Below are 1,153,433 nucleotides of genomic sequence, written 5' to 3'. Positions count from 1 at the left end.
GCAGAGTCAAATGCATATGACATTTTCCAATAAGCTTTCAAAATAACCCAAAACTAAGGTGTCAAAGGGAAGAAAACAAAAATTTTGGAACTATTTCCTATAACTTACAATATTTTGTACAGCATGCCTCACTACCCAGCAAGGTTTTCATTCATTTATAAAACTTACATGAAGTGATGTAAAGGAATACTTAATCTGATATAACATAATGCCCTAAGGGAAGACACTATCTGAAATAAAAATCAATTATATTCCAATTTGACTATCTTTGCAGACTTAAAGTATGATTGAAACAAAGTCCAAGTGGTCTTTTATAATTTGACTTTTGTGTTAGTGAATTATTTGGAATTTTATTACCACTTTATAGTACTTCAGAGTACTTGTATTATACATAAAGTATCCTTTATGTTTCATCAGAACTATAAATACTTTTCCTTTACCATAGAAACAAACATGGTAAGGAATGAGAAGTTGACTATGCTTATTGTCAATGGTACACTCAGATTAAATCTCTGTTTTTCTATGAATTTGTGCATTTTATTTGTTAATCTACAAGTGCCAAGTGTCAATACCAAATCTTCAAAATAGTACAGAAAACTTATTAATGAAAATAATTCACATCATATTTGGATTAACAATTTCTTTGTCTTGAAATCTATATGCTACTTTATAAGAAAAAAGAAACATGTAATTTCATTTGAACAGGATTAGGAGATAGCCTGCTCTCTAATGCTTCCCCGTGTTATAAAGGAAAGAAGTTTTGTTTCACTCCTTGGAGGTATGAAACTCTGATATCAGATGTAGTGCATCAGCCACTGGTTTCTCAAATGAGAATTCAGGAATCCTAGGAATGAAGGATTCACTCCAATCCTAGGCACCAGGAAGCTTGTCTATTAGAAGTTGGTGGACTGAAATATTGGTAGTAAGAACATAGACACTGAAATTCTCCAAGACAATTTCATGGAGAAGCAAAAAATTATTTTTAGAATGGGCTAGAAAATTCAGGAATTTTCCTTTTGAAATTACCTAAAAAATATGCTACCCTTTTCTCTGTTACAATTATTTTGCAAGAAAAATATAAATGAAAAGTTTCTCAAAGTCTTGAATTTTTTTTGGTTGTATTATGTAATTTTTGTTTTTTGTACTGAGGGTTATGCCTAGGGGCCTTAATGTGTCAATACTAACTCTTTAAAATAGTACAGAAAACATGTTAAACCAATAATTTACATCATATTTGTATTAACATGTTCTGCAGCATCCACAGCCTTTTTAAGAAAGTTTTGACAATGCGGGAAAAAAAATTTATCAGCTGCTCCTCAGACAAAGAACTACTATCTAAAATACAAAAAGAATTTAAAAACTCAAACCCCCCAAATACAAAGACCCAATTCAAAAATGGGCATCTGAAGTGAATGACGTATCTCAGACAAAGAAGTAAAAACAACAAATAAACATATGAAAAAAATGTCCAACATCAGTGATCATTGGAGAAATGCAGATGAAAACACTGAGCTTTGACCTCATCCCAGAAAGAATGGCTGCTGTCATGAAATCAATCATTAACAAATGCTGCCTGGGTTGTGGAAAGAAAGAAACACTTCTCCATTGTTGGTGGGAGTGTAGACTGGTACAACCACTGTGGAAATCAGCATGGAGATACATCAAAAAACTAAGATTAGAGGTGCCATTTTACCCATCTATTCCTTTGCTGGGTATCTTTCCAAAAGAAAAAAAAGAATCAACAGAGGAGGTGAGCCAGTCCCAGTGCCCAGGAGGAGGTTTCTGGATGGCCACACACCCCCAGCACAGAGGAGGTAAGCCACTCCCAAGCACCCAGGAGGAGGCTTCTGGGCCACCATACCACCACCACCACAGCACAGAGGAGGTGAAACACATGGGTGCCAGGAGCACCTCACCATTGAAATGAGAAGACATGTAAACAAGTCTCAAAACCAGACTTCCAGATCACCTCAAGCAACCCCAAAGGGAAACAAGATGGAATAATCTGATACTGAACCACCTGGACTCCCTGAACTGGCAACAAGAGGATCTGGAAAAAAAGAAATCAGAAATAATGTCTCAGATAACAGCAGAGATTGTGCTCATAGTGCAAGACATGATTAATAAATCTAGAGCAGACACAGATAAAACAAAATAGAGGAGCTGAGGAACATGATAGAATCCCAACATAAAAAACAAATAGAATCCATAAAACAGATACAAACAGATTTCCAGGAGATTAAAAACTCCACTGAAAGTCTAAGCAGCAGAATGAACCAATGTGAGGACAGATTTTCAGATATAGAAGATAAGATTGAAATTAGTGACCAGGAAAAGAAAAATTGCTTGAAAATAGTAAGGGATCATGAGAAATCAATCCAGCAGCTACTAGATGATGCAAAGAAGAATAACATAAGACTGATTGGAGTCAAGGAAGAAAGAGGAGAGAGTGCAGATGACATAAGAAAACTCTTCACAGAAGTAATAGCAGAAAACTTCCCAAGCAGGGCAAAAGAACTTGACATACAGATAATTGAAGCATATAGGACTCCAACTAGCTGTGATAAAAAAAAATCTACACATAGTCATGTAATAGTTAAGATTCCAGAAACCCAACAGAAGAACAAAATTCTACAAGCAGTGAGAGAAAAGAAACAAATCACATACAAAGGAAAGCCCATCAGAATCACAGCAGACTTCTCAATGCAGACCCTCAAGGCAAGAAGAGCTTGGAGTGATATATTTCAAGCCCTAAAGGAAAACAGCCTCCAACCCAGATTGATGTACCCTGCAAAACTATCTTTCAAAATTGATGGAGAAATAAGATACTTTCATGATAAAGAGCACCTTAGGAACTTCATGAATACCAAAGCAGCACTCCAAAAAATTTAGACAATATCCTAGGAAAAGACAATGAGGATGACATACACAGGAACCCCAGCAGAATGAATCCATTGGGCACAACAAGAAATTAAAAGCAAATGGGGAGAATCCAACAAACAGAAAAGTCATGACAATGATAAGTCAATACGTATCAGTTATAACCATCAATGTTAATGGTCTCAATTCACCAATCAAAAGAAATAGACTTGCAGAATAGGTCAAGAAGCAACATCCAATAATATGCTGCATACAAGAAACACATTTAATTCAAAAACAAACTAACAGACTAAAAGTTAAAGGGTGGAAAACAATACTCCTTATGATAGGCACTGGAAAAAAAAGCAGGTGTAGCTATCCTCTTTGCAGAACAACTGGATTTCAAACCCAAATCTGAAACACTCTGGTCCCAAGATTTCAGATAAGGGATAGTCAACTTGTATGTACAAATCTATTGTGAACATGTGTTTTCATTCCTCTCAAGTAAAAACTTCAGAACAGAACTGTTGGTTCTTAACAGTAATACAAGAAATTTCTATATTATTTTCCAAAATGATTTTGTCATTTTCCATTCACATTAGCAATATTAGAAAGTTCTAACTGGTTCACACCCAAGTTGACATTTGTTCTTTTAAAACTTTTAATTTCATCTCCCTAATGAGTGTATAATATGATCTTGTTATCGTACTGATTCGTATTTTTGTGATTCTAGTGTTGCACACCTTTCCTTGTGCTGTACTGGCTATTTATCATTTCTTATGTCTACTTTTAAATTGGGTTGTCTATTAATGAGCTGTAATTGTTCTTTGTATATTCTGGTCATAGGCTATATGTATTAAAAATATGGTGTGTTTTTCATTTTCTTAACGATGTCATTTAAAGTTCTAAATTTGATGGAATTTCATTTATCAATTTTATTCTTTTATACATCATGTTTTTTATATCCTAGGGAATTCTTGCCTACCCTAAATTCGTAAACATTTTCCCTTATCATTTCTTCTTAAAGTTTTACAGTTTTAGGCTTCCATATTTAGGTTCATAGATCCTTTCAAGTTATTTTTATCTAAGGAAATAAAGGGTTGAGGTTAATTTTTTATATATGGATACCAGGTGTTCTAGTACCATTTGCTGAAAACACTATCTTTTCCTCTGCTCTTGAATTGAGTTTATGTTCTATAAAATGTTAATGTTAAATAATCTTTCAAAACTCAGTGGACCATATATGTGTGGTTCTATTTCTAGGTTCTGTTTCATTCCAATGGTCTATATGTCTTTCCTTACACCAACACTGCCTTGATTACTGTAGCTTTACAGGAAATCTTAAAATTAGGTACTAAATGTCTTCCAATACTGGTTTTTTTTTCTTTTTTACTTTTCTGGGTCCTTTGTACTCCTACATAATTTTAAATTTCAGTATCCAATTCTTCACTTATAGCAAGTATACATAGACCTGAATTCTTATATATATCTTGTGTTTTCTAATCCTGCTAAATTCAAATACAAGTTCTAGGGGCTCCTAGAGATTTCTTAGTATTTTCTCTGTAGATGATCATTTCATCTACATATAAACAATTTACTTCTACCTTGCCAATCGTATGCTAATTGTGTCTTTTTATTGCCAAACTATTTTGGTTTGAGCCTATGTTTCAAAGTTTAATGGACAGATGAAGAGTAGGCATATCTGCCCTTGTTCCCCAACTTAGGGAGAAAGCATTGTATCTTTTCCATTCATATAAGGCATTTTTGCTGGAAGTATGGAGTACATGGTTTATCTGTTGAGAAGGTTCTATTCTACTTCTAGTCTCCTGATAGGTTTTACCATGAACAGCTGTAGAATTTAGTCCAGTACTTTTTCTGCAACTACTGACAGGATCATATGGCTTTTTCCTTTCCTCTGTTAAAATGATGACTTTTGGGGGTGGATCTTCCAATGCTGAACCAACACTGCCATCCCTATAACAAAACCACTTTCTATATACTGCCAGATCTAACTTCTAATAGTTTGTTTTGTTAAACAAATTTTTATCTATGTTCATACTTTTTTCTTGTATTATCTTTATCTAGTTTTAGGATTAGCACAATGATGATTTCCTACAATGAAGGGAGAAGTGTTCCTTCTTTTTTCTGCTTTCAGTGTTTGATATAATTTATCAGTTAAAATGTATACAAGCCTGCTGTTGTCATATAGGTAGGTTTTCAAGCTAGGAATATATTTTTCTTCATAGGTGCTATTCAAATTTTATATTTCCTCCAGAGTTAGTTTCATTAATTTGTCTTCCAAGGTACTTCTTAGAAGTTGTCAAATTTATTTCAAAAAAGATTTTTGGAATATGCTTTCTGTATCCTTTCAAGTTCTGTATAATCTGTGCTAATGTCTTCTAGATCTTGATATTGTAATTTTTAAAAATGTATAATTGATATTGTGTAATAGGAAGAAAAGATCTAAAGGAGTAGGGGTAGGGGAAAGGAAAGAGGGGAAAAGAAAAAATATGAGAAAAGGAAAAAAATGCAAACAAAATCATTCCAAATAGGGAAGGGTAGAGGGGGTTAAGGGAGGGCAGAAGAAGAAGGGCAAAAAAATAAGAACTAAGATATATCATGTAAAGGTACAAGATCTTAATGATGAATGTAACTGTATTTTGTGCCTAAAATGTACCAATAAACTTAATGGAAAAAAAAGAATTAAAAGAATCATACCACAAAGATATATACACAACCATGGTCATAGCAGCACAGTTTGCAGTAACTCAAACTTGGAAACACCCCAATTGACCATCAACTGGAGACTGGATAAATAAAATATGTTTTTTTTATCAAATGGAATACTACTCAGCCATAAAAACTAGAAACTGGAGACATTTATAGCTAAATGGCTGCACATTGAGACCATACTCTTAAGTGAAATAAATAGAACACACATTTGTAAATACCAAATTGTTTCTCTGGTATGAGAAACTAAAAGTGTAAATAAGGACCAAAATGTATGATTGATAATGCGAAATAGGTAGAAAAAGTATAAAGAGGTAGGGGAATTGGGAGGGGTAGGGGGAAGGAAAGAAGGGAAAGGAAAAAATATGAGAAAAGGAAAAAATGGAAACAAAGTCTTTGTAAAGAGGGAGATGTGAAGGGCTTGAAGGGAGGGCAGGGGGATGGGGAAAAAATAAGAACCAAGATATATCATATAAAGTTACAAGTTCCCAGTGATGAATGTATCTGTATTGTATATCTAAAATGTACCAATAAACTTAATGAAAAAAGGATAAAAAAAAAAGAAAGTTTTGAGCTCAGGGTAGCCTTAAACATGTGATATTTCTGCCCTCAGACTACCAGAGTGCTGGACTTACAGATGTGTACCACAATACCCAGCTTTTCAAAATCTTGACCAGTTTACTGCCACAGGCCAAGCCTGAAGATGGCCCTTGTTCTCTTCCCTACTTCCTTTCTCCTTCATAGATTAGTAGGTCCTGGATAGCACAGTCCCAGGAGACAATTACATTATGTATCCTTGTTCCCTTTCAGAACATGCCCCAGTCACAACATAATCACATTCAGCCTAGACCACATGGGTCACGTGGCACTAGTTACCCCACCTTCCCACATTACAAATAGAGTGCACTGGATGCCAGGGGCCCATTAGCTCATAGAACTATGGTCCCACCTGGTCCCAGCTATCAAGAATAATCATGGTCTCTTTGCTTTCTTTTCTTCATCTCCCACTGCTCTACCCAGCTTTGGACACTATGGTGTATGGGTTGCAGCAGTTTGCTCTCTAAAATTCATTTCCATGTAGACAAATTACATTTAAGTTGGGAAGGAAACTAGCAATCTAAATCTTTCCACTTAAATCTCAGTATTAGCATATCTAAATGGAATAATCATTCTAATGTAAACTCTAAAAAGTTTATGAAAACAAGGAAAATATATCCTTATTTTTTAGAGGCCATGTGTAAGAAACAATACATCTACTCATTTCAAATAAGATACAAGTTTCTAAAAGTTCTGTGAGAGACACATAAATCCTATTTTAAAATAAGGAAGGTGAAGCCTTAAGAATATAACCAAGGAGTACAATGACAGCACTACCAAGAATTGTGCTTCTCTGCCTGAGTTTCCCAAATAACCAGCAAGCCAAAAAACTAGGGCAAGCCCTTAATAAAAGGAGGTCACCAAAACTTAGCATCCTGGTTGCCTGTGTCTTGCTTCCCTAGAGAATTGCAATAATTCTCAAGCCCTAAGGTCTTCATATCTGGGCCATAAACATCCTAATCAACTCCCATAAATAGCTGATATCACAAATCCAAATGGACTGTTTATTGATATTCAAAATCCAAGTGGACTTATGCAGGCTACTTTTTCAAGTTTATCATTTAAATTTATCCATAACCTCAAAGAAAGCTTTGTTTATGGTGTACCATTCTGTGCAGTGATGGACCATATGCACTCTTGTGTTGCTGATTTTGCCTGGAGAGATTTCCTTTTCTTCAATAAAACCTTTTTGTTATATTTATTCATCATAAACTGATATGGAATTCATTCCAATCTTTTGCATGACAAGCGATAGATTTCCTTAAAGAAACACTTGACACCACACTGCCATGACACATTGCATGGAGAGATTGCTAGGACAAGATGTTCTAAATTTCTTTTGAAATTGAAAAAAGAATTTGTAATTTGATTCTCTGAACAACAAAAAAAACAATTCCAGCCATTCGACCACTCCCAGCCGAGAGGAAGGGGCTTCCAGGCTGCCTTTCCACCACTCCCAGCTCAGAGGATGTGAGCCACAGGGGCATCAACTGCAGCACCCCTCCCCAAGGTCAAAATGAGAAGGCACATAAAAAAGTCTCAAAACCAGACTTCCAGATCACCTAAAACAACCCCAAAGGGAAATGAGATGGAACATTCTGATACTCAACCACTTGGACTCCCTGAGCTGGCAAAGAAAGAGGATCTGGAAACAATGAAATCAGAAATAATTTCTCAGATAATAGCAGAGATTGTGCCCATAGGGCAAGACATGATTAATAAATTTAGAGAAGAGCTGAGGAATATGATGGAATCCCAACATTGGAAACAAATGGAATCCATAAAACAGATACAAACAGATTTCCAGGAGATCAAAAACTCCATTGAAAGTCTACACAGCAGAAGGAGCCAAAGTGAAGACAGAATTTCAGATAGAGAAGATAAGATTGCAATTAGTGACCAGGAAAAGAAAAGTTGCTTCAAAACTGTAAGGGACCATGAAAAATCAATCTAGCAATTGCGAAGAAGAATAACATAAGACTGATTGGATTTAATGAAGAAACAAGAGAGACTGTAGATGACATAAAAAGACTGTTCACAGAAGTAATGGCAGAAAACTTCCCAAGCAAGGGAAAATAACCAGACATACAGATAAATGAGGCATAGAGGACTCCAAATAGCTTTGATCAAAAAAAAAAAATCTACACATAGGCATGTAACAGTTTAGATTCCAGAAACCCAACTGAAGAACAAAGTTCTGAAAGCAATTAGGGAAAAGAAACAAATCACATACAAAAGAAAGCCCATCAGAATCACAGCAGACTTCTCAATGCAAACCCTCAATGCAAGAAGAGCTTGGAGTGACGTATTCCAACCACTAAAGGAAAACAGCCTCCAACCCAGATAGATGGACCCTGCAAAACTATCTTTCAAAATTGATGGAGAAATAAGATACTTTCATAATAAAGAGCACCTTAGGAACTTCATGAATACCAAACCAGCACTCCACAAAATTTTAGACAGTATCCTAGGAATAGACAATGAGGATCACAACCCCAGGAAGCAAAGCAGAATGAACCCATTGGGTGTGACAAGAAATTAAATGTAAATGGGGAGAATCCAACAAAAAGAAAAAGTCATGACAATGATAAGTCAATAAATGTCAGTTATAACCATCAACGTTATTGGTCTCAGTTCACCAATGAAAAGAAACAGACTGGCAGAATGGGTCAAGAAGCAAAATCCAACAATATTGTGCATACTAGAAACACAATTCTAAATGAAACTCATAGACTGAAAGTTAAAGACTGGAAAACAATACTCCATGATACAGGAACCTGAATAAAAGCAGGAGTAGCTATCCTCTTGGCAGATCAAGTAGATTTCAAACCAACACTGATTAAGAGAGACAAAGAAGGACACTACATCCGTGTAATGGGAACAATACAATAGGAAGAGATGACAATCATAAATATCTATGCACCAAACACTAGTGAAGCCAACTATATAAAACAAATACTAACGGATATGAAAAGTCATATATGCACTAATACAATAGTAGTGGGATACCTCAATACCCCACTGTCACAAATAGATCAACTGGAAAAAAAAATAAGTAATGAAATACTAGAACTCAACTGAACGCTTGAACAAATGAACTTAACAGATGTTTACAGAGTCTTCCAGGCCATAAAATTAGAATTCTTTTCAGCTGCACACAGTTCTTTCTCGAAAATAGACCGTATACTCATCCATAGAACATGTTTAAGTAACTGCAAAGGAATTGAAGTTATCCCCTGTATATTATCAGACTATAGTGCGATGAAATTGGAGATCCATAGTAAAAGAAACTCAAAAAATTTCATAAACACATGGAAAGTGAATGATACACTTCTGAATAACCAATGGGTCTCAAAGGAAATTAAAGAAGAAATCAGACAGTTCCTTGAACTAAATGACAATGACAATACAACATATCAAAATCTATGGGACACAATGAAAGCAGGTTTACCAGAGAAATTCATAGCACTGAATACACATATTAGGAAAACAGAACGAGCCCAATTAAACAACCTGATGTTGAACTTTAAGCTTCTAGAAAAAGAAGATCAGGAGAACCCCAAAGCTCATACAAGGGAGGAAATTATAAAGATCAGAGCAGAAATCAATGCAATGGAGACTAAGAGAATGATACAAAAAATTTATGAAGCCAAGAGTTAGTTCTTTGAAAGAATCAACAAAATTGACAGACCCTTAGGCAGACTTATCAGAAAAAGGAAAGGAAAGGCCCAAATCCATGCAATTAGGAATGTAAAGGGTGAAATTACAATGGAACCAGCAGAAGTCCAGAGGATCATCAATACCTACTTCCAGAACCTATACACCAATAAAATAGACAACACAGAAGAAATGGACAGATTCCTAGATACATATGAATTACCAAAGTTGAACGAAGATGTAAAAATTGTAAAAAACCCAATATGAACTAATAAAATTGAAAATGTAATTAAAAACTTACCAACTAAGAAAAGCCCAGGTCCTGATGGCTTCACTGCTGAATTCTACAAGACATTCAAAGAGGAACTACTGCCACTACTGTTTAAAATCTTCAATGAAATTGAAAAGGAAGCAATACTCCCCAATTCATTCCTAAAAGCAAGCATCACCGTGATCCCCAAATAGAGAAAGACCCAACTGAAAAAGAGAACTATAAGTCAATCTCACTAATGAACTCAGACACAAAAATCCTTGATAAGATACTGGCAACTAGAATACAGAAGATCATCAAAAAGATCATAAACCCTGACCAAGGGGATTCATCCCAGGGATGCAGGGATGGTTCAACATATGCAAATCAATCAATTTAATACACTATATCAATAGAGCCAAGGACAGAAACACTATGATTATCTCCATAGATCCAGCAAAAGCATTTGACAAAATCTAACATGCATTAATGATTAAAAACCTACAAAAAATTGGAATAGATAGTCTCTACCTCAATTTGATAAAAGCCATCTATGAAAAACCAACAGCTAATATCATACAACATGGTCAATAACTGAAACCCTTCACACTAAAATCAGGAACAAGACAAGGATGTCCACTATCAACACTCTTGTTCAATATAGTTTTGGAAACATTATCCATGGCAATTAGACAAGAGAAATAAATAAAGGAATAAAGACAGGAAATGAAGAAGTCAAGTTCTCATTATTTGCAGATGATATGATACTCTATATAGAAGACCCCAAGAACTCCACCAAAAGTCTTCTAGGCTTAACAATCAACTTCAATAAAGTAGCTGGATACAAGGTCAACACACAAAAATCAATAGCTTTTCTCTACACGAATGACACATTCACTGAGACATAAATAGGGCAAACAATTCCTTTCACAATAGCATCCAAAGAACTGAAATACCTGGGAATCAACCTAATGAAAGAAATCAAAGACCTCCCTCTTCTCTGAAAACTACAGCACTCTGAAAAGAGAGATTAAAGATGATATCAGAAAATGGAAAGACATCCCCTGCTCCTAGGTAGGAAGGATCAATATAGTGAAAATGGCCATACTTCTAAAACTGCTATATAGATTCAATGCAATCCCAATTGAAATTCCAACAGCACACTTCACGGACCTTGAGAAAACAATCCAAAAATTCATTTGGAGCAAGAAGAGACCCAGGACAGCAAAAGCAATTCTAGGTAACAGAGACATAGCAGGGGGTATCACAATCCCCAACTTGCAACTATACTACAAATCTACTGTGATAAAAACAACATGGTACTGGCAAAGGAACATACCTGAGGACCAGTGGAACAGATTAGAAGATGCAGAAACAACTCCAGACACACTCAGCCATCTTGTCTTCAATAAAGGAGCCAAACACTCTCACAGAGGAAAGATAGCCTCTTTAATAAATGGTGCTGGAAAAATTGGGTTTCAACTTGTCAAAGATTGAAACTAGACCTATATCTCTCACCATGCACTAAACTAAAATCAAAATGGATTAAATATCTAAATATTAAAATAAAAACCTTCGATCAGCTGGAACAGAGGTTAGGTAGAATTCTTGAAGACATTGGTGTAGGAAAATATTTTATGAACAAAATCTCAGTTGCCCATGAACTAGCACAAATTATCAAGAAGTGGGATCTCTTCTTATGTAAAAGCTTCTGCATAGCAAGAGAAACCACCAACAGTGTGAAGAGACAACCCACAATGTAGGAAAAACTCTTCACCTGCTCTTCCTCTGACAAAGGCCTACTATCTCAAATCAATAAAGAACTAAAAAAGATCAGATCTCTCACATTTAAAGACCCAATCCAACAATAGGCATCTGAAATGAACAGATATTTCTCAGACAAAGAAGTAAAAGCTGCAAATAAACATAGGAAAAAATGTTCAACATCACTTGTCATTTGAGAAATGCAAATGAAAACAATGCTGACATTCTACCTCACTCCAGAAAGAATGGCTGCTATCATGAAATCAACCAATAACAAATGCTGGTGGGGCTGTGGGGAAAGTGGAACCCTGCTTCACTGCTGGTGGGAGTGCAGACTGGTGCAACCACTGTGGAAATCAATATGGAGCTACCTCAAAAACTAGGACTGGAAGTCCCATTTGACCCAGCAATTCCTCTGCTGGGTATCTTCCCAAAAGAATTAAAAGAATCATACCACAGTGATACATGTGCACCCATGTACACAGTAGCACAATTTGTAATAGCTAAAACTTGGAAACAGCCCAAATGCCCATCAACTGGTGACTGGATAAAGAAAATGTGTTGGGTTTTTTTTAATATAAAATGTAGTACTACTCAGCCATGAAAAATGAGAAATTAGAGACATTTATAGCTAAATGGATGCACATTGAAGCAATACTCTTGAGTCACATAAATAGGACACACATGTATAAATACCAAATAGTTTCTCTAGTGTGAGAAACTGAAAGTGTAGAAAAGGACTAAAAGGTATAATAGATGATGTGAAATAGGAAGAAAAGGCACAAAGCGGAAGGGGAAGTGGGGGGGCAGTGGACAGGATAGAAGGGAATGGAATTAATATGAGAAAATGAAAAACTGGAAATAAAGTCTTTGTAAATAGGGAGGGATGGAGGAGTTGAAGGGAGGGCAGGGGAAGGGAGAAAAATAAGAACCAAGAGAGATTATGTAAAGGTGCAAATTTCCAATGATGAATATCATTATATTGTATACCTAAATGTACCAATGATCAAAATGAATAATTGATAATGCAAAATAGGAAGAAAAGGTCCAAAGGGGTAGAGGAAGTGGGAATGGTAGGGGCAAGGAAAGTAGGGAAAGTCAATATTATGAGAAATGGAAAAAATAGAAACAAAGTCTTTGTAAATAGGGAAAGTTGGAGGGGGTGAAGGGAGGGCAGGGAATGGGGAAAAAATAAGAATCAAGATACATCATGTAAAGGTACAAGTTCCCAATGATAAATGTAAATGTATTGTATACCTAAAATGTACCAATAAAATAATTTAAGGAAAAAATAATAATTCCACATTTGTTCAGAAACACAGCCATCAATATTATGCCTGGGATAATGCCCTTTGCAATACTCCAATTTTACTTTCTCTAATTGCTCTACTCTCCGACCACAAAATAAAACTGAAACACACACAAACCAATATTTGTTCTTTCTACATCTATTTGAATCTGTTAGAAACAAAGTATCCTAGTTTTTAAGATTTTTTTCCTCCTTTTGCAGCCTTGGAGATTCAATCCAGGGCCTCCAGCATGGTAGATGATCTATCACTAAGTTACACTCCCATTTCCTAAGGAATTTTAAAAGAGACTATCGTGTTGATTGTATGGAAAATCACCAGAACCTTTTCCTCCTCCATCTCTCATCATGCAGCTATTTCATGTAATTTTTTAATTGACATTGAGGTGACTTTACAGTTCCTTTCCTTCTTGGGCTGCCCAGATTCTCACAGCTTATATACTTCCAGAACTTACAAATGCATTAATGCCTCAGTCTTTTATTATTTTATTAAACAAATATTTTCTGGGCATCTATAATATAGGAGCTCCTATGATAGTTGCTGGACACATATTTGAAAATAAAACTATCATAATTCCTGTATTATTGGAGCTTACATTCTTATGTAGGAGAGGAATAATAAACAATTAGACCAGCAAATGTTTATGCAATATTGAATTATAAATATTTTATGAAGGAAAAGAAAAGAAAGAAGTAATATAAAGAAAAGTAGAAAAATCATTCCAGTCTGGTTGTTCCTCTATACCAGTGATGGCGAACCTTATAGAGATGAGTGCCCAAACTACAACCCAAAACCCACTTACTTATCACCAAGTGTGAACACAGCAATTAAACCTGAATACTGAGGTTTTAGTTTAAAAAAAAATAACTCATACATTGATATCTTTTGTCTTAAAAACAAATAACACACATACCATAGGTTTGCCACCACTACTTATGCTACTTATGCCACTACTTCCTCTTGGGGACCTCTAATTAGGTACTTTCCCTTCACTGTTACCAGTGGCACTACCTCTACGTGCTTCTCTTTCACCCTGAGCTATTTCTGTGGCCTAAAAGCTTCCAGGAATATGTTTTAAATTAATTCATCCAGTTAGTTTTAATGGACTTGAAATCATTTTCAAAAAATTAAATGCAATCATATTGGCAACAATTCACAAAGGAAAGGAATTTGATCTGTGAAACATTGTGGTACAATCACTGGACTTCCAAACTTTTAATGGTCTATCAATTCACATGCACAATCCCATCTGGAGAGAGAACTATCAGCCAAACAGAACAAGATTTACACATTCTTTTTGGAACTGATGCTGAAAAAGTAATTTCAAGCATTGAAACCCAGTGTTACTTTTTAAAACATGAAGTGTGAGAGTGAAATTGCAGTGCACTAATGACTTTCAGTGTATTTTAACCTAAATTAATCAGAAATGTTCTTATTGTTTGCTGATAGACTTTATAGAAATGGCTTTGCAAAGTTTTGCTTACCAATTCTGGCAGTTGGAAGCAGCATAATTTATTTGCATAGCATCCTTTATGCAAACCATATCCATTTCCCAAATGTTCCCTTGAATTAAATGAAGCAGGAGTGTAGATAGAATAAATTAAAGAAAATCATAGCATGCAAATATTGTAGAAGGAATTAATTAAAATCTGCAGGCATTTGGCCAAAAAAAGAGAGGGAAAAACTAGTAAGTATATTACGAATAGGAAAAAAAAAACTTTAGATGATATTTAGGGAAAATGGAATGTTGGAAATGATGGTAAATACCTGAAATGAATCATTATGAAAGGGGCAATAGGCTATTTTACCAAAAAGAGATTTAATGGAATTCAGAGTTAAATGTGACTTCAATGTTAGATAAATATATACTTAAATATAAAACAGGATTTTCTTTGAAGAAATTGTCACAAATTGCATTCAGCTAAAATGTAGTTGTAGTGTATTATGATAGGAAGAATTCTAATGAAGTGGACTTCTAGGTTTCCTATAGCATATGCAACTTCATTTCAGAAGTGGAATCATACTAATGAATGAAAAGAATGCACTGCACCTACTTAATGAACTCTGCCTAACTATGTCTAGCTTAAGTCAAAATAGTTATGTGTTCTTCCAAAACAATGCAATAATTTTTACTACTAAGATAATTAAGAAGTTAGGTCTGTGGAATTATTAGGTCTCTGGTTAATTGTGGGCTCAGGGTGATCTTTTCTATATTAACTCTAAGCAAAAATTGCTATTAAATAAGACATACTGAATAAATTCATAGTCTGATGCTGAAAATGATGAAGTAGATAGCTGATTATAGAACAATATGATAAGAGGTACAAGAGAGTTTTGCAAAATTCTTAAAGAGCACAGAAGAGGGAGTTCTAAAGTGGTCTGGGAAGAGTCAGGGGTAATTGCATGGTTTATAAAACCTTTGCAATGGGTTATAAAAGACGGCCAAAAATATGGCATTGGCAAGGACATTTCAAGTCTAAATAAGAGTAGGTGCAAAGACACGTACTACTCTATGTACAAATACTTTCCAATTACAGGCAATGTGTGAGCATGAGAAGTTAGGAGAGCACAGGGAGTGGAAATGGAAGGCTTAGATGGTCAGAGATGGATCAGTCTCAGTTCAGGGAGACCAGACAATTGTCCATGTCAAACAGAGGCCCAGGGTGGAGCAGGCTGCATTGGGGTCTGTGGGAAACTGAGATCCTGGATTCTGTCCCAAAGGCGGCATCCCCTAACTAGCTCTAGCTCTATGTTACATTGTGCGAACATAAGATTTTAAATGTTTCAGTGTTTAAATACGGGTCTCAATTCAAACTTTAGAAATTAGACTAAACCCAAAATTAGCACTTCTGTGGAGAAATTCCAGTTGAGTGGACTGCCACTATGTAACCTTGCTCTAATATATCTAAGATTAAAACAAAATCAATTAATTTTAATCCCTGTTTTACTTAATCTACTAGGTCTAGAAACCAGTCATATAACTATATTGATGTTATCAATGTATTGTCTTAGAGTTTCTTTTATCTTAAAGTGAAAAAATGTTTGAGTTATATGAGAGTTCCTATTAATCAATGTAACTACATTTTTTGAATTTTATTCTATAGGGCAAGAATCTGCACAATTGTGTATATAACATAATTTACAGAATGCTTGTTAAAATCTTCAATTCCTGGCATTATATCAATAACATCAGAATCCTAGGGCCCAGGAACATGCCTTTCAAGTAAGCCTTCCAGATTTTGAATTGACACTCTCTGATAACCATTATTGGCAATTTCTTATCTAAAGAATGTTTAGTGTGAGTTGAAAGAGCCATCCTTTTTCCTTTGCATGCACTACACATAACTTGAAGCAGAATTTAATAAGACTCTGGAAAGCTGGAATAATCAAGCCTTAAATTTAGGTCATGCTTGATAATGGGGGCCTAAGTCTGTCTCACTGAGTCTCTTCCATTAGTTTGGCAATCATGGACAGACAGAAAATCTGTAAGCAGCAGAGAGTCAAGCACTTTAGTGTGTCAAACATCATGCTCTGGCTCTGATGTACAAGCTGTCTATCTTAACCTCTAAAGAATATATTCATACTTACCAAAAGCAAAGCAAACCAGAAACTACTGTACTGAATTTATTATTCTATGGACTTACAGAATGTTTCCTTTCACATGTCAATATTTTTGCAAAATCTGGATCCACTTCCTGCAAAGCCCCTCCCTCAGTCCAAATTCCCAAACCATCCTGCTTAGACCTCACTGAACTGAAACCTCCTCATTGGTAAAGCTCCACCCCAAGTCCAGGTGATTCACTGCCCTCCTCTCTGGTTTTCAAAACAACCTGGTTGCAACAACAGTTTCATTGTAATTATATTTATTTTACTATCTGTTTTATGAGATGTTGAGAAACTGAGAATACCAGTCTAAATGATAAATCTTGTAGACCCTCACAGACGCTAGGAATGACCTCAACCCTAAATGTATATGTGTAAAGACTGCTAAAGCAGGGGGCTGTATTGCAGTTAAGCCACAAACAATCCAGCTCAACCATCAGCGAGTTAATTAAGAGCCAAAAATCTTTTAGTTAAATGGAATTCTATTCAGAAGTTATAAATCAGTTCAATTACTACCCGCTACTGTCTGTATTCCATTGTCTTAATTGGGGATGTCTAGGTCATTTGCAATATAGGTGTTTCTGTCACCATAAAATTATTGCACTATAAAGAACAAAAATCTCTATTAAAACTCATTTAATAAACTACAGAAAAGCAGCAGTCCATACCATAAAGAGCACAGATTTTGGAGAGGGATAAGTCCAGTTTCAAACTATAAATTTTCCACTGTGTGCTTTTGAACAAGTTAATTATCAAAAACCTCTATTACTTGATCTGTAAAATGGAAATTATTTCACAGGATGAAGCACTAATTAGATAATAAAATGTATAGGAAGTACCCAACATCTTAGCTAACTCATAATAACCATTCACCCAAGACTTTTATTGCTATAATTGTTATTCTGAACCAATGTGCCAGGGACAAGCCCTTTGTCTCATAAAGCCTAGAAGAACTGAGGCATGAAGACAGCAGTGTGGTAGCTGTTTGAGCCCAGCCTTTCATGGAGGACTTCAGTAGCAGAATCACACTGGCATGCTAGGATGTGTGCTATCAAAGCATGCCTTGCCATCAAGAATTATAAGGGACTTTAACTCATTCATGTACTTTTAAGTTGGTAGGGCTTTCTTAAGTAAAAATTATGTCTAAGAAACTTTGGGTGTTTAAAGTGACATCAAATTAATGTGTGGTCATGACTACAATATGGTGACTGTAGAAAGACTGTCATATGAGACAGACAGACAAGAAGTGGCCCCTGCAAGTCTCAGAGCCTCCCTGAAAGGCCCAAAGTCTGGTCATTGACTTTTCAGTCCCAGAAATTTAAATGTAATATAATGTTGGGCCAGGGATTTAGCTCAGTGGTTTCACTGCCTGCTGCACAAGTGAAAGGACCCGAGTTCGATCCCCAGCACCAAAAAAACCCCCAAAAGACAAAAAAAAAAATAAATGTAATATAATGTGGAAAAAGTTATGTGCAAAAACTAAAGTAATGTGTGAAAAGAATAGACACATCCAACAGATCTAGAGCACTCCAGCTGGGATTTTAGATATCAGGTGCTTAGGTAAGTTGGAAATAAATGTATTGTCAGCAGTTTGCTCAAAAACAAAGAATCAGAGCAAAGGAGTAGGATGCTCTTGAAGAATATTCTAACATAGAAAAGCTATTGGTCTCTCCTTGTCTCCCAAGTGGCCAGACTGTTTCTTTCAGACAAGGTGTCTCTATCTGCTTCAAAATTCTTCCTTTAAAAAAAATTCTTCCTTTTTTAGAAACAGGAGGATAAGACTCCCCTTTTGTTAACAGGTTTGTGCACACTGCAGAAAATTCAGTGCCAACTTCCTCTTGTTATAGCCTTGTCACTTGAGTAAAGCTTGGACATTGTTATAACTCAGTTGCTTAGTCTGGGTACTAGTTTTTAGCTAGAACCGGAATCTCAGATCCTGTGTGCTGAATCCTCTGAGTTACCCTCATTGAGGACTGAAGGCACCTTATCTGACTCCAAAAACACTAATGCTCAAGGTCTCACAAGCACACAACACATTCTCATTCTATACTCTAGGACTAGCAACTAATTCTCTGTCATACTGACTTCATGGGAAATGCTACAGTCATAATTGTTACTTTGGGTCATGTTCTTTTCACATTTAGTGGATAATTTATAGAAATATTTAAATATGTTTCAGAAAGTTAAACATGTCAGCACATGTCAATGCACTTAAATCATAATGAGTGTATAACCTTAGCACAAACATGTCAATATTAAAGACCTCCTGCTATAATCAATGTCCTCCATGAATCAAGTCTCTTTGAAATGAATTTTTAACCAAGTTCTTTAAAAAGCTAACTATTGCAATACTGTATTTCCTAACTGAAGTATTAGTTACATTAATTTTTATTGAATTACAGAATTTTAAAGGCTAGAAACTATTTGATTATTCTCACATTGGGAAGGATTTTGTCTGTAAATGGAGCTTATTAAAAGGTATCCTTGCCACTATTTAATAAAGAATAATATATGATGTAATTTTGTATCAGTATGGTAAAAACTTATTTTTGAATAATGGATTAAATTCAGAAAAGGAAGTTTCATCGTAAACCTGGATATTTGGTACATAGTAGGAACTAGAGTAATGCAAAATGGAAGCTTTACATTTGTCATTACGATATAAAGGTTTCATTATGAAAGAATTTTCATTGATTTTGACTTGAGATTAATTTTTAGACATTTATCCTCCAATTTCAAATTAGCAAATGGTTACTGAGCAATAAGTGCTAGTAAATGACCTGTGGTACTCAGACATGGTGTGTTAGGCACAATGGTATACAAATAGTTATCTATATATGATGGTTAATCTAGATTGTCAACTTGATTGGTTTGGAAGACACCTAGGATATTAGCAAATACACTTCTGGGTGTGATGGATGGGCTTGAGGAACTGTATCTGGTGCACAGCTCCATTCTGCCTGTATCTTCCCTTGTTCTCTGCTTCCTGGAAGCTATGAATTGAGTTGTTTCTTCCATTACATTCTTCTGCCATGATGTTTCTGCCTAACAGTAGGCTGATCATGGACTGAAACCTCTGAAGCTCTGGTCCAAAATAAACTTTTCCCCTTTGAGTTATGTGTGTCAGGTATTTTGTCACAGCAATGAAAAGCTGACCAATACACACAAGCATTGCAGAAAATTTAAATTTACTCTGTGATATGAAGGTTTTTTGGTGTATTGATTTAAAGATTTGTAAATTTAATTTTGTTGGATTGGGTTTTGAAGGACAAACTAATTATTGTCAATTTCTCAACTATTTGTAAAAATAATAAAACAAATTATAAAACTACCCAGATTTGTAGTCTTTTGTGATCTGCTTGCAACTTATTTGTCAAATAAGTTGTCAGTCCTTTAATTCATTCCAAAACTAGTGGGTTAACTATTTTAATCTATTGAGTTATATAGTTAGTGAACAAGCATGCATAGAGCACCAACAGTGTGCTGAATGCTGGGAACACAATGTAAGTAAAAGCAAATGAGAGGCCATCTTTAGGCTGTGTGACTCCAGGGAAGCTTGTCCTATGTCTTAGATTATTATGTCCACCTCCATTTTTGGCTATGTCTTACTGCAAGGGCTTCTTTTTTTTTTAGGGATATAGATTTTGCCTGGCAGTTGTGTTATCTTACACTAGTAGTTCTCACACTTATTCCATTGTCAGAGAACATCAAACACATGGTGTTCTCTGAAAAAAAATACAATTAAGCTGGCATATAAATTAGGAAACATTTTTATAGAAGCATAACTGTCTTAATTAATAGATTATACAGCTATAATCAGGAATACATGTTCCACATATTAAAAAGATATTGAATGAAGCAAAGTTGAGAATTTTGAAAATAAGTTTAAGCCAGTGAAGGAAGAGTTAAGTATTAAAATAATGTTATTTGAAAATGCTGATGAATTGAACAATTAAGGATCACTTTATGGTTAATAAAGGACATTTGGGAGTTGTCCTTCACTGGGGAAGAGGACATTAGCATCATGATAGTCATACTCAGCAAATGTGCACAAAGATGTACCCAGGTGTTCTGCCAACCCTCTTGTGCCTGACCTATAAATGTGGCCAGAAGAATGGTCAAGAGTTTGGAGAAAAAAAACAATGGCAAGTACACAAGGGTTACCAATGAGCTGGTGTGGCATCCCCATCAATACCTGCACAGTCTGGCCCTTACCCTGGACTCTGCCACTGGTCTCAGTGGACACTCAGGTAGTTCATGCTGCCAAAAATTGAATGAGCTCAATTACTTTGGGTCAACCTCTTCATGAAGATAGAGATCCTGCCTGACCCACCTCAGAGTTCTCTGTGCTGAAAACTAGGTTTTCACCTAAAAATATTCTTCAAAAGTATATTGAACATATTAATGAACAAAATAATTTTTCTAAATATATTTAATGTGAATAACACACATTGTAAAGTCAAAATTAATATAACACCAAGATTCAACTGCAGTACAATCCTGAGTATTAGCTTCTGTTCTTACTAAGACAGAATCATTTCCAGGATCCTCTTTTTAGGCATTTTTCCCAGTAGCTGATTTGATTCCTACAAGGTTCATCATTCCCTAACAAATTTTATCTTGGTTGCAAATAGAATGCAAGATGATATTACAAGGAGCTTCTTGCCTTACCTGCTAGGTAAGTAGTTGACGCCCTTCAAGATGAAGAAGACAAGGAAGAAGAAGAAAAGAAGGAGGAGGAGGAGGAGGAGGGGGAGGAGGAGGAGGAAGAAGAAGAAGAAGAGGAGGAGGAGGAGGAAGAGGAAGAGGAAGAAGGAGGAGGAGAAGTGGAGGAGGAAGAAGAGGAGAAAGAAGTGGAAGAGGAGAAAGAAGAGGAGAAAGAAGTGGAGGAGGAGGAGGAAGAGGAGAAAGAAGTGGAGGAGAAAGAAGAAGAGAAAAGAAAGAAAAGAAAAGATTGTGGCCCATGTACCAAGAGGCTTGAGAAATTTCTATAGGAAACTTGTTCATGCATTTTAAAAAGGCTCTATGTTGTAATTTTTAAAATTTGCAGCATAAAGTATAAGTACTAATGTTTTGATAAAACTTTATTTTTATCTTATTCTTCTATGTTCCTTCTATTTTGTACTGATTCAGTATTATCCAGTTTTATACCAGACTTAAGCACAGTATCATTGTGTAAAAAAAGAGGGAAGGAAGGAAGGAAGGAAGGAAAAAGAGAGAAGAGGGAAGGAAGGAGTGAGAGTGAGGAGAGAGACAGAGGAAAGAAGGCAGGGAGGAAGGAAAGAAGGAAGATTTTACCATTGTTTCAGAAAAAAGATTGAATGATAGCTTACATGTTTTTCTATAGAGTGGCCATGTTGACCACCCCATGAAATTTAATAAATCAGGCAGGGAAAAAAATGAAAAGGAAAAAGAAAAAAATCAACACACTTACAATCCCTTCTTTGGTGATAGATTTGAAGCCTTCTGTATAGGTTAAATTGTAATTTTAAATATTCATATGTTGAAGTTATAATCTTCAGTATCTTAGAATGTGACCTGATTTGGAAATAAGGTCATTGCAAATCTAATTAATTAAGATGAGGTAATACTATAGCAGCACAGGCCCTTGATATAATATGACAGTTGTCCTTATAAAAAAAGGAAAATTTGTACACAGAAATGGTGCAGGGAGAACACAATGTAAAGATGAAGGCAAAGAATGAAGTGATATTTCCTCAAATCGAGAAATGCAAAAAAAAAAAAATAATGCCAGCATACCACCAGAAGCCAGAGGAGGTAGGGAACTGACTCTAATGACCCCCTGATGAAGCCAGCCCTTGAACTGCACTTTCAGTCTCCACACTTGTGAAGATAGTAAATTTCTGTTGTTTAAGCCATTCAGATTGTTGTACTTTCCTATGACAGTCCCAGAAAACTGATGTACCTTCTTCGAGGCCATTGACTGGAAACAGTCTTGTAGGAGTAGGCCACTCTCCTGCCCAACCACATTGAAACCATGCTATGGGAAAAGCTTCAGTTCTTCTTTGGTTGCTACTTTGGAAATCGCTTACGATGGAAACTGGCTGACTAATCTTGGACTCTTGTGACCACATAAAGCAGAAGCAGAACCTTCTGATGTTTATCATAAGCAATGGCCAGGCTAGACAGATACTGACTAGTAGATGGTATACTGATCCATCAAAAAGACCTAAAGTATCAGATACCACAACCAGAAAAACAAAAGCACTTCAAGTAAGTGTGGCCAAATCCAACTGAGAAGCCAGTGTGGACCAGAGCAGCCAAGGCCCTGCTCGAACCCCAGCTGCTTGGGACTAGAAGCCCCAGCCAAAGACCCACCTGGTAAAGAGCTGCAGAGGTGCACAAGCAACAGCCAGAAGCCTGCCTGATACCATTGGTTAGTGCATGCAGATCCTAGCTAGAAGCCCGTGCAGGCACCAGTGACTGGAATGCACAGACCCTAGCAAAAGGCCCTTTCCAAAAACAGCTATGTAGGAGGGCAGGCCCTAGCCAGAGGTACACTTGGATACCATCTGAAGTGCACACAGGCCACAGCCAGAAACCTGCCTGGACAACAGAACAGTGGAGGGATCCAGAAGGCAACCATTCAGAACCCAGGAATTGGTGCACTTGTGAGCAGCAGAGAAAAGGCCACTCTGTGGCTTGCTGAGAAGTGAAGACCACTGTGTGAGCAAAAAGTTGTCTCAACAAAGGCACACCAGGCTGCATCTATTGAAATGAGAAGACACACAAACAAGTCTCAAAACCAGACTTCCAGATCACCTAAAATAACCACAAAGGGAAATGAGACAGAACAATCTGATATGCAACCACATGGACTCCATGAACTGGCAACAAAAGAGGATCTGGAAAAAATGAAATCAGAAAAAATTTCTCAGAAAACAGCAGAGATTGTGTCCACAGTGCAAGACATGATTAATAAATCAAGAGCAGGCACAGATAAAAAAATAGAAGAGCTGAGGAACATGATGGAATCCCAACATAGGAAACAAAGAGAATCCATAAAACAGATGCAAACAGATTTCCAGGAGATTAAAATCTCCATTGAGAGTCTATGCAGCAGAATGAGCCAATGTGAGGACAGAATTTCAGATATACAAGATAAGATTGCAATTAGTGACCAGGATAAGAAAAATTCTTTAAAATAATAAGGGACCATGGGAAATCAATCCAGCAGCTGCTAGATGATGCAAAGCAGAATAACATAAGACTGATTGGAGTCAATGAAGAAACAGGAGAGAGTGCAGATGACATAAAAAAACTCTTCACAGAAGTGATGGCAGAAAACTTCCCAAATAGGGGAAAAGAACTTGACATACAGATAAGTGAGGCATATAGGACTCCAAATAGCCATGATCAAAAAAATCTACACATAGGCATATAATAGTTAAGATTCCAGAAACCAAACAGAAGAACAAAATTCTACAAGCAGTTAGAGAAAAGAAACAAATCACATACAAAGGAAAGCCCAGTAGAATCACAGCAGACTTCTCAACACAAACCATCAGGACAAGAAGAGTTTGGAGTGATGTATTTCAAGCCCTAAAGGAAAAGAGCCTCCAACCAGATTGATGTACCCTACAAAACTATCTTTCAAATTTGATAGAGAAATAAAATACTGTCACGACAAAGAGCACCGTAGGAACTTCATGAATACCAAAAAAACACTCCAAAAAAATTGTAAACAATATCCTAGGAAAAAAAAATTTAGGATCACAACCCCAGGAAGCCCAGCAGAATGAACCCATTGGGCACGACAATAAATTAAATGTAAAGGGGGAGAATCCAACACAAAGAAATGACATGACAAAAATAAGTCAATACATATCAATTATCACCATCAATGTTAATGGTCTCAATTCACCAATCAAAAGAAATAGACTGGCAGAATGGATCCAGAAGCAAGATCCAACATTATGCTGCATATAAGAAACAAACTTACTTCAAAAAGAAACTTATAGGGCCAGGGATTTAGCTCAGTGGTTTTGCTGCCTGCTGTCCAAGCACAAGGACCCAAGTTCGATCCCTGGTACCAAAAAAAAAAAAAAATCATAAAAAGAAACTCATAGACTGAAAGTTAAAGGGTGGAAAACAATACTCCATGTGACAGGAACCCAAAAAAGCAGGAGTACCTATCCTCTTTGCAGATCAAATTTATTTCAAACCAACACTGATTAAGAGACACAAAGGGGCCAGGGATTTAGCTCAGTGGTTTCGCTGCCTGCTGCACAAGGACCTGAGTTTGATCCCAAGTACCAAAAAAAAGAGGGACAAAGAAGGACACTACATCCTTATAAAGGGAACAATCCAAGAGGAAGAAATGACAATCATAAATATATATGCACCAAATACTAGTGCACTCAACTTAATAAAATTACTAACAGACATGAAAAATCAAGTAAGCATTAATAAAATAGTAGTGGGGAATTTCAATACTCCACTGTCACAAACAGATAGATCGACTAGGCAAAAAATAAGCAATGAAATACTAGAACTCAATTAAACTCTTGAACAAATGAATTTAACAGATGTTTACAGTGATCCAACCTGCAAAATCAGAATACACATTCTTTTCAACTACATACAGGTTGTTCTCCAAAATAAACCATGTACATGCTCATAGAACATGTTTAAGTAAGTGCAAAGGAATTGAAGTTATCCCCTGGATATTATCAGACCATAGTGCAATGAAATAGGAGATCAACAGCAAAAGATACCTCAAGAATTTCATGAACACATGGAAATTGAACAACACACTTCTGAATAACAAATGGGTCACAGAGGAAATTAAAGAAGAAATCAGAGAGTTGCTACAATTAAATGGCAATGACAATACAACATATTGGGTGGGACACAATGAAAGCAGTCTTATGAGGGAAATTCATTGCAGTGAATATTCATATTGGGAAAAGAGAGCGAGCCCAGTTAAACAACCTGATGCTGAACCTCAAGCTTCCAGAAAAAGAAGAACAGGATGAAACTAAAGTTCATACAAGAGAGGAAATTATAAAGATCAGAGCAGAAATCAATTCAATGGAGACTAAGAGAATGATAGAAAAAAATCAATGAAGCCAAGAGTTGGTTCTTCAAAAGAATAAACAAAATTGAAAAACCCTTAGCCAACCTTAACAGAAAAAAAAAACACAAAAGGCCCAAATCCATGCAATTAGGAATGAAAAGCATGAAATTACAATGGACCCAGCAAAAGTCCAATAAGATGGAAAGCACAGAAGAAATGGACAGATTTATAGATACATATGAATTACCAAAGTTGAATGAAGAAGACCTAAAAATACTAAACAACCTAATACCAATCAATGAAATTGAAAGCATAATTCAAAACTTACCAAATAGGAAAAGCTCAGGTCCTGATGGCTTCACTGCTGAATTCTACAAGACATTTAGAGAGGAACTATGGCCACTACTGCTTAAATTCTTCAGTGAAATTGAAAGGGAAGCAATACTCCCGAATTCATTCCTGAGAGCAAGCATCACTTTGATCTCCAAAGCAGAGAATGACCCAACTGAAAAACAGAACTATAGGACAATCTCATTAATGAACATAGACGCAAATATCCTCAATAAGGTACTTGCAAGCAGAGGAGAAGATTATGTGGCCAGGAAGTAGAGTGATGTAGTACAGCTGCAAGCCCCAGGTACCATGCAGCAGCCACAAAACTGAAAGGGACAAAGAGTAGGAGGAATCTTGTGGCAGGTTGACAACTTGACAAAGGAGTAATTTGCTGGACCTCTCCCCAAAATTATATCATCCTTGAATTAAGATAAAAAAAAAATATATATATATATATATATATATCCTGCCCCACAAGCACAGAGGAGGTGAGTGACTCCCAGTGCAAAAGAGGAGGCTTCTGGGTTACCATACCCGCCATGAGCACAGAGGAGGTGAGCCGCACAGGCGCCAGCAGCAGCCCCCAACCCCCACTGAAATGAGAAGACACATAAACAAGTTTCAAAACTAGACTTACAGATCACCTAAAACAACCACAAAAGAAAACGAGATGGAACACTCTGATACTCAAACACCTGGACTCACTAAACTGGCAACAAAAGAGGATCTGGAAAAAAAAATTATTCTGAAATCAGAAATAATTTCTCACATAACAACAGAGATTGTGCCCATAGTGCAAGATTTGATTAATAAATCTAGAGAGGACACAGATAAAAGAAATAGAGCACATCTGAGGAACACGATGGAATCCCAACATAGGAAACAAATGGAATCCATAAAACAGATGCAAACAGATTTCCAGGAGATTAAAATCTCCACTGAAAGTCTATGCAGCAGAATGAACCAATGTGAGGACAGAATTTCAGATAGAGAAGATAAGATTGCAATTAGTGACCAGGAAAAGAAAAATTGCTTCAAAATTGTAAGGGACCACAAGAAATCAATCCAGCAACTGCTAGATGCTGCAAAGAAGAATAACATAAGACTGATTGGAGTCAATGAAGAAACAGGAGAGACTGTAGATGACATAAAAAAAAACTCTTCACAGAAGTGATGGCAGAAAACATCCCAAGGAGGGGAAAAGAACTTGACATACAGATAAGTGAGGCATATAGGACTCCGAATAGCTTTGATTAAAAAAAATATACACATAGGCATATTATAGTTAAGATTCCAGAAACCCAACAGAAGAACAAAATTCTACAAGCAGTTAAAAAAAAAGAAACAAATCACATACAAAGGAAAGTCCATCAGAATCACAGCAGACTTCTCAATGCAAACCCTCAAGGCAAGAAGAGCTTGGAGTGATGTATGTCAAGCCCTAAAGGAAAACAGCCTCCAACCCAGATTGATGTACCCCACAAAACTATCTTTCAAAATTGATGGAAAAATAAGATACTTTCATGACAAAGAGCACCTTAAGAACTTCATGAATACCAAACCAGCACTCCAAAAAGCTTTAGACAATATCCTAAGAGAGACAATGAAGATCGCAACCCCAGGAAGCCCAGCAGAATGAATCCATCGGAAACAAGAAATTAAAAACAAAGGGGGAGAATCCACCAAACAGAAAAAGTCATGACAATGATAAATCAATATGTATGAGTTGCAACCATCAATGTTAATGGTCTCAATTCACCAATCAAAAGAAATAGACTGGCAGAGTGGGTCAAGAAGCAATATCTGACAATATACTGCATACAAGAAACACATTTAATTCAAAAAACAACTCATAGAGTGAAAGTTAAAGGGTATAAAACAATACTCCATAAGACAGGAATGGAAAAAAAAAAAAGCAAGAGTAGGTATCCTCTTTGCAGATCAAGTGGATTTCAAACCCAAATCTGAAACACTCTGGTCCCAAGAATTTCAGATAAAGGATACTCAACTTGTATGTACAAAGCTATTGTGAACATGTGCTTTCATTCCTCTCAAGTAAAAATTTAAGAACAGGATTGTTGCTTCTTAACAGTAATACAAGAAATTTCTATATTGTTTTCCAAAATGATTTTGTCATTTTACATTCACATTAGCAGTATTAGAAAGTTCTAACTGGTTCACACCCAAGCTGACATTTGTTCTTTTAAAACTTTTAACTTCATCTCTGTAATGAGTGTATAATTCAATCTTCTTATTGTACTGATTAGTATTTTTCTGATTCTAGTGTTGCACACCTTTCCTGGTGAAGTACTGGCTATCATCTTCTTGTGTCTACTTTTTAACTGGGTTGTCTATTAATGATCCGTAAGAGTTCTTTATATATTCTGGTCAAAGTTTATATGCATTATAAACATGGCCTGTTTAAGGACTACTTTTCATTTCTTAACAATGTCATTTAAAGTTCTAAATTTTGATGGAATCTCATTTATCTATTTTATTCTTTTATACATCATGATTTTTATATGCTAGGGAATTCTTGCCTACCCTAAATTCATAAACATTTTCCCTTATAATGTTTTCTTAAAGTTTATAGTTTTAGGTTTTCATATTTAGGCTCATAGATCCTTTCAAGTTATTTTTATCTAAGGAAATAAAGGGTTGAAGTTAATTTTTTATATACGGATACCAGGTATTCTAGTACCATTTGCTGAAAACATTATCTTTTCCTCTGCTCTTGAATTGAGTTTATGTTCTATAAAATGTTAATGTTAAATAATCTTTCAAAATTCAGTGGACCGTATATATGTGGTTTTATTTCTAGATTCTCTGTTTTATTCCAATGATCTATATGTCTTTCCTTACACCAACACTGCCTTGATTACTGTAGCTTTACAGGAAGTCTTAAAATTAGGTACTAATTGTCTTCCAATACTGTTTTTTCTTTTTTACCTTTCTAGGTCTTTTGTACTCCTACATAACTTTTAAATTTCAATATCCAATTCTTCATTTATAGCAAGTATACATAGACCTGAATTTTTATATATACCTTGTGTTTTCTAATCCTGCTAAATTCAAATACAAGTTCTAGGGGCTCCTAGAGATTTCTTAGTATTTTCTCTGTAGATGATCATTTCATCTACATATAAACATTTTACTTCTACCTTGCCAATCATATGCTAATTGTTTCTTTTTATTGCCAGACTATTTCGGTTTGGGCCTATGTTTTAAATTTTAATGGACAGATGAAGAGTAGGCATATCTGCCCTTGTTTCACAACTTAGGGAGAAAGCATTGTATCTTCTCCATTCATATAAGGCATTTTTGCTGGAAGTATGGAGTGCATGTTTTTGATCTGTTGAGAAGGTTCTGTTCTACTTCTAGTCTCCTGACAGCTTTTACCATGAACAGCTGTAGAATTTAGTCCAGTACTTTTTCTGCAACTACTGACAGGATCATATGGCTTTTTCCTTTCTTCTGTTAAAATGATGACATTTGGGGGTGGATCTTCCCATGCAGAACCAACTGCCATCCCTATAACAAAACCGCTTTCTATATACTGCCAGATCTAACTTCTAATAGTTTGTTTTGTTAAACAAATTTTTATCTATGTTCATACTTTTTTCTTCTATTATCTTTATCCAGCTTTAGGGTTAGCACAATGTTCATTTCCTACAATAAGGGGAGAAGTGTTCCTTCTTTTTTCTGCTTTAAATGTTTGATATAATTTATCAGTTAAAATGTATATGAGCCTGCTGTTGTCATATAGGTAGGTTTTCAAGCTAGGAATATACTTTCTTTAATAGGTGCTATTCAAATTTTGTATTTCCTCCAGAGTTAGTTTCATTAATATGTCTTCCAAGGTACTTCTTAGAAGTTGTCAAATTTATTTCAAAAAAGATTTTTGGAATATGCTTTCTATATCCTTTCAAGTTCTGTAAAATCTGTGCTAATGTCTTCTAGTGTCCCGGCCCGCGGGTAAGTCAACGGAGACCCTAGAGGGGGAGCGAGGATGAGAGGGGACAGGGGACACGAGAGATGGAGACAAGACAGGTTTCTGATCAAGTCTCGTTTATTGCAGAAGCTGTTACAACATATATACCGTAGGGCTAGAGGGGAGGAGCAAGAGGAGGGTACTGGGGCTACTTCCTTGTTGCCGGGTAGATTTGCAGCAGGCCCGGATATGTCCATAAAAGGCACTCAAGAGTTCTAGCGGGGGGGCAAGGCCCCCCACAGGTCCTCCCTTTAAAATTATAATTTTAGAAAGGCGTCAGGAGAGCCAAGCCTGCGGGGGCTGAGCCTGTCTTGGGTCAGAGCAACACACGTGTCTGCACCGTGCACCTTACCCGTCATCGGTTAACCAGAGAATCAAGGCTCTGGCACCTGTCTTAGGCGGCACACGAGGGCTCTCTCATTGCATGGCACGCTTGCTCAGTTGCCTGTCATTGGCTTGCCAGCCCACTCACCAGGTGGGGCGAGAACACTTCGCCACGGCAAGGACCTAATCGATGGTCCGACATTCGTCCTGGTCAGCCATTGCCAATCTATTATAGTAGACCTGTATGGGCGCTGTTTTTATTGCCTCTATCTGGGCTCTAAGAAAGGCCATGATTTTGTTATAAAGTACGGGCCCTAAAGAAATGAGCAAGAGTAGACCCAATAAGGGTCCCAGCAAAGGGAGGAGATAAGGGAGGAAACCATTGAGGCCAGTCCAGAGGGGATTTTGAGTGAATTTTTGTCGTCATCTGTTTAAATCTTCCTGAAGTTCACGAATTTTTCCCCTGATTATCCCAGATTTGTTGGCATAAAAACAGCAATGTTCATTTAAGGCTAGACTGTGAATAAGAGAGTTAAGCTACCCTGATTAAGCTTTTGAAGATAACCAATGTGGACATGCTACAATAACATATTCAGAACTTAACCAATATGAACGTTTTGTAACAACATATTTAGTGCTTAAATATCAAGGACAACCAATACAATCAATTTATAACATATTTAGATAATATTCATTGTGATATGTCTCCCATAAGATTATATAATATAAAATTTACTAGGGGGTCCCTTTAATGAATTAAGACCAGAATAATCATTTTCTGGGTGGCCACTTCTATATTCATCAAAGGGAGTTCCCATCTATAATCGTTTTGACAAACAATTAAGAATATATATCTTTTTATTTTATAACTGTTAATTGTAATTTGATTGTTGCGTGTGGGTAACAATGCACGTCACTTTCATAAAATAAATTTCAGTGGTACTTTGATCAATTAACAACCTGGGAAGAAAAGCATGTCTTTAGTTTAATAATATTATCTATAAGTCAGTTTAACAATAGGCGAATATCCTTTGAAGAGGAAGGAACATATTGAGCTCAACTGTACAAACACAAACAACAGACAATAGACAAACATATAAGACAGTGTATAAAATTAGGGTGCACCCAAATATAACTAGCCAAATTGAATTATACTATACTCTTGATGATTATTAGATTGTAATTGTAGGCGCCATTGTTAACTGGTTAAGATTGGACAACGTCAGGTCATCGGCATCATCAGCACACCTATCAACTTGTTTTACTAGGTGTTCTGGGAGCCACCTGGCTGACTTCATTTCCTTGGAGTAAATACACACCGATCCTCGGCCCCAGATAAGTACAGGATCCGGCCCGTGCCATGAGTGGTCCAGGGGGTCTTTCCACATCACCGAGGCAAATTGTCGTTGCGTCTCTGGTTGCCAGAAACGATTGGCTGCAGATAAACCTTTGGCATCCAAATTTAAGAAGTTAAGAATAAATAGTGCATGTGATATCAGATTTCTAGGAGACCCCTTAGTAGGATACTATTCCCCCTTTTTTATTTTGTCTAAAGTAATTTTAAGTGTGAGATTAGCCCCTTTTATAATGTCTTGTCCCTGTGGATTATATGGGATTCCCGTTATATGTGTTATTGTAAATTGTTTGTAAAATTTGGAGAAGCCAGAGCTGATATAGCCAGGACCATTATCTGTTTTAATTTGTTGTAGGCAGCCAAGTACTGAGAAGGCAGTGAGGAGATGAGCAATGACGTGTTTAGTAGCTTTTCCAGACTGCAGGGTGGCAAATATGAATCCACTATATGTATTAATGTTGACATGTATATATTTAAGATTTCCAAATTTAGGGTAATGTGTGATATCCATTTGCCATAGGGCATTTGGAATCAAGCCACGAGGATTAACTCCCAGATGAGGTGTAGGAAGGTGTAGAGTGTACGTAGGGCAGGCCTTAACAATTTGTCTAGCTTGTTTTCTAGTAAGCTTATACATAAGGCGAAGCGTGTGAGCATTAAGATGATGGAATTGGTGTGCCTTTTGTGTTTGGTCAATCGGACTGGGGGCATCAGTATTTATTGAATAGGCAAAAGCCTGAGGTCTTGTGGCTAGGTCTGTTAAGCGGTTGTCCTCTGCAAGTGGGCCGGGTAGGTTAGAGTGGGCGCGAAGGTGCCCAATGAAAAAGGATTTGGATCGTTTTCTGATTAGATTTTGTAATTGGAGGAAAAGACCACCAGTCTGAGAGGCAAGTTTGATCAGTCCACATGTTTTTAATAAGGGAACAGATTGGGCAATGTAAGCACTGTCAGTAAAGAGATTAAAAGCTCGGGCAGGAAATGCGGTAAAGACCGCTATGACTGCCTGGAGCTCGGTTAACTGGGCCGAAGAGTGGGCGGTTTGGAACTGGACAATGTTATCATCCCACACATAGGCAGCCATTCTGGTGGAAGAACCGTCTGTAAAAACGGGTAGAGCCTCTGGCAGGGGAAAGCAAGAAGTGATTTTTGGGAAAATGAAGTCATGTCTGTTGGCAAAGTCAATAAGTTTGTTGGGAGGATAGTGGTTGTCCAATAACCCTGAATAAGAAGCAAGAGCAATTGGCCAGGAATCGGTGGTTTGTATAAGCCAATCGACCTGGTCCTTAGGGTAGGGATGGATAATGACATCAGGTTTTTTTTTAAAGTACATTTTTCCATGGTCTTTGCCCAAGATAACTAGGTCTGCAACTGCAACATAATAGGGGTAAAAGACCCGCTTAGGGGAAACTGGGAGATGAACCCACAAAAGGGGAGCGGTTTGCCAAAAGACAGCAGTGGGAGAGAGGGAGGTTTTGCAGATGATATACTGTAAAGGAGAGTTATAATCCATAAAAGTAATTGTTTGATTTTGAATGGCTTGTTCCACTGTACTGATGGCTTTGCGCCCCTCGGCAGTGAGCTGTCGAGGTGAAGTAGGGTGGTTATCACCTTGTAGGGTATCATAGAGAGGCTTCAGGTCATGTTTAGTGAGCTTTAAATAGGGCATAAGCCAATTAATGTCTCCTAGCAATTTTTGGAAGTCATTTAAAGTCTTAAGACCGTCCAGCCGCAAGGTAAGCTTTTGGGAGGAAATGTGACGTCCCTTTATCTGAAATCCGAGGTAGTTATAAGGGTCTTTTAGTTGAACCTTATCAGGGGCAATCTGGAGGCCATGAGATTTAAGTGTCCGTTGAAGGTCAGCATAACAAGCTAAAACCTTACTTCCTAATTGCCCTGCTACAAGGATATCATCCATGTAATGGATAATATACATTTGAGGCCAATTGTCTCGGGTGGATTGGAGTGCTGCGGCTACAAATGACTGGCACAGGGTGGGACTATTGGCCATGTCTTGGGGCAGAACCAGCCACTGAAAGCGCTGCATTGGGGTACAGAAATTGGTCGTTGGAAGGCTAAATGCGAAGCGTTTTTGATCAGCAGGATGTAAGGGAATGGTGAAAAAGCAATCCTTTAAATCAATAATAATCTTGTAATACCCAAGGGGAATGGCTACCGGCGAAGGGAGACCAGGTTGTAAAGCTCCCATGAGTACCATGGTTTTATTAACTGCTCTAAGATCTTGTAAGAGTCTCCATTTTTCCGACCGTTTTTTAATGACAAAAATGGGAGTATTCCAAGGGGAGTGGCTAGGAATAATATGGCCAGCATGAAGCTGTTCCTGTACCAACTGTTGAGCTGTTGACAATTTCTCCTTAGAGAGGGGCCACTGATCGACCCACACTGGATCATCTGAGAGCCAGGTAATCTTTTCAGCATGGGCCGCAGGAGTGTCAATGGCCCCTATGGAAAATGGCCTAGCCCTGCCCGAGGGGGCCGAGGGACAGGCTCAATGGGGTGAGTAAGGTTTGTAGGGTGTTTCCCCAGTCCTGTTCCTGGAATGTACCCATTTTTAAACATCTGCATAGTGACAATTTCATTGGGGCTGGAAATAATTATCCCCATTTGTGATAGTAAGTCTCTTTCCCATAGATTAATAGGTAACCCTGAAATGATATAAGGTTGAATGGTGCCCTGATTACCATCTTGGTCTCTCCAGGTCAGATCTTTGGCACTTTGTTTAGGATTTTTACTCTGACCTATACCCCCGAGATGGGTGAGGGTGTCTTTTAATGGCCATGCCTGAGACCAATCCTCTCCCTTTATGATAGTTACATCGGCACCAGTGTCAACCAGCCCAGAAAATTGTCTCCCATCTAACCACAAGGTCATGAGAGGCTTTTGTGCTGAAAGTATCTCTGACCAGTAAACATCAGATGAGCCGAATCCCTGGCTGCCTCGGGCGTTGTTTAGAGCCTTATTAGAGGTAGAGAGAAGGGGAAGGAGTAGCAATTGAGCAAATCTTTGGCCTGATTGAATGGTATTAATAACTTTGGGAGAAGAAACCATAACTTTAATTTTCCCAGAGTAGTCATTATCTATCACTCCTGGGTAAACCAACAGCCCATTTATGGTACTACTGCTTCGGCCTATTACGAGGCCAAAAGTCTCTCTAGGTAAGGGTCCAAAGACTCCTGTGGCGAGGGCCTGGACTCCCATTTCTGGGGTCAATACTGTGTGGGTGGTGGCACTGAGGTCCAATCCGGCACTTCCTTTTGTGGCTCTGATGAGGTCTGAAATGGATTGTTGTTTATTGGAGCAAAATTGAGCGCCCCGTAAATTTGTTTGGAGTTGGGGGCCCGGGGCTGGCCCCCTTTCCCGTTTCCTGAATTTGAATCTTTAAGAGGGGGAAGGGGTCGGCCCTGGGCATCAGTTTTGGATCGGCACTTACTCGCCCAATGCCTCCCCCGATTACATCGGGGGCAGGGCCCGGGGGGCGGAGCATTGGGGCCTTGCATTTTAGTGGTCGGGCATTTTTTTGGGGATCAACAACAGGACATGCCAGAGTGGGAGTGTCGGGGCCTGAAGAGATATAAGGAGGGGGATATCCGGAGTCGCCCCACAATGCTCCCCCCGCGGGCTCCTCCGACCCGGAGCCCTCTTGGGGCGGATCTGGGGGCGGAGGCGGGCCACGATAGGCTTGAAGGGAGGGATATAGGGGCGGAACCTTCCGCGAGGGTGGGGCTGTCCTAGAGGCGGTGGCGGAAAGCAAGGAAGCAGGGGTTCGGCGAGGCCCTGCCCTACAGGGCTTGGCAGGGTTTGTGGCCATTTGGGGTTGGTCCGAAGGGACGTCATGTCCGTCGGGGGCGGGATCGTCGTCACTGTCAAAGGACATCAAGTCCTCTTCTTTGTCTGACAAAGAAGTCGTGGTCTCAACAGGCCTGGGCCCCGGCGCCATATTGGCCCGGGAGACTGTGTCAGAATCACTGGCGGGTGTCAGCCCCTTACCATCTCGGAGAGCTACCTCCCCAGCCTGTATAGTCTGCGCCACCAGTGGATCTCTCGTTTTATGAGAAATAATATCATTAATCAAATTCCAATATGAGAACACCGCAATCGGGACCTTCCCGGGTCCGCAAGTGGCATAATAATCCTGGAGAGCTTCCCCCACCTTTTTTTATCTCTGTTCGTCAATGGTTCCCTCAGCAGGGAACCAGGGACAGAGATCTTTAATATAATCAAAAAATCTTAACAACTGTTTGACTGTAATTTTTATCCCTCGTGCCTGTAATGTCTTTTTGAGACCTTGCACAAACAATTCGTGCTGACTAATGCCCTGTCCCATAATCGTTGTTCAACTTACCGAGGTGTAAAAAGACGGCAGGTCTACGTCAATTGTAAGCCTCTTCCGTGTCGAGTGTGCTCTTTGTTTCTCAATCTTAATCTTAGGGCCCCTGAGCAGCGTCCTTCACTGGATCCCCCGTTCTCTGCCCCACGTTGGGCGCCACTTGTCCCGGCCCGCGGGTAAGTCAACGGAGACCCTAGAGGGGGAGCGAGGATGAGAGGGGACAGGGGACACGAGAGATGGAGACAAAACAGGTTTCTGATCGAGTCTCGTTTATTGCAGAAGCTGTTACAACATATATACCGCAGGGCTAAAGGGGAGGAGCAAGAGGAGGGTACTGGGGCTACTTCCTTGTTGCCGGGTAGATTTGCAGCAGGCCCGGATATGTCCGTAAAAGGCACTCAAGAGTTCTAGCGGGGGGGCAAGGCCCCCCACATTCTAGATCTTGATATTGTAATTTTTAAAAATGTATAATTGATATTGTGTAATAGGAAGAAAAGGTCTAAAGGAGTAGGGGAATTGGGAGGGGTAGGGGAAAGGAAAGAAGGGTAAAGAAAAATATGAGAAAAGAAAAAAAATGGAAACAAAGTCTTTCCAAATAGAGAAGGGTAGAGGAGGTGAAGGGAGGGCAGGGGAAGGGGAAAAAATAAGAACCAAGATACATCATGTAAAGGTACAAGATCCAAATGATGAATGTAACTGTATCTTATACCTAAAATGTAGTAATAAACTTAATGGAAAAAAATAAGATACTTGAAAATACAATGCAGAAGGTGATACACGCTGACCAAGTGGGATTCATCCCAGGGATCCAGGGATGGTTCCAACATACTCAATTCAATAAATGTAATGCACTATATCAATTGAGCCAAGGACAAAAACCATATGATCATCTCAATAGATGCAGAAAAAGCATTTGACAAAATCCAACATGCATTTATAATTTTTTTAAAATCCTACAAAAATTGGAATAGACAGTTTCTACCTCAACCTGATAAAAGCCATCTATGAAAAACCAACAGCTAATATCATACTAAATGGTCAAAAACTGGAATCCTTCACACTAAAATCAGGAACAAGACAAGGATGTCCACTATCACCACTCTTGTACAATATAGTTTTGGAAACATTAGCCACAGCAAGTAGGCAAGAGAAAGAAATAAAAGAAATAAAGATAAGAAATGAAGAAGTCAAATTGTCATTATTTGCAGATGACATGATGTAGAAGACCCCAAGAACTCCACCAATAGTATTCTAGACTTAACAACTAACTTCAGTAAAGTAGCTGGATACAAGATCAACACACAAAAATCAGTAGCTTTCCTCTACATGAGCAACAGACTCACTGAAAGAGGAACTGGAGAAACAATTCCTTTCACAATAGCATCCAAAAAACTGAAATACCTAGGAATCAACCTAACAAAAGAAATCAAAAACTTCTGCTCTGAAAATTATAGCATTCTGAAAAGAGACATTGAACAGGATATCAGTAAATGGAAAGACATCCATTGCTCCTGGGTAGAAAGATTTAACATAGTGAAAATGGCCGTACTTGAAAACTGCTAAATAATTCAATGCAATCCCAATTGAAATCCCAGAAGCAAACTTTACAGACCTTGAGAACACCATCCAAAAATTCATTTGGAACAAGAAGAGACCCAGAATAGCAAAAGCAATTCTAGGTAACAGAGATATGGCAGGGGGTATCACAATACCGAACTTGAAACTATACTACAAAGCTACTGTAATAAAAACAGCATGGTACTGGCAAAGAAACAGACCTGAGGATGAATGGAACAGATTTGAAGATAAAGAAACAGCTCCAGACACACTCAGCTACCTCATCTTTAACAAAGGAGCCAGGCACCCTCACTGGAGGAAAGATAGCCTCTTTAATAAATGGTGCTGGAAAAATTGGGTTTCAACTTGCTAAAGATTAAAACTGGACCTATATCTCTCACCTTGCACTAAACTAAAATTGAAATGGATTAAAGATCTAAATATTAAAACAGAAATGCTGAACTGGACAGAATAGAGGTTAGGTAGAACTCTTGAAGGCATTGATGTAGGAAAAGATTTTATGAACAAAACTTCAGTTGCCTGTGAACTAGCACAAACTATCAACAAGTGGGATCTCTTCTTACTAAAAACCTTCTGCCAGCAAGAGAAACCACCAACAGTGTGAAGAGACAACCCACAATGTGGGAAAAAATTTTCACCTGCTGTTCCTCTGACAAAAGTCTACTATCTAGAATCTATAAAGAACTTAAAAAGATCAGACTTCCCAAATTTAAAGACCCAATCCAAAAATGGGCATCTGAAATGAACAGCTATTTCTCAGACAAAGAAGTAGAAATAGCAAAATAAACATATGAAAAAATGTTCAACATCACTAGTCATTTGAAAAATGCAAATGAAAACAACACTGAGATTCCACCCCACACAGATGGCTGTTATTATGAAATCAATAACAAATGCTGCTGGAGCTGTGGGTGAAGAGGAGCCCTACTCCACTGATGGTGGGAGTGTAGACTGGTGCAACCACTGTGGAAATCAGTATGGAGATACCTCAAAGAACTAGGACTGGAAGTCCCATTTGACCCCACTATTCCACTGCTGGGGATCTTCCCCAAAGAATTAAAAGAATCATACCACAGTGATACATGTGTACCCATGTTCATAGCATCACAATTCATGATAGCTAAAACTTGAAAGCAGCCCAATTGTCCATCAACTGGAGACTGGATAAAGAAAATGTGGGGTTTTTTTACTAAAATGGAGTACTACGCAGCCATTAAAAATGAGAAATTAGAGACATTTATAACTAAATGGATGCACATTGAGGTGATACTCTTAAGTGAAATAAATAGGACACATATGTGTAAATACCAAATACTTTCTCTAGTGTGAGAAGCTGAAATTGTAAATAAGGACTAAAAGATATAATAGATAATGTGAAATAGGAAGAAAAGGGGCAAAGGGGAATGAGTAGTGGGAGGGGTAGGGGAAAGCAAAGAAAGGAATGGAATTAATATGAGAAAATGAAGAAATGGAAACAAAGCCTTTGTAAATAGGGCTGGATGGAGGGGTTGAAGGGAGGGCAGGGGAAGGGGGAAAAAATAAGAAACAAGAGACATTATGTAAAGGTGCACATTTCCAATGATGAATGTCACTATATTGTATACCTAAAATGTAGCAATAAAATTAGTTTTTAATAAATTGATAAAATGAATGTAATTGATAATTAATGAATGACTTATCTCAAAAATAATAAAAGAAAAACAGAAACACTAAACCATTTGACCTAGCTATTCCCCTGTTGTGTATCTTCCCAAAAGAATTGAAAGAATCATACCACAGTGATATATGTGCACCCATGTTCATAAGGGCACAGTTTGCAATAGGTTAAACTTGGAAACACCCCAGTTGCCCATCAACTGGAGAATGGATAAAGAAAATGTGTTTTATTTTTTTTTTAAATGGAGTACTACTCAGCCATAAACAATGAAAAATTAGAGACATTTATAGCTAAATGGATGCACATGGAGGCAATACTCTTATGTGAAATAAATAGGATACACATGTGTAAATACCAAATAGTTTCTCTGGTTTGAGAAACTAAAAGTGTAAATAAGGATCAAAATGTATAGTAGATGATGTGAAATAGGAAGGAAAGATCTAAAGTGGAAGGGGAAGTGGGAGGGGTAGAGGTGGGGGAAAGGAAAGAAGGGAATGGAGTTAATATGAAAAAATGGAAACAGAGTCTTTGTAAATAGGGAGGGATGGAGGGGTTGAAGAGCAAGCAGAGGAAGGGGGAAAAATAAGAACCAAGAGACATTATGTAAAGGTACAAATCTCCAGTGATGAATGTCATTATATTTTATACCTAAAATGTACCAATAAAATTAATTTTTTAAAAATGTAAGAGACACTGTGAAGTTCAAGGACAAAGACTAAGCCTGATACTTATTTCTATCCCATAGCCTCTAGCTCGGTTTCAACTATTTCTTAGTATTCAGTCCTTGACATGACATTAGCAACCATCTTCAGTTGTTTCACTTTTAAAAATAATTTGAATAACTTCTTTTTTTCTGTTTGTAAATGTCAATAACAATAGGTTGGAAAAACAATGAATTTCTGTTCTCTTCTGAAAAGGCATTAGTGATGTGGCCTCAAACAAGCAAGTCTTTTCCGCCATCTATTGGCCATAGAAGATTATAGCAGCCTGGAGCTTAAATTTAAACTCTCCCCTCACCTCTGGCTTTATTGAGGCACATTTGATAAATAAAAGTTTTATCTTAATCCTTCCAAAGTAATAGTTAAAACTGTGCTTATAAACATGAAGTAGTGTAGAGCATCGAACTGTATACATATTTGTGGACAGGACAAGCGAATGCTTGCCTCTTACCCCTGCCTGTTTGCAGTCGCATGATCCTTATGGATCAAGGAATCTCTATTTGATCACCACCACTTTCCAGCCACTGTGATGGTAATAAAAAGTGGATTGAGACACCTTATCTACAAAGCAGACATGTGCCATAAAGGAGCCATACCTGAAGTGTCTGTGTAATTTAATATATTGTGCCCTTGCTGAGCAGATCTCACCATCTCTGGTTACTCTTTTGACTGGCGTAGCCCCACCCCATTTGGATCCACTATTGCTTGACCCCCATTTCCCAGGGCTTTCACGTGTCTTGGCATTGTTGTATGGACCTGGTTCAGGGTGTAAGTCATCTTTGATTTTGATTATTTCCTTGGCCCCTTTCTTTGACTATGCTCCATGGGCATTTTTCTTAGACATGCTTTTATTTCACTCTAGTCTCTATGTTATCCTAACAGAACACTTACAACCCCAAAATTATAATGAAGCAAAAAAACTGGGATTTGACTTATCAAAACCCTTGAGCCTTGAGGTTTTCCAGTGAGATTGAGATGATGCTTTCTCTATCTTCTACGTAGGAAATGCGGTGTAGTCACACTTCTCTCTGCCTAGATTTTGTCATTGGTGACTACCCCTGCCTAAACCATCTATCTTCCTAACCCAGTGCTAGAAAGCCACTGGAAAGCTTACAGTCTCAGAGAGAAGGAGAATGAACTCTACCTAGAAAGTAGAGCAGCATGGATTTTAGTGGCTGGGTTACCACACAGAACACAACATTTTTCCCTATCTCCAAGGAACTATCCCTGATAATAGGCCCTAAATTCATTATTGAAGAAATGTAAAATGCCCAGTGCCAAGTGACCATAGCCTCTGATACAGACTGAATTTTCTCTGCTCTAAGTTCATTTTTTGAAACCCTAATCCCCAGTACCTCAGAATGTAGCCATATTTACAGACAAGGTCCTTAAAGCCCAGTATCAAGTGACTGTAGCCTCTGATATGGACTGAATTTTTTTTTCTTTTTTTTTTTGTACCGGGGATTGAACTTGGGTCCTTGTGCTTGTGAGGCAGGCGGTGGAACCACTGAGCTAAATCCCTGGCCCTGAACTGAATTTTTGTCTCCTGAAGTTCATTTTTTGAAGTTCTAAGCCTTACTACCTCAGAATGTAACTATATTTATAGATAAGGTCCTTAAAGGGGTAATTAAGTCAAAATGAGATCTTTAGAGAGGACCTAATCTGTTATTACTTGTGTCCTAAGGAGATGAAACAGAGAGAGACACACAAAGGTGAGCCTGTGAACACACCAAAAGGAGATTGTTTTCAGTAAGCAAGGAGAGCAGCTTCAGGAGAAACCAAGCCAGCAAACACCTTGATCTGGGACTTCTAGCCTCCAGAAATGTGAGAAAAATCAGCATGTTGTTTAAGCCACCTAAGCTACAGAGTTATGACAGCCCTAGCACACCAATACACTCTCCCCATGCAAGAACCCTAATCAGGCCTCAACTCTCTTTCTCCTCTAGAAAACTTGAAAGGCTGTGTGGTATCTTCCACTTTATTAACAGTTTTACTTCTTAGATGATAAATGCGTCTTTCCCTTGATCTTGACTCAACTTTGAGGAAGTAGAATGATTTTTTCAGCCAAATTTTTTTCATCCACAGATGAACAACTTTTCTTTAGGGAAGATGAGTAAAGTATCAAAGAAATTCCCCTAGCCCAATATATCGATTGGATCATATTCCCCATGCATTAAGCATGCTGATTGAAGTTCGTGAGATCACTGAAATTGGCATCCAGTCCCTCAGTTCCCTTTGTCAATAAATCTTTCATTTTCCCAGGACTTTCTAAATTAAGTGAAAATGAATCATTAATTAGGCACCTGCCAGTCCGTTGTATATTCTTGGCAGAGAGCTCAGTTTAATATCTTCTCAATTCTATAAAATTATGTTGAACTATGTTTCTTTAACTTCTTAAATCAAGTTATACTGTACAGTGAATGCCAGGTGATGGCATAACCCAAGCAATCTGCATTTCTATCTGTCTTACTGTGTCAGGACTCACACTCTCCCTATTCATTTTGATTGAAAGAGTTTCAGTCTTAACTCATTTCCAATCCTTTCTCACAGTTCCACCAAAGTGGTTTATTAAAAATTCAAGTTAGGGGCCGGAAATTTAGCTCAGTGGTTCTGCCACCTGCCCTGCAAGCTCAAGTACCCAAGTTCAATCCCTGGTGCCAAAAAAAAGAAAAAAATTCAAGTTATATTGATACTTTTCTACTGGTGAAAGTCTCTATTTGGTACCTAAAATGTTAAATATAAACCCCTTCAATTAGCACAGACTATCACATGTGATGATTCCAGCCTTACTACTGGCCACTTCTTCATTCACATTTTAATATTTCACTCATATTACTTTTTTCCTGAATGCAAAATGACATTTTAATACTCCAACTTTAAATATATGTTATTCTTCTTACCCAAAAGGCTTTTCTTTCAATTATTCATTGGGCTGCTGTTAATAACTTTCCCATTCAACTCTGGTAGGAATTCTTCTAAGATGTCCTTCATAACCCATTCCCAAACAACGGCAAAAGTTACTCACTCACCCCTATGCCTGACAATAATTCCACCATTGCACTGCATTTTCCTGGTTAGACCAAACAGATGCTCAGGGAGGGATGATATCTCTATTATCTTATGTCTGACCTCTAACACAGTAACTTAATATTGGTGACTTAATTAAATGATTTATTCACAATCAGGAGTAAAGCAAGAGCAATGTGGTCTGTATTTACTTGCTTTGGTTTTCTTCCTTTTGGATGGAGAGACAGGAGGAGGCTGGAGTGGAAGTATTAGAAATATTGCATTCACCACCACACCCTCCCCCGTGGCCTTTGGCAGCATGGGCCACCAGCAGCACTGCCCCAGTGCCTTTGGCCACCTGGCTGAACCAGTACCTGGATCCACACCACAGAGGCGCAGAGGGGTCATAAAGGCCATTGTTCTGAGCTCCAGAAGATAGAGCAGAAGTGAACAACAGAGAGAGGTTCTCTCTGAGGCTCCTTGATGAAAATTGAAGCCCACTGGGAAAGTGAAGAAAATCTCTACAATAAAGGCACACCATAACACCATAATTGGTAAGTTGGTGGAATCACCACCTCCCACCTGAACCTGGACTGTATTCGGGGGGAAGACAACTGGAACCTGCAGTAGAACTTTGCAGCAGGAGGTCAGGGAGCTCAACTTGGGTCTTGCAGCCAGAAATCAGCATGAATCTCAGTGTACTGCTGCTGGCTTGCTGAGACTAATTGACTTAGATCTGCATACTGCTGCCCATGTTGTCTATTGTGACAGCAGAGACATGCCCTGAAGGAGGTCCTTTATTTTTTTTTAAGTTATTTTTTCTCTTATTTTTATTTCTTGTTTTTTCAAATTTATTTTTTTCTCCTTTTTCTTTTTTTCTCTCTCTGTCTCTTTCTCACTCTCTTTACCTTGTTTTTCCTCTCTCTCCCTTTTTGTTCCTGTTCCTGTCCTATTTAGGATTTCTTTTTTTTTTTCTTTTTCTTTTCTTCTCTCTTTTTCCTTCTCGCAATTGTCATTAGTTTTATAGGAAAGTGAATACAGTTTCTAGCTCCCCCATTGCTGGTAGTTTGTTTTGTTCTTATCTTTGTTCTTTTGTTCTGTCTTTTCCTCTTGTCCTCAATAGTTTCCCAAAGTTTGTGTGATCTTCCTGTGTCCTCTGGCCTCGCTTCTAACCTTTCCCTATCCTTCTACCTATCTATCCCTCCCTCCCAACTCCTTCTAAGTCTTCATCTCAAAAGGTAAAGTTGCTATATTGCAGATTGTATTCACTACAAACATATTATGGGCTGGTCCCTGATTTTTATTGAATTCATTTAATTCATGCAGTTAAAGGTGATTAATTAATAGCTACCACAATTGTCATTTTTCTAAGCTATTCTTGATCCTATTGTTTTTACTGATTCCATCACCTGGGCTAAGGTTTTTTGATTGATCTAATCAGTTGTCCTTCCTGGTATACTGAAAATGAGATTGCCAAGGAGTCATTAGAGACTCAAAACCTAAAGAACAGCTATATCTGGAAGACATCTCTGAGAAGCAATCATTCTGTAAGGGTTCTAAATACCACCAAAGTAGATACTTACAATAAGCAATATTGAATTATCAACCAAGGAATTAAACTGAAAATAGCACCACCAACAAAAATAGAAATGAGAAGACACCTAAGCAAGGCGCAAACCCAGACTTCCAGCTTACCAAAGGCAAATTCTGGGGGAAGCAAGGTGGGAATATCTGATAATCAACCACCTGGACACCCAGAACTGATAGCACAGGAAGTAACAAAACAGATGAAAGAGGCCCTAGAAAAATTCAAAACAAAAATAATTTCCCAGATAATTACAGAGATGATGAGCAAAATGAAAGCCATGATTAGAGACACTAGAACAGATGGAAAAAAATAGATGAGCTCAAGACTATGATGGAAGCCAGGAATGCCCAGCCTAGGAAAGAAATGGAAACCATGAACCACCAACATAGGAAAGAAATGGAATCCATGAAACAGATTCAGATATCCAGGAGATTAAAAATGCCACTGAAAGTGTTCACAGCAGAATGAGCCAATTTCAAGATAGAATATCAGATATAGAAGACAGGATGGCAGTCAGTGACTATGGAAAGAGAGATCTCTTAAAAATAGTATGGGACCATGTGAAATCAATCCAGCAGCTCCTAGATGATGCAAAGAAAAATAACACAAGACTGATAGGAGTTGAAGAAAAAGCAGAAGGAAGTAAAAATGACATAAAAAACTTCACAGAATTAATGAGAGAAAACTTCCCAAACAGAGCAAAAGAATTTGACATACAGATAAGTGAGGCATATAGAACACCAACTAGCCATGATAAAAAAATCTACACCTAGACATATAATAGTCAAGATCCTAGAAACCAAACAGAAGAACAAAATACTACAAGCAGTTACAGAAAAGAAACAAATCACATACAAAGGAAAGCCTATCAGAATCATAAGAGACTTTTCAACACAAACCCTTAAGTCAAGGAGAGCCTGGAGTGAGGTATTTCAACCCTAAAAGAAAACAAACTACAACCTAGATTGATGTATCCTACAAAAGTATCCTTCAAAATTGATGGGGAAATAAGATACTTCCATGACAAAAACACCTGAGAAACTTCATGAATACCAAACCAGAACTCCAAACAATTCTAAACAATATCCTAGAAAAAGACAATGAAGGTCATAACTCCATGAAGCCTAACAGAGGAAAGACATCAGGCAAGGCAACAAATTAAAAGGAGAGGGGGGAAAATAAAAAATAAAAGAGCCAACAACAAGAAAACAACATGGCAAGGATAAGTCAATATATATCAGTTATAACTATCAACATTAATGGCCTCAATTCACCACTCAAAAGAAATAGATTGGCAGAATCCAGAAATCCAACAATATTCTGTATACAAGAAACAAACTTAATTCAAAAAGAAATTCACAAACTGAAAGTAAAAGGATGGAAAAGAGTTCTACATGTGACAGGAGCCTGGAAAAAAGGAGGGGTAGCTATCTTATTTGCAGACAAAGTAGATTTCAAACCAAAACTAATTAAGGGAGACAAAGAAGTTCACTACATCTTTGTAAAAGAAACAATCCAAGAGGAAGAGATGACAATCATAAATATATATGCAGAAAATACTAATGCCCCCAACTATACAAAACAAATATTAATGGACACAAAAAAGCAAATAAGCACTAATACAATTGTTGTGGGGAAGCTCAATAACCCACTGTCACAAATAGACAGATCATCTAGACAAAAAATCCACAACAAAATATTAGAACTGAACCAAGCTTTTGGACAAATGGACTTAATAGATCTCTATAGAGTGTTCCATCCCACAAAATCAGAATATACATTCTCTTCATCTTCACATGGGCCATTCTCCAAAATAGACCGCATGCTAGCTAAGTAAATGCATAAGAACTGAAGTGACCCCCTGTATATTATCAACCCAATTTCAATGAAATTGGAGATCAATAGCAAAAGAAACCATTAAGAATTTCTTAAATACATGGAAATTGAATAACACCCTTCTGAACAACCAATGGGTCACAGAGGAAATCAAAGAAGAGATTAGTCTCTACAATTAAATGATACTGCCAATACAACATATTGGAATCTATGGGACACAATGAAAGAAGTTTTATGAGAGAAATTCATACCAGTGAATACCCATACTAGGAAAACAGAGCAACCTCAAATAAACAATTTAATGCTGAACTTCAAGCTTCTAGAAAAAGAAGGGCAAGCCAAACTGAAAGCTCATACAAACAATGAAATTATAAAGATTAGAGCAGAAATCAATGCAATGGAGACTAAGAGAACCATACAAAAAAAATCAATGAATCAAAGAGTTGGTTTTTCAAAAGAATAAATAAAATCAATAAGCCTTTAGCCAACCTTATCAAGAAAAGGAACAAATCCATGCAATTAGAAAGGAAAAAGGTGAAGCCACAACAGATCCAGTGGAAATCCAAAGGATCGTCAATACCTACTTCAAGAAACTGTACTATAATAAAATTCTAAATACCCCAAATACAAATCTGTGAAATTGAAAACATAATTAAAAATTTACCAACAGAGAAAAGCCCAGGTCCTGATGGCTTCACTGCTGTATTCTACAAGACATTTAGAGAAGAATATTTGTCACTATTCTTTAAACCCTTCAATGAAATTGAAAAGGAAGCAACACTTCCAAAAGCATTCCTGGAAGCAAGTGTTACTTTGATTCCCAAAGCAGAGAAAGACCCAACCAAAAAAGAACTGCAGGCAAATCTCGCTAATGAACATAAATGCAAAAATACTCAATAAGATACTGGCAAACAGAATACAGAGGGTCATCAAGAAGATCATACACCCTGACCAAGTCAGATTTATCCCAGGGATGCAAAGATGATTCAACATACATAAGTCAGTAAGTGTAAAACACTATATTAACAGAGCCAAGGACAAAAACCATACTATCATCTCAATAAATGCAGAAAAAGCATTCAACAAAATCCAACACCCATTCATGATAAAAAGAAACTTTACAAAAAGTTGAAATAGATGGTCTATATCTCAACCTGATAAAGGCTATCTATGAAAAACCAACATCCAACAGCATACTAAATGGTCAAAAACTGAAAGCTTTCACATTGAAGTCAGGAACAAGACAAGGATGCCCACAATCACCATTCTTCTTCAATAGAGTTTTGGAAACATTAGCCACACAATTAGAAGAGAGAAAGAAATAAAAGGAATAAAGGTAGGAAAGGAAGAAGTTAAACTGTCATTATTTGCTGACTATATGATACTCTACAAAGAAGACCCAAAAAACTCTTCCAAAAGACTTCTACACTTAATTGACAGATTCAGTAGAGTAGCTGGATACAACAAGGTCAACACTCACAAATCAATAGCTGTCTTGTACACAAATAACAGACTCACTGAGAGAAATTGGGGAAATAATTCCTTTCACAATAGCACCCAAAAAATCGAAATATCTAGGAATCAATCTAACAAAGGAAGCAAAAGACTTCTACACTGAAAACTACAGCACTCTGAAAAAAAGAGATCAAAGAGGATATAAGAAAATGGTAAAATATCCCTTGTTCTTGGGCAGGAAGAACCAGTATAGTGAAAATGACGATACTTCCAAAACTGCTATATAGATTCAATGCAATCCCAATTAAAATCCCATTAGTATATTTCACAAAACTAGAGAAAACAATCCAAAAACTCATTTGGAACCAGAAGTGACCTAGAACAGCAAAAGCAATTCTAGGCAACAAAGATATGACAGGGGGTATAACAATCCCCAACTTGAAACTATACTACAAAGCCACTGTGATAAAAATAGCATGGTACTGGCAAAGAAACACACTTGAGGACCAGTGGAACAGATTAGAGGATGCAGAAACAACTCCAGACATACTCAGCCACCTCATCTTTGACAAAGGAGCCAAACATCCTCACTGTAAGAAAGATATCCTCTTTAATAAATGGTGTTGGAAAAACTATATTTCACCTTACCAAAGATTAAAACTAGACCTGTATCTTTCACCATGCGCTAAATTAAAATTGATGTGAATTAAAGATCTAAACATTAAAACAGAAACACTAAACTTGGTGCAAAATAAGTTAGGTAGAACTCTTGAAGACACTGACATTGGAAAAGACTTTGGAACAAAACCTCAGTAGCACAGGAAATAGTGCAAAGAATCAACAACTGGGATCTCATCTTATTAAAAAGCTTCTGCACTGCAAGAGAAACCACCAACAGAGCTGAGAAACAACCTATAATACGGGAAAAATTTTTATCAACTGTTCCTCAGACAAAGGACTACTATCTAGAATATATAAATAACTTTAAAAAATCGGAACCCCCAAATATAAAGACCCAATTCAAAAAAGGACATCTGCAATGAACAGACATTTCTCAGACAAAGAAGTAAAAGCAGCAAATAAACATATGAAAAAATGTTCAACATCACTGATCATTTGAGAGATGCAAATGAAAACAACGCTGAGATTTCACCTCACCCCAGAAAGAATCACTGCTATCATGAAATCAACCAATAAAAAATGCTGGCTGGACTGTGCAGGAAAATGAACATTTTTCCACCGCTGGTGGGAGTTCAGAATGGTGCAACCACTGTGGAATTCAATATGGAGATTCCTCAAAATCTAGGATTAGAGGTACTATTTGACCCAGCTATTTCTCTGCTTGGTGTCTTCCCAAAAGAATTAAAAGAATCATACCACAGCGATATATGCTCTCCCGTGATTATAGCGGCACACTTTGTAGTAGCTAAAGCTTGAAAACAACCCAAATGCGCATCAACTGGAGACTGGATAAAGAAAATGTTGGGTTTTTTTTTTATAAAATGGAATACAACTCTGCCATAAAAAATGAGAAACTAGATACATTTATAGCTAAACGGATGCATATTGAGGTGATACTCTTAAGTGAAATAAATAGGACACACATGGCTAAATACTGAATAGTTTCTCTGGTGTGAAAAACTAAAAGTGTAAATAAGGATCAAAGTGTATAAGTAATAATGTCAAATAGTAAGGAAAGGGGCAAAGGGGTAGGGGAAGTGGGAAGGGTAGGGGAAAGGAAAGAAGGGAAAGGAAAAAATATGAGAAAAGGAAAAAATGGAAACAGTCTCTGTAACTAGGGAGAGGTGGAGGGCTGTGGATTTAGTTTGGTGGTTCTGCAGCCTGCCTTGCAAGTGCAAGGTCCCGAGTTTGATCCCTGGTACCCCCCCCCCAAAATAGGGATGGATGGAGGGATTGAAGGGAGGGTAGTGGAATGGGGAAAAAATAAGAATCAAGATACATCACATAAGGGTACAAGTTTCCAATGATGAATGTAACTGTACTGTATGCCTAAAATGTACCAATAAACTTAATGGAAAAAAAAAAAAGAAATATTGCATTTACAATGCCTGTATCATCCAAGCCAAAAAAAAATCATAAATCAAACTGTTGGCCTCACCTGGAACCCCACATATCCTACACGTAGCCCCAGGACAAATATTTGTGGCTTTGGTTCCTCTATTTCCTTAACCCCATTGTTTTCAGTGGGGTCACTTGTTTCATCCCATGATTTTCTGATAATTTTCAGCTTGTTATGCTGTAACCATTGATGGACACATAGTGTCAGCATGCTATTGTTAGAAAATCTCAATTCATTTAACTTTCAAGCCTGTTGTAATATCTCTTTCTAGTTTCTCTCTTTAACACTTTAGCATATCCATTGCCCCATGTTATACAAGCCAAGTTTTCTCTGAGCCTTCAATGCTGCAGCAAACAAGGCAACACAGAAGCATTCAGCTCTGCCTCTCAGGCTCAGGTCTAGAATACTTCCTATCACCCCACACTAGTGACTTTATTCTTCTCCTTCTTTGACTGGACAGTCAGCTTGTGTTCTTTTCTGCTCCTCCTTTGCTCTTTTAGCACAAGGCTGGATCATCACAATTGCAAGTCTTAATCAATTCCTATTATTTTTCAAATTTATTTGACTTATTACATTAGTATTAAATACCTATCCCTTATTATTTGATTATTGTCTATACATGTATGCACTCTCTATTAATAAATAATTGCCTATGTGTTAATAGAGATTTAGCAAAAGATTATATGTATATGTAATATATCCGAGGGGTAATCAAAAGATACAGTTAATGTATAAATTTTTTAAAAATTATTACAGTAAAGGACATGCAACCAAGAATGATGGGACAAGTGTGCTTTAAGTGAGGGGAAATATTTTGAGGGGAATAAATGGAAATGTGTCATTTATTTTTATTAATTTGTAAAATGTAAGAATTCTCTTTATTTCTTGATCACAGCATGTTAACCAAATATTTACAGCAATTTCTATCAAATAAAAGCAGAACAAGCCAACCATAGAAAAAAACCCTTTGAAGCTGTGAAACAAAAGAAATCTTTCCTTTTTCATGTTATGTATATCAGGTATTTTCTTCCAGCAACAGAAACCTGACCAGTGCATTAACTGAAGATTTATCAATTTTATAACATTTTCAAATAGTCAATTTTACCTTTGTTCATTTTTCTAATGTATATTTGTTTTCTGGTTGTTTTTCAGCTCTTTATTATTTTCCTCTACTTGTTTTGAGATATTTTATTCTTTTTTTCCAAATTAGTTGCAATCTTATATAACCAATTTAAAATTTCCTTTTGTAGTGTAATTGTTTGAAATTGTTTTTCTAAACACTATTTGGCTGAATCCCACACATTTTGATATATTTTATTTTCATGAGACTTCAGTTTAAAATATATTTTAGTTTTACTTGTTATTTCTTCCTTGCACATCAGTTATTTGGAAATGTACTATTTAATTTGCAAATATTTTATAATTTTCTGCTTATAATGCTGATACTCCTTTTAAATTTAATTCTATTGTATTCTATGCTTTGAAATTTGTTGAGTTTTCTTTCTTGAACCAGCATATATTCCATCCTAGAGTATATGTCATACTCTCTAGAAAAGAATACATGTTCTGAAAGTGTTCAATAGTATCTTCTAAATGTCCATTGAATCATTTTTGGTAGTCTTTTTCAGTCTCCTGAATCTATATTGAATTTTTGTTACTTATATTAGCAATTATTGAATATGAGAGTTAAAATATCTAGATATGAATATAGATCTGTTTTCCTTTTATTTGTTAATTCATTCTATATTCTTTATGTATATTTCACTTTTAATGTGTTCTTGATTATTTCACCTTTTAATATTTATTTCTAATACTCCATTTCTTAGAGTTAATTTGCTTACTATTTTTATACAATTTTAATTATTCCATGATGAAATTTAAAGCCTATTTCCCCAAACCAACATATCCTCCTAAAAATCAGATCTTCACAAGGAAAACAAACAAGTAGACAGGGATTATAAAGCATCACTTAAGAGATGGATTTTGTGGAATTCTGAAAGGTCAAAATGCCCTTACTATGTGAAGTTAACTTCCCCAGAGGAAAACTGTTTGTGAAAGCAAATGGACCTTCATTTTCCACATCTGCCCTCATGTAAGTTCTTTTATTAAGCCGTGATGAGCAAAAGAAGACTTACCTAAGTTCACATTCCTCCATCATTTGTGGGTATTACACTTGGTATAATCTTTTACATATTATGAAACGCTCCTTCAATCTGAAGGAGAAAAAGCCAATATTATTCATGTCCCTTAACTTTAAGTTAAATAGCCTGACTGATTTCATAACATAGTCTGGAGACAAGTAAAGACAATGTTGACAGGAATATATTTATGTCATGTTTGGATAGTACTACAATTAGACCAGACAAGCTATTGATTATAATTGGATCTATGGGACATTATCCCTAGTGTTTCAGAATTTGTAATACTGTACAAACATATTTGTAACTTTAATTTGCTGCATTAGTTGGAAATTTTTCAGAAGAAACAAGCAGTTTAAATTGCCTTCCAAGCTCAATGGCTGGCCTTTTGGAGGATGTCTGCCCAGCACAAATACCAGGACAACCATAGCAATATGAAAGACACACCTGCCATGCATCTGCCAGAGAAAACCTGCAACCCTATTTCTGGGTTTGAAAAGGAAATCATGGCTTGTTTCTAAGTGTTCAAGTTAATTAATTTGTGTCTGCAGAAATCTATACTTCTTTTTTACTCCGTGAGTCTCCCAAATAATTCTGGGTGTATCTCTAGGAGTGGCAGAAGAAAGTGTGAACTTGGGAAGAGCTTTTCCTAAGTGAGAAAACTATTACTAAACTGGAGGAAGAAAATAACGTCAATGGCTCAAAGGTAAACAGATGACAGAACAGTCAATCAGAAATGTAGTCTTAGAAAAACAAAGAAAGCAAAACTGAGTTTTTATTTGCCTTCTCTCGCAATGTTTACTAAATAAACCCTATTCCAGTCCACCCCCCTTGACATTGCTGAAAAAGAAAATCTTGTAATAAAAATAATTTGAGGATTTATCTGTTGATTTCTCACTTAAATTATGCTAATGACAGATTGTTCAAGCATGCATTAATAATACTATCACTAATCTAGAGAACCATATAAGCACATAACATAAGTTAATATAAAGGAAAAATACGCCAGAAAATGTGAAAGGGGATAATTTTTTGATGTGTATAACATGCAATACTAATCCATCTATTCATGTGTAGATGAACATAACATAATAAAATGTTCCAGGCAAATGGGACATCTATAACAGTTTTTATCTTTCTGGGATTTTCCCATTACCCCAAAGTTGAGGTCATCATATTTATACTGTGTCTGCTGATGTACCTATTCACCTTGCTGGGCAACATAATTCTCATCTCCATCACCATCCTGGATTCTTACCTGCACACCCCCATGTATTTCTTTCTCAGCAATCTCTCCTTTCTAGACATCTGGTACACCTCTTTTGCTCTCACTCCAATGCTAGCAAACTTTCTTTCAGGGAGAAGCACCATCTCATTCACAGGATGTGCTTCTCAGATGTACTTCTCTCTTGCCTTGGGCTCCACTGAGGGTGTGCTCCTCTCCATGATGGCCTATGACCGCTATGTGGCCATCTGCTACCCCTTGAGATACCCTATCATCATGAACAGGAGTGTCTGTGTGCAGATTGCTGTTGGCTCCTGGGTTACAGGCTGCCTTACTGCCCTGGTGGAGACAGTGGCTGTACTGCAGTTGTCTTTCTGTGGAAACAGCATCATCAATCATTTCACATGTGAAATTCTGGCAATCTTGAACCTGGCTTGTGTAGACACTTCCATGGTGCAGCTAATCATGCTAGTGATCAGTGTACTTCTTCTGCCCATGCCAATGCTACTCATTTGTATCTCCTATACCTTTATTCTCTTCAGTATCCAGAAATCGCATTCAGTAGATGGTCAAAGCAAAGCCTTTTCAACATGTGCAGCCCACCTGAGTGTGGTGGTTCTATTCTATGGGACAGCTCTCTCCATGTACCTGAAGCCCTTAGAAGTGAATTCACAGGAAATAGACAAATTTATGGCTTTGGTATACTCTGGATTAACACCCATGTTGAATCCTATTATCTATAGTTTACGGAACAAAAAGGTAAAACTAGCTGTAAAAAAATTTCTGTTTAAGAAATCCTTTTGGTAATGTGTTAATTTCCACCCTCAAATAGTGTTGGAATATGCACGCTCATTTAGACAATCTCCAGCATTATCTGGAAAATTGCATAATAGTAATATAAAGCAAAACTCTGGAAAATACTCAATTTCAATAGGCACTCAACCATGTTTTCTGTATTAATTAATCATTTAACAAAGAATTTTGGTCCCAGGAAAATAGTTAATATTAAAATTAGACAATTGCTCATTGTTTCATACTTGATTTGCTATATGAGCCTAAAGTACAATAGTGGAATTCCATGAAAATAACTAACATAACAAGAATGTAGAATGTTGAGCCCAGTAAACTTTGAAATAATTTAGTCTCAATAATATTCAACTGTCTTTGAATTTAAGAAGAAATCTTTATTTTTAACTTAATACACTATATATATATCTATATATATATATATTATTTTTTTCAAAACCCGAAACACCATCAATTAAGAATTCCTTGTGGTTTCCAGAATGTTGAAATATGAAAAAAATATTATTTTAGATTGATGAGAAAGAATTTGTTTATTTGGGATATGTATGTGATGACGAATAAATATCTGTACATGTGCAAAATATCATAAGAAGTGTTTGTAAGATTATAATCCTTGGGCCTGGGATTTAGCTCAGTGGTTTCACTGCCTGCTGCACAAGCGCAAGGACCTGAGTTCTATCCCTGGTACCAAAAAAAAAAAAAAAAAACAAAACATTATAATCCTATGTATGAAGTAGAGTAGAATGTGACAATCTGGAGATCTCAGAGTATCTGTGGGTGTAAGGTCACAATGTTCTCATATTGTACTTTGATGTCTTGCTGAATTCATCAACACTGTCATCTCAAATGTTATTATTTTTCTTAAAGTATACTGAATATTTGACCAATTAAGGCTGAGGAGGTGAGGATCCCTAACCTATAGTAATTACAGAAGAAATGACCTGTTAATGTTAACATTGTAGAAAAAGTCATGAATATATTTAACATATACGTGTGCAAAATTATATGTTATAATTTCATCATAATGTAAATTGATGTTTTTTCTTTGTCTTTTATGACCTCACTTGAGGTGGGAAATAGAGGGCAACATATCTATTTTTTTAATTAAAGAAGCTTCCTAGAATTTATGTGGATGGTGACTTTATCCTACAGAAAACATACTTATTGCTACCATAGAAATAACACCATGAGCCTTTGGTTTAGGGAAAGGGAGATAACTTAAATGCTTGTCACAGTAGGTCTCAGCCTGAGCAAGGCAGAACTCTAAAGGAATAATTCAGTCATAGATGAATGGATTGAAGAAGGAAGCACATAAGAGAAAAAAAATTTAAATTATGCACTCTGTTGATGATCTTCATCCAAATGCCCTTAGCATACATGAGAAAACTTTTCTCTCTCCTATCTGATGCCCAGCTCTATTGACTCAAAATCATTCCAAAGGTACCAAAGTATAAGGAACAAAAACAATGCAGTTATTTTTATTTGCATCTTGACTTATACATTCCACTATTAGATCACAGTGACCACAATGTGATACTGGTATTTGAAGAGAAGAAGAGATTATCTATCCAATCTCTACACCAACATAGAAAAACATTAATTCCAAGTAATCACAAACATTAAGCATACACATGTGGTTATTTGCTTATATAGATTAAAAGAAAACATATAAAAATTGAAATGAAAGTTTTATACCCCATCAGCTCAATGCATGATCTTTTCCATTTTTTTTCTGTAAGTTTTTTTTTTTTTTTTTTTTGATACCGGAGATCAAACTCTGGTCCTTGCGCTTGCGCATTCTGTAAGTATTTTCAAAAGATATGGATGAGCTAGGAAGTGCTGATACCAGAATACAAGAAGTTGTATTCCAATAACATGGTTTCCTAATCCTGGTTGGGTCTCCACAAGCCTGAAGATGATCCTCAGATTTCAGATACATCTGCAAGAATCACCTTGACCAAATAACCCGAGCCAGGATGGAGTTAATTCTGCCTACTCAAAATATGTTTTTGTGGCTCATTCCCAAGATGGCACTGTATATATAATCCTGAATTGTGCTTTGATTGCTTATTCATTATTCTATGTCCTATGATGAACAGCTTCTATTGATACAACATTCTTTATTAACTGAATAAACAGCTCATTAAAATACAACTTACAGAATTGTATCATATTTAATTCCTGCTTTTCTAATGTAATATCCAGTTAATATTTTCTTTGCAATATTTATATTCAGTGTTCTTAGATATTTCACTCACACAAGTGATTGACTTCAGCAAGTGAGCAACTTTGTGGAAATTTTACTATTTTAGCTCTTACTGTTTCCAAGGTCTTCAGGAGCATCTCACTGTGACCCACCCCTGTGTACCACCTTCAGATTTATTCATGTAAACTCAAGGAAGCACTTACTTAACAATCACATGATAAATGGGAACTCACTCACCCCACTAGGTTCATAAATACCTGCTTAAATTTTTTCTAAATACTCATGGTTCTTTTTTTCTTTTCAGGTTAGATTTTACTTGTTTTTTTAAATGTGATCTTTCTCATTATTTCAGTAATTTCCCATACATCCAAAGAACACACTAATGTCTATGCTATTTGACTTTAGTCTATCTTGAAATTTTCCCAGACCAGTCAGAAAATAAAGATTGCTTAGAGTGCTTGTCAAAGATTATCTGCAGGGTCAACCTAGAAATCAAAATCTCTAGGGTATATCCTTGTTAAACTGTATTTTTTATAAGAACTAGTGATTTTTATCAACTGAGAATGATAAGAGCTCTAATATAAGCATTAAATAGAAAACTGGATCCTAATCTAGACTCCACTCCCACCCCACCAGGTAGATTATGGTACAATATTTCATGAAACTCTATTCATGTGATTTTAATATCATCTGTCTTATTATTTTACACCATCTCTCCATGGTCTTGAGTCTTGCCTAGGTCTCACTTTGCAACTTGTTTCTTCCCAAATAACACTGCATTGTTTTCAAAGAGCCACCAAAGGGTGATGAGGAGAAACTGATGATTCCTCTTTTAGGACAAAGCTGATTATCTAAACAACTCCAACTGTTCTCAACCAGCACAGAAACTTTTCAGCACAGACTGGCTTCTGTAGCAGCAAAGAAACAAGTCATTACCACAAATAATTGTATAACTTCATACACTATATAGTGTGAAAATAAATTATATAGGGAACAAAAGCAAGGTTTTGAATGTCAAAAAAATGAGGGCTAACAAGGGCTTCCATTGGAGAATGATTTATTTACAACGTGTTAACAACATAAAGTAAGAATATCCTAAGTGCTCACTGAACAAAGCACTGGCTGCTGTGATAATGCTAAAAGTAATAATAATAAAATATCCAGGATATGCATTGAGTTATTGCTGTATTTCAACCACTCTTCTAAGTTCTTTACATGTGGTAATTTAATGCAAACAGCTCTGTGAGTTAGTATTGATAATATTTAATTCAATTTCATCTGTCATTTTGTCACCTTGACTTTCCAAATGAACAATCTGAGTAAAGAGAGATTCAATGGCTTATGTTGTTTACAAATCAGGTATATGGAGGAGCTGGGATCAATGTAATTTGAGGCAAACCCTTCCCCTTTATTTTACTTCTTACAATAAACTGTCCTTGAAATCACATTTCCCTTTCTTCTTTGCCTACAGACTTCTTTAATAGAAAAAAGGAGCTTATGTTCTTAGAGATCTTGGTTTGGGACAAACGTCTATATCCTTGAATTTGACATCTCTTAAGCATACAGGAGATCCAGATAGATTTAGGGTAACTCAAAGTAAAACACAAATCAAAACGTACTCCCATGCTCATCCCAGCCTTTGATGATAGTCAATCACTATTATCTCTCATATATTCCCTTACTAATACAGAAGTGCTGAGATATAAATCCAGGTGAGCATATTATTCATTTCTCCTATCTCAGCATCTTCACTAATAATCTCACAAGCTGTCATGCAACTGAAGTTAAAGATATCTCCTTCTTGAGCCAGCAGTTTTAAATAGATTAATTATTTTCAAAAGTGTGGTTAATTATTTTAAGGAAAATATACAAAATATTTAAAGACAACAGAAAAAATTAATAAAGTCAAAAACTTCTTTTTAAAATGGCATCAGCCCAAGACATTTTAATTCAGTTTTAATTTTTCATGGAACTACCCATACAAGAAGTAATTTTAGTGATTATGTATTCATGTATGTTTTGTGTTTTTATCTGTAGATCCTAAGTCTCAAGTGAAATATAAGTACTTTAAATAAAAATGTGCCAACTAAACAAGAGTACTATAAAACAAACCCATTTGAATTCATGAAAAATTAATAGTAAATAAATTAATCTTTAGTCAGTTATTTCTAATGTATTGAAACACATTAAATTGTGAATGGTAAAAGTGGCAGAATTAAATATACAGAAATGATTTTTTAAATAAAATGTTTTGAGTACAGTAGCACATTAATTAATTTGAAATCTTATTAAATTATAAGATTTTTGAATAATACATACATATATTTTCAAATCCACACTATCTCACTTACCATTTTTGAATATATATATATAAAGTATTATAGTGAAAGTGAGGGCTAAGAGAAGAGTAACTTTTGTTGCTATCATTATTTAATGTTAATTGTTATAGATAATAAAACTATTGAAATAGAAGAAAAATTATCAATACTAATATTTAATAATTTTTAACATCATCCCTGATTTCTTTCAATAGTAAGTTTCAACAAATCCCCCCTCTGCTGTAACAACCTAAACCATACCCAATCATTGCCCATGAAAAGACAAAATCACCCACAGTTCTCTAATTAGTAGCATCTACTCTTTCAGATAAATGCAACTCTAGACTTCCCCTCATAAATCTTAAAAACATGCCTCAAAGGAATTAAGAGAAGCTGCAGTTACTGCCTGCCATGATATATCTAACAACTCTAAAGGCAAAATAGAAAGGTATGCACTCAGTAACATAAAGTCAGAATGACTCAAATCCAACCCAAAACTTTAAAATGTGCAGAGAAACAGGATATGTCCCATGACTGCAAGACAACAAAAGCTATGCAACAGAAACACAAATGAAAATGATGATGAAATTAACAGATGAGCTATTATAAATTACTTAGAATTTAGAGAAAAGGAGAAACATAATGAGAAAAGTTATCAAAAATAATTTCAGGAATTGGAACATACAACAAGTAAAATGAAAAATTTGCCACATGGTAGCAGTAGCACGTTAGACAGTATAGACTAAAATATAAGTAAATTTAAAGATAGAACACAAAAAACCTACCCAAATGAGCCATAAAAATAAAACAGGCTAGGGGCCGGGCATTTAGCTCAGTGGTTCTGCCACCTGCCCCACAAGCGCAAGGACATGAGTTCAATCCCAAAAAAACAAAATAAAACAAAACAAAAAACAGGGTAGAAAATCCCTACAACTCCCTTGACATATAGGAAATATCACATAGTCCATCATACATATAACTGATATTTCAGTAGCCAAGAAAAAAAGAACCCCCAAAGTAGATAAAATGTTCAAAAATTCCAAATTTTAAAAACTTACAGATCCAAAACATGCAAACACCACACACACACACACACACACACACACGCAAGCACGCGCGTGGCTCAATCAATTCGTAACTTGATGAATCAGTACTAAAAAGAAAATCTTAAAAAAAAAAATGAAAGCCAAAGAAAGAAAACACTGCATGTAGATTATTAAAGATAGTGTTGATGACTTACACCATTGTTAGAAGCAATACAGCAATATCTTTATTTTATTTTATTTTATTTTTTGGTACCAGGGATCGAACTCAGGACCCTGCCCTTGCAAGGCAGGGGCCGGAACCACTGAGCTAAATCCCCGGCCCTATACAGCAATATCTTTAATGTGCTGAAAGAAAAAATAAATCTATCAACCTGAATTACACATAAAGCAAAAATATTCTTACATAATGAAAGTGATACAAGAAATTTTCAGAGGAAACCTCAAAGGAATAGAACTACCTCTTAACAAAACAGTTTTCCCTGTGGACATAAAACTGTATCAAATGAGAACATGAATCAGCAGAAAAAGTATGGAGTGCTGGAAAGGTAAACATAGGGTTAAACAAAATGGAACTTTCTTCACTGCTTTTAATTTCTTTAAAATTGACTATATAAAGCAATACAATAAAAAGAATTATAGGGCTTAAAGTAAAACCTCATGTATTGCAAAAGACATTTTGTTAAGGATGAGTCTCATAGCCAGTAGGGTTCTTATAAGATTATAACAGAGCTCAAAGTTTCCCATCCCATAATGCTAAGATCAGCTGTCCTAACGCTGTTGCAAAAAACCTTACTTTATAGTGATGCTGGCATAAATAACCCTACTGCACCACCAGCCAAATAAAAGCATAGCACATATAAGTTCGTATCATACATAATACTCGATAATGTTATTATATAAAGAAAACATCATTGACTATGCAACTGGTTTATGTGTTTACTATGCTACACTTCTTATCATTAATTTAGAGTTCACTAATTCTACTTATTTAGAAAAAGTTAACAGCCTCAGGAAAGTCTTTCAGGATGGTTTCCAGAAAAAGGCGATTGTTATCATAGGAGATGTTACTACTACTGACAAACTTTCAGAGGGACAAGATGTGGGGGTGAAAGACAGCTGTACTCGTCATCCTGACTAAACCAGGGAGGTCCAAGAGACTTGGGGAGAATGAACCAGTAGCCCTCGGTGCTGACATTGTTGGGCTTAGGTCCTATTTTCTAAGGTTTAGGTGTTATTTTCCTAACAAGGGGCTCCCAACAGTAATCTAAACAATTAGTTTCTATACAGCATGATGTTAAGGATGAGCAGGACCTGTCTGTGGAAAGATGAGAGGATTTCTCAGAGTGACACTGGCCCATAAGAAGAGGAGAAAGGGGAGAGCTTTCTGGCAGGACAGTCAGCCAAGGAGATCCAGTGAGGGACATGATGGCCAAGACCAGGGCAAGTTGGCTTAACAAAGGCTTCATTGGGTTGCAGGATTATCTTGCCCAGAAGTAAGATATTCATACCTCTACAAGGAGTCTCTTCATTCTGTTTAAAGTTACAATTAATGGTGCTTTAAAAAGTATGCCTGCTACCCCAAGTTCTGATGGCCCCACTTCTAGGTCAAATTTTCCCGCTTGTAACCCCATCTACTTGGCGGAGATGGAGTCATTTTTTGTGGATAAAATCCCTCACCAGAGAGTTTCTTTGGGCATCTATTTGGGTCCCCTTCCAGTATTGGAAGCCATTTGCTTTCTCTTTACCATGAAGTTCTGCTTTCTGCTTTCATTCTACAATCAAGCCTTTTGCTTAGTCCCTTTTTGTCTCCTCTAACTTGTAATCCTTTTCTGTTGAGAGGAGAACCCACTAGCTGGATGGTAACACTGACCTTGTACACATTTAACCAAATGTTTACAAAGTTAAAAAATAAGTAAAAACTTATACAATAATGATATGATAAAAATATTTTTGTACAGCTGTACATATTTGTGTTTTAAGCTATGTGTTAATACAAAAGAGTCAAAAATAAAAATAATTTAAAAGTTAAAAAATTACAGCTAAGTTTAAAAGTTACAGTTAAACCGGGGATTTAACTCAGTGATTCCGGCACCTGCCTCACAAGTTCAGTGTCCCGAGTTCAATTCCCGGTACCAAAAAAAAAAAAAACCAAAAAAAGTTACAGTTAAACTAAGATTATGTATTTTTGAAGAAAAAGTTTCTTTTGCACATGTAATGTAGTGTAAATGTAGGTATCACTAGTTTTAAGCAATATGATTATATTTTGTGTTGTTGTTTTCTTGGCATTTATTCTGGTTTGTTATCCTAAATGTCTTAGATCCTTGGACTTATAGCTCCCATAAAATTTGGGAAATTTTCAATCATTTATCCCTTCCAATATTTTATCAAACCTCTCCTCTTTTTGTTCTTCCTCTGGGACTTATGCAAATATATAAATATATTAAAATATACATAATATATAAAAATATATATAATATATATATGGCATAGTCTGATAGTTTCTAAACTTCTTTGAGACTCTATTTGTTTTACATTCAACCCTTTATTTTAATGGTTAATTTAGGATATTTTCTGCTATGTCTTTATTTTTAATAATCATTACTTCTACAGTTCCTACCCTGCTACTAAGACCACCCAGTAAAAATTTCATACACTGAATCCTTGACATCTAAAAATGGTGTTTTCTCCACTGCCCTTCATATTATATCTCTATTTTCCTTTAAATGTTTCAACATATTTATTGTAATCATAGAAGCTTTTTAAAATTCCTTGTCTTCTCATTTCATAATCACTGCTGTTTCTTGGTTCTTTTCCACTGAGTAAATTATATTTGCTAGTTTCTTTGCATAACTTGAAAATTTTCAATGGATGCAGATACTATGAAATTCACTTTTTTGAGTGAGGACCATCCACATTATGGAGATAATCCATTTTATTCAAAGTCTAGTGATTTAAATGTTAATCACATCTAAAGAACACCTTCACAGAATTATGTTAGACCAAACATCTGGAAATCATAGCCTAACAGAATTGACACATTAACATTAACCATCCCCGAGTGGTCAAAGGAAATTCCTTGGTAGTGATGGAAGAGTCATATAGTCTGATTTCTTTTATGATTGTGGTTACAAAAATATGTACATGGGGTAAAATTTCATAGACCAATATACACACATATATGTGTACATATGCATGAATACATTTTTTAATTAAATTTTTATTGGTACATTGTAGGTATACAACACAATTACATTTCTCATTGGGAATTGTACCTTTACATAACACATCTTGGTTCTTATTTTTTTCCCCATTCCTAGCCCTCCCTTCACCCCCTCCACCCTCCCCTATTTACAAAGACTTTATTTCCATTTTGTCCATTTCTCAGCATTTTTCCTTTCCCTTCTTTCCTTTCCCCTGCCCCTCCCACTACCCCTACCCCTTTGGACCTTTTCTTCCTATTTTGCATTGTCGATTATTCATTCTAATCAATGGTACATTTTAGGTATACAATATAATGACATTCATCATTGGAAGTTTGCAACTTTACATAATCTCTCTTGGTTCTTGTTTTTCACCTTTGCCCAGCCCTCCCTTCAACCCTTCCATTCCTCCCTATTTACAAAGATTTTGTTCCCATTTTTCCATTTTCTTATATTAATCCCATTCCCTTCTATCCTTTCCCCTAGCCCTCCCACTTCCTTCCCCTTTGCCCCTTTTCTTCCTATTTCACATTACCTATTATACATTTAGTCCTTATTTACACTTTCAGTTTCTCACACCAGAGAAACTATTCAGTATTTATTCATGTGTGTCCTATTTATTTCACTTAAGAGTATCGCCTCAATGATGCATGAATACATTTTAAAATAGTAAAACTGTAAAAGCTTTGTAATCTAATTAATAATATTGAGCCAGTTGTGATTTTGCTATTTACTACAATAATATAATATCAGAACAGAGGGAAATTGGGAAAAGGATACATAGTATAGTATCTACTATTTTTACAAATTTCTATGAGTCTATAGTTATTTGCAAATAAAGAGTTTTTTTAACTTTACAGATACTCAAGTGTGATATTTATTTAATTTAATTTTCATGTGTCACAAAATATTATTATTTTAATTTCCTCCACAGTTCAAAAATGTAAACATCATTCTTAGCTTAGGAGGCCACATAAAGATAGTCTATGGGCCAGGTTTTGCACAAAGTCATTTTTTGTTGACCATTAAATAAAATAATAGTATTAAATATCTCCCTATGTTAATAATTTTATTCTGGTTATGGAAAAACACTGTCTTGGTTGATTTTATGAAATACAAAGTAAAATATTTCAGGCAAACTTAAAACTTTCTGGTTATTTTCAGCTCTAGGATACTCATTCTCGCTCACTTCTAGACTAGTTCCTCTCCTAGTGTAAACCCTACAGGGAGACAGCTCAGCAGTCCTCCATCCTGCAAGCCAGATGTTAATTTCTCTTTCTTTGCAGGTACCTCAAAACTTCAAAAAGGTCTTCTGTGGCATCTCCTCATTTGACTTAAATTACAAAAAAACAGAATTCTTAGTTTTCCACAGCAACTGGTTGATGCTTTCTTTATATAAATTTTCTGGTGAAATGGCAAAAAGGGATGGTGATTAATATTAATATAAAACCTTTCAGAGAGCAGTGCTGGACTCTAATGATTGGTAACTGACAAAACTAAAAGGTCCTAGCTTATGTCTTTTACTTCAATTTCTAAATTCTGACTCAATAGGAAAAGTCAAACTCAGCACCCTCTACATAGGGAAATACTATAAACTTGGCACTGCACAGGTATTTTATGTGGTTTATTGAATCTTTACAGTAACATTAGGGATAGAGTTTACTATTTTTTGAAAACAATAAAACTATAGTTTAGAAAGGATGAATAGCCTGCCTCATATATGTAAATGGTTTTCGAAAGAACAAAATTTATATTCCTGCTATCTTAAACCTTAAGTGTGATACTTTCCAGTGTGTTACCACAAGTACACCAAAAACACATATTTCAGGGATAAGATTTTAAAGGAATTCATTGTCTTTGAAACAGATGGATCAGAACTTTTTAGACTCTGATTTAAGCACACTGCTATTCTCAGGGATTGTAGTTGAGCGGAGCTAATGAAGGCAAAGAGTAAATCTCTCTCCCTATAATATTTCTTTCCCCAAACAAGATCCTTTATGATTACCAAATAATACCACTTTATTTTGGTTTTAAATTTGTTTGAAGTGACAAATATAAAGTTTATATGATCATGGTATACAACATGATATTTTGATGCATTATAGAATGGCTACATTAATTCCTCATTAAAGATCAATAGTTAGGTTCTGTTACCTGTTTTCCGACAAAACAAATATTTCATAGCAGCTTTCACATCTTTATTTCTCAAGCTATAGATTATAGGATTCAGCATGGGAGTCACTACCCCATAAAACATGGAAAAAAGCCCTTCAGAAGCTTGGGAACTACTTTTCCCAAAGAGGACTTGAGACTTGGGTTTTGCATAAATAAAGAAGATGGTACCATAAAATACAATCACCACAGTCAGATGAGCTGAGCAGGTGGAAAAGGCCTTGCGTCTTCCTGTGGCTGAATTCATTTGCAAGATGGTGCACAGGATGAACATATAGGAGAAAAAAATAATCAGAAGAGGAAAGACCAGGAAGGCCATATTTGAAACACTTAGGGTAACAATGTTGAGGGATATATCAGCACAAGCGAGCTTAAGGACAGCTAAGATCTCACACAAGAAATGATTAATAATGTTATTTCCACAGAAAGGTAATCGCATGGCAAGAGATATTTGCACAATTGAATTTATTCCACCAGAGAACCACGACACACAAGCCATCAGAGCATAAACCACCTTGCTCATGATGATGGGGTACCTCAGAGGGTTACAGATGGCCACATAGCGATCAAAAGCCATCATGCCAAGAAGCAAACATTCTGTTGACCCCACTGCAAATCCAAAGAACATCTGCACTGCACATCCAGAGAAGGAAATGTTTCTTCTCTTTGAGATTAAGCTCACCAGAGTTGATGGAACAGAGGAAGATGTGTAGCAGATATCCAGGAAAGAGAGGTTCCCCAGGAAGAAGTACATGGGAGTGTGAAGACGGGAATCAAAGATGCTTGCTATGATCAGAATACCATTGCCAGTCAGAATCGCTAGGTACATAACTAGAATCACAGCAAAGAAAATGATCTCAAGTTTTGTGTAGCCAGAGAGTCCAAGAAGAATGAATTCTGTCACAGACGTCTGGTTTATCTTACTCATGTTCCAGCTTTCAGGATGTCAAAGGAAGATCCAACATAACATGTTTTCATGGTCAAGCAACAAATGTAACAAATGTCTTAAATAAGCATTACCTTTAGGATGAACTTTAAAGCTCTGCTCTGCCCTTCAATTATCTTCAACAGCATGCCTAAAATAAAGTGATACCAGGATACTGAGATTTTCTACCCTGTCTCTCATGTGTGAAGGTATATCTAGGATCAGAAGCAAATTCAGAATCAACCTTCCTCAATGTTAAAAATACTCCAAGCTGAGTTTTCTAAAACGTTAGAAGATTGCAGACAACAAACTCGTCTTCATTTAGTCAAGCCCAGTGAGAGCACAGTGGAGAAAGCAAAAACTAACAAAGATTTCAACCCAGCATTTAACAGAAATGTTCAGAATTTTTAAAAGTTTTGATTTTTATACATATTTGTCTACCAAAAACTCTGAATCTTTTTCCATGCAGTTAATTGTTTGTTTTTACAGGATAGTCATTTGTTCATAACAAATTGAAACACAGACATTGTAATTTATCATCTGTTCAAAGCTAAAGTAAATTTTTGATTTTGGAGTAACAGCCCACTCTTAACATCTCTTCTTCCTATGATAAGACTATTGTGTAAACCATGTCTGCATGTATGTGACAGACAGTCTTTGGAGAATAATACATACTCTCTCCTTTGTTTTATTCTATGACTTCAGAGTTATTTGTGATGATTTACTAAATGAATTTGAGAAAACAATAAGGCTTAAATGTATTTGTATTTATGTGAGTGTAGCACATTATACTTTACAAAGAGCAGAGGAATCTTCTGACTATTCAGAATTCTTTTTCCAAATGTGAAAGATGGAATGTGGCTTCCTCCTGTAGGTAAAAAGAGAAGCATAAACCTCAGTTCCTTGACAATGAAATCTAGAGATTTTTGTACTACAATACCAACTATTATTGTGCCTTGTTTTTCCATCAAGGACTATTGAAATTTTTTGCCTAAAGAATCAGCTATTTCAGTCTTTCAATCTTTTGTATGCACACAAATCTCCTGATGACCTTTTGTAAAATAATAAATTATTTTAGTGGGTCTTGAGTAGGACAGGTGAACTTGTATTTCTAATGAACTTCCAGAGCATAAGACAATAGCTAGTACAGAGCCACATTTTGAGCAAAAAGGTGTTAGTTTACCTAACGTGAGTTGGCAGATTACCCAGATATTTCTGATCCAAATAGATTTTGTTTTGCATTGTTATATGGACTGCCATAACAACTTGGAAAATGATTAACCACATCATTTGTGTTTTCCAATAAACTTCAGAGCTATATCTTGTTGTTTAGTATTCTTCATAAAATAAATACTATTGAAAGACAAATATCAGAAAACAAAAAAAAAATCTTTTTTGCTGCACTAGTAATGTGTACATTATTACTGATGGCCTCCTCATTTGAGCATAATCCTTTTCTAAAACAATTAAGAATAAGAAACATATATGTTCCATCAAAAATTTCACAGTTCACTGAAGAAAATGGAAAAATCTATTCACAAATAGTTTGATGTAGAATATAATTACATCATGTGACCAGAATGAATATTACTATTACGTATTTCCAGAAGGAGCTAATGAGAAACAAGAGAGAGTTCTCCAAGTTTCAGACTTAGGTCAGATCTCAAAACAAGAGAAAAAAATTGGCATATCTAGAAGAAAAACAAGAAGCAGAATATCCTGAAAGGGAGAACAGGTTGAGCGACTTGTAGGAGCAGTCTCCCCTTACCTACTTCTCCAACAAGGGACTTCTCAGACAAGGAAAGTCCTGTGGAGAAAGGGTAGAAAGCATTTCTGGAAAGGCAAAGTCCCAAAGGCCAGGCAGATAAATTGATACCTTTTTACTGGGGACTGACTTGGTATTGGGAACACAAAACACAGCTGAACATTTATAGCCTGTGACCTTAGCTGCCATCCAAACTTTACATACAATTTAATCTTGTGAAGTTTTTCGAGCAGATATGTGATACAGGCATTGCATGTTATTAGGTTATTAGTAGTTACTACCTGGCAGATATACACAAAATCCATCTTTTCATAATCACCATAAATTTTCAGATTCAACTTCGACCTTAACACTCAATTTATTGCCTGTTGAAAGGTGAAAAATTTCTCTGTGGTGTGTAAGGTGTTGGAGTTAGAAGTCAACTGGGCAGAGCTTTACTTTAGAAATAATTTTATTAACAAATGTCAAATAGAAACTTTCAACTCTGAAGAGAGGCACAAATGAGAGAATATTGAATTCCCATATGAGAGCTGAGAAAATTGCACCTTACAGTAATTTTAACATACTTATTCAGCTTAAGACAAGGACTACACAGATTCCTATTTGCCAGCTACTGTGTTTGAAATTAGTTCACTTGGTTAAGGTCACATGGCAAATGAATGAGCAGGCACAAAATGCAAATCCACTCTTCTTTCCACTATTTCCATGTCTTAACAGGTAGCATTAAAATCTGTACAGAAATTGTGCACCAACAAAAGAAAATGGTCAGTGAGTACCACAGATAAATTGAAAACTTAACTGTACTCATTTAACAATGTACAGTGACTTAACTTCTAATTAGAGGGGAAGGTTCGGGGCTGTGGGATTGAGTCATATGCCTCAGAACACACCATTTTCACTGAAATTATTCTATACTCACCCAACATTACTTATGATAAATCAATACTCTCCTTGAGCAGGGTTCAGAACCTGGTCAGGGGAAGGTTTAGATACAGCACTCTCAGGATCCCACTCTTGAACATAAAAGAAAACACGAAGACATCGACTTACCAGGAAACATGACAATGTACCAAATGTAGCCATAATGGAGTCTTGCCTGAGGTAGTCTGTTGTCCTTCACTTCCTGACAACAGTAACAATGATGCATAACAGGCACCTAATTCCCTGATCCCCTTGGCTCAGCTTTCTCTTCCTAGGCAGAAATTCCCTCACTGATTCAATCCACCTTGAACCAGGCCTGTCTTGCTGCCTTTGGTTTGCTTCTGCTCCAAGTGTTTTAAATAGCTTACCTAGTGTATTATAAGACTGGCAGAGTTGTGGGGGAGCAGTTGTCTCTTTTGGTCATCTCTGTACAACTATGGACTAACTCAGTGGCTGTACATAACAGGTGAGTGTTGAATTGGTGAAGTTTTACTTTCTAGATTCATAAGCAATTTCTTTGCACAGTATTTGTGGATTCTAGTTTGGGACAACTTAATAAACCCAGATTGTTCATTTCCAGCAAGCTTCCAGTTTAAAATAAACGTAACTTTCTGTTAATGATAATGTTTCCCTCTTACACAGAAATTAGCCAGGTTATGCCCTACAAGTACGCAAGGGTTACCAAATAGTCATTTGAATTTATATGGCATTGGATTAACTTAGGGAAGCAAAACAATGTTCTAGGTTACAGGCTCATTTTTCTTCAAATATATACCTAAATAGTGAGAGAAATACTTAATCATCTCACAGATTTATTTTGAAAATAATTCAGAGAATATATGGAAACTGCTTCACTCATTAATCAGCATTGTCTAGACTGTAATAATGAACATATTAAACCATAGATGTATTTAGTACTAATTAATTGGTAGCTGTGCTGCCTAATATTATTCACATTATAAATCCATATTTTATCTGACTGTGGTGGCAGAGGCCTGTAATTCCAGCACTTTGGGAGGCTCAGGGAAGAAGATCATAAATTCAAGCCCAGCTTGAACAATTTAGTGAGATCCTGTCTCAAAATTAGTGAGATCCTGTCTTAAAATTAAAAATAAAGAAGGACCAGGAATGTAGCTCAGAGCAAAGGCCCTATGTTCAATCCTCAGTACTGCAAAAAAAATTCATACTTAATGATAGTTTTAATTGTGACCAAAAAGGTATAGACTCAAAGTATTCAGTACTCTCTTATATAATGATAAATTATTTCTACCTCCTAAATGAATCAAGTACTTTTGTTATATATTTGTGTCAGCAGTCTGAAATAAGGTCAAGTTCAACAAACAATACTTAAATCCACACATGTGGAAGAGTAAATATTTTTAAACAACAGTTATTATAATTGCTCCCCAATTCCCAGAGCAATTTAAAGTTGGAGTGAGGGATCCATGGAACAGAGAAACTTGTGGTACGATAGGAACAATGTCCCACACAGCCAATTATGAGTGGTATCGAGACAAGATTATGGCTAAAGTAAAACTCAAAAAGAAAATATCATTCTCCTGCCCTTGTAACTTCGAGAAACAGGCAAATGTTCACCAAACAAACTTTAGAAAATATGAGAGCTTTTAAGATTAACCGAAGGCTACCAAAACAAAATTAAAGTGATTAATAATTCAAACAATAATTACTAAAATATGCTAGAACTAAAAAAAAGATTAGATATTATGAATGAAAAAACCCCAGATATTCACTGTGAATTAAATGCATTGTCATTTAACTATTTTTCTTACTCTTCATTCTTTTTGTTAAATTATTTTCATGCAAAATGCCATCACCAGGCTTTTTGGAATGAAAAAAATACAGATAAACAACACAATCAGTAAATCCACAGGACGAAAATGAATCCACACAATAAGGCTACATAAGTAAAAACAACATTCCAGAATGATTAGTCTGAGACATAATTTAAGATAGCCAGATAAGATATAATAGAACTAAATTGTTTTTGGAAAATCTATGAAGCTATAGCATAGATATTAATACTTAGATTACAGCTGTTAATTTATCAGTAGATGTCAGATTTACTGTAGAATATTTGAATTCTGTAAAAGAGTAATTTCCTGAAAAAACAGTTTTTGTATGTGCCCATAGACATAAACAAACACACACGTATGCACGCACGTGCACATGCATACACATACCACAAATCACAATGTGTGTACATTCATTAAATACAAATGGAAAATTGTTAAGGTTATTTTGTTGTTGTTGTTAAGGTTGTTTTGGTATTGTAACATCTTAGAAGTTTAGAAACAGAAAACTGTGAAAACCATTTAGTGAGACTTAATTTTCTACAGCTAACCAGAGGTAAGCATGATAAAATAATATTCCCTAGTAATTGTTAGTATTTGATCTGGGAAGAATTTGTAGCCTTCTTCATACATCAGGGGACCTAAATGTGAACAATAATGAAACCATATGAATTTTTTTTCCAATGAGCAGAAGTGAAATTGTAATATGGCATTGTGATGTGGTCTGAAAATACAGACCTTATGTGACTGTGCAGGATGTAAATTTTGAGACTCTTAACTGATGGACCCAAAGACAAATGATCAAAATGGGGCATGAGTAGTCTATCATAATATTTGGAAAAGGACTGGAACTGACAAATAGAGTCTGTATTTTCTCTTTGGGAGTAGTTTTTGGGGACAAAGGATGAGAGGGCATGGAGGCATCCAACCAACGCAACAAAGAATGAAAATACATTTTTCTTCTTCCTTTAAGAGCTAAAAAATACACCTTAAATTTTTTCTGTTTGACAAAAATTAGAAACAAAATGCAATTATGAGCTCCCAAATTAAAGGATTCAGAAGATGCTGTAGCTGGAAAGTTTCCAGGTGGATAAGCGTAATTCTTTTTTTTTTTTTTTGGTACCGGGGATCGAACTCGGGTCCCTGCGCTTGTGGGACAGGCAGGCGGCAGAACCAGTGAGCTAAATCCCCAGGGATGAGTGATTCTTGATTGAAAGATATGTTTTGGATTTGATTTATATACCTGGTTTGTTAGTTACTTTTCTCTCATTGCTGAGAAAAAATACTCGATGCTCAAAATTAAAGGGAAAAAGGTTTATTTGGTTTATCATTCAAAAATGTTTCAGTCCATAATCAGCTGGCTCCAAGGCAGGGTGGCGTGGCAGACAGGCCTTGGAGAGAAGAAAAAGCTCATGGCAGCCAGAAGGTAACAAAAGCAACAAGGGGGCGGGGGGGGGGGGTGCTTAATAGTGTCTTTCTGCAGCCTTTAATTTTATGCAGACTACCGAAATTAGGGCAGTGCCAAACCAATTACTCAAGTATAGTAGTTTAGTAATCGCACACTCTTAATCCTAGCATCACACACTCCAGATGCAGCCACCTATAACCGCATGAGGCTTTGGGGGGACATCCAGACCCAAACCATAACACCTGGGAAATGAAGTAATTACTAACACCACATTGCATCTAGAACAAGAGTATTATTTTAATTTGTAGGCTGGCCATCTAATTAAGGCATTCCAGCCGAAACTCAACAATGACTTCAAAATATCACAAACAGTAGGCAATCTTTCCAACCGAAAAATGTGGACCAATGAAAATTGAAATGTATAACTGAAAGCCCTTCTTAGAAAATTGGAGGTTGATTTTAAAAAACTAAATTCATGATTTCACAAAGGAAATGTGTTAAAACTTAACATCTGCAAGAATTAAATGGAAATCAGCCCTGGATACATGGTTGAAATATTGAAGGGAAATATATGGAAAAGTTGTTGGGTATGATATAGGCACTTACAGAAACTTCTGTATTTCTGAAGTATTTTTTCTTTTTCTTTGCCTGTTTCTATATTAGTGGGACATTTATATCATTTATGAATTTCAGAAGAATGATTATTTGCTGAACATGACACTGTGACAGTATAACTAAATACTATCGCTTCCCGTATTCCTAAAAAAAAAATAACAATAATTCTTTCTTTTCACCATTTTAAGTTGAGATTAATGTTTTTGTCCTCTTCTAACCTTATGCATGATACAGGCCTATTTTTTTGTACTTACCCAACCCTATTTTTTCATGATTGAGAATAAAGTGGGAAATATTAACCATATTTATGCCATATTTATCCCAACTCTATGGGTGAGATCTCTGGCAGAATCTAACAGTCCTACCCCAAAGGTAAAAGAAATGAAAAATAAAAAAGAGGGGAAATGATTGCTGATCCTTTAGAAAAGATCCTAGAGAAAGCTCTTTGGCACGCTCAAACTAAAATATATTTAGAGGTTACTATTACACGTATGATAGTACCTTGGAGAAATCAACATATGGGGTCCACAACATATGCTCAAGTTCGACTCAAGGAGCCAGTGGTTAATGGCACCAATATGATTGGTATACAAACCACTGCTGACTGAAAAGTTCTAAAAGACCCTTGCTCAGAATTGACCTGGGAATTATGAACTAAACTTTCAACTTCTACCTTTTGTCCTGAAATTTCTTCTTCCTGCAAGCCCTGTCCTATATCTTTATGAAAGCCTTACAGGAATAAACACTGTGGCATCTCATGGGTTCTATAAAAGATTTAGCCCTGGATAAGTGTACAATGTTTAAAAATCTGGCCTCTCTTGAAATTTATAAAATTAACCAGCATATAGACAGCATTATCTTGTAACAAAAATCCACTAGAATGAGAAATGATGTCCCCTTTTCACGTTCCTCACCAGCACTGTCCTACTGCTTAATTGGAGGAGGCATCGTTCATGCCATGGTTTATGTGTTCCTGAAGGTGCATTTCATAACTACAATGTGAATGATGCACTTCAATTTGTGCTATTTGTTGTACGTCCACATATTTATATAATCTGAAATATTTATTTTATAATTATATCATATATATGATGCCACTATGTCCAGGAATATATAATATAATGTAATTATGTCAATGATTTGCATCAAAATAATCCAGAGGATAAAAACAGTGGGTAGAGATAATGATAGAAGATAACTGATAATTATTTAACTGATAATTATTTAAGAATAATTTATACATGGTGCTTTGTTAAGTTATTCTTATTTTTGTTAAATATTTGAAAATTAACATTTCCAAAAAATACTTTGGAGAAAAAAAATCTACATGTGTATCTTTAGTTGTGCTGTCATGGCTGACCCAATGTCTTGAATCTATTCAAAATGTTTACTTTTCATGGTCATTTTGACTTTGGGGTACAGCTAGTTGCATAGTCCCAGAACTGGTGAACAAGGTGGATGAAGACACACGGTAATATGTTTTTTGAGCCTGTCTTTCTATTGGATGGCACTCAGCAGCAGCATTCTCCACATTTCATTACATCTCATAAGAAGACTAAAGAGGACTTCTAGAACTTCAGAAAGTGGAAACGATGATGGAATGTATTCAAAGAGAGGAGGAGTATTTTGGGGGGATTGATGGCAATGTATCTTTTATTGCAGTAAATTTTTTAATTTAAACATTCATTGCATGTTTTGATCACCTCTTTTGTAGAGACACCTGTGTGTGTGTGTTTGTAATTAGAATTGCAAACAAATTTGCAAACTTTTGAAATGATGTTTAGGATTAGTACAAATTTTAAGAGGATAATTTATTCTGGCATCTTGCCTATTATTTTCACTTCTTAAATTCACCTTGTAAAAAAATCTGTATTTTACATTTTTAAAAAATTTAACCTCTAGTGGCTCATAGTACATCCATTGATAAATCAAAATAAAAATATGATTAACCTATGACTCCTAGTTATTACAAGGAAGATTAAAAATTATATTTTGGGAAAGTGGCAATAATTATAAAAATTTTTGTATGCTTTTTGGAATTTTAGAAAATACCAATTAATGAATCAAAAGTCAATATACTTAACTATGTATTGGAGATTTTCTGATTTTCCAGAGAGAGAAGCTTATTATTGAATCTGTTAGTTTTCTGATCATTGATAAACATGGGTCCCCTTGTCTGTATCAAAGCCATATCACACCCATTCTTACACGCCTATGAAATATTTAAGCAGGTGATGAGTTCAACCTAAGTCTACATATAAGATATTGACACTTTTGAAATTGTGGTGACAAAATTAAGTTAGGAGCTAAGGAATTTGCTAAGATAATAGAAATAATATTTTTACATGCTTAAAACTTTGTTGTGATAAATTTTTGAAAGAGAATTAATCAGAGATTAGGTATAGAGGGGCTGAAATGGGGATGGAGGAGAGGCGCCAGAACAGGGCAGCAAGATTTAGGTATGAATCTGTGTAAACCTTAAGGAAGTAGGGAAAGAATGAAGTGTTAAATTTGGTGGGGAGGGGGCAGGCATTAGTTCTGCTAAGTATTAGCTTAGAGTACAGGAGGTGCTAAGTAGCAACAGTCCTCAATTGAAGTCTTAGCTTCAATTCTAAAATTGTTTAATAGTATGACTACAGTATTATTTTAGCTGTTTTCTCCAACTTATTGAAATTTTAAACAATATTACAAACTGGATTTTACTTATTTATTATAAGAAATATAACTGTGGCTTAGAAAGAATAAATAATCTATCTAAAATTACTTATGTAGGTAGAGGAATTGTGGAGTTTGTGGTTTTGTCTCTCCCAAAGTCTATGTGCGATTGTTTTCCACTGTTACAAACCAGTCAATCAGAAACATTCATTTCAGATACCACCAAGGGTAGGATTCTAATGGAATTCATTGTGTTTTTTAAGATCTGGATCAGAGAATACTATCAGCCGAATTCACATTAAATTACAATTCTCAGTAATTCTAGCTGAGCATGGTTAATGGAAGCTAAGAATAAAAATCTCTGTCCTTAACCATGGTTTATCAAAAAAAAAGTTCTCATTAAATTATCTGTGAATTCATTTTTATTCCTGGTACACAATGACCTGCGTTTCTTGTTGTTATTATTGAATAGGGTTTTGGTTCAGCATATATTTTACAGCAGCTTTTACATCCTTATTCCTCAAGCTATAGATTATAGGATTCAGCATGGGGGTCACTACCCCATAAAATAAAGAAATCAGCTTGTCCAAAGTTTGAAACTTGTCTTTTCCATTTGGGTCTTGGGTCTTTGGTTTTGCATACATAAAGAAGATGGTACCATAAAATACAATCACCACAGTCAGATGAGCTAAGCAGGTGGAAAAGGCCTTGTGTCTTCCTGTGGCTGAGTTCATTCGCAAGATGGTGCACAGGATGAACATATAGGAGAAAAAAATAACTAGAAGAGGGAGAACCAGGAAGGCCATATTTGATATCATCATGGTAATAATATTGAGTGATATATCAGCACAAGCGAGCTTGAGGACAGCTAAGATCTCACATGTAAAATGATTGATAATATTATTCCCACAGAAGGGTAATTGCATGGCAAGAGATGTTTGCACAATTGAATTTATTCCACCAGAGAACCATGACACACAAGCCATCAGAGCATAAACCACCTTGCTCATGATGATGGGGTACCTCAGAGGGTTACAGATGGCCACATAGCGATCAAAAGCCATCATGCCAAGAAGCAAACATTCTGTTGACCCCACTGCAAATCCAAAGAACATCTGCACTGCACATCCAGAGAAGGAAATGTTTCTTCTCTTTGAGATTAAGCTCACCAGAGTTGATGGAACAGAGGAAGATGTGTAGCAGATATCCAGGAAAGAGAGGTTCCCCAGGAAGAAGTACATGGGAGTGTGAAGACGGGAATCAAAGATGCTTGCTATGATCAGAATACCATTGCCAGTTAGAATTGCTAGGTACATAACTAGAATCACAGCAAAGTAAATGATCTCAGTCTTTGGGTATCCTAAAAGACCCAGAAGAAGAAATTCTGACACAAATGTCTGGTTAATCATATCCATGATATTCACTTCTTCATGTCAAAAGAAGACTTGAAAAAATATATCTATTGCCAAGAAAGAAATAGTAAAAAATACATGAACAATAATTTTTACAATGCATTGAGAGTTCTTGCTTGAAGTTCTATCATACTTATCGAATGATGTGTATTTCTACTATTCAATGAAGTTGGAAATACCTTTGCCCCATTGCCAACATGTGAATATTTACCCATATTCAGACGCACATACAGAAGTAACCTTTCTTGCTGTGGAGGACTCATTCCTCAGTTGATGTTTATAAAGCCCCTGATTAATTATCAACTGTAAGGCTGACTTCTTCATCCTATCTGATCCAGCAATGAGCAGTGGAAATACTATTCAACAAGGACTGGAATATTCATTCAGTAATTACAAAGTAACTGAAATATCACAGCAACTTTTAAAAATATATTTCTTTTCAAGCCTGACACTACATGCCTCATGTTGTGTATATTATCAACATTTAATCACAGTAAATTGATAGCATAAACTAAAACAACATCTGATTAAAGGCATAGTTAGTTGCTTATCCCATGTTTCAGCCTAGCCTTATCTTGTATGATCATTCCTATGACAAGATCATTGCATAGACAAGCTTCACATTATCATGATGGAGAACATTACATTGTCTCTACATATTTTATTCTACAGCTTCAGATTTTATTCTCATAATTTCCATGTTTAAGCCAGCCTAAAAATAGTACTAATATTCAAATATTTTGTATAAGTTTGCATATAAGTGTGCATATTTTACTCTGTTTTTACAAAGTACAATATTCTTTATATTATCTTATTTTTTCCAAATATAAAAGATGAATCTTGACCAAGATAAAGCAGGTAATAAATAGTAAAGTTTAGTTTGAAGGTAAGATCTTTGACACCAAGTTCAGTTAAGGAGTTCACTAATTTCCACATACATATTAAGCACCTGATGATAATGAAAATCTTCAGATGTTTCAGTGTACAGCATAGGTCCCGAGATCTGAATTTCTCCTAAGTGCCCAAGATGATTTTTGTGCAATTGGTTCCAAAACACTTGAGTAGGAGGCCTTAATATATACTGAGCTGGCAGATTATCTACATGTTTTGATTCAAATCAATTTCCTTTTGGTTTATTATATGCATTGTGATAACCATCTGCAAAAATTCAAGACTGTAATTCTTTTGTGTTTTACAGAAAACTCCAGATTGATGCCATATTGTTAAATATAGAAGAGCACATTCTAAAAGGCAGAATAAACTTACACAAAACTACTACAATAATTTTAGGTTATCATTAACAGCCAACCTTAAAACCAGTCATATCCCACACAAGTAACACAGTAAGAATAAATGAAGAATAAATGGGAAATATTGCCACTGTAAATTGGGAAAATAGAAAATATATATGAAATATGTATATTTATATATTGTAGTGTGAGTTATAATTATAGATTTTTCAAGAAGGAAGAAATTTAGGAGAAACAAATCAAACAAGAGAGACTTTAAGAGTAGTTTCAAATTTAGGTTCGATCCAGAAACATGGAAATGAAAAGGTGGGTTTGTAAGAGAAGAGGGGAATTGAACAGGGGAGTCAAATGTAAGAAGTTGAGCCAAAATTAGGAGATTCAGTACATCTGTTTTGGACAAAAGTACTTCCATGAAGGAGTAGTGGCAAGTACTTCTGAGAAGGAAAGTGAATCAAGCATGGAGAAAGTCTCTGACATTGGAGAAAAAGAGTTTGATGCTTCTTTTAGGGAAGGGGGGGTCTATCACTAGAAAGTAAAGATCACTGGATGACGAATTAGCCTAGGACTGACTTTAACATCTATCTAAGCTTGACTTCACACAGTATGAGATGAGAGTTTTGAACAGCAATGTAACTAAAGGAATTAAAATATTTAGATTAGTGGGATTGTCACTAATTGCTGACTAGATATACAAACTGTTCTTTCCATAGTCACCACCAGGATATATTTAGGTCTTGCATGGACTAATAGTTTGGGGAATTTCAGCACATGAGATTCATACTGTATGATAGCACCTGGGAAAATTACTAAAGCAAACATTAGTTTTATCATAAATCCAACTTAATTAGATTATTCTCCGTACATGGAAACATTTAGTAAAAAATAGAAATATTTAAATGTTTAAGGGAGTGACAAACAAGGGAGTATACAATCTTAATCTTATGAAAAACTGGGCCCCAAAGAGATTGTTACTTTTTATTTTTTCAGCCTAAGAATAGAATCTCAGACAGAAGAGAAGAGAGAAGAGGAGAGAAGAAGAAGGGAGGGAAGGGGAGGGAAGAAGAGGGGAGGAGAGGGGAGAGAGAGGAGAAGAGGAAAACATCTTCATTTAATCTATCCAATTGTATTGCAGCATCCTATGTCTACATTTAGCACTGGAAATAACTCACTAGGCCAAGGTCACATGGGCAATAATGGAAGAGGCAACATCCAAAGCCAATTCTCTTTACATTACTACTTCACTTGATTGGTAACACTAAAATTTATATAGCTTTAATATATCAAAAAGAGAATGGTCAGAGAGAACCATATAGAATTTGGGGTCATAAAGATGAATTGACTGTACTCATTCAACAGTGCCCAGTGACAGGGCAATGATATTACACTTGTTCTACAGTACTTCTTACGATAAACCAAAATTCTCCTCAAGTGAGGTTTAGAAATTGGTCATGGGTTACACTGGATAAAGAAGATGAACACTTTGATCAATCTAGTTACAAAAGTATAAGGAAGAAGACAATATAATAATGACTTACCAAGACATGTGGCAATATTCCAGGTCAGGCCCTCTTGGAATCCAGGCTTGAAGAGCCTTCTATCTTCACATTCCATATAAATGTTGTGACAATGCACTTTAGGCTACCTGAACTTTCCCTCCTGCCGCTTGCTCTAAGACTCACCCTTCCTAGGCTCTAACTCTTCCACCAAGTCAAGTTCACCTTGAGCCAGGTGGTATTTCTGTCTTTAATTTTCTTCTGCTCCCACCACTTTAAATTTGTTACTTTGTATACTGGGAGGTAATAAGAGGCATAGGGAACAGTTGGAGGCTCTTGCTCATCCCTCTACATCTAAATCTAACATAGCCCTTAAACAATTTCCCTGTGCAGTATTTGTAGATTAAACTTAAGGACCATTTAATATACCCAAGTTATTCATTTATAACAGGCTTTAATTTCTAAGCATCTTTCAGTCAGTACTAACAAGCGTCCATCATATGTAGATAATCACCAGTTTATGAACTCCAAGTACACAGAGTGCACCTAATTCTCACTAGGACACATGTGACATACAGTTAGCAGAATGGAAAAGTATCTCAGACTAGAATCAAAGTCTTTGGCTTCAGTGTGTTTGTTGATGATTATATAGACTCAGTTTTTTCATTTGTAAAATAGTGATAAAAATACTTACCTTAATTTTCCCACATCGATATAGTAAGGAAATAATGAAAAAGTGTGTGGAAATTGTTTTAGTTATTAGATATACATAAATAATAAAGTAATAATTCCTGGTGTATTTGGTGAAAATAAATCAATAACTGTATTTCTTCAGGTTACTTGTATTATAAGTGTATATTGGCTACAGCTTTAGTTCCAGATTGAGTTTAATTGAGTTTAATAATGGTACAATTTTCAGTACTCAGCACTTACCTTTATAAGGATAAATTATTTCCACCTTTTATCAGAACAAAGCACTTTCTTCATAATATTTATTTCAGCATTCTAATTAAACTCAGCTTCAAAAAAGTTACCCAATTCCACAGATATAGAAGAGTAAATATTTTTATCCAGCAGTCATTATAATTGTTCCCAATTCCCAAAGCAATTTAAACTTGAAGTGAGAGATTTGTGGACTGGAGAAACTTCTGATGTGATAAGGACAATGTCCCACAGACTCAATAAGCAGTGATATGACAATATCTTGTAGTTGCACTAAAGTTCCAAAAAGAAGTAACACTTCCCTGCCCATGTAACCTTTGAAAATGGAGGTGAATGTTCACCAAACAATGAAATGTGATCGATTTTTAGTTTAAATTTATCTACTAAAGCAAAGTTAATGAAAAGAACTTAATAATTCAAACAACAATTATCAAAATGAAATCCTATAATCAAAAATGTTCTAGATATTATGAATGAAATGAAAGATCATCACTGTGAATTAAATGTCATTTACTTTTTAGCTTATTTTCTCTTTATTCTTATTGATAAATTAATTTTGTTCAGGATGCCATCATCATCCTTTTTGCAATAAAAAGAAGTGTCAATAAATAAACCCATAGGACAATAATAAATCAGTATATTAAAGCCACAAAAGTTTTTTTAATAGTCCATAATAAATGCAGAGCACAAAATTCAGATATGTAAATAGCATATGATAGAATTAAAATGTCTATTAAGTTATAGTATAGATTTATTGAGATTCACTGTAAAATATTTGGATTCTGAGAATTAACTATTTGCTTAAGACATTAGGAGCAGTATTTTTCTTATAATTATTAGCAGATACTAAATGAACAAAATAATAATAGAGTTTTATGTGGCAGCTTTATGTTTGCATATAATGTTCTTAAGATTGTATCTACCCTCCTTTCACCATCTCTTACCATCCCTCCCTCTGTTTCCCTGCTCCTTCTCTAATTGTCCCCTGCTCTGTTCATGTCATCTTTTTTCTAGGTTTCATATATGAAAGAAAACATGTGATACTTGTCTTTCTGAGTCTGGTTAATAAACCAGATATTAATAAACATGGTGATGTCTCATTTAATTTTCTTGCAAATGACATGGCTTGTTTCTTCTCTGTAGCTGATATATATGTAACTTTATTTATTTATTCACTAATGGACATTTAGGCTGATTCCTTAACTTGGTTATTAGGAGTAGTGCTATGATATACATGGGTTACAAGTATTGCTATTGTATTCTGACTTTAATTTCTTCAGTTATAGTATACCTAGAAGTGGTATAGCATACCTAGAAGTGGTATAGCTGGGTCATGTGGTAGTTCTGTTTTCAGTTTTGGGGGAACATCCATACTGATTTCCATAGTAGCCACACAAATTTACATTCCCACTAGCAGCATACAACTGTTCCTTTGCCCAGCATACTCACCAGCATTTTTTTGTGTGTTATTGATGATAACCATTCTGACTAGGATGAGATGGAATCTCAATGTAGTTTTGATCTGCACTTCCCTGATGGCTGAAAATTTTCAACATTTTTCACATTTGTATTTCTTTTTTTGAAAAGCATCTATTCAGTTCCTTTGTCCATATATTAACTGGATTACTTATCCTTTTGAGATTAAAATTTTTAGTTATTTATATATTCTGGATAATAATTCTCTAACATATGAATAGATAGTAAAGATTTTCTCTCATTCTGTAAGCTGTCTCTTCATGCTTTAATTCTTTATTTTGCTATGCAGAATATTTTAACTTGATGCAATCCCATTTGTCAGTTCTTGCTATACTTTCTTGAGCTGTTAAAATCCTGTTCAGGAAATAGCTGCTTATATCAATATTTTTAAATGTTACGCTTATATTTCAACTAGCAATTTCAAAGTTTCAATTTATATATTAACCTACATTTGACCCATTTTGAGTTGATTTTTGTACAATATAAGAGATAGGAATTTAGTTTCACTCTTCTAGCTGTAGATATCCAGTTTTTCCAGCATCATTTGTTGAAGAGACTCTTTTCTCCAATGTATTCTCTTGGCTCCTTTATCAAAAACCAGATGTCTGGAGATGCATGGGTTTATTTGTCAATCCTCTGTTCAATTCCATTGGTATGTCTATTTTTTGTGCTAATACCATGCTGCTTTTGTTATAATAGCTCTAGCATATGCTTTGAAATTGGGTCCTTTTGTCTAGGATTATTTTGCACATTTGGGAATCTTATGTGTTTCCGTATTAACCTAAGATTTTTAAAATTTTCTCCCTGGTTTCTTCAGTGCCCACTGTCAGGAGCAGTATTTATGCAAGCACACAGAAACAACATAGTAGGTGAGGATTAAAATATAAAAGCAACCATGTTGATATTCTTTTATACTTAAATTCACAGAATGTTCAGGCTGGAAAATTCCGTAAAAATCCTATAGTAGGATATTTTTCTAATATCATCTAATATCTAATAATATATTAGATATCAATAATATCTAATAATAATACATGAGTAAACTGAGGTACAAAGTAGTGAAACAGTGTTCCAAAATCCCATAGTAATATTTAAGTAACAACTGCCAAAGTCTAATAGTCAAGATGACAAGTTTATGAATCCTCTGTACCATCTTTTCAACTTATCTATAAATTTAAAATTGTTCCAAAATAATAAGATAATTTAAAACACCATAAATTGAAATATGTATGGAATGTATATGTGTGTGTATATATACATATATATATATTAACTTAGTATCATAGTTTTTAGTTAACATAGATGCCAGCTAAGATTCCAGTTTCTAAAAGTGAGTAAACTGAGAAATAAAGGGATGAAATGGTGCTCAAAGTCATAACATCACAGTTAATTTTTAATCAGTAACACCTACAAAATCTGATATTCTAGGTGACATATCTTTATAAAGTATATTTTAGAACCACTTTTTAATCTTTGGAAGTTTATTCTATTTTAAATTTTGAAAATTTCTCTCTAGTGTCCTACTTATTAATTCTGTCAATAATATTTATGGATGCGACTGTGTGCCAGTTTTTCCCTGGATACAATACTGTATTTGATTTAGTATTTTTGAAGGAACTATTGGCTGGAAAAACAAAATTGTATTAAATACATAAAACATATAAAGTCACATTATTTACATGAGAAAATAACACAGAATTCTTAAGGTAGGAACATATTTTTCAATTTATATGGTTTAAATGAAATGCAAAAAATCTCTTTACTTTATTGTAATACATTTATATCAAGAATCTAAAATCTAAATTGACGTGAAATACGGCCTTAAAATCCATATGAATAAAATAATGAGGAGCAACCCACTTTCTGGTCCCTCTTCTGTCTCTCTTAGGCAGAAGCTTTCTCTCTCCCAGTAAATTTTTCCTACTCTTAACCTCCGTTGTTTCTAGAATTCATTATTCAATTTAAGAGAATACAAACTTGTGTTTCAGATATCTAGTAAGTTTGGGAGTTACATCTCTTCCCCCTATATCATTTTGGAGGCCTTCCACCTAGATTACTGGTAGGAGGTAAGAGTTTGCGTTCAAAGGTTCTAACTTAGATCTTTTTGCTTCATAGATTATAACCTTTTTTTATATCCTTTTATTGGTACATTTCAGGTGTACAGTATAATGACATGCATCATTGGAAATATGCACCTTTATATACTCTTTTAGTTTTTATTTTTCCCCCTTCCCCTGCCCTCCCTTCAACCCCTCCATCCCTCCCTATTTACAAAGACATTGTTTCCTTTTTTCATTCTCTTATTCCCTTTCCTTTCCCCTATCCCTCCCAATTCCTCTTCCCCTTTGCCGCTTTTCTTCCTATTTCACATTATCTATTATAACTTTTAGTCCTTATTTACACTTTCAGTTTCTCACACTAGAGAAACTATTTGCTATTTACACATGTGTGTCCTATTTATTTCACTTAAGAGTGTCACCTCAGTGTGCATCCATTTAGCAAAAAAAGTCTCTAATTTCTCATTTTTGATGGCTGAGTAGTACTCCTTTTATTAAAAAAAAAAAACATTTTCTTTATCCAGTCTTCAGTTGATGGGCATTTGGGCTGCTTCCAAGTTTTAGCTATTACAAACTGCGCTGCTATGAACATGGGTACACATATATCACTGTGGTATAACTCTTTAATTCTTTGGGGAAGGTACCCAGCAGGGGAATAGCTGGGTCAAATGGGACTTCCAGTCCTAGTTCCTTGAGGTATCTCCATACTGATTTCCACAGTGGTTGCACCAGTCTACACTCCCACCAGCAGTGGAGCAGGGTTCCTCTTTCCCCACAGCCCTGCCAGCATTTGTTATTGGTTGATTTCATGATAGCAGCCATTCTTTCTGGAGTGAAGTGGAATCTCAGTGTTGTTTTCATTTGCACCTTTCACATGGCTAGTGATGTTGAACATTTTTTTCATATGTTTATTTTGCTATTTCTACATCTTTATCTGAGAAATGTCTGTTCATTTCAGATGTCCATTTTTGGATTGGGTCTTTAAATTTGGGAGATCTGATCTTTTTAAGTTCTTTATAGATTCTAGATAGTAGACCTTTGTCTGAGGGACTGCTGGTGAAAAGCTTTTCCCACATTGTGGGTTGTCTCTTCACAATGCTGGTGGTTTCTCTTGCTGTGCAGAAGCTTTTTAGTAAGAAGAGACCCCACTTGTTGATTGTTTGTGCTAGTTCATGGACAAATGAGGTTTTGTTCATAATATCGTTTCCTAGACCAATGTCTTCAAGAGTTCTACCTAACCTCTGTTCCAGCCGGTTCAGCATTTCTGTTTCAATATTTAGATCTTTCATCTATTTTGATTTTAGTTTAGTGCATGGTGAGAGATATAGGTCTAGTTTTAGTCTTTGGCAAGTTGAAACCCAATTTCTCCAGCACCATTTATTAAAGAGGCTATCTTTCCTCCAGTGAGGGTGTTTCACTCCTTTGTCAAAGATGAGGTGGCTGAGTGTGTCTGGAGTTGTTTCTGCATCTTTTAATCTGTTCCACTGGTCCTCAGGCCTGTTTCTTTGCCAGTACCATGCTGTTTTTATCACAGTAGCTTTGTAGTATAGTTTCAAGTTGGGAAATGTGATACCCCCAGCCATGTCTCTGTTACCTAGAATTGCTTTTGCTATTCTGGGTCTCCTTGTTCCAAATGAATTTTTGGATTGTTTTCTCAAGGTCCATGGAGTATGCTGCTGGGATCTCAATTGGAATTGCATTAAATCTATATAGCAGTTTTGGAAGTATGGCCATTTTCACTATGTTGATCCTTCCTATCCAGGAGCAAGGGAAGTCTTTCCATTTTCTGATATCCTCTTCAATCTCTTTTTTTAAAGTGCTATAGTTTTCAGAGTAGAGGTCTTTGATTTCTTTTGTTAGGTTTATTCCTAGGAATTTCAGTTTTTTGGATGCTATTGTGAAAGGAATTATTTGCCCTATTTCTGTCTTAGTGAGTCTGTTGTTCGTGTAGAGGAAAGCTATTGATTTTTGTGTGCTGACCTTTTATCCAGCTACTTTACTGAATTTGATTATTAAGTCTAGAAGACTTTTGGTGGAGTTCTTGGGGTCTTCTACATAGAGTATCACGTCATCTGCACATAATGACAATTTGACTTCATTTCTTATCTTTATTCCTTTTATTTCTTTCTCTTGTTTAATTGCTGTGGCTAATGTTTCCAAAACTATATTGAACAGGAGTGGTGATAGTAGACATCCTTGTCTTGTTCCTGATTTGAGTGTGAAGGATTTCAGTTTTTGACTATTTAGTATGATATTGGCTGTTGGTTTTTCATAGATGGCTTTTATCAGATTGAGGTTTGTTTCATAGGCTCTGGACATTTGTTTCATAGATTCTTGTTTTTGTTTCATATAAAATTCTGGCCTTTGTTTCAGCTTTTTTTTTTCAAAAGTGTCTTAATTTTAAGTTGTGTGTTTTAATATATGTGCTGCCGAAGCAAGCACTAAGTTGTGTGTTTTAAATGTTTGCAAATTTCTTGTTTTCCTTATGCATTGTCTTTTGTTAAACTTATGTTTTATTCTTGTTTTGTGTGTGTTGCATTTGGACTTAGTTGCTTTAAAATGTTATAAAATGGGTCTCTTATGAACTCTTCGCAAATAAAGACAGTTCAGGCTTTTTTCTGTTTTTTATAGAATACCAAACAATGGTTACTCTGCCAGCTAGTAATTGCCTTTAGGGTAGCTGCCACTCTCAAAGCAGATAGGTTCCTCCAGTTGTCCTCTGGTGAATCCCCACTCCCATTGAAGCCAATGGCAGATGGAACATTGACCAAATAGGCAATTGGGTTCCTTTCAGAGACAGATCTCTGATTGTGTGGAACTAGCAGGAAGTGAGGTGACAACTGAGGAGTCATGGCCAGGCCCACTCTCTGGAAGATACCCAAGGGTCCTTCAGAAGAAACTAGCTCCCGACAGCCCATCTAGGTAATCAGAATCTCCACATCTTGTCCCTATCTGGACTCCTCAGTGAGGTGAAAGGGGAACTCTGTCAGTGATCATCAGATATCCTCTGTCTCAGAGTAATCTGAAACAATGCCATCAGAGCCCTTTCTTAAGCCTCCATTAAGAGTTGAGCTACAGGTTTGGACTGCTTTCTCTACTACTAGTAAGACCTCTAGATAAATGTAAAAAATGAATCTTTGATAGATTAAAAGCTACCTGAACCAGAAAAAAAAAAAAGCTACCTGAACCTTTTATTCCCCACCCCCCACCCCGCCAGGCATGCTCTTCATCATTTATATGTGTAGGGGAGAAAAATGACTTTTCTGATAGGTTATGGACTTTGGAACATTGACTGTGGACTTATAAAATGTCATGTGATGATTTTTGGATGTTTAACCAGCTTCAGCTTTATTTGGACTTTTTCTCTCTGCTAGCGAATTAAAAACTACCCTTAAACTTTTCTCCAACTTGTTGGGAGTTCATTTGAGAATCCCTTGTAGTCAGGCTGCTCCTCCTTCCAGAAAGTCAGACTAAGGCAACTTGCAACAACTGTTTTATCTTACACTAGGGAAAATAGCAATCAGTAACTTGCATTTGTCTTTTTACATGCTAGCTAGAATATGGGACTGTTTTGGTCAGCCCGTCTCTGCCTTCAGAATTCTTCCAGAGTAAAGCTGACCTTCATTTATCACTGGGCCATATAGAAAACTGGTCTAGGTTTAATCCTAAATCTCTCAAAAAAATAAATGTAAAAATTTTAGTTCAGATTTTATCTGTTTTTCAGCCCTCAGTCAAAATTAGAGAATGGTAAGAACAGCTAACCTAGCTCTGGCCACTTCCTTGCACCTCTAGTCTGCTGCCACTGGCACTGGATGAGATAAGGTCTAAGGAACACATTATATTGGGCACAAAACAAAAAGTATAAATGGAGATGCCTTCTTTTCCTTTTTTTTTTTTTTTCAAAATGGGAAAATCGGTCATAGGTAGACATCTGCACCATAGCAGATTGGAGCCTTGGCAGGCCATCTTCCCTCACTGCTTGGAATTCATACTTAGCTCCAAAGAGTGTCACCTAGTCTCTTCTACATGCAAACCTGGCCTGAGCGGACCCCACTGGAGATAGTTAAAATTACCTTTAATGGTCTGTCCTTTAGAGGGAACAATTACATGTGGCTATCAAACAACTATGGTTATCAAAGCAACAATGAGAAGCCTATATATCTGGGTATTCCAGTGAGATAAACCATCAGTTTAGGGCCCATCTTAAAATGGTCTTTGCTTTCACAGGTATAAAAGATTTTTATTCCTTTTCATTCTTATTTCCAGAAATCTTTGTTAATTGATCTACAAAGTTCTGACTAGTCTTTATTATTAAAAATTATGAAAGTTATTATAATTCAACTTGGCCCAATACATCTGAGTGTACTCTGGTTTATAAATAAGTTGTCTTATGTGTGTGTGTGTGTCTGTCTGTCTGTTCAATTTGTTACAACACATACAGCTGTTTTGTTTGAACTTTTTTCTTTTGGGATTTTGGATTTTTTAAGATGTTTGCCTATAACTCAGGTTGGCTTATAGTTAAATGCAATTAAAGACATGCTTCCCCAAGTTTCCAGATTATCCAAATAATGTCAACTGGTTTTACAAATACAGTACATATTGTTGTCTATGTATAACTTGGGAATCTTTCATTGATCAAAATAATGTATTAATTGTTATGATCTGGCTCTCATAGGTCATCTAAAAATTTGTTAAGAAAATTAAATAAAGATTCTTGGGCTTAGGAAAACTACTGAACAGGACTCCCCTTGGTAAATAAAGGAGCGGCTGCCTGGAAAAAAATGTATTCCAGCCTTTGTTCACAAAGGGAACCCCAATAATTTCCATAGCCTTGTGGGAAATACATTCCTGAACATATTATTATGATATGTATACATTGGTCATGGTCAAATGGCTAAGTTTTCTGTGGGAAAACAATAAGGTTTTATTTAAAATGTTCTTGGTACAAAACAAAATTAAGTGACAAAGGGTTTCATGTAACTGATACTCATTGTTATTTCATGGTGTACTAAATATAATTCATGCCTTCTGGGGGAACAGGTCTTCTAAGATATTGTTTATGGTAATGATCTTTTTTTGACTCAAGTATCTGCCTTTGTCTTGTGCTCCAGATACTTGTGATAAGAGGTACACATCAAGCCAACATGAGATAACCAATCAAATAATAATCCTTTAAAAAATTATGTGATAGATATATTGTGTCACCACACTTAGGGATGCTCAGAGGACAAATAGGCCAGAAAATGTCACACACTAAAAATTAAGAGCTAGACATTATGAACTTCTAAGATACATTTATAGGCCAATATGTATTTTCTCTTTAGATGGCATCCTACTAAAGGATAACAAATAAGAATTAAATAAGAATTTTCTTTATGTCCTTTAATGTCTTGTGATCGATGGAGGTGTTTGACTGAAAGACTATTCCATATTAAGATGAACATGTAAGAGTTACAGAGATAATGTCATCATGATTGTCATGCAAAAATACTATGTGTGGCTCTTGATGTTGTTTCTCTATAATATATAACTGTTGTCTGTTATCATTCTGCAGGGATTCAACTATTAGAACAACCATGGTCGATAAGAAATAACAGCCCCTCTAACTGTGCTTTATATTTCAAAAGTGCTTAATGTCCAGGTGAAATTATAATAGCTAACCTTACGGCGCCTACTGCACTACTAATATCACTGATCTTCTCTTCTGGGTGTTCAACAACTAAAGTTTGGAAACCAAAACTAGAAAGGTAACTGACCTGAGAGGACAGCCAATATTTTGCCTCTGGCCCCTCAAGGTCAACAAAGAATCCAGGACATGAGAGAACCCTTTCTACAGGATCCTACATCTTTGGTAAGTCACTCAACCTCCTGAGCAGGGAGATTACTGGGCTCCAGAGGACAAATGTACTGTGTGTTAAAGGAGGGTCACAAAGAGGGAAAAATCTTCCATGCTTTCACTGAAATGGCCCATGACCCATCCTGACAGCTGATACTGACAGAGGAGCTAAGAGGCTCTATGCATGGTTCCACAGAAATGCTTAAGGAGACTTAACTGACCTTAATAGATAGCAAGAGATTCATATTGATTGACACAAGCCTCACTTTAATTTAGTCTTAAACACCCAGCAGAAAAAAATAACCAAAAGAGCTATAAAATAATGCCAAGTAATAAGCTAGATATAAAAAGAAGCTCCAATTGCTGACTCCTGGCAGTTTCCAGCTACACCAGTAGCTGACCATGGTTATAGATCATTAGGAAAAAAACTACAGTAAAATCTGAGCTCAGCTAGAGTTTTAAATTTCTTAGAGAGATTTGTTTTTCAAATTGTCTCTTCTTACAGCTAAAACTAGACTTATGACAAAGTGTCACACTTATAGATAACCTTTATCAATGAAAAAAATCTAAGAGCCAGCAGGTTACAATCACTATTTCAATTTCTTAGTGTGACTTTCTCCCCAATCTGCCCTTTCATTATAGTGTGCTCGTGCTTAGATTATACATGCTCTAATTTCTTAAAAATTTTATTTATTCTTGCCTAGAGGCTGCCAAACTCCAAGCAGTCATACAAATGGAACCAATGACAAACATGCTAGAATTCTTTTTCCAGGATCCACCAGATCAACCTTGTAAACATCTCATAACTACTGAACTGCACTATAGGACTTCTATGTTGGATTCTGAAGTCCCCTAGACCTTCTCCTTATCCTCTTTGTGGGAAGCTATTACTAGTTCCTCCTGGTGGAAACCCTTGTTTGCTAAATTCACAGCAATCCTGCTGACCTTATAATTTGGCCCATGTATTAACTGTTTCTTTGGCTTTGTCTCCTCCAGACTCAAAGCTATACAGCTACCAAGATCACAATGCCTGGCACCTATGGAGGGCCTTTAGAGAGACTCTGTAGAGTAACTCTAGCTGCTGATCACAACTATGACCCTCTTCAGCTGGAAGTAACCAGAACAGTCTTTGCCCTTTGACCCCTCACAGCAGGTAGGGGCACTTCTTCAGAGGGGACAATATTGCAGATAGGTAAGTCAATTAGATATCTTGCAGGCAGTTAGACTTGGCCAGCCCAGAAGGAGGACAATCCTTGATTGATGGAGGACAATCAAGGAGCCAACATGGAGGAGAGTCAAGACACATTCACTGAAGGCCAGCATTATAAAAGGAGAGAAACTACCACACCCATGTAGGATGAATAGCAGTGATTGATATTATAAATTGGTATCAATCACCTGGGTGGGGGGCTAAGGTCTTAACCCTGCCTCTCCAGGAAATATCCCTGACCCACCCTCACTGAAAATCCTTATATGCTTGCTAAGTGACTTACTCCCCCATTAGATGCCCACTTAATCAATATTACCTGGGTGGCTGTACTTGTAATCTTATTGGTTGGTCATGGTTTTGCCTGACCTCATGCCCACCTTGTAAATTTCCATTGGGTCTTAAAGTTTTGTCCCACTTTGTACCTACCTCACCACATGGCTTTGCTGTATAAAACATCTTTGAAAAGTGGGGTGAGCAGGCAACCCATTTTCTGGTCCCCCTTCTGTCTCTCATAGGTAGAAGCTTTCTTTCTCCCAATAAATTTTTCCTGCTCTTAAAAAAAAAATAAAACAATGAAAATGAAATAAAAATGTTGTGTTGTTTTCTTTTTCCTTACTTCATAGTATAAGATGCTTGTAAAAATATCGATGATACTGACTTGATTTATTTTTAACCTCAAGAGACAATTTTATTGAAACAATACTTTTATTGTCATTTCTTATGCTTCATTTCTTTCATAATAATACCTAACAGAATCTTGGAGTTGAGAAAATATGTTCATATACACTATTGCTTATAAGCAACATTTCTGAGTATGTATTATCTGCAAGAGAATGAAGTTGCTACAATCCCTCTCCTCTAGATTTGAACATAGTGTGGGACACAGGCATATAAAGTAATAGATGTAATTAAATTGGGTGAGTAGTTGAAATGATGCTTAAATACAATGTTATTGTGTTTATGTAGTAAATTCCTCTCCCTAATGTGTGTCTAGTAATTCTAAAAGGTCACAAAAAGTTCATCAAAGTTTAATGCTATATAAGCCACTTCAAAATACAACTTAATAGCAAAACTCCATATAGTTATGCCAGAGTATGGTAGACAAAGGATCACAAATTAATCTCTTCATTATCTCTCCAATTTATCTCCTGACTAATTACCTAAAATATTATGTTTAATTTTCTCCAAAATGGACAACTATCTCAATTAAAATGCTGAAATAACTTTGTTGTTCTCATTTTAATTTAAATATTTTTTCTTCCTTAGGCAAAAATACATTAATTAGAATGGAATTTAAAATGTTTTCTCACTGTTGCTTTAATTTAAAATAAATCATCTAGACAATGTGTTTCTCCAACAGTATATTTTAAGTTGAATATTAATTTAAAAAGTAGGTTATCTCCTTTATATTTTATGCACCAACTCAAACACTAGCAGAAGTGGCAAGTTATAAAAATGCAGATACAGAGTAAAATTTGCAAAAAAAAAAAAAGTGAAAGTTGCAAAAAGAATAAATGTAAGAAGTACTCTCCAAAACTGGTTCAGTTAGTCTCAAAGACAAATACAATTGACTGAGCATTCACCAAACCTCTTTGGTATTGTTATTAATAAAGCATGGCAAGAAATTTGAAATTCTAGCCCAACTAGTTTATTCTATAGAACTAATATAACTATTCAGATGGTCTGTATATTATATAACCTTAGCTGCATAGACTCTATTGGAACCTAGTAAAGAAGTTCAACATTGTTGTGTAATGAAAAGCTAAATGAGTGTGGTAGCTTTAAATTAATCTCCATAAACAACTGGAAACTGGGGACAGAATATTTACTCAGGCCAAAGATGAAATGCCCCAGTTTTGATTTATCTTCCGTACTATTTAGAGTCTGAGACTCTCTTGGAAGCATTTTGTGCCAGCTTGTTTACAATAATCAGTTGTGTGTGGTTTAATTTTTCATATGTTCTAATTTAGGTACATGGCCAATGGGGTATAAAAGACCTCTTGTCAAACTGGAGCTTTGACTCGTGAGACAGAACAACTTTGATACATATCTTGGAGTTTGACAATCCAAAGGTACAAGCATCATTGTGATTTATAAGAGGGCTCTAAGAATGAGGAATGAAAGTTTTTGGACCTCTATATATTATTGTTCCTATTTTGTATGCTAATATATTGTGCCTTCTGCCCTTATTAAAACATGCACAACTGCACCCTGTGGGGTCTCATCAGAGCACTTTCAATTACCCAAACCTATGTAATTCTTGCAGCTAGTGATGGGAGCAGGATAATTGAAACAGCCCTAACCTCAGTAATTTAAATGAAGGCTAAAGTTTTGTTCAGAAGAAAGATAAATTAGGGAAGAATGAGAAACCTTTAATAAAATGTTGTCTATCTAACCACCAGTTTTGTTTGCTTTTTTTTTTTTTTTTTTTTTGGTACCGGAGATCGAACTCGGGTCCTTGCGTTTGCGAGGCAGGCGACGGAACCACTGGGCTAAATCCCCAGCCCTCAACCACTTTTTTTAATGTCTCATTCAAACTTTGCAACCACTGAGAGAAGGAAAAACTTGGTGGAATTTGTAGATGATAAATTCAAAATCAGGGAGAAGAACTAAATAAATTAACAGGAGCAACCATACTTTCCTTGGCTCCATATTTAATCTCAATAAATTACGTATAAAAGGAAAGCACCTCAGGGTAATAATGACCATATAAAGCAAGCTTGTAGCTAACACCAGACTTAGAGAAAAACTGAGAGTGTTTTCTCTATGACCAGGAACAAGATAAAGATACTTAATATCACCATTTCCAGTCAATATAGTGCTGGAGATTCTAAAGATAGTCAAACAAGAAAAAGAAAAAAAAAGCATCCAAACTGGAAAAGAAGAACTGAAACTATCTCTGTTTACAGATGAAGTATACTTATATAGAGAAATTACTAGACTCCTTCAAAATATTACAACAAATAAACAAATTCAGTAAAGTGGTAAAACACAATATCGCACAAAAATCAGTTGTATTTCTATACACTAAAAATGAACTATGAAAAAAAGAAGTTAAGAAAACTATCCATTGATAAGTTCCTATCTAAATGTGTTGCTAGGAAGTGGGGCTTGGTTGAAAAAGGTAGGCAAAATCTCCCTCATCCTCTCCCCCCCCCCTTTCTTGCCATAGGTGAGCAGCATTTCTGCCATGGGGTTTATGCCCTAGACTTTACCCATTGAAACTATGAACAAAAATAAACCTCTTCTCCTTTAAATTGTGGATGTCAGGTATTTTGTTCTAACAGGAAAGCGACTAATACAGAAAATCAATATTGGAGGTGGGTGATTATGTGTGGTTTAGAAGCCTTTGGAAGACATTTGTGGGAGGAGTTTTGGAGATGCCAGATGGAAAGGCCTTAAAATGCTGTAAGCCAAGATTGATGGGAGATTCTAGTTGGAGTTCAGAAGATCAGAGTGGTGATAGAAATGGGATTGTAAGTCCAGACTCAGGAAGCTTCAACTGGGAATGAGGACTATATTGGAAACTGGACTAAGGGTCACTTGTGTTTCATTCTGGGAAAGAATTTGTCCATATTTTATCCATGTCCTAAGATTGGTCTGGCAGCCCAACATTCAGGTGGTGGCATGGTTACTGCTGGCTCCTTTTAGCAAGATCTCATTAGGTTCAGGAGCAAAAACAGAGCTAAATGATTTTAAAACTTGGTCAGAAAGCAAGTGTCTATAAAGTTGAGGCCAAGAAAAGCATGGCTGCTGAAAAGATTAGCCTTTTTAAAATGCCAAACACTTTACATCAGGGCAATAAGAAAGATGCTTCATTTTTCAGGCATGCATAATGCAAAAGTTATGGGGTCATGAAGGCTCCCACCTATATTTCAGAAGAAGGCCTGAGAAGCCAGACAAAAATGTGTGACAGGGTCACAGTTGCTGCAAGAGGTCTCTGAAAGACAATACGTGAAGCTTTGAGAGTGAAGCTGAAGATGCAGGGGAAACTCCAATCAGTTGGAGATGCTAGGAAAGTGGATCATCTGCTACAGAAAGCCACAGGCAATAAGCAGAGCAAGGCTGAGAGGCCATATGAGCTGCAGTCAGGAAGGTTATGGGGTGAGGCCACCCAAGCCCTTTGGAGTTCACATCTGGCCACAACCTGCCCTTGGTGCTGGGCATGGAGCTACAGGATATAATGTTTGCCTTGCTCACTTTTGGTCTTGCTTTGATCCAATTCCTTTATATCTGCCTGTTCTTCCCTTTGGGAATCAAAATGCTTGTCCTGTGCTGTTGTATGTTGTAAATATTTAACTTTCATTTTATTTTTACAGGGACTTAAGCTGAGTTTGCCATGAGTATCAGAAGAGACCTGGGATGAACTTTTCATCACTGCTGAAATTGTTAACATGTTGGTGACTCTTAGAGATGGACTAAATACATTTACATAATACTATGGTCATAATCCTTTTGGGGATCATGGTTGAATGTAATAGTTGAGATCTAAAATATCCCGCAAAAGTGTCTTGTTCAGAAATAGGCTTTTGGAAGCTGACTGGATGGTGAGATCACAGGTGCACTGTGAGTTCCATCCATTAATCAGTGGATTAATCCATAGATAAGTTCACAGTTGAATGTGCTGTTGTTAGGTGGGGCCTGGTCAGAAGAGGCAAGTCACTGGTAGCATGACTGGGAAGGGTATATTTTTGTCCCAGGCTCGTGTCTTGGCTCTCTCTTTTGTCTTTCTCTTTTGTCTGTCTGTCTGTCTGTGCATCTATCTCTCTTCCTCTCCCCTTCCCCTACCTCTCTCTCCCTCTCTTCCTCTACCCTTCCCCCTCCCCCTTGTTCTCACCCTCTCCCTCTCCCTCTCTCCCTCTCTTCTTTCTGTCTCTCATTCTCTCTCTCTCCTTTCTCTTTCCTGGCTGCCATGAAGTGATCAGCTTTTCTCTGCCAGGCCCTTCTATTATAAAATTTGTGCCTTGGAGCCAGTGACCCATGGACCGAAACCATTAAAACTTGAGCAAAAATAAACCTCTCCTCCTTTAACTTTTGAGTGTCAGGTATTTTTCCCCAGTGACAAGAAAGTGACTAGTACAATATGGTTATTATTACTCACAGTTATCTTCTATGATTATCCAGGGACTGGTGGCAAACATACCCTGGGAGTTATCTATTGATTCCTGGGACTAAAAAATGTGGTATCTCCAATATCCTCAGTCATAACTGATACAGTGCTAACAATTCAAGATGTGTAAGAAGAAAGAAATACTAGTATTTTGTGATCTATTTAACTAATATATTCCATTCTATTTCTATCTCAGAAATTGAAAGTCAATATGAATGGATTCCAATGCATAATTACTATGCTCCCAAAAGACATTTAAATTACCCTGTTTATTGCCACATTCTGGTGAGATGACAGACTATATGCAATTGTAAATTGATGCTATTAATTATTCTGATTATATAATGAAATCTCAATCTGGATATTAGACTTAGAATGAATTGCAAATGGTGATAGATAATATGAACACCTGGGGGTGGTTGATAGAACCTGATAAAATACAGAGCCAAGCACGAACAGCAATTTGGGAGGAGAGGTTATTTAGTATGTTATTGTTTATTCCTTAAACAAACAAAAGGAAGTTACAGTACTGCTCTGTGAGCTCCAAAATTAAAACAAGAAGTCACTAAATTGGGTTGTTTGATTTATGGTGAAACAATACAACATATCTAGAAATGTTATTCTCTATTTACAAAGCTGCCAGGATATGAGTAAAGCTGAATTTGTGTGGGGTTCTAAACAGCAGCAGGTGTTCTTAGGAGCTTCAAAGTGTATTCCAAGGTACTACCCACTATTCACAATGGCTAAGGTGTGGAATCAACCTTGGTGCCCATCAACAGATGAAGGAACAGGGGAAAATATGCTATACAAACACAGTGGACTATTATCCAGCTTTAAAGAAGAATTGAAGAATGTAGGAAAGTAAAAAGAATTTTCAAGGAAGGGGAAAGGGAGCAACGAGATCAGGACAAAGAGGAGAGTAAGAGAGAAGGCAGAATGAAAAGTGGACGTGTTTAAGGTTTTATGTGTGTGTGTGTGTGTGTGTGTGTGTGTCGTAATGAAACTTGTTAATTTGTAGAATTACTGTATATTAATTATAACAATTTTTTAAATGTTCTAAAAGACACTTGAGCATAGGTTTAGGAGTCTTAGGTTGAGCCAATTTATTGACTGATTGGCTCATATTAGCTGCTTTTAAAAGATGTAGGTTCGTTAGAATGGGAAATGACCTAGCCAGATAACAGAGGTTCAGAAAAAATGGAAAAGAATTAATTTAACAGGTAGGTAAAACAAGATAAAGTGCACGAATGGGAAAGATGTATAATGACACTAGAAAAATATTTACTGCCTATATTTCTGCAGGTAGAAGACTTAACTAAAAAACAATGATGTGCTTATTGTATATAAACCTTAAGATATTTAAATATTGTGCTAATGTGGTTGGTGATACAGTTCTTATCTGAATTCATTAACACAAGAATGTAACATTACTTGATCTAATTGAGCCTGAGCACATTCTCCCTAGAGTTTTGGAAAGTTTTTAATTCTCCATGTTTATTCTCCTAACTTTAATTTGTCGCATATAATAGATCCTGCCCTATCTCTCCCCAAAAGAATTTAAATTGTCTTCCTATACCAGTGGCTGGTCCTTTGGAGGCTATTTCTGAAGCTCAAAATATAGAGAAACATTTAGATTGTCATAAAGGACCAAAGAAAATATGGGTCATCTTATACTCTTTTTTTCTGAGATTGAACTAGAAATATTGGGCCTCAGATTCAGAATATTTTAGATAGCCTCATCTACTGATTTTACCTGAGGAATGAACTAAATGCAAGTAGAAGAGAACAATCACAGCATATGGCTTGCTGTCTCATTCTTACTTATATTTCCTCATTTACCCTGCCAGTTATTACACAAAGCAGTGTTTCTTGAGGCTGCAAAGCACAATAGATGCTAAGGAAGAACACCAGTCTCAAACCGAGAAAAGGAAACCATTCCACAGGCTTAGTCATACATAAATGACATTGTATTCCATCTCCTTGCTTTGTAAATATTGTTTCACAAATTATAGATAAGAAATTTAGATGCTTTTAGATGTTTTAACTGGATAAATTTCTTTTTTTTTTTTCATCTGCAAAGTTTTCATCCTTTAGTGTCAGAAGGCTTGCATTATATTTTGAACCACTGGGTATTATTCATAACAAAGCTCTTAAGTAGGAATTGGCTTTATTTAAAGAAGAGAAAGAAAAAAGATTCCCAGTCTTTGAGCTTTAAATACAGCTACTCTAAAATCAATTTTGATGTTGTTTTCCAATGTCGTTTGCCTTGTTAAAAGTATTTATTCCTTTACCTCTCCCCCAACACCAGCACCAGAAGCACAGCAGTTTCCCCCATCTGGTGCTCTTATCTAGAAACATCACTAAAAAAAGCAGGTATGTTGTCTCATTTTCTTTAGCAGCCAAATGATTTTAACACTATCATTTGACTTAAAATTTGCTGGAAAAAATTCTATCTCAAATGTGTGGAACTGCTATACAATAATTTGACCATTTATGGTCAAAAAATTTGACCACAGCTATGAGAACTATCTTTGAAAAGATTTTTTAGATAGCTGAAATAGCCAGGTGTGGTGGTGCACACCTTTCATCCCAGCACCAAAAGGCTGAGGCGGGAGAACTGTCCTCAGTTCAAGGCCAGCCTGAACTATATAGCAAGACTTTGTCTCAAAAAAAAAAAAAAAAAAAGTAAAATAGCTGGAAAAAAATCATATTACTTTTATGGTTATATTAAAAATAATTGCTGAGGTCAAATTATATAATAAAAAAATAATTTCTCTAAATATGAATTACATTCACATTAGATATAATTCTTTCTACATATGAAAGAACAAGAACTAACTCTTCCATTAACACTTTCTGGAAATTTCTTGAAGCCAGTTTATTGTGATCAGTGCCTCATTATCTTTTATTTATTCTTTGCCTAACAAGGTAATTGAGACTCATGCTCTTTTAACTGTAACTAATTATAACTCAAGGAAGAATCAAATATGTTTTAAGGTCCTACTCTCGACCACAAATTTAGCATATGTGATAACGATGAAACTTGGGCCAAGCTAATGAGCCTGTTAGGCCCAACGTATAAGAGAACCTACAAAGCTAAGAGAAGCTGGAAACCTAACATAATGTCACAGGGCTCACAAGGGGCCAGCAGATTCTTTTTAGCTCATGTTCTTTTGACTATAATTGTTATGATGTCAGTATACTATAGGGCATCTCTAGGAAAATGAAGGACAAAATGAATGTGCAGTTTTTCACCCAGTGAGCAATGTCTTAATGAACTTACTATTTCTAGAAGATAAACAATGAGGGACAAAGGTCAGGGGAAGGCTTTCTTAAAAAAAGAAAAAAAGCAAGATAGTGAAAGAGTTAGGTTCCTGTGACACCCAGGGCACTAATCCTTTCAATCCTTTAATTTATTAACTAATACATTTTTCTTTTCTGGGTTTCTGGTAAAGTACCTTTCACACTCAGAAGTTAAAGAAAGTGAATAACCCAGGTCAAATGAGACAGTTAATATAATGAATTCAGTCTCTTTAATAATTGAACATAAATTAAGGTCTAGCTTTGAAGGAGCCAACAAATCTTTGGCTTTTATTTTAAACTGAGACTAGATACACTTGAGTTTCCACTGACAGAACTGAGCTGAGAACTCAGAGGAAATGGGAAGACTGTCTTTTTTGCTGAGGAAAATGAAACTTTTTTAATATCAATTTCACCTAAAACAAATTATTATTATGTGCCTATTACCAAAAGAAGATGATATTTCAGTTTCTCTCTGAACCAAGGATCCAATGATTGTCCTGAAAAGCAGTGATTACAAGACTACAAAGCATGGATCACAATGGAATATTGATGAGAAAAGGACATGATTATGAATAATATCCCTATGTAAATCTTTTTTCTTCCTTTTCATATTTAATATCCCTTGGTCAAACTCTATGGCTCCCAATTGCCTGGAGAATACATTATAATTGCTTAATATTACATTTAATATATCTCACAAATTGGCATACCAGCATTCCTCTCCTCTGCCTTCCACCCCCACTGCTGTCCCCCTGCACTTTGTTTTTTGTCTAGAAGCCTTACTGATGCATTTTGGCCTCCTTTTATTTCTTCGGACCACCCTTCTCAGCCTTTTATATTTTTATCTCATCTATTAACAAGTTATATCTTTCTAATAGCTCATTTTATCATGTCTCATGTTTTTAAATGACTTCTAAGAAATTATGTACACACTTTCTTAAGATGCATTATTCTTTCTTAATTATATTGTTTTCAATAATAAATTATTTTCAATTTCGAGCTAATAGAGAATTACTGATTTCTTCCACTGAGTTTACAGCCTGAAGTCTTACTAATTTTTCTCACCAGGTCTTATTAATGTTTCATTCCTTTTTATCACTATTTCTTCCATCTTCTCCTCATGATTTTGACCATTGTCCTGGTCAATGCCTATTTTAAACAGTAGTTGTAGGAGTGGTTATCCTTATTTTATTTCAGATAAAAATTTATGAGCTGTATTAAGTAATTATTAGCAGATATTAATTTTATACAGATTTATGGTACATAGCTTTCTTTCAAGATTAGGAAGTTCCTTTTTGGTTGTAAGTTTCCAATAGTTTATACCAAAATTATGAATTGGATGTCACTAAATGTTTTCTGTATCTCTTGAAATAATTACTTTTTTAAAGCCTTTTCATACCATGGTTTTACTAGTGAAGTTTACCAAAAGTTTGGGAAAGGATAATCCAGGTTTCACACAATAAATAATAGTTCTCTACCTCCTTATTTAGTTGTGAATGGAACATTTATAAATTTATCTGTTACAGTTACCATCACAAATTCATATTTCATTATTGTTATCAAAATTATTTAAAATAAAAATTATTAATATTATTGTCTTACTTATTACATTGGTAAATTTCAAACTATGCCTCCTTGGACTTCTCTTAAACAAAACTGAGACAAAAGAAGTCAATAAGGAACTAAAAGAACAGTGCTTTCTTCCCCCTTGCAACCAGTGCTACCTCAAAGAAACCCTTATTTTTATTTGACTTCCACCTTATACTTCTGTATATATGTATATATATAAAGCACTATTATTATACTTGATCTTCAAGTGATATTTCTTAAAGTAAAAATAAATTAGATGGACTTTATACAGTATATAACATCTATTCATAATAAAATTGGCTAGTCAATATTTTCAATTCACTTCAATTTCACATTTAAAATTTATTCAAACACACAAATCCTTCTATAGAGGAACATAAAGATGCATTCTTTTTCTCAATAAGATTACTCTCCTCAAAGGGTTTATATGCAGCTACACAACCACCAGGAGGTCAGACTGAGGTTTAAAAAGACACTCAACCATAGAAGGCCACATTATGACTTTGACTATGTGTCCTTTTTTCCATGAAAAGTCAAGAGTCATATTTTACTTTTACATGAAACAAACATGAATATGTAAATATTATGTAATAAAATCTAAAAGTTCCTCCTCAGATTTTAAAAGAAATCAAAATATTTGTCTAGGTTCCTCACGATATAAAAAGCTTGCTGCATCTATTAGATACATCAGCCCTGAAGCTAGGGACCAATATTTCAAATACAAGTAAGAAAATAAGATCTTTTCGGGTAATATAAATGATTGAGACCAAATGAAAATGACGTTATTGACAACCTATGTTCTTGATGCTCCTGATGAGAGGTAAAAGAGTGAGGAGAGCATGCCGAAAGAATGGAAAGATGTGCTTGAAATTCTACTGCTCATTGTAGAAAAGTTCAGTGCTTTCAAACATTCTAATTTACTTGAAGCCAAACTGCAAGTGCATGTTTTGATGCCATATCCCCTGATCCTAAAACACTGACCTCTGATTCACATTTAAGATACAGTGCAGACAATAAAAACTAAACAAAGCACATCTTCCTGCTAGATCCAGGCTTCTGGGAACCGATTTGCAGCCAATGGGTCAAGAGGCAGAACTTGAGGAAATGGTAATAGAATGATCTGTGATTCAAAGATCTTTCTCCTTCATTCTGACAAAGTTGGGTTGAGATTCCTGCTCTAGCGGCCTGGGTTTAGGTAAGAAAATTTCCCTAAGATTAAATTGTTGCAACTCCCATTAAGGAGAATGAAATCTCTCAGAGGGAAAATGAGACAGATGAGAAGTGGCTAACTCTCAGTTTTCCTCTGTGCCAGCTGGAGTCGGGACAGAGATTGGCTAGCAGCGGTGCGCTCTGCCTCCCAGTGCTCCCCCTCACTCCTCCAGTGCTCTGAGACTTCTAGCTTCAGTATACCCCCTAGCTATCAAACCACCATTCACCACTCCAACATGAATGCAGCCGGACAGCCTGCTTCTCCTCCTCAATTTCTGCCACTTCAAACAGTACAGTTGCCTTTTTGAAGAAGGGAATGGGCACCTGGGATGCCTAAAGTCAGGAAGAGAGGGATCTGAGTCCCTTATTTGCATACCCAACACTCACAGCTGGCTTTTAGCCCTGCCCCTCACTGAACCAGGCCTGAAGTTGCTATGTAAGCGGCACTCCTCAACCACATCTTGAGTTTTGGCCTAGGAGGGCATCCTCCTGTATAATGCTTATACTGACCCCTGTGCTGCAGCACAGGCCCTGTTAAAATATAAAGTTGCTTTGGTGTTCCTGAAAAAAGAAAATGTTGCAGGCAACTATAGAACTGCAGTAACACAGAATATGGTTCTTTTTAAAAGCAGCTTCTGTAGTTGTGTATTAATAACTTTCTCTTCTATCACCCACAGACTACTTCTGTTGGAGAAAGGCTATCCTTAATATGGAAAGAACCAATGATTCCACACTGACAGAATTTTCCCTGGTTGGGCTTTCTGCCCATCCAAAGCTCCAGACAGTTTTCTTGGTGCTGGTTTTGTGAATGTACCTGATGATCCTGCTTGGAAATGGAGTCCTCCTCTCAGTGATCATCTATGATTTTCACCTGCACACCCCCATGTATTTCTTCCTCTGTAATCTTTTCATCCTGTACATTTGTTATACAAGCTCCTCTGCTCCACTAATTCTTGACAGCTTTCTGACAGTAAGGAAAAAGGTTTCCTTCTTTGGATGTATGGTACAAATGTTCCTCTCTTTTGCCATGGGGGCCACTGAGTGGGTGCTTTTAGGCATGATGGCACTTGACCACTATATGGCCATCTGCTATCCACTGAGATACCCTGGCATCATGACCAAGGGTGTCTATGTGCCCATGGCAGGTGTATCCTGGGTCCTTGGGCTTGTTGACTTAGTGGCACAGCCATCTTTCACAATGTAATTACCATTCTGCACCAATAATGTCATTCAACATTTTTTCTGTGAAATTCTGGCTATCCTGAACCTGGCCTGTGCTGATATTTCACCTAATGTAATCAGCATGGCAGCGTCAAATCTGATTGCTCTAGTTGTTTTCTTGCTAATAATTTCCATCTCTTGTATTTTTATTGTTGCCACTATCTTGAGAATTTCTCCCACGGGAGGAAAACGTAAGGCCTTCTCCACCTGCTCAGCCCACCTCACAGTGGTGATTTTATTCTATGGAACCCTCTTCTTCATGCATGCAAAGCCCAAGCCTAAAACCCCTGCTGATACAGTTAATCAAGACATCTTTGAGTCTCTCATCTCCCTCTTCTTTTTTGGGGGGGGGGGGTACCAGGGATCAAATTCAGGACCTTGCACTTGCGAGGCAGGCGAAAATCTGAGCTAAATCCCCGGCCCTCATCTCCCTCTTCTATGGGGTGATGATTCCCATGCTCAGCCGTCTCATCTATAGTCTGAGGAACAAGGATGTAAAGGCTGCTGTTAAGAATATGTTGGGTAGGAAAGACTTTTCTGATGACATGAATACTTGTTTACACCACGTGATTCAGTATTAAAAGTGGCTGCATGGCCGGGGATTTAGCTCAGTGATTCTGCCACCTGCCTCACAAGCCCAAGGTCCGGAGTTCCATCCCCGGTACCAAAAAATTAAAACTAAAAAAATAAGGGCCAGGGATTTAGCTCAGCGGTTCCACCGCCTCCTGCGCAAGTGCAAGGACCTGAATTCGATCCTCAGTACCCCCCAAAAAAAACAAAAAAAAGTGGCTGCAGACACAAAATTCAGAAAGAGAAATTTACCATGTGAAAATAAATTCATCATGTGACCTTCAAAACAGTGTGATAGAAATAGTTTGGTTTCTGAAGTTATGATTAGTGTTTTTTATTTTTTTGCTTGAATTCTTTTATTGGTACATTTTAGGTATATAATACATTTACATTTATCATTGGGTGCTTGTACTTGTACATGGGAAAAATATGGTTAGTTTTTTTAAAATTTTATTTTGAACAATTTCTTCATATTTTACAATATCTATTATACATTTTGGTCCTTCATATTTATACTTTCAGTTTCTCACACCACAGAGACAATGTGATATTTACACGTGTGTCCAATTTAATTCACTTAAGAGTATGGTCTCAAGATGTATCCATTTACCTAGAAATGTCTCTTTTGTCCTTCTTTATGGCTGAGTAGTACTCCATTATATTTTTTTAAAGCCATCTTTTTTATTCATTCATAGTTTTTTGTTCAAACTGTAGAAATGAGACATTGTCCTGGCTTTAAACCAGGCAAACTATTGGTTTACATGTTTACAGATATGCAAACTGTTGAAAATCTCTTAGGAAGATCGAACCTCACATCTCTCCCAAAAATATCCACACTTTTAGAAAATAATAAAAGGAAAATGTGTCCTAAAAAGCAATTGTAACTTATAATAAGTACATTATTAATTAGTAAGCAAAGTGAGTATTAGCACATGATGTAGTATACACTCATTTTTAATTTTTTCATTTTTTTACTGTTTGTATTCACCACAAATAAAAATTCTTATCCAGCATCTTCTCTGTTTATTATTATATAACATCCCAAAGCCCTGTAACAAAGCCTGGAACATAATAAATTCTCAACAAAATGTTTAATAAATAAGTGAGCACCCTGATATGTAAAACCAGAAATGTATGTCTGTCATAGCAGGGCTAAAAAGAGTTATTCAAAGAGAAAATGTATGAAATGAAATATTCCAAAATTGATTAGCATTTTATTATGTAAGCATTCCTTGGTAACTAAGGCATTATCTTCTTCAGTGTGTGTGATGTCTATTATAACATAAAATAGTAGATTCTTTGCTTGTCAGCTACCATAATTTTTCTGGAATTTTGTACACAATGAGACTATGATAAATGAAAGAGTTCTGTAATAATACATCCTAAGTTTTAAATTAATGAAATACAGGTTATGTGGTAGCAATCTCATGAGTTCTGAGAAGAGACTAGTCTTAAAGAAAATCTTCTTACCTATGCTGCCTGGGATCACACAGCTTCTAGGCAGGAGAGCTGGAAAGAACCGACAGCTATTGCAATATGAAGATAAAAGGCAGAGATTGAGTCAAAATCTTCGACTAAGCTACAGGGTTTGGGGGTTTGGGGGTTTGGGGGTTTAGCAAGATATGACCCTAAACTGTGCGGCAGCAACTATGTGAACCATGAGAACTCAGCATTTACTGAAGGAACTGAGTCAGATGTGGCCAGTAGAGGAAAGCACTCTCTTTATCTAGTTATTTGAAGAATTCTACGGTAGCTGGATATAGAACACAAATCTAAAGTAAACAGTTATAGTTACTTCTTCCTTTCTTGTGAATGGATAATGGTTGTTATTTCACAACATTACATAAATTAACTCATAAATGGCACTTAATACTGCCTAGAACAACCTAAAAGCACAATAAAACATTAGCTGTTTTATCATTTTCAGTGTTGGGTATACTTTAATAGGTCATACAGCTTTGAGCTGCCACAAAACTTCATCCTTACACTAAGGAACAATTTTGATTCTATTAAGTTATTGGCTCTTGGATTCAAATATAGTTTGCTATATTCTTTTTTGTGGGCTGGATTGGGATACTCAAAACCACACTTACCTTTGTTAACTAGCTTCTTTTAGATTTCACCAAGAGTTGCTAGAGGGAAAATGAAAGGTTGGATGAAGATAAAAGACTTGTTGCATTACCTTCTTCTCAGCACAATCCCAGCTTTGGTTCTTTGCCATTACAACTATGTGCTTCCAATATTGCTTTTAGTTTCACCAAAGCACCTCATAAGAATGAATTAAAAGAACTCAAACAGCAGACTTAAGGAAGGACCTCCAACACCCTATTGACACATTTAATCCTTTTGAGTCTTTTCAAGTGCCTGGATAAAATCCTCCTCAGCCTCTGCCTCTGATAAAATAAATAAGAAACACACAGATCTACATCTATAAAACACAGTTAAAGATGAGTACCTCATTCCTGCTGTTCCTCCCACAGAGTGAATGGAATAAGTCTTTATAATCCATACTACCAAAATGAAACTAGACTACATCAATCTCCATGCTTAAGGCACTATCTTGTTTTAGTGCATCTGTTGCATGATATTCTAGATTTTATTAGAGTCGCTTCTGCTGAAATACAACTGGATACCAAATAAAGCTTACTTATTGAGATACATTTGACACTACCAAAGTGGTTATTTTCTCCAAGAAAACCCTTATTCTGTGTCATGTTGTAATCATTAGAGCTATTTTTGAACATTCTGGTTATCCTTATAGGAACACAGAAAGATTGCCATTTCCCTTCAAGCTAAGCCAAATTTTCTTTGCTTTGGTCAGTGAAATTCTAGCAGAAAGGATGAGTATAATTTCTTGATAAACACATGTATTTGGCAGCATGACATATTGCTACTTTCTTCCTCTTGCCAAAGTGGAAAAGGACATTTGAAGCAAGGTGCTTCTATCATATCAAGTCCTTAAGTGGCTTGCTTAGAGCCTCCCTACCACATATGACACATATGTGCAGCAGGATCAATAAGTAAACTTGTATTGTGATAAATCACAGAGGATTGGGGGCTGTTTGATACCACATGTTAACCAAGAATATTCTGGCATACAGACACTCACACACCCCAAATAAAAGAAGAAATTAAGTGATGAAATAAAACTGGAAGAACTGAAAAAGCAGTAATAGTAAGATTATCCTGATAGGAAATAAGAGCATCATCTCTAAAAATGGATCTAAAACCTTGTAATAATTTTGTGCTGCCTAGGACTCCTCCATTAAACCTAAAGAGGTTTGATGTACCCACAAACATAGCAAAGGATCCCTGTGGTTGCCTTTCTATAATGTACTTTACAAAACTGCAGTACATTTAAGACACATTATTCACACCCTAGAAATCACAGACTTGAAATTATTGACAATTTTCAGAGATATAGGAAAGTGTCTCATTCTATCATCAAAAATCACTGAATGCGTACTGCCACTAAATGCATAAAGGTAATAGGTATGTATTGATACAAGGCTAATTTAACCAGAAGATGTGTAATTTCAAGGTTATTCCCTTATAAGAGAGCTTCAAAATATAAAGTAAAACCAAATATAATTATATGTCCTTGTCAATCACTGAAAAAGTAAACACACAAAAATTTATAATGATGTAAAATATTTGAACAAAAAAATTAGCAAGCTTAACAACCCAACTATTATGTATACACACTCTTCAAAAATGTATAATTAATATTGTGAAATAGGAAGAAAAAAATCTAAAGGAATGGGGAAGTGGGAGGGATAGGGGAAAGGAAAGAAGGGAAAAGAAAAAATATGAGAAAAGGAAAAAATGGAAACAAAGTCTTTGTAAATAGGGAGGGGTGGAGGGGGCGAATGGAGGGTGGGGAAATGGGGAAAAAAATAAGAACCAAGATACATCATGTACAGGTACAAGATCCCAGTGATGAATGTAACTGTATTGTATACCTAAAATGTACCAATAAACTTAATTTTAAAAAGCATATATAGCATATATACAAAAATTGATAACGTTAGGCTGAAATGAAGAATCAGAAAATTTCAAGACATAGTATTAACCAGTACATATTTTCCTTTCTAAATACAATGTAGTTAAACACAACTAATTTTAAAATCTCCCTACCTAGGTACAACTAAAACACACTTCAAAATAACTAATGATTGTAGTGAGATACAAAATTTTTAAAAAATTTAAAAATTTTATTTTATTGGTACATTTTAGGTATGCAATATAATGACATTCATCATTGGAAATTTGCACCGATACATAATCTCTCTTGTTTCTTATTTTTTCACTCTTCCCTTACCCTTCCTTCGACCCCTCCATCCCTCCCTATTTACAAAGACTTTGTTTCCATTTTTTCATTTCCTCATATTAATTCCATTCCCTTCTTTCCTTTCCCTTGTGCCTCCCATTTCCCCTACCGCTTTGTCCCTTTTCTTCCTATTTCACATTATCTATTATACCTGTTAGTTCTTGTTTACAATTTCAGTTTCTCACACTAGAGAAAGTATTTGGTATTTACATGTGTCCTATTTATTTCACTTAAGGGTATTGCCTCGGGCCGGGGATTTAGCTCAGTGATTTCGCCGCCTGCTGCGCAAGCGCAAGGACCCGAGTTCCATACCTAGCACCAAAAAAAAAAAAAAAAAAAAGAGTATTGCCTCAATGTGCATCCATTTAGCAATAAATGTCTCTAATTTCTCATTTTTTATGGCTGAGTAATACTCCATTTCATTTAAAAAACAAAAACAAAAAAAAACCAAACACATTTTCTTTAAGTCTCCAGTTGATGGGCATTTGGACTGCTTCCAAGTTTTGACTATTACAAACTGTGCTGCTATGAACATGGGTACACATATATCACTGTGGTATGATTCTTTTAATTCTGTGGGGAACATACACACCAGGGGAAAAGCTGGGTCAAATGGGACTTCCAGTCCTAGTTCTTTGAGGTATCTCCATACTGATTTCCACAGTGGTTGCACCAGTCTACACTCCCACCAGCAGTGGAGCAGGGTCCCTCTTTCCCCACAGCCCCATCAGCATTTGTTATTGGTTGATTTCATGATAGCAGCCATTCTTTCTGGTGTGAAGTGGAATCTCAGCGTTGTTTTCATTTGCATCTCTCGAATGACCAGTGATGTTGAACATTTTTTCATGTATTTATTTGCTTTCTACTTCTTTGTCTGAGAAATGTCTGTTCATTTCAGATGCCCATTTTTGGATTGGGTCTTTAAGTTTGGGAGATCTGATCTTTTTAAGTTATTTATAGATTCGAGATAGTAGACCTTTGTCTGAGGAAAAGCAGGTGAAGATCTTTTCCCACATTGTGGGTTGTCTCTTCACACTGCTGGTGGTTTCTCTTGCTGTGCAGAAGCTTTTTAATAAGAAGAGATCCCATTTGTTGATTGTGCTAGTTCACGGGCAACTGAGGTTTTGTTCATAAAATCTTTTCCTACACTGATGTCTTCAAGGGTTCTACCTAACCTCTGTACCAACTGGTTCAGAGTTTCTATTTGAATATTTAGATCTTTAATCCATTTTGATTTTAATGTAGTGCATGGTGAGAGATATAGGTCTAGTTTGAATCTTTGGCAAGTTGAAGCCCAATTTTTCCAGCACCATTTATTAAAAGGCTATCTTTCCTCCAGTGAGGGTGTTAGGCTCCTTTGTCGAAGATGAGATGGCTGAGTGTGTCTGGAGTTGTTTCAGCATCTTCTAATCTGTTCCACTCATCCTCGGGTCTGTTTCTTTGCCAGTACCATGCTGTTTTTATCACAGTAGCTTTGTAGCATAGTTTCAAGTTGGGGAATGTGATAACCCCTGCCACGTCTCTGTTACCTAGAATTGATTTGCTATTCTGGGTCTCTTCCTGTTCCAAATGAATTTTTGAATTGTTTTCTCAAGATCCATGAAGTAAGCTGCTGGGATTTCAACTGGGATTGCATTGAATCTATATAACAGTTTTGGAAGTATGGCCATTTTCACTATGTTGATCTTTCCTACCCAAAGAGCAAGGGATGTCTTTCCATTTTCTGATATCCTCTTCAATCTCTCTTTTCAGAGTGCTACAGTTTTCAGAGAAGAGGTCTTTAATTTCTTTATTTAGGTTGATTCCTAGGTATTTCAGGTTTTGGATGCTATTGTGAAAGGAATTATTTGCCCTATTTCTCTCTCAGTGAGTCTGTTGTTCATGTAGAGGAAAGCTATTGATTTTTGTGTGTTGACCTTGTATCCAGCTACTCCACTGAATTTGGTTATTAAGTCTAGAAGACTTTTGGTAGAGTTCTTGGGGTCTTCTATATACAGTATCATGTCATCTGCACATAATGACAATTTGACTTCTTTATTTCTTATCTTTATTCCTTTTATTTCTTTCTCTTGTCTACTTGCTGTGGCTAATGATTCCAAAATTATATTCAACAAGAGTCATGATAGTGGACAGCCTTGTCTTGTTCTTGACTTTAGTGTGAAGGATTTCAGTTTTTAACCATTTAGTATGATATTGACTGTTGGTTTTTCATAAATGACTTTTATCAGATTGAGGTAGAGACAATCTATTCCAATTTTTTGCAGGGATTTTATCATAAATGCTTGTTACATTTTGTCAAATGCTTTTTCTGCATCTATTGAGATGATCATATGGTTTTTGTCCTTGGTTCTATTGATATAATATATTACATTGATTGATTTGTGTATGTTAAAGCATTCCTGCATCCTTAGGATAAATCTCACTTGGTCAGGGTGTATGATCTTGATAATCTTCTGCATTCTATTTGCCAGTATCTTATTAAGGATTTTTGCATCTATGTTCATTAGTGAGATTGGCCTGTAGTTCTCTTTTTTGGTTGGGTCTTTCTCTGCTTTGAGCATCAACTGATGCATGCTTCCAGAATGAATTTGGGGGTATTGCCTCCCTTTTAATTTCACTGAAGAGTTTAAACAGTAGTGGCAGCAGTTCCTCTCTAAATGTCTTGTAGAATTCAGCAGTGAAGCCATCAGGACTCAGACTTCTCTTAGTTGGTAAATTTTTAATTACATTTTCAATTTCATTGATTGATATTTGGTCATTTAGAATTTTAGATCATCTTCATTCAACTTTGGTAATTCATATGTATCTAGAAATCTGTCCATTTCTTCTGTATTTTCCATCTTATTGGCATATAGGTTCTTGAGGTAGGTATTGATATCCTCTGGATTTCTGCTGGTTCTGTTGTAACTTCACCCTTTTTATTCCTAATTGCATGGACTTGGGCCTTTTCTTTCCTTTTTCTGATATGGTTCCCTAAGGGTTTGTCAATTTTGTTTATTCTTTTGAAGAACCAACTCTTGCCTTCATTGGTTTTTTTTTTGTATTGTTCTCTTAGTCTCCATTGCATTGATTTCTGCCCTGATCTTTATAATTTCTTCCCTTGTATGAGCTTTGTGTTGGTCTTTCTCTTCTTTTTCTAGAAGCTTGAGGATCAGCATCAGATTGTGTAATTGAGCTCACTGTGTTTTCCTAATGTGAGTATTCACTGCTATGAATTTCCCTCATAGGACTGCTTGTCCCATAGATTCTGATATGTTGTATTGGCATTGTCATTTAATTGTAGGAACAGTCTTATTTCTTCTTTAATTTCCTCTTTGAACCATTGGTTATTCAGAATTGTGTTGTGCAGTTTTCATGTGTTTATGAAATTTTGTGGTTTCTTTTACTATTGATCTCCAATTCATCTCACTATGGTCTGATGATATACAGGGGATAACTTCAATTCCTTTGCACTTACCTAAATATGTTCTATGAGTGAGTATGTGGTCTATTTTGGAGAATAACCCATGTGAACCTGAAAAGAATGTGTATTCTGATTTTGTGGGGTGGAACACTCTGTAAACATCTGTTAAGTGCATTTGTTCAAGAATTTTATGGAGTTCTAGTATTTTGTTGCTTGTTTTTTGTCTAATTGATCTATCTATTTGTGACAGTGTGGTATTGAGGTCCCCCACTACTATTGTATTAGTGCTTATATGATATTGCATGTCCATTAGTATTTGTTTTATATAGTTGGGCACACTAGTGTTTGGTGCATAGATATTTGTGATTGTCATCTGTTCCTCTTGGATTGTTTCCTTTACAAGGATATAATGTCCTTCTTTGTCTCTCTTAATTAAAGTTGATTTGAAATCCATTTGATCTCAGAAGAGGATAGGGACTCCTGCTTTTTTGGGGGTTCCTGTCACATGGAGTATTGTTTTTCCACCCTTTAACTTTCAACCTATGAGTTTCTTTTTGAATTAAGTGTGTTTCTTGTATGCAGCTTATTGTTGGATCTTGCTTCTTGACCCATTCTACCAGTCTATTTCTTTTGATTGGTGAGTTGAGATCATTAACATTGATGGTTATAACTGATACTTACTGACTTATCCTTGTCATGACATTTTCTTTTTGTTGGATACTACACATTTGCTTTTAACTTCTTGTCATGCCTGATGGATTCATTCTGCTGGGCTTCCTGGGGTTGTGATCCTCATCATCTTTTCCTAGGATTTTGTCTAAAAGTTTTTGGAGTGCTGGTTTGGTATTCATGAAGTTTTTAAGGTGCTCTTTGGCAAGAAAGTATGTTATTTCTCCATTAATTTTGAAAGACAGATTTGCAGGGTACATCAATCTGAGTTGGAGGCTGTTTTCCTTTAGGGCTTGGAATACGTCACTCCAAGCTCTTCTTGCCTTGATGGTTTGCATTGAGAAGTCTGCTGTGATTCTGATGGGCTTTCCTTTGTATGTGATTTGTTTCTTTTCTCTGACTGTTTGTAGAACTTTGTTCTTCTGTTGGGTTTCTGGAAGCTTAACAATTGTATGCCTATGTGTACATTTTTTTTTTTATCAAAGCTATTCGGAGTCCTATATGCCTCACTTATCTCTATGTCAAGTTCTTTTCCCCTGCTTGGGAAGTTTTCTACCATCACTTCTGTGAACAGGTTTTTTAATCTCATCTGCACTCTCTCCTGTTTCTTCATTGACTCCAATCAGTCTTATGTTATTCTTCTTTGCATTGTTTAGCAGGGACTGGATTGATTTCTCATGGTCCCTTACAATTTTAAAGAGATTTTTCTTTTCCTGGTCATTAATTGCAATCTTATCTTCTATATCTGAAATTCTATCCTCACATTGGCTCATTCTACTGCATAGAGTTTCAATGGAGTTTTTAATCTCCTGGAAATCTGTTTGCATCTCTTTTATGGATTCCATTTGTTTCCTATGTTAGGATTCCATCATGTCCCTCAGCTCCTCTATTTTTTTATCTGTGTCTTCTCTAGATTTATTAATCATGTCTTGCACTATGGGCACAATCTCTGCTGTTATGTGAGAAATTATTTCTGATTTCATTTTTTCCAGATCCTCTTTTGTTACCAGTTCAGGGAGTCCAGGTGGTTGAGTATCAGAGTGTTCCATCTTGTTTCCCTTTGGAGTTGCTGTAAGTGATCTGGAAGTCTGGTTCTGAGGCTTGTTTACTTGTCTTCTCATTTTGACAGGGGTAGGAGGGGAGCGTTCTGTGGCTCACCTCCTCTGTGCTGGGAGCCGTGGTATGTTGGCCCAGAAGACTCCCAATCTGCACTGGGAGGTGAGGCACATTGACCTGAAAGCCTCCTCTGCATTAGGAGCTGTAGCAAGTCAACCCAGAAGCCTCCTCTGTGCTGGGAGCTGGGGTAGGTTGGCCCAGAAGCCTCCTACTCTGCACTGGGAGCTGAGGCACATTGACACAGAAGCCTCCTCTGTGCTGCGAGCTGTAGCACATCGACCCGGAAGCATCCTCTGCCAAAATTTTAACAATTCTGTAGCAAGTATTTCAATAAATTGAAATGAATACCTGTCAGTGTGGCCAAAGTGGTGTGTACCAAATAAATATTCCCCCTTTTATAGTTGAAAGAAAATACTAAAACCAAAACAAAATTTAAAATTTCATAAAACCATTTCTGCTATCTGTTGTCACTGCTACAGCTATATTTGTTGTTTATAGATAGCATTTATTCTGATTGGTTGGTAACTCTGCTATAGTCTTTGCAAAATATTTTCACCATCTGTTCTGCTAAGAAATGAAATGTAATTCAATAATGCACATTGAAACTTAATGGATACAAACAAATAGTTTTGTAAGAAATGTTCATACTTAAATTCTTACAGGAATTTGTCTTCTTAGGGAAGAGAGAATGAAGTAAACAAAGGTAGACAATGAACTATCTAGAGAATTTGAGTCCAGGTCAATTTGCTAGACACTGTACTATATATTCACATCATATTATTTCTTATTAAATTTTCACAATAATATTGAAAGATATATCTCCTTATTCATAATTTATAGATGAAGAGACTAATACCCATCTCCCTTAAGAGATTAGGGATACAGGTAGGTGTCTTTCTGCTATAGTATTACCTAAAGTCTGGTTGCATGAAAGTCAGAAAAAAATAATGCAAAAGTATATGAAATCATGGGAAATTCTACCTCAGATGGAATCACTTTGCTAAACTGGAGCTGGAGAACATCTGACAAGGTTTACCTAATGACTATGAGCCGCCTGCATCTGTAACTGCAAGTTGACTCATCAGCTTTGATGCTTACCTGCACCAGTCATTGTGAGTTTTTCCTTCTTAAACTCAAGCTCTTTGTTCTCTCTTTGGGACACATATTCAGCTTTTCCCAAATGTGTGTCTCCTGAACTGAAATTAAGACCTAAAATAAAGTTCTTCATATTTTATAGCCTTCAAATCGATTATTGATTGACAAGCATTAGAGGGCAGGAGAGTTAAGAAATCCTACCTGGATTTTACCTTGGCATTTCTCTAAAGCTACTAATTTGATAAATAGGTGATCTTAGGGGACAGTGACGATCAAGGCCTATGAAGAGTGTAGCAGAGACCATGAATAAGCATAGACAGTATTTTCATCTGTTCTTAAACCCAATATTACATCATCCTTTTGGGAAACTCAGAAATGCCCCTAAATGCACTGGTGATAGGCAGTAAGCATTAGGACCGAGGGCTTTACCCAACAAGGATAATAATGGATAAATCTGTGGTCATGAGCTCTCAGTGTTTATGAATTAAAGCAGAAAACCTTAGTGGCTAGGAGCCCAATCATGGTCAAACTACATAAATTGGAATCTCATTTCCATATATACCTTACTAATCCATAGTCTATATAAATGATTAGTTTCTCTGAACCTCAATTTTCCCTCTTTTTTGTGAAGATTAAACATATTAGCTCATTCGTCCACATTTTCTAGTACTTCTCTCTAGAAAAAAGGTGCTTAGTTCAGCCAGAGAAAATGGGGAATACAATTATAAACAGGTTTGCTTGGGTGATTATGAATCACCAGGTTGATGGCATCCAAATAATATATCAAGGTACAAATTTAAACACTGATTATGGACATTTAGCGTCACACTTTAGATAATATAATTATTGATACAAATATAACAAGTAGTGTCTTTTTATTGTATGAGAAAAGCAGAGTAACCATCACTAACCTCATCTCAGATAGTAAAGAAGCAAGAAGCTCAAACACTAAAAGGAGAGGCAAGACTACATCCAGGGTAGAAATCAAGGCATGGTTATGTAGCATGAAAGACAGCACAAAATGAAGAGCCTCAAAAATTATGAAAGGGTATATGCTAACTCTAGGAAAGGAAATTGAGATACTGAGGTCAAAGATAACAGAGATATCATCATAGAGAAGAATTTTGGGGGGCCAAAGAGTTCAGAAATGGCTTCTCTAGGGCAGGTTGGAGAGTCACCATTCATAAGTCTAAAACTTGCATAGGATCAGTAGGACTCTAAGCCAAAATAAAAGAGGAGTGATTTTACTGAGATTGGAGAAGATCAATTCCTTCAACTATCTCTAGACAACATCCATGTGGCTTTCAGAGAAATGGGATGGGGTAAGACCTTTTCCTTGTTACTGATGAATTAAAAATAAACCAACCATCTCAATAACTAATGTTTTCTGTATTTCAGAGAAGGAAATCCATTAAACATATTTATGGCACAGATACTTTCAAACCTCATAAATACCTGAAGATACATATATTTTTATGCGATAAGGTATGTAGAGTAAAAAAAACACATGAATTGTGTTAATCACACAGGTGCTAAGTAATTTAGTGAAGATTGAAGCACTACTAAATAGACTCTGAAATTCATACACCCATTACCCTGCTATGTTGCTCCATTTTCGATGGCTACAGGACATGCAAGACCTCCCTATCCATCTCTAACAAAGAGATATGAGCAATTTTCAGCTCTTCATGACCTTTAACCATGTAAAACAAGAAGCTTCCAAAGAGACCAAACAACAAAGGAAGACATATTTCCTTTCTACTTGTCTCATAGCTTGGTAATCTCCTCCCTTAGGAATATAAAATACAGTCTACTATTTATGCCATAGCAGAGGACTACATCTCAGAGGACATCATTAAAAGTTGACAGACCCACTTCTCTTTGATGTCAAGATACAAATAGGTTACACAGGGATGGGATCCCATGCGCCTGCTAACAGTGTGAAGTCACACTTGTTAATGTGAACTTGTAACTTTTTGACAACACTCTTCCCTCAAGTTTTCTGGAGGGAATCTGAAGCTGTTCCTAAGAGGCTGATTTCTCATTCTTAGTTAAAAGTAAGCAGTGGATGGAGGGAGGAGAAGTGAACCAATCATGTGGAAAATTCTAAACCTATGGTCACTTTATTCTGGGAGAGGAAAGTGGCTCAATATGCACTGAAATCAACAAGTCATGCAAAAAATTTAATTAGATAGGACAAAGGTATATTCCAATAAAAACATAGAGATTCAAAGTGATAAACCAGGGAAAAGGATAATGTGATAATACTGCATTTTGTTTAGTTACATGGAATTAGAATTTGCTACTATACTCATTCCTCTATATTGTTTATATCCAGTCTTCTTCATTCATTATATTAACTAGCAGTGAAGATATTTGACTACAGAATAAATTAAAATATGCGAATAGTTCATTTTAATTCAGGACTCATATCATTACTATAATTTTTTTGAAAAGAATCAGAGTTGTTTGGAATAGAATAGATCAGCTTTTGGAATGGGGAATTCTTTCTTCGAAAATGTTCAAATGAATCCTAAACAGTAACAGAGCAGGAAGCCACAAGGAGAATCCCACAGAAAGCTAGGTATTCAATAAATGTTAAGACTTTTTCTGACTTTGATTTACATAAAATACAATGACATTTAAATGTGGCACAAAGTAAGAGAGTTCAGGGCCAGTAGTATGATAAATGACAAGTAAACGAATAGTAAGCGAATGATCACACTAATCCAGTACACCTTTGTAATAGGACTGTTCATCATGTTAGTTTAGAATCACTGTAGAATAATTCTGACCACCACCAAAGAACAATTTTTTTCATTTGAATCTGGAAAGCTGAGACTCTCTTACCAAAATTTGAAAATATGTGTGCCCAGTGGCTATCTGATCAGATACACATGAGACAACTCACTGAGACTATATTCATATTTAATATAACACAGATGTCTGCAACAACACCAGGCCTGATTATGCTACTTTACTTTCGATTGGGAATTTATCATGCTCATTCAAATTCATGATATAATTCTAAAGAACTCAAATTTGAATGTCTCAAATAATGTATCACTTTCAACATTATCTATCATTAAGCACAACTAAAACTCAATCAGTATCTGTCCCTTTGACACCTAGTAGCATTGGACATTTGGCTTCTGAAGTGAGAGGAAATTAGGCCATGATGACCTGCCATCTCCACTGCTTCTACGAGGCTATGCTCTCTTCCCTTACTACGCAAAAAGCTGTAGGGGAAGCAGGATGCTCTAGCGCAGCTCTAGCTGCAGATGAAACATACAATGAGGAGCATGGTATTAGCTTGAAATAGTTCACGTCTTCAGGGAGCTGGAGGCTCAAGAACATAGTATTAGTAAATAGTTTTGGAAGAACAGCCCTGACCCATGAGTATTACTTCTCCCAAATATTTTCCATATTATTTTATATAAACCTGTGCTGCACATGAAAGCAGAGAATATGTAGGAAGATTTTAGCATTTTCTAAGATTTAGAGATGAATTTCACTTGTCTAAAGACAGTTCTGCCAACATACCAAGTAATAGTCATTCTCCAGTTTAGCATGAATGTGACACCAGGACCTGACAAGCACTGGTACATTTTTAAAAGAAATTTTAACAAAAAATTCATGGACAACAACCACACAGAACAGAAACCCAGCTGGTGTAACATACTAGAAAGTTGAATAATGGTTTAATCTGAGAAGATCCACCATGCTATGTGTAAATGTACTGAAAGCAGACAAGAGTGGAAGTGGAGAGTTTCATTAGGAAGCTGCTGCTGGTGCAAAAACAATGCCATTTTATTTCATTTGAAAATATTTAACTTTCAAACAGAGGTTGAATAGTGCTCGCTTTGGTAGGTTGAATACATTCAAGATACACAATGTGATGATTTTAGTATATGTAAACATTGTATAATGATTACCAAAATGAAATTAGTTAATGTATCTATTACCACCCATGCCATATACTAGATATCCAGAACTTATTTGTCATATAACTGAAAGTTTGTACTTTTTGACCAATATCTCCCCACTTTCTCTACCACCATCCACCCCTGGAACCACCATTCTAATCTCTACTTCTATGAGTTTGACAGAAATGTCATCCTAAGCAAGAACTCACATCTTTAGAGCTGTGCATTATTCATCCTTTGGGCTGCAAATGCGCCTGCTAAACTAAACTGACTTGAATACATGGATTAAAACAAGTGAGCATCTTCTAATTCAGATGGAATTATCTTGACAATTTGTGAAAACTTTATGTAATCAAATTCAATAAAGTTTATAATTTTGTCTCATAGCGATCTATATTTTTTCCAATTCATCAAGGAATAGATCCCATATTTTGGTGGCAATGATTTATTTTGATACTTTTTCTTTTGAGGTGTACAGCTGTATGTAGAAGGAAAATGATTACATGCCTGGTTTATTTTCCAAAACCAACTGAATGTGATTATTTGTGGCCTCAACATAGTGTATCAACGGACTCACTGATTCATACTCAAATATAAAAATATTGACTATCTTTTTGGAATATGTATTAAATAGCAAGAATCATGACAAGTGCCCTTTAAACTATATAACAGTCCTGCAAAATAGTTATGATATTCATTTTACAGGTTAAACAGCATACTAGATTGTAAGCAGTGAGCCAGGAAACTGGGATCCTTACTTATGTATATCCAACTCCAAAGCCACTGTCTTTCTATAAAAGCAAGACACATTTACAGTCTCCATATAATTAGATTAGCAAGCAGTATAGTTGAGTGCCTACTATGTATCTATAACTATTAAGTTCTGCATTTGCAAGACCTCATTAATTCTCAGATTAATGATATCAGGAAAAAATTTAAGTTCCTCACTTCATAGATAGAGAAATTGAGGCTTAGAAATGTGCAGTGAAACCTTTGAAGTCATAGAGCTGGTGCTTGACAAATCTGCCCTGACTCCAGAATTCATGCTTTGCACTTCTTCTCTCTTCTGCCTCCCAAGTGACAGGCAATGCTTTGCCCCTGCAGAGTCAGGCAAAACCAGTCATAAGATACACAATGCCTAGAAAGGATCTTTATTTATCACAGAGAAACTTACATTCCTAAGATATTTTCTTCAACACTACATGTTCCAGTTACCCTAACAAAATATGTAGAGAACAGTTGAAGAAACATAAAATTGTAAGCTAGAGCAAACAGGACTCCAAAATAGTGATCTGTGAATACCAGAGAAGCTATCCTAGGGGCCAGGGATTTAGCTCAATGGCAGCTCGCCTGCCTCGCAAGCACAAGGTCCTGTGTTCAATCCCCGGTACCAAAAAACAAAAAGAAAACAAAACAAAACAAAATACCTGAGAATATCAACTTAAAGAATGAAAGGTTTATTTGGGCTGGGGATTTAGCTCAGTGGTTCCAGCTCCTGCCTTGCAAGAGCAAGGTCCTGAGTTTGATCCCTGGTACCAGAAAAAAAAAAAAAAGAAGCTATCCTGAGAAAGGAGTATGTACACAGAGTGATCACAATATACAGTGAATGATTAAATTTTTAAAAATATATTACAGTAAAAGATACATTACTATTAAGCCCCCTCAAAATACTTCTCCTTGCTTTGAACACACTTAATCACATCCTTCTTGACACTTGATGAAGCAGTTCTGGAGTCCTGTTTAGAATCTTTTCATGGCTGTCTTGATGCCCTGAATTGATTCAAAACCTTTATAGCAATTTCTATCAAATAAAAACATTATAGTATTTCCTCATCTACTTTATTGACTGGATCTGCAACTCTACAACTTATTCTGCATCTTGTCCAAAGTAAAAGTGACCACTGAAAGGAGACATTTTAAATCAGTTTAGGACATCAAGGCAGCTATGATGGCACAGCAAAGACACTCACGAAAGAGGACTACCAAAACTGCTTCTGAAGGGAGCAACAATGATGGGGTGTGTTTGAAGAACAGGGGAGTATTCTGATGGGGATTCATGGCAATGTGTCTCTTACTGTAATCTTTTAAAAATTTAAATAATTTTTAATTTTTTAAAAAATGTAAACATTCACTGTATATTTTGAGCATGCCTCTTATTTATGTTTTGTTTTCCAAAGAAAAGGATGTACATATATATATATATATGAAAAATACTTTCTGACAATTATAATTTCCAAGACACAGCTTATGTAGCTTCATAAAGTGTCCTAAGCATCTGTGGATTTGTAGGCAGAAGTGCGGTAACTTTTAACCAGACTTCAGATATGGTTTTCATCTCATAAGAGTTAGAACTGGTTTATTTTAAGGTAAATTCCACCATTAATATCCAATCATTTAGAATCTGATAAAAAAACACTTGTGTAATTCTGTATGAGTATACATTTAAATATCCTTACCTCCACTTTTGTAATTATTTAATTGATTCAGATTATTTCAAAGAAGGAAATCAGAGCACTCCCCTTATAGAATAAGTTACAATTAATCATTATTGGGGCAATGTTTATAATATTAAAAAGAAAGATACTCATTATTTAAAATATATTAAATAAATATTAAAACAAATAAGATAGGATATGTGGCTATTATAAATGATGTATTCCCTGAATATTTGATGGTATGTGAAAGTTGATATAACTGAGCATAAAAGGATCTAAACTATAGATAAAGGTAGAAATATTATGACCTTTAACATAGTGCTCCTATTTATCTTTAAAATTTATAAAGCTATATAAATTATGTCCAAATTCATCTGAAAGATGAATATATGCCATAACAGATGTTCAATAAATATTTGGTGAATGGATAAGAGGGAAATCACATGATATAATTTTAATAAAGAATTTTGGTAAAATTAGTTAATATCTTTTTTTTTTGAGACAGGGCCTCACTATGCAGTTCAGGTTGGCCTTGAACTCACTATGTAGCCCAGGCTGGCCTCAAACTCATAGTGATCCTGCTGCCTCAGCCTCCTGAGATCTGGGATAACATGCATGCTGCACTATACCAGGTTAAAAAAGTACTTCCTGCTTTTTTGTTTTGTTTGGTCTGGCTGGTTTTGGGGAGGGGGTTGTTTTGTTTTGTTTTGTTTTGTGGGTTTTGGTTTTTGGCTTTTTTGAGACAGGGTCTTGCTTTGTAGTTCAGGCTGGGCTTGAACTCACTATGTAGCCCAGTCTGGCCTCAAACACACTATGATCCTCCTGCCTCAGTCTCCTCAATGCAGGGATTATAGGCAGGCACCACCACACCTGGTTTAATATCTTTAAAATATCAATCTGTTTTATGCCTTAGACATGGTTATCATACAGATGAAGCAAAATACTAAGTCATAGAAGAAATTTTTAATCAGAATTTTCAGGGGTTGTATTAAAATCTTACCTCAATAGAGAAAAAAGCATATTAAAAAATAAGGAATGCCACAAGTTGGAAAAGTATTTGCAGAAAAATTTGTTCATGTAGTATATTAAAAGTTCATGAAATTAAGGGGAAAACTATTAAAATTTCAAGAGATTGTTAAATGAAGGATATGGACTGATAATAAAAGAGACTATAAATAAACATAGAGGAAGTGTTCAATGTAGCAAACAATTAAACAAATTAAAAGTAAAATAATGTTTTATACAAATGGAAAAGAATAAATATCTCTAGTTCTAGGAAACATGAGGGAAATAATTTTGCATGTGTACTAAGAATTCTCTCATAATTTGTATCCTCTCATTCTATAGTTGCATCTCTAGGAATTTAAGTTAAATGGGGAAGAACAAATTAGACAACCAGATACATAGAGATCAGTGATCATTGTAAAAAAAATTTCAAAATACTAGAAACACAATATGCAATAATATGAAAATCATTGACTAGAGTATAGTTTATGTCACTTATTAGAGTAGTCTTAAAATATTTTTTAAAAAAACATTACAGAGCCTATGAAAATCAGAGAATTATTGACAAAAATTAAAAAATGCTTTTTAAAATTTACCTATACTATATATTAGTATAAAGAAAAATTTATATGTTCTGGAAATAATGAAAAATAGAAAAAGTTTAAATAAATAGAATCACCCATATAAAAGTTCATTGAGTTGACCTACTATTACTCATCCGATATGAAGAACAGAAAACTTTTTAGGAAAGTTTAATTTTTCTGAGATCATTTATACACATTCTAATTTCAGGCTCAACTTATGATGACACTATCAAAAACAGACATAGTTGGTGAATATTCCAAGTAATGTAAGATAGGGAAGGTTTTCTTGAAATTAGGATAATTGGGTCTTTGGAACACACAGAAGTTAAGGACTTTATCCCTAGGTAACTCTAAGTTTCTTACTCATAACCTTAGGGAATAAAGAAGGTTGTGAAACTAAGTGTTAAATTCACCTCCAAAAGGGGCTGAGTCTCCCTCGGTGAAGTGCCAATTTTACAGCAAGTCATAAGAAACCAGAGTTGCATCATTGATCTTTTATGGTTAATTTGCTTTATTTCCTTGATTTTTTTAAAAGAATATTCAGGTACACATAAATTGCATGATTGTGGCTATTCTTTCTTACGTTTCATTTTAGGAAAGAGGAGTTGCCATCTTTCAAATGGAGAATCTTCTGGCCTCATCTCAAAAATGTAAATGAAATTCAAATTGCTAGAAAATTTTCTAGTTACATAATAGCATGAAATTGTGTAGGTGACTTTAAAATCCATCCAAAAGGTAAGATAAATAGAGATGAATTTATTATAGTTGTCTCAAAAAGAGAGTATAGCATTTATAAATATAAATATTTTTAAGTTAAGGTGGTCAGCACTTGTTAGATTTTTAAAAATATGAATATATATGTGAACAAAAAAATACAAAAACCCAAGCATTACCTACAAGACCAGGATATTTTATTTATTTTTTAAATCCCCAAATAGTCCAATGATCTGCAATCTCTCTTGAGATCATATGCTTGAGTAACACGAGGAAAAGTGAGTTACGTACAATGCAACTGACCCTTATAGCAACAAGCTAATGGCTATGGTATTCAGGTATCTGACTCACTAAAATCTAAAGTAATAATTATCTGGAAATAAAGCACAATAATGTATAATTAAATGGGTTAATGGTAAAAACAAGATTAGAAAGAAGTAATATGAGGGTGGAAAAGTAATTATAATTGTTAACCTGAACCTGGGCAGCTAAAGGCAAAATAAAAACTATTAAGTTTTTTGTATGTTTTCAATTATATGATAAATCAAATTCCACAATAAACATTTTTTTTTTGGTACCAGGGATCGAACTTGGGTCCTTGTGCTTGCGAGGCAGGCGGTGGAACCACTGAGCTAAATCCCCAGCCCCCATGATAAACTTTTAATTCTCTACAATAGATTTGAAAGGAAGTTTACATTTATTTTCATTTGAATTCATTATTGTGGGTAATATCTTCATAAGTGATATTCATAAGAGGTAAATATGTATTTTATGTGCATATTTATTATATAGATATCACTGAAAGTCCAGCGCATCTAATAAAATTGTGGTTTTATAAAACTTTTATACAAATAAGTAAAGCTTGTGGAATGTGATGAATGTGATGAATATGGTGAGTCAGAAATGTATGGCTTTAAATCATAATTCTGTCGCTTATCACCATAAGATACTAAAAAGTCTCACTAACCTTAGAGATCTCAAAATAACCCCCTCATCTCAAAATACAATAGTAGTATTTGGGTAATTCTGAAGATTACATGTCAGAAATTACATGAAATGCCAAATAAATACTAAAACCCTACTTGTCAATTACCCATTCTTTTGTCAACTCAAATAATACGTCTTTCTTCATGATATATGAAGAATTAGAATTTATAAAATCCATAAATTGAGAATTGATATGACTACTAAAGCTTGAATAGTATCAATTATCTTAACTGATCATTTAGCTGAGCTGGAGAAGATTACAAGTTTGTTCCCTTAGTGAGTATTTGGGGCACAGATGCTTCACACATCTTGTTGACTGAAAAATCTCAGTATTTTAAATATTAGACCTTCAAGTAACTAAGTGAAACCAAAGCAAAATGAAACTTATGAAAAGTTAGAAGTCCTATTAGAAAGTTAGCATGACTTCTGGTTTAAATTAAGCTCACAAAGTTGAAGTATTACAGCACTAAACTAATATCCAAATGAAGCCCTAAGCACTGAACCACCAAGTGTATAGATATTTCTTAAGAAGGACCATGATTTAGTAGGTAGAAGAGATGGGTGATATTTAGGCCAGTTTATAGCCTTTTACAAATAAGATTTTCATCTTCTAGTGACGATTTATTCTACACCTCAGTGGTCTACCGTCTCTTTTGAAGCTATAAGATTCAACCAGGAAACTCAAGTCCATTAATTTGGTGTACTTCCCAAAAAGAATGAAGACTGTTACCTGGAAGATTTTGAGGGTAGGGATTATAAATGGTGAAGGTCTAATAAAGAAAATGGCGGGTTCCTAGAGATAACTGGATAGGGGCCATCAGTACAACTCAAGCGCAATGTGCAATCTCCAGACACCTAAGACAATCACTTTACCATTTAAATCATTTTTGAACTTTTCACTCTGAGTTAGTCTTTCCGACATGCTTCAGTGTTTCCATCTTAAATTATATTTTTCCTTTATGTATATTTGCTTTAGAAATTTAGATAATTCATAAAGGTAGAAAAAGATTTCTAGGATAATCATTAACATTTTGGATATTTCTAACATTTCCATTATTAGCTATCTCATTCTAGGTTTGACTTTCACAATGTCTTATATTTTGTTTCTGTTTTCACTTAGTCATATTAACATAATGTAAGCTACATTTGTGTTAATAAAATTCCAAATAAATGTCGTATCACTAAGAGTATAGTGATCCAAAAAAAGAGTGGATTTTGTAACAATTCCTCTACCATTGCTGTTTTAAAAGTTAATATTCAATGATAGCAAAGATTCAGTAAAAATGGAATTTTATTACACTGTAAGTCTCATGGAAAGTGCTTTTTTAAATAAACTATTCAGTCTTAACAGTCTTCATTCCTTGTTTCCAAATAGATTCTGGAAATCCTTCTAGGGAAGTAAACTTAAATAAAGAAAAACTGTCAGGCATCAGGCATAGTCTTATTCAACAGAGTGTTAATTGCTTCTTAAAAGTTGCTAACATTGCAGCAGTAATGCAAATCATTTTTCTATACTGTTAATTATCCTTTTGTCTTCATTTGAAAGCATCAAAGCACATTGGCAGTTTCTTTTATAAACCTCTGCAAATGAAATTTTTAATATGACAACTATCTCAGGGCTATTTGGATTTTTAAAAATGTAGAGCATAATTATTTTATGAGATTAATTTTCAAATAGGAACCAACTTTTAGGAGATGTTCCTGAGGATTATACTCAGGACCGTCACATCAAGCTACATACAGTGCCAGCCATTTTTTAATTTTTTCTTTTGCATCAGTGTCTCGCCAAATCACTGAGTTGACCAAGCTGGGCTCAAACATGTGAGCTTCCTCCTCAGCTTTCTAGTGTGCTGGAATCACAGGCAAACCATGGCCAACACATTCTTCTTCATTTACATCTTCCCTGCAAAAATTTTAATAGAGACCCCTGAAAACTGATACTCCTTCAAAATCTCTATCAGAATTTCATGGGCAGATTCAGAGTAGGTCTATATATTCAGCTATGTTTTCCTCAGAAAAGTATGGCAATGATAAAATGAATAATATGTATGAATATTTATAAATTATAAAATATTAATCCAATGGCATTGCTATTGACTAACATGGTATGTGGAAAAATTAATAAATCTTTGTTAAACAGATTGTAGTATTCTGTCTAGAAATGTATTGACTTAAAATTGTGATCTGTGGTTTGGCTGCATCAGAAGCTTGTTAAGAAATGTGAATGATTCTTCCTTGCCTCAGATTTCCCGCAACACAATTTTGGAAAATGGAATACAGAAGCTATGTTTAATAAACTACCAATGAAATTTTCATGTGCCTTCCACCCACTGGTCATCAGCTAGAAGAGGAAACCCCAAAGCTAAACTCACAGCTGTTACCACCACTGCAGGTAGTGCTGATACACCTGTTGTCCCACCCACCCCAGTTAGTTCTCATTTCATATGATAATTCTGTACAGACTCATGAAACCCCAGGTGTAGAAAAATAAAAATGGAAAGGAACAATTGGACAGAGATTGAGTTCATTCTTCAGGGACTTTCTGAGTACCCAAGAGCTGAAAAACTCCTTTTTGTAATGTGCTTGCTGATGTACCTGGTAATCCTTCTTGGGAACAGTGCCTTGATTCTCTTAACTCTGCTGGATTCTCACCTCCACACGCCCATGTACTTCTTCCTCGGTAATCTTTCCTTTCTGGACATTTGGTACACATCCTCCTTTATTCCTACAATGCTGATACACTTCCTATCAGAGAAAAAAACTATCTCTTTCCTTAGATGTGTCATTCAAATGTCTGTCTCTTACACCATGGGGTCCACAGAATGTGTACTCTTAGCAGTGATGGCCTATGAACCCTAAAAAAAAAATCTGCACATAGGCATATAATAGTTAAGATTCCAGGTACCCAAAAGAAGAACAAAATTCTACAAGCAGTTAAAGAAACAAATCACATACAAAGGAAAGCCCCTCAGAATCACAGCAGACTTCTCAACACAAACCATCAAGGCAAGAAAAGTGTGGAGTGATGTATTGCAAGCCCTAAAGGAAAACACCCTCCAACTCAGATTGATGTACCCTGCAAAACTATCTTTCAAAATTGATGGAGAAATACGATACTTTAATGACAAAGAGCACCTTAGAAACTTCATTAATACCAAACCAGCACTCCAAAACTTTTAAACAATATCCTAAGAAAAGACAACCAGGATCACAATCCCAGGAAGCCCTGCAGATTAAATCCATCAGGCACAAAAAGAAATGAAACACAAAGGGGGAAAATCCTACAAAAAGAAAAAGTCATGACAAGGATAAATCAATGCATATCAGTTATAACCATCAATGTTAATGGTCTCAATTCACCAATCAAAAGAAATAGACTGGCAGAATGGGTCAAGAACCAAGATCCAACACTATGCTGCATAAAAGAAACACTTAATTCAAAAGGAAACTCATAGACTGAAAGTTAAAGGGTGGAAAACAATACTCCATGTGATGAGAACCCAAAAAAAAAACAGGAGTAGCTATCCTCTTTGCAGATCAAGTGGATTTCAAACCAACACTGATTAAGAGAGACGAAGAAGGACACTACATCCTTGTAAAGGGAACAATCCAAGAGATACAGATGACAATCATTACTATATATGCACCAAACAGTAGTGCACCCAACTATGTAAAACAAATACTAATGGACATGAAAAATCAAATAAGCACTAATACAATAATAGTGGGGGACCTCAGTACCCCACTGTCACAAATAAATAGATCAACTAGACAAAAAATAAGTAATGAAATACTAGCACTCAATCAAACTCCTGAACAAATGAACTTAACAGATGTTTACAGAGTGTTCCAGCTCACAAAATCAGAATAAACATTTTTTTTTTAGTAAATTTCCTCTTTTTATTAAACTGAATGTTTCTTTTCCTTCATGGCCTTATTTCATCTTCTTAGTTAAAGCAATATTGATTAGGAAAGAGAATGTCAATCCTAGCATCAGGAATTAGAATAAAGGCATTTGCCTCATCACTGTCAATAATTATTCTTCCTAAAACAACTTCAAAATTCCTTTGATAATATTGCACATAAACCTTTTCATCATTTATACTTTTTGGAGAGATTTATTACTACAATTCATGGTACATTTGCAGACAAGTTATGTTCCACCTGACCTGTGGCAATCAGACATTCACAGCAGAATACACATTCTTTCTGGCTGCACATGGGTCATTCTCTAAAATAGATGACATACTCACTCACAAAACATGTTTAAGTAAGTGCAAAGGAATTGAAGTTATCCCCTGTATATTATCAGACCATAGTGTGAGGAAAGTGGAGATCAATAGTAAAAGAAGCCACAAGAATTTAATAAGCACATGGAAACTGAACAACACACTTCTGAATAACCAATGGGTCACAGAGGAAATTAAAGAAGAAATCAGACAGTTCCTTCAATTAAATGACAATGCCAGTACAACATATCGGAATCTATGGGACACAATGAAAGCTGTCTTACGAGGGAAATTCATAGCAGTGATTAGGAAAATGGAATGAGCTCAATTAAACAACCTGATGCTGCACCTCAAGCTTCTAGAAAAAGAAGAGCAGGACAACCCAAAGCTCATACAAGGGAGAAAATTATAAAGATCAGGCAGAAATCAATGCAATGGAGACTAAGAGAACGATACAAAAAATCAATGAAGCCAAGAGTTGGTTCTTCAAAAGAATAAAAAAAATTGACAAACCCCTAGCCAACCTTATCAAAAAAAAGGAAAGAAAAGGCCCAAATCCATGCACTTAGGAATAAAAAGGGTGAAATTACAATGGACCCAGCAGAAATCCAGAGGATCATCAATACCTACTTCAAGAACCTATACACCAATAAGATGGACAACACAGAAGAAATGGACAGATTTCTAGATACATGTGAATTACCAAAGTTGAATGAAGATGACCTAAAAATTCTGAAGGGCTCAATATCAATCAATGAAATTGAAAATGTATTAAAAATTTACCAACTAAGAAAAGCCTGGGTCCTGATGGCTTCACTGCTGAATTCTACAAGACATTTAGAGAGGAACTACTGCCACTACTGTTTAAACTCTTCAATGAAATTGAAAGGGAAGCAATACTCCCAAATTTATTCCCGGAAGCAAGCAACACCTTGATCCCCAAAGCAGAGAAAGACCCAATTGAAAAGGAGATCTATAGGCCAATCTCACTAATGAACATAGATGCAAAAATCCTTCATAAGATACTGGTAAATAGAATGCAGAAGATTATCAAGATCATACACCCTGATCAAGTGGGATTCATCCCAGGGATGCAGGGATGTTTCAACATATGCAAATCAATCAATGTAATACAATATATCAATAGAACCAAGGACAAAAACCATATGATTATCTCAATAGATGCAGAAAAAGCATTTGACAAAATCCAACACACATTCATGGCAAAAACCCTACAAAAAATTGAAATAAACAGTCTCTACCTCAATCTGATAAAAGCCAACTATGAAAAACCAACAGCCAATATCATACTAAATGGTCAAACACTGAAATCCTTCACACTAAAATCAGGCACAAGACAAGGATGTCCACTATCACCACTCTTGTTCAATATAGTTTTGGAAACATTAGCCACAGCAATTAGACAAAAGAAATAAATAAAAGGAATAAAGATAGGAATCAAAGAAGTCAGATTGTCATTATTTGCAGAAGATATGATACTCTATTTAGAAGACCCCAAGAACTCCACCAAAAGTCTTCTAGACTTAATAACCAAATTCAGTAAAGTAGCTGGATACAAGGTCAACACAAAAATTAATACCCTTTCTGTACAGACTCACTGAGAGAGAAACGGGGCAATCCATTCCTTTCACAATAGCATCTAAAAAACTGAAATACCTAGGAATCAACCTAACAAAAGAAGTCAAAAACCTCTTCTCTGAAAACTATGACACTCTGAAAAAAGAGATTGAAGAGGATATCAGAAAATGGAAAGACATCCCTTGCTCCTGGGTAGGAAGAATCAACATAGTGAAAATGGCCATGCTTCCAAAACTGCTATATAAATTCAAGGCAATCCCAATTAAAATCCCAGAAGCATACTTCACAGACCTGGAGAAAACAATCCAAAAATTCATTTGGAGCAAGAAGAGACCTAGAAAGGTAAAATAAATTCTAGACAACAAAGACAAGGTAGGGGGTATCACATTCCCCAACTTGAAACTATACTACAAAGCTACTGTGATAAAAACAGCATGATATTGGCAAAGAAACAGACCTGAGGACCAGTGGAACAGATTAGAAGATGTAGAAACAACTCTAGACACACTCAGCCACCTCATCTTCAACAAAGGAGCCAAACACCATCACTGGAGGAAAGATAGCCTCTTTAATAAAGAAAAAAAAATTGGGTTTCAACTTGTCAAAGATTAACACTAGACTTATATCTCTCACCATGCACTAAACTAAAATCTAAGTGCATTAAAGATCTAAATATTAAAACAGAAACGCTAAACCAACTGGAAGAGAGGTTAGGTAGAACTCTTGAAGCCAATGGTGCAGGATAAGATTTTATGAACAAAACCTCAGTTGTTTGTGAACTAGCACAATCAACAAGTGGGACCTCTTCTTATTAAAAAGTTCTGCACACCAAGGAACCACCAACAGTGTGAAGAGACAACCCACAATGTGGGAAAAAGTTTTCACTAGCTGTCCCTCAGAGAAAGGTCTACTATCTAGAATCTATAAAGAACTCAAAAAAATCAGACCTCCCAAATTTTAAGACCCAATCCAAAAATTGGCATCTGAAATGAACAGACATTTCTCACACAAAGAAGTAGACATGGCAAATAAACATATGAAAAAATGTTCACCATCACTGGTCATTCAAGAGATGCAAATGAAAACAACACTGAGATTCCAACTCACCCCAGAAAGAATGGCTGCTATTATGAAATCAACCAATAACAAATGCTAGCAGGGCTGTAGGGAAACAGGAACCCTACTCCACTGCTGGTGAAAGTGTAGACTGGTACAACCACTGTGGAAATCAGTATGAAGATGCCTCAAAGAACTAGGACTGGAAGTCCCATTTGACCCCGCTATTCCACTGCTGGGGATCTTCCCCAAAGAATTAAAAGAATCCTACCACAGTGATATATGTGCACCCATGTGTATAGCAGCACAATTCATGACAGCTAAAACTTGGAAACAACCCAAATGCCCATCAACTGGAGACTGGATAAGAAAATGTTGGGGTTTTTTACAAAATGGAGTATGACTGGGCTGGGGATTTAGCTCAGTGGTTCTGCCGCCTGCCTGGCAAGCACAAGGTCCTGAGTTCGATCCCTGGTACCAAAAAAAAAAAAAAAAAAAACCAAACAAAATGGAGTATTATTCAACCATAAAGAATGAGAAACTAGAGACATTTATAGCTAAATGGATCACCCTTGAGGTGATACTCTTCAGTTACATAAATAGGACACACATGTAAATACCAAATAGTTTCTCTAGTGTGAGAAACTGAAAGTGTAAATAAGGACTAAAAGATATAATAGATAATGTGAAATAGGAAGAAAAGGGGCAAAGGGGAAGGGGAAGTGGGAGGGGGAGGGGTAAAGAAAGAAGGGAATGGAGTTGCCAGGGATTTAGCTCAGTGGTTCTGGCGCCTGCCCCACAGCGCAAGGACCTGAGTTTGATACCTGGTATCAAAAAAACAAAACAAAACAAAAAGCCTCTGTGTTGTTAGGGAATGGAATTAATATGAGAAAAGGAAAAAATGGAACAAAGTCTTTGTAGATAGGGAGGGTGGAGGGGTTGAAGGGAGGGCAGAGGAATGGGGAAAAAATAAGAACCAAGATGGATTATGTAAAGGTGCAAATTTCCAATGATGAATGTCGTTATATTGTATACCTTAAGTATACCAATAAAATTAATAAAAAATAGTTGCAATAATTAATTTAAAATTTAAAGGATAATAAAACAAAATCCAAGGACCAGACTTAATATAAGTAGGTAAGAGTACTGTAATTTCTGTGTTATTTCATTCACCAATATACAATTCTGAAAGCTTTTGATAAAATGTTGTGTAACCTGTAAACACGGGAAAATAATAGAAGACAAAAAGCTTAATAAAATATATTGAAGAGTTCATCTGGGTTAGATAAGCCAAAACTTATAGTTTGTATCATTCTCTAATAAGCAATTGCAGAGAAAAATATATCAATTGGATAAATTATTCTTAAAGAACACTGACAATTTCACTCTTTCAGAAAGGATGTGTAGTCTATTTTAAATCTTTTCATTAACCCTCACAATAGCTAGTGAGTAGGGGTTAGGAAACCTTTTAAATATTTCCCTTTCAAACAACCCTCAAAATGGCCAGTGAGTAGGTAATATATATAATTGTATTTTTCACACAAAAAAATCTAAGCATATCATATATTTGCTTCCTGGCACAGCATCCTACCCTGAGGTATGTGATGAGGATACCTATGCTCAAGGAACACCCAGCAGAGGTTTTAGTAACAACAGTTGAACAAGGCATCACTGCAATGACGCCATGTTGAAGGTCAATCAGAGGATGAGATACACACTGAGCAGAATTGAGTTTTCCCACTGGCCACTCTCAAGGCCATACTAGGTCTGCTAGCAATTAATCAATCACCATAAAAGCAACTGACTCCCAAAACAGCAGAGACCACTCACAACAGATTTAAAATAGAATGTAAACCAGGTTAAGATCACCTAACCCTGGCTCAGATGAAAATATAATCTCATAAATGTTTATGATTGTATGCTCCTGAGAGCTTTTGGCTATTTATTATGATGCATCATTGCAGAGATGTAAATCTGATCTATACTAGATATTTTCTTTGCCTGTCCAATATTGACTTATCTGCACCTTTATCCTTCTTGAAACCATCACAATTTTATTCATTTTTATCCATAGGAGAATATTCTGATAAGTTTAGAAGCCTTACATTTTCACCATTTTTATGTTGAGATCAACAGTTGATTTGAAATTAACTTTTAGGTAACATACGAAACAAAGGTCAAGATTTACTTTTTACCATATGGATAATATTTGACCCAATACAGTTTATTAAAAGATTCTTTCCTCACTGCATGGCAATGTCACTTCTGACATAAGTGATAATTTAGGAATGGGTATGTTTATTATTCTGTTCCACTGGTCTATTTATCTATCCTTCTACCAATACTGTCTTACTAACTGCACCTCTATAAATTGTCTTGATTTCTGATCCTTTAAATCTATTCTTTGTTATAGATTGGCAAGTGTTAGGATTTATATACTTTAGCATTTACTTATTAATTTTCACCATATATCTGCTGGAATTTTGTACTATTCCAGTACAATACCAAATAAGGGATGGCAGTATGAATTCTTATTATTTTCATCCCATTTATTGTAAATGATGATAGATTTGTTTTGTCTAACACCTTATTTGTTGTTTCCTACCAGTTCCACATATTCTATGTTATCCTTTGTTTCTCTTTTCTTGCTTTCTTAGAAGCAATGTTTCATTGCTCCAAGTCCTTTTTTTTAAATTTTGGTGGAAGAGTGCTAAACTTAGAAGTAAAACTATGCATCTCCGAGATATAAGGCTCTAATAAGTATTAATTCTTTTACATTCCATAAAAATGCCAGACTTTTAACTATACTTAAAAATTTATATTTTTGTTACTGCTTTTATAAATATTAATTTTACCTGTAATTTAGAGTCTGCAATCATAACTATTGTTACACTTGATGTTCATTTAAATTTATCTATAGATCTATCCATCCCTGTCCTTACAATTTCTAATTTTGAGAAAATCATTCAGTATTAGTCATTTTTTCTTTCTTATCTCTCTCTGCATGTGCATTATACATATGCTAGACTTTCCACCTTGCTATATAGACTTCTTACAATCTTTATTTTCTTTCTTTCTTTTTTCTTTTCAGGTGTCAGTATGTGTCTTTTGTATGGAGCTACCTCAAACTTGCTAAGGCTTCTTTAACCTAATCTTCTATTAAATCTATATATTTAGTTCTTAATTATGGTCATTTTATTTTTCAGCTATATAATTTCAATTTTATTTTAATACAGTTTCTGGCTATCTATGTGCCTTAGCTATCTATGTTCTAGTCATCTGGTTATTTATGTTCAAAGTTAAGTTAACATCAGTTATTTGAGTCTGTATTGGACAGCACATATGTTTATATCAGCCAGGGATCTTTTAATTATCTTTGTCTCTTAGTATTTCTTGCAATTTTTGTTAAATGTCAAATTGTATAAATAAAAACTGTAGGGTCTCTGGGAAAGGTTTTATATATGAAATAGGATTCACTCTATCTTTCAATATAAACATAGAGGAGGAGAGACTGCCTTTTATCAAAGATGGATTGAAATCATTTGGCTGGAATTAAAACTCTGTAAGGCTTATCTAAAATCTAGTTTAGCACTGTTTTTACATTTTTTCCCCATGCCCCCAACTGTAACCCTCATGATTTTATCAGAGAATTTTTCTTTTCATGGGTCTCATAGTCCAATTTTCCTTTTATAAGCATTATTGGACTAGTCAAGATCTCATCTAATATTTTTAGTCACTTTTTGCTCAACTTCCTGGCCTCTTACTCTGGCTAGTCTTAGAATCAGCAAATGTTTTATACTGTATAAGAAAATGAATAACTATAGGGATCAGTTGTCACAACCCAGCCCCCTCCTCCATTCAAAGAGTTTGCCACCTAAGAACAGGGTATCTTAGCAGGACCAAAATCCAAGTTTTATCTTTTAAGATCCATGATATTGCCAAAATCTGTTCTCATATTTCTCCCTGTTAGGAGAAGCTCCCTATCTAGTTTCGTATCCTGTCAATAGGCAGTGATTAAGAATCAGCAAATGTCCCAAGAGTAAAACAGAAGCACAGAATGTATTGCTCCTTTAAATGAGCTTCTTTTCTCCCCAGAATCTTTACTTTTCATATCATGACTTTAGAAACAACATAACTCATTAAATTTTGTTTATTCTATCTGTTTTTCTAGATTTCTTAGTGAAACTATGAACTACTCCACCATAGTCACAGCAGATGTTCAATATTGTTAATTTTTTTTTTAACATTTTGTCTACCTGGTCATAGCATAAGCTCTAACCGTAAGGGCAAAACCACTTTTCTATTCCGCTCAAAATTGGCACTAGGGATGAATTAAATTGATTGTTGTATTATAAATAAGTTTCAAAATTTTTTGTATATTGCATTTTGACATCTTAGGAAAACCTTTCTGGTTGGAAAAAAACTGGCCTACCAATGCTTAACCAGTTCTTGGAGTTCTAGCCAGATCATGCCTTTGACCTGCAAATTAACCAATCCTGAGCCATACTTCTCTAACTGGCCCATACACCTAGAAAGCACTATTCCTCTATTTTAATCATCTCAGGGAGAGGTGACTTGCAACTTGGAATCACCACTATGGATAGCCATAGGTTACAAAAATTTTCCAAATTGCCATTCCTCACTATTCACACTGCCCTACTTGTCTTGCCTATGTTATCCTCAGTAAAATTTTTGAGTGAAACCTTCCCCTTTTTGGCCTTCTGATCATGCTAGTATCTTCCTAATATGGCTCTGTATGTCTTATGCTTTTAGACTCTAGGACCTATGAGTATAATTAACTTTGTTTTCCTTAACCTCTCCAGTGTCTCTTCTTGTCTCTCTGTGTCTCTTACTGACCATCTCATTTTTAAAAATACAATATTTTGATCTCTGATGATTTGCTTCTAGCAATTACACTACAAATATTTAGTACTTTAGACTACATTAATGTTAGCTATCTTCACTATTCTGCTAACAGTAGGTATGCTGGATTAGAAAGAATTTTTACCCCATTATAGCTATTGTAGACCAGATCAATTTTAATTACTAGAGTAGAGTATAGGAGCTAAGAAAAATAAGGCAAAATGAGTGAATATTATTGAATAAATTTACTATTGCCTGACATCGGCTATGGACTATTTAACTACTACATTTTGGATTCTGTAAAACTTCTCTCCTTGCAGCTTTTATAAAATGGCAGATTGCAGAAAACATAAAATATTTTTAGTTTCAAAATATTATAATAAATAGTCTGTTTGTTAGTATGAGATATTATTGAGTTCCTACAAATCGTATAAAATACTTTTATAATGATTTAAGCAAGGTAGCATGGAAGAAAGTGAAAAAGAAAATTTTAAACACAAATGTACTTGGAGTTAAACTGTGTTTATTTTTGGAGATGAGAAATTGCTCTGACCTATACTAATTGCTCCAATGTTATTAACAATAAGACAAGATCTCTTTTGGCTGGATACAAACTTTTAAAAATGAGTATGCCTTTACTCTTCATTAAGTATGGATATTAATTTATTAAGCATTCTACTAAGATTTGATAGCAGCTAAATGCTGGACAAATTGTGTGGCTAAATACTGGATAAATTTTACACCTCTTCTCTTTTAATTTGTGATGTCAGGTATTTTGTCCTAGAGACAGGAAAGTGACTAATATACACACTAAATGGAAATTGCTGAGGACTAATAGATACAGTCAAATACAGTCAATTTAAATACAGTCAAATTCTCATCACTCAAAACAATTTATGTAATGTTATTAGGACATGTAGGCCCATACCTTTCTCCTGTCTCCTCATCTAGTTCTGCAATTCTTTGACCTGGTTTAGGGTCCATCCTTTATTTCCATGTCATTTCCTTTCCATGAAATGTGTTGATGCTTTTATGATCAAATAAAATTCCTGGAACAAAACTGTTACTGTTCTTCCAATATCAGGTCCAACAATCCTGTTCTTTCAGAATCCTTTTTCATATAACTTTATGAGTTGCTTTGCTCTTCATCCCCAGTTCATCTTCTCAACTGCAGGACATAATTAGTCTTCTCGGGATCACCACAAGACTAACCTGATTTCCCTATTCTAACTTCCTCCTATTGTCAGCTCTTAACAGTAAATAGCACTTCCTAAGATTTTTCAGACATTCTGGATTAAGGAGTAAACCACATGAGATTCCAAAGGGTACTAGGTACATGTGAAACTCTTTGAATAACAGAAATTATGCATGTACCTATAAAAATCTGTACAAAACTCATTGTTTTAGCAGCTAACTCCATGCTGCCTTAGAGTAGACTTGGTTTAAACAACCTGTCTGACTTTTATTTAACAAGTAAGCATGACATGAGTCTGATAACTGTAGATTTTTGGTGAAATTTTTCCTTTCTGCCACCTAATTTGATGGTGTCCAAAGGATTAGAATAACTGTGATAGAATGTATTAGCATTTACTTGAAAGATGAAAACAATATCATTTTTTCAGAGCACCATGTGTATGATCTGAGTATACTTTCAAGCTGCATGTGTTTAACCTTAAGAAGAGACAATGATGACCAGTTAAGAGATGTAAAAGGACTCTTAATAGAAGAGCCATAACAGAGGCATGAAGAAAACCATTAGCAATAGGAACCATTGCTATGCTAATTGAATTACATACACCATTTCATTTAATCTTATAGGTGCTATCTTTATCTTTATTTTATTTCTAGGAAAATCTACAATATGTCAAATTCAATTGATTTCATTAAAAATAAAACTTTAATAAAATTTCAGTGTATTCTGTTCCTTGTCATAAAATATCCAGCTGATTTTTATGACCAAAACTATTTTAATATTTTTTAAGCTGTTTCACATAAAAAAGTCACTCACATTTACAACCTCATGACAGGAGGGCAAAACTTCAAAATAAATTTTACATACAAACACAATAGGGTAATGCTGAAGCAGTTTTCTGTCTGTGATTGTGCATTGCTTTAGCAAATTATCCTTTCTCAGATTCTGGATTATTATGTTCAGTTTCTTAAATTTTTTCCAAATTGATCATAATATTCTCCTCATGTTATCTCTGTTTGAGAGTCCCTAGCACAGACCATAACATACAGTTCAACTGGTTAGCTATTGCCTGAAGCAAATGAAACTGAGTTATTGTGAGGGAACCAGCAGGCATAGATTTATTATGAATTCTATACTAAACAACACTGTCTTCTGTCTACTGTGTATTGAACTTCAGCTTGCTCATGCATGGAACAGAGCACTCAAATTCTTTGTAACATACTCTTATAAATGAACAAAAAGTAATTCAAACCTGGTGGGCAGAACGCTTTGTGTGCTGCACAGTTGCCACTGCATACAGAACTACTCTTCTGGCTTTACAGCTCCCCACCCCACTACATCCTCATGATTAGACCATTGCAAATACTCAGTCTCTCCTCCATTAGGAAAAAAATCCATTTTCAAACTTGACAGATTTAAACCATTAATTAATCAAAATATTGCTTATATTTGATATATTTCTAATCTTCCTGGAACTTATCTACAAATCAGAGGCTGTTCTTTTTCTAAGTTATGAAAATAACAACTTCTTTTATCTTTATATTTGTAGTCAGTCTTTGAGACTGAATCTACAAAGAGGCAGCCAGGAGTGAATAATCACTTTGTCATGGAAATTCATTGACTAGATGATATATACAGAAACACAGCATGTGAATATGACTTCTGGGCTAAAGTATCATTAAATCTTAGCTCGCATAAATTATCATTGTATCCCTTTAGTTTAAAAATAGGAAGAAAACTAATACTTACCAATAAATTTTAGGAATGAAGTAAATTAAATTTGCCCCTAATACTGGCTTGAAATACTGCCCTATTATAGAAACCCACACATTCCTAAAGAATCTGCATTAGGCTTTGGGAAACAATTTAAATATTCTGCTCTTAAAGAGTGCTCTAAACCACTGTGCATAATTTTAAATTGCCTTAATGATAAAATATATACAAAACTTTTGAAATTTCAGAGCCAAAGTCCCGAAGACCTAATTATAGGAGGCTTATTGCTCTGTTTCACCTATAAAAACAGAAAGGAATTCATTCCACTAATTTATATGTTTGTCTTTATATCAGTATCACACTGTCTTGATTAGTGCAGCTTTGTAGTAAGTTATTTTTTAAGTCAGAAAGTATGCAACTTTCAAATTTAATCTTTTTAAATTTTTGTTTATTCTGGGTTTTTGGAATTTCTATATGAATTTTAGTTTCGCCTTATAAATTTCAGGAGATAAAAGATGATTAGGACTTTTTTATTAATTTGTACCTGTCTATGATATATCTTGATTCCTCATTTTTTCCTCCATTTCTCTCCTCTCCCTTTAACCCCTCTTCCACTCCTTATAAAACTTTGCTTCCATTTTATCCTTCTTTCCTCATTTTTTCCATTACCCTTCCTTCCTTCCTTTCCCCCTCCCCCCCCATTCTCCTGTCCTCTTGAATAATTTCTTCCTATTACACAATATCTATTATATGGTTTGGTCCTTATTTATACTTTCAGTTTCTCACTCCTGAGAGACAATGCTATATCTATATGTGTGTCCATCAAGGTGCATCCATTTAGCTAGAAATATTTAAAGTTCATCCTTCTTTATGGCTGAGGTACTCTATTGTATAAAAAAAAGTATCTGTTTTATTCATTCACTGGTTGACAGGTATTTGGGTTGTTTCCAAGATATAACTATTACAAACTGTTCCGCTATAAACATGAGTGTACATATATTGCTATGGTATGAAGCTTTGAATTCTTTCAAGAAGATACCAACAAGGAGAATAGCTGGGTCAAATGGAACTTCTAGTTTTAGTTCTTTACGGAATCTCCACACTGATTTCCACAGTGGTTGCACCAGTCTACGCTCCCACCAACAGTGGAGAAGCGTTCCTTTTCTCCCACAGCTCTACCATTTGTTGTTGGTTGATTTCTTGATAATAGGCATTCTTTCTGGAATGAGATGGAATCTCAGCATTGTTTTAATTTGCATCTCTCGATTGACCAGTGATGCTGGACATTTTTTCATATATTTATTTGCCATTTGTGCTTCTTCATCAGAGAAGTGTGTATTCATTTCAGATGCCCATTTTTGGAGTGGGCCTTTAAATTTGGGAGCTCTGATTGTTTTCCGTTTTTATGTGTTCTAGACATTAGTCCTTTGCCTGAGGAATAACTGGCTAAAAATTTTTCCCACTCTATGGGTTGTCTTTTCACTCTGTTGATTTCTTTTGCTGTGCAAAAGCTTCTCAATAATTTTAGTGTATGGTGGGAGACATAGGTCTAGTTTTTTTTTCTATTGTCAACTTGCTGTTAACAGTTTTTGCTTTAATATATGAATTGCATTAATACCTCACAATTACATATATAAAGGCAAATTACACTAACTTTGTTTACAACCTCAGAGCTTACTCCCAGTACACATTTCAATAAATTTATTCTATAAAAACAATACATTTTTTGAGTTTTGATTTTTTTTACATTAAACTTTTCAACTACAAACTTTGAATATGTGAAAGATGTTCCAAGGACAAGCATAACAGGATTGATAAAACCCAAACTGACTAAATGTGTTCTCACAGTATAAACTGGCATAAAAATAAATAAAAATCTATTATCACAATACCAACAATAATGTATATATAGTCATGGTTTGTGGATGAATATTAACTATTCTAATTCTAGTTCCAAAAAAAAAAACAATTCATCTTAAAGTCTATGTTTAAAAGTCAATGTTTTGTCTGGTTTCCCATAGGGTTGCTGCTGATTTCAGCTTTAAAATGTAAAAGTATTTACCTTGAGTGATTAGTTCAAATTGTACTGGCACTGGGAAAAAATAAATCCTTGCCTTTATTTTGGAGTACCACAAAAAGACTCACGAACTTCACATATACAGATTCAGACTGTGTACATAACAATATGAGTTTTGAGAAGTATAAGCTGTCAACTAGCAATTTCTAACACAGTATAGATATTGTACAGTATGGTTAAACTTCATACGTGGCCTCAAAACTGAAGGATGATTTCAATTTCATCTTCAATATACCAACATTATGTACCTAGGAATTAGTTCTTGGATTCTGTCAAAGAACCCAATCCTTAAGCATTATGTGGCCACTTAAAATGCTAATTAATATCAAACACTTAAAATATTAAATATTAAGTGTTTGGTAATGGTGGGGTAAAGGCAGGAAATAGATGAATTTAACTGCCTTGATAAAAGGATCCTAGATGTGTGAGTCTGTGAAAAAAATTTTCATATTTCTAAGTGGTTAAGGGCAACATCACACAACCCAATAATATGAAGTTAAATAAAAATTTATATAAATAAATTTTATATTAAAATATTTATTTTAATATAAAAAATTAAAAAGTCTTTTTTTCCCCAATAAAAGAGAGAGGAATGTGAATATTGCACATACAAACTGGGGATCTGTCAATGACAACAAAGAATGTGTTGGTTCATATCAAATCCAAGAATATTGGACAACCAAACATTTAAACTTCTGGAGTTTCTTGCAATATGCAGCATTCATTATGGTAGTTAGGTCCCTTCACGGGTTTTCTGCAGGTCTGAAGCTATGTTTCTTGTGTCACTGCAGGGATCTCCACCTTCAGAGCTTCTTTTATTTTCCTCTTTGCAGTCTTTATCAACTTCATTGCCTGGAGATTTCCAGGATTGTTTAGAGGATTTCTTTGAAGTATATGAATTTTTCCATTTTGAGCCTCCTTTATCATTCTTTCTTCTGCCTTTTCCATCTTCTCCTTTGTCACCTTCTTCCTCACTGCTAGCATCTGCAGTATTTCTGCCTTCTCCCTCAGTTTCTGAATAGCTCTGTTGCTGACTTACCTGGTAACCAGTAAACTTTACTCCTGGGTTATTTTCCATTTCCCACAATTCTTCATTAAATCCTTTCCATTTGTTAGACTTTTCAAACTTGTCTTTGTATTCCTTACGTGGAAAAAGGTCTTTGAAACCTAGAAATGCAGTTTCCTGGGTGCCAAAAAGGAAGATAGGATATTTGTTTGTTGGAGGCTTCACAGCTCCCTCTGAATGTTCATCAATTTGTCTTTTAAACCCTAGTCCAGTTCTCTTTCTGTCCATCACAGTGCTGCCTCAGAAATGTGGACAATGTTATTCTGAAGGCTTGAACTCATTGGTCATTAGATTATTTTAATCTTCTTGTTTTTTAAATTAACTTCTATGTGGTAAATTCTTATCTGTGCCTGCCCCTGTGGGTAGCCCATCATCTTTATTGTTGTTGTTGTTGTTAAATTCTTTTATTGGTACCTTTTAGGTATACAACACAATTACATTTCTCATTGGGAATTGTACCTTTACATAATGCATCTTGGTTCTTATTTTCCCCCAATTCCTAGCCCTCCCTTTACCCCCTCCACCCTTCCCTATTTACAAAGACTTTATTTCCATTTTTTCCATTTCTAAGCATTTTTCCTTTCCCTTCTTTCCTTTCCCTTGCCCCTACCACTACCCCTACCCCTTTGGACCTTTTCTTCCTATTTTGCATTATCAATTATTTATTCTAATCATTGGTACATTTTAGGTATACAATATAATGACATTCATCAGTGGAAATTTGCAGCTTTACATAGTCTCTCTTGGTTCTTATTTTTCACCCTTGCCCAGCCCTCCCTTCAACCCCTCCATTCCTCCCTAATTACAAAGATTTTGTTCCTATTTTTCCATTTTCTCATATTAATCCCATTCCCTTCTATCCTTTCCCCTAGTCCTCCCACTTCCTTCCCCTTTGCCCCTTTTCTTCCTATTTCACATTACCTATTATACATTTTAGTCCTTATTTACACTTTCAGTTTCTCACACCAGAGAAACTATTTGGTATTTATACATGTATGTCCTATTTACTGCACTTAAGAGTATTGCCTCAATGTGCCATCCACTTAGCTATAAATGTCTCTAATTTTTCATTTTTTATGGCTGAGTAGTACTCCATTTTATGAAAAAAAAAAACCCACATTTTCTTTATCCAGTCTCCAGTTGATGGGCATTTGGGCTGTTTCCAAGTTTTAGCTATCACAAACTGTGCTGCTATGAACATGGGTGCACATATGTCACTGTGGTAGGATTCTTTTAATTCTTTGGGGAAGATCCCCAGCAGTGGAATAGCGGGGTCAAATGGGACTTCCAGTCCTAGTTCTTTGAGGTATCTCCATACTGATTTCCACAGTGCTTGCACCAGTCTACACTCCCTCCAGCAGTGGAGCAGGGTTCCTCTTTCCCCACAGCCCTGCTAGAATTTGTTATTGGTTGATTTCATGAGAGCAGCCATTCTTTCTGGAGTGAGGTGGAATCTCAGCATTGTTTTCATTTGCATCTCTTGAATGACCAGTGATGTTGAACATTTTTTCATGTATTTATTTGCTATTTCTACTTCTTTGTCTGAGAAATGTCTGTTCATTTCAAATGTCCATTTTCAGATTGAGTCTTTATATTTGGGAGGTCTGATCTTTTTATGTTCTTTATAGATTCAAGAGAGTAGACCTTTGTATGAGGAAAAGCAGGTGAAGATTTTTTTCCCACATTGCGGGTTGTCTCTTCACACTGCTGGTGGTTTCTCTTGCTGTGAAGAAGCTTCTCAAGAAGAAGGGATCCCACTTGTTGATTGTTTGTGCTAGTTCATGGGCAACTGACATTTTGTTCATAAAATCTTTTCCTAAACTGATGTCTTCAAGAGTTCTACCTAACCTCCGCTCCAACTGGTTCAGAGTTTCTATTTTAATATTTAGATCTTTAATCTATTTCGATTTTAGTTTAGTGCATGGCAAGAGATATAAGTCTAGTTTTAATCTTTGGAAAGTTGAAGCCCAATTTTTCCAACACCATTTATTAATGAGGCTATCACTTCTCCAGTGAGGGTGTTCGGCTCCTTTATCAAAGATGAGATAACTGAGTGTGTGTGGCATTGTTTCTGCATCTTCTAATCTGTTCCACTGGTCCTCAGGTCTGTTTCTTTGCCAGTACCATGCTGTTTTTATCACAGTAGCTTTGTAGTAGAGTTGCACTTTGGGGATTGTGATACCCCCTGCCATGTCTTTGTTACCTAGAATTGTTTTTACTATTCTGGGTCTCTTCTTGTTCCAAAGAAATCTTTGGATTGTTTTCTCAAGGTTCATGAAGTATGCTGCTGGGATCTCAATTGGAATTGCATTAAATCTATATACCAGTTTTGGAAGTATGGCCATTTTCACTATATTAATCCTTCCTACCTAGGTGCAGGGGTCTGTCTGTCCATTTCCTAATATCATCTTCCATCTCTCTTTTCTGAGTGCCATAGTTTTCAGAGAAGAGGTCTTTGATTTCTTTTGTGAGGTTGATTCCTAGGTATTTCAGTGTTTTGGATGCTATTGTGAAAGGAATTATTTGTCCTATTTTTCTCTCAGTGAGTCTGTCATTCATGTAGAGGAAAGCTATTGATTTTTGGTGTGCTGACCTTGTAAGCAGCTACTTGACTGAATTTGGTTATTAAGTGTAGAAGACTTTTGGTGGAGTTCTTGAGGTCTTCTATACAGAGTATCACATCATCTGCAAATAATGACAATTTGACTTCTTCATTTCCTATCTTTGTTCCTTTTATTTCTTTCTCTTGTCTAATTGACATGGCTAATCTTTCCAGAACTGTATTGAACAAGAGTGGTGATAGTGGACATCCTTGTCTTGTTCCTGGTTTTGCTGTGAAGGATTTCAGTTTTTGACCATTAAGTATGATATTGGCTGTTGGATTTTCATAGATGGCTTCTATCAGTTTGAGGTAGAGACCATCTATTCCAATTTTTTGTACAGTTTTTATCATAAATGCATGTTGAATTTTGTCAAATGCTTTTTCTGCATCTATGGAGATAATCGTCTGGTTTTTGTCCTTGGCTCTATTGATATAGTATATTACATTGTTTGATTTGCGTATTTTGAACCCTCCCTGCATCCCTGGGATGAATCCCACTTGATCAGGGTGTATGATCTTCTTGATGATTTTCTTCATTCTATTTGCCAGTACCTTATTAAGGATTTTTGCATCTAAGTTCATTAGAGAGATTGGCCTATAGTTCTCCTTTTCAGTTGGGTCTTTCTCTGCTTTGGGGATCAAGGGGATGCTTGCTTCCAGGAATGAATTTGGGAGTATTGCTTCCCTTTTAATTTCATTGAAGAGTTTAAACAGTAGTGGCAGTAGTTCCTCTCTAAATGTCTTGTAGAATTCAGCAGTGAAGCCATCAGGGCCCAGGCTTTCCTCAGTTGATAAGATTTTAATTATATTTTCAATTTTATTGGTTGATATTGGGTTGTTTAGAATTTTTAGGTCTTCTTCATTCAACTTTGTTAAATCATATGTATCTAGGAATCTGTCCATTTCTTCTGTGTTGTCCATCTTATCGGCATATAGGTTCTGGAAGTAGGTATTGATGATCCTCTGGATTTCTGCTGAGTCTGTTGTAATTTCACCCTTTTAATTCCTAATTGCATGGATTTGGGCCTTTTCTTTCCTTTTCCTGACAAGGTTGACTGCGGGTTTGTCAATTTTGTTGATTCTTTTGAAGAACTAACTCTTGGCTTCATTGATTTTTTTGTATTGTTCTCTTAGTCTCCATTGCATTGATTTCTCCTCTGATCTTTATAATTTTCTCCCTTGTATGAGCTTTGGGTAGTTCTGCTCTTCTTTTTCTAGAAGCATCAGGTTGTTTAACTGAGCTCATTCTGTTTTCCTAATATGCATATTCACTGCTATGAATTTCCCTCATAAAACTGCTTTCATTGTGTCCCATAGATTCCGATATGTTGTATTGTCATTGTCATTTAATCAAAGGAACTATCTGATTTCTTCTTTAATTTCCTCTGTGACCCATTGGTTATTCAGAAGCTTGCTGTTCAATTTCCACATTTATGAAATTTTTCGAGTTTCTTTTGCTATGGATCTTCAATTTCATTGCACTATGGTCTGACAATATACAGGGGATAACTTCAATTCTTTTGCACTTACTTAAACATGTTCTATGTGGGAGTATGTGGTCTATTTTGGAGAATGACCCATGTGCAGCTGAGAAGAATGTGTATTCTGATTTTGTGGGCTGGAAGACTCTGTAAACATCTGTTAAGTTCATTTGTTCAAGAGTTTGATTGAGTTCTAGCATTTCATTACTTATTTTTTGTCTAGTTGATCTATCTATTTGTGACAGTGGGGTGTTGAGGTCCCCCACTACAATTGTATTAGTGCATATATGACTTTTCATGTCTGTTAGTATTTGTTTTATATAGTTGGGTGCACTAGTGTTTGGAACATAGATATTTATGACTGTCATCTCTTCCTCTTGGATTGTTCCCCTTGCAAGGATGTAGTGTCCTTCTTCATCTCTCTTAATCAGTGTTGGTTTGAAATCTACTTGATCTGCAAAGAGGATAGCTATTCCTGCTTTTTGGGGGGTTCCTGTCGCATGGAGTGTTGTTTTCCACCCTTTAACTTTCAGTCTCTGAGTTTCCTTTTGAATGAAGTGTGTTTCTTGTATGCAGCATATTGTTGGATTTTGCTTCTTGACCCATTCTGCCAGTCTATTTCTTTTCATTGGTGAATTGAGAGCGTTAACATTGATGGTTATAACTGAAACATATTGACTTGTCATTTCCATGATTTTTTCTTTTTGTTGTGTTCTCCCCCTTTACATTTAATTTCTTGTCGTGCCAGATGGGTTCAGTCTGCTTTGCTTCCTGAAGTTGTGATCCTCAGTCTGTTTCTAGGATATTGTGTAAAATTTTTGAAGTGCTGGTTTGGTATCACAAAGTTCCTAAGGTGCTCTTTGTCATGAAAGTGTCTTATTTCTCCATCAATTTTGAAAGATAGTTTTGCAGGGTATATCAGTCTGGGTTGGAGGCTCTTTTCCTTTAAGGCTTGGAATACATCACCCCAAGCTCTTCTTGCCTTGATGATTTGTGTTGAGAAGTCTTCTGTGATTCTGATGGGCTTTCCTTTGTATGTGATTTGTTTCTTTTCTCTAACTGCTTGTAGAACCTTGTTTTTCTGTTGAGTTTCTGGAATCTTAACAATTATATGCCTATGGGTAGATTTCTTTTTGATCAAGGCTATTTGGAGTCCTATATGCCTCACTTATCTGTATGTCAAGTTCTTTTCCCCTGCTTGTGAATTTTTCTGCCATTACTTCTGTGAAGAGTTTTTTATGTCATTTGCGCTTTCTCCTGTTTCTTCATTGACTCCAATCAGTCTTATGCTATTCTTCTTTGCATCATCTAGCAGCTGCTAGATTGATTTCTCATGTTCCTTTACAATTTTAAAGCAATTTTTTCTTTTCTTGGTCACTAATTGCAATCTTTTCTTCTATATCTGAAATTCTATCCTCACATTGGTTCATTCTGCTGTGTAGACTTTCAATGGAGTTTTTAATCTCCTGGATATCTGTTTGCATCTGTTTTATGGATTTCATTTGTTTCTTATGTTGGGATTCCATCATGTTCCTCAGATCCTCTATTTTTTTACCTGTGTCCTCTCTGGATTTATTAATCATGTCTTGCACCATGAGGAAAATCTTTGCTGTTATCTGAGTAATTATTTCTGATTTCAATTTTCCCAGATCCTCTTTTGTTGTCAGTTCAGAGAGCCCAGGTAGTTGAGTATCAGATTGTTCCATTTCCTTTCCCTTTCGGGTTGCTGTAGGTGATCTAAAAGTCTGTTTTTGAGGCTTGTTTACATGTCTTCTCATTTCCATGGGGGGTGGGCCTGGGAGGTGCTTCTGGCACCTGCGTAGCTCACCTTCTCTGCCCTAGGAGCTTGGGATGGCAGTGAGGGAGCTTCCTTCTGGGTACTGGGACCAGCTTAGCTTCTCTAGGACCAGTGGTAGGGATGGTAGCCCAGAAGCCCCTTCCTCTGGGCCAGGAGTGGCAGGACAGAAGGCAGCCCAAAAGCCCTTTCCTCTGGGCTGGGAGCAATGGGAGGGATGGTGGCCCAGAAGCCCCTTCCTTTGGGCCAGGAGCAGCAGGACAGAAGGTGTCCCAAAAGCCCTTTCCTCTGGGCTGGGAGCAGCAGGAGGGATGGTGGCTGGGAAGGCCCTTCCTCTGGACCAGGAGCAGTGGAATGGTGGCTCAGAAGCCCCTACCTCTGGGCCAGGAGCTGGGGGATGGTTGAAAACCTGAAATTCCCTTCCTCTGGGCCAGGAGCAGCAGGACAGAAGGTGCCCCAAAAGCCCCTTCCTCTGGGCTGGGAGCAGCAGGAGGGATGGTAGCCCGGAAGCCCCTTCCTCTGGCCAGGAGTGGTGGGAAAGAAGGTGTCCCAAAATCACTTTCCTCTGGGCTGGGAGCAGCGGGAGTGATGGTGGACTGAAAGCTCCTTCCTCTGGACCAAGAGCAGTAGGACAGCAGCTCAGAAACCCCTACCTCTGGGCCAGGAGTGGCAGGAGGGATGGTGACCAGGAAGCCCCTTCCTCTGGACCAGGAACAGTGGGACAGCAGCTCAGAAGCCCTTACCTCTGGGCCAGGAATGGTGGGACAGATGGCAGCCTGGAAGCCCCTACCTCTGGGCTGGGAGTGGTCAGAGGGATGGTGGCTGGGAAGCCCCTTCCTCTGGACCAGGAGCAGTGGGACAGTGGCTCAGAGCCCTTACCTCTGGGCCAGGAGCTGGGGGATGGATGGAAAACTGGAATTCCCTTCCTCTGGGTCAGGAGCAGTGGGACAGCAGCTCAGAAGCCCTTACCTCTGGGGCAGGAATGGTGGGACAGAAGGCAGCCCAAAAGCCCCTTCCTCTGGGCTGAGAGAGGCAGGAGGGATGGTGGCCTGGAAGCCCCTTCCTCTGGGCCAGGAGTAGTGGGACAGAAGGCGTCCCAAAAGCCCTTTCCTCTGGGCTGGGAGCAGGAGGAGGGATGGTGGCCGGGAAGGCCCTTCCTCTGGACCAGGAGCAGTGGGATGGCAGCTCAGAAGCCCCTACCTCTGGGCCAGGAGTGGTGGGAGTGATGGTCTGGGTAGTCCTTCATCTTGGCAAAGACCAAGTCACCTGCCTTGTACTCATGGGATCACAGGCATACCAACCCAGCTGCCCCCTGGCCCAGTCATCCTCAGACGAGATGAAGCCAAAAGTCCCCACCCCAGGGGACTTGGCAACTGCTCAGACAACCAAAGTCCCTTATAGGTCTAGTTTTAATGTTTGCCAAGTTGAAACTCAATTTTTCCAGCACCATTTATTAAGGAGGCTATCTTTCCTCCAGTGAGGATGGTTGGCTCCTTTGTCAAAGATGAGGTAGCTGAGTGTGTCTGAAGTTGTTTGTGCATCTCTTAATCTGTTCCACTGATCCTCAGATCTGTTTCTTTGCCAGTACCACGCTGTTTTCATCATAGTACCTTTGTAATATAGTTTCAATTTGGGGATTGTGATACCCCTTACCTTGTCTTTGTTGCCTACAATTGCTTTTGCTATTCTTGATCTTTTCTAGTTCCAAATGAATTTTTGGATTGTTTTATCAAGTTCTGTGAAGTATGCTGTTGGAATTTTAATTGAGATTGCATTGAATCTATATAGAAGTTTTGGAAGTATGGCCATATTCACTATATTGGTTCTTCCTACCCAGGAGCAAGGAATGGATTTCCATATTCTGTTATCCTCTTTGATCTCTTTTTTCAGAGTGCTATAGTTTTCACAGTAGAGGTCTTTGATTTCTTTTGTTAGGTTGATTCTTAGGTATTTCATTTTTTTGGATGCTATTGTGAAAGAAGTTGTTTTTCCAGTTCCTCTCTCAGTGAGTTTGTTGTTCATGTGCAGAAAGGCTATTGATTTTTGTGTATTGACTTTGTATCCAGCTACTGTACTGAATTTGGTTATTAAGTCTAGAAGACTTTTGCTGGAGTTTCATATCATCTGCAAATAATGACAATTTGACTTCTTCATTTCCTATCTTTATTCTTTTTATTTCTTTCTGTTTTCTAATTGCTGTGGATAATGTTTCCAAAACTATACTGAACAGAAGTGGTAATGGTGGACATCATTGTCTTATTCCTTATTTTAGTGTGAAAACTTTCAGTTTTTGAACATTTAGTATGAAATTGGCTGTTGGTTTCACATAGATGGATTTTATCAGGTTGAGATAAAGACTGTGTATTCCCATTTTTTGTAGTATCTTTAACATGAATGTGTGTTGGATTTTGTCAAATGCTTTTTCTGCATCTATTTAAATGATCATACGGTTTTTGTCCTTGGCTCTGTTAATATAGTGCATTACATTTATTGATTTGTGTATGCTGAACTAACCCTGCATCTCTGGGATGAATCCCACTTGGTTAGGGTGTATGATCTTCTTGATATATTTTGCATTCTGTTTGCCAGTATCTTACTGAGGATTTTTGCATCTATGTTCATTAGGGATATTGGCCTATAATTCTCTTTTTTGGCTGGGTCTTTCTCTGCTTTGGGGATTAAAGTGATGCTTCCTTCCAGGAATGAATTTGGGAGTATTGCTTCCCTTTCAATTTCATTGAAGATTTAAACAGTAGTGGCAATAATTCTTCTCTAAATGTCTTATAGAAATCAGCAACAGAAACACTAAACTTGCTGGAAGAGAGGTTAGATAGAACTCTTGAAGACATTGGTGTAGGAAAAGACTTCATGAACAAAACCCCACTCGCATGTGAAATACCACAAAGAATGAACAACTGAGATCTCATCTTATTAAAAAGCTTCTGGGGCCAGGGATTTAGCTCAGTGGTTTCACTGCCTGCTGCGCAAGAACAAGGACCCAAGTTTGATCCCAGGTACCAAAAAAACCCAAAAAACAAAAAAGCTTCTGCACAGTGAGAGAAACCACCAGTAGAGTGAAGAGAGAACCAACAATGTGGGGAAAAATTTTTGCCACTTATTCCTCAGAGAAAGGTCTACTATCTAGAATATATAAAGAACTTTAAAAAATCAGACCCCTCAAAATTTAAAGACCCAATCCAAAAATGAACATCTGAAATGAACAGATGTTTATCAGACAAAGAAGTAGAAACAGCAAATAAACATATGAAAAAATGTTTTCCGTCACTGCTCATGAGATGCAAATGAAAACAATGCTGAGATTTCACCTCACTCCAGAAAGAATGGCTGCTATCAAAAAATCAACCAATAACAAATGCTGGTGGGGCTGTGGGGAAAAAGAAACCCTTCTCCAAGGTTGGTGGGAGTGTAGACTGGTGCAACCACTGTGGAAATCAGTGTGGAGATGCCTCGAAGAACTAGGATTACAGGTCCCATTTGACCTGGCTGTTTCCCCCTGGGTATCTTCCCAAAAGAATTTAAAGAAGTTTATGCTCCTTCCTCACCTGTTTACATCCCCCAATAGCTCTTATTGGTGATTTTAAATAGTCAATATATTTTTTTAAAGCTAGGATACTCTGTTATATTGATCCTTTCCATAGTTCTTCATTCTTTTTTGCACATCTGTGTATCCACAGCAGGTCGGTTCAACTTGGAGAACTTGCTTCAGCATTTCCTGTCTTATTGTTGCACTATAGATGTGTTAGCAATAAATTCCCTCAGCTTTCTTTCTTGGTTAAAAAAAAAGAAGAATTTAAAAAATACCACACCAATGTATGTGCACCAGTGTTTATAACAGCACAGTTTGTAATTGCTAAAATTTGGAAATAGCCCAATTGCCCATCATCTGGAGACTGGATAAAGAAGATGTGTGTGTTTTTTTAAGTGGAGTACTGCTCCATAAAGAATGAGAAACTTGGGCCGGGGATTTAGCTGAGTGGTTTTGCCACCTACTGCACAAGCGCAAGGACCCGAGTTCGATCCCCCGTACCAAAAAAAAAAAAAAAGAATGAGAAACTAGAGACATTTGTAGCTAAACAGATGCACATTCAGGCCTTGCTCTTAAGTGAAATAAATAGGACACATGCATAAATACTGAATAGTTTCTGTAGTGTGAGAAAGTGAAAGTGTACATAAGGATCAAAATGTATAATAGATAATGTGAAATAGGAAGAAGAGGTCCAAAGGGGAAGAGGAAGTGGGAGATATAGAGGAAAGGAAAGAAGGGAAAGGAATAAGTATGAAAAGAAAAGCTTCTTAATAAAATGAGATGCCAGTCATTGATTTTTTTAAGGTATTTCTCCTGTGATCAGAGTTTGGTTCAAGAAATCTTTGCCTAAACCTATGTCTTCAAGAGCTCTACTGGGCCAGGGATTTAGCTCAGTGGTTCTCCCACCTGCCTTGCAAGCAGAAGATATAGCGTTTGATCCCCAATGCCAAAGGAAAAAGAAAAGAGTTCTACCTATTCTTTCTTCCAGCAGATTTAGTATTTCTGTTTTAATATTTATATCATTGCTCCATTTTTATTTTAGTTTAGTGCATGGTGAGAGACATGAGTCTAATTTTAGTCTTTGGCATGTAGAAAGAGTTTATCAGCACCATTTATAAAAGAGGCTATCTTTCTTCCAATGGACATGTTTGGCCTCTTTGTTGAAGATGAGGTAGCTGAACGTGTTTGGGGTTCTTTTTGTCTCTTCTAATTTGTTCCATGATCCTCGGGCCTGTTTTATTTGTTTGCTTGTTGTTTGCCAGTACCATGCTGTTTTTATCACAGTACCTCTGTAGTGTAATTTCAATTCAGGAACTGTGGTGCCCCTTGCCTTGCCTTTGTTGCCCAGAATTGCTATTCTAGGTCTCTTCTGGTTCCAAATGCACTTTAGGAATGTTTTCTTTAGTTCTGTGAGGTACGCTGATGGGATTTTGATTGGGATTGTATTAAATCTGTATAACAATTTTGGGAGTAAGGCCATTTTTATTATGTTAGCTCTTCCTACCCAAGAGCAAGGGATATCTTTCCATTTTCTGATATCTTCTTCCATCTCTTTTTTCAGAGCATTATAATTTTCAAAGTAGAGATCTTTTACTTCTTATGTTAGATTGATTCCTAAGTATTTCATTTTTCTGATGCTATTGTGAAAGGTGTTATTTCCCTAATTTCTCTCTTAGCGAGTTTGTTGTTTGTGTACAGGAATGCTGTTGATTTTTGAGTGTTGGCTTTGTATCCCACTATACTACTGAATTTGGTTATTACATCTAGAAGTCTTTTGGTGGAGTGTTTGGGATCTTCTGTGTAGAGAGTATCATGCCATTTGCAAATAAAGATAATTTGACTTCTTCCTTTCTTATCCTTATTCCCTTTTTTTTTTACTTAAATTCTTTTATTGGTACATTTTAGATATACAATGCATTTACATTTATCATTGGGTCCTTGTACCTGTACATGATGTATCTTTGTTCTTATTTTTTCCCCATTACCTGTGCACCCTTCTCCCCTCCACCCTTCCCTATTCACATAGACTTCGTTTCCATTTTTTTTTTCTTTTCTCATAGTTTTTCCTTTCCATTCTTTCCTTTCTCTATCTCCTCCCACCACCCCTACCCCTTTAGACCTTTTCCTATTTCAAAATATCAATTATTAGTTATTAATCCTTTTAGTCCTTATTTACACTCTCAGTTTCTCACACTAGAGAAATTATTTGGTATTTACACGTGTGTCCTATTTATTTCACTTAAGAGTATGGCCTCAATATGCATCCAGTTAGCTATAAATGACTCTAGTTTCTCATTCTTTATGGCTGAGTAGTACTCCATTTTATTTTTTAAAAACCCACATATTCTTTATCCAGTTTCCAGTTGATGGGCACTTGGGCTGTTTCCAAGCTTTAACTATTACAAACTGTGCCTCTATAAACATGGATGCACATATATCTCTGTGGTATGATTCTTTTAATTCTTTGGGGAAAATACCCAGCAAGGGAATAGCTGAGTTCCAGCCCTAGTTCTTTGAGGTATCTCTGCACTAATTTCCATAGTGGTCGCAGCAGCCTGCACTCTCACCAACAATGGAGAAGGGCTCCTTTCTCTCCACACCCCTGCCAGCATTTGTTATTGGTTGATTTCTTGATAGCAGCCACTCTTTCTGGGGTGAGGTGGAATCTCAGTGTTGTTTTCATTTGCATCTCTCGAATGATCAGTGATGTTGGACATTTTTTCATATGTTTATTTGTTGCTTTTACTTCTCTGTCTGAGAAATCTTACTCCTTTTATTTCTTTTTCTTCTCTGGCTAATGTCTCTAGAGCTATTTTGAATAGGAGTGGTGATAGTGGACATCCTCATCTTGTTTCTGATTTTAGAATGAAAGGTTTCAGTTTTTAACCATTCAGTATGATATTGGAGGTTGTTTTGTCATAGGTAGCTTTTATCAGATTGAAATAAAGACCATCTATTCCAATTTTCGGTAGGGTTTTATCATGAATGGATGTTGGAGTTTGTCAAATGCTTTTTATGCATCTATTGAGATGACTATTTGGGTTTTTTTCCTTGGATCTGTTAATACACTGTTTATTTATAGATTTCCATGTGTTTAATCATCCCTTCATCTTTGGGATGAATCCTACTCTTCTATGGTGTATAATCTTCTTAATGATTTGCTGCATTCTGTTTGCCAGTATCTCATTGAGGATTTTTGTCCCTATGTCCATTAGTGAGATTGGCATGTAGTTCTCTTCTTTGATTGAGTCCTTTTCTGGTTTTGGCATCAGGGTAATACTTGCTTCCAGGAATTATTTTGGGAGTATTGCTTCCCTTTCAATTTCACTAAAGAGTTTCAAGAGTATTGGCATTAGCTCTTTGCTAAATTCCTTGTAGAATTCAGCAGTGAAACCATCAGGACCTGGGCTTTCCTTTGTTGGTAAGTTTTTAATTACATTTTCAATTTCATTGACTGATATTGAGTTATTTAGAATTTTCATGTTTTCTTGATTAAGCTTGGTAATTCATATGTGCTGAGGAGTCTGTCCATTTCTCATGTGTTTTCCATCTTATTACAGTACAGGTTCTCAAGGTAGATGTTGATAATCTTCTGGATTTCCATAGGATCTGTTGTGATTTCATCCCTTTCATTCCTAACTGCATGAATTTGAGTCTTTTTTTTGTATTAAATTCTTTTATTGGTACATTGCAGGTATACAACACAATTACATTTCTCATTGGGAATTGTACCTTTATACAATGCATCTTGGTTTGAGGAATTTGAGTCTTTTCTTTCCTTTTTTTAATAAAGTTGGCTAAAGGTTTATCAATTTTATTTAATATTTCAAAGATGCTTTGTATTGTTTCTTAGTCTCAATTACACCAATTTCTTCCCTGATCTTTTTAATTTCTTCCCTCATACAAGCTTTGGGCTTGACTCATTCTTCTTTTTTAAACATTTGTGGTTCAACATTAGGTTGCTTATTTTAGCTCATTCTGTTTTCCTGTTGTGAAAATTTGCTGCTATAAATTTTCCTCTTAGACTGCTTTCATTGTCACCATAAGTTCCAGTATGTTGCATTGACAGTATCAGTTAATTGTAGATACTGTTTTAATTTCTTCTTTAATTTCATCTGTGACCCATTGGTTGTTCAGAAGGGTGTTCTTTAATATCCACGTGTTTATGTAGTTTTTGTGGTTTCTTTTGTCATTAATTTCCAATTTCATTGCACTATGGTCAGATAATATCCATGGGATAATTTCAATTCCTTTGCATTTACTTAAGTATGTTCTAGTATATGATCTATTTTGGAGAATGTCCCATGTGCAACTAAGAAGAATGTATATTCTGGTGTGGGGTGGAACACTGTATAGATATTCACTAAGTCCATCTTTTCAAAGGTTTGATTCAGTTCTAACATTTCTTTGTTGATTTTTTGTCTAGTTGATCTGTCCATTTGTGACAGTGGAGTAGTAATGTCCTCCACTACACTTGTATTAGTATTAGTGCTTATTAAATTTTTCACATCTGTTAATATTTGTTTTATATAGTTGGGTGCACTGGTATCTGATGCATATATATTTATGATTGTTTTCTCTTCTTTTTGGAGTTTTCTTTTCACAAGTATGTAGTGATCTTCTTTGTTTCTTTTGATCAGTCTTGGTTTGAAGTTCACATTGTTTGCAAATCAAATAGCTACCCCTCCTTTTCCAGATATGTGTCACATAGAGTATTGCTTTCCATCCTTTGACTTTCAATCTGTGAATTTTTTCAATTAAATGTGTTTCTTATGTACAGCATATTGCTGAATCTCATTTCTTGATCCATTCTGCCAGTTTCTTTTGGTTGGTGAATAGAGACCCTTTACAATGATGGTTATAACTGATATGTATTGGCTTATCCTTGTCGTTTTATTTTCTTGTTGGTTCCCTGTGTTTCCCTTCTGTTTAACTGCATGCACTGCCTGGTGGCTTCTTTCTTTTGATGTTCTTGGAATTGTGGTCTTTATCACCTCTTTCTACAATACCCTTAGAACATTTTATAGAGCTGGTTTGGTGATCATGAATTTCTTCAGTTGTTCTTTGTCATGGAAGTATCTTATTTCTCCATTGATTTTGAAAGATAATTTTGTCAGGTACATCAATCTGGTTTGTAGGTTGTTTTCTTTCAGGACTTGAAATATTTCACTCCAACCTCTCCTTGACTTAAAGATTTGCCTTGAGAATTCTGCTGTGATTCTTATGGGCTTTCCCTTATAGGTAACTTGTTTCTTTTCTCACACAGCTTTTAATATTCTGTTCTTGTGCTGAATTTCCAGAATCTTGATAATTATATGCCTTGGTGTAGATTTATTTTGGTGATGGGTAATTGGAGTTCTATATGCCTCATTTATTTGTGTGTCCAATTCTTTTTCCACTTTTTGGAAAGTTTTCTACCATTACTTCTGTGAACAGGTTTTTTATGGCGTTTTCACGGTCTCCAGCTTTTGCACTGACTCCAGTCAATCTTATATTGTTCTTCTTTGAGTCATCTTACAGCTGTTAGATTGATTTTTCATGGTCTTTTGCTTTTATTTTATTTATTTATCTTTTTGGTACCAGGGATCAAACTTGGGACCTTGCACTTGTGAGTCAGGCAGCAGCACCACTGAGCTAAATCCCCAGCCCCATCTCTTGCTATTTTTAAGATATCTTTCTTTTCATGGTCCTTAACTGCATTCCTATCTTTTAGATCTGATATTCTTTACCTTGGTTCAGATGACTGTGTATACTTTCAATGGATTTTTAACCTCCTAGATATATGTTTAAATCTGTTTCATGTATTCTATTACTTTCTTATGTTGGGCATTCATCATTTCCATTGTTTACCAGAGCTCCTCAATTTTTTTATTTATGGCTACTCTAGATCCTTCATTTTGATCACTTTTTTTACCTGAGAGATTATTTTCTCTATAACCTCATTCATCTGCTTTTTACTTCTACTGCTATAATTTCAGAAAATTCAGGCTTCCAATTTCCTCTATCTTCATTTGTACTAGGTGGGCTGGAGGTCTGGGGTTTCATTTTGCTTCTGCATCTTGTCATTTTTTATTTTATTTTTCTGTGTTAATGCTTGTAAAGTTCTTATCACAGATAGCTTTATCACTACTAGTGAGGATTCCCTAGGAAACAGCTATTCCTCAGAGATGTCTTCTGGGTGTAGGAGGCTCTTGTATGTCCCAAGATCCTACCTTCCCAATTTATTAAGGATGAGAAGTTGCTACCTATTTGGCTCACCACCCAGTTGTTCTGTACTGGACTATGGTGATGGTTATGACACCAGACAATCACAGTGTTGTCATAAAAGGGAGAACAACTGATTACTAGTATGACATCCTGGCTATAGTGTTACAGTTAGCAATAACAACAGTATCAAGCACACACTAGAAAGTGACAAACTATAGTATATTAATTTGGTACTTTAAGTATTGAAACAAGATGTACAGTTATACAACAAAAGCCAACATAAACCAAGAACTTGTATGCAGTGAGTTTCCCCTTAATGGAGTGATTTTACTAGGGGGTGGGGGGTTGGTTTAGAAGGCAAAGGACAAAACAGAGATAAAGGAATAGAAATATAGTAGAGGCAAGGCTGGAGAACAAAGGATGATCACCTAAGCTTTGAGAAACTGGAGAAGAGGTCGGGAAAGAAAGAATGAAGGATAAAGTGAAAAAATATTGAACTGAACCAGAAAAATGAGAGATAAGGTTCACTCACATGAAAATATCATAAAACCAAGAGAGATAGTTGAGGAAAGAGAGAAAGATGAGTAGAACAAAATAAAAATAAAGAACCTAAACAACCAAAAATAAACAAACAAAATAAAAACCACTAACTAGACAGAAAAAGGAAAATGAAATGAAGAAAAAATATTCTTCAGGTGTCCACAGTTCCGTGTCCAAGGCAGGTATTGTCCCAAAACTATGCTGTGTAATCCTGCCAAGTCTTCAGTATGATTAGTGGTGGATATGGGACTGATTTGGGCCTCCAGATGTGGGAGCTGGTTCTGGTTTTCAGCCAGCAGCTTTCCAGTGTCCCTTTGGCATTGAACATTTGCATATCCTATACATATCTAATTTCTCAGTTGTTCATAGTAATCCTTTATAATTCTTTTTTAAATTTCTATAAGCCCCATATTTATGTTTTCTGTTTAATTTTTGATTTCTGTAATTTGAGTGTTCTATTTACCTTGGTCAATCTAGCTGCAGTTTTGTCAGTTTTGCTGATCTTTTCATAGGACTGACTTTTGGTGTCTTTAATTTTCTTTATTTTATTTCTGTTGTCTCTTTCATTTATTTTTACTTTATCCTTTATTATTTCCTTTTTCCTGCTTCCTTGGACTTAGTTTGCTCTGTCTTTTCTAGTTCTTAAGATGCAAATTTAAGTTGTTTACTTGTGAATTTTCTTCTTGTTAATGCACGTATTTAGATCCATACATTTGACTCCATACATAGTATAATGTAATGCTTTAGCCACATTCCATAATATATTGTGATATATAATCATGATATGAAGTATTTTGTTTTTATCTTTTTAGAGTGGACCTAAAAATTCTAAGTAAGGTATTGTCAGAATCAAGAAGACATTTAAAAGATTGATTCATCACAATAAAATATGGCCAAGGCCAAAATCTATTTACAAATTTAACTATTGTAATAGATTGAGAAAAAGCACATATTCTATGTAAAGGAATTTTTAATAAAATTCTTTATCTTTTTCTGGAAACATTATGTGTTGGCAATGAAACATTTAATATAAAACAATAGCTATCATTTACAATACTAGAAAAGTTTTCATTTATTTAAGTAGAACACAAAAGTATTAGTTAGAACCATTATTATTTAAATTTGTACTGAAAATGCAGGTCAAGACAACTTGTCAAAAACTAACTTTACAATTAGAAAAGAAGGACAAATATTAAATTTATTTCATATAGTAGTCTTCCTTTAAGGGATTCAATTACTGTACATATCTGTCAGAGAAAATAAGTTCAAATTTGGCCAGTAAATTAAATTTATATACAAGAATAAATTGCTCTCTGATAAATATGACAGCATCATTTTAAAAATTAAAATATTAAAAATAGTTACAATGTCCATATAGAAGAGATCATATAAACTTTGCTACTTCCACAAATTCATAAAAATTTTGCTACATCTATACAGTGAAATAATAATCATCTTTTTAAAATATCAATGTACAACATCTTGGAAAGAGGACAGTGTGTTTTGATTGAAAGAGCCAACTGCAGAAAAGTGAATGTTAAATATGTAATAGTTTAAAATATTTACTAAATATGTATATATTATGAATATACATTTATATTCATTGAATAAATGTTAATTATTACATACAGGTTATGTGTATAATTTACTTATAAATTATACATAAATGTTATATAAAACTATCCATATTTGAACTCATACTTTGCACATTTTGTAGTATCTGAGTATTTTACAATGAACACATATCACTATTGGGATTTCAGCTACATATATAAACAAATTAAATGTAGTTGTGGTCCCCAAAAGGTATAAAATACTACAGAAAGATCAAGATAAGGCCCCAAAATTCTTGTGCACACAAGCCCTTAGTACCTCTGGCCTTAACTTTACTCCTGCTGGTGTTTTCTGTGACAATGTTTTTGTTGAATATCACAGTCACTTCTTTGACTAGGTACATATGTACTAGGTATGTAAGTGACTAGGTACATAGTTCTCTGCCTAAATAGAGAACCACATGGAGCATGGTGTCAGACATGCAGGTAACTACTGCTTTTCCAACTTCAAATCTATATTCATCACTTTGGCTTCAATTTACACATCCATTTCCCCCATTTGAGCTCCTTCATTTATTTATGACTGTGTACCTGGCAGCTTGCATAATGCCCAGAATTCCGTAGATGTGCAATAAATATTCCTTAAGTAAATGAAAAATAATAATGAATATTATTATGAAATAGTAATGAATAATAGTACATTCCCAGAAAATTCCAGATACATGAAACCAAGCAGCATGGAATCTAACCCTACTTAGGAAGTGGATTTTGACAAAAGAATGGAAAACATGATTTTAAAGTACAAGATTTACTAGAACATATATTTTCAAGGATGTTATTTTCATTTTGTAAGTGTGAAAAACATTCATTTTTTGTAAGATAATATCTCCACTGAAACAAGAAAAATCTTTTGAGTTTCTAAAGAGTTTTTTCTGGAAGATTAGCACTAATGTCAACTCTCTCTTCCTCTCGCATCCCAACTAAACTCGGGTTTTCCCCTAAATTAAGAATTAATTCTTATGAATAAATAGTGGTAAAGCATCATTTTTGGAGACATGTTGGTCATTTTAGATATGCTGCTGAGAGATACTGGTATTAGATGTGGTGAGTAGAAACTGGAAAAGTAGCATGCTGTATAAAAAGACTGACTCCAGAAAGAATAGCAGGATGTGTATGCTTCCCTATAACTTGCATGTTATGAGGTTTTGTAGCCCTGACTTTTGCAGTCTCATCTATAAAGTACTATAAAACCACTATTGCCCATGTCATAAGATTTTAGCACAATAATGTATGTGAATTACTGATTGCCAATGCATTTTTACACTTTTATCTTAAGTGTCCATTCCAGAAACCCCAGCACCATGAAAAGTTAACATGCTCTTAGACTTAGAGTAGTTGAAAATGTATCAAGCATAAAACCACAATAATGTTGAAGAAAAAAATTAATTTTGGATTATCTGCTACATCTCTGCTCTTAATTCCTAACCATAAACTTCTTTGAGGACTAAAAGGAAATATAAATGAATGTTTCTCTCCCGTTGCCCCTCTTTTCATATAGTTTCCCCCTTTGTGGGTTTAAAATGTATACTAAATGATATTATATGTTATGTTCTAAGTTAAGTGCAGTGGGAATAGAGAAAACAAGGAATATAGAGAAATTGACCTTTACAGATTTTGCAACATGGTAGGTCACTCAGGAACAGATACATACAATGATAAACACTTGGTATACCATGAAAGTACATCTGACTGCGGCGGTATGTAACTGACTTCAGGACCCGTGGCAGAGGCAGCTCTCACGGAGCGGCCTGGCCCCGCAAGGGCACCAGAGCCTGGCCTCACACAGAGGTCCTGAGCTGGCTGGGCGGCGAGGCCTCCCCTTGCCAGCTGGCCGCCGTGCCCTTGATGCAGGTGCCAGCTCCGCAAAATAGAGCCGAAGCTGAGCCCGGGCCGCGGGCGTGGTAAGAGGCCAAGGAGCCCGCGTGCCCACGCAGGTAGATGCGGCTCCCCTACGATGGACGTCCTGGAGGAGGCGAACTTGGTGCTGTCCATCTCCTCTGCCTCGGACGCAGAATTTGATGCTGTGGTCGGATATTTAGAGGACATTATCATGGATGCTGAGTCCCAATTACTACAGAGAAATTTCATGGACAAGTACTACCGGGAGTTTGAAGACACAGAGGAGAATAAACTCACCTACACACGCATTTCTAATGAATATATTTCTCTAGTGGAGAAGTACATTGAGGAGCAGCTGCTGGAGCAGATCCCAGGGTTCAGCATGGCAGCCTTCACGACAACGTTACAGCACCATAAAGATGAAGTGGCTGGTGACATCTTTGTCATGCTGCTCACATTTACAGATTTTCTGGCTTTTAAAGAAATGTTTCTAGACTACAGAGCAGAAAAGGGAGGCCAGGGGCTGGATTTAAGCAGTGGCTTGGTAGTGACATCGTTGTGCAAATCATCTACAATGCGAGCTTCCCAGAACAATCTGCAGCACTAGGTAATGAATGGGATCATTCTGGATGTCACCAGCTAAACAGCTCAGAGACTTCAGCTAAAGACAACCGAAGAGTGCATCTTGGAAAGACTGACTGTACTGCAGCCCTTCATTCATCTTAAGTATTGGTGGGTGGGTCAAAAACATGATCTGGTCCTCCTAACCCCATTTCTCTGAATCACCTTCCTATATTTAGTAACCCTAGTGCTTCTCTCCTGTGGACACCTCACTCAGGCGCTTCTGAGTCAGGCTCTAGAGCAACCCCATGCCAGTCACCCCCAGCGTGCGTGCCAGTGTGGCTGTCTGCAGTGTACAGGAGCCAACTCTAGCCAACCCTCTGTCCCTGCAGGCTTTGCATGAGTCCTTTTGTGTATTCATAGCTCTTTTTTACATAGGACAGGGTTTCAGACCTTAACCCTCAGTGGAGTTTTTGTTAGGGAATATTAATCCAGGGAGTCACTCGCCTGAGCCACCCACCCAGCCTGAGATCTCAGAATCTCCTATGACCACTGTCCTGGCTGGAGGAAGTGACCAAGAGAGATTCCCTTTACCTGAAAGCTCCATTAAAAATCTACTCCTGTCTCATCTGCTGTCCTTGTAACACTGAGTTCTGCTGGTCCTGATGTAGTCTCCCTGTTTCTGAAAGTCCCTTTTTAAATATTATTTTCAAAAAAATATTTTTATAGATGAATACTCAGGCTAACCTAGTGGATATGGAACTTCCATGATTACCCACTTAAAGATCAAAGTATTATATGCTGTGTGCTCTGTAGTTGTCAGTGCTGTGGAGGCAAAAGTGCTTTCTACATTGCTGTGGATGCATGTGCTGCAGATAGACTAAAGCTATCTTTCTATGGTAGTAAACTAATGCTATCCTGCTGTCAAAGTATGTTAAGAGTGTTTCTGTGTGCTTGCTTAAATCTTTTCTGTACAAGCCACTCTGTTGGGTTTCTGTTGGAATAGGTACAGACTGCAATTTCTTCTTCCTGTCCAAACCTCTCCTGCCAACATGGTGATCTCTGTCCGGCTCAGCATGAGTTGGGGCAGTGGACCCTCTGCTGGTCACCTGCCAGATCTGACTTAGCACAGTGTTTGGTAGACCATTGTCAACCTAAAAATAAGTCATGTCTCTACAAAGAAGAAAAACAGATCAATTCCTAATGTGTACTTTTGATTTCATTTTTTATAGTGAAAATAAGAACCTGTACTTCTTTTTACTTCACTTGGCCATTCTGGTTTTAAAGGATAAGCTACAAGCTATGTGTTTTTCTGTGCTAATGTGTTGCTTACTTTTGTACCATGAGTAAAATTTGAGGTGTTTTGCAAGAAAAAAAAAAGAAAGTACATCTGATTATGCTCCCAAGCAAGAAAGAAATGTTGCTAGTAACCACCAAATCATCCCCCATGAGCTTTCAAAGTAAATACTCTGAATGGAAAAACTTCTGGTGAGTAAAGTGTTAAAGCAATACATATCAATCAGTATTATAATAAGAAAATATCAATCAGTATTATAATGACAGTGTATCTGCCCAGAAAATTCAAACACATGAAGATGAGAAGAAATATGTGCTTTAAATTTTTTCTTGCTTTAATTTTCTATCAAAATCTAGCTAGATCAGTCATGCCGGCCAGTTTGTGGAAATAGTTGGATTTAAACTGTCAGAAAAATAATATTAGCAAAAAAAAAAAAAAAGAAAAGAAAATAATATTAGTGTCTGAATATCCAAGATGGCCCATGGATCAAAAAATAAAATACCTGATTCGTATGGGAATTGATAGGTTCTTACACCTGCTTTGTTAGAGTGTGAATCTGATATATTGATAGTCTCACACTTTAACATCAGATTTAATCTGTAAATAACTATAATAGAAGCCTTCGTAATTAAATATAATTCACAACTTTTTCATATTTTTTCACTAAAATTAGAAAGTAAGCTCAAAAAGATGAAATAAATGAATATGCCCAAATAATCCACAAACTTTTAATCTTTGTATAAAATGCTTGTGCTCAACATACACTGAACTTACTGATCCATCGATATACAATTTATTCAGCTAAATTGAATTCTTAACACTATGAACATACTCCTCTCACTCATCTTAGGCAGGAAATTAGAAGTATTCTTCAGATAAATTAAAAAATGTTGAGGAGAAATCCAAGGAAACCATTGCAAAATAATGCCATCTCTTCTCTGACATCCCTCAACTTTGTACGCCTTCAGATCACGAAGATCTCAAAGCTAGTTAGTAAAAGAGAGAAGACATGAACACAGATATTCTCACTAAAAATCAAGAGCTTGGATATTCTCTTAAGATTTGGAAAAGTATTGGCCTTTTCTTGGGATATCAAAGAAATCTGGTGTCTTCTAAATAGGAACTGATACTACTCTCCATCCAACATAATATTGATCCGTGTTATACCTGAGGCAGTAGGCTAATTTTCATACCCATTTTAATTTTGCATTTTTTATGCTAATACTAACATGTGAGTTGAAAGAAGTAAAGGACATAAAACAAGAACATCTTCATTGATTGTAAAACCCCTCCTCTTTAAACACTATTTATCTACTTCCTCTGTAGTTCCAATACTCAGCATCCTTAGAGTGCCACAGAAAAAAATTGTAAATGTTGAAAAGCACATGGCATTTAATGGCTTTATATGATTTAGAGATTAATGTAAAATTGAATCAAAAAACTCTCCAGTGGAGAGTGAATGAAGTATTTTAGGATTTTTTTCTGTTTTGCTTTATTTCTATAACAGAAAGCTTTCTGTATTATGAAGGATATTATGAGCTGTGGCCTAAGAAATAATGTTATGTATGCAAAAAAATCAACATAAAAAGACACATAATGCCAATACTGCAAAAAATACAGAATGCAAACATTCTGTTCAAAATGTTAGAAAATGACTATCTCTCCCTGTTATGTTGCCTCATTTTTTCTTATCCCACTCTCTTGTATCTCAAAAATTCTTTATGAACATGTAACAATTCTTAAATGCTACATCTCATTACAAAAATTTTAACAAAATACATGAAAAGGCAAAGAAAGAATAAAACTAATGAAAATTCCAACACAATTCTCACATTTCAACAATATCCAATTTGTTCACAATCCAAAATCTTTCCTAAACACTAGCAAAAGAACCTTTGTTCACTAGATTTTTAATTGCTTCCTTCATGTCTTTGTTTCTGAGACTGTAGATTAAAGGATTCATCATGGGAGTCATCACCCCATAGACCATGGATATAAGTTTGTTGGTAGCATTTAAGTTATCTGAATCAAGTGTGTCTTTAGACTTGGGTTTCATGTACATGAAGGGATAGTCCCACAGAATATTATCACCACAGTCAGGTGGGCTGAGCATGTAGAGAAGGCTTTGCTTCTACCCTCAGAAGAGCTTATCTTGAGGATGCTGGAAACAATTAATGAGTAAGAAAGGAAAATCAAGAGCAGTGGCACCAAAGTGAACAACGTCGTAGCCATGAGCATGATAAACTCATTGTCTGATATGTTAACACAAGCTATCTTCATGACAGCCAGAATTTCACAGAGGAAATGATCGATGACATTATTTCTGCAGAAAGGTAGTTGTACCACCAATGCAGTTTGTACTGCAGAGTTGACAAACCCTGCAAACCAGGATGCAGCTGCCATGGGGACATAGGAAAATTTGCTCATGATGATGGGGTATCTCAGAGGGTTGCAGATAGCCACATAGCAGTCAAAAGCCATCATTCCCAAGAGCACACACTCTGTTGTTCCCATGGCCAAACCAAGGAGCATCTGCACTGCACAACCAGAGAAGGAAATGGTCTTTTTCTGGGAGAGGAAGCTCACCAGTGTGGAAGGAATGGAGGCAGTAGTGTAGCAGATGTCCAAGAAGGACAGGTTTCCCAGGAAGAAGTACATAGGGGTGTGCAGGTGAGCATCCAAAATGCTGATTATAATAAGGGTGCCATTGCCCAGAAGGATGACCACATACATTATTAAAATGAGCCAAAAAAGAGAAGCTCAAGCCTTGGGTAACCAGAAAGCCCCTTCAGAATAAATTCCACCGGAATAGTTTGGTTTTTCCATTCCATTTTACTGTTTCTCTTCTACCTGTAAGAATTCAAAAAAAAATTAATAATGATTTCTTTGCAATAGCAAATCTGTATATGACAATCCATACATACAAAAATTTGCAATTAACCCAATAAGAGGATGGAAGAAGTGAAATAAGGAAGGGGAGGAAGAGCAAAAAGGGAAAGAAATGAAAAATGTAGAAAGAATTTGGAGAGTGAAGTTAATGTATTGATTACTCATTCTGGCCTAGGACTTGGTGAAGTTGTTTTCATATATTATGTCTTTTAAATACTACAATATTAACATTTTAAAGATAAGGAAATCTAAAGTAAGAGAGTTAAGCCTAAAGTAGTATAATGATTAAAATTCAAGCTTGCATACTGTGGTTCTTATTTATCTGAAATTCTTATTAACCATAAAAGTAATACAGAACACATTACATCAGATAAATGACAAGTTACTTTAAAAGGAAGCTCAGGATTATCTTAACAGTAATACATTGAGTACTAAAAGAAATGAATCATTCTTTCTGGAGTGAGGTGGAATCTCAGTATTGTTTTCATCTGCATCTCTCAAATGACCAGTGATGTTGAACATTTTTTCATATGTTTATTTGCTGCTTTTACTTCTTTATCTGAAAAATGTCTTCATTTCAGATGCCCATTTTTGAATTGGGTCTTTGAATTTGGAGGGTCTGATTTTTTGAGTTCTTTATATATTCTAGATAGTAGTCCTTTGTCTGAGGGACAGCTCCTAAAAACTTTTTCCCCCATTGTAGGATGTCTCTTAGCTCTATTGGTGGTTTCTCTTCCAGTGCAGAAGCTTTTTAATAAGAGATCCCAGTTGTTGATTCTTTCTGCTAGTTACCCTGCTACTGAGGTTTTGTTCATAAAGTATTTTCCTATGCCAGTGTTTTCGAGAGTTCTACCTAACTTATCTTCCAGCAAGTTCAGTATTTCTGTTTTAATATTTAGATCTCTAATCCACTTCGATCTTAGTTTAGTGCATGGTGATAGATATGGGTCTAGTTTTAATCTTTGGCAGGTTGAAATCCAGTTTTTACAACACCATTTATTAAATAGGCTATCTTTCCTCCAATGAGGGTAGTAGCTCCTTTGTCAAAGATGAGGTGGCTGAGTATGTCTGGAGTTGCTTCTGCATCTTCTAATCTATTCCACTGATCCTCAGGTCTGTTTCTTTGCCTGTACCATGCTACTTTTATCACAGTGGCTTTGTAATATAGTTTCAAGTTGGGGATTGTGATACCTCCTGTCATGTCTCTGTTGCCTAGAATTGCTTTGCTATTCTAGGTCTCTTCTGGTTCCAAATGAATTTTTGGATTGTTTTCTCTAGTTCTGTGAAATATATTGTTGGAATTTAGCTCAGTGGAATTGGGCTTGCAATAAATCTATATAGCAGTTTTGGAAGTATGGCCATTTTCACTATATTGGTTCTTCCTTCCCAGGAACAAGGGATGTCTTTCCATGTTCTTATTTCCTCTTTGATCTCATTTTTCAGAGTGCTATAGCTTTCAGTGTAGAGGTTTTTGCTGCCTTTGTTAGATTGATTCCTACGTATTTCATCTTTTGGGATGCTATTGTAAAAGGAATTATTTCCCTAATTTCTCTCTCAGCGAGTCTGTTATTTGTATATAAGAAGGCTATTATGTTTTGAGTGTTGACCTTGCATCCAGCTACTCTACTGAATCTGTCAATTCAGTCTAGAAGTCTCATGAAATCAACCAACAACAAATGCTGGTGGGGGTGTGGGGAGAAAGGAACCCTTCTCCATTGTTGGTGGGAGTGTAGACTGGTGCAACCACTGTGGAAATCAGTATGGAAATACCTCAAAGAACTAGGGCTAGAGGTACCATTTGACCCAGCTATTCCCCTGCTTGGTATCTTCCCCAAAGAATTAAAAGAATCATACCACAGTGATATATGTGCACCCATGTTTATAGCACCACAGTTTGTAATAGCTAAAGCTTGGAAACAGCCCAAGCACCCATCAATTGGAAACTGGATAAAGAAGATGTGGGGGGTTTTTTTTTATAAAATGGAGTATTATTCAGCTATAAAGAAGAAGAAACTAGAGACATTTATAGCTAACTGGATGCATATTGAGGCCATACTCTTAAGTGAAATAAATAGGACACATATGTGTAAATACTGAATAGTTTCTCTAGTGTGAGAAATGGAAAGTGTAAATAAGGATTAAAATGATTAAAAATGAATAATTGATAATTTGAAATAGGAAGAAAAGGTCCAAAGGGGTGGAGGAAGTGAGAGGGGAAAGGGAAAGGAAAGAAGGGAAAGGAAAAACTATGAGAAAAGGAAAAAATGGAAACAAAGTCTTTGTAAATAGGGAAGGATGGAGAGGGTGAAGGGAGCACAGGGAATGGGGGAAAAATAAGAGCCCAGATACATCATGTACAGGTAGAAGCATCCAATAATAAATGTAAATGTATTGTATACCTAAAATGTACCAATAAAAGAATTTAAGCAAAAAAAAAAAAAAAGTGAATGAATCTGAAGGAAGCATGATCAGAAATAAACCCAATCTTATTCAGTGCCTGATTGTCAAAAAACAGGTCTAATCTATGTAAAATTCAATAATTTGAAGCCTTCTTGTTAAAATACAAATTCTTTTGGGGGCAAGAGATAGAATGATTTTTCTATTTTATTTTTAATTTATCTTACATTTAAATATTATACTATCCATTGATTTTTTTGTCTTTTTAATGTTCAGCTGTAAGAATTTTAAGATATGTGTACATCCAAATAACTACCACATAACTAGATCCCAGATCTCTTCTATATCTTCCCAAAATCCTTCATACCAACCCTTTTTTAGTTCCCTTTTCTACCTATTCATAAACTCTGGCAACTACCAATGTATTTTTTATCTCTATAGTGTATTTTTTCCAGAATGTCATGCAAATAAAACCAAATTGAGCATCTTTCACTCAGCATAAAGCCTCTAAGATTCATTCAAGTTTTTATTGCTGAATTGTATTTCATTGCATGAAGTACTATAACTGTCTATCAATTCATCTTTTAATGGCTATTGAGTTGTCTCCAGATTGGGGCAGTTATGAATAGAGTTGCTATAAGTAGTTGTGGCCACATTTTTAGATATAAGTGGTCATTTTTGTCTAGGATTAAGATCCAATAGTGAGATAATAACTATATGAAAAGCACATGTTTAAGTTTATAATAAACTGATAATTTTCCTGAGTGGTTGTATCAATTTTGCATTTCAACCAGCAACATACGAGAGTTCCAGTTGCTTTCCATCCTCATAAAATCCTAGTGTTGTCAACAATTTTTTAATTGATTTTAATAGATATAGAGATATTTCATCATAGTCTTAATTTATATTTCCCTAATGCCTAATGATATCAAATCTTTCCATGTACTTTCTGCCATCCTTATATTTTCTTTAGTTACTTGTTCATATCTTTTGCCTTTTATTTATTTAATTTTTTTTGTAATATTGGGGATTGAACCCAGAGACTTCACACTGAGCTACATCCCTATCCCTTTCTAATTTTTTGATTTTGAGTCAGAGTCTCACTAAATCACTAAGTTGCCAGGGCTATGTTCAAACTTGGGATCCTCCTGCCTCAGCCTTGCAGAGTGCTAGGATTGAACCCATGTGCCACCATGCCTGGCCTTTATTTGCCAATTTTAAGTTGTTTTCATGTTGAATTTTCAGAGTTCTTCATATATTCTGGATGAGTTTATCATACATGGGATTTGCATATTTTGTTTCCCAGTCTCTGGCTTGTCTTCTCATTCTCTAATGCAAACTTTTAATGATTGTTATTTAAGTTTCACTGAAAGGGATCTAAAAGCTTGTGACTAAAGAGACATATTCCAAAAGAGCAGTTTTTTGACACTTCTCCCTTTGAGTGATCCCTCATGGAAATATCAATTTGGGTGTCAAAATCACATATGTTAACTCCAAAGACATTCTTCAGAAAGTCCCATGCCATTTCTTTCAATTTTTTTTATCGGAAACAGTCCCTACCCGCCCCCCAACATAGACATGCACATTTCCAGTAATACCCTCATCGCTGGACACAGAATCCATTGAAAGAGGTCTAATTAATTCACAAAGCAAAAGTAGTCTCTGGAAATAAAGAGGCACTTAGACCATTTATCCTATTCACAAAACTTAGCACAAGTTTAAAGCCTGAATTGAATCTTTCGAACTTATTGCAGCCACCTTCTAACTCCCAGATGTGCCTTTGGCCATTTTAGGGTATTTATTTTTCATCACATTTTATCTTTTTTTTATTAATTTCACTTGCTATACTCTGGATTCATTTGTATGCTAAATACATTTATTTTATCTCAATCTTAGATTTGCTTCCTTAACACTGTATTATAAATCAAACCAATCAAATTCCAATTCCCAGGTGAAGGATGATTGAGAAGCAATCTCACTGTTAGAATCCGTTTTCTAACCACTGCACCTTACAACTTACTATAATTTCAGGTTCATTTTGCCTAATAGAAAGAATATGCACTTAAATCCTGTGTTGGCTGGTTACTACCTATGTGATTTTGGGAAATTTATTTATCTGAGTCTCAGTCTCCTCACCTATAACATGGAAAGTTTAATGCCCTTATTATGAAATTCCTGACAAAATAAATAAGGTAAAACATATATCATATGGTAAGCACTATTTTGTTTGATTTTTTTTAATTTTTACATTTCCCATATCACCTTCCTGTAAGAATATATTAAAATTTCATCAATCAGAGCATATGTATATAGTCTCTTTTTAACCAATTCAAGCTAATATTTTATCAGATCTATTATTTAAGATGGATCCACATTCTACCAAAGTCAACTCATTTTGCAGTGAATAGCATTAAACTATTATAACAGAAAACGTATTTTCAAACAAGGAATTTAGAGGCTGAGATTTTTAAATGAAGACTCCTTCTGTTCATTCATCTAAAGTCTAAATTGTGTTTGTGTCTCACCTAAAGTCATCTAAAATCACCACAGAAATATTTTACTAAACAAAGGAAATTTTCAAATATTTAAAACAATCCTCCAAATACACAAACATAAGTCAAAATTCTTTCTGTTTGATAACAACTCATTGCTCTTCTTTCTTTTTTCAAAGAAAAAAAGATGTACTCAAGAACAAGGAATAAAGAATTCCAAATAGTATGCCCAGGTAGAAGCTCCAGGATAGAAAACTAAGGGAAAATGTTGTCCACCCATGATTAGGGCTGGAAAAACATTTGCTAAACTGAACCAAACCAAACAGAATTTATGCTTTGAGGTAAACTGCTACAAAATCAGAACTTTACCAAAAACAGTATGTTTGTAGTCTGATCAAGAGTGGCGATTTGCTGACAATTGTAGGACCAAAGAGAAATAATATACCATTAAGTATATAGATACATGTAATGAAGCAAGGACCATGAAACTATATTCTGATCAAATGAATATTTACAGTTAGAAATTGCATACCTAAGTATTCATCTGTTTTGGATATTCAGATTACCTTGGATTTGCAAATACTTTTTTTGGTCATATTTTCTTTTTCCTCAATTTTCTAACTATATCTAAGACAATTATTTGGGGATGTTTTATTTCTATTCTTTATATACTTTATCTAATAAGAAATATCCCATTCCCACAACACATGACTTGTTTCAATTCAGTTCATAAAGACTGACTTCCCCTTAATGTTATTAATAAATTTCCAGCAATTACCTTTAAAGGGAAAGTCAACTTACCTTTTAGGAGGCAACACATAGCAGAATTCTTTCTCCTTGATCTTTTTTCAGGCAATCTTATAAAATTTTACATAGGTTTGATTACTCTCTAAAGAAAGGGTTACTATTGGGGAGCCATAATGTCACAGGAAATCTTATCTGGAAAATAATGATGATAAATTATTTCAAACTTTTCTATATATTACAGCCAAACATGTTTTCAAAGGGAGTGTGTTTTGGTTCTGGTAGTTCAAAGTAATAGGACAAATACTGAGTAATTCAGGGAATATGGCACATTTCATTTGCCCTTTAAGCCAGTGCACAAACACTGCCACACTGTGCAGCCCAAGAAATTCTCTGAAGGATCTTCTTCAAGCTCAGGAAGATAATTTAAATACTTCTTGCTCTCAGGGACTTCTGCACTTTCTAAGCCATGGTTTTAAATTGCTTCAGGGGAAAGATGTTCAAAACTTTTGGAAATTTCAAGAATAATGCCCTAAAGACTTAATTATATTAGACCTGTTTTTGTACTTTAAATAACCAATCAGAAGTCTTGGGGACAGATCTTACACCATCTACAATCTATTTTTGTGTTATTCTAAGAGCCTTACTCAAAATATATTCTTATAACTTTGTTCAGTCTTTTGTTCATCCTGTTATTTCTTATTGATAAATAGAATCCATTAGGCTATATCAATTATTGGTTATTAATAATAACAGCACACAAATTTCCAAGCATTGTTATAAACTTTTTATACATATTAAGTAACTTCATATTTTTTACATTACTAAATGAAAACTGAGTTTAAGTGTATGAATAATCTAAAAATAATTGTATTTGGCTCTAAAACTTGGAATTTGCATGTTATTTTATTTGTGGGTGGCACTTTAAAGTTCACAACAAGTTTGGAAATTTTTTAACCATTCAACAATAACCTAGAAGCTATCAAGTAATTCAGGTTTGCTTGGTTTTTTTGTTTGTTTTGGTGGTACTAGGGATTGAACTCAAGGGCTTTACACTGATCTGCATTTATAGCCCTGCCTCTCTTTTTGATACAGGTTCTTGGGAAGTTACTAAATTGCAAAGGCTAGGCTTGAACATGGAATCCTCCTGCCTTAGCCTCCCAGAGTGCTGGAATTGCAGGCATGTGCCACCATGACCAGCTTTAGGGTTTTTTTGTTTTGTTTTGGTTTTGGTTTTTTGCTACAGGGGATCAAACTCTGGGCCCTTGTGCTTGTGAGCCAGGCACTGGAACCACTGGGCTAAATCCCTAGCCCCAGCTTTATTTTGTTAATAGTAACTTTACTAGCTAACTTGTAATTTCATCTTTCTTCGTATTATAGGCATGTCCAAAGAAATCACTTAAACTGCTATACATATGACCCATATTAATATGCATAAAGTACTACCTACTGTAATTTGTATTAACAGGAGATGATAGCAGATATGTGCATACTCTGGATGTTTTCCGTACTTCAGCCATCTGGTCACTACTCCTGTAGACTCCTGTAGACTCATTACTCCTGCAGACTCCTGTAGACTCCTTTTCCTGGAACTGCTTCACCCAAATATTGAACATAGTTTGTTAACCACAGAACACAGACTTAATTAAAAGTCTTAAAATGTGAAAAAAAAAATCACAGTGCTGAGAGGAAATAAGTTAACTGTGAGTGTCTCCAATTATTTGTGAAGTTCATTGACCACCTCTGATCATGAGAAATTGATTCCTGGACATTTCTTTAAGTTCTGTTACCATGGGACAAAATTTCCCAGGAACAATGCAACAGAACATTAATATCTTAAAAACCATTTTACATTTTTAAAAAAGCTAGAATTTGAGAACAGAAGTCTTTATCCATTTTTTCTTTTCCTTCTTTCCAAATCACAAAGGGTCCTCAAAATTCTATATTCAACATTACTTGAACACAGCCTCCAATCAATCACATCAGAACAATTCAAGCCAGTGAAATTTTTTTTTTACATTTTTGGCAGTTTTCATATTTTTTCACTCTCTTTCATTAAAGTTAGAACATAAGTGATAGATTTTATAAAACTAATTTGCCTATTAAAGTTCTCCTAAGAACAAAATCTTTTTTAAGTATAAGCATCCCTATGTCATAACCTAGGATGTGGAAAACATCCCAATGGGCATGCACTGCAACTCTGCCTCAATGTGTAACCTCCAGATGAAATTGCCTAGCCATTCAGATTGAGGTTTGACATGTTTTACTGAAGTTGGCATCTGCTTTTTTAAATTATGTTTTTGTTTACTTTATATGTTTTCATATTTTATTTGAAATTTGGAAATTTCAGAAAAGATACCATTGTTAATGGGGGGAGGTGTTTCTTTCCAACCTTTATTTTACATAACTTTTCTTGGCTTAGGTTTTTGGTTTTGCAAATACCGCAGAACAGTGTTTTTGTTTTTCTTTTACTTAACTATATTAAGTATTTTTATATTGATATTGATATTGACATTGATTTATATTCCTCAGTAATACTGTTTGCTGGCTACAAATAATCCACTAAATGAATGTACTGTGATTTCATAACTTCCCTTCATCAAAAATGATAAATATACAGAACTGCTTCAAAGATTGACATGCAACGATAATAGCAAAAGTATCTAATACCTCAAATACTATGGTAAATCATTTATTGTAATCCATAGTCTAAAATTTTTCATTCTGTTTCCCCAAATTAATGATGAGATATAATCTTAGAGAAGTAAATATACATGCAGGAAAAGATTTTAGCAAAAATATATTCAACATAGTGCTGTTTTGAAGAGTCAAACATTTGGTATCCATCGATTGCATTTTAAAAGAGTAATTCTAACCTTGCAAAAGACATACAGATAAGAATCTCTATTCAATAAAATGTCTTTTTTTTTTTTTTTTTTGGTACCGGGGATTGAACTCAGGACTTTGAGCTTGCAAGGCAGGCAGCAGAACCACTGAACTAAATCCCTGGCCCAAAACGTCTTTTTTTCAAGTATCAAAAGAGATGGGTGGATCTTGTAGGAATGTTTTAGGTAAAAGTTTTTGGCAGCAGTCACCTTGAGGATATTAGGTACCAAATGTACAACCTCATTATCAGGATAAAATTGTCTGTTAAAGCAGTTCCAAATAGGAACAAACATTCTGGAGAAATAAAAAAAGAAATTTTGCTTGACTCAAGAATGTCTTCACTAAACAGCTTCAGTTCAAATCCCAGAATATTGATGCTCACTCATACAAAGCCTTGACCAGAGTTCAGCTGGCCAACTAAGAGTAGGTTGACTGAGCTCCTTTAGTCAATTAAATTCTAATCATAAATAGTAATATATAGGAGCCCATCCACACTTTACACTTTATTTTTAAGCCTGCAAAATTTAAGGAAACTTGAGTTAGAGGAAAGTCCTTTCTAGAACCAATTGGATTACAAACCCTCTTTTAGGGAGCAGTGTAACCCGCTGTCAAATGTCTGGTACAGGCAAATCCTACATCATAACAAAAATGATTATTTGAAAATATTAAGTTGTAACTCAATCATCGAATCATTATTTATCTAGGGATATATTTTGCAGCTCGGGCAGAATACTATGAAGATGCAGAACTGTTTTTTAAATGATATTCTATGATTCATTCACTGTAAACAGGAAGGTCACCTGCTAATATTTATAAATTAAATGTTTGAAAATGAAGTTTTGTTTCTCATTCCTTGATCCACAAGGCTGGTTCTTGAGCTGGTAAATTCAACAAGTGGAAAAAGAAGGACATTCATGAACAGAAATAGAAGACAGACTTTCCTATGTGCAATGTGGTTGCTTCTATATCTAAATTCTAAAACACATAAGGCTGGAATAAACTGAACAGTAGTCTCAAATCCAAGTATCATCAGAATGTTTTTCACATTGGCTACTAATTACCGTCTTTCACTGAAGCACTAATGGTACTAAGAAACTGGAGAAGTCAGTCTCCTATAGAAACATACTCAGGTATGTTCTCCAGACAAGCAATATCACCTGAAGCCTGCTAATAAATGGAGTTATCAGTACCCATTCAGACCTACTGAATCAGAATCTTCTGTAAAGATTCACTAGGTGATTCCTGGGAATAGTGAGGTTTGAGAACCACTAGATCAGTGGCCTTCTTTCTTAGTTGTACTTTGCAATTACCTGGAGAACATTATTTAATAGGATATCTGATTCCCAACCCTTAACCATGTTACATACTATCTAGACAATAATAAAGTGGAGTAAACAAAATGGATAGGATTAGAAGTCAGAAAAAAAAAGATTTGAGTAGCACCTCACTCAGTTACTATGATTTGATATAAATTTTATCTCTAGATTTCATTTTCCTCCAGGAATTATAGTGATGACAAAATGAGTATTCAATGTGAACAGATTTGTAAACTATAAACCCTTAATCAGTGGTATAATGATTGGGATGGAATAAAATCAAGTAAACAAGTCTTTGTTGAACATAGTAAGACATCCAAAATATTTATTTTCAAAGTGGAAAGTCTGGATTAACTGCATCAATAATAACAGATAATTGTTTAAAGTGCAAATAGTTCTTCCCTGGCTCAGATCTTGAGCATCTCTAAAAGTGAAATATAGAAATTTGAATATTTAATAAGCTATAAATACAGCTTAATTGCTTTATGAAGTAGAAGAATCCCCTAAACTAATCTCTGCCACTACCATTGCTCTAGCTAGTGCTAGCATAGTTGTAGGACCTATTTCAATTACCTCTATTTTTGGCGGGGGGGGGGGGTGTTACACAGGGATCGAACTCGGGACCTTGCGCTTGCGAGACAGTTGGCAGAACAAGTGAGCTAAATCCCCGGCCCTCAATTACCTCTTAATTCATATAATAAGTGACTGCTCATTTACTTCACATGTTGCTTTCTTTTCTGAATTATTCTGGGTATGAAAGAGTGAAATTGGGAAATAAACCCAATTGGTCCACAAAGATTGAGTTCATTCTCAGAGAGGTGTTTCTGAGTACCCAGAAGTTGACAAAAACTCCTTCTTATCATTTGCTCAGTAGTAAACTGGTAACCTTCCCAGGGAATAGCATCTCGATTATAGACCATCCTAACTTATGCTTGCCTGCTTCCTCCTGCCTATGTATTTATTCCTTGGCAATAACACACACACACACACACACACACACCATTCCAGATAACTGAATTACATCTACTTTTGTCTTCACAATGGTAATAAATTTTTTATCAGTGAGAAAAACTCTCCCTTCACACAGGTTTATTACACAATTGCCTTTCCTGTGCTATGGAGTCTGCAAAGTCTGCACTCCTGGCAGTGACAGTGTATGACTGCTGTGTGGTCATTGAGAAATCTCTGAAATTCCTCATCATGGTAAGAATCTTTGTATTTAGATGTCAACTATCTCTCATGGAGTAGGCTTGCTCAACAAACTGGCACAAAATGTGCTTATCTTACAAATGTCCCTTTGTGTAAGAAATAGCATTAACCATTTTTCTAAAATGTTATCTTTAATGAAGCTAGCTTCCATAGATATTTCTTCTGATAAGCATATAATAAGTACTATTGGGAGATGTAATGTTTTCATTTGCTCTAGTGATTTTCTATTTTCTTTATTTCCTCCACCTACAGCATACTAAAATCAGTTCATCTGAAGGAAGGAAAAGGGCTTTTCTCACCTGCTAAGTGCATGTAGGGGATTGTGTTTTATGGGACAATCCTCTTCATGTAAATGAAGCTAATATCCAAAGGCACTACTTCAGAAAAGTTAATTGACTTATTCTATGGAGTACCCATCCTCATGTTCAGTCCCAGCCTGAGGAATGCAGAAGTGCTATGGCATATGAAATAATCCCTGAGTAGATAATAGCGCTGTAGGAAATGATGAGAAACTGATCTCTGAGTTCTGAGTAAAATGAGCTGACATATTTTGAGGCAAAATTTTAAAAGAAAAGATTACATGAAGAAACCAAATTTCAGGAATTTAAGGATTAATCTTATTTTTTTAAATGATTGATTTCACAAAAATGTAGGGAAAAGTGATCTAAGGAGCACAACTAAGTGTATGGGATTAAGACAACAAATATTTGAAATTAAGCCTATTTTGTTTACATTTTTTAAAATTTTATCTAGGGATCTTGTCCTGTCCCATTCTATATTTACTTCTACATATTTCACTTTGTTTCCATGCCCATGTTATCTCCTTGCACGTAATGTGTTCAATTATTCCATGTTCTTTCACACCTCAGCATAATGGCACATGCTGGTTTCTCTGTATGGACACATTAGTCCTTCTTCTCGAAGGACTGGTGAAACTTAAACAATATCAGAACAGACAGAATGTGAGATACTCTGCAAAGCCTTCCAATGTTTCCCTAGAGCTAGTTACTCCTTCCTCTATGCTGCTTTAATCTGTACCTCTATTATGATGGCTTATTTTTATGCTATAAGCATTTTATAGCTTCTAAAATATACTCACTGTCACAACCATGGCTCACTATTCACTATACAAAGTCCAGTGCCAAGTTAGCCAAAACTAGCAGGCAATAATTGACTCTTCAGTTAATTAATTAAAATTGAAAACAGTAAAAATACAAGTCCAAGTATTTCAAATAAGAGAAATGGACTTCACATATTAGTTCATCTCCTATAAGTCCAAACACCTTTGGAAAAATAAGAGCTTATCTTTAAATATAGGAGAAAACGAGGAATATAAAAGTTTGCATAAAATACATTGAGGTCACCTGGTATGGAAAAGACAAAAAGCCTACCAGTGTATGTTATTCTCTGATCATCAATTGACAAGAAAATATAAGGCACACTATTTCTCTCTGGTTCAGGAGCAATAGAGAACATTATGCTAAATACTTTCCCTGCATAAAATCTTGACCTTGAGTGGACAGTGAATTATAATATATATTATATATTATATCACTCTTCCTCCTGTGGGACAGATGGTGGCCGGGAAACCCCTTCCTGTGGACCAGGAGCAGTGGGATGGTGGCTCAGGAGCCGTTTCCCCTGGGCCAGGAGCAGCGGGACAGAAGGTGGCCCAAAAGCCCTTTCCTCTGGGCTGGGAGCAGCGGGAGGGATGGTGACTGGGAAGCCCCTTCCTCTGGACCAGGAGCAGTGGGATAACGGCTCAGAAGCCCCTAACTCTGGGCCGGGAACAGTGGGACTCAGTACCTTGGTCTGGTGGTCTGGTGTCCTCTGCGTCTTTGTATTGTGGAATCAGGTGGCTGCCTGTCTGCAGCGGGGTGATTCAGTGTCTTCTGCACAACTCTTAAGAACAAATTTTAAAATAACTGGAAGAGAGTTTTTAGAAAACACTTGTATTGGACTTTGGAGCAAATGTTTCTTTGTTTCAGAGGAATTTCAGTTTTTAGCATACACTGAAAAAACTTTGATTCAAAAATAAAAATTGCAATTATTTGGGGAAATGTCAACATCATTAATACATAAAATAAATTTTGTAGCATTTTAAGAATTTCTCACATTTCCTCTTGTCCTCTTGAAAAACCTTTCTGCATTTAACTTAATCTACTTGAAATTAATATAAGAAATATAGACAGAAAATAAGATTAAATCCTGGCTACTATTTATGAGTCATGTGACTTTTATATGTGCAGGGGACCACAATATTGATTATGCCCAAAACATGCTATAAGCAATGCAGGAGGTAAAGAGTTAAACCCCTCGAATGGACTCATTTTAAAAAGCGACTCTGACTGAAGCTCATGACTTACGGAAGCTTATGACTTATGTGACTTATGAAAGTACCTCATAAGCACTGTGGTAGCACATAAGTTACATCATCTACCTGCTAATAGCCACAGCCAAGATGAGAGTGATGGCCTTTGAAGCTGTGGGGCTCAATATAAGATAACACAGTAGCTGAGGTCGGAATAGCTCACACCCAAATTCCATTCCCACAAGTAAAACCTTCTTGACTAGAAGGACAAGGTTCTAATGACAATCCTATATTTAGTCTATTCTGTTCCTAATTTGAGAATGCCTTGTCTTTTTCCCTTTACAATCCTTCCCTGGATAGTATCCATACAGCTGCATGACTGCACCTCCTTGCACGTCATTCCCCTTTAGCACGTAGTTCACCTTTACCCCATTTGATTGCCAATAAATATCCATTGCTTGAACTAACCAGGGCCTGTTGCTAATTGGCATCCTGGCTCCTCACTTTTCTCTCTAATTCTGTCTTCGAGTCTTTTTTTTCTGTTTTTTTATTAAGTTTATTGGTACATTTTAGGTATATAATAGTTACATTCATCATTGGGATCTTGTACCTTTACATGATGTACCTTGGTACTTCTTTTGTCCTCATTCCTCTGCCCTCCCTTCAACCCCTCCTCCCTTCCTTATTTACAAAGACATTGTTTCCATTTTTTCCTTTTCTCACATTTTTTCTTTTCCCTTCCTTTCTTTTCACCTACCTCTCCCACTTCCCCTACTCCTTTAGACCTTTTCTTCCTATTTCACATTACCAATTATACATTTTGATCCCTATGTACACTTTCAGTTTTTCACACCAGAGAAACTACTCCATATTTACACATGTGTGTCCTATTTATTTCACTTAAGAGTATGGCCTCAATCTGCATCAATTTAGCTATAAATGTCTCTACCTTCTTGTTCTTTATGACTGAGTAGTACTCCATTTGATAAAAGAACCAATCTTCTTATTCAGTCTCTAGTTGATGGGCAATTGGGCTGTTTCCAAGTTTTAGCTATTTCAAACTGTGCCACTATAAACATGGGTGCACATATATCACTGTGATATGATTCTTTTAATTATTTTGGGAAGATACCCAGCAGAGGAGTAGCTGGGTCAAATGGGACCTCTAATTCTTGTTCTTTGAGGTATCTGCATACTGATTTCCACAGTGGTTGCACCAGTCTGCACTCCCAACAACAATGGAGAAGGGTTCCTTTTTTCCCCACAAACCCACCAGTATTTGTTATTGGTTGATTTCCTGATAGCAACCATTCTTTCTGGGGTGAGGTGGAATCTCAGCATTGTTTTCATTTACATCTCTCAAATGATCAGTGGTGTTGAACATTTTTTCATATGTTTATTTGCTGCTTTTACTTTTTTGTCTGAGAAATGTCTGTTAATTTCAGATGCCCATTTTTGAACTGGGATTTATATTTGTGGGGGTCTGATTTTTTGAGTTCTTTATATATTCTAGATAGTAGTCCTTTGTCTGAGGTACAGCTGCTAAAAATTTTTCCCACACTGTAAGTTGTCTCTTAGCTCTGTTGGTGGATTCTTGCAGTTCAGAAGCTTTTTAACAAGATGAGATCCCAGTTGTTGATTCTTTGTGCTAGTTACCCTGCTACTGAAGATTTGTTCATGAAGTCTTTTCCTACACCAATATCTTTAAGAGTTCTACTTAACTTACCTTCCAGCAAGTTTAGTGTTTCTGTTTTAATACTCAGATCTTTAATCCCCTTCAATTTTAGTTTAGTGTATGGTGAAACATAGGGTCCAGTTTTAATCTTTGGCAAGTTGAAATCCAGTTTTTCCAACACCATTTATTAAAGAGGCTATTTTTCCTCCAGTGAGGATGTTTGGCTCCTTTGTCAAAGATGAGGTGGCTGAGTATGTCTGGAGTTGTTTCTGCATCTTCTAATCTATTCCACTCATCCTTGGGTCTGTTTCTTTGCCAGTACCATGCTGTTTTTATCACAGTGGCTTTGTATTATAGTTTCAAATCCAAGGGGATTGTGTTATCCCCTGCCATGTCTCTGCTTCCTAGAATTGCTTTTACTCTTCTTGGTCTCTTCTGGTTCCAAATGAATTTTGGATTGTTTTCTCTAGTTCTGTGAAAAGTACTGTTGGGATTTCAATTGGGATCACATTGAATCTGTATAGCAGTTTTGGAAGAATAGCTATTTTCATACTATATTGGTTCTTCCTATTTTTCTATGTCCTCTTCAAACTCTTTTTTCTGAGTGCTATAGTTCTCAATGTAGAAGTCTATTGCTGCCTTCATTAGATTGATAGATATTTCATTTTTTGGATGCTATTGTAAAAGGAATTGTTTCCCTAATTTCTCTTTCAGTGAGTCTGTTATTTTTGTACAAGAAGGCTACCGATTTTTGTGTGCTGACCTTGTATCCAGCTACTTTACTGAATTTGGTTATTAAGTCTAGAAGACTTTTGGTGGGGTCCTTGGGGTCTTCTATATAGAGTATCATGTCATGTGCAAATAATGACAATTTGACTTCTTCATTTCCTATCTTTATTCCTTTTATTTCTTTCTCTTGTCTAATTGCCTTGGCTAATGTTTCCAGAAGTATATTGAACAGGAGTGGTGATAGTGGACATTCTTGTCTTGTTCCTGATTTTAGTGTGAAGGATTTCAGTTTTTGACCATTTAGTATGATATTGGCTGTTGGTTTTTCATAGATGGCTTTTATCAGGTTGAGATAATGACTATCTATTTCAATTTTCTGTAGGGTTTTCATCATGAAACGGTGTTGGACTTCATTGAACACTTTTTCTGCATCTATTGAGAGGATCATATGGCTTTTGTCCTTGGTTCTGTTAATATAGTGATTTATGTATGTTGAACCATCCTTGCATTCCTGAGATAAATCCAACTTGGTCAGGGTGTATGATCTTCTTCATGACCCTCTGTATTCTGTTTGCCAGTATCTTATTGAGGATTTTTGCATATATGTTCATTATGGAGATTGGCCTGTAGTACTCTTTTTAGTTTGGGTCTTTCTCTGCTTTTGGAATCAAAGTAACACTTGCTTCCAGGAATTAATTTGGAAGTATTGATTCCCTTTCAATTTCATTGAAGAGTTTCAAGAATAGTGGCAGTAGTTCTTCTCTAAATGTCTCATAGAATTCAGCAGTGAAACCATCAGGTCCTGGGCTTTTCTTTGTTGGTAAATGTTTACTTATGTTTTCAATTTCACTCATTGTAATTGGAGTGTTTAGAATTTTTATAATTTGTTCATTGAACTTTGATAATTCATAGGTATCTAGAAATCTGTCCATTTCTTCTGTGTTTTCCATTTTATTAGAGTACAGGTTCTCAAAGTAAGTATTTATGATCCTCTGGATTTCTGCTGGATCTGTTGTGACTTCCACTTTTTTGTTCCTAATTGCAGGGACTTGAGCCTTTTCTTTCCTTTTTTTGATAAGGTTGGCTAAGGGTTTATCAATGTATTTATTCTTTGGAAAAACCAACTCTTTGATTCATTGATTTTTTTGTATAGTTCTCTTAGTCTCCAATGCATTGTTTTCTGCTCTGATCTTTATAATTTCATCACTTGTATGTGCTTTGGGTTTGTCTTGCTCTTCTTTTTCTAGGAGCTTAATGCTCAGCATTAGGTTGTTTATTTGAGCTCACTCTGTTTTCCTAGTATGGGCATTGACTGCTATGAATTTCCCTCACAGAACTGCTTTCATTGTGTCCCATAGATTCCTGAATATTATATTGGTATTATCATTTAATTGTAGAAACTGTCTAATTTCTTCTCTAATTTCCTCAACTCATTGGTTGTTCAGGACAGTGTTATTCAATTTGCATGTATTTGTGGAGTTCTGGCAGATTCTTATGCTATTGATTTCCAGTTTTATTTCACTATGGTCTGATAATATACATGGGATAATTTCAATCCTTTGCATTTACTTAAACATGTTCTATGAGCTAGCATGTGGTCTATTTTGGAGAATGACCCATGTGCAGCTGAAAAAAATATATATTCTGATTTTGTGGGATGGAACGCTGTAGACATCTATTAAGTCCATTTGTTCAAAAGCTTGGTTCAGTTCTAGTATTTTGCCATTGATTTTTTTGTCTAGATGATCTGTCTATTTGTGACAGTGGGGTATTGAGGTTCCCCACTACAATTGTATTAGTGCTTATTTGCTTTTTCATGTCCATTAATGTTTGTTTTGTATAGTTGGGGGTATTAGTATTTGGTGCATATATATTTATGATTGTCATCTCTTCCTCTTGGATTGTTCCCTTTACAAGGATGTAGTGACCTTCGTCTCTCTTAATTAGTTTTGGTTTGAAATCTACTTTGTCTGCAAATAAGAGAGCTACCCCTGTGTTTTTTCAGGTTCCTGTCACATGGAGAACTGTTTTCCTTCCTTTTATTTTCAGTCTATGAATTTCTTTTTGAACTAGGTGCATTTCTTGTATACAGCATATTGTTGGATTTTGCTTCATAACATATTCTGCTAGTCTATTTCTTTTGATTGGTGAATTGAGGCCATTAGCATTGATAGTTATAACTGATACATATTGACTTATCCTTGTCATGTTATTTTCCTGTTGTTGGTTCTTTTATTTTCCCCCCTCTTCCTTTAATTTCTTGCCTTGCCCAATGCTCGTTGGGCCTCATGGAGTTGTAACCTTCATTGTCTTTTTCTAGGATATTGTTTAGAATTTTTTAGAGTGCTAGTTTGGTGTTCATGAAATTTCTCAGGTGTTGTTTGTCATGAAAGTATCTAATTTTCCCATCAATTTTGAAAGATAGCTTTGCAGGATACATCAGTCTAAGTTGGAGGTTGTTTTCTTTTAAGGCTTGATATATCTCACTCCAGGCTCTTCTTGACTTGAGGGCTTGTGTTGAAAAGTCTGGTGTGATCTTGATGGGCTTTTCTTTGTATGTGATTTTTTTCTTTTTGCTAACTGCTTGTAATATCTTGTTCTTCTGTTGAGTTTCTGGGATATTGATTATTATATGGCTAGGCATAATTTTTTTTTAATCATGGCTAGTTGGAGTCTGATATGCCTCACTTATCTGTATGTCAATTTCTTTTGCTGTGTTTGGGAAGTTTTCTGTCATTAATTCTGTGAACAGTTTTTTAATGTCATTTGTAATTTCTCCTACTTTTTCCTGGACTCCTATAAGTTTTATATTATTCTTCTTTGTGTCATCTAGGAGCTGTTGGATTGATTTCTCATGGTCCCTTACTATTTTTAAGAGATCTCTCTTTTCATGGTCACTGACCACCATCCTGTCTTCTATATCTGACATTCTGTTTTCAGATTGGCTCAGTCTGCTGTGAATATTTTCAATAGAGTTTTTAATCTCCTGGATATATGTTTGAATCCATTTCATGAATTCCATTTCATGGATTCTATTTCTTTCCTTCATTGGGCATTCATGGTTTCCATTCCTTTCCTATGCAGGGCATTCATGGCTTCCATCATGGTCCTGAACTCATCTATTTTTTTTATCTGTTTCTGTTCTAGAGTCTCCAATCATGTCATTTATTCTGCTCACCATCTCTGTAGTTATCTGGGAAATTATTTCTGTTTTGAATTTTTCTATAGCCTCATTCATCTGTTTTGTTCCCTCCTGGGCTATCAGTCCCGGGTGTCCAGGTGGTTGATTATCAGACTTTTCCACCTCATTCCCCCAGAATTTGCCTTTGGTGAGCTGGAACTCTGGATACGTGCCTTGCTTAAGTGTCTTCTCATTCCTATTTTTGTTGTTGGTACTGTTTTTGGTTTAATTTCTGGGTTGATACTTCAATGGTGCTTATTGTAAGTATCTTTGTTGCTGGTATTTAGAACCTTTATGGAATGATTGCTTCTCAGAAGTGTCTTCCAGATATAGCTGGTCTTTAGGTTTTGAGTCTCTAATGGCAATCTCATTTTCAGTATACCAGGAAGGACAACTGATTAGATCACTAACAACACCTTAGCCCAGGTGATGGAATCAGTAACAACAATAGCATCAAGAAGATCTTAGAAAATGACAATTTGTGGTAGTTATTAATCTATCACCTTTAACCATGTGAATTAAATCAAAATTGAGAACCAGCCCAAAACATGTTTATAGTGAATAAACTCTTCTATATAGCAACTTTGCCCTTTGAGATGGGTCTTAGAAGGAGTTGAGGAAGGAGGGATAGATAAGTAGAAGGATAGGGAAACATCAGAAGTGAGGCCAGAGGACATAGGAAGATCATGCAAACTCTAGCAAACTGTTGAAGACAAAAGGAAGAGACAAAATGAAAGAAGAAAGACAGGAACAGAACAAACTAACAGCAATAGGAAAGCTAGAAACTGTATTCACTTTCCTTTAAAACTAGTGACAACTGCGAGAAGGAAAATAGAGAAGAAAAGAAAAAGAAAGAAGAAATCCAAATTAGGGCAGAGACAGGAACAAAAAGGGAGATGAAGAACTAGGTGGGAGAGAGAGAGCATGAGAGAGTGAGAGAATGAGAGAGAGAGAGAGAAAAGAAGAAGAAAAAAGAAAAATGTGAAAATAACTAAAATTTAGGAAAATGAAAATAAGAGAAAAAAATGATTTGGAAATAAAAATGAAAATGAAGAACCTCCTTAGGGTATGTCTCTGCTGTCACAATAGACAATGTGGGCAGCAGTGTGAAGATCTAAGTCAATTAGTCTCAGCAAGCCAGCAGCAGTCCCTGAGATTCAGGCTGATTTCTGGCTCCAAGGCCCAAGTTGAGCTCCCTGACCTTCTGCAGGGTTGAACTCTGCAAGGTTCTACTGCATGTTCCAGCTGCCCTTTCTCTGAAGATAGACCAGATTCTTATGGGAGGTGATGATTCCTCAAAATTACCAACTACAGTGGTCTGGTGTGCCTTTGTTGCAGAAATTCTCTTCATTTTTCCAGTGGGCTTCAATTTTCATCAAGGAGCCTGAGCCGGAACCTCTTTCTGTTGTTCACTTCTGCTCTATCTTCTGGAGCTCAGGACAATGGTCTTTATGACCCACTGTGCTTCTGCGGTGTGGATCCAGGTACTGGTCCAATTCAGAGGCCGGAGGGGTAGGGCTGGGGTGGTGCTGCAGGCTCCCACATGGCTCTGTTCCTTGGAGACCTGCAGTGGTGGGTGGGGTGCTAATTGTGGCCCATGCAGCTCAGCTCTGTGCAGGTTCTGGAAGACTTTTTGACTTGGGAGCTGTCTTTGAGTCTTTCTTGAGCCTTGCATGGTACATGGACAGGATACTGGAACCTACTGCAGAGTTTTCCAGTATATATGAGGCTAAATATTCTCATCTGTCTTATGGAGCCATCTGGGGCTAAACCTGGTGTGGGAAATGGTAGAATTCAGCTATCTAGTTGTAAGAATAGATCACAAGAAGTTTGTTAACTAAGACAATTAAGTTTCTGGGAAATACCACAAGTCTGTTTGTTAAAAGAATGCCAGAAAACTTTAAGAGACCTTGTAAAAGTCTCAGAGGAGAAAAACAGGTTTTCCTAGTTTTCTTATGTACCATTTTCCAGGATCAGAGGACCACGACCCAATGACTCTACTGGTGGTAAGAGAGATACGACTCACTATGCACATCTGTGATGTTTATGGTGGGCCAGTGGGCTTGATTTTTGGCTAAAATCATCCTGCTCTCTTGATACTATCTGATAAGAAGAGGGCTGTGGTGTGCTCTTTGATGTATGGGATTGGTGAACGGAAACAGGGGACTTGTGAATTCACCTGTAGCTTTTATGAGTCACTTAAAGTCATTTGTCACCAGAGGTTAAAATCAGAAAGATGATAGCCAGAATAACTAAGCTACTTTCCTACATGTATAAAAGCCTTGCTTCTTTCCTTCGTGATTGTCGAATAGTGCCAGAGGAATTAAACTGCTGTTTGTCCCCCAGGCTGTCTCCTTTTCTTTCTTTAAAAGTCGGTGCTTTCTGGGGTTCCAGGTCTCCCTCTAGAGAGACCATCAACACCTGGGAGATAGCCCTTAATAAATACATACACAGATAATACATCACATAAACAGAAGCAAGGACAAAATCACATGATCATCTCAATAGACAGAGAAAAAGCCTTTGACAAAATCCAACAACCTTTCATGAAAAAGACGCTGAAGAAACACAGAAGAAACTTAATCTGATAAAAGCTATTTATGACAAATCTACTGCCAACATTGATTAAATGGGGGGAAACAGAAAGCTTTTTCTCCAAAATCAGGAAAAAGATAAGAATGCCAACCATCACCACTCCTGTTCAACATAGTATTTGAAACATTAGCAAAAGAAATTGGCAAGAAAAAGAAATAAAAGTAGTATGTAGGAACAGAAGAAGTCAAATTGTCATTATTTGCACTTGACATAATCTTCCACATAGAAGATCCAAAAAAGTCCACCAAAAGACTCTTAAAATTAACCAATTTCAGTAATATAGCAGGATACAAATCAACACATAAAAATCAGTAAGTTTCCTCCTTCTCCACTGTTGGTGGGAGTATAGACTGGTGTAATCACTGTGGAAATCAACATGGAGATACCTCAAAGAACTAGGTTTGGAGGTCCCATTTGAGCCAGCTATTCCCCTGTTGCGTATATTCCCAAAAGAATGAAAAGAATCACACCACAGCAATATATAAGCACCCATGTTCATAGCAGCACAGTTTGTAACAGCTATAACTTGGAAACAGCCCAATTGCCCATCAACCTGAGACTGGATAAAGAAAATGTGGGTTTTTTTATATAAAATGGAGTACTCCTCAGCTGTAAAAATGATAAAGAAAATGTGGTTTGTTTGGTTTTTTTTATAAAATGGAGTACTCCTGAGCCATAAAAATGAGAAATTAGAGACATTTATAGCTAAATGGATGCACCTTGAGGCCATGCTCTTAAGTGAAATAAATAGGACGTGTAAATACTGAATAGTTTCTGTGGTATGAGAAACTGAAAGTGTAAATAAGGATCAAAATGTATAATAGATAATTTGAAATAGGAAGAAAGGAAGCAAAGGGGAAGGGGAAATGGGAGGGGTAGGAGAAGGAAAGAAAGGAATGGAATTAATATGAGAAAAGGAAAAAATGGAAACAAAGGCCTTGTAAATAAGGCAAGGTGGAGGGATTGAAGGGAGGGCAGGGGAATGGGGAAAAATTAAGAACCTAAATATATTATGTAAAGGTAGAAATTTCCAATGATGAATGTCATTATAGTGTATACCTAAAATGTACCAATAAAAAAACAATAGTGTTCCTGTACACTAATAATGAACCCACTGAAAAAGAAATTAGGGAAAAAATAGTATTTACAATAAAACCAAGAAAAATTAAATTCTTAGAAAATAACCTAACTAAGAAAGTGAAAGACCTGTATAATGAAAACAGCAGTATGCTGAAAAAGGAAATTGAAGAAGGCAACAGAAAATGAAAGGACATGCCATGGATAGGCAGAGTCAATATAGTCAAAATGACCATACTTCTAAAATTCTTACACAGATTTAATGTAATCCCAATCAAAATAAAGTACCAACAGCATTCTTCACAAAACTGGAGAAAACAATCCTAAAATTCCTATGGAACCAAAAGACATCCAAGAATAGCAAAAACAATCCTTGGTAACAAGAGCAAAGCCAGAGGCATTATAATTTTGAACTTGAAATTATATTACAAAGCTACAGGGATTAAAAACAGCATGATACTGACACAAAAACAGACATAAGAATCAATGCAACAGAAAGGAGAATGCAGAAACCATTCAAACCACATTCATCACTGAAAAGGGGACAAAAATGTACAGTGGAGGAAAGTTAGACTAACAAATGGTTCTGGGAAAACTAACTATAAGCATGCAGAAGATTGAATCTAGTCCCATATCTCTCACCATGTACTAAATTAAAATCAAATTGGATCAAAGGACTAAATGTTAAAACAGAAATACTTAGCCTTCTGGAAAATAAAATAAAGCAACTCTTGAAATCACAGGCACAGAGGACTTTTTGAACAGAACCTGGGTTGCACAGGAAATAGTACCAAAAATGAACAAATGGAATCATATTAAATTTAAAAACTTTTGCACAATAAAAGAAACAACCAACAGAGTGAAAAGACAGCCTACAGAATGATAAAAATATTTTACCAGCTGTACTTCTGACAGAAGCCTTATATCTAAGCCACATGTGGTGGTGCCAGCCTATAATCCCAGCACTTGGGAGGCTAAGGCAGGAAGATTGCTGTGAGTTCAAAGCAAGGGAGGCCACACGGTGAGTTCAAGGCCAGCCTGAACTAGATAGGAGACCTTGTCTCAAAAAAAAAAAGAAAGAAAATGCCTAATATCTAGAATAATAAAGAATTCAAAAAAGTTATAATCCCAAATTAAAAACTCAGTCAAAAAAATGGGCAACTGAAATGAATAGAAACTTCACAGAAGAAGTACAAATGGTCAATAAATATATTTAAAAATGTTCAACATCACTGGCCATTAGAGAAATGCAAATTAAAACACCAAGATGCCCAAGAAAGAATGGCCATTATCAAGAGATAAAATAATAACAAATGCTAGCAAGACTGCAGGATAAAAGAGCCCTTCTACATTGTTGGTAAGAATGTAAACTAGTACAACCACCGTGGAAATCAGTAAGAAGATTTCTCAAAAAACTAAAAATAAAAATTTCATTTGAACCAGCTATGCTTCTACGTATCTTTCTAACAGAGTCAAAGAAATCATATTACAATGATACATGCATACTAGTGTTTATAGCAGCACAATTCGTAATAGCTAAAACTTGAAATTAGCCTACATGTCCATCAACAGATGAATGATAAAGAAAATGTGGTGTTTACACACAATGGACTCTATCATAAAGACAAACTTGAGTCATTTGTCTGAAAAGGGATGTACCTTGAGACCATAATGTTATGTGAAATAAATCAGACACACAAGCTTAAATATCATATAGTTTCTCCTATATGAGAAACTGAAATTATAAATAAAGAGCAAAGTCAAGGATAGAGAATAGCAAGCAGAGAAATAGATCTTTCTCAAATGGGAAAGGGCTCAAGAAATGGAGGGAGGAGAGAGGATGGGGAAGGAAGGAGAATTTAAAGAAAGGAATTAACTTGTGTTATATACTGGTACCAACTCTACACAAGGAATGTAAACATTACTTCAAACATGGGCAATAAAAAATGACAAGAATTACCTAATGTTGAGTTTACATAGCACTTGGATCCTTAATAAGACTCTTTCTACTTGATCTTCTTAAAAGCAGTGTGACTAGAAAATTTATGCACATAGGAGATAAGAGGATGCAGGAAAAATGGTACTTCCTTTTACATGAGATTATAGAACTTAACACTCTAGGCTTAAATAAAACTTTGCTATCCATGAGGAAGAGGGTAGTTTGAATCAGAATTTTTAACAATAAATTTCTTTTCCTCCTCTCCTTAATCTGTCATGAAGGGAGAAGATTAGCCCTACATTTCTCTTTCATTTAAATATCAGAAAAAGAAAATTAAGAATGCCAAGAATGTCAAGTGGCTATTATCAGCTCTTATATTTATTTTGGACGCACCAAGTGAGAATTAGTCCTGCATCTAAATAAAGTAAAATATTTTTTTAATATAGTAGCATTCACATTTCCTCCAAAATGCATTTCCAGCACAGTATATTTTTCACAGCTGCTTTCACATCTTTGTTCCTCAAACTGTAGATGAGCAAATTGAACATAGGTGTCACCACACCATAGAAGAGAGAGACAATTTTGTCTGTGAGTTGTTTCTTTGTCAGCACCAGAAGAGTCTTTAGCCTTGAGTTCTGCATACATGAAGATGATGGTCCCTTAGAATATGATAACCAGGGCAGAGCAGGTAGAAAAGGCTTTTCATCTTTCCTCTACAGAAGAATCCTCAGGATGGTGGAGAGAATGAAAACATATGAAACAAAAATGAAAAGTACTGGGACCACAAGATAAATCATATTAGCATTAGCCATGCTAATAATATTTATGGAAATATTAGCACAAGCCAATTTTAAGACAGCCAAGATTTCACAAGTAAAATAATAACATTATGCCCACAGAAAAGAAGCTGCATTGCAAGAGAAGTCTGCAACACAGAATTGACACCTCCTGCAATCCAGGACCCAGCAGCCATGGGAACATAGGAAGCCTTGCTCATGGTGATGGGGTATCTCAAAGGGTTACAGATGGCCACATAGTGGTCAAATGCCATCATACTCAGAAGGACACACCCTGTGACTCCCATAGCAAATGAAAGAAACATTGGCACTCCACATCCAGAGAAAGAAATGGTTTTCTTTGAAGTTAAGAAGCTACTGAGGAATAGGAGAATAGAAGAACTAGTCTAGCAGATATCCAAGAATGATAAGCTACTGAGAAAAAAGTACATAGGGGTGTGCAAGTGGGAGTCATAGACACTTACAATGATGATAACTCCATTTCCCAGCAGGATCACCAGATACATACACAGGAACAGCACAAAGTAAATGGCCTCAAACTCAGGGTAGCCAGAAAGGTCCAGTAGGACAAATTCTGTAACAGAAGCCTAATTAGACTTTCTCATGCTATTATTTTCTTTCACCAACAGGAATTCTATCGTCTCTGGAATGCATGTATCTCTGTTACAGCACTGTAAGAATTTTTTGCATTCTTAATGGATTTTTTATGGGAAATTATGACCTATAATTGGATACATAAACAGCACAAGAATATGTTACTATCTTCTAAGTTAAGATCATTTAGACTTTCAGATCTCATGAATGAGGCTTTAGCTTTAAAATATATGCTTTTATCAGAGAATAGACTAAGAATACATGCACCTGAGTTATAATTATTTATCTAATTTGCATTGGGAATTTAAAATTATTTCAGTGCAATGTTGCCATAAATTTTTGACCAAAAAACCATAATAAATCTAAAGTGTATGAAATAATATTGTCCAACAATTTTAATCATCACATATAACCTAATTTTTTTACACAATGAATGTGCTACCCTTTACAAAAATCACTGTTTTTCAGTTACTAAAACAAAGTGGTGTATGTAAGTCCTGCTTCAATGGCAATTTAATCTTAGTTTAGAATGAGTTTTTTGGGTAAAAGAACAAACATAAAAGTTACATTTTTAGAAAAGGGACTTTTGGTTATTTTTAATTTGGGTGAAATATGAATATCTAAACTATTCTAAGAATATTAACTAGAGCATCAGTAAAAGTATTTGTAAACAAAAGAAAAACATTTTATGTAAAATTAGTTTTCTTTGTCTTTTTTAGTACAAATTGTTTCTAGGTCACTCTATTGTCCTGCCAAATACATATAATGAATGATAAACTGGCCTCAGAAAAACTTTAATTCCCAAGTCTCAATCTAAAATCAAACCACAAATAAATGTACAAATTACAAAATTTCAATGAAAGAGTATTTTCTCTTTTACCTTGACATGTGAGAAAATGCATATTACATTCTTCTTGTACAGAAGTCAGCTGCCTGTGCTCCAACAGCTCCTCTGTTGGTCTTCCTCAATGGATATTCAGAAAACCCATGATAATGAGGGGTATGTCACTTAAAATTCTTAAGTGTAGCAATTTGCTATAATTATTTTTATCTCCATTACACTGGAATATGGAGCATTTCTATATTAAAATGCCAGCTAGGAGTGCTGGCACATGCTTGTAATCTAGCTCTCTGGAAGACTAAGGAAGTAGGATCTCAAATTCTAGGCCAGCCTGGGCTAGTCAATGAGTTGGGGAGGCCCTGACTCAAAATTTTTTTAAAAAATTCAAAAGTCCTGGGGAATATAGCTTAGGGCAAAGGTTCTGGATTCAATCACCAGCATCACACACACACACACACACACACACACACACACACACACACACAAAGCCAGCACCAGAAATCCTGCATTTATAAGATTGCTAGTCTCATAAATTCTACCCCAATAATTTCAGTAAGATAACTATTTCATTCTGTTTTCATTAAAAATCAAGTGCCTACCATTGCTATTCGAAAAACCAATTAACAGGGGCAAAATATAATCCACTTCCAGAAATAATGAAAGTAGAGGCTGTTTCAGTCTTTTTACTACTAGAAGATCCTTTAAAATACCAGTCAATAGAGAGCCAAAGCAACTTAAAAAGTTTGCTGCTTTGAGGATATTTCTAATCCCAAAAGCAATTTAAAGTTCACAGTGTGGACTGGATAGAATAAGAAACTTTCTAGTAATTTTGGGATAAAGTCCCTGGGAAGCAATTAAAACAAAGTTGCTAATGCAACTTAACTCTAACAAAAACAGTAATAATTCTTCTAGATTTACACTTTCTGGGAAGAGTATACAAGACTGCTACCAAGGTAAAATAGTCAAGACATGGAAATCAGAACTGACTATATCTGTTGGGGAAATACGGCAGAAATCTGTGACATTTACTTCAAAATGATACTTTGTTCTTAATAAATTAATTTATAACCACCTTTATTTTGACACTTAATCCTGAAGTCCCAGATCTCATATGCTCGTGTTGGTCTCATTGGCCCTTATAAACAGACATAACCATGTACACACTCATTAATTTTTCTCTGTTCAAATACATATACAAGGTCCACTCACACTGGCATGGCACTAGTGACAGATAATACAACAATCTCTGTAACTGAAAAAAATCATAATTTACTTTCAAACAGGAAAACAAATTCTTACTTGAAGTAACTGTCACAACACTTACCATGACTACATATTGAAAGCTATATTAATTCTTGAAGAATTCAATTCTTTTACGTGTATGTTTCAAAATATTCTTCCAACATGGAAACTATTGAAATCATTATGTGTACTGTTAAAAAGAGGGAATAGAATTTTTTAAAATGTCATTGGGTAAGATGCGCAGCATAGGAAAGTGATGTGTTCCATAAAATATGGTATTATTTGCTTCAACAAATCTAATTTGAAAAGCAAATTCTTTAAGTTGCTAACTTTATGCAAGGACATGCTCAGTATTGGCACATAATGGAAATGTTGAGCATGTTTTCCCACTAATCAATGTTCAATGTACAAAAGAATTAAATAGGTTGGATGTGACCACTATAAAATTTATGTTACAATGTAAATCATAGGCCATGAACGCAACTAAAAAGAGTTTCAACAGGAAATTTTGTAAAATAAATAAATGCTAAATACAACCAAATAAGTGTATAAAAATAATAAAAGAAGTATCTAATTGTGAAGGTTAATCTTGATTTTCAACTTGAATGGTTTGAAAGGTTCCTAGGAAATTAGTAAATTACAAATCTTGCTATGTCTGGGTGAATCATGGGAATGGGAAACAGGGCTGTGCCTGGTCTTTGACCCCTGATTCCCTGCCCTCTACTTCCTGACTGCTATGATGTGAGCTGCCTTCTTCTACCTTGCACTTCTACTGTGGCGTTTCTGTCTTGAAGTCAGCAGACTGAAACTGTGAGACAAAATAAACATTTTCTCTTTTAATTTGTGCATGTCAGATATTTTGTCCTAGCAACAGAAAGGTGACTAATACAGTAATGTAGACTCTTATAATTTATTTTGGAAAAGCAGAGTATAAATTGCAGTGTAAGTTTGGCTCATGCAATGCTTTTCTTTTAGACCAAATTTACCTGGAATGTCCTGTATTCTTATTTGCTAAGTTAGCAACCCTAACTTTCTATAAGCAACACTCATGTGAAATCTAGTCCAAGCCTGGGTTATCTCACTCAGCATCAGTGCCATTCCAGCCACTCCATGCCCTGCAGACAATATTGGGCACAGGCTTCTGGTCAGTATTTCTCGCAATAATATTATCAGACAATACTTTTTTCAGAACTTTCAAATGAGGAACACAAAATACTAAGCTTCTTAGTCCATTTGTGGGGCTATAATAATGGTGAAAACTGGGTGGTTTTTAACAACAGAAATTTGTTTTTGAAAGTTATGGGGCTGGGGAAGGCAACATCACATCAATGATAGGTTCAGAATCTGATAAATGCCCCCTTATTATAGACACTATTTTCCCACTGCAACCTCCATGAAAGAGAATGTAAAGGACCTTTCTGGGATCTCTTTTATAAGGCCACTAATTCCATTCATATGGGCTCTACCTTCAAGATCTACTTACCTCCCAAAGGCGTGCTCCTAAAACCTTGGGGATGAGAATTTCATCTGACGAATCTGCCCACCACACAGTGTATTTCCCTAAGCCACTTTAGTAAATACAGAATTATAACACTATTTGTTGTCTCACATATATTTAGCCACCACATAAATATTGCCTATAGCTATAACACTCCAACCCTTTCCAGGATGATAGGAAGAAATCATTAAGATGACCTTATAAGGGCTCAAGGCTAAATACTGCCCTTCAACATTCTCAGACCCTACTCTATCAGCTCATCTCTCTTGCTGTAAACACTGAGTCCATCCTTTTTTCAGCAATTTTGCCTGTTTCTGCCATATAGTCCATGAATCATTTCAGTTCCCTGATAGGTAGTACAGCCTATTTTAAGAATGACAAGTCTATACCCTGTGTTTTGATACCTATTGTTATATCTAACCCAATGCCAACTACTTTTCTATACTTCGAGTGAAACTTGCCCTGGGTTATCTTTTCATATTGCTGTGCTTCATGCTAAATTCTCACATATAAATCCATGGTTTTACCTTGAAAGGCTGGTACACACTACTCAAATTCCCTAAAATCAAGGTCCTTCTCCATTGCTTAGATATATGCCATGCAAATGCCAGTTTCTTGTCCATTTACCAGGAAGCTGGTATAGTTGTCCATTTCAATCAATCTGAAGACTAACAATACAATTAAGTACCAAACATTTAATTTTGTTCAAACCTCTTCTGTTTCCTAACATAACTTACTACATTACAATATGGCTATTTTTGGCTGAATTATGATGAATAAAATATTGGTTTTATGATAACCCCAGAAAATTAGTTTCATAGCCTTAAAGTTAGATAAGAGCTCTACACTTTCATTGGATGGATACAGACATCATATATCTCTTCAAGCTGCAATTTATTAAATTGTTATTAGCCATAATATAGCAATATCATGATCAGTTTATTAACTCTGTTGGTGATATTTTCTCTTACTGTCACATTATCATTCTCTTTCCTTGCTTGTAACCTGTTTCTCTAGCAGGTGGATTTTGTGTAGATTGGAGAGATAATAAAAACCAGCAAGTAAACACCAATTAGTCCATTATATAATGAACAGAACAGAAACATGAAATTGGAAGCATTTAACTAGAATTCAAATAGAATATTATCAAATCCAAGCCATAATAGGACAGGAGGTGTAATTACACACACAAACACACACACACACTCTCGTACAAACACACATGACTACAGATTAATAAATATTATTGATTCATAGTAATCTGGAATGGTGAGATTCTTTCTTAATTAAATTTATTTTCAAACTGGAAACATAAAAAATAAAAATTATACATATTTATGGAGTACCACGTGATGTTTTGATACATGGATACATCCTGTAACACTTAAATCAGATTGAATATATCTATCTCTTCAAACATCATTTATGGTTAAAATATTCAGTCTTTTTCTTCCAACTTTTTGAAAAAGATAGTGCATTATTATTTTCTACTGTCATCCTACTGTATAGTAACCCACTAGAATGTCTTACTTTTATCTAACTATAACTTAGTACCCATTAATCAATCTCTCCCAATCCTTCTACTGTTCCCAGCTTCTGGTAACCACCATTCTATTCTCAACTTCTATCAGATCAACATTTTATACCTCAAAAAAATCTCAAATAGGCAAAGCCATCTTTAACAAACAAACCAAAGCAGGAAGTGCTATACTAACTTCAAAATGTAACAAAAAACTGTAGTAATCAAAACAGCACAATCTTCACATAAAAATATATAGATCAACGGAACAAAATAGAGCTCCTAGGACAGTGATAGTGAACATTTTAGAGCTTTCAGTGATAACAAACAGCCAGCTGCAGCACTTGTGCCATAGGTTTGCCACCACCGGCCCAGAAGTAAACTCACACATCCACATCGACAGCCAACTGATTTTTAACATAGGTGCTAAGAATATACATCAGAAAAAGAGCAGTCATTTCAATAAATTGTACTGGAAAAATTGTATATCCACATGCAGAAAAGTACAGCTGGACCCTTAACTCTCAACAGTTACAAAGGTCAACTCAAAATCAATTATAGACTTAAATGTAAGGCCTGAAACCAAAGGCAACTAGAAAAAAAAAGAGGGAGATACTTCAGGACATTGGTATGGGCAAGGAGTTTTGCAACAAGATTCTAAAAAGCATGGGAAACAAAAATTAAAAATGATCAAATAGAATTACACCAAACTAAAAAGCTTGCAGGATGGTGGAATTCTTCATGTAATTCCCCATATCATAGCAACAGCTCAAAAAGAGAATGGCTAAGAGATGTCAACTACCTTGAGGAAGCATTACATAATGAATTTAATATCTGGACAGAAGTATGTTGGCAAAATACTGGAGAGAGCAATGATACATAGTGACAAATATACTTGTGCCCAAAACCTCTTTTAGAAACTGAAGTTCCAAGAGGGACTCATGTGTAGAGGTGGCAAGGACTTACACTACGAATTTAATAGGAACCATTGAGTTATAAAGATTCATTTCAGAACAAAAGAAAAAATGTAAATGATAAATTTTGACTATTTTTAAAATTTTATTTATTTACTTCTTTATTTATCTATTTATTTTTATTTTTTATTTTGGGGGTACCTGGGATCGAACTCAGGTACTTGTGCTTGCAAAGCAGGTGGCAGAACCACTGAGCTAAGTCCCCAGCCTGACTGTTCTATTTTTTATGTTTTTAAAACTTTATTTTGAACTGATTTTAAATTTTCAGAAAAGTAACACAATTAGACCAAAGAGTATTATGGTTTATATCTAGATTTCCAAAAAAAGCCTCATGTGCTCAAAAGCACAGCTTTTGAAGGGTGATTGAATCATGGGGTCACTATAGCTAAATGCAATGTTAGGAAGTGAGGCCTGGTCAGAAAAGGTAGGTCAAAGGGGCATGATAGGGTGTATCTCCCTTCCCAGTTCCTCCCTTCATTGCTCTACTTCCTGGTCACTATGAGGTGAGCAGCTTTCTTCCACATAGGCTTTTGTACCATGTGGTTTCTATGTGTGAGTCTGCCAAACATGGACTGAAACTTCTAAATCATGAACCAAAATAAACCTCTCCTCTTTTCAGTTGTATGTATTGGGTATTTTGTCCCAGCAATGAAGAAAGTGACTAAGACAAAGTTTGGCACCAGGAAGTGAGGTTGTTTGCCAGGACCATACCTAACCATGTAGTTCAAAAGTCTCTGGAACTAGTTTGTGAAGGGAGTTTGGAAAGATTCAGGGATGCCAGCTGGACAAGCCTGAGGGTGCTATAAGCTGAGTTGACGGAGCCCGCCGTCACCTGTCGAACAGTACCTGAATGGGGGAGTGAAGATGAAGAAAAATAAAGACAAAGAGATAGAGTCGGGAGGGCTCCCAGAGACCTAGCGCCCAAGTTTATTTTTCACCTTTCTTTTATACACTTGGTGAGTTTGGTCATTAATCATGACCCTTATCCAGAGACACCTACTTCCCTGTTCTCTAGTTCTTTGGAAATTCCCTGCCCTCATGGGCTTCTTTGTTTCTCGGGGTTACAGAACGTTCATCATGTTTCCAGGACAGTTTCTGAAGGTAAACATTTAGGTTGGCAAGGACGCGGTTCCTCATAACACAGTCTCCTAGCTCTATACAATGGAGGGTAAGATTTAACATGGAGCCTCTATGGCTAACACCGCTCTCCACATCTCCCCCTGTTTTATATATTATGATCAAGGTCCCTTGATCACGCAGATAGACTGTGCCTGTCTTAGGTGAGGAATATAAAGAAATCCCTTACCGGTCATCGAGTCAAGAGCGTCACAGTACTCTTGCTCTGTCTTAGGTTGGTGATTTCCTGTACTCCTCTTACCCATCATTGACTACCAGCCTCTGCAGGGGATTACACCAGGGGCCTAGGCGGTGTAGCATGTAATTGTGGACCATGAATACTTCCAGCCATCCTCATCAAAGAATGCATAAACATCTGTAGTAGCACTGGAAGGAAAAGAAAGGTGAAAAGGAAAAGAGAAAAAGAAGAAAAAGGAAAAAAAATTGAGCTCAACTGTACAAACAGACAACAGACAAACACATAAGACAATTTATAAAATTAGAGTGCACTCAAATATATTTGGCCAAATTGAATTATAATATCCTCTTTATGATTATTAGATTTATAATTGTATGACTGGACAAAAACTTTGGAATAGTCAATTAACAGAGATCTCTTGAGATTAGAATCAGAAGGAACAAAAGCGCTTTTATACCTGTAAATATAAAAAGAGCATTTTGAAGTTGTCCCCCCCTTTTTAAATTTTTTACCATAAATCTATAATTATTATTAGCCCTGGGTATCTTCCCCTCTGTCAACCGCATGTTGCAGGGCAGTTTGTAGTGGTGACAGAGACCGAGAATTAACTGACAAAGGTCTGGGTCCTGGGGGATGTTTGATCATGGCTATAAGAGGGTCAGTTTTTTATTATTATTATTAATCTTGGAGCTGCAACCGGCGGGGGATCAAGACCAGCAATTATACTAGGAATTATTCCTCCCTCGCCCTGAGCCTTCTGGCCCTCCTCTTCCACCTTTAAGCCTGTCTGCCACTGCTGGCAAAGAAACCCCAATGTCTTTTCTAACCTAGTAATCTTTTCGGTCACGTCCTCATTCGCTGGCTGTCTCGATTTTCCAGTTTTTCTGGCCACGGCTACGATAGGGAAGGAGGGCCAGTCCTCATTGTTATATCTAGCAGCCTCTTCTTCCAAATCATCAGCCTCTCCTGGATCTAAGGGACCCTAATCTGGAAAAAGACCCTTCCTTAATGCAGGCTCTGCATCAGCATACACTGGCGGAGCAGATGGCTCAGTTTCACTTTCTATAGGAGACGGAGGGACAAGCTCGGGAACATCAGCCTTGCCAGGCTCCTCCGAGGAAGGACTTGAGGAGGGTCCTTCAACCCTCTCTCTCTTATGCCAAGGATCCAAACTATCTCTAATTAAAGCCCATAATCTAAAAGTATCTATAGGGACTTTAGTGGGTCCATGACCATCATAATAGTCCTGAAGTTGCTTTCCCACCTTATTCCATACTTCTAAATCTACTGTGCCTTCTTCAGGGAACCAAGGACAAACTTTTTCTACAAATTCTAAAAAATTACATAATTGTTGATGCCCTACCTTTGCTCCACGAGACCGAAGCATATTTTAAGCATATGTACAAAAAGCAGCCGGCTACTACCAATTCCCATCTTGTTACTCCCGAGTGTATTCACCGCCCTTGATTTACTTATCCGAGCTCACGATCCGCGGTGTCCTTCACTTGATCCCCCGTATTCAGGTCCCTGTTCGGGCGCCACCCGTGATGGAGCCCGCCATCACCTGTCGAACAGCACCTGAATGGGGGAGTGAGGATGAAGAAAAATAAAGACAAAGAGATAGAGTCGGGAGGGCTCCCAGAGACCTAGCGCCCAAGTTTATTTTTCACCTTTTTTTTATACACTTGGTGAGTTTGGTCATTAATCATGACCCTTATCCAGAGACACCTACTTCCCTGTTCTCTAGTTCTTTGGAAATTCCCTGCCCTCATGGGCTTCTTTGTTTCTCGGGGTTACAGAACGTTCATCGTGTTTCCAGGACAATTTCTGAAGGTAAACATTTAAGTTGGCAAGGACGCGGTTCCTCATAACACAGTCTCCTAGCTCTATACAATGGAGGGTAAGATTTAACATGGAGCCTCTATGGCTAACACCGCTCTCCACACTGAGTTTGATGGGAGATTCTGGTCAGGGGTCAAAATATCAAAATACTCACAAAAAAGCAGATGGTAAAGACCAGGTTCAGGAGGTTTCAGTTGGAAATAAGGAATCTATTGGTAGTTGGAATCCAGGCCATGTATGTTATACTCTGACAGAAAATCTATGTGCATTTTGCTTATGTCCTGAGACTTTGTAGGAGACTGAGATTAAAGGTGGTGGACTAATTAACCTGCCAGGGGAAATTTTAAGGCAGCCCAATATTCAGTCTGTGGCATGAGTACTTCTGGCATCTTTTAGCCAGCCTTATACTTAAAAGCAAGAGAAAAATAGCACAGCTGAATTGTTTTAAAAGATTTTAGTTTGGCCAAAAAAGGAAGGACCAGAAAAGTTGGGGGCTGCAAAATTGGAGAAGAGCTTGGTTGTTAAAGAAATGAAGATTAAGAAGAAGCCAAGTACTTCACACCCGCACAATAGAAAAGATGTGTTGCCTGCTTTGCAAGAATCAATAGACCCTTCCCTCCACAGGCTCAAAAGTGCAAAGAAGAAAGCCCCATGGGACACTGCTTCCAAAAGAGCTGCTTAAAGCACTGAATTCCTGGGATTTTATGTTTTCCTAGGCAAGATACTATCATTTTAATAAGTACTTAATGATAATTATTTTTCTCTATAACTTTGCAGCTAATACCTTAAAAATATATTGTCGGGATTTCAGTATTATGTTTTTTTATTGCAGGGAACTGTCTGACAATGAATATAGTAACTATTTATAACAGTGTCTGGTAAAAATTCTCAACAAATATTAGTGGTATTAGTATGCTAGCCCAATGATATCTAATACTTATTAAGAACTTACTCTGCGGGCCCTACCAAGGTCCTGAGTCGCGCGGAAGGGCCTAATCACCCCGCTACAGACAGACAGGTCTGCCCATGCCCTACCGAGGTCCTGAGTCACACAGAACACGCCAAATCAGCCCGCTGCAGACAGGCAGGTCTGTGCACACCCTAAAGAGGTCCTCAGTCGCACAGAAGACACCGAATCACCCCGCTGCAGACAGGCAGCCACCTGATTCCACACTACAAAGATGCAGAGGACACCAGACCACCAGATCAAGGTATTCAGTCCCACTGCTTTTGGTCAAGAGGAAGGGGCTTCCTGGTCACCATCCCTCCCGCTGCTCCCAGCCCAGAGGAAAGGGCTTTTGGGCCACCTACTGTCCCACTGCTCCTGGTCCAGAGTAAGGGGCTTCTGGGCCACCATCCCTCCCACTGCTCCCGGCCCAGAGGGAGGGGCTTCTGAGCCACCATCCCACTGCTCCTGGTCCAGAGGAAGGGGTTTCCCAGCCAGCATCCCTCTGGCTGCTACCAGCCCACAGGAAAGGGCTTTTGGGTCACTGTCCCCACTGCTGCTCCTGGCCCCTGTCCCACCTCACCCAGCTCAGAGGAGGTAATCCGTGCAGGCCCTAACAGAACCCCGCCCCAGGCGAAATGAGAAAACATGTAAATAAGTCTCAAAACCAGACTTCCAGATCACCTACAGCAACCACAAAGGGAAATGAGATGGAACACTCTGATACTCAACCACCTGGACCCAATGAACTGGGAACAAAAGGGGATCTGGAAAAAATGAAATCAGAAATAATTTCTCAGGTAACAGGAGGAATTGTGCCCCTAGTGCAAGACATGATTAATAAATCTAGAGAGGAGCTCAGGAACATGATGGAATCCCAACATGAGAAACAAATGGAATCCATAAGACAGATACAAATAGATTTCCAGGAGATGAAAAACTCCATTGAAAGTCTACACAGCAGAATGAGCCAATGTGAGGACAGAATTTCAGATATAGAAGATAAGATTGCAATTAGTGACCAGGAAAAGAAAAATTGCTTCAAAATTATATGGGAACATGAGAAATCAATCCAGCAGCTGGTAGATGATGCAAAGAAGAATAACATAAGACTGATTGGAGTCAATGAAAAAACAGAAGAGAGTGCAGATGACATAAAAAGTCTCTTCACAGAAGTAATGGCAGAAAACTTCCCAAGTGGGGGAAAAGAGCTTGACATACAGATAAGTGAGGCATATAGGACTCCAAATAGCCTTGATCAAAAAACAAATCTACACATAGACATACAATTGTTAAGATTCCAGAAACACAACAGAAGAACAAAGTTCTCCAAGCAGTCAGAGAAAAGAAACAAATCACATACAAAGGAAAGCCCATCAGAATCACAGCAGACTTCTCAACACAAACCATCAAGGCAAGAAGAACTTGGAGTGACATATTCCAAGCCCTAAAAGAAAACAGCCTCTAACCTAGATTCATGTATCCTGCAAAACTATCTTTCAAAATGGATGGAGAAATAAGATACTTTCATGACAAAGAGCACCTAGGAACTTCGTGAATACCAAACCACCACTCCAAAGAATTTTACACAATATCCTAGGAACAGACGTTGAGGATCACAACCCCAGGAAGCAAAGCAGAATGAACCCATCTGGCATGACAAGAAATTAAATGTAAAGGGGGAGAACCCAACAAAAAGAAAAAGTCATGGCAATGACAAGTCAATACATTTCAGTTATAACCATCAACATTAATGGTCTCAATTCACCAATCAAAACAAATAGACTGGCAGAATGGGTCAAGAAGCAAAATCAAACAATATGCTGCATACAAGAAACACACTTCATTCAAAAGGAAACTCATAGACTGAAAGTTAAAGGGTGGAAAACAATACTCCATGCAAAAGGAACCCCCAAAAAAGCAGGAGTAGCTATCCTCTTGGAAGATCAAGTAGATTTCAAACCAACACTGATTAAGAGAGATGAAGAAGGACACTACATCCTTGTAAAGGGAAGAATTCAAGAGGAAGAGATGGCAATTATAAATATCTATGCACCAAACACTAGTGCACCCAACTATATAAAACAAATACTAACAGACATGAAAAGTCATATATGCACTAATACAATTGTAGTGGGGGACCTCAACACCCCACTGTCACAAATAGATAGATCAACTAGACAAAAAATAAGTAATGAAATACTAGAACTCGATCGAACTCTTGAACAAATGAACTTAACAGATGTTTACAGAGTCTTCCACCCCACAAAATCAGAATACACATTCTTCTCAGATGCACGTGGGTCATTCTCAAAAATAGACCACATACTCACACATAGAACAGGTTTAAGTAAGTGCAAAGGAATTGAAGTTATCCCCTGTATATTATCAGACCATAGTGTGATGAAATTGGAGATCCATAGCAAAAGAAACTCAAAAAATTTCATAAACATGTGGAAATTGAACAGCACTTCTGAATAACCAATGGGTCACAGAGGAAATTAAAGAAGAAATCAGACAATTCCTTCAATTAAATGACAATGACAATACAACATATCGGAATTTATGGGAAACAATGAAAGCAGTCTTATGAGGGAAATTCATAGCGGTGAATATGCATATTAGGAAAACAGAATGAGCCCAATTAAACAAACCGATGCTGAACCTCAAGCTTCTAGAAAAAGAAGAACAGGACAACCCCAAAGCTCATAAAAGGGAGGAAATTATAAAGATTAGAGGAGAAATCAATGCAATGGAGACTAAGAGAACGATACAAAAAAATCAATGAAGCCAAGAGTTGGTTCTTTGAAGGAATCAACAAAATTGACAAATCTTTAGCCAACCTTGTCAGAAAAAGGAAAGAAAAGGCCCAAATCCATGCAATTAGGAATGAAAAGGGTGAAATTACAATGGACCCAGTACAAATCCAGAGGATTATCAATACCTACTTCCAGAACCTATACACCATTAAGATGGACAACACAGAATACATGGACAGATTCCTAGATACATATGAATTACCAAAGTTGAACGAAGAACACCTAAAAATTCTGAACAACCCAATATCAATGAATGAAATTGAAAATGTAATTGAAAACTTATCAACTAAGAAAAGCCTGGGCCCTGATGGCGTCACTGCTGAATTCTACAAGACATTTAGAGAGGAACTGCTGCCACTACTCTTTAAACTCTTCAATGAAATTGAAAGGGAAGCAATACTCCCAAATTCATTCCTGGAAGCAAGCATCACCTTGATCCCCAAAGCAGAGAAAGACCCAACTGAAAAAGAGAACTATAGGCCAATCTCACTAATGAACATAGATGCAAAAATCCTTAATAAGATACTGGCAAACAGAATGCAGAAGATCATCAAGAAGATCATACACCCTGATCAAGTGGGATTCATCCCAGGGATGCAGGGATGGTTCAACATATGCAAATCAATCAATGTAATACACTGTATCAATACAGCCAAGGACAAAAAACATATGTTTATCTCCATAGATGCAGAAAAAGCATTTGACAAAATCCAACATGCATTTATGATAAAAACCCTACAAAAATTTGGAATAGATGGTCTCTACCTCTAATTGATAGAAGCCATCTATGAAAAACCAACAGCCAATATCCTACTAAATGGTCAAAAACTGAAATCCTTCACACTAAAATCAGGAACAAGACAAGGATGTCCACTATCACCACTCTTGTTCAATATAGTTCTGGAAACATTGGCCATGACAATTAGACAAGAGAGAGAAATAAAAGGAATAAAGATAGGAAATGAAGAAGTCAAATTGTCATTAGTTGTAGATGACATGATACTCTATATAGAAGACCCCAAGAATTCCACCAAAAGTCTTCTAGATTTAATAACCAAATTCAGTCATGTAGCTGGTTACAAGGTCAACACACAAAAATCAATAGCTTTCCTCTACACCAATGACAGACTCACTGAGAGAGAAATAGGGCAAATAATTCCTTTCACAATAGCATCCAAAAAACTGAAATACCTGGGAATCATCCTAATGAAAGAAATCAAAGGGCTCTTCTCTGAAAACTATGGCACTCTGAAAAGAGAGATTGAAGATGATATCAGAAAGTGGACAGACATCCCCTGCTCCTGGGTAGGAAGGATTAATATAGTGAAAATGGCCATACTTCCAAAACTGCTATGTAGATTTAATGCAATTCCAATTGAGATCCCAGCAGCAGACTTCATAGACCTCGAGAAAACAATCCAAACATTCATTTGGAACAAGAAGAGACCCAGAATAGCAAAAGCAATTGTAGGTAACAGAGACATGGCAGGGGGTATCACAATCCCCAACCTGCAACTATACTACAAAGCTACTGTGATAAAAACAGCATGGTACTGGCAAAGAAACAGACTTGAGGACCAGTGGAACACATTAGAAGATGCAGAAACAATGCCAGACACACTCAGTTATCTCATGTTCGACAAAGGAGCCAAACACCCTCACTGGAGGAAAGATAGCCTCTTTAATAAATGGTGCTGGATAAATTGGGCTTCAACTTGCCAAAGATTAAAACTAGACCTATATCTCTCACCATGCACTAAACTAAAATCAAAATGGATTAAAGATCTAAATATTCAAATAGAAACTCTGAACCAGTTGGAAGAGAGGTTAGGTAGAACCCTTGAAAACATTGGTGTAGGAAAAGATTTTATGAATAAAACCTCAGTTGCCCGTGAACTAGCACAATCAACAAATGGGATCTCTTCTTATTAAAAAGCTTCTGCACAGCAAGAGAAACCACCAGCAGTGTGAAGAGACAACCTACAATGTGGGAAAAGATCTTCACCTGCTTTTCCTCAGACAAAGGTCTACTATCTCGAATCTATAAAGAACTTAAAAAGATCAGACCTCCTAAATTTAAAGACCCAATCCAAAAATGGGCATCTGAAATGAACAGACATTTCTCAAACAAAGAAGTAGAAATAGCAAGTAAATACATGAAAAAGTGTTCAACATCACTGGTCATTCGAGAGATGCAAATGAAAACAACACTGAGATTCCACCTCACTCCAGAAAGAATGGCTGCTATCATGAAATCAACCAATAAGAAATGCTGGTGGGGCTGTGGGGAAAGAGGAACACTGCTCCACTGCTGGTGGGAGTGTAGACTGGTGCAACCACTGTGGAAATCAGTATGGAGATACCTCAAAGAACTAGGACTGGAAGTCCCATTTGACCTTGCTATTCCATTGCTGGGGATCTTCCCCAACGAATTAAAAGAATCATACCACGGTGATATATGTCCACCCATGTTCATAGCAGCACAGTTTGTAATAGCTAAAACTTGGAAACAGCCCAAATGCCCATCAACTGGAGACTGGATAAAGAAAATGTGGTTTTTTAATAAAATGGAGTACTACTCAGCCATGAAAATGAGAAATTAGAGACATTTATAGCTAAGTGGATGCACATTGAAGCAATACTCTTGAGTGAAATAAATAGGACATACATGTGTAAATACTGAATAATTTCTCTGGTGTGAGAAACTGAAAGTGTAAATAAGGACTAAATATATAATAGGTAATGTGAAATAGGAAGAAAAGGGGCAAAGGGGAAGGGAGTGGGAGGGCTAGGGGAAAGGATAGAAGGGAATGAGATTAATATGAGAAAATGGAAAAATAGGAACAAAATCTTTGTAAATAGGGAGGCCTGGAGGGGTTGAAGGGAGAGCTGGGCAAGGGTGAAAAATAAGAACCAAGAGAGACTATGTAAAGGTGCAAATTTCCAATGATGAATGTCATTACATTGTATACCTAAAATGTACCAATGATTAGAATGAATAATTGATAATGTAAAATAGGAATAAAAGGTCCAAAGGGGTAGGGGTAGTGGGAGGGGCAGGGGAAAGGAAAGAAGGGAAAGGAAAAAATGATGAGAAATGGAAAAAATGGAAATAAAGTCTTTGTAAATAGTGAAGGGTAGACGGCATGAAGGGAGGGCTAGGAATGGGGAAAAAATAAGAACCAAGATGCATTATGTAAAGGTACAATTCCCAATGAGAAATGTAATTGTGTTGTGTACCTACAATGTACCAATAAAAGAATTTAATACAAAAAAAAGAACTTCCTCTGCGCCAGGCACTATTATAAGATATATATTTATTTATTCATTCACTTAATATTCACTGCCATAAGTACTATTTTTATTCCCAGTTTATAGTGGAGGATATAGATAAAGGCATAAAGGAAAATTAAAATGGCTTGCCCAGGGTCACATAGCCAGAACCAGGATTTAATTAGTGACATTTTGAATCCAGAGTCAGGCCACTTTACACTATAGTGCCTCTTACAGTTCCTCTTCTTCTGAAAATTCTACATAACTTTTATGTTAGAAATTAACATTTTTACCTTTCTTGTTTTGTCCACCACATGGCCTTTCCATTTTCTAAGTTCCTACTCTGTACAGTGTTTCTACTCAGCTGAGCTCTACTTCTATCATATTTATCTGATACAACTCTAAGTAAGACTGCAGTCTTTCTGATGCAAGGATTGCACTTTTTACTTTATTATATTACTATAATAAATTATTTTCATTGGCCTGGGGATGCAGAAATAGAAATCTCTCTCTTATCCTCTTGTCAGCTTACAACCATTTCCCCTACCTTTCTGTTTTAGAGAGCATGTGGACATGATTCTTGGCTGGCCAAAGAGAGCATCCCCCTTGTCTTCTCCATTATCTTTCTTTCTTATGCACTGGAAATGCTTTAGGAGAGATTGAAAAAAAGAGATGATGCTCTTCATATTTTAGTATCTTAGCATAGATTGTCTTCTTCCTAAATGTCCTTTCTTTCTCTATCCACCTTACCCTATGGACTTGTTTCCTTAAAACATGGGTGGAGTCAATTTTAAATTGTTTGGGGATAGCTGTTCTAAAGTAAAAGGAAGAGAAGGAAGAGGTAGGAGAAGGAGAGAAGCAACTTCTTTTTATTGTTACAAAAGACCACCATACTTAGCACTTATGCCTTGGAAGAGTGAGTGCCATGGAGAAAGGGATGAAGAAGGGGTGAGTTTTTTCCTCTCCTCAGTAAAAAGGTCTGGAGAAGGAAGGTTGTTTTCCTCATATATGGACCGGTGGAAAATAAACCTATTATTACTGAATTATCTTTTCATACAAATCTCAGTTTAACTGCCCAATATTTTCTTTCATGCCATGATATTTCCCCAACTCATGTCTGTTTTAAGGAAGAAGCTTTTAGGGAATGGTTTATATCCTTCATCAGGTCTTTTTTTTTCAATCAGGTCTTTTTTCAAAGCCAGTCCAATAGAGCAATATATCCATAGCTTATTTGGATATCCTTGCTATTTGATACAGTTTCAGAACAAGTCTTCTCCAATTATATTGTCATCCCTATGTCCCTATAATATAGAAACTCTACTGCTCTTTCCTCCCCATCTCTTTAGTAGTCATGCTGAACTCCTTTCAGTTTACCCTCAACACTACACTCTTTCTTCTTTACACTTTTGTACACACTCTTAAATTGGAAATCCTCCTTCTTGTCAGTTATCATCTTTTTCTAGGAAACCTACATTGGTAAGATGTCCAGCTTAGGTGCTTCTGCAGAACCTGGCCTAAATCTTATATTATTAGCTTTCTCATTGGTGAGACCCAATACCCAACATCTACATCTTAAAGGAGAAGAAACTTAATTTGGATCATAGTTTCATAGAATTCTTTTCATGACTGGGTGGCTCCAAGGCAGTAACAACATGTTGGAAGTGTATTGCAGAGTAAAGCTTCTTAGATCATTGTGGTCAAGGAGCAGAGTGGCACATAGCAGTTTGGTGATCAAAAAAGAAAGAAAGAGAGAGGGAGGGGGAGAACTCACAGAATTTAGAGGAATACAAAGGTGGTGAAGGTGATCTATCATAAATAAGGAAGAATTTCAGGTTAAAAAAACAAACAAACAAAAAAGTACTTAATAATTAGTCTCTGGAAGATCCTGGAGATGAGTCTGTTAATTCCAGATTAACTCTGGATGGGTCCACGAAAGAACAAGTAGATGCCCATATGAAAAAAGAAAGTATTCAAAATCTATCTGGTAGGACCCCAAACTTTAGTACCATCAGCTTCAACATATTAACATAGATCCTTTCCAAGTCAGTCAAGAGACTTAGTAATTATAATAAACATTTAAAACATAAATATAGATATAATGCATTAGCTATGTTTTATGATATGCCTTAGATATCTTAATAGAATTTGCCAAAAAGTTATTTCTTTCCTACATTTTACCATGAAGCAAATGAGGCTGAAAAAGTTAAATAACTTCCCAAAGACACACAAACTAAATGATATGTGCTGATGGTCTATGATGTATTATTTAAAAATAGAACTAGCTTCTTTAGCAAACATCTTTTATTTCAGAATATTCAACGATAATAGGATTGCAAGTGTGGGACTACATTGTCCTTTGTTACTTTATTAGAGGCTTGACACTTCACAGGCAATTCTGGTGCTTCTTGATAGCCTTGCCTCTACTACTGTATGGTCCTACAAAGTACTAAAACTTTAAGTACTTCATTTTCATACTCAATAAAATTAAATCCGTGCCCTTCCTGATTCCCAGAGCTGTTCTAAAAATCAAACAAAATAATGCAAATTAAAATCATTTTTAAAACTAAATTATAAATATGTTTTCTTATATGACAATGGTAACATAGACATGTGGAGATCAGGAGCTATTCTAGCGTACCTGAATTCTTTATGATGAGACTTTCCATGTACCCAGATCTCCACTTTGTTCTTGCTCTTCCTCATCATTTACATGATAATACTATGATAATACTAAGTATGACCAGCATAATGTATGGATTCTTTCTTTCACACTCCCATGTACTTCTTGGAAATCTCTTATTCTTGAACACCTGTTATCCATCATCATCCATTCCTCCAATGCTCATTATTTTTCTTTCTGAAAGAACACCTGTCTCCACTGGCTGTGATTTTTAGATGGTTGTTTCCCTTTGCTTGGGCTCCATGAAATGTGTCTTCCTGGTTGTAAACATAGTCATCTGCAACTCACAAAGGTATCCCATCATTATAATCAAGGTGTTAAATTCACAGGAACAGTCTCAGTGATATTGCCTTTCTGTGGTATTGTTATTGATCATCCTGTCAGGTTCCACCCCTTCTGAAACTCATCTGCTCTGATACCATCATCAACATGCTTATCATGACAATGATATTGTTATGTTGGTAATTCCTCTTAATTTTTATCCTCCTAAGTGTTCATCCTCTTTCAGTCTGAGAATTAATTCTACTGAGGAAAGAAAGTCTTTTATGCATGTTTAGTCTGATTCACAGTAGTCATCTTATTTTATGCTCATCCCTTTTTATGTATAAGAAGACCAAGTCAAAGAACACAAATACATCTGATGAGATCACCAGGCTATCTTATGAAATGCTAATTTCAATGCCAAACTCTATCATCTACAATTTAAGGAATAAGAAACTTAAAGAGTCTACAAAGAAAATCCTGAGCAGACACCTGAATTTACTGAAAATATGAAATGGCTTTAGGTATGTGATATTCTCAGTGGGGGAACAGATCTTGTCTATTTGTTTGGAGATTGTCAAACTTTCTATTACAAGTATTACAAAAGATTACATATTTGCACAACCAAATATGAGACTACTATTCTCTTCAATGTGGAATGTTCATGTAAATTTTCTGCACATTGCCTGATCTTCTAGATTTCCATTTGCAAACAGGGTTACCAATTAGGCCTATGAAGAACATGTTGATTGCTACTGTTTTTCTCTTCCCTCTCCTCTCCTGTCCTCCTCTCCTCACTTCTCTCTTCCCTCTTCCTCTTCTCCTTCTTTTTCTCCCTCCCCCTCCTTCTTCTTTCTCTCTCTCCTCCCCTAAAAAAATAGGCATCATATTATGATGAATCCATATGTAGATGTTCTACTATCCTAACTAAAGTCCCCACCAACAGCAAAGATTCCCTTTTCAGACCTGAGAGTAAGCAAGCTTTCAGATAATTCTAAGCTACAGATTTTGAGCTGCCCCAGGTAACATCAAAGGGAGAAAAGACAAACTATCCCCCCCAACTTCAGCAAAACTTGCAAGGTGAATAATAAAATAAATGTTGTCTTCATTTTAATCCACCGAGTTTTGTGATGCTTTGTTACCTAGAGAAAGTAAAATGTCCACAAAAATTCATCAGAAGAAAATAACAGAATCTAGAATTTCTATAATGTAGCTTTCACAATGATCATGATATAACACAAAATTACTAGACATACTCAAGTAAAAGGCAATAAATCAATGAAGACTGATCATGAGATACTTCAAATGATACAATGAGCAGAAAAGAATTTCCAAGTAGACATTAGAGCTGGTCATAAGAGTTTTTAAATGATCATATGAATAAAAAAATAAATCTTAGGCAAGAAATGCAAACTACTAAAAGGAAAAAATGAAAATTCTAAAACTGAAAAATAAATATCTAATATTTATAAAATACTGGGGAGTTTAACAAACTCAAAATGGCATCCAAAAAAATAAGTGAAAGTCGCAATAGCTCAATAGTAGTTACTGAGTCTAAAAAGAGAGGATAAGTGTATAACCTGTCTCCTGCCAGAATGCTGAGTGATACAATTGTCTATACAACAGCAATAACCTTTCTTCTTTCATAACAAAGCCTATTTCTATTTAACTATCAGGAAGCATCATGCTCAGGAATGGTGGGATCAGAAGAAGCATAATTATTTCAGGCTTGTATGGAATCCCATTTCCCTTTGTGACTGATGGGATAGAGGTAAGCATGTAACCCAGTTCTGGAAAATTAGAATGAAAATGAATGAGATGGGACTTCTGGTAATGTTTCTTACCTTTACAAAGAGAAATAAATAGGAACATGATGTATATTCCTGCCTCTTGAAGTATGAGGATTTGATTTCTGTAGCTGCCAGCACAATGACAATAACTAAGAAAAAGGAGGAAATAAAAACGGGAAAAGCCTTGTGTCCTAGATGACCTCTCTGAGCCTAGAAATCACTAACCTATGGATCTTGTTATATGAGATAATAAATGTCTTACTGTAGAATACACTTAAAGGCTGTATTTTCTGTAAATTGCATCCAAAAGAATCCTTGTTGACACCAAAAACTCTCTACTGGGCCTCTTAGTTCTCAAATATTTCACTTATTTTCAAAACACAATGAAATACCAACTTCTTCCTTTGAGGCACTACTTTTTCAATTGAAACCATGTCCTGTTTTATCTTGACTAGTCATGATGTACTTTTATTAATAGCATTCCCTTTTATTCTCAAAGTGCTTGATTTGGAAGTAAATTTTTGAATCTCCAAGTCTCTTATTTTAGTTTCATTTTAAATTGTTTTCTGGTTATCTATGTGTTTATTAATAAATTTAATGGTCAGAACGTATCTTTATCATTATCTGCACAATAATAAATGGCATCAAATTTTAGCAAAGGGCCTGGCATACAGCTGAATCTTAAAATATGAATAGAACTGAAATAATGGAAATAATGAAACACATTTCATATAGTTGAACTGGAATTTATTGTTCCTCCTTTCAAATTGTGTGTCACATCTTATTTAATAGTGAGTTTACTGGAGATGAGCAAACATCCTCTCTAGAGTAACTGTTCTCTTAACTAAGGCCTACATGATTGCAGAGGTACCAGAGGAACCCAAGTGGGAAAGAATTAAAATCTAGAAGTGGTATAGAAGGTCAGAGGCCAGAAAGTTGAAATGGAGTAAGTGCAATAAAGGGAGGCAGCTAAGGAATCATGGCAGGAGTTTGTTGGTCATTCCCTTGACTACACATGCACATCATTTGTTGGTTATACTTTTACATCTACTTCACACCACAAAAAAAAATTGCATTTTACATTCAATGAAATGCTTTCCCACTCTATTAAAAAATAGGGTGACAATGACAACTTGCTTGTACTCATGGAAAAAGGAGTAATGTCCTTCAACATTTTCACTTCATTCTAAACACTAAAGTAAAACAGAAAATGGTAAGAATTCAACAGAAAACTATTTATTTTCACTTTTTAATGTGTTTCTCCCTTTCCCTTTTAAAAATATTATGACTCATTAAAACTTCCTAATAAAATAACATGAAAAACTGCATACGTTTCATTGCAATTTTGTTTGTTTTGTGGTACTGGGTTTGAACCCAGGGTCTTCATACTAAACTACATCCCCAGACCTATCCCTCCCTTTTTTGATATACTGCCTCATTAAATTGCTAAATTGTCCAGACTAGTCTCAGATTCGTAATCCTCCTGTCTCTGTTTCCTAGAGTGCTGGGATTACAGGTATGCACCAGCATGCTTGGCTTTACTGTTAATTTTGAATGGCAAATGCAATATGTTCTCAAAGTATACATCATCCTATCTGAAGTATAAGCTTAAAAACATGCCAAACTTTTGTTGTTTAATGTATTTATATTTTGGGTTTTTCATATAATAAATCATGCTATATTTAAGCTTGTGTGTTTTGATTTATTTCACTTAATATTACAGTCTCGGGAAACAGGGAGTTAGATCTTTTGCAAAAGGGAAGGAGACAAAGAACTAGAGAGAGGAGGGAAGAAAGGGCAGGCAAGAAAATGAAAAAGAGGAATTAAGATGCATTATGTACATGAGCAAATTCCTCATGATCAATGTAATCATATGTACTGCAAAAATATACTAGTAAAAATAAAAATTAAAAAAGAATAAAAAATAAATTGCTCAGGAGCCAATAAAAAAATGCCAAAATATCAAGTTATACCTGAAACTATAGATGACTATCATTTCCTCCCTTGGACTCTTCTGAATGTCTCAATTTTATATGATGAATATATGATTTCTATAATCAGAGAAAAAATAAATTCAAAGAAGAAAGAAAAAATTGACATTTAATGGGTAAGATGTAACTAGGACTTTGAGACATTATCCTTAATATTCTAAAAGTTGCTACCTTTAGGAAGATTTAAAGATTCAACTTTAAATCACTTGTGGGATTATAGAGTCTCTTAGAAGAAAACAAAGATGGATTTAAATTGGCTGCCTGAGGCATTGGTAGGTCCCCTGGAAATGCTTAGTGGCCAGAGGTTAGAAAGTATTTGGGTGGCAGATTGACTTACAATTGACTCAAATTTATGACCGGAATTTTAATTGGAAATGAAAGCTTAATTTTGGTCTGCCTTCTCTCCCTTCACCACTACTAGTAGTCATCTACAACTGTGGAATATTTATATATTTCTATAGCATAACTGCAGCTCAAACAGAAGATAGCTAAGATTCAAATTAATATGAGGAGCAACAGCTACAGTGATTTCATACTCATCTTCATAATTTAGTATGAAGCCATGTGTCTTTCTATTTCAGTATGTAAACAGAAAATTGTAGCGATACACTAAAGAAAGCTGCTATGATTGGGATCCAAATGTTCTCCAAAGGCTCATCATATTGAATGCTTGGTTACCAGATGATGGGTTTTTTTTCTAAAGTGAAGAGATTGTGAGGGTTCTTTCTCTTTCTCTGTGTTGCCTGGCTGCCATGAAGTAAGCAGCTTTGCTCCAACACACCTTTCTAGTATGATGTTCTGCCTCACCTCAGGCCCACAGCAATGGAAACAGCCAACCACAGATTGAAACCTCTGAAACTGTGAGCCAAAAATAAATTTTTCTTCCTTTAAATTGATTTTTTTCTGGTGTCTGGTCACAGCAACGAAAATCTTGTCTACTGTGGCTTTTTTTTTTAAGACTGTGGTCCCAAAAAACCATGTTATTTATTGTATGTGGAGAATTTGAGAATCCTGTACTGATACTTAAATGAGGTAGATAAGAGCAGAATTAGGAAGAGTTCTTTTTACAAAACAAAAAGGATATGGGAACTAGAATGATTTACTTTTATATGAAAAGTTTTAAATAGTGAAAAACATAGCAAATAAGGAATTATTTAACGAAGGAAATATCTTGAATATTTATAAACATTATTTTAAATTAGTTTCTGCTTACCTTGGAAAATGACAAAATAGCAGCCTACGAGTTCAGATTAAACTCACTATGTAATGTACACTTCCTCTGTTCCAAGACTTTCCATGTATGTTATGTTACTTTCCATAACAACACAGCAGTGTAGGTAGTTACCTTTTTTACATAATGTTAATGTTAAGTATCATGCATAAGGTTTGTACAGCCAGTAAGCTACAGAGCCAAGACGGAATTCCAAGTTTCCTGACTCTACGATTCCTCTTTCTATTAAAACACAATATTGTATTTCTTCATAAAGATACCTTCCTAACAATAAAAACAAAGAATTAAGCAGACTGAATCACAGTAGGTTTCCAAGGCAGGACCCTAGAAATAATTGTGTGGATTGCTTGTTCTAATCAATCCTGGAAGTCTGTTGCTTAGATAGAAACTCTTACATGATAGAACTTTAAAGCTTCCACTGCATTCCCAGCAACAAAGAATTTGTACTTTGTACCTACACAACAATGTCAATCAAATAACCTAAAATACTAATCATTCTCAAGACCATTTAAAAAAAGAAAAGAGGACTTAATTCTAACTCAACCAGTACTGCTTCTTATCAACTCCTTTTAGGGTTCTTAGGAAGTCATTTATTTAGACAAGCACCAGGGGCCCCCTTGCCAGAAACCACTGTTATGGTAAAGAATAAGGCACTTTATTAAAAAATGAAAAATTGGATGAAGGCAACTATAAGATGCCATATTTAGTGGTGAAAATTTCCTCCTGAGGAAATCTTTCATGGTGACTGTGCCATATACTCTTCAAACAGTTCCTTGGGCCAGGGCTTATTCTAGTGGTTCTACTACCTGCCTCACAAGCTCAAGGACCAGAGTTTGATCCCCAGTACCAAAAACAAAAACAAAAACAGTTCCTCAAGTTGAAATCAGAGAATCTGGTCAGGTACTTATCCTTTACAAAAAAAAAGACTCCTCTCTCATTGGTAAAGTTGGGGAGAAGGGTGAATGCTTCACAATTTACTTTATTTCTACAAGTGATGCATGATGAGGAGGACCAATCTATGACAAAGCATTTGGAGAGAGATGAATAAAATGTGGAAAACCAAGCCCAAAATTTTTACCTCTTTAAGACAGAAAGAAAACAGCAGAGGTAACAGAAGCCCCTGATTTTCCCCATGTTTCCTCCTCTAAGTGTCTCCTGTATCTTTTTCTCATTGTGGGTTACTGCTAGATACTTTACAGTGCCTGTTACCTGCACAGTTGATCGCATTCTGAATGGTGGATTACAGAATTCTTTTGAAATACTTACTCCCGATAGGGGTATCTGTGTAAGACTGATGAAAAACACACAACACTAAGTGGCGTCATATTCATCTACACAAGTGAAGCCTCTCTTCAATTTCCTATTCATTGACTATTCTATTTCCTACTTGGACTTTAGGGAAAACTGGTATCAAAGCTCTAGCTGCCAATGTCACTATCTCTTTCCAAGGAAAATTTGAAAGTAGTATTTCTGATATTTATAATAAAACATAGATCAAAAATTATTTGCAAAATATGGAAGAGATTATTTATTATTTCTGAATTTTCACATTCCACAGAAAACTTCAATTAATATTTTGGTATAATTTCTTTAGGTATATGTTTACAAAATTGCAGTCATTTATAGTACTGGGTAACTTCCTTTTTCTTCTAATATCACATTATGAGCATTGCTCATTGTCTTTAACTCTTCTCTAAGACAATATTTTGCATGAGTGATATTTCAAGATATTCTACACTTTTCCTGTGTTATACCATAACAAGCAGCCCAGGATCTTCAGTGCCTGGAACTTCCTGGGAACCCTGAGGTGACTGTTACCATATTCCTAACTGGACCAGAAAATGTTCATATTCCATCAATTATGGTTCCAAACTTCAATCCCCTTGCCCTAAAATTTTAAAAAATAATAAATCAACTTTTTCCTTCTGGGCAAGTTAAGTAGATGTAAAAATATAATTTATAATATTTATGAATATTAAAATATAGTTAATATTTTTATATTTTGCTACACATTATGTTATATTGTATTCTCATACATCTTTAGATGACATGTTGGAACTAGCTACTATGACTGCAATCTAATAGGTGTTATCTACTTTAATTTCCACACCAAATTACCAAAAGGTTAAGGTTTCCCTCATTTTCTAACTGATAGTAACTTAGCTAGCTAAAATTCAAAAAAGTTTAAGTAATTTAAAATGGTCATACTGAAGATAAATGATATGGTATCAAATTTATATGTTACCTTAAATTAGACCCAGCTTTATTATAATAAAATTCTGTCTCAAAACATTCATTAAAAAAGAGATTATTATACATATATATATATATATATATTTATATTTAAAAGTAGTTTGTCCTAAGATTATATGTAATTAGAGGCTGGCATTTGTCACCACAATTCCAAATCTCTACTGCTGTATGATGCTAAATGGTTCATGTACTGCCTATCTCTCAACAACTTTTATCACTAGTAAAATTAATATTATAATTCTGCCTTTGCTGATTCTGGGGGGGGGGGTTGAAAATCAAAGAAAATAGTGAAAGTGACTTCATAAATTCACATCAGAAGTTCAAATTTCCCTAAACTATGTTTTTATGTGAATTCTGCAGGTGATATGGATACACAAAGATGGGGAATTATTCTGCAGTGGCTGAATTCTTTCTGATGGGGCTTTCCCAATACCCAGAACTCCAGCTCTTTCTATTTGTGCTCTGTCTCATCGTGTACATGATAATCCTCTTAGGAAATAGCCTCCTCATTTTCATCAGTATCTTGGATTCTCGCCTCCACACTCCTATGTACTTCTTTCTTGGAAACCTCTCATTCTTGGACATCTGTTATACATCATCATCAATTCCTCCAATGCTCGTTATATTTATGTCTGAGAGAAAATCCATCTCCTTCATTGGCTGTGTTCTGCAAATGGTTATCTCCCTTGGCTTGGATTCTACTGAATGTGTCCTCCTGGCTGTGATGGCCTATGACAGGTATGCAGCCATCTGCAACCCATTGAGGTACCCCATCACCATGAACAAAGTGTTATATGTACACATGGCCGTGTGGTCTTGGGTCATAGGCTGTCTGAACTCCTTAGTGCAAACAGTCCTGACAGTGGTGTTACCTTTCTGTGGTAATAACGTCATTGATCATCTTACCTGTGAGATTCTGGCTCTTCTTAAACTTGTATGCTCAGATATCTCCATAAATGTACTTATTATGACAGTGGCAAGTATTGTTTTATTGGTGATTCCTCTGCTGTTAATTTTTGTGTCCTATATTTTCATTCTCTCTTCCATCCTGAGAATTAATTCTTCTGAGGGGAGAAAGAAAGCCTTTTCTACCTGTTCGGCCCACCTGACTGTGGTCATCTTATTCTATGGTTCAGCCCTTTTTATGTACATGAAGCCCAAGTCAAAGTTTACCAAAGCATCTGATGAAATCATTGGACTGTCTTATGGAGTGGTAGCCCCAATGTTGAACCCCATCATCTATAGCCTAAGGAATAAGGAAGTGAAAGAAGCTGTAAAGAAAATCTTGAGCAAAAATTTGCATCTATGGAAAACATGAAAGGCCTTCAGGCTTGTAATATCCTTAGTATGAAATCAGCAGGCATTTTATATGTACAGAGAAAGTCTGCTTGTAAGGCCAAAGATGAGAGTCCCATTCTTTTCTTCACAGAATGCTCATGAAACCTTCTGTGTATTGTTTTGTATGCAATTTCTAGTTGTACGCAGCCCTTCTACTTGGTCCCTATATGGCTTTTTTTCAAGTGAATCTCCTCTCTGCTTTCTGTTCCCTTCCCTCTTCTATTTCTCTTCCTCTTAATTTTTGTCTTCTCCTTTACTTCATTCCCTTCTTCTTGTGCTTCTCTTCCTCATCTTTCATCTACCTCTTTTCTCTTCCTTCCTGTTGTCTTCTCTGTATCCTTTCTCCATCATTTTGAACTGAAAACCTATTGGGCTTTTTTGTCCAGCATTCCCTCTTCTGACAAAACAAATTATTTTTTTCTTTTAACAAAAGTCCTTTCTTCTGAGTCTATATGGTGCTGGAGGAGGCTAACCCAAACTTTTGATAATAGGGGTAAAACTAAACATAGGCCTAGACAGTTAAAAATCAGATCCTCAAGCCATGGTCATTCATTCAGCATAGCAAGTGAATCAAGTTAGGTTAATTAATTCAATCCAAGAATGCTGTTCCAGAATGAGAAAAGAAACAATCTTTCTGATTGAGTAATTAAATGAGTAGATGATGAGCCCAGAGGCAGTCTTTGTACCTGGATCACATGGAGAAATCCTAGCTGAAAGGCAAAATGGGGAGTTGTGGAGAGGGAAGGGGGTGTCTGATGCTATTATTTTCACTCTTTGATCCAGGTGGGTCTACAGTTAAATTTACAATGATTCTTTTCAATTACATGAGAAAAATAAATTGAATTTCTATATGAAAAAGCTAACTTTGAATTGGATTATCATTTACAATCATATAGTCCCAACTAAAGAATTTCTTGCCACCCCATTCATATTTTTGAGACAAAGATTTATGAGGCTATAATATTTAGGTAGTCCCAAGTCCTCCAGCATTCATCAGGTTGCATTTCTTTTAATAACTAAGTTATAATAATCTAATTTCTACTCTGCATGCAGGTAGGCATACCAGTCACCTCCCAATCACTCTGAGGAGTGTTTACATTTTTCTAGATTCTAGTTTTCACTTTTTCTCCAGACTATTTTTCTAACTTCACTATCATCCCTTTCTGTTAATCTTGTATGCTTCTATATTGCTTAAACTCTTAACATTACATTTTTCCCTCAAGCAAGAGATATAAGTCATACCTCTTCCTATTCAAAAGGCCACTGTATTTAATACCGTTTTTAGGCTTGAAAATAAGATAAAGGGTCTACGATATAATAAGAAAAGGAAATAATTATAAAATAATCACTGTTCTGATATCTATTAGCCATACCCTTCACATGCCCCTCTTAAATCCATTTTCCTCTTTAGGCCCTTTGCTGCTACTAGGCTGAAAGTGTCTATTAATTTTTAAAAGAACACCACCAGGAAATGACTTTAAGATATTGAAGTCCAAACTATAATCACCATGAGTGATGTGTTCTGTTTGAAAATATAAACTCTATACTTGCAATTTGTGAACTTTCAACAAAAAGCCAAAGAATGAAAGAGCACAACTTATTGCTTGCTTCTCATTATGAATATTAGAAATATCACTGTAATCCTTATAAAACTATGATCCAAATATTTTGTTCTTAAGAACCATGATTGGAATCAAGAAATCAAAGTGCTTTTAACACCCTCTATTTGAGTTTCTTAAAAACTCCAATCCCACAGCAATATTTCTAAAAATTCCTTTGCATTTCAGCTGCTTGGCAGTATCTCTTTCCCCATCTTCCTAATACCCAGTCTGCCTACTGTTTTCACCTTCCCTTCTCCTATCTCACCTTTGATTGAGACAGTCTTTTTCATGGAAAAAAGAGTCTGCCTCCCTAAAGCAAAAGATTTAGAAAAGGAGGTTTTAAAGGAATTGAGAAATTCCTAATACACTAAATTATGGGTCAAACATTGTTGAAATTCTCAAATTAAGAATTTTTGTTCTACTATAATATTTGTCAATTTTATCTCAACTCTTCTTTTCATCACATTTCACATATGTCACCTTTCAACCATTCTATCGGCTCCTCTAGGAACCTGTTCCTTTTCCATTCTTCCATGCATTTTATAGTGTGCCTCTATTAAATTTCTTATTATATTGTATCATATTTATTTAATATGACATATTTGAAAAGTGGGGGCATAGAGTTCAGAAAGAAATTACTACAGACTTTAACTCCATAGTTTGATAGGATTATAAACATTAACCTATCAGAATCTATATTTCTCTGGATGTAAAATGTTGAATTTAGTCTTGCTCACAAGGTCTTATGAGAATTGAATAAAAAATGCAGAATGTTTTATTCAGTGCCTGACTAATGTTATGCACTGAAAAATATACGTTCCTTTTACTTTTCCTCATACACACTTATCTCTTCTAATAGACTGTGGATTCTCTAAAGCCAAGATATTAAAGTAATATTTATTTGAGTCCTTGCTATTCAGTAAAAAATAGGCATTCATTATTAATTTTGCTGAATGAATGAATGAATCTTATAATGAAGGTAAATAAGTTTGTCATTGCCTAAATAATCATTAACATTGCCCCTCTTATAACTTATCTTTTATAAGTCAAGATGCTTCTCAAATAAAAGTCTCCTCTACTCAAAGTCTTTTTTATCATCCTACCACTACTCTACTTCTTCTCCAAGTTAAATTCCTACAGTAATGTATTAAGTCTTTAGAGTATTTAGTACGTAAATACTTATATTTTCTCTAATTATATGTACAGTATAACTATTATTTTATTGAAAGATCATTCAGGGAAGAGCCTATAAGTTATTTGGCTTTGTATCCCCACAAATGGCTTCCATCAAAAGACTCATTGAATCATTCATTGCATTTTGCTTCATTGTATGAAGTGTATTTGTTTTTCAAAGAATTTCTTTTCATGAAATATGGGCAGTTCACTGTGATATATGTAATATATACAACTGCAGCAATAAACCCAGTTAAAATAACTCCCTCTGTTGTATATATGTTTTTTGTTGTTGTTGTTCTGAGAACTGAAAGTTTGACTGTAACAGATTGGCAGAGTCCATCTAATTCATATACATAGTTAAAATCCCTGAACCAACTTATAACTTGCCAATGCCAAAAATAAAAAGATATTAATATTCAGAATAGTAACTTGTATGTATCTCTAGCCCTTAGATTTAGTCTAATAGGCACTTTAAATATAACGTGTACAAGATGGAAAACTTTGATTTTCCTATGCTCACATTACTTTTTTTTCCAGTACTGAGGACAGAACTCAGGGCCTGAAAACCCTAGGTGCAGCTGAGAATGCAGCTCTCCCCTTTTTTTAATGTTTTATTTTCAGATAAGGTCTTGAAATGTCATTAAGTTGCCCAGACTGTGCTCAAACTTGTGAACCTCTTGCCTCAGCCTCCCAGAATATTGGAATTACTGTGTCACCATGCCCAGTGTTAAACTATTTTTTTCTCAAGTTTTCCCCATCTCAAGAAGTAGAAGCACCATGCATATATGTCTAACCCATCAGAAAATTCTATCAGTGCTATATTCAGAAGTGACTTTGACTACTTCCATTACTACCATCCTATTCTAAGCCATCATAAACTCACTTAGGATAACGGGATGGCTTGCCAATTCACTTCCCTGATTCCACTTTTATTCTCCTACAATCCTTTCTTTTCATAGCAGTCAGAATTGTTTTATAAGAGCAAATACTGAAGTTGTAGACAGGTAAAAACTAATCAATGCATTTTAAAAATCAGAAAATGGAAAAACATCAGAAAATTGATGCCAGGGGTAGATAGGGGGCTTACTGTGGGTTTCAACTGGGATGGTTCATGAGGGAATTATTCTCAGATTATGTTAATGCTCTCTATCTTGACAGGGATTCAAGTGACACAGAAAAACATTTGTCAAAACTCTGAACATTACATTAATACTTGTGAATTTAAAATGTGTAGATTTTAAATTAAAGAAAAACTAAATAAATATTAAACTCTAGCTGATGGCATACATGCTGAAGTATTTAGAGAAAAGTGTAATGATATTTACAGTTTACTTAGAAATGAACTAAAATGGATTTAATGGTGCAATAGAGAGATGAATAGATACAGAGATATGAGATAAACAAATCTAGTAAAATGTTAGTGGGTGTATATTTTTCAATATAACATTTTTTCAGTTTTGCTTTATGTTTGAAATTATTCATAAAATGGTACTAAAATAAATTATACAAAATTTGTCAGGAATATAGCTCTTCAGGAACATTCATTCAAGAGAATTCAAGTTACAGTTTTGTGTCCATGAATGAAACAAGGGTAGAAATTGGATCCTCAAAAGATATCATTGTAAATTATCTCAAACAGTATAGGAAAAAGTTTTATTACTTTAAAAAGGTAAAAATTTTAATCAGTTATTTATAACTCTTACAAGACAGAAATTGAAAATAAATTTTAATGATCCTTGTGAAACTTAATTTCTTATACTGAACTCTTGTCAGTATTCCTGGAGGATGAATGTAGAAGGAAAAGGTAAGAGAAAAAAGTTAAAAAGTATGTCAGAAAATTTACCAGAATCAAATTCAAAGATGATAAGGAAAAAAGAAAACAATACATTTCTTTGGAATGATGTGTTGTTTCTATATTCCATCATGTGTATTTTTTGTTATTTATGATTAAGACTATAATCTATACATGTTAGATTGTAAAGACTTTAGCCAACAAAAGTTAGTTCTTTCTAAAGCATTATTCGGCAATTCCACCTTTTCAGTACAAGTAAAGCCCGGAAAATTTTTTTCTTTTATTGGTACATTTTAGGTATACAACACAATTACATGGCTCATTGGGAATAGTACCTATACATAATGCATCTTGGTTCTTATTTTCCCCCAATTCCTAGCCCTCCCTTCACCGCCTCCACCCTTCCCTATTTACAAAGATTTTATTTCCATTTTGTCCATTTCTCAGCATTTTTCCTTTCCCTTCTTTCCTTTCCCCTGCCCCTCCCACTACCCCTACCCCTTTGGACCTTTTCTTCCTACTTTGCATTATCGATTATTCATTCTAATAATTGGTACATTTTAGGTATACAATATAATGACATTCATCATTGGAAATTTGCACCTTTACATAGTCTCTCTTGGTTCCTATTTTTCAACCTTGCCCAGCCCTCCCTTCAACCCTTCCATTCCTCCCTATTTACAAAGATTTTGTTCCTATTTTTTCATTTTCTCATATTAATCCCATTCCTTTCTATCCTTTCCCCTAGCCCTCCCACTTCCTTCCCCTTTGCCCCTTTTCTTCCTATTTCACCTTACCTATTATACATTTTAGTCCTTATTTACACTTTCAATTTCTCACACCAGAGAAACTATTCGGTATTTATAAATGTGTGTCCTATTTATTTCACTTAAGAGTATCGCCTCAATGTGCATCCACTTAACTACCAATGTCTCTAATTTCTCATTTTTTATGGCTGAGTAGTACTCCATTTTATTTAAAAAAAAAACACCACATTTTCTTTATCCAGTCTCCAGTTAATGGGCATTTGGGCTGTTTCCAAGTTTTAGCTATCACAAGCTGCTGCTATGGACATGGGCGCACATGTATCACTGTGGTATGATTCTTTTAATTCTTTGGGGAAGATCTCCAGCAGAGGAATAGCTGGGTCAAATGGGACTTCCAGTCCTAGTTCCTTTAGGTATCTCCATACTGATTTCCACAGTGGTTGCACCAGTCTGCACTCCCACCAGCCGTGGAGCAGGGTTCCTCTTTCCTGACAGCCCCACCAGCATTTGTTATTGGTTGATTTCTTGATAACAGTCATTGTTTCAGTAATGAAGTGGAATCTCAGTGTTGCTTTCATTTGCATCTCTCGAATGACCAGTGATGTTGAACATTTTTTCTTGTATTTATTTGCTATTTCTACTTCTTTGTCTGAGAAATGTCTGTTCATTTCAGATGCTCATTTTCGGATTGGGTCTTTGAATTTGGGAGGTCTGATCTTTTTAAGTTCTTTATAGATTCAAGATAGTAGACCTTGTCTGAGGAAGAGCAGGTGAAGATTTTTTCCCACATTGTGGGTTGTCTCTTCACACTGCTGGTGGTTTCTCTTGCTGTGCAGAAGTCTTTTAATAAGAAGAGATCCCACTTGTTGATTTTTTGTGCTAGTCATGGGCAACTGACATTTTATTCATAAAATCTTTTCCTACACCAATGTCTTCAAGGGTTCTACCTAACCTCTGTCCCAACTGGTTCAGAGTTTCTATTTTAATATTTAGATCTTTAATCCATTTTGATTTTAGTTTAGTACATGGCAAGAGATATAGTTCTAGTTGTAATCTTTGGCAAGTTGAAGCCCAATTTTTGCAGTACCATTTATTAAAGAGGCTATCTTTCCTCCAGTGAGGGTGTTTGGCTCCTTTGTAGAACATGAGATGGCTGAGTGTGTCTGGAGTTGTTTCTGCATCTTCTAATCTGTTCCACTGGTCCTCAAGTCTGTTTCTTTGCCAGTACTGTGCTGTTTTTATCACAGTAGCTTTGTAGTATAGTTGCAGGTTGGGGATTGTGATACCCCTTGCCACGTCTCTGTTACCTACAATTGCTTTTGCTATTCTGGGTCTCTTCTTGTTCCAAATGAATTTTTGGATTGTTTTCTCAAGGTCCATGAAGTATGCTACTGGGATCTCAACTGGAATTGCATTGAATCTATATAGCAGTTTTGGAAGTATGGCCATTTTCACTATATTAATCCTTCCTACCCAGGAGCAGGGGATGTCTGTCCATTTTCTGATATCATCTTCAATCTCTCTTTTCAGAGTGCCATAGTTTTCAGAGAAGAGGTCTTTGATTTCTTTCGTTAGGTTGATTCCTAGGTATTTCAGTTTTTTGGATGCTATTGTGAAAGGAACTATTTGCCCTATTTCCCTCTCAGTGAGTCTGTCATTGGTGTAGAGGAAAGCTATTGATTTTTGTGTGTTGACATTGTATCCACCTACTCCACTGAATTTGGTTATTAAATCTAGAAGACTTTTGGTGGAGTTCTTGGGTCTTCTATATAGAGTATCATGTCATCTACAACTAATGACAATTTGACTTCTTCATTTCCTATCTTTATTCCTTTTATTTCTCTCTCTTGTCTAATTGTCATGGCCAATGTTTCCAGAACTATATTGAACAAGAGTGGTGATAGTGGACATCCTTGTCTTGTTCCTGATTTTAGTGTGAAGGATTTCAGTTTTTGACCATTTAGTATGAAATTGGCTGTTGGTTTTTCATAGATGGCTTTTATCAATTAGAGGTAGAGACCATCTATTCCAAATTTTTGTAGGGTTTTTATCATAAATGCATGTTGGATTTTGTCAAATGCTTTTTCTGCATCTATGGAGATAATCATATAGCTTTTGTCCTTGGTTCTATTGATACAGTATATTACATTGATTGATTTGCATATGTTGAAGCATTCCTGAATCGCTGGGATGAATCCCACTTGATCAGGGTGTATGATCTTCTTGATGATCTTCTGCATTCTGTTTGCCAGTATCTTATTAAGGATTTTTGCATCTATGTTCATTAGTGAGATTGGCCTATAGCTCTCCTTTTCTGTTGGGTCTTTCTCTGCTTTGACGATCAAGGTGATGCTTGCTTCCAGGAATGAATTTGGGAGTATTGCTTCCATTTCAATTTCATTGAAGAGTTTAAACAGCAGTGGTAGCAGTTCCTCTCTAAATGTCTTGTAGAATTCAGCAGTGAAGCCATCAGGGCCCGGGCTTTTCTTAGTTGACAAGTTTTTAATTGCATCTTCAATTTCATTGGTTGATATTGGGTTATTCAGAATTTTTAGGTCTTCTTCATTCAACTTTGGTAATTCATACGTATCTAGGAATCTGTCCATTTCTTCTGTGTTGTCCATCTTAAGGGCGTATAGGTTCTGGAAGCAGGTATTGATGATCCTCTGGATTTCTGCTGGGTCTGTTGTAATTTCACCCTTTTCATTCCTAATTGCATGGATTTGGGCCTTTTCTTTCCTTTTTCTGACAAGGTTGGCTAAAGGTTTGTCAATTTTGTTGATTCTTTCAAAGAACCAACTCTTGGCTTCACTGATTTTTTGTATCATTCTCTTAGTCTCCATTGCATTGATTTCTCCTCTGATCTTTATAATTTCCTCCCTTGCATGAGCTCTGGGGTTGTCCTGCTCTTCTTTTTCTAGAAGCTTGAGGTGCAGCATCAGGTTGTTTAATTGGGCTCGCTCTGTTTTCCTAATGTGCGTATTCACTGCTATGAATTTCCCTCGTAAGACAGATTTCATTGTGTCCCATAGATTCCGATATGTTGTTTTGTCATTTTCATTTAATTGAAGGAACTGTCTGATTTCTTCTTTAATTTTCTCTGTGATCCACTGGTTATTGAGAAGTGTGTTTTCAATTTCCACGTGTTTATGAAATTTTTCGAGTTTCTTTTGCTATGGATCTCCAATTTCATTGCACTATGGTCTGATAATATACAGGGGATAACTTCAGTTCCTTTGCACTTACTTAAACATGTTCTATGTGTGAGTATGTGGTCTATTTTGGAGAATGATCCATGTGCAGCTGAGAAGAATGTGTATTCTGATTTTGTGGGGTGGAAGACTCTGTAAACATCCGTTAAGTTCATTTGTTCAAGAGTTCGATTGAGTTCTAGTATTTCATTACTTATTTTTTGTCTAGTTGATCTATCTATTTATGACAGTGGGGTGTTGAGGTCCCCCACTACAATTGTATTAGTGCATATATGACTTTTCATGTCCGTTAGTATTTGTTTTATATAGTTGGGTGCACTAGTGTTTGATGCATAGATATTTATGATTGTCAACTCTTCCTCTTGGATTCTTCCCTTTACAAGGATGTAGTGTCCTTCTTTGTCTCTCTTAATCAGTGTTGGTTTGAAATCTACTTGATCTGCCAAGAGGATAGCTACTCCTGCTTTTTTGGGGGGTTCCTGTTGCATGGAGTATTGTTTCCCACCCTTTAACTTTCAGTCTATGAGTTTCCTTTTGAATTAAGTGTGTTTCTTGTATGCAGCATATTGTTCAATTTTGTTTCTTGACCCATTCTTCCAGTCTATTTCTTTTGATTGGTGAATTGAGACCATTAACGTTGATGGTTATAACTGAAACATACTGACTTGTCATTGCCATGACTTTTTCTTTTTGTTGGGTTCTCCCCCTTTACATTTAATTTCTTGTCATGCCAGATGGGTTCATTCTGCTTTCCTTCCTGGGGTTGTGATCCTGAATGTCTGTTCTTAGGATATTGTGTAAAATTTTTTGGAGTGCTGGTTTGGTATTCATGAAATTCCTAAGGTGCTCTTTGTCATGAAAGTATCTTATTTCTCCATCCATTTTGAAAGATAGTTTTGCAGGGTACATCAATCTGGGTTGGAGGCTGTTTTCTTTTAGGGCTTGGAATATGTCACTCCAAGCTCTTCTTGCCTTGATGGTTTGTGTTGAGAAGTCTGCTGTGATTCTGATGGGCTTTCCTTTGTATGTGATTTCTTTCTTTTCTCTAACTGCTTGTAGAACTTTGTTCTTCTGTCGAGTTTCTGGAATCTTAACAATTATATGCCTATGTGTAGATTTTTTTTGATCAAGGCTATTTGGAGTCTTATATGCCTCACTTATCTGTATGTCAAGCTCTTTTCCCCCGCTTGGGAAGTTTTCTGCCATTATTTCTGTGAAGAGGTTTTTTCATGTCATTTGCACTCTCTCCTCTTTCTTCATTGAGTCCAGTCGGTCTTATGTTATTCGTCTTTGCATCCTCTACCAGCTGCTGGATTGATTTCTCATGGTCTCTTATAATTTTGAAGCAATTTTTCTTTTCCTGGTCACTAATTGCAATCTTATCTTCTATATCTGAAATTCTGTCCTCACATTGACTTATTCTGCTGTGTAGACTTTCAATGGAGTTTTTCATGTCCTGGAAATCTATTTGCATCTGTTTTATGGATTCCATTTGTTTCCCATGTTGGTATTCCATCATGTTCCTGAGCTCCTCTCTAGATTTATTAATCATGTCTTGCACTAGGGGCACAATTCCTCCTGTTATCTGAGAAATTATTTCTGATTTCATTTTTTCCAGATCCCCTTTTGTTGCCAGTTCAGTGAGTCCAGGTGGTTGAGTATCAGAGGGTTCCATCTCATTTCCCTTTGGGGTTGCTGTAGGTGATCTGGAAGTCTGGTTTTGAGACTTATTTATGTGTTTTCTCATTTCAACGCGGCGGGGGGGGGGGGGGCTGTTGGTGCCTGCAAGCATTACCTCCTCTGAGCTGGGAGAGGTGGGACAGGGCCTGGGAGCAGTGGTAGGGGTGGTGGCCCAAAAGCCCTTTCCTGTGGGCTGGGAGCTGCGGGAGGGATGGTGGCCGGGAAGCCCCTTCCTCTGGTCCAGGAGCAGTGGGATGGCAGCTCAGAAGCCCCTTCCTGTGGGCCAGGAGCAGTGGGACAGTAGGCGGCCCAAAAGCCCTTTTCTCTGGGTTGGGAGCAGCAGGAGGGATGGTGGCCAGGAAGCCCCTTCCTCTGGACCAGGAGCAGTGGGACGGTGGCTCAGGAGCCCCTACCTCTGGGCTGGGAGCAGCGGGACTCAGTACTGTGGTCCGGTGGTCTGGTGTCCTCTGCGTCTTTGTAGTGTGGAACCAGGTGGCTGTACAGAGGAGGGGGGTTCCAATGGATTATTGCCCGGGCACGGGCCAATTCGCTGTGTTATGGGGACTCGGGACCTCGATAGGGTGTCCGCAGACCTGCCTGTCTGCAGCAGGCTGATTCGGCATGTTCTGTGTGACTTGTGACCTCGGTAGGGCGTGCGCAGACCTGCCTGTCTGCAGCAGGCCGATTTGGCTTGTTCTGCGCGACTGCGGACCTCGGCAGGGCATGCGCAGACCTGCCTGTCTGCAGCCACGAGAAACTTTTTGATAACACCATTCCTATAATTCTACATGCTAATTTTTTTTGCCATATTATAGATTGAACCCAGGGCTTTAAGCATGTTAGGCAATCACTCTATCACAGAGCTATATTTCTGGCCCTTTTTATTTTATTTTGAGATAGGGTCTTATTAAGATGCCCAGGCTAACCTGGAAATTGTTATCTTCCTATCTCAGCATCCTGAGTAGGTAGAATTATAACTATGTTCCACTATGCCTAACTATATTAAAACAATGGGGTTATACAATCACATACATGTCTTAGAGCTTTTTCTGACCTGGAATTTCAGTAAAAATTAGGCTGATATTTGATTCAAATGATTAATCTACATGTTAACTGAACTCAATTAATTGAAGACAATCTGTAATTTATTTTTCTTCTGCTCCAAGTGCTAATACAGATGCTATAATCCATACCATTATTTTAAAATGGGAGATGGGACTTGCTCAACATAATGAACACTACTACCGTTAGTGATAAATGACTACTGAATATAAATTTTATGTTTCTCATCAAAAGTTGAAACTTCAAAGCATTTTGAAAGATAACAAAAAGGTGTCAGTCACAAATGAAAGAAATGAAGTACACCAATCAAGACAACTAATGGCAAAAGCAATATATTATAGTGATCTTAGTTCAGAAAGAAGTGATGTCATGAAAAATAAATCCATACAAATTTATCTATCTTTGTGTTTAATGTCTTTAATTTTCTCTTACAGTGGATTAGAATCAAGAAAAAAAAATTTCTGGAAGTGGAAAAATTAACGAAGACCAAAATAGTTATGTAGAAACTATAAGGCAAAACACACTGTAATGAAGTGCTCTGTATTTCTTAGCTTTGGACTAAGCTAGGAATTTTACATTTTGAAACTATATGTCTTACTATAATGGTGAAATCATTAGAAGTGATAAATTTACACAAAAGTATTTAATATGTTAAAAACTACACTATGTTTTAATGTACATTATGCAATAATTGCCTCAAATATCTTCTCTAAGATACAAACTATGAAATACAGTATTTGCTTTTTAGCTTTTTAATATAAAGAGGAAAATCATAACCCTGACGGTAATGTTCTCTCTGCATAAGATGCCTTCCTTTTTTGTTCTTCTGTTATCTCAAACCTAGGTTTTGTAGTGATTTGGCAGGCATACTTAAATTTTAAAATCTAAAACTTATGAAAAGTGGTCTTAAATCTGTTTTTAAAATATGTATTAATGTTTACAACAAAGTCACTTTTGAAAATTAAAATACAGGTGTATAAGCATGTTCAAAAATAAAATATAGTGGTATAATGAATCCCTAAAAGTACACATGGAATTTGGTCTAAGAAATGTTATGATGCTTCTCATATAAAATAGTTATTACAGCTTTTTTAAAATGTATTTTTACACATGCTTCAAAATATTAAAAATATTGTCAGTGGAGCAAAGGCCCATAGTCAATGAAATAGGATTTTGAGTCAAACAAAATACATGGCTTTTTTTTTTTTTGGTACCAGGGATCGAACTCAGGACCTTGCGCTTGCAAACCAGGTGCAGCACCACTGAGCTAAATCCCTGGCCTCCCAAACAAAATAAATGAAAAGTGAGAATGCTGTATCTAACTAAACTACTTTTCCAGAGAGAAGTCAAAATAAAGATATTTCAAGGGGAGAAAAATAAGAGATTTTTTTTATCACCCATATAGATAATCCTAGAAAGAAAAACTTTCCCTAAGTCAAAGAAATGGAATGTAAAAACACAGTAAACAAAGAAGTTGGAAAATATATATGGATAAATCCAACCCATCACTGAGAGAGAGAGAGAGAGAGAGAGAGAGAGAGATTGGGAGACTTACAAACAAGTTTAAATGAATAGACTAGACCCAAATAACATGGAATATGATGAAAGGGTTAGAAATCAAAGAAGCATTTTTAGGTCTTTGTACTATTCAGGAGTACTGCAGAAATATTATGTAGAGACACTCTTAAATTAGACACATATTTTTTAAAGTTAAGTCAATTGTGTGTGTGTGTTACTTTGTACTCAAATAGTAGAAAATGTTTTTAAATGCAATAAAATACTGATAAAACTGAGAGCACATTGGGAAAGGAAGCAAGTCTCAATGAAATCCAAGAATCAATATCATTCAAATCCCAATCTATGGTCATAATATGACACATTAAGAATTCATAATAAAAACCCAAAAAATGTCTTTCAAACATAGGAACTTAAAAACATACTTTTAAATAATTCACAGCTTAAAAATATTTAGAAAATTTCAAAACATAAACTTAATCATAATGCAATTATTAAAATTTGTAGGATAAAGGAATTTTATAGTCCAACATATACACTGGAAATTATAAACTACGGATCCAAGTCAAAAGGTTAGAAAAAAGGAAATAAAGAAATCCAATGACAAGTGTTATGGTTTAAATCTAGACATTCCTCCAAAGGTCTGTGTGTTCATAGGTGGGGGATTTGGGAGGTGACTGAATCATGGGGTGGGGGGACACTAAGATGGTAAATTTTATATATACTTACCACAGTGAAAAATAATGAATTAATTTTTAAATGTACCAGGCCTCCAAAATCATCCTGCACATGGGTAGCTCCTATAATATACAAATTTACACACAAAATATTTAAAAAGAGGGCTGGGGATTTAGCTCAGTGGTTCAGCCGCCTGCCTTGCAAGAGCAAGGACCCAAGTTCTATCCCCAGTACCAAAAAAAAAAAATTTAAAAAGAAATATTTAAAAAGGAACTCCTAACTCTTTTTATAAGCCTGATGTAATGCTAAAACAAAATTTGAGCAAAGATATTATGAGGCAAGAACACTTATGAGTGAATCTCACTTAAAAGCACACAGAAAAATAATAAAATACAGACAAATTCTAGCAATGTATAAAATAATACCTAATGTCTTGGATACTTTCTAGATATGAGTAATAACCAATCAAATGAAGGCCCAACTCTTATTAAACAGGTACTCAGAAAAGAGATTCTAATAACATGGTTTGACAGATATGCATCTTTCCAAGAAACACTGAGGCTCAGAAATAACTGACAGTGAAAAAAAGTTTAAAATAGGAATTATACAAATCACCTTTCTAATTATGACTTTTGTTTTCTTTTTCTTTAATTCCTATTTTATCCTAAGTTAGAGGGACTTGAGAAAACTTTAAGGGAGTAGGAAAACTGGGAAACACATTTTTTAAAAAATACATGTCTTTATCTGTGGAGAAAATAATTCTGAATATGAAGCCTACTTCTAATAGCACTAATAAGCTACCTTCAAAAAACAGCCTGAAATGTTTTTCAGAAGGGATTTTAATCTGAAGCATTATGATTTTTCATAAACTACATCTGTCTACCTTCATAAGAGATACAGGAACATCTGAACTTAGGTCAAATAGAGGATGTGGAAAAATTTTAGGCAGTATCCTAAAGTATATAACAAAGGGAAAAAAACACAGTAGGCCCCTCTTTGAACACAGCCTACAACCTTTGTATGAATACTCACCCTCAAGACAATATTGAGAATATAAAATATGATAAATTATGAAAATGCTGTAAAAGCTATTAGCAAGGACCAAAAACCAAAATGGGTTAAAACCTATTACTCAGTGAGCAGATATCAGAGACACCTTATGAGGATAAAAAGAAATAAATACATTCAAAAGCATTGGAAAATGAGTGTTCATTTGAGTGTCCATGAGAAAATTATGCCACAATGTGTATGAGTGCATAAAGCTAGAAAGTGTCCCAACTTATATCTAAAAATAAGACATATTTAATTTAAAAATCTAAAACAAAATAAAAGGTCCAGAAACACTTTGCTTGCTTCTCTCCAACTCCAGGAAAACAAATGCATTTATTGATGACAGGTTTAAAATGTCATTGGCACTAAAATCCACTTTCCAAAGTAAAACCTGAAGACAGTCAATTCATTGTCCAGATTCAGTATCCAGATTCTGGAAAATAACTTGGAGAAGAAACAGAGAGAAGTAGTTCCCTAGGAGCCAGAAATGACATGAAAAAAAAATAATAAAAAGTAAAGGGAAACTAGAACACAACACAGAATAGGGAAGGAAATCTCTGCACTTTCTCTGCAGATCATGAAGCTGTAAGCATCTTGTCAAAGCTCAAGAGACAAAATGAAAGGGAAAGTTTCTCCTCATGTAGAAATGCTGCAGTGGAACAGACCAAACTGGCAGCACCTGTAATCTGCAAGAAGCGCACCAGGACTCTGCTCCCAGTGTGTCCTTCTACAGACAACAGCACAGGCCATAACCTTGAACAGTGTGCTTGGTTGGATGCCATTCCAGGGAAGAGTTGATTCTTTGCACCTGGGACCCAAAATAGCCAGTTAGATCCACTCCAGGGCTCCCAGAGTTACGTTCCCAAAATAAGTGGGTGAAAGATGCTGGTCAAAGAGCAAGTGGGAAAGAGAATGAATCCCTAAGGGGATTAATCTAAGAGACACAAACTGTGCTTCCGTGCTGAGAGACCAGTCCCAGCCTGAGTTGCAGAGGATTTGATAGTTGTTCTACTGTCTGCTGATGCCTCCATCCAGCCCGGATCTGGGGTCAGTCTGCCTTCTTTATCTATCAGCATGAGCAGGACACATCTTGACATGGACACTGCCCCAAAATTGTGGATCCTGTGAGAAAACCATGCATTCAAAATAAAAAAAAATTTCTTTCATTTTTTTCTTTTTCTTTCTTCCTTTTTTCTTCTTCATCTTTTGTGTGTGTGTGTGTGTGTGTGTGTGTGTGTGTGTGTGTGTGTGTGTGTGATGGGGGGGTGTTTTTGTTTTTGTTTCCCTTTTTCTTCTTCATTGGTTTATAGAGGTTTGAAGAATGTCTCAGTTACTTTCTCATTGCTGGAGAAAAAATACCTGACACCCACAAGACAAAGGAGGAGAGGTTTATTTGGGCTCATAGTTTGTAGAGGTTTCAGTCCATACTCAGGTGATTCCAAGGCAAGGCAACATAGAAGAGGAACATAGCTGAGAAAAAACAGTTCATGGCATGGCAGACAGGAAGCAAAGAGAGATGAAGGCAGGAGGAGGGATATATATTAAGGCAATTTCCCACCTTGTTTCATTTCCCAACATCATACCCACCTATAAACTCATCAGTGGATCAATCCAGTATCACACATCTATGATCCAGTAAAGCACACCCATGATATAGTCACCTCACAAAAGCCCCACCTACAAATGCATGAAGCTTTGAGGAGACATCCAAATGTAAGTTATAAAGAGAATTTTCTCTTGTCCTTTTCCTTTGCTTTTTTTGTTTCTTTTTTTCCTTTATTTTTTCCTTTCAATTTTTCTTTCCTTTAACATTTTCTCTCATTTTTCTTCATCATATAATTTCTTTTTTCTCCCTTTTTATCATCTATTTCTCATCAGTTTTTCTGTTACCTCTACTTAATTATATAAACATTCCTCTATACCCATTACAATCCTTTGCCCCACTTCTCTCTCCTCTACCTCATATCATATGGTTTAAAGTTTCAAATTTTTCTTCTTGCATTCCCTTGTTTCCAACCCACTATATCTTTAATATTATAAGAATAAAGCTTTATTGGTCTTTAGCTAGATGACTGTATAAAATTACTGTTGAATTCTTTCAACCATTAGCAGAGATATAGCTGTCACATACAGTGCATATTAGCTGTGGGTCAATACCTGGGTTGTCTTGATGTTTATGCTATAATTGTGAATTTCTTCTCTATGGTTAAGAGTGGTACATAATTGGTTCTTATGGTATGTTGATACCCAACTTGCCTTGAATAATACCATTGTAGGCGATTTGTTTCTACTACTATACCTGATTTGCATGATACTGCTGTAGTAGATTTGCTTGATTTATAGCCAATTTGCTCCTGTATCCTACTGTAGCTGAATTGCTTGGTATTGACCCCATAATTGTTGTTACTAATAGGTTTTTTGCCACAAATCAACATCCAGATTACATTTCTGACACTAACAATACAAGGGTACATTTATTTCGTATAAATTTGGTGTTGAGCCAATACTGCATCCTCCCCTCCCAAATTAACCAAGGTGGTCAGATCTTCTGACAGAGGCAAAGAACTATAGTTACCCACGTCCAAAGAACATCATGGAAAAGCAACTAATTAAAGGAGACCTCTATACTAGCAACAAAGTCTTTACATTATAAGTGTCCACAAATCTCAGCCAAAACAAAACAAACAATAAAAAAATAGAAACATGAGAGGATAAGGCAACAAAATGCCTCCCTAAACTTCCAACTCCCCCAAAGCCAATACAGGGGACATGGAGGGGAAAAATAGTATAAGTAACACAACTGAGTTATTTGAAAGGATAACAGGGAAAGTTTAGAAAACAGATCAAAGAGGTACTCATTAGGAGGAAGGAAAATATAACTAAATAGACAATGGAAATAATAACCAAAATAATCCAGGAGCTTTCAAAAGGCACTAATAAACAGCTAAATCAGCTAAAAAATGATACAAAGCATAAATGACCAATTTAGCAAAGAATTAGAGTCCATGAAAAAATTCCAATCAGAAATCTAGGGCATTAAAAATTATATTGAAAGTATGAGCAGCAACAGTGACTAATACCTTCAAAGACCAACTATTCACAGAAGCCTTAAAGGCAATAATAGAACATGAAAATGGAGCCAACAGTTGCATGAAGACACAAGGAAAATAATCTAAGGGTAATTGGAATAACTGAAAAGTCAGAAGACAACACAACTGGCATAAAAAAAATCTCTTCACAAGAAAAGGCAGAAATTTTCCCAAATAAACTGAAAGAAATAAACATATAGATAAGTGAGGCATATAGAGCTCCAAATGGCCATGACCAAATGAAACTTGTTCATGCCACATAATATTCAAAGTACTAGAAGTCCATCACAGGAACAAAATATTAAAGGCTGTTAGAAAAAAGCAACGAATCACATATAAAGGCAAACCCATTAGAATTTCAGCAGACTCCTCAACACAAACCTGACAGGCAAGAAGGGCTTGAAGTGAAGTGTTTCAGGTCCTAAAAGAAAACAATTTCCAACCATGACTTATGTATCCTGAAAAATGTTCTTTCAACATTGATGGAGAAAAAAAGGTACTTCCATGACAAGGAACACCTCAAGAAATTCATGACCACCAAACCAGCATTACAAAAAATTCTCAAGGATATCCTAGAAAGATACAATGAAGGCAACAATGCCAATAACTCACAAAGAATGAATATATCTGGCAGGATAAGCAGCAAAAGAAAAGGAAGAAAAGAAGGAAAACAGCAACAAGAAAACAATGCAATGACAGGATTAAGTCAATACCTTTCAGTAGTAACTCTCAATGTGAATGGTCTCAACTCTTCAATCAGAAGACACAGATTGGCAAAATGAGTCAAGAAATAAAATTCAACAATATACAATATGCAAAAAAAATTTAATTTAAAAAAAGAAATGTAGAGATTAAAAATCAAAGGATGGAAAACAATATTCCATGCAAGTGGAAGCTTAAAAAAAAATGCAGGAGTAGCTATCCTAATACTAGACAAAGTGTATTTCAAGCCAAAACTGATCAGGAGAGACAACTATATATTTGTTAAGAGAACAATTTGTTCCAATTTTTGTATATGTGCTGCTGAAGTGAGCACTAAGAGAACAATTCAACAGGATGAGATAACAATTATAAACATTTATGTACTAAACACTTCATAAAACAAACACAATTAGACATGAAAAATTAGATTAAACACCAATACAATTGTAAAGGGACCTTAATACTCCACTGTCATAAATAGACAGATCAACTACACAATGAATCAACAAAGAAATATCAGAGTTGAACAAAACTTTTGACCAAACAGACTTAATAGATATCTATAAAATGTTCCACCAAAAAAAAAAGAACAGAATACACATTTTTCTCAGCAGAACATGGAACTTTCTCCAAAATAGACCACAGCAGGCAATAAACCAAGCTTAAGTAAATGCAAAAGAATCAAAATTATCCCATGCATATTATCAGGTCATAGTGCAATTAAACTAGAAATTAATGGCAAAAGAAACCACAGAAACTATGCAAACACATAGAAATTAAACAATACCCTCTTGCATAATCAATGGGTCACAGATCAAATTAAAAAAGAAATTAGACAGCTCCTAGAATCAAACAATAATCCCAGTACAACATACTGAAACCTATGGGACATGAAGAAAGCAGGCCTAAGGGGAAATTTTATAGCAGTGAATGCCCACATCAGAAAACAGAGTGAGCTAAAATAAATAACCTAATGATGTACCTCAAGGTCCTAGAAAAACAAGAATAATTCAAACCCAAGGCTAGCATGAGGAAGGAAATGATACAGATTAGAGTAGAAATAAATGAAATTGAAACTAAGAAAACAACACAAAGAATCAATGAATCAGTTGTTCTTTGAAAGATTAAACAAAATCAACAAAGCCTTAGCCAATCTTACCAAAACAAGGAGAAAAAAGACTCAAATCCACACAATTAGAAGTGAAAAAGGCAAAATGACAATGGATTCTGCCAAAATAAAAAAAGATCATGGATAACTGCTTTGAGAACCTATAGTCTGATAAAATGGAAAATTTAGAAGAAATGGATAGATTCCTAGATACATATGAACTACCAAAGCTGAACTAAAAAGATACAAAAATCCTCAGTAATCCAATATCAGGAAATAAAATTGAAGAAATAGTTTAAAAACTAGAAACTAAGAAAAGCCCAGATCCTGACAGATTCACTGCCAAATTCTACAAGAACTTTACAGAAGCTCAATGCCAATATTCTTTAAACTCTTTAATGAAATCAAAAGGGAAGTAGTACTCCCAAAGTCATTCCTGGAAGCAACCTCTACCCTGATTCCAAAACCAGAAAAAGATGCAACCAAAAAAGATAACTGCAGGCCATTGTCATTAATTAACATAGATCCAAAAATCCTCAACAAGATACGGACAAAGAGAATGTGGCAAATCATCAGAGAGATTATACACCATGACCAAGTAGGCTTTATCTCAGGGATGCAAAGATGGTTCAACATATGCAAAGTGCAAAACACCACCATATAAATAGAAGCAAGCACAAAAACTACATGATCATCTCAATAGGTGCAGAAAAGGCATTTGACAAAGTCCAACATCCATTCACATTACAAAACCTAAAAGAAAAATAGGTGTAGAACTTTATCTCAATCTGACAAAAGTTATCTGTGACAAATCAACAGCCAATGTCATACTAAATGGAGAGAAGCTACAAGCTTTTCTCCTAAAATCAGAAACAAGACAAAGGTGTCCACTATCATCACTCTTTTCCAATATAATTCTCAAACCAAGCATGGTGGCACATGCCTGTGATCCTAGCACTTGGAAGGCTGAAGCAGAAGGATTGCCACAGGGACTAGGCCAGCCTGGGCTACATAATGATTTCAAGGCCAACTTGGTTTACAAAATTATTTCAAGACCACCCTGAACTATATAGCATGATACTGCCTTAAAGAAACAAACAAAAACCAGATATATAATATTTATTTCTCAAAACATTAGCCAGAATAATTAAGTGAGAGACAGTAATAAAAGACATATGTGCATTCTTCACAGAACTAGAGAAAGTAATCCTAAAATTCATATGGAACCAAAAGAGACCTAGAATACCAAAAGTAATTCTAGGCAACAAGGGAAAGGCAAGAGGCATCAGAATCCTGGACTTCAAGTTATACTACGCAGAGCTACAGTAATAAAAACAGTATGGTATTGTCAAAACAAACAACAACAAAACAGACTTGGGATCAATAGAACAGAATAGAAGATGCAGCAACAACTCCTGGTACATTCCATACTTAGCTACCTTACCTTTGACAAAGGGGCCAAACACTTTTGATGGAGGAAAGATAGCCTTTTTAAAAAATGGTACTGGGAAAACTAGCCATCCATGTGCTGAATCCAGACCCATATCTCTCACCATACAGTAAACTACAATAAAAATGAATCAAAGATCTAAATATTAAAACAGAAACAATCCACTGGAAGATACAATATTTAAAACTCTTGAAAACATAGACATAGGCAAAAACTGAACAGAACCCCAAGAAATTGTACTAAGAATAAACAGGTAGGATCATACCAAATTAAAAAGCTTCTTCACAGGAGTCAAGTATGGTGGTGCATGCCTGTAGTCCCAGCACTTAGGAGACTGAGACAGGAGGAGCATCATGAGTTTGAGGTCAGCTTGGGCTGATAGTGCATTCAAGGCCAGCCTGAACTACATAGTGAGACTCTGTCTCAATCAATAAGTAAGGAAAGAAAGAAAGAAAGGAAGGAAGAAAGGAAGGAAGGAAGGAAGAGAAAGGAAGGAAGGAAAGAAAGAAAGAAAGAAAGAAAGAGAAAGAAAGAAAGAAAGAAAGAAAGAAAGAAAGAAAGAAAGAAAGAAAGAAAGAAAAAGAAAGAGCAAGCTTCTGCATGGCAAAGAAAAGAACTAACAAAGTGAAGAGACAACCTACAGAATGGAAAAAAATGTTTTGCCATCAGACAAAGGACTAATATCTAGAATACATAAAGAACAACAAAAAAAATAGAACCTCAAATTACAGACCTAATCAAACAATGGGCTTCTGAAATTAAGAAGTACAAGCAACTGCTGGGGGCTGATCACCCTCGGATACCTGTAAGAGAGATGACGGAAAAAAGGAAGACAGAGACAAAATTCAAGGTATAAGGGGACTGGGCATAACCTGCCTCTAGTGGAAAAGTTTGACAATTTCCATGGTTGATCCACTTTTATTAGTTAACAAGAAGTGCATGGGGAGCGGTAGTGTACTTTCCCTGGAACAGTGACTGTAGTGAGAATGGAGCAATAAAAAATGAAGAATAAGTTAAGTCTCACAAAGGAAACAAGTTAATAGGGATTAGGTCCTTCCCCATACCTGGATTTCCGCATTTTTTTTTTTTTTGCATTGTCCTCAGCTGATGTTGTCTTGCTTTAGGAGTGCCGTGATTATGAGCTTTCCCCACATAGCCAGGAAGCATGCAGCTTTCCACACACTTCCTCATTCCTAAAATAGGTCAAACAAGCCTTGAGGCTACGGGACCTAAGTTACATAGCCTGGTCCCCAACATTTTCTTCACATAGCTCGGTCTCCAACAAACAACCAATAAACATGAAAACATGTTCAACATAGCTAGCTAGTTTAAGAAATGCAAATTAAAACAACACTGAGATTCCATCTTGCTCCAGAAAGAATGGCTATATTCAATAAATCAAATAACAAATGCTGGGGAGCCTGTGGGGAAAAAGAAATCCTTTTTCACTGTTGATGGGAGTGTAAATTCATATAATCATTATGGGAATCAGTACAGAGATTCTTCAAAAACCTAAAAATAGAAATTCCATTTGACCCAGCTATTCCCCTTCTAGGTATCCTCCCAAAAGAGTTAAAAAGCCTCACATTACAGGGATACACATATACCCATATTGAAAGCAGCACAATCCATAATAGCCAAATCTTGGAAGCAGCCTAAATATTCAACAACAAATGAATGGATAAAGAAAATGTGGTATGTATACACAATGGAGTACTCTGCCGTAAAGAAGGATAAACCTGAGTCATTTATAGGAAAATGGATGCACCTTGAGACAGTGTTAAGTAAAGTAAATCAGATACACAAGCTTAAATATAGCATGGTTTCTCTTACATGAGAACTCTAATATATAAGTAAAGTGCAAAATAAAGACTAAACAATAGAAGATAGTGAGATGTATCTTTGACATATGGGAAGAGAACCAAAAGATGGGGGGGGGGGGTGAAAAAGGAGGAGGGATTGTGAAGGGCTGTGTAGATGCACCAAGTCCCTAAGAGCAATGTGATCATCATGTACTACAAATATATATATCCAATAGGTACAGGGAGGGGGACAGAGGGAAGAAGGTTAAAAAAAAGAATTGAGAAATGTCATGTACATGTACCAAATCCCCATGATTAATGTAATTACAATATACTACAAACATGTCCCAATGAAAAAGAAACTTGGACAGGTAAAAATGATGTACTACCTATGCATAAACAACGCATATGTTTTAGTTATAAAATATTTTGCGTTAGTAATATAAACATTAAATCAATTTTACTAAGTATTGAGCTGTTCTCAATTTTTTCTGCCACTTACTCAAATCAGAATAGCAGCAAAGAGACTGATAAAGAAATACCAAGGCATGTTGACAAGCTCTAGTAGAGGGATACAAATATGGGTTTCATTTTCTTCCCTAAAGCATTTAATTCAATGTTCAACATACAGCAGCTGAATAAAAAAAATCCAGTGATATGAGTAGGACTTTCTGGAAGGAAAATTAAATAAAATTTTATACCAATCACATTTAATAATAATAGTAACACATCCCATAAATACTATACTTACCTTTACTGAAAGTTTTTCTTCACTATATAATCCAGCATAAAAACACTTGTATACACACCAAAAATGGAAAACATATCTAAATTAAACAAGTCCTTGACAGTTAAATCCTAAATACCTACAGTTTATATTTCATCAACTCTAAAATAACAAAAATAGACACTCATTTCAATGAAAAGCTGGTCTGTGGCACCATCTAGTGGCTGCAGAATATAACACTAAAGACATAAAGTACTTTTGGAGAATGCAGCTCCAGAGCATAAGTATCTAGACTCTTTATGTAGCTTCTGCCCTCCTGATCTGCTGGACTGCCATTGGTTCTACTTCTGTTTCCCTCTGCACAGCTGCATGAGCCTGACTTTTAGATAGAACCAAGCAGTGTCAGAAGTGGACAGCTCCATGTGCCCACTTCATAATTTCCACCACCTTCAACTGATACCTCTGTTATATGAGGTATAAAAATGCATTCTTTATACTTATAAGACCACATGACCAATAACAAAACACTAATCAGAAAACCCTTATATTCTACGCAAAAGAGTATAAATATATTAAACATTTCAGCACTATTTAGTGAAGATAAATGTGCACATAACTTAGAACCTAGCAATTCTGCTCCCAGGTATGTACTATATAACAGTGGTTTGTAACCTCCAGTAATTAAGCTGGGAAAAGTCTACTGATAGAATTCAAAGGGTATAGTAACTTGGATAGGTAAAATTTCATCTTTAATGTTACCAACTTGTAAATGAAATTAACACTTCCTTTCTTTGGGGAGAGAGGCAGTAAACCACAATATCATTAGCAGAACGTGTGACTCTTTAGCCAATAAAAAATCACAGATGTTGTCAAATTCTATTAACACTTGCTGCAAACATATTAACACTTGCTGAAAGTACATTAAATTTTTTATGTTCATTATCACTTCAAAATTATATCTCTTAAACCTACCATTAGATTTTGTTATTTACTGCCTTAATCAAGAAGCGTGTCTATTTCTTTCAAAAGAGTTGCTTTTAAATTTTCATTACTCTTGTTTAATTTTTCTGTATTTGTTCCTTTATTCTTTGTAACCCCATGCATTTTTATACATTTACAAGATCCATAGGCTCAAAAGAGTAACAAAGGGTTTTATAACACTAATAAAGATTAGGAATTCCTACCCTAGAGAAATTCTTTGGATGGAACCAGGAGACAACTAACTATAAAGAAATTCAAACAGCTTTTTCCATAATCATCAAATGGTCCAAAACAATTAAGTTAGTCATACCTTAATGGATACATAACAGAGTAGTATGCAAGAGAGAAGTGAATAAATTACGGCAACTGTATTAATGTAAGTGATTTTTAGAAGTCTAAAGAATCATGTAACAAAATAATAAAATAGTCTGGTTCCACTTAAAGAATAAACAGGCAAATGAAGTCATATAAAATGTGGTTGAGTTATATACAAATATAGCTTAATTTTAAACAAAATCAATGTAATTACTAATTCAAAATTCAAGGAAGGTGCAGTAAAGAGGTTAATGTGACCAGGAAGAAACATATACTGAGCTTCCAAGTTGTTAGCATTTGAGACTCCTCCACCAAAAATACATAAAAATGTTAACTTTTTAAAATAGGAAATAGAAAATGACAGGATCAAGTAACATCCCAATATTTTAATAACAGAAGTAGAGAGCAGTAAGGAGAGAAAAATATCCATAAAACAAAATAAATCCTTCAGAATTTAAGATTTCCAGGAGCTAGGAATGTAGCTCAACAGTAGAGTACTTACCTAGCATATATGAGGCTCTGGATCTGGTCCCCAGCACTGAATGGAAAAGAATTACATATTGAGATCTATTGATCAAGAAAATGTGGATGAAAAAAGACCTATCCCAAGTCATTATTGTAAAATTTAAGATTATGGTAAAGAGAAAAACATAAAAGCTTTCAGAGGAAAAAAAACAAGTCACATACAAAGAATCAGGCAGCAGAATGTCATGAATTTGTCACTAGAAGCTATAGATAATACAACAGAGCATTGCCTTTAAAAAATGAAAAACAAGGGGCGGGGATGCAACTCAGCAACACTGCACCTGCCTGGCAAGTGCAAGGTCCTGAGTTCAATCCCCAGTACCAGAAAAAAAAAAGAGAGAGAAACAGTTCCCAATGTAGAGTTTTGTGTCCATCTGAACTATAAATAAGAGGACTGGTAAAACAGACTTTTTTTCGATATGCAAGTCTCAAATGTTTAACTCCCATGTTCCTCTTCCTAAAATTAGAAGTTGAAAAAGAAATGCAAGATCCTGGAAATAAAATGTCCAACCCAAGGCAAATGAGATTCCCCAGGATAACAGTGAAAGGATATCCACTGCCTTGCAATTTTACAGAATTAACCCACATTAGAGCAAGAGACTAGGTGCCTGGAAGGGTAACTTTTTAGAAGACAAAACTGATAAACTGATTATTCTTACTGAGAAAAATTGTACACCTTTCACAAAGAATCTGAAGATTAATAAGTGTTAAGTACTAAAGAAAGCAATATAAACAAATGAGAGAGAAGAAATACCCTACGACTGTCTGAGATTACACATTTAAACTGTATAACAGATTATTTCTTGTGTAAAAGAAATCCAGAGGGCAGTCCAGGGCTCCAAGTGCCATGTTCAGGATGTCAGATAACCAAGTTCCTTCTCTTGTTATAGCCCCTTCAACCTCATAGTCCAAGAACTCAAGTCATTACAGCCACATTCCAGCAAGTAATGAGAAAGAAATAAGGAAGTGAACAGCCCCTTCTTCCTCCATCACTTTAGATCACTTACGGGTCATGATTACACTGGCACTTTCCACTGCCCAGGATTCAGTCACACAGCTACACTAAGCTAAAGGTTCTATTGTTCATTCAAAAAAAAGATAAGAGAGAAGACTGGATATTGAGAAAGAGCCAGAAGTCTCTATTATTTCCCTCCAGCACTTTCTATTCTTCATATTCCACTGTATATTTCTTCATGCTGTGTACATACGTCTGACAGCTATCCTTCATTATTTGCAGGAGACTGGATCTAGGATCCAGTGAGGACACCAAAATCATGATGATCAAGTCCCTTATATAAAATGTTACTGTGTTCACATAACATATACTCACCGTTTTTACATTTTAAATCATCTCCAGATATTTATAATACTTAATACAATATAAATGCTATATACATAGTTGTCGTATAATACTGTATTATTAATGGACTAATGAAAAGAAAAAAGCGTGCACATATTTACTGTACACAATTCTCATGTCTTAGTTACATTTCTCTTGTTTTTGACAAAATACCTGACAGCTAAAGTTAAAGACGGAAAGGTTTATTTATCTCACAGTTTGCAGAAGTTTCATTCCATAATCAGCTGCCCCCAACACAGGATGGCTTGGCAGAAGGGCACCCCAGAGAAGTCCATGGCAAATAGAAGACAGCAAAAGCAAGCAAGGGAGCAAGGTACCTGATCAGCCTCTTTCTATTCGTTATATTGTATCCAGGCTACATGGATTAGGGGGGTGCCAAACCAATCAGTGGACTGCTTTAGTAATCACCCACCCTTAATCCTATCATTGCACCATGAATCAGTCACACACTCTAGATTTAGCCACCTCTGAAAAAGCCCCCCCAAGACTGCATGAGGCTTTGGGGGAACACCTAAACACAAGCCGTAACATTCTGCCCCTGACCCAAAGACTCATGCATATCACTTTATGCAAAAGGCATTTAGTCCATCTCCAAGAGTTGCCAAAGTCCTACCAGTTTCAGCATTGCTGACAAGTCCAAGTCCAAAGTCTCCTCTGAGATTTAAGGCAAATTCTTAGCTACAAGTACCTGTACAAATGAAAAGAAAGGTAGGAATCAGCCCGCTGCAGATAGGCAGATCTGTGCACACCCTACCGAGGTCCTGAGTCACGTGGAAGACACTGAATCACCCCACTGCAGACAGGGAGCCACCTGATTCCACACTACAAAGACGCAGAGGGCAACAGATCACCAGATGAAGGTGCTAAGAGCCCCTGCCCCAGGCGAAATGAGAAAACACATAAATAAGTCTCAAAACCAGACTTCCAGATCACCTACAGCAACCACAAAGGGAAATGAGATGGAACCCTCTGATACTCAACCACCTGGACCCAATGAACTGGCAACAAAAGGGGATCTGGAAAAAATGAAATCAGAAATAATTTCTCAGATAACAGGAGGAATTGTGCCCCTAGTGCAAGACATGATTAATAAATCTAGAGAGGAGCTCAGGAACATGATGGAATCCCAACATAAGAAACAAATGAAATCCATAAAAGAGATGCAAAAAGATTTCCAGGACATGAAAAACTCCATTGAAAGTCTACACAGCAGAATGAGCCAATGTGAGGACAGAATTTCAGATATAGAAGACAAGATTGCACTTAGTGACCAGGAAAGAAAAATTGCTTCAAAATTATGAGGGAACATGAGAAATCAATCCAGCAGCTGCTAGATGATGCAAAAAAGAATAACATAAGACTGATTGGGCTCAATGAAGCAACAGGAGAGAGTGCAGATGACATAAAAAATCTCTTCACAGAAGTAATGGCAGAAAACTTCCCAAGCAGGGGAAAAGAACTTGACATATAGATAAGTGAGGCATATAGGACTCCAAATAGCCTTGATCAAAAAGAATCTACACATAGGCATATAATTGTTAAGATTCCAGAAACACAACAGAAGAACAAAGTTCTACAAGCAGTCAGAGAAAAGAAACAAATCACATATAAAGGAAAGCCCATCAGGGTCACAGCAGACTTCTCAACACAAACCATTAAGGCAAGAAGAGCTTGAAGTGACATATTCCAAGCCCTAAAAGAAAAAAGCCTCCAACCCAGATTGATGTACCCTGCAAAACTATCTTTCAAAATGGATGGAGAAATAAGATACTTTCATGACAAAGAGCACCTTAGGAACTTCGTGAATACCAAACCACCACTCCAAAGAATTTTACACAATATCCTGGGAACAGACATTGAGGATCACAACCCCAGGAAGCAAAGCAGAATGAACCCATCTGGCATGACAAGAAATTAAATGTAAAGGGGGAGAACACAACAAAAAGAAAAAGTCATGGCAATGACAAGTCAGTATGTTTCAGTTATAACCATCAATGTTAATGGTCTCAATTCACCAATCAAAACAAATAGACTGCCAGAATGGGTCAAGAAGCAAAATCCAACAATATGCTGCATACAAGAAACACACTTAATTCAAAAGGAAACTCATAGACTGAAAGTTCAAGGGTGGAAAACAATACTGCATGCAACAGGAACCCGAAAAAAAGCAGGAGTAGCTATCCTCTTGGAAGATCAAGTAGATTTCAAACCAACACTGATTAAGAGAGACAGAGAAGGACACTACATCCTTGTAAAGGGAACAATCAAAGAGGAAGAGATGACAATCATAAATATCTATGCACCAAACACTAGTGCGCCCAACTATATAAAACAAATACTAACGGACATGAAAAGTCATATATGCACTAATACAATTGTAGTGGGGGACCTCAACACCCCACTGTCATGAATAGATAGATCAACTAGACTAAAAATAAGGAATGAAATACTAGAACTCAATTGAACTCTTGAACAAATGAACTTAACAGATGTTTACAGGGTCTTCCACTCCACAAAATCAGAATACACATTCTTCTCAGCTGCACATGGGTCATTCTCAAAAACAGACCACATACTCACATATAGAACATGTTTAAGCAAGTGCAAAGGAATTGAAGTTATCCCCTGTATATTATCAGACCATAGTGTGATGAAATTGGAGATCCATAGCAAAAGAAACTCAAAAAATTTCATAAACACGTGGAAATTGAACAATACACTTCTGAATAACCAATGGGTCACAGAGGAAATTAAAGAATAAATCAGACAGTTCCTTCAATTAAATGACAATGACAATACACCATGTCAGAATCTATGGGAAACAATGAAAGCAGTCTTATGAGGGAAATTCATAGCAGTGAATATGCATATTAGGAAAACAGAAGGAGCCCAATTAAACAACCTGATGCTGAACCTCAAGCTTCTAGAAAAAGAAGAGCAGGACAACCCCAAAGCTCATACAAGGGAGGAAATTATAAAGATCAGAGGAGAAATCAAGGCAATGAAGACTAAGAGAATGATACAAAAAATCAATGAAGCCAAGAGTTGGTTCTTCGAAAGAATCAATAAAATTGACAAACCTTTAGCCAACCTTCTCAGAAAAAGGAGAGAAAAGGCCCAAATCCATGCAATTAAGAATGAAAAGGGTGAAGTTACAACAGACCCAGCAGAAATCCAGAGGATCATCAATACCTACTTCCAGAACCTATACGCCCTTAAGATGGACAACACAGAAGAAATGGACAGATTCCTAGATACGTATGAATTACCAAAGTTGAACAAAGAACACCTAAAAATTTTGAACAACCCAATATCACCAATGAAATTGAAAATGTAATTAAAAACTTATCAACTAAGAAAAGCCGGGGCCCTGATGGCTTCACTGCTGAATTCTACAAGACATTTAGAGAGGAACTGCTACCACTGCTGTTTAAACTCTTCAATGAAATTGAAATGGAAGCAATACTCCCAAATTCATTCCTGGAAGCAAGCATCACCTTGATCCCCAAAGCAGAGAAAGACCCAACTGAAAAAGAGAACTATAGGCCAATCTCACTAATGAACATAGATGCAAAAATCCTTAATAAGATACTGGCAAACAGAATGCAGAAGATCATCAAGAAGATCATACACACTGATCAAGTGGGATTCATCCCAGGGATGCAGGGATGGTTCAATAGATGCAAATCAATCAATGTAATACACTATATCAATAGAGCCAAGAACAAAAACTATATGATTATCTCCATAGACGCACAAAAAGCACTTGACAAAATCCAACATGCATTTATGATAAAAACCCTACAAAAAATTGGAATAGATGGTCTCTACCTCAAACTGATAGAAGTCATCTATGAAAAACCAACAGCCAATATCATACTAAACGGTCAAAAAATGAAATCCTTCACACTAAAATCAGGAACAAGACAAGGATGTCCACTATCACCACCCTTGTTCAATATAGTTCTGGAAACATTAGCCATGGCAATTAGACAAGAGAAAGAAATAAAAGGAATAAAGATAGGTAATGAAGAAGTCAAATTGTCATTCTTTGCAGATGACATGATACTCTATATAGAAGACCCAAAAACTCCACCAAAAGTCTTCTAGACTTAATAACCAAATTCAGTCAAGTAGCTGCTTACAAGGTCAACACACAAAAATCAATAGCTTTCCTCTACACCAATGACAGACTCACTGAGAGAGAAATAGGGCAAATAATTCCTTTCACAATAGCATCCAAAACACTGAAATACCTAGGAATCAACCTAACGAAAGAAATCAAAGACCTCTTCTCTGAAAACTATGGCACTCAGAGAAGAGAGATTGAAGATGATATCAGAAAATGGACAGACATCCCCTGCTCCTAGGTAGGAAGGATTAATATAGTGAAAATGGCCATACTTCCAAAACTGCTATATAGATTCAATGCAATTCCAATTGAGATCCCAGCAGCATACTTCATAGACCTTGAGAAAACAATCCAAAAATTCATTTGGAACAAGAAGAGACCCAGAATAGCAAAAGCAATTCTAGGTAACAGAGACGTGGCAGGGGGTATCACAATCCCCAACCTGCAACTATACTACAAAGCTACTGTGATAAAAACAGCACGGTACTGGCAAAGAAACAGACTTGAGGACCAGTGGAACAGATTAGAAGATGCAGAAACAACTCCAGACACACTCAGCCATCTCATGTTCGACAAAGGAGCCAAACACCCTCACTGGAGGAAAGATAGCCTCTTTAATAAATGGTACTGCAAAAATTGGGCTTCAACTTGCCAAAGATTCAAACTAGACCTATATCTCTCACCATACACTAAACTAAAATCAAAATGGATTAAAGATCTAAATATTCAAATAGAAACTCTGAACCACTTGGAACAGAGGTTAGGTAGAACCCTTGAAGACATTGGTGTAGGAAAAGATTTTATGAACAAAACCTCAGTTGCCCGTGAACTAGCACAAACAATCAACAAATGGGATCTCTTCTTATTAAAAGGCTTCTGCACAGCAAGAGAAACCACCAGCAGTGTGAAGAGACAACCTACAATGTGGGAAAAAATCTTCACCTGCTTTTCCTCAGACAAAGGTCTACTATGGCAAATGTATAAAGAACTTAAAAAGATCAGACTTCCCAAATTTAAAGACCCAATCCGAAAATGGACATCTGAAATGAACAGACATTTCTCAGACAAAGAAGTAGAAACAGCAAATAAATACATGAAAAAGTGTTCAACATCACTGGTCATTCGAGAGATGCAAATGAAAACAACACTGAGATTCCACCTCACTCCAGAAAGAATGGCTGCTATCATGAAATCAACCAATAAGAAATGCTGGTGGGGCTGTGGGGAAAGAGGAACCCTGCTCCACTGCTGGTGGGAGTGTAGACTGGTGCAACCACTGTGGAAATCAGTATGGAGATACCTCAAAGAACTAGGACTGGAAGTCGCATTTGACCCCACTATTTCACTACTGGGGATCTTCCCCAAAGAATTAAAAGAATCATACCACAGTGATACATGTGCATCCATGTTCATAGCAGCACAGTTTGTAATAGCTAAAACTTGGAAACAGCCCAAATGCCCGTCAACTGGAGACTGGATAAAGAAAATGTGGTATTTTTATAAAATGGAGTACTACTCAGCCATAAAAAATGAGAAATTAGAGACATTTATAGCTAAGTGGATGCACATTGAGGTGATACTCTTAAGTGAAATAAATAGGACACACGTGTAAATACCGAATAGTTTCTCTGGTGTGAGAAACTGAAAGTGTAAATAAGGACTAAATGTATAATAGGTAATGTGAAATAGGAAGAAAAGGGGCAAAGGAGAAGGAAGTGGGAGGGCTAGGGGAAAGGACAGAAGGGATTCGGATTAATATGAGAAAATGGAAAAATAGGAACAAAATCTTTGTAAATAGGGAGGCCTGGAGGGGTTGAAGGGAGGGCTGGGCAAGGGTGAAAAATAAGAACCAAGAGAGACTATGTAAAGGTGCAAATTTCCACTGATGAATGTCATTATATTGTATACCTAAAATGTACCAATGATTAGAATGAATAATTGATAATATAAAATAGGAAGAAAAGGTCCAAAAGGGTAGGGGTAATGGGAGGGGCAGGGGAAAGGAAAGAAGGAAAAGGAAAAATGATGAGAAATGGAAAAAATGGAAATAAAGTCTTTGTAAATAGGGAGGGGTGGAGGGCGTGAAGGGAGGGCTAGGAATGGGGGAAAAATAAGAACCAAGATGCATTATGTAAAGGTACAGTTCCCAATGAGAAATGTAACTGTGTTGTATACCTACAATGTACCAATGAAAAAATTTAATACAAAAAAAAAAAAAAGGAAAGAAAGGTAAACACTTCCAACATTCAATGGCACAAGATAGGCATTTCCATTCCAAAAGGTACAAATACGAGTATACAAAGGAATGGGAGCAAAGCAAGACCAAAATCCAGCAAGGCAAACATTAAATCCCACAGTTTCATTTTCAACATCCCCAGCAATCAGTGCAAGTTGTGAATTCCAAAGAGTTTAGGTGGCCTGCCCTAAGGCACTGAGGGTGGTTGTAGCTCCCATGGCTTCTCTCTGGGGTTGGCTCTGCTCTCTCCTTGCAGTTTTCTTCAAAGGATCCATGTTCCTGGCTTCTCCAAACTTTTGGGGTCTCCAAAAAACCTTTGGCTTCACACTCACAGCTTCACACACTGCCATTTCAGGGACACACTGCCTGGCCTCCCAGGCCCTCTTCTGAAATCTGGGTGGAAGCCTTCCTGAACCTACAACTTCTGCATTCTACTTGTACCTAAATCCAGCACCACATGGATGATGCCAAGGTATGCTGTCAGCTGTAGTAGTAGCCAGGCTTCCTTCTCTTTTGCCTATAGGGGTCAAGTGCCTGGATCACTGAGTACTCTGAACCCAATCCCAAGGAACAAATTTTCTAGGATGCTGCCATCCTAGAACATAGTGCTCTGGAGTTCTCTTCTCAAAGCAAAGTCTTTCACTCTTGAAATTTTGAAGCTGCAAAGGGAGAAATCCTGCTGCTTCTGGTGATTGCCCTAAGGCCATTTTTCTACTCTCCTGTTCCTTCTCAGCAATCAAGATCTCCTCTGCTCTTTCTTTGCAGTCCACAGCTTTACTGGAGTTTCCTTTCTGGTCAAACTCAAAGCATTTTAAATTATTCTGCTGGGCTCTTTGCTCTTGATTCTCAACATAAATCTGGCTAAAAGCCCTCAACAGCAGCTATGCCATGGCCTCAACATTGGACTGCCTAGAGATTTCTTCTGCCAGATTAATTAGTCTACCACCCTTAATCTCAGGCAAAGTCTCTGGTCACAAGCAAAATGCAAACAAACTTCTGCCAAGGCATAACACAAATCATCTGGAGTCCAACAGCCAATGCAGTCCTCCTGCCCAGTAGAAACTTCCTGAGCCTGGTCTTTATCTTCTTCTGAGCTCTGACCAGAATCTCCCATACAGTATACCCTAAGGCATTCCAGCTCTGCTTTTTTACCCAGCATCTCCAAACTTTTCCCTGTCCCACAAGCCAATTCTTTAAGGTCTTGAGCTACATGGTCAGGTAATGTCACAGCAATGACCCCACTTCTGGTATCAAATTTTGTCTTAATTACTTTTCTCTCATTGCTGAGACAAAATACCCAACATTCACGAGTTAAGAGAGGAAAGGTTTATTTGGCTTATAGTTCGTAAAGGTTTCAGTCCATAGTTGGCTGGCTCCAAGGCAGAGTGGCACATGGCATAGGAGCATCACAGAGGAGAACAAGTCATGGTGCTCATAAAGTTGCAAAAACAAGAGAAAGAGACAAGCCTTACTGTTCCTTATATTGATTGTATCCAGGCTACCAGGATCAAGGTGGTGCTAAACCAATCAATGGACCAATTCAGCAATCACTCACCCTTAATTCCAACACCCTGAATCCTAGCATTGTACCATGAATCAATCACACACTCTATATTCAGCCACCTCCAAAAAAGCTCCACCTTTGGCCACATGAGACATTGGGAGTACATCTAGCTACAAGTTATAACACCCTAATATTTTCCTTCCACACTTAGTTGAATCTGCAGAGACTGGACTTGCAGATATAGAGGGCTGATAGTTTTTCTCACAATTTATGTGTATTGTGCCCACTGTAACTTCCAAGCGGAAAGGAGCTATACTTTTTGTTCACATCTATATTCAAATTTCTAGAAAAGTACATGGAGCATAGAAGAAATTTAATAACTATGGATTGAATGATTAAATGAATCGTTAACTCTAATATGAAAAATGTCTAAGAGAAAATATTTAATGCTATAGATCCAGTAGACACAAGAGATACTTTTAGTCTTGCTTGGTTATCAATGGATATGTCTCTTCTGAAAAATCTAAGGCACTTCCTCCAGAATTAGTCATTTAAAAAGACTTTATCTGAACAAATGATTTAAAATACTTTCACAAAGTACAACTGATACAGACACAAGTAATACAGGTAATGCTTGTAATAATTCCCTAGTCCCAATGTTACTTCAGTGTGTACAATAACTCAACTATTAGCAAGAATAATGTAAACATTAATATAGTATAGATTAACATACATTAATAATCAATTATCTAATGTGAACATTAAAAGATTCAAACAGAGAAGTTTATTTTGGAACAGTATTATGAAGAGATCAGAATCCACATCCCACAAGTTAATAGATACTCTGACTGAAAATTCACAAAACATGACAAACATGCCCAGTCATTCTGGGAACAATCTGACAAGAACTACATCAGGGGGTCTGCTGTTTTAAGTCTTACAGAACTAGCTGATTTCAATCTCATGATTTCAGATGCAAAGCATTACACATCCCGCCTCCCCACACCCGCCCTTCCTGCACACTTCCGCACGGAACACGGGAATTCTACACAGTGCTCACTGGGAACCGAACGGTCAGCGCCGACATCACAGACTCCGGCTGACCAAGCCTCCTGGGGGGCGGAGGCAACCTGCCAAGCCCCGCCCCTGCGTGCCCCGCCCACTGTTCCTTCCCCTAGCCTGTCCAGTCTGGAAGCTGCTAGAGGAGCCTCTCTCAGGACCCCGCCGGCCTCAGCGCTCGGAGCTGCGCCATGCTTGCCTTCCGAAGCGGCCTGACCTGGGCGCTGGCCCCACGGGCGCGCGCGCCTCAGGTACCGGAGGCGGGGACGCGCCCAAGCAGCCTGGGTGGGGCCGGGGGGCGCACACTTCCTTTCCGCGGTCTCGCGTACAGCGCCGAGACCCGCAGCTCTGGTTCCGGCGCGAACCGGGAGCTCCGCGGCAGGGCCGTGCGTGAGGGATTGGGGACTGCTAGGAAACCCTTTCGGCGGGGGTCACCTCCCGGTCTCCTCCTGGGCACCGTGGCCTGGGGCCTTTCTGTCCCGGGGGCCTGGCCGAGCGTCAGCTCTTGCGTTTGTCGCTGGCACCATGGGGCTGCGGCTCCGGGAGCGACTGTCACGTACTCTCCGGGTCCTGGCGCTGTCGCGCTTCCTATTGATTTGGGTTTTTGAGCCGCCGCACATCTCATAGAAGATAGATGGAGTCTGGTCCACCACCCGCTAGCGACCAAATCTGCCTTCCCCTTCTAAGTCAAAGGCGCAACGGAGCATTTTGTGGAGAAACTGCAAGAGGCGGCCCAGGTTCCGGAGCGGGAGGACTCGGCCCAAAAAACTCAGCCTAGGATGAGAAATTTACAAAATGGGCCCCGTGATCCAGCCGTTAACTCTCGCGCTTTGGCTTACCCGTATCGTCTACACCCTGAAATTATTTTTCCTTTCTATGTTTAGGCTTTTACTCCTTTCCCAACGGGCAAGTTACCAAGGGGGCTAATCTCTAGAGGGAGACCTTCTGCAGAAGACTGAAGAAGGCCCTTAAAGGCCACAGGCCACGCGCCCAGATGGTGCGGCTTTGTCTTTCTGATTCTCTCTCTGGATAGGCAGGGCCAAGGATGATTTCCATACAACTTGTCACTGAACCTCTGAGCTTTCACATCTCCACCAGGGTTCTCTAAGTGAATTGTTAGGCATTGCTGGCGAGAATGAGTCCTAACTTGGAGATAAGGCAGCATCAAGTAACGGATGATTTCACCCCCCCACACACACTTCCTTCTTAAACTTCAGGTTCCCTTCTGTATTGTCTTTTTTTTCTTTCAATTAAGTGTCTTTCATCCTCCAAATACAAGGCCCTGGGATCAACCTAAAAGGATTGCTATAAATGCCCCATTGGCCCCTTTTTCTGATACATTTTACTTACAATATTTTAAAACTATATATCTTAGGAAGTTGTTTGTTCTACTAACATTCTATTATTAGAGTTTGGTTAAAATGCACAAAAAGAGTATCCACCAAACACAGAGCAGCTGCATTTGTTTTATGGCTAGCTTAGTCATTTGGACAATAAGACATACAGTTAAAGAGCATGTAGTCTTCTTAAATAAAATGTATCCTAAGAAAAAGCCTATTGCTTTCTGTCTAGACACACCAGGTGGTCAGTATAAACTCTTAATTTGTCCATAGCACTGGAGGTAACATCTGCTCTAACAAATTTTCCTGGTATAATTAGCTTCAGGTAAATGGGCACATGCTAACTACTGTAAAGTTAAGATGGATTTGTAAACTAGAATGCCATATGAGTGTGTTGTGTATACATGCATTTCTATACACAGACACACAGAGGATAATTTCTGGCAAGGTGTTTCCTCATGAAAGTTAAATTTAAACTCAGAGCAAGAATTAGAAATTTACATAGTGAGCATATGACTAATAAAAAAAGAGCTAATGGTTCATATAGGATATTTCCATGAACTCAGTACAATCAGATGCATTAAATGCCCTTCATATGGCATCTTTCATTAGAAATTAATAATGATTCACATACCACAGAGATATATGTGCACCCATGTTTATAGCAGCACAGTTTGTAATAGCTAAAGCTCAGAAACAGCCCAAGTGCCCATCAACTGGAAACTGGATAAAGAAGATGTGTTTTTTTAATAAAATGGAGTACTACTCAGCCATAAAGAACAAGAAACTAGAGTCATTTATAGCTACATGGATGCATATTGAGGCCATACTCTTAAGTGAAATAAATAGGACACACATGTGTGAGAAACTGAAAGTGTAAATAAGGAGTAAAAGGATTAATAATGAATAATTGATACTTTGAAATAGGAAAAGATCTAAAGGGGTAGGGGTGGTGGGAGGAGATGGGGAAAGGAAAGAATGGAAAGGAAAAATTATGAGAAAAGAAAAAAATGGAAATGAAGTCTATGTAAATAGGGAAGGGTGGAGGGAGTGAAGGGCGCACAGGTAATGGGGAAAAAATAAGAACCAAGATACATCACGTACAGGTACAAGCACCCAATGATAAATGTAAATGTATTATATACCTAAAATGTACCAATAAAAGAATTTAAGCAAAAAAAAAGAAATTAATAATGATTCAGATAATTCTGACTGAATTTTCCTTTTCCAGCATTTATACAATCCATCATTATACTAAAAAGCAGAGCATAAAGCATCCTAACGCATTATTTACATCCCAGTCCTATTTTTAACCAGCGATTCACTTCACTGACTATAGGAAATACTATGACCTGAATATCAATTAACATTTTCTAAGAACTTAAGAATTTTCTGCTCGTGAACCTATTTTTATTCTACTTGCCAGAAGACATGCATATGGTATAATTCTTCTAAATGTGTAATGGTAACACTTATTATTGACTAAAGATGAAATACTGCCTAATAAGGAAAAACTCAGTACATTTATGTGAATCCAGATTGTACTAGAGTTGATACAGTGGTTTCTTTTGAGCAAATTCTCATGAAAAACTGGATAAAGGTGAACTACATGTTAGGAAACAGTAATTGTGCAATCAACATGTTTAAAAATAATTACTTTCATTGATATCACTATATAAACACAATTTTGTGGAGCACTGACAGGAGAAAAACAAAGTATGCATCTACTGAGTGCCACTTGTTTCCAGACTCAGATCTTGCTGTAACATAACAGTAAGTCCCATCTTACCCTCAATATTTAAATTTGCCTTATCTTTCTTCAGGTGTGCTCATCTTTTGCTACAGGGCCCAGACAAAAGGATGGAACACTCTATGAATTTTGTACCTATTATCTTAAACCCTCAAAAATGATTGAGTTCCTGGAAAATTTTAAGAAAAATGTTCATCTTCAGACAGCTCACTCTGAATTGGTTGGATATTGGAGCGTAGAATTTGGAGGCAGAATGAATAAAGTATTTCATATTTGGAAATACGGTATGAGTCTTTCAGATTTAAGTGTTCAGTTGAGATTCTCATTTTGTTAGTTACATGAGACTTTTGCATTTATATTACTATAGATATATACAGAGTAAATAAAACATTTTTTGAAATATAATACCAAAAAACAAGTTCAGTGCTTATTCTTTCCAGTGGCCCACATCTAAAACTCCCAAAGTGTTAAATTATCATAACTGAGAAATATGAATTCTCATGCATCAAATTACATAATTGTGAACTAGACTAATTCTCAAAAAAAATTTTAATTGTTTATTGGAAAGATGATTTATGAAAAATTTTAAATAGTGCTTATGAAAGCCCGAATGGGTTAAGATTACAAAATAAAGTATCTTTTCTTATTAACAAAGTTTGGGCTACATATCAGCATCTTAATTCAAACATTTAAGGGCTCTAGGTAAATGGAGGTTGAGAGGGACTCACAATTTTTAAGCCTCGTTCAACACTGGGGGTCAGTAGTTCTGTTATGTTTAGAGACCACTTTTGTTTCAATTCTGTGCACTAGCGTTTCACTGAATTCCCTGTGATACTGCTCTTGGGAGGTAAAGAGAGAGTTCTTTGTATATTGAAGCTGACCTACGCCTGAGGAAATATAATAAATTACAAGAATCCACAGAATGTTTTTTACTCCATTGTCCAGCCTTAATAGGCTACATCAGCACTTGATTTCATATAGTGTTTGGTCTAAACTTTTTACCATTAATAAAACTTTTTACTATTACCTTCATGAGATTCTAACAGTATGGTACTAGGTTGTTATGTTGGTAAATGTACATACCCTTTTGGGTAATTTAGAAAGAAGAAAATAAACACCAGGGAAAAAGAATGGGTGACAATAGGTAAGAGAATCAACATTATTTCTTTTGAAAGTTATGTTTTCAAAGAAGAGTTTTACCAAATATGTTTTAATTTCATTTATGTTAATATTTATTCAAGGTGTACCTTGACCACCTATCACTACTGAAGTAAATAGTCTTCCTATAAACTGGTACTATCAGTTAACTACCTCAGTTGAGTTATGAATAATCTGCATACAATGAGTATTAACTAGGTGCCCAACGCTTTTAAGCTTTTTTCATGTATTAATTTACTTAATCCTCACAGTAACCTTGGAGGCCTATGTGGTAGTATCTATTTCACAGAATAAGAACCTGAGACAGAAAGGTACAATAACCTAATTCACACAGCTACCTATAAAGTAGTAGAACCTACAAAGCCCATTCTAAGATGTTACAATAGTCATTTGCATTTCTGTTCCCCTTAAGATCATGAGCAACTTAGGGTATATGTCAAATTTCTTCATGTTGGAGTCTCCTAGGACATAACACAGTGTTCTAATGTGCTATGGATGAATGTTTGCTGATTTAAATGAAATCCAAAGAAATACAGGGAATTTCATGTTAACTTTTTTTTTTCACTTTTCTTAATTCTTTCTCCCATAGATAATTTTGCTCATCGAACTGCAGTCCGGAAAGCACTGGCCAAAGATAAGGAATGGCAAGAACAGTTCCTCATTCCAAATTTGGTTCTCATTGATAAACAAGAGAGTGAGATTACTTATCTGGTCCCATGGTGCAAAATAGAAAGGCCTGCGAAAGAAGGTAGGTCTTCCTTTGCAGACGCATGAGTTTTAATGAATAAAATATACTAAAAATCTCAAGTAATAAAAATCAAAGTAATACTGGAAAAAATAAAATTATTCTTGTTTTTTATAGCAGCATATTGTAAATTAAATTGAAGCTCTTAGTTTACTTTGAAAAGATGAGAGAATTAAGAATTTTTCCAAATTGAGTTTTTACAGATTGCAAAATGAATCTATGTATGGAAAAAGTCTGTGTGTTCAGTTAAGGTTGAAAATTGCACAATAAGGGCAAGTTCTTTGTGTGGCTATGTAAGGGATAGTGTATGAAATTGTCATAATTTTAAAATAGTATCAACTTTTAAATATTTTCCACAAATTGTAACTAATCCAAAATCATGAAATGTATCTTTACTTATAAAATTGAGTTTTAGGGAGAATTATTTGAAAACTACCAAGCTGTGTTACTGTACTCTGACTTTTGTTTCTTCCTCTTTCTTGCTTCTGTTTAAAAGTAATTCTTGGGCCGGGGATTTAGCTCAGTGGTTTCACCGCCTGCTGTGCAAGCGCAAGAACCCGAGTTCAATCCCCGGTACCCAAAAAAAGAAAATGAAAATAATTCTTTAAGGCATGTCTTATTGATTTCATTTCTTGCTGATTTAAACTATTACCTCAATCCCATATTAAACAAAAGTCAGATTTAAAAACTATAAACTAATTTAAATTTATTTTATTTCCCCTATTATGAACTTTGTACTGTACTTTTGAATTACACTACAAAGAAATTTGAAGTCTTATTGGATTCTGTCAGCTTAGATCTCCCTTCATCTCTCAGGAGTATCTAAGTAAAATAGTTGGCTTCTCAGTGTCTAATGTTGGTTCTCTTCCTGTATTATCTATCATTCATGATTCTTGATAACCTTTGCATGTTTACCTCTCATATCTATTTGTCCTCTAGTTTCTTTCTCCCTCCTGGCCCTATCCATCTATTCAGAAGATAAAATAAATTACAGGTATGTACTTGGATTTTTAGGGCTAACAAGACCATTTCTTTAGGGTTGTGTTTTAAAACTTACAGGCATCACTTCAGTTTCATTTTTTCCTTATTCTTCCTATTAGAATTGGAAAATTAAGGGGAAATTTATACAAAGAAAGGAATGGTAAAAATTGGGCAGAAGAATAAAATTGAAGATTAGATTTATTCATTTATTTATGGTGATAGAGACCAAACCAAGGCCTCACACGTTAGGCAAGTACTCTACCACTGAACTATATCCCCTGGCTCCTAAAAAATTATTTTATTCATTTCATTTCTAAAAGTATAGACTTAGCTCAAAAATCCTATTTCATTACAAATTTTCCATATTTGTTTTATTAACAAATTTTTAGATAAAAACACTTTAGCTAATAGCTTATATGTATATAGTTTTCAGACCTTTTTGTCATCTGTAAAGTTTAATAGCTCTTAAACAAGGGCAAAAGTTTTCTAAATATATATGCTAACAAAAATAGTGCAAATATAATCAATATGTCTATCTAAATATGATCTTCCACATCTGTATAGATTAGTCTTCCACTCAAGACAACCGTGATCAGAAATTGCTTGAATATCTTCTCTAATTATTTGTCTCCCTGTTCTAGGTGTCTATGAACTGGCTACTTTTCAGATGAAACCTGGTGGTCCAGCTTTGTGGGGTGATGTATTTAAAAAAGCAGTTCATACCCATGTCAATCGAGGCTACACAAAACTAGTTGGTGTTTTCCACACAGAATATGGAGCACTCAACAGAGGTACACTTACTTATTCATTTCTTCTATGAAATTTCAGTGTGTATTGGTAATCTACTGGTAAATTCCTTGGATAAGTTTCTCTCTCCTCATTATAGTGTATATTTTATTTTTTATTACCAGACTTTTAGTTTTGTAATTTTTAAGGGTCAAGGAAAACCTGTGTTACGTCTTATTAATTTAGAATGTGCGTTAGTCAACTTTCTGTTGCTGTGATAAAATCACTGAGAAAACCAACCTGAAGAACCAACCTGGTTCATGGTCTTAGAGGTTTCAGTCCATGATCAGCTGGCTCTATTTCTTTTAGGCCTGTGGCAAGGCAGTAACATTATGGTGGATGGGCATGGTGGAGGAAAGCTTCTTTACCCCATGACAGTCAGGAAGAAGAAAAAGAATAAAGGACCAGAAATAAAATATACCCTTCAAAGGCACATCCCCAGTAACCTCCTCCCTCCAATACCTACCTCCTAGAGTTTCCACCATTTCCAGTAGCACCACCAGTTGGAGACCGAGCTTTCAACACATGAGCCTTTGGGAGGCATTTCAGATTTAAACTATAACAGAATGTTAATACTATGAAGCCTTTTTCATATGGTAGATTGCTATTTCCCTTAATACATCAAAATGATTAAATCTGAATAACTGAAAGAACCTCAGAAAAGAATCTATTCCTTTTATCATCTTTTTTCCCTCTGAATGTATTTGTTAATTTTTTTAAAATAACTATTTGGAGTAGGGATATTATTTCTCAGGAAAAATGTAATATATATTTTTATACATATTAAAGCCCTTTCCTATAAAAATTTACTCATATTCCACTGTGTAAATATATAGTATATACATATATAAGTAATTTATATATATTTAATAAAACTTAGAGTATTTAACTTAAGTTAAAATATATTACAAGTAGAATTTCCAAACACTTTTTTGTGACAAATTCTGAAAAATATTTGTATTTTATCTGAAAGAATAAATGATTAAAAATAGCTAATAAATATTTAGAAAAATACATAATATCCTGTTAGCATCCTAAAATCTCTATTTTATATCCAATGAACATCTCAAATCTAACATAGTCAGTCCTGAGCTCCTCTCCTTTACACAGAAATTCATCTTCTAGAAATATAGTTGAGTATCCATTATCTGAAATGCAAGGGATTTCTAGAATAGGGATGCTCAACCTGTCTATCATAAAAGAGTAGCCAGAATATATAAAAATACATGTACTTTTATTTTGGAAAACATGTAAAGGAGAAATATTACTATAAAAATTATCTCATATGCTAAAATAAAATCAAGATGATTACAGATTTCAATGAAAAGTTTTTAATTTATAGAATTGCAAAAACAAAATGTAGATGAATTTCTTTAATAATATGGCTGGGGACTGTATTTCTATATCAAAAAGAAAATGAAGTCATGAAGAAAAAAAATCAACTCATGACTTTGATATACAAAAGTTCAAATTTCCTGCATGTTACAAATCACCATAAATAAAATTGAAAAGAAAAAAGAAAAAAATATTTACATAAAGGCAAACACACATATGACTACCAAATATATTAGAAGATGAAGATTAAAACAGTAATGAGATGTCATTTTTTGACTTATTACAGACACATTTATATGGATATAATGATAGACAATGTGACAGTTATGCTTAATGGTCAACTTGATTGGCTTGGGTACCAAGGGGATTAGTAAAACACATTTATCATTATGTCTAGTTAAGTCATAGAGGTGTCACCTTGAGATCTATTTGTGGTCCCTGGCCCCTTCCTTTCTGATGCTTTTCCCCTGCTCTACTTTCTAGCCACCAAGAACTAAGCATGCTAATTCCTGCTAACCAGAATGCCGACAGAAATGCAAATAGTAAAGGCCAGGCTCATGAGGTTTCAGGTGAGGACTCATTTGAGAACTGTACTAGAGTCCATTTGTGTTACATTCTGACAAGGGACTTCACTACATTTTGCCCATGTTCTGAGACTTTGCAGAAGGCAGAATTTAAGAGCTGTAGACTTACTGATCTAGTGAAGGATATTTCAAGTCAGCCCAGTATTCAGGCTGTGGCATAGGTACTAGCTGCTTTTAGCCAGTTTTATAGTGAAGCTCAGGAGCAAAAAGTAGAGCAAAAATATATGAAAAACTTAAATTTTGACTTGAAAATCCACATGTGAAGTTAGGACCAAAGAAGGTATGACTGTTGAAGAAATTGGAACCATTAAAAAGAAACCAACCTCTGAACAGGGACAAAAAGAAATATGCATTGAAGGCATTTCAGGCATCAGCAAGACTTTATCCTTCACAGACTCAAGGTTGCAAAGTATAAACCTTTCATTTGAGAAGGGAGCCCCTAGAACCCTTGCTCGAGAAATGCTGTCTAGCGAATTGTTTCCCTGGTATTAATTACTCCATTCTTAGCCATTAGGCATTAAGAGAGTGAAGTAGCCATGGCCTATGGGGCCCTGGATACTGCTTTAATTTGGTGACAGACCTTGATGTTATTCATGGGATACTGGTTTTGCAGGCATGTAGAATGCAAGGGTTGTGGGATTATGAAGATTTCTGCCTAGATTTCAGTGGAAAGTCTGGGAGGCCAGGCAATGTGCCCCTGAGAGGTAGGTAAGTAAAGCTGTGAGAATAAAGCTGAAAGTTCAGTGGAGAACCCCAGAATTCAGAGATGTCAGAAATGTGGAACATCTGCTGAGGAAAGCCTCAGGCTTCAAGCAAATCCCTAAGAGAGGCCATATTGATTACAACCAACAAGCATATAGGGGTGAAGCCACCCAAGCCCTCTGAAACATGCCAGACTTGGAGCTCCAGGACTTAATGTCTGTGCTACTGGATTTAGGTCTTTTTTTGGTCCTATTATTTTCCATCCCCTATTCATTTTTGAAATGGGAATGTTTACCCAATACACCATTGTATATTGGGATTATGTAACTTGCTTTTTAATTTTTAAGGGTTTACAGCTAAGAGTTTGCCTTGAGTCTCAGAGAAGAATGTGGACTTAGACTTTTAAGTAATGTTGGATCTGTTGAGACATTGGGGAGGCCATTAGTGCATTTTCTGCTGTACGTGGGATAGTTGTATCATGCTAATCAGATTATAACTTTGCATTTATGTGGAGATTAAGTATCATTTAAGGAGATGTGTTTGGATATCAAGCTAACAAAAGGTGGAATGTGACAGTTTAGCTTAATTGACAATTTGATTGGCTAGGAACCACCTAGTGGATTTGTAAAACACACTTATGGTTGTGTCTGGGTAGGTCATGGAAGTATTACCTTGAGGGTCTGTATCTGGTTCCCTGGCCCCTTCCTCTCTGGCACTATTCCTCTCCTCTACTCTCCAACTACCATGAACTAAGCAGCTTTGCTCTACCATACCTTTCCACTATGATGTTTCTGTCTTGGGGCCAGCTGACTGAATCCTCTGAAACCATGAGTCAGATAAACCTCTTCTCCTTTAGCCACTTAATAGTTTACACTGAATATCACTCAGGCAGCACACTTGTTTATGTACTGACTATCTAGATTATCACTAGGGCAGGTGTTATTTCAACCAGTCAATTCTTGTTTCCAGGAGATACACATGTACATGTTATTTTATATCAACTATTTTTTGCATACTTTTTTATTTAGCACATTGTATTTGCCTTGATATTTGTTTCTAATGAAATCTAAGAAGTTCTCATTATTTTCAATTATTAGTGTGTATTTTATTTGTGAAAAATAAGTTTGTGCTACAACCTATAAAAACTCTTATTGTAAGTACATCAGATATAATTTTTACACTTCTCCAAAATTCAGTGGTATTCTTTTACCATACAAAAGGGACATATTTGGGACACTGGTACTGAATAGGAAGGAAGTGCCAAAAGATATGCAAAAGAAAAAACTGAGAAAGTGAGAAATGTTAGCATGAGAGGAAAAGTCTGTTATGAAATGGAAAGACAAAAAAGACATCTCCTTATTGTCAACTATTCATAATACAGGAATGATAGAACTTAAAAGAAGAAACAAAACTAAAACAATTCCAATAGTGATCGATGATTATAATAATTCTGTGAGTGATGCTGACAGATTTGACCAACATCTAACAAGCTATCCTGTAACCAAAAAGTGAGGAAAAAAATATTACTGTAAAATAGTATGCATATTCCGGACTTAACAGTATGGGGCTCACTTGCTATTGAAAACAAGGGGGTTCAAAAAATCATTTACAATTTAGATTAGGTCTAACAGACCAAATAATTGAAAAACTACAGGATAGTGAAACGCCAACCAGGACACATGTCATCAATGTCCTTATCATTACATTTAGTGGATAGACATGTTTTTAAATTATATCAACACAACAGTGTAAAATGTGTTGTTCAAAGACGACAATAATGTAAAAAGAATTTGGAAAGAGACTAGATACTACTCTCCAGATTGTAACGTTGCATTGTGTATTGACTGTTTTAAGATATAACATATGCAGAAAAATTATTGAATGAACTTGATAAAATTGTCATTTTTATATTTCCTATTACATTGTCTTATAAAAATTAATGAAAAAATGTGTAATTTTTGGTCATCCCATATTTAAATACTTGGACAGGTAAGTGGTTAAGCTGTGGGTGTCAGGTATTTGTCACAGCAACAAGAAAGCTAACTAATACAGATAGGTCAGGAAACAATAAGAACTCATGTCCTATGTGGGATTTATATTAATCTTTCATCCACAACTTTGGCCATATAAACAAATATATTCTTTTTCCTACCTTTGGCAGTATTACTCCTAGACAATATACAGGTATTATTAGTTATACTGGAAAGAAATTTGAAAGTACAGTATATAAAGTCCTATTTGAATAATGACATTAAAGATTTTTTAAAGTCTCTTAATTTTATGTACTAGATATGTATAACTTTTGTAGAAAAAAATGAAACTATGTATGCATACATTTTTAATCTTAAAATTAATCTCAGGATAGTAGCAGAATGGTAATATGCTGAGTATGTCATTACATTTATTTCTGGAAGACAGTTTATAACATATAGGTTGTACATTTATTAAACATATATGCAATATATATATATATATATATATATATATATATGACAGACAAAGTATATGGTTCTCTCAATTTAAGTTTTTTCTTTTGTTAAATAAATAAACTGATCCAAAGGGCCTAGATATGAATACCAGGCTCCACTCCTTAGTAACTTTGTGACCTTTTGTAAGTTAACTTCACTGTGCCTTAGTTCCCTCATCCATAAAATGATAACAGAATAACCTACCACTTAGATTATTATAAGAGCTAAATGAATTAATACATAAAAATGTTTAAAATAAGGCCTGCCAATCACCCATTACATGTCAGTAGTAATTGTCATCAATATTATTATTACAGATATTCATGCAGATGTACTTGAAGTGTATGTCATTAACTTTTACATTAAGGAAACATCGGAAACAATGTGGTATAGTTTTTATACTATAATGCACATGTAATACAGAAACATACTTCATCTATATCATATATTTATAAAATATATATATAAACCATATAATGTATATATACAGATACAAACATATATATATACTCATACAAACACAAACATGCTTTATAAAGTTTGTGTTTGTATAAGTATATATAAAGTTACATACTATATCAAATATAAAAGTGATTATTTCTGAATTTTATAAAAATAATTACTGATTTCTCTTTGTTTTCATGTGCATTTTTTTGTACATCTAACTTGCATTACATTGCAATTATTAAAAAAGTATAAGTAATTATACTTTTACAAAGAAAATATCTATTCCAGTATTTTATAGAATACTGACATATTGGAAGTAATCTAAATAGTCAGTGATAAGGGTTAACATAAATGTTACTACATCTGTAAGGAGGAATTCATATTGTCATAAAAATGAACATTATTGTAATAGAAGATAATGTTAATTTTGAAGAATCTGTTGCTAAGCATAATATACCATAAGACCCTAATTTTGTTTTACTTGTATTTTTAAATATTGAAAGATTTTCTCTGGGCAGTTAACATTGTGCTACTTTTTACTTCTTTGTTTCATATAATTTTTCTATAGTAAACACAATTTTTTATAATGTCACTTTTTTAAAATAAAATACAGGAAACATGAAACTTGGTCTTGTCTCAATGTGCCTTTAGCTGTCTTACTTTACTTCCCTTCTCTGGCTTTATGTGTTTCTTCATCTGTAAAACCAGTTTGAATAATTTATAAATTTCTTTCCCAAGTCTCTTACTCTTCTGAAATCTTATCACTGAAATATTTAGCTATACCTTTTTGGACCATCTTAATTTTTAAAATATGACATTTTGTACTCATTTTTCTGTACTTCTTATTTGTTAATGCCATATTCTGTAGAAATAATTTTTAGTTTATTTCTACAGTTCATGTTCTTTGGTGGCATGAGAGTGCTGACAGTCGTGCAGCTGGCAGACATGAATCTCATGAGGATCCCAGAGTTGTGGCAGCTGGTAAGCTGTTTCACTAATCATAGATTATTTTTAGAACAAAATTTGATTCAGTCAATTACTTTATATACCTTATGAAATGTTTTTCCAGTTCGGGAAAGTGTCAACTACCTGGAATCTCAGCAGAATATACTTCTGATTCCTACATCATTTTCACCATTGAAGTAGTTTGGTACTGAAAATATCAAGTATTTCATTAACTGGTATTATAAGATGTGTCTTCCAATGGTGCTTAAATTCTCCCAAGAGAATTATTCTTTTTTCTTTGAAGAAGGTGGTAAGTTCTTCACATTTTTTAAAGCCACGCCTATCATTTGTCACCCTTATTTCAGTTCATTTGCCCCTTGGTATTTCAGTACTGTCATATGTTGAAAATATCTATCAATTGGAAAATAATTTTATTAGGTCCTAATATGAAAAATCTTTGAAGACTCTGGTTTACATGTAGAAATGTCTTCATTTATAATTATTACTTCATTTTGCATCTTATTTTATAAAGGTACTTGTCACTGTATTAAGTTCTTGATTTTTCATTTGTTTCAGAATATCTCTTCTGTATTTTAATAAACTTTTATTCAAATGATAAGGTCACATTTTCTTGCTTGTGACCATATATTTAAATTACTAATATACATTATCAATCTTTACATCATATCTGTTTTCCTAAGGTTATTTTTTTTAATTTTTTTTGCCCTGTAAAGTATATTTTATAGTATCAAATGGAATTCATGAAAACATTAGACATATCTCTTTGCTATATAAAAATATATTATCATTTATATTTTAAATTATAGTTTTCTCATTAATTGGAAAATAATGTTACTAGGTCCCAGTACTATAAATCTTTGAAGACTTTGGTTTATATGCTGAAATATCTTCATTTATAACTAATTGTATTAATATTTCCTTCATTTTGGATTCTTGGTTTAATGATACCTTTATGGATATGGAAATCTCTCCTAATAAAAGCCTACCTGTACATTCTAATTCCTGTTCCTGACTTCTATATTTTCATCATCTTCTCAGGAACTATTGCTGTAATGTAATAAGACAGTAGTAATTTACTATCTTTATTATAAATATTGTTACATTAAGAAAATAGCATGCTTATAAAACCCAGAATCAGAGTTTCTTTAGTCATACCTTAATGTGGTAGGGTTTTGCAACACGCAGCTTTTGCTTCGAACTTAAAAGAGATTCTGTATTTCCAAGATCTCTTGATAGACTGTATTTACACCTATACTATTTTACATTTTAATGTATATTGCAAATACAACATAGTTAATTATGAATCAACTGTCTGAGGAAAAACGGAAAAACAAAGTTTTTCTTAATTTATTTGACCTTCTGGGTTCAAAAGACAGATAAGATTTCTAATAAGACAAAGAATTCCCTGACTCCAGAGGTAAAAACCTATCAGAGAAACTAAAGGAATTGGTTCTGAGTTGTAACTAAGAGTCTTTCTTCTCAATGTTCCTTTGAAACATTTTCACATAGAAAATTAGGTGGGGTGTTAATTGTGGTAAGTGTGAACAGACTTTCTCTCTGGAGTGAGATTAACTCTGTGCCCAAAGCCATTTAGTGTGATGGAAGTACACAACTGCTTCTCCTTTTTCTTTTTCATACTTCATTAGCATGAACACTTGCTGGTAACTGCAATGGCTCTTCACTTATACATACTATTAGAGTTTAGATCTAGAATGTCTTCCAAAAGATTCATAAATTCAGAGGTTAAGCTTTTAGAAGTTAATGAATCATGGGGGCAGGTAGGGGATCATACTTATGGGGATCATACTTATGGATTAATCCATTATTGTGTTCACAGTTAAATGTGTTGTTAGAAGGTGAGGTGTGTTGGAAGAGCTGAATCACTGGGGCCCTGACCTGAAAGGTTATCTCTTTCTTCCCAGCACCTCTCTTCATTCTCCCTGCTTCCTGGCTTCCATGATGTAAGCAGCTTTTGTCCACTAGATCCTTCTACTATGCCCTCCTGCATTGGAGCCAGCCAATTACTGCCAGAATTCTCTAAAAACTCTGAACCAAAATAAATCCCTACCCCTTTAAGTTAGGGGTATCAGATATTTTCTTCTGGCAATGAGAAAGTGACTGAGACATTTACTAATCTAGAGCCCTGATGTAGATTTATTCAAAGGAAGCAGACCAAATGGGTGTTTTTATAACATTAAATAAAACAGGAGAGCTAGAATATGACAGGCTTCACTCTTACGTAGCATGAGGGTTATTTATATTATTAAGAGTCTGCTTATTCTCTACTTGAGAGTTCTATGGGTCCTGGCTCCTTGGGAAAAGGAAAAGAGGCAAGTTGGGAAAAAGTAACAGAGACAACATTTGAGGCAGCCATAAAAGGTTCCTCATTTTCCAACAGGTATGAACTGACCTTAAGAATTCTTCTTCTTTTTTTCTTCTTAGTTTCTTGTAGTCCTTCAAAACCCAAATGAAAAAATGAGTTGCAACCTAAGGAAATTAGGTGGCTTAATACCTCTATTCATTCAAGTCCTTCTTAGACTCTTATGAAAAGCCTGAATACTTTCCTTGAATCCGTGGGATCCACTGGGAATCTGACTTAGGATAAAGTGTAAGTAGGACATGTAAATCATGTCTTGGATTAAACCAATTTAAAATCCACTTATAGATCAAGATTAGGCCAGACTAGAATCTTTTTCAAAAGTAGCATATTTATTATGACATACAAAGAAATTATCCCTCCTAAACTCATGAATGTTATTCTAGCGCATTCTTATCATTTAAAGTCATTGAGAACTATTAATCCAGATGCCCAACTGACTCTGGTGATGAGAAAGAAACCACAACCAAACACTGCAGAACATTAACTACATATTTGATACTATAATGGCCAGAAACCACAAGTCTTTTCCAGGATGCCATAGGCAAAATAGGCTTTTCCCTATACCACATGTTATCAGAGTCTATCCATGCCAGAGGATCCAGGAGATGTTGTATATACCATTTTATTTAATCTTTTTTTTTTTTTTTTGTACCAGGGATCAAACTTAGGACATTGCGCTTGGGAGGCAGGTGGTGGCACCACTGAGCCAAATCCCCAGCTATTTAATCTATTTTATTCATTAAGTTTATTGGTACATTTTAGGTATATAATATGATGACATTTATCACTGGGGATTTGTACCTTTACATGATATATCTTGGTTCTTATTTTTTCCCCAACCCTATCTTCCATCCCCTATTTACTTTGTTTCCATTTTTTCCTTTTCTCATATTTATTCCTTTCCATTCCCCTATCTCTCCCACTTCCCCTTCACCTTTGGGCCTTATCTTCTTATTTCACATTATCTGTTCTACATTTTTGTCCTTATTTACACTTTCAGTTTCTCATACCAGAGAAACTATTCAATATTTACACATGTGTGTCCTATTTATTTCACTTAAGAAGATGGCCTCAAAGGGGCCAGGGATTTAGCTCAGTGGTTTCACTGCCTGCTGTACAAGCACAAGTACCCGAGTTAGATCTCCAGTACCAAAAATAACCCAAAAGAGTATGGCCTCAATGTGCATCCATTTAGCTATAAGTGTCTCTAGTTTCTCATTCTTTATGGCTTAGTATTCCATTTTATTTTTAAAAAACATATCATTTTATTTAACTTTAACAAAGTTATAGAAACAATATTAATAGCATATTTTATTACAGGCTAAAGTTTTAATTAAAAAATAAGTTCTCTATTGTCGAGCAACTGGTCCTAAGTGCCAGAATTCAAATTTATATTCATATTTATTTTATTCTAGACCAGACTGCCTCAGCTTTAAACCAACAACTGAATGTTCACAATACCTCTAATCATCTTTTCTAGTTTGGGATAATGTCCTAAACTTTCAGTGGAACCATCAGTGCTAGAGTCTCTCCAGCACTCCAGTGTACTATTTGTACTCTATTCAGCATGATGAAGCATTGGCCAAGTTTAATTAGTTACATTTTCACTATGATCTACATATATGTCTTCCACAGATAGTCTGAAATGTCTTCCTGTAGAATTCTGAAGGATATCTGCAGTGTTGTTTCGTCTGTGACACCATGTGTCCTCATAGACGAGAACTATGTGTTAGCTATGACAAAATACCTGAGAATAACAACTTAAAGGAAGAAAGATTTATTCTCACAGAGGTTTCAATCCATGGTTGCCTGGCTCCATTGTCTCTAGGCCTGTGTGAAGCAGAACATCATGGCAGAGAGAGCATAGCACAGCATAGTTGCTCACCTCATGACCACCAGGAAGTAGAAAAAATGAGAAAGCCAGAGTGCAAGGGATCAGGGATAAAATACAATCTTCAAATCAAAGCCCCCAGTGACCTACATCATTCAATTAAGCTTCACCTCCTAAGAGTCCATCATTTTCCAATAATATCAAATTATGAATCAATGGATTAATCCACTGATTAAATTACAGCCCTATGATCCAATCAATTCCTAAAAGCCCATCAGCTAGCAATCAAGCCTTTTAGGGGACTTTCCAGATCTCAATCATAAAAAGATGAGGCAGAAAACAAGGGCTACAGTGACACATGTTCTTCAGATATACCACAGTGTGACTGGAACCCTGAACATAAGGCCCAGGGGACTATGTCAAGCCAAGCACCACCAAGATTTGGTTCATTTGCTCTTGGCATCAGTCATTCACTAATATCAAGTCAAGGTCTCCAGGAAATTATTCTGAAGATATAAACAATATATCAATGAGATGTGATCTTTCATAGTCACAAGAAACTTTAGGGAATGGCATCATAAGCTATGTCTAGTGTCTTCTGGCATTCATGAGAGTTAAGTAGATTAGCTATTATTTTAGAACAGTAGCCAAGACTTCTTGGCACACTCATTTAAAATTGCTTGTTCTCACCCCGCAAGCATGATGCTGAGAAAGCAGCAGAAAACTATCAAAAGCAACCCAACTTCCTGAAATTGTCAGGAAAAAAAATGGTTCAGATCTCCTTCCCAAACTGAATTTCAGAATGTCAGAGTTGTTAAAACCCAGAGTTGTTAAGAGGTTTTCTGTCCCTTCATTGCTCATTTAAAGGTGAAAAACAGACCTACATAAAGTGAACTGCTGGAAGCCACTAGCTCATCTGTAGCAGGGCCAGGGATGGAAGCTAGACCTACGACAGTCTGTCCTGTAGCTCTGCCACTACAGGACAGGCCATAGTGTATCTTCCACATCCTATGTATCCAGATTCTTTTGCTCTGACTTTGGAACCTAGGCTGACCTCAAATAGAGAAACAGGCTAAGCTCACTTAGATGTAGGTATGATGTATTCCAAGCTCTCTTCCCTCAAAACTCACTTGCCTTTCCTTACAACAAGAAGTAAGATGAAGGCAGAAATAAACCCTCCTGACATGATGCTTCATTCCTGCTACTAAGCAGATGCTATCAGCCCACCCTGTACCTCCATTTGCTAATTTCTACCCTATTAGTGACTCACTTGTGGAGGCAGCTATCCTCCTGTCCCTGGGCACACACAGGCAGCATCTTGATTTTATTGCTATCACACTGGTGTGTCAAGGGTTTTGTATCATACAATTCTCATTTTGAAGAGGGAAGAGGTCCATGATAGTCTCAGGAACTAAAGCAGTGATCCACTCCTCCTCTCACACCAAGCAGGATAGGTCTCTGCAAAGAAAGAATATACAAAGTAAGCTCACCTGAGAAAGCATAGCCTTTCCTGTTGACCTAGGGGCACAGGACCATTCCATAACACTACAAACATACATCTGTCCCTTTCCATTTAGAAAGGACAAACGTGATCTCATTTGATAATTTTATTCCACAGTAGCCTTTTAAACTGTAACATGTTTTACATACGGACAATAGAAAGCAAAAAGGCAGTAAACACAGAACTCTGCTCAATCAACCAGCATTTGTCACACAAGAGATATTCAATGAATATCTTCTGTATGCCAGACACTATGCTGCATATTTGAAAGTCTAGAGTGAAGAAAAAACACCCTGATTTCATGGTAGCTGTATTCCTTTAGGGAACCAGACAACAAACTAATAAAAATATAATCTTTGCCAAAAATAAGATGACAGTAAGTGAGGAGAAAGATGGCTAATATAGGTAGAAATAACCTCCTTGAGAAGATACTTTAAGACCTAAACACTTAGAAAGAAAAAGCCAGGGGGTCGCACAGAACACACCAAATCAGCCTGCGCCCTGGCAACAATCCACTGGACACCCCCCACCCCCCGCTCCTCTGCGCAGACATCTCGTTCCACACTACAAAGACACAGAGGACACCGGACCACTAGACCACTGTACTGAGTCCCGACACTCCTGGCCCAGAGGTAGGGGCTTCCTGGCCACCATCCCTCCCACTGCTCAAAACCCATAGGAAAGGGCTTTTGGGCCACCATTCCTACAGCTAGTCCCGGCCACTGTCCCAGCTCTCCCAGCTCAGAGGAGTTAATCAGTGCAGGTGCCAACAGCCCCCTCCACCAGTTGAAATGAGAAAACACATAAATAAGTCTCAAAACCAGACGTCCAGATCACCTACAGCAACCCCAAAGGGAAATGAGATGAAACACTCTGATACTCAACCACCTGGACCCACTGAACTGGCAACAAAAGGGGATCTGGAAAAAATGAAATCAGAAATAATTTCTCAGATGACAGGAGGAATTGTGCTCTTAGTGTAAGACATGATTAGTAAATCTAGAGAGGAGCTGAGGAGCATGATGGAATCCCAACATAGGAAACAAATGGAATCCATAAAACAGATGCAAATAGATTTCCAGGAGATGACAAGCTCCATTGGAAGTCTACACAGCAGAATGAGCCAATGTGAGGACAGAATTTCAGATATAGAAGATAAGATTGCAATTAGTGACCAGGAAAAGAAAAATTGCTTCAAAATTATAAGGGAACATGAGAAATTATTCCAGAATCTGCTAGATGATGCAAAGAAGAATAACATAAGACTAATTGGAGTCAATGAAGAAACAGGAGAAAGTGCAGATGACATAAAAAAAACTCTTCACAGAAATAATGGCAGAAAACTTCCCAAGCAGGGGAAAAGAGCATGACATACAGATAAGTGAGGCATATAGGACTCCAAATAGCTTTGATCAAAAAAAATCTGCACATAGGCATATAATTGCTAAGATTCCAGAAACTCAACAGAAGAACAAAGTTCTCCAAGCAATCAGAGAAAAGAAACAAATCATATACAAAAGAAAGCCTATCAGAATCACAGCAGACTTCTCAACACAAACCATCAAGGCAAGAACAATCACAGCACACTTCTCAATGCAAACCCTCAAGGCAAGAAGAGCTTAGAGTGACATATCCCAACCACTAAAGGAAAACAGCCACCAAACTACATTGATGTACCCTGAAAAACTATCTTTCAAAATTGATGGAGAAATGAGATACTTTCATGACAAAGAGCACCTTAGGAACTTCATGAGTACTAAACCAGCACTCCAAAAAATTTTAGACAATACCCTAGAAGCAGACAATGAGGATCACAACCCCAGGAAGCCCAGCAGAATGAATCCACTGGGTGCAATGAGAAATTAAGTGGAAGGGGGAGAACCTAACAAAAAGAAAAAGTCATGGCAATGACAAGTCAATACATTTCAGTTATAACCATGAACATTAATGGTCTCAATTCACCAATCAAAAGAAATAGACTGGTGAATGGGTCAAGAAGCAAAATCCAACAATATGCTGCATAAAGAAACACACTTAATTCAAAAGGAAACTCATAGACTGAAACTTAAAGGGTGGAAAACAATACTCCATGCAACGGAAACCTGAAAAAAAGCAGGAGTAGCTACCCTCTTTGCAGATCAAGTAGGTTTCAAACCAACACTGACTAAGAGAGATGAAGGACACTACATCCTTGTAAAGGGAACAATCCAAGAGGAAGAGATGACAATCATAAATATCTATGCACCAAACACTATTGTGCCCAACAAGTAGAAATAGCAAATAAATTCATGAAAAGATGTTCAAAATCACTGGTCATTCGAGAGATGCAAACGAAAACAACACTGAGATTCCACTTGACTTCAGAAAGAATGGCTGCTATCATGAAATCAACCAATAGCAAATGCTGGCGGGGCTGTGGGGAAAGAGGAACTCTGCTCCACTGCTGGTGGGAGGGTAGAATGGTGCAACCACTGTGTAAATCAGTATGGAGCTACCTCAAAGAACTAGGACTGGAAGTACCATTTGACCCCGCTATTCCACTGCTGGGGATCTTCCCCAAAGAATTAAAAGAATCATACCACAGTGATTTATGTGTGCCCATGTTCATAGCACAGTTTGTAATAGCTAAAACTTGGAAACAACCCAAATGCCCATCAACTGGAGACTGGATAAAGAAAATGTTTTTTTATGAAATGGACTACTGCTCAGCCATAAAAAATGAGAAATTAAAGACATTTATAGCTAAGTGGATGCACATTGAGGCAATATTCTTAAGTGAAATAAATAGGACACACATGAATAAATACCAAATAGTTTCTCTGGTGTGAGAAACTGAAAGTGTAAATAAGGACTAAATGTATACCAGGTAATGTGAAATAGGAAGAAATGGGGCAAAGAGGAAGTAAGTGGAGGGCTAGGGGAAAGGATAGAAGGGAGTGGGATTAATATGAAAAAATGGAAAAATAGGAAAAAAATCTTTGTAAATAGGAATGGAGGGGTTGAAGGGAGGGCTGGGCAAAGGTGAAAAATAAGAACCAAGAGAGACTATGTAAAGGTGCAAATTTACAATGATGAATGTCATTATATGGTATACCTAAAATGTACTAATGATTAGAATGAATAATCGATAATGTAAAATAGGAAAAAAAGGTCCAAAAGGGTAGGGGTAGTGGGAAGGTCAGGGGAAAGGAAAGAAGGGAAAGGAAAAATGATGAGAACTGGAAAAAATGGAAATAAAGTCTTTGTAAATAGGGAAGGGTGGAGGGGGTCAAGGGAGGGCTAGGAATGGGGAAAAAAGAAGAACCAAGATGCATTATGTAAAGATACAATTCCAAATGAAAAATGTAATTGTGTTCTATACCTGCAATGTACCAATAGAAGAACTTAATAAAAAAATAAATAAAGAAAATACAACAAATAATAATGGACATGAAAAGTCATATATGCACTAATACAGTTGTAGTGGGGGATGTCAACACCCTACTGTCACAAATACATGGATCAACTAGACAAAAAATAGGTAATGAAATACTAGAACTCAATCGAACTCTTGAACAAATGAACATAACAGATGTTTACAGAGTCTTCCACCCCACAAAATCAGAATACACATTCTTCTCAGCTGCACATGGGTCATTCTCCAAAATAGACCACATACTCACACATAGAACATGTTTAAGTAAGTGCAAAGGAACTGAAGTTCTCCCCTGTATATTATCAGACCATAGTGCAATGAAATTGGAGATCCATAGCAAAAGAAACTCGAAACGTTTCATAAAAATGTGGAAATTGAACAACACACTTCTGAATAGACAAAGGGTAACAAAGGTAATTAAAGAAGAAATCAGACAGTTCCTTCAATTAAATGACAATGACAATACAACATATCAGAATCTATGGGACACAACGAAAGTAGTCTTACAAGGGAAATTCATAGCAGTGAATATGCATATTAGGAAAACCAAGCGAGCCCAATTAAACAACCTGATGCTGCACCTCAAGCCTCTAGAAAAAGAAGAGCAGGACAACCCCAGAGCTCATACAAAGGAAGAAATTATGAAGATCAGAGGAGAAATCAGTGCAATGGAGAGTAAGAGAATGAGAATGATACAAAAAAAATCAATGAAGCCAAGAGTTGGTTCTTCGAAAGAATCAACAAAATTGGCAAACCCTTAGCCAACCTTATCAGGAAAAGGAAAGAAAAGGCCCAAATCCATGCAATTAGGAATGAAAAGGGTGAAATTACAACAGACCCAGCAGAAATTCAGAGGATCACCCATACCTACTTCCAGAACCTATACGCCAATAAGATGGACAACACAGAAGAAATGGAAAGATTCCTAGATACATATGAATTACCAAAGTTGAATGAAGAAGACATAAAACTTCTGAACAACCCAATATCAACCAATGAAATTGAAAATGCAATTAAAAACTAGTCAACTAAGAAAAGCCCGGACCATGATGGCTTCACTGCTGAATTCTACAACACATTTAGAGAAGAACAACTGCCACTACTGTTGAAACTCTTCAATGAAATTGAAAGGGAAGCAATACTCCCAAATTCATTCCTGGAAGCAAGCATCACCTTGATCCCCAAAGCAGAGAAAGTCCCAACCGAAAAGGAGAACTATAGGCCAATCTCACTAATGAACATGGATGCAAAAATCCTTCATAAGATACTGGCAAACAGAATGCAGAAGATCATCAAGAAGATCATACACCCTGATCAAGTGGGATTCATCCCAGGGATGCAGGGAGGGTTCAAAATACGCAAATCAAACAATGTAATACACTATATCAATAGAGCCAAGGACAAAAACTATATGATTATCTCCATAGACGGAGAAAAAGCATTTGACAAAATCCAACATGCATTTATGATAAAAACCCTACAAAAAATTGGAATAGATGGTCTCTACCTCTAATTGATAAAAGCCATCTATGAAAAACCAACAGCCAATATCATACTATATGCTCAAAAACTGAAATCCTTCACACTAAAATCAGGAACAAGACAAGGATGTCCACTATCACCACTCTTGTTCAATATAGTTCGGGAAACATTAGCCACAGCAATTAGACAAGAGAGAGAAATAAAAGGAATAAAGACAGGAAATGAAGAGGTCAAATTGTCTTTAGTTGCAGATGACATGATACTCTATATAGAAGACCTCAAGAACCCCACCAAAAGTCTTCTAGACTTAATAACCAAATTCAGTCAAGTAGCTGGTTACAAGGTCAACACACAAAAATCAATAGCTTTCCTCCACACGAATGACACACTCACTGAGAGGGAAATAGGGCAAATAATTCCTATCACAATAGCATCCAAAAAACTGAAATACCTAGGAATCAACCTAACAAAAGAAATCAAAGGGCTCTTCTCTGAAAACTATGGCACTCAGAGAAGAGAGATTGAAGATGATATCAGAAAATGGACAGACATCCCCTGCTCCTGGTTAGGAAGGATTAATATAGTGAAAATGGCCATACTTCCAAAACTGCTATATAGATTTAATGCAATTCCAATTGAGATCACAGCAGCATACTTCATGGACCTTGAGAAAACAATCCACAAATTCATTTGGAACAAGAAGAGACTCAGAATAGCAAAAGCAATTCAAGGTAACAGAGACATGGCTGGGGGTATCACAATCCCCAACCTGCAACTATACTACAAAGCTACTGTGATTAAAAAAACAGCATGGTACTGGCAAAGAAACAGACCTGAGGACCAGTGGAACAGATTAGAAGATGCAGAAACAACACCAGACACACTCAGCCATCTCATCTTCAATAAAGGAGCCAAACACCCTCACTGGAGGAAAGACAGCCTCTTTAATAAATGGTGCTGGAAAAATTGGGCTTCAACTTGCCAAAGATTACAACTAGAACTATATCTCTCTCCATGCACTACACTAAAATCAAAATGGATTAAAGATCTAAATATTAAAATAGAAACTCCGAACCAGTTGGAACAGTGGTTAGTAGAACTCTTGAAGACATTGGTGTAGGAAAAGATGTCATGAACAAAACCTCAGTTGCCCGTGAACTAGCACAAACAATCAACAAGTGGGATCTCTTCTTATTAAAAGGCTTCTGCACGGCAAGAGAAACCACCAGCAGTGTGAAGAGACAACCCACAATGTGGGAAAAAAATCTTCACCTGCTCTTCCTCAGACAAAGGTCTACTATCTTGAATCTATAAAGAACTTAAAAAGATCAGACCTCCCAAATTTAAAGACCCAATCCAACATCTGAAATGAACAGACATTTCTCAGACAAAGAAATAGAAATAGGAAATAAATACATGAAAAACATGTTTAACATCACTGGTCATTTGAGAGATGCAAATGAAAACAATGCTGATATTCCACCTCACTCCAGAAAGAATGGCTGCTATCATGAAAATAAACAAATAACAAATGCTGGCGGGCCTGTGGGGAAAGAGGGACCCTGCCCCACTGCTGGTGGGAGTGTAGACTAGTGCAACCACTGTGGAGATCAGTATGGAGATACCTCAAAGAACTAGGACTGGAATTCCCATTTGACCCCGCTATTCCACTGCTGGGGATCTTCCCCAAAGACTTAAAAGAATCATACCACAGTGATATATGTGCACCCATGTTCATAGCAGCACAGTTTGTGATAGCTGAAACTTGGAAACAGCCCGAATTACCATCAACTGGAGACTGGATAAAGAAAATGTGTTTCTTTTTTTATAAAACGGAACACTACTCAGCTATAACAAATGAGAAATTAGAGACATTTATAGCTAAGTGGATGCACATTGAGGCGATATTCTTAAGTGAAATAAATAGGACACACATGAATAAATACCAAATAGTTTCTCTGGTGTGAGAAACTGAAAGTGTAAATAAGAACTAAAATATATAATAGGTAATGTGAAATAGGAAGAAAAGGGGCAAAGGGGAAGGAAGTGGGAGGGCTAGGGGAAAGGATAGAAGGGAATGGGATTAATATGAGAAAATGGAAAAATAAAAACAAAATCTTTGTAAATAGGAAGGAATGGAAGGTTTGAAGGGAGGGCTGGGCAAGGGTGAAAAATAAGAACCAAGAGAGACTATGTAAAGGTGCAAATTTCCAATGATGAATGTCATATATATTGTAAACCTAAAATGGACCAATGATTAGAATAAATAATCGATAATGCAAAATAGGAAGAAAAGGTCCAAAAGGGTAGGGGTAGTGGGAGGGGCAGGGGAAAGGAAAGAAGGGAAAGGAAAAATGATGAGAAATGGAAAAAATCGAAATACAGTCTTTGTAAATAGGGAAAGGTGGAGGGGGTGAAGGGAGGGCTAGGAATGGGGGAAAAAATAAGTACCAAGATGCATTATGTAAGAGTACAATTCCCAATGAGAAATGTAATTGTGTTGTATACCAAAAATGTACAAATGAAAGAATTTAATTTAAAAAAAGAAAGAACAAGCCAGGAAAAGGTGTAAGAAATAACAATACAAGCACAATAGAAAGTGTAGATATAACGATCCTCAGAATAAATGAGTTTCTAAGTTGGAGAAACAACATGAAGGCAGTAGGATACGTTGTGTTGAATGTGATGAAGTAAGAGGAAGAGTGGTGGGAAATGAGCAAGAGGGAGGTGGAAGCAGATGGCCCAGATCTGGTAAGGAGTTTTGACTTTTCTGCTTAATGTGCTAAAAATCTTATGAATAGTGGTACGATGCATTTTACATTTTAAAATGAGTACAGAATTGGGGGATAAGCAAAAATTAAAGTGTGCTATGGTCTAAAGGTTTGTGTTCCCTCCATAATTCATATATTGAAATGATAACACCCAAGCTTATGGTATTAGATATTGATAGGACTAGTGTCCTAATAAAGGAGGACCCAGAGAGCTGCCTTGCCCATTCCAACATGTGAAGTCACAGAAAGAAGGCAAATAAATAAAGAACAGGTCCTCACCAGGCACCGAATCTGATGGCATCTTGATGTTGCATTTCAAAGCTTTCAGAAGTATAAGAAATAAATGTTTATTGTTTATAAACTGGTTTGTAGTATTTTGTTAATAGGGCAACCTGAAGGAACTAAATGTGGAGTGCTTGGTTATATGACAAGCTAGGTTTGCAAGTGCTCTGGAAGACTGTCTCAGACTAGAGCTCTGAATTACTGAGAGAACATCAGCAAATCCCTTGCACTCTAGGGGCTTCTTTTCTCTATGCATAAAATAATAGCATGGGGGTGGGGATTTAGCTCAGTGGCATTGTGCCTTCCTTGCTAGCACAAAGTCCTGAGTTCAATCCATGGTACAGCAAAAAAAAAGAAAATAGCACTTTTGGGCTAGGGATTTAGCTCACTGGCACTGTGGCTGCCTCACAAGCTCAAGGTTCTGAGTTTGATCCCCAGTACCAAAAAAACAAACAAATGTATGACATGCCTCAAGAAATCATATCTAGTGTCCCTCCCAGTTCTAAAATTCTCCAATTGAGAGTCACAGTATATTATTCTTATATGTACTGAATAATCAAATAAACAGTTTTGAGGTTGGATTTCTGTAAAATTCCTTGAATAATTTGAAAAGTCAAACTGAGACATAAGGCCCTCCTATAGTTCAAACCTTCAAAAGACAATTGGCTGAGCCAAACTTCAATACCCCTAGGATGGTGATAGTCAAATTGCCATCAATGCTACCACTGATTGAAAAACTGAAAATTTAAATTTCATTAAGAGTTGCCAGAATGGAGTCCGTTTTTTAATTCTGCTTGCAACATGCATCAGTGGTACTCTTCATCAACACTGTGAACAGTCTGCAATGCCTCTTTTTTCCTTGTAGCCTGGAAAGTTGAACACATTTGTACTAGTGGTGCAAGTTCCTCATGTTTTTTACTCTCTTCCAAGTTCCTCATGGTTTTTACGTGTGATCTGGCATAAGCCAGGCCCCTTAAAAGAAACCACTTGGAATCATATAGGTTTTCATTGAATTTATCTAAATGGTGGCTTTAAAAAGGATTTTGAGAGTTAGGGCCTTCCGGGCCACCATTCCACCACTCTCAGCCCAGAGGTAGGGGCTTCTGGGCCATCATTCCACTACTCCCAGCCCAGATGAAGGGGCTTCCAGGCTGCTGCTCTACCACTCCCAGCCCAGAGGAAGGGGCTTCCAGGCCACCATTCCACACCTTGAAGCCCAGAGGAAGGGGCTTCTGAGCCACCATTGCATTCCTTGAAGCCCAGAGGAAGGGGCTTCTGAGCCACCATTCCACTGCTCCCAGCACAGAGGAGGTGAGCCTTATGGGTCCCAACAGCAACCCTCCGCCATTGAAATGAGACGACACATAAACAAGTCTCAAAACCAGGCTTCCAGATCACCTACAGCAACCCCAAAAGGAAATGAGATGGAACACTCTGATATTCAACCACCTGGACTCCCTGAACTGGCAACAAAAGAGGATCTGGAAAAAGTGAAATCAGAAATAATTTCTCACAGTACAGCAGAGATTGTGCCCATGGTGCAAGACATGATTAATAAATCTAGCAAGGACACAGATTAAAAAATAGAGGAGCTGAGGAAAATGATAGAATCCCAACATAGGAAACAAATCAAATCCATAAAACAGATGCAAACAGATTTCCAGGAGATTAAAAACTCCATTCAAAGTTTATGCAGCATAATGAGTCAATATGAGGACAGAATTTCAGATACAGAAGATAAGATGGCACTTAGTAACCAGGAAAAGAACAACTGCTTCAAAACTGTAAGGGCTCCTGAGAAATCAAGCCACCAGCTGCTAGACGATGCAAAGAAAAATAACATGACTGATCGGAGTCAATGAAGAAACGAGAGAGTGCAGATGACATAAATAAAACTCTTCACAGAAGTAATGGCAAAAAACTTCCCAAGCAGGGGAAAAGAACTTGACATATAGATAAGTGGGGCATATAGTACTCCAAATAGCCTTGATCAAAAAAATCTACCCATAGGCATATAATTGTTAAGATTCCAGAAACTCAACAGAAGAACAAAGTTCTAAAAGCAGTTAGAGAAAAGAAACAAATCACATACAAAGGAAAGCCCATCAGAATCACAGCAGGCTTCTCAACACAAACCATCAAGGCAAGAACAATCACAGCACACTTCTCAATGCAAACCATCAAGGCAAGAAGAGCTTGGAGGGACATATTCCAACCACTAAAGGAAAACAGCCTCCAACCTAGATTGATGTACCCTGAAAAATTATCTTTCAAAATTGATGGAGAAATGAGATACTTTCATGACAAAGAGCACCTTAGGAAATTCATGAATACTAAACCAGCAGTCCAAAAAGTTTTAGACAATACCCCAGGAACAGACAATGAGGATCACAACCCCAGGAAGCCCAGCAGAACGAATCCACTGGGCTCAATGAGAAATTAAATGGAAAGGGGGAGAACCCAACAAAAAGAAAAAGTCATGGCAATGACAAGTCAATACGTTTCAGTTACAATCATCAACGTTAATGGTCTCAGTTCACCAATCAAAACAAATAGACTGGCAGAATGGGTCAAGAAGCAAAATCCAACAATATGCTGCATACAAGAAACACACTTAATTCCAAAGGAAACTCATAGACTGAAAGTTAAAGGGTGGAAAACAATACTTCATGCAATGGGAACCCAAAAAGAAGCAGAAGCGATCCTCTTTGCAGATCAAGTAGATTTCAAAACAACACTGATTAAGAGAGATGAAGAAGGACACTACATCCGTGTAAAGGGAACAATCCAACAGGAAGAGATGACAATCATACATATCTATGCACAAACACTAGTGTGCCCAACTATATAAAAAAATACTAACGGACATGAAAAGTCATATATGCACTAATACAATTGTAGTGTGGGAACGCAACACCCCACTGTCACAAATAGATAGATCAACTAGACAAAAAATAAGTAATGAAATACCAGAACTCAATCGAACTCTTGAACAAATGAACTTAACAGATGTTTACAGAGTCTTCCACCCCACAAAATCAGAATACACATTCTTCTCAGCTACACATGGTTCATTCTCCAAAATAGACCACATACTCACACATAGAACATGTTTAAGTAAGTGCAAAGGAATAGAAGTTATCCCCTGTATATTATCAGACCATAGTGATAGAATTGGAAATCCATAGCAAAAGAAACTCAAAAAATTTCATAAATATGGAGAAATTGAACAACATACTTCTGAATAACCAATGGGTCACAGAGGAAATTAAAGAATAAATCAGACAGTTCCTTCAATTAAATGACAATGACAATACAACATATCAGAATCTATGCTACATAGTGAAAGCAGTCTTATGAGGGAAATTCATAGCAGTGAATGCACATATTAGGAAAACAGAATGAGCCCAATTAAACAACCTGATGTTGAACCTCAAGCATCTAGAAAAAGAAGAGCAGGAAAAACCCAAAACTCATACAAGGGAGGAAACTGTAAAGATCAGAGCAGAAATCGATGCAATGGAGACTAAGAGAATAATACAAAAAAATCAATGAAGCCAAGAGTTGGTTCTTCAAAAGAATCAACAAAATTGACAAACCCTTAGCCAACCTTATCAGAAAAAGGAAAGAAAAGGCCCAAATCCATGCCATTAGGAATGAGAAGGGTGAAATTTCAACAGACCCAGCAGAAATCCAGAGGATCATCAATACCTACTTCCAGACCCTATACACCAATAAGATGGAAAACACAGAAGAAATGGACAGATTCCTAGATACATATGAATTACCAAAGTTGAACGAAGAAGACCTAAAAATTCTAAACAGCCCAATATCAACCAATGATATTAAAAACTTTATTTAAAACGTACCAACCAAGAAAATCCCAGGTCCTGATGGCTTCACTGTTGAATTCTACAAGACATTTAGAGAGGAACTACTGCCACTACTGTTTAAACTCTTCAATGAAATTGAAAGGGAAGCAATACTCCCAAATTCATTCCTGGAAGTAAGCATTACCTTGATCCCCAAAGCAGAGAACAACACACCGAAAAAGAGAACTACAGGCCAATCTCACTAATGAACATAGATGCAAAAATCCTTAATAAGATAATGGCAAATAGAATGCAGAAGACCATCAAGAAGATCATACACTCTGACCAAGTGGAATTCATCCCAGGGATGCAGGGATGGTTCAACATACACAAATCAATCACTGTAATACACTGTATCAATAGAGCCAAGGACAAAATCCATATGATTATCTTCATAAGCATTTGACAAAATCCAACATGCATTTATGATAAAAACCCTACAAAAATTTGGAATAGACGGTCTCTACCTCAATCTGATAAAAGCCATCTATGAAAAACCAACAACCAATATCTTATTATATGCTCAAACACTGAAATCCTTCACATTAAAATCAGGAACAAGACAAGGATGTGCACTATCACCACTCTTGTTCAATATAGTTTTGGAAACATTAGCCACGGCAATTAGACAAAAGAAAGAAATAAAAGGAATAAAGACAGGAAATGAAGTCAAATTGTCATTATTTGCAGATGACGTGATACTCTATACAGAAGATCCCAAGAACACCACCAAAATTCTTCTAGACTTAATTACCATATTCAGTAGAGTACCTGGATACAAGGTCAACACACAAAAATCAATAGCTTTCCTCTACACAAACAACAGACTCACTGAGAGAGAAATAGGGCAAACAATTCCTTTCACAATAGCATCCAAAAAGTGAAATACCTAGGAATCAACCTAACAAAAGAAATCAAAGGGCACTTCTCTGAAAACTATAGCACTCTGAAAGGAGACATTGAAGATGATATCAGAAAATGGACAGACATCCCCTGCTCCTGGGTAGGAAGGATCAATATAGTGAAAATGGCCATACTTCCAAAACTGCTATATAGATTTAATGCAATTCCAATTGAGATCACAGCAGCATACTTCATGGACCTTGAGAAAACAATCCACAAATTCATTTGGAACAAGAAGAGACCCAGAATAGCAAAAGCAATTCTAGGTAACAGAGATATGGCGGGGGTATCACAATCTCCAACTTGTAACTATACTACAAAGCTGCTGTTATAAAAACAGCATGGTACTGGCAAAGTAACAGACCTGAGGACCAGTGGTACAGATTAGAAGATTCTGAAACAACTCCAGACACACTCAGTCATCTCATCTTCGACAAAGGAGCCAAACACCCTCACTGGAGGAAAGATAGCCTCTTTAATAAATGGTGCTGAAAAAATTGGGTTTCAACTTGCCAAAGACTAAAACTAGACCTATATCTCTCACCATGCACTAAACTAAAATCAAAATGGATGAAGGGTGTAAATATTAAAATAGAAGCATTGAATCACCTGGAACGGAGGTTAGGTAGAACTCTTGAAGACATTGGTATAGGAAATGATTTTATGAACAAAACCTCAGTTACCCATGAACTAGCACAATCAACAAGTGGGATCTCTTCTTATTAAAAAGCTTCTGCACAGCAAGGGAAACCACCAGCATTGTGAAGAGACAACCCACAATGTGGGAAAACATCTTTACCTGCTGTACCTCAGACAAAGGTCTACTATCAAGAATCTATAAAGAACTTAAAAAAATCAGACCTCCCAAATTTAAAGACCCAATCCAAAAATGGGCATCTGAAATGAACAGACATTTCTCAAACAAAGAAGTAGAAATAGCAAATAAACATATGAAAAAGTGTTCAACATCACTGGTCATTTGAGAGATACAAATGAAAACAACGCTGAGATTCCACCTTACTCCAGAAAGAATGGCTGCTATCGCAAAATCAACCAATAACAAATGCTTGTGGGGCTGTAGAGAAAGAGGAACTCTGCTCCACTGCTGGTGGCAGTGTAGACTGGTGCAACCACTGTGGAAATCAGTGTGGAGATACCTCAAAGAACTAGGGCTGGAGGTCCCATTTGGCCCAGCTATTCCCCTGCTGGGTATTTTCCCAAAAGAATTGAAAGAATCATACCACAGTGATATATGTGTACCCATGTTCATAGCAGCACAACTTGTAATAGCTAAAACTTGGAAACAGCCCAATGCCCATCAACTGGAGACTGGATAAAGAAAATGTGGCTCTTTTATATGGAGTACTACTCAGCCATAAAAAAGAGAGATTAGAGACATTTATATCTAAATGGATGCACACTGAGGTGATACTCTTAAGTGAAATAAACAGGACACATGTGTAAATACCAAATCGTTTCTCTAGTGAGAGAAACTGAAAGTGTGAATAAGGACTAAAAGGTATAATAGATAATGTGAAATAGGAAGAAAAGGGGCAAGGGGAAAGGGGAAGTGGTAGGGGTAGGGGAAAGGAAAGAAGGGAATGGAATTAATATGAGAAAATGAAAAAATGGAAGCAAAGTCTTTGTAAATAGGGAGGGATGGAGGGGTTGAAGCGAGGGCAGGGGAAGTGGGAAAAATAAGAGCCAAGAAAGATTATGTAAAGGTGCCAATTTCCAATGATGAATGTCATTATATTGTATACCTAAAATGTAGTAGTAAAATAAAATTTAAAAAGGATTTTGAAGGAGAGTACAATAAAAATATGCAACTCTAAAAGAACAAAATTAATTATTATAAAAAGTTATGCCATCTTTTCAGGTTTCAAGTGAAGAATTTGACAAAACTAGGGATTATGTATAATGATAGTCTTTTGATACATTTAGGGACAAGACTTGGAAGAAGGTGTTTTGGTCAGTGTTCACTACAGGAACAGATTTAATATAAGATATATACATATGACATTTATACAACATATATAATATATATGACACACACACATATACCCATGGACTTCAGAGTCAGGTGTGAAAGAATGCAAAAGGACCATCTATGCACTGGAGAACCAAAGGATCCAAGTAAGAGTCATAGGCCTGGAGCTCACTCCAGAGTCCCATGTGAGTCTATCAGGAAGCCAAAGGGGCTGCATTGGAAGGCTAAAGAGTTTGCACGGTGAGGGTGGAGAATCTGTGCTGGAAGCCTGAAGACCAACGTCCAAAGGCAATGGCAAAGAGTGGAGCTACTCCAAAGAAACAGAAGCAAGACTTCCTTCTTTCCCTTTTTATTCTATCCAAGCTTCAAGCCTATTAGTTGGTGCCACTCACACCCAGAACTATGCTACACCAACACCACAGTTAATTATGACAGAAGGGGAAGGAGACAATTTGACCAGTAAATATAAAGTACTATTTAAATATCAAAGCAGGTTATAAGCCTTGAAGGCTTGTTTCTTGTGCTTATAACCTGCTTTGATATTTAATACACTGAATCTGTCAGGTGCATACCACATTGTAACCATCATCCCCTTAGGGTCACTTTTTGTCTTTAAAAACCTATTATAGTAACCTAATCAGAACATTTGGGAGTAGATATTTAGAAAGTTTAACGTCTTTAGAAGCAAATCACAAAAATTTGTTTAATGTTTTGAACGTTAACATTTATTTAAATAGTACTTTATATTTGCTGGTCAAATTTTCTCCTTCCCTTTCTGTCATAGTTAACTGTGGTGTCAACTTGCACAAAAAACACCTAGTTGGTTGGTTTAGCGTAGTTCTGGGTGAGGATAATGGACTCACTGAACAGGGAATACACACACTGGGTGTGAGTGGCACCATCCAATAGTCTTGTAGCCTGATTTGACTGAGGGTGTTCACTCTGCTGAGAACCAAGAGAATGGACGCAAGAATTCCACAGTAGAATGGATTTCATCCATTTCATCAGGTGTGGCTCAGAACTTTAAACAAACAAGTTATTACTGCATACAAAGAACAGCAGGATGTATTAGTCACTCTCCACTCACTAGGACAAAAAAACCTGACACTTGCAAGTTAGAGGAGAGGCTTATTTTGGCTTACAGTTTCAGAGGGTTCAGTCCATGGTCAACTGACTCCAAGGTATAAGAATCATGGTGGAAGAAAGTTGTTTACTTCATGGCAGCTAGAAGCAGAGAGTAAAGGGAGGAGCTAAAGAAGAATACAACCTTCCAGGTTATATCCCTAATGACCATATCTTCTGCTCAGGCCCCACCACATAATAGCACATTCATCTATGAACTCATCAATGGATTAAACCACTGATCAACATACCACCCTAGGATCCAACCACCTTCCAAAAGCCCTACTTCTGAACACATGAGACTTATAGGGGACATTTTAGGTCTAAACTATAATACATGACTAATATAGCATTAATGGGATTGGTTTTTCCTTCCACATTGGATCCCAAAGATAGGGTCTTTGAAGAGGACATTCAAGAGTTCTTGGATACCCATGTCCTCAGCACCATCATTTCTGTGGGTACATATGAGGCATTCAGCTCTATAATGCAAACTAGGAATTGGGAGGTAGAAATCATTTTATAAATAAAACACTCTATCAAGCACTTCTTGGGGACCAGACTTTTAAAGTTGGAGTGAATAAAATATAAAAGCCACCTCTAAGGAGCTCAGATTGAGCTGGCCATGATGGCGCACAATAATAATAATCCCAGCACTCAGGAGGCTGAGGCAGGAGAATTGCTTCGAGTTCAAGGCCAGCCTGGGCTACATAGTGACATAGTGAGTTCAAGCCTAGCATGAATTACAAAGTGAGATCCTATCTAAAAAAAAAAAGAACTCAGACTGGCTACATATTTGGCATTAAGGTGAAAATGAGCACTCCAAACTGAAAATTTTGTAATCATGTATGAAGCTATATGTATATAGGTATCAAGGATTATTACTTTAAAAGTGCTTTCATAATTATTTACTATTTATAGGGGTCACAATTTTCCAGAACAGGGTATGCATATTTTATTGACCAATTACTTGAATTGACAACTGGAAAGCAGAAACTATAAACGCCCATAGGTCACAAATACTAAAGTCCACATTTTATAGCTATGTCAAATAGGGTGAGCTTGGAAAAGAAAGAATAAAATAAACCTGAGATATTTCAATATATGTTATTTGTATGAATCTTTAAAACATATTCTTTTTAATATCATTGATACTACTTCCATACACAGGTCCATCAGTCCTTCAGGATTGAAGAAAACTCTTGCCTAACAAGATCCAGAAGTTCCTTTATCTTTTTAATTTAAAGCACTGGAGTTTTGTGAAGTATAGGGTGTGGTTCTCTAAAGAATGTAGACTAGATAAGATCTGCAACTTTAAAAAGATAGTAACTATGAGAATTACACTGTGGTCAAAACAAGATCATGGAGGCTTTATGCTTTGTAGGAAAGATCACTGTCTCTATTATGAAGTTAAAGCACATCTCTAAAAAAATGTAAATATTGTATAAGTTAATTACAGATTTTACTACAGGTAGTTTATTTTACCTAAAATATTCCTGACAACAGCAGTATAAAGAGAGGGGCTGAAATCCCCAACAGAGCACTATGCTATTATTTCAAGGTTAGTTCACTGCTGTTTTTTGCATAAAATAATAGCTTGCTTAAGGGCCTGACCCACTCCTGATGAAATGGATGAAATCCATTCCACTATTAAATCTTGCATCCATTCCTTTGGCTCTCAGCACAGTGAATACCTTGGTCAGATCAAATCCTCCTCTTCTCTGGGGCACAGAAGATAAACAAATGTATACTGCTTATTGTACATCCACAGCTGAAGTTGCATACTGGAGTAGTTGAAAAAGGGTGGCACAATATGGACAAACACCAGAGCAATGTGGACACACACAGTTGGCAGGATAATCTATAACCAGGCATTTCGGGGAGGGGGCAGTGGCAAGAAAAGGTGAATGACAGAACGAAGGCCAAGGGGAAATACCATGCAACACCAGGCAGCACATGAAGGAGGGGTACAGGGCCCTTAGATAAGTCCCACTAGGTATTCTTGGCAGCTAGGAATCAGTAGATCCTGAAAACCAAACATGTGCCCTCCAGGCATTTCTGGAAGCTGGCAGCATGAAGCCAGAAACTATAGTCAACTCACAGAGCCACTAAGCTAGGAATTTCAACGAATAAAGTATAACCTTATATGATGGTGACTCAAAATGCTTGGCGCTGCCATCTTTCCCCCTGAAGATTAAGAAAGACCACATTGAGACCTCAGCTCCTTTCAACCCACCAGAGCCAGAAATACTGAGTCCTGGTTCTGTGTCTAGCATAAGTGGACACCACAAGCATGATATCACTTCCCTCTCTGGCCTCAGTTTTCTCATCTGTAATCTGAAGATTGAGAACTGGTGACCTATACAAATCCCACATTCATGAAGAAAAAAAAAAAAACTGTACAACTGTGGCTCCCATCAGAAACAAGAGGAGCCATTGTCAAGCATGATCAACCCAAAAAGCATAATTATTTAAGTCCTTCCTGAAATTCCTCAAACTTTCTATATACAGACTTATATATAAGTAAACTAAAAGGTCTTTCCATTTATACCTGAAAAATTTACCCTTTAAAATTTTAGGTTAAAGGGCCAGGGATTTAGCTCAATGGTACCTTGTACTTGGGTACAAGGTCCTGAATTCGATCTCCATTACCAAAAAAAATAGATTAAAAAAAATCTCCTTGATTCTGGTGTTCTGAGACTTCAAAGTAGAAAATTATCACTCAGTGACTACAGTCATATGGCACATAATGATGTCTTGGTCCAAAATGGACTACATGCACAACAGTGGTCTCATAAGCTTTTATTATGTAGTGATATTGTGATGTCTTAGCTCATATAAGTGCACTCCATGATGTTCACACAAAGGCAAAAAATACCTAACTGCATTTTTCAGAATGGATCACCATCATTAAACAACACATGGCTGTAACTCTATGAGAAAATAAATTAGTAGCATTTTTGCCAATCGACAAATAAGGTAACTAAGATTCAGAAATAGTAAGTAACATGCCCAAGGTCACACAGTTAATAATTAGCAGAACCGGAATTCAAATCCAAGTTTGCATGCTCCAAAATAATGCTCTTTACATTACCTACGTAATCTGCAGGGAAGACTCTCTGCAGACCTTTTGTATATATTTCCTAATTTTTAATGTGAAATAATTTTCCTTCCTAATCAATTGAATTAGCATTTAAATATTATCTTGCAGGCAACAGTGTAATGAATCTTCTCTGTTCACCAATTATTTTCTAATCTACCTATCAGCGTGAGTAAAACATCAATTTAGAAAACAGTCAATTTCCCAATAAGTTCATATATTAAGTACATCTGGCATAACATCTCTCATATTATGAAAGCTGAAAAAAAACTATATATTATGGTATAGTATCAGTCCCCATTCTAAGCACTTATTCATTTTTATCCTCATAAACAACGTGGTATCATCAGTAATACTGTTATCCTCATTTTATAGAGGAGGATACTGGCATACAAAGAAGTAATTTACCAGATAACGCAAATGTCAAAAAGCAGAACTGGGATTAAAGTACAGAAAATCTAGCTCCAGAATCTATACTGTGCCCACCACAATGCTATTTTGAGTTCATTGGTTTGAGAGCCTTCAGCCCAGTCATGTAGCCAGAGTCCCTGCCCTGGAACAACATGTCTCTCACGAGCAAAAAAGCCCTTTCCAACGCTATCTACCAACCATCAGCCTCTTCCACAAAAGGCCCACAAATGTTGTGTGAGTTTCCAGCCCTTTACCAGATAGCCTTTGCCGTCCATCCTACTGAGCAGGTCTGTCTCTGGCTTTGTAAAAAAACAACACTGAAGGTCACCTGTTATCTTAGTTATTTCTGACATTGCTGTGTTCCTCCCTCCAGAATCTTCAGTAAGCCTGTAAATAAGAAAAAAAAAGAAACTGAAAATTTCTGAAAAACAAGGTGTAATAGTGGAAAACCTATAGCACATATATGGAAAACCTATGCTGCTGCAGGCTGTTTGTTATCACCAAAAGCTCTAAAAGGTTCACTATCACTGAGCTAGGACCTTACAAAATAAAAACGACCTGCCTGTAATTTAAAAAGATGCTCAATTCACAAAAAATCAGAGAAATGTAGTTTAAGATGTTTTAATTTAAATAGTAAACGGAACCAAATAATAAAGTTTTATAATAAAATTTGGCAAGAATGTGGAGAAAGGAAATTCCATGCACTGCCTGTAGGACTATGTGTTGGTACTTAAAAAATAAGAAGGATCGAGGCTCCTCGGCTGTGTTCCGGTTCCTGTCCACAGCACGGTGAGGTCCCGGAAGCAGGACAGCCTTCATCTGGTGCTCCGCTTAGCCACACGGGCGCCTGCAACGCCCAATTCCATCCCCCCCCACCCCGCCCTGCCTTACAGCTCGTCTGCTACCTGGTCCCTCACTACAGAGGCACAGGGGATTATACTTCACATAGTTAAATGTGATAGATTAATAACTACCACAAATTGTCATTTTCTAAGCTGCGCTGGATGCTATGGTATTGCTGATTGTAACATTTGGCCTAACATGTTGTGATTGATCTAATCAGTTTTCCTTCCTGGTATAAGGAAAATAAAATAGCCTCAGAGTCATTAGAGCCTCAAAATCTAAACACAAGCCATATATGGAAGACACCTCTGAAAAGCAATCATTACACAAGGGTTTTAAACACAAGCAACAAAGATACCTGCATTAAACAATTTTGAAATATCAACCCAGGAATTAAAGCAAGGACAGTACCAAAAACAAAAATGAGAAGACATTTAAGCAAGGCACAAACGCAGGCTTCCACGCCACAAAAAGGAAATTCTGGGGGAAATGAGGTGGAAAAGTCAGATAATCAACCACCTGGACACCCTGAACTGATAGCACAGGAAGCAACAAAACAGATACATGAGGCTCTAGAAAAATTCAAAGGAGAAATAATCTCCCAGATAAATACAGAGATGGTGAGTAGCGTGAAAGACATTATTAGAGGCTCTAGAGCAGAAACAGACAAGAAAATAGATGAGATCAGAAACATGCTGGAAGCCATGAATGCCCATCATAAGAAAGAAATGGAATCCATGAAACAGATTGAAACAGATATTCAGGAGAGATTAAAAACTCCATTGAAAGCATGCAGAGCAGACTAAGAGAATCTGAAGACAGAATATCAGATATAGAAGACAGGATCGCAGTTAAGGACCATGAAAACAGAGATTTCTTAAAGATAGTAAGGGACCATGAGAAATCAATCCAACAGCTGCTAGATGATGCAAAGAAGAATAACATAAGACTGATAGGAGTCCACGAAAAAACAGGAGAAAGTACAACTGACATAAAAAACTGTTCACAGAAGTAATAGTAGAAAACTTCCCAGACAGAGGTAGAGAATTGGACACACAGATAAGTGAGGCATACAGAACTGCACCCAGCCACAATCAAAAAAAATCTACACCTAGGCATATAATAGTCAAGATCCCAGAAACCCAACAGAAGAACAAAATTCTACAGGAAGTTAGAGAAAAGAAACAAATCACCTACAAAGGAAAGCCCATCAGAATCACGGCAGATTTCTCAACACAAACCCTCAAATCAAGGAGAGCCTGGAGTGAAGTACTTCAAGCCCTAAAAGAAAATAACTTCCAACCTAGACTGTTGTATCCTGCAAAATTATCTTTCAAAATCGATGGGGAAATTAGAAACTTTCACAACAAAGAACACCTGAGAAATTTCATGAACACCAAACCAGCACTCCAAACAATTTTATGCAATATCCTAGAAAAAGACAATGAAGGTCACAACTCCATGAGGGCCAACAGAGAGAAGACACCACACAAGGTAAGGCACTAAAGGGAAAGGGAGAAAAATAAGAAAAGAGCCAACAACAATAAAACATCAAGGCCAGAATGAGTCAATATCTCTCAATTATAACTATCAATGTTAATGGCCTCAATTCACCAATCAAAAGAAAAAGACTGACAGAATGGATTAAGAAGCAAAGTCCAACAACATGCTATATACAAGAAACACACCTAACTCAAAAGGAAATTCATAGACTGAAAGTAAAAGGATGGAAAACAGTTCTCCACATGACAGGAACCCAGAAAAAAGCAGAGGTAGCAATCTTATTTGCAGACAAAGTAGATTTCAAACCAAAACTAATTAAGAGAGACAAAGATGGTCACTACATCCTTGTGAAGGGAACAATCCAAGAGGAAGAGATGACAATCCTAAATATTTATGCACCAAATACGAATGCCCCCAACTATACAAACAAATATAATTGGACATGAAAAACCAAATAAGCACTAACACAATTGTAGTGGGGGACCTCAACACCCCTCTATCACAAATAGACAGATCATCTAGGAAAAAAATTAACAATGAAATTCTAGAACTGAACCAAGCTATTGAACAAATGGACTTAAGAGATGTTTAGAGAGTGTTCTACCCCACAAAATCAGAATACACATTCTTTTCAGGTGTACATGGGTCATTCTCCAAAATAGATCACATTCTAGCTCATAGGGCAAATCTAAGTAAATGTAAAAGAACTGAAGTTATCCCTTGTATATTATCAGACCATAGTGCAATAAAATTGGAGATCAATAACACAAGAAACCGCAGAACACTCACAAACACGTGGAAATTGAATAACACTCTCCTGAACAACCAATGGGTCACAGAGAAAATTAAAGAAGAAATTAGACAGTTTCTACAAGTAAATGATAATGCCAGTACAACATACAGAAATCTGTGGGACACAATGAAAGCAGTTCTACGTGGGAAATTCATAGCAGTGAATGCCCATATTAGGACAACAGAGAGAACTCAGTTAAATAACCTAATGCAGAACCTCAAGCTCCTAGAAAAAGAAGAGCATAACAAACCCAAAGCTCGTACAAGAAAGGAAATTATAAAGATCTGAGCAGAAATCAATGCAATGGAGACTAAGAGAACAATACAAAAAAATCAATTAATCGAAGAGCTGGTTTTTGAAAAGAATAAATAAAATCAATAAACCTTTAGCCAACTTTATCAAAAAAAGGAAATAAAAGGCTCAAATCCATTCAATTAAAAATGAAAAAGGTGAAGCCACAACAGATCCAGCAGAAATTCAGAGGATCATCAATACCTACTTTGAGAACCTGTACTCTAATAAAATGGAAAACACAGAAGAAATGTACAGATTCCTAGATACATGCAAATTGCCAAAGTTAAATGAAGAAGATATAGAAATTCTAAACACCCCAATTACAATGAGTGAAATTGAAAATGTAATAAAAAATTTATCAACAAAGAAAAGCCCAGGTCCTGATGGGTTCACTGCTGAATTCTACAAGTCATTTAAAGAAGAACTATAGCCATTACTCTTTAAACTCATCAAGGAAATTGAAAGGGAAGGAAGGCTTCCAAATTCTTTCCTGGAATCAAGTGTTACTTTGATTCCAAAACCAGGGAAAGACCTAATCCAAAAAGAGAACTACAGACCAATCTCCCTAATGAACATAGATGCAAAAATCCTCAACAAGATACTGGCAAACAGAATACAGAGGGTCATCAAGAAGATCATACACCCTGACCAAGTCAGATTTATCCCAGGGATGCAAGGATGGTTCAACATCTGTAAATCAATAAATGCAATACACTATATTAACAGAGTCAAGGACAAAAACCATATGATCATCTCAATAGATGCAGAAAAGGCATTTGACAAAATCCAGCACCCATTCATGATAAAAACGCTACAGAAAATTGGAATAGAAGGTCTTTATCTCAACCTGATTAAGGCTATCTAAGAAAAACCAACAGCCAACATCATACTAAATGGTCAAAACCTGAAAACTTTAATGCTAAAATCAGGAACAAGACAAGGATGCCCATTATCACCACTCCTGTTCAATATAGTTCTGGAAACATTAGCCATAGCAATTAGACAAGAGAAAGCAACAAAAGGAATAAAGATAGGAAAGGAAGAAGTGAAACTGTCATTATTTGCTGATGATATGATACTTTACATAGAAGACCCAAAAAACTCGGTCAAAAGCCTTCTAGACCTAATTGACAGTCAGTAGAGTACCTGGATATAAGGTCAACACTCAAAAGACAATACCCTTCTTATATGCAAATAGCTGACCCATTGAGAGAGAAATTCGGGAAATAATTCCTTTTACAATAGCATCTAAAAAAATGAAATATCTAGGAATCAACCTAACAAAGGAAGCAAAAGACCTCTACACTGAAAACTACAGCACTCTGAAGAAGGAGATCGAAGAGGATATAAGAAAATGGAAAGATATCCCTTGTTCCTGGTTAGGAAGAATCAATATAGTGAAAATGGCCATACTTCCAAAACTACTGTATAGATTTAATGCAGTACTGATTGAAATTCAAACAATATACTTCACAGAACTAGAGAAAACAATCCAAAAATTCATTTGGAAGCAGAAGAAACCTAGACTAGCAAAAGCAATTCTGGGCAACAGAGACATGGCTGAGGGTATCACAATCCCCAACTTGAAACTATACTACAAAGCTACTGTGATAAAAACAGCATGGTACTGGCAAAGAAACAGACCCAAGGATCAGTGGAATAGATTAGAAGATGCAGAAACAACTCCAGACATACTCAGCCCCCTCATCTTTGACAAAGGAGCCCACCACCATCATTGGACGAAAGATAGCCTGTTCAATAAATGGTGTTGGAAAAACTGGATTTCAACCTGCCAAAGATTAAAACTAGACCCATACCTACCACCGTGCACTAAACTAAGATCGAAGTGGATTAAAGAGCTAAATATCAAGAAAGAAACAGTAAACTTTCTGGAAGATAAGTTAGGTAGAACTCTCAATGACACTGGCATAGGAAAAGACTTTATGAACAAAACTTCAGTAACATGGGAACTAGCACAAAGAATCAACAACTGGGACTTCATCTTATTAAAAAACTTCTGCACTGCAAGAGAAACTACCAACAGAGCTAAGAGACAACCTACAATATGGGAAGAAATTTTTAGCAGCTGTACCTCAGACAAAGGTCTACTATCTAGAATATATAAAGAATTGAAAAAAATCAGACTCCCCCAAATTCAAAGACCCAATTCAAAAATGGGCACCAGAAATGAACAGACATTTCTCAGACAAAGAAGTAAAAACAGCAAATAAATATATGAAAAAAATGTTCAACATCACTGGTCATTCGAGAGATGCAGATGAAAACAACACTGAGATTCCACCTCACCCCACAAAGAATGGCTGCTATCAAGAAATCAACCAATAATAAATGCTGGCGGGGGTGTGGAGAGAAAGGAATCCTTCTCCATTGTTGGTGGGAGTGCAGACTGGTACAACCACTGTGGAAATCCGTATGGAGATACCTCAAAGAACTAGGACCAGAGGTCCCATTTGACCCAACTATCCCCCTACTGGGTATCTTCCCCAAAGAATTAAAAGAATCATACCACAGTGATATATGTGCACCCATGTTTATAGCGGCACAATTTGTAATAGCTAAGGAATGGAAACAGGCCAAGTGCCCATCAACTGGAAACTGGATAAAGAAGATGTGGTTTTTTATAAAATGGAGTACTACTCAGCCATAAAGAATGAGAAACTAGAGACATTTATAGCTAAATGGATGCATATTGAGGCCATACTCATAAGTGAAATAAATAGGACACATGTGTAAATACCGAATAGTATCTCTAGTGTGAGAAACTGAAAGTGTAAATAAGGATGAAAATGATTAAAACGAATAACTGATCATTTGAAATAGGAAAAGGTCCAAAGGTGTAGGGGTGGCAGGAGGGGAAGGAGAAAGGGAAGAAAGGAAAGGAAAAATTATGAGAAAGAAAAATAATGGAAACAAAGTCTATGTAAATAGGGAAGGGTAGTGGGGGTGAAGAGCGCAGAGGTAATGGGGAAAAAAATAAGAATGAAGATACATCATGTTCAGGTACAAACACCCAATGATAAATGTAAATGTATTGCATACCTAAAATGTACCAATTAATATAAAAAAAATAAGCAGGATCTAGTGAAGTGAAGTGCATTCAGTCATTCCATTTACAAGTATGCAAAGTTATTCACTGAAACATTATTTATAAAATAAGCATATGGAAATACTTAACTATCAGTAGCAAAGGGACAACAAAGTTTAAGTATATTCATACCCCAGAATACTGTAGAGTAATGAATAAGCCAGGTCTAAACAATTTACTTTGTTACCTTTGGTGAGTGTTAACCTCTGTGAATATCTTGTTTTCTATTTTTGTTTTACCCTGCAAAGCAGAAATATCAACTTCACAAAGTAAAATGAGAGTAACCAAAAAAAGAGGATAAAGAAAAAGTACAATGTACATCTAGCACCTACCTGATACAGGCATGTTGCAATGTGATGATCTGCCTGTGAAATAGGTATCACTGACACTCCCTTAAAGAAAGTGATGTAGGAATGGGAGATGTGATTTCAGAATACATTAAGCTCTTAAAAATAAGAAGCATAGGGGCCAGGGATTTAGCTCAGTGATTCTACTGCCTGCCTCGCAAGCACAAGGTCCCGAGTTTGATCCCTGGTACCAAAAAAAAAAAAGAACCATAGCTAAACAGGAACAAGAAAAAGATTAATCAATCAAATAACTCTTTCAAACTTGTTTAAGAGCTTATCATAAAAATACTCTATTAATATGGATTCATTCCAGAACACAAAGGCTCAAAAAATAGCTCATTTCCAATGAAAAACAGTGTGAAGCAGGAATTATACAAAGGATCTATAAAGTTATGACTTTTTCTTTCTTTTCAGTTTCTATTTTGTGCTAAGTAGAAGAAACTTCAGAAAACTCCCAGGACATAAGAAAGCTACAAAATATATTTTAATAATAATTGTCCTGAGATGTGAAGAAAATAATTTTAAATATGAAGCCTACTCCTAAAAGCACTATTAACTTACCTTGAACAGAAAACTTGGTATGTTTTTCACAGGAAGTTTTAATCTGATGAGTTCTGATTTCCTGTAAGCTGTTTACCAACCAGCCATCATAAGAAATAGAGGAACATCTGAACTTTTATCATAAAGAAGGAATCAGAAAATCGTAGGCAGTATCCTGAAACACCTAGGAAGGGGAAAAGACACAACAAACCTCTCTTTTTTAACACAGGCTTGAGCCTAGGGCAACCCACTTTCCAGGTCCCCTCCTGTCTCTCTCAGGAGCTGTCTCTCCCTCAATAAAATTTCCTATTCTTAACCTCTGTAAAATAATAATAATAATAATAATAATAATAATGGCCTTTGGAAACATGATAGTGACATGTCCTTACTGAAATGTTTTTTTCTGACACATAATCAAGTATCACAAAACAGTAAGTTAACACCAAACTAAATACTGATAAATTATAAGAAATAAATATAGATGTATGTGCACAGTTTAACACCTAATGAAAGAAAGACAAGTCTATGCCACTATCTAGTGGCTATAGAAGATGGAACTAAAAAATGAAAGCACTTACCCAGTGACAGAGCAACAGAACATAAGCATGCAGAGTTCATATGTAGCTACTGCCCTCCTACTCTGCTGGGCCAGCATTGGACCCACTTCTGTTTCCTTCTGTGCAGCTGCATGAGCCTGACCTTAGGGCAGAACCAAGCAGGAACATCATCAAGCAGATTTTTTCTTTTGCCCTCCATAATTTCCACCACCCTGCAACTGATAGCATTCATTATATGGGGTATAAAAAATACATCTTCACATTCATCAGGCCAGATGAGCAATAAAAAAAGTTGGTTTAAAACCTCACACACTGCTATAAGCTGTATAAATTTACAAAACATTCTGGCACTATTTAGCAAAGATGAATATAAGTTTCATAACAGAAATCCCACTCCTGGGTATATACTCTAGAGCAGTAGTTTGTAACTTCCTGTAACTTGCCCCAAAGAGGTCTACTGATAGAACTGAGAAGGTCTGGTAACTTGGATGGGTAAAAGTTATATCTTTATCACACCTACTTCTAACTAAAATTAACCATTCCCTTTGCTTATATAAAGGGGGGACAATAAACTACAGTATTTTATCAGGACCTGTGACTTTTAAAGGCAAAAAAAATCAAACATATTTCAAATTCCATTTACAACAGTTGCAAATACATCAAAATTTCTTTTCTCTTTATCACTACAAAATTATCTTATATCCACCATTAGATTTATCACTTAAAGTCTTAATAACAACATATATCTATGTTTTTTCAATACTTTGATTCATATATTAATAATTCTCTTTCAACACAGTTCAGTTTATTTACAACCATATATATTTGTTAAACATATAAAAGCATTAGAATTCCATAGGTTCACAAGATTTCCAAAAGTTTATTACACAAAAAAAGGTTAAGAACCACTCCCCTAAGAAATTCTTTGCATGGAAACAACATTTACAAAACTTGCAAAACAACTGAAATGACAAAAAAATTTTAGAAAAATATCTAGTAACAAAGACAGAAAATAAATCAGAAAACATAACAAAGGTTGAACAAAAAAAGAAACAACTCAGGAAGAAGACCTAAAACAGTAACTATTTTAAAAATAAAATACTGTACCTGTAATTAATATCATTAGAGAGATAAAAGTATTGAACTCACCAAGCAAAAGGATGACAGTTATGAAGAAAGAGGGAAATAAGGATATATTCTGGGGAAGAAGTAAAAAATGAGCACTTGGAAGTAAATATTGTGAAAGCAGAAATTTAAAAACAAAATAAGGTAATTTAAAAGATAAAATTGTGATATAGCCCCCACACACACACACACACAAAATAAAAAGAACTGGGCTTGGAGGCATACACGTGCAATCTGAGCAGTTGGGAGGCTGAGGCAAGAGGATCACCATGGGCTCAAGGTCATCCTGAGCTACAAATGGTATTGAGTCCATACCAACTTGGACTATACTGTGAAACCCTGTCTCTGAGGGAGAGCAGGAAAGAAAAGTAGAGGATCAAATGAGGCACAGTGTTCTAGTAAGACAAGATCTTGAGATCAACAAGAAAATAATTCAAGAAACAATAAGTTTTTCAGTTTTAGTGTCCAGATGAGTCTATTAGTAAGCTAGTGAAGCACACTGGATTTAAAAACAAAACCAAAAAATAAAAATAAAAACACCCTCTAAAACATTAGTTTCCACAGAGAATAAGAAACAATCCTCATACAAAGAATCAGCATTTCCAATTTCATGACTTTTGTACTAGAACTTACTGTAAATGAGTAAAATTATGAATAAAGATTTCTAATGTAGAAGGTTGTACCCATTCAAATTGTCAATCAAGAGATTTGGTAGAATGAAGACAATTTTAAAGATGCAAGTTTCAACAGTTTAATTCTTGGCCCACCCACGGCACCCACACAGATGGAAGAGGAGCCTGTCCCCTCTGTGTCACTCGCCCCTGGAAACCTGTGCCCTTGGATTCTGCCCCCTGGTCATGGCCACCTTCAGATTCCAAGCCCTTTATGTGTTTTGCTTCTCCTCAATAACGACCACCAGAATCTCGGGCCAACCAACCAACCAACCAACCTGATCCTACAGGCAGCCATCACCCCAGGGGAGAAGGTAACCAACAGGACAGTCCACAACCTGAGGGAGAAATAACCAACATGGCCCAGAGCACTAGGCCCAAGAAAAGCCCTCAGAGAAAATCATGACTTGCTGGATTCAGAGACTCTAGATCTTAGAAAGAATCAACTCACTCAAAAACAGAGGATTGGGGCTGGGGATTTAGCTCATTGGTTTTGCCGCCTGCTGCACAAGCGCAAGGACCGGAGTTCAAACAAACCAAAAAAAAAACCCTGAGGATTTTTTTTTTTTTTTGCAATTGACACAACTTTTTTCTTTTCTTTTTCTCTTCCTTTTTCTTTCACGGTTTTTTGGGGGGCAGGGGGGTGTGGAGTGTAGTCTCTTTTTCTTCTCCTTTTAGCTTTTTCCTTTCATTTGTTTTTTTCCTTTATTTTGCACTGTTTTTTTCGGTACTCTTATTTAATACTTTTAATTACTTGTCACTCTTCAGTATAATCCCCTCTCACTTTTTTCTCCTCCTCATTTTCCATTAATATTTCAAATTTTATTTTTCTCATTCTCTAGTTCCCACCCTGTCTATATTTACTAGTACAATCATTAATCTTTATGAATTTTTTAAATTAATTTTATTGGTACATTTTAGGTATACAATTAATGACATTCATCATCGGAAATCTGCACCTTTACATAATCTATCTTGGTTCTTATTTTTTTCCCCATTTCCCTGCCCTCTCTTCAACCCCTCCAGCCCTCCCTATCTACAAAGACTTTGTTTCCATTTATTCATTTTCTCATATTAATTCTATTAAGCTTTATGAATCTTTTATGAATTTTTAGACAGTTCACTACTAGTGTTAAATACTGCTCTATTTCTAATGGAGTTAAAGTTGTTCTATATAGTAAATATTTACTGTAGGTCAATATTTGGTTTGTCTTAGTGTCTATACTTTAATTATAGATCTCCTTTCTATGGTTAAGGGTGGTACATTATTGGTTACTACGGTATGTCAACATCTAGTTTATCTTTGACAGCTAGATTTTATTACTGTAACCAAGGTGATAGAGTTGTTGCTGTTAATTAGTTTTCTCTGTATGCTAATATCTAGACTGTCTTTAGAACTGGGTACTGGGCCAAATATACTGCAGCCTATCTACCCAAATAAACAGGTTATTGGATCCTGGGACAGACGTAAAAGCCTATAATTAAACACACATGGAGGGTATCCCTGAAAAGCAGACATTAAGGAAAAAGGTCTCCATATTAGCAACAACATCAGCAAACCTACAATTCTACAAGTTGGGTGAGTTAGATATCTTATCACAGCTTTTAACAACCCACTCAAACTCTGTCCAGTGATACAGTGTGAAATCTAAATCCTCATCCTACAAGTCAATAGATGCTATCCAAGACTGAAAAATCATGAAATACCAGAATATGCCTGAGAAAGATAAAAATACATATTATAAAAACAGCTCAAAAATCTTAAATGAAGTTATTCTAGGATAATAAGGACTATATCAGCAGTCTGAGGTTTTATTTTTAATTCTGACAGAAGTAGTAGATTTCACACTCCGTTTAAATTTTAATTTCTCATATAAGGACCATTCCTTTGGTCTTAAGAAACATTTAACCTAAATCTTTATTAGGAGCCTTCCAAGGTTATGCTGGGGTGGCAACTAGGATGGAGAAGAAAAAAAGCTTCTTTCTGCTCCAGTCTATCACACAAGATCAAACCCTCACGATTTCAGGTGCAAAGCATTACACACCCCGCCTCCCCACACCCGCCCTTCCTGCACACTTCCGCACAGAACACAGGAATTCTACACAGTGCTCACTGCGCGGACGAACAGGTGACCCAGAGGGGTGGAAAGGATCGGGCTCAGCAGTCAGCCCACTCTCAAAAAACCTCTGGACTGGGGGCCCACAACGTCTGAGGAAACAAGGGGAGGAAAGGCTCAGCACCCAACCCACAGACTCGGGGCTGACAGTGCCTCCCGCGCGGGGCGGAGCCAAACCGCCAAGCCCCGCCCCTGCGCGCACCACCCACTGTTCCTTCCTCGAGCCTCTCCCATCTGGAAGCTGTGAGAGGAACCTCTCACCGGACGCCGCCTTCCTCAGCGCTCGGAGCCGCGCCATGCTAGCCTTCGGAAGTCCCTTGACCAGAGGTCTGGCCCCGCGGGCGCGCGCGCCTCAGGTACTGGCCGCGGGGACGCGCCCGAGCAGCACTGCGGGCGGGGGGGGGGGGGCGTGCAATCCCCACGCATGCGCGCCGCCTCCCGTCGGGTCGCTTTAAAACCTTTGAGCTCCGCACCGCAGCCCAGGTTCTGGTGGGAGCGGGTTGATCTGGGGCGGGATTAGCGTGAGGAAGAGGACGCAGAGGAGGACAGGCACCGCTAGGAAGCCCGGGACGAGGATCTGTACTGGGTGACAGCTGGTTTCCAGAGCGGCTCTGGAGCGCCACTGTCGCCAGTCCGAGGCAGCTGCGCCTCCTGGAGCGTTTGTCACGTGGTTGCCGGGCCCTGGTGCTGCCTTGCTTCTTGTTTGGGTTACAAGTCTAGACCAATTCACACTGAAAGTAAATGGAGTCTGGTCCATCAGCCGCTAGCGACGAACCGACCCCCTTTTTGCACCAAATGCCCTAATACAGTCCACCACTGACTGTGTTAACAGTGCAGTTAAATAGCATGTAGCGCCCTATTGCATTTGTTACATTGCTGTCCTATTTTTGACCAATGATGTATTTAAGTGAGTAAGAAATAACTTTGACATAATAATAATTTCCGTGTTTTAAGAACTTAAAAAAATTTCTGCTAGTAAATACGTTTTCATCATGCCTGCCAAGACATGAATGCAGAATTAGTAAAGTTCTAGATGCATCATTTAAGCACATATGTTACTGACTAATGATAAAATTTTGATTAATAAGTTTTGACTGTGTAAACTTAGGACAATGCTAATTGCAATTCTCAGGTTAAGGAATATTAAAATTCCAGTGCTTTGATGTGAACAAATTCTCATTAAAAGTGGCTGAAGGTCAAGCCTTGGTAGGAAACAGTAGCGATGCATTCAGTATATTTAAGAGTAGTTTTCTTTACTGCTAACTGTACAGAAACACAATTCTGTGGGGAGTTGACAGGAGAACAGCAAACAAGATGACTGGGGTGCCAACTGTTGCCACACTCAGATTTGGTTATAACATAATAAACCTATCTTCTCCCAAATATTTAAATTTGCCTTATCTTTCTTCAGGTGTGCTCGTCTTTTGCTACAGGCCCCAGACAAAAGGATGGAACACTCTATGAATTTCGTACCTATTATCTTAAACCCTCAAAAATGAATGAGTTCCTGGAAAATTTAAAGAAAAATGTTCATCTTCGGACAGCTCATTCTGAATTGCTTGGATATTGGAGTGTAGAATTTGGAGGCAGAATGAACAAAACATTTCATATTTGGAAGTATGGTATGAGTCATTCCAATTAAGTATTGAGTGCTATATTGATTCTGATGCATGTTACATGAGGCTTACTTCTTGGATCTGTATTACATACAGTTGTCCATCTGTAAGGACCCTTTGCTCAAACTCTTAAAGTTATTATGCATGGGAACATGTAGTCTCATGTATGAAATTATAACATGATGAACCAGACTAATTCTCAGAAAAAATTTTAGAATAGTTTACTGAAAAGATAGTTTCTGAAAAATTTAAAGTAGTACTTTAAGACCTCAATTAGATTAAGATAACAAAACAAAAAGAAAACTATCTTTTTTTTCTACTTTGTTTTGTGGTAGAGTCTTATTACATAGTTCAGATAAACCTTCAGCTTGCTATAAAGCCCAGACTGGTCTGAAACTGATCCTCATGTCTCAGCTTCCTGAATGTTAGGATTACAGGCATGGGCCACCATGCCCAATGTTTCTTATTAGCAAGGCTTTGTTTCTTATTAACAAAGGTAGGGCTGGAGACCAGCATCTTAGTAGACATAATTCAAATGTTTGGGGGCTTTAGGTAGTGGAAGTTGAAGGGAACTGACAGTTAACTTTTAAGACTCACTCATTTCTGGGACTTAATAATACTTTTATGTTTAGAGACCACCTTTGTTTCTTTTTAGGAATTATTGCTATTCTAGGGTGGTAAAAGGAAAGGAATCAGAAATGTTCCCATATTGAAGCTTATATATCCCTAAGAAAAAAGAACAAGTTCCAAGAGTCCACAGAATCTTTGTTATACCAGTGTCCAGACTTAATAGTCCATATCAGGGTTTGAGGATATCCAAAGATCCTTACAGCAAACCCGGAGGTCTATATATTATTATCTTCATTTCACAGAATAAGAAACTGAGACAGAAAAGTACAATAACCTACCTAATTCACACAGCTACCTGCAAGGTAGTAGAACCTATAAAGCCCATTGTAGGACATTACAGTTGTCCTTTGCATTTCTGTTCCGCTTATGACCATGTGCAACTTGAGACCAAATGTCACATCTCTTCAGGTTGGCATTTCCAAAAGCATAACAGTGTTCCTATGTCCTGTGGGTAAATGTTTGCTGATTTGCATAGAATCTAGAAAAGTATAGATGATTTTAAATTAAAATTTTTCTTAATTCTTTTCTCCCATAGATAATTTTGCTCATCGAACTGCAGTTCGGAAAGCTTTGGCCAAAGATAAGGAATGGCAAGAACATTTCCTCATTCCTAATTTGGGTCACATTGATAAACAAGAGAATGAGATTACTTATCTGGTCCCATGGTGCAAAATAGAAAGGCCTGAAAAAGAAGGTATGTTTTCCCTTGTTTTGATGAATACAGTGCTAAGGATCTCAAGTAATAAAAAATCAAAGTACTACACTAGTGGAAAAAACAAAACTCTTTCTTTGTTTTATATGTCAACATGCTATGATTGTGGATATAAGAGTAAATCGAAGCTCTTAGCTTATCCTTAAAATAATTAATGGAGAACTTTCCCATATTGAGATTTCACGGATTGGTAAATTTAGCTGTTATAAAAGAAGTCTTACCTGCTCTGGGAAGTGTGAGAAATTACACTTTGGGATGGGATTCCATGTGTGGGTAGGTAAGGGAAATGTATGAAATTCATAATTTTTAAATACTCTGAAGAGTTAAATATAATATATTTCCCCAAAATTATTAATAACCTTAAATTATTAAGTACATCTTTGTTTATAGAACTGTTTGGAAGGAATGAATTATCTGAAAGTTGCTAAGCTATATTAATGTAACACAACTTTTGTATCTTTCTTTTTCTTATTTTTCAATTTGAAAATTGCTGGTTTAAACTATTACCTTAATTCACTTTTAAAGCAAAGGTCAGATTAGAAAACTATAAACCAATTTAAATTTTATGTTATTTTACCCTGTTATTCCCAGTTTTGTAGTGTATTTTAGATTATAGGAAATTTGAAGTCTTACAGAGATCCTTATCCTCCTGTCTCAGCACTATCTAAAAATTTTGGCTTCTCTGGCAGTGTCAAGTCCTGGTTCTCTTTATATTGTTCATAATTCTTTAGTAAATTTGTATGTTTCTATCACTTTTCTTATCTGGTCTACTTATCCCTTAGGTTTTTTTTTTCATGTCCACTCACCCTGTTCTTCAGATTCGAAGCAAAAAGCTTTACAAGCGTTAACCTGGATATTTAAGACTAATAAAGCCCTCTTTGTTTTTCTGTCTCAAAAACTCAGATATAACTTCAGGTCAGCTGTTCACTTGTTAGTCCTGTTAGAAATGGAATTCTGTAAGGGGAAATTATACAAAGAATAAAATATCTCCTCTCAAAATTCAAGATCAGAAGATACTTCTCTTATTAGTTTCTTTTTCATAGTCTTGAACTGTTCAAAAATCCCAGTTGTATCAGGAAAGTTTACGGATTAAAATTATTTTAGCTAATACCGTATATATAAATTCTAGTCCTTTTTCCTTTTCTTCTCTGTGATTAAGCTTCACAAGTAATCCTTAAACATACACAGACTTTCTAAACATAAGTGCAAGAAAAGTTAATGTGAACAACTAATGAATATGGCTGAATAAATATATTATATGGAGGATCCTTCAAGTATGTATAAAGAAGTTAGTCTTGTACTTTTGGAATCAAAAAATGATTAAAAATTACTTTAATATGTTTTGTGAAATAATTATTCTTCTCCCTACTCTAGGAGTCTATGAACTCGCTACTTTTCAGATGAAGCCTGGTGGTCCTGCTTTGTGGGGTGATGCATTTAAAAGGGCTATTAAAGCCCATGTTGATCTAGGCTACACAAAACTAGTTGGTGTTTTCCACACAGAATATGGAGCACTCAACAGAGGTACAATTGTCTGCTTCCTCTAATTTTACATATATTGGTGATCTGCTATGTTTCCTGAGTCAGTTTCCTTTTTTCATTATATTATGTAATTTTTTTTAATCCCCACTTTTTTTTTTTTGGTACTGGGGTTTGAACTCAGGAATTTGCGCTTGCCAGGCAGGCGCAGCACCACTGCGCTAAATCCCCAGCCCAATTGCTATTTTTTGTCTTGTGTAACTTAAAGGTTTGAAAAACCTGGTTTAAATCTTAGTTTCTTTAGAATGTTAATTTTTTAGAATATTAATTGGAGCCTGTTTCAAATGATGAACTACTACTTTTTTCAAAATAATAAAATTTAAGAATTGGAAGGATCCTTAAGAAACTATTATTTTTTCATCTTTTTTTCCTCTAAGTATTATTTTCTTGATTTTCCTCAAAGTAATATTACTTGGAGTAGACATATAGTTTCTGAATGAAAGGTGTAATGTATATTTTTATGAATGCTAAAAACAGAAGCCCAAAGGAAAAAAAATACCCATTTTCTATTACTGCAAGGTAATATTGTTATATGTATAAAAATAACATGAGAATCTGAAGACTAAAATGTTATCAGATATAGACAAGACTAGAAACAATGTGTGGCTGATAATAACCTCATAACATTCTATCATGGATGCATAGACACATTAGATGATAGACTAACTTTATTTAATAAAATGTGTTTAAGTCATTAATTCTTAAAGTTAAAAATAATTGCAGTGTAAATTTCGGAAAGACTTTTGTGGTAAACTCTAAAAAGTGTGTGTAAAATTCATCTAGAAAAAATAAATGATTAAAAATAGCTCATAAGCTATTTGAAGGATTCATTGTATCCAATTGCCTCTTCAACATCCCTAATAGAATACTCAGTAGAGATCTTTGCTTGGTGAAAAATGGAATCTTATTGCATCTTAATTTGCATCTTCTAGAGAGCTTGAGCCTAACCCATTCAAAACCTAGCTCTTGATTTGATATATCCAAAGAAAATAACCAGAATATACAGAAAAAAAAAATGTGTTTTCAAGTTGGGAAATATATGAAGAAGAGAAAATTTACAAAAATTGTTAGATGTCTATGTCATACCATATGTTAAAATTAAAAGACATTATAAATTCATTGTAAAAAATAAAGTTGTAAAATTATTAAGATAAAATATCAATGAATTTGTATAATAATATGGGTGAGGACTACAATTATATTTCTAAGCCAAAAAGTGAATGAAGAAACTATGGAGAAGGTAAAATGTCAATTTGATGCTTTTATCATTCAAAGGTTCAAACCTTCTGCATGTCCCAGATCACTATAAATGAAATTCAAAAGCAAAAAGAAAATATATGCAAAAGTAGATATATAGATAGCTACAAAGTATATTTTAAAGAAGATGCAAATTAAAATAATAAGATACCATTTTTTCATCAAGCAAAGACCCACATATAGTTATAGTGTTAGGTAGGGTCAGGGAAAAATTAAGTGTGTGTTTACTGTATATGCTTCATATTGGCATAATTTTTTCTTGTAAAATTTTCTAATACAAATAAAAAGACATTTGTATTGACTTTGTCAGTATCATTTTGAGGGGAATATGAATAGTTGTGTATAAAAATGCAGGAATAAAATTTGAAAGGATATAAAATATGTTGTACCATAGTCACATTTGAATGATAAGATTAAAGATGTTTTTTAAGTCTGTTAATTTCCTACACTGGACATGTATAACTTTTACATGAACAAAAGCTACTGAAAATGTATGTGTGCAAATTTCTTAAACTTAAATTCATTTTCAGTGATGTATGAGAATGATAATACAAAGAGTATAAGTTGATACATCATTACTGAAGCAAAGTGTATAGTATTTTTACTATATAAAAATAGCTGCACTCTTCAGCTCTCTCAATTTAAATTTTAGGAGTTTATATTAAGAAAATAGGGGCCGGGGATTTAGCTCAGTGGTTCCGCCACCTGCCTCGCAAGCGCAAGGACCCAAGTTCAATCCCCCATACCAAAAAAAAAAGAAAAAGAAAATAGTTAGATTTCGATTGCCTATTTGAATCCCAGCTTCATTACCTTGTGACTTTAAGTAGGTTACATAAAGTCCACTCTGCCTTAGTTTCCTCACCCATAAAATTATGGTAATAGTAATCTACCACCTAGATTATAGGAGCACCAAATTAGTTAATACAGGAAAATACTTAAACCAGATCTCGAACATAATAACCATCCAATTAATGTTAGTACTCATGGTCATGGACATTATTATAGGTATCCATGTGAGTGCTGCTCTAATGAGGTTTATGTCAGCTTTGTTCACAATAAGGAAATACTAGCAACAACATGATATGACCCTATTTATATAACAAATATGCTCACAATGCAGAAGTAGAAATGCATATACATTGTATACATCCTGTATCTTATTGAATATGTATACTGTGTGAATATAAATACATAAACATAAATAAAAGTAAATAGATATATGTAAGTTTTGATTTGAAACACCAAAATTAAAAAGTGATCCTTTTGAAGTGGTAAGAATAGAAATTGTTCTTACTTTCTCCATGTACTTTCCAAAATCTTTACAGCTAACACCAAATTATAATTATGTACAAGAACATCTATTTCACTATTGAATTTTTTTTTTTTGGTACAGGGGATCAAACTCTCGACCGTGCACTTGTAAGGCAGGCCCCAGAACCACTGAGCTAAATCCCCGGCCCCCTCTGTTTCACTATTTTGTAGAATACTGCAGTATTGATGGTAATCTAAATAATTAACAATGAAGAGTTGGGAAAATAAGGAGTTATATAGACAAGGAAAAATTCTTAGAGGCATTAAATAAAATAAACATCACATGGTGCCCTGTTAATATGTATAGTTTTTATGTTTTTAATGTATCAATCAAAATAAATTTAATTCTAAAAATTAATATCATTTACATACTATATTGTCATTGATTTTTAACTTTATAAGCATAATATATAATAAGACTAATTTGGTTTACAAAATGGAAATATAATTATAATTATAAAATTATTATAATTATAAAATTATAATTATTATAATTAAAATATAATTGTTTTAATTATAATATAATTGCATTATAATAAATATATAATATAATTAAAATTATAATCAAAATTATAATTATAAAATGGAAATATATATTAACGGTTTACCTTGGCAGTTAAGATGATACTGATTTTTATTTTCTACTTTGTGTCTAAATTTTTTATAGTAAGCACAATTTTGTATGATCTGCTTTTTAAAATAAAATGTAGTCGGGCCGGGGATTTAGCCCAGTGGTTCTGTCGCCTGCCTCGCAAGCGCAAGGACCTGAGTTCGATCCCTGGTACCAAAAAAACAAAAACTAAAACTAAAATAAAATGTAGGAATGCATGAGACATGGAATGCATGAGACATGGGTCTATTCTTAATTGTTGTTCTTAACTGTTACTTTATTTCCCCTTCAGGCTCCTATTTCCAGTTTAATTGATGTATAAATTTCTATTCCAAATCTCTGACTCCTGTGAAATATTATATATTTAAAAACTAACATTAAAAACTATTATAAAAAAAACTAATATAAGACTAACATACAATTTATTTCCACAGTTCATGTTCTTTGGTGGAACGAGAGTGCTGATAGTCGTGCAGCTGGGAGACATGAATCTCATGAGGATCCCAGAGTTGTGGCAGCGGGTAAGCTGCTTCCCTAGGCATGGATTATTTTTAGAACAAACTTGATTCAGTCATCAATAACGTTATATACCTTCTTGTGAAATGTTTTTCCAGTTCGGGAAAGTGTCAACTACCTAGAGTCTCAACAGAATATGCTTCTGATTCCTACATCATTTTCACCGTTGAAGTAGTTGGTACTGAAAATATCAAGCATTTCATTAAATGGTATAGGATGTGTCTGCTGATGGTGCTTAAATTCCCCCAAGAAAATTATTCTCACTTTTGTTTGAAGGAGGTGGTAAGTTAATTCACTATGTTCCTTACAATTTTTAAAGCTACTTCTGTCATTTGTCACTACCACTTCAGGAAATAGTTGTTCATTTTCCCTATGGCATTTTAGTATCAATTATACATTAGAAATAGTTGTCGCTACTTAATGATCTTGATTCTTCATTCATTTCTCAATGTCTTCTGTATTTTGACAGTTCTTTGCCATATAGTATTTTCTTATATTCACATAATGATTTTATATTTCCTCACCTTACAATATACATTTTTAAATAAGTTACACTATCTTCTTCATTGTTTGTTTTTCTGAGATTTAAAAATATTTTTGCTGATAAAGTTTTCTTTGTGACATCAAATGAGGTTCATAAAAATAATAGATCAAGTACATTTCTTTACTTTGGAAAAGTACAGTATCATCTCTGTATTAATCATGGTTTTCATATTATTAGGTTATTCTGACTTGAAAAATAATGTAATTATGTCACAGCATGAAAAATCTAGAGAAGAATTGTTGGCTTATATGCTGAAATATATTCATCACAACAATTTTATTAATTTTGACTTCGCCTTGGGTCCCTTCACAAAGATCCTGAGACATTCATTTGTTTTAAAGAGATCTTTATAATTATGAAAATGTTTGCCATAATAAAAGCCTACATATCCATTTTGATTTTTTAAATGTGTGTTTTATATTTATGTCCTTCCCACTGGAGGTCTGTGTTGCTATAGGATAGAGACATAGCAATAACCTGCCATCTTTATTATAAATCTTAAGTTACATCATGAAAATAGCATTCTGGTAACCCCAGAAAGAGGGTTTCTTTAAGTACTGCCATAGATATCCAAGAGTTCTTCTTGAAACATCTTTAATTTCTACTTTATCTGATGCCTTTACTTTTCTAAAATGAGGCTTGCTATCCCAGGCTCTCATGATAGTCTGTATTTATGGCTATATTGTTTTCCACTTCTAAAATATATTGTTAGTGTAAAATACTGTAGTAAATTATGAATTAGCTTTCAATGGAAATTTGGAAAATAGAAATATGGTTTTCTCTCCTTTGTCAGGCTGCAGATGCTTTGTAATTTAGCTGGACTATTATACAATGTGAGATGTTATTCAGGAAAGGCAGACAGTGACAACTTATACAGACACATGCCTCTCAGTATTCTCCATGCATAGTTCAAAGGGTCTTAATACATGTCACATTTATGTGAAATTTGGAGACTTGATACACACTTGATATTAACATATACATAAGTTATCAATTAAAGAATTAAAATTAAATTAAAATTTCAAAGTTAACTTGAAAATAAAAGATATTTGAACATTTTGCTTCAGAATGTTGTAGTATTGTAGGACTGTGAGCATCAGTTGTCTTTGATCCATACTATAATAAAGCATCAGTGAGAAGAAGACTGCCACTTTGATCTTTATAATGAACACATTCAGAGTTACCTTAAGGGCTTCCCTGGTTTGAGCCAAAATAGGATCACTTGGTTTAAATCATATACCTATTCATATACTTAGCTCCAACTGCCTTTTAAAACTTAGATAACAGAGATTTGCTTCCAACAAGTCTATTTTAAAGATGAAAGTAATTTATACATACGCCTTCCTATCTTAGTAGTATTGTACTTTTCTGTCTTTCATTTATTCAAGTCTCTTAGATGACCAACACCTGCTCCCCCGTTTTCATTCTCAGCTGATGGAATAAAAACAATCAGAAGACTTTGTACAAGTTCCCACCCCCATGTCACTTTCTCAAGCCAAGTTTATGTGCCCTAGTGTAACTGGATCCCTGTAGCTCACAGTACCTTGTTTGGGGGCAATCAAGATTAAAGCCATCAAAACAGTGAACAGCAAGTAGTGGCGAATGGCCAAATTCATGCTTATTAGAAAGAATGTAAGAGAGGCTCTCTGCTCCGCTGAAAGGGGTGTTCCGTAAGGCTGCCACCATAGATGTTTAGGACCATTGACTTTTTATACAGTTTTTGGCACCAGTGTAGGACACAGAAAGCAGGAATGTTCTTGGTTGCAGGTAGACCTTGGAAGTCTGGAAAGCCAGCAGCTTCATTTGCATTTCATTTCCTCCAGTGTCTCTCCCATTTGGTTAAGGACCTATTCTTTGTCTCTTGCATTTTATTGGACCCTGATAGTCTGTCCATTTTGGTATGCTAATTCACTTACCCTCCCTGTTTAGGACCTATGCCCTATCTGTCTAACTTCCTCTATCCTGGCTTCCCTACCTTTTCTCCTCCTGTTCTGAATGAACAGTCCATGCTCTGAGTGAAGGCAAACCCCTCCACTGTATGCACACTTGCTGAGATTTGTGGCTCCAGCAATTTTTCTGTCTACATTTTTCCCCTGAGCTGAGTCCTCAGCATACAAATATGCTATTATTTTCTCATATTTTAAAAATAAAAACTGCCAGCTTCACTTTTTTCACTTAACATGACTCCAACAAGGTACCCATCAAATGAGATGTCCAGACTTCCTGCCTCCATTTTGTCCCATTCACTCTTAAACATTTTCTGAACACCATAACAGCCAAATTGCCCTTGTGGAACTTACCTCCCAGTGCTCATTTTACTTGACTTATTAGTAGTTCAAAATACAGTACTACTTTAGCCTTTTTTTTCTCATGAGCATCTTCTAGTCTCCACCTTATCTCTTTAACCTCTCATGTTATAATATTCCTTGGACCTCTTTTCTCTTCTATTTATACTCATTCTCTGTATCATTTCCTTGTTGCATGGCTGCAAATAGGATCTGTATGCTGTCAGCCCCTCCAGTTCATACCTCTTTCCTGAATTCCAGCCTTATCCCAGTGCTGTCCCAGGTACCTTCACCTGAATTTTATCTATTAGAAACATGACTTGCCTCAAACTGAGCTCTTGATCTTTACTCAAAAACCCTATCTTGGTTAACGGCAACTCGATTTTTCCATTTGCTCAGGTCATAAACCTCAGAGTTGTTCTCATTGCCTTCTTTTCTCTTACACCACATTATGTGTCTGTCAGCAAATTCCAAAATCTAGAATCTGATTGTTTCTCATCTCTACAGCCACCATTCTGGCTGAAGCCAATCATCATCTGGATTTTTTCCGCGCTGCCCCAGCCGGGGTCCATACGGCATTGCTCGTGATTCCCGTCGTAACTTACAGGGAAACTTTCACAATGTCCGGAGCCCTTGATGTCCTGCAAATAAAGGAGGAGGACGTCCTCAAATTCCTCCCCGCAGGAACCCACTTAGGTGGCACCAACCTGGATTTCCAGATGGAACAGTACATCTACAAAAGGAAGAGTGATGGAATCTACATCATAAATCTGAAGCGCACCTGGGAAAAACTTCTGCTGGCAGCACGAGCCATAGTCGCCGTTGAAAACCCTGCTGATGTCAGTGTCATATCCTCTAGGAACACTGACCAGCGGGCTGTGCTGAAGTTTGCGGCTGCCACTGGAGCTACTCCTATCCCTGGCCGCTTCACTCCCAGGACCTTCACTAACCAGATCCAGGCAGCCTTCCGAGAGCCGCGTCTTCTGGTGGTGATGGATCCCAGGGCTGACCACCAGCCCCTCACGGAGGCGTCTTAGGTCAATCTGCCAACCATTGCTCTGTGTAACACAGATTCTCCTCTGCGCTAAGTGGATATTGCCATCCCGTGCAACAACAAGGGGACTCACTCAGTGGGTCTGATGTGGTGGATGCTGGCCCGGGAAGTGCTGCGCATGCATGGCACCATCTCCCGTGAACACTGATGGGAGGTCATGCCTGATCTCTACTTCTACAGGGATCCTGAAGAGATTGAAAAAGAAGAGCAGACTGCTGCTGAAAAGGCTGTGACCAAGGAGGAATTTCAGGGCGAATGGACTGCACCGGCTCCAGAGTTCACTGCTGCTCAGCCTGAAGTTGCAGACTGGTCTGAGGGTGTGCAGGTGCCCTCTGTGCCCATTCAGCAGTTCCCTATGGAAGACTGGAGTGCTCAACCAGCCATGGAAGACTGGTCTGCAGCCCCCACTGCTCAGGCCACTGAGTGGGTAGGAACCACCACTGAGTGGTCTTGAGCTGTTTGTTCTGCAGACACTTAGGCAAAATGGAAATAAGGTTGATGGAAAATAAAACACCAGTTTCCAAAAAAAAAAAAGAAAAGATTCTTATCTCTTGTCCTTGTTCCCATCAAGTGTAGCACAGCAGCCAGATAACAAAACACTTTAGCCAGATCCTGTTACTCTTTCTCAACACCTCCCACCCCAGTACCTTCTTATCTCATTTGGAGTAAGTATCCAAAGTCCTTCACAGAGACCTAACGGACATTACATAATCTTCCTTCTTGTTACCTTTTACCTTATCTAGTTCTCTTCCAGCTCCAAGTATGGCCTAAGAGGATTTTCTTTGACCCACTAATGTTGTCTTGAGGTCTGTTCTCTGTGTATAGAATGTTCCCTCTTAGATATGGATCCTCATGAATCATCTCCCCGTTTCTTGAGGTCTTAACCCAGAAGCACCATGAAGCTTTCCCTGACATCCTTATTTAAAATTGTAGTCCTCTCCCATGGCATCTCTATTTGCTATAGATTGGATCCCTCCCCCACCCCCAATTCAAGTGTTGAAGCATTAATCCCCAATGTGAAGGTATTTGGAGGTGGGGCCTTTGGGAAATAATTGGGTTTAGGTGAGGAGGAGGAACTCCTATGATGGAATTGGTGTTCTTATAATTGGATGAAGAGTCTCAGTTCTTTTTGTCTTTGCCATGCGAGCAAACTAGAAAGAGAGCCCTCACCAGAACCAGTGCTGGCACCCTGATCTCAGAATTCCCAGCCTCTAGAATTATGAGAATTATGCCTGTTCTACCAGCTTAAACTGAGACACTATCCCTATTCCCTCTGTTATTTTTCTCTATGTCACTTACATCATAATTAGTATTTTACTTATGTATGACCTATTATTGTATGTCTCCTGCTGGGAGAAACTAAATTTCATGGGAGCAGGGGTTTTTGTTTTAATTATTGTAGTATCACCAGTGCCTGGCACTTGGTAAGCCCTCAGTAAATTTTTGTTGATTGAATTGACATATGAGATGTGCTATCATTTAGACATAGTTTGAGTGGGTGTCCCAGAGATTAATGTAATGGAAGATTGGTCCCCATTATGATGGTCATATTATGGTGGAATTTTTAAGATGTGGAGCCTAACAGAAGGTAGTTAGGTCATTGGTGGTGCCATCCGCAGAAGACGTTAGTATAATTTTCTTGGAAACCTTATTGGTTTCCTTGAGAGACAGAGAGTTGTAGGCCCCTAACTCTCTCTGACTTCCTGTTTTTTCATTTGATTTCTTTGTCTTATACATAGTCTCAGCATGATGCCCTCTGTCATGAGGCCCTCACTAAAGCTGAACCAATGAAGCCATCTGATCTTGTACTTTCAGCCTCTAAAACTGTGAGCTAAATATCCCTGTATTAGTCAGATATTCATCACTGGGAGAAAATACCTGGCATCTACAACTTTAAAAAGGGATTTTTGTATTTTAGGATTTTGTTTTGATTTTTTTTTTTTTTTTTTTTTTTTGCTCACGGTTTCAGAGGTTTTAGCCATGGCAAGTTGGCTCAAAGGCAGAGACATAATGATAGAAGGAAATGGTAGAGGAAAACTGCTTAACTCATGGCATCCAGGAAGTAGGGAGCAGGGGGAAAGCCTGAGAGGAAGGAGTCAGGGAGGAGATCTAGTCCCCAAGGTCACACTCCCATGATCCACTTTCTCCAACTAGGCCCCATGACCTAATAGTCCATTGAGCTATGAACTCAATGTGTTAAACCATTGATGAGGTTAGTGCTCTCACAATCCAGTCACCTTTCCAGAAGTCTCTTAATCCATTCAAGTTGACAATCAAAATTAATTTGTACAATGCCTCATTTCATTATATATATAACCCAGACACCAGTATTTTGTTATTGTAACAAAAACAGACTAAAACAGGATGTTTGAGTGTTTAAAAACAATAGTCCATTATCCCTTCATGCCTCATAGCATCCTCCATTAACAGTAGATTACATGACTGTCATTGGAAGTACTTTACCATCCTGTTTGAATACACAGTAAATGATCAATGGAAGCTATTGCTATGAGAGCTATCAATAAATAAAAGCAGCACTATTGCCTGTTGGTTATAAGTTGCTATCCCAGAAGGTATTTGTACTCCCAAGAAGAGAAACAGCGATGTGACTGACCTGGTGTAGTTCTAAATCCCACCTCATAATTCCCAAAGGACAGGCTAATAGTGCTTGTAGATTTGGGCTCTGGACTTCATTTCAGCACCAGATCATAACCTACTGAGCAAACCCTAGGCACATGACTGTTGTGGCAACTGAAGTTATAGCAGTTTGTCATCAAAAGAGTGAACCTGCAATATGGTGGAGATCTCTTTCATAACTTCTGTAATGTACAACACTCTCTCCCATAAGCATCATGTGGAAAGAAGCACATTTCTCCTGGAGGAGTACATGGTTTGGTTTCTTTTGTTTGAGCTAGTTGGCCCAGAACTTGAGGTAAATGGAGTCACAGTATGTGATTAGCATAAATCCTAAAGAATTAAAAACAAAACAAATCAGAAAGGAAAGATGATGCCAATGACAGCACATACTATTAGCAGACAAAAAGAATCTAAATAAAATTTTATAATCTAGCTGTTGTCCTGTTTTCTGCTTCCCTTCAGAGGAAAATTCTCCAGTAGATTTGTGTATATCTCCCGCTTTCACTGTCTTCCTTTTTATATCATCTCTTTCACATTTTCCCCCTCTTTACCTCTCATTCTTACCTGAACCCATCCAGTGTAGATCTGAATCTCATAAATCTGCTGAAATGATTTCCGAAGATTACTAGAAACCTTTGTCTTAACAAATTCACTGGTCATTCTCTGCCTCCACTTATCTTCCCAGCAGAGTTTGAGGTATTGCTGACAACTTCTTTCTTCCTGAAACACACAGTTCTCTGAATTTCAATGTATGACATCATGCTCATCCTCATAGGCCAGGCCCTCTCAGTTTCCCTTGAAAGCTTTCCTTCTAAACCTCAGGATCAAGAATATCCCCCATTTTTTGCCCTATTTAGGTTAGAATGTTCAATACCAAAACATAAAGAGTTAAAACCAGTGTATATGTATGTGTGTAATTAATTTCTACATTTTTATCTTCTGTGAGCTCCAAGAGTGAAATACCAACTGCTTTTTTAACACAACCATCTTCTAGTTTAGGTAACAAACTAAGAGCAATTGGATATAGCTTTCCCTTATCTTTTACATGCAGGCTGACAGCAAACCATGCTGGCTGTATCTCCAAAATAGATACTGAATGTTACCATTCCTTCCTGGGTTTCCACCACCACTCCTAGCCTCTCTACTGCCCTTTCTTTTCATAGCAACCCACATTCTTTCTGATACAGGGATTAGATCACACCATTACCCTATAGTGTTCTTCATTACACAAGCATAAAATCTAAATACCTTGAGAAAGGTGGCGAGATCCTGAGATTTGGTTCCTCCCATCCCTCATTCTATGCCCTACCGCTCCCCTCAATAACTGAACCAGGAATGTTGCAATTCTCTTTTCTCCCCCTCAACATTTTCCATTTGAGGTTTTTGCAATAAGCATTCTTTCAGCAATATTCTTGGCACCCATCTTCAAATACTATTTCTGCTTATTTTGAATCTGAACTTAAATGTCCTCTTAGATGGGTGTTTCTGACTCCTAACCACCATTATTCCATTACTATGTTTTCTTTTCTTTTTCTTTTTCTTTTGGTACCGGGAATCGAACTCAGGTCCTTGCCCCTGCGCAGCAAGTGGCGAAACCACTGAGCTAAATCCCCGGCCCAATGTTTTATTTTCTTCATACCACTGATTGCTGGCTAAATATTCTGCTGGAATATAAATTCATTAAAACAAGTGTTATGTTTTTCAAAACATTGCATCCCCAGAACCTAAAATAGTATCTGGCATACAAAGTTCAACAAATATTTGTTATATTAATGAATGATGCTAACTAGATTTTACAAGCACTATTTTAACTGACACCTAACTTTCAATGAAAAGATCCCTCTGTCATTTAACTAGCCTTATAACTTTGGACAAATTTCTTATGCTCTAAGCTGCAATTTATCCCTATGTAAAAAATGGTACTGCTTAATTTATAGGGCAGATATCAATTGAAGATTAAATGATGTGTCTGACAACACAGTGAAAACTTGAAAGCCGTTACTAATCTTCTCAACAGTTCTCAAACTGGATGTATCAGCACTACAAAGGATCCAGAGTTTTTTGACTCCAGGAAAATTCCTATAGGCTTTTCTTTAAATAGAAGAATGTTTTGGTCAAGATTCAAGGGTAACCTAAATTAACTACTTTCATTTTTCAACAGTTTTTTCCCTCTTGTGACACATGGTTTTCTGTCATTTCATTAAAGTCATTTAATAGAAACTTCAGGGGGAGAACAAGGGCATGATGGTGATACTGAGTGGGCATCCAGGCCCACTCAAAAGCTGAGAACCTTTCACACACAAAGTTCAGTCTTGTACCTCAGCAGGATAGCTTACTATGTGTCCCTACCACTCTAAAAAGATCACCTTAGAACCAGGACTCTCAAATGGCCAAAAAAGGACTGCTTAACAGCGGATCCTAAGTACTGAGACAAGCAGACATTTTCTGACACTGATGCTTAGTGAGCCATGAAAAGCACAACCACATTGTCTTATCAAAGCAGCGCATTTGGCACAGAACACGCCCAGTCAGCCCTCTGCAGACTGGCAGGTCTGTGCACCCCTACCGAGGTCCTGAGTCGCGCGGAAGACACCGAATCACCCCGCTGCAGACAGGCAGCCACCTGATTCCACACTACAAAGACGCAGAGGACACCAGACCACCAGACCAAGGTACTGAGTCCCACTGTTCCCGGCCCAGAGGTGGGGGCTTCTGACCCGTCGTCCCACTGCTCCTGGTCCAGAGTAGGGGGCTTCCCTCACCATCCCTCCCGCTGCTCCCAGCCCACAGGAAAGGGCTTTTGGGCCACCTTCTGTCCCACTGCTCCTGGCCCAGAGGAAGGGGCTTCAGGGCCACCATCCCTCCCACTGCTCCCGGCCCAGAGGGAGGGGCTTCTGAGCCACCATCCCACTGCTCCTGGTCCAGAGGAAGGGGTTTCCCAGCCAGCATCCCTCTGGCTGCTCCCAGCCCACAGGAAAGGGCTTTGGGGTCACCATCCCTACCACTGCTCCCGGCCCCTGTCCCACCTCACCCAGTTCAGAGGAGGTAATCCGTGCAGGCGCTAACAGCCCCCCCACCCCAGTCGAAATGAGAAAACACGTAAATAAGTCTCAAAACCAGACTTCCAGATCACCTACAGCAACCCCAAAGGGAAATGAGATGGAACACTCTGATACTCAACCACCTGGACCCAATGAACTGGCAACAAAAGGGGATCTGGAAAAAAAGAAATCAGAAATAATTTCTCAGTTAACAAGAGAAATTGTGCCCCTAGTGCAAGACATGATTAATAAATCTAGAGAGGAGCTCAGGAACATGATGGAATCCCAACATAAGAAACAAATGGAACCCATAAAACAGATGCAAATAGATTTCCAGGACATGAAAAACTCCATTGAAAGTCTACACAGCAGAATGAGCCAATGTGAGGACAGAATTTCAGATATAGAAGATAAGATTGCAATTAGTGACCAGGAAAAGAAAAATTGCTTCAAAATTATAAGGGAACATGAGAAATCAATCCAGCAGCTGCTAGATGATGCAAAAAAGAATAACATAAGACTGATTGGGCTCAATGAAGAAACAGGAGAGAGTGCAGATGACATAAAAAATCTCTTCACAGAAATAATGGCAGAAAACTTCCCAAGCGGGGGAAAAGAGCTTGACATACAGATAAGTGAGGCATATAGGACTCCAAATAGTCTTGATCAAAAAAAATCTACACATAGGCATATAATTGTTAAGATTCCAGAAACACAACAGAAGAAGTTCTACAAGCAGTCAGAGAAAAGAAACAACTCACATACAAAGGGAAACCCATCAGAATCACAGAAGACTTCTCAACACAAACCATTAAGGCAAGAAGAGCTTGGAGTGACATATTCCAAGCCCTAAAAGAAAACAGCCTCCAACCCAGATTGATGTACTCTGAAAATGTATCTTTCAAAACTGATGGAGAAATAAGATACTTTCATGACAAAGAGCACCTGAGGAACTTCGAGAATACCAAACCAGCACTCCAAAGAATTTTACACAATATCCCAGGAACAGACATTGAGGATCCCAACCCCAGGAAGCAAAGCAGAATGAACCCATCTGGCATGACAAGAAATTAAATGTAAAGAGGGAGAACCCAACAAAAAGAAAAAGTCATGGCAATGACAAGTCAATACATTTCAGTTATAACCATCAATGTTAATGGTCTCAATTCATCAATCAAAAGAAATAGACTGGCAGAATGGGTCAAGAAGCAAAATCGAACAATATGCTGCATACAAGAAACACACTTAATTCAAAAGGAAACTCATAGACTGAAAGTTAAAGGGTGGAAAACAATACTCCATGTGACAGGAACCCCCCAAAAAGCAGGAGTAGCTATCCTCTTGGAAGATCAAGTAGATTTCAAACCAACACTGATTAAGAGAGACAAAGAAGGACACTACATCCTTGTAAAGGGAAGAATTCAAGAGGAAGAGATGACAATCATAAATATCTATGCACCAAACACTAGTGCACCCAACTATATAAAACAAATACTAACAGACATGAAAAGTCATATATGCACTAATACAATTGTAGTGGGGGACCTCAACACCCCACTGTCACAAATAGATACATCAACTAGAGTAAAAATAAATAATGAAATACTAGAACTCAATCAAACTCTTGAACAAATGAACTTAACAGATGTTTACAGAGTCTTCCACCCCACAAAATCAGAAAACACATTCTTCTCAGCTGCACATGGGCCATTCTCAAAAACAGACCGCATACTCCCACATAGAACATATTTAGGTAAGTGCAAAGGAACTGAAGTTATCCCCTGTATATTATCAGACCATAGTGCGATGAAATTGGAGATCCATAGCAAAAGAAACTCAAAAAATTTCATAAACATGTGGAAATTGAACAACACACTTCTGAATAACCAATGGGTCACAGAGGAAATTAAAGAAGAAACCAGACAGTTCCTTCACTTAAATGACAATGGCAATATAACATATCGGAATCTATGGGACACAATGAAAGCAGTCTTACGAGGGGAATTCGTAGCAGTGAATACGCATATTAGGAAAACAGAACAAGCCCAATTCAACAACCTGATGCTGATCCTCAAGCTTCTAGACAAAGAAGAGCAGGACAACCCCAAAGCTCATACAAGGGAGGAAATTATAAAGATCAGAGGAGAAATCAATGCAATGGAGACTAAGAGAACGATACAAAAAAATCAATGAAGCCAAGAGTTGGTTCTTCGAAAGAATCAACAAAATTGACAAACCTTTAGCCAACCTTGTCAGAAAAAGGAAAGAAAAGGCCCAAATCCATGCAATTAGGAATGAAAAGGGTGAAATTACAACAGACCCAGCAGAAATCCAGATGATCATCAATACCTACTTCCAGAACCTATACGCCAATAAGATGGACAATACAGAAGAAATGGACAGATTCCTAGATACATATGAATTACCAAAGTTGAAAGAAGAACACCTAAAGATTCTGAACAACCCAATATCAACCAATGAAATTGAAAATGTAATTAAAAACTTATCAACTAAGAAAAGCCCGGGCCCTGATGGCTTCACTGCTGAATTTTACAAGACATTTAGAGAGGAACTGCTGCCACTACTGTTTAAACTCTTCAATGAAATTGAAAAGGAACCAATACTCCCAAATTCATTCCTGGAAGCAAGCATCACCTTGATCCCCAAAGCAGAGAAAGACCCAACTGAAAAGGAGAACTATAGGCCAATCTCACTAATGAACATAGATGCAAAAATCCTTAATAAGATAATGACAAACAGAATGCAGAAGATCATCAAGAAGATCATACACCCTGATCAAGTGGGATTCATCCCAGGGATGCAGGGATGGTTCAATATATGAAAATCAATTAATGTAATACACTGTATCAATAGAGCCAAGGACAAAAACCATATGATTATCTCCATAGATGCAGAAATAGCATTTGACAAAATCCAACATGCATTTATGATAAAAACCCTACAAAAATTGGAATAGATGGTCTCTACCTCAAACTGATAGAAGCCATCTATGAAAATCCAACAGCCAATATCATACTAAATGGTCAAAAACTGAAATCCTTCACACTAAAATCAGGAACAAGACAAGGATGTCCACTATCACCACTCTTGTTCAATATAGTTCTGGAAATATTAGACAAGAGAAAGAAATAAAAGGAATAAAGATAGGTAATGTAGAAGTCAAATTGTCATTAGTTGCAGATGACATGATACTCTATAGAGAAGACACCAAGAACTCCACCAAAAGTCTCCTAGACTTCATAACCAAATTCAGTCAAGTAGCTGGTTACAAGGTCAACACACAAAAATCAATAGCTTTCCTCTACACAAATGAGACTCACTGAGAGGGAAATAGGGCAAATAATTCCTTTCACAATAGCATCCAAAAAACTGAAATACCTAGGAATCATCCTAATGAAAGAAATCAAAGACCTCTTCTCTGAAAACTATGGCACTCAGAGAAGAGAGATTGAAGATGATATCAGAAAATGGACAGACATCCCCTGCTCCTGGGTAGGAAGGATTAATATAGTGAAAATGGCCATACTTCCAAAACTGCTATATAGATTTAATGCAATTCCAATTGAGATGCCAGCAGCATACTTCATAGACCTCGAGAAAACAATCCAAAAATTCATTTGGAGCAAGAGGAGACCCAGAATAGCAAAAGCAATTCTAGGTAACAGAGATGTGGCTGGGGGTATCACAATCCCCAACCTGCAACTATACTACAAAGCTACTGTGATAAAAACAGCATGGTACTGGCAAAGAAACAGACTTGAGGACCAGTGGAACAGATAAGAAGATGCAGAAACAACGCCAGACACAATCAGCGATCTCATCTTCGACAAGGAGCCAAACACCCTCACTGGAGGAAAGATAGCCTCTTTAATAAATGGTGCTGGAAAAATTGGGCTTCAACTTGCCAAAGATTCAAACTAGACCTATATCTCTCACCATGCACTAAACTAAAATCAAAATGGATTAAAGATCTAAATATTCAAATAGAAACTCTGAACCACTTGGAACAGAGGTTAGGTAGAACCCTTGAAGACATGGGTGTAGGAAAAGATTTTATGAACAAAACCTCAGTTGCCCGTGAACTAGCACAAACAATCAACAAATGGGATCTCTTCTTATTAAAAAGCTTCTGCACAGCAAGAGAAACCACCAGCAGTGTGAAGAGACAACCCACAATGTGGGAAAAAATCTTCACCTGCTCTTCCTCAGACAAAGGTCTACTATATCGAATCTATAAAGAACTTAAAAAGATCAGACCTCCCAAATTTAAAGACTCAATCCAAAAATGGGCATCTGAAATGAACAGACATTTCTCAGACAAAGAAGTAGAAATAGCAAAGAAATACAAGAAAAAATGTTCAACATCACTGGTCATTCGAGAGATGCAAATGAAAACAACACTGAGATTCCACTTCACTACTGAAAGAAGGGCTGCTATCATGCAATCAACCAATAAATGCTGGTGGGGCTGTGGGGAAAGAGGAACCTTGCTCCACTGCTGGAGTGTAGACTGGTGCAACCACTGTGGAAATCAGTATGGAGATACCTTAAAGAACTAGGACTGGTAGTCCCATTTGACCCCACTATTCCACTACTGGGGATCTTCCCCAAAGAATTAAAAGAATCATACCAGTGTTATATGTGCGCCCATGTTCATAGCAGCAGAGTTTGTGATAGCTAAAACTTGGAAACAGCCCAAATGCCCATCAACTGGAGATTGGATAAAGAAAATGTGGGTTTTTTTTTAATAAAATGGAGTACTACTCAGCCATAAAAAATGAAAAATTAGAGACATTTATAGCTAAGTGGATGCACATTGAGGCAATACTCTTAAGTGAAATAAATAGGACACACGTGTAAATGCTGAATAGTTTCTCTGGTGTGAGAAACTGAAAGTGTAAATAAGAACTAAATGAATAATAGGTAAGGTGAAATAGGAAGAAAAGGGGCAAAGGGGAAGGAAGTGGGAGGGCTAGGGGAAAGGATAGAAGGGAATGGTATTAATATGAGAAAATGAAAAAATAGGAACAAAATCTTTGTAAATAGGGAGGCCTGGAGGGGTTGAAGGGAGGGCTGGGCAAGGGTGAAAAATAAGAACCAAGAGAGACTATGTAAAAGTGCAAATTTCCACTGATGAATGTCATTATATTGTATACCTAAAATGTACCAATGATTAGAATGAATAATTGATAATGTAAAATAGGAAGAAAAGGTCCAAAGGGGTAGGGGTAGTGGGAGGGACAGTGGAAAAGAAAGAAGGGAAAGGAAAAAATGATGAGAAATAGAAAAAATGGGAATAAAGTCTTTGTAAATAGGGAAAGGTGAAGGCGTGAAGGGAGGGCTAGGAATGGGGAAAAAATAAGAACCAAGATGCATTATGTAAAGGTACAATTCCCAATGAGAAATGTAATTGTGTTGTATACCTACAATGTACCAATAAAAGAATTTAATACAAAAAAAAAAGCAGCGCATTAGCCATCCGTGGTGCCACATGCCTGTGATCCTAGCACTCTGGAGGCTGATGCAGGAGGATCACTATGAGCTTGAGGCCTGTCTGCATTACATAGTGAGTTCAACGCCACCTGAACTACATAGTGAGACCTTGCCTCAAAAAAAAAAAAAAAAAAGCACATGTGTATAGACTGCATGACATAATACAGGAGAACAAAAAGGCATCTCCATTTGTCTCATGACTTCTGTATCATTTACCTTCCCATATTTTCTACTTCTTCTGCGTGTTTATCCTTGCCATCGTCCCCAATCAATATGTGCCACAGTGTCCTTGTATTTTTGGTTGAATAAACAAAAAGACACTGAAGGCTGACTTTCTATCCTCCTTAAAACCGAAGGAAGCTTTTATTAAATAAGCTTAACTATAGAGCATTTTCAGAGATTTCTGCAGCTTAATCATTATGCAGAATAAATCTAAAAACCCCTTAAAACTTTTTAAATACCAGTTACTCAATATCTCAACTGATATGAAAATGCACAACATCCTTTTCTTTATTTTCAACTAGTCCCAACTTATCTTTTTGGATTAATATGGCATTTGAACCTTTTCTAAAATTTTTACTTGGCTTCTCTCCTGCTAGACACATTTACTTTTGTGATGGCTTTATCATACTTTAACAGTAGGTGGTGCTACAAACATACAAAAGTAAATTTGTTTAGACCAATATAACTGTCACAGCTTTATTTTGTGACTCATTACAACATAGAAATATGCCTTTAATACATCATATAAAGTTATTAACAATACAAATATTTTTGTTTTTTCCTTTTAATGAAAATGGTTTAACTTAGAAATCTATTGTGAAACTTTTGTATAGTTTTGCAATTCTCAGATATTCCAGTGCAAAAATAGATTCATTACAGACAGCATAAAGTGCTTGGAATGAAGGGCCAATGATGAAGAAAAAAAGCACAAAAACAGCTTCATCCTAGGGTATAAGAAAGGATAATGGCATACCTGATATTTACAGAAATATAAACATTCTATAAAAAGGGATGCAACAATTTTGAAAAGAATTAGAGCAATCTTACTATATAATAGTATTACATTATTACTAGTAAATAGTAACAAAAGTACAAATTAATATCTCAGTATCAAAGTGGTTTACTACTATATGACACATGGCTCTTTGGAAACATTTTTACCTGATATATACAACCATGAGAAATTCCATAAACAAATCCCTTTAGTCAATGATTACCATACAGTGAATGAATAATGTGCAACATTTAATAGTCACAAAGCATATGCATTCAGTACAGGTATCAAAATACAGTAGTCTGAGGTTTGCATGTTTATTTTTTAATTGTGAATTGTGCTGGGTATTTATATAGTGAGGACTTGTTATATTCTTTAGTATTTCTCATATTCACAGTTAATAAGTTTTTCAAGGTGTCCAAAAGATGCAAAAGCAGCACTGTTTGAACACTTCTTTTGAGAAGTTCTGAAACTCACAGTTACATTTCCACAGGGTATATACAGAAATTTTATTTGATTGAGGGTAGAGTTGGTACCATAATTAGGTTTACACAGGAAAATTTTTAAAATTACTCTTTGGACAGTCCTGAAAAAAAGGTAACACAATACTAATGAAGCCAATGTGTAATTGAAATTGTTTCTAGCTTCACAAAAGATCCTTTTTTCAGAAAAAAATCTTTTTAAGTTTATATTAAAATGTATTTTTTCAAAATAGTTCACAGTGCCTTTTGAGTCTTTGAAATATGGCCTTGAAGTCAGACTAATCAAGGAGTTGCTCATGGATTTAACATAATGAATTATTAGAACATGATTATAGTGAGATGAGAAAATGAACAGAAGTTTGATTTTGAAAAATTAGAAATTATTCTTTGAATTTTGTATCTCTGAGAATGAGATAAAGTATAGTGAGTGATCTCATGCCAATAATTATTACAAATATGCTTTATCATTTTAGAAAACAATATTGACCTTAATCTTTAAAACAATCATTTTAGTAACATACCAAAATTCTGTAAATTTAGACAGATGTTTTTGAATAGATTTGAAATATTATGCTAGTTCTCTCATGTTTTTGTTTTCTGGTACTGGGGATCAAACTCAGGACCTTGCACTGTGAGTCAGGCGTGGTGCCACTGAGCTATATCCCCGGCCCTTGTTTTTGTTTTCTCAAGGCAGATGATATTAAGCATCAGTGAAATCGTTTAGAGAAGTACTTATTAAGAAAATAACACGAGGTTTAAAAAGTCTGAAAAATATTCAATGTGGAAGCATTTTATTTTTTTACAAGTTAGTGACTGAAGAGATGAAAAATTTGAGATTGTCAGAGGTTTAATAGGGTATCTAACATCTCTACAGATCCAATTATTTAAATATTTTAAGTGTGATAAGTACAGGTTTCCAAGCTAGCTGTTTTTCCTTTCAAGGAGTTATTGTTTAGCCTTTGTGACCCTTTCTTAACTTTTGCATTGTTGCTACTTAAAAAAAAAGTCTGGCTAATATTCTTTCAGTGAGCTGTCAGGACCACAACAAAACAACCTATATTTGTAAACAAGTTAGCTGAATAACATGGCACAGGAAATTTAGTGAGACTTAATTTCTCCCCATGCCACACATACATACTCACTCTGCTACAAAATACACTCAAAAATACTTGATTGATGAAATGAAATTGAGTCTTCTACATGATCTTAAGTCCAAATATAATGTCATGAGATCTTTAACACCACATTGTTTCCTAGTCACCAGGCACTAATTAGATATTCTATCTGCAAACCTATGTGGGAAAATAAAAGCTAGTGAGGCCAAGTGGCCTGCGCCTGTATGCCATGGGCTTCTACAAAGACGCTATTCTAAGGTTTCAGAAGTTACTGATAGAATTTAATATCCCAAATGACATTAATTGTACAAAGATTTTTGACAACATACAACTCTATTTTTCATTTTCTAGATTAATTTTTAAAAACCAGAAATAATACTACACTTGTGTCAACAAAGATCTTGAGATTCAGTGTACCGTGTTAGCAGATAATCAGGACAAATGGGCATAGGCCTCCCTAAATTGGAATACACTATCTCTTTTATTCCATGCCTTGATCTCAGCAGCTCTGGCCCCAGCAGAATAGCTACTGATCCTTTACTTACCACGATTGAAGTGTATTTAAAGAGTCCCAGAAAAATGACCTTGGACACCCATGACCGTAAGCATGGAGCAACACAACAATCAATGGAACCAGGTTTCCTGTGTCCATACTTGGGCATGTTATAGCCACCAAAACAGCTCATCAAAGAGGGACTCGAAGCAGAACTATAGCCAAACGAGGCACCACTTTGTCACCTGATATTTAATGATGTTGACAGATTCCAAGCAGAGCAGCTTTCACAAAAAGTGTTGTGACATACCATGGTGCTTCAGACTTTCTGAGCAACTTGGCACTAATAATTCTGGCACACTCATCGCCAGCAATGGATGTGTCATTAGGAAACCAGTCTCCTGGCATGAGACTTGGGTGAGAATGTACATACCTTTTGATTTTTATAATCACTGGCCATGATTATTTGATGAATTATTGTTGCAATCCCAGTGAGAATACACAGGAACAAAAAAGTATGACTTCGAACCCGTATGTCCACTGGGTTTCATACTAGAGTTTCACATAGATACAAGGTTATAAACTAAATTCAAGTCTTTTTCACTAGAGAGCCATACAAGTCATAGGCTACAAAGGCACTGCCCCTGTAATGGAATTTTGTTTTCATTGCATTGAATTGCATTGCATTGAATAGTATCAGTACAGTATCCAGTTTACTTCTTCACACAAAATCTTCCAGCTCTTTCCTCTGGAGCACTTTACATGGCGCAAAGGAAGATGTGGTTCCTCCTCACTTTCAGCCTCCCTGTGTAAACAGGATTCTTCATACATAACTTTCTTTCACTTTCTCATCCTGCAGAAAAGATGTGAGAACTGTGACATCCACTACTGTCTGGTTTTTGTGTAATGACAGGTCCTTTAAGTGGTCATCGTCACTTTGATCCTTGGCAAAGTTCACAAATACCTGTCAAAAGAAAGTTGGACCTTTATGAATACCCTTCCTTCCTTTCTTCCTTCCTTTCTTCCTTCCTTTCTTCCTTCCTTCCTTCCTTCCTTCCTTCCTTCTGTTCTGGGCTTTCTCACTGAGCTATACTCCCCATTCCCCAGCCCCTCTATTTTTTTAGGGTCTAAATTACTAAGTTGCCCAGGCTGGGTTTGAACTTGACAATCCTCCTGCTTCAGCATTCCAAAGTGCTGGAATTACTCTTTCTTTATTCCTAGTTGCATTTTCCCTTATGTTGAAAGTAAGTCTGTAGAAGAATACAGAATTGCATGAATAAACTAACTAGACAACTGTGTGTGAAAGAGGAAAGAGTGCTTTGAAAACATCAATGATCATTTAAAAACTGATCTTCTATATTATCCCCCTCACAGCTGCTTAATCATCAGTCTACTTTGGCATATACAGGCTTGATAAAAGCAAAGAGGGCATAAAACATTTACTGAATACCTATTTGGTGGCAGGATATGTTTGGTACATTTTGCCAGGGATAGGCCAAAATGCCTTATGCATAGTACTCAAATGGGAGTTATTATGACTGTTAATACAATACATTTTCACAATAACCTAAAGTAGAATGTGCATCTTCATTTTAAGGTTCATAGAGGTTTAGTAAAAAACATAGCTAGTAATAGTAAATCAGGAATTCAAGCACAGCGAGTCTGAAATGCTCTTAGGCTTATGGTGGGGAATAAGTGGGCAGGGATTCTCACCCTGAGAAGTAAATCTATTTTTGACACTCAAAGCTTACTTGGTCAAGTGTTGTCTGAGAAACAGAGTAGTCTTCTATGTGGAGTCGCTTTTTGCTCTGGGAGAGGATGCTGAATATCTTGGCCAGAGAAGATAATGAAGACGGAAGCTGATACTGTAACATGTTCCGGTGTTTCTCTTTTAGGACACTTCCTGGAAAGGCGAGTCCAAAGAACTCCTGAACAGGCTTCAGGTCAGGACTGGACCCTGCTATTCTGACCACTATCGTATAACCATCTCCAAACCTGAAAGCAGGAACAAACATCCGACTGGGTTAGCTCCAGAAAGATTTGCAAAGTATGTTTAACCCTAAGAATCCAACTTGTGCTGTGGCAAAAGGGAGGTCCCTGACAGACCCAGAAATGAGTTGCTGAGAAAATGAACCAACTGTTATTTACTGAATGCCTATTCTATGTGTGGTGTCATGCTCAGTGCCTTAGAGATACAATTTCATTTCATCCTCACTGGACCCATGATCTGATAGATGTTACAGAGAAACTGAAGCCCAGGGAGTTACTTTCTCATGACACAAAGATCATAAGGAGCAGGACTAGGATATGAACCCATTGGCATTAACTCCAAAGATTATGCTCTTAATCACATTATCACATGTGAATTTTTTTCATTTCATGTATATAACAAAGCTAGGAAGTAATATTCCTAGAAACTGACTTTCAGAGTGGTTAAGTAATTTGCCCAGGAGTCATACAGTCAGTATATGGTAAAGACAGAATTTGAATGCAGGTCTGTTTGATTTCAAAGCCCTCATTTTTTTGACTATCATTCTTTTCATTTTAATTTCCCTTTATTTCTAAGCCACCATTTATATACTCACAAAAAATAAATATCAAGCTTTCTTGCTAGGTTCTTCTTTCTCAAAGAAATTATTATTTTTACCTATTTTTAAGATGTTGGACACTGCCAAGACACCTGAATCTCCCATTGACCATAATTGCCATCCTAGTGCAAAGAGCTTCACATTCTTCCATGCTGTGGGAAAACACAGTAAGGTTTTACTTTTAGAGAGATGCTCGTATTACCATTCAGAACATTACTGTAACATCTGGCATTGCAAAGAAACAGATTTCCAGCTTCCTAGGGCATAATGACATCCTGTTGCAAAGATATGAAGAGGGAGGATGATGTTGCTTACTGCAGTGCTGTTTATAATTATGTAGAAGTTGGAAACAATCCAAATGTCTACACAAAGGGGAAGAGTTAAGTATATTAGCATACATTCTGATACAATTCAGCAATACAAAATGATGACACATCTAAATTTACTGACTTGGAATAATATTCATAACATATTAAGTGGAAAAAAATCCAGTACATATACTGTGCTTGCATTTTGGTAAAACTACATATTTACAAGTATATCAGTTTGCATAGGGAAACTTCGCAAACATACATAGGCCAGTAATAATAACAGTTGTTTCCAAGCAGTGTAAGTTCAGGTAATAACTGTTTTAATCTTTGCCTTTCTATATTTTCTAGGCTTTACAAAATAATCATATTGGAAAGTTTTAAAATAATGCAATGTAGAAGCCAAATCAGGAGTACACTACAGACCTATGAGATGTAAGCACTACCGATCTCCCCTCCTTGACAACGCTGAGGGCACAATTCCACAAGAATCTCCGGGCCTTAGGATCCATGCCTGTGGTTGGTTCATCCTGTAATTAGAATAAGTTCTATTATTACCTGTAACAAAAAAACATAAAAGGTATATTTGTCCCATTTCCTGTTTGCCCCCAAAATACTTACCAGCAGCACTTGTAGCTGCAGCATTTATCCCTAGGTAATTTACGGATTACCCCCAAAATTTACCATGAAATATCTCACTTTCACTCTCGGTTTCACATGGCTCTGCGAAGATCGCTCACTGTAAACTTTGCTGCTTGCAAAACAAGAATGCCAAAAATGTGGTATTTTTATGCAGAATATGATGTTCTGCTTTGTGTTGTTCTGTGGTTTGAAATTTACCACACAAAGAGGAATTATTAAATACTGATCATCATATACATTTCTGTTACATTAGGATTAGAGACAAGTTCTGTTTAGAAATAACTCAAAGGACAGTTTTTGTATTTTATTTTTATTTTGAAAGCCTGTCAGATTTGCTTCAGCCTCAGAGTGTCTTTATGTAAAACTAAATAAATGCTGGGAGCAAACTGCACTGTTTTTTCTAAACAGGAAATGGTTAAATGCTGAGGTATCCTTAAAGTGGCCTAAAATCTGACTTATCCCCCTAGTTATTTCTTGATAAACCAAAAAAAAAAAAACAATCCACAATAAGTTTCAAACTCATTTGTTACAAGGTCATGCTGATACCTCATTGAAGCACAAAACTCAAATATTCTGAGTAATATATTATAGATTTGAACAAATTTGCCCAAATAAATAGGGAAAGGAAAAAGTCATTAGTTTTAATCATCTTTCATGACTGATAAGTATATATTAAATAAGCTTTTTGTCTGAAAATTCTACCGAAGTCAGGATAATATTTGGGTAAAATTCCTTTTCTTTTTTTATTTTAGCTCCCTTCACTTTACCCCGGTGTACTGTTCTTGCTGGGCACTGAGATCATTAGCAGATCACTAGCCTGGGGAACACTAAAGCCTCAATGCAAGTCTTCTTGTAATATCTTCAGCGCTCTCCTCCTTTACAGAAAAGAGGATCAAAGACTACTGTTCAGTCCACTCTATCTTTCTTCTGTGTATAGGGAAATGTGATCCAGTTGCTAGGGTGAGGATCCTGATGCTATGTCCTCACTCTCCATATCCAGGGTATGAACACACAGATCGTCAAAAAGAACGTTCCAGAGCAAGATCAATCGCACATTCCACCTCAGTCACATCTATAGGGATTTTCCAAGCTAGATAAAAGGAGTGATTAGAGTATCTCTATTTGGAAGCATTCAAAGTGTGGCTGAGCCACCCACGTGTGTGCTGAAGGAGAAGCTTCCCTCTGCTTCTCCAAGGCTGCTCTGCCATTCCTGGAGGGCAACTTACCACCACCATGCCAATCATGAAACCATCCCAGACACACAGGACTTTTGAAAAGTGAAAATGTATATTCAAGCCAGAACAGCTCCATCCACAGTCACACTCACCAGAAACACCACAGGAGACCCGCCGATCAGAGCCATGGCTGTTGAAAGCTTACGCTTGTTGCCTCCACTATAGTTACCAGCATATTTTTCTCCATACTTCACCAGGCCCAGTTTCCGAATTGCCCATTCACCAACCTGGAGAGAGAGAAATCACCTTGACTTTTCTCTGGCTTGGTAATTTTATCATGCTTTCTTATATATCAAAGTTCTTTCCCTGAGTAGGACTATATTCTCTAACCACAACCTGGCCATTGCCGAGGAGCCAAGAGCAGGGAGAAGGGACTCGTGTGGTGGGCACAGTCCTCCCTCTCTGTCCTCCAGCCTATGCTTGTCCACTCACTCCTGACCCTTCACCACAAGGGGTTCCCACCCGGAAAGCAAGTGCAAGAATCAGTGGTTCATACTGCTGCATGCATGAGGAAAAATAGCTTAAAGCCAGTGTCACGGTGAAAAAGCCATGTGGTATGCTGTCAGGATGCCAAGAGCAGGCTGGCTTTCTGGTGCCTGAAGTACCTTGCCAACTTCTTTCTCTGGGACTCCTCTCAAGAGGGCAAAGAACTCCACATGCTCCCTCCCCGTCAGCAGCTCTGTGATGGCATCAAACTGAGGGCAGTAACCCATGTTCTGATGTACTTCGTGGATGTCTGATAAGATGCTGCAAAGAAAAAACAAAACTGGTCAGGTTTTAAGTGTTTAGAGATATTCGGATCAGACTATCTGGCTTAATGTTCCTATAAAGTATGCTTATGCAAAACAAAGACATCCATATGCCTGCTGCTCTTTGAAGGAACAGCCTTTCTACTCCTAGGATGGCAGCTCTTCCTGGCAGTTAAGGTCCTGCCTCTACCCTGCCCCAGTTCTCACACCTGGCTTTCCCAGCACTTCAGTCTGCAGGCTCAGTCCCATTTCAAAATTCCTGACTCCACGCTAACTGTAGCACAGTCTTCACCAACAACCCTAGTCACACTGTCCTGGAGCTTTAACACTACGTACAGATTTAACTGAGCTTGTGACCCAGTCATATGTACGAAGTGCCTTATTGCTCTAAAGTCATCTCTGTAACCCTCTGGACCCAGAGAAGGCCCAAAACTTCTGGATGTGAGCTCCCTCTCCCTCTGTCTTCTGCTGCCCAAACTCAGCTATAGTGTGTGTATATTTCAGACCTACTGGTCCCACTGAACACCCGGCCCAGACACCCTCCTAGCTTCTAAAGTTTTTCGTTTCTAAATCATAAATGCTCTGAGAATCTAGTAATGGAAGAAAATACATCTATAAATATAGACAGACAGACAGACTTTGTTCCCCCTTCTAGGAAGCCAATCAGTTTAAGAATCCCTAATGGGTAAAAAAAAACAAAAAACAAAAATTCAGAATCCACATCCCCCTCTGATGACTAAGATTCAGCCACCTCCAGCCAGCCATGAACTTGGCCTTTAATAACAGTCATTCCTGACTCCCGGCCCAGAGGAAGGGGCTTCCGGGCCGCCTTCCGTCCCACCACTCCCAGCTCAAGAGGAAAGGGCTTTTGGACTGCCATCTGTCCTGCCAATCCTGGCCCAGAGGAAGGGGCTTCTGAGGCACTGTCCCACTACTCCCGGCCCAGAGGAAGGGGTTTCTGAGCCGCTGTCCCAATGCTCCCGGCCCAGAGGAAGGGGCTTCTGGGCCACCATCCAGCTCGCCATTCCCAGCCCAGAAGAAGGGGCTTTTGGGCTGCCATCTTTCCCGCCCCTCCCGGCCTAGAGGAAGGGGCTTCTGAGCCTCTGTCCCAATGCTCCTGGCCCAGAGGAAGGTGCTTCCAGCCCGGGTGGGTGCCAACAGCACCGCCCCATCCACCCCGGGTCGAAATGAGAAGACACATGAACAAGTCTCAAAACCAGACTTCCAGATGACCTACAGCAACCTCAAAGGGAAATGAGATGGAACACTCTGATACTCAACCACCTGGACCCACTGAACTGGCAACAAAAGGGGATCTGCAAAAAATGAAATCAGAAATAATTTCTCAGATAACACCAGGGATTGTGCTCCTAGTGCAAGACATGATTAATAAATCTAGAGAGGAGCTCAGGAGCATGATGCAATCCCAACATAGGAAACAAATGAAATCCATGAAACAGATGCAAATAGATTTCCAGGTGATTAAAAACTCCACTGAAAGTGTACAAAGCAGAATGAGCCAATGTGAGGACAGAATTTCAGATAAAGATAAGATGGCAATTAATGACCAGGAAAAGAAAAATTGCTTCAAAATTGTAAGGGAATACGAGAAATTAATCCAGCAGCTGCTAGACGATGCAAAGAAGAATAACATAAGACTGACTGGAGTCAAAGAAGACACAGGAGAGAGTGCAGATGACATAAAAAACTCTTCACAAAAGTAATGGCAGAAAACATCCCAAGCAGGGGAAAAGAACTTGATATACAGGTAAGTGAGGGATATAGGACTCCAAATAGCCTTGATCAAAAAAATTTACCCATAGGCATATAATTGTTAAGATTCCAGAAACTCAACAGAAGAACAAAGTTCTACAAGCAGTAAGAGAAAAGAAAGAAATCACATACAAAGGAAAGCCCATCAGAATCACAGCAGACTTCTCAACACAAACCATCAAGGCAAGAAGAGCTTGGAGTGACATATTACAAGCCCTAAAAGGAAACAGCCTCCAACCCAGGTTGATGTATCCTGAAAAACTATCTTTCAAAATTGATGGAGAAATAAGATACTTTCATGACAAAGAGCACCTTAGGAACTTCATGAATACCAAAACACCACTCCAAAAAATTTTACACAATTTCCTAGGAACAGACATTCAGGATCACAACCCCAGGAAGCAAAGCAGAATGAACCCATCTGGCATGACAAGAAATTAAATGTAAAGGGGGAGAACCCAACAAAAAGAGAAGGTCATGGCAATGATAAGTCAATATATTTCAGTTATAACCATCAATGTTAATGGACTCAATTCACCAATCAAAAGAAATAGACTGGCAGAATGGGTCAAGAAACAAAATCCAATAATATGCTGCATACAAGAAACACACTTCATTCAAAAGGAAACTCCTAGACTGAAAGTTAAAGGGTGGAAAACAATACTCCATGTGATGGGAACCCAAAAGAAAGCAGAAGTAGCTATTCTCTTTGCAGATCAACTAGATTTTAAACCAACACTGATGAAGAGAGACAAAGAAGGACATTACATCCTTGTAAAGGGAACAATCCAACAGGAAGAAATGACAATCATAAATATCTATGCACTAAACACTAGTGCACCCAACTATATAAAACAAATACTAACGGACATGAAAAGTCATATATGCACTAATACAATTGTAGTGGGGGGCCTCAACACCCTCAACACCCCACTGTCACAAATAGATACATGAACTAGACAAAAAATAAGTAATGAAATACTAGAACTCAATCGAACTCTTGAATAAATGAACTTAACAGATGTTTACAGAGTCTTCCACCCCACAAAATCAGAAAACACATTCTTCTCAGCTGCACATGGGTCATTCTCCAAAACAGACCGCATACTCACGCATAGCACATGTTTAAGTAAGTGCAAAGAAATTGAAGTTGTCCCCTGTACATTATCAGACCATAGTGCGATGAAATTGGAGATCCATAGCAAAAGAAACTCAAAAAATTTCATAAACACATGGAAATTGAACAACACACTTCTGAATAACCAATGGGTCACAGAGGAAATTAAAGAAATCAGACAGTTCCTTCAATTAAATGATAAAGACAATACAACATATCAGAATCTATGGGACACAATGAAAGCAGTCTTACAAGGGAAATTCATAGCAGTGAATACACATATTAGGAAAACAGAACAAACCCAATTAAACAACCTGAAGCTGAACCTCAAAAGCTTCTAGAAAAAGAGCAGGACAACCCCAAAGCTCATACAAGGGAGGAAATTATAAAGATCAGAGGAGAAATCAATGCAATGGAAACTAAGAGAACTATACAAAAAATCAATGAAGCCAAGAGTTGGTTCTTCGAAAGAATCAACGAAACTGACAAACCCTTAGCCAACCTTGTCAGAAAAAGGAAAGAAAAGGCCCAAATCCATGCAATTAGGAATGAAAAGGGTGAAACTACAACAGATCCAGCAGAAATCCAGAGGATCATCAATACCTACTTCCAGAACCTATTCTCCAATAAGATGGACAACACAGAAGAAATAGACAGATTCCTAGATACATATGATTTAACAAAGTTGAACGAAGAAGACCTAAAACTTCTGAACAACCCAATATCAACCAATGAAATTGAAAACGCAATTAAAAACTTATCAACTAAGAAAATCCGGGGCCCTGATGGCTTCACTGCCGAATTCTACAAGACATTTAGAGAGGAACTACTGCCACTACTGTTTAAACTCTTCAATGGAATTGAAAGGGAAACAATACTCCCAAATTCATTCCTGGAAGCAACCATCACCTTGATCCCCAAAGCAGAGAAAGACCCAACTGAAAAGGAGAACTATAGGCCAATCTCACTAATGAATATAGATGCAAAAATCCTTAATAAGATACTGGCAAACAGAATGCAGAAGACCATCAAGAAGATCAAACACCCTGATCAAGTGGGATTCATCCAAGGGATGCAGGGTGGTTCAACATATGCAAATCAATCAATGTAATACACTGTTATCAATAGAGCCAAGGACAAAAACCATATGATTATCTCCATAGATGAAGAAAAAGTATTTGACAAAATCCAACATGCATTTATGATAAACACCCTACAAAAAATTGGAATAGATGGTCTCTACCTCAAACTGATAAAAGCCATCTATGAAAAGCCAACAGCCAATATCATACTAAATGGTCAAAAACTTAAATCTTTCACACTAAAATCAGGAACAAGACAAGGATGTCCACTATCACCACTCTTATTCAGTATAGTTTTGGAAAAATTAGCCACAGCAATTAGACAAGAGAAAGAAATAATAGGAATAAAGATAGGAAATGAAGAAGTCAAATTGTCATTATTTGCAGATGACATGATACTCTACATAGAAAACCCCAAGAACTCCACCAAAAGTCTTCTAGACTTAATAACCAAATTCAGTCATGTAGCTGGTTACAAGGTCAACACACAAAAATCAATAGCTTTCCTCTACACCAATGACACACTCACTGAGAGAGAAATAGGGCAAATAATTCCTTTCACAATAGCATCCAAAAAACTGAAATACCTAGGAATCAACCTAATGAAAGAAATCAAATACCTCTTCTCTGAAAACTATAGCACTCTGAAAAGAGAGATAGAAGATGATATCAGAAAATGGACAGACATCTCCTGCTCCTTGGTAGGAAGGATTATTATAGTGAAAATGGCCATACTTCCAAAACTGTTATATAGATTCAATGCAATTCCAGTTGAGATTCCAGCAGCATACTTCATAGACCTTGAGAAAACAATCCAAAAATTCATTAGGAGCAAGAAGAGGCCCAGAATAGCTAAAGCAATTCTAGGTAACAGAGACATGGCAGGGGGTATCACAATCCCCAACTTGAAACTATACTTCAAAGCTACTGTGATAAAAACAGCATGGTACTGGCAAAGAAACAGACCTGAGGACCAGTGGAACAGATTAGAAGATGCAGAAAAAACGCCAGACACACTCAGCCATCTCATCTTCGATAAAGAAACCAAACACCCTCACTGTAGGAAAGATAGCCTCTTTAATAAATGGTGCTGGAAAAATTGCGTTTCAACTTGCCACAGATTAAAACTAGACCTATACGTCTTGCCATGCACTACACTAAAATCAAAATGGATTAAAGATCTAAATATTAAAATAGAAACTCTGAACCAGCTGGAACACAGGTTAGGTAGAACTCTTGAAGACATCGGTGTAGGAAAAGATTTTATGTACCAAACCTCAGTTGCCCGTGAACTAGCACAAACAATCAACAAGTGGGATCTCTTTTCATTAAAAGGCTTCTGCACAGCAAGAGAAACCACCAGCAGTGTGAAGAGACAACCCACAATGTGGGAAAAAATCTTCACCTGCTTTTCCTCAGACAAAGGTCTACTATCTCAAATCTATAAAGAACTTAAAAAAGATCAGACCTCCCAAATTTAAAGACCCAATCCAAAAATGTGCATCTGAAATGAACAGACATTTCTCAGACAAAGAAGTAGAAATAGCAAATAAATACATGAAAAAATGTTCAACATCACTGGTCATTCGAGAGATGCAAATGAAAACAATGCTGAGATTCCACCTCACTCCAGAAAGAATGGCTGCTATCATGAAATCAACCAATAAGAAATGCTGGCGGGGCTGTGGGGAAAGAGGAACCCTGCTCCACTGCTGGTGGGAGTGTAGACTGGTGCAACCACTGTGGAAATCAGTAGATATCTCAAAGAACTAGGACCAGAAGTCCCATTTGACCCTGCTATTCCCCTGCTGGGGATCTTCCCCAAAGAATTAAAAGAATCATACCACAGTGATATATGTGCACCCATGTTCATAGCAGCACAGTTTGTGATAGCTAAAACTTGGAAACAGCCAAAATGCCCATCATCTGTAGACAGGATAAAGAAAATGTGGGTTTTTTAATAAAATGGAGTACTACTCAGCCATAAAAATGAGAAATTAGAGACATTTATAGCTAAGTGGATGCACATTGAGGCGATACTCTTAAGTGAAATAAATAGGAAACATATGTATAAATACCGAATAGTCTCTCTGGTGTGAGAAACTGAAAGTGTAAATAAGGACTAAAATGTATAACAGGTAATGTGAAATAGGAAGAAAAGGGGCAAAGGGGAAGGAAGTGGCAGGGGTATGGGAAAGGAAAGAAGAGAATGGAATTAATATGAGAAAATGAAAAAATAGGAACAAAATCTTTGTAAATAGGGAGGAATGGAGGGGTTGAAGGGAGGGCTGGGCAAGGATGAAATACAAGAACCAAGAGAGATTATGTAAAGGTGTAAATTTCCAATTGATGAATGTCATTATATTGTATACCTAAACTGTACCAATGATTGGAATGAATAATTGATAATGCAAAATAGGAAGAAAAGGTCCAAAGGTGTAGGGGTAGTGGGAGGGACAGAGGAAAGGAAAGAAGGGAAAGGAAAAATGATGAGAAAAGTGAAAAATAGAAATAAAGTCTTTGTAAATACAGAAGGGTGGAAGGGATGAAGGGAGGGCTAGGAAGGGGAAAAAACAAGAACCAAGATGCATCATGTAAAGGTACAAGTTCCCAATGAGAAATGTAAATGTGTTGTATACCTAAAATGTACCAATAAAAGAATTTAAGTAAAAAAAAAACAACAGTCATTCCTCTGTGCATATGTATTTAGCACTCCCAGGGTCAGCCTTTTCTGGATTATGACTGAGGTACCCATGGACATGGTACATGGTCCTCATAGTTACACTGCCCAAGTCAGGTCTTACAACCAATCATGCAGAAAACCTTAGTTTGGGCCAGTTATTGCTGCTAATGCTATATGCTTCAGAAGACTGATACTTGGAATACAGCTGGTAAAGCAGCACTATTCTGAGAATTTCTGTTCTCTTAAGGATCTTAACTGAAAAAAACTGGTAAGAGATGGGAGTAGACCAATGACTATATTAAATTCCTTACCCTCAATATTACCGGCCATCCCTCTGTCTGGTGTTTTCAAATTACAAGTCAATACCCACCAATGGGTTGTAAGATAACTTTTGTAGGTCACAACCAGCACTTTTTAAAAGACACAGTATAAAATAGCATAAGAAATATTAAAGTGCACTAAAAGTAGTAATACTGGTACCATCTTATGAAATTTTTCATCAAGTTTTATGGATGTTTATGTGTCTGTGTGTATGTACTGGGTTGAAATATATAATGTATTTTCTATATGGGTCATGGCCAGAAAAGTTTGAAAGTCACTGCCTTATGGTTCTCAAGAGTAATAGTCTCTAACAAGCCTCTAATATGTAGCTCTACTCCCGAAGATCAGACTGCTTAGTGATCCATACCATCTCAGAAAATGACCCCGAGACAGCTTAACCAGTTTTATACCCTTCAAAAAGAGGGCAATTTTATATATCCCCTTTCACCTTGTAGAAATTTTCTCTGAGGAAATGATAAAGGTTGTATACAAGGACATATTTATATAGTGAATAATGACAACTAATAAATAGCCGACATTTCTAAGGAACTGATTAAATAACTTACAGGTACATGTACATGGGAATTTTATGTAGCATGTAAATTCTACAACTTGTAACCTATTGGAAAATATCCATAATATATTCATTAATAACAAAAACAAGTTTGGAAAAATATATACAGTATGATCTTGACTATAATACATTTATGTGCATAGATAGGTATATTTGGGGCGATGGAAAAATGATGAAACTAGATTGTGTTAATAGCTGCAGAATTCTGGAAATTTACTAAAAAATCATTGAATGGTTCTCTTAAAACAAGTAAATTATATGTATATAAATTATACCTGAATAAAGCTCTTAAAAAGAATAGTGTGAGATTGAAAGAATATGTAAACAGTGGTTATCTTTAGGTAGTGAAATGGTGGATGACTTTAGGTTCTTCTTTATACTTTACTATGTTTCAAAAATTTTATAAGCTCTAAATAGTACTGTTATAATCAGAAAATTAGCAATGTATTTTTTAAACTAAAAAAAAGTCTTTGCAGCAAAATACAGGCAACCTGTTTTTCTCACCTGTTTTTGTTAAGGAAAGCATCACCTAGGGTAACAGTGGTATCTCCAGTTAACATCTTGAAGGTTGATGATTTGCCAGCACCGTTAACTCCCAGAAGTCCAAAGCACTAAAAGAGTGAATTGTAAAAGCAAACTATTAAATCTAAATGTAAGTGTCCTATAAAACAGTAACTTGAGCTTAATTTTTATATGACAAGATCCTAAAACATTACTCTTAGTATCAGTGACAAGTCAAATATTTTCTTGGTTTTAAAACATCATACAGTATTTAAATATATATTTTACAATGGAATAATTTTAAGTGTGGATGTGTTTGTAAACATTGACTTGTTAGGTTGAGACCAAAATTAATGTGTGAAAAACAGTAATGGAGGCCAACTAGTCAAATTATACCATCTAGTCTGGCTAAAGAGTGTGAAAGAACAAAACAAAAATGAGAAAGAAAAACATCTCTTTTTTCTAACCTATTTGAATTTCATCATCTCAAATAGATCATAGAAGCATGTTTTAGATGTGCATGCTTTTCTTAAACTGCCTGAGATTATCCCAAATCGTTTTTTGATAACAAAGGTCCCTGTTCTCCTCTTCATGACTGATTGCTTTACTCAGGCATAAGTAAAGAAGCCACTTTACCCCTTATAGACACTGTGGCTTGATTGTGTAGATATGGTCTGAATTAATAGAGACAAATACAGTGCAGACAAAATGTGTTTACCTCACCAGGAGGAATACCAACACAAATCCTGTCAACAGCAGGCTTCCTCTTCCTTCTATATATCTGCAACAAACAAATTGCAAAAATTCATGAGGCTCAGTTACTCACAGCTCTCCCAAGCAACTGAAGGAGAAAGGATTATCACCCAAACTCACCACAAAATGAGACTCATCAATAAAACTAAGTCACCTGTTTGATGTGCTAAAGCCTTACTCTGTCACTGTGACAACCAGCTTCTTTCTGACTCTGAAGCTCAAAATAAAAACAATTTCTTTCTGTTTTTTAATCTTAGTCTTAAAAAACTCTATATTAGTCATTAATATCTACATATATTTTCATTTAACATAAATACCATATTTTAATTAAAGTCTAAAAATACTTCAAATATTATAAATATTGCATGAAAGTGAAATTTGAGCATTCTGAAATGTAGAAATAGATGCTGTAATAGATCCTCCTTCTAAGCAATGGAGGTATATCAGCTCTTTGGACTATGAACCTCTCCACCTCAGCTTTGACTAGATACATAATATTAGTATGGTTTAATAACACATAAATGTAACTATGCAAAATAAAATAAATTCAAGAATGAGAATTCACATTACAGAAGTATTCTCAGGATTTTTTTAATTAAGAAGTCTCTGTGGTGTATTTTAAATAAAATTGACAGAAGCTCGGTACAGATGCACATTTGGGGAAGCATGCTTTTGTTTTAATTGAGAAAGTCAACAAAATGCTAGTTTCTAGCGTATAAAACTGAAAAAACCAAAGACAAGCTATTATAGTCCACACTCACTGTCTTACCTTAGTCAACTCCTTGATTTCCAAGATATCATTCTGTCCTCCACCATCCAGGATTCTCTGTCTTTCTCGCCTTACATCTTCATCTTCATCATTCAAAGGAGGAAGCTTTGTATTCACAGGTCTTAGAGAGGAAAATTTTTAAAAAATCAACCTTTCAAACTATTTTTCAAGACAAAAATCCAGTCTCTAATGCAATCTTGTAAAAACCAACTTGTCACAGTTTGCAGGACTGGGGGCTGGGAGATGGCACAATAGGAAAAAATCAATTCAATTATCTGAATTCATTCAAGCCAACCACCTAATGAATGTTTCCCCATGTTCCTTCTCCGTGACCTTCAAACAAGTGCTCCATGAGTTCTGAGAAAAAGCTTACCTGGGCCTGAAGAAGAATCTGTACTGGATCAGAACAGTAATAAGGAAGAACAAGACCCCTTCCACAGCCATGGCGAAAAGGTTTCGTCCCACCAGGTCCCAAGAGAGGGGTGACACAAAGCGATTCTCCCCTGGCAAACACAATGCAAAGATTCCATCAGAATGAAGGCACCAAAAACCATGACTCTCTCAAATCTGGGGTCATATTCACCTGTTTTTCTAGAAATGCCAGTGGCTATTATCTACAACAAGGAGAAGAAAACAACCAAGAGAATGACTATGTTTTAAGTCTAATTTAAGGAAACATAGTACAAACCTACATCAATCAGAATTTCAGTGATAGCTTGTATTAGATCTATAACTTCATGTAAGATAGCTAACACTGCCTTTTTGATGAGACCCATCAAAACTGCTTTTAAATAAGGCAAACAATCCAGAGTAATTTTAGGGTATTTTAATAAATTATGTCTTAAGAAATATTAGAAGGAACATTAAAAAGATCCTTATTTTCAGTACCATATAATATAACCTAGTGACTCAGTTACCAGGTTTTATGTAAATATTCCTTAAATTCTTTATTACCTTAGAGATCTCCTTCATAATGCCAAGTTGAGAAAAGCCCCTCTTCTGTCACCATTAAATAGCATGGTCCATCTAACTATATTAGCCAGTGGATGAATGATAGTCATATGATGATAGGGGAAATTTTTTAACCACTCTAAAGCTAGAAAAAGCTGCAGTAAATTATCCCTTTATAGACTGCGTAAAACATAATATATGACCACATTTGCAGGCCTATGATTTTCCTAATAGAGTTAAAGTGTTCATGTTTCCTTACGATTCTCTGGCCTATATCTAATTCCCAAAGCTGTGGGCTAACTTTTCCAGTGATTCTTAAAAAACAAACCAGCAGTATTAGGCACTGGGTTCAAGCAAATGCCAGCATTTTTTAAATTTCCAATCTTGCTCTTTCACTTATCTCAATTCTTTGGAGCCACAGATAAATGGCTGGGTCACAAGATCCATGCCAGATGAGCTGCACTGGTATTAACCCTCAGGGAGAAAAGAGAAGGCCACATATCCTTTGCCCAGTCACCAGCCTTTTCCCACAACAAAAGACCAGTGTCAGGCTGGCCAAGTGGTGTAAGGCGCCAGACTCAAGTCTGTTTCCCCAAACAAAAGACTAGGGTACCAAGACCCATACACACTAGCACCTCCATAAAAGCATGCTGCAGCCCCTGCTTCACTCACCAAACCTTTCCAGGGCATCAGCCATTGCCTGATTTTTCACCATATCAATGAGCCCTCGTCCAAGACAAAAATGTGGGAAGATCAGGAACACAGACTTCAGGATGTCATTGATGTTATTCAGCTTCTAAAATCAATGAGAGAGAAACTATGGAGATCATTCATATTTTAGGATAAAAACTGTCAAAGTCTGAAATATGGAAGTGAAGAAAAATTTGATTCTCTGGAGACAATCTTTTGAATTTGGATACCAATAAATAGCAGCAAAGATTATCAGTTCTCTAGAAAATCTGGAGTAATGTTATAAGTATTGAGAAATGAACAAAGTTTTAAAACATGGCTACATTTAATCAGAAGCAAATCCATAACAAAACATTTGCTTAGCATTTTAAAAGCAAATTGCTCATTTCTGGGTCAATATTTGAGTTTCAGGATTTTCCTGGAATTTCAAAAACCTTCATGAATACAACAGAACTTATGATGACCACACAAGGCAACTGTGACTAAATATATAGCATTTGAATAACTTACTGTGTGCTACATGCACTGTGGGCAAGGGAGAGGCAAAAATTAGTAAGTAGGCTCCACTCTGACAAAGAGAAACATGGAAATAGGAGATGACTACATAACCAACTACGTGTTGTACTGGAGGCAGAGCTGGGCTCTGAAAGCCCAGGGAAAAGAAAACATTCCATAGGACAGGTAAAGAAAGCTTCACCCGGAAGGGTAAGGCAGTTACTATCCAGCCTAAGATGGAAGAAGGGCATTTCAAGCCAGGTTAGAGGAATATGGGGGTTTAAGGAACAATTCAGCTAAAGTTATAGGGCCTCGGGAAAGGATATGACAGAAATTGGCCAGGAAGGGTTATGCACCTATGAAAGGCCTTGTGTTCTAAAATAAAGTATCTGGACAAAAGCAATGACAACAGGAAATGAAGAAGCCTTGTTTTTGAGACCTGTAACTAGAACAACTGATGACATGACCAGTTGGATGTAGAAAATGAGCAACACCAAAGCACCTAGGATGACTATAAGAGAACCAGCTTGGGCTAATGCCACTAAATGCAACAGGGATGGCAAGAGAAATACCAGGTTCTGAGGGGTAAGATGATGACATATCCAGGTTGGGGTACTTATAAATTATCTAAATGAAGCCATCCATGAAGGATCTGAGAATGGATGACTAGAATTCAATGGAACCATCAGTGTATAGATCTGAGAGAGAACGATAAGACATTGAGAGAGATGATGGCAAAAGCCTTGGAACTGAATGGAATTGGCCAGAGAAGGTGTCTAAAGTGGGAAGAAAAGTTGGCAGAGGACTGAGTCTTGGGGAAAATGACATTGAAATATAGAGAAATATAAAAGAACCTGTCTAAGGAAATTGAAAGGCTTGGCCAGAGAAATATAAAGTGCAGCAGGAGAGACAGTCACTGTACAGACTCAGGCAGAATCTGAAAAAGGACAGGCCAGGCAGCTGAATCAATGCCACAGACAAGTACAATAAGATCACGATTAATCCCTGTCCTCTGGCACCAGAACTACTTGTGTTGGCGGGAGGTGCAATGTCTGCAGAACTCACATTGTTGGTGAAGAGCTCCAGCACAAAAGTGGCCACACTGCCATTGATGCCGATGAAGAGGTTCACGCTGGTGAGCACCACATAGGCTGTGCTGGGGATCTTGAACACGAAGGAGGCTGGGTACATGAGAGGTGTGATTGACCACCTGGTAAGGCACAAAGGTAAAGGTTCACTCGAGTCCCCTACTTTCCCTCTGACATTGGATACCATATGCCTTTCCCACTGTGAGTCCCTTACCCAAAGGTGTCTTACCCATACAGCAAAAGTAGAAGGGCTAGGACAGGCAGGTTGGTGGAGGACACATAGGACTTCTGCTGGAAGCAGATGAAGATGATAATGACCAGTGTGGCAGGAACCACATAATTGCACTAAAAGACAAAGTAAAGAAATAAAGTTGACCCCTAAGTCAAATATACAATACATCTCAAGTCCTCACTATCATCAGATAAGAAAGGACAGATATACATATTAAAGAATAACTTTGAATTAATGAAGCCACATAAACTATTAATCAAAATACTGAGCAATCCATTTTGACAAGCATTTTACCCTTGGCTGATTTTATAAACTGCATGCCCTTTCTGTCTTTCCCACAGCTAAGCTAAAGTGTCACGCTCAGTAAACTTACTGAACGATGAATTCTCAGTCAGAGTAATTTCAATTTCACAGGAGGCAAATAAGCTTCCATTATTCTTCCCAGAGATGACTGTGTCTGTTTCATCATTAATGCTATATTATTGTCTGCCCAAGTTCAATCTCACATGTTTATGAAGTAAGCGCTCATAACATGAATGTCAGAATTGTTTCATCATACTGAGAATAATTTTAAAGTCTGTTCTGACAGTGCTTCAAGCATTAAAATGCAGAAATAAAGACTTGGCCATAGGACAATTATGAGATTCATAGCTGACAGAGAAAAACACAGGCAGGGAAGTGACAGTGGGTTTTTCAGCCGTTAGAAGAATTATAGCTTCAGACTGCAGGGCTCTGCCTCGGTCACATCCCACTCAATGTGTTTATCAGTTTAGATGAAGAGATGCTTACAGCAAATTTCTGACTCTAAAGAAGGGAGGCACAGACAATACCTGAAAATATAAATTATGTCCCTGACATCAGAGACTCAAGTTTTCATCTCTGAGTTTCCTATCTGGCATTGTCAGACACATAGTGAGCACTCAGTGTATTTCAAATAAATGAATTAATAGATCAAGATAAAACCAAAACAAAACAAGTAAGCAAGATATACTTTAACAGAGATGAATATTAAGCTTAGTCCAAAAATAGCCAATTACATTAGCACAGAATAAAAGAGGCTAAATTTACCAAGCTGTCAAGAAGACAGTGTGAAGCCTAAAATGCAATACCCTTGTGTGATGCAGTAAGTATGGGGTAAAAGTCAACTCTCTCTAGACTCTTAACCAATCAGATGACAGTCTAGGTTAATTCTAGACTTGGCATTTTAAAAGAGACTTTAACAATATGGAATACAGCCATAGAAGATGATCATGCTGGAATGGAGGCAAGTCTAAGAGGCTTGGTATAATTAGCACAGCTGTTGTCATCATCTCTGCAATCACTGATCATATTTGTACAGTGCTTTAGAGATTACAAAGTATATTTTCATATATGATCTCATCTGTAGAAAACTTCAGTTAAATGACAGTTTTCTTTAAATATCTAAACATCACATTTGCTCTGAGTGGCTTAAAATCAATGGAAGTCATAGGAAGCTATAGTCAACTTCACTTTATAATAATCAGAACTTCAAAATTCTGTGAAGGGCTCCATATCAGTCAAAACAGAAATAATATATTACAGTGGACACAAAAACACCTTTGAAATGGATGAGCAAGCTGATGATAAAATGTATGAAGTTTTCAAATGACAGTTGGCTTTTTTAGTTAGGTAAAAAAAAAACCTTGATCCAGTATGTTAAAATCTATCAAAGAAATTAGAGGTACTGATTTGGGGTTTTGACTAAAATCTTTCCATTTCTGTGTTTCTTGGGAAAGCTTTCAAAAGGAAATTAGGTACTGGTGGTAGTAACTGTAGTCAGTGTGGACAGATGTTCTCTCTGGTCTAAAATCAGCTCTGTACCCAATGGTGTCATGAAAGTGTACAATTGCCTCTCCCTTTTCCCTTTTTAATACCTTTTCAGACTAACTAGAACACTTCTAGGTCATAGTCGGGGGCTCTATCTTATCATGCGTGCCCTGATGGAGATTCATATGATAGCAGATCTATTCTTACCATATCCCAGACAAAATTGGAGAGCCAGTAGATGACAGGCTTCACTCCACTGATAAACTGCAGGTGCTTTGCTTTGCTGACCCGCTCCTGGATCAGGAACACAACAAAGCTGGCCGGAACAAAGGACATTGCAAAGATGACACATATGGATACGACGACATCTACTGATGTGGTCATCCTACAAAGAAAAAGGCAGTAAGGGTCAGAGAGGTCTTTGATGCAGTTGGGGACATGCATGAGGAGACACACACATCTAAAGCACAGTCCAGGTAAAAACATCTGTTCACCAAATACATTTTATTTTGGATTAATCATTTTTAGGTTAAAAAGATAAATCTTAATAATTCTAATACAACACTGGTTTCACTGAGATTATAAAAACAGACTAAACCAGGTATAGTGGTGCACACCTGTACCTGTAATTCTAGTGCTGAGAGAAGCTGAGGCAAGAGGATTGCAAGTTCCAAACTGCCCTGGGCAATTTAGTGAGACCCTACCTAAAAGGAGAAAAGAAAAGGCTGGAGATGGGGCTCAGTGACAGAGCATCCCTGGGGTCTATGCCCAGTATTGAAAACAAAAATTCATTGCCCACTGCTATAATGAAACTACTGAAGGAAATCTGAAAGCGGTCTAAGGGTATTTAATTTTGTCCACTGTTCTTGACCTTGTAAGAGCAGTATATTTTTTTAATTTTTCACACAATAAAAGACTGATGTGGCTTGAAAGCTAAATAAGGAAGAAACAGTAGTGTGAAACTACGAGTTAATTTTTATGGCTATAAATAAATTTGAAAACAATGGGATGTAGCATATCAATCTGACACATACAAAATTACTACCAGATTCTTTTTGTAAAAAGATAACATGTAAGCCTATCAAGCAAGGTCTTGCTATAAAGACCCTAGTGTCCTACATTGATATTCTATAAGCATTAAACTGAAATAATAACTGTACCATGCTCCATTTATAGAAAGGGGACCTATCATGTTGAATAATCAACTCTGTACTGGGTGTTGGGTTTGGCAATTTACATGAAGTGCATCATTTAATATGATGTGGCTAGAAGTTTAGAGACCAGATTTACACTCATATCTGTATGATTTCACAGACTATACTAGCTTTAAACTTCATACACACATTTATTTCAGGGAATAAGAACAAACTACTAAGAGCATATTTCACAGGTTTAAAAGAGTAGTTTCAAAACCAATGAAACTGATTTTTACTGTTTTTTATAAATGGTGAGTTAATTATTTTAGTATTCATTAACAATTTTTAACTCATTTTATAAGAATTCGACATACTTACTAATTTAATAATTTTTTACATATCTGTGTCATTTTCTTCATAGTTGGACCATTTCCACCCAGAGTTTGGATCAACCCAGGGTTACGTAATGTGACTGTCTCTTCAGCTGATGCTCTACAACCAGCTTCATATTTCCTCTCCCTGCTCCATGATTCCTCCAACACCCTCTCCTCTCATCACCCCACCCACTGGGACACAGCTATACTTACAGAGCCACCTCCGAGAGCTGCTGCTTGGTGAGATTCAGGGGGTGATTGAAAGCAGTAATCCCATACTCGCTAGGATTCTCTCCCTTCTGCAGACTGGCCCGGAGAATGGCATTGTTGATCACATTCAGGAAAGAGCTGATAGCATGCCAGCCCTTGTTATTGAACCACACCTGAAATAAAACACACCAGGTACAAGGTAGTGTTCCCAAACTACACTTCCAGAAGTGGGTGCACACACATAAAACATTCATGTAAACTCAGACAGAAATTCCAATCCCATACTAAGACAAAACACTATAGTCAGAGAACGTGGCAAAGAAATGGTAGCACACCTAATACACTGATTACTGACCATATGGCCTGGCACTGTGCTGAGGACCTCATGTCTTTAACTCACTTAATCCTTACAAGTGTTTGGAGAGAGCCATGATGACTGTCTCCATTTTACAGATCAGGAAACTTAGGCTTAAGCAGTAACTTTAGTCAAGGTCACAATGGTGCACCTTGTAAGTCTGGTGGCAATGTAAATTCTCTGCATTACACCACCATACTCTCTTTTCTGTCATGGTTGCTCTTTTCTGTCATGATTTCTCCTATCAACTTTCCCATGAGATGAAAATACTTCGGGGAAGACAAGGATTATTATTTACCAAGAAGCTAGTAGAACACAGTGATTTACCTTGACATTATTTTTGGTGTCCAATCCTGTCATGAACCTTCCCAAGCTGTTGAGAAATCGATCGGCAGAACTGTCCTATAAACAACAGAAACTTGCCTCAGTTATGATGGTTCACACAGGCAAGGGGCAACAGTAAGTCTGGAATCTGCAGACCACAGGAAAATCCTGTGAAGAGCAATACTACCACTACCTCATTCTCTGAAATTAAATTTAAAGCCGTTAAATAAATGCTTCCTGAGAACCAAGTGAGTAGAAATCTACAGTACACTAATCTGCAGTTCAGTGTACAAGCCCTGAAGGAATCACATAGAAATTATATGGCTCAAAGTTTCAAGGTTCTAATGTCTGTATGTAACCAGATGATGACAATTCTTTGAAGCCTTTTCCTGGCATCATTCCAAGAAGCACACCACTCTTTGTGCAGATGTGTCAGACACAAAGGCCTGTGTGTCAGAGGCAAAGATAGAGACTCTAGAACTAGCATCCGCTATTCAGTGCTAGAGATCCTGTCACCTGAACTCCTCAACTCTCACTCCAAAATGGGAAACCTGAGATACAGGAAATGAAAGTGTGTGCTTATTGCGTCCTGAAGAACCACCTACCAGCTAAAAAATTAAAATAATTCATTTACTGTTTAGCAAGTGATTGTTTCAGAGAAGTGTGTTTGAAGCCCAATTTATTTACCCACTGGTTACATTTATAAACTAAGTTGTTCTGAGAGTTTTTAAATTTCTGAATTCATTTTTGATCTTTCAGACTTTTAAATATGTGTTGTATACTTCAGTCAGGTCTAGCTGAAATCACTGAATGTCAATGATGGCTTTGTATTCAAAATGTTCAGAACAATGAGCGATTTGGTGATCAGATCTACCTGTCCACTACACCCATGTCCCAGCAGTCCCAGGCTCACTTATCTGACATATCTCAGAATGGATACTCTACCTTGGCCAGTTTCAAGAGTTTCTTCACTTGCTTGATGGCATCATTAACTTCCTGACTCGGAGGAAATGCCTGAGAATTACTGACACCAAGGGAAAATCCACCATACCTAAAGAGAACAGCCTGACATTAAAACCCAGAGAGCATGCAGCACGCTATCACTCAACAATAGAAACCGCATAAGTATGAAGCTTCTTAGAGACTCATTTCTTATTCAGACCAGTACCAAAGTTTGACTCCAGGCTGACTTCAGCCTCCTTTTCATGGATTCTAGCAACCTCTTAACTCTCATAGTTGCTGCCCAGCTGTGATGGCTTGCGCTTCACTACACAGAGTGAGATATCTGAGACACTGAGGAAAGAAACATCACCATCACGCATATCACTAGTGTTCCTGCCTTCTGGAGGCTCAGAGCTGAACTTGGCCTGATGGCGAGCAGAGCGTCAGGGCAAGTGGTGAGGGACAGGAGGGCTTATAAACAGGCTTGTCTCTTCCCTAGCCTGAGGGCCACTATAGGAGCTTGCATTTGCTGTGCCCTGAGTTCTAGGAACCTTGGCCCCTGGGGAAAAGGCAGAAAGGAAAAGTGGGATTCAGTAGTAACAGAGTGTCACTGAGGTCCCCTGAAACAGCCATGTTGGCTCTCATTTTGCACAATGTACAAATCGGCTTCACAGACGCTTACTTCCCAGTTTCACTTGTTCCTTCAAAAGCCAGAGGGACAAAAGAGTTGAAATAGTGAAAATAAATGGGTTTGATTCCTTTTATTTCCTCTAAGACCTTTCTGATCTCAAGCCAAAGCCTGGACCATTGTCTTTAAGGCTCTAGGAGCTACTGGAGATGCAATTTAGGGGAAAGCACAACTGGGATAGGTAACCCATCACAACACTGTGCTTACTTCAAGCCCCTAAAGACCCACAAGAGATTTCTGAATTCCCTCAAGGAAACCAGAAGGCTCTGAAGTGGTAGCTTGGCATTGAGAAGAGATGCTAAGGCAAAAACTCCAAGGCAAGTCTAATTTAAATCTCTCCGTGCCCTCCAGGTGCTCCATAGGTTCTGCTGACCCTCTGTCCTCCTCATAGAGAGGTGGGATCTAAGAGTAGACATATGAGTGCTAAGCAGTTCCCAAACCAACAACCTCCCTCCATCCAAGACCAGAAGTGTAGAGGAAACTGAAAGGAGAGATCAACTTACCGAAACTCATTCACCCAGATCTTATTCTTTAAGCTGCATAAAGTTAAGACAAAGAAACAAAACAATCAGTTCTAGAAAGCACTGATCCTATTTTGGATGATACAAAAGGAGTAGATCTGCAAAAGAAATAAATTTTATACCTGAGGATAAAAGAAAGGGACAGAAATAATCCTACGAATAGGCTGGCACTGTAGGGCCATGCCAGTAGAAAAGGAGCCCATTCTCAGCATGTCTTATCTCCTATCTTAATAACCTTATAATTTAGATGAGAATCATACCTTGTGTTCAGCCAATTTAAAAGCCACCTTACAAACCAAGATATGACTGTAGGAGAAGTTCTTCAATTCAATGGAATACTTCAATTGAGAATGACTTTGGAAAGGTATGCCTTTTTCTTGGAAACTCAGACAGTATCCTTCCAGCACACCCTTGTCATTGAAAGTCACTGAGAATTCCTAACAGATACCCCACCTGACCAAGCTGATGGGAAAGATATGGAACACACATCTTCTGAGCACTGACTGACATATGACAACATTATCCTATATCCCAGGAAGGTACAACATTCTTCCACAGCTCTATAGAGTCAAGACAGACAATACTCAGTCTTCTCAGAGCTGTCTTCATGACCCCCCACATAATCATGGAATCTATCCCTGAGGGAGTATCCAAGATGCTTTGCATGTATCATTTCATTTGATCCTCACAGCAATCTTATAAGAGCAATGTTAATATCACATTTTATACAAATTTCAAAAGGCTTTAAAAGAATAATGGATTGCACCTGGCCAAGCAGCTGGCAGAATTCAAATTTGAATCCACATTTCTCTGCATTCTAGACCAGGCTTCCTCAACAGAATGTTCACAATACAGCTCATCATTTTTTTCTACTTTGTAATATATCCTAAACTTGCAATAGAACCATCAGGTCATAATAATGCATATCTCTATCACTCCAGTTCATTATCTGTAGCCTTTTAATTCTTCTGCTCCACAACAATAAAGCATGGGCCAAGTTTAGTAAAGTCACCTTTTGGCTATGATCTGCACATATGTCTTCACCAGATAGTCAGAAATGTTTCTTCCTGTCAGGTTCTGAAGGATGTCTGCAGTGTTCTGTTTTCTCTGTCAACACATAAAAAATGAGCACATATGTCTTTATGGCCAAGAACTGAGTCAGAAAACAGATTAAGGATGACACTTACACATGTTCTTTAAACATGTACCACAGTGTGACTGGAAACCTGACCACAGGGGCCAGGCACTACCCTCAGCCAACCACTATCAAGGCCTGGTTCATTTTGCCCTTGGCACTGCACTTCAGCCAAGCCAAGGTCTTCCCAGAAAATTATTTTGAATACCTAAACAATATAGCAATGAGATATCATCCTTCATAGTCACAAGAGATTTGAGGGAGCTGTATCAAAAGCTATGCTAGTGTCTTCTGGAGTTTTGGTGTCTTCTGATGACTAAATTGGCTGTTATTGTAGAGGGGTAACCAAGATTCCTTGTAAGTTCCTATACCCATTTGAAATTGTTTGTCCTCACCCAACACCCAGGATGCTGATAAGGCATCAGAGAACTATCAAAAGCAAGCCTCTCCCTGACATTGTCAGGAAGTGACTCAGATCCTCTCCCCAAACTATCTCAGAAAATGTCAAAGTTGATAAGACCCACAGAAGTTTTCTGGCCCAGATACACTAATTCAGAGGTTTTATTTAAAAAAAAGATAAAACAGGCCTAGTGAGCTGATGTGGCCTAAGCTCACGTGTGGCAGAACACAGAAGCTGGACCTGTCATGGTACGTAATGTGCCACTACTACTGTGTGACAGTCATATGTGTCCAATTCTCTCAAACTCATTTGCTTTCCCTTGGACAAGAAATATGATCAATGCTGAAATGCACCCTTCTGACATTACATCTCATTCAGTCCTTCTCTGAAGTAGATTCCACCAACCCATCCTGCACCAACTCTTTGGTCAAACACTGACAATGACTCACTTGTGGAGGTGGCAGCCCTCCTGCCCCTGCAGGACATACAGGCAGCATCTTCTTGATTTTGTCACTGCTACACTGGCAGGCAGGTGAAGGGTTCTCCATTGTCCAGTTCCCTTTTTGGAAGAGGTCCTTGATGGTCTGGGGATTTGGAGCAGTGGTCCACTCTTTATCTCCTGCCAGGCAGGGTGTGTTTCTGCAAAAGGAGGACATGAAGGGTAGGCTCACCCAAGTGGACCTGACCTTTCCTGTTACTTTCTGAGCACAGGATCATTCTCTAACAACCACAAACATGCACCTATCTCTTACCATTTGGAAGAAATGAACATGACTTCATTTGATTGTTTAATCTCACCACAGTCTGAGAAACTATAATATCACTGTATAGATAAGAATATTGTAACTGAATATAAACAAGTCCTAACTGTTTGTATACTGAACTCTACTGGATCCAGTCAACCAACATTTGTTGACACAACACACATTGAACATCTACCATATGCCAGACGGTTCTCTGCATCTTTGAGAGTCTGATGAACAAGACAAATTCTCTACCTTCACGGAGTTGCATGCCCCAAAAGAATTAGAAAACAACTAAACAAATGATCTATACATGGCCAAAAATAAAAAGAGTGCACGAGGAGAACACATCTCCTCTCCAGTGGTTCAACTAAAATAATACAAGATGACACAGAACAAGCTACCCAAAGATTTAAGGGGGAAAGAATAAGCAGAAGCAATGAAAAACTCAGGTACAATGACCTTGCAAAGAAGTGAGCTTCTGTATTTGTGGAATAACAGGAAGGTAGCATGGCTGAAATACAATGAGCTCAGAGGGTGATGAGAAATGAGAAGGTCAGTGAGGCAGGAGTCAGATAACAGGCCTGGGAAGGAGTCTGGATTTTACGTTCAATATGCTGAAAATCCTGTGGAGAATGGCAAGATCCAATTTATGTTCTAAAATAAGTAGAGAATTTGGGGATGAGTGGGGTGAGAATGTTTGGTGTAGGAAGAGTTAAGCTGTTTGCAAGCATTCCTGGAGACTAAACACAAGGCTGCTGTCTCTGAGCTGAGCTCTAAATTACTATGAGAACAACAGTAAGTCCCTCGACCTCTGAGGGCTTATTTTTCCACTGGTAAAATAAAAATGTAAAATGATTTGCCATTTCTCTTCTAAGAGTTCCAAAATTTTACACTTTTAGGTAGAGCCACAGTTTTTATATTTTCTTCTATATTTGATTTCTAAAATCAAATGAACAGTTTTTCAAACCTCTTTCTCTCTCTATCTCTATCTCTCTCACTCTTAGCTAATAGAAAAGTGAAACTAATACAAGATGCCTTCCTGATGCTCACACCTAAAACTGTCAAAAGACAACCAGGTGAGACAAAGACCGAAAACTGTCCCAGGCAGATTTCCCTTAGTCCTTTAGTCCTACCACTTTTTGCAGATCTAACATTTGAATTTCAGTGGGATTGCCAGAGTGGAAAACTTTCCTTCAGACTGCCTCCAACAGAAGACTGGTGGTGCTTAGACTTAATACTGCAAACCCTTGATGTCATGCGCGTGCTCCTTTTGTCTCTGGGGGCCTGCTCTCACCACAGTTCTGGCTCCTACAGGTCCTTCCTAGGCTGGCATCAGTCCAATCCATGAATTTATACAGTTTATCTTCCAGCTTAACTATGCGATCATCTCACCTCATCCTTCTACTCTGACTCCAAACCATGTAGAATTGCAAAAGAGTTGTGAAGCCCAGATAGGCTGTGTCTATGTCCTTCTCTACCCTCATCATCTATCTTGGGGCAAGCAATATTGGGTCCTGGGATTTACCACCTATTAAGTACTAACTACAAAGTACTAAGAAACATTTAGTAACTATCTGTTATGGTTTGGATCTTAAATGTCCCCCAAGGGCTCATATACTAACGGTTTGGTTCTCAGCTCACAGTTCTGTTAGGAGGTGGCAGATCTTTAGGAGGTGAGGCCTAGTGGAAGGAAGTTAGGTCGTTGGATGTGTACCCTTGCAGGGATATTGGGATCCTGGCCTCTTTTCTCTTTTTACTTCCTGGCCACCATTAGGATAAACAGCTCTGTTCCACCATACATTCCTCATCAAGATGTTCTGCCTCACCCCAGACCCAAAAACAAGAGCCAAATAATCATGAAATACAACTTTGAAACAGTGAGTCACAATAAATCTTTTCCTATTTTTTAAGCATTTTGTCAGAGCCACATAAAGCTGACTAATATACTATTAAACACTGATTAAAAACAAGTACATAGAAGATATCCATTTAGGAATCTGCTCTGTACCTTGGATATACAGCTATTATGCTCACTCACCTAACATTTGCAGGGCTATCTTCCCTTTAAAATTGGGAATCCAACTTTTCCCCTCTCTGCTTATCAGCACCTTCCCAACTTTCCATAATTCCCCAGAGATCACTATTGTGGTTTAACAACTTCAGGTGGAAATTATTCCTCAGCCTGGATACCTGAACCCACTTCCATCCTCTTTACCTCTCTCATGCACCTCAGCTCTCCACTGACCATAGTAATCTCCCCTGACTTGCTCTTTACCATAGTAATCTCCTAACTTGCTCTCCCCTGCACACACAGTCATTTGGGTGTATTACTGTATTTAATTGCCTACTCTTAAAAGAACATTCTGAGCAAAGTATGATAAAAATGTGGAAAAAGAAAGTGTACATTCTTATATAAGTCAATTGTAATTTTTTCAGGTTGTTAAGGTGAAGAAGCTGATAAGCAAAACTGCAAATCATATACAATGGCAGCCTATCATTGTACTCAAATACAGGAGTTGTGGGGAAGGGAAAAGCATTTGATTAGTAAGTATAAGGTGCTATTTAAGTATTAATGTTCTAAAGGAGTGAACAAATATCTGTAATAATTTCTTTGCAGGCTGTTAGAAGACTCATTTTTTTTTTCCTAGATTGTTTGACTAGGTTACTATATTGGCTTTTTTTTTTAAACAAAAAGTGAATCAAAGGGTGAACGATGGCAGTTACAATGTGACAGGAAGTTGATAAATGCGGTGAATTTGCAGTCAAACTGGGTTACAAACACAGGAAGCCAGCTTATGGCTAAAGTGCACTCACGGGATTGGGTTTCCTTCCATACATCGGGTCCCAAAGCCAGGGTCTTTGGTGAGGGCATTCAAGAGTTCCTGGGTACCCATATCCTCAGGAGCATCATTGCTGTGGGTATGTAAGAGGCAGCCAGCTCAGTAATTGATTCAAACCAGGAATTAGAAGGTAGAAATACTTTTCCACATAAAACACTCTATTAAGCACTACCTGGGGCCCAGGCTCTTAAAATCGAAATGAATAAAACACAGAAACTACCTCTAAGGAGCTCAAACCCTGATCATATAATAAGTATCAAGAAACTATACAATTCCCCAAAATGCAGGTATAAATCAGTAATGTATATGAAAGTGTATATGTGTATGCATCTATATACACACACACATATACATACATACATACATATGCATTTCAATTTGACATTAAGAAACTTGGTAAGGATCAGTAGTTCAAAAATACTTTCATAATTATCCATTTGGCAGAGACAACCAGGACTTTCCAAGAAAGCTTAAGCAGATTTTATTGACTATGTTTACATGGATAATTAGAAAGTATAAAATATAATGGGCACAGGTCACAACAAACACATGTCTTGTTCTACAGCTATGGGCCACACAAGGTCAGCAGCTGGGATGGGAAAGAATCAAGTAAACCTGAACTATGAAAGAAGAAAGCGGGGCTAGGGATTTAGCTCAGTTGTTTGGTCACCTGCCTCGCAAGTGCAAGGTCCTGAGTTTGATCCCCAGTATCAAAAAAAAGAAGAAGGAGGAGAAGAAGAAAGCATGGGTTAGAGAAAAAGAAACTAGTTTACATCTTTGTACATATTGTATTTTTTCTTTTGTAAAGCATCTGTGATGTGTCAACTTCATTGGATTCAGAAACATCTAGCAGATTAGTAGAGCCCATTCTTGGGTGTGTCTAGGAGGCATGGCCAAAGCTATCCCCTGCTCTGCTCCCTACTGCCGTAAACTAAGCAACTTTACTCTGCCACACACTTCCTCCATGATATTCCTGTCTTAGAGCCAGCTGACTATGGACTGAATCCCCACAAACCATGAACTAAATTAAACTTCTCCTTTATGCTATGAGTGTACTGTGTCCCAGTGACAGAAAAGTGACTAATAGAGCATCTCTTTAGGTCACTGATATATTTCCCCCATCTACAGGCCTACAAATCCTACAGAATTCTTGCCAAATGAGATACAGAAATTCATTTGACCTTTCGTTTCATGCATATGATTGTTATGGAATAGGAAATATTCTTGTCTAAAGATGAACACTAGGTAATATCCCAAGCATAAAAAGAGTAGAGAAGGATTACATGAACTGTACAGTGCAGAAAACAAGAACCTGGGACTTCTATATTTTGATAGTAGACGGAAGCCCTGTGGCTTGATTACAAAATTAAATCATAGCTCTAAAAAGCAAATATTTTATAACTTAGTCGTAGATTTCAGTGAGAGCAGATTATTTTGCCTAAACACATATACAGTTGTTCCTGACCACAACAGTGGGGCTAAAATGCCCAACAGAGCACCAGGCTATTATTTCATGGTTAGTTCACTGCTGTTCTTTGTATGCTGTAGTGGCTTGCATTAGGTACCTGAGCCACAGCCACTGAAATCCATTCCATGGTGAAATTCCTGAGTTCATTCCCTTGGCTCTCAGCTTAGTGTACACCCTCAGTTAGCTCAATGTTCCTCTCCCCTTGGGTACAGAGAAGCAAACACATACCTGACAAACGTATACTGCTCGTCGTACATCCAGGGCTGAAGCTCCAGGCTGGGATACTTGCCAAAGGGTGGCACAATCAGGCTGAACACCAGGGCAATACAGACAAACACAGCTGGCAGGACAATCTATAAACAGGCAGTGGGGGAAAGGAAGGTAGCAGAAAAAGATGAGTATCAGAAAGAAAGCCAAGGGCCAAGCCCCTGAAAGATCAGCCAGCATAGGAATGAGGCATACCAGGCCTGTAGCTGAGTACCACCAAGATATCCTTGGCAGATGGGAAGCAACAGAGCCTGAAAACTAAATATCTGTCCTCTAGGGCATTTTTGGATACTGGCAGTATGAGGTAAGAGAGTATCATCACCTTGCAGAGGCATTAAGCTAGGAACTTCAGAGAATAAAGAACTTATGTCAGAATGGTTGAGAATGCTAGATTCTCCCCTTGTTCCCCTTGAAGATTGAGAATGACCACACTGGACTCCAAACTCAGCTCGACATAGAAGAAGGTTGAGAGAACAAGCCCTGGACCAGTAGCCAGAAAACCCAAATCCTGGTTCTGTGACTACTGTAAGTCGTTCCTGTGATATCACTTCCCCATCTTGCCTCAGTTTTCTCATCTATAATCTGAGGATTTAGGATTGATAACTGATGCAGATCCCACACCCATGAAATTCTACAGCAGTGGCTCCCATTAGAAGCCATGACAGTCAATGTCTACCATGATCAAATCAAAAAGCATAATCACCTAAATCCTCAAATGTTCTACATATATTTTCTGTAATGACTTATACATAGTTTACAAGAAAACCCAAAGAATTTTCTACTTTATGCTGAGAAATCTATCCTTTACAAATTTAAAGATTCAAATGATATCCCTGTCTCTAGTATTATTTGGTTTCAACGTGATAATTATCACTGACTGAATATTTCTATGGGAAAATACTATAATGAGAATTATCTCATTGAATTATCATTACTACTCTATTTTTTAGTTTTTATTTAATTATCACCATCCAAAAATTAGGTAACTAAGGATCAGAGTGAATAAGTAACTTGTTTGTGGTTACACAGCCAGTAAATAACAGAACCAGATTTCAAATCCAGGTCTGCATGCTCCCAACTCATGCTCCTAGCTTTACTCAAAATGTCTGTAGGGAAGACTCTACAGATATTTCTCTACATTTCTTGATTTTATAGAGTGAAGTAGTTTTAACTCCTCACTAATAAGCAAGTTAGCATGCAGACTCTGACATGTAGGTATTAGTGTAGTGAGTCTTACTTGTTTGCCAGTTATATTTTGATCTCTCTGGATATCTTAACTATCTATCTGAGTCAAAACCAATGTAGGGAACAATCGTGTTTCTAATTAAGTTCATATGTCAAGTGCATCTCAGTATTAAGATCCCTCATGTTATGAGAGTTGAATTTGCCCAATCTGTTTTCCTAAACTTCATCCTCTAATGTCAGAATTGTAAGCCCTTTATTCATTTTTATCCTCATAATATCTTTTTTTGTTGTTGTTTTTTGTTTTGTTTTGTTTTTTGGTACCAGGGATCGAACTCAGGTCCTTGCGCTTGCAAGGCAGGCGGCAGAACCACTGAGCAAAATCCCCAGCCCCCTCATAATATCTTTTTGCCATATTATTATCCCTACTTTTTCAGATAAGGAAACTGCACAGAGAAGTCATTTGCCAGAACATAAGTGATTGGCAAGAAGTAGAACTGGGATGGAAATACAGAGGGTCTAGCTCCACCCTTGATATCTTAACTTCAGTGCTGTCCTGCTTTCACTGATCAGAGAGGCTACAACACCTTTACCCCATGGAGCCAGAGACTAGGATATTTCACCTGAGCAAAGAATCCTTTTCTACTCCGTCTGGCAATCAGCAGCCTCTTCCACAAAAGGGCTACAAACTGCTGTTGTACGAGTTTCCAGCCCTTCACCTGGTAGGAGCCTTTGCCATCCATCCCACTGAGCAGATCTGTCTCTCTGGATTCTGCAAGAAGACAGCATTAAAGATCACCTGTTATTGTAGGTATTTTTGATTTGATGATGCTCCTTTCTCTTCTATCTTCAGCAACATCTTGGAAGCTTAAGTTTGAAGCTAAAAGTATACCTCAGAAGTGAAAGGTTTTGCATGGCAAATCCAAGAAAATGTCCAAGAGTAGCATTTTCTGCCTTTTAGTCCTTGTCTGATGAGAGCATAAAATTAAGATGCCTTGAGACAACTTAAGATACGTGTTCACTTATCACTGGGCATTATTGCTTGAATCAAGCCAGCATTGATTTCTTTTTTTTTTAACATTTATCTATACTTTTATTGGTACATTGTAGGTATACAGCACAATTACATTTCTCATTGGGAATTGTACCTTTACATAATGCATCTTGGTTCTTATTTTCCCCCCATTCCTAGCCCTCCCTTCACCCCTCCACCTTTCCCTATTTACAAAGACTTTATTTCCATTTTGTCCATTTCTCATCATTTTTCCTTTCCCCTGCCCCTCCCACTACCCCCACCCCTTTGGACCTTTTCTTCCTATTTTACATTATCGATTATTCATTCTAATCATTGGTACATTTTAGGTATACAATATAATGACATTCATCAGTGGAAATTTGCACCTTTACATAATCTCTCTTGGTTCTTATTTTTCACCCTTGCCCAGCCCTCCCTTCAACCCCTCCAGTCCTCCCTATTTACAAAGATTTTGTTCCTATTTTTCCATTTTCTCATATTAATCCCATTCCTTTCTATCCTTTCCCCTAGCCCTCCCACTTCCTTCCCCTTTGCCCCTTTTCTTCCTATTTCACCTTACCTATTATACATTTTAGTCCTTATTTACACTTTCAGTTTCTCACACCAGAGAAACTATTTGGTATTTATACATGTGTGTCCTATTTATTTCACTTAAGAGTATCGCCTCAGTGTGCATCCACTTAGCTATAAATGTCTCTAATTTCTCCTTTTTTATGGCTAAGTAGTACTCCATTTTATAAAAAACACCACATCTTCTTTATCCAGTCTCCAGTTGATGGGCATTTGGGCTGTTTCCAAGTTTTAGCTATCACAAACTGTGCTACTATGAACATGGGCACACAGATATCACTGTGGTATGATTCTTTTAATTCTTTGGGGAAGATCCCCAATAGTGGAATAATGGGGTCAAATGGGACTTTCAGTCCTAGTTCTTTGCGATATCTCCACATTGATTTCCACAGTGGTTGCACCAGTCTACACTCCCACCAGCAGTGGAGCAGGGTTCCTCTTTCCCCACAGCCCCGCCAGCATTTCTTATTGGTTGATTTCATGATAGCAGCCATTCTTTCTGGAGTGAGGTGGAATCTCAGCATTGTTTTCATTTGCATCTCTCGAATGACCAGTGATGTTGAACATTTTTTCATGTATTTATTTGCTATTTCTACTTCTTTGTCTGAGAAATGTCTGTTCATTTCAGATGCCCATTTTTGGACTGAGTCTTTAAATCTGGGAGGTCTGATCTTTTTAAGTTCTTTATAGATTCGAGATAGTAGACTTCCTCTTCCGAGGAAGAGCAGGTGAAGGTTTTTTCCCACATTGTGGGTTGTCTCTTCACACTGCTGGTGGTTTCTCTTGCTGTGCAGAAGCCTTTTAATAAGAAGAGATCTCACTTGTTGACTGTTTGTGCTAGTTCACGGGCAACTGAGGTTTTGTTCATAAAATCTTTTCCTACACCCATGTCTTCAAGGGTTCTACCTAACCTCTCTTCCAACTGGTTCAGAGTTTCTATTTCAATATTTAGATCTTTAATCCATTTTGATTTTAGTTTAGTGCATGGTGAGAGATATAGGTCTAGTTTTAATCTTTGGCAAGTTGAAGCCCAATCAGCATTGATTTCTTACAAACTATTCTATGAAACAGGCCATGTATGTAGGCTGCCATTTATAAACATGCAATGGCAATTAGTCTCCCATCTTGCATATTTTTGGTAAACAGCTGAGACATTTCAAATGACCTAAGTGCTGACAATTTATGAAATCAAGGAGAACATAAGAACCACATGCTCAAATGACCAAGGATTGGAAGTTTTCTGTTCCTAAAAATTATACAGAAATCTTTGTCTTAAATTAATGATTGCTAACTGAGGTCCTCTGACATCAGATTTGTTTCATTTCTTACCTCCTGAGTCAAACACACAAGGATATAGTCATCCAAAATGTCTATGTTTAAGGGTACAATCAACTCTGAAAGCAAATTCCCCTGTGTGACTCTTTAAAAAAATCACTCATCCATTCAAGGAATATCAATTCAACAATTCAATACCTGATGTATACAAAAACTAGGACCTTACAGAAAAGGCAATAAATAAATGGGTTTAGAGGGTTGAGGTGCCATCTTTTATGTGTATCTTAAGACAGAGAGCTCAGTTAAATGAAGGAAGTAATGGAGGTGGGCTCTTTCAGGTTGGATCATACATGCAATGCTGGAAAAGGAAAAGTGGCCTTCCTCATTTTTTTATTTCTTTGGATGCTGCAGGGACCTATCATCTTGGCTAAAACACCATCAAAAGAAAAGAGCTGAGAAGAACATAAAAGGGAAGTTCACGTTCAAACAATAGAACACAGACATTTCCCATCCAAACCTGGGTCTAGGTCAGAATCATTTGGATCAATAGCATCATCTTCGGTGAATGGGCGAAGACAGCTCTGCTTGTCTCCAAAGGCTCGTCTATTTCGCCTTGCTGGCAAGGTACCATCTGGAAGCAAAAGGAAGGAATCTCACATTTTATTTTATTTGTAATAAAACAAACCTTCTCCATCTGCAACAATCTCATTAAAAAGGATATTGCACTGAACAATTCAGAGGAAGGCATGACACTAGCGAGCTGAAACAGCCTGAAGGAGGCACTATCCAGGGTACAGCCAGCTCCCCCAAGAAGGGTTACCTGAGGTCTCAGCATCCACCCCACTCTCTTCAGCCACTTTGAGGAATATCTGAAAAATAGCAGGTAACAATATAAGCACCAATATTACAACAGAAGCCATCACTATCTTGACTGCATTATTTATTTAGCTGCATGTTAGCCCTTAAGACAAGCTGGAAGCCACATTTATTAATAACAACACTATCCAAGTCACTCAGAACAGAAGCAATTTTTGCCAGAAAATGTTTCCTTAGGGGTGAGAGCTATCAGTCCAGACAACCATTTTCAAAATGAAGCTAAGACATGAGGACGCTGCAGCAGAAAAATTTGTTCTGAACCTACAGGGAATGAGTCAAGTGTCTTCTTTCAGGTGTGTGTCCCCAGTATTTGAGTAGGATAGCACTGTGATAAACAATCCAAGACAGAATGGTTAGGAGGGGAACAGGTTCCTCAACACCAGAAACATTATGGCAAAGATTTAAACATCAAAAGAGAATCTGAATGAGACTGACGATTTCCAAATTAGTCTTTGGCCACTGTGTAGGAAGCATGCAATGGAAGTACAGACTTCAAGGCCTTCCACCAGAAATCCTGAGTCAAAGGCATGAGAGCTGAGCCTTAGAACTTCTATTGTCAGGAATATCCCCATGTGACTGCGCTGCACAATACAGCCTGAGGACCACAAGACCAGACAACTTTCATATTCCTTTCAGCCCTCAAGATCTGTGAAAGGGAAGTACTGCTGCATCCTACAGAGAACATGGGCTTTGAAGCCTCAAAACCTGATTCTAAATCACAGTTCAATATCTCTGACTATTCATTCTTTCATCTTGTTATGAGGATTAAACAAGATTACAATGATTAAAACAAAACAAACCACTGAAAACATCAAGCTCATCACCTGGTCCTAGTAGACAATTTATACATGTTGGTCATTTCTTATGGATGAGAGTCTAGTTGATACTTGGCCATGATACAACCACACCAGTCCTAATACTTCTTTCTTGCTATCTCTCACTGTGACCTTAGAGGTTCATCAGGGCCAACATTACCCAGATGTTGATGACCTAAAAGCTCAGGGACCGGCAGAGTAATCCTGTTCCCATTGTAGGCTGTCGGTGGCTAGAGATCGTCAAGCCTGTTATATTCTGACACTCTGGCACTTAACTTACTTCTTCCAGGGTAGTCTCTGAGATGCCATAACTGGAGATGCCCAGATCTGAAAGCCGGTCATCAATCTCATGGAAGAGTTCCACAAAGGCTCCCTCCTTTGCAGCTTCATAGGGCAGCACATAGGTCAGCTCATGTCCAATGTCTTCCACCAGCCGGGCTTCAGACACATGCTTCCTGATGAGGTTGGAGATAGCAGAGACATCTGCAGGGACCAGAGTGCAAAGATGGCTCAGTCATCTTAAGAGGCCACACAGTAAAGGCCAGCCATTTCCTGCCTTCCCCCTTTCCCTACTCCTCAGAAGCCCAATACTTATACACCACATTGTCCCAGATGTTTTAGCCATTCCACAAGTGCATCTCTGACCAGATAATTCTGGGGAGGTGGAGGAAGGGCAAGGACTGTATCTCAGTCACCTTTGTATCACCAAATCCAGGCACAGTGTGGGTACTCAGTGTATGATGGAGGGTTAGATACATGACTTGTTGAGATTGAAAGGCTGGTGTCCATTGCCTATGCCTTAGGACTCTTCAATGAAAAACTTAAGCAAAGAAACCACTCCTTCTTAAACTTTCAAAGGCAGCTGCCTTCTATTTTATGTTAATAGAGGGCTAATCAAACAGTTCATAGGAACAGAAATCTTCCTGGAAAAAGCCAACTGTTGGGACTGGGCAGAGATAGCCACAGTCAACATTTCCATCTCATATGCTGCTAGTGACACTGGTCTCCCAAATGCAGTGCCTGAGGAAAATGTGGAAAGTTCTTCCTTAATTTCTGGGCTCCTATCACCTTGTATACTGAGCTCAAGTCCCTGCCCACTGAGTTGGCCCTCAACTTGTCCAGTATCCAGCCAGATCCAGTCCCCTAAGGGATTCTTTGCCCAATCATTTCAGTTCTCTGAGGCACAGCCCTGTCAGTTCCCAGACCAAGCCCCAGGCTCCCCAGCAAGTGTTAGGCCATCCCACCACCAAGCTGTATCCATTCCCATAGCCACCCAGCCCAGCCCAGCAGCAAACCTTGAGTCAGCGCCACCAGCCTCTGCACCTCTCCTCCTCTGCCTCCACTCTGCCCAGCTGGCGGAAGCTCAGGCTCCACCTGAATAAGAAACCCCAGAGTCCTTACCGATGGTCAGTGTGTCACTTTCATGGTCGCTGCCCAGGCCAGCATCAGAACTGCTCTGAGAAACACTGTCCTCCTGATGGCAAAGAAGGAGGTGAAAATGGGTCAGGGAGCAGGCAAGGTAGAGCCGCCACCACCTTCGACGGGGAGGACTTCCAAGAAGCTCCGCCGTGTAAAATCTGGAGCAAAAAGCTTGTCCTGGGACACATGCAGTTAGCAGCCAGGCTTCAGAGGCCTCTATCTGAACTGTGTGTTGTGTAGACAGCCCTGCTTCCTGGGCCAAGAGGTCAGGAAGCAGAGCTGGCAGCATAACTGTGGCCTGCCAGCTGCAAGGGGGCCTTCACCAAGAATCCCAGGCATGGAATTTATCTGGCTACTGGTCCAGTTCAAAGCTTCCTAAGCTTTAATGTATGCCCCATCAGTCAAGGACCTTATTAAAATGCAGATTCTGACCCAGTAGGTCTCAATTGGGTCCCAGATGCTGTATTTCTAACTAGTGCCATAGGAATCCTGGTGCTGCTGCTTCTCAGACCACACTTGAGTAGGGAAGTGCTAATTAAAAGATAAATAAGCAGATGGGGAGTTCAAGGTTAGCATGGAAATGCACCAAATATCACTGGTTTCAACACACAAATAAATCTCCTGTACAGAGAAAAGCATATCTGCTTATTGGGTTCTGGTCCCACCTATTACTTACTTGCTGGGTGGCCTTGAATAAGGAACCAAATTCCTACAAGCCTCATTTCCCTCATCTGGAACAATAATTTTGATATTGCCTTCCCAGGAGTGCTCTGTACTTTGAGATAATAGATGTAAAAAAAATTGTAAAATGAAACCAAAAATGAACTATTACATTCTTTTCTTCTACATCCAGAATCTGTGTGGCATAAAATCAGTATTTAATAAATATTAGATATTTTGTAGTTTAAAAGTTAAGGTCAATGAGATTTAAATGTAATGAGTGGGAATGGAAGGGCATTTTGTAGCCAAGGCTCTTACCTCTTGGCAAGTCTCTCTTCTTTGACATAATAAAGCCCTCAAAGGCCCTTCACCATCACTTACTGTATTTCCATAGGAAAAAGGAAAGAGGATTCACCAGAACTAGTGCAACGGAACAGAGGGCTCCTGAGCTTTCCATGGGGGGGAAGATGTGACTCTACAGCGATCAAAGAGCAGGGACATGGCAGCCACAACTCAGCAGAAGGGTGCAGAAGTGGACGAGCCATCCACAGTCAGCAAGTCCTGATTGTCTGGACCCTATGCCAGCCTAGTACTGAGACCACAGCTCACCTTCTTCAGGTACGACACAGTGCTGCTGCTATTTCTGCAGGAACTGAGGGAGGATTCCACATCTTTCTTAACCAGGGTCAGGTAGTAGCCTGTTCCCAGCTGGTTCTTCAGAAACAGGGAGGAGCCCACACAGCACAGCTTCCCATGGGAAATGATGGCAATCCTGTCCCCCAGGATGTCCGCTTCATCCATGTGGTGGGTGGAGAGAATAATCGTGCGGCCTGCCGGGCACAGATACAAAGATGTGAGACAGAGGAGTGCTCACTGATCACAGTGGCAAGGACTACAGAGATAATAGCAGGGGTGAGCATTCAAGGAAGATCTGGGAGTTGCCTTCAACCTGTGAGGCTATGACCTGTAGGAGGGCAAAGCTTAGGAGACAGCTATTGCATCGTCATAGAAAGAAAAGCACTATTTATCTGGGAACTGGCTACATGCTGGGCATGTACTGGGTGGTTTACATGCACTGTCAGTTAATTTAAGCCTCTATGAGGGAGTACCACTATTGTTATAGGTAAGGAAACTGAGGCAAGTTAAGACTTTCCCAAGTCTCAGGCTCAGCTGGAGCTGGCTCCAAAGCCTGTGCCCCCCACAGCACAGCACAACATAGCTCCATGCAGACTGACAATTCTGTTTCTGTACGTTTCTCATTCTCTGTTCATTTATTCATCCATACTTTCAACAAACATAAATTTAGTGCCACAAGTTAGAGACAAAAGTGATGAATAAAGACACCACCTCTACTCTCAAGCATCTCAATATCAAGGTAACATAATAACACATATATGAAAGTCTGGGTGATTTCTGCTCTTGGAGGCCTCTGGGTAATGAAGTGTAAGCTTTCAGTGTCTTATAATACACTTCCATATCATGAGGAGTTACTGAGCTTTATGAGAAGAAGTTCCACATTTCCCTTGAGAAGCAATTCTGTTGCCCTAGCAAGAATAGCCATGAGACAGACACAGCCTTACTCCTCAAAGCTCTCTCTCCCCCAGTCCACAACTCAGAATAAGCACATATCAGTTACCTTGTCGGTATTTCAGCAACAGCTCCCAGATTCCCCTGCGGGAATAAGGGTCCACACCAGCTGTAGGCTCATCTAGAATGACAACCTTGGATCCCCCTACAAAGGCCAAGGCCACAGACAGCTTTCTCTGCATTCCACCTACAAAAAGGAGAAACAGGCCCCAGATAGTGAGTGAAGACAGAGGTTGTGAGACAAATGGAGGCATCCACCTAACAACAGAGACAGAGGCAAGTTTCTTTTACTCTCCAACCCAGCCTGGGATTTTCCTCAGTGTATACAGTTGGAAGAGGAGGGGAAGGAAAATGGGGATGGCGCTCAGAGCCTCACCAGACAGCTGACTTGTTTTGCTTTTTAGTTTGCTAGGTGGCAAACCAACATCCAGGGCCATCTGCTCCATCTCTGCTCTCACACGCTTCTCTGAGAGGCCCTTTAGGCAGGCATAGAACCAGATGTGTTCTTCGACAGTCAGCCTGGGGACAGGGGAGCAGGTCAGCTCTGGGCCCTGCAGGATGCATCAGAACATAGTGCCTCCTGGCCCAGAACAGAAGAGAATGGGCACATCTTCTCCACCACCCCACTGCTACCTTTAAAAAGAAACAACAAAACTTATTTTTTCTTTTCTTTCTTTCTTTCTTTCTTTTCTTTCTTTCTTTCTTTCTTTTTCTTTCCTTCCTTCCTGCCTGCCTGCCTGCCTTCTTGCTTTCTTTCTTTCTTTCTTTCTTTTTCTTTCCTTCCTTCCTTCCTGCTTTCTTTCTTTCTTTCTTTCTTCCTTTCTTTGCTTTTCTGGTACTGAGGATCGAACTCAGGACCTTAAGCTTATGAGGCATGCAGGGTGCCACTGAGCTAAATCCCTGGCCCAACTTTATCAATTTCTAAAACATTGGTAGGGTTCAAGTAAGAACCACAATGAGCAACAACATGAGCCACTCAGGAAATAAAAACAGAAATGTAACAGATCATTTACAACCTATTCCCAGCAAGCCTGGCCACCAGACAACAAGTGGTTGAAACTTTAAATTTCAGGTCCTCAACGGGCTCACTAGAAAGTCCCATCATCTTAGCACTAATCTGGAACAGCCTCCTTAAAAGCTAAATGGACCTCAGGCTCAGAGAAGGGAAACCCCTAGGAGCCCAGGAGCCCCAGGTGCTTACTTTAGGTAAGAGGCAAATGGGGCCCACAATGAAGAAAGGCTTTTCCCCCTGTCACAGAGCTCAGGTCTTTCTCTGCTCCTCCTTTCTCTTGGGGGCCCTCTTAGCTGATAAGACAATCTCAATGGGAGGAAATGTCTCGAGCAGGGAACAGAGGCCCATCATACCATGTCCCCTGAGGCCCTGCCAGGTCTGAGGGTACTGCAACAGGTCTCAGGGCAAAGGACAGTGGAGTCCTCTAAAACAACAGTGAAGGACAGCACTGTTTCCCAACCCCTAAGCCAGCTAAGCTGATCTAAGCTCTCCCATCCTACAACTCACCTCCCACTCTCCCCCAAATCAAAGAACAATCATGTTTCAAGGTGTCCAGGGAGGGAAGATCCACCACCCCTAAAAGAGGTAAAATGCTTAAGTGCCATTCTATCCATAACTCCAGGATTCCCACATCCAAAAAAGGGCTGCTTTTCTCCATGTGCTGCCGGTACTCACATGTCAAATAGTACATTATGCTGGGGACAGACCCCCAGGTTCTGCCGGATGGTGCTCAACTCTGAGCGAATGTCTTTCCCTAGGATGTAGGCAGTGCCCGAGGTAGGAGGGAACAACCCAGTCAGGATGGACCTGAGGACAAAATTAACAAGTACAGGAGTCAGGAGTGCAGAGCCAGGAAGGGGAGAGCAGAGGCTACCAGCCCCCACCCCGATTCCTTTACAAAGGACTCTAATAGAGTCCCACAAGAAAAGTCTTTTGTTTTAGTGAATAACTAGGATTGAGCCTAAGTGTCTGACATGGCAATTTTAGTATGAGCATTTGAAACATAAAGCTTCCAATATGCAGTGTAAAGTGCACTTTAAAGCTTGTATTTTGTATGCCTAACATTATGTCCCATGAAAAATGAACAGACCAGAACGAATTATTCAAATATAAAAATGTTTGTAGTAGATGGTATGGGCTTTTAGTGTGTTTAAAAATACCCAGCAATGTTCATAATATATTGATTTTATATTTTAAAACTAAGAAAAGAAAAGAATGTCACTTCCAAAGATCTACCCTCTGGATTGGCTAAGGGACCACACTTTGAAAATCACTAAGGCTAACACTGGTGTTTTATGTCCCTTGCTCCTTTCTAAAGCTGCCAACCATAAGATCCTCAAGGGCCCCAGGGAGGAAATTGGAGCCAACTACTCAGGTGCTTCTCACATCTGCCTAGAGACATGCCAGGGTTCCTGCAATTGGCCATCTCTTTGCAACACAGCTAATCTTTTTTTCCTTCCAGAGTCTTGCTTCACACTTCTGATCAAACCAGCCCTAAAGGGTACCCTTTCTCAGAGCTGTGATGGCCTCGGGTTCTAAGAACACTGCAGAATTCTAAAAGTACAAGGAGAAATCAGTAAAAGTCCCCAGCTTATTTTAGCAAAAACTAGCACTTGGAAAGCACGCCATGACCAGAGGATATGTCTATACTCATTACCTCCTCATGTGCGCCACTCTGGCCTCAGGGGACAACTCTATTTCCTTAAGTATGAATTCCTAAGTATACTGGAGACCCTCTCTGGGGTGGATTCCGTCGGGGTCACACCCTCTTCTTACATGGTAGTTGTCTTTCCTGCTCCGTTGTGGCCTAGGAAGGAAGTGATCTGGCCTTCGTAAAAATTCAGTGCCAGGCCATCAACAGCCACTTTCATGCCATCTCGATAAACCTTCACCAGGTTCTGAATAGACACGCCCAGCTTCAGGTGGGTGGGTTCCTCTTCCATGCAGACTGAGAAAAGAAAGGAGCCAGGGTGAACCCACAGCAAATACTGAGGATCAAGGTATAAACAAAAGGGGTGCACTTAGACTCTCAGGTATTACTTCTGGCCACCCCACTTTGGTTTTGTAGACAAGGAGGAAGCTTTAAATATTTATTTAGGGTCTACTTGGGCACAGGAATTAAATGACAAAAGAGCTTTCAAGTAAATTGAAGGAGAACTGAAACACAACTAAGATATAAGATAGTAACAGCTGTTTTAAAAACACGTCTAGGAGGGCCGAGGATTTAGCTCAGTGGTTCTGGCGCCTGCCTCAAAAGCGCAAGGTCCGAGTTCGATCCCCGTTACCAAAAAAACACGACTAGAGCCGGGGAGTTAGCTCAGTGATTCCACCGCCTGCCTCACAAGCCAAGAGTCCTGAGTTCGATCCCTGGTACCAAAATAAATAAATAAATAAATAAAATAAAAACACTTGTAAAAAATGCCCAGGCACTATGGTACATCCATACCATGGAATACTGCCCAGCAAGGAAAAGGAAGAAACTGTCGGTACACACCATGATTTGGATGGACCTCAAAGGAACTGAGTGAAAAAAAGCCAGTAAGAAAAAGTTACCTACTATTTGGTTCCATTATCACAACACTGAGAAAAGGCAAAACTACAGAAATGGGGAACAGATGAGTGGTTAACCCATGTCGGGCAGTAGGAAAGAAAGGAGGTGGCAGGCCAGGGATTTAGCTCAGTGGTTACACCGCCTATCTCAAAAGCACAAGGACCCAAGTTCGATTCCTGGTACCAAAAAAACAAAAAAACAAAAAAAAAAAGAAAGGAGATGGCTGTAATTATTAAACAGTGGCATGAGGGAGCTTTGTGGGGAGGGAAAAGTTCTGCATCTCAATGGACTCAGTGGCTACATAAATCTATACATGTGGTAGAATGATATGCTAGACATGAACAGATCTAAATAGACACACAGACACACACACGAATGAGCGCAGGTAGCATCTGAAGGAATATGACGGTCTGTGAAGTGTACCAGTGTCAGTTTCATGGTTTTGATACTATACTATAGTTATACGTGGTCTTCCTCCTGGGGAAACAAAATAAAGGTCTGAAGGAACCCCTTCACACAACTGTTTTTGCAACTTCTTATGAGTCTATAATTATTTTAAAATGAAAAGGTTGGAGTCTTTCTGTTTTGTTTTATATGCCACAGAATTCAGGGAGGTGAATCTAAAGAGCTTCTTGGGGAGGAAACGCTGAACTAGATGTTGAAGGGTGAGAAGAGGTTAGAAGGCTGGTGAGCAGGAGAAAAGGTTCTCCTAGGAAAGCAAACAACACAGTCAAAGGTATGGAGATGTGGCAGAACAGGACATCTGAGCAGCTAGCTGTGTGTGACTGAAACAGGACTAGGATGCAGAGAGGAATAAGAGAAGAGTTGAAACAGCAGGAAGAGGTGAAATGTTAGGCACAAGAGCCATGCTAAGGAGCATCACACTTTTACCAGTGGCGAACAGAGGAAGGCCACAGAATAGAGCAGAAGAAAGATCTATTAACTACCTAGGAAGAAAGCCACACTGAGTGCAAAGACATGAATGAAGAATCCAGAAAGAAGAACCTCTCCCAAACTGTGGGCATCCCTACCTGCAGTCAAAAGCCAGGAGAGAGTTGGGGCTTTGGTCATGAATGACAGGTAAGAACATTAAGAAATAGAGGCTGCTTCTATGGAAGCTGCTTCGTGCCAGCCTACACAGGTCACAGATCACCAAGGCACGGCAAGCAGAAGGCCTCACAGTGATCTTTTCTTCATGATAGATTGTGAGGAGAGCATGTTAGCATGAGAGGGTGGAGGTAAAGGTATAATGATCAAAAGACACTTTCCAAGAAGCCAAGAAAACAAAGAAAATGGTCCTGGGTAATCCAGATATGATTCCCCATCAAGTCAATAGCACTGGACACGCAGAGCAAGGGAGAATTTGGAAAGGGCAAATGTGTATAATTCCTCTGCCTCTAGAGTGGCTTTTAAATCTCTTAAAGTGCAAGAGCTATCATTTGTCCTGACAGTCAATGGGGCAGCAGCACTAACTGCAGGGGAGGATGCGTCAGCAGCACTTACTTTCTGATACTCCCTTCTGGCTGGAACCAAGATGTCTCTTCTCATCACTTTCCTCACCAAACCAGTAGGCCTTGGTGCAAGGAAAGTACCAGGGCCTAGGAATTCCATACTGACCTGAAAGCAAAGCAAAGGTGTGATCAAAGCCATGCATCATCCCAGTAACCCTGAGGTTACCCAGCCAGATCTATCCCCTCCTCGACATATCCTTGCAGAAAGAACAGACTGGAATGGAGATAAGGAAAGAGGGGGCTACCTTTGCCGAAGCCTACCATGTACACTGTACATTATGCACCTCCCTGAGGCCTGCCGGCAGCCCCCTGAAACCAACATTATCCCCATTTGACAGATGAGCAAACTTAGGGATCAGCAGCCTACCCACATCACACAGTCAGTAAATGAAGGACCTAAAATGTGAATTCAGGTTCAAAACAATATTCATTGCAAGGAAGAAACTGAGGGAAGCTCAGGTAGGAGTGATAAACATTTCATATATGTCTCCTCAGAGGAGAACCACAAGGTGAAGCAAACAGAGTTAAACCTTACTCTCCTGGAATTAGATCTTGTATGAAAAATTTATCCCAGGGCAGGTTCATCTTTGACGTGGTCAAGTAGATTTTGAAATGAATTTTTATTGCATAATAATTTGATTTAAATCACAGGCAAGAGCTCAGAGCCAATATATTGTATTATTCATAACCTATAATGAGGAAACAGAACCTCCCCTAGAGGTACTCTCCCTGGGGACACAGAATTACAGAACTGAGTCAACACTGACAGGAATCTCCTGGCTCACTGACTCAGCGTAACCCAACTGGGTTCACCTCCAAGCACTAACACTTCCCACTCGTGACCTCAGACAAGTTACTTAAGTTCTCCAAGGTACCACTCTCTCTTATTTGAAAACTACAGGTTACAATAATTACCTCTGAGTATCCTTTTAAACACTAAATGAGCCAAAGTATATAAAATACTGCAGTGTGTGGCAGACAGTGCTCAAGTAACAAGTGCCACAGTGGTGGTAACAATTGTACTTTCAACATCAGCTCTCTTTTCCTGATTTATTTGTTTGCCATGGAAAGCCCAAGCCACTTTCAAGAGATCTCTGTATCCTGGCACAAAGACAGGATAGCTCTGCAGCCAGAAATCATCTTTCCCTAGCAGATGGCCAAAGCAGGGTGGAAACTCAGCATACCTGGAAAGACAGCCTCGATGTACCATGTCATCACTCCATAGAGGAAGGCATCAAACAGCATCATGGAGACCGACGTGGTGAGATTGAAGCCATCTTCCTCCACTGGGCTCTCAAAGAGATTGTCCCACTGCACCCCAATGCCCTGCTCCTCAAAAAGGGCAAAGTACTCACAGCCAAACCCCAAAGCCACAGGAGACAGAAGGCTCTGGGAGAAAAAGGCAAAAATCACTTAGCTATTTCTCGGTCTCTCTCATTTTCCTATTACTTCTAATGTAAATTCCACCTGGAGAAATTTGAATTTGTAAAATAGATCGATCATAGGATACGGAAGTATTCATCTACAGACTCCCTTTAGGGGAGTGGGTTCCCCTGTAGCATATAAAATGATTCCATTTATAGCCACTCATTATGCACACGAATTTCAAAAATGCATGGATGACAGCATGTAAAACTTTTAGAATTTTATGCTCCTTAAGATGCTCCAAGGCTCAGCAATCCTGTCTCCTCTTTGTTTCCCCCGTGCATACTAACATTCATCAAGGTCTTTCCAGGCTTCCTACTCAACCAGTGAACATTTATGATCAGAAGAGCCTGCTTGGGGCTGCTGATATGGACAGGGCAAGACCAAGGAACCTGGAGAACCCTATGAGTGACCATTAGCTTTCCTTGTAAGTAACCCAAGCAGCAGCTGGAAGTTGTTCTTATAGGACCTCTCACCCCCTTAAAGGTCACCCCTGCTCTGTACAAGGGAAGGAGATGCCCATATGAGGAATTTGGGGTAAGATGGGGCACCTGCTCCTCAGTTTGGCTCAATTCAGAAAATATTACTCAAGTGAAACACTGTACTGAACACAAGAAATACAGGAGTCAAGAACAAGCCACGTTGGACCTCAAGAGCTTTCAATTTTATCTGCGGCCATGATGTGGTAGTGAGCTTAACATGGCCGACAGAGATGGGACGTAAAGGATGGAGATAACACCTGCTGGCTAATGCTGTTCCCCAATGCCATTTATCCCCAACAAGGTTGAAGGTATGGTTTGATCTTTGAAAAAAAAAATCCATTCAATTTAATCCATCCAGCGTTTATCAAAGGGATTAAAAGTAAATAATTTAATAAGATATAATACCTGCCTTCAAAAGCTTATAATCTAGAATTGGGGTTCAAGTCCCAGCAGAAAAAAAACTCTCCATCTATCAGTCTCAAACTGCTGCTCCTATTCATGGGCTGCAGAGGGGAGGTCAAACACCTGGGTGTTTGTGACTGTAATGCTACAGAAGGACCAGAGTTACTCACTGCAAAGATCTTGGCTGTGAAGCCCACGTAGTCCTGCCATGCTACACACAGGACGTAGGGCAGGTACAGGGTGAAGTAGATGATGCCCCCACAGGCAGCAGCCAGGTTGGCCCGGGAGAAGAGTGTGCTGATCAGGAAGCACTGCACGACGGTCACCATGGCAAAAACAGACAGGAAGACGAACACCACACTGGGGTCACTGTAGGGTAGCAGGTTTCCTAGCTGGAAAGGAAGAGATCCATGTAATGTGCTGCTCTGACAAGCCCAAGTGCTCACTTGCATGATCTATGGGAGAAAGTTAGGGTTTATTCAACTCAGAGACAATTCAGAGGAGTAATACTGTTCGGTTTTCTGATGAGGAAACTGACGCCAACAAAAACAACTTCCTCAAGATGACAGAGAAAAATAATGGCAAAATTTGGAATAGAACAGAGTCTAGAGCTTTCCATTCCATCTCAATGGACCATTCTGCTCTGTTTCTCAGACAGGTAAATCTAACTGGTTTCTTTTTTATGAGGAGAATAAATGGTGCCACCAAGAGTTGTATAGGATAATAATGTCCCACACAACTTTTCTCTCCAGAAGCCAAGGAATATGGCCAGACAGCCTTAATTTCCCCTTAAAAATCATGAATTTTTCTTTCTTACAATCACCTGAACTTTGTGAATATTTTGAACTTATGTTAGTCACTGTGTATATTTCCACAAGCCATCTTAGCATGTAGCTGTCCAGAAGCAGCTCTCACACATTGGTTGCATGACAGTCACAGGGCTCAGTTTCTTGCAGTCAGACATCTGAGCATGAGGAATGGCTTGTTTTTAACAAGGACTGCACTCAAAATCTTGGTTCTGCCATGTTGCTATGTGCCCAAGTGAAGCTTGCCTTCCTTAGCCTTCTTTCCTTGAATATTAAGTGGGTCATTCAGTGAGGATGATAAGGTAGCACATAGGATGTGCTTTAAACAGTGGTTGGCATCAGGAAGTGCTCATTTACAACAGATGGTAGCTAGTTTTAAATTGAATGTTAGTTCCTATCCCTTTGTAACCTCCCCAAAAACATTTATTTTTACATGATGAACCTTTATACAAAATAATTACGAGAAGTAGACAATTGGAAAGTACATTATCATATGGGGCAAACACAGAACTTCACTACTTAAATCCCACTTTAAGGGAGGGCTTATAACCAACAGTTGGTAAACTGCTTCCATGTGTCTGCATGTCTGGGTTTGTCACAGAGAGCTGCCTGACCTGGAGCACGCCCTTCCCAGGGCAGCCCACATTCAATATCTGAGGGTCTGGGTAGGAAAGGTCAGGAAGGGAGGCCTGGAAAACTGGAAGAAGCTAGCCAATATAATCAATAAGCAACAACTACAACAAGCTGTATGTTCTCCAGAATGTCCCATGGGCCGGCCATGCATCCGAGTTCTGCTCCTCCATCTACCTGACCCCACACCCTCAACATCCCTTCCACAGGTGTTGAGCCCTAATAAATACCCACGTGCCAAACTCTTCCTCAGTCTCTGTTTCCAGATAACTTCACCTGGAATGATGTATGTCCTTCTGGTAAGTGTTTTTTAGAAGCTTGGGAAGAATCATAACCCAGTACATCTGAAAAAAGGAACAGCTACACTGTCATGCAGACATCATGACACAATTACATGTATACTTATCTGGAAAGTATGAGCCCTGGGTTCTAGTCCTCCTTAATTACCAACTAGTTGGGTCCATCCTGAACAAGTAAGTCACTCTCTGGCCCTCATTTACCCAATTCTAAAATTCTAAAAGGACATGACATGTAAGGCCCCCTTCTTTCCCAGAGTCATGGCTTTTTTTCTTTTCCTCCTTGGCTCCAATCGGGCTCCTCAGGAGTTCCCTGGCACAGAAGAGCAAGCATGGTGGCCTTACCTTCATGATAACCACCAGCAGGCCAGCGCTCACGAGCAAAGGGATGAGGCTGCTGATGAACCAGCTGAACCAGAGGATGCTGTTGTCCAGGCCCATGATCCGCATGGTCTCCTTCAGCCGTGCCTCCTTTTCATACACGATACCCTTGATGATCACGGCCACAGAGTAAATCCAGGCCAGAGTCATGAAGAGGGGCATTGACCGGCTCATAACCCGCAGGAAGCTGGAGGCCCCAAAGAAAGGCAGGGGAAGAAAGAAAGACACTGTGAGCCAGGCTCATGGGCCAAGGCCTTTGAGCCCACATGCCAGAGGAAGCTCTACATTTGGGCCGCTAATGGCAGGCCTTTTGGACTCAAAATCCACAGGTTTCCAAGTGCTTCATAAGCAGTCTGACACAAAGATAAAAGCTAAGCTAATAAAGTGCTGCCAAGCAAAATTTCTTTGAGGGATTGCTTTAGTAACTAGGTAACCGAAATGACATTAAGCTAAAGCTAAAGGAGGTTTACATTAAAGTACTAAAAACTAAAGTAAAAAAAAAATTGAAGTCAATCTCTTACAAACATTCAGTATCTCCAAAGTCATCCCCCTGTTGATTTGCTTAGTTTAATTCTTATCATATGCAGAAATACACTTTAGGCCATACTTCTCAATAATACTTCAGATTCCAAATTTGCATAGGAAACGTAGCTTTGCAACGAAAGTGGGGCTTGGACTTTGGACCTGGAAATTGAGGCTCAAATCCCAGTTTTAACATTTTGTACTTACTACATGACAACAGGCAAAGGCTCTTAGTGCCTCTGAACTCCAGGACCCTGATCTTAAGGCATCCTTTCTAAAGTAAACCTTGGAGTCTTTGGAAAAGTCTTCCTTTGGAAAATTCTGGCTAATAATTTTGAAGATAAAAAACAGACTATCTGTTGACCTGGAAAAAGTGGAATTGGCCATACAAGGAAACAGTTGTTCAGTATAAAACAAACAGAGCAAATACAAAGAGAGAAGCACTGCTCTTTCTGTGCAAGTGTGTATGTGTGAACGTATACACACACACACACACCATGTTGGAAGAAGACATGACATATTTGAGGTGCTTGCAATAACTACACTTCTCCCTTTTTGTCGTAACAAGGAACCATTAGATCCAAAAACACTGTTCCTACAATTAGAAGTCAGTAGCTTAGTGACTAAGCACTAAAAGATTATCTGAAAAATCTAAGATAAAGAAATTTTGTTCAGTTTACCTTTGGCTTAACAATTACTCAGAGGAAGTGAAAAATCTATAGGAAATATGCTTTTATAAGTCTAGGCTACTGTTTCTGAGTTTGGGATTATGTACATATATGCAATTGCATGTGTTTGTCGTGACACATTTTGAACTTGCAGACTGGGTAAATTTTGACCAAAGGGAAGAGTGTGAAAAATAAAAGTGGTGATATCTATGGATAAGAAAAAAGGCAGATTACTAGTGTGTATATACGTGTCTGTCTCCAGTGTGGATGAAACTGTTGATCACTACATCTGGCATATTATTTTCAGATTATTCATTTATACCCACACACATTCCGTCTGAACAGTGTTAACTGGTTATTTAACTAAAGATGCTGGATTGCTGGTCACTTACATGTCATCAACATAACAGGGATAGGGCATCTGCTGCACATAGACACCAGTTTTCTTCTCAGTGCCTGTCAGCACTCTGATGATTGCCTGCTCCACCACATCTTGCAAGTAGGTAAAGCCCCCCCAGACATAGCGCATATCCTCAAAGGGGTCAGCCCGAGGACCAGGGTCCCAGTACCTAAAACCAAACCACAGGTGATTAAACATTCCTTAGAACCAGGTAATGAAATTAAAATATCTAATCATCCACAACCCCACAACTCTTTATATCTGTATCTCACTCTCTAGTCTTAGTTGACATGTATGCATATTTTTAAGTAGAAAAAATTAGAATGAACATACTACTCATTGGTTTGGGGTTTTTTCCATCCACCTATAGTGGCTACCTGACACTGCATCAAATGGATATATCAAAACTTACTTAACCATTCTCTTTTTAACTGGACATTTGCCCCTTTTCTTAAAAATGGATAATCCTGGCACAGAGAACCAAAAACCTTTTCTTTTCTTTCTGTTGACTTAATTGCTTGGGATTAATTCTCTTGAATGAAAATGGTGAAAAGATACTGACATTTTATGAGCTTTGAAATAATAGCTCCCATCTAAGAATATGTCAGTTTCATCAAAATAATGCCACCAATGATTTTTTTTTTGGTTGAAACTGTTACCACTTTATTAGTTCAACTGAAGCATCGCTAGTCATAAGAGCTGCTCTTGACTTTCCTAAGATTGGGCTGGTGTGGTGGGATTCAACTTACCCATCCTTGATTTTATTTGTCCTCTCCACATTGTCAATGTCCATTCTAATCTTGTACTTGACATGACGGGGCAGCTCAACACTGTCAGGAGTGACTCCTGTAAACACAATACCAGCCCAGAACTTCCTCTCATCCAGCAGCTCCATGGACTTGCTGATGAGCTGGACCTCTGTGGGAATGGGCTCCAGCTTGTTGAGGTTGACACACTGATGGAAGAAAGATTTTCGTGAGAACACTGGTGGATGGCCAGGAAGACAGATGGCATACAAGATGGACATTGAGAGGCAAGAACTGCACAGCTAATCCTCTATATAAGGTCTATATAAATAAGGTCATCGATATAAGGTCTGAACTTCTCTAGAATAGTTGTCCAGTCTTCAACCCAGAATGAAAGGATCATTTCAGTTTTAACTGAAATTTAAGAGAAATGCTGGCAGTATTTACAGATAAGTTATTTGTATTGATTTTTGTAGAGGGAAAGAAGTAAAAACAATGATTATATCCTTTCCTCTCTTATTTTCTTTGAAATACTGAGTCATAGCAATTAATCAACTCAATAAACAGGCCAAAAGACTTTTATTCATCCCTATTAAGTACCATAATTTTTAGGATTAAATTTTTAAAATTTAAAATTTAAAATTTAATCCATCCTAAATTAGGTTTTATGAATATCCCTCTTTAGGAGAATGCTTTGCTGCCATTCAGCATTAAGATATCGAAACATAGGAAAACCCAGAAGACAATGGATGTCTATTTCCTCATTCAAATAACATTTACTGAGTACCTTTTATATACCAGTGCCTGTGTTAGGGTTGAGGATACTGCTATAATGAGACTACACATTACTTCCAAGATTTCCCCACCTCTAGTCTTATTGCAACATCTCAAAGAAAACGTCATAAGCCTTTTCTAAACAATGTACACAACAGATCTTCACCTCCATGAATCGAGATATGGTCTGGATTGCCTGGTGGGTCTCGTTGAAAGCTTCTCTCCAGGTGTACACAGAGCCATTAACCTGCTGGACATCCTCTGGGTGCTTGGCCAGAAAGGCCAGGATGTCTTGGGCTGTCCAGTTTAAGCCATCCAACTGCTGTGCCCAAAAGTGTTCATTGCCTTTGCTGTCCAATAGCATCTGCCATTCCAGTGAGAACATACAAGTAGTGAACATCAACTACATCTTGACAAGTACTATGAGATGTACTGATCTTTCACACATTGTCTCCTTTTGTTCATCTTCACTGAAAATAGTGAGGTACATGATAGTGCCCTCATTTTATCAATGAGAAAATAAGCTGAAAAAATGCATGATTTTAACCAAGGCTGGTTGATAATGTTAACTGGTAAGAAGCTGAGACTCAAGGTAAGGAGACCAGTCTGAATTCATAGTCCAAATGCTTTTCATTGTATCAAACAGCTCAAATTCACAGCAGTAACTAAAACAGCAAAAATAACATTACTATTGAAAGACTTATATGCTTTTCATCTCTCTCAATTCAATGAATGTTAATGTTAATATTTCACCCCATTTTATACATGGCAAACCAGAGGTTCAGAAAGGTTAAGCATTTAATATAAGGTCACACAGGTAATAATTAGCAAAATCAAGCTGCAAAACACAAGCCCTAGATTCTAGTGCATTTCCCCACTGCACTGCATCACTTTCCTCTTTTGTGACCCAGTCTGATGATCCCAAATTAAGTCCCTATCTCAGCCCTGAGCCCACTTTTCCGGTTTAGTGTAGGTAAATAATGCTGCTGGTTAGACCAAGTAAAATGCAATCGTTCCCAACACTGAGACATACAGGTCATGACATAAAGGAGGCCTATTCTCCACATCTTGTTCCCTCACCAATTAGTTCCTCACAGGGTCCTTAGACAGAGAAGGGTTAAGTCAATCTAGTGCTCAACCCACAAATCCAGAGGGGCTGAGGCAGAGGCCTGCACTGACGTCCTGCCAGGAAAACAGGGCAGCTGCAAATTCAGCAAAAAAGAGACAAATCTGCAACTCTAGTCACAACTTCTAGAGGAAAGAGGAAGCCCTGGCTCTGCTGAACTGATTTTCTCCAAGGGTTGGAAAACCACTTTTTTCCTTCTCAGTCTTATTTTCACCAAGATTATTACTGTTTTTTCCCTTTGTGACTTCATATTTGTTATTTTAATGGGAACATAATGCTTTTATAGGGTATGTATATACTACAATTTCATTAACTATTCCTGTACTGCTGAGCATTTAGCCTATTTCCAACTTCTCACAATAACAATTATTACAGCAATAAGATTCTATCTCCTATGGTGACTTCTTTAAAATTATTTCTGTAGTATACATCCCTGGGGGTGTACAGAATGGAGGTACATAAGATGGCACATTTTTAATGGGTCTTAAAATTTTCATTCCAAATTGCTTTCCAATAGGTAATGACAATTTATACTGCCATCAGTAAGATATGTATGTATTTTTGTTAACAGATACAAAACTGAACCTCACCAAAGTTCACAGAGGCATGGCTAGCAATTCTGAAAGTACTTTATTTGGATACTTGAACTGAACAAATAAGAGCACAGGGAAAAGATGTAGCATTTAGGGTGAATCTGCCCTGCCCAGGGTGTGGCTTCTAAGCAGTCTGGCCATGGAGGGCAGCAAGGGAAATGTACCCAGTGAGATCACTGACCATGCAGCAGCCCCATGGGTTTTAAAAGGACCAGGAGATCTAAGACCCTTGGAGCAATAAGTAGGGAGAAAGCAGGGCCTGGAGAGGAGAGGCTGAGAGCAGCTCAGAAAAGAAAGAGCAAATTAGTGTCACGGGGCACACAGAGAGAAATTCCTCCAACCTAGAGGGTGAAGCACTGGGGACAGAGCCAGAGAGAGCAGAGATAAGAGCTGTCCATAGAAGCAGAAGCCTTGGGCATGGCATCGTGTACCAGATGCCAGGCTGCAGAGGGTGCTGAGGATTGAGAAGCCCATGCTAGTGGAGTTAAATACTCCTGAGGTCAAAGAAGAAAGCAGGCAAAAAGGCTATTCTGACTTCCACCCACAGGCTAATGACTGCCTAGTCTCTGTACGCCCAGCCCAACTGCCCTACTGCATTTGCAGACCCCATTAGCCATCAGCCTGTTGGACATCCTCACACCCACAGGTTAGAAATCTAGAGTTGTCCTGGCGCCTCTCTCTTCTACCACTCACCACCAAGCAGTCACTAGGCCTCCCTTCCTGAATTATGTCTGGACTACTCACTGATATAGTCTCCAACCAGTTTTTACCTTCTACCCACCCATCTCCCTATTCAACCCATGTCATGTCAGAGTAATACACCTATATCTTTATTTGCTTAAAGGCCCTTCATGGTGCACCCAGACCTTAAAGACCCTTAGTTTAACACACAAGTCCCTCAAGGCATATGATGCCTTTCCTTCTAGCATCTACTCTTCTACTTCCTATCACACACTGGGGGCCTCCCAGCTAGATTTCTAATAAATTCCACTGCCATGTTTACAAGGAACTTGTCCCTTAAGAACTGGGAGCTCATGAGCAGATGGAACCTCCAAAGCACACTCTCAATTTAAGAGTAGGAAAGTATATATTTGCCCCCAATTTAAAACTCATTGAGTCCTTTCAACAGGGCTCTTTACCAGTCCCTGAGGTTCCAACTAGTAGAAATAGGGATTCCAAGGAGAAGACCAGGAAAAAGAGCTTAGGAGGACACATGTCTGTGACACTGCCTGTGACTGGATCATCCCTTATGGAGGAAAGAATGGAGCCCAACAGACAGCTATGCTTATAGGCCATGAGCTACTCCTATCTGTAATGGTACAATCTAGACAAGTCATTGTCTGTGCTTTTCTCACTCAAGTAACTGTTTTTAAAGGCACATCACTGGAGGGTTCCGCATGGCTGAGGCTTCTTCCTCAACAACAACCCGCCCACCCCAATCAGGGGACCAGGGGACAGTTCTACACTTCAGAAGAATTCCCTCCAGATGTGTGGGGCCTCTAAAACCCATTGTCCCTTGGATCAGTTAGGTTCAAAACAAGAAACCTGACAAAATTCTCTCCTGCCTCTTAATGGCAGCAGAAACAAAAGGAAGTGGGCTCCCTCGCCATGGCAATAGGAAATAGTGTAATGATTCTGACTCAACCCAAGGCAGGGATGATGCGATTAAACAGCTCTCAGACTCAAGCAAAGGGGACATTCTGTTCTCCTCAGACTGCTCTGCTTTTGAATCCAATTGTCTCTAGAGCACTTATCCCTTTCAAGTGGCTCAGAAGCATTAAGTGCAGTTCCATTCCATGCAGCTCTGCACTCACACAGTGCCTCAGAAACTGGCATCTCTGACCTATCTGTGAGTTAGACTACTCTTGCTCCCACACTTCCTTCCAAGGCCTACTTAAACGTAGGAAGGCTAGAGCAGATACTGGCGCTGGCTCGGCAGTTGGAGCCTAAAATGAAAATACCTGTAATCACCAAGCTCTACCTTCGAATATTGGCCCTTACTAAGTTGTGTAGAAAACTGGTATTTGGCCATGAGAGGCATTGATGTCAAAATGCACAAGGTTATTGCTGCACCATGGTCTTTGCTTTTAAAGAGGTGGCAGTCTTGTGGCTTGAGCTAGGCTCACTACATCTCAATTAGTAAAACTTACAGCAAAATTAATTCTTATGTCAATTATGGGAATGTGACTAGAACTCACACTATTATCAAGGAGGCACATCGAAGCCAGAAGGACACTCACCCGGACAAGGTCCATTTCTTGGCTGTTCTCCATGAAGGCCCAGAGCTTGGGGCTGAGCTCTTGCCACATGCCTTCTACATCATGGAATACAGCCAGTTCCTGGAAGGTCTTGTTCACCTAGAGTCAGGTGGGAGCCAGGGATCACAGGAAAAGTGGAGAGGCAAAGACAAAGAGCAATTAAATGCTTCCTAAAAAGATATCCCATACCAGTATACTCATCCAGTCTTCTCCCATCCCCCCAAAATGCTTGCCTGTAGCTATGATTCAAATATACCTAGAATGTCTGCCTGTAGCTGATTCAAATACCTAGGGCAGAGAAGCTGTCCCCTAACAGTCAGCTCTTGATCAGACTTCAGGTTTTTGCTCTTTAAAAATCCCAAATGAATTATGAGTATACTCAGCACACTCAATCTGAAGCTGCATTTACTTTTTTGCCCCTAATTCTGGGAGCATTCTGAGGGAGTCTTGGCCCTGGGCAGCTTACCTCAGCCATCACCTGCCTCGTGGCTGGCGTGTCCGGTGTATACAGGATCTTCCCGACAAGCAGGGGCTTAAGTGCTTTCCAAATAATGCGGGAAAGAGGACTAGACTCCAAATTCTTCAGCAAATCGTTGCAGTAAGGAGCTAAAACCATGGAAGACAAGCATTCCTTCATATGCACAGCTTTACACCAGTAGGAACTTACAGGGTTTTGGGAGCCAGACAGAAAATCCCAGGTGCAAAACCCTGTGCTACCACATAACAGTCACATAGCAAATAACTTTATCAGGTGAGCCTTAGTTTGCTCTTCTGTAAAACTCAAGTTCATAACATCTTCTTGGCAGAGACACAGGGAAATCTGTAAAGCTTCTAGAAAGGTGCTTCATAAATAATCAGAGCACCTTATAACTAAAAACTGCACCAAACTAGAAACTATGTTTTTCCTATGCATAAAACCTCATGCCTCTAGACTCATACTCTCATGCTAGTCCTAGGACTGTTTTCAAGACAAACAAACAGGACACTTGAGGAACAAACAGAAAGCTGAATTCAAACTTTAGTTTTCAAGCAAAAGCCAAAATTTTCTTTTTAATCAATTAATAGATTTCATCACATGTATATATACATATGTATGTCTAATAAAAACTCAAAACTGAAACATCCAAAGTTATAACAATCAAATAGGTCTGATTATTCCTGATTTTTAAAAAGCTTCATTTTAAGTTTTTCAGTTTCAGGGTTGTTTTTTTTTTAAAGACGTCATGTAACCTCTATATGCTACAAGATGATAGAATGGTGGGATGATGGGGATGGAACCCAGGGCATTGAGCATGTTAAGCATGTGCTATACCACTGAGCTGCACTCCCAGCTCCCCAATTTTTTAATAAAGAAGATTTAATCACAAGTATATCTACTGTGTAAATGAAGGCTCCCTTGGGTTGATTTCCATGCTGGGGCAGAGGAAGAAATGGCATTTCATAAAGCTGCCTCTGATGGCATCCTTTTCAGGCTGTAAAGTAACTGGCAAATGTCTAGAGTGCTTTACTCCAGAGAGAATAAAAGGTCCTGGTATTACAGTAATGCACACAAAGTTCCCCCGTTCACACCCATAGCTGGGAATGGAGAAAGGCTTAGCTGTATTTAAGGAAAAGGATACCATTGTCTAAAAGTGTGACACTGGATTCCTGGTGCCACCAGGCGCAGGACACACATCGCCACAAAACTGCATGTGTGGCAAGCAGGTATGGAGTTACCTGCTTTATCACTGCCTTGTGGCTAAGGACACAAAACAAACAGGAGATCAAACATCCGAGCTTGATGGTACACACATGCCACCATTAATGGGCATTTGAGAGGCAGTGTGGTTTACCAGGAAAAGCCCAGAGCTAGGAGGATTTAGACTTGAATCCCTGCTCTTGTGAGCTTAGCTATAATATGGTTTTGACCAAGTCACTCTCTCTAAACCTGTGAAATGTGAACCTTCCTTGTGGAATTTTCACTGGGTTGAAATGAGATAATTTAAATAGATTGCAAAGTACATAGGAAATTTTACCTAAATGTTAGATTTTGTTGTTGTTGTTCCTATTACTATTATTTTTAGGTTTTTATTATAAAGCTTACCTCAACAGTAATATTAATAATTTTTAAAGGACCAGTATCTCATCCTTTTTACAATTTTCCAGCTTTATTAAGGTATAATTTATAAATAATAATGGTATATATTTAAGGTATATACAACCTTATGTCTTGATGTATATAGGAAAGTTAACATTTACATAACCAAGTGAATTAATATATCCATCTCACATAGTTATAGGGTGTGTGTGTGGAGGGGGTAAGACTATTTAAGATCAACTCTCTTACCAAATTTTAAGTATACCACACAGTATTATTAACTAGAGTCACTAGGCTATACATTAGATCTCCAGAACTTATTCCTCTTGTATAATTGAACCTTTGTTCCCTTTGACCAGCATTTCCCATTCCTTCATCCTCTAATCCCTGGCCTCCTTTCTACTGCTGTTATGAGTCTGTTTTTCTATGTTCCACATACAAGTGAGATCATGTAGGATCTGTCTTTCTACCAATATCTCATCCTTAATTACTCTGGAACAACCTTCCTACCTCTCCCAAGAAACTGAGAACAGTTTTCAATCATTCATTCATTTTGATAAACACCACCGTACACCTGAGATGTACCAGTCCCCAAACAAAGAACTGGGGATCGTTAGCTGACTAAGACCCCATTCCCCAGGAGCTCAGAAGCTTCTGGGAAAACAACTCAATGTCTAATGCTGCTACAGAGCATTATAGTAAACATGAGGAGGGAGGTGACTCAGGCTGATCCCAGGACTAAGGCAGGGATGAGAACAGGGCTGTCGTCTACAGATACTCACTTGTAGAATTGTCATACAAGGTGTCGGCATCTTCCTCGGTACCATTGCCTCCAAAGAGGGCTTTGTAGTTGTTGTCCTCGTACCAGTTGAGAGACTTGATCTGTAGCCCCCCACCCTCTGGATGGCCACAGACGATGCGGGACACAGCTTGGTATATCTGGGCGGAAGAACTAGTGCCATTCATATTGGTCAGAAACATCACCTCCTGCCGCATGTCACTCCAGCTCCTCATGCTGAATAGCTGTTGTCAGGGATGGGGAAGAAAAGGAGAGAGAAGGGCAGGGGGAGCGAAGGGCAGAGCAAGAGTTGGGACAGAGAAGAGAAAGAAACACCTTATTTTCTTGACCTCTCAAGCCATATTGCAGAATACATTTTGCCTGACATCATCTCAAAGCCTTGATATGGGTTGAACAGAACCTTCCTTTCCTATCTGTGGTTCTGGGACCTGAAGCATTTGCATTATCTGAGACACTGTTCAAAATGCAAACTCCAAGATCCCTCTGCAGACATGCAGAATTCACACTTGCTTTTTCACCAGATGCCCAGGGAACCCTTGGGCCCATTAAGGTGTAAGAAGCACATCCTAGAAGTTAGTGGAGCCCCCGGTGATGGCCTTTACTTCATGGGACTCTGGCTTATTGGAGAGAATGCCTCCTCTACGTGGCTATGTCTGACCATGAATCTAGCAGGAACTGCTCCCACCCTTGATCACTGACTCATTTTAAAAACATCTTAAACTGTAAATTAAAGACCTCGCTGTCTTTTTTTGGAAGAAAGTGTGTAAGTTCCCTCTCCTGGTCTCAGTGAAGTGTCAGGCAACTGAAAAGCGTAAGGTGGGAGATCTGATTTTGAGTTCTGGTGATGTCTCCCATTGGTTTGCACCCTTAGAAACATCCTATACATCTCCAGGACCAACCTATCATCAAGGTGATGCAGCTAAAGCAGAGTGGGAGGAGTAAATGACACAATACATGTGAGACAGCCCCCAGAGAATAGTCCTGAAGAGGATGAACTGAAGGCCTCAGGCAGCCAGGGGCTATGACTGTGACTGAAATCATAAGCATCAATAAACACACAGTACCTTGCCTTACATATGAATGTCCTCCAGTACTTTGTAGGGTTCTTGGCCCAATTGCTCTTATTAAATATCTATAGAGTATTTTGAAATTCCACACATTTCATAATAAATCACCACTAAATCCCTCCATTCCTTGAATTATCACTGCATGGTCTCACTACCTAGGAAGACTGAGCCACAGAGAGCAGAGGGAGAGGCTGCTGGATCCTGCATGTACCCTGGAGAAATCCATGTCCCCAGTTTTCTACTTCCCTCATCTGCTGCTTCAGTGAATAAAGGATCTTGAATACTGTAAGTCCTAACCTCTGCCTTCTGCCTCCAGTATGGACCTAGACTCTGGTTGGGGGTCAGATGTCACACTGATTTCTCTCTCCAGAGAGGGAACACCTAGAACACTCCACAGAAGCACAATTAGGTGGAAAGCTTTTCCTTGCTTTATCATTACATAAACTGTCTGGGGTATGGGGTGTATGGATGAGGAAGAGAAGGGCAGCCAGAGCATCTTTCCTTTTGTTGAATGATGGAACAGCCCTACATATTTTTATGTGATAATGAGACAAAGCCACTCATTTATCTTTTCACATGCTGCCTTACCACCACACCCCAACATAAAGAATACATTTCTTCCCACATAAAGGCAGAAGAACATCTTTGGACAGAGGTATCATCAATTACTGAGTTGTTCCTGAAGGGTGACACTTCCCAGCACCTGCTTTCAAGGTCGGTATGGCTTGTACCTAGATGTACCCCAAAGCTTCATATCCTCATAGATGGAGCTTTTGTGGCTGGATTTAGGGTGTGTGAATGGGGATTAAGGGTGTGATATTGGGATTAATGGTTTGTGGTACTGAATTCATCCATCATTGGTTTATCATAGTTCTGGGTATGGATAATGGGAAGGCCCACTTTGGGTATGGATGGCACCACCCAAAAGGCTTGTAACCTCAATGGGATAAAAGGGAAAGGGATCTTACTGCTTTGCCATTTTGCTGCCTTCTGCTAGCCACACCATGAACTGTTTCTCCACTGCCATGCCATCCTATCTTGAAGCCTGCTGACTATGGACTGAAACCTCTACAAACTGGGCTGAAATAAATCTTTCCTCCTTTAACTTGTAAGTGTCTGGTATTGTGCCCCACCAACAAGAGAAGTAGCTAAAATGGAGGTCAACTCCAGATCACCTTGCCACAACTCAGTTTACATTCCATGCTTCCTCTATAAAGTGCTCTGACTCACAGAGAGGCCAAGGCAACTGGTGATGGTGTTTGATAATTAATCTGTTGAGTGAAGGAATGGGCTACTGACTCACTGCTTTCTTGATCCATTGCAATGGTCTTCATCCTCTCTTGCACCTACCCCAGTTACTTTACAGTCCAGCAGCCAGAAGAAAAACACCTGTAAACTCTAGATCTCATCACATCCCCTCTGCTCCAAGCCCTCCACTGACTTCCCATATCACTCAGTGAAAATCCAGAGTCTGATGAGGTCTATATAGCACTTAGCTCCTCTTATTTCATCTTCAGTCTCCCTATCACTTGATAACTTTCTTCTGGCCCCACTGGCCTCTTTTCTGGTCCTTACACATGTCCTTAAACATGCCCTAACATCAGTGGATTTGCATCTTGGAGTGCCCTTCCCTCTACACAAGACATGCTACCATTTCCTTCAGCCTGACCAGTCACCTTATCAGAGAGGACTTCCCTAATCACTCCCTTTAAAATGGTGCCTAATGTCTCTCTGTACCCTCTTTACTCGGCTTTATTCTTTTGTATTGCATACATCCCCACTATCACATTATACATTGACCTCTTTGATTCTGCCTCCCACCCCATGAGGATAGAGAAGGTACCGCATGCATTGCTGAGTCCCCAACATCTAGCAAGGCCAGGCACCTAGGGTATCTGAGATGCTGCCTCCTGTCTTGATTTCCCAATCTTGTCTGGCATATCTTCCCCACCATACAGATATCAGCTCTGATTTTTCTCACTCCCAAGGTCCCCATTTCTACCCAGTTCCTAGGTCTGCTAATATCTATCTTCTTTCTTTGGAGAGTGTGCTTTCTATTGCAATCATTGAGTTTGTGACAAACTCTTAGAAGAGAAAGGAGCAAACAAGAACGTGAACTTTGGAATCTGATTAATTCATGTCTGTGGGCAAGTTGCCTATTTTTCTGACCTCAGCGCCATCTGTAAAGTGGGCATAGTAAGATCCACCTCACATGTGTGCTATGTGTTATCTGCAGAAATTAGGTGAAGCTGCCAGAACCAAAGCAGTTCCTCAAAAAATGCTGGCTTTCTTTTTCTTTTCCTTTCAAAGGAATCAACCTTCCTTCCAAACACTAACCAAACAAACAAGTACATTTACTTATCTTCTCTTATTTGCTATTAAATAGCAAATTAAACAATGAGTAACTAGTAATCAAAATGATTTGAAAGTGTTCTATTGGAGTAACAGGTGGTTCTTGCTTGTCCTGGAGCAGGAACAAGCAGAGCACAAAAAGCAGCTGCCATAAAAAAAAAAAAATGTGTATCATTTGGAGAGTTTCCACCATACCAGCAATGGGAATACCACATGCTTTGGATTATTTTTTTTACCCCAGGCAATAGCAGAGCCAGTGATATAAGAGAAAACAGCTGTAACCAAACTCTGAGTTTAAACATAGCCTCCTCTGTTACTACCTCTGCTTTCCTTTTTCCAAGGCCAGAAATGAAGAAGAGCAAGGAGGATGGCAGAGAACCTGCCAGAGCACTGCAAGACATGTCAGTGTTAGCTAAAGGCCCTGGAGAAATGGCTGTAGCCTTGCAGAGCAATTTCTCTTTCACTTTCTGTCTCATGAAAAAACCCCAGTTGGCCCGACTTCTCCACAGAGTCAAAGGTCACCAGCTTCAGAACAGAGCAACACATGACAGCCTAGAAGAAGGCTGCTCCTGACAGAGGACCTAAACCTCAAGCCCCTTCTGTCAGAGACATAAGCAGAATTAAAGAGAAAGAAGAGGCCAGAATGGAACAAAAAGAAATACACTGTGTTTAATCTTAGGGTTTTCTATATTTTCCCAAATGTTCTATATTTTCCATGATGAACATGCAACATTTCTATTGCCATCAAAAGTAAATTTTGATATAAAAATGACACATGCATAAAATTGAGAAAAAAAAGCAGCTAAAAGTGAGACTGGAGTAAATCTGAGAAAACTGCCCCATATATTTTTATTTTCTAATACCCTGTACATTTAAGCCTGCATTATTTGTAACCACTGATTCCTTTCCAAGTATAATCTGAAGTAAAGGTGGGAATCAGAGAGGGTGGAACACACACCGGCTAGGAATCAGAGAAAAAGGTAGCTGCTCTTCTAAGGCCCTGCAGGGGCTCTGATTCTTGAACTAAGATTACTCTGACACATAGTCAGATTTAATGTTCATTAAGAGATCATATTCCAAAGTTGAACCTGAGAGGCCAAATTTTACAAGGGAAGGGCTGTATTAGGCATGCTATGTTATTCTTGTTAATTAGCTAATGCATGTTTTAGTAAAACAACTGTATGATCTTGCTACTGAAGAAGCAATATGGAGAGGTTGCTAGTCAGACAAAAACAGTGCTTAAAAGGTCACAGAGAGAATTCTCCTCTTTATAAGCCCAGGGGAGAAAGCTCTAGACTAAATATGAGGCTTTTAGCCACTAACTAATTAGCTCTGAGACATGGATAAGTCTTATTTTTTTCATCTCTGAAGTAAAAAGATTAAATAAGTTCATTTTTATTGCTTTTGCTTCTAAAATTGACATTTCACCTCATGTGCTATTCAAATTAAAACTACTCTCTTGGCCAGACTCTGAACTAAAAACAAACTGATGGTGAATGGTCTGTTTGCTGGTACTGGAAAGACACAACTTACCTCTTGGGCCAGACTCCCAAGACTGTCTAATAAAGTTCTTGTGGCTTCAGCCAAATGTTCAGTTGGAAAGGGAGATGTAGAGTTCAGTCCTCTCTGGAATGAGAAAAAAAAATACTTCTTTTCTGAGCTCAAATAAAATCCTGAAATCTCTATTAATAATATACAAGTTAATTAGAACTGCTCCCAATCTTTAATTTAAAAAACAAGAAACTGACTCCTCACCAAAATAAAGGACACAACAATTATTAAAATTGTATGTATATTTGCATGTTTTTCTTCAGATAAGAATTTATAATTCTTGAGACAGGCAACAATCCACTGGACACCCCCCTGCTGCTCCTCTGTACAGCCACCTGGTTCCACACTACAAAGGTGCAGAGGACACCGGACCACCAGACCACAGTACTGAGTCCCGCTGCTCCTGGCCCAGAGGTAGGGGCTTCTGAGCCGCGGTCCCACTGCTCCTGGTCCAGAGGAAGGGGCTTCCCGGTCACCATCCCTCCCGCTGCTCCCAGCCCAGAGGAAAGGGCTTTTGGGCCACCTTCTGTCCCACCACTCCAGGCCCAGAAGAAGGGGCTTCTGGGCCAGCATCCCTCCCACCATACGCGGCCCAGACGTAGGGGCTTCTGAGCTGCCATCCCACTGCTCCTGGACCAGAGGAAGGGGCTTCACTGCCACCATCCCTCCCGCTGCTCCCAGCCCAGAGAAAAGGGCTTTTGGGCCACCTTCTGTCCCACCACTCCAGGCCCAGAAGAAGGGGCTTCTGGGCCAGCATCCCTCCCACCATACGCGGCCCAGACCTAGGGGCTTCTGAGCTGCCATCCCACTGCTCCTGGACCAGAGGAAGGGGCTTCACCGCCACCATCCCTCCCGCTGCTCCCAGCCCACAGGAAAGGGCTTTTGGGCCACCAGCCCTACCGCTGCTCTCGGCCCCTGTCCCACCTCTCCCAGCTCAGAGGAGGCAATCCGTGCAGGCGCCAACAGCCCCCCACCCCAGTTGAAATGAGAAAACACATAAATAAGTCTCAAAACCAGACTTCCAGATCACCTACAGCAACCCCAAAGGGAAATAAGATGGAACACTCTGATACTCAACCACCTGGACCCAATGAACTGGCAACAAAAGGGGATCTGGAAAAATCGAAATCAGAAATAATTTCTCAGATAACAGGAGAAATTGTGCCCCTAGTGCAAGACATGATTAATAAATCTAGAGAGGAGCTCAGGAACATGATGGAATCCCAACACAGGAAACAAATGGAATCCATAAAACAGATGCAAATAGATTTCCAGGACATGAAAAACTCCACTGAAAGTCTACACAGCAGAATAAGTCAATGTGAGGACAGAATTTCAGATATAGAAGATAACATTGCAATTAGTGACCAGGAAAAGAAAAATTGGTTCAAAATTATACAGGAACATGAGAAATCGATCCAGCAGCTGGTAGATGATCCAAAGAAGAATAACATAAGACTGACTGGGCTCAATGAAGAAACAGGAGAGAGTGCAGATGACATAAAAAATCTCTTCACAGAAATAATGGCAGAAAACTTCCCAAGCAGGGGAAAAGAGCTTGACATACAGATAAGTGAGGCATATAGGACTCCAAATAGCCTTGATCAAAAAGAATCTACACATAGGCATATAATTGTTAAGATTCCAGAAACTCAACAGAAGAACAAAGTTCTACAAGCAGTCAGAGAAAAGAAACAAATCACATACAAAGGAAAGCCCATCAGAGTCACAGCAGACTTCTCAACACAAACCATCAAGGCAAGAAGAGCTTGGAGTGATGTATTCCAAGCCCTAAAAGAAAACAGCCTCCAACCCAGATTCATGTACCCTGCAAAACTATCTTTCAAAATGGATGGAGAAATAAGATACTTTCATGACAAAGAGCACCATAGGAACTTCGTGAATACCAAACCAGCACTCCGAAGAATTTTACACAATATCCTAGGAACAGACATTGAGGACCACAACCCCAGGAAGCAAAGCAGAATGAACCCATCTGGCATGACAAGAAATTAAATGTAAAGGGGGAGAACCCAACAAAAAGGAAAAGTCATGGCAATGACAAGTCAATATGTTTCAGTTATAACCATCAACATTAATGGTCTCAATTCACCAATCAAAAGAAATAGACTGGCAGAATGGGTCAAGAGGCAAAATCGAACAATATGCTGCATACAAGAAACACACTTCATTCAAAAGGAAACTCATAGACTGAAAGTTAAAGGGTGGAAAACAATACTCCATGTGACAGGAACCCCCCAAAAAGCAGGAGTAGCTATCCTCTTTGCAGATCAAGTAGATTTCAAACTAACACTGATTAAGAGAGATGAAGAAGGACACTACATCCTTGTAAAGGGAAGAATCCAACAGGAAGAGATGACAATCATAAATATCTATGCACCAAACACTAGTGCACCCAACTATATAAAACAAATACTAATGGACATGAAAAGTCATATATGCACTAATACAATTGTAGTGGGGGATCTCAACACCCTACTGTCACAAATAGATCAACTAGACAAAAAATAAGTAATGAAATACTAGAACTCAATCGAACTCTTGAACAAATGAACTTAACAGATGTTTACAGAGTCTTCCACCCCACAAAATCAGAATACACATTCTTCTCAGCTGCACATGGGTCATTCTCCAAAATAGACCACATACTCACACATAGAACATGTTTAAGTACGTGCAAAGGAATTGAAGTTATGCCCTGTATATTATCAGACCATAGTGTGATGAAATTGGAGATCCACAGCAAAAGAAACTCAAAAAATTTCATAAACACATGGAAATTGAACAACACACTTCTGAATAACCAATGGGTCACAGAGAAAATTAAAGAAGAAATCAGATAGTTCCTTCAATTAAATGACAATGACAATACAATATATCGGAATCTATGGGACACAAGGAAAACAGTCTTACAAGGGAAATTCATAGCAGTGAATACACATATTAGGAAAACAGAACGAGCCCAATTAAACAACCTGAGGCTGAACCTCAAGCTTCTAGAAAAAGAAGAACAGGACAACCCTAGAGCTCAAACAAGGGAGGAAATTATAAAGATCAGAGGAGAAATCAATGCAATGGAGACTAAGAGAACGATACAAAAAAATCAATGAAGCCAAGAGTTGGTTCTTTGAAGGAATCAACAAAATTGACAAACCTTTAGTCAACCTTGTCAGAAAAAGGAAAGAAAAGGCCCAAATCCATGCAATTAGGAATGAAAAGGGTGAAATTACAACAGACCCAGCAGAAATTCAGAGGATCATCAATACATACTTCCAGAACCTATACGCCAATAAGATGGACAACACAGAAGAAATGGACAGATTCCTAGATACATATGAATTACCAAAGTTGAAAGAAGAAGACCTAAAAATTCTGAACAACCCAGTATCAACCAATGAAATTGAAAATGTAATTAAAAACTTTTCAACTAAGAAAAGCCCAGGCCCTGATGGCTTCACTGCTGAATTCTACAAGACATTTAGAGAGGAACTGCTGCCACTACTGTTTAAACTCTTCAATGAAATTGAAAGGGAAGCAATACTCCCAAATTTATTCCTGGAAGCAAGCATCACCTTGATCCCCAAAGCAGAGAAAGACCCAACCGAAAAGGAGAACTATAGGAAAATCTCACTAATGAACATAGATGCAAAAATCCTTAATAAGATACTGGCAAACAGAATGCAGGAGATCATCAAGAAGATCATACACCCTGATCAAGTGGGATTCATCCCAGGGATGCTGGGATGGTTCAACATACACAAATCAATCAATGTAATACACTATATCAGTAGAGCCAAGGACAAAAACCATATGATTATCTCCATAGATGCAGAAATAGCATTTGACAAAATCCAACATGCCTTTATGATAAAAACCCTACAAAAAATTGGAATAGATGGTCTCTACCTCAAACTGATAGAAGCCATCTATGAAAAACCAACAGCCAATATCATACTAAATGGTCAAAAACTGAAATCCTTCACACTAAAATCAGGAACAAGACAAGGATGTCCACTATCACCACCCTTGTTCAATATAGTTCTGGAAACATTAGCCACGGCAATTAGACAAGAGAAAGAAATAAAAGGAATAAAGATAGGAAATGAAGAAGTCAAATTGTCATTATTTGCAGATGACATGATACTCTATATAGAAGACCCCAAGAACTCCACCAAAAGTCGTCTAGACTTAATAACCAAATTCAGTCAAGTAGCTGGTTACAAGGGCTACACACAAAAATCAATAGCTTTCCTCTACACCAATGACAGAGTCACTGAGAGGGAAATAGGGCAAATAATTCCTTTCACAATAGCATCCAAAAAACTGAAATACCTAGGAATCAACCTAACAAAAGAAATCAAAGACCTCTTCTCTGAAAACTATGGCACTCAGAAAAGAGAGATTGAAGATGATATCAGAAAATGGACAGACATCCCCTGCTCCTGGGTAGGAAGGATTAATAGAGTGAAAATGGCCATACTTTCAAAACTGCTATATAGATTTAATGCAATTCCAATTGAGATCCCAGCAGCATACTTCATGGACCTTGAGAAAACAATCCACAAATTCATTTGGAGCAAGAAGAGACCCAAAATAGCAAAAGCAATTCTAGGTAACAGAGACATGGCAGGGGGTATCACAATCCCCAACCTGCAACTATACTACAAAGCTACTGTGATAAAACAGCATGGTACTGGCAAAGAAACAGACCTGAGGACCAGTGGAACAGATTAGAAGATGCAGAAACAACACCAGACACACTCAGCCATCTCATCTTCAATAAAGGAGCCAAACACCCTCACTGGAGGAAAGATAGTCTCTTTAATAAATGGTGCTGGAAAAATTGGGCTTCAACTTGTTAAAGATTAAAACTAGACCTATATCTCTCACCATGCACTAAACTAAAATCAAAATGGATTAAAGATCTAAATATTCAAATAGAAATTCTGAACCAGTTGGAACACAAGTTAGGTAGAACCCTTGAAGACATCGGTGTAGGAAAAGATTTTATGAACAAAACCTCAGTTGCCCGTGAACTAGCACAAATAATCAACAAGTCGGATCTCTTCTTATTAAAAGGCTTCTGCACAGCAAGAGAAACCACCAGCAGTGTGAAGAGACAACCTACAATGTGGGAAAAAATCTTCACCTGCTCTTCCTCGGAAGAGGAAGTCTACTATCTCGAATCTATAAAGAACTTAAAAAGATCAGACCTCCCAAACTTAAAGACCCAATCCAAAAATGGGCATCTGAAATGAACAGACATTTCTCAGACAAAGAAGTAGAAACAGCAAATAAATACATGAAAAAATGTTCAACATCACTGGTCATTCGAGAGATGCAAATGAAAACAATGCTGAGATTCCACCTCACTCCAGAAAGAATGGCTGCTATCATGAAATCAACCAATAACAAATGCTGGCGGGGCTGTGGGGAAAGAGGAACCCTGCTCCACTGCTGGTGGGAGTGTAGACTGGTGCAACCACTGTGGAAATCAATGTGGAGATATCGCAAAGAACTAGGACTGGAAGTCCCATTTGATCCCACTATTCCACTGCTGGGGATCTTCCCCAAAGAATTAAAAGAATCATACCACAGTGATATATGTGCAACCATGTTCATAGCAGCACAGTTTGTGATAGCTAAAACTTGGAAACAGCCCAAATGCCCATCAACTGGAGACTGGATAAAGAAAATGTGTTTTTTTAATAAAATGGAATACTACTCAGCCATAAAAAATGAGAAACTAATTTCATTTATAGCTAAGTGGATGCACATTGAGGCAACACTCTTAAGTGAAATAAATAGGACACACATGTGTAAATACCGAATAGTTTCTCTGGTGTGAGAAACTGAAAGTGTAAATAAGGACTAAATGTATAATAGTTAATGTGAAATAGCAAGTAAAGCGGCAAAGGGGAAAGAAGTGGGAGGGCTAGGGGAAAGGATAGAAGGGAATAGGATTAATATGAGAAAATGGAAAAATAGGAACAAAATCTTTGTAAATAGGGAGGAATGCAGGGGTTGAAGGGAGGGCTGGGCAAGGGTGAAAAATAAGAACCAAGAGAGACCATGTAAAGGTGCAAATTTCCAATGATGAATGTCATTATATTGTATACCTAAACTGTACCAATGATTAGAATGAATAATTGATAATGCAAAATAGGAAAATAAGGTCCAAAGGGGTAGGGATAATGGGAGGGGCAAGGGAAAGGAAAGAAGGGAAAGGAAAAATGATGAGAAATGGAAAAAATGGAAATAAGGTCTTTGTAAATAGGGGAGGGTGAAGGGGGTGAAGGGAGGGCTAGGAATGGGGAAAAAATAAGAACCAAGATGCATTATATAAAGGTACAATTCCCAATGAGAAATGTAATTGTGTTGTATACCTACAGTGTACCAATAAAAGAATTTAATAAAAAAAAGAATTTATAATTCTTTCATTAATGGCGTAAATGCTGTAGGAATATATATTTAAAGCCAGTTACTATGCAATAGATAAAAATATCTCACATGGTATATGTTCATACAATTCTGACAACCAAGTTTCAACTCTGTCTAGATTCTGTAAGACACATTCTGTAAGAATGGCCTTGAGAAACAACTTCATGATGGCTCATAAACAAGGAAGGAAATGTATAGTTTACAGCTATTACAAGTAGAGGAAGAAGGAATTCTCCCCACTCTGTTCAGCACTGTTTTTAACCCTTGAAATTTAACAGAGAACATTTGTTTTTATATCTAGTTTTGCACAAATCTTTATATTAACCAATTCAGATCTTTAGTTTCTATTTCGTACCACCTAACTGTGCAGTAAATATAAAAAATAATTAGGTCAAAGGGAAAGAAAAATTAAGATTGAAAGCCTGAAGAATGAACAACAATGCATAGGTACCTAAGCCAGAATTTAAAGTAACAGAGCCTCAAATTTAGTTCTGAGCTTTCAGGCTTCCAAAAGGGAAAAATGAACTACATATAAAATTTCATCATTCTTATTAGTCAAATAATAAAATCTCTGGGGAGGTGCTCGAAGGAAAATGTATCTTTTCTAGGTACATCTATGAGCTTTGCTTTATTCCACATCATATCATACACAGTGTAGAGAAAATTGGACTCTTTTGATACTTGTCATTCAGAGATTGCCATGAAATTTGAACAAGGACTACACAGAATATAGCTGGAAGTCGATGTAACTATCTCTGAGAAGTAGCAATCTGGATGTATTCTTTTAAAAAGAACACTAAATGCAGAAGATTAAATTATCATCATCATAATCACCACAATATCCAGGCATAATCCTGAATGTGCATTTCTGAGAAATCTGCCCGAAGGTTCTATGAAGAACTTGCCCAGACTGATTTCTGGGCTCTTCCAGAATGACTATGGGAATATTCCCACATTCACAGCCCCAAGAGGGACCTACGGTTTCACATAAGATTTCTGTGACACAACTCACAGACTGTGTCAATAATTATCCTTTCAGAGACAGTAAGTCATGAAAAAAACTCTAGGGTGTTTGCTTTTTGCTGTCTTTTGGTCTACCACACTAGAAAGATTACCACACTAGAAACTGACCCTATCAAAAACTTTGAGCAAAGGGAATTCTCACAAATTAAGAGGTGAAAGCTACCAAAGGCAAAGTGCTGTGTTTACCATAAGAACCAAAGTATGAAGTGTTCAGGAATGCACAGTGAAAACAACACTCATGACAAACAAAAGGAGTCCAATTCACTTACTGCAAATTTTCAAAGCTTAAAATATGGTTGCTGATACATTCCTTTTACCAAGTCTAAATAGAAATAAGATTCTTACAATTTTCTCTTGTCACCTGAGCAAATGACTTGAGTCGCCCTACTCCCATATCCTCAATAAACAGCAGAGCTAATAATGTTGGGCACATACTTCAGAGTTTTCATGAGCACTGAACTACAGGACATATACAAAGTGCCTTGCATGGTGCCTGGCACATAGGAAGTCCTCATAATTATAAACCACTCCATCCTCTGCCCTTTTCTTTCCTTCCTCAAAAGCCTACTATAACACTGGAGGGCTCCCATCTGCATAGTTTCTAGCTCTTACCAGACAAATATTCTCCTCCTGCTTCTTGGCTAGCTCTTGAACTTTTATCTTGTTATCTTGTTTGTATCTTTTTATCTTGTTAGTTCTTCCTCCACTAGTCAGAGAGAGTAAACATCTCACATCACATCAGCCATACTCCAATGTGCTTTTTCTAAAATTATAAATATTTCTCACTGCAAGGTAAAGATGTCCTCATCCTAATTCCTACCAGCTTGGGGTAAAATTTCTTTCTCTCCCCCATAATCCTTTACTTTCACTCAGTATTTGCCAAACTGGGAAACAAAACACAAGGTTAAGAAGATCAAATATTTGATCCACTTATTTTTTGTGCATACATACATACATGTGCACTGGTATAGTACACACACGTACATAAACACACATATGTTTCTCACACATACATTATCCCAAAGTTGACATTTAAATTAAAAACCTGAAGGAAAATTTATTATGTTTGAGCAAGTATATGTGTGACACACACACCCTTAATTTCAATGCGAATTCAAGTGTGCCACGGGGAGTATTTTTGTGCCATGTTCACAGAGTCTCCCTTCCACAGTATCCTTTGCACAAATGCGGTGTGTGTGCATCCCACACACCACACATTACCACCTGCTTCCAACTGGGAAGCAGTGAAGAGAACCTGATCAGCTCAACTGTCCCCAAGTAGACTCCAAGATGATGCCAACCACTTGTGAGGCCAGTGTGTCACACCAATCAGGTGTGTAAGTCTCCAAATGCAAAAGATGTTTCTGAGAACCTTAGACCCAACAATGGCCCACTGTCACCACTGCTAGTCACCTGTCCCCTGAAGGACACAAATCAGTGAGCACTTCCTGTCATTTTACAATGTGTTTTCTCCATCTGAATAGATTTACAACTTCATAGGTAATGATTTTTCTTCAAGTTTTTCAATTTAAATTTCTGAACTTTTGGACAAGCTTATGCTTCTTGTTTTAGAAGTTTACAATTCAGCAAAACTTCATATATGGAACAGGGCCTACTATATGACTATTTATCCCATGAGTGCAATTCACCATAGATATAAACACAAAGACTCCATTAAATCTGCCTTGGGCATCAGACCTTTATGTAAACCATGTCTTATGATAAGACTTTTCTGTCAATAGTCCATGCTTTGGTCTGTTTGACTGACTGGTCTCTGGTCTCTTTGGCTTGTTTGACTGACTGATTTCAGTTTTGATCTCTAACAAAAGCACTGCTGACTCCATCCATAAGTAATAGGTACAGCAATCAATGCCACTGTAAGGACTTACACTAGCCATTTATTTAAGAATAAATATTCAATATTATTTAGCAGTATTGGCAATGAGCAATCAGTTCAAACAAATGTCCATGTTCAAGTGTCGGAGATAGATACATAGATAGATAGATAGATAGATAGATAGATAGATAGATGCAGACAGACAGACAGACATTACAGGGTTAAAAAAACCCACACACAATTCAAACTCAACATCAAGTTTTAAGCATGGATTACAATATATAGATATTTTGTCCAAGATTTCACTTTACCTTTCTCTGCTTGGAAATACAGAGAAGAGACTGATGCAAATCAGCAAAATTAGTATTTCAAACTGACAGGAAAAGGATAATAAGCTATTCAATAACTATCCCTATATAACTCTCTGTTCTTATTAATAAGAAAATTTAAATATATTTTCCATTTTACTTCACAATACAAAAATGAATTCTTGGTTGAACAAATAAAAATTAAAGTCTAAAACACACAGGAGAAAATAATATAAAATACAAACTTAGAATGGGGTACACTTTATTAATAAAAATGTAAAAATCCCAGAACAAAAAGGAGAAACAAATGAATCTACATTTTAAAAGTTAAAAACTGTGCATCAAAAGATAACATTAACTTCGCCACCTGCTGTGCAAGTGCAAGGACCTGAGTTCGATCCCCGGTACCAAAAAAAAAGATAACATTAACTTAAAAAACAAGCCAATGAATTTTTAAAACTTTAGCATAAATGGAATATTATGCAGCATTTAAAATTTACCACATGCTACATATATCAACATTGATAAATCTCAAACATAATATTGAATAAACAAGAAAAGTAGCAAACCAAATGTACATTTATATAATGTTAACAGAGTTAAGTCAATAGTATGTATCACAACTGACAGAATGTAAGTATATGTGGTACAGAGTATAAGACGTGCAACTCCAAGATAGGCATTATCTTTAAGGAAAGAGAGAGGGATATACAACAGCAGCAGATGAGCAGATGAATCTATTATTTTTATTTCTTGAGCAGAATCTGACACAAGTTCAACAATTCCTTGTTTGCTCTTCATGTTATTCTCTGTACCTTTTAATGCTTGAAATACGTCCTAATTTTCTTTCTTAATTCAATGAAAGATAAAGAAGGGAAGATAGTTGGGTAGAAATGAAGGAAGAGTAAAGGCTATACTTTGCTTGAGTACATATCAGATCTAAAAGACATCTAATGTCCTTGAATAAAATTAACCCCAGGAAATAATTCATGCCTTGAAACTAGACCACAAATGAAGCCGAGAATCATGTGTTTGTGCATACTATTTACTGTATTCTGCTCAAGTCTCCAGACAAAGACAGAACTTGCCAAATCGTACTCCCAAAATGCACCCATCAATAATTTACAGTTTGGAATGCTTACTATCATTTTCCCTAACCAAAAATATTATTTTGGCTATGAAGTCATATAGGTTCTCACAGCACACAAGAAGTAAATTATTTTCTTATATGGAGTAAAGAAATGGGAGACGAAAAATAAAACTTTTAGTTAGGAACTGTACTTTCTATGTTAAGCTAATAGGACTTCATGTGTTGTTCATTATGTCTAGATCACCACTAAATATCACATTATCAGAGGAAGAATATACAAATGCTTATTGTATTACTCCAAATTTCACACCCAACTTCTGCAAAATGCGCTAATTATAACAAAGCAATATTGCCTAAAGTCATAACAGTGCCCCATCCTTTCTAGGTCTAACAGATGACTTAATTATATTCTTTCCATCCTCACTAGCTTAATAGGTAAGTAAAGACTGAAAAATTCTAAAAGGCAACAACTTAGAAGAGTCAATTTGGCTTTGAATTTTTAGTTCATGTTTTATTTAAGCTCAGTGTCTAGCACTGTTCCTAGCACATCACCGCTAGACACCCAATAATGTTTGCAGAAGAAAAGCTAAAAAGAAGAGAAGCACATCAGTAGGTTCAGAGATGGGCTGGACTGAGTCCTGCTTCAAAGGCCAATCAAATCACAGAAATACTCTGTTTTGTATCTACCTCATCATGTCACTAAGGATGAGGCCCAGATCCATGGCTCCTAAATCTGCCTCCACTGACCTGGTCCCTTTTCTGCCACATCACGTATCACCATTTCTTTTCCCATTAAACTTCCCAGAGCTACATTCACTCCACTCTCATCCGTCCTGGTCCCCTAAATGCCACTCATATTCTTTTCCTTCCTCTGTTGGTACCCATGTGCATGCCATGTCCTTGCCTAGAATATTTCATTCCCTGTTCCTTATCTGGCTAACATCTATTCTTTAGGTCCCTCTTGATAGTTCAGTTTTATAGTCAATTTGATTGGCTTTAAGATCTGCTGAGGGATTTTTTTTTTTTTTGCTTTAAAATTTTATAGTACATGTTGGTGGTATATAATGTTTACATTCATCTCGGGATAGGTACATGTACTTAAATGTCTTCATTCTTTTTGTTCCCTTTCCCCTTCTCTCTATCCTCCTCCCTCCATGTCTAGATCCCCTTCCCATATGCAAAAGATCTATCTTCCTATTTCCTATTGTCTATCTTTTAGTTTGTTTTTTAAAATTACTTATACTTTGGGTTTCTCATATCAGAGAAGTTATGCAGTATTTAAGCTTGTGTGTCTGATTTATTTCACTTAACATATATTTTCCTACAAATGTCTCAAATTTCTCCTTACTTATGGCAGAGGAGTGGTATTCTATTATGTATAAATACCATGTTTTCTTTATCCATTCATCTGTTGACGGATATATAGGCTACTTCCAAGATTTAGTTATTATGAGTTTTGCTGTTATGAACATGGGTGTGTGTATATATATATATATATATATATATATGTCACTGTGATATAATCTCTCTAACTCTTTTGGGAAGATACCTAGAATGGGAATAAATGGGTCAAATGGAATTTCTCATTTTAGTTTTTTAGGAATCTCCATATTGATTTCCATAGTGATTGGATCAGTTTACATTCCCATCAACAATATAGAAGGGTTCCTTTTCCCCTTCAGTCTCACCAGCATTTGTTATTATTTGATTTCTTGCAGATAGCCATTCTTCTAGAGTAAGAATGTCGATGTTGTTTTAATTTTCATTTCTCTGATGGCCAGAGATGTTGAGCATTTTTCATACATTTTTGGCCATTTGTACGTATTCTGAGAAGTATCTATTCATTTCAATTGCCTATTTTTTGACTGGATCTTTTATTGGGGAAGGGGGAAGTGAATTCTTTATAAATTCTAGACATTAGTCCTCTGTCTAAGGAGTAGCTAGCAACATTTTTTGTCATTCTGTAGGTTGTCTCTTTACTGACTGTTTCCTTTGCTGTGAAGAAGCTTTTAAAATTTAATATAATCCCATTTGTTGATTCTTGATGCCATTTCTTGTGCAACTAGAGTTTTGTTTAGAAGTCCTTTCCTGTCTGTCTTCAAGAGTTCTACCTATTTTTATCTTCCAGCAGATTAAGTATTTCTGTTTTAATATCTAAGTCTTTGATCTATTTTGATTTTATTTTGGTGCGTGGTGATAAATATGGGTCTAGATTCAATGTTCTGTATGTGTGTAACCAGTTTTCCCAGCACCATTTGTTAAAAAGGCTCTTTCCTCCAGCATGTTTTTGGCCCCTTTGTCAATGATCATATGACTTAATACGCCCAAAGCTGTTTCTTCATCTTCTATTCTGTTCCACTGATGAGCATATTTGTTTTTGTGCCAGTACCACACTGTTTTTATGACTGTAGCTTCATGGTATAACTTGAAATCTGGGATCATGATGCCTCTTGCTTGTTGCAGTTGCCCATAATTGCTTTTGCTATGCTGGGTCTCTTCTACCCACAAGACTGTTGAAACACATTTCTAGGTCTGTCTGCAGCTCATGAAGGGGTGCTTTTGGGGTCTATATCTGGTTCTTCACTCTTTGCCTTCTGGCTGCTCTGCTTCCCAGCCACCATGAACTTATAAGCTTTGCTCTACCATGCCTTCCCATCCTGATGTTTCTGCCATGGAGCCAGCTGAGCATGGACTGAATCCCCTTAAAACCATGAGCCAAATTAAACCTTTCTTCCTTTAAGTTGTGGGTATTGAGTATTATATCCAGCAAGGGGAAGGCTAACTGATATAATCCCTAAGTAGAGGGTAGTTTTGTTCTGACTCTTTAAGAACCTGTAAGGCCCTGCCAGGGTCTGCACAAACATCTATCAGAGCACCTTGTCCCTACACACCATCTGCTCCTGTTCTGGTGTGGCCCATCCAGTCTGCACCAGAACAGATATTCAGAGAGATCAATACCTTACACAGTATCCTATCGCTGCCTTCCCAGCCCCGTGCATGGCACTAATTAGGACTCTTGTTTATAGATTATAAAATGAGGGCTGGAAAAGAATTATTACTAATACACTAGAATTCACAGACAAATAGAACTAGAGGACAAAACATCCATGAAATTAAAATGCAATTGAAAACTATTTCAATTTATAAAATTCCTATCCCCATGCAAATTTCCCAGAGACTCTACAACTAAGAAGCTGTGTGTGTGTGTTTGAATAGTGTTTCCAACACAATAGCCAATTTTGTTTCCCTCCCGCAGATGCATGTGACAAATTTATCATTGCAATATTTCAAACTTCCTTTAAATACCTCCATGAAGTGGATGTAAATCTCTACTTATTTTGCCCATATGCAGAAAATCCAATTCAGGGATCAGATTAATACGTTTTAGTTCAAACTGAAGACCAATAAGCCTCATACCAGGTGCAGAGACCATCAGACCCAGAAGCAATAACTGCCTATTTCCAATGATTTACATGACAATAAAGATTTCTTTTGGAGAACATTTTAATTTTTTACATTAAAGTAGGAAATTATAAAAGTCATGGGTGAGGAAGTTACTAATCTTTTAAAAACAATTTAACAATATTTACTTCTAAATTTGATGTATTCAAAATACATCATTTTTATGCTGTTTCTAAACATGGTTAAATATGTGTATTAGCATAATTCAGAACAGAAATCAAACCTTCATCTTATAAACAGCAACACTTTTTAGAAAAACCAGTATAAAGCAAAAATATCTGTGCAGATGGAATTGAGTAGTCATATTAGCACAATGCTAAATTCACAAATGTATCCCTGGGTTCTGTGCTCTCCTTTTCTTACAGGAATTAGGTAAACATAGAGGCTGAACAGTAAATCTGCACAGCGGGGCACTGCACTGAATATCAAATGTTGAGGATGTGGATTGCTTACAGGGAGAAACCGTATTTTGTAAACAGGTGGCAGGAAAATCAAATAAAACCAAACAAAACTGACAGTTCTGACAAATGTCTGAATTTCAGGCAAGTGGAAAGGAAATGCAAGTGTCCTCCTCTGCAGAAACCTACACAAATGCTTTAGGACTATTTGTAACAAGTTGAAGTATGTATCCCTAAAAAGCCATGAGGTAAAAGATAACACAAAGCCTCCACTGTACTCCGAATCCAAGTCTAAGAGTCAAGGAGTTAACCAGACCTTTAAAGATTAAGATGACTTTGTTCACCTCTCACCCATCTGCCCATTTAGTCTGCATTAGCCCAGCTGGAAGATCACAGCCTTAGGGGGACCTCAGGGAACATTCCACGCTGGTAGGAATGTGCTACATACATCAGAAGACATTCAGGGAGTACTGTGTTCCCAAGAGAGCACTCTCCCTTTAAGGCTGAAGTTATCATCAGAGCAAGATAATCTAAGCGCACAATTTTATGCGTGATATCCAGGGCATTATTCAAATGGAGACAAATCTGTATGCCTGTCCGTGCAACCTCAAAGATCAGACACCATTTTCACATCACTGAGACCATGATGAGCCAGGATTAATGCCCAAACCTAGTTAACTCCAATCCCACAAATCTTCCCACTACCTCTTACAGTGTCCCATGCTGGCAAGGAATGCTGGTGGGGAGCAGCCTGGGAAGTCATCAATGAAACCCAGATGGGAGTACAGCCCTAACTCCCCAGCCTCAGAACCTATGAAGAATTCCTCAAATGGCCAGGCTCTGCCTTAAATCTGGTTCAGAGGACCCACCGGAATGACAGCTCCACACATGTGCATCTCATGTACACTGCCCATCGTTGAAACTCCAGTGCCTAAAACAGTGCCTGGTACAAAGAAGACATGCAATAAAGATTCACTGATTTAGTTGGATCACTATCTCATGCCTTGCTCAGAGATTCTGTCCTCCCCACCTCTCTGTGATTTGTACATTAAAAACCCTAACAGGTAATGTTTATTTTGCATTAGAGTCACTCTAAGGATATGGGCAAGAAAAGACAGAGAGCTGGAAAGAGATCAATAAAAGCCTAGGGTACTGAGGGGAGACCTCAAAGTCATAATGAAATCTATCCTCCACTCAAAAAACACTTGTGACAGGTGAACAATGTTCACCCTGATCTCTGAAATCTACGAATATATTACATTACAGGGCAAAATGTACCTTGTAAATATAATTAATGTTATGGACCTTAAAATAAAGAGATTATCCTGGATTATCTTGATGGGCAGTCTAATCACATGGGCCCTTAACAGCATAACTTTCTCTTACTGGAGGCAGAGAGATGTGGCAGAAGGAGAAGTGAAAGATTTAAACTGTAAGACAGCTTTAATCCATATGCTGAACAAGGACCACAGAAAAGACGAGGAGAAACACTGGTACCTCTAGAAGCAAAGATCTCCTTCCCCTTTCCAGCTGACAGCAAGCAAGGAAAGAGGGATTTCAATCCTGTAACTGCAAGAAACTGAACTTGGCTGATATCCTAAATGAGTTTGAAAGTGATTCATTTTCAGAACTCCCAAAAAGGAACACAACTCGTGTATAGTGGCACACACCTGTAATCCTAGCACTCTGGAAGCCTGAGGCAGGAGGATCACAAATTTGAGCCCTAGCCTGTACAACTTAGCGACTTAGTGAGAACATGTCTCAAAATAAAACATAAAACAGGTGGGGCATGTACCTCAGTGAGAAGACCCTGGTTCAATCCCCAGTACTACCATCAAAAAAAAAAAAAAGAAAGAAAAGAAAAAGAAAAAAGAACACAGCCCCTTGAACATCTTGATTTCGGCCTCATAAGACTCTTAAGAATTAAACCCAGGGAAGCCTAGACTTCTGGCTTTCAGAAGTGTGAGATAGTAAGTGTGTGATTTTAAGCTCCTGAGTATGTGGGAATTTGTTGCAGCAATAGATAAAATAACCAGCCAGAACCTTAACAATAGAAGCAAATAAATTGTTCTGGCCAAAATGTGCTGAGCCACTATTATGGCCCCTTCCTGCAATCCCAAACACAGTAGAGGTTTTGTGGGCAGCAGCAGAGAGAGGTCCCCACATAGACTTCTGTCCTCTCTCTGGGAAAGCTATGTTCTGCTTCTTCAGGGAGGACCTGATGGCAAGTCCAGGTAAGGTGAGGGCAAGTTCACCTCCCCTACCCAAATCCACTCCGCTGAGCAAAGAGAAAATAGAAGTTGCTGCCAGATGGCCCTAAGCAACTCCTAGGGGTTATCTTCTCAACAGTACAGATACTATGAACACTCAGTAACATGAGTCTTCCTTAGATCTAAGTGCGTTCATCCTAGCGAAAGTACTTCAAATATCAATCCATATTTGCATACTCATTAGAAAGCCATCTTTTTGAGGATATCTATTGAGTCCAGCTGATGCTTATAAGCACCCAATACATATTGCTCTATGAGTCAGTAAGTTTTTAACTAAAAAGAAGAGAGTGCCTAATGAAAACATCTCTTAATCCCAGATAATTTTGATGGCTGCAATAGCATTCTGATATCTGATACGCATTTTTATGTGAGGTACAGATATAAATAAGAATCTACAGGGTGAGAGGCCTTGGCAATATCTGGCAATTCTGAAATATTCTCCAGTACTACTTTGCTTGATATGACTCTGCTTCCTAACACTAATCTACAGATTGAAGTTTCTTTCTTACTAGCTGTTGGGAGCAATGCTACATAATTCTAGGGAAAAATCATTTGGTTAGCCTAGTTCTCTTGCCTACAGCCCAGCTACAGAATAACTCCAGTTTGGCCTCCGGTCACAACTGAGACTTCAGTGATCCAGTGATGCTGTGATTCTCCAGGACAAGAAACATCCTGGGAGAACAAACATCTGCTCAGTTCCTCACTGTTCTTGGACTGATTAACATCTTGTTTGCCGGAGATGTACTGAACTCTCTGCAAGCCTTCCATTACACCTTGTTTATCCCAATGTGAACTACTGAACGCTCTGCAAGTCATTTATTACATTTGTTTCTCCCGATGTACTGAATAAAAGGTGCGGTAAGCTGGGGGCTTTTGTCTTTGCTGCCCAGAGCAGCACTGATCAGACCCAAAGCTCAGCTTCTTCTCGGTCTCATTTTTCTACCTTTCCTATAATTCGCCGTGTGCTGCCGTGGCTCGCAGGAGACCAGGACTAACTGCAGAGGTTCTGGTAACGTCCCCTTCCCCTGTCCCCTACAACTAGCAATTGTTTTTGTCATATAATTTAATTACTCGTCTCAATTAAGTGATCAGCTTCTATTTACTAAGCACCTAGCCCATACTAGTCCTCAAGTCAGGCTCTGCACGTAGATGACCAATAATCACAATAAAGGGTAGAATATATTATCTGCATGTAAAAGAGAGGATGCTGAGGCTTATAGAGACTAAAATAATTTTCCAAGGTCAATGCTGGTAAAAAATTGAGGCAATATTTGAACCCAGATCCAGCTGACCTGAAATCCATGCTCCTTACAAATTTGCCAGGTTTTCCTCATGTCATCCAAACACTGTTATTCAGAGGTTGTCCAGGGACTGGAGTAGGCCCAGGAAAAAGGCTCAGAATATCCTGGGCTAAAAGATGAGGAACATACAAACTCTCTCTCATCTGGTTGATGCTTCTGTTACAATTTTTGGCACAAGTAACTGCCCATGTGTAATGATATCACATGTCACGTCCATCTAACATCACAAATGCTAAATTTTTAACTAAGTGGCAGGAGAAAAAGGCTTCTCACTGCAAATCAAATACCAATCCCAGCACTCCAATTGAGACTCTGCTTGATTCAATAAATAACATTCCAACATGTCTGGAAATCACATCATCTCAAAGGTGTCTTCCAAAATCATCTTTACACAGAACATCCTGACCACTCACTGTAACCTAATTCAAAAGCCCCATTTTCTGACTTTAGGGAAAGACATTTCTCAGCAACAGCAGAGGGCCAGGAGCACATGCTAGATGTTCCATACACCCAAGAGATGTATAGGAAGCACCTGGAGCCACCTTATTCAACACCTGCTTGTGAACCAACTGATCTACAAGGTACAATTATGACACGAATGGGATACAATGTGGCTGACAGGTCTGAAGGTGCATTTTCATGTACTCTGTCATGTTGCTAATCCTCCCACATGGACAGACATTTTCAAGTTGAAACCTGACCTGTTGTCAGATGATGAGGGCTGTAATGTCATCCTACTTTGCACATAATTCAGATATTCTGTGAGTGGAAGGAAGTTTACTGCATTGTGTACATAAGAGGTGTTTGATGAGAAAACAGAAGTGAAACAGAATGAAAGGGAACCAGAATAAATAACTGCGTCTTCTAAAAACACTCATCTTTCCAAAATTTGAAGAATCAATATGTATTTCTTCTTGTAGTGAAGTAAAGCAAACCAAAATGGTTTTGTGCCATGTAATAACCTTGACCCTCTATGTCTCACAATGCAAAAAAATCCCACAAAAACAAAGAAACAAAAATATGCCAAATATTCATAACTGAACATCTATTAGGGGATGTTACTTAGGGCTGTAAACATCCCCATAAATATCTAACTTGAAATTACAATATAGAAATATTAACCAATAGAATCACAGACCATTGAACAAAGCACTCAGTATTAAAAATTAAAACAGAAACAGTCCATCATTTTGGAATTAAGCAAAAGCAGACTTTGAGAATTAGGCCTAAGCTGGTCCCCATGATTGACTTGGGTGCCCACTGTGAGGCAACCAGAAGCTCAGTTTCACTACCTTGCCTCAGGCAGCAGCATCTCAGAATCAGCAAAATACAAGAGCTTCTTGATGGTCAGTCCTAAAATTCGTTCCTAAAGTCACATTCTAAGGTATAATGTAGGCAAAAGTCCAGAAACTGAACATTCTTCAGACCCCGGGAAGATCTGATTCTCTATAAAGAAATCATACTGCACCAAGTTCAATTTCATTATATTATAATGAGGATCATCTCTTTTCAGGCACTTTCTTCCTCCAGAACTCTTTCCCTAGTTTTAAGAGAACCTACTGACAAACAAGCACTTCTGGTAAACAGGAAACCAGAACAGTGGATGTTAAATGATGAGTTGGAGGGGCTTTCACCAGAGCTCTCAGAAAACCTACAGATGTGCTTATTCTGGAATTACTCTACATAATTCTCCGATGACAAATATGCTCACCTGCACTCTTTGGTTAAGAAAGAATGTGTATCCTCATGAAGTACTTCTCTAAATGATGGATTTCTGGGCTAATAAAACTCTGCCAGCATTCTTCTTCTTTGAACACAGTTTTGTCACTGATAAAGATAATTATTGGGTACGGTCCTATCCAATTCCAGGTTTTTCTTCTAGTGTGAGCTCACAATGTCTCCTTTTAACATGAATTAAACATGAATTGATAGCCATCTTCCCATCAATAGTTTTGAAACATTTTTTTAATCTAGGAAACTCTTCAAATGAACTCTTACTCAGAATTATAATATAAAACATGAAAAAGCAGGCCTTCTCCAATTAAAATGAGCACAAGGGACCTTGGGCTTGGATTCAGCCACACCCAGCACATTCTTCCTCTATTCAAGCCTTGGAAGGTTGACCAAAAGTTTGAAAAAAATACCTAAAATACCACTGGGCTAAATTGTATCACAAACTCCCGAGAAGCTCTATGTTTCTACAAAAACAAAGTTATGCTGTCCAAGAAAAAATGTCACATTTCAAAAACATCAGTGCTTGAAGTTTCTCCACAGAGCAAGAGTACTCACCACAATGGGCTTGAGGATGTCTATGTTGGAACGAAGAATCCACTCTGCTGCATCCAGTTTCTCCCTTGGTAGACCACAAAGCTCAGAAATTTCAGGGTCACCAAGTTTAATCACATCTAAGTTTGATCCATTGCACAGACTGGTCAAATGTAATTGGTAACCTTGCAAAAATACCTGGAAGCATTTCATGCAAAGAGAGAAAAGCAAAAGAGGATTACAAAGATGGGAAGCTGGGTCCTCGAAGACCTTGGGGAACCTCACATCAATGCAGCTTTGAAGATCTTAAAAAGGGCAATACTGTAATAGTCCAGTGCATCAGGTCTCTTTATTGAACTTCAGGATGAACCAAGCAGGATCTGAACACACATTTCAAACCAGCCTGTTGTTTCTGACTCATATCTCCCACATCTTGCAAAGGGAAATTCTGAGTCCAATTCTTTTCCTCAATACTGGAACACAATTCAGTGAACAGGAATTCAGAGTCTGAATTTCTGGAACCATTTTTATTATAGGAAAAACATTTTCATTATTTTGGCATTTATAATATAATTGAACTAAATTACAAAAAAAACCATACTATTTATATCTAGGTATGGCTATTTAATCAATTTATAGAACCATGTTCAAATAATGTCAGAATTTGTAATTTTTCTTTTCACTTGTCCTAGAACACAGTGCTAGAGAGTCAGGCTTCTTATCTTCTGAACGATAGGTCAGTTCTAGGTCACTCTTATCTAAGCATTATAGCAAACCCACTAGGCAGCTTCTGCTTGGTTATATTTTGTTTATTTAATTAGCCTTTCTGGGCCTAAATAAACCATGCTTCTTCCTATATCATCCTTATTGTCCACTGGATAACAGGTTCTCTAAGAAGAGAGGCCCTCATTTATGTGCTTACTTTGCATTTAGTTGAATGAATGATGCAGGCTTTTTATTTTATCATCACTAATTCCTCTGTTAGTTTAAGTTGATGGGGTCTGGTCCTGCTTGGAGAAGAACCTAATGTGGGTGATGCACAAAAGGCCTCTCAAACTCACGCAGCTTTTGAAACACTGCAGAGCATTTGGCCTGCAATGGTTTCCATTACATTTTCACATACTCCCACTCAAATGCACTTCAGTTTGTTCCTTTCTTTAACTTGTCTTTGCTGGGAGACCATCAGGCTACCCTTAGCAAATGTACCTAAGATCAGAAACTCCAATTACCATACAAGGACTACTTCCATGCTTAGGATGCCCCTTATTTTAAATTGATGGGTTATGACAGATATCAAATTGGCAGGGGGCAATGGAAATTGTGTAAAATGCAACTATTTTCAAAGCCTGCTGCCTCTGGCCCACCTCCCTACCACACAATTGGTAAACACAAGGCATATTTTCCTACTTTCACAACAGCAGGCAGTGAGCATATTTTTCTAATTTTAAAAATTCTTGATCATGTGAAGACTTTATTTTCAAGCACAAACATTTCCTTAACTTCTGCTTATTATAAAGACAAGCTAATATACAGACATGAGACAGAGTAAGGAAGCAGTTCTCCTTTATGCCAGAGAATAAACTCAAGAAACATCTTTGAGAAATTAATAACCATGCAATCTGCACAGGAGGTATATGAGGAAGTTCTCTAAGAATCTCACATTAAAATTGAATATAAACACCAATAGTACTTCCAGACTTTAAAAATTTATCTTTAAAAGAAATATTCAGTTTATAAAATCTCCTGTCTCAGATTGTACAGACATAAGATGCTCCATATCAATAATCCTCAACCCTGATTCTTTTCCTAGAACAATGAAAATATTTTTTAAAAGTTTAATTCTCTTTAACCTCAAATGTAACTGTTTTAGGAGGAAGTTATCACAAATGTCACCTGACAGCCAGGCAATCAGTTTTATTTCTACCAGTTGGCCTTTGATGCTAGGTTACACATTCAGCTCTATGGAAACTTTGGGAATCCCAGTCTGAGCCAGGTAGTAAAATGAAGTGAAGCTGAATTCAAGCTGAGTATTTCTTTCACCATATTAAAAAGACAGGGGTTTATTCATTTCTCAGGGACTCAAACAATGCACTTAAGCAATGTACTTTCCATCAGCCCCCACTGAGAAAGCTAACAGGGCAGCTTACCTTGCGGAGACGGACATCAGCCCTTAGCATGTTGTCCACAGTAGGCCTTGAGAGAGAGAGATTGTGATATAGGAATCCAGAGAAGGTTTCACTGTCCATCAGGAAATCCTGAAGCTTCAATCCTACCAAAAAATCGTGGGGTTTTTTTCATTGAATAAATGACCCCTCCCCCAAAATACAACAACGCTGTAAGGCAGGTGGAGAAAAATATACTATGCATTGCCTTGTTTTAAACCAATTGACGACCACAGGCTTCTGGCTTAAGCACACAGAGAAATGAATCAGGGGAGCTGTGTTTTATCAGGAGAGACATTTAAAAATTGCTTTCTGATACATACAATGTTGAACCACACTCAGTGTGTGCTCGTAGACTCAAACAGTGACTTGCTTTCTAAACAAAGAGCCAATCCTTTTAAATGATCCATCCATCCCACCTAAGATTTGTAACACTGACTCTACCACTTGTCTCCTCAATGCCATCTCATATGGTGAAAATCAGAGAGACCTAAAGGCTTATTCCCATAGGCCACAAAGGCTGGGAAAGCAACAGTTCTCAAAATTTTAACAAGCATCAGAATTACCTGGTGGATTTGTTGAAACAGACTGCTGGACCCCAGTCCCAGAGTTTCTGATTGCATGGGCCTATGATGAGGCTGAAGAATCTGCATTTCTAACAAGTGTACAGATGACGCTGATAGTGCCGGCCTGGGGACTGCACTTTGAGAAGCACTAGTACAGAGCATTATGCATACCAAAGCACTTTCAGAGACACAGACTCATTTTATTTTGAAACAAAACATGTGATATGGAACTCTAAAGCCCAGGTCTGCCATGCCTTAGGAAAGTATGTAAGGATGCACTTAAGTCTACCCTACTAAATGATTTAATTGCTAAGGGTTTCATATGGATTGCAATTAAACAATAAGCCCTTCGGGTTTATTCAGGAAAGGCTTCAATCCAGTGGTGTGAGACAGAAAATCACTGGTCGGTCTCTAGAGTTGGAGGCTGTGTCTGATGTTATCCTATGGGTATTTCACACCATCTCTCTGAACCTCAGTTTCCTCATCTCCAAAATAAGAGGTTTCTGACAAGGTCTTGGGAAAGACACTCTGACTGATATAATATCCTTTTCTGTCTTATTTCATTTCACTTTCCACCTTTTCTTTTTCCACAGCATCCTTCTATTAACCTAAATTAATTCTTTCTTTCTTTCTTTCCTTTTTTTTTTTCCAATAAAGATAAAAACAGCTCAGCACGACTACATGACTTGCAATTGTGGCCCACAGGCCTAGGCACTACATGACCTCTAGGGGGCAAACTTTGCAAACCCAAATCATTTACCTGGAGAAAAATACTGTACAGATTTAATCTGAAAATGGGGCTACAAAGTGAGGTGTAAGGAGGCCAGGAGCTAATCGTGGGAGCAAAAAAGGTCGTATGTGGAAATAAAGCAGCAGGAGGGCTGGTTCTCATAAGGAGTTGCATGATCCAAGCATGTTCTACCTGAAGTAAACTTCAGTAAATACTGTACGGAGTTCTATAAAGAATACATAAGCACAATTCACATCTCTAGAGAAATGATTCTCCTAAGAAATCCATGTGGCTAACACCTAGGGATTCCTCATGATACCCAGCAGCTGTTTCCTAGGCCTGCTAGTGTACCTCCTCAGAATCAATGCTCCTGCAAACTGTCACCTGCCTGGTGCTTCCCATCACATGTGACGCTATCCTGTTACCATCAGGCTCCCTTCTGTGGTTGTCAAGGCTCAGAGCACCTAAGACTCACTTAGGGAGCATAGGTTAGAATGCAGTTTCTTGGGCCCAATCCATAAAGCTTCAAAAATAGTCGATCTAGAGTTGGTGGCCACAAACGTACATTTTAATAAGGAACATGTGTATCTTAAATGCTGGAAGTCTGGGAGCCATATTTTAAGAAACAATTTACTTATATATTGCTTCCACTAGACTCTGCTTATAAGGACACACAATCTGTGTTTTACCTTAGTGTCCCCAATACCCAAATCAGGGCCTGGGCAAAGAATTACTGCTCTGTGAATGACAGCTGAGGAATAAATACTAATAGATGGGAGTGGGGCTGAGAAGACTCCAGAAGTATCTAGCCTTGCAGGTCCAGGGAGAGCACAGGAATGTCAGGGCCATCCCCAGGCTATACCTGAGAAGCAAACAGGACTCCTAGGCACCAGAGCTGTCTTTCCGGGGCAGAAAGCAATATTCAGAGCATCCTAATTTCTCTACAGTAAGAATAAACAACTAAATAAGCAGGGAGCTACATTTAGGGCCTAATGTGAAAAAGTAGACACTGACTATTATGTAGCAATAGAAAAAGTACCACAACACAATGGGAGTCAGAAACCTGGATTCTGTATTCATTTACTTGCTACAACATTTCACCTAGTGTTTACAGTGCTTTAGCTATAAAATGAGGGGCCGAAAAAGACCTAATGAACCTTTAGAGATCAGAATAAACAAGTCAGCTAGCCCTTATCAACCACTGGGGCCACAAATTCTTCCTAAGCAGAGAAAGTAGTACAGAGTATGATGCTGAGGGATGTCAGAACAGCCCCCCTCCTCTGAAACAGGGCAGCAGAAGTGTGGGATGCTGACCCAGGCTGCACTTTCAATAGACCTGGGTCACCCAGCAACACTCTTGAGACCAGCAAATGTGCTCAGCATGTTTAAAAGACTATTCTGTTATTTCAACAGGCTCTAAGGATGAAAACAGCTGGATGTGATCAAACTCCAACTGCCTATCCCTTGGATGAGACACAAGAACCAAGAGACTGTTAAATAGTCAACAACCCTTGGCAGTGCACACGCATGGTGTGGTACGAAGGCTGGGTAGGGAAATAGCAGGGAGGGCCAGAGATCCCTGGCTACAAAGAACTTGCAGTCTGGTCACATGGATATCTGCACATGTCAGCTCAGGCCGTCACACTCACTGGCAGCTGCAGCTCATGTAGACACAGGAAGGCAAGCTGGTGTCAGGCTGGTTCACAACCTTGGCTACCTAGTAGACTCGCCTGGGAGATTTACAAAAATCCCAAAGCCCAAGCCATCCCCTGGAACAACCAATCAGAACTGCTAGGGATAAGAGTCAGATCTCAGAATTAAAGAGCAAAAAATCTTTCCAGGTGACTCTAGCCAAGTTTGAAAGACAATGATATGGAGAAATGATCAATATTTAGGACCATATTAACTTAAATTTGATGCTACATTCTGCTGTGAATTACCTGTATGACTATGAGAAGGTCATTATGTTTACTGAGGACAAGTTTTCTTACCTATGAACAAATGTTAACAGTATCCACTTTTCAAAAATGCGAGGTCTAGGGAGATTCATATGGAAAGCAGGAACAGTGAGCAACTGGCTCATGACTGGTTCCTAATAAATGGCAATAATTTTGTTGTTATTGTAAATATTTTTTCATACAGATTTACCCATGTACAACAATGCAATGTACAGAAAAGTTGAGGACACAGCCCCTGCCTTCAAGGAATTTTCTGGACTGATAAAGGAGATGAAGAGGCATGTTGATTAAAGAAAGCAGCACGAGGGAGAAGACAGCTAATGGAAGCATGTGTCCAAGATGAGGCCTCTCTGCATGTGCTTCTTGGGGAGATATCTGGCTGGAGTTCTGGAAAAACTCCAAAGAGCCCCAAATCTCCAGAAGCTGTGACTGGTGAGGAGACAACAACCAGGACACACTCCCTGTACTCATAGTGCCATGCACGTAGGTTCGCAACAAATGACTGTGAATGAAGAATAAAAATTGATAAGCAGATAAACAAAGAGAAATGAGATTCCTCAAAACCTAAGATTTGGACAGTAGGAAGGTAGAAGGAAAAGCTGGGTGGGGTATGAAGTTACACAGAGTGACGTTGTACAGGCTACTCTGTCTTTTCCACTATGCTGCTAACAAGAAAATGGTGAGGTGAAGAATATTGAGAAAGCCAGATGTCAAAAACAGCCTTCTCTTTCTCATCCCTTCTTCCTGACTTGGTCCGTGAGTCACCTCCTCCAGGAAGCCTGCCCTGACCTCCCCACCTTCCAAGGGGATTAGGTGGCCCTCTTCTGTGCCCCAACAAAATCCTGCATTTTCCTTGAGTCTGACACAGATAAAGCTGCAGTCGTCTCTGTATACATTTTTCTCCCAGAACAGAAATGTGGGGAGAGCCAGGATTTGTAACTCCAAAGCCAGTAGTGCCCGGCACAGAGGAGCACTCAATCAATGTTGGATACATGAATGAATGAATGAATGAATGAATACAAGTAAGTGAATAAATTAATAAACTTACGTGACCTGGAAAATTTCCAATTATAAGAGGTAAATTCACCTTGCTGCAGTTTAGGAGAAGTGAGAACAGGACATGAATGTGAAATAAAGCAAGTCAAGATGACACCAGATTTCTCTGAGTCCACTCACTCACATCAGCCCAGGTCAAAAGGGAAGTCAGGTCAGCAGCGGGAAGTACAGCAGGAAAACAGAATGAGGGGTGGGAGTCTGAGTCAATTAAATGATAAAATGGAGATGACAATAGCATCTACTTCACTGGACTCAGCTTGGGGTTAAATGAGAAAGTGTACTTGCAGGCCCAAGACAATTTCTGGCATTGAGTAAGATTCTCCATAATGAATGACTAAAACCATTGTCATTTTCAAGAACGACTGATCTCATTAGCTTTGCTGCTAATTTAACCATAAAGCATTACAGAATAGAGAAGTGACTTTGCCATGTATGTTGGGACACTAAGTCTATGATCTATTAAGTGTGTATGTGTGTACATATGTATTTGCCTGACTGATTTCCTAAGCTATATATAATTAGAGAATTATTTCTGCTGATACTTGTGCACAAGTAAAAGATCAAAGCTAGCTACTTTGCCTATTCAGAACTATATAAAAGAATAAATAAGTCTTGTATTTTCCAGAGAATCAATAGGAATGATCACAGCTACCGGTCAGCATGAGGCTGGACACAGAAAGATGGAAGATGGCTGGCTATAAGACCAGCCATTCCAGGCAAGACAGGAAACACTTAGCAGAAAGAACAGTCAGTCATTTAACCTTAGCCAAATGAGTTGATATGGACTGGGTTTTATCTTTCAAATGTGTAGATCAGGAAGAGAATTTCTGACATAATCTTACTCAGTAGTACTGAGTGGAGCACAGGGCCAGACAATATCAGCACTGGATATAACATCACAAGGGCTGAACTCAGATCCCTCTCTGCCACTTCCAAACTGTGTAACCATGAACCTCCCTTTTCACCTTTTCTTAGTTTCTCTGGGCCTTGGTTTCTTTGGATGTAAAATGGGGCAATAACATTCACAGGTTGTTATGATCAGGAACGTGAAAGTACCCATTCAGAACTTATTTTCTTCAAATATTTACATGGGAAACCAGGAAGGTGACTGCTGTAGCAGAACATGGGCATCAATGAGCTGGGTTACTGCTAAATGAAATATGACTCCTGCTGTTCATAGGAAGACTGAAAGTCACAATCCAGCAAAAAGCCAGAAGAGCTTTCTTACCACAGTCTCTGCACTACAGGCCAAAGTATGTGATCTGCTGAGCTTGGCCTCTGTGGTTTTGCCTGAGGAAGAAAACAGCGCCCTACTGAGTTCCCAGGAGCTCTACTGTGAGTACAGTAAGGCAAGGTAAAAGAGAAAGCAAAGAGAAACAAAAGGAGTTTAGAGTTTAAAAAGAATGAGTAAAATGCACATTTGTGGACTAGGGAAGAGTAAAGGAGACTACTCAATTTCTTCCACCCATCTAGGCCACGCCTCTCTGACCAGCCAAGGAAACTCACAGTCAGGCAGAGGGGTGTGGTACGAAGGGCCCTGTCCCTGGGGATGCTTTCATGGTCACTTAAGTGTTCCTTTCCTTCTCTCCAGCCAGCCTGCAAGAGCACAGGCTGGTCTCCAGCTTGGGAGAAAAGGACAGAACCAGGGAGAAGGGAGAAGCACGAAGAGTGGGAGAGGGGGAAAAACAGGGCAGGAGGAAAAGAGGTGGAGAGAGGGGGGAAGAGGAGGGAGGAAGGAGGGAAAGGGAGGAGGGAGGGAGGGAGGACAGCAGCTGGCTGAAAGGCAAAGGGAAGCCCTGAAGTGAGCTGGCTGAGGTTACTATTGGTCAGTGCCCTCCAGGCCCCAGCTCCAGTTTCTCTGCAGTCCTGTGCTTAACATGAAAAGAAACCACAGCCATCAGCAGGTTGAGAAGTGGGTGGAGGAGACAAATTTAAAAAGGAGAAGTAGAAAAAGAGGCCCCTTTTGACATCCACCCAAGGCCTAAATACTCTTCTTAAATGGATGCCCAGTGTGGCAACGGGGGGGGGGGGGGGGGGCAGGGGAATAAGGGTCTTCCGGCCCTGGCCCTGTCAAATGGGCAATGGGCTGGGGTCAGGGTGGAAGGTCAAGGGGAAGAAATTCTAACTCCCGGCTTCACTCAGCCTAAGCTTGCCCAGCCTTATAAACAAGACCTTCACACATTTCTCTGTTGTAAAAGGGCTTAAAACAGACACACTTTGTTGTTGTCATCTTGGTTTGTTTTCCTAATCCTGGGCCTCTACTCTCTTCAAGGCACCAGATGGCTGGGTGTTCTCTGGGAAGAACTTAGTGCTCGGTGCTAGGGAAAAGGGGATAAGGCAGAGGGACTGGCTGTTCCCTGGGGTGTCTCCTTAGGGCAGGTAAGAGCAGGCCAGTGGTGCACGGTGCACATGGCTTCAGGATCTCCCTGCTGGTCATCCACGCCTGGGCTTCCCAACCCAGGAGTTTCTTTCTCTACAGTGAAGGCCTGTAGAGGGACAGGAAGAGATAGGCAAAAAGGTTCAGACTTTAGAGTCTGGCTAGTCTGGTTCAACCTCAATTCCAGAATTTTCCCATTCTGTGGACTTGAGGAAGTCACCTCTCAGGCTCTCTGAACCTTTTGTAAATGAAGGTCCACCTCCCCTAAAAGTGTGAGTTAAACAACACTAATTACACTCAGTGTGTTAAGTACCCTGAACACTGACTCACACACGATGCAAAAGAAAATACAAGCCAAAAATTAAATATATTCAAGGTAAATGTTAATAGAATCTTTATGATAATTATGTGAAGAGTTCCCAAGAGAAAAACCAGACTATGATTAGGTACCCTGAACACTTGGAGGTGGAATCTTTGCTTTAGAATGATGGGAGCAGAATAACCTTAGGAACCACATACTCCTTAAAGAACTTTAATTCTTTAAACTTAGGTTTAATTTTAAACTTATGAATGCACATTAGTTTTACAAACTTCTAAATGGTTACTTGTACCCAAAACAGTAGTGCTGTAGGTCAAAGGAATATTTTTCCTCAGTGCTTCCTGAAGGTAGGAGCTCATGAAGAGATGATGTATGAAGACATAGTCTCTGCCCTTGCCTGCTGAGAGGAGAGGGGCAGAGGGGCTGGTGAGCAGAGCAGTGAGCCTCTAGCTCTTTCTGCTCTCAGAATCAGCACTAAATCAGAGCTAGAAGGAGACACCACTTATCTCTCCCTGATTCACCTATGAAGCCAATAACAACTGCAATGATTTGAATGTCTAAAAAGTCCCATGTTGAAATGAAATCACCAATATGACAATATTAAGAAGTGGGGGGCTGGGAATTTAGCTCAGTGGTTCTGGCGCCTGCCTCAAAAGCACAAGGTCCTGAGTTTGATCCCAGGTACCAAAAAAAAACCCCGCCCCAGCACTGAGGAGGAGGTGAGCCTTCTGGGCCACCATACCACTGCCTGAGCTGGCACACGCACACACACACACACCACACACACACACACACACACCCTGCACTGTTGAAATGAGAAGACACATAAACAGGTCTCAAAACCAGACTTCCAGATCACCTACAGCAACCCCAAAGGGAAACCAATGGAACAATCTGATGATACTCAACCACCTGGACTCCTGCACTGGCAACAAAAGAGGATCTGGAAAAAAATGAAATCAGAAATAATTTCTCAGATAACAGCAGAGATTCTGCCCATAGTGCAAGACATGATTGATAAATCTAGAGAGGACACAGATAAAAAAAATAGAGGAGCTGAGGAACACAATGGCATCCCAACATAAGAAACAAATGGAATCCATAAAATAGATGCAAACAGATTTCCAGGAAATTAAAAACTCCATTGAAAGTTTACGCCGCAGAATGAACCAATGTGAGGACAGAATTTCAGATATAAAAGGTAAGATTGCAATTGGTGACCAGGAAAAGAAAAATTTCTGGAAAATAGTTAGGGACCATGAGAAATCAATCCAGCAGCTGCTAGATGATACAAAGAAGAATAACATAAGACTGATTGGAGTCAATGAAGAAACAGGAGAGAGTGCAGATGACATAAAAAAACTGTTCACAGAAGTGATGGCAGCAAACTTTCCAAGCAGGGGAAAAGAACTTGACATACAGATAAGTGAGGCTTATAGGACTCCAACTAGCCTTGATAAAAGAGGTGGGGCTTTCAAGAAGTCAAGAGGGCAGAGCAGAAGTCATTAAGTCATGAGGGCAGAGCAAGATTAGGGTAAGATTAGGGGCCTTTTAAAAGGACTTGAGGGAGTGGGTTTGTTTCCCTCTGTGCCTTGTGCCATGTGAGAACACTTTGTTCATCCAGAGGATGTAGCAACAAGATGCCATCTTGGAAGCAAAAGGAAACCCTTACCAGACCCTGAATCTGTGGCACCTTGATCTTGGACTAAGCATTCAGAGCAATAAATTTCTATTGTGTAAAATTTCCTATTCTTAGGTATTTTCTTTTGGCAGCTTAAATGAACTAAGATAATATCCATGTCTTACTAATAAGAGGGAAGAGGAAGAGGTTATTGGAAGGTCCTGGAGTAAGGATGGAGGCCAGCTGGTAAGAACCTTCATGGTAACAAAATACCAGTGGGGTTTGTGGCCCCAAAGGGAAAGGGTGACCTAGTAGTACTGGCCAGGGGGGTGGTGGGCATGGTCAGGCTAGGGTCAGGCTAGCTTGGGAAGCCCAGGAGGAAATGAAAAGTAATGCTGAGGAGGTAACACTGGTCCAAAGGCATTAGGAACCTAAAGATAAAAAGAGGAAGAAGCAAGAAGCCAACATGAGAAAAAGCAAGAAAACAGCTGAGAAGAGAACTCTGTGTGGAGACCCTCTGTGAAGAGCAGAGAGACAGAAAGATGGGAGAGAAGGCCCAAAAGAAGAAAGGAGTGAAGAGAGGGTAAAAGGTAAAAAGTATAAAGAAACAAAGTTTGGCAACAAAAAGACTACATCAAGGGGTACAGAAAAGAAGAGCTGGAGAGAAGGAAAAGAGAGTTTAAAGCCATCAGTTCTCACTAGCAACCTGGCTGAACATGGGACCGGACATTCCAAACACATTGTGGCATGGAACTGGAACCAGCCGTTGGCACCCACAAAGTCTGGGAAGAAAGAGTTACAAAGGAAGATGAACTTCCAAGTTACAAACTGAGGTGGTGTTCTTTCCAGGGCTGATCTAGGACGAATTGTTCAGTATACATAATGTAGGGGATGAAAAAAGGAATTGAGATGTGGTATGTACCAACTCCACACAAGGAAGGTAAGCATGTACTGTAGACATGTACAAACAACAACATCAACAAAATAAAGCAAGGAAATCAAGAGGTGGGTGGATGGGGTAGGGGGGGAAAGGAAAGGAGATGAAAGAAGGAATTAAGATGTGCTATTTACATGTACCAAATTCCCACAAGGAATGTAAACATTATATGCCACACACATGTACTAATAAAATAATATATACATATACACCTGATGTATAAATAGTTAATCAAACTCAGTAAGGATATAATGGTTCTTTGTGGAAAGGCAATTTTTAATAATAGAACCTCAGACACATTATATGTATTATTTTCTATAATCTTTAAAACAAGTTTATGAGAAAGTTGTCATTATTATTCTCACTTTTTTTTTCAAATGAAGAGACAGATCTTGAAAAGTTAGTATCTTGCTCAAGATCACTGAACAAGCAAGTGACAAATAGGAACCCAAACAGTTTAACTACGACACTTTGGTTCTTTCCACCCTATTATTAAATCAATTGTTTTACTCTCTAAAAAGGTCACTGGAAGCCAGTATTGCCACCCATCATTCCTAGTGTTGGGTAAAGGAAATATCGCATCATGGTATGGTGGGAAATTGCTGAGCTTGGAGTCAGACAGACCTAGATTCAATTTACAACTTTATTCCATGAGCTTGAATAACAGACATAACAATTTAGAACCTCAGTTTCCTCATCAGTCAAATAGGGGTAAAACTATCAACCTGCTGGTGCTATTTTAAGCCTTGAACGTTACAATCTACTAAAAGTGAAAAATGGTATTACCTGGTGCAACTTTGTTAGACAGTCACTCTACGACTGCCTTCTTTGTGCCTCAATGCAACAACAATGCGAAGGCCAGACATGGGAAAATTTCAGGAAGAAATAAACTGGCCTTCATTTTACCACCCACAGGGTAAATAAATCTTATACAGAAAAGCAGGAAACATTGTTTTTGATGTTAATAAATCAAAAAAAGTTTTAAAGCATCTCATATTTGTGGAGTACATGCCACTCTGTAATTGAATGCAATTGTTTTCTATTCTTGTCCATGTAAAGCTGACCTTTGATTTGATATAATACAGACAACGTTTCAGCACTGCAGTGGAGTGTTGCATCCCCCTGCTCACAGCCCAGCTGGGGCCAGCCCTCCGCCCTGAATGGAAATCAACAGCCTGAGCTCTGGACCAGTCTGGATTTGACGGGTCTGGGAAAACGTTCTCAGAGTAAGTGGAAAGGTTTTAAAACACAAAATTCTGAGGCCCCAAATCAAAACTTTTAACAAGCACACCCACAACATGAATTGCAACTATCCAAAGATTTCAAAGATTTTCCATTTTGATGACACAATGTGGACACCTATTTCATCAGATGTCCCAATAAGATGACATGTAGGGGTACCGCAAGAACAGAATACAAGGTTTGGAGTTGTAATCTCAACTTTAGTGGATCCCCTAATGGGATGAAAGGCTTCAGGTAAGAAAGTGCAAGTGACTATGAATCACAGGATATTCTTTGTAGATGCTCTTGGGACACATACTAGGTGCCTGTTACGCATAAAGCCTGGAAGCACAGGAAGTCTGTCATTTCTCTCAGAAGCCCTCTTCCTTCCTCTCATTCCATCTGTGCACGCCCAGGGCCCTGTGACCTTGACCTCAGGGAAGTTTCTGACTATCCAGGGTAGCCCTCCTAAGGATGTAAAGGCAGAGTATAAAAGACTGGAGCTCTGGGTGCCTCATTTCTTTGAGCACTCACACTATACACTTGAGTACATCCTTTGTCTACCTCTAATAAATCCTCATGTCTTTAAAAAAAAGACTGGAGCTCTGGTCTTATTGCTGCACCCAGCCAGCTGTGCTTAGTTAGACAAGTTACTTAGCTTCTCTGAACCTTGGCTGATTCATGTGCACAGGAAAAATAAAATCCCCTACATTCCACAATAGTGTGAAAATGCAGCAAAGTAAAATAGAAGCCTGGTACTTAGTATGCTAGGCACTTTAACCTTGCTGCCTCATTTACTTGCTATACCATCCCTGAGGTGCTACTGTTATCCTATTTTGAAGAAGCTGAGGCACAGAGATGTTATGGTATGGTATTATCCAAGGGCACACAGATAGTAAGCAGCAGAGCCAGGATTTGAACCCAGACAATCTGGCTGCCACGTCTATTCACTTAACACCAAGATATTTACGAAATGTTAATTGTACACTTTTTCCCTCAAATCCCTGCCAGAGTCGACTACCTTGTTATGTCACTACAACTACCCTGCCCCCTGGAGCTCATGTCTTTTTGACTTTCAAAGATTAAATCAGAAGCAAAAGTCCACACCATGAATTCCCAGTATTACGAGTAAATTACCCAACAGTAAACATGACCAGAAAGGTACGATCTGTTTCCTAAGTCCTGAAGGACCAATCTCTCAAAAATCTTGGGTCCAAGCCACATATCTTCACCCCAATGACATGAGCTTCAGAAGGCTTAAAGGGGAGAAGAGAGAGCATCTAAAAAGCCTCTGAGTTAAGGGTCATAGGAGTCCAGCTGCATTGGTCCTTATTGGAGGAAGCAGAAAAGGACTTCAGACCACAGCAAAAATCTATGTAGGCTGTGTACTGCCCAACTTGAAAGGACACAATTCTCCTGGGATGTGCCATGCAAATGACCCATGGGGTACATGACTGCCAGAAATGTGTCATTTGCCAGCCCTATGTATAGCTTGGAAGCCACCCCTCAGCTGTCCTATCTATCTTTCCTGGTCAAGCCTACAGGTCCAGAAAATGATCTTCTACAGTTCCAGAAAGCATGTAGTGGACTATAATAAAATGTGTAGTAAAAGGTGTCAGTGTAGCTGTACCTTGGGACACAGCCAGACACCTGGAGAGCTAGACTAGGATCTGGGCTGAGTCCCAGGCACGGCAGGGAGTGGCTTTCTGGCATCTAGCCACACCACAGTGCCCTCAGCCTTCTCCATTCACCTGGGTCATGCCACAGCTGTAAAAGTTGAAGAATTTCCACAGGACCTACACAAGCCTAGAAATTGTCCCCAGACCAGCATAAGCAATGATGAGACTTGGGAGCTTTCATGAGGGATGTGGCAATGGGTAAGAGGCTAGCTAACTGTGGAAATAAGGAGGCAGGCAGAGTTGAGTAACTCCCTAGAGGGGCTATGAGGATGGTCAACCCCACAAGGGCAAGAAACGCAGCTCCAGTATACGTACTTCTCACCCTCCAGCCAAGCAGGAAAACCCCTCTGTGTAGCGACCTACTGTACAGGGGTAACCACTCAAGAAGGACCCGCATCCGTGGTGCCACCTGGAGTTGAAGGACAGTCTATAATCAAAATTCTAGGATTTGGGAGAGGAGCAAACATTGGGACAAAGTGGATGCCTGAGCAAATATGTCCAGCAGGGAAAAGGATAATGAGCCCCTCAGTTATCACTAAGGAACATATTTTAAGTAGCAGCAAAAGAAATAAGCAGCAAAAAAGTAAAAACACATGAACAACAAAAGAACACCTCCTTCTCCAGCACGGTCTTGATTCTGGACAGCGCTAACCCACTAAGGACCCTTAGCTTGGGCTCATCTGCTGCTCAGCCCACTGAAAAGGTGCCATCAAAGCAAGGCTCAGGAAATCACGTGACTTGGAGAGGTGAGTGAGGCAAAGAATAGGACAGGGCCAGGGAAGAGGCTGGGAAAGGGGCAGCTCCTCTTCCTCCCCAAGGCCCAGTACCCTGGCAGAAGCAGATGCAGGTTTGTAAGGCCTAGGACTGACGTTAGTTATGCAGAGCACTGCCTTTAAGAAAAAGAGCATTTTTAAATATCCTACTTTTGCAGACTTTATGAAAAATATCACTGTACAAACTCACTGGTAAGATCCCTCAAAGGGCCTTGAAAGGGGGGCATGAAAGTAAATTTCTTTAGATTCCCAGTAAATGCTCTTTTTGCTTCTGGGTTCAGGGCAACCCTTCCAATGAAGTTCTCTGGAACACAGAACTTTGTGGAAGGAAGAAAGCCAAGATTATCTTTAGAAATTCTGTCATTAATACAAGGGAATGAACTCCACAATTACATGTAGTGGAATTTTTTTACTTTTCAGAGCTCTTTCACATGACCCTTACAATACTGTGAGAAGGAGAAAGAGCAAGTATTTTAATTTCTCTCACTTTCATTCCAAAAAGATGCACTGATTGCCTACCATGTGCCTGCTACTGTGCTGATGCTTAGGATAGAACCACGAACAAGACCCAGTCCTGCCTTGAAGGGGCCACAGTCTGATGGACAGCTCATACCACCATTAGTCCCAGATATCCCCATCCAAGTTCCCAAAGTGAAGCACCATCAGGTTTTCTCACCACATCTCAATTTTGAGGGAAGGAAATTTGAGGCCCAGAGAGGGTGAACAAACTGGCAAAGGCCAAACATCCAGAAACAGTAGGAAGTAAAGCAGCACCAACTTATTTTATGTCAACTATGTGCTAGAAGCTCCCTATAAGACATCCCTAGAAGTCATTTCAGTGATACTCAGTGACTCACAGTGCAGCTAATTTCCATTTTTCAAATAAATCAAAGGCCAAGAAGAATCAAATTTGCCTAAGGTTCATTTATGAAGGCTAGAGCCTGAATTTATTGCCAAAACAATCTTAACACAGTGCTCACAACTTTCCCTTATACAATACTAGCATGTTCCAACCTTCAGTCATTTATAAATTACTCTCGAAAAGTTTACCACACTCACATGAAAAGATGCATTCTTTAAATTAACTTCAGTTATTTTTTCTATTTATGTTCCTTTAATCTGTAATACCTATGAAATTGCAATTTGATATGGGTTAAAATTAAGTATTGTCATCCATGTGTTGCCTGAAATCATCCCAGATGTCACACAAAACTCCCTCAAAGAAACAGTCATCTTCGTCAGTCTGCATCTCACAGGGTCAGAATCGACACATCACTCTTTCTATACTTTCTGAGAATTTGTCCAATATTTGCTTCCTTTCAGTTGCAGTCATAATGCAATTTATGAGGAATGAATGCTTCTGACACTGACTCTCAAACATTAATTTAGCCACAACTCAATCTGTGTGCTTGTACTCTGGTTTAGCAAGAAAACAGCAAAATGTCTAAAATGTTCCAGTGATTAAAAAATGAGTAAAGCATCTCTGTAGCTTCCTTCTTGGCTCCTAATTAGGATGGTTTCATGTATATTTAAAAAATTTTTTCCATGGCTGATCTCTCAAAACTAGAAGGAGGCCTTCCCAGCTGTAAGATTATTAAGACAATACAAGATAGCACTGTGGAGAGAGTATTGCATGGGGTGGCAAGGGTATGGCTATTCCCAGAATATCCCTTCCATAGTTGTGGAAACTCAACGAATTGACTTCTCCTTGAAGGATCAGGTTATTCTTTTGGGGGGGGGGGTGCGGAATACCAGCAATCAAACTCGGGTCCTTGCACTTGCAGGGCAGGTGGCAGAACCACTGAGCTAAATCCCTGGCCCCTGAGGTTACTCTTTAGAACAGAAGTTTCAAATAGTTTTGGATACCCTGGTGTCCCAGTATCTAGAACCATGGCTGGGAACTCTCTCAGGTCCCAAGGCATAAAGTCCAAAGAGATTGACAGACTTTGAGAGATTGATCCAAGTCTCAAGTCTTGGTCACTCAATTATCAAAGATGTGGACAAGAACAAAGAGTTATTCATCAAATTCCCAGATGACAGGAAACAGCAAGAAGCAACAGATAAAATACATGACAAAATCAGAGTTCAAAATTGATTTGGTAGGATAAGACTGCATATGAAATCTAAAAAGGTAAATTAGGAAAGAGATATTTTCCCTCTAGTTCAAAAAACTAATGGCACAATTTAAAAAAGGAGAACAAGTAACTTGCAATTCTGTGTGTTTTTAAAAAATCTGTAATTGTGGTTGATTGCACATGAAGTATGAGTCAACAGAGTGATGTGAATGTCAAAAAGCCTAATGCAGTCACAGATTGCATGAACAGGAACATGGGGCTCAGAGCAAAGGAGGCAAAAGCCCCTTTCTTGTCTGCTCTAGAATACTTTTGTAATTTCTGGTAAACTTCAAGAATAACACAAACACACTGAGACACAGCCAGAAAAGAGGCAGAAATTTGGGAAGAAAAGCACTGTGGAAGAGAAATGAGGACATTTAGCCTAGAAAAATCAAAGACTCCAAGAAGAGAAGGCAAACTCCAGGAAAAGAGGGCTGTCTTCAAACTTTCAAGGGTAATAGAATCAGCCTTAATCCCCAGAAGGTATAGCATGGTGGCAAACATTATGGCAACTAAAGCTGTCAACACCCAAACTGAGCTACTTTGAGAGAAGTGGAGTGAGTGTATAGTACAGAAGGTAAACAAAGGCAGAGCATTGGACCAGACCAGCTCCCAGATCTTTCACACTCTGAGACAGATGGTCCAGGAGGGGAGTGAGTGTGAGGGCAGATGAACACCAGTCCCTAAGTAAGGATCAACATTGACATATCCCGGCCTCTCCAAAATGTAAAGCACTGTTCAAAACTAGCAAGATATTACTGACTTCCCCTAGAAAGATGCAGGATTTCTGTACATCTCCCTCTGGAACTGAGGCCTGGACTTGTGTTGTAAGCCAAGCAAAGACAGATGACAGGAGTTTAAAAACTAGTTGCAATGCCAAAAGGAGGACATACTGGGTGACTTAACACTGACACGACACAATCAAAATCAGACAAGACCTCCTCTCTGCAAAGCCATGAGCAGAGGAATGACCTCTCTTCTCCACCTTAACTCATGTCCCAGTCACTCTAACATGGTCCACCTGAGAGTTCCTCACACCTGACAAAGGAGCTCAAGCACAGATACACCTCTCCGCTGGGAAGTGACATCTCCCCTGTACCAAGCCCAGTGTGGCTCTGCGACCCTTTTTTGCCAGGCCTCACATGGCCCACTGCCTTCTTTCTTGCCCAAGAAAAGCACAGTTCTGTCTTCCCAGGAAAAAACTCCAATCCAAGCCTGGTTTAAATGCTAGCACTTTATACCACTGCTGCTTTTGCCAAATGAATCACAAACTGGGGAGACCTTTCAGCAGAGGCCAGCCCACTGCATTCCATCCTCAAAATGAGTAAGAGCACTTTCCTGGAGCAGTGGCAGCAGGTGGTCTGTGATGGGCCAGAGTGATTCAGTACTGACATTGCTTAGAACCACTAGCACACAGTGATAATAAAAAGCAGACTAACTTGCATAGGCTTCATTGTTGCTTCCAAATTCTCTAGGCTACGCAAGCCATCCTTGCCTGCACCTGGTAGATTGCTCCCTCTAGCTTCTGTCCCTTGGCAGGCCACTGTCTGGGAGGTTATGCTGTGACTCTGCAGCCAGTGCCTCAGTCAGAAAACTGCCTGTTCCTCAGAGATTTCCCTGGTGTCATGCATAAGCTGCCTGGGCACTTACCATATCAGAGACAAAGATTTTACTTTTTAAAGAGCAGAGCACAATATCATCAGACTAGATCAAATGATACTTTCCTTTTTGAAATAAATGCTTAACTTTCACTTACCTACATGAAGTTGAAAATTTAATTGTTCTTAAATACATGGAACTATCCCCTTTCTATAAATCTATCCATTCATGGCAACCATATGACCAACTCAAAAAACACAACTGACAGCAGCCTGTATCCCTAGCTATCCCTCACACCAAGCCTATAACATTCCTATCTGTATCTTTCTTCTATCTCCCCAGAAAAGGCCAGCCCCACTGGGATTCTCTAGGTTTTTGCCCCAATGCCTCCTCCAGTGATGCCCTATTACCCAGGAACTCATGGGCTTCCCTTAGGGAAGAGCTAAAGGAAACAAGGCCCAAGCCACCTGGGCAGGTCACTGTCCAATTCCAAATGCATACCCAGAGGGCTTTTGCTTACTTGGGCTGGAATTCTCAATCTGCTTTAAGGTCCTCAGAACTTTGTATATGTCCTTTATGCTGGTGTCTTTCCGGCTGTATAAAAGAAGCCTCCGAGCATCTGAGAACAGGCGAGACACACTGTAAAGGGCACAAGGAAAGGAGAAAAGCTCTGGTTAGGTCAGCTGCCTCTCTCACGTTCAGAAAGTGACTGCCAAGTCCACCTGCCCCAGCCTGGTTTCCTGACCCCCACAGGCTGTTCCTGGCCACTTCTCCTGCTCCTCTCATCCAGCCTCACTGAAAACCTATACTCCCACCTGCCCATGCATCATCTTTGCCTCAAATGCCCTTCTTGTGGGTCTAAACACTTAAATAGCCCTCCGAGCCCAGTCTAACACACACACACACACACACACACACACACACACACACACAGAGCAGATTTATATGCTGAGGCACAGCAGATAAATGCCAGTGCCTAGAGCCCAGGATATTCTTAGAAGCCCATGAAAACATTTTCATCTTTTAAGAATTCAGAATTAAAAGTGAATCTCATAAGGGTGCAGATATAGTAATAAATCTGCCATGGATTATATTCATCTTTACACCAACACAGTCACAAAATGCAATTTTTAATATCTTTGGATGGAAGAAAAGGCCTACGGAGTCTCCAAAGCTTGTGGTCCATGAACTTTACAAGATAGCCCTGCCTGCCTCCACTGCAGCACCCTCAGAATTGTCTTGCAGCAGATCCTACTTGGCATGACTCTGTGCACTTGAAGACATTATGGTTTGGGTCTAGATGTCTCCTCAAGGCCTCATAAGGTCATAAGTGGGGCTTTTTCAAAGGTGGCTGAATCTAGAGTGTGTGACTGATTCATGGTGCAATGGCAGGATTAAGGGTGCTGGGATTAAGGGTGAGTGATTACTAAGTCAGTCCACTGATTGGTTTGGCACCACCCTGATCCTGGCAGCCTAGATACAATATAAGGGACAGAAAGAGGTTTGTCTTGCCCCTTGCTTATTGTTTTTTCTGACTTCTGCAATGAATGCAATGAACTGTTTCTCCTCTGTGATGCCTCTCTGCCATGTGCCACTCTGCCTTGGAGCCAGCCAACTACAGATTGAAACCTCTACAAACTAAGCCAAATAAAATTTTTCCTCCTTTAACTTTGGATGTTGGGTATTCTGTCTCAATAACAAAAGAAAAATAACTAAGACAATGACTCTTCAGTTATTTTTGGCAGAACCTGAAAAGGCTCCTAACTTATTATGTCCAGCATCAAAACTAAGAGCCAACAATACAAAAACAAAGGAATCAGCCTCTTGCTCTCAAGGAGCTCCCAACCAGGGAAGAAATGACCTGCAGACAGAGGTGACATTGATGTCTGACAGGGTAAGAGCAGTGACCTGAGAGAAGAGGCCAAACACCCTCTGCCTGGGCAGTAAGCTCCCAGAGGGGCAGACCCCTTCCAGTGCCTATCTTTATGCTGTCCTGACCTCAGTTCCAAGAACCCATCTCCCCATTTCTGACGTGTTGTAAATGCTTGCTGAGTAAGTGGACTGATCATTAGGCAGACCAGGTGGGCTGTGTCTCCCTTCCCTTCTTATTAGCCAGTTTTTGGAGGCACAGCCTCCAACCAAACAGCTTTTGGCTGCATAACATCGTTACTCCTAAAATGCATCAGAGTAACATCTCACAGCCTTAAATCTTGCAGCAATCCTCTCTTTCTTCATTCTTCAGACTTTTCTGTACAACCCTTTCCAAGAAGGCATGGATAAGTATTAAATGACACACTTGCAAAGAAAACCTGATCTGATACTTACATGGATTTGTTAAAGTTTCCAACAACCCCAGGAGCCTCACCAGGAGTCGGATAACGGAAACAGGGGTTGTTAGCATTACAGATGATCCCCTGAACCCAAGGAAGCGTTCCTGCAGAAGGCAAGGCTTTGTTTGGAAAGTGGCCTGTTGAAATAGAGAAGAATCACACAGGAGAAATATTAATTCTTTGAAACAATTTTGAGATCCCACCTATATAATACTTTCTCTAAATCTATCTGTCTCATTCTCCACATCCCAGAGATTTGCTCCTCTGGACTAATCTGACCCTGAGTTGGAAACCTGGCATCAGAGAGCACTTCTTAACCTGCTTGGCATCATCTGTACAGTGGGGTTCATGACACCAGTCTTGGAGAAGTGCTAAGTGAGGTTGGGCGGGCCATGTACAGAAAGTGCCTGAATGCAGCAAGTGCTTGGTCATCATTAGTTCACTTTCTACCACCAGCCTCACCTGTCAGCAACACAAAGGGGCCTTGGGGACATCCTAATCCAATTCCTTCACATTCTAGAAGGAAACTACACCAGGTTATAGTGGCCAATGAAGAACACTGAGGGAGCCAGTGGGAATGACTAGAATAGATGAGTAGATCATCTCCATGATCCCAATCCAACTCCCTTCCTTGTATCTGCACTTTCCTTTGTAATCTAGTTCTTCTCAATTCCCTCTGGTACTCTCCTTAGTTTGCCAACTGTTTGAGTTTTATCTCCTATGCCAATTCAAAGGGTCGTCAAGGGCACCTAAAACTCTTGCTCACTTGGGTTCAGACATCATCTGTGGAGCTACACTTATTTTGTCACTCATCAGAAAAATGAGGCCCCATCCCCTAGGTCACCCTTTTCATCCCCACCCTCTTCTCCTTTCATTATGGGAACTTTCACCAACAGCATGATGGGGCATGTCCACGCTGGGTTCAAAGCTTCAAAGGCACAGATTGGTTTGTGGCAGTCATCCATCGCTGCTGCTTATGTAATCAGGATAAATGTGTCCTGGATCAGGGGCTCTTAATCCCAAAGCCTGTTAGGTTTGGACAGGAAGTTCATGGTTCCAGCTTTCATCATCTTCTCGGGGTTATATGTGACACATAAAAGCTGACAACCATTAGGAGCCACAACTCTGTGTGGTAAAGAACTTGTAGCTTCACAAATTTCAGGGTCTGATCAGCTGGGATTCGCATGAAGTCACTGCATATTGCTAAGCAGCAACTTTGGCCACATCACTGAAAAATCTCCTAACCCTTAGTTTTCACATCTGTAAAATGCATGAGGTAAATATTACATGAGCTCTTACCAGCAAAATACTTTTGTAGAGTGCCTAGCAAAGGATAAAAGCTCAGGGAATGGGACTATTTTGGGGGATTTTTTTGTTTGTTTTGAGACAGGATCTCGCTATGTAGTTCAGGCTGACCTTGAGCTCACTATAAAGTTCAGGCTGGCCTAGAACTCACAGCAATCTTTCCACCTCAGCCTCCCGAGTGCTGGGATTACAGGTATGCATCACCAAGTGTGGCTAGTTTTGAGGCACTATGGTGATGAGCCTACACTAGTACTTCCTCTGCTGCCCAGCCAGAACTGCTGCCCACTTTTTCTCTCTCACAGCTACCACCTTCCTTCAGAGTAGGAACCTTGTTTCATTCATCCTTCCATCTTCATGCAAATGTGCTAAAAGAGACTCCCGAGAAGTTAACCCTAAACCAGACTTTACTCCACTTTGCACATCTGTATTGCACGCCTTCTATCTTTTCCTTCTACCTATTCTCCAATCAGAGACAACATCTAAAGCAAGGATGGGACAAGATTTGATCCCTGTGGCCACTCTGCAGGGACTCTGGCCTGTTGAACATTTACTCAGTTAATCTTTTAATCTGTCTGTTAATAGTTCAAGGAAAACCAAACAAGGCCCCTTGCCTAAGTCAGCTGCTCCCCATTCAGATGAGATTTATGTAACTCAACCAAATACTCCAAGGACCAAGGGATTCTCTTCTTTCAACTCCCAGAAATACTGACATTAAAGGCAGGGAGGTGTATATTAAAGCAGTACAGGGCAGCAATGGTGAAGGTATTTCAGGCTGTCCATTGGTGGGGAAAGCAAAGACCTTTTAGATATACATATATGTTGTGCCCCTGCTTATTTGCAGACAAAAGCAGACACTGGGTGTAAGGCATGACAATCAATTAACTAATGGATTCCCAGGACCCACTCAGGGAAGTCATTTGGACCTTGACAACTCTAGGTTGAACTGGGAAACATTTATGAGGAAGAATCCTACACTAGTCCTTTGTTCCCAAGACAAGATACCTCTGCAAACTTCACCTTAGCTTTCAACTCTGCCCTTCCAACTAGGTCCCTAGAGGGAAATGAGAACAAGAGGTAAGTCTACAAAAAGTACACAGATGGATGGAGAAAGTTTTATCTGCTTTCCATAGGTACAAGAATTTCACAACACTTTCAAAAATCTAAGGTCTGGCAACTGAAGGATACGGATATTCAACAAGTTGCCCAAGATCACAAGCCCAGTGCATGGCAGAGCCAGAACCCAAACAATTTGTCTGATACTAACATCTGTGCTACCCCCATTACACCATCTTGCCTGCTTGTGATCCTCCCAGAAAGAGAATAACCTGGGGATGAGAAAGTTGAGCACGCCCTAAAACATGTACTTCTGTGGGGCCCAGGGTAATGCTTACGTAAAACTGCATATGCGCTTGCTAATCAATAACAAAAACTCTTTGAGATTCCAAAAGAAAAAGCAGAACTAACACACAGACCCATCAACTGAGTACAGATTTCGTTATGTGTTCTGTTCCTTTCTGATGAAATCAGAAAAATCATACCTGGAAGAATGTCCTTGAGGTTTTGTGTGTATGCTTGAGTATGTATAACATGTATTTGCAAATTAGCATGTAAGTCACTGCTGCTATGTGCTGGGAGAGATGGGACCAGGCCAAGGCATATGATTAAAAGTACCTTGGCCCCATGGCTTTCCTAGAAGAACAAAATCCTGTAAGCCTACGGGTCTGACGGGGCTATGGGTGGAGCTGATCAGTGGTAAGAAAAGTCCTTGGGACAGTGAAGCTGAGGTCCTAGATGAAACCCCCCTCATAAGTGGTGATCCTTTAGATTTGAACATTTTCTACAGAGTCAAACCACCCATCCATAAAAGCTTATGATTGTAGGATGACAATACCAGTGACAATAATACAAGGTATTATCATTCCCTTTTTTAAAGAAGCTGAAGTCACTTGCCCAAGTGGTATGCCCAATGAAACCCAAATTCAACCCAGATAGGCTTGTGCTTAGTCACTACTGCATTTCCCGGCCTCACTGTAAAGGTCATTTTCAAAACACACAACTGAGAGTCAGATAACCTGAGTTTTATTTGGTCTCTACCCCACATCTACAAGATGTGGAACCACTGGCCAGTCCCTGAACCTATATTAGCCCCAATGTACTTATCAAAAAGCTAACGCAGGGCTCGGAATTTAGCTCAGTGGTGCTGCCACCTGCCTCGAAAGCGCAAGGTCCCAAGTTTGATACCTGGTATCAAAAAAAAAAAAAAATTAACACAAATGATAATAATAATAGTCTACTATACGAAGTTTTTAAGAAAATCAAATGAAATATATTAGTCAAACTGAGATGTTCTACACAAATGCAACTTAATGTGTTCCATGATTTTCAACTGTGTGATTAAGACTTAATGCATGTGGAAAAGACCAGCAGGGACCAGATGATATGGTGCTAAGCCACTGCCTTCAGAGTGTTTTTAATCACCACTTTCTGAACTCTCAGTAAAGTTATTTTATTTTCATGGTTTAAAAAGTGAGAAACAGATGTCAGCTATTGTTATTATTACTATTATCACCACTTACCAGGACTGAATATAGTCTCCTCAGTCAATGTCTTATCAAAAAATTAGAAGCCTAGGGCTGGGGATTTAGCTCAGTGGTTCTGGCCCCTGCCTCGAAAGCACAAGGTCCCGAGTTCGATCCCAGGTACCAAAAAAAAAATTAGAAGCCTAGATTTTCTGTTTCAATCCATATGTGGGTATTCCCTAAAGAAAGCATCTTCGGAAAAGGTAAATTTAGCCCATGTTCACTGCGTGGATTTCACTTTCCAGTGGTGAGTCTCAGGCATGGTCCACAAATACTCACATTCATGTTGTTCGTAGGGTGGGTAGTTCAGCCGAACAGAGATCAAGATCAGGAAGATAAATAGAGGCCAGGCCACTTCCAGCAATAGCTGACACTGAGCAGGAAATAAGACAGAGCAGTGTGAATTTAAAAAGCAACATAGTGCCCAGCACTACTGGGCTCTGGGAAATGCACAGAAAATTCACTTAACAATTGGGCAATTTCTCCAGCCTACCTCACCACTGTCTGAGCTTTAAAACACTGAATTATTTCCACTTCTCACCTTGTAACAGACCATTCAGTACCTCCATGCCTTCCTTAAATCGGGGGAAATGCTTCTCTGCCTGCTTCTGCAGGCCCACTTCTACTTAGCCTTCAAGACCAAACCAGGCATAATGTCCTTCACTAAAATCTTAGACTGAGCTAAAAGCCCTGGGCTCTCCCACTACCCCATGTACTCTCCTCCTGCTGTATCTCCCTGAGCCGTCAAAGTCATCTGTTCCTATTTTGCTTCATCACATTGGGAACATTTTTCATCACAGAAAACATTCTCTCAAAATATGGCTTTTAATGGCCACTTGATATTCCACTCTATGACAAGGTCATAATTCAACCCTCTGCTATTGCTTGTATTTCAGAGTGTTTGGGGATTTTTGCTTTGTTTTGTTTATTATTTGTTGTTTGATTTTTGCTATTTTAAATAATTAGCTTTTAATTTCCCAAGATCTTTGGTATGGTTCCACATTAAACTCACTTTTAATCTTCTTTCTGGAAGGAAATAAAACAAGATAAAAACCATGGATGTTCTAGGGTCATAAAAACATGGATGACTTTTTAAAAATACTTTCTTGTGTTTTCTAAATTCTCCATAACAAGCATGTATTACTTCTCTAAAGGAATTGGAAAACTATATGACTATAATATGTAACTGTAAAATTATAGTTTGTAAAGATAGCACATCAAGAAAGAAGAAAAGGCAAGTGGATCCCTCTTTGAAAGAAAACATGCTGATAGTGGGGTCCCCAAGACCAAAGATAGGGCTGGCTGGTCTTGCTAAATATTTCTGTAAATAATCTCAAAGAAGCAACACACACTGAAATCTCCAAGCTTGCAAGTGACATTCAGGCCCTTTTCTTTTTTTCCTTCATACTGAATGTCTTTTTATTTCATGTTCATTTTTTAAGTTGATGTACATGAAAATATCACATCATATATCTTAAATATAAACAACTTTTAATTGCTAATTATGTCTCCATAAAGGAAGAAGAAAGCCTTTCTTTTCTGCCAAAGAACATAGCAATGACTCTACCAAGAAAATAGATTTCTCTAGCAGCTGTATTGGAAGTTGTCTCTCGGTCCCCAGGTTCTCCACCCCTTCATCAGCACTTGGCACAGCAGGATCCTATTTATACATGAGCATCTCCCTGAGGTCCACTTTCTTCTCACTAAGCCTGCCACATAAGGCCTTAACAAGTGTTTGTTGGGTAAGAGAATGAACCAAAGTTTATAAAATAATGAAGAAGAAAACAAACCACTTGGGCTTTTGGGAAAGCAGTTTGGCAATATGTATTCAAAAGTTGTGTTTATCCCCTTTGACCAAATAATACTCCTAGGAACTCATCATAGGGAGCTACATTTAAAATATCAAAAACTTATAATATGAAGTTATTCATCTGTTTAAACATTATACTTGGAAAATACTGGAAACAACGTAATTGCACAGCCAAGTATGCACAAAAATTATTAATTCTGGTATGTCTACTGGGCAATATATTATGCAGTCATTACAGCAATGTTTAGGAAACACAGACATCATTAACCAAGAGAAACAGCATACAAAACTATATGTATCCCAAACTTGCAGCTAAATAAAATCACTTACAAACACTAACAAAGACAGGAATAACACTTTTTAAAAATGTCACAACTGTAAATGAATTTAGAAAAGAATAATGAAACCTGAAAAAATAAAACTAAAGAGTATGAGTAAGACAGTCATCAAACTGGAAGTGCTGAAGCTACCATTTGTACTTATAGGATAAATAGTAGCTATCACTTGTTTGAAGCCCAATATATACTAGGAACATTTTATGTAGATAACTTCATTTAATCCTCAGAACAACATGGTGAGATAGGAAGCATTACTGTCTTCATTCTACATGTGAAAAGGCTAAGGCAGGAGAAAGAGTGAATCACAGAACTAGTCAGCAGCAGGGTTATGAGTAGTGGCCAGTTCTGCCCAATTCCAAAGGTCACATAAAATCCTTTTCAACACCACAGGTGTCTCAGGTAAGAAATGACCTCAGTAGGTGACATGGACTAAAAGTATCAAGTGGTTCCAAAGACATAAGACAAGCCCATTGTCTGTAGATTTATAATAGTTACAGCCAATACTGAGCACCTACCCTGTCTCAGGGATTTTTATACACTCATCTCTAGTATTTAATTTATAATAACACTGTGAAGTAGGTAGAAGTGATTAAATAAGGGTCAGATAAATTACAAGCCATAGCCTGGTAAGAGATTGCACTAATGTTTAAGCTCAGATCTACTGACCCCCAAATGTGTGCTGTGGTACCTGTCATGCTGCATCTCACTGAGCTATGTTGGAGTCATGTACCTGTTAAAATATGCCCCTTAAATAGAACTTAGCCCACTGGGCACTGGTCTGACCCAGTGAATCAAGCCTTATGTTTCTGGGCATCTCTGCAACCGCATATCTAGGACCCAACAGAGAAGAAGATGTTCAAAATACGTTGACCAATTAACAAAAAACTGAATGGATTTTCCCCCATGGCACTGAAAACAAAAGGCACAAAGAAAATCTGACAAACTGTTTTCAGTAGCTGAAGTCAGTATGTGTAGGCAGATTAGGGAAACAGGCAAGAAGACTGATGACCATAATAATAATGGCTAATACTTAAACAAACTCCCACAGAAAATTTCTAAATCTTGTTTTGGTACAGTACTCAACTCCAAACCTTTCCCACCATGGAGATGGGAAAATGAGAAACATATTTTCAGAAAGTATTTCTCATTAAGTCAAAGTTGGTCTGGGGAGTACCGCAGGATCCTCTCTTCTTATTCCTCGGCTATAACATGGGTATAATTGGAGCAAGCACTTCTAGAAAAGAGTTTCTCAATAGGGGCACCATTGACATTTTGAGCTAGATAATTGTTGGAAGAGACTCCTACTCTCCTACAAAGTGTGGAATATCTAGCAGTATCTTTGATCTCCATTTCTCGATCCCAATAGCGCACACACACACATGCACACACACACGCACACGCACACGCACACACACACCCCTAGGATTATTATAACCCAAACCGTCTCCAGACATTACCAAATGTCCCAAGGTTGCAAAGGGAAATTGCCTCCAGCTGAGAACCACTTCTCCAGCATTATTGTAAGAATTAAATGTTATTTCATATAAAAGGCTTAGAATAGAATCTAGTTCATCATGGCTCCTATCATCATTATATCATTCAATATGCATCAAACTATTTTTTGAGTCACCATTCAGAGATGAGTTAAAACCTTACACACTACCAAAGTTCACTGTACATCTGAATATTCATGCCTAACTTTCACTGCTGGTTGTACAAGTTTATATACCACAATCTGATCACTATGAATGCATTTAACTACCTAGCCTAAGTACACAGTCCGGGTGGACTTAAATTCCCAAGATTTATTCGTATTAGTTCAAGGTTGGAGCAGGGCAAAGGACATGTTTAATGAACACAAAAGGCTCATGGAATAAAGATTAGCCTTGGACAAGGGTCTTCTGAATAGTGGTACCCAAAAAATTCAGTTCATGCTGAAAAAAGAAATCACTGTTTCTTAGCATTGAATTGGAGATGTTTGAGATTTCAATGGGGCATGAAAAAAGAGACAAAAAGAATAAATGTCAAAATGAAAATATTCTTTCAGTTTACAACATGGTAATAAATTTAGAAGAATTAACAAAGCTAACAAAAAAGCTGCAAATGAATTGAAAACATGAGTAAATTAATCAGAGCCAGGATTAATTATCCTAAATAAGAGCACTGCTACTGACCGTGATAACCAGATAAATTGATATAATGTGGAGAGGAGAGAAAAGTATTATCCACAGTAAGGACAGACACACAAGCAGAAAACTTAGTTCTTTTTTTTTTTTTCAGAAAACTTAGTTATTACCTTAGATCAAATAAACAATTTCTTTTTACAAAAGAAATCACAAAACTTTAGTAAGGTAAACAAAGGAAGACAGGAATTAATGAGAGCTAAGCCATGCTTCTTGATAGGAACATTTAATGTCCAAATTTCCCCAAGTTAATTTGTGACTTTAAAATTTGACTTAAAGTAGTGAAAGCTACCTGTAAAATTTCATCAGGTAATACTGTTCAATAAGAAATGAGATCGATGAAAATACCAAAGAGTAATCTAACAGACTAAGAGAGAAGTATGGGATGATGAGTGCTCTCAGATAATAGAATATCTGTCAAAGTAAGAGTAGATCCTGAGCAGAATCAACAGGAAAGTAACACACACCAATCAAATAGCCAAATGAATAATTTCAAAATAGACTCCTACACAGACAAGATGTTATAAATGTCCCAAAAATAACTGGATAAGGAATTACTATTTAACAAAAGCTACTGGGATGACATTATATGAATGGAAAGAATTAATTTAGACCCATCCCTAATACCATATATATTTCAAATAGATATGGAAAAACTGAAGTGAAATCTTAAAAATTAAATGAAACAAATGCTATGAGAGGAAAAAAAAAGAGGCCTGACTTTTCTTGAACTGTACAGCCCCACACTGATGATGGCCTTTTAAATCAGTCCCATCCTTTGGAAGGACATACAGTCATGCATCTCAATGGTCATTTCCCTTTGCCCTAGTAATCCTACTCATGAGGTTTTGGCCTCAAAAAGTAATATTAAAGGAAGAAAAGGCTCTGTCTGTAGAATCTTTATACTGCAGTTTATTTGTAAAGAAAACACTGGGAGTAAATTAAATGTTGGCAATAGAGTTTGAATTTAAAAAATAAAAACTTCAACGATGTTTTACTGAAAAGCAATCTGGAATCTCAAGGGCATTATTCCATGACAGACTTAGACCCCAAACTTTCAGCCACTCATCTTACTAACTTATTAACAGTACTTTCTTCACCTGTGAAACAGAAATTGCAATGCATACGTCTCTGAGGTACAATGAAATTGGAACTGTAACAGGTATAAGTATTTTCAAGCCAGGTGTGGTGGCATGTGCCTGTAATCCCAGTACTCCAGGAGGCTGAGGCAGGAGGATCACAAGATCGAGCCCAGCCTGAGAAACTTAGTGATTGAGTGAGACCCTATCTCAAATTAAAAGGGGGAGGGGTTATAGCTCAGTGTGAGGCCCTGGGTTCAATTCCCAGCACCACACATATATACACACAAAAGTACTTTTAAAACCACCAAACATAGCCTACACATCAGGAATCATTATAAATATAAAGATTATTTGGAAATATGGGAACATATATACCAAATAATGTTAAATAAAAGAAAAGCATAAAATGGTATATATGAAGGTAATAATTATAATTGCTTCCTGGGACTCTCATCAGTCAAGTTCTCCAAGTATCAAGAGCCGTAAGAGCCACCCTAAGGCCCATGGCCCACCCACCTCAGGGACTCCTTTAGCACTGAAACTAAAATTGGGCTGCAGGTCCCCTTCCATTCCCTAGCTGCAAGGCCCTGTATGATCTGGCCCTGCCTATACCCAACCCATCCCCAGCTAGTCTTCTTTCACTCCACCTATGAATGTCACTGGCTTCTTCGTGTTCTTTGACCCAGGGACAAGCACCCCTGTCTTTCTGCCTGGGACGCAGTGTCTCCATCTCTGAGCCCCTGAATCTCTGCCTGACTAACACTGCTGCTCCAATTTCAGGGCTCTGAGCTTAAATGTCATGACCTTGCATTCTAAGTGAAATCTCTACCCACACCTGTTAGTGCCATCCTTTGTCTAGCTGCTTCCTTCATAACTCTTCACAGTTTCAATTCTAGTTTATGTGCTGCTATGTTCCATATCTACTTCCCTCGCTAAACTGCAAGCTCTGTGGGCAGACTTCATGTCCACTTGGTTTACCATTATCTACCTAGCACAACATCTCACAAGTAATAGATGCTCAATAAATAACTATACAAGTAAAACAATAAGTGACTATTTGTTCTGATTTTCTTCATTCCCTAGAAGAGAAAACTAAAGCTCTGAAGAAATGACTTTTCCTAGGCCATTGAGGTACGTGGTGGACAAGCTGGGTTTAGAATCAACTCTTGTAAGATTCTCTTACTGGTTCAGAAAGGAGATTGATTGATTTGATAGCTTACTCCTTGTCATTAAAGAGTTCCAGGTAGTAGTGCTCTTAGTAATGAAAGTTAGAATTTATTTATTTTCCCAGCTATGTGGCTGGTCAGATCTAATTGAAAAATTATGGGTAAAGGCTGAAAAAAAGATGCCACTGGGCCACCATCACTTTGTCCCACATGCTCCATGGAGACCTTGGCCTCTGGCTCAACCTAAAACCAGATGAAGACCCTGAGAGCTCTGGAGTCCCTCCCCCTTCCTGTCTCCAACACTGTTTGTGCTGAATGATGGCCACCCACACAAGTTAACTGTTACTTTGGACCCAAACTGAGCTTTGCACCCAACTTTCGTAACTCAATTCATTGTACTCTTTGTTCAAGAGTACTAACCTGGCTGATGGTCACATGAGTCTGCACAATGAAAGCCCCGGAGAAGGGTCTCCAGGACTCATCAGCAAATAAGGTCACTGAGGAGGGCAAAGCACCTTGAAACAAGGCTGCTCTGGAACAGATTGCTCAGCTCCAGGTTTTTATATATCCAGTCTACCCGTCCTGGCAGCAGCACTCAAGCAACTCCTCAAGACCTAAAAGGTAATGGACCAGCCACACATTTACCACTCAGTCAGCAAGTTCCTGCCAAGCATGTCCCATGTGCAAAGCTCTGTGCTGGGCTCTAGGGCTAAGTGTATATAAGCCAGGATCTCAGAAGCAATGAAACACGCAATGAATTTCCATGCACTGTGGGCAAGAGCCATAAAGGGGCTGCTGAATTCCTCTACCTAATGGGCAAGACCAGTTCTATGTGAGGTAACAAAATGTCACCAAAACCCTTAATAGTTTGAAATGTCTAAATAACATAATCTAGAAAACCAAGCCAGGCAGAATAGGAAGTAGCTATCAATCAGAATCTCAGACTCAGGATTACAAAATCTTTAGTAAAGATAACGCAAAGTCTGATAAGAAGGGCCTGGTCTGCAGGTCTACCAAGAGATTCGTTCTGGTGCTACTTTCACGCCTGACCCTATCCAGACCCCAGCAAATCTCTGAGCCTTAGTCTCATCAACTAACTACACAAGGAATAGGACAGATCTTTCCAGGTCTAGCTCTGACCACCTAAGCATCCCTGATGTGAAATAAACCCCCTTTTTTCTAATTCAGCAAAATGCATTTCCTTTGGAAATCAGGAAGGGAGGTAACCCAAACAGGCTAGCAGGTAGCAGTGTAGCATCTTAAAAAGACCTTTCATGTCACAGGATGGGATACATACTTCCTTCTTCCACAAGATCTCTGCCCAACTGTCTTTAATTGGGCCTGTCTTTCTAATTTTAACCCTTTTGAAAGCATAAACAAAATTGAGCAAGAAGCAATAAGCTTAAAGCTAGTGGATGGATACTGGCCCAGGCTGGATGACCCAACCCCACATCCTGTTCCAGGACAGTGTGCTCCCAACTCCTTTCCTGTCTGAGCACAGAAAGCCTCTTCCCTGACATTTCCTCCACTGCCAAGCTGGGCACTCTTACGCAGCTGCAAAGGGCTCAGAAAAGGGAAGAAAGTTCACTGTGACGGAATGGAATGAGATCTCAGCCTCTGTCCCAGCTTAGTTGCTGCTTGGCTGTCCTTGGGGAAATCTCTTTCATGCTTTGTACCCCAGGTTACTCATCTGTAAAATCAGAAGTTTGAATTAAACAGCCCTTGAGCTGCCCTTTTGTTGCTAAAATGATATGGTTCTTTCCACATTTTACTACTGGACACACCATGGCAGAGACAATTTTCCACCAAATGGGCTGCTGCCCACCAGGCTGAGAAAAGTCAGAGAATGTGGACCACATAGTTGCTAAGCATGAGGAAATCTCCAAACATACTAGATGTGGGAACACCAGGTCCTCAGACCAACTGTAACACAGCAAGAAAGAAGTCAAAAACTTCAAGACTGTAGATGGAAGAAAGAAAAAATAAGACTACTACTGAAAGGCGATCTGCCATAGCAATGTAGATTACCAACTCTGGAGTCCGATTACCTGGATTTGAACTCCACATATGCTCCTTATTAGTGGTGTGGATTTCTGGAAAATCACTTAACCTCTTTGTGCATCATATTCCTCAGCTATGGCATGAGGAAAAACAGTACATTATAGGGCCTTAAAAGGAATAATCCATTTAATAACCCACTTTGTATCTGATACATGGAAGCTCATTCTAAAGGTTTTTATTTTATTAATATAATATTAGGCATTATATTGTACTATCATTATTACCTAAACATACCAAATATATAGATCCTGCACTCTCAGTAATGCTTTTGGGGTTCATCGCCCCCATTTATAACATGAGAGGCTGGACAAAATTGATGTTTCTCAAACTAAAAGTGGTAATATTTTTGTGGGTTATACTTGAATTCTCTATGAGGATTTTAAACATTTTATGTTTTCATTTCAAGGGTCATCTAAACAAATTGTGATAAACATATCTAGTTTTTTCTGAATATTTATTTTAGAATCAAGTTCTGGCACAAGTCTTCAAAGCCTCAGTGTATATTTGTGTTTATGATTGTGCTGGCACCACTTCAATTGTATCAGGCTAATGAGAAAGGAGTAGATGCAGACTCAATTTATGAATGATGAGACTGGACCAAATGAAAGACAAATGACATCAACTGAAAGTTATTCAAGCAGAAAAATGGATGGAGAATTCAATCATTAGCACAAAGTAATATAGATGGGCCAAACTCAAAAAGATCAGCTACATACATCTGCTACCATATTCACATTCTAATTTATAATTTGAGTTTCAGCTAAACAACATCAGGGGTCTTACTACACTTATGGTGTTAATTTGAATTATATTGTTTTTACATTTTTCTTTGTATTTAATTTGTAAATATATATGGGTCATATAGTTGCAACACAGCCTATAAGGATAAGGGATATATATCTAGTTTTCATGCAAAAGAACATACTTAAGGAGAAGTTTAGTGAACAAAAGGATACCTTCACATTTTTGTCCTTTTAAAGAATGTCCAATCATTATTCTACTTTGAAAAACACTGAATTAAATTCTCTCCAAAGTGTTTCAGAGCTCTATGAGTTTCAGAAAGATGATCATTTTGGTTACAGACAGGTTAAGTTTCATTAAGACAGCCAAGAGGGGTGGGGATGGAAGCTTAGAATCCAGGTAGGGCAAGAAACAAATTTAGAGAAGTACAGAGAGTTGTGTGGCTAAGCCCAGAGGACTAAACAGAATCACTAAGAAACAGTGAGCAGAGATGAAGAAGTCAAGAGCTGATGCTTGAACTTCAGGGAGTTTACCCTGCCTACAGCTCTCATATCCATCTGTGGAAGAATATCATTCACCTATGCATTAAAGAGGGTCTTCTTACCCAAAGCACTTTTAGCCATCTAGGAAGTGAATGACTTAGAATTCTGCACAGAACCAAGACTAGTTTCAGTTATGATATTTTTCCAGGCCTGCAGTCAGTGCTGTAAGGAAGGAGTCCAGACTGACGCTGAGAGATTGAGGCACTGATCTCGAAGAGCTGGGCAACTGACTTACTTTGCTATGAATTCCTACAAATACAGGGGCCCATGAGGTGCTCCTAGAGAACCAGGGGGCTCCTGAGATGCAGCACAAAGAAATAGTGTGGTGATCGGGGCAATTTTTCATCCAGGATTGAGAGATCAGAACTCATTCCTGGGCCCTAATAAAGCAAAGCCCACATTTCTGCCTGGCTGCAAATCTTCCTTCTATACACACTAGGCCAGGACCACATACACAGTCCTGAATCCACAGTGCCACACTCGTTTACTCACTGTGTGAAAACCGAGAGCACTCCCTTCCTCCCTCCCTTCTTCAGCCTCAGCCCAACACCATGGAGAAAAGCCTGAGAGAAGCCCCCAGAGAAGCCCACACTCACTGTTTGTCTTCTTCTGAAAGTCAGGTTCTTCCATAGCAGCAACCTCAGCTGAGGCCAACAAGCCATGTTGCCTCCTCCAACACCACAGAAGCCCGTGTGTGGCTTGGGAGCCCTGGAGGCAGCAGCCAGAGCTCACAACAGGGACGCTGTGGCTGGTCATTAACTGAAAGGTAAAGAAGGAGGGAAGAAACCGTCAATTACTACTGCTAAGTCATAGGCCAATGAGGACAGTCGCTCCAGCCTTCTCATCTGAGACCTCCAACACCCAAGTCTGCTTCAGGATTGCTCCCCCTCAGATCATGAATCTGGACTCCAAGCCTGAAGGTTCTCTAGCAAACTTGGCTTTAGGAGGTTACCAGGCAGCAGCATGAGAGCTACTGTTAAGGTCATAATCATTTTAGCTCTATTAGTACGATCATTTGTGAATGAAACAGATTTTAGTGAGTGATTTTAGGTGGCCAAAACACTTAAGACGGAAATGGCATAACAGAATCCCAGAGACCAGTCTCACTTCTTTAAAGAAGTACCTCCCCTCTTACATAAAATGTCAGCAGTATTTATACATCTGCCTCAACCTTGTAGTGATTTATGCTACTCCCTAAAATTACTGCACACAAAACTTTTATCAAGCCACAAAATTGGGTCCTTCAAGTGATAAACGGGACCATTCAATAAAACTGTTTCCCAGTCTGGAGAGTCTCAGTACATCTTAGATGACTGTGAGTAAACACCAAAAACAAAACAAAACAAAAGTCACGAACACCTGGCTCCCAGGTGAGAAAGACAACGGTAGTGCTGAATCTCTGGGGAAAAAACAGTATCCTATAGAGAAACAAGTCTGTTGAGGCAGGTGCAATGCGGTGTCTGTGAAACTGACAAGCTCCCATGGTCAGAGACATATGCACACTTCTGGCCTTGCTCCACCTGTCCCTCAACATGTGGCCTGGCTACTCCTTGTCTGGCATCATAGGTGCCTCTTTTGGAATATTTCACCATGCAGGAGCAAGAAGGAGTTCTTATGAACAACACATACAACATTCTAGCTCAGTTAATTATTGTGACTTACAGTGGCATGGGGTTAAGGTGGGACACTGAGCATTGTTGGAACCAACAGCAAAAGGAGCTAAGACTGTAGTAATCGCTGTGGATACAAAACCAAAAATGAGGCAGAATACCCAAGAATCCAAAGGAGATCTCAATGCAAACATGAACCTCTAGTAGATTTTACCCCTTTTGTCTCCTACCCAACAAGGACTTGGATTAAAAACTTCTAGAAAAGAAACTGGAAGTAATTTGCCATGTCTGAGAAGGGATGACCTGCAGTTATGTAATTCATTCATTAGAAATCCAATAAATCAGAGATTCTTCTTAAAAATCTATCTTTTCCTTAACATTCGCTCAGCAAACCTCTAAGGAACACAGACTCCCAGTTTCTTATTTTAAAAACAAGAGAACTTAAACCAGAACCACCATATCAGTTGGCAGTAAATTGTTTAAAAGTGTCAATTGGCCTCATAGCACTAAGAGGCAGCATCACTTTGTGAGATGCATGCTTACAATCCCAAATTGCCTTCTAAACGGCTTAGGATAGGGCTTGCCTTCCAGAAACAGTTAAATAAATAATTAGCTAGATTTTTCATCTACAAAAGCTGCTCTCCAGGAATCACTTAGTTGGTTTATAAGTTACATGAGTCTTTTCAGATCCCCAGGTAACACTGAGGAGACTGGAATATAAGTTTGCTGTTAAAAAGAAAAACTAACCTAGCAGAAGAAGCCCTAGCTTCCCAACCTTGCATTGCTGGCAAGGTTGTTATGCACTCTGGGCATCAATTTCCTCACTATAAAAAGTATATCTGCCTTGTATGGCGTTCTAAGGACTAAATAAGGTAATATAAGTAAGTTCCCAACATAGTACATAGCATAATGTAAGTGCCAAAGAAATACAAGCTCCCTTCCTCCCATTGGTGTTTCTCAATTTTATCATGACCCTTTAGCAGAGAAATGGTCACATCCTGACCAAATGAGATATTCCATTATTTCTAGTGAAATTCATTGTGAGTTCTTGGAACGGTAGGAAGATTAAAGTAGGAAATCAAAATCTGAGTAGTCTAGTGATGGGGTCTTCAGGGCCAAACCGAAGCACAGAAATGCCTCACCGCACCCTGAGTGGAGAAACTCAGAGGAAGAGAAGACACTACAGGGTGTTCCTAAGAAAAGGAGAAAAGAAAGGCCAGGAGGAGGTTTCTTGGAAAGCATTTTCCCAAAAGTTGAGTTTTTGGGTCTATAAATTAGGTTCGGACCCCAAGGGCCCCATCCCCACTCCCAGGAAACACACAGAAGAGATTGGTAAGAAGTATCCCAGAGCAGCAGTAGAAAGTATTCCTCTGGCTTTGCTGTGTACAAACAGGCAAACTTCCGGCCGCAATTTCTCCCCACTTAGCAATTCCTGGCCTCCTGCACAATTTCTACCCCTCCTACAGCTCTGAACACAATAATCAATGCTGGGAGCAATTCTACCAAAGAAGAAAGTTTGGCAATGCCTGAACCCTTTTGTCCAGGTAATTAAAGGCAACAGGACATTTCCACATCAGTTTTTCAAGGAAGTGAAAAAACAAACCAAAACCAGAAAAGAAGTAGTACCATGTACTGAATTTCTCAATGTTTCAAAGCACAGCACGCTCACTCCTGCCCTTATACACATTTCCAGTTACTGGCTGGAAAGGATCCCACTTCACAATCATCATCAGTCAATAGGCCACTCTCGTCTTGCTCCTGGATGACAAGACACTTCACTGGCCTCCCAGCCTCCAGTGTTGCCATACGCCCTCCCTTTGGACACAGAGCACCCAAAGTTATTCACTAGCCCAAATATCTGAACATGCCATTCCCCAGTCCTTTGTCAACCAGCCACCACTCTGTGGATGGAATCCAGTCTTCACCAAGGATGACTGGGCTTCCCTGCTGGGCCTTCACCTGCTCTCTGACCATCACCTCACTTTCCCTGCACAGCAATGCCTTGGAGCTCGAAATTACAGGCTCAGGATGTGCTGCATACTCTTTTTGTTTTTAATTAATTTTATTCGTACATTTTAGGTATACAATATAATGACATTCATCACTGGAAATTTGCACCTTTACATAATTTCTCTTGGTTCATATTTTCCCCCTTCCCCTGCCCTCCCTTCAACCCCTCCCCCCTCCCTATTTACAAAGACTTTGTTTCCATTTTTCCATTTTCTCATATTAATTCCATTCCCTTCTTTCCTTTGCCCTACCCCTCCACTTCGCATTCCCCTTTGCCCCTTTTCTTCCTATTTCACATTATCTATTATACCTTTTAGTCCTTATTTACACTTTCAGTTTCTCACACTTCTTGATTTCAACCACTCAGACTTCCGCTGGTGAAGTCCCTCAGCCTGAACATTGCCTGCATCACCATCAGCCTAGCTAACTCTTCCCCAACCCTGGATCTCCACTTAGTTGTCACTGTCCCAGGAGTCCTTTTCTGATCACCTCCCCTCCAAGGATATTGAGTCAGGAGCTCTTCCTGGTGCTCTGAGACCAACCTTAATTTTCCCTTACAGGAACTGTCTTACCTGAGTCAGCAAAAAGACCATTCCTGCTTCTTTCAGCACTGTTTTCCTGGTGTGCAAATATAGTACTGGCTTGGGCCAGGGATTTAGCTCAGTGGTTTCACCGCCTGCTGCGCAAGCGCAAGGACCCAAGTTCGATCCCCGGTACCAAAAAAAAAAATATATATATAGTACTGGCTTGTAGGAAACACTCTGGGGATGCATGCTTAATTAATTAACAAAAAGATGGACATGTGAAATAGGGTTTCAAAATCCTAAGGTGGTGGCATTCCTGGGCATGTGGTAACTGATTTCTCAAGCTTGATTAAATAATTCAGGCAAATTGTCCCTAGAGAGGGGAGCTCTGTGTTCACCAGGCATCCACTACAGTGTCTGGGGGCTCACAAAGGACTACTGAGCATCTAAGGTGATCCCTGGGGCACCCTGGAAAATGTAATTGAATATTTGTCTGCTTCCCATAAACATCAGGTTTAGCTGAGAACTGAGCTATCCTCTCAAGGCAACCAGGGCCATGAAATCTATTTTCTGCCTATCCTCACGCTCAAGTTCTAAAGGCCAGTCTCTCTGGGTCTCATCATCAGTCACCCAGGTAGATTATTCCTTGCCAAAATTTGGTAATTTCCACTTTCCAACCTTGTTTTACACAGTATGGACCAGAAGAAAGTGACCTTTGACCAATTTTTTTTTAAGTTTACTTCAATTGCCACTGACAGTTTGAAGTTATTCATATCTACAGAATACAAAAGACTACTATAATATAAACTCAAATAAATAAAAACTGCTTAATTAATAGCATTTTTTGCAGAGAAATGCAACTAAAACCACAATGAGTTATCACTACATACCTACTAAATTAAAAGGTTAAAAAATGCCAGCAAGCATATGGAGCAATCAGAATGTACTACTGATTGTGGCAATGGAAAAGCCACTTTGGAAACGTTTGAAAGTTCCTTGTAAATAAATATATACACTTGTGGTAGGGCCCAGCCATGCCATCCTAGGTACTCGCCCCTCAAAATAATAGCATATGTTCACACAAGAATCTATATGTTAATGTTTATAGAAGACATCTACAGAATAGCCAAAAACTGGAAACAACCCAAATGACCATCAACAGGTAAATAAATAAAAATGGAACACTACTTAGCAACAAAAGAAATAAACTACTGACACATGCAACAATATGTATCTCCATAACTTTTGCTAAGAGAAACAAGCCAGATGCAAAAGACTACACACTATAAGATTCTGTTATTTTGATATTCTAAAGAAGGTGAAATAATAGAGGCAGAAATCAGGTCAGTAGTGGCCATGGATTATAAGTGAGAGAGAGGACAGACGGCAAAGGAGCGTGGAGCTATTCTATGACCAGATAATGTTAGCAGTTACACAAATGTATACATCTGTGAAAAATGCGTACTTTAAAGGGCAAATTTTACTATATGTAAATTATACATCAATATACTTGACATCAAAAAATTGCCTTCTGGGCCAGGGATTTAGCTCAGTGGTGCCACCGCCTGCCTTACAAGTGCAAGGTCCTGAGTTCCATCCCGGGTACCAAAAAAAAAGGCCTTGTATAATAATAATAAGCATACCCCACAAGTTAAATTATGCCTTGGAAGATCTAAGATCTGCACAGTATAAAGCCTGATAATTGCGTGATACACTTATTGTAGATAAATATTCATGACTATTTATTTATTCCACAAACAACTGCAGCCTTAACTCTCCAAGGGTTCCATTAGCCACAACAAATATTTACTGAGCACCTACCAATGTGCCAGATGCTGTTCCAGACCCTGGAAACTTGCTTTTATGGGGCCTCTATTCTAATGGAGGAGGTGGAAAATAGATAAGTAACAGTGTGGTGGGTTGTTAAAGTGACAGGTGGCAGTAGCAGTGGTGAAGAACAGAGTGAAGGTCAGGAAGGGAAGCATCTCTAGGACAACCAAGAGATAAAGGGGACTGACAATGTGCTACCCATAAAGGGGGTCTCTTAAGTAACAGCAAGCACGACAAATTCTTTTCAAGTTTCCCTAAGGCAAAACCTGGAAGGCCAGACTCAGGGATGTTGACCAAATTAAAAAATAAAGGTCCCCAGGAAGCTTGGAGGGAAGGGGACGGGGATGTCTGTGGTCACCTAACACTCTGCTTCCCACTCCTTCCCTGAACAAAACAATTTGCCCTTTTGCACTTGACATGTGCATTTCAAAGAAAGATGAGGGAACACAATCATAAATAAGAAGAAAGAAGGCAAAGACATGCGAAACAGGGAAGGCAGGAGGATTTTTTTTTCCAATTTGGCACAGCCAAAACAAAAAATGGGAACTCTTTTCCGTGCCCTCTGACAGCATTCAATCTATACATGGAAATCCGGGAAGAGAAAAAGTACTCAGGTTTCTGCTGCTACCAGAAAGCTGAAGACATTCAGAAGGGAGTGACTTGCCTAGACTTGGAGCTGGCCTACAGGTCGCTCAAGAAATCCCTTTTTTGATGCCCATTATACGCTCCATTCCGCTAAGCTATTTCCCCTATGACTCTGTAAATTCCTCACAACTTCTATCCAAATACTTCACATACCTAGGATGTACAGTCAGCAACTAATTGTCATTCTTCAAAAACAGTGGTTCTATGACAGCTATTTCTCTAAAATAAATAAATGTGTGTATTGTTTTGTGTTTCCTGTATATATGCATTCTGTTTCAAGACTAATTCTCACAGTTACCAGAAGGGAGATGAAAGCTGACATTTCTGCCAAGAGTTCTTGGCATCTCTCTTGATGAAATTGTTCATAAACATCCTTTTCTGACTTGAGGTACAAAGGACAAAATGTGTACATGCTTATAGAGTTCTGGATGTTTTATATAAATAAGCAGCTAGCCAGTAAACTACAAAGCAGGAGTTGGATTTAAAGAATATTAGATATGAATAGAGTAGGTATTGGTGCTAAAGCTCAACCTATTGCCTATTTATGAGTTGATGCAAAAGCAAAATTCATAGATGTGACTCATGTCTCATGTGCAGAAGGATGTGGAGGGTCCTGTAATATTAGGATACAAAACTTGTAAGCCCCACAAGGCAAGCTTGCTTTAGAAAAGGCTGGTCTCTGATTGCCTCTCTGGGTGTATGTCCCTCGGTCAGTAGCCATCTTTGAGGAAAAGGCTAATGAAGTTACTAAAGGCCAGAAAACTGGTCACAGTACCCATAACTAAAGACAAAATGTGGATGCTATGGGGAGTGGGAGATTTTGAGTTATCCTATGATTTCCCCTAGGCTGATCCATTAGCTTTAATAAGCCTGAAGCTAATTTGACAGCCTCAGTTTAACTTTTCTGGCCTCCAGATGCTAATGGGTTTTCAATCCTTAAGGCCATCCTTCCTAGTGTCCTTTAAATTGCATCCCTTGAACTCACCAACCATCCCATGGACCCACAAGTCCAATGAAACTGCTCTGAGTCCTACAAAAAGGACCATGGGGCCACTACTCAGTCACCCTTGGAAATTACTTCCCTACTTAAACTGTTATATTTTAATACTCATATTTGAAAAGATAAAAAGGGCAAGAAATCCTCCATGGTAAAAGTCAAGGATAAAATGATGTCATTCTATCATTTTAGAAAAATTCCATCATTCTACAAGGGGCTCTGCTAACATACTCCTCATTTTAAAAACTATAGATCCAATGCATTTTATCAATTCCAACAATCTATAACTGGGGGTAGGGGTTAAAGGTACTACATGCATCATGCTTGTTTATTAGCATACTTGATTATTAGTAACAATGAGATTATACATAACTAGACATCTCTCTTTCACCCAAGAATACATATCCAATTTCCAGGACAAAATTATTTGCTAATTTTCAAAGTGAAGGCTATGAAACAAATACATACATAAAAACCAAAAGAAGAAATCCATGAGGGCCAGGGATTTAGCTCAGTGGTTCTGCCGCCTGCCTCGCAAGCGCAAGGACCTGAGTTCAATCCCCGGTACCAAAAGAAAAGAAATCCATGAATACTGTACAAATTTATACCTAGCCTTTGAGAAGCAAAATTTGTCATGTGCTCAACAATTCTACTTTGAAGGCGATCCTAAGAGTTTAAAGCTATTTCTGTCATGCCATGGATTCTGAGACCTCACTATCACCCTTCAAAGATTTTGTTGCCAGCAGCTAAACAGTCTCAAGACTTTTAAAACTCTTAAGAGCCAGGCTTTCTGGAAGCAGATCTGCTCTGATCCCAGGTCCTCGCTTCACAGTGGCAGAATTACAGAGAAATTCTAACAAAACGTTAGAGATAGTCCCTGTCCCCCCACTGATTTCCACTAACAAACACAGAGCAACCTTCAAAGAAGACTTCTGCAAACAATACTACTATTTGACCTTTCCCTGGTGGCCATATGTAGCACATAGGAAAATAAACCTTTTTCTTAGAAAAGAATGAACCTGTGAAGATCGCATGCTGTAAGAAAAAAATCAAATTTTTTTCAACCACAATAATAATGCCAGAATAAGAGGGGCCTGAAGGGAAGGAATTACTGCATTCATATACTTCCTGAATTACAGAAATATAAGTAAGCAAGCTTTAATTAGCAAGCCTTGATTTCCACAAAAACTTGACTGGACATTGCTGTCTTGTAAGAAGATTTTCTAAAAGAATTTAAAGAGACAAGGTTTAGTGACTGTATCAGTAAAAATCATTTTGCTTGGCTTACATGTCTGAAGGATCTTCAGACACGGAACCTTCTCACAGTCTAAGCAGTATGTGTTCATAAAAATGCTCAAAGGATTTAAGAGACAGACAAATCCAAATCCTTTGTTTTTCTTTTCTGTTGGCCCTATTCTACTATGTAATTAATTCCCCAGATCCTTAACTCTTCTGGGTTTGTTTGTTTTTTACTTAAATTAACTGATCCAGTAGAAAGAAGAGAAGTTTGGGAATTTAGGAAAGCTGCCTTTGAATTTTGATGCTCCTACTCACGGGCTCTGGGAATAATAGAGCTAATAATGGATATAAAATATTTACACAGTTCCTGGAACAAAGTGTACAGTCACGGCAGCCATTATAATGATGAGTTCTGCCACTTCACAGCATGAAGCTTTCATCCAAGGTGGGGCACAGAGTGGGCCAGCCATTAAAGAAAGCTTCTCTGTTCTTTCCCCACAGAGAGTAACACTTCCTCCAAAGGCCTTTCCAAAGCAAACTGGAGGTCTTTCCAGTGCCCACCTCATGAGGAGAAAATGTTACCTTGTATTCTGGTGCAACTTCTGGCCATTGTTTTCCCATACAATCCCTTTGGGGTCCCCACCGTCTGTATTGTCACACTCTCATGACATTTGGTTCCTTTTTCCCATAGCCCACTGTTGCCTTCTGACAAGTCTTCAACACCTGCCTTGTTTCCTCTCCACCCCATTTCCTCCAGCATCTCTGTCATTTCTGATAAAAAATGTGGACCTTTTAATTTCTCCATCTCTTCATAGCTCTATCTACAATCTTCTTCAGTAGAATAATTTATTGGGTGGTCCTTGCTAAATGGTAAGCTACACACAGCAAACTACTGTGTCTCCATATATCATTCTCTTCAACACTGAGCCCAGGATGACCTAGAATCCTGTAAACATTTGTAGAATGAGGGCCCTTGCAGTAAAACCTCAAGGATGAGAAAAGCAGATTCATTACAGCCACAAATAAAGAGATTTCACTGAAAGAAAAGGTTCTGGTAGCTGAAAACTATGACAAAATTTCTAGCTTGTGTTCAAAGAAACACAAGTTCAAGTGGGAGAACATTTAATTTGATTTTCCTCATAGCTTCTCTAGTTTGTTGGGAAAGACTCCTTTTCATTAACTTCTTATAAGCAAGTCAGAATCTGGAACTGATCAAGCTGAGGCTCTAGAACCCCTGTGAACATGCCAGCTGATAAGGAAAGCTTCCCTACCACCTCAACCTGCGATACAAGACTTCCTGCACTGCTCAGGAGCTCTGAACTCTAAACCCAGACTAAGGCAAGACCTCACTTAAATAAGCCTGTTGACTCTGAATACAATTATTCCATCTTAACTCTTTATTCCCTTGACTTTTGCCAAACTGAGTCATCCCAAGACCCCTTTCCAAAAGCTCTTCTACTGGCCAACTCTGGAGGCAGTGCAAGCAGATGTCATATGTCTGAGACACCTCTGGTTCTGCAGTGCAGTGGGGGCCACTAACTAATAGGAAAATTTCAACCGGCTACCAGCCCCTGTCCTCCAAAACTTACAACTGAACTTCTCTAGAAAAACTAGAACAAACCACTTTGCTGACTGCCTCACGAAATTAAAAGAAGAAAGAGGAATAAGATCACAAGTTTGAATCCACGTATTTACCATTCCCAAAACAAAACCTTAAGGGGGTTAGACTTTTTTTCAATACTGGCAACATGAGCACTTTTATTTGAAATCTGAGAGGATCCTACAAAAGGAAATAGATTTGTTTTATTCAATATTAGCAAGATTCTCTATATTCCCTATTAAAAAGTACTATTGTCATTAAGATTCTCACAAACCAAATATTCTGGTGCCAAAGAAAAGTACTCTGGGAAAACTGAAACTAAATGATTGGGTGGGATTTCTGCTAGTCTCCTTTTTTCAACTGTGGCTTTACGGTGCCATTTAAAAATTCACACAACCAATATCCCAAGCAACAATGTCCTAGATGTCTACATCAGGTGACAGCCAGTGTCTCAAACGGAGCTCCGCCTGAAAACAGAGTATCCTACTCATCATCTCCACAGGCTCCTGGGGCACACCTATTCCCCTCAATGGAAGCCATGTGAACCAAGTGTCAGACAATTTCTATTTGTTCCACAGAAGAGAAAGCCATGCTGTGATCAATCATGTGAAATGTGACCGGTGTGAACTAGAAAATGGCTCTAATTCCACCAAATTTGCAAATTCTGCAACAAGACTGACAACTGAATAAACACTACTTGACCAAAGGCTTTCTTTATTTTGAACTCTAGGTCCTTACTACAATTAACACAATTATTAAAATAAAAAGATACATCCTGCCATGAGGTACAATTAAATGTTAACCAGCCAAAACTAGCAGGGATTGTATGCTTTTGCATGAAGCAACAGCGCTTAGGAGTCCCTCAACATTCAGGATTTCTATAGAGATGTCCTTCTCATTTGAACTTAAAACCAAAGAGCAATTTTTATTTAAGAGAGAAAAAAAGTTGCAGTTGAAAATCCCTTACAATTCAAATTGGTCCAGTAAACAGAATAAATAAACGAGACCAGTTTAATATTTAAGGATTCAATGTCTCTTCTAAGCTGAAAAAGATAGACTTTATAGACACAAATTCTTTTTTCTCTCCTAAAGGACAGTTAAGATGACTAAATTCTGGAAAGAAATCCTGGATTAAAGAGGTAACACACAATATTGATTTTTAGTTAATGACAGCTGGAGAGTGAATTCAGGCAAGGCCTTCTACCACTTTGGGCCCCAGAACAGAAAACAAGTCTGTACAATGAAAAGGCGAGAGTAGATGAACTCCCAAGGAAACTGCCTGGAACCTAAGTATCCAGCAGTCATGGAAAATCTGAAGCGCAGGAGAAATCACAACACTAAATCCCAACCTCACAAACATGTTTCCACTTCTTCACACATTTCTGATAGGGGTGCAAATAAGTACACTTCAGCAACTAGGATGTAAGTACTGATAGGAGCACAGGGGACAGAGAAGTGTTCCTTAAACATTCTAGGGAAGGTGCCGTGAAGGAGGAAGCATGAGAAATTCTGCTACAGTTTGGATCTTGAATGCCCACCAAAGGTCCATGGTTTCCAGCGTGGCACTAGTAGGAGGTGGTGGAACCTCTGGGAGCCAAGTCTGTGGGTCACAAAAGTGTGCTCACAAAGGGGACTATGGGACCCGGGCTCCTTCTTCTTTTTTCTCTCTGATCATGTGAGTGGTCTTGCCACACCACACACTATCAATGTGATGTGCTGCCTCACCACAGGCCAGAAGTAACAGTGCCAATGGGTCATAGACCAGAACTTCTAAAACTGTGAGCCAAAATAAACCTTCCCTCTTTGTAAGTTGATTATCTCTGGTATTCTATAATAGTGATGGAAAGCTTCTAACAAAAGTGTGGCAGGGTGTTAAAAACCACAGACTCGGGAATCAGCAAACACTAAGTCTGAATCCCTGGCTCTGCCATTAGCCAGTTATTTGAACCATGAACAAGTAACTTCTCTGTCAGATGAATCATCTGGAAAATGGGGCTAAAATAGACTCAATACTTCCTCACATGGAGGAGAGTTACACAAGATGAAAAAATGTGATACTCAGATGGGTTTAGGAATGGGCAGACAGTTTTAAGCACTGAATCACATAATGAGAAAATTTTGTTCCTTTAGCACTTCTTTAGCCTTTATAGAAATTTTATTACTTTAAGGAGAGTTTTTGTTTAGTCTTCTATTTGACACCTCTTTAACACTTGCTAATTTCCCTTTTTAACACAGTGAGAGCAAGTCTATGAGTTAGCAGTGTTTTTAAAAGGCAATAGTTATTTTACACACAAACTGCAGCAAAAGGAAATCTACTTTCATTTCAATTACTTTAAAATTACCATGTATTTTTAACAACTGATAACTGATTTTTAATTTGTAGGACTAGTACAGTACTAATTTTAAAAAATTCATTGATGATTACAAAAATGTAAATCAATGTAAATAACTGCAGCCATCTTAAATTTTGCCTGTCTCAGGTGAAATTAAATGAAATAAAGAGATAATGTGTAATAAATGAAATAAGACATCCTCATTTAACAACTGTGCAGGATACAACTCAACTCCCTTTCTTAAAAACTCTACAACCAGTATACTTACCCCAATTATGCCTCAGTTTCTCCATCTATAAAGATATAAACAGTACCCATCTCATGTGATTCTCATAAGAATGAACTGAATTATCACATATGACAACATCCAGCAGCAGTAAGTAAACAATTGTTTTACTGAGAAGTGTTTTCTAAGAGTTTATTTCTAATTTGTTACATCAATTGATAAGAAAAGTAGTTTCCCATGCTATTTCATTTTTATAATGCAGACTCTGAAACTGTATTGCTTCCAGAGAAATAAGCCTAAGAAAAGGCTCAATTTGATTTCTAGACAATAACAGTAATAACAGAAAAATAGCTTATTTCAAAAGATCCACAAACTAGGAATAGGCCAATTAAAGACTGCATTGTACTGTAACCAATAAAAAAATTCACCAAAGTTGAGATTAACAGCTGAACAGTTCTCTTCCCCTTTTCTTTTGTTCCTTATATTTTACAACTAAATACATCATTCATTCCACGTTCTATGCTGTACATCACACAATACTTTGAGATCACAGATTACTCAAACAATTGAAGCAATAATATCATTTGCATTTTAAAGCAAGTAAAAAAATTGGAATTCAGTAAATATTATTCTAGGTTCTTCCCATATGTTGTAATCCCAATGCAACCAAGGTCCCAACAGCTAAGGAGAATTTGGTAACAAGGGAAGTAGTTTCTGATAAGGACTACAGCTCATCAATGTTCAGAACATAGTGAGCATCCTCCAAAGTTGCCTGCTCACGCAGCTAAAATTGTACCAGCTCTTTGCTTGATGTGGAAGTTAATGAACTTGGGAACTGAGTTCAAATCTGCACTCTGCCAAGTGCAAGGCATGTGGCCAGGCACAAGCTAGCCTCTCAGATTCTTAATGTGTAAAACAGGGATAAGTCGGTTTGCTGTAATGTAGCACTTGAGAGGCATTTAGAACAGTACTTGGCACAGAGTGCCTCATAAGTTCCTATTACATAAATATTGCAATAACTCTGGCATTCATGGTTATTTCCTCTTGCAGATGTGAGGATGGTCTCGGCTTTCAGTGTAGGCCCTCTCTCAAGACAATTAAGTAAGGCAAGAATTCAGAACGATCTTTTAAAATTTGATGCTGGAGTAACTGACCGTAAGGGACACTGTAACTGCATTATTTCTTTACTATCTAGACAGAAAATAATGTATGTATCTAGGCTTAAGAGAGTCTTAGAAGTGCAAAGCAACATGCATTTTAGTATTTTGTAGATATCCAAAAAGCTCATAACTCAAAAGACTTTAAGGCAATGTCTACTAACTATCTCAGAAGCTAAAAATTAAAAATCACAAAGATCGAACAATTCGCACTCACTACAAAGGTAGTAAGCGTTCTGGTTTATGAAGAATAAGATCCCTATAAAAGCAAAATTTAAATGGAAAAACATTCCAAGCTCCCTCTATGTAGGGTAAGTACTAAAAAGGTAACAAAAAGCTGTGTTGCTGAGTTTCATTCGGTTTCATTCATTTTTAATAGTTTACATTGGAACTTCCTTGAACAGAAGTTGAAAACAACCAAGACTTAATTACCTTTTTCCAATCCCAGGCTAATGCACTGTCTCATCTGAACTGTAAACATGCTTTAAGCCAAAATGTGTTCAGGATCTATTACAGGCCTGCATTTAGATGCCAAGAGAAGTACTTAAGAGGGTTGAGATTTTAAATGCTCATCTGCAAAGAAGACAAACATACTACAGGTGTCCTAGTCACAGGTACATCATTCTGCCACCATAATGACTTTTAAAAAGGCACTGATGAATTACTCTAAGGTATTAATTCTTGTTTCATAAAGGGATTGTGGTTATCCATGAGGATAGAGACCCCTTTCTCTGTTCCCTGTATCACTTATTCTCAGGTAGATACTGATTTTCTCTGTGTATACAATGTTTTCCAAAAAAATCTTATCTTGAATTATTTTAATGGTTTATGGGAGCACTTGGGAAATAGGCTGACAGTGGAAGCTTTGTACTTGAAATTTATTATGCTATCACAAGAGGCTCTACTGAGGAATACGTTCCATGCTTTTACTCTTTCTTTGGTGTGGGAGAAGTTTCTCAAATGATACGAACAACAGAAAATCTCCACTATTTCTGTGGGAGATACGAAAACAATAGACTAAAGGGGGAGATGAGAAATGAGGTACATTTTTAGATGACATACAAGTTTTATTTGAAAAGATCAAAACTTGAGCCAAGGCAGCCAAGGCCTGTAATCCGTGCACTCTGACAGGCTGGGGCAGGATGCAAGTTTAAACTCAGCCTGGGCAATTTAGGGACTTAAGGAGACCCTGACTCAAAATTTCTAAAGAAAATAAAAGGTCTGAGGATGTGGCTCAGTGCAAAGGCCCTGGGTTCAGTCCTCTGTAAATGCACACACGGACACACGGAACAAACAAAAAAAACCCCTCATCTTGGGTCTCGGTTCCAAGCTATCATAAAAAAAAAAAAATTAAAACTCTGCTCTTGAACTTGAAGGAAAAAATTTTATCAGGTGATTTTTTGTTTGCTTGTTTGTTTTTTGTGGGAGGGGATGATTGTGCCATAGAGGAAAAGTGATATGCTGATTATCATCCCCATTAAAGTTATCTTAAATACTAAACCTGTCCTCTATTACACGAATCTATATACTACCTATTCCTTTGTGAAGTGTCACTGTGAAGTCTTTGGTTTTAAAAGCGGGTGGTACTGATGCTGCAAATGAAAGACCAATTACTTGTAGAACGCACACCTTTTTCTTTTAATTTTATTTCTTTCATTCTTTCTGAAAAGTGTTGAAAAAACAGGCACGGACACAACCGTGACACTTCGGATGCCCCCAGAACTTTCTTTCATCTAGCCCGGGATAGATGAAACCACAAGGGCTTTCTTCCGAGTCCCCAGGGTTCCTCCAAGGCTGCAACCACCGCTCCTCAACGGATTCACAGTGGGCTCGAACCGGCGCAGACCCCACTCCAGCCCCCGCCCATACGATACCTAAGTCACCCGGCCAGGAGGCGCTGCGGGCCAATCTCCAGAGGCACCGCAGCCCGAGCCCAGCCTCCACGGTTCCGGGCCGAGCCCAGCCCACGGCCGCGCTCCCAGTTCTGCGCCGCCCGCCGGGGTTACTCGCGGTCATTCCGCAGCACCACCTCGCCCTAGCTTTTCTACTCGTGCGCCCAGCCTGAGCTGCCCCGACCAGGGCAGCAAAGGGAAGGAAGATGGGGCAGGAGGTAAGGAGAAAAGGGTTTCCGCAGGCTCTCCTAAGTTTTCTGTCTTAATTTAAAGCATCAAAACTCGTTCCCTCTGCTGCACCAGCGCTACCGGGTCCGGGGAGCGCACGGACCCCCAAGTTAAACAAAGCCCCGAGGCCCTAAGCAAGCAGGAGCGTAACAGACCCCATTCGAGACACTTCCTACTCGAGTTCTTCGAGACCAAGGACGCGCCGTTCCAGTCTCTGGGTACACTGAGCAGATCCCCAGGTTAGAGCCCAACACAGACAAGTTTCTTAAGAAAGGAGTGGGGCCTCAGAGCTGGCGTTTGGCCGGGTGGGCGCTGGCTGACCCGAAGCCAGAGGGGTTTCCAGCCGGCTCAGCCGCTTCCAGACAAAGGGCAGCGCTTTGCGTGGGATCTGCCACTCTCCCCACCCCAGAAGCAGCGCCCCCAAAACCCCCAACCCCTCTGCGCCCAAAGTGCTGCGCCTGGGTCTCCAAGCCCACTGACGTACCCCAGGGTCCCTGGCCAGGCAACCCCTGAGTGCAGCAGCGCCGCGTCCCTGGGTCGCCACAGCTCGTCCTAGGACACCCTCTCCCATTACGCCGCCTCTGCCCCATTTGCGATGCAAGAGGTAGAAATGTGGGGGCTGGGACAAAAGTCCCCAAAACCTAGAGCTTCTCAAAGCCCCCTGGGCCCCAAAACAAAACAATGACACTCAAGTCACTGCAGAGCCTCTTACCTGTTTTCCTCTTTTGCGTTTGCGTTTCTTGCCCACCCCTTGACAAACCCTTCCAGGAAGGCGAGGAAAAAAGGGGGTGGGGGCGCAGGGAGCGAAGCGCCCCCGAGAAACTGGCTCTAGGTGCGTGGGTATCGCGGCGTCCCCTGCCCTCCCCTGCCCAGCTCGGGGACCAGAAGAGTGGGCTCGGCTCTGCAGGTCCCCCGGCCCCTCTCACTCTCCCTCGGAATCACTGGTTTTTGCCGCGACTAGTTCCTTTTATAGATTCGGCTGCGCTGAGCGCAGGGGTTACTATCGGTCAAAGCCTGTTCTCTCCCTCCGCCCCCGCCCCTTTCCCGGCCTCTGTTTATGTAGTTCAGTCACTCAGCAGAAAGCACGTGGAGCCGCGGCCCGCCCCTTAAACCAGCGACGCGGCGCGGCGGCGGCGGCGGGCGGGGCAAGGGAGGGGCGCGCGGGGCGGCTCGGCCTCCACGGCGCGGGTCCGCTTCCTCTGCCCTGGCCCTGACCTGCGGTCTTCGGCCGAGCGGGAAACTGGGCTTGAGAAGCGGCCAGGACTCGAGGTCGCGTTCCCGGGAGCCACGGCGCTAGTGGAAGCGGCTTCCTCTAAACTCCTGCTTTCCACTCAGATTTTTTCCCCTTTTTAAAATTTACTCAGCGTAAAGATTGGGTGGAGGGGAAAGGGCTGGAAGCTGACGTCCGGAGGGACGTGAGTCCTTCCATCTCTTCCTCCCAAAGACCTAGGTTGGAAGGAAGATGGGTAGGCTGAATAATATTTCCATAACAAACCTTGACTTTGCTTTTGAAGTGGGAGACCTGATGCTTTTGAGAGTCCTAGCCTGGGGCCCCATCCCCTTGAGAGGACCAATGAAGAGCATCATGCCCCTTTGGGAGAAGGAAGGCTGAAAAAGAAAAAAAAAAAAAAAAGATAATGTGGACAGAACCCTTTTTTTTTATGTGTATTTTAACTATATTAGTCAAGGTCCCAGTGAAAAAATACAAAGTGCTTTTCCCTGAGCTTGTATAGATTTCCAAACTGCAGCCAGACAGCCACCCATCATCTAAAATTAAAACCACCCAGTTTTCTGACTTCTTCCTTGGCTTTGGCTTTGGCAGTCAAATACAAGACTTCCCAAGACCAGGTACACACAACAGAGGTTCTGTTAACATTCAGGACAGACTGAGATGAGCCCCAAGCAGACCCTGGAAGTGCATCTGGGGTCCCCAAGGCAAGAAATTCTGAAGTCCTTGGTCTGTAAAATTCTGGGCAGCTTGGCACTTCTGTCCATGGACTGCCCTTAGATAAGGATGAAGTTTGAGAAGAGCCAGAGCTGAGCCTTCTGAGGCCAAGGTTTGGGAGAGGGTTCCTCTGGCCTCAGTCAAAGGTCTAGAGATTAGATTCTGGCATCAAACTGAACAAAAGTGAGCTTCACAGTGTAGGTAAACTCTTTCTGCCTCCATTTCTTCTTTAAGGAAAGAATATGCTCTTTGCCTCACAGGAGTTTTCTGAAAATTAATTTTGTTGGAACTTTGAGTTCCTTGGAAGAATGGCAACCTAAACAAGGTCTTATTAGCTATTAATATCATTTTCAGGTGCTGTCTATGACCTATAAAGCTTTTACCATGCCAAACTTAGAACCCCAAGACTAGTAAAGATTGACAAATAATTACTCTGACCTTCTGTATGCAAAGGAAAACTGGGGTGAAGGAGCTACCATTGCTAGTATGATTTTATTTTTATTTTTATTTTTTTCTCATCAATAATATTTAGTCATGTGAACAGCTTTACAAAAATGGTATCACTCAGTTTGCTTAGCACATACTCATTTACAGCTAATTTTGAATAGCACACTGTTACATATCTTAAGTGACTTGTGTTTCATGGAGAGTGATACGTCTTTAAAAACATGGGATATTTGGAAAATTAATGAACAGGATGAACTTTTTACATATCAGAATTCTAGCAACCTCTGCTTACTAAAACTGCTGATTTTGTTTTATATCTAGTCTTGTTATTATGTAATCATTACTGTTGATATCAGAAAATTCCCTAGGATGATCAAAAGTAATCAGCTGAGAGGAAATACTGCTATTCCCTGGTGTTTCACTAGCCTACCTACCATAGAGGCCCACAAATGCTAGTATGATTTTAGAGAGTGATTAGGTCTCCCTGACTCTCCGTTTCTTTCCCTGTTTTTCCCACATATTACAGTGTTTAAAATCCCTCCACCAAAATCATCCATTTTGGAATTTTGAGTGGTAGGGATTCTCAGAGCACTCCTATTAAGATAGTACTTTAGATTATTCCAATGGAGAATGAAAAACAGTAAGGCCTTATGCATGAGGTAAGACAAAGATGGGATCTTGGAAAATGTGGCAAGCCCGAGAAAGTGATAACCTCAAGATTAAGATAGTCTCTCACATTGTTCTAATGGGGAATGGGTGACAATAAGTCCTACACCCGTAAGACAAAGATGGAAAAAGGTGGTGAGCCCAAGAGAGTTGGACCCAGAGAGAGAACAGCCATCGATTCTAAATATGTAAGTCTACCATCCCTGGAGCCAAACTTAATGGAGTTTAACTGAGACTTACTGTGGTGCCAAGAATCCACTCACCCCACAGTGAATACATGAACACACTGCAGTGTTTGAAATGTTTTTTGATCTGCTCTATCTCTGTTGTCAGAAGAGCCTGAAAGCCCAAAGAGGCTCAATGTTTTCAGCCAGGTTACTGACACAGGGACATAAGTCTGTTGGTGCCCAGTAGCATACTCAGCAAGTGTGACAGCTTCATACTGGAAAAGTAGTGAATTTCAGAAGTTAGAGCCTAAGAGATTCCTCTCACAAGTTTCAGAGTGTCTAATTCTCTCCCCTCAGCCCTTGCATGTCATAGCCTGATTTGTTCCTGCATATGCTTCAGTGAGCTTTTGCCCAAGTCTTGATTCCTGCAACACCAACACAAAAAACTTGATAGGATGGATACTTTTCCAAAAAATACCAAGGCCCTTCTTTTTTGCTCTTGCTCTGGAGGAGCTGATTCCATAAATGTAGCCTGGGAAATTTGAGGTTCTATTCTGAGATGACCCTGGCATCTTCTAATTACAGAATCGACCTTCAGGCAGTTGTGACTTTAGAGACCTTGCTGTAACCATGAAGCTACAAAGTTCATTTTTATCATTCCATTAAGGCTTTTATATTAGGATGATCTAAAAGGCACCGCTTGGAGATTGCTTTGATACACATCTGTTAAATAGTCTTCATAAATGTACGTATATACATTATTTAAAATAGAAATAATTATCACCACCACACGTATGTATTTTGCTTGGTACCTACACATTGTTTGGTTGCTGGAAACTGGAGAAATAGAGTATTACAAGACATCAATGAAGAATAAAAAAGAAAATATACTAAAATGATTTTTCAATCTGAATTTCTTATGATTAAGAAGGTCAATTGGATGGACTCTCCAGAATTCCTGAAGAATAAGAAATTGTTCAACATTAAAACAAACAAATAGGGCCGAGGTTTTAGCTCAATGGTTCCGGCGCCTGCCTCGCAAGCAAGCGCAAGGTCCCAAGTTCGATCCCCGGTACCAAAAATAAAAAATAAAAAATAAAATAAATATGAGTAACAAAATACTTTTTTAAAAAACAAACAAACAAAAAATGTTAAACTATCTTTCAGCTAAGGAGAGATTAAAGGACCAACAATCGAAGTTTGAGTCAGTTTAATTCTAATGCATGATTAGACACAGAAACAAATCCTCAAGCAATCAGTGATCCAATAAAAAGTATAAGGAGCCACCATTTTATGTGGAATAGGCCATGTAGTACAGAGACTATAGGTTCAATTTAATAGGACCAATGTATCCTCTTCTATATTGAGTCCTATTAAAGCACAAGCCAGATTCAAAGCCATCATTACTTCTGATTTTAAGATGTCTATTCTGTTTGTAATTAAGATCACTGAGTTAGCCTAGACTGTAGACAGATATACATTCCCCTAAATTTCCAGTTGTTGAGTGAGTTGTAATTCTTTCTAAAGGCCACGCCTCCAGTCTTCCTTTCTTCAAGCTCTCCTTAACATCCAAACTACAGGAAAGATTTAATATCTATTCTTTGTCTTTCATTAGTCGCCCCACAGCTCTGCGTCTGTTTTGTTCAAATTCATTAGTGACTTCCATAAAGAGACAAAAAGGAAAGTGATTTCTTTGTTTTATTACAAACTATTTTTAATGTAGAAAAATACTGAGAAAAATATCTCAGGCTCAGACAGACTGCTTAATTAGTGATGCTGATGACCTCTTTTAAGTCCTTGGGCTATTTGATCTCTGGCATTTGACACTATTGACATCTTCCTTCCTGAAACTAGTTCTTGTTTTGAATTTCATGAATCTGATTGCTTTCTGATTCTTCTGCCTCTTTAACCACTCTTTCTGTTTTTTTGTTTTGTTTTGTTTGCTTTTTCCCTTTTCATTTTCTTTTGTGGTACTGGGGATTGAACACCGAGCCTTCCTGTGAGCTACATCCTCAGCCCTTTTATTTTTAAATTTTGTGACTTGGTCTTGCTAAATTTCTAAATTACCCAGGCTGGACTCAATTTTAAGATCTTCCTCAACTTCCCAGAGTATTGGGATTTCAGGTGTGTGCTATTGTGCCCCACCAGGTTTATTAAAAAAAATAGATATGTATGTATCCTTAATAGTGACTGTCTTCCTTTTATTTCCACATGTTCCCATGTTAAGCAATGTCATCTGCCGCATTGGCTCCATTTAAACCGTGTGCAGCCAGTCCTCCTCCTCCTGCTGCAGAGCTCCCTGATTGCTCCCTAATGCACCGAGTCTCCAGCTGGGCACCTTTTCCAGCTCCTCAGCAACTGACTTCCCTGCAGCAAGCTTGAACTCAACCAACAGCTTGAACATTTACAACATCGGAAATTTTAAACCAGGGCCTGCTTGCTTGCTTTTGCTTTTTCGTTCTTTCTTTCCTTCTTTGTTTTTGTTTTATTTTGATTTGCCTTTGTTTGGTTTCGTTTGATATTTTTGGAAAGCCACTTGTTAACATTTATTAGCACAAAATTTAGCAGGACATTCTTCAAATAATCCCCCCACACCTTCCTAAAAAAATCCACCAAATTTCTTATCCTCCCCTTTAAATCTCCATCTTTCATCTGCCTTTTAAAAAGTTTTTTTTAAATTCATCTAACAACCCAGCACCCAAACATTGATTGTGGGAAGTCATAGTCATTCTTGCTTGACTTATTTTTTTAATCTCAGTGTCTATTTTACTCTTCTCCTTTGAAAAAGCATCAAAATCGGATCCTTTGTACCTCCTCATATCTTTTAAATCTGTCCCAGCCATCCCCACTGCCTAAATCCAACCAGGTATCTGGCTGGCAGATCCTCCAAACTGCTGCTACCCTTCTGGTGTCTCCCCTATTTAATTTCTCTACTGCAATAGGCTGATTTTTATTTGGGAAAGGTGGGGCGAGAAACTAAGCAAATCAACACAGAAATGAAAACAATCTAATCATACTCCCCCCCCCAAAAAAAACTTCCTATGTTGTCTTTTGCTCACAACAAAAACATACATCCACATTTCCTTAAGAAGACCTATGAAACTCTTTGAAAACTGGACATTTGAAGGCCTTTGAAGCTAAATTGTATGCCCTGCTTCCTCCCCCATCCTACCCACCTTTGTCCTGCACACTTGCCATCTACTTTCCCTTGGCTTGCAAACCCTTTCTCATCTTCACCTGGGTCCTCCTATTGTACTGTTACTCAAGAAACAGGAGGCAAGAGAAACAGGAAGTAGAAGAGCTGTAGAAGCCACTTCCCTCATTAGATAGAAAACTGTGGGATAAAGGGTAGAAAAAGAAGAAAGAGAAATCTTTAAAGTGACCGGATCAATAGGCAAGTATGCGAACCCTCGAGTTATGATCAGCCTGACATACGAACAACTTGGGTTATGACTAGAATTTTAGTTTTAACATATAACCAAAGAAAGTCTTGAGTTAAGACCAGAATGCCAGCTGCTTGTGCTTCCAGATGGTCTGAGATACAGATTTAACCCGTAAAGAGTTCTGGAAGGAACATTATAACATCCTTTCCTGTGTGGGGCTAACAGAGAAATACTGAGCCATTGTCTTTCTAAGGACACTGAGATCTGCCTGATATTGGAGAGAGACTTTGAAGGCTGTGTAGAGAAGCCTGAGCTTTCATTGAGCAACTTGAGTTGCAATCAGCATTCGGGCATGAATTGAGTTTGTAACTCAAGGTCCACTGCATGTAATACTCCCCAATTCAGATCTATTATTAAGCATAACAATAGATTCACAAAGGGAAGTCAATAGCCTTAAATTTGAGAAGAAAATAATTGAACTGAAGAAATCAAGCATTGTTTTATTAGTACATGTTTGCAGTATATAATGTTTACATTTCTGGTATGGAATAGGTACATTTACATAATACATCTTAATTCCTTTTTTCATCCCTTTTCCCTCCCCTCTCCCTTGCTCTATCTCTTGATCCCTTTCCCCTTTGAGAAAGATCTAGCTCCCTACTTCCTATTATCTATCTTTTATTTTCCTCTTTATTTATAATTTGAGTTTCCCATATAAGCTGTGTCTGATTTATTTCATTTAACATTAGTCTCAAGGTGCATCCATTTTCCTACAAATGACAGGTTTGTCCTTATTTATGGCAGAGTAGTAACTCCATTGTGTATAAATACTACATTTCCTTTATCCATTCATCTGTTGATGGGCATACAGAGAAATCAAGCATATTATGATGTAAGTGGTAAGCCTGCATTTCTTTCCTTTTTCAGAGTACTTTTTTGACACTTAAGAATCCATATTCCTGGCTATATCTAGAATAAATTTCTCAGCCAGGAGCTTTCCTTTTCTGACATTTATTAACAAGAGATAAGTCATTTAAAAAAAAAAAAAAAGAAATCCTAAGAAATGTTCCAGATTATTTTGTCTTTAGTCTCCTAGATTGGCCTCTTTTCTCCCTTCATGACTTTCCCTTTGTTGTTCTCAGTGGCCCTGTGTTGTTCTGACCCATCCCTGTAGACCCTTCCTGGTTTCTTAAAAAATTGTCTCGATGGAAGAAATATTCACACCTCCTCAAAGGTCTCAAAGACCAGAATGTCCCTGGGTGTCGGGACTACGCCACAGCAGTGGGCCTTTATTTCCTTCTCTGTGGCCCTGCTTCTGGTGACTGATGTCCAGTGCATGCCGAGTCATTTCTTAGCTGGCTGCTTGTCCTGTTACGTGGATTTGTGGGGAATAGTCTTCATCTTGCTGGGCTCGCCACAGAGTTCACTCTGAAGCTGGTTCCCACTAGATCAGCTCTTGACCAGCTCCTTCACTCCCCAGAGTCCAGCAGAAACTCTGTGTATCTGTCTGCTAACAACTGGGCTTGGGCAGCTCTGTACATATGGCCTAAATGAGAAAAGAAAGCTAAATGGAGCTGGGTGCAGCAGTGTGTTCATACAATCCCAGCTACTTGGAAAGCTGAGGCAGGAGGATTTCAAGTTCCAGGCCAGCCTGGGCAATTTAACAAGTTGTACCCAAACTAATTATACTTGGAGAAATTTATCCTAAGCAAATATCCAAAACTATGATCAAAGATTTATGTTCAAGAATATTTGTCACAATATTGTTTATGAGTGAACATTTAAATATTTAATCAACTAATTGCATGAAAATTCTAAAATAAACTCTAGTAAGGTCATATAATGGAATATTATATTGCCTTAAAAATAAATAATGTCTTCCAAGAGTAGTCATATAGGAAACTGCTCATGGTAAATGTTACCTGGAAAAAGAAGGCTATACTTATGCATATATGAGTCACACTTAGTAAATCAATTATTAATATACTTATAGTCTTTTCATTGAACATAAGTGCATAGTAAAGACTAGGAGGATCCCACCTACCTTTCAGCAGCAATTTTCTGTGGGTGGAGATTATGAGTAAATTTTTCATACCTGTTTATATTTTTCAAAATTTCTGGGGATAAGCATGTGCTATTTTAACTATGAAAAATACTTCATAAATAAGTAGGAGGAAGAGAGGGTTTACAACTATAGTAAAGACAAACCATAAAGTACCACATGGAAACAGCAAATTCTGACATATTTTAAAAGCATGTGTACACAGTAACAAAAAACAGAAGAGAATTTACAGAGATAAAAATGGCTTGACAGGTAGAACTCTTTGGTGGGTGGATTTGTGGAATGTAAAAATAAAAGAAGATTTTAAATCTACCCAAGGGTTTCACTACTAAGTGAAAAGTGCTATGTGTTTAAACCTCCTTACTTAGCTAGTCTTCTGATTTATCCTTCACATCTGTAGAACACATCTGGATGTCCTTGGGCATGTTATTCCACATCTCTAGACCTCTGTTTATTCATCTGTCACAAAGAGGCTACAGCAGAACCTACCATACAAATACTGTGGGTATTTGATAAGTTAGTGCTTGGAACTATGGTTGGCATATGACAGCTCTTATTATTAATAAGACAATGAATGACAGCTCTTATTATTATTGTCTATTATTATTATTACCTCAAACAATAAAATCTTCAAGAGCCAGGCATGATGGCACATGCCTGTAATCCCAGCACTCAGGAGGCTGAGCCAGGAGGACTGCCATGAGTTAGAGGCCAGCCTGGACTACACAGTGAGACCCTGTTTCAAAAAAAAAAATCTTCAAAATCCATTAATAACTTATCATTATTCCTTCCCCCCAAAACCGTCAATCTTTAGATTTTTAAACTGATGTTTTCAGTTTAATTTACCATTATGAACTACTCACCAGGCTGGAGATCAAATACAGTCCTATCTCTTAAATTTTTATTTAATCACTCAAATACCTCTATCAGCAAGAAGTTCAGGGTCTTTCTCTTGAGAAACCCACCACCACCACCAAATTTCCTAAAATCCCTGTAGTTCATGAGATCTAGAGAGGTCAGTCTGTTCACTGCCAGACTCCATAGTTTTAATGATCAATTATGTTGTCACCATGACACAACCGCACGGTTAGAACTGGTCCCACAATACCCCACATGCCCTTGTCCACTGTCAGAATTACAACCATCCTCAGAACAGCCTTCGCCATTACCTGTTCCTAGTCTCCCAAAGTTCATGCACATTAGTTTCTATCAGAAGTTGCACACTAGAGGCCACATCAGCTCTTTGACACGTTTTGCCCTGAAGAGTGTTAGTATTTTATGTGAAAGAGGCAACAAGGCCCAGAAATGTCACACACAAATCTTTTGTTTCTCATTTCTACTAAAAAGGTGGAAAATCTGACCACACGAGTCTTAGTCTCACATTGCAACAAGTGGCTGGTACTGACACAAGGCTCTGTCTAGATGGAGCGTGCTCTTCCACTCCCTACTCTTCCACTTCCACTCTGTTTTTCTTAATCACACTGCCTTACTCTTTTGCTAAGTGTCTGACCTCTGTAGGCTTCTGACTTAGTGGCCCCTTGGCCTAGAAGTGCTTAAGGGGATGAGGTGGAGGGCAGGTGTGAGAGCACATTCTGCACTGTGAGAACACGTTGAGAGAAATGCCTGGACATGTGAGGGAGGTGGGCAGTTAGTTAACTTAGATCTTGCTGAAGTTAAGCCCAGCTGAGAATGGCTATACCGTATACCATTCACGATTGAAACTGAACGACCTTGAGTCACAAAGCACTGATCGCCATTTCTACTGCTAACAAAAACAAGAACACCACCTCCAAAAGCTCACCCTTCACCAGTATCAAAGGCCTAGTCAAATCAGCAGGGAAGAGTCAGGAAGGTCAGAAGCAGCTCTCTCTTTCGGTCACTAAAAAATGAGACCAAAGAAAACATCCAAATGTATAAGAGCCTGAAGTTGAATCTCAGCCCCTTTGTTTATTGAACTGAAACCTGGAGAAAAACAAAAGGAGCCAGATGAAAACAGCACTCTACTGAGGGGCCCACAAAAAGGCAGAGCTGGAGAGGCAATAGATAAGAAAAACTTGTGGGCAGCTGAGGAGACAAAAACATTCCCAAAAGAATCTTCAGTATGTAGGCAAGAGAGAATTTTTAGTGACCTAAGACTTGATAGGATAATGGCAATTATTTCTTCTACAGACAATTTTGTCACCTTGTATTTCTGACTAGTATGTCATATAAAATACAATACAATGAAAATTAAATTTGTAGTTTCAGATTCTTTATTTTCTTAAAATGATGCAAAGGCAAACAGAAGTGTGAAACTGAGATTTCAAAGAAACTGTAGTGTCATAGTAATTTGATTCTAAAAACAGATGCTTGACAAGAAGTTATATTTAAATCAGCCATTAATCTATCAGGACAAAATTTCTAAATGTAGTAATAGATAACCTTTCCATTTCACCCTCCTGGATACCATATACATAAAATTGTACTTCGTATTGGATAAAGCACACTATTTGGTTTTTAACCACATAAACATTTGGAGGTTATTTTTCTTCAGCCCAAAAGAATTTTAAATATCAAAGGCAATTCCTCAGAAATATGGAAGATGTTTATAACCCACACATATTGGAGGATGCAAAGTTAAACAGCAGAAATATCATTGTTGGGCTCAGCAGTCATAGAAATATGTAGCTAACTGCTCTTTTTTATAGTATATTTTAGTAGGAAACTTGGAGAGGGGTACATGATTTTTGAATAAATCTATTTTGACTTGCGAGTGTTTTAACATGGTCTAAAATTCAAGCCTTCAAACTTTGCATGGGCTTTTGTAAAAGATGAAAATAAATTTTAAGTATATACAGTTAATACATACTCATACTCAAATGTTCGGACCCTAACAAAGTAGAAAAATTAAAAAGCTATAATAAGGCACAAAGAAGAAAATGAGAATCATTACAAGGCCCTTGCCCAGAGATTACTTCTGTCAGTGTTTCTGATGTACTTCTTTTAAAGTTACTTTCTATGAGTAAATATATATATATGGACACATCCCCATTTTAAAAACAAGTCATACCATATATACTCTTGGCAAACTATATTTTTCACTATATAACATATCATGGAGATGTTCCATGTAAATAAAATGTAGATTTTACCATGATTTTAAATAGATACATAACATCCCTCTGTGCATATGTATTATAACGTGAAAGCAAATCCCTACACTTAGACATGTAGTTTGTATCTCTTTTCTTATAATCAAAAAATATAGCCACGATCATTTTTGTACTAAGATCCCTTTAAATATTTTTGCAAGTTAGATTGCTAAGTAGTAGAGGAGACAAACTGATATTTTGATACATATAGCTAAAATGTTCTCCATGAAAGTTTTTAGCAGGGCCTGGGATTTAGCTCAGTGGTTTTACCACATGCCTCGCAAGCACAAGGACATGAGTTCAATTCCTGGTACAAAAAAAAAAAAGTTTGTAGCAATCAGTAATCTCATGAACAATCTATGAGAGATCCTCGTTTTGTTTTCTTTTAATTATCATAAAGGAAAATTGCCTTTTTTGGATATACAGTTCTATTGATCTCTATATATGTGAACATCTATATAGATTTGTGTTACACTACCATAATCAGGATACAGAATAGTTTCATCTCCCAAAAAAATTCCTTTATGCTAATCCTTTCACATGCCCTCCCACATACTTAATCCCCTGGTAATCTCTGATCTGTTCTCCATAATATTGTCTTTTCAAGAAAAAAAGTCACACATACACAAGTGAAATTGTACAATATGAAAACTTTGGGAAAACTTTTGGCTTCTTTCACTGAGTGTAATGCTTTTGGAATTCACCCAAATTGTTGCATGTACCAATATTTATAGGTATTTATCATCATATGGTTATACCAGTTTGTTCATAAATTCGCCCACTGAAGATTTGTTTGATCCCCAAGCACTAGAGATCAAACTTCATCACCACTACCATCCCTGCCTTAGTACTGGAGATGGAATTCAGGTCTTCACACATGGCAGGCAGGTGCTCTAGTGCTAAACTCTATCCCCAGGCCGGGTTTTGGCAGTTATGAATAGTTTCTATAAACATTCACATAAAAATTTTTTGCATGTGCATAAATATAGATTTCCATATTTTTAGTGTAAAAGCTCAGAAGTGTGATTACTGGGTCATATGGTAAGTACATGTTTAACTTTACAAGAAACTGCCAAACTTTTCCAGGGTAGTTGTACCACTTTGTATTTACATTAGCTTTATCTGAGAACTCCAGCTGCTACACACCCTTCTTAGAACTTCATATTTTTAGTATTTTTCACTTTACCCATTCTAATAAATATGCAGGCATGAGTATGACTGGTTTTCATCCCTTTATCAATATTCTTATCTTTACATTACATGGAGTTAATTTATTATTCTTTTGATTCATATTTTATTAGTAAGATTAAACATCTTTTCATGCACATGTTTATGCATTGTTTAATACAATGTTTATCATCTTCTTCTTTTAAAGCTTTTGTTAAACCAAATGTTTAACTCTTCACTATAACATATGTTGTAAATATTTTTCCCAGATTGCCAATTTTGATTGCTCTATAAATCTTTTCCTTCAGGGTTTCTGTCTTTGATCTTCACAGATTCCATCTCCATTTCAAGATTATAGAAATATTCGACCAAATTTCTTCAGGGACTTGCATAAATAATTAAACATTCAACTTTATTACCAGTTGCCTTTGCCCCAGCCCAGTGAGGAGAGACTAAGAAAGGGGTTAACGGTCAGAGAGTTCAACTGCTTTCACTGTCTGATAAAGAAGATTTTTTAAAATCATGTTTCCCTATCAGTAGGCATTATTTTATACACCACATCAAAAGGTTTTAGAGATGCAGAGTCAAAAAGCCAACTTCTTCCATGAGTAGGGAGGTCCATGCCTTGTGGGAAGGATGGGGGTGAGGGTTGAGAGAGACTTCAATCTCTTTTCCTCAAAGAGGAAGAAAATGTCCTTTTCCAAAAGCAGAAGTTAATTGCTGGAGGCCCTGATTTAAATGCCACGCATCCCAGAGAATAGAGTTAGAGAGAAGTGGTGCTAATGCAGAGCTAAGCGGACGCTGTCCCCAAAGTGATCTTTGGGATAAAAGTAGAGGCAGAGGACTTGATGACTGGGGCCAGTGTTGGGGGAGAGCAAGGGAAACAAACTATAGCAGAAGAGAGAAACATATGAACAAGCAAGAGAGTAAGCAGTATAAAGGAAAAGGACACAGTAAAGAAACATTACAAGTGAGAAAGCCATCTGGAAGGACACTCAACAAACTAAATGACTGAATATTAATTCATTGTACCAGATGGTGTGGCCAATGGGAAGAAGGAGGAAGGAGAAAAGAAGTTGCAGACCTGAGGCACTGACCCAGGTATCCTTAACTGGGTCAGCAACAGTTCAGGGACAGATTAGAGCTATACCCTTAGCAAAGGTAAGATTTGTTAATTAGTTGTAATGGTAACTCTTTAGACAACCAACTAATGAGTTAGCTATATGTTATAAGTAAATTATTCCCACACTTATCCCGTTTTTAAAGACTTTGTTTCAGAACCCCAGATGCTTGTTAGTTCGTTCAAAAATTCCAAATTCGTAACATATCCAGGAGAAGAATAACAAACACATCCTCTTACAAGCTCTTCCCACACCCTGCCTACCTGGTAGAATGGAAAGGGAGGATTCCATGATCAACCTTGAAAATGAGACTGTAACCTGTGTATGGGTTTTATTACAAGCATAACTACCTTTAGAGTGGTTACTTATTTTTATAAAGTATCAACAATTTATATGAACAAGCCAAAATGGGGAAAAAAATTAAAGGAAATTATCAGGATAATTAAAGCCTAAAATAAAGTTATTTACCATAAGCTTGAAGACAGAATTTCTGAATGTCTATCATTATCTGATGATGGTAGCAATTGCTCTGGATATTTTTTAAGTAAACATTTATATTTATATCAGCTATGTGTTATACCCTGCTCTAAAGCCAACCCATCTTTGAAAGAGCTCACAGAGCTTAGAGGAGAAAGAGAAGGAGAATCCAGTATTTTGTGGGAAAAAAAATCTATGATGAAGCTATAAGCCTGGCATTGAAGCAAAAATGAGTAACAACACAGACTTAAAGGTCTAAAAAAGTTTCAAAAAGGAGCTGCCAATTGAGTGGAGTTTAGAAGGCTGAGGCTTTCCCCAGACTTAGAAGAGCTTTCCAAGAAGGAAAGGTCTAACTGCACAGGTAGTCAAAGTAAGGTGGGTGCAGGGAAGGTTACTTGCTGCAGCTGGAGCTCAGTAAAACTGCTCATTGGGAAACGGTGACAAATGAAGCACTGAGGAGCCAGGCCAGGGGCTTGGATTCACCATGTCCCCTCCACTTCTCATTAGCCTGAAATGTCCCTATAGTAAAGAGGCACTTTGTTCATGTGTCCTGTGAATGGAAGCATCCTTACCCTTGAGGCAGTTGAGTGGTTCAGTGTGAACAATCTAAAACCATATGGTCTACTTTCAGATCCCACCCTTTACCCTCAAGTAGCTGAATGATCTGTTACTTACCATCACTATGCCTCAGTTTTTTCACTTATAAAATGAAGATAATAAAAATACCTGCCCCATAGGTTCATAGTAAGGATTGAGTTAATATATGTAGAAGTACTTGGAACATAGCTGAGAGTCAGCAATCAATAAATACTAGATCTTATTTTATTGGATATTAGAATATTCCAAAATTAACAATATGCTTTTAAAAGTTTCTTTTCGTCATGTGCTTTCCCACTGGCTCTCTGATTTGGTCACAAGTCATTTTTGTTTTGTTTTCTCTGTCCCTCCACTGCAGGACAGCATCCTTCCTTAAAAATTATTTCTGATACAGAGCAGCGTGTTGCTATTGTCAGGCAGGCCTTGTGTGATCTCCATCCAGCCTGGCTACTAATCACAACTGAGTAAAGAGTTCACAGCCAGTTCAGCTGTGCCACCCAGGACATAGCCTGGGCAGAAGTCTTGGCCCAGGGCTCCAAAACAGGACAGGCTGGAAGTAGACTTTTCATTCTAGAAAGCAAGACACCATGATAGCACATTCCATTTGAAGGCATTCCCTTTAACTTTCTGCAAAAAGCAACTTGCCAACTCTGTGGGTAGTAAACATAATAAAGAGATGTCAGTTAGAAAGCCTGGGGGGAGAAATCAGAGACCAGGCAGGGAATAAGTACACAGCTGCAATGAGACACTGTAGAGTTTCTTCCACACTAACCACTAATGGCTGCAGATCATTGCCAACTTGGCAAATTTGTTCATAGTCACATTTGTGATTTAGAATGAACTCTACAAAGGTATGGTGGAGCAAGGACAAGAAAACACCAATTCAGAAGTTGTGTCTTACACATTTAAGGTAAAGTCCCTGCTAGGTTTACATCTAGAATGTCCCCCAAAAGGCTCATGTGTTGAGAGGTGGGGCTTTTGGAAGGTGATTGGATCATGGGGGCACTGTACTCATCAGTGGATTCATCCACTGAATTATTCGGAGCTGAGTATCTGCTAGGAGGTAAGGCCTGGTTGGAGGCAGGTCGCTAAAGGCATGACTTGGAGGGTGTGTCTCCCTCTTCATCCTATGTTGCCTGACCACCATGGGATGAACAGCTTTCCTCCACCCAGGCCCTTGTATCATGCCGTTTCTACCTTGGAGCCTTTTTACCATGGACTGAAACTTCTGAAACTGTGAGCCAAAATAAGCTTCTCCTCCCTTAGGTTGTGGGTGGTGCTCACTTGGGCAGCACACATACTTTAAATTGTGGGTGCCAAGTATTGTGTCTCAAGAACAAGGAAAGTGACTGAGAACACTCATGATATGGACACTCCTTTGGTTCCATAGTGTCTGGCCACAAGTGGGCATTTCATCCAAGACAGTCATTGCCAAAAAAGAAAGATGATCTCAGGCACATAGGTCACCACAGAACTCAGAGCAGGAGAAAATTAATAATGGCACATTCTTTAAGTTTCAGAATTTCCCAAAGCATTTCCTAGTGAAAGAAATCTGGTTACCTTGGAATTAAAAAGAATCTTTGCTCTCATCTTTTCCAATGAGGACATACACAAGATGAGGGAAACTGAGGCCCAGAGAAGCCAAGTGGCTTGCCCAAGGATATTGCAGTGACAGAGACAGAGCCCCAGACATTTGACTGCAAGGCTTTCTGCACAAGAGGACAATTAAGCATTCAGACACGGAAAGCTTCAAGCAAACAGCTCCTAGCTGACCACCCCAGGTCTCATCTGCCTGCACCTACAGTTTAGGTCACATGATCAAAATCTTTTATACTTTGTCAGATCTGTGCCACTACTTCGTCATTTTGGAATTTCTCCCTTTCCCAAGTTTCCCCTGTTCATGGTCTGTGGTTTTTTCCTGTTTAGGGACTGTCTTCAGCCCGAAGCCCCTTGTGGCAGGTGCAGACTCTTCATTAGGCCACCAGCCATGCCCTGAATATAGTGTGGCTCTGCTGGATCTCCCTGATTCACTACCAAGAACTGCACATTTCTGCTCACTGATCTCTAAGCCAGAATGAGCATGGTGGTCTAGGGATAGAGGCTGGGCTTGGGACAGAAAAGGAGCACACAAGACATGTGTCTTCCACTGAGTTCTTTGGGCACTGTGGTTCTGAAGCAGGACTGTGCAAGACTCCTTAGTCTTTCCTGAGTACAGATCCTCTTTTCCTTGCCCTGGTGCCAATCCTGCAGGGACTCACAACTAAACCCCAAGCCATAAGACTCACTAAGAGGAAGGTTTGAAGCAACTATCTAAACCATGCATGCCTCCCTGTCATTTCAGGGAGAAAAGGAGAGGAGTCTTTATCTCTTCTTACACCTCCCCAAATGGATCTATGAGAAAACATGTGTGTGCCATACATGCATGCACAGATACTCACATACACACACAGCAGTACGGGCAATAACACCTAGCATCTGCTTCCCCAGTTACCAAAAATATAATAACTCACATGTATGTGTTTGAATTTGTTCAAAGAAATCTTTAGAATGAACTAATCACCTAAGCCTGAGTACCAGAAGCATTCAAGCCCCAGCGCATAGAGAAGATAAATCTTTACAGCCATTGGAACTATATTATAAAGAGAAGATATGCTTCTATAGATCTCCAGGTTGTATATTGGGGCTGGGAGGGAATCATTTCTAAGCAGGAGCTGCCTTACATTGGGTCACCCTGGAGGCAGAAGCTGAGAATAGAATTGGGTGTAGGTAGGATAACTGAAAGCCAATCCCAGGATGCACAATGAAGAAGCAGAGATAAGAAAAGAAGAATAACTAGTAGAAGGCTTTGCTTTGGTCTGAATGTGCCCCCCCCCACCCCGTTCCTGTGTTGGAAATTTAATCTCAAGTGCAAAAGTGTTGGGAGATAGGGCCTCTGGAGGGTGTGTAGGTCATCATGAATGGACTAACATCATTACAAGAGTCCGGTCCCTTTTCACTCCTCTGTCCCTTCCCTTCTGCCATATGAGGACAATATTCCTCCTCCCCTCTCCAGAGGATACAGGAGCATGGTCCTATCTTGGAAGAGAGATACAGCCCTCACGGGACAACCAAATCTGCTGGCTACTTGATCATGGACTTCCCAACCTCTAGAACCGTGAGACATAAATGACCATTGTTTATAAGTTAACTAGTGTCAAGTATTTTTGATAGTAGCACAAATGAACTAATACAGATATGTTAATATGTAGGTTATTCACTGTGGGATACTGGGCTCAGTCTTGCTGGAGACCCTCTCAGAAACTATGAGAAGCTTGCCTTAGAATTGAAACCAGGACTACTGTGGAGTAAGGCTCGTAGGGAACACAATTTAAGAAAACACTCACCCTCATGGTGAGCCACATTTAGGTCATGCTAAGGCATTTAGACCGGTTCAGAATCATTCCACAGGAGGATGGGAAGACTGGAACACTTATCATTGACTTTTATCTCCTTTTGGTTGATAGTTATTCCCTACCCTAAGGCTGCTACTGCGCTGACTTCTCAGGTGAGCCTGTTTGAGGCCCTGCAAGTGCCTCAAAGTGTGAAGAAGCAGATCTCTTAATATCTCTGATCTGTCATTTTCTTTCCACCCCACGACCACTGCCTTAACCCACTTCATCATCATCTCTCAGCTGGATCACTCTAACAGCCTTTTAAATGGTCTTTGCTGCTAGTCTTACCCCTATACCTCCTCCTCCTCAGTTCTTCACTCTATACCCTAATATATTTTTATAAAATGCAAATCCTATCTATCCTTTCCTGTTTAAAATACTTCAATATCTCCTCTATAGTGGTTCAAAGGCCTTTCATAGCCCAGGCTTCAGACTCTTACCTTTTTGCTCTTTCTCGTATTCTAAATTTGGTTCTAGAAAATTAGCTGCTCTGCTGTTAACTGGTATAATGGTTTATATCTAGAGGTTCCCTCAAAGCCTCATGCACTCATAGGCAGGGCTGTGGGGAGGTGATAGAATCGTGGGGGTGTGATAATCATTGTGGGTTAATCCACTGCTGAGATGATAGCTGACTTGCTCTTGGGAGGTAGGATCTGGATGAAAGAGGTGAGACACTGGGGGCATGGAAGGGTTTATATTCTCTCTCTCTCCTCTCTCTCCAGCTATCATGCCATGAAGGTACTTTTCCTGTATTATGCCATCTTGTCTTGGAGCCAGCCTACTATGGACTGACACCTCTACAAACTATGAGCTAAAATAAACCTTTCCTCTTTTGAGTTGGGGTGTCAGGTATTGTGCCTCAGTGACAAGAAAGTAACTAAGACAATTGGCTTGGTCCTTTCCTACTTTCTTCTATATGTGCAGTGCTTCTCACTATGCTGCCCCCATTCTCCTGGCTAAGCGCAATTCACTTTGTGGAAATTAGATTACATATAATTTCTTTTTTTAAAAAAAAAACCCTTTTCAGATCCCCCCCCATTGTATTAGGTGTTAATCCTAGGCTCTACTGAAGCTCCATGGCTTACTCTTTCCACCCAGCACTTTTCTCACAGCATAATTATCTACTTTAAAACATGTGTGCATATTGACTCTTGTCCAGTGAAAAGATAGACTCTAATTCCCTTTCCCTTAAATATAAGTGGGAAGTCACTGGGGAATAAAATGCAGCAGAAGTGGTGCTGTATGACTTCTTTTTGTTTCTTCTTTTTGGTACTGGGGATCAAACTCTGGACCTTATGCTTGAGAGGCAGGCACCGGAACCACTGAGCTAAATCCCTGGCCCTTCTTTTTGTTTCTTATTTTTTGTTTTTGCAGTGCTGAGGGTTGAACCCAGGGCCTCACACATGCTAGGCCTTTCATAGCCCTTTCAGTGATCTGTGCTGAGCTACACCCCCAGCCCTACTGTGTGACTTCTTAAACCAGGTCAGAATAGTCCATGCAACTTCTACTGGTTTCTCTTGAGATACTTGTCTCAAAATAAATAATTAAAAGGTCCTGGGGATGTAGCTCAATATGAAGCCCCTGGGTTCAGTCCTCAGTACCTCAAAAGCAAATAAAAGGTGGTATATATGATCACATACATTATATAATATCTGATAAAAATAATAAATGAGTATGTTACTGGTTTATGTATTTACTATACTTTGCATCACTATATTAGAGTTTCTCATTCTACTTATGAAAAAGTTTACTGTAAAATACTCTGCCACATTACATCATCTGCACCAGCATCAGATGCCTCATAGTTGCCATATTTCCCTCGTTTGCCTCTCTCTCTGCCATGCTAGGGCTCAAACCCAGGGCCTCATGCTTGTGAGGCAAGCTCTCTACTACTGAGCTACACTGCGAGCCTTTTTTATTATATTTTGAGACAAGGTCTCCCTAAATCGTCCAAGCTAGCCTTAAACTTACCATCTTCCTATCTCAGCCTCCCTAGCTGGAATTACAGGCACGTACCACCACACCAAGTTAACCACAACGCTTGATTGCCTCTAGAGGCCACATCAAAGTCTTGACCCATGCCACCTCTGTGTGTGTAAGTGTACTCTGTGATGTGACCAAATTGCCTAACGATGCATTTCTTAGAACCTATTTCCATTGGTAAGCCATGCATGACTATGTGTACCTATCTTCAGCTCACTGGGTTAATGAGATTCTTTGGTTTTCCATAACCAAATTTTGTTCTGGACCTAATTAGTAGTCTATTTTAATTCCTTTCTCACATACTCAGGGAACATTTGGAAAGCCTGTATGTGTCAGCCACTGTGTTAGACACATGAGAAACAAAACCAGTAGAGCAAAGTTCTTGCCCCCAGGAAGTTTGAAAATGTTAAACATCAGAGGGAAAAATCTTAGGATGATTTTAGAAGAAAGTACATAGGACCTTTGCTGATTTGGTATCTCAATAAATCATAGAATAAATAGATTTCATACCCTTTAATGGACATATAAGTATACAACAAAAATACTTTTTTGTCCACAGTCCCCTATCCTCCTGTAAGGGCCAAGGGCATGGTTAAATGCTGAGCAGTAGCAATACCACAACTTCAAGTTTAATTTGGATAAGAATAATGAAGAAATAAAACAGAAGCAGAGCTGCTCTGATGGAAGTATGAGTAAAGGACTCCAGACACCTTCTGATTTCTTCTTCCCTCTCACATATGCAATCCCTAAGAAAGCTTTGCAAATGCCCTGGGGGTTCCACAAGGCACTGTTTGCAAACTATGTGCTGAGCACTGTCCAAAATTCCCTCTCGTTCTGGAAATCTTTCTAGCTGTTTAGTTGCTTCACTGATCACTGAGTAACTCTGGATTTATGTACAGCCTGTGCTTATTCAACTTGTGTCTCCAATTCTGACCACAAGGACTGCCCCAAAGTAAGTGACAAGAATAGAAATAGAATGAATGAAAATATATGCCAGAAAACAAACACTCCCCCGGGGAGAAGCCACTTTGGGACAATGACAGCAGGAACATATGTTCTGATCATCTCCTCACTACTGACTTTGCTGGACATGCACACGTACACATGAGCGCACAGGTACGCGCACACATACCACATGCACACAAATGCATTCTCACGAACACACATACACATGCTGCTTTTTCTAGGCAAAAGTAGCAGCTGTAGTGTACAGTACAGTAGGAGGGGAGTGTCCATCTGATGAGATACTTTTCTATTATTCAGCATCCATTTTATACAGTTGACTTTCATGTGAAATTGAATAAAACGTCATCTTCTTTTCTCAAACTAACAACTCTCCCCATCTTACACTTGCACATTTTTTAATAATACAAGCTTAAGATTGTACATTTAGGGCCAGGGATTTAGCTCAGCAGTTCCACCACCTGTCTCGCAAGCATGAAAAAAAAAAAAAAAGATTGTACATTTATTTAACTTTACTAAAAATTATTTATTATTTTTGGATGGTGTTCCAACCTGCTATTTTTCTTCTTCTTTAAAAAAACTTGGTTTTGATATACATTATATACAGTATCTCCCAAAAATATTGTATAAGGACATGTATAATTTTCATTTGAGTTATAGATAAAACCAGCCCATTAGCCACTTGCTTAACTAGCAACCCACTATACATTACCATTCCATTGAGGAGTTTTCTCTATTTTGTCTCTAAAGAAATACTTTAACCTGCCTAAAATCAAGACACACCTGATTTTAGGGAAGTTTTTCTTTTTGATCAGCATTGACCCTATGATAAAAGGAAACAAGGTTAGTTTGGCATGGCTTGCTTTTAGTAAACCCACACTGTTTTCCTTGCTACATGCTTGCAAACCATCTGTTCATCCTCTGATGCCAAGGGCTGAACATCAAATTCATCAGATTTGCAAATTTACTTTTAAGGGCCTTACAAATTAGATTTACTGTGTGTAGAACCAAATTTATTTTTATTTTTGTTAATGAAGCATAGTTCATTTGAGTAAGACTTAGAATATAATACATTAAGAAATAAAAATCCACATTTATGGTTTGGCAGGGCTTTGATTCTACTGCAACTGAAGAGTTGAGAAAATATGAGGACCTCAGCTATATGTTGACCCTGTGTCACTATGCCATCACATCCATTGCTGTGTTTATGTGGTGCTTCCCTTGGTGCCTTATGCTGCTATGTCCAATACTGGTGATAAGCACAACGGCAGAATCCAAATCATCAGGCATATTACTGATTTGAGGCAAATGACTTAATAATTGGAAGAAAAGGAAAGCGACTTCTATAGTATATGTCTCACCAAGTTCATATGCTGGAAACTTAATCCCCAGCACAAGTGCTGAGAGATGGGGCTGCCTTCGTAATTGGATTAATGCCACCACGGAGTGGATGGGTTGGGTATCTTAGGAGTGGGCTCCTGGTAAAAGGGTGGATTCTGTCTTATGTGCACTTAGTTGCCATTCTGCCATGTTAAGATGCTGCAGAAAGGCCCTCCTCACCACGTGCTGGCTCCATGCTCTTGGACTTCACAGCCTCCAAAACTGTGAGGTTCTATTGTTTATAAATTACGCAGGCTGTGGGATTCTGTTGCAGCAGAAAACAAATTAAGACAGGCACATGTTAGAAAGGAAATAACTGTCGCCATAGCACCAGCCAAATATCAACTGCCCTAGTCAAGTATGGATACCCAATAAACACTACCAGACGGGGGACTGCCTATATTTTACCCCTGCCTCATCTCTTATGTTTTGTAAGTTCAATTCCTTATTTCATGGAATGGAACAAACTAAGCCCACTTCCCAAATCCTTTAGATAAAAAATAGCCAAAGAAGACTCAAGACAAAATCTAACTCTTCTATCCTTCTTTTTTTATATTTAATGTGCCCCAGGTCTGGAAGACAGGAGCAGAAAGAGTCTTGGGAAGTGAGATAGCTAACTTGCTGTACTAGAGCCCATCTGTCTGCCCCACAGAAACAGGCTATTGAACCTGTGTGTATCCAAACAGTCTGAAAAACATTGGGTTTCATTTGCATGCCTTATAGTTTTGTGTTTCAGGAATTTTAAGTCCTTTATGTAGGAAGCTGACCTTCACAAATGATGACTTTGGAGTTTTTTCCTAATTTGTGTATGCCTAGCTGTGTTCCCCCACCCTTCTTGTCTGCTGTCTTTCAAAAAAAATTCCTAATAGAACCCTATGGAATGAGTTTTTCTCTCTGGTTCAGATTATATTTATAAAAGTTGCTAGGAAGACACAGCACTGCCTCTCCCCCAGACAGAATATCATAGAGAAGTCTCTTCAGCACAGCCAGTCACTGTCACCACTCCTCAGGAAGCAACCATAGTTACCCCTTTGATTTTTTAAACAACCAAACTTGACCACCCCAAAAAACAAAAACTGAAGTTGCTTCAATCAGGAAATATATTTTGGGAAGCATTCAGGAGACATACTGTGTATAACTTTGTAAGTTACTTAAATAAGATCTCAGGAAATGGAGCTGTGAGGTTTTTGTTTGTTTTCTGACTTTTGTTTTAAATTTCCTAACCAAAAAGTCACCGTGGTACTGTGTGATTCTATCTTCATGTTGTCATGGGAAAGGCAATGAAAAATGGAGAATGAATCAATGGTTTCTAGGCCTTTAAAGGTGATAAGCAGAGTTAGTTGACTACAAAGGACAGCACAGGGCTCTCTTGGGTGTGATAGAACTATTCTGCGACTTAAATTTGGTGGTGCTTATATGATACTATATGTTTTTCAAAATCCATGGAACTTTACATAAAGGAATAGATTTTCCTATAATAAATGTTTAAATAAACAAGGTAAAATTTTAAATTGTGGTGTGATGGAGGAAAAAGAGTAATGTACCTAAGTCACACTGCTGCCCCCATTCTCCTTCCTAGCACTGCAAGAAAGTTTTCTGTTTTTCTTTTATTCTTATTACTAGAAATCTCTGTACAATCACTCTACAATATGTACCTACCTTAGGGAGTAGAACATGTAGGGAGGAAATGTCAGGTGTCTGGTGTTTCAATGTCTATGGGACCTTCGTAGAAGATTCCAGAACACAGAAGCTAACTGCACCATTGCCCTTCTCAGCTGAATGCTCCTCCTGCCATCTTCCCCACTGGTAGTTTGCACCTCCTCAAGCCATCATATTGTAACAGATTTTACTAAAGCTTTAATGCATTTATTATCCAAATATTTCATAATAAAGAAAATTAACAATTATGTTTAGATGCATGAAATGAATTCAATAATCAAGCACTTAAGAGAGCAACATATGGTTCTGTGATTGGATTCAGTAGTATAAAGATATCTGTAGTGAATTGCCCTATACATATCCTCTGCAGCTCTCACCTCTGTCTGTGTCCTTTATAAGCAGATCTTATGAAGAGTAGGTGTCTCCAACAGTAGGTCAAGAGAAATTTTCCTGTCATGGAAGTCATACATAATATTATTATGCACTGAAGTGCTCTTTGTGTGTTTTTTTTGGTGTATTTTCGTTTTTGTTTTGAGACAGGGTCTTGCTATGTAGTCCAGGCTTGCCTTGAACTCACTATGGAGGCTTGGTTGGCCTCAAACTCCTGGCAATCCTCCTGCCTCAGTCTCCCAAGTGTTGGGATTACAGGCATATGCCACCATGCCTGAATTAAAGCACTCAATGTTATAAAAATATTTATGTTTTCCAAGATCTGTTAATGCTTTATTCCCAGCATTTGTATAAGATTATTTTCAGGGGTTTTTTTCCACACCCTATTTCCAGCTCAAGTTGAAGGTAGTAAGGCATCAGGTGCCTTTTACTACGACCCTCACCACATGCACATGCCTCCCAAAGCAACCCTCAAATATATGCTGTGTGAGTCATCATGACTCTTAGTAACAGGTGCCTGACTTCCTATTTTTACTAAGTAGAAAGCTTCACCTAACCACTTCTCCAAGTCATTCTCTGTCATGGATTGTGCCTAGGTGTCCCCCTAAAGCCTCATATGGTCATAGATGGGGCTTTTCAGAGGTGGCTGGATCTAGACTGTGTGATGCTGGGATTAAGTGTGTGATGTTGGGATCAAGGGTGTGTGATTACTAAATGAGTTCACTGATTGATTTGGCATAGTGCTGGGTAGGATTAAGGGTACCCCACCCTGGTTGTGAGTGCTACTCGTTCTAAGGGCAGGTAGCCTGGGTAAAATATAAGGAAGAGAAAGAGGGATAATGTCATTGCTGGTTGCTTGCTGCTTACTACTTTGCTGTTTTTCTGCCTTCTGCCTGCTATGAACTTTATCTCCCCTGCAATGCCTGTCTGCCATACCACCCTGCCTTAGAGCCAGCTGATTATGGACTGAAACCTCTACAAACTGTGAGCCTAAGTAAACCTCCTTTAACTTGAGGTGTTGGGTATTTTGAGAAAAGTAATTACAACATTTTCCCTACCTGATTGCAGTCTGAAACCCCTGCCTTAGAAACATACTGGTCAAGAAATAAGCATCCTGCTCTTTAAATTGATAACCATCACTCTTTTCATTCTTTTTCCCTTTTTTGCAGAAATGGAACCCTTTATGCTAAACTGTGTTGGGCATAGGTCTGTTAATCAAGGCATTTTTTCTAAGTTGCTGCTATTTATTACAATGGCATAATAGAATTTTATCATGTTTATACAGGTGAATGTTTTTTGGCTTTACTTCTTATGGGAATAAGCCCTATAAAATGAATTCAAGTGTGTGTGTAGGTGGGTGTTATTCTCAGGTGGTAGTGCCATGATAACTTTGTATGCTGGAGCTCTACACTGTGACCTAAACATGAAGAACAATTTTCCTTTCTCATGGCACAACTCAATTGAAACAGACTGTATCTAACTTTGCCTCATAAAAAACAGCATGTTTACACCAGCTGAGAAGGTAGAAAGCCAATTGTATACAACAAATACTATAGGCTGTATTGGCCAAGGATGATATCTTTTAAAACCCTATTTATGAGAGGCTTAATAGACTACTGAGCAAATGTGGGAGCCTGATTAACTAACTTTGCTTCCTGATAAATGAAAACGCATTTCAAGGCTATACACATCACTTGAGAATCCAGGAGGACCTGTGATTCAAGGTATAAAGTTGGGATGAAAACAAGTTACCAAGTCCTCTGTGTGTTATGAAGACAAAAATCAGATTCATTTTCCAATAGCCAACTATAACAATGTCAGTGTGCTACCAAATAATAAGAAAGCAAAGATTAAAACTTCAGCAGGATTAGATCTTCACACTGAAGTATACTTAATAAAGCAAAATATGCTCTCTGCAGGTGGACTTCTTACAGTCCCAATCCTTAAATTAATTAAAAATAATGCACATTTTTAAAAACTGAAAACTGGTTCTAGGAGGGAAAAAAGACTGTCAAGAACTTGTATAAACCGCCAACTCACCACTGTCTGGAACTCCAACAGAATGATCTGTTCATTTTGAAGGGAAGGGAAAGTACTCAAGAGCTTAAAATTGCATCTTCTATCAGCATCCACTACAGATAAGTAGTAGACAGCCATACACTTAGCCTGTATCTGCTGTGCTCCTAGAGCAAGGATCTTGGCAAGATTTAGGCTCCCTGGTGCCAGCTCACCACGTTATCTGCACTAGTCCTACTTGGTTGCCAGGTTGTGGAAACAGAAAACAGGGCAGATAGCAGGCAGCAAGATTCTACATGCCTTACTCCGCCATGCCAAGGAGATTTTGTAGAGGGTGATGGCTCCTTGGATTATACAGCTTCAGTTCCCCAAACAGCACAGTCCTTTTCTTTTCTTCCCTTTTTAACAGTTAATCTCAAGAAATCAAGAAATAAAACATTGCAAACACATTTGAAATTTCTCCTAATATTTTTCCTTTCTTCTCCTTGAATGTTTATTAATCCCATTGTTTATACTTTCTCTATAGATGAAAGTATCTGTGATGAATGACTAGCATTATTTTATATATTTCAAACTTTATGTAAGTGGTATCATACTGGTGCTGCATACATCAATGTGTAACTTGCTATTTTTGCACAAATTGTTTCTGAGATTTATACATGTTGATAATGTAGTTCTTATTCATTCATTTTCACTGCAGTCTAGCATTCCACTGAGTGAATTAGTCACCCATTCTTCTGTCGAAGGACATTTTCATTATTTCCTACTTGGACTCTCATCATTTATGAATATGTCTTATTGTGTCCCTTTATACATAGGTACAAGAGCATTTCTGGAACATATATGCCCAGAGTGGATTTGTTCCATAATCTAGACTTTCATGGTATTGCCAAACTGAGCTGATTCACACAAACATCAACAGTATCAGTGTTTCTGTTGCTCAACATCTTTGACAATCTCTGTATTATTGGATTTTAAAATTTTTTCCAATCAGACAAATGTGAAACAATGATTTTTTGTTGTTTTAACTAGCATTTCTCTGATATCAGTGAGATTGAGCATCTTCTTGCCACTCTTAGCCATATAATTCCCTTCTCTCTGGAAATTGCCAAGTCGTATCTGTTTCGATCTATATTGGATTATTATTTTGCACCATTCACGTTTTTTTATTGATTTGCAGTAGTCCAGCATTCTGCATACTAACCCATTGTCTCTTTGAGTTCTCAGTGCCTGCCCAAACCATGCTTTGCCTTTTCACTCTCGTTTTTAGTTTTCTAACACAAGGAAGTTTTGCTGAGTGCTTGTTTTAAATATAGTCACTCTCATCTATCTTTTCCTTCACAGTTTGAACTTTATGTAGATTATTTAAGAAATCCTTCTCCCTACCAACTTCCTAAAGACAATAGCTTTTAGAGATTTGCTTTTCACATGTAAGTCTCTAATTCAAATAGAATTTATTAATTTATTCATGTTTGTGTGGGGGTTTTTCATGTATTTAATTATTCTAAGCACCGCTAAACAGTCAATTTTCTCCCAAAGATCTGTCACGTAGCGAGTTCTCCTAAATTCTAGTCTTTATTTGCCTATTCTAGCCATAATCCCACAGTGTCTTCTTACTACAGTGTTGATATATACTATCTTGATGTCTAAAGGGAAAACCTTTGATATCTCAGAGGGGATCCACATTATTCTTTTGAAAGTATGTTATTACAGAGCCATTGCTCTTCCACATAAATTTTTAAATAAGCTTGTCAAGACATTACCCCACCCACCCACCCACACACAACTGACAATTTGGTTCAGGTTGTAGGAAATATATAGTTGTTTGTTTGGTTTGGTTTTTGGTTTTTTCACAGTAATAGGAATTGAACCTAGGGCTTTTGAACTGAGCTACATTCCCGGGGCCTTTAGTTACTTGCTTACTATTTTTAAACAGGGTCTCAGGCTCTCGATATGTTGCTAAGTTTCCCAGGCAGGGCTCAAACTCGCCATCTCCTTGCCCCAGCCTCCCAGAGTGCTGGGATTATAGGTGTGCACCACCATGCCCAGCTATCAAATGCATAGATCTGAGAGGATTTATAACTTTACAAAGCAACGACTTTTCATCCATTAATGTTATGCAGTCATCAATTTAAATGTTTTCTCAATGATTTTTAGTTAAGTTTCATACTTTTCTCTATAAAAATTTTATGTCTTTTAGATTCTAGGTTCCTGACTTTTTTGATACTACTGTAAGTGGTATCTTTTGTCAAATTAATGTTTTTCCTTTGCCGCTGGTGATAGAAATTGTTGATTGTTGCATTTTGCACTTCTCTCCAGCTCTCCTCTCTTAAAAGTGTTACTGATCATAAGTTTTCTTGACATTTCTTGTACACAATAACATTCTTTTTTCTTATGCTTTTTTTGTCTTGCTGTGCGAGCTAGGACTTGATAAACTGAATGATTAATAGAAAAATTGACAGCCAGAAAACTTTTTCTGTTCATGTCTATGAAGAGAACATTTGAGAATTTTGGAAACTCCAAGTATCACTAAATATCATGATACTGCTTTCCCTATTTAATGTTTCAGAATGTATGGAGGGTTTGTTCAGAGCACATTAGCAGCTCCAGTCATCTCTAAAATCACTATACATCAACCGTTATTTCTATTTTCCACCATGCTTATTGCTGAGCTCCTTCATACCAAGAACAAATAAAATATACATCTTAATAAATTTTGACAGTTGAACAATTTCATATTATCCACAATAAACAGAATGAATGCACACATAGCCATAAAACTCAGCAGACTGAAACAAGTCCACTAACAAAGGAAAAAAACAACTTTAAAACTATTTCTTATTCTGAAATGATTCCTCTTGAGGCTCTTAAAATTTATTTTAAAGAAAAGAGAAAGAGGAAGAAGAAGGACAGGAGGAGAAGGGGAAGGGGGCAAGAGAAGTTCATTGTTAGCATGTGGAGGTTCCTTATCAGTTGTTGTGTGATATCAGGCTTAGGAGCTGGAGTAGGAAGAGTTGAGAAGTTCTAACATTTTAGTGTGTCAAGCCAGTAGCATCTGAAATCAGTTCTTATCACATTAACTAGCCTGGTCCAGAGATCCACTATACTCCTTAAGGACCAATGGCAGTATTCTAGAAGGTAAGACACATCCTGTTCAAAGATCATGTTACAATTTGGAACAGATTTTAAAATCTGCCCTTTAAAATGGGATTTCAAGTGTGATGCATTTCAATATTTCATTACAAAATTTGAAAATTAGAAAATTAAAGCACAAAATTTATCAAATCACACTTTCACTTTTTCAGGACGATTCACTGCAAGATTTCTTTAAAGACTTCCCTTCGTGTATTGTGTTGAGTCTAGAGAAAAATAAGTGACAATCAACATCACCCACTCACATCCTCGAACAAGGCAAAAATTAAAGTAGGCTTGATATGGTAGGGGAAATCATTATTTTACAAAAGTTTACAGGCGATTTTCAGGTTCTCACTTTGCTTAATCCACAACGCAGAATTGGTGAAGCCTGGGAAACGAGCTGCTGAGAGGAAAAGAGGCCTCTAAACCCGCTTGGGTATTTTTTGGATGGGGCTGTCCGCTAGCTCGGGTGCAGCAGGCCCAGTGCTGGTCCTGGGCGTCGGCTCCAACCCGAGCGCAGAACGCGCAGCCCTTAGGTAGCCGCTTTAAGCCACCCGGGAATCGGGCCGCCCACCCGGAGTCGGCGGGCATGGGCCTCTCGGGAGTTGTAGTTCCTGGGCCCAGCGCTTCTGGAGTGGGTTCCTCCAGACTTCGATTGCTGCTCAGCAGCCTGCGGACTCCAAAGCTGCTACGGATCGAGCACCCAGCACTCCTGGCCATAAAGGGAGCGGTGTTTCCTATAACCTTCGGATCGGGCCTGCTGATGTTCAGAGCTTGAACGCGGTGCAAGCGGTGCGCATGCGCGGGTGTCAGTTCAGGAAAGCGGGTGTAGGTAGGGCCTGAGGTTCAAGTTTGCGGTGGTGTGGCTTGTGGACTGTGGTAGCCCGTAGGAAGCTGGGGGTAGCGAACCATAATGAGGGATTTTTCTTGGTGCCCCATCCTGCTTTTCAGAACCCCCCAAACTCTTGTCTTTCCCCCAATTTGCAGAATTGCAACTTTTCTCCCCCCACTACTGTCTCTCCCGGGGAAGTTTCTCCCTTCTGTATTGTGAAATCCGCCAGAGCTTTTGAGCCAAGACCTTTCAGCCTGCCTGGAATTCAAGCTGTCCCCTCCGTGTCAAATCCAGGTCATGGGAGGCAGCAAAAGGCTTCAGGGCAGACCCTACTAAGCAGTGCCCTGCCGGCTCTAAATTTATGGTCACCTTGCAGAGCTAGGATCATGCTGGCGATGGATTGGAAGGATGGATGGATGGATGGTTTGATAGTTTAGTTAAATGTCCTTAAGTCTGCAGAGATCTTCAATAGTTTCCTTTGCTCTAGGAGGTGGCATAATTAAACTCAATGCCAAGTGAGAAAGTGGGAATGTAATCAATGATAGAGCTCCAGGACTGAAACCTACAAGAGCTCTAAGTGCTGCTTTTCCCATCACTTCACAGATGTCTCAGAAGGAGCCAAAGGAGATGGCCAGCTGCACCCAATCCTAACTGGCTTCCCTAAGGGTCAGCCCTTACTACAGCCACCCTTAAATTAGTGAACAGTTGTCCTTCAGTGGGTAATCCCTCAGCAACCACAGATATCTGCCTAGAGAAATGTTTTAAGATTGAGCAAATACATTGCACTGAGCCCTGGAAAAATATACATCAGATAATAGCTTAAGGAGCAACTTTCTCCCAAAGATTGCAGGTGGAACCATAGTGCCCTGTATTTCTCAACCAGTCATACATTGCTGTGTTTGCTTGTCTGCCTTTCTTGAGAGGCTTGGTGCACTGTTTTTTTTTTGTTCTCCATTTTATTGATGATGTTACCATAAATGTCAAATAGGCATATAAATGATGAAATGCAGGAATCTGGTCTCTGCCCTTCAGAGCTATACCCCATGTCTATTGGGGGAAGTAGAGATGAAACAGAAGTTCAGATTTATACAAAGCTTGGCAACAAGAACTTCCTGGAGAGGTCTCAGAAACCTATATGGAAAGGCAGTATCTGCTAAGAAGGTGTCTTGGATGCATTTTGGGATTGTGCCTGTTTGCACTAGCAGATAAGAAATTATCAGAACAAAGCTACCACATGAGCTTTGCCTGAGAGGAAAAGAGGCTGATTATTCAACAGTCAGCCACAACTAGCACATAAATACTCCCCTGTTCCAGGTGGTCATCTGCAGAAGCTGTGCTGTGCAGGGACCCGGGCTTTCTTCAAATATTTTTGGAATGCTTTCTGTGGAAATGCTTTTTGAACGTACAGTACATTCTTTTGAACCTCTTCAATATGGGAACATTTTGTTCCTCCAAGGATTTGCTATTTGAGGACAGCCAGAAGTCATTTGGATGCAGGTCTGGAGGACAAGGAAGGCAATCATGCCACATAATTGTTCCTGTTGAAATTTAGAGGGAGATATTTGCTAACCAAAGGCAGGAGTTCACATCCTGAAGGAATGTGAAAGTCTTGCAGCTATGTGTAGTTTCCTCAGGGATCATACTTTTCACTTTTTTTAGTTTCTCCAAGGATTCTGTGATTCAAAAAAGATTAACAACCACTGCAATAGACTTATGACATCACTTTTTTTCATGGCTTGTAAACTGGCTGTGGAGGAAAATCACATGTTAGGAGAGAGAGGGGGCAGGGCACAGCTTTGCCTATAATTTGATGTTTGGTCTCAGTGGGTTCCAGAGCTCATGGAGCCTTCATGTCCTCATATGCGAAATGGAGGGTACAACTGAGCAAGTGTGTGTACAGTGCTATCTTGGACTCCATGAAGTTCCAACAGAGGAAGGTCAGAAATGTTTTTGAAAAACATTTTGGAAAAACATCCTTGGACTAAGCATGTAGTCCAACCTTCTTCCCAGGTTACTCTTAATGACAGTCTTAATTTGGGTATGTGTTAGGGCTAGTGACCTTGTTTAAAGAAATCAGCCTCCTGGTGTCAGAACTAGGTATCTGGAGGCATCTAACAGGCCAAGTCAGAGAAGGAAGGTAGGGGGTCAGAAACCAGAGACTTACCCAGAATAGCACCTATAGTTGGGGAAGAAGAGGGAATCTGGAAAGAAACAAGAGAGTACTGGAGTATCCATACTGCCAAGGTCAGGAACCATCTGCTCAGGGAGGCAATACAAGAAGCCAGAAGCAAGGACTGTGCTTAAGAATGATGGTTCCAGAGGAGAATTCAATCTCTAGAAGGGCTGGTTGGAGTAAACAGAATTCAAGCAACAGAACCATTTGCCTGAGATTGAATAGCGGGGAGCAGGCTTCCCACTCTAGGTACTAAGATGCAGGATGACTTCAGATGAGGCCGGAAGCTGTGTCATTGAGATTTGTCCCAGAACCAGCAGCTAAAGACTGTGACTCTGGCCATGGTAGAAGGAGATCCATGGAGCTATTTGGAGTCAGCAAGAAGCCACTAAGAGTAACCACCAGCTGTTGCTCCATCTTCCTCCCCCCATCACTCCTTGGGAGTTTAAATAATTTTTCTAGTGATAACACACCAGGCATTAGCATATTTGTTCTGTTGATAAATATGTGAGTTTTTAACATGTCTGCTTTTGAAATAGAATGACTCAGGAAATATTGACCAATGGGTACTGAGTTACAGTTAGATGGGAGCAAGCAGTTCTGGTGTGCTCTTGCACAGTAGGGTGGCTATAAGTAACAGTAACATCCTGTACATTTCCAAAAGCTGGGAAGGATTTCAGAAATTTTCACCATGAAGTAATGATAAATAGTTGAGGAGACAAATATGTTTAACCTGATTTAAACATCATGCAACGTATATATATATATATGGAAATATAACATGGTACCTCATTAACATGTGACATTTTATGTTTTTATGTATCAGGGTTTTTTTTTTTAAAACAGGGTCTCCCTGTGTAGTTCAGGCTGCTTTGGACTCATCAGCCTCCCGAGTGCTGGGATTACAGGCAAGCACCACCACACCCAGCCATGTGTAAGTTTAAAAGAAAAAAATGAATCACTTAGATCATTGATATTTGAGTGCCTTCTGTTTTTATTCTTATTTAAAATCACCTTTCTATCTACTTTCTCCAGAGTTGGTAAATTTTCATGAATATAGGGCCAATGTCAATGTAGTTTGCTTTAGCCATCTCCAATACCAACCATTGTGTTTTGAGTATAAAAGCATTCATGATATGATACAGTATTTTTTTTTTAAATCTGTGAAAAACAAGGTGCACATTTTGGGCTACATTTTCACATCCAAGCCTGCCAGAGTGAGTCATAGTTTGTGAACCATAATTAATACTAAACTCTTCCTACTAAAAGGTTTTCAATTCTAAACTTTTTCAGGGTTGCTCAGATAAAATGCCTACCTGTGCTCTTTCCTCTGTCCCTCCCCTTCCTTTCCTATTCCTTTTCTTCCCTTTTTCCCTTCCTAGTCATATGAGGGGGAAGAGAAGAAAAACAGTGCATAATGGTGCTCTCCATCGAGCTTGTAGACTTGAGATAAACACTTCCCACTTAAGGAAGTAAATGACTAAGTGCTTAGTCAGGTGCTAGAAGATAAAATCCTACAGGAGATAGAAGTGAAAGGTGAGAATCATCAGTCCCTGTTTTTCATGTACTACAGGAGAGAAATAATTTTCACTCCTCAGAAACGCTCGTGTGAGGATTCTCCCCACCCAAAGGGAGGGGTGATTAGCCTGACCAGTAAACTTGCCTCTGGCTTTTCTCTTTATGTATTCTTTATGGGGCCAGCCTATCCACAGGTCACCTGCATTCTTTCTGTCTTGTGGTCAGCATTGCCAAGAAGGCTTTGCCTTGCATAGGGAAGCCAGCAGTTTTGCTGGGTAATCAAAGATTGAGAAGGGTTTTCAGAAAGCCCATTTGGCTATAGGTCAGGCCACGCTGTGCAGTTCAGCTTTATCAATATGGAAAGCTGATATTTTGATCTCCATTGGTCTGCCTCCTGGCCTCTTTTCTGAGTTGGTTCCAAGATCAGAAGAAGAAAACAAGAATGTTCCTCTTGGCCTCCTCTGGCCCCACACAGGGCAAAAGGCCTTGGTGTGGGTGAGTCTGGAAGGAGGAGCTGGGACTGGTGGTTGATACTAAATGTGAGTTTGGGGATGATTTCTACCTTTGAGCTATGTAACAGCTATCACTAATCTGGAGGATTTACAAACAAGTTGGGTCTCCTAATCTCAAAATCTCTGAATACCCAAGACCTGCCCTTGAAGAGAAGGAAGGAGTAGATGGAGGATACATCCTCTACATTCAATTGTACAGTGGGTACTGTGAGTAGAAACGGGCCAAATATGGAGTGAGCTGGAATTTACAGACAACAAAGGCTACTTCTGCTGCTCCCTGACTATATGGACATGGCCTTGTGCCTCTATTTTAACTCATGATGTTTTCTTTTTGGAATTCCTTCTCTTCATAATTTTCACCCATAAAATTCAAGAAGAGGGACAGTTTCACTAAGGAATGCTGTTTCTTCTTAATTGAATGCTTTTATCTTTTATCTCCTAAGAAGATCCTACACATCATTTAACACTCATGGAAACTTGGTCCACTGTGAACTTTCCCAAACATTCCCTGCACATTCTCTTATGCTCATTTGTTCACCTGTTCCTCTGAATGGTTGCTGCACTGCGACATTCCATTCTTTTAGCTACAGGACTTAGAAACTCTCCATCATTCGGGCTCTATCTCCAGTGCATTTCTACTCTTATTTCTTATTCCAGCTACATCGTACAACTTGCCTCTGACACTCTCCTATTCATTTGTTAGAATTACCTGGAAACCTGCTTCTTCCTCTCATACTGCCTCTATTGTGTTCCCTTAAGAAGGCTGTCTGACACCAGAAAGAGTTCATTGCCCCTTCACTCTCCACCTTATGATTCAAAAGCTTTGAAACTTACCTATCCTGGCACCAGGATAGGAATTCCATCTCTTGAACTCAGATATGTGATCTTTTACCACAGGAACATTTTTTCTTTTCACTCTTGAGTTTAGAACTTGGTAAACAACCTAAAAATGTTGAATAAATTCATGAATAGGTTACATGGTTACTTTACATATATGTCCATCCTACTTTATTATTACGCCTTAGAGGTTAGGGATATTGGCTTATTGATATCGTATTCCTAATAGCTGCTTTAGTGCCTAGTATATAACAGTCACCCAATAAATATTTGTACTGAATGAATAAATGGATTGTGGGGGTCTCCTTGAAGAGAGATGGGGACTTGAAGACTGTGTGCGATGAGAAGAAAAGAGGGACACAGGGGACCCAGAGCCGTAGGTGACTAAGGACATTTATTCTTTGAAGCGAATACATTTTATACTGTTCTCAACAGGCAGATAAGCAAGCAAGCAGACGCAGCTGCAAGGCTAAAATGGTTGCTGGGAACCGATCCTGCTCTAGGCAGATGTTTAAAAAACACTGCAGCCTTGCTAATGATTTATAGATAGGCTCTTCCCTGCTTCCTCAGGCAGCAGAGAGTGTCTCAAGGGCCTGTGTCCCCTCCATTCCAATTCTCATCATGCTGATCCCAGGAAACTGAGCTTCCTTGTCCTGGCATGCCAAGGACCTGGGAGTCAGTCACGTGATCATCAGGAGGAGAACAGCACGTCCCGAGACGACCTCTCACAATGGATGAATGAATGAAGCCTTTTTGCCATCTCCAACTTAACATATCCTTTCCCTCCTTTGAAACATCAAGCACCATCCCTGTGTTTCTCCTGTGGCATCTTCTCTAGTTTACACTCATCTCATTCTCTCATGCCTCCTCGTTGACAGTCTGCCACTCTGACAGAAGTTGGACCTCACTTCCCTTGGTAACCCCGAGAGTCTACACCTGAAACCACAGTGTCAGGCTGATCATGGACGCTCAGGATTGAACTTTTCTGAGAAAGATGTACGTGTCCATCATGCAGAGTCCTGTTGCAGCAAAGAGACATCCAAGTACATGAACTATACACATTGAATCTCTTAAAACATCACTATGTTTCATACATGCTTAATGTTGCCAACTCTGGGATGAAAGGCAGAATTGAAAAGATCGTGTTATTTCATATTTGTGTTAGCTGTACCAGTGGGTGCCCAATAAATATCATCTCCATATTAATAAAGGCTACAGAGCCCACCAAAAAAAATGGATGAGTCCAACAATACTAAAGAGCAGCCAAAAGATGAAAATCACTTTAGCCTTTAAAGAAAGGCAGCTCAGTGAATTCCTCCTTTAGGAATTAAAAAAAAATTTTCTCCAGAAAAGATCAAGTGTAAACATATATTTTTCAGCTTCAAAATGTGAAGGTCCCTCTAATTTGGCTACTGATAGAGAAGCACAACCTTCAAGATTAAGATGTCTTAACTATTATGGAAATTTTTCATGTTTCCTTTTTGCCTGAGCAATCATTCACTCCACTTCCTTCCTCTCCTTTTCTTTTTCCTTTCCGTTTCCTCCTTTTATTCAGCATATCTTTATTGAGCATTAACTATGTATTAGATACTCATTCTTTTAAGTGCCTTAGTCTCATAATATTTCATATCCTTGGTGACAAGTGTGATATAGATATTAGTATTTTCCCCTAAAATGTGACAAAATCCAGTGAATACTTTGATCATATTTGAATCCAAGTTTCACAAACTCCAAAGCTATAGCAGTGAGCAAAATGAACATAGTCCCTATCCTTATGTTTTTTTATAGTGAAGTAGGAGAAAGATCCAGTAAAGAAATAATTTCACAGAAAATCTAGTTACACAGTGTGATCATGAAAGCAAAAGTGTGTACAACTGGATTATTCCCTTTGTGTAGATGGCCAGGAAAGGCTTTGCAAAGAAAATCACAGGTAAATTGAGTTCTGAAGGGGAAGTAGGAATTGACTAGGTAAAACTGGGAGTAGAAAGTGCTTAGGCAAATGACATAGCCCATGCAAAGACTTGAGGCAAGGAGCCTGGGGTATTTTAGGAACACAAAGATGGCAGGAAAAGGACAGAAAGATGAGGGATGAGGTTGGAGTGTTGGTTGGAGGATAGCGCCCATGGGTGCGCTAGACTCTTGTCAAGGTGTTATCTTTGTCTTTACCAAGAGTGACTGGACACAGCGGATGGGTTTTACACTGAGGTGGTGTAACTGCATTTTGTTTTAAAAACAATGGCCCTGACGGCATGATGAGGACTAGATGAAAGAAGAGTAGGAGTGGAATTAGGGAGACTGATTAGTAAATAGCTGGAATAGATCCAGAAATGATGGTAGCGTAATAAAGTAGTAATAGGCAGGGAGATGGATGGGAGCCATAAATACACAGAAGGTTACAATAACAAGATTTCATATTTGCTTCAAAAGGGTAAAAATAGCGAGTTTCTAGATTTGCAAAACTGAATAGAGTATGGTCCATTTACTGACATACGAGTAGGGTTGAAGAGAAGATTGGGAATTTAAAAGCTCTTTATAGCAATTTTTTGTATTTCAAATAATAACGACCATGCTAGGCACCATGCCTGGTGATTTACATTCAGTATCATGGAAGCCTTCTTCTCTGTGGTAGAGGCTGGCAGCCGACTGATTCCTATACTACCAACTCAATTAATTTTAAAAGATTGTTATTTTTTCTGTTCTCTATGATAATCTCAAGGACACATTGTTTATTACCTAGGTACAACCCAATGGCATATGAACACTTGAAGCTCTTAAGTAATGTTTCCAGTTCTCCCAATTATTTTTATGACTCACTGAGTAACTCCCATAGGGTTATCCTTCTCTCTATACTCTACCTACTTCATGGTAGCAGGTTTAACAGGTTTATCTAGGCATCTTCCCCCTCATCTTTCTTGGGCAGTTTAAAGTTTTCTTGATTAGCCCAGGTGGTCATGGGACAAGTGTGTTCTCACACTGTTCATGGAGGATGTTTATCTTTTTTGATCAATTATCCCAAATCTTGGATCCCATTGAGCATTACAGTTGTATTCCTTCTTGTCTTCACTTACCTTGCTAAGGGACTGCAGAAGTTCACTTACTGTCATAGAAATCCATCTTCTAATTCTCACCTTGCATTTCAGAGTCCTTATCAGAAAGAGTATGGCATCATTTCCATCTTCTCCTTATTCTAGACTGCTTCCTCTATTTCTGAGGCCTTTATGTTATTCACATTTTTTAATAAGAGAACACTGGAAATTTTAACATATGAAGTCCAATTTAATTCCAGCCACACCTTCCTAGTCCCTTTTCTAATGCCTGGCATATAAATATTTGTTGAATTAATGAATGAAGTTTGTAGCCAGGAAAGTAAGGATGCTTTACTAAGAGAAAGCTCAAGCCTATTTATCCTGCACCAATGTACCTTGGGATTATGTAACTTGTTTTTTATTTTTACAGACATTTATAGTTAAGAGTTTGCCTTAAGACTAAAACGTATAATAGATAATGTGAAATAGGAAGAAAAGGGGAAAAGGGGAAGGGGAAGTGGGAGGAGTAGGGGAAAGGAAAGAAGGGAATGGAATTAAGATGAGAAAATGAAAAAATGGAAACAAAGTCTTTGTAAATAGGGAGAGATGGAGGGGTGGAAGGGAGGGCAGGAGAAGGGGGTAAAAATAAGAAAGAGAGATTATGTAAGGGTGCAAATTTCCAGTGATGAATGTCATTATATTGTATACCTAAAATGTACCAATAAAAAATTTTAAAAAAAAAAGAGCTTGCCTTAAGTCTGAGGAGAGACAGACTTCCGGGAGATAACTTTTGTAATTCCAGTTGTATGCAGTACAGTTATATTTTGTTCGGTAGAATTATTAACTTGCTATTGTCTTTATTTGGAAATTAAATATGATTTAAGGAGATGTACTTGGGTGTGAAGTTGAGAAGGTCATCATTGGGATGTGGAGATTAGGGTGGGGTGTCAATTTGATTTTTCTTTGGGACCTACCAGAAAATTGGTGAAGCACATTTCTGGGTGTATGTAGATGGATCATGGAGGTATGGCCTTGGGGTCCATGCTGGTCCATAAACCCTTCCTCTCTGGCACTGCCTCCCCGCTCTGCTTCCCAGCTACCATGAACTAAGCAACTTTACTCCACTGTACCCTTCCACCCTGAGGTTTTTGCCTTGGAGCCTGCCGACTATGTTCTGAATTCCCTGAAATCATGAGCTAAATGAAACTTGTCCTCCTTTAAGTTGTGAGTGCTAAGTATTGTTTCCAACAATGGGTAAGATGACTAATATAACAACGCCCTAATTTTTCAACTAATAAATCTTAATTTTAAGAATGTTTTCATAAATAATAGCCCATCTATAAACTGTAAATACCAATTTAACCATTTGTTTAGAATATAATTGAGTCTATATAAATGGCTGTACTACTAAGTATTAACCTGAAACTCTTAAGTAAATTATTATTATTATTATTATTATTTAAATTGTAGGTAACATTATACCAAAACACCATAAAAAGTAACAATTAAATATGAAAAATTAAAATTACTTATTTTTTCATGGTGCCTCTGAAACACAAATCTAGATTTTCAGCTTTGACTACCTATTGAATATAGCTAGATAATGATTAATATCAATGTCTTTTCAAAGTTGCATTGGACAGCATGTTTTGGCTTAGATGGTGCCTTATTATTGTTTTGTGCATTTTGATAGTTCTTCATATTTGCAAAATGCATGCCAATCGTATTCATTAGTACTTCTGCAAAGCCCTCCTGTGAGGTATCTCAGCATTACTGAAGCCAAGCATAAAAATAAGTATGCACTTATCAGGAAGATGCTGATAGAATCCAAATGAATTGTCAATGAACAAATAATGCACAATATTCAAAATGGTAGTTTCTCCAAATACATTTCAGCAGAGCTATCAAAACCTCTTTCCATATCATTTGAATTTCCAACCTTAGAAATGAACCCTAATTTCCAATGAAATAAGCGAATATCATATGAATTTTTACTTTCAATGTTAAGGTATATACTGCCATTTAAATTTGAAGTACATAGAAGTCTAAGTTTATGAAGGCAGTGTTTAAATCAGTGTTGCACATATGATAACTCATTTGGATTCTTAGAAAAATTTTCTAAAAGTCATATTAAGTTAAAAATCAAATTCTCTTATGGCAGAGAATCAGAATCACTCAATTATATGGATTTTGAATGGCCTCAAATTGCCCATGCTCTATCATTAAATTTTAGTTACTTAGCCCAAAACATTCACTTATTATCATGTATATTCAGACCTGACCAGTCTAAAAACCTGTTCTAAGGGAATAGAGTCCAGTCCACTCAAAGATTTATTCAAACAAAAGTAAGTGACATTGTTGGTATTGGTTAAATTATATTTAGCTTTAGGGAACAGATGCTCACCATGGATTCTTAATTAAATGCAAACTTCATTCTCTCAAGGTAGCACTCAAGTTGATATGGATGCTCCACAACTCCATCTCTCAAAGTCTCCCTATACTGTAGAATTAACTCTGTCCTTTTTCTTTTCCCAATTTCATGCTGAAGTCCTAAACCCCTTGTATTTTAGAATGTGAATGTACTTGCAGATCGGTCCTTTAAAGAGGTAATTAAGTTAAAATGAGTCTATTCGGGTCCCTAGTCACCCTGCACTTTTGTCCTTATAGAAGAGTAGATGACGCTGAGAAAGACACAAGAGAAAAGTGTGGAATCTGCAAGCCAAGGAGAGAGGGCTCAGAAGAAATCAAATTGACTTACACATTGATCTTGGACTTTCAGTCTCCATAACCCCATTCTGCGGTATTTGTTAAGTCAGCCCCAGCAAAGGAATGCAACCTGTCTTTTCTGTCTCAATAGATTCAATATGTGGTGCTAGTCTTATGGTTCCAGATTGGGGTAAGGCTCCTACCTTGAGCCTCCCATGCTTCTTTCAGAGAAAAAGAAGAAATATGTTAAGAAAGGTGAGCACACAGGCACCAAGACAAGAAGACTTTTCAGTCACTTTGCAGAGCTTATTTACAAAGTTCTTCACCCAGAAACCTTGGAGTGAGGCCTTTTTCCTTTGAGCCCCCCCCCCAACCCGCTGGACATTGTCATCCCAAGCAAAACTAAACTTCCAGTAATAATGAAAAAAGGGTAATAGATGATATTGTGTAGACAGCTAACAATATCTACTATATCAGTTGTTTTAAATGTAAGTTATAGGGATGAAATAAGGTGTGGTAAAAGAAAGAATATGCCAGTTGGTGACTAGAATAATGAGAAGAAGAGTTGATGCTGGGGAATGTTGCAGAAGTCATTAGCCTTCAGGCAGTGCAGGCTGGTGAGAAAGCAAAGAACTCAGACTCTGTGATCCTGGCTTCAAGTTCTGCTTCTTCCATTTTCCTCCTGATTGTCTTTGGGCAATGCACTTCATGTATTCCTAGAAATTAGGATAGTCAGACTTTTTGTGTATGTGTTGTTTCTCAAGGTTTTTACAAGATTTTCAGGTGGAATTATTTTATAGTGACTTGTGACTTGTATAATTTGTGATGAAGGTGGTAAACTTTATGTCAAGTATATTCACCCTCCTCCCCGTATATAGGGAGCTACATTTTAAGGTTTATTCCAGCATTATTTATAATTGCAAACTTCAGGGGGAAAATATCTAAATGTTCATCAACAGAAGAATAGGTAAATTTTGGCTTATTCACAGAGTGTGTGATAACTTATTACCTCTCAAGAGTTGCATGAAATTTGGCAAAGATAGGTGGTAGTAAAATATTTGTTATGCTACTCATTTTGTTTTGCTCTAGGATTAAAATATTTCATAATTTTATAACTTAGCAAAAAAAAAAAGCTTTTAGTGATATTTCTCAATATTTGGCAAAAGACGAGCTGTATCTGTATGTTAAATATGGATTCCTGGGGCCACTCCCAGACCTAGGCCCAGAGAGGCTTCTATTTGTGTGTCAAACTAGGTCACCAAGTGGTTCCTAAAAGCCCACTGACATAGGCTGGGCAGGAGAAAATTGTTTAGTGGAAATAAGTACTGCCCGCTAACTGATTGCAAAACTGGAGCTCCTGTTTAGTGGAAATAAAATGATAAAACATCTGTGCTAGGAAAATGATTCCTGTAGAATCTGAGGGAAGGCTGAAACTCTCACAAGCCTCAGAGGCTAAGGTGGAACCCTCCAGCCACTGCCACCGGACACAGACATAGAAAGGAATCTTTTCATAAGTAGCCTCTATTAGTTAGGATTAAACTGTGAGAAACTAGAACCCCAAATATCAGCGGCCTGAACACTTAAGCCGTGCATTTCCCTCTCATGTGAAAGAAATTTGGAGGTACATATGCAGGTGCTATGGTTTAAACACTCCCACCAGAACTCATTTTGCAATTTAATCTCCTTTGTGAAGTATTAAGAAGGTAGAAATTTGATCTACCTATGGTTTTGTGAGTGGAACTTTGGGGGATAACTGAGGTTAAATGAGGTCATCAGGGTGTGGCCCTACTCCTTGGCTTTATAAGAAGAGGAGAGACTTGAATAAGGTGGTCAGTCTATCTTGCCATGCAATGTTCTGTGTCTCCTTGGGACTCTGCAGAGTCCCCACCAGCAAGAAGGACCGCACAGATACTGCCTCTTATCTTACTCTCCCAGTCTTCTGAATTATGAGCCAAATAAATCTATATTCTCTACAAATTGCTCAGTCTGGGGTATTCCGTTATGGCAACAGAAGAAAGACTAAGACATCAGGTTTCTTCCACACTGTTGCTCTACATGCCACACCTACCTCACAGCCTAAAAAGACTGTTGATCGTCAGACACCATGACTCCATTGCAATCCACAGGAAGGAGGAAAAGAAAAGAATTAGGGCCTATGCTCTCCCTGTATGGATACTTCCTAAAAATGTCACACACTATTTCTGCTTACATTTAGAATGGATTCACATGGCCATAGCTAGCTAGAAGGGAGACAGAATATTGTGTCTTTATTCCAGTGGTGATGCAGACACCTAAAGGGGGAAGGGGCTCTATTACCATGGATAAAAGGGTAGAATTAGGCTATACACACAGGGGCAAGAGGTGAAAAACCTATAAATGCCTAAAATCCCAGCACTCTGGGAGGCTGAGACAGAAGGATCACAAGTTAGAGCCCAGCCTGGGGAATTTAGTGACTTAGCGAGACCTTGTCTCAAAGAGAAAAAAAGTGTGGGTGAGGATGTAGCTCAGTGCCAAGGCCTTAGGTTCAATCCCAATACTGCAAAACAAACAAACAAACAAACAAACTGTAAACGCCCTTTGAAAAGGAAAACTTCTAGGAAGACCACAGGATCAATATGGTGGTGATTAGGTGATTGCTGGGGTAGCACATAGGCTAGATTTCCCTTCTCAGAGTGTGGTCCTGAAGCCAGGGGCATGGTAATCCACTGGAAGCTGGTGAGAAATGCAGAATGAGGCCCAAATCTAGTCCCGTTGATGCAGAAGTTGCATTTTAATAAGAACCCCAGTGTAAGCTAGAGGACTTCAGAGAAGAGAAAGGGAAGAGATTGAGGATTTGTCGCACCAGCTGGAGGTGTGGTGGTATTCCAGAGAGAGTGCCATCTGGGGACTGTGTGCCCATAAACTCCCTGGGGAAGTGGATGCCAACGGAGGCAGGCCAAAGAGCTAACTGTTCAGACTTGACACAAGGACAAGGGTGGAAGAAATTGCCAACAGAGGAGAACAAGGAACAGGAGGAGGCATAAAGGCACTGGAGAAATTTGGAAAGAAGGTGGCCTTGAAAACAAATTTTCAACCAGTATCAGTGAAATACAGACTCAACTACCCTCTATTGTGGACCAAGTGGTTCTCAATGTTCATAATAACCTTGAGTGGGAGGAACTAAAATTTCCTTTTCAAGTAATGAAACTGAACTTCGGAATTGTTGACTTGCCAAGATCACCTACTAAATGTTGGCATAGCTCACAGTAGTGTTTTGTAGAAATTGACCAGTTTCCAAAGCATCAGCCTATGCATTATCTAACTCAATCCTCCCAATTACTCTATGAAAGAAACAAAGAGTACCTGTTATTTCAATTTTTCAATTAAGGAATTCCAGAATTTTTGGCTCTCTGTCAAACTTTTTTAATATAGGATCTCACTACATAGTTTAGGCTGTCCTTGAACTTACTATGTAGCCCAGGGCTGGCCTCAAACTCACAGTGATCCTCCTGCCTCAGCCTCCCAAGTGCTGGAATTATAGGCAAGTGCCACCACAGTCGGCTGTCCAGTGTTGTTTTGTTTTGTTTTGTGCTTCTTATTATTTCCTGATTTTCTGAAATTATCGTGATGACAGTGAAAAGGAGTTGGGAGTGCAGGGCTCACCAGACCTGAATTTAACTGTGTTGGTGCCCAGGGATGGGCATGAAATAAGATCCTCCATGGTAATTGATAATGCTATTAGAATCACAATTCTTGGTTTTGTTCAAGAAAGCAATATTTATGAAAGTAATTTATTACAATAAGGAATACATAAGCCAAATAGAAAAGGGAAGTTGTTTTTTTTTTCAACTAACAACTTCAACTTTTAATAATGGAAATCATTTTGCCATTCAAGAAACAGTTTTAGGGGAGAAAAATCTTCCCTATAGAAATAAAACATCAAAATTATAAATATTATAACTTTTTAACCTCTGCAATTTAAAATGCTCCCCTGTAATACTACTCCTTCATTTAACACCTTTCCTGTGCCATCACATTTTGAAGAGAAAACAGTATTACAGCAAAGCTTAATTTTAATTTAACACAAGGATTTGTACAATGATTTTTTAATAAAATACCTTTGGCCTTAGGGGCCTTTTTCCTCCTTTTACACATTAAAAATGCTGCTGCAGTAACCAGTGTTTGGGAAAGAACATCAGTCTTCAAGAACTATGAACTGACAAGGTTTCAATACAGTAAAGCTTCCGAATTGCAACTTGTAGTGCACATGACAGTGAGAGAGGTTCTGGAAAAATATAGATGAGGATGCCTATTCTAGACAATCAATCTACTTCAAGTAAAAAAAAAAAATTCACAGATACCCAACAGCTACTACTTTAGGTTCTAACAGTGTCTTAATCTGAGAAGCAAATGCTTCACAAACTATAAGTTTACTGGGACAAGTAATTAAAAGACCAGGTGGTTGATAATAGTATACTCAAACCCAAGCTATAGTATGAATAGTAAAACTAGTATAAAAGTCATAAAGGCAGTCCCTGAACAATAAAGGTAAAGTGTTGGATGACAATGTCGCTAAAACCTCATTAATGCACTAAATAGAAGTCACATGCAAAATTAAACAAGATGTGCCATACATATTTTATAGCTAGGTCTACTCTTTCTTCCCCCCATAGAAAAGGGAAGTTTTAAGATGTGTTAGAAAACAGGAAGGAGCTTTAAATAATGCTCAGGCATGAAGTTTAGACTTAGACAGCTGAGCTCACTTGCCAACCTTAATACTCAGAAAATGGTGCTGTTGGGATAAGGGGTTAGCATCTTTTCACCTCCCATCCCTTCTCTTTAAGGCTGATGCTTCATTGGGTAATGGTATAAGGATTGAGTGAGATAAAGTATACGAGATACTAGCCCAATGTCCAGAACAAAACAAATGTTCAAGAATTATAGCTATTACTAAATTGGTTATGGATGTAAGGATAGAGTTGGTGGAAGTCAAAACAGCAACAGGTTCAATAATAAAACAACCTATATTAACAACCTTGATGTTTAGCAGTTTATAGACCTTATGGGTATTAACTTTAAGAAGGCTAATCCTTCCTCTGGCCCACAATCTTTGCACATGATTATGCCTTTTGATAATGCTACATTCATGACTTACGTCTTCAACTCATGAACCTTAAAATTCCTGTATTTCTCGTAAATGTATCTAGGAACTCTGAATCTAATAAAGGAGTCCAAAGCAAATAGTTATTTCTCTTTGTCTTTAATTTTTATGAAGTGAAAGAGATAAAAGGAAATACTCTGATGAACTCTTACTGTCTCATTTATGAGAAACTTTGGCACAATTTGTGAAGGTGACAGATGTTGTGCTTCCTAGAACCTTTTTGTTCCACTCCAAAAATCTGTACTTTCTTTTAGTATATTGATTTCTTGTTATAGAGGGAGAACGGCTATTAAGTATCTTTACTTGGGAGCTTGGCGGTATTGAAATGTGACAGGGAAAATACAACAGTACTTAAAGGAGAGTTGATGGGATGAGAGGAGGGGGCCCAAGAGAAGGTAATCTGTATCTGGGAAATGATTTATAATTTGACTAAAAGACAGGGAAAATTGCCAGAGGAGGAAAAGGGGGAGCAAATAAAAAAAGCATCTAATAAGGAGGAAACCCTTTGATAGAAGAACAAGATGCTCTAATAGATGAGAAAGCACTTTCCCCAGTGGCCAGCTGGCTCATCCCATCTCTCTTTTTGGCTTGTAGCACAGTGGAAAGATCCAGTGTAACAAACTATAGAATATATGAGGGTGAACAAGCTGGTGCAAACTAATAACAAATTGAAGTAGGTTTTCTATTGTTTTGATGAGAAGACACTGATTTCTTTTGGGGAGATGGATTTTCATTACTAAGATGTAGCTGGAAACTGAGTGACTGATTATGAACAGTGCTCCAAACATCATTTTTTTCTCAGCAATGCAAATAACATTTCTTTACGGTAATTGTAATTTCAAAGCCTGTTGACCTGCATTGTTTTATTTTATCTTATAAATATGTGAGATAGATGCCATTATCCTCATTTTATACTTAAGAAAACTGAGGCTAGAGAAGTTCATTTGTTATAGTATCCCAACCTGGGTCCTTTTCACCATATCTCCTTTCTTTGATTCTTCCAATAAACATCAACCTATGGCCATAGTTCCCACAAATGGCTTGCGATTGCAAAAAATAAAAACTCCAATTCCAGTTAGAGAGACCATAATAGTTGCTAACTGGACTGCAGACTCACCTGCATTTGAATCCTGGCTCCACCACTTGCTACTTCAGTACCTTCTTTGGGACTCAATGTATGTATCTTTAAAACAGGGCAATATCAGTACGTATAGCATGGTAATGTGGATTTAAAATGCTATATATGTAAAGTGCTTAGAACAATTTTGGGAACACAGAAAAGTTATGTAACAATTGGATAAGTACCTGCTTTTTAAAGTACCTACTCTATGCTAGGTTTTTAACATCTGAGATATCAGCTAGAGTTATCTTGACTCTACATATGAACATAAGCAGTGGTTTAGACTTCTCTTTCTGTGGATTATAGAAGATCTTAAAATCTCCCCAAGTCCTTCGAAATTTTTGTTGTTGTTGTTTGTTTGTTTGTTTGAGACGGGGCCTCACTATAGCTCAGGATGTCCCTGAACTCACTATGTAGCCCAGGCTGGCCTGAAACTCACAGCAATCCTCCTACCCGAGCCTCCTGATTGCTGAAATTACAAGGATGTGAAACCATGCCTGGCCTTTTTTAGAGTTCTTTGAATTTTAAAGAGTGCCTTACATTTCTTAATGAGCTCAGGTTCCAAAAGACAGCTTTTTAAGATTATTTTGCTGTTCCCCATAGTGTCTCATAGGGTTTGTCTCAAATTAATATCCACACAAAACTTACCAAGAGATTTACATGTGTAGGGTCTCTTATAACAATAGAACTTTATTGTTAACAGTTCTGGAGGACAGAAAGTCCAAGATCCAGACACCTATAAGTGGTGAGAATTCTCCATTGAGATGGTGCTTTTCGTGAGTTCTCACAGAACAGCAGGGATAAGTGAGCTTCCCTGGGGTTTCTTTACAAGGATATTCATAAGAGAAGAGCCCTCCTGACCTAATCACCGTCCAAAGATTCTGCCTCTTAATATTATTTGATTGAGGATTAAGTTTCAACATAAGAATTTCAGAGGGTGCGCACATTCATACCATAGTACCATACCATAAACCATAAACCTTCCTCAGGCTTTCACATTCAGATTACCAGAGACTCCAATTTCTTCTTGCTGTGATGCAGACACATCTTTAAACTCTCTCTATCCCACAACTTCTTATTGAAAAAAAACCTAGCTAAACCTATAAAGTTCACAACTTCAGCCAAAGACTTTGTAAAGATTTGAATGATCTTTTTAAAGGATTTCATTATTGTCCAAAGATTACTCATTCTACCTGTGTTTGTATGGGGATAAAAAACAAGGAGAGGAAGATTAGATTATTGAACTTGTATTATTTCAGTTAGTTCTTATAGCAATGCTACAAGGTATGTCTTACTCTCCCCATTTTATAACTAAGAAAACAACTGAGACTCAAAAGTTGAGGGCTATACCCAAGGCCATCTAGTTGGAAAAGGATGAGCAGAGTCAAGGCCACAGACCACATCACTCTGACCTTGAATCCATCAGTTTTCACTATAACATGCTGACTTACATGTTGTGCTTGGCCTTGGGAATCTGAAGCGTTCAAAGAAGTGGAAGAGATCAGATCACAAAAGCAAGCCAAATGCAAGCGAAATACTTCATCTTGGACAACCCTTGGCTGTTCTCCTGGCTATCATTTTATCATCTATGTCTGTCTTCACACATCGTCTGAGATTTCTAGACTTGATCCCAGCCTTGCAGGTAGGATCTAATCAGGAGGGCACCCCTCCTCCCAGCCAGATTCTTTTATTCTTCTCTGGATTCCTAGGCATGCAACCCAAGGTCTCTTTGGGTCCTTAAAAACAAATTTCATTGCTGATTCTTCCCAGGTCTTCAGCTGATAGAAACCCCTAAAACAAAGGTCTTCCCTAAATTCTGGAGTCAATCCCAAGGTGAATCTTTGTCTCACCACTTCCAGTAAGAACATGACAACTCCTCTCTTTTTTAAACTCCAGTTTCCTTGGTTGCACCAAAAGAGATGATAACATAATTTAGCTCAAAATGTTGTTAGAAGAATAAATGAATTAATGCACACCACATGTTCTTCCTCCACAAAATGGAAGCTATGATTTTGTATTCATTCAACTTACAGTATTATTGTGAGATTTACATATTGTAGAAATGTCAAGAAACTCTGTATTTTTTGGAACCTTATTTCAATTCCTCTCATAAACATATTGGTAGGTTTTTTTGGTGAGTACAGGACTTTTTATTAATCTATGTTAAAATATATAGACTCATTTAGAATTATCAAATTAACATTGCTCCAAATTGCTTCTTTATGTTGAGCCTTCACATTTTTTCTCAAGTGGCACATTTATCTGTTCACAAGTGCTTTAAAAAATTTACTCATGCCTGGCATGATGGTGCATACCTGTGATTCCAGTACTCAAGAGACTGAGGCAGGAGGTTCACTGTTGAGTTCAAGGCCAGCTTGGGCTACATAGTGAGTTCAAGGTCAGCCTGAACTACAAAGTAAGACCTTGTTCCAAAAAACCAAAATATATCTTTTAAAAGTCTATTCATATTAAAACGATAGCATAAGAACCCCCAGCCCTGCTAGCTACAAATTTTCTTTTTGTAGGAATGAGTCTATGCCAATTGGTTGCATTATATGCTGTCCTGGAACAATGGCAAAATCAAAAAAGTATAAGGGGTATACACCATTGGGTCTATTATTCCTCTAAAGAATGACCTACATATTGAACTTAATGTCTTAAAACAGTTATTCACTCTTTTAAAGAAACCTACAAAATGTCAAAATGTCCACTCATGGAACACACTTCTCCCAAGGCAATTCTCCTTAACAGCATTCCCTGCAGGCCTCCTCTGAAATGGAGTGGACATGACATTATGGAATTGGAAAATCTTAGCTTGTTACTTAACTTTAAGGGGATCTGGATCGTCTGGATTAGCCTTACCCCCAGATTTTACAGTTGCAGCTTCTGATCTTGGAGAGGGAAAACTTATCCCAAAATCACCCCCGTCGGTGGAAGATCTTGGACCAACCCAAGTATCCTGCCTTCACTCCTTTGGGGTTCTTGCTGAACTTCAGGGACTGACAGTAGTTAAATACCTCACCACAAGAGGTATTTTGCAAGGGGCTGGTTTTTCCTGCAGCCCCTCCTCCCCATCGGTGAGATACCAGGAGAGGAAGACTCAGGGCAGAGGGGCTAACACGAACTGCTGAAAAATCACCCTTTAGGGTGGTGTGGTTGGAAACTCAAAACTTCCCCAGACGGTTAAAAGCGTCTGAGCGAATGTGGTTTTTGAGCGTGCAAGTCCTTCCCTGCCCTGGCACAAGCTCGCTCCCCGGCCAGTGACCGGCAGTAACCCCGAGGCGCAGTAGCCTCGGGTGTCTTCAACTCAGCCATCTAGGAAGGAGGGGAAATAAAGAAACTGATCCTGTGCTCCTTCCCATTTGAAACCTGGACCTCAGGAACGCTAAGTTCGTGCCCACGTGACATTTTCTCTGGCGAGTGCTCTTCTTGGAAGCCCAGAGCTGGGCCTGGCGTCAGCTGCCTCTTTTGGGGGCCAGAGGAATGAGAGGAGGCAGGCAGAGCCGAAGAGCGGCTGGCCATGGGAATAGGAAAGGGAGAGCGCAGACACTGATGTGGGGAGGGGTAAACCAGAAAAAATGGGAAGACAGGCTCAGTATGACAGCTGAGGGAACCTGAAGTCTCCCCCCATTTCCAGGCTTGAGATTGCGCACAGCCCCATCAGAACCCAGAAATCTGGGCACGTCCGCAAAGCTCACACTCTTAATTTCAGAACGGAACCCAAACTACCAAAAAATAAACGCTCTGGACTCCCAGCTTCCGCCGGCAGCCAGCAGGGCGCAGGCGCGCGGGTCCCGGCGTCTGACCTTGAGTTACCCGGGGCTGAGAGCCGGCGAACTAGGTGAAAGGTAACTAGCAGTCGCTGCTCCGAGGAATAGCCAAAGCGCGCGTGCGCGGCGCGGCGCTGCTGGTTGCAGCGTCCCCAAGTTTCTCCAAACCTGCAGCTCGCCAAACTGTGGGTGTGGCCTGGGCCCATGCAAGAAAGCATGGGTGCTGGCCTGGAGCAGATTTGGAAAATTCTGTGCCCCAATCCTCGATGGGGAAATGAGATCCACACATTGTGCAGAGGAAAGATCCATTTGTTGTGTACCAATTCTCACAACCCCTGGAAAAAGGTAATGTGACTTGTTTATGGAAGGGGAAACTGAGCCTCAGCGAGTTCTTGTAACTTGCCCAAGGTCATCCAATTAGTAAAGGGCAGTTTTCACTAATGGTTCCTAATTCAGATCGGGACTCTGCCCTAGTTTAAATAACTGACATGTGAATACATTTTGCAAGGCACACTTTTAGGCATCACTCACTTGATTCTTATCTGAAATCTGTGAGACAGGTATGCTACCATTTCCCTTTTGTAGGTGGGGAAACTGAGACAGGAAGTAGTTCTGAGCTCACACAGAGATTTGTAGAGCTGGGATTTCATTTCAGAAGGATAACGTTCAAAGCCTGAGGTCGTTTCTCTCACCCCCATCCTGTATGTTTATGAGACCAGTGAAAGCTTCGATTCCATGGGATGAGAGGCCCAGACCTTGAAGAAGCCCAGCAAGTTCTCATATTTGTAGGTTTCCATTAGAGAATTATTAAATGACCAAATCTCATAGGAGATAGTAGGGTTGTTCTTATTGAAGACAGGGACTGAGCACACTGCTCACAGTCGTTGAACTTGATGTTTTAAAGATGAGCTTGTAACTGAATGGATATGAATCCAGCCCTGGACTATTCTGAAGGAAGCTGAACCATATCTGGAAATGGGCAAGTGACTACTTGTTTGTGACTTTTCCCAGGTGAGGGCTTTTGCATTTTTTCAGCAAACACACTTAGCATCCCCCACTCTGTGACATGCACAAGGCTGGAAAACAGAACACGAGCTTTAACATATAACAATGCTTTATTTCTGAAAATTCTATTCTGAGACCTTGGCTTAGTCTGCTCAGCCTTCTATAACACAATCCCATAGATGAGTTTTTCTCACAGTTCTGGAGTCTGGAAGTCCAAGATCAAGGTGTTGGATGTTTGGATCCTGGTGAGGCCTGACTTCCTTGCTTGAGAGCGGCCATCTTCTCACTATAGCTCATAATGTGGGACTGTATAACCTTTGTTCCTTTTTCTCCAGCCCCATTGTGATTAAAATGTGAGTTAATGGATGGAGATGCTTGTTAGTCTAGGGACGCTAGATAGGGATCTGTAACAGACCTAGAGTCCCAGAGTAAACTACTCAACTCTTTGTTTATCCGGAACTGATATTCCAGGCACCACAATTGTTAGAACAAGCTGCAGATGTCTGCTAACCATCAATATGTGACAGTCGACCACTAACCTTTGTCCCCTTTTCTTTAATTCTATGTGTTAACTTCCCCCTCAACCCCCTATAAAAACAGCCTCGGATTCTGAGCCAGTTGCCTCTCTAAGCTATTTTGCTTTGGGAGTGCCATCTGGCCAGACTAATAAAGGTCTGTTTTCCAACTTGTCCGGTGTGTTCCTTCCCGGGTGGTCTTCGCTGTAGTCAGCTCCTTGGAGCGTTTGGTAAGGCTCTTGGTCTTACATTCTGAAGGCACCGCTGGGATTCCTGGATGTGCTTCACTATAGTCAGCTCCTCGGAGCGTTTGGTAAGGCCCTCGGTCTTACAATAAGGCTGGGGGGTGGTGTGTGTGTGATATCTTTCTGGTGGCTTTTCCTATAAGGGCTCCCCCTCATTAATCACCTAAACCAGTGATGGTGAAACTTTTAGAGCTTTCAATGATGCAAACAGCCCACTGTGGCACACATGCCGTAGGTTCACCACCACTGACCTAAACCTAATGACCTCCTAAAGACCCCACCTCCTACGCTCACATTGTGCACCGACATATGAATTTGATGATGGTGGGAGCACAAACTTTCATACTCCCATAGTCCTGGGCGTCTGGGAGTTTGCCCTCCTTCATGCATAGTGGAAGCCATTTATTCAGGTTTTCCTGTGATGCAAGAAGTACATCACCCAGGGAGGCACAGGAACCCAATAATACTCCTTTGACTTCTCACCACCGCTTGGTGCCCCAGCTGTTCCTCAGAATCACAAAGACCAGAAAACAGGAGCAGCTCTCCTCTTCTCCTGAGGAAGCCTTGGAAACAGAGGCACACACACACAGGCGCACGCACGCACACACACACACACATATAACATGGGAAACAGAAAAGGCTGCAGAGAAGCTGGTCAGTCCCCTCTGCTGTCATCACTTTCCAAGAATCTGCTTCTTTGAGCAGCTAGTCAAAGAATTGGAATGTCATTGCCTTAGGCTTCTGTACCCCGCTGCTAGACAAAGGCTGCAATTGGGCTGTCTTTGACCTAAGGTAACCCTGCCTTGCACCCTCCCTGAGGTCACTGGGGGAGATCATGTGCTGTCAAGATGCCTGCGTGCTGTCTGCTGGGTTGTGTTGGCAGGAAGAAGGTTGCTTGGGGACTTACATCACTGCTCTGTTAAAAATCTCATGTGCTGACAGCTGCAGCCACACTGACCCCTCTGCTAGTCACTGATACTTCAGTTTCCACAGGATCTTCCTTGTACTTCTGTACTCTAAGTGGTGTGATCTCCATTTTGTAGAGGATAAAACTGAGGCTGTTTGGATTGCCCCACCTTCATGCATGACACAACCATCACACAACCAGTGAAAGACTCAGTTCCTTTCACTGCTGTGTGTATTTAGACCCAACACCCAAATGGGACAGGTTCTTGGAAGTTTTTTGGAAAATTGTCCCTGGGTTTTTCACTTTCTTTTTTAATTATCCCAGAAAATTTTCAGTTAAAATGTAAAACAAGTGATATTCTATGCCTTTGTAGAGACACCAAAATAGTGAGTGACTTTCCAGAGGAATGACTGAAGGTAGAGAATGAGACTGGACAAAGTGTCTAGAATTGGGCCTGGCACAGAGTACATACTCAAAAAAATTCTTAAATAATCGAATAAAGAAAGAAGAATAAATCAAAACATAAGGAATGAAAGAATTTCAATACAAAGTGCAAATATTTTAGCAAAACCATTTCCCAAAATGGTAAAAGTTTGAGTCCTATCAGAATTTGAAATTCTTTTTTGGAACTATTGGTGAGAATTTCGCTGGCCCTAGCAGGTTATTGGTAAATTTATGGAAAGTGGATGCAACAAAGCCCTAGTCCACATTTCCACTACTGAATTGCTTCTCAGTGGACTTCTTGTGTGTGACCTGTGCTGCTGGCATCTCTATTTGAATGAATTTATTCCATTCAATAAGACCACAGAGATATATGTGCACCCATGTTCATAGCGGCACAGTTTGTAATAGCTAAAACTTGCAAACAGCCCAATTGCCCATCAACTGGAAACTGGATAAAGAAGATGTGGTTTTTATTATATAAAATGGAGTGCTACTCAGCCATTAAGAATGAGAAACTAGAGACATTTATGGCTAAATGGATGCATATTGAGGCCATACTCTTATGTGAAATAAATAGGACACACATGTGTAAATACCAAATAGTTTCTGTAGTGTGAGAAACAGAAAGTGTAAATAAGGATCAAAATGTATAACTGATAGTGTGAAATAGGAAGAAAAGGTCTAAAGGAGTAGGGGAAGTGGGAGGGGTAGGGGAAAGGAATGAAGGGAAAAGAAAAAATATGAGAAAAGGAAAAACATGGAAACAAAGTCTTTGTAAATAGGGAAGGGTGGAGGGGGTGAAGGGAGGACAGGGGGATGGGGAAAAAATAAGAACCAAGATGCATCATGTACAGGTACAAGATCCCAATGATGAAAGTAACTATATTGTATACCTAAAGTGTACCAATAAACTTAGTGGAAAAAAATAAAAATAAAAGCTAGTACTCTTTATGGGGCATGGAGTAGGATAGTATGTAAGATATGGTCCTCACTCCCACATGGAACAAACACAAGATTTGGAGTTGGAGGACCTAGGTTTGAGTCTTTTTTTTTTTCTAGAATGTTTTTTAGCACATTGTTTAAGCACTGCAATTCTCAGATTCCCCATACACAAAATGCCTGCAAAATTACTTTATGGGATAATTTAAGGATAGCAAGCAATTTTAATAATGTGTTATATGTTAAAAGGGGGGGAATGATAAGTAACAAATGGTTTTGAATTAATTTAATTAAAAGAGACTACAGGGAGTATTGTCTTATGGAAGAACCAAGCCTAGCACTCTCCAGGCAAGAAGGAATAGACAGCTGTACTGTAGGGACTTCAAAATTAGGCTAGGATGGGGGTTTCCTTCTAGGATGGAGGTTTCCAGCTAGTATGGGAAAAGGCAAAGTTTATCCAGGAACAGTGGTAGAAACGTGGTGCCTCTTGGACCTTGGGCCTGAGCTTTGGGCCTGCCTGCCTCTTCTGTCTTGAGACTTGGTGGATGTATTTCTTGCCTCCAGCAGCAGCAGCAGGAGGAAGGAACATGCCCAGGAGCTAACTGGATGAGAACTCTGCCCTTTCACTGTCCTCACCATACCACTGCCTCACTCAAACCTGGATTCACAGCACCCTGCATTTATGGAGTCTTTGTGGGATGCCAGGCCCTAATTATTCAGAGTTGGCCTGATATAAAGTGGAATTTATAAACAGAATGATCTGAGGGTTTAAATGGAACCTAGCACACTGGGGAATAAGAAATTCCCCCATGAGATAGAGGCCTTTGGCTGAGATGCAAAAGATAGAACTTATTTTTCCCAGAATAACAAACCAAACAAACAAACATGTTTTGCCTTTTGGTAAAACAAACAAACTGAGTAGAATCCCACTTTGGCTAATACCAAACTCTTTGTTCACCCCTCAGACTTTAGAGAGCTTGAAAGACAGAAAACACCAGAAGAGCCCTCTTGGTCACCTCGCAAGGAAATTGAAGGCTAAGAGATTACTCCCCTGGGTTTGACTTGTTTACCAGCTCTGTGGTCTTGACCAATCATAACTCTCTTGTCTGTAAAATAAAGATGCTCGTGTCTTACCCACATTTTGTGGGGACTGGACAAGATGATGAAGAAAAAGATGTCAGAGTTGTAATAAACTCTGGAGAAATGGCAGCTTCCTTCTCCTTCCCCACTCTGAGTCAGTGCTAGATCAGAAGTCAGAGCTCAGTAAGACTGACCTCATGCATTTTCATTTAGCCTCTTTAAAATTATAGCTCCAAGAGAAGCTTCAGAGCCTCCTTTTAGGCTCAGAAATGTCTGCTTTTTTCCTTCTTATCCACACACACAGCCCCTAAAAAATCCTTGTGCAAATGTTTGCCCCTTGGGAAAAAACTAACTCTGTTAATTAAGCATAACCCCACTCTGTCTGACAACTGTAATTACCCTTCCATGTAGATGTCTTGGCTTGAGGCAACCTGTCAGGGCCCAACCTCCTTAGGGTGCAAATGAAGAGGGCTGGAATCTTAATCACTGTCTGCAGAGAACAGCTTTGGTGCCCCTGAAAACTCCTTATAAACAATTAGTGTGAGCCTATTTTCTTCCTTGAGGCTGTGACAATCCCAGGGACAATATCACAGAGGAAAGCCAACCCTCTAAGGCGTTTCCGAAATAACTCAAGGTGCTGAAGTGTCAAGGAGGCCTCCAAGTCTCTGCTATTGGTCCCTCTTCATACTTGAATTCTCTATCATGAATTTACAGAAAATTTTAGCTCCCAAAGAGTTTTTGTTTTTTGTAGAATTGTCATTGGAGAACATTGTCAGGGTAATAAAGAAATTTTGAATCCAAACTAATCACAAATAAATGGTTTAATGCTCCTGAGGGCAATCAGGAGGTAGTATTGTGACAGCTTAGGAAAGGAATCAGGTGACCAGTTGATTTTTGGTTATGTTACCTGCCTGTACATAGAGATTTAAGACTAGAAAACAATATTTCAGAAATTTCCAATCTCATAAATGCCACAAACATCAATCATATACCAAAAATGTAATCAAATTCAGAAAAATACATATTCAAGAACAATAAGAATACTATTCTTTGCCAACAGTTAAATTTAAATTTCTTTATTAAATTTATTTTTCTATGTGTTGAGTTAAAGGAAGCAAGCACATTTTATTCAAGATAATATTGTGTCATATTTGTTAGTTAGGGAAAACAACAAACTTGTTTCTTTGCCTTTCCTCACATGTATGTATATTATATAAGGAATGAGGACTTTTAAAGTCAATATCCAGGAAGAACATGAGTATATTCATGAATGAACTTTTTTTTGAGCTTCACCAGGGACTGAACCTGGGGCCTTTTCACTACATTACATCCCCACTTCATCTAAAAAAATAATTTTTTTTGAGATGGGGTCTCACTAAATCACTAAATTGCCCAGGCTGAGTTCGAACTTGGAATAGTCCTGCCTCAGTCTCCCAGAATGCTGGGACTACAGGTGTGTGCCACCATACTTGGGTATGAGTGAACTTTTGTATGTGAATAAGGCTAGGAAATAGAATGGTGTAGTGAACACTGTTGGTCCCCTGCCCAGATTTCCTGTAGGCCAGGGGCTTTTCTATTCCTCAGCTGCTTTGATTCCTCACTGTTAATGACTCACAATGGCTCCCTGTCCTAGAAATTGCTGTTTAAAGAATGGGAGCTGACTCACAAGATTACATTTTCCACCCCCACCCCCAGCCTGTAGCCAGAAAAACTGACTAATGTGAGGTTAAAATATCTGGAACCTCTCCTTAAGATGGGGCCACCCTGCAGTGTGTTTTATGCTCCAGAGTGCCCATTGGGTTAGGCCTGGATGAGACTGGACCAGAAGTAACATCTCTCTATGACTCTTTGGTGCTGGGGATTGAATCCAGGGCCTCATGCATGGTCGGCAAGCCCTCTACCACTGAACTATGTCCCTAGCTTTTCCATGGCTCTCTGCCCTGCCCTTTACTACATCCCTCATGTCTTATAGGTTTCTTTAGCAGCACTCCCTCAAGAAGTACACCCAAATCCCTGTCTCAGGGTCTGCTTTTAGGAAACTTAGCCTCACACTAGAACATGGTGTTAATAAGAGTAACCAGTAATGAATACTATGTTTGAATTTTGTTCGTTCATTTATTTATTCAATCAATATTTATTAAATTAACTACTATGATTCAGACTCTGTTTCAGAGATTTGGAGAAAACAATGGACAAGAAGACATTGCCATTGCAACATACTATAAATTATTTTGTATGTCAAGATACATAATGGTAAAAAATACCAACCCAAATTGTAAGACCAAGGGCCTTACCAAACGCTCCGAGGAGCTGACTAGTGAAGCACACCCAGGAATCCCAGCGGTGCCTTCAGAATGTAAGACCAAGAGCCTTACCAAACGCTCCAAGGAGCTGACTACAGCGAAGAACACCCGGGAAGGAACACACCGGACAAGTTGGAAAACAGACCTTTATTAGTCTGGCCAGATGGCACTTCCAAAGCAAAATAGCTTAGAGAGGCAACTGGCTCAGAATCCGAGGCTGTTTTTATAGGGGGTTGAGGGGGAAGTTAACACATAGAATTAAAGAAAAGGGGACAAAGGTTAGTGGTCGACTGTCACATATTGATGGTTAGCAGACATCTGCAGCTTGTTCTAACAATTGTGGTGCCTGGAATATCAGTTCCGGATAAACAAAGAGTTGAGTAGTTTACTCTGGGACTCTAGGTCTGTTACAGATCCCTATCTAGCGTCCCTAAACTAACAAGCATCTCCATCCATTAACTCACATTTTAATCACAATGGGGCTGGAGAAAAGGGAACAAAGGTATGCAGTCCCACACAAATAATATTTAAGAATTTAGGATTATTATGTTTTGGACTTTTAAAAATCTTTCCTAGGGGCCGGGGATTTAGCTTAGTGGATCCAGCGCCTGCCTCACAAGCGCAAGGTCCTGAGTTAGATCCCCGGTACCAAAAAAAAAAAAAAATCTTTCCTGCTGGATCATGTGCTATAATCAGATTAAATTTTAAAATTCATGTATATTTGTTCAGTTGTATAATATAGATCTTCGACACAGGATTTATATCAAGAAATTTACTGTAGATGTGTACCTGTTCCTATACATAAAAAAGGTTGTTTATTATAACATTTTTTATAGCATCAAAAGATAATTTAATGTCTTAAGTAGCTTAAATGTCTATCAATGGAGGACAGATGAAACAAATAATGTTCCAACCATAATAAAAAATACCACACAGCCATTAAAAATAATGAAGTATACACATATGGAAACATGGCATAGTAGATAAAACTGTACAATTTTTATATATTAGTTTTAAGTGTTCAGCTTAAATTAAAAATAAATAAATTTAAATAAAAATAATGGGGTGGCCATGTATTTGCTCACATGAAACAATCTCAAGACATATTGTTAAATGAAAAAATTGAAGTATAAAACAGTGTTTGTGATATTTGTCCATTTGTGAAGGAATGAATGTTAATACACATATGAAACTTTTACAACTTAGGTTCTCTGAAGGATACATAAGAAAATATTAATTGTGTTTCTGTGAAGAAAAACTAGGTGTCTGTAATTTTTTTCATTCTATACTTAATTTTGTAAACATTCCTATGAATTATTTAATAAAATTAGTTAATTTTAAGTATTGCATCATGTAGAAACAATGTAACATACAGAAAAATACCTTTTACAATCCCACCTCTAAAATGGATCATTGTTTACATTTTTGTTTATTTCCTTTCTATCTTCATTATATTTGAGAACATATAGTATTTTACAAATATTTTCATAATGTATATATAGAGAAAGATTTATATTCTAATTTTTTGACTCAACAATTAGATCCTATTTCTTAACAAAATAAATTTTTTTCTTAAATATCATTTGTGATAGCTGTTTAGTTTTCCACTGTATAAACATACAATATTTTAATCACTTTCCTACTGATGATCATTGAGATTGTTTCCTGTGTTTTGTTACTGTATAGTGCTCTCAGTGTCCATGTATTTCTAAATATTCCCCTAAAATAGATCTGTAGATGTAGATTTACTGGTCAAAGGAAATGAACAATTTTAAAACTTAAATAATATAACATCACATTGCCTTCCCCACAGTTTGTACCAGTTTATAGTCCCACTAGCAAAATAAACAGGTATTAATGAATCCTCACCAGCACTGAGTATAACAGAACACTGGCATTTTGGGGTACATCATTCTGACATTTCCACTGCTCAGGAGCTTCCAGAAGATTCCTGACATGTAGTACTTGGTAAATGGTTGAGACAAGACTAGGAAACTGTCAAGGCTGGTCTGAAGAGGTCACTTAGCACCTTGTGAGCCCCAATGGGGGTCCATAGCGTACAGGCAGGGCAAGGGGGCTTCCTGGCTTTACCTTGCCTCTTCTCAGCACTGCCTCCAGCCCTCCAGGCAGCAGCAGTTGTGGACACCCATCACCATCATTTCTGCTCATGCAGGAAAGCCCATGGCTCACTTTATTCAGTAATGATGTCATAATACATTGTCAACTTCATTTGTGTGGCAGAATTAATTTCATAAGCCTTGTAAGTTATTTCAGTCAATATTTATAAACTTATTAAGGGTTATAAGAGGTTACTTTAATTTCTTATTTATTCTTTAATGTATTTTCTAGTGGATGGTATATGCAACAGTAATATTTTACAATTGGGAATTTCCAAATCCAGGAAACATACTCCCTATACATTCCAAATCCAGGAAACATACTCCCTATACATTCAAGAGTTTTCTGTTATTCTGAACAAAATAGAATTTCAATGTTAGGGTGCATTCCGCTCCCACAGAATCCATGACAATGAGTTAGTGCTCCTAATTCTAATTCCACATTTGTCTCTTATCCATGTGTGTTTGTGATGTTTATGAACAAAATTCCAACTAGCCTGATAAATGCACAGTCCTATGATCTGGTAGTTCTCAATTCTAGTGTTGCTTCTGGCTCTGGCTACCTGAAGTGTCCTCAGGCACTGGATTTCAACTTTATCATCTTTAAAAGAGAAGTTTCTTATAAAAAGCAGTTTCCAGCCTGGGATCCTAAAATGTCGTTGGAATAATGAATATTCACAAGCTAAACTATTCTAATGTTTTAGAAACCCTTTTGGAAATGTGCATTTATCCTATGTTAGGCTTGACTCTTTTCTTTGATTTATGATAATCCAGAAATCCTCACAACTCTGTGAGACATGTACTGCTGTCATCACTAATCACAGATAAGTAAACAGAGGCATAGCAAATTAAGGAATTTGCTAGAGGTTATAAAGCTTGTTAGTGGCAAAGAAGAGATTCAGTCCCAGGTAATCTGACTCCAAAATCAATAACCACACTGTCTACTGATAATTCTAATTATCTCATTTTAATTGGAAGCTCCAATTGGTAACAATATGTTTTTAATGAAAAATGAGAAAATAAAATATTAGTAATTAGCAAATACTATTTATTAGTGGACAAAAGTCTTAGAGAACTTCCAGTATACATAAAAGAAGCACTTTCAAATATTATGACTAGAATAGAAATGTTTGACTAGCATTATGATACCCAAATTCCCTTCCAGTTCTAATGGTCTATGAGATTGAAGAGAAAATATGGATATTTAAAGGAAAATGAGAAGCTGCATGAAGCATCACATAGGGTGGTAGATTTATATTCCAGGAGTAATCAAAACACTATTTCTTTGTTAAATGGTGCAAACAAGTTTAATTTTAAAAATCAATAATCAAATGAGATTCAGTGGACTTGACTACTAAGAAATTTTTAAAGTCAAGAGCAAGAGGCCCTTAAAAATGCAATTTCATGGTTGATTTTTAAAACATTAATTTTTTGCTGGAGAATAATCACATAGAGTTCTTGCATAATACCTATCAAAACATCTGTGGGTTTTTTGGGGGGGGGGTGGTATAGGGATTGAACTTGGGTCCTTGAACTTGCACAGCAGGTGGCGAAACCACTGAGCTAAATCCCCGCCCTAAAATATCTGAGCTACTTTATAAACATTCTCTTCATTCCTTGTAGCAATCTGCATGTTTGGTGACCAGGATAAATATGGTCACTGTGGCATATTTAATAGAAAAAAAGAAAAAGTAAGGGCAAGGGCTATCTTACTTCTCTACCAACCATTTCTAGCATAGTACTGTCACATGATAGAAGTTCAGTAAACATTTCTTCAATGAACGAAAAATACTTCAAGGTGCTGCTGGACCTTGTGCTGTGCAACATTTGTAATGCAACTTTACTGTAATGCCAATGGGTGTAATTCATCTTAAATAGCATGTCTGGTAGTCCAGTTTACTTGTGGACAAAGTGACATAGCTTTTTGTGTCTATGGGAACTACAATTCTATTATTGTGTTCTAATTTAAATTTTTTTTTCACCAACTTTACTAATCCTTGGCCTGCTCAGGATTTGTATTATATTTTGCACTTATCGGTAACTTGGATTTTTATCCTGATATTCTTGGCAAAAAAAGGCCTAAATGTGAAGTTGTGTCATGAAATAATGTTTTAAAACTGTATTTATCTAGAGGTAGGGGAATAACTTCTAATAACCCTGGCTGATTTCAATATTGAGAACAGCCTCACCCTCCCCATTGTGCAACAGGGAAGTGGTTTGCTCAGCAAACCCACACACAATAAAGGTCAGAACTGTATTGTACATTCAATGTGTGAGTCATATCCCTTGCTCCTTGCTCAAGAAGAATTTCATCTTAAACAAATGATGGAATGCCTGGGCCAGACAGTGCTAAGACTTCTGAGATTAATAGGATGCAGTTCCAGCAATCATATGACTGGGATTATGTGACGCAGTTAAGAGGGGGTAATTAAAAAGGAAAGAAAAAACAAAGCACTTGCAAATAACTATGATTCAAGGCAGAATGTGGTCAGAGTTCCCACCAGAGGTGAAAAAATTATTTCTAGTTAGAGGATGAAGAAATGTCACATGAGAAGGGTCTGAGTACTGGAATTCCCAATTTCCGAAAGCATTTGTTGAGTTCTGCAGTTTGCCAGCCTTTGTGCCAGGCACTGGGGATTCCAACATGAAAGTGGTACGTTTGTGCTCAGGGAAAAGCTCTTCACCTCTCCAGGGAAGACAAACTTATAAAAAGGAAAATCTCAACCCACCCCTGGCAAATACTCTTTTAGGTAAAAGAAGAAAAAAAACCCCACAGCACAGAAAATAGTGCAATTAGTTCTGCTTTAGGACCCTGTGAAAACTACATAGAAAAATAAAAAAAGGTAAATCAGAGCATACAAGAGAACCCATATTTGAGCACCCACAGTAAAGATCCTAAGATCCTTGTCTCCATTCTTTTCATTAATCCTGTAACATACCTGTCATTTTTCATAATTTACTCAATGGTAAACTACAGTTCTGAGGTTCAGTAACTTGGACATTGCCTAAAGTTGGAGCACTAGTAAACTTAGAATAAATGGGAATTGAATTCCAGGTTCTGTTGGGTATCTTCAGTTGCTTGAAAGGAAAGGAAAGGAAGACAAAGAAAGGAATTTGGGACTGTAGATGTAGCTTACTGGAAGAGCTCATGCTCAGCATGCAGAAGACCTGGGTTCAATCCTCAGGAAAGAAAAGGAAGGAGGAAAAATGGGATGAAGGGAGGAAGTAAATAAGTTAGGAACTTTTCTTCTAGCTTGATTTTAGGTCAGGAAGCAGGACAATTGACCTCTGGGAGATAAAACACAGTGCTGTGGTTTAGATATGGCTTAATTGTGTCCTCTCAGAGGTTCAAATACTGGAGGCTTGGTCCCCAGGGTGGCCCTGCTGGGAGGTGGCAGCACCTTTCAGAAGTGGGGTCTCATCCTCCTGCAACCCCTTGAACTTTCAGCAGAAGGTTGTTAAAAAAGAAGCAACTCTTGCCACTTCTATTCTTTCTGCTCCTAGTTCAAGATATAATTACTTCCTTACCGCCACAGGCACTGCCACTATTGCCATGTGTACCGTGAAGTGATGTGGCCAAGGAATGACCCTTGTTGAGCCTACCCTGTGACACTTGGACTTTCAACCTCCAGAACTGTGAGCTAAATATACCTCTCTTTTTCATAAACACCTTGAGTGAGTTATTTCATTATAGTGACAAAAAGCTAATATACCATGGAAAGTTTCTAGATTGTTGACATATAGTTCAAAATATAGTTTTATATATATATATCATATATATGTATATATCATAAATATGTATATACATCACTTTATAGATATAAAATTTATAGAGATATAGTGATATAGATATGTATGATATGACACACATATACCACATACCTTTCTATGTATTTATATATGCATATATGTATATGCCCAATTTTTACTATATGATATATATATATACATGCATATTTGGATTATAGATATCCACCACCATATGCCTGGTTGAAGAATGGAATTTAGAATACAGATTCTAGATGCAAGGTATGAAATAAAGGGAAAACCTGAATAATAAACCCTTTTAGGGTCATTTTCTTTGGTTTACTTGTTTCAGTTGACTTTAAAACTCACTAGCTAAGCATATATTATTAGTCTTCCATTGCCTTTGCTGTAGATGATACCTCTGTGTTATAGCTTGTATCTAGATGCCCCTACCCAAAGCCTCATGCTGTCATAGGTGGAGCTTTTTGGAGGTGGCTGCATCTAGGGTGTGTAATATTAGGATCAAGGATGTGATCCTAGGATTGACTAATGTGGTGCAATGCTAGGATTAAGGGTGTGAGTGCTCCCTACCCTAAAGGCAGGTAGCTTGGATAAAATATAAGAGACATAAAGAGGGCTGTGGTTGTCCATTGCTTGTTGCTTGTCACTTGCTGCTTCTTCACTACTTTGCTGCCTTCTGCCCACCATAAACTCTTTCTCCTCTGTGATGCCTTTCCACCATTCCACCTTGCCTTGGAGTCAGCCAACTATGAACTGAAGCCTCTACGAACTGTGTGCTAAATAAACCTTTCCTCCTTTAACTTTGGATGACCAGTATTTTATTGCAGCAATGAGAAAAGTAAATAACTGTCATGTGAATTAACAATAATCACCTAGATTACTTTTCAGGAACTCAATGGTCACTTACTGAAAGCACTGACTCTTCACTTGGGCCTGAACAGGTGTTTAGTGGGTGACATTTTCAAGTCAGAGGGCCAAAATTCCACTCTTAGATCAAGTTAATGCCACCTTTTTCTGACATCTGTCCTTTGAAGACCCATAAAATCTGATTACACATGGGCAGACCACTGATTACTTGACCTCCAGTTACTTTTCCCCACATCTTAAATTACTGTGCTTCCTTATCCCACAAATACTGCTAAGCCCTATCCTTGGTGGGGTGCATTTGAGATTTGGTCTCCCACCTCCTCACATGTGGCTGCCTTGTGAATAAGTTCTTTCTCTTGGCATAATGTGCAGCAGGCAAACAGGCTTGGCTCATTACTGGTATGTTCACTGTTACTATGTAGACATTTCTTCTAGGACTTCTCACCAGAGCTGGGCAAAGTCTTTATCTGTCTATTTACAATTGTTTCTCTGTCTGTGTAATTATATTCTTCCCATACTCATCTATCTATAAATACTAACAGACCATGAATGCAGCTAATACCTCCAGTTCCAACCCAATACTGTAGGCTACAGTCTATACTTCCACCTACTCATATTTGTAACTCCCTTTTTCAACAGTGAAAATACTGGCTCCCATTACCCTGTTTACCTCCTCACTCGTGTAAGCCTAGAATACAACAAAAGCTTCAGAATTGCTAAATCACACCGCTACCAAAAAACCTATATTGTCTAGAGTTTAATATTTGTTTATAGTTTTTAGATGCATTATATGTATGACATACACAGTAAAATACATAAATCTCACATGTTCAATGTGGCAACTTCTGACAACTCCTGCATACTATTTTTAACCCAACATGAACAATTTCTTATTCTGTAAAAACATTAATATTTTAGGCTGGTAATTATTCTATAGTATTGATATTGCAATTGATTTTTGCCTTTCTTTATAATCAGCAATTAGTTTTCATTTTTTAAATTAAAAGCAGTATTGCCATAAATACCACATTTACATTATTTTAAAAAATAATAGAATTCCACTATGCAAACTGTAGTTTTGCAGTCATTTCTTTACTAAAAGATATTGAATGAACTAATGAATGAACTAATGGAAGTTTCAAGAGTTTAAGATATTCCTATTTTTATTCCTACAACTAAATTTGTTCTGGCCCAGGGTATTAGCTTCCTAGAATCAATATAATAAATATATAATAAATTATTACATACTAGGTGGCTTTTAACACTAGAAATTTGTTCACAGCTTGGGACTGCAGAAATATGAAATCAAGTTGTCAGTGCAGTTACTTCCATCTGAAGGGCTGAGGAAGAAAGAGCCACCCTAACTTGCACCCCTGTGCATGCCTCTCTCCTAGCATCTTGTTGCTGGCCATCCTTGATGTTCTTTGGCTTGTAGCTGCATCACTCCAATGCCCAGCTCCACCATCACATGATTTTCTTCTGTGTGTCTTTGCTTATAAGGACACCAGGTCATTGGATTCAGGGCTCCTGTCATCCAATATTTTGGATTTCAATTTCACTAATTATATCTGCACAGACCTTATTTCCAAATAATGTCACTTGGTGGTTATTCAACCCAGTACTCAATAAATGAAGGAATCCTTTGCAACCCCATAATTCTTTATCTAAAGTCTTGGAGCCAAATTAGTTTATATTGAGATTTGGACTTTTAAAAGAAGAAATCATGCATATACTATATATTACATAATATTCCAGTAAAGTCTGGAACAACACCCTATAATCAAGGGCATTACTGTTTCTGCAGTGAAATATATGAATATTCATACCAAGAAAGATGAAGACAAATGGTTTTATTTTTTTACAAAACATAAATAGTTTTATGTCATTTCATGCCTAACCTTGCTGCCAAATAAAAATAAAACAATGTTTAATTTCCAGAGTTTTGGGGTTTTGGCATTTCAGATTTTGTGGTTCTAAATATGGGTCATTTTCAGATGCCAATGTTAAAAGCCAAATCAAAGCTCACCTTTTATAGCATTATAAGGCAAATATTCCAAGTAACACTGACCTATAAGTACAAATGTGTAATATCTTTATTCATTTCTGATTTTCACCAGCTCCAACATCATTTCTGCTCAGTAAAATTTGCAATACATTCCAAGCTCTCCATTCCTAAAGTACTTCTGAGAATTCTCAGGATAGGCAGATCTTATGCGTATCCATAAGGCTATCTTAGACACTTGCTGATTCAGCCAGGAATCCTTAACTGGGTGTCAGCATGCAGAGGGCCTCCTCTGAGATGACCACCTGCTTCCTAAACTGCAGCTGTCCTATGTCCAGACCCCATCGCTGTCACTGTCACCTCCCCTGTGTCCTTAGCACCAGTCTCTGACAATACACCCCAACCAATGATGTGTTTGTGAAGTGAAAAGGAAAATGTGACCCCTCCATGTGATGAGTTTAGAGGTTGTCCCATGTGTGGTTATCACAGAATGACAGAGTTCACTGGAGGAACTCTTCCACGTAATTCATAAGTTATACTTATGAATACTTATTAATTCTTTAGTGTATAGATACTCCTCAATTATGATGGGGCTACATCCCAATAAACCTGTCATTAACTGAAAATACTATAAGTCAAGAGTGCATATTGTCAATGTAAATAACAAATGGAAAGAGAGTCTCCAAAGATTAGTTAAGTTTATTTGGGAACATCAGAGTCTTACAGTGGGAATAATCATGACACAGTAATGAATGTATTTCAAGGACATTGAGTCAAGGGGAAGTTTCTAAAGGTCAAATGAAAAAGATTACATAATATGTTTTGAACCAACTATCCTTAGCTACAATTATCAATATTATGGACATTGTCCAAGTTTGGACAGAGGTTGGTGGGCAGAAATATTTTCAGAAATCTTTTCTAAGGTTGCAATGTCCTCTGTGCAAAGTTAGTACACTGGCAGATTCTTTTGTGATAATCCTTGTCATCAGGCATATACATGAGATGGCCTCCATTATAAGCTTCCAGATTTATTTATATTTTTTAGGTCATGATACAAGTGACTTCATCTTGATTCTGACAGTTTTTGCATTTCAATACACCTACTCTACCAAACATCATAGTTTAGCCTAGTTTACTTTAAAAACACTCAGAATACCCACATTGCCCTACATTTAGGCAAAATCATTTCTCATAAAGTTTATTTCATAATAAATGTTGAATAACTATTCCATGTAATTATTGAACACAACAGGATGGTTGTATGGGTATGTTTTTGTACTATCATAAAGTCGAAAAAGGTAGGTTGAACTACTGTAAGTCTGTATTAGTTTCTTATAGTTGCTGTAACAAACACCAACTCACTGGCACAAATTTATCTTACAGTGATGGAGGTCAGAAGTTTGGAATGGGCCTCAGAGATGAAATTAAGGAGTGTGTAGGGAGAACCTGCTTCTTTGCCTGTCAGCCTTCTAGAGACTCCAGTTTTCCTTGGCTGAGAGGTCCTTTCTCCATCTTCAAAGCACATCACTCCAGCCTGTGCTTCTGTTATCATGTCTACTCTCTCTTAGACCTCGATGCCTCCTTCTTCTGAGGACCCTTGTGATTTCCCTGGGCTCCCCTTGGGTAATCCAGGCTTTTATCTTCCTAAACCAATAGCCTTAATTTAGTCACATCTGCAAAATCCCTTTTGCTGTGTGAGAGAACATTCACAGGTCCTGGGGACTGATATGTGGACTTCTTTGGAGGGTCATTATTCTGTCTAACACATGTTGAACTTAGAGCCATCCCTCATGCCTTCCTCCAGCTTCCTTTGCCTTCCACAGAATAGATGCTCCCTCGGGAACCCAGCGCACTTACTGAAGCCTCACTTGCACCCTTCACCATCCCCAATTTATTCAAAATATTCTGCCAAATGCAGCAAGTAAAACAGCATAATTGACTAGTCAAATCTTTGAAAATTTTATTGATTCTCTTCAGGTTTACCTTGACCTCAGATTTGATGAAATAGAGGAGGACCCCCGAGTCTCTCAAACAACACCAAATAACAATTTTTAAATGTCAAACACTTTCTGATTTCCAATTGACAGGCAAAAACCTAATTAAATACATAGGGCAAGAGTTTTGCTCATACTTTACAGTTAAGAAAACTGAGAATGAAACATTAGGTCTCTTGATCAAGGTTAAATTGTTAGCAATCCATTCTTGCAAATTACCAAGAAGACAAAGGAAAAAAGAGAAATCCTCTTAAAAAGGGCCAAATTATGGAATTATAAAATAAATTATAGATTTTGTACATTAATTACAAACTACAATAAAATCAGCGTATGAGTGTACATATCTTAGTATATATGTGACACAGGACAACCTTAAGACAATTGAGAAACTGGAGAAATGGGATGTCAGGGCCCTCTTGTGTCCCTAGTTTGTCTTTCTTTCTCCTTCTAGTCCCCAGACCCTTCTCTACACCTAGAACCTTGCCATAATCTTACCCTTTAGTTACTGAGAATCCTTCTAAAACAGCTCTGTCAAATAGTAATATTATGTGAGCCATGTATGTAATTTTAATATTTCTGGTCCTACATCTTGAAAAGTGAAAAGAAACAGGTAAAATTAATTTCAGTAATATATTTTATTTAACCCAGCATAACCAAAATAACCAAAGCTTGACATGTAATCAGTATGAAAAATTGCTTGTGAAATAGTTTCATATTCATTTCATTCTAAATATTTCTCCAAAACCCAGTATGTATTTTGTATTTATGACACATGTCAATTTGAACTGGCTGTATTTCAAATATTCAGTAGCTGCATGTGGCTAACATTTGCCATATGAGTTATTGTGACTGAAGAACCCAAAATATTCTAAATCTCTTTTCTCAGTTTCTGACTTCTCTCATCTTCTCAGATAAAATTCTGGTTTGTTTTTATAGTAAGATGTCTATTAGTCTAACAAAAATACTTATTCAATAAATGTATGTTTTTAATCTCTTTGCAGAAAAGAATCTGTGTTCTGGTTTCTCTTTCTTGGTTGGGCTCATTTCCTGAATTTTGTGACCCAGAATTTATAGAATAGATAGATATATATATAACTAAGAAGCAAAGAAGAACTTAACAAGATATTTAGTTGAGGGCTGGGGATTGAGCTCAGTGGTTCTACCACCTGCCCCGCAAGCACAAGGTCTGGAGTTCAATTCCCTGTACCAAAAAAAAAAAAACCACAACAGATATTTAGTTGAATTACATAAGAGTTAGTATACAGTAGAAAAGAGGACATAGAAGAAAATGGGCCTTGAAAACATTATAATAAGCCAGTCCCAGAAGGACAACTACTATGTGATTCCACTTCTATGAGGTATCTGTAGCAATCAAAGAAGCAAAGAGTAGAATAAATGGTGGTTGTCAGAGGCTGGGGGAAAGGAGAGGTTGAGGAGTTGATATTCCATATGTATAAAGTTTTGTTTATGCAAGATGAAAAAATTGTGGAGATCCCCTGTACAACATTGTGCTTATAGTTAACAACAGTATACAGTATACTTAAATATTTAAAAGGATGCCTTGTTGTAAGTTTCTTTTTAAATTTTAGAGGAAGGAAAAGTGGAGGAAGCAGGTGCCAGGGTTAAAAGAGGAAGTTGGGAGTTTGATATGTAAGAAACTCCAGAGTAGTTTCAAGGTATAAGAGAATTGGGAGGTGGAAGAAGGTATTTTTCAGAAGTGCAGGTCTGATATTCTATAAGAGACCTAAATTAAAAATCAAAATCATTTTTAAAAATTTGGGACAACTCTTGTTTATTTTTAAAAATGTGACTATGGGTAGAATAAGCTGCATGAACATCAGCGATTTATTAAGTTCCATATATCATGTCCTATCTGGAATTAGTATGATATAATTTCAGTGAGGTGGAAGTACAGGCTCTAAGTCAATTGATACAGGCTGTAAATGCCTCTTGCTAGGTCTGTGATTTGGCGCAAGTACTTGGCTTGTTTCTTTAACCATAACCTGTGTGTGTGTGTGGGGGGTAGTGGTCATAACATCTACCACATAAGGTACTGTTAAGAGTACTTGCTATAAATAAAATTACATGTATGCCAGCACCTATAGAGTGTCAAATGCCTAATAACTGTATAATAAGTATGATTCCTTTTATATTTATTTATTTATTTGTTTGTTTATTTATTTATTTATTTTGCAGTACCAGGGATCGAACTCAGGACCTTGAACTTGCCAGGCAGGCACGGCGCCACTGAGCCACATCCCCAACCAATTATGATTCCTTTTAGAATGAACCCATACCGGAGAACTTGTTAGAGTTTCAAGATTCCAAACATCAGAGATCATTCTACTGCTTAAAGAAAGGGTCTATATAACTGCTTTCCAAAAATGGAAGCAAGAGGTGGCTCATATGCTCTAAAATTCACAGTCTCACCCTGCAGTTCAAGCTTTTTCAGTTTCAAAGTTCCTCTACACAAATTAAAATTCCCATGAGTTACAATTTATTCACCCATCAGGTTGGAAAGATCAGAAAAAGGAGTAACACGTAACCCAGAGTGTGGAAAGTCGTAATCTTCATGGATTACTGAAAGCAATGCAAAACAGCTCAATTCTGTAGGTAAGTTGAGGAGATCCATCAGAATTTTAAATCTCCACATCCTTTTACCAAGTTTATTTCTAGAAGTTTAGCTTCAAATATACTTTCACATGTAGAGAAGCTACGTGTATAAGGATATTTATTGCAGCATTACTTACAATACCAAAAGCTCATAAACAACAAATATACATGTCAAAATGAAACTGGTCAAATAATATATGGCATGCAAACAATGGACTTTATGCAATTTAATAAGAATGAGGCAGTTCTGTATACTGAAGTGGAATCATCTCCAAAATATATGGCTTAAAGAAAATCAGGATGCTGTGTAAGAATACTAAGTTAACATTTGTTGAGAGATAGGAGACAGGAAATACCTGTGCATGTATTCATGTATTTGAAAATGTATAGACAGTCTCTGAAAGGATACAGTAGATATAGAAAAACTGAGCAGCGTAGGGTTTACTTTTTGCTCACTTTATTTTTTGAATGTTGTGCCCTGTGTTTGATTACCTATTAAAAATCAATAACATTTTAAGAAAGAGTGCACAATGAAGAACAACATAATTTGAGTCAGAGGACTGACTTCTAGTTGCTGTTTACTATTTGGATGATCTCAAACAAGTGACTTTTCCTATCTGAGTCTCCATTTCTTTGGGCAACTAGAGGGATTATACAATATTTTGGGAGGATACTTGACATGTTGGATGAAGCTTACAAGTAATAAAACATTTCTCACAAGGTCCCAAGTTTGATCCCTGGTACGAAAAAACAAACAAACAAACAAAAAACATTTCTATGTGTTTGTCTAAGAATAAAGCATTGGAAAACCTAGCTATTCTCAGATCAGGGCATTACCTGAACTGGAATCTGTGTCTCACATTTTGGGTTATGTCACCAGGTATCTTGAAAGTTTATGAGCAAAACAAGATATTGCAATGTTTTCAAACTTTGCTACATATTAAAATCAAGTGGGAAGCTTTTTTTTTTTCAGTACTGGGGATCGAACCCAGGGAGATCACTATATCCTCAGTGCCACCCCGTCAATTTTTTTTATTTTGAGACAGGATATCCCTAAGTTGTCTAGGCTGACCTGAAACTTCCAGCCTTCTTGCCTCAGCCTCTTGAGTAGTTGGGATTACAGGTGTGAAGCATGACACCCAGCTAATGGGGAGCTTTTTGAGAAATTCTGTCCCCACTATTGAGATCAATGAGTATACAGTGTGGCTGCTCCTTCAGGTGATTTAAACATGCACCCCAGTCTCAGGGTACTAGTACGGAGGAAGGAGTCTTGGAATACAGGTTCATATCTTGTTCTTGCACAGGCTGTGTGACTTTAGGTAACTTAATTTACCTTTCTGGGCCCTAGTACCCTCATCAGTGTAAGCAGCAGGTTTAAAGTATGTAGCCCATTAGCTGCTGTTATCTCTGAAGTAATTTATGCTTTGAGTGTCCCGGGATTCTCATTCTTGCCAGTTACTGACACCCATAAAGAATCCACCAACACCATCCAGAGTTGGGGCCTGAGAGGGTCAGAGACTGTGTGCTAGTTATAAATGGGAAGGCTCCCTAAGTTTCAGGCCCTGTATCTGAGACGGTGCTTTGACAAAGTGGCAGCAGCTAGGAGCCATTCTGGCAACAGATGGAAATTTGCATTTCAATTCACCTGAACCCGATTCTGTCTAGAATCCTTAATAGCTGAGTAACCTTATTAAATGCCATGGGTCAGTCTCCCCCTGTCTATTCTTAGTTAATGATCCCATTTGTAAAACTGGCTCTGAAACTGAATTGTTTAAAATTACAATGACATTGACTCATTCATTGATTTAATATTTCATGTCTAAATATATATACTATACACTTAGAATTTTCCAGTTACATGTATCCATGCCCACAAGGAATTATAGATGCAAATAGAAATGTTTCACTTATCAATCCCAGGCTCCTAGGGCAGAGAAGCTCAGCCAGTCCCAGAACCCAGAAGGAAGCTCCTCCACCACCATCCCAAGCTCCTAGGGCAGAGAAGGTGAGCCTGATGGGTGCCAACAGCACCCCCCTCATTGAAATGAGAAGACACATAAACAAGTCTCAAAAACAGACTTCTGGATCACCTACAGCAACCCCAAAGGGAAACAAGATGGAACAATCTGATACTCAACCACCTGGACTCTCTGAACTGGCAACAAAAGAGGATCTGGGAAAAATGAAATCAGAAATAATAAATCAGATAACAGCAAAGATTTTGCTCATGGTGCAAGATATGATTAATAAATCTAGAGAGGACACAGATTAAAAAAAAATAGAGGATCTGAGGAACATGATGGAATCCCAACATAGGAAACAAATGGAATCCATAAAACAGATACAAACAGATTTCCAAGAGATTAAAACCTCCATGGAAAGTCTATGCAGCAGAATGAACCAATGTGAGGATAGAATTTCACATAAAGAAGATAAGACTGCAATTAGTGACCAGGAAAAGAAAAATCGCTTTAAAATTGTAAGGGAACAGGAGAAATCAATCCAGCAGCTGCTAGACAATGCAAAGAAGAATAACATAAGACTGATTGGAGTCAATGAAGAAAGAGGAGAGAGTGCAGATGACATAAAAAAACTCTTCACAGAAGTGATGGCAGAAAACTTCCCAAGGAGGGGAAAAGAACTTGACATACAGATAAGTGAGGCATATAGGACTCCAGCTAGGCTAAATCAAAACAAAATCTACACATAGGCATATAATAGTTAGGATTCCAGAAATCCAACAGAAGAATAAAATTCTACAAGCAGTGAGAGAAAAGAAACAAATCACATACAAAGGAAAGCCCATCAGAATCATAGCAGACTTCTCAATGCAAACCCTCAAGGCAAGAAGAGCTTGGAGTGATGTATTTCAAGCCCTAAAGGAAAACAGCCTCCAACACAGATTGATGTACCCTGCAAAACTATCTTTCAAAATTGATGGAGAAATAAGATACTTTCATGACAAAGATCACCTCAGGAACTTCATAAGTATCAGACCGGCACTCCAAAAAGTTTTAGACAATACCCTAGGAAAAGACAATGAGGATCACAACCCCAGGAAACCCAGCAGAATGAATCCACTGGGCGTGACAAATTAAACCCAAAGAGGGAGAATCCAACAAAAAGAAAAAGTCATGACAAGGCTTTTAAAACTTTGAACTTCCTCTCCCTAATAAGTGTATAATTCAATCTTATTATTGTACTGATTAGTATTTTTCTGATTCTAGAGTTGCACACCATTCCTGGTGCTATACTGGCTATTTATCATCTTCTTAGGTCTACATTTTAATTGGGTTGTCTATTAATGAGCTCTAAGAATTCTTTATATATTCTGCTCATAGGTTATATGTATTGTGAATATGGTCTGTTTAAAGACTTTTTCATTTTAATGATGTCATTTAAAGTTCTAAATTTTGATGGAATCTCATTTATCAATTTTTTTCTTTTATACATCATGTTTTTTGTATCCTAGGTAGTTCTTGCCTACCCTGAATTCATAAATATTTTCCCTTATAATTTCTTCTTAAAGTTTTATACTTTTAGACTTTCTTATTTAGGTTCATAGATCCCTTCAAGTTATTTTCATGTATGGAAAAAAAGGGTTGAGGTTAATTTTTTATATACGGATACCAGGTATTGTAATGCTGTTTGTTGAAAACAGTATCTCTTCCTCGGCTCTTGAATTGAGTTTATATCCTATAAAATGATAATGTTAAATAATCTTTCAAAACTCAGTGGACCATATATGTGTGGTTCTATTTCTAGATTCTCTGTTTTATTCCAATGATCTATATGTCTTTCCTTATACCAACACTGCCTTGATTACTGTAGCTTTAGAAGAAGTCTTAAAATTAGGTACTAAACATCTTCCAACACTGTTTTTGTTTTTAACTTTTCTAGGTCCTTTGTACTCCTACATAACTTTTAAATTTCAATATCCAATTCTTCATTTATAGCAAGTATACACAGACATGAATTTTTATATATACCTTGTGTTTTCTAATCCTGCTAAATTCAAGTACAAGTTCTAGGGGCTCCTAGAGATTTCTTATATTTTCTCTGTAGATGATCATTTCATCTACATATAAAGATTGTGGTTCTGCCATGCCAATCCTATCCTAGTTGTGTCATTTTATTGCCAGACTATTTTGGTGGGGACTAGGTTTCAAAGTTTAATGGATAGATAAAGCGTAAGCATATTTGCCCTTGTTCCCCACCTTAAGGAGAAAGCATTGTATCTTCTCCATTTATATAAGGCATTCTCGCTGGAAGTATGGAGTACATGTCTTTAATCTGTTGAGAAGTTTCTTTTCTACTTCTACTCTCCTGATAGCTTTTACCATGAACAGCTGTAGAATTTAGTCCAATACTTTTTCTCCAACTAGTGAGAGGATCATATGGCTTTTTCCTTTCTTCTGTTAAAATGATGACTTTTGGGGGTGGATCTTCCAATGCTGAACCAACACTGCCATCCCTATAACAAAACCATTTTCTACATCCTGCCAGATCTGACTTCTAATAGTTTGTTTTGTTAAACAAATTTCTGTCTATGTTCATACTTTTTTCTTCTATTATCTTTATCCAGTTTTAGGATCAGCACAATGTTGAGTTCCTAAAATGAGGGGAGAAGTGTTCCTCCTTTTTTCTGCTTTAATTGTTTGATATAATTTATCAGTTAAAATGTTTATGAGGCTGCTGTTGTCATATAGGTAGGTTTTCAAGCTAGGAATATACTTTCTTTAATAGGTGCTATTCAAATTTTATATTTCCTCCAGAGTTAGTTTCATTAATTTGTCTTCCAAGGTACTTCTTAGAAGTTGTCAAATTTATTTCAAAAAAGATTTTTGTAATATGCTTTCTATATCCTTTTAAATTCTGTAAAATCTGTGGTAATGTCTCCTAGATCTTAATATTGTAATTTAAAAAATGTATAACTGATATTGTGTAACAGGAAGAAAAGGTCTAAAAGAGCAGGGGAATTGGGAGGGATAGGGGAAGGGAAAAAAGGGAAAGGAAAAAATATGAGAAGAGGAAAAAAATGGAAACAAGGTCTTTGCAAATAGGGAAGGGTGGAGGGGGTGAAGGGAGGGCAAGGGAAGGGGAAAAAAAGAAGAACCAAGATACTCATGTAAAGGTACAAGATCCCAATGATGAATGTAACTGTATTTTATACCTAAAATGTACCAATAAACTTAATGGGGGGGGAGAAATGTTTCACTTATCAAGTAGTAAGAAAACGTTGATATTTATTTGGCCACTGGTCCTCCTTGGGAGAACCATTGCTTTGGACCATAAAAAGCCCTTCCAGATGTGAGAGGAATTAAAGGGAGGAAGACTATACCTTTTACAACTAACCCCAGTAATTTAAACAATATCTTAGAGTTCTTTATCTTTCCACCTCCCAACAATACTTCCCTTAGCTTTTGGCTTGATTCTCTGCTACAGCAGACAGCTACTCCACGATGGCTTCAAGCAGCTGGTGCTTACATCAGCCACCCAGCTTTCACCTCAGTGGAAGAATCTTTCTCTTTCCTGAGAGCTCCTAGAAACAAAACTCTCATTTGGTCATGTGCCTACCCCTGAACCAATCAGAGTGACGGAGGAGATGGTACAGTCTGATTGGCCAGGTTGTCAGACACAGGGTGAGCCAAGCCCCACCCAAAGAATGTGGAAAGGTGGAACTACAAAGCTGTGTGCCATTAATAGGCTAATGAGGAAGAGGAGGCTGTTGAGTAATAGCAGCTTTGATAAAGGACACTAAGTCGTTTTGGAGAAGTCCTAGGCCTGGAAATTGATCTCAGAGCTGAATGAAAAGAACATTGTTGTTCTGTGATAGCTTTCAATACCACATACTTTAAATTCAGCAGGTAGTTTTCCTAAGTATGTATCTAAAGAGGGCCCACAGCAAAGTTGTGGACACTTGCTATGGCAGTCACAGCGCTGCGCAGAGCGATCTTTCTCAAACTAGACCGATGCTAGTCCCTCTTTTGCTTCAAATCCTGAATCGTCGCCACTATGGATTCCCACTTTTTTTTTTTTTTTTCTGTCCAGTACAATTCAACCTGTAAAGTGGTTATACTACGTCAGCGATTTGGACCGCAGAGAGGGATGGAATTTTCAGAGGTGAAAGGCATGCCACAGGCTGCCCTAGCCAGGAATAAAAAATGCTGAAGAGAGAAAAATGAAGATTAAAGGTTTTTTTTAAGCCCCCTGTATGATTCTGCTGTATCTAATTGAGGCCTTCCTCCCTCTCTTCTGTGCTCCAATTCAGAATCAATATTTTTCTAAATACACAATGTTGACCCTATGGGTCATCCAGTGAGACCTTATCATCTACTCATGGTAATCAGCAACAAGGCAGCTGCTCACAGCACAGTTGAAATCTCAGAACTTCCAACACACCCCATGAGGATGCTTGCAGATGTAATGTTTAATTTCTTAACACTGCCTACCCTCTGACCCAGTGAGTCCTCCTCTGGGCATTAACTGAAGGCAATAGAAATAAGCCATACACAAAAAGCTTTATAGACAAATATTTTCATTAAGAAATTACATTAATATTGAAAAAATGAAGCAAACTAAATTCATAGGAAGGAAATGATGAAAGCTGTTCTGTGCATATCAAGTCACCTAATCCACCTAATTCTCACAACAGACCAGTGAAGTGGGTGTTATTTTTATTTTATATATGTATTGTTTTACAATTTGGAATTCAAACCACATTGTAGCAAATACAGACTACAGCTTCATTTGGTGATTAAATATTATAATTATTAAGAGCTTGTAATAAAAAGTTATTCATAGCAATATTAGTTGAAAAAATAGAGATGGCATGATAACCAGTTATATAAAATATGAATTAAAAAGAACTTAAATATATGAAAATGTTACCAACAACTGTACAAGAGTGATGAGTTACTTTCTTCTTTCTCATTTTCTATAGTTTCTAAACTATCTATAATGAGCATAACTGATTTTTAATAATAGTAAAATAAAATAACTTGTTTGAACATTACCTTCATATACACAATTAGCAATCACAGTGGATATCCCTTGATGAGTGGATTTGTAAGATTTATTCTTTGTAGCTTCTGATTTTCCAGTAATAAATATTCATTGTTTTTGAGGAAATTAAAAAATAATAAAAGAAACACATTTTAATGTTGTTTTGGACTATATAAATCCAATAATTCATTCCAAGCAGTTTGATTTATTCCTTTGCTACCAACTCTTTGTAACTTAAAGTAATAGACCATTATCAATTTTGCCTCATAGAAAGTCTTTCCTTGCAGCATTTACAGCCACAAACAGCAGAAAGTCACATTCACTGAGCTGTGCATTTACAAAATGCATGAAGTCAGGAGTCAATGTGAGCAATGTTTCTCAAAGACAGAACAATACACATAACTTGCATCTGCAGAAATGTTTCAGCAGTGCATCATAAATGTGGTCTCCTGTGACTGAGGACAAAAGAAATTGTTAGGCCCTTTGAAAGAGAAATATATTCAACTTTCAGAACTCAACATAGATGGTTCACAAAAAATTCCAGAAATAAGAATCTCCCATAATATATCCCTATTCCCAGCCAGTGAGGTATAGACTGTTGTGTATACCATCAAGAAACAACCAAGTAGATCAGAAGAAAGCAAGAAGAAAGTGGGGGAGGGAGGGAGAAGGAGAGGAGAGGAGGGGAGCGGCTGGGGGAAGGAAGGAGAAGAGGGATCTTCTGTTTCTCTCCCTCCTCAAAATGACCATCTTCTTAATGCCAGCCCAACATCTCTCACCTGAATTATTGACATATCCACCTTGCTTCTTGCAATCCACTCTTGCCTCTAACATTTTCCTCACAAAAAAAAGTCAAAGCAATTATTTAAAACCATAAATGAGAATATTTTGTTACTTGTTTGAAACCCTTGAAAATTGTTCGATTCCATGGCAAATAAAATATGTATTCCTCTTTGTAATCTAGAAAATCTCACAAGGTTAGAGCTGTCTTCCTCTACTCTCAGCCGGGGCACCTTGACCTCACCAGCTTCCCTGAAATCACATTAGACTCCTTTCAGTCCCTCAAGTACACTTCCTTTTTCCCATTTCAGGGCTTTCAAACTAGTTGTGGGCTCTGCCTAGAAGAACTGTTTTCTCTTTTCATGGTTTGAACTGAATGTCAACTCCTTTTAAAATCCTACCTGACAGCCCAGTCAAAGCAGTTTTTCTCCTCCCAACCTTGCCTCTTATATTCTCTAACATCACACTCAATCATTTCCTTTATTGTACTTGTCATATTTGATAATCGTGTGTTTCTATCTTTGTTACTTATTTATGTCTGCCATCTAAATTATAAGATTCATGTTTTGTTTATTCACATTTGTATTACTTCCCAATGTGACTCTGGAATAATGCCTCCAGGTATTATTTAATAGGTGCTCAAAACAAAATTACTTGTTGAATGAATGCATGAACTCAGCTTTACTGTTTTTTCCTTATGTGTCCTTCCATAGGTTACTTCACCTCTCTAGAACTTGGTTTCTTCATCTGTACCTGGGGAGTACTAGCTACCTATCTATGGATAAGTACTTGTATACTGTCTAGTACAGAAAATGGTGCAGAGTGGGCCCTCCTGAAACTGCTGCTCTCATGATGAAGGTTATTATGGGCTTGACCATTATTAATGACCTCCCATTTGTACCCTGTGAACTCAAAGGCAAAGCTTGCTCTTTTAGTTGGTGATATCGTAAACAGCAGAGTGCCAGGCACATAACAGATGCTTGATAAATGCCTGGTTAGTGAAACAGTTGTCAGCTAAAAACTTTAGAATTGTAACCTTTTAAAAAATTCACAATGCACATTGTTTATCATTTTAAAAATTGAATAAAACTTAAATGTCAATCAATAAGAGAGTAGGTAAATAAGTCAGGTACATAGAATTATGTCTTTACATAGATTAGGGTATAAAAACTATTAGTTTGTGACATCCATCTCTAGATGAACTCATCAAGGCATAAGGAAAAGAAACCTTGACAATGGCTGTGGTTTGCATGTGTCCTGCAAAGTATCATGGGCTGGAAGATGGGTCCCCATGGTGGTGCTGGGCAGTGGAGCTTTAAGAGCTGGATCCTAGGGGAAGGTAACAAGGTCACTGGGCCACCACTCTCACAAGGGATTGATGCCCATCTCCATGGTTGAATTAATTCTCACAAGATTGGGTTTTTATAACCAAGTTTGACCTCTCTCTCTCTCACTCTCTCTCCAGGTTTTGATATAGGATCTCTTCTACGTGTGCTCCCACCATTGTGATGCTATCTTCTATGAGGCCCTCACCAGGACTGAGCAGATGTCAACACCACACTCTAGAACTTCAGAACTGTGAGCTAAATAAATTCTTTCCTTTATAAAGTACCCAGCATCAGTTATTTTGTTATAGCAGCACAAAATGTACTAATACAACAAATAAATGGGTGAATTTACTTTTTTTTTTTAAGAAAAATACACTTTTTTCCTGATGTGTCCAGGTTGACTAAGAATTATCATGAGATTTGTGAAGATGGGTTAGAGTAAAATGAACATTTTTCTTTTATGAATTAAGACCAGGATTCATTCATTGTAGCCCTGCCATTAAGTAACTACTTGACATCAAGTGGGTCTCTGCCTCTGTTTGGGCCTTATTCTTATAAAATGGAATGTTTATACTACATAATGAACAAGATTCTGCCAATTCCTGTGAGATTATTACTTTGCCCTATTCATATCCCTCATTACCAACCATCATTTTCTAACAATAATGCTTTATCCACCTTGCTTAATGTCACAAGATAAACACCAATACTCTATCTGGTGGTGAAAGAACCCAAACAGGTCTATAAATGCTGCAAATAAGGCATTATTATAGCATTCTTTATAACCCAAAATTTATATTTGCAATCTACATAAAAAGCTCAAATATCTATGTATTATTCTCCCAAATTCAAAAATTTTAAAGTTTTTCTAGATTTACACAGTACAGAGTAGTAATTGCCAATTCTTGGCAAAGACTTTATATGATAATCTTAGTATTCCAATGTAGTTAACAATCACCAACCATAACCTGGAATTGCAGCAGTACAAAATGGTGCAGATTTAATATAAAGCTTCCATATCAACCAGTCTTGGATTCACACCCCACCTCAACTTTCACTTGCCATAAGATCTTGGGAAAGTCCCATAACTCTATGAGCTTATCTCCTGTAGAATGAGAATAAAAATGTCTTCCTCAAACAATCATTGGGATTATATTAAATGATATACATAATACCAGGTGCTAGTGTCATTACCTGTTGTGCAGTTTCCTTTTTCTATTGAAAACTGGCTTCTGATGTGGTCGCCATTTGTGGGAGGGCAATTGGAAGCTCAAACTAACAGTGGTCCCAAACCTACTACAAGCCAACTCCATAACACAGTGCCCACCAGAGAAGTGAACATTTCCTGGTTCTGACTCTTGGTGTGGAGCTGTGCTGGTTCACATTCATGTTTCATAAAGATATATTCATCGTTGCAACATTTCTGAGCACTTACTCCATTCCAGTCATTAATCTCGCTGGGAGGAATTTGAATATAAGTCAACTACTTTCCTTTAGTGAGTTCCCAGCAACAACTAAAAAGCAAATAGCATGATAAATGTTATAAACAGAGATAAAAATAGTACAATGGAGCATCAAATCTTGAGAATTTGACAAAGGTCTCATGGACAAAGAGGCTCTGAACTGTGTCTTTGTGGATAGTAGAAGCCATTTTATTTCAGCAAAACTAAAACTGCTTTAATAAATTTATTCCACTGTGTTTCAAACCATCCCTTGACAGCAAAAAGAAGACATAGGTAGTAATTTCTAATTTAGTTGAAGAAAATTCTACATAGAGAAGAAAATCCCAGCAGACAATTAATATTCTCAAGACCACAAAAGCTCTGGTGACCATAACTGGGTATAGATTGGTTCAGAGAGTGACATAAGAAGTTCTAGGAAAGGTATGGGTGCTGAGACCAAAACATGCCTTTAGAATAATTACACTTGATAGTTCTTTGTCACTATGCAGGTATTTCAAGAATAGGAGAGGAAGAAAGGAAGGGAGGGAGGAAAGAGAAGACATAGGTAGTAATTTCTAATTTAGTTAGACAAACCTTACCACAGAGTTATCAAACAGTGGTCTAAAGCTGCACACTGAGACAATGTAAAATTGATATTTCAAAACTAGACTCAGAGGCTGAACACCTGGTTCAGAACTTTGCCTGCTAGGCCAGGCTGTCTTTCAGTCTTCTAGGTTTACTAAGTAACTGCTGTCCCATAAAAACAATCTTACATAAATCTTTTGATTACAAGGAACAAAACAACTTTTAAGAATCTTAGAGTAAGAAAAGGCATTAAGTAAACCATCTGTGATTAGGAAACAAAGTCCAGGAAAGGTTGAGTGATTCACCTAAAGTCAGACAGATATTGAGGAGGAGTTAGATACAACCCCAGAGGCTTTATTTAAAATGTAGTAAATTCATTTTGCAAAAACTGTGGCTCTTGCTAATTTTATAAAAATGATAATAATGCTTAGCATTTATCAATATGTTTTAAGCTGTCAAGCACTGTTCTAAGCATTTCCATCTATTGATTTATTTAATCCTATGATTATGCTCATTTTATTGATGAAGAAACTGAATGTTAGGATAAATAATTTGCTTAAAATTACATAGCTAGTTATGTAAAGAAGCCAGAATTTGAATCCAGGTATGTATGATTAAGTCCAAGTTCTTTGTCACTATGCTACCCACAGTGTCACAGAATTTCATAATTTGAAGGAACCTTATTGACTATGTTTCCCAGTTCCCTCCACATCTCTGATCTGCAACATCCCAGCATTTACTTGAACTGGCAGTGGCAGAATGTTTACTAAAGCATTTATCTTATTCTTAGGACAACTGAAACTCACTTCCTTGACCCTTGTATTTAATTGGTGCAAGTTCTGGATAATAATGCTGCAGGATCCACAAAGCCGTTTAGGAAGAACAGGCCTCAGATACTCGGAGGCTATTGCAGGTTTGAGGCCAGCCTGTGCAACTTAGAGGCAGCTTACCCCTCCTAAAAAAGATATTTAACAAAAAGAGTAAAAAATGAAAAAAAGAAATGGCTACTCCAAGCATAGCTAGTTCCATTTATGTGGTCAATATACAAACAGACATAACCTTTCCAGTCTTATTTCTCTCTGAACTCATGGAGATATTAATCTAGCAATAATTCAAATAAGATATTCTAGATATAAGGAAAAATTTTAAGTCCTTGGTGCCAAGAAGTAAATATTAGTGAGTTCTTGCACTGTAAAAAATTCACAAACCTTGAATGGATATCCAGGGTCATATGGAGACTTTTTCAGGAGTGGATTTCTGTAATAGCTTTCTAGCCATTTTCTGAGAAGAACATGTGGCTGTAGCCTCTAAAATTTCCCAAATTCACCAATGGATACTGAGTATTTTTTGAAAGACATTTGGCTTAATTTGGAAGTTAACTTAGTAGGAGACTCTGATGGATCATAATCACGAGATCCAAACTAAACCCCAGATTTTATTCTCCTCTTTTGTCTTGGGCTTTCTTTAGAGGCATTAATGTGCGCAGGATGGAGTTTAGAACAATGTACAGAGTGTGTACAGATGAGTAACAGCTCACAGTAGGCCTCATAACACTGGGATTGGGAATTAGAGTTAGTCTTCTCCCAGTTTGGGTTTGCCAGCCTTTCAAGGGTTTTGTCTAGAATAGAATAATTCTTAATACAGTCTAGCTGAATAAATTCTTCATAGTTACAGAGCTTCTCTTTGGGGATAATGGAAAAGTTTTGGAAATACTGATGATGGTTGCAAAACACCATGAATGTAATCAATGTCATGGAATGTACAATGAAAAATGGTTAAATGACAAATTTGGTTACACACATTTCCCCACAATTTACAAAAATGGAATATATCAAAAGCTATTAAGTTGTACACTTCAAAGAGGTGAATTATATGGTATGTGAGTTATAGCTCAACAAATCTACTTTATAAAAACCTATATGAAACTTCAGAAGTTATTTAGCCCCAAAATATTTTATACTTGAGAAAATAGAGGCTTAGAGAGGGTAAAGAGACTCCACAAAATCTGTACACATTTTTCATGTTAAAAATATTTCATTTAAATTTGATATTATATATACTTTACCATGATAAAAAAAATAGTTCATTTTGTATTTTGTCATGGAGATTTATAGAAATTCACTGCATTACTAATAAATCTCCATGAATAAAATTGTGAAATGTGATTTTCTTGATGCCCTGATTGTTCAAAACTGTCTTAAATAGGAAATATCTGAATAACTTCTCTTTAATAATGATATCTGAGACAATTTGAACTCCAAGACCAAAGAGAAGAGTCACAGCCCTAAGGTCTTTGGCCTTCATTCCTTTGCCAAATAGATGGCACTAGACCCCAGATGGCATTGACCAAAAACCCCACAAACAACATACATGTTAATTGCTAGTCAGAAATTAAGAGTTTTGGACCAAGTGAAAAATTGAGAGTATGTCTCCAATATTTCAATATTAAATAACATTAAATATAAATGTTCATATGGGAAAATAAATTGGAAAGATTAAAATTTCCTGGTAGTATGACTAAGTCCCAAATTCTCTACATCAGTGTCCTAGTACACTTAAGTGCAAAGGTCAGTTGAGAGCTACCTCATTATTATCAAAAATTGTTAAGATGCCAATGTTTGAAAATCAGTTTTTTTCTTTCACAAATGAATAATTCCAGTGTTACCGATATAAAACGGAGTCACCCTGTGACCCAGCCTCTACTGGGTGTTCTAATAGATTGTTATCCAATATAAACATGACAGATGCAAATACTTTTTTTAATCTCTCCACCTTCCCCAAACCAAAATAAAATAACATTAGAGAAATAAATAAATGACAGGAATAAATCAATGGATAGAGTGAAGAAAATGAAATACATCAAGCACACAAGATTAAACTGTATGTGGTTTCTCTTATATGAGAAACCCAAAGTATAAATGAAGAACAAAACAAGAGATAGATAGTAGGAAGTAAGGAGGTAGATGGGGGAGGGATCAAGAAATGGAGGGAGAAGGAAGGAAGGGGAAGGAAAAGGAATAGAAAGGGAATTAAGATGTATTATGCAGGACCAGGGATTCAGCTCAGTGGTTTCGCTGCCTGCTGCGCAAACGCAAAGACCCGAGTTCGATCCCCGGTACCAAAAGAAAAAAAAAAAAAGTTCATGTCTGGGGCCGGAGATTTAGCCCAGTGGTTCTGCCACCTGCCTTGCAAGCACAAGGACCGGAGTTCGATCCCCAGTATCCCCAACGCCCCCCCCAAAACCCCAAAAAAGGTGTACTATGCATTTGTACCAACTCCACACAAGGAATGTAAACATTATGTACTTAAAACATGTACCAAAAAAAAAGGGAAGGGATTGAGCGATGGATAGAAGGAGGGAGGGAAGGGAAAGGGGATGAAAAAAGAATTAAGATGGGTTATGTACATGTACTAATTCCTCAAAAATTAACGTAATATGTACTACAAACATGTACTAATAAAAAATAAGTTTAAAAAATTTGGAAGATAAAATAGTAGAAATGATTTTTCTCAGCAACTTAGCAAAACCAGGGGAGGGTTCAGACAAAGTTCTCAAAGAGAGTATATAGATATCCTGTAAATTTTCCCAACGTCTCTTTTTTTTCCCCCAGAAGCCTCAGGATTTGGAAATAGCTGATCACTACACAAGTTTAAAGACTAGAGTAGATTGACAGTCATGGTAATGAAAACAACAATAAAACCTTAGGGTTTGTATTGATAAATCCAATTTTGACAGTGGAGATTAGGATGTGGCAAAGCTGGCTGGGGAAGTAGACATGACCTGTTAATTACGCCATCCCCCTGGAACACATGTGCATAACAGTTCCCAAAGCCCTGCATTTGGACTTCTTCCGAGAATTCAGGCAGGTTTTCAGTATGATGACCTAGGCCTGATGTCAGCTGGAAGTGGGGTTCCAACACCACCTCTCAGGACCCAAATGTAGTTCTTGCAGGTTTCCTTGAGATTTGGACTGTATGAAAGGACACAGATGCCAAGATGTGAGGACTATCATGGCTTTCCTCACACAGTAGCTCTCCGTGCTTTCTCCAAGGCATTCTTTTATGCAAAGTTTCACACTGAGGTACTTTTCATTGGGTTGCTAGTGACTCTTTCACTCTGAAACTCTTGTCCTTCAGTTCTGGAATATTTTCTTCTGCGGCTCCATTTATATTTTCCTTCCATCTATTTTTCTCTCTTTACTCATCCTAGATATCATACCTCCTAAACTGATTTTTAAATTTTCTTATCATTTTTCTATTTTCCATTTCTTTTTCTTCTACTCTTCTTGCTAAAATAATTAACTTCATCTTTCAAATGTTCTATTGAATTTCTAGTTTTCAAAAGAATGTATGGAAGGAAAGAGTTAACATAATAGGCCTAATGTTGCTATCTTTAGGAGGTTTTAGCTCCTGGGAACCTGGCCTCTGCTCTGTTCCCTGTGTTACTACATGATAAGGCTCTTTTGTGTGCCTGGGAGACTGAATCCTGTTATATCAGCCTGCCTATGTTACTTGTATAAAAACAGAATGTGATGTATGATGAACATCTGCTTTCCTTTTGAGAATATGAATCTTTGGTTTTCTGCTGTTGTTGTTTCTGGGATTTTTTGTGGTCAAAGGATCACACCCGGGGCTTCTAACATGCCAGGCAAGGGCTCTACCACTATGCTACATCCTTAGCACTGGAGAATCTGAAACTTTAGTAATCATGGCTGGTTAACCAGATTCAAAGGTGGGGCTTTTCAGAGGTGGCTGGATATGGGGTGTGTAATGCTGGGATTAAGTGTGTCATTACAAAATTAGTCCACTGATTGGTTTGGCATAGTTCAGGTGTGGATAATGGGAATGCCCACCCTGGGTGTGGTAGCACCACCAAAAGGACAGGTAACCCAGAAGGGATAAAAGGGAAAGCCAAGCTGCTGCTGCTGCTGCTTTGCTGCCTTCTGCCTACCATGAACTCTTTCTCCTCTGTGATGCCCCTCTTCCACGCTACCCTGTCTTGGAGCCACCCAACTATGAACTGAAACATCTACAAACTGTGAGATGAAATAAACCTTTGCAGAGCAAACCTTGGGTGTTGCATATTTTATCTCAGCAATGCTAAAAGTAACTAAGACAGAGCTGAAGCATTTTTGTGCAACAACCTCTGCTCCACCCAAGAAACTGAAAAACTTATGACAGACCCTACTAGAGTGGGCTTGATATTTCTCTCAATGAAGATTGGTGATCCTACTGAGTATTCTTTGCTGTAGTGATACCCATGATCACAATTCTCTCTGAATACCCAGTCCTAGAGAATCACCGAATGTGGAATCAACCATTCACATGCAGGAATATAATTTGTAAATTCTTTGTTTTCTCTGGTAGTGCCTTTCAAACACACGCACGCACACACACACACACACACACACACACACACACTCTCCCTCAATTAAGGGATGCCATACATTTTTTTGCCCCTTGGAAAATTTGAATTCTAAACATTGTAATTGTAGCTCCACATACCATCTCATTTCCCCTCTGTTTGGGTTTAGTTTCTCTTTTTAATGATGGAGACTTTCTTAAATATTTGGTGATGCCTGATTGTCCACTCATGATTAATGAAGGAGAACTGGGAAGCTGGTGGAAGCTGTGCCTGCATGAGTGAGGCTTATTGAATGGAGGGCTTGACTGTTGGGCAAGCTGGCTTTCTTCATAAGTGGTGTCAGTATAGCTGGCCCTCTGAACCTATGTGTTCCACATCCAAGAAGTCAAACAACTGAGATTTGAAAATACTGTATTTGGAAAAAGTTTTTTTCTGTGTATGCACGGATTTATCTTTCCTGTCATTATACCCTAAACACAAATGTAAAACAGTCATTACCTAGAGTTTATATTGTGTAAGGATTATAAATAACCTAGAGATTATTTTAAATTATATGAGAGGATTTCATAGGTTACTTGTAAACACCATGCCATTTCATATAAGAGCTTTGAATATCTGTGGATTTTGGTATCTGCAGAGGGTCCTACAACCCAAGGATACAGAGGGATGACCATGTATGCAAACAGTTTCTCCAAAGAAGAATCCTTTTACTTTTTCATTGGGAAGTATTTGCAAGGCTACTGGGTTCCTGTGACTGAAATAGGCAGTGGTTCTAAAAAAAATCTGGAGATAAGTACATGGGCCTCTTGCTCCGATGCCAGCAAATATTTAGGGTGTGCCTGACTTACAGGTATCTGTCTGCAAACTCCTGGCTCTTGGCAAGAAGGCATCCCCTGCCTTCTACAGGGCAGTCACTGCACTCTATTGGACACATCTTCTTTCTCCTTCTTGTGGCTCTAGGGAATGTCTGCTTCCTCCTCTGTTTTAGACACTGCGAACCCCTCTGCAGGGGTTTACACTCTCACCACTGTCACCCTCATCATTCTCACCACTCTCACCCCTGTCAGATAGGTTATGGAACACAATGGTTTTTCCTTTTCTTTCCAGATTCTCTGCCTCCTCCAAATAAGCCCCACTTAGCTATAAATGTCTCTAATTTCTCATTTTTTATGGCTGAGTAGTACTCCATTTTATTAAAAAAACACATTTTCTTGATCCAGTCTCCAACTGATGGGCATTTGGGCTGTTTCCAAGTTTTAGCTATCACAAACTGTCTGCTATGAACATGGGTGCACATATATCACTGTGGTATGATTCTTTTAATTCTTTGGGGAAGATCCCCAGCAGTGGAATAGCGGGGTCAAATGGGACTTCCAGTCCTAGTTCTTTGAGGTATCTCCATACTGATTTCCACAGTAGTTGCACCAGTCTACACTCCCACCAGCAATGGAGCAGGGTTCCTCTTTCCCCACAGCCCCACCAGCGTTTCTTATTGGTTGATTTCATGATAGCAGCCATTCTTTCTGGAGTGAGGTGAAATCTCAGCATTGTTTTCATTTGCATCTCTCGAATGACCAGTGATGTTGAACATTTTTTCATGTATTTATTTGCTATTTCTACTTCTTTGTCTGAGAAATATCTGTTCATTTCAGATGCCCATTTTTGGATTGGGTCTTTAAATTTGGGAGGTCTGATCTTTTTAAGTTCTTTATAGATTCGAGATAGTAGACCTTTGTCTGAGGAAGAGCAGGTGAAGATTTTTTCCCACATTGTGGGTTGTCTCTTCACACTGCTGGTGGTTTCTCTTGCTGTGCAGAAGCTTTTTAATAAGAAGAGATCCCACTTATTGATTGTTTGTGCTAGTTCACAGGCAACTGAGGTTTTGTTCATAAAATCTTTTCCTAAACTGATGTCTTCAAGATTTCTACCTAACCTCTGTTCCACCTGGTTCAGAGTTTCTATTTGAATATTTAGATCTTTAATCCATTTTGATTTTAGTTTAGTGTATGGTGAGAGATATAGGTCTAGTTTTAATCTTTGACAAGTTGAAGCCCAATTTTTCCAGCACCATTTATTAAAGAGGCTCTCTTTCCTCCAGTGAGGGTGTTTGGTTCCTTTGACAAAGATGAGATCGCTGAGTGTGTCTGGCCTTGTTTCTGCATCTTCTAATCTGTTCCACTGGTCCTCAGGTCTGTTTCTTTGCCAGTAACATGCTGTTTTTATCACAGTAGCTTTGTAGTATAGTTGCAGGTTGGGGATTGTGATACCCCCTGCCACATCTCTGTTACCTAGAATTGCTTTTGCTATTCTGGGTCTCTTCTTGTTCCAAATGAATTTGTGGATTGTTTTCTCAAGGTCCATGAAGCATGCTGCTGGGATCTCAATTGGAATTGCAATAAATCTATATAGCAGTTTTGGAAGTGTGGCCATTTTCACTCTATTAATCCTTCCTACCCAGGAGCAGGGGATGTCTGTCCATTTTCTGATATCATCTTCAATCTCTCTTTTCAGAGTGCCATAGTTTTCAGAGAAGAGGTCTTTGATTTCTTTCGTTAGGTTGATTCCTAGGTATTTCAGTTTTTTGGATGCTATTGTGAAAGGAATTATTTGCCCTATTTCCCTCTCAGTGAGTGTGTCATTCGTGTAGAGGAAAGCTATTGATTTCTGTGTGTTGACCTTGTAAGCAGCTACTTGACTGAATTTGGTTATTAAGTCTAGACGACTTTTGGTGGAGTTCTTGGGGTCTTCTATATAGAGTATCATGTCATCTGCAACTAATGACAATTTGACTTCTTCATTTCCTATCTTTATTCCTTTTATTTCTCTCTCTTGTCTAATTGCTGTGGCTAATGTTTCCAGAACTATATTGAACAAGAGTGGTGATAGTGCACATCCTTGTCTTGTTCCTGATTTTAGTGTGAAGGATTTCAGTTTTTGACCATTTAGTATGATATTGGCTGTTGGTTTTTCACAGATGGCTAAGTGGATGCACATTGAGGCAATACTCTTAAGTGAAATAAATAAGACACACATGTATAAATACCAAATAGTTTCTCTGGTGTGAGAAACTGAAAGTGTAAATAAGGACTAAAATGTATAATTGGTAATGTGAAATAGGAAGAAAAGGGGCAAAGGGGAAGGAAGTGGGAGGGCTAGGGGAAAGGATAGAAGGGAATGGGATTAATATAAGAAAATGGAAAAATAGGAACAAAATTTTTGTAAATAGGGAGGAATGGAGGGTTTGAAGGGAGGGCTGGGCAAGGGTGAAAAATAAGAACCAAGAGAGATTATATAAAGGTGCAAATTTCCAATGATGAATGTCATTATATTGTATACCTAAAATGTACCAATGATTAGAATGAATAATCGATAATGCAAAATAGGAAGAAAAGGTCCAAAGGGGTAGGAGTAGTGGGAGGGGCAGGGGAAAGGAAAGAAGAGAAAGGAAAAATGCTGAGAAATGGACAAAATGGAAATAAAGTCTTTGTAAATAGGGAAGGGTGGAGGGGGTGAAGGGAGGGCTAGGAATGGGGAAAAAATAAGAACCAAGATGCGTTATGTAAAGGTACAATTCCCAGTGAAAAATGTAATTGTGTTGTATACCTAAAATGTACCAGTAAAAGAATTTAATAAAGAGAAAAAAATAAATAATAATAAAGAAATAAGCCCCTTTCCCCATAAGTATTACTGCTAATCAAGTCAGGGAAACAGATGAATGGCAAAAACAACAAGAGCTTCTGAACTCTTTAACTTCTCAAAATTATTGCCCCTGATTTTTAGTTCTTAATTCTTCTGCTTTCACATCTGCCTTTCTGCCTTCTCTACCCCATGCATACTAGAGGCTAAAAAACACAAATAAGAACCTTTTTTTCTTATTACACAAGTAACATAGAGTCATAATAGAAAAACTGCACTTAACATTCTCCATTCCCCACCCTACCACACATATATAGAGTAAAGAGAAAATTAAAGTTATCTATAATCTCTCCACCCACCATTGTTAACACTTGGGTGTGTCTCTTTTTATTCTTTCTTCCACTCTAGAATGTTGGAATTCCTCCATATATAAATCATATTTTGCAAATTGGGACCATAACATGTGTATATATTTGTAATTGCTTTTTCCTTTAATAAATAATGGATATCTACCTACATGATTAAATAGAACTCACAATTCCATTTTAATTGATTATTTTAGTTACATGGATTTCCCATAATCTATTTAATTCTGTGCAAGTGGAAGTTTAGGTTGTTTTCATTGTATGATATTATAAATATTACAGGACCTATCACATGTGTATCTTTATACATTTGTCAAAGTTATTCTTAGGCATGAAAACCTACAGAAGTATAAGACAATCTGTACCAATTTATATCTGTCTTAGTTACTTTTTCATTACTGAGACAAAATACCTGACCCCAGAGTTAAAGGAGGAAAGGTTTATTTGGCTCAATTTGTAGAGTTTCAGTTCATAGTTGGCTGGCTTCAAGGCAGGTTGGCATGGCAGAGGGGCATTGCAGAAGACAAGCAGCAGCAGCAATAGGCAACAAGCCACAGCGATTGCTATTTTTGTCCCTTATATCTTACCCAGGCTACCTGCTCTTAGGCAGAAAGAGCTGTGATTGTGGCTTTTTTTACTTGCTTGTTCTTGCCAATTTTTCTGTTAGGATGATTAGCTTATTTAATTCCTTTGTCGTAGTTCTTTATGTACTAAATATATTAACTTTTAGTCTTTAATGTATATTGTGAATTTTCCTCAGTATATCATTTGCCTTTTTATACCATTATGGCTGTTTTGATCATATAGAATATATATAGGCTTCTTGTGGTCAAATATGTCCATCTTTCCCTTTGGGACTTCTACGATGATATCCTTTTTAAAAGCCTTCACTCCCAATCCTACATCCCTGTCAAAACATTTACCAGTATTTCCTTTCAGTATATTTTTATCCTTTTGTTTATTTATATTTAAATTTTTAATCCCTTTGTATTTATTCTGATATGTATGTTGGGGTTCTTCAGAGAAGCAGAACTAATAAGGGGTGTGCACATGTGTGTGTGTGTATGTGTAGGTGTGTTGTGGGGGAGACTGACTTAAGGAATTGGTTCATGCATTTGTGGAGCTGACAGATGTAAAACCTGTAGAGCAGTTGAGCAGGCTGGAGATACACAGTAGAAGTGATGTTATAGCTCTAGCTCAAGGGCAGGCCAGAGGCAGAGTTCCCTTTTATCTCAGGACACTCAAGTCTTTTTTTTCTCTCAAGGCCATCAAGACCTTCCCACATTTTGGAGAGTAATCTGCCTCCCTCAAATCTAGGGATATAAATGTTAACTTCAACTAAAAAGTACCTTCACAGAGACATCTTGACTGGTATTTGAGCAAATGTCTGGGTTTGGTGGCCTCACTAAGTTGACACATAAAAAGCTACCCCAGTGTGAGCTGCATGTATTCAACTTTATATTTTCCCTACTCTCTTTCTAAACATGAGAACCACAAAGCACAGAGTCCCTCATATTCTCCTCTATTCTTCTGAGGGGTGAACAGCAGAAATTCAACAAACTTCCTTCTCACCTTAGCTTTTCTATGTGTGGACTCTGCAGGGGTCCTTCAGGCCCCAAGACCTCAAATGACAGTAGAGAAGAGTTGGTATGACCTGGTGTCTTCATGTCCCTATAAATTGGCAGCTTGAACTACACCAAGGAAAAGGCATGCTTAATCTTGATCCTTGGGGGGATTTTTGCCCATGACAGCTTTCCCTTGTATGTCCTGAAGTTTCTTCTTACTTGTGCACTCTAGAAAGCCCCTCTGCCCTTTGTTTCTATTGAGCTGCAGACATTTCTAACCAGGGCATTGTGAGAACATGGAGCCCGCAATAAAATGTTCTGCCTAAGCAAGTGGTATTATTATTATTATCATAATCATCATCATAATTATTATAATTATTGGACATTAACCATTAAACACTTTGAGATCTTCAGGTGAAAGTTCTACGAACAGTCCAGAGCATCAAATAATAAGGATTATAAGTGCCTACATATTTTATATTTGCTTTTTGATGAAAACAGGAAACTCTCTATATACATTATTAAATTCAGCTGTCTCTTTATTTTTTATTTTTTTGTACCAGGGATCGAACTCGGGTCCTTGCACTTGCAAGGCAAGTGACGGAACCACTGAGCTAAATCCCTGGCCCCCTTTAAAGGAGATTAATTGGATCTGAGTTTCTTTGAGACTCAATGATCATACTAAAGATCCATACCCTGGTCTGTCTGCTCCAGAAGTTCAGACTTTTAGCCACCTGGTTTGGCAGCATCTGTATGTGAGACCAGTCTCAGTCCTGAGTGCTAAAGGTCACCAAGAGGACATCATCCCCTGCATGTTGGAGGGCTCTGGATGCCAACTGCCAGTACATGGGAACCACAGTGGACTCGGGATCATTGGTAGCAAGCCAGGCTGCCTGTCTTCCAATTAGGCATCTCAGCCAATCTGCAACAAACACTGCCTGGTCTAGCTATTGAGAACTGAATAATTGGCACAGACATAAATGCCTGCTGACTTTCATTTGGTGGCCCTATTCAAATTTTAATTCTTTCATTAGACCACAGAGCATCCTTTTTAAAGGCTAAGATCCCATGATAATTAGACTCCTCCTACAGCACCAGGAAAGTTGTATTATTCTTCCTGCCTTGCTGATCTGATTACATTTAAATAAAGTGGTACATTCTGGGACAATTAGAAGAAAAAGGAAGAGTGAGGTTCAATCCCCTTTTCAAAATGTGCAGACAACAGTTCCAAAAATGCTTCCTGCTGTCCAGATAGCATGGATGTGCCTTCTTGGAGATTATAGGTGGGTACCCTTGAAAAATTGGACTTTTCCTGTATGCGTCCTAGTGAACTAAGGCACTAATAGCCCCTGGAGGCTCTATAAGTTTAGGGCAGTGTGGTTTGTGTGTACCAGGAGAGAATTTTGTGCTGTTTCAATGCATTTATAAGCCCTTATTGAGACAGCAGGTGACTAGAGGGGAAAGCACTGTCAATGTATTTTTTAAAAATCCTTTAGGGAGCTTAGATCAGGCCACATGGAAATGTAATTGTGATTCTCAGCAGGCTGAGACTCAGTAACAAAGAGCCAGGATAATGGGTTTTTTATACAAGGCATTGATTCATTCATTTATTCATTTCTTATTCATTTATCCTTTTACTGAGTGCCTCTGTTAAGTGCCAGGCTCTGGGTAGGATCTGGCCACTATCCTCAATGAGCTGAAATCATTTATATGGGAATGGTGGTTGGTGTAGAGAGTTATTAATATAGTGTGATAATTACTAAGATGGAAATAGGTACTAGCACCAAAATTCAGATGGAGTAGAATTTATTAGGAGTGGTGTAAAGAAAGAGCAGGAAGGAAAGGAAAAGCTTTACAGAAGACAGGAAGATGTAGGTGAGTCTTGAATTATAGGATGAGCTTGTCAGACAGATCAAGTAGGCAGAAAAGAAAGAAGAGCATTCAGTCAGAAATGGACAACTGTATAAAATATGAGGCATGATCAAAAATACAGTGAATGTTGAAATTTTAAAAATCATTACAGTAAAAGACACATTTCCATTAACTCCTCCTTGCCATGAACAAAATTATCCCATCATTCTCACCACTTTCTGAAGCAATTCTGGGAGCTCTCTTTTGTCTTTAGCTATGCTATGATGACTACCTTGATGTGCTAAATTGATTCAAAATGTCTGCCTTTCATGGTCATCTTGATTTTAGGGAAGAGCCAGAGTTGCACAGTGTCAGATGAAATGAATAAGGAAGATGAGGACATACCATTATGTTGTTTAAGCCTGCCTTTTTGTTGGATGACACTAGGTAGCAGAATTCAGCATATTTTTTTATCACACCTTGTAAAGACACTCATGAATGAGGATTTCCAGAACTGCTCCAGCAAGTGGCAAGAATAATGAGATAATGTGTTCAGTATGAGGGGAAGTACTTTGCAGGGGACTAATGGCAATGTATCTTTTACTGTAGTAATTTTTAAGTGTATTAAATTTACTGTAATAATTTTAAAGATTCACCATGTATTTCAATCACATCTCATAAAGGGGACATGGTGTAAGCACAGTATGAGTTAAAATGGATGAACGTTGGGAGCAAGGGGAGGAGGACAGCAAAACCGGGAGCAAAAAGGTAGTCAAGGACCAGATGTACAAGGCCTTCTATACTATGCACTATATCCCTGAGGCAAGGTTTCCAATAAAAGCTATACCTTGGACCTAGGGGTCACATGGCACACACTATGGCTACCTACATCAGTCCCTTCATCTATGAACCAAGATCCATGGACCAAAGAGACCCTGATGAGCACAGGGTATGACATATCTATAGCCTGACCTAGTTAATATGCTAATACAGTGTGGACACGCCCAAGCCCACGTTCATAGCCCTGCAGCAGCCCCTAGAGATAAACTTGCATACCACTATCTATCTGTTACTTGGTAACCACTGGGTATAGTTATGAAGCCACTGCAGGATACCTATATCCAGACTATCTTTCCACATTTTTCCTTCAATTCTATAAAAAGAGACATGTCTTGCTGTCATCTCAATAGTCTGTGCTTACTCCACATATGTGTTCAGCCAGTCTAATGGCCTTAATCAAAAAAGGAAATTAGATTACTCTGGCATGACCTGTTTTACTGAGATGACGCTGGCTTAGAGGGATTGCTGCTTAATTTGTAGGCACTCATAAGCCATTAGTGGAATAATCTTTTATAGAATTTTGCCTAGGACTGGTGCCAAGCTCATGAATTCATAGTTGGTGGAGGAGGGAAGGGAAATTAACTGTATTTCCTGAAAATCAAGGCATTTGCCTTTTCTTAGTCCTCTAATATGATTCATATTTTCCAGGAGTCCCTCATATTATTAGTAGTTATTCTGTGATCTCACCAGCAGATTTCCCAACAGCTTGTAGAGTTACCTGCTTAGGCCAACAGATATGAACCCTTTTAAGACGCTCTTAGTCCATTTCTCCCCACCCAAGGACATTTATCCTTTTATCAGTTTGTCCCAAGTTTGATTTGTTTTTTCTTCTTCTTCTTCTTCTTTTAGTCATAATAACCTTGTCCTCAACAAAGAAGGAACAAAATGGGAGTTATTTATCTTTCTGGTTTGTTCTTTTGTTCTGTCTCTTGAATAGCTGTTGTATGTTCTTAGCGAGTGTAAATTTTTTTCAAACATTGACTGGGTAAGAGCATTAATTCCTATACTCTATACATTCTGTTTCAATATTTATCATTCCCCAACATCCAAAGTGCACAGGACAAGTGCTTCCAAAGAGATGACTGATGGTCCTGGAAACCACATATTTGAACTAAGTTGGCAGCACACAGGTATTTAGTGCTTTGGGAATTCTTCCAGAGATAATGCATCATGAAATCATCAGGTACAAGAGTATTGCAAATCAACCTTGACGGGAAAGAGCCCTTGAACACATTCTCTTCTGTAAAATTCCACTCCAATATGTCTCTTTTGCATTACTTGAGTAAAAGATTTAGAATTGAAAAACCAAATTATCTCTATGGACCTCAGTTTCTTAATTTATAAAATAAATAATTCTGATAACTTTTAAGGTTCTCTCCAATTATAAAGTTCTACAGCTCCAGAAAACTAGAAGAAAGAATTAAAATTCATAGGCTAAATGTTCTTCTAGAATCACAATGCCTGTGATCACATTTAAGGCAGACAATAAACTTATGAGCTGAAATCCTTTGGCAGATAAGGAAGTTGAAAGTTATCAATATTACGTACTTTATCCAAGGTTACAGAATCATCAATCATAAGTAAGGGACAGAGAAGGAATTCAAATATTAATCTATGTACATTACTGATTCTCAACTGGGGGCAGTTTTGTCCCCTAGCAGGTATTTCCTGATGTCTAGAGACATTTTTGGTTGTAAAACTTTAAGAGTTTCTACTGGCATCTAGGGGGTAGAAGCCAAGGACGTTGCTAAATACCCTACAATGCACAGGATAGCCCCCCTACAAGAAATTATCTGGTCCAAAATGTCAATGGACACCGGGCTGAAAAACCCTACTCTAAATAGTAGATACAAGCAATATACAGAAAATCTTAGTCATTTGTCACATTCAAAAAAATATTAACTAGTCATTGCTACACACAAAGGTTTCTATCAAAGCACTTCCAGTCACCAAGAAGAACAAACATATATAGTCAAAAGGAAGTGGTGATTGCCCAAGTCTGAGAATTTTGCAGTGTTCTACAATGTCTAAATTTGTATAACAGAAAAGAAAATTTTCAAGGGCTCTCCTCCCAAATCTTTGAGTAAAACTAATGATTCTAGAAGACTCATCATGCTTATCTGATGGCTTTACATATCCACTGGCTCACCGTTCATAAGTCATGAGTATGAGAGTCCACCTGGAAAAGCATGGGTTTAGGAGGTAGGGAGTTATAGATAAGACGTTTGGCAAAATTAGATACTTTAGGAATTTTCATATATAAAATATATTAAATTTAATATATAATATAGTATTTCATATATGTCTGAATGTAAAGGTGTCACAAAAAAGAGAGGAGCAAAATTAGTGAAATATGAGGAAAGAACTCAAAATCATCTTCGATGGTCATCTTATTTTACAGGTATGAAAACCAAGACCCAGAGGGTTTAAATGACTTGCCAGAAATACAGAGTAATGAAGTTTCAGGTCCAAATATCACACAGAATAGGAAACACTAATTAAAGAAAAACTTCTTGAGAAAATAAATCTGCCTAGACCAGAATTCCTATTCTAATGATGTACAACCTACTGTTCTTTTGCCAGCTCCTCTCAGCTCTGTGGCAGACCCTTGTGTCTTATATACCCAATAGCCACTTCCACACACCCCCTTTCTTGATACAGAGCCCTGATTTTGTTCCACTACTAGGCAAAAAGCAAAGTGCTCTGGGAAGGCAGGACACATCTTTCTCCACATAACGAATCATCTAAGCTAGCCATGGTGACCTCGTTTCTATTTGTCAGTGACTGATTTAGGAGTGGATACATAACTTGGCAGTGACCAATGAGATCTAAAACAGTGAAAGCCTTTATGAAAAGGAGGCTGCCTACCTAACTTCCCACTATGAAAGCAGTTCTAAGAGACCCAAATGCCAGAAGCTATTGAGAAACACCATTTTATCAGCCTGAGGCCAAAAATTCAGCACACTGTAGGTAAAAAAGCAAAAAATGGAAAGGTCTGGCTCTATGATAATATGGAGCTATTTATTCAGACTTGAAACTATCTAAAAAATGTCTTCTTGATAAATGAAATAACAAATATCTAGAAGATTTAAAGAACTGCTAAGTGGGGGTTTTATTGCTTATACCAAAACATATCCTAACTAGTACAGCTTGGATGCCACCTGGTAATGAAGTTACTTCAAAGATACCTTCTTGCTCCATTTAATCTTTAACATTTGGTACAGAAGTTCTGCTTCCCCATGTGAAAGTTAATCATTCTCTACTTCTTGGGGGGGCTGTGATAGAAGAAATAAGTATAGGATATAAATGGGACTGGAAGGACTATAAAATCCTATTAACCATGAGCTTCTATAACATCAAGATAGTTTAAGGTTGTTATTAGGAGGGACAGGTTTGGAATTCAGTGCCATGGCTCAAGCAACTACACTAACCCTTATAACTCCAATCTTAGGATACTTCCATTTCCATCTTCTCATTGATAAAACTGAGATAATTTGTACAAGAAGTAAATGAAGTATAAAGTACTTAGCAGAATACCGTTATAGTTTGTATCTTAAATGCCCCCCCCCCAATTCTTATGTGTTCAGAGGTTGGGCTTTTTGGAAGGTGATTAGATCATGAGGTCTCTAACTTCATCAGTGGATTAGTCCATTGATAAGATTATGATCTGATGGTATTATTGGGAGGTGATGGAAACAGGAGGTGGGGTCTAGTTGAGTGGAGTGGATCACAGGGTCTTTAACTTGGGGAGCATATTTAGTCCTCTACTCCTTCCTTTCTGATTCATTCTCTCTCTCTCTCTCTCCCTCCCTCCCTCCCTCCTCCCCCACCTGCTGTAAGGTAAGCAGTTTTCCTCCACCATGTCCTTCTGCCATGACTTTTCTACCTTGTTGCAGGCTTAAAACAATGGAGCCAACTGACCATGGACTAAAACCTCTGAAATTGTGATCTAAAATAAACATTTTATCCTTCAAGTTTCTTTTATAAAGCATTTTGTTATAGTGATGGAAAGATGATTATCATAAATACTTTGCACAAAGTAAAGGCTTCTTACTATATGGAATAATTAATGTGCTGTCATGAGGTGCTCTTCACTTTAAAGTAACTAGTTATTTATTTAAATGGAAACTATCAGAGAGGACTGTCAGAAGTTTAGTGGCAAACGAAACCACTTGACATAGCTTAAGCAGAAGAGATTTATTAATGGATATTTGGAATCCATAGAAAGCCTAGGAGGATGAAATTATGCCTCCAGAAATAACTTCCAATCATACCAGAGAACTGCCTTGGGGAAAAACAGCTGCTGCATGGCCAGGCTGATACCAGCTCTGAACACATATAGTGTATAGAGGTCACCTGTAAAGCCATTACCTCTAATGCTACTAAAAATGTGTGCCCCTGTGACCAACATGAGTGGATTTAATGGGCCCCTTCTTGGTGTCATTAGGCTCCAAAAAGAATCCTAGTATCTCTGATTAGTGGAGCCTGATTAAGAGAGTGCTGAGTCTGGATCTCAGCTCTAAGAGAAGTTGAAAAGTAAGTTACAGGCTTTTGTCCTGGGTTGGATGGGGCTAAAAGGTAGAACATTCCCAAAGCTGGGTTAAGTATGTAAACTAAAGATGTCTTGACTATTAAAGAATAAAATTAATTTCAGTATTATCTTGATGTTTTCAGGAAGAATAAAGGGAAAATGAAGGATAACTTTTGAGCTCTATTGTTTATTGACTTATTCAAGCAAAAAACCTCATTGCCACTTGATCTTCTTACCTCTTATGTTAAATCCTACCATTTTTACCTTTCAACTCTTTCTTTCTTTCTTTCTTTCTTTCTTTCTTTCTTTCTTTCTTTCTTTTTTTCCCTAGTAACAGGGATCGAACTCAGAACCTTCCACTTGTCAGGCAGGCACTGCACCACTGAGATATATTTGCAGCCCTTCTTCAACTTTTTCTAGTGTTTTATCTCTCTCCATCCCCTCTTCCCTGGTTTAGACCCTTATCATTTCTCACCTGATGTCTTAGTTACTTTTCTCATTGCTGAAACAAAATACCCAACACCCAAAGTTAAAGGAGGAAAAGCTTATTTAGCTTAAGGTTCATAGAGGTTTCAGTCCATAGTTGGCTGACTGCAAGGCAGAATGGCACATGGCAGAGAGGCATCATAGAGGAGAAACAGTTCACTGCAGGCAGAAGACAGCAAAAGCAAGCAAGGGATGCCCTCAGCTCTTTCTGTCCTTTATATCTTACCCAGGCTACCTATTAGGGCAGGTAGCACTCACATCCTTAATCCTAGAGCCCTTGATCCTAACATTCCACCATGAATCAATTCCAATATCACACACTGTAGATCCAGCAACCTCTGAAAAAGCCCCACCTATGACCACACGAGGCTTTAGGGGGACATCTAGACACAAACCATAACACCTGGGCCACTGAAACAGTTGTGATGATTAAGTTTGTCAACTTGATTGTCTTTAGAGCCACCTAGAGGATTAGTGAAGCACACTTCTGGGAGTGTTAGGGTAGGTCATGAAGGAATGAATTTGGGTACTATTTCCAGTCCCTGGTCCCATTCTTTCGGGGACCATGCCCTGCTCTGGTTCTCTGGCTGTCATGAAGTGAGCAGCTTTGCTCTACCATACCCTTCTGCCATAATGTTCGTGCCTTGGAGCTAGACAACCATTGACTGAATCCTCTGAAACTATACATCAAGTTAAATTATCTCCTTTAAATTGTAACAGGTATTGTGCCCCAGTGATGAAAAACTGACCAATATAGTCCCCTACTTGGTCTCCTCACCTTTAGTTTGATTTTTAATATTACTCCAAGAATGGTGTTTGTGAAACACTAGTCTTATCATGTCATACTCGGGGTTTTATAACAGAATAGTCTACAAAGCTCATCATTACCTGGTCCTACTTACCTTCCCGCTTCCTTTCCTGCCACATCCTTTATATACCTTGGTATTGTGGCCACATAGCTCAATCACAAAACCTTACATAGTAGGCCCTCAATAAATATTGACTTAATTAGTGAATAAACAAAGGGCTAGTATTCTGAAACTTTCTCTAAATTCATTGAACTCACCATAACTTTGTATGCACTGAAATTGAGGGGTGTAATCTCTAGAGTTAGAAGAAACTAAAGAAGAGGGGTGAGGGCTGCTGCAGTATTTTTGCTGGTCTGGGAAGCCTGACTGACATGGAGACAATTGAGCAGAAACTTTAACAATTGGATGTGAAGGACTGAGCCATAAGTATCTGGGGAAGAGCATCCAGCGCCCCTCTCCTCCTGCTGATCCCTGCCCTAACAGCTAAACAATTTAAGGCAAAAAACTGTGTCTTATCTTCACATCCAGAACACATTTTAAAGGTTTGCTTTAATTTCCAATGTAATTCAGATATCAGGGGGAGATTGATGCTTCTGCAATTAAATTGGCCTGAAAGCCCCCTCTCAATGTCCTATAGCCTCCCTTCCATATCTTCCTGGGGGCTTATAACATTTTTAAGATAACTCCTAGATCTGCATCTTATTCCATTCTTATTTTCCTATACCTGTGGTCTCCAAGTTGGCCCAGATATAAAATAAAGTCCCTTTCTACAAATGCCTCACATGCCCACAGGCACAAATATATAAAGCCATGATTTTTTAATATTTGGATTTTACTGAAGATTGAGAAATTTGTGGAGAGAAGGTCAAAGGTATTTGGCTCACTTGAGAGTAACAAACAAATGGCGTTAAACATGTGGATTTGTCTATTTAAACTGTTTTCTGGCCAACCCACCCTAGGGATTCTCCACAGACCCTTCACCCTCAGGGTACTTCATACTATCTTCAGAGCTTTTCTCACCATCCCACCTTTCTTTCCCATTTCCTTAACTCCTGCAGAGCAGTTTGCCCAGCATCTTTTATTGCCTTGGTTCCTGATGTCTGGATTCACATTCTTCTCTGACAAATTTTCAAGATATTTTTACAAATTTATCATCCAGGAGCAAACTCAAGGTACCAGCTGTTTGATCCACTTTTGCATTCTCTAACCTCTGAGAACAGTGAATTACAATATCAGATCTAACACAATGAGCCATGAGGAGGGGCATTGAAGCCAGTCTTGGGGAAGCAGTCCAGAGCAAAGCTGTGCAGGGGAGGGGAATAAGAATTAGCAGGACAAGAAAGGAGATGGCGTAGCCATGGATCTTAGCAAATTTAGCTAATAATGAACATGCATGTGGAGAGGTGAAGCTGGAGATTAAGCAGAGACAACCCAGGAAGAGTTTTGTGCACCAGCTATGAGGTTTTTGTATTTTGTTTTTTTTGGTACCGGGGATCAAACTCAGGACCGTGTGCTTGCAAGGCAGGCATCGGAACCACTGAGCTGAATCCTGGGCCCCCAGCTATGAGGTTTTAATTGCATTCAGAAAGCAATGTGGATCCAGTGAAAGATTTTGGAAGGTAACAAAATAGATTTGTACTTTTTTCCTTTTTAAAAATGTCTGCAAGTTCTCCCTTAAGGATGGATAGATTGTAAAAAGGGAGCGAGCCTGAAGGAAGAGTGCCTATGGCTCAAGAAGGAAAATGGCAAATCCAGAGTGCTGGCCAGGGAAATGGGAGGAAGGCAGAACCTGGTGATTGATTGGTGTGGAGGCGCGGTGGGGTGACAATGGATTGAAAAGATACAAGGATCACAGTGAGGTTTCAGGATGAGTATTGCAGATTCTCAGCGGGGCAGCTGGTGCATAATGTGACCATCTACTGGGAGGTGGGCACAGAAAGAACCACAGAGGTTTGGGGAAATCAGTGGATTGATTCCCTTTAGTCTTCCTGTGCTGCCAACAGTGACTTGATGGGCTCCAAGCTGGCAAGGCATTTGTTCCTCCCCCATCCTTGTCAGCTGCAGGAGGGACTCACCCTAAGCGCTGTGCCAGTTGCAGCTGGGTGTCTATTGGGCACTTCCTCTCCTGGCTGATAGCTGGTGGTTTGTGGCCTCCCCACAGAGAGGGGAGCTGAAACAGTTGGGGCTGCAGTCAGTGAAGGAGGCAGCTGAACTGAGTGAGAAAAGAAGACACAGAGGCACTAAGAAGAACTCTGAGCTGCTTAATAGCTAGGTGATTCCAGGGAATTCCTTTACCCTCTCTGAGTCTTAGTTTCTTTAATTTGCTGGTGGGGAAGAATACTTAATTTCAGATGTGTGGTTTAAGGATTTCACATAATGTGTATGGAAGTAGTTCTCAAAACGTTATGAGGGTAATTAAACTAATATTTGTGATTAGATAAACGGAGATTCTCCACCTTCCCCCAATTTCTCTCCAGGAAAATCCTCAGGAGGTGGTCACAGACATGGTATTTAGAGAAGTTTCAGTTCATTTGGGTTGACTCAGAGTCCCTTTGTAGAAAAAATAGGCCCAAAGAGCAGAATGTGCTGTACTATATTAATGTCAAGGTTAATATTTCACAACATGTAGGATCAAAGTCACTCTAATTGGAGGAGTTTCGTGTTATACCAGACAGTGTGGTCTTCATAAGAAAATAGTTCTTGTACAGACCTTTGCCTTAAGACTACCCAGGAAGAAGGAGGGCTCATCATTACTGGCAGAGAAATCCAGCTAAAGTCTAGTTCTCACACACATGCCCTCTCATTCTGCACTGTGGGAAATGCTGCTCCCTCTAAGAGCAGGAGGCTCAGAGGAAGAGTACTCATAAGATGAGCACCAAATAATTCATCCAGTACAGTACACAGTAAGGAGTCAAGGCCGTGTCCATCTAGGTATGAAGCTCAAGTCCTTCCTGCCATATTAGCAGGTGAGCCAAATCCAGGCCCTTCATTCCTTCCCAGACTGGGCTGTCTGACTCTGACTCCATTCCTCCCTCCCTACCCCAACACACACCCATGCATGCACACACATGCACATACACGTATGCACTACTGCCACCACCGCCACATACAACACTCACATTCCAATCCAACTGAAAGTGGCCTTCCCTTAGGAAATGTGAACACCAAATGCCTTCCTGGTCCGTGCCCAGTGCTGGCTCAGAAGAGGAGGAACCAGGAACCCTGAGCTGACCCTGCCAGAGGAGCTCCCAGGGTGGTGAGCAAACAGTTCTAGAGGCATGTAACCATGACCTGTTCCCAAATTCATCTAGGTCCTAGGGTCTGGAATCCCTCCACAAAGTCCCAACTCTCCTCCCCACTCCTGGGAATGGGGTACCTGGGAAGATGACACATTCTCAGGATTTTCTAGGATGTCACACCCGAAGGTCCTGTTGGCAGAAGGGGTATGTTGGAAGTCCTGGGGAGGAGGGAGAAAAAGTGGTTTTCTGCTGCCTCAATTATCTCCCCATCTCCCTGCCTGGCTGCCTACCATCCTGGGTGCTGGTTGAGACTCAGCTGCTAGAGCAGTGAGTTCACCAGAAGAAGCCTGGAGGGTGACCGCTAGTAACCCAGCTGCACATGACGGTGGCCAGCTGCCAGCTGGCTCCCTCCTGAAGCCTTCCAGCTGGCAACAGCTCCAAAGTCAGACAAGCTGTGGCTCCTGGGCTGTCCCAGGGGGTGGTAAGTACAGGGCTTACATGCAAAACTGGCTTCTAACACACACTCAGATGACAAACTAGGTCTAGGCAGGACTTCCTAAAGGTCTGCAGGTCTCAGGCCAGCTGGTGCATCTAGAATATAAAAAATGGAGCAGGCAAAACTTACCCCTCTGGCTGAAGCACACAGAACAATAGTTCACAAAGCCATTTCCTGACCGTTATGACTACATCCCAGCAGACAAAAGGGCCCTCCCCATTCAGGCCCTGGGCACCCTGCTCAGCCTCTCTGCTCCTTAATTACTATCTTTGTAAATTAGAAAGAAGAGCACTTCTGTCATTTTATAGTTCTGTGCCCTTGGACAATGTGTTTAATTTAATTGTCCTTCAATTTTCTCACTCTTCAAATGAGGTTAAAAATAGAACCAATCTCATGGGATAGGTAGGAAAATTAAATAAGTTAATCCACCTAGAAGCATTTATAACAATGGCTGGCTACATAGAAAGGGCTCAGTAAATGCTAGCAACTTTTACTAATTCTGTTGTTTGTATTAATCACAGGAATACTATGAGGATTAATAAAAGCAGCTGACATTTATTGCACATTGACCATGTTTCTGGCATGGAGCTCATGTTTTGTAGGAATTACCTCATGGGTGATGTTGAGCACTTGCTGAGTGCACTACCTAACAGAGGCAGCCATTCCCATTATAGTTCACCCCTCCACCATCTACAGAAGAGGAAACAACTTGGAGGTTTAATGGTCTGCCCAAGGCCACAAAGCTAATAAGTACAGGGTACTTATATTTGAATTCAGGTTTTCTGGGAAACAGATCTTTGCAGTCATACAACCCTTACCTTCTCCTCCTCTCCTCCTCCTTTGGGCCCTTGCTATTTGCTCCATAGCTAAAACTGGCTTCCCTTAAAGGAATTTTCCAGGGACACATCTGCTGCTCCCTTGCACCATGTCTGGGCTGTTTTCAGGGGCTGCCCTGGGAAGGGCAAAGCTTGCCTCCCGATGGCTTTTTCTCTTCGAGAACCAGGAACCAGGTTCTAGCAGACACAGATGAGAGAAAGGGATAAGATGGGGTTATAAATATCTCAGGGACTACCGTGCACTAAACTAAAATCGAAGTGGATTGAAGATCTAAATATTAAAACAGAAACACTAAACTTACTGGAAGGTAAGTTAGGTAGAACTCTCGAAGACATTAGCATAGGAAAAGATTTTATGAACAAATTCTCAGTAGCACGGGAACTAGCACAAAGAATCAACAACTGGGATCTCATCTTATTAAAAAGCTTCTGCACTGCAAGAGAAACCACCAACAAAGCTGAGACAACCTACAATGTGGGAAAAAAAATTTTACCAGCTGTTCCTCAGACCAGGGACTACTATCTAGAATATATAAAGAACTCAAAGAAATCAGACCCTCCAAATATAAAAACCCGATTCAAAAATGGGCATCTGAAATGAACAGACACTTCTCAAACAAGTAAAAGCAGCAAATAAACACATGGAAAAATGTTCAACATCACTGGTCATTTGAGAGATGCAGATGAAAACAACACTGAGCTTCCACCTCACCCCAGAAAGAATGGCTGCTATCAAGAAATCAACCAATAAAAAATGTTGGCGGGGCTGTGGGAGAAAGGAACCCTTCTTCATTGTTGGTGAGAGTGCAGACTGGTGCCACCACTGTGGAAATCAATATGGAGAAACCTCAAAAAACTAGGATTAGAGGTCCCATTTGATCCAGCTCTGCTGGATATCTTTCCAAAAGAATTAAAAGAATCATACCACAGCGATATATGTGCACCCATGTGTATAGTGGCACAGTTTGTAGTAGCTAAAACTTGGAAACAGCCCAAATGCCCATCAACTGGAGACTGGATAAAGAAGATGTGGTTTTTCTATAAAATGGAGTACTACGCAGCCATAAAGAACAAGGAACTAGAGACATTTATAGCTAAATGGATGCATATTGAGGCTGTACTCTTACGTGAAATAAATAGGGCACATGTGTAAATACTGAATAGTTTCTCCTAGTGTGAAATACAAAAAGTGTAAATAAGGTTCAAATGATATAATTGATAATGTGAAATAGGAAGAAAAGGTCTAAAGGAGATGGGGAAGTGGGAAGGGTAGGGGAAAGGAAAGAAGGGAAAAGAAAAAATATGAGAAAACAAAAAAATGGAAATAATGTCTCTGTAAATAGGGAAGCGTGGAGGTGGTAAAGGGAGGGCAGGGAATAGGAAAAAAACAAGAACCAAGATATATCATGTAAAGGTGCAAGATCCCAATGATCAATGTAACTGTATTTTATACATAAAATACACCAATAAACTTAATGAAAAAAAATTTTTTTAAATAAATAAATATCTCAGGGACAGACTTGACCCCAACTCCAGCTTTGCATTCTGTAGGAATGAGACGGGGTCATAGGTGCTCCTGAGGCTCACAGATGGCCTCTTTTCCAGCTCTGCCCCTCTACATAAATGTCCATCTGTGAGGAAGTCCTCCCCAAAAGAGCTCCAACTCCTCCCTCAGCTGAGTAAACACCATCTACAACCAGCAGCAGCCAGCACAGTGGTCAGAGGTGTTTGAGTGTTACACATCAAATGCAAGGTTTTGCTAAAGACATCCACTCCACTTCCCCTCTCTCAAGGCCACAGTTTCCTCTTCTGTAATACTGAAGCATAAGAGTCATCTGGTCAGGTTACATTGAGGACTGAATTAGAGAATGGGGGTCAGAACTCTGGGCCTGGCACCAGCTGCACAAGCAGGAGAGGAGTTAGGCATGTGCTGACAGACCAGTGGAATCCAACAGGCTGCAGCACCCAGATAGTTCACAGTACAGTGAGCATGAGCACAGGGATAAGTGGGTGCAGAATACAGGGATGTGAGCCCTAGACACTCACCAAAGAATACACTCATGTGTCCAAAGCAGGTGGCTGCAAACCAGAGAAGGCTACTTTTTTCCCAGAGATCTTACAAAGCCCAGAGGAGACAGAGCAGTTATGTGATAGAAGGCATAAGATTGTTGCCAGGGGCAGACACATGCAGGGAGGTGACAAGGCAGCAGTGAAACTGTCTTTACATTTGATAACCAAGTATCCATGGCCTAAACAGGTTCTTCTCAAGAAAGAGACATATGCTGAGAAGGACCCAGGAGCAGGGGTGGGCGAGAGCTGCTATGCTCATAAGAGATGATGCATATGTTTTCACAAACCTTACCAACTGGCTGTTAAACAAGGACATTATTTTTTTAATTAATTTTATTGGTACATTTTAGATATATAATATAATGACATTCATCATTGGAAATTTGTACCTTTACATTATATATCTTGGTTCTTATTTTTTCCCCATCCCCCTGCCCCTCCTTCAACTCCTCCACCCCTCCCTATTCACAAAGACTTTATCTCTATTTTTTCATTTTCTCATATTCCATTCGCTTCTTTTCTCTCCCCAACCCCTCCCACTTCCCCTTCTCCTTTGCCCCTTTTCTTCCTATTTCACATTATCTATTATACCTTTTGATCCTTATTTACACTTTCAGTTTCTCACACCAGAGAAACTATTCGGTATTTACACATATCTGACATGTTTATTTTACTTCAGAGTATTGCCTCAATATGCATCCATTTAGCTATAAATGTCTCTAATTTCTCATTTTTTATGGCTGAGTAGTACTCCATTTTATAAAAAAACCCCACATTTTCTTTATCCAGTCTCCAGTTGATGGGAAATTGGGCTGTTTCCAAGTTTTAGCTATTACAAACTGTGCTGCTATGAACATGGATACATATATATTGCTGTGGTATGATTCTTCTAATTCTTTTGGGAAGATACCCAGCAGGGGAATAGCTGGGTCAAATGGGACCTCTAGTCTTAGTGCTTTGAGTATCTCTCTACTGATTTCCACAGTGGTTGCACCAGTCTACACTCCCACCAACAGTGGAGAAGTGTTCCTTTTTCAACTCAACCATGCCAGCATTTGTTATTGGTTGATTTCTTGATAGCAGCTATTCTTTCTGGGGTGAGGTGGAATCTCAGTGTTGTTTTCATTTGCATCTCTCGAATGACCGGTGATGTTGAACATTTTTTCTTATGTTTATTAGCTATTTCTACTACTTTATCTGAGAAATGTCTGTCCATTTCAGATGCCCATTATTGGACTGGGTCATTAAATTTGGGAGTTCTGATTTTTTTAAGTTCTTTATATATTCTAGATAGTAGACCTTTGTCTAAGGAACAGTTAGTAAATATTTTTTGCCACACTGTGGATTGTCTCTTCACTCTGTTGTTGGTTTCTCTTGCTGTACAGAAGCTTTTGAATAAGAAAAGATCCCACTTGTTGATTCCTTGTGCTAGTTCACACGTGACTGAGGTTTTGTTCATGAAATCCTTTTCTACACCAATGTCTTCAAGAGTTCTACCTAACCTCTGTTCCAGCCAGTTTTTGTATTTCTGTTTTAATATTTAGATCTTTAATCCATTTTGATTTTAGTTTAGTGCATGATGAGAGATATAGGTCTAGTTTTAATCTTTGGCAAGTTGAAACCCAATTTTTCCAGCATGATTTATTAAAGAGGCTTTCCTCCTGTGAGGGTATTTGGCTCCTTTGTTGATGATGAGGTGGCTGAGTGTGTCTGGAGTTGTTTCTGCATCTTCTAGTCTATTCCACTGGAACTCAGGTCCGTTTCTTTGCCAGTACCATGCTGCTTTTATCAGAGTAGCTTTGTAGTGTAGTTTCAAGTTGGGGATTGTGATGCTCCCCAACTTTTCTTTGTTGCCTAGAATTGATTTGCTATTCTAGGTCTCTTGTTCTGGATGAATTTTTGGATTCTTTTCTCTAGTTCTGTGAAGTATGCTGCTGGAATCTCAATTGGGATTGCATTGAATCTATAAACAAGTCTCAAAACCAGACTTCCAGATCACCTAAAGCAACCCCAAAGGGAAACAAGATGGAACAGTTTGATACTCAACAACCTGGACTCCTTGAATAGGCAATGAAAGAGGACCTGAAAAAAATGAAATCAGAAATAATTTCTCAGATAACAATAGACATTGTGTCCATAGTGCAAGACTTGATTAATAAATCTAGAGAAGACACAGATATAAAAATAGAGGAGCTGAGGAACATGATGGGATCCCAACATAGCAAACAAATGGAATTCATAAAACAGATGCAAACAGATTTCCAGGAGATTAAAAACTCCACTGAAAGTTTAGGCAACAGAATGAGCCAACATGAGGACAGAATTTCAGATATAGAAGACAGGATTGCAATTAGTGACAAGGAAAAGAAAAATTTCTTAAAAATACTAAGGGACCATGAGAAATGAATCCAGCAGCTGCTAGGCGATGCAAAGAAGAATAACATAAGACTGATGGGAGTCAATAAAGAAATAGGAGAGAGTGCAAATGACATTTAAAAACTGTTCACAGAAGTAATGGCAGAAAATTTCCCAAGCAGGGGAAAAGAATTTGACATACAGATAAGTGAGGCATATAGGATTCCAACTAGCCTTGATCAAAAAAACCAATCTACACATAGGCACATAATAATTAAGATTTCAGAAACCCAACAAAAGAGCAAAATTCTACAAGCAGTTAGAGAAAAGAAACAAAACACATACAAAGGAAAGGCCACAAGAATCACAGCAGACTTTTGAACACAAACCCTCAAATCAAGAAGAGCATAGATTGAAGATTTTAAGCCCTGAAAGAAAACAACCTCTAACCCAGTTTGATGTACCCTGCAAAACTATCTTTCAAAATTGATGGAGAAATACAACACTTTCATGACAAAGAGCACCTTAGGAACTTCATGAATACCAAACCAGCATTCCAAAAATTTTTAAACAATATCCTAAGAAAAGACAACCAGGATCACAACCCCAGGAAGCCCTGCAGAATGAATCCATCAGGCACAACAAGAAATTAAACACAAAGGGGGAGAATCCAACAAAAAGAAAAAGTCATGGCAAAGATAAGTCAATATGTATCAGTTATAACCATCAATGTTAATGGTCTCAATTCACTAGTCAAAAGAAGTAGACTGGCAGAATGGGTCAAGAAGCAAGATCCAACAATATGCTGCATACAAGAAACACACTTAATTCAAAAGAAAACTCATTGACTGAAAGTTAAAGGGTGGAAAACAATACTCCATGTAACAGGAACCCCTAAAAAAGCAGGAGTAGCTATCCTCTTTGCAGATCAAGTGGATTTCAAACCAACACTGATTAAGAGAGACAAAGAAGGACACTACATCTTTGTAAAGGGAACAATCCAAGAGGAAGAGATGACAATCATATATGCACCAAACACTAGTGCACCCAACTATGTAAAACACATACTGATGGGCATGAAAAATCAAAGAAGCACCAATACAATAGTAGTGGAGGACCTCAATACCCCTCTGTCACAAATAGATAAATCAACTAGACTAAAAATAAGCAACAAAATACTAGAACTCAGTCAAACTCTTGAACAAATGAACTTAACATATATTTACAGAGTGTTCCACCCTACAAAATCAGAATACACATTCTTTTCAGCTGCACATGGGTCATTCTCCAAAATTGACCACATACTCGCTCATAGAACATGTTTAAGCAAGTGCAAAGGAATTGAAGTTATCCCCCTCTATATTGTCAGAACATAGTGTGATGAACTTGGAGATTAATAGAAAAGAAACCACAAGAATTTCATAAACACGTGGAAACTGAACAACACATTTCTGAATAATCAATGGGTCACAGAGGAAATTAAAGAAGAAATCAGACAGCTCCTATAATTAAATGACAATGTCAATACAATATATCAGAATCTATGGGACACAATGAAAGTGGTCTTAGGAGGGAAATTCATAGCAGTGAATACTTACATTAGGAAAACAGAGTGAGCTCAAATAAACAACCTGATGCTGAACCTCAAGCTTCTAGAAAAAGATGAGCAGGACAAACCCAAAGCTCAGACAAGGGAGGAAATTATAAAGATCAGAGCAGAAGTCAATGCAATGGAGACTAAGAGAATGATACAAAAAAAATCAATGAAGCAAAGAATTGGTTCTTCAAAAGAATAAATAAAATTGACAAACTCTTAGGCAAACTTACCAAAAACAGGAAAGAAAGGACCAAAATCCATGCAATTAGGAGTGAAAAGATAGAAATTGCAACAAACCCAGCAGAAATCCAGAGGATCATCAATACCTATTACTTCAAGAACCTATACACCAATAAGATGGAAAACACAGAAGAAATGGACAGATTCCTAGACACATATGAATTACTAAAGTTGAATGAAGAAGACCTAAAAATTGTAAACGACCTAATACCAATCAATGAAATTGAAAACATAATTAAAAACTTACCAACAAAGAAAAGCCTGGGTCCAGATGGCTTCACTGCTGAATTCTACAAGACATTTAGAGAGGAACTACTGCCACTACTGTTTAAACTCTTCAATGAAATTGAAAAGGAAGCAATACTCCCAAATTCATTCCTGGAGGAAAGCATCACCTTAATCCCGAAAGCAGAGAAAGACCCAACTGAAAAAGAGAACTATAGGCCAATCTCACTAATGAACATAGATGCAAAAATCCTTAATAAGATACTGGCAAATAGAATGCAGAAGATCATCAAGATCACACACCCTGACCGAGTAATATTCATCCCAGGGATGCAGGGATGGTTCCACATATGCAAATCAATAAATGTAGTACACTATATCAATAGTACTAAGGACAAAATCCATATGATCATCTCAATAGATGCAGAAAAATCTTTGGACCGGGTATTTAACTCAGTGGTTCTGTCACCTGCCTCGCAAGCAGAAGGACCCAAGTTCAATCCCCGGTACCAAAAAAGAAAAAGGTTTTGACAAAATCCAACTCACATTTATGATAAAAACCCTACAAAAAACTGGATTAGACAGTCTCTACCTCAATCTGATAAAAGCCATCTATGAAAAACCAATAGCCAATATCATACTAAATTGTCAAAAACTGAAATCCTTCACACTAAAATCAGGAACAAGACAAGGATGTCCACTATCACCACTCCTGTTCAGTATAGTCTTGGAAACATTAGCCACAGCAATTAGACAACAGAAAGAAATAAAAGGAATAAAGATAAGAAATGAAGAAGTCAAATTGTCATTATTTGCAGATGACATGATACTCTATATAAGAATTCCACCAAAAGTCTTCTAGACTTAATAACCAAATTCAGTAGAGTAGATGGATACAAGGTCAACACACAAAAATCAATAGCTTTCCTCTACATGAATGGCAGACTCACTGAGACAGAAATAGGGCAAATAATTCCTTTCACAATAGCATCCAAAAAACTGAAATACCTAGGAATCAACCTAACGAAAGAAATCAAAGACCTCTTCTCTGAAAACTATAGCACTCTGAAAAGAGAGATTGAAGATGATATCAGAAAATGGAAAGACATCCCTTGTTCCTGGGTAGGAAGAATCAACATAGTGAAAATGGCCGTATGTCCAAAAATGCTATATAGATTCAATGCAGTCCCAATTGAAATCCCAGCAACATACTTCACAGACCTTGAGAATACAATCCAAAAATTCATTTGGAACAAGAAGAGACCCAGAAGGAAAAATTATTAGAAATGGAAAAAATGGAAACAAAGTCTTTGTAAATAGGGAAGGCTGGAGGGGGTGAAGGGAGGGCAAGAAATGGGGAAAAAATGAGAATCAAGATACATCATGTAAAGGTACAAGTATGTAAATATATTGAATGTAAATATATTGTATACATAAAATGTACCAATAAAAAAATTTAAGAAAAAACAAAGAGACACAGAATAGCAAAATGAATTCTAGACAACAGAAACATGGCAGGGGGTTATCACAACCCCCAACCTGAAACTATATTACAAAGCTACTGTGATTAAAAACAGCATGGTACTGGTAAAGAAACAGACCCAAGGACCAGTGGAACAGATTATAAGATGCAGAAACAACACCAGACACACTCAGCCATCTCATTTTCGACAAAGGAGCCAAACACCCTCACTGGAGGAAGGATAGCCTCTTTAAGAAATGGTGCTGGAAAAATTGGGTTTCAACTTGCCAAAAATTAAAAGTCAACCTATATCTCTCACCATGCACTAAACTAAAATAAAAATGGATTAAAGATCTAAATATTCAAATAGAAACACTGAATTGGCTGGAACAGAGGTTAGGTAGAACTCTTGAAGACATTGGTGTAGGAAAAGATTTTATGAACAAAACCTCAGTTGCCCATGAACTAGCACAAAAAAATCAACAAGTGGGATCTCTTCTTATTAAAAAAGCTCCTTCACAGCAGGAGAAACCACCACAGTGTGAAGAGACAACCCACAATGTGGGAAAAAATTTTCACCTGCTGTTCCTCAGACAAAGGTCTACTATCTATAATCTATAAGGAATTTAAAAAATCAGACCTCCCAAATTTAAAGACCCAATCCAAAAATGTTCATTTCATCTGAAATGAACAGTCATTTCTCAGACAAAGAAGTAGAAATAACTAATAAACGTATGAAAAAATGTTCAAGTTCACTGGTCATTCGAGAGATACAAATGAAAACAACACTGAGCTTCCACCTCACCCCAGAAAGAACGGCTACTATCATGAAATCAACCAATAACAAATGCTGGTGAGGATGTGGGGAAAGAACCCTGCTCCACTGCTGGTGGGAGTGTAGCCTGGTGCAACCACCGTGGAACTCAGTATGGAGATACCTCAAAGAACTAAGACTGGAAGTCCCATTTGACCCAGCTATTCCCCTGCTGGGTATCTTCCCCAAAGAAATAAAAGAATCATACCACAGTGATACATGTGCACCCATGTTCATAGCAGCACAATTTGTAATAGCTAAAACTTGGAAACAGCCCAATTTCTTATCAACTGGAGACTGGATAAAGAAAATGTGGGTTGTTTTTTTATAATGGAATACTACTCAGCCATAAAAAAATGAGAAATTAGAGACATTTATTGCTAAATGGATGCACATTGAGGCAGTACTCTTAAGTAAAATAAATAGGACATGCATGGGTGACTACGGAATAATTCTCTAGTGTGAGAAACTGAAAGTGTAAATAAGGACTAAAAGGTATAATAATAGATAATGTGAAATAGGAAGAAAAGGGGCAAAGGGGAAGGGCAAGTGGGAGGGGTGGGGGAAGGAAAGAAGGGAATGGAATTAATATGAGAGAATGAAAAAATGGAAACAAAGTCTTTGTAAATAGGGAGGGATGGAGTGGTTGAATTGAGGCCAGGGGAATGGGGAAAAAATAAGAACCAAGATGGATTATGTAAAGGTGCAAATTTCCAATGATGAATGTCATTGTATAGTATACCTAAAATGTACAAATAAAAGTAATAATAATAAAAAAGAAGACTCTAGTTCCCCTTCTTCCTCACCCAAAATACCATCCACAATGAACTGGATGAGTTCGCCAGGCAAGGCTTACACTCAGGACCTTTCTACCTGGTCAATCTTACCCTATTGTCCTAGCTGATTTTCTGCCTACATCTCCAAGTTTGATCCCTATTCTGAGATGAAATCTAACAAATCATATCTAGCTCTTGCCGTTCTCCTTAAGAGCAGTTAGTCAACATTTTTAGCAGTGGAGTCATCTTGGACTTCACATTTTTTATGGGCCGAAGGGTAAAAAATTACACAGTTACAGTAAATGTACTGATGAAGATAAAATAAACTTAAACTGACTTAAAGGAAGTGACTGGATATGTAGAAAAGAATTTTGTACAACACTGCTCATTGAAGCATTGTTTCTAATAGCAAATCATTGGGAATAACCTAAATATCCAGCAAAGGGAAATGTTTATAAATGTGAATCATGTATATGATGGATGTGTTGGTTCTTCCTGTCAAATTTTTCAGGACAAACACAAAGAGACTACCAGATTATTTATTGTGATAGAGTTCATGGGGAGCCTCCCTGATCCTATAGGTCACAGTGTGGCCTGCTTTTATTTTGTTCACCCTATGATTATACTTTCCCAAGTGGATTTTTATTGGCTCATTTTGCAGCCATTCTACGGGGATATCTCATTGAGCAGTGGGGTCTAGCTTATTCATAGTTAAATAGCTTTTACTGATTTATTGATCCCCAACAAAGTCTGCTGTGATAAAGCAAGCAGCTGGATCACCTCTCAGCTAGAAGTGGTTGTTATGCACCCTTTAAAAATGGTATTTACCACCGACTGCCCAAACAGATTTAGAAATGAGTTCAGGAAAATGGAAATGTTTCAGAAGAGGTTAAAATTTGAAAGGGTATTGGCCTTAAGATAGTATTTCTACCGTCTAAAATTACTTTCATTTAACTAATTCCTACATACTAAATATTCACATTTTTCTCATCCACAGATAATTTTATTCCCCTAAGCAAAAGAAAGATTGTCCTTTTATTCTATTTTCTACTCAGTCACTTCTTTGTGCTGTTAGAAACCTGAAAAATATTGGTGATCTGAGGTTTTTGTCCCTGAGTGCTCACTGCACAGGACAAGAGAGCAGTGTTTTGCTTGGAATTCAGGACTTCTCATTTTTTGGTAGAGAAGGAGCAGCAGTTGGTTTGGGATTGTTACAGGGGCAGCCAGACCAAGGAGAGAAAGGGAGGAAAGGGTAAGGAGAGAGGTAAGAAAGCAAAATGAGGAAGAGGAAGAATGGATTTCCCATTTGTTGAGTTCCATCAGCTAAATTGTACAACTGTACATCAGTGTCAGTTGCTATCAAGACATTTTTAGCTGGGCCAAGCTGGTTCTCCTGTGAAATTGTGCTGGTTATCTTTAAGCTTATCGGTTGTTTGTCCAATTAAAACACTTCAGCAGTATTTAGTCCAGGTTGTATAGATGGTGTATTTGGCTTACTGTCATTGTTCATCTACAGACTCAAAACATAATCATTTTAAAGTAGCTTGGGAGTGTGTAGAGTGTAACTATAATAACTTTATGATTCTGATGATGTTTTTTAAAAATAATAAAGCTGGATCTTCCATGTTACAGAAAAAAAATGGAATTTACCGTAAATTTTTTTAAGCTATAGGAAAACACATAGGAAATATTGTTATGCTATAAAAAATTAGGATGTTGAATCCATAGCCTGACACATGCTATAACAGATGAGCCTTGAAGGCACTATATTAAATGAAATAAACTGGTCAAAAGGGCCAAATATTGTATGATTTCACTGATATGGGTTACTGAAGTAGTCAAATTCATAGAGACAGAAAGTAGACTGGTGGTTGCCAGGGACTGGGGTAGTTATTGTTCAAAGGTAATAGAGTTTCAGTTTTTCATGATGAATAAAGTTGTAGAGATGAACGGTAATGATGGTTGCACAATATGAATGTACATAATACTTCTGAACTGTACACTTAAAATGATTAAAATGATAACTTTTGTTAAGAATATTTTACCACAGTTTTATAATTTGGATCTACAGTGTCATCTCAAATATGTAAATGAAGGGAAGTGGCTGCGGGGTGGGGTAGGGGGAGTCTAGTGCTCTGCTTTTGGTAATGGGGATAAAATGCTATCATTTCTTCCCAAAGAAATGGTTCTTCCATTAGCTAGTACAAGGGTCAGTAAAATATGACCCTCCAGCCAAATCCAGCTTTTGATCAATTTTGAAAATAAGCTTTTATTGAAACACATTCACTTATGTATTGTCTCTGCTTCTGTGCAACAATGGCAGGGTAGAGTAGTTGCAACAGATAGTCTAGTCTATTCAAAGCCTTAAATATTTATTATCTGACCTTTTACAGAAAAAGTCTGCTGATCTCTGTTTGAGTACACTGAGAGCAGAAGAATGATCAAACGTTTACTGTGGGTTCCAGACCCTATATTTCAACCCAGAGTCCACAGACTTAGAGATTCCAGAATTGACATTCTGCCCTCTATTTTTCTCAAACTTTGCAAAAGCCTCAAAGTATTTATTCTAGACTTGCAAAACACCCCATGAGTTACCCTGAGCCCTAAGTGAGGAAGACAAAAGAAGAAAAGAGGTTCTCATGGTGGGTCTCCTTGTAGAGCTGCATTGCCCAAGACCTTCCTCTATTACCTGAAACTTGGAATGTATTAGAAAAAGGGGGGGGGTGTCACATATGCAAACATACACATATTTTTAAAATCTGGAAGGATGTATACCAATAAATTAATTGTGATATTTTTAAATTGTGAGATCATGTATAATTTTTAAATTCTTAACTAAAAATTTTTGTTTTATGATTTGCTATAATGAGTATACATTGCTTTTATAATAAGAGAAGAGTTATCTTAAATTTCAAAACATTATTATTTCTTAAAGGGTAGGTTAAAACTGAGGGCAAATCACACAGGAGACATTTTGACAGGGTTAGAAATCTGAGTAACCTTTGGCCAGCCTACATTTGTTTTCCTGACTGAAATCCTTCTCAGAAAGAACTGAAATCTGGCAAACCCAATATTTTGCTAGCCTGCTCAGCCACATGACCCATAAATTGCATTTTCCCTGCCACTGCTACTCCCCTGGGAATGCCTGTGTCCTCTGAAAGCAGCCTTGAAGCTGCCACATACATTTTCTTTTCTCCGTTTGGTCATAGGTTCTCTTTTCAAAGCCACAGAAGTTGGTTCTGCAGAGCAATAATAGTCAGATATAGATTAGGCCCTACTACTTAACTGAGCTGGAATGTTATTAAACCTTTCAACTATAAAAGGAGAGACTCTTACCTGTAGGGGGAAATTTTTTTCATGGTCCTGCCATTTTCCTTCCTCCTTCTCCAAAGAGGGCCAAATACTAACTGAATTGTATATAGTGACTGGATTTTTTTATTAGTGGTGGGAACTCTAGGTTTGAAGCTCACATAGACATAGTTTTCCTCTCCTGCTCTTCCTTCCCTGGGGCAAAAGTGGTCAGAAGAGCAGGACTTTCTACTATATGAAAAGAGGCTTAGCCACCTTACGCTTCTTCCTTTGATTTCCTGCCAAGTAGCTGATCAGACAGCTGTGACATCCTAAGGTTTGAATTTAAAGGGACTAAAAAGACATTGAAGGCTGTGCCTTACCTACTAGTATATCACAGGAATCTGAACAAGGTTTTTGGCACAAGTCTAGATATTTTCTTCATATTATAAAATCAAGTCATGCTTCTTACAAAATTTCAAAAAATGGCTGGGGATTTAGCTCAGTGGTTCCAGCACCTGCCTCACAAGCTCAAGGTCCCGAGTTCGATCTCCAGTACCAAAGAAAAAAAAATTTCAGAAAATGTCACCACTCCTTATAATAACAACCTCACTGAGGTATAAAGAAGACTCGATGAAAGTGAATGGAATAAAGCAGCCAGAAGCATAATAGAGGCTTAATATCAGGGAACTTTATCTTTTCATTTTTCTCTTAATCTTTCTCCCTCTCTTCTTTCTTCTTCATTTTTAACTCAGGGGGCCTTCTAATCACCATGGCATTTGTCATGCAAAATTGTAAAAACATCTAATTTACTAAACTATGAAGGCCTCAACCTACCTCTAATGATTCATATTCAATCTATTACCAGATCCAGTTGGGTCAAATTATAACTATCATTCAATCACTCCTCATCACCTTCACTGCTACAATACTGCCAAAAGCAGAGTCTTCTCCAGAGTCTCTTTTGCAAGCAAAATCTAAAGTGATCTGTGACCATTGATCTTGATGTATCAATTTCATTGGATTAAGATAATACCTAGCAGCTAAATAAACCACACTCCTGGGAGAGGGGTCGCAGAAGCATGATCTTGGGTAATATATATGATCCCTTGCCCATTTCTCTATGGCTTTATTTCCCTGCTCTGCTCCCTGGTCACCATGAACTGAGCATCTTTGCTCCACCACGTGCTTCTGCCATATCTCTGCCTTGGAGCAGCTGACTGTGTACTGAATCCTGGAAACATACAAACTTTCCTGGCTTGAGGAAAGTGTTTAGAGAAGCAGGCTGGAAAAGTCCTAGAATCCTATAAGTAGAGCCTGATGGATGATTCTAGTCAGAGTTCTGAAGACCAGAATGCTCATATGGATGCAGACAGTAAAGACCAGGCTCAGGAAATTTTAGTTGGAAATAAAGATTCCATTGGTAGTTAGACTAGAAGCCATGTGTGTTATAGTCTGGGAAAAATTTTGTCCATATTTTGCTCATGTCCCAAGACTTTGTGAGAGACTGAGATTAAGGATGGTGGACTAATTAACCTGGGTGGTAAAATTTCAAAGCAGCCCCAAATTCAGGCTGTGCCATGGATACTGCTAGCTGCTTTTAGCCAGATTTATTTTACTGCTAGCTGCTTTTAGACAGAATTGGGAGTAAAAGGTAGAGCAGAAAATTTGGGGCCAGAAGGAACTATGTGTTAAGTTGAGGCCAAAGGAAGCTACTGAAGAGATTAGTGCCATTAAAAAGAAACCAAGGGTACAGGAACAAGAAGAAATAAATGCCTGGAAAAGGCATCTCAGGAATGAGCAAAACTCTACCTATTTCAGACTAAGGATGCAAAAGTATTAATCTTTCATTTGAGAACAGAGTGGGGCCCCAGAAGAGCCTCCTATGAAATTGATTCCCTGAGATTCATTTCACTGTGCCCAGCCATCCAGGCATTCAGAGGCCTCTGAAGCCATGGTATTGTGCACATGATACTGATTTCACTCTGATGTAGAATGCAAGAGTTTTGGAGTCAGGCAAGTTTCCATCTAGATTTCAAAGGAAGCCCTGAGAGGTTGGGCAAGGAGCCAAGGGCAGTATGGGAAGGGGTGGGAATGAAGCCAAAGATGCAGTGGAGACCCCAGGAAGTAGGAGATGTCAGAAATATAAAACATTGTAAAAATGTAAGAAATTTTAAAAATGTAAAAATAATGTAAATGTAAGAAATGTGAAATAAAGAAAAGCTACAGCCACGAGTGGAGCTAACCCAAGAAAGTAGCCCTCTGGAACTCTTATCTCATCACAACATGGCCTGGATTCCAAATATGGAGTTACAGGGCTTAATGATTGCCCTGATGGGTTTTGGTCTTGCTTTGGTTTGATTATTTTTTATCCTCCTATTCCTCCCTTTTGGAATAGAAATGTTTACCCTAACCCACTGAACCTTGGGATTATATAATTTTTATTAGTCATGTTTTCTGTCAGTGAGCCACAATATCTGACACCCACAATTTTTTTAAATTTTATTTATATATATATATTTATTGGTACATTTCAGGTATAAAATACATTTACATTTATTGTTGGGTGTTTGTACCAGAACACGATGTATCTTAGTTCTTATTTTTTTTCCCATTACCTATGCATCCTTTACCCCCTCCACCCTTCCCTATTTACACAGAGTTTGATTCCATTTTTTTTCTTTCTCATAATTTTTCCTTTCCCTTCTTCCCTTTCCCCTTCCCCTCCCACCATCCCCTAACCCTTGGACCTTTTCTTATTTCAAATTATCAATTATTCATTTTAATCATTTTCATCCTTATTTACACTTTCAATTTTTCACACTAGAGAAACTATTCAATATTTACACATATGTGTCCTATTTATTTCACTTAAGAGTATGGCCTCAATATGCATCCATTTAGCTATAAATGTCTCTAGTTTCTCATTCTTTATGGCTGAGTAGTACTCCATTTTATAGAAAAACTACATCTTCTTTATCCAGTTTCCAGTCGATGGGCACTTGGGCTGTTTCCAAGCTTTAGCTATTACAAACTGTGCTGCTATAAACATAGGTGCACATATATCACTGTGGTATGATTCTTTTAATTCTTTGGGGAAGATTCCCAGTAGGGGAATAGCTGGGTCAAATGGGACCTGTAGTCCTAGTTCTTCGAGGTATCTCCATACTGATTTCCAACAGTGGTTGCACCAGTCTATATTCCCACCAACATTGGAGAAGGGTTCCTTTCTCTCCGCACCCCCGCCAGCATTTGTTATTGGTTGATTTCTTGATAGCAGCCAATCTTTGTGGGGTGAGGTAGAATCTCAGTGTTGTTTTCATTTGCATCTCTCGAATGACCAGTGATGTTGAACATTTTTTCATATATTTAATTGCTATTTTTACTTCTTTGTCTGAGAAATGTCTGTTCATTTCCAATGCCCATTTTTGCATTGGGTCTTTGAATTTGGGGGATCTGATTTTTTTCAGTTCTTCATATATTCTCGATAGTAGACCTTTGTCTGAGGTACAGCTGCTAAATATTTCTTCCCACATTGTAGGTTGTCTCTTAGCTCTGTTGGTAGTTTCTCTTGCAGCACAGAAGCTTTTTAGCATGATGAGATCCCAGTTGTTGATTCTTTGTGCTAGCTCCCATGCTACTGAAGATTTGTTCATAAAATCTTTTCCTATGCCAATGTCTTCAAGAGTTCTACCTAACTTATCTTCCAGCAAGTTTAGTGTTTCTGGCTTAATGTTTAGATCTTTAAACCACTTCGATCTTAGTTTAGCGCGCAGTGATAGGTATGGGTCTAGCTTTAATCTTTGCCAGGTTGAAATCCAGTTATTCCAACACCATTTATTAAATAGGCTATCTTTCCTCCAATGAGGGTGGTTGGCTCCTTTGTCAAACATGAGGTGACACCCACAATTTAACAGAGAAAAGGTTTAAATAATTCACAGTTTCAGGAGATTCAGCACATGGTCAGCAGGGGAACATCATGGCAGAAGGGTGTAGCAGACCAAGGCTGCTTAGTTCATGGAAGCTGGGAAGGAGAGCAAGGGTGCAGTGACAGAGAGGGACAGGCCAAAGGCCATATGTAGTACTCAAGACTCTGACTCCATGACCCACCCAGACACACCCACAAGTTGCTTTACTCATCTGCTAAGTGTTTCTTAATCCAATGAAGTTGACGTATCAGTACTAATAGTCACGTAACTTGCCTTTTGTTTTTACAGAGGTTCACAGCTAAGAGTTTGTCCTATGTCTCAGAAGAGATTTGGACCTGGATTTTTGAAAAATGCTAGAACTGCTGCAACTTTGGAGAATGGATTCTTGTGTTTCCAATTGTAGGTGAGATAGTTTTATTAGGTTAGGCAGAATTCTGAACTTGCTATTGTCTTTATTTGGTGATTAAGTATGATTTAAGGAGATATATGTGGGTGTAAAGCTGACAAGGGGTGGACTGTGATGGTCAGTCCTGATATATCAACTTCATTGGATTGGAGAGGGAATGGAGGAAAAAGAAAAGGGATGAAAAAAGTAATTAAAATGTATTATGTACATGTACCAACTACCCCCAAGGAATGTAAATATTATGTAGTATAATTATGTGCTAATAAAAAAAACTATCTTTAAAAATGCTTAGCAGATTAGTGAAGCATGCTCCTGTATGTGTGGCTGGGTGGGTCATGGAGGCATGACCTTGGGCACTATATATGGTCCCTCACCTATTTCTCTCTGGCACTGTTCCCCTGCTTTGCTTCCCAGCCATCATGAACTGAAGGTCTTTGCTCCACTATGCACTTATGCCACGATGTTTCTGCCTTGAAACCAGCCAACGATGCACTGAATCTCCTGAACCATGAACTGATTTAAAGCTCTTCTTTTTAGTGTGGGTGTTGGATATTGTGTCCCAGCAACAGGAACACTGATTAATACATGATCCTTTAAAACTATCAAGTCAGGTTACTTTTCTTTTTTTTTCTTAAATTCTTTTATCAGGTTACTTTTCTGCTCAAAACATTGTAATGGATTCTCATTTTTCCACAAAAGTTAAACCTAAGTCTTTACCATGACCTTCTAGTCTCCCTCACCATTTTGACTTCATCTCCTACACCTCCTAAACAAGCCTATTCTTCAGCTATGTGTGCCTTCTGATTATTGCTCAAACACACCAGGTGCATGTCACTTCAGCCCTCTGCAATGTATGTTTCCTCCACTTAGAATGATCTCCCTTTTTTTTGAGCCGCTAACCTCAGACCCTCTAGTCAGGGAAATTTGATGGCAAGTCAGGCCTTCTGGTAACAGAGTCAGCACAAATCCCTCATCTAAATGCTCCCAAAATCTCTTGAAGCTAGGGGTGCTGTACAGTAGTAAACACTTGCCTAGTGTGCGTAACAGCCTGGGTTTAATTTCCAGGACCACAAAAGGTCTGGATACTCACCTTCCTTTCATGCACACTATGTCATATATATGGTCATATGGTCCCTTTAGGAATGCATAAGTGAAGTATTTATTGTACATACTATAGTGTCATTGAAGTATCCCTCTACTCAATAGGTTCTAGCTTAAATCTGGAAATTGGGTAAGATATCATTTTCCATTTAACATTTCTAAGTTTCTGCTCACCAGCGCTTTATTGTTTCTTTGCTGATTATGGGAAGTAAATAACACCACAGGTTTTATTTATGTTTCTCCTAGAACCTTCATGGTTTATTAAACATACCTATAGATCCCTGCAGATCAAGGCCTTGGGATTCTCTTGCCTTGCTGCCTGTTGAGGTTATTACATCTACCTTTCTTCCAACAATCAAGTACAGACACCTGGCCTCTAACATGTTGAAATCTCTTCAGTCTAACTGATTATAGGAGTCCTAGTCCATGGTAGCATCTTCCACTTTAGCCACAGACTACAGAGGATCCCCACAACTCAACTTTTTTTTTTTTTAATAATACTGATGATCCCCTTGCAGGTCCTTCCAGAGAACACAGCTGGTAGGTCTAATATAATAAATCTACCTTCTTGGAACTTCTGACTCTCCTCCCTCAGTCCATAATCAAGAAATCTCCAGGTTTCTCACTTCATTTATTATGTGCTGTCTTCATTTAGGATTCACTCCAGCAGCGTAAAAGGGCCAATTCAGTTGTCCTGGTCAGGACTTTAACCACAAAGCCATGAGATAATGCTCCCATATCACTAAGTTCCCCCCGCCCCCACAACCTTATATTCTATCTCCTCTGGTGCAACATTCCTGAAGAGCCATTCCATACAGGTTGCCCTGGCTCTAGTTAGGCAGTTCCTGCAATTCTTTTGTATGCATAATATTTCCTCCTGAAGCAAGAAATATATTTTTTCAGTTAGACTCTGGTGTAGCTTGCTCTTAATTATTGGGCCAAGGGCAGTACATCAAGTAAAGGCAGATATTAAGGAGTACAGGTATCTTTCAGGGGACTTGCCTAAGGGAAGTTTTTGCCAGGCTCCAGGAGAGGATAAATTACTCACTTCTGGAAGCAGAGCCTATAACAGGAGCTCTCAAGGAGCAACAGGGAGGAACTGGAGAGATAGGGGAAGAAGAAAAAAGGAAAGCCACTGTGAAATCAAGTTAGTACCCACCTTGAGCAACTGGAGCTTAATCCTATCAAGACCATCTGAGGGTGCATATGAGACTGTAACACAGAACTATCCACCCAAGAGAAAAGAATGGAGGCAGAGGATATTTATCCATCAGCTCCCATTCCTCACTGCCAAGGGTTGCCCTATAGGGTGTTAAGTAATTCAGAGCCCCAGGCTACACATGTGTGAAAGCCAGACAGACTTTCATGGAGAGGAAAGAGGGAGCAAGGAAAGAAAGTAAGAGATGCTCAGTGCATCTGAGGCCAAATGCTGTCAGCTTGCACCTGTGTAGAGCTGCCTGCAAAAGCCATGGCATAAAAGATGGGCCAAGTCTGCAAACTTCCTCTGTCAAGGATCATATAATAGACATTTAAAGCTTTGCAAGGTACAGATGGTTTCTGTCATATCTTCTTTGTTATTTAAAAATGTGTCCCAAAGTCAGGCCTTGGCCAGTTTTGGCCTGTGGACTTCACTTTGGGAAGATAGGAAGCCTCTTTGAGTACAAAGGCCATCCCTGATCTCCTTACTTGAGTGTCCTTACCCCTCACCACTCCTAATCTCTGCTCTTCCCTTCTTTTATTTTTCTCTTTAGCATTTATCACTTTCTAAAATGTGATTTAATTTACATATTTATTTAGCTTATTGCCTGGATACTTCATTAGACTGTCAGTTCCACACAGGAAGAATTTTTCATCTGATTCATTCACAGCAGTATTGCAGTATTTCCAGAATGTGGAAGAGTGCGTGACCTATAGTAAGCTCTAAATATATTTTTGTTAAATAAACTAAAAATAACATAATAATGTGCTTGTGCCTAGCACTTTAAAATGACAAACATCTTTGATGCACATTTTAATATCCTTTTTTTTTTTCTTTTCACAATCACCCTTTCAGGTAGGCAAAGCAAGTGCTATTATCTTTATTTTGCCAACAATAAAGAAAGGCTAAGCAATGGAAACAACATTGGAATAGAAGAAAAATTAATGACTTGGGATCACAAAGGCTGCTTTTTGATTCCAGCTCTGACATTCTGATCTTGCATGAGCTGTACAGCTTCTCTGCACTCATTTCCTCATTGGCGATAATGCTAATAATAATACTTGCCTTATAAAGCTAAGTGAAGATTAAATGAAATAATATACTGGGAGAAGGAATAGTAGAATCTGTTACTGTTGTACTGTCATACAGTCTTTGGACTGGGTGTGAGAAAGCATTTGAGCAAAGTATTTACCTCTCCGTGTGCCATTCCATAAAAAAGTGGTAAAAACACACTGGTCTTTGCAGATTCTATCCCCATCCATAGGAATAAAAGGCACAAACACATCTCCACTGTCTGCAGGCCCCATTTACACCATCTACTCCTCTGCCCTTGGGCTCAGTTTTATTTTAATTCGATTTAAATAAAAATATGTTCAAAATTGTTTTAGGCAGGTGTTCAAATCGGCAATATAAGCTACTTTTTGGCCAGTTGTCTTATTTTACCTTGATGCATTTATTAAACCTATATGTAACCTGTAGACATTTTAAGTATTCTACTCCTGACTTAGTGATAAAAGTTTTGGGCAGCAGCCAGCACTAGGTTTGAATTTTGACACCACTACTAATTGAATCACTCTGAGTCTCATTTTATTCAATTATAGGAAACTGTCTTCCAAAGACCACAGATTTGCAAGACTTCCAGTGGAGTCTGTTTTCTATTTTCCAAGGTATGACAGCCTGTAGATATATGGATGAAATAAAGGATGAGTTCTTTGCTCTCAAGGTTGTTGTGTAGTCTTATCTGCAGCAGAAACCTCTGCATTCTTCCAATGCTTGTTGCTGCCACCACTAATGCCAAAATATCACCCGTGATGCTTAGGATAGTCAGAAATGGCTTCCCACTAATCCTGGGTTCTGGATATTCACCACTTGCCTTTAATCTAGGCCTACACTAACTTTGAGCAATAAATGTGGCCAAAGTGATATTGCATGTCCTGCAAGGGTGGTTATGGGAAATGATGCAGCTTCCATCTGTGCCCCTTGGCTAATGAATTAAGCAAGGTTTCATGTTAGAATTCCAACTACTCTCTGCTTTGAAGACCACCATGCTATAAAGAGGACCAAACTACCCACATAAATATGCCCTATTGAAGAAAATCAAGTCCCTGGTTGAACAGCTCCAGCTTTGCTCCCCTTGCTGGCATGAGAATGAAGAAGCCATCTGCATGTACAACTCACCCCAGCCTGCAGATTACTCCAACTTCAACCAATATCTGACTGCCACTACATGATGGGCCTTAAGCAAGAACCTTCCTGCTGAGCCCAGAACAATACTAAGAACAAAGAGAGGTAATAAAATGGCTCCTGTTCCAGCTGCCCTGTTTTAGGAAGGTTTGATATGCAACAATAGATCATAGGTACAGGGTGGTACATATCACTGTTGCCTGGTGCATCTGAAGCCATGTGACTGAAGCTGAGCTTTTTCTGACCATTGCTGCTAACATGGCTGGTGGAAATTCCTGTCCAGAAGACACTGTTCTTCAAAAGTCAAGGAAGATGGGCTGGGGATTTAGCTCAGTGGTTCTGCCGCCTGCCCCACAAGTGCAAGGACCGGAGTTTGATCCCCAGTACCAAAAAAACCAAAAAACAAAAGTCAAGGGAAGATGATACCTCTCTGCATCATACTTGGAGCAGGTTGCTTTATGGCAAAATTGTTGTGGGCTTCCAATACTACAAATTCTTCAAGCTAGTCTTCTAGTCATTTCCCCACAACATAATCTTGCTACCATGATGGCTGGGTGAGGGCAAGTTTCAGAGTTCTCCACACATGTAATCAAGACCAAAATGAGAAATAGATGCTGCCTTCAAATTAGAATAATTTGAGATCTTAATACAGGATTTTTCAAATAAGGCACAGTATCAAGGACCCACATAGGATAGTGAAGTAACCTTAACATAGTAAGTGAAAAGTTACTACTTCATTGCCTGTAAAACTGAGGAGCAGCTAATGGAAACTTACATAGATAGTCATTTAGAGAGGGCCACCTCGAGGTACATTCCATCTAAGATGCAGCCAGAGCTAGGTAACACTGCAAAGAATGAGTAAGAGAAGTGAACATCCACAGCTCCTCCTGTCCCTCCTTCCAACTTCCTGGTGGAGTTTTCATTTACTAAAATCAAGAAGCTAGGAGGCAAAGAAGCTTGTTGAGTCTATATCTATATTATTTTACTCAAGTCAGGCTCCTGGGGCTGAGGTCAGGGTAGTGAAAAGCAAATGGAAGGTAGCTAGAACATAGACTTCATCACACACTCCAGAAATTACCACAGGTGTCTCAATGGCCTTCTCTGACAATCAGGTGCAACTTGTTTTCAAGAATTTTAACTCTTTTTAGGAAGAATTCTGAAGGCTTTGCTTCCTTCCAAAGCCTCTGGATTTCATTATCTCCTCTCCAGCAATTCTCATGCTTCTATCATTTCTCTCTCCATGAAACTGTCTACAAAAAACTTTAAATAGAGAACATTTCTGGAATGCTACCCAAGAAAATAATTATTGTGATTCTAGATAGTTTGTGATAGAAAACTTCGAATCTTCACTTGTTTTGTTTAAAAACAAGTTTCCGTCACTCTGAATTAGTTTTTATAATTAAACCAAAATAATAATAATATTCCTCTCATAGAAGAGAATTAAATGAAAGAGATATCACACTGCTATGCACATGCCAAGTATACAGTTGATGGAATTTTTCTTCAACCCTCATCTTTAAATGACTTGCCCAAAATCACATTAAGAGCTCAGATTTGACCTCATTTCCTGGACTGCAAGTTCAATGCACTTGCTACTACATCATACTGCCTTTAATCCTGTAAACAAAATCATTTCTTCCAATAAATATAGGAAGAAGTGTGACTTTTATGTACCCACAGACAGCACGTTCCTCAAGTTAGACAAAAAATAAATTCATTAAAATCATATTACTTCTCCAGCTTTAAAAAGTCACAGAAATTCTTGTAATATTTTAGAGTTATAGGCATGCCACTCTGTCTCTCTGAGTGTCACTTTCCTTCCCACCTCATAGGGCTGCAGCAGGATCCAAAGACAGGATGTTCAGGAAAGTGTGCTGATTAATTAGTGTTAGGACCTGAAAACTCTTGGCAAAGACATTTTCACGTGGAAATATATCCTGCATTCAAGGATTGATGTTGCAAATTATGCAAGTGAGCTTTTTAGTCTTAAGTAAGCCAAGCATTAAAAAAAGCTAGAATTATAAAACAAATTAATTATGGTGTAATTCTGAACAAATAATTTGCACTTTGCAGAAAAATAGGATTTTGTGATTGTTTTTCAAAAAACATTCTGCTTTACCCAAAAGGTTTTTGGGGTTTTTTTTAACCCATACATTTTTAGAAATACATATGTTGCTTAAAATAAGGTCTCATACTCCAAGAATAGAATCCAGGGTTGTAGGAAGTACTCTGGGAACTTCAAGAATGAGATCAAGGGACAGAAGACCACTTCTGGAATTTGTGGCCTTATATAAGGGCAGAACAAAGAGGCAAGACTTTGATTGTCAAAGAGAAATTTCAGGGCCAGAGAAAGGCTACCTTTCCTAGAGACACCTGGGTCAGCATCCCTGACATTCCAAGCCACAATCACCTGCTAACCCTTTTTTCCCAAAACTTTTCTTCACATCTTCTGGAAGTTCCTTACAATGGAATGTCTTTGAATTCAAAGGAAAAGGAAATGCATATAAACAATTTGGTTTCTAGAAATTGTTGTTGCCTATTACTTTACTGGAAATGATTTTTCTTCATGGATCCACTTTAGTGCCCACTGATGCATTTCTGATGCTGTGGTGAATGCCACTGCAAAATAGCAAGAGTTGACTTAGTGCCCCCTCCCACCTTCACAGATGTTGCTTCACCCTGAGACCCTCAAAAATGGTTACAGAATAAGGAAATATGGAACCCAGTTTCTTCAGCCAAACCATGGAAGCCAAACCTTGAAGGGGGATGTTACTAGTTCTCTTGAAAGCAAGTAGTACTTTGTAGTGTGACAGCCTCTCTCTTCACATTATCTGAAGAGCTGAATCATTGGAGAGGAATCCCCTCACACATATAATGGCCCTTTCCCAGTGACCCCAAGCCAGGCTCCCTACCAAAGCTCAACTCTTCTTTCTTTCTCTTTGCCCAACTGGGACATCCTGTCTATACAGGTGGGGCTGTCTTTGTTTCCATTTTTTTGTTCAGAAAGTTTCATTAATTTACTTATTAGCTTAAACAAATTATTGAGTATGTTGGTCAGTTTTCTGTTGCCATGACAAAATACTTGATAAAACAACCTAAAGGGAGGCATTTTGGCTCATGGTTTCAGTGGTTCTGTCCATGGCCGGATGGAATAAGGTAGAAATATTATGGCAAAAAGGTGTAGTGCAACAAGACTCCTTATCTCATGGTATCCAGGAAGGACAGGCCAAAAGGAAAGCCAGAGAGGAAGTGAGTAGGGACCAGAAGTGCCCATCAGAGACACACCACCAGTGTTCTATTTCTTCCATGAACTCAACAATGCATTAATCCATATGTGTGAGGTCATAGTCAAGAAAGCATAAGATTTAAAGAAATTGAAAAGGCTGACAGCAGCTACAATATAGGAATGTGATAGGCAGAAGGACTCAGTGATAAATGAACTGGACAAGTGAATAAAGTCCAGCTTTTATTTCTCCTCTCTGAATGTTTTCATATTTTTGTTAGTGCAACAAATATTTATGAAGTTCTTCACATGTTCCTATTAATGGAAGATCATGAAAGGCCTTGTAAACTAGGCTAAGGAATTTTGTCTTTGTTCTAAAGGTGATGGAAAAATACTGAAGTGTTTTCATCAAGACCAAGATAATGTCCTGGGAAAGATTGTATAAGTTACCAAAATCCCTTCAGGTTTTGTCTGAGGAAATATTGGAAAGTTATCAATCAGATAGGATCCAGAGCCTGAGAGGGTGCAGAGAACATAAATCTTCTGGTTTCACACTATATTGTGATGAAGGAAACACTTGGTAAAGATGAAGGTCACAAACAGCTGTACTCTTCACTTTTCTTGGTCAAGGACTTCCTGTAAGCCCAAGTACAGGAATCTTTCTGGGATATTCCTAGGGTTGATATTCCTAAGGGTACCTAAAGCAGCACTTTTATTAGGTGCATAAACTTTAGAATTGGTATTTTTTTTCCATTAAGTTTATTGGTACATTTTAGGTATACAATACAGTTACATTCATCATTGGGAACTTGTACCTTTACATGATGTATCTTTGTTCTTATTTTTTCCACATTCCCCTGCCCTCCCTTAAACCCCTCCTCCCCTCCCTATATGTTCTTTTGATGAATACATTTTCTTATTATAAAATGATTCTTCCTATCCCTGGTAAAATTATTTACTCTATAATCTGCTTTGTATGACACTGATTGAGCCACTCCAGCTTTTTTATACAGTTATAGAATGGTATATCTTTATACATCTTTTTGGTTTTAACATATTTATGCCTTCATATTTAAAGGTGGTTTCTTTGTCTGGGAATAAATTTTAGTGGTAGAGAGTTTGCCTGGCATGACCCCAAGCACTAAAAATGCAATTCAATGCAATAAATAAAATAAAATAAAAAATATAGAAGTCTTCTGTAAGCATATAACTGAGATTTGCTTTTAAACCTGAAGTGACAAGCTTGGTCTTTTAATTTGGGTATTTAGCCCATTTACATTTAATGTGATTATTGATAGGGTTGGATTGTAAAGTACCATCTTGCTATTTATTTTCAGTTTGTCTCATTGTTTCTTTGTTTGCTTTTTTTTCTGCATCCATTTAGATTAATGAATAGTTCTCATGTTATATATCTTTTTACTTATTTATGCCTCATTTTTACTACCTACTTTATATCCTTTAAGCAAGATCTCCCCATTTCCTCTCCTTTACTGTCGCCTGGTCACCATTGTTTTATTACCTATGACCACATATTGGATCTTTTTCCATTTAGATTTCACATATAAATGAGATTGTACAATATTTTTCTTTCTAGGCCAGCTTATTTCACTTAGTATAATGTCCTCTAGGTCTTCCATGTTGTCACAAATGTTAGGATGTCCTTTTTTTAAATTCTGAATAACATTCCATTTATTATATATAAATATGTGTGTGTTAATCACTGCTTATTTATCCATGTGTCTATTGATGGACACCTAGATTATTTCCACATCTTCCCTATTGTGAATGATGCTACAATGAATATGGGAGTGCAAGTAGTGACTTCATATCCCTTGGGTACATATTCAGAAGAGGATTTCTGTGTCATAAAATAGTTCCATGGGGGGCTTACCGGGTATCAAACCTGGGACCTTGCACTTGCAAGGCAGGCGGTGGAACCACTGAGCTAAATCCCTGGCTCTATTTTTAATTTTTGTAGGAACTTACATATTATTTTCCATAATGCCTGTGCCAATCCACATTCTCACCAACAAAGTGCAAGGGTTTTCTTTTCCCCACTCCCTTGACAACATTTGTTACTGCTTGTTTTCTTGGTAATAACCATACTAACAGCTGTGGTGAGGGGGGGTTATCTCATAGTAGCTCTGGTTTAAATTTCCCTTATTATTAGTAATGTGGGTCAGTATGGATTGGCTGATTTTTTCCTCATTCTGGGAAATATTTTCCTGCATTTTTCATGCTTAGCAAATTTCCATTGGAAGCTAAACATTGTGAATTTTACTTTGTTGAACAATGAATGTGTTTGCTCTTTGTTCTGGGATGTCATTGCATTATCTGGAAACAGTTTGATATTTTCAGTTTTTGCTTCAAAGTCTATTAAGCTGGGCCAATGCAATATTCATTTTAGAGCTATTTTCCCCCTATTACTGAGGCATTTGCTCTATTTCAAGTCATGAATATGGTGTTTTCTACTCTTGTTGATAAGAACAACAACAACAAAAACTAGTAAAATCGGTCTCAGTCCAAATCTTAGTTTTACCACTGATTAGCTTTTATTTTTTAAAAATTACTTAACATCTTTGTTTCTTGGTAATAATGTCAGAAAACAACATAAATAACAGATGAAACATCTCATCAAGTAAAGGGCTAACAGTAAAGATTATTCATTTATGTTTTTTATTAGTGTCATTCTTCCCAATAGCAAAACTCAACCTCATTTGTGATGAAGGCCTCTGCTTTCTGAGAAGTGCCATTTGGGCCACTTCTGAAATAAGCCTTCTACACATACTTAACCTGCATTTCTAGCATTATATTCTACTGTTCTGTTCATTTATCCATTCAGTGAACATCTTTATATTCTTCCGACTGGGTTGATAATTTGGAGGACCCAGGGGACAGTAAGACAAAATTCTACTCTCAGAGAACTTATAGTTCAGAAAGTGTGTCCAGTACTCTGCCCATTCTGAACTCCCTTGTCTCTGTTAAGCTCTCAGCCAAATGAAGTCATTTGACAGGGCAGGACTGGAAAGGGACTCAGCTCAGAGTCCCCTGAGTAGTTAATTGCATAGGATCAAATGAGAGGAAAATAGACAGAATCCAGTGGTGGTGACAGGATATGCTATACATGTGTGTATCCATGGAACAGCAAGCCACAGGTATTAGAGGGGGAGCAAGCAGCCTCTAGATATGGGGCAGTCAAATAACCAGGAAAGCAAAAAGCAAAACGAAAAGGTATGGCTTCAGGAGCATCATAGGAGCCCAGGACAATCACTGAAACGTTCAGATATGCAAATGGAAGCCAAGCCAGCTGCCTGTTGTTCCAACTGGCCTTGACAAGCGGAGCCTTTAAATACAGTGGTGGGTGAACCAAGTATTAGGAGCTGAGGATGAAACCGATGTTCACACTATTCATGCTTCCCCTGGAATGCTATCCTCACTATTACCATCATTTATCTTGTATATAAATGTATAAAGTAGCTCATATTCTTATCTATAATAAAAACCCAGTGAAACATGATTTACTTCCAGTCTAACCTCCAATCACTTTTCTCTGTACCTCCTAGAAACACATCACATTTTCACCTTTCATTTGCCTCTGTCTATGTTATAAGCATCTAGGGGACAGTGATTAGTATCTTATTAATGGATTCTCATCCCATCTCTGCATAGAGCTACAAAATGCTGAGAAACCTCCTTAGTCTCTCTGAACCCAGTTCTTCATCTGTAAATAAGCATAACAAAACCTGCTATGCCTGTACTTCCCAGGGTGGTCCTGAGGTGCCATCAAAGTCAAATTTATCAATGTACTTTATTTATTTATTTTATTCTATTTTTTGGTACTGGGGACTGAACTCGGGTCCTTGCATTTGTGCAGCAGGCAGCAAAACCACTGAGCTAAATCCCTGGCCCCTCAATGTACTTTATAAATGGTGCCATGTTAGCAAATGTGACTACAAGGAGAAATACTGAACTACTAAATATAAATTAAATTATAAATATAAATTAAGAAATTTCTTTTCTAGGTCTCTGAGTAAATAATGGTAGAATTGAAGTGAGATTGCCTATCCCAAGCCTGTCTCCACTTGCCTGTAAGAACAAAGTAAAAAGCATGGACTCAGGCCAGCTCTACTGGTCAGAAGCTCAGTGAACTTGAGCTTTTCTGTGAGCACTATTTCTTATTCACTTTTGTATCTCCAGGTACATAATTGGCACTCAGTGTTAAGAGACCAGAACAGTGACGAAGGAAGCAGAAAGACAAGTATCATCTGCTATCCTCACTGACCATGCCACCCAAACTCTCTGGGAGATTTTCTTGATCTATACTTCAAGGTCTTGGGCTACATGAGCTGCTTTTAAATATTCTCATATATAGCTCTTTAAAGTTCTTTTAACAAATCATTCTTAAAAATGTTTTATACTTTATAGTAGAAACTATTATTTCAGCTTTAAAAATGACTGTGTTGAGTGCAAGTATATTTGAAGAGCAAAATCTTTGCTTGGCTTCTTACTTGTTTTGTGACCTTGGCAAAGCAAGTAAGCTCCCTAAGACTAATTTTCCACAATGGTAGCCATATCACAGAATTGTTCTGAAGATTAAGTATTTAAAGCACCTATCACAGTTAAAAGCACATTATAGATGTTCTATCAAGGACAGCCAGCAAAGCCAAGTAATAAGTACAATGTTACTTTACAGTTAATTTTTCAAAAAATAGATTTTAAAGAAGTGTTCCTTCTTTTTTCTGCTTTAAATGTTTGGTGGAATTCATCAGTTAAAATGTATATGAGCCTGCTGTTGTCATATAGGTAGGTTTTCAAGCTAGGAATATACTTTCTTTAATAGGTGCTATTCAAATTTTATATTTCCTCCAGAGTCAGTTTCATTAATTTGTCTTCCAAGGTACTTCTTAGAAGTTGTCAAATTTATTTCAAAAAAGATTTTTGTAATATGCTTTCTATATCCTTTTAAATTCTGTAAAATATGTAGTAATGTCCTCTAAATTTTGATATTATAATTTAAAAATGTGTAGTTGATACTGTGTAATAGGAAGAAAAGGTCTAAAGGAGTAGGGGAAGTGGGAGGGGTAGGGGAAAGGAAAGAAGGGAAAAGAAAAAATATGAGAAAAGGAAAAAAATGGAAATAAAGTCTTTCCAAATAGAGAAGGGTGGAGGGGGTGAAGGGAGGGCAGGGGAAGGGGAAAAAAAATAAGAACCAAGATGCATCATGTAAATGTACAAGACCCCAATGATGAATGTAACTATTTTATACCTAAAATGTACCAATAAACTTAAAGGGAAAAAATAGATTTTAAAAGCTTGAAGTCAGTCTTCATGGGCCAAACAAGTAGAAATATGTTATTTGCATTATATTACTACCCACAGAGAATTACTACCCAATGAAACGCTGCTTCTCTCTTCCTTTGTGTTACTCTTTCTTCTTGAATAGCCTTTCCCACCTGATGAATTCCTATTCATCCTTTAATACAAAAATCAAATGTCACTTTCTCCAATCCACTCCCCACTCCCTTGGACAAATAGGAGCTTCCCAGCACCCACACACTTCTATGATAACAGTCACCATATGTCATTTCAAATATCATATGTCTATCTTTATGAGTCTATCTCCTCTGCCATACCTTGAGTCCCTCAAGGACAAAAATGAGCATGGACCCTGGTACATAACAATATATTCTTATTGTTTGAAAGAATGAATAAATGAAAGTTTAAAAATTCTATTGCTTTTAGTTGATATTTAGTAAATGTACTCATTATTTATAACAATTATAAAGAGCAAATCAGAGGCCTGATATGATTGTACAGGCTTGGGTGCACACTAAAAAAAAAAAATCAGTTTTTTGAAATTCAGTTTAAAATTGAAGTTAAAAATTCAGTTAAAAAATGAAGGAGTTTAGGGAGGTTTACCTATTGCCTCATGACCAGAAAAATTCCTAAAATAGACACTCTCTATGCTGTTTTATTGAAAGTATGAGAAAAGCTTCCAAACTCCTGGGAATCGCATGGTTCATCTTCTGAAGTGAAAGCCAGTGTGGACACAAATAAATCCAGGATTTAGTACACTATACTCCTACCCCAAACAGGCTTAAAGTTTCAACCAAGTTTGGTGGAAAACCATGCTTTGGTCAACATTTTTAAAGAAAATTATAACTCTTGTGTACAATTATGGATATTTGAAAACTCAAGCTGAGTTACACATATTTATATTCTGGGACCTATTTTCTCATTATGTCAGGAGTTCAAAAGTTCACACAGAGCAGATTTATAGCTACTGCTAATGACTGTAGGGAGCTAGAGTAATGTATTTTATCTTTTGGGGTATTAATTTTATTCATTGCAAAATGAGGACATTAGAAAGGATGATTTTCAGTGTCCCTTAGGACAGTCAGCAAAGTTGAAGAAAGGGAGAAGCACAGGAGTGTCATTTGGAGTAAGCAGAATTGGCATCTGCTGATACATTCTCAGAGTCAAAGAGAAAGAGCCTTCATCCAAAAATATCTCTGCTACAATATCCAAGGACCAAAACCCACAAGTTAAGTGGTAGGGAGAAGAGGAAGACACAGGCACTTTGGAACCAGCCAGACATGCTTTCCATCCCCCTCTGACACCAGCTTTCTCTCTGTATGCAAGTTATTTCATCCCTCTGAGCCTCAAGTTCTCACCTGCAAAGTGGACTTTAGTCCACACTCCATTTTTTAGGATGTGTCAGTGGTTGTCAAAGAGCAGGAGAAGTCTGAGAGAGGCAGGACACCCACCCTGCAGGTTAATGATCAGCAGCAAAGAATAAGTTCAGATTGCCAGCCTCTGCTCCAATGATAGGACAAGAGGGGGCCAGCTGTCTTCTAATTTTCCTTGGATGTACGGTCTTACTCTGACTCCATGCAAAGTGTACTCTTATTGGAAAATGAAGCCTACCCAGTCCAGCCAACACTGAAATTACAGTTAATTGTGTCCAAATAATGGAGAGTCGACCATAATATTATTTCAACTATAGTTTGAGATTTATGTGAATCTCCCATTTCCATCCTTACCTGTCAATACCCTCATTGACCTGAGAGTTGATGATTATAATAATATTTTGAGGAAACTGTATGGGTTATTTTCCTTTTATTCAATGAATGACAATAAATTATCCTTTAAAAACTTTTTAGAGCCTCAGAGAATAGAGCCTAATTTTACAGCAGCAATTTTAGAGTTGAAGAGGGGTTTATAGAAGCAAAAGTCTTAGCCTCCCCCAAAGCATCTTGGGAATTGTGCCAGATGGAAAGAAAAATGAAAACAGAGCTAAGTCATCCCTCTCTCATGCAGTTTTGGAAAAGATAAAATTAGATAATTTCAGTGACACATCTGACAACATCTTCTAGCCTTTAGTGCAACATTAAATGGTAGTTTTTAATCACAGCTGATCGGTGTGGCTCCCAAGCCCACAAATGTTCTAAATGCACATTGCCTTCTTATCCTCAACAATGGTCTCTATACTTTCTGGATCATATGTCACTATGAATTTTTCAGAATGCTCAACATGCATACTTCAACCTATGCATATTTATTTATATTGCATGCATATGCTACTTTGCATGTTAAAATTCATACAAGGATACATTTCAATAAAGAAAAGCATGAAATAAAACTTTTACATTATTAAACTTTATGAACATCTAAAACAAAATAAGCCTGCAAGCAATACGTTTAAGCGTGCTTCCTCATTATTTTTAGAAACTTGGTTTAATGTTTTGTGTCACAGCAATTTCAAGATCTGTCATTCAAGTTCAGTTCTTATCAACACTTAATGGTTATCATGGCTAGAAAAAGAACTTCACCTGGATCTTCCACATGAAGCCAAACAGAGAGGTCTTACTTGCTTGCATTTACTAAGTCATAAAACCACTTTTAAATCCTATCCTCCACTTCCATAGAGGTGATTGGTAAAGTTTGGCTAATAAGTTTCCATTGTTTATTATGACAGAAAAATTATTCTTGCAAATAAATTAGAAGGAATTGCATTTTTATATTTTTAACAAATTCAAAACCCACTAGAACTCTTTGGGAGATCATTAAATATATTAGAACATTCTTTTTTCCAAGTTTATTAGGTACGCAGGTGACAAACATATATAATTTCCACAACTAAGCAAGATAACAAGAGACATTCTCTAAGAGCCATTTTTAAGAATGTCCTCTGGGGGTTTCTTTAAAAGCAGTTTGTTTTCCTTCATTAAATGTCCATTTGCAATGAAGGAAAATAAGCTGTTTAATGTTTATTTTATTTTTATTTGTCTGCTAGGTGGTATACTATTGACAACCACTTGTCATCTTATAAAAAAGAATAAATTACAGATTTGTCCCTAGCTTCAAATGCTTTTTAAATACCTTGGCAGAAGATAAACAGGGAACTTCAGTGTTCATGTAGACCCCTGTCTCATTTAAATCAGCAGTCAAAAAATTATGGCCTTTGGAACAAATCCATTCTACTCTTGTTTTATAAATAAAGCTTTATTGCAACACAGTCACATTCATTCATTTCCATATTGTCTATGGCTGCTTTCACCCTACAATGGCAGAACTGAATAGTTGTGATAGAGACCATATGGCCTGTAGAGCCTAAAATATTGACTTCTTCTTTAATAAAAAAGTTTGCCAATACTTGCTATAGATCATTGTAAAATCTCTAATAAAGTTTCTATTTTCACAAAAATCATCACATCTATATTCTGGGAATTTTAACTTTTATGGCTTTGATCAGCCTATAAATGATACAACCATTTACATCTACTTGTGCTTTGGTTCCTCTAACTTTATCCTTTCTTTCATCTAAGATATCACTAATACATTTATAATTAATGTAGCTCTTCCAGGATATTTTTCCTTAGTGGAAAGAAATAGAAAAAATTGTTTTTCATGTATTTCATTATTGAAACAGACTCTAGCCAATATAATAAACTGAGACAAGTTAGAAACATTTGTACTTTTATCCAACATATTGGAAACTTCCCTCAATGTCAACTCTGTTGTAAGGCTGGGTTGTCCAGATCTTCAACAATATTTTCTATGCATCCTGCAGTAATATTTTCTTAAAAGGAACACATTTTTGCTTATTATTTCAGCCAGTTTTTACCACAGAAGAAGAATAAATGTTTTCTTAATAGTATGCAGCTTTTGAACCTCCATTTCTAAGGGAGAAAAATTAAGTTAGTGAAATTACATTGACATATGGTTATACTGATTTTATGAGCTCATCAAAAGCCAAAAAACTACATGGTGAATGGTTACAGCTTCCTTGCTTCTGGAAAATGCAAACTACCCACTTGGGACACAAGGTACATGGGTTGATTGGGATAGAAAGACAGGAAATGATTACAAGTGGCAACAAGAAAAGATTCAAATGCTATATGTGTGTGTTCATCATCACCCCTGGGGTGATGGTTTCTAGCATTTATGAAGACTCTGGCATGTGTGCTCTCCTGCCTTGCTCTACTGTGTTTTCCCCAAAATAAGGCCTAACCAGAAAAAATGACAACCCCAATCAGCCTATCCTTGCTTTATCTGCCATTACAAGGTAGTCATAAAGCAAGACAACAGTGAGGTATAATTTTCTGCACAACACTGGCCATCACCAGAGTAACAATAAGCTAGGGCTGGTTCTAGTTAGATATTTCCAGTTAGGTCTTATTTTCTGGAAAACATAATATGTTACTATTCTGAATGCTACACTTTGGTATTTAGATCATTAGCTCAGAATGAATAATTACTCATTTGTGTGCACCTCAAAGCTACAGCCTGCTATGAATCCAACCCCCAAGTTACACTTTGAAACAAACATTTGTATCTCTTAAGGAAAATTATTGTGGAAAATTCTAGAAAGTCACAGATGGAAATGCTAGAAAGACAAGCATTCTAAAATTTCATGGCTCTCTAAGTGTAAATCGCCACCATTGCATTTTCACAAAAAAATGCCTCCTTTCTATGGAAAAGACCCTCAGCACTGTGCCCACTGCATGCAAAGTGTCAGTGCACACATTTTGCTCTAAAAGTGAAGATATCACCAATGCCTAATATCACCAAAAGATTTCATAGTATTGATGTTTCTAAATAGCACACTGGATCAGGCAGGATGTGTGTGACTGTAAGCCCGGGACTCTGGGCAGTTGAGGTAAGACGATCACAAGGTAGAGTCCAACCTGACCAATTTGGTGACTTAGAGAGACTCTTGCTGTTTATCTGGAAAAAAAATAACAATGTCTGAGGATATATGCACAGTACATTGTGGAGATGCAAGGTATAAGCCCTAGTAATTCAAATGTGAAAAACTAACAGATAGATGATAAATAGATAAAAACATTCATAGATACTTAGGTAAAAAGTATAAAACAAGTGGCCACTGATTTATTTAGTATGAAGAAAAAAATGGGCCATAGAGTCTTCTTATCACAGGGGGGACTCCAGTTGTGGAACCCCAAGACATGACCTCACTTCCTTGGCAACATCTCCAAACAGAACTTGGAACCCTTGCTAATCGGCATCACAATCTAGTGTCAGCCATCTCCCAAGCTCACTTGGCCGGAGACGGTCAACAGCGATCATGCTGAGCTGCTTCTCCACTTGGAGAAGCCACAGCCTCAGGACCCCAGGCAGAGAAAGTATCTGTAAAAGATTAAGAAGATGGTTGACTCCATCCAGATGCTGCAGGCCACACTGCAGCAGCCACATGACTGTCACAGACACCCCAGGGATGGTCTCCCTGGGATTGACCACCAGTGACCTACCAAAATCAATGTACCCCAGTGAAGGCTCCCTAAGCCCAAATACCAATGACACAGAAACTGGGAAAAGTGCAGGGCAAGTATCACCAGGCCCAGAAACACCCAGTAGCTCTGGGCAGGTCTCCTCAGAGCCAGGCACAGAAAACCTAGAGAGTCAAAGTCCAGGGGGGGAGACCAAAGTCATAGCCACTGGCCCCTGAGAGACATTGAGAAGCCTGGTCTACATCCACCCAGGCCTGGGCACTGCTATTGGAAACAACTTCACAGAGGGCCTTGCAGAATTCCGGCCAGTGTGGTACATGCAGTCAGTCAGGCCGCACTCATTCTCTGAGCCCTTTCTGCCCATTTTCCTGGGAAGCCAACCTGTCTATAGTCCCCTCTTCCTGGGCACCTCCACCACCCACACCTCTACCCGATCAGCCCTGTTTTTGGGAAGAGACATCATGGCAACGTCTTTTAAGAATTCCAGCTCCTTTGAGGGCCTGTGTGATGAAGATCGAGCTGTGTGGTGTTTGGACAACAAATAGCTTTTCACCACAGATTGGGTAGGTGAGAAAGGAGACCCATATACTGTGTCACCTCAGTTAAGAGTTAGAAGAGGCCTCTAGGCGTTCTGAGCTAAAGAAAGATTCTGCACTCTTAATTCATGCATCGCCTTTTATACCAGAACATCCTAAAGTGCCTTGTCCAGGAGAAGTGAAATCCATCCACCACAGAGCTGTAGGCCACTGGAGAAAGCTGTATTGTGCGAATGGCCACACTTTTCAAGCCAAACTCTTCAGCAGGTGAGCTCGCTGTGCTGTTTGCACAGACTGTGTAGGAGGACTCACCTGCCAGATGTATAAGTGCACCAACTGTAGACTCTTGGTTCACAAGAAGTGCCACAAACTTGTCACAATTGAATGTGGGCAGTGTTCTTTACCATCAGAGCCCATGGTGCCAGTTGATCCATCATCCATGGCTTCAGACCCACCCTGCACACACAGCGAACCCTCATAACCTTTCAACCCATGAGGCTTTAGAACAAGTTGATGAAGAGAGTGAGGCAGGGAACACCAGGGAAAGTGGCAAAACCTCACCTAATTTAGATCTTAAGAACTTTTATTTGCTCCAAGTGATTGGCAAAGGAAGTTATGGGAAAGTAATAATGGTTCAACTGAAAAAAAAAGATTGTGTGTATGCAATGAAAGCAGTGAAAAAAAGAGCATGTCAACATTGATCGGGTACAAACAGAGAAGCATGTTTTGGAGCAGGCATCCAATTGTCCTTTTCTAGTTGGACTGCATTCTTGCTTCCAGACAGAAAGCAGACTGTTCTTTGTTCTAGACTATGTAAATTGTGGAGATCTGATGTTTTATGTGCAGCAACAAGGAATACTTCCTGAAGAACATGCCAGGTTTTACTCTGCAGAAATCAGTTTAGCATTCAACTATCTTCATCAGCAAGGGATACTGTATAGAAATTTGAAATTGGACAATGTATTACTGGATGCAGAAGGGCACATTAAACTCACCGATTACTGGGTGTGTAAGGAAGGCTTACAGCCAGGAGATATGACCCACACTTTCTGTGGCACTCCTAATTACCTGGCTCCAGAAATTATAAGAGAGGAAGAATATGGTTTTAGTATGGACTGGTGGACTCTTGGAGTACTGGTGTATGAGATGTTGATCGGAAAGTCTCCATTCCATCTTGATGAGAATTTTTATAACCCTTATGAAAATTCAATCGATTATCTCTTGGAAGTAATTTTGGAAAGAGACATTTTCATACCTCGTTGTCTGTCTGTAAGAGCTACAATTATCCTGGAGAAATTTCTGAACAGGAACCCAAATGAAAGATTGGGTTGTCATCCTCAAAGGGGCTTTGCTGATGTTCAGAAGCATCCATTCTTTCGAAATGTTAACTGGGACATGATGGAGCAAAAGCAGGTGGTGCCTCTGTTTAAACCAAATATTTCTGGGGAATTTGGTTTGTACAACTTTGATCCTCAATTTATGAATAAGCCTGTCTGGCTCACCCCTGATGATAATGACATTGTGAGAAAGACTGACGGACATGAATTTGAAGGTTTTGAGTATATCAATCATCTTACAATGTCTGAAGAAGAATGGGTCTGATCCTCATTTTTCAACTATGCATTCTGCCTATGTTGCCATTTAATGCTTGGAAAAACCTGTTACCAGCCTGGATTCAGTTAACCATTTCATAGTGGTCTAGAAGCTAATTTTAATTTCTTTTTTGTGGTTATATTTAGATCTAATATTTGATTCTTATAGTCTATGTTAGAGAATATAGAATTTTTTGTTGATAGAGTTTCTTTTTATGAACTGATTTAAATAACAATGAGGCAATTGCTTGTTAACCACACTTGTATACACATTCCATTTGGTGAGTGAGACATAGTGTCTAATCTTTTTTTCTTTTTATTTATGATTCAAGAAAACAATTTGTCTTTTAAGTAGAATGTCCTACCTATGCTAGTTTCTCTCCAAACCATATTACCTGTACGTTTGGGGCTCAATTTTTGTAGTCTTCAGGGAAATTTAAAAAATAACAACAATTTTGAATAAATATATTATAGTTCTACCTTCTTAAGTTAGTTAAGTGTTAGTTAAGTGTTAAAACACTTAGCTAAGTGGTTCTTTTTTTAGTAGGATAACACATGAAATACATAGTAGAATTCATTTCAGGGGCAGAGTTCTTCAAACTGTTTTTATTAAAATTAGTGCTTAAAAAAATTTAAAAAAATAAAAATAAAATTTAAAAAAATTAGTACTTAGCAATTTATTATTTAAAGAGTTCTGGATATAGCATCCCTCTGTTTTGGTAACTTTTTATGAAAAGGACTTGAAAAGTAACTATTATCTAAATAAATTTCAAAGCTACCAACAGTAAAATTTAATTTTAGGTAAGCTATTTAGTTTTAAATTTAGAATGATTTAAAATTTGTAGGCATTTAATAAATTAGCTTTTTATCTTTTTTTGAATGCCCCATTTCATGAGAAATATAACTTTTCCAAAGCTTGTAATCATATATTGTTTTTCTTCAAATAAATAAGTTTGAAAATAATGAAAACATCAAAGGAAAATGTTTATAAACATTCATGTGTTCATTTCCCAGGGATATATGTTTCTCTTAATGCCTGGAACTTGTTTTAAAACAAAAAGCAGTAATCACAACATAAACTTACAGAGAATTCTAGCATGTCAGAAATACGTTCATGAACTTGCTTTTAAAGGGTTGCTCTTTCCCATAGGGCATTTCAGAATGTAGAATAATCACACAGGGTGTTTGTTTAACATTTTTATTACTGAGCAAACATTAGAATTCTTTTTTTTAAAAAAATTGTTATACGTTTACATTTATCAGTGGGTGTTTGTACCTGTACATGATGTATCTTAGTTCTTATTTTTTCCCCCATTACCTGTGCACCCTTCACCCCCTCCACCCTTCCCTATTTACATAGATTTTGCTTCCATTTTTTTTCTTTTCTCATAATTTTTCCTTTCCCTTCTTCCCTTTCCCCTTCCCCTCCCACCACCCCTACACCTTTGGACCTTTTCCTATTTCAAATTATCAGTAATGGTTAAAACCTCGTCAAAGAAAAATGCTCATGATTTGGATATCATTGGCAGAAAATTGATAATTTTTTTTTTTTTTTTTTTTTTGGCACCGGAGATCAAACTCGGGACCTTGCACTTGCAAGGCAGGCGCCGGAACCACTGAACTAAATCCCCGGCCCAAAACTGATAAAATTTTGTTGGAGAGAACAAATGAGATCGCTCATGAAATCATTCATTTAAGATTTGTTCAGGAATGTTCATAGGGTTATAAATTTCTGCTTATAACAACTTGAAATATTATACTATGGACACATTTTCTACTATTTAACTGGAGGACGGAGGAATAGCTTGACGGGGGTGTTTCTCAAAATGAGGTCCAAAGGACCTCAAATGTTTGAAACATTAGAATTCTTTTGGGCCTTTGGACCTCATTTTGAGAAACACTTTCTTCAAGTTGTTCTTTTGTTCTCCGGTTAAATAGTAGAAATTGTGTCCATAGTTTAATGTTTTAGGTTGTTATAGGCAGAAATTTATAACCTTATGAACATTATTGAACAAATTTTAAATGAATGATTTCCTGAGAGATCTCATTTGTTCTCCCCAACAAAATTTTATCAGTTTTCTGCCAATGATATCCAAATGATGAGCATTTTTCTTTGATCAGCTTTTAACCATTATTCAGGGTAGCCTTTTGTTTTTAAATTTTTTTAAGTAATAAGATTAACTGTATATTTTATGCAGAATTGCATTACAAATATGTTTTAAACTGTGTTCTATTTTTGCAGTCTTTAAGTTTACGTCCGTTCTTTTCATGCCACATAGAAGTTCTCACAAAATACTCACCAGGGGAATAAGGCAGTTTACAGTCAGAATGGTTGGCATTCTGGTGTTCTAGGAAATAATTTATTTTGTATAACCCTGTGGTCAGACCATTTTATGTATATGTAGCTTGGATTAAATTTCTTGTTCAGTGCTCTTATATTTACTTTATAAATTTGTTTTGATTTGTGTCATGTAGAACACTGCCTTGGTCATCATAATGTAATCTGTTTTTGTGTACTTTCTTTTTCATGTTAAAAAAACCTCTTTAAATAAAAAATTAAATAAAATCTACAGAAAATTTAAAAAAAAGAAATTACATTGAGTGAAATTGAGCAATGCCTGACTAAAACATCACTGTAAAAAAGCTATAAAGATTTGCATTTATACTATGGATGCTTCAATTCTAAATGTCATAATAATCATGACAGTTTCATAGATAACACTCAAACATATAATACATGTTCATTGCTAACAGAATTAAACTTAAATCCATAGTTCAAATAGGATATCAGAAAATTTCTAATTTTTAGACTACTGCTTTTCAGATCTGACTAGATCATCATTGTTTTTTCTCTTAATGTGGTTGACAAAGAGCTCATAACAGAAATAAAAGTGTTTGCTTCGTCATCATCTCATCATTTCCTCATGCTTCCATTATAACATAAATGGTATAACATAAACATACCATTTCCCTTGAGCTAATTTGCATGACTTTCTCTTCCTAGCAACCAGACAGTCCCTAACTGAGAATAATTTAGTCTCAGGAAGAGAAGAATTGCAAAAAAAAAATCTTTAAAAGACATTTCTTTGCAGATATTACTTTAAGCTTCCTGTTCAATTGTGAGGGTTATTTTAGTTCAAACTATATAATATACTATTCTCAGAATCCACATGGGCTGGTATAGAATTTCAATATATCATAGTATGCTGAGAACAAGTGCCACAAGAGAACAACTGAGCGAAGCCTTCCATGTTGTGGAAGCCCTACTCTCTCCTTCAGAGTACTTCCAAACCGCTCTCAAAATTGGACCCATGTGAAGGGACATAGACCACACATATGTCAACCTATGTATCATATATTGTCAGAGACTAGAAGAGAATTGAGGCCTAATTGGCCTCCTCTGTGAGCCACAAAGGAGAAAAGAAGCACTCAGGGGTGATTGCCTATTGCATATTGCGGGTTCCAGGGAAAACTTAAGACATCTGAGGTTAGGTTGTTTACCAGAGTTATGTACTAGTGGATATTGGAAAGCAGATGACTCTTATGTTACTTTGATTGCTTGTACCTGTGTTTGGGTAGATAAAGGCAAGATGAGCCAGACGCTAGGGACTCCTCTGCCTATTAAGAGACAAGAGCCTCCTGACTGTCCACAAGTGAAACTGACGCCATTCTCTTTATCATTTATCCTCATTCCCCATTGGGTCAGGGAGAACAAAGTAGTGAATCTAGGTCCCAAAGCAAGGCCAGCTGGATGGACAGGCTACAATATATTAGTAAAACTTCATTTTCATTATTTTTTAGATAAACACATACAGAGGTCATAATATTTTTTTCATTCCTTAGTGGACTGTATTGTGTATTATCCGCTATACTGTACAATGATTTTGACATTTTAAAAAATGCAATTCTAAAAAGAAAACAATCAAAATGGGCAGGGGATTTAGCTCAGTGGTGCTACCGCCTGCCTTGCAAGCACAAGGTCCCAAGTTCGATCCCCAGTACCAAAAAACAAAAACAAAAACAACAACAACAAAAAAAAGTGCAATTCTTGGAACAAGGGAGGTAAGAGTCTGTTAATGCTTACTGAGCACCTACCAGACATTAAAAAATAGTATATCAAATGTTATAGGATAAATAAAAATCAATCAGACATAGATCCTACCCTCAACTCCATTCATCAACTTATTAATCAACTCAAGAAACAATTACTGTGTGCACTTAAGTCCCAAAGAGGGGGCCAGGCACTAAGTCTTGGTAGCATGGTAACTTCCACTTCAGACATGGTAAACTATTCATCCAACTTGAATTAGCTTGGGTAGATGGGTCATTATTGTGAAAAACTTTTATTTGTTGTTCTCATAGAATGTATTCTCCTATGCTAATAATACTCCAGTTTTCTTTTGAGTAATACTACTCCCCCATTGTGAGATAAAAAACTAAGTTCAAACTATAGGGTTAGAAACACCATGAATCAGGAAAAAATGTAGATTTTGCAGAAAAAAATAACAGAGTAGACAGAAGCAGACATGAAAGGTGAATGAGTCTTAGAAAAGGAACAGCCTACTTTTGACTTTTGGCTTGGAGGAGGTCAAAAATGCAACTTTCTTTGGTTTTTCCAAATCTAAATTCATCTGACACCAGCCACCTCCACCATAGCGTTAAAGTTTGACCCCAATAAGATCAAAGTCTTATACCTGAGGTGCACTGGTGATGAGATCAGTCCCATATCTGCCATGGTTACTAAGACCTGCCCTGAGGTTCTGTCTCCAAATAACAATGGTCATGACATGACCAAGACAGCTAGTGACTGGAAAGTTGAGTATTAGAGTGAAACTGACTGTTCAGAACAGACAAGCCCAGATTGATGTGGAACCATCTGCTTTATCTTAATGATCACAGCCCTCAAGGAGCCACCAACAGACAGAAAGAAATAGAAAAGCATTAAATGCTATAGAAATATTACCTTTGATGAGATTCTTAACATTGCCTGACAGATATAGCATCAATCTTAAGCCAGAGAATGTTCTGGAACCATTAAAAAGATGGTGGAGACTGCCTAGTCTGTAGGCTGGTATATTGATGACTGACATCATCAAGACATCATAGCTGACATCAATAGTGGAATGCCCACCTCATTAAGAAATATAAAAGAAAAAAATTGTAAAGGAACCAGACAAAAAGAAAAAAAAGAACAACCTTATTTTCTATTTCACTTTTATAACTCCTCTAAGGCTCATCTATACTTCATTTCTTCTCCATCAACAAACTAAAACATCTTCACTACCCAGGATATTGGTTTTTATAACCATATAAATAAACATATCATTTTTACTTGAGCTAATTTGAGTGATGTTCTTTTCCTAGCAAACACACAGTCCCTGAGAATAATTTGGTCCCTGGAAGAGGAGTTGCAAATGACAAACACTCTGAGGAAATTAAAAATGATTGTTGCAGAAGAACTATGGCATTCTCCTTTCCCTGTATTCCCACTGTCCTAGATGGGAAGCTAGAGATCTAAGATACACAATGCAGAAACACCAGGTTAGACTTTTACCTTGCGTCACCTTCTCCATGCAACTTTAAGTACAGTATCATGAGAAAAAGTGAGGACAAAACCCAGTTCCAGGTTATCTGGCTTGAACCAGTTGGGAAAAGAAAGAACATCCAGGGAGTGGTAATATCTATTTATTGTTTAGGGGCTTTGGTAGGTTTGTTAAGCCTATTTCAGTACAGGTGCAGAAAATCATTCCCATTATTTCTTTGAGAGTCTAGGGGTGACCTGTAGTCTAACAGTTGTCATAGAAATATTGTTGGGGTAGTCGACCAGTGGCATAAATTGTCTTATGGATCTGAGCATGGTGGCAAACACTGGACATCTACTGTGGAGGCTGAAGCAGGAGGATTTCAAGTTTGAGGCCAATTTAGTGGTCAATTTAGTGAGACTTTGTCTCAAAATAAAATAAAAAGTGATGGGGATGTGGCTCAGCACTCCCTGGGTTCTTTCACCAGTGCCACAGTTAAAGAAGTAAATAATAAATAATTTTTTAAATTGTCTTATGGTAGAAGGTTAACATTGCTTCTGCTACAAGAAAAACTACTGAGGATATCTGATATAAAATGAGAAAAGTTTAATAAAGAGTAAACAGTTGATTTTCAGAAGCCCTGAGAAAATGGAATGAAAGATTTTCAATCCTGTGAACATTGCAGTTATCCAGCAAGGTTTCTGACCCAACTTGATTCCAGGGTACAAAGACAAGGCCTATAGATGTCCTGTCAATTCACTTACCTAGACTTTTTAGGTAGTGGTCCCAGTCTTGAACTATTTTAGGACCATGGGTCAGTGGTCTTAGCTCACTATATTTCTTTCATCCTTTCACACCTGGTTTATTCCTTCTCTCCACCCCCACGACACCTAATAAATGACTCAGGCGAATCAAGAAGAACCTATATGGATAATGAACATTAAAAGCAGGATAAGAATGGCAAACAACCAAACAAATGGCACCCCTTCCTCATGAGCAAGAAAGCAATTTTAAAACAATAGTCTTCAAGACACAATGGCCTAAATTTCCATTTCTTAGAAGGGTAAGGAGATTAGATAGATGATAGATACATACATACATACATACATACATACATACATACATACAGATATGGGTTGTTGAATCAAGAGAGTCCATTCAAAAAAGCTTGAGAAGGAAGAATATTCTGTCAGATCTTTAGACTTGGAAATGATTCAAAGACTTCATATTGTTTTGCTTTGGGAAAAGGATGAGTACATTTTAGGTACCTGTATGATGGCTGTGCTATTTTGGCCAGGAACTTCCTTGGAATATTAATCATGGGAGGATAATTTTATTACATTAGGCAATTAAGGGGTGGGCTATAGTAGATTATGGTAATTTATTTTTTCTTCTCAGGAAGCTTTCACATATCCCAGGGCCAGGGATTTAGCTCAGCGGTTTCACTGCCTGCTGCGCAAGCGCAAGGACCCGAGTTCAATCCCCGGAACCAAAAAAAAAAAAAAAAAAGATTCCATTACCCTGGTTGCACAAAAGGGAAATGATCCAGGACTGACCAATTTTCCTAGAAATAGCAACAGTTTGAGGTACAGCATATGATACTAGCCAAAACAATTAAGACCAGAGCATAGTGGTACATGCCTGTAATCCCAGCACTCAGGAGACTGAGGCAGGAGAAGTGTGAGCTTGAGGCCAGTCTGGGTTATATAGCAAGCTCAAGGGCAGCCTGGACTAAATAATAAGCCCTGTCTCAAAACATGCCCCCTTAGCAATCAGAATCTTTCATCAGGACTGAAATAGAGACGCGAGGAATAAAGTGTTTTTTCTTTTCTCTGGGGTTCTTCTGCTAGCATTACTAGTTCCTATGGAAAAGTAGGAGAGAATGACACCAACATGCAAAAAAAGAGCAGAGACAAGGCAAAGATGATAAAGAGAGTAAGGGAAAAAATGTACTGTTTGTGGGGAGCCCTGCACTCCAGTCCGTAAGGCTTTAGCTCCTCTGTGAATTACTCCATCTCTGCTCTGTGGTCCATGTGGTCCACCCCCTTTTCTGTGGAGTCTAGTTTAAGCTGAGTTCCCATCATTAGGGGGTTCTGACTAATAACTGGGGGGTGGCATAACTAAACATAAGTTTAGAGGGTTTTGTTGTTTTGAGTTTTTTAACTGTGATATATACCTAGGGTAAAAATTCAAACAATACATAGGAATAAATTATGGTATTGTAAAAGAAGACTTCCTCTTCCCAATCCTAGAATCCCTCCACAGAGAGAAAAACAAACAAGCAAAAAAACCCTGTTAATAGTTCTTCTGTATCCTTCCAGGAATTTTCTTGATTTAACTTTATGGCATGCTAAAGGGACAAGGAGGCTAGTGAGATATATTGTTCTCACGTCTAGCTCAACAAAACAAGGATATATCAACATTATATCAGTTTTTCCCTGTCTGTATTATATTAGGTTTAAATTTGTAGTTGTAATATTGCCTTAAGGTGAACTTTTACATTTTGTGTATTTTAAGGTAAAATCCCAATAGGATGTACTAGCTGATGAGTTTTGTTTTTATATCATGTACAGTTTTTTCAACATAGTTTAAACCATCCAACATCTTGAAACAATTAACAAAACCACTGAACTTCACAGAAAGTTGGTTTATTTTTTTAAGTCCAACAAACATAGAGGGGTTTATTTTTAGCTCCATATCTGCACTGCCTGGTTTGAGATTTCACTTTTGCAAAATAGTCAAGAGGTCAGACTATCTAGTCTGTCACTGGGGTTTCATTTCTTCGTCATTAAATTTGAGGGGCAAAAGAAATCACTGGAAGACTATATTTAAATTATACAATTGATTTAAATATATTTTGGAAGGAGCTACACAGTACATAAACATAACCAAAAATAGATGCTGTACAATACTGTGAATGACACTGAATTGTTCCCTTTAAAATGTCTAATTTTTTGTTAATGTAAATTTCACCTCAATAATAATAATTTTTAAAAGATGATACTTAAGAAAGTTCTACTTTTCACAAGACAAGTTTGTTTTAAAGTCATCATCTCTGACAAACACAAAAATTAATTTTTGTTAAAAACCTACTCTAGGAAACACCCTATGCTCAAAGCTTTCCAATAAACAGTTGATATGATAAGTAAATTATTACAGCATGTTCAAAGGTGATAAGTACTATGGGAAGATACCCAACAGGGGAATACCTAGGTCAAATGGGACCTCTAATCCTACTTCTTTGAGGTATCTCCGTACTGATTTCCACAGTGGTTGCACCAGTCTACACTCCCACCAGCAGTGGAGCAGGGTTCCTCTTTCCCCACAGCCCCACCAGCATTTGTTATTGGTTGATTTCTTGATAGCAGCCATTCTTTCTGGGGTGAGTTGGAATCTCAGAGTTGTTTTCATTTGCATCTCTCAAATGACAAGTGATGTTGAACATTTTTTCATATGTTTATTTCCTGTTTCTACGTTTTTGTCTGAGAAATGTCTGTTCATTTCAGATGCCCATTTTTGGATTGGATCTTTAAATTTGGGAGTTCTGATTTTTTTTTTTTGAGTTCTTTATATATTCTAGATAGTAGATCTTTGTCTGGGGACCAGCTGATAAAAATTTTTTCCCACATTGTGGGTTGTCTCTTCACTCTGTTAGTGGTTTCTCTTGCTGTGCAAAAGCTTTTTAATAAGATGAGATCCAAGTTGTTGATTCTTTGTGCTAGTTCACATACAACTGAGGTTTTGTTCATGAAATCTTCCCAAAAGAATTGAAAGAATCATACCACAGCGATATACGTGTACCCATGTTTATACCGGCACAGTTTGTAATAGCTAAAACTTGGAAACAGCCCAATTGTCCATCAATTGGAGACTGGATAAAGAAGATGTGGGGTTTTTTTAATATATAAAATGGAGAACTACTTGGCCATAAAGAATGAGAAACTAGAGACATTTATAGCTAAGTGGATCCACATTGAGGCAATACTCCTAAGTGAAATAAACAGGATACACATGTGTAAATACCAAATAGTTTCTCTGTTGTGAGAAACTGAAAGTGTAAATAAGGATCAAAATGTATAATAGATAATGTGAAATAGGAGGAAAACGTCCAAAGGGGAAGGGGAAGGAGGAGGGGTAGGAGAAAGAAAAGAAGACAAAGGAATAAATATGAGAAAAGGGAAACAAAGTTTTTTTAAATAGGGAGGGGTGGAGGGGTTGAAGGGAGGACAGGGGAATGGGAAAAAAATAAGAACCAAGATATATCATGTAAAGGTACACATTCCCAATGATGAATGTCATCATATTGTATACCTAAGAGGTACCAATAAATGTAATGAATTTTAAAAATTACTGTGAAGCATCAAGTAGGATAAAGTAAGAAGGACTAGAAAAAACACAAAGGCAAAGAATAATATTTTAAATGATGGTCCTGGATGAACTCATTGAGAAGATAAAATTTATAATTAAAAAGATAAGAAAGACTTTGTCAAGCTGATATCAGATTCCTGAGGAAAGAAATTTAGAAGAGGAAACAGGAATAGCCAATGCATAGGCATGGCCAGAATGAAGGAAACAAAAAGGAAAGTGAGACGAGATAAAATCAGAGAGCCAACTCAAGGGATGAAGCCCTTAAAGGTTGTGATAGGCCTTTGGCTGTTACTCTGAATGTTATGGCTTATAGCTAGATGTCCCCTCCAAAGCCTCATGTGCTCATAGGTGTGGTTTTGGGAGTTGGCTGGGTCATGGGTGTGTGATACTGGATTAAGGGTGTGATAACTGGATTAGCTCTGATTGGATTGGCACAGTTCTGGGTGTGGCTGAATGGATTTACTGAAGACAGATGTTCCACCCTCAGTGTGGGTGGCACCAACCTGTGACCTTGGAGTCTGGGTGGGAGGAAGAGAAGAAAGACAGGCTCACTGCTTCCTGCCTGCTACACCATGAATTGTTTCTCCTCTGATGCCCCTCTGCAATGCCACCCTGTTTGGGAGTCAGCTGGCTATGGACTAAAACCTTTACAAACTGTGAGTTAAGATAAACTTTTCCTCCTTTAACTTGTGGGTGCCAGGTATTTTGTCCCAGCAACAAGGAAGTAAACAAGACTCTGAGTAAACTGGGGAGCCATAGCAGACTTTAAGAGCCACAGCCAAAGCAGAAGATTGTTTTGAGAATAATCTGGAAGAGGGAAAAAAGAGGAGTCAGTGGTAGACATAGAGACCTATTAGAAGGCTATTTCTGTACTTCAAGTGAAAGATAATGACAAATATGATCAGGCAAATAATGGTCAGGTTCTCATGTATTTTCAATATGATGCTCACAGAATGTCTGATGGGTTAGGTCTCAGCTCTGAAGAGTCATAGAGGAGTTCAAGATTGTTCAACTAGAGGGTGAGAACTGCCATGCACTGAAATGAAAATGGCTTTGAGTGAAGCAGGTTTGAAAGAAAGACAAAGAGTGAGAGGAGAGAAAACAGCAGTAACGATCCGTTCAGTTTGGGACAAGTGGATTTGATATGTCTATGAGGAAATCAATTGCATGTAGCTCAGACAATTGAAATAATTTTGAGCTATCCAACCCCTCAGGCTCCTCACAAGACAATAATATTTAATTATGGCAATGTTTGTCAAATCCAGTGTTTCCTTTTTTCCTAAGAAGTGGAATCTACACCCTGTTGGTGTCAAATTATGAGATTCTATAAACTTCTCATTTTGTTCCCTCACATGCTTTTCTAGATGAGAATATTAATTTACTTCACCCAATTTGTATCACTTGTTTTTTAAAAATTCTACCAAAATTTACTGCTTTTTAAAGAAAGTTATGACCAAGTACTTTCCAAAAATTTTGTGAAGAAACTATAGAAATGGTGATTATCAAGGTGTATTTTCCCAGACTATAGAGGAAATCTAGATACATGAGTGTGACACCTCCAAAAAGGAAGGTGGAAGGACTTGACTATTATGCCTAAAACATGTATGTCATGCATTAAACCATCTGCATTGGCTTCCTAAGGCCATAACAAACAGCCACAAACTTAGTGGCTTGAAGCAACATAAATTTATTCTTTTACAGTTCTGAAGTCTAGAAGTCCAAAATCAAGATCTCAACATGCTCTCTCTCTCTCTCTCTCTCTCTTTGAAGATCCTAGGAAATGATCGTCTGTCCTTCTCCTCTGTATCTCTATGTTTTCACATGGCATTTTCCTTTCTTTATTTCTGTGTCCAAATTTCCCTTATCCTATAAGGCATCGATCATTGCATTTAAAGCCCACCGTGATTCAGTATGGCCTCATTTTAACCTTAGTATATCTGCAAAGACCTGATTTCCAAATAAGATCACATTCACAGGTACCAGGAGTTGGTACTTCAATATATCTCTCTTTTTTTTGCTGGTACTGGGGATCAAACTCAGGACCTTGCACTTGCAAGGCACCCGTGGCACCACTGAGCTAAATCTCCGGCCTTCAATATATCTTTTTTCTGAGGGACACAATTCAATCCATAACAAAACCAAACCTTAGTTATTTGTTCATACATTCACTGTGAACATTCTTTGTGTTTGGCACACTTGTAGGTATTGGGAATACAAGAAAAAACAAGATGACAGCTCTTGCCCTCGAAGAGCTTATGGTCTTATGTGAGAGACAGATACCTGCAGTTCAATGTGATTAAAGAAAAGAACTGAGTGTTAGGGAATTCAGAGAAGAGAACTTAATTCAGCCTGAAAGGTTAGAGAAATACTTTTTGGAGTGTTATACAAACTAAGACCAAACTAAGAGGCAGAATGGGAGGTGCAGGGAAGAGGATCCCAAACAGGACATGTGTGTTCAACTCTAGATGCCAAAGAAATTAGGCTGACATCTGGGGGGCCACTATAGTGACTGAGTGGTGACAGTGATCATGACAAGAAATGAGGCTGGACATATAAACAGTGGATGGGTCATGAGCAACTTTGTAGACATGCTAAGGGTGGGACTTTGTCTCACAGACCAAAATCCTCCACTTCAGTCCCCAAAGTATATTTTGCCACTCTATTATAGCTATAATTTTTTTCTTATATAAATTAGATCAGATTCTATGATATGTTTAAAATTCAAATTATTTTCCCTCATTTCCTTCATACTGGTAGAGAAAAGAGGAAGAGCTGCAACTATCATGCAGGAAATTGTGCCTAATGTGATATGCCTATAATATGTCCTGAATGTGGTGTCCTCCTTCAAATACAAGCCATGAATCCGGAAGGTAGAGAATCACATCTCTAGGCAATGAGACATTATTTATTGAAAGATATAATTGAAAAGTGCAATGGTGAGATCACTCAAGTTGGCTTTTAAAATGTGCACCTTAGAGTGTTGAATCTACAGAACAAATGAAGGCCTATGGTAATAACCCAGATAAGAAATAATGGCAGCCTAGACTAGCAGATTTTAGGGGTATTATGAGGCAATTTGCAATATGACTTAATATGGGAAAGAAAATTGGTAATATAAGAGACAGGATAAATGAATAAAAACCACCCCAACCATCAGTTATTTGTTTATCCAATTAGTGTCAAATTTCTTCCACACCAAACCTCTTAAAGAGCAAACTGAGATAAAACCAAATGGAGTTCTAGCTTGGGCATGAATAAGGCACCATGGGCATTGCCCAGCCATGCAGAGCAGGCAGAGAGAACAGAACAAGCCATGTCCCTGTATGTACACAGCCAAATCTTTAGCAGGAAGAAAAAACACAGATGCAAAGGCAAATAGCCTGGTTGCCAGATGGTGAGGTACAATAGCCAAGACACATAGCAAGCCCAGCATTATTGAAGGAACTAGCCCAAGAAATGGGAAGAACACATCAGAGAAAAATCCAAGTGTCCTATCTTGCTCTCCCCAGTGAGGCAGACAGCCAAGCAGACAGGCAGGCGGGAGGTTATTTGTAATAAATTGTCCAGGGGCAGCAATGGACTGACTGGTATAAAGTTTCAGTTTCTTATTTCATGGAGAATGAGTGGCAAATGCCATGTAGGGTCAGAGCTTGGTCTCATACTGAGTTCAGGGTCAGTGTCCAATTTTAAAAGGGCACTGTACCTTTAGCAGGAAAGCTAGAGGTCAGATAGAAGACAGACCTGTGGGTTAGGACAACAATGGCCAAGGGAATGAATGGATGTCACAAGGGGAAATGTGAGTGTCAGGGCATGTTGCTGGATCATCAAATCCCAAGTCTGGGTGGATGACTGGCCATCAAGTCCTAGTAGTGGCATTAAAGTTATTGATCTACTACAAATTTGGTACCAGAGAAACAGGGTTTGTTGCTGTGATATTACCTGAGCACATGGCTCGAGAGCTTTTGGTACTGGCTTGTGGGAAGGGGAAGAGTTAGGAAAGGTTTGGAGATGCCAGCTAAAAATGTAGATCTGGAATGCCTTAGGCTGTACAGTATGGGAGATTCTGGTCAGAGCTCAGAAGACCAGAAGGCTGGTAAAGACCAGGTTCAGGAGGTTTCTGCTGGGAAGAAGGATTGCATTGGCTATTGGATTCCAGACAATGTGTGTTATGGCTTGTCAGAAAGTTTGTCTGAATTTTGCTCATGTCCAGAGACTGCCTGAGACTGAGGTTAAGGGTGGCAGACTAATTGATCTAGCAGAAGAAATTTCAAGGCAGTTGGATATTGAGGCGGTGGCATGACTGCTGTTGTGGGCTTTTAGCCAGATCTATGTTGAGAATCAAGAGCAAAGAGCCCAGCAGAATGATTTAAAATGCTGTGAATTTAGCCAGAAAGGAACCTCCAGTAAAGCTGTGGACTGCAAAGATAAAGCAGAGGAGATCTTGATTGCTGAGAAGGACCAGGAGAATAGAAAAGATGGCCTGAGGGCATCACAGGAAGCAGCAGGACTCCACCCTTAGCAGCCTCAAAAATGCAAAAGTGAAAGATTTTGCTTTGAGAAGAGAGCCCCAGACCACCATGTTCCAGAATGGCAGTGGCCTAGAGAATTTGTTCCTTGGAATTGAATTTAGAGTGCTCAGTGATCCAGGCATTCCCCTACAGCTGAGAGAGAGAAGCCTGGCTATGGCTCCAGCTGGCAGCAGACTTTGGCATCATCCATAGGTTCTGGTTTTAGGCACATGCAGAATGTAAGAGTTGTGGGGACAGGAAGGCTTCCATCCAGATTTCAAAGGTCTGGGAGGCCAGGCAGTGTGCCTTGGAGAGGGCAGTGTGTGAAGCTGTGAGTGGGGAGCTGAAGGTACAATGGAGACCCCAAAAGTTTGGAGAAGCCAGAAATGTGGATCATCTAAGTAAAACTACAAGGAGGGAGCAGATCCAGCCCAAGAGAGAAGCCATGGGAGGGAGCTACAACCACCAGAAGTGCCATATGGGTGGAGCTACCAAAGCCCTTTGGAGTTCACAGCTTGTCAGAGATTACCAGGGATGCTGGAAGTGAAAGTGTGGGGCTTAATGTTTTCCCTGCTGGATTTGGGACTTGCTTTGGTCCCATTCCTTTGTATCCTCCTCTCTGTAACTTTTAGAATGGAAATGTCTGTCTTGCGCCATTGAATGTTGGAAGTGTTTAACTTTCTTTTCATTTGTGCAGGGGCTTGCAGCTAAGAGTATGCCTTAAATTTCAGAAAAGACTTTGGACTTGGACTTTTCAGTAATGCTGAAACTGTTAGGACTTTGGCAACTCTTAGAGATGGACTAAATGCCTTTCTCATAAAGGAATGTACATGAGTCTTTGGGGGCCCAGGGGAGGAATGTTGTGGTTTGTGTCTAGATGTCCTCCCCAAAGCCTCACGTGACCATAGGCTATTTTGGAGTTGGCTGAATCTAGAGTGTGTGTTTAATTCATAGTGCAATGCTAGACCCGAGGGCACTAGGATTGAGGGTGTGAGTGCTACCTGCCCTACATAGTCTAAACAAGATAAAAGGGACAGCTGTTAAGGTCTCTTATTGCTTTTGCTGTCCTCTGCAGCCATGAACTATGACCCCTGTGCTACCCTGCCTTGGAGCCAGCTGATTATGGAGTGAAACTTCTGCAAACTATAAGCCAAATAAACTTTTCCCTCTTTTTTTTTATTTTTTTATTTTTTTGGTACCGGGGATTGAACTCGGGTCCTTGTGCTTGTGTAGCAGGTGGCAAATCCACTGAGCTAAATTCCCGGCCCAACCTTTCCCTCTTTAATTTTCAGTGTCAAGTATTTCACCTCAGTAGTAAGAGAAAAGTAACTAAGACAACTATTGAGTTGGATTGGATTCAGGAACCTTGGAGGGAAGGGGTGTGCAAGTGAAAATAAAGGGTATCAGTGGCCCAAAAGAGAGTAGCTTGGCAATGAAAAGGCACAAAAATTGAGGCAAAAGACCAACAGGTTTGAGTTCTGCTTGATGGCACAATGCCCACCCTCTGATGGATGTACTCATGGGAAAGAGATGGCTACCACTGAATTACCCACTTGGAAGTCTCGGGTGACATTAACAATGACTCTTAGTTATAATAACATTTATGGAGCTCCTACCATATTCATAGATCTACTTTGGGACATACAAAGATACCAAAGACATGGTCTCTGTCTTCCATTACTCCACAGTAAAGTATCCATGATGGGAGACTCACAAAAATAACTATGTCAGAAGTCCAAGCCAAATACTGTAGAGCACAGTGGAAAAATGAAGAACAGTAAGAACAGAAAATTCTCATAACTTCTTGAGAAGAATCTATGGCTATTTTTCCTAAACAGCACAATTCTAGCCATTGCTCTATCAGAGATTTTAATTGCTTCTGGTTGGTGCCAGCTGCCTCTGACACCAGGGGTAAATCACAGCCACTATTACCTTATCCATATTTATTTCCACTATCTGAGTCTTGGGTTTTGTGGTCTTACAAGAGAAGGAGCCTAGGATTCTTTCTGCATGCCAGAACCGAAAACCTCTAGCTTTGTCACTTCCTAAATAAATAGCCATGTTCCACATTTTCTAACCTGCCTGAACTTCAGATTTACTCTTCATAAAATGAGAACAAAGGCAGCACACACTTCATAGAGCTATTGTGAGGACTGAGTGAAATAATGAACATGAGCAACTTTTGTAAACTTTAAAGAGCTGGAAAAACATTTGTTATTTTAATGGTGTCCCAAACTGGAACCTAGATTGGGGTTTCAGCCGTGCCCAGGAGTGCTTGATGAACTGGGAAGTGGGAATTCTAAGAGTCACACCATGGAAGGATGGGAGAAGTGCTTTTGCTCACATGCCAGAAAAATAAAAACAAAACAAACAAATGAAAAACATAAGAACACAAACAAGACCCATAGTCAGCATGTGGGAGGCTGTGGGAGGCCTCCGATATCTTTGCCCAGCCCAGCCCCACTGTCAGGCATCAGAACTCTGAGAAGCTCCACAAAGAACTGAAAGAGATATTTTCCTAAGAGAACATTACCTCTGCCACTTTAGGGCCTGATGACAAACTAAGATGCATAAGGGAGTGAAAAGGGTGCTCTTTCCAGCACTCCAGAGTAAAGGTGCTACTTACTCATCTGAAAAGTTTCCTCATGGAAGAAAATGTTTTGGTGCAGACACCACAAAAGGCATCTGCAATCTCTCACTTTCAAGATGCTAGGGGACCTAGAGCATTGCCTGGATAGGAGAAGAGAGGGACAACAAGAGGAATATTTGTGAGTGGCTGTGATATGCTTCATGTAGGATCAGCTTCTGTTTCCAGTCACTTCAATCACTTCATTCTTTCTAGGGACTCAAGAAAGGAGATTTGGTTCCTAGCAAGGTTACTCCTCATGTAGTCCCTATTCAAGACCACCCAGAAAGTGAGCCAAGGCACTGGAAAGCACTCGACATTTGCCCTCAACAAATGCTGCTCACAACAAATGTAGCCTGCAGTGTCCACGAAACAGTTGTCATGGGTCTCATTTCAGTGTTTTCCAAGTTTGAGAGAAAAGGGAAAAGCAAGGGGAAAATGAATGAGATGATGACACAGGTGCTGCACAGAAAGGCAGAGAAGGAGCAACAATGGTACACCAGCAAGAGCATGCAAAAGTAGTCCTTTTAAATGGAGATGGGGGCAAAGGTGAGCCAAAGACAACAAAGCACCCACTTTCGTCTAAAGATGGGACAGGAGGCCTGGCCTAGGGTGGGAATGGAAGATTTTTTTTTCTTTCCCTGAAGCCCACCCCCATTGTCTCTAGACTTCTGGCCCAAGATTCACCTGTGCCCAGCATTACGTACACCACACAGACACCTATATTCACTCAACAAAGAGGGAATAAATAATTCATCTGAGGTCTGCTGAGACAGTTCTCTGGCAATACAGTGCTCCCTGAGGTTGAAAGTTTGCTCCTTCCAGACAAGGTGGAGCCCAGCAGGTAACAGATGTCTCCTTAGTAATTTGGAACTTATGGACAGATGTCAGCTTGCAGGCCACTCTGACCAGTCCAGCAGTGCCCTGGGCACCTGCAAGGAAGCCTCAGCTCAGCTTCATCCAGAAAATCCTGCCTCTGACTGTATCTGATGCCCATTTCCCCAACCCATACCAGTTACCAGCCATGGTTCCCAGGGAAAGAGAATTGGCCACTGCCTGCCAAGAAGAGCTCAGTGTTATGGTTGGCAGGGTAGGAAAGCAGTGGACCCATGGGCCCCAAAATGGGCAGTGAGTGCTGCTTGATGAGTGGGCAGGTATTTGGAGAGCGATTTTTCCTAGACATGGTGTTATTTCCACAGTTTTAAATAGTAAGGAAAGGAAGGAAGGGAAGAGAAAAGGAATAGCTAATTTTGTTGAGGCTTAGTGTGTGCCAGGAAGTATGTAAAGGGCATTTCAGGGAGAGACAACCACAGCAGGCCCAAAGTCTTAGAAATGTGAGTGTTTGATACCTGTACCAAAGGCAAATTCTGAGTAGATATTGTGATATTGTGAAGTATCTTGCAAAAGTTGTCAAACAATAAGAGCAGAAAGATAATTAGAACCTGAAAAGGCCTTGAAACTTTTAAAAACCTCTATATTTGCTATGGTTTATATCTAAATGTTCCCCAAAGCTTCATGGACTCACAGGGGGGGCTTTCAGAAAGTGATTGGATTATGATGATTTATAGCTGGCTTGCTGTTAAGAGATGGGATCTGGTCAGAAGAGGTGGACACTGGGGGCATGGCCTGGATCTATCTCTTCCCTGCTCCTCCCCTCATCTCTTTCTCTCTCTCTGCTTCCTGCCTGCCGTTCCATGAACAAGCCTCTGCCATCCCCCTCTGCCCTGCTGCACTGCCTTGGAGCCAGCTGACTGAACTAAAACCTCTACAAACTTCCTTCCTTTAATTTGTGGGTGTTGGGTATTGTGTCACAGTAATGAGAAAGTAAAGCAATATTTTTGCGCAGTCAATATGTTAATATTAGTTAGGACAGTCAAGACTCTGGTAACTTTCAGTTTTACTCTTTATTTATCTATTTTCTTTCTCTCCCCCCCTCCCCGCCCACCCAAGAGAAAGAAAAAAAAGATGCTGTAGAGGTAGGTGGGTCTGGGTACCACTTAGAAAATGTGCACTTGATTCTGCAGGCACCGAGGGGCCCCTTAAAATTCTTAGGCAGAAGGCTAAGGTAAGCATGTCTGAGCCACCAGCAGCTGCTTAGGTAAAGGCCCTCAGTGACTTGTGTCCTTCCTGCTTCCCCTGGGTCGTCATCCTTGTGCCACTGAGTAGAATTAGACTTCTCAGTCCGTCAGATGGGAAGCTGTCAGCAATAAGCATAGAGGCACAGTCATTATGAGTACATTTCTCTGCCTACTCAGAGCCCCCTGGAACTTGACAGCAGGCACAAAACAACCTGGCTCTGCCCCAAGAACAAACACAAGGGAGAAAAGGACAGGTGGCAAAGCCCTCAGAAAAACTGGGGGAAAAGGCACTTTTTTTCCCTACAATGCAGGAGCTTTTATTACTAGAAAATAAAATCCTGTCTGAGCGAATGCCAGGAAAACAATTAAGGGCTCAATTTAGATCAGGAGGCTTGGCTGGGCACTGCTGAGTGAGGAGCTGAACAATGTCAGCCTCACTCTCTGTGCACATCACGTTTGGGGTGTATGGCCCAAGCCCTAGCCAGGCCTCTTGCCGCCAGTTTTATAGAATTACAGTTAAGCTTTGGCCACTTGGTTTCAGTCAGAAGGGTTGTGTGGAAAGAAGGATAAAAGGTTCTTGCTTGCACACCAGCTATTGCCTCCGAGGACCAAGAAGACATGCAGCCAGGATAGTGCCAGACCCTGAGGAAACATTTCCTTTCTTGTGGTTCTCAGGCTCCCCAGCCTGACCCAGGATGGATATGAGATGGTGGAGGAGGGGGGATTCGCTTGAGAGTTGGACAGGCCTGGGTTGGAGCCCTCATTCTACTGCTCATGGACTCTTTAAGCAATTTTTGAACTTCTCTAAGTGCTAATGTCTTCATCTACTAAGCAGAGATGATAATGTATATGATCTATACTTTGAGAAGTTGTCAGGAATAAATTGTAGGGATAAAATGACAAAATATATGTAAAGCACCAATAAAATAGACACTTAGTAGCTGGTAGCTTCTTCCTTTCTCTTTTTATCTCCAGTGTCTACTAACCCAAATAATAGTGGTGCAGTGGGAAAGACAAGATTAGAGATTGGGAAAACTAATGTTCTTGTCCTGGTGTGATCCTGGGGAAGTCCCCTATCTCTCTTTCTCTGCTTCATGTTCCACCACTGAAAATGAAGGTCATGGATTAAATAATCTCTAAGGGTCCTAACTCTAACTTTCAATAATAGCTGTAATTACTGCCACTGAGCAGTTGCTATGTGCTAGGCATGTTGCATAGCAAGGCATGTGCATTATCTTATTATCCCCATTCTACCAGCAAAGACAATGAGGTCCAAGGGGCCCTGAATTGTGTTCCAGAATACAGAGCTAGTAAGGACAAGTTGGAAGATGTTTTCCCTGTCTCAATTTTTTAAAACTAATTAATGTAGCCCCAGGGCTCCAACTCATTTTATTAAACAGGTAATAAAATCAAACTACTCTGTAGGTCATAAGTCAGATTTAAACAGCTCCCAATTCCTGAAACTATAACTGGCATTTCAGGCCTAAGGAATTCTGGTGAGTGTGAAATGAGGCCACAGAAGAGAGAATCTCCTAGTAGCAAGAGGTAGAAAGGAAGCAGTGCAAATGGTCATTCCCAGGGCTTTCAATTGGAACAGAGATGGCATTGCACTGGGAACCCAGTGAGCCAGCAGATAGGCAGTTGTCAGCCAAGTGAGCAATCAGTCAGCACCTAGGGAATTAGCACAAGCTATACTAGAAGATGTTTCTCAGCAGCCACGCGGGAGTTCAAACAGACACACAGACCATTTGGACCAAACTATTATGCAGAAAGTGGGGAAAAGGGAGAGCTATGACTCAGCAGCCAGCTGCTACCCTTGGTGACACAAGGTTTAAACCTGACTAGCAATAAGGAGACTCAGGAAGAAATATCAAAGCCCAGCACTCAGGGTCATGGAGCCCACGGCTTCGTAAGTGGACGGTTGCTAAGCTTTATATCAGTTGTCTATTGTTCTATGACACAGGGGTTTAAAACAACAAAGATGTATTATTTCTTACAATTTGTACTTTGGCTGGGGTCATAGGGGCAGTTCTTCAGCTCCATGTGAGGCCAGCTGGGTTCACTCACGTGGCCGCATTCAGCTAGGAGCTCAGCTGAGGCCAGAACATGAAGAGGGCTTTGCTCACAGGTCTGGTCGTTGGTGCCAACTGTCATCTGGGACAGATCTGGTCTCCGTCTCTTGGCCTCTTGTCTTCCAGGACCTCTCTCCATGTGGTCTCCCCACCCGCAAATCATGGACAGGTTGACATAGCAAGTGGCTTTCAAGAGGAAAGAAATCAGAATCAGGTCAACAGAGAAAGAAACAACTACATTGCTTTATAGTAGCAATAAAAAATTTGAAACTGAAGTTAAAAAATAGTATCATTGATAGTTCCAAAGCATTGAACATTTAGATATGTTAAAAACTATAAAACACTGGTGAACGAAATTTTAAGACTTAAGTAAGTGAGGGCCAGGGACTTAGCTCAGTGGTTCCGCCGCCTGCCTCGCAAGTGGAAGGACCCAAGTTCGATCCCTGATACCAAAAAAAAAAAACAAACCAATAAAAATATTATAATCTTAAGATCTATATTTATTAAAATGAAGACTTAAATAAGTGAAAAGATATGCTACAAAATATTGATGGAAGAAATTTTAAGTGTTAAATAAATGGAAGGATATATCATTTTCACAGATTGGAAGACAATATTGTAATATACCAGTTGATCTGTAGATGTATGGAAATCTAAATATTATTCCAATCAAGAAAGTTTTATAGATATTTATAAAGTGACTCTTAAAAAAGGGAAAATAGACTATCCAAACCAACTTTAATAAAGAACAGCAAAAGAGTGGTTAAACAAACTCTGGTACATGCATACAATAAGATAGTATGAACAATAAAGATGAACCAAATTGAAGTTCACTACCTGAATGAACCACCAAAGCATTCATTATTCTAAGCAAAAGACTTAATTTTATCTACTCTATGGTTCCATTTATAGGTCATTCTGGACCGAAAAAAAATATAGGACCTTTTGCTACAATCAAGACAATGTAGCATTCGGTTCAGGATAAATAAATAGATCAATGGAACAAAATAAAGAGGCCAAAACAGATCTACACACATATGGTTAAATGATTTTTTGACAATGGTGCAAAGACGATTAAAAAGAAAAAGCGTAGATTTTTTGGCAAATGGTGGTGGGACAATTTGACAAGCATCAACGAAAATATGAATTTTGACCTACAACTCACACCTTATATAAAATTTAATAAAACAGATTATAGACCTACAATGTGAAATGTTTTAAAGTTCAGAAGAAAATACAGGAGAAAATATTTGTGATCTTGGATTAGGCAAAGAGTTTTTAGTAGGATAACAAAAGCACAATATATTAAAGAAAAATATTAAATTAATTTGAATTTAATTTTTTGCTCTATTAAGACACTATTATGTAATTCTGGAAAAAACAAAATATAGGAACATAAAATAGACCAGTAGTTTCCAGGAATTAAAAGTTGGCTGAAGGTTTGATTACAAAGAAGTAATATAAGGGAATTCGAAGGAATCATTTATGTTCTGATTATTCTGTACATAATGTGTCAAAAAATCTTAAGACTTTACAACAAAAAGATAAATTTTACGTTACCTAATTTTTTTTTTTGTACTGGGGATCGAATTTGGGACCTTGCGCTTGCAAGGCAGGTGATGGAATCACTGAGCTAAATCCCCAGCCCTATTTTACCTAAATTTAATGATCAATAACAAATAAAATTCAGCCAATGAAAGAAAAAAGGAGGGGGAGCAAAATAGTCAATATGCCTTCAGACTCACCTTGGAAAAGATAGCAAGTATTACTCTGTATAATAAAAAAATATGTTTAAATATTCAACCTCCCTATTCATTAAAAAAATAAAATATATATAAACTTTTAGTACAACCCAGTATTGACAGAAATATGATAAAGTAGGCACAATCAATTGCAATGAGTGGGCATATGAATTGGTACAGCATTTTTGAAAAATAATATGGCAATATGTATCAAGGCTTCAAATGTTCTTGTCTGCTGGAAAAATAAAGCCATTTCTAGGATCTAATCCTCATGAAATAATCAGAGATTCTGATGAGGATCATTATCTTTTCTGCATTGAAATGCTGTCTCCCTCATCACAGGCATAGTCGTGCAGTGGGTCCTAAGCAAAAGTTGTCAACTCCCTGGATGGTTACTGACTTCCATAAAACATCTGCTTCCAGGCAGGAACCTGGTAAGAAAAGAAGCCGCCTATACCCTGGGCCTCAGGATGCTACCTTCTGCATAACAGCATTCAATGTCTACCATCACTGTGAATGACTAAAGCTATAGTTATATTCCTAATGAGTTAGCAAGTGACATTCCTTGCTATGCTCTTGGAGAAGGCAGGGATCCTCATCCAGACTGACTGCTTCCAGAGAGGCAAACCCAGGAGACCAGATGGCAGGTAGTCAGAGGCAAGAGAGTCAGTTCAACAGACACTGAAGACTTTAGGAAAGCCAGGGAAATGGGGATTAAGTGCCTCTTGGTTGAGCCAGGCCCCAGTGGCAGACTTAGACAAAAGTTGACTTCTTAGGAGGCCAGGGAATTCAGGAAGATAGCTCAGCTTGGCTCAGCATTCAGGATGGAAAAGAAACATCCCAGTCAGCATCCAGAGAGAGAAGGGATATAGGCAAGAAATGCCAGACACCTGCTGTTGAATCACCAATGAGACATCCACGCTTTAAGATGGAGAAAGACTTGGCATGAGATTCAAAAGCCTTGTCTCCAGACCGCACCGGTAATTCCCATGCCCTAACAACAGCTATTCTTTTTTATCTTGGCTAATGTTCCATTTATCTTTAGCTGTGTGTTATTATCCAGATGCTGCCACTCATCTTCTCAACCCGGCTGTTAAACAACTTCGTCTATCCTAGCTCTGATGCTCCAGACACTCTCTCACCCCTGACACCTGAGGTCACTCCACTGCCCCAAGTACCTCCAGTGTCTGTCCTACCTGCTATCTATACAACCTGCACCCATACATGCCTCTCACTTCACACCCTCAGAGATCACAACAGACTCTGTGCGGGTCTAGATGATGGAACCAACTAGGTTATTAAGGCAGCAGGAATTCTTTAAAGAGTCACAATGGTATCTCTTTAAGATGGAGGATATAAAATTCTTTCTGTATACTTAATCTAACAACAGTGACCATTTCTCATAATTAGGTGCTATGCCAAGCACCGTATATGCATTACAAGCTATTATAATTTAATCCACAGAGTAAATCTATGAGGTGTGTACTGGTGTTATCATAATTAACATCTCCATTTTATACATGAAGAATTGAGTGCCCAGAAAGGTTAAGTAATGTTTCTGGGACAAAGAGGCTTAAGCAAACCAAAGATGTAACTTTGAACTCATTCAGCAAGTGCTGTATTAACAAAGTACCTACTATGTGCCACACATTTCTATGCAAGACAAAGGAACTAGGTCATACTAGAAAACAAGACAGACCCAGTTCAACTGAAATGTATAGACACTTCCCAGAAGAAGTACAAATGGCCAATAAACATGAAAAATGTTCAATATCTCTGGCCATTAGAGAAATGTAAATTAAAACAACACCAAGATTCCATCTTACCCCAGAAAGAATGGCAATCATCAAGAAATAAAATAATGACAAATGCTGATGAGGCCGCAGAAAAAAAAAGGAACCCTTCTACATGGTTGATAGGAATGTAAATTAGTAAACCTTATTTGGAAATCAGTATGGAGATTCCTCAAAAAACTAAATAGAAACTAAATAGAAATTCCATTCAACCCAGCTATTCCCCTTTTAGGGATCTTCCTGAAAGAATTAGTTATCATATTACAGTGATATATACCGGTGTTTATAGCAGCACAACTCATAATAGCTAAATCTTGGAAGCAGCCTATATGTCCACCAACAGATGAATGGACAAAGAAAATATGATACTTATACACAGTGGAGTACTACTTTGCTGTAAAGAAAGATAAATTGGAGTAATTTGTTGGAAAATGGATGCACCCTGAGACTTTAAGTTTAAGTGAAATAAATCTGACACATAAGCTTAAATATCAGATGAATTCTCTTATATAAGAAATTCTAAGTGTAAATAAAGAGCAAAATAAAAGGTCATAAGAAAGGGAAAACTCTATCTTTTGCAAATGGAAAGAGAACCAAGAGATGGAGGGAGGGGAAAGGAACAGGTGGGGAAGAAGATGTAAAAAGAGTTAAGATGTCTTGTGTACATGTACCAGCTCCCCATGATGAATGTAATCATTAGGTAGTGCAAACATGGATTACTAAAATAAAAATTAATAAAAAGACAGACCCAGTGTCTGCCCCCAAGAAACCTATTGTTTTAATGAAGTAAACTGAGGCCTCTAGAGCTGCCCCAAGAGTAAAACTCATGTTTTCTACACCAAAGCCCAAGCACAGCCCAACACTCTCTGCCTCTGTCTTGCTGGATATCATCCCTCAGTGGAGATCATGATGTTCTGGGAGTTCTCAAGCTGAGTTCAAGCCGCAGACCTGTATGAGCAGGTGCTGATGGTGAGTAGATGCTGTGCATAGGTGTAGATGCTGTGAATCAAAGTACTGGGGACTTTTAAAGTACTTTTAAAGACTGTGTTACAATGTCACTATCTCCATAAGGCTGTTCTAACCATGAACCTATCAGCAGAGTCAACTTATCTGTCTCCGTTCACTTTTTCCATCATGCTTATGACCTTCTTGGAAGATATATTGTTTATTTATTATGCCTATTGCTTAGTATACGTGTCTTCACATCTAAGTTCCCCTAAGGGCAGAGAATTGTTATCCATTTTGTTCACCAATGTATCCCCAGTCCTAGACAGTCCAGACTACAGGAAGTACTTAGTAATTTTTTCGGGGAGTAAATCACCGAATGTGAAGATTATGTACAGGGTTAGTAGACAGATGTTGCTAATTAGATAAGAGTAAAGTACGGGAAAGGGGAACTGAGCTGCTCACAAAGTTCCCAATAAATAGGATAGGCACTAACTCGTGGGACCTCAAAAGAAATGTGCTGTGAGAGCTAGAAGGGGGTGACCAAGAAGGTCACAGCCTAGAAAACAGAAGACCCTACAGGAGGTAGAGGGTCTATTCTTCTCTGTGCTTATAAGCAGATCAGATATCTGAGAGCCAGGAAGCCAGGGAGGATAAGGAAATGTATGGCCATCTGTGTTGTGCAAAATGGCCCGGGAGTCCAGGGTTCAGATGAGAGTCAGGGTTGGGGATCAAAGCAAGCAAAGGCTGAAATCCAGGAAGTCTGAGAGAACAAGATAATGATACCTACCCACCCCAACACAGAGAAACACCTATTTGTGAGGCAAGGGTAGTGGGAACTAAGGTTTCTTTCAAGTTTTCTCCCAGTAGGAGGTATATGGTCCTTAGGACTGCAGGAGTGAATGGGAAATGGGGTATGACTTAGGGGTATGCCACAGCTAGAGAGATCTAACAGTGTGTTTCACTTCCCAGATACCTGTGTAGCGGCTTCATGTTTGTAGCTGGAACTTTGCCGTGGCAGAAGTATTTACACTATGGAAACTGGAAAATGCTATAAATCCAGATTGCTTGCTTGTTTGTTGGACAGCTAGTTGTTAAACATTTACCAGTATGCCCCTGGCATAGTTGGTAATAAAACTGAAGCGGAAGGGAGACTGTTTTTTAGCTGAAAGAAGAAGGGACTAGAATTACAGGTCGATACTCAGGCTCTGGATTATCTCCTGGGAAGATACCTGTGACTTTGGATAACTGCAGACAGAGTGAGGAACTAAATGTAACAGAACCCTTCCCTGAGGATCTTCTATTCTCTAAAGAATTTGTACAGGGCAGGGGATTTAGCTCAGTGGTGTTGCCGCCTGCCTCGCAAGCACAAGGTCCTGAGTTCGGTCCCAGATACCAAAAAAAGAATTTGTAGAAAGACTCTCTCTTGAAATATGGAAGCCAGAGATTCCTTTGAACTGATATATTCATTTATTCATTCATCCAGCAAGTAATAATAAAAACTTTATCACATTCCAGGCTAACAGCTAGGCCACCAAATTGACAAGACAGCCTAATTCCTGCCCTCATGAGGCCTGTTACCTAGAATAGGAGTTCACAAATTAAAGCCTGAGGGCTAACAGTGGTTTGTGACCTCTTTTAGAACAACCCTCAAGTTAAGGATGGTTTTCACTCTTTTAAAGGGTTCTAAAAAAGAATAAAGAGGAGTAGAAGGAAAAAGACAGAAATGAAAAAAAAGTTAAAAAAAAAAAAAAAGACAAAAATGAATGACTGTGACCAGGTGCAGGCTGCATAGCTAAAATATTTTCTATCCGGGTCTTTACAAAGATAGTTTGACAACTCTTGATCTAGAAAACTAGATAAGCACTTCTTTTACAGCCACTGTAACTGGCTCCAGAAAGGAAAAGGTCTGAGTCAGGACCTGGCCTCAGGAAAAAACCAAAAGTAGGTGAGGTGATATAAACACTTACGAAGAATGAGGCTGGAAGTTACCAATTAGAAGTGTATCTTTGTAAATATGTGGCTGGTGGGCTAGAAAATGAGACAAATGCTTATAAGTTGTGTGCAGGGACACGACAGGTCAGAGGTTATCACAGGAACACCAGAGGGAACAGTAAGAAGACTTGCTGGAGAAGCAATGGAAGTAGAGAATAACATTAAAAACTTCTAGAGCACCTACTGCTTACTGCATGCTGATCCAAGCACTGGACATACATTAACACATTTAATACGAGGCTGGTTCTAATATTATTCCCACTTGAGAGATAAAAAACCAGAGACACAGAGTAGTGAAGTAACATGTCAAAACCTGCAAAGCTAGTTAAGTAGTGAAGCCAGCATTTAAGAGCAGATATTCTGACTTTAGGATCCATGTTCTTAACCCACTACACGACTCTCTCAGAAAGACTGTTGGGAGAAGGAAGGAAAACAAATGGAAAAGAAGAACCAGAATGAGTGTGATAATAAGCTGCATCTAACCCAAAGGGAGAGCGGAGGGAAACAGGGCTCAAGCCACAATCAAGCAACATTCAATGTCCCCCAACCTCGTGACAAACATGTCTGTGCCTTCTCTGTCCTAAGCTTTCTGCTTAATGCTGCAAATGAAAGGATGAGTCAGGCTCCGCCTGGAGGAAGTAAACAGGCAATGCTAATACAGCCTAAATTAAAACCTGCAGAGCTCTGCTGGGGTTCAGGGGAGACAGCAGCCCCAGCCCAGATGAAGCTGATCTGTAAGTTTAGAGCCAGGTGCCAGGGAGGGATGTGGAGTTTGTGCTGCCTAGTGTCACCTGGATGGACCAGTTTCTGGAATAGGTGACAAAAAGATATGCCTCAAAGGACAGCCCAAGGGACCACTGGAGGGCCCAACAAAGATCAGTGTATACAGGAGAGAAACAAAGGCAAAACCCTGATGAGAGTCAGAGAAAGGATCAAGCAGCAACTTTTGCAAAAGGAAAGGGAACCAAGGGAGGGAGAAGAGAAAGGAGGGGAAAGGGATAAAAAAGAAAAGAATTAAGATGTGTTATATACATGTACTAACTCCCCAAGATGAACATAATCATATACTACAAACATATACTAATTTTTAAAAAAAAAAATTTTGAAAAGGGAATAGTAGGCATCTGGAGAGCTCAAATCAATTAACAAAAGAGGGAATGGAACAAGCAAGGGAACCAAGGCATGTTTGCTTAGGTTTGTTTTGTTTTGTTTTTGTTTTTGTAGTACTTGGGATTGAACCCAGGGTCTTCTCACTGAGCTGTATCACAGTCCTATTAAATTTTTTTTTATTTTGAGACGAGGTCTTGCTAAGTCACTAAGTTGCCCAGGCTGGACTCCAAATTGTGATCCTCTTGCCTCAGCTTCTCCAAATGCTGGATTTATTGGCATGCACCACCATTTGGGTCTTTATGTTTGGTTGGGTCTTTATGCTACATCACTTTCTCTCTCTCAAAGCTGTATGCCTCATCTCATTTCCCAACAGCCAACTCTCCAAGCTTTATGAACAGGCAACTTACTGACATTGGTGCCCCCTAGTGCTGGAGAAGACATGTCTAGAATTGGGCATTGCGTTAGTTTTGCACTGCTATGACAAAATCAACTAAGGAAAGAAAATTTCTTTTGGGCTCATGGTTTCAGGGGTTTCAGGCCATGGTCACTTGGCTCCATTGCTTCTGTCCCCATGGTGAAGCAGAACATCATGGTAGGGAACATGGTAGAGAAAAGCTGCTCACCTCCTGGGAGACAGTGAAGAGAGGGTGAGAGAAGGAACATGCTAGCAGGCTTGCTCCTTCCTCTGCTTCTGTTTGTCTAGGGGCCCACCCTATTAAATGGTGTCACCCTCATTCAAGGAGGGTCTCCCCCATCAGTTTGTTGTCCCACATGCTATCATCTTTGGTTTTTTTTCTTTCGTTTTGTTTTTGAGACAGGTTGTACTGTGTTCTTCAAGCTAGCCTCAAACTCACAGCAATCCTTGTGACTCAGCCTCCCAAGGGCTGGGATTACAGGTGTGCACCACCATGCCCAACCATGCTATTGTCTTTGGAAACCCTCTTACTGACACATCTAGAAGTATGTTTTCTTAATTTCCTAGGTGTCTCTCAGTTGAATCAAGTTGACAATCACGACTAACGATCACAGGCATTTTAAACTAAAGCTCCTCCACATCCATGCCCTGCCATCCATCTGACTTTCCCAAGATGAGCTCATGTGCTTCCTCTAAAAAGAATAGTATCAGACTCCTTTTTCTTACATTTCTTCTCAGAAACATTCCATCCACTGCTTTAGGTTGCTGGAGACCTGACAGCATTGGTGACTTCCCCTTTCTCCCTCTGGGAAATGAAGTGACTCAGCAGTCACTCAGGCCAAGATAATAGTGCAAATCATCAACAGTTCTTGGCAGAGCAGAAAAATGTCAAGGTTGTTATTGGGCATCTGAAAGGAGTCAGAGGTCCCAGGGTTAATGTAGCAGGGAAAAAAATGGCAAAGTTCAGAGTTTCAGGATTTTCTGCCAATTATCCAGTCCCCAGGAACAACTCTCAATAAAGACTTGTTGACTCTGTTATGAGAATAGGCAGGACTGTGAGCTAGACAGAGTACAGTTCCTCCTTTCTGGTTTCTAATATATGGATTGATACCACTGGGCTAAACAAAACTGTGGAAGCAGTTGCTGCTATGTTGTTTTACTGGACATATGTTAGATTGTTTTCTCAGAACTTCTTCTTCCTGGAAACCACTCACCCGATCCCTATTCACATGGCAAGATTTTTATGGCCTTGCCTTCCCTGTCACATTTGATTAGTCAAAGTTTGGCACTCAGAGCCCTTCCTAGGGTTCTCCCATATAAAATAAGAAAGTCAGTCTCTTTTTGGTGATGGAATTAAAAGATGTAAACTCCAGGAGCTTTTAGTAGCTGTACATACAGTCATTTGGAGGAAGGCTGTCTGCAGCTAGGGAAAATAAAAGCATGGTAATTAAGTAGAGGGTTACTGAAGTAAAGAAGAATATCGAATGCTGCCAAGTGAAGACATCTAGTTTTTCCTGAGGCCACATTGCAGCATGCTTCCTGCAGTTTGGTTATTCTTTTTATTGGACTCCATGAGCAAGTAAATTTGCGAGTTTTGCCTAAGTTGCCTCCAGCTTGAGTTTCTTCTACTTAGTTATAAACAGTGTCTGGGCCAGGGATTTAGCTCAGTGGTTCCACCACCTGCTTTGAGTGCAAGGTCCTGAGTTTGATCCCCGCTACCAAAAAAAAAAAAAAATAGTTATAAACAGTGTCTGAATCCACCTGCACTTCCACTAACATTATGCTGCAACATGAAAAAAATTAAGAGCTTTTCAAAATGACCCCAGAGAATTTTTGGCTTTGCTCCAGTCCAGGTACATTAAAGTGAGTGCCAGAGTGCAATGGCAGTCTGTCCACAGCCCAAGCAGACCACATTAGTCCAACATAAAACCACACCAAGTCCAGCATCCACCACCTTCTCCATCTTTATCCTCAACTCCTTGTGCCTCTCCCTGCTTAAGGATCTCTCTAGCTTCTCATTTGCTGAGCCTCTCTAGCCCATGTCTACTTGGTCTGTTTCCCTGGATTCCAAGCCACTGCTTCTTTCCTGTCTATTTCTTTTTTCCTCTGAGTACATGTTTTCAGTATATAATGATTAAATTCACTGTCATGTACCTGCACATGACACATCTTAATTCCTGGTTATCTTTCCCCTTTTGTATGTACTCCAGGTATGAAAGCCCTCTAGCCAGCAACTTAAATTTGCCTCAAGCAGTCAGCATCAAGGACCATACTATGTAAGCATAGTGAATCACTGTGTTTATTGTGGAGTGCAGACTAGAACTGCCATAGTTCTCCAGAAAAGGGAAAATTCAGGGTAGGAAACAAATTGCCATGAATGTGGAAAGATGAAAAAGACAATACAATCTGAAGAAAAACATAGACAAAGACAATGAAGCAGAAGAATATAGGAACAAGAGGACTAGAAAAATAAGCTTTGCTGGAGTGTAGTATTGTCAGATGGGGCTAACTTTAGATAAATTGGAGATATAAAGTAAGATCAGATTATACAGGGCCCCAAAATTCAGGCAGAGAAGGTTAGTCTTGATATGTGGGCAGGAATCATGGTAAGTTTTTGATCAGAGAAATATCATGAGGATAATGATATGTTAGCTACTTATTTCTCACAGAAGACAAGAGAAAGAATATCTCCCTAGTTTACACAAAGAATAAGAGATAATGCCTAGTCTCACTAATAAAAATATTTCTCACCTAAAGGATTTGTCATAGGTTGTCTAGTCTTTCTGTCATTGGGGATGCTGCTTTCAGTGGTAATTGTGTTAAATATAGAAATTTTGAAATTATAGACAAGCAAATAAAAAAGTGAAAGCTCCCAAAACTTTCAAAAACAATATAAGCATTAAGATCTTTGTATATAAAATTTCAGGATTATTTATAATATATGCATATCAAAATTTTATCTTTATTACATAATCTCCATATTTAGCAGTACATGTCCTGTAGATTGCTTTTGAGTGGTAAGTTCCTTCTACTACACTTAAAATAGTATTTGATCCTCCCGCCACTCCCAGCCCAGAGGAAAAGGCTTTGGGGGCGCCATGCATCCTGCTGCTCCCAGCCCAGAGGAAAGGGCTTTTGAGCCACCTTCTGTCCCACTGCTCCTGGCCAGAGGAAGGGGATTCCGGGCCACCACCCCTACCGCAGCTCTCGGCCCCTGTCCCACCTCTCCCAGCTCAGAGGAGGTGAGCCACGCGGGTGCCAACAGCAGCACCCTGGCCCCCCAGTCGAAATGAGAAAACACATAAATAAGTCTCAAAACCAGACTTCCAGATCACCTACAGCAACCACAAAGGGAAATGAGATGGAATACTCTGATATTCAACCACCTGGACCCACTGAACTGGCAAAAAAAAAGGGGATCTGGAAAAAATGAAATCAGAAATAATTTCTCAGATAACAGGAGAAATTGTGCCCCTAGTGCAAGACATGATTAATAAATCTAGAGAGGAGCTCAGGAACATGATGGAATCTCAACATAGGAAACAAATGGAATCCATAAAACAGATGCAAATAGATTTCCAGGACATGAAAAACTACATTGAAAGTCTACACAGCAGAATGAGCCAATGTGAGGACAGAATTTCAGATATAGAAGATAAGATTGCAATTAATGACCAGGAAAAGAAAAAAAAAACATACGACAAGTCAGTATGTTTCAGTTATAACCATCAACATTAATGGTCACAACTCACCAATCAAAAGAAATAGACTGGCAGAATGGGTCAAGAAACAAAATTCAACAATATGCTGCATACAAGAAACACATTTCATTCAAAAGGAAACTCATAGAATGAAAGTTAAAGGGTGGAAAATAATACTCCATGTGACGGGAACCCGAAAAAAAGCAGGAGAAGCTATCCTCTTTGCAAATCAAGTAGATTTCAAAACAACACTGATTAAGAGAGACGAAGAAGAAAAAATAAATAAATACACAAAAAATAAAAAATAATAAAAAAAGAGAGACAAAGAAGGACACTACATCCTTGTAAAGGGAACAATCCAAGAGGAAGAGATGACAATCATAAGTATCTATGCACCAAACAGTAGTGCGCTCAACTATATAAAACAAATACTAACAGACATGAAAAGTCATATATGCACTAATACAATTGTAGTGGGGGACCTCAACACCCCACTGTCACAAATAGATAGATCAACTAGACTAAAAATAAGTAATGAAATACTAGAACTCAATTGAACTCTTGAACAAATGAACTTAACAGATGTTTACAGAGTGTTCCACTCCACAAAATCAGAATACACATTCTTCTCAGCTGCACATGGGTCATTCTCAAAAATAGACCACATACTCACCCATAGAACATGTTTAAGTAAGTGCAAAGGAATTGAAGTTCTCCCCTGTATATTATCAGACCATAGTGCGATGAAATTGGAGATCCATAGCAAAAGAAACTCGAAAAATTTCATAAACATGTGGAAATTGAACAACGTACTTCTGAATAACCAATGGGTCACAGAGGACATTAAAGAAGAAAACAGACAATTCCTTCAATTAAATGACAATGACAATACAACATATCGGAATCTATGGGACACAATGAAAGCAGTCTTATGAGGGAAATTCATAGCAGTGAATACTCATATTAGGAACAGAATGAGCCCAATTCAACAACCTGATGCTGAACCTCAAGCTTCTAGAAAAAGAAGAGCAGGACAACCCCAAAGCTCATATAAGGGAGGAAATTATAAAGATCAGAGGAGAAATCAATGCAATGGAGACTAAGAGAACGATACAAAAAAATCAATAAAGCTAAGAGTTGGTTCTTCAAAAACATCAACAAAATTGACATACCCTTAGCCAACCTTGTCAGAAAAAGGAAAGAAAAGGCCCAAATCTATGCACATAGGAATGAAAAGGGTGAAACTACAACAGACCCAGCAGAAATCCAGAGGATCATCAATACCTACTTCCAGAACCTGTACACCATTAAGATGGACAACACAGAAGAAATGGACAGATTCCTAGATACATATGAATTACCAAAGTTGAACGAAGATCACCTAAAAATTCTAAACAACCCAATATCAACCAATGAAATTGAAAACGTAATAAAAAACTTATCAACTAAGAAAAGCCCAGCCCCTGATGGCTTCACTGCTGAATTCTACAAGACTTTTAGAGAGGAACTACTGCCACTGCTATTTAAATTCTTCAATGAAATGGAAAGGGAAGCAATACTCCCAAATTCATTCCTGGAAGCAAACATCACCTTGATCCCCAAAGCAGAGAAAGACCCAACTGAAAAGGAGAACTATAGGCCAATCTCACTAATGAACATAGATGCAAAAATCCTTAATAAGATACTGGCAAACAGAATGCAGAAGATCATCAAGAAGATCATACACCCTGACCAAGTGGGATTCATCCCAGGGATGCAGGCATGGTTCAACATACACAAATCAATCAATGTAATACATAATATCAATAGAGCCAAGGACAAAAATCATGTGAGTATCTCCATAGACGCAGAAAAAGCATTTGACAAAATTCAACATGCATTTGTGATAAAACACTATAAAAAATTGGAATAGATGGCCTCTACCTCAAACTGATAGAAGCCATCTATGAAAAACCAACAGCCAATATCATACTATATGCTCAAAAACTGAAATATTTCACACTAAAATCAGGAACAAGACAAGGATGTCTACTATCACCACTCTTGTTCAATATAGTTCTGGAAACATCAGCCATGGCAATTATACAAGAGTAAGAAATAAAAGGAATAAAGATAGGAAATGAAAAAGTCAAATTGTCATTATTTGCAGATGACATGATACTGTATATTGAAGACCCCAAGAACTCCACCAAAAGTCTTCTAGACTTAATAACCAAATTCAGTCAAGTAGCTGGTTACAGGGTCAACACACAAAAATCAATAGCTTTCCTTTACATGAATGACAGACTCACTGAGAGAGAAATAGGGCAAATAATTCCTTTCACAATAGCATCCAAAAAACTGAAATACCTAGGAATCAACCTAACGAAAGAAATCAAAGACCTCTTCTCTGAAAACTATGGCACTCTGAAAAGAGAGATTGAAGATGATATCAGCAAATGGACAGACATCCCCTGCTCCTGGGTAGGAAGGATTAATAGAGTGAAAATGGCCATACTTCCAAAACTGCTATATAGATTTAATGCAATTCTAATTGAGATCCCAGCAGCATACTTCATGGACCTTGAGAAAACAATCCACAAATTCATTTGGAACAAGAAGAGACCCAGAATAGCAAAAGCAATTGTAGGTAACAGAGATGTGGCAGAGGGTATCACAATCCCCAACCTGCAACTATACTACAAAGCTACTGTGATAAACACAGCATGGTACTGGCAAAGAAACAGACCTGAGGACCAGTGCAACAGATTAGAAGATGCAGAAACAATGACAGACACACTCAGCGATCTCATCTTCGATAAAGGAGCCAAACAGCCTCACTGGAGGAAAGATAGCCTCTTTAATAAATGGTGCTGGAAAAATTGGGCTTCAACTTGCCAAAGATTAAAACTAGAACTATATCTCTCACCATGCACTAAACTAAAATCAAAATGGATTAAAGATCTAAATATTCAAATAGAAACTCTGAACCCATTGGGACAGAGGTTAAGTAGAACTCTTGAAGACATCAGTTTAGGAAAAGATTTTATGAACAAAACCTCAGTTGCCCGTGAACTAGCACAAACAATCAACAAGTGAGATCTCTTCTTTTAAAAAGTTTCTGCACAGCAAGAGAAACCACCAGCAGTGTGAAGAGACAACCCACAATGTGGGAAAAAATCTTCACCTGCTCTTCCACAGACAAAGGTCTACTATCTTTAATCTATAAAGAACTTAAAAAGATCAGACCTCCCAAACTTAAAGACCCAATCCGAAAATGAGCATCTGAAATGAGCAGACATTTCTCAGACAAAGAAGTAGAAATAGCAAATAAATACATGAAAAAATGTTCAACATCACTGGTCATTTAAGAGATGCAAATGAAAACAACACTGAGATTCCACCTCACTCCAGAAAGAATGGCTGCTATCATGAAATCAACCAATAAGAAATGCTGGTGGGGCTGTGGGGAAAGAGGAACCCTGCTCCACTGATGGTAGGAGTGTAGACTGGGTGCAAGCACTGTGGAAATCAGTATGGAGATACCTTAAAGAACTAGAACTGGAAGTCCCATTTGACCCAGCTATTCCCCTGCTGGGGATCTTCCCCAAAGAATTAAAAGAATCATGCCACAGTGATATATGTGCACCCATGTTCACAGCAGCACAGTTTGTGATAGCTAAAACTTGGAAACAGCCCAAATGCCCATCAACTGGAGACTGGATAAAGAAAATGTGGGGTTTTTTTTAATAAAATGGAGTACTACTCAGCCATAAAAAATGAGAAATTAGAGATATTTATAGCTAAGTGGATGCACATTGAGGCAATACTCTTAAGTGAAATAAATAGGACACACATGTGTAAATACCGAATAGTTTCTCTTGTGTGAGAAACTGAAAGTGTAAATAAGGACTAAAATGTATAATAGGTAAGGTGAAATAGGAAGAAAAGGGGCAAAGGGGAAGGAAGTGGGAGGGCTAGGGGAAAGGATCGAAGGGAATGGGATTAATATGAGAAAATGGAAAAAGGAATAAAATCTTTGTAAATAGGGAGGAATGGAGGGGTTGAAGGGAGGGCTGGGCAAGGGTGAAAAATAAGAACCAAGAGAGATTATGTAATGGTGCAAATTTCCAATGATGAATGTCATTATATCGTATACCTAAAATGTACCAATGATTAGAATGAATAATTGAAAATGTAAAATAGGAAGAAAAGGTCCAAAGGGGTAAGGGTAGTGGGAGGGGCAGGGGAAAGGAAAGAAGGGAAAGGAAAAATGCTGAGAAATGTAAAAAATGGAAATAAAGTCTTTGTAAATAGGGAAGGGTGGAGGGGGTGAAGGGAGGTCTAGGAATGGGGAAAAAATAAGAATCAAGATGCATTATGTAAAGGTACAATTTCCAATGAGAAATGTAATTGTGTTGTATACCTAAAATGTACCAATAAAAGAATTTAACAAAAAATTAGTATTTGATTCACAAAAACATTAAATTTACATGTACTTTCTAAAGAGCTTTATCTCATATCTCAAATAAGCATTTTCCTACATTTGTTGTATGGAACAGTTAGACTTGCAACACATCTGGCCCCAAATAGGAGTTATGTTTAGGAAAGGCTGCATTCCTTATAGAAATTAAAGATTTCTGGGTGCCTTACAATTAATTGATCAAAGCCAAATGAAGTTTTCTCCAAGAAATACTTTTTTAATGAAAATGGATTAATTCTGTAATTTTATAATTCTATTTGAAATTAACATTAAAAAAAAGAAAGTCCAAAACACTGTCCCGATCCAAATACCCTGCACTCAGGGAAATCACTGAAGGAGGTCCCATTTGCTAGGACAGTGGTGATCTGCCCATTACCCAGAGAGGCCAGCAGTGTCCACGTGGCCACTTTACAAGGACAGAAACACGAGAATGCAAGCATCTACTTGAGAATAGACGTGTGATTGCTAAGGTGCATTCAATCCTGAGACTGAATTTTAATTGAAAACATTTAAAAATTTCCTTTCAGATTCAATCACATATTTGCCAAGCAGGAGCAAACCACATCCCCTCTTTAAGTCTCAGGTTGTCATTGGTGAAATAAAGGGTCCTTGTGTGAAGGCAAGGCTGCTGCCTGACACAGGGCCACAATCTCTAGATCCCCTTGGCATCCCTCCCCACAGGACATGCTCTTGGCCCCAGTTCCCCAGGCTTCCACAGCCTCACAGGGAGCCTCTATTCTTTCTCAATCTTGAGGAAGAAATGGTGTAACCAAACAAAATCATCAAGAGTTGTTCACATGTGCAAACAGCTGGAAAACAAAGAAAGTAGGTGAAAGGGGAAGCTGTTTTGCCACACAGTGTCAGAGGTTGGCTCACAAATCCACAGGGGGGACCAGAGCTCCACAAATGCTAGCACTGTTCTGAAAAACATCTTTCCAGAACTTACATCTATCAGCTCAGCCACCATGTACCCAGCCAGTTTATTCTGAAATGCCTATAGGCAAAGAAAATCTGGTTGTTTCTGTTGTTGTTGTTGTTGTTGTTGTATTTTCCAGGAAAACAAATTGAATTTTAAATTTTAAAAACACACTGAGACTTAGACCAAAAGAGACCCTCTCTCTTCCTGAAGGAAAAGAACTTCAGCTGTTCCAGCACCATCCCTGGGCCTCATTGTTTGGCTCCTCTGATCTCTGGAAGGGCTCTTGATGTTTTGTGCACTCCTGTGAGTCCAAAGAAAAACAATTCCATTCCCCTCGCTCTTCCTGGTGCTGAACAAGAACAAGGAGAAACCAAAAGGAATTTATTTTATCTAGGATACTTTGCATTTGGAATAAAATATCTTTGAGTTGCAGTCACTTCTTGAGGTGACCTTCTACCCATCCTCCAAGCAAAACAGCACAAAGGCCAGCAAATACTAAATCTCATTAAGGCACAGTCAAAAGGCAAAGAGCTGATTCCCTGGCTGAACCCCATACTCCTGAGGCAGGCCCTCTGCTCCATAACCCACAGGCCCCTGACTGGAGGTAGAACCAAGCCTGGTGCCCATGTCTACATGCAGTACACAAATTCATCAAGCAGTCTAATAGTGTTAGTGTAATGCTCAAGGTCTAGTGTTCCCTTGGTCCTATGCCTCTACCCTTAGATGCCCCTTGAACCAAAGTTGATTGATTCTACAATTATAATTTCCTAGTGTCCACTTTAGAGAAAAGCTATCATGGTGGGTTACTTATACTATCTAAGGCAAAGATAAGACTTTTCTTGTGCCTGCTGGCTAGTAAACATTCATAGCTGTAGCAGAATTTTATCATGTAAAGGTTATAAGGACTAGAATGTGATGCCCGTACCACCCCTAATCACCAGAAGTGGGGTACCCAGGACTTTCCTTATTTTATTTATTTTTGTTTGGTTTTTGGTTTGGGGGTTTGTTTGCGAGGGTTGTTTATTTTGTTTTTTGTTTTTTGAGACAGGATCTCGGTATGTAGTTCAGGCTGTTCTTTAACTCACTATGTACCTCAGGCTGGCTTTGAACTCATGGTGATCCTCCTGACTCAGCCTCCTGAGTACTGGGATTATAGGCATGCACCACCACGCCCAGCTTGGGCTTTCCTAATTTTAGCACTGAAAGTCCCCATGTCTCAGGAAACCCTATAGCACCAGGCAAACCAAGAATCCAGACCTCCTACATATCTACCAAAGGAAATTTAACCATTTCTGAATACCAAATTAGCTGGATTCAATACAAGACATCTCCTTTCCCTTCTACAGGCTTAAATTTCCAACAAGGACCAAAAGAAAATATGAAAGCTACATCCTTTCCGTTTAAAGTGTGGCCTACATATCAACAGTATTCACAGCACCCAGAAACTTATTAGAAATATAAAAACTCAGGCCCCACCCACCTCAGACTTAATGAATTAAAATCTGCAGTTTAACAAGGCCTCAAAATGAGTACTTGCACAAGGGCTCCACTAAAATCTTAAATGGGCTGGCTTAGAGAAAGAAATCTCAGAGTTATTAACAGGTGGGTCATGAAGTTAGAGTCTGTAGGAGGAGAGAGTGGGAGGCAGCAGAAAAAACTGGAAAACAAGGGCACAAAGGAAAGAGGACAATGTGTTCCTTAAGGATGAGTCACTTATTGTCTCTAGGAGTGAGAGATAAGAAATAACCTGGGAAAGCAAGTAGGGAAAAGACTGTGGAAGCCTTTGAATATTAGACTTAAGTATAACTCTTTATCATACCGGCTCTCTCTGCTCTAGTTTCAGTTAGCTACTAAACTGTTGCATTTTCTGAAAACCAGAGCCCATCCCTTTCCCTGGCATGGACCAGCAGCTACTAGATTCCCAAAGTGACAGCAGAGAAAGGAGCAAAAGGCCAGGAAGTTTCTCCCCCAAAGCTGCATTCAGGTTCAAACTCTTCTCTTGAGAGTTTTTTGGAAGTCAGAGCAGATCAACGATCTCCTTTGGATGCAGATCAAGGGTCTCCATTTCCATATGAAAAATTACCAAAATACAGAAAAATGAGGAGCCTTGAGTAATGTCTCGTTCATTCTAAGACACAGTATGGAGCCATGGTCACTTATATACTTTGTGCATCTTTTTTTATACCACAAAAAGGTAGTAACTCTTGTTTGAACCTCACAGATTGTCAAGATTCACTGAATTCATCCATGCAAAACTTGTAGAACAGTGCCTGAATCCTACTAGGCTATCCCTAGAAGCTATTTCCCTGAATTAGACCACTACTTCTATTATATGGCAGGAGGTGGAGGCATGGCTTGCTGAGTGGGGAGCTAGGATATGGAAGCCAGCTTCCAAGTTGAACTCTAGTATCCATATTCTTCTGTAACCCTTTCCCACATTATGCCAGCTTGGCCTGTGTGACCAATAGCACATGAAAGAAGCAATGATATGCAATTTGTGAGACAAGACAATGGCTTCCAACTTGGGCTCTCTTTCTCACATTGTTAATGTAGAGAAGAGCCAGGTGCCATGTTGTAAGTTGCTCTGTGGAGAGGACCACATGGTGAGGAATTGAAGGAGACTCCAGCCAACAACCGATGAGGAATTAGGCCTACCAACAACCAAGTGAGTGACCATAGAAATAAATTCTGCATACCGTGTTCAGTCTTGAGATGGTGACAACCCTGGCCAATGTGGGTTTTTTTCTGAGACAGGATCTCACTATGAGTTCAGACTGGCCTTGAACTCACTATGTAGTCTAGACTGGCCTTATACAGTGATCCTCCTGTTCCCGCCTCCCAAGTGCTGGGATCACAGGTATGTGCTACCATGCCTGGCTATGGCCAACATCTTGACAGCGGGCTTATGAGATATCCTGAACCAGAGTTGCTGAGTTAATCTCCCAGACGCTTGCCTCACTGAAAATATGTATGATAATACATACCTGTTGTCTTAAGCTGCTCAGTTTGGGGGTAATTTGTTACATAGTAATAAATAAATCATTGAGGTTGGTGAAATGTATGCATCACGGGGAAGAGACTAAAGATACTAGCCCAAATTTGCCCAAGCTTGTTCCAGAGTTACAACAAGAGAAGTCCAGAGTCTATCTGAGAACAATAGTCTTGACCAAAATTTAAGCAGCACGTACTTTTGCTCAACCTAGTAGTTCTAACTAGGTGACCAATGGTCAGCAACAGGACTCCAACCTGGTATCACTACTCAGAATCCAGGAAAATGAAATCATTGACCACCCAAGAGGATCTTCCATAGCAACTGTTCAAGTCCTAGAATAAAGTCTGGCCCAACTGTGCAAGGCAGTTCAGTACTTCCCTCTTCCTACCTTGAAGCTGGAAATAAAGCACAGTAACCAAGTATCTTAGTCACTCTCCTTGTCACACGGACAAAATACTCAACACCCACAAGGAGGAGAGATTTATTTTGGCTCATGTTTCAGTCCTTGCATGATCAGTGACACAGTAGAAGGGCCTGGGCAAGGGAAAGTGGCTCACATCATGGAAGTCAGGAAGCAGAGGGAGAAGGGAGCCAGAGAAGGAAATACACCCTTCCAGGTCATGCCCTCGAGACCTGACTCTTCCAACTCAGCCCTGCTTCCTAACATCACATTTCGCTTACCACAGTCCTCTTCACCTGCTCTCTCTGTCCCCTTTGTTCCCAAGAGTAGGTACCAAGTTTACGGCATATTTTAAATGTTTACATTAAACCAATTAATAATTTTAACAATAAAGGAAAATATAATTGATATAATTATTATATTGACAACATACTTTTAAGATGTATTACTAAAATAATTTATAATGCACTGTTACCAAAATAGCCATTAATGGGTTATAAGTTTGTAGTTACATGGTGAACTTTTTTTTTTTTTTTGGTACTGGGGATTAAACTCAGGACCTTGCACCTGCCAGGCAGGCACGGCACCACTGAGCTAAATCCCCGGCCACATGAACGTCATTTTATTAGCCCTTATTCTTGTGGATATAACCACACTTGAAAATAACACCATAAATCTAAATTTGAGGTCTTCTAGGAAGGAGAACCCCCACACCCAATAATCTTCAAGAAGGAATGTGAGTAAAGAAGCCTAGTAACCTCTAGGCTACATGATATTGAGCGAGGGAGGGTGTTCTTACAGGAAAAGGCTGGACTCTGATTTATAGCAAAAGAAATACCGGAACTCCACAGAAGCCCAGTTATTGGCACAAGACTACCGACTGGTACAGCTGAGAGGATCACTCAATCCTAAGTCCTCACACTGGCAAGAGATGTTAGCTCAGGATCAGCTGCATGGTTGAGCCCAAGTGGGTAGCTCAGAGAATCTCAGATATCCTCTGGGATATAGGAGGCAGGCAGAGGCCAGGGATCTGACCATTTGTGAAGAAAGAACCTAGCTAGGGATGACTTCATTTCAAATCTTCCAGAGCTTTTGCAAACAGTATTGGCTCCCTGTGGGAAAGAGAGGTTTAAAAATTAGGGCTCAAATTTTGGGGGAATGAGTTCACAGATGTTTGTGAGGTCCTAAGCAGCCCAAGTCTTCTGTCTCTGGGGGTGCCAGTTTGGTCAACTTCATGCTGCACTCATCTCCAGGCTCCAGGTCCTCCCCGACTTGCCCCACTCCTGGACCTCTCTCTGCACCCCACCAGCCCTCTGTCAACACTGCAGGAGATGGGGAGAAATGGCAGCATTTCAGCTGTACAACCAAAGCCCAACCTCCCCTGTGACACAGATGGGTTTGCCCCCTCCCCTCTATGTAATTTATCCTCTCTATACACCCTTGCCTCCACTGCCTGAAGAAGAAAGTGTTGCACATTGCCAAAGTCAAAGCTGGGGTGATGGCATACACACCACTAGCACTGGCTTCATCAAGCTGTGAGGGACTTTGCCACAGTCCTCTTCACCTGCTCTCTCTGTCCCCTTTGCTCCCTAGAGAAGAAACTCTGAAATTACATTAATAACATTAATAAAAAGATAAAAGCTAGTTGCTCAAAAATTAAAGCTAGACTGGGCTTGTGATCCAGCACCTCCATTACTGAGTATATAGCCAAGAGAATTGGAGGCAGGGATTCAGATATTTGAACACCTGTATTCATAGCAGCATTATTCAAAAGAGACTACAGACAGAGCCATTCAAGTGTCTATCAGTGCATACAATGATGATCAAAATGGGGCACAATGGCATATCATTCAGTATTGAAAAGCAAGGAGATTCTGACACATATAACAACATGGATGAGCCTCAAAGATATTATGGTAAATGAGAGCTGGAGGTAGTGCTCAGTGATGGAGTGCTTGCTTGGCATGCACAAGGCCCTGGGTTCAATACCTAACAGTGGAAAAAAAGCCAGTTCAGCTGCTGAGACTGAGATGGATCACAAGCTCAAGGACAGACTGAGCAACAGAGCAAGATCTGTCTTAAAAAAAGAAAGAAATATTATGGTATGAAATAAGCCAGTCACATAAGAACACATATTGTATGATTCTAGTTATGTGAGGTTCCTAAATTAAATAAACTAATAGAGACAGAAAGAATGATATAGTTTGGGGTAAGGGGAGAAAGGAATAAGGAGTTACTAATAACAGAGTTTCAATTTGAGAAGATGAAAAGTTCTATAAGTGGATGGTGGTGGATGGTTGGACAACAATAGGAATGTACTTTATGTCATGGAAATGTACCCTTAATGGTTAAATAGTTAATGTTTTAATCCTGGTTGTCTTGAAGTAGAGAATGCTACAATTTTGTGTTAAAGCACAAATAGGCATAATGTGGTGATAGCACCTAAGTAGAATATTATTGTTTAAACAGTATCATTGCTTAGTATTAAAGGATAAAATTGAATTAATTTAATAGAAAAGTGTCTGAAACTACTGTACCCTTAATGATACATACACACACACACACACACACACACACACACACACATATATGCCATTTCCATAGTCAGAAGGCCTGTATGTCGCTAATGCTCCTTAGTTATGCAGTCTCCAAACCTTTCAAGCCTCCTGGTTTTCCCTGGGATTTGGTCCAAATGGGATGGGTCAGAAGAGAAACGAAAATAAAGACTGGTAGCACTTTCTGGGAAACCGATGCTAGAATGCCCCCATGGAAAGTTTCCCAAGGCCATCAATATAAATGTTGACATTTGCAAACACATTATTCTTTGCTACTTAATATGTCATCAAATGTGGAATGGCACTCAATCAAATACAGACTCAGTGACCTGAGTCTAACTGTGTGCATTAGTCAAGGGTACATCAGAGAAGCAGATCCATGATGACTGATACAGAATAAAAGATGAATTATTGAGGTTTGACTTCATGCTACATTGAAATCATACAAAGCCATCACACTGTATATCCCTAGCATGGATTGTCAATTTTGAGAACTTGAACAATAACAACAACAAAAGGTCTGGTTCCATGTGTTAACGCCCAGGAGACGTCTCTGGGAAGGTTTGCTTTAGTCCTTTCATCTTGGGATGCAGTCAACTATCACACTTGTAAGAGAACCCACTATCACTTGTATTCCAATTACTTCTGTCCTCCTCCTTGAACTCTGGAAGCTCCTTCAGGCCATAAGCTGTGCTTCATCTATATACCTCCAGCTTCTAGCATGGTCCCTTTCATATATTAGGTGGAACCATGTGAAAATGCCACTATTTTATCATCTTTGATCCACAAAAAAGAGGGGAAAAGGTAGCTTCATACATTTCAGAGTAATAGGAATCCGTGAGCAAATACTGACAAGTAAATGAACTCAGGACAATCAAATACCCACACATTCTATGTAAGCATCAAAGAAAGCACTTGACATTTCCCTGCGGCCTCGGGCTCCTATCACACTCCTCAGTTGCCTTTGCACTCTTCAAAGTGGAGGTGCCATGAGTGATCCCCAGCAGGTTTGTACCATTTTCCTGGTTCTGGAGGCTGACAGCATCCCCACACAGAAGATGAGCAAGCAGACAGGTCAAATGCATGGTCCTTTGCACTGTTTTCGTGTTCTCAGAGGCTGGCAGTATCTCTGCACAGCTGACAAGTGGCAGACTCTGAGATGGAGGAGACGAACTTCTGAGATGGCAGGGGTCCAGGATGGCTCAGAAGCAGCTGCCAAACTCTGCTTGATTTTCAGCCCCAGCATCACAGTGTGGCCAGGCATTGCAGAGGTCATGGATCTCAGCCATCTATCACTTGGAACAAAAAATTAGCAAAATGCTTTTTTGAAAAACACCAAGATATATGCCAGTAAAAGGGAGTTTTAAAACACAAAAAGAAAAGCAAAGAGGGGGGAAGTTGTTTATAGCCTCTTTAGAATTAAGCAGGTGCACCCACTAAATGCAACCCATGGCGGCTTTTTCTGGCCCGCTGTAAGATGTCTAAAATTAAGTGTGAGGTTTTGTCAGGCTCCACCAGCCAAAGGGACCCAGTGGACATCATGCAAATTGGGTTGTTGGAGGGAGAGATCTTGCTCTGAATCTTTAAAAAGGACAAATATCGAGAGAAATTTTATTCATGCAGACATGCATCTGCCTGGGCCTAGTCCTGAAATTCCCTTGATTCTGGTCTTTTTCTCCTTTCCCCTTCCCACTTTCCCTTCCCACCTCCCCCTCATTGGTCCCACATTCCCCTGGCCTTCCCTGTCTTCTGCTTGTGGTTGCCTGATAGCCCAACTCTGAACCCTCACCCTGGGACTGCTTCTCTAGCTCAACCAGGGAATGGGTACAGGAAAAATGAGCTAAGAGAAGGTGGATGCTTTGTATAGGCTATAACTTCCACCTCACAGAAAAAGGCTGGTGGTTGTACTATTATTCTCCTTTAAAGATGAGGAAATGGCAAATCAGAGTAATTAGGTGACCTGCTTGAAGTTTCAGGTCTGCTAAGAGATGAAAAAGGAATCAAAACCCAGGTGTGTCACTCCCCAAAGACCATACTCTCCACATGCAATATTGCCTTTCTTCTTTTCCATCTTCTTTTGAGCCTCATTTTCATATCACCATCCCTAATATTCTTTCTGACTTCCTTCAACCCTCAATTCATCCCTTTATCTTTAGTAACTTTCTCCCTCTCAGACTCTGAACAACTCAGAATGTCTTCTAAGATAGAAGAACTGCCCACCATTTGGAATTCACAATGAAATGAACCTCACCTGCCCCCCATGAGCCTTCCATACTCTAATAAAGGGTTCAAATATCTCAGCATGCCATAAATGTCATTCCCAGTATGGCCCCTACCAGTCCTGGTCCTTCTGGCCTCACCTCTCTCCTGGCTCTTCTGTCTTCTTCTTTTTTACTTAAACCAAATTTCAACCACATGAGATCTCCTCCCTGCACAAACCTACCACAGAACAAGTGACCAACAGGTTGGCCTATAGTACTTATTGTAATAACCTGGAGAGAGATTTTTATTATCTTGGCATCTGAGACCATATTCATGCTTACTGGGAAATTTTGATAATTCTCATTGATGCAGAAATTAAGGCCCTAAAGGTTTCCTGGGTGGGTAGTTTGCAGGTCAGACTCTCCAGAAATACATGCTGAGATGGAGTTTTGGATATGAGATGTTTATTATTGCCCACGTACACATTAACTGATGACTGAAAAAACAGAACTGGAATCTGAATACATATCTCATTTTAAAATACTATTCACTCAGAAAAAGGAATGAAGTACTACAACATGGATAAACCTTGAAACTATTATGCTAGCTAAGTGAAAAAAGCTAGTAAAAAAAGGCCACATATTATTCTTTTATATGAAATATCTAAAGTAGATAAGTCTATAGGGATAGAAAGTAGATCACTGGTACCAGGGACCAGGGGGAAAGGAAAATGGGGAGTGACTGCTAATGGGTATGAAGTTTCTTTCTAAGAGTCATAAAAATGTTTTGGAATTAGTGGTGATAGTCTCCAACTTTGTGAACGTACTAAACCAAGTTGCACACTTCAAAATAGTAAAATTTTTGGTATATAAATCTCAATAAGGCTGTTTTTAAAACATTTTAAAAGGATATTTACTGAGGGCTGGGGATTTAGCTCAGTGGTTCTGGTGCCTGCCTCACAAACGCAAGGTCCTGAGTTCAATCCCCAATACCAAAAAAAAAAAAAAAAGAAGAAGATATTTATTGAAGACCAATATCTGTGAAGGAAGGAGGAGGAAGCAGAAAGCAGGATAGGACAAAGAAAAAACTTGATTTGTGACGAAGGCCCCACAAAGAAGCCTAAACTCACCAGCCTGGGAACTCCCGAGCCGAAGGCCCATCAGTGTCTCACAGTGGGCTGAAATGGCCCATCTTTACACCTCCACCCTGCTCAGTCACTAAATGTGGGCTGACCCTGGAAGGAGGTGACCTCAGCAAAGGTGGGACAGACCTGGAGGGAGCTGACAGCTGGAGCAAGTCTCTGTGGGAAGGAGTCTGAGTATAAGTACCCTGCAGGCCACTAGGGAAGTGACAATTTTAGAAAGGAAACAGAATATTCAAAAGGAATAAGTAAGACAGAGCCAGGGAGTGTCAGGAAGCTGTGGCTTGTGCAGTGGGTTCCCTCTTCATAACTCTTCATTTTCAACCAAGTTAAGGCACAAAGAATAGATATAGACTCTTAGTATTTTAGCAAATAAGTAATCTATGTTTCTCATCTTAGGCTCTCATTTCTCCCAAGATTCTCAGTAAGCAGGAGCATTTATTCAACAAAACTTAAATTTTTTCAGGAAGAAGAGCACCTCCTTAGGGCCAGGGATTTAGCTCAGTGGTGCCACTGCCTGCCTCACAACCACAAGGTCCTGAGTTTGATCCCTGGTACCAAAAAAAAAAAGACATTAACATTAGTATAACTTACAAATTAAAGTCAATACTATGCTCAAGACCTATATAATAAACAAGAGGAATAATGAACAGAAAAATGAGAAAAGTTCTACCATCAAAAGCAAGTTGGATTTGGAAACAGTTGTTTGATCTACTAGCTTTTCATAAAGAAGCACATCTGGATGCTGCAGAAAAAAACTGTATTTCACACACTGCATCTGGTTTAGACAAGAGCAATAGGGAAACCAGCAGGGAAAATTGTAGACCCAGACATCTAACAGTAATGCTTTTGCAGAAGTGCTTCCCATATATAATCCCATTTAGTCTTCTCCATAAGTCCCTAAAGTAGGGAGAGCAGAATTATTACCATAATCTTGAGTCAATTGATGTTCAGAGATTAAGTGATTGGCTCAAAGTGACATAGCAACTAAGCAAATGACCAGGATTTGCACACAGAGCTAGTGACTTCCAATGCACTACTCTTTCCACGTCTAAACCAAGCTATAGCCCAATCCCCACCATCCCCACCAACTCTCTGAGGCCAGAGAGATCACCACAAGTGAAGAGAGAGAAACATACTCAGCAATCCAAATGTATTTCCCATGAGGCAACAGCCATTTGAGGATTAACTTCTTATAAAAAAGATTTCATTAATGAACATGGCTTTCAGCCTACAAATGAATTAATTAATCTACCTTAAATATGCCTCAGAGATGCAGAACTCATCATGTATGTGGTCTTCAAAAAGTCAAAGGATACTCCAGAAAGCAACCATTAACCATTTTTAATTCCAGATGTGACAACAAAAGAAATTTTAGATAGCAAGATACAGGAAGAAATTGCTAAATAAAGGGCCTTCATAGAACATAAGCATTCAGTCCAGAGGTTTTCTTCTCATAAAAAAGTCACTACAGCATATGAAAATTGAGGCACTCATAAACAGTGACAGTGGACATTTTTACAGAACTGGAGCAAAGTAATATCTCCAGCATTAACACAGGTCATACAATTAGCAGTGAAGAGATAAGGTTCCTTGAACAAAAATATATTTGAGAAACTGTGATTCAACCAAGTTAAATGGATTTCTTTTTCCAAGACTTCCCAAGAGGGAAATAGCTTATGCAGCACTTTAAGAAATTGTGAGTTAGAGAAAGAAAATATGGTTTGTGTCATTTGTAACTACTGCAGAAAGAAACTGATCATTCTGGACAACTAGTTCAGGTATGACAAATATATGGCGTGTTTGCCTTCATATCTCCCTCCTGCCTCCACATCCAGCATGACTAATCACTGTGCTCTCTGCCACTGACTCTGGATGTAGCTTCATAATCTCTAAAACTGCTCAAGAAGAAACTACTGGTTATTCATAAATGCATTATCAGTTTGGTAGCAAAAAAATTTTAAAAGGCTGGCATAAACCAGTGTGGGATAAAGAAATGAACAAGATATTTCTCACAGTGTACCAAATGAAGAGCCCAGACCAGAAAGGCCTGTTAGTTAACAGAAAGGAAATTAAGGGAATGGAGACCAGATGTTATTTGTCATTGTATCCTCAGCATCTAGCACAGTGCTTGACACATGGTAGACTGTGTGTTTGGTGAATTAAAGAGATCTCTGTATTAGTAACAAATTTGTTACACTATAAGTATCCTCAAATCTCAGCTTGAAATAAAACAAACAAACAAAGCCAATAGAAACATGGGAAGACAAGGCAATGAAATGCCTCCCAAAACTCTCAACTCTCCCAAAGCCAATCCAGGGACCTTCAAGGGGAAGAATAGCACAACGCACACACCGAAATTACTCCAGATAACAGAAGAGGTTAGAAAACACATCAAAAAGGTTTTCAGTGGAATCACAAATGTATAACTAAACAGATAATGAAAGTAATAACAAAAATGACCCAGGAACTTTCAGAAGTCACTAATAGAAAGCTATCTGACACCACCACCCCCCACGCCTTGCAAGTGCAAGGTCCTGAGTTTGATCCCTGGTACCAAAAAAAAAAAAAGCTATCTGAGTGCAGGCCAGGGATTTAGATCAGTGGCACTGCACCTGCCTTGCAAGCACAAGATCCTGAGTTCAATCCCTGGTACCAAAAAAAATAGCTGAGTGAAACAAAATAATACAAAATATGAATGATCAGGTTAGCAAAGACTTAAGAGTACATGAAAAGGTTTCGATCAGAAAACCAGAATACTAAAAATTATATTGAGATTGTGGGCAGCAGAAGTGACCAGTTTGTGGACATAATTCAGAACTAGAAGACGATGATGCCTTCAAATACCAACTTCTCAATACATTAAAAGCAACAACAGAAAATGAAAAATGGATTCAACTGCTCCTACATAATGCAAACAAGTCTAATCTAAAAGTAATTGGAAAAAGCGGAAAAGTCTGAAGACAACACAAATAGCATAAAAAACTTGTTCACAAAAATGATAGTAGAAAACTTCCCAAATATAGGGAAAGAAATAAGCATACATGTAAATGAGGCATATAGAATCACAAATAGCCACAAACAAAAGAGAATTTCTCTGCACTATATTATACTCAAGGTACCAGAAGTCTATCACAGGGACAAAAATCTTAAAAGTTGTTAGAAAAAGGCAATAAATCACATATAAAGATAAACCAGTTAGAATTACAGCCGACTTCTCAACATAAAACTTAAAGGACAGGCTCGGGCCGCCGGGGAGGCCGTGCAGCGCTCGGTCGGGCCGGCCGCGCCTCGGGCTCGTCCTCCGGAGCTCGGGGTCACCGCCGCCGCTGTCCAGGAAACTTTGATCTATGGCTGGGGTGCGCGAATGAGGGTGAGGGTCGCCGGGCGCACAAGGATCCGGTAGAACTTTGCCTGCCCGAGTCTTTCCCCCGGCACTACGAGGAAGAGCTTCTCTGAAGAATATCCAGCAAAGAGCGGCACATTGACTCCAGCTGCTCGTCCTTCATCAAGACGGAGCCGTCCTGCTCGGCCTCCCTGACGGACAGCGTCAACCACCACAGCCCAGGCGGCTCCTCGGACGCCAGCGGGAGCTACAGCTCCATCATGAACAGCCACCAGAACGGCCTGGACTCGCCGCCCCTATACCCCTCCGCGCCGCTGCTGGCCGGCAGCGGGTCGGTGCGGAAGCTGTACGACGACTGCTCCAGCACCATCGTGGAGGACCCGCAGACCAAGTGCGAGTACATGCTCAACTCCATGCCCAAGCGCCTGTGCCTGGTGTGTGGCGACATCACCAGCGGCTACCATTACGGCGTGGCGTCCTGCGAGGCCTGCAAGGCCTTCTTCAAGCGCACGATCCAAGGTAACACAGAATATAGCTGCCCTGCCGCGAATGAGTGCGAGATCACCAAGCGCAGTCCCAAGTCCTGCCAGGCGTGCCGCTTCATGAAGAGTCTGAAAGTGGGTATGCTAAAGGAAGGGGTACGCCTTGACAGAGTACGTGGAGGTCGGCAGAAGTACAAGCGCAGAATAGATGCAGAGAACAGCCCGTACCTGAACGCCCAACTGGTCCAGCCAGCCAAAAAGCCATATAACAAGATCGTCTCGCACTTGGTGGCTGAGCCAGAGAAGATCTATGCCATGCCCGACCCCACTGTGCCCGACAGCGACATCAAAGCCCTCACCACCCTGTGTGGCCTGGCGGACCGGGAGCTGGTGGTGATCATCGAGTGGGCGAAGCACATTCCAGGCTTCTCCACGCTGTCCCTGGCCGACCAGATGAGCCTCCTGCAGAGTGCTTGGATGGAAATCTTGATCCTCGGTGTCGTATACCGGTCGCTTTCGTTTGAGGATGAACTTGTCTATCCAGACGATTATATAATGGACAAAGACCAGTCCAAATTAGCAGGGCTTCTTGACCTAAATAATGCTATCCTGCAGCTGGTAAAGAAATACAAGAGCATGAAGCTGGAGAAAGAAGAATTTGTCACCCTCAAAGCGATAGCTCTCGCTAATTCAGACTCCATGCACATAGAGGACGTGGAAGCCGTGCAGAAGCTGCAGGACGTGCTGCACAAGGCCCTGCAGGATTACGAGGCGGGCCAGCACATGGAGGACCCGCGCCGGGCCGGCAAGATGCTCATGACGCTGCCGCTGCTCCAGCAGACCTCCACCAAGGTGGTGCAGCTCTTCTACAACATCAAACTCGAAGGCAAGGTGCCCATGCACAAACTGTTTTGGGAAATGCTGGAGGCCAAGGTCTGACTAAGAGCTCCCGGGGCCTTCCCACTGTGCACTTTGAAAAAGGGAAAATTAACCCAAGAGTGGTGGTGAAGAAGCTTAGAATTTAGTTAAGAACTAAACAGGTATCAACACAGACTGCACTGATACTTTAGCAGCAAGACCATGAAGCAGCTTTCAGACTCCTCCATAGGTTCCTGATAAATTCCTGTCTACTTTCTCTTTCATCTTCCTTCCCCCTCCCCCGTGCTCTCCCTTTTATCTTCTTTCTGTCCCTTCTCCGTCTCCCTCATTTTTGGGCTTCCTTAATTATTGGTTTTAGCTGTGGCATTTCCTTCCTTCCTTCCTTCCTTCCTTCCTTCCTCCTTTCCTTATTCCCTTCCACGTCTTCTCTTACCCTCCTTCCGCTCTTATTTTCTCCCTTCATTCTACAATTTAAATAACTCTAAATTCTAAGAAAGTGCTCCTTCCTCCCACCTCTCCTCCCCCCTGCTTTGCTTTTCTTTCCGCTTCCGTTCTTTTGCTTTTTTCCATCCCCCTTTCCTTTTCTCCCTTTCTTTCCTTTCCTGTCCTTCCTCCCTTCCTTCTGCTGCTGAACTCTTAAAAGAGGTCTCTAAGTGAAGCAACATGGAAGCCAGCCCTGCCAAAGGATGGAGATCCATAATATGGATACCAGTGAGCTCATTATGAACTGGCCCGTCCCCGGTGACTGAGGAATCAAAGAGAGAAGCAACGTACCTAGAAGGACCGTGCGACACAGTGAATTGACTGAATGCAGTATTAGATTTCTCGGGAGCAGCCTCTAATTAGACAACTTCAGCGACAATGTTGCATCGGCTGCTTCTTATCTTTGCTTTTCCATCTAGATCAGTTATAGCCATTTGATTCCTTAATTGTTTTCCCAAGTCTTCCAGGTGTTTGTTAGTTTAGCTACTATGTAACTTTTTCAGGGAATAGTTTAAGCTTTATTCATTCATGCAATAGTAAAGAGGAATAAGAATACTGCAATTTTGCGCTGGCTTTGAACAATTACGAACAATATCGAAGGACAAATGAATCCTGAAGGAAGATTTTTTTTTTAAATGTTTTGTTTCTTCTTACAAATGGAGATTTTTTTGTACCAGCTTTACCACTTTTCAGCCATTTATTAATAAGAGAATTTAACTTACTCAAGCAATAATTGAAGGGAAGGTGCATATTATAACGGGTGCAATTTATGTTGTGTACCAGTCTGGTCCCAAACATCGATTTCTGTACCTGAGCTCCAGTTCACCCCCATCACTGACACCAAGGATTAGATTACACTTGCAGGGCCTCTGGCATCACCGCGTCCACCCCGCACGAGGGGTGCGGAGCCCTAGAATGATCGCGGGCACCTCTGTCCCCGAGGGCGGCCGCCGTATGCCTTCCAGCTGCCCTGGTGATAGGAAGGAGATGCCGCCCATCCACAGGGCTGCGGACCTTGTCTCCGAAGGAGCTATGAGCCAGTATTCAGGTAAGAGGCAATAAGGCAAATGCCAGAAATTTAAAAAAAAAATCATGAAGGACAGCAGATGCCTGACCAAATTCTAAAACCTGATCCATATGAGTTTATTCATTTAGGAATGTTTGTTTAAATTAATCTGCAGTTTTTACCAAGAGCTAAGCCAATGTATGTGCTTTTCAACCAGTATTGTTACAGCATGAAAGTCAGTCAGGGTCCAGACTGTTAAGAGGTGTAATCTAATGAAGAAAACAGTTAGATACCCCCGAAATCTACAGTCGCCTAATAACCAATGAACAGATACCCCCCATCCAACGCTATACCAATGGACCAGTGTTCGTAGCTGCTCACTGTACTGTGTGAACAGTCTTTATTCTATGTACACAGATGTAATTAAAATTATAATCCTAACAAACAAAAAAAATGTAGTTCAGCTCTTCAGTGTTTCATGTTGCTATGCTTTTCTGAAGTTTATGTTGCATTCAGAGACTGTTGTCTTGTTCTTGTGGTGTGTGGATTCTTGTGGTGTGTGCTTTTAGACACAGGGTAGAATTAGAGACAATATTGGATGTACAATTCCTCAGGAGACTACAGTAGTGTATTCTATTCCTTACCGGTAATAAGGTTCTTCCTAATAATAAAGACATTGAAACTCCAAACAAGTATTCATTATGAACAGATACACATCAAAGTCATAATAATATTTTCAAAACAAGGAATAATTTCTCTAATGGTTTATTACAGAATACCAATGTATAGCTTAGAAATAAAATTTTGAATATTTTAAGAATATAGATAAGTCTAATTTTTAAATGCTGTACATATGGCTTTCACTCAGTCATCTCTCAGATGTTGTTATTAACTCGCTCTGTGTCGTTGCAAAACTTTTTGGTGCAAATTCTGTTTCCAAAACTATTGCTACTTTGTAGACTTTAAACAAAATACCTTGGGTTGGAATTTTAACCCAATGCTAGGAATACTGTGTATCTATCACTAGCTATATGGGACTATATTGTAGATTGTGGTTTCTCAGTAGAGAAGTGACTGTAGTGTGATTCTAGATAAATCATCCTTAGCAATTCATTCAGATGGTCAATAACTTGAAATTTATAGCTGTGATAGGAGTTCAAAAATTGGCACATCCCTTCAAAAATAACAACAGAGAATACAACTCCTGGGGAAAAAAATAAAAGGTGCTGATTCTATAAGATTATTTATATATGTAAGTGTTTAAAAAAGGTTATTTTTCAGAAAGTTTGTGCAGGATTTAAGTTGCTACTATTCAATTACACTAGATATAAGTAAAATATCTGCAATATATACATCGTCTTCACTGTATCACCTTAAAGTACATGGTACTTTAAGAAGTAACTGCAAACACAAGTGGAGATCTGTTAAAACAATGAGATGTAGTTTTCAGTTTTTAGTGTGACGTCAACATTGCAAAAGAACAAGTATCTCACACATAGGAAAGGAAAAGAACAACCTTAAAGTGTAGATCTAATAAAACTGCACAGGCTATAGGGTGAATGCTCATCTTAACCCTCTCCTGAGGGAAGTTTTTTAAAGTTTCAAGCAAGACCACTTACTTAATGTGAAGTTTTGGAGAGTTATAAAGGTGTATGTTTTAGCCATATGATTTCTTCTTATTTTGCTTCTTTTAGGTTAGTTCTTATTTAAAGCAATATGATTGTGTGACCCCTCATAGGTACACCTGTGTTTCAATAAGATCAGGTGGTTGTATTTATTCCACTATTTTTCATTTAAATGATAACATAAAAGATATAAAAAATTTAAAACTGCTATTTTTCTTATAGAAGAGGAAATGGGTGTTGGTGATTGTATTTTAATTATTTAAGTGTCTCTGTTTACCTGCCTAGGAAAACATTTTATGGCAGTCTTATGTGGAAAGATCGAAAAAGGACAAAAAAAATTTAAACTTCTTATAATAATCCAGGAGTTGCATTATAGCCAGTAGTAAAAATAATAATAATAATGATAATGATAAAACCATGTCTATAGCTGTAGATGGCTTCACATCTGTAAAGCAATCAATTGTATATTTTTGTGATGTGTACCATACTGTGTGTTCAGCAAATGTCTGTTTGTGTAAATGTATTTATTTTATATTGTATATATTGTTAAATGCAAAGGGAGATATGATTCTGTAACTCCAATCAGTTCAGATGTGTAACTCAAATTATTAAGCCTTTCAGGGTGATGGTAGAGCAATATTAAACAAGCTTCCACTTTTGAAAAAAAAACAAAAAAAACTTAAAGGCCAATGGGGCCAGAGATTTAGCTCAGTGACGCCCTGCCTGCCTCAAAAGCGCAACGTCCTGAGTTCTATCCCCAGTACCAGAAAAAAAAAATACTTAAAGGCCAAGAGGGCTTGAAGTGAAGTATTTCAATGCCTAAAAGATGATAACAACTTCTAATTTTGGCTTATGCGCCCTGCAAAATTTTCCTTCAAATTGACAGGCAAATAAAGTATTCCCATGACAAGGAACATATCAAGAAATTCATGGCCACAAAAACCAGCATTACAAAAATTTCTCAAAGAAATCTTAGACAAGAAAGCCAACAATGCCAATAAGTCAAGAAAAATGAATATACCTGGTGGAATAAGCAATTAAACATGAGGAAAAAAAAATTAATTAGTAAAAGAAAAATAAGGTGATGAGAGGAATAAGTCAATACCTTTCAGTAATAACTGTCAATATAAATAGTCTCAGTTCTCCAATCAAAAGTCATAGTGGCAGAATGGATCAATAAACAAAACCTAACAATATGCAGAAACACATTTGGTTCAAAAAGAAATTCACAGATTAAAAATCAAAAGATGGAAAACAATATTCCATGAACAGGAACACAAACAAAAGCAGGAGTAGCTATTCTAATTTTATTTAATTTATTTTTGGGGGGTGGGGTACCAAGGATCAAACTCGGGTCCTTGCGCTTGCGCAGCAGGCAGTGAAACCACTGAGCTAAATCCCCGGCCCCAAAAGAGACCTAGTAGTTTTTTGGGTTTTTTGGTACTGGGGATTGAACGCAGGTCCTTGCGCTTGAGCAGCAGACTGTGAAACCACTGAGCTAAATCCCCAGCTCATCTATTCTAACTTAAGACAAAATAAATTTTAAGCCAAAACTGATCAGACGAGACAAAGAAGTTCACTTCATAATGGTTAAGGGAACAATTCAGCAGGAAGAGGTAACAGTTATAAACATATATGCACCAAAACCCAGCATTCTCAATTTCATAAAATAAACACTAATGGATATGAAAAATCAGATAAACACCAATACAATTGTAATGGCAACTTTCAATACCCCACTGTCACAAGTAGACAAAAGATCAACAAAGAAATATCAGAGTTGAACCAACCTTCAAACAAATGGACTTAATAGATATCTACAGTATTCCATCCAATAACGACAGAATATACATTCTTCTCAGTAGCACATGGGACTTTCTCCAAAATAGACCACATGCTAGCTTATAAAGTATGATTAAGTAAATGCAAAAGAATCAAAATTATTCCATGCATATTATGAGATCACAGTGCAATGAAACTAGAGATCAATAGAAACAGAAACCATGCAAAAACATAGAAATTAAACAATAATCTCTTAAATAATCAATAGGCCACAAATCAAATTAAGGAAGAAATTAAGCAACTCCTACTATCAAACAATAATGCCAGTATGACATACTGGAACCTATAGAACACAATGAAAGCAGTCCTAAGAGGGAAATTTATAGCAGTGAATGCCTACATCAGAAAAACAGAGCCAGTTCAAAAAACTTAACGATGCACCTAAAGGCCCTAAAAAACAAGAACAATTCAAATACAAAGGTAATAAGAGAAAGGAAATTATAAAGATCAGGGCAAAAATTAATGAAATTGAAGCAAAAATACAAAGAATCAATGCAGCAAAAAGTTGTTTCTCTTCTTTCCTTTCCCCTTCCCCTCCCACTTCCCCTACTCCTTTGGACCTTTTCTTCCTATTTCAAATTATCAATTATTTGTAAAAGAAAAAAATGGAAACAAAGGCTATGTAAATAGGGAAGGGTGGAGGGGGGAAGGGCACATAGGTAATGGGGAAAAAAATAAGAACCAAGATACATCATGTACAGGTACAAGCACCCAATGATAAATGTAAATGCATAGTATACCTAAATTGTACCAATAAAAGAATTTAAGCAAAAAAAAAAGTTCATTCTTTGAAAGAATAAACAAAATAGTCAAACACTGAGCCCGTTACCAAAATGAGAGAAGAAAAGATGCAAATCCATGCAATTAGAAATGAAAAAGGCAAAATCACAATGGATTCTTTGAAATCCAGAAAATCATTGGTAACTACTTTGAGAATTTGTACTCTAATAAAATGGAAAAAAATAAAAGAAATGGATATATTCCTAGATACATACCAAAGGTGAACCAAGAAGATATAAAAATCCTGAATAATCAGTCAATGAAATTAAGATGTAATTAAAAAAAAAACTACCAACTAAGAAAAGCCCAGATCCCAGTGGATTGACCGCCAAATTCTACAACAATTTTAGAGAAGCTCCAATGCCAATACTCCTCAAACTCTTTAATGAAATAGAAAGGGAAGCAGTACTTCCAACGTCATTCCTGGAAGCAAGCATTACCCTGATTCCAAAACCAGAAAAGGAGTCAACCAAAAAAGAGAACTACAGGCCAATCTCCTTAATAAACATAGATGAAAAAGTCCTCAATAAGATACTGGCAAACAACCCAGTAAATCATCAAACAAATCATACACCATGACCAAGTAGGATACATTCCAAGAATGCAGGGATGGTTTCACATATGCAAATCAATAAATGTTATACACCACACAAACAGAAGCAAGGACAAAAATCACATGATTATCTCAATAGATATAGAAAAAGAACTTGAACAAAATCCAACCTCCATTCATATAAAAAAAAATCAAACAAAATAGGTATAGGTCTCTATCTCAATCTGATAAAAAGCGTTCTATGACAAACCAACAGTCAACATCATAGTAAAAAGAGAGAAGCTGAAGGCTTTCCCTCTAAAACTAGGAACAAGACAAGGATGTCCACAACAACACTCCTGTTCAATATAGTTCTCAAAACATTAGCCAGAACAATTAGGCAACATAAAGAAATAAAACAGATATGGATAGGAAAGGAAGAAGCTAAGTTATCATTATTTGCAGAGGACATTATCCTCTACATAAAAGACCCCAAAAACTCCACCAAATAACTCCTCAAATTAATAATCAAATTTGGTAGCATAGCAGGATACAAAATTGACATTCTAAAATCAAAAGCATTCCTATACCAATAATAAACTCACCAAGAGAGAAATTAGGGTAACAATACCTTTCACAATAGTATAAAGAAAAATGAAACACTCAGAAATTAACATAATCAAGGAAGTGAAAGACCTGTAATGAAAACTACAGTGCTCTGGGTCTGTTGCTTTCTGTTCTTTGAAACTCTGTATCCATGATTCCAGGGCTAAGAGAGATCTACACCTGTCAGGGATTTATTTTCCAGAACAGAATAAATCTCAGATTCCACAGTCAAGGAATGTGGCCTACTCTATGCAGACCATCCTGTCTCCCAACAAAACAGTGCCTTTGTGGGTAATTGTGCATATCCTTACTATGATTCATAGGAAAAGATTTCGTTATTTTATTATGTTGATCACCAAAACTGCACAACAGTTCTTCATTGAGAGATTCACACTGGAATAGGGCTAAGCAAAGTGAAATAATATTGGGCATTACTTCAAAACAATTTTGACCAAAAGAGAGAAGGAATAGTATTCACTGATTAAACAGGATTGTCATGTATTAATAATTTTAAAGCTAAGTGTGAGTACATCATCTTTATTATAAAATCCTACTTCTTTGCATATGCTTGAAACTTGCTATGATAAAATATTAATAAAACAGCATGTATTTTTTTAAATGTATTAAATTATTTTATTGGTACATTGTAGGTATACAACACAATTACATTTCTCATTGGGAATTGTACCTTTATATAATGCATCTTGGTTCTTATTTTTTCCCCATTCCTAGCCCTCCCTTCACCCCCTCCACCTTTCCCCACCTACTAAGACTTTATTTCCATTTTTTACATTTCTCATCATTTTTCCTTTCCCTTCTTTCCTTGCCCCTGCCCCTCCCACTACCCCTACCCCTTTGGACCTTTTCTTCCTATTTTACATTATCAATTATTCATTCTAATCATTGGTACATTTTAGGTATACAATATAATGTCATTCATCATTGGAAATTTGCACCTTTACAAAGTCTCTCTTGGTTCTTATTTTTCACCCTTGCCCAGCCCTCCCTTCAACCCCTCCAGGCCTCCCTATTTACAAAGATTTTGTTCCTATTTTTCCACTTTCTCATATTAATCCCATTCCCTTCTGTCCTTTCCTCTAGCCCTCCCACTTCCTTCCCCTTTGCCCCTTTTCTTCCTATTTCACCTTACCTATTATACATTTAGTCCTCATTTACACTTTCAATTTCTCACACCAGAGAAACTATTCGGTATTTACACATGTGTGTCCTATTTATTTCACTTAAGAGTATTGCCTCAATGTGCATCCACTTAGCTATAAATGTCACTAATTTCTCATTTTTTATGGCTGAGTAGTACTCCATTTTATAAAAAAGCCCACATTTTCTTTATCCAGTCTCCAGTTGATGGGCATTTGGGCTGTTTCCAAGTTTTAGCTATCACAAACTGTGCCGCTGTGAACATGGGTGCACATATATCACTGTGGTATGATTCTTTTAATTCTTTGGGGAAGATCCCCAGCAGTGGAATAGCTGGGTCAAATGGGACTTCCAGTCCTAGTTCTTTGAGGTATCTCCATACTGATTTCCACAGTGGTTGCACCAGTCTACACTCCCACCATCAGTGGAGCAGGGTTCCTCTTTCCCCACAGCCCCACCAGCATTTGTTATTGGTGGATTTCATGATAGCAGCCATTCTTTCTGGAGTGAAGTGGAATCTCAGCATTGTTTTCATTTGCATCTCTTGAATGACCAGTGATGTTGAACATTTTTTCATGTATTTATTTGCTATTTCTACTTCTTTGTCTGAGAAATGTCTGCTCATTTCAGATGCTCATTTTCGGATTGGGTCTTCAAATTTGAGAGGTCTGATCTTTTTAAGTTCTTTATAGATTCCAGATAGTAGACCTTTGTCTGAGGAAGAGCAGGTGAAGATTTTTTCCCACATTGTGGGTTGTCTCTTCACACTGCTGGTGGTTTCTCTTGCTGTGCAGAAGCTTTTTAATAAGAAGAGATCCCACTTGTTGATTGTTTGTGCTAGTTCATGGGCAACTGAGGTTTTGTTCATAAAATCTTTTCCTACACTGATGTCTTCAAGAGCTCTACCTAACCACTGTTCCAACTGGTTCGGAGTTTCTATTTGAATATTTAGATCTCTAATCCATTTTGATTTTAGTTTAGTGCATGGTGAGAGATATAGTTCTAGTTTTAATCTTTGGCAAGTTGAAGCCCAATTTTTCCAGCACCATTTATTAAAGAGGCTATCTTTCTTCCAGTGAGGGTGTTTGGCTCCTTTGTCAAAGATGAGATGGCTGAGTGTGTCTGGCATTGTTTCTGCATCTTCTAATCTGTTGCACTGGTCCTCAGGTCTGTTTCTTTGCCAGTACCATGCTGTTTTTATCACAGTAGCTTTGTAGTATAGTTGCAGGTTGGGGATTGTGATACCCCCAGCCATGTCTCTGTTACCTAGAATTGCTTTTGCTATTCTGGGTCTCTTCTTGTTCCAAATGAATTTGTGGATTGTTTTCTCAAGGTCCATGAAGTATGCTGCTGGGATCTCAATTAGAATTGCATTAAATCTATATAGCAGTTTTGGAAGTATGGCCATTTTCACTATATTAATCCTTCCTACCCAGGAGCAGGGGATGTCTGTCCATTTTCTGATATCATCTTCAATCTCTCTTTTCAGAGTGCCATAGTTTTCAGAGAAGAGGTCTTTGATTTCTTTCGTTAGGTTGATTCCTAGGTATTTCAGTTTTTTGGATGCTATTGTGAAAGGAATTTTTTGCCCTATTTCCCTCTCAGTGAGTCTGTCATTCGTGTAGAGGAAAGCTATTGATTTTTGTGTGTTGACCTTGTAACCAGCTACTTGACTGAATTTGGTTATTAAGGCTAGAAGACTTTTGGTGGAGTTCTTGGGGTCTTCTATATAGAGTATCATGTCATCTGCAAAGAATGACAATTTGACTTCTTCATTACCTATCTTTATTCCTTTTATTTCTTTCTCTTGTCTAATTGCCGTGGCTAATGTTTCCAGAACTATATTGAACAAGAGTGGTGATAGTGGACATCCTTGTCTTGTTCCTGATTTTAGTGTGAAGGATTTCAGTTTTTGACCATTTAGTATGATATTGGCTGTTGGTTTTTCATAGATGGCTTCTATCAGTTTGAGGTAGAGACCATCAATTCCAATTTTTTGTAGGGTTTTTATCATGAATGCATGTTGGATTTTGTCAAATGCTTTTTCTGCATCTATGGAGATAATCATATGGTTTTTGTCTTTGGCTCTATTGATATGGTGTATTACATTGATTGATTTGCATATATTGAACCATCCCTGCATCCCTGGGATGAATCCCACTTGATCAGGGTGTATGATCTTCTTGATGATCTTCTGCATTCTGTTTGCCAGTATCTTATTAAGGATTTTTGCATCTATGTTCATTAGTGAGATTGGTCTATAGTTCTCCTTTTCAGTTGGGTCTTTCTCTGCTTTGGGGATCAAAGTGATGCTTGCTTCCAGGAATGAATTTGGGAGTATTGCTTCCCTTTCAATTTCACTGAAGAGTTTAAACAGTAGTGGCAGCAGTTCCTCTCTAAATGTCTTGTAGAATTCAGCAGTGAAGCCATCAGGGCCCAGGCTTTTCTTAGTTGATAAGTTTTTAATTACATTTTCAATTTCATTGGTTGATATTGGGTTGTTCAGAAGTTTTAGGTCTTCTTCGTTCAACTTTGGTAATTCAAATGTATCTAGGAATCTGTTCATTTCTTCTGTGTTGTCCATCTTATTGGAGAATAGGTTCTGGAAGTAGGTATTGATGATCCTCTGGATTTCTGCTGGATCTGTTGTAGTTTCACCCTTTTCATTCCTAATTGCATGGATTTGGGCCTTTTCTTTCCTTTTTCTGATAAGGTTGGCTAAAGGTTTGTCAATTTTGTTGATTCTTTTAAAGAAGCAACTCTTGGCTTCATTGATTTTTTGTATCGTTCTCTTAGTCTCCATTACATTGATTTCTCCTCTGATCTTTATAATTTCCTCCCTTGTATGAGCTTTGGGGTTGTCCTGCTCTTCTTTTTCTAGAAGCTTGAGGTTCAGCATCAAGTTGTTTAATTGGGCTCATTCTGTCTTCCTAATATGTGTATTCACTACTATGAATTTCCCTCATAAGACTGCTTTCATTGTGTCCCATAGATTCCAATATGTTGTATTGTCATTGTCATTTAATTGAAGGAACTGTCTGATTTCTTCTTTAATTTCCTCTGTGACCCATTGGTTATTCAGAAGTGTGTTGTTCAATTTCCAAGTGTTTATGAAATTTTTTGAGTTTCTTTTGCTATGGATCTCCAATTTCATTGCACTATGGTCTGATAATATACAGGGGATAACTTCAATTCCTTTGCACTTACTTAAACATGTTCTATGTGTGAGTATGTGGTCTATTTTTGAGAATGACCCTGTGCAGCTGAGAAGAACGTGTATTCTGATTTTGTGGGGTGGAAGACTCTGTAAACATCTGTTATGTTCATTTGTTCAAGAGTTCGATTGAGTTCTAGTATTTCATTACTTATTTTTAGTCTAGTTGATCTATCTATTTGTGACAGTGGGGTGTTGAGGTCCCCCACTACAATTGTATTAGTGCATATATGACTTTTCATGTCCATTAGTATTTGTTTTATATAGTTGGGTGCACTAGTGTTTGGTGCATAGATATTTATGATTGTCATCTCTTCCTCTTGGATTCTTCCCTTTACAAGGATGTAGTGTCCTTCTTCATCTCTCTTAATCAGTGTTGGTTTGAAATGCCAAGAGGATAGCTACTTCTGCTTTTTTGGGGGTTCCTGTTGCATGGAGTATTGTTTTCCACCCTTTAACTTTCATTCTATGAGTTTCCTTTTGAATTAAGTGTGTTTCTTGTATGCAGCATATTGTTGGATTTTGCTTCTTGACCCATTCTGCCAGTCTATTTCTTTTGATTGGTGAGTTGTGACCATTAACGTTGATGGTTATAACTGAAACATACTGACTTGTCATTGCCATGACTTTTTCTTTTTGTTGAGTTCTCCCCCTTTACATTTAATTTCTTGTCATGCCAGATGGGTTCATTCTGCTTTGCTTCCTGGGGTTGTGATCCTCAATGTCTGTTCCTAGGCTATTGTGTAAAATTCTTTGGAGTGCTGGTTTGGTATTCTCAAAGTTCCTAAGGTGCTCTTTGTCATGAAAGTATCTTATTTCTCCATCCATTTTGAAAGATAGTTTTGCAGGGTATATCAATCTGGGTTGGAGGCTGTTTTCTTTTAGGGCTTGGAATATGTCACTCCAAGCTCTTCTTGCCTTGATGGTTTGTGTTGAGAAGTCTGCTGTGATTCTGATGGGCTTTCCTTTGTATGTGATTTGTTTCTTTTCTCTGACTGCTTGGAGAAGTTTGTTCTTCTGTTGTGTTTCTGGAATTTTAATAATTATATGCCTCTGTGTAGATTTTTTTTTTGATCAAGGCTATTTGGAGTCCTATATGCCTCACTTATCTGTATGTCAAGTTCTTTTCCCCTGCTTGGGAAGTTTTCTGCCATTATTTCTGTGAAGAGATTTTTTATGTCATCTGCACTCTCTCCTGTTTCTTCATTGAGTCCAATCAGTCTTATGTTATTCTTCTTTGCATCATCTAGCAGCTGCTGGATTGATTTCTCATGTTCCCTTATAATTTTGAAGCAATTTTTCTTTTCCTGGTCACTAATTGCAATCTTATCTTCTATATCTGAAATTCTGTCCTCACATTTGGCTCATTCTGCTGTGTAGACTTTCAATGGAGTTTTTCATGTCCTGGAAATCTATTTGCATCTGTTTTATGGATTCCATTTGTTTCTTATGTTGGGATTCCATCATGTTCCTGAGCTCCTCTCTAGATTTATTAATCATGTCTTGCACTAGGGGCACAATTTCTCCTGTTATCTGAGAAATTATTTCTGATTTCGATTTTTCCGGATCCCCTTTTGTTGCCAGTTCATTGGGTCCAGGTGGTTGAGTATCAGAATGGTCCATCTCATTTCCCTTTGTGGTTGCTGTAGGTGATCGGGAAGTCTGGTTTTGAGACTTATTTATGTGTTTTCTCATTTCAACTGGGGCGGGGGGCTGTTAGCACCTGCACGGATTACCTCCTCTGAGGTGGGTGAGGTGGGACAGGGGCCGGGAGCAGCAGTAGGGATGGTGACCCAAAAGCCCTTTCCTGTGGGCTCAGAGCAGTGGGAGGGATGGTGTCTGGGAAGCCCCTTCCTCTGGACCAGGAGCAGTGGGATGGTGGCTCAGAAGCCCCTCCCTCTGGGCCAGGAGCAGTGGGACAGAAGGTGGCCCAAAAGCCCTTTCCTCTGGGCTGGGAGCAGGAGGAGGGATGTTGACCAGGAAGTCCCTTCCTCTGGACCAGGAGCAGTGGGACGGCGGCTCAGAAGCCCCTACCTCTGGGCCGGGAGCAGCGGGACTCAGTACCTTGGTCTCGTGGTCTGGTGTCCTCTGTGTCTTTGTAGTGTGGAACCAGGTGGCTGCCTGTCTGCAGCGGGCTGATTCGGCGTCTTCCGCGTGACTCAGGACCTCGGTAGGGCGTGCACAGACCTTCCTGTGTGCAGTGGGCTCAGCGTGTATTCTTTTAAGTGCTGATCTAAGGCTTCAGGTAGCCAAGAATTATATTTTATGAGGCTTAGAGTTATCTACTCAATAAAAATATTATTCTGGGGTACTATATCCTCCTTTTAATTTGCCTCCTTGGATAATGGGGTTATTATTTTTTTTCTTCCTTCTATTTTTCTGTATTTATGAAATTTTTACAAAGATTATCTATATTCTTCATAACAAGGAAAGTCAGTAAAGCTATTTATTATCAATATGGACTCGTGGATTTTTATTTTATAAAATGGATTATGACATTATGCATGATAATAAAGTTATTTTAAATTTTACAAATGATAGGAGAGTATTTTTATTCCCCAAGGAACAACAAAATAATATGTAAAAACAAAAAACTTGAGCCGAGGATTTAGCTCAGTGGTTCTGCCACCTGCCTCGCAAGCCAAAGGTCCTGAGTTTGATCCCCAGTACAAAAAAAAAAAAAAAAAAAAAAACACCTTGTATTATCCAAATAGTACTTATTTCAATGAGAATGCATTTGCATTAAGGATGCATCCCCCAAGAGGTAAAGCAGTAAAATGAAATAAGTAAAAGTCTGGATAAATATAGGAAGTGTTTGCAGAAGGAAATCTGTATTTCATTATTGCCCTAAAAGGCATTAACAAATATTGCAAAGTAATGAAGGAGGTCATTAAGAAAGAACTAGAAACACCTTCCAAAGTTATGGAAGAAATTCTGACATTTTAATTATATTCTGCCACCTAGTGACAAAGGAAGATTAACATACTAGCTTAGCCATGCTCCAACAGCAAAGAGGGCTACCCTGCTTTCTCATCTGGACAGAAGAGTCATGGCCTGACTACACAGCCACATGTCTACCATCTCCTACTTAGCACAGCCCACAGGCCTCTTTGCTACCTCTTGCTTATTGCTAAAGACTCCCCAAAGAAATAAATAGCAAGACAAAAAGGGTATGAATGATGTTGGGAATTTTCACTCTGAAGTTCTGCTATGAGAAGAACTAAGAGTAAAATTAGTAACACTGTTCCCATAAAAGGATTTATCCATAAATCTTTGTGCTCTCACAAAATTATGTACACAAGGACTGCTATTAATTCTCCAATATAAACTGAAGGAGTGGAGGTTTTCAAAGCACATTCATGGGCATTTGTATAGCTTCCTGCCTAGCAAAGGTTGAGTCCCAGAAGCAGTGGCTCGTCATGCATTGCAATGATAAGTAGGTGGATGGGGACAGAGCTGGCTGGGAGTTAAACAGTAGCCTTCCTGTGGGGACCTGAGAACTTCTATGTGTGAAACATGGAATCACCATGATTCTTCAGAGGCTTTTTGTATTCCCCTCTGTCATTGGTCAGCTGTTTGAACCTGCTGTCTGCGGAATGTTGGTGTTACAGAAGTGACATTTAAAAATCAACTCAATGTAGTGTAGAAACTCTTCATGGATGAGATCAGAGAATACAAATCTAAAGGGCTGGTATCTGGAGGACTTTGGCCTAGAGTATCACCAAGAGCTGGAAAGGGAGCTTTGTGAGCATAAGCAGATGGCTTATGGCACTAGAATAAAGCCTTAGTTAAGACAATGTCTGGAATAGGACTAAGCTATTTGGCAAACTATCCTTCTGCTTTGCATGTAGTTTTATTGGAACATAGACATGCTCATTCCTTTAAATATTGTCTATGGATAGCTTCACACTATAATGACAGAGACGAGTAGCTGAAACAGAGACCACTTAGTCTGCAATGCCTAAAGTATTTACTGTCCTGTCCTTTACAGAAAATAGTTTGCCAACCCATTGTCTCAATAAATTACTAAGAGGAGAACATTGCTTTCAGTCTTCCAGTAACCAATTCTCCTCGCTAGGTGCTGATAAGAATTAGAAATATTTGGGCTAGGGATTTAGCTCAGTGGCGCCGTGCCTGCCTGACAAGCACAAAGTCCTGGGTTCGATTCCCAGGTACCAAAAAAAGAAAAGAAAAGAAATGCTATAGCATAAGAGTTCACTTTTGTAGTTAGTGGCTGATAAACTGATTCTGGACAAAAGGAGGAAGGGGGTGGTCAAGGAAGGCAACAGGTTGGACAGGCTTGTCATGTTTCCCAACTCGTATGGTATAAGTTAGGATTTCTCAGCCTTGACACTACTGGTATTTGGAGCTGGATAACTGTTTGCTGTGGGGGTAGAGGAGTCTGTCCTACGCATTGTAAGATATTAAATAGCGTCTCTGGATTCTCTCCACCAGATGTCAATAGTAAGTCCCAACACACACACTAAGTTGTACAAACAAAATGTCAAAGACATTTCCAAATGTCCCCTAGGGAACAAAATGTCCCTCAGTGAGAAATGCTAGTATGAATACTACCTCAATGATCAATTTTAAGCTACCAACATGACAATACTGAACACAGTTGTATGTGGAAAGAAATGCACATGGTGTAACGAAACATGGAGTACCATATCCAGCAAGCTACTGTGTGAAGACATACTTGAATAGGGAATAATAGTATTGCACTATATTAAAAAATGAAGGGCCAAGGGGCCAAGGATTTAGCTCAGTGGTGCCATGGTTGCCTTGCAAGTGCAAAGGCCCTGAATTCGCTCTCTGGTACCAGAAAAAAAAAAAATTTGAAGAGCCTGGCCAAGATGCATATGGAGATGAACCTACTAGCAAAGCTAATTTTTTCTTCATTAAGTGGCCTGGATCCCTCCACACAAAGTTATGTACCACCAAGCATGTTTGTTATTATTCTGAACTAGAAAATATACAAAGTAGATTATTAATAGTAATCTCCATAGTTCTTTTAAAGACACTCAATAATATATTGGTTAATCAAATGACTTTCCAGTGAATTTAAATGGATGAATTAGTCTCCCCTAAAACTAAAGAACTGTATTTGTAAAATGGACTTGGATTCTGTATTATTGTGATTATTGTTTTTGTTTTGTTTTATTTATTAAATCAGTTGAATTTGGAGGAATATCTGCCAGTGGTTGGACATTAGCCCTGGAATACTTTGCATTAAAAGCACTGACAATGGTTAATTACACAGAACCAATTACTGAGGCCACTTTGGGGCCATGACATTAAAAACCATTTCATCAGCACCCCGGAGGACAGTTACTCTCCTGTTCCAGGAGGGCAGCCAACTATTTTTATCTACAGTTTCAGATCATTAGGATATAAGACTGTTCCTATCAATCCTGAATTCTTGAGAGGTATTAAAATGCAAGTTTTGTAGGACATCAATAATGTAATGTCTATACTGAGCTCATGCTACTTAGAGTCACAGACCAATAGAAGGTCAATAAATGCTACAGTCATATTATTCTTGCCAGATTTCTGCACAAGATTGTTCTGCACAATGATCAATAGTGTTACAACTTCTGGGATTTCCTTTCCCCTTACTAGCTGTGACATCCCTAGGTTCCCTGGATAATGAGACCAAAGACAATCTGACTCACAGAATCACAAAAATTGTATTGACTTTGTAGCCAAGCATGGTGGTATGCCTGTAGTTCCAGCTACTTGGGAAGCTGAGGCAGAGGGATCACTTGTGCCCAGGAGTTTGAGACCAGTCTAGGAAACACAGTGAGAGCTTGTCTCAAAAAAAGAATCTTATCAGCTTTATGATAGCCTCTTGTATCATGTGATTGACAATATAATCTTTCAAACTCAGCTTTAAATTCAAGACACACATACAATTATCCACAGATTTGAACTTCATCTCTAGGCTGAAGTCACTAATCTTTAAGGATATCATCTGATTAGTTCACCTTCTTGTGGGATCTTGTCTGAAACATTGCAAAGGTCCCAGATGGATGGAGCTGTTCCCAATATCCTTAGATCAAAATATACTTAAGTATGCAGAACCTGGGGTGTATGTAGCTCAGTGGTAGCATATATATGTTTAGCATGCATAAGATTCTGGGTTTCATCCCCCAGTCTGTGTGTGCGCGCTCACGCGCGCGCACGCGCACACACACACACACACACACACACACACACACATGGACAAAAGTAGGTCTTTTTCATAATAAGCAATAATAAATAAGATAAATACCAAAATCTATATGTTGAATTTGGGGAAATTGAATAATCCTAGTTTGAATTACTTATACAGTACAACTACTAGAAATAAAGAAATTCTAATTATCATAAGGTGACCTAATGCAGTGATTTTATATATACATATGTAAGATATAAAAGCTATAAATGCATGTAGATTAGGATATGTAGATTAGTTATAAATGCAATGTAGATTAGGATATAATTTCAAACTTCTATCCCTTAAACTGAGTGAGTACAATTCACCCCAAATCTATTGGAAATCTTATTTATATAGCTTACTTCCAACAAATAATGTAATAAATATTCCTAATGTCCATGTGCTCTACAAGTAAAAATTTTGGCCTAAAAATCCAGACAGCAGTTTCTTTAGAATGAGTTTGGCTCAAAGACTAAAGTAAAATACACTAAACCAACATAAATAGATAGTTCTGAGGGCTAGAAGCCTTTTCTTTATAAAAATCTAGTGGTCCATGGTTTGAGTGTATCCAAATGGAATTTTACTGGAGGAGTTAATAATGCAAAAAGTTTGATAAAGATAAGAGGTCACCAAGAATAATATCAGAAACAATGAAGCAATATAAGATCTTATAGAGGACTTTCAGGTGGGTTTGAAAGGAGTAATTAGCAGACTACCAATAAAGTAATGCAGGGTCTACAAAATCTGAGGTAGCTGAGAGAAATGATTCTTTTGCAAATCATGGAAATCCTTATTTCTATAATCTCCATAATTATCTTCACTATAGATTCTCAAGTCCAAAGTCAAAGCTTCTAGAACTTACAATGCCCAACTTTTTAGTGGTTGTATCAATGAGGATAGGATAGGCTTTACAATAATAACATGTACCTGCCAAATTTCAGTGACTTGAATGTTATTTCTCACCTATATGACCAAAGTGCATTAGCAGCAGCCTATTGTAATCATTCAAGTGATAGAGGCATCATCTCAACAAGTACTTCCATCCTCCTCAAGGTAGCAAGAAGGAAAAGTGCAAATTACACGTTAGTCACTGAAAATTCTGTCCAGAAGTAGCACATGTCATTTCCATTTGCATTCTGTTCATCAAACAAAGCACATGGCTGGCTATGTCCAACGCCAAGGAGAAAGATGATTGAAAAGGGAACAAGAATAATGAGAAGCAGCTCTAACAACTACTGCAGTGACAAGATCACATGAAGATTTAGATGTGATAGCACTTTGAGTCACCTCCTGATAAGCATTAAGATTTAGATATAATGGCACCTTGAGTTGCCTCCAAGTCCTTCTCCTTCAGTTCTGCAGCATTCTTTATGTAAGACATACTAGAAACTTTAGATCCCATAAAACTACATGAACCTCCCCAATGCAGCAATTCAAGTATGTTTCCAGCACAGATAAAATCTGAGCCCATCACATGTCCTGAGGAATACAACACTGAAGGGGAGGGGTATTATTCCGGATTCTAAGTTTGGAAAGAGCTGTGGCAGACCAGGCTTTTAGGACTTAAATGCTATTAGTTCTCTTTTCGGTTATCTTTTTCTTTCCTCTTTCTGTTGTTCATTTTTACTGCTCTCTGCTTTGTCAGCATCTCCTTCTCAAGTCAGCTTCTTCCAGCAGAGGAATAGAAGGGAAATATAACCTCAGGGAGCCTTGGATTCTCCTTCACCAGTGCTACTCAGATAGATCCTAAAAAAGCATAAAAGTAGTGGCTCAACCAGATTTGTGGTTTTTCTTTTTTCTTTCATTGCTGAAGATCAAATCCAGGGCCTTTCCCATGCTAGGCAAGCACTCTACAATGAGCTACATCCCATCCCTAGTCCACAGGTTTATGCTTTTAAAAGATCACTCTGGCTGCTGTGTGGAGAACAGACTGGACAAAGATAAAGGTGGAATACTCACACAACCCTATTGGCCAGTTCCTTTCTGAAATTCTTCTCTTTCCTTGCCTTCTGTGACACAGAAACATTACAGGTATCCCATAGAAGCTAAGAAGCCCTTTATGTTCATTTCTATTGTTACCACAGAACAATTCATGAGCTACAAACACTGGAAGAGTAATTCAGATAGCACTGTTTTGATTCTGAGGCTGGAACTGAAGTGGAAAACTTACACAGATTGATCCTGGGTGTCTCTTCTTTCCTTATGTAAATTCAAACCATACAGTTTCAATATACTTTCTCCTGAACCTGCTGTTACTACTCAGCTCAAAAACATCCATCCTCAAGTTCATCCTCAAAAACATCCTCAAGTTCATTGATTTAGATACAGACCTCTCAAGTTTTGCACAATTCTGCTTTGATTTTCTCTTACAAGCAATTTAAATAAATATGTGAATGCCTTTTTATAGATGATTCAAATAAAGAAGCTTACGGAGGAAAAAGTTGGCAATTCCCTTTTCCAGAGGTGATCACTCTCAACACTTTGGTGGGTGTCTTTCCAGTCTACTTTCAATACCATGTATGTGTGCCAGAATGCATGTAGACTTCTTTATAAATGTAAAGAGACTGTGGGCCAGGAATGCAGCTCAGCGGTGCAGCATCTGCCCAGCAAGTACAAGTCTCTGAGTTCAATTCTTAGTACCAAAAACCAAAAACAAAAATGTAAAGAGATTGTATAATATATTGTTTGTGGGTTGCCAGATACTATTACGTATGTAGTTTAGTACTCAAAAATATGCCTCATTTTTCCATTTCAGTATTTGTAGATCTACCTCATGTAAAGGTCGGCAAACCTTCATATGAAATTTAAAATCCAAAATATTCTGAAACTGAAAGTATTTGGGAAGTTTGCACCATCTTTATTTGGCAGTAAAACCTCACTTGAACTAACATGAAGCTTTTTAAATTTTTTATTTATTTCACTTACTGAATATTCCTAATTTTCCATGCAAAAAATCATAAGATGTTTGCCATCACTGATGTTGCTGCACAACACACAGTCAAAAATTCTAGGGAGTGGCTGCAGGGGAGGCCGACGCAGGGAAAATGGCGGACGGAAAGGTGGGAGAGGAGAAGCCTGAGAAGCCGAAGTGGGCTGGAGCCACCAAGAACCTGAAGAAGAAGAAGCAGAAAAACTGAAAACTAAGACTGTTTCTTCCAGTAATGGAGGGGAAAGCTCCAGCTCCAGCAGCGAGAAGCGATCGGCTGGTGAAGCAGCTGCAGACTTCCCAACAAAGCATACAGAGATCTCCAAGTTTGGATTTGCCATAGGTTTCACACAACAAAGAGAGCATCTGCTATAACCTTCAAACTTGGGTCAAGTAAGCCTAAAGAAACTGTTCCAACTCCTGCTCCAAAAACCCTTTCAGTAGCAGCAGCTTTTAATGAAGATGAAGATAGTGAACCAGAGGAAATGCCTCCAGAAGTGAAGAAGAGGATGAAGAATATTGGAAGGGATACACCACCACCAGCCAGATCAAACTCTTTCAATAAAGGAAAGTTTGGGTTTTCTGATAACCAGAAGCTATGGTAATGAACTGTAAAATCTTACCTTGGAATTGTCCATGACCAAGGCAAATAAATGATGTGTTTTGAATTGGGCTGTGTTTTGCGGGGGGGTGGGGGGGTGAGGGGGGTGTTATTGTTTTTTGAGAGAGGGCCTTGTTATATGGTTCAGGCTGACCTTGAACTCATGGCAATCCTCCTGCCTCAGCCTCCCAAGTGCTGGGATTACAGGCATGTGCCACCATGCCCAGCTCTGAATAGTTCCCTTTTTTAAAGAACAGTATAAGACTATCTTTAGAGCCAATTTTTTTCTTTTTCATTTTTTTTAAAGATTGAGTAGTACACTAATAAGTGAGGGTTTGAAATTAGAGGTAATTTATATTTTATATACAGATTTCAAGACATTTGCTAATTTTGTAGTTCCATGTGAATACTTTCCAGAAGTTACAGATAAGAAATAAGAAATGGTACCTTTTTAAGAACTGCATATTTTTTAGACACAACTATTAACACATTAAGAGGGTAGCAGTTATTGTCTATTTAAAACTGCAAGCAGTTACTCCTAAATTAACTCCCTTGTTACCTAGACTGGCTGCCAGGAACAGCCTTATAGAGAAAAGGGGAGTATTGTATTGAAAGGAAAATATTGCTGGACTATTAACTGAAAGTAAATTTAGAGAAAATTAAAATAGAGTATTTTTTTCCTTATGGACATTTTTGTTTGTTTGTTTCAAGTCATCATATATTAGGTATTGCATTACTATCAGTGGATACAGATGCTTAGCTCTTTTACAAAAAATAATTTTTTAAAAAAATTAATTGGACATATTGAATATTTGAAATAGCCCATTTCACCTTAATGGTCTTGTCTAGCTTCATTAGTCTTCAAAGGACAGCCATTTGCTACCAAAGTAAATCAGTATTTTGAATGTGCTTCTCTTGGTCTTTGTTTATTAGCTAGTTCCTGTAAACATTTCCACCAGAACTTGAGGCTAATCATAAGGAAGCTGTTTATTTTAAAATACAAACCACCATCAAAAATTTAAATGTACATACCATTTAAGTTTAAGGCTGGTTTTTATTTTTTAAAAGGTATAAACACCAAAAAAATTTTAATATTGTTTGAAGATGGAAAACAATAAGATGCATTTTCTGTAACTTCGTCCACACATCTACAGTAATAAGTTGTTAAATCCTATTTGAATTGAACTCATGACAGGATGTCTTATTAGAACAATTATTTAGTTTAAGTATACACATACTGATAGTGGCCTCTCAAAAGATGTAAGATGGAATTTCAGCTTTGTTTTAATTTGCATTTCTCGAATGACCAGTGGTGTTGAACATTTTTTCATGTTATTTATTTGCCATTTTTACTTCTTCATCTGAGAAGTGTGTATTCATCTCAGATGGCCATTTTTGGATTGGGTCTTTAAATTTGGGGGGGGGGGTCTGGTTTTTTTCCAATTCTTTATATGTTCTAGATATTGGTCTTTTGTCTGAGGAACCACTGGCTAAAATTTTTTCCCACAGAGTTGTCTTTTTACTCTGTTGGTGATTTCTTTTGCTGTACAAAAGCTTTTTTTTTTTTTTTTTGGTACCAGGGATCAAACTCAGGCCCTTGCACTTGAGAGGCAGGTGGTGGTACCACTGAGCTAAATCCCTGGCCCACAAAATCTTTTTAATAAGATGAAATCCCAATTATTGTTCCCAATTGTATTTCCCATGTGGTCTGGGTTTTGTTCATGAAGTTTTTGCCTACACCTGTGTCCTCAAGCATTTTACCTATTCTCTCTCCAAGAAAATTTAGTGTTTCTGTTTTAATATTATATCTTTGATCCATTTTGATTTTAGTTTAGTGCATGGTGAAAGACATAGGTCTAGTTTTAGCCTTTGGCATGTAGAAAGCCAATTTTTCCAGCACCATTTATTAAAGGCTATCTTTCTTCCAGTGAAGATGTTTGGCCCCTTTGTCAAAGATGAGGTGGCTGAGTGTGTTTGGGGTTCTTTTTGCATCTTCTAATCTGTTCCACTGATCCTCAGGTCTGTTTTTTTGCCAGTACCATGCTGTTTTTATCACTGTAGCTCTGTAGTGTAATTTCAAGCCAGGGATTGTGATACTCCGTGCCGTGCCAAAGAATGACTGTTATTAAGAAATCAACTAACAACAAATGCTGGCAGGGCTCTAGGGAAAAGGAATCCTTCTCCACTGCTGGTGGGAGTGTAGACTGGTGCAACCACTGTAGAAACCAGTATGGAGATTCTTCAAAAAACTAGGATTAGAGGTCCCATTAGACTTAGCTATCCCCTATCTGGGTATCTTCCCAAAAGAATTAAAAGCATCATACCACAGTGATATATGCACATGCCATACATATAGTGGCACAGTTTGTAATAGCTAAATCTTGGAAACAACCTAAATGCTCATCAAACCAATGAATGGATAAAAAAGATGTGGTTTTTTTTAATATAATGGAGTACTATTCAGCCATAAAGAAAGATAAACTTGAGACATTCCTAGGTAAATGGATGCACCTTCAGACCATACTCTTAAGAGAAATAAATTGGACACACATGTAAATATTGCATTGTCTCTCTGGTGTGAGAAACTGAAAGTATAAATAAACACCAAAATATATAATAGATATTATGAAATAGGAAGAAATTATTCAAAATTATACCAAGTGTGAGATACTTTGTTAATAATTTAAATGTTTTATGCAAAAATGTATAGTATTATTAGAAAATGAGAGATAGATTAACAGTTGAAAATATATTCTTTTACAATTGTGATACACAGTATATTTAACATTGTTATTCTCTAATCATTTGTTATGAAAAAATGTTTTCATAGAACTGTTTTTATACTTTCTTTATTAATATCTACTTGTATTACATTAAAATAAAAAATAAAAAGAAATATTTAAACAATGAAGACCAAAAAAGGAAGTTGAAGTTACTGAAAATAAAAGGAAAGAAAATGCTTCTTCAAACACATTTTACAGAATTGCTCATCACATATACTGTTAGATTTGTGTATTGTAGAGTGTTTGATTTATATTTTTGTATGGCATGTGTACTTTTTTAATGTGACAGTTAAACACATCTTTGAAAGCATAGTCACAGACAAAAGAAAAATGATTTCCTTCAGAATTCCTACAATGTTAAATTTGGAGGCAGCTTCATACCATTTTATTGGTGGTAGTTACTTGCTGATCTCTTTTAATAGGTAGTAGTAACTCCAGAGAAGAAACCTGCACATATGCCTATTAAGTTGTTCTTTTACATTGAAGTTTAGATTAAGCCCCAAGTAAAACAATGGAAATGTATACAGAATTATTCATTTTTATATGATTTCATTATATCACGATGCATGAATTTAACTTTAACTTACACTGATGTAGGCAAACTATTCATTTTTATCCATTTTACTGTTTGTTAAAATAACAACCCTCTCCTACATACTCTTTTCTTGACCCAAATAAAACACTAATCCAAGGTCAAGATGAGGAGAGAGAAACAACTGCGATGAGTGTCTTCGCTAAAATAACAAATACATTTTGTCCAACTGAAAAAAAAATTCTCCACTCTGAAACACGTCTGACCCAAGGGTTTCAAATAAATTATTATCTACCTATAATTTTGGAGTTTATAGTATTTGTGCATGTATTTATAGTTTCTTGAGAAAAATTTATAAAATACATAAAAGTTACCACTAATAATGCAAATACCTAACACTTACTAAGTGCTTGTTACATACTAAATACTGTTCCAATGCCTTCCATAAAGTAATTAATGCAGTCTCAACAACAGTACTACGAAGTATGTTATTATCACCATTTTACAGAGGAGGAAAACTGAACACAAAGAGCTTGAGTTATATAGTTTCTACGGTTGGTAATTCATTCAACCAAAATTGGATCTGAACCAGAACTTGCATAGTTAGTCCATCATGCTAGTTTTGCCTGTATGGTCTCTGGGAATAATACATCAAACACCTAATTGGATCTTAACATTTTGCCTCATTTATATGGCATCACTAGGAAATAAAACCTTACAAATATAGTTGAAATCCCTGTGTATCCCAACCCAATCCCCTTTCTAGAGGTAATCACTGTCTAGAATTTATCATTTTATGCATGTTTTTAAATCTTTACATAACAATATGTAATTTTTTTTATATTTTAGACTTTACATATAGCAGGAAATGGGACACAACTTTAAAAAGGCTCATAGAACTTCAAATTACTAGTGTTCTGTTCCTTAACTTGAATGAGGTGTGTCTGAGTATTCACTTCATATTACTCTTTAAACTGCATGTGAACTTTTACATGTGTAATAATTTTTAATTAAAAAAAATCTTAATAGATAGAAATAGAGATACACATAGATGGTCTTAGTCACTTCTTAGTCACACCAACAAGTTAAGGAAGGAGAGGCTTATTTTGGCTCATGTTTTAGTCCACAGTCAGCTGGCTCCAAGGCAGGACAGCATGGCAGACAGAAAGCAGAGAGCAAGGGGCTGGGGATTTAGCTCAGTGGTTTTGCCGCCTGCTGCACAAGCTCAAGGACTCAAGTTTGATCCCCAGTACAAAGGAAGGAAGGAAGGAAGGAAGGAAGGAAGGAAGGAAGAAAGAAAGAAAGAAAGAAAGAAAGAAAGAAAGAAAGAAAGAAAGAAAGAAAGAAAGAAAGAAAGACCAACCAACCAGAGAGTCAAGGAGGAGCTGGGAAGAGAGATGCAGTCTTCCAGGTCATGCCCCAGTGACTAGCCTCTTCCAACCAGGTCTCACTTCGTAACAACAAAGCAGCTATATTGCCCCAATAATCCAGTCACCTTGCAAAATCCCTGCTTATGAGTACATGATGTTCTTTGGGCCATCTGGATACAAACCATATTGGAAATAGAGATAGAAATATATTTAAAATTTTTATCAAATTACTTAAGTAGTTCCTTTATATTAAAGTTAGGGCATTATATTAATATTTTGAAATTATCTGTGTGGTTAATTTATATTAACTCTGAGTTTTACTTCAGGATAGTAAAGCTGGCTTTGCAAATACATTACCAAAAGGGAACATTGTATGAAAGAGTTGGGACATCTAAGCCAGACTTTCAGATAAAGAAAAAAATATTTCAGGAGAATTACTTCTAGTAATGACAAAAGGAAGAAAGCAAGAAATTACCCTTCATAGAAAACAAATGTGAAAATGAACAAAATCACTGAAATCAACCATTTTATGGGACTGAAAACCAAAGGTAAGCAGATAGGCAATGACTCAAGAAGAAGGAAAGGAAGTTTACTCATAAAAAAAGAAAAAGAAGGAGAAGGTAAAAGAGGAGAAGAAGAAAAAGAGAAAAGAAAATGAGAAAAAGAAAAACTTTCTCAGAATTAGGTAAGAATAATGAATTGGTGTAACCTTCTGGCCTGGAGGTGTTCCCACTCCCTCCACCTCAGCCTTTACTGGGCTCTCAGACATGGTTCTGACAGTTAAAGATGATAACACTAGAGAAAGTAGCAGAGCAAGCTAAAAATTTAAGGGATTTTGGAAGTGATGAAATAAACTCTCCATAGTTCCCTGGTTGTCTGCTAAATTACATATACACACAGGAGATTCCAGACAGCCTGACAAAAACTGAAAGCATAGGGAGACTTATGAATTTGCTGATTTTTTAATAATTCCTCAACCCACACATAGCACTGGAACTACTGCCTTGAAGTGTCTGAGAATTAATTTTGTCCAATTCATTGGCTGAAAGTGTTAAACTACAGAAGTACTGGCAAGATCACTAGGGATCCAGCCTTTTAAAAAATGAACAAAGACAGCAATGCCTGCATACTGCAAGGAAAACATATTTCACAGTTTGAGTCCAGGCAAGTTATCTGCCTCCTAAACAAAACTCAAATACAGAAAAACAAATCAGAAGTCACAGTTTGCAATGAATTATCCACAATGTACTACCTACAATGTCCAGTTTTCAACCATTAATAACCAGACATGCAAAGAAAAAAGAAAACAGAAAACATGTGCAAGGAAAAATGTAAATAGAAATTGACTTACAGTGGACCCAAATTTAGGAAATAAAGAATTTGAAGCAATTATTATAACTATGTTCAAAGTATTAAAATAAACTGTTTGAGAAACTAAAAAATATGTGCTGGTTATGAGTAAAGAAATAGAGAACCTCAGCAGATAAAAAGAAACTATAAAAAAGAACCAAATATAAAATCTAAAACTGAAAAGTACGACTGTAACAAAACATTGACTGGGCGGAATTGGTAGCAGATTTGAGATGGAACAATTAATTATCTTAAAGAAATGTCAGTAAAAGTTGGTATGGTCTAAACCAGTGGTGGCGAACCTGACATGAGTGTTGTTTTTCTTTTAAGATAAAAGATGTTAATGCATGAGTTGTTTTTTCTAAACTAAAACCTTGGTATTCAGGTTTCTGTAGTGTTTGCACTTCGTGATAAATAAGTGGGTTTGGGGTTGCAGTTTGGGCACTCTTCTCTAAAAGATTCACCACCACTGAGCTAAATGTTTATATCACTGCAAAATTCATTTGATGAAATCTGCACCCCTACAGTGACGGTATAGGAGGTGGGACCCTTGGGGGTGATTAGGTCATGGGAACAGAGAATGTTTATGAATGTGATTAGTATGCTTATAAAAGAGCCCCAAGAAGAACCATTGCCTTTTCTGCCTTGTGAAGTTAGAGTGAGAAGATGGCTGTCTATGAGGCCCTCACCAGACACTAAATCCATGAGCACTCTGATCTTGGATTCCCAGCCTCCAGAACTGTAAGAAATAAATTTCTGTTGTTTATAAGCTACCCAGTTTATGATACTTTTATAATCGCCTAAACAGTCTAAGACAAAAAAATCCAACCTAACTAATAAAAAGACAAAAATGAATAAAAAATTATCAGACCCTCTGAAATTTGTAGGGCAATGTCAAATGTTTCAATATACATGTAACTAGAGTCCTAGAAAGTGAGCAGAGAAAGAAGCATATAATGCTCAATTTTATGTATCAACTCAGCTAGGCTATGATGCACAGTTAATCGAAGTAGGTGTTGTTATGAAGGTCTTTTGTAGATGTAATTAGCATTTATAACACATGGATGTAAAGGAAATTGTTTTGAATAATCTGGAAAGGTCTTATCCAGTTAGTAGAAAAGCTTTCAGAACAGAATTCAGATTTCCCTGAGGAAGAGGATACTTTGCCTGTGGACAACAATGGCATTCCTGCCAAGAACTTCCAGCCTGCCTTTCTTGATGGTCTTCCCAATGGATTTCAGGCTTGCCTAGACAGGCCCCAAAATCATGCAAGCCAAATCCTTACAATAAATCCTTTTATACACACATTATATTATCTATCCTATTGATTCTGTTTCTCTGATGGATACAGGAAAAAATATTTGATGGTAATAATCCAAAACATTCAAAATTTGTGAAAAACTCTGTTTTACATACCCAAAATTCTTAATAAATCCGGAGTAGGAAAAACACAAAGAATACCAACCCTAACCTAACAGTATTCTAAACCAAAAATAAAGAAGCATCTCAGCAACTCACATCGATGGAGACAGAACAGAATCACACCTAAAGTCCATTCTAAATGGCTCTGTAGGATTTAGAGTGACAAGCCCACCTGGAGAGCCTTGCAGAATACCCAAGGCATTGCACTAGTTCAGATTTGGGAAGGTAATTGGATCCAGGGGTAAATCAACCCTATGACACAGTGACAAATTCTTCTCCAAAAAATTGAAAAAGATTTAGACCATGAAGATTTAAAGAAGGAAACATTTAGGACAGGATCAAGAGTAGGAACTGACATTAAGTGCCAATGTATAATGCACTTCCCAATACTTTCCTGCAGAACTTACCTATCTAGTCAGAGAGAGCTGAGAAACCATTGCTGGCTCCATCCCATCACATCCACAGTCTTACTTTGTGTCAGAGTAAAGAATGCAGCATTAGGGGCCAGGGATTTAGCTCAGTGGTTCCGGCACCTGCCTTGCAAGTGCAAGGTCCCAAGTTCAATCCCTGTACCAAATATAGAATGCAGCATTCCCCATAATCTACACTTCAGGAAGAGAGAAGCAAAAAGGTGCTGAGCCATCTGCTCAATCCCCTTTTCCCAGCTCACTAATCGTGTAAGTTCTTCCTCCTCTTGAGAAGAATAAGAAGCAGGAAAAAATATTCTACCATGGTTGTGAGCTAGAAATTTCTTCTCCACTAAAAAAATATGGAGAGTGAGGAAAATTGGCTTTGTCTTCCAAATAGCTGGCAAACCACTTAAAGTCATGCAACTGAATATAATCTTTTGCATCTATCACAGTTTCAAGGAGAAAGCTGGACATTCAATAGGGATCCAATATGTATCAACCTGATCATTTGTATTAGGGTTCTCCAGAGAAACAAAGCCAGTAAGAGATAGAGGAATAGATAGATAAAGTAAGACATGATAGAGAAATAATACGAGGAATTGGCTCATATAGTTGGGAAGGCTGAGAAGTTCCAAGAGCTGCAGTTGGCAGGCTGGAGCCCTATAAGTACCAATAATGTAGTTCCAGACTAAGTCCAAAGTCCTGAGACCCATAAGAGCCGATTGTTTCATTTCACTACAAAAGCAAGGAAGGACCTATGTTCCAGCTCAAACAGTCAGGCACCAAGAGTTCCCTCTTATTTATCTTTTGTTGTTGTTGTTCTATTCAGATCATCAATTGATTGGACGAAGCCTGCATACATTAGGAAAGACAGTCTGCTTTATTCAGTATACAAATTCAAAGGTTAGTCTCATCCAGAAAAACCTTCATAGATATATCTAAAATAATATTTGCTCAAATATCTAGGCACCCAAAGCCCAGTCAATTGACACATACAATTAACCCTCACATCATTCTGTACTTACTGTGTGTGTGCACATGTACATGTATTATAATGACTAAATACAATTTTAATATACTCTAGTTAGACCTAATATGGGAACTGTGCTCTACAGTATATAAAACATTTCTGTGTACATTGTCTCATTCAGTCTTCACAATAATATTATGAGTAAAAAAAAAATTAGGCTCAGAAGGGTGACATAATTTGTTCAAAGTCACACAGCTAATAGGAAATACAATTGAGACCCAAATCCATGTGACCTAACTCATCCAATTCTGTCTCCATTGTATTGTGGCTGCTTCAATATCGCCATTTGTTTGTTAAGCATTTTGACCTCCTTAAAGATGAAAGGCTGCTACACATGAAGTCCGGGGCAGCAGCTGTATCCCCAGCTGTCTGAAATGCCTCCACCAGGTTTGGCAACAGCTGTCTCAGTTTGACATCTCACTGGGTTCCTGTCAGAGCCCCACCTTGGGGAATGACAAGTTTAATGAAGAAAAATCCAACCTTCCATCTGAACACCTAGATTTGCAAATGAAACTGACATCTGACAGATTTGGAGGCCCTCGCCGCAAGGAATGGGGTGACCCCAGCCTCTCAGCTCATAGATTATATGTTTGGCAGCTTTCACTGCAATTGGCTGGCAACATTTGTGCCCTCTTGGAATCTTACTCTCTAGCCCCAGTGCTAATTTAGATGCAATTCAAACAAACACTATTTCCTATGTGCTAGGCATTGGGGATAAATAAAAAGATGAGTAACACATCATTTCTGCCTTGGGAGAACTCAAAGTCCTACAGAGGAGTTAGAAATTTTACACTGCCAGTATTTCTATGGAGACAATATCCACTTTCATGGCAAACAGGCCACTTTTGAACAGAGAAATTAGAGGAGATTGCTCAAAAAATTAAATATTGTGTTGACTATTTCCTTTGGCAGGAAAAATAAAGTCAAATTCTTACAAAAATCTCATTCAGACATAAAAAGGATAATTTTGAGTCATTTGTAGGAAAATGGATGGATATTAAGACCATAATGCTAAGTGAAATAAGTCAGTCTCAATAGTTTAAATATCATGTGGTATCTCTAATATGAGAGACCCAAACTATAAAGAATTTTAAAAGCAAAATAGCCGTGTTAAGAAACAGGGAAGTAGTCTTGGTAGAGATGGAAAGGAAATTTTGAGAAAGAGGGAGAAGGAAGGACAGAGGGACGGGGGGGGTTAAAATGATCAAGATGCAATATGTATATGTACCAAACACCCAAACCAAATGTAATCACTATGTAATGCAAGTTTGTACTAATAATTTTTTAAAAAATAACAGAAGAGGGAAGCTACCCACAGTGGCTGCTGAGAGAAGGCAGAAAGCCCAGAAGTAAAAATTTATGGCTTGACTGCCTTCACATCGGATGGTTTTGAAGTCTCTGCAGCTGAACTGGGAGAAAGCCGGACATCAGGTGGGCAGCAGCTGTGGATACAGTTAATGGCAGCAACCCCATCAGAGTCCAAAGAAATGAATTTGGAGAAACCAAAGATGACCAGAGGGGACTGGAGAAAGAAGGAGGAGTTAGAAGAACAGCAAAAATTGGGCAATGCTCCTGCAGAAGTTGGTGAAGAATGAAAAGACATCAATTCTCATATTCCTCGGTATATTTTATCAGTGCCATGGTATAATGATCCATCAAAAAGACCTAAAGCATCAGAGACCACAACTAGAAAAACAAAAGCAATTCAACTGATCTGGAGAATGGTACAAGAAAAGTATGAAAGAGAATTCCATAAGTACTAAGTTCCACAAAGGAGCATGTGAAAATTGTCGGGCCATGACACACAAAAAGACAGGCTACTTTGAGAGACCAAGGTGAGTTGGAGCCAAATTTACAGGCACTAATACAGCTTCAGATGAACACATCCAGCCTCAGTTGATGTTTGACTACAATGGAAAGAGAGATCTGCAGGGTGGCTATAATCCAAAAGGACACATGAAAAATTGTGGAAGAGTATGCCAAAGTTGATCTGGCAAAACGAACATTGAAAGCCTAGAAACTCTAAGAAGAATTAGCCTCAGGAAAATTAGTAGAACAAGCTAATTCTCCAAAATACTGGTGGGGAGAAAAGGAACCAAATTCTCAGATGGAAAAAGATCCTAATAGTGAAAATGAGGATGAAGATAAATATCCAGATGACATTGACATGCCTGGACAGAGTTTTGACTCAGATGAATTATGGGGCTGAATCTCAGGATTCAAGAAGATATTGCAAAATACTTGAGAAATTGGATCCAAATTCTTCCTATTATGATCCAAAAACCAGAGCAATGAGAGAGAATTCAGATGAAGCGAGTTACGCTGGAGATAACTTCGATAGATAAACAGGAGATACTATTTCAATGGCTCAGACACAGTTGTTTGCTTGGGAAGTCTATAACAAAGGATCTGAAGTTCATCTGCAGGCAGATCCTACAAAGCTAGATCTGTTTTATAAGTCCTTCAAATTAAAAAAAATTTTTTTAAAGAACAGCAGAAAGAGAGCATCCTGGAAAGTATGGTGGTCAAGAATACTTGGTTGCATCACCAGGTGAATTGCTCTTAGCTCAGACTGAAGACTATGTGGAGTGTTTAGGACATGGCACAGTCATTAAAGGACAGAAGTGGGCTATTTCCTGCTCCAAGTACGAGGAACATGTGAAGATCAATAATCACATACATATCTGGGGAATCTAACTGGAAAGTGGGCAGATGGGGATACAAATGCTGCCACTCATTTTTCAAGTATTCCTATTATACAGGGGAAGTTAGGAAGGAGATTATTAATTCAGAGGAATGTAAGGGCCGGGGATTCATCTCAGTGGTGCTATGCCTGCCTTGCAAGCACAAGGTCCTGAGTTTGATCACTGGTACTGTGGAAAAAAGCTTACCAGAGGAATGTATTACAAATGATATAACTGGAGAAGAACCTATGAAAAAAATCCTCAAACCTTCATGGAGATGCACCAGGAAAAACTAAAAGAGGTGAAAAAGAAGAAGAAAAATAAGAAGCACTGAAAGAGCAGCTCAGAGAGTGATGATGAGGAAAAGAAACATGAAAAATTGAAAAAGGCATTAAATGCAGAGGAAGCTCACCTTCTTCAAGTCAAGGATATCATGCAGATTGATGAGAGGAAGCAACCTTACAATAGCATATATGAAATTTGGGAGCCTATTAAAGGGGAAATGGAGGCCTATAGAATGAAATGTCAGAGACCAGATGACCTCATGGCCTCTTTCCTTGGACAATAGTAACTAGACATGAACGGTCATCTAGGACAGACACAATTGACATGCTCTGTTCAGCTTCTTGATAATTGTAGGCAGAAGAATCTTTGCCTACTCTTCTTGCTGCCTAACTTTTATAAAGCTTCAGAAGTCTCAAGGTAAATTTATTGCTTTCCACACTGAAGAAACAAAACAAAGAAAACCAAAGAGAAACTACATTAAGTATGGAGTAAGAGTAGAAATAATCTAATTTTACATTAGTGATAGGGAAAGGTCTTAGTTGTCTACCTATCAAAAATGTCTCCTACTCAGCAGTTAAGTCCCTATTTTCTCAGTTTTTCTAGCCCTTCATCTAATAGTATTACACACTTTGAAAGTAGATTTGTTACTTTCTCAAAATTAGAACTTCTTTTTTTTAAACTGCTAGTAGTTGCAGTAGTAATTTAACTCTGTAATTGTAATTGTTTTTTAATCATTTGTCTTCAATGGTCTGAAACAAAAAATAAATTTATTCGAACTTGGTCTTTGGGTAACTGAAAGGATATAGAACATGTAAATAACTTTATTCTCCCATATAAATCTGTGAAGTAACAAATATATTTTTATTTGATTATTACATTTAATTTTTAATACATTTCCTTGAACCTTATGTGCAGAACCAAATTTATTAGCCTTTGAATGGAAGAAAAAAAAACTTATTTTCTCATCCTTAGGTCAGTATTGACTAATCAATACTTTTACCCTGCTAAACATGATTTAGCCATAGAAATCTATTCCTTTGCTTGTGATACTACTTCTTTTATTTGTGATTGCCTTTATGTAACAATTACGATATTAAATTTTAAAAGTTTGTAGATCATCCAAGCTACCTAACCTTCTGCAGGAGACCAGATAATGAGAATTAAGGCCTAATTGACCTTTTCTGGGAGCACAAAAGAGAAAAACAGCAAGCTGTGGCTCCTTTGGCAACATGCGGGCATGCTAGCATGTTGCAAGTTCCAGAGAACAGTCAATACAGCTGAGATCTGGATGTTTACCTGGGTACATGCTATAGATAACAAGAAGCAGATGAATCTTCTATTAATCTAATTGCTTGCTCCCTTGTCTAAGTGAATAAAAGTGAGGTGAGCCAAACGCTCAGGGCTCTTTGTCCACTAGAGGCAAGAACCCCTTAATCCCCTCATTCTAAATTATTTCTGTGTCTGTGTCTTTGATCTCCATTAGCCCTCTCTGGTTATTCATTCCTAGCAGGTTGGTCTCTTAGAATCTTCATTGCCGGTAAGAGTCACTTTAAAACGTGCAGAGGGTAAAACCTGAAGTTGAAGGTTTCTTCAGACTTGAAAGGATGGCTTGTGGGAATCTCAGTAACTGAGACTGCTATGATCCTCAAGCCTTTTCTATGAACATTGTGAAGATAATGTTGATAGAATGAGACAGCCTTTTAAAAGCCCCTGACATAAGTGCCTTTATTTAGCAATTTTCTAGTCTATCAAAAAGCACTTGTAGAATGTGGTTTTAAGTCAGCATCTCAGAAACAGTGGCAGTAGAGGAGCATCTGAGCTAAACTTTCAAATATTGTACTATGGATATATATGGTATCTGGATTCAGACTAGCATGAAATTAAAACCGCAATGCAAATATGTAGGTCTAATTCTTTTCTTCTTTAAAAGGTCAAAATTCGTTTTCACATTCCTTAACATAGGATGGCTTAAAATAAAGTCTAACATGGTTTCGCCGCCTGCTGCACAGGCGCAAGGACCCGAGTTCGATCCCTGGTACCAAAAAAAAAAAAAGATAAAGTCTAACATTGGTGTTCATTTCATATTTTATCTTTTGTTAATAAAGGTATATAAATGAGAATTTTTTAAAAAAAATATCAGAAAGGTAAGGAAGATTCAAGAGTTGTGAAAAGACACTTTTAAAAACTTTTATTTGAGAACAACAACCTCATTTTTAATGTATCACACACAACAATGATCAGCATGTCAAAGGCCACACTACAGCACATGGTGTATGAGGGTACCAACAAACAGGGCCATGTATTTCAAGAAGAGGGTACGTCAAAGACTCTGCCAGGGGTGAGATGAGGACAGGTAGTGAAGAAGCTTTAATATCACACCAAGTATATTCAAAGTATATTCCAAATGAAGCCATGGAATATTTATAAATTGGAGTGGGGTTAGCATGATTAGATCCATGATTTAAGAAAAGTGATGCCAGTACTTAGCAGAAGAAACTACTCTGAGACTGAGACTAGTCAGAGAGAATACTAGAATCTCCTGAGTGAGAGATGATGAGGGCCTGAACCTACGAGGTAGAAATGCAAACAGGGGAAGGACTAGAAAAATATTCCCAGAGCAGAATAGTCAGATCTGGGTCAAGGAGATGCATGAGCTCTCTGGTTATCTGACAGGGCAGTAAGCAAGGTATGAACTGAGATAGAGAAGCCAGAAAATGAGAAGAGAAAGTTCAAGGATAAGTCACTAGGTTTGATCATGCTCAACGTAAATGCATTCAGACTCCAGGCACAAACATTTAGTGGATAGACAAAAAGAATAGTCCAAGGAAGTAGAGAGTTTCACAGATTAGGTCATGAGAATGGATATGAATACTCTGAAAGACAGCATAGCAGCAGTGGCGAACCTAGGGCAAGCATGCTGCAGCAGGCTATGTCATCAAAAGCTGTAAAAGGTTCACCATCACTGGCACAGACAGAAGGAAAATAGGAAAGGCCAAAGCCCTTGGGAGCACTAACATCTAAGAGTCAGGTCAGAAATCAAAAAGAAGCTGGAGATTTAGCTCAGTGGTTCCACTGCCCGCCTCACAAGCACAAGGTCCTGAGTTCGATCCCTGGTACCAAAATAAATAAATAAATTTTAAAAGTAAAAGATTTTTTTAAAAATAAAAAGAAAACACAAGCAGTCAGAAGAAATAAAAGGAGAACCAGGAGATAGCATCAGCAGAGAAGGAAGGGTGAACAATTATTGTAAATGCTGCTGAGAGATCACAGAAGATCAGAACCACAAGCAAACCTCTAGATTCCTCTAGAAATCAAAAGGTCATTAGATTTCAAGAGAAAAAGAAAAGAAAAGGGGAAACATGAAATAAGATTGGCAAAATGTCAGTTATTGTAGAACCTGGGTCATGGGTACCTGACTGTTCATTATAATGTTATCTCTACTTGCATATATGTTTGAAACTTTTTCCAAATAAAAAGTTGACATTCTAAAAACAATACACAAAAAGAGTAGAGTAAGAGCTCATCGGCTTCTTAGATCAGAGTTTCAGGTGAATACTGAATAAAAAGTGGGAAAGAAAGAGGAAGTTGCGAGTACCAAGTGTCATATTTTGTACTTTTCTGGCAATGTGATGTGATGTGATGTGATGCAGGGGGAATCGGCTCAGTGCTTGTATCATTCAACGTCACTGGAGGAAACAGATGACACTTTAATTAGGATAGTTCTTCAAAGGTTCAATAAAGGGAGTTTTTGTGAGGTAGGAGCAGAATGAAAAGAAAACATTACAATATTGCTTGTATAAATAACAGTAGAAAGTACCACTCTTTATCACATACTCTTAGTGGAATGCAGTCATACACATCTATTTTTCATGGGTATGTGAGTTAAGAAGAGGTCAGCTGGTCTCAGCTGGGGGCCCTCTTCCAAGCTGCTGTCCAGCTGGGCTTGGCTTCTCTTTGCAAACTGAGCTCTTGTCTGTTCCACATGTATTCCTTCTGGGGCCAGACTGAAGAGGCGCCAGTTGCCACAGGAAAGTTCTTCCCACAGCAGAGGCACACAGAAACATGTGCTGCTTCTTAAAGCTTGGGCTTGAAACCTACACCCACATTTCCAATGGACAAACAAGACATAGAGTCTAGCCCAAGGGCAGAGGCCAATACATCCCTCCTTTTATGGGACTAACTGCATAATCATATTCAGGAAAAGAGCATGGACATCAGGAAGAATAAAGAATTAGTTCCAATAATTCAATCATCCATAAAATCTAGAAACAAGAGGAGGGAGCCCTTACTGAAGAGAGGTCCCCTGGAGAAAAGCTCTGACCTTCCACATGAAAGAACCTGATGATACCCCACAGGGAGGGCACCAGGGAATAAATGTCCTCACCTCCCTTGGGTCTCCTTCCTGGAGTGCTCACTTGTTGATCCAGGCCAGGAGCCAGGAGCCAGGAGGCAAAAGAATCCTTTCACAGGGTCCATAAAAGTCAGTCTCTCAAAGGTAGTAGCAGTGTAAGGAATAGGGAGATTGAATGAGTCTGGAGGGAAAAAAAGAGGATATGGTGGGTGGGGGATTTAGCTCAGTGGTTCCACTGCCTGCCTCACAAGTGCTAGGTCCCGAGTTCAATCCCTGGTACAAAAAAAAAAAAAAAAAAAAAGAGGACATGGACACAGCACTGGCCAGCTCTTAGAGGAGGATGCAGGGAAGCAGGGAAGGTGAGTGAGCAGGCTATTTGGAGAGGCTTACTGTGTGAATAAGACCATCATCTCCTCCAGGCTTAGCCCAGGAAAATGGGGAACCTTTGTTCTCAGAAGTTACAGAAGACCATATAGGTGGCCTGTACAGCCACTGTGAGCAACTGATCCAGTTGGGCAGTGTACCAAGCCCTGAGACTTTCCCTCCCACAAGGCAGAGACACAGCTGGAGGCGGAAGCAGGCAATTAAGGCTGATTGTCTGACTCAGCAATAAAATTAGGCTGCCACAGCTAATGACAGTCAAGAGGAGGAAAGTCGCTGGTGGGAGGAGAGCAGGCAATCAGTGCAGAGATTGATGCTTAAGAAGACCAAGGAGTAGGATCTGTGTCTAAGGGTCTAGGGAGCAACCTCCCAAAAGAAAACATTTCACTGAGACCCACCAACAGTCCCCAAATAGCCTACAAGGAAGCTCTTAATGTTTGTGTTATTTGTCTTTCCAAAGACAAACTAATGTCAAATGAAGCCAATGTAATAATAATCAGCAGCAATATTTTAAAAAATCAATTGGCCAGGCTCAGTGGCACATTCCTGTAATCACAGCTACCCAGGAGACTGAGCAGGAAGATTTCGAGCTTGAGGGCAGCCTGGGCAACTCAGGGAGACTGCCTCATCTCACCATTTTCTAAAAAAATAAAAATTTTAATAGGGCTGAGGCTATAGTTCAGTGGTAGAGTGCCTCTCGGTTCAATCTCCAGTGCCACAAAAAGAAAGGTTTTTTTATAAGCATAGAATCCTTCACCTCAAACTAGGTTCTAAAAGTTTTATATATCCAAAGCCTAAAATGAAGGTTTGCCTACCTCATTAGACCACAAAAAAATCGACATAGTGTCTCAACTTCCCCGAGCAGGCATTGGAATGACAAGTAGTCAATAAAAGCATGAATTCTGAGCTGGATTCAAATCCCATCTCAGCTGCTTACATTAACTGTGTGAGTTCAGGCAAGTTTCTTACTTTGTATTCTTGGTTTCCCCATTTGGAAAACAGAAATTGATAACACAGCCTAGAGTTGTAAATGTGATGAGTTAATTGAATAGCACTTACTACAGCATGAAGTACGTAATTAATGGCATTTGAAGGTTCACTTATTACCATCATCGGCCCCACTCAGTAGACGCAGGGGCAGTCACCACCCCACATCCAGACAGGTGATTTCTAGCCCACTCACCACCTGAGCCTGGCTTTCACCCTGATCTCAGCCCAGCCCTGAGTGCCTGTAAGACAGGATTGCTCATCACTCAAGGATAAACACCAGGACAAATTTCCTGTCTCAGCGAGGGCTCTGACCATCCCATGCAGCACTGACTCAAGGCAGATGAAAACAATTTTTGGTCCCCAGCCTGTGATGCTATTGGGAGCAGGTGATACCTTTAAGAGGTAGGACCTGGTGGAAGGAAGTTAGGTCACTGTTGGGGAGAGAGAGGGGATGCCAATGAAGGGCATATTAGTATCCCAGCCCCTTCTCTCTCTTTGCTTTCAAGTCACCATGGGGTAAGTAGTTTCATGCTCCCCACCTCGATATACTGCCTCCCATCAGGCCTAAAGCAACAGGGCCAAGCAATTGTGTCCTGAAACTTCTGCAACCATGAACCAAAATAAATCTTTTCTCCCTTTAAGGTGATTTTCTCAGGTATCTGTAACAACAATGGGAAGCTGACTAACATGTCTCAGGCACACACTTAGTACATGTAGGCTCCTGATTCCATTTCAGAAGCCCTTTATTCTTTCCCCCAACTTGCTTGTTGTAGAAAGCATTGCTCCAGCTGGTCTTCTGGTACATTCTCTTTTATCATTTGTGACCTTGCAGGTATCTGAGTCTTTCAATATATTCTATGCTAAATAATATTTAAAATGCTCCAAGGCATAAAAAAAGGAGTTTTCTGAAGAAGAAAGTAGATGGGCAGTGAATATAGGCAAATAAAAAAGCCTTAATGTAACAGAAAAACAGGGAGACTTTAAAGAGAAGTGAAACAGACTAAGTAGTCTGAGGTTTTGTATTTTAATAATAAGCCCAAGCACAGCACTGAGGAGTCTTACTGAAAGCTCTCTGAGCTCTCAGCCAAGCATTAATGAAGGAAACCTCCAAGGGAGCATCCCAATTAGCCTTATTTTCCAGACGATCAGACCAGGACCCTGAAGTCCGATTCCAGTCCCTGGTACTCATCTTGGAAGAAAATTATCCCTGTTACAAAGCTGTGCACCAAATACCACTTGTACAAATAACTGCCTGATTTTTACAACATGCTTATGTCTTAGGATTTCTTGGCTGCCAGTACAGGATAATAAGCCCATTGATCATTGCTGTGTTTCCATAAATATTTTTTCTTGATAATGAGCCAATTTATAATCTAAAGCCAGACATTGTCAGGCTTTAGTTCTTTTTTTATGTATCATCATAACTGTTATTATTTGGTATTGCCATCTGAGTCACTTTTTAACAATAAAAAAATTAAAAATAAAAATAAAAGGCCTTTCTTGTGCTTTTGCATACCATTTCTCCTGGTGCACTGTGTCCTCAAGTCACCCCCTCCCGGCCTCACAAATAGCCTTCTCAAAACACTTTCTCCTTCCTGTATGATTGCATTTCTAGCAGACTCATAGGACTCCCTTATAATCTTGCAGCTGCTATTTGCAAAATTCCAACAGTATGTGAGGCCTAAGGTCAGATGCAGTGGGGAATGTAAAACACTACAAGGCACAGCATCGTTCTCCACATTCAGTCTAAAAGGCGTTAAATAAAAATTAGCATTATTGTATAGGATTTAAATTTGGAAGTCGTGAAGAGCATTTTCCTCTCTCTAGGAAAATCAGTTCTATTCACTCTGTCCCTCTGTGAAGGAAAAAGGTGTTAATATGAACAGATCAGGTTGGATGTTGCTTGGCCCACCATGTCAAGAAATGGTACTTCTGGTGTGAGAAGAAAAGAAGCCAAAGTTTTAAGACTCTCTGAAACTCTTTCTAGACTTTCCCTGATGCTGCCATTGCTAATGTCCCTTCCAAATCTCCTCTTTCTCCCTGACTAATAGAGTAAGAAACAGCTGGGACTATCTCACGCACTCTCCCCACCCCCAAAAAAGCCACTTTCTGTTCCTTTGGCTGGAACCCAGATTGGAGTGTCAGGCCACTACCATTAGGCTTACCTCAGCTGGAAAAATGCTTTCTTGCAACTCTGCAGAAGGTAGCATTAGGTGTGAGATTGTAGGAAAAATTACCCCAAACACAATCAGTTTAACAGATGTCAACCTGTCCTCTCAATGTCATACTGAACTACTCTTCAAAAGGCCCATCCAAGAATTATGTAATTTCCTATAAGAAAGTATCATTCATGACTTTGCTATTTACTAGTAATTAGAGCTCAAAGTCGGTGACATTCTATGTTAATCTGTAGATTTGTAATTAGCAGAGAAGCAAATGATTCCTGACAGGTAGATAGTATCAAAGGTCGTGGGTTTTTTGCCCTATAGAACATTAACAAGTTTTGTATCTAACTGTACTCTGATGTTCCTTTTTTAAATGCTCTACAAATATCCCATCCCTCAAATACACTGAGTCAACTTTAGCACATGTGATTTTTAATTGTATGTATCAACTTGCTGGGCTACTGTTCCCAACTATTTGAACAAATATTATTCTGGATGGCCGGGGATTTAGCTCAGCGGTTCTGCCACCTGCCTCGCAAGCGCAAGGATCCGAGTTTAATCCCCAGGACCAAAAATATATATATATATATTATTCTGGATGTTTTGGCAGGGGTATTTTTGGATGAGATTAACATTGAAATTGATGAACTTTGAATAAAGCAGATTGCCCTCCATAAATGGATGGGTCTCACCTAATCAGATGAAAATCTGAATAAAACAAATATTGACTTTCCACAAGCAACAGGTAGTTGCCAGCAGCCTTCAGCCTTGAACTACAGCATCAGCTCTCCCTGGGTCTCCAGACTGCCAGCCTGTCCTGTAAATTTTGGACTTGCCAGTTTCCATAACTGCACTGGACAAATCCCTAAAATCTAAAATATTCTGGTGCTTCTGTTTATCTAGAACACCCTAAAAAACCAATTTTACTTACTACCAAATAAGTTAAATAACATCTTGGGCACATATTTATTCTCTACTTTTAAAAAAGCTATATTTTCATATCACTTCTGAAACTTACAATTCAGCAGACCCCAGAGATTATTCTAGAGACAAAGAGGGCTCCTTTTTCTGGCCTTGCCCCAGCATTTATCTCCTTTGGGAGCCTCCAATAGGAGGGGCTGTGGCAGGAAAGGACTCCAGTGTCTGACACCTTAGGTCCTGGCTAAAGACCACCTCCATGCCATCTAAGCAACACCACATAAGAAAAAGTGAAAAATAAAAATTGTAAATGTAATTATATACAACAAAAATAAGTGAAGTAGTATTGGCTCACAACCCAAAATGGTGAATAAATATCCATCCATTCATACTGATGGAAATAAATGGTTAAATAAATAAACAAATCGAGGCAAATAGAAAAATAGAAAAATCTCCTGTGCAGAATTTATGTATATGCACCTAACTTATGCATAGCCTCTGCTATTGAGGAGGTACAGTATAACTCCCCACTCCTTTAATATGGACTACACATTGTGACTTTCTTCCAAAGAGTACACCATGAAATCAGCAGAGAAAAGAATAACTTTACAGTGGAGAAGCCTGACAAACACTAACTCAGCCGAACCATCAAGGTCAACATCAACAGTGGTAGTATGCACCCTTAATTTAATGTAATAAAAATTACTTTTCAACTCTGACTTTTCTCCCCAATGTATGTAACCCCAAATTAAGCATGAAAGAAAGAAAAACAGTGTACACATCCCAATTGAGGGACATTCCAGAAAATACCTGACAGGTGTTCCTCAAAACTTTCAAGGTCAGGGCCAGGGATTTGGCTCAGTGGTGCCGCCACCTGCCTTGCAAGCACAAGGTCCCAAGTTCGATCCCCAGTACCAAAAAGAAAAATTGTTTAAAAACTTTCAAGGTCATCAAAAGGAAAGTTCAAGAAAAGGTCAAAACTTCCAAGGTCATAGAAATCCAGGAAAGTCCTCTTTACAGGAAACTGAGACGTGCTAATAAATTTAATGTGGCATCTGGAGTGTGCTCTCAGAACAGAAGAGGAACATGAGGGGAAAACTGGAGAAATCTGAGTAAAATACAAACTTTCATTAATAGTAATGTATGCCAATTGGCTTATTAATATAAAGGCATTGCCCTAATGGCAGATATTAATAATGGAGAAACAATGTGAGATATATAGCAACTTGCTGTACTATTTTCATATTTTTGGTAAATCTAAAACTGTTTTTAAAATAAAAAGGCTTACTTAAAAATAAATAATACTGCCTACAAATTTTAAAAAATCAAAATAATCTGATTCAAATCCCAAATCTACAGTTTTATTACTTGCAGTCTTGGACAAGTCATCTACTCTCTTAACCTCCCCAATAGTACAAGGTCCCCCATACGGTATTGTTAACTTCACAAGGTCATCGTGAGGGTGGCACACAAAAGCACCAGATAATTCCCCTCCGCTTCACTTTGGGGCTATGAAAAGCAATTGTGTGAACCTGGGGAGATGCACTCCATTTTGCCTAGAAATATTTATATCTCTTTTTCACCTTCTTAAAACACTCTTGAGCAACACCACATACAAGGCCCACACAGCACAAAGCTGAATAAATGTAACCTCAGCAATTCTACAAAGGCAGCCCTTAGTCCCTCGTGAGTGTCAGAGACTCTGGGCCTAGGAAGAAGGAAGGTTGGTGTGCAGATATGTAAATGGTGTTGCCTGGCCTTGCAAGGGAGAGTGAAGTCTGAGCCAGATGTGTGTAGGGTCTATTCTCCAAATGAGCTGGTGGAGGACTTTGAGAGAAGCAATGCTGAGGAGACAAGCTTCATCCCCAGGACCGTCTGCTTGGATGGGGGAGTCAAAAAGCACAAGGGAGCTGAGGTCAGTGGGAGTGGGCTACCAAGCAGTCACAAGCAGACACCGGAACTCACCGGATGCCTGTGTGGCCGGTGTCCTGGAGCATGGGGATGTTGGATAAGCTGTCCCTTGGAAGCAGCCACTTTCTTGTCCTGTCATTGCTCATGGTGTGTTACTGTGTGCAGTCATTTCTCACTACACACTTCAGGGACTCCGGATGTAGTGGGACTGACTGTTCATTTGGATCTGCTTGACTGTAAAGAGAAGAGACTTCACTACTAGGTTGGCATCGATACTTCCACAGTCAGTTCATCGGGTTTCAGACCACCAGACCCCTTTTTCGGGAAAAGCTTCCTACTCACGAATGCCTGTTTTATCAGAGATCCACACCAGAGGGCGGTATGGGCACTCCACCCTGGGACGCCCTTTCTCCTGGAGCTGCCACTGAGTAACGGGTCTCAGGCTGTTTCCCTGAGGCGTGAAAGAAGAACGTGAGTATTCGTTTTCTATAACTGCCAACAAATTACCACAAAGATCACCACAACGACACGTTTAGAAACCACCACCCAACTCTTTGTTCCTAGTTGTGCAGGTCAGAAGTCCAGTACTTTTCCAATCACTGGTACAAGATGGTAGTAGGCGTGGCTGCCTGGAAAAAGCCGCCCAAGAAAACAAACCCTTTACATGGAACTGTAAACTTGCCCCCCCCCCAAAAAACCCCAGAAAAAAAACCCCACCTCTCTAGTACTACAGCAACTTCAGTCGAGGAAATGAAAAGGACAGTATTCTGGGTGCTTCTGAAGAGTGTAAGGACACAGCTGAATTGTAATTTTGCTCGATTTACAAACTCTCCTGAGTTCCTGAAGTTTTACTTCCGATGAAAATTTCATATCCAGGGACTAAGGTTGTAGCTCTGTAGTGGAGTGCTTGCCTAACCTGCCTGAAACCCTAAGTTTGATCCCCAGCACCGCAAAAGACAGGAAATTTCATTTCCTCTGACAAGATAATTTGGACTGTATTAGAGTCATCACCACACTGAATTTTTTCTGTCTTACAAAATTCCTGAGTCTAGAACTTTTCTTCTGTGGTCTGGATCCTTTGCTGCTGTTCTTCATTCTCTTTTCCAAGAAAACAAACGACTCAGAGCTCCAGAATGTAAAAGCAGCCAAAATCCTCCCTCCACTCTCCGTGACTGTTACACGCTTTACTTGGATTTAAGAACGGGACACTCAAACAGAATTGGACGTAGTTGTGTTGCTATTCCTACAGACAAGCTGAGAACTTGACACCTGCCTTCCTTCTCTGACATACTTTAACACTGCATTTCAATGTTAAAGTCCAGAGGCAGCTAACGACAGATCTGCTTTCTCTCTTGATTGGAGATTTTTTTTGTCAACCAACTTGGTTAATCAATTGGAAAGCTTTACTTCCTTCTTATTTAGTATTCAAAATTGATATAGTTCTCCTGCTCTAATTTGGTGAAGGATTATGTACATTTTAATCATTTCTTGATTCCAAAATCTTAGAAGAGGCCAGATTGAAACCTCTACGATCTCCTTGGGATCCAAGACACCAAGCAGTCACAAGACGAGGGGCAGATGAACAGCCTCCTCAAAGAGAAGTAGCAAATGATTCTCTTTCTGCCTCTTTCAGTAATAGTCCCACTTACAGGACTGGTTGTTAATCTTCCACAGGAAGAGAATGCTAAATCTGCTCAAAAGTGAAGAAGACATGACAGTGAGGAAAAACGAATTAGCCTATTAGAACTTTATAGAGAATGCTTATTACTTTGAGTTGACTTTGAGGCATTTCATTGCATATTTCTGTACTGCCAGCTGGCTTCAGATGGCTAATGAACTCTCCAAACATACCTAGTGGCCTTCATTAATTTACCCTGGTGACCTACGGTGGGACATGATTTCATAAGGAGAGGTAAAGTCCAAGCCATCTAGCCCCTCACTGAATTGTGTCAAATTGTCAAAAAAAAAAAAAAAAAAAAGCTAGTAGCCCTCTGGTTCCTTTTTTGGCAGTCTTTCCAGTGGTTGTGGCTGTCCCCTACTTCCCTAAAAAATCTGATTTTTTCTTTCTCACTTTTTATCAATGTATTCCATTCAGCCACCAAGCTGCCCAGCACCAACAGCACTGTCAAGTCCATACGCCTAGCACATTGCAAGTACTATACTTAAAATTTATTAACTGAATCCAAAACTTCCTCTTTGAATTCCAAATTAACATTTTTCTCTCAGGTGGACAAGACTTATTCCTTCCTTAACCTATATGCTCTTTTCTCTGACTCTACAGGATTAGCCATATGAATAGGGAAGACAAACTATCCTTTCTTTCAAAGACTTTGTTCTACCTAGGTTTTCACATATCTGTAAAGACCTTAGACATTCACTTTTTTAAACCCCCTTGAAATTGTTGCTCCTTGGTTCCAAAGGCATATTTAGGCACTTTCTGACAAGTAGATTGTCAGAACATATGGCTGTTTTCTATACTGACAACATAGACTTTCTCCTTCCAGTTGACACCAGAGAATACATTTTAAACTTTCCAGTGTACAATCTTCATGCAAATTCCAGTTGGAGAAACTAATATTTATGAAGAATTGTCTAAAGAATGTATAGTCCACCTGTCTGAGCTGTCAAAATGTTATCTTTTTGGATCAAGTCAACCAATCACAAGAAAATTGATTTGGCTTTGGCTAGTTGTGTCTGATGTTTTGACATTAACCTACAAGGAGGGATATCATTTTTGAGAAGCCATAAAATAATTTGTCTGGGACCCTTATATAGACAGGTTGTCAAAGGCTGTGTCACAAAGTATTTTCTTGAAGATTACACAGGAAGAAGTTCCTCTCCGTTCTCACTTCTAGGAATTTGATTTTTATCTTTGTACATTGTAAATGAGGCCACTTTACACTCCTTGCTAGGAAGCTCAATGTTAGATAGGTGTCTCACCTTTTGCAAACATACCAGACCTCAGAATTTTGTGTACTAACATTATCTCTGGCTTTATTGTAATTTTGCTATTCTTATTTTTTTATTTGCTCAGATATTCCCACTTCATGTTTTACTACATTACACTTAATACATTTTTGTAAGCCATCACTAATACTTTGGAGAAGAAAGGAAACATAAATATATTACAATTTTTATTAATCCAAGTAGTTCTGCCTCAAAATGATGTTGCACTCAAGGAATACTGTATAATCATCAAAGGTGAGTGAAAGGGAATTCCTTTTTTTTTTTTTCTAGACAAGTGACTCATTTTATGTAGCTGAGGATGGCTTCAAATTCATGGTAATCTTCCTGCCTCAGCCACCTAAATTCTGGGATTACACACATGTGCCACCACACCCAGCAGAATTCCATTTTTTCACCTGACATTTTTAAAGTAAATCCACATGTACAGCACTACCTACTAAAATTCAATTTCCTTGCTTGTCTACTTTTCTTGGGTTTCTCTAGTTTCTTTCTCTTCCCATGCCCCTTAACACTCATCCAACATTCTATTTCCAGCAGCTCTTTTCTCTCTCTTCCCACTCTCTCTGCTCCATCCATTTATTATGTTACCTTTTCTTGAACAAGGGAAGATAAAAAAAAAATGTTGGCTATCAGAAGATTCCTTTTGGCTGGGGGAAGAGAGTAAGGAAAATTGCACTGCTAGATTAATAATCTGGCTCATTACATATAAATAATTATTTAATTTTTAAAATTTATGAATCACTAAGCTTTATTAAGTTTTATTTAAAAAGATCAAATTCCAGGCCAGGGGTCTAGCTCAGTGGTACCACTGCCTCCCTCACAAGCGCAAGGTCCTGAGTTCAATCCCCTGTACCAAAAAAAAAAAAAAAAACAGATCAAATCCCCAAACATCAGTATCTCTGAACATATGAGACCCCCGAAATCTTGGAGAAAGAAAAATAATAAAAGGCTAAAAGAAAAATATGGTGGAAAAATTTAGACTATACCCAGAAAAAATATCAAAGCAGGAAAATGTCAGGTGAAACATTCTTAGCATCCTTGCCTTTCAGCATTAGACTAACATAAATATCCAATATTAAAGGAATAATTAGGTAAATCATAATCACTCAGGCAATGGGATAGATGTAGCCATTAAATGTTTATCTTTAAAAATGTGTCATAGCAAAGAAAAAAAGTGTGTGTAATTATGTAATGATAACTGACAAAAAGCAAAATAAGTCATATTGTGCTGTAATCTACTGATGTGTGTGTGTGTGTGTGTGTGTGTGTGAGTGTGTGTGTTCCTCCAGAAGACAGAGGGAACCATACAGGAATGGAATAGGGGAGTGTGAGGGCAAGAAGGAACCCTGACAAACACTGACATGTAGGGATGCTCAGCAAAGAATGAGGGCCTTCAAAGGAAACAGGGAAGCTAAAGCAAAGAAACTGAAAAAGAGTGAACAGAGAGCATTCTGTCAGAGAAGATAGCACGTCCACAGTGTTAGACACATTCTATGCTTTACCACATTAGTCCTCACAAATGTCCTGGTGGGAGATCCTATTACATTCATTTGCCTGCAAGCAACCTAGATTTCAAGAGACTGAGCAAGTTGGACAATATTCCAGAATAAGGGAGGAAAGGGATTGAGTTCTGCCTCTAGGCACGACCCAAGCTCTTTGCTTTAGAGCAGGTTGCATCCCTGCCACATTAGAAGAAGAAATTGCTTCTACATGTATGTGATACCTTGGCTTAGGTGGAAGGGATGAAAACACTTCTGCTGCAAGGAGAGAGATAGGGAGGAAGAGTGAAAGAACAGCCCCCAGACTGAGGGATTAGTATGAGGATTGCAAACTCCTTTCCTTACAGGGAAATCAAGGTTAAAAAAAAAAAAAAAGCAATGTGACAACTGGGAGCATGCACACACTGTCTAAAGTGGGTAGGAATATGGTTATGATTCACTGTTGTCAGGTGTTCAGATTTGTTTACAGAAGACAAAAATCTAGGATTTATCTTTTTTGTAAGATTCTCAATTTTGATACTGAAAGCTATCAAAAAAAATTTTAAGTACTGTCTAGACTAAGTAAGTCTGAAAAGTAGATAAATCTTGGTTGTAGGTCCCTAGCTTAGCACATTTGTTGGTAGAGTTCCACTATAGAACCATACACCCTCAGCCATGCTGATCCTATGCAGGCTAGGAAATCCCCTGGGTTGAAGGCAGGAAAAAGAGCAGGTCTTGGAAGGGGCACTTCTTCTTCCATCTTTCTCCCTCAGTCAATCTTACTGGGCCCATTACTCAGCTTTCTCTGATGAATGCTTTGTTGGGTTTTGTTCCATGGAGTTAAATGTGCATGGAGTGTCTCTCCTCACAGCCCCTTTTCTAGGAAAATAAATGGCTAGCTCCCTGGAGTTGGGGATTTTTTATGCAATGACTTTCCTGTATGAGATTTATTGCAGCAGCTTTGTGGGAGATTTGTAGTAAGTAGTGTTCAGGCTGTAGGTCTTAAATCCTCAATGCCACAGTCATAACTCTCTGAGAAGGAAATGATAGAAGATCAGAGCAGCTAATATTGCATTATGATGATACTGTCTCCTCAGAAATGATTTCACTCTCACTGCTGCTGTCTTACTTAGGAAACATTCTTCAAATGTGCTTGAGATATCTATCCTGGTGGTGCTTTGCCATAGTCAAGAAAACCCATAGACCAGGGGAAGAGAGCTAACATTTTTTGAGCGCCTACCATTCTCTCCCTTCGAGAATAAGGAGACTGAGGCTCAAAGACATAAAATAATTTCCTCAAACTACAAAACCACAGATTCCAAAGTAGGTCTTATCTAACATGCCAACTAGAATATATTTTTATTTTAAATATACAAAAGAATGTCTACTGAATCAAAGTTGACAAAAGTGGTGAAATAGTTTTATCATTTTAAGTTTAACCTGAAGCTATTTCGCTTTCAGACTTAGTCTACAGTGCACAATAAGCAGTTTACATGACACCACGAGGAAACAATCAGACACACTCAAGCTGTGGAATAATGACAATCATTATTCAAAAAGTCTACACCATGGGGGGAAAATGCCAGGGTACTATTTTAGATTTTAAAATATTTAAAAGACAAAATAACCAAATACAATATATAAACCTCAATTGGATCCTGTATGAGATTTCCAAAACGGACAACTAAGGGCTGGGGATTTAGCTCAGTGGTTCCACTGCCTGCCTCGCAAAAGGGGCAACTATATGAGGTGTTTGGGGGACCAACTGAGGAAATGTGAATGTGGACTATATGTTAGATATTAGGAAACTACTGGATATTTTCAATATGATAATGATATTGTGATAATGGAAAAAATAACCTTATTCTTAGGAAATACACACTGAAGTATTTAGGAGTGAAGTATCACAGTGCCCACTTTTTAATTTCAAATAGTTGAGAGAAAAATCACACAGATGTGTATCTGCAAAATATGGCAAAATGTTATCCATTGCTGATCTAGGTGATGAGAATGTAGATGTTTATTTTACTCTTCTTCCAAATTTTCTGTGCATTTCAATTTTTTCATAGTAATGTGAAAAAATATACAAATAAAATTTGACTGGCTTAAGCTGCCTTAGGATAGAGAAAATGCTGCCCTGAATAGAGTGAAAGTATTTTGAAATTCCTGTAGATCACAACTACATTATCTCTAAGAATGTGTTCATTACAGTAAATGTAAAAAAAAACATTTTAAAAGGAGAGTGATACATGATTACAGTATGAAACATATTTGCAGGTAGATAAGCACAAGAAATGTATCTCTTCAATTAGTGGAATAGAAGTGATTTGTTTCAAAATCACTCTTGCTCTCTCATCTTTTCTGTTAATATAATTGTCAAAAGCTATGTTCATAGACCAAGACAAAATATGATCCTATGCCGGGGCTTTAGCTCAGTGGTTCTGCCGCCTGCCTCATAAGTGCAAGGTCTCAAGTTCAATCCCTGGTACCAAAAAAAAATGATCCTAACTTTTTTGATATGCTGTGGAGTTACATACAGATAAATATTTTTCTTTTAAAAATCATCCTAGGAATCTTCTCGAAGAAGTTAAAGTCATATTACAGTGATACATGCATAGCCATGTTTATAGCGGCACAATTTATGATAGCTAAATCTTGGAAGTAATCTATATGTCCATCAACAGATGAATGGATAAAGAAAATGTGCTATTTATAGATCATCAAGTACGACTCTGCCATAAAAAAGGATAAATGTAAGATATTTGTAGGTAAATGAATGAACCTTGAGAACATAATATCAAGTGAAATAGATACAGAAGTTTAAATATCACATGGTTTCTCTTATATGAGAAACCCAAAATAGAAATAAAGAGCAAGGCCATACCAAGGTCGCGAGTCAGGCGGAACGCGCCGAATCAGCCCACACTCGGGCAGCAAACCACTGGAAAGCCCCCCCACCCCACCCCCACCCCCTGCTCCTCTGGCCTCTTCTCTGTACAGCCACCTGGTTCCACACTACAAAGACACAGAGGACACGGGACCACCAGACCACTGTACTGGGTAAGTTGGAGTCATCTTCACCTCCCATCAGTACCAGGACTATCTTCAGGGGAAGGGCAGCTGGAACCTGCAATACAACTCTGCAGAGTCCAACCCTATAGGAGGACAGGGAGCTCAACTTGGGACTTACAGCCAGAAATCTGCCTGAATCTCACGGGTCTGCAACTAGCTTGCTGAGACTCATTCACTTATAGCTGCACACTGCAACCCACGTTGTCTATTGTGGCAGCAGAGACATACCCTGAAAGAGGCCCTTCATTTTCATTGTTATTTTTTATTCCCAAAGTTAGTATTATTAGTTTTTTTCTCTCTTCTTTTCTTTTGCTCCTCTTATCTTTAATTTTTTTTCCTACTCTTTGCAAATATTTGTTTTTCTCTCCTTTTTCTTCTTTTCTTCTTTCTTTTCTCTTTCCTCTCTCTCTCTTACACTCACTCTCTTGCTCTCCAACATTGTTCATCTTCCCTTTTTGTCCCTGTTCTGGCCCTCATTCAGAGTTCTTCTTTATTTTCCTATTATTCTGTTTTTCCTCCTCACCTGTGTCCTCTGGTCACACTGCTAACCTTCCCCTATCCTTCTTCCCATCTGTCCCTCCCTCCCCAACCCCTTCTAACTCCTCATCCCAAAGGATAAAGTTGTTATATTGAAGAGTTTATTCACTATATGTTGGGTTGGTCCTTGATCTTGATTTAAGTCACACAGCCAAAGGTGATAGATTAATACAACCACAAAATGTCATTTTCGAAGATGTACTTGATGCAGTGGTGTTGCTGATTGTATCACTTGGGCTAAGGTGTTGTTATTGATCTAGTCAAGGAACCTTCCTAGTATAAGGAAAATGAGATAGCCTTAGAGTCATTAGAGACTCAAAACTTAAAGACCAGTATATCTAGAAGACACCTCTGAGAAGCAATCATTCCATAAGGGTTCTAATTACAAGTAACAATAAGCAATTTCAAACTATCAACCCAGAAGTTAAATCAAGGAGAGTACCAAAAACAAAAATGAGAAGACATTTAAGCAAGGCACAAACTCAGACTTCCACCCCACCAAGGGTTAATCCTGGGGGAAATGAGATGGAAAAGTCCTATAACCAACCACCTGGATACCCTGAACTGATAGCACAGGAAGTAACAAAACAGATGAATGAGGCTCTAGAAAAATTCAAAGCAGAAATAATCTCCCAGATATCTACAGAGATGGTGAGCAGAGTGAAAGACATGATTAGAGGATCTAGAACAGAAACAGATAAAAAAATAGATGAGCTCAGAAACAGGCTGGAAGCCATAAATACCCAGCATAAGAAAGAAATGGTAACCATGAAACAGATTCAAACAGATATTCAGGAGATCAAAAACTCCACTGAAAGCATGCAGAGCACAGTAAGGGAATGTGAAGATAGAATATCAGATATAGAAGACAGGATTGCAATTAAGGACCATGAAAACAGAGATCTCTACAAAATAATAAGGGACCATGAGAAATCAATCCAGCAGCTGCTAGATGATGCAAAGAAGAATAACATAAGACTGATAGGAGTCCACAAAAAAACAGGAGAAAGTACAATTGACATTAAAAAACTGTTCACAGAAGTAATAGTAGAAAACTTGCCAGACAGAGGTAGAGAATTGGACATACAGATAAGTGAGGCATATAGAATTCCAACTAGCCATGATCAAAAAAAATCTACACAGAGATGTATAATAGTCAAGATCCCAGAAACCCAACTGAAGAACAAAATCCTACAGGCAGTTAGAGAAAACAAATCACCTACAAAGGAAAGCCCATCAGAATCATGGCAGACTTTTCAACACAAACCCTCAAATCAAGGAGAGCCTGGAGTGAAGTATTTCAAGCCCTAAAAGAAAATAACTTCCAACCTAGACTGTTGTATCCTGCAAAATTATCTTTCAAAATCGATGGGGAAATTAGATACTTCCATGACAAAGAACACATGAGAAATTTCATGAACACCAAACCAGAACTCCAAACAATTTTAAGCAATATCCTAGAAAAAGACAATGAAGGCCACAACTCCATGAGGCCCAACAGAGGGAAGCCACCAGGCAAGGTAAGACACTAAAGGGAAAGGGGGAAAAAATAAGAAATAAAAGAGCCAACAAAAGTAAAACATCATGACAAGGATAAATCAATATCTATCAATTATAACCATCAATGTTAATGGCCTCAGTTCACCAATCAAAAGAAATAGACTGGCAGAATGGATTAAAAAGGAAAATGTAACAATATGCTGTATACAAGAAACACACCTAACTCAAAAAGAAACTCATAGACTGAAAGTAAAAGGATGGAAAACAGTTCTCCACACCACAGGAACCCAGAAGAAAGCAGGGATAGCAATCTTATTTCCAGACAAAGTAGATTTCAAACCAAAACTAATTAAGAGAGACAAAGATGATCACTACATCCTTGTGAAGGGAACAATCAAAGAGGAAGCGATGACAATCATAAATATATATGCACCAAATACGAATGCCCCCAACTATACAAAACAAATATTAATAGACATGAAAAACCAAATAAACACTAACACAATTGTAGTGGGGGACCTCAATACCCCACTGTCACAAATAGACAGATCATCTAGACAAAAAGTTAACAATGAAATTCTAGAACTGAACCAAGCTATTGAACAAATGGACTCAATAGACATTTATAGAGTGTTCCACCCCACAAAATCAGAATACACTTTCTTTTCAGCTGCACACGGGTCATTCTCCAGAATAGACCACATGCTAGCTCATAGGACATGTCTAAGTAAATGTAAAAGAATTGAAGTTACCCCCTGTATATTATCAGACCATAGTGCAATAAAACTGGAGCTCAATAACATAAGAAACTGCAAAACCCCAACAAACACATGGAAACTGAATAACACCCTCTTGAACAACCAATGGGTCACAGAAGTAATTAAAGAAGAAATTAAACAGTTTCTACAAGTAAATGAAAATGCCAGTACAACATACAGAAATCTATGGGACACAATGAAAGCTGCTCTATGTGGGAAATTCATAGCAGTGAATGCCCATATTAGGAAAACAGAAAACTCAGATAAATAACCTAATGCAGAAGCTCAAGCTCCTAGAAAAAGAAGAGCATAACAAATCCAAAGCTCATACAAGAGAGGAAATTATAAAGATCAGGACAGAAATCAATGCAGTGTACACTAAGAGAACAATACAAAAAATCAATGAATCAAAGAGTCGATTTTTTGAAAGAATAAATAAAATCCACAAACCTTTAGCCAACCTTATCAAAAAAGGGAAAGAAAAGGCACAGATACATGCAATTAAGAATGAAAAAGGTGAATTCACAACAGATCCAACAGAAATCCAGAGGATCATCAATACCTCCTTCAAGAACCCCTACTCCAATAAAATGGAAAACACAGAAGAAATGGGCAGATTCTTAGATACATACAAATGGCCAAAGTTAAATGAAGAAGATATAGAAATTCTAAACACCCCAATTACAATGAGTGAAATTGAAAATGTAATAAAATATTTACCAACAAAGAAAAGCCCAGGTCCAGATGGCTTCACTGCTGAATTTTACAAGACATTTAAAGAAGAACTAATGCCATTGCTCTTTAAACTCATCAAGGAAATTGAAAGGGAAACAATACTTCCAAATTTATTCCTGGAAGCAAGTGTCACTTTGATTCCAAAACCAGGGAAAGGCCCAACCTAAAAAGAGAACTACAGGAAAATCTCCCTAATGAACATAGATGCAAAAATCCTCAACAAGATACTGGCAAACAGATTACAGAGGGTCATCAAGAAGATCATACACCCTAACCAAGTTGGATTTATCCCAGGGATGCAAGGATGATTCAGCATTCATAAATCAATAAATGTAATACACCATATTAACAGAGTCAAGGACAAAAACCATATGATCATCTCAATAGATGCAGAAAAAGCTTTCGACAAAATCCAGCACCCATTCATGATAAAACCCTACAGAAAATTGGAATAGAAGGTCTCTATCTTAACCTGATTAAGGCTATCTATGAAAAACCAACAGCCAACATCATACTAAATGGTCAAAAACTGAAAACTTTCATGCTAAAATCAGGAACAAGACAAGGATGCCCACTATCACCACTCCTGTTCAATATAGTTCTGGACACATTAGCCACAGCAATTAGAAAAGAGAAAAAAATAAAAGGAATAAAGATAGGAAAAGAAGAAGTTAAACTGTCATTATTTGCTGACAATATGATACTTCACATAGAAGACCCAAAAAACTCCGCCAGAAGACTTCTAGTCTTAATTGACAGATTCAGTAGAGTAGTTGGATACAAGGTCAACATTCAAAAAACAATAGCCTTCTTGTTCACAAATAACAGACTCACTGAGAGAGAAATTAGGGAAACAATTCCTTTTACAATAGCATCCAAAAAATGAAAAATCTAGGAATCAACCTAACAAAGGAAACAAAAGACCTCTACATGAAAACTACAGCACTCTGAAAAAAGAGATTGAACAGGATACAAGAAAATGGAAAGACATCCCTTGCTCCTGGGTAGGAAGAACCAATATAGTGAATATGGCCATACTTCCAAAACTACTATATAGATTCAATGCAATACCAATTGAAATTCCAACAATATACTTCACAGAATTAGAGAAAACAATCCAAACATTCATTTGGAACCATAAGAGACCTAGAATAGCTAAAGCAATTCTAAGCAACAGAGACATGGTTGGGGGTATCACAATCCCCAACTTGAAACTATACTACAAAGCTACTGTGATAAAATCAGCATGGTACTGGCAAAGGAACAGACCTGAGGATCAGTGGAATAGATTAGAAGATGCAGAAACAACCACAGACATACTCAGCCACCTCATCTTTGACAAAGGAGCCAACCACCATCATTGGAGGAAAGATAGCCTATTTAATAAATGTTGTTGGAAAAACTGGACTTCAACCTGCCAAAGATTAAAACTAGATCCATACCTATCACCATGCACTAAACTAAGGTCGAAGTGGATTAAAGATATAAATATTAAGACAGAAACACTAAACTTGCTGGAAGATAAGTTAGATAGAACTCTTGAAGACATTGGCATAGGAAAAGACTTCATGAACAAAACCTCAGCAGCACGGGACCTAGCAGAAAAAATCAACAACTGGGATCTCATCTTATTAAAAAGCTTCTGCACTGCAAAAGAAACCACCAACAGAGCTAACAGACAACCTACAATATGGGAAAATATTTTTAGCGGCTGTACCTCAGACAAAGGACTACTATCTAGAATATATAAAGAATTTTTAAAAATCAGACCCCCCAAATTCAAAGACCCAACTCAAAAATGGGCATCTGAAATGAACTGACATTTCTCAGACAAAGAAGTAAAAGCAGCACACAAATATATGAAAAAATGTTCAACATCACTGGTCATTCGAGAGCTGCAAATGAAAACAACACTGAGATTCCACCTCACCCCAGAAAGAATGGCTGCTATCAAGAAATCAACAAATAACAAATGCTGGCAGGGTTGTGGGGAAAGAGGAACCCTTCTCCATTGCTGGTGGGAGTGCAGACTAGTCCAACCACTGTGGAAGTCAGTATGGAGATACCTCAAAGAACTAGGACTAGAGGTCCCATTTGACCCAGCTATTCCCCTGCTGGGTATCTTCCCCAAAGAATTAAAAGAATCATACCACAGAGATACATGTGCACCCATGTTCATAGTGGCACAGTTTGTAATAGCTAAAGCTTGGAAGCAGCCCAAGTGCTCATCAACTGGAAAATGGATAAAGAAAATGTGTTTTTTTAAAAAATGGAGTACTACTAAGCCATAAAGAATGAAAAACTAGAGTCATTTATAGCTAAATGGATGCATATCAAGGCCTTACTCTTAAGTGAAATAAATAGGACACACATGTGTAAATACTGAATAGTTTCTCTAGTGTGAGAAACTTATAGTGTAAACAAGGGTTAAAATGATTAAAATGAATAATTGATAATTTGAAATAGGAAATAAGGTCCAAAGACGAAGGAGTGAAGGGAGGGGAAGGGGAAAGGAAAAGAGGGAAAGGAAAAACTATGAGAAAAGAAAAAAAAATGGAAATGAAATCTATGTAAATAGGGAAGGGTGGAGGGGGTGAAGGGCACACAGGTAATGGGGAAAAAAATAAGAATCATGTACAGGTACAAACACCCAATGATAAATGTAACTGTATTGTATACCTAAAATGTACCAATAAAAGAACAACAACAACAAAAAGAAATCAATAAAGAGCAAAATAAAAGATAGATAATAGGAAGTAGGGCGATCTTTTTCAAATGGGAAGGGAAGCAAGAGACAGAGGAGAAGAAGGAAGGAAAGGGGATTTTAAAAAGAAAAATTTGAAGAAAAAATAAAAACAGAGCTTTTCCAAATGGGAAGAGTATCAAGAGTTGGAGGGAGCAAGGAGAGATGGGAGGGGAAGGGGACAAAAAAGAAATTAAAATGTGTTATATACAAACACCTCTTGATAAATGTAATCGTTATTACTACAAACCTATACTAATAAAATATAATTAATTAAAAATCATTCTAGAATCACATTGTAAATAAATACTATCCATTTTGTTTGTTTTAGTTTGTTTGTTTTTGGTACCCAGGATCGAACTCCGGTCCTTGCACTTGAGGGACAGGCAGTGGAACCACTGAGCTAAATCCCGGGCCCTACTATCCATTTTTATTTTTTTTTTGGTACTGGGGATCGAACTCTGGTCCTTGAGCTTGCACAGCAGGCAGCAAAACCACTGAACTAAATCCCTGGCCCCTTACTATCCATTTTTAATAATTGGTAAATATATTGAATGTATTGCAGTGCTAAAAACAAATCAATATGAGAATTTCAGCTCTGTGATTCTACCATGGTTAGTAAGATCTGAGAAAAAATTAAGTAATTATAATTTTAAATTTGCCTCAAAAAAGTTAGAAGGTTAGTCCATGAATGGCCAAATAGTTTTACAAGAGGATCAAGTTTCACAAGTTTTTTAAGATCAATTGTCTAAAATGGGTCAGCAAACACAGGCCAGAAGCCTGTTTTTGTAAATAAAGTTAAATTGGAACATAGCCATGCTTTTTCATTTACATATTCCCTATGGCTGCTTTCTTTCATGCTACAGTGGCAGAATTGAGCAATGTTAATAAAGATTGTGCAGCATGCAAAGCACAAACTACTACTGTCTAGTCCTTTAAGAAAAAGATTGTCTACCCCTACTGTAAAAGTATATGTGTGAGCTGGGAGTATAGCTCAGTGATAGACCCCATGGTTAACATGCTCAGTGACAGGGCATGTTCTTAGCATTAAATAAATGATCATGTGTCTCTGTACGATGAAATGTACCACCATGAAAACTGATAGCTTTTTTAAAAGGATGTATTGCTTTTTTAATGAGGAAAAAATAAGATATTTTTAATTGATGAGGTTGTCTTCACTAACAAGGAAAACATTCATGAGAGTGATATTTAAGTAAAATAATTTATAGAATATTTCAAAATATATATTTCAGACATCATCTACATAAACCTACAAATATATAGAAAATGTCTGGAAAAATATAGATCATGCCACACACAGTGGTTTAGGGAAGTGATATTCAGAGCAAGTTTTTCTTTCCTAATATAATTCTAGACTATTTAATTTTTTATAATGAGCTTATATATGAAGAAAAGAAACATGTATATAAACACACACAGTACATTCATCATAAAAATAATGCTTATTAAAAGTTTTTTGGGTTTTTTTTTTTTTGATACCGGGGATCAAACTCGGGTCCTTGCGCTTGCAAGACAGGCGGTGGAACCACTGGGCTAAACCCCCAGCCCAAAAGTTTTTAAGTAAAACTAGTAAAATGCTTATGAAAAACTAAACACAAAATTGTAGGGGAAGTATGATCTCAACTTCAGGAAGAAAATATACACAGGAAAAGCACCAAGAAAATTCAAACTATTAAGTTATGCTTCTAGGAAATAGTCAAAAGAGCGTATCTTTCCTTGTCTTTTTACACTTATCTCTATCTTCCTGAACTTTGTATAATAAGCATATATTACTTGGATGATCAGGAAACTTTTTTTAAGTAAAAATTTGTTAAAATAACTTTTTAAAGGAAAAAATATTGTTATACTATTACCAATCTATATTACCAGGCTTTATAAATCCCATTATATCTATCTTTATCTCTGTCTCTCTCTCATACACATACAATAATTCATGGCAACATAATAACTAATTTCTCTTTTTTTTGGTAGGGTGGGGGCAGAGCACAGTGTTTTATCATGTTGCCCAAGCTGCCCTGAAATTCCTGGACTCAAGTGATTGTCTGCCTCAGACTCCCTAGTAGCTGGAAATATAGGCACACCACCACTCAGCAGTGACTTCTAGTAAATTCTACCTGATCCTCCAGTTCTGTTTCACACTTCATGTCCTCTCTTTCTTATAACTCACCTAAATATTCTATGTCATTTGAGTTCCACGGGCAAGATAAGGAGGAGGAAGACAAAAGTACTCAAGACTGCAAGGCTCTTGATAGTTTGGAAAGGATGAAATACCCGAGTCCTTACAAGAGCTTACAAGGCACAAAAGAGCTGGGGCCCCATTCCCGCACTCTCCTCTCACCACTCTGGCCATCACTCACAGTTCCTTCAAGTCTCCACACCAATTTCATCTTATCAGGGACACGTAACTCTAACAACTCTACCAAACTGGTTTTAAGATACACTCAAAAACACACGTTATTAAATCTAAATGAAATCATAAAAGTTAAAAGTCATATGTTAGTTAAATTCCAACATGGCTTCCTGACTCATCTTTGTATGGTTACTTCCCACACTGACTAGGGCTGACATGTGTAACTAATAGGAGACTGCAGAATGACAGCACGTGTTCCAAGACTAAATCATAACAACACTCAGGTTTCTACCTTGCTTTGGATCATTTGCTCTGGGGGAAACTTGTACCATGCCAAAACAACAACAACAACAACAACAAAACACTCAGGGAACCCTGCAAAAGGACCCATGTGGTGAGGAATTGAAGCCTCCTGCCAACATACAGCCCCAACTTATCATGTATATGATGTATAAGCCATCTTAGAAATAAACTGTCTAGACCCAGACAAGTCTTCATATGACTGCAGTCCTGGCCAGTATTTTGGCAGTAATTTCAAGAAAGACTTTAAAGCAGAATTACCCAGTATAGATAGTATGATCACATAATTATAAGACACACCATGTACGTTGTATACATGTCTACCTATTGTATGTTGTGTGTGTCGTATGTTTCTGTACATGTGTGTTGTATGTATACATGTATGTGCATTTTGCCTATCTATTTGTATGTCTTTAGAAGTTTCATGTGTGTATATATCTGTATGTATACTTTGTGTATCTATATAAATGTTGTATATATTTGTATCTTTGCCATTTGTATGTCTTGTGTAGCTGTACTATATCTGTGTGTATATTTGCATGTGCATTATATATGTATGTCTTATCAGGATGTATGTGCATTCTTCTGCATGCATACAGCTTCACTAGCCTGGGATTCATACAATTTCTTCCTCTAAGGCCAAATAAAATAAATGACTCTTAAAATAACTGACTCTTAATTTATGCAAGATGCTAGCACTTAGAGGACCAAGGTGAAACATATATAAGAACTCTTCTGTAAATCTAAAACGTTTTAAAAACAGATGACTGGATTAAAATATGATTATATATCTTATTAATATATATGGAATATTATCCAGCCACAAAAAAATGAAATTCTGTCATTTTCCCCAATGTCTTTGGAATCGGAGGACATTACATTAAGTGAAAAAAGTCAAACATACAAAAATAAATACTGCATTTTCTCAATTGTTTGTGAAAACTAAAATGTTGATCTCAAAGTAGAGAACATAATAGTGGTCACCAGAGCCTGGGAAGAGTGTAGGGGAAGAGGGACAGAGAAAGGATGATTAATTGGTAAAGAGGTAGAGTTGGACCACAGGGACAACTTCTAATGTTCTATAACACAGTAGAATAATTATTACTGACAATTAATTGACTATTTTAAAATAGCTAGTAAAATGGATTTTGAATGTCCCCAACACAAAGAAATAATATACCTGAGATAATCTGATCTGATCATTACAAAATATATACATGTACTGAAATGTTACAGTGTACCTCATGAATATGTTCAATTAGTATTTGCCAATTAAAGACAAAAAATACATTAATGAAAAAAGACATTCAAACTAGCAGTAAATCATTCCTCTTCCTTGAATCTAAAATTTCTCCTGGATACTTAATGCTTGTCCAAATGCACCAGCCTGATTGTGATTTCTTCACCAGTAGAGTTAGAATCAGGCCTGATGGCTCTACAACCATGGCCCAGATGAAAAACTCTCTAACTTGCCAATTGGCATTCCTATCTGCTAAACCTTCAGTGTGATCACCAGGGACCCAGATCCCCTTTCAATGTGTCCTCAAACATTTGAAAGAAGAAAAAAATACAGAAACACAGATTCAAGAGCCAGAGGCTAATTTTGGAGGGAACTACACTTTTAAGAGACCAGGGGAAGGGCTGGGGATTTAGCTCAGTGGTTCTGCTGCCTGCCTCGCAAGCGCAAGTTCCCGAGTTTGATCCCCAGTACCAAAAAAAAAAGATTATATTCATAGGAGGAAGTCGGTACATGTACATGACACAACTTAAATCTTTGGGCTGGGGATTTAGCTCAGTGGTTCCACTGCCTGCCTCGCAAAGGCCCGAGTTTGATCCTCAGTACTGGAAAAAAAAAAAAAATTTTTAAAAAGAGAGAGAGAGAGACCAGGGGAGGAGTAGACAGATCCTGTACTGATTTTGATTCTCCAGATCTAGGAGGTCTAAGGGAGGGTCCAAAGGAGGAAAAGCAGAGAGCTGCCTGCTCGGCAGACCAGGCCTTAAATAGTCAAGTCCTTCCCGGGATTGTGTGTGTTGCCACGGGCTCCTCATTTTACAGCAGGCTATTTTGAATTTAAATAGTATTCTCCCTCCACCCTTCTACTCAAGTCAAATGAGAGTTCTTTGAAGAGGAGAGTATTCGCTCTGCCCTGCTAGGCTGGAAACAAAGTGCTTGGCTCCTGGGGAAAGTGTGGTCTGTCCTTGCTCTCAGCTCAACTAAGCAACCTGTTGACGAGCTTGTAATTACCAGAACTGTGTGCTCTACAATGAATGTTCTTGGGGATTTTAATGATCAAAGTGAATGAACATGCTTCAACATTTGGAAACGTGCTTGAGAAGAATAATTGCTTTGAAGTGTTTCATAAATTGTTGCTAGGAGACCACACCAAGATGGGCCTTTTTAGTTATAACTTGAAGTTCAACTGGCAGGAAATGCTCCCATTTGAAATGTAGATAAGCAAATGGAACAAATCAGAAAAGAAATCAAGAAAGACTGAAACCTAATTGCTATTAGAGAAGCTCTTCCATGCAAAATGGAGAATAAGGGGCAAGACCATGTTGATGACAGCTATGGATCAGCGTCTCTGTTCTTATTATTTATGTGATTGTGGGCAATTCTCTATGTCTTTTAAGTTTCAGTTTTCTTTTTTTTTTTTGTCTAAGTTTTCTTAACCAAACAAATAGAAATATCATAACTCACTAATAATTATAAGGTCAGACCAAGGCACAATTGAGACCACTGAGGCAGGCAAAGTCTAAGCCACATGCAATGAGTTTATTGGATCCAGGTGCAGATGGGCCAAGGGCAAGAAGGGCATTGGCACTGAGAAGAGGGTGTGTGCAGTTGATATGGGGCATTTTAAGTAGGGGATGGGGCACTGGTCAAGAGGGTGGAAAATTTTAGAATCTTCTGGGTGATGGGCCTGGGGCTGGCTGATAAACAGGGCTGTGGTGAGAGCAGCAGAGCAGCTGCTGGCTTCTTGTTATCTCTGCTCCTGAGGATGAGGGTAGCAGGTCTGCTTGGTCAGGGGTCCGACTTGGGGGAACTTTTAATAATAATATAGGGCATATGGACCTCCAAATAATATAAGGGAAATATTATAACTCCCAACCTGCTGCTATATGTCTGAAACACTAAGTTCGTGTTCTCTAAAATCAAAGAATGAATTCTAGGAACAACAGAGGTTAAGAGTAGGAAAAATTTATTGAGAAAGATAGCTTCTGTCTAAGAGAGACGGAAAGTGGGTTGCCCACCAACCCTGCTTCTCCAGGGTGTTTTATTGAGCTCAGGCTCTAGGAGAGCTGGGTTCAAGGTGTGACAAAACTGTAGTCAACTAATAAGATTAAAAGTATAGTCACTTAGATAATGTTGATCCAATGAGAGGTCACAAGGGGGTATGAGGTGGGACGAAACTATGGTCAGCCAATAAGATTACAAGTATAGTCTCTTAGCTAACATTGATTAAATGGGGATCAAATGGGGAAGCAAGTCACATAACAAGTGTACATAAAATGAACAAGGATTTTCCAGGAAAGAATGGTCTAGCGATGTTTCGGTCCCCATCCAAGGTGATTTATGCCTGTTTAGAATATCAATCACTGCTATTCATCCCTAAAGAAAGTATGTGGGTGTAGTTGTTCCTCTTTCTTGAAGCCTGGTCTTCAGGGAATGTGCCTCCAGCCACAGTTGTCCTCTGTATTGACTGCTTTGAGAAACCAGCTCTGCCTGACTGCCTACAGTATTTCTAATTAACTAAGCTGCTTGTGCTCCCCCTCTCCCTGAGCCCTCCCCAATTAGAAGAGCCACTTAAAAGAAGCGCACAACCTGCTTTCGTGGAGAGTTTTCCAGGCATAAACCACTCTCAAATGCTGGCTGACAACAAAAAAGGACTCAAATTTAGCTGAGAGTGGTGGCAATTCTCTATAATCTCTCATGATTAAGTATAACAAGTCTTCCTGGGAACCTTCTGTAGGACTAAATACACCCTAGAATTTCCCCACTATAGGTGAGAAAACTGAAGAATTTATCCACTGATACTTACCTGAAGGTAATGATGAAGGGTTGCCACTAGGTGTCTGATGTCCCCAACATCTCCACAATGCCCAGCACAGTAATTTCTAGTGGAATAGAAGAAAACTCTCAAGCAGAAAAGCAGGGAACCATATGCACATAAGATAAGAACTTGCCAACACACCAAGGACAGCCCCATTTGAGTTATATGTGAATTCAAATACAGACCACAAAGACATGCAATACAGTCTCAGCAGAACTGCTATGCTTGTGACCAACAAGATAAAATTAGTTGATAGAGAACTAAGATCAAACAGAAATATATATATTCTGTATAAGTACCTGAATCTAAGAAAGAGAGAGAGAGAGGGAGAAGAAAGAAAGAGGAAAAGGGTTATTTTACAGAAAGGTAATCTGTGATTACTGATTTTTTTTCCTATACATTCAATCAATAAAGTAGCCTGGAATTTGGTCTAGGACTCCAGATTTGGGTGGGCCATACATGATTGAGCAAACCCTTTACATAAGCAAGTTCCTTGTAGTCTGGGAGATCTTGAACTTTCTTATGGAGTCTGTTCATTGTTGCTTTGCTACCTTCTGCCCACCATGAACTGTTTTTCCTCTGTGATGCCTGTCTGCCATGCCACACTGCCTTGGAACCAGCTGATTATGAACCGAAACCTCTACAAAGTGTGAGGTAATTAAACCTTTCAGGTTTTAACTTTGGGTGATGAGTATTTTATCTAGTCAATGAGAGAAATGTAACTAAAACAGAGTTCAACAATGGCTTGATTTCAGGCCCCACAGTTTAAATGTGAACTTTGAACATTAAATTGTATTTGGAAATTCCTTTTCAATTCTTCATGCATCAGCTACTTCTTTGCCTAATAATCCCTCGCCTGCCTGATAGCTATTTGCCATTTGGATCACTACCCAGCCAGGCAGGGCTCAAATTTGACACTCCCTAGTGTCAAGAGCAAAAGCATTTAAATGTTACCCACCATAATTTTCTCAGCATGTCTCTTCCCTATCCAGACCTAGGAAGGGTTTTAGCATTGTCATGATGTCCCCATAGAAATGGAAAGCCATGTTGGTGACACTAATAGAAAGCCAGAGAATAAAACAAGGTGATATCCCAGGAAGGGGCAGAGAGACTGACAATTCCTTCCCCAGCCCCGCAGCATCTCAGCTCCCCTTCCAGGAATCATAAAGATGAGATATGGAAGTCTGAGAAGGGATGAATGAAAAACAAGAGAAAGACAACCAGAAATTAAATGTTCCAGATGAAAGAACACAATACACTTATGAAGTAGTCTAGGTGAAAATTGAGCCTGAATCTGATGAAGACTCTAGTTTTAATTACCAGTGTACAGGAAATGCAGAGAGAGAGTAACATGTTAAATGCCACCCCAGGGATAAAATACAAACTGTTTGAGACTACACAAAAGCAACTAGATTTTTTTTAACCAAATAAAGAGAAACTTAGACATTAAAAGAGATCTAAAACATTTTAAACTACCATGTGTGGGTGATTGATAAATAATGAGGATGATTCCAATCTTCTAACAAATTTTAAAAAATTATAAGTTTATGAGAAATGAAATTTGAACACTGAATATTATGATAATATGAACAATACTATGTTATTGTTAATTATTCGAGTCATGTAATAAGTTTATTAATTAATTAATTTATTTATTTTTGGTACCAGGGATCAAACTCAAGTCCTTGACTTTCGGAGCAGGTGGCAGAACCACTGAGCTAAATCCCCAGCCTTGTAATAATGTTATTTAAAAATAAAGATATTTCAAAAATTATATCTGTATCATACTTCAGTATTAATAGTGAAATTACATGTCTGAAATATTCAGAAAGAACATGGGACATGGGAATGGATGAACAGACATTTACATGGGTTGTGTATATTTGAAATTCTCCACAATGAAAAGGTAAAAATACAAAACAAAGGAACAACAAACCCAACTGAGAAGTGTGGTACCTTCAGGACATGGCCAAGAGGTGTGAAGTCTGTTTCACCAGAGACATATTTTGGACCTAAGGATATGTTCTGCTTGTGGGGAAACTTTGGTTTCTCTGCTCTAAAAAGGGATCAGGGTAAGGCTGGGAATAGAGGTAGCAAGAGGCTTCTTCTCAGATTGACACTTGTTCTTAGGGATGCAGACCCTCCCCTCCCCTTGCCATGTGAACCTCTGCCCCAAGGAGATCTGCTTACAGGTTTTCATTGAAACAAGTTTCTACCTGAGATGCATGAGAGTGCTGAGTTATTCCTGCAGGCATGGCTACATTTGTCATTATGATTGAGGAGGAATGATATTCATAAAAGAATCTGAATCTATTTAAGTTGCATTACACAAAAACTACATGAAAAAGCTTAAAAATATTACCAACAAAATAACACTAATAATGACAGCCAGCATATATACGATCTGACTTAGGCCAGGCATTAAATACTTTATATGTATCATTTAATTATCACAATGTAACTTTGATTACTATCCCTATTTTATGGAGAAAGGAAAGTGAGACTTAGACATTATATAAACCAACCAAAGTGGCAGAGTTTAGATGTGACCAAGCTTGAATTCAAACTCACTGTATTAGTTTCCTAGGGCTGTCTTAATAAATTACAACAGCTTCTGAGAAACAGAAATTTATTATCCCACAGTTCTGGAGGCTTGAAGTCCAAGAACATGGGGTCAGCAGGGTTGGTCCCTTCTGAGAGCTGAGGGAAGGATCTCCTTAGGCCTGTCTTGATTTGTAGCTGGCCACTTCCTTCCTTTGTCTTCACATGATCTTCCTTCTCTGTGTCCATATCTTGTTATAAGGACTCCAGTCATAATGGACTAGGACTCACCTTCATGACTTCATTTTAATTTAATTGTCTCTCTAGAGACACTATCTCTAAATATCGTTTTCTTTTGAGGTACTGGAGTTTAGAACTTTAACATACAGATACTGAGTTTATAACACCTTCAGACCTTCAAAAAGCCAAAGTTTCCTCACAAATCAGTCTATGGCACCTTCCTTCTACAACCTATACTTCTTATTCTCTTCTCCAAGTTGCCTAACACAAAAAAGGACAGTGGCCTGGGCAAAACCACAGATGCTCTCAACATTTTTGGTCATAGGAGTACAGCAATGTGACCCACTCAATGCACTGTTGCTATTAGTTAGAAGTCCATGTGTTACAGCTGAGGTGGGCTCTATCACTCTATGATCAGCATGAGAAGAAAGAAATCCATGACTGGGTGGCAGATGGACAAAGTACCTCAGTCCGTAGTCATGATGTGGTCATAAAGTCCTCAGGGACCTTTCCCTCTCTGTTTTTTCTCTCATGCCCAATGGGTAAGACTGTTCCTGGCAAACAAAACAGGAAACCTCAAAGAAGAACAAAGACAAGACACCCTGTCCCAACTCCTTAGTTCCAGGGAACTTGATTACATCTGCATCGCCCTTTCTAATGTGGGACTGCATAACCTTTGTTCCTTTTCTCCAGCCCCATGTGATTAAATGTGAGTTAATGGATAAAGATGCTTGTTAGTTTTGGGACGCTAGATAAAAATCTGTAACAGACCTAAAGTCCCAGAGTAAACTACTCAACTCCTTGTTTGCCCGGAACATCAGTTCCGGGCACCACAATTTTTAGAACAAGCTGCAAATGTCTGCTGACCATCAATACATGACAGTCAACCAATAACCTTTGTCCCCTTTTCTTTAACTCTATATGTTAACTTCCCCCTCAACCCCCTATTAAAACAGCCTTGGACTCTGAGCCAGTTGCCTCTCTAAGCTATTTTGCTTTGGGAGTGCCGTCTGGCCAGACTAATAAAGGTCTGTTTTCCAACTTGTCCAGTGTGTTCCTTCCCGGGTGTTCTTCGCTGTAGTCAGCTCCTTGGAGCGTTTGGTAAGGCTCTTGGTCTTACATTCTGAAGGCACCACTGGGATTCCTGGGTGTGCTTCACTAGTCAGCTTCTCAGAGCGTTTGGTAAGGCCCTCCGTCTTACACTAAGAAGCATGATCACATTCTCTCGCCCCCCACCCCCAAATTCCTCAAGGCAGTAACTCCTCCCCAGACCAACTCCTGGCAACCACCTCCCCTTTAAAGCCTTTGTGCTCACTTCACCAAGTGCTGACTCCCTTTTTGTACCCACACCTCTCCTACCTAAGTGAAATAAACAGCCTTGTTGCTCACACAAAGCTTGCCCAGTTGGTCTCTCTGCTCTCTGCACCTCTAATACATTACCTCATTCTTTTCTTATATCTTCATAAACTCTCTCAGTACTCTCTTTCCCCTCAAACCTATAAACACCCTTCTTAACAACAAAAATTGTGTCACAAGTTCCCATATTCCCTCACTCCACTTCTTGCTCTCCTTCACTTCTCAACCAAGCTTTCTGAAGGCTCCTTCTGCACTCATGTTTCCTACTCTCCTTCCTTCCATTCAGTTATTGAATTCCCACAATAAATATTCACTCCTACTATCTTTTCATCTCTTAATTTCTAAATCTACTCATCACTTCTTAATCATTTTTACTTTATTTCTTTGTAATATTTAATCTGCCCTTTTAAAAAAATCCTTCTCTATTGGTATAATATTCAGGACAGGCTGAAAATTAATAATGTACCCCCAAATTTCTGTGGCTTAATACAACAAAATTTATTCCCACTCATACAAAACTGCATGTTTTAGGGTCTCCTGTGATCATGGTGACTCCATCATCCAGATTATTTCCATGTTGTGGGTCTATGAAGTTAAAAACAGGCCTCTATGGTTGACAAGACAGAGGAAGACAGAGCCAGAGGCTCACACACCACTTCTTAAATGTTTCATCCCAGAAATTACTCGTGCCATTTCCACTTACAGCCCATTGGCCAGAACTAGTCACATATCCCACTTAACTACAAGAGGCCTGGGAAAGGTGGAAGAACACATGGATATACAGTGAAGACTAAATATTTCCACTATACTGACATCTATAGCCACTTTTCTCTCCCAATTTCTTTATCTCCAACACCTTTTTCAAGGGCAACTTTATCCATCTCTACTCACAAATGTTAGCATTTCTCATGATTCTGTCTGTGCCTCCATTCTCTTGTGTTCTTCCTCTCCCTATGAGATCACCCCCACACTCACATCTTTAAAGATCATCTGTAGTTATATGACTTCCAACCCATAGTGTACATGGTAGAAATAAAGTCCTATAATGATAATGATCTATTTAGAAGTATTGCTAGGTATCTCTTCCAAGAACTGATCGCATCAATAATCTCCTTCTCCCTTCTCAAAATGAACCTATTTGTTCAATTGTACTTACAATTTCTAGATCCAAACTGTCACTGAAGTCAGAAACAACCAGCTCCTACTTGATACTTGTCACCCCAACCATTCTTCCAACCAACTAATGAATCACCAACTCCAGTACAATCCTCTAAGGATATTTCTAGATTCATTCCTTTCTCTCCATTCCTATTGCTATTATATTCTCCTTCAGGCCTTCACTTTTTTCATCTTAATTTCTGTATGAACCTGCTTACTCATCTCTCTGTCTTGTTATCACCTTCCAATTGTTCATTCCTTAAAATATTTGAAAAATCCATTGAATAGCTACTAAGCTTCTCAGACAGTATATCGCACACTAATCATGCAAAAATGAAAGATGCAGCTCTTTCCTTAAGATGCTCATGACATAATAGGAACAGAAAAGTAAACCACTGTGATATAGAAAAGTGAATACTTTTTTTTTTTTTGGTACCAGGGATTGAACTCAGGACCTTGTGCTGGCCAGGCAGGCACAGCACCACTGAGCTAAATCCCCAGCCCAACAAGTGAATACTTAAAGAGTTCAAAAGAGGGCCACATAAACAAGAGAAAGGTTTATAAAGGGAAACTCCATTATACTTTTCACTAGCTTTAAATTCTTCCATGGTTCCCTGGTACTTTCACATGAACTTCAGACTTGTCAAATGAGAACCAAAGCCATTTTGGTCTTTGATAGCCTCTTCTCCTGCCTCAGTTCTCCTGTACTCTCATATCTCTGTCCCTTACCACAGGCCTTCTCCACATGTCTTCCTAATTCCTCTTCATCATCTAAAGCTCATAGCAAGGAACATGTCCTTACAGAAGCCTTTCCTAACCTGTCAGCTTCTTCTAAGCTTCCTGCTGTCACAATTTTATTACTGTATTGCAATAGGCTCTCCCCTTGGGTGAGGAGCAGCATCTCGATCCCTTTGGAATCCCCAGAACGGCATCAGGAACATCATGGAGTTGAAGTGTTTAACCATTTTACCCTTTGCCTTACTCAAATCCCACAGCACAGGCAAACACCCTGAGGGGCAACTCTTTGCCTGGAATTTGAACTATCTCTGTGTCCTTGTCCTCCAGCCTTTATAGGTTATTTTTATTATTTTTTTGTTTTAATGCAATACAAATAGATATTAAAAGAGAAAATACAAAAAGTTCTATGAAAAAATAATTTTTCATAACAAATATAGAGAATAACAACGGTAAATATACTGTGTATCATGATCTTAAAAGAATATGTTTTCATTTGCTAATCTATCTCTCAACTCATTTCTTAATAATAATATACCCCTTTTTTTTTCTTTTATATATATATATATTTTTTTGGTACCAGGGATCCAACTCGGGTCCTTGCACTTGTGGGGCAGGCAGCGAAACCACTGAGCTAAATCCCTGGCCCCTTTATAGGTTATTGATTTCTATTGTTTAATCATCCTCTGACGCATGGCTTCCCAAGCCCTGGGCACTATGTTCCATTTCTTCAAGGCTGTTTGTCCTTGCATCCTACCTGTCGCGACACAGTGTTAGAATGATGCTCCTTTTTCTTGCCTCTACCCAGAGTTCCTTCTCTGTCCCAGTGTAGAGTAGACAAGTGTGGGGGATGGGAAGAGACAAAGAGAGAGGCAGAGAGATAGAAAAACAGAGCCATACTAGCTTAAGCAAAAAAAAAAAAAAAAAAAGGAGGGGAATATTGTGAGTATATGAACTGAAAACGCTAGATGTGGTGTTTAGCCCCAGCCCAAATAAAAAACTCAACCACTTCACCAGTATCCACAAGCTAATCACACATTCTACACACTATTAATTTAGTATGTTTTGTGGAAGATGTGTGCACAGCCACAAAGGGTTACATCAAGCAACAGTCCTTTTTCTGCTGTCACATGTTGTCCCTCTGTCCTCCATCTCGCTGCCTTCCACTTGTCCTTCTCTCTTAGGAGCAACATAATTCCTCTTCTGCCGCATGCAGAGAGGTTTAGCACACATCTTGTCTTAATGAAAAAGGCCCTTGAGACTTCACCTTTCACCCTAGATGTCATTTCAAAGTATTTTCTTGTAATCAAATAGAAAACTCTCCCTCAGAGGGCTCTGGTGACCAACATTTTTTCTACTTTATTACTTGTAAGTTCTCACAGTACTGTCATTTGGCTGTGGATAAAGCCTGTATCTCATGCTCCAAACAAGAGGTGTTGACAATTAGCAGAGCACAAAGCTTACACACAGGAAATCATTCTTTTCGTGAGGAGCCCATCTTCCCACTATTCATCCCAATGAGTCACCACAGTGCCCAGAACTGTGTCCAACACACATGATGAATATTCGTAGAATGTTTGTGGAACACAGAGTAGCTTTGGTGATTAATCAGTTTCTTAGTTACTTTTCTCTCATTGTTGAGACAAAATACTCAACAGCCAAAGTTGAAGGAGGAAAGGTTTATTTAGCTCACAGTTTGTAGAGGTTTCAGTCTATAATCGGCTGGCTCCAAGGCAGGGTGGCATGGCAGAGGGGCATTACAGAGGAGAAACAGCTCATTGTGGGCAGAAGGTAGCAAAGCAAGGAAGGGACCACCACAGATCTTTCTATCCCTTATATCTTATCCAGGCTACTTAGGGCAGGTAGCACTCACACCCTTAATCCTAGTGCCTTCTATCTTAGCATTGCACCATGAATCAATTCCAGCGTCACACACCCTAGATCCAGCCACTTCTGAAAAGGCTCCACCATGACTTCATGAGGCTTTGAGGGGACATCTAAACAGTCAGCATCTCTTATGAGACAGAGAAAAGATGATACCCAACACTTGGAGCAAGGAAGAGCCCAGGTGGGCCAGAGGCCTTGAAAGAGTTGGAAGAAAGGAGACCACTCTTTGCGGAGAGGTGGCCTGGCCTGCTATTCCCAGAAAATGTGGCCATTTCTCTGCATTAAGTGCCTTTGGTAACTATATATTTACTTTTTAATTAGTGCTATCATCTGACTATTTATGTCCTGCCCAATTTCATTGGTTGAAACTCAATCCTCAATGTCATTTTTTTTTTTAATTTGGTACTGGAGATCGAACTTGGGTCCTTGTGCTTGTGCAGCAGGCGGCGAAACCACTGAGCTAAATCCCCAGCACTTCAATGTCATATTATTAAGAAGTGAAGCTTTGCCTTCATGAATAGGAGTAGAACCCTTATAAAAGGGAGCCTGGGCCAGGGATTTAGCTCAGCCACACAGTGCCTGCCTGGCAAGCGCAAGGTCCTGAGTTTGATCCCCAGTAGCAATAAAATAAAAGAAAATAAAAAGGGAGTTTGTGCTCACTTCAGCAGCACATATGCTAAAATTGGAATGATACAGAGAAGATTAGCATGGCCTACACAAGGATGACATGCAAATTTGTGAAGTATTCCATATTTTTTAGATTAAAACTAGACCCCTAACTTTCATCGTGCACAAAACTAAAATTGAGGTGGATTGAAGATCTAACTATTAAAACAGAAACACTAAACTTACTGGAAGATAAGTTAGGTAGAACTCTTGAAGACATTGGCATAGGAAAAACCCTTATGAACAAATCTTCAGTAGCAAGGGAACTAGCACAAAGAATCAACAACTGGGATCTCATCTTATTGAAAAAGCTTCTGCACTGCAAGAGAAGCCACCAACAGAGCCAAGAGACAACTTACAGTGCAAAAAAATTTCTTTACCAGCTGTTCCTCAGACAAAGGTCTACTATCTAAATATATAAAGAACTCAAAAAAATCAGACCCCTCAAATATAAAGACACAATTCAAAAATGGGCATCTAAAATGAACAGACATTTCTCAGACAAAGAAGTAAAAGCAGCAAATAAACATAGGAAAAAAATGCTCAACATCACTGGTCATTTAAGAGATGCAGATGAAAACAACTCTGAGATTCCACCTCACCCCAGAAAGAAAGGCTGCTCTCAAGAAATCAACCAATAACAAATGCTGGCAGGGCTCTGGGGAAAAAGGAACCCTTCTTCATTGTTGGTGGGAGTGCAAATTGGTGCAACCACTGTGGAAATCAGTATGGAGATACCTCAAACAACTAGGATTAGAAGTCCCATTTGACCCAGCTATTCCTCTGTGGGGTATCTTCCCAAAAGAATTAAAAAGAAACATATGACAGTGCTATATGCTCACCAATGTTTATAGCAGCACAGTTCTTAATAGCTAAAACTTGGGAACACCCCAAATGCCCATCAGCTGGAGACTGGATAAAGAAGATGTGGGGTTTTTTTATAAAATGGAGTACTACTCAGCCATAAAGAATGAGAAACTAGAGACATTTATAGCTAAGTGGATGCTCATTGAGCCCATACTCTTAAGTGAAATAAATGGGACACACACATGTAAATACCAAATAGTTTCTCTGGCATGAAAAACTAAAAGTGTAAACAAGGAACAAAATGTATAATTGATATTGTGAAATAGGAAGAAAAGGTCTAAAGGAGTAGGGGAAGTGGGAGGGGTAGGGGAAAGAAAAGAAGGAAAAGGAAAATATGAGAAAAGAAAAAAATTGGAGACAGTTTTTGTAAATAGGAAGGGAGGAGGAGGTGAAGGGAGGGCAGGGGAGTGGGGAAAAAAATAAGAACCAACATACATCATGTAAAGGTGCAAGATCCCAATGATGAATGTAACTGTATTGTATACCTAAAATTTACCAATTAATTTAATGAAAAAAAATTAAAGAGAGTTTGCTTGTCTCTTCCTCCATGTGAGTCCATACCAAAAAGGCGCCATTTACAAAGCAGGAAGCTCTTAACAGACAGTAAATCTTGCTGGTGCCTTTATCTTGGACTTTCCAGCCTCCAGGACTGTAAGCAATAAATTCCTGTTGTTTATAAATGACCTAGGGCTGGGGATTTAACTCAGTGGTCCTGCTGCCTGCCTTACAGGTGCAAGGTACCAAGTTTGATCCCCACTACATATATATATATGTATGTATAAATTGCCTAAAGTATTTTATTATGGCAGCCCAAATGACAAAGATCGTTGTTTATTTCATTGTATTCTTTTTGGAAATGTACATCTACGGGAAATTAAGATGTTCTGAACTGACTGAAGCTCATTTGGCCGCTCAGCAATTGCCAAGTTACTTGGGTGAATATCAATAGCATCTGGTGGTTGTAGGTGGGTGGTAGGTGGCATATATTCCTTACCTTACAACTTTGACACCAGATGAGGCCTTACACCAAATTCTACCAAAGCTACAAAAGTTTATTTGTCAGTAAATACAAGGACAGTCCTACAGCTGGTCCTTGAGACTTGGGAAAATCCATCTCTGCCTCAGGCACTAGAAGTAGCACAAGCATTATAAAGTGAACAAGAGGATACTGAAGACAGTGACAGGGCCAGGCAGACTTTTGCAGGATGAACTTCGCTGGACCAAGGGATACAAGACCTCAAATACCAAAAGCACGACTAGTGAACTTGTTGGACCCACATGTCTCACTCATGCAACAGCAGTGCAGTTTTATTCTTTCTAACCAATCACAAACCTTGAACCGTGTCTCATCTTACCTATTAAAAAATATTTCTAACATTAAGCTAATTAAAAACCCTCACTTTGGATTTTGATAAAGGTATTTGAAGTAGTACATACCCATCTTTGGAGCATTCATTTCTGATGAGAGATTTTCTAAAGCTAACTACCTGTCTTATGGTATATATTACAGTTTACTTGAACACATATACAGTATATCACAGCATGTATTGAAGTGAATGAAAATACAGGCAATGTAGCGCACACAAATTACACTCATTTCATGATGGGGCAGGAGTTGCAGGAGCTATGAGGAGAAAGTTAAAATTTCCTTTTAATAGTAGTTCAGCAGATGAGAATGGCTCACACCTGTAATCTTGGCTACTCAGGAGGCTGAAGCAGAATGATCATGGGTTTGAGGCCAGTCTAGGGAACTTATCGATACCCTGTCTCAAAATGAAAAAATAATTTTAAAAGGGTAGTGGTAGAGTACCCCTAGGTTTGATTGTCAGTATGGATGCAGGATCCAAGTGGGAGAACCTCAGAAGGAAAGAGAATGCACAGGTAGGGCTGGAGTCTGGCAAGTAACTGATAATTCAGAACTTTACCCTGCTTAAACATGAAGTGACTTGTGTTTGTTTTCACATGAGAGACTGTTCCATCATAGCTGGACTTGCAAAAAGTAATCTCAGTCCTACCTTTTATCATTCCTCATTTTGGAAGGAGTGGTTTACTCTCTTGCTGTCAGCACAAATGTAAAAATTAGGAACGAATCTGATTGCACTTGTAGTTACTCACTTACAGCCACAATTAGCTGTAAGCACCCTCCGAAAATGGCAAAAGCTGTGAAGCACGCCTGCAATTAAGTAATTGTGGGCATCATTAGTTGCACCGTTAGTCGCATGAGTAACTTTTATGGTCGCCATGGCTACCTCCTGATACAAAATTACCCATCAAACCAGGGAGCACTAGAGCTGAAAATGAATCCCTTCCCTTTCCAATTTTGTGAAAACTGTGTACTTTTTTCCTGAAATTATTTCATCCAAATGAATAGGGTACATTTGCAAATACAAACTATTTGTGTCAAACCAAAAAGAAATTGTCACCTTGGGTCCTGAGTGTTATCTGTTTATCATTTTATGTTTATTTATGTATTTATTTGTTGTCATTTGACGTACAATAAAGCAAAGCAAGCCTCTTTTTTCTGGAAGAACTCACTTGTGGTATCTAGGTGACATATAATCTTTCATTTGTATATTCTGTCCCATAAAGAAGGTTTATTTCACACCATAGTTATCATTTCCCAGTTTGAATATCTGCCACAAATTTTCAACTAGAGAGCTTTACTTTCTGTTAGAATTGAAATGTTTAGATCTTTTTCCCAGCGGCCTTTAATCTAGAAGGGAAATGGACCCAGAGACTGCGGAAAATAGTTCCTGTTTGGAGAATGATGATTTGTGGAAACATCATTGAGAAGCGTTTTCTTAGTGAATCACTAGCCTTAGAATGAAACATTGTGTTCTTTTAAATCCCAAGAAATATATACTCACATAATAGATTAGACTAAGGCCGACATATAGATGCATACTTTAATTTATATTTATTTATATAATATGTTCGAGGGAGTCCATGGTACAACAAGATAATCATCCCTCCTTATGAAGTAGCATGTTTCAGATATACCCATCTCAGAGATGAGTAACTAGGCTATCAGTCCCATTTAAGGGTTTATAAAGTATGAAATAGACAGGTGACTAGCTCATAGTCATCTGTCCATTGGCCTTATTTGCCATTTAGAGATAGGAAAGATAATCAGATTTTTCTGACCCTAGCATGTGCTTGGAATAGGGCTAATGGCTGAGGAAACACATTTTTTATTTTATTCAATTTTAAATTGAGTAGCCACACAAAAATAACAGCTGCCATATTGTACAGTGCATCTCTAAAATACATATATAGTGACAGCCAGAAAGGGGGGCCAACTGTGGTTCCAAATATGACCAAAAGTCTGGTAAATGAATGAAAAGGTATCTGAATCCAAAATCACAGGCCATGATTTTCCCTTCTCTACCTACTAGCTATGTATATGATTGTGGATAAAGCATTTCTCTCTTAGTCCAAGTTGCCTCAAAAGAGATAAAACTGGTGGTAGTGTAGTGACAGCAGAGAGAAATCAGAGAGGATCACAGTGGACCACTTTGTCTTCCTGTCACCTGGGTGGTTTTACTAAAGAACTGTTCAGGGGAAAATGCTGAAGGACAAGTTGGAGGAAAAATGTTCTAAAACAAATTAGGACTCCCTTGACTATAATTGGCAGAAAACCTAGCCTATACCACAGAGATATTATGGGTTCATATATTAAATTTTAAAATCCAGAGCTAGTGCTTGTTCTGAACAAGTGAATTCAGGCTTCAATCAGTCATCTGGATTAGTTTTTCTCCAGTCTTTTGCCTCTAACTTCTATTCTGGCTTCAGTCATTGGGTCCAATTGGTACCAACAGAGCAACTGCAGGCCAAGTCCCCACCCAGAAACTCTGAAGTTTCCCTTCAAGGTAAGGAACAAGAGTCTCTGGCATCCATGCCTTATAAACATCCTTCACTGTGTGGAACTACTAGTCCTGCCTGAAGCCCAAAGTACACTTCAAGTCCTTGCACTGGTTCAGCCTAATCAAGCCACAGGGACTGAGAATGAGGAAGAGCAGTCTCCAACAGGTAAAGCTGAATATGGTACTTCTAGGGAGAGGTGAATTAACACACTGCAGGAAAAATAACAAATGTCCCCTACTGTCCTGCTTCCCCCTTTGAAAGACCAGCGCTTGACCTTTTGAGCAATCACAGTACAAATGAATCCAATTAAATTAAATTCAACTCATTTAACAAACACACTCTAAGACTTCCTAGAACCTTTCCATTTCTAGCCCTTCCATGCTTCTAGTAGCCATGCAAAGTTGTCTCATTTCAGAATTGTATTTGGCCTTCCCCTTCAAACATGATATTGCTTATAAAGCAGATCAGAGTGAGTATTTTGCATCAGCTTGTTTTGAGATATTTGTATCCTTTAGGGATCATGCTAAAACTCGACAATAATTTTCATAGATTCAATTTCCACTTGAGTGAATGACTTTTGAGTAGTATGTCCCAAAGATTATTCATTCATGCTGATAATACTGCTTGGAACCTCAAACATATTCTGCTGCTTTGCTTTCTTTACCCCCACTATTCCAGATGGAAAGGAATAGGGCAATAGGGTAAATGTTGTTTACTCATTTAACAACTATTATAACACTACATCAGAAGCGATGCTTGGTGTAGAAAGAGTCCATCAAGAATGCCACATATGGGCCGGGGATTTAGCTCAGTGGTTTTGCCACCTGCTGCCCAAGCGCAAGGACCCGAGTTCAAACCCTGGAACAAAAAAAAAGAATGCCACATACTACATAGGGGTGCTGGGGTAGAAAAAGCAATGGATATTCTGTCAGTCAGATCTGAGTTCAAGTTCTGACTTTGCCAGTAATCATCACTGTGATTTTGAGACAAAGGCTTCATTTGGAAAATTTCTAAAATTTCTTTAGCTGGAAAAATTCTCTGATTCTGTAAAAGGTTAGATACATTAGCATGACTAAGTTCTTCTGCCTGGCCTTTGGGAACTATCCAGAAAGCAGAAAAATACGACTTCACCCTCAGAATTCAGCACACACGCCTCCTCTGGGATTTAAATTGAGAGGATCAAATTAAAGTTAGAGTCACAAAAGGAGCTTTTCATTAACTCTTAGAAGATATTTTTCTTCTTCGGACCAGCTCAGTACAAAAGAATCCCCAGAAGCTTGGACACACCACTACTGCAGGGTGAGGTTCAGAGATGGAAGGGACTTGAAAATGAGCAGGAATTCACCACCTGGTGAGGTTTAGGGAAGAACATTTCAGGTCTTTGAAAGGGAGGCTGATAGCAGTAGTGGTTTACCTGAGAGTGGAGGAGATAACCACACCTTCCCCAGGTTGACTCTCTGTATCTACAGTCTTAATATTATAGATAGGTAAGTTAATTAGGTATCTTGTAGGCAGTTAGACAGGGCCAGCCCAGGAGGAGCCAACATGGAGGACAATCAAGACACATTCGAATCGCCACCTGCCTCGCAAGCACAAGGACCCGAGTTCGCAGAAGGTCCAGCATTGAAAAAGAAGAGAAATTACCACACCTGTATGCTTCCCCTAAGGATGAATAGCAGTAATTGATATTCTAAATAGGTATCAATCACCTCGTAGGGGACCAAGACCTTACCCACCCCTTCCAGGAAAGATCCCTGACTGAAAATCCTTGTAGTTTGCTATATGACTCGCTTCCCTATTGGATCCTCATTTAATCAATATTACCTAAGCGACTATACTTGTTATAATCTTGTTGGTTGATCATAATTTTGTCCACCTTGTGATTTCTCACTGGATCAATATTACCTAAGCAACTGTGGTTGTAATCTTACTAGTTGTCTATAGTTTTGTCCCATCTTAAACCCACCTCACCTCATGGCTTTATCCCATAAAATACCTTTGAGAAACAGGGTGAGCAGGCAACCCACTTTCCGGTCCCCTTTCTGTCTCTCTTTAGAAGCTATCTTTCTCTCAATAAATTTTTCCTGCTCTTAACCTCCATTGTTCCTAGAATTCATTCTTTGATTTTAGAGAATACAAACTTACACTTTGGATATCTATCAGGTTTGGGAGTTATATCTATTCCCCCTATTTCTTTAACAGCCATGAGTCCTAGAATCCTGTATCCAATTGCTAAACTAAAATCTCTACTGGAGGTCTAACTGGCAGCTCAAATTCAACAGTTCAAACAAAACTAATGATCTACAGCCAACCCCACTCTCAATAGCCTGGTTTACCTCTAGTCCCTGTTCTTAATAAGTGAAACCACTGGATTGATTGTGCAAGTCAGAAACAGCTCAAACTGTCCTTTCCTGTCTGATTTTACCTCTCAAATTGGGCTACTTTCCATTTCATCTCCTAATCTGTCTGAACACACTCATGATCTCTCCTCTGGAATACTGAAACAGCTTCTTACTGGTCTCCTTGCATGTATCATGGGGTGTGTTCTAGAAGTTCAGCTAGAGTGATATTTTAAACATACTAATCTGATTATGCCATACTTCTGATAAACCCTTTTGATGACTTTCAGTCTTCTTAACCTAAAGCAAAATACACAAGAACATACACCCACAATATAGTAGCTTTAATCAAATATTCAAACTTGTATAGTTCCAAAAAGAAGATGAAAGAGAAATGGATATTAGTATATAGCATCTATCCTAGGTAGGGAGATCAGGGAAGGCTTCCCAGGGAAAGCAAAGTTTGAGCGGAAATCTAAAGGTAAGGTTTAATGAGGTGAAGAAGTGAGACAAAGAGTGTTCCATAGGTGTAGTAATATGTTTAAAGGGTTCTGCAACCAGAAGGAACAGGCTGAAAGAATGCCAGTGTGATCAAGTTTACAAGGGAAGTGTGGTCCAAGAAGGTAGAGAGGGAGATAGGCTATGTATGCCGTTGTTAACTAATTTGACTTTACCTCAAGTAATTGAAAGATACTGAGAAGATTTTTGGATATAATATTCTTGATTAACAATTTTTATTCTTTTAGCTTTTATTCTTTTCAAATATTTCATCTCACTGCTTTGCGGCCTTTTTTTAAATGAAAAATCAGCTTTTAACCTTATTTAGGCCCCTTGTATGTGAGGAGTCATTTTTCTCTCACTGGTTTCAAATTTTTCTCTTTGAAAATTCCTCTTTCAGCCTTTTTACTATGAAGCATCTGGATGTGATCTCTTTGCCTTTGTTCTAGCTGGAGTTTGTTGAACTTCTTAAATTGCAGGTTTCTCTGAACTCTGTTCTTCTTCTCTATTTTTAAGTCATATAATCTCAATCAATCCATCTTGAAGTTTGCTAATTTTTTCTTCTTACACTTCAAGTCTACCCCTCTATTAAATCTCTCTAGTGAAATTGTGTTTTTAGCTACTTGATTTTCCAAATCGAGAGCTCCAATTTTCCAATTGTTTCTCTTTTTATAATTTCTATCTCTATACTGATAGAGACTGTTTTGATAGAGACTGTTTTGAAACTATTTGATGACACATTATCATCAGACCTTTCCTTACCTCATTAAGCATGATTTTCTTTAGGTCTTTGAATATATTTGTAATGCCTGTCTTGAAAAATTTGTTCATCAAATTTGACATTTGGGCCAGCCTCTCAAGACAGTTTCTATTAATTGCTTTTTGTGTGTATAGATCATAGTTTCCTGTATGCTTCTGTTCAGACATTTTAGATAATATAAAATTCAGGGGCTGGGGATTTAGCTCAGTGGTTCCACCACCTGCCTCACAAGTGAAAGGTCCCGAGTTCAATCCCTGGTACCAAAAAATAAATAAATAAATAAATAAATAAAATAATAAAATTCAGTGTATTGATTTCTCACACCCCATCCCAGGGCTTGTTTTTTTGTTGTTTTTCGTTTGTTCATTGGTCTAGTCACTTGCCTAAATTATTTTAGTGAAGCTTATTTCCCTCAAAATCTGAAACTTCTGATGCTGTTCCTGAGATGACACACAGAGCCTTGGACATATGCAGTCACCACCGATGACAATAGTTTTAGTGGAACTTCTCTCTCTCTCTCTCTCTCCCCTCTTCTCTTCTTTGTCTGTTAAGCTCCCTGCCTTTGTTAAGATTTCACTAATTGGCAGGTGATTGCTTTACTGTTTTTTACAATGCCCTGGTACATAAATTGCTCCACAATCTACTTCAATTAAATTCCATTCCTAAGCATAGTTGCTGAGCTCATTCTTTAAGGTTTTTTCTTACTCCCAAATGGTTCTTCTTAGCTGTTTGTTTCACTGGTTCTCTCTGGTAGACTAGCTGGTCAATGGTTTAACTTCTGGCCACATGGAACTACCAGTCTTCTTTTAACTGCTTAGCACCAAAATTTCCATTATTTGGAGAAGAATGTTTAAACTTGAATTTCCTCACACTCAGCTTCAAATAAGTCAGTTTCTTTGTGGGAAGCTTCAGAACTCTCTGTTCTCACTGACTCTTTTCTAGGGCAAAATCCCTGAGCACTAACCTGCTCTGAGTTGTGTCCAGGGACAGTTGCCTTCTTCTTTTAGATGAACACCCTTACATTACGCACAGGGTGTAAGATGGGGTAGTAGCTTCTGGCCTGGTCTTGCTTCTTCTGAAACCTTCACCCTAGAAGTGAGCTGGAGGAAGGACATATATTCTTGGCCAGCTATGCCTAGGATAGAGCCTCGGCATATAAGTGGGATCTGGGTGAAGAGAGCTTTTGTTCTTTTAGATATACTCATCAACATTTAATCTCTGGGATTCAGAGCTGGGAGAGACAGATACTCATGGCCTACCCCTCCTAAAATGGTACTCTGGTGCTTGACTAAGAGCAGAGGGCAGAGGAACTCTACTTTCATATTGATGTTTAACTAGTTGCAGCTTTTGTCATCAAGATGAAATCAGAGAGGAAGAGGGAGAGAGTAGATTGTGCCAAAGACTTACTGTTCCTACCAAAATTTAGTAGATTTTCTTTAATAAATGTTTTTGTTTTGAATTTGTTATATGTCCTTGGGACAATATCCCAGGAGATTAAGTGGCTGGGGTGTCTTAAAGTAGCCCACTAGTTATTACTGTTTCTTTGAGGAATGGTTCATTCCAAAAAGCTCCTCAAATCATTGTTCCAGAAGTAGAAATCTTGAGAGGCTTAAGGAGGAGTTTTAAGCATAATCAAAAATCCTTCTGGCTGTTGAACAGAGAAAGTTTTGAAAGATTAGAGTGTAAGCACAAATGCCAGTTAGATGTGTGGAGTTGTGCAAAAGAGAGTTAATGTTGACTAAACTGCTGGTGCAAAGATAGTAAAATGGATAAGGATCACATCTTTTCCTCATCATTGTAATCCCAGCACTTAGCATATGGTGGGTAGTCATTAAATATTATTAAATGAAAGAATGAATGATCACTACCGCCTTTGGAATTAAGCCCACATATTACATAGTTTCTCATCAGTGACTTCTGTTTTTGCTCTGATCCAGGTTTGTGGCAAGGTTTATTTTGTAGAAAGGGTTGAACAGTTACATTAGGAATTCCAATTAACAGAGTTACAGTTTGGATCTTTAATGTCCTCTTGTGTGGAGGGCTTGGTCCCCAGGTGATAGAGCTTTTTGTTAGGTTGTGGTGGAAATTTTAGGACATGGACTCTTGTTGGAGTCAGCAGATCCTTGGGGATATGCCTTTGAAGGACATAATGAGACCTCAGCCCCTTCCTCTCTTATTTCCTGGCTGCTGTAGGTAAGCAACAGTGCTCTGCCATGTGCTCCCTGGCATGATCTTCTGCCTTGCCACAAGCCCACAGCAACAAGTGCAAGCAACCATGGACTGAAATCATGAGCCAAAATAAATCTTTTCTCCTTACAAGTTGATTAATCTCAGGTATTTTGTCACAATGACAGAAGTCAACTAGCACAATCAGGAGCCTTTGTGTAGGTTCAGATGGATCTTCTCATCGTAGCCAGGAATGCTTCACAAAAAACAGAACATTTGATTAGGTCTTGAAAGGTAATGCTGGTGATGTTATAAAAGAAAAAGGGGGAGTGGAGTCTCAATGGCTATAATTTTCAGGACAAAAGCAACATTTTAATTAGCAGAAAGTCTCTGACATATTTGTTACATTTATAATGCTAATAAATTTACCTGTGTCCTTTCCTCGGTGTGCTTAAAAAGAGATTGAGGGAGCTGATCTGTTCAGATCCATACAGCTCTAACACTGTAAGAGTCTGTATACCCATAAACGGAAATCTGCAAAGAATAAATTATAAAAGGAACAAAATGCTTTTCCTACCAGATGCTAAACTTGAACCAGAACCAATTCATTTAATTTGGATTATGTGGTTTTTTTTCACTCTCACCCTTGAACTTCATACACATGAAACTACAATTTAGAAAAACCAGAGAAAAAATGCTTTTGCCGAACAAATAGTCATTAATTTAATCATTGGCAGAGATTTTAAAATTTCAGAAACATCTAAATGAGTAAACACTAGCCTAGGTGCCTTTCTCTCTTGAAGGCCCATACTCTTATTTCTTTGAGTGCGTACTTTAAATTTATGCCCAATAAATCCCCTTATGTCTCTTAAAATAATTACATATGTACATACATACATACTAGACTGATCTTTTGCCCTCTTCCTGTACTTGTTTATGATAATTCTCATGGTTTAATAATAATTTCCATTTTGAATTACTTTAAAAAATATATTGGCTGTGAATGAGTTCTTTGAAAATCTTATGAGATATATGTGTATCCCTTATACCCAGAGAAAAATACATATATCCACAAATAAGCAACCTGAGGAAGTTCCTCAAACCTTAAAGGCTCAGGGTCCCAGAGGAAGTTCATATTGTGATTTATAATTTACAAAGGCTATTTTTATATCTTGTTTATGACATTCTGAATAAGGCGATGTTAGCTTCATCTTACATATGAAGAAGTTTGACTCAGAAGGGTTTACTATTCATCTTTTCCCATGAAAGCAAAAGAGAGGACTGAAGGTTCCTTTTCTCCCAGAGTACAGATAAATACCCCTGGCAAGAAGGGAAATCAAAGCCCATGCCCTTCCCAAGACATTCCCTAAGGAGATACCAATTTATGCCAATAAAAATGGTGTGTCAAAGGCTTATGTCTCTTTCCAACTCCAGAAGCTACAAGAACATTGCCTTGTGGCTGAGCTTAAAGGGAGGAAAGGAGATTGAAAAATTTTAATGAATTAACCCTTGCTCAAATTTGCAGCCCACACTCACATCACTAAATTTGATTGATTCAAAAATTTACAACTTTTAAATTTATTTAGAATGGTCCTGAATTATCAATGCTTTTGAATACCAGGCATACTTAAATGTATATCATCTCTAGATGAAAATGTCTTCATCTAGATCACAAAACATGCAATTTTTCAAATAAATGAATATCACACAGTCAAAAGCAATCAAGCACATACGCAAGATACCATGAAGAGAAATCTTTAGAAACAACAGAACAAATAAACAACTAACCAGATTTTAACAGTTTTTTGATGTTGGAATTGTGAGACGGAGGCTGTAAGACAACTATACCCACCAGGGGTGTGTGTGTCTGTGTGTGTGTGTGTGTGTGTGTGTGTGTGTGTGTTTTAATGTCTGAAAAAGAGAGCATTTTAAAAAATCCTGGAGAAAGCTCACTTATTATTGGAGAAAAAGAATAAGTAACAGGAAAGTATATAAAGTAATTTAGAGCTGTTTTAAAAGAACCCCCCCAAGAATGTCTATAAATAAAATTTCAATACCTAAAGTTAAATATTGAATAATATATTAAGTATAACTTAAGACAGAAAAAATGAGCTAAAAATAGATGAGACAAAATATCTAAATGTTATATGAGAGATAAAATATAAAAAATATAAGCATTACGAGACATAAGGATAGATGGGAAGATCTCATCTATACTCTATTGAAGCTCTACAGGGAGACAGAATAGCTATTATTGTTTCTTTATTTTTAATAAAACTAAATTAAAATTATTAAGCATGAAAAAATTATTTAATAATAAGTTATTTGAGCATACATAAAAGAAAATATACAGTATAAACCCACTTGTCTGTTCCCCATAAACTACAGTTATTAAGTCTTTGACACATTTGTTCATTTTCTTCTCTTTATTCCTTTCTTTATTGATATCTTTAAAAGACATTCCTAGAGGTCTTATCATCTTGTACTTAGAGGCAATATTTTAATATTGAATTGTTGGAACTTTTCTAAAACCAATGAATGACACCATCCACATAGATTTCCAAACCCTAACCATTCTAAATATAGGATCAGCAAAGATAAATCCACATCTATACACTTTGCACAGAAACTTCAAAATACCAAGACAGAAAAACTCTGAAAACCAGCCAGGGGTGTTACTAACTTGCTCAAGGCCATGTACCTAATAATTGAAGCCAAGCCTACTTTCAGGATCATTCAGTTCTAAATTCACCATCTTTCTTCAGCACTGTACTAAGCATCTATACTGTAAGCCCCTTGCTCAGGTGCCATTTGAAGAATTCATATATTTATGCCTTTCTTCACAATTGGGACCAGAAAGGAGAACCAACATCTAGTCCTATGCTGGTCTGTTTTTACCTAAGGATTAAACTAGGCAGGGGCTTAAAGCTCAATGACTTTAAATCTTCATTTTACACATGAGAAAACTGGGTCCTGAGTAAAGAGACTTGCTAAGGATAACAGCTAACAATATGTTATTGCCTGGATATCTAGAATGCTTAGATTTATGGAAACTGCTAACCATGTCCAAAATTGCTTGAGAAAGCTACTTATAAGGAAGAAATTTTTAAGAGAAGGGGGAAATGTTCCATCCAATTGGAAAATATAGGTCTGTGTAAATGTTTCTTTAATTTCCTAATGAGAAGAAAGAATTGGATGTCCTTAAAACAAGCAGTCAAAGAAGTGAATGAATGTCATTCTCTGGCAAGTTTAGATGCAATCAGAGAATTGGTGGATTAAAAGCCTCTAACAACTAAGGATTAAAGGAACTATGAGAGAAGACAATAAACTGACATTTAATCCCAGCCTAATCCAGATATTGCTAGAAAGAGTGAGCTGTGTAAAACATTTTAATCAAATTTTGTATGGAAGTTAAGATATATCACTTGATGAGTTAAAAGATAGAATTCAACAATTGCTATGTTAAGGATTCACCAAAAAGTTACTCATAATTTTAAAGGAATTTTTTCCAAATTTTCAGAAGTTACACATGCTTATTATAGGAATTTCTGAAAACACTAAAAATGTATGCAATAAAAACCAATATCTCAGCAACTATATTACTATCTATTGCTATTATCACATTTAAAAGTACTCTCTTTAAAAGAATTCTACTATTGTATTTCTATCCCCACTTTGTTTCTCCCTCTGCAAAAACAAAATTACAACCCTAGGGATCTCTGTTTTTAAATGATTTGTAGTGAAATAATAACAGTTTACAAGTGTTGAGTGCTTGCTATCTGCTAGGAGCTGTACAAGGACATGCCACAGAAAGGACAGTGGCAGTGACTAGCCTGTTAACACAGTACATTGTCTGCAGAGAACTTGACAAAAAAAAATAAAGCCTAGTCTGTCTGTTTTTTATTATGATCAAGTGTCTACAATTTTAAACAATGTCAGTGACAAAATATTCTTCTCTAAAAAATCTTTGGTTAGTTTACCTTTGAAATTATAGAATGTTAAAATAGTATGTATATATGCTTTTATAAATTCATTACATAACATATGTATGTAATAGTTATGATGTAAGTATATAGATGCTCCACATTAGTAAACATTTATTATTTATCTCTTACTTAACACTTTCTACTGTATGGAAATTAACCAGGGCCACCCCTACTTACACAGTCAACCATGACTCACATGGGTGTAACTACATGAGTTTGCTTCAGAAGAAGCTCTTAGTGGTTGGGCATTGTTCAGGCTCCCTGAGGGCAGTGTTCAGGTCTCCAATCCCTGTAGAATGGCATATTCCTATATTTAAACAATAGCTATAAGTAAACAATGATAGCACAGTGATTCTAAAGACAGTGAAGCAAAACTAGTTTCATTCAGTCGTTCTTTGACAATTTGAATTTTTAATTATGATTTAAACCAAAACGGTGAAAAAAGTGTGCAACACCTTGTTTAGTAAGCATAAATGTTAGTTCCTACAAAACATACATTATAAAATTTTTTAATTGAAAAAAATTGTTTTTGCAACACCAGAGATCAAACCTAGGGCACTATGTGCCACTGAGATAGATCCTCAACCTTTTTTTTTTTTTTGATACCAGGGATTGAACTCAGGACCTTGCACTTGTGAGGCTGGCGGTGGAACCACTAGGCTAAATCCCCGGCAACCCTTTTCATTTTTTATTTTTTACTTTGAGACAAGGTCTCCCTAAATTGACCAGGATGGCCTTAAACTTGCAATCTTCCTACTTCATCCTCCAGAATAGCTGTGATAGCAGGTGTGTGCTACACAGTAATTTGAAATGTACCCATTTCTTAATTAATTTTGCTTTGCTGGGGATTGAACCCAGACCCTCATATATGACTGTTCTACCACTGAGCTACATCCCCAGCCCAAAATGTATTATTTTAAATTGCTAATTTACTTGAAACTAAAAAAACAAATTAAAAATGATTTTTATGATAATTTGATCATCTAATGCAGTGAATTAAAAATGACCTGTTCCAGGTGTCAAAGAAGCCAAGTACACCACTGTAACCATGGGAAGTTCTATCCCCTCATTTTGAGAATTTATATAACTTGCACAAAATTCCCCAGCCACTAATTTACAGACTGGTTATCAAATTCACATTTGTCTGACTCCAGAGCTCAAAATTTCAACCAGTGTGTCGGAATGTTTGGGCTGCTAGTGAGAATGGCAAAGGGAGGAATAAAGGTTATTGAGCTTCAGGCTCTTTTTGAAAAAGAAGCCTTGCTTGGGGAAGTTCATTACTTTTACCACAAACCTGAGTTTCTAGATTATAAATTATCTGTACCGATACTCCCCTGAGCAATTACTCAGGGGCCTGAAAGAGTTTATGCACCCCTTTCCTAGGAAGCAATTTATTTTCATTTCCCAGGAGAGAGAGAGAGAGAGAGAGAGAGAGAGAGAGAGAGAGAGAGAGAGCGAGCCATTGAGTTTCTAAATAAGACATTTTTCTCCTGTGACTTAGTCACTTTTAGAGACATTTGATTTTTTTCTAAATAATATTAAAATAATATGGAGGACTAATTTTCAGAGTTTACAAGAGTTATGATAAAGAACCAAATGAATATGCTCAATAGATTATACCTGAAGGCTTTGGTGCTCACTCTATATTACATGTGCCTTGACATTTACTTGCTATAGAAGCTCCAACATTTACAATGTTTTTAAATGTGAGACAGCTCTCAAGCTACAACTTTTAATTCCACTGTGACATTATCCTTTCCTTTTCCCTGAAGTCGTGAATGAGTTGTGCTTGGCAACACATGAAGAAAATTGCTGATACCATGAAAAGAACTGCAATAAAATCAGCCCTTGAATACTAGGAGTATTGGGATCAGGTTTCAAGTCTTACCTCTGGCAAAATTTCAATTAGGGCTTTCAGCAAAAGGTCTCACTAGGGAAGTCTTTACATTCTAGGAAGACACTTAAGGAACAGAAAGAGTGGCTGGAAGAGGAAATTATAAGAAATCATAAACATTTTGAGTGTGTTTCTGTCATGAAGGTTCTCATACTTTCATATTCCCGACAGTCTAATAAGAGTTTTCTTTGTCTTGCCTTATAGATGGGGAAACTGCTTTTCAGCAGAGGCTAATGGACTTGCCCAACATTTCACAACTAGGAATTGAAAAAATGAGTATGCAAACTCACCTGTGTCGAGTCCGCCCAGTGACAGCTGCCTCCCCACACTTCTCCCTCCCCCATTAGTACATGTTTTCAGTGCACAATGTCCGCATTCTTCATGGGGAGCTGGCACATGCCTATAAGGCCTCCCAACTCCCTTCACTCCCCTGCCTTCCTCTCCCTCCCTCTCCTCTCCCCTCATCCCCCATCCCCTACCTTTTTGAGAAACATCTATCTCCCTATTTCCTATTAGGTATCCTTTATTTTGCTCTTTATTTATAATTTGAATTTCTCATATAAGAGAAACCATTCATTATTTAAGTTGGTGTGACTGACTTATTTCACTTAACATTATGGTCTCAAGGTGCAGCCATTTTCCCACATATGACTCAAGGTTATCTTTCTTTATAGCACAGTAGTACTCCATTGTGTATAAATACCACATTTTCTGTGTCCATTCATTTGTTGGTGGACATATAGGCTGCTTCTGAGATTTAATTATTATGAATTATGCTGCTATGAACCAGTACGGATGTATCACTGTAATACATTTGGGGAAAATACCTAGAAGAAGAATACCTGGGTCAAATGGAATTTCTACTTTTAGTCTTTTGAGGACTCTCCATACTGATTCCCATAGTATTTGTACGTGTTTACATTCCCAACCAACAATGTAGAATGGTTCTTTCTCACCCTCACCCCCTGCCTTTCCAGGATTTGTTATTATTTGATTTTTTTGATGATGGCCATTCTTTCTGGGGTAAAGTGGAATCTCCATTGTTTTAATTTGCTTATCTTTAATGGCTACCATTGTTGAACATTTCTTCATGTATTTATTAGCCATTTGTACTTCTCCTGTGAAATGTCTATTTATTTCATTTGCCCATTTTTTTAATTGAGTCTTTTATTTAGGGAGAGGTCTAACTTTTTTGGTTCCTTATATATTGTAGATATCAGTCTTCTATCTGAGGAATAGCTGGCAATTTTTCCCCCATTCTGTAGGTTGTCTTTTTAATCTGTTGGTTGTTTCTATTGTGTAGAAGCTTTTTAATGTGATCCTATTTGTTGATTCTTGGTACTCTATCCTGTGCAACCGGGGTTCTGTTCATAAAGTCCTTGCCTATGCCATGATTTCTGAAGCTTTACCTATTTTATCTTCCAGCAAGTTAAGTATTTCTCTTTTAACATTTAGTTCTTTTTTCCATTTTGCTTTTAGTTTAGTACTTAGTCAGCAATACAGGTCTAGATTCAATCTTTTGCATGTGGATATCCAGTTTTCCCAACACTATTTATTAAAAAGGTTATCTTCCCTTTGTTGTATGTTTTTGGACCATGGTCACTTCTGTCTCCACAACAGCATTACGAAGCTATGAAGAAAATCTTCAGTGGTTAAGAACATAAACTCTGGAGTTAGAAAGCTTAGGTTTGGATGCCAGTAGTAAATTGTAACTTAGTACCACTTAGTAACTTGGACAATGGGAAAATTATTACCTCTTGGTACAGTGACAGTGACAGAAAGACTTATCAAATAATCAGTTTCACTGACATTTCCTCCCCCTTAGAGAATGTGAAGACATGTAACTAGGATTAACTAATAAAATGCAAGAAAAAAGTAATGTGTATCACTTGGGAGCTGAAGTGGATTTAAAAAAAAAAATCCATGGACAATTATTCTATCCTTTCTTCCCTCTGAAAAGTTGAAAGAGCTCAAGTTACATAGGGTGTAGCTGAAATATCAGAATTTCTACAATCCTGGATACCTGAATAACTATGTGGAATAAACATTACTGACTTCTTTTCTCCACAGGTAAGCTAACTGCCATTCCATGCATCTGCTAAGGGGAAATAAAATTTCATTTTATTAAACTATCTAGATTTGAGGGTGAATTCATTATAGCAGCATAATCCAGTCTATCTACACTACTTTTTACACCTCATTTCACTAATCTCTAATGTAGTGATAATTTTTACTTAGCAGAATCAATATGAAGATGAAATGAGACTTACATGCCATACCTGAATAGGTGATCAAATTAGCGAGAAGCAGAAAGAGGGAGTGGAATATATGGCAATCTTGATGAACTGTTATCTTTGTTTTTTGCCCAAAAGTTGAAGAAAATTGACTATATGTCCTTCAAAAATTCTTTGGCACCAGCTGCAATGATCTGCCACTTCTCACCTCTAAATTTCTGTCTGGATTTACATTATTTAGGATTTATTTAGTCATTTGGTTTTTCCACTTAGATTTACTGGAGACCATTCTGTGTTAAAAGGTTTGCTGGAAACTGATCTCAAAGGCAGGCCATAGCGGGGGCCATCTGGATTTTCTCTGAGTCAAAACTGAGGACAGGGATATGTTTTTCTAAGAATGGAGAAAAAACAGTCTGTAGAATCTTGGCATAGTCTCTTTTTCCCACTTTCGAAGAAACCACAATGAAACTATCCAGTAGGGAACCCAGGGAGACTGGTGACAAGCCCTATGGGAGGGGAACAGCATGTCATTTTTGCTTTAGTACTCTTTTTAAATGTCTATCTACATCCCTGCAACTAGCTGAGGGGGAGTAAGAGAGCAAAGCTGTCAGACCAGCAGCATCTTAATTATGGAGATTAGAAATATTTTATGCAATTGACACAGTCTCTTCTAAATTACATAGTATTTTGGAAAATGATTCTGTCTAGCACCAATGAGAAAGGAAGAAAAGAGCTCGGAGAAAAAGAATAGGTAGATTTTGACAGTTTGTTCAATGAAATACTAATAGTTAGGGAAAGAAACTTTAAAAACCAGGCTCGTGCTGCAATTTTCATTGCTTGACACAAATCTCTTAACAGGACTTCAGGGAAGCTGGGATGACTGTAGCCAAGCTTGAAATTGCTAGTCCAGCCAAACTGCACAGTCTTCCTGCCCTTTTCCTCCATTTTGTTCTGCAGCACCACACTTGGAGGCACACTATTGGAGCACTTGAGAAGTGAGTGCATTGGTGGTCAAGTCAGGCTTGCTTCCCAGGGAGTCTATGTCCTTTGCTTAGTGGGAGAAATATCAGTTAGTATCCTTGAAGTGGTACGTTGGTATGTATTCTCAAAAACTTCAGTTACTTCCCATGGTCTAGTAATTTTCTGCCAGCCACAAAAGCATCTGGCTCTGTAAGAATTGAGATCCATAGAGAGCATTCTGAAGACTGAATGCTTCAGTAAAGAATATGCAGGACTCTATCAATCACACTTAAACATCATTTTGCTGTATTGAGCAGGGGAGTTGATGAGTAGGGTCATAGCTCTGGCACCTACTGTTCTCATTGTTTAATCTCTCCCCCTCTATTCTTCCTTGTAAGATAACATCATAGTGATCTTTCTAAAGCAAAAAGCTCATTCTATTACCACTTTACTGAAAATCCTCTGGGTCATCTTGTCAGTAGGAAGTGCAAACTCCAAAGCCCATAGATGCCAGGGATAAGTACAAGGTGGTAAGAGAAACTGGCCCCAGTCAGAAGAGGCTTTGGAGAGTGTTGTTAACAGTGGCAGCACAGGAGAACCTATTCCATGGCCTCCCATCCCAAAGGTTCTTCTTACAGTATGACAATGATATTTCTTTCACCAAAGATGGGGGGGGGGCATACATATGATCTCCCTCCCCTTGAATCTGAATAGTCCCGTGACTGTAACAGAAGTGATACTGTGTACCTTCTGAGGCTGAGTGATAAAAAGTAATGCAGTGTCAGCCTGGTTCTCTTGGGATTCTCATTCACTCTTGGAATCCAGCGACCATACTTCAAGGAAGCCCAGGTCACATGGTGAGGCCCCAAGTAGGTCTCAGTCTGACAGCCAATAGCTAATATCACTTGCTAGTCATATGAGTGAGGAAATTTCAAAATAACTTCTGTCTCATCCCCTATCTGGCTGCAGCCACATGAGAGCAGCCCAAGTGAGAACAGTCTAGCTGAGTGTACTTAATCCCCAAAACTATGAGAGACATAATAAATGATTGTTGTTGTTTTAAGTCCTCAAGGTTTAGTTTGGTTTTTGATGCAACAATGAGTAGAACATCCAATAGATCTTATTCATTTCCCCACCTGCATTTTTAGTTGAATAATTTTATACCTGAGACTTCTCTTTTGCTGCCCCTACATTCACTTATCCAAAGCTACTTGTTCAAGATCCAGATGAATGGCACTTCTTCTACCAAGTCTTTTCTGATCATTGAATTTAATTGTGATCTATTTCTGTACTGTGAACCCTTGCATGTTATTTTTTTCATGATTACTAGATCATTTGGGAAGACTACTTCTCTTCATAGTCATTTTATCAAAATACTTCAATATGGTTTTTAAAAATAATACATGCTTCTTTCAAAACTACAAGTCTAAAATTTAGAAAGCCTCCACTGCTCTTTTGTCTTGATCTACCTTGCCCTAATTTACCCTCACTGTGATTTGAATATGTCCCCCAAAATTTATGTGTTAGAAACTTAATCCCTAATACAACAATGCTGGAGGTGGGATCTTTTGGGAGGTGTCTGTATGATGAAGGCTCTGCCCTCATGCCCTTATAAATGGATTAATGTCATTGTACAAAGGGTTTTAGGGGAGTGGGTTCACTCTTTTCTGGCTTCTGTCATGGGAGGACACAATATCTGTCCCCTTTTGCTTTTATCGTGTGAAGATACAGCAAGAAGATCCTTACCAGATGCTAGTGACATGATCTCCACAGCCTGAATTGTACAAAATTAACTTCTGTTCTTCATAAACCATCCAGTCCCTGGTTTATTGTTTTTTGGGTTTTTTGGTACCAGGGATCGAACTCAGGTGCTTGCGCTTGCGCAGCTGGCGGCGAAACCACTGAGCTAAATCCCCGCCCTCTCTGGTATTTTTTAATAGCGTCAAAAAATGGATTAATTGAACCCCTATTTCTTCACCAAAGGCTTCTGCTATTAACAAATTGGTATACATTTCTCATAATTTCTTCTTCTTTTTTTTTTTTTGAGGCAGGGTCTCCCTTTGTAGTTCAAGCTGGCCTCGAACTCACCATGATCCTCCTGCCTCAGCCCCCCGAGTGCTGAGATTACAGGCATGCACCATCACGGCCAGCTGTCATAACTTCTTCTACATATGTGTTCACACCACACACATGCCCTTTATATAAACATTATTCATTGCAATACTGTTTTACAAACTCCTTTTTTAAAAAATTAAGGGCATATTGTAGTCATATGGTTTACTGTTACTATGCCTGGTTCATGTCAGTGAATATAGAGTGCCTCTTATTTTTTTTAACAAGTGTATCGAGTTTCCTATTATTTAACCAATCACTTAACTAATCTTTTATATGTGGAAATTTAAATTTTTCCTAATTTTTCCTTATTGAAAACAAGACTGTATTACTATTAAACATTCCCAGGAGAAGAAATACTTGCTTCAAGGAAATACACCTTTTAAATTTTGATACAAATTTTTTAAATTCCTCTCCAGAAAGAGAGTAACTAATTATATCCCCCTCAATAGTGTATAGGGTACTGTGATCTTCCCTGAGACTGGTTCCTATTAAATCTTTGCCAACTTGTTAGGTGAGGAATGGTATCTCCAAATTTTTATTCTTTCAGTTTTATTATTGGTGAAGGTGAGTAGTATTTCATATTTTATTAGTCCTTGTATTTCCCTCACTGTGGAGTGTTTTCAGTTTTTTTTTTTAATAGAAACTTTCATGTGTGTTACATAAAACTTCTATATAGATTTTGCAAGTATTATCTGTTTGTCATTTGTGTTTATGGTATCTTTTGCATCTAGGAGTTTTAAAATGTTTTTTGCAGTTAATCTTACCTGTATTTTGCTAAAGTGTTAGGCTATACTGTCATCCAAAGAAGTCTTCCATTTAAAAATAAATGCCAATGGGCCGGGGATTTAGCTCAGTGGTTCTGCCGCCTGCCTCGAAAGCGCAAGGTCTCGAGTTTGATCTCCGGTAACAAAAATAAATAAATAAATAAACAAACAAATACATAAATACCTTATACTTCAGAAGTTTTATGGAAAAAAAAAAGTAATCATTTAATATTTCAGGAAAACTTTCCTTTGAAACATTCTGGGCATTTACAAATCTAAATTCCTAGAGACTCATTGACAAAAATATATTTATTCATTAAACAAATAAGTATGAAACATTTCTGGATACCAAGCTCTTTTCATGGCATTTGCTACAAAGTGGGAACTTGTCTAGCAGAGGCAAGAATATAAGGAATAAACAGGAATAAAATACAATGTAGTTTTTTTCTTCTTCAGTACTGGGGATCAAACTCAGGACCTTGTGCTTGTGTGGCAGGCATGATGCCACTGAGCTAAATCCCTGGCCCGATGTTTTTTATAAACAAGATAAATTGGTCTCTGTGGAGAATGTTCAGCTTATAAAGCATGTAGACTCATTCTTCTCTTTACATTTAAAATACATTCTAATTCTTTGTTTCAATTTCTTTCCATTCCAGTACGCTATAAGTGACTTAAGAGCAAGGAATATATCTTAGTTGTATTTGAATCCCAGGCACCTAGACAGGTATGTGGCCCACTATAATGCTTCAAGAAATATACTGTTAAATAAATGTCTTTTCTTGCTTTACAAATTGCCTCATTTCTTCTCAGATTAATACGCATGACTCTGTCTCCATTTCTCCTCCTCTCTCACCTCATCACCCCAAAATAAAAATCAACATTAGTCTTAGGGTAGAAACATCTAAAATTCCCAAGGACTGATGTTAAAGCATCTGCTACTTAATCAAAATCAAATATGGTTAGCTCATAGAAAGAAGTTAATAAAAAAGAAAAAATTTAGGGAATGGAGTGAATTACTACAATTTGTTTAAGTCATTCAGAAAATATTATATCCCTCTGAATATAAGTTCGTGAGAGTAGGATTTAGAGAACTTATGTGTTGTTTGACCTTGCAAGGAAAGTCCAAGTGAAGCCATAAATAAAATTCAGTTATTAAATTATTTAATTTTTATTAGTACATTTGCTTATTATTACATGATTACATATATCATGGGGAGTTGGTACATGTACATAACACATGTTAATTCTTTTTTCATTTCCTTCCTCTCCTGTGTTTATTTATGGTATATTTTGCAGGAGTTTTACAATGTTTTTGCAGTTAATCTTATCTGTTTTTTGCTAAAATGTTAGGCTATATTGTCATCCAAAGAAAAGCCTTCTGTTTAAAAATAAATGCTTTAGCCAAGCGTGGTGATGGCACATGCCTGTAGTCCCACCACTTGGGAGGGTGAGGCAGGAGGATTGTCACAAGTTTGATTTAGTTCAGTGGTTCTGCTGCTTGCCTTGCAAGCGCAAGATCCTGAGTTTGATCCCCGGTACCAAAACAAAACAAAAACAAGTTTGAGGCCATCTTGAACTACATAGGGAGACCCTATCTCAAAAAGCAAAAAGCAAAAAAAAAAAAAACAAAGAAAGAAAGAAAAGAAAAAAAAAAAAACCCAACAACAACAAAAAACCAAAAACCAAACCAAAGAAACCAAAAACCTTTATATTTCAGAAGTTTTATAGGAAAAATATGCATTTCCCTCCATTCACATGTTGGTCCCCTTCCCGTTTGCAAGAGTTATTAACACGGGAGAAACACCAATTTATAAGTCTGAGCAGAAACAAAGTTGCAAAGCTAAGTACTTATGAATTTCTTTAGAGTCTTGCTGGGACCAGTATTATCTTTTCAACATGCCCAGGTTCAAGAAAAATATCTTTTCAGGTGGGTGTCTAACTCCTGAGTTTATATATACATACATATAATTTTGATTATCATTAGTACATGTTTCCACTACATAATGATTACATTCCTCATGAGGTGTTAGTACATGTATGTGATACATCTCAATTCCTTTTTTCATCTCCTTCTCTGCTCCCTATTCCTTCCCTCCATCTCTCAGTCCTCTTCCCTTTTGAAAAATTACTAACTTCTTGTTCTCTATTACCTTTTATTTTGCCCTTTCTTTGTGTTTCTCATATGAGAGAAATCATGTGATATTTAAGCTTGTGTGTCTGATTTCTTTTACTCAACAGTAGGGTCTCAAAGTGCATCCATTTTCCTACAAATGACTACAGTTTATCCTTCTTTATGGAAGAGTAGTGTTTTACTCTGTGTAAATACCACATTTTTTTTATCCATTCATCTGTTGGTGGACATATAGACCACTTCCAAGATTTAGCTGTTATGAATTGTGCTGCATTAAACATGGGTATACATGTATGACTGTAACATGATAACTTTAATTTTGTGGGGAAGATACCTAGACAAGGAATAGCTAGGTTGAATGGAATTTCCATTTTCAGTTTTTTGAAGAATTTTCATACTGATTTCCACAGTGGTTGTATTAGTTTACATTTCCACCAACAATGTAGAAGAGTTCCTTTTTCTTTGCAGCCTCGCCATCTTTCTTTCTGGAGTAAGATGGAATCTCAGTGTTGTTTTAACTTGTATTTCTCTAATGGCCAAAGATACTGAATATTTTTTTCATGTATTTATTGGCCATTTGTATTTCTTGTTTAGAGAAATGTTTATTCATTTTAGTTGCTATTTTTTTGGATTAGGTCTTTTATTTTTGGGGTGTCTATTTTGAGTTTTTTATATATTCTAGATATTAATCCTCTGTACAAGGCAAAAAATAGCAGGCCAAAAATTTTTCTCATTCTAGTGCCTCTTTACTTTGTTGGTTGCTTTCCTGTGCTGTTGAGGTGATTTTTAATTTAATATGATCCAATTTATTGATTCTTGATGTTATTTCTTGGGCAGTTGGGGTTTTGGTCAGAAAGTCCTTGCCTACACCCATGTCTTCAAGAGTTTTACCTCATTTATCTTCCAGCAGATTAAATATTTCTACTTTAACATTTAGATACATTTTCTAAAATCTGGAATAGACCTGATCTTGCCTCTCTGGTAATGAATGAACAGTTACAGCCCTTGGTTACAATTAGTTTTCACTTTTAGAGCATCTCCTGGGGGTGATATGTGAATGCCTGAGGAGGTGGTTGTGAGGTGGATCTGGAAGCTGGGGCTCTGCTGAAAAAAAATGTGCTCTTGTGGGATGTGGCTGTAACACAGTATGTGCTAAAATGTAACTAACACAGCCAAAGCACCAAATGCCACATTTTTTAAATTAGAGGACTATTCTGAGCAGTTACAGATACGCATATGTATAGCTGCATTTATATATCTGTTCCCCCAGAAGCTGAAATCATGTGAACAATGAGTCAGGCTCTATTAAAATCACTGCAAAGATCATTAGTTTAGTGTTTTCCCTCAGTGAGTGACCAGCACCAAGTCCTTCATCTGAAGCTGGAAACCTTGGAACTCACATGGCCAATTATGCAATACTAGACCATTGGGAAGCATTTCCGCCTGGCTCAGCTGGTGATCCGATTTGCACCAAGACTGATACGCCTTATAATTTTATCCTGGTTAGCGCAGATGCTGTTCTTACATAAGTTTTTTTTTTTTTTATCTTTTTTTTTTCCTCAAAAGAAAAAGAAAAACAAACCTAAGCTCTTCCTAAGGGGCTTGGCCTGATGATATTTCAAGGTGGTGAGATCAGTATTCTGATCACGCTAGGGAAAAAAATCTTTCTTCAGAATTTGCTGTAGTTCACTTTCATTGAGTGTTGTGCATACTTGGTTATGAGTAAGATTGAAAGGGAAAAATAATTTGCCCCCCTCTAAATGACTCTTTTTTGGGGGGTTGAAACTAGGACATTGCCAATGCTAAGCACACACTCTACCACCGAGTTAAATCCTCAGCCCCTAAATCACTCCTTTTATGAGGCTTTTTGAGTATGAGGGGGATGGGGTTGTTCTTAGAAGGTACGGAATATCAATGCAGGAGGTGAGTTAGTTTCTCCCATGCTAATGATGAAGTAGATTTTTTAAACATCACATTCATATGCATATATGGTGCATACATATATAATTAGTATGTTTACAAAGCTCCTTGCAGAACCTTAGAACTCCTAGTTCTATTAACCCTTGAAGAGAAAACTAAAGTTCAGATCAAGAAAAATGGAACGTGCTACCTTTCAATTATATTCACTCATCATCCATGTCTAGGGAAGATATCTCCAAAAAAGCAAAATGCATTTTTATGGAGCACAGCCACAGCCTGTTACAAATTTAACTGCTTCTACAGTTCTAATTACAAAATAAGCACTAGCTACTACATGGAACAACTGCACTAGCTAAAAAGATTTTTATAATCTGAGAGAAATGCTCTCATATTGACTCTGCTAAGAGAAACAACTCCTCTTTTCTTGATTATAAAGAAGGAAGACAGATGGCTTCTTGTTTAAGACTGTAATTTTACTTTCAGCCTCCTCCCTCAGTTAAAAACAAGATGTACTTTTCTGGCTTTGAGGGAAAATCTCAAGGGAAGATTTTTTATTCCTGGCAGCACTGAATAATTCAACAAACATTGGAGAGAACTCAGGGAGGTACAAAGGAGAAACTACTTTCCCTTGTTCTCAGGGAGTTTATAGTCTAATTGTGGAGTTTACAATCAGAATTTAGATCAGAGCTATTAAAGTTTATTTCTTCACTTTCATTTAATGGCCTAATGGTTACCAGTAATATACTTAGGATTCACTGGCTCTGTTATGGTAGAGCCTGTGATCAAACTGGAAAAAGGGATCATGCAGAAGAATCAGTGATCTCAAGCAGTACTTGCTGAGAGCTTATTCGCTGATCAACCAGCTGCCTTTTCAAGTTATTTAATCTTAGCCTTTTCCAGTCCTCCCTAATATCAGCATTTCACAGAGGAGGATGTTCAGAGAAGCAACTCAACCATACTCATAAAACCAGGAAATGGTAATGAAACACACCGACTGGGAATTCTCTTCCTTTCCTGGCCTTTTGACTATTCCCAAGATCCCATTTCAACTTTTTCTGTGCTTTGATTTCCTTACAATGAACTTAAAGTCAACTTCTATGTTTTTTTTCCTTCACCTTAGACTTTGAGTAATCTTTAAACCTTGCTGTCTTTTATTTGGCAAGTCAGACCTGGAGTGTAATTCCCCTCCATCTTTGCAAATGAACTTTTCCTTTTCTCTTGTAGCTGATTTTGTCTTTGAGATACTCTTGGACAAGATGAAATGAGACATGAATAAGGATTCTAACGGAGCCTCATACGTGTTTCTGCTATTGTTAACCATGATCTTTAGTTTTATTCTGGCAAACTTTTAACTGTTCTTACCTTGTACTATTTCTAAAGACTCTTTTGGGGTTTGAAACTTTTTGAAAGTAGTTATGTCTAATCTAAATTATTGTTGCCTTCAGAATATATTAATTTAGCAGTAGGGAGTTGTAAGAGCAGGCACTTGATCTCTTTTGTTCACCTCTTCTGGTGTCTGGTAAAAGAACTCAGTGTCTTCGGTAAATAATTGAAGTATGAATGAATTGATGCCCGGGTGTTGTTATGTTTTCTGTACTACCCCGTATAAGAAAGTTTAATTCTGATTCAGTATGGTTTTGACTTGAGATCCTGGAATACCTTTTTTCTTTCCCCGGTTTCTGGCTGTCATTACAATTTCAAATTGGGTGCATTTCATTACATTCTTGGTCCCCTACAAGGCTCAGTTTCCCCACCAGCAGAATGGGAGAGTATCAACAGATGCTTGTTTCTTCTTGTCGTCTCTCACCTAGTTCTTTTCTAGGGAAAGTTTTGTTATGTATGCTTTCTTCTGTGGAAAGGAAAAAAAAAAAAAAAGCAGCCGACACAGCGTCAAGGAGCCTTGGGAAACCTCGGAATCGTTCTCAGCAGGGAGAGGGTGAGGCAGCCGGTGCCTTCCAGTTCCGGAAGCAGCCCGGCTTCTTTTCGACAGCGGGCCCGCCCTGTCCTCGGGCGCCTCAGCCCCAGACGCCCTCTCGCCCCGAGGCAGACTCTGCCTCGGTGCCACCTCGAAATGGGCCCGGCGCCGCGCAGGCTCCGACGCGCGCCCAAGGGCCCGGCCTCATTCTGGCTGCCGCCGCCCTGCCGTCCGTGCGGCGTAGCACTGGGGGCGGGGAGTCTGATGGGAGACGCGCGCGGCGCTGAGGAGGCGGCAGCCCGGGAGAGGGAGCGGGAGAAGGACTGGGCGCGGGCGGTGGGAGGCGGGGGACAGGGGGAGGCGCCGCCGCCGCTGCCGCCCGCCCCTTTCCGCTGGGGAGCAGCTGCAGCCGCAGGAGCGGAGCAGCAGCCGCGCAGCCGCCGCCGCCGCCGCCGGGGGATGTGGCCCGTGCCTACCCCGAGCCGCGCCGCCTCCTGAGTCGCCGCCACTGCCGCTGCCGCCGCCGCCGCCTCCGCCGAGTCTTGCGGGGCCAGGTCGCGCCCTCCCCGGGCGCCCGCCGGCTCGAATGCCGAGGGGCTCCGGGGCGTAGCTGCGCGCCCGGCGCCGCCTCCAGGCTCCTCCAGCCCCGCCATGGGCTGCTGCAGCTCCGCCTCCGCCGCGCAGGTGAGGGCCCCCGCCTCCCGGCCGCCCACCCGGATGCCTCCCGCGCCCGCTGGGCGCCCCTGCCTGGCTGCGAGTGCGCGGGCCCTACTGCTCTCTCCAGCCCCTTCCCGACTCGGCCTCCTGCGTCCCGTTACACCTGAGCGGCGCGTCCCTCCTGCATGCAGGTGGAGAGGCACTGTCGTCCCGGTGCCCAGGTGGCGCCCCCTACCCGCGCCTGGTCCGGCCTTGCGCCTCTCTCCCCGCCGTCCGCACGGTTTCCGTATTCCCGGGCGCACCCCGCAGCTTGGGCGCCTCACCTCTCTTCCACCCCGTCCCAGTTTCTGCCCCGTGATCTCTCCTGTCCCCTCTCTCTTGCCCGCTAGTCCACGGGCGGTTCAAGTGTTTCCGCAGGTCCCGGGGCTGCCGCGCTCGCTCCCACCCCATCCCCCCTTTGTGCCGTGACCCGGGCCACCGCGGCCTCTTGGGGTGCCGAGGCCCTTGCGGGAGCGCCGCCCTCGGGGTGGGAAGCAGATTGGGCACCTGGAGGGTGACGGGAGCGTTATGGAAACTCCCTCTTTGTTGCCAGTGTAACAGGAGGAAGAGGTGCCGAATTTAGTTTTTCTGTGGGCACTGGCTGGATGTTGTCGCTGAGGGCTGAGATGCAGAGATTTCTCCCAGCTTCCACCCTGCCCCCATCCAAATTTCTCTAACCTCCTCTTTCCAAGGAGGAGCCCTTAACCCGAGTGGAAATGTTTAGACAACTGTGTAAGGATCAAATGTAATAGAACTTGACGGCTGGCCACTAATAACTGAGAAGACCTGTTTGTAAATTACCTAATTTAGTGGATTAGTGAGTGTATTTACAAATACGATAAAAAGCAATCAGGAATACCGCATCAAACTGTCTGATGGTGGTGTATGGAAAATAGGCTGTGACAACGCCTGGGATGTAATCTGCACAGTTTTCATTAGCGTAGAATTTAACAGTGGTCTGTGATTTGTTTGTTGGGGGTGGGGGGAGGCAGGCTCTTGGTTTTAGAAATAAAGGCTGATTGGTTCTTGGTGAAGAAAAATGCTAGTTTGGGGAAAAAATTCCTTCAGAGATCTAGCATCTGTGATAATGCTAGAAGTGTTTTGCTGCTGCTAAATGACTATATATAACTCAGTTTTAAATAACCTGCATACTTGTTCTGAAAATCCCAGATCTTTTGAAGAGAAAACGACTAGAATTGCAGATAAATGGAGGACATTTATTCTTTACTAGGTGTCCATTCTGTTTGTCCAGTTCTTAGGCTGATTGGTTTAGTCAAACCTTGCTATTCACTTGAATAGCAGAGAAAAACTATCTGGTAGTGTTTGGGAGGCTAGATCAGGGTTCTCATGTTCACATATAAAAATGTGGACTTAACACATGTCTTTCAACTGACTAGGGACCTTTTGGGAAGGGGCATCTATTTGGATACTAGTCATCTAATATTTACATAGTTAAAATTATCAACAAAAGGTATCTTTCATATTGCCTTTCCATAACTGGATTACTTTCTATTCTCTTTTGGTGGTGAAATGCCTTTAAGACAGGAAAATATTGGTAGTTTATGAAGGGCTTGTTCAGTGAAAGAACAATTTAATTTGGGAGAGACAGATTCTGCATCAGAACTCTGCTTTAAACAGGTAATGGATCTTGTGTGTATCTAGTTCCTCAGTGTACTTTTTCAGAATGCTGTCACATATATTTTCGTTGCCTTTTCTCTCACAGCCAGTATTTCCTTGCTACCGTGTTCTACAGACAAGATGAATGTCCTGTATCCAAGGGGTGCTCCACCCCCCGGATTCCTATAACCAAGCAGCAGCTCTCACATGCCTTTGAGTTCAGCTTTAGGGACTTGTAGTGTTCAGTGGAGCATTGAGGAGGCTGGTTTTGTGCTAAAGAGCTGGTCATCATTTTTATTTTCTTATTTGAGCTTTTTAGCATCATTCTTCATTTTTGAGTCTGTTGGCATTTTAACCCTCCTTTCAGAAGCATCACAAATTTAGAATACTATTGTATCTATATGTGTTGACTTGAAACAAAATAGGGATGCAACTTTGTCTTTTTCAGTGAGCCTGCAGTGTGTTTTCAGGCAGAATGTTTGTTTCATCCTTTCAGCTGAATTATAAACTTATTGGTATAGAATATGCTTTGGTTTTTTTCCTCTGTGTGTTTGCTGCAGTACCTCTCTACCTTAAACATAATAGCTGCTCAGCTGCTAGTTATTGAACAGAACTTATATACAGATTTGAACATCTGTCTGGCAAGTGACATTGACTATGACTGCAGCCCTAACCTGTGTTTCACTTCTGTGAGCTTGAGCTGATTGACTAATTCTTCCATGCTGTCCTCTTTTAAACTGAAAGTTGAACTGTGAAAGTTAGCATTTACCTACCTTTCTTACATTCCTTCAGTACCATTAGCATGTAAAATTGAGCAGTTTTTTTCTTTTCTCCTGATGAACTTTTTGCTCAATGTATATATTTTAATTGGAACAGTGGCTATAACATCTTAAAAGAGCTTGTCTGCAAACAAATGATAACCTGTACAGCACATCAAAACAATGTGCTTTGAGGAAATCTGCAGTCCAGCTTAGTTTTTTCTCAGTGGGGTTGTCAGCCTTGAAGTCCAGGTAGACTTTATCAGTATAGAATACACTTTCTTTCTGTAGTAGGGATTCACTTTTGAAATGTACTTTATTTTCCTCCATAATCTCTTGCCGTGTTGTAAGTTATGATCTCTCTAACTTCCATCTCTTGTTGTAGTCTGGTACTTATTTTCTTGGCGGTCTGGGTATCATAAATTCATATCAAAATGATTATCGTGTTTTAGGATTTAAATTTTTAAAAGTATAACAACATTCTATAATAGTATTTCATTGCTAAAGGAACAAACTATCAGCAAAATCATTTGCTGTAGCAGGTACAGTGTGTACATCTAAAAATTTTAAGTATCTTTGTAAGGCTTTTTATAATTGAGTTTCTTTTCAAGTGACCATTACAAGTTCTAATTGCTCAAAACAAGCCAATGAACGTTAGCCTTTGCCTAAAAGTCTTTTGGAAGGGAACATAAAAGTAAGAATGTTTTGAGTTTCTTTTTACAGCACTAATCCTCCCTAAGACTCTTAAAATTTATTCCCTTTTCCATAATTCGTTTCTTCTATTATAACCTGACATAATTTCTATTCTTGTAATGTTAAACTTCAGAGTTCGCTTGTAAATCTTCAGATTTATTAAATATTCTTTCTCATTGACAAACCAGTTTAAATGAAGGAGGCTTTTGAAAGATTACTTAGCAAGTTGCTGCAAGTCTTTGTCGTTAATGGCTAGATCATTATTTCTCACAGCAGCACTTTGGAGGCCAGGAGATTGTGCAAGTGCTCTGAAGTTCTGTATCCATTAATTCTAACCTTAGAAAGTAAGAGATGGAAACTCTTAGGTTGAACAAACTGCCCCTTGTCTATCTTGTTTTAGAAGATTTCAGTCCACTGTCTTGTCTCATGCATGGTCTTCACACTGGGAGCAGTATATTTAACTATCTTTTCTAGCTCTCACATCTCATTTTGAGATTAGTGAAGATGTCAGCAGTGGTTTACAAATACTGGTTAACATTTGCCTTAACTGTTAATTGCTTTACAGAATTTTAATAATTCTGTAGATTATACCTGCTTTGTGGAATCTGAAGTCTGAATGGTAAAAAATTTGAAGAGCATAGAGGGAATTACCAACAAATACTATGTTCTTTAATTAAAATTCAACCTGAAGGAAGCAGAAGAAAATCATGCAGGAAGACTTTTCTTCTTCTTCTTTTTTTTTTTCTGATTACTGTGCTGTTAGCACATTACTCAAAATATGTAAATAAAAATCCTGTCAAAAGTTGGCTGAAAAATAATGTAGAAATAATAATGCTTTTCATGTAACTTTTTCACAGCCATTTTAATTTTTTAATCTCTGCAATAACTAGATACAAAGTTGATTTTACTTGCATTTATTGTTGAAGAAATTGAGACTAGGGTGCTTGCCTGAAGTCACACATCTATTGAAAGATCTAAACTTTGGTTCAGGTTTATGAACCTGAGTTGTGTGTTTCTTTTTTTGTGTGTTCTCATGCATAGTTCCTAAGTCTTAAATTGTAGCTCACTTTTTAAAAAAACTTTAGAAAAGAATAATTTTGAATTAATTTCTGAATTAAATTTCATGTCACCATTTTTAACTTGCACATTTATCAGCTGGCAAGCAACATCATGTAACAGAGCTAAGCTAGTCCAGTTAGAGTGCTGGACTATCAGATACTATTTGATGTGTTAACAAATATGTCGTTTAAAAGTGCTATTGGAGGGCTGGGGATTTAGCTCAGTGGTTCCGCTGCCTGCCTTGCAAGCGCAAGGACCCAAGTTCAATCCCCGGTACCAAAAAAAAAAGGGGACCAAGAGATAGAGGGGAGAGGAACGGGACATAGAAAGAATAAGTGTAGTCATTATGTACTGCAAATAGTTACTAATAAAAAACCCTGAAAAACAAAAACTAAGACTAAATTCAAAATATGCTCCCTCCCAGTCTTTTTCAGTGTCTCTGGCTCATCAAATGACACCAGTATCCTAGTTTTACAAACAGGAAAAGGACCACACATCTCAGATGCAGAAGAAACCCAAGTCATGTGGGGAACATGCCTTCGATGTTTCCACATCTTGCTTCTTTTACTTCACAACTCCACTCCCAGCACCCTGGTGCAAGCTCCTGTCATCTCCAGCTACTACCTTGGCCATAGATCTCTTCCCTGTATCTATTCCTGCTCCCTTTTGATTTTTCTCTGTACAGCAGTCTAATGACCTTTGAAAATTCACAAGCTGATTGTGTTCTTCTCTTACTTAGAACCTTCTAGTAGTTTCCAGTTGCTCTGGACAAGGAAAAGAATCCCTTAGGCAGCCAGTAAGACCCCCTGTGGGCTGGTCCCTATCTTGGTGCAGTGTCATCTTACTCCAGGCTTTTCTTTATTCTTTGTGCTTTAGCCTCACAGGTTCTTCACTCAGTCATGTGCTGACCTCTTTTGCACCAGGTATTTACTTGTTCAGAAGGCTTTGCCTTTCTCCCTGGCCTTTGGCTGGTTACCTGAAATTTCAGCCCAAAATTCACTTTCTTAGAACTTTTCTGATCCTTTGAACCAGGCTATGCCTCCTCATTAAGCTTTACATTAATCTTAGGTGTTTTCCTTTTTGAGCACTTTTAAACAACAGGCAGATAATTATACATCACTATTTTAGTGTATGTGCTGCTGAAGCGAGCACAATTATACATCACTGTTAATGTCTAGACCAGGCATTGGCAAACTATAGACCATGGACTGCTTGCAAGCCGAGAATGATCTTTGTATTTTTGAATGGTTAAAAAGAAAAGAATTTTATTTCATAAAAATTATATGAAATCTGAATTTCACTGTCTAAAAGTATTGTTGAGACACAGCCAGATGTCCCATTTACTTATTAATAGCTGTAGCTGCTTTCATCCCACAGTGGCAGTGTTGAGTAGTTGTGACAGAGATTTTATGGCCTGCAAGAATAATTATTCACTCTGTGGCCCTTTACAGAAAAATTTGCCAGCTCTTCTTTTAGTTTGGGTAAAAGAGGAGCATGTTTGCTTTATTTTTTACTATTTATGCGCTTAGCTAGTACTAGTGCATGGTAGGTGCTAATGAAATATTTGAATGAATGAATAGGTATTCTCTTTCCTTCTGCCAATGGATGTGGATAAACTCCTACCTTAGCTACTCTGGCAGTTTAACATTCAGTATAGACTTTTTTCTAAGAAAAAAATTTCCTTAGGAGAAGGTTCCCAAAAAGATTTCAGCAGCATTCTGGATCAGTTTGTGGCTAACTTTGTGGCACAGGTTTTTAACAGTAATATTTCTTTTTTGGTACTTTTTGTTTTCTCATTTATTTAGATTATAGCATAGCATAATGTTTCAAATTTTAATTTACACTTTGTATCAAGTAGTATTTTTTTAAAAAGTGTTGCATTTTTCACTGTTTTCTAATATGCTTGAGAGGTTATAAATTTGTCCCTTTGTTGGACACCTTTCTAATTTCATAATATAGCAATAGGTGTATAATTGAGCTTCCTTAACAAACATTTGGTAGATAAACTGGGAGTTGGGTTTTTTTTAGTACATGTGAAAATAACATCACTACTCCTTTTAGGTGCTCTCTGGAACATCCCACAACCAAATATTTAGATATTTATTTAGTAGAGAAACTTTTTTTTTTACATCCCACCCCTTTTTTCTCATTTCCCCCCTCCTCAAACCTCCTCCCTTCCCTGTGTACAAAAGCTGTTTCCATTTTTTCCTTGTATTTTCACTTTTTTTCTTGTCCCTTTCTTTTCCTCTTTCTCCTCCCTTGTTCCCCTTCCCATTTGAACATTAGGGAAACTTTTATAAGTGATTCTTATTCCATTTTTTAAGGTTGTGAGTTACGTGGACAATAGTTAAACAGAAGTGTTTTATTTCTGGATACATATGTATAATGTCAACTAAGGAAAACAGCAAGAAGATGGAAAATTTGAAAAGAGATGATTAAGATGTTTAAGAGTAGCAAAGCTATTAATGTTTTCTTATTTATTTTGTAGCATTGTGATAATACAATGATGATCAGGATCTTGTAAGATTTGTCAGTATAAGCCACTTAGGACCTTCTAGTTGTAAGAAATAAACAACAACAGGAGACTAATGTGTGGTGGCACCCATCTGTGATCCCACCACTCTGGGAGCCTGAGGCGAGAGGATCATAAATTCAAAGGCCAGCCTGGGCAATTTAGCGACTAGAGAGACCCTGTCTCAGAATTTAAAAAGGGTTGAGGATGTATCTCAGTGCGAAAGCCCAGAGTGTAATCCCCAGTACTAAAAAAGAGAGAAAAGAAAGAAACAACAATGACAAAGCACCCTTAAATCCAAACGGTGGAGACATTAAGGAAAATTTATTACTTCTGTAAGTTGGAAGGTATAGCTTCCAGGTGTTTAGTTTAGGGGCTTGGTGATGTCAGCAAAGACCTATGTTTTCTCCTTGTTTCTCTACTGTTGTTCCTGATCCTGACATAGCTGTGGCTCTTCTGACTGGCTTTTGCTAAGCTACCAATAATCTTCATTGGTTTTTCCTTTAATAGGAATTAGGGAGGGCTGCATACTCATCCCTAAATAATGTCTAGCAGTAGGGAGGCAGAGGACCTGGTAATTCGTTTCAACTAATCAAAATTTCCCTGAGTCAAGTAGAGCTTGAACAGTACTGGCCCAAAAGTAAGAATTTCCAGGAAGCCAGAAATTGGGAGCTACATAGAGGTGGTAGTTGGGTAAGAGCCGCCAATAGTATCTGCTACATAGTTTTTGACATTTTTTTCTACCTATGAAATCACACTTCTATAGTGTATCCTAACATTTTGCTTACAGATCCAGCATAAACCTTTCTAGTTGAAAATCAAACAGAAACATCTTACCCAGTGTGACAGTTCTAGCCACTACAGAAGCCCCTTTGTTGTTCTTTACACATTCCCATTACCTCTTTGCTAATGGGTTCAAGGACAACTTCTGATGGAGTAATGGTTAAATAGCTAATTAATATTCCTGCAAGCCATGGTCCCTAAGAAAACCTTCAAAGTTAGGAGAACCTTTTTTTCACTTCTAGCTTTCAACTTTCCTTTCTGCCCTGTGTAAATTCTCACTGCTCTTTGCATGTATCTCTATCTGATTGGTAATTCAGTTTTTCTTTTTGTCTTTTCCCTAAAATTTTCATTTTCCTTCATTCTTTTTTTTTTTTGGCTACTATCTGCTACACTTAATGAACTATAATACTGAATAGAATACATTAGAATAGAGTAAGGGGGTAAAAAGAGAATGTATTTTCTTTTTTATTTACCTGTTTAATTTCAAGGTATTTTTTCTTATAAGCAGTAATAAAATTGAAGTTTCATATCATTATTTAGAATATCTCTGGTATCTCAGTATGCCAAGTGCATCTCTGCAATAAATAATCAGAGAACAAGAAATGATAAACTATTGTGTAAATATGTTCAATCTTGCTATTACTCAAATTAAAATACACAGGCACCCTTTTACACTTGTAACAGAATAATATTAATTGCCTGTGTGGTCTCGACTCAAATATACTTTATTGATTTGCTTAATAAATTGGAATGACCCTCTCTTTACATTGCTTGACAACATACATTAAAAGCCATTAAAAAGTTGACATCTTTTACTTAGCAATGCAGAAGTAAAGTAATACTATATATAAGAATCTTTCTATTGTAGCATTATTTATAAAAGTAAAAGAGTTCAGTGTTAAGCATTATATTTCTGGTGTAAGACTTGCTTCCTCTTCTTAATATAAAATTAATTTGAATTTAGTCTATGACACTTTTCCATTCCCAAGTAAATGATCCTCCCTTAATGGGTGAGTGGCCTTTTGCTTTATTCGTAGGAAGTCTTATTCCTACGTTTCCAAAGGACATGAACACCATCATGTACTGGCAGGAGTGTGGGCTCTAGCCAGACTGTGTGAGTTTGAGTCTCAGTTCTGTCACCAGCTGGGTTATTTGGGCCAAATTGTTTAGTCTTTGGTACCTCAAGTTTCACCAGCTGGAAAATGGAAACAATAATAAAACCTAACAGGTTAATAGTAAAGTGCACAAACCATGAAAATATCTCAGAAATTACCTTATTAATGTAAACTAAATCTTTCAGATATTCTCATACCCACTAATTCTACCCTTAAAAAATTCCTGTGTTTGAGTTTTTGAATAGGGTCCCTGACTTCCAAGAATGTTGACTTTTGTCAGGAAGATCAGTGCTAAGAGTCAGGGAGAAGGGTTCCTGAAAATGATTCTTGGTCTGCCCTAGAGTGATGGGTTTAGAAAGAGTGGGATGATAGATTTTAGTAGAAAGGGATAATGAAGAGAGGAGCATTCCAGTGGAAAGGACAGTTTCATCCAAGCAACGAAGCAGATGTACACATCAGTATAGAAAGGAGATTTGACCAGAGAAGAGATGTTATAGGTAGGGAAGGCATTCATATTTAAAGGGGAGGGAAATGGGCAGCCTTGTAGGGATTTTCACAGTTGGTTAAAAACAGACTAACTTAATAGTTTGCATATGCCTAAAGTGGGAGAAATGGAAGGCAGAGGCCACTGAGGAAACTCTTTGATGACTCAAACCAAATAGTATAAACAGGAAATAGAGAAGAGACTTCATACAGTTGAAGTAGCATGGACTTAACTGACTTAATCTGGACATAAGGGATAAAGGAGAGGGATAAGACAGAAGTTTAAAATGCCATATGAGGCTATCTTAATTGATAGACGTCAGAGTTGTGTTGGGAGCTAGATGGTGGGGAAAGAAAGATGAATTTGCTTTTGTATGGACTGAGTTGAGGTGATACCAATGTTAATGTCCCCAGCTAGTATTTCCTAAAGATCAGCTGAAGACCCAAAACTAGATTTCAGAAAATACTTTTAAGTCCTGAGCAGAGGAGATGCTTTAAGGATGGAAAGGAAAGGGCACTGAGCATGAGCACAGAAAGCATTGAGCACAGTGACCAGTGATGCTCAGAAATTACTAGGGATTTACTGTCTGGAGTGCTCTGGGCAAAGCTCTTTGTATATATTTTCCATTTTATTCTCACAACTGCGATTAGTACTTGTGTTAACTCCTTTGTAGGTGAGGAAATTGAGGCTTAGAAAGGTTGGGTAGCTAGTCCAGAGACACCAAAGTAGCGTAAAGCCCATAGTAGTATTTCCTGCTAATTACCTTCCTCTGCTGTATACTAATACATGTAAATGGTGTGCTCAGTGTACCTTAGGTATGTCACTTTTGTCACTTAAATTTAGAGATTGTGTGCTCATTTATTCTGTCTTTAAAGTGTGTTTGAGTTGGTTGTAAATGAGCATACAAACCTAGTGGTCAGGGTTGACAGTTTGGAGTTGCATCTGTGAGAAAAGGTTTTTCCAGTATTTGAGACTCCTGGGGCTGCTGTCCATTTTTGCCTGTGCCTTGCTGCACTTTCTTCTTAGAACCTAACTCTGAACAAGTTTATCACTGAAAGTAAGTTTACTAAACCTGACTATAATTGTATCCTTTCCTCATGACTCACTTGATTCTTAAGAATACAGTTTTAAATGTAGAATATACAGTATATATAAGTAGTCTTTGGACATCCATGGCCTCTGAGTGGGTTAATGAAATTGATGCTTATGTTATTTAGTAGTAAGTTTCAACAAGGCTCTAGAGAGCAGTAAGAAAGGAAAGGGTGAAGAAAACAGCCACAGTGAAGTTGACTGTATAGCATAAATGATTAACATGCACATTAAGATCAGATTATACAGGCAGAGCTTTTCACCACCAGGGTTAGAGCTGAAATTAATTAATACTAAACTTTACTTTTAAAATTGAACATATTTTAGAGTTTTTAATCCCTGATTGCTTGGCCCAGAAGTTTTTCTAGATCTCTTTTACACGTAATCTTGTATTTTTTGAAACAATTCTGAAAGCACCAAGTATTGGAAAACAGTTTTAAGCTACTGAGTTTTAAAGTGTAGTATATATTTTTTATTTGGTACTGGGGATTGAACTTGGGTCCTTGCACTTGGGCAGCAGGTGACGAAACCACTGAGCCAAATCCCTGGCCCCAAGTGTAGTATATTAAATATAGTACATTTTCATCAAGAGAAACATTTTGGAATATATACTGGTGATTGAAGTGGATTTCAATTATGTTTTAGAAATGATACTTTAATAAGACACCTAATTTTTAAAAGTGAAGGCAATTCTAATTTTAATGATAACTTTCTAACAAAGAATATAGTTTAGTTTTGGGAAGGTAAATGTGTTTCTTTTGAGTTAGTAACCAGTAAAGGGAGTCTCCTGGGTCAGAAAAGACCTGCTATTTAACCAGCAATCTGCTCTGGCAGGGGTATTGCATATTCTGTCCCACTTAAATATAAAAATTACTTTTGCAAGAATATCTTAATCAGGATTTCTCCCAGTATGTGCTTCCCAAGCATGAGAACTATAAGATGGTCTTCCATAAAAGGGATCTGAGCTCAGAAAAATTTGAGAAGTCCTACTCACCCCATGCTACCTACTTAACCTTCCCCCATTTGAAAAATCACAGTTCATATTAACACATTAATGGTCATTTATTTACCCACAATCCCCAGGAAATCACTTTAACTTTGTTCACTTGGCCTTCATTGACCTTATCTGTCCATTAATTTTTTTTTTCCTATTACATTCTGAACTACTGATGTCAAGCAGAGCACACATTGAGAAACACTGCTTGAAATGTTTCTTAATTCCAGTCTCCCGGATCATAACAGAAGTGAGTTTGGGGAAATGAGGTTGTTGGGATCAGGTAATTCTTACCTCTGTGCAAATCTGAAACGTGAGTCTGAACATAGCACAGACTTTAGTGTGTTCTTTAAAATATTGGTCACTTGAAGACATAGACGTAGGCAAAGACTTCCTGAACTGAACCCCAGTGGCACAAGAAATAATACTGAGGATCAACAAATGAGAACAGATCAAATTAAAAAGCTTCTGCACAGCAAAGGAAACAACCAACAGAGTGAAGACACAAGCTACAGAGTGGGAAAAAATTTTTGCCAGATGTTCCTCAGACAGGACTAACATGTAGAATATATAAAGAACTAAAAAAAGTCAGACCCTCTCTACTCAATTCAAGGACCTAATAAAAAAAATGGGCAACTGAAATGAATAGATATTTCTAGGAAGAACAAGTAAAATGGCTGATAAATACATGAAAAAATGTTCAACATTGCTGGCTTTTAGAGAAATGTAAATTAAAACAACATTGAGATACCATCTTACTCCAGAAAGAATGGCATTCATCAAGACATCAGATAATGACAAGTGCTTGTGAGCATGTGGGATAAAAGGACTTCCTCTACATTGTTGGTGGGAATGTAAACTAATACAACCATTATGGAAATCAGTGTGGAGTTTCCTCAAAAAACTAAAAATGGAAATTCCATTTGACCTAGGTATTCCTCTTCTAGGTATCTTCCCTGGAGAATTAAACACATCATACCACAGTGATGTATGCATATCCCATGTTTATAGCAGTGCAGTTTATAATGGCTAAATCTTGGAAATGGACATATGCTCATCAACAGATGAATGGACAAAGAAAAATGTGGCCTGTATACACAATGGAGTACTACTCTTACATAAAGATAAACTTGAGGCATCTGTAGGTAAATGGATGTAACTTGAGACCATAATATGAAGTGAAATAAGTCAGATACGCTCGTCACCTAAGTATGCCAGGTTCATGGATTTATAGAAGTGAGGGACCTTCTGCTCCTCTTCCCACCCCCACTGCAAACACAAACTTGTTATTGGCCCATAGTGCAGAATAGCATGATAAAAGTTGTCCTAGCCCATCTCAGTGTCTGCCTGGCAGCAGAGCGGGGAGAATTACAGACCTTAGACATATTTTTCAAAGTTTTACCAGGAGGGTGGACAGCAGCAGCACTGCACAAATGACCCCTCTCATGACACTCAGGAGTGAGAAATCTCCAAGGACAGAGAGAAGATGCTGAAAAGAAATGTCAGTAAAATAAAAAACATTTTATACTGGCCATAAGCATTGGTTCTGTTCACTTAGTGTGCTGCTCAGGCTTTTCAGTACTGGGTTCAACAAAGAACCCCTCAGTATACAGTCTATTAAGGGAGACTACAGAGGGAAGTCGGGTCTTTGTCAAAGTGGCACAGCTGAATCTCAGTTTCTTAAATAGTCAAACAGTACTTTGGTTTATAAGGTTAAAATGCTAGTAATTTTTTGGTAGATTATAAACCAATTTTCAAAACTAAGAGCTAGACATACAGAAGTGCCCTCAAGGAACCTAGACATTATTGAAGTATAATTTCTATCTGTGCTTAACTGCTAAGGATGGAGCTCAGTAAACTTAGGATATATTTATTGTATTTAGTTAGTCAAAGTGAAAAGAAAAAATATTGTCATTGAGTAGAAAACCACAATGCTTTAGTTGCTCATATTTAAGTTACACCAACTCTTGAAGTCCTGTAGAAAAGGCAGTACTTACAATATGTTTAATATTTTACTTTTCATGTTGATGACTAACATTTAAGCTAAGCTGTGACTTTTGTTCTTGGCAGAGCAAGGCTTTATAAACTTTTAAAAATAGAAGACTTCAGAAGCATTCTTTTGTTGTTTCTAGTTTCTGGTGGCTCTTTTGTTTCTCTTACCCATTTGACTGAGTCACAGATCTCTGCCCTGTCACCCTATCAGCAAACCCAAGTGGACTTGTCGTCGACCCAAAGTCTCATATGTAACTGAGTACCGTGACCTGTTTAATAACCTGTGCTCAATAAACAACAGGGTCCAGAGTGGATTCAGGGACCTCTGATTCTTCATTTTCTAACCAGTGCATCAGATCACCTGTTTCTCTTCCAGCTTTCTCCCACCCAGACATACATTTTTCTTTTCCTTCTTTAAGTATTTATACCTCATCTGCTTCCAAAATATTTTAGATGATCTATAATCAAATGTAAATGTATTTAAGATTTTTGCAACTAAAAATCAGAAGCTAAGAAGAGATTGTGGTGGGGAGAATGTATGCGAAAGCGCAAATGTACAGGATGCATAATCTGCTTCACTTACCAGTGTTTTTAGTCCTATTTTAGAGTGGTACTCATTTAAAGGAAATTTTGATATGGAATCCTACAAAATTGTACAATTGACATGGATTTAAAGAGCCCTGCAGTATAAACCACCAAGGTAGTCATGAATTTTATATCATGTCCACTAAATGGATTTTGTTCAAATTCTACTTCAACTTCAGCAACATAGAACTGCTTCCTGAGAGTATCAGTTCTGCTCTACAGTTATTAGCACTTTTTTATTTCGCAGCTGAGCTCTATGTAACTTTTTTTTTTTGGCCCTGTTTCAGTACCCATTTTTCAGCTAGAGTGAAAAGCTAAAGTCAGCCTCAAATGTGTGTCAAGTTTTGTTTGTATGTGTGCACATATGTGTGTGTGTTTTAAATTTTAAAACTCTTAATATATACCACCATTTCTAAATGTCATGCTTCTAGATCCTTTGTTATTCTGGGCTCCCCCTTTTTTTCCTCTATGCTCTGGTTTTTAAATTTATTATGCATTTTTTTCCATTAAATTTAACTTTTATTTTTCTAAAAGCTGTACATGCAGATATTTTAAAGAGCCAAACATTTCTAGTATGCTTGGTATTTAAAACAACAAAAATCTCCCGAGTTCGATCCCTGGTACCAAAAAAATCCTTCCATTACCCCATTTTCTATCTCTCTGAGTCCATCACTTTTAAATCTTTGAGTTAATTCTTTTACTTTTCCTCCTGTTTTTCTAGCCTGCCTGTATGGCTACCACCTCAAAATTCAGTTTCAGACGTTAGTTTTAGTCTCCACTCTAGAGGATGAAGCTCTCTTCCAGTACCATGCTTTGCCCCTACCCCAAGCACACACTTCCAAGGCCCTTGTTCTGCTGGAGATATGTTGTACTTTGTTTGGATCAGTGTCCTGTTTTTACATTATGACTAAGTAAATTCTTGAAAGCCCGAGTCACATGGTATTTCATTATTTGCTGTTTCTGGAGATAATAGTTGTTTTGTTATACTATTTACCTAGTTTTCTATGCACTTGGGAGTGATTGACTTCTAAACTTTCGCCTAGTTGTGTGAATCTCCTTTGAGTAAGCTCAGGTTTAGGTGTTCCTACTCTAGGTGTTCCTTTAGTTTCAATTTCTTGGGGATGTTTGCCATTCCTCTAATCTGAGTTGGCTACTCTCCAGGCCTACTACAAAGCTGGCAATTTGAGATTTCCCTTCACATTATACCTGTCATTCCCTTAGTTTTTCTTGTATTGGAGTACTAATTATCTGGATCCTATGTGATTTTTAAAATTTTGTTTTTTAAAATTTTTTACAACGTTACGTTTTTGTTGTACAGTTCTGTGAGGTCTGACAGATGCATAGAGTCATGAAATCTCCAGAATCATCAAAATACAGACCAGTTTTGCCACATCTAAAAATTCTCTAAAGCTGTCTTCTAAAGCTGTAGTCAAATCCCTTCCCACCCTCTGGCAGCCACTTGTCTATTTCTATCCCTGTAATTTTGCTTTTCCACAAAACTGGAATATTACACTATTACAGCCTTTTGAGATTGGCTCCCTTCCTTTAGCACTCCATGCTGTGTGATGTATCAGTAAGTTTTTATTGCTGGGTAGTATCTGTTGTATGAATATGCCGTAGTTTATCTGCTCACCAGTTGAAGGACATTTTCATTGTTTCCAGTTGGGGTGATTATTAATAAAGTTGCATGTACAATTTTTTATATGAACATATTTGCACTTCTCTTGGTTAACTAGGAGTGGGATTGCTGGGTCATAGGGTGCATTAGGCAGTTTTCTGTTACTACTGTTATAAAAATCTGAGATAGATCAACCAAAATGGTTTATTTGGGCCTATAGATTTGGAGGTTCTAGTCCATGATGGATTGGGCTTGTGCAGCAACACATTATAGTGGGAACATGTGGCAGAGCAAAACCACTCACTTTATGGCCTGTAAGGTAGAGAGTGAGAGAAAGTGGCTGTAGTCCCATGATTACCTTCAGAGACTGCCTTCAGTCACCTAAAGACCTATCCTGCACCACCTGTTAAAGCCCTTACCACTTCCCAATAGCCCCAGGCTGGGAAATAAGCCTCTTAACACATGGGTGTTTGGGGGATGCTTAATGTTCAAAATGTGGTACTACAGAATAAGTGAGTGTTTGTAAGAAACTGCCAAGATGTTTTCCTGTACCATTTTGTATTCCCATGAGCAATATGTGAGATGCCAGTGCTCCATATCCCTGCCTGCATATGTTATTGTCAGTTTAGTTTTTAAAATTGTTGCCATAGGCTTATAGTAGTATCTCGTGCTTATAGTTTGTCTTTTCCTGGTGACTAATGATATTGAACATCTTTTCATGTGCTTATTTAACATTTGTTTGTCTTCCTTGGTGAAACATCTTTGAAACATTTGCTCATTTTTAATAGGATGGCTTAATTTCTTATTGGATATGTTGAGAGTTCTTTATATATTCTAGGTGCACATCTTTCATCAAGACATGTGATACACATATTTCTTCCAGTATGTTTATTGCTTTTTTTTATCTTCTTTTAACAGTATCTTTCAAAGCACAAACATTTTAAATTTTGTTCAGGTTCACTTTCTCACTTTTATGGGTTGTGTTTTTAGTGTCAGCTAATAACTCTTTGCCCTGTCTAAAGTCACAAATATATTTTCTCCTACTTTTTCTAGTTTGTTTTACACACAGGTCTATGATCTGTTTTGAGCTAATTGTTTTGTAAGGCTTGAGTTGCTGATTGAGTTGGCTTTTTGTTCCTTTGCATGTGGGTGTCTGATTATTGCAAAACACTTCATTGGAAAAAAAAAAAAGCATCTTTTTCATTGAGTTGCCTTTTTACTTTTTTCAAATATCAGCTATATATGTGTGGGTTTATTTCTAAACTTTCTAGTATGTTTTTATCAATCTGTTTGCCATCACCAGTACTATATGGTCTTGATTATTGCAGTTTTATACTATCCATTGAAAACCAGGTAAGAAGAATCCTTTAATAAAATTCTTCAATTATTTTGACTATTGTAATTCCTCTGCTTTCCTTATATGTTTTAGCTTATCATTATCTACAAAAATCCTGCCAGGATTTTGATTTGCCTTGCATTAAAAATATGGATCAATTGGAAAATTAACAAAGAACATTGAATCTTCCAGTTTGAGTGTGGTATAGTTTTCCCTTTATTTAGCCTTCTTTGGTTTTTTTTTCAGAAGTGTTTCTGTCTTGGTGTTTTCTTTTTGGATTTATTCTCTTGATTTGGTAGAGCACGTCCTTTAGTAGCTTCTTGAGAAAGGGTATGAACTACATTTTTTGACAGTTTGCATATTTTTAATACTTATCATACATATATAATATTTGAGTAGATGTAGAATTCTAGATTGGAATGTATTCTCTTCCACAATTTTATATCCTTTGGGACTCTTTTTTTTTTTTTTGGTACCGGAGATCAAACTTGGGTCTCTGTGCTTTCGAGACAGGCGGCATAACCACTGAGCAGGATCCTTGGCCCTCTTCCATAATTTTAAATGTGTTGTTTCATTGTTTATCATTGTTTCACTGTACACAAATGTTTTGTTTCATTGTCTTCTAGCTTCTCAATGGCTATTGTATTTCAGTACATCAATCTGATTTTTTAAAGTTTTAAAAAAATTAGTATATTTTTACCATACATATTAATTATATCCATCTCGGGGAATTGGCACATACACATATCACATCTTAATCTTTTTTACTTCCCCTTCTCCTCCCTGCCCCTCAGACCCCCTCCCCATCTCCACAGAGTATCATCCTGTTTCTAATCATCTGTTTTTTACTTTGCTCTTTAAATTAATTACATTTTGGGTTGCTCATATAAGAGAAACCATGAGATATTCCACCTTCTTGTATTCAACTTGCTTTGCTTTCTCTGGAACTTTTTTTGTAACCCATTTTCTGACATTTTCAATGCCTTATGTGGATCTATTTTCATCCAGTATGCTGGATACTGGGCTCTTCCAATCTGGAAATTTGTGTTTTGCAGAGAAATCATTTTCTGATTTCTTCCCATACATTTCCCTTGTTCCTTGGTTTCTTATCTTTTCTTTCATTTTGTACACTTTGTCTTATTCCTCAGTTTGTCTCTCAGTACAGTATTTCTATTGCATTTTTATTTCTGCTATGATTTCTTAATTTTCTAGGGAAGTTTTTATTCTTCTTAATTTTTTTTACATCATCTGTTCTTATCTGTGTAGATGTGCACATTTAAGTTCACTTTTCTCTGCATCTGCATCATCTTTTTCTTCCAAGTCATTTTTCTTCTGTTAGTCTCTGCCAGTCACACTAACGGATTCCTGAATATCTGATGATTCTCATTCTTTAGGGACACCTCTCTAACAGGTTTGAAAATACTGTAGTATTTGGGAATGAGATTGTCAACTGTGAGGTTTACGTTAGGATAGTATGGCTGGCCTGCTTCCTTGGAGTTTGTCTTGGGGCTAGTCATATTTCTACTAGTCTGAGACCCAAGCCAGGAAAGAAGGGTGTGGTAGGGGTTGGTCTCAATATTCAGTATGTAAACTTGTTTTTAATTCATTTGTTTTCTCTGTAGTAACCCTGTATGATTACAGGGTTAGTAGAAGAGGGACAGTTCATTGTCTCACTGTTCAGAAAGTCTACCTACCCATAAGGCTTGTTCTTAGTCCATTGTCACCTTCAGTTCCAGGGATATATTTTATCACTAATTCTTGTATTTTGAAGTTTTGTGGTATAACTTGATTTGCTTCCCATCTTTTCCCACTGTTGGCTCAAAATTCAGCTTTCATAAAATCTACTAGTTCATTTTATTCTCTCCTACCTGCTTCCTAATTCCAAATGTTTTAAATCCTTTTGTTATTTTAGTGGAGTTTTGGAAGGGACAAGAGTGCAGTGCATCTGTTCAGTTAGTCAGCGTTTATTGTAAGCACTGTCCAAGTCTCTTTCACCTGCATGAGTTCTAGTGTAGCAGTCTTCTTAAAGTGTGGTGTATGAAAGCCTGCTTGCTCACCAGACTAGATGTGGGCAGTCTGTGCTTGTTGATCCTTAATGTTGCCTAAATTAGCCTTTTCAACAGCTTCATTTATATTAGCTACCAGTCAACCAAAAGCCCCAAGCCAACTTTTTCCTCCTGTACTGGTGTTTCTTGTAATATCAAATATTTAAAACACAAATATAAAACTTGGATTTTCCCCAGGAAATTTAAAGCTGTTGATTTTTGCCCAGCTTTGTAGACTGTCATAAGCCTTTAGGTTTCTGATCATCCAGTGTATTTACCATTCTTTTTTCGGGTTTTTATTATCTGATAATTTGGTCAGCAAAGTAATTGTGTCTTCATATTTGTTGGGGGAAAGGCTTGTTGATATTGCTACTCACTGTTAGGTAGTTTAACTGGCCTGTCTACTTGGGAAACTTCTCAGGTCAGTATCCTTTGGCCTTGACATTATTTATCATTTTATTTATCGTTAAAAATATTTTCATTTCTTTTCAGTATCTCTCTCTAGGTAGTCATTTTTCTTTAGTAGGTCAGCTCTTCTCTAAAGACCATTCTAGCAGTTCCATATATAGTTGACCCTTATTTTAGTTCACTTTCTCCTGTCATCCCCAGAGATATTTAAAGTGGGATTCACAGATTTTAGTAAAATTCAACTATATCATATTTCCAATCTCTGTCCTATCAAAAAAAGGATGTGAGCCTAGCAGGGATGGTTTGCCCAGGTGCATGTACAGGCTCTTTTTTTTTTTTCTAGGTGCCCATAAGCCCTCTCCTTGATATTCTGATTTAGAACTCTACTCAGAGTTGAAAATAAACTCAACTGCAAAATATGTGAGGTTCCTCTTTCCCTTTTCTAAAAATACGGACGCTACCATGTTTCTCAGATGTCAGCAGCCTCCTTTTCACTTGTCCCTTTGGTGCTTGTACACCTGGTGTAACCTGTCTGGACCACCAAGTTGTGACCTCTTTCCTGGGAGAAAGGAGAAACAGTGTCTTTTTTTTTCCTGTGTTCTCAGCGTACCTGGCAGCATGCAGAGACAGCCAGTAAATGTTTCAGTATGCTTGTTTATTTGAAAAAGCATAAGATTCTTTCTCAGTTCCCTCACCTATTTAACTTAAGTGCTTATGGGCCAATGTTGAGTCTCATTCCAGTAAATACTGTTAAGTTATATTTTCTTACTTGTGTTAAAGTGTCAAGATTTATTTTAAAAAAGAGAACCTGCTAGTGTTCCAAGCATTGTGCTAGGTTTTGGTGATGTAGCAGCTCCTGCTTTCAAGGAGTTCACCACCCAGTGGGAAAGAGAGGAGCAGAAGTTGTATATGTAGTCTCCCTTTCTCTGAAAATTTCCTCCTGGAACTGTCTGTCATCTTTCTTTATGTATCATATCTGACATGTGCCAACTTTGCTGCCACCACCCCTAGTCCAGATCATCAACGACTTGTGCTTATTTGTTCCATACAGTTCTTTCTTCACATAGCAGCCTGAGTCATCAAACAGGTAACTCATATACCACATCCTCTCCACTCCAGTGGCTTTTGTTACACTCAGGTATCTTCTTCTCTACCATAATCTGGCCTCTGCCTCCCTCTTCACTTCCTTACTGCCCCTCTTTTCATTTATGTTCTGGTCAAGTTCACAGTGACCAAACAAGTGGAGATCCTCTCTGTCCCAGGGCCTTCTTCTCTCTGGCTGTATCCTGAGATCTGTCAGACTTGGTCCCTCAGTTCTTTAACAGCCCTTTGGTCCCTATCTATCCTGTCATTTTCTTTATCTTAGCTGTATTTTTCTGCAAGCTGGTCATCACTTGAAATTATTTACATATTTTGATTGGCTTTCTCCATCCATAAATTCTACAGCTCAGGGATTTTGTCTGTTGTATTGATTGCTGTGTCCTCATTGTTAGGGTGTCTGGCTCTGAGGGGATGGTCAATATTTGTTGAATGAATGATATTTTATAGAATCAGTTCACATTGTTTCTTCCTGTCCCTCCATTTTTAGTTCAAAGCCCTTTGGATGAGAAAGGCCAGTTTCTAGGCAGAGCTATTCTTTTAGACTTAATTAGGTTTCCTCTTCTAGAGTTAAGTGCTTAATCTTTGCAGCATCCTAAAACTATGCAAACTAAATTCTATTCTGGCCAGAGTGCTGGCCAGAAGACAGATTGTGACCTTAAAAGGTTCGTTAGGGTTATGTGAATCTGTGCTCTGGTCTCCTGATTTTTTTTTTTATACTTCCAGTGTAGGAGTTATTTTTTTCTGTTTTACATATTCATATGAGTTAATTGAAGGGGAGGAACTATTCCTCACCCCCATCAGCCTCTATCAGCCTTCAGCAATACCTAATTGAGTACCTTGCACATAATAGGTGTTCAGTGATGAGTTGTATTCTGATAAATTTTAATTTTTTAAGAGTCTAGAAGGCTATTTTCTATTGAATTAATCTGTAGAAGGAACAACATAGGTTCGTTTGTTGCATATGAGACTGTGTTGCACAATGTTTTCTTTTGAACCCAGCCTTTACGCTGACCTACATCCCAGAGCCTTTTTAAATTTTTTATTTTGAAACTAGATTTCACTAAGTCAGGCTGGGCTCAAATTTGCAGTTCTCATGCCTCAGCCTTCCAGAGTGCAGGGATTATAAGAGTACACCACCACGCATGGCTTTGTCTTCTTTGTATCTCCCACATCATTTTTGCCATTTATAATATGTAATCACTACAACAAGCAGTATTGGAATCAAGACAGAATCTGGGAGATAGTTTGTTCAGTATCTCTGTTAAGTCTGCATAATGTTTTAGGTACACCTGTCCTATTTGTAGATGAAAACTTATTTATGAAGAGTTAAAGGGCTAAGATTATTTCTCTCGTAAGCAGATGAGCTAGGATTACAACACAGAACTTAAGCTATTTTCTTTCCTTTATTTTTTAAGTACTCCACATTTCACTTAAGGTTGATGAATAGCCTTCTGGCCAATTGAAAAAAAATACAGTTTGTGAAAGTGCAAAAAGTGGGCCTTCCCCATTTGCTGAGGGATGAACATAAATTCAAAGCCTCTAGACTGTCTTGTGATACATGCATGAAAATAGGTATTGAAAGGAAAAACAAATCTTTTATATCATGTTAAGTATTGTTAGGATAATTTCATTCAACATGTTTTAAGTTTCTTATATTTTCAGTAGTAACATTGTAATTCTCAAAAGGGATTTTTCTATTTGGCATGAACTATTGCTATTGACTAATAATTGTGATTAAGGTAAGAGCTAATTTTTATTAGAGTAAGAATTATCAAAGTTTATTTCTAGGGTGTACAGCATTGATAAATTGGTATGGGAATGTGATTCTTGGATATCCTATTCTTTTTTTTTTTTTTTTTTTTTTTTTTTGGTACCAGGGATCGAACTTGGGTCCTTATGCTTGCAAGGCAAGTGGTGGAACCACTGAGCTAAATCCCCGGCCCTGGAATGTTATTCTTTATTGTCAACATACTTAATGTGGACTGTGGAAGTGAATGGACTACATTTTGCTTTTATTAATACTCGTGAGCTGTATTTTTTCCTTTTTTGTTTTTCCATTTCAGATTGAACAGATGCCTGTTGATCTGAAAAATCTATATGTAAACTAGGATGCTGGCTCATACATCATTTTATGGTAGATGATTTGTGTAAAATTGCTACTGAGTAAATTTCATGCAATAGAATCCCAAAGATCTGAGTCCATTGCTAATAAATGTTATCTTATCTTCTGAGTATATTGTCTGATTATTTACCTGCAGCCACTGAGCAGTGATTGTTCATGCCATTGTACATATCTCTTTTAGAATTCATTGACTAGTTTGGCTAATTGCTCTAAAATTACTCTTTTTGCTTTTCCCTCAATAAAATGTGCCTAATTTTTTTTTGTTCTTAGTAATGTTAATAATAAACTACTTTGCCTGTCTCTGAAGCTCTTTAGAGATCAAACAGCATTTTTAACTTGTAAAGAACCTTCAGCCCTGTTGTCTTCTGCTTTTTATCCAGGCCCACACAGTCATATGTTAATGACTATGGTAGTTCTTTTAAGTTTTTATTTCTCAATGCATATAAATATCCTTCATGGTACTTAAAGACAGGGTATGGTAGGCATACTGCCATTGATGTTAGAGTTGAAGACAGTGAATAAAGCTAGTAAAAGACAATAAAGAGTATATCAGAAAGATTTGCTTATGCTCATCATAGTAAACTTATTCTTTCATTATATAAACCACTGATTCTCATTTTATTGGATAGGTATTTTAAACAATGTGAAACATCTTCTTTTCCACTTCTGTTCTGTTTAGCAATATATCTTTCATACCAGGATTGTATTTAACATTCCCTCTGTATTCTGCCCTCAGTTTATTTAGTTGGTCTTTCTCACTGAGTAAGAAGTACACTTTGGAGGCATACTGGCCTTTTAAAATAATATTTTCACTCTTGCCTTACTGCTTTTAATTATGATGTTGTCCTTGTTTGTACTCTTTTCTTCTATCCAAATCCTGTCCTGATGAGTCAGTTTAAATCCCTCTCTTCAGGAAGGCTTTCTGTTTCTACATTGATCATGAAACAAATTCTGTGCCTAGAGTTCAATAATATACTGTTGAACTAAAGAACAGTAATCCATAACTATGTATCAAGTATGCATTTGATTTTCTGTAAATTGTTATATATTTTGCACATACGATTAATCTCACAACTGTTTCAGGTAAGGAAATTAAAGAACATATAGGTTAAATGAGTTCCCCTAAGATTGTGTATGAAGTAACTTCTTTGTAGTTGAGCCAGGATTGGTAAACAGGTTTGCTGAGTTTCAAAACCTGTGTTCTTTGTACTATGCTTGGTGCATGCTGAAATTCTTTGTATGTAAGTAAAGTAGATTGGAAATTGTGGCTTCAGTGAATCCTTTCCCCGTAAATATTGTGTTCTCCTTCTGCAGTGGGGAGAACCATTAGAGTTTTTGTTGTTCAGGATTAGTTTTGTTTTCACAGAGAAGTGTTGTATTATAACGTGAATTTCTGGAAACAACAATAGGAAAAATAGAGTGAAGAACAGTACAGGTTTAGGAGGCCCTGGCTGATGATGCAGTAGACAGTGGGAGAACTGATCAGAGCCCAAACCAGTACAGGGGATAGAGAGAAAGCAAGAGTGTAAGAGCTTACAGGATTGTTTCAGCAATAGATCATGTGCACAAATAAAGTGTTTTTATGTTTCTTCTTCAGATTATAGAACCTTTATATGCTCATGGCAGAGAAAGTTTAAGGAATAAAGTAATGACTCATAATTCTGACAAATAACCACTGTATACTATAAAACTTTTCTAAATTTAGGAATGTCCTTCTTACCCAGTATTAGTTGAAATAATGGTTTATACTACCTTATATGTTATTTCAAGTCTGTATGGATGGATCATTGTTATTATTTTGAGGTGGTGTGGCTTTGTGTTTGACAGTGTTTATATTTTGTTATAAATGAAAGATTTTGTTATTGGTCACTATATTTTTGGCAACTCAAATATTGAAAGGACCATGTACATATACCAACTCCCCATAATGAATGTAATCATTATGTGCTACAAACATGTACCAATAAAAACCAAAACAAATATTGAAAGGACCTGAATTTTCAGATTTCTGTAGCCTTTCTTAATTCTATATTAGTAACTTTAATTTTGTGCTTTTAAAAAAAGTATTCCTCTAAAAATAGGTAAGATTTTGTTGCAGTTTTAGAATAAGAACTCTCTTTTGATTTTTGTTTTGAAATAATTTTAGACTTAGAAAAAGATAAGAGTGCACAGTGTTACCATTTACTCTTCACCCAGCTTATAATGTCTTCCGTGACTTCTGTACATTTACCAAAATTAAGACATTAATATTGGCGTAATACCATTCACAAAACTATAGGCTTTATTTAACTTTTCCCAACTGTTTCATTTTCAAGCTTTTTAAAATTCCAGAATCCAGTCCAGGATCCCACATTGCATTTAGCCATCATAACTCCTTAGTTAATTCTTCCCATCTGTCACAGTTCTTAGGCATTTATCTTTTATAACCTTGACCCTATTGAGGAGTAAACACCTATGTTTTTAAAGTAGTGACTCGTATCACTTGAGCTCGATGTGTGCAAGTCTATGTAATATTTAATCTCAATAATATAAAACAGATCTTTGACATTATGATTTCAAAATTAATTAGCAATAATTTGAAAAATAATGTAATAAACTGTCCCCAAAAGTACAAAGGTAAAGGCATGGCTCCAACCATATAGTATTGTTGACTTGGTGATAAGAAAAGTGATATTTTAAGAAACAACCATATTCTGCAACTGTAAGGTATATTATTAGGCATATCTCAATTTGTCATGATTCTAAGTATACCTCCCAGATGACAGCTCCAGCTTTATTTCAACTCTTTCATGAAACAGAATGTGTTTTATAATATAGTATTGTAAACATGTTCCAAAGTTGAGAACATGTCATAAGTTTTAGAATAGGTCTAAGGTTTGTAAATTCATCTTCACAATGTCATGAATATTGACTTTTTGTTGGTCAGATTTTGCTTTTAGCTCTTGTGTTTTGCTCATGGAAATGTGAGCCATGCCGATGGGGTAGGCACTTGACAATTCAGCCCTGTCTATAAGGGATACACCTCAGAGGCAAAACTGTGAAAGTGGGATTTTTTTTCTTACAAAAAGTAGTGACCTTTTGAAATTGATTTCTAGGAAATATTCTCTAATTTTTAAATTCATTGAGTTCCAGGGGCTGGTCAGCTGTGGAAAACAAATGCAGTCTCCAGTTGCTCTGTTCACATGTCCACTGTGAATCAAAATACTGGTATTTCCTTGATCCTGTCCACAGTGCTCCTGTTTTTTCCCCCTGCAGTTTCAGTTTTGGTGTGTTCAGATGTCTTGTCACATTATGGAAGAATAATCTTATGAGTCGCCAGGGGGTCTGACAAGTTGAGCCACTCAAAGCCCTTTAATTCTAAGTGTCCTTGATCTGAGGAAGCAGCTCAATAAATCTCTTGAACCAGTTTTCACAACTTAGCCATACGACTGCATTAAAATAAAGTCTGCTTCTATGCACCACTTCATCTTCCAAATATTTCTTGAATTTGAGATGATTAAGGTGATAGCCTCAAGAGTCACATTCTCAATCTGTCACTTCCTTCATTACCCCATGCGGTAACCTGATTCATTCATTCAGTTAAGTAGAAATTGAGCATTTCTATGTGCCGGGAACTATTCTAGATCCTGGAGATATAGCACAAAACATTTATTTTCTAGTAGACAAGAAGGATATACAATAAGTAAAATGTATAGTTTATCAGATGAAGACTTGTATAGAAAAAAAGTAAATTAGGGAAGGGGGATGGGTGGGAGAAAGAGAAGGGGGAGATTGCAACTTACAGTAGGATGGTCAGCAAAGCCTCCCTGAGCTGAAGGGCAAGCCAGCTTGATTGATACATAGAAAAGGATCATTCTAGTAGAGGGTACAGCAAATGCAAAATTCAGGGAAAAAGAAGTAAGCCTGAGAGGCTGAAGGGGCTGCAGGAAAGCCAGAGTGGTTGGAGGAATAGAAGGAAGGGAATAGATCAGGGGTGGTCTTGGGTATTGTAAATCAGTATAAAAATACTAGCTTTTGGTAAAGAAACATAATAACCACAATGAATGTAAACATTATATATCATAAACGAGCTGAGAATAACAAGAGTGAAAATGGGATTTAAAGTCAGCAGGAGAGAGGTGAGTGTGAAGGGGAAGGGGACTAAAAAAAGAAAGCAAGCTGTGTTATGTACATGTACCCATTCCCCCAAGATGAATGTGAACATGTCCTGCAAACAGGTAGTAATAAAAAAATGCTAGCTTTCACTGAATGAGGCAAGGAGTCATTGAGGAGGGGAACAACATGCTGTGTCTTTCTGATTGTGAATCTCTCACTTTGTTGAGAGTGATTTTGAGGGATCAAGGGTAAAAACACAAGGCTGTTGCAGTGATCCAGATTAGAGATAATGCTGGTTTTAACTAGGGTGTTAGCAGTATAGAGGTGGGACAAAATGGTCAGATTCCCATTACATTTGAGAGGTAGAGCCATCAGCATTTCCTAATAAATGTACGCTGATAGGGAAGGCTGTTCCCAGAGCAGGCTGTGCAGGAGAAAATCAGGAGTTGGGTAGTAGCCAGGCATTAGGAACAAGACAGTGGAGGCTGGATGTAGTCAGCCTCATCTGAAGACACTTATGAAATTTATACACCACTTCAGTTACTCTGCTATGTAGGATTAATGATTTAAAGTTTTCATCAAGTATCTTAAGTTCCTTGATAGCAAGTGCTTTTGTTTGTTAACTAACTTTATTTTTGTTTTGTTTAATCTCAGATCTCAAACAGGCTGTACTCTGGTACATACTAAGTAGCAAAGACCTAATTGTTCAGGTGAATCTGGAAAAAAACAAGCAAGTGAAAACAACACAACTGAAACTGCAAAAATAATTTAGACATAAAATAACCCCATGTTTACAAAATGCGCTGAAGATAAAAGGCTGATAGGGAAAACAGAGTCAGGATAAATACTCAGAATTCAGGAACATTAATCAAGTAGCTCTAGTAGCAGTACTAAAAGACAAAGACAAAACAAAAAACGAGTACTGTTAACACTGTTGTTGCTTACTATATAGAAAGTCCTTTGTAGTTCTATGAGGCTCATGCTTTTTTTTTTTGAGGAAATCTTGCTTTTATAGTCTATTACCATGAAAATTAAAAATCAGATCCAGTATATGGACTCCCTAATCCATTACTTTCATACAGAAAGCAATGCCTTTGGAGCTTCCTCATCTGCATTTGCAGCTTTGCCATATAATGTAAGAAAAGTGTAGTGGTTTAAAGCCACTGAATCAGCTACCTCTTAGGCTAATCTTAGGCTAAATAAAGTAAGTCACTTTTTAAACATTTTCAGTTTTTCTTCCCTTAAGGTTTTTTTTAATGCCAAAGCTTTCTCCTTAATAATCATGAAGAAAATTTGTCTCTGCTTGAAAACATTACCACACTGGGAGAAATGGCCTGAGAGCCATGTGACCTCTCCATTACAGTCTGCCATTTATTTCCTTGCCAGTCATGTATGAGGTAATACATGACCAGAAGACAGAGCAGACAGGACTGCTGCCCTAGGGCTCCTTAAGTCTGACCTATAACTGGGACCAAACCACAGACCATGTAGAATATTTTTTTGTTTAAAACAGTTTTTAAAAATCCTAAAATTAGGGTAATTTTAAGTCCTAAAATTGACAGTATGCTCAAAAATATGAAAATTCAACATCTATTTCTTTAAAAAGCCGTTAAAAAAGGTAGAAAGAGAAAACTATATCTTTAACAAGATCAACAAGTTAAACTAATCTCAGAACACTTGACAGTGACAAATAGAGGATTTTTTGTTTACATGAGGAACATACATCAATGCCTTCTATCACCATTAACATTTTTCTATAAGATATGACCAGTGCAATAAACTGTAAAACCAAAATAAGTATGATCATTAGGGGATAAACTGTAAAAAACAAGATTCGGTATTGTAGTTAGTTAAAATGTTTCAATAGCTCATACTGTGCATCAAAATTCCATAAAACCATATACAAGTGGATGAGAGCCATATCAAATAGCTGAAAAATTTAAAAGTAGTGAGAAAAGGTCTAAGGTCAAGTTGATTTGGTTATGCAAAACCAGTTTTGGTTTTTGTTTTGAGACAGGGTCTCACTATGTAGTTCAGGCTGCCCTTGAATTCACTATGTAGCCTATTCTGGCCTCAAACCCAGCCTTCTGAGTGCTGGGATGACAGGCACATGCTGCCATGCCAGGCTGAAACTGTATTTTTATATAAGAGAAAAAAAATGCCCTGATTTGCAGATTTCCATGACGTAAATGCTTGCACCAGGACTGATTTCAAGTTACCAATTTAATTACGCTGATGAAGAGGAGTTGAAAAGAGACATACACAGTTGGCACTTAGTAGCTGGCTGAGCATGCTCAGAAGCTATCATGGCATCACCAAGCTCACAGAAGTGAGCTGCATCCCCAGCAGGAGAGTCACTGTTACGGAGCATGAAGAGTTGAGTTGTGTCTGGACAGTGACAAGGTGACCCAGCTAATCACCTACAGTAAAGGACATATCTCGCAATGGCCAAGCAGTCATGATTTTGCCAGGAAGGGAGGTTTCTAGGTATGGAGCCTCATGTTTGTTGACACAGAGCTTCCATCAGAGGCTTGTACTTTTAATTTCATAGTAGACGACTACAGTGGTAGCTGGTCATTTAGTAAACCCCCATCTTGTAAGTCCCATCTCAGAATGGATTGCTTCTTTGTGATCTTTAGTTCTATTATATTAGTTTACTCTTAAGTTGACTTTATGGGAAGAAACAAGATTTAATTGGATTTCAGAGAAGACTATGAATATAATATGGGAGTGATATTGTTTGAAGTTGTATAGTTATTTGAAAACTGATTGAGAGTCATTACTTTGGGTACTAAAGAGAAAATCAGTTGGCATGGCATAGGGTAGAAGTGTACAGAGGAAAACCTGATAATTTTTGAGAGATAAATGAAGATTAATCTTGTGATGTGACAAAAGTGCCTATACCAACCCATAAAGGACTAGGTGGGCAAGAGAGATTGCCAGAATTGGATACAAACTGATCAAGGTCTATCTGAGCTTGGGACCTAACTTTGGATGTGCACAAAAATAGTTTCTTATGAGTAGAACTTTTTATTTATTTATTATTTTTAATTTTTAGTACTGGGGATCGAACTCGGGACCTTGTGCTTGTGAGGCAGGCGGTGGAACTGCTTTGCTAGATCCCCGGCCCAAAAAGAACTTTTTAATTATTCATTGAGCTTGGAGATTTACAGATGTTTGTATTTTTAAAGCATTTCTTTATTCCAGTTTGGTTCGTTAACATTCATTTTTCTTCGTTAATTTTGTCTTTAAGAACAAGTTTAGTTTTTGTCATTTACAGGGCTATTGATTTGATGATTCAGTGTTTCTCCTCACTTGTTTGGGTGTTTTGAATCTTTTTCTGTGTTTCTTTAATAACTTTATAGGTCCTTAGCTGACTTTCTTTAATTCAGCTTCTGATGTGCCCATACATATTTCACAAAGGATCGTGAAACCTTTGAATCTCAATGTTGGAAAGGACTGTAATGATCTCTAATCAGACTGTCAATTTGAGTTTTGAAGCCTCTGTATTATTTTCTACTTCAGACCTAAATGATTGATTTGGTGTTGATTTTTGATAGTTATATTTTACCAAAAAGCAGGATTTGGGGACTTTGGAACAATATTTCATCCTCACATGAATAGTTGGACATAATCAAGTGGTCATACCTTAGAATAGCTGAAGGCCAGCTGGTTATCTGATGCTGAACCCTTAACTTGCCTTTCAGTAGCCTCTGCTGCAGGGTACTCTGACCTTTAGATTAATACTTGGTGGAGGGTAGGAACAAAGGTGGGTGGACTTAGGACCCAAATTATAGGGCTAAACTAAACTGAGCATTCTCATGTTCCTAGAGCTTCCTCCCTGGTCTTAATTTATTTAAGGACAGGGAGAGAGTGCTGGAGGTCTTTGCTTTTAAAGCTAAGGCCAGCCTTAGGTCCAGGGGTGCCAGGAGAAGTTTTCCAGCAGTGTACTAAACTATAGTTCTTTAATGCTTTTTGTACTGACAGTTTGAATGGAGACTTTTTGCGGTACCAGGGATTGAACTCGGGACCTTGTGCTTTCAAGGCAGGCACGGCACCACTGAGCTAAATCCCTGACCCTGAATGGAGACTATTATGGCTCAGGTTGGACCTAAGAAAGCCAGCTGATGGCTTCTAAGAGGCTTTACTGAGTATCATTGATCTTACAGTTCAGTAAGTCCTGGGGCTTTAGAGGCTCATCATTTTGCTAGTACATTTAGTGTGCATCTTTCTCTAGTGAGTAGACTCATGTAAAATAGTATCATAAGGCACATGTGTCAACCCAGAGACTAATTTATTTAACTGACCTGCAGACTGGAAAAAAATTTTGTGACAACGTGGGGGTAAAGTGAAGCTATGATTTAAGAATTTTAAAATTTACTCTTAATAGAAAAATAATGTTATTTTTTTAAAAATCCAGTTTAATTATGTGTGTAAAAAGTCCTTTCTGATCCCACCTTATGAGATAATAATGGTTAACAACAGTCTGTATGTATATATTTTTCCAGACTCTGCATATGCAGTAACCTCCATTGTTCTATGGTTTTATTTTTCTATAGACTACAAACTTTGTTAGCCATTGCTTATCAGTTTGTGGGAAGCCAGAGGACAGTCAGGAGGTTTCCTGATGACACAAAATCAGATGAAGAAGATGGGAAGGAGGCTGGATGACCAGTGGCGCAGCAGTAGCAACTCCATTGCCTGAGTTGTCTGTTCAGCAGTAACAATATATCTGCCTAAGAGTCTGTTGCCCTATCACCCCTGTCCTAGGACAGTACCAAGGTTTATCTCTCAAACCTTTATTTTTCAGTATATATGATTTTATGACTTGTGTTTAGATGTCTCCCCAAAGCCTCATGCAGTCACAAGTGGGGCTTTTTCTGGAATTGATTCATGGTGCAATGCTAGGTTTAAGGGCACTAGGATTAAGGGTATGAGTGCTACCCACCCTAAGTAGCCTGCGGAGAGGCCCCTCCCTTCCTCCCTTGTTGCTTTGCTACCTTCTGCCATGAACTGTTTCTCCTCTGTGATGCCCCCCTACCATGTGCCACTCTGCCTTCTAGCCAGCCAATTATGGACAGAAACCTCTACAAACTGAGCTAAATAAACACTTGCCCCTTTAACTTTGGTTTTGGGTATTTTGTCTCAGCAGCTAGAGAAAAGTAACAAAGACAATGACTAAGTACATATCCTAATAGGTGCTAAGTAAATAGTAGCTGGGTTTGTCTGCCCTGTCCCATCCATTTTTTTTCTGACAATTCAAATTTTTCCGTAGCTGTTTATGCCACAGTCTGGTGGCATGTGTGACCTTTGGTCTTCTTAAGATGACTTTGCGAATTCTATTTTTTGAGAGAAGATCTTGCTCTGTAGTTCAGGGTGGCCTTGAACTAGTGGTGATTCTCCGAGTATCAGCCTCCCAACTGCTAGGATTACAGGCATGCACCACCATGCCCAGTGACTTTGCTAATTCTCTTTTGATTTCTGAAATATTTTGGTTCTCTGTAACCTTATACACATTTTGCTTTGTATTGCTACAGTTATTGAACTATTCTGTGAAAATAACTTTAGTAATTCTAGTAACTTCTGATTTGTCAGAAAAGTGCTTTTGTCAGATTTCATTATTACCCAACTCTTGAATTAAAGGTCCTCTGTTTTTATCTTGTTTGTACACCTGCTGTGGTAGCTATATGAAAAGTGTTTATGTGGAGCTATCATAAAATCAGGAGAATTCCAAATATAAGGGATCAGTGTACCCCTTTTAAGTTTTTAAATGTAATTTCTTTTATATATGTAACAACTTTATTGAGATAATTCACACACTACACAGTTTACCTTTCTAAAAAGTAGTGTTCTATGCTTTTTAGTATGTTCACATAGTTGTACTAACCATCATCATAATCAGTTTTAGAACATAAGCATTGTCCTCAGAAGAAAACTTATACCTATTAGTTGTCTCTCCCTAATTTTCCTCAACTCCCACCCAGTGCTCTGCAAGCACTTTTCTACTTTTTGTCTCTAGTTGTACCTATTCAGGACATGTCATATTGATGACATCTGTATGATATGCAGCCTTTTATGTCTGGTTTCTTTCTTAGGTTCTCAAGGTTCATTCACGTTGTACCCTGTATCACTATTATATTCCATAGTATGGAGGGGCCACATTGTATTTAGTCACTCATCCATTGATGAGCGTTGGTATGTGATTTCTTCATAGTGAAGTAACATTTTACATATTACTCTTTTTGAACTGTAAACAAGTATTTTAAAAAATATAAGTTGAAGTTACAGATGGCCAAGAAGATACAACAGTTTATTTCTACCTGTTAAACATCATGTCCGATGCTTTTTCAAATATCACGAGTAATATTTGGACTTTGGGAAATTACCTTTGAAATCAAAACAAAATATTTAATAATATGTTATTCTTGGTTATGGTCTATAATTTTCCTACAAGAAAAAAATTAACCATGTAAAAATATAATTTAGATCAATTAAGCCACAGAATGTACTAAGGTATGTTTCCTACAATTCTTAAGCCTCTTGTTTTCCTGTTTCCCCTCATTACCACAGAGATTCCACACACAGTACCTACGTGGAATATACTAACCATAGGAAACATAGCAGAGCAAAGTGGTTATAGGTTCTGGAGCTCAACTACTGGCTTCATGTCCCTCCTATAGAACTTAATGGCTATGTGACTTGGGCACGTTACCTAACCCTATTTCATCATTGTCCTCCCCCCGCCTGTTCGTATTGAACCCGGGGCTTCATACTAAAGCTATATACTATCCCCCCCCCCCCCGCCCCAGCAATTCTTCTGCCTTAGCCTCTGTGAGTCCTGGGGTTACACTATGACCCACCATACTTGGCTATGTTTTTCACCTTCTATAAATATGTATACTTTTGCCTGTCATTTCACCAGTACTTGCTTGTGAAGAAACGGATTGTGTTATAAGAGGGAGGAGAGAAAAAGTAGAACTGAGAAATAAGGAAAGTAAATTAGAAAACAACTGAAAGGTGAAAACAAAGTGACTAAATCTCTTAAGCTCCAACATAGTTCCTTTCATGTAGTAATAATTACTGAGCAAGTAGTTTTTTAGTTTGGTTGACTACGTTTGGAAAATAATTTCCTTCAGTTTTCATTAAAATATTTAAGTCTTCAAAATGTATACATATATCAAAACATCACATTGTATATCTTAAATATGTATAATTTTTATTACTCTGTTATACTTCAGTAAAACTGGGGGAAAATTAAAATATAAGGAACACATTTCAGTTGCTCTTACTGCATTATTTTTTGAAAGATACTATTAATTTGTTTCTTTACCGCAGTTGTCTATCCGTCTGTGTACTGGTTCATTTCCATTTCCTTTACAACTTATTTTTTACTTTGCTGGCATACATTTTGGAATGAGTGCAAAATGGGAACAATTTAAACATGTTTGAGATGACTATTTGTGGGAATTCACTTCCTTTGATACCTTATAGGGAAGATTCTCCTCACAGTCTACTAGGAACAGTACATTAAAGATGATTTAAGGGCTGGGGATTTAGCTCAGTGGTTTCGCCGCCTGTTGTGCAAGTGCAAGGACCCGAGTTCAATCCCGGGTACTAAAAAAAAAAAAAATTTCAGGAATAAGATGATTTAAGGCCTGATTCTAGCTAGAATCTTAAATTCCCTTTAACAGGATAGTCCCTTCCTTACATGTAGGGCAATCAAGTCAGCAGATTGTACTTCTATGAAGAAAAGGAGCTAGGTTTCAAAATAAGGTTTGGATTCCTCTTCTTCATTGTACCAGTTTGCTTTTGCTAACATCGCCTGTCCAGCCTTCTTTGGGAGGAGACTTGTTTTACCTTAGATACAGGACATTCTTTTCAGCAAACAGGTTTCTAATGAATTTTAAAGTATCTTGATTGCCCATCAATAAGTATTGAGTAGGATGACTTAAACATTTTCTGGTAGTTTTTATACTGTATCTCTTTATAGCTGACATAGTACCAAGAAAGTAGAAAAAGAATAATCTGGAGAAATGAAAGCCAATATTTTATTTTTCCCCATAATTAAATAGTAGTATTGAAAATCAACATAGGAAAATACATTATAAATCAAACTATTTAAAATTGTACCTTTCTTCCAGTGCTTTTACATTTGCATATGCTATTTTATTTGACTATATAACTAGAGTATAAATGAAATTTCATGTCATGTTTTTGATGCAGATTTTTATTGTAATCATTTTTATATGTTACTATACAGTCTTCATAATTATTTCTTCATTGCTTAATATCCCATTCTTTTTTGTGTGTGTGGTATGATGCTTTTTATTTTTCCATTAAGTTTATTGGTACATTTTAGGTGTAAAATGTAGTTACATTCATCATTGGGATCTTGTACCTTTACATGACGTATCTTGGTTCTTATTTTTTTCCCCCATTCCCCTGCCCTCCCTTCACCCCCTCCACCCCTCCCTATTTACAAAGACTTTGTTTCCATTTTTTTCCTTTTCTCATATTTTTTCTTTTTCCTTCTTTTCTTTCCCCTACCCCTCCCACTTCCCCTACTCCTTTAGACTTTTTCTTCCTATTACACAGTATCAGTTATACATTTTTTTAGTATATGTCCTGCCGAAGCAAGCACAATTATACATTTTTTAAAAATTACAATGTCAAAATTTAGAGGATATTACCACAGATTTTACAGAATTTAAAAGGATTAATATCACATTCTTGTATTTAACTGTTTTCTATTATTGTCTAGTTAATTTCTAATTATTTCTCATAATAGATAGCTCTGCACTGAACATACCATGTAGAGCTATTATAATGCTGTAGATTATTTCCTTGGGCTCACCAATATACATTACTTTAAGTTTCAGCAACCTTAACCAATGTTGTGAGACTTTGCTTCCATTAGTTTTCCAGTGGGAGTATTATCCTAGCCATGAACTCATACATTGTGGTTATTAGAAACATACTGAGAGAGGGATTGCATTGTCAGCATCCAAGTTTCCCAGTGTGTGGATGACCAGATAAGTTTTGGAGAATTTCCCAAGAAAGGCTCAAAGAAATCATGCACAAAAGACTAGACTTCATTAATCAGCATTTTAAACTTACTTAAATATGGAATTTATTCTCATACAACCCATTAGCAAATATCTTTGGGAAATGCTGTACTATATTGTTTCTGAGGGAAAAGTTCCAACCTACACTGCAAAAAGAATACTTTTTAGGTAAATGATATCATGTAGATGTCTGTTCTAACATCATAATACCCCAATAGTAAAACACCTAGCCTATTTCTTTACTGTGTGCTAGGCATTCTTCAACCAATGGGAGGTAGCAGTGAACAAAATAAATTCCTGCCCCCAAATATACCATAAAGTGAGAAAAATAAACATTATATATTCAATTTAGGGGAAGATTTTATACATATTGTTGTTCATAAAATAGACTTTCATTTGAAGACTGTTTAGATACCTTCTATAAACAATGCTGATCTCTGATTTAAACAAAATAGACATATAATCCACAATTATAGAATTATAGAATGATAATTACTGTAGCAATGATTACAAACACACACAGTGTGCATAAAAGAAGGGAACCTAATCTATGTTTTGGGAGGTTCCTAAATTTATTTTTTTAACTGTAGGAGGGATTTGGTTCACTAAGAATTCTTAGGCCACTATTGAAAATACATTTATTTCTTCACATAACTACTGTGAACATCTTCATTGACTAAGATAATACCTAATTTTTATTTAAAATAAAATTACTCATTTCCAGCTACCCATCTACTATGTTAATGATTGGTGTCCTCTTATAAGTCTGTTCTTATATGTTCCATCATGGAAAGGAAACAAGACTGGAGTAAGACTCTTATATTGAATATTCATGCAAATAAAAAAATAGGTACAATATAGCAAGACAAGTTAGGAAATTGATTATGTCTAGTCTGTTGTACATGACTTCTTTGAGCCTTTATTGCGAGACTGTCCAAAAGTTATTTGGTCATTCATGCACTAGGAGACTTGGGTGCAAAGTAGAACTCTGATCCAATCAGTCTGCCTAGATATCTTTAGGTAATGAAGTTTTGACACTTGTAAGATGTGATGAGACAAAACGAAGGCCCTAAAACTATAACTATGGAAAATTAAATAGTAATTTTAAATTTAAAAGTTTGTTTACCACTGATTTAGGAGAAGGGCAAGCTCAGAAATACTGTTTGGGGATTATAGGCAAGGCTTATATGTATAATTTGGATGGTGTTTCATTGATGATGGAGGTAGAAGCTGTTATTAGCTATGTTGCAGAGCAGGATTAACTCTGCCGAGTAATTATCGTGTGCCATTTATAAGAAAGACAGTCACTGAAAAGTCTAAGAGGCCCATGATTATTTTTATAGAATATAGTTGAAGGAAGAATGAAGTTATTGGCGACATGTCTCCCTGTGATCTTTCTGTCACTGTGTAAATACATAACTTCTGAAGCAGCTGCACTTGCCATTTCCTCCTTTTCCTTAAACAGATGAATGTTTGTGATTTAGCATAAAGTTCATGAACTAAGAAAAGCAGTTGGACACAGATGCCTGTATATTCCACTCAATGTATCTTATTACCTTTAACTGCCTGCTAAAACCATGCGTTTATTTTTACCTTTCCAATATAAATTGCTATCACCAGGCTTAGCAAATGAAACAGATTACTTACAGTAACTGTAAGCACTTATATACTCTAGGTCCTTGACAGAGCTTTCCCACAGGACAGGCAGTGTCTTTCAAAAATCCTATTATAGGGTTTTATTTGCAGGTACAAGGAACAGAAGGCTGAAAGCCCCCATGTTTTATTGCTACTCAACCTCATCATATCTGCTCACTCTATTGAAAACTGTGGCAAAAATGATACACATCAGCTCTTGTTACTACTCTGTGCAAATAAAAGCATATTGAGAAATTTAATGAAGCAGTATGTCCTTGGAGGGGGATTTGAAGATTCTGAGTGTACAACTATTTGTCTTTAATAATGGAGGTTTTTATGTAAAACAAATTGGCAGGAGCAAAATTAAGTCCTCACAGTTAGCCTAGTGTCTGCCACATGTGTGCTTGAATCACACAACTGTGCAAGACTGGTGTTGGAGATAGATGCATTCAGTGGCTATTATAGTGGCTTTTTGAGTTTACAAAGGATTAGTTGGAACAGCGAGAAATGTAGCAGAGCTGGAGCTATGAGACTACTTTGGAAGATGGCCTGGTTAGAGACTATGATGTTCAAGAAAAAACTGAGTCGAGGGCAGATTATTCAACAAATTACTCCACACTACTCCAGAACACTTCTAGGAATCTGTGCTGAGTGAGAAGCCACATGTCACCTTGCTATAGCCTTCACAGTCATAGTTGTCTTCTCATTAAAGTCTTTGAAGGCGGCAGCCATGGATCTTTGGTGTGAAGCTCTAGGCCGATGTAATGGTGACATTCTTATGCCTGTTATTAGGGGTTAGTTTTAGGTTATGTACAGTGCCTGACCAACCAGCTTAATTCTTCTTATTGCTGACCTGTAAGAAAGCAGGCATGTGTCAGTGCCCTTATCACAAGGATAATCTTGCTTCTGCTTAAAATTATAAGCTTCAATATTTTATTACCAATAATGAATAAGTATACACCTCCAAACTCATGAATACAAAGAGTAAGGGTATAGTTGTGAACTGCCACCCAAGTAAGGTTGGACATTGGTTTGTCCTTTACTTGTATGCAGCTTTACCCAGCCTGATACTACTTTTCTTCCTTTGAATCAGCCTCCCACACTGCCATTTTTTTGTTGCTTTGAATGTAGGAGTAAACAGTTCTTTGGATCACTCTGGAGGAATAACAATGGAATCATTATCAAGTCGGAAATTTCAAGTTTCAGTAACTCTTGATATATGTATCTAGATAGTACTTAACTCAAGGTAAATAGGTATCTTACCAGTGACATTTATTTGAAAATATCCTGGTAGCTTAGTAAATACAGCCCTGTATTAATTGTATTAGAAAGCAATCTTTATTTTCTTTATTTTTGAGACCTCTTCCTAACTGAAGCTGTAAAATATTTCAGTATATAAAGAAATTTTGATGCAAAGTGAGAAATAGCTGATTAAAAAAGCAACTTAGTGTTCTGTTTGTTTACTACATAACATTTTTGAGTGGAAAATTTTTTATTTGGCAGTCAATATCCTCCATCAGAGCTAGCAAGATTTTTTAGTGTGTTTTTGGCCAAACAACACATTCTATTTTAGACACTGCAGGATCATTTTAGTGTTTGCCTCAGAATACAAGCTGCAAAAGTTTATGAGGTAATTTCAACAGATCTCATAAATGTTTTCTTGGTGGTGCCCCATCTCTTTCTGCAGTGTCTCTTACATCATAGTGTTGCCTTACATCTCTCCCACTAAGCGATAGCTCAGTGAGGGCAGGGGCTATTTTACCTGTCTTTGAATCTCCAATATTTTGTACAGTGCTTAGTGCTTATTTGAAGAATCAAAAGATATACTGGAATCTTTCTGTAGCACATTTTTCATGATTTTGAAGCTATGCCTACAAAAACCTGGTGTGTCAAGGGAAGATGTAGAGCAGTACGTAATAGTTATTGTGTACTATAAGAATCTTTTGGGAAACTTTTTACCTCTTGGGAGAAGGTACATAGACCGTAGGCACAGAGTATAAAAAGGGGGACAGTTTTTACCTTTAGATATTACTTGGGTTTCTTCTGGCTTCTTTCTAGGTTTTGGAACTTGTCTGCTTCCATATTTGAGACCTAGTTGACTGTTTGTCTTAAGTCTAGATTTTAGCTATTGCTTGTCTGATCTTTTTATATCTTCCTACTCCTTCCTTCCCTGCCTAAGCCTGTGAACTAGATCCATATCTGGAAGTCTTTTTCCTACTTATTTGCTCTTTGGCCTTGGTCCACCCTCCCTGCCCTATTGTTGCTAATGACCTTCAGTGGCTACTGACTTGGCCTAATTGGTTAAAACATACCACTTACCAAAACCTCTGTGTTGGTATTATTTACAGATAAATTTACTTAACTTTATCTTCATTTAAGATAATATAAAAAGTTATGTTACAGGTTTTTACAGGTTTGTTTACTAAAAAAATAGATACCCTAGAGCATAGCATAGTTGCCAGTACTATGACTACTATACTAGATAGTGCAGAAGCTAAACAATTAGATACTTAAAAAAATTAGATATCTTTGCTTTTTTTGCTGAAACATGAAACTATGAATATTTATTTTTTTATTGGTACATTTTAAATATACATAATGATAACATTTATCATAGGGAAGTTTTACATGTTATATCTTGCTTTTTTTCCCCCATTCCCCTTGCTGTGCAAAATATAGGAAAGAATATAAAGATGTTAAACATTCTCCTCTCCTAATTTTAAGGATATGAATATTATACAAATAAGAGGTAGATGCCATCTGTAGTCTTAAAATTGATTTTTAATGATCCAGTGGTAGTACAGATTGAATATCCCTTATCCAAAATGCTTGGAACCAGAGTGTTCAGGATTTTTAAAAATTATGGAATATTTGCATATACATACATATTAGGATATCCTGGGGATGGGACCCAAGTGTAAACATGAGATTCATTTATGTTTCATATGTAGCCCAATGGTAATTTTATGCATTTTTAAATAATTCTGTGCATGAAAGAAAGTTAGACAATGTGAAGTTTTTCACTTGTGGTGCCATGATAGCACTCAAAAAGTTGTGGATTTGGAATATTTCAGAGTTTGGATTTTTGGATTAAGGTTGTCCAACCCATATTACAAGTTGTAATTCTGCCTTCTAGAATGTATACCTTATATAAGTGTGCAAAAAGACCACATAATGTAGATGCTAAAATATGTATATTTACACCCTTATTTTTATGCATAGACATTTAAAAATGTTATGGAAAAATTTAAATTTTCATTTTACCCAGTTTTGGAAATTAACCTTTCTTTTTGTACTTCCAGGTGTGTCTGGTATCTGGTTCTGTTAACTTTAACATTTCTTGTAGTTCAGATCTGCTAATAAATTCTCTCGGCTTAAAATCTGAAAAGGTCTTCATTTCCAAGAAACATTTCCTAGTAGTAGAGATTCTAGGTCAATAGTTTGCATTTTGTTTTCCTTTCAGAAATTTAATCATTCCATTGTTTTCTATTTTGTATGGTTTCTATCAAGAATGTAATATGTCTTTTTTAAAAGTACCTCTGGCTGCCTTCAATATGAGCTTTGTATCTTTGATTTTTTCAACAGTTTGAATATAGGTACAGGGATGTGTGTATATATTTATCCTATAGTTCTTGGGTGGTCTATTCTGATTTTAAAATTTTCACTCTTTTTGTGTTTCTGTTAGTGTATTTGTTTGATCTTTTGTTGAGTTTAGTGATTCTTTCCTTCACTGTTTTAGTTTAACAATGAGCTTGAGAAAGACATTCTTTATTTCTCGTATATTTTTATTATTTTTAAAAAAAATTTAGCATTTTCTGACTTATCATTTCTATCTCTGTTAGCATTTGAGGGCTCAGGTTTCAGGCATAATTTTCTATGAACTTTGGTTTCCTCTTCTACAAAATAGAATGGATAAATGGATGTGTCCCCTTGGATGAGTCCTTTCCTGAGTCTCAGTCATTTTTATTAAATGTTTAAACTGCATGATTATTTTGATTCATAGCTCCTAAATTGTACAGTTCTTTGAAGGTAGAAAGACCTAATATTTATTGACACCCTTATTAATTTCACATAGACTCTTGGGATAAAATCACATTTAAAAAGTGTTTTTGCAAAATGTTTTACTTTGCTAGGTCTATGTGGAACTTTAATTGGAAGAAACATCATTAAACCCAGTTGCCACTTGGTTAAATCTATTAAAATCATTAAAATTTCTCAACTGTTGGGTTTCCTGATTCACTTGAGAAATTTCATGGCTCATAACATGTCTCACTCCCTCTCTTCACATTTATAAGATTTTGGATTATCTTCTTGGCTTCCAGATTTTTTAATGGGAGGAAACATTAATGGAGGGAATTATTCTTTACTGACAATTGTGAAGAAATAATAGTCTCATTGGAGTTGATGTTGGAGTCACAGACTTAGGTTCAAATCCTTGTTGCCCAACTGTAAAATTTTAGGCTGATTATTTAATTTCTGCGCCAGACTTCCCTTATTTGTGAAAAAGGGGTGATACTTACATCAGAGCACTATTTTGAAGGTATATGATAGTATATGTAAAGCTTTGGGTCTAGGGCCTACTTAATGGTAATTGACCACTGGTAGGATTAAAAATGATAGCTAAAATGAAATGTATCATCATTAATTAATTTTTCTTTTTAGTAAGTCTAAGGGGAAGGGAGAGTTAATATATTTTTTTTCTCCCTTTTCGTGGAAAGGGCCACCTGGTCAAAGGATATTTTAGCAATAGTGAAAGGATTTACTGAAAAGGGAATATTGATAAGGAATAATAACCAAGAATTAAGGGTTTACTAAGTGATAGATGCGCACATTATCTCTACACAGCCTGTGAAGTGAGTCTCTCCCAACCCCCATCAGGAAGCCTTTGTTGAACTGAGAGTGGTCACACTATCTTTTTGCTCTTGCACTCTGCTTTGGATTCTGACACTTTCTTATATGTAACCCGTACCACCTTCCCACTTGTCATTGGCTTTGAGAGATTCTTTATGTATTTGGCATAGAAGTGGCCCACCACAAATTGAATTGAATTCTTGAGACATTGACTCTATATTTTTCTTGTCAAGAGTGAAATTCCTCTTCCTTTATGTTATAGATGAAAATTTAAACATTAACAAACTGATTGTAGATTAAAAAATACTAAGAAAATAATTGTGGTTAAAGAAACTTCTGAGTCAATCTGAGGCTCCCTTCTCCTGCCATTCTTATTCTTTGTGAAGACAAATAAAGTATTTTAAAGTTGCTATTGCTTTATAAATTACCACAGAATAAATATAATGATTTTGAAGAGGTATCCAGAATCTGTGAGTAATTTTATTGTAATGGGCATTATTCAAGACTGAAATTATCTAATACAAAGAAACATTCTTTATTCACACTGTGGGCTACTGTCTTCTAAGATCCAGACCACAATTCAAACATTCTTATTTGAACAACACAAGGAATAATGTCAAATTATTTTGGAGTTGTTTTTCTTGTCATTACAGAAGTGCACTCTTGATCATAGATTTTTAGAGTTGGAGAAACCCAAGAGATACACTCTTAACTCCTTCCTGCCTCCCAGATAGATGAAGTGATTTATCTGGTCATGTAGCTAGCTAAATAATGACAGAGCCAGGAAGAGACCAGTCCCTTATCCTTTATGCCACAGTGCTGCATTCCTCTGGAAAAAAAAAAAAAAACTTGCCTACTCATTCTTGGTTTTTAACGCTAGTGTCTTGGGACAAGGTTTTTTCCATGACTAACTAGTGCTCTTTTGTTTTCTTGTGTGGGTGTCTGGGAACAAGCTGAGTATTTTTGTTTTAACAATTGAACATATAAGGAAATAAGGAATTTGTCTGATTAATGCTTTAGAGGTCAGGAAGGAGTGGTTGTAACTCAGTTCTCTCCCCTTCATGTTGATTGTCAGCTATTTCAAAGTTGAGTTTCTTAACCTAGACTCTGAATTCCCTAAACACTTTTGAAAATGATGTGAATGTATGTTTATATTGTAAGAAAATAATCTACAGCTTTCATCAGATTATCAAGGGATATATATTGTAAAACTATTGTTTTAAAAGAGGAGAAAACTAAGCCTGATTGCACTCTGAGTACTAATTATACCAGAGGACTCCCTATGTCCAGCCCCCTTCTGCTGGTACCCTTTCCTACTGACAAGTTTTCCAGATAGCTTCCTGGATCTTGTCATAGAAGCCTCTAGAGGTCTCAGCCTTCCTGTTGCAGGAAACTTTTTCCCTAGTTTTCCCAAGGCTACCTTCTCCTTCCCTTTTGTGCCCTGTTTCTAGGACAGGGTGTAAGACTTAAGGAGTTTTTGTTCATTAGAAAGTTCACCAGTGTTACTTCAGTTACATTTTGGTTGAGAAGTATGTGTGAGCTGACCTGAGAACCTAAGACTATTGCAAATAAGAAAAAAATGCATTTGGAAGTTCAGTCAATACTTTGCAGATTAACTTTCAGAATGTCTCTAGTTCTTCAGTTAGGCAATCTGTGGTTTATCTAGAAGCTCTTTAATGAACATTTTTAAGAAGTAGAATGAAAATCCGTAGATGGTGGTTTAGGAATTGCTCAGATAGTCCAGAAAAACTAAATTTTTCTTTCTTGAATTTTATTTGAATTAGAATCTGTGGCCAATAGGAAGTCATTTTGATAGGCTTCCTTTCCAGAAGAAAGCACATTCTAACAGAAAAACATATGTGTGTGTGTGTGTGTAAAATTTTAAATCTAGCACCTGGACACACAAAGAAAAAGCCAGCATAAGATTGAGATTGGAGGAGTTTGTTCACTTGTGAGTTTGTTCATTTTAAAAAGCCCTGAGAACACTTCATAAACCCTTAGGTGTTGTGTTAGATGTTTGGGAAATGAGGATGGCCTCTTCCAGTGTGAAGTCTGTAAATGGCCTCTTCCACTGTAAAGTCTGCTGGGGACACAGACTGACAACTAAGTATAACAATTCAGCATGTTAAACACTACAGTGGAAGTACCAAAAATGTAGTGATCTCAGTACTGTGCTTGGCCAGGAAGAAGTGGAGGAGTGGAGTCAATGGAGTGCTGGCCAAGGAAGTTAGGGTGAACTTCACCTAAAAGGTGACAAAATTAAAAGTTCTAGAAACCTGTCTGACAAAGAAGGAACCTAGGTATGATTGGTATATTCATGTCATTCTAATTTTAACTGAACTTAACATTTACTGTGCTCTTTTATTTTGTATTTTCCTTTTTTTTTTTTTGGTACTGGGGATTCAACTTGGGACCTTGCACCTGCAAGGCAGGGGGCGGAACCACTGAGCTAAATCCCCGGTCTTTATTTTGTATTTTCAATTAGAGCTCCAAACGAGAATGGAAGCCACTGGAAGACCGTAGCTGCACAGACATACCATGGCTACTGCTCTTTGTCCTCTTCTGCATTGGAATGGTAAGGAAATTTATGCATTACCTGAACCTAAGCTCATGATCTGAAGGAATGACTGGGAGTTGGTTTAAAAAGGGAGCTTGCTGTGTATTTGTACTTATATATTTTATCCCTCTTTTATTACTTTTAATTGGAAAGTATAAGATACCACTGAGACAGTTTATTTTCCCCTCAGTACAATTCAGTGGTATTTGATATTTTTCTTTAATATGAAAACTGAAATCAAAATTAAGCAAGTAGAACTCTTACTTCATTTACTAGATCATTTCTGAAAGCCAGATCAGTTACCATAAAGTTTTTGTTTATGAACCTAGGACCTTCACACTGAACTACTTCCCCACCCACCCCCCTTTTTTGAAAATTTTGAGACAGGGTCTCACTAAGTCTCTAAGTTGCCCAGGCTGGGTTCCAACTTGTAGTCCTTCTGCCTTAGTTTCTGAAGAGTGCTGGGATTACAGACATGCCCTACCATGCCCAAGTAACAGCAGTTTCTTTGAGCTGTTACCTTGATGGGGTGTTGAGCAGATCACTGGCCATGGAGTAGAAAATCTCAAGTATTTACCCAACCTACTCATACAAGCCCGATAGGTATCTGGGTCAGTGAGTTCTCCTCTCAAAAACTTAGTGTTTATATAAAATTAGATGTTTTGCTAGATGATATCTGTAATACTTCCAGTTCTGTTGTGTTTTAGTTCTTCTCAGTTAGGGGGTGGTTACTCCTTCTTCCTTCTGCCCATGCTAAACCCCTGCGGCTTTCTATGTGTGCTATAATGAATGGTGTCTCTCAGTTGGAGATCACAAGATGTGATTTTCTAGTGTATAAAAGATGTGGAACAGAGTCCTTGGTACAAGGAGCTGGGCATGTGCTTGTCCAGTGCCATGCTCTTTGTGCCTTGCCAGAGGTCCTGCTACATATGTCAGTGGCTTTGGAGTTACTACCTTCGTCATGGGCTGACAAAAAGATAAGCCAACACCCATTTTAAAGCTGTCTGGTGTTTAGAGGTAAAAAGGACTTGGAAATCTTCATGTGATCCATCACTCTCATTTTACAAACTAAAACATTCAACCCAGAGATGGAAATGACCATATCCAGGCCACACTGCTAGTTAATATCAGCACTGTGAACAGAGCTGTCTCTTCACTTGGGATAATGCTGTTTTCTGCTACTCTTTTTTTCTCAGGGGGATTTTGCAGATAAAGTATTGCCCTCTCAGTCTTCTGCAACTCAAAATGCAATTACACTGCTTTAGGCAGCCTTTGTCTTACCCAGGTGTATTTTTGACCCCCTTCTTCCCATACTTTTTGTAGACACTCTTTAGGAAAATCTTATTCTGTGCCTCCCTAAATGCCCACCTCGTAAGTCCCACCTGTTATTCACAGAACAACCATAATCTTGAGCAGTAGACAAAATTGTGGGTAACAGATCTGCCCTTGAACCAAGTAAAATAAATTTTAACACTATATAATAAATCCAGTAAAATAAGGAATGTTTGTTTTAAAGATAAAAGTGTAGTTTCATCCTATTTAGGATATTTAGAAAAGTTCAAAATACCCACTTCCTAACTTAGAAGATTTTGCTCAAGAATTAGTTTAATGGAATGGCAACTGAAATGCAGCATGCATGAATATTCATACAGAGTGTGGAAAAGATTCTTTGACAACAAAGGTAGGCTTTCCCCACCCCCTGAATTTAACCCTGGGGCAAATAGCAGCTGACCTTTCAAAATTATGTTTATAAAAAACATACACCATACCACCCAAGGTGTTTTTTATTTTCCCTGCTAAAATAGCTCAGGAAAGTGTAGACTTTAATATTAATAGACTGATTTGGGAATAACTTCAGAGTAAGGAGCTATTTGTTTACTGAAACATTTTAATGCAATAGTAATTAATATGATGTTGATTTCAGTACATGGTAATTAATACCTACTGTGTGTTCTTTTAAATGCAGGCATAGTGTTGTTTTGGAATGCTTCTTTTAATAGATTACTTACATAGAATTGCACCAATACCAAACTTTGCCATGTGAAAACTAAAGAAATCTCTTATACTGGCACAGAAGAGATTAAAAGTTTTTAAGCTTTTGAGTATTTGTTTTTAATGGCTTTTTTTAGAAGTTTTTTCTCTCCTTTGGATTTTATTCTGTAGTAAAATGTTGAGTATCTTTTATCTCAGATGCTTAGGGGGGTAAGTATTTCAGATTTGGATTTAAAAAAAATTGGAATATTTGCATTATATATAGTGAAGTATCTTGAAGATGGGACCCAAATCTAAACATTTATGTTTCATGTGTGTGCATAGCCTGAAGGTGATTTTATACTGTATTTTTACTCTGCCTGTATTTTCGCTGCAACTAATCAGATGAAGTCAGGTGTGGAATTGTCCATTTGTATCTCATGTTGGACCTCAAAAATTTCCAAAATTGAAGATTTTGGACTTTTGATTTTCAGAGTAGGGATGTACAGCCTATACTTTTGTTTTCAAAGTACTGGAGATTGAACCCACGACCTTCTCAAAGATCAACATTTCTATCCCTTTTTATTTTTATTTTAAGGGTAGATCTCAATAAATTGTCCAGGGTGGCCCTAAAACTTGTGATCGTTAGCTTCTTGAGTATCTGGGATTGTGAGCATGGCTCACCACACCTGGCATCAACCTGTACTCTTAAGGGACATTCAACAAACATTTGTTTCATATATATGTATATATATAAAATTTAATTCTCCCAAATACCCAGTAGGACAAATTTTGTTCCCAGCTTACAGACAAGGTATAGCAGTGTTAAAAATTAGTTTGTCTAGTAAGTGGCAAAGATAAAATAGGACTGTACCTTTCTAATTGTGTTCCTTCCATCTACTGTTCTAGCAGCCTGTTTATACAGACTATTTCTAAACTTGCTGCTTGATGTTCAAACCATACCTTTATTTTGTCTGTGTCTTTTCTTGTAGTTCTTTGCTCATTCATTGATACCAGTGTTGTAGCTCTTAAATTTTTAAGATCTTATCTTTCATTCATCTTTATCATTAGATCTTTATTTACATATATCCATCTCTTTATCATTATTTTTACTACTTTATTATTCCCTTACTTTCAGGGTTTTTCTGTGCTTGAATTGTCTGCAACCTAGGGTATTTTCTAAAATAAATTGTTATCAGCCTTCTTGAAAGCTGTTATATTTGAACTTTCATATTTGAACTTTTGTCAATATTTTGAAATTAGTGGATATATACTTACCTACTCTAAGAAATTACCTGTAGCATTGCACTTCAGATTTTCTATTTTCAATTAAAGTAGTAAGCATGTGGTTCTCAATGATAGCTGTGCTGGAATATTAAAAAAATCATTCCTTGGTTCCCCTCAGTGATTATGATATAGTCTCTGCAATTCTGATGTTTAGCCAAGGTGCAGAGTGTCTGTTTTAAGAACTCTGATGAGGCACAAAAAAATGTCAACTGACAAGTAACATGACTGAGTTTAGAAAGATGGCAGCCAGTGTTAAGTTTGGCTTGGAATGGGAAAGAGATTTTAGCACACCACTTTGGAGGCTGAGGCAATTGTTGAGGTAATAGTACTACTACTTAAAATAGTACTAAACAAAAGGAGATAGATTGAGGAAATAGGATCAGTAACATTTATCAGTAATTATCATTGTTGCAGGCAAGCAAAAGACAGATCAAGTTTGACTATGAGGTTTTTATGTGAGGGGTTCAGGGTAGAGATTTTCAGCTCAAATCCTACTCCGGATTTTCCTGGGTTCACACCGATGGGAACACATCAGGGAACAAGAGTGAGATGGTCAAATTATTGGTAGCTGAGCAGGCACCTGATAATGCCCAATAAAATACTTAACAGTAATAATGACTTGGATCATGCCAACTGAAGTTCCTTCCTATCTAGGATAGTCTTCATTCTTTCTCAGGAAGAGGAATGTTTGGCAAGAGAGGAAGAAAGAATAGGCATCTATCTAGATTTCTCTGTCCAGATAAGCTTACCACAGAAAGGCAGGAAAGACAGGAGACTGGAGGCCCTAACAGGAGTGACTATGGGAAAAAGTCATTGCTGATTACTGTGGGTAGGATACTTACTGTTCTTAGCACATGTCACTTAGATACTCATTTAATTCTCACAGCTACTCTAGGAAGTATATGCTGTTGTTATCATCTTCCCCATTTTACTGATTAGGAAAGAGGTGTAGAGATATGTCCAATGATTTCCTAAGATTTCACAGTGGCCAGATTGATCCTAGGACAGAAGAGGAAGAAGGCCTCAAGAGCAACCCCTCTTTGTTGCTTTTGTGATTTAGAACTTAAAATGTGATCTCATTAATGTCTCAGACTCTGACTAAATAGCTTAGTGTTATGTTCTCCTGTAGTGTGTGGTGTTATGAAATTTGGGTGAGGGGCAGAAATGGAGAGAAGAGACCAAAGAATCCTCCCTCCCTGTGTCTTTTGTGTAGTCTACTAGATAATGCTACTACTAATAGAGTATATGCAGGCAAGGGAAACGGTTTGGGGAAATGTAGAATGAACATGTAGAATTTATGGATGAGGATAAACTGGAAATTCAGGGTTGAAATTTTTGAAGAATGATCTTGATTAAAACTAGTTTGGGAGACATTGAATAGGTTGTCCCTTCAGACTGCTTTCAAGGACCTTTTTATTTTATAGCATTAGTCTAGTTCCTGGGGCATGATGTTTCTACCTCATTAACTGCGATTGAGTGTGCAGCACAAAGTGAGAGATTCACTGCAGTATTTAGTCACCTGTTTGATGGTCTGTTCTTTGCTAGAATCTTAGAACAGAAAGAACAGCATGCCAAAAATTACTGACTGTAAGGTTACTTGAGCCAAAGAACTACCCACTTTTTGTTAAGTCCATTTCTTTTTTTTCTTTTTGTGAAACATACATAGCATACAAGTTAGTGTTTTAACCATTTTCAGATATACAATTCATTTAAATCTATTTGTTCTTAATCTACTCTTGTTTTTTTTTTCCTCAGTCACTGTAGTAAGCTGAGTTTATACTTCTCCTTGCAAGTATGCTCTTTAAAATCTTGCTATGTATCACTTTTCCCTTGGAATCATACCATTTTGGAAGAGAAATGGCCTTAGAGATTAACCTAATCCTTTGGACCAGTAAGGAAATAGGCTCAGAGAATTCCATTGTCTGCCTATGATCATAAGCCTCCCATTTGAGGCAAAGCCAGATCAGTTCTCAGTATTCTTTTCCATGTTTTGTTATTGTTGTTGTTGTTTGTTTTTTCTTTGTTGTAGCTGTCCATGAAACTTGAGCCTTTCAGCTTTTGCCCCTTCATGCCCCATTATTTTTTTATTTTTTGAGAATGTTTCCCTTCTTTTAAGGTCTTTCAGGGTAAGCCCTGAATTTGTATATGCTCACTAAATGCTTAGTGAGTAGATATTTCCTAGACTTAAGTTATTTTGTTTTATTCTTCTTTCCTTATTTTAGAGAAGTGCATTCTATTAAACCTTAAGGGAATCCAGAAATTTGGTACACTGGCAAAATATTTATTTATTGTTTGTTTGTTTGTTTGATGGTATAAACATTAGTTCTGCACCAAGCCTACTAATCTTACCTGTTGTTACCTTAATACCTTCTTTGTTTCAGAATTCTTAGAAAAGAAGGAACAGAAGTCAAATGTTACCCTAAGATTTTACAAATCAGTTATTAGGAGATTGACTCCAAGCATGATTAAGATGTATATAGAGGTAAATGAGATTGAGAAAAAGATCGCCAGGAAATGTTTTTATTAATCCCTGGGAGATGACTATAACCATCATTCATTCCATCCCCATCTTTTTATTTTGAAACATTTTATCACATTCACATACTACAATACTTCATATCCCCCACACATGTTTTTGTTGATGTCCCCACCAAAAAGCCATCTTCCTTGTGAGTTGCTTGCTCTAGGTATGAAATTCAAACATGCTGGTGCAATAAAAAGTATGTCTTAGTTTTTGATTAATCATGAATGAAATTAAGCCAAAGCTGTTACGTAGAAATAGACTTTATGATAGGAAGAGAAAATAAGTGTAGTTTCTTAATTAGCAAATTGTCTTTTTCCCCACTTAAGGCAGTAAGTGCTTACTACTTGCCCGGTCTTGACTATGATCCACCATCCCTCTATACCTTTATCTGATTTGAGTCACCTCTGTTTGTGAGTGGCTTTTTCTGCTCCTCTTCTCCGTCTTACAGCAGCAGTGCTGAAAGCACTTCAGTAGCTCAGTCATTTTAAGATTTTAGCCATGGTTCCCTTACCTACTAATAGGCTTACTTTCTCACTAGAGATTGCTTCTTACTCTATCCTTATAAAAGCTTTCTTCATCATCCTTTTCATTTGCCTCATTAATGTGATTTCCTTCTCTATGTGGAACTATTAAATTATTGTATTTAGTAAAGTTTTCTCACCCTATTTTAATTTTATGTACTGAATTTTTTTCTCTTCTTTTGAAACTGTATTGCTTCCTGCATTTGGATTTTAGCAATTTCCTTTTTAAGGAGATTGTAATTTTAATTACATTTGGCCAAGTTCCCCACTGTCAATGTTTGTACCATATGGAAAGTCCCTACGATAGCAGTCATGGTTTCTTCCCATCTTATTAGCTTACTATTTTCTTTTCTTCCTCCTACAGCTTCTCATCTTCTCTAATATATCTGGAAGTTTAAGTGATCTATGTGAAATATATCAGTGTCCCATTTTAGCATACATATGTGACATTTATAATTTATACCCTGCCTTCATCCCAGAGGAATAGGAGGTGGCTTATGATAAAGAAAAAAATTCACATGTCCAACTGTACTGTTAAAAATAGCCAGAAAGGAAAACCAGAAATTTTTTTAAGGAATTGGTAATACAGTATACTTATCAAATATAAGAAAAAATTCCTTTGAAAAATGAAAGAAGAACATAACCTTTTAATTATGTAACAGCTCTGCTATTCTACACTAGTAATGAAAGAAGATTGTAATTGTGGTCTGGAATTATTTTTGTATAATGACAATTACTGACATGGTTTCTCACTTTGTCCCCCAGAAATTTTGTTCTAAAACAGAAAATTAAAGGTTATTTTTTTTTCAGTCTCCAATTACCATTGCTAACCTTTTTAGTTAGACTTTTGCATTCAGATTTACCACTAACAGCTACCATTTATTGATCACTTGCCATGTAGCAGACATTCAGCTAGGAATTGGATACAAATTATCTCATTTAGTCTTCATCATTAAGCTGTGAGATAGATGGCATTACTCTGTGTTAGGGATGAAGAGGGAGCAGACTCTGAGGAGGTAATTGGATCAAAGTTGCACAGGTAGTAAGTGATAAGTTTGAATCTAGGCCTTACTGAATACTAAGTCTGTTCTCTTTCTATTACTCTATGGTGTTTCCTATTAAAGAAATACATTAGAAAGTGTGTTAGTCCATCTTCCATTACTATAACAAATAACCCGAGCTAGTAAACTTATAAAAAGAAATGGTTTATTTGACTCAGTTTTGGAGGTTTCAGAACATGACTGGTTGGGTCCATTGCTTTTGGTCCTGGAATGACACATTGTGGTAAAAGCACATGATGGAGCAAAAACACTCGCTTCATGGCTGGAAAGTCAAAGAGAGGAAAGGATGGGACCAAGGTTCCACAGAGCCCTATAAGGGCATGTGCCCACTGTCCCGAACATCTCCCACTAGGTCTACCTCTTAAAGGTTCTACTGCCTCCTAATACCAGCATGGGCTGGGGACCAAGGCTTTAACACAGGGACCTGTGGGGGACATTCCAGATCCAAACTACAGCAGAAAGTTAGCTATTAAAACCTCCTAATATTTATCTTTCTTTCTAGGTTTTGCTCAGTGCAGGGTTTCCTACTTATGAGTTCAAGCATATGTTTAAAATGGTATGCTGGTTTGGTTTGCACATATTGGGTTGAAATTCTGAGGTGGGACTGATTGCCCTACACTGTCTTTGAAAGAGTCAGGAGGAAGAGAGGCAATAGGGGAATGTAAATGAGTAAGTACTAACCTGAACCTTCTTTGTGTTGACCCTAGTGCTTCAAGTTAGCTGTTGCTTTGAGGCAGAAGAGTACTAACATTTATTGAGATATGTAATTGTGTTATCTCATGCAATTCTCACACCAGCCTCTGTGTAAGTGGGTTTAGCCCCAACTTATAGATGGCTAAACTGAAGCACCGAGCATTAAGCAAGTTTGTCTAAGGTCACACAAGCAGAAAATGGAGTTGTCAGTATTCTGTTGCTAACACAGATTTATCTGAACCCAAAGCTCATAGTCTCACAAAGTGTATTATAAGAAGCTTCTACTGACTAGAGCTATGCTCTCTTCTTCTCTCTTACCTTTCTTACCTGCACAATGAAAGTAGAAGGGTTGTTTATAAAAAAGGGTTTGGCTTTTTAGGTAAGTATACTTGAGGGTGAAATACTATTCTCTGAGGGACTGCATGTTAGTATAGTATTTACTACTGTAGCCTGAGAGTCAGCAGCACTCTTTAGATTAAGAACTACTTATGATAGCTGGCTGTGATCAGTTAAACAGTGATAATCTCTGTATTCCTAGCCACTTAGCCCTTTTAATGACTACTTTGCACAGCATTTCTTGACCTCAATCTTTCCCCCTAATCCAACCAGTTTATCAGTAGTGATTCACCTTACTTCTGGTTATGATGCCCAGTAACCTGAGATTGAGTGTAGGTTTGCATTGCTTTATTTTGGTCAGCGCATAGTTGACTTGGCAAGCATGATGTGGTCTTGAGGTATCTACCATTTCCCTCTGCCACTGGGATGAAGCGTATTCCCATGAAATGAAATGACCTTTGCAGTACACAAAGCGAGTTCCTCACTTACTCTCCTTTAGGCTCCAGGATTAAGAGCGTGACAGTGCTTCATGATGTAATTCTTTGGCTTATATACAGCTTCATTGCAGGGAGGAAACAAAAGTGTTGTGTGCACTGAAGTGATAATGATTCCAAACCAGCATACCTATTGTTCTTCAGATTTTTTTTTTTATCCTCTGCTATTGTTTATTTAACGGAATCCCTTTAAGCAAATAAAACTAAGAGTGAAGAAAGCTGGGGTTGATCTATGCTCTGATCTCTACTAGTTTCTGAGGCCTTAGATAACTTACTTAACATCTCTGCACCTCAGTTTCCTCATCATGAGGATTAGAGATAATATATGATAAGGACTCAGTTCAGAGGCTGGCACAGAACAGCTGTTCAATGTAGAGAAGCTGGTTTTATTATTATTATAAAATGCAAAGACAATCTTATGATCTAAAAGCTTGGGACCTGTTTTGTTATAGTAGTAAATAGTATTCCCCTGTGGACTTCTTTGTGCTGCTCATATGCAATCCAAGGAAAACAGTGGAATAGTGTTCACAATAAGGAAAGATAGCTCTTTGTTCCCTTCAACAGACAAAAAGCTCATTATTGTATCAATTAGTGACTGTTGCTATTGAAGTGGTTTATTTGTGTTTGTTTTTTTTTTCTGTTTCTTTCCTAGGGATTTATTTGTGGCTTTTCAGTAGCAACAGGTGCAGCAGCGAGACTAGTGTCAGGATACGACAGCTATGGAAATATCTGTGGGCAGAAAAATGCAAAGTTGGAAGCAATACCAAACAGTGGCATGGACCACACCCACCAGAAGTGAGTAGACTTTTGCTGAATGTTGACCAGTATGGAAACTTTGAAGGAGGCGCAGAGAAAATTCTGCTTTCCTTACTGCTTTAAAGATAATATTTACTGATTATTTTTATATGACTTCTGTTGGTGTTTTTTGTTTGTGTTTTTAAAACTGTGTACTTGAATCTTGCCTGTTTTCTTTGAACAAATACATCCTCCAGGAAACAAAATTAGCTGCCATCTTAAATGGGCTACCTTGAGGTTTTAATGGGTAAATGCTTGATTTAGGAGGATTACTCTTGTACCCTGCTAACCTTCATGTGTGTACTAAATTTTAACCCAGAAACTAACATAGTATTTTCTTCCAAAGATTATACATGATGGGAGACAGAGGGATGATAATGGATATTGGAACATTAAAGTTACAAAGTAACATTATATGATGCATCATTTATGAGTACACATCAATTTCCAGTTTTATAGAAGATACATTTTCCTTGTCAGACTGGAAAACTTGTTTTGGGTTCTCAATATTCATCTTTTGGATTTCATGAAATTCCTAACTTAATTGCTTTTTTCTTCAAGAGAGCTATTATTTCATTTTTAATGTCTGTGGAGGAACTGTATTTAATCTAATATCTTTCATGTATGATACCAATATAATTGTTAAAACTGTATATTCATACTCCATCAAACTTTGTTAGAATATTGTAAATACCAAACCAGGTCTTCAGAATTAACAAAATTAACTTTAAGGTAACAGTAATACTTTATAGGTAAGAGCTAAACAGATAAAAACATTTTTAGGTTATATCAAGCATTTTCTAGGGAGGCAATTTATAATTGCTCTATTTATTATTTTATAAATATGTTGGTTAAATCAGCCTCTGTAAGATTAATTTGGGTATTTCACAAACTTAAATCCAAATAAACACCCCTTCTTAATAAAGAAGAAATAATTCAGTTCAAGTAAACAAAAATTTTAAATAACAATAATGAATTATCTGTGTAGTATGCCACAGATGACAAGCAGCACATACCACCTTATGAGGGAGGTGTAACAGAGGCTTAGCAAGACAGAAGGACTTTCCAAGTTCATGTGGCTGGTGAATACCAGAACATCCAAGACAGACTCCTAGCTTCTCTCTTGATGTGCACCTGCATCCCTCCAGAAAAAGGAAAATTGGATGTTTAGCAGTTTGAAGAATTGTTTGACTTATTTTCCTTTATGATTGTCTCATGAAATTAACACAGTTTATATTTCATGTTATTTCTTGTAGCAAGACTACATAGATCTTTTGTTTACTCTTTATTTTCAAATAGTTTTGGATGCAGAAGTTGGCAAAAATAGTAGAGTTCTGGGTTTTTTTTCTTTTTTTAGGTAGCATCTATGCTACAAAATATTGTTTGACTCTTTCATGCTGTTGAAATATTATTATTTACAAAATTGAAGAGATATGAGAAAAAGGGTTATGTTCCTTTAGGTCCACTGATGACATATATTGAAATCATTTTTATGGTTTTCTTTATAACTTGGTAATGACTTCAAGCATAGCCTCATCCTAAGGTTTGTGTAAGTGCCTCTCTTGACATTTAACCTTACGGTGATTCAGGCCAGTGAAGCAATTCTTGGATTATTCTATGCATATTCAGACCTCTTGCAAAGAACTGCATATTGTTTTGAGAAAATAGTTATTTTTCTCTGACTGCTTAGCACAGTTGAAAGCCATTCTTGTATAAGGAAAATACTTTCCCAAGTATAGCTCTTCTTTACGTTTAAAATTTATTTCTGATCTCTACTTCTTTTTTGCCTTATCAGCTTTTTAGGGCTAACCCATCTGCATGTAAATGATAATTATTTTCAATGAATATTATATTTTTTTTGAACATACTTTTTCAGGTAAGTCTGTGTTTGGATTTGGATGGCTGCAGTCTTTATGATTGTTATCTTTATTTCATCTTCTTTCTCTTTCCAAATACCTTGGCTTTCTTCTACATTTCTCTGTCCTTCCTTTGACTTCATTATGATCTCCAGGCCCATCCATAGCTAAGTGTTTTTATACCTGTTTGTATGCTGTTACTTCAGCCTTTGATCATTGTCTCAAAGTCCTTATCTGCAGCCCTATTACAGTATTTACTTGGATTTCCATTCATATTTGTTGAATAAGTCAATGAATGAATCCTCTAAAATACTGGGTGCAACCTATTCCCTCTTTCCTTCATGAGTATTGTTTCCTGTATTAGAAAAAATAAAACTCCTTTTATTCTTCAAATAGCCAAATTCTATTCATCCTCTACCTCTCAGCATAATTGTTCTTCCCAGGGAGGTTTTCTTTGATCTCACAATTTAAACAAGATATTTAAAAGTACTTTCTCATTGTGTCCTGTAATATATGTGATTATATATTTATGTTTTGATAATTTGTACAATATATGTCTCTAAGTTTGGGGGTGTACCTCAGAGATAGAGCTCCTGCTTAACATGTGCAAGTTGCTGGATTCATCCCCAGCATTGAGGGAGGAGAAAGAAAAAAGTGTATCTCTCCTAAGAGAGGCAGTGAAGCCTGTTTTATTCACTGCCATATCTCCAGGACCCATGTCAACACCTGGAACATTGTAGCTACTCATTCATACTGAATAGGTAAATAAATTTATTTCAGGAGTGTGCTTATGATGTAGAAATTACTGAATTGAAGATCTGAATATTTTATGATTATTAATATATATTGTTGAATGGATTTCCATAAAGCTTTTTCCATTTATATGCCCACCAACAGTGTCTGAGATTGCTTTATCTTTGTTAGTATTGTTAGTATTTTTTTTCACCAATTTGATAGACTAAAGAATGGTGCTTTATAGTTTTGATTTTCATGTCTTTGATTATTAATGAGTGTGAACCTTTTTTTTCCCCTACATGTTAGCCTCTCAGGAAGACTGTTGTGCTAGCATGTCTCTTCTTGGTCTTCTTATCTCTAATCTGCTCCATCCTTTACATTGTGATAAGATTAAATTCTTTAAAATAGGGCTTTTATTTTGTTCCCTCCCTATTCCAGAGTCTTTCCTTTTGTGCTGCTGTCTATAGCAGTGATGGTGAACCTTTTAGAGATTCAATAATACAAACAGCCCCTTTCAGCATGCGTGCTGTAGGTTTGCCACCACTGGTCTGTAGTATCAGAGATGAGCCCACTTAGCCCCTGCCATTTTAGGCATTCCTCAGTCTATACTCCTCTATATCTAGTCCTCTCTGTCACTATTCTTCAGGATGGTATTATTATTGTCTATGATATTCAGTTGATTCTCTCTCTGTGTTATTCCTTCTGCCCATCTGCCAATCTGAATCTTTGAAGCACTTAAAAAGGGTCTCATAACTAGCCTTTTTATGATATGTTTCAAAACTAACCTTATCTCATAGTGAACTCTTTTACTTTGATTACCTAAATTTTCCTACCGTGTTCTCATTATTCAATTTACTCTCTAATTATACTGTGTAGATTCTCATCTGTCTGTATTAATTATTGGTTCTTAGATAACAATAGTACCATAAACTTTGTGGCTTACCAGGAGATGCATTTATCATTTCTGTTCCCATGGGTCAGGAATCTGGATGTGGCTACCCTGGGTCTTCAGCTTCAGAGCCTCTGCCCAGGCTGCATACCAGATGTAGGAGGGGATTGAGATTATGTCTGAGGTTCAGTGGGTGAAGGGTCCTCTTCCAGGCTCAAGTGGGTGTTGGCAGCATACAGTTCCCTAAGGATTGTTGGACCAAGAGCATGAGCTTTATGCTGGCTGCTACTGGAGTCTACCCTCGCTGCCAGCCCCATGAGCCTTTCCATATGGCAATTTAAGGTCCATCAGAGCCAACATATGAGAGGATCAGTAGAGAACTGATAGAAACTTGGAAGTTGCAATCCTACTACCAATGTAATCACAGAAGTGATAACTGTCTTTGCAGGTCCCACCCAAACTCAAGGAAAGAAGATTATGCAAGGCTGTGGACACTGAAAGCAGGGAGAACAGAGGTGTCTTACAGTCTGTGCACCCTCTGCCGAATTCCATCTCCTGAAAACACCATGTTTTCTTTAAGTCCTGAGTTTGAGCACCAGCAGCTCCTTAATAAGGACATTTTTAATTGTAATAAGGAGAGGAAGAAAGAGAAATCGAAGGGAGAACACTTTTGACCTATTTTAACCAGAATGTTTAAGATGCCAACATGACTCTAAGAATTCCATTAGTAGTAAAGAAAAAGTGTTTTATTCCCTTATATTATTTCATTTGTAATGTGTTCTTTTTCTCCATGTAATATTTTTGAAATGATAGTATATTTGCTTCAGTAATAAGGGTACATAGGATAATGATAGACAGGGTTTTTTGGTTTTTGTTTTTTTTTTTTGGTACCAGGGATCAAACTCGGGTCCTTGTGCTTTCGAGGCAGGTGGCAGAACCACTGAGCTAAATCCCCAGCCTTATAGACAGTGTTTTATGAAATATTCAAAAGCCTCAATTCCAAATACATTAAGTTAATTTTTAAGTTGGCTACTTGAGACATTTAAAACTTTTCTGCGTAGAAACAAAGCTATAGCTAAGGTTCTAAGGCTGGGTCAACTCAGAAATGCTCATTTATCTTAGAACCAAGAAGTGCTAGAGATTAAGAAATTTATAAGTTATTTAATGTACAACCTCCTTAAAGCATTGTATGAAATATTTATAAGTGCCAACTAAAACCCCAAAAGGAGAATGACTTGCTTGATAGGTGAGCTATGGTGGTAGTAATACTCCAGAACATGGATAGGGTTTATAGCTATTTTCTCACTGGTGGGAAGTGGGGTGGTGGTAATATAGTAATACTTTGGTTCATGAGCTTAATTCTTTCCACAATTCTGGTTGCAAACCAAATTGGACAAGAACCAAATCAAATTCAATGGTTAGGTTCAATGTTGACCTTTTGGGGAAATTTGACTCTGTTCTTATCCAATTTGGTTTGCAGCCAAAATCATGGAAAGAATTAATTTTGTGAACCAAGGTACTATTGTACTTTTAAGCTCTGGCAGTTCCAAAACATATGTCTCTTCTGCTACATTCTAGATTGTCTAACATTTGTTCACATCTATAATGTGTAAACTGCCTTAGGGTGTACATGTCAATTTTAGGCAGGAAATAATGATAATATTATTATTAAGAAAAAAAGATTTATTTGGCTCACAGTTTTGGAAGTTAGTAGTCTAAAATCAGGCAGCTCCATTGGTTCAGCCTCTGATGAGGGTGTTATGGTGGATGGCACCATATCTTGGCAGGAGTGTATGTTAGGAGCAGGTGTGGGTACAATTGTCTCAAAACAGGAAGCCAGAGACAGCCCTGTTGTTACTAAAATCTTCCCATAGATGAAGCTGCTCATGTTCTATATCAGTTTCGACAAAGCAGGCATGTTCTTATTTAGGATACCTGAATTCGTGAATTTTGGGTGCCCAGGATAGGAGAGAATATGATGAGGTTATAGTGATTTTGAGGGTGTGGAACTGCATTTAGTTGTTTTTATGTGAGTATTATATCATTATTGGAACTTTGTCCTCCATTCTGTAAAAAATGTTCTAACACAGCTTAATGTCCATGTTAGAAGTTTTCCCGAGCCAGGGATTTAGCTCAATGTTTTCACCTCCTGCTGTGCAAGCTCAAGGACCCAAGTTTGATCCCTGGTACCAAAAAAAAAAAAAAACAGAAATATGGAGGCTTTGAATAATTTGAAGGCAGTCTTGTCTATTTCCATCTCCATCAGATAAAGTGTGGTCATGAACAGCATTATTCTCATTTCATAGTTAGACTTTATGTTTTTACCATGTGTGTTTTAAAAATATTTACTGAAAAATACTTAGCTTGAAATGGATAGTGTTTTTTAGTTTGTCTTGTTAACTGTAGTATTACTTTTAGAGAAGCTCTCCATTTTATAATCTCATGTACACAGAATAAGACTTCAGGCTGGGGATTTAGCTTAGTGGTTCTGCTGCCTGTCTCTCAAGTGGAAGGTCCCAAGTTCGACCCTCAGTACCAAAAAAAAAAAAACCCAAGACTTCAGGGGCCATTGATAACTTTTAAAGCTCAGAGTTGTATAGGTTATCTGTCTGGTTCCATGAGGTTATGAGTCTGTGCCATGATTGCTAAATAGTTATGAATTTATGTGAAGAATTATTTAGGTGACTGGTAGTGATATTGTACCAATATGAAGAATGTAGTCACTCTTTAAATAATTACTCTCTGGCTTGTATTATCTCATATAACCATGTAAGAAAATTTTATTCAATGTATAAGACGTGTCTCTTTTGAAGAGTTATAAAATCTTGTTGACTGTACATACTTATACCCATTTGAAACAGAAAAAGCATTAGAAAAATACAGATAAAATTGTCTAACATACTTGCTTTGAGGGTCCTAGTATAGTACTTATTTCTCATCTTCTTGATTTGACTTAATTGCTGTTTACTGAAGGACTATTTACTGTTCTTAAAATTTCTGGGTATTATTTAGCCCTCAGCAATCATTCATTGAAAATCAACTGTGTGCTAATGATACACCTCATGGCCAAAAAGAGGGGGATTGGGTAAATTAATTCATTCATTTGTGCACTCTACTTCTTGGCCACCTTCTTGGTTTAGGCGCTTAAAATACATAGGCAAAAGTTTTTCTATCTCACAAATATTATAGTAGAGGAAGCAGAACTTTTAAAAATCATCAAACAATCAAAATTTATTACAGCTGGAGGAAGTGTTGTGAAGAGAAAGTTCTAAGTGCATCCGAGATGTTATAATGGAAGGGCCAGTCTGTAGCACTGTTGAGTCTGTAAAACTGATGAAGTATGTCCAAATTGGACTTGATATGTTATTATCTGCATACATTATAAGGGAAAAATGAGTTATAAAGCAGTATATATAGCCCCCCCCCACACACACACCAGTACAGAGGATTGAACTCTGGGTCTTTGTACTAAGCTACATCCCCTTCCCTTCTAATTTTTTTAATTTTTATTTTTTGAGACAGGGTCTTACCATGTACTTCTGGCTGGCCTTGAACTCATTGTGTAGCCCAGGCTGGCCTCAAACTGAAGGGGATCCTCCTGCCTCCTCTTCCCAGTGCTGGGATCACAGGTGTGTGCCACCATGCCTGGTTATCTTTCCTTTTTAAATAGTTTTATCCTGAGACAAGCTTATGCTAAGTCAATAAATTGATCAACCCTGTCCTCCTGCCTCTAGCTCCCACTGTGCTAGAATTACAGACATGCATCACCACAGCAATCTACCCTAATTTTTTGGTACCAGGGATTGAACTCAAGACCTTGCGCTTGCAAGGTAGGTGTGATGCCACTGAGCTGAATCCCTGGCCCAACCCTAATTTTTTGTTGTATATAAAAATGTGCATGTGCTTAGGAAAGTATAGAATAACATTAAAATGTAAACAGTACAATTTACTGTTGAATTATGAGTGCTTTCGATTTTCTTTCATAGTTTTTCTAAGTTTTCTACAATCTATATTACTTGCATTAATGAAGAAAATTAAAAAGAGAAAAAGAGAAATATTCATAGTCTGTGTCCTTGAAGAGCTTGCATTCTAGTGAGGAAGACAAGATACTGAGATAAATGGTGACCATACAATGTGGAACATCCTGTACAAGTGCTATCTGTTGAACACTGGGTGATTCTAGTTTCCTGGGTTCCTAGAAGAAGGCTGGAAGGGAGAGAAAAGTAAGGCAATTTTATGGTAGAACTGAGACTACCATTATATTATTAGTTTTCTATTGTTCCTGTAACAAATTACTGCAAACTAGATGACTGAAGACAATGAAGTTCCCTAAAACAGAAATCTGCACACAGCACAGCTTAGCTGGTTCTTTGCTGTAGGTTTCATAAGACTAAAAATCAGAGTGTTGTCAGGGCTGCAGTCCTTTATTGTGACTCTGGTGAATGAATGGTCTCCTCATTCAGGGATTGACATCAGTTTCAGATGGCTGTAGGACTGGGATCCTGTTTCCTTGCTGTCTTAATCACCTTTTCATCACTAGGGCAAAATACCCGACACCCATAACTTACAGGAGAAGAGGTTTGTTTTGTCTCACAGTGTTAGAGGTTTTGATCTATGGTCAGAAATGACATGGTGAAAAGGTCTGGGTGGAGGAAAGCTGCTCATGTTATGGCAGCTAGGAAGCAGAGAGAAGAGAGGAGCTGGGGAAAAAGAAATATCCTTCCAGGTCACGTCCTCAGTGACCAACCTCCCACCATGCCCCACTTTTTAACATACATTTAGCTCTGGACTCATCCATAGTTTAATCTATGTGCCCATGATCCAATCACCTTCTAAAAGCCCCACCTCTGAACACATGAGATTTTGGGGGGACATTCTAAATCTAAACTATCACATTTGCTGACTGTCAGGTAGGAGTAGTTATTATTGGCTTCTACAGTCAGCCTAAATATTTTACAGCCTATATTCTGTAGCTCATGACTCCTTTCTTTTCAGTGACACTGGGTCAAATCTTTCTCATTCTTGAATCTCTCTAACCGTCTTTCTTCAGGACAGCATCTTGGCTGTAGGTTGTTCATGTGAGTTGAAGAGTCTTTCAGCAATGCCTGGAGGCTCAGAGACAGGGTAATTTTAGGCAGCTTTAGATTCCCAGTTAGGCAGGTTAGGGGTTTAGGATAGGATTTGCATTCTTTCAGGGGAAGGTCAAATAAAATAGGTTTCTTAAAGGAGGGTACACATAATAGTGATTGGAAGGAAGCTGGTGAGATTTTGGGCTAAGAGGTAGCTGTAAGAGCCCAGCTTCCAGTAAGGTTGGGTTTCTGGTTAAAATACCAAGCTTGGTTCTTCTTGGCTGAGGAACATTGTGGACTAAGTATATAGATTGGAAATCTTTTTTTTTCTTGGTTCCGGGGATCGAACTCGGGCCCTTGTGCTTGTGAGGCAGGCGCCAGAAACACTGAGCTAAATCCTTGGCCCTATAGATTGGAATTCTTGCAGGCCAGGCTAAAGCTGGGAGAAGACTGGCACACATCGGAATTAGCTCTTGACTCTGTCTCATGGAAATTACAAACTTAGAAGATAAGGAGTGGTCCATTTTTTTAGAGTGTTCTACCCATCTGCTATTGAGGAATTCTTCAGAGCAGCCCAGTAGCTCTTATGCTTCTTCCCACACTCAGGGATAAGTTTGAATAAATGGAAATGTTCTAAACCTTTAAGGACTTCAGCATTGTTTTGAGGTAAAGCATTCTTTGTCTCCTATCAGATACTCTGATTTCTGCATTAACTTACCACCTCTCTTATTTTAGTTTAAAATGAGAAAGAGCAGGTTTGATGCATATCTCACATCAACTTGTGTTTGTGGACTTTATATCCCACAAATTTACAAATATTCAGAAACAATAACATTTATAATGTCCTAAACTGAAGCGTACTAAATTAGTTATGCAAGTTTTTAAAAACTTTCATGTTCTCAAGTTGTAAAAGTGATAGCTAAACTTTCAGAAGGCAAATTTATGGTGACATCTCTGGAAAATATGTATGTCACATTTTGTGGCTATACTACACTTTAGCTTGAATTTTATCTCCTTGCAAAGGCAACATCTGTACTGCTAGCATAACTCTACATGTAGGATAAGACTTGCTGTGGATACTACTACTAGCAATTTGAAAGAGAGATCCAACTACATACCTTAGAAAATGGAAGAGTTGGAAGTCAAAATGGTTTGCAGATTCTAAACAGGGAAATGAAAAGCCAGTTAACAGAATTAGATGACATAAAACTCAGCAAGGATGGCGCAATTGGTGTTTCTCTGTGTTTTATGACTAGGTATGTATACTTGCCATATCTAAGTTAGACAGTTGATACACATGCTCAGTGCAGTGTGGGTTGGTTCCAGGTTAACTTGATAACTATAAAAATTGTAAAAAGCTTTTGTCATTGTATATAACCACAGAGATAATGACCTTTGTAATATACTGTAGGTAATTATTAACCACTTCAACTATGAATTTTATGGTCCTTTGTTTGTCAACTATTTGTGTTTAAGTGTGAGAGTTTTAGGGTACTGACAAGTTACTAGACCCTTACTTACTAACACAACTTGCAGGTCCAGGGGTCCACAAGACCATTCTTAGGTTCAGTAATTTTCCATAAAGACTTACAGTATTTACTGAAAGCTATTATACTCATGCTTATAATCTATTACAGGGAAAGAATACAGATTAAAATCACCTAACAAAAAAGGGATAAAGAGAGAAAAACATCCAGTGTTCTTACTCTTGGAGAGTGGAGTAGCACAGAGTCAGAATCCAAGAGTGTGGCTAACTAGGGAAGCTCCTCCAAATCCCAGTGTTCTGAATTTTTACCCCAGGACTCCATTATATGGCTGACTCAGTCTCCAACCTCTAGCCCCAGTGGTCAAGCTGATACCAAGTGATGAAAAACACTAAGTGTAAGTGACATTGGTCTCTCTAGAATGGTCAACCCCTACCCTCAATACTATCTAGCTTAGCCCCACCTTTACCCTAAATCCTATATATTTTAGACTATTAGCCATGACTCAAGACCCAGGTAAACAAAGATACTTCCATGAAGCTTAGAGATTAACTCTGGAAGTCAAGGTCCAGATCTCTCTCTAAGTAAGGTTAAATTTTTACTACACACTGGACTCTAAGTTGAATTTTTTAAAGTGCATTTTGAAAAGGAAATTTTATTTTATTTTTTTCCCATTAACTTTATTGGTACATTTTAGGTACAAAATTACAGTTACATTCATCATTGGGATCTTGTACCATTACATGAGTATCTTGGTTCTTACTTTTTTTCCCCTTCCCTTGCCCTCCCTTCACCCCCTCCACCCTTCCCTATTTGCAAAGACCTTGTTTCCATTTTTTCCTCTTCTCATATTTTTTCCTTTCCCTTTTTTCCCTTCCCCTACCCCTCCCAATTCCCCTGCTCTTTTAGACCTTTTCTTCCTGTTACACAATATCAGTTATACATTTTTTAAATTACAATATTAAGATCTAGGAGTCATTACCACAGATTTTATAGAATTTAAAAGGATATAGAAAGCATATTACAAAAATCTTTTTTGAAATAAATTTGACAACTTCTAAGAAGTACCTTGGAAGACAAATTAATGAAACTAACTCTGGAGGAAATATAAAATTTGAATAGCACCTATTAAAGAAAGTATATTCCTAGCTTGAAAACCTACCTATATGACAACAGCAGGCTCATAAACATTTTAACTGATAAATTACATCAAACAATTAAAGCAGAAAAAAGAAGGAACACTTCTCCCCTCATTTTAGGAACTCAACATTGTGTTAATCCTAAAACTGGATAAAGATAATAGAAGAAAAAAGTATGAAAATAGATAGAAATTTGTTTAACAAAACAAACTATTAGAAGTCAGATCTGGCAGGATGTAGAAAGGGGTTTTGTTATAGGTATGGCAGTGTTGGTTCAGCATTGGAAGATCCACCCCCAAAAGTCATCATTTTAACAGAGGAAAGGAAAAAGCCATATGATCCTGTCACTAGTTAGAGAAAAAGTATTGGACTAAATTCTACAGCTGTTCATGGTAAAAGCTATCAGGAGACTAGAAGTAGAACAGAAACTTCTCAACAGATTAAAGTCATGTACTCCATACTTCCAGCGAGACCGCCTTATATGAATGGAGAAGATACAATGCTTTCTCCTTGAGGTGGGGAACAAGGGCAGATATGCTTACTCTTTATCTGTCCAATAAACTTTGAAACCTAGTCCCCACCGACATAGTCTGGCAAAAAAATGACACAACTAGGATAGGATTGGCATGGCAGAACCACAATCTTTATATGTAGATGAAATGATCATCTACAGAGAAAATACTAAGAAATCTCTAGGAGCCCCTAGGACTTGTACTTGAATTGAGCAGGATTAGAAAACACAAGGTATATATAAAAATTCAGGTCTGTGTATACTTGCTATAAATGAAGAATTGGATATTGAAATTTAAAAGTTATGTAGGAGTACAAAGGACCTAGAAAAGTTAAAAACAAAAACAGTGTTGGAAGACGTTTAGTACCTGATTTTAAGACTTCTTCTAAAGCTACAGTAATCAAGGCAGTGTTGGTGTAAGGAAAGACATATAGATCATTGGAATAAAACAGAGAATCTAGAACTAGAACCACACATATATGGTCCACTGAGTTTTGAAAGATTATTTAACATTAGCATTTTATAGAATATAAACTCAGTTCAAGAGCCGAGGAAGAGATAGTGTTTTCAGCAAACTGCACCAGAACCCTACCTGGTATCTGTATATAAAAAATTAACCTCAACTCTTTTTTCCATACATGAAAATAACTTGAAGGGATCTATGTACCTAAATAAGAAAGCCTAAAAGTATAAAACTTTAAGAAGAAATTATAAGGGAAAATATTTATGAATTCAGGGTAGGCAAGAACTACCTAGGATACAAAAAACATGATGTATAAAAGAAAAAAATTGATAAATGAGATTCCATCAAAATTTAGAACTTTAAATGGCATCATTAAAATGAAAAGTGTTCCTTAAACAGACCATATTTACAATGCATATAACCTATGAGCAGAATATATAAAGAATTCTTAGAGCTCATTAATAGACAACCCAATTAAAATGTAGACCTAAGAAGATGATAAATAGCCAGTATAGCACAAGGAATGGTGTGCAACTCTAGAATCAGAAAAATACTAATCAGTACAATAATAAGATTGAATTATACACTCATTAGGGAGCTGAAGTTCAAAGTTTTAAAAGCCTTGTCATGACTTTTTCTTTTTGTTGGATTCTCCCCCTTTGGGTTTAATTTGTCACGCCCAGTGGATTCATTCTGCTGGGTTTCCTGGGGTTGTGATCCTCATTGTCTTTTCCTAGGGTATTGTCTAAAATTTTTTGGAGTGCCAGTTTGGTATTCATAAAGTTCCTGAGGTGTTCTTTATCATGAAAGTATCTTATTTCTCCATCAATTTTGAAAGATAGTTTTTCAGGGTACATCAATCTGGGTTGGAGGCTGTTTTCCTTTAGGGCTTGAAATACATCACTCCAAGCTCTTCTTGCCTTGAGGGTTTGCATTGAGAAGTCTGCTGTGATTCTGATGGGCTTTCCTTTGTATGTGATTTGTTTCTTTTCTCTCACTGCTTGTAGAATTTTGTTCTTCTGTTGGATTTCTGGAATCCTAACTATTATATGCCTATGTGTAGATTTTTTTTGATTAAGGCTATTTGGAGTCCTATATGCCTCACTTATCTGTATGTCAAGTTCTTTTCCCCTGCTTGGGAAGTTTTCTGCCATCACTTCTGTGAACAGTTTTTTTATGTCATCTGCACTGTCTCCTCTTTCTTCATTGACTCCAATCAGTCTTATGTTATTCTTCTTTGTATCATCTAGCAACTGCTGGATTGATTTCTCATGTTCCCTTACAATTTTAAAGCAATTTTTCTTTTCCTCCTCACTAATTGCAATCTTATCTTCTATATGTGAAATTCTTTCCTCACATTGGTTCATTCTGCAGCGCAGACTTTCAATGGATTTTTTAATCTCTTGGAAATCTGTTTGTATCTGTCTTATGGATTCCATTTGTTTCCTATGTTGGGATTTCATCATGTTCCTCAGATCCTCAATTTTTTTTATCTGTGTCCTCTGGATTTATTAATCATATCTTGCACCATGAGCAAAATCTTTGCTGTTATCTGAGTAATTATCTCTGATTTCATTTTTCCCAGATCCTCTTTTGTTGCCAGTTCAGAGAGTCCAGGTGGTTGAGTATCAGATTGTTCCATCTCGTTTCCCTTGGGGGTTGCTGTACATGATCTGGAACTCTGTTTTTGAGGCTTGTTTATGTGTCTTCTCATTTCCACGGGGGGGGGGAGGTGCTTCTGGGGCCCATGTGGCTCACCTTCTCTCCCCTAGGAGCTTGGGATGGCAGCAGGGGAGCTTTCTTCTGGGTTCTGGGACTGGCTCAGCTTCTCTGCCCTAGGAGCCTTCTCTGCCCTAGGAGCCTGGGATGGAGGCGGGGAGCTTCCTTCCAGGTGCTGGGACTGGCTCAGCTTCTCTGCCCTAGGAGCCTGGGATGGAGGCGGGGAGCTTCCTTCCAAGTGTTGAGACTGGCTGAGCTTCTCTGCCCTAGGAGCTTGGGATGGCAGTGGGGGAGCTTCCTTCTGGGTTCTGGGACTGGCTCAGCTTCTCTGCCCTAGGAGCCTGGGATGGCAGCGGGGGAGCTTCCTTCCAGTTGCTGGGACCAGCTAAGCTTCTCTGCCCTAGGAGCCTGGAATGGAGGCGAGGAGCTTCCTTCCCGGTGCTGGGCCTGGCTGAGCTTCTCTGCCCTAGGAGCCTGGGATGGAGGCAAGGAGCTTCGTTTTGGGTGCTGGGATCAGCTCACCTCTGAAAAGGAAATTTTAAATATTTTATTTTTATAGTTTTATTGAGGTATAACATATACAGTAAAATTTAACTCATTTTACATATACAGTTTGCATTTTGGTAAATGTGTACAGTCATGCATCACTCCATACTTCTTTCATCCCTGAAAAATTACCATGTGTCCTTTGTAGTCAGTTCTTGCTCCTATCCTCATTCCCAGGTTACCAGCAATCGTTTTTTTGTCAGTTATAATAGTTTTGCTTTTCTAGAATGTCATACATATGGAATCTTATGCTATGTTTTCTTTCTGCCTTTTTCTTTTTCTTTTTTTATACTGGGGATCACACTCAGGACCTTGTGCTTGCACAGCAGGCACTGGAACCACTGAGCTAAATCCCCGGCCCTTGCCTTTTTCTTTTTACGTAGCATAATAATGTCATTGAGATTTATTCATGTTGTTTAAATATATCAGTATTTTGTTCAGTTTAAACTGCTCACCAGTATTCCTTTGTATGATTATCACACATTTTTTGTTTGTTCATCTTTTTAAAAATATTCGGGTTACTTCTGAATATGAATTTTTTTCACCGTAATGAATAATACTCCTTTGAAAACTTGTGTACATGATTTTATGGGGACAAATATTTCATTACTCTTGGGTACATACCTAGGATTGGTATTGATGAGTCATATGGTGGAGTTATATTTAAATTTAGAAGAAATTGTCAACTTTTGTAAAGTGGTTGCACCATTTTGCATTCCCACTAGAAAAGTAGGAGGGTTGTAGTTGCTTTACCTTCTTACCTATATTTTGTATCGTCAGTCCTTTTATTTGTAGCTATTCTAGTGGGTGTGTAGTAATATCTCATTGTGGATTTAACTCAGCAATTTCTAGTGACTAATGAATACTAAGCATCTTTTTAAATACTGATTGACCATTCACCTTTTTTGTGTGAAGTATTCATACTTTTTGCACATATTTTAAAACAGAGTGGTTTCTTTTAATGAGTTACAAGAGTTCCTTTTATAATCTAGATTCAAGACCTTTGTCAGATATGTATTTTGCGAATATTTAATCTGTGGTTTGTTGTTTTGCTTTGTTTTTTTTTTGAGACATGGTCTCACTGTACAATTCAGGCTGACCTTGAACTCACTATGTAGCCATAGCTGGCCTGGAACTTGCGGCAATCCTCCAGCCGCCTCAATCCTCCTGCCACTTCTTAAATCCTGGGATTACAGGCATGAGCCACTATGGCCAGCTTCCTTTTTTTGTTGTTGTTGTTGTTTTTGTGTTTTTTTGGTACCAGGGATCAAACTCAGGACCTTGCACTTGTGAGTCAGGCAGCGGCACCACTGAGCTAAATCCCCAGCCCTCCTTTTGTTTTGTTTTTTTAACGGCATCTTTTGACAAAGTCAGACTTATCTTTTTATTAATGGTTCATGCTTTTTGTGTTCTAGCTAAGAAAGCATGGCCACAAAGATTTTTTCTATGTTTTTTGTTAGAATTATTTTTATTACGCTCATATGTTTTTGTCTATGATCCATTTTTTTTGATAATGCAAAGAAAAAGTCAAGATTAATCTCCTCGAAGCTCTCATACAAAATTATAGTTATTCCAGTAGCATTTATTGAGAACACTGTCTTCCCCATTGAATTATCTTGGCACCTTTGTTGAAAATAGATTTTAAGTTTCAGAGAGGGAAGAATCTATTAGGGGCAGCTACCAATATTACAGAGAAATAGAAATCTTTTACCTCAAATTTTAAAAAAAAGGATGTGTCATCTTTTTAAATCATTGTTTCAAATAACTAGTTGCAACAATCATATAAAAGAGATAAATGGAATAAGTGTAGGTCATTAGAAAAATAATATTATTTTCAGTGACAATGGGTTTTATAACATGGAATGTTGAGGAGATGCAACAAGAATATGTCTTGAAATAAGGTGCTTAAATTATAGGTTACAAAACACATTCCTAGGTATATTCAGTCATTAATTTTTTTTACTATACAGGAAATATAATGAAGATCAGTTTTTAAAAATAAAACCTAAGAGGATAAACAAACAAGGCCAAATAGAATTAGAATACTTCAATAGAAAGAAAGCAACACATAGGAGAAATATAATCTATTCCTGGCATGTAGTCTTCATAAAGATGACAACACTAACAAAGTTAATTTATAGACAATACAGTATCAGCTAAGATCCTAATAGGATGTTGAATAAAACTTGATCTAAAGTAGTATATATCACAGAGTGAAAAAGCAGACAAGAACTTCGGGGGGCACTTTTTAAAAATTATTCTTGTTCACAAAATAATTTAAAAGGGTTATAATTAGTTGCATATATGACAATGAAATGAAAATGAAAGATCAGGAGCCATATAGTAGAAGTGCAGAAAAGATTGGACCAGAAATCTTGGCTGACTATAATTATTGAAGTGAGTACCACATAAGCTATGAATTTTCTGGCTTTGAAGGCAGAAAGAAAACCTGTGGGTTTCACCAAATTTTGCAAACCTAAAAGCTTCTAGCCAGACACTGTAAATCACATTAAGTGGGCTGCATATGAGACAAGAGGAAATACTGGACTTTGTATTATATGTGTATGCCTTGTATAAAACGGTAGCTGCTGCTTGATTCTAGCTGAGGTTTGGCATGGGATAGAGTAGCTCATTTTGCTAATTTTTCAGGAGGATAGACATCATTTGGTGGGAAGAAGGGGGAGAGTATACAAGACCCATTGATCTTCTGATTTTTAAATGTTGTCAGTTAGTGTACTGGTCACAACAAACGTTTGGGAGTGAGGGTGTTTTTCCTCATTGAGTGAAGATTGCATGTATAGTTCTCATCACCAGATTAATAATTGTGTACTTTAGAAGCAAATAGAAAGAGTTTTGCTATTCTAGCCTAAACTTGTTCCAAAGTACATCAATGAGACTACTTAAATGTAGATTGAGTAACAGGGGATAGGGTAGTTGCAGTGGTAGAGCACTTGCCTAGCTTGAGGCCCTGGATTCTATCTGCAGCAACCTTCTCCCAAAAAACCCAAAACTCAAACTAAATTATAAACTAAAAATGGGTTGGTAACAATGATGGCAAAAAATAGAGAAGAAATAAACCTATAGTGGCTTAATAAGTGAGAAACCAAGGGAAAAAAATCTGTGAAAACAAGCTACATACTTAGCAAAATGTATTAGGCTGAATGATAATAAGAAAAAAGCTACATTTAAATCTATTTTAATCTCATACCATGGGAACTAAATTCCAGATGAATTAAATATTTTGAAATGAACATTATACTTACCTTTATTGTAGAGAGGAGATAATTTATACATTGTTGAAGCAATAAAGAAATTAAATACTGCCAAGGTTGGAATGTTCAAGTATGGAAAAAAACTGATTCTCTAATATACAGATAAAAGCAATACAATGGAAACTATTTTCAGTTTTTCTATAATGGATAAGATTTTTTTCATGTAAGTAGGGATATATCTATAAAGGTATATCAGATAGAAAACCAAAGGCTAGTTTACCTGTAGAAAATGACAGTGATACTACTATTTAGCCTAAAGAGCTTCACTTGTAATATGAACATAATAGTAGTATCCATTTCTACATTATTTTGGAAGAATAAATACAGTGTTATATACTCCTTAGCTCAGTTCCTGGCCCTATAATCATTAGCTGCTATTTATCGTAGTCATCCTCATTATCATATTCCAAAGGAAGTTTTGAAGTTACCTATCAAAGCTTCTTTCCATTTTAATCAAGATGGGAAAATACAGGTATTCAAACCAATTTTACATCTATGTTTTCTACGAAGCACTTTCCCATATTCTGTCTCATTGATTCTCACTGTAGCTCTAGGAAGTCTTTAAATAGTTCTCAGTTGGGCTGGGGATTTAGCTCAGTGGTTTCGCTGCCTGCTGCACAAGCGCAAGGACCCAAGTTCGATCCCCAGTACCAGAAAAAAAAAAAAAAGTTCTCAGTGGAAGCTTTCAGGATTCACTCTTCCATAGTTACAGCTTGATCTTGTCATCATCCTTATTGCTGTACCTATAAAATCAATTCAGATAATTCAAGAATTCCCCTATTCTGGTCACAAGCTTGTCTTTCCGGCTTGCATATATATATATTTTTTTTGGCAGCCAATCTTTGACCTCTAGTCCTTTTGCCTCTTATATTTTCTCCTGTGTGATCTTTTCCTTTTCTCTACTTTTATCCTTTTTTCTCCTGATAAATTTTTTTTCATAATGTCATGACAACATCTACTGCCTGTCTCTGCCCCACTCTTGTTTTTCTAACAAATTTAAAAGAATTTTGATGGGCAAAGGATTTGAATGGTTATTTCTCCAAAACAGATACACGAATGAATAGGCATATGAATAAACAAGTGAAAAATGTTAACATCATAAGTCATCAAGGAAATGCAAACCAAAATCACCTCTTCACATACACTAGACTAGCTATAAAATGGGCCCTTTCAACTTTTGATGATATGGAAGATTGGGGCCCTGATACATTGCTAATGTAATATAGAATGGTGCAGCTGCTCTGATGAACAGTCTAGCAGTTCCTTAAAATATTAAACTAATGTTACCATGTGGCCTAGTAATTTGACTCCTTGATACCTACCTAAGTCAACCCAAAAAACCTGTACATCAAAGTAATTGCAGCATTACTCATAATGACCAAAAAGGAAAAACAGCATCAATGTGCATTAACTGATAAGTGAATAAACATACAGTGGAATATTATTTAGCCACAGAAAGGAATAAAATTTTTATATATGCTACAGCATGATGAATCTTGAAAGCATTGTGTTTAGGAAAAGAAGCCACCTACAGAAAAACAAAAACAAAAAAACCCAGATACTGTAATTTTCCATTTATATGAAATGTTCAGACAAATTTATAGAAAAAAGGATCAGTAGGTACCTAGGACTGGGGTGGAGTAGGAGATGTAAAAGAATGGGGAGTGACTGGACATAGATACAGGGTTTCTTTTTGGAGTGAGGAAAATATTCTGAAATTAGATTTTAATGATGGATGAACAACTCAAAAATAGAATTGCATAGTTTACACAGGTAATCTTTATGGTATTTGTATCTCAAAGTGGTTGAATTAAAAAAATATATTGTCATTGGCTCATGGCACATATTTCTCAGTACAATTGCTAGAAAAGTTGATTTTGAGACTATATATCACTATATAGTATTGACATTGAAATTGCCTTGGGGGATGTCCTATTTTTCCAGTTAACTAGAATAAGAGAATGCCTTTTTAAAAATAATACCTCTTGTGAAATGTCTTTCAAAGGTTTTTTTTTTCTTGTTTCAGTTTAATATAAAAAACAATTTGCAGCCAGTGACTCAGTTTTTATTCTTGCAATTAATAGTACACATATAAGGGGAAGACAAACATTGTAGCAGTAAATAGAAATGTCATTTTCTCTCCCATACTTTTCCATTTCTATACCTTTGTTGTATTTTGCAATGTTAGTATATCCTTGGCTCTTCTTTTTCTTCTTTTTGTCTTTCTTTTGGCCTTACTTTACTCTTAGTTTTACTCTCTGTAGGGACCACTGATAATCTGTTCAAAACTGTGAAGTATTGTGTCTATCTGAGAAAAATACACATGAATTTGCACATCACATTTTGCTTACAATTTCAGGAGGGTCACATTTCATCCAGGTAGAGAATTTCAACTCTGCCTACTCACTTTGCTGGTCTCATGCACTTCTCGGCTGTTATTATTTGTATGGTGACCATTTCGAAATTCTAAAATCTCTGTCTCTGTGCCAACTGTCTAGGTCCAATAGGATGCTCTACAAGTACCTCAAACTGTCTAAAATTGGAATATCACTTTTAACCACCCTCCCTATACTTCATTTCTCCCGAGTCGCCTATCCTTTTGAACAGAATAGGATTCCAAATCAGAATACCTCAGCCACTCTGGTCTGAATTGATATTAAGCATCATTTTTAATTTTTCCCTTTCCCTCCACATATAATCAGTCATGAAGTTTTCATAAGTGTGCCTAAATGCTTTTGAAATGTTTCTTTGCATTCCCATTCCCACCCTAGTCCAAGTCATCTTTGCTTGGTGGAAATCTATAGTCGTCTGACTAATCTCTCCTGGTCACCTCTGATTCATTCTCCACATTGCACCTAGTGAACTCCCAATGGCTTTCCAGTGTCTTTAGAATGGACACCAAACTTACTAACATTGTTAATACCATTTATAAGGCCCTACATGATCTAGCTTCAGCTTGCCTGTCCAGGCAGCTATGTCTTTCATCACAGTCTGGGTCAGTCTCACTGATCTTCTCTTTCTCACCTGTGCCACATACTTTATCACCTTTGTACCTTTACGTGTTTTGTTTTATTCCTGTTGTCCACACCTGGTCCTTACTTATTCTTTAGGTCCTTGCTTTAGATTTGTCTCCTGTGGACCCTTACCCTGATTCCATTCATGAGATCCATTTGATACCTCCTCTGCTTCCTACTTTTTCCTTGCTACAGTGTTGGCACAGATGTTTTATGACTGTCTCCCTGCCCTCTGGATTGTGAATGCTGGAAAGGGAGACACTTGTTGTTTTGGTCTTATTTATCATTGTATCTTCAGTACTTAGCTCTGCATCTGGGAGAGCAGGTGTTTAATAAATGTTTTGGTTTGGGTCTAGATGTCCCCCACAGTCTCATGTGGTGGCTGAATCTAGAGTGTGTGATGCTGGGATTAAGGATGTGTGATTACTAAACCAGTATACTGACTGGTTTGGCATCACCCTAATCCCTGGTAGCCTGAAAAAGATAAAAGGGGCAGAAAGACTCTGTGAAGCCCCTTGTTGCTTTTGCTACTTTGTGCGTGCCATGTTGTTTCTCCTCTGCAGTGCCTGTCTGCCATGTGCCACCCTGCCTTGGAGCCAGCCAGTTATGGACTGAAACCTTTACAAACTGAGCCAAATAAACCTTTCCCCCTTTAAGATTGGGTGTTGGGTATTTTGTGTTAACAACAAGAGAAAAGTAAAACAATAAATTTCTTTTGAATGAGAATGTGTCTCACTACCTGACATATCTTTTTTCCTACCTTCCCTCCACCTCAGCCCTGCTTGACAAAATCTTACACAATTACCATCTATTTTTTTTTTTAACTCAGTAAACAATTATGGTGCCCTTTTAAGTGTTTCGGGAATTGTTTTAGGCATTAATAATATAATGATGAATTAAATAACCAAATGTCTCTGTTCTCCTGGAGCTGAAATTCTACTGGTAGAGAGAGAAATTAAGTAGATTAGTAAGTAAATATACAGTATGTAAATGAAAGTACTCACATACTTTCAGACAGAGGAAAAACAAAGCAGGAAAGATGGAACTGCATCCAAGTAAAGAGTTCACATTTTAGACAGGGTGGCCAGCAAAGTCTGAGAAGGTGACTTTTGGACACTGACTTGAAAGAAGTAAGGGGGCTATCCCTGTTGCTTTCTGAAAAACATTCCAGCCAGAGAGTTAGCACAAAGGCCCCAAGGTATGTGCTACATTGAGGGACAGAAGGGACTAGTTGGGGGCCCAAGGGAAGACCAGTGGGATGTGAGGTGAGAGAGGCAAACATTCTCGGAGTATGGCTGTCTTGCTCTGATTCCTGGGTGTCCTTCACAATTTTAAATTGTTTTGAGTTGTCAGTGTTCTGAATTGCCAGAAAGGACGATGAAAGTTTCTCTTCTTAACAGTTGCTCTTAAATCCAGGACTACGGAAGTGCTGGGGAGCATGCTGTGATGCTGGTCAGCATGCAGTCTCCTCTTTGGTGAGTTTTGTCTTTAGGGTTTTATTTGTTAACAGTGCTACGTCTTTCTCAGGAGATTTGCCTCCTCCTCACTAGGATTTGCGAGGGAGTGAAGACATCATCAATCTTATAGGAGGGTTGCCTACCACTTACTTCACTATTTCAGTTCCTACATGTCTTAGTTCACATGGCAGAAGTCCTCACATAGTGAGTAGATGAATGAGTGTGCTCAGGCACATGCTAAGAGGCCCAAATTTATCTTTTTCATCAGCAGCCCACTTCCATGATAACTTCAAGTTCTCTGATAACATTCATTCATTCCTGAGGGCAGTGTCCCCATTAATTTAGTTACTTCCTGAAGATCACATCTCTTAAAGTTGTGGTTTCCATAGTGTAGTGGTTATCACGTTTGCCTCACACATCTCTTAATGCCATCACAATGAAAATTTAATTTCAAGGTGTGTTTTTGAAGGTACAAGCATTCAAACCATTGCAAGGTTCTTGCATTACCAGGGTTGTTATGAACGTTGTCCAACTTTTTCCACCACTGTCTGGACTTAGAATTTTGAAGCCAAATTGCTACTTTCAACTTGTTTCTTTTTCTCACCTTAGCGTTGTAATTTTAGTTAATTGTGTGTTGCAGTAGGTTGGGTTAGCTTAGTTTGGGTTTTACCAACTTTGGTGTCCTGGCCCCAGAGATTATCCTCGTTATAATACAGCTCTTCCTGGGGAATTTGGGCCCCACCCCAGATGAGATGACTGGATTTCCTTTGCTGGCACTCACCCCCACAGAAAAGAAAAGGCCTCCTCTGGGCAGAGCTCCACTATGAGTGGAGTGTAGATCTTTGGGCCCCCACAGCCTATAGTTAGTAATACCAGAAATCTCTGCTAGATTGTCATGTTTTTCCTTTTAGTGATTCACTCACGGCAGTATGCTCCATAGAAAGGGACTATAAATTATAAATTGATAGGAGATAATAATTGGAAAAATGATCCGACTCCATTTTTATTCCCCTCTAGGGAAGACATGTCAGGAATCACTAAAGCAGTAAGCAACAGGGATTTTTCAGCCAGCTTTCCAGCTTTAGTACTGCAGAGCTTTCGTCCTGATTAGGGAGGAGAGCAGCCAAATTTGGCAGGAGGCGGCCAGCAGACCCAGTATCTGCTTACCACCTCTTGCTCCAAAAAGCCTTGCTGCAGAGAGTTGCCATGGCAGCAGGAGGCAGTTTAATGGCAAAGGCTCATCTCTGGAGCAGCACTCTGTGCCCCAGCCATTTCCTTCTCTTCAACTCAAGGGGCTGGTTATACCAAGGCATCACTGTACTATGGCCACTTGCAGGCATGTTGTCTAATGGAGTAGAACTATAAGAGCCTCCAGATTCTAAGAATGGATAGTGCTATCCCTGTGTCTCTTGAGCACATAGCTCTTTGATGCCCCACCCTGTAGTCAACTTTACCAGATTATTTGCAGTTCCTTAAATATGCTTTTTCATGCTTCTGTGCTTTTAGGCATTGCACTTTCCTCTGCCTCGAGTGCTCCCTTCTCCATCTGTGTGGAAAATTCTTACTCAGTTTCAAAATGTGGCTTATACACTGCCTCTTCCTTCTTAATCCTGCCAGTAATCCCTTATCCTCCATATAAAACTGTACAATTTCTACTGCCATTTCAACCTTGCCACATATCATGGTTTTGAAATGATTGATTGTATTTTTGTCTCTTTTCTAGACTATGTATCAAAAACTGTTATGGATTTTGTATCCAAAGGGCAGGAATACTCAGTAAGAACTGTTGAATGAATAAAATATTTTCGTATCATATCATCCTATTTATTCCTTATTATATGAGTGTAGTTACATGTAATGTATAGCATGATGTCCTGGCCGGATCATCTCTATCTTCTGTGAGGTGCCAAAGGATTGACCTGATTTAATCGGTCAATCATCAGTCTACCATTCACTTGACATTACATTTATTCTCATTTTCCACTTTAAATTAGAAAGACTAACACTTCATAATCAGCCTTCCCAGGGTTCGGGTCAGTGCAACTTTACATTAGTTGCCCAACTTCTAAGTTATTTCGTCATTTGTTGAATCAGGCTGTTATAAGAATAGAACCTAAGATGTTTTGTGACTTTACTTACTAAGTAAATTCTTAGTAAATCTTATTTTCTTTACCCTCTCCTATCAGTGAAGTGAGTGAAAAGGAAAACACTAGCTGTAAACCTTCTCTGGCATTATATCATATTCAGTTTCATCTTCTTACTCTGAACACAGATTTGAGTCCCCTCTTTTTGTGGCTCTCGTGCCTCTTCTGAGCTTCTGTGATTTGAGTGTGCCTCCTTTGCCTCATTGCTCTATTTTCATCTTTGGTGCATCTGTCCTTTTGTTCACTGTGTACACACATCATTTTGCTTAGATGTTTTTTCCTTTTCCTGCCTTTTAGACATAATTATATGTCAAAATTTTAACTGAAAGTAAATTTATTTTTTTTAATCTCCCTCAAATAATTCCACAGGCTATCCCAATTAGAAAATGTATTGGTGTGTCTTTCTTTCTATGTTCTCTCTATATTTGCTTTGCATTTTGGTCTGAACATTTTTTTCTAACTTTTACCTTCAAAGCTTCCTTAGGGTATTTTGCAGTTCCCTTTGCATTTGTTTTCTCTGTGTCATGCAGTCATGCAGTATGGACCTTGTATGTGCCAATGTCTGCAGGTGTCTAGGCTGTTTAGTTTCCGAGTATTTTTCTCTTACTGCTTTTCATCCTTCTTTCATTCCCACTTTTGGTATTTTATTCATTCCACCTCCTCTAAAGGATGTGAAGATTAACAGAGCTATTATTATTAATAAGTATACCTGAAGATGCACTCAAAATACCAATGATAAACTTGTTTTTAAGTTAGATCTTGTTTTAAGTTAGATTTATGAATTATCTATGATACTGGTTTTCAATCTGGGAGGGATGGGCACAGAGCCCAAAGTGTGTAACCAGAGTTGCCTGGGAAGCTCTTGAAAAATCTGTGTGGCCTTTCCTGTCCTTACCATATGCCTAGGCAGAGTGAAAATGAGTTGAGATTTGAGGAATCTTTCTTTTCACCTTCTCAGTTGAAAAACAACTGAGTTTTCAGTTGCTTAGAATACAGCAGGCCCCCTTATCTTCAGGAGATACAGTCTAAGACATTAACCAATACTTGAAACCAGGGATAGTACTAAACCCTATCTGTCTGTCTGGCTGTCTATCATTCTGTCTTTTTTTCATATACATATATATCTATGAGAAAGTTTAATTTATAAATAAGGCACAGTAAGAAATTAACAAGAACCAATAATAAAATTGAACCATTATAACAAGGTACTCTAATAAATGTTATTGAAAACTTACCAATGTTTACTTCTGGAATTTTCCATGTAATGTTTTCAGACTTTGATCACAGGTAACTGAGACCACAGAGAATGAAACTGCAGATAAAGAGAGACTACCGTAATCTAGTCTGATAATGCCATGCTTATTAAGAGTTGGTTATTTATTTCATCGTAAAACAAACAAAAAAACTTGCCACATACAGTTCTTGTTTAAAATTAAAACTAAAACTAAGATATGGATTTATTTATCTAAGGGCATTTCAGATGGGCAAGAAACTAGTACCACTTTTGCTGGATCATCAATTTATGTTTGATAAAAACACTTTTTCTAGTCTATAAATATTCAGTTAAATACTATTTAGTTAAAATGTAATTATTTGTAAACATGTTGCCATAGGTTAGATAAACTTGAAAATGCTGGAAATAGAATAATCAAAGTTGATTAACAAACAGTTAAAATTATTAGTGATATTTATGGGAAATAATTTGAGAAGAAAGAATGGAACCAGAGTGAAACTTAGAAGGGCTAGATTTGAGTTCATTCTTTGGCACCAAGTTCTCTTGAGCCATGTAGTTAGTCCCTTGGGGCCGCAGGTTTGTTATCTGTGCAATGGCAGTAGCCTCTATGTACAGAGTTGTTGTGAAGATCAAATATGGTCATGTTGTTGTTTGACAGTGCCCAGTAGCTCAGTGTCCAGTAAGGATGAACAGAATCTAAACCTGGAACCTGTAGGTTATTTTTCACATTGTGTGTGCATGTGCATGTGTGTGTGTGTGTGTGTGTGTGTGCGTGTGTGTGTGCGCGCGCGCGCACGCACAGAGAGAGAGAGAAAAAGAATTTAGTATTTTCTCAGACTGGTGGTAGAGAAGGTATGGAGTGTAAATGTGTCTATGTATGCTTGTGGATATAAATTTCTAAAGACACCATTTCATTATTTTGTAGATTTTTCTCAAACCATATGTAAGAGCTTCCTAAGGTGCAGGGTTAATTTTATAGTGCTGTATAGTTATGGTAGAATTCTTCTCATTCTCTTGTTCTTATTTTCCTTGGGCCAGACCTGTTCTAGAGCCTACTTATTTTTTATCAAGGGCAATGACCTAACAGTCATAAACAAAGTCATACATATTCTTCTTCCAAATGAGAGCTAAATATTAGCATTGTAGTCCTATTTTATGCCTGAATTTAAAAAAGTGTTGAGTTTAGTGCCTATCAATTGTAAAATGTGTGAAAGGCAAATAATTTTCTTAATATATAAATCACTCTAAGTATATACTGTATGTTAGGTGCTTTATAATTAACATTACAGCAAACCATAAAATAGGTGATACACAGTTTTACAAATAAACTGAAGCTCAGAATAATAAATCTATTTTCCAAGGTCAGAGAACTATTGACAGAGAAAATCAGAAAGCAGGTACAGGTTGATCTGACTAAACCATGGTATCAGGCTCCTGCTCAGTTACTAGTATAAATCAAAGGAATATGTTTTAAGGTATAATAAAGGTAGTAGGGACACTTTGGGCCTTGGAGGCTTGTAGAGGCATTTTAAAGCTTAATTTTACTTTTTTTTCAGTCTTTCCACCTAATTCTTCACTTTGGGCAGGATAATCAGTCAGTGGATCTGTCCTCAGGCGGTTATCTCTGATCTAGGTTAGGCACAGTTGCAAGGCCCTGGCAGCCTCTGGCTTTTTTTCCTTTCCCTAAGCCTGTTTCTCTACTGTCATGTGACTTCAGATATTTCTTGAAGTGTTGCTTATCACTTAGAGCTATGCACTCAGCTCCTTTTCTTAACCCCAGTTCTACTGCCTCCCACCCCAACACAGCACGGTATTATTGTGAGGATAAAATGAGTTAATATATATAAAGAGTTCAGTACAGTGTCTAGTACACAGTAAGTACTCAATGTTAATTAACATTATTCTTATAGGTATTGTTAATAGCATTGTTATTAATGGTGATGTTGGTTGACAGTGGCAGTTGATTTAAAGGTTTGTAACATTCTCCTCAAGGATCTGAGTGTTCCCTGTCCAGAATATGGTTTTATGCCATTCATTATGCAGGGTCCCAAATGTGGACATACAGAATCAGTTGTACAGGATAGGTGGAGCTAGAAGTTGTAAGGGAATGCTTGTTCCTACCCAAAGTTTGCTAGAAACAGTAATATGCTTATATTACCTTCTTGTCATCAGCCATGGCAGCTGTCCTACTTCCAAAACAAATCTTTTTACTTGGCTTCTTTGCATTTCTTTTATCTATGTAGAACATTAATGGTTTTGGTGTCACTAATAGGGTGACAAGTGTATATATATTTGTTTGATAGTTTATACTGTAGCTTATACCTACCCTTCCTGCTGGCTTCCTGGCTCCCTCACTGCACTGAAGAGTGTGCAGTGTCATTCTGTCCACAAAGGCCTTCTCAGTACCTGTGTTGGTTACTTTTGTGGCTGAGACAAAATACCTGACATCCCAAGTAAAAGGGTGAAAGGTTTATTTGGCTTATAGTTTGTAGAGGTTTCAGTCCATAATCGGCTGACTCCAAGGCAGTGTGCCAGAGGGATAACAGTTTATGACAGAGGAAACAGCAAAAAGCAACAAGAGACCTTAACAAAGTCTCTCTGCTCCTTTTATCTTATTCAGACTACCAAGTTTAGGGCAGTGCCAAACCAATCACTCACGTGTAGAGATTTAGTAAACACGTGCCCTTCATCCTAGCATCATATACTCTAGACTCACCCACCTATGACCACATGAGGCTTTGCGGGGGGACATCTAGACTCAAGCCATAACAGTATCCTGCCTGACCTTAATTTTCTCTACTAATTTTTTTTTCAGTTATCCTTCAATAAATAGTGTCTACTCCAGCACATGTATTGATTTTACTCTTTTTTTCCTCCCAGGGTTTTTTTGTTGTTGTTGTTGTTACCGGGGATCAAACTGGGTCCTTCCGCTTGTGAGGCAGGCAGTGGAACCACTGAGCTAAATCCCCACCCACCTCCCTTTTTGTTTTTGTTTTTGTTTTTTTGCCTAATTCTTCACTTGATCGTAGCCAATATGGTGAGAAGTGATTCCTAAATTCTTACATTTAGTTATATTTCCTGTTGCACATTTGAGTTGTATTGTAGGAAAGGCTGATGACAGATAGGATGATTTTATAAAACTTTCCATGGACTCCATAGAACTGAACCCATGGCTGGAGATTAACTCTTATCTGTGTGAAAGCATTCCTTTTTACATTCCCCCTCTTTGATCTGGAATAGTACACTTTGCTTTTCTCGGCTGAGGATATTTGGGCTCATTTTCTCTTGAGGCAAATGATAACATCTGCAATCTTGGTCATCTCTTCTACTTTATTGTTAAAAGTATCTGTTGTACTGCAGTTTCTAAATAATCTTCCCTTTCAAAATTAGGAATGTATAAGATACAAGGAGATAATTTAGGATTTGGAGATTATTTTATCTATCTGTATGGACATTTTAAATAAATAGCATTTATTGCAGTTATCTCAAGTATAATTTGCGTTATTTCTAGAAAGTGAAATTTCTGACAAGTAAAATAGAGAAAACTAAAACCACTTTATTCTAATGCCCAGAGATGACAAAAATTTCTATGTATTTTTCTGTAGTTTTCATTCAACTGTATGTATTTAATTCAATATATTAATATACAAATATTTGTATTTAATCATTTTCTAACTATATAGTCATTACCTAAAATTTATAATTTATATAAGAACTATAATTTATGTTATATGGCAGTATTGGGATATTTCTGTAACATTTTTGGTATAATTTTAACAAAATGAAAACTAAAGTAGATGATTTCCAATTATAAGATTTGTACGTGCATATTACAAAAATGTAAACATTAGGGGCCAGGGATTTAGTTCAGTGGTTCTGCCACCTGCCTTGCAAGTGCAAGGACCCAAGTTCAATCCCCGGTACCAAAAAAAAATGTGAACATTAGAAAAATAAATTATAAAAATTTTAAGTACATTAATTACCCCATTTCTACTGTTAACATATTTATAAGTAATTATTTTCTAAAATTTCACTGATGATTAGATTTGTGGAAATGTTTTTTTTTTTGGTACTGGAGATCAAACTCATGACCTTGCACTTGCAAGGCAGGTATAGTGCCACTGAGCTAAATCCCCGGCTCCTTGTGGAAATGTTTTTTGTGTCTTTGCTTTTAGATTTAGCCAAATACACAGTAAGTAAGCCAGAATGTAATTTGTGAAATAATATTTCAGCTTTTTTTCTCCGTGTTTTAGGTATGTATTCTTTTTGGATCCATGCAAACTGGACTTGATTAACCGGAAGATCAAGTCTGTAGCACTATGTGTAGCAGCATGTCCAAGACAAGAATTGAAAACCTTGAGTGATGTGCAGAAGTTTGCAGAGATGAATGGTGAGATTTTAGGCTGTACAAATCTACAATCCAGTTACCTATAATTACTATTAAATATTATGTGTTTGCATTCTGTATAAAATTTTCCTAGTTTTAAATAAGATACCAAAGAAACTGATGAGAAGAGAATTGAAGTAATTTAGGATTTCCTTATTAAAAGTATTAGAGTCAATCTAGGGAGTTTGTTGAAACTCTAGATTCCTGAGGTGTGGTAGCATGCCTGCAGTCCCAGCTACTGGGGGGTCTGAGGAGAGAGGATCACTTGAACCTGAGTTCAAAGCCAGTCTGGGCCATATAGTAAGACCCCTCTCAAAAGGGTGCAATAAACCAAACTAGCCAAACAAACAAACACCTTAAACATTTATTATCTTACACACATTTAATCAAATTAAAACAAAATTCTAGATACATGGGCTCCTCCCAAGAAGATTCTTAGTAGGCCTTTCTGCCTCAGGAAATTTGTATTTTTTTAAAAAATAGCGCTTCAGGTGATTTTGATGTAGTCTGTTGAGTATTTGGGTATTACTAGACCACTCTATGTAAAATTAGGATTTTTCCCCTCTTTTCAAATATTGATTAAAAGTATTTCAGTTATGGGCCGGGAATTTAGCTCAGTGGTTCCAGCACCTGCCTCACAAGTGCAAGGACCTGAGTTCGATCCCCAGTACAAAAAAAAAAAAATAGTATTTCAGTTAGTGTGTGTGTGTGTGTGTGTGTGTGTATGTATATATATATATATATATACATACACACACACATACACACACTTTCAAAGCTTATGAATAACAGTATAACATAGGTATATGTTACGGGAAATTTAAAAGTTTAGAAAAAATATAAAGATGTAAAAATTAAATTCTAACATCAGTTCTTTTTCATTGTGTTGCTGTATATGTAATTTCATGTTCTGCTTTTTAAATATAGTGTTATGTAATGGCTGTTTTTTTGAGAGTAGTTTTGAGGAACTCGGTGGTTAAATATATGGGAATTAGTTGAGGAAACCAGTGGAGTCATTTTCCAAAATCTGCCTATGTTCTGAGATTCTTTTCAAGTGCTGTCCTCAGCTTCACAGTGGCTTGCCTCAGTTCTCTTCAGAAATATTAAACCATTCTTTGTGGAGGGCCATGTGCCGATGTACCCTCCAGCCTATTTTTTGTTTTTTTTTTCTTTTTTTTTTAACGTGAGTGAGGTTTCATGTTTGTGCTGTGTGTGTGTAGGACTCCTCAGGCCCACCCAAATCCAAGGCTAGTTTTGGTTTCTTGGAACAGAGGCTGACTCTAGTACCCACCTGTTGTGACTTCAGAGTAGGTGCAGAAATAGCCAGGGCTATCCCTTGTGCACACATGCGTGTGCTCAGTGGTTCAAATGGGGCCTAGGCCTTCTGGAAGACAACAGAAGTGGAGTATTCCTATCTTACCACTCCTTCCCCTCAGCATAGAATGGTGAAAAGGGCATGGGATTGATTTGAATCTGGATTTCAATTCTGATTCTGTCACTAACTCTTTAATAAAAGGTAAGAGATCTGAGCCCAGATTTCCTCATCTGAAAAAATGTGAATTAAAAATAACACCTCCTTATAGGTTACGAGGATTAACTGAGATGATGCCTGAAGAATACTGGATGTGTGATAAGCACTGAATAAAATGGTACCAACTATTGTTTACATCTCATGTTCTTTGCTCACATGCTATCCCTACATTGTCTTGCTGGACCTTATGCTGGAAGGATCAGCCTTATCACTATTGGGTTTGTAAAGGAAGGCTGTTATGCCTTAAGGGTTTTTGCAAAATCTTAGACACAGTGAGTAACGTATATACCTGATAGGTGGTGTAGTTGAGTGGTTAATAGTACAGGCTCTGGAGTCAAATTGTCTAGGTTAAAATATTGGTCCCTCTGCTTAACAGCTGTGAGACCCTGGGCAAATTACTTGACCTCTCCATACCTCAGTTTCCCCATTCTGATATAAGGATAACGTCTGTACCTAACTTACCTCATTAGCATTGTTATGATGAGCCCATACATGAAAAATGCTTAGGGCAGTGTCTAGCAAATACTAAATAGCTAAAAATAATGTTGGTTGCTACCATTATTCTTAGTGTTCCACTAGGGGAATGTAGTAGTCTTCCCATCTCTCATCTCTCTACTTATAGCTCCTTTAGGGACTGCCACCATATAAATGTTCCCAGAGTTCACTCAGTGCTAATTCATTGTTCAAAAATTATCAGCAGTAAAATTAATAAAATAAAATCTCTGCGGTTTACACCAGCATTCAAAGCTATGATTGAGTCTTGAGCTACTTTCCAACATGTCCTGTTAGGCGTACAATGTGGGTTTTGGTGCCTTGAACCTGAGGTCTCATCTGAAGGGCCAAGCAAGAGGTAGTTCCTTGTCAGCTATGTGGCCTTCTGAGAAAAATCCTCTGATGAGAAATGGCCTATGCCACCCTCCTGGCTTGCTTTGTTTCCAGGCCAGCATTCTTCAAAGTGAATGTGATACGGTGTGGAGCCTCTGTAGAAGACTCACCTGGTGGGTTTTTCAGACCATATGAAGATCTGCCATTAAAAATAAATTAAAGGGCTGGGGGTTTAGCTCAGTGGTGCCGCCACTGCCTTGAAAGTACAAGGTCCCAAGTTCGGTCCCTGGTACCAACAAATAAAATAAAATAAATAAATAAATAAAATAAAAAGTGTTAGGCTGTGGAGAAATTGGGACCTTGTGCACTATTGGTGGGAATATAAAATGTAGCTGCTATAAAAAAATGTGGAAGTTCCTTTAAAAATTAAAAATAGAACTACCACATGATCTCAGCAATCTCACTTCTAGGTATATGGATAAAAGAATTGAAAACAGGATCTCAAAGAAATATTTGCACACTCTTGTTCAATGTAGCAGTATTCACAATCAAGAGGTAGAAGCAACCCGAGTATCCAGGGACATTTAGAATGGATAAAGAAAATGTGGTATATACATATGATAAAATATTATTTGATCTTAAACCTAATCACACGCTACAATATGGATAAAACTTGAGAACACTATGCTAAGCAAAATAAGCCCTTTGCAAAAGGGCAAGTACTATAGGGCTCCACATATTTGAGGTCCATAGTGTAGTCACATTCATAGAGACAGAACGTGTGTGTTTCCCAAATCTGTGGGGAGGATACAATAGTGTTATTTTTTTAATAAGTAAAGACTTTCAGCTTTGCATGAAGAAGAGAGTTCTGGAGATGGATGGTATTAATGGTTGTACAATAATGTAAAATTACTTAATGTCACTGAACAGTACATTTACAAATGGTTGAGATAGTAAATTTTATATTATGTGTATTTTACCATAATTTGAAAAAATATTTTTGAAAGAGAAGATTTCTGTTTGAGATAGTAACTTTTAAAATGCTAATTCTAAACTTTATTTTTAAATGCAGGATAAAAATAACATGTTTCCTACCAGAATGAAGAGATAATATGAATTCTTTTCAAGGAAATTTAAGTTTCCACGACAACTTTTGAAAATACTTTTTAGCCCAACCATCCATTCATATGAACTCTTATTATCTTTAGAAATTATTTAAAATTTGATAAGAGGAATCTCTTGATTCTTACAGCATGTTTGTAAGAAATACATTTATTGGGCAAATAAAATATTCCCTTAAATCTTTGTTTCTTTCAGACAAGAAAGAAGAGTTGTTTTCTTGGATACTTAGAGTTTGTGGAAAGCCTTTGTCAAGTATGTCTGACTAGAATAGAGAGTTTGGAAGAAATAGCTGGAAATCAGGTTGGTTATGTGTAGATACTACCTTAATATAGAAAGCTTTGAAAGCAGGTAGGAGAATTTAGATGAATCTAAAAGTACACATTCTAGGATGTGAGTTGGGTGAGTTGGGTATACAAATACGTTTTATCATTGTGCTTCATAATCCATATATAGCATGAATAGCATAAGTATATAATACTAGAAAACAAGTTTTGAATGGTCTTTTAAAAATTCCAGTTGCCAAATGTTATAAAGACTCAGTATCAAGTTCTTTCATTTCTTTATCATCTTCTTGCAGTTATATATGAATTTCCTTGGGGCAGGATTATGCTCTATTCATCTCTGAATATCTGGGCCCAAAATAGGAGCTCACACAGTAGATATCCATAAATGATTTTTGAAAGAATGATGGACTGGATTTTTCTTAATCACTTTTATTGCCACTTAATAATTTCTTGTTCTCGCAACACACTTTATCCTCAGTTCTGTATCCATGTGAGTTGCCACCAGCAGGTAAATTGTTTAATTTCAATTTAGCCTGAATTGCTATGAAATCAGTTCATTTTGTTCATTTCTAAATACAGTAATCCATCTTACTCATTTATCTCTTTTATACATACTCTCCAAGTGATTATTCATACCTTTTCTTCACGTACATCCTCTTGTTCATCCTCTTTCCTAACCTTATACCCTACAAAGAAAATTGAAATTATCTGGCATGAGGTCCCATCTGAGTTCTTATTTTCAGCAAGGCATGAATTCCATTGTATTTTTACTTTCCTTCCCCATAGTTTCTCATAAACAGGTTTCTTTCCTCATTTATCATTATTTTTGAATATGTAAATTTCTAACCATAAAAGAAATGAATCCTCCTTTTGAAGCTTTGGCTTTATATGAGACTTTCATCTCAACCCAGACAGGTGGTGAAGAAGAGAAAACAGTACCTGCTCAGGCAGCTCTCCTCTCCCTCTCTAATTCTAGCCCAACCTCTCTGTAGTCCACCTTTACTTCACTCCACTGACCCATTTATTCAGCATGGGCATCTGAGTTTTAGTAGATACAGTATTTAAGCCCTGGGTTTTGTTCCAGTGTCCATTTGTTGATATCTAGTATGTGCCATGCACTGTGGCAGATGCTTTGCTTTTCATTTTGTCTCTGCTATCTAAATTCAACAAGCAATTTAGAAAAGGGTATAACATAAGTTAGAGACTGACTCCATGTTCTTATTTGGTGATAATATTTCACATGGGATTCTATCTTTTCCATTACCCTTACCAAACTATTTTTTAATATATATTTTGTCTTCTCAATATGAAATAAACTGGCAAAAATCTTAAATTTCCTTTTGGCAACCCTTTTATAGCTTGTGAAAAAGCACTGTCATTTAAAAGTACTTCTTTAATATACTGTATGACATATAATTCTGAAAATTTTTTGACCTGCCATTTGGACCATGTTCCCATGTTGAATAGAGCCATGTACTGTAGCTTGGTGCTTTTTTAATGATACTGTTTGGCTATTTAAAACTTTGACAAATTATGTGATCCATTCAAAAAAAAGTCACAAGTTGTAAAAATAATAATAAGTCTTTTGATTATCGTTATCTGGTGGTTAGGTTTAGTATCAATAGACCATAACCATATTTCCCTTTTTTTAGCAGTCAGTAACAGTAACCTTAAACTACAAGGTTAGTTTGAATTTTTGACACAGCAAATAAAAAGGTTGGACTTGATAACATTTATAAATAAACAAAATGATTGCCTGTAAAAATTGATTTAATTGCCTTCAAGTCAGACAAGTAAGGATGCTTAATTGTTTAAAAAGAAAAAAAAGCTTACAATCAGTAGTACAATTTAAACTAATTGCTTTATTCAACAGTTAGTACATACTAAATATGCCCCAGAGATACAAAGTACAGTCCTCATACTTCTCCACACCTAAAAGTCTGCATACAGATAGATGTTCAAAATAATTCATTCAGGAAAGTAAATAATAATAATAATTCATTCAGCAAATATTGTGTATCTAGGATGTGCCACTAGTGGTTGACAGCTAATATCATACCCCCAGCTGGCTCATTCCTGTAAATGTTGCAAATATGTCCAAACTTTTCATGGGTTACTAGAAATTGAAATTGGAAAAGTGTGTTTTGTTCTTCTAGCATATAAATATACAGTAATTTCTTAATTAGAAAAGGCAAGGTTAAATTCACTGTACTACATAAAGCAATAGAATTTGTTTTTAATAAACAAAACTGATGCACTGACATTTTTTTCCCTATGCATTGCATATTTCTGTCATATTTTAAGGCCTCTGTTTTCACCTAATTTTAATGTACCATACAAATATAAATGTGATAGTAAGTTAAACTAAATCTTTTTTTTTTTTTTTTTTTTTTTGAGATAAAGTCTTGCTATGTAATTTAGTCTTGAACTCACTATGTAGCCCAGGCTGCCTCAAACTTGCAGGAATCCTTTTGCCTCAGGTGGAAAGATTACAAGTGTGTATCTCCAAGCCCAGCTTAACAAAATCTTTTTAAAAAGCCCCCTACATATCAGCTTTTAGTTTTATGTTTTATTTTATTTATTTGTGTGGTACTGGGGATTGAACCCAGGGACTCAAGCCTGAGAGTCAAGAAATCCACCATCAAGCTCCCTCCCCAGCACTATATTTTATTTTGAGACAGGGTCTTGCTAAGTTGCCCAGGAACTTGTGTTCTGCTGCGGCCTCCTAAGTACCTGGGATTACAGACATGCTCACCTACTCTCAGTGTTTTAGACCATTAATTCACTTCTACAGGTGCTTTTACCTGCTAAGGACTTCTGTCAATTGTTGTAGTCGTTTTTTGTTGTCAAAGTAGAATAGGAGCTTAGGGGGAAACTACTAGAATCTAGTATATAGAGGCCAGGCATGTTGCTGAACATCATGCAATGCATAGGACAGCCCCTTATAACCTAGAATTGTCTGGCACAAAATGTCAGTAGCAAGGTTGAGAAACTGTATTTTAGATAGGTATTTTGTGGTGAATAGTGAAAAGCAAATAAACATCGTATATAAAATGTAACACCAAAATATAACAGTTAACAACAGGGTGTCTGTTATATTCAGTGTATGGGGATTTTGGGTGGCACCCATGTACTAGGAGATAGGCATTCCTGATATTTCTCTCCCCACCCCGCCCCCAGTACTAGGGATCAAACTCAAGACCTGCGAGGCAGGCAAGGTGCCACTGAGCTAAATCCCTGGCCCAATTCCAGATATTTCAAAAGCCTAAGGCCCCAATTCTCACAGAGCTCACATCCTAAAAATGGAAATGATAAAAAATTTATGAAATAATATGCAATGTTTTAAATAGTGCTAAGTCCAAATAATCTTTTTTGGGTTGATCAGAGAAAGCTTGACAGAGATAAAGTCTGAATAGTTTTGTAGAAGTTCTGCTTAGTTTTAGCACTCACTCAAATTCTAGTCTTGCAAAGGACGCACAAGAAGAGCAAATTACATCTGAAAAAGCCTGGAGACTTGCTAAACAGCAAGAATTGATTGTAAGTAGTTCATTGTGTTGCGATGAGTCTGGGGTTTAGATAGAATCCTGCTTTAAGAGGGCCTTGAATCCAAGGAGTATGGACTTTATGAGAATAGGGCTATATGGAATCTGCAAAGATTATTTGCAGGGTGGAGATGAGAATTTCTTTGGGAGAGAATTTAAAGTGACCCAGTAGATCATGAAGGTCTGAGATAACAGGACTGGTTGACAGGACTTGATAACCTCCTTCAGTAAAATAGGATTATAGATAAAGAAGACAACAGAAGGTGACTGCACATTTCACCTTGGGGATTTCATGGATGCTGGAATCATTAATCAGTGCAGAAAATACATAAGAGAGTGGTAATAGAAATAATTTTTCTTCAAACATACTGTTTTTGAGGTGCCCATAGAACATACAAATTTGTTTGTTTGTTTCCCCCAGGAGCTTATTGAATATTTTATCTGAATATGATTATAAGGAATGGTACAAAGGATGCATAGTGGCTTAAGAGTATAGAATTCTATTTCTACATATACCAGCGCTTGCTTGTAAAGCCTTCAAAATATTACTTCTTTTTTATTTTCTTTTTTCCTTCTGTGATTTTTGGATTGTGGGGATAGAAATGTCTCTTTGAAAGGTTGATATAACTGGTATTGAGCTGAAGAATAAATAATTGGATATTATATGACATTTGAAAAATTGTAGTAAATATTCTGGAGGCTATACCAACCCATTGCCTTGATAAAGGTTTGTGTACCCAAGTTAGGTTCCTAAAATAACTCATTTTGATAGTCTTTGAATAGCATTGGCTGAGTTGCATGGATTACCTCTGATGTACTTTAGATAAGCTTTTGTTTTTAGTTCTTGACTTTTCATTACTCACATATGGTTTTTACCTACTTTTGCATCATAAGAAAAAAATTTTTCTTTTTCTTTATGTCCAGACCTCTTGTGCTAGGTGTTGTTATACTTCCACTCTAAAAAAATAAAACAGATGCTACTTTTAAAATGTTCACTGAAAATGCATTAGCTAATAAACATGGAAAGAAAAACAGCTGTGAAATGTTTGCCACTGCATTATTGTTTCAGTGTTCTTCATTGAGCTTTCTCTGTCACCTCCTTGAGCAGGAAGCATATAAAATTTCTTAGGATTGTTGCTATTAGCACATTGTATGGATTTTTTTCCTTTAATCCATTTAGTACAGGATCTACTTAGTACTGGCCTGTGTCCTAAAAGACCATCAGAGATAAGGCTATTATCCTTTTATTGAATATTATCCTGGGAAAGTATTTATACAATCGAACTCAGTTGCACTTGCTGTCTTCTTTTTTTAAACGAAGGGTGAGAATGGAGATTGTGTTAACTGAGTTCAGATGAAGCAGTGTGTTTAGCAGCACTGACACAAAGTGCTTTAGTTGATGTCTTTTATATTTTGCAAATGGATTCCATCTTGGACTCTGAAAGAATTGAGTTGACAATTCAGATTAAGAATTGACAGTCATGTAGGGTACTGTGCAGTTACTGGCACAGTTGCTGTTTTTCATAAGCAATTCTGAAGTAGAACTCCTAGTTCTTTTAGGATTAATTTGAAATGTTTGTTTGCTATTGCTGTCATAATCTCTTCAAAATTGCCATAAATAGAAGCCAGTGGCCTTTATCTTTAAACATGAACAATTTTAGAAGAGTTAACTATTTAATTTTTTTTCTTGTGCTACTGGTATTGACCCCTAGAGCATGCTAGGCAAATGCTCCAACCTTGAGCCATTTCCCTAGCTCAATTATTTTTGAAATACTGGTCATTAAAATGGAGAATAGTCAAAAGGAAGTTTTAAAGCATAGTCTTTTACTGAGTCTGTCAAAAACTGAAAAAGCTTGGAGAACAATAGCATATAACTTTCAAGTGTGTCTTTCAAAATATTTTTTGCATTGTCAAATTACTTAAACTATCTTTACTTTAAATATATGCTATATGTGTAAGTATACTATTATGGTAGACATATTTAAACACTTAGCAGGTGGTTTGCTGGATTGAGCCAATATTACTGACTTAAGTGACAGGTTTTTGGCTTTCCAAAAATTATTTTGATTGGTCAAACAAGATATGAATGAAGTAAATTAATTCCCAATTTTGTTGTTCCAACAAATATGGCCATATTCATTTTTCTAAATTCCTCTCCATTTTCTGCTTATGTTCTCACATGTCTTTTTCATAATTCACTGTTGAAATTTTCCATTTTTGCCTCACATTGTATTTAAGATTTTTCTATATGTGGTGCAATGTAAGAGTCCATTATCATAATACAATTGCAAAGCCATTCTGATTTTATTTAATAATAAAGTATTCATCCAGATTAGAAATCTGGTAGGAACTTAAATTAATCAAATATAAATGGTTTGTGTGACAATGCAGTACATGCTCGACAGAATTAGAGCTGGAGCCCAGATCCATCCAGTATTCTAGTTACTATGTTATAAAGTTAGGTCAGTAAAATAATACATACTAGATTTGCTGGATTGCATCCATCTATATTTTCAATATTATTTAGATATTTGTTCGTGATATGGTCAGAAAATAGATGGTTCTTTGCATAACCAATCCAAGATTAAATTTAAGCTATTTTAAACTCTGAAAACTGAGAATCATTTTTACCAATTTATCAATTTGTTCAGTGTATTTACAGTTAGAAGTGTTTCTCCTTTTTAAATAAAAATATATTATCTGAATGTATATGCTATATGCAACAATCTTTTTTTTCTTTTTTCTTTTTTTTTGGTACCGGGATTGAACTCCGGACCTTGTGCTTGAGAGGCAGGCAGTGGCACCACTGAGCTAAATCCTCAGCCCTGCAGCAATCTTAAGTATTCAGTAATGGAAAACATAGGAAAGAGTGACACAAAGTATGGTTGAGCATGGCTTTGTAGTCAAAGAAATATATTTAATCCCAGTTCTATTACTTACTAGCTCTGGTTCTTGGGCAGGTTGTTTGTCTTATTGCTTAGCTTCTGTTTCCTCTAAATTAAGCTTAATAATACCCGCCTTATAGAGTTACAGTAAATGATGTATATATGTGTCATCTTGCATAAAACTTGACATATGGCAGATACTCAGTAAAGGTATTTTTAGTACTTTGTGTTATTTTTAACATTATTAAAATTTGTACATTAATTGTCAGTAATTTCTAAAAAGAATCAGTTTTAAATGATTTAGGACTGATAATGTAGATCAACTCAGATTCTTATTAATTCTATAATGTTTGACAGTTGTATGTGTTGATATTAACATATTAACAAATTAAAGTGAACCAGTAAAAGAATTTGTCCAGATTCTGTTCTGCCAGCTAACATATAATTTTTCTTTCAACAGGCTCAGCACTATGTAGCTACAACCTAAAGCCTTCTGAATATACTATATCTCTTAAATCTTCTGATCTTTGCCCCAAACTACCAGTTCCAGCGAGGTAAATTTTATTGCTAAGTTGTTAACTTGTAACTTTTGTTTTCGTAGGTAAATTTTACACTGCACATATTATACTGAGAAAATAGTCAATAATGCCTATCACTCAGGTCCAATACTTTTACAGTAAAATTTTAAAAAAAGAATAGATATGACTATATATATATATCTATATCTATAGATATAGATATAAAACCTTTTAAAAATGCATATGCAAGCAATTTTTCTTGTTCTAATATTTTAAAAAATTTTAAGGGCTTTTGTTTGTTTTTATTTCCATGCCGTAATATTTAAGTACGCTAAACTGCCAAATCATTATCAAACCTGCAATAAGCTTATAAACCAAGTCTCATGGCTCCAAAGATTCTTTGAAGACCCTAGTAATATCAGAATTTTTTAAAAAATTTACTTTGTAAATTTAAAAAGTATGCCAGTGATTATTCTCCATAGGTTGTTTCAAATTATATCCTTTAGGCACATTCTTTGTATTAGACTGTTTTCCAACATCTTACTCAACATTTTTTATTAAATACTTACTGAGTACAGTGGATATAACGATGAAGCAAGAAATGTTGTTTGCGTCACATAGTAATTATAAGTAAAGCAAATTTTAAAGTTACAGGTTTTTAAAAATAAATTTTTGAGCATTTTAGAATATATCCTCAGAATTATGTATGGGCACATACATGTGGGGATATGTGCAAATACATATACACACATGGGAATATGTCTGATCTTTTGGGGTAGTTTTTTATTTTTTGCTTTTTCTGAATCAGGGTCTCATTATTGTAGCCCAGGCTAGCTTGGAACTTGCAGTCCTTTTGCCTCAGCCTCCCAACTGCTGAGATTATGGGCATGTACCACTGTTCCCAGCTCACCATGTTTCTTTGTTTTTTACTCATAATACTCATAGTACTGAACCTGTGCCCTCGTGCATGCCGGGCAAGTGCTTTATCGGTGAGCTACATCCCCAGTCCTGGAGTATGTCTGATCTTGAGAACCTCTGTATTTATTGCCAACTATATGACATAAGGAAACTTTTCCAGGAAAACTGACTCTTAAGTCACTTACATTGTATCTTAATAAGTAATAATGACCTGATGAGTAAAAATTTTTGAAATTTGAAAACACAAAGGTCTACTTTCTGTAGGATTACGTACGGCTATAACTCATGCTTTTAGTGGAATTTGAAATTTTCTGTTGAAAAGTAGGAAAAGGATATATAAGTTAAATTGATTTCCAGCTCTTTTAGTCTTGTCAAGTTGCTATTGAAATTTGAAATTTAAAAGCCTTTAGGCATAAAAGTAAAGACACTATTTTAAAAGATATTCATTAAGAGGGACCTAAAAATTACGGCCTTAAATCAACAAGTAAGGAGATCTCATTCATGAAAAGTAAAATTCTTAAGGAGGTTGTAACAGTAAAGCAAAGGAGGTCCTTTCAATAGAGTCATTGAAGAATATTGATAGAAAAGCTCTATACATCTGTCTGCCCATCTGCTAAGTTTGTTTGAAATATACACTTTGAGTATAGAATCATTCTCTCAAGGGCAAAACACATAGAAGGATAAGCAGAAAGCTTGAGTAGGAGAATGAGGTTGCTCTGCTCCTGTATAATTGTAGGTGGGACGGGATTAGAGAAAGTGGCTTGGCTCATATTCCCCACCTGGCCTTTGACTCTGCCATATAGAGTACTGCCTGTTTTTGATTATCTTGGATATTGGGGTCCTGGATGTACACATACCTCACAGCATCCAAAGGACATTTACTAGAAGACAAAGCATAGTATTAGGGTTGTGAGTATTCTAGATAGACAGACATGACATTTAACAAGGTCATCATCTGTCTCACTTATATGAAATGAAATACTGAACCTGTACTATCTAAAAACTGACCATATACCGTGCTTATATTGTGCTTAAAGTTTCTTATGTTTTCCTTGTAGTACCTCCCAGTCTAAGTAGCTTTATCATTTGTCTGCACTAAGCGTGTTCAGAAATAAACAGTTAATACAAGGAAGGTAAATTTGAACCTTATAAATATCATTTATTTAGTATTTGGCAAAAAAATGAAAGGATGTGAGAACAAGAATAATTTTGTTTTAATTAAAAAAAAAACAAACTTGGGTACCACCCTCTTCCACACATAGATACCAAGTCTCCAAAGATGAGTAAGACCTGAACTATGTCCTTACCTGGACTCATAGTCTAGTAGATTGTTAACTTCTTTTGTTTTTTTTAAGATGATAAAAAACGAGCACCAGGCAGAACTGTGATGCGGGCAAGTGGCCCTCAGTATCTTTTACATCTCTTGTTATCCTAAGAGCATCCTACTGGGACAGAGGAGCGTGAACTTTGAGCCCAGATAATTTTGGGGCTGAATTCCAAATCACCGGTTTTTTTGGTCAGTTTAAAGGAGTCTCTCAACCTCTATAAATCAAGTTTCCTCATGTGTAAAATTGGAATATTCATACTTTCTCTCTTAGAACTGTTTTAAGACTTAGATAATAATCTGTTAAATATCTATTATTGTACAGGGCATCTGGCTTAGGAAATATCATTTCTCTAAGCTTGTAGAGCTGTTCCCTTTGCCCCCGCCTTCCTGGGTACCCAGAGATTGGCAGCTAAAGCCAGTACCTATTGCAAAGAAAGCAATTAAGAACTAATTTGCAATAAAATACTGATGACTCATAACAGCCAATTGGTTACCATTTCTAAGAATTTTAAGAGCAAATGCCTAGAAAGAGCAATATTTTATGCAAATTCTAAGTCTCTATTGGTAAAATGCCAAACATGGTAGCAATATTGGGAATAGCTAGCTATATGCTTACAAGGCTGTTATGTATAGCTAGAGAAAACAGTATCATATTACATAATTTCAGTCCATTCATCATTTATTTGGGTGCCTCTGGATGATAACAAAGTTAGTAGATGCTGGGGAGTTAATAATATACGGAAGTAAGAAATGAAAAGCCAAGAAAAAAAGTTACATATTCCAATGTTTTTAAATCAAAGGGTCTCAAATCATCTGTTGTGTGCCAGGCAGCATGCTAAGTTTCTTAATGTATTATTTCATTTAACCTCAGAAAACCTGTACAGATATTGTCCCTAATTTGTAGATGAGGAAATGGAAAATGAGAAGATAAGTTATCCAATGTCACACAACTAATTGTTGGGTTTTAAAAAATTTTTTATTTATTTATTTATTTTTTCTTCTTAACTAATTGTTTTTGAATCCAGGATCTTATAGAGTCTGTACCACAGTTAGTGGGATTTTTTGTTTTTGAGTACAGGAGTGAATAAAAGGAGAAAAATGCATGAAAGCCACTCTATATTGCCATTAGATTCTCATCTTCTTGACTTACTTGCGCCCTTCCTTTTTATGCTATAGAGATCTTGTTAGAGTCCTTAATTGGTATTCTTTCATAAATAAAACTTTTAGCTTTCGAAGTCATGTGTAGTTGTTTATTTTTAACCTGAAGTTCTAAAATAATTTTGTTAAATGTAGGCTCCTGCCTTCTTTTATGAAGGCATATGGACAAGAGATCTTAGGCACCATTTGTTATACTTTAGGGAGCTCGTTAACTGTGATAATCTGGATTTACAGGCAAATGGACAGTGTGTTTGCCAAGGTAAGATACAATTTGCCTATCAATGGTTAGTTTTTAAAATATCTTTAAAAGACATTATAGATTCATTTTGTTCTTGTTGACTAATGTTTCAATAATGTGAAACATCATCAATCCCTAATGGAACTTCATTGACTTCTTAAGGATTCACTGTTCTATGGGCTTTGAAAAGTAGAAAAACTTACTATAAATAGAATGCTTGTCTCTCATAATTAAGAAGCACAGAATGTTTTATTTAGGCTAGACACTAAAGTAGAAATGATGTCATACTAGGTTATCATTATTTTCTCAGAAGTGTATGAAATCAGCTAATTCATTTTAAATTCATTATATCAGATAGGATTTAAATGGTAAAATATAAGACAAATCATTTCAGTGTCATAGTATTTACTTTTTAAAAATAAGAAAATAATTCAAGGGGCTGGGAATCTACTCAGTGGTAGAGTACATACACAAAGTCCTGAGTTCAATTACCAGCACCAAAAAAAAAAAAAAAAAAAAGAGAGAGAGAGAAAGAAAAGAAGAACAAAACCAAAATAATTCAAGTATGAAAAAAACATGGCTGGTAGAGTTTTTGTTTGAGGAGTTGAGAAAAAGAGTGACAGACAAGGGAATCTAGTGATTTTTTTTTTTCTTTAAAGCTAAGTATTTAATTTTTTTTAATAATGTATATGAATATTATCTCCTTTTATTTCCCTTCTGTGTTTTTGTTTAGGATTAAGAGGAGATTTTTAACTATGAGCTAGACAATGCAGTTAATCAGCTTGTGCTAATTTTATCCATTTAAATTTAGAGCTGTCAGTTTTTTAAAAAGTGACATAGGTTAAACTGTAGGGTAAAAGATTGTTGTTATTTTGCCCCAGTTTTTTGACGGATACTTATAAAAAGTATTCTTTACAATTGGGCAAATGTTCATAGGTAGTATAAAAATAACTTGAAAGGGTAAGTCAGGGAAGATATTACTCAGTATTTCCTCCTAAACAAAAATGAAGGATTAAAATTTTGAAATGTCGTCCTTCCCTTGTCTAATCCACTACACTCATCCTAAGTTAGAAAAGCAGAGAACACTGAAAATACTTATTATGCTGCTCCTATATAATTTAGAGTTGCTGATTTATGGGCATGCTCTTTTTTTTTTTTTTAAAGTAGGAAGATATTTATTGATAGGAAAGCTCCAGAGGGGCAGGAGCTGTGCAGAGTGGGTAGCCAAAGACCCCACTTTACAGACAAGTTTTATAGGGTGAAACCCACATGGGTACAATGTGAGCCACAACCACAAACATACAATAAGGTTACAAGTATAGTCACTTAGGTAATGGTGTCCAATTAGGAAACAAGTCAAGTAGCAAGCGAACAAGGATTTTCAGTAAGGCTGGGGGTCGGGGATATTTCCTGGAGAGGCTGGATTAAGACCTTGACCCCCACCCCCACCCAGGTGACACTGTTATTTATCCCCAGGGGAAACACAAGAGTATATAGTTTCTCTCCTTTTACAATTCTGGCCTTCAGTGAATGTGCCTTGGGCCACAGTTGTTCTCCTTGCGAAGGCCCATCCCTGTATAATTGGCTGTAATGTTTATAACTAACTTAACTGTCTACAATACCAACAGCCCCCAATAACTTTCCAGCAAATCGTATGGGCCTGCTCTTTGATGATGATGATGATGATGATGATGATGATGATGATGATGATGATGATGATGTTGATGTTGATGTTGATGTTGATGTTGATGTTGATGGTGGTGGTGTTGGTGTAGTGAGGGTGTTGATCTAAAAGAGATTTACAAAGTAGTACTCACTTCTACTCTTATAACAGATGAACAAACTGAGAAAGCAGGACAGAGGACAGAGTGACTTGCAGCTGTGCGATATTAGGAGAATTTAGACTTATGGTTATTGAATAGGAAAAAGGAAGCAAGGAAGCAAGGCTAAGAAAATTAGTTGGTACTGTAAACAAGAAAAGGACAGCAATATCCTTCAGGTGGAGACATTTTATGTTCAAGGTTAGAGGCAAGTGAGTTTAAGCAGAGGCTACTTCAGAGATGACAGGGTAACATATACAGAGGATGAAGATACATATTATTACAGAGCAGAGAGGATTTTAGTTTGGAAGATAGCCATGCTGTAGTTTTAAAATATGTCCTTAGAAGCATTATCTTGGCAGAAGTAACAGACAACATCAGAAAAGAAAGTAAGAAGGAACAAAATTGTCCATTCTGTCACTTCTGTTCCAAATCAGCCTTCTTTCACTTGGAAATATATAGTTAATCCTTTCTTATTCTTGTAATATTTCTAACTAAATCCATTTCACTTAAAAGTGTTCTATAATTTAATTTTTTTACATTATTAGTTAAATAATTTTTGGTCAAAAACAATCACTCGCATACTTTTAATTCAAACGTTACTCAGAATTCTCTGACTTCCTGCAATTTCTAAAAATTCAGCATTTTCACTAATACTGTTTTGGAGGTATGTACAAATACACACTGAGGGAGGGACACAAGAGATTTTTTAAATGAATTATTTGTGTCATATTGTTAAGTCATTTTTGGATACATCCACTGAGGCATAACTAAGGTAAGGCTACATCTTTAAAATTATTTTGTTTCATGAATTATAACAGCAAGGAAGTTGTTGCTTATTCTTACAACCATTGGTGCTCACTTATTAACATTTAAGGAAAATTGATGCATAGTTTACTCATACTCTTATTTGAAAAGAAGTATTTTTTGAGAAAGGAAACAAAGTGTTTTGCTTTAGGTTACACATTGTTGTTTTGCTAATGTTAGAAACTTGGGAATTTGGTACCCAACCATGCAGTCTTATCCACTAATTGGACCAAAATACAGTGCCAGCTAAAACTAAGAACACATTTACAACATTCCAATCAAAAATGTTGTTATACCTGCCACAAATAGTCCTATGAACAGTTCTGGAAATGCAGGATTCATGTTAATGATGGCTAGACTTAACTTAATTCACTTCTAAGTGTGTATTTTGGCTTGGACATACATAGGGACTCTCCTAGAATCCTAGCAAATCATAACCAAAGGCATATTCATAGTCCTTTGTTTCAGATTCTCTCATTGATTGATATGTATTGCCCTTTCAGAAGTTGGAGTAAAACCATGTTGTTACTACAAACCAGATTTATGTCAGAGGTCACACATACCTGTGTTCCTTCACAAGACAAAACTGGATTAAATTTAAATGATTAAGTAATTGCTTATTGCCCCCATTTTTGGACACATATATATATAAAAGGAAAAGAAAATAGTCCAGAATCTCATAACCCTAATAAGCCAGATACTTTTTTTACTCTTTAATTTTCTTTTTTTGTTGCCATTCTTATACCTAACTTTTTAGTGCAGAGATGCCAGCACCATATTCCTACATTATAAGCATTTTCATATGTTAGTATTCATAGTTATTTTTTAAGTAACTGCATATTATACTTATGTTAATGGCATGACTTTGTTTATATGAGAGGTATTAAATTTGGGCCCCAAATACCTTTATTAAGCTCAAGTTTTGTGTGCTGTTTTGTTAGAGGAAACAGTCTGTTAATGGTGGCACATTTCAAGTGTTTTTTCCTTTTAAATTGCTTATGGTACAAATTCATTTTCAGTTCAATGAAGTATGTTTGTAAACTTTGTCATCTCCCCTTTGGTAGATGTGCCGGCTGAGGAGTTGAAGTGTTTGATTTTGCTTCTGGTGGTTCTGTGTATGTGTATGGTATTTGTATGTGTGCATTTCTTTGCAGAAGGGGAGGGTAATGTCTTCTGTTGGAACATGCACTCCACCCTTTTTGATAAGGCTTGTGGTAAGATTTGCATCACTGCTCATAACAACAGTCATCTTCATAGCACTAAGCACACAGCTCTTAGCTTCCATAATGATGTGTGGAGGGTGGAGTGTATTGCAGCCATATTCACCTTTCATTTGTGTGTTTGATGTGGCATTTATATTAAGTAGGAGTAATTTTTTTTCTGATTTTTTTTTCTTGTGTCACCAGTGCACCTATTCCATTCTTCCATCGCTGTGCTCCTGTGAACATTTCCTGCTATGCCAAGTTTGCAGAGGCCCTGATCACCTTTGTCAGTGACAATAGTGTCTTACACAGGCTGATTAGTGGAGTAATGACCAGCAAAGAAATTATATTGGGACTTTGCTTGTTATCACTAGGTAATTGTTTTTCTCATTATTAGCTATTGCATAGTACTGCAGTAAAAGACTGTTCTGTCTTTTAGCCAAAATATGAGTACAACTGGGGATACTTGTAAAATGTTTAACTTCCCATAGCCAAAATAATTGTTTCAGATTATATACAGTTTAAAAAATGTACCTAAAGATATGTATATACATATCTTAAACTCATTTCCCCTTTTTCTTTCATTGGAGAAAACTGGTGTTTTCCCATACTTTGGTTACTAAGTCTGTGACTACCTTTAATATGATAGCAAGAGGCATCTTATAATGAGTCAGCACCTCTGTTTCTAGTTATAATTCTAAAAGGTGTATTTACTTATGAAAGAGGCCACATATCCTCTTACATATTTCTAAGAACATGCATATCTGATACATTACTTTTGAAATATATAATTTTCTTTTCATTGTTGCAGTTTACAGTATCACTGCAGTGCTGGAAAAATTCAGAAATCTCCACTTGTTAGCCACTGAGTTTCCTAGTCGATAAATAATATGAGCAAGTAAAAATTTTATTTTCAAGATGAAAAAGTTCTGTATCATTTTAGAACTAAATGAGGGGCTATTAGAACTTATAGGCCTTCTTAGTTGGGAGAAGTAAAGAGTTAGGAACAAAACAGTTTTTCATTTTATAAGTAAAATTAGTATTTGTGCCTGTTAACAGCAATTACAGTCACTGAGAACATACAAGATATATTTCCGTCTTGTCATTAGAGAGTATTTTCTGTTTGCTCAACCAGTACTTCACTCAATTGAAACAATGCTGTTCATATGAACATCTAATTCTTTGATATTTGAATGGCTCCCATCTATTTTACATTCTTGTATATTTATTGCAAAAGTGAGTACCCTAATAATGTTCCTAGAACAGATCCTAACCATTTATTTGGCTTTGCAAATTATCCAAAGAAACTTGACTTAACTTTATGTAAAAATTACTTGGTTTCTGAAATAGTTGAACACTTTAACCAGAAATAGTATCTAAACCTTAAAAATAATGATGTTTTAAAAAGACAATGATGTTGTGAAGCCATTGGAATTTCAGTTTTTATTAAAATCATTCTCTTTTGAGGCTTGAGAATATAATATGAACCTGAGTATACTTGCTCATTTGCTTGTGGAATGGGCCTTTAGATTGTTAAAGATTTATAAATTATTATTTCAGAAATTAATTTCCCATTCAAGGATTAAATCCTCCCTTTCTTGAGAATTTTATTCATGATTTTAGCACACTGGGATTAGGACAGATAAAGGAGTTTGGCTAATTAATTCAAAATAAGCTTTGTTCATTTTTGAGGAAGAGTTTTTCAATCAGTTAAATAAAGTTAGAGGAATTTTGAACTCAATAGGCTTCAGGATATTATAGGGTCAGATCCTTCCCTAGAATTCTAAAGATTAAAAATGCCAGATAAAGATAAAATGCCATCTAGTTTGTAGACTCACAGTCAGAGAAGTTGGCCTATTTATGAAATACATACATTACTCAAAGCAGTGTAGCACTAATTTAACTTATCTCAATCCACGTATGATAACTTCCTGTCACCAACATACATATCATTCCCTACAATTTGTGTGTTGGCATGTGTGTTTGCATGTCTGATGTCTTTCCCATGGTGAATCCACAACAGTCTTGTGCTGTTTTTGAGTCACCATTTGCATTTGCATGTGTTCTTTTCTATAATTTATAAACCTACACAATTAGGCGCTTTTCTTTTTGAGTGATGCTATTTAAGTGGTACAAGTAGCAAAATCAAAATGCAAGAACAGCCAGTTTCCTTTCCTACCTAAATTATGGTCATGAGCTAGTCAAGACCAACAAATTACTTATTTCCCTGGTAATGAACAACAATTCAAAGGATTTCTCCTATGTTGTCAATAATATTCTACATGTTCTCTCTCTTTCCTGCAGTTCTATCCATGATTTTGATGGTGATAATCAGGTATATATCAAGAATACTTGTGTGGATCTTAACAATTCTGGTCATACTGGGTTCACTTGGTAAGCTATTTGTTTGTTTTTGTGGTACTAATTCCATGGTAGCAAATAGAAATACAAAGAAGAAAATAAAATTTTTATTTCTATATGCTATATCTTTTCTATAAAGAGTGTTTTAAGAATTTTATAATTATATTCTCTTTTCTCGTTTCACCTGTTAGTATTTGAGGTCCAGACCTTTTTACTATGCATATGTATGTGATTATACATTATTCAGTTAAATTTTTAGCTTGAATATGTAATTCTTGTAATAATGAAATCTGTCTCCATTTACATTTATATCCTTATTGATGTTTGGTTTTACTACTATTTTGTTTTCCTGAAATTTATGCTTTTTTATTTTGTTTTCTCTATCTTTGCTATATAAACTTTTTTCTGTTTATCTTCACCCTTAGGTAGTATGCATAATATTTTTACATCTATAGTTGGTAACATACATTTTCAGAATATACTCTTTATTGTTTTTGTTTTTTTTTTGGTACCGGAAATTGAACTCGGGACCTTGCACTTGTGAGGCAGGTGCCGGAACCACTGAGCTAAATCCCCGGCCAAGAATATGCTCTTTAGACTTCTGTGGTTATTAAAGGCTAAAATGGCATATATTGAGTTATCCCTTACCTTTTTAAAACTTACCATGAACTTTTATTTCTTTTATCTCTTGCTCTCTTCTGCTCACACCATTTTTTAGCCTTGTTAAATAACCTGAGCTTTTATAGTTGATTATTTTTAAAGTTAAAATACTCTTATACATGCTATATCTTTTAAAAAAATTATTTACCTTTATCTTGAAAAGTTTCAAAATTGTATTTGCATTTGGTTTCAAGTTTTCCTGTGCTGGTTATAATAAAAACTGTTGGTCCCTTTCCCACAAACCTTCACTCTTGAATTCTTAATTTTGGTTCTTTATATTGACTAGAATTGAAATAATTTATTCATGAAGGACTTCTGGGTTATGTATTGTCTCAATTCTTGTTTATCTCAGTTTGTCTTTACCTTCACTTACGAATTTTGAAATCACTGGGTGTAAAATTCATGTACAGTATGTTCCCTTGGGTCTGGACTTTCAGAGAAGAACCCAGAAATAAAGATGAGTGTAAATTTTATTCATTTACCCCTAACTTGTTTCATCTACCTCCAATTTTTTTTTTCTGTGTTACTGAGAATCAAACCTAGAGCCTCACCCATGCACCCTACCACTGAACTACATGCCCAGCCCTATGATTTTTAATAAGGCCTTTTAATTTGAAGATTTTTGTCTAATTCTGGATCTTAAAATGTCATTGATCTTTTGGAGAGGATTCTTTTTCAACTCTGATTTTTTTTCTTTATTTCAATACTATTATTTTTGTACTAGTGGTTTTTCTTAAGCTCATTGTTTATTCAACTATTTTCTTCTAAATCACCATTTCAATGTTTTTGTCATTTCTTTTATACTTCAGGAAGAGGTCTTTGAGTTTATTTGCATATTACTGATTTAGTTTTTCTCACTATCACTTCTGTAGCTGACTACCTACAATGAGGATTTAAATTTTGTTATTCCAATTTCATTTTATGTGTAATATTCTTTCTTTCAGTTATCTTTCTTTTTACTTTACCTTACAACCTTAGTATCTAATTCTGTGTTTAGATAGTTATTACAGTAAATCTAGGTTTCAATCATAACTCTGCTGCTTACTATATATGTGACATTAGGCGTGTTACTTAACTTTCCTAAATTTAATTTTATCATTGGTAGAGGTAGTAATAACCACTCACTAGTGTTGTGATTAAGTCACAACTGTAAAGGATTAGAACACATCTTAACACAAATTTAAATGTTCAATAAATAGATTATATCTACTGTGACTGTTCTGAACAGCATATTATGTCATTCTGTTTTCCTTGAACTTCAGCTTTTCTTATAACTTTTTATTCTGGTTTGTTGAAAACGTATTTCCTTCCATTTAAAAAAATATGTTCCTGGGCTGGGGATTTAGCTCAGTGTTTCCGCTGCCTGCCTCGCAAGCGCAATGTCCCAAGTTCGATCCCCAGTACCATATCCCCCCCACCCCAGTTTCTGAAACCATTTTCTTATACTAGCAAGATTTCAAAATGGAAGAAGTCTTTTTCATAGACTATTGATTGTTTTGGTTTCTTTACTCATCTTTAGCAAAAGAAAAATTCATGGTTGGTATGTGCCAGCAGATGGGATATGAAATTTCCCTTTGGCCTATTCATTGTGTCAGTATAGGTGGAGGTTAGGTTGATGTGCATAGATATTAGCCAAGATCTCAGGTGCATTTATTTTTTTCTTTCCTTTTTCCTTTTCCACGGGCATGCTAGGCAAGTCCTCTTTGACTGAGCTGCATCCCCAGTCCATAGACATTTATCTTGCCAATGCACATGCCACTCTACTCTGAATCATTCTTGCTCACTGTGAGGGCTTTAAGGATGATGTGATCCCCACCTCTCCTTCTCCTCACATTTGTTACCACTTTTGCCCTTGCTTACTGCTGTGGCCATGTGGTCTCCTTTTTCTCAGGCTAGGCATTGTCCAACCTTAGCATCCTAGAACTTTGCTTGGAGCACTTTTTTCTTAGTTTCATAGACTGCTTTTTCTTAGTCTTCTGATTCTCTTGCTTAAGCATCATCTTCCCAGCGAGGCTTTGCTTACCAGTATGTAAAACTGCAGTGCTTTCCCACCACAAGCACTATCCCTCTGATCAGATTTTTTCTTTACATTGTATATTTTTACTCGTCTCCTTTTTTGTTTGTTTGTTTATTTGCTTGTTTCCTCATTACTCTATAACCTCTACGAGCAGTGAAAGTGGTCTTAGGTGGTGTAGGAATTCAAAATGTTTGCGGAATGAGTGAATATTCAGTTATCTTACATTGAGGTAGGTTTGCCTTCTTCAGTCTAGTTCTCGGACTCTCCAAACTATATTAAAAATTAAAATGGTTATCCCTCACACCCACTACTACCAGATTTCCTGTCTTTGTTTCTACCTTTGGGGGGAACTCTTCTTTTTATCTTCATTTTTTTATTGTACAGATATTTAATCAATTGCATGACTTTGTCAGTACTAGGCACTGGAGTTACCATTTCCTCTCAGAGGTATCTGTTCTTACTGGCTCTCTCTCAGCTTCATGAAGTCAATAATAAATTCATTTGGAGGAAGTTTATTTGATACACTGAAGAATTTGTAAGTGCTTAATGTAAAAGATGATCATAGTATAATTGGCACTCCCCTTTCGCTGGCAAAAGGTTACAGCTACACTTCCCAGCTAAATGGATTGTCACTGCATAAATTCCATATTGATGTGTATGAAAGGCCCAGAAAATTGAGGATTTTGTGTCACATATTATGCCAATAATTACAAAAACAATTGTCTTTTGTTTTGTTTTGTGTTTCTCCAGGTGGCACAGGTGTACTATGGTGGCTGTATGCAAAGCAAAGAAGGTCACCAAAAGAAAAAGTTCTTCCTGAACAGCTTCAGATAGCTGAAGACAATCTTCGGGCCCTCCTCATCTATGCCATTTCAGCTACAGTGTTCACAGTGAGTACGGCTCAGGTGTACCATTACTTAGTTCTGAGTTTTTATTTATAGGAGATCATTAATGGTGCAGAAACGCCTAACCTTGATCCCCATTACACAAAAAAGTCTGTTGGAGGCTTCCCTAATTGATGAATGCCCTTTGATAGAATATTTTGCTCTACCACCCTGTCTGCTGTTTGAGAGATTTTCATCTAAAATATTAGTATTATCATTTGCAAAGAAGAATATATTTCTTACTATAAAATAATTATTTAAAAAAACAATTCCCCTTACTATAGGGAAATATGTTGAAAATTTCATATCATTCCATGTACTTGTTCACTGATTATTTTCCCATTTTGTCCCACTTTTTAACATTGTGTAGTATATAAAAAATATAGGTGAAGTTCATTGCTTAGTTGTTCTATAGTGAAATTACAAACATTTAGTTAAATAATTATATTCATCTTTAGTGCACCAATTATCTTCTCTCTGCAGAAAAAAAAACAAAAATCACTCCATTTCTACAAGCAATCCCAAGCTATTTCTGAACATCAAAAACAAAAAAATAAAGCCACTATAAAAGTATTGGTGCCGAAAACTGTTTGTTAATTATGCTTTTAAGTGCAGTTCTCTGTGCTCAATGCTCAGTGTAGAGTGTGGGATGGGAAGGAGGCAAAGAGTGATTCTGCTGTGTAACCCATTCTTAACAAGTTCCTGTTCCAGTGAGGGAGATGAGACACAAATAAATAACTTCTGTGTTTTTGGGGTGATGACATTTGGTCCTCTCACCCTTTTCAAAGTGACAGGTATGTGTCTATTCTAATGAAGAGTCTTATCCTGACACATAACACATTTTGATTGGTAATAAGTAACAAAGCGAATGTCAGAGAATTCCAGGTTTTAAAAAATTGAGAATTATTTTATGTTTATCTTTAAAGAATACCTAAAACCATAATATAATTGAAAATGATAAATACTATAAAAGAAGTAGAGATTAAAAGTACTGTTATTGAGATTCAGAGAATGATACTTCCAATTTTGAGGTTTTATGTATTTATTTATTTATTTATATTCTTTTGAACTATAAAAGCATTTAGTATTCAGTTACCAGAAATCAGGGCTATAGAACAGTTTGAGAAAACCTTAGTTCTTTTTAATGGTTGTCTGTGGATGTTACCATGAAAGGAAAAAGTTTTTTCTTGTGTCCATTTCCTTATTAAGTAAACTAGACCACAACTATGAGATCAAAACACAGAAAGATTAAAAGCAACAAGGCTGAAGCTAAGTTAGTTTTGATACCTACTATATAAATGACAGAGGCAACATAGTGTTCTCTTGTTTATTGCTTAAAATGCAACTTTGACCCTTTCCCTCCATTCTCTCCCTTTAGGTTATCTTGTTCCTGATAATGCTGGTTATGCGCAAACGTGTTGCTCTCACAATCGCCTTGTTTCATGTGGCCGGCAAGGTCTTCATTCACCTGCCACTGTTAGTCTTCCAACCGTTTTGGACCTTCTTTGCTCTTGTCTTGTTTTGGGCATACTGGATCATGACACTTCTTTTTCTTGGCACTACTGGTAAGCAGATATGTTGCTTATTTATCTTAGTAATATGTCTAATTTGCACTCAAATATATTAAAACATCAGAGAAGGCTTGGAGGTATAACTTGGCATGGAGTTCTTGCCTAGGATGGGGTTTGATCCCTACCACTGCCCAAAATCAATCAATGAGTCAATCAGTCTTCACATGTTTCTTGACAAAGGTCCAAAAGCCATCAGATCTAGCAGGGTAATAGCTATTCAGTAACCCACTCCCTGTTCATAATTTTTAGACCATCCTAGTAATGTAGGTCTAGGCCAGATAAGGGCTGAAATTATATCATAATTTTGAGATGATCATGGGTGTGAAGTGAGTTTTGTAATGACACAGACATTTGGATTCATTCTAAAATGAACTTAACAAATGCATGTCTCTCCAGAGTTGCTTCAAAACCCAGTATGGCCAAGGATCAGTTTGTGGCCTTGGGATTTTCTAATTTGGAAACAACCTGCATCTAGCTAGCACCCCTGCAGATGACATAGTTCATAGATTCTCCAACTTGCTGGTGGCCTTACTCAATATCAGAGATTAAGCCAAAATGGCATTAATTGTGAGGAGTAGTAGGATATCAAGCTTGTATGCAACTTTTTTCTCCATTCCGCACACACTCACCAAATGAATGTAATGTTAATTTCTGTCCTAATAGTTCATTAAGATTTATAATTACTGAATAAATAATAGCTCTGAAAAAAATATTGAAATGTTTGAAAATTTTTGCCTACATAATAATGTAATAAGAACTATATTCAAATAGAGCAATTTTTAAAAGCTTTAAATGGTGCCTTTGAGGAAACCAAAGTGCCTAATTGTGTAATGTTTAATTACACAACTTTAAAATTTTTTTTTTGTCCCTTAATGAAATAGCATTAAGAGTGTGAAATTTGTGGTTTGGGAACAGGGATCTGTTGTTGAAAATTGAACTATTCTCATATTTAACAGCTACATTTCTTTGTTTGTACTTTATGTGCTGCCTCTTTCCTTCCTTGACATTTTCCTAGGCAGTGCTGTTCAGAATGACGAAGGCTTTGTGGAGTTTAGAATTTCTGGTCCTCTACAGTACATGTGGTGGTACCATGTGGTTGGCCTAATCTGGATCAGTGAATTTATTCTAGCATGTCAGCAGATGACTGTGGCCGGAGCTGTGGTAACGTACTACTTCACTAGGTGAGTTTGTACTTTTCAAAAAACTCAAAGTTGCAGGTTGAAGGGGAAAAGAATGGGACTGAGGTTAGTAAGAGTTTCATGTCTTTAAAATAATAATTGGAAATGAATATAATAAAATACTACATTTGATAATTCTGGGAGGTAGGAAAATGGGAGGTTGTTATTCTCTACTTTTCTGTAATTGTCTCAGAATTTTTCAGAACAGCAGGTTATGATATAACTTCAAATTATATTGAACAGAAAAATAAATCTTGTAGTAGTACCATATGTATTTTTGCTTTGTAAAAAAGTCCATTAAAAAACAAGTTTTTAAAATTCATTTGGATCAGAAAAAGTGTTGTGAGTCTTCTTTGCTAACTTTAGAGCTGAATATTAAAGCTATAGGCTACATAATTTTCTGTTATAATGCAGTGCTAGTTCTATATTAAATGTCTTTTAAATTCTGTTTTCTGATTATATGGTTAGCTCCTTAGGTACTCCTTGATGTGAGCTTTCAAAGCAGTTCTAATTAATTTGAAGTAATAGAGCATAAACACCCTATGAAACCATAGAGAAATGAAAAATTAATTTTGTATAGTAGATCTGTAGCATTTGTATTAGTTATATATTACTTTGCTATTTTGTCATAAAACTAGAATAAGATTAATAAACTGACTTTTCACTGCATTGAATTCTAAAACATAATTCTGTATCCGTTCTGATCTATGCTTTGTTTTAATTATCTTTTTGATCATTTAAAAAATAGGGATAAAAGGAATTTGCCATTTACACCCATTTTGGCATCAGTGAATCGCCTTATTCGTTATCACCTTGGTACTGTAGCAAAAGGATCTTTTATTATCACATTAGTAAAAATTCCACGAATGATCCTTATGTACATTCACAGTCAACTCAAAGGGAAGGTAAGGAAAAAATGCTTTTTCTGGACTTTCTATGAGTATATTCCAGACCTCAGTTCTTCATGTGGTAAAGTGCCCAGTGATGTTAAATGCAAAGTTGTGGGTGTCTTCTCCACAGTCATAAGAAACCTAGAATGCAGTCCTTCTTCTGACCTCCCACTCACACACTCCATGTGCTCTGCCAAAATACATCTAATCATGGGTCACCCAGAGTACTCTATTTCACTCACATTGACTCACACATTGGGATTAATCAGCTCTCTGTCACTGTGACAAAATAACTGAGAAAAACAACTTAAAGAAGGAAAGGTTTATTCTGGCTCACAGTTTCAAAGATTTCATTCCATTGCTTTTAGGCCTGTGGTGAGGCAGAAACATCATGGCAGAAGAGTAGGGCAGTGGGAAGCTACTCACCTCATGGCATCCAGGAAGCAAACAGAGTGAGAGTCAGAGATAAGATATAGTTCACAAAGTCATACCCCTTAACCCACTTCCTTCACTAGGCCCAACCTCCTAATACCTATTCAGCTATGTACTAACTCATCAATGGATTAATCCATCAGTTGGCAACCCAGCCTTCAACACAGTCATCCTTTTGGGGAATGTTCTAGACCCCAACCACAACACACTTCTCCCTCTTAGAACCTCTTCCATATTCTTTTTAAAATATTTTTTATTGACACATAATAATTGTACAATAATAAAGTCAGAATATTTAGCATGACCACACCTCATATATTTATCATTTTGTTCAAGAACTTTCAAATTCCTCTCTTCTAGCTACTTTGAAATATCCACTACAGTATCTTTAACCATAGTCTTTCTGCTGTGTAACAGAACACCAGAAGTTAATCTTTTTGTCCAGTAGTAATTTTACACCCACTAAACAACTCTGCTAGAAGAAAATAAGAGAAGTGCTCTATGACAGTGGCCTAGTCAAAGATATTAGATAAGGCCACAAAAGTATAGGCAGTCAGGGCAGAAAGTGATAAATGGGATTACATCAAACTAAAAAGCTTCAGTACAGCAAAAGAAGTAATCAAGAGATTGAAGAGACAACCTAAAGAGTGGGAGAAAATATTTGCAAACTATGCATCTGACAAGAGGTTAATATCCAGAATACATAAGGATTTCCCCTTATCCTTGACTGTGTAAATATCATCCATTTCACTATAGTTTGGCTGAAATGCCATAGTGTAGCTCAAAAAGTCAAGCTTTCTAGAAATATTTCCTGATTCCTTCCATCTGTCAAGCAACATTATCTTTCTATGTTCACCACTCTTTGACAATTAAGTGTTTGTACTATATTCTGATTCTAACCTTTTTTGTGTTTAGCATTTTTTTCTCCTACTAAATTATAATTTGCTTGCTGGTTTTACATACCTCACTATATCATATATGCAGTAGGTACTGAATAAAGGATGACTCAGACTGCTTAAAAATAATTCAACCATGATGTTTTAAGAAAGGAAAGGGTAGGTGTGGAAGTTTTAATGCTTAAGTTGTGACTTCGTCCATTTTTATTTTTCAAATATTTGAATTCTTCCATATGATGGTTTGACTTTTTGGTCTTTTAATTATTTCACATTTATCCCCCATCCAGGAAAATGCTTGTGCACGATGTGTGCTGAAATCATGTATTTGTTGCCTTTGGTGTCTTGAAAAGTGCCTAAATTATTTAAATCAGGTAAAATGTTTTAAAAATAAATCTTTCACTTTCAAAGGCAGTTTTCATATTTATTAAGATAAAATAACTGGATTTAATTGAAAGGTGCTGTTTTTCTTGTGGCATTGTGCAGTGTACCTTGAATAAGCATGTCTATTTTGATTGCATTCTCATTTTTTTAACTAATATATGTTTTACCAAGGCGCATTAATCTAATTTTAGTACATGGGTAAGACATCACTTTCTCAAAGACATTTGTCACTTAATTCAATTCTTTTATTTTTATTTTCCCTAAAAATCTTTCTACTCTAGCCATTATTCTTGAATTATTATAAATGTTGTTTAAAAGCTTTAGTTTAATGTAAAGCTGTTGTGACACTTGTTGCTGTTTTGCAATTATTTACTATCATTCAAATCCCTCTGTGCTGGTACTCCCACCCTTCAGCTGCTAAGCACTATGATACTGGCTTAAGAAAGATTATCAAAGGAAGTGCTATTTTAAAATTTGTATTAGTACATGCTTGTAGTACATAATGATTATATTCATCATGGGGAGTTAGTACATGTACATAACATATCTTAATTCTTTTTACATCTTCTTCCTTTCTCCTTTCTTCTTTCCTGCTCTCTCCAAAGAAGTGCTATTTCTAAGGTTGACTGGAGGAATGGACACTTAAAGATGATAATTTTTAAGGGTATGGGTTGGGTCTCTGTCTTTGTTTATTCAAGCATGTAGGACTTGCTGTGGAGCATTCTACTCATCTTTTCTTTCTTTCTTTCTTTTTTTTTTTTTTTTAATGTTTTGTTTTGCTACTTTTCCATTCCCTGAAAATCATTCTAATGTATTGATGCCCTCATCTAATAGGCCACAGACAAAATTGACTTTCTCATCGCTAACCTCTAAGCTCTGTACTTTTATTCACTCCAAGATAGGCAAAGGTGACAGTCTTTTGGCCATGGTGTTGAGCATGCCTGAACTTGGCTTTATTGGGCACTATGGCTAATACAAGAAAGTAGGTATCATGTTTCATTAGAAAAATACATTTTTAGGACTTGGGATTTAGCTCAGTGGCACCACGCCTGCCTTGCAAGCGCAAGGTCCTGAGTTTGATCCTAGGTACCAAAAAAAAAAAAAAAAGAAAGAAAAATACATTCTAGCTAGTCATAATATTCTCTGTGGATGTACAAGAGAATTACATTTTAAAATAATTAGTAACACCAGCCAGATATGGTAATGCATGCCTGTAATTCCTGCTACTTGAGAGGCTGAAGCAAGAGGATTGTAAGTTTGAGACTAACCCGGGCAACTTAGTGACACCTATCCAAAATAAAAAATAAAATGAGTTGGGGATGTAGCACAGTGGTAGAGTGCTTGCCTAGCATGTGTGACACCCTGGATTCAATCCCTGATACTGTTACCAATCACTTAAGTTCAAATGCTTATACTGTTTGCTGACCACTGACCAAACCAAAGGAAGCCATTTATTTTTGGTGAAAAGGAAAAAGGCTTTATTCAAAGCTAGTTCCAAGGATACGTGGGTGCCTCATTTGCCTCAAATCATCATCTCACCTTGTCCAAGTGTGCAAGGATCTTTTCTATAGTAAGGAACAGAGGTGTGAGCGTACAAATGAAACAATAAGACATCTTCAGGCTTGCTTTATGCTCCCACCCATCTTCAGTTTTCTTCCTTTCCTGAAGGAAGGAAATGGCCCAGACCTCCTAGGACTGGCATCTGAATATTCTGCGCATTCATGGTGGCTAAGGAGCAGAGGGGGTGGCATTTAGTCTCTAGATCTGAGGAAGTTTGGAGAAGCCACTTGTCTCTAAAGGAAAAATTCTCAACTTTTATAATTCTGTTTTGCTGTACCAATTACAGCCCCCCCCCAGTCACTGTCCATACAACTTGAAAAATTATACTGTTTAAAATTTGGCCTAGTGCTAAATCATCCTGATACAGAAAGTTGACAGATACATCATCATTACATTTTATACTTTTAAGTAGCTTATCCTCAGAGAGACAGGCTAAACACAGCTCTCTAATCTCAGTTCCTACCACCTTCCATAGGCACATTTTACTTTTACAGCTTCCTAAATGTGCCTAGAATGACTTCTTTCCAACACCTGACTAGTGATTCTGCATGAATGAAGCTTTCCCTCATCCTCCAGCAACCTCCACCAGCTTCTGTGACACCAGTTCATACCTCTGTGAAAACAGTAAGAAATTGGAATTGTCTATACTTCTTTATCTTCACCTTCAGTCTCCTAGCTTCTTAAAGACAGGAATCTTACCTTCCCAGAAACCTTTTTGCCTCCATATGAATGCATTCTGAATAAGAAGTCTCTTTCTTCCATACACATAGGATTGAGCCCACACTGTCAGCATCTCACTTGTGCAGTGGAGCGAGCCCAGATGTTGATGATGTATTTCAGTCTCAACAGTGTAACTCTTTGCCAAGCTCAGTGAAACTTGTGAATCTCAGTTTCTTTCTTCAGTATGCAAAGAAAAATATACCTGTCCTCATAAGCATTAGATAAGGATGAAATTCAGTGTAGGTAAATCAGCTCTTTTTTATAATACTTGGCTCTTGGTGGATACCCTCCCCCACTTTTTTTTGTTTGTGTGTTTTATTTGTTTTTAAATAAACTCCTATTCTTAGAATAGGATTTACTCTAACATAAGAAACCTGTGGCAAAGATAATCCAAAATGTCATTCTAAAAATACATCAATTTTCTCAAAAAATAAATGTAATATAAAACATAAGAGTTTAGAAAGCCAAGAAAAAATAGTACCCATAATCTCACCATGCTAACATAATGGTTACTATCATTAAAATACTTACTATTAGCTTTGAGGAAAAGTTTGTAATATTTTATTTCAGCGTAATAAGGCCTGAATATACTATATAAACCTTGTCTGTGAAGTACAGATAATAATAGTGTCTATGCTGCTTTTTATTTTGAGACTAAAGAAAATAATGTCTGCAATGTTCTGAGCAAGAGCTTAGATCACAGTAAACCCCTGGTGAGTGGCAGCTCAGTGTACAGTAATGTATACAGTTAGTTTCTGTAAATTTAATAAGCAGTGGGGGTTTTTTGTTTGTTTTTTCTTTTCTCCTGTCAGGTCTTTCAAACTTTTAAAAATGATTTCTTGCTTGGCAAAATTTCCCACCTCAAGATAAAAAATTTTCTTTTCCTCCCTCCCTTCCTCCCTTCTTCCCTCCTTTCTTCCATCCCTCCCTCCCTTCTTTCTTTCATTCATTCATTCAAAACAGGATCTTGCTGTGTATCAGTACTCAGGGTGGCCTCAAACTTGTAAACCACCTATCTAAGCTACCCAAGTACTGGGATTACAGGTCTGTGCCAACATACCCAGCTGTATTTTATTATGGACCTTTGGAGGATTTTTTAAAATTTGTTTATTTTGTCTGGAATTTAATCCATTGTTTCAGGATCAGTTAGTGATGAATCTACCTTTCTTCTGCCAAGAAATGTCCGTTTAATTGTATATTAAATATTTAACTATCATACTTGAAGTCTGTCTCAGGACTTTCTTTATCATGGATCTGCCTATTCTTACACCAATACTGCCATATTTAATTATTATACTTTCATCATATGTCTCAAAAATCTTATGATACAGTCTTTCTCATGCTTATTTTTTTATGCTTATTTTTCAAAGATTTTTTGTTTAATCACTTGTTTACTCTCTGAAATTATCCTTGGAGTATTCAGTAAAATACGGTGAAACATTAATTATAATGTTAGCTATGGGCCGGGGATTTAGCTCAGTGGTTCTGCTGCCTGCCTCACAAGTGCAAGGACCTGAGTTTGATCTCTGGTACCAAAAAAAAATAATAATGTTAGCTAACATTTCTTTAGTGCTTACCATATACAAGGCACTGTGCTTCATACTTTACATTTTTACATGCAGAATCCCACACACTTTCTTTGGTGGGTGTGGAGACAAGTTCTCACCAAGTCACAGAATTGTCCAGGCTAGGTTTGAACTTGGGAACCTTCTGTTTTAGCCTCCTAGGGTGCTGGGATTACTGTTGTACACCACCATACCTGGCTCAGAATTTCCCCTTTGGAATTCTTTTATCAAGGACTCTTAGGAAGATGCTTAAGGAAGAGTTAATTATATCCCTTTGTGTTGTTTTCTTCTGTGCTTTCTTTTGCTGTCTCTCCCTGAGATTTGCATGCAGCCTGTCAAAAGCCTTGAGCAGGACTGAAAAATCCAAACACATGGCGGAGTTGAAGTAATGCAAATTTTACAACTGAAGTGCAGTGTGTATAGGGTGGGGGTGGGTGGTGTGGAAGACAACAGAGAGCACTAGAGCTCAGTGGTAAACTAGCGAGTTCATATTTCATCTAAAGAAAGCATTCACTACCTCTGTCTTACAGACTGTAGCTGTGTGAGAATTTATAGACAAGTTTTAGCTTTTCCAATTTTTTTAAGAGAAGCCAGAATTGTAGCTGTTTATATTTTGTCTCCTCTATTAAAATGTTGATGACTAATGAAACAAACTGAGTACACCAGAATAAATAGGTCTTTGGGCTACATGATGTCAGTTGTCCATGGGCCATCAATATGTTGCCACTGCTTTAGTGAATTTACAGGGCTTAGTAGAGAGTGTTGATAGGCCATTTATTATTTATAGCACAGGTGCTAGTTTTGCAAACAGTGATCTGTGAACTTCTCTCTGTTTTGCAGGTGCTTACTGTGACACAAAGATGATGATACATCTAGTCTAACAATTCACTTTAGATAGATTGTTACAACTAGATTTTTCCATTGGGCACTGGATTATTCAGGTCTTGTTCTGCATTGATACCATCTGGAGATAGTACGTTTAACACTGGAGAGTATCTGTTTCTGACTGATAAGCTCTTAATGTTGTAATGCTTCTCTATATATAGTGTGTGGGAATTATAGAGAATATTTTTAATACACTATTCAATACCTGATAACATATTAAACACTTTATATAGATCATCAGTTTCTCTTTAGTCTATATATAGAAGGCATTATTTCCTGTATTTTATAGATAAGAATATTGAGACAAGGCATCTTGTAGCACAGCCATCTCCATCCTTTTTGTCATCAGAGACTGGTTTCAGGGAAGATAATTTTTCCACAGATTTAGGAGTGGGTGAGTGGGCTGCCTGATTCAAAGGAGCTCACAACCTAGGTTCCTCGAATGTGCAGTTCACAACACAGGGTTTGAGCTCCTGTAAGTATCTAATGCCACAGCTGATCTAACAAGAGGTGGTGTTCAGGCAGTAATATGAGTGATGGGGACCAGCTGTAAATACAGGTGATGCTTGGTTTGCTCAGCCACCTTCTGCTGTGCAGGTCACTACTGGGACCAATACACAACCCAAGGGTTGGAGATCCTTGTTGCAGCAGATCACCGTGTGTGTGTGTGTGTGTGTGTGTGTGTGTGTGTGTGTGTGTGTGATGAAGAAAATAAAATATAGTTTATTTTAGAGAACATTCAAACCTCTCAAATTTTCATGTTTAATATTATAAACTAAGTCAAGTGTTAATTTTAAATAACAACTGATTTGTGCAACATTCTTGTTATTCATGAATTTTTTATAGCAAAACATTTATTGGTACATTTTAGGCATACATAATGATAACACTCATCATAGGGAATTTGCACCTGTACGTGGTACATCCTGCCTCTCTTTCCCATTTCCCCCTCTCCACAAACCCCTCCCCTCCCTATTAAAAGCTTTGTTTCCTTTCTTTTTTTTTTTGGTACTGGTTATCGAACTCAGGTCCTTGAGCTTGCGCAGCAGGCGGCGAAACCACTGAGCTAAATCCCCGGCCCTGTTTCCATTTTTTCCTTCTATTTTCACTTTTTTCTTGTCTCTTCCTTCCTTTCTCCCTCCCTCTTCCCTTATCACTTTCCCATTTGAACACTTTCTTCCAATTTCTCAGTATCTATTATACATTTTAGTTCTATTTCCACTTTCGGTTTCTTACACCAGAGAAACAATGTGGTATTTGAACATGTGTGTCTAATTTATTTTGCTTAAGATTATGGTCTCAAGCTAATTGAATGGACCTTGAGATCATATGGGTTTTAAGAAGTATAAGAATTTAGAACAGAACAGGACAGGATAAAACCTATGTTATAAATTTGATGTTGTGCCCTGTCTTGGTTCATTTGGGCTACTGTAACAAAAAATCATAAACTGAGTAACTTACAAACAACAGAAATTTATTTCTTATAGTTTTAGAGGCTGATAAGTCTAAGATAAAGGCACTAACAGATTTGGTGTCTAATGAGGGCCTGGTTGCTAGTTCATAGATGTTACCTACTGACTATGTCCTCACACAGTGGAAGAGACTAGACAGATCTTTGGCCCTCTTTTATAAGGACACTTGTCCCATTCAATTTACCTTCACCTCCTCATAGTATCATTTCAGTGATTAGGTTTCAACATGAATTAGGGGGGATAACAGGTATTCAGAAAATAGCATAACCCTCCATCCCTCATCCAAAATAAGGGAGAAAAAGTTGTAATTACCATTTCTTCTAATTTATAAGGATCCACATGTAGAGTTGCCTGTATCCTATACCCCTTTTCCTACCATTGCTGTTTAGTTTTCCTTCATTAAGTGTGTCATTATGTAAATATTTTAAACTTTAAACAAATGTCTAGGTCCTTCAATGAAAAAAAAAAAAAAGCCATGGTCTGGGATGGGGAGTCAGACAGCCCTAATTACCTGCGTAATGACCTCCTGCCCTAACATTTTTGTCCACATAACCAGTACCTTTTCTGGTCAGTTTTATCATACAAAAGTGCTACTAAGGATCACTTGTGTTAGCAAGCATCCTTTTAAAAAGATTCCTGATTGGTAGTCATCCTTCATCTTGCTTCTGAGAATCAAATAAGTTCAAGCCTGTGTCCTGCTCAAGCAGATGTTAGTCATGCATGGGCTAAGTGTTAACCAATCAATGATGCCTCTCTGGGCACGTTAGCTCAGAATTAGGAAGGCTGTCTGAGAAGGTGGGTGCACTGTCACCTAAGTAGCTGACAGCTCAGAACAGCTGTCCGGGAAAGTCACAAAAGACTCAGAACTTTTTGAGAACCTTAGCATAAATCTATTTTAGACAAGGTGTTATAGAACACAGGGAAATTTCTTTGGCCTGTTATGATCTATGGCATAAATTTCTCAAGAGGTCATCTTGGCTTTTGTGTATCTATGCAGCTCGTCTTTCTGCTCTGAGAATAGGTAAAAGGGCTTACAAAATAACCACCTACACTTTTTTCAGTGAGGTTGACTACAAAGACGTTGAACACAGATCTGTAGGATTATTGTCAAGAAGGCTAAATTTCTTTGCAGATATCCTACTCTGAAACTGAGAGCGGATAAAAGAAATTATTGCCACTTCTTCTTTGTCTACAAATTTATCAGCTTCTGCTCCAAGAGAAGATGGGGCAGGGTGGGACAAGGAGAAAGATGTAAGAGGAGGAATAATTCTCAGATGAACTAAAAAACTTTTATAGTTTAGTTTGAAAGCATTGGGCCTTCTCAGCTGGCCCAATGATAACAGAGCCAATGGGATTACATGAATCTTCTCTTGCTTCTGCCTCCTGTTTCAGGAGACTCATGGTGAAAGTGGAAAAGGTAAACAGCATTGTCAAGAGTGAGTCGTTCCTCATTCGGGGGCTGGGAAACTGAGACTGTGCAAGAATGGTTTCAATGGACTGTCCAGTTTCCTTTATTCTAGACATTGTAATTTTTTTAAATATCAGAATGGATCTCATATTCAACATAAATAGTTAATATAGTAAGATATTTTTACCATGAAAACCTGTTACCAATAACTGGTCATTTATCTCTTGGTCACATTTTAGAATATGGGAATTCAGATACTTCTCTGCAGGGGAATTACAGCCCAGATCACTGAAGATTTGTCAGTTAAATTGCTTTTTTGGTACCGGGGATCAAACTCAAGACCTTGCACTTGCAAGGGAGGCACTGGAACCACTGAGCTAAATCCCCGGCCTGTCAGTTAAATTGTTGAACTAAAGAATTATAGTGAATTAAAAGACTAGCAGTTGTGGAGGAAATTATTAAAACTTGAAAAGAGCACATGTGCTTTGTATTTCAAAAAGGAGAAGAAGGTGGGTTCATAGACTAAATGAGGTTGATACTGAGCATTGGCAATATTCTAGAACAAAGGTCCGCAAATCTTTTCTGTAAAGAAGCAGAATGTAAATATTTTGGTTTTATGGACCATCTAGTCTCTCACAACTGCTTAATTCTACCATTGTAGCGTGAAAGCAACATTGACAATATGTAAACAAATGAGCAAGACTATGTGCCAGGAAAACCTTATTTACTATAGTCAGCAGACCACATATGGCCAACAGGTGGTAGTTTGACCATCCCTGCTCTAGAATAAATTGATAAATGGGTATTTTTGTGAGTTGTTAGGAAACAAGTGGGAACTGGGAACCGTTCTTGGTTTGAGAATAGGTCTGACTGGGGCAGTTCTTCTCCATTTTTCAGCAGCACTATTGTTACACAGGACCCAAAGTATAGTTTATTTTTACATCATTGAGACATTTTGCACAATATGTCAAAAGTTTTGGCAGACAGTGAAAAAATGTAGAGCACTGCAGTTAGTTAACAATTTGGTTCCTACTGTCTTTTAACTGCTAAGAACCTTCAGTTGACAATGCAAGGGAGCAAGTAGCTAATGGATGCTAATGAAAAAATTTAATAGTATGAATCCTTAAAAATATTTTATATATTAGCTTTTGACATAAAAGACCTAACATACTATAGTGATGTATTCTGATAGTAAATTACCTCATTTATATGAAATTCTATATATCAGAGTCATACTGTATTTCCCAAAGAATGCTGTAATTTCCTACTGCTGCATTACTGAAAAAAGTTTAAGAAGTACAGGTAGCAATTTATTCATTATTGTGCTGTCCTCAGCTTTCAAATGTTCTGCTTTTTTAGTCAATATTATCATATAATGGCAAATTAAGTTTTGATAACTCAGACCTCATCTCCATACCAAGCTCCTAATAACAAGCATGTGATTAGAACACTCATAAATTAAAGATCATCTCTTGTAGGTTCCACATTTAAAGCTTTATAGACAACACAGTGTAAAGAGTGAAAACTTCGTGTTCAGTTTTCTAGAAATTACAACATTTTGCTCACAGCAGTGATTTTTGTCAGCACAAAACCAAAATTCCTTGGGACCAAAATTTGAGTCACAAACTCACTTCCCTTCCTAAGATTCAGATGTATTTAATGGTGTAACAGTTACATTTCTCAGAAAACAGCAATGCTGGTCTAGAATGTCATAGAGAAAAGAATAGAAAAAAATAGTCTATTGCTATTAGTTTGTTGAAGACGAGGTATTAGAAGAGGTGGAAAGCCCGACTAAGTCTACCCTAAATGAAGGAGTGAGGGAGCAGGGGAAGTTTATTAGCAGTATATTAGCTTTTATAACTGAAAAGTCCAGAAAGCTGGCTAGTTGGTCCCTCAGCTTTCTGGGGGATACAGATACTGTCACCAAGTTCAAGTACCTAGTTTCTCTTTGCTCTGCCTTCTGTGGTGTTGGCTTTACCCTTGGTTTCAACTGACCTCTAGCAGCAGCTCTTCCCATTATGTTGTTAGAAGGGCTATGAAGAAGAACCTCTTTCCAGGAATCCCCCAGAAAATACATCTTTTACTTTCATTGACTTATGTACCAACACCTAAACCAATTATCATGGCCAAGTGGGTAGAGCATGCTGATTGGCTCACGTCAATGAAGACCCACCCCCCAGAGCTGGAGGCAGTGTCATCCCCACTCAAACTAATAAAGAAAAGCTACTGTATTAAAGGAGATTTGGGATCATGTTCCTAGGAAGAGAAGTGCTGTAAAATACCATGCAGCAAGTAGGTGTGAGAAATAACAGCAAAAAGAAAGCCACCAGGATGTGGTAAGTGTTCCAGATAAAACACCCCAGCAACTTGATGTCCACATTATGTCCAGTTTATAAAGCAGCACTGTTACATGAATTACTCAATTCATAATTACTCAAAATTATGAACCTGAGACATTTAGGAAAGATTAAATTGTTTGATTTACTAAGACAGGGAAGAAATTAAGATGTTGGGAAGGGGTGTGTGTGTGTGTGTGTGTGTGTTTTAATAGTAGTTTTATTTTTCATTAGTATATGTCTGCAATGGTAATTACATTCATCTTGGGGAATTCGTACATATACATAGAGCATCAGGTTTTCTTTCCTCTTCCTCTCCCTGCTCTCCCATCTTCCCCTAGCCCTAGAGTCTCTTCCCATCTCCACAAAGACTTTTGTTTCCTACCATCTTTTATTTTGTCCTTTAAATTAATTATATTTTGGGTTTCTCACATAAGAGAAACCATGCAATATTTAACCTCCTGTGTCTGATTTATTTCATTTAGCATTATGGTCTCAAGATCTATCCACTTTTCTGTAAATTACTCGAATTTATCTTTCTCTGTGGCTGAGTAATACTCCATTGTGTATATATACCACGTTTTATTTATCGATGGATCTATGGCCTGCTTCCAGGATTTAGCTATTATAAGTTGTGCTACTATAAACATGGGTATGCATGTGTCGCTGTAATATGATGTCTTTAATTCTTTCAGGACAATACACAGAAGAGGTAATAGTATTTTTTTTTTTTTAGTACCAGGGATCGAACTCAGGACCTTGTGCTTGCGAGGCAGGAGGTGGAACCACTGAGCTAAATCCCCGGCCCAGTAATAGTATTTTTACAGGACTAAAACTTATTCAACTTATCCAAAGGCTCTTTTTTTTTTTTTGGTACCAGGGATCAAACTCAGGACCTTGTGCTTTTCAGGCAGTCACGGTGCCACTGAACTAAATCCCCAGCCCCTAAAAGGCTCTTTTTACCCTGTCAGCTTTTTGAAAAAATATATTACTTTTCTTTGTCCTCAGACTCTATTTGTACCTTATTAAAACCACAGATTTGACTCTGAAATATTCTTAAAATCAGTGTTTTATCATGCATAGTTTACATCTTTAAAAGTTAATTGATGGAAATACTGCTCTTGCTTTTATCAGAATGCATACACAGCCACAGCTATCAACAGCACCAACTTCTGCACTTCAGCAAAGGATGCCTTTGTCATTCTGGTGGAGAATGCTTTGCGCGTGGCTGCCATAAACACAGTGGGAGATTTCATGTTATTCCTAGGCAAGGTAAGACCAAGTATATTGCCTGAGACAAGTATATTGGTTAAGTAAATTTTGCCCTTCAGTTTTAAAAATGTGTAAGTCAACAAAAAACTAAAAGTAATTTAACATACAGCAAGCATTTGCAAATCCTTTCATAATGGTCAGATATTTTTCTATGTTCCTGCCATATATTACATTTATTTAATCCCCCCAAATTTATAAGGTAAGTTGTTTTCCAAGAAATTAACAGAAAACTGAGGCACAAAGAGAGTAATTTGCCCAATTTTCTCCTTAAATATTTTGAACTATAAAGAATTAAGTAACAGTCTAGGTAGTGATTAGGGGTAGGACTACATCTGGAGCCTCATGGATTTAAATCCTGGCTCTATTGCTTACTAATAAGCTGTGTGATCTGAGACAGATTATAGAACTTCTCTGTGCCTCCATTTGCTCTTTTGTAAAATTAAGATAATAATACAGCCAAACTCGTAGATGTTATGAAGATTAGACTGGATACTATACATAGGTTATCTAGGACAGTGTTTTACCATATTAAGTTTTAGTGAATGTTAGCTGCTATTGCATATACATCATTTTAAAATGGTGCTAGGGCTGGGGATGCAGCTCAGTGGTAGAGTGGTAGAATGCTTGTCTAGCATGGTTAAGGTCCTAGGCTCAATCCCAAGCCCTATAAAAATATCTGAATAAAATAAAATAAATAGAGCTATAAGGGAATGAGACCTGTACTGTCCATAGAAGTATCTGAGAAGAAACAGTTTATTCTATACTATTAAAATCTACAAAATAATAAATAGCATTATAATTAAATTTTATCCTATCTGCATTTCAGACTATAAAATACTCAGAAAATGTGAAAATCAATGAGAAAGGAATAAAATGTAATACCACCAGTTTAACCTATGTTTATCATTTCTGTATGTTCCTTTGCAGTGTTATTTCATGGGCTTGTATTTCTATAGTGTAACAGCCATAACATGCATACCTGTTTGTCCTACCCTTTGTACTTCACAATGTATCATATACATTTTCCTTCTTGCTTTGGTAACTTCATAATTATTTATTATCCCAATGTTCAGTATTCTATCATATACTATTCTTAAATGTTCTCTTACTAATGAACACTGAGGCTGCTCCAGCCAACTTCATTTCTTTAAAATGATGAAAGTTTTGTTCTTTTATTTGTTTGTTTCTTCTTGGTAAGAGAGAGTCTTTTTTGTCTGTGACTTGTACTCTAACATTTTAGCCATTCCTTTAAGATCATGATATGCAGTGTATTAACTATTGTTATTTTCTAATTATTTTGTTATGAAATTTTGTCTTATTTTTTCGTAGAAGCACAGAGTGTTTTTATATTTTCCTTACTAATATCTACTTATATTACATTAAAACTTTAAAAAGATAAAATGTTTTTGAAAAGAAAAATGTTTTCATTATGGAGAAGCATAGCACTGTATTCTTAAGCAACTGTTGTCTGAAAAGAGTTAAGCATAAAACTGCAGTTACTTTGGAATTTGTAATTAAATTTATATTATAATGAAGTTGTTATTGTTATGTTTTTACATGAGAGAAAAAGGTTTATAGTGAAAATAATGTGAGTTAGTCTCAGTTAAGGACAGAGAACACTTTCCCACATTTTTATTGTTTACATGCTGTGCAGATTCAGGAAGGCTTCAGATTGTCTTATTTCTGATTATATAAATTATCCCTAGAGCTAAAAAAGATGAAGCAATGTAGACTAAAACCATATAACTATACCTAGTAATTTTTCAAAAGGGAAAAAGGAAGCTATTTAAAGACAAAAAGGAGAAAAATACACTAAGTGGCAATTTTTGATGATGTCAGTAAACTCTGAGACACTTCTAGGGCCTCAGCCCTTGACTGAAGTGCTCTAGTGAAGTGTCATACTGGCCTTCCCCAAAAGTTGACCCACTACAGTTATCTTCATTTTATTATAGAAGGAATCAGAGTTTAGAGAGCTAATTAAGTTACCCAAATTTAGAGAAATAAACATGGTAGAGCTAGAGTTCAAACTCAAGCCTGTCAAAATTCTAAGATTAATCATTGTGTGCTATAATTACCTCAACAGACACTTAAATTTGCCATTGGTCCTTTTTTAAAAATCCTTTTGATTCATTTCTGATGATAATAATCTACCCCGGGAAATAGTTTTAAATACAGGAAAAATAAAGTACAGCATCATTTAAATAGTACCAACAATAAACAATCTAATGCCTGACAATAGAGAAATGGTTGGGTGTAATAGCCAGTAGACTATTATTCACCTGTTAAGCCATTTTGGTTTTTTGTTTGGAATTGTTTTGTTGTTGCTTTGGTTTGGCTTTTGAGTTTTTGTTTTATTTTGTGTTTTTTTCTTCATTTGTTTGTTTTGTTTCTTGGCAGAGGGTCTTGCTGTGTAGTCCAAGCTGGCCTTGAACTTGCTATGCAGCAAGGCTGACCTCAAACTCAGTCCTCCTACCTTAACCTCCCAAGTGTTGGGATTACAGGCATATGCCACCATGCCTGGCTTACACTGTTTCTTATTATGAGTTTATAATATGATGAAAAAGGCATATAATTTAGTAAATGAAAAAGCTGAGTAAAACTACTACACCATCACAATACTGTTTAAAAATGTGCATATAAGGACTGGGATGTGGCTCAGTGGTAGAGGATGTATTTAATCCCTAGTACCACCAAAAAATTAATTAACTAAAATGTGCATAAGAAAAAAATTAAAATTAACATCTCAAAATGTTAGCATTTGGATATTGAAAATATAGATGGCTTCAAGCCTCTCACCCTACTTTACCATTAAGACCATTCTCTATATTGAATATGCATTCCTTTTATAATGAAAAATATATAGTTGATAAAATATAATTTTTTTAAATTGGCTTTTGAGTTTTTCAGCAGTCTAGTTACTTGTCAGATTTTTTTCTTAGGTTTTTCACATCCTTTTATTCATTCAACAACTATTTTTGGAGGACTTAGTAGTAATGTGTTATTGTATACTAGTCCACAAATACTATTTAAAATCCAGTGGAATAGCCCACTCTTCGCTTGGTATTATGTTAATGAGCATTTCCTATTTTAATAAAAATTTTCTAAGCATGCATACACACTTATTGTATCATTTATTTAACCAGTCACCTGGTTTGTTTTATTTTTATAGTTGAGCTGCTCTCAAGTTCTTATTAATCTGAGGTATGCTGCTGTGAAAAACTTTTGTATAAATCCTTATCCACATCATTTATGGCTTACTTGAATCCTAAAATCCTAGAACTGCAATTAATTAGTGTTCTTGATGTGCATTGTCATTTTTCAGAAAAATATTTTTAATAACAATAATAGTCCCCTGGAGGAAGGGGTGGGAGAAAGGGGAAAAAAGAAGTAAGATGTGTTATGTACATGTACCAACTCCCCAGTAATACTTATGTACTATATACAAGTGCTAATAAACTTTAACAAATAATGATATTACTAAAACTCACTTTTTATTTCATTTTTTGCTTAAATTCTTTTATTGGTACATTTCAGGTATACAATATGTTTAGATTTATCATTGGGTACTTATGCCTGTACATGATGTATCTTGGTTCTTATTTTTTCCCCATTCCCTGTGGTTCCTTTACCCCCTCCACCCTTCCCTATTTACAAACACTTTGTTTCCATTTTTTTCCCTTTCTTATACTTTTTCCTTTCCCTTCTTTCCTTTCCCCTTCCCCTCCCACTTCCCCTACCTCTTTGGACCTTTTCTTCCTATTTCAAATTATCAATTATTCATTTTAATCATTTCAATCCTTATTTACACTTTCAGTTTCTCACACCAGAGAAACTATTCGGTATTTACACATGTGTCCTATTTATTTCACTTAAAAGTATGGCCTCAATATGCATGCACTTAGCTATAAATGTCTCTAATTTCTCATTCTTTATGGCTGAGTAGTACTCCATTTTATAAAAAACCACATCTTCTTTATCCAGTTTCCAGTTGTTGGGCATTTGGGCTGCTTCCAAGTTTTAGCTATCACAAATTGTGCTGCTATGAACATGAGGGCACATATATTGCTGTGGTATGATTCTTTTAATTCTTTTGGGAAGATACCCAGCAGAGGAATAGCTGGGTCAAATGGGACTTCTAGTCCTAGTTCTTTGAGGTATCTCCATACTGATTTCCACAGTAGTTGCACTAGTCTGCACTCCCACCAACAATGGAGGAGGGTTCCTTTCTCCCCACACCCCCACCAGTATTTGTTATTGATTGATTTCATGATAGCAGCTATTCTTTCTGGGCTGAAGTGGACTCTCAGTGTTGTTTTCAACTGCATCTCTTGAATGACCAGTGATGTTGAACATTTTTTGATATATTTATTTGCAGCTTTTACTTCTTTTAATGTCTATTCATTTCAGATGCCCATTTTTGAATTGGGTCTTTGAATTTGGGAGGTCTGATTTTTTTCAGTTCTTTATATATTCTAGATATATTTTTTTCAGTTCTTTATGTATTCAGTCCTTTGTCTGACGTACAGCTGCTAAAATTTTTTTCTCATACTGTAGGTTGTCTCTTAGGTCTGCCGGTCATTTCTCTTGCAGTGCAGAAGCATTTTAATAAGATAAGATCCCAGTTGTTGATTCATTGTGCTAGTTCCCGTGCTGCTGAGCTTTTGTTCATAAAGTCTTTTCTTATGCCAGTGCCTTCAAGAGTTCTACCTAACTCATCTTCCAGCAAGTTTAGTGTTCCTGTTTTAATATTTAGATCTTTAATCCACTTTGATCTTAGTTTAGTGCATGGTGATAGATATGGGTGTAGTTTTAATCTTTGGTAGGTTGAAATCCAGTTTTTCCAACACTATTTATTAAATAGGCTATCTTTCCTCCAATGAGGGTAGTTGGCTCCTTTGTCAAAGATGAGGTGGCTGAGTATGTCTGGAGTTGTTTCTGCATCTTCTAATCTATTCCACTGATCCTCAGGTCTGTTTCTTTGCCAGTACCATGCTGTTTTTATCACAGTAGCTTTGTAGTATAGTTTCAGGTTGGGGATTGTGATACCCCCAAGCCATGTCTCTGTTGCTTAGGATTGCTTTAGCTATTCTAGGTCTCTTATGGTTCCAAATGAATTTTTGGATTGTTTTCTCTAGTTCTGTGAAATATATTGGAATTTCAATTGGCATTTCATTAAATCTATATAGCAATTTTGGAAGTATGGCCATTTTCACTATATTGGTTCTTCCTACCCAGGAGCAAGGGATGTCTTTCTATTTTCTTGTATCCTCTTCAGTCTCTTTTTTCAGAGTGCTGTAGTTTTAAGTGTGAGGTCTTTTGCTTCCTTTGTTAGATTGATTCCTAGATATTTCTTTTTTTTTTAATGCTATTGTAAAAGGAATTGTTCCCCTAATTTCTTTCTCAATGAGTCTGTTATATGTGTACAAGAATGCTGTTGTTCTTTGAGTGTTGACCTTGTATCCAGCTACTCTACTGAATCTGTCAATTAAGTCTAGAAGTCTTTTGGTGGAGTTTCTAAAAGTCACTTTTAAAACCATAAAGTTATAAAATTAAGACGTCCAAAAAGATAAATAAAGGAAAACAGTATGTTTTAGGTGTTTAACATTGAAGATTCCCTAGTTTCCCTTTCTTGGAAATACAGTTCTGATCATTAATTCAGTAAATCTTTTGAAGGGAGTTTCTTTTATTAAAATTGAATGGCTGCTAATGGGCAGAAGTAATTTCTGCATCGGTAGTCATAGGAAACATTATAAAAGACAATATCAGTGACCTAACTATTAATACAGGCAACAATTTGAGTGAATCTTGGAAGAATTGTGCTGAATGAGAAAAATCCAATCCCAGAAGATTAATACTGTGTGATTTCATTTATATAACATTATTTGAAAAATAACATTGCAGAAACAAACAGATTTGTGGTTGCTCATTTACTGATCGAGTTGGGAGTGAGTGGGAATAGCTATAAAAGGGCCAAAGTGAAAGATCCTTGTATCTTGATGTATGAGCAGCAATATTCTATCTGTGGTATTGTACTATAGTTTTACAAGGGATACCTGGAACCACTCTTTTCTTACAGCTGCATGTGAATTTGCAGTTACCTCAAACTTTTAAATTCAGTTGTAAAAGCCTTAAAACTCAAAAGAAAACAAAAAGATAATTTGGTAGGTTTAATTTCTGTGGAGCCACAGCAGTTTTTATGAATGGTGAATTCGATTTGGAAGGGACCATAGCTCCTCTAGTTTAGTGGCTTGTGACCTGTGATCAATGACCTATATGGTCCTAAAGATAACAATAGAGACTTACCAGTCCTCAAATATTTTTAAGTCCAAAAGATACTGATATTTGCCCCAATAAAGCTCTCTTCCCCAAAAAGCAGAACTTCAGTTTCTTCTATATGAAACTGTTACTAGGTTTTGCGGTGCTAGAGTCTCTTTCTAGAGGTGGTTTTTTAGGTTCTTTCTGTCCCAAGCAAAGAATTGGTCAAGACAAGTGCAAACAGTAGCAGTGTTTCATATTTATTAAAAGTATGAAAATAAAAGGCTCTGCTGGGCTGGGAATTTAGCTCAGTGATTCCGCCACCTGCCTTGCAAGCGCGAGGTCCAAAGTCCAATCTCTGGTATCAAAAAAAAAAGGCTCTGCAGAGTGAATTTGGACCAAGTAAAAGTAGAAAAAGAAGTACACTCTACAGCATAAGGGTGAACTATTTTGAAAGAACATAGTAGTGAAGAGCTTAGTGGCAATTGTCCCTTTTGTATGACCCACTCCTGAGGCTGGCATACAGTCTTGGCCACCCTGTTGAAAACCTGCTGGAGTTCTTGTGAGAAGTCCAAATGCAGAGCTTTGGGAACTGTTCTGCACATGTGTCCTAGGATTTTGTAATTAACCCTACTTTCCCATGTGATTTTAGCCATGCCCTAGTCCCCTGCATCAAAACTACAGATATTCCTTGTTTAATGACTTAATCCCTTGTTTAATTGTTCGGATTTACCACCAAGGGGCGCTGTTCACACTGATGACTCTCCGCTCTGACAATCTTTTTTTTTATGGTTCTGTACATCTAGTTTATAGAGCTTCAGTGTCTTTTTTTTTTGTACAGACTGTTTATATAGTACTTAATTTTTCTGATTGTATTGTACAATACAGTACCGTAGTTTTATGTTCTGTTATACATTATGGTACTGCATGCAAGAGTTATGTAAATAAAAACAAAGTCATCAAGTTGGAGTTTCCTTTGACCATTTCTTTATTCTGAATATTGTAATGTACATACTATATGCAATTCCTCATTTAGTGAACAATTCATTTAATGATCTAGTCCCAGGAACTAAACTCGGTTGTTAAATGAGAGTGTCTATATTTTACTTCTGTTTGGCAATAACTTTTCTCACAATAATTATATCTTCTAATTGACACTTATTTGACTTGGATTAATAAAATTAGAATATGAATTATTGCTTATAAATACTATTTACTGGTAAGTAAAGTCTTTCAAAATATAGAACCCAGGGGGAAAGTGAAGTCATTAATGGAGGCAAAAAGAAAAAGAAAAGAAGGAAATATGGAACATTGCCAGGCATTGAATGAAATGTTTCAGAATGTTTATTTCAATAATTATGAGGTGCATTGTTATGTCTCTTTAAAGTTGGAAAAACAGGCTCAAAAAGATTAACTTACTTAGAGTCACAAATTGAAGTATTAACTCTATAATTCAAGTCTTCACCTTTCTGGCTCCCAAACTAGCTTCCTCTCCTTCCTGCATGTCCTACCCTGTATTTGCATCTCTTCTGCTGCATTCTCATCAATTTATCTTCCAGAACAGAAGTATCAAAACTTTTAAAATTATGTATTCTGTTAGAATAATATAAAGTTTGAACTCAATTCCCAAATATGTTTCTTTATATGTTAATGATATATGTACAGCTTTTATTAATCTCTGCATTATGTGACATACCAAAAAAGAAATATAAATAGAAATCCCAGATAATCCCATTGAATCCTCCCTAGGGGAGTGGTGGTGAACCTACGGCACACATGCTGCAGCACGCACACATAGCCTTCTGTCAGCAAGAGAGCCAAGTTGCTGTAGCAGCTGAGCAGCAGTTAAGTAGTTTTTTATTCTAAACTAAAACCTCAGTGTTCAGGTTTAATTGCAGTGTTGGCACTTTGCGATAAGTAAGTGGGTTTTGGGTTGCAGCTTGGGTACTCGGTCTGTAAAAAGGCATGTGTATCCCACTACAGAGGGTTTTTTTGTTTTGTTTTGTTTTTTAATCTAGACTGGTGCTTCTCGAGATGTAAGTTGTGGACTTTTTTAGTACCTAAGATACTTCTAAAGTGTATGTTGCTGGGCTTCAGTTCAGAACCAGACAATCTGGCATTCCTAGCCTCTCTATAGTTTGAGAACCATTAATGTATCTTCTGTTAGAGTAAATGCATGATACCCTTCCATTATATTTGAGAGTAATTATTATATTTCTTTGACTTTTTGTTTTACTAATGATCACTAGTTCTTTAAGTTGTTTCTCATGTGATGTAATAGCCAGACTTCCATCTCAACAGCTTTTTGTCTCAACATCTGCTTTGTTTGGACCATACCTTGTTCCTATAATTGACTTTAACATTTTAAATATGATTTAATTTTTAATGGCATGATGAGAGCATAAAGAACTCCAACCTTTCCATGGGGTAGATGTATAAAATTTGAAGACAGTTATAAGAAATAACTTACTGTAAATTGAGATCACAGGAGTAAAAGAAAATGGAGACCTTGTACACTTGCTACGTGACTTGCTTCCTCATTTGATCCCCATTTAATCAATATTACCTAAGTGACTATACTTGTTGTATTCTTAATGGTTGATCATAGTTTTGACCTACCTCATACCCACCTTGTGATTTCCCAATGGATCAATATTACCTAAGTGACTTTTATAATCTTACTAATTGGCTATAATTTTGTCCCACCTTAAACCCACCTTACCTCGTGGCTTTGCTCCATAAAAATCCCCTGGGAAACAGAGTCCCCGGGCAACCCACTTTCCAGTTCCTCTTCTGTCTCTTAGACAGAAGCTATCTTTCTCTCAATAAATTTTTCCTACTCTTAAAAAAAAAAAAAAAAGAAAGAAAGAAAATGGAGATAATTAACCATCTGTGGAAATCATTCCAGAAAGTAAGCCACCATAAGAGATGATTCATAAGTAGTATGCTGCCACAGAAACGGTGCAAGGAGCCTTCCAAAGCTTGGGAATACCCAGATTTGTTCCATAAAAGTACCTGGGAGAGGAATCAATTTATAGCTTAGCCAATGAATCATCTAGTGCATTGTAACTAATGGTTAAGATAACAGTTAATGAGAGCTACTTTGATGTTGATAAATAGTGGGGAACATGCAAAAGACTGCTTGTCCTCAGCACTAAATAAAAAAAATGTGGCTGTTACTCTAGAGTATTCTTTTCCTTTATTTAAATCTGGTTCCTAGGGTTAGTAAAGGATGGGGGGAATAGTGTGCCTAGGATTCAGTATAACCCATTACTGTTCTATGTCAGTGTACAAGTGTATGCTTTTTTACCTGAAAAGTGCACTGGGGTCGGCATCATAAGACCATTACATAAGTGGAAACTTCTTTTCTCTACTGTGACCTTAGGTAGGTTGGCTAGGATCACTGAGCATGTTTTCTAGTCTATGAAATGGAGTTGATAATGTTTTCCACAAACCATTTATAGGATTTTTGAAAAGCTGAAATAAAACATTCAGGGAGATATCTTTTTGCAAAAGGGAAGATGATGAAGAGATGGAGGGAAGGAGGAGGGGAAGGGCATGAAAAAAGAATTAAGATATGTTACATACATGAACCAACTCCTCAATGAACGTAATCATTGTGGACTACATTTATTAATAAAAATTTAAAACTAAAAACCACAAAAAATTTAAAGTGCTTCATATGTAATGATGAAGCATTGCAGCTGATGATCCTTAATAATAAACATTGTCTATTTTATTTTAACATGGATTTTTTTGTATCCCTTTTAGAGAGTTTAAATCTGTGAACTATCATGGAAATTTTTTTAAAATGTATATGTTCTATATAAAATAAAATGAAACAAGGAAAAGTTTTAAGAATAGAGATGTTTGTTGCAGCATCATGTATATCTGAAAATAATAAAAATCTCTTAGAGTAGGAGAATGATTAAGTAAACTTTAATTCTCCCATAAGATGAAATTATATGAAGCATTTATAATGATACTATAAATATTAGTGATGAACTTTTATTTGTTTATATACTATTTCATATATGTAAGAGTGCTTCAAAAAATATATCCAGTACCAGTGTCAATAATGTTTTTCTGAGTGCTAAGGGTACATGTAATTTTTTGCTCAAATATACATAAATTTACCTTAAAATTAACACAAAGTCTAAATATGTGAAGTTTTCAGGAATGGTGTTAACATTTGGAAAACTTGATTATCTTCAATGTAAATCAGAATCATAAAGTATAATTTTCTAGTTTATATTACATAAGAACAACTGTTTGTACATGGGTACATATGGATTGTTCTACTTTTTTTTTTTGGTACCAGGGATTGAACTCGGGACCTTGAGCTTGAGAGGCAGGCGCCAGAACCCCTGAGCTAAATCCCCGGCCCCTGGCTTGTACTTCTTAATTTGAAATGCCATGACCATTTATAGTCATCATTTATAAATAGTGAAGAGAATTTTAAGCCTGCAAATGACAAAGAAATAGTGTTTTTTTAATAGTAGAATATTAACCGTGGTCTTTGCTCTCTCTTCTTCAGGTGCTGATAGTCTGCAGCACAGGTTTGGCTGGGATTATGCTGCTCAACTACCAGCAGGATTACACAGTATGGGTGCTGCCTCTGATCATCGTCTGCCTCTTTGCTTTCCTAGTCGCTCATTGCTTCCTGTCCATTTACGAAATGGTAGTGGATGTATTATTCTTGTGTTTTGCCATTGATACAAAGTACAATGATGGGAGCCCTGGCAGAGAGTTCTATATGGATAAAGTGCTAATGGTAAGTAATTCAAATGTCCTCTACAACATGAAGGATAAATAAAAATACTAATAAAAATATTTTGCTAAACTTTTTCTATGTTTAATTTCTTATTATATGGAACAGTAATTTAGAATTAAACCAGTAGCACTCCTGAATGAAGTCAATCTTAGAGAAACCATCGAAGAAGATCCTCCTGGAATTTCAGATCCACCTAGGTGGAGCATTACTCATTAGTTGTCCCAGATACACAATATTCCACCCTGCTGCCCTTCTCTCTGCAGCTACACAAATTTTAATACACTTTTTAAAATCCATTGGTATGTGTGTAGTGCTAGGAAATGAACCCAGGGCCTTTGCACTAAGCTATATCCCCAGCCCTTCTTATTTTTTTTTTGTTTTGAGACATTCTTGCTAAGTTGTCCAGATAGGGTTCAAACTTGTGATCCTCCTGCCTCAGCTTCCCAGCGTGCTGGGATTACAGACATGCACCACTATGCCCAGCTTGAATGAACTTTTAAAAATGCTTTCTAACCCTTGAATCAGAACACTAAATCACTGATGTTCTAAGCGCCTTTTCCTGAAATGATGCTTAAAGACAAAAAATCTGCTTCCCAGATCGTAGTGCCTACCTGCTTTTCTCTGTCTACCACCTTTCCAGATGCTACTGTTGCCAACTCTGAAATTCATCATAAATATGCCATGCAGAATGGAAAGTGCTTTATAGAAAGTATAGGTAGCAGACTCATGACTGGTAGATTGTTTTATATTTTTATATTAGTCGAGATCTGAATCTTTACACAGATACTGCACAAGTTTATGGCTTTTGCAGCCATAAACCTTAATTAAAATTTTTAAACAACTTCAGAACTACATTAAAATTGTTTAAGTATTATTTACATCAAGGTTAAATGATACCAAATTAGAAATGCTTTTTAATAATATTTCATTATTAAGCAGTGAAATATTTCTATTTTGAAAATAAATATTAATCTATTAATAGATATTAATCTTGAGGGTAATAAATATTATACTTTGACATAGTATATCCTTTTTTTTTTTGGTACCGGAGATCAAACTCGGGACCTTGCTCTTGTGAAGCAGGCAACAGAACCACTGAGTTAAATCCCCAGCCCTAGTATATCCGTTTTTAGAAGTGATTTTTTTTTCAGTTAAATCTAAAAAGTATATTAATAAATGAGCTAGATTTTTTTTTAATAGTAAAAATTCCAAATGATCTAGCTGACCTCTTTGGCCCTGATTATCTCTTTCAGAATCTGAGAGCATCGTAAATTTTGGACATTTTCATAATTCTGAATTAATACTCTCTGGTTATTTTAATAATGATATTTGATCTGTGAGCCTTTCATCCCTCTTGTGATTAAAAAATTTGGAAGAAGGATTTGTTTTTGTTTTTTAAGCCACTGATCAAAAGCAGAGTGAACAATAGTTTTTCCGCCTTTAGTTTTCTCTGTAAGAATGATGAGGATATTTAATAAAGTGCTTCATAATCTTTGATAGACTAGGAATGTTTCCTTTGGGACATATTCCCAGTTTAACTCCTTCTAAGCATAAGTTCCCATTGACACTCCTGTCTTCCTGTTTTCTGTCAAGACCAGACAGACATTTAAGATAGTTTATTTATGGTTTGGCTTAAAAAACAAAAAATACTTCATCCTTAGCAGTATTAATGCTTTTACCTTCTAGGTCTTTAGGGTTGTAAAATAAATTATCCTTGTTTTATTTAAATTTGATATGGAAAAATAAAACAATGATCTAAGTATGGGGAAATAATCTTTTAAAAACATTAGGCATTTTTTCTTTTGGACAAAATTAGCATTATCTCTTGGAGCCTTAGTGCACTTGTCACAATGAATGGATGGAGAGAATTGTGGTCAATCCCACAAATTTAACAATTATTTTGTTGTTGTTGTTGTTGTTGTTGTTTCTGTTTTTGGTACCGGTGATTGAACTTGGGACCTTGTGCTTGCAAGGCAGGTGGCGGAACCACTGAGCTAAATCCCCAGCCCACATACATTGTATGGGTTTTTTTTTTTAATTTAACAACTCTTAAATATGATAGTAAATATTATTTACGGCAATGCTTTTAGGTCATTCATTTGCAGAGATTGAGTCAAATGTAAATGTAAGCTGGGCCTGGTGGCTCACAAGTATAATCCTGGCACTTTGGGAATGGTAGTCCTCCCAAGGCAAGAGAACTTCAGATTCTCTGAACCCAGCCTGGGAAACTTAGCAACTTAGGGAGATCCTGTATTAAAATTTAAAAATGAAATTTTAAAATAAAGTAAAACGAGTTGGGGATGGAGTTCAGTGTGAAGGCCCCAGTTTCAATCCCCCTGTACCTCCGAATGAACAAATGAGTTTCTTAGAATTCATCTGTCAGTTGAAATCGAAAAGGCCCAAGAATTTATGCTATATGGTTCATATTTTTCAGGAATTTGTGGAAAACAGTAGGAAAGCAATGAAAGAAGCTGGTAAGGGAGGCGTTGCTGATGCCAGAGAGCTAAAGCCGATGGTAGGTGGAGATGAGGAGGCAGCCGACCTCCAAGAATTTCACTTTCACTTCCTCTCTCTCTCTGTTTTTACTGACTACACTTCTTCTGGAGAAGCTTTTGTTATCTGTATCACTCAAGACATGCTGCTGTTTCTGTTTGTGTGCTTACCCATCACTTGGGTGGCAGAATTCTTGTCACAGCTGAAACCACCTTCTGTAAAAGTAAGCTGAAAGGAACAGCCATCTTCACCAGGGTGCAGGGAACTAGGGGATAATTGTTTTGTCTCTATGGTAAAACTGCAGTTTCCCATTTTCTTTTTTTTAATCTGTCAGTGTTTAGTTTTCATCTGACTGAACATTTGATTTTTGTCATTTTGGAAGATGATAATAGAAATTCCTTTCAACTTGCTAAAGTTCATATTCCTGCTTTTTAAAAATATTGTTCTGTTTACATTGCTGTCTTTTCCCCTTTGGTGACCATTTCTTCTGTTGCCTAGATTGTACTTTGTTTCTTAGGCTATTTTTCTGTAGCAATCACATGTCATTTTCAGTTAACACTCACATTCTCCCTCAGTAAGACCATCTAGTCTACTCCCAGCTTACTTGTGAAAAGGAAAACTTTCTCTGGTGAATTTTTATATAATATAAATTTATTAATGTTAATTCATTCTACTTTCATTTGACCAACTTGATCAGTGTAAGAGAATCCTGAGTTGTTTTCCTCTGTTTTCAATGCAGCATAACAGATGTCTGTAGCATGTATTGTTCTAATTAAGACCACAGTGACAGTGCTGCCAATCTTATGGGACTTGAAGAAATGAGGAAGGCTTTCTTCTAATGCTTGGCTGTCCTCATTGTTGAGGAAATAAAGTTCCCAAGCCTAAGATTTAAGAGGACATACCGTACCTAAAATCTTAAAATACAAACTTGCCTTCCCCACATTTTCTGTCTTTCCAATGACTGAAACATCCACTGAATCATTTTTCAGTAATAAATATTTAAAGAAGGGAGAAGCTGAAAGTTTGCTCATTTGGCTATGGACTGGCATGTCTCTATATTACTCCTTAGTAAATGGTAGACAAGTTGTGACAGACAGAGTGCAAGTATTCCTTCCTTACCTACACCCCTAATTTATATAAACTATAATTACAGAAAATTATCTTGGTTATGTGGCATTCTGCCAAAAGCCAAACATTTTGGAAGTTTTCTAATAGTATTTTCAGTTTTAATCTACTGTCCCTTTCCACCAACAATGCATTAAAACCTTCATTCAGTTTTTGCTTCCATTTTATGTTCACCATTTCCTTGCTTACTGATAAATGGCAAAAATTCTTTGGTTAAAAAACTCCCAAAAAGAGCAGTGTGAAGTATTTTACACAATAGCTTTATTTTTTAAACACTTCATGCTTTACCTTTCTCTCTTTCATAGTATGCATGATCAGAGTTTGCCCTGCTATCACCATCCTCTGTGTCAGATAGAATTATCTGTGGAATTTCCCCTAAAGTTTGGGGATTAGTAAAATTTAGAATTACTTATTTATATTTCCTTGTGTTACTCTCTTAGGTGGAAGTTCTATAACAGAGCATCATGCCTATTTTGCAATATGTCTAGAAACACTGCTGCTGTCTGGCTTCTTCTTAATGGAATATATTAATATAGGATTTATTTTTAGCCTATAAAATAATGCTCAGGAAAATAAGGTTTAAATTTTTCCTTTTGATAGGGGATCATTGAAGTAATAGAACTGCAAGTTTTATTCTTGGACTTTTTCTTAAGAGAAGCTTACAAGGAAAGGAAAGGAAACTTTAAAGATTGATGAGGTCTTTCTGTAGTTCTTTGAAAGTAATTTTAGAAAAATTTACCAAATGTGATGATGATGTTTAGGGAAATCTATTTGCTTGCTGTCATACAGGGAAGGACTTACAGGTGAAAACTTGGAAAACTCGGACCCTGTGGGGATATGGTTTAGAGAAGTAGGCTATGTATTTTTCAGAAATGATCTTGAAGGAAATGTAACTTCCGGTATTGCCAGGAATTTTGGCCCCAATAAAATAGGCTCAGAGGAGGAGTTCCAATCTGTTTTCTCCTGTTGCTGTTTGTGACCGTGTGTATATTTGTATCATCATTCATGATTTCCTTTTAATGGTAATTGTCTAAGATTATACTCTGTATGACTTTGTTTTCTAGGCTTCGGGAGCAAGTTCTGCTTGAACCTAGCCGACGGTTATGGAACCCATTGACATTCCAAAACAATATATACACATAACTATGTATTTGTGTGTGTGGGTGTGTGTATATATATATGTATATGTATGTGTGTGTATATACATATATCTATATGTATATACACACACACACATAATCAGCCAAAATCAGAAAAAAGGAACAGGGATTTAATACCTTTTTTATGCTTATTTTTGTCAAACATGTACTCCTTTCATACGGGTGGCTTTTACAAGGCAACTTCCGTCATTTAATGTTTTCAATTGTAATTGTCTTAATGGAAATGTTAGATTCATATCTGATTAACATTTTTAATAACTTAGAGGAGATTTTAACTTTAGTTACTTAAATTAGATACAATTGTTGTACCAAATTCTTGTCTAAAATTTATTCAGGGATAATTTCCCTGATGTGTGTATAAAATCAAGATCTTATTTTACTGATGCCTAAGTCCTAGCATATCAAAACTAGGCACGTGCTTTCAGATAAATAAGGCATTACTCCAATCACTTTCCCCCAATCAAAAGCCATGTCATTTTACTTTTAGAAACATGCAAGTGGGCCAACCTGGGAATTTTCTTAGTAGCTCATACATTTGTCAGCCAACATTAAAAAGTAACCAACTCCTCAGGTATATGTAGTTTACCCTAATGCTTCTATAAAAGAAAGTTGGAAAAAATGAAAAGGGTAGATAATCTTTCTTATGCAAACTTTTTTCTTACATTTGTCTTTCTTTTTAACTTTAGTAGCATCCTCCACACATTTGTGTGCCTGATTTGAAAGGAAGCTGGGGCGCCCAGCAAGTTTAGCCTTTAAGTTTCTGTGCATTGATTTGTAGATTAAGTAATGTTAGGAGGAATTTAAAAGGGACAAAAATGTGGAGCATAGAGCATTGAAAATTCCAGTGCTTGGGCTTCTGCTTCAGAAGAACATCAGTGGCTTAGGGTTAAACAGCCGTTGTATTCAAATGCTTGCTATAAAACCTGAAAATACACTGGCAGGTGCTCCTCTCTTTGGCAATTCATTGACTATCCAGTGTTCTACAATGTTTAACTGAAGAATTGGTTAATGTTTTGATCCTCAAGTGTGAATGTTTTTTATGTTTGGGGGTGGGTTTGAGGACTTGTTGTTATTTTGTTTTTTTATTCCTGAAGCTCACCAGATATGAATGGCTAATATTCCATTGTTCTGCTTATTGTAATGGTGAATGCTTTAAGAAAAAATGTGTAATTTGCTAAGAATAATTCATGATCTGTTTATGCGATAACTCCTTTTTGTTACAATTTTTTTAAAAAAAGCTATTTTTGTTAATGTAAAGTAAATATTTCAGAGCAAATTTTTTAAACTTATTGCACTAAATACAGGCTCTGTACAAAAAAAGAAAAAAGAAAAAAAAAGCCTCCACATTTTATCATTCCATGGAAGTAAAATCTTTTGAAAGAAAGCATTGCCTCCAACCAGAATTGGACAGTGAATTAGACTGGTATTATGGGAATGCATACAATTAATGTCACTAGGGCTTAATAAGCAGCTGTTTGCTAATATGCTTCCTTTCAAAGGGTTAGACCTTTAAATTGCTGCAAAAGGTAAATTGTATTTTTTTTAAGTATTGGTGTTCTTTAGCTAGGCTAAAATTTGCTAAATGCCTTGGTTTCTTTTCAAAGCTCATGTAATATTTCTGATTTTCCAGAATATTTGCAATAAGAGTCTGGATTAACACACACATACACACACACACACATGCACACATACACACATACAATTAATAGTTCATATCTTAGCAAGATCTGGAAACCAACTTTGTGAGCTTAGCTATTTTGAAATAATAATTCTCCAGAAGTTAACATCTAACATCTAGTGTCTCCAATGTCACTGTACTTTTATATTATTTGAATGAAATAAATATAATTATGTAGCTAACAATTATCCAAATAGGTGAGAGAGCAAATCATGTAAGAAAATTCAGAACACTATTGTTTCATAGCTACACCAATTTTGGACTTTCAGAAACATTGGGAACTAAATTTAGAATTGGCAAAAGTCTGGAAGATGGGTGTCCAAAGAGAAGACATTCCAGGAGCTAGCTATTTTAGGAGGTGTTCCTCCAACGTGACCTGATGGAAATCTTGAACTTGGAAATTAGGTTCTACTCACTTGGACATCCCTGCATCATGGATTCTTGCTGCCCCCTGTTTCATGTGCTCACAATCTCAGCTATTTGGAAGCCACCAGGAATGCTTTCTAATTATCATTTGCAACTAGAACTGTAATCAGAAATTTTGTATTTTTGTATAACTTGATTGTGTGCCATTTTATATAACAGGTCCTGTTTTACAAATAAATTTTGTTTTACTAACATTGTGTTTAGAAATTATGATCTATGTGTAACCATGTCATTCGAGTTCCAAATTAATTTCCAGGCTGTTTTCCCTAAGTAAATTTGTGTGCCATATAGATATATGCAAATATGCATATATATTACTCAGGCACACACAGATATCTGATGTATGGAATATCACTCTCACATGAGCTTCATTCCTTGATTAATTTGATAAAGTATCATAGAGGCTTTTTAGAAGTGTTCCAATGCTTTGAGGTTATGTTCAGATATTCCCACTGCTTCTTTCATTCATTGCAAGTCATTCTTCAGCTAGCTGTGGGCTGCCTTATTGCTATTTGCTCACTGCTTCCATCTTCTGCCCAAGTGAGAAGAATAGATGAAGAACAAAAATTATCTGTGAAATGTGGATACCTGAATAATTTTATAAACCATTGATTTTGTATTGTGGTTTTTGTCTTTTTCTGTGATGGTTCTTCAAAATTGCATTTAGGAGTCCTATCTCTATAGAGTTATTGTTAGGATTCCTATTGTAAATGGTAGTGGTATCCAGAGTGTCATTATGTTTTATGCCATCAGATAGTAAGGGTTTTGATGCATAACTTAGACTTTCTAGGTTCCTGCCTCAAAAATAAGCTCTGTTACAATATGATAGAAAGGGAAAAGGTTAAATTCCAGTGTAAATCCAAGAGACCTGTCTACAATGAGACGCTTAAAGTACAATAATAACAAAACATTAGCAATTTAGCAATGGCACGGAGATTGTATAATCCTTGCATGGATGAGCAGCGCTCAAAACAGGTTGTTCTTTTAAACCATTTAATGTAATGGTTAATGTTCAGGATTAAAGTTTTTATTCTATCCTACAGGATAATTAAGTCCTAAGTCACTGTAATTTAAGTAGCTTAAACTGTATGGTCCCCAAATATTTTCTATAATGGAAGCACTTATTGAATCTCTTTAAAAGTTATGCTAGAAATAAGTTTCTCCATTATAAAAATGCTCTCTTACTCCTGTTTTCCTTTTTTTCAGGGAAAGGCATTAACCTGCTGATTATAAAATCTTCCCAATACCACTGGCCTTGGTATTTACCAAGAGCTCTCTTTCCTTTCTTCCCAAAGGAGTTTCAGTATTTCTCCTCGGTAGGCTGGGGTAAGAGGACTGGTAAGGAGGCTGACCCTTTATTCTGGTCCTGATCTGCTTAAAACAGAGTAATACTTTTTCCTCCCTCTTCTTCAAAACAGAAATTGCATGCACCAAATATTTGCAAGGGTACACAGTGCTTCTGAGGCTTTAAACATTTTCACCATGCACAATCACTAGCTACTAAAGGCTATTTCAAAACATCCCCCAACATACAAAGGAATATTGTGAGATCATTTGCAAAACCAGAGCTGTCTGCTATGATGACTTGAACATTTTATTTTATTTTTTTAAATTTTTACTATTGGTCAGTATTCTTTCATTTGAATTGGAGTTTCCAATAGCCTTAACATAGCCTCTGAGAAGTTTCCTTCAAAAAAGTCTTTAAACTTCCACCTTTCAAAATGTAAATTCTCTACTGCTTTTCTACTGCTGCTATGGGGAAAAAAAATCCTTGGAGTCTCAAGGCTTATCAGTTCACCTGACACAGTTAATTTCTGTATTTTCATACACTGCATCTGACAGAAGTGCTTACGTAGAGTTAAGATATGGTCTGTGAATATATATTGGAGAATTGTGGGTTCATCAGTAAATGCATAAAGTAGAGACTTGTGTATTCTACATTCATAGCATAGAATGCCTTTTGCTTTAAATGCATATTTATATAGCATTGTGTACTAAGGAATGCGTGTTAGTCCTTTTGAAAAGTAGGCACTGTTCATATACAGTGGCTGCTTTTGGAATTTAACTCACCTCTATTTAATAGCACATAGCCCACATTTTGAAAAGGCAGGACCCTTGAATGTCCCAAGAGAAAATCTAAAGCTTAAAACAAAAACTAAACATGTTGTATATACTTATAAATTTAAAATAACAATTTTCAAATTTCATAAATTTGAGCCAAATTATATTTCATGTTTTAAGAGCCCAATTTTAATCCAAGATTTAAATCTTTGAAAATCTTTCTTATAGAAATCTTAAATGCAGTTTTTAAACTTGTGGATTTCTGTGGAAAACCTTTTTTTCTATAGAAATATTACAGTGCCCTTTCTTTTTCCTCATCTTGATTTTTCTGTGTGTGAAACTAAATGATTCAGCTTTAATTTTGCATGAACAATCACCACCTTTGTGAATTACATATACAGGATTTAAGTTTGATGTGTTCTACAGGAATTCATTAATAAATTTGTTCAGATGATATGAAATTGTTAAGGACCCAGATATTACGCTATTCTTAAGTTTTGATACTTAGCTTTACAACTGAAATGACCAGGGAGCTCAGAATAAGAAAGCTTTTATTCATGGTCTAGTCAAGATCTGGTTGAACATGATAACATTAATTTAAAAATATTCCAGAAATTTTTCAATTTTATTTGCTAATATCTGAATTAAATATGTGATATTTAAAAGCAGATTCATCTGAGGGATCGTAAGTCCCTTTGAACTTATAAAAGCTGTGGACTTTCTCCAAAATGCACATAGCACATCTGTGAACACTTCAAATGTTCATAGAAATGATTAGGTCCTCCTTAATATTCTTTTGAGATGAAATTTAGCACCTTTGGCCTGGAATCATTTTTATAATTTAAAGATTTTTGCATAATTTAGTACTACGTTTGGGAATAGAAACTACAGTAAACAGAATAAATAACCAGATGGTCAATGTTGAATCTTCACAACGGTAAAAGTTCTTACCTTGGAGGAATGAGGAGGTATGATGTTTACCAAATTATTAGCAATGTACACATGAAAAAAATCCAAGAAATGGAGAATCCTTGTAATTATCCATCAACCAAGACACATGATTATTTTTATTGTAGCTCAGATAATAATATGTTGCGTAGTGCTCTCAGTGTTTCACCTGCCAGCATGACCAAAAACAAATGAAGATGATAACTTGGCAAACATAGTACATACACTTGACCAAAAACAACGGAAAATTGCTGGAGCAGGTACTTACAACAGAAATTTGAAAGGTGTTTTTTGTCCCCACATAAATCAGGGAGATGTTTTGTGTTTTGAGGTTTTCCACCCTCTAACACAGCCTTGGACCACTGTGCCAATGGAACCACATCTCCATTCCCCATGTTCACCCATCTCCCTTCTTTAGGGAAGCACATGAAGTGCTTCACATCTGCAACTTACTCTTAGGTAATGGTGCTGCATCTGCATGGCAGCTCTCTGGGAAAGTTCTCTGGGTTCTTGAAAAAGCAGACAGAAACCCTAAAGAAACTTGAAATTATTTAAGGCTTTATTCCAGTAGATCACAGCTTATATAGTCAGACACCAAACCACTACCTACATTTTTAGGCTGATGAAAGCATTGGAAATTTTTCAACTGCCTGGTTAAGAAAAGAGAAAATTTGGCTCCCTACCCCTACACCCACCCACTCCTAAAAAACCTCTAATAATCCTTCCATAGAAATAAACAGTCCACTGCTGGAAATTTCCATATCAGGCAGCAAAGGACCAAAGTCCAGTCTAAATTTGACAGTTCCTTGAGGGTCTTACCATAGAAATGACTTAAAGAGAATATTCCAATCTTTGTTTACAAATCCTGTCTATCCATCCTTCTAGCTAGAAATACCTAAGTTGTTTGAGGAATATGTGTTGATCCACTCCATGTGAGTCAAAGTAAGCATTAAAAAGACTTGGGGAATGAAGGGAAGATAGAACAAGTCCCATGGACCATTCTGCCTGCCAGTAGAAATGTGGTTTTACATACAATGTGTTAGAAATGCTTCACATAAGGATGTGACAATAACAGAACAGCTTTGGAGACTGATTTGAGACAGGGACTGTTGAATAAAATTTTCCCCATCACTTGGGTTCCAGTAGTCTGGGCTCAGAACTTCATTTTGGCTTCTTTTGTTTTTACTAGTTCTGATTTTTCAGAGATGATCACATAGGGAAAGTTATCTTTTTCCTACTATGTTGCTCTAGTGTTACTAGAGTCTATTGTGTTATTTCCTGATTTCTGCCCATCCCTATAAGGGTGCTGGGAATGCCATAATGAAAAAGAAGTTTCAATTTTGCTATCTCAGAATGTAGTATTCATGACCACTAAATATAGTTCTAAAAGATCTCAAACCTAATAGAGTAAATTCAAGTGGATTGTTAGCTCATTTGATAATAGGGAAAAATGCTTTAGAACTAAAAAACAAAGAGGAAAACCGTGAAGTGAAGGACATGTAGCAAAATGACACAGGGCTGAGAAAACAACCAAAGACAAAAGCCTATTTTCTGAAGACCAAAGGCCCAACTTTTATCTACTGACTGGCACAGCCTTTCTGAACTTGATTTGAGGCTGTAACTCCTAGAATAAGGCACTCGGATCTTAAAGACCAGTCAGTGTAATAAGGATCTGCTGTTGATCTCTCAGGCGCTGAGTTTTCACATCCAGTGTCCAGCCCTGCCTGTTGTACAGGGTGATATGAACAGAAAATGGCACATCAGTGTGTCTCAATTTCTCACTATATAACTCAGCATGAGAAGTACATTGTGGTACCACATATTTGATGTCTTTTTTTTTTTTTTACATTAGCATCCTATTTCAGACTGTCAGATTTTTGTGTCATGTCCTGTCTTTGTCCACCACAAACTGGAGGATCACAATTAAGCCTTCCGTGAATTCCATAATTTGGAATCATTTACTTTAGCATTATTTGGGGTTTTTCTTCTTATTACAGTGTCACTACACTGTACGCATATGGGGAAACAAACATGTAGGTGCTTGAACATGCCCCGCAGATACAGTTGTAGCCCTGGTATTTGTGACTGTCATTACTGACACAGTACAGACTTTACAGATGGAGCATTATGCTCTCAGAGGACTTTAAAAATATGTATATTAAGCAATTAACTTTCTGGAGTTATCAAATCTTGCTGGGAAATTAACTTCCAAGAGCTCTGAATTGGATGGCATTCCATCTGGCTTCAGAGTACAATGAGCTTATATGAAATGGAGCTTTGAAATGTTTTCTTGTACAGAAATATGGACTAGAAAAAAAAAGTGCTGATCTAATGCGAAGTTTTCTCTGTGTACTGACTCAGTTGCCAGAATTATAATGAAAACTGTATTTTAGTCTAACAAATGTATAGAATTTTTTATGTAATAAATAAAATTTTATAGGAAAGAATGTCATTGTCTACTGTGTCATAACGCTTACCCATGCCCATCGTGATGATTGATAGAAAGTGATCATTGTTGCAAGTTAGATCAGTGTGCTGCAAGGGTACCTGAGAATTCCCCAGCTATTTTCTGCTATTTCTCAGCCTATTCCAAGGTTTGTGGAGTATGAAATGTAAGTGTAGTAAAACTAGTTTTTGGAGTACAGAGTTCATCTACTTCCTAGCCAGGCTTCATAGTGTCCTAGTAGCCATGTATGCTAAGGTCATGAATGAATCCTATCATCAGGCAGAGTAGAAAAGCCTCTTTAGATAAGCTTTACCATGGGAGATGCTCAGGATGCTGATACAGGGCCCTGCACATGAACTGAGGCCTCAGTCTGTACTGAGTTAATGGGTATGTGTGACTGTGGTGTGCTGTCATTTAGGCAGGAACTCTTCCATGTTACAGTTTGGGAAAGTCAAGCTTGTTTAAAATGAATCACTGAAGTGCTCAGGGATCTTCCTAAGAGGAAGGCCTGTTGATATCTCTCTCTCTCTCTCTCTCTCTCTCTCTCTCTCTCTGTCTCTCTTCCTCCCTCTGCCTCCCCTCATTTTGGATTTTTCCTGAGAGGCTGATGGATAGATTGCCCTTCATTAGCTAATGTGAGTAATATCCAGACAATACCCCTGGTTATTTATACCATTCTTCCAGAAGAAGTTTTTATAGAATGTTTAAAAGGACTCTTCAGACCTCAGGAGTGTTTGCGATGCTGAAGATACAGCCTGGACTGTTTATTCTGTGGGGGGAGGGGAGTTCTAATAAAAATTTCATTATTTCTCTTGTATAGTACATCTCGTGATTAAAAGGCCTATGAAAAACCTCATATTTCCTGAAAGGTACCCAGAAGTTTTTCTGCTTAGCTGTGAAAAGAACACTCTGTATTTAATCTCAAATTTGAAAAAATAAAAATGCAGAACGTTCTGTCAAGAGACACAATACAGTCATGTCACTTAGCAACAATAATGTGTTCTGAGAAAGTGTCATTAGAGCATATCATACATCCTTGTGCAAACATTATAGAGTGTATTTATACACACAAACTAAAGTGACGGTAACATTAGTAGGTGATAATCTTTTGGGACCACCTTTGTATATTTGGTCCATTGTTATGAGATAGAGGTCCATGACTATATTAGTGTATCCCAGCTTTATATATAACTAATGATTAAAATTTGAGCTGCTCCAAGTAACTGTAAGCACTTACAGATGTTGAATAGTTCAGAAAGAAGCCAATGTCACATCGAGCTCTTTGGCTACTATCTTTGATCAGATGCTATGGAGATAAGTCATGGGATGATACCTCTCCATTAATTTTTAGTTGTGGCAAGTAATAGTGAAAGGGAGAAATGCTTTGTGCCTTTGATTTGACACTATGCCTCATTTATTGTCCAAATTTTAAGAAAAATAACTTTAGAAGGTATACCTAAGTTAAATTTAGGTTTCTAGAAAAAAATAGAACTAGATATTAGACTACTTCATGGATTTACCAAAAATGTCAAAAGAAATAAGGTTCTCTAGTTATTAGTTAGAAACTCCCTGGCCAGTCTGTCATACTAGAAAAGTAAAGGTGAGAAGGATTTGCCTTCAAGGCAAGCAAGCTTTCAGCCAACCTGGCATTGCACTCTGTGATCTCACACTAGGAGATGGGATGTTAGGGATTTGTGGTTGGTCTACTCCCTCCAACTTTCATAAAAGATTCTTACAGCTTACAATGAAATAAAATAATTTAACAAAAAAATTTTTTAAAAAGGCAAATGAGAATTGAGAAAAGGAGATGACCTATATAAGAAGTCCTAGGTTGGGCATATGACTAAACTCCAAGTTTGTTTGTTTGTGTGTTTGTTTTTGTCCTGGCAAAGAGGAATTCAAGGAGGATAAATAGATTTAAATGTTAAACAAAAGGAAGCCCAAATAGTTAAACAGGAGAGACTGGGTAGACAGTAACGATGTAAAAAACAGTGAATTGTAACAGCATTCATAATAGAGTCAGTGAAAAGAGCAGGGGGTAAAGTAATATTTGTAGCACAATCTTATGTAAAACAAATATTCTATACATCCTATAGGTAGAGTAGATGTTCTCTTCATCAGTTCTGTAGACACCGGTAATTGATGTACTAAATGAAAATTTTGGTTAAGGAAAGAATCATTAAAATTTTTCTTTTTAAAGCTATAAAATATAAGTGTTCATTGGCCAGTTTGTTTTTTTGTTTTTTGTGTTTTTTTGGTACTGGAATCGAACTCAGGACCTTGCACTTGTGAGGCAGGTGCCGGAACCACTAAGCTAAATCCCCGGCCTGGCCAGTTTTGACATAGGTATATTGGTTCTTGTTTATGACTTCTCTGAAGTTGTCTTCTGTGTATTTTGTGTTAACACCAATAATGGAATATATGAAATATTTATTCTTAAATGGGTCAGAAATTTGGAGATGCTTATGAAGTCCATTGACTGTGGACTTTGAGGTTTTTATAATCTCTTACCAATGTTTATATTTCTCAGACACATAACCCAAGTGTAATATTTTTAGAATTTCACCTCTATTGAATTTTTTTGAGGCATTCAATTTTTCAAACCATTAGTTTTATAGAGACAATTTTTTTCATATTCATTGTTTTTATTGGTTATTGTTTAATTATATTTAAATTATTATATTATTAGAGTAACCACACCTGGCAAACCTGTTGGAATAAACACATCTGACTCTTGCCAATCGCAACCCATGGATGGTAAGAACAGAATACATTGGTCCCCTAAGGATAAGCCTCTCTCCAGGAACATTCACCATACTATAGACATCAACTAGTCCATTGCACAGACAGAGAATGTCAGTTAATGTGCCAAGATAATTAAATGGAAGTTGCTATGAAAGCTACCCTATTTGCATCAAAATGATAATATGGTTATCTCTGTGTTACTTTAGTTGAGCTTTTCTTTGCTTATCTGTTTGTTTAAAATATTCCTCTATAGTTTTAATATGAGAAATTAAATTATATTACAAACAAATAGCCAAGTATGATAAAATGACAGTAACTAAACCAGTGTGATAATAGACCAGTGCAGCAGATGACAGAGCTCCTCAAATACTGTTATTGATAAGAATTTTTAAAAAGCTAAACATAGATCTTGAATAAAGAGAATTTTTAATAAAATTTTAGAACAATTGGTTTTCAGTTTGAAAAAATATGTAAGTCAAATCCAAATTGATTAAAGATTTTTAAAAGTAGACCAAGGAAAGGTCAAGAGAAAGCGTGGAGAAGAAAGAGTGGATAAGTTTAGAATTAGAAAAAAAATCATAGAAATAATAGAGTAATGGAAGTTGGCAAGTTCCACATCTCACTTTTGTGGAAAATGTGATGAGTGAGGCCCATTTCAGATCCTATTTCCTTAAACATGTCCACCTCAATGTGCCGATTGTAGTTACTTCAGCAAACATTTTCTGAGGCCTCCTCTGGCCATGCAATTATGTTCTGGGAGTTCAGTGGTAAATACTCCCTCAGACTTAGAGAGAGAGAGAGCGCGCGCAGTGAGGGTTATGACAAGTAGAGGTGCTTTGAAAGAGAGAAAGCTGTTCAGGTGATCAAGAGAAACTAAGCTCTGTCTTGAGGATGAGCAGGAGTTAGATAATGAAGGAGTGGGGAGGCTCTACAGAGAACAGGAACAGAACAAAATGGACAGCCATAGCAATATGAGGAAACACAGTCCTTCAGGATGCCCAGAGCAAAGAATATGTGATGTGCAGCGAGAGGTTACCCTGGAGAGGATGCAGGAATCTTGCCTGCATGTGTTCATCCTAAACTGTGAACCATGGAAAGCCCATGACAGGTTTTAGGCAGAGAAGTAATCCAGCTGTATAGCCTGAACTAGAGGGGGAAACACAAGGTGGGAAACAGGAAAGAAGCCTGGACGGAGGTCTAAAAGGAAGACTGGGCAAAGGGAGGGTTCTGGTGGGAAACCCAACAGGCCTGGTGACTAAATTTAGGGAAGGGGGAGATAAGCCAGGAAAACCTACGCTCAGGATTGTGTATGCCACCTGTGGGGTTATGCCAGATGGGAGAATTCATCCAGGCTCTGATTTTCTAGTTGAATATTGGAAGTGATTACCTTTTCTACTCAGTGTTATCTATAGGAGATGGAAGAATTGGAAGTCCTCAAAATATATCTCCTACCAGTAAAAATTTTTTCCACTCCCCGATAAATAAAATCTGCCTAATTTTTGATTTTCAGTTGAGAGTTTGTAGTCAACAGTGGCCTTAGGCAGCTACAGACAAATTTGTCTCAGTGGTTCCATCTCTGCATTTCTGTGTTGGCACCTTAACCATCTGTTTGCTTCTATGCCGTCAAGAAAATAACATTTAATAGGCATATATAAAAATTATTAGAATAAAAATACACAGAGACATAGGAAGAAACAAATATCCCAGCCTTCATAACTAATATGGTCATAGACCTCTAAGGCATTAAAATCTTTGAGCTTCCCAGCAACATGTAAAGAAAGGAAAAAAAAGATTTATAGAATTTTATTCACTGGTGGAAGAAGATATATGCATTTATCAGTTTACTGTGAAAACAAAAAAATAGTCTGCTTTTTTTTTTGGCACCGGGGATCGAACTCGGGACCTTACGCTTGTGAGGCAGGCAGGCGCTGGAATCACTGAGCTAAATCCCCAGCCCAATAGTCTGCTTTTGAATGGGGATTTGGAGGTGCTGAGCTGGAAGAGTTCTAACATATAACTTTCTGAAGCTTTAGCTGAATTTGTTACCTCACACTTTATGAAGCTCTATTAGGAGTTCATAACTAAATGTTCATAAATCAGAAAGGTAGTCTGTTTATTCCAAAGACATTTACCGAGTCCTTTATAGCTAAGTATACAGAAATGAGAAACCCAGTTTCTTCCCTCCAAAAATTCATAGATTGTTTAGGAAGACAAAGATGTAAGCACATGATTGTAATATAGTGTACCTGGTACTCTAACAGAGCTAACTCAGGAATAGCAGACAGGCATGGCTGTAGTTGGGAAGCATAGGGAAATGGAAATATGTAAATAAGCCTTTGAGGAAAGCGAGGTAGACAGTGTTCCAATTGGAAGCAGCAGCATACGTGAAGAAATGGTATTTCTGTGAGTCTGCACTGAAGAGTGGGTGTTGGGACATAAAACTAGGTAAGTCACAAAAGATTAGATCTCAGGAGTCTTGTGAGCCATACCAAGGGACTTGATATGCTGAAGAAAATGGGGCTCCATTGAAGGATTCTAAACAAAGAAGTGCTTGATGATATTTGCATTTGGGGAAGAGTTACTCTTAACAGCAGTAGGGAGAATAATATGAAGTGAGTTGCTTCTGGATCAGGAAAACCACAGAGCAAACTATTGTAACATTCCAGATGAGCAAGGATAAAGTCTCCAGGTAGGATACCAGCAACAGAATGGAGAGAAGGGGGTATATTTAAGAGCTAATGAAGTAGAACCATCAGTACTGGATGATTGATTGCTGTAAGGGACCAAGTTAAAGATGGGAATCAAGTGTGAATCTCCAGGTTCTGGTTGGCATACAACATTACATTGGAAGGTAATGTACTTTTCACTGAGAAAGAACCATGTTAAGTTGAAAGCCCTATCAAATCAGCTTTTGCCAAATTCTGGACTCTAATAAGAACTAAGAGACTGCTGAATGAAGAAATTTCTATAAGAGCACGTTGAGGCATTTTACCTGCCTGTGTACCATTCATACTCACTAGCTTGACAGCAGCTGTGAAGATGACAGCACGACCCATGTTCCTGATGCAGCTTGCTGGTGCCACAGTAACCAGTATGAACCTCGTTCAAAAAAACTTTGGTTGTTTGTTTTGATCTGTGGCCACCTGAAGGATCAGCTTAGTAGTTTGTTTTTCTTTTGCCTTCCTCAGAACCTTCTTAAAGCTGAAGCAATCTCTCCAGTGATGTCTGTCAAAAAAAAAAAAAAAAAAAATTAAAGACATGATCCTGGCACCAAAAAAAAAAAAAAATTTTAAAGGCAAACATACTTAACCTGAAGCAACCTGCAATGGCAAGAAGCAGACAGATGGAAAAGCCTAAGAAGAAAAATTTGGGAGCCACATACATAGGGAAATGAGCTTTGAAAAGCTTCTGCATATACCAGGAAATTCAGAACACCACATGAACATCCAAGGCAAGATACAAGGAGGGAAAAAACCTGAGAAAACCAGAAATATTCACTTCTGGCTCACCATTAGGATCCAAGCAGGAAGTGAAGATTAAAGCAGAAGTATGCCTTGCTAAGCATCCAGGAATGCCCACACACAGTGAATCCGCAGTGACTAGAAGATGATTATTTTTGCCCCACATGTTTAAAGAACTGTGTCAGAGCATCAGCTGAGCAGAGACTTCATTGACCAAGCACATCAATCTTTAGGCAGAATGTAATCTTTATTAAAAACATAGTTTAGAAAAGTCACTCAACAACTACAACCTACAAGTAACAACAAGAAACCATGGGGAGTCTGATTTCATAGTTGTCACATTATAATCAAAATGCCCACTTTTCATAAAAAATATAACAAACACAAAAAGTGTAGCCTATTAATAGGAAAAATTATTGAACCTACCTTAAAGAAGCCCAGATATTGGACTTACTAGACAGAAACTTTAAACTCACTTAAATATGATCAAAGGGTTAAAGAAAATCAAACAAAAACCAATAATAATAAAGAATATTAATAAAGGGAGAGAAATCATAAAAGGGGCCAAATTAAAAGTCAAATTAAAAAGTTAACTAAATAGAGGAATCATAATGAGATCAACAAGAGATGTGAGCAAGCAGAAAAAAATTTAGGCTATATCAACTGAGATTCAATTTGAAGAGTAGAAAAAGAAAAAAATGAAGAAAAATTAACAGCCTAAGAGACTTGCAGAACACCGTCACACATGCCAACATATCTAAGGGGAGACTGAAAAATATGATGAATATTTAAATGTTTAAAAACCTGTTACAGTAAAAGATATATGATAAGAACAATGGTGTGTGTATTCAAAGTGAGGGAATATTTTGAGGTAGATTAATGGTAATGTGTCTTTTACTATAATAATTTTTTAAAAACCTTTCACCATATTTTTAATCACATCTTGTACATAGTGGAAGAGAGAATGGGAAAGAAGGAAGGAAGGAAGGAAAAGGAGGCAGAAAATATTTGAAGAAATAAGGGGAGAAATATCTCAACTTTGATGAAAAACAACTGCACATCCAAGAAGTTCAACAAACTCCATGTAGGATATACTCAAAGAGATCCACACCAAGATAGATTCCAAATTGAACTGATTCCAAATCCAACAAAGACTGAAGAAAAAAGTATATTAAATGCAGCAACCGAGGAGCAGCTCATTACATACAAGTGATTCTTAATAAAATTATTCCCTGATCTCTTAGCAGAAACCATGGAAGACAGTGACATGACATGTTTGTAGTGTTGAAAGAAAAAAAAGTCTATCAAGAATTCTTCATCAAAATTATTCTTCAGAACTAAAGGAAAAATCAAGATGTTCTCAAATAAAAGCTAAGAGACTTTGGAGGCTGAGGCAGAAGAATCACAAGTTTGAGGCCAATCTGGGCTACATGGCAGGACATTGTTTGAAAATTTTTTTTAAAAGGTGAAACTGCTGGGCATGGTGACACATGCCTGTAATCCCAGCACTTGGGAGGCTGAGGCAGGAAGATTGCCTCGATTTCTAGACCAGCCTGGGCTACATAGTTAAAGAGCAGCCTGAACTACACAGTGAGACCCTGTCTCAAAAAAAAAGTGAAAATTTGTTGCTAGTAGACCTGCCCTTCTTCAAAAAACGGTAAAGATCATCCTTCAGGAAGAAATGAAAAAACACTAGACCTATATTCTGTAACTTTAGGCACACTGGAAAATAAAGATCCTTCTAAGGTAACTACAGGTAAATATAGAAGCTAGTATTACTATAATTCTGTCACATTCTTTTTTGTCCATATGGTTTAAAAGGCAAATGTGTAAAACAGTAATTATAAATCTATCTGAATGGGTACACAGTGTATAAAGATGTAATATATGTTCTTCCTAAGCTGGTATTCAACAAGAAGTTTGGTTCAAGCACCAGGACTATGAAGCCCAAAAATGGGTAGCTGAATGAGTTCAAGTTCAGCATTTTTCAGGCACTTTTGGAGCTGCAGATGAACTTGGACAGGGAGTTGAACATCATAGCAGCCAAAGAAATTAAGTTGTTGTTGGTGGGAAAGCTATCATACTGTTAGAGATCCTCTACCAAAATCTTATCAAAATCCAAGTCTAAATAGTATGTGAATTGAAGAAAAAGTCAAGTGGGAAGCATGTGATTTGTATTCCTCAGAGAATTTTGCCTGCACCAACTCAAAAATGCTGTATAAAAAAAATAAGCAAAAGTGTTCTAGGAGCCACCCTTCAAAATTCATGCACAGTGCAATCTTTAATAACTTGATCATTCCAAGTTAGACTATGGGCAAAAGAATCCACATGAAATTGGATGCCAGCAGGCTTCATAAGGCTTATGTGGGTCAAATGGAACCTTTAGTTTTAGTTTTCTGAGTTATCTCCATAATGATTTTCACAGTGGTAGCACCAGTCTTCCACCAACAGTGGAGAAGGGTTCCTTTATCCCCACAGCCCCACCAGCATTTGTTATTCGTTGATTTCTTGATTACAGTCATTCTTTCTGAAGTGAGATGGAATCTCAGAGTTGTTTTAATTTTCATCTCTTGAATGACCAGTGATGCTGAACATTTTTTTCATATATTTATTCCCTTCTTAGTATCTTCCTGAAAGAATTAAAAGCATCATACCACAGCGATATATGTACACCCATGTTTATAGCAGTTTGTAATAGCTAAATATTGGAAACAGCCCAAATGCCCATCAACCAACAAATGGATAAAGAAGATGAGGGGTTTTTATAGAGTGGAGTACTACTCAGCCATAAAGATGAATGGGCTTGAGACATTTATAGCTAAATGGATGGACCTTGAGACCATGTTCTTAAGTGAAATAAATTGGGCACACATGTTTAAATACCACATTTTTCTCTCATGTGAGAAACTGAAAGTGGAAATAAGGACTAAAATGTATAATGCATATTGGGAAATGAGAAGAAAGTGTTCAAATGAGAAGGGAAATGAGGGGGGAGGGGGAAAGGAAGGAGGAGACAAGAAAAAAAGTGAAAATAGAAGGAAAAAGTGGGAACAAAGCTTTTTATAGGGAGCAGAGGGGGGTCAAAAGGAGGAGGGAGTGGGAAAAAAAGAGGCAGGATATATCACGTACAGGTGCAAATTCCTTAAGATGAGTGTTATCGTTATGTATATCTGAAATGTACCAATAAATGTTTTGTTAAAAAAAAAATAAGGCTTATTTGAGCAAAGCACAGCAGAATTAATGTGGAACACAACTTTTGAGACTTTCTGGTATCTGTCAGTAGCTCACAGGCAAATATATTAATTTGGATTCCCTTAATTTCAGTTGTCAACAAGAATGACTATCATTTATAGTAAGGGAGAAGAGTAGGAATATATGATAATAATAACAAAGGAGGAGGATGGAGCTGCATAAAAACATTTTTATGTTATTGAAGCTAAATTGATATTAACTCAAACTAGATTGTTATTAATTTCTGATTTGTAACCACCAGACTAGCATTGAGAAAATAATTTAAAAACATATTTGGAAAAAGAAATGAGACTAGAATCAGAATAGTACAGTAGAAAAAGAATGGATTAAATAAAACAAGGCAGGATTGAGGAGTTAGGGAACAAAAAAGATATGACATATAGAAAGCAAATAGCAAAATGGCAGAAGCAAGTTCTCATTAGTCAGTAATTGCTTTACATGTAAATGACTAAACTTTCCACTTAAAAAGAAGAATTAGCAAAACGTGCTTTAAAAAATCCAACTATAGTGTTTTCAAGAGACTTAGACTAAACCCAAAGACATGAATAGGTTGAAAGTGAAAGGTTAGAAAAAGATATTTCATGCAAATAATAATCAAAAGGGAGCTGGAGTGGCTATACAAATATCAGACAAAATAGTTGTTAAAACAAAAATTGTTATTTTTTTTAATGATAAATGTTCTATCAGTAATATGCAATGGGTGAACAGAATATGGTGATTAGTTACACTTTTATTTTTTAATTTATTACAGTAAAAGACACATTGCCATTAATTCCCCTCAAATACTCTTCTTTGCATTAAATACACTTATCCCTTTCTTCTTACCACTTTCTGAAGCAGTTCTGAAAGTCCTCTCTCATGAATGTCTTCACAAAATGTGATTAAAAAAATACAATGAATGCTGCTGCCCAGTGTTGTCCAACAGAAATAGAAGATTCAAAATATTAAATCAGAAATGAAAGTGGGAACATTACTACTGACCTCACAGAAATATTTTTTTAAGTTTATAAAAGAAGGCTATGAAAAATTGTACCTCAGCAAATTGCTTAATCTAAATGGAACAGACAAATTCTGAGTGCACACAGACTACCAAAACTGACTCAAGAAATTGAAATTCTAAACAGACTTATGACAAAGAGATCAAATTAGTAATCAGAAAATTTCCAATAAGAAAAACCCAGAACCAGATGAACTGAGTGATGAATTCTACCAGATGTTTAAGGTAGAATTAATGCCAATATCTTTCAGAACTCTTCCCAAAACAATAGAAGTGGAAGGAATACTTCCTCAGTCATTTTATGAGGCCAACATTATACTGATACCAAAGTCAAATAAGGACATCACAAAAGAAACTACAGATCACTGTCCCTTGTGAATATAGATACAGATGTCCCAAATAAAACACAAGGAAACTAAGTCCAATAGCATATTAAAAAGTCACTATAGCCAGATGTGATTTGTTTAAGTAATGCAAGAGTAGTTTATATAAAAATCAGTTAATGTAAACAATATAAAATTTAAACACTATCTTCATTTATAGAATGAAGAAAGTGCATGATGATCTCATTTGATCAGAAAAATTATTTGACAAAATCCAGAACTCTTTTGTGATTAAAAAGACAGTCAACAAACTAAAAATAGAAGGAAACTTAACCCAATAAAGTGCATTTATGAAAAAATTCACAGCATCCTATTCAATGATGAAAGACTAAAAATTCTCCCCCTCAGATCAGGAATAAGACAAAGTTTCCATTTCTACTCAACACTGTACTGAAGGCTCTCACCAGAACAATTAGACAAGAAAAATAAATCAAAGGTACCAAAACTCAGAAGAATTAAAAACCTCAGATGACATAAATTTACATAGAGTCATTACAATTCAAACATACACCAAAACCTTTTAATAAATGAATTAAGCATTATTGTGGGAGAGAAGGTGATTATGCATATGTCAATTTTATTTCTATGACTAGTAATAAAAATGAAGAAAATTTCACTTATAATATCTTCACAAGGAATAAAATGCTAAGAAATAAATTTAAGTTGGTGCAAAACATTTATACTGAAAGCTATGGAAAACCATTGAAAGAAAATGGGAAAACAGTGATGTTCATGGATTGGAAAAGTTAATATTGTTAAGATGACAGTGCTACAAAAAATCATCAGTGGGTCAATACAATTCTTATCAAAATCTCAGCCTTTTTCAGAAATAAAAATAGTGATTTGAGAATTAATATGAAACTACAAGGGACTCTAAATAGCTAAAACGATCTTCAAAAAAGAGTAAGATTGGAAACTCACAGAATGGGAAAAATCAGTTGCTCATCATTTATCTGATAAAGACCTGGGATCCAGAATATATAAAGAACTCTTATTACTTAGGAACAAAAAAATAAACAGCCCAAAACAAGCAAAGGAGTTGAACAGACAATTCTCCAGAAGAAAAAAATTGGCCATAAGAGACATAAACAGATGCTAAACATTGTTAGACATTAGGGAAATGCAAATCAAAACAACAGTGAGATACAGCTTCATACCACTACAAGGCTCTAATCAAATAGGCAATAATAAATACAAGAAAGTGGAGAAATTAGAACTTTTATACATTGCTGGTGGAAATGTAAAGTGTTTCAGCCATTGTGGAAAACAGTTTGGCAGCTTCTCAATAAGTTAAACATAAAATTACTATGTGACCCGCTAACTAGATTCCTAGATATATATACAAAATAATTGAAAACAGTTGTTCAAACAAAAAGTTGTACATTTTTGTATCAATACCATTTACAACAATCAAAAAGTGAAAACAATGTAATGTCCACCAGCTGATGAATGATAAACAAAGGTGGTATATCAATACAACAAAAAAATCAGCCATATAAAGGAATTAGTTACTGATACATGCTACAATATGGATGAACATTGTAAATATTATGCTAAAGGAAAGAAGCCAGACACAAAAGGCTACATAGTGCATGATTCCATGTACAGTATGTGAAATATCCAAAATAGGCAAAATCCATTGAGAGAGAAAGCATATTAGTAGTTTCTAGGCTCTTAGGTGATGGGAGAAATGGAGTTACTACTTAGTAGATTTAGGGTTTTCTTTGGGGGTGATTAAAATATTCGACAAATATATAGTGGTAACTATATAAATGTACTAAATGCCACTGTATAAATATATACATATAAATATTTATATTGAATTGTTTATAAATATTTATTTGTGAATAAGTAAGTGGGAGAATAGCTTTTCCTGCTCCATTTCTACCTTCACTTTATGAGTAAGTATATATTTATTCACCTAATAAACATCAAATCCCAATTCTTTTCTCTATTACTGTCATTTATTTTCATGTCCAGGTTGTCACCAATTTGGTTACTAAAATCTCTTCCATACTGGTTCACGGCAGGTTTTGACCTGTCCCAACATTTTTTGAGTATTTTCTTATTTACTAACATTACCAGATGTTCCAGACTAATCTTGTGCCTCTCATGTCTCAGCTCTGCGATCAGCCAAGTCTTCAAGAAGTCTTAGTTCCTTTTAAGGAAAACTGGCATTTAAAAACCATGCCTGGGCCCATTGTGGTAGCTATTATGGAAAAGACAAAAAAATGGACTTTCTACCTAAAGAAACATTGAAATACATTAGTACAACTTTTGTTTGTTTTGTGGTGCTGGGAATCAAATTCAGAGTTGTGTACATGCTAGGCAAATGCTTTACTGCTAAAGTATACTTCTACCCCCCTTGTTTGGCTTATTGAACAAACAATATATGAAAACATTAAAAAAGATACCTTTTCATGGGATGGGGATTTAGCTCAGTGGTTCTGCCACCTGCCTCACAAGTGCGAGGACCCGAGTTCGATTCCTAGTACCAAAAATAAATTATATACATATACCTTTTCCCACAACCTTGTACCAAACTTGTTTTTACTTATTATACTTTCTATCTTAGTCCATTTTGTGCAGGTAAAACAGAGTACCCGAGACTGGGTAATTTATAAAAAAGAGAGGTGTATTTCTTACAGTTCTAGAGGCTGAGAAGTCCCAGATCAAGGGGTCTGCATTTGGCAGAGACCTTTGTGCCTTATCATCCCACTGCAGAAGGTGGAAGGGCAGGAGAGGGTGAGAGGAGCAAGAAGGGACCAAACTCATCCTTTTATAAAAAAACGTATTCCCATGAAAACAATCTCACTCCGACAATAACAGCATTAATCCATGCATGGCCTAATTACCTCTTTCCTACTGCTTGTCACTGTTGCATTGAGGGATATATTTCCAACCTATATTTTGGGGGGCACACATTTAAATTATAACTTCTTTTTTCTAGTCCTGCACAGGAATAAACATGCATTTATAGTTGCAAATGTGTTGCTTGCACCTTCCTTTTCTCACTGATCTGAAATCCTAAATGTTTCTCCACACTGTTGCAAGGCCTCAGTACCCATAGCTCAGTCCCACTGAGCTGCTGTGCCCTGGGCACTGAGTCCTTCTTCCTTCCTCAGCCTATGTGTCTTAGTCAATTTTATCGTTGCTGGGACAAAATACCTAACACCTACAACTTAAAAGGAGAAGAGGTTTATTTTGTCTCATGTTCCAGCCCATAGTCAGCTAACTCCAAGCTAACTTCTGGAATAGCACAGGGCCTTGGCAGGGAAATAGCTGCTCACCTCATGGCAGACAGGAAGCAATCAAGGGAGGAGCCCAGAAGGGACATACAACCTTCTGGGTCACATCCACAGTGACCTGCCTCTTCTGACCAGGCCCACCTCCCAACAGCAAGCCAGCTATAATCCAATCACCTTCTGTTACAGCTTGTGTTTAAATGTCCCCCTAAAGCCTCATGCTTTTTCAGAGGTGGCTGAATCTCTCGAGTGTGATTGATTCATGGTGCAGTGCTAGGCCTGAGGGCACTAGGATTAAGGGTGTGAGTACTATCCACCCTAAGTAGTCTGAATAAAATAAAAGGAGCAGAAAGATACTGTTAAGGTCCCTTATTGCTTTTCCTACCGTGTGGGTGCCATGAATTGTTTCTTCTGTGTGACTCACCTCTGCCATGTGCCACTCTGCCTTGGAGCCTGCTGATTATGGACTGAGACCTCTACAAACCGCAAGCCAAATAACTTCCCCCTCTAACTTTAGGTGTTAAGTATTTTGTCTCATCAATGAGAAAAGTAACTAACATACCTTCCAAAGGTCCTTCCTATGACTGCATGAAGCTTTAGGGAGACATTACATGTAAATCATAGAAGTGTATACGGAGATGGGTTTTAGGTTTTAGCTATTGAGATAGCCCTGAAAATCTAGCATGAATGTTTTTGTTTCTGTTGAACTTATTCTTTCAGATAAATTCCCAAAAGTCAGAAAATATTTTTTAGGGCCAGGGATTTAGCTCAGTGGTGCTGCCGCCTGCCTCCCAAGCGAAAGGTCCTGAGTTCGATCCCTGGTACAAAACAAACACACAAACAAAACAAAATTCTTTTAAAGGATGTAACACAATTTATTTCCCTCACCATCTTTTCTACTTTTAAGCCTCTGTACTTCTTTGTCTTTCGTGGATTCCTGGGATTCAACAGTGGGCTGAAATTTCACTGGTCATCATCAAAGTAATAAAGTAACAAATGCCTGCCAGATGCCAGATTCTGTATTTGTGATTTGCAGATATCTGCTGTGTGTTTATTTGCACGTGTTTTAATCCTCACAACCAATGTACAAAGTAGGTTTTGTCAGAGAAGTTAAGAGGTTTGTCGAGGGGCAAATGGCAAATCCAGAATTCAACCTGAGGTCTTTCTTGCTGCAAAGCCTTTAAATCTGTCCATGTTACAGCACTCTACACTGCCATGGCCTATTTGCCAGGCTGTCACATTTGCTTCCCCTAGGAAGGACATACTTCCCCTTCTTCTTCAGCATGAATCTGCTTTTAAAATCTGACCCTGTTTCATTCTAGTTATAAAGGATTAGCTGATAAACAGACCTGAGAAGAAATATGGGTGGAATAGTCATTAATTGAAAAAAAAAAAAAAAAAGCCTATGGCTTGCTATTTAATTTCAACCCAAGGAAGGCCTCTAGTAGTACAGGGGGGTTCCAGATGTGAGTAATAAAATATTCCAAGATAAAAGTTGCCATAATAAAACAAGTTTAACTCTTCCTCACACTGCCCAAAGGCAATGCATTGTACTAGTTAATTAGGAGCTTGGACTGCAAGCATAGTTGTATCTCCTGTGTGTATGACCTTGGGCTCTAGGTTCTTGGCCTCTGTTTTCTCATTTATGCATTATGCTAATACTAGTGTGTTACTTAAGAGTGTTTTGTGAAGATTAACTACATTATTATATATAAAGTGTCAAGGGCAGTGCCCGGCACAATAGTAAATGCATAATAAATATTAACTCTTGTTGCTGGCCTTAGTCTTGAACAGTTTAATATTTGTATCACTGATGTAAACAAGGAAATGGAAGAAGTGGCTAAGAGTGCAAGCTATCTCCCAATATCCCTTCTCTCATTCTTTAATAGTAATAATTACCTGATTTTTAAAAGGACAGATAGCCACCCCCAAAGAGAACTACATTTCCTCTTACAGCCTCCTCTTACAGCTGTGATCATGTGACTTAGTTCTGGCCAATAGAATGTAAGTGGAAATGATGTAACTACCAGGAAAAGGCTTTAAAGAACCATTGCCTTTCCTCTCCTCCTGCCCTAATCCTCCTGGCTGGAATTTAAACTTGAAATCCAACAGCATTCTGGACAATGAAGTGACCTTGAGACTAGAAGATACAACAAGATGGTGCAAATAGGGGAATTTCCAGCAAAAGCCTAGAAAGGATGTCAACTTGGAAAAGAGACAACTTGGGGTGGGGAAAAGGAAAACAAATGATCATTATATTTACGTATCTGGAGGAATATTAAAGAAAAAAAAGTTTCTTTAATCTCATTCTGAACCAGTAGCTCTAATAGTTTCAAAGGCAGATTTCTATTTCATCAGTCACTTGACATATATTAATCATCTATTCTTGTAAGGCTATGGCAGTGATGGCTAATTACCCTACCCAATATCAGTTCTGTCTTTCTTCCTCATGAGCATAACCCAGATGTCATTCTCATTAGCAAACTGCCAATTGAAATGCTCATCACCAGAGTTCACTGAGGCCTGAGGTGACCATGTGACAGTTCTGGCCAGTGAGATGTAAGTTAGTATACAGGGGATCTTTAAGAATGGTTTCCCTTCCCGATATAGGTACCACCCATCCTGTTTCCCTGTGTTTGACCTGTCCATAATGCAGATAAAATACTGGAGAAACTGCAGTAATCTCCCAAGTGACTTTAAAGATGGTAAAACCAAAGCCCAAGAAGCATGGTTCCTGGAAGATCTCTTTGCATAGCTTCTCCAGACTGGGGCTTGCTTCCTTTCGGGCTTGGTGTTACATGAGGAGAATTGATTCTTTCCATGTTGCAACCACTGTAAAATGCAGCTGACATGCAGTCCTAATCCAGGCACTATGCTAAGTTCTAGGGGGCAAAAGGCTTTCTGATGGAGCCACTGATTTTTCTCACAGATGAGAGGAAAACTTCCTCAAACCTGGAAGTCCTAAGGCAGACTTAATTCTAGTTACTACTTAGGTACAGACTTAGTTCCAGTTACTCCAGTTACAGACTTAGTTCTTAGTTACTACTTTCCTGACTACAGAGAACTGCATGCAAAGGCTGGGTGGCATTATTGGAGCTGAATTGTTTCAAAGCAGTATTGAGCACAGAATCGAAGATGGGATTCAGTGACCTTTAAAATCTATTCTAGTGAAAAAAAAATTCTAATGATCATAAAGTTAAAAAATACAAAAGAGTGGATTCTGGATATACTAAGAGTTATTCACTGGGCACATGTGTTTTTCACCTGTAGTCTGCATTGGGATGTATGATTTCATCAGTTTTAAAAAATATATTCAGGTTCAACTCTCCACCCCACCCCGACCCCAGGTGGCAATTTTAAATTCTTAATGGAATTTTTGTTTGTATTTCTTTTGTAGCAAAATAATTTAATCTCACATTTTTACCACTAAGATTTTTATTAAAACATAGCAGTATTTTGATTTTTACATATTAGGGGATTTATTATTTTTGTGTTTAAAGCCATAGGAGTAAGATTCATTCCCAGATGTATTATTGGTATATTTGTATCTATAAACTAACCATTAGGAATCAATTTATTGCCACTATTTCTATAAATATATGAATACATCCTATGGGAAAGGGGGAATTATTTTCCTTTCGTGGTGGAAACCAAGTTATTTGATGGGATGGATATAAATAAGAAGGGTTGAGTCTTTATTGGATTCTATGATTGAGGAATGATTGATCCTTGTCAAGCCTAGGATAACGGGATGAGTGCATGTCCTTGTGAAAGTACCCGATGGTGGATAGCAAGCTGTAAAGGCTCAACAGATGTTTGCTGAATGAATGAACAAACGAATCCCTTTGCAATCTGATTGTCTCTGAGTTGAGCCTATGAGATCATAAAGTACAGCGAGCTCCGGGAGCAAATCACTGTTTCTGAAAGTGTATCACAATAGGGAATGATGAGAGGGTAAAGGGCAGGGCTTAACATGGAAATTACTTGGGCTGCTCTCCAGACCTACTAAATTAGAATCTCTGCAGCTGGGGCTCAAAGATCAATACATTCCAGCTCAGAAGTTTCCCCAGTGTAATAAACTTTGAGAACTATGGGCTTTAATTCTGGCCATTCCAAATCAGCTTCCACCAAAGAAGCCCACCTTAGGAGGAGGAGGCTGAACGTCCAGCGGGTCTGGGATTTTGGTTCATCCCCAAGAAGACTGCGGTAGCAAATGTGCTTGTCTCTGGCGACACCTGCTGGTTGAGAGAAATAATTAGCAAACTTGGCCCCTAAAACTAAGAGTTTTCTTTTACCGGGTCTACAATACTGAGAGAAGTATTTTAATATTTGAATTTGAACAATGACAGCTAATATAACCAAAGCTCCAGTTATCTGGGGGACACTAGCTTTTAGATTTCTATGCTCTTTTTTGCTAGTTTTTAGATCGAATCATATATTGTCTTTCATTTACCTTACATATATTTTAGAACAAATATTTCTATTTTATGTTCACTTGAAGCATCACCAACTTTTGGATTTCCATTGAAAGGATTTAGTGAGCTTTTCAACTATAAAGTTCATCCCTTGTGGTTGCTTTAGGGAAATAAAGAAGAGCTGAATGACTGGGCCTTTTATTTCAGAGCTTCTGCTCTGAACATCTCCCAACCACACAGACCTCAGCCAAAGTTCCATTGGTGTCTTTACTGGGGCAAAAGGCTAAAGACTAGCTCATATTCAGAACCTAAGGCATAAAATAAGCCAAATCATTTTCACCTGTTTAAAATGAGTTATAATGGATATGCTTCCATGTCGCTTTTTACAGGAGGGTAAGCAGCCCATCTTCTTGTCACATTCACAATCAAGACCCACCCTCATGGAGGGCAGATAAACGGTCCCCTTTGTCTCTCTCCTCCCTCTTGCTTGTCTTCAGCTCTACTATGTATATCCCTTCACTTATCATGGTCTGGTGGAAACACTTGGGATTTAGAATCTGATGGACCTGAATTTGGGTCTTACCTACCCCATCCTGTTGACAACTCACTTCTTTTTTTTTTCTTTACCTGATAAAAGGAACTAATGAAACCTTCTCTTGATGATTTAGTAAAAAAAATGGATATGATATTTTCAGACCAGTCCTCAATACTTTGAAAGTCTTTCATAAATGTTAGCTCCTTTCCTTTCTTTTTTCTCTCCTTCCCTGGATACCAGTAAGTTGTCAAAAGACTAGGAAACACATGGCCTTCAGACTCCAACAGTGATAGGTAGCCATCAGTTCATGCTGTTCTGCGCTATCCTGTGGGGTTTACCTCTAGAACAGGTTAATTAAATAAGAGCATTTTTCTTAGTTCACAGATTTTCTGTCCCAATCACTCTGTAAAGATTTTGAGCTCTATCAGGTATGGAATCAATAATCATTAACTAACACCCCCCACCCCAACCAAGAGGATCCAATTCTGTCAATATTTGCTCACCAGACATGGGCCACACACTGATGTGATCCACAAAGCCAGAATTTCCTGGCCTATGGGCTGGGGTGCCTGGTCTGCACAGATGAGCAGCTTGTGCCTGACTGGCCCAGCCCCAAATCAGGAGAGGGCCTCTTGGCCATTCCTGCCAAAGTATGACTTCCTTTTTGGCAGTATTGCCTAACAGACTGTGGTTTCTTGTTCATTAGCTAAGTTAATAGCCTAACGGACATTACTCTTAAATGTTTGGGCCAAAGTTAATCTTTGACTTAGAGGGATGACATGGAGGGGGGACAGTCCCTGTTGCACATATTATGCTCTTTTGTATTTATCTACTCTTAATAGCCTAGAAATGCCAAAATGTTGGCAAATTATGACTGAGAAAATTTTGGTAGTGAATGTGGCAAGCAGTGAAAGATTAAAAAAACACAAAAAAAGATTTACAAGCTGAAGATCCCTGGTGTTAGCATAGAGACATGTGGTAGGAAATATACTAGTTGGCATTAGTAATCCTGAATGGTACTAATAGAAGTACCTGCCACATGGTGGCTACAAGACAAAGCCAGTGCCTGATTTGGGGAGATAATGGTGGTCTTGAAATACTACCCTGCTTTATTTGTACTTGAAGGATCTTAAAGTATGAAACACCCAAATTAGAGGTATAACCACTTGTACCTATAATACAGGTAAATGATAGTTTTAGAAATTAATTTAGCAATCCCTGCATTCTACTCAGTTCAGATGTTCTCTTAGAAAGTAACATGTCTACATGCTGCTGCCCTGATGGCTAGAGAGCAGAATATGCTGCTTTGGGCCTTCCGTGCCATGCTACTTGCTGTCTCCTGGAATGTCTGGTGCCTGTGCAGTTCCTCAGCCCTTCAAACATGTAGCCAGAGGTCTCTTTGCATGGCATTATCAGAACAAACACATAGTCTTCAGAGCCCTGCCCATCCAGGCTCCCTTGATCTGGAAAGAATGCACTGTTTTCTTGCAACACTGAGATTTTGGCAGGAGCAGAGGAGAGGAACTACATGTCCTATTTTAATATTTATTACATTAATAGGAAGGTGGAGGAAGTTGAAACATTGGATTAAATAAAAGTCAAGGTCATCTGTAGCTTTTATTATTTATAAAAGGTAGGCTTCCTATAGGACATGTGAAAGTTACAACATTCTTTAATTTGGCACAGAGACAAATGTGCGTGGTGGGATGTGAGGGAAAGTTACAAAGACTCTCCTTTTACTGGGATCACACATTCATTTTTTATGCATCTTTATTTTCTCCAAAGTAAGAAAATCTATAACATGCCAGAAACTTGAGCTGACTGTGAATTGCTGCTGAGCTTATTTTTAAAGTATGGTCTAAACAGATCTGCTATTGTGTTTTATCAATATCCAACTGAGTAAAGCACTGCACGAGTCCACTTGGAAAGACTCAGATAAATGAATAATTTGGTGAATAAATTAACAAACATCCAGAGTTCCAAAGGTTTTCCCATATTATATCTAGGTTGAATATCCCTTATCTGAAATGCTTTGGATCAGAAAATTTTCAGATAGCGGATTTTGGGAGGATTTTGGAATATTCTTATAAACGTAATGAGGTATCTTGGAAATGGGACCCAAATCTAAACTTAAAATTCATTTATGTTTCATTTATACCTTATACATGTAGCCCAAAAGTAATTTAAACAATATTTTCAGTGTGCCTGAGATTGAATATGATCCATCACGCGAAGTCAGGTGTAGAATTTTCCACTTGTGACATCATGTCAGTGCTCAGATTTTGTAGTATTTTAGATTTTCAGACAATGATTAACATTTCATTAATCAGATATATTAAAATGGCATACACTGTTTCAGGAACAGCTACGGTTTACTGAATACTTACTAGAAAAAAGCTACTGTGATAAGGGCTTTATTTGCACTGTCTCTTAAAATCCTTGTAAGACTCTTGAGACAGAATTGTTCCCATTTTAAAGATGAGATGACAGTGACCCAGAGACTCAAGAAGTTACTTAAATAAGCTTTAGAGCCACAGTTACTAACAGAGTTCTGGATTATAGGAGTTTGCATAATAGTTCATGTTTAGAGAAGACAGCAACAACGTTCATAATTGAGTCTTGGGTTGGGTTCACATTACTCCATAAATATCCTTTTAAATTCATTCAGCAATAGGTGCATGCTCATTGTTTTCCAGACTTGCAAAGGGCCTAAGTCTTTCAATAACTGTAGACCCCTGGTAGCATTAAACATGGTGATATGTGTGCTGAAGTTTTTTTTACTAAGTGCCAGTGAGAGGAGAGGAGATACTGTCCTTAGGCTGGCCTCTCCTATTTGAATAACAACAATAACCCCTAGCAGCTCCTATTACTCCTCAGTGTCAGAGTTACAGCTAGCAATTTAGGTGCTCAAGCTAAGTGGTATAAAATTTCTTCTCAAACCGAGAGAGTAGACACTGACCTTACTATACAGGCTAGAGAGCTATTGCCCTGATTTTGGGTCACCTGCTCTATCCTTCTCTATCAGGTGTTGTGAAACAAACAGACAGACAGACCCCTGAATAGGGTGGTCATGTCTCTTAGGCTGGAGGGTTGATATGGCCATTGATAAGGGAACAAGATTTGCATAATATTCTAAAAATGTCCTTTAAAATGGTACCTCTAAATTGTAATTCTCTGGGGGCAAAGCCTGATCTCTGTAACTTATTTGTGGTATGAACAAAGTTAAACATTTCTTCGTTCAAACTCTGTGTGGTATCACCAACCTAAATGAAGAAAGGATTTTAACTCATCTTGCCTGATGTAAAGAGCCAAGTAAGTTTCTTAGAATAAATTATCTGTAGGGGACAGGGGAAGGGGACGTTACCAGAACCTCTGCAGTGAGTTCTGGTCTCCTGCGAGCCACGGCAGCACACGGCGAATTACAGGAAAGGTAGAAAAATGAGACTGAGAAGAAGCTGAGCTTTGAGTCTGATCAGTGCTGCTCTGGGCAGCAAAGACAAAACCCCCAGTTTACCACACCTTTTATTCAGTACATCGGGAGAAACAAATGTAATAAATGACTTGCAGAGCGTTCAATAGTTCACATTGGGATAAACAAGGTGTAACGGAAGGCTTGCAGAGAGTTCAGTACATCTCCGGCAAACAAGATGTTAATCAGTCCAAGAACAGTGAGGAACTGAGCAGATGTTTGTTCTCCCAGGATGTTTCTTGTCCTGGAGAATCACAGCATCACTGGATCACTGAAGTCTCAGTTGTGACCGGAGGCCAAACTGGAGTTATTCTGTAGCTGGGCTGTAGGCAAGAGAACTAGGCTAACCAAATGATTTATCCCTAGAATTATGTAGCATTGCTCCCAACAATTATCCACATTTAAAACTCTAGAGTCTGACATGGCCCTTCTTTTGCCCCAGTCATCTCCAACCCCCTACAAGGAGCAAAGGTAGCTTTATGTCAGGCTTTATTTGAAACATATTAGGTACATATGTCTTGTTTTGGTTAGATTCTTGTCTGGTTATGGAATCCAGGTAAAGCTAGCTTCCAGGAATGGCTTTGGGCATACTCCTTCTCTTTCTATTTAATTAAAACATTTGAGGAGTATTGGCATTAGATCTTTCCTGAAATTATTGAGGAATTCAGTAGTGAATCCATTGGATCTCAGGCATTTCTTAGTTGGTAGGTTTTTTATTACTGCTTCAATTTTTTTTTATTGGAAAAAGCTTCAAATATACAAAGCAGTTTATTTTTCTTTGCAATTTAAAATACATAACAATTTAAAATGAATACACATTAAATTAGTGCTTTATCCTTACTATACAATTATGAGTAGAAGGAACTGCTCCATTTAGGTAAAATCTAATGAATGCCATCGATTTTCCTGACTTATTTTTCTGATCAGAATCAGTAAATAAGGATAATTTTGCTACCCCTTTGAAGATGCTTACAAAAATTACAATATCAATTCATATAAAGCCCTTTAAAAAACTCACATCACAGGTTGTCTGTATTAAGACTAAATAATGATTCCACTCTTCTTAGGACGCCCCTCTTGATCAAGGGATTCAGTACTAGACAGGTTATGTAAACAGAGGAAACAACCATACTTTTTAGTACCAGTACTGTTGCCAACTTGCATGCAGTTCATCTGTCACATTTTAAAATGGCTTGAATTTGAACATCCATACCGTGGCACAGAATCTCTAATTTCATGATTAAATCAGATGAGTGATGATAGTTAAAAATTATATGCTGAAAATACCTGAACCTTATATAATGGTTTAAAGTGTGACTATAAAACTGTTTTTAAAAACATGAATACTAGAGTTTTGTTTATCAAATTCAGGTTTTCTCTGCTAGACTCTTAAACCAGTAATGCTGTTATTCAAATTCACATCTTGGAATTTCTTTTTGAGTTAGTTAGAAAAATCAGTCTTACTATTACTGCTTCAATTTTATTGCCTGTTTTTGGATTGTTCAGGGTTTTTATATTTTCTTGATTTAGTTTTGGTATTCTTACGTATCTAGGAATCTGTCCATTTCTTCTGAATTCTCCAATTTATTAGAGTACGTTTTTGAAGTAGTAATAATTTTCTGGACTTCGGCAGTGCCTGTGTGACATTGCATTTCTAATTGCATTGATTTGGGTCTTTTCTTTCCTTAAAAAAAGTAATTTGTGCAATTTAGACTTTCTGTATAAATTGCTTCAAAATAAAAATCTGCAGGTCTATGGGCTGTGTAATGTATCACTAATTCCACAAGGTGGCAATGTCAGAGTTACTAAGCAGCATTTGATAATTTGCGGGCCTTGCCCAGTGCATTGCATTATTCCTAACATTGCATGTTTTTTGTTTGCTCTTTGATATACGTTGGCATTGAAATTCCTTTCAAGCTCCAAGAATGCAATATATTTTATAGCTGTTGTATATTTAAATAATTTCCTACCTGAGAGAAAGGGAAGGTCTCTGCCTACACATTTTCAATTCCCTACTATTTTTTTACTTCCTAAATCTTTTTTCACATTTAAAAATAACAATAATCAAGTAACATGGGCTGTTATTTTTGGCACTTTTTATGATTGAGTCATCATGCTGATTCTTCATATTTATGGTTCCATGTACCCTTACAGAATAGGCATCATTCTTCCTACTGTACAGATATTATTAAAACCTGCTTGAAAGCAGGACTAATGCAATTCATTTTTATTCAGAGGAGAAAACACAAATTAGGGAAGATTGGTAATTTGCAAAAGTCATAGTTACTACCAGGGCCAAATTCATGCACAGTCTCTTTATGCATCTTCTTAAATAGGTAAATTGGTAAATAAGCAAATAAATAAGTAAGTGAAATGACTATGTAGATAAGTGATGAATTAAAGAAATCATTTTACTCATTATAATTTAAAACTACTAATTGCAGCAATAATGTTAAAAATACAGCCCAAAATATACAAGTATAAAAAAACCATATTTTCATAACCTCAAAATAATAACTATTAATCTTCTGGGTTATTTCCTTCTTATATGTGTCTGTGTGTCTGTCTAGTACCTATCTACTATTTCTAAATCAGGCTATTCTAAATATAAAAGGTTAGAGAATTAAAATATATATTAAACTATTTCTTTTCTTTCATTCCGTTTATTGGTTCATTTTAGGTATACATTATGATCACATTCATCATAGGGAATTTGTACCTGTACATGATATATCTTGGTTCTTATTAAACAATTTCTATCTTCTGTGATGCCTTAACAAACATAAATGGGAATTGTCCTCATGTAATTAAAAATTCCTTGAAAACAGGACTAATAGATTCATAATTTTTCATTCAGTTGTATTTCATTTTATTCATCCCTTCTCCTATAATTCAATTTAGTAATTTCCTCTCAAAATAAAGAAATTATTGATAGTTCTACAGGATCATCTTTGCATAGAAATCCTCATTTATGTCTCTACTCATTTTTTTTGTTTGGTTGGTTTTTTTTGGTACTGGGGATTGAACTCGGGTCCTTCTGCTTGTGAGGCACGTGGCAGAACCACTGAGCTAAATCCCCAGCCCTCTACTCATTTTGTTAAGTATAGATTCCTAAAACCTGAATTACTTATTGAATAAGAAGAAATGTACTTTAGATGATCCTTATTTTTTTGTTATAATTTTAACACTGTTATTAAAGTAACATGTGTGCATTTAAAAATATGTAACAAAATTTTTTGCAGCTCTGGGGATTGAATCTAGGTTCTCACACATGCTAGCCAAGCACTGCACCACTGAGCTATAACCCCCAGATCTGTAACAAATATTTCCATAGAAAAAACTGTGTCACATCCTCTAACCAGAATCATAAAAACTATTTTTATGATTATTGTATATTTATTCCCTGGCACAGGTATTATCTATTTCTGTAATATTTATCTACATGTATATCTCCATTTTCATAGTTTAAAAGTATATAGAAACTTTCATATCCTGCATTTGTCATTTAATGTTATATAAAGTTATACATATAAATAAACATGTTCCATATCATTAAACATTCTTCAATAATCTGAATATTCATAGTAATTTTATAATTCCTTTATATATATATTTTTTCTGAGACAGGGTCTCACTGTGTAGTTCAGGCTGGCCTTGAACTTGCGGTGATCCTCCTGCCTCTGCTTCACAAGTGCTGGGACTACAGGCATGCACCATCACACCCATCTCCTTTATATTACTAAACTTTTAGATTACTTACAATGTTTTTGTGGTACAGCTGTCTTTGGCACTCTGCTGTTAATTCCCTAACATAAACTTCTGGAAAGGGTACTACAGTGGTGCTTCAGTTTACAAACTTTGTTTTATGATTTTGGGAAACATGGCTGTCTTGGTGTTTGTGTGGGAAAGATAGCCATGGTCCTGTTTGTCTCCAGATGTGGAGTTTGTGAATGGAAGCAAAATTTTGCCAAACACTTTTGTTTGAAAATCAAATTGTTTGCAAACAGAAGCATTCGTGAACCACGGTATTGCTGTACTAGGTCAAAAGATGAAAGCATTCTTTTTAAAAATATGCATTGTATTAAGCATTTTGTTGGGATTTTGCATTCTTTTTAAAAAATTCTTTTATTGGTACATTTTAGGTATACAGTACATTTACATTTATCATTGGGTGTTTGTACCTGAACATGATGTATCTTGGTTCTTATTTTTTCCCCATTACCTGTGCGCCCTTCACCCCCTCCACCCTTCCCTATTTACGTAGACTTTGTTTCCATTTTTTTTCTTTCTCGTAATTTTTCCTTTCCCTTCTTTCCTTTCCCCTTCCCCTCCCACCACCCCTACACCTTTGGACCTTTTCCTATATCAAATTATCAATTATTCATTTTAATTCTTATTTACACTATCAGTTTCTCACACTAGAGAAACTATTCGGTATTTACACATGTGTGTCCTATTTATTTCACTTAAGAGGATGGCCTCAATGTGCATCCATTTATCTATAAATGTCTCTAGTTTCTCGTTCTTTATGGTTGAGTAGTACTCCATTTTATAAAAAAACCCACATCTTTATCCAGTTTCCAGTTGTTGGGCACTTGGGCTATTTCCAAGCTTTAGCTATTACCAACGGTGCCACTATAAACATGGGTGCACATATATCACTGTGCTATGATTCTTTTAATTCTTTTGGGAAGATCCCCAGCAGGGCAATAGCTGGGTCAAATGGGACCTCCAGTCCTAGTTCTCTGAGGTATCTCCATACTGATTTCCACAGTGGTTGCACCAGTCTGCACTCCCACCAGCAGTGGAGCAGGGTTCCTTTCTCTCCACACCCCCGCCAGCATTTGTTATTGGTTGATTTCTTGATAGCAGCCATTCGATGAAAGCATTCTTTATGAATGTGATACCCATTGCCAAACTGCCTTGCAGAAATGTTCTGTCAAGAAACATTTGCACTGTTGTCCCCATTTTCCATACCTGGCAAATACTCATCATTCTCATTCACCTTTTATAATGTCAAAGGCAAATGATAACAGTTCCTAGTTTTGATTTTTAACTCTTTATTAATAAGGTGAATATTTTGCACTAATGTTTCAGTCCTTTATATTTTCCCTCCTGTAAATTTTCTATTCATGTCCTTTGCCAATTTTGCTATTGAAATGTTACCACTTTTCTTACTGTTGGATAAAAGATTATAATATGTTAGCACTATTTGACCATATATGTGGCAAATATTTTTCCTTCTTTGCAAGTTGTCTTATTTTTTCTAGTGATTTTTGTCTATAAATGATTTAAATTTTTATTATGTGTAAGTTATTGTAATTTATTTTATAGTCTCCTTTGTTCCCTTTTGTTCTGAAATCCTTCCTTAACAGTCACATAAATAAAATACTTATCTATGTTTTTCTATTTTTCAATTTCTTTTTTCTTAAATAATTCCTATTCTATTTTGATGGCTTTTTAAATTTTCCTTTTTATATTAATAGCTGGAAATAATTTTGTTATATAATATGGAGTGAGGTGCAGTTATTACATAATTTATTCCTTCACCATTAACACCAAGCTCACTTATAATAATGTTTTATCACATACAGTAGATACTTAATAGTCCAAGAAGTAAAATACCTAAGAGTTTGGATTTTGTGATCATCCATATCTGGGTTCAGATCCTGGCCCTGCTCTGTTTTTCTGGTCATGGGCAAGTAACTCAGTTCATCTAACTCTCAGTTTTCCTATCTGTAATAAATGGGTTGTAGGGAGGGTTCTATTATATAATGCACAGAGAGTAGTTAGCATGGGGTGTAATGCTTTGGAAAAAACACAATACATGTTACTATGATTATAACTCTGATGTTAATAAAATTATTCCATAACTTTAATAAATCCTGATATTTTTGAATGATATAGAAACCACCCATTTCAAATGCATTACTGGGTATATATGATCAAGAAATAAAGCAAAACTGCATTCACATCTCCACAATGAACATTAGCTTGGCTCACTCACAGCTAATTGATAATATTTCCACATCCACAAGACACACAGTTCTTATCTTAGCACAAAGTTCTGCAAGGATATTAAGACAAGATTATCTCAAGGCTTAAGGGGAGTCCGGAGTTAGGGATTTTCTATATTGCTTTAAATTTTTGACAATAGTTATGTATGTTGTGGGAAAACAATAAAGATTTTCCACTGGGGAAAAATACTTATCTCAAAGCTACTGAGTAGTCATCATTTAAGCTTTAGCTTAGTGCTTATCACGAATAGTAAAAACATCACTTAAATCTGCAAATGCCAAGGGGCCTTTTAAGAACTGTTTCAAGGTATATTAATTAGTTCATTGATCTCTATCCCTTCTTGTCCCTGTTTTATTTATTGTAATTTTAGATTGTACTTTAATAGCTGTACATTAATTTTCATTTTGAAATTTTAGTTAGCAACTCTTGTCCATTATCTACCAGATAGAATTTGGAATCATTTCAAGCCTAATTGCGTACCTGCTATCTCCACTTGGATTTTTAATAAGAATATCAGACTTAACATTCTCAACGCAAACTCCCTTCTCACTAAGTGGCAACACTGGAAATCATGGGATTGTCCTTGACTGTGGGTTTTTCTCTCAGATCCCACATTCAGCCCATCAGTAAACCTTAGACACAATTTCTCCTCAGAGATTCATAATCCAGTCAGAGCTCACTTTCTTCACTACTGCTGCCCTTCATTCCTTGCCTGTAAAAGTTAAGTCACTTTCTAATCTGTCTTCTAGTTCGAGTCTAGTCCTGCTACAAATTCTTGTTGACAGAAGAGTTGGAGTGATCCTTTTAAACCCAAGTCAGGTGTCATCTCTCCACTGCTCAAAACTCTCCAGTGGCCCACCATCTCACTCAGAACAAAATTCAGAGTCTCCACATAATTTACCCCCTGCCCAGGTGCCTACACTGCTCAGTTCATTCCCTGCTGGTCGCCCATAATACACCCTGCTGTAGGGGGACCTCCTGGGCCTGTGCTATTCCTTGTTTATACCAGGCATAGCCTGGAGCCTTTGTACTTGCTTTTGCTGTCTTATGCCCTCACTTGCTTTGGGTCTCAGTACAAATATTACCTTATCACAGCAGCCATCCTGGAACTACCTATGTAAAAGAGTAACCTCACCTCTAAATTCCCTGTCTAGGTAAATACCCTTTATTTTGCTACCTAACACTTAATATCTTTTGACATATCAAATTAGTTATTGTTTGTTGTCTATCAAAAAAACTCTATAATTTTAGTTAAAATAAATTAATTTGGAAAAAAATTTAAAATAAGTATTTTTCCCAGGCAGAACTTTGATACTATCTCAGTTTTATTTAAGTCTTTTGTGCTTCTTATTATGTATGTGCCCAAATTACAATTCTCGTTATGTGGAGCTCAAGCATGTCTTACTGAACTTTTTTAGAACTATATAAACCAATGGTGGACTAATCCAATACCACATACCCTTAATTCCAGTATCACACCCTTAATCCACATTCACACATCCTAGATCCAGCCACCTCTGAAAAGCCCCACCTATAAGCCCGTGAGGGTTTGGGGGGAATCTAGATAGAAGCCATAACAATATTGTAGGTGTTAGGGTTTAAATATGGTTCTAATGTGTCCCCCAACGACTCGTGTGTTGAAATTTTACCCCCATTATTAGGTATTAAGAGGTGGAAACTTAATTCAGTGATGGTGCTGAGAGGTAGGGCCTTGAGGGGTTATCAGGGTGAGTCTCCTACAAATGAATATGGGGGACATTACAGAGAGAGAGAGAGGAGAGAGAGAGAGAGAGACAGAGGAGACAAATAGCACTTAACACACAGCCTGTCTTTTTGTGGTGCCCTGGACTCTGACAACAAGAAAGTCATCACTAGATGTGGCCTCTCAACCTTAGACTTCCAGAACCATGAGCCAAAATAACTTATTTTCATTAAAATTTAACCAAACTGTGAAGTTATGTTATTAGCAACAGAAAATAGACAAATACAGTAGCATATACCAACATTTCATTTCTTTTATGACTGACTAACATTCCATTGTATGATATACCACATTTTGTTCATCCATTCATCAGCTGATAGATATTTAGGGTTTTTTGCTCATTTTAATTATTAGGAATAATATGCTATGAACATTCATGTATAAGTTTTTGTGTGATCATCTTTTCATATATGTAGGAGTGGAATTGCTAGGTCATATGGTAACTCTATGTTTATATTTAATTGTTTTACACAGCAGCTGCACCATTTTACATTCCCAATAGCAAAGTATGAGGATTCCAATAGCTCTACATCCTCAACAACTTGTGCTATTTTTTTGGTACCGGGGATCGAACTCAGGTCCTTGAGCTTGTGAGGCAGGTGGCAGAACCACTGAGCTAAATCCCTGGCCCAACTTGTGCTATTTTTAATCTTTTCTCTTATATCCATGCTAGTGGTTATGAAATAGTATTTCATTGTGATTTTGTTTTTGCATTGTCCTAATTATCATTAATGATAAGTACCTTTTCATATGTTTATTGGCTGTTTGTATATGTTCCGTGGAGAAATATCTGTCCAAATATATTTCTGTATTTCTGTGTGTGTGTGTGTGTGTGTGTGTGTGTGTGTGTTGCTGGTGATTGAAACCAGGGCCTCACTTATGCTAGGCAAACACTCTACCACTGAGCTATACCCTCAGTCCCCTTTTCCCATTCTTAAAATGTGTTGATTCTCTTTTTTTGTTGAGAATGTTTTTATATATTTCAGACACTAGCTCCTTATCAGATAAATGATTTGAAAATAATTTCTCCCATTCTGTGGGCTATCTCTTTGCTTTCTTATACTGTTCTTTGATTCATATAAATTTTTAATTTTGATGATGTCAAATTATCTATCTTTTCCTTGGTTGCTTATTCTATTATTGTTATATTGAAGAAACCACTGTGCAATTCAAGCTCAAAGATTTAGTCCTGCCAGGGATGGTGGCACATGCCTGTAATCTCAGCACTCTGAGTGGCTGAGTGACACAAAGATCACAAGTCTGAACCCAGGTGGAGCAACTTAGCAATTCAGCAAGACCCTATCTCAAACGAAAAAAAAAAGAAAGATGAGGATGTAGCTCAGTGTGAAGGCCCTGGCTTCTATTCTCAGTACTGAAAAAAGAAAAAAAAATTAGCTCTAAATTTTCTTCTGAGAGTTTTATTGCTGTAGCTCACACAGTTAATTTTTTGATTAATTTGAATTAATTTTACATATGCTGTATGGAATGAAGTGGATACCCAACTTTCTTTTGCATGTAAATATCTAGTTGTCTTTAATTACCCTTTTCCAAAAGATTATATTTTTCTCATTAAATGGTCTTGGCACCCTTATCGAGGTCAAAATGAATTGACTATAGATGAGTGGGTTTAGTTCTAGACTCACAATTCTATCCCATTGCTTTGTATGTCTTGACTGAGCTTTTGTTGTACTGCATTGAAATGAGTCCATTTTATTCACTAACAAGTACCTGGGGTATAGTTGTACACTGATCCATGTGTCCTACCTGTCAGCTGGCACAGGCAGGAGATTGACATCCTCTGAGACACGTTTATCATAAGAAAGGCATGCACCTGAAAACAAGATGTAACTCTGATGATCTTTTAGAGCCTTCTAAAAGGACAAATAGCTTGGCTAACAGATTCAAAACCTAGTAATTTTAAGGCAGGTATAACTCCATACATCTATTTCTACACCTTCAAATTTATCTAATAAATGTTTATTGAGCCTTTACTCTGTAATATACATAATAAAGCAGCTTTGATTTGAGGATATTTGTATCCTAGCATGCTTCCAACACAAACTATTTTCAGCAAATTTACCAAAGCCACTAAATTAACTCTATGAAATTATGAGGTTTGAAGAGATCAAAAATAGTGGAATGGTGGGTCTAGTGTTTGAACAGTTGATTTATAGTCCTTCTATTGGTCAATAATTAACTAGTAGGCCAACTATTTCTTGAGGCCACTCCTTGATAAAAGTAATAAAGCCTTGTTACATTTGTATAATAAAAAGCTACATCTGTTCTGATTTGTTGAAGGTGAATGGGGAGGCATCTACAGGATTGCATAAGACTTAAATGATGTTAGATTATTAACAAGCAGATTGTAAAGAAGGGTTACAAAAACAATGATCCTCGGCCTAGCAAATGCCCTTCTGTCTTTAGAGACCAATGCTTAGTTGTAATACAGTCTGCCATAGCAACCCAAGATTGATCTTTCTCTTCCTGTTTACTAGTACCAGGGATCCTAGAATAGCATGGTATAGTTTGTGTCTGGTAACATTCACTCTGGAGACAGCCAGCACAAGAAGCCTAACTCTGGACCTTGGGACAAAGACAGTCTTCTGCTTAGCATAAATTCCATTACAATATATTATAAACTGAGAAAGGTAGCTCAGACTTTTGAAGCTAAGTTTTCTTATTTAAGTTGCTTGTAATTGAGACTTCCACTTGACATTATAAAAAGTACTTTTGTTCACCAGAAGCCACCATTAAAAAAAAAAGAAAAGGTGTGATACAATCTGCAAAAAAGACACTTGCTAAGAACATGGTTGATAAAGGACTCCTACCCAAAATATATAAAGAACTTCTGCAAATCAATAAGAAAAAGACAGACAACCCAAATGGATAAGACTTGGATAGGCACTTCACAAAACAAGGTAGTCAAACGTCCAATGAGCATATAATGTGATACTTAATATCTTCAATCCTGAGAGACATGCAAATGAAAACCACAATGAGATACTTCTACACACCCACTAGAATGGCTACAATTAAAACTTGGCTAGGTTGTAGAGCAACCAGAACTCTCAGACACTACTCAGGGGAAAAAATCAGTTCAAGTGCAATGGAAAGCTGTTTGACTGTGTTGAGTAAAGCTGAAAAATATATGTCTAGCAAGATCCATCCTGGGTATGTTTCCAACAAGTATAGGCATGTGTATACACCAAAAGACGTTCAAGAATGTTCATGGAAGGATTATTTGTAATAGCTCCAAACTGCTAACGACTCCAGTGTCAAAAAACAATCAGATATATAAATGTAATATATTCATACAATGGAGTAGCACATGCAAATACAAAAGAATGAACTACAACTAACTTGAAACAACATGAATAAATATGCCATAATGCTAAGCAAAAGGCAAGACACAACACACACACTCACACACACACACACACACACACACGATGATTCCATTTAAATCAAGTTCACGAATAGGTGAAACTTAGCGGGGCATGATGGTGCTTGCCTGTAATACAAGGACTTGGCTCTTGGAAGCTGAGACAGGAGGAATTAGTGATTTAACATGATCTTGTCTGAAAATGGAAGGAAGAATGGAAGGAGGGAAGGAAGGAAGGAAGAAAGGAGGGAAGGAAGGAAGGCAGGCAGGCAGGCGAGCAGAGAGCGGGGGAGGGGAGGGAGAGATTCTGGGGAGGGAGGGAGGGAAGGAGAAAGGGAAGGGAGTAGGAAATGGGGGAAAAGTACAGAGGCCCTGAGTTCAATCCCAGTACCAGGAAATAAACAAAAAAGAAGAGATAAAGGTTATCTTTGGTGAAAGGGAGCAGAATCATGGTTATTGTGGTGAGTGGTTTGACTGGGAAGAGACATGGAGTGATCTGGTGTTACGTGGACCCACCAGTATGTAACAGTTCATTAGCTATGTGTGCTTATGATTTTATGCATTTTATTACACTTAAGTTATAACTAACTTTTGAAAGGCAGATGTAAAAAATTATCTTCTAGCCACCATCCCCTATTCTATTCTGTGTAACTAGGCAGTTGCCCTTTCTCATTAACAGAAAACTAGAGGGGTATACACTAAGGAGGATAAAATAAGACTTGGCAGAGGACATCGGAAGTAGGGCACCATATTAAATCAGGGGGATTAAGCGGAAGTCTGAAAGTAGAGGAGGTCTTCTCCCCTCTCTAGGTTCACAGAGCTGTAGCATCCAGAATAGAAGACCATTCTTGGAGTATCTGATTAGCCCAAGGAAAATATCTCAATATGATAATGGCAGGGGCTAGGGAGAGAGAGGTCTCCAAATAAAAGACCCTGTCGGGTCATCCGTAGTGAAATAGTTCAATATCCAAATTTACCTACAAATAAAAAACCTTCCAGTTCATTTTAGAATGTAATTCTTAAATAAAAATTACCAGATCCCTGAGTCAAGTCTTCATTATGAAAGACAGGGATTAAAAAAAAGAGGAAAATAACAATAACAAAACAACTTTAAAAAAAGTTTTTAAAGTAACTAAACTTTTAAAGATAAAAGTCAATCTATAGGGGCTGGGGATTTAGCTCAGTGGTTCCATTGCTTGCCTCGCAAGTGCAAGGTCCTGAGTTCGATCCCTGGTACAAAAAAAAAAAGTCAATCTATAAATATACTTCATTACTTGAAAGAGGAAAATTCATAGAACAAAAAAGAAAAGCAGAGGTCTTAAAAATTAAAAATAGAGGAGCCAAGCATGGCACATATCTGTAATCTCAGCATTCTGAAGGCTGAGGCAGGAAGGTCACAGGTTAAACCCCAGTCAGGCAACTTAGAGAGACTCTGTCTCAAAATGAAAAATAAAAAGGGCTGGGAATGTAGCTCAGTGCAAAAGCCCTGGGTTCAAACCCCAGTACTACACACACAAAAATTAAAAATAGAAATAAAAATGTATGAGAGGAATTGGTAGATGAACTTCAGGAAATCTTTCAAAAAGTAGGGCAAAAACAATATAGAAAAGATACATTTGGAGATCCATTTCAGGGAAACCAACATCAAAACAACAGGCACTGGGGGATAAAGGGGAGAGAGAGGAGAGAAAGGAAGAAGAGGAGGAAGAGGAGGACAAGGAAGAAGAGCAGGAAAAGAAGGAGGAGAGAAAGAGGAGATGGGAAAGAGACAGGGGAGTTAGGAGAGGAGAGGAAATTGAGAGGAGAATGAAGGAGGTTAAATTCAAGAAAAAAATTCATAAGTGAAGAATACAAGTATCTAGGTTGAAAGTATCCATCAATTACCTAGCAGTAGGTTAAAATAGACCAATACCAAACCTTGTCATGAAATAATTTCAAAACACCAAGACAAATAGAAGTTCCTTAAGCTGAGAGAGAGAGAGAGAGAGAGAGAGAGAGAGAGAGAGAGAGAGAGAGAGAGAGAGAGAGGGAGAGAGGGAGAGAGGGAGAGGGAGAGAGAGAGGAGAGAGAGAGAGAGTAGGGTACTGGTAAAGGGACTATTGCATACAGAAAAAGTATCAAGGATTAGAATAGCACTTGTTTTCTCAAAAGGGATCTAGGAGCTAGATGTAATGGGAATGATGCCTTCAAAATTCTGAGGGAAAGTAATTTCCATTGTAGAATTATCTATCTAAACCCTGAAGTAAATGTGGGGGCAGTATAAAGACACCGCAAACATACAAGGGATTTCTATGTAATCCTACCAGTCCTACCAACGTAACAATCAATGAAAATTAATAACTTTCCTATTTAAAAAAAAATAATTATAGTGAACTTTTTAAAAAAGGTATTTGAATAAGAAAATATTAACTGCTTAAAAAGTAGTATGTAATAATAAGAGAATCAAAGTTTGAAGCCCTTTAAATTCGCTTTTTATTCATCAAGTATGTCGTGAGTACCTACTTTTTACCAGCAGTTTTAAAGGCTGAGAGCAGGGCCAGGATTTAGCTCAGTGGTTCTGTCACCTACCTCACAAGCACAAGGACCCAAGTTCAATCTCTGGTACCAAAAAAAAAAAAACACAAAAAAAACCTGAGGGCATAGTGATAATCAAAATAGATACATTATCTTGGCCCTCATAAAATACATCATGGAAATGTTTAAATGATATTATGGATCTACCTAATGAAATATTATATAGCCACAAAATATCTTGAGCAACAACAACATAGTATACATTTAAAATAAAATATAGGCAAAAAAAATGCATACTGTGGTCAAACATAAGGAAGTCATTAACCTGAATACAGTGTGCTAGAATAGCAGAATGATGAATGCATTTTTCTTTTTTCAAAAATCTCTTTAGTTTTACATTGTGTTTTCAGGTCAGTGGAAGCATCAACATTGCTTGTTTAAAATTGTATGCCAAGTATTTCATTTAGAAAAATGAAAATGAATGTCTTTTATAACATATTTATAACATATTCCTGTTCTCCGAAATCTTTACAACTCTTAGCCCTTCCTTTACAGAATGCTCAACAATCTTACATTTAAATTCAGGTTCCATCTAGGAAATTCTAGTAAGAAATATTATTTTTCTTTTTCTTAAAATAGAGCATGAAAAGTTGCCCACTTCTGACGGGAAAAACAGAGTCACATGATTAATTGTTAGCATGAGCTTGTTCTTTCTCTCCAGCCTCACGGGAGATGAGGGTGTCAGAAGGAATGCAGATCCAGAAACAGAGGCTAGAAAAGCCAATCAAACTTTGCCTGTTAATTAACTCTATGAGACTCTAACCAGGGTGAAGAGACTGCTTATCATTGAAGCAGAGAGAAGTTACTGTCTGCATAGGAACAACCAATGCCATAGTTTCCATAAAGGACACTTTACTATCGCAGCACATGAGGGAGTAATAACAGCAGTGATGTTACTGAGGTACTTCCTGTAATGGCAGTAAAAGCTCATCATAGCACTGTATGTTTGTGTCGGATATAAGATTTCAAGAATCTCCATAGGAGTTACTATATAAAGAATTCTTTTTATACTACATGAAAAACAAAACTTTCTTGGACCAGCTAATTAGATGGAACCTTGGACTTAAGTTGAGAAAAGTGCCTGGACTCCTCAGAGATCTGACACTTCAGGAAGCCTTGAAATAAATGTTCTAATCACTTCTTGGGATGAGTCACATTCTGTTGTGAGGTTTTTCATGTTCAAGCATACTAGGAAAGATATAGCATCAAAGTGTCATGTAAGATCCTATTCAATAAGATTACACATTTTATTTTTAAGGGTAGCATTTGGCTATTTAAGCATTTTTAAAGGTAAAAGGAAAAAAGTTAAATGCAGTAAAGTTTCCTGGATGAGATATTGGAACAGAAAAAGACATTACAGAAAATTGAGTCTGAATAAAGTATGAAGTTCAGTTAATACCATCTACCAGTGTTGGCTCATTAGCTGTGACAAATGTACCATAGTGATATAAGATGTTAACTATTGGGGAATATAGATGTGGGGTGGATAGGAACTCTCTGTATTACTTTTGTAACTTTTCTGTAACCTAAAACTATTCTAAAATAAAAGTTTATTTAAGTAAAAAAAACCCTTTTATTTCAATCTCAGACAAATCACAACTTTGGTATAAGCCTAGTGTCCTGGCTAAAGGACAGTAACTAAACATCTACCAATATCAAATGTCAGTCTAATTATAGCACCTGATATTTTTAGGGGTAGGGAAAAATCATGAAATTTGAAACCGCAAGTCAAAATATGTAAAATCTTAAAGCGTGGGACTAATAAGACAGCAATATTTAGATGAGATATTGTGGAAATTAGGAAGACATTGTCATTTGTTGAGTGAGGCATTAATGTCGTGAAAGTGGTTTAGAGATTTATTGTAACTGCAGTTTGCAAAATGGATTGAAGATGGGAAGAAATTTGAGATAAGAGGATCAGCAAAGAGTCAACAATTAGAATGTGAAACTAAAATCCCAAGACTAAAATTCTAAAATGAAATGAATGGCAAGTGTTTCAAGCAGTGCTATTCTTGGTGCCTCATACAACCTGTTTTAGGTGCCTGGGGACAAATAGAGCCTATTGTGGAGACAGGTGTATCAGGAGAGCTTATGCTGCCACCATTAGACAGTTGAATCATAGAACTCTTGCAAATCCTCTCTTCCCAAGTCCAAGCTCTCCTGGCATCTTAGGCTCAGGACTATCTGGTCATCTCTGCTTGTCCTGCAGCAGCCTCATTCTTGCTTGCTGGTCAAGCTGCGTCTATGCTTTTCTTTTTATTGTTAACCTATTTTAATAGGCTTAAAAATTATCAAGAAATCATTTCAAACATATAGAAAAGCTACATATAGAATATCATATTACATAGTATTATATCTGTTGGCAAACATTTATTTTATTCCATTTTCCCATTTGCATGTTCTCTTTCTCCCCTCTCCTCCTCCTCCTTCTTTTGAATCACTTGAGAATAATGTGCATATTCCATAGTCCTTTAGTCTTAAATGCCTCAACATATATTTCTTAAGAATATCCTTTTACAGAATCACAGAATTATTCTTATTTTCATTTACTCAGTCACCGCTTCATGAGTTGAACTGAACTGCAAACAACAGGTCCTGGTTTGATCTGTCCCATTGCCAACTGAATTACAGGAACGAAAATTTCAGTTTCATGTTTGGGTCTATGAGAGTACCACAGAGTTAGAGTTCTCAGATAACTTTAAATTTGATTCACTTGTTCATCTCAGTTTGGCTAACATAAAAACTTTTAGTCGAAGAATAATACTGATAGCAAGCAGGAATCTAACATTCCTTACTATATGTCAGGCACTGTTCTAAGCATTTGTATTTAGTAATGAATTTAATTCTTACAACAACCCTAAAGGGCTGTATCATGATTATCCTCATTTTATACATGGGCAAATGTTGGCACAGAAGTTATATGTCTTGCTCACGAATACACAGTTGATAAGGGGGATTTGAACTCAGTCTTTCTCAGATTCTCTCCCTCTCTCCCTCTGTATTTAGCCTTCTCACATTTCATGTTTTCCCTAAAGATTATCCTGTGTTACTTGTTTCCTATTATTGATTGCTTCTCATTGTGTCTTATTCCCCTAGGAGAGAAACATTCATTCTCTTGATGTGTTTATTTTTCAGCTGAGGAAAAGGTGACTGGTCTCAGGAGCCCGGAAGAATGGACTCAGAGGGGCCTGTTTGTACATTCTCCCACTCAGCAGCTGTTAAGAGTCACACACAGAGCAGGATCTTATTACTTCAATGGAAACATGGACGAGGTTCCCCAAACACCAACAGCCAAGTGGATTTGCTGCAGAGGGGCTGTCTAATAAATGATTCATCAGAAGCATTTGATAATTATCTTGCAGCACTGTCATCAAACTTAATGTTGTTTTCTCTTCTAGACTTGTGCATGTATAAGAGGTTTCCTCTGCTTCTTGTCTAGTGCCAGTGTTGGCCTGAAGTCTAATTTGCAACTGAATTCTCTTCATCCAGGGTGGACTTGTCCTCTTTGTGCTATTTATAGAGCTGATGTGGGTTAATAACTACTATTTATTGAAGGCTTATTATTCCAAGTGTTAGGATGATGCTCTTATACATTGAATCCTCACAATAGGCCTGTAAATTTGTGCCTAATATCTCTAATTTGTCCATGAGGAAAATAGAGGCTCAGAGAGGTTGTGTGCTACAGTAAGATCACACAGTTACCAGTGTTAAGATTCAAATATAAGTCTAACTCCACAGCCCCTCTGCAATAACACTTTACTCTGCTCCTTAATGCTCCATAGATAGTATCATCCCATGTATCATTCTTTTAGAGTATTCCTCTACAATATTTCATGAATGAGGTGGGGATGGTGGTGTGTGCACATGAAGTGTCTTGGGGGGAGTATCAGGGAAACTTTAGAGATACAGAAGAATCATAGAATTATTTTCTAAGCAGAAACACACTTTATGTTATGTGGCCTCTGAGTCAAATCCAGCCCCCAGTCTATTTTTGTAAATAAAGTTTTATGAAAAAATAGCCATACCTAATCCTTTACAAACTGTCTTATGGCTGCATTCTTTCTGCTATAGCAGATGGCATAATTGTGACAGAGACCATATGCCCCTTTTAGAAAATATGAGCCCGCCTTGATTAAATGACTTCTAGAAGAAAGTGGACAGTTTTCATTAAGACCGATTTATTATTTTTCCCATTTGACTCAAGAACTACATAAAGATTTGTAATGCTTACTTAGATCAGTGAGGGCGAACCTTTTAGAGTTTTCAGTGGTAACAGACAGCCTGCTGGGGTACCACTGCCTTAGATAATCACTGTATTATAATGGTGGTGATGGTGGTGGGGGAGAATCTAGCCAGGGAAAGGAGGGGTAAGGAGTAGAAGGGCCTGTGCTTCTGAGTAACCAGGCAACTCCTCACCCCAGACTCCTCCCACTCATGTCATTCCTATTCTTCCTGGCAAACTGTGTCCTCAAATAGCTCTTTGTTCACAAACATGGAAGTGGCTTCCCACATATAACATACTCAAATCCCAACAATAGCTTGGCCTAGAATTCAAAGGCCATTACAATTTAACCTCTGTTAATCTCTCTCTTCACCTCTTTTTGAACCAAAAAGAACCTGCCCTTTGTGTCTCCATCTTGTGGTCTGGCTCTCCCCAAATTCATCTCTAGCCACAATTTCAATGTGTCTCATCTTCTGGACTGATTCTCTCGAAGGCCTGATCCCTCTCTGACTGCCTATTTATTTTTATGAAACTTGGCTGTCTATAATATTACTTTCATTCCTTGGAATTGTACTTCTCCTAGTTTCCTATTTTTTTTTGCTCAGGCTGTTTCTTAGCTTGGAAAGAATACTGTGTCCCCTTTCTGTCTCTTGTTAAGTCAAGGTGTAGCCTATGAGATGGAAAGAAATGGGCTACATTCTCTAACCAAAGAAATTTATACCCTTGTTTTCCATCCTGCCCTTTCAGATTGTCACCTTTCCCATTCCAAGTGTTTTGTCATAGACAAGTACAGACTTACCTTCAGAATGAAGAAGGGAGTTCAAGAAGCTTATTTTTTCAGGAAGTGCTAACATGGTACCAAAGTGCAAAGGCACTCCAGTATCAAAGTACTTATAGACACTATTATTTCCAGGTGCTGTCCTTAGGAGACTAGCATATTGTTAAGAAAATAATGATAGCCAACACACATTACATATTTTCTATGTGTCAGGCATTATTCTGACCACTTTGCATAGTTGAATCACTTATCTTCATAACAACTCTATTCAGTGGAAACTGTTAATACACTTATTGCATTTGCAAATGAATAAACTGAAGTACAAAGAGGTTAAGAAATTGCCCAATACCACACAACTAGTGAGTAGTAAACTTGGGACCTGAATTCAGATAATCTGGCAACAGAGTCTGGGTCCTTAACCAATGAGTATAGTTACATACTATGGCTTAATCTCCCTACTCTCAACCTGGCCTACATTATTTTTAGAGCTTATAGAGAGAGAGAGAGAGGAGCTGCTGAGCAACATTCTTACCAGAAACAGTGAATATATTCCTCTAAGCTAGAAAGACCTGTTACTGGCCAGCATTTGATCTGGGCAGGGGTGATTTCCTTTCATGAGATGGACAGGCAGAGAAATTTACTTTGTTCATGGTCATTCCCTGAACATGACAAGTCCAGAAGTATGTCCAGGGCCAAACCAGACTATTTTGAAAACACTTTTGCCTTCCACACCTTACTCATCACATTGTCCCCAGTACCTAACACAAAGCCAGCCAACACATGCAGGAAAGACACTGTGACAACAGTAATATCACAATGGCTAGACTTCATGCTCTCCCCCAGGAAGCCGCGGGTCTCTTACAATGGACCACATGGGAGTGAGGGTGGGGAGAGGAAATTCAGAGAGCCTGCAGAAGGTGAGTACAATTACAAATTCAAGTCAGAAAGGAAATTAGTGGTTATTGGCCTGTAGTTTAGGGAATGATTTCTGAACTCTTGAAGTTCAGGAAGATGTTAAAAGTTTTCTCCACCAGGCACACTTTCAGTACTTGAATTCCTCCATGATAGTTCTGCTAAGCAAATTCCCAGCCTCTGCTCGGATTCCTCCATGTATAGGGATCTTACTACCAACCTGTTCCAGTTTGTAGCTCTGTTAGAAAATTTGACATTTTTGTTGAGTGGAAATCTGTCTTCCGGTAGCTTCCACAATTGCATATAATTCTGTCTGTAGGTTGTTAGAGAATATAACATCCTCAGGAGATTTGACGACAATAATTATTTCCACTGTTTTTCCTTCAGGCTAAATATGCACAAGTGCTGTATTCTATCTTTCCTCATATGGTTTTCTGGCCCTTTACTGGTCAGGTTTTTGTCCAATGACTGCTTCCTACTTGGCTTAGAGCTCTCTAAGAATAGAACTGGACAATCCACATCTGGGAAGAACCACCAATAACCTGATAGGAGACTGTTTATAAGAAGTGTCAAGTTCAAAGTAGAGTACTCTTTCAAGGGGTTCCAAGGATTTTGAGTTTGGTTTTTAGTCAGAAGAAGACAGGAAACACAGAATTAGTTATGTTTCTATGGTTTGGAAGAGATGATATTTTTTGAATGCTTAGTATATAACAGGCACCATGCTAAATACTTAACATGAATTATCTCATTAAATCTATTCAATGACACTTGTAAGTGCTCCAGTTATAATCCCTATTTCCCATCTAAATAAACTAAGGCTTAGAGATGCCTCTGGGTTTTTCCCAACCTGGGTGCTGTATGTTAACACTCAGTCCAGATATTAGCAGGGAACAATGGGTAAAGATTTGGGGTTTCAGCAAAGGGCAGCATCTAGCTAGTGTTATGCTTCAGAAATGCCACATTGTAGCAGTGAAAGGGGGAGTTAGAGTGAAAACAGGTTTATAAGGCTCCAAAGACCCAAAGGGACAATAAGCCATGCAAAGTTGCCACTAAAAAATATGACTTGTAGGGGAGAAGTAGTAGTAACAGCTACTACTTGTTAAATGCCTACTAAACCAGGCATTCCAAATACATAATCTCCTTTAATCCTCATAACAAACTTAAAAGGGAATTGTGATTGCTATGTTAGCAATGAGGAAATTGAGACTTAGTGAGGATAAGTGACTCACTGACAGCTATATAGCTGGTGAGCAGCAGTGTCAGGATTTAAATCCAGACAGCTGACTATGTTTGCGGAAGACTGTTGGAAACATGCGAGAAGGAAATTTCTCTCTCATGAGATGGGGATCGCAACTCAGGGCTTCAGGCAATGCTTGGTTCCACTCAGAAAGGACAGAATACCAAGTTCTGGATGTACACTTTAGCATTTAGACATTAGCAATGCTAACTATGAGGATACCTTGAGTTGAAGTTTCCTCACAAGAGGTTCATGGAAGCCCAGGAACCTCAATTAGATTACTATCTATGACTAGATATGCTATTTTGGAATCAGAAACCTAATATTTGAAACGTTTTATTCCTCTGTAGTTTCTATTTTTCCTTTCTAAAACAATTTGCTTTCTCTTGGCCCCCCAGTGGTTCGTAAGTATTTGTCTGCATCACAATCAGCTGGAGGACTTGTTAAACTAAATTACTGACTCCTATTCCCCAACCTTTCTAATTCAGTAGGTATGGAGATAAGACGCAAGAATTTTCATTTCTGACATGTCAGCAAGTGATGATAATGCAGCCTGTCCAAAGGTAATGTTTAAGAACAAATGCTTTCTTTTATTGGTAAAGCTACTTTTGAAATTTTCAGCTTCACTTGGGTATGAGAAAATTACAGAAAAGGTAGAAGACCTGCCTGTAGGTAGAGGCACTGGAAGAAGATGTAGTGCCCAGTTTGTTGAGTGATTGTGGTAAGGAAACCTAGATGGTCTGAGGAAGAGAGAAGTCACAGCCCAAAGGAACTAGCCATTCCTGGACAGGAAGGAGGGGAAGCAAATGGTCCAGGATGAGGTGGCCAGGGAGCCAGACTGGTCAAAGAGCCAGAGATCTGGTAAGAGCAGAGATCTGATGAAGGCAGAAGTCAAATAGGTTAGAGCTGTTGTCAAAAGTAGATTTCTGGCTGGGCTGCAGGGAAAGAACTAGGGGAGTTAGAGGCAAGGAGACAGGAGTGAGCTCCTAGGGTGTGGGCCTGTGACAGAGTCTGGCAATCACATTTCAGCTGTGACTGTCTCTAAAAGCTTCTGTTTTCCTCCTGTGGTGTTGGCTGCAGTCATAAAGTGAGCAGGAGTTGCCCTCTGATAGGAGTGAGGTAAAGTCCTCACAGCAAAAGAAGAGGGAGACTAAATGAGTTTTCATTCCCTTTGTGATGGGTCTAAGTGCAAGCAAGGGCAGTCTGGTGGTCTAAACTTCTGTTGTTCTCCATGTCCCAGGCTGTGTGCTGCCTTCCTGGGAAACTGACTGCAGGGCACAGAGCACAGATCTGCCTTTGAAGGTGCAGCAGTGGAGTAGCAGCTGGGCACTTACCTGTACCCACTGCTCCTAATGGAATTGAAGGGGTCTGGATAGGAGGTTCCTTCCCTGGGTGCAAAAAAGTGGAGAATGTAAAACTGCATACCACTCCTTTCAGCTGGCAGAAGCAAAATTGTGCGTAGGCTTTCCCCAGATTCTCCTACCTAGCCTGAATCAAATTCTTGTTTTCCTTTTGTACACTTTATCCCATTTCTTGTACATCTCTAGTCAGTTAAAAAAGAGTTTATTGAGTGCACACTGTGTGGCAGGCCCTGTGCTGGGGATATAAATGGGTAAAAGAAGTCTTGGCCCTCAAGTAAATCAGAGTATAGTTGAGAAAACTCATCAACGAGATAATCACAGCACTGTAGATAAATACTGCTTTTCAAACATAGAGCTCATGCCTTCTTCAGGGCCTTTGCATTTACTATTCCTTCTGACTAGAATGCCTTTCCCCAGGTCGTGCAGGTGGGCGTGTGTGTGTGTGTGTGTGTGTTAGTTATTGGGGACTGAATCCAGCTGAGCTACATTCCCAGCCCTTTTGAGACAAGGTCTTGCTAAGTTGCCCAGACTGGCCTCAAACTTGTGATCCTCCTGCCTCAGCCTCCTAAGTAGCTGGGATTATAGGCCTGCACCACTGCACCCAGCTTCCTCAGAGCCTTGTATGATTCTACGATCCATCCTCTCTCTCTCTCGTCACTCCCGAGAGGTGTCTTCATTGACCTTTGGCAAAGTGAACCACCGTCCTAATTTTCTGAGTCTACCCCATGACATTCTTCTTTTTAAACACATAATAATCACATCATACTTTCTTTTTATCAGCATCCCACACTAGATTGTAAATTCTGTGACAGGAGGGCCTTATGAATTCTGTTTGTAGAACTGGTACATAATAGGCACTCAATACCGATTTCCCTTTTATTCATTCATCCTAAGTGATCGCCTATTTGAACTTTTCTGGGCCTCTGGAGTCATCCAAATGGCAGGTGAGGTTTGTCTCCCTGGGGAGGAACATTTCCAAGCCTGCTGCCTCCCTAGGCTTCCTGAAGTTTGCATTGTCCCCTCGCGCTGGCCTGAGCAGGTTGTAACATGCCACTGACAAGTGTTTACTCAGCTCTAACTGCACTGGCACTTCAAATGCCTTATTTAATCCTCATTGTCCTCTGCAAAGTCTGCGTTATTTCTCCTGTATTACAGAAGCAGGTTTAGGGAGACTGGCTTGCTTAAGATCACATCGAGCGTGGTGTTGGATTGCGAGGAGAAATAGTGGGTCTCTGGGAAAGGTCTACCAGGCACTTGTTAGATCCATACCCACGTTTCCACCACATCCGGCCTCTTGTTCCTGCAGGCCCTTTTCCTACGTTTCCGCTGCATCCTCATCCCATCCCTTTTTCTTTTGCGGGACATCTAGCCAAGGCCAGGGTGGGAAGGTGCTTCAGGCGCTTGCAGCACATAGAGTGGGCTGATCTACCTCCAGAATCACAGCTTTCCTTCCGGAACACTCCCCACAGACCCGAGGCCTTCAGCGATCGCGATCGCCGAAGAAAGAGGATGGGGAAGGCTGGAGGCCAGGGATAGCACTTCCGGCTAACCACGCTGAGATCCCGGGCACCAACATCACGCCGGCCCGGGGCTCAGCGCGCAGGCGCGGCGCGCTCCCCGCCCCTCCCCTCTGCGCGCCGCTCTTTCACCCTGGCAACCGTGGCGCGAAGGTAGCGAGCGCTGGCTGGGCGCGGACGGGCGGGGCCCGGAGGCGCCGCTGTAGACCCAGCGGCAGCGGCAGTGGGTAGTGGTCTAGGCGTGGGCGGTCTCCTTCGTCTCCTCACTCGCTTACCGTGGCGGGTTCGGGCTGGCGGGTTAGCCCCTCGCGATGGACTCCCAGAAGGTAAGCGAGGGAGGGGCGCGCGGGCCCCCCGAAGCCGCCGGCCCGAGATGGGTGGGCGGGGCGCGGGGCTCCGCTGAGGGCGAGGCCGCCGTGGGGGTGCAGGAGCCGCGCCCGGCGACCCGGCATGGCCTCTGCCCTGCACTTTTGTGGGGCCTTGGCTCCTGAGAAGGCATGGGGAGCCAGCCCTATTTTTAAATCAGTCACTATGCAGCCCTCTAGGCCCCCTTTTATGCCAGCAGCCTGCCAGCGTGCTGGAGGGCGTATCCCTCCACCTCGGACGTGGAAACCGAGGCACAGCCTTGCTCAAGGTTTCCCAGCTGACGCCTAAGCTAGCACTCTTTCTCCGACCACAACTCCTCTCTTGGCACCATACATGCGGTTCAGATCGGGGACCCAATCTCCTCTGTACCCCGTCCCTATCCCCTCCCCGCGACTTGTCCCCTGTGCAGGTCTTAGTGTTTGTTGAATCGAGAGGAAAGAGTGACAGTTGTCAGAGCAGCCGCCGCACCCTCTTTGACCAGCTGGTGTTGCTGGTCACAGTTACCTAGTCCTTGTTGTGGAATGTTTTATACTTTCAGAAAAAGTTGAGGAAAAGATATACAGGACGAGTTTTTTCAATTAAGCATAAAACTATTTAGAGAACGTAGCCAGTGTGTTACAGTCACGAGAGAGCTATAATGCCTGTGTAGAAATTAGGCGTTCTCTTTGTTAGATTAGTGTATTTGAAAATATAGAACAGTATAGGAAAAGAGAACAAATGTTTTTAATAATGCAGCAGGGAAAAGCAAGGGCATATCTCAGAGGCCATTTTTTTCTGTCGTTAAGAAAGCCCTGGAAAAACAGTAAAACGACTATCATTTTGCTTGGACTCACCTTCAGGAGCATGGGGCCCATGAGAGAATAATCTGATGTGTTAAGCATCGACTGTTACAGTATTTAACAGAAGTGTGGATTATTTCATCATATACATTTGCCTCGAAACTCAATTTGATGTATCCAATTATTATTTCCAAGACTATTTATTAGTCTTTTTAAAAAATTACGTTTTGTGTGATTTGAATATGTATAAGTTTAAAACATTATCTCTTCATAATTTGTAGAACATCTCACCACTTATTAGACAAGTTACATATTTGAATGGACATAAGCAGAGGTCAAATGAAAGAACAAAGATTTGAGTCCTGAGAATTGAGCTCCAGGTTACTGTTTACCAGCTCTGTAATATGAAGCAAGTTGGGTAGCAGTGATTAACCTACATGGAAGTAAGAATATTTTATAGTGTTACTATAAAAATCTGATAAAATCGGAAATATCGTATTTTAAAGATTGTGAAGAATTAGCACTAAAATACTCCATATATAGCAAATAAAATTTAAAAATATGTTTTAGTATGGATCATTTTATCAATGGATGTGTATTCCTTAGTGTACTGAGGAATCAAGAGTTAGAGGCCGTGACTCCTGCAATGTCCTGCTGGTTAAGATTTGAACCTGTTTTTTCTCATTTCAGATGATGTATTTGTGCACCTATAGGGTATCATGTACAGTTTCCCCAGAGTTAGCAAAACAATTAGCTGTTCTTTTTTGTTGATACTACTGTCTTACTGGGGCTAACCTTGAGAATCAACTTTTCAATATTAGAAAATAGGTTCAGTTTCATTGATGATACCAGTCTTACTAAAGATAAATTGTATTGCTTTGTAGTTTACAAAGAGTATCTGGTATTGATGCTTGTAAACCATTTGGTGTTCTGAATTTCAGCTTCTTTTTCTCATGAATGAACTGCAAAATCAGTTACTTGTGTCAAATAGTAGTGAACCAGACTGAATATTTCCTCTTTAAATAAGAAAGCATTACACTCCTGACAGGAGTTTTAGAGACTATTTTCTGTTACTGAATGTTACAGTAAAATGATAGGAGGGGATGAATATAGATACTACAAGAGGTAAAGGGGAAAGATGATTTGAATATATACTTGTTTGTAAGGGACTGTGATTTGGGCTTTAAGTTATTAAGAGGCTCACTCTGGAGCCAGGTCTGCAGTTGTATTGTTTATGAGCTGTATGAGCTTTAATAATTTGCTCTTTGTCTTCATTTCTTCACCCATTAGAGACAACACTTCCACTTATCTCAAAGGGTTACTATGAAGATGCTTTCCTTCTCTTTTCTTTCTCTCTCTTCCTCTCTGTCTCTCTCTGTGTGTGCCTCTGTGTCCCTCCCCTCTTGGTGGCAGTAGGATTTTAACCCAGGACCTCACACTGACCTATATCCCCTGCTTTTTAAAATATTTTACTTTGAGACAAGTTCTCGCTAAGTTGCTGAGGCTGGGCTCAAATTTGCAGTCCTCCTGCTTTAGCCTCCCAGAGTGCTGGGATTACAAGTATGCCAGACTGATGTGTTCATTTTTTAAAAACCACTTAATAGTGCCTAGCATACATAGTAGTGTTAGCTGCTGTTAGAGATTTTATAGTCTTTCTCCTTTTCTAATCTAGTCTAGACATTTTTACCCGTTAGACCATGCTTTCTATTTTAACATCTGTGAGAAAATATTCCATATGGTGGTGCCAAAGAAGGATTGTTAAATCCTAATTGAAAGAGGATTGGAACTTCTGACTCATGCATTCTGACAATAAAGGTTAAGTTAACTGGACAGTCTTACGGAAGCTTGATAGGGCCAGTCAACAAATGGATTAGCCGGACCAGCTGCTTTTTTGTCTGTGAAAATGCCTTGGACTTCAGTGTTTTGTTAGCAACAGATGCTGTTTGAGGAGAGGAAGAAAATGCAATGCCTTGGGTATGTAAGGCATACTGTTGGGTACAGAAAACTGCAATATTATATCCCTAGAAATAAACAGAGGGATTTTGTTTATAACAAGTTTCTGGGGCACTTTTGTGAACAGGATGTGTTATGGATAGGTGGCTTTATTTGATACTCAAACCTTTGATTATGTCCTAAAGTGGTTTTAAGATAAAATCCCAAAGGTTCCTTTACCTGATGAAATGTGCATCATCAAAGAAAACATTGAAACAAATGAGACATTTGCACCTTTCTAGAATCTTGGAGCTTGGAATTTGATAGTTTTAAATTAAATTCTTGTACAGACCAGCCACATTCATAGGGACTGTAGTTTCCGGGAAAGGTCCTAACTATAGAAATAATAATAAAGCATGGTGAGACAGGAAAAGAGATCCTGAAGAAGGAAAGTCACCAAGAGCATATATTGTCAGTTGTTTGTTGTTCCTCACTATTTTCTTCACATTCTTTATTTCTTGCTTACAAGAGGGTAGTGACAGGTGAGGCTTCACTGTGTAAGACTGGGCAAATCTAGATTGGAAAGTTGAATAGGGCAGAAGTTTTAAAGCATGGCAGTCTGCAGCAAGTAGCATATCTACACTTGGCTTCCTTTTATCCCTGTTTCCTCATCCACCCTGCTATTTCTTGTCTTTTGCCTTGGTATTGACCCTGGCAGTTCAGAGACCCCTACCCAGTCTAGGTAAACAACCAGTCATTCCAAAATTACTCCTTCTTAATTAAAAAAAAAATTTCCAAGGAAAAGGAAGAGAAATGAAATTCAAGTATTGGTCTATATCCATTATTGTTTTGAACAGCTTTACATTCTTACAACTGCTCTTATTTCTTATTTTGTTTTATTTCTTTTTTGTTTTGTTTTTTTGAGTCAGAGTCTCATTGTATTGTGGGCAGACCTTGAATTCAAGATTCTTCTTCCTTATCCTGCCAGATGGTGGGGTTACAGGCCTGTGCCGCCGTGGCCAGCAGCAGCTCTCATTCTTATTGTGCAGATAAGGAAAATTAAGTTTGAAGAAGTTAAGTGACTTGTTGAATCACACAGCTAGAAGTGGTCTTTTTTCATAGCCCAAGGTTCGAACTAGTTCTTTTTTCATAGCTCTAGATTTTTCATTACCACCCTCTTGCCTGAATTCTTTGCTTTTAAATGATGGTATGATTAAAGTAATAAAAATTTAAAATCTCAATATGAAATAACCCCATCAAATAGTTTTTATTTTGTTTTAATTTGTTTACAAACTAGTTAAACCTAGTGAAAACAGTTGGTGGATGGCATAGAATGTGATTTAGACAAAAACATGGAATTTGGTCTTTCTTCTTGCCCCAAATAAGATCAGTATTCTTTCTGTAGTGTATATGGATACAGCCAGTAGAACAATGCCATTTCCAAATGATGAACCTCATCATCTTATTCTTAGACTTATGATTTTCCTGTAGTAGGGTGTTCTAGTTTGGACGTGGAATGTCCTCCATAGGCCCAGGTGGTAATTGTTGGGAGGTGATGGAACTTTTAGGAGGTCAGGCTTAGTGGAGGTATATAGGTTACTGGTGTCATACGACTAAAGAGTATGGTAGGGCACCTGTCCCTTCCCCCTTCTCTTTCTGTCTTGCTTTCCAGCCATGAAATGTGCAGCTTCTGCCATGTATTTCTGTTATGATGATGTGCTGCACAGGCCCCAAACAGTGGGGCCAACCAACCATGGATTGAAACCTCTAAAACTGTCAGCCAAAACAAACCTTTCCTGTCTTGATAAGTTCTATTTTTTTCTAATCCTCAAGTAAAATCTTAGTCTTGTTAGTGTTTTTAGATTTTCTGACCTTTTTTGTGTGAACCTCTGAGCTTTACATATCAGATGGTACAGTAAAGTTAGTACTGTTAACTGCTTTCGTTTGGATCCTGGCTCTGTGACTTATTAGTTCTGAGTTTCTGGGCAGGCCACTTAACCTCTCCATGCTTCAGCTTCTTCAATGGAAAATTGTGATGATAGAGTAATAGTATCATACCTCATAGGAGTCTTGAGAAATTAATTGAATTAATATGTAAAGAGCTTAAGGTAGTGTTTGGCACTTAAGAGTATAAAAGTGTTATTCTTCATTTGTTCAGAGTCTATTGATTGTGCTTTAATTTCATATTAATAGTGATTTTAAGCATAGTTTTTTTTTTAAAGTCACACTCCTTTGAAGAGAGTGTCTCATGCCTTGTGCATCCCATGTTACTTTGATCAATTTGATGGGAATAGTTATAGTATTATGTTTTAACAATAACATTAAAAGGCAAGTGGATTCAGAGCTTCTGGAGTCCTTGTCTCAGCAATATGTCCTCGGGGAACTTTCCAGGGGGAGATGAGAGGAAAGGGAGGGGAATGGGAAGTAAAATAATTAAGATTCGATATGTATATGTACCAATTCTCCAAGATGAATGTAATTGTCACCTATTGCAAACATATACTAATACAACATTTAAATTAAAAAATAATACTATACTTTTTTCTCTCTTAGTTTGGGAAAGCTTAGGATAGAAACAGCACCTTATATGCATTATCTACTGAGGTCATGTTGCTTTCTTTGGGTTTCTGACTCTTATTGATCTGGGTGGTTGCTTCTTTTGAAATTTACAATGCATTTGATAGCAGATTTTCTATTTGCTCGCAGACAGAGTCTCACTGTGGACATCAGGCTGGCCTTGAACACACTGTGTAGCCCAGGCTGGCCTTGTAGCTGTCCTTCTGCCTCAGCCTCCTGAGTGCTGCAATTACAGGAGTGCACCAACATGCCCAGCTGCATTTGGTAGCTTTGAAAATACATGGGATCTTCAATGCTGCTTTGTACATTCTCACAATACTGAATCCTAGTAGTGTTTTATAGCTAAGTCTGAGGAGTTCTTTGCACCTAGAGATTATAGTGCGTACAATAAAAATGACCTAGGCCTTTAGTGTTCTAGTTTTGACAGTAAATTAAAGCTGCTTTTTTCTTTCTTTTTTTTTTATTTTGGTACCAGGGATCGAACTCAGGACCTTACACTTGTGAGGCAGGCGGCAGAACCACTGAGCTAAATCCCCGGCCCAGAGCTGCTTTTTTCCGTATGTGAGCCCTTTATCTCGGTGTGTGTGATAGATGTCATGCTGTGCTGGAACTAAACTAATTAAAAGCCTGAGCCATTCTCTCTGCAAAAAATAAGACCATATTTTCCAGAAATTCTACATAAGTCTTTGAATATCTTTCCTTCCCATGTGTTTTCTAGGCAAGTGTAGCATTTTTAAGGCCTTAGTTCATACAGAATACCATTACCCCAATAGCTTTAACACACAAGTTTTAGGGTTTCTTTCCAAAAACGCTATTAATGCATCTTAGACCACTAATACTGTACAAAGTGAAAAGGTTCATTCATTCTGTGGTAATAACAGAATAGCAGAATTTTGAATGCATTAATGGAGTGGTAAAGAAAAGATTAACTGTAATCTAAAGATTTTTTTTTGAAGTGTGGGACAGTACCATACAAAGTGAACAACGTTATCCTGTTTGAGATTTTACAGTTCTTATGTCAGCTGTTCTTAAATGCCATCTTGTTTTTGTCAGTCACCAACCTTGGCATGGACAGTTGTACTCTTTGTGATTCACAGAAAGCTTTAACCAAAAACATTAGTGAGTAGTATGAATGTAATAGTTGAGAAGACTGTATTTATCCCCTTTGTTGTGGCATTTAGTAAAATCCTAAAGAATGCTACCTCTGCACCAATTTTTTTGAGAATTGATAATTTTATAATACTATGTTTCAATTTCTAATGGTATTATGTATGTACATAAAAACCGAGAAGTTAATGAAAGTTTGGTAAAGGAACTTGGTTTGACCATTTTAACATATTTATATATAGTATTTAAAATTCAAGATTCTGAGCCAGGTGTGATGGTATACGTCTGTAATACCAAGACAAGTTCAAGGCCAGTTTGGGGAATTTAGTGAGACCCTGTCTCAAAATAAAATTTTTTGAAAAGCCTGGGAATGTAGCTCAGCGGTAGAGTGCTTAGCTAGTAGGCATTAGACCCTAGGTTCATTCCTGAAAAACAAAAAAACTGAATCTGGTATAGCCTAAGGACATAAAGAAATTCTGTCTTGTGCTGGGGATTTAGCTCAGTGGTTTCGCTTCCTGCTGCACAAGCGCAAGGACCTGAGTTTGATCCCTGGTATCAAAAAAAAAAAGAAAAAAAAGAAAAAAGAAATTCTGTCTTCCAAGGAAGTGGTTCAGAAAGCTCTTAGCTTGCTTATTTATAATCACAAATTAATATGACTCAAAGACGATTTCTTCCTTTGTCTTACTTTCTTCTTGCTGAGACAAAATACCTGACATCCACAAGTTAAAGGTGGAAAAGTTTATTTTGGCTTATTGTTTGTTGAGATTTCCATCCCTAGTCAGCTGGCTCCAAGGCAGGGTGCTATTGCACTAGGGCGTGGCAGAGGAGTAGTTCATGGCATGGCAGGCAGGGAGCAGAGTGGGATCAAAGGAGTAGGAAGGATATATACACATGAGGCCAGAATACTAGTGACCCAGTTTTTTTCCCACCAGGCTTCACCTCTTCTATATCATGCCCAGCTATAAACTCACCAGTATCATATACCAGGGGTCCTCTATTTACATACCCATGATCAAGTCACCTCGCCAAAGCTCCACATATGAGCACAAGAGGCTTTGGGATATAAGCATAACATCCTCATTTTTACTCTTAGAAATACCTGGACTATTCAGATGTTATAGGACTCTAAAGCTGTATTGTCCAAGTTCTAGCCACATGAGGTTTTGGAGCACTTGAAATGTAGCTAATTAGAATTTAGATGTGCTGTAAGTAAAAAATACACATTGGATTTGAAAAGCTTTAATACTCACATCTAAAGGGGAGAGAAAGGAGGGGAGGGGTGGAAGAGCTGGGAGAAGAAAAAGAGAAAAGCAAGCAAGTCTATTTTTTTTTTTCTTTCCCCTGAGTCAGGATCTTACTGTGGTGTTTCCCCAGGCTTCCCTCTAACTCCTGAATTCAAGTGATCCTCCCTGCAGCTGATTACAGGCAGCATTGTACCTGGTTAGCTAGTTCTTAAATATTGATTACATGTAACATGATAATAATATTGGATTAAATAAAATATTAAAGTAAATTTCACCTGTTTCTCTTCCACTTTTTTTGATGTGGCTGTTATTGGTTCATACTATATTTCTATTGGACAGTGATGCTCTAAGGGGAATGAGAACATTGTAGTTGGTAAATGCTGTATTCTGATTTCTAATATCACAGTTAGACCAGATTCTTAATTTTCAGTGTGTGGGCAACTTAATGATATAGAGCAGTGGTATAGAACCTATGGGACGGGTGCCATAGTGGGCTGTTGGTTATCATTGAGAGCTCTAAAAGGTTCATCATCACTTTTACAGAAGATTTAGCTTGAAGACCTGATAAAAATTAGAGTATTTTAGATATCTTTGATCTACTCAATAAATTACAGGAGCTTAAAAAAGCAGGCTTCTCATTAAAAATCTTTGAAGTTCACAGCTTACCTAGCTGGGGCAATATGCCACAGCTGTATCCAGGGTGTTTGCTACAAAATTCTTCAAATCCAAAATAAGAAATAAGTAAAAGTGAGAGGCTGTTTTATGCTCGGGAGAGTATTTTTCCTCTGAATGACATCTGCCTTTTTTATGTACCAGTGCTTCACATTTCCACCACCTCCCAAAAGTGCCACTCTGAGGAACAAGCTTTTGGGAGATGTTGAAGATTTAAACCTGCTATAATAAGTAATACTGTAGAAGGGAAGGCAGATATAGCCCATTAACCAGAAAGAACCCAGTTTTATTAATTGGAGTTTATGATTAACAGTCTAAGGATTATGCAGAACTATTCTTACTGTTCCCTGTATTGATTTTTAATATATAGAGAGCCTCTCTTGAATGACCATTTGGAAGTTGCTTTTCCCTTAAATTCTGTGATCACCTTTTCTACATCTCTATGCCACCACCGTGGCCCCTCCAGCTGTACCCAGCTGGCTCTCCCCAAAATCCTGGCTCCATTTTGCCATTCTACTGTTGTCTTTCTACTGTATTCAAATCTTGGTGCATCAGTTCTGGGAAGAGCATTGATAGGATAAAGAGCTAACTCTTGGTGTCATTGTTTTTTTCAGAGCATAACTTCATTGTGTTATATTAAAATACCACAAATATAAGGATGGGAAGAAATACTGTAGTAGATAAATGAACAGAAAGCTCTTAGGCTGAACCCAGGGATGATAATACCACCTTATCTCCAGGGATTGTTGTGAGAATTAAATGAGAGTTGTAATTATCTTTAAGTTTTTACTAATATCATGCTTTATAAACATTTGTAAACATTTTATTCCTTTCAGATGATTCCTTTTAGATTTATTTTTTAGATTCTTGGTCTCTTTATATGAAACCTTTAATCAATGCCTGCTTATATTTTGATGAGAACCTTTAGCTTGTAAAATTTTATAGATTTTATTAAAATATTTGTTTGGGTTGGGTATATAGCTCAGTGGTAGAGCACTTGCCTAGTATCTGAGGTCTTGGATTCAGTCTCTGCAGCCACCTATAAATAAGTTTATAGGAACTTAGAGAAACAAGTCTTACCATTCTGGGAAAATTATAAAGGAAAAGTACTTGCATTTGAATTTTACAGAGAATACAAGTACCTTTTTTGGTTTCTGCTGTGGCTGCCCGTGAAGTTATTGAGCAGCTAGACTTGTACTGTCCACAATGTCAGCACTGGTCACATGTGGCTATGTAAGTGAATTCATTAAAATTTAAAAAATTTAGTTCCTCAGTTGTGCTAGCTACATTTCAAGACCTCATTGGCTTTATGTGCTTAGTGGTTACCATATTGGATAGTAGAGATACAGAACATTTCTGTCATAGTAGAGTATTTTATTAACTAGTGCTGAACTTGAATATGAGAAAATTAAATAATCACATTTTATTTAAATTAGAAGCATTATTAAAATTTAGGGTATTTACTATTTAATTGCTTACCTTTTTTACTGTTTCTATAGCATCTGTAAGTATTACAATGAATGTTACTGTGTAAATTTATTACCTAGTTTCACGTTTATAAAATGTGGTTTTAAAAAATTTTTTCTAAGTAAATCTTGAATTTCGACTTCTCCTCACTTTTATTCTTTATGTTCTGATGTTATATGAGACAATTTTTGCTTTTGCAGTGTTTTAGGATTTGGCTGTATTTTGTTGCTATGGCCTTATGACCTAAAATAATACTATTGATATGAAATAATATTGATCATTTTTAATCTGAATAAAGTTGTATACTAGGAATAAGAATTTAAAACAGTACAAATATAAACGCCATTTATTGTATAGGCCTTTGGAAATTTTAAACAACAAGAAGCTTTACATTGCTCTTTTTTATTATCTAATATAGTCTTACAAAAAGTTTATAGAATGGTTGTTACAAAATTTACTGTTCTCTTTTAATAAAAGATAATATTAAAAAATTTTTTTAATCCTAGGAAGCTCTGCAAAGGATTATTTCAACTCTGGCAAATAAAAATGATGAAATTCAGAACTTTGTTGATATACTAAATCATACATTAAAAGGAGTTCAGGTATGAATTTTTATAATTAAAAGTGTGTAAATATGTCACAATGAATGATTAAGTCAAATCTGAAATTCAGTTAAACTAATAGAGGTAAGAGCAGGATTTTAAAATGGCAAATAAAGTAAAACTGCTGTGATAAGGTGAGGGTCAACTTCATTTGCTTTGGGATTCACATGGGGTTTGGTGGAGCATGGTTCCATGTCCTCCCACAATGATATTACTGCCTTTGAGCCAGCTGACTATGAACTGAATCCCCTGAGACCATGAGCCACATTAGCACATTTATGATGGGGCTGTAATTTATATGTCTTGCTGGTGGGCAGCTCTTAGGCAATGGTAGAACATACACGACTGCCTGATGGGACAGTCGTGCATGTACCACTGGTGGCACAAGCTGGTGGGAATGTGTTAAACCTCTCCTTTTAAGTTGGATGGGTGTCAGGTATTATGTCCCAGCAGTGGGAAAGCTAATACAGAATAGGGTCATTGCTGTGACTGTATCTGATTTGTGGTTTAAAAGCCTTTGTAACTGGCCTACAAAAAGAGTTTGGAAAAGTTTGGAGATGCAGGCTAAAGAAACCCCAGAATATTGTAAACAGAACTTGATGGGTGATTCTGATTGGAGTTTGGAAGGCTAAAATGCTGATAGGAATGTGGACAGTAAAGGCTAGCTTCAGGAGGTTTCAGTTGGGAACAGTAACTCTTTTGACCGTTGGACAAGAGATCATATGTGTTATGCTGTGACAGAAGTGTTTTCTACATTTTGCCCATATTTTGAGTCTTTACAAGAAACTGAGGTTAAGGTCAGTGGACTAATCTGTTGGAGGAAACTTCAAGAGAGCCCAACTATGGCTCAACTATGGCTATGGCATGGGTACTGCTGGCTGATTTTAGCTTGGTTTATAGTGGTTTATATGGTTTATATGGTTTATAGTGAAAATTGGGCAAAAGCAGAGCAGAAAAATCTGAAAGACTTAAATTTTGGCTGAATAGGAGCCATGTATAAAGTTTGGGCCAGAAGTTTAGGGCTACTGAAGAGATTAGTACCAGGAAAAAAGAAACCAAATACTTTGTACAAGGACAAGGAGAAAAATGTCTTGAGGGCGCCTTGGGAGTTGGCAAGACCCCACCCATCACAGGCTCAAAGATGCAAAAGTACAAACCTTTCAGTTGAGAAGAGAATATGTGGCCACTCTGTTTGAGAAGGACCATCTAGGGAATTGGTTGCTCAGGATTCACTTCACTGTGGTCAGGCATCCAATCCAGGCACTTGGAGGCCACTGTAGCATGGTCCAAGGTGGCCTGGCTATTACTCCCACTGACAGAGACCTTGATATTGCTGTGTAATCCTAGTTTTACCAGCATGCGGAATGCAAGAGTTATGGAGTCAGGGAGGCTTCTACTCAATTTCAAAGGAAGGGCTAGGAGGCTACCAGGAAGCCCCTGAGAGAGCCGTGCACAAAGATTTTGGAATGAACCCGAAGGTGCAGTGGAAACCTCAGAAAGTTGGAGATAACAGAAATGTAGAGTATCTACTTCAGAAAGTTGCAGGTTGTGAGTGGAGCCAGCTCAAAGAAAGGCCATATGGCCTGCAACCAGCAAGACCGTATGGTAGCGGCAGTGAAGCCCTTTGGAACTCACATTTTATCATCATGTGCCATGGATACCAGATATAGAGCTACTGGACTTAATTTTGTCCTGCTGAGTTTTGGTCTTTCTTTGGTTTGATTCTTTTCTCTCGATTTCCTCCTTTTAAGTGGGAATTTTACTCTGTGCTATTGCACTTTGGTATTATGTAACTTATTTTTGATTTTTACAGTTTCGTAGCTAAGAGTTTGCCTCAAGTCTCAGAAAAGACTTAGACTGGAACTTTTAAAAAAGGCTGGAACTTTTGAGACTTTGAGGAATGGGTTGTTGCATTTCTGATTGTACATAGGGTAGTTTTATTATGTTAGGCAGAATTATAAACTTGCTATAGTTATACCAAGGCACTTTGTTTCATCAATTTTGATACTTGATCAATTTAGGTGTAAAAATTTTGTCCCAGTACTCAGCATTTGTTTGGTACTCGAAGTGCAAACTAGAACTTGTTGGTGTTCATTGATTTATGACTTGCTACCCTTTCAAGCTAAAACAATTTGTTTGGCACCCCTCACACATTGTAGAACCGACTAACAGTGAGTACCACTGTGTTTATATTGTGTTTATATGGAAATTAAATAAGGTTTAAGGAGATGTATTTGGGTGTGAAGTTAACAAGGAATGGGAGGTGGTGGTTATGGTGGTGTGACATTTTGACTGGCTTTGGGATCCATTCGGAATTTGTGGAGCACACTTACGGTCATTGATGGGTAGTCTTGGGGTCTGTGTCTGCACCCCTACCACCTCTGGCATTGTTCCCCTGCTGTTTTTCAGTTCCCTTTTTGCTTTGTCCCCTGGAACAATTTTATAAAAGATAAAAGAGGATATAGGCCACTGCATAGAACGCAGTAGCTTTACTCACAGCATAGTTAAATTAGTACTACCATCAGCATTAGCAACCAGCCTCTTATATTTCTCTCTTTGTAAAGCCTTAAGTCAAATATTAGAGTTTTGTTATTTTTACATTTGACTAAGGTAGTTTATGATAGAAACCTACTTTTCCCTTAGAGTATAACTTTTAGTTTTTAAATGTTGATAGCTCTTCAGAAAATCATTGTTTTGTTTTTTAAAACAGGAAAATTCTTCTAACATACTTTCAGATTTAGATGAAGAATTTGATAGCTTGTATTCTATTTTGGATGAAGTAAAAGAAAGTATGATTAACAGTATCAAGCAGGAACAAGCTCATAAGTCACAAGAGTTACAGGTGAGATCATAGAATTTTAAATATGCATATTATATTAAAATTCATAATTTATTGAAAGCAAAAATTCGTTTCTGAGTAACTATAACTTTATTTCTAGAAGAATGACTTTTAGCTTTGTTTTGGTCATTAATATCTTTAAAATTTTATCGTTAAAAATATAAAATTTACTCTCAACCATTTTTTTTTTTTTTGGGTACTCGGGATCGAACTTGGGTCCTTGTGTCTCAACCATTTTTAAGTATACAATTTATTGAATTCACATTGTTGTATAACATAGCTCAGTAACTTTCATCTTATTACAAAGCTGAAGTTCTATTGAACACTAACTCATTTCTTTCTCCTACCAGCTTCTGGAAATTATACTGTTTTCTGTTTCCATTATTTTTATTACTATATATATTTCATGTGAGTAGAATCATATAGATTGGTCCTTTTATGGCTGCCTTGTTTTATTCAGCACAATGTTTCCAAGGTTCGTCTATGTTCTAGCATGTGCCAGGATTTCCTATTTTTAATAGCTGAGTTCATTTATGTTTATGCCACATTTTCTTTATCCATTTATCTGTCGGGACCTTTGTCCTCCTTTAACCTTCTGGCTTTTGTGAACGCTGTGGTGAACACAGATATGCAAGTATATCTTTTAAGACACTATATATTAATTACTTTGGCTATATATGCATAAGTCAGATTGCGAATCATATGGTAGTTTTTTTTTTAATTTTCCAAGGAATGTCCATACTGTCTTCCCTAGTGACTACACCATTTTACATTGCCACCAGCAGTGCCCAAAGGTCCTAGTTTCCCTGCATTCTCACCAATTCTCCTTTGATAATAGACATCATAATGAGTGAGCTGGCATTTGTTACTGTTTTGTTTGATTTGCATTTCTTTAATGATTAGAGATGCTGAGCATCTTTTTTTGCATGCTTGTTGACCATCTCTGTTTTTTGTTTTTTTTTTTGAGAAGTATCTGTTCAGGTTGTTTGCCTATCTTTTAATCATATTATTTGTGGGGTTTTTTGTTGTTGAGTTGTAGGAATTCCTATTCCAAACTTGATTTTCAAAGGGTTTTTTTTTGGAGGGTGCTGGGATTGAATCTAAGGCCTCTGGCATGCTAAGCAAGTATTCTTTCACCGAGCTACATCCCCATCTCTCTGGTGTGGATATTTATCCCATTGAGGGGGTTGACTTTTCATTCTCTTGGTTGTTTCCTTTATAATGAAGAAATTTTTAAGTTTGACGTAGTCCTTTTTGTCTATTTTTGCTTCTGTTGCCTAAGTTATATCCAGTAAATCATGGCAAAATGCCATGTTATGAAACTTTTCCCAATTGTTTTCTTCTGAGATTTTTATGATTTTATCCTTAGGACATTTTAAATTAATTTTGTATGAAATATAAAGTAAGGGTCTTACTTTATTCTTTTGCACGTGAGTATTCAGTTTTCCAAACGCCATTTGTCCTTTCCCATTGTATGATCTTGATACCCTTGTCAGTGATCATTTTTTCATATATGTGAGGGTTTACATATGGGCTCTCTGTGTTCTAATCTATTTCTCTTTTGTCTTTTCTCTTATTTGTCTTTGTGCCAATACCACACTTGATTACTGCAGCCTTGTTTAATCAGTGTTGAGGCCTCCAGCTTTGTTCCTTTTCAAGATTCTTTTGGCAATTTGGGATCCCTTGAGATTCCATATCAATTTTAGAAGGTTTTTATTTTTCCCAAAATGTTGTTGGGATTTTGATAGGCACTATCAAATGTACTGAATTAGTATATTGCTTTGGGTCATGTGGACATTTTAACCATATTATCTCTTCCAGTTCATGAACACAGGATGTCTTTCCGTTTATTTGTATTATCTTAAATTTCTTTCAGTGATGTTTTGTAGTTTTCTCTGTGTAGGTCTTCCACCTCATTGTTTATAGTTTCTCCAAAGTGTTCTTTTTTCTGCTGTTATAAATGGGATTGTTTTCTTAATTTCCTTCTAGAGTGTTCATTATTGGTATATAAAATATGACTGATTTTTGAATGTTGGTTTTGATCATAGGTATCTTTGAGAATCTTGAAGATATGGAACGATATGAATGTTCCTGTTTTCTCTTATACACACTTTATTTCTAAGGATACCCTCTCAGGAATATCTATTCTTCCCAGGTTTAAGTTTGTTGTTTATATTTTGTTTATGTTTGGGGGTGAGAGTTGTATTAAGTCTTTCAAAGAAAATTAGTTTAATCATTAAGTTTCCATAAATTTTAATAAAAGATTCTTTCATTCAAAAAAAAAAGAAGAAAGGAAAGTTCAGCATCTTCTGAAGAGCTAACCTATGACTCATCCTGTGGGTTTTTGTTCTTTTGTCTCAGGCCCAGAGCCTTCTTTACAGCACCAGTTTCACATGGCCTTTAAGCAGCCATTTGCTTAATCTTGAACATTTCCTTTCCCCTTTCTGTACTTTTTCTCCACAGATCAGCCCTGTTTGTCCTTGTCTACTACTAGCCAACACTTCTGTCACTATAGCTCATACAATGTACTAAATAAGTGACCATGAGTCATACCTTTGCTCCTGTCTTTTTCTTTTTCCATCAAGTGGCAAAACCCTCATGCATATTGAATGTGCATTATCCAGTTCTACTGTCACTATAAGCTTTATTGGGGTGAGTGATTTTCCAGTGCTGATGCTAATATGTTCCTTTTTACTTCTAAACTCTGAATGCCCGGTTGATGTCTTCTGCTTATTGGGATCTTTTTTCTGCGTAAATATGTATTCATAATATATTTTTCTGGCATTTTTAGAGGAGCTTGGTGCATTTAATAGACTTTTTTTTTAAATGTAGAATTTGCTAGATAAAATTAACTATTGTCGATGTCTACCTTGACAGCAGGAACTTTGGCATTTAGTTTAGAAAAATACTTCCTACTTGTTTTATATTCTTCATGTATCTTACTATACTGCTAGCTTTTTTTCGTCTTCTTTTTTTTTTCTCTGCTGGGGATACAACCCCAGGCCATATAAATGTTGGGCAGTCACTTATGCCACTCAGACACATTCTTAGCATGTTGCTACCTTTTAATTGACAGCAGTTGACTGACTAGCTCTTCTTAGGTTCTTTTATCACATCTCCCTTTATTCAGAATTTAAATGCATTGAATAACTCTTACAACTCTTACAATAATTTCTTTTAAAAGCATTATTAAAAATTGTACTTACAGAGCCGCATGTGCATACCTGTAATCCTAGCATTTGGGAGGCTGAGGCAGGAGGATCACCGCGAGTTCAAGGCCAGCCTGACCTACATAGTGAGTTCATGGGCAGCCTGAACTACAAAGGGAGACCCTGCCTCAAAAAACAAAAAACAAACAAAAAATTGTACTTATAATTGTCCTACATTGATTTTAAAAGTTTATCATCTTCATTGTGTGTTGATGTGCTTACTCTATAGATAGTTTAGGATTGTAAAGGAATTTGAAAAACCTTGAAAATGTTTTCCATTTTAATGTTTAAAATTGATATTTATCTGAGTGTGGTGGCACACACCTGTAATCTGAGTACTCAGGAGGTTGAGCCAGGAGGATCACCATGAGTTTAAGGGCAGCCTACATAGTGAGTTCAAGGCCAACCTGAGCTACATACTGAGATCCTGTCTCAAAAAAAAAAAGAAATAAAATTAATATTTAAGAACCTAGTCTAGATTGTCACTTATTAGCAAATTTATATTGTAAGTCAGTGATAATATTTGATTGCTAATATATCATTTTCATGCATTTAATCAGTAACATGTAAGGAATTTAGTAGACAACTTTTGTACTCTATTTTGTGTATATGTTAGTGAGCAAAAGAGCTCTTATCCTCATGGATTTCACATTCTTAAATGGAAATAATTTGAAAGAACTGCAAAAGAAAGGAAGATCAAGTCCTTTTATCAAAGACATTAGAATTTACAAGGGTAAGCAAAATTGTACATAAGATAAATATCTAATTTAAGAATAACATTAGCCAGACATGGCGGTCCATATCTGTAATCTTAGCACTTAGAAGGTTGAGGCAAGAGGATCTTCGAGTCTACATAGTGAGTTCAAGGCCATTCTGGACTATATAAGGAGACCCAACCCTGTCTTTGTCATGCATGTTCATGTGCACACATATACACATGCATGTAGACACACAAACACACCCACAATGTTCATATAAGCCCTATATTCTATGCATGATATAGAGGGGTCATGAAGGAAATTGAGTTAAGCAGTTATTTACTGGTTGTTAGAAAGCTTGGATGGAGGGATAATTTACTTAATATAGGATAGAGAGGGAAGGCAGTTCATTCATTGAGATAATCAAAGAACAGAAGTCAGTAAGAGTCTTACCATCTTGAAGCAAAGTTAGTGTTGATTTGGAGAAGACTTCAAGTAGTGTTCATATCATGGCACATAGACTTTGATTTTTAGGAAGTGTTATTCTTTGTTAATTCATGATGATTGAGACTTTTCAAAATTGGATAATCTCTGCCCAGTGTGCAATTTGGGTTTAAAATATGTCTTTAGACTTCCAGAAGTGTGATGTTTCTTTTCATATCAAAATTTCTTTTATTTTTATTTATTTAATTAGTTCTTTTGTCCAAGAACTTATTTTCTGACAGCCTTATATGGAGCTGGATAAAAGTGTGCATATATAAAATCTACGGTACTTTTCTTAGGACAGGCTGCGACTATTGCTTTTATAAATAACTATCAAATTTATATTTTTAGATTGACTAAACTCCCAGCAGTGCATACTAGAGTCAAGCATGTTTATCTAAATTGCTTTTTTCCTACGGTATCAGGTAAACTGTGTCCTCTCTAAACTTTGAGAATCTTAATTTCCATAATGAATGTAATTTTTTTTGCAACTGATTTGATTCATGGAAATCTTCCATTAAAACTGTATTTGAGCTCTTTTTATTTTTTTATTTTATTTTATTTTTTTGGTACCAGGGATCGAACTTGGGACCTTGCGCTTGCGAGGCAGGCAGTGGAACCACTGAGCTAAATCCCTGGCCCCTGAGCTCTTTTTAAATGGCATGGCTGTACTCTTGATACTTTAATGAAGGATTCTATAAAGTTCATTAGCTTTTAATTATCTCTGGGGGGACTTACTGGAAGAAACAATTTAAATACTATTTGGAAGTGATGACAAGAAGGATATTAGCACTATCTTTTCATATTATTTCAGGTCTACATTTTCTCCTGTGATTTCATTTTTTAAAAATCTTATACTTTATTATCCTCTATAATTTTTAATATTTATTTCCTTGATGCTACAAAAATTTTGGCAATTTTTATAGTATTTAGAGGATATGAAGGGATACTAAGGGGATAGTAGGTAACCACCTAAAAAGTAAGATTCTAAGTTACTGAGACAGCTTTTGTGAACAGAACTGTTCATTCTTGAGCATATTTTTGTGTTATGATTCTAAGGAAAAGGTACAGTAATCGATAATGGAAATTTTACCATACAATATTCTTGGGATAGTTCTTAAAAAACTATAAAAAGAGATGATATCTTTGCAATGGATGCCATTTCCTCCTTTTTATTTTTTTATATTTTATTTTTGGTGGTGGTGGTAGTGGTACTGGGAATTGAATCGAGTTCTTCATGCATGCTAGGCAAGTGCTATACTGTTGACTCCTTCCTCAGTGAACCATTTCCTTTATGGTTGGAAATCTGCCTTCTTCCTTTGAGTTCGCAGAGTTACTCTTTATTTCTTCAAATAACTGGTGTATAAGTGCTCTTTAAATTGTATTTCTCCATATAACCTCCCATTTTGCTTTTCCTTGACCTCAAAGTAAATCCATAGCATTTTAAAAAAAATTATTTTATTGGTATATTTTGGGTATACAATATAATGACATTCATCATTGGAAATTTGTACCTTTACATAATCTCTCTTGGTTCTTATTTTTCCCCCTTCCCCTGCCCTCCCTTCAACCCCTCCATCCTTCCCTATGTACAAAGACTTTGTTTCCATTTTTTCATTTTCTCATATTAATTCCATTCCCTTCTTTCCCCCTACTCCTCCCACTTTCCCTTCCCCTTTGTCCCTTTTCTTCCTATTTCACATTATCTATTATACTGTTTAGTCCTTATTTACACTTTCATTTTCTTACACTAGAGAAACTATTCGGTATTTACACGTGTCCTATTTATTTCACTTAAGAGTATCACCTCCATGTACATCCATTTAGGTATAAATGTCTCTATTTTCTTATTTTTTATGGCTGAGTAGTACTCCATTTTTAAAAAATCCCACATTTTTTTTATCCAGTCTCCAGTTGATGGGCAATTGGGCTGCTTCCAAGTTTTAGCTATTGCAAATTGTGCTGCTATGAACATGGGTGCACATATATCACTGTGGTATGATTCGTTTAATTCTTTGGGGAAGATACCCAGCAGGGGAATAGCTGGGTCAAATGGGACTTCCAGTTTTAGTTCTTTGAGGTATCTCCATACTGATTTCCATAGTGGTTGCACCAGTCTACACTCCTACCAGCAGTGGAGCAGTGTTCCTCTTTCCCCACAGCTCCACCAGCATTTGTTATTGGTTGTTTCAATGATAGCAGCCATTCTTTCTGGGGTGAGGCAGAATCTCAGTGTTGTTTTCATTTGCATCTCTCGAATGACCAGTGATGTTGAACGTTTTATCATATGTTTATTTGCTGTTTCTACTTCATTGTCTGAGAAATGTCTGTTCATTTCAGATGCCCATTTTCAGATTGGGTCTTTAAATTTGGGAGGTCTGATTTTTTTAAGTTCTTTATAGATTCTTGATAGTAGACCTTTGTCTGAGGAACAGCAGGTGAAGATGTTTTCCCACATTGTGGGTTGTCTTCACACTGCTGGTGGTTTCCCTTGCTGTGCAGAAGCTTTTTAATAGAAGAGATCCCACTTTTTGATTGTTTGTGGTAGTTCACGGGCAACTGAAGTTTTGTTCATAAAATCTTTTCCTACACCAATATTTTGAAGAGGTCTACCTAACCTCTGTTCCAGCCAATTCAGCATTTCTCTTTTAATATTTAGATCTTTAATCCATTTCAATTTTAGTTTAGTACATGGTGAGAGATATAGGTCTAGTTTTAATCTTTGACAAGTTGAAACCGAATTTTTCCAGCACCATTTATTAAAGAGGCTGTCTTTCCTCCAGTGAGGATGTTTGGCTCCTTTACTGAAGAAGAGATGCCTGAGCGTGTCTGGAGTGGTTTCGACATCTTCTAATCTGTTCCACTGGTCCTCAAGTCTGTTTCTTTGCCAGTGCCATGCTGTTTTTATCACAGTAGCTTTGTAGCATAGTTTCAGTTTGGGGGTTGTAATACCCCCTGGTATGTCTTTGCTACCTAGAATTGTTTTTGGTATTCTGGGTCTCTTCTTGTTCAAAATGAATTTTTGGATTGTTTTCTCAAAGCCTATAAGGTATGGTGCTGGGATTTCAATTGAGATTGCACTGAACCTATATAGCAGTTTTGGAAGTATGGCCATTTTCACTATGTTGATCCTTCCTACCCAGGAGCAGGGGATGTCTTTCCATTTTCTGATATCTTCAATTTCTCTTTTCAGAGTGCTATAGTTTTCAGAAAGAGGTCTTTGATTTCTTTTGTTAGGTTGATTCCTAGGTATTTCAGTTTTGGGGATGCTATTGTGAAAGGAATCGTTTGCCCTATTTCTCTCTCAGTGAGTCTGTCATTGTTGTAGAGGAAAGCTATTGATTTTTGTGTGTTGACCTTGTATCCAGCTACTCTACTGAATTTGGTTATTAAGTCTAGAAGACTTTTGGTGGAGTTCTTGGTGTCTTTTATATACAGTATCATGTCATCGGCAAATAATGACAATTTGACTTCCTCATTTCCCATCTTTATTCCTTTTATTTCTTTCTCTTATCTAATTGCCATGGCTAATGTTTCCAAAACTATGTTGAACAAGAGTGGTAATAGTGGACATCCTTGTCTTGTTCCTGGTTTTAGTGTGAAGGATTTCAGTTTTTGACCATTTAGTATGATATTGGCTGTTGGTTTTTCATAGATGGCTTTTATCAGATTGAGGTAGAGACCATCTATTCCAATTTTTTGTAGGGTTTTTATCATAAATGTGTGTTGAATTTTCTCAAATTCTTTTTCTGCATCTATTGAGATGATCATATGGTTTTTGTCCTTGGCTCTATTGATATAGTGTATTACATTTATTGATTTGCATATGTTGAACCATCCCTGCATCCCTGGGATGAACCCCACTTGGTCAGGGTGTATGATCTTCTTGATGATCTTCTGCATTCTGTTTGCCAGTATCTTATTAAGGATTTTTGCATCTATGTTCATTAGTGAGATTGGCCTATAGTTCTCTTTTTCAGTTGGGTCTTTCTCTACTTTGGGGATCAAAGTGATGCTTGCTTCCAGGAATGAATTTGGGAGTATTGCTTCCCTTTCAATTTCACTGAAGAGTTTAAACAGTAGTGGGAGCAGTTCCTCTCTAAATGTCTTGTAGTATTCAGCAGTGAAGCCATCGGGACCTGGGCTTTTTTTAGTTGTTAAGTTTTTAATTACATTTTCAGTTTCATTGGTTGATATTAGGTTGTTTAGAATTTTTAGGTCTTCTTCGTTCAACTTTGGTAATTCATATGTATCTAGGAATCTGTCCATTTCTTCTGTTTTCCATCTTATTGGCATATAGGTTCTGGAAGTAGGTATTGAAGATCCTCTGGATTTCTGCTGGGTCTGTTGTAATTTCACCCTTTTCATTCTTAATTGCATGGATTTGGGCCTTTTCTTTCCTTTTTCTGATAAGGTTGGCTAAGGGTTTGTCAATTTTGTTGATTCTTTCAAAGAACCAACTCTTGGCTTCATTGATTTTTTTGTATCATTCTCTTAGTTTCCACTGCATTGATTTCTCCTCTGATCTTTATAATTTCCTCCCTTGTCTGAGCTTGGGGTTTGCTCTTCTTTTTCTAGAAGCTTGAGGTTCGGCATCAGGTTGTTTAATTGGGCTCGCTCTGTTTTCCTAATATGAGTATTCACTGCCATGAATTTCCCTTGTAAGACTGCTTTCATTGTGTCCCACAGATTCCGATATGTTGTATTGTCATTGTCATTTAATTGAAGGAACTATCTGATTTCTTCTTTAATTTCCTCTGTGACCCATTGGTTATTCAGAAGTGTGTTGTTCAATTTCCACATGTTTATGAAATTTTTCCCGTTTCTTTTGCTATTGATCTCCAATTTCATCTCATTGTGGTCTGATAGATAATATACAGGGGATAACTTCAATTCCTTTGCAGTTTCTTACACATGTTCTATGAGTGAGTATGTGGTCTGTTTTGGAAAACTACCCATGTGCAGCTGAGAAGAATGTGTATTCTGATTTTGTGGGGTGGAAGACTCTGTAAACATCTGTTAAGTTCATTTGTTGAGTTTGATTGAGTTCTAGTATTTCATTACTTGTTTTTTGTCTAGTTGATCTATCTATTTGTGACAGTGGGGTATTGAGGCCAGCCACTACTATTGTATTAGTGTGTATATGACTTTTCATGTCCATTAGTATTTCTTTTATATAGTTGGGTGCACTGGCATTTGGTGCATAGATATTTATGATTGTCATCTCTTCCTGTTGGAGTTTTCCCTTTACAAGGATGTAGTGTCCTTCTTTGTCTCTCTTAATCAGTGTGGGTTTGAAATCCACTTGATCTGCAAAGAGGATAGCTAGTCCTGCTTTTTTTCAGGTTCCTGTCACATGGAGTATTGTTTTTCACCCTTTAACTTTCAGTCTGTGAGCTTCTTTTTGAATTAAGTGTATTTCTTTTATGCAGCATATTGTAGGATCTTGCTTCTTGACTCATTCTGCCAGTCTGTTTCTTCTGATGGTTATAATTGATATGTATTGACTTTTCCTTGTAATGATGTTTTCTTTTTGTTGGATTCTCTCCCTTTGCATTTAATTTCTTCTTGTGCCTGATGGATTCATTCTGAAGGGCTTCCTGGGGTTGTGATTGTGGTTGTCTTTGCCTAGGATATTGTTTAAAATTTTTTGGAGTGCTGGTTTGGTATTCATTAAGTTCCTCAGTTGCTCTTTGTCATGAATGTATTTTATTTCTCCATCAATTTTGAAAGATAGTTTTGCAGGGTACATCAATCTGAGTTGGAGGTGTTCCTTTAGGGCTTGAAATACTAATCCTAGGTCTTGAAGGGCATTTTCTCTCCTAAGAGATGGTGTTCTTGCTTGGACACCTTCAGTTTTGTGAGGCTGAGCTGGAATTCAAGGTGATCCTAGGTTTTAGAGAATTCTGGATGAAGGTATTCTCAATCTTGAAGGGTGATGAGATAGACCAGGTAAATTTAGGGCTAATAAGCCTTTTTTTTTTTTTTTTTGCCAATTTTTAGACAGACACTCCCTAAATGAATAACATGTCTTTGCACAGAGCTGAGAAGGATTTGACCCAGAGCTTTACAAAATGGTCAGGTTTTGTTCTACTTTTCGTTACCTAATGGGCATTTGTAGCCCAGTGAGAAGAGTCACAGTTTTTAGCAAAATGATCCAAACTGTCTAGCTTAGGGAAAACACAAATCACGTTGAAGTGAGTTTGTTCTCCATCCATCCTTCATGTCAGATCCAATTAGACCATTTACAGTGACTATTTTGTTCTTTGTTATTTTGCTTGAACTTTTCATAAATCTACAAATGGGATATTTCAAATGGTGAGTTGTTAATTCTTGTTTGGAACCTAAGAGATTTACTCTCAAGAAGGAACATTATTTTTTATGAAATTATGGTTAGCTTCTTAAAATAACACTTTAAAACCTATTTTAAATCAAAGTATGAATTAACTCTTCTATTCTAAAGTAATGTTGTAGCATATCAGAGACCAGTAAAATAGCTATAATTTCGGGCTGGGGATTTAGCCCAGTACCCCCCCAAAAAAATAGCTAAAATTTTTTTTTTTTTTGTACCAGGGATCGAACTCAGGTCCTTTTGCTTGCGAGGCAGGCAGCAGAACCACTGAGCTAAATCCCTGGCCCTATAATTTATTTTTAATACTTAGTTTAAAGGGGAAGTAAGTAGATTTGAATATAGAATGAATGTGAATATGAAATGGATATTAAATATTCCAAACAATCTTGTGTACATCTAAAAGCTTAGAAATGGATTTCTTTGAAGATATTGCTAACAATGTTTTCACTGAGAAAGTAGAGAAAGGAGGAGAAAAACTAAATAAGAAAGATTGTATTAGGTGGAATTAGTATTGAGCAATGAAGATAGAGTATATCACTGTAACAGTTCCAATCTTTTGTTCCTCTTCATTGCTTTCAAATTCTAGGTACTTACGTTTGCAGTTCATATGCTGTCCAGTCTTAGAAACTGTAAATTCAGATGTATAATAGTAGGCATTACATAAGTAGTATAATAAATAGATTATATTCACTGAACATACCTATAACTTGAGTCACAAACTTTAGCTTAGTTAAATATCATCAAGAAATTTAGTATTCATTGCAAAGGATATTGTCTGCAGATAGATTATTTTGATATTTTAACTTGAATTGTAGATCATTTTCTGACCACCCTGATGAAGAATCTTTATGGAAATTTGCCCAGTTATTTATAATTGCTTTATTTTTTCTTTGCTCTAATGTATATCTTTGTATGTAGTTACACTGTTGTGCATAAATTATGGAAAGAGGCTGAGTACAAAGTATTAAAATAATTAAAATTTATTGAATAAATGACTGGTCATGATTATCTTGCTTCAGCAACTCTGTGACATACATTTTTAATTATTGGTATTAAAATCACTTGTTAGTTCATTATAACTATATTTAAGATTCTGTGAAAATAGAAAACTTCATTTTAATGATTTAGTTTTTTTTTTTCCCTAGAATCAGCTTAGCCAATGTAATAATGCCCTGGAGAACTCTGAAGAACTACTAGAGTTTGCAACAAGGTCATTAGATATAAAGGAACCTGAAGAATTTTCAAAGGTACAAAAACCAATGAAAAATCCTACACTGTGTATTGAAAAAAGATGTTTATCCCTTTAGTTTTGAATTTGTACAGTCATTTCTAATACTGAAATAGGCTTAGTGTTTCTTGATAGGTAAAATGCTAGCTGTATTCATTTATTTCAAAGAAGATATTTTGAAGTATGTATCTTTGGGGTATCAATAAATTAATTAGTTTAATTTTACTTTAATATTCAGTTCATCTGAGTCAAGTTATTTTCTTTTTCAGTTATATTCCTGTTGGTAATTTGTATTATTTGTGTATTTGAACTGAGGCATAACTTTGTTATGAATTTGCCATGATAGAGGAAAGATTGGTTTTGCTACTAGTATTGTTTAAAAGGTATCTATATTTCTTTCTATGAGCTAATTGGGAAAACATCATCACTTGATGCATGTAAGCACTATAGCTTTGTGATACTTATTATTAGATATAAATGTCCTGCTGTTTAGCTTAAGTAATTGTTTGAATGTTTTATTAAAGTATAAAAGTATAGGTCCTTGTTTAAAAGGGGTATGATTGGTATAAAAATAAGAATGAATAAGAAGTTTGCTAATGTTTTAACTTGGATTTTGGTGTATAAGAGATTGCAAATTCTGAATTCTAATTCGTTTTATATAGAGTTGTTTTTAAATCATTACCAATTTATCAAATTAAAACCATGTAAACACTATTAAGATGTGATGTGGAAAGAGTAGAAAAGCTACCTTTATAATTAGAAAAATATTAGTGTGTGGTTTTCAGTATGTGACTGAAGTTTGATTTTCCTTCATCATTGTGGACCATGTAATGAACACCATTAATGTTTAAAAAGTGGCTTTATATTCCATTTGTGGACTATAAATGTTTTCATTTAACTCTTTTGTGAATTTGAAGTAGAAAAAAAATCATTTAGAAGATACTATTTTCAGCCTAAATCTTTGCATTTAAAAATGGATCTTAAAAAATCAGTTTCTTCATTTAACAATATGAATCAGTGTGCTAATTCTTAAATTTGGAGATGAGTTATAGTTTACCTTTGTACTTGGTAGGACTTATTATGTAAAGGAATTATATATTAATTTAAACTATTTTAAAAATATAACATGTCAGCCATCCAGAGGGCATTTATGTGATAACCTTAAATATCTAGAGCACAGCCAAGAAACATGCAAAAACCAGAAAGTGTCTTGAATTGTCAGAATCAGAGCCATAGAGTTCATGAACAGGAAAGTTTCTCAGAACCTATTGACTATTAATTTGAATTCAGTATTGCTAAATTTTTATTTTTTATTTTTCTATTTCCCAGTTGTCATAGTTGCCTTCTAAAGTAGGGTAGCTATTAGAGACAGACAAACAACAGCAGGAATTAACAGTTGACAGCCTGAAAGTGAGGAAGACAGGAAAATTATAAAATTCAGACACATGTAATCAAAAATAACTGAATTCAGTTTCATTTTGGGGGGGGGTTACTGAGGATCGAACACAGGACCTTGGCACTTGCAAGGCAGGCAGTGGCACCACTGAGCTAAATCCCTGGCCCCAGTTGCATTTAAATAGGGGACAATTCTTTGGAAAAACTGCTAAAAGTTTCATTCAGATTTCTCTTCCTGTTGACATTTTCAGAGTTTTCTTAAGTGGTACACGTTTTTCTTTCACTCTCTTTTGTTCTATCCAACTTTGTTTCTGATAAAACTTTGTCCAAACAGTTTGAAGATTGGAAATGTTCTGATAAATCACATTGTGTTTTAATATATTTTCTTAATAAGCCACTTTGCTCTTTTTGTCTTACTATTTTGATCGTGTTTTCCAGCGTTTTGTAATATGATTTAGTAGCTTAAACCATTTGGGAGTGGGGTGAAATGAATTGTCAGTCTTTCCTAGCCAGAAATACGAGTTTATTGTTCAAGAAAAATGCACAGCTGCTAACAATTATTTTCTTAGTATGTCCAAATAGTATACAAATAATAGTTTGGTTCCAAGTGAGAAACGAAATTTTCTTTCCTAGCCAGCTGCATGGTCTACAGGCCTACTTTAAACACTTCATTGCTGACAAGATAGGAGAAGTGACTTTAAAGATTAGTCTAGCAATATATTGTTAGGTATCTGGAAAAAGAAAAAATTTTAACGCATACTATTTGTGAATATCCCATGTTAAAGTGCTTAAATCAGATTAATATGAATAGTTTATTCATATTAACAAAAAATAACAGACTAAAACCCAGGCAATGAATTTTTTGTACTTCATTATCTTCATAAAGATTATTTTAAGTACTAATACAAAAATTCTCATGTTGCCATATCTACACATGAGAACTGATATGGAGCTATTTTGCCATTGTTACATAATCTGAAAGTGAAATAGCACAAATGGGAATGGATTTTAGAACATTAATTTATTTTTTTAGACATCTAGAAATTGGGTTGATACTAAAAACATGCAGAAAGTTCATCATTAAATGGGATCTAGATCATTATGTTTATCCCTGGATGGACAGGTAACCAAAACTCCACCAAATCTGCCTTCTTTGCCAACAGCTAGCCAGCAGAACACTGCTTGGATCCTTTGCCAAAGTTAAAATATTCCTGTTCTTACTCTGAGTTTAGATCTTGAATTCGCCCTGTGAAAGAGCTGGATGAGTGGAATAATTTCCAAATTCATACAATTAGGCCCATCATTATAATCCAGTTGTCAGACTAGAAAAGAGAGAATAGTTTCCTACCTATGAGTGCTCACAGTGAAATAAAAAGTGCAGGATAAGATGAAAGGGAAACAGTGTCTTCTGCATTTGATCACAGATGAAAAAATGAGTTTAGTGTATCTCCTTCTTCTGACTCACATTAACATGGAGTCGGCTTGAGCCACCAGTGGTACATGCATAACTGTCCCATCCGGTGGCCTGTACCACTGGTGGTACAAACACATCTAATCACTTATATTGGTTTTTTAAATAATAAAATTAATAAAAAGCTGCCCAATGGGAGAGCCATGCATGTATCACTGGTGGCTCAAGCCCACCTAACAGTGAGACATATGAATTACGGCCTCATCGTGAATGTGTTCACATGGCACTAGATTGTAGTTCATCCAGAATCAGACTCTCGCCACTGAGAGGAGCAATTAAAGAGAGGGTAGAACCTCACTCGGTACTTTTAAGGGAGAAGCTTTGGCAGAAGCTTCCTTTCTAGGCTGAAGACAGGAATGCTGGGAGAGGAGGAAGCTTCAACCAAAGCATGAATGTTTTAGTTTTAAATGCAAATTTAGAAACAAATTAAATATTTATTAAGCATAGATTAAAATATAATTTTTTTTGGTACTGGGGATCGAACTCAGGACCTTGTGCTTCTGAGGCAGGCACTGGAACCACTGAGCTAAAGCCCTGGCCCTTAAAATGTAATTTTAGTATTTACTTTATTTGTGGATACTTGTGTCTTACAGAAATGCAGCCTACTATTTTACAAGTGTATTTAGTCATAAATTTAGATGTGTGCAGTGTATTTCAAAATTTAAAGTTATTTAAAAAGTGTTAAATATTTTGTGACAAATACTTTTAAATGATCATGCTTTTTGAAAATGTTTCTTTTTATGAACAGATAAATATATGTATAGACAATGTAAAACTTCTAGTATATGGAATCAACTGATATGCAATTTTGATATTTTTGCCTAAAGGAAAATAGTATTTTGAGACTTTTCCCGTTTTTTTCTATAAAAAGAGAAAAATGATAATATTAAGGAGAAATACAGAAAAAATAAGATATTTAATTTTCAAAGCACTTGATAAATATGCAGAAGAAAAGTTTCTCTAACCAGTTTTTACAGGTTAAAAACCAGAGGTCAAGAAAAGATCTGGTTTAACTTGTTTATATTTAATTGGAAATTGTGACAAACTGTTTGTGATTCTTTTTACTTTGCACTCTTATTACAGTTTTACTTAAGGAACTTTAGTCTCAGGTGATAGAGTCCTGTAACATATAAAGTACTATAATTGTAAAATTTATTTTAGTAACAACTGAGAGTGAAGGAAAGATAGAATGAAAGAGAAAAAGAGAAGCCGTTTTTGATATGGATGCAGAGAACTAAAGTGTTGCCAAACAGGATTTCAGTAGAAGATCTAAATAGTGATGATGAGCGAAATAAAGTGACTAATATTTCTTGGTGCCTTTCCAGTAATACCCAGTACTGTAACCTAAAAATAAATCTAAGCATTCACTTGAAGCATCTTCATAATTCACGAAGTAGAATTATGTAGTTGCAACAACACAGTGGTAAATCCTTGAATCAGCCAGTTACTTATTAAACAATGATGTTTAATGGACAGTATTTATCAATCTTGAAATTGAAACCTAGGAGAATCAAGCTATGCAGAGCAATGTGTATGTTTTGTATAATTTTCTGCTTTGGCAAAAGAAATTCTAGAAAAAAATTAATTTTTCATTTTCAGAAATTTCTAGATACTAATTTCTTTTAGAGAAATATCTTCAGAATATAAGACTTCTGTCCTTTTGTCATTGGATAATAATTTCTCAACCTTTACTTTACATAATGTATGTACAATAAAATTTGAAACTAACATCACAGAATTTTGTTTTGCCAAGTGGATATATTATATGTAACGACATGTGACAACAGGCTTTCCTAGATTATCTGGCTTTTCATGTATTGCTTTTCTGGTGTTTCACAAACAGCATGGTATATGAAATGATAACATGCTGAGATACTCATTTCTAGTTTCTCCTTTCAAACTCATAATCAAATAAGTCACATCACTTACCAAGAAGAAATGAGGGAATAGAGATGCTAAGGGAGTAATCCTAGTGGTACTTTCTACATGTATAAAGAAGTATCAGGTACAGAGAAGAATCTCTTCTTTCTCTCTCTTAACACATTGCAATCTTTGTTTTATAATTCCAGCTATAATGACAGTAGTTTTAAAATTTATATAGTCAACTTTCTTACCATTTGTATTATCCCTGGTTCCAAACTTATTTCATTACTTAAGGCACATACAGGTGCCACAGAATTGGGGTTTTTGCTATAGAATGTGGAACTTGGAAAGGATTTTTAGAAATGTTAACTAACATAATAGAAGAATAAAATTATTAGTATATACAAGGTCACAGAGTTGATTGGCGATAATGCTGGGATGGTATAATATGCTGATCTCTTAAATCTCAATTCTTTTGTGTATAATGGTACTTAGACCAAAATATTTCAGGGTGGGTATAAAAATGACCCAATAGTGTGTAGAAACAGTTTTAGAACTGAAGGAGAGAGAAGCTATGTTATATACATCTAGTTAACATCCAATTAAATTTAATAATTATTAAGTATAAATATGTACCAAGTGTTATGCTAGGCCCTAGGGATAGAGTGTTCAGTAAAACAGCCATGTTCTACATCAGATGTATTGTTAAATATGTTGATTAGTGTGGGAGGAAAGTTTTAGTTGAATATATTACAAAAAAATGTAAGGGGCAGCCTTTTTTTGGTTGTGTTTTCATTGGGTTTTTTTTGTTTTGTTTTGTTTTTTGTTACCGGGGATCAAACTCAGGACTTTGCACTTGCGAGGCAGGCATAGTGCCACTGATCTAAATCCCTGCCCGTTTTCATTGTTTTGTTTGACTGTACAGCATCAAGTAGTTTTTATCCTTTTCTTAAATTTGCACTTGCATTTGAGGGGGGCGGGGAATAGAAAGGAGAGAGGGGAGGACAGACATATCTTATGTATAATAGGTTTAAGTTGGCAGCTCTGTGAAATCACTGTAGAGACAGTTGCCACTGCTACAAGTACTGTATTTCTCTGGTCTCTCCTCTGAATTTCTGCCATTACAACCTCATTTGTCAGTGTAAAAAAATTGTAAACCTGCAGTTTTACATGTTAGCAGGCAAGCTCTCAGAATATAAAATCCCTAGCTAGGTAAGGCATATGGAAAAAATACTTGGAACAACCACTGTAAAGTAGTGAAAGAAATCTCTGAAGAAAAATTAAAACAGATTTGACATGTACAAGACACCATCAACATACATATATACATAGAAATTTATGTTCCATTAAACAGATTGATTGTTCTAGTTGAAGAATGTTAGACTGAATGAAAGTGGAGGTATGTTTTGATAATCCTAAGGTAAGAAAAAGCATTTATTATCACCTGGAATTAGTTTGAAATGTTAAATTTTTCTTCTTTTAAAAGATGATTTATATGTGGCCTGAATTTCCGTAGTTCTAACATCACATTATGCAAGCTCATGTGAACTATACACATTTCCTGTAATTTATGTTTTGGTGAATATGAACTAATCTTTTGCAGGGTTTATATTCTAACTTTTCTTGCATGTCACTGCCATTGAAACTTGCATGAAAAGCACTAACTACCTTCTTTCTCTTCTCCCTGATTTTCTCCAAGGCTTCCAGACAGATCAAGGATAGGTATGGTATAAAACCTACATTTTTATTTAAGTATCAGCATTGAAGTCAGAAATGAAATTCAGAAAGTTTTTTTTTTTAATTAAAATCTTTGTTGGTTAAAACAGAAACACCCAAATGGCCAAGAACAAAATAAACTGTCTGTTGTTTATCTTCTTGGAATAATCAATTTGAAAGATTTAAAAAAAAAAATAAAAACATGGTTTAAGAATACAGTTCTGGACAATTATGTACTTGAAGAGAATTTCATTTCTGGTTTAAAAATATAGTTTTAGCTTTGTTAGAACAGTTTTTAATTAGTTACACTAACAGAGAGGGAGCTATTTTGAATACTTTCAAAATACATATTTCTGGAGTGTATTTTTTGTTGTCCTTAAATATAAATGTAAGTAGGTCTTATTTTTGGAGAAACCGCAGTTTTTAAGTAGTCCTAAAGAGCTAAAGCTCTCCCTTTTCGCTGCCCTTCTGTTTAACACCTTTGTATTCTCATTTATCCTATTCCTGGTGCCATGCCTTTCTATTTCTAATGCCACAACTATTTAGTTTATATTCTGTGGGAAGAAAAAGTTTCAAGAAAATTATTAAAGATTTTATCTTAGAGGGTGTTTCTCATTGGTAGATTCAGGAATAAAAAGGGAGTTTAGGACTAGCTGGAATGAATATATCAGAGTGCTGAAGCAGCTGCTGGCAATTTTGGATTGTGTCAACATGGAAGGAACAATTTTGATCTAATGACAAGTCACTGACCATTACCTGTAGTGAAATTGTAACTTAAAAGTTCTTTCAACTGAGGATTTTGAGATTTTCTGAGACACAGCTCGTCAAACACTGCTCTAGGGATTAAATTATTCTTCATCAGATAATTCATGAAAATATTCATTATAGATTCTGTGAAAACCAGTGTTGTGTCTATTGCTAATTTTGGCAGAAAATGTCAATTCTGTATTTCTCTCGTATTTTTTTTAATTAGAAGCTAGATTTACACAGTAGTCAAAGTATTCTTTGCACAAATACTAATTTTACACTTTTGTGTGTTTTATGTAAGGCAATAAAGTTGTGGATTGTTCTTACAAGTTCTGGAATGTAGAAAGATGATTATTATGAGAAGTTTTTTGTTTGTTTGTTTGTTTTTAATAGACAAATTCTTCCTATATTGCCCAGGCTGGCCCCAAACTCCTGGGCTCAAGCTATTCACCTGCTCAGCTCCCAGCTAACTGGAACTACAGGAATATGTCATTGTGCCCAGTGTGATTATGAGAGTTTGAGGATTAAAAATACTGGCTATATGAGGAATGATTGCTAGACAAAACAGGTTTTGAGTAAGAGAGATTTGAGTTGTGTCTGCTGGAATTTGCTATGAACAATCCATCTTCCACCTTGGCTAAATTATTCTTCCTATTTAGCTGCTATTCTCTTATGTCCTACTCTGATTCCAAATCTTTTGGATTAGAAATTACTTTCTAATCAGGTTTTAGGCTATCCAGAGGTCTTGTGAGAGACCTTGTAAAATCCTCTTTCCTTCATTAAAGAATCTGTATGATGGTGTTGTGCTTTCCAAAATCCAGTCTTTACTCCCGACCTCTTTATCTGTGTCCAGATTGGTTTGTCAGAATTTAATTTTATGACCAGATTTCATGGCTTACTCTTCATTGAAGCTTGACTTTACCATGTCTTCTAAGCCAGCCTCTTGCCTTGATTTCATCAGTATCTAGGTGATCCTCAGGATTCCTTATTTCTGCCAGAGCCATATTTCATTTTTTTGTTTTGCTCATGGCCTATCCTGAATCGTGTTGTTCCTTTTTTCCTTTTTCTTATTTTTCCTTTTCTTTTTTTTTTGGGTACTGGGGATCGAACTCGGGTCCTTGCACTTGCACAGCAGGTGGCGAAACCACTGAGCTAAATCCCCAGCCCCAGTTTCTAGATTTTGGTTTAATTTTTTAAATGTGATTTTTTAGTTTCTTATTGTTCAGGTTTTCCTGATGCTGTTTCTGCTCCACCAGGAAGTGTGTTTCTAGAATTCTATTATTGCCTTTTATGAAAATAATTTTTATATAGTCATAATAAAATAATTATTTTCACCAAGCCAGAAAAGGATTACCCTTTTATGTAAGGGCAGAAATTGACTTTAAAGGAGAATATATAACATCTGAGCAGGAAATCAAATAAAAAATGAAAGTATCTCTGAGAACTGAGTATTTACCATTTACTATGATAGAACTTCGGCAGAGGAACAGCAAGAGTGAGAAGGAAAACTAACGGGAGAAATGGGAAGAAAAAAGCACATCTCCAGAGCTTTACAAATCAGTGGTGTATATTTCTGGGTACTTAGTAGTACTGGAGGAAGATTAGTGTAAGTAGATAATGGGAATTACTGGTTCTTGGAAGAAAAGGGTCATGAGGGAGAGAATCAAATTAGGTAGTTTGAGGAATTAAATGTATTCATGTTTTGTTACTATCTCTTTGCACAAAGTAGGAGTAAAGGATCCTTGAACTCAGCCGGTAGTATTAGAAATAAACTAGGAAAGTCTGGGTGAATTAAAATGTGACTAACCATGTGAATCTGTTAGAGGCTGATATATGAATTTCATATTTTTAGTCAGTGATTTGAGACAGATTTGTCTAAATATATTGAGTTTTAAATGAAAGTTCTATTTTTAAAAAAGATGATAGCATCGTTGCCTACCTCAGTAGATTAATATAAACTTGTATGCTTTCACTGACTAGAAATTAATCATATTTTTTAGACTTTGTTAAACTTCCCTAATACTCTTCTGGGGGACTTTTTTTTTGCTTTGTGTTCATATTGATTAAATGAAGTTTTCTAGATTTTGTGGGTTTTTATATTTTTAAATTTCTAAAGTAGTTCCAAATATTTTCCCTCAGCATTTCTCATTAAACAGTTAAATATTTATCAGGTTTAAAAGAAATAAAGTAGGTTCAAACTCATTCACTGATTCAGTGAGCATTTAAGTATTTCTCTGAATATAACTTTTTAAGAAATCTTCAAATTAAAAGATACTTGAGGCGATAAAGAATTACATATGGGGCCAGGAATTTAGCTCAGTGCTTCCACTGACTGCCTTGCAAGTGCAAAGTCCCGAGTTCGATCCCCAGTACAAAAAAAAAAAACAAAACCAACAAAAAACTATATATGTAAGACTTATTACCCCTTGTTCATAACTTCTGTTTGGTATAAATAAAATATTATTATTTGAAACAAACAATTTAATGTAATGTGTGTAATATTCAGCCAGCTTTTTACTCGGCATATAGTAAACAGTGTGAGTTCCCTTTCCTATAAATTGTATTTCAGTATAGCACTTTCTTCTTGATAAAGTACTATTTACTCTTTTTTTTTTTTTTTTTTTGGTACAGGAGATCAAACTCAGGACCTTGCACTTTTGAGGCAGGCGGCAGAACCACTGGACTAAATCCCTGGTCCTATTTACTCGTTGTTATTATTAAATAAAGTCATTACTTTCTTAGTTTTAAAACAAAGTAAAATAATTTTTTTATACAGCAAATTTGACATCTTTCATCCTCTTGATCTCTTGGTCAGGTTTGGGAGATCCAGTTATCTAGGATTGATACTGCCTTTGTCACTCCAGAGCTCCTATTTACTTTCTCTCTGAAATTGTAAACTAGGAAGACGTCATTCATTAATTTTTTTTTCATTAAGTTTATCGGTACATTTTAGGTATACAACATGATGACATTAATCATTGAGAATTTGTACCTTTACATGATGTATCTTGGTTCTTATTTTTTCCCCATTCCCCTGCCCTGCCTTCAACGTCTCCACCCCTCCCTATTTACAAAGACTTTGTTTCCATTTTTTCCTTTTCTCATATTTTTTCCTTTACCTTCTTTCCTTTCCCCCACTCCTCCCACTTCCTCTTCCCCTTTAGACCTTTTCTTCCAGATTCACATTATCTGTTATACATTTTGGGTTTTTTTGGTACTGGGCATCGAACTCAGGACCTTGCACTTGCAAAGCAGGCAGCGGAACCACTGAGCTAAATCCCTGGCCCCTATTTGTTATGCATTTTGATTCTTATTTACACTTTCAGTTTCTCACACCAGAGAAACTATTCAGTATTTACACATGTGTATCCTATTTATTTCACTTAAGAGTATGACCTTGATTTGCATCCATTTAGCTGTAAATGACTCTAGTTTCTCATTCTTTATGGCTGAGTAGTACTCCATTTTATTTTTTTAAAAACTACATCTTCTTTGTTCAGTCTCCAGTTGATGGGCAATTGGGCTGTTTGCAAGTTTTAGCTATTACAAACTGTGCCACTATAAACATGGGTGCGCATATATTGCTGTGGTATAGTTTCTTAATTTTTTTGGGTACATGACCAGCAGGGGAATAGCTGGATCAAATCGGACCTCTAATCCTAGTTTTTTGAGGTATCTCCATTTTGATTGCCACACTGGTTGCACCAGTCTGCACTCCCACCAGCAATGGAGAAGGGTTCCTTTCTTCCCACACCCCTGCCAGCATTTGTTATTAGTTGATTTCTTGATAGCAGCCATTCTTTCTGGGGTGAGGTGGAATCTCAGTGTTGTTTTCATCTGCATCTCTTGAATGACCAGTGATGTTGAACATTTTTTCTTATGTTTATTTGCTGCGTTTACTTCTTTGTCTGAGAAATGTCTGTTCATTTCAGATACCCGTTTTTGAATTGTGTCTTTAAATTTGGGGGGGTCTGATTTTTTTAAGTTCTTTATACTAGATAGTAGTCCTTTGTTTGAAGAATAGCTAGTAAAAATTTTTCCCACATTGTAGGTTATCTCTTAGCTCTGTTGGTGGTTTCTCTTGCAGTGCAGAAGCTTTTTAATAGGATGAGATCTCAGTTGTTGATTCTTTGTGCTAGTTCTCATGCTACTGAGGTTTTGTTCATAAAGTCTTTTCCTATGCCAATGAGGAAGACAACATTCATGAATAGTACTTCTGTATCATTCTTTGACCAAAGATAATAAGGGACTTTCTTTATGATACTTGTGGAAATTTACTGTAATAGGAAAAATTGAAATTTTAGATAAAATTATAAATATATGGAATAAGAGTTTCTTTTGGTCTCAGTTGGTTCTAATTTTGGTTTTAATTTGGAACAGTCTCCCCACATTTTTTGGTAAAGTAAGATTGGGTTTGGTTTCATTTTTGTTTTGTTTTCCACCTCACATCCATCTAATAAAAATGTATTGAACTATTTCCATGACATGTAATTAATTTCACAGGCCTATTTCTCATAGTGTACCTCAATGTATCTTATAATAGTCCAGAGTGACATGTGCTAATATGGTACTCACTGATCATGATTTCACTTCTCTCCTTTTTCATCCATGGCCTCCATCTTTAGCTGTTATTAGCTCCTTCTGCCTCTGTTCTTGTTTGAGGTACATGGGGTAGCTGTGACTACTAGGGAGAATGTTTGAATTAGGTTGTACCTACGGTTCCTTATTTGGTGTGTGGAAAGGAATGAGGCTGGCATCAGGAAGTCAGTGAGATTGAGTGTACAGAGGTTCAGATGAATATTGGGTTTAGTAAAGATTATTATATTAAACATTTATCTCTTGTGATTTTGCATATATATTCAATTTTATAAAACTGACCATAGTTGTTAAAAGTTATCTTAAATGTCTTAAAAGCATTTAAGGTTTTTATTCAGTTTTCAAGACAAAGGAAATTTTTGTTTACCTTTGTTATAGTCTCTGAAATCATTAGTGTGAAATAATTTTTTCTTTCCATTTTATAAATTTAATACAATAGGATGTTTCTTATTTTTCTATTGTGAACAGTATGTTTGTGTTTTCCATAGAGTCACAATGGCTTCAGCCTTTCGCCTTTCTTTGAAACCAAAGGTCAGTGACAACATGACTCATTTGATGGTGGATTTCTCTCAGGAAAGACAGATGCTACAAGCTTTAAAGTTTTTGCCAGGTAAATTCATGTATTATATGTATAGTTTTAAATAAAAACCTGCAAGGTTTTTGTGTAATGAGCTTCAGTATGTAAATATTAAAAAAGATATTGTGTGATCTTTTTTCTTCATTCAACTAAGGAGTGGTTAAATTTTCTAGTTTTTATTTTTAGATAACTATTTTACTAGTCATAAAAATTGCATTTTAAGAATTCCTTTTTCAGAGTACTGTAGTTTTCATTATACAGTTCTTTCACTTCTTTAGCTGGGTTAATTTCTAAATATTAATATTCCTCAATGCTGTCATGAGTGGTATTTTCCTAATTTCTGTTTTGGTGAGTTCATTATTGGTGTACAGGAACACCATTGATTTTTGTGTGTTAATTTCGTATCCTGCTACATTGTTGAATTACAATATTCTATAATTCTTTTCGTAGAATTTTTTTGGTTCTAAGAGGATCATGTCAAGTATAAATAATGATAATTTGATCTCTTTCTTATGCATTTCCCTTTTATTTCTTTTTCTTGACTGATTGTTCTGGCTAATGTTTCAAGTACTATATTGAAGAAGAGTGGTGGTAGTGGACATCCTTGTCTTGTTATGGATTTTATAGGGAAAGCTTTCAGATCTCTCCTATTTAATATGATATTGGGAGTAGGTTTGTCATTAGTGGCTTTGATCAGATTGAGGTAAGATCTTTCTGCACTTTCTTCACTGTTTATATAATGAATGGGTGTTGAATTTTGTCGAAGGCTTTTTCTGTGTCTACTGGGATGATCATGTAATTTTTCTCCTTCTGTTTATGTAATGTATTACATTTCTTGATTTGCATATATTGAGCCATCCTTGCATCCCTAGGATGAAGCCTACTTGGTCATAAGGTATAATCTGATGATTTGTATATCTGGAAATCTATTTCTTCTGACTTCTCCAATTTATTGGCATACAGGTTTGCAAAATACTTATTAAATTTTTTCTTGATTTTGACAGTATCCATTCTGATTTCACCGTTTTCATTTCTAATTGCATTGATTTGGTTCTTTTCTCTCCTTTTTTGGTGAGATTGGCTAAAGGATTTGGATGTTTTGTTTATTCTTTTGAAGAACCAACTCATAAATTCATTGATACTTTGTATTGTTTTTATAGTCTCAGTTTCATTGATTTTTTTGCTCAGATCTTTATTTTCTTTCTAGTACTAAGTTTGGGTTTGGATTATTCTTGTTTTTCTAGGACATTTAGGTATATTGTTAAGTTATTTTAGCTCACTCTGTTTAAATTGGACATTCACAGTTATAAACTTCCCTCTTACACCTGCTTCCATGTGTTCCATAAGTTCTGGTGTGTTGTATGTACTGGCATAGTTTTGTTGTAGAAACCCACTTCTTCCTTAATTTCTTCTGTGATCTATTGATTATTCAAGAGTGTAGTGTTTAATTTCCTTGCATTTGCATTATTTCTTTTTTGCCATTGCTTTCTAGATTTGTTGAGCTATATAACTTGATAATATGCATGGCATAATTTTAGTTATTTTGCATTTACTTAAGCTTGCCTATTGGCCAGTATGTGGTCTGTTTGGTTAAAGTTCCATGTGCTGCAGCTGTTGTTGGGTGAACACTCCAGTATAAGTGCATTTGTTCAAAAGTCTCTTCATCTCTAATACTTTTTCAATGATTTTTTTGGGGGGGTACCAGGGATCAAACTCAGGACCTTGCGCTTGCAAGGCAGGTGGTGGAACCACCAAGCTAAATCCCCAGCCCCAGTGATTTTTTTTTGTCTAGTTGATCTATTTGTGATAGTGGGGTATTGTGGTCCTCCACTATAATTGTGTTTATGTTTATCTGATCTTTTATGTCTAGTAGCACTTGTTTTATGAAGTTGGTTTCATGGTTGTTTGATGTATATGTTAATAATTGCTATATCTTCCTGTTGAATTAGTCCCTTAATCAATATGTAGTGACCTTCTTGGCCTCTTAATAATTTTTGGCTTGAAGCCTACTTTGTTCGAATATAGAATAGCTACATCTGCTTTTTTTGGGGATTCCTGTTGCATGGAATATAGTTTTCCATACTTTGATTTTTTAAAAAGTTATGAATTTCTTCTTTTGTTAAATGTGTGTCTTGTATGCAACATACTGTTGGATTTTGTTTCTTAATCCATTCTGCCAATCTGTATCTTTTGATTGGGATATTGAGCCTGCCACATTGAGATTTACTACTGATAGGTATTGACTTATTCCTATCATTGCCTTATTTTCGTGTTGCTGATTCCCTATTTTCCCCTTCTACTTAACTGCTCACCTTACCTGGTGTATTCATTTAGATCTTTTGTCATTGTTAGGTTCATTGTCTGTTTCGACAATATCCTTCAGAAATTTTTATAGTGCTGCTTTGGTGGTCATCAATTCCTTTAGGTGCTCTTTATCATGAAAATATCTTATTTCTCCATCAGTTTTGAAAGATAGTTTTGCAGGATATATCAGCCTGGATTGGAAATTGTTTAGGGCTTGAAACACTTCATTTCAAGCTTTCCTGACCTTTAAGTTTTATGTTGAGAGGTCTGCTGTAATTCTAATGGGCCTACATTTATAAGTGATTTATTACTTTTCTCTAAGCACATTTAAGATTCTGTTCTTGTTTTGTACTTACAGGAGTCCAAGAGTCCAGACACATTTTAACTGTGATGTGTTGTGGAGAGCTTCTTTTCTGATTGTGGCTATTTGGGCTTCTGTATGCCTCACTTACTTGTTTATTAATCTTTCTGCTTATTTGAAAGTTTTCTGCTATTATTTCAGTTGACAGGTTTTTTTTATGCCATTTGTGCTGTCTTCTGATTTTTTTACTTAACTCCAGTTAATTTTAGATTGGTCATCTTTGTATCATTTAGGAGCTGTTGGGTTTATTTTTCATATTATGTTGTTATTTTAAGATGTCTCTCATTAATCTGTCATTAATTAGTCACAGACAACATCTCTGTCTTCCAGTTTTGAAACTCAGTCCCCATATTGGTCATTCCTGCTGCCCATACTTTTGCATTTTAAATCTCCTAAATTTTTATTTGGAACCTTTGTATGGACTTTGATTATTTTCTCTGGTAGTCATGCATGTATTGCATTGTTTCATCTAGTTCGGCTAGCTTTTTATTAGTGTGTTATTAGTGTCTGTAGATTCAGTAATCATTTTGTTTATTCATTAATCTGTAGATTCATTAATCATTTTGTTTATTTTGCTCAATATCTGTTTGTTTATATCTTCTATGAGCTTGCCAAATGCCATATTGATCTATTTTGTTATCACCCCAATATCATTTTACATAACTTGGGTGTGTGGCTTTTGGTTTCCTCCCCTACGATGACCCATGAATCAACTTTGAGGAAGTCATGAGTTTTTGAGTGTATTTTGTCTTCTCATGTTGGTATTTTTTGTTTGGTTTTGTGTTGAGGCTTGCTGGTTGATTTTAGTGGAAAGCTTTCTTTCTAGTATGGAGACCTCTTTACTTAATGTCTACTTTTCAGTATTATCCTTTGGGCTTGGCTTACTATTGACCTTTGCCTCCCTCCCAGGATCCAGCCACCTCTATTTACTTGGGATATGAGGTTGCAGCATTGTGGGAGACTGCCGTGTTGACTATGTTCAAAGCAGGCTGTAAGCTATTCAGGCTTTAAAGAGTTAACCCCACAATTGGCTTGTTTTAAGAAGTGAGTCTGTCTGAAGCCTGCATAACTCATGAGAGTACTATGACTCATGAGAGCACTGTGATTGTCGTGCAGGTTAGCACAACCTCTCTAGCAATGGCTAGAGCAGAGGCCAGAGAAACAGCTGGTGAAGCTGTGGAACTTACTACAAAATTACATGGCAGCTGAGGTCAGGGTGACTCGCATCCAAATTCCATTCTCAAAATTAAAACCTTAACTGAAAAGACAAGGTTAATTGTTAACCACAACCTATATCTGGTCTCTTCCGTTCCTAACACGGGAATTCTTTGTCTCTTCTTTTACAAGCCTTACCTACATCAACAGCTTATCCCTAGCAACCACACATAGTTCTCTCATCCAAATTTAACCAATGATTGTGTCACCAGTAAATCAGTGGTTCTGGCTGTTCAGGGTCTTTGCTGCTTGCTCATCATTGACCATCTCAATTCCCCATTTCTCTCCTTAATTCTGTGTCTAAGTCTTTCTTCTCACCTTGCATCATAGCACCAAGCAGGAGATCAGGATCCTCTACAGGGGTCTCCAATGCAGCATATTTTGCCCAGTACCTAGTTCTCCAGGAATGGGCCACAATATTGTTAATGATCAAAGATATTCAGATATTGACATCCCAAGAAAATCATTTAATACCAACAGATATGTAATAACATACATACTTGGTCTAGTAATAAAATAGTCATCAATTATAACATCAAATACAAACTGAGTACTGATAACCCTAAGGACCAATAATATACTACCATTAACCATAGAAAAATGATCTATAATTACAGTATAAATACTAAGACAAACCAAATTATTTACCTATAATAAAAATTACAGAATAGAGCAACTTTAACTCTACTAACATTAGAACAATATTCAATAATAGTAAAGTTAACTAGCTGTCTAGAAATTCATAAAGTTTAGTATTGATACTAGTGAAGGTAGAGGAGATAGGGAACCAGAGAATGAAAAAAGCTAAATTTGAGAAATTAATCAATGGGATTTGAGAAGGAGGAGAGAAAAATGAGATAGGGGATCCCATTGAGGAGTAAAAGGAAATTGATAGTGTTAGAGAACCATCGCAGGAAACAAACAAGAGAATGAAGAAAAAGATAAACAATGAGCAAAATATAGGAAATGAAAGATAAAAAGGAAAAAAGAAAAATTTTGAATGAGAAAAAGAAAAAAAGAGAAAAGAAACTAAAAGAGGCGGGAAAAGGGAGAAAAATCCCCAAACTCTTAAATAATCCAATGGAGGTAACATTAAAATAACCAAATTAAAAAAATCAAGAGAAAATGCCTTTGTTTTTGAATGAGTGGTTTCTTTTGGTAGTGTTGGGATATAGCCAGTCCCAATTTTCTTCACCTAGCTTTAGGGCCTTGGGTTTTTGAGGTTCCCTCCCTGCACTAGAGGGCCCTCTGTCTGCTCGCCCCAGACTGTGGTTTCTGTCTTTGCTGCAACTGATAGATGGGAAATGCAATTAGTCCTCTGATCTGTGCTAGTTTTGGTTCCTCCTTTCTCTCCCAGGGCATTGTCTGGTTAGTCCTCACCTCTGCTGTCCTATACCAAGGGGAAGCAAAATGTAGAGCCAGCTTGGAATTGGTGGATAGTCTTGCCCTTGTGTGTGGGGGTTGGGGTCCCATCCTACAGCAGATCTGCTTGCTCATGTGGAGGAGGTATCACTGTGAGTCTGGCACCAGCCTGGTTGATTGTATGGAGGAGAATGGTGCAAGTCCAGGGAGAGGCTGCTTGCTGGTGTCTGGAGAGGGTTGCTGCATGTCTGCCACAAACCTGATTGCTCACCAAATATATCTTTTATGGAAAATAAGTTGATTAATATTTAAATATGTTAAATGTGGCTCATTTAGTTTTAATGAATCATAGAACCCCTGGGAGAAACATTTAAAAATCTTTAAATATCTTAGGGGGTGGAAAACTCAATTTTGTTTAATGCTGAGAAATTACAACTTTTCTATAAAGTTTTTTTCCTCATGTGCCTTTATTCACACTAGAATAAACAGGAAAGGAGCCCCCCACCAGGGACCCGGAGAGCTCAATCAGGGCCCAAATAGTTCAATCTGAGAGTCTGGGGTTCAAGGCCCTGTTTAGTTGCAGCCTGTGCTTTTTAAATGTCCACTTCTGACTTGTTTGAAAATAGGCAACTTGTGTTATTCTTTTTCTTCATCATTTTTTATTAGTACATGTCCTATATAAACATATTTTAAAATCGTAATGATATTTAGTCATACACATTTATGGGGTACATTATGATATTTTAATACCTCAAACATTCATCACTGCTATTGGGAACATTCTAAATCTTCCTGTTTTTCTGAAATATATAACAAATTATTGTTAACCATAGCCACTCTCCTGTGCCATAGAACACCAGAGTTTATATATTTTTATACTTGATAATGAACCTCTCTCTATTCCATCTTCTCCATATAAAGTTTTTTAAATAAAATAAAAATCTTGAATTATTTTAATTATTATATTCAGAGCAATTCTGAGTTATTACTGATTAATTTATACTCCACACCTGTATTTAACAGATTAAAATTATAATGTGTTGAGAAGTATCAAGTAATTTTTTATTATTTGTCCTTAGCATGTTTAGGATTGCTTTTTGATATGATTTTAATAAACTTTGAATTTATGAAAAAGCTTTGAAACATAAATTCTTCATAGTCTAGCAGTAAGATACTTTTAACATAGTTATTTTGCATTTATAGAGTGCCCTTTCTTTTAAACTGATTCATTTTTAATAGTTCAAAAGCAGGATGAAAAAGCAAAGTTGGAACGACAAACATAAATATTTGATTAATTCTACAATGAATGAGAAATGAGTACCTCCTCTTCTTTTTTTCTTCTCTGCAGTTCCCAAAGCTCCAGAGATAGATCCAGTAGAGTGTTTGGTGGCTGACAACTCTGTAACAGTAGCTTGGAGAATGCTAGAAGAAGATAATAAGATTGATCATTACGTACTTGAATATAGAAAAACTAATTTTGATGGACTTCCACGTGTAAAGGATGAGCGATGTTGGGAGATAATTGATAATATTAAGGGTACTGAATATACTTTATCAGGTAAAATAATAGTAATAAGGAATTTCATTCTTAGAATATAAATGTAATTATGGAAAAATCTTGTGACTTTAAAGTATAAACTTTTAAGTTTGTAGCTAAACTATTTTAGATATTTATTGTGGAAGTGACTTTCTCTTAAAATACCAAGAAAACCTTTGTTTTAATTATTTAGGGACATTTGCAACCTGGTACAACAATGTATATAAAACAAATAATGAAGGGATGTTCTGGAAACAATATTTTGGTGTAAAATTTAATTTTTACCTTGATTTTTAGACTAAGTAAAAAAAATAATTTTTAGCTATACTCATGTCATATTTCACTGGTACTGTTAACTTTTACTGTTTTAGGATTACCTTCATGTTAATACATGAGCTGTGACTTGGTATTAGCAATTTTTGTGTTGTTTTTTTTAAAGCCTTTTAAAAATTTCAGTACAGTGGGGACTTCAGATATTTCAGATGGCCAAATATTGCCTAAAATCTTCAGTGCTTGTTCTGCATAGCAGTAATATTTGGCGCTGCCATTATTGAGTACTACTGTTTGTCAGAGGCTGGGCTTACATGCATTATATATAGTATACCTCATTTAACCAGTATAATACATCTCATTTAATCTTTATAATTATGAAGTTGGTTTTATCATTTCTATATTACAGATAGAAAACAGAATCAAGTTGTTGAAGATCTAGATGTTTTTAGGCTGAGATTTCAATATAGACTTAACTTCACAGTTTTTGTTAATTTCTGTGCTTCACTTCCTGTTTAATTTCATTTTTCACATAAAAGCCACTGTTTCTTGGGGCCGGGGATTTAGCTTGGTGGTTCCACCACCTGCCTCGCAAGCACAAGGTCCCAAGTTTGATCCCTGGTACCAAAAAAAAAAAAAAAGCCAGTGTTTCTTTAGGATATCTTAGTTCCAGAAATTGAATACATTATACTTAGTACTTTTAATGAGGCTCTGGAAAGGATACTTTTTATTACTTGGTTAAAAGAATTGATGAATTATAGAAATAAATTTCTTTTAAAGGAAATAATAGGTAAATCATGATTCCTTTTATTTTAAGCAGTATCATCCTTTCACCATAAATTCATACCTTTTCTGAATAAAGTACTTCAAGGAGGAAAAACCTATCCATTTGAAGATTCACACTTATAATTTTAGCTTCCTTTAAAAACTTCCTGTTTTAAAAACCATTTCATTCTGCAGGCTTAAAATTTGATTCAAAGTATATGAATTTCAGAGTGCGAGCTTGTAACAAAGCTGTGGCTGGAGAATATTCCGATCCAGTGACCCTAGAGACCAAAGGTAAGATAGGTAGCTATGTATACAGCATAAAACAAAACTTAACATGTGAAGTTATTCAAGACTTTGTGATAGAAAGCATTTCATGTGTAATTGAATTTCTTCCTCACTTCCTCTAACAGCTCCAGCCTACTTCTGGATTTCCCAACAGCAGGAATTATAAGGCAGGGAAAATAGAACTATAGTAGTAATTTTCATGAGTTTCCCTTTATGGTTGTATTTGTATGGGTAAAACAGTCAGTAGTAGTATATTTTCTGTTGAGTGCTTAGTTTATGAATTTTAGTCTAGTATAATTATACAACTATTGGTGAGATTTGCCCAGAGATTTCCCACAGGGTGGATTATGAATCAGTAGTAAAGAGGTATATGTTCAGTATAGCTCAGGTCCCCCTTTTTCTGAATCTATTGTAGTTATCACTATCTGTGTAGTTTATTAATGTCCATATGGCACTCACACAGTTCATTTGATCATTAACATTTTGAGAGATCAGTAGACTAGATATTATTGATATCCATACAGCAGATGAAGGAAATGAAGTTGAAACATGTTAGATGACTTGCCCACAATCTCTAGATCTAGCTTGGAAGAGTGTAAAAGTCTTTTTCTGTACCATCTCTTACTGGGGGCCTGGAACCCACATTCTTTCTAGTCTTTGAGAGAAATTTGGATTTAGTGAAAACTCCTATAACAACAATTGAATACAGATTATTTTCTAGGTGTTCAGAATTTGAAGGTCATAATGCTAGGTATTTTCCCACTTGTGAGATAGTTATTGACTGGGTTTACTTCCAGCATCAGACTCTACACATTGTTGTAGGAACTTGGTAGTTGAAGCATTCTACTGATTTGTAGTTCAGATAGCATTTGAACAGGTTTGAATGCCAGAATAAAATAAAATATGAAAAATGTTTTTAAATTTTCTTCTGTTACTTTTTATTTACCCTTCAAATTTAGAGCAAATGTGTGGTGAATTTTAAGTTCAGAAAAATGAATAACTGGCTTGTGATTTCCTTGAAGCTGAGCTGGCTGTTCCTGTTAGCAGTATCTAAATCTTAATAGTCAAACTCTTTAGCTTGGGATTCGTAGAGAGAGAGACTAAGTTGATTCTAGTACTTTTGAACAATTTTCACTGAATAAACACGTTAGAGGGGGGACTAGACTGAAACCCAACCCTGAGACCCACCAAACAGTCTTCTGATCATCAGGGAATCCCAGGATAAAATTTTTCTCTTAACTGTCTATGGATTATAGACTTTCTGGGACTATTATATAGCATCGCATTGCTATTAATGAGAAAAGGAGGTCCATAGGGAAAAAGTCCTCATTTTTAAAAAATGACATATTGAGAAACTCTTTACTATTCTATTTGACCATCCAGGCAAAATAAGTATATGGACTGAAAATGCAGAGAAAGGAAAAGAGTTGGAGATTAAATGCTTGAGGCCTATCAAAAGTTCATTCCGTGACCACTTCCAAGTCTTAATGTGGGAAATAGTGAACACAGTTCATTTCTATCCCTTCAATGTATTTAATAATATTTTTTCTGGCATGGAAATTGTTAAAAGTAATAATAATGTAAGTTCTTAGGGCTAAAATTTTTAAGGTATATTACCTTTTACTTCCTTGTAAAAATAAATAGTATTATATGAATAAAATAACAAAATTGCTCACCACCTCAAATAGTAACGGCTAGGACATAATTTTACAGTACCAAGGAAGTAGCCACTAACACAAATTAAACATATGAAACATTTATACTGTGGGTTTTTGTGTCTTGTTTTCATAGAATTAAATATGTGGAGACTAGTATTAAGGTATATCACAGGGCTTATATGAGAGACAAGACCTCACTTCTGAGATAGTCTTTAATTTTTTCTTTCTTTTTTAAATGTACAGTGTTATCTCTGTTACCTTAGAGAGGGTCTGTGGACTTAATGAGGTACAGTAAGGTGATAGTGTCCATAGGAAAGAGAGATTTTTAAAGAAGACATCCCTCAGATTTAGACCTATGCTTTTTCATTTGAATGTTGTGGTATATGATAAGTCGGGCCATAAGTGGTTTGTGGATAGTACCTTTTCTTGCTGTCTTTGACATCATTTTGCTGGTGGCCCTTCTTTGCGTCATACAAACATTAGGAAACAGCCTTAGTACAGTCCTCCTTCCTTCAGTCTGGGGATTTTAACAAGCAATTGAGAATTGATGGAACCTCAGAGTTAAAGCTAGTTTTTCTTTCTTTCAAAATGTATATTCTTTCGCATACATGACCTAATAGCTAAGTACAAATATTAACTCTGTTTTCTTAAAGCATTTTCTTTTGGAAATGCAGGGTCCTGGTATTAATTCTAATATTTTAATAGCTTGCCTATTGAGGAATCCTAATTCCATTTTTACTGAAAAACCACATTATTCCTTCTTTCTCTAAGTTCATTTCTGTTTAGATGCAGATTTTAAAAGTTATTAACTTCCTTATGTAGGATGACATTTACTAGAAACTATGTGGTCAATAGATTTGTATTCAGAATGTTGTATTATAAATAAAGACAACAGTGACTCTGATGTATAGTTGAAATTGAAGTGCTCTTTTTTTTTACAATTGGGGGAGATTCTTATTTTCTTTCTTCTTCCCCCCCCCCCGCCAATTAACTTTATTGGTACATTTTAGGTATAAAATACAGATACATTCATCACTGGGATCTTGTACCATTACATGAGTCTCTTGGTTCTTCTTTTTTTCCCCTTCCCTTGCCCTCCCTTCACCCCCTCCACCCTTCCCTATTTGCAAAGACCTTGTTTCCATTTTTTCCTCTTCTCATATTTTTTCCTTTCCCTTTTTTCCCTTCCCCTACCCATCCCAGTTCCCCTGCTCTTTTAGACCTTTTCTTCCTGTTACACAATATCAGTTATACATTTTTAAAATTACAATATTAAGATCTAGGAGACATTACCATAGATTTTACAGAATTTAAAAGGATATAGAAAGCATATTACAAAAATCTTTTTTGAAATAAATTTGACAACTTCTAAGAAGTACCTTGGAAGACAAATTAATGAAACTAACTCTGGAGGAAATATAAAATTTGAATAGCACCTATTAAAGTATATTCCTAGCTTGAAAACCTACCTATATGACAACAGCAGGCACATAAACATTTTAACTGATAAATTGTATCAAACATTTAAAGCAGAAAAAAGAAGGAACACTTCTCCCCTCATTTTAGGAACTCAACATTGTGCTAATCCTAAAACTGGATGAAGATAATGGAAGAAAAAAGTATGGACATAGATAGAAATTTGTTTAACAAAACAATTAGAAGTCAGATCTGGCAGGATGTAGAAAGTGGTTTCACTATAGGGATGGCAGTGTTGGTTCAGCATTGGAAGATCCAACCCCAAAAGTAATAATTTCAACAGAGGAAAGGAGAAAGCCACATGATCCTGTCACCAGCTGGAGAAAAAGCACTGGACTAAATTCCACAGCTGTTCACGGCAAAAGCCACCAGGAGACCAGAAATAGAACAAAATTCTCTCAACAGATCAAAGACATGTACTCCATACTTCCAACAAAAACTCCTATGAATGGAGACGATACAATGCTTTCTCCCTAAAGTGGGGAACAAGGGCATATATGCCCACTCTTCATCTGTCCATTAGAACCTGAAACATAGGTCCAAACCGAAATAGTCTGGCAATAAAATGACATGACTAGGATAGGATTGGCAAGGCAGAAGCAAAATCTTTACATGTAGATGAAATGATCATCTACAGAGAAAACACCAAGAAATCTCTAGGAGCCCCCAGAACCTGTACCTGAATCCAGCAGGACCAGAAAACACAAGGCACATACAAAAATTCAGGTCTGTGCACACTTTCTATAAATGAAGAACTGGATATTGAAGCTTAAAAGTCATGCAGCAGTACAAAGGACCCAGAAAAGCTAAAAACAAAAACAAAAACAGTGTTGGAAGACGTTTAGCACCCAATTTTAAGACTTCTAAAGCTACAATAATCAAGGCAGTGTTGGTGTAAGGAAAGACATATAGATCATTGGAATAAAACAGAGAATCTAGAAATAGAACCACACACACATGGTCCACTGAGTTTTGAAAGACTATCCAACATCAGCATTTTATAGAATATAAACTCGATTCAAGAGCCGAGGAAGAGGTAGTGTCTTCAGCAAACAGCACTAGAACACCTGGTATCCGTATATAAAACATTAACCTCAACCCTTTTTTTCCATACATGAAAATAACTTGCAGGGATCTATGAACCTAAATAAGAAAGCCTAAAAGTATAAAACTTTAAGAAGAAATTATAAGGGAAAATATTTATGAATTCAGGGTAGGCAAGAACTATCTAGGATACAAAAAACATGATGTATAAAAGAAAAAAATTGATAAATGAGATTCCATCAAAATTTAGAACTTTAAATGACATCATTAAAATGAAAAGTAGTCCTTAAACAGACCATATTTACAATGCATATAACCTATGAGCAGAATATATAAAGAATTCTTAGAGCTCATTAATAGACAACCCAATTAAAATGTAGACATAAGAAGATGATAAATAGCCAGTATAGCACAAGGAATGATGTGCAACTCTAGAATCAGAAAAATACTAAACAGTACAATAATAACATTAAATTATACACTCATTAGGGAGATGAAGTCAAAAGTTTTAAAAGCCTTATCATGACTTTTTCTTTTTGTTGGATTCTCCCGCTTTGCGTTTAATTTGTCACGCCCAATGGATTCATTCTGCTGGGTTTCCTGGGGTTGTGATCCTCATTGTCTTTTCCTAGGGTATTGTCTAAAATTTTTTGGAGTGCCAATTTGGTATTCATGAAGTTCCTGAGGTGCTCTTTATCATGAAAGTATCTTATTTCTCCATCAAATAAGCTGACTGTTTTTACTGAATAGAAAGTGCTCCTTACAGGAGAAGATAAATGGATTCTTGATTCATTCTTGTGTTTGTTTTCTTGTTTGATGATGTATTCTTGACAGACAGATAGAGATTATGGGAACTGCATTTTAAAATAGAAGAAACTGCATTGCACAGCCATGAATCAGTACATTTTAATGATTTACCCTCAGTTCCCAAAGAAGGAAGTAAATACTTTGTTATACTGATTTCCTAAATTAGTGAGTGGTTCTAAGTCTGTGAATAATACATATAATTCCCTCAAATGCAAAGTAATATGAAAAGCATAGGGTTTTTTGGGGGTTTGTTTTTCATTGTTTTGTTTTGTTTTCAGCTGAGTGGCCCTTTTCTCCTTTTTACTTTTTGCCATGTAAATCATCTTTCAGCTGAGTCGGTTCCCTTGTGTGATTATGGCTTCAATATCTTCATGCTCATCTTAATTTGACACTAATGAGTTTAAGTATTAAAATATTAAGTATTGGAACATCAGAGAAAATGTGTATGTGCCACATTTTCTACAGTATAATTTTTTACACTGTATCACCTTTTCCTTCTCCTTAATTCTATCAATTCTTTCTATTCAGTGAAAACAGTCAGCTGATAACTGATATTATTATAGGAAATTAAGATTACTGGTACTAATGAAGATTCCAGTAAAGAAGAATAGCAGAAATACCTGTGGCCATACAAGTACAGTGTGTTTGGTTAGGGTATAGGATATATAAAGAATAAGGTAGAAATTGTAAGTTAAAGACTAATCATGGAGACCTTTTTTTTGAAGATTAGGAGTCTGAATTTTATTCCTTGTACTGTATATAGTGTTGAATCAATGGAGTAGGAAAATATAGTAGATTTGCTTCTGAAAGTGGAGATATGTTTGTTACATTTGGAAAAATATTATCTTCGACAGCACTTAACTTCAGTTTGGATAACTCCTCATCCCATTTGAATCTAAAAGTTGAAGATACCTGTGTAGAGTGGGATCCTACTGGAGGAAAAGGTCAAGAAAGTAAAATGAAAGGAAAAGAGAACAAGGGGAGGTAAGGTAATCCAGTATGTCTGTTATATTGGAAAAATGCCTATACATTGATTGCCAATAACTAACATTGAAATTTTTATTCTGTATGTGGACAAATGGTTATATATTGATTCTTACTTGACAATAACAAATTAAAATTCTTACTGTATATACCAATATGATTTATGATGTTAGTAATTTCAAAGTAAATAATATCATCTGTCAGTAGTTGAATTTGTCATTAACATTTTTCATTTTTTTTCTTAGTTTCTTTCTTAAAGCACTTATTCATTTTTCAGTATTCTATTTCTTTAAAGTTATATTACAGCAACTTGAATTCCTTAGAGAGAAATTCTTAAAATAATTTCTGAATATTAGACTTGAAGGTCTACACTAAAAGACAAATTTTAGCATTTATAACTTAAATCTTGCCTCTTATAAGCAACTCAGTGAACCCCAGAGGGAGTTTTTTTTATTGTCATAACTTATCTAGATAATGTCTAATTATGGGAGTACCTTTCTTGTTCTCTTGTAATAGAAGAAATTTTTGCTCAGGTTGAAGGTAAATTTTCTTGTGGGTTACAACAGTGAATAAAAAATCCTGAGAAGCTTTTATTTTACTGTGAGGTTTTAAATTTAAGTTGTGAATCAGTCTCTTAACAGTTGCCTATTTTTGTCTGACAGTGTCCATGTTACTTCACTGAAGAAACACACAAGGTGATGATCTGTGTCTGTCTGGTTCTAGGACTTAGTGTATCTAGCTTGGCTGAATAACTTTTTTTCTTTTAACCAATAAGCAGAAGCCACTGTGTAACAGCCTTCATAGGCTAATATATGCTCTTTGTAGACCATCTATATAAGTAGCTTATGTTTTTGATTTACAGCATTATAATGTCCCCCATATTATTTAATTATATTACTTGTGATAAAATAAGCTCTGCTTTGAAGTCTTTCATGAGTTACTTTTCCTCATCTGATTTTCCCTGCTTTTACTTACATTTGGCATCTTTCTTTTTATACTGTATTCAGTATATCTAACATTATAGCTTTGCTTTTATTTGTACTTGACATCAAGCAGGTATGAAGTGTTCTACATTTTATAATAATCATGTGGTTTCAAAAGCGTCAAAGTTAAAAAATAATGATCATTGCTGAAATTATTAGGATGGTGCCAGCTATTAGTCAAGTTGCATGAATAATAACGTACTGTTTAAAGATACAACATATCTTTACGAGAAACGAGAATATGTGCTCTTTTCAAAGTTACCTTGTCTCATCTTTCCAGTTTATTTGCTCATACTTGATAAAAGTAATTTCCTAGTGCATTATAAATTGTAAAATGCTGCTGGATTTAATAGTGTATGAAGTTTCATTTGCTTATTTGGAAATTTTTAGAATGTATTTAGCATTTTAGGTTGTATTATTTCTTTTTTCATTTCTTCTTCTGAAGATTTTTTATGTAGACTACTTCTGGTATGTTGTATAAATTGAGTATTCCTTATTCAAAATGCTTGACACCCAATTTAAATTTTAGATTTTTTTGGAATTTTGAATATTTGCGAATACATAATGATTTACCCTGGGTGTTCATTTATGTTTCATACATAGTGTATGCACATAAGCTGAAGATGATTTTGTACAATATTTTTAGTGCACATATCTTTGATGTGGGTGAGATATGGAATTTTATATTTAAGGCATCCTGTCAGTACTCAAAAGGTTTCCAGTATTGGAGCATTTCAGATTTTTGGATTAGGGCTGCTCAACCTGTATACATTTACTTACCTTTTCATAAATATTTATTTACTGTTGGATGTTGTAGGATTTATAGGGGTAAACACTGTTCTTGCTTCCAAGAAATTTACTCTCATTGTAAATACATATATGTAGTATATATATATATATTTTGCATATATATGCAAAATAGACATTTGTGTAATAGTGTGAAGAAAGGATGTCATAGAAAAGAAAGAGAGGGCAAGGGAAAGGAAGGGAAGAGTCTAACTCAGAGCTGCCAGGTGTTGAGATGGTCAGTTAGGACAGTGAGCTAAACTGAAAGTAACAATCAAGGCTTTTCTTATTTTACTGTGATAGGATAAGCAAGAGGTCACAGAGGAAAGCTGTGTGTTGAGCCAGTCAACAAGGATCACAGGTAGAGGATCTTCTCACTGCTGGGAAGCCCCAAACAAAAGGCTCCCCCTGTTTTGTGGAACAGAGAACTGAAAAAGACCAGGAGAGAAGAGGATTAAAACTGGAAAAAGTGAGCACCCGGAAGGAAGCTCCCCTGCTGCCATCCCAGGCTCCTAGGGCAGAGAAGCTGAGCTGGTCCCAACACCTGGAAGGAAGCTCCCCGCCTCCATCCCAGGCTCCTAGGGCAGAGAAGCTCAGCTGGTCCCAGAACCCGGAAGAAAGCTCCCCTGCTGCCATCCCAAGCTCCTAGGCCAGAGATGGTGAGCAGCATGGGCGCCAGAAGCACACCCCCCCCCCCGTGGAAATGAGAAAACACATAAACAAGCCTCAAAAACAGAGTTCCAGATCACCTACAGCAACCCCAAAGGGAAATGAGATGGAACAATCTGATACTAAACTACCTGGACTCTCTGAACTGGCAACAAAAGAGGATCTGGGAAAAATGAAATCAGAAATAATTACTCAGATAACAGCAAAGATTTTGCTCATGGTGCAAGACATGATTAATGAATCTAGAGAGGACACATAAAAAAATAGAGGATCTGAGGAACATGATGGAATCCCAACATAGGAAACAAATGGAATCCATAAAACAGATACAAACAGATTTCCAAGAGATTAAAAAATCCATGGAAAGTCTGCGCAGCAGAATGAACCAATGTGAGGATAGAATTTCACATGTAGAAGATAAGATTGCAATTAGTGAGGAGGAAAAGAAAAATTGCTTTAAAATTGTAAGGGAACATGAGAAATCAATCCAGCAGCTGCTAGATGATGCAAAGAAGAATAACATAAGACTGATTGGAGTCAATGAAGAAAGAGGAGAGAGTGCATATGACATAAAAAATCACAGAAGTGATGGCAGAAAACTTCCCAAGGAGGGGAAAACAACTTGACATACAGATAAGTGAGGCATATAAGACACCAGCTAGCTTTAATCAAAAACAATCTACACATAGGCATATAATAGTTAGGATTTCAGAAATCCAACAGAAGAACAAAATTCTACAAGCAGTGAGAGAAAAGAAACAAATCACATACAAAGGAAAGCCCATCAGAATCACAGCAGACTTCTCAATGCAAACCCTCAAGGCAAGAAGAGCTTGGAATGATGTATTTCAAGCCCTAAAGGAAAACAGCCTCCAAGCCAGATTGATGTACCCTGAAAAACTGTCTTTCAAAATTGATGGAGAAATAAGATACTTTTATGATAAAGAGCACCTCAGGAACTTCATGAATACCAAACTGGCACTCCAAAAAATTTTAGACAATACCCTAGGAAAAGACAATGAGGATCACAACCCCAGGAAACCCAGCAGAATGAATCCATTGGGCGTGACAAATTAAACGCAAAGCGGGAGAATCCAACAAAAAGAAAAAGTCATGACAAGGCTTTAAAAACTTTTGACTTCATCTCCCTAATGAGTGTATAATTCAATCTTATTATTGTACTGATTAGTATTTTTCTGATTGTAGAATTGCACACCGTTCCTTGTGCTATACTGGCTATTTATCATCTTCTTATGTCTACATTTTAATTGGGTTGTCTATTAATGAGCTCTAAGAATTCTTTATATATTCTGCTCATAGGTTATATGCATTGTAAATATGGTCTGTTTAAGGACTACTTTTCATTTTAATGATGTCATTTAAAGTTCTAAATTTTGATGGAATCTCATTTATCAATTTTTTTCTTTTATACATCATGTTTTTTGTATCCTAGGTAGTTCTTGCCTACCCTGAATTCATAAATATTTTCCCTTATAATTTCTTCTTAAAGTTTTATACTTTTAGGCTTTCTTATTTAGGTTCATAGATCCCTTCAAGTTATTTTCATGTATGGAAAAAAAGGGTTGAGGTTAATGTTTTATATACGGATACCAGGTAGGGTTCTAGTGCCGTTTGCTGAAAATACTATCTCTTCCTCGGCTCTTGAATTGAGTTTATATTCTATAAAATGTTGATGTTGGATAGTCTTTCAAAACTCAGTGGACCATGTGTGTGTGGTTCTATTTCTAGATTTTCTGTTTTATTCCAATGATCTATATGTCTTTCCTTACACCAACACTACCTTGATTACTATAGCTTTAGAAGAAGTCTTAAAATTAGGTGCTAAACATTGTCCAACACTGTTTTTGTTTTTGTTTTTAACTTTTCTAGGTCCTTTGTACTCCTACATAACTTTTAAATTTCAATATCCAATTCTTCATTTATAGCAAGTATACACAGACCTGAATTTTTATATATACCTTGTGTTTTCTAATCCTGCTCAATTCAAGTACAAGTCCTAGGGGCTCCTAGAGATTTCTTAGTATTTTCTCTGTAGATGATCATTTCATCTACATATAAAGATTTTGCTTCTGCCATGCCAATCCTATCCTAGTTGTGTCATTTTATTGCCAGACTATTTTGGTGGGGACTAGGTTTCAAAGTTTAATGGACAGATAAAGAGTAAGCATATCTGCCCTTGTTCCCCACCTCAAGGAGAAAGCATTGTATCTTCTCCATTTATATAAGGCGTTCTAGCTGGAAGTGTGGAGTACATGTCTTTAATCTGTTGAGCAGGTTCTGTTCTACTTCTGGTCTCCTGATAGCTTTTACCATGAACAGCTGTAGAATTTAGTCCAATACTTTTTCTCCAACTAGTGACAGGATCATATGACTTTCCTTTCCTCTGTTTAAATGATGCCTTTTAGGGGTGGATCTTCCAATGCTGAACCAACACTGCCATCCCTATAACAAAACCACTTTCTACATCCTGCCAGATCTGACTTCCAAGAGTTTGTTTTGTTAAACAAATTTCTATCTATATTCATACTTTTTTCTTCTATTATCTTTATCCAGTTTTAGGATTAGCACAATGTTGAGTTCCTAAAATGAGGGGAGAAGTGTTCCTCCTTTTTTCTGCTTTAATTGTTTGATATAATTTATCAGTTAAAATGTTTATGAGGCTGCTGTTGTCATATAGGTAGGTTTTCAAGCTAGGAATATACTTTCCTTAATAGGTGCTATTCAAATTTTATATTTCCTCCAGAGTTAGTTTCATTAATTTGTCTTCCAAGGTACTTCTTAGAAGTTGTCAAATTTATTTCAAAACAGATTTTTGAAATACGCTTTCTATATCCTTTTAAATTCTGTAAAATCTGTGGTAATGTCTCCTAGATCTTAATATTGTAATTAAAAAATGTATAACTGATATTGTATAACAGGAAGTAAAGGTCTAAAAGAGCAGGGTAATTGGGAGGGGTAGGGGAAGGGAAAAAAGGGAAAGGAAAAAATATGAGAAGAGGGAAAAAATGGAAACAAGGTCTTTGCAAATAGGGAAGGGTGGAGGGGGTGAAGGGAGGGCAAGGGAAGGGGAACAAAAATAAGAACCAAGAGACTCATGTAATGGTACAAGATCCCAATGATGAATGTAACTGTACTGTATACCTAAAATGTACCAATAAACTTAATGGGGAAAAAAAAATTAAAAAAAAAACTGGAAAAAGGGCTAAGACAGAGTGGAAAAAGGTGTCTTCAGATCTCCTCCACCCTTAAGGAGATATCCCAAGAAAGTACTTGGTATAGGGCCTTCCTCCCATAAGTGAGTCTCTGAACAGAGATGACTAGACTAGGAATGTAGATAGGTCCATGAGCATGGTTGGGGAGAGTGGTAGAATTGCAACTCCATGTATGAACTGTGCTATATTAGCTGTGCACCAAGTATAGTATAACAAGGTAGCCCACCCTGTACAGCCCATTGCCATACCTCCCCACAATGTGCTAGCTAAAGCCTTTGTAATTATCTCTGTTTGGGCAAAAAAAAAAAAATCACACATAAGATTTTGGCCTGAAATTAGACTCCTCAGAAGTTTTTTAGTGTGGTAGGATCTGGAAGACCTTCAATAACAGAATGGTATTTAGGCTAGTTCTTGAGGAACTGAGAGAATGTATGGTATTTGGACTTGGAGCGAGGGGAGGAGCAACAAGAGGAAAGACTAAAACTGATTGTGGGAGATTGGGAGCAGATCAAGACCTTGAAATCCCAAACTAAGTCCTTTGTAAACAATTTGGAAGTACATGATGACTTTAAAAGGCGAGGGAACCAGGGCTAGGTTTTTATTTTGTAATAGTGAATAAGATGAACTGGATAGCAAAGAGCTCATTCAGGAGGCTAGTAAAATAATCTAGTCTAGAAGTAACAAAGGACCTTAATTTATATAGTTAAGTGGCCAAGGTATCTTTAAGAGAAGCAAGGGGTGAGAAGATTATGTTTTACATAGGTGATAATAGCTATTGTATTTCTTCCCAAAATGTACTTAGAGCTGTATGGCTGGAATACTGCAACGGAAGAGGAGTTCTTACTAACTTTTCTCTGAAACTAAACTGCAATTCTCAATAGTTATCTCTGTCTTTCTTTTCTCCATGCTTCCCTCAATTACTTTTTTACTGGTAAGTTATAATTTTTTTCTTGAAATTTTTTTTCTGGTTACCGAATGAGCTCTTAAATTTTGAAGCAATACCAGGTGAACATTTGTTTATTTATACTATACAAGTGTCCATTGCTATTTATTGCTCTGAATTACCTGGGAAATGTTTTTCAAAATGTATGTTTCTTCCTAGTGGACATACAGTTTACTAGACTGTCAGTGGACTTTATAAAGGTTTCCTGGTTGATTCTGATTCTTTTGTGCTTTTTCAGTGGACAAGCAGTAATTTATTACAAAATCCCTAAGCCCTTTGTTTCTCAGTATAGGACTGTGTGGTTCAGGAAAGTAAAGTTGGTCCTTAGATAATAACATCCCATAGTCATTTTAAGCTGACATTCATGTCAGAATGTTGCACACCTCCTGTGTACTGGGGATAGAGAGGTAAGATACGGTTCTTGGCAGTAATTATTTCCCTTTCTTTAGCTGCTCTATGGCCAGGTTACTCATTTGCCATAGTAACCAAATACTAAGGGCACTGTATAATGGACTGTATAAGAACTATCTTTTCATCATCATCCTTTTAATCCCTGCCCCTTGTTAGGGGAGTTTTTTATTTGTTTAACTTCAGTGGCTCCTATTCCTGTTGAACACCAAAATCTACAGTGAAGCATGGTAATTTTTAAAGCTCTACAAGTGAACTGGAGGGGTAGCTTAGTGATAGAATGCTTGCCTAGCATGCACAAGTCCTTGGATTAATCCTCAGTGGTACAAAATAATAAAAAATTAAAAGATCCCCAAGTGGTTCTGTGCACCCAGATTTGAGAGCCTCCGGTTTGGTTCATTTACTTTTTCCTCACCTCTAATTACACATATACTTTAACCTCTTACCTCTTTTCATATGATTCTTGCCTATTACAACAAAATCTTTTTTACTTTCTTTGCTCCATCTCTCAACTGAAGAGCAGCCATAGTCATCCCTGCTAAGTGTAAGGATAGAACTAGCAATACAAAAAAACATTAAAGATTGAAGTGAAGTTAGATAACTAATTTTCTAAAATTAGTGACATTTACAGTTCACTAAAACTATGTGTACTTTGTGTAATTATCAGTATTTGAAGTTGAGCTAGCTTAGAAGAAGGAAGATTAATATATTTTGATGACTTTATTTTGGACAAGTCTTTGGTGAGCTATTCCAAATGCCCACTCAATTTTCCTGGAGGAAGTTTCATTTCAAATAAAAAAATGAACTTTTGTAGAATAAAAATATAAACTTCCTGTTTATAAACCACATTAAGACAATCTTACTTGTAAGCCCCTCCTTTTCATATTTTTCCTAATGTTATATCCAAAACAGTGCTTTTTTACCCTTGTTCTTTAAAAATTAGTAACAGAAAGCGTTTGTCAGATGAAACGTTTCTAGAAGACCAGTTTTAAAAGGAATATGGTAGCTGGTTGTAGTAGGTAGGAACTCTGGTGATGGCTTCTTCTCAAAGTCCTGCAGCAGCCTCTGTGGTATCTGTGGATTCCCTTTAGTTCAGGACATGGTTTGAAAATGCCAAGTTTTGAGACACTATGCCTTCTCCCATAGGATAATGAAAACAGAGCTACTTTTATTATTTTTTAATTTTGAGGAAAATACAGTATTATCTTTTCCCCTTAGTTTAAGATAAAATATTTGAAAATTATACAGATCTTTGGTAAGCAGATTTTTAATATTCTTTCAAAGCTTATATAAAAATAATCAAAAAGAAAAATGTGATATAGTCTTTTTTTTAGTTAAGTTTACAGAATTTTTTTTTTTTTTTTTTTTTTTTTTTACTATCAGTGACTCTTAAGAGTATTGTATAATAAGTATTGACTTAGGTAGTCAAACCAAACCTTGGAGAAGTTAAAAAATATATATTTATTCAGGATAATGATTTTCAGTTTTTATTCATTTGAATTTATTTCTATTTACTTCTGCCCTCCCCCAATCAGATTTTATTTTGCTTTCCCCTTCCCCAATAGGAAGAAACTATTGTCCACCTGAGAACAAATTTTACAGAACTTTTAATCTCACTATTCTTACTACCTCTGTTCATGCTGTCTGTTCAAATAGGATATATAGTCAGTTACTTAAATATCTTTTTAAAGATGTATCTTTACAAAAATAACCTTTGTCATCCTTTGGGAAGAATTAAACTAGATCATGTAAATACTAGAGTTGTTGAGTTATAATTGTGCTGCCTAATACACTATAAAGTAGAGGAAGTGGTCCTGAGTTCACTGTTTTAATTCTTTGATAAATCTGCCTTCTGACAGTAAGACGTTTAAATAATGCAGATTAATCATATGAAACAACTTTATATTTTTAATTCTTGTTTTACCTTTGCCAGGGAATTTTATTTCAGTATAAGTTGACAGCTTATTAAAATCTATTCAATTGATCTTTTTTTAGGAAAAAATTCTAGTACACCAATATTTTAAAATGGTTTTTATTTCTAATTAGTGCCAAGAATATATATAGAGTATTTCTGTTTCTCCTAAATAGCATTAGGATATTCTTAACCTCCCAAAATTTTTTGTGTTTTTAAATACAGTGAATCAACATAATTAAAATGTTATTTAAAAAGTTTGAGGTCTCAGCATATTGTGAGTTTTTGAGACTTGGTGAAAAGCCTAGTACAATCCAGTTTACCATATCATAATTTGATATAAGAGATCAGATTGGATCTTTGCATTTTAATGCTGGAAATGCTTTATAATACTTGATATTATCCTATACACTGATTTGGACAATTCCTGTTTCTCTTTTTAAGAAGAAAAGATAACAGAACAAAAATACCTACTGCTAAGCTTTAGAAGTTTCTTAGTTGTGATTGTTAAGAAGCAGCCTAGTTTTGCTTTTATTTAAATTTAATTGCAAAAAATATAAGCTGGAATGCAATATCTTCCTTGATTTTTTTTTCTTCAGTAAGTCTTGTCTCATTTTGGCATTTTAAAAAAAATTTCAACTTTGTGTTCTTTGTATAAGCCTTGCTCAGTGTGCATGACATTAGTGCTTTCAGCCTGCTTTGTATTGATGGCTTCTTATATTTGAGTATTATAATTGACAACTCTCTGCTAATAATAATTCAGAACAAGTTAAATTATGCTGTTTCTGTGATACTAGAAGTCTTTTTGAAGATTTGTAATTTTAGTTTATGAAACATTTCCAGCATAAAATACTTGTTTTTCCTTTTGTTCTTGTTTACATAGAAGTGGTACACCATCCCCCAAACGGACATCTTTAAGCTCCAGGCCACCACCAGTAAGAGGCAGCAGAGACCGCTTTACTGGGGAATCATATACAGTACTGGGTAGGATAAAATGTGATACAGTTCTTCATGATCTCAGATTAAAGCATCATATCACAGTGGTGGATGTTCTACTTGCTTAGAGCTGGCGTATCTACCTTTGTATTCAGTGAATCCTCACAGAAATTTTTCCTGTTAAAGCTTAATTGGGGGCCTTTTGAAATTGACCTATTGATACTTTTAAAACTACTTCAGTTTACATAGTGATAGGAAGAAAAGTTATGAAGCATTTTATATTTAGAAAAAAATGTGTAAGTAAAGTTGTAAGTACTCTGCATTTAGTATCTGTGTTGCCAACATGATTTGTTTCATAGAAATAGCAGTTGAATTAAAATTTTTGTGTCATTTATGGGATAAGTAATAGGTAAAAATCTATGACTCATAAGGAAGAAGTGAGTCAAGTCTTCCTTTCTGATCTTTTGTAGGAGACACTGCTATTGAAAGTGGACAACATTACTGGGAAGTTAAGGCCCAAAAAGACTGTAAATCCTACAGTGTGGGAGTGGCATACAAAACTTTGGGGAAATTTGACCAATTAGGAAAGACAAACACTAGTTGGTGCGTTCATGTCAACAACTGGCTACAAAATACATTTGCAGCAAAACATAATAATAAAGTCAAAGCTTTGGATGTTACGGTTCCTGAGAAAATAGGTGTATTTTGTGATTTTGATGGGGGTAAGTTTATTTTTTATAAGTCATTGTGTTATAGTTGCTTGTATTTTGGTACTTCTCCTTGTCAGTTCTTTATACAGAATTTCTATTAATACTATGGTAAGGACATTTTGGCCAGCTGGCTTTCTTCATGCATGCAATCTCAGTTCTAAAATCTACCAGAAAGGTATATGATGTATGCCTAGAATACTATTAAAATATATATATATATAAAAGATATATCTAAAAGATATCTATAAAAGATATATATATATATATAGCATTAAATGGATTTACTAAACCTCAGAGATTTTGCTAATTATAGTCTTAAGCACTAAAATTTCTTCTGTTTTCTTTCCTGTTTTATTATGTACTTGTATAGAGTGGTGCAGTAAGATTTTTTTGAGTAGGAGTAGACCTTAGAAATTACCCAGTCCATCTGCCACACAATATAAAATCCTTATTAAACTATCTCTTCAGGTAGTTGCCACTCATGGGCTGAACTTTTTAATACAAAGTTTATTGTCTAAGACAATTAGAATCCTGGTTATTGAACAAGTCTTGGTTAGGTTTTTCTAAAATGGATTTACTTTATCTCTATGACTGCTGAGACTAACACAGAATTGTGTTTCCTACTTCTTATTTATATGGTAATTTTTATTTGTTAAAAACTACAGACTGGGGCTGGGGATTTAGCTCAGTGGTTTCCGCTGCCTGCTGCGCAAGCCCAAGGACCCAAGTTCAATCCCCGGTACAAAAAAAAAAAACTACAGACTGCTTTTTGGGGCCATTTTTTTCAAACTCTACATTCTTTGTTACTAGCTGTTCCTTTTACAACTTAATTTTTCCAAACCCTTATAATCTCCTGTATACAGTGTTCAATGTATTTCTTAAAGGCTGATTCTTAGAGTTACCAGAATAGAAGAGTGATTTGGCAACACTACTTCTAGTAGTCTGAGTTAATAGCATTGTTAAAGCTACACTGACCTGTATTGATCCTAATCCACTAGATCTTTTTTCACAGAATTCTGTTAGATTTCATTTACTGTCTTAGATTAGGAAATTTAGGGTTGATTCTTATTGTTTATAATTGAAGAGAAGAATGTTAACATTTATCCTTTTTTAGTTTTAGCTTAAAAGATTTTGGCTAAACTTGTCCTATTGAAATCATCTAAAAATCAACTTGAAAATTTATCTTTTGAAAAATTTCTTAAGTTTTTTTGTAGTTGATAAATATCTTCTCTGTTATCTAATTATAAAAATATTGAAGATGATAAAACATTGAACTGTGTTACAAAATTAATTCCCTAGTTTCTCTCCAAGTTAACACTTTAAGATAATAATACCAGATTTCATCATTTTAAGTAACACTGGGTCCAGTTAATTTCATGAACTGTCAACTTAATCACTGAAAAAGAAAAGAAAAAATTAATTTTGGTTTGATTTCATTTTAGTGATAACATGTTAATTTTGCTACATTCTCTTTTACTAATTACTTTGAATCATATAAACCATTTTCCTCAGAATAAATGACAAATTTATTGGTGCACTTTTTTTTTCCTGTTTTGACTACCAAGATAGCATTTGCTTATTTTTCTCTCTTCTTTCCCATACTCTGTGATTCCACAGAAGTAATATTGAGAAGTAATATGAACCTGTGGCACGTGTGCCACAGCCAGCTGTTTGTTATCATTGAAAGCTCTAAAAGGTTCACCGTCACTGGCCTAGAGCATAGAATACAGCAGGGAAAAGATGTAATGTAGAATGAATCCAATTCTGAAAGCCTTGAAAAATAATAGACTAATCTTTAATTGTGCAGACTAGTGGTTCTCTACCTTTTAGAAAACTGTCATCAGTGATGGTGATCTACTATTAGAAATACTAAAGATTAAATGGTAAAAATGGAAGAGATTGCAAGCATAGATAACATAAGACTTTTAATGCTCAGTCTTTAAGCAGTGTAAGGCAGGAGCATGTCTTTGTTTTTTAACTGTTAGATTGTTATTGCTTGCGCAGTGCTATCAACATAGGAAGTCTTAACACTTGTCCAATGATTGGTACAAAGGACTTGAGCAGTGGGGAGTCAAGAATAATGGATTTGATATGAAAGTAAAATTCAAAGTATGTTCTATATTTTTGCATGATTATGTGTTAGAATTAATTAGATGTTATAATTGTTTGTATAATAAATTAGGCTTTTTTCTCCCTTCCTTTTAGGTCAACTTTCTTTCTATGATGCAAACTCAAAACAGTTGCTGTATTCTTTTAAGACAAAATTTACTCAGCCAGTACTACCTGGTTTCATGGTTGGTACCTAATTTATATTTTACTTGGCATGGTAACTTTAAGGAGAATAATCTGTGCTGTATTATTTGTAGAAGCAGACTATCTTACTTTTTATCCGTATTTATTCTCTCTTTCCCCAGTCCACCCTCTCCAAAATTTGTGATTTTCTATATATGTTTTGATGTTTCAATGTTAATATAATACATAAAGGCACACAGATGATAAGCATTTGATTTGATGAATTTCCACAGGACTGCACTTACTTTTGAAGCTAGCACTTATAACAAGAAATGAGGCATTACCAGAACCGAGGAAGACCCTTGCCCATTTCCAGTCTTTAGTGGCCTTTCTCCAAAGGGTAACCACTATCTAGAGTTTTAATAACATAAATTCACTGTACCTCCTGTTCAACTTCAGATAGATGGAATCAAACACTATCTTTTTAGCTCAGTATTGCCAGATTTATCTATATCCTGTGTCATTATAGTTCATTCATTCTATAGCTGTATAGTTTTCTTTTTTATGACTATATCACAGTGTATCCATTCTAGTTTAGTTGGATATGTTTGTTGGTGGTTTTCATTTGAGGGGTGTACACACACATACATAATTTCAGGTCTACTCAGTTGCAGGCTGATACATAGAAGAAAAATTCCCATTTCTCCACACAAAATGAAACATGGTTCTAAATTAAATGTTTTAAAGCAAGTAATATTTCTGGTTCCATTGCCTTAACCTTCTGCATGTCTCTATAAAGCTAGGGTACTGTGGGGAGTTCTGGAATCCAGCTAAGGTCACCATTATTTTGGATAGAGCTCTCCTTAATTTGGGGGTTACCACTACAAATCAGGATGGTGTATTTCAAGTGCAGACTTTGTGGACTGTTTTATATGTGTTTTCTTCCGTCACTACTCCTAAGCATAATCCACCAGTATGAAGAGAAAGTATTCAGGATAAAATGTGGGTTTAAAATACGGTGCTTTTAAATCTCACAGTCAGTGATACTTTCTTATTCTAGATACTCTAAAATCTTTTTTTTTTTTTTGATACTCTAAAATCTTAAGCTTAAAAGAATGCTAATAACCAAGACTCCTAATTTTTCATTAAAAAGATAAAAGTGATTAGTAAATAAAGTTATTGTTTTAGGAAAAATACTTTAAAATACTGAAAGGACTGTTTCTTTTTTTTAAGCTTCGCCATAAATCGCTCCTGTATTATGTATTTTTGGCTGTTTTTCCAAATTGGTAAATCAAAGACTAAGTATTTACCATACAGAAGTACGAAAAATATTTTTTCCAACTCTTAGGTATATAGGTATATAGGTGTATGTGTGTGTGTGTGTGTGTGTGTGTATATATATATATAATATATATATATATATTTTTTTTGGTACTGGGGATCGAACTCAGGTCCTTGTGCCTGCAAGGCAGGTGGCAGAATCACTGAGCTAAATCCCCGGCCTTCTTAGGTATATTTTTATAAAAGATTCATATTTCAGTTTGAATCAATCTCATGTAGATACACACTGAGTTTATTCATAGTTTTGATCCAAATGATGAAACTGTAATCACACATTAGATGCTTTAGGAAATTATTTGAAACTTTTTTCTTTCATTGAAGGTTTACTTTTATTAAGTAAATGAATGTTAATTTGTATGAGAGATTAACTTTTAAGTATTAGGCTTTCCTGTGGATTTTTTTTAAAATTTGTTACCGAGGATTGAACTCAGGACCTTGCACTTGCAAGGCAGGCGTGGTGCCACTGAGCTATATCCCCAGCCCCTTTTCCTGTGGATTTTAACAAATGGATACAATCATAGAAGCACCACTATAGTGATATACAACATTTCCAACACTCTAGAAAATTCCTTTTTGCTCCTTTGTACTGGAACCTTCCCATCACATCCAGCCCTATGATTTAGTAAACATTGTTAGTCATTGAAGTTGTGGCTTTTCCAGAATGTCATATCAGTGGTATGGTAGAGAGTCTTTTGATTGTGTGGCACAGTGCATTTGAAATTCATCTGTGTTGTTGTATGTGTCGTTGTTCTCCTTTTTACTGCTCAGCAGTGTTTCTGACATGTATGTACCACAGTTAATTCATTGATCACCAGTTGAAGAATACTTTGAGTTCTTTCTAGTTTAGGCAATTAAGAATAAAGCTACTATAAACATTCATAGGAGTTTTTGTATGACCAAACATACAGTTTCATTTTTCTTGGGTAGGGTTGCTGGGTTACATTGAAAATGTATGTTTAGGTCAGGGGATTTAGCTCAGTGGTTCCGGCGTCTGCCTCTCAAGCGCAAGGTCCCGAGTTTGATCCCTGGTACAAAAAAAAAGAAAGAAAGAAAGAAAAGAAAATGTATGTTTAGCTTTATAAGATATCAAAATGTTTTTCAAAGTGGTTCTACCATTTTTGCATTACTACCAACACTATATGAGAGTTCATTACATCCTTGCAATTATTTGGTATTGCTAGATTTTTCTTGTTCTTAAGCCATTTTAGTAGCTGTATAGTGGTATTTTACAGTTATTGTTTGCACTTTCATAACGATAAATGATGTGGCACATTTTTTCATGTGCATATTTTCCATTTATATAATTTCTTTGATATGTTAAAGTATGTTAAAATCCTCTGCTTGTTTTTAGGGTGTTATTTTCTTATTATCAAGTTTTAAAATTTCTTTAAAGCTTTGAATATAAATACGTGTTTTGAGGATATTTTCCATAAGGTTGTAACTTATCTTTTTGCTTTCTAGATATTTCAAAGTGAAGTTTTTCATTTTGATATGAAGTCCAATTTACCCACTTTTTCACATTTATGGATGGTACTTCTAACACAAGATCACAAAAATATTCTCATTTCCTCTTGAAGTTTTATAGTTGAATGTTTTGGGTCTATGGTCTATTTTGAATTAATTTTTTTGTATATGGTGCGCTTTGAGATTTTTTTTTTTCTGCACATGGATATCTGATTCTTCTAGTACCATTTACTTAAAAAAATCTTTCTCCATTTATTTGCTTTTGCACTTTTACGCTAGATATTTTGAATAAATATTTTTCTAAATCACTTATTTCATTACCAAAATCAAAATAACCTACTGGTAGTAATTTTATAACCTGAATTGGTTTTATATTTTGAGAGCTTATCATTATTGAGCCTGCTAATTTTAAAAATTTAGAATGAAAATTATATAGTTATACATTTCACAGGTCAGATTTTTTAATGTAATATTCTACTTAGCAAATATTGAACACATCAGGATATAATTGAAAGTGAGAATACTTGTTGAATTTCCCTTGCTTTAAACTTGTGTCTGGTATATTTTCATACTTTTAAGCCACTTGACTGTCTAAATTTGTTTACTTATCATGGTACTCTGTTTCACAAGCAAAGCAGTTTTATCTTTCATAAACTCCTTCATATTAGTAATAATTAATAGAACATGGGAAGTGCATCTGGATGTCGTCATTTGCATTTTTTTGGGAAAATCCTTCTTAAAGCATTGTAAGAGTTCTTACTAGTAACAAGATAGGCAAGAAGCTTACAGTTTTTACCATGTTAATAAAGGAATGTTAGGTTCCTATAATCTAAGCCTACATCTCATTATCAAAACTAAAAGCAATAACTAGGATAAGGAAGTTGGTTCTTTGAAGACTTACCTTGGTTTTGAAGGTCATCACTCATGATGGCTGTATCTTTTGCCCCCTAGGTTAACCCAGGTCAGACTCTAAATTTTTGCAGCCCAAGTGCCCTCTCTTGCATGCAGTTTCAATGGCTTTTCCTACCACAAAGACTTTCTTTGGCCTGTGTAGTTCTACAGGAATCTTGAGTTAGCCTCTCTGATTTTTCTCAGCTCTGATGTGGTTATTAGTTTGGGACTTGTTGATACTCACATATGTAGCATTTTGTCCTTCAAGCAGAAATTTAAGAACCACTGAAATTCCAGTATTATTTGAAATCTGACTGAGACTTTGTTTTTTGTCTTTTCTTAGGTTTGGTGTGGTGGACTTTCTTTGAGTACAGGAATGCAGGTTCCAAGTGCTGTGAGAACACTTCAGAAAAGTGAAAATGGAATGACTGGTTCAGCTAGTAGCCTGAACAATGCGACTCAGTAATGCCTACTCAGAATGTTTACCCCTCCCCCAGTGGGGTGGCATTTTCTGTGCAGTTACTAATCACAGCAGTTTGTGAGTGGTGGAAATCAGGTTTGGCTCAGTTCTGCATTAAGGTCTGGAATCTCAGCTTAACCATCTAGTATGAAGCACTTGCAGGAACCTACTGTGCAATATCATAAACCAAGCAGTTATCAAGCAAGAAACTGATGTTTTGAAGAGGAAATGGGGGAAAATGCAGTGTTTAAATATTCATATAGAAACTCATTTTTGTGTTTCTTAGATTGCTTTGGCTCTTCTGTTTATAATTATATATTCTAATCCCAGGACCTGGAACAAAAGCTTTTAGAACTTGCTTTCCTTATTCCTTATGTTCTCTTTTCTGACTCACCACTACCTGTTACTCAATTCTTACAGCGAACTTTAAAAATGCATAGTCCCCTAAAGTTGTCTAAAAATCAGAATTATCGGTGATGATAGAAAAGTTCTTAAATTGGTTTTTCACCTATAAATAAGTTTTGCTAAATTGACTTATTTATCATTTTCTCCTTTCCATAATATTGTGACATTTCCCTTGTGGTTATAATTCAAAATAGAGTGGGTAAGAAAAGTTTATACACCTTAAAACCACCCAAATTTCAGTTTTGTGTCTTTGGTACTATCACAGCTTTGTATTTTTTGACTTTGTTGTCTTGTTTAATTCCACCTTTAATAGTTATCTTTAGCCAAGTATGTTGGCCCATGCTTGTAATCCTAGCACTCTGGGAGGCCGAGGCAGGAGGATTGCAAGTTTTAGCAGAACCTGAGCAACTTAGTGATACCCTGTCTCAAAATGAAATATTTTTTTAAAAGGGATGGGGCTGTAGCTCAGTTTTTTCAATCTCTAGTACCACAAAAAGTTGTAATTATTGCTGATTTTTAATGTTACTAGTAGGAGTAAAAGTATATTGATAAGATTATATAAAGGGTAGGAAACCATACAGTACTCAACTTTGATCTATGAAAAATAGGTAATAAAGGAAGGTGCCTACAAGTATTCTAAAAAAGATGTGGAATGATTTAAGCAGTTGTTTTTGAAGAATGTCTGCATATCTATGATTTAATTGGCACATGAGTTTTTCAAACATACATTCAGAGGATTTTTTTCCTCAGTCCTTTTGTTGCATTCATTTGCTTTCCAAAGGGCTGCAGTTCTTCCAAAACTCAATACAAACAACTTTCCCAAACTTGGGGGAAATATGTTAAATAAATAAAATCTGTGGTTATTGAGCAGAAAAATAATCTATTCTTAAATAGTTGATTAAAATGTTTAACTGAAGTTCTTTGAGCCAAACTAAAAGTTATAGTTACAGTATTTAAGAATTTCTTGAACATTTTTAAGAAATCAATTTTTATTTTCATTAACTTTTTTGGGGGGTACCGGGGATCGAACTCAGGACCTTGCGCTTATGAGGCAGGTGCAGCACCACTGAGCTAAATCCATGGCCCATTTTTCATTAATTTTTGAAATTTTTAATTTCTCTTGTTGAGTTTCTTTCAGTCTCATGTTAAATACCTTGTACTATATATGACAACTTTCCCCTAAGAAGTCATTGCTGCATCTAAGTTGCTTTCTGTATAAAGGCCTGTGTAATACTAATAGCTCATTCACTCTTTTTTTTTCCCCATTAAGTTTATTGGTACATTTTTGGTGTAAAATACAGTTGCATTCATCATTGGGATCTTGTACCATTACATGAGTCTCTTGGTTCTTTTTTTTTCCCCTTCCCTTGTCCTCCCTTCACCCCCTCCACCCTTCCCTATTTGCAAAGACTTTGTTTCCATTTTTTTCCTTTTCTCATATTTTTGCTTTTCCCTTCTTTCCTTTCCCCTACCCCTCCCACTTCCCCTGCTCCTTTAGACCTTTACTTCCTGTTACACAATATCAATTATACATTTTTAAAATTACAATATCAAGATCTAGGAGACATTACCACAGATTTTACAGAATTTAAAAGGATATAGAAAGCATATTTCAAAAATCTGTTTTGAAATAAATTTGACAACTTCTAAGAAGTACCTTGGAAGACGAATTAATGAAGCTAACTCTGGAGGAAATATAAAATTTGAATAGCACCTATTAAGGAAAGTATATTCCTAGCTTGAAAACCTACCTATATGACAACAGCAGGCTCATATACATTTTAACTGATAAATTACATCAAACAATTAAAGCAGAAAAAAGAAGGAACACTTCTCCCCTCATTTTAGGAACTCAACATTGTGCTAATCCTAAAACTGGATGAAGATAATGGAAGAAAAAAGTATGGACATAGATAGAAATTTGTTTAACAAAACAATTAGAAGTCAGATCTGGCAGGATGTAGAAAGTGGTTTTGTTATAGGGATGGCAGTGTTGGTTCAGCATTGGAAGATCCACCCCCAAAAGTCATCATTTTAACAGAGGAAAGGAAAACATATGACATATGATCCTGTCACTAGTTGGAGAAAAAGTATTGGACTAAATTCTACAGCTGTTCATGGTAAAAGCTATCAGGAGACCAGAAGTAGAACAGAACCATCTCAACAGATTAAAGTCATGTTGTACTCCATACTTCCAGTGAGAATGCCTTATATGAACGGAGAAGATACAATGCTTTCTCCTTAAGGTGGGGAAAAAGGGCAGATATGCTTACTCTTTATCTGTCCATTAAACTTTGAAACCTAGTCCCCACCAAAATGGTCTGGCAATAAAATGACACAATTAGGATAGGATTGGCAAGGTAGAAGCAAAATCTTTATATGTAGATGAAATGATCATCTACAGAGAAAATACTAAGAAATCTCTAGGAGCCCCTAGAACTTGTATTTGAATTTAGCTCATTCACTCTTAAAATTTACTAATGTGATCTTTTGTTCCATTGATAAAACAAATTAAATGAGTAATTTTATTTGACTTAGAATATTATTTTTCCCAAAGGACAAATCTGCACTATGTTGGTAATTTTAAAGACTATAAGGCAGTTTAGAGAATGAAGTATGTATGGATAGTTTTTTGATTCTCCAAAAATTATATTTTTGTTCCTTATATTTTGAAAGAAATTGTAAGGTGTTCTGTTCCCTGTAGAAGGGTTGTTCCCTTTCATAGATTCAAACCTGAAAGCAGTGATTTAGTGGAGTTGCTTTGAGTAGCTACACAGTATATCTTAGCAAAAATGACACAGAAAAAGCCAGATATTCTAGTATAGAATTTTTTACTATTATGTTTTATCTGATATGTTTTCCCATTAACTCAGTGCCTTTTTCCTCTAAGCATGCTCTTGCTCCATGCCCCATGCAGTATCAGCTGATATTGAAGCCAGGCAGTGGTACAATATAGTGGTGAAGGCTTCTGTTGCTGGGCCATGGAGAAAAAGAAATAGTAATCAGGGGCTAGAGGAGTGCATATTATTTTTTCCTTGTGCTCATATTATCATTTGAACATTTTCATATAAAATTTTTAATATTCATTTGTGAAATGTATAATTTCTCTGGAAGGCTTCTTTCCTCAGCAACTTTGCAGTAATAAATATAAATTCAGTCAATCCAGAGACCAAGTTTTCATCATGTGTAATTCTTGGGATTAAATTATACTATTATTACTTCAAAATAAGAATCTGATGGTTTCTCTCTGATTCTTTTTTAAAGTCTCTAAAATTAAAGAATAAACATGTGTTTAGTTTTAGAATTTTTAAGGTTTATTCATTAAGTTAAACACAAAGTTTGTCATCTTCATTTTCAAACTAAAAAATAGTGCCTAAATAGTCTTGAAATAAGGATTAACTCCATCATCGTAACATTCTTATTGACATTTGAGTTAAAAATATTGAGCTATTTTGCTTAATACATTGTGGAAAGTCGGTAAACCCTTTCAAACATTCTCTATTGTCTTGCTTACCTTTTGTTTTCACCAGTCAAACATGACTGCTTTCTATAAAGGAAATGCATGAGAGATTGACAGCAACGGATATATTATAGGTGTAGAAAATTATGTATTATAAAAACATGCATTTAGCATTGCATTTCCCTTTTAGCAGTTGAATTCCAAACCAGTTTTATTAAGCTGGATAGAGAAATGAAGGAGCTGCCTTAAGCACTTTAGAAAAAGAATTTTTTTACAATTCATTTTGACTCTTTCAGCTGATCGTCACATACATCTTTAATTTTGGTAAATATGTATATATGAGCCAAGCATTTAATAACTAATTGTCATAGGAATCTAATATATAGTGAGTCTTTGTATAGGTAAACAAATTAAAAGTATTAAGGGCATGTCTCTTTGGGTTTAGTTGATGACATCTGTACCATTTTGACAAACCATGAACTACAGCTATACAGTTAAATTTGACCTACTTACTCTGGCAAACAGTAATTTCCCCCCGACATAGAGACATACTGGGTTACATTTATTTTCTCATTTATGAAATTAACGCATGAACAACATCATGTATAATTTGATTTTTTGTAACTGGTCCTTGGTATAAATAATAAAACAATTTGTCATAAAATCTTTAAATCAGGCTAATATAGCCTATATCATGAATTGCCCAAAATTAGCTTTTCTATGTTTACTTTTTCCATAAAAATAGTTATTTATATATTTTATTATTTTTTAAGAAAAATTTGGAAAATGTATTTTAAAAATTATTATTTCAAAGAATGTTAATTTCTGACTTCTTAGTGTGAATTGGGTGATTCCAAAGTTAAAAAGTTGATGGTATTTTCAGATCATCATAATTCATTAAAAAAAACATTTTACATCACTGTGCATTTATACAACAGATAGGAGTGTCTGTGATATGTCAGTTGAAATTTGATTACTCTGTATTCACATTTTGAAAATTAGTGGTTTATTGTATATTTAGTTTTGCTGCTTTGAGTAGTGTGATAAAGACCAACTACATCTTTAAAATGTTTTGGTAAGAAGTTAGAAGTTTTAAAAAAGTATATTTGCGGGCCAGGGATTTAGCTCAATGGTTCCGCTGCCTGCTTCACAAGCGCAAGGTCCCGAGTTCAATCCCCAGTACCAAAAACAAAACAAAACAAAACAAAAGTAAATTTGCTATAGCTTACTTAAAAAGCCCTTGAATAGCATACAATATGGTTGACCTTCGTATAGGCACATAATATAAGTCTAGGGAAGTTTCTTTCTTGATTTGATTTTTACACTAGATATATTCTTTCGGAGAAGTGAATAAAGTTATTTGTTATTTCTAACCAAAATGTATACTTCATAATACCAGCACTGGAGTATTATAAGAGATCTTAAATATTTTCTGAATCATCGCAAGATTACCTCATGTTCAGTGTAGTTTTAGTTTTGTCTGTATCTTAACAGTATTTACATTCTGCAATTATTTGTGATTCTGATGTCAGATATTCTAGCTTTGTTACCTTAAATATATAACTAACCTAAATAATCTTGAATTCGTTGGAGTTTAAATGAACTAAATTTAGTTATCTTTTTTCCCTTTGAAAAGTATTATTGGACATGCCATATAGGGTTAGTATTGGCTTAATAAATAAATAACAAAAATTGCCATAGCACTTTTTTCCTTAGACTACTCAATTATTAAAATAAGAATTTTTTTTTGTGGGTCAAAATAAGGTACTGACTTTGGATTCATATTCGTTTAAGCTATGTTCATTTAAAATGATGTTTTGTGGTTTTGGTTTTTTGTTTTTTTGATACTGGGGATCAAACTTGGGACCTTGTGCTTGCAAAGCAGGCGGTGGAACCACTGAGCTAAATCCCCGGCCCTTAAAATGCTGTTTGCTTAATGGTATCCAGGTAGTATAAGTTGGTCCTTAGGAATGGACATTTACAAGATTTCACAGTATGTGGGGAAGATTGTAGGTGAATGTGTTTGGTTTGGATTGGAGCTACTGAGTTTTGACTAACTTTTGTCAGTGATTTGGTAGAAGGCATTTTTATTAATATTGGAACTCTTTGGAGAGTACAGGACTACTGAGAATCCATCTTTTATTTTTAACATTTCAAATACTTCTGAGGTACTAAAGCACTGAGTCTAATTCTCCTTTTAAGGGAGATACTTTAAAATCAAATTTGAAACTGATACCATAAAATATACAATAGCTAAAGTTTTGGACTAATTTATATTAAAGCCACTAGTCTCTAAAGTCTCTGTATATAATATACAAAGATTTTTGCATAATTTCTTTTAAAGTATTTAAAATTAATCACCTTATCTCTACTATATATTAGATCTGTGACCTTTGTGTACACCATTCATCACCTTTGGGCCTCTATTGCCTTAAAATAATTGTAATGTGTTCCGCCTACTGCACAGGGCTGTTGTGAGGAATAAAATGAAATGGAATATGTGAAACTTGTTTCAGCAAAAGTAAAGTGCTATATAAATGTAAGATGTTATTTTTAGTTAATAATGGATTTGTTTTGATACTTTTAAATCCCACCTTGATAAGGCATGTTCTTAAAGTGGTATCACCAGTGATTTCAAACATAATTTAAAAAATAAACCTTCATATCAAAATGCCCTTTAAAATTAAGTTTGTGCATGACTCATGGCCTTTTATATTATCTTCTATTTTCAAGACTAGAGCTATAGAGGTTCTCCCACATTATTAGTGTGTTAGTGTCACTGTAGAATAAGAGCATAAATAAATAAGCTACTTTTCCACCAAGGAATTTGCACTTTTGATTTAAGACTGTTCAGTACCACATGCAAAGAGTGAACTTGACCTAAATAATTCTTTCCAGCCTAATGATTCAGCAGTTTATTGTTACTGGATAAATAAGAGATAAACATTTGACCACCTTTTTTTGTGTTGTCATTTTTAAAAAAAATAAAATAAAATATAAGCAAACTGATGGTTGATTGAAGAAAGACAAATTTAGATGGCCGTGGAAGTAATTTTTTCCTTTTTTCATAGCTAGGCAGATAGCTCAGCAGGCCTAAATTAACAAAAGAATGAGCTATTAGAATTTTGAAGGCTATCCTTTTCTAACATTCAGATCCAGCAAACTACCATTCTTACATAGTGCTCTAAAGATATTCTGCACATTTCTCCCCACCCTCAATAAAAATGTTGTAAATATGTAGACCATTATGAGAGCTGGCTTCCTTATTTAGAGCCTTTTCCTTATTATACAAGTCTTTCTGGCTAAGATCTCTGTGTGATAAAAGATTGGGAAATCATGTTCACTCTATTTTCCTGTCCAGATTTTTCCTTATTAATTATACTGCACAGTACTGATTGTGTAGTGTCCATTTTGCACAAGAACTGATATGGTACTTTCATGTAAGCCTTCACAGTTGATAAAACATGGCAATCAGGGAAGTTGTCCAGCAGTACATGATATCATGAGCAGGTGCATGTACTCAGAGTTGAGTTAAGAGGATCCTGATCTGATTTCCACACTCTTGGCTCTCTGTGGAATGAAAAACTGGTACTCACGGACATGGATACCCTAATCTGTACATCCAAGTGATTGTTCTACTTGGAGTTTCTCTACCCACTTCTAGACAAAGTGCCAGATAGCCACTTCCTCAGAATTCCTTGCCTAATCAGCTGGAAGGTTGCTCCAGGATATGTATAGGCCTCTTCTCAAAATCTACTCTGAAAAAAGAATATACTGTAGTTGTATATAACTGGTCTTTGTCACTTTCTCATCACTGGGACAAAATACCTGACACCTTCAACTTAAAGGAGAGTTTATTTTGGTTTATAGTTTCAGAAGTTTCAGTCCATGGTTGGCTGGCTCAAACATGGAAATGGCATGGTGGAAGGGCCTGCTGTGGAGGATAACTGCTCATATCATGATGGCCAGGAAGCAGAGAGAAGAGCTGGGGAGGAAGAGACACCCTTCCAGGTCACACCCCTCAGTGACTTGCCTCTAACCAGGCCCCACCTCCTCTAATAGCACACTCAGATGCTGAACTCATTAGTGATGCATTTAGCATCCCCAAGATCCAATCACCTTCCAAGAACCCCACCTTTGAGTGCATCAGAGTTCTGGGGGATGGTCTGAATCTAAACCTGAATCTAATTCCTTCCTCTGGGTAGGAATTTGTGGGGAGTATGAATGGAACTTGATGTGCAGACTGGGGTGTCCACATTCATGAGTACGAAGTCAACCCAGTTCTCATGCTGTCACTTTCCAGTACATGTCTGAGAAATCTATGTACCATATTTGAATTTCTACATTTGAATTGCACTGTTAAAACTTTTTATTTCTAGCCTGAAACTGGAAGATAGCAGTGTGCTGGATCTTATATGTCATGCAGGAAACTAGCAGTATTAAAGACAGCTGAATTTGTTCCTTGAAAAGAAATATTTGTCAAGGTAAAAGAATGTAATACTATTATTTGTTAGCTCTTAGCTGCTTAAATACTCAAAATATGTTAGTATTGGCCTCCAGTCATTCTTCTGTCCCAGAACTCACAAATGTTAGGGGTAGCCCAGGATGTGTTTGTGTGCACACATACCTGAGTGAAGAAAGGCAGATTATATGCTTGATATTTTGGTGTTTTTCCCTTTATCAAATTTCAAAGAAGAAGATTGTTGCCCTGGCAGGCTTCAATAATGGCTGGGTTTTATTTTTAAGGAGTCAGCATAAACTGAAGTGTTTTTGTTTTTGGTTTTTTTGGTGGTGCTGGTCATATTAATCCAGAACATCATGCATGCTAGGCAAGCACACCACTGAGCTACAATCCTAGTCCCAAGAATTTTTATGTGGTTTAATCAATAGCTTTACCGTTGGATACGTACATTTTCTTTTTTAGGTTCCTCAAGCTAGTACCTATGTCCAATCATCCCATAAACCTTCTGTGTACTAATGTATTACTTTCCTCTAGGTGTTACCTTTTGTGTTTTTTTTTAATTAACTTACCAAATGTATAGTACTGAGTACACTGAGGAGTAAGAGGATATCTCTAGTAATCTTGTATATACAGAAAATTTCTAGAAGGCAAAATAAAAGCTGATAAAAGTGATAACCATTAGGAGATAAGGCAGACTTCCTATTTATGTAATACAATTTGAAAAATTGAAGATTAGAAAACAAAAGGAATACTTTTGTTTTTACTACAGGCTTATAGTAATTTTTGTAAAAAGCTTAAAATGACAGTAATTTGTTCATTTCATTAGTTTTCAAAAATCCACATCAAGCCGGGCATGGTGGCAAACGTCTATAACCCCAGCACTCTTGAAGCTGAGTCAGGTGCATTGCCTCGAGTTCCAGGCTAGCCTGGGCTACATAGTGAGCTCAAGAATAGCGTGAACTACAGAACAAGACCCCGTCTAAAAAAAAAAAACACCAAAATCCACATCAAAACGAATTCATAAGGTGGGGGATTTAGCTCATTGGCACCGCGCCTGCCTCGCAAGCACATGGTCCTGAGTTCGATCCCCGGTACCAAAAACAAAACCAAGCTGAATTCATATCTGCTCCTTAATAATAGTTCTTCATATTTCTAGTCTTCAACTGGACGAAAACGGTCTGCTGGAGCTTGGGTGTCATGCGAGAAAGTCATCCTCTTGAGCAATATAAAATGCTGCCAGGACCCAGGGATTTAGCTCAGTGGTTCCGCTGCCTGCCTCGCAAACACAAGGTCCTGAGCTCGATCCTCAGTGCCAAAAAATTAAAAATTAAAAACAAAAAACCGCTGCCAGTCTCCTGTCATCTCTCTTTGTAAAAATTCTTAGGGCCTCTCCAGTCTCACATAGTTATTAGTTGGTATTCTTTTATCTCCTAAACTTGTTTCAAGTTTATATTGCTCATGAGGACGAGTTTCCCGAATGATACCCAAGCTCCAGCAGACTGTTATCCCCATCTCGGCCAGCAATATCCAAGCCAGAATTCAGGAAGTTGTCCTGAATCCCTGTCTGTTTAGGACATGCGCAAAAAAAAATAATGATAAAAAAAATAAATTCACTGTTTACATTTAGCTGGCCTTCTGTACTTTATCAGGCTCCGAGGCAAACAGCTCAGCTGATGCTACTTCAGCGTCCATCGATAGGGTTTCCTAAAAGCTCTCGTTGCCTCACGGCGCTGCTGTTACCTAGGCAGGAGATGAAAGGGCTTTCACTATGATTGGGTTTAAAAGGAAATCGCTAAGGGTCAGTAAACTTAAGGTGGCGAGGAAGCGCCGTGAGAGACGGACGAACAGAGGCCGACTCCGGTAGCAGAGACTTTCCCGACACCACCCGGGCCAGGGTCCGCGGCTCTGCACTTGACGGCCCCTTTTGCGGCGGTTGCCGTGAGTGCCGTAAAGTAGCGTTGCTGCCGGGGCTGTGAGTGAGGTAAGGTGTGCCAGTTCCGCTGGGTTGCTGGACGTGGGCGGGCTCCTTTGGGCCCTTTTCGCTGGTGGCACTAGTACCCTCTTTGGGCAGCTCCCATCCTCTGGGAACCTGTTTTCCCCTCGGCGGGCAGGAGACCGAGGCTGTACACAGGCTGAGCGCGCCTCCGGTTAGGTCTTCAGTCAGTCCAAAGCATCGTTCCTTCAAGGGGATTCTTCCCACTCTCCTTGCTGTTGTCCGCAGGTACAGTTCTTCCTTTGAGACAGGTTCACCTTTGGAGGGCGATCGAGATGCTTGTATAGAAGCCGGGCGCTTGTATAGAAGCCAGTTGAGCCGGGTGGTGAGAGTCGACTTAGAATTTGCGAGAGGATCTCCGGGAGAGCATTTCAAGTTGTGGGATCCAGGTTTGCGAAAGTACAGATGCGGGAAAGGAACTGCAAGGCTGACGCAGCTGTGCATGCATATTCGTGTAGTGGCTAGGAGAATGAGGTCAGGAGAAAGGGAAGGCAGGAATGTGACGGAAGCTCGTGGTCCCGTATAAAGGAGAGAAAATTTCGGTGTGCAACGGGGACCTGTAACAGTTCTCTCCGATTGAACGTAGGCCCTTCGCACTGAGCTACATTTCCAGTCCTTTTAATTTTTATTTTGAGACAAGGTCTTGCTGAGTCACTAAATTGCCTAGTTTGGGCTTGAACTTGGGTTCTCCTTCCTCTTGCCTGTGCTACCATTCCAGGGTGTCAGCTTTGTGGCGGTGAAGAGGTTGATTGATTATCCATCCTCCTCTTTCGATGCTCCTACCTGCATTCAGCTTTCATTTGATTTGGAGAAGTATATATCCTTCTGGTGCTTAATAATAGGGTGAACACAGCTTGTCATGCTAAATAAAGTTTTATATGACCTTGGTATTTACATTTTGTTTGCATTATCATTTGGGGAATGTAGGGAAAGATTGGGTATGTGTAGAGGTGACTTAGAAACTGGATAAGAATCCTGAGCACTAGATTCAGACTGCATCACTACCACCAGTATCTCAAGTAACATTAGGCAAGACATTTTTTTCTAAGACTCAGTTTTCTCGGATCTAAAAGATGACCTAGATTACATCCGAGAGTCTTTCTACCTTTGAAAATAGCATATTTCCAAAAAGTAAAAATCACCCTATGAGCAGATATCAAAGTGAGTGACACGGCAGGCATTACATTAGGAATTGGGAAAAGAGGAAAGCCCGCGATAAAAGGCTGTGATTCAGTTGGATTCTGGGGAGGAATAGGGTGTGAATGTTTAGGAATCATCTCTGGGTTGAGCACTGTGAATAAAGATATAAACATCAGGAATAGCACTCATATTTCAGAGTCTATTTGTTAAAGACATATTAAGTGAGGGTAAAGCATTTGGAAAGGATGATATTGAATGATGAAAAGGAAGAACAAAGGAATGCAAGAAATGTCAGAAGAACAGTAACAGTGGGCTTGATTGTTTTGATCTAGAGTATTAATTTTTTTTCTAGTGCTGAGGATTGTTCCCAGGGCCACACACATTTTAGGCAAGTGCTCTACCAGTGAGCTACATCCCTATCCCTAATATATTTTAATTTTTATTTTATTTATTAATTTATATATTTACAGTGTTGGCTATTGAGCCTAGGATCTCAAGCATCCTAGGCAAGCACTCAGCTGCACTCCTAACCCTTAGATGATTTGAACTTTAAATACGAGTTTCTAAAAAGTGCATCTAAGTGTTGTTGATGAAAATGAAAATTCTGTCAAATTCCAGTTGTGTTGGGAGTAAACTGATTTAAATTATAGCTGTAGTGTGGCCAATAACTAGGCACTTGACTGTCGTTTAATTCTAGATCCTATTCTCATTTGTAAAGTGATGTTTTTGGGCCAGGCAGTTTTTCTTCTAAAACTTGAAAATCTTGAGTGTGTAAGAATGGAGACCTACCTATTTCTAGAGGGAGAGAAAAAGATAGTTGATGGAGAATAAAATAGTTAATTTTGAACATTAAATTTGAGATGTAGGCAATAGAATTGAAAGTATAGACAGAGCACAGAGACTGAAACTTAAATAGTAAATTTTTTCCCAGGGGTGCTAGTTAAAAATCTTGAGAGTAGATTTGCTTTGAAGAAAGTACTATACAGATAGGAACTATAAGATGCACTCATATATAGGAGCCTCGTATTGAAGAAAGCATGTGGCTCTCAGATCTAGGAGTAAGAGCTTCTTTTTTTTGGAAATAAGGTTTACATGCAGTCATAAATTCTAGGGACTCGTTATTGAGGTAATTTAATATTTATAGTAAATATTAAGCACCTACTTCTAAGAACTCTGGCAGAAATAAACTTTACATAGATATTATTTCCACTTCTCCGATTCTTTGATTCTTTATCCAGAAGTTATATCATTTACATATTTATTTAACAAATATGTTTCATACACTGCTTGGTGCTAGGGATATAATGATGAACAAGGCAGACATTATTTCTTTTGTCCCTGCATATCATGGCCTTAACATCTAGATTGATACTTTTCATATTTTAATGTACACATGAGTCACTTGAGTATTTTGTTAAAATATACATTGTTAATCTGTAGATCTAAGTTGGGGCCTGAAAATTCTGTATTTCTAACAAGCTCCAAAGTGATGCTAATGTTGCTGATGTAAGGATCATATATTTAAGTAACAAAGATCTAGATACTGTATAGTAAATATAGCAGTTATTAAACTAAGCCACCTGTGATAACATTTTTCTTAAGACAAGGTTGTTATGAAAATAATGTGTTCATTATAAATATATTGGAATAATTTAGAAAAGCTTAAAGAACTGTATTAGACAGCTTTTCTGATAGTGGGAGAAAACCTCAGATACCCACAATTTAAAGGAGGAGAGGTTTATTTGGCTTACAGTTTCAGAGGATTCACTTCATGGTCAGCTGGCTCCAAGGTAGGAACATCATGGCAGAAGAGTGTGGCAGAACAAAGATGCTTAATTCAAGGTGGTGGGAAGCACAACAGGGGAACAGTGCCAGAGAGGAAGGAGCCACAGACCAGATATTATCCAAGACCATGTCTCCATGGCCCACCAGCCACACACCAAAGTATACTTTACTAATCCCCTTGATTCCCAAGCTAATCAAGTTGATGAACTTAACTGTCATATCCCATCACTTTTCAGCTTGACACCTAAACACATCTCTTAAAACTATACTTAATTCCTAAATAAACACAGTAACAAGTTAATAATTCTGCCTAATGTGATACAGCTATCTTACATGCAATCAAAAACACAATAATCCTTTCCCTTAAAGTCTCCACAGTTCCAGCATTTCTCAGAATTCCAAGTCAAAATCTCCTCTGACACTCAAGGCAAACTCTTAGCTGTGAACCTCTGTAAAATTCAAAAAACAAGTTACTTAATCCCAATATAAAATGGTATAGGGTAAACATTCCTGTTCCAAAAGGAAGGAATTGGGGAATAAAAGAGAAAAAGACCAAAGCCCAGCAGGGCAAACATTGAGTTTTGTAGGTCTATGTACAGCATCTAGGGCACATGGTGGTAAAATGTGAGTTCCAGAGGGCTTTTGTGGCTCCACCACTATGGCCTTGATGGTTGTAGCCCACGTGGACTCTCCCTTGGTTGGCTCCACTTATGGCCTGCAGCTTTACTCAGCAGATGTTCATGGCTTCTCCAACTTCCTGGGCACTCCATTATACCTTTGGCTTCATTGCCACAGCTTTTCACACTGCCTTCCCAAGGGTTCCTTTCTTAAATTCCCAGGCCTTTCTTTGAAATTTGGTGGAAGCCTCCATGACCCTACAACTCTCAGATTCTGAATGCTGATAGAACTAGCCTCATGTGGACAGTGCCAAGGTCTGCTGCCAGCTTGAGCAATAGCCAGGCTCTACAAACCACAGCTGCAGTGGCTTCTGAGTGCCTGAATGGTTGTGCACATTGAAATGAATTCTGAGGATTCAGTTCCCTAGGCACCCCTTCTCCAGCAGAGGAATCGGGACTCTGGTCTCAAATGAAAGGTTGATACTTTTGCACCCTTGAGCCTTTTGGGTAGGGCTTACTGATTTCTGAGATTCCCTCAAGGCATCTTCTTCCTGTACAAAGTACTTAGTTTCTTTTCTTTCTTTCCTTCTTCTTTTTTTTTGTATTGGGGATTGAACTCAGGACCTTGCACTTCCAAGGCAGGTGCAGTGCCACTGAACTAAATCCCCAGCCCATCTTTTAATTGTAGAAATAACTTCAGCCACAACTCCCTTGGCCCCAACGTTGTACATAGTTCCTTTGGGGCCAAAAGAAAGTTGTAAAATTTTTCTGCTTTGCTTTTTGCCCCTGCTTCTCACTAATAATCTGGCTAAAAGCACCCAGCAGTAACTATGCCACAGTCTGAATATTGGGCTGCTTTGAAATTTCCTATGCCGGATAAATTAGTTCACAACCCTTAATCTCAGTCCCTGAAAAGTCTTAAAACCTGGACAAAATGTAGACAGATATTTTTTTAGAGTGTAAAATGCGTAGCCTTTAGTCCAGTTTACAGTAGAATCCTTATCCCTAACTGAAACCTCATGAGCCTGGCTCTTACTGTCCACATTGCTATTGGCATTCTGGTCTTCAGAGTTCTGACCAGAATCATGTCTCAGTCTCTCTAGGACTTCACTATCCTTCATCTCTAAACCCTTCTACACTCCTGCACTCCAATTCCAAAGGATTCTAAGTCAAATGGTCAGATACAGTCACAGCAGTGACTACTCACGATACCATCTTTCTGTATTATTTTTTCCATCACTGAGACCCAATACTTCACACCCACAACTTAAAGGAGGAGATGTTTTATTTAGCTCACAATTTCAGGCAGTTCAGTCCATGATAAGCTGGCTGCAAGGCAGACATCATGGTGGAAGGGTATGGTGTAAGTGGGTGGCAGAGCAAAGATGCCTAATTTAGAGCAGCTGAGAAACAGCAGGGGAGACAGTAATAGAGAAGAAGGAGTGAGGGACCAGACATAGACTCCGAGGTTGCACCTTCATGACACACACAAACATACCCAGAAGTGTATTTTACTAATGCCCTGAGGGATCCCAAGCCAGTCAAGTTAACCATCTACCTTATCTGTCACAAGAACAATATAAAAATCACTGCCAATTCTCTCTTTCTAAAGATAACCATTCTTAATATTGGGACATACTCATCCAGATTTTATATATGAACATATATATTCACACTTAAAATTGTCTTGATCCACCTTGTGCCATGTGGTTGACTCTGTTAGCTTTGTAGTTTTACTAATACAGTAATAAATCCCTAATTAAAAACATTCTGATTGCAAACTTTCATAAATACAAACAGACCTCACATTACGAACATTCATAGATGCAAACAAATTGCAGAGAAGTAGCTTGAGTGTCTGCTGGACATTGTCACAGTTTTGCTGGTGTGTGCTTATGTACAATGTGATAGTGTACAGTATTTTGTATGTGTGTGTTTTGGTTTTAATGCTTTACATTGTAGATTTGTGACCCACTTTGTCAGACTTACTGTACCCTATTTTAACCCCCCAGCAATTACATATTTGCGTTTTGAAAGGAAGAGTTTACTAACTTAAATATAACAACACCATTTTCTTTCTCTAAAAATGAGAAGAAATTATCATAAATAAAGCTTGTAACATGGACTGTAGTAAATGAATATTTGTTAATCAAGCCGTAAGATGAGAAAAGAATTTTCAAAGTTTTTTTAACATTCACATTTTTCTTAGTACAAATTTTGTTCAATTAAGATGAACAGTAAAGAAAAGCACATATGCTCCTCCCAACTCAAAGATAGCCCCACCTATCTTCCTTACTTTCTTAATAGAATTTTAAACTTTAAAATTTTTCCACTGTAACTTTTTAATTTATTTTTATTAGTGTCTGTTAGTAATACAAAATGGTGAAGTTCATTTTGGAAAATTGGTATATCTTTTTTTTTTTTGGTACTGGGGATCGAACTTGGGTCCTTGCACTTGCGAGGCAGGTGGCAGAATGACTGAGTTAAATCCCCGGCCCGTATTTAATATATCTTGATATTTTTCAGTCCCTCAATCCATTTTAACTTGCTATTTAACATCACATTTTAACATCCCTATTCCAAAGCCTACCTCCTAGTTTCCTGTCATCTCTTCTTCATTTATTAGGCTTTTCATATTTAAAATGTCTTATTTTACTTTGTGAGTGGTTTATTTTACTTAACATGATGTCCAGATCTATCCATTTTTCCAACAGATGACATGATTTAATTCTTCGTAGCTGAATAATGCTCCCATTGTTTTTTGTATACCACATTTTCTTCGTTCATCTGGTGGTGAGCGTCTTGTCTCTTTTCACAGCTTAACTACTGTGAATTGCACCGCTGTAATATGGATATGCATGTATTAGTAGAGCAGTGGTGGTGAACCTATGGCATGCCACATTGGGCTGTTTGTTACCACTGAAAGCTTTAAAAGGTTCTCTATCACTACACTAGAGTATGTTGTCTTTAGTTTTTTCAGGAACATATACATCAGTGATATAGCTGGATCAAATGGTATTTCTATGTTTAGTTTTTTGAGGAGTATACATGCAGATTTCCGTAGTGTTTGTACTAGTTTATATTTCTACCTCATTGTGGAAGGATTCCTTTTTCCCTGTATATTTTTTTCTTTTACTCTTAGTTCTTGGGATTGAATCCAAGGCTTTCACACTGAGCTACACCCCGGCCTGCTTTGTTTGTTTGTTTTAAGACAGGGTCTTGCTAAGTCACTGAATTGCCCAGATTGGGCTGGAGCTTGGTAACCCTTTACCTCAGCTCGCTGGAGTGTTGGGATTGCAGGTGAGTGCCGCTATGTCTGGCTTGTTTTGTATTCTTGATTAAACTCTTTCTGACTGGGGTGATATGGAATCTCAGAGTAGTTTTGATTTGCATTTCTCAAATAGCTAAAGATATTGAACATATTTATATACCTATTGGTCATTTGTACTTCTTTTGAGAACTGACTATTCAATTCACCCCCTCTTTTTTTGATTGGGTTATTTCCTAGGGGACTAATTTCATGAGTTCTTTGTACATTTTTATATTATCATCTATCAGAAAACTAACAAAGATTTTCTCCCGTTCTGTATATTATGTATTCAGTCTCTGAATTACTTCTTTTGGTGTACAGAAGCTTTTTAATTTGATATAATCTCACACACTGATTGTTGGTATTATTTCCTATGCTTTTGGAGTTCTATTCAGGCTTTGCCTATGCCTGTGGTTTCAGGTGTTTCCTCTGTGTTATCTTCTAGCAGTTTCAGAGTTTCTGGTTTTATCTCTAGGTATTTGATCCTTATTGTGATTTTAGTAAAGGGTGAGAGATAGAGCTCTAGTTTCAGTTTTCTGCATGTGAATATCCAGTTTTCCTAGCACTATTTGTTAAAGAGGTTATTTTTTCTTCAGTGTATGTTTTTGGCTTCTTTGTCAAACCTCAGATGGCTATAGGTGCATAGATTTATTTCTGTCTATTCTATTGGTATACATGTCTGTTTTTGTGCAAGTACTACAATATTTTTGTTACTATGGGTTTGTAATATAACTTGAAATTCAGTATAGTGATGCCTCCAGCATTTCTCTTTTATTTCCTTTCTTATCCACCTTCTGTTATCTAGGTCTTTCATTTCCACCACTCTTTCCAAAACCCCTTAATCATTCACAAAGGAGTCATTGTATATTTGATTTTTCCGGAGGATCAGATGAACAGACTACATTTTTATCTTTACTTCCTAGTATCAGCTTGTTGAGGTAGAAGTTATATTGCAGAGGATTGAGAAATGAATGAAGCAGAGTGTGATGGTACACACCTGTAATCACAACGAATCTGGAGATTGAGGCAAGAACATCACAAGTTTGAGGCCAGCTTGACTAACTTAGCGAAACCTCTCTTTAAGATATGCATATATACATGCATACATACATAACATGCATCCGGTCTGAGGTTGTAGCTCAGGGTTCAAGTGCTTACTTACCAAGCATGTGTGAGGCCCTGGGTTCAATCTACAGTACCACCAGAAGGGAAAAAAAGGGAATAAACGGTAAGTAGGTAAACACCTCTTAATCCTTTGCAGACTAATCTTTATTTCCAGGCTACTGACATTCTTATGGAAGTCAACAGTGAAAGGAAAGGAAGTGAACAACATGAAAAACCAGCTGTATTTAGGAAAGACTGAAGAGTAGCTGTCAGAATGGCTGAAAAGTTTTGATTTTTTTGGTCTTAACCTCTGAATATATCTTCTGAATCATTTTCTCTTTATGACTTCTATTCTGCTGTCTTAGCCCTCGAACCATTCCTTTGCCTAATTACACTACTCCTTTTTCTGTAGTTTAGCTTCCTGTTTTATTTTGCAGTTCAGGGCATACTGATTGTTAGTTTTGTCTAATTCATAGCACCCTCTCTCTCACTCCCTGATGTCTCTGAATGAGTTGAGACCTAGTAGCATTGCAGGCACCAGGCTATCACTTATCATCTTATAAACCTAAGTCAGGTGTCAGGGCAGGCCATTCTTTGTCCGAGAGGCCCTGATAATCAGGAGAGTTGATACAGAGGCAGTAGTGGGTGAAGTGAATTACAAAAGTTGGGTGGTTAAACATTCTTTCAAATATACCCCTGTTCAGGCAATTCTCAAAGGAGTAGAGGCAAAGAAGGGTGTCAGAATAAGGCATATACCAAGGTCTTTCATGACAGTATCTTTAAAAGAACAAATGATAATATGAATTGGGAAGTAAGTTGTTGAATAAATATACAGTGCTGCTCTTGGCTATACAAAAAGCCTGAAAACTCTAGAAATTTCAGCCTGTACACTTTTTTCATCATATTTGTGTATGGCTTTTATCTACTCCCAATTTTTTCTGACCTTTTTTATGTCTTTTTTTTTTTTTTTTGGTACCGGAGATCGAACTTGGGACCTTGTACTTCTGAGGCAAGCGGCAGAACCACTGAGCTAAATCCCCGGCCTTTTATGTCTTGACATATAATGAAATTGGTAATAAAAAATGAAAAGAAGGATAAAAGAATGTGTTTATTCTTGACCGGAGGTGATCAGTCTTGGATTGTAGCTATCCCAGGCCCAAAGACTGAGAAGATTGATAGCTCTTACATCTATAGCCCATGTGTGGTTCAGTTGGGAACAAAATCTGCCCATTTATTTCTTTTCTAGATCTCAATTTATACATTAGATACGTCTTATTTCCATGTCCTCTAAGAACAATTCTATGTTGTAATATACTCTACTTATACTGTCATAATTGCATTAGAATTTTATGATACTTGGATTACTTAAACCTCTTGAGTTCCCTTATTGTCCCCATCTTTTCTTCTGTACACATTTACCATCTTTTTCCTCTTCTTTCTCCACTCATTTCAGTTTATTCTTTACAATACTTTTTGTTTTCCATTACATTTGATATACTATCTTCTTTAGGAAGCTTTACTTGAGTGTAAGATAAGTTATCCTCTGTGGTATTTTTGCTATGATAGCTAAAATGTTACATATAAAAGATAATATTTTTCTTTAGGTTCCATTCTGTATTGTTCTGTATGATACTTTGTAATAGTTATAGTTTGAGAATTGGAATTAGGGAATCAGGTATTCTCTTTAAATTCAAAAAAATCATTTATTTGATATTTTCTACTCTGTTTTATTATAAAAGTCTCTGCAGGACAGAGAGCTTTCATTTAATAGTTTTGAGCATTGGGCAGCTTATTTTAGTATAATTAGCATACTTAGTGTTACTTGATGTTTGTTCAATCAGTTTTAGGCTAGTAGAAGAATGATTCATGTACACTTAAAGCTGTTATTCAAAGTAGAAATGATAAAGCCTTAAAGTTAATTGGCCCTCCTTATGGTTCCATAGTGACCTGTACTTAATCTTTCATAGCAATGACACCGTATTATTATTGCCTCTAGTTTATCTCTGATTTAGTCTACAAACTAGATTTTTGGGGGAGGAGTATTGGGGATTGAGCCCAGGGCCTCACACTGAGCAACATCCTAACCTCGATATATATATTTTGAGACAGGGTCTTGCAAAGTTGCCCAGCCTCGACTCAAACTTTCAATCCTCTTGTCTCAGCTTCCCAAGTGACTGGGATTACAGCCACTGTAATCCCACTACACTGTCTTAGAGTAGTGGTTCTTCATAGATGTGGTGGTGATACAGGATAGGGCTTGTGCATTTTGGAAAACCTTCCCAGCTTTCTGGGTACATTGCACCACCACCATCACTGCTGCTGTTCTTATTTTGCAAGCTTCCAGGCTCATCTCTAAACTCTTAGAAGATGGGGAATTATATCTTATTTATCATTTTATCTCCAATGCTTAGCTTTTCTCCCCCTTTTTTGCCTCTGTGCCTAGTAAGTATGCAATAAGTATTTACTTCCTGTAGTAAAACTAGAAGTTTAGAAATGGAGACATCATTTTTGACAACATTGAAGACTTCATTTAAACAGGGTCATTTAAGAAGAGATATGAAAAAATAACTGGTTTTGTAGAAGTAGATGAAAGCATTTCAGACAAGAAAGAAGGATGAGCAAAAGCAGAGTCAGGAAACTATGGACATATTTCAGAAATAATTGGGCAAAAATCATAATAAGGTATATAAAGTGGAAGAAAGCCTACTGAGTTTGCCTGTGCTGGATCAAATTATAAAGACCCTGTATACAATTGTATGGAATTTGAACTTCATATGTAAGTGGGAAGGAACCATTGGAAATTTTCTTGGCATAACTTGATTCACCTGTCAGCAACTTAAAAGAGAAAGTGGAGATAGGGATATCAATGAAAATTAGGACGCTAAGTGCAATTAAAGTCTAAATTAGGGTGACAGAGAAGAAAGAGAGTTCATGACAGAGATATTTTAAAGGTAACATCAACAAGCCTTGGCCTCTCTTTTTAAAAGTGTCACATTAGTCATTTTTAAGTGGTTACATTATATTCCTAATGAAGAGATGGTGCTAGTAAAAAGAACATTTTGACAGGCTAATATTCTTCCTTTGCAGTTCATGTGCCTGAGCACTTACAGTACAAAAATAATGAAGTAAAATTAATTGGATATCATCTTAATAAAAAAGTTTTGATAATATATTTTAGAGGTTTATTTCATATAAGAATTAATTATAAACTAGAGATATGTTCCAAGAACAAGAAGATATTATTTTGGACTCTATTTCTGTAGCGGCTTGTATAGGCCTTTCCTATTTAATAATTGGGCTTGAAGAGGCTGAGTGATGGCTTAGTCTGAATGCCACTTTAGATTTCATTAGGTATCAATATACAATTCATTAATGTGCTCCTATTTAATACAAGTATAAGAAATCCTATGAACTGCCCTTATCAGAGTATTTAATAATATTAGCTGGTTTTAGCTTACTGCAAAAACTAATACCATCATTAGTATTGAGATATGATGCTAGTCTTCACAGATTTAGGAGAGAAAGGCATGATTTATTCCATTTTCTTTACTTCATATAAATTATATGTAGATCATGTGTATATTTCACATCACTGTTGATATCATTTCTCCTGTGTAGTGTTGACCTTCTATAGTTTCTTACAATATTTGCCTGTAAAGGCTGTAGTTCTGTAAATTCATTTGAATTGTTTTACGAGTTTCAGATGGCAAAGTAAAGAAATTGTGCCTTCTTTTATCTGAAATTACCCTGAGATAACATGGAAAATGAAAGACAGATATAATTAATCTTTTCTGAGAGAAGACCTGTAACCCCAAATAAATATTTGAGAAATGGCTCCCCAAAATAGGCAAAAAGAGGTGAAAAAGAATCCTCATAGAAAGAGGTCTTAGATAAAACTTGTAGATCAGAGAGAGATAGATCTGTTTACAGTGGGATCAGGAGATCTAGGAAGTCAGTGGGAACTTCTTTGAATTGGTTGGCGAGATGATCTAGCAAGAAAGGAAGAGAGAATGAGATCACACACACATTATCTTTGGAGATAGCACCCTCTTGCTGAGACAGAATAGAGAAATTTTGAATGGACCTTTGCTGTCTGTCTGCTTCTGACTTTTGGAAGAAGTAATGTTTAAATAGCTTTCTAGTTTGTTCTCACATACATTCTTTCTCATGAACACATATGTACAAAACATTCTTTGAGAAAGAGCTTTTTTATATACCAGAGAGATTACCTTCTAGTCTAGAACACAGCCTTGTTTTGTTCTTCCACAGTATTTCTGCAAATAACTGATCAAGGGAGAGCTCATTCAAGATAAATAATAAAAAGGAAATGAGCACAGTACACAAACACACTACAAGAAGAAAAGAGAAAGAGGGAAAAACAAGTGACAATGAAACCATAAAAAACTATGCTGGCCTAAAACCAATTAATGAAACAATTAACGTCTTTAAAATAAAAGACAAAGTTAATTGATTTAAGAGCTAGAAAGAAGTAATAACAGTATATGATGAATCATAGTCTGGCAGACCTCAGGAAAGAAGAGAGACAAAAGAGAAACAAAGGCAACGTTGGAGGCAAAAAGGAAAATTAGCATGGTTGAAAACAGTAAAATATAATGATAGGCTTTACTAAAGTAGGATGACAGGCTTTTTGCAAGTTGAGCAAAGTGAAATATGAAAAGCGGTAAGACAAATGCTTAATTGTAGCTTGGGAAATAGAGAATGGAATGTTATAACAGAAAAATACTCAAATGTATATCATAAGAAAATTTTCCTCAAGAAAAATCTTTTTATTTTACAGATTAAAAATAGATACAAAGGGCCGGGGGATTTTGCTCAGTGGTTTCGCCGCCTGCTGCGCAAGCACAAGGACCCACCTGAGTTCGATCCCCGTTACCAAAAAAAAAAAAAAAAACACAACCACATACAAAGGCTGAGGAAAACAATTAACAGTCATCAACATCATTAAATAATCTAGCTTAACAAAAATTGGATTTCATAGGTAAAGAATGTTTGCATCCTTTGCTCATCCCGTTAAAAAGATCAAATTAGGGCTGGGGATTTAGCTCAGTGGTTCCACTGCCTGCCTCACAAGTGCAAGGTCCTGAGTTTGGTCAAGGGAATATTTAGCATTACAGGACAATGGTACAAAGCTTTACGTTATCAAGTAAAATGAAGTATGATCTAGAAGCTAAACAGTCAGTTGACAACTATTTATGAATAGTGTAAAAACTCAAGTAGTACCCTTAAAGTTCTTTTTGATAAACTACAAAAGGTAAATATCAAATGAACAGAGGTAATGCAGCAGCAGGATTGTCAGGGAGGATTTTAGGAAAAACAGATTTGTAGTTATGGAGTAGAACTATTACACAGTAGAAGTAACTATTAAAAGGATTAAAAGAGGAAAGAATGCATAAACTTTAAATTTGCCAATGTCTTATAGCTGGAGAACAAAATACATTTATAAAGCTGGACACCATGTAGTAAGGGTGTTAGAATGTTAGAAGGAATAAAAGTAAACAGTAGAAACTCTAAATATATTATATTTAATCAGAATCAAGTATTAGACACATGTCTAGCATGCAGGAGGCCCTGGGTTCCACCCCCAGCATCCCCCTCCATCAAAAATTGGATAGGAGATTGGAAGAAGTAGTGTAACTATATTAAATATCCTAAAGAAATAATCAGAGATGGGACCTAGGATGAAAAAATAAAAGTTTATTTTTTATCATGGCATTCTTTATACTTTCAAAAAGCTGAAAACATACATGGGCTATTTTTAAAAACTGACTGCATCCTAGATCACACACACACACACACACACACACACACACGCACACACGCGCAGAGTCTCAAAAAACTACGTAGAGCTATCATGCAGACTATGTCTCTTGATCAAAAATGTTTTCAGTTTCTTGGTCCACAGTCTGGTTCTTGGTGTGGTCCACAACTGCAGGATCACCTATGAACTTATCAGAAATGCCCATTCATAGATTCTACACCAGATCTGTGGAAGCTTTGGAGAAGCCCCTCCTCTTCTTGGTCAAAATGTTCTGTGGAACATTAGATAACTTTTTCTTTCTGCTGTTGCTGATCTTAGATGTAAAAATTTGAAATAATTTTTGGCCCTTCAGAAATATGTTTTTGTCCACAGAAAACAAGCTTATCTTCCTATCCAAAAAGATGAAAATAACTGGGTTACTCACAAAAGATAACCAAGTGAAGACCACTGACTAATGAGTAGAATCAGTAAGAACGTGATTTTGGCCCTTTTCACATTGACAAGTTCTGCATTTCTGCTGTTTCAGTTGTACTACTACAAGCACTATTTATCAACAAAGGTAATTTTTTTCCTTTCTTATCATTTGACTTTGTTTTAGCTGTATATTATCTTAACATACTTCTTGTTTGCAATACATGAAATTAATCATTTTTTCAATTTTGCAGAAATATTTCTTACTGAGATTCTCATCTTTGTTGAATGTGGCATGCAATTCAAAAGTGCAGTTGAATGTTTTTGTAATTATACACTAAAGTTCAGAGTCCCACGTTTCAGTACCATTTAAGCTATTGAAATTTTCTGATTTTAATGCAGAATTGTTATTCTGCCTAACAGACAATACCTTGGTATTCTGCTAAAGAGATAGTCATTCACTTAAATGAATTTAATAACAAATAAATTTGATATGATACTAGAATTAGTTTGTTACTGTAATTTGTATTTTAATTAGAATCTACTAGGGAATAGTAATAGTATAACTTACCTTTATCAGTATCTATAATAATAACTAGAGACAATGGTTTAGAAACTTTCTTCTAGTAGTAAATGCCTGAAGTACTTTAGTGAGAATCACTACAAAGTCTCTCACAATCTTCAGGAAAGATTATCCTAAAGTCTGTCATTGGTTCAGGGAAAAAGAATATTTGCTTAGTGTGATGACTTGTGTCTAGATGTCCCCCAAAGCCTTATGCAGTCTGATAGGGCTTTCTCAGAGATGGCTGAATCTAGAGCATGTGATTGATTTATCGTGCAGTGCTAGGATTAAGGGTGAGTGATTTCTAAATCAGTCACTGGTTGGTTTGGCATCACCCTAATCCCAGTAGCCTAGATACAGTGTAAGAAACAGAAAGAGAGTTGTCTTGTCTCTTGCTTGCCTTGCTACCTTCTGCCCACCATGAAGTGTTTCTCCTCAGAAATGCCTGTCTACCATTCCACCTTGCCTTGGAGCCAACTGATTACGCACTGAAACCTCTAAAAACTGAGATAAATAAGCCTTTCCCCCTTTAACTTTGGGTTTCAGATATTTTGTCTCAGAAGTGAGAGAAAAGTAACTAAAATACATAGTATTAATGTGTCCTACTTATTAGTGTGTTTAGGGCCTTAGCATAGTTCCTTTTGTTACTACCTGGCTAGACAAAGTTAGCTTTTCAGTGATCCACTAAATGAGGTCTGAATAATCTAATATACAGTATCTGTTGGGTCTGCTAAAATCCCATAGGTGAATAGAGTTGACTTTTCAAATTTCAGAACAACTCTTCAGGTCTGTAATATAAGCTCTTGTGAGCCCTGTGAGCCTTTTCTATGGGCTTCAGCTTTCAATATAAATATTCTTCAATTTATGATGGTTTTATGTTCTGATAAACCCATGACAAGTTGGAAATACTGCAGATCAAGAATGTATGTATTTATTATGCCTGACCTACTGAACACTATAGTTTAGAAAAGTACTCTTTAGAATAACAGCTGTGTACCTGTGTGTTCATGCAGCCGACTGGGAACTATCTAGCATTGTGGGACTGTTGTACTACATGTTGCTAGATTACATATGAAGTACAGTTTCTCCTGAATGCATATCATTTTTGCAACATCATAAAGTCAAAGGGTTGTGAGTTGAACCATCATAAATTGGGATCCATTTGTAATCAGCTTGTAACTCACCGAAAAGGAAAAGACGTACCTCTAGGAAAGGACCTTCTAGGGAATGTTCAGTTGTTTATTTTTTACTGCACCCAACAGGATAGTATGATTATGATTCTTTATGCTGAATCTGTATTATTGATCATTTGTTATGTACCATGTACTTAGGAAAATAGATAAATAAGACAAAGGTCCCACTCTCAAGAAACCGATGATTTAATATACCTAGCAATAGCAGTAATTCTTGAGTATGGGGGTCTAGATTGTTGCAAGTTCAAATCCTCATTTAATTGTTTGGCTTTCAACAAGTCCCTTAATCTCTCTGAACCTCAGTTTCTTTAAATGGGGCAACTTTGCCACTTGAGATAACGTGTGATACGTCTACCTTAGTATCTGATGCATTCTAGATACTCAGAAGATGCTAGCTATTGATATTATATGTTTTCTGCTTCTTTTAAGGGTTACATTAGTTTGATTAATAAAACTATATTCAATGATTATAGTGTCCTTAGAGCCTACATTTATCACTTCTTCATAAATGAGTTGTCTGTGGCCCAATTATAGCTTCTTGCTCATAATTACCAAGTCCCAATTCTAAAACTTATGTGTTCACTCAAAGAGCTACTCTGACATGTAAATAAAAGATGTTCAAACAGAACATTGTAAGATTTATATGATATAAAATGAAATTTCTTTAAGGAATGCTGTAGCATAACAGAAAATGACAAAATATGGATACATAGGTGGAGGAAACCCAAAGCATTGTTTGTGTAAAGCACTGAGTGTTCCACACCTTATGTTTTTCTTGACTTACTTAAGATAAGTCACACTAGTCCCTGCAGTAATCAGCTGTTCTTATTACCTAGGAGGCCACTTATCAGGTTGTATGTTGAGATACCTTGCATTATTTTTAGTAACCTACGTGTGTTTGGTTAAGAAGAAGTTTTGGAGTTTGGATTTCAAGTTTGTCAATGATGATTCATAGTGAACAATTTCATATGCCATCATCAGAAATGGAAATTTAACTGAGTGTGGTGGTCCACGCCTATAATCCCAGCATTCTTGTAGTTGAGCTAAGGGGATTGCAAGTTCAAGTCCTACATGGGTAACTTAGTGAGACCCTGTCACAAAATTAAAAAAATTTTTTTAAGGGGTGGGGATGCAGGTAAGTAATAGAGGACCCCTGGGTTCAATCCCCCAGTACCAGAAGGGGAAAAAAAGAAAACTAATCTTGTAGCCATTTTTAGCCTATGGGCAACAAAACCTTTTCGAAATATTCTTAGTTGGTAAGGTACTTAATAAAATTATGCAAGAAATGTGTTTTTCCCTTGATCTTTGACTGTTGGCTCATCCCATTTTGCTCTGAAGAATAACATATAGCTGTTTTCTGGAAGAATGTTATATTTGATAGTTTGATTTAATATGGCAATCTTTGATAAATACTACTGCCCCTCCTTCCTGTCCCCTCCCACTTTTGTCATTATCCTGGAGAAATGTGAAATAATATATTTAATTAGAATTAAAGCATATTTTTTATCCTTTCATTTATTTTCAGGTTTTAGACTGTGTAAGTTTTCTGGCCAACTTTGATTATTTAACAAACATAACTTTTTCAGCATTACTTATTACATTTATGAATCTATTCCATTAAATATTTCAGTGGCTTAGGAATAAATAGAAGAATAATGTTTCTACTAGAATGAGGCACTGAGGGGCAGAAGGGGAATGCTGGCTACCTGAAGGTTTAAAGATTTGTGGTGTTTCTAATCCTTAGGTTTACACATTTATAAACAATTAGAAAAAAACTAGTTACTGAAGACTTCTTTAAAAAGTATTACTATTTGATTCTGTGTGGGGATACTTAAAGATCATACAAATTAAGGATTTGACTTTTTTATTTCTTTTTCTTTGGTACCGGGGATCAAACTCTGGTCCTTATACTTGCGAGGCAGGCGGCATAACCACTGAGCTAAATTCCCAGCCTGGCTTTTTGATTTCTTAAGAAACTGGTTGTTGGAAGCTCAGCCAGTCCCAGCACCTGGAAGGAAGCTCCCCCCTCCATCCCAGGCTCCTAGGACAGAGAAGCTCAGCCGGTCCCAGCATCTGGAAGGAAGCTCCCTGCCTCCATCCCAGGCTCTTAGGGCAGAGAAGCTCAGCTGGTCCCAGCACCTGGAAGGAAGCTCCCCGCCTCCATCCCAGGCTCCTAGGGCAGAGAAGCTCAGCAGGTCCCAGCACCCGGAAGGAAGCTCCCTGCCTCCATCACAGGCTCCTAGGGCAGAGAAGCTCAGCAGGTCCCAGCACCCAGAAGGAAGCTCCATGCCTCCATCCCAGGCTCCTAGGGCAGAGAAGCTCAGCCGGTCCCAGCACCCGGAAGGAAGCTATCCCATTGCCATCCCAAGCTCCTAGGGCAGAGAAGGTGAGCCACGTGGGTGCCAGAAGCACCCCCTCCCGTGGAAATGAGAAGACATGTAAACAAGTCTCAAAAACAGACTTATGGATCACCTACAGCAACCCCAAAGAGAAACAAGATGGAACAGTCTAATACTAAACTACCTGGACTCTCTGAACTGGCAACAAAAGAGGATCTGGGAAAAATGAAATCAGAAATAATTACTCAGATAACAGCAAAGATTTTGCTCATGGTGCAAGACATGATTAATAAATCTAGAGAGGACACAGATAAAAAAAAAAGAGGATCTGAGGAACATGATGGAATCCCAACATAGGAAACAAATGGAATCCATAAAACAGATATAAACAGATTTCCAAGAGATTAAAACCTCCGTGGAAAGTCTGCACAGCAGAATGAACCAATGTGAGGATAGAATTTCACATGTAGAAGATAAGATTGCAATTAGTGAGGAGGAAAAGAAAAATTGCTTTAAAATTGTAAGGGAACATGAGAAATCAATCCAGCAGCTGCTAGACAATGCAAAGAATAACATAAGACTAATTGGAGTCAATGAAGAAAGAGGAGAGAGTGCAGATGTCATCAAAAAACTGTTCACAGAAGTGATGGCAGAAAACTTCCCAAGGAGGGAAAAACAACTTGACATACAGATAAGTGAGGCATATAGGACTCCAGCTAGCCTTAATCAAAAAAAACCTACACATAGGCATATAACAGTTAGGATTCCAGAAATCCAACAGAAGAACAAAATTCTACAAGCAGTGAGAGAAAAGAAACAAATCACATACAAAGGAAAGCCCATCAGAATCACAGCAGACTTCTCAATGCAAACCCTCAAGGCAAGAAGAGCTTGGAGTGATGTATTTCAAGCCCTAAAGGAAAACAGCCTCCAACCCAGATTGATGTACCCTGAAAAACTATCTTTCAAAATTGATAGAGAGATAAGATACTCTCATGACAAAGAGCACCTCAGGAACTTCATGAATACCAAACTGGCACTCCAAAAAATTTTAGACAATACCCTAGGAAAAGACAATGAGGATCGCAACCCCAGGAAACCCAGCAGAATGAATCCATTGGGTGTGACAAATTAAACGCAAAGGGGGAGAATCCAACAAAAAGAAAAAGTCATGACAAGGCTTTTAAAACTTTTGACTTCATCTCCCTATTGAGTGTGTAATTCAATCTTATTATTGTACTGATTAGTATTTTTCTGATTCTAGAGTTGCACACCATTCCTTGTGCTATACTGGCTAGTTATCATCTTCTTATGTCTACATTTTAATTGGGTTGTCTATTAATGAGCTCTAAGAATTCTTTTTTTTTTATTCTTTTATTGGTACATTGTAGGTATATAACACAATTGCATTTCTCATTGGGAATTGTGCCTTTACATAATGCATCTTGGTTCTTATTTTTTCCCCATTCCTAGCCCTCCCTTCACCCCCTCCACCCTTCCCTATTTACAAAGACTTTATTTCCATTTTTTCCATTTCTCATCATTTTTCCTTTCCCTTCTTTCCTTTCCCCTGCCCCTCCCACTACCCCTACCCCTTTGGACCTTTTCTTCCTATTTTACATTTTTGATTATTCATTCTAATCATTGGTACATTTTAGCTATACAATATAATGACATTCATCTTTGGAAATTTGCACCTTTACATAGTTTCTCTTGGTTCTTATTTTTCACCCTTGCCCAGCCCTCCCTTCAACCCCTCCATTCCTCCCTATTTACAAAGATTTTGTTCCTATTTTTCCATTTTCTCATATTAATCCCATTCCCTTCTATCCTTTCCCCTAGCCCTCCCACTTCCTTCCCCTTTGCCCCTTTTCTTCCTATTTCACATTACCTATTATACATTTAGTCCTCATTTACACTTTCAGTTTATATATTCTGGTCATAGGTTATATGTATTGTAAATGTGGTCTGTTTAAGGACTACTTTTCATTTTAATGATGTCATTTAAAGTTCTAAATTTTGATGGAATCCCATTTATCAATTTTTTTCTTTTATACATCATGTTTTTTGTATCCTAGGTAGTTCTTGCCTACCCTGAACTCATAAATATTTTCCCTTATAATTTCTTCTTAAAGTTTTATACTTTTAGGCTTTCTTATTTAGGTACATAGATCCCTTCAAGTTATTTTCATGTATGGAAATAAAAGGTTGAGGTTAATTTTTCTATATATGGATACCAGGTGTTCTAGTGCCGTTTGCTGAAAACACTATCTCTTCCTCGGCTCTTGAATTGAGTTTATGTTCTATAAAATGCTAATGTTAAATAATCTTTCAAAACTCAGTGGACCATATATGTGTGGTTCTATTTCTAGATTCTCTGTTTTATTCCAATGATCTATATGTCTTTCCTTACACCAACACTGCCTTGATTACTGTAGCTTTAGAAGAAGTCTTAAAATTAGGTACTAAATGTCTTACAACACTGTTTTTGTTTTGTTTTTAACTTTTCTAGGTCCTTTGTACTCCTACATAACTTTTAAATTTCAATATCCAATTCTTCATTTATAGCAAGTATACACAGACCTGAATTTTTATATTTACCTTGTGTTTTCTAATCCTGCTAAATGCAAGTACAAGTTCTAGGGGCTCCTAGAGATTTCTTAGTATTTTCTCCGTTGATGATCATTTCATCTACATATAAAGATTTTGCTTCTGCCGTGCCAATCCTATCCTAGTTGTGTCATTTTATTGCCGTACTATTTTGGTGGGGACTAGGTTTCAAAGTTTAATGGACAGATAAAGGGTAAGCATATCTGCCCTTTTTCCCCACCTTAAGGAGAAAGGATTGTATCTTCTCCGTTCATATAAGGCATTCTCACTGGAAGTATGGAGTACATGACTTTAATCTGTTGAGAAGATTCTGTTCTACTTCTGGTCTCCTGATAGCTTTTACCATGAACAGCTGTAGAATTTAGTCCAATACTTTTTCTCCAACTAGTGACAGGATCATATGTCATATGTTTTCCTTTCCTCTGTTAAAATGATGACTTTTGGGGGTGGATCTTCCAATGCTGAACCAACACTGCCATCCCTATAACAAAACCACTTTCTACATCCTGCCAGATCTGACTTCCAAGAGTTTGTTTTGTTAAACAAATTTCTATCTATGTTCATACTTTTTTCTTCTATTATCTTTATCCAGTTTTAGGATTAGCACAATGTTGAGTTCCTAAAATGAGGGGAGAAGTGTTCCTTCTTTTTTCTGCTTTAATTGTTTGATATAATTTATCAGTTAAAATGTTTATGAGCCTGCTGTTGTCATATAGGTAGGTTTTCAAGCTAGGAATATACTTTCCTTAATAGGTGCTATTCAAATTTTATATTTCCTCCAGAGTTAGTTTCATTAATTTGTCTTCCAAGGTACTTCTTAGAAGTTGTCAAATTTATTTCAAAAAAGATTTTTGTAATATGCTTTCTGTATCCTTTTAAATTCTGTAAAATCTGTGGTAATGTCTCCTAGATCTTAATATTGTAATTTAAAAAATGTATAACTGATATTGTGTAACAGGAAGAAAAGGTCTAAAAGAGCAGGGGAATTGTGAGGGGTAGGGGAAGGGACAAAAGAGAAAGGAAAAAATATGAAAAGAGGGAAAAAATGGAAACAAGGTCTTTGCAAATAGGGAAGGGTGCAGGTGGTGAAGGGAGGGCAAGGGAAGGGGAAAAAATAAGAACCGAGATACTCATGTAAAGGTACAAGATCCCAGTGATGAATGTAACTGTATTTTATACCGAAAATGTACCGATAAACTTAACGGGGAAAAAAACAACCCACACACACACACACAAAAAGAAAGAAACTGATTGTTGTATTCTGCCTTCCAAAAATAACAAGATTGTCCCATAAATCTTTATGTCCTAGTTCCCGAATGCTTTTCCTTAATGATGTATCTTAACTGACTCATTTATCAGTGGTGTTTAGTAAACATCACACTTTTTACCAGTTCTTGTTAGCATCTGATTCTGTCTACACCTTTATTTATTTCCCTTAAATTTTTACTTCACAGGCAATGTTTCAGAGTATCTTTAGGGTTTTATTAACCTATTGACTTTATATGACATTTCTTTCAGGATATTAACTCATTCATTTGTCACATATTTGTTGAAAGCTTACTATGTGCCAGACATAGTACTAGGCTGTGAAACACAATGATGAGTAGAATTCAATCCTTGTTTTCTAGGAACTCACATATTGGGGGGCTTTGGAGTTAAAAAGGAGAGAAGTTAAAAAAACATCAAGAGATATACAATATAAACAAATAACAGTATACTATTTACTGCTTTTTCAAGGTACACATCAAACCACTTCTCCCTACTTCACTACTTAAAAACTCTTCTAACCCCTAGTATCTGTACTTTGTAATCCTTTGGTAATGTTGTTAGACTTAGTTGCCATAAGTCAAGTTCTTGCATTGCATTCCTTTGAAAAATAAGAACAACACTTCATAGCATATTGTATAGGATATTCTCTTTTTGCTTCTTCACATCCTTTCCTCGTCATACTCTGTGTCTTAGAGACTGACTGGATTAGCTGAGCTCCCTTACGTTTTGGTGCCCAGTTGGGTTCAGCCAATGGGAAGTATCAACTGGAGATTGGAAACTAGAAAGAAAAAGAGGTCAGGTTGTTCATTCTCTTGGTTCTCTATCTGTAGGATCATTGCTTGACAGTGATTGTATTTCCCCTCTACAGCTACAGTTCAGAAGAGAGAGAGAAGATAGACGGACAGACATACCTTCTCAAGATCTGAGCTTTGGGACCCTTCAGCATGTCAAGCAAGTGGGAAGAACTAGCTAGTGAAACTAAGGAGTAGCCAGAGAGAAATAGTAGGAAACCTGGAAGTACGAGGATCCTGAGAGCCAAAGGAATGGAGTGTTTCAGTGAGGCAGAACATTTTAATTCTTGGTAGATCAAATGAAACAAGAACCTAATAATAATTAACTATTGGATTTAGAAATATGGATACCTTGGGTGACCTTAGTGAATGCTTGGTGGTGTGAATTTAAGCTCAGTTGAATTTAAGCTTTTGAAAGTTCTTCTCTGTTTTCTCAGGGAAATAGAAAGCAGTGCCATAAGGATGAATAGAGAGGAAGTGTAGGAAAAGGAAAAGAACAGAAAAGTCATCCAGGAGAATGAAAGTTAATAGACAAGGGAAATGTAAGGTGGTTTCTGGGTAGAGTTAAGCCCCTTTTTGTAAATAGTAGTCATAAATTTAAAGTGATACCAGTGAGCAGGTACAGTTGCATGTACAGAATAAATGGAGGGTTGGATTTTCACTAAGCAAGTAAAATGAAGTGATGTTGAGGCAAGTTTTGAGTACATACAAGGATATGACCTAGAAAACATGAATGTTTTTGATGACATTATTTGTAATTGCCAAATGTGAAATTGCCCAAATATTCATCTAATGATAAATATGGAATAGAATAATACTCAGCCACAAAATTAAGCATTGGTACATTCTACAGCATGCGTGAACCTCTTGACAACATTATGCTAAGCGAAAGAAGTGAGATGCAAAAAGACATATATCATGATTCTATTTTTAGGAAATGTCCATGTTAGGCAAATTGATAGAGAAAAAAATAATGATAAAGTTGTGTTAGGGGCTGGGGATTTAGCTCAGTGGTGCTGCTGCCTGCTTTGCAAGCACAAGGTCCTGAGTTCGAGCCCCGGTTCAAAAAAAAAATGTCAGATAAAGTAGTATTATGGTTGGGGCTGAGAGGAGGAAGACCAGGGAATGTCTGCTAAATGGGAATATGGTTTCTTTTTGGCACAATGAAAATATTCTGGATAGTAGTGATAGTTATACAACTCTGTAAATATAGTAAAACTATTGAATTGTATATTAAAAGGGCACCTTTCATGGTATGTTATCTGTAGCTCAATGAAAATATTATAAAAATAATCAAGTTCACTAGAAATTTACTTATCTCAAACTCAACAAATTACACAGCTCAGGAATTTAGTCTTTTCTATTAGTGTAGGGCTATGGTGAGCAAGAAATGCCTGTATTACAGAGTTTACAGTCTCTTTAGGATTGAAGACTGCAGAGCTCCCTCTGTTGTTGTTGTTTTCCAAACATGGGGTCTGTATTAAAATGTTACTAAGTTACAAAGCTTGTGAAGAGAGACCATCTCTGTCTCTATCTTAATTACTCAATATATTCTTCTCCCTCCAGTTAAACCCTTTAGTAAGCATGTACTACATACCAAACACCAGTGATATAAAGAGGGATTGGACTTGGTGCTTGCCCTTGAGTGTCTAGTAGTGTAGTGGGAAGGTGAGTCTCTTTTATTAGGAACTTGGATGTCATTTGACTTTTAAGGTGAGGCTATTCTAATTGTTCTTCAGCATCCTCCCATTTTGAGCATTTAGATGAAGAACACATTGCAAGCATAAGAAATTTCTTTGAGTCTTCTTTGAACTTGAAACATTCTTCATATTGTCTTTAGACCATTAGACATTCTTCCTCCTGTTAATTCAAAGTATTTCAGCTCATCAGATAAAAGCTGCTGTTTTTCTTTCTCTTGATTCTCTAGACCCAAATATTTTTAAAAATATTATTTAAGAAATAACATTTGAAACTCTGTTGTATGATAGAAAAAGTATGGGCACTGGGGTTATCTGTAAACCAGAAATAATAATGCCTGTTTTGCAGGATTATTGTGAGGGATAGATGTTAATAAGTAATTCATATATAAGAAGTATCATAGTATCTGACACTTAGGAGCTGCTCAGTAAATATACTTTTCACTTTTTCAAAATTTTTAGACACTAATTTAGAATATGGAAGTAAGTTGAGGTTAGAAATACAGGGCTAAATGGACAAACTATTCCAGAGAGGTAGCAGAGAGTTTGCTATTCATTGATGGGGATTAATTGGCATATATATATATATATATATATGTGTGTGTGTGTGTGTGTGTGTGTGTGTGTGTGTATATATTACTGTTTAATAACTTCTGTTAGTACTTTACATGTTAGATTGTTATACTGTAAAATCTTAGTTCTTGGCTATATTAAAATAAGTATTTGGATAAACCTTTTTAATGACTATGATCTAACTACTTTATACAGTCTGACTTTTGTACTCTCCCTAAATGCATTATTGCCTGCTGGGCTTTTAATTTACTAAATCTTTTGTTACCTTCCTAGAATGGAGCTGGTTTATCAAAATCCAAAGGAAGTAGAATTGGATTTGATAGCACACAGTGGGTATGTACAGTAAATAAATTTCTCAATTACCATGTTTATATAGTTCATTCATTTGTACATTGCTTAAGTATTTGTTGATTGAAGATAGCAATGACAAAAGCTACCTTGGGAATGAGGTAGATAATACCAGGTTTTTATAGAAGTCTTAATTGATCAGTACATACTGTTATTCTAGTTTACTTAACTAAAGGTTAGTTGATTAATAAGTGCCTGACCCAGATTCTGTCTGCCTCTGGAATTCTCATTCACTGATCTGTGATGCTTCCCCCAATGAATGAATATGTGAATCAGAATTAAACTATAAAAAAAGGAAAATCAGTAATTAGGAATAAAAATCTATTCAGCATGTTTCCTTTATAAGATGAGGGAAACTAGTTATATGTGTATTATATCTTTGTTTTGTTTTCCAATTTTTAGAGTCTGCACATTTATAAAATATATTGTTAGCTTTTTTCTAAATTTAGAATGAAAATGCTGCATTACTAATAAATAATACTATTCTGTTAGTATATATTATGGAAAACTATCAGATATTTCTTGTGGATGCAATTTTGATCTTTACTTTCTTTGTATCCAAAGATGTGGAAGGCTTTAGATTAGAATTTCCAAGTCACCAAGTAGTGATTAAGTCATTGCAGGCATCAATTGGATGTGAACTACTGTTTTAAAAGTAAAGTCTGGGATAATCTATTATCAGACTTTAGTCTAGAAATGTCAGTGTGAACTTGTAGTTTATTAAAGACAGCATATATTACTTTATCTAGTCTAGAAATATCAATGTGAACTTGCAGTTTATTAAAAACAGCATATATTTTGGGCTGAATTTAGGTTAGTCTGAGGGTAAAAGGAAGCATGATATTCTTAGACTTTATTTTACCAATTCACTATTACAAAGACTCTAGATTAAATAAAAAATATTTTTGTGCACGTCTTCTAGCCCTTCTCTACCTCCATCCCACTCTTAAGAAACACACACACAAACGTAATGACTTGAACCAGATTTATTTTCCCATGGATTAAATAATATGTTGAAATTTTGAAATTTATTTTTTAGCAGCTGGGAATATGCCTGTCTGAAGGCAGTAGGAATGATCTATCATAAATTTTAACATTCTAAGATGTGATGAAAGTTACAATAACATAAATTTTTCAAATTTATCATTCAGAATCAGCTTCAGTGGGATTAGAAGATTTTGCTTTGTATGGATTAAGCAACAACTTTCTGACTACATCTCCATACCTTTTAGTGAATAAAGCAGAAAGGGAGTACAGATTGATAGATATATTTTATTTTTTGAGATAGGGCCTTGCTGTGTGTTTCCCAGAGAAGTCATGAACTTTTATGCTCAAGTGATCTTCTTGCCTCAGCCTCCACAAATAGCTGGAACTATATAAATGTGCACCATGTCAATTGATGTAGTTTAAAATGAAATTTTTATAGTATATCATTTAAAGCATAAAATAGGGCAACCCCATCTTTTTCATTTGGGGAATGATTCATGAGGTGAGTATAACAGATTTTTTTTAAAGTGCGTACTTCCAAGATAAATAAATTTAAAAGCATTTTGTTACATTAAGTTCTTTGTGTTCTAACTCACTTATATTGCAGGGTACTAAAATAATTGTAATTGTCAATGAATCACTATAATATTTGCAAAATCACAGGAAAGGAAGACATACTGAAGTGCTTTTGTTCTATTCTTAATGAATGAAGAGGAAAATCTGATCAATAGTGTAGTGTTGAGCCCTGATAAATTCTAGAATGAGTTGTTAAGCAGATAACTTGAAACTTAGAAAAGGATGATCATTAGGAGCTGGACTTTTATTAAGAAAAAATCCTATCAAGCTCTTTTAGGTTTTGATAATATTTAATGCACAGGCAATTGAATAGGCTATTTGGTCTTACCATATCCCATTTCAACAAGACATTTTCATTCTTATAAACAAAATGAATTACTGAAGACCAAATGATAATATTCATGTTGATTTAGAATTAGTTGTATTCAAAATCAACTAGAAATCTATTTCCAAGAAGCATTGCTGGCTGTTGGAAATAACTGGAAGCTGTTTTGAGAAGATGAATTGTAGGATCTCTCCTGGTCTTTCTGTAATCTATACTCAAAGTAATGATTGTAATGAAGTAATAATTGTGTTTATTTTTTATTTTTTTTGTCTCCAACAAATTTTATTCACAGAACACAAATATTTTACAAAACCCAAGACCAGAAGTCCAAATATACTTATTAGACAACAAAATGACATTTGTTTAAGATAAGTCAATAGCTGGTTGGCTAAAGACAATCAGTGCAAAACAAAAAGCAGTATTATACAAAACGCCCAGGAGATTGCATCCAATTAGAAGAAATGGAAGTGTGTCACTTTTTTTTCAAATTTCCAATGTAGTAGGACAACATTCAATAATAATGTGAAAAGATGAAACCAGGTAGTTCTGGACAGGGAAATGGGTCCTAGAAAACCCAGAGAGACCCAGAAATGTCTGAGTGGAGAGGGGCCAGCAGAAGGCTCCCCTAGCCTGACAATGCTGCTTCCACCCACAGGACACAAATATCTTACACAGGCATTTGACATGACTGCCTCTGTGCAATTAACAGATCTTTGGTGAAAATCCAAGGCAGACAGGTAAAAATCTACAAAGCAGAAGTATTGCAGCAGAAGCAAACTTGACACATTAAGAAGAAGACTTCTAAGTATGGTGCTTTGTGGAAGAGAGCCTGTGGGAGATGAGGGAATCCATACATAAGAGGACAAGCTTATGAAAGCCCATGTGGCTGAGAATAAAGAGCAAGAACTGAGCCTTTTGCAAGAACTCTTTTCGGGAAGAAATACTAGGGAAATTGTGAAAAAAAAAAAAGACCTTATCCAAAGTTTTAATAATATGGGGCTGAAGTACAGAATACAGAATATGCTGGAAAATTTGGAGCCAACATCAAGAAGGTTCTCCCTTCCAAGAAAAAAGAATTGAAATCTATACCAGGGCTTCTTGTAAAAGCAAGAATCATAAAACTGAACCTGTTTGGAAAACACAAGACAAAGGGCAGGAAGTGAACTAGATTCTCAGCACTTCCTCACATTTTTCCATAGTGGAATATGAAATTCTGAGGAAGAAGTGGAACAACTACCAAATAGGCTTCCTAAAAATAACTTGACAGGAAAATCATTGGGCCTTTTCTCCCTCAAACTGCAACTCCATTTCCCCTATCAGAGCCTCAGTGGCTGTGTATGGCACAGGAGGCCTCAATCCCTCACTGCTGAATCCACCAGGCCCTGTGCATGACAGTGTAGCAAAGTATCCCCAAGGCTCAGTAAAGGCAGAGTCTAACCCAGTAAGCCACAAAGGCTTCCAGCTCAGACACAGGGAAAGTGAGTATATGGGCTGCATGTCTCCGCCCTTTCAGAATGGGGACAAGGAGACTGAGTGTCCCAACCCAAGGTCCTGAAATAGGAGGTTGGTGGACACCTAGGCTCTGCTGCAGTGGCTCATGAGGATGAAATCACTTCCAGTCCATCTTTGGTCAGTATAAAACTATGAGAGAGTCATTTCTTCCCACCACTATGCAGAGTACACACAGGAAAAGCCTGTGGGAACATGCCAGACACAGGCTTGGAGAATACTCCAACTGCATGCCCTTTGCCTAAATGAGACCTCACCATTGCCGACACTACATTGTTCTGTGTCCTGGAAAGCATTCTGTTTAAAACATTGGTCTCTGGGGACAAAACCCTGAGAGCAGGACACCCTGAATTTCTTCCCTGTATCCTGGCTACCCAAAGACCTGGAATCTGCCATAGTACACTTCCTTTGTGACCTTACACAGGGAATTTGAGGCATTTCAGCAGGGTGTCTGGGACACTAATGGGAAAACATTCCAGCAAAGGCTGCTCACCTGCAGAAGTCGCCCCTGGACCACCCGGGTCATTATAAATTTGGAAGCTAATTGTTCACCTCAGTCAATGACAGGTGCTCTATAGAATACCACTTGCTTCTCCCAAAACTTCCTATTACTGAAGTCTGTAAGAGAGACATAGCAGACCTGTCCCTGATGTGTTTTTCATAGTCAACACATACAAAAAATGAACTACACATTGCAAAGCTCTTCCCAGCATCCCAATCCCACCCACCAACATTTTGGTAGGGAAGGGAACATAAGGACGTGCTCCCAAAGAAAATAACTGTGAATTCCCCAAGACCATACTTCTCCTTTCACATTGTAAGGGGCAGGAGACACTGTCTTGAACAAACAAGGTCTGTCACAAGTTTAACACCAAAGTGCTTTGTTCTCTGTCTGCAAGAGCAGCTCTGCACAGTGCAGTTACTGCGGCCAGACCATTGGCCCTCTCCACTGTGACACCCTGAATAAGGGGCCAGAGCCAATGGGGCATTCCATGTTTTCTCATCAGAGCCGCCCTCCTCATTTTGGAGCCTCTAAAGCCTATTGTCTCAGTAAATAACAGAGTGGTTGAAAAACCATATGTGAAATCCACTTACTACATGTGTTGACCTGCCAGTTTATAGCGTTATTGCTAATGCTTCTCATTGCCTGTGTGGTCTCTACATCACCATACTCAGAGGAAATGGGAGAGAAGTTAGTGGTTCAGGAAACTTCCTGTTGAAGGTGAAAAACCATACTTAACAAGCCTTCTTGGACTGGGAATGTAGACAGATTGCATAGCATGTGCAAAGTCTGTGGTCTGATACCAGGAATATCAAACAGGCTTTAGGTGACCAGTGATTAAAACCAGAGGATCTTGAGTTACATAAACCTGGATTGAGTTCCTGCACTATACCATTTTGGATCAGTCACCATGGCAAGGCAGCAATATGTTCTATAAATCTTTAACTGAGTCTTTATAATCCATTCTCTTTTTTCACCTTTATGAGTAAGAGGCATGAAAAAGCATTTTGAGACAAACCTGAGTTTGTCCAGGAATATGTCACACCAGGTACTTTACTGTTCCCACTAGTGAGTGGGCATTCTCACCCACATGCCTGAGGAAACAAAAGTGCCAAGGCTGGCTTAGGCATGCACTTCCTGGAAAGGTCCATGAGCAAAGACTGGCCCTGAATTCAGAGGAGTTGTATCTCTTTCATGGATATCCTGATTCCTGACAGTGCAACCAGATGCAGAAGACACCCTTTAAGATCCCTCTGCCTCAAGATTCCTTCCTGAATGCCAATGCACAGCAGAATTACCCACGAGACGATTCAGTTCAGGCTTCCTCAGAGCATCTCACCCACTACAACACAGTGAATCAAGAGGACTGTGCCACCCAGAGGTAGAGGAATCCAGCGCATGTTTCACACAGAGGGAGAGGAGGCACAGCTCCACTTCAGTGTCACAACTGCTTTCCAATAGCAAATGAGCTGCCCTTGATTGCCACTGCACTGTCTGATTCAGCAGACAGATTTTTCATGGTGTCTAAGGCCTTAGTTTTTCATTGGGTGGGAAATAACAAAGACCCTCATCACCTAAGGATTTCAGGTAATTTGACACATTATCAGCAAAAACAAGAAAAGACAGAAAGAAACTGTCAATGATCTGGGTAAAAGCTACACACTTCAGTTCCTGTGAAAAAAGGACAGTGAAATTTCAGCCCCAAGGAACTTCAGGGTCTCTCATTCCCCCTTTTGAATGAAGGTACTGCAAGTAGCAAATCAGTGGAAAAGGAGAATCCATTTAGTCCAAAGTGAAAGACTCTTTGACAATATCTTAAAGACTAGCGTATGTTTTTCTTTTCCCTTTCAAATTATCAGATTTCACCCCTGAAGTTCTATGCATCAGCCCACCCTGAGTAGAAGTGAATTTATATAAGGAAACAATGAGCAGAGACTTCTCTGGTGCTGCCAAGTAACAGGCCCTCCCTCTCCAGACCTCCCAGTTTACAAATGGTGCCAAGTCCTGAGGGCTCTGGGGAGCTGAGCTCTGTCAGCCTCCATGTGAAGAGTCCAACCTGGGCAACACAGGATGAGTCCAGAAGATGAACAACCCCAGGGTCCTGGCTTTTCTTCCTTCACAGCAGGATTTGTGTGGTGGCTTCCAAGGTGTCCAGGTAGCCACTGAGGAGTCTCCTTGCCCTTCATTTCTTCTTGTAGTAGAAGAATGTGAACAGCACTTCTAGGATCCCCACAGTCCTCGAGTTTATCCTGATGGTCCAGTGCAGTCTATCTTCCTTCTACCTGACTTGGAGATCACCAGCATAGTGGCTGCCGTGTTGCCACATCCTGGAGCGGAATCAGTAATTGTGTTTATGATATTTCTGTTAAACATTAAGCTGAGATTCACTCAAACATTTAAGCACCTTCTATATACTAGTTTCTGTCATCTCATCGTTTTTCTCCCCAAACCGTTTCTTTTTCTTTTATTTTTCTGGTTTAAAGCACAGAAAAGATTAACCCTAAAATAAAAAAGGTTGATTTGCTATCAAAATTTAAAACTTCTACTCATCAAAAGAGACCCCATTAAGAAAATGAATAGATATGTCACAGACTAGAAAATATTTGCAAAATATGGCAATTGATTTTCAAATGCTAAATGAATCATTCATTCCTGGGATAAACACTACTTGGTCATAATATTACTTTTTTGTCTTTGTTTTAATTACTGGAATTTACTTTCTCATATTCTATTAAGTATTTTTATATCTGCATCCATGAGGATGGGGGTCTATAATTTTCTTTTTTTGTAATATCCTTGTCAGATTTTGCTGTTGTATTACATTGACCTCATAAAATCAACTTGGAAACTGCTGATTTCAGTTTTCTGAAAGCTTTCATAAAATTTATATTCTTCCGTAAAACTTTGATAGAATTCACCAGTGAATCACCCGAGTCTCGAGTTGTTTTATTTTTTAGGGCAGCTCTTTTGTTTTTAAATGATAAATACAGTTTTCTAAAGAGGTATAGGGCAATTCAGATTTCTTGTTATCTTTTTTTAACTTTATGAAAAAATAAAACTTCATAACAAAATAAGAGAATACCAATAGCTGATGATACACTGTGTATCTATCATTATCTTCAAAGTAGTTACTCAGAGTACAAGACATACACTGCTAAGATTCTTACAAAAAAGAAATAGATAATAATAGAAAACTTTCTGTTATAGTAGTTTTGTTAGATTGTAGTTTTAAAGAAAGTTGTCCATGTCATCCAAGTTGGTAATTTTTTTTTGACATAAAGTTGTTTATTTTAACTTCTTACTTAGCTGCCTCTCCCACTAAGAAATAAGAGACCCCTCTAAGGCAGAGATTATTATATCCTTAGAATTTGTGTAATAGTCTACACTAAAAAGAAATGACTTATTCCTATCTTTATCTCATTATTTTTCTATTCTTAAAACTCTCAGTATCATTGTCTATTTAGTATCTTCTATATAAGTTCCTTCAATTTTGTGAATTACAGTTTTTTAAAATGCATTTTTAATTCCTTGAAGCACCTTTTTGATATCTTGTACATTCCTTTAAATTTCATGTTAATGTATATCAATTATTCTACTTATCTTTCCTACTCTTCATCGTTTACTCAAAGGTGTAATTTAACCTGTTTTCATTCTGATTTTGAAATTTCTCTTTTCAATACAAGATTCTACTGTCCAGCAGAATTATATTAAAAAAATTGAAGTATTACTAGAAAATCCTCTATATATTGGAATGATTGAGTAGGCAATGTATTTTGTTTTGAATTTTTTGCTTAGAAGTGTTACTAAACAAATTATAAATAGAAGCATATGATACACAATTTATTTTTAATTTTGAAAAGTTGATGTTACAGCTTTTAAAAGCTGACATCTAATATTCCCCCAGTTTGCTTGAAAATATATAGCAGATACCAAGAGAATAACTTGTAAGCCCAAAGTGTTTTTATCTCAGATACCACTTTTTCTTTCTTTTTATGTTAATGAATAGCTTACTGTTCTGTATTTTTACGTTTTACGTAGTTTTAGTATACTTCACATATTTCACCTTGTGTTATAAATATTTGTTTATCTTCCTTAGAAAATGGTACTTTTTGAGTGCAGGAACCACAGATGTTATTTACTTATTTTTTTAGTACAGTGGTAAGCATAGCATCTATTGGGTAAACACTGTACATTCTTATGAAATTAATAAATAAAAATTCAATAAGTTGTATTGATTTAACGGTATTAAGGGAATTGTTTTCTTTTCAAACAGCGTGCAGTTAAAAAGTTTATTATGCTGACATCCAGCCAAAATGTACCAGTGTTCCTTATTGATCCTTTGATTCTGGAACTGATTAATAAAAACTTTGAACAAGTAAAAAATATTTCTTATGGCTCTGCTTCAGAATGCAAGTTTTTCTGTGTTCAAAGAGACTTTACTACATTTGCACTACAGTATCATCTATGGAAAAACGAGGTAAGTTGGTTGTTTTTAGATATGGACTGTATGTGTCTTAGAACAGTATGGGATTAAATCAGGTTAAAATGTAAAATTTTAAAATTTTTCTTAAAACTTTCTGTAAATTGTTTTATAAACAACAATATAATGGCTAAAGTGTATAGGTGTATTTTTCTTGTATAACGAGAAGTTAAAAAATCAAGCAGATTGTATCACTGGTGGTACATGCATGCCTGTCCCGTGCACCCAATGAGATAATCGTGCATGTACCACCAGTGGCCACAAGACACACAAATTACAGCCCCATTGTGAACATATTAATTCTAGGGGTTCTTTGGTGGAGTTTTTGGGGTCTTCTGTGTAGAGGATCATGTCATCTGCAAACTGATAATTTAATTTCCCACTTTTCTATAAATATTCCTTTTATTTCTTTCTCTTGTCTAATATCTTTGGCTAATGTTTCGAGAACTATATTGAATAGCAACGGTGACAGTAGACATCCTTGTCTTGTCTTGATTTTATTTCGTGTTTGGTTCTAGGGATCGAACTTGGGTCCTTGCACTTGCAAGGTAGGTGGCATAACCACTGAGCTAAATCCTTGGCCCATGTTCATGATTTTAGAAAGTAAACTTTCAGCTTCTCTCCATTTAATAAGATGTTGGCTCTTGGTTTGTCATAGACAGCTTTTAGCAGATTGCAATACTTTCTACACCTATTTTCTTCAGGATTTTTATCATGAATGGATATTGGATTTTGCCATGTGCTTTTTCTGCATCTATTGAGATAATCATGTGATTTTTGTCCTTGCTTCTGTTTATGTGATTTGTTACATTTATTAATTTGCATGTGTTGACCTTATATCCCTGGGTTGAAGCCTGCTTGGTCATGGTGTATGATCTTTTTGATGATTTGTTGCATTCTGTTTGCCAGTATCTTGTTGAGGATATTTACATGTGTATTTATTAAAGAGATTGACCTATAGTTCTCTCTTTTGGTTGGGTCCTTTTCTGGTTTGGGAATCAGGGTAATATTTGCTTCTAGGAATGAGTTTGGGAGTACTAGTTCCCTATTTCGTTAAAGAGTTTGAAGAGTATTGGTGTTAGAACTTTTCTAAAATTCTAGTAGAATTTGGCAAGTGAATTCATCAAGACCTGAGCTTTTTTCAGTTGGTGGTTTTTAAAATTTTGTAATTTCTTTGATAATATTGTATTATTTGGGATATTTATATCTTCTTGATTCAACTTTGGTAGTTCATAGGTATCTAGGAGCCTATCGATTTCTTCTGAATTTTCTTTATATTTTAGTAAAGGTTCTCAAAGTAGTTATCCATGATCTTCTACATTTTAACAGAATCTGTTGTGATTTCACCTTTTTCATTTCTAACTGCATGGATGTTGGTCTTCTCTTGTTTTGGTAACATTGGCTAAGAGTTTGTAATTTTGTTGAGTGTTTCAAAGAACCAGCTGTTCAATTCATTGATTCTTTATATTGTTCTTAAGTCTCAATTTCATTTATTTCTGCTCTATCTTCATAATTTCCTTCCTGGAGCTAGCTTTGAGTTTGGATTGTTCTTGTTTTTCTATGCTCTTAGAAATAATGAAAATGTTATTTTATTTGAGTGCACTCTGTTTTCTGATGTGGGCATTCAAAGCTATAAACTTTCCTCTTCGGACTGCTTTCATTGTGTCCCACAGATTTCACTATGTTTTATTCACATTATCATTTGATTCTAAGAAATGTGTAATTTCTTCTTAAATTCTTCTGAGACCCATTGATTATTCAAGAGAGTATTGTTTAATTTCCATGTGTATAAAGAATATCTGGAGGCATATACTCCACTGAGCCACAATAAAAAAAAAAAATGTACACCTAGACATATAATAGTCAAGATCCCAGAAACCCAACAGAAGAACAAAATCCTACAGGCAGTTAGAGAAAAGAAACAAGTCACTTATAAAGGAAAGCCCATCAGAATCATGGCAGACTTCTCATCCCAAACCCTCAAATCAAGGAGAGCCTAGAGTGAAGTATTTCAAGCCCTAAAAGAAAGTAACTTCCAACCTAGACTGTTGTATCCTGAAAAATTATCTTTCAAAATTGATAGGGAAATTAGATACTTCAGTGGCAAAGAACACCTGAGAAATTTCATGAACACTAAACCAGCACTCCAAACAATTCTAAGCAATATCCAAGAAAAAGCCAATGAAGGTCACAACTCCATGAGGCTCAACGGAGGGAAGCCACCAGGTAAGGTGAGAAACTAAAGGGAAAGGGGGAAAAAGAAATAAGAGCCAACAACAATAAAACATCATGACAAGGATGAGTCAATATCTATCAATTATAACTATCGATGTGAATGGCCTCAATTCAATCAAAAGAAGTAGACAGACTGGATTAAGAAGCAAAATCCAGCAATATGCTGTATACAAAAAACACACCTAACTCAAAAAGAAATTCATAGACTTAAAGTAAAAGGATGGAAAATGGCTCTCCACAGAACAGGAACCCAGAAAAAAGCAGGGGTAGCAATCTTATTTTCAGACAAAGTAGATTTCAAATCAAAATTAATTAAGAGAGACAAAGATGGTCACTACACCCTTGGGAACAATCCAAGAGGAAGAGACGACAATCCTAAATATATATGCACCAAATATGAATGCCCCCAACTGTACAAAACAAATATTAATGGACATGCAAAACCAAATAAGCACTAATACAATTGTAGTGGGGGACCTCAATACCCCACTATCACAAATAGATCATCTAGACAAAAAATTAACAACGAAATTCAAGAACTGAACCAAGCTATTGAACAAATGGACTTAATAGATATTTACAGAGTGTTCCACCCCACAAAATCAGAATACACATTCTTTTCAGCTGCACATGGGTCATTCTCCAAAATAGACCACTTGCTAGCCCACAGGACATGTCTAAGTCAATGTAAAGAATTGAAATTACCGCCTGTATATTATCAGACCGTAGTGCAATAAAATTGGAGATCAATAACATGAGAAACTGCAAAACTCCCACAAACACCTGGAAATTGAATAGCACCCTCTTGAACAACCAGTGGATCACAGAGGAAATTAAAGAAGAAATTAGACAGTTTCTACAAGTAAATGATAATGCCAGTACAACATAGAGGAATCTGTGGGACACAATGAAAGCAGTTCTACATGGGAAATTCATAGCAGTGACTACCCATATTAGGAAAACAGAGAGAACTCTGATAAATAACCTAATGCAAAACCTCAAACTCCTAGAAAAAGAAGAGAATAACAAACCCAAAGCTTGCACAAGAGAGTAAATTATAAAGATCAGAGCAGAAATCAACGCAATGGAGACTAAGAGAATGATACAAAAAATTAATGAATCAAAGAGTTGGTTTTTTGAAAGAATAAATAAAATCGATAAACCTTAGCCAACCATATCAAAAAGAAAGAAAAGGCTCAAATCCATGCAATTAAGAACGAAAAAGGGGAAGTCACAATAGAACCAGCAGAGATCCAGAGGGTCATCAATACCTACTTCGAGAACCTGTACTCTAATAAAATGGAAAACACAGAAGAAATGGACAGATTCCTAGATACATATGAATTGCCAAAGATAAATGAAGAAGATATAGAAATTCTAAACACCCCAATTACAATGAGTGAAATTGAAAATGTAATAAAAACTTTACCAACAAAGAAAAGCCCAGGTCCTGATGGCTTCATTGCTGAATTCTACAAGACATTTAAAGAAGAACTAATGCCATTACTCTAAACTCATCAAGGAAATACAAAGGGAAGCAAGGCTCCCAAACTCATTCCTGGAAACAAGTGTTACTTTGATTCCAAAACCAGGCAAAGATCCAGTCCAAAAAGAGAACTACAGGAACATCTCCCTAATGAACATAGATGCAAAAATTTTCAACAAGATACTGGCAAACAGAATACAGAGGGTCATCAAGAAGATCATACACCCTGACCAAGTCGGATTTATCCCAGGGATGCAAGGATGGTTCAACATTCACAAATCAAATGTAATACACCATATTACTAGAGTCAAGGACAAAAACCATATGATCATCTCAATAGATGCAGAAAAACCATTCGATAAAATCCAATACCCGTTCATGATAAAAATGCCACAGAAAATTGGAATAGAAGGTCTTTATCTCAACCTGATTAAGGCTATCTATGAAAAACCAACAGCCAACATCATACTGATGGTCAAAAACTGAAAACTTTCACGCTAAAATCAGGAACAAGACAAAGATGCCCACTGTCACCACTCCTGCTCCGTATAGCTCTGGAAACATTAGCCATGGCAATTAGAAAAGAGAAAGAAATAAAAGGAATAAAGATAGAAAGGAAAAATTTAAATTGTCATTATTTGCTGATGATATGATACTTTACATAGAAGACCCAAAATACTCTGCCAAAAGACTTCTAGACTTAATTTACAGATTCAGTAGAGTAGCTGGATATAAGGTCAACACTCAACAATAGCCTTCTTATACACAAATAGCAGACTCATTGAGAGAGAAATTAGGGAAACAATTCCTTTTACAATAGCATCCCCAAAAATGAAATATCTAGGAATCAATCTAACAAAGGAAGCAAAAGACCTCTACATTGAAAACTACAGCACTCTGAAAAAAGAGATTGAAGAGGATACAAGAAAATGGAAAGACATCCATTGCTCCTGGGTAGGAAGAACCAATATAGTGAAAATGGCCATACTTCCAAAACTATTATATAGATTCAACGCAATGTGAGTTGAAATTCCAACAATATACTTCACAGAACTAGAGAAAATCCAAAAATTCATTTGGAACCATAAGAGACCTAGAATAGCTAAAGCAATTCTAAGCAACAGAGACATGGCAAGGGGTATCACAGTCCCCAACTTGAAACTATACTACAAAGCTACTGTGATAAAATCAGCATGGTACTGGCAAAGGAACAGACCTGAGGATCAGTGGAATAGATTAGAAGATACAGAAACAACTCCAGACATGCTCAGCCACCTCTTCTTTGACAAAGGAGCCAACCACCATTATTGGAGGAAAGATAGCCTATTTAATAAATGGTGTTGGAATAACTGGATTTCAACCTGCTAGAGATTAAAACTAGACCCATACCTATCACACCATGCACTAAACTAAGATCAAAGTGGATTAAAGATATAAATATTAAGACAGACACACTAAACTTGCTGCAAGATAAGTTAGGTAGAACTCTTGAAGACATTGGCATAGGAAAAGACTTTATGAACAAAACCTCAACAGCACAGGAACTAGCAGAAAGAACAACTGGGATCTCATCTTATTAAAAAGCTTCTGCACTGCAAAAGAAACCACCAACAGAGCTAACAGACAACCTACAATATGGGAAAAAATTTTTAACAGCTGTAACTCAGACAAAGGACTACTATCTAGAATATATAAAGAATTGAAAAAAATCAGACTCCCCAAATTCAAAGACCCAATTCAAAAATGGGCATCTGAAATGAACAGACATTTCTCAGACAAAGAAGTAAAAGCAGCAAATAAATATATGAAAAGATGTTCAACGTCACTGGTCATTCGAGAGATGCAGATGAAAACAACACTGAGATTCCACCTCACCTGAGAAAGAATGGCTGTTATCGAGAAATCAACAAATAACATGCTGGTGGGATTGTGGGGAGAAAGGAACCCTTCTCCGTTGTTGGTGGGAGTGCAGACTGGTGCAACCACTGTGGAAGTCAGTATGGAGATACCTCAAAGAACTAGGACTAGAGGTCCCATTTGACCCAGCTATTCCCCTGCTGGGTATCTTCCCAAAAGAATTAAAAGAATCATACTGCAGTGATATATGTGCACCCATATTCATAGCGGCACAGTTTGTAATAACTAAAGCTTAGAAGCAGCCCGATTGCCCATCAACTGGAAACTGGATGAAAATGTGGGTTTTTTTTAATAAAATAGAGTACTACTCAGCCATAAAGAACGAGAAACTAGAGTCATTTATAGGTAAATGGATGCATATTGAGGCCATACTCTTAAGTGAAATAAATAAGACACATGTGTAAATACCAAATAGTTTCTCTAGTGTGAGAAACTGAGAGTGTAAATAAAGATTAAAAGGATTAATAACTAATAATTGATAATTTGAAATAGGAAAAGGCCCAAAGGGGTAGGGGTGGTGGGAGGAGATGGGCAAAGGGAAAAATGGAAAGGAAAATTATTAGAAAAGAAAAAAAATGGAAATGAAATCTGTGTAAATAGGGAAGGATTTAGGGGTGAAGAGTGCACAGGTAATGGGGAAAAAATAAGAACCAAGATACATTATGTACAGGAACAAGCACCCAATGATAAATGTAAACATATTGTATACCTAAAATGTACCAATAAAAGAATTTAAGCAAAAAAAAAAAAATTTCTGTGGTTTCTTTTGCCATTGATTTTTAGTTTCATTGCACTATGGTCTAATAAGATGCATAGGCTAATTTTGATTCTTTTGCATGTACTTATGTATGCTGTATTGGCTAGTGTGTGGTCTGTTTTGGAGAAAGTCCCGTGTGCTGCTAAGAAGAGTGTTCTGTTGTTCTTGGATGGAACACTCTGTAGATATCTGTTAAGTTCGTGTATTCAAAGTCCATGTGTCTAGTTGATTAACTTGTGTCACTGCGGTTTTAAAGTCCTGCATTACAATTGTGTTGGTGTTTACCCAGTTTTTCATGCCCAGTCATGTTTGTTTTATGAAGTTGGGTGTGCCAGTGTTTAGTACATACATGTTTATAGTTGTTATCTTTTCCTGTTGAATTATTCCCTTAACTAATATATAGTGACCATCTTTATCTCCTCTGATCAGTTTTGGCTTGAAATACACTGTGTCTGACATTAGGATAGCTACTCCTGATTTTTTCTGGGTTTCTGCTATGTGGAATATTGTTTTCCATCCTTTGATTTTTAGCCTGTGAATTTCTTTTTTAATTAAATGTATTTCTTTTATACTGCATATCATTGGGTTTTGTTTCTTGATCCATTCTGCCAATCTGTCTTTTCATTGGGACATTGAGACCATTCACATTGAGAGTTACTAGTGAAAGATAATTGACTTCTTCCTGTCATTGCATTGTTGTCCTATTGCTGATTTCCGTTCTTTCCCTCTTGTTTAGCTGCTCATCCCTGTAGGTATATTCATTATTTTGAGTTATTAGTATTATTAGTTTTCTTTTTTTATTTTCAGAAATTCTTTTATTGGTACATTTTTGATATATAGTACATTTATATTTATCATTGGGAACTTGTACCTTTACATAAAATTCTTATTTTTTCCCTATTCCCCTACCCTCCCTTCAACCCCTCCACCTCTCCCTGTTTACAAAGACTTTGTTTCCAGATTTTTCCTTTTCTCATATTTTTTCCTTTCCCTCCTTTACTTTCCCCTACTCCTCCCACCTCCCCTTCCCCTTTGGACCTTTTCTTCCTTTTTTACATTATCAATTATTCATTTTAATCCTTATTTATACTTTCAGTTTCTCACACCAGAAACTATTCAGTATTTACACTTGTGTATCCTATTTATTTCACTTAAGAGTATAGCCTCGATATGCATCCATTTATCTATAAATGACTCTAGTTTTTCTTTCTTTATGGCTGAGTAGTACTCCATTTTATAAACAAAACCACATCTTCTTTATCCAGTTTCCAGCTGATGGTCATTTGCGCTGCTTCCAAGCTTCAGCTATTACAAATTGTGCCACTATAAACATGGGTGCACATATATCGCTGTGGTATGATTCTTTTAATTGTTTTTGGAAGATACCCAGTAGGGGAATAGCTAGGACAGATCAGACCTCTAATCTTAGTTTTTTTGAGGTATCTCCATATTGATTTTCACAGTGGTTGCACCAGTCTACATGCACACCAACAGTGGAGAAGGGTTCCTTTCTCCCCACAACCCTGCCAGCATTTATTAGTGGTTTATTTCTTGATAGCAGCCATTCTTTCTGTGGTGAGATGGAGTCTCAGTGTTGTTTTTATCTTCATCTCTTGAATGACCAGTGATGTTGAACATTTTTCCATATGTTTATTTGCTGCTTTTACTTCTTTGTCTGAGAAATGTCTTCATTTCAGATGCCCATTTTTGAATTGGGTCTTTGAATTTGGGGGGTCTGTTTTTTTTCAGTTCTTTATATATTCTAGATAGTAGCCCTTTGAATTACAGGTGCTAAAATTTTTTTCCCACAGTGTAGGTTGTCTGTTAGCTCTGTTGGTGGTTTCTCTTGCAGTGCAGAAGCTTTTTAATAAGATGAGATCCCAGTTGTTGATTCTTTGTGCCAGTTCCTGTGCTACTGAGGTTTTGTTCATAAAGTCTTTTCCTATGCCAGTGTCTTCAAGAGCTCTACCTAACTTCCAGCAAGTTTAGTATTTCTGTCAATTTTAGTTTAGTGCATGGTGATAGATATGGGCCTAGTTTTAATCTTTGGCAGGTTGAAACCCAGTTTTTCCAACACCATTTGTCAAAGAGGCTGTCTTTCCTCCATGAGGAGAGTTGGCTCCTTTGTCAAACATGAGGTGGCTAAGTATGTTTGGAGTTGTTTCTGTATCTTCTAATCTATTCCACTGATCCTAGGGTCTCTTTCTTTGCCAGTACCATGCTGTTTTTATCACAGTGGCTTTGTAGTATGGTTTCAAGTTGGGGATTGTGAAACCCCCTGCCCTGTCTCTGTTGCCTAGAATTCCTTTTGCTATTCTAGGCCTCTTCTGGTACCAAATGAATTTTTGAATCGTTTTCTTTAGTTCTGTTTTCTTGCCTGAAGGCTTCACTCTGTTTGGCCTCATGGAGTTGTGACCCTCATTGTCTTTTTGTAGGATATTGTTTAGAATTATTTGGAGTCCTGGTTTGTTGTTCATGAAGTTTCTTAGGTGTTCTTTGTTGTGGAAGTATCTAATTTCTCCACTGATTTTGAAAGATAATTTTTCAGGATACAAAAGCCTAGGCTGGAGGTTATTTTCTTTTAGGATTTGAAATGCTTCACTCCAGGCTCTCCTTAACTTGAGGGTTTCTGTTGAAAAGTCAGCTGTGATTCTGATGAGCTTTCCTTTGTATGTGATTTCTTTCTTTTCTCTAACTGCTTGTAGAATTTTGTTCTTCTGTTGGGTTTTTGGGATTTTACTATTATATGTCTAGGTGTAGTTTTTTTTTTTTTTTTTTTTTTGATTGTGGCTAGTTTGCATTCTATATACCTCACTTATCTGTATGTCACATTCTTTTCCTCTGGGAAGTTTTCTGCTATTACTTCTGTGAACAGTTTTTTTTATGTCATTTGTACTTTTTCTTGCTTTTTCATGGCCTCTTATCAGTCTTATGTTATTCTTTGCATCATCTAGCAGCTGCTGGATTGATTTCTCATGGTCCCTTACTATTTTTAAGAAATCTCTCTTTTCATAGTCACTAACTGAAATTCTGTTTTCTATATCTGATATTCTATCTTCACATTCACTCTGTCTGCTGTGAATACTTTCACTGGAGTTTTTAATCTGGATATCTGCTTGAATCTGTTTCATGGATTCCATTTTTTTCCCATGTTGGGCATACATGGTTTCCATTTCTTTCCTATCTTGGGCATTCATGCCTTCCATCATGGTCCTGAGCTCATCTATTTTTTTATCTGTTTCTTTTCTAGAGTCTCTAATCATGTGTTTCACTCTGCTCACCATCTCTGTAGTTATCTGGGAAATTATTTCTGTTTTGAATTTTTCTAGAGCCTCATTCATCTGTTTTGTCACTTCCTGTGCTATCAGTTCAGGGCGTCCAGGTGGTTGATTATCAGATTTTTCCACCTCATTTCCCCCAGAATTTGCCTTTGGTGAGCTGAAAGTCTGAGTTCACACCTTGTTTAAGTGTCTTCTCATTTCTAATTTTATTGTTGGTGCTGTGTTTTGGTTTAATTCCTGAGCTGATAGTTGAATGTTGCTTATTGTGAGTATCTTTATTACTTGTGTTTTGAGCCCTTATGGAGTGTTACTTCTCAGAAGTATCTTCCACATATTGCTGGTCTTTTTTAGGCTTTGAGTCTCTAATGACTCTTAGGCAATCTTGTTTTCAGTATACCAGGGAGGACCACAACCACAGTGGTCCAGTGTGCCTTTATTGCAGATTTCCTTCACTTTCCAGTGGGCTTCAATTTTCATTGAGGAACCTCAGAGAGGTCCTCTTTGTTCTTCACTTCTGCGCTATCTTACCATTGTTGGTTTTCATTGTCTCTCTATAGGATATCCTTGAGAATTTTTTATAATGCTGTTTTGGTGGTCATGAATTTCTTGAAGTGTTCCTTGTCATGGAAGTAAAAGCTCATCAATGTTGAAAAACAGTTGTGCAAAGTACAAGAGTCAGGGTTGGAAGTTATCTTTTAGGGATTAAGACACTTCACTTCAAGCCTTCCTGGCCTTTAAGGTTTGTTTTGAGAAGTCAGCTATAGTTCTAATGGGTTTACCTTTATATGTGATTTGTTGGTTTTCTCTAATAACTTTTAATATTTTGTCCCTGTGATGGATTACAGTGCTATCCCAGTTCACAAACTTAATTTGTTTCATGATTCTGGGGAACATGGGTATGGTTGTGTTTGTCACTGAATGCGTAGTTCACAAACAGAAGCAAAATTTTGCCAGATACTTCTGTTCGTAAACTGAATTGTTCATAAACAGAAGCATTTGTTAACTGAGGTATTAGTGTACTGTTACTTTGAATATTATATAGCATGGAACGCATCTATTTTGGTCTTGGTTATTTGGAGTTCTATATCCCTCACTTATCTGTATGTTTATTTCTTCCCTTATATTGGGAAATTTTCTGCCATTATTTCTGTGAACAGGTTCTTTATGCCATTTGTCATGTCTTCTGATTTTTAAATTATCCCTATTACTCTTAGATTAGTTTTCTTAATATCAGTTAGCAATTGCTGGATCATGTTTCATGTTCTCTTGTTGCCTTTGAGGTATCTTTGAGTAGTTGGCCTTTGAAAGCATCATTGTGTTCTAGTTCTAATATTCTGTCCTCAGACTGATCCCTTCTGCTGCCCACACTTTCAATATAATTCTTCATTTCCTGAATTTCTTATTCAAACATTTTCCTGGACTTTGTTTGCTAAACTAGGCATTCATGTTCTGTAACATTTTGTTTAGTTCATCTAGCTTTTTATTAGTATCTTCTGAAAGCTCCTGTATCATTTTGGTTATTCCTTTCATTACCTGTTTAGTTATGTTTTCTGACATCCCAATGAGTACCTCTTCGATCTATTTTTCTAACCTCTTCTGTTATCCTTTCCAAATTCAGGTGTATAACTTACACTCTTCTCCCCCTTAGTATCCCTGCATTGGCTTTTGTGGACTTGGGAGTTTTAGGAGGCATTTTGCTGCCTTATCTTCACATGCTTCAACAATTATGTGACCAATATCAAGCAAATCAGCTACAAGACAAGTCAGCTACAATCGTATCTAGCAAATCAGTTACAGTAGCATCATACAATGCAAGTTGGGTATTAGCATACCATGAGAACCAATTATGTACCTTAACCCTAGAGAAGAAATCCACAATTATACTGTAAACATGAAGACAATCCTAGTATTGACCCACTCACAGCTATTTGAGCTAAATGTGACAGCTATATCTCCTCTAATAGTAGAAAAGCATTCAAAAGTGATTTTATAGGTCAACTACAGTGGTACCTCAGTTCTCAAACACTTTTGTTTGCAAACAATTTGGGTCACAAACAGAATTGGTTGTTCCTGGCAAAATTTTGTTTTTCTTTGCAAACTCTACATTGGGTGATGAACACAAGGTCATCTTTTCTACATGAATGTGAATGTGGCTGTCTTTTCCAGAATCTTAGAACAAAAAAGTTCTTGAACCTAGGTACCACGTATTTAAAGATAAATAAAGCATTATGGTTATACTATTAAAGATACAGGGAGTTGGCAGGGAATACAAGATGAAAAACTTGAGACCTTAAACCATGTGATATGGGAAAGAAGAGAAAGAAGAGGGGCAAATGATCCTAATGGGGGTAGAGAGATGTTTATGTAGTTAGGTAGGGGTAACAGGAAAATTGATGAGAAATAAATAATGGAAAAGGGAAACTAAGAAATTATATGATGAATAAAAATATGAGTGAAAAAGTTAAAGGGAGAAATTAAAAGGGAAAAGAGGAAAGAAAAGAAAGAAAAACTAATAACACGTAAGAAGAGTAGGTAGGGAAAGGAAAAAGAACCAAGGGAAAAAGACAAGGGAGAATTCCCTTACCCTCTACAAACTAAGATAAAAGAAAAAAGGAGAAAGAAAAAATACACATTAAAAAAATGGAAAAATAAGAAAAATATGAAGAAAGAAACAGGCAAAAAAGAGAAAATTTTTTGTTATTTTGGCTGCATGACTTTCTTTAAGAATCTAGCTTTGGGGTAGTGTTCCAGTCAAGATGTTTCCCTGCTCATACTGGTAGATAAATAAGGTAGTCAGACCCCATATCTCTGCTGGATACAGGCATCAGTGGATAATATGGCAAAAGTGCTGATACTGACTTGCAAATCCCGTGCAGCTCAGCCTGAGCCTGGCCTTTGGCCACAAGACCTGAGTCTGTGTTCTTTAGCCCCAAACCCTTGGGAAAACTCTTTCCAGCCTGCTGTCTGCTCACTGTCTCTCTACCGTGGTTGTCCTTCACCCTTTTGTAACACTGGGAGCCCCAGAGCCAAGTGTCTGTTCTGAGTCCGAAGTTCAAACTCTCAGCATGTCCCCAGACTGGTGTCCCAGCAAGCACTCTCTTCAGGGAAAGACAGGTACTTGTATTAAGGTCATCACCAGCTGTTGTCTGTAGAAGGACACACTGGTAGCAGAATCTTGTGCTCTTGCAGATCACAGCTGCTGCCAGCTCATTTCATTCTGCTATGAGAAGAAATTTGTCTTTGTACTTTGTCACATCAGTTGCAGTGAGCTGTTTGCAGCCATGAATACTGCTGCTTATAGCCGTGATAAGCCACTTGCAGCCACTCAGTCTGCCAAGAATGTTCAAAGGGTCCCTTCCCTGCTCTGTCATGTGTTCTGTTTCTTCTATATTTTGCAACTTTTTTTTTTTTTTGTCAGTTCCCTCCTGGCTCCTGGGGAACTACTTCTCTGTTTCTTTTCCAAGTTATCCAGAGTCTGGATACCAAATCTCGGAGAGGCTAAGTTGTTGCAACTCACCACTCCACCATATTTTTACTTCCCTATTTTTGAAAAAGTAGTTTCTTTCCAAGATCTGCAGTCTTGAGGTCTAGTCAGTCATTAGTGCCTGTGGGTTTTTGTGGTGACCTCCCTCTACCAGAGGCTCATTTGTATGTTCATCCCAGAGTGGTTACCATCCAAACCAAGATGTGTGCTTGCTCCCATTGGTAGATGGGCACACCATCAGATCTCTGGTCTCCACTGGATGTAAGCCACGGGGCCAGGGTTCAAGTGGACTTAATGTCAACATTCATGGGGTCTGATTGCTCTTCTCTCCAGAGCATTGTCCTCGCCTCTGCTGCCCTGTGCCAAGAGGAACCAAAATGTAGACCCAGCTTGGAGTTAGTGAATGGTCTTGCCCTTTGTTTTTTGGGGACCTCACATCTAGTACAGGCCTGTTTTCTTGCATGGGACTGAGGCACTTTCCTGCATGGGTCTGCTTGCTCATGTGGGTTGGGGGGAAGCATGTGTTTGGCACTGGCCTGCTTGCTTTCATGGGAGGTCTACTTCTGTATTTTTCTGGTGTAGGTTTTCTACAATATTTGATGGGGTTTTTTCATATTTCAGAACAAAAGAGTGCAAACTAATTGGAAGGGTTTTTTTTCTTTTTTAATAGTTAGGCTTCATTGACCAGTGACCTTTACTGTATGATAATAAGAGTGTCCCAGTGTTTTCACTGGAGAGACTTTTAATGTTAGTACTTATAAGTCATCTCTATTGAGTTCTTTGATTTTCTCATAGAAAAAGATTACAAAATTCAGGGGGCCAGGGATTTAGCTCAGTGGTTCCGCCGCCTGCCTCACAAGTGCAAGGTCCCGAGTTCGATCCCTGGTACCAGAAAAAAAAAAAAGATTACAAAACTTACAAGCTATTTTTATAAAGAGCATTGTATAATGTCCTTTATTTTCTGAAAATGAAGTTTGTAGAAATTATAACCCTTCTATATACATAATTCCCCAAATCAAAATAATGTTTTATATAAACTATGTGAAAATAAAAGGATGTAGTGTATATTTCAGTGTTAAATATTCAGGTATATTTTATACTGGAAAACAAAATAATTCAAATGCTTGTATTTATAAGCAAGATCACAGAATATAAAGTCTGCAATTACAGACTTGTATGAATGAAATTATTCTTAGTAATGTGAATTTTCAAAATAGTGAACAAGTTTTCAACAACAAAAGAGTAAAATGTTTCTTCATTGACATGACTATTCTATTTTTATGAAATAGGGGCTCATTTAATTATAAACAAGTTTTTCATTTTGTGATCATCTGATAGAACATCTGAAATTATGTAGGACACAGGATACATTTTGATATTTTGGATTAAAGGATGTCTAGTGTTCCTAACCTGTGACTCTAAATGTTGGTATATCATTGTAATAAACCAAAAGTATCCCCACAAGTTTCCAAAATATCTCAAGTACAGTACCATTTGCCTTGAGAACTACTGCTTTGAAGGAAAGGAAATATGGTACAATGGGCAAAACTCTTATGGCCAGTGTCAGTGGAACAGTCAAAAGTCAGCTATACCCAAAATAAGCACAGTCGCTCAGTATATCCCTTTATACATATGACATCAGACACACTTCACGAATAGTCCTCCAACTTCTCTCAAGGTGGAGCCAATTAGATCACTAGCTCTAATTACTGTAGACTTCATTTGCATGCAATTTTTCTTTATTAATACTGTTAACATAAAGTGAGGAAACCACTGCCAAGGTAACTGGGAGAAGTTTTCTGCAGCCTTGATACAGATCTTTACTTGATCAGAGCAAATACTTTATTTTTGACCTCTCTTATGGTTCTAAGAAGGCAAGCCTTTTAATTCTGCTTAGTTTGTCTATTCATCTTTCTCTCGTCTCTCAACCAAGGTCAGATTTTTTTTCAAGATCTGGCTAGCCTGTTTAATTTTTCCTGAATTTACCAATTTAAAGTGCCTTTCATTCTATGTAGTATTGTAATGTTTTTTCTTGGATTGGTCACCGTCACCTTCAGTCAGTGCTTTCTACTTCTTAGGTGCATCATGAAAGAAAAGATAAACTTTACAGTTGATAATTCTGGAGAAACAAGGCAAAATTGCATTAGCTAGAGTAGGTTACATTGGTTGCTCTTAAAAACAGCCTTTTAATTTCATTAACTCAGCACAAGAAAGGAATATTTGTCTTTACACAAAATCCATTGAGGATGTTTCTGATCAGGGATATTTCTAGGCAACTTTCCTATAGGCAGTAACACAGGCTGTTTCATTTATATGGTCTTCTCATCTTGGAGTTATTTTCTTTCATACATGCAAATGGAACGAGAACATAGGATTGTGGGGATATTTTCAGGGCCTTGAAGTAGTGTATGATATGTCTGTCTACATTTCTTTGACCAGAACACAAGTTAGTTCTGTATTCAGAAAGGATGCTGGATATGGTGGTACACACCTGTAATTCCAGCACTGAGGAGGCTCAGATAGAAGGATTACTGTGAGTTCAAGACCTACCTGAACTCCATAGCAAGACTCTGTCTCAAAAAAGAAAACAGAAAGGAGAAGACATTGACTGGTACTAATTAGCACTATCTACCAGACTCAATCACTTTCTTTTATTTTAACAACATAAACAACAAAAATACCTGTTGATTACCTGTTGGGTTCTAGATACTGTTGATACATGTGGTTGAGGAACTTAGAATCTATTAGTGGAGTTTAGCCATTTAAACAAACAATTTAAAAATAATACAATAAATAGTATCATAGAAGTGTCTATGTTTTATGAGAGCATGGATGAAATTACAACTAATTCAGATGGCAACACTAAAAGGCAGTAAGTGATAGGAAGAAAGCGCTCTTGAAAAATGTTTCTGAATGTAATGGGCAATGAGACAAACTTCAAGACCCAGTCCATCATTTTATAACCTTAATATCTGGTATTACTTCTTAGAGTTTTATTTTTCATGACTGTAGACTAGGTGTAATAATATCTCCCCTGCGAATCTCACATAGTTTCTGTGGTTATATAAACTAGAGAAGTAGTGTTAGTGGAAAAGACCTAGATTTTGGTTGGAAAAGACTTAAATGCTTATAGTGCCTTTGTATCTTACTGTCTTTCTTTAGGAAAATTGACTTCTGTGATTCTCTTTCCTTATCTATAATACTACTTTAATACATAATACTTTAATCTATAATACTACTTTATCTGTAGTATTTTTCAGTTTGTTTTAACTATAATGGGGTTCTGTTATAACATTGAAAGTGTTAGGATTTCATAATTGGAAATTTAATTTAAGTGTTCCTGATATTAGCATTTACTTTCAGGAACCAGCCAGAGAACCCTAAAATGAACTTTCTCATTTCAAGGAAGAAATTTGTATCAATTTAATTTTCATAAAGAGAATCCTTGAACATACCTTGTGTGCTACATAGTTTCTCTTTTAGCTACTTCCTTTATTCTCTCACCACTACCTTCTGCTCATGACCTTCATTTTATATTTTTTTGTATATCCTTTTATTGGTACATTTTAGGTATACAATATAATGACATTCATCATGGGAGATATGCACCATTACATACTCTCTTTGTTCTTATTTTTTCCCCCTTTCCCTGCCCTCCCTTCAACCCCTCCATCCCTCCCTATTTACAAAGACTTTGTTTCCATTTTTCATTTTCTCATACTAATTCCATTTCCTTCTTTCCTTTACTCTACCCCTCCTACTTGCCCTTCCCCTTTGCCCCTTTTCTTCCTATTTCACATTACCTATTATACCTTTTAGTCCTTATTTACACTTTCAGTTTCTCACACTAGAGAAACTATTCGGTATTTACACGTTTGTCCTATTTATTTCACTTAAGAGTATTGCCTCAATGTGCATCCATTTAGCAATAAATGTCTCTAATTTCTCGTTTTCATTTTAAAATCTTTTGGCAAGGACCAAATTAACAGAAATATGGCTTTAATTCAGTGTAAAACTTGAATTTAGTTTTGCTACTTTAGTGTTGCTACTATTATTTGGTTTTAAATATTCAGGCTTGATGTTTATTTGATTTTAGGAAGGCTGGTTTCCTGTAGCTGAGAATATGGGATTTCAGTGCCTAAAGACTGAGAGCAAAGATCCTCGGCTAGATGGGATAGACTCACTTTCTGGAACTGAAATCCCTCTGCACTGTATCTGTAAATGGGCCACTCATGCCATCCATTTGGTGGTCTTTCATGGGAGAAGTGGCAACTACCTCTGGCATGGTCATCTACGACTCAAGGGACACATTGACAGGAAATTTGTTCCTTTTCGAAAGTTGCAGTTTGGTCATTACCCTGGAGCTTTTGACAGGTAAGTTTAGAGCCAAAAGGAGAAATATGAAATGAGTCATGAATTCTCATACTTTTTTTACATTTTCTAATGAGATCTAATATGTAATTTACTTGAATGTTCATAGTAACATTGTTCATAGTCTTCCCAGTTAAAGGCAGCCCAAATATCCTTTAACAGTAAAAGGATAAACAAACATGGCAGCGGAGGAGGTTGGTTTAGGATACGCACAGAACTTCAGGGAAGCAGAAAAGATTCAATTTCTGTGATGGAGGCTTGAGTTTTATAATTCGTTATTTTGTGCCATTATGGATTAAGTACTTACATTTTTTTAAAACTGCAAAATATATCCTTATCTATTACAACAATAAAAATATTTCTTCTGAGAAACAGTTATATGAAGGGACTTGCATAAAATTTATCAATTGCAGGATGAAAAAAAATTCTTGAAATTAGACAACAAATATATGTTTGTAACCTAGAGCTGTACATCTGTTTCCCATTTGAAGTCACTGATAATGATGTTATACTGTGCTTGAAATACCAGAATGTGATGTGAAGGTAGAAGTAAACATTTGTCTTTTGCCTTAAAGTTTACCATCCTTGTGGAAATTTTCATATTGAACACCTTTCTTGGTAACTTCTAGAGACCATGTTTATCTGTTACACTTAAGAACTATAAGAGCATATTTATTCACATATTTGAAAAACAACTGGAAAAGGTATTTAAAACTAAAGCCATCTCCATTTTTGGTATTTATGAAGTCAAACTTTTTCTAAACCAAGCCAGATTTTTAGGAATAAAATGAACAAAGGAGGAATAGGGGTGGAGGAAAATAGTTGTTAATAATGGCCCCTCATTATTTTTGTCAAAACCTTAGCTCTATTCTGTAAAAAGTTATGCACATTTTTCTTATTCTATATTTCAAATAATGTCTTTGTAAGACATTTTCTTTTAGTTTTTAAAGCCTTGTTTCAGAGTTTAGTCAGTTAAATTAAAAATTGTCAGTCAACAAACATCTGTAAAATATGCATGCCCATAGATAAAAACTACCTCTACACTGTATAGTTTATAGTTTGTTCTTTTTTTCCCCGGGTACCAGGGATCAAACTGAGGACCTTGCACTTGCCAGGCATGCGCTGTGCCACTGAGCTATATCCCCGGCCGTTGTATAGTTTATATAAAGAAGAATGGAAAAGTCTTAAAGAATATTTACAGAATGTGGGGTCCAGAAGGGTATAAGACTAATCCTCAGCATTTTGCATGTAATGAGACCCTGAGACTATTGTAATTTACTTATGTGTCTTATGTGCTAAAAACATTTACTGCTCCAAAAGTAAATTGGTAATTTAAAATTGTCACTTCTAAAAATAACAAAGTACATATGAATAAGTCTAAAAGTGTTTTAAAATACATGAGCCACAATACTTAAAACTCAGTTGCAGTTTGATGCCAGATTTTGAGGCTTTCTAGTTCCTAGTTGCTGCCCAAGATAATTGAAGAAAAAATATTTGAAGTTTAGCTATAGTGTTTAATATTTTAGTTTAATATTAGTTTAGTTTTTGTTTAATATTCCTAGTGTTTAATATTTTTGAAGAGGCTGCTAGTATTCTGAATTAAATCCTTATAATTCATTTTAACTCTGTTTTCAGACCAGAGTTACAGCAAGTTACTATAGATGGACTAGAAGTTCTCATTCCAAAAGATCCAGCGCACTTTCTAGAAGAAATACCACACTCTAGATTTATTGAGTGCAAGTATAAGGAAGCTCGAACATTCTTTCAGGTTAGAGACAAATAATGTACTTTTTAAATTAAGGAAATGTGTTTATTTTTAAAAATTCAGGCAGAGGGACTGAAGGGACTTTTGGAAATCAGGTAAGACATAGTTTTAAATTTGTCCATTTTCTCCTGATTTGTTTTCTTCTTTTAACTTTTATTAAAAATTAATGCTGAAAAACCACTTCTTTCCTAAAAGGATGAGCTGATATTTATTGTTTTATTTGAATAGATTTTGATAGGTTTAGCATTGGCCTCTGCCTTTGGTTACAACTCATGAACTTTATAAAGATGGTGAATTCTCTTTTGGAAGCAATCCAAGCCACTGAAAAGATGGACCTTGTAGATTTAGAACAGACTTGATGAAAAAATACAAATTTTCTCAAGTTTGGCACTGAATATGAAAATTTTTGCTTATGCAGTTTTTTGAAGACATGCTACGCAAAGACCAAGTAGTTTACTTTTTTCTGCTGCTTTGTTATTCAACTCAATAAATATTTATTGAAAGCTTATTTCCAAGTTTCTGGCGATATAAAGATGATTTTAAAGTGCATGAAAGTAACTTTTAAGAGATAACATGAAACCACAGATATAGTGAAAACACATAAATTGACAATGGGATTTTGGTACTCTAATCTTTGTACCTGCCTTCTATTTTGTGTACCTGCCTTTTATTACCCAGAAAGCTATATACACAAGGACAAGAATGGAATGAAAAATATGAAATATCACTCTTTTATATTGCCACCAAATGGCCAAGACCTACAAATGCTAGATTTCTTCAGTATGATGTGCTGGCATCCAAGGCCTGACAGTCCAAATAAGCTTTCTTAGCTCTCTTCCTTTAAATTTATAGCTGTCAGGCTGTAAAACTTAGTAAGCCTAATGGAGGAAAACCTAGAAAACTGCATGTGTGGATGGGCTTACTCTAGTAAGCAAATTCTACCTGATACATTCCCACCACTTAGTGGTAGGAGGTAGAAGAGGACAAGGTTTTGTGCTTAAATTTAATCATTCACTCTTCCTGCCCTAAGGGAGCTTGCTCTGCTTGCTACCTCTATCATAGTAATTACCATGGTGCGTTATGAATGTCTGTCTTGCCCCCTACTAAGTTATTTGAACTTGATAACAAACCTCTTATTCACCTCTGTAATCCAAGTATCTGTCACACTACCTGGCACAAAGAAAAGATCCTATAAATATGAAAAAATGCATAGAAAATAAGGTGCTCGTCAGAATCAAGTGATTTTTTAAAGGACCCTTACGAGAACTACTCCAACCTCGCAAGGTTGAAGATGTCCACCTAACAAAGATTTGCCTTTACTCATTTGCTCTTCTCATTTGGTGAGAAGGCAGTATAAAATGTAAAATGTTTCACAATACTGAGAAATCATTTGGAGTCTGTCATACTCTGTTTTTTGAAATGTTAAGGGCAGTGTTTAAAATTACATCAGATAACAAGACTTTAATGCTGTCTGGAAGTTTATATTCATGACATGATCAGGTGAAACTATATTCATTCGTCATGGTTTTCTGTATCCTTCCCTTGCAGCAAGGCAGATTTGTGATTCCTAATTTGTTTTTCTCTCCTGCTGTTGTATTGGCATTACTAATACAGAGTACCTAATGGGAATGATAATGTTTCAAAATCTTTATCCTACTAAATGTTTCATTCTTCATCATTTCTTATGTTAAAAGCTTGATTAAAAATAGGAGGGTCCATTTTCAAATTAAAGTGAACATACATATATTTGAACGCTTGAGGGCGCCAGTGTTAAATACAACGAATGCTCAGTGTAAAACAATGAGCTGATGTATTAAACTTTATGAAACAGCCTAACTTCTTTTTTTTGAATGATTTTTTAAACAATTTCAGACTTAGCTAAAAGTTGGAAATACAATACAAATAAAATTTTTTTTCTGAACCTTTTGGGAGAAAACTATAGATCAGCCTCAAATAATTAAAAATAACATTCTCCTACATGATCTAATACAAAAATTAAGAAGTTAACACATAGGTTATTGTCACTTAATCCTCATTCAAATTTTTCTAAATATTCCATTAATGAATTTATAATAAAAGCATTCATTTTAGAATCACATATTGTACCAATTTTCATAGTTTTGGGGGTTTTTGTTTTGTTGTGGGGTTTTTTTGTCATTTAATCTGGGACAGTTTCTTACTTTTATTGACTTTTATGACTACAATACTTTTGAAGATTCTAGGCCAGATATTCTGTGAAGTGTCCTTTATTTGGTGCTTATAAGGTTTTCCTTTTTGTTAGATTCAGATTAAACATCTTTAGAAGGAATAACACAGAAACAATGCTGTACTCTTTCTCATTGTATCCTATCAGATGTTGCTTGGTTTTGGTTTCTCCCATTACTTTTTTTTTTTTTTTTGAAAGTGAAAGCTTAACATTTATTTAAAGGTAAAAAGAAAGGTAATAGAAGGATAAAAAGAAGAGCTCAAGAAATACTCTAAAGAGAAGAAAAGATATGCTCTGCATACATTATGTCAAACTACAAAAATAAGAGGGCAGAGGCAGCAAATTTGGTGACTGCTATCTTTTATATTTTCTTTTGATGTCAGATGTAAGCTGTTGGAAGCTTATCTCTGCCATTAATTGACAGCTCTCCATGAATGAGAGGTCATGCCCAATAGTTCAGTCTCTTTGCTATGCCCTAATCTCCTACCTTACCACCTCTATGTAGCACAGTCAGCCCTGAATTTATCAGTGGATTAATCCACTAATGAGTATAGTGTCACAATGAACCAATCACCTTCCAAAAGCCTGATCTCTGAATACAAGACTTTTGGGGGACTTTTTAGATAAAAACTATAACATTCTGATACTCAGCCCCAAAAGGCTCACATCCCTCTTATTATATAAAGTGTATTTAGCTCATCTCTAAGAGCCATCAAAGCATTTACAGTTTCAGCATTGTTGGAAAGTCCAAGGCCAAAATTCTCTTGTGAAACTCAAAGAAAACTCTTAGCTGTGAGTCCCTGTAAAATAAAATGCTAAGTTAAATATTTCTTTCATACAATACCACAAGGTAAATACTCCCATTACAAAAAGAAAGTAGGAGAAACAAAGGAATGTGACAAAAGCAAGACTGAAACACCTATTGCTCCATGATCAATATCTATGGCAGGTTGTGGCTGGATGTGAACTCCAAAGTGCTTGAGCAGCCGCAGTCCATGACCTTCCTGGTTGCAACCCACATGATTGTTCTTTTTAGCTGGCTTCACTCACTGCCTGTAGATTTTGTAAGTAGACATTCCTTATTCCTGGCATCTCTACCTGGAGTCTTCACTGCTTCATCTGCCTCATTCTCACAGCTTCATGTACTTCCCTTTCAGAGGCTCACTGCCTGACTTTCCAGGTCACATTTTGTCATCAAGGTAGAAGGCTCCATCACTCCAAAATATCCATGTTTTCTCCATGGATGAAAAATAGACACCAAATAGATAATACAGTTATCTACTGCTTGTTTTTGGATGGCTGAGGATGGTGAAATAAATACCACAGAACAATATCCCCATACAGGCTTTCTTCAGAAGGGAGCTGGGTGGGGTCTCGCTATTTCCCAAGATGCCTTCAAGGCATCTGTTCTATTGTTCTGATACAAGATATTTTGCTTCTCTTTTAATAATAGTCTTTTCAGCAAATATGCTGTCCTTTGCCCCAACTTTATAGGCACTTCCTTTCTAGTGAAACTGCAGGTTTTTCAAATCATTCTGTTCTGCTTTCTGCACCTGCTTCTTACAATAGATCTGGATTTTAAAAACCAGAAATACTTCTGCCATAGCCTGAATATTTGGCTGCCTTGAAATTTATTGTGTCAGATTAATAGGTCCACCACTCTTAATCTCATTCTTCCACAAAATCTCAGAACATGAGCAAAATGTAGACAAATTTTATGCCAGATTATAAAACACATGGCTTCTTGTTCAATTGACAGTGGAAGTCCTTTTTCACAACTGAATCTCCTGAGCCTGGCCTTTATTGCCCACATCCCTATCAGCATTCCAGTCTTTTGAACTCTGAAGGATATCATCAATCAAGCTCTATCTTCAACATTTTACAGCTTCTCTAACTGGTATCTCCAAACACTCGCAAATACTTCCTGCAAACCAGTTCCAAAAGCTCCTGAACCACATGGTCAGGTGTAATCACAGCAGCGATCCCATTCCAGTACCAATTTTCTGTTTTAATCAGCTTTACCATTGCTACAACAAAATACATGATACTTGCACACTGTTAGATGGAGTTTTCTCTGATGCTCTCACGCATTCTTTCATTTTAACAGTAGAGTGGAAGTAGGCAATGACGCACTGATCTTACGAAGGGAAAGAACTTTGGTTACTTCCATTTTGGCCTTGTTTGTGTTCTTTTTGCTCCAAATTCTCAGTACTATGCAGATCAACACAGAATTCTTTCAGAAAACATTTTGGAAATCTCTTTCCTTTTGTTTCTCCAAATACAATTAATATTGTTGAAAGTATTAATTCACTTTTGTTTTTTAAATTTTAATTACTGCTTACACACATAGCTTTCAAGCAAAGTTTTTCTCTAGTGCAGTTCTTTTCTGTATAAAATTATTATTTGATTGTATGACTAGTTTGCTAGTGATGCCATTAAAATATCACAAACTAAGTGATATCAACAACAGAAACTCTTTTTCTTATAGTTCTGGAGGCTGGAAATCCACGGTCAAGGTTGGTTTCTTCTGAGGCCTATCTTTGGCCTGCAGATGTTGCCTTCTCCCTGTGTTCTTACGTGGTCTCATGTGTGTGTTTGTGTGTGTGTGTGTTTCTTAATCTTCTCTTTTTACAAGGACACCAGCTGAATTGGATTAGGACCTACCTATTTGACCTCATTTAACCATAATTAGTTCTTTACAAAGCTTGTCTTCAAATGCAGTCATGTTCTGAGGTACAGAGGGTTAGGATTGCAACATTTGAATTGGGGAGGGGCACAATTCAGCACACAACCAAAGAGTTATTTACAAAAGTTGTAAAATATGCTAGGACTGACACTGTTGGATTTGAAATTTTTCACAGGTTGTTCTCTTAAACAGGAAAGTTTCCTCAGAGTTAATTTTTGTCAACGCCAACACTCTTTCTTCTAATCAGCCTGTTCTTGATTTTGCGCAATAACAATGCAAGAGTCAGTCTGTCCCCGTGGGAAATGACTGCAGTGGACACCAGGCCACTCAAACAGGCCAATGTCTATCGATCTGCTCTTAGGAAAAACAGCGTCGTGGCTGAGACTTGGGTCAGGCGGAATCTTCTGAGCTGTATGACCTTGAGCAAAGTAGCAAACCATTCCAGGCCTCAGCTTTCTGAGAGGCAAAATGAAGTTGATTCATTGAGCAGATACCTAGGAACAGTAAGCCACATGTCAGGCTTGTTGTGGCCAGATTGCGAAGTCCCAAAGACCACCAGGAGGCCGTTTCCGATGTAAGCACACGAGGGTCGTTTATTCAAGCTTAAGCAGGGACTCTCAGTTGTCACCGGCACAGCGGATCGAGAGTGAGAGCCCCGAGTTCCAAATTAGTGGGGTTTTTATAGAGGTTACAGCAAGGTTTGGAGATTTTCCACTTAGCAATTACAATGATTGGTCAGCGCTTAACATGCATGAAGTGTACATTTCTGATTGGGTGAACTCATCAGGGTTAAGGGGTGATTACGTATATGTTTTACAAAAGAAAAGAAGGACAAAGGTTAGTGGGCGACTGTCACGTATTGATGGTCAGCAGACATGGTGACTAATGGTCATGACTACCCAGTACTGACAGTCAGCTCATTGACAGATTGTTCCTACAGATAGTGGGCCCAGGATGTTCATTTCCTGGGTAAACAGATGGCTGAGTAATAAACTTAGGAATCTTGTGTTACAGATTGTGTCTTTTGTCCTAGATCAAGCACATTTTAATCATTAATGTGAGAGGACAAAGGAGACTACTCCATTTGGGGCAAAATGGAGTCATTCTGGTCTCACATAAGCAAAATGGAGTTACTTTGGTCTCACAGGCTGTTCCAGATGAGCAGGAAAGAGGGAACAGGAACCCAACACCCCAAGGTTTATTGCTAACCCTGAGAGGGATCGCTCTGTGTGATGTGAGTCTCTTTCAGGCGAACGGGCTTCTTTGTAGCGTTTCCTGGTGGGCTCTGAGGGGGCGGGTTGAAGAAATGGCGGCTGACGTGTCTTCTGTGTCCTCTGCAGCTTGCTGACATGTCGTCCCGCGACACTTGTCCTCTCCGGGCTGAGTAAAATGAGACTTACATTTCTCTTAAAATGGCGGCAACCCACTCCCATTACTGTTATTGTTCACATCTTTCTCAAGATTAAAATGCTGTCTGCTAGCTTTACTTCCAGGAATTGTTCTGACTCAATTTACTTTTAATTATTTTCTGAATCTACCCAAGAAGCTCAGAATTAGGATGATATACATTTTCCTGAACTTGATTTTAATTCAGAGAAAAAGACACATTTTTAAAAATCACAAAATAATAAATGAGCATTAGCCTGCTGAATTTCAGTGAAAAACCAGAAGGGAATGTGAAAATATCTGAACACTTCGCCTAGGAGTACCTACACAGCTATATTCTTGTTCTGATACCTTGGGGAAAAATTTGAGCCTTGGTTACCTCATCTGTGAAAGAATGGGTGCCTTCTGTCATCTTGTTATTCTTGATATTGGGGAGCGGGTTGTACTTTGGATCCAGTATTACTGGTTTTGTGTGTCCATTTTTGGCAGAACAGGAAGGATTAAATGGGAATAACATTTAAATTAAGATACTAAATTTTGTGTTTTTCTAGAGGCTGGGTAATCCCAAGATTTACAAGGTATGACTAAAATATATGGTTAATATTTTAATTTTTTAAGGATTACAGTAAAAGATACATTGCCATTAATTACCCTCAAAATACTCCCCACTAGCTTCAAACTCACTTACTCCATCATTCTTGTCACTTTCTGAAGTACTTCAGAATGTCCTCTTTTGTATTTTTATGAGGCATAAACAAAAATACAGTGAATGCTTCTGCTGAGTGCTGTCCAGTGGAAAGGCAGGATTGTAAAAATATTATGGTATACCCTCATTCACTTTATTCACTGGATCTGGCACCATGTGACTTCTGGCTCTTCCTCAAAGACAAAATGACCATGAAGGCCATTTTAATAAATTCAAGACATTGAAGTAGGCATGACAGCACAACTAAAGACATTCATGAAAATGTCTGCTTCAGATAGTTAGGGAGGATGGTGGGATATGTGTGTTCAAAGTGATAGGAAAAATTTTGAGGAAAACTAATGGCAATGTATCTTTTACTGTAATTTTTAAAAATTCAAATATTCACTATTTTGTCATGCCTCATATACAAGTCATTTTTAAAAGAAAAAAGTATGTACAATATAATTTCTTAATTCCATAACACATACATAAGATATACGGGTGTATACATGTGGGCACATTAACAAATGTAAAGGTTAGTTTTAAGACCTGGAGTTTCTGAAAATGTCATATTAGAGAAGATATAGGAATACGTGCATACAGGGGGCAGGCTCAATAGGACATAATGTTTTTGTAGAGGACAAAGTTTCTGTATCTATTTAATTTGGTCTTTTAAGTTAGTCTGTACGATAAGGTGAGTACTCTCCATTAGTAGGTAAGAAAATCAGTGCTTCAAGATGCCACTTACACAGCCATTATTGGCTGAGGATGGACTAAACCTAGGCCTCCAAACTCCTAACTCCAGGCTTTTTCTACTACAACAAGCATAAGAACATGGATCTCTCATTCCAGCCTGTGTTCTAAAAGAAATTATAGCTCTGAGAAGGGATGTTTCCATATTGAGGGAATCCTTTTGTAACTTATATATTCCATAGATTGCAACTTATCTATAGGAAACACTTCTTTCATAGAGGCACTTTTCCCTCAAGATCCCTATAGTCCTTCTAGTCCTTATAATTCCTAGGATGTATATCTAGAAACTATAATATTCTGATATATTATAAAAGAATCATAGTATGTTTTAGGATATTGTAAGTATAGGAGGGCCTTATTCAATCATTTATTCATTTCCCACTCTTCAATCCGAATTGGTCACAGGTTACTCATACATGCCAGGCAGCATTCTAAATCTTATATAAAGAGATGGAGAGATATGGTATCTGCTCTTATGGGACCATCTGTACAGTCCAGTAGAGGGACTGGAAATAAAATCAGCAATTATAATTTACTAAAGTATATATTAGATAAACTGTTACAAGCTCATTGAGGAACAGATTGTTTTGCTTATCTTTGTATGTTTAGTACTGTATGTAATTCTTTGCTCCATAAATGCTGAAGTGAAGGGGGACACAGGAGAATAAAAACATATAAATCAGGGAAATCAGGGAATTTCTCAGAGGCTGGAGCTAAGACCTAAAAAATGTTGTTAGTTAAGTGCATATCAGACAGAGAAAGCAACATATATAAAGGCGCAGAGAAGAGGTATGGTAAATGGAGGGGGTGCTGTAATATTAAATATATGTAAGGTGGAGACAAGGCTAGGCCAATTTTCAGGGACCAGTTGTCTTAGTCTGCTAGGCCAAGTAGTTTCAATTTTTGTTCCATACATAGTAAAGCATCATTGAATAACTTAGAGTGTTTTTCTCAGTCCCAGAACAGTAAAACTGAAGAAAACCAGAAGAGCAAGATGGCTACATAGATGGCAGTAATATTTGTTATAAACCTTCATACTTTGCAAGGCATTTTTCTCCTTAAATCTTTACAGCAGTCCTGCAAATTGTAATTATTACCCTTAAACTATACATGAGGAAATTGGATATATAAGACAAGTTTGTTTAATGTTTCATTCTCTCATTCATTAGACAAATATTCAGGCACTGTTCTAGGCACTGAAGATACGTGATAAATAAAATGAAGCTTATATTCTTTAGAGACAATATGCCCGGTGTCACAGCTGGGAAGAAATGGTACTAGATTTGAATACAGATTATCTAATTTAAAATCCACCATACTCTTTCTACTTTATTAAACAGTCGGTAAAGACTAGTAGCATCAATAAAGGATAAAAACATCATTTAATTTATTTTGTTTCAGTTATGCTTGTAGCTCATAATTAGCTTTCTTGTCTCATAACTGCCCAGTCTGCTAAATTACAATGTGAAGGAGAAAGCTAGCTGATGAAGGTCTGGGTCTCATCCCTTGGGAATCTTAGTTATATTCTTTCCTTTTTAACTGGTCTCTCCTAGAATCTACTTGTGTATTCTTATTTTAATGTGTGACTAAGAAAACTATAAGCTTGATTTTTATAACAGAAAAAAGAGGTAATATGGCATTAATTTTGAAACAATTCAGATGTCATAAAAATTTTCTAGCAATTTGGAAATGGCAGTAATAGCTAATGGTCTATTAAATCTATAGCAGTACCTTGATGATAACACTGTGGAAGCTATGACCTTTCAGAAGAGTGCAAAGGAATTACTGCAACTAGCAGCCAAAACATTAAACAAATTAGGAATACGATTCTGGCTGAGCAGTGGAACTTGTCTAGGTAAGATTCTTGTTGGTTTACATTTGTCTTCTTGTCGTTTCACCCTTTTTGTCTTTAGGGATGACTGCTTGATGACAAAACAGTAGTGATATTTGAAGTGTAATATTCAGAGACAATAAATAGTACCTCGAGCAAGAATCTGTTGCTTCTTTAAAGAAATAAATTTCGGAAATATAAAATAGACTCTTAGGAAGGTCATATCTGTGTTTATTAAAAATAATAAGTAATGTGTATGAAGTTGATATCAGAACATATAGACTATAATTGATTCTCAGGAAAACCTTTACTTATTTTATTTCTTTCCTAAAAATTGTCGCTGCCTTTTTTAAAAAAAAGTGTACTCTGTTCTTTTACTTATACATCATACAGCCAGCTTGCATCACACCGAAAGTTTCTAAGGAGAAGAAGACTGAAAGGAGTATCATAAATTGTCTCTATAAACCTTTTCCAGGTCATGATAGTATCACTAATTAGACATCACTGTTCATCTGAAGTGGGAAAGTACAGACTTTTCTGTGGCCTTAGGCAAGTTGCTATTAGAATCTGAGAACAATTTCTGGATCTTTAACTGTTATTCATTAGATAAATCTTTCAAATTTAAAATTATTTAGAATCTTAAATTCTGTTATTTTTTTCCATCTTCATTGTAACTGTAGTTGATTTGGACTGTACTTGCACAAAAGTTAATTCATTTCTTGATTTTATAGTTCCCATATAATTTATTGTCCAATTCAGGACACTTTATTTTTCTTGAGGCAAGGTCTCACTATGTAGCCCAGGCTGGCCTTGAACTCACAGCAATCCTCCTGCTTCAGCCTCCTGAGTGCTCGAACTATAGGCCTGCACCACCATGCCTGGCTAATTCACGAGACTGAATTGAGAATGAAACAAAATGTCTTAATTAATTATGTTGGTACAATAAGTGTAAACTAGGGTATATGGTTATCCTATTTAGGCTGTGTAGAAGATTTCATGGTTCTTCCTGTCAAGGAGCCTAACGTTAGAGTAAGCCAAAAAAAAAAAAAAAAAAAAGGAACATTTCCTCACACACTTATGTAATATTTGCTTTAAAATTTAACTTTTTAGAAGCAAGATTGTTTTGTCATCTGTGTTATCAAAAATATTTCTTAATAATTTGTTATTAATCATTTTGAGGTTTTAGCTCCCTGGTTTTCTTGATTTAAAGGCATTTATGAAATGAGGGAGTTATATTAGATGACACAGGAGTCTTCCATTCTTAATACTTTAAAATTACTTGATAGAATTCTTTTAGAATTCCAAATAATATTCCCCAGTAGCAGGGCCTGTTATGATATTTGTAACTACTTTACAAGTCTACAATTGTATTTACTTTTAAATAATTTGGGTAGAAGGTTGGTAGGATAAAAGGGAAGACTTGGGAATCTTTAGAAATATTAGGGTATTTTGTTTTAGAAGAATGCTATAGCAGCTAGTTGAGAAGTACATATATAGTAAAGTTTTAGCAATGTTTTGAATGTATTGAAAAAAATAAAGCTAATACTTCTTCTCTTTTATGTGATCCATCAGATATGAGCTGTTAAATTCTGCAACTTATTGACTCAGAAAAGGTATACTGAAGAATTAAGAGAACTAAGTATTTTAGCATATCTCCATCACTAAATGTTAAATGATGGCTAAATGATGGTAGGCTACATCACTAAATGTTAATGATTAACCATTCTAAACAGCAGCTGAACTTTTTAAAATGGATGGCCCAGTGAACATATTATAAAAATAATGGTTTATTTAGAAATTAAAATATATCATGAAAGTTTTAGAGGAAGTTTGAGTCCTCAGACCAGTGAAGAAATATAAATAGGTAGGTAGGTAGGTTGGATACATAGATATATAGAAGCGAGAAAGAAGTTCTTTAAGAGGTGATTCCTATAACTCATCTTTTAGTTTGGGATTTATTTTTTAAAAAATAATTTTGACAAAACTGTAAATTAATTCTGTGAAATAAAATCCACTGTTTTTTTAAACCCACTGTTTTAAAGAGTATCCATTAAGATGACTGATTTTTTCAGATTTTATTTTTTTAAAAAAACCTCATGCCCTTTCTTTTTTTAGGATGGTATCGGCAGTGCAGTATCATTCCTTATAGCAAAGATGTCGACCTAGGGATTTTTATACAAGATTACAAATCTGATATTATTTTAGCATTTCAGGAGGCAGGACTTCCACTCAAACACAAGTTTGGGAAGGTCAGTAACAAAAATTCCCTTTCTTTTGTAAATAATATGTCTCAGTTGTAAAATTTATAAAAAGAACTCAGACATGGTTAAGAACACTTATGTAATTTTATCACTCAGTATTAACCAAGGATGGGTTCAGCAGAAGCTTGTTACTACTTGGGATTTCTGCACTATTTATGGAAAACCTAGAAAGTCAGGCTTTTAATTGATAATAAGGAAAGAAGGATACTGGATTTTTGTAAATGAATTTATTCCCACTGTATTGGGCAATAATATAATTCAAAATAAAATAAATATAAAAAGCAGAGTCCCACTCACTCTGTGTGAAGTTGTATTGTTTCTCATGAATCATATAATTTTATTTTCACTTAGGAATGGATGTGATTATAATTATAAACATAAATGTTCTATTGATTGCTAAGGGCAGAACTTGAATTTCTTGTTTATTGCACGTGTCCTGAGTTATAGAAGTTTCCTTAGAGGTCAGCCAGAGATAGGTCATCGTGGTCTAGATACAGACTTGCTCTAGACAGTTTGATTCTTTCTCCTAAGTCCATGATCCCTTGTAATCATCTTGTGCTTAATTTGCTTGTTTCCTGGGAGGTATTATCCTGCAAAGCAAGTAGAAATATGTTAGTTCTGCTGGGGATTTAGCTCATTGGTTCCACTGCCTGCCTCGCAGGCGCAAGGTCCCAAGTTTGATCCCCAGTACCAAAAAAACAAAACAAAACAAAACAAAAGAAATATGTTTAGTTCCTATAAATTTATTGCTCCTATCATAAATAATGATTCTAGTGTACTAAAATAGTTGAATCAAATTTTATCCTGAGGTCAAAAAAGTAATAGAGCTTAGTCATTCAGCAAACATTCACCAAACATTTGCTGTAACACAAAGATGAATAAATTCCTACAATTCTTGCCCTTGAGGAACTTAACTGCCTGATTGGGAAGGGAAAAAACATAAATTATTATATGACTGGTACTATAACAGATGCACCAGGTCCAATAGGAGCATAATTATTTATAGGATGTTTCTTAAGGGAAATGCTCTCAATTTCTTTTTTTTTCATGTATTTGATAATGATTGGTGTTATGTATATGGCTCTATATAATACCACTTAATTATTTATTGCCTGGGATGTTAGATTTATTTCCTTATAGTTTTTCTTGGTTTCTTAAAGGAAGTAATTTTTCTTTGGTTTCTTTCCTTCTTTAGTCAGAAAGGGACTCTAGGTTGTGACGTTTCTATTTTCTCTGGAGACTGATAATTTTAACTACCATAAGACAGTTACTCTGAGGTTCATTAGTTGTAATAAGAATTACTTTACGTGCATTTAAGAAAAAGTAAATGATGTTGTGACACACCCCAATTTCCATGCTACTCCAAAAGCAAACATGCATCTTAGAATTAATATTCTATATAAAATATTAGACTCTTTTTCTTTCTTTTTTTAAAAAAATGGTTTTCATCTTCTCCCTAGGTGGAAGACAGCTTGGAACTATCCTTCCAGGGAAAAGATGATGTAAAACTTGACATTTTTTTCTTCTATGAAGAGCCTGACTATATGTGGAATGGAGGCACTCAGGCCAAAACAGGAAAAAAATTTAAGTATGAATCAGATAAGTACTTATTAATTTCTAAAGGTAGAAATAAAGATGTAACTAAAAGGAAATACAAACAAAAAACCTAAATCTGTCAAGTCTCCATTATTAGCTAATACTTTCCCAGCTTACCGGAAGAGTCTAGTTTTGCTTGTGAAGAGAAATCTGCCTGTGAGTACAGTCTGTAAGAAGAAAGTATCCCTAGGTTTGTCACTCAATCAAAGGAGTTATTATGATTAATTTGAGTCAACAGAGAGAGATTATCAAAGTAAAAAATACAAAAATCAAGTCTGGAACCTAAACCAAATACAAACACTTGTAGAACTATAGGGGCTTGATAATTACTTAGGAATGGGTAAGAGTTAAAAAACGAAATAGTTCAGGTGAAGTGAAGTTTAAGAAAAGAAATTAAAATTGAACAGGGCTGAGTCCATGAGTGCTCAGCAAGCTTTAAGATGCAATTTTAGCTGGGCATGGTGGCGCACAACTGTAATCCTGTCGCTCAGGAAGCTGAGGCAGGAAGATTACCATGAATTCAAGGCCAGCCTGGGTTACATAGTGAGTTTGAGATCAGCCTAGTTTACATAGCAAGACCCTATCTCAAAACAAAACAAACAGAACAAAACAAAGGTAACTTTGATATAGATGAGGCCTAATCCTTAAAGAATACACATTGAACTTACCAGGTACCATGTTTTATCAACTGTAAGATAATATCCATTGTAAAATACACCATTATTTTTTATGCTACTAAGAAAGGAACAACACTGCCAATTATAAGACAGAGAGAATGAGAATGGGGACACAGGAACATGGGCTTTGAAGTCAGACAGACCTGGGAAACTTCATTTGTACCCTAATTTGTGGCCTTCAGCTTTTCTGAACATTAAGTGCCTCATCTATTACATTTAGGTAATAACTACTGTTTAGGCACTGTTCTGAATATTTTACATATATTAACCCATCTGATCCTCACATTAGGAGATAGGTATTCTGTGAGTCACTGGGAATTTAAGTACTATTTGTTCAAGACCACACAGATAAGTAAAGGAGTCAGACAGACAGCAGTCTCTCTCTAGAGTTCATACTTTTAACCACTACCCCACATGGCCTGTCTAATGTACTAGACAGGATGAATCACTTAATGTAGTGCTTAGCACTTAGTAATTTAGCAGTATTTAGGGGGTTATCATTGATGTTGTTGCTTAATATTAATATTATAATTACTAATGTGACTATTATCATTACTGCCATTATTGTGGTAATATAGCATAAATTTACCTCACTAGCTGAGACCGAGGCTTCTATTAATAATAAATTTGAGCCTCTGAGCATAAAGAAGAATATTCTATAAACACGGACAAGGAATTCCGGATTCATTCTGTTTTCTCCTGGGTACACTGACCTATCTGATTGGAACCCTGAAGGCAAGAAATCTTCATGTAAGATTGAACTTGTGCTGGAGGTTTAAGAGTAATCCAAACTTTTTTCTCAAAGTCATAAAGTACTGTGTCCCCAAACTGACACTGATCCCAGAGTATATTTCAAACTTTTATTTATTAGAAAAAATTATTTTGCTTTATGAAAAAAAATACTCCCTTGTGCTACGTAAATTTATTGTAAGACATTTGGAAATTAATAAATTAATGAATGTATAATTGACACAGTCATTGTGGCTAGATAAATGAAACAAATGTGATGTTCAGCTACAGTTTGTTTCTTCAAAATATAGAGATGCTCAATTTAATCTATAATTAGAAGCATTTTTTAAAAGCTGTAAGATAGTATAACAAAAAATAAGGACACAGAGCAAGTGTGCCTACTTTAGAATCTCGGCTCTACATTTTGTGAGCTGTATTACCTTGAACAAGTTTCCCTACCTCTATGCCTAAGTTTTCTCAACTGTAATATGGGAAATAATAATAGAAATTTCCACATAGAGTGGCTATAAGGATTAAAACAGTTAATGCTTTAGGCTTCGAAGGGTGTCAAGACGTCCCAAGTGCTAAGTAACCATTAGTTGCTGTTAATAATTTGTTACAGTAGTGGTAGTAAAGAAAACTATTCTAGCGCTGGGGATTTAGCTCAGTGGTTCCACCTCCTGCTTTGCAAGTGCAAGATCCTGAATTCAATCCCCAGTACCAAAAAAAAAAAAAGAAAGAAAGAAAACTATTCTGCTTAGTCTTATGAGAAATATACAGACCTGTGCCATTATCTCAATGCAAAACTGCTGTGTCAGTTCTTAGGGAACTCATACAAGAGCATCACCCTTTTTCCAAGAAAGATAATTTCTAGAGCTAGTATTAGAGTCTTTTTGCTCTTAAATTTCTTTCTAAGGGGTGAATTTTTCTTCTCACGGACATGATCTATAATCCACAAACCTCAAAGGAACTATTCATTTCCAACTACTACATTTCTGGATAGAAAAAGCTTATTTCATTCTGCTTCAGCTGCTCTTTATAGTAGCAGTGTTTTGGAAGTGTGAAGTGTTCTGACTATTTAACAAGAGAAATGAGCAGTAGTAGAACTGTCTGGACAGATGGTGTGAGTCCCAGATTTTCTATCATGTTACTGTGACCTTAAAAGGCAGAGAAAAGAACAGGAGATGGCTGCGTGGAGTAGTTTCTTTGGAAGATCCCCCCAGCCATATGCCGTTTTCATTCTTTTCAGCACTATTTACTTTACAGAAATGTAGTATTTTTAACATTACCATTCCTAGGAGGAAAAAAAAACCCCTCAAAATCTTTAAAACTAGCCTGAGTCTTTTTATCTTTATAATACTCTATATTTTATTCACATGTAATTGGTGCTGAGAAAAACTTAAAAACAGAATGTTTACCTTTTTAAAGAGGATGAAAGCAACTCATTAAAAAAGAGTAGAGTCTTCTTTTTAAGCTCTACTTTTCACGCTTATAGAATGATGTCTCTGGTCTTATGAGTTAGATATTAAGCATATATATATATATATATATATATGGTGAAGCTTATTACTATCGCTGTGGGCTATGTATTCACATCTCCAGTTAGACATGAGGAAACTAAAACTCAGAAATGAAGTAACCAATGGGGTTATCAATGCAAGGAAGACTTACCTGTGACCTGTATGTTATTATGGTTGTTTTACTTTGGTTTGATTTGTGTGATTGTAGTACTGGGGATTGAATCCTTCACACTGAGTTGCATCCCCAGTGCTTTTTAAAATTTTTTTTCATTTTGAGACAGGGTCTCGCTAAAGTTGCCCACGCTGGAGCTTGAGCTTGTGATCCTCCTGCCTCAGCCTCCTGGAGGAGGAAATGTGCCATCATGCCCAAATAAGACTTGATTTAACTTTTAAGCCTAAATGCTTTCTTCTAAAGAGTTAATAGGCTGAGTTAGCACATGTAATTCATTTATAGTACCTGGCACATTGCAAGTACTTTAGTATTAGCTACTGCTGCTATTGTCATTACCGTATTATTGCTACTACTGTTATTATTATTATTTTATTTATTTTATTTTTTGGTACCGGGGATCGAACTCGGGTCCTTGTGTTTGCGAGGCAAGCGGTGGAACCACTGAGCTAAATCCCCAGCCCACTACTATTATTATTACTAGTGTGCTGAACTGGTACAAAACATAGCACCTTCAACACAGTGCTAACTTGGATTATTTTCTAGCCAAGCATTTTTTTCCAAGGTATCATGATACTCATTTATTCTGGTCTTTCACTTCTTTACTTACAGTCATTCTTTTACCTAAAATCCAGATTCAATCCTTAAATATTGTCTGCACTTTATGTATCTGTTTTACTTCTCCAGAGTCCAGATCACCAGTAATAAAACGTGATGAATATAGCTGTGCCCTCAGGATGTGAAGTTTTTATTCCACAGCTTCACGGTTCCTACAGTTGCTGCTTAGGTTTCTTTGGGTCATTTCTTTCCTTCTCATCTGAAATAACTGATGGTGGGTGCAGGCCAGAAGTTTTAGAAATTATCATAATAGTTAATTTTTATTAAATACTTACTGTGTGCTAAGTAATTTTATATGCATCATCTTAGTTAACCTTTATAAGTTTGTGAGGAAGATTTTAATATTGTCACCTTTATTTTGTGGATGAGGAGATTAAGTCTGTGCTAAGACTCAGCTGTCGGTCTCTATCACTTCAGAGCCCATGTTCTTATCCATATACTTAGTGTCACTCTCATCTGTTTCATGTAGTTAATACTCCCTCCATAAAAATACTTTGGTCAGGGTAATACAACTATTGTTATATCCTCTAATAGGAAATCTTTTATCCCTTGGGTTAGAACTGTGTTTCTTATGCCTTCTTATATTTGCAATTTCTGCTTATTAGATCTTCAGAGAATTTAAATTCCTCCCTTGTTGACCACATTCCCATCCAGGTGTGGCTCCTATGTAATTTATTACTTCATTTCTGTAAAATTTATTTCTAACTGCTATGTGCTAAGGATACTTATGTGAATATAAGTAGTTTCTGTCCTCAGGGATCTCATTATTTAGAACATAAAACAAACATCAACGTACTCTATCAGCAGTATAGTAATTGAACTATGTACAAGCTATAGGTGAGGTACCAGAGCAACAGGAAGGAGGCATAGCTTCAAAACATGTCAAAGCACCAGGCATGGTGGTGTATGCCTATAATCCCAGCACTTGGGAGGCTGAGGCAAGAGGATCGCAGGGAGTTTGAGGCCAGCCTGGCTACATAGTGAGATAAGGCCAGGCTGGACTACACAGTGAGACACTGTCTCAAAAAAAAAATGTTGATTATGTAGACTCAGGATGAATATGGAGAAAGACCTAATAATAATAACAATAATAATAATAGGTTTACAGTATTTAACTGTTTTTCTACTCTTATTGTTTTCACTTTTTAATTGAAAATTTGAGCGCATTTTTGTATATAAAATGAAAACTTTATTAGAGATTATTTCCTTAAATGAGTACCCAGAAGTGGAATTAGAGTTAAAATATGTGAGCTATAGTATTCAGCTATAAAGAAGAGTGAAATCCTGCCATTTACAACAAAATAGATGGAACCGGAAACCGCATTAAGTGGAATAAGGTAGACACAAGGACTGCATGTTCTCTCCCATGGGGAAGTTGACCTGAATGTAGAAAAGTAATTACTACAGGTTGGAAGGGATTGTGGGGAGAAAGAGAGTTTGGATTTGATCCATCCACACTGCGTGCGTATATTGAACAAACACACTGAACTCCATTAATATGTACAATGGATATATGTTAAAAGGAAGTAAGGTCAAGTTGGGATCATTTGGCCCTGTCATCATACACAAAGTTTAATATTCTTGCTGTTCAAATCCTAATTAGGTGTCACATTTATTGTGTATTCTACCCATCTCTCTATTATGTATTAGTCTCATCTCTAATAAACGTCTGTTGAATTAATGAATATATGAATAAATTGATATTTCCTTGTTCTAAAAAAAAAAGGTGTGAGCCTTTTCGCATCTTGATTCATATTACCAGATTACCTTCCTAAAAAGTTAAACAAGTTTTTATACCAGTAGTCACCAACAGTGAATGAAAGTACTAACTTTGCTATGTGTTAGAATTTTGCATTATAATTCTGTCATACATGAAGCTCCTGATAGTTCCTTTCAGCAGCTTTTTTTTCTACTTCTTTTCATTAACTCAAAGACTTTCTTTCCTACAACTGGATCAGTCATTGATGACAAGGTACCAGTAATTATCACCTTCTTGTTAACTATTCCAAACATCTATCAACTTTTAATACTACCAAACATACATTTTCCCCTCTTGCAGTTTCCTCTTCAAAATTCAGCTTTAAATAGTATGGTATTTTTTAATGTCTTGTTTTAAATATGTGGTAGGTACTTATTATACAGAGAGACTTATGTATCTAAACTTTAGGTGTGATTTTATTTTTTTTTTGATACCAGAAATCGAACTCAGGTCCTTGCACTTGTGGGGCAGGAGCAGGACCACTGAGCTAAATCCCTGGCCCTAGGTGTGATTTTAAATGAGTGAGCCCAGGAATCAGAGTGAGCCCTTGATTCAGATCTGATTTCTGTTCTTTTTATCATCTGACCTTCAGAGCTTCAGATTTCTTTTCCATGAAATGAAAAAACACTGCTGCCCTTACAGCCTGTAATGCTTAGATTAAATAATGTGAAATAAAAAAAAAATGTGAAATCACCTGATTCAGTGCTTGGCACATAATTCGCAAGTGTTTGCTTATTCCATATTAGGAAGGTAGAGCCTAGAAGTCTGGTTAGAAAGGTTCATTGCTGTTTACCAGTTAGGGAAAAAAAATCATACAATAGTGAATTAAAGCCTACCAGATGTTACAGAGATGAATAAAATCTTGCACTATGCATAACTGTAGAGATATATCATTTATAGGAATAAAACAAGTAGAGAGCTTAAGAGTTGAGCCAGAACACTTTGAGTGAATAATGCTGAATAGGGGATTGCTATTAAATTAGATTGGGTTGGCTCTAAGAAAGGAGATTTAATGAAGTATAGAGAAAATGACATTGAGCAATATTGGTGAACCAATTAATTGACAAAAAGTTTTAGTTTTGGGCTGCAGAGTTTTTGATTTGATGGAATAAATCATAGAGTCTCTCTTAGGGCTTAAGATGAGGAATATAAGATAAGGAATATAAGACTGAACTTGTTGAGAAATATTGTTACAGCTAGCGTGTATAGGTGCAGAGAGGTGAAAGTGAATGTTAGTGGAGAAACCCACAAAAAATATCTGTTATCGTGAGCTAGACAAGGGTGCCTGAAAACCTATACTAAACAGGAGGTAATCGGAAGAACCAGTAAAAGGACTTAACCCTATGCTTGGCTGTGAATATGGAGCCCTGAGCCTGAAAGAGAGTCCAAGAAAACTCTTAAGGGTCCAAAGCAGTACATAAGTTTATAATTTTAGAACTGAAGAAAATTATGAAATAAAGCATAATCATGTTTTTTAATTGTATGTAGCACACACAGAAAAGTACACAAAACAAATATACACCTCTAAAAGTTATTAAGTGAACACACATGGAACTAACATGCCAATCAAAAAGCAGATATTTTCCAGTACCTAAGAACCCTGCACTATCATGACTCCTCTCTCCCACAAAGTAGTAAGTATTATAATTTCTAATATTACAGTTTATACCTGATTTTTCACTTTGTATAAATGGAATCATATTGCTGGCTTCTTTTCACTCAACATTGTGTATGTGAAAAATCATCATGTTTTTACATGTTGTAGCTGTTGCTCTAGTCATTTTCTTTGCTGCATGACTATACCACAATTATTTATCAAATCCACAGAGGTTCACTCTTTGGGTTGTTTTCATTTTGGAACTATTACAGATGATACTACAGTGAATATTCTGTATATGTCTTCTACTGCACTTGCTCATGTTTGTCTTAGTACAGTCACACTACTATATAAAATCCCATACACTGGATGGCTTACAAATAGCAGAGATTTATCTTTCCCAGTTTTGGAGAACCTTCATGACTAGGTTCTGGTGAGGACTTTCCTTCCTGTTTTTGTTTTTTCTTTTCTTTTTGTTTCGTTGCAGTATTGGGAATTGAACCCAAGGCCCTGTGCGTTATAGACAAGTCTCTGCCACTGAGCTGCATCCCCAACTCTGGTTTGTTTTGTTTTTTGAAACATGGGTCTTGCTAAATTTCCCAGGCTGGCATCAAACTTGTGATCCTCAGCCTCCTGAGTAGCTGGGATTACAGGTATGTTCCATTGTGCCCATCTTTCTTTCTGCTTGCAGACTACCAACCTCTCCCTATGCCTTCACATGGTAGAAGGAGCGAACAAGCTCCCAACCTCTTTACAAGGACATTAGTCCCATTCATGAGGGCTCTACTCTCATGACCTAATCACCCCCCAAAAGCCCTGTTAGTACCATTGCCTTGGGATTTAGGATTTCAATTAATAAATATGGAAGAAACATAAACTAGAGCATATCTATAGTCTTCTGTTGGGTATATATATATAAAGTGTGGGATTGCTTGATCATAAGGTATACACATATTCAACTTCACTATTTTTGTTGACATTTGGTTTTCCAAAGCTGAATTTACCAATTTGCTTTCCCATCAGTATATTACAGGCCTTTCCAGTGCCAACATTTATATTGTCAGTCCAGTTTTGGTGGGTGTGCAGTGTTATCACATTATAGTTTTAATTTCCATTTCCCTAATAACTTAACAGGGTCGCTACTTCTCCATGTTTATTGACCATTTAGGTATTCTCTTTTGTGGGGCATCTGTTGAACATCTTGTTAGGTTTTATTTTGTTTTGATTTTTATTTTGTTGCAATACTGGGGATTGAATATAGTGCCTTAGTACCTAGCTACATCCCCAGTCCCTTTTTTATTTTTTATTTTGAGACAGGGTCTCACTTAGTTGCTGAGTTGCCCAGCCTGGATTTAAACTTACCATCCTCCTGCCTCAGCCTTTGCAGTGCTGAGATTACAGACATATAGCACCACATTCATGGTTTTTGTTTTCCCTCTCTTACTGGTAACTTTTGTTCACTGAAAGTTATTTTTAATGTAGTTCCTTGTATCCGTATATTTATAGTTAGTGCTTTTTGTGTTTTTTTAAAGAAATCTTTCCCTATCTCAAGATAATGAAGGTACTTGTCCCTGTTACCTTTTAGAAATTATATTGTTTTATATAAATATGAAGTTAAGGTCAAGTTTAAACTCCGGATTTTATCTGTATTCTAGTTTTTCTGCTAGTATCCTTTCTTCATTCCAATCCAGGATACCACATTATATTTAGGTACTCTACCTTTTGAAATTTGGTTTTAGTCCAGATGTTGCTAATACTACCAGATTATTATCCATGACACATGTTCCAGTTATGGCCAGTCGAGGGCACTGAGGGCCTCCTCTTTGGAATCACTCCTTAGTACTTCTGTCTAGAAATAATCTCCTCTTCATCTTCATTTCCATAGATTTTTTTTTTCATTTTTATTTCTCTTGTGCTTATTGGAATACTTTTGCTGATTTCTCTGTCCTTTCCAAGTGATGGATAAAATCAGTCTTGGTGCATCTGTTGGACTGTGTGAAACCTGAACCTTACTTGAAACTAAATCAGGTCTTAAGTGTGATCTACACTGTTTTGTAAAAAATGACCATATGGCACCACGTTGGTGGCTTGGTCTAATCTAGCACCTTTGGCAAATTAAAATCATAAAATTAAGTCACCCTATTTATTTTCAATCACTCTGCTTCTCAGGAAGTTAAAGAATAGAGTAAGGTATCAGATCTCCCATCACAGTCTCTCTCAGCTTCTTTTTTTAAAAATTTTTTTATTTCTCAGCTTCTTGATACTATGCTCCTATAGTTACAGCTCTTAAGAAACATATTTGTCTCATTAGTACTTACAGCTGTGAAACTAAAAGGACAAATTTGAATAATTTCTTTAAATGAATGTATTTAAAACATTGACTTTTCTAAAATGATCTCACATTTCCTGCTATATTTATACCCTCATATTTTACATCATATTGATTATGTCTGAGGTCTCAATTATACCTCCAAACTGCTAGTAAGTAGCAGGTGTAAAATTGAGGGGTTGAGAAAACAACTTTGAATGCATGTTACATGGTAATTGTATACCAACACAGTATATAGAAATGACAGTTATATAGTGAGCTTGATTCTTTTAAGAGACAGTTACTTCAGATCTTTCATGCATGTGAAGTAGTTATACTTTTTAAACCAGTATTTACTTTGTTGTTGTTAGGTAGAAATACTTTATATTTCTATTGACTAATGTGCCAGGAGAAATAAACACATACTGTATTTCCACTAAAAGATTTGTTTTCAAATGTTCATAGCAATTTTATTCATACTAGCCAAAAAATAAAAGCATCCCAAATGTTCATCTCCCAGTGACCAGATATGTGAATTATGATATTGTCAAACAGTGGATAATCAATAGAAAGGTATAAGCTGCCACTGGATGTACTCACATTGCTGAATCTTCAAGACATTATGAATGAAGGAAATCAGATAGAAAAAATACATGCTATGTATTTATTTGAAATTATTTCAAAACCAATGAAGAATGTAATAAGATCATTGTAAAACCAATGAAGAATGTAATAAGATCATTGCCTAGGGCCAGGGTGTGTTAACTGCATGACCAGCAAGGAGCCCAGGGAACTTTGGGTGGTAGAAATGTTCTATGTCTTGATTAATGTGGCAGTTACACAGGTATGTATACGTTTGTCATCATTCATCATTATAGTGGGTACATTTCATTCTATGTAAATTATACCTCAAAAAAGTTAACTTGGGTTAAAAAGATAAAAAATATTTTGTGACTGAAAACTGATAAGAAAAAAGTGTACAAGATCACATACTGAGATACAGGGATATGTGGGACCAAAAGCAATGAATTTGATCAGGGCAGACCTAATTGCAAGGATAAACTTTGAGAATTTTGCATTAGACAAATTGAGTAAGCTGATATCAATACAAAAGAAGCCTTGTGTACTTAAGATGAAACTTGAATAATAATTTTAGCCTCCTTTTAATAATTAAGGGCTGAGGATGAAGCTCAGTGGTTACACTGCCTGCCTCGAAAGTGCAAGGTTCCAAGTTCAATCCCCGGTACCAAAAAAACCAAAACACATCCAAGCTTTTAAATAATTATTATATCCAAAGAGAAATCCTATAAAAATTATCTGAAGGAAAATAAGCACAGTTGGAGTTTAATTTTCATTGATGAGTTTTAGGTCTAGTTTTTAGAAGTTAGGGCATTAAAAAAAAAAAAAAGTCCTGAGGCTTTGTTCTCCGCGACTGAAGACAAATTTTGTGCATGTGTTAACTTGACAGTTTTTGAAGTAGTGTTATATATGTGCATTCAGGCTTTAAGTGATACTACTCATTGAAGATAAAAATTTCTTGTTTCTCCTAGTTCTATTCCTGGGGCACAAGTCCTACCAGGATTGCATAGTAGAGTTTAGCAGTCGGTAGGGAAGATGAGATCACTTTACTGTGGAAGTCTGGGAAAACAAGGTTGAGTGGGTAGAATTTTACTTTATAAAAAACATATTCTCTTTCTATAGTCATGTGTGTATAAAGCTTAGGATGAAGTGGCTAATAGGATCAGTAAAGATCTCAGAAACACTGTATTTCAGCTGAGGCTCTAAAGAGTATGTTAGGGATTTCTCTGTAACTCCTTTTGTTTCTGTATTATCTGTGTGGGATTCTGAAAGTTTAGTGGGAGATAGAATTGTTTTAAAAATACCAAGAAGCATACTGTAACTTTGATTTCCAAAAGTTGAGTCTAATTCTTAAGTGTTTAAAAGCAAGATTGGTGTTGATGACTTATAATTACTGTGACACAGTAATTCCTTGCTTTGTCATACTCTGCTCCAGACAAAAAGCACTGGTGAATATGTCTTAAAAGATATAGATGAGGTAAGAGAGAATAGGTGATGAAGAAGCAGTATACTTAAGGATAATTTTCAAATTAAAGGCATACAAGGAGGATAAATCAGTTTGTGATACTTCTTTAAGAAGCCAGTACCCAAAAAAGTGTATGCCTCATAGATCTATACTTAAGACATATTAAAGAACCCAGAGGAAGATAGATATATATGAAATACTAGTAAACAAAAAAGAAGAAATATATCAATAAATGTGTTAACCATTGCTTATAAAAACGACAGTGTATTAAAATGAGAAAGGTCACAAAAGGAAAGCTCTTGACAGTCAAACAGAAGGTATGTCATTGTCCAGCACTGAAGTATACAAAGTCTCATGTTTAGGAACAGGATAGAGATTCTACCTAAATTCATTCTTTATTAGAAAAGTTATGGTGAACTATGTTTAAAAATAAATGGTAACTGGAATAGAAGTATAATCTCAAACTTCTAAATAAGCAGACAAAACAAAGGGAAATATATTAGCCTTTATCTCCATATGAAAATAAGAAAGAAGGAAGAAAAAGTTTGGTAATCAAAAAGATGTAAGAAGGAATAACAATAACAATTAATATTGTTATAGCACTTACTGTGTCTTAGAACTGTTCTCAGCACTTTATATTTATTTATTCATTGTATGCTAATATTCCTCTGAGGTATAGATACCGTTATTATCCTCAATTTACAAATGAGTGATTTAAGGCACAAAGAGACTGGCCAAGATCACACAACTAATAATTGGTAAAGCCAGGATTTGAGCCTCAGCAGTTTGGTTCTAGAATAGTTTAAAATAAGTCCAACATAGTTTATTATAATACATGTAAATAGATTAAGCTAACATGCTGGAAGTCAGTTATCAAATGGGAAAATAAAATGTAGCTGTATAATACTTGCAAGAAACTAGCACCATAATATTATTATCAGACAAAATAGAATTTTGAGGCAGAAATACTGAAGGATTGACCCACTACATAATCTTTCAAAGAAACAGTTTGCCAGCATTCGTGAGCATATATGACTATCCATATAGCCTTTAAAAATATAAATCAAAAACCAATGAAGTTTTTGATGAATAAATATTGACATGTCCACAGTTGTGGTAGGAGATTTTGATATATGTGTGTGTGTGTGTTTGTGTGTGTGTGTGTGTGCACGCGCGCATTGTACTGGGGATTGAGCCCAGGCGTTTGCACTGAGGTACATCCCCAGGTGTTGAGACAGGGTCTTACTAAGTCACTAAGTTACCCAGACTAGGCTCAAACTTCTGATCCTCTTGCCTCAGCTTCCCAGAGTGTTGGAATTACAGACATGTGCCGCTGCACCTGGTTTGACACTTTCATTTTTTTTTTTTTTGGTACCGGGGATCGAACTCTGAACCTTGTGCTTGCAAAGCAGGTGGCAGAACCACTGATACTTTCATTTTTAAAACTCCTGGTCCACAAAAGAAGAAAAATATTGACAACAAAAATTAACCAGTTATATAAATCTTCACAATGGTGAATACACTTTCTTATTATCTATATACATAGAACATTTACAAAAGTTTATCATGCACTATATCATAAAGGTAATTTTAATAAATTCCCAAGCATTAAAAGTCATCCGGTATGTGTATGTAGTTATCCACGTGAATGAATTAAAGGAGAAAAAATACATAATTGTTTTAGTAGATGTCATTTGTGACCATAATGGAATTAAGTTAGTAATTGACAATTAAAAGGCTTTTTTAAATCTGTAAAAACTTTAAAACACCCTCCATAATAATAATGTCAAGGGCCGGGAATTTAGATCAGTGGTGCCACCGCCTGCCTCGCAAGTGCAAGATCCTGAGTTCGATCCCCAGTACCAAAAAAAAAAAAAAAAAAAATTAATAATAAGGTCAAGCAGGAAATTTTATAATAGAAATTACAAATTTCTATTAATTTTTTAGAATTAATATAATTTATAAACTTCCAGAATTAATATAATTCTATTATAATAGAAATTATAAAATTTAGGACTTAAAGATGATGAATGTACTATATACTAAAACTTGCAGGAGGTAAAGGAGTAAAAATAAATTTATAGCCTTAAGAACACTTGAGTATGAAAAATACATGCAAAAAATTAAGCATTTAACTGCAGAAAATTAAAGAATAGAATCAGTATAAGAAAAGTGAAGGGACCAGGGATTTAGCTCAGTGGTTCCGCCGTCTGCCTCAAAAGGACAAGGTTCCAAGTTCGATCACCAGAACAAAAAAAAAAAGAAAAGTGAAGAAAGAAAACAAGAAAAGAAATTATGAAATAGAAAGACCAACAATTTCAAATGCTTGTTCTTATAAAGGATTAATTTTTAAACTAATAAAATAACTGGACATCTAGCAAGATTGGTGGAACAAAAAAATATAATATTCAGTGCTCAAACCCAACGTGTGTGGGTCTTTATGATCTAAGCTGCATGACAGTGAGTCTCTATGCTGTGAATAACTTTGGTCAATAAATGACAGGTAAAATGCGAAATGATAAGTCTTTGTAAACAAATATAACACAAAAGCAACTCAAGATCCATATAACCTCTACTCACGAAAGAAATTGAATTAGTAATCAGAAATCTTCCTTTCCCCCTCTTTTCTCTACCAGAAGACACCAAGACTTTAGAAAGTTTTCAGGAAAGTTTTATCATGCCTTTACAGAGTAAATTACCCCTAGATTATGTAACCTGTGTCAGAAAAGACAAGCCAGGTGCTGTAACACATCTATAATCCCCAGCACCCTGGGAGGCTAAGATACATGTTGGCAACTTAATGACTTAGACTTGGTCTCAAAATAAATAAATAAAAGAGGCTGGGCTCTCACTCAGTGTTAAGGCCCTGAGTTCAATCCCCAGTACACTAATAACAACAAAAAAAAAAAAAAAAGGAAGGGAGAAAGAAAATTTAGCAACTCTTTTAATGAGACTAATAGCAACACTGGATATGGACAGCACTGGAAAGTTTTTCTTTTTAAAAAAGAGCAGTTACAGTTTAAACAAATACAAATGAAAATATCCTAAAGGAATAGAATTTTGTAATGTGACTGTATTGGTATAAATTTCCACGTTAAAGAATTAAAAGGAGAGGGAAAAAATACGTGATTATTTCAATGACAAAAACCATTGATATGTGTCATAATTAACCAAAAGAAATTAAAGGCCTTTTAAGCAAACTTGGATTAAAAGGGATCTGGAATTTCTTTATCCTTATTAGGAGAATATTTCAAAAACCAGTGAGCAATCATATTGAAAGACAAAACTTTAGAAGCCTTCTCATTAAAATCAGAAAAAAACAATGTATGCTGACCTTGCTCCTGTTAAACAGTAATGCTGAGGGATTTAGGTACTGGCACTGGAATAACAGATAAAAAGAAATTAGGAGTTAAAAGAAGAGATAAAATTGCTCATGAGAATAAACCTTCTGTGTTGTTTTGCAGAAAATTCCTGTGGGGGGAAAATGCCTGTGTTGCTCCAACTCTAGGGTTTAATGCAGACTTACATATAAAAAAGGTCAGGTCTAATAGTTGATGGTGTCTCAGTTGCACTTAGCCTAGCTAACTAGTAATAGTAAACCCTGTGTTCTGTGACACTGGAAGCACTTCCTTTTCATTTAGCAATTATGTTCATAGATTGTACAATAAAACTGATGAAATTAACCACTACCAAGTAGCTTTACAGATTTTAATGATTATCTGTGAAAGAAATATTTTACTCCAAACTGTATAATTCTAAGTGCTGTTTTATACAAAAATAAAATGATGTAAAATTTGTATGAAACAGAAGAAATTTTTTGTGTGTGTGATAGATCCCTTAAACTTGTATCCTGATGAGTTGCCTTAGTGGAAATTTAAATCTTGTTTGCATTTTAGATTCTATTCTAGGGCTTGTACTTTAAAGTATGAACAACTCAGCCAAGGTTAATCATAGCTTTAAACCCAAGTTAAGATTGCAGACCCATGGTATAATTAAATCTTAGTCATTATTTGCTGGTAACCTGGACAGAGTACATGGCATGTGCTGTTTGTTCTGTCACTCAACCCTCCCTTTCCTCTCCACAATCCTACTTTACAATTACTTTTCACATTTTAGAGTTTATCTTTTCTTTTCTAGGAAGCTAGGATTTTTTTTTTCCTGAGTAAATTGAAAAATAATTGTGGAAAAGAAAACCACAGAGAGTTTAGGGATGTTTCTGTTCAGGAATAAATATTAACATTTGACTTGAATTGTCTTTGCATTATTTTCACAGTTTATATAAAGTATTTTAAATGTTTTGGTTTTGCTCATAAGTCCTTCACTGGTTAACAGTGCTTTTGCTAAATCCGTAGTGTTTTCTTCTACCCTGTCTATTCAGATCTGTTTGTTTGTTTGTTTGTTTTCTTTCAGCTCTTTGATGAGACTATAGAGCAGTGATGGTGAACCTTTTAAAGCTTTCAGTCATATAAACCAGCCCACTGTGGCACACATGCCATAGGTTCACCATCACTGCTATAGAGGCTAATATTTAAAAGAAAGGGATTTCCCAGCCTGTGTTGCTATATCACATAGACCATAATTTCTGCTTCATTTCAATTTCAGTGTGTGAACTTGACAGGATGAGACAGGTGGTCATTCTGCTGACCAGCAACTGATTGGGGAGGGTGGAGGCTGATGATGGATGGATATGTCTGAGGACAAAAAAAGCAATTCCATGACTATGAGTGTGCAGAGTAAAATTGGGACCAGCAGATGGTAGGCCTAAGCTGTATCTTATTTCTTTCTGAGCTATGAGATTTGCTGTGGCTGTCTTTCCACAGAAGCCAGCTGGGACTGCCATTAACTGCCAGCACCCCTTCATTTTTGTAGAAGACACTTGTTGCTTTCTTTAGAATTTGTTCAGCCTCTCACTTTCATATATGGCTTTATGTTCATTTGGTAGCAAAACATGATACTGGAAAGCAGAATATGTGAGAACTGACCTTTCTGTGGAGAACATTCCTATTAGGTCCCATTTCTACAATACAGTCACTCTGAAATCTGGTTTTTCCTTGTTCTTTCTTTGATCTCTGATATTTTAAGTTCCTGTGGTTTCTCCTATTGCCATTGCAGGTCTCATTACTGACAGTTGTTCCCGTGTTGTGAAGAAAAGAAACATTTCTCAGAAAAAAAAAATATTACAAGGATTAAATCAAACATCTGTTAATTTTAGCTTTCCTATATATTGAATTTAATTTCTTTGATCGAAAATACTTTTTAGAAACATATTTTGGGTTTAATTCCTACTTAGCTACTAATTGACATAGGTCTGCAGTAGATACAGTTAAATTCATTATAACCAATAGTACTTAGTCTGGCTTAAAGATGTTCTTTATAATTGAGAGAAAAGAAATGCAGAAAATACAGGTAGGATCATATAAGGTATGGAACCAAAGGAGAAGGTGGGAGTACATCTTGGAGTCATACTTATTCTGTATCCTTAAGCAATCCTGGTTGTGCAAGAAGGGAAAATAATCATTTTCCTTCATCTTTTGATTACTTTGTTTTGATACCTCTTCCCCCAGTGATTCCAACAGAAATCCCAGGGTTGACCTTTTTTACCCAACTTGGTTATGTTCCCATCTCTGAACTAGTCACTGTAACTTACTGGCCAGACCTGAGGTTTTGTGTTTTTTTTTCACCTATCTCTAAAGCTTAAAAACAGGCTAGCTCCTCCACAAACATATAGAATGGAAATAGGGGAAGAATATTAACATTAGAAGAGGAAAGGGATGCTGCACAGTTAAAAACACTAAATATTCTCTCGGTCCCCAAAGCTGTTAGTGGTAGAGGGCTGTCCTTAAGTCAGGAATGTATTAGCATCTGGGTTCTTTAGCTAGACCTCCCATTATCTAAGCCTAACTCCTCCCCACATTGCTTTTATTTTGTTGCAGATATCTATTTCCCAAGTTTACCCTGTGCTGGACTGAGTTTGTAGACATGAAGGTCCATGTGCCATGTGAAACCATTGAATACATCAAAGCCAACTACGGTAAGGGCTGGAAGATTCCTATAAAGACTTGGGATTGGAAGAGCTCTCCACCCAATGTGCAGCCCAATGGAATCTGGCCTATTTCTGAATGGGATGAGGTTATCCAGTTATACTGAAATACTGGGTTGAAATGGGAGAATTTCTTTTCGGAAAAAGGAAAAGCATTTTCTTTTCTCACACATCTACTCATCAAACATAAGTGAGACCACCACCACTACCACCAAAAAAAGAGACAAGTTTGAAGACTCAGAGTCCTAACTCCTGAGCCATCAGATTTAGTTCTTGACAGCATTTATTGAGTTTTTTTATTGCCATTAAAGTGCTAGGTTACAATGGAGAATCAGAGATGAATGAGCAAATTTCTCCCTCTTTTTCTTATGCCTTTGGTAAGCAACCAGCTTTCCTTTGAGAGAAACTCCTCCACCCTTTGAAGAGCTGAAATAGAATAGGATATATTTTATAATGGTTTTTAAATGTTAAGTAATGTTTAGACTAGAAAATGAGCTCATCAGGCAAAAGCCAAGGAAGGTTGTACTGGTTAAAAAGAATAATCCATTCCTGTCCCCAGCATTTGAGCTGCTATGTTAGTGCTGCATTTAAGATTTTAAAGTCTGAGTTAATATTCAAGTGATCAGACTTATGTGGCACAAAGAAAGATCCTAGCAGATTCATTTTACAAGCAATTTGATGTAGAATTGATTTGGAACATGGGGCATTAGTCTATAAGTGAAGGTGAGAGCTTATTTCTAACTTGTCAAGATAAGTAAATTTCCATACACTTACTATTTTCATATTTGAAGTGAGAAGAAAGCTGATGCTTGTGTGATGCTTAAATTTCCAACTGTTGTGAGAATATTTTCTCTGACTTATGTTGGCGCTTAATGGCAAATCATTTACGCAAGACCATGCTACCAGAGTGATTCTGAGAGTTGCTGTTTCACAAAACTAATTTTCCTTATTTCATTCTCAACCACTGTTCAATAAAAATACGAGCTAATCATTGACATTTTGTATTTTCTGTATTTATAATCCTTGCACTTCCAATTTTAATGTTAATACTAAAATGTTAATAGAAATACCACTAATTTTTTGAAATAGACTCTCTGTTGTATTTATTCACCAATGATAATTCCATATATTTAATTTATGGGCTATGTATCAATTTAAGTGGACTAAAAACCTACCTGTTAATTTTCTTCCAAAAGTACCTAAGTCTTGAAAAGGGACCATAAATGGTGAACCTGGCAATTATTCCCCACCCTGGCTGATAATGTTGGTAAAGCTTGTGTCTATTTGTGTTCAAATAGTTGAATATTGATGAAGAAGGAACTCAGTCTTCCCTTCATTATTGAGTACTTCCACCGAGGATCCCTACAGTTTTCTTTTCCTCTTAAGGTCTGTTCCTGAGAGGGCTAGGATGGCTGTCTCACTCATGTTGTCACTATTCACTTGCAAGATGTATTCTAAGTGAGAGATAAAAGGACAATGCAGGAACAGTAATAAGCACTGTTCTTTTTCTTTGGAAAAGGAAGCCAAATCTTGTATCTTTTCTGTGTTGCTTAGGATTGCTTTTTGGAGCAGCTTGCCAGATTTTCCTCTAAAACTGGAGAATAATGAGTCTCAAAAATGGAAACCACTAGTATGGACAAGCCCTAGATTCAAGCCCCAGCACCTCAAAAAAAAAAAAAAAGTTTAAAAAAAGGAAAGCAGAACATCTGAGGGAATGGGCTGCCAAAACAGAGTTGGGGAAGGTAACCTGTACCAGCCCCTCCAACTTTTAAAACCAACATGAAAGCTTTCCTTGATGAATGGTAACTAATTGTCTTAGGGTGTGTTTTTAACACAAAATTCTTGTGTCTTCTCATAAATAAAGTAAGCAGGTTTTCAGGAGCTTTTTATAGGTTATTAGCAAATTTGTCCCAAAATGACTGATTGTCATCATCACCTTTCTCTTTGCTTGAAAACTAGCCCATAGAATTTAAAGCAAATTTTAAACCCAAATTTTAATTTCATTTGTCATGTGCCAAAACAATGTAGCAGAGCTGGGGATGTAGCTCAGCAGTGCCCGCACCTGCCTGGCAAGTGCAAGGTCCTAAGTTCAATTTCCAGTACAAAAAAAAGACAATTTAGTAGATGATCTTATCATTTCCTGGTTGCTGGGACAAAATACTTGATACCTGGAACTTAAAGGAGGAGAGGCTTATTTTAACTCAACAGCAGAGAAGTTTCTGTCCACGTTTGGCTGGCTTAAATACAGCAATAGCACGACAGAAGTGACCTGAGCTGTGTACTTCATGGCAGCCAGGAAGCTGAGAATGAAGGGAGGGACCCAGGAAGGGAGATAACACCTTCCCAGGTGATGCCCAGTGACCTCCATCTTCTGACCAGACCCCACCTCCTAACAGGAAGTCAGCTATAGTGCCCCTATAATCCAGTCACCTTTGAAACACATGAGGCTCTGGAGGCCATTTTAGATCTCAACTATGATACAGATGATAATATTTTGGGTAAAATCCACCCTACTTGGAGAAGACCATTTGCTTCTGCTCAGGATCTCACTACATACACTTCACATCTTCCACTTTCACTTTGGGACTCCCACCATTTGCCAACACATTTTACTCACCCCTCTTCAGCTGATTTCTCTAATCTCTTATCTCAGGAGTACAAGGTTCAGGAGTGTCTGAAACCTAGTATGTCTTGGGCCCTTTAACAGAGATTCCACATTCTTCTTTTACAAAGACCACAGGCTGCTTAAAGACCTTTTCTTGTCTTCCTTATGGTTCTACAGTCTTCAGCTCTTGAGATCTTCTGTAACTTGGGAGAATTAAAGCCTTTCCCGAGAATCAGAATGCTAGGCTTGCCTCTGAAAGTGATTGAATTGCAAGAAGGACTGTTGAAATACTCACGTATTCTGCTGAGTATTTGATTTGGCCCAACCAACATCAATACCTTATCACATCATTTTTCTTTCCTTGCTGGAGTAGGCCAACAGTCAATTCTAATCTGACAGCTTTCAGGTCCAGTTTGCCTGGTTTACTTGAAGAGGACTTCCTGTTAACTTGTTGGTAGTTAGGCAGCTATGGATGTCTCTAGAGAGAACATGAGAAGCACAATCTTTCTCAGTTGACAGCCAGGTAGCTGACAGCCAGGTAGCCACTTTGTCGAGCTCTAAGCATAGAGCACTTATCCTCCTTTCATCTGCTACAGCTGCTGCTATTTGGCCCCTGGAGTAAAACAGTTCCTAAAGTTGGGTTTCCCTGATCCCCTAACTATACACCCTAAAATATGACCACTAGGCAGCAGAATGTCTGCCAGCATCCCCCCCCCCCCGACAAAAGTTAATATATCCTGCTCTGGAATTTTAAAAGCTAGAAGGGGCTTTAGTCCAACATTCATTTTAGCCTTCTTATTTTATGACTAGTAAATAAGCTCAGAAAGGAGTAATCTGAGCAAGAAACAGTTCAGGCTAAAACTCAACATTGCCATGACTTCTAGTGCATTATTTCATTACTTATATCACAGCACAGCATCTTTAACCATGGTTGAGATGCTTGACAGAGAAGTTGTCCAGTGCCTTAGTGAGACTAAATTTCAGGGTATTTCTGCCATTCCCCACATAGTATCTTTTTGTTCAAATTTAGAACGTGAGGTGACAAAGAAGTTAAGGAGTGTTTGCTTTTTGTCCAGTATTCTAGAGCTACCTTCATATCTTTATCTGACAAACGCATTATTTCTAAAACAAAGCAGTTCATATCTGGAGACATCAGCCTTTTGTACCTGATTCACCTAAGCTTAAGATGCATCCCATTACTACTTTATGCTTCTACTTCCCTAAGGAACCATCAGCAGCAATCCACTAAATGCTTCCCCCCCCCCCCCCGGTACTGGGAATTGAACTCAGGTCCTTGCACTTACCAGGCAGTCATGGCACTGCTGAGCTGCAGGTGCAGCACCACTGAGCTACATCCCCAGCCCTTAAATGCTCATTTCAGAAGAATTCTTTCCCTTCCTAAAGCAGCCTTTTATGAAGGGCTTTCTGGCGAAAAGGATCTTTACCTGGTAGTCTTAGTCTGTTTCACCAGAGAAGAACAGTTAGAGGTAACTGGAGTGCTTTGTAGTGAAATGGAAAAAACAAAAGACAGAGCAGAGACTGACAATCTCAAAGCTGGGCAGAGACTGACAGTCTCAAGGCTGAAAGTCTAAGACCTCCCTCTCCTGCTAAACACATGAAGGTCACTGTGCCCAGAAGATAAACTGCTGAAACACAGCTGTCTACCTCCCTATGTTTTAAAGATAAACTGTAAAAAAACACATTTACCTCCACCTCCCTACCCTTTGCTAAGTTCTGCTTCTGTAAAATTCTGCTTGCTCCCCTGCCCTGGCTAAAGAAGAGATAAATATGAGAACAAACGGAGAAACAGGGCTCAGACTCTGGAAGGTGACTTCCACTTGGGCCCACTAGCTAGGGAATAAACCTGCCTTTCCCTTCAGTTCTCTGAGTGCCACTCTCTTCCTTGGTATGCCTGCCCTCCGAGTGCCATTTCGGTAGTTTTCAGGACATTTTTATCTGCTTGTCAGAAAGGAGATTGGGATACTAGCTTCAAGTGTTTAGACTGCTTTTAGTTATTTATAGTGATAGTCCATAAATGCAAATAGCTAACAATAGATTGTATGTGTTCCTTTTTAAATTTGTGATCCAAACCATTGTTTCTATTCTTGCACATCAGATAAATGACACATCAGATAGATGACACATCAGATAGATAGGATGGGCAGAATATTGCTTAGATACACAGGGTTTTATAGATTGAGTCCCAGAACAAAATCTGGGAAATATATCTGAAATGAGCTCCCCCTCTCCAGCTAAAAATTTCATCCAGTATCTCTAAAGCTGCAAAATTTTCCAAGTTTCCCCTTCTAGAAAATGAACAGCCTCTTTTCTCCTGAATCTTATGGATCCCTAGGAGAAAGCTCCCCTCAAAAATGTAGTAGAAAAAGTCCCACTTTCCTGCCTTCTAAAACTGTCGTCAGTATTAATAGCTCTAGGGTGCAGAAAAATCCCAGGTAATGACCAGTCAAAAGAATTCCTCTGAAGAAATGTCCCAGTAACTATTCCTCTTCCCTCTTTGTTTGCCTGTGTCATAAAAGTCTGGACTAGGCCACCTCTTAACATCTCACTTTGGGAAGGTAACATGTTGACATAAAAAGAATACCAGCTTTTGAGTAAGGGCTGAGTTTAAATGCCATTTACATTATGTGGTTGCCTCTCAGCTTCAAATTTAATTTTTAAAATTTATTTTTAGTAGAGCCCATTAATTTTCTAAAATAGGGCTTCAATGTGGTATTTTTATACATGTATATAACATTTTAATCATATCTGTCTCCCTGTTATTCTCCCTCATGCCCCCTACCCCATCTTAATCCTTTCTCTAGTCTAATAATAGTCATCCTCGGCTTTTTTCTTTTTAGATTCCACATATTAGGGAAAACATACAATATTTGTCCCTCTGAGCACAGCTTTTTTATTTTAATGTAATAGATATAGATATTGATAAAAATATAAAAAAGCAATATTTTATGAAAAAATAAAACTTTCATAACAACTAGAGAAAAACAATAGTTAATGCACTATGTACCATAATCTTTTTTTTTTTTTTTGGTACAGGGGATCAAACTCAGGACCTTGTCCTTGGGAGGCAAGCAGTGGCACCACTGAGTTTAATCCACAGCCCTGTGTACCATAATCTTAAAACAATGGCAAAATATTACTCAGAGTACAAGTCATAGACAAAAGACTCTTACTAAAAGAAACAAACAGATAATAGTATAAAACTTTCTTTTCAGTGAACAAAGAGAAACTAGTATAAATGAAACAAATTGGCATATATAATGAAATATTTTTGAAGTGACCGAATAGAAAATTTGGGGAATTATTTGAACTCCCTATCTCCCATTTCTCTATAGTACATTATATATATATATTTATTTTAGGTTCTCATATAAGAAAAACCATGCAATATTTAACATTATGTATCTGACTTATTTCACTTAACATGTTCTTAAGTTGCATCCATTTGCCTATCTTTCTTTATGGCAGAGTAGTACTCCCAAAGACTCAATCAAAAAATGGGCAACCTGATCTCTGGTACCAAAAAAAAAAAAGGGCAACCAAAATGAATAAAAACTTCTAAAAAAATACAGATGGCCAGTAAATACATAAAAAAAGGTTCAACATCACTGGGTATCAGAAAAATGCAAATTAAAACTACCCTGAGATACCATCTTACCCCAAAAGGAATAGCTAACTAGCATCAATCAATCAATCAATAATGCTGGCAGGTATGTGGGAGAAAGGAACTCTTCTATGTTGTTGGTGGGAATGCAAAACAATACAGTCACTATGAAAATTAGTATAGAGATTTCTCAAAAAACTAAAAATAGAAATTCAGTTTCACCCAGCTATCCCCCTTCTAGGTATCTTCCAGAAATAATTAAAATTATGTTACTGGGATACATGCATACCCATGTTTATAGCAGCACAATTTGCAGTAGCTAGATCTTGGAAACAGCATATATGTTTATCAGCTGAATGGATAAAGAAAATTTGGTATTTATACACAGCTTATTTTGATTAACATGATCTCCAGTTACATCCATTTGCCTGCCAGTGACCAACTTGTAATTCTTCTTTGCTGCTAAATACTCCATTGTGTATTTGGATCACATTTTCTTTTTCCGTGTATCCATTCATGGGTACCCATCAGTCTCAATTTCCACCTGAGTGAATTGGGAAATGATGCATACTTCTAAAGGTTTTTAGGAAAAAATGAAACAAAGTGCTTAGCCTCAGGTTTAGAAGTACTCAAGAAATGTGGCATTTCCTGGTTTTATGTTTCTTTTCTAATTATCATTCAAATGGGATGACAAACATTGTAGGTCAGGATACACTGTTTTACTCAGAAAGATTGCGTGACTGAATTTGCTTAAGAAAAAAAATCTCTCAGAGCATTATAGGCCAAATTATATAGCTTATAAATTTACAGACATTATAGTGTTGTCTCCTTCTCTAAACAAAACTTCTGTTTTCATTTTGTTGCAAGGCTGTTATCACCTAATATTTTGTGTTATTTTAGTTCATTTGTCCCAAGCAGCTCACTCTACTTCTCTAGACTTGGTTTCTGGCTCTTACCTGGACTTTTTTTCAATACCCTAGCTTTTTCCTAGACGTGAATCTTCACTGTAAATCCTGATTTGGAATACTTAGTTTTATTTCATTGTCTGTGGTGGCCTGGGATGTAGCTTGGTGGTAAAGCACTTGCCTAGCATGTACAAAGCCTGGGTTTAATCCTCAGCACCACAAAAATACAGTTTCTGTGCTGATGTACACCTGTATCATTGTTTAAAAAGGAGAACTGAAAACACTTACGTCCATTTTCTGTCCCAAAATTTGTGGTTCTTTCTCAATTAGGCAAGGATCAGTAGGCTCCATATGATGTCACTTTAAGCTATTCCACGTCAGACTTAATTCCTGATTGTAGCTTACAAGTCAGGTAGACCAATTCAGTGGTGATACTTTTCAAACCAGTTCTTAAAATAGTCAAGTGTAAGTTTTCTAATGAAAAATCTGTTTCTGTACTCTCTGAACTTCCCAACCTAATAGAGACCCTATGAAAATAGCCATTTGCCAGCTGAACTTGCTTCTATGTACTTATGAGTACCTGTCACAGAAGAGTTGGAAGGGAGTATAAGATGAATTAGAAGTACTGTATTTTTTTTAATTTACAAAATTTTATAGCTTTTGATTGTTTATCCAAAGCATGGAGAATAGTTCATGTGTTTGTTATGTGAAAATTATATTGTAGATCTTTGTGTGCCTTTTCCACTTCATAACTATAAAAACATGGACGTGAATTTTGTAAATGAAGGGATATTTTTAAACATGAGTACATTTCAATGTATGCTTACCAGTTTACAATTTGGTTTTGTCATCAGGTACAGACAGTTTGTGGTACTACTGAAAATACCTTTAATATTATTATTTTGATCAGAATTTGTAATATATAATTCATTTTGGGATGATGAATAAAATTTTTTTAATCTCTTGAGATATTGTCTTTATTTTATTTATTTATTTATTTATTTTGGTACCAGGGATCGAACTTGGGACCTTGCGTTTGCGAGGCAGGCAGTGGCACCACTGAGCTATATTCCTGGCCCTATTGTGTTTATTTTTGAAACTTAAGTAGAAACAACAGCCACTTACATTCATAAGCTGCCTGGTAAAAGAGTAATCTTACTTCCACAGAGAAGCCCTCCTTGGCCACCAATCTGAGAGATAAAAGTCTCATTGGTTCTGTTCTGTTTTGATGACAGCACCTAGCCTATGTCTGACATACTCTTGTTAATTTATTTATATGTTCATTGGTTATCTTCCCCTACTAGTTTGTAAATTTACAAGCTTATCCACCTTATTAATACGACACTTAATTCTTGATGTTAGACTAGTGCCTGAAACAGAGCAGGCAGTAAACAAAGATTTCTTGAATTCATATGCATGAACAAATGACTTCATTAACACCTAGAAGGTTAATAACAATATTTGAGAGAGAGGGCAATATTAAGGGAATAAAGAAATAAGCCATCATATTTCCAACACCCCTCTCCAGTTCAAAAGCCAAGGCAAAGATTAATAGAGGCATACTATCTATATATCTATTGTTGTTAGATGTCATACATAATGAAAAGAAAGTCAAGCCTTACTAGGAAATTGACAGTTCATATTTCCTGTAAATAAAACTGTATCATAAATTTCCTCTTTATTGAGAGTAAAGTTTTCTGAGTAAGAAGAGTGCTTATGTGTAAAACAATAACAAACCATAGTGCTTCATTTTCCTTTAGTAGAACAAAAGAAGTTAATGCAATGTGAAAGATGTGATTTGATTATATGTTCAAGACAAACTTGAAAAACTAAACCAATGTTTTAAGATAAGCACTTTTTCTATCCAATGTATACTTCAATTTTAGTATATGTGCTGCCGAAGCGAGCACTGCAATGTATACTTCAAAACAGATACAGCTTAAAGTGTGTCCTTGAGGTTGTTTTAAATAATGGTAGAAAACAGAGTTCCGTACACATATTTTAAGAAAATACTGAATTGTGCAAAGTTCTACAACTTTTTTTAGTTACGAGATCTCCCATTTCCTTTGATATACTAGTAAGCACTCTAAGGACCAAAGAAGATGTTTCTCAGTTACTAATAGAGTAATATGGGGAATACCATCGTGAGAAATGCCATCTCACACACTCCTGATTGTAATGTCCTTATCACGTTTTGTGCATCTCTATGCTCACCATTCCAATATCGTCTTTCATTTTCCTTTCTTGCTACCTGGGCTCTACAAGAGAACAAAATGACATTTACCTGTGTCTAGTAAAGAGACATTACTAAGTGGGCATTTTAAAGATGACTATGAATAAACAGTTGCATTTAGGGATAAAGATGTGCCTTAGTGGTACAGCCCTTGGCTAGTATGTGCAAGGTTTTCAACTTGAGATCAAGTTCAAGACCACACACATGCACACACCAGAAAAAATTTGCATTTATTTTTAAATTAATTTTATTGGTACATTTTAGATATCCATAATGATCACATTCATCATAGGGAATTTGTACCTGTGCATGATATATCTTGATTCTTCTTTTTTCCCATTCCCCTCCTTATTTACAAAAGGTTTGTTTCCATTTTTTCTCTTTTGTTGTTTTTCTTTTCCCTTCCCTCCTCCTCCCTTCTTAGTTCCCCTTCCAATTTGAATACTATTTCACAGTAATTATTATACATTTTGATCTTTATTTTCACTTTCCATTTCTCACACTAGAAAAGCTTTTGCACAGCAAAAGAAATCACCAATGGAGTGAAGAGACAACCCACAGTGGGAAAAATTTTTGCCACCTGTTCCTCAGACAAAGGACTAACATCTAGAATATGTAAAGAATTTTAAAATATCAGACCCCCCCCCAAATTTAAAGACCCAATCCAAAAATGAGAATGTGAAATGAATAGACACTTCTCAGATGAAGAAGTAGAAATGCCAAATAAATATATGAAAACATGTTCAGCATCCCTGGTCATTCAAGAGATGTAAATTGAAATAATGCTCAGATTCCAGTTCACCTCAAAAAAAAATTGCTATTATTAAGAAATCAATCAATAACAAATGCCAGTGGGGTGGTGGGGAAAAAGGAACCCTTCTCCACTGTTGGTGGGAGTGTAGACTGGTGCAACCACTAGAAATCAATGTGGAGATTTCTCAGAAAACAAATTAGAGGTTCCATTGCCCCTGCTGGGTATCTTCCCAAAAGAATTAAAAGTATCATGCCACAGCAGTATATGCATACCCATGTTTATAGTGGCACAACTTGTAATAGCTAAATCTTGGAGACAGCCCAAATGCCCATCAATCAATGAATGTATAAAGATGGTGTGATATTTTATACAACGGAGTACTACTCTGCCATAAAGAAGGATAAACTTGAGAACTTTCTAGGTAAATGAATGCACCTTGAGAAGATACTCATAGGTGAATTAAGGTGAACACACATGTTCAAATATTGCCTGGTTTCTCTGGTGTGAGAAAAATTGCATTTATTAACTACACATTTAAGTATAAGATAAACAGAGTCCACACATACATCCTTTTTATTTTTATTTATTTTTTTTGGTACCAGGGATTGAACTTGGGACCTTGCACTTGCGAGGCAGGTAGTGAAACCACTGAGCTAAATCCCCGGCCCTTTACATCCTTTTTATATGGGAAAATACTTTTCTAACCTATCTTCCTATATTTGGGGGTGGGGGGGTACCGGGGATCAAACTCGGGTCCTTGTGCTTCCGCAGCAGGTGGCGAAACCACTGAGCTAAATCCCCGGCCCCTTTTCCTATGTTTTTTATGGCAAATGCATGTACTGTGCGCTGCACTGTTTCTAACATGCAAGAGCCTTTCCATAATTAAACTTTCTTTAGAAGTGGAAAGAAGCAGTGTAGTCCTGTCTGGGTGGCTTAAATCAAAAATTACAATCTTGGGCTGGGGATTTAGCTCAGTGGCACCATGCCTGCCTCATAAGCACAAGGTCCTGAGTTTAAACCCCAGTACCACAAAAATCACAATCTTCATTTACTTATTCTATGAATGAGGTAAAGAACACTTCACCTGTTCATATTACTAGAAAAAAGAAACAAACATTTTTTGCATTGCAAGTGTACAAGATTTGAGGCACTTTATAGTTTTCCACTTAAGTACTAGCTACTTCATTGAAACTCAAAGAATTATGAATTAGCATTTATCAGTTTGTGTGACGCTTGGTTGTCAACTTTCCTGTTTTGGAGGTTCCAGAGACCTATCAAGACCACTGGTGATCTACAAATTCAATTTGCCATTCCTGGTAGGCTATTAGTTATGAGGCCCCTCAAGCCAATAAACAGGTTCCCTGAACCTCAGAAGTTCTTTGAGGTACATCAATATTTTCCTTCACTTCAATTTTAGAAAGGTAGGGCCAGGGTATAGCTCACTAGTAGAGTGTATGCTTGGCATGCAGGAGTCTCTGAGTTCCATCCCAAACACTTGCAAAAAAATTTAAAAATTAAAGGCAGCTGTTTCTACCTTTAAAGTTCAAAAATTTGTCCTATGGGACAGAAGGATTTGGTTTTTGAAGTTTGTCTTTTTCATATTTAACTTCAAATTTTGTACCTACTTGATGTAAAACTTTTCGCACTTAAAAAGAATAAAGGTGGGAGATAGCCCATAATCCAGCCATTTAAAGACAACACTTTAACATCTGAAGTAGCAAATTAAAGGAGTAGCCACTTAATGACAATACTATAACATTTGGAGTAGGCAAATTTCTCTAATATTTCCGTGGTTGATGGAGACCACCCTGAGCAAGCTACAAATTTATATATTGGCTTTTAGTATTAAAAGTCTGAGTCTGCCTATTGGCCCACAGTGGCTTGCGGAAGAGCCAGCGTGTGTGTGGGAAAGAAACACCACTGGTTACACCAGAGGTCTCAATGATCCACGATGCTATGATGTCTTGGATGGCAAGACAGTAATGCAGCAAAGGGCACCATGACTCGTACACAAAACTATGGAGCAGAAAACACCGAATCAGCCCACTGCAGACAGGCAGGTCTGCGGACGCGGTCCTGAGGTCACCAGTCATGTAGAAAACACTGAATCAGCAATCCACTGGAACCACCCCCCACTCCTTTGGCCTCTTCTCTGTACTGCCACCTGGTTCCACACTACAAAGACGCAGAGGACACTGGACCACCAGACCACTGTACTGGAGCTAATCAAGTTCTCAGCATTTAAAGAATTCCTGCCCAGAGGTAGGGGCTTCTGAGCCACCATCCTACGGCTCCTTGTCCAGAGGAAGGGGCTGCCTGGCCACCATCCCTCCTGCCGCTCCCAGCCCAGAGGAAAGGGCTTTTGGGCTGCCGTCCCTCCCACCACTTCTGGCCCAGAAGTAGGGGCTTCTGAGCTGCTGTCCCACTGCTCCTGGTCCAGAGGAAGGGGCTTTCAGGCCAGTATCCCTACCTCCACTCCCGGCCCCTGGCCCAGCTCTCCCAGCTCAGAGGAGGTGAGCCGCGCAGACGCCAACAGCACCCGCCCTGCCCCCCCCCCCAGTCAAAATGAGAAAACATGTAAATAAGTCTCAAAATCAGACTTCCAGATCACCTACAGCAACCCCAAAGGGAAATGAGATGGAACACTCTGATACTCAACCACCTGGACCCACTGAACTGGCAACAAAAGGGGATCTGGAAAAAACGAAATCAGAAATAATTTCTCAGATAACAGGAGAAATTGTGCTCCTAATGCAAGACATGATTAATAAATCTAGAGAGGAGCTCAGGAACGTAACGGAATCCCAACATAGGAAACAAATGGAATCCATAAAACAGATGCAAATAGATTTCCAGGAGGTGAAAAACTCCATTGAAAGTCTACACAGCAGAATGAGCCAATGTGAGGATAGAATTTCAAATGTAGAAGGTAAGAATGCAATTAATGACCAGGAAAAGAAAAATTGCTTCAAAATTATAAGGGAACATGAGAAATCAATCCAGCAGCTGCTAGATGATGCAAAGAAGAATAACATCAGACTGATCGGAGTCAATGAAGAAACAGGAGAGAGTACAGATGACATAAAAAAAACTTCACAAAAATCATGGCAGAAAACTTCCCAAGCAGGGGAAAAGAGCTTGACATACAGATAAGTGAGGCATATAGGACTCCAAATAGCCTTGATAAACAAAAATCTACCCATAGGCATATAATTGTTAAGATTCCAGAAACTCAACAGAAGAACAAAGTTCTCCAAGCAGTGAGAGAAAAGAAACAAATCACATACAAAGGAAAGCCCATCAGAATCACAGCAGACTTCTCAACACAAACCATCAAGGGAAGAAGAGCTGGGAGTGACATATTCCAAGCCCTAAAAGAAAACAGCCTCCAACCCAGATTGATGTACCCTGCAAAACTATCTTTCAAAATTGATGGAGAAATAACATACTTTCATGACAAAGAGCACCTTAGGAACTTCATGAGTACCAAATCAGCACTCCAAAGAATTTTACACAATATCTTAGGAACAGACATTGAGGATCACAACCCTAGGAAGCAAAACAGAATGAACCCATCTGGAATGACAAGAAATTAAATGTAAAGGGGGAGAACCCAACAAAAAGAAAAAGTCATGGCAATGACAAGTCAATACTTTTCAGTTATAACCATCAACATTAATGGTCTCAATTCACCAATCAAAAGAAATAGACTGGCAGAATGGGTCAAGAAGCAAAATCCAACAATATGCTGCATACAAGAAACACACTTAATTCAAAAGGAAACTCATAGATTGAAAATTAAAGGGTGGAAAACAATACTCCATGTGACAGGAACCCCCCCCCCAAAAAGCAGGAGTAGCTATCCTCTTTGTAGATCAAGTAGATTTCAAACCAACACTGATGAAGAGACACAAAGAAGGACACTATATCCTTGTAAAAGGAACAATCCAAGAGGAAGAGATGACAGTCATAAATATCTATCTACCAAACACTAGTGCACCCAGCTATATAAAACAAATTCTAACAGACATGAAAAGTCATATATGCACTAATACAATTGTAGTGGGGGTCCTCAACACCCCACTGTCACAGATAGATCAACTAGACTAAAAATAAGTAATGAAATACTAGAACTCAATTGAACTCTTGAACAAATGAACTTAACAGATGTTTATAGAGTCTTCCACCCCACGAGATCAGAATACACATTCTTCTCAGCTGCACATGGGTCATTCTCCAAAAGAGACCACATACTCACACAGAGAACATGTTTAAGTAAGTGCAAAGCAATTGAAGTTATGCCCTGTATATTATCAGACCATAGTGTGATGAAATTGGAGATCCATAGCAAAAGAAACTCAAAAAATTTCATAAACACATGGAAATTGAACAACACACTTCTGAATAACCAATGGGTCATAGAGGAAATTAAAGAAGAAATCAGACAGTTCCTTCCATTAAATGACAATGACAATACAACATATCAGAATCTATGGGACACAATGAAAGCAGTCTTACTAGGGAAATTCATAGCAGTGAATACACATATTAGGAAAACAGAATGAGCCCAATTACACAACCTGATGCTGCACCTCAAGCTTCTAGAAAAAGAAGAGCAGGACAAACCCAAATCTCATATGAAGGAGGAAATTATAAAGATCAGAGGAGAAATCAATGCAATGGAGACTAAGAGAATGATACAAAAAATCAATGAAGCCAAGAGTTGGTTCTTCAAAAGAATCAACAAAATTGACAAACCCTTAGCAAACCTTCTCAGAAAAAGGAAAGAAAAGGCCCAAATCCATGCAATTAGGAATGAAAAGGGTGAAATTACAACAGACCCAGCAGAAATCCAGAGGATCATCAATACCTACTTCCAGAACCTATATGCCAATAAGATGGACAACACAGAAGAAATGGACAGATTCCTAGTTACATATGAATTACCAAAGTTGAATGAAGAAGACCTAAAAATTCTAAACAACCCAATATCAACCAATGAAATTGCAAACATAATTAAAAACTTATCAACTAAGAAAAGCCCAGGCCCTGATGGCTTCACTGCTGAATTCTACAAGACATTTAGAAAGGAACTGCTGCCACTACTGTTTAAACTCTTCAGTGAAATTGAAAGGGAAGCAATACTCCCAAATTCATTCCTGGAAGCAAGCATCACCTTGATCTCCAAAGCAGAGAAAGACCCAACCGAAAAGGAGAACTATAGGCCAATCTCACTAATGAACATAGATGCTAAAATCCTTAATAAGATAATGGCAAACAGAATGCAGAAGATCATCAAGAAGATCATACACCCTGATCAAGTGGGATTCATCCCAGGGATGCAGGGATGGTTCAACATATGCAAATCAACCAATGTAATACACTATATCAATAGAGTCAAGGACAAAAACCATATGATTATCTCCATAGATGAAGAAAAAGCATTTGACAAAATTCAACATGCATTTATGATAAAAACCCTACAAAAAATTGGAATAGATGGTCTCTACCTCAAACTGATAGAAGCCATCTATGAAAAACCAACAGCCAATATCATGCTAAATGGTCAAAAAGTAAAATCCTTCACACTAAAATCAGGAACAAGACAAGGATGTCCACTATCACCACTCTTTTTCAATATAGTTTTGGAAACATTAGCCACGACAATTAGACAAGAGAAATAAATAAAAGGAATAAAGATAGGAAATGAGGAAGTCAAATTGTCATTATTTGCAGATGACATGATACTCTATATAGAAGACCCCAAGAACTCCACCAAAAGTCTTCTAGACTTAATAACCAAATTCAGTCAAGTAGCTGCTTACAAGGTCAACACACAAAAATCAATAGCTTTCCTCTACACCAATGACAGACTCACTGAGAGAGAAATAGGGCAAAAAATTCCTTTCACAATAGCATCCAAAAAACTGAAATACCTAGGAATCAACCTAACAAAAGAAATCAAAGACCCATTCTCTGAAAAGTATAGCACTCTGAAAAGAGAGATTGAAGATGATATCAGCAAATGGACAGACATCCCCTGCTCCTGGGTAGGAAGGATTAATAGAGTGAAAATGGCCATCCTTCCAAAACTGCTATATAGATTTAATGCAATTCCAATTGAGATCCCAGCAGCATACTTCATGGGCCTTGAGAAAACAATCCAAAATTTCATTTGGAACAAGAAGAGACCCAGAATAATAAAAGCAATTCTAGGTAACAGAGACATGACAGGGGGTATCACAATCCCCAACCTGCAACTATACTACAAATCTACTGTGATAAACACAGCCTGGTACTGGCAAAGAAACAGACCTGAGGACCAGTGGAACAGATTAGAAGATGCAGAAACAATGCCAAACACACTCAGCCATCTCATCTTTGATAAAGGAGCCAAACACCCTCACTAGAGGAAAGATAGCCTCTTTAATAAATGGTGCTGGAAAAATTGGGCTTCAACTTGCCAAAGATTAAAACTAGACTTATATCTCTCACCATGCACTAAACTAAAATCAAAATGGATTAAAGATGTAAATATTAAAATAGAAACTCTGAACCAGTTGGAACAGAGGTTAGGTAGAACTCTTGAAGACATTGGTGTAGGAAAAGATTTTATGAACAAAACCTCCGTTGTCCGTGAACTAGCACAAACAATCAACAAGTGGGATCTCTTCTTATTAAAAGGCTTCTGCACAGCAAGAGAAACCACCAGCAGTGTGAAGAGACAACCCACAATGTGGGAAAAAATCTTCACCTGCTCTTCCTCAGACAAAGGTCTACTATCTCGAATCTATAAAGAACTTAAAAAGATCAGACCTCCCAAATATAAAGACCCAATCTGAAAATGGGCATCTGAAATGAACAGACATTTCTCAGACAAAGAAGTAGAAATAGCAAATAAATACATGAAAAAATGTTCAACATCACTGGTCATTCAAGAGATGCAAATGAAAACAACGTTGAGATTCCACCTCACTCCAGAAAGAATGGCTGCTATCGTGAAATCAACCAATAACAAATGCTGGCGGGGGTGTGGGGAAAGAGAAACCCTGCTCCACTGCTGGTGGGAGTATAGACTGGTGCAGCCACTGTGGAAATCAGTATGGAGATACCTCAAAGAACTAGGACTGGAAGAGTCCCATTTGATCCCGCTATTCCCCTGCTGGCGATCTGCCCCAAAGAATTAAAAGAATCATACCACAGTGATATATGTGCACCCATGTTCATAGCAGCACAGTTTGTGATAGCTAAAACCTGGAAACAGCCCAAATGCCCATCAACTGGAGACTGGATAAAGAAAATGTGGGGCTTTTAAAAATAAAATGGAGTACTACTCAGCCATAAAAAATGAGAAATTAGAGACATTTATAGCTAAATGGATGCATATTGAGGCGATACTCTTAAGTGAAATAAATAGGACACACATTTATAAATACCGAATAGTTTCTCTGGTGTGAGAAACTGAAAGTGTAAATAAGGACTAAAATGTGCAATAGGTAATGTGAAATAAGAAGAAAAGGGGCAAAGGGGAAGGAAGTGGGAGGGGTAGGGGAAAGGAAAGAAGGGAATGGAATTTATATGAGAAAATGGAAAAATAAGAACAAAATCTTTGTAAATAGGGAAGAATAAATAGGGTTGAAGGGAGGGCTGGGCAATAGTGAAAAATAAGAACCAAGAGAGATTATGTAAAGGTGCAAATTTCCAATGATGAGTGTCATTATATTGTATACCTAAAATGTACCAATGATTAGAATGAATAATTGATAATGCAAAATAGGAAGAAAAGGTCCAAAGGGGTAGTGGTAGTGGGAGGGGCAGGGGAAAGGAAAGAAGGGAAAGGAAAAATGATGAGAAATGAAAAAAATGGAAATAAAGTCTTTGTAAATAGGGAAGGGTGGAGGGGGTGAAGGGAGGGCTAGGAATGGGGGGAAAAAGAAGAACCAAGATGCATCATGTAAAGGTACAATTCCCAATGAGAAATGTAATTGTGTTGTATACCTACAATGTACCAATAAAAGAATTTAAGAAAAAAAAACACTATGGAGGCAGAAATTAATGTATAGGAAAAAACAAATTTCCCATTAATCAATGATCTGTTCCTACTAGAATGTCTCATTCCCTTTTTGCTAAGACTGTTTGCATCAGAGCTCTCCACTTCACTGTTCCTTACACTGCCCCTTGTCCCTTCAAGAAGCTGTATGTTCAATAAATAGTGGCAAGCCCCAGGAGATAGTATCTTAGCCTGATAAGAGATTTGAGCATCCTGGGTGCCCCCATTTATGCAGTAAGGATCTTGTCTTCTCTTTTGTTATCCTGTCACCTTGGTCAGGTAATTGGAGGTCTGATCAGCCTTTGATATGTAGTCATTGGCCAATTCCTACATTGTATTCCTTGAGTCAATTTTGCTAATTAATATTACTATAGTATCATTTCATAATTAGCATAAGCTGTTTTATGTTTTATTTCTCTAGAATTTGTGATTTAAATACATTATTTTCTGTATTTTTGTTTTTTGAACAAACAAGTTACATTTGTTAATTCTGTTGTTTTATACAATCAAGTCTGTGACTGTCCTTATTAGAATCTATTCTGGGTACTGATTTATGATTGAGATTTTAAAGTTACTAATTTATTTTGTGCTTTCTCTTTTCTATTGTCTTTTTGTTCCTTAAATTCTTTTATTGGTACATTTTAGGTATACAATACATTAACATTTAACTTTGGGTACTTGTACCTGTACATGATGTTTCTTGGTTCTCATTTTTTCCCCATTCCCTGTCCTCCCTTCACTGCCTCCTCCCTTCCCCATTTACAAAGACTTTGTTTCCACTTTTTCCTTTTTTCATAATTTTTCCTTTCCCTTCTTTCCTTTCCCCTTCCCCTCCCACTTGCCCTATCCTGTGGACTTTTTCTTCCTATTTCAAATTATCAGTTATTCATTTTAATCATTTTAATCCTTATTTACACTTTCAGTTTCTCACACCAGAGAAACTACTTGGTATTCACACATGTGTGTCCTATTTATTTCACTTAAGAGTATGACCTCAATATGCATCTATTTAGCTATAAATGTCTCTAGTTTGTCGTTCTCTATGGCTGAGTAGTACTCCATTTTATAAAAAAGCCCACATCTTTATCCAGTTTCCAGTTGATGGGCACTTGGGCTATTTCCAAGCTTTAGCTATTACAAACTGTGCCACTGTAAACATGAGTGGACATATATCACTGTGGTATGATTCTTTTAATTGTTTTCAGAAGATAACCAGTAGGGGAATAACTGGGTCAAATGAGACCTCTAGTCCTAGTTCTTTGAGGTATCTCCATACTGATTTCCACAGTAGTTGTACCAGTTTGCACTCCCACCAATAATAGAGAAGGATTCTTTTCTCCCCACAGCCCACCAACATTTGTTATTGGTTGATTTCTTGATAGCAGCCATTCTTTCTGGAGTGATGTGGAATCTCAGCGTTGTTTACATTTGCATCTCTCAAATGACCAGTGATGTTGAACATTTTTTCATGTATTTATTTGCTGCTTTTACTTCTTTGAGAAATGTCTTTGTTTCAGATGCCCATTTTTGAATTGGGTCTTTGAATTTGGGGAGTCTGATTTTTTTCAGTTCTTTATATATTCTAGATAGTAGACCTTTGTCTGAGGTACAGCTGGTAAAAAATTTTTCTCACACTGTAGGTTGTCTCTTAGGTCTGTTGGTAGTTTCTCTTGCAGTGCAGAAGCTTTTTAATAAGATGAGTTCCCAGTTGTTGATTCTTTGTGCTAGTTCCTGTGCTACTGAGGTTTTGTTCATAAAGTCTTTTCCTATGCCAATGTCTTAAAAAGTTCTCCCTAACTTATCTTCCAGCAAGGTTAGTGTTTCTTTTAGATCTTTCATCCACTTTGATCTTAGTTTAGTGTGTGGTGATAGATATGGGTCTAGTTTTAATCTTTGGCAGGTTGAAATCCACTTTTTCCAACACCATTTATTAAATAGACTATCTTTCCTCTAGTGGGAGTGGTTGGCTCCTTTGTCAAAGATGAGATGGCTGAGTATGTCTGGAGTTGTTTCTGCATCTTCTAATCTATTCCACTGATCCTAGGGTCTGTTTCTTTGCCAGTACCATGCTGTTTTTTTCACAGTAGCTTTGTAGTATAGTTTCACATTGGGGATTGTTATACCCCCTGCCATGTCTCTGTTGCCCAGAATTCCTTTTGGTATTCTGGATCTTTTCTGGTTCCAAACGAATTTTTGAATTGTTTTCTCTAGTTCTGTGAAATATATTGTTGGAATTTCAATTGGGACTGCATTAAATCTATATAGCAGTTTTGGAAGGATGGCAATTTTCACTATATTGGTTCTTCCTACCCAGGAGCAAGGGATGTCTTTCCATTTTCTTATATCCTCTTCAATCTCTTTTTTCAGAGTGCTGTAGTTCTCAGTGTAGAGGTCTTTTGTTTCCTTTGTTAGATTGCTTCCCAGATATTTCATTTTTTTCAGATGCTATTGTAAAAGGAATTGTTTCCCTAATTTCTCTGTCAGTGAGTCTGTTATTCGTGTACAAGAAGGCTATTGTTTTTTGAGTGTTGAGCTTGTATCCAGCTACTCTACTGAATCTGTCAATTAACTTTAGAAGTCTTTTGGCAGAGTTTTTTGGGTCTTCTATGTAAAGTATCACATCATCAGCAAATAATGACAGTTTAACTTCTTCTTTTCCTATCTTTATTCCTTTTATTTCTTTCTCTTTTCTAATTGCTGTGCCTAATGTTTCTAGAACTATATTGAACAGGAATGGTGATAGTGGGCATCCTTGTCTTGTTCCTGATTTTAGCATGAAAGTTTTCAGTTTTTGACCATTTAGTATAATGCTGGCTGTTGGTTTTTCATAGATAGCCTTAATCAGGTTGAGATAAAGACCTTCTATTCCAATTTTCTATAGCATTTTTATCAGGAATGGGTGTTAGATTTTGTCGAATGCTTTTTCTGCATCTATTGAGATGATCATATGGTTTTTGTCTTTGGTTCTGTTAATATAGTGTATTACATTTAGTGATTTATGAATGTTGAACCATCCTTGCATCCCTGGGATAAATCCGACTTGGTCAGGGTGTATGATCTTCTTGATGACCCTCTGTATTCTGTTTGCCAGTATCTTGTTGAGGATTTTTGCATCTATGTTCATTAGGGAGATTTTCCTGTAGTTCTCTTTTTTGGTTGGGCCTTTTCCTGGTTTTGGAATCAAAGTAACACTTGCTTCCAGGAGTGAATTTGAAAGTATTGCTTCCCTTTCAATTTCCTTAATGAGTTTAAAGAGTAATGGCTATAGTTCTTCTCTAAATATCTTGTAGAATTCAGCAGTGAATCTATCAGGTCTAATGTCTTAAGGAAAACACTTAGCTTACTTTCAATTTAGGGGGAAAGCAAGTGCTCAACACCATAAATTTGTCTGATTGTCTGGTGAATATATGGAATGTTTTATGTTGATAAAGTTTACTTTTTCTGCTATAAAATTAATACATACACATTACAAAAATATGAAAATGGAAGCAGAAAGAAGCACAGGACATTTCTGTTATCTAGAGCCCGCTGTTGATGCCTTCCCTTTAAATAATTTGATCATATAGCTATATCAAATTGCATATTCTTTTAAATAACTCATGTTTTTGTAATTATACAACTAAGTCATACTTAACTGAAGATTTATATGCCACAAAAGTCTCACATAAAACTGATATAAAATGTTAATGTTCTTAATGTATTTTTATTCATGGTCTTTTTTTCAACAGTTAAAAATACAAAATTTGGGCTGGAGATTTGGCCCAGTGGTTCTGTGGCCTGCCTTGCAAGTGCAAGGACCTGAGTTTGATCCCCGGTACCAAAAAAAATAAAAATTCAAAATGTGTTTATTAATTAACAGAGTTACATGAGGAACATGTAAAGGTCATAAAAAAGAAAATATACAGACAAAGTTTGCTTATTTCTCCTGATTGAGAGGTATTTTAACCCTTTATTTTGTAATTTTTAAAGTCAGTTCAAGTTTTAATTCCAAAAATTAATATTTATTGAAGCTCACCTGAATATAGAAAAGTTACAGATTTTTCTTTATTCTGCCCCTGTTTTGTATTTAGGGTCCTTTTATTATTTTTTGGTAATTCTTTTATCTTTCAATAAATACTTAAAATGTTAAAAGTAGAGCAAAACAACAAAATGACAGGAATTAATACATACCATTCTATAATAACACTGAAACTAAAAGCTCTTAATTTGCCAATTAAAAGAAACAGACTGGGGCCAGGGATTTTGCTCAGTGGTTTTGCTAACTGCTGCACAAACGCAAGGACCCAAGTTCAATCCCTGGTACCAAAAATAAATAAATAAAAGAAACAGACTGATACATCAGATTAAAAAAGAAGACTCAACTCTTTTGCAAGAAACATACATTACTAGCAAAGACATACATAGATTAAAACAACATTGCATGCAAATGTAATAAGTAGCTATACTCATCTGACAAAGGAGGCTTTCAGATAAAATTAGTCAGATAAAGAACACTATATATTGGTAAATGGAACAATCCACCAAGTATAACAATTGTAAACATATGTGCACCAAACATTGTGTACATTGTGTACCTAACATTGTGTACCTTTATGAAAAGCAAACACTACTCAACATAAAGGGACATGTAGGTCCCAATACAGTATTAGTGCTTGACTAGATACTACTCCAATCTCACCAATAGATAAGCCATCCAGACCAAAAAAAAAAAAAGGTCAATTAAGAAACCTCAGAGTTAAAAAAAAAACCTCAGAGTTAAACCTCACCATACACCAAATGGACTTAACAGATGTCTACAGAATATTCCATCCAACAACTACAGAATACTCATTCTGTTTAGCAGCTCATGGAATGTTTTCCAAAATAGATCATAGTTTAGGCCATAAAACAAACATTAAGAAAACAAAAAAGAGAGAATTTCATATATATTATCAAATCAAAATGGAATGAAATTAGAAATCCAGGGCAAGAGAAACCACAGAAAATATATAAACATATGGAGATTGAACAATTCACTTTTGAATAATCAGTGAATCACTGAAGAAATCAGGGAGGAAATTTTAAAATCCCTACAATTAAATGAAAACAAAATATGATATACCAACATCTCTGGGATACAAGAAAGGCAGTTCTAAGAAAGAAGCTTGTAACCACAAAAGCCCACATAAAAAAAGAAGAAAAATCTCAACCTAATGATGCATCTCAAGGTCTTAGAAAGACAATAAACCGAAACCAAACCCAAGGGAAGGAAAGACATAATAAAGATCAGAGGTGAGATTAATGAGCTAGAGACTAAAAGAATAATTCACAGGAAGGACTGAGACATTTACATTTATGATTCTTGGTTGAGTTTACCCATGGTGTGCAAACTGGCTATAAATATAACAATAAGATCAAGAGTTATTATAATTGTACATAGAGTGCTGAATAACAGTTAATCAAAGTAAATGCATTTCTGGAGTTATTTCTATGATATCAATTGTGGTCATTATTTAAGAAGTCAAATCCTGACCTTGAAGTGCTTTTATACAGCTCTTTACTAATTGCAAATATGATGACCTTATGAGTGAATCTGCAATTGTCATCTGAAATAATTGTGGAATTACAGTATTGCAAACTGTGTTATTTCATCTAACCCATTGCTTAATTAATGTGTTGTTTTTCCATGAATGATTATATTGTGGATAATATGTTAGCATAGCCATCTTTTCAGGTAGCTTTTTGTTTATTGGGTGGCTGGGGTTGGAGGTTATTTTTTAGTACTTTGCATGAAATACCTTTAAAATTATGGAATTGCTTTTTCTTTTGTCTTATAATTTTTTTGGAAGTGAAAATTCATTTTTTGTGTGAGTAGTACCATTACACCCATCTTGAGTGTCTTAACTTGTACTGTATCACGTTCCATACCCTCATTTAATTCTGAATAAACTGTTCACTTAAAAAAAAAGAATAATGCACAGGATCAATAAAATGAAGATTTGGTTCTTTGAAAAGATTGATAAACCCTTAGCCAAGTTAACCAAAACAAAGAGAGAGAAGTCACAAATCAATAAAAATTAAAGAAAAAGGCTTTACAACAGACACCACTGAAATCCAGAGAATTGTTATGGGCTCATGAACAAAGTGGCCATGGTGGCGGGGATGGAGGTTATGCATGGGCTCAGGAACATGAAATTCTACTCACCAAGGCTGATCTACCTACAGCCACCCCTGAATGCTGAATATGACAGCATCAGAGACCAATGCTGAGTCCCTGATATGGCACCATTCCTTGGGGCAAGCAGCCTGAGACTTGATAGCAGGTCTATGTGACTACTTCCATCATGGAAAGAGCAATGCTTTGTCCTTACTGGCATAGACACTTATTCCAGGTATAGATTTGCCTCCTCTCCGTAATGCTCTCCATAATGCTTCTGCTAAAACTACTATCCATGGACTTACTGAATGACTTATCCACTGCCATGGTATTCCACACAGCATTGCTTCTGACCAAGAAGTGAAGCAGTGGGCTCATGTTCATGGGATTCACTGGTCTTACCATGTTTCTTACCACCCAGAAGCAGCTGGAGTCATAAAAATGTGGAATGGCTATTTGAAGATACAGTTATAGCACCAGCTAAGTGGCAATACCTTGCAGGGCCAGGGCAGGGTTCTTCAAAAGGCTGTGTATGCTTTGAATCAGTGCCTATGGTATATATAACCAGAATTCATGGGTCCAGGAATCAAGGATGGAAATGGGAATGGTACCACCTACCATTGCCCCTAGTGACCCACCAGCAAAATTTTTGCTTCTTGTCCCCATGAATTTATGTTCTGCTGGCCTAGAAGTCTTAGTTCCAGAGGGCGGAAGCTTGTACCAGGAAACACAACATGATTCCACTAAATTAAAAGCTAAGACTTTCCCTTGGTCATTTTGGGTTCTTGATGTCTCCGAGTAAACAAGCTAAAAAGGGAGTTACAGTGTTGGCAGAGGTTATTGACCCAGATTATCTAGGGGAAATTAAACTATTACTCCACAGTGGAGAAAAGGGAGAAGATATTTGAGTGCAGGAGATCCTTCAGGGCATGTTGTGGTATCACCATCCCCTGTTATATTAAGATCAGTGGGAAACTACAACAACCCAATACAGGTAGGATGACAAATGGCCCAGAACCTTCAGGAATGAAGGTATAGGTCACCCCACTAAGACCTGATGGGGTCTTTGCTGAAGCCCAAGGGAATAGAGAATGGGTAATGGAAGACGGTAGGCATAAATACCAGCTACAACTGCATGACCAGTTACAGAAATGAGGATTGTAATTGTATTTGTTCTCTCTTACTTTATTACTATGCTTGTGTGTATATACACATATATTAAGTGGGTATCTTTATTTTCTTCCTTTGTAACATAATGTTGATAGATTTAATATTGGTTCTTAAGTATTGTTAAACCTACATTATAATGTTTAAGTTTTGGCATGATAGGAGGAAACAAAACCAAAAGAAAAAACTTTGTCTTCTTTTCTGAGGAGGAGATTAGTATACTTCCATTGTATGCAGGATGGTTGTATCATATTAAGTGTAATTATGAAGTTGCTATCGTATCTAGAGACTGATGGTTTAAGGAAATGTGTCTGATTGTCAAGTGAGGGATAAGGTGTGATATTTAATTGTGGTGTCAACTTAGATAAGAAATGCATAGTGAATTAGTTTAGCACAGTTCTGGTGTGTCTGGATGACTAAATGAAGAGGTGAAAACTCATTCTGGATATGGGTGGTGCCAACCAATAGGCTTGTAGCCTGGATGGAATAAAAAGGGAAAGAAGAAGGAAGTCTTGTTTTGCTCCTTTCAGAGGAGCTCCAACCTTTACCATCACCTTTGGACGTCCATCTCCAGGCTACCAGTGACCTCTTCAGCCTCCTAACACAGACCCTTTGGCTTTCCGATAGAGACCTGCACTGGACTCTGCAGTGAGCTCCAGGCCTTGGACTTTTGATGGGATCCTTTGGCTCACCAGCATGCTGATGGCCCTTTTGCATTCTTCCAAAAGGCAAGCCATTGTAAGCCTACTTTGTAAATCCTTTATATATTATATATTTTTATTTTAAACTTGTTCTTCCAGTAAATCATAACTGATAAACAGTCTTACAGTTGGAGTGTGTAAGAATTTGTTTTGAAACATGAACTGGGCAACTTCTATTCTAGCCAGATCCTACTCAGCAGAAAAACCAAATTTATGGCATGTAATCCCACAAACA

At 37.4% G+C, this 1,153,433-nt stretch overlaps 14 protein-coding genes, 1 long non-coding RNA gene, 2 other non-coding genes and 7 pseudogenes across 52 annotated transcripts; 15 read left to right on the top strand and 9 right to left on the bottom strand.

The window, feature by feature from the left end:
* The first annotated feature begins 53,307 nt into the window (after positions 1-53,307).
* Or13f1 (olfactory receptor family 13 subfamily F member 1) lies at positions 53,308-54,268 on the top strand. The gene is given in 2 exon segments (XM_013073401.2): positions 53,308-54,228; positions 54,230-54,268. Coding segments are annotated over 2 exon segments (960 nt in total).
* Positions 54,269-65,153: 10,885 nt separating this feature from the next.
* LOC101720069 (olfactory receptor 13C4-like) lies at positions 65,154-66,201 on the bottom strand. Its single transcript, XM_021261105.2, has one exon. It carries the CDS (start codon positions 66,111-66,113, stop codon positions 65,154-65,156), a length of 960 nt encoding a protein of 319 aa, XP_021116764.2. The 5' UTR covers positions 66,114-66,201.
* A 9,545-nt stretch (positions 66,202-75,746) lies between these two features.
* LOC101719718 (olfactory receptor 13C3) lies at positions 75,747-76,706 on the bottom strand. The gene has a single exon (XM_004848469.2). It carries the CDS (start codon positions 76,698-76,700, stop codon positions 75,747-75,749), a length of 954 nt encoding a protein of 317 aa, XP_004848526.1. The 5' UTR covers positions 76,701-76,706.
* Positions 76,707-102,882: 26,176 nt separating this feature from the next.
* LOC101719362 (olfactory receptor 13C8) lies at positions 102,883-104,127 on the top strand. The gene is given in 2 exon segments (XM_021261104.2): positions 102,883-103,718; positions 103,810-104,127. Coding segments are annotated over 2 exon segments (1,002 nt in total). The 3' UTR covers positions 103,976-104,127.
* Positions 104,128-141,690: 37,563 nt separating this feature from the next.
* On the bottom strand, positions 141,691-142,251 carry LOC101719012 (hepatoma-derived growth factor-related protein 3 pseudogene; annotated as a pseudogene).
* Positions 142,252-161,762: 19,511 nt separating this feature from the next.
* LOC101706245 (ADP-ribosylation factor-like protein 2-binding protein) lies at positions 161,763-162,386 on the top strand. The gene has a single exon (XR_015439952.1). It is a non-coding gene; the product is annotated as an ADP-ribosylation factor-like protein 2-binding protein (transcript).
* Positions 162,387-164,232: 1,846 nt separating this feature from the next.
* Positions 164,233-166,343, bottom strand: LOC101718675 (olfactory receptor 13C9-like). Its single transcript, XM_013073376.3, is given in 3 exon segments — positions 164,233-165,572; positions 165,575-166,261; positions 166,264-166,343. Coding segments are annotated over 3 exon segments (954 nt in total). The 5' UTR covers positions 166,337-166,343; the 3' UTR covers positions 164,233-165,378.
* Positions 166,344-191,397: 25,054 nt separating this feature from the next.
* Positions 191,398-192,468, bottom strand: LOC101718317 (olfactory receptor 13C7-like; annotated as a pseudogene).
* A 26,611-nt stretch (positions 192,469-219,079) lies between these two features.
* Positions 219,080-230,015, top strand: Or13d1 (olfactory receptor family 13 subfamily D member 1). Its single transcript, XM_087183552.1, has 3 exons — positions 219,080-220,108; positions 226,771-226,868; positions 229,967-230,015. Exons 1-3 carry the CDS (start codon positions 219,191-219,193, stop codon positions 230,013-230,015), a joined length of 1,065 nt encoding a protein of 354 aa, XP_087039678.1. The 5' UTR covers positions 219,080-219,190.
* A 25,645-nt stretch (positions 230,016-255,660) lies between these two features.
* Positions 255,661-269,933, top strand: Nipsnap3a (nipsnap homolog 3A). Its single transcript, XM_004848194.4, has 6 exons — positions 255,661-255,923; positions 258,836-259,046; positions 260,510-260,668; positions 262,288-262,437; positions 268,863-268,949; positions 269,038-269,933. Exons 1-6 carry the CDS (start codon positions 255,864-255,866, stop codon positions 269,112-269,114), a joined length of 744 nt encoding a protein of 247 aa, XP_004848251.1. The 5' UTR covers positions 255,661-255,863; the 3' UTR covers positions 269,115-269,933.
* A 1,964-nt stretch (positions 269,934-271,897) lies between these two features.
* On the bottom strand, positions 271,898-305,755 carry LOC110350016 (uncharacterized). 3 transcript variants are annotated; one of them, XR_015439972.1, is made up of 4 exons: positions 301,999-305,755; positions 301,442-301,604; positions 294,249-294,381; positions 271,898-274,603 (listed from the first exon to the last, which is right to left on the bottom strand). It is a non-coding gene; the product is annotated as an uncharacterized LOC110350016 (long non-coding RNA). The 3 variants fall into 3 exon arrangements; XR_015439971.1 differs by having other exon boundaries at positions 301,442-305,755; XR_015439973.1 differs by having other exon boundaries at positions 294,323-294,381; positions 301,442-305,755.
* A 96-nt stretch (positions 305,756-305,851) lies between these two features.
* Positions 305,852-317,576, top strand: LOC101705523 (protein NipSnap homolog 3A). 2 transcript variants are annotated; one of them, XR_002396270.2, is made up of 7 exons: positions 305,852-306,246; positions 307,302-307,512; positions 308,672-308,830; positions 310,223-310,372; positions 314,000-314,086; positions 314,180-314,363; positions 317,418-317,576. XR_002396270.2 is itself a non-coding variant. In XM_004848193.4 (6 exons), exons 1-6 carry the CDS (start codon positions 306,187-306,189, stop codon positions 314,254-314,256), a joined length of 744 nt encoding a protein of 247 aa, XP_004848250.3. In that variant the 5' UTR covers positions 305,852-306,186; the 3' UTR covers positions 314,257-315,017. The 2 variants fall into 2 exon arrangements, 1 of the variants encoding a protein (XP_004848250.3); XM_004848193.4 differs by lacking the exon at positions 317,418-317,576 and having other exon boundaries at positions 314,180-315,017.
* LOC101705151 (small ribosomal subunit protein uS2 pseudogene) lies at positions 317,531-318,418 on the top strand (annotated as a pseudogene).
* Positions 318,419-329,841: 11,423 nt separating this feature from the next.
* Positions 329,842-470,811, bottom strand: Abca1 (ATP binding cassette subfamily A member 1). 3 transcript variants are annotated; one of them, XM_021261186.2, is made up of 50 exons: positions 470,506-470,811; positions 454,099-454,261; positions 443,859-443,952; positions 439,691-439,832; positions 437,886-438,004; positions 420,401-420,522; positions 418,278-418,451; positions 397,820-397,912; positions 392,851-393,091; positions 390,458-390,597; positions 389,974-390,090; positions 386,181-386,378; positions 385,244-385,449; positions 384,487-384,663; positions 382,869-383,091; positions 380,962-381,183; positions 379,667-379,871; positions 378,475-378,588; positions 376,197-376,368; positions 375,096-375,227; positions 373,785-373,927; positions 373,458-373,595; positions 372,431-372,651; positions 371,038-371,116; positions 370,023-370,225; positions 368,872-368,920; positions 368,569-368,682; positions 365,794-365,942; positions 363,950-364,074; positions 362,228-362,326; positions 359,117-359,306; positions 358,145-358,239; positions 357,115-357,147; positions 355,927-356,032; positions 354,985-355,059; positions 354,306-354,475; positions 352,790-352,967; positions 350,792-350,907; positions 350,540-350,684; positions 348,962-349,085; positions 347,712-347,841; positions 347,339-347,459; positions 346,535-346,597; positions 345,820-345,926; positions 337,622-337,763; positions 337,109-337,243; positions 335,566-335,669; positions 334,891-334,983; positions 333,995-334,238; positions 329,842-333,207 (listed from the first exon to the last, which is right to left on the bottom strand). In XM_021261186.2, exons 2-50 carry the CDS (start codon positions 454,162-454,164, stop codon positions 333,067-333,069), a joined length of 6,789 nt encoding a protein of 2,262 aa, XP_021116845.1. In that variant the 5' UTR covers positions 454,165-454,261; positions 470,506-470,811; the 3' UTR covers positions 329,842-333,066. The 3 variants fall into 3 exon arrangements, with proteins under 3 accessions (XP_021116845.1, XP_004848248.1, XP_087040331.1); XM_004848191.3 differs by lacking the exon at positions 371,038-371,116 and adding an exon at positions 371,144-371,216 and having other exon boundaries at positions 470,506-470,810; XM_087184205.1 differs by lacking the exons at positions 454,099-454,261; positions 470,506-470,811 and adding an exon at positions 440,590-440,721 and having other exon boundaries at positions 443,859-443,958.
* On the top strand, positions 469,689-957,005 carry Slc44a1 (solute carrier family 44 member 1). 7 transcript variants are annotated; one of them, XM_087184209.1, is made up of 17 exons: positions 500,544-500,705; positions 503,765-503,852; positions 551,597-551,709; positions 813,710-813,799; positions 853,249-853,385; positions 864,032-864,125; positions 871,764-871,933; positions 873,864-873,953; positions 877,348-877,487; positions 878,860-879,046; positions 880,068-880,233; positions 880,979-881,135; positions 882,736-882,819; positions 893,910-894,047; positions 904,840-905,076; positions 907,511-907,591; positions 909,759-912,150. In XM_087184209.1, the coding sequence occupies exons 3-17, from the start codon at positions 551,678-551,680 to the stop codon at positions 909,780-909,782; spliced, it is 1,827 nt and encodes a 608-aa protein (XP_087040335.1). In that variant the 5' UTR covers positions 500,544-500,705; positions 503,765-503,852; positions 551,597-551,677; the 3' UTR covers positions 909,783-912,150. The 7 variants fall into 7 exon arrangements, with proteins under 7 accessions (XP_087040334.1, XP_087040335.1, XP_004848242.1 ...); XM_087184207.1 differs by lacking the exons at positions 500,544-500,705; positions 503,765-503,852; positions 551,597-551,709 and adding exons at positions 769,008-769,255; positions 823,321-823,463; positions 845,577-845,635; XM_087184208.1 differs by lacking the exons at positions 500,544-500,705; positions 503,765-503,852 and adding an exon at positions 469,689-469,783.
* LOC106009703 (protein kinase C iota type pseudogene) lies at positions 613,589-615,378 on the top strand (annotated as a pseudogene).
* On the top strand, positions 619,782-621,159 carry LOC101716952 (large ribosomal subunit protein uL11 pseudogene; annotated as a pseudogene).
* Positions 634,224-711,736, bottom strand: LOC110350015 (uncharacterized). The gene is made up of 4 exons (XM_087183602.1): positions 711,405-711,736; positions 711,117-711,296; positions 636,355-636,615; positions 634,224-634,476 (listed from the first exon to the last, which is right to left on the bottom strand). The coding sequence occupies exons 2-4, from the start codon at positions 711,199-711,201 to the stop codon at positions 634,457-634,459; spliced, it is 366 nt and encodes a 121-aa protein (XP_087039728.1). The 5' UTR covers positions 711,202-711,296; positions 711,405-711,736; the 3' UTR covers positions 634,224-634,456.
* On the top strand, positions 666,539-669,720 carry LOC101704198 (estrogen-related receptor gamma pseudogene; annotated as a pseudogene).
* On the top strand, positions 698,804-700,629 carry LOC101716247 (pre-mRNA-splicing factor SLU7-like; annotated as a pseudogene).
* Positions 740,145-740,249, top strand: LOC147825802 (U6 spliceosomal RNA). The gene has a single exon (XR_015440174.1). It is a non-coding gene; the product is annotated as a U6 spliceosomal RNA (small nuclear RNA).
* A 6,791-nt stretch (positions 957,006-963,796) lies between the features above and the next one.
* On the top strand, positions 963,797-1,039,045 carry Fsd1l (fibronectin type III and SPRY domain containing 1 like). 8 transcript variants are annotated; one of them, XM_087184212.1, is made up of 15 exons: positions 963,797-964,004; positions 965,105-965,266; positions 974,329-974,424; positions 977,135-977,266; positions 989,151-989,252; positions 995,662-995,684; positions 1,001,510-1,001,631; positions 1,008,189-1,008,398; positions 1,009,608-1,009,706; positions 1,015,540-1,015,669; positions 1,016,332-1,016,364; positions 1,025,487-1,025,587; positions 1,026,010-1,026,261; positions 1,028,455-1,028,543; positions 1,032,521-1,039,045. In XM_087184212.1, exons 2-15 carry the CDS (start codon positions 965,261-965,263, stop codon positions 1,032,641-1,032,643), a joined length of 1,518 nt encoding a protein of 505 aa, XP_087040338.1. In that variant the 5' UTR covers positions 963,797-964,004; positions 965,105-965,260; the 3' UTR covers positions 1,032,644-1,039,045. The 8 variants fall into 8 exon arrangements, with proteins under 8 accessions (XP_087040338.1, XP_012928933.1, XP_012928935.1 ...); XM_013073481.3 differs by lacking the exon at positions 965,105-965,266 and adding an exon at positions 969,808-969,889 and having other exon boundaries at positions 963,798-964,004; positions 977,160-977,266; XM_087184214.1 differs by lacking the exon at positions 965,105-965,266 and adding an exon at positions 969,808-969,889 and having other exon boundaries at positions 963,798-964,004.
* LOC110350014 (uncharacterized) lies at positions 1,037,519-1,043,542 on the bottom strand. Its single transcript, XM_087184225.1, has 3 exons — positions 1,042,586-1,043,542; positions 1,041,534-1,041,604; positions 1,037,519-1,039,595 (listed from the first exon to the last, which is right to left on the bottom strand). The coding sequence occupies exon 1, from the start codon at positions 1,043,399-1,043,401 to the stop codon at positions 1,042,757-1,042,759; it is 645 nt and encodes a 214-aa protein (XP_087040351.1). The 5' UTR covers positions 1,043,402-1,043,542; the 3' UTR covers positions 1,037,519-1,039,595; positions 1,041,534-1,041,604; positions 1,042,586-1,042,756.
* Fktn (fukutin) lies at positions 1,042,810-1,153,186 on the top strand. 18 transcript variants are annotated; one of them, XM_087184219.1, is made up of 11 exons: positions 1,042,810-1,042,945; positions 1,057,065-1,057,251; positions 1,068,411-1,068,470; positions 1,076,658-1,076,861; positions 1,094,121-1,094,398; positions 1,096,031-1,096,163; positions 1,105,602-1,105,731; positions 1,107,823-1,107,956; positions 1,109,429-1,109,556; positions 1,126,919-1,127,016; positions 1,128,580-1,135,124. In XM_087184219.1, exons 2-11 carry the CDS (start codon positions 1,057,147-1,057,149, stop codon positions 1,128,615-1,128,617), a joined length of 1,308 nt encoding a protein of 435 aa, XP_087040345.1. In that variant the 5' UTR covers positions 1,042,810-1,042,945; positions 1,057,065-1,057,146; the 3' UTR covers positions 1,128,618-1,135,124. The 18 variants fall into 18 exon arrangements, with proteins under 18 accessions (XP_087040345.1, XP_004848237.1, XP_087040350.1 ...); XM_087184218.1 differs by lacking the exons at positions 1,042,810-1,042,945; positions 1,128,580-1,135,124 and adding exons at positions 1,043,000-1,043,185; positions 1,153,125-1,153,186; XM_004848181.4 differs by lacking the exon at positions 1,042,810-1,042,945 and adding an exon at positions 1,043,000-1,043,185.
* Positions 1,153,187-1,153,433: the final 247 nt, after the last annotated feature.

Source organism: Heterocephalus glaber, unplaced genomic scaffold (genome assembly GCF_053883595.1).
Source record: "Heterocephalus glaber isolate CG9 unplaced genomic scaffold, H.glaber_assembly_v1.0 deba00001481, whole genome shotgun sequence".
Lineage (NCBI taxonomy): Eukaryota > Metazoa > Chordata > Mammalia > Rodentia > Bathyergidae > Heterocephalus > Heterocephalus glaber.
The sequence above is the reverse complement of the archived record's forward strand: the minus strand, read 5'-3'. Positions and strand labels throughout refer to the sequence as shown.

Coding starts and splice junctions, on each gene's coding strand:
- LOC101720069 (XM_021261105.2), bottom strand. CDS start 66,113: ATGAGTAAGATAAACCAGACGTCTGTGACAGAATTCATTCTTCTTGGA.
- LOC101719718 (XM_004848469.2), bottom strand. CDS start 76,700: ATGGATATGATTAACCAGACATTTGTGTCAGAATTTCTTCTTCTGGGT.
- Or13d1 (XM_087183552.1), top strand. CDS start 219,191: ATGGGGAATTATTCTGCAGTGGCTGAATTCTTTCTGATGGGGCTTTCC. Junction 220,109..226,770: donor AGAAAATCTTGAGCAAAAAT/TTGCATCTATGG, acceptor GGGATTGTGATA/CCCCTTGCCACGTCTCTGTT. Junction 226,869..229,966: donor GTTTTCTCAAGGTCCATGAA/GTATGCTACTGG, acceptor CATTGAGTCCAG/TCGGTCTTATGTTATTCGTC.
- Nipsnap3a (XM_004848194.4), top strand. CDS start 255,864: ATGCTTGCCTTCCGAAGCGGCCTGACCTGGGCGCTGGCCCCACGGGCG. Junction 262,438..268,862: donor ATATGGAGCACTCAACAGAG/GTACACTTACTT, acceptor TTATTTCTACAG/TTCATGTTCTTTGGTGGCAT. Junction 268,950..269,037: donor TCCCAGAGTTGTGGCAGCTG/GTAAGCTGTTTC, acceptor ATGTTTTTCCAG/TTCGGGAAAGTGTCAACTAC.
- LOC101705523 (XM_004848193.4), top strand. CDS start 306,187: ATGCTAGCCTTCGGAAGTCCCTTGACCAGAGGTCTGGCCCCGCGGGCG. Junction 308,831..310,222: donor AGAAAGGCCTGAAAAAGAAG/GTATGTTTTCCC, acceptor TCCCTACTCTAG/GAGTCTATGAACTCGCTACT. Junction 310,373..313,999: donor ATATGGAGCACTCAACAGAG/GTACAATTGTCT, acceptor TTATTTCCACAG/TTCATGTTCTTTGGTGGAAC.
- Abca1 (XM_021261186.2), bottom strand. CDS start 454,164: ATGGCTTGTTGGCCTCAGCTGAGGTTGCTGCTATGGAAGAACCTGACT. Junction 381,184..382,868: donor TGCTGGTGGTTATCATGAAG/GTAAGGCCACCA, acceptor CTTCCTTTCCAG/CTAGGAAACCTGCTACCCTA. Junction 349,086..350,539: donor TGGAGCTCTTCACCAACAAT/GTGAGTTCTGCA, acceptor CATTGATTTTAG/AAGCTGAATAACATCAATGA.
- LOC110350015 (XM_087183602.1), bottom strand. CDS start 711,201: ATGACAGGACAAGAAAGTGGCTGCTTCCAAGGGACAGCTTATCCAACA. Junction 636,616..711,116: donor ACCGGCCACACAGGCATCCG/GTGAGTTCCGGT, acceptor TCCTCTTGAAAG/CCACTTGCTATGTCAACCTG. Junction 634,477..636,354: donor CCCCAGCCAAAGTACAAATT/GTAAGAAATAAT, acceptor TATTGCTGACAG/CTTCCCATCTGACGGACTGA.
- Slc44a1 (XM_004848185.3), top strand. CDS start 769,223: ATGGGCTGCTGCAGCTCCGCCTCCGCCGCGCAG. Junction 769,256..813,709: donor GCTCCGCCTCCGCCGCGCAG/GTGAGGGCCCCC, acceptor ATTTTCAATTAG/AGCTCCAAACGAGAATGGAA. Junction 882,820..893,909: donor GCCTAAATTATTTAAATCAG/GTAAAATGTTTT, acceptor TGCTTTTATCAG/AATGCATACACAGCCACAGC.
- Fsd1l (XM_087184211.1), top strand. CDS start 973,562: ATGTCAGCACTGGTCACATGTGGCTAT. Junction 974,425..977,134: donor ATACATTAAAAGGAGTTCAG/GTATGAATTTTT, acceptor TTTTTAAAACAG/GAAAATTCTTCTAACATACT. Junction 1,016,365..1,025,486: donor TCACTGAAGAAACACACAAG/GTGATGATCTGT, acceptor TTGTTTACATAG/AAGTGGTACACCATCCCCCA.
- LOC110350014 (XM_087184225.1), bottom strand. CDS start 1,043,401: ATGCACAGCTGCGTCAGCCTTGCAGTTCCTTTCCCGCATCTGTACTTT.
- Fktn (XM_004848180.3), top strand. CDS start 1,057,147: ATGAGTAGAATCAGTAAGAACGTGATTTTGGCCCTTTTCACATTGACA. Junction 1,068,471..1,076,657: donor GATTTGATAGCACACAGTGG/GTATGTACAGTA, acceptor CTTTTCAAACAG/CGTGCAGTTAAAAAGTTTAT. Junction 1,076,862..1,094,120: donor ATCATCTATGGAAAAACGAG/GTAAGTTGGTTG, acceptor ATTTGATTTTAG/GAAGGCTGGTTTCCTGTAGC.